The sequence below is a fragment of the Triturus cristatus genome, chromosome 7 (genome assembly GCF_964204655.1).
Source record: "Triturus cristatus chromosome 7, aTriCri1.1, whole genome shotgun sequence".
Taxonomy (NCBI): domain Eukaryota; kingdom Metazoa; phylum Chordata; class Amphibia; order Caudata; family Salamandridae; genus Triturus; species Triturus cristatus.
This window is the reverse complement of record NC_140590.1, coordinates 1847303179-1848375530: the sequence shown is the minus strand read 5'-3', so window position 1 is coordinate 1848375530 and position 1072352 is coordinate 1847303179. Positions and strand designations below refer to the sequence as shown.

The window sequence follows — 1072352 nt, the reverse complement described above, 5'->3', positions numbered from 1 at the left end:
GCAAGGTGAGCGGGTGAATGGTGTGAGTGCATGGTGATCAGTGTGAGTGCATTGTGATCGCTGTGCGTTCAGGGTGAGCGTGAAAGTGAAGGGCGAGAATGAGGAATGAGTTGTCTGAATGTAGGGTGCATTCCCAGACCCATGAAGTAACTCAGCATGTTATTGAAGGCGGCGTAGAGTTTAAGATCTAAATTAAACTATTGCGGCATTAATCGAGGGTGAAGGAAATAAATAATGTGCTAATCCTGCAACAAACTTACAGTCCTATGGTTAGGGTTGCCAGCAGATTATTTTGATGGCCCAGTCGGTACAAAAATAAGCAGTCACCTAAAGCTGTATTTTCAGCACTTATCTGTGCATACTTCGAACAGCAAATATAAATAGAAAGCACTTTTAATTGTGTTCTAGGGCTGCCTCAATGATACTGATGAAGAGAACAAAGACAGAAAAGTCACATAACGAATGCATACATACTTTTTTATTTATAAGTCTATTTAGTGTCAAGAGGAGATCTTTACAGGCTCTTTAAACAAAACATGGCATGGCATTTTTCTTTTAGCAACCCTACTTTTTATTCCTTTTCATTAAATGCATTCTTACACTACAGCAGTAAATGTAAAATACAAATCCAAGGAATAGGCCGAGTGTGGACCCAGGGGGTACTGGAACCAGGAAAAAAACGAAGCCTCTGTAACTAGTTTACAAAGGCATGTAAAAATGCAAATGGTCTTTAAAGACCTGTGAAAAACTTGCCGGAGATAAGACTCCAGACACTGCCCCCAGCCCACAGCAGCTCGAGTTGCACTGCAGCAGCCCGGGCTGAGACACAGGACGGAGGAAGAAGGGGGGCTGAAGCCCTTGGGCCTGGGAAGAAGTGTGACTGGGAAGGCGCGACCCCCTTTGCATCGCTCCACGGCCCCCCTGGGGGTCGCGCCCCACAGTTTGAAGACCCCTGCTGTAAGGTGACCAGTAGAAGCTCTATAGATTCTTTTGCGAGTTCGTATGCGTTTGGTATGTGTTGAATTGTATGTGTGCATGTTGTGTGTGTGTGTCTACCAATGGAATGTGTGTGCTGTGTGTCAGTGCTTGTGGTTTTCGCAAGTGTTTGCGTGTGCGTGCTTGGGCATGAATCTTTGGGGCATGTACATCTGTGCAGTATCTACTCATCCGTGTCTGTGCATTATGGTTTGTGTGCATGTATCCGTTACTGTGTTGTGTGCGTCACTACTGTGGTTGCCTACGGTGCGTGTCTATTTGTGGAATGTGTGTTTTATTTGTGCAACAGTGAAATCGAGCATTTCATGAACATTTGTTTTAAAAAAAATGTTAGTAAAATTGAAGGGTATCCGAAGAGGGTGTTCTTCCGTGTGAGCTGTGTTCATTCCTGTGACTCATTCTGAAACAGCAGCCAGATTTCAGTGCCTTACTCCAGCACCTACTTGTTTTCTCAACCACGTACACTAACACTTGGCACTTATCCAATATAAAGAAACACGTTTCGTAATTTTGAAAGCCGTGCCTCGTCGTCCCTCTACGTGAGTGTACTCATTCTGGAAGGAGTTACTGTTACTCGTATGAGGCATTATTATACTTTACAGAAAAAACACATTTCACAACAAGATAGAGTTTTAGAATGAAGAGGGACTCTGGAAATATAGATCAAGTTGTAATGGTAGCCAGTGAAGCACTTGCTTAATAAGAGCTGAAGAACGGTGCCCTTCGGTGGATCATACTCCCAGGGCAGGCCCTGCGAGGCCTGTACCCGGGAGGGGTCCGAAGCCGAGACGGGCAGGCCAGCTGGCGCCTGTCCTCCGGTGCGCTTAATGGCCCGCTGTTAGATAGCACTCAGTGGACATCACTCGCACATCCATAAACCCACTTTTAAATGAAACGCTGCTGGAATATTCAATCCTGAACAGTGCGTCCCACCGCCACCCATTTGATTTTACAGCCCCCTCCAAGCCCCATTGTGAAAAGAACTATGGATAAGAAAACCACTCTTCAGACCCCCCACATCCACCCCCGCTCTGATGACTTCCAAACTTCCTCCGGCTGGTTCATGGTGACAAGAGCTCCCGTGATTAATTTCGTGCAGTGCTTGTTAAAGGTGCTGCAGAGGTATCAGTGGAGGGATAAAGGAAGAACTGCCTGGGTTGAAGTCAGGTCCCATGAGTACCGGTACTCTCTTTGTTCTAGGAAAAGTGCCGGTACTCAAGGCGAGAAAATTAAAAAGTGAGTACCGGCCCATTTAAAGCACTGGAAATAGGAAACAAATACTAAAAATTGGAATATTTTGCTCTTTCTGCCACACCTGACTCTGCCCACTGACCCAATCCATGGGTTATTCTCACCCTCTGATTTTCCTCCCACAGTTCCCCTACTTTTCTTCCCACTTCGACCACTGAGTGTAGGGAGGAAAACCTAAAAATAAAATGCCAAATGCCGTTCATTTTGGCTGAAAAGTGAGGAGATGTGCCGGTGTGCGGGTCCGTAGCGGCCGCCAGCCGAGTTGAGCTACACAGACACATGCCGGGGTCTCCATCAAACTGCAGGCCGCGGGGCCGAGAACACCCAGAGGCCAGGATTCCGGACTGCTCAAGTGTGACACTTCTCTAGTTCCTTAGGGCGTGGGCGTGACATTCTACCGTCGAGTGACACTTTCTCACAAGTACATCAAAGCCATGACCAGTATTTGGGTGCCTCTCAGTGAGTTTTCTGTTACTAGGGATGCAGAAGGGTTAGTGGCCTCCGTAGTGCCTCCATCGCTCCTGTTCACCCCTTCACCATAGTTGTCAAGCTTACGGACTGCTCTAGCGTGACACTTCTATGGTTTCCGCGGGCGTGCCAGTGACATTCTACTATCAAAAGTTTGGCATTTCAAGTGACACTTTCTCACCAGTACATCAAAGCAATCACCAGTATTTGGATGCCTCTCAGTGGTTTTCTGTTACTAGGGATTCAGAAGGATTATTGGCCTCCGGAGTGCCTCCATCACCATAGCTGTCAAGCTTCTGGACTGCTCGAGCGTGACACTTCTATAGTTTTGGTGAGCTTGCAAGTGACCTTCTACTGTCAAACGTTTGCCACTTCGAGTGACACTTTCTCACAAGTACATCAAAGCCATGACCAGTATTTGGGTTCCTCTCAGTGAGTTTTCTGTTACTAGGGATGCAGAAGGGTTAGTGGCCTCCGGAGTGCCTCCATCACTCCTGTTCACCCCTCACCATAGCTGTCAAGCTTCCAGATTGCTTATGTGTGACATTTCTGTGATTCCAGTGCACGTATGAGTGACACTCAACTGCCAAATGTGCGCCACTTAGAGTGGCATTTTCTTGCACGTAAAAAAAAGCAATAAAGAGCATCGAAAGAGACAAATATCAGAAATGACAACCTTTTGATCAATGAAGAGTTCCAAAAATATTTCGAATCTACTGTAAAATGCCAGAAATGGAAGGTTAACACTTGCTTTTTAATGAACACTGAATGCCTCCACGTTTTGCAGCAGCCTGTTTTATATTTTTTGTAATACAATTTTAAAGCAATGTGCATATTCATAGTGTTTCAGTTGCAGGCTGGGACCTCGTAGCACTATAAAACAGAAATCCCTATTTCCCAATGCTCCAAGCAGGAGTCAATTCTGTTTCTCTCTGGTTACACACAAAATCTCTCCAGTGATTGCATTAATAAACTGAAGCAGTTTAGTAGATTCCTGCCTTCAGGTGATCCTAAGCAAAATACACACAGTTGATGGAATGAATGCAGAATAAATCAAAACATTCACCCCCAGTCAAGAGATCTGGGTTAAATCCATCATTCTTTTGCTCACCATGCCACCCTAGTTTAGACCTGACCATATGCAAATCAGTCTTGACCCTGTGCCTCATGGGAACAGTCCAGCCCGAACTGCCAAGCTAGGTCCTCCCTGGACCGGAAACAAACATCATAGGACCGGTTTTGGGATTTCACCCATCATCAGCCAGGATAGCTTGAATCCAGTGGCACAGTGAGCCCGGGCCCCACATCTGGGCATACCCGGTGCACTTAGGGCAAGAAAGCAAAAGACACACAGTTGATGGATGGAACGCAGAACAAATTAAAGCATTCACCCCCCAGTCAGGAGATCTGGGTTAAATCCAACATTCTTTTGCTCACCATGCCACCCTAGTTTAGACCTGACCATATGCAAATCAGTCTTGACCCTGTGCCTCATGGGAACAGTCCAGCCCGAACTGCCAAGCTAGGTCCTCCCTGGACCGGAAACAAGCATCCTAGGACCGGTTTCGGGGTTTCACCCTCATCAGCCAGGATAGCTTGAATCCAGTGCCACAGTGAGCCCGGGACCCACGTCTGGGCATGCCCGGCGCACTTGGTACGATAAAGCAAAAGACATACAGTTGATGGACGGAATGCAGAACAAATCAAAACATTCATCCCAGTCAAGAGATCCTCAGCAGCCCCTAAGCATTGATGCGCTCCTTACATTATTCATAGACCTCTTCTTTTTACGCCAGTTTGACCCCTCTACCCCACTTATATTCTGTTGAGGGGGCAGATGGAATCATTCTGATGCTCTGTTCGAGCCTCACAGCTCTACGGAGACTAATGCACACCATACTTAATACATAGTCTACGTTTTGCTACCCCCCCCCCCCCCCCAGTGGAACCACCAGTGTGCCCGCTCTAACCCATAAAAACAACCAGCCTGTTTGTTCCACAGCTAGAACAGACTGTATATTCCTACTGCTCAGCACAGGTTATTTCTCGCCCAGGCCCTCCCCCCACTCCTCACGCATGTCTTTCCTAAAGTTACCCAACCTATAGGTGCTAGATGATAATTCATGATCACCAGGAAACACAACTAAGTATTAATTATAGGGCACATTGACTGTAACTGAGAGTGAGAGTAGGAGTGTGGTTACTCGTTAGCAAAGTACACTTGTTTGCTACACGCCCCTCCTGTCCTACATCAAGAAGTCCAGATACCATATTGCAGTGAAATTTCGTCTTAAAAATGTTGTGAGAAGTTGGCCTGGTATATGCTGTCCACTAATTAAAGTGGGCACCCTGTACCAGTCTTTACAACCCCTTATGGTGATAGGTTAAAGGCAACCTTTATTGAAAGCTATCCTAGTGGTAGCTATGGAGAGCAGCCTTCATGCCAAGTCTTGAAGGAATGTAAAGCAGCTTGTTTTACCAGTCTATAATCTCTTGAATGACCAAATGAAAGGACAACCACACCAGGTATATATTCAAAATATATGTATTTAAGATAAAACACACCCCTCTAGTCTCTTTATGAGGCTGGAGTTCGAAGTACTTAAGTTACAAGTCAGTATTCAACAGTAAAAGCACAAATACACGTTTGGGCCCTAGGGGCGTACCAAACCATATACCAATAAAGTGGTATAAGAACCATGACTGAACTAGACACAAGGCCTAGAGCCTTTAGAAGTGCTTGGGCCCCAAGGAACCACCCAAGGTAGTGACGTAGGAGACCCACGGGGGACGCGTGCTGTGTTAGAACACAGGCGCGAATCGCCGTTAACTTCTATGGGGAATGTCACGGTTGGAAAATTACAAGTTAAGGACACTTAGAGGATGACTACAAGCAAACCCTTTTGGACTTAGAGGTGTCTAGGGCCTACCGGAGTACTCGAGTTACCTCACCCAGGGAAGCCGGGTGCATAGGTGTCTTTTGGTGTCGGGTCGCGGCATCGTTTTCAATGGAAGCTGGCAAAGAAGTGCTGCTGCTGTGAAGAGGAGAAGTGTCCGAAGAGATCCAAGCCTGGATCGAGGATGGAAGAAACCTGAATGCAGAGGGGACAGAGTCTAGGTCACTTACCAGTGACCAGGGGCACGATAGTCCAATGCCCACAGATATCGGGTGCTTCAGGTGAGTTGACGGGTGTCTTGACTCTTCAGCCACGAGGTCCAGGAGCTGGATTCGAACTGTCCCATGAAGTCTGTCAAGTGCTGCGGTGTCGGCGACCAGAATGGACCCAACAAGCCTTGGCAACAGAAAGTCACGTGCAGTGCTTAATTTGTGCCGGTGCTTTCCGGTGCTCAGCACCGGCACTTATTTTACCGGGCCGGGTCTATACAATTTTCCTCCTGGCCCGGTAATTATTAAAAATAAATTCCTGCCTTCTTTCTGTGGCTGCCTGCTATGTCCTCGGCAGTCCCACCCTAATCCAGGCATATTGAAGAAGCGTCGTCATCACGTGAGTGATGTCACGTCGCGCCTGCCTTTCACTGAAAATTGGTTTATTTCCAGACCATTGGAGAATGGCTTGGGGTGGGCAGCGGCTTTTGGCTGAGCTGGGGCGAGGGCAAGGCAGTCTGGAAGTGTGCAGGACTGCCAATAAACGTTTCACAGTAGCACAACGTCCAGCAGTAGTGAGTATGTTCGAGCGCCCGCTGTCAATACAGGTATCATTTTCATAGATTTTACTTGGTTCATGAAGGCAACAAGTGCAGCTCCAAAATTAAATATCCGGCATGGAGGCATGTTTTATTATTCCCCCGTCTCCCGTGCTGACTGAGGGTCTGGCTTCAGACTTTTTGCCTTGTAAAATCTGTAGGAAGGTTACCAGAGGTTTCTTTTTTTGAGTCTCATTGTTTTGGTTTGCTAGCATTTAGCAGCATGCTATGAAAAGGAAATCCATCCTAGATTTATTTTGCTGTCCTGCCTTTCAGAAATTAAAAAAAGAGTGCGTAGCATGCATTTATATCAGCACTGGCTTGGATCTGTTTCTAATTCTGCATTAGAAGTGCTCATGGTGTGCACTTGCGGCTCTGCCCTCATTAGTCTATCAGTTTGTGTTGGTCCGTGCCTAAAATATTTCTTTTGGTGGCTTAACGTTGAAAGCTTATTTCTATGCCTTTAGGCTATGTTTATCCAAACAAAGATGATGCACACCATTCTAATTAATTTATTTTAAGTTACTTGAAACTAATTTGCATACAGCCTGGGCTTGCGTGCTCTGCCCCTGAAACACACATGTATGAAATCAACAAAACTAGAATGTTTGGCTGGTGTAATTATAACTGCCTCGTCGATCGTTTGCACCCAGGAAAGTTTAAGCAGAATAAACAACATGATGTCACATGTAAGGTGATTTGGTAACATCACGTCCACAAGTGGTGATTCACATTTAGAGTTATGGACTAACAGACTGTCATTGCTTATCATCATTGGATGTATAAAAATGTTTTTTCATCAACAAATGATCAATGCTACGTAGAACATCTAAATTGAAAAAAAATTGTTATGTTGTATAACCAAAAATGTGGAAATCGTAAATATTAACTGGTTGTTGGGAGGGCGGGCCATGTGATTTAATGGGACTGGTATTTCTGAACACACATGTTCTTGAATGTGTTAGAAGCCAGAGGTTAATTAATAGGTGTAGGTAGTTTCGCAGAGGGGTAGGATGTAGTGATTTATGGGACTTTTATTTTTCTTGAGAGCACATGGACCTGAACAGGCAGGTAGAAACATTTGGTTAATTTGTAGGGTAATAGTAGTGTGTGATCATGCTGCATGAGCTACAAAGGGGAGGATCACGTGGTAGATGCAAATTGAGCAGTTTCACACAGAAGATGTGGAAAGCGGTTGGAGTTAATGCACTGTGAGATGGAGAAAGCAGGTACACAAGAAAACTCAGTTCATTTTGGTTTTTATTACTCTCGAGTCCGTTTTTAATCAGCTGATTGTGAACACAATGGGTGTGATCGCATGGGCCAAGCACTCACAGGGTGCATGTGAAAACAGATGTAGAAGATAGAAGGAGGGTACGCTTTGGGAGCATTTCTAAATATGTTTTTATGGGCACAATTTGCACGAGTTTAAACACGTTCTTGAGGGGGCCAATGTAGATCAATGAAAAGGTGTTGTCTAAAATATGGTTGGAGTTTACACATAGGGTAATGCGTTTAAAACTAATTTTGGACCCACCTTACTGGCACCGCTAGTAGAGCGATGGATAGATGGGGCTATAAGATGGTGACACTCTGAATTTACCTCCGGATCTAGGGGGGTGGGCATAATGGTGCGCCGACAGTCCCACTTAATAGTGCACAATGTTAAAACTGATGGGTCGGGGCGATTTGCGGCGATCCATACCCAATGGGAGGGGCGGCCCCTTAACATAGTGTCTGTTTATATTCCACCTGCACTGCATGCCACGGCGTTCCCGGCGCTCAGCGAGTTTCTGCTGGCTTTACTGGAGGGGGAGGTGATAATGGGCAGAGACTTCAATGCTGTGATGAACGAACTCCGTGACCGGTGTCCTCCACGGTCGCGGGGCGGGGGAGTCTCGCGTCTTGAGAGCTTTACGGAGGCAATTGGGCTAACGGACTTATGGCGGCAGCATCACCTGGCGACGCAGCAATTCACGTATCACTCTGGGGTGCACAATAGCTTAACACGCATAGACTACTTCCTGGGGTCGTCTGGCTGCCTCCAAAATATTGATAGTATAGAAATTAGACCTAGAGGGATATCGGATCACTCCCCGATACTCTTGCAGTACACCCGCTATCACTTGATGCGGCGCCGCGTCTACCAGATGCATCCCAGCTGCCTACGGCTCCCTGCTATTCGTAAATCAATAGCGAAGGCGACGAGCCTTTACTTCCAAGAAAATGCCGCCTCGGTTGACTCCCCTGCTGTTCTATGGGAGGCATACCAAATGGTCGTTAGGGGACAGGCTATGACCTCCATTGCGGAATACAAGCGTGGAAAGCTCTCTGAGCTGCAGTTACTGGAGCTTGAGCTTCAGGCGGCGGAGGCCCACCAGGCCCAAGACCCGTCTCCCGCGGCCTCCCACGAACTGCGATTGGTGCACACGAAATATAGGGAGCACCTCGCGGAACGCACCAGACAGCGCCTGGAAGCCTCGAGGCACACAGTTTATGACGTGGGCGATAAAACTGGAAAGTTGCTGGCGTGGCTTGATAAGCGTGACAGTGGTGACAGGTGGATTGCGCAACTTACCACGGATGAGGGGCAAAGGACGTCCGACCCGCGAGAGATAGTGCATGCTCTGGCAGGCCACTTTCGGGGAGTCTACTCTTCCTCTTCCTCTATGACAGTGGAGGAGGCGTTGACATACATTAGAGACCTCAAGATGCCCGCACTCTCGCCCATGGCGCGGGAGGCCCTGGAAGCTGAACTCACGGTGGAGGAGATACAGGTGGCTATTGGCGCGTTGCAGCCCGGTAAGGCTTTGGGGCCTAACGGCATACCGATTGAACTCTATAAGAGGCTATCTGAGACGCTTGCCCCACACTTACTAAATATGTATACCCATAGCTTGCGATCGGGCGAGCTCCCATTAGACCAACGCACGGCCACCATTGTGGTGATTCCAAAAGTAGGTAAACCTGCCGATCAGTGTACCTCCTATCGTCCCATATCGCTGCTTAACGCAGAGGCCAAGATCCTCGCGAAGCTGCTGGCCAGCAGACTGACGCCGCACCTGTCCGAGATTGTGCACCTAGACCAGTCAGGCTTTATGCCCGGCCGAAGTACATCCCATAACTTAAGGCGACTGCACGGGGTGTTGGCCCAGGCGGAACGGTTGTGTGAGCCGGCGGTGCTTCTCTCTTTGGACGCGCGAATGGCGTTCGATATGGTTGAAAGGCCCTTTCTTTTTGCAGTGTTGTTACGCCTGGGCTTTGGGCCCAAATTCTGCGCCTGGGTTCGACTCCTATACACTAACCCAGTGGCCCATGTCACGGCCAATGGCCATATGTCGGAGGACTTTCCCCTGACGCGTGGTACGCGCCAGGGCTGTCCTTTGTCGCCACTGCTCTTTGCCATGGTACTTGAGCCACTTGCGGATTGGATACGATGGGAGCCCATGATACGGGGCCTCAAGTGGTCTGACGGCTGGGAGGACCGCGTCTCCCTGTACGCGGATGACGTGTTGCTGTATCTGTCCTCCCCTAGACGTTCTATATTAGCACTACTTAATATTTGTGAAGTCTTTGGCAGAGCGTCCGGCTACACGATTAATTGGTCAAAGTCCGTCCTGTTCGTACTGCATGGCCCTCCCCCGCAGCTGCCGGCGGGGTATCCGCTCTGCGTGGCGGACGGATCGTTCAAATACTTAGGAGTCCACATCACGCTGGATCAGACGGAGTTTTTCCGGCGCAATCAGTGTCCCCCGATGGACCGCCTTAAGCGGGACGTGCATCACTGGGGAGCGCTGCCACTGACCCTGCTGCTCTTCAAAATGATGGTTCTTATACGTGCTGGAGAACACACCGTATCCGGTTCCTCCGGCCTACTTCCGTGCGATTGCGGCGCAGGTCTCCAGCCTTCTATGGGGCAACAGGCCGACGCGAATTGCGCAGTCTAAATTAGTTCGTGGGTGGTATGATGGGGGAATTTCGCTCCCTGATATTCGACTCTACTACTGGGCGGCACAGTTGAAGTTCATTATTCAATGGCTCCATGCGCCACAGTCGGACCCGGCATTTAAGGCGGATAGAGATATATTGAGCGAGAGGGGTTACTGACGTCACTATATGATGGGAGACTGGCCCGACGCTGATTGGCCCCCTGAGACAGACTGTGTGTATCTGGCATGCGGCCCAGGCCAAATTGGGGTTGCGGGGGGTTTTGACGCAACTCACACCACTCTGGGATGCAAAGCAGTTGGGACGGTTGAGGGATAGCAAGGGCTTCGATGGTTGGGACAACATTGGAATCTCGGTGATAGGCGATATGTGGCAAAAGGGGGCAGTCGTCCCGTTCGCACGCTTACAGCAGCAATATGACCTGGCTCCCTCGGAGTGGTTCCGGTACCTTCAGATCAAACATGCCCTGATCGCACAGCTAGCTCCCGGCGGGGAGGTTCCGGGGGAATCCCCGTTGGAGGACAGGTTACTGACGGAATATATACCTAAGAAGGCTACGTCCTTCACGTACCACAAGCTTCTCAATAACATGCTGGACCTCATGGGGCCCTTGAGGGAGATGTGGGTTGATGAGATCGGCGAATTTGACGATCCGGAATGGCGCGAGGTGTTGGCCTCGTCGCGCGAGGCGGGTATACCATCAAGGCTGCGGCTGGTGCAGCTCCGAATTTTGCACCGTTCGTACTATACCAGACACTTGTTACATAAAATGGGCAGAGTATCACACCCCTTCTGCCTGCGTGGTTGTGGGGAGGAGGGCACTTTTTATCATACCATCTGGGACTGTCCTGCAATCCAGGATTTCTGGAAGCGGATGATGCGGACAATGTCGCAGGCGTGCGGCGTATCGTTGGTGCCGGAGCCCCGGCGCTGCTTGCTGAATGTGTGGGAGCCCAACGACCTCAGTCGCCAGGCCCAGAGCTGGGCCACGCTGGCGATAATGACGGCGAAAAGGAACATAGCCCAAAAGTGGGGGGTGGGGGAGGTGCCTTCACTGACCGCATGGGGGAGAGATATGGACGTGGCCATGTTTGCTGAGCGCTCAGCATTTATCAGGCGGGGTTGCCCCCGCAAGTGGGACAAGGTATGGGGGGCATGGAACAAATTCAAGGGAGGCATATGTGACCCACCACCGACGCCACATGATGACACCTCTGATTCAGATTGATGCAGTAGATTTTGGGGCGGCGATGGGAAAGGTTGATGCCGGCTATGGACCTCATTACAGATATGCTGTATCTGTCTGGGGTGTAAATTGGGATGTTGTATTGTCAAAAGATATGAGCAAAATGTCTACTCAAGAGTGTTGCTGTTTTGTTTGCAACAAAAACAATAAAAAGTTTTTGGGTTTTTTTTTTAAACTAATTTTGACGGATATTGGTCTGAACAAAAAACAAAAGGTAATTTTTTTTACTTTATAGGTACCCCTGAAGAAGGGCTATTGGAGCCCGAAATGCATTGGGTAGAACATGATAATACTGCCATGGATGAACTATGTATTTCTGCGTGCCATAGAGAAAGGCCTAGATCGGCATAGCTGTTGCACGAGAAGAAATGGGAAAACATATAACCTTACATGTGAGCAATGAATGAAAAAAGACACTGGATCAAATGAAACAAAACTGTTAAAAATTAACAAGGCTATGGTATGTTTATGAACATTCACGAATTACGCTGTGCGTCTGGCATAGGAGCGTAATCACGTTCCAGTTTTGTTGATTTAAGCTATGTTTGGCACATTAGCATATAGCAATGGGCTCACTTTTCATCTTTTCTTATTTTTTGATACATTAAGGATGTAACCACGGGTCTGCAATGCCGGGAAAATGTTGAATACTTTTGTCCTTTTGCTGTGACAGGAGATAGCTACGCTATAAAAGAGCACATTAGCACACCTGTTTAGATAGCTATAGGGCTAACACTGGCCCAGGTACACAACCTGACTCTGTCCTATCTGGCACTTGGTGGCCTTGATAGTGAGGCCTGCCTTTTACAGGGCCTCCAAAACATTCCTTAGGTGGACCAGGTGATCCTCCCAGGTGGAGCTAAAGACAGCAATATCGTCTAGATAAGCTGCACTGTAGGCTTCCAGACCTGTGAGAACTGTATTCACCAACCTTTGGAAAGTGGCAGGTGCATTCTTCAAACCAAAGGGCATCACCACAAATTGGTAGTGCCCACTTGGGGTCGAAAATGCTGTTTTTGGCTTTGCATCATCAGCTAGTCTGATCTGCCAGTAGCCAGCTGTCAAGTCAAATGTGCTAAGGTACTTGGCTGAGGCCAAAGTATATATAAGGTTATCTGCCCTTGGAATTGGATGGGCATCAGTCTTAGTGACTGCATTGAGACCCCTGTAGTCCACACAAAACCTCATCTCTCTTTTCCCACCACTGATGTGAGGTTTTGGCACAAGGACCACTGGACTAGCCCAAGGGCTATCTGAGGGTTAAAAAAACTCCCAAATCCAACATTTTCTGGACTTCTGTCCTGATACAGTCCCTGACATGGTCAGGTTGCCTATGAATCTTATTTTTAATAGGCAGACTGTCCCCGGTGTCCACTTCATGAATGCACCAGGTAGTCTGACTTGGAGTCAGAGAAAACATGTTTCTGAACTGATTGAGCACCTGTCTGCAATCAGTTTGCTGCTGGGCAGTTAGGCTGCCTGCCAAGGCCACACCATCAACTGACCCATCATCAGGGTTCTGTGAGAGGAGGTTAGGGAGTGGGTCACTCTCTTCCGTAGCCATGAGCAAGCCCATGTCAGCCCTGTCTACTAATGGCTTTAGCCTGTTGACATGGAGAATCCTGTGGGGACTCCTGGGAGTTCCTAGGTCTACTAACTAAGTAACCTCTCCCTTCTGTTCAACAATAGTGTGGGGTCCACTCCACTTGTCTTGGAGAGCTGCTGGGGCCAGAGGCTCCAACACCCACACTTTCTGTCCTGACTGGTAAACAGTCAGTACAGCCTTTTGGTCGTGCCAGGCTTTTTGCAGTTCCTGGCCAGCCTCAAGGTTTTTAGTTGCCTTTTTCATGTACTCAGCCATCCTGGAGCAGAGACACAGTACATAGTCCACTATGTCTTGCTTTGGGGCCTTTAGAGGTAACTCCCATCCTTCCTTCACCAAACACAATGGACCCCTGACAGGGTGACCAAACAAAAGTTCAAAGGGGCTATAGCCAACCCCCTTTTGTGGCACCTCCCTGTATGCAAACAAAAGGCAGGGCAAGAGAATGTCCCATCTTCGCCTGAGCTTTTCTGGGAGCCCTTTAATCATGCCTTTTAAGGTTTTGTTGAACCTTTCAACCAAACCATTGCATTGTGGGTGATAGGGTGTGGTGAACTTGTAAGTCACTCCACACTCCTTCCACATTGCTCTTACGTAACCAGACATGAAGTTAGTACCTCTCTCTGATACTACCTCCTTAGGACAACCCACTCTTGAGAAAATTCCCAACAGGGCTCTTGCCACCACAGGTGCTGTAGTGGTCCTAAGGGGAATAGCTTCTGGGTACCTGGTAGCATGATCCACTACCACCAGGATAAATATGTGCCCAGATGCTGTTTGGGGATCCATGGGACAAACAATGTCAATCCCCACCCTTTCAAAGGGCACCCCCACCACAGGTAGTGGTATCAGGGGGGCCTTTGTAGTGCCACCTGCTTTGCCACTGGCTTGGCAGGTTACATAGGACAAAACTCCTTTGTGTCTTCAGACATGTGGGGCCAGTGAAAGTGAGGGACAAGTCTGTCCCAAGTCTTGTTCTGGCCCAGGTGACCTGCTAAAGGGATATCATGAGTTAGGGTCAATAGGAAGCCCCTGAACTTCAGAGGTATAACCAACCTCCTTGGTGGCACCAGGCTTGGGGTCTCTACACTCTGAGTACAGGAGTCCATCATCCCAATACACCGTATGGGGACCACTAGCATTCCCAGCAGCCTCAGCAGCAGCTTGCTGTCTGAGGGGTTCAAGAGAGGGGCAGCTCTGCTGCTCCTGGCTCAGATCTGCCCTGGAAAGGCCCCCTGTCCCCAAGAACTCAACCTGATCAGGCTCAAGCTCCTCTGGGACAGTTCCTTCTTCAGGACTGTGATAACCTCCCTCAAGAGACTGATCCTCCTTCTGAGTCAGGGGGGAAGGCTCTGCCTTAACACTTCTGCTCCTCCTCTTGGATGGCACTTGGTCCATTTTTCCAGAATCCAAGGCCTGTTCAGTTTCAGACATTTTGGCCTGTGACCTGGTCACAGCAAACACATATGCAGGGATGCCCAGCATTTCTGCATGAATCCTGAGCTCTACTTCTGCCCAAGCTGAAGTCTCTAGATCATTGCCAAGCAAGCATTCGACTGGTAGGTTTGCACTCACCCCAAACTTCTTAAGGCCAGTTACCCCTCCCCAGGAGAAGTTAACAACTGCCAGAGAATGGTCTGTTCTGACATTGCTAGCATTGGTCATTCGGTACATTTCACCAAGTATAATCTGCCCAGGATCCACAATATCTATTGTCACCATAGTGCACTTGCTCCTGTGTCCCTGAATGCCAAAGCCTGTACTCCATTGATTAAAGGCCGTTGCCTGTCCTTGCCCAAGTTACTACAACTCACAGAGGGGGTCATATCCATGCCCCCATCACAGATAAGAACAGCCTGAGTGGTTTCTCCGTCTAGGCCAGAGCCCAACTCAGTACCCAGGGTCAACCCTACTAAACCCTTGGTTTGTGTACTCCCACCACCAATTGTAACTGCACTATGGGGAGCAGGTGCCTTAGGGGCATTGGGGGGGGGCTGGAGTATTCTCTTTGGACTTGGTGCAATCACTGGTCCCAGTGTGTCTTTTGCTTATAGACTTTGCACCATGGTTTCTTTTGGCTTTTCCCTTTGTTAGATTGTGAATCCCCACCTGAAGAAGATTTTTGGGGACCTTGTGAAGACTTCTGGTCTTTACCCTACTCCCCACCCTTATCAGAGTTCTTAGAATATTGCTTCTTTTGGTCACCACCTTGGTTCTGTACCTTCTGCCTCACCCTGGTTATGACCCATTTGTCTGCCTTCTTTCCCAATTCTTGGGGAGAGGTCAGATCAGAGTCTACCAGGTACTGATGCAACAGCTGATTTTTACAGTTATTAAGATTCTGCTCCCTCATCATCAGATTGTACAGTCCTGTGAAGTCACACACCTTACTGCCCAATAACCAACCTTCCAGAGCCTTAGCAGAACAGTCAACAAAGTCCACCCAGTCTTGATTTTGTGCCTTTTGGGTATCCCTGAACTTTAACCTGTATTGTTCAGTGGTTAGGCCAAACCCATCTATCAGTGCACTTTTCAAGACCTGGTAATCATCAGCATCCTCTTCTCTTACAGTGAGGAGCTTACCTCTACCTTTGTCTGCAAAGGACAGCCATAAGATTGCTGCCCACTGCCCTTGGGGGACCCTCTGTACTTTACAGGCCCTCTCCAAGGCAGTTATCCATTTGTGGATGTCATCCCCACTCTGGTAGGGAGGGACAATCTTACTTAGGTTTCGATGGTCATAAGACCTCTCCCTATCTCTAGGGAAGTTGCTGCCACCAAGGGACTCCAGTCCCACCTTTTTTCTAGTCTAGTTCTGTAGAGCTCTAGGGCTTCCTTATCTAGGGCCATCTGCTGCTTTCTGAGGTTAAACCTATCTTGCTCATACTTCAGCAGTCTCTCTCTCCTCTCCTGGGAGGTTTCCCTCCCTCTGTGAGAAGAAACAGAGGTCCCTACAGATGAGGTAGACCGGACAGACTCCCTTGAGAGAGATCTATCCCTTCTAACCCTACTTTCAACTCTTCCTGGAGGGACAAAGAGGGGAGCATTGGGGTCCTCCTCATCATCCTCATCCAGGGGAGCTGGGTTTTCCAGATCCTGATCATTGTCATCAGTCTGGTCAGCAGCAGAGGTTGGGCCAGGGGGAGTTCCACCCCCAGGTCCAGCCTCAAGTGCTGCCCCACCCACTCTGCCTACCCCTTCAGGCCCACTAGGCCCTGAGAGATCATCCAGCATGAGTATCTGTAAGAGATGCTGGGTGGTTGGGCTTTTGCCTGTCTTCAGCTTCCTAATGAAACATAAGGCCCTAAGCTGAGCAAAGGTGAGATCCTCATATTTATAGGGGAGAAGCCCACTGGCTTCTGGCAGGGACCCACTGGTTCCTGGCTGATTAGACATTACTAGTGTGGTGTGGTGTATTGCACTACCTACACTAGTGTGGCCTACTAAACTCTCTTGAGTTGTAGAAAGGGTGTGCTAAGCCCTTAACACCCAACTCTAAGTTCAGTAGAACTTACTGTATACTAAGTTTGATATTATATGTACCTTAGGTACCTTTAGTGGTTTTCAGTTGATCACTTCAATTGAGATTATCTGGTAAAACAATAGCAAGCTGGAATCCCACACGCTGCACACCAATGTGAGAAGTTGGCCTGGTATATGCTGTCCATTAATTAAAGTGGGCACCCTGTATCAGTCCAAACAAACCCCTTATGGTGATAGGTTAAAGACAACCTTTATTGAAAGCTATCCTAGTGGTAGCTATGGAGAGCAGCCTTCAGGCTAAGTCTTGAAGGAATGTAAAGGAGCTTGTTTTACCAGTCTATAATCTCTTGAATGATCCAATGAAAAGACAACCACACCAGGTACATATTCAAAATATATGTATTTAAGGTTAAACACACCCCTCTAGTCTCTCTATGAGACTGGAGTTCGAAGTACTTAAGTTACAAGTCAGTATTCAACAGTAAAAACACAAATACACTACAGCTCTGTCAGCCCCTTCAGAGGCTCAGAATTAGGTCAAAATCCCACAGCTGATCTCGTCTCTTAAACCCATCTTATCACACGAGCAGGCCACAGGTTTTCTAGAGCGCAGGGTGCCGTGGAGAACGGCTCATTTCTTGACAACGTGATGCACGCAGTGGAAATAGCAGGCAGAAGCAGCCTTTCAGACTCTCTGGGCCTAGTTCATAAAGATATTTAAAAGGTGTAACTTGAACTTACACCTGCGACTGCCATGATTTATGAACGCAAGTTTGCGCTTTGTATTAAGAAACCGTCACTTTACAATTATCCATCCACTTATATACTATTAACCCAGCATAGCATAATATTATGTGTGAGTTATGTTATGTTATGTTATGTTAATTAATTTATAAAGCGCAACGGTTACCCTGGAGTGTCCTGGCGCTGTTACCTAAACTTAAATAGCTACGTTACCAAGGAGTGGAATGAAGAATGAGGAGATTTAGTGGGTAAATAACCATGTTTTTAATGCCCTTCTGAAGGACAGCAGGTCTGACAGGTTTCCAAGCTGAGCCGGAAGGGCGTTCCAGGACTTCGCTGCCCCCACTACAAATCTTCTGCCTCCCCATGAGAGTTTTTTTACCTTGGGGATGGTGGCCAATCTGCTAATCCCCCAAAGCTAGTCAGGGAGCTCTGAATGGTGACTAATGCATTTTAATGTGGTGATGTGGACTCTAGCAGTAAAACACGTTAGTTTAACCCCTCATGCGTGGTACTTGGCAGGGCAGCTTCACACCCTTTTCACATGCAGCCTCTCACCCTGACACTTTGCTACTGATAGCTTCCTGAAATCCTCTATCTGCATATTTCATATCATCTCCTTCCTCTTCACCACTGTCTTTTAATGTACTTCCTTAATTGCCTTGTCTCTCAATCTCTCTCACACACACACACACTCTCTGTCCCTCTCACTCTTCCTCTTCCCTTGAAAATACATTTGTTCTCCTAAATTTAGTGCTGTCAGTATTTCAGCAGAATACTTACCATTGCCCACACTTCCATGCCGTTCTTTAATCGCTGCCCCCGCCCTCCTCCTGTATCATTGCTTTATCCCGTCAACCCCACCCTCTTTGTGCACTGAATGTTTTTGTCCCAACACCCCTCCTCCCTTAAGTGCTGAGTCTGACCAGAAACCTTTAGATCTTTCAGCTCCCAAGAGTTCTACTCTATTTATTTAAAAACGAAAAATCCCTACATTTATTCCAAATGTGTGACAATTGCTCTGTGCCCTCTCTGAGGCTACAGTTTAGAGATGAACTTTTTGAACACATGTTGGTCGCACACTGCTCGTCACACCAGCAAGTTGCCCCAAAGGACTGTGGTGAATGTAGTGGCGACGGCGGGTACGCCTATGCCACGATGTGTAAAAGGAAAACAGTATGTGTTGCATTTAGCCATCCCTGGACACGTGTTTCGAGGTAGTTGCCTCTCGTCAGCAGGGAGCAGGACAATGTAAAGGGGTGCCGAGTGGACTGCCAAAATGTAATTAAAACAGGTCAAATACCTCTCATGGCGCGCAGGTGCAGAACCAGGGCTCGTCAGCCCGATAGCTCACGGGAGCCGTAATAATTTGAACACAAGTTGGTCGCACACTGCTCGTCACACCAGCAAGTTGCCCCAAAGGACTGTGGTGAATGTAGTGGCGACGGCGGGTACGCCTATGCCACGATGTGTAAAAGGAAAACAGTATGTGTTGCATTTAGCCATCCCTGGACACGTGTTTCGAGGTAGTTGCCTCTCGTCAGCAGGGAGCAGGACAATGTAAAGGGGTGCCGAGTGGACTGCCAAAATGTAATTAAAACAGGTCAAATACCTCTCATGGCGCGCAGGTGCAGAACCAGGGCTCGTCAGCCCGATAGCTCACGGGAGCCGTAATAATTTGAACACAAGTTGGTCGCACACTGCTCGTCACACCAGCAAGTTGCCCCAAAGGACTGTGGTGAATGTAGTGGCGACGGCGGGTACGCCTATGCCACGATGTGTAAAAGGAAAACAGTATGTGTTGCATTTAGCCATCCCTGGACACGTGTTTCGAGGTAGTTGCCTCTCGTCAGCAGGGAGCAGGACAATGTAAAGGGGTGCCGAGTGGACTGCCAAAATGTAATTAAAACAGGTCAAATACCTCTCATGGCGCGCAGGTGCAGAACCAGGGCTCGTCAGCCCGATAGCTCACGGGAGCCGTAATAATTTGAACACAAGTTGGTCGCACACTGCTCGTCAAACCAGCAAGTTGCCCCAAAGGACTGTGGTGAATGTAGTGGCGACGGCGGGTACGCCTATGCCACGATGTGTAAAAGGAAAACAGTATGTGTTGCATTTAGCCATCCCTGGACACGTGTTTCGAGGTAGTTGCCTCTCGTCAGCAGGGAGCAGGACAATGTAAAGGGGTGCCGAGTGGACTGCCAAAATGTAATTAAAACAGGTCAAATACCTCTGATGGCGCGCAGGTGCAGAACCAGGGCTCGTCAGCCCGATAGCTCACGGGAGCCGTAATAATTTGAACACAAGTTGGTCGCACACTGCTCGTCACACCAGCAAGTTGCCCCAAAGGACTGTGGTGAATGTAGTGGCGACGGCGGGTACGCCTATGCCACGATGTGTAAAAGGAAAACAGTATGTGGTGCATTTAGCCATCCCTGGACACGTGTTTCGAGGTAGTTGCCTCTCGTCAGCAGGGAGCAGGACAATGTAAAGGGGTGCCGAGTGGACTGCCAAAATGTAATTAAAACAGGTCAAATACCTCTCATGGCGCGCAGGTGCAGAACCAGGGCTCGTCAGCCCGATAGCTCACGGGAGCCGTAATAATTTGAACACAAGTTGGTCGCACACTGCTCGTCACACCAGCAAGTTGCCCCAAAGGACTGTGGTGAATGTAGTGGCGACGGCGGGTACGCCTATGCCACGATGTGTAAAAGGAAAACAGTATGTGTTGCATTTAGCCATCCCTGGACACGTGTTTCGAGGTAGTTGCCTCTCGTCAGCAGGGAGCAGGACAATGTAAAGGGGTGCCGAGTGGACTGCCAAAATGTAATTAAAACAGGTCAAATACCTCTCATGGCGCGCAGGTGCAGAACCAGGGCTCGTCAGCCCGATAGCTCACGGGAGTCGTAATAATTTGAACACAAGTTGGTCGCACACTGCTCGTCACACCAGCAAGTTGCCCCAAAGGACTGTGGTGAATGTAGTGGCGACGGCGGGTACGCCTATGCCACGATGTGTAAAAGGAAAACAGTATGTGTTGCATTTAGCCATCCCTGGACACGTGTTTCGAGGTAGTTGCCTCTCGTCAGCAGGGAGCAGGACAATGTAAAGGGGTGCCGAGTGGACTGCCAAAATGTAATTAAAACAGGTCAAATACCTCTCATGGCGCGCAGGTGCAGAACCAGGGCTCGTCAGCCCGATAGCTCACGGGAGCCGTAATAATTTGAACACAAGTTGGTCGCACACTGCTCGTCACACCAGCAAGTTGCCCCAAAGGACTGTGGTGAATGTAGTGGCGACGGCGGGTACGCCTATGCCACGATGTGTAAAAGGAAAACAGTATGTGTTGCATTTAGCCATCCCTGGACACGTGTTTCGAGGTAGTTGCCTCTCGTCAGCAGGGAGCAGGACAATGTAAAGGGGTGCCGAGTGGACTGCCAAAATGTAATTAAAACAGGTCAAATACCTCTCATGGCGCGCAGGTGCAGAACCAGGGCTCGTCAGCCCGATAGCTCACGGGAGCCATAATAATTTGAACACAAGTTGGTCGCACACTGCTCGTCACACCAGCAAGTTGCCCCAAAGGACTGTGGTGAATGTAGTGGCGACGGCGGGTACGCCTATGCCACGATGTGTAAAAGGAAAACAGTATGTGTTGCATTTAGCCATCCCTGGACACGTGTTTCGAGGTAGTTGCCTCTCGTCAGCAGGGAGCAGGACAATGTAAAGGGGTGCCGAGTGGACTGCCAAAATGTAATTAAAACAGGTCAAATACCTCTCATGGCGCGCAGGTGCAGAACCAGGGCTCGTCAGCCCGATAGCTCACGGGAGCCGTAATAATTTGAACACAAGTTGGTCGCACACTGCTCGTCACACCAGCAAGTTGCCCCAAAGGACTGTGGTGAATGTAGTGGCGACGGCGGGTACGCCTATGCCACGATGTGTAAAAGGAAAACAGTATGTGTTGCATTTAGCCATCCCTGGACACGTGTTTCGAGGTAGTTGCCTCTCGTCAGCAGGGAGCAGGACAATGTAAAGGGGTGCCGAGTGGACTGCCAAAATGTAATTAAAACAGGTCAAATACCTCTCATGGCGCGCAGGTGCAGAACCAGGGCTCGTCAGCCCGATAGCTCACGGGAGCCGTAATAATTTGAACACAAGTTGGTCGCACACTGCTCGTCACACCAGCAAGTTGCCCCAAAGGACTGTGGTGAATGTAGTGGCGACGGCGGGTACGCCTATGCCACGATGTGTAAAAGGAAAACAGTATGTGTTGCATTTAGCCATCCCTGGACACGTGTTTCGAGGTAGTTGCCTCTCGTCAGCAGGGAGCAGGACAATGTAAAGGGGTGCCGAGTGGACTGCCAAAATGTAATTAAAACAGGTCAAATAGGCCTAGCGCGCAACCAAGATGGCCGCGTAGGTGCGAGGCTCCTGAGGACCTCCGCGACCTCCTATCACTATCCTGAACATATCCTGTCCCAGATGAGGGGACTGTGTTGGTGAGCCCGAGCTGAGGTGGCGCCCGTTTTCCGCTTCCAAATCGGACCTTGGACACCGACTTTACCACCGATTGAGGTTTGCGGCCTTCTCCTAGCCGAACCCCGGATTTGCGTTGTGGGGCGATCCAGTGACGAAGTGAATAACAGCGGCGGGCAGGGCTTGGTGGCTTGCGGAACCCGCACTTTCACTTTCGCTTTCGTACCCTCCTTGCGGTCTATGCGAGGTTGGGTCACGGGGCATTGTGTGTTGGTGTGGCCTCTCTGGGGGACCCCGCCTGCCCGCCGGCTGTGATCCTGCCCCGCAGATCTGGGGTGGAACCCCCCGGAGCCCGTGGACCGGCTTGCTTGCCCTTCACGACGTGGCTGGTGCGATCGGGAGACTGGGACCATGGCCACGAAACAAGATGGCGATCGGGCAAAGGTAAAATCGACCCGGCGTGGCTCAGCCCAACAGTCCAACAGCATGGATCGCTATACCCTCCAGAAGGGATCTCCTGAGGTGCCCCGCAAGTCCCCTGAGGGCCCTACTGATGCCCCCGATCTGCCTACGGATCTGACTCTGCGGGATGTCATGGGCGCCATCGCCGAGATGAAGGCCTCTGTGGGCCAGCGTTTTGACACACTGGCGCAGAAGATCGACTCGGTCCTCGTGGATGTTGGCCTGATACGGGCCGATCTCTCCAAGACCAACGACCGAGTTGATTCTTTGGCCCACACCGCATCGGGCCTTACGACAGATGTGGTGGCCCTGCAAACGGAGGTGCGCCGGCTTGCTCGGGCGAGTGCGCTGATGGATCGTCGCCTGGAGGACTCCGAGAGTCGGGCCCGGCGTAACAACATCCGTATCATCGGGGTGCCTGAGGGACGTGAGGAAGCGGCGGCGGACCTTTTCGTGGAAGACCTGATCGTCAACCATCTCCAGCCACGGGGGCTGAGTAAATTCTTTGCTGTGGAGAGAGCCCACAGGGTTCCCGGGGGAAGGCCTAAGGTCGGAGCCGCTCCGAGACCTCTCATCGCCCGGATTTTTAATTTTCGGGACAGAGATGCTATCCTGCAATCCTCCAGACTACAGGGACCGATTAGACTTGATAATATGGATATTAATTTTTATCCTGATTTCACCCCTGCGGTCCAGAAGCAGAGACTAAGCTTCCTTGGTGTCAAGCGCCGTCTTCGGGACCTAAACATCAAGTACGCCATGCTCTTCCCAGCTAAGCTGCGAGTGGAGGTGGAAGGTCGCACACACTTTTTTGATCGTCCCGAAGCGGCTGGGGACTGGCTGGATACTCTGTCTGGAGATCGGGATCGGGGTGGTGGGGGGGGAGCGGCCGGGGGAGAGGGCCCGCCGGATCAAGACTGAGGGACTAATATTAGGCCTCGCTCGGGACAAAAATGATGCCACTTTTGACTATTCGTCGGATTGCTTAATTTCCCCTCCTATGGAGGTTGTGTGGGGTCTCTTGGGGGTTCTCCCTCCTCCTCTGGGGGTCTAGTTAGTTTAACTATTTATGGGGCGACAGGCACACTGCACATTGGGGGGGCTGTCTGGGCTCATGCAGGGGTGCAGGGAGGGGGGAGTTTTGTTGGGGTGGGTGGGCAGGGATGGGGCGTTGTTTGTTATTATCACAAGGCAACCCTTTTTTTGTGTAGGCTCTACTGTGCTCACGGGGGGACGAATGATGGTCTTTGTGTACGATGGGGGGTAGGGAATTGACTTTGTTGTCCTGGAACGTTAATGGATTGGGGGACAGGATCAAACGAGGTGTGGTCCTACAGTATCTGAAGCGACTCTCGCCTGATGTGGTCTTCCTGCAGGAGACACACCTTATTGGCAATTCCTTCTGCGCCATGAATCGGCGTGGCTACCGCCTTGTGGCCCACTCGGGCTTCACGTCAGGCTCGAGGGGTGTGGGTATCATGGTAAAGAACTCGCTCCCGTTAGAAATTGATGAGGTGCTCCATGATGACAGGGGACGTTACACTGTCTTGGTGGGGAGAATGGAGGGCAAAGTGGTTGTCTTTGTGTCAGTGTACGTCCCACCGGGGTTGCAATTGACCACCTTTGCAGATCTGGGGCGCCTCCTCCTTGGCCTTCCGGGGGGGCTTCTGGTGGTGGGGGGGGATTTCAACGCGGTGGTTTCTGGAACGGTGGATCGTCACCCCCCTAGGGACCTCCCCCGGGCACAGGCGTGGCTATCCGGCCTCTTGGATACACTGGGATTGGTGGACTGCTGGCGCTTAAAACATCCCACACAGTTGCAATACACTTTCCACTCGGGGGCCCATGGTAGTCTCTCACGGCTTGATTGTGTCCTTGTCCCGGCGGCCCAGGTCGGGAGGGTGGGGGAGGTGCGCCATTTGGCACGGGGTATCTCGGACCACTCCCCGCTATTGTTGCATGTTGATGTCTTTCCGAGGGCTGATAGCAGGGTGGTCCCAATCAATTCCTGGTACCTGCGCGACCCCACCATTCGTGCTGACTTGATTAAATCCCTCCAGCGCTATTTTGAGGAGAACGTGGGGTCAGTGCCTTCAGCTATCTCCCTGTGGGAGGCCTTCAAAACAGTACTTAGAGGGGAGGCCCTATCCCTTATTTCCCACGCCCGGAGGCGCGAGCGGGAGGAGGAGACCCGGGTGGAGGCTGAAATAGCGGAGCTGGAGGGTAATCTAGAAGATGGGGTGACGGACGCTGCACTACATGTCCTCCAGCTCAAGCAGGCGGCTTATAGGGCCCTCGTTACGGAAGCGGCCAGGGGCCTTAGTAGAGAGCAACAGGGGCGGCTGTATGATGTGGGTGATAAGGCTGGTAAACTGATAGCGTGGTTGGATTAAAAGGAAAGAGCGAATCGTGTGGTCCCGCTGATTGAGAAAACGAATGGTGTGTGTGTAACTGAACCAGAAGAAATTGTCTCCTGCTTCGCGGAGTATTTCCGCGAGGTGTATTCCCCGGTCTCTTCTTGCTCGGAAGAGGACTCCCGTGCCCTGCTCAGAGATATCGCACTGCCTTCCCTGTCCGGGGAGGACAGGGTGTAAAAAAAAAAAAAAAAAAAAAAAAAAAACAGGGCAAATACCTCTCATGGCGCGCAGGTGCAGAACCAGGGCTCGTCAGCCCGATAGCTCACGGGAGCTGTAATAATTTGAACACAAGTTGGTCGCACACTGCTCGTCACACCAGCAAGTTGCCCCAAAGGACTGTGGTGAATGTAGTGGCGACGGCGGGTACGCCTATGCCACGATGTGCGCCATGAGAGGTATTTGACCTGTTTTAATTACATTTTGGCAGTCCACTCGGCACCCCTTTACATTGTCCTGCTCCCTGCTGACGAGAGGCAACTACCTCGAAACACGTGTCCAGGGATGGCTAAATGCAACACATACTGTTTTCTTTTTACACATCGTGGCATAGGCGTACCCGCCGTCGCCACTACATTCACCACAGTCCTTTGGGGCAACTTGCTGGTGTGACGAGCAGTGTGCGACCAACTTGTGTTCAAATTATTACGGCTCCCGTGAGCTATCGGGCTGACGAGCCCTGGTTCTGCACCTGCGCGCCATGAGAGGTATTTGACCTGTTTTAATTACATTTTGGCAGTCCACTCGGCACCCCTTTACATTGTCCTGCTCCCTGCTGACGAGAGGCAACTACCTCGAAACACGTGTCCAGGGATGGCTAAATGCAACACATACTGTTTTCTTTTTACACATCGTGGCATAGGCGTACCCGCCGTCGCCACTACATTCACCACAGTCCTTTGGGGCAACTTGCTGGTGTGACGAGCAGTGTGCGACCAACTTGTGTTCAAATTATTACGGCTCCCGTGAGCTATCGGGCTGACGAGCCCTGGTTCTGCACCTGCGCGCCATGAGAGGTATTTGACCTGTTTTAATTACATTTTGGCAGTCCACTCGGCACCCCTTTACATTGTCCTGCTCCCTGCTGACGAGAGGCAACTACCTCGAAACACGTGTCCAGGGATGGCTAAATGCAACACATACTGTTTTCTTTTTACACATCGTGGCATAGGCGTACCCGCCGTCGCCACTACATTCACCACAGTCCTTTGGGGCAACTTGCTGGTGTGACGAGCAGTGTGCGACCAACTTGTGTTCAAAGTTTAGAGATGAACATTTAGTCAAACAACTTTATAAGCCAACCAAAGGCGAGTTGAGAAACTCTTACTCACTTCAGCAAAACTAAACAATTTAGCTGGTTGGGCCTGGCTCATACCAAGTGCCAGGGGCTACAACACCAAGTATGCTGGCAGTTGAGTTTATCTACCCCGCAGAGATACAGAACCTGATCACAAATAGTGGGCCTATAATAAAGTATGACATTAGCATTTTAGTGCAGTGATGCAGACACCAGCGCTAAAATGTGTTGCTCTAACATTTGACGCATGGTACTTGGCAGCGCTAAAAGTAAGTCATGACTCCACATAAGTTCTACTGGAAAGATTTGAACATTGTCTGATACTTACTAATGGGTAAGGTCTAGCTAGCACATGCATCAAAAATGCCATTTGCGATTCCTTATTAGCGAAAAATAAGGATTCGCTAATAAGGAATCGCAAAAGCCTATGCATGTAGAAATCGCTTACAAAATAGCGATTTCTAAATATTTCTTAATTGCGAGTCGCAAATTGCGAGTCGCAATTAAGGAATACCTCCCCATTCATTCATATGGGCCTAGAGGCCTATAGGAATGAATGGGAGGAAGTTCTCAATTTGCGATTCTCTAATCGCAAATTGAGAATGCAATTTCAAGGGTGCAAGGGTGTCAAAACAACACCCTGTTGCACCCCTGAAATCGATCTGTGTACAAATGTTGCGCACACACATGTCCAAAGGACATGTGTGTGTGTAACCTACCACTTTGAAAAATGCACTTTCGTGCATTTTTCAAAGTTTTTGCAAATTACCATGAAGTTCAATTTCATGGTAATTTGCGCCCCCTATCAGCGAAATCGCTAATTATTTTACTTTAATGCATTGCATTTAAGGAATCTCAATTTGCGATTCCTTAAATGCAATCGCAATTTGAGAACTCGCAATTAATTGCAAATTCTCAAATTGCGAGTGGCTTGACCCTTCATGCATCGGAAATGCTCTTTTTGCGGGCGCAAACGGCCGATTTTTGCGAATCGCACCGTTTGCGCTCGCAAAAATGGTTGATGCATGTGCCCCTAGGTGAATTAAATTTAGACTAAATATCTGGAGGCGTACCTATTAGTGTTTATGTGCGAGGATAGTAATCACATAAAGCGTATCAGCTGGAGTAGAAATAGAGGGTACCTTGCCACCAGTGAAAAGACACAGTGTCCGCTCAAGTAAGTCAAATTGAACTTGAGTAAGACCCGGAAATAGAGTCTGGCAGTGGCATAAGCAGTTCAGGCCAACCACAATTTCTCAAAATGATCTCACCATCCTCCAAGGCATTTTAGCCAATCAGCACTGACCTAGGGGTCATATGGGGAAAAAGAGAGGCCCATTTCAGATCAATGCATGCCACTTTGAATATATTCTAATGACAGTTGTCCATTAGGCAAATACTAATAAAGTAACACAATATTAAGAGTAAGTAATGTCGTAAAAGACAGGATAAACAAACCATTATTTACTAGAATATTGTGATCACCTCGTTGAGGAGCTAAGCTCAAGATCAAACCCCCCCCACCCCCCCATCATGCCTTCAACTGAAGTGGCATGCTCCATGCTGCCTTCATTGTTGGAAGGGTAATAACCCCTGGCCCCCTTTCTCCTGGAGCTGGTTGCCCTTTCGGTTGAAAGAGATGGAATGTCCTCATGCTACCACTGACTCTTCCAACAAGGATACAAGATACACAAGCAACAGTGTCTTTTGGATAAAAAGGTCTGTATCAGTTCAGGGGGATTATGGCAACTTCTTTCAGCTTTGTCTTCACTTTTTCCTTGTGTGGTCTGCAGGTGAGTGCATACCTTTCAGCTCACACTGTTGAAAAACCTCCCACAGACATTTGCGGGCTCACTCACCGTGCAAATTTCTCCACACTTCCAAACATTATTAATTGGTATTGATTCCAATGGACTTACCACTCAATATAATCAAACTTTACAGCTCAAAGAATTAAGAAGCACGGTGGACGTCTTAGAGAAATCTGAAGTAGATTCCAAGTTCGAGTGAAAGTTGATTGTAGAGGACTCATTAACAATGGATTATTAGGACTGTGACAGAATGTTCACCATTACTAGAAAATTGGGCCTTTGGGCATTTCCAGATCACGATTATCTGCTATACCCTAAATGCCAGCATTAAGAGCCTTGAAAAAAGCAAATAAAAAGCCATGTAGGATTGACAACACTTACCCCACCTGTTAGTTAGTGTTTAGGCTTGGGATCACATTCCTCACAGGGACCGCCTATGTGGCACACCAGTCCAAACACGTATTTGCTGGTGTCAAAGAGAACTCTTTAATTGGGGCCTGGTGTGCTCAGGGCTGATCAAAGCTCAATACGGCACTGGGGCAACAAATGTAAGCTTGCTGGCAATGACAATTGGTTGATACTGACTGGGACCGCCTGCAATATAAATCCATGAGAGTTGTCCCGTTGAACCTTTACAGTGATTCCAGTGATATGTGTACTCTTTCTATGGTTTAGTTTGATTTGTAATGGGCTGTGACTGAGACTCAAATTCGGGAAGTGTAAAAAAGCATGGGAGCTGGCACATACCACCAGTTCAGTCTGTCTTTACGATCAAAGTAAATTTAAGCTTAAATAATTTATCGTTATCAGAAGCTGGCTCTGCATATACTATACCAAAGTAAGGTATAGTGTGACCAGAGTTCAGTGGACTCCAGAGGTATAGCAGAGGCTAAATTACATATTCACTCACAGCTCTATTTGTGCTAGTGTGGTCAAGCAGTTAGGCTTATCATGAGGGTGCGTTAAGCATTTATTGTTTCACTCAATCAAGGCTGATGTCACACACTCAGAGACAGAATCTAGACCAATTAGAAAAGTATAAAAAATGTATACTTAGGGTTAACTTATAGAACCAAGCAGGTCTTGGTACAGGCAGGTACTAAATAATTTCAAATGCACGACTGTTCAAGGAAATGCAATTGTTCTTGTAATGGTAACAGTCACAGGTTGCTATCACTTTTCAGAATGTTTGGCATTACACGGTATATACTCTTTGATTACTTTCAGATTATGTTGCAATAGGGCTCACATTTCTCCATACATTTGCACTTCTACATAGATCACTTTCTAGACCCAAAATCTCATACTATGAGTACCTGTGGGAGGAAAAATGGTTATCAAACTCGGAGGTAAGTATTGGACTTACGAGGTTGAGGTTTCGTAGTTAGGACAAAAGATTCCCCAGGGTCTAATTGGACACTCTGGTTACACCGCCAGCAGCACTGGGGCGGCTGAGTGCAAAGTGCTGAGGCCCAACGTTAACCAACGGGCTAAGGGGGCCTTTGGGTGGGGTCTGCTGGCAAGCAGGCCAGTTGAATGTGGGAGCAAAGCTCCTAAGGTTGTGGTCGGCACTGCAGGGGCCAACAACCGACACAAGAACTGCACTGCCAGTAGCACCGTGGAGGCCGAGTGCAGGAGGTAAAGCAGACGTCGAGGTTCCTGGTCTTCTCAGTGGAGACTGTCGGTTTTGGAAAGCTGCAAGCTCTGTTTGGAGGACTTCTTGGAGGCGACCAATGACTAACAAGGCAATTGGAGATCTGGGAAGATGCTTGGACACCGTTGGTTTGGCCACCCAAGGCTGAGAAGGCGTTGAGGGCTGAAGTGTCTTAGGAGTCGGTTTCCTTAAGCTGCGATCACTTGTGGTCGGCGTTAGTGGGACAGACGGGGTCGGACTTCCTGGATGCTTTGGTCAAGGGAGCAACTGTCTTACCGCCTTTGTTTGCAGTCTTGGGGACCCTTCAAGTAAAGGCTGACGGTTCGGCTTTGAAGCTTGTGGGAGGTCAGTGGTCACAGTATCCCAACTTAGGATCGCCGGGGGGGTGACCTCTTTGGGGTATGGAGCCATTAGACCTCCGGCCGTGGCGGCAGGGTTTCAGAGGGTGCAGAATCATGGAGACCAGATTCTGACAGTTTAGTCTTTGGTTTGAGCAAATCCGGTGCTCGCGGGAGACAGAGTCTGTTAGTTGAGTGCAGGGCAGGTCCTCCGGACTCTGGGGTTCTGCTGTTGCGGGACACGAAAGTTTCTTTGCTGTAGGCAGGTCGTAGTTGGGACAGGCCGGTAGGGCTGGGGCCAAGTCAGTTGGTGTCCTCAGTTTCTTCCTGGGTCAGCACTGCTCTTCAGTCCTTCTTTCTTCCTCGGATCTGAGGAGGCAAGGTTCGGGGTCAAACCTAAATACTAAATTTAGGGGTGTTAAAGGGGTGTGTAGGCTGGGATCAATGGGTCCCTTCCTTTGGGTGGGTACACCCCCTATTAGGCCACCCTCCAGTGGGAGGGGGCATGAGCCTCTTCCTAATTGGCTGAGTCCTCTCATCTTCAAGATGGAGGGGACTGAGATGTGTACTTCCCCTCACTTCCCTCACCTGAGGTATGGGGTTGGCAACAGTGAGCAAACCTCTCTTCCCAACTTGGATTTCCCGCCGATTTCCCCGCTCAAGCAGGGTCAGAACTGGTGGAAGCCAGTTGCTGGGGGCAGCAAAAGGCAGGGACAGCGTCCAAAGGCAGCAGGCCTTTGGAGCTTGCCCTTTCATGGGAGCAGCCCATCCTGGGGGAGGAGGTATGACACCTCTATCCAGAATGGGCTTTGTTTCTAGACCCAGAGAGCAGAGGCCCCTCTACCCAGGGGTCCAGAAACCTGTCTGGTGATGCAATGGTAGGCAGCCATTCAGGAACCAAACCAGGGCTGGTCGGTTTTCAGGGGGCCTCTCTAAGATGCCCTCTGAGTGCATTTTACATTAAATCTCACACTGACATCAGTGTGGGTTTAATGTGCTGAGAAGTTGCTACCAAACTTCCCAGTTTTTAGTAAAGCCATTATAGAGCTGTGGAGCTCATAGTGACCAACTCCGAGACCATATACTCTTTATGGCTTTACTACACTTGGTGCCGATTCAGACCCGTTAAAAATATTCCCCGTACGAATCGTATCCGGATTTTTTTACGTACGAATCGTACAAGTCCCGTACAAACTGGCAAGTACGATTCGCATGTTAAAAAATCCATACGAATCGCATTGGGAAAATTCCCCGACACGTCCTCGGGTCGGAAAAAGTGTCCGACACGTCCCCGGACAGTTTTACGTACGAATCGGGAAACTGAAGTCCAAGCGCGCAAGTACGATCCGTCCGTCCGAATGCACAACCGTATGGAAAAAACACCGTACGGAGCGAACTCCCATAGCAACCATGGAGACATCCAAACATGTGCCCGCATACGCGCCGAACACTCCCTCAGCCCACCCCCCAAGTACGTGCCGTACCCCCACCCCACCCCTGTAGGCACGGAGCGTACCCCCACCCCGTAGGTACAGAGCGTACCCCCACCCCGTGTAGGTACGGAGCGTACCCCCACCCCCAAGTACACACCGTACATACAGGGGTGGGGGTACACACCGTACATACGGGGGGTGGGGGTACGCACCGTACATACAGGGGGTGGGGGTATGCACCGTACATACGGGGGGTGGGGGTACGCACCGTACATACGAGGGGTACGCACCGTACATACGGGGGGGTGGGGGTACGCACCGTACATACAGGGGTGGGGGTACGCACCGTAGATACGAGGGGTACGCACTGTACATACGGGGGTGGGGGTACGGGGCGGACGTGTAGGGATGGGGGTACGGTGCGTACCGGGCCCCCTTTTCGCTGTGCATCGTGGCGTACTTAGCTTTTCCGGCACTTTTTGGGTCCCGTAAAAATAATGCCGTGCGAAGTGCTGTGGGTACGAATCGTACTTGCTGGTCCGTAAAACGCTGCCTGACTCCGTGCGAATGTCGCGTACGCAGTGTCCCGGATTGGAATTGTGGGTATATTTTAGCCGGTCGGTGTTTTTTACGATTCGGACGGAAATGGTGTTTCTGTACGAATCGTACTTGTGGGTTTGTAAGGTGGTTTTCCCGGGTACGAGTCGGACGGAGAAAATGCTCCGTCCGACGATTCGTACCCGGTTTTTCCAGGATCGGAATCGGCCCCTTAGTGTCTATGAATGGACTGAGACAGTGTAGGTGCACAGGGCTCATGGCTCTGTACCCTTACCTTAGGACTAGAGCATCCTGCTAGAGGGGTGACTTACCTAGGCCTTAGGCAGTGGTTTGCAGGCATGGCACGCAGGGGTGTGTGCCATGTCGACTCTTCAGTTTCTCTGCACCAAAACACGCAGCCTGCTGTGGCAGAGCGGGTAGGTTAAGGTGCAGAGTCCCTAAGGGTGGCACAATGGGTGCCGCAGCCCTCAGAGGTCTTTCTTGGTCACAGTGCCCTTGATACCCATGGCACCTTTTACAAGGGTCTTACCTGTGGCCACAGATGTGCCAGTTGTGGAAACAAAGTTACAGTTTCGGGAAAAAACACAGGCTGTGGGAACCTGATTGTCAGGGTCCCAGGGCACATCAAGTCGGTCAGGTTGCATCAGATGTCCGGCACAAATGGGGGGTAACCAAGCGAAGAAGGAGCACTTTCCAACAATCGTTAATTAAAATGTTTATAATGTTACAGCTAAATGATGATGTCACTTAATCTGCACTAAATAAAAAAAGGATAAAAGTAATAATTTCTTCAAAACAGAAAGAACAAAATATAGCTCCCATTTGCTTTCATCCCATTTCATGAGTTTGATAGATGCATCGACATATGTTGTACGTGCGCTTATTACTTTTGGGCGCAAAGGTCCAGATAGAAACAAGCTTTGGCAAGCAAAGCCAATCAGGGAGCAGTTTACACTCTGGTGCAACCTTCAACCTTTTTTGGTATACGAACAAAACACTGAACAAAATGTGGCTTCACTGGAAAGACCTAGTAGGGGAACACTTGAAGTCAGAGATACCCCCTTATTGCTAAATATCAGATTAGGGGATACAAATGATTTGGATTGTTATCTGTGTCGCCACACTTGACTAAATTATTGTGATCTAGAGCGAATGACAGAGTAGCATTGTGTATTAGTGCCCTTACCACATAGTGTTTGCTGTGGGTGAGTAAAGTACATGCTACGTGAAAAAAATGTAGTTGTCGTTTTTGCTTTTGCATGAGTAACATTCTGATGACAGCATATGATACTGCAGAAATTATATGAATTATTATTCTCATAATTGAGATGAAAGGTTAGCTACGCCATTTCCCTTGTAGCTCTGCGCCATGAGAGTTTCCCTTGTTGGCATTTAGATCTGATGCATTATGAAAGTGATTTACGTTTTGCTGTTTATTTTGTGTGGAGTTTAATTCATGACCCAGAGATGCAATATGGGAGGGGATATCTGCCAGAGACATTGGAAGGCCTTCAAGTGCTCCAGTGAAGGAAGTGGGCTGATATGTGTAAGACACAGTAAGGAAAGGCCTCTTTAGGTTTCACCTGCACAGCGCCTTTTAAAAGCCTGCTCTTACTTTTCATTTGTTTGCGTACTTGCCATTTACTTTTCCTCCATTCTCTTGGTTGTAACACACTATTTCCTGTCGCTCTTCATGTGCTCTTTCTCAGTGTCCTGTGGCCTAAGCACTCTTTTTCATCCGCGTAAGTGATTTTTTGACTTTCAAAGCGTGCTCTGCCAAAGGCTGAAAATCATGTCCTTATCTTGTTTGTATTTCTCTTTGCTGGTTTCACTTTTCCTGCAGTTCCTCAACCATCGCCCTCTTCCTCTACTGACTTGTTTTCCCAAAAATCCCCAGCCTCCCTTGTGTAATGTTTATTCACCACCCCCTCCCTTGTCTTTCTTTAATCATTGCCCAAACTCTTCCGGGTGTCGCTGCCCGCCCTCCTCCTGTGCTGTTGTCTCATCTTGGCACCCCGCTCTCTTCTTAGGCTGCACCCCTGCACCCCTCCTCCCTTGTGTGTTGTGTGTCCGGCCGTAAAACTTAAGCACTTTCAGCTCCCAGAACTACTACTCTAATTATTTAAAAACTCGAAATCCTTACATTTACTCCATACGTGGGAATAAATATAAGGGAGTACATTTCCGTTTTTTTGGCACTATGCGTGCAGTCATACCTTCCAGCGAACAAGCGAACTCCAGGCCCCAGTGGGGAGGAGGGGGTTCACTTTCCTGATTGCTTGTGGCTTGCCTTCCACCTCTGCCTGCTGCCACGGCAAACCTCATGCAATCCCGAAAGGCCTTGAACTATTGTTCATTCAAATTAGACCTGTCGTCTTTAAATAATTATAGTTCAGTTTTATACTTGTTATTTTTTTGCCTGTCGGGGATAAATGTCAATGTTGAGCACAGATGGCGCCACATAAGTATTAAAAACAAACATTAATCGAATCAAGTGTTAGCAGGTGCAGCCACTTAATATGGCATTTAGTCTGGGCACCTGTAGTGTTACGCTCTAGTGGTTAGCGCCCCAGGGCATGCTGGGAAGGGGGCATGGCTTAGCGCGCCTGGAGCGCGAAAGCCAGATAGAGCGCGAACGAAGTGGCAGACGGGTGTGTTCCCGGCGCTTGGTTCCACCTGCATGAATAAATGAATATTTGCTTAAACGATCAACGGTGTCCTGGTTGATTGGGTAGACACCAACCTTTACCAATGGCGACGAGGATGGGATGAGATCTGCACAGAACCCAGGCACCTCGTGAGGAAACCGAGCGTGGCAGAGGCACACAGTCACCCCGTGACACAGGGACAACAGCCGGGAGGGTCACCGGCAGCCAGAGGGCGCAGAGCGCAGCAGCAACGACGAGCAGGGCGGCCAGATACAGGGAAGGAGTGAGAGCCACAGAGAGAGACCACAAGCACAGGAGGCCTGGCCGGGTAAGAGGAAGCAGCATACCGACTGGCACAGGGCGCACCTAGCGAGGGGGCCATACCTGGGGAGAAGCATCACAGGGCTGCACAGAGGCCGACTGCACCGCTGCGTCCCGAGCGGCAAAGGAGGCAGGAGGCTGGATAGAGGTGACGGCACAGCACAGGGGCCTACAGCAGCGACCCAGGGCCCACCGGGGAAGACAACGACAGACCTGGCGACCCCAGGGCCATCGCAGAGGGGGCAAGACAGCCTTTCGCCCACGCTAACAAGCGACTCGGGAGGGAGACAAGCTCTAGGGAGCCCTCCGGGGACAGACGACAGGAGAAGTGCGGCCCACGAAGAGAGGGGCAGGATGTGCGCGCAAACAACGTCCCTCACCAACTTGGTGCCCTTCCTGCCTAAAAGAGGAGACCCGGCGATGCCCTGGGAGGACTGGAAACAGTATTTCCTGAACTATATCGAAGCCCTAGAGGAAGAGAACGAATGGGAGTTCTCAAGTGCTAGGAAAAAGAAGATACTACTACACAACCTAGGCCCGGAGGGCATCAGGGTATACAATAGTTTGGTGAAGGAGACCACACCAGCGGCGGACACAGAAGTGTTTCAACACGCGCTGGAAGACTTAGACGCTCACTACAGGCCAGTGGTGTGCACGGCCATTGACAGATGCAACTTCTTCCAGAGAAAACAGAACAAGGGAGAATCGGTGGATGAGTACGTCGCGGCGCTACAGAAGATGGCGGTAACCTGCAAATTCGGCGCACTTCACGACGAGCTTATCAGAGATCAGATTATCATGCACACCACCAACACGGCCATACAGGAGAAACTGTGGGTCAATGGGGATGCTCCGCTAAAGGAAGTGGTAGCGTTAGTGAAGAAGGCTGAATTCTCTAAACGGTGTGCAGAAGCGGCCAAAAGAGAGGGCAACGACCGCACACCAGTCTGCAAAGTAACAGACGGGGACAGACCAGACGCTGCGAAACAGCAGACTTCCAGCTGCATGAGGTATCAAAGGAGGTTCCCGCAGAGGACCATGAAGAACCAGAAGCCACTAGAAGAGCGGAAGAGTAGATGCTACTGGTGCGGCAGCCAATCACACCAAGGCAATGACAAAGTTTGCCCCGCGTTTCGAGCCAAGTGTGCCTACTGCAAAATAATGGGGCACTGCGAAAAGGTGTGCAGGCGCAAGCTAGGCAGGGGAGATGTGAAGTACGTGGCACAAGACCCAGAGGGGGATGAAGAGCCCCAAGTAGAAGAAGACGAAGAAGACGAGGTCTTGTGCATCGACGATCAAGTGCTGGGAGTGAATTGCACACGGACCAAGAAACCAGCGCTACAGATGACGATTGGCGGGGTACAAGTGCACATAGGGGTGGACTCAGGCTCCCCATACACGATCGTCCAGAGGGCAGTATGGGAAAACGAATTCGGGTCCAAAGTCGGGGACAAACTACTACCCACAGACATTCATCCGGTCACGTTCACCGGAGAGCCCATACCCATGGTAGGGTATCGCAAGTTAATGTTCGAGTTCAAAGGACGCAGAGCAGAAGGGAAGCTGTACGTGGCAGAGAAAGGACCCTCCGTACTGGGGTGGATGGACCAAGAGAACTTGGGAATAGAGCTCAACCCAGGAGGCTCCAAACAAGTACTGCTAATAGAAACCAAGCAACAGAAAGAAGAGGGCAAGTGGATGGAAGAGTATCCCGAGGTGTTCAAGGGAACCATTGGGAAGATGACAAAATTCACACACAAAATACGACTCAAGGAAAGAGCTAAACCAGTGAGTCTCAAAGCCCGTAATATTCCCTTCAGATGCAGGGAGGCAATTCAGGAAGAATTGAAGCGGTTGGAAGCAAACGGAGTCATAGAGGCGATGGAGAGCGCCGAATGGTTGGCGCCATTGGTGGTAGCCCAGAAACCAAACGGGAAGGTGAGACTATGTGTGGACCTGAGGGAGCTCAATAAGAACATTCTAGTGGACAAATTCCCTCTACCCAGGATAAATGAAATGTTGGCGATGACCAAGGGAGTCAAGTGGTTTTCCACCATAGCCCTCACCTCTGCGTACCACCAAATTGCATTGCATGCTACCTGCAATCATCTGACGTTGTTCATCACGGCCTTCGGGTGTTACAAATTCCTCAGGATGCCCTTCGGCCTAGCATCCGCAGCGGCGGTTTTCCAAAAACTGATGCATAGGTTTTTCCAAAAAGTGGAAGGGGTCCAGTACTTCCAGGACGACATCCTAGTGATGGGGAAATCCCAGGAAGATCATGACAAGAAACTACACACGGTGCTGGCGATCCTAGCCCAAAATGGACTCACAGCGGAATGGCAGAATTGCAGGTTCGGGGTCAACTCAGTGACCTACCTGGGCCACGAGATCAGCGGAAGGGGCATAGAACCGAAAAGAGCAAACATGGCAGCCATAAAGGACGCACCCACTCCGACGAGGAAGGAAGATGTTCGCTCCTTCTTGGGCATGGCTGAATTCTACAGCAAGTTTGTCCCGCACTTCGCAAACAAAACGCACAACATACGACAACTCCTGAAGGAAAAAAATGTGTTCAGGTGGACACAGAAGGAGCAAAACGAATTTGAGAGCGTAAAACAAGACATCTGCACAGCCATTCCCCTGGAAGGGTTCGATCAAGAATCATTGTCCATACTGACCACGGATGCCAGTGACAAGGGCCTGGGGGCGGTCCTGATGCAAAAAGCCCGAGGCGGAGAGGTCACCACCGTCAGCTTCGCTTCAAGAGCTCTAGCGGCGAACGAGGAAAAATTCTGCGTCATAGAGAAAGAGATGCCAGCGACGGTGTGGGCGAGAGCGCTTCAGGCAGTACCTGTGGGGCACGAAGTTTCTGATCCGTACCGACCACAAGCCTCTGGTGAAAGTATTGACCTCGAGCGGGCATGCGCATGTGACGCCTCGCATTGCAAGGATGAGCTTGAGACTGTTGGACTACGTGTATGATGTAGAGTACATCCCCGGGTCCAGAAACAAGGTGGCGGATTTCTTGAGCAGGGCAGCTGCCATGGAACCCGCAGGAGATAAAGAACCTTCGGAATGGGAAGAGTACGTGGTAGCAGTTACGCAGGACCATGAAGGGGCTGTCAGCATACAGGAATGGGAAGAGGCGTACACAGCGGACGAGACCACGAACACAGTGAAAGGCTATGTGACACATGGGTGGCCTGACAAAGGGCACCTGGATAGCGAACTAAGGCAGTACTGGGAAGTCTGAGAAGAGCTGTCCATTGGAGACAATCCTGTGTTTCTATTGAGAGGGGACAAGGTGGTCCCTCCGACCTCTATGGTAAACCATCTCCTAACAATCCTACATGAGGGACATCTGGGCATCATGAAAACTAAGGCGAGAGCGAAGCAGGCATACTGGTGGCCAGCCATGGATGCTCAAGTAGAAAGACACGTCAGGACATGCGAACAATGCAACAGGGCGGACAAGACGCAAACTCTGCTATGACCACCGCTGGGGAAATTCACAGGGATGACAAGTCCATGGGAAATGCTGTCAGTGAACATCCTAGGTCCAGTCCTGAACGCGTAGGGAGTACCCAAGTACCTCATTGTGGCCGTGGACAGATACTCGAAATGGCCAGAGGTAGATGTCTGTGAAAGTACCGACACAGAGACGGTGTTAGCATTCCTAACGGCCACGTTCCTGAGAGAAGGAATACCCAAGGTAATAACGAGTGACAATGGCCCACAATTTGTTTCAGAGAAATGGAACGTCTTCATGTCCAGGAATGGAATCGAAGTCAAACACACTCCAATCTACCACCCGGCGGGAAATGGACTGGCCGAAGGATTTAATCGAGTGATAATGGGATCCATACAGGCGGCTATTAGTGCAGGGCTGCAGTGGGAGAAGGAACTCCAACGCATGCTCTGGGCGTACCGCATCACTCCGACTAGCACGGGGTACAGCCCGTTCAAGATATTAAGGGGACGAGAACCCTTTACAAAGGACAATGTCGCGTGGAATCACCTTACGGTACAGAGCAAATGGTCGCCGGCAGTGGTAAGGCCTAACCTGGACAAAGCACAGGCAATATATACAGAATACTATAACAAACGCCGGAATACCAAAGGGGTGACCCTGGAGAAGGGAGAGTGGGTAAGAGTAAAACAAGCCACGCTGAAAAGAAAAGGAGAAAGTAAATTCAGCCCACCGCTGCAGGTCATAGAAACATACACCAGGTCAGCTTTGTTGAGAGACGGGAAGGTATGGTCGCAGGACAGAATGGCGAAATGCAATAGAATCGTGAAATGGGAAGTCCCGGAAGACGGAAGAACACTGGGCCCCACGACGGAGGGTGTGACGGAAAGGAAGGAGAGTCAAGCCGAGGATGAACCAAACCCAACGTCTCCCGGGAAAAGGAGGGAGAGCCAAAGCAAATGGACTTTAGGAAAAAGTTCAATGGATCGCTTCACGGAAGCTGAGAATCAGGTGCAAGAAGAAGAAGAACAAGGAGAGGGTGCATCCGGGGGAGAATCCCTGGCTAGAGAGGAAAAGGTGGTTGCGGAGAAAAGACAGAACTGTACAAGATCGGGCAGAGAGGTCAAGATGCCAAGAAGGTTTGAGGACTATGATACGCAAACCAAGTAAGACTGAACTAAAGGGGGGTCACCGGGGTGTTGTTATTCATAGACATTAAAAGGGGGAGATATGTAGTGTTACGCTCTAGTGGTTAGCGCCCCAGGGCATGCTGGGAAGGGGGCGTGGCTTGGCACGCGAGGAGCGCGAAAGCCAGATAGAGCACGAACGAAGTGACAGACGGGTGTGTTCCCGGCGCTTGGTTCCACCTGCATGAATAAATGAATATTTGCTTAAACCATCGACGGTGTCCTGGTTGATTGGGTAGAAACCAACCTTTACAGCACCAAAGCTGAAGACAGATTTTGTGCTCAGATTTTCAGGGGTGTCAAAAATAGCTCACCACCTTCCAAGTGGTGTGAAGAGTGGCCATGTTTATTGCGTTTCCTCTCATCGTAAATGTAAGTGATGAGCGGGAAGGCGGCTAACGTATACTCCACACGTCCCCAGCATGAATATGTAAAAAAAGAGGCATGTCAGAAACCAAGAAAAGGAGTACAAGTGAACCCTGCTGTTTGTCAGCACGGCAAAGCTGTCTACAAATCCCCCTATACATAGATTTATTTCCCCCCCTTTATTGCGGGCGACGAGGTGTTCAGCGCCTAGAGTCGCTCACTCCTAGCGGCGCTATGTAAATGTTCTATGTCCTTACTTTTGAGCAATGGCTACCATGCACAATCGTAGATTTTGAAATAAAATAACAGCGAGTAATGATATTGCATCAAAATGAACTGCATGCTTTAACCTTGGCAGGACATGTCGCACCTGCGCGCCTTGCGCGCCTTGAGTGGTACTTTACCTGAGAATATTTTTTGGCAGCCTACGCAGCAACCCCACACACATACCTACTCTCTGCTGACGAGAGGCAACGACCTCGAAACACGTGTCCAGGGAAGGCTAACGCGACACTCATTTTCATTTTAAACTTTTGGCATAGGCGTACCCGCCGACGCTACTTCATGGACCACAATTCTTTGGGGCAACACGCTGATAGGACTTGCAGAGTGCGGCCAATCGGATTTTTGATACATGTCGCTCCTTCTCCCTGCCCCCCGTGGTCTCGTCCACACCCACCTGCCCCCTCCCGCTGTCTGTTTTTTTTTTCCGTCCCTCATGCTTCTTCCTCACCTTCACCCTCCCCAACCTCCCCTCATGTTCCTTGCCTGTCTTGCCCCCGCTGTTCACCACCCCATGCCCCTCCTGGCCCCTTCCTTCAGCCACAAGAACAAGAGCGTGAGACCTCGCTTCTCTGACGTCTCCTTCCTCCTAGGAGGCGTGACTGCGGCTCAGAAGCGGCCTGCATAGCGCTGCAATGCTACTGGCCCAGTCGGTGGCGTAACAAAGGCCCCAAGCTCCAGGGCCCCTTAGCACAGTACCCTCCCGTGAGAACTCCAAAGTGAGTCCCAAGTGGGCCCCCTTCTTGTTCTTTGCAGGGGCCCCCTCAAGTTTCGATACACAACTGTACTCCCCCTTCGATTTTTCCACTGGTAAGGCCTTGGAACAAGAGTTTACCCGTGGTCTTCAAACTGGGGCATGAGAGGGGATAGCCAGAGGGCTTCATCGCTGTCATAAGAATGGCTAGTGTCAGTTCAGTCACCAATACTTCCGGAAAACTGCTGTATTTTGCCAATGCTGTTGTGTACCCTTCATTGTACCTAGCCCATACAGAGGAGTGTACGGGATACTACATGAAGGCGCAGTACTCAGCAGCGCCAGAAGACTGGGGGTGAGTACTTTTGTGTCTACGTTTGTGGCCGCCCTCAGTGCCTGCTGCCTGACTATTTAACTCAAGCCAAGGACAGGCAGCCACGATGCCGTTTTCAGTTGTTCCTCCCACTACATCAACACAGCAGTCAGTGGCTCAGGGGGGTGGAGCGGGAATAGAAGTGTATGCATGAGAGAGAAAGAGACAGAGGGGAAGTGTATGCATGAGAGAGAAAGGACAGAGGGGAAGCATTTGGCTGCAAACGCAGGTCGCACCTTTATAAGAATAGATTCTCCTTTAGTCATAAGGGTTATGGGTCACGCGCTGCAGAAACAGTCCAGGTGAGTCAGAGACAGACGGAAATGCACGTAAGCATCCTTGCTGGAGGTGCCTTTACCATTGTGGAGTCTTCAAAGGCCTAACATGCATGGCTGCGCGTAGGCGCTAAATAAGACACGGGAGCCGATCTTAGTTGCAAACACACGCGGCTCCGACTCCCGCGCCGAGGCCACGCCTCTTTATTTAAAACGAGCTAGCGTCTGACGTCATGCGTCAGCGCTAGCGCACCTCGGCAGCGCGGAAGGCTAGAACGCCTCGCGCGCGCCGAATACTACACTCCTTCCAACCTTTATAAAACATTAAGCAAAACATGAAACCAACGATGAATCTATTACCAGTCTGCCAGTCCTTACAGGTTACACCATATAGTCCGCCAGCTGGGATGACGGTGCCGGGTTCTTCCTCAGGTTGTAGCGGGATGGGCCGCCTCTGGCAAGGGCCACCTCGGGGGTTCTGCGCCTTGGGATGTTCGGCTCCACCTCCTGATCTCCACTTGGCTGGTCGGGATCCGGCCCCTTGGGCTCGGCCCCGGGACGTGAGGGTGTTCCTGGGTGGACTTTTTTGAAGAATGACACATCTCGCGTGACAGTTTCAGCACCTCTTTGAGCAGTCACCATCGTGCCTGGCCGGCGGGTGACAACCCATGGTTGTGGTTCAAAAGGAAGTCTGAACTTGCTGCCTGGGTAGCGGTCCTTCACGTACACTCGATCCTGCTGTTGTATCGTGGACTCCTTAGCTCCCCTTCGCCGGCTGGCGTGGTCGTTCGAGCGCATCCGATTGGCTAGGGTCTTTTCGTTGGTGGCTTGTGCCGGAACCCATGTAGGGTGGTGTGGGATTGTGTCACTTACGATTCTCCCCATGGTGGCTGTTCCTGGCGCTGCCTCGGTTGTGACATGGGGGGTCAGCCGGTATTCCCGCAGAAAACTGTAGATCGCTCTCTCCAGTGGAGATCCGTCAGCCATGGCGATGCGAATGGTTTTGTTGAGTGTCCTCATAAACCTCTCCACCTCTCCATTGGCTTGGGGCCACCGTGGTGTTATTTTGCGGAGATGGATCCCCCAGCTCTTGAGATACTCTGCGAACTCCTGCCCTTGGAAAGGCGGTCCATTGTCGGTCTTGACCACCCCGAATATGCCATGAGTGGCGATGGTTTTTTCGAACTTCGCGATCACTTCAGTGGCTGTCTGGCTCCCCACAATTTTGACCTCTGGGTATTTGGTGAAGTCATCGATAATGACCAGTGCGTACCGTCCATCGGGGAGATGTCCGAAGTCGGCACTCACGCACTCCCATGGTCGCAGAGGATTGTCTTCGGTCGCCACCGGGTGAGGGCGTTCCGGCTGTCCTGCGGCTTGGCACCACGTGCAGGTTCTCACCGTCTGTTCCACCATCGCATCCATGCCTGGGAACCATACTTTGGCTGGGAGCCTGCCCTTTGTCTTTACCATTCCTTGATGTCCCCTGTGGGCGAGGTCCACCGCCTGTTGGGCGAGGCTGGCCGGCATGACTAGTGTCGGACCCCGCAGAAGACATCCTTGGGCGTCAACGGACAGCTCACTTTTCACTTTCAAGAATGATCCCAGTGTCAGCTTGGCTTGGGGCGTCCTTCTGTTGAGCGAGGCTTGGATTGTCCTCCAGTCTCCCGACCTGACAGCCTCCGCTGCTGCTCTCACGCATTCATCACCTTCTGAGGCTTCTAATATTGCGGCCAGGCTCATTGGGAGTGGTCGTGACCGCTCTGTCACATACCGGACGTACTCCTCTGTGTCCTCGGCCTCCTCCTTCTCTTCTGTTTTGGCTTTCCGCGGGTGCCGGGACAGATAGTCCGCCGGGTTTGTGGCCCCTGGTTTGTACTCCACCCGGTAGTCGTACCCTTGTAGTTGGAGTATCCATTTTTCAATCCGGGGTGCCGGCTTGGAGGACGACCCTTGGAATAGAGGAATGAGTGGCTTGTGATCGGTTGTCAGCGTGAAATGATGTCCATATACGTACACGTGAAAATGCCGGCATGCCCAGTGGATGGCGATGGCTTCTCGCTCGATTTGCGAGTACCGCTGCTCTGTTTCGGTCAGGGACCGGCTGGCGTAGGCGATGGGGGCCCACTCCTCGTTGTCCTGGAGTTGTGTCAGGACCGCTCCCAGCCCAAACGGGTCGAAGTATGAGAGGGTAGTGTCCGCCGACAGGGCTGCCTTCGTTGCTTGGAACGCCTGTTCCTGTTCCGGGCCCCACTGCCACGTGGTGGACGACTTGGTCAGCTCCCTGAGGGGTTTGGTGAGGTTGGAGAGGTCCGGAATGAAGCGGCCGCAGAAGTTGACCATGCCCAGGAAACTCCGGGCCTCCGAGATGTTCGTTGGAGCTGGGGCATCTTGGACATCCTTCACCTTGTCCGGGTCTGGGGCCACCCCTTGGTCCGAGAAGGTGTACCCAAAGAAACTGATCTTGTTCTGCAGGAACTGACACTTCTCCCGGTGCAGGGTCAAGCCTGACTCCTGAATCCTCTTGAGGACCCCTCTCAACCGCTGGTGGTGTTCCTCTATGGTTGACGCGTATATGAGCAGGTCGTCGCTCACATTGAGCACGCCGGGGAGCCCACTGAGCACTTCTCTGATGGTATTTTGGAATACCTCGGCGGCACTCGAGATGCCGAAGTTCAGGCGCCGATACCGTCTGAGGCCCACATGGGTGGAAAAGGTGGTGATACACCTCGAGTCCAGATGAAGTGGTAGCTGGTGGTAGCCTGACCGTAGGTCCATCTTCGAAAACCACCTGGCCCCGTTCAGCTCCCCCAGGATGTCATCAATAGTGGGCGTCAGGTGTCGCTCTCTTTTGACCGTGGCGTTAGAGAGGCGCATGTCCACACAGATGCAGACTTGTCCTGGCTGCTTCGGCTTCCTGGCGATGACGATCGGGGATACCCACGGGGTTGGCCCACTGACCTTTTCGATGATGCCTTGTCTCTCCAGGGCCTCCAGCTCCTCCTCGACCTTCTGCCGCAGGTGGAAAGCAATTCGCCGGTGCCTCAGCGCCACGGGTTGGACCGACGGATCGATGTGTAAGGATACTTCCTTTCCTTTCAGGCACCCGATGCCGTTAAAGACTTCTCCAAACTCTTCCATGATGGTATCCAGTTCTTCCTCCAGGACTGCCATGGCAAACGAGATCAGTCTCAATTCTTCGGCCGATTGCCCGCTCAGCAGCATCCCGCTGCCCTTTTCCGTGACATAGACGGTGGTGTTGATGCTCCTCTCACCATGTTGTAGATCTGTTTTGAAGCACCCGATGAGGGGAATGGGCGTCTTCTGGCCGTATGCGAACACTCGAATCTTCGCCTCTCTCAGCGGGGGTTTGACCCGCAGTTGGTGGTAGACATTGGCGGCCATCAGCTCGATGGAGGCCCCAGTGTCGATTGTCGCCTTTACCTCTTGTTGTTGGACTAGGATGCGACATTTCGGAAGTCTGCGCTTCTTCTTCTGTGGTTGATGGATTGCAAACACATAATGGACTGGGTACTCTTCGGTGTCGTCGTCCATGTCTTCACTGTCTGCTTCTTCGCGTACCGCATGGGCCGCCTCCTTCTTGACTCTGGTGGACCAGCACACCGCCGCAAAGTGGTTCATCCACCCGCAGGCGCCGCACTTTTTCCCTCTGGCCGGGCAGTCTTGCATGCGGTGGGGTTGGCCGCCACAGTACCCACAGTCTTTCTTCTTTGCCTCCGGCTGCCGTTTCCCTCCGGCTTGCCTTCCTTATGGCCGCACTACGTTCACCGCTTCCGCCACTTGCACTTGCTCCGTCTTCACAGGGCGATGTAGGGCTGCCTCCATATGCGAGGCTCTCGCTTGCGATAGCTCCTTTGACCATCCGAGAGTGAGGATGTCCGCCAGGGGCTTTCCTTCTTCCTGGAGGACCGTGACACGAAGCTTAGACGAGTAACAACCCTGTATAATCTGCCCTCGGATCTCCTCCTGTTCGTCGCGGAACCCACACGTGCTGGCTAACTCCTTCAGCCTGCCATGGAACGCATCCAGGGCCTCGTCCGCCTCTTGTTTGGCCTGACGGAAGATGAACCTTTCATAGTCTCTGTTCGCCATGCGCTCGAAGTGGGCGTTGAGCGCGTTCAGCAGTGTGTGGTGCGTTTTCGGCGTGGCTTCCACGAGAGTTTTGTAGATGCGGTGGATGTCTTTGCCTCCTAGGTGGAGCAGCAGTGCTCTGCGCCTTTCCCTCGCGATGCCAGCCCCTTCGAAGTAGATTTGTAGGCGGTCTGTCCAATCCCTCCAGCGTGGGGCAAGGGTTGACGGGGCACCGTCAACGGCAAACGGCTCAATGGCGGGAATCGACGCCATCTTGGCACGTGCGCAGCATGCGGTGGAAGCTGGCTTCCTCTCCTCTGCGTCGACACCACTAGGCGTGCACCCCCTACGGGCGTTGCGCGTAGACTCCCCTCACGCTTCTGCACCAGACGGCAGGCGCGCCTACCTCCAGACGTCATCCGCGGGACCCCTCAGGCGCTTCTGTGTTGAGGCGACCACACCCGGCATAGGCCTGAACCGTAGGAGGGCGCGGTCGTCGTCAGGCACCTCGTGGGGCAGGTGCGGCACCACCTGGGCGAGACATACCCCTTCCCGGCTGTGGATTGGGGCACCAGGGCGCACACAGCGTCACCTCCGATGGCTGGGTGGGCCTCCAGGGCACTTGCAGTGTTCCTCACCAGGCCTCACAGCAGGCTCAGCCGGGTCACCAGGAGGGGGGCAGCATACACAGGCTCAGGACACATGGGTGGCCAAAATGCTCACTGTAGGGCATAAAACAGCACATCAGGGCTCAATAGACCCTTGTCGCCAGTGTGGAGTCTTCAAAGGCCTAACATGCATGGCTGCGTGTAGGCGCTAAATAAGACACGGGAGCCAATCTTAGTTGCAAACACACGCGGCTCCGACTCCCGCGCCGAGGCCACGCCTCTTTATTTAAAACGAGCTAGCGTCTGACGTCACGCGTCAGCGCTAGCGCACCTCGGCAGTGCGGAAGGCTAGAACGCCTCGCGCGCGCCGAATACTACACCCATCCATCTGCCTTATGAGGGTTGGGAAACTTTGATCCGAAAATGTGACACACAAACACCTGGTTTAGCTATTGCACTAGAACTCGGCCTTGGACCTGGATGGAGGTCAGAGACAGATCCCCACAACATGTGCATTGACCCCAGGACATTTCAGACGACCGCCGAATGTTTCTGCTCCTCGCACAGTTAACACTTGCTCAAGTTTGTCCGTCAAACGCTGTGCATCTGAATGCGAATCTGTTCAACTCCATATCACACCGCAGTGACCAGTTAGAGTACACCCGTGGGCACTGCGGGTCTGATACCCACGAAAGACAGCGATGGTGCCAAAGGGTAGACCGAGTTGTGCCGTTGGCCTGAGAGGTGGGGTTTCTGCATATATCACACAAGAATGTCGTAATAGAAAACATTTCTAATTTCAGACAATTGCTTCCACTCTGGTGAGTTCTCAGGTAAATGTTAAGGAGAGGCGGGTAAGAGGGCGGAGCTGGATTTGTTAGAACCATCTGTGATGGTTTATCGGGAATCCAACAGCTGGTTACTTATTATTCGGTATCAGCGGAGGCAGAAAGACGAAAGTTACCAAATCTAAGAAAAATGGGTATCACTTACTTCAACTTACTCTAACACATGGTAGACAGTTTATTTATCTGACCCTTGATTGGTGGAGGCAGGTGTGACGTTAGAAAAATGAGGCTGAAAACTGAAAGGATATGAGATTGACAGTTTAAGATGAATTAAACAACAGTATGGTTTTAGAGTGCATAATCTGTTATAATTTATTCTCCATCAACACAAATTTTGCATCTGTTGTGTCAGAATATGTACTATCAAGCGCTCTCGTGCCTTTGTGGATTATTTCTGTGCTGCAAAAATATTGAAAAAATAAATAAATATAAACACATAGGCCCGAGGGCAGGATACGGTTGGTGAACGGTGTCTCCTACATATTCTTTTTTTTCTGGACTCGGCCCTTTACCTAATCTCCCTTTGTTAGTCAGCATGTACTGTATGTTGGCTGCTGAACTCTCACACGCTGCCGATTTCTACAGCAAAATTACTGTTGCACAGATTACTTCCCACCACTTCGGCAACGCACCAAAACATACTTTAACGCAGTTTCCTTAACTTATATTGCACAACTGATCACCAAGCTAAAATTTACAACAAAAAGTATTAATAATCACATAAGTGAAACCTACTGCATTTGCCAATGCTTGTTTTGTATAGTCACACCCTAACCTTTTGGAATGATGCTGCTGGTTTAGAATGCACGGAGGCCTGCTAGCCAGACATCAGTGCCTGTGCCCCGACATTAAAGTGTGTAAGTTGAATTGGCTTATACATAATTGGCATAAGCGAACTTACTTGTAAGTCCCTAGTATATGCTTCCCGGGATACCCCGGGCCTATAGGTTAGAGGGTCACCCCGGGGATCGCAGCACTGGTTGTGCCATCGTTGGTGTGACAAAGGTAAAACATGGGTCGCAGTTTGCCACTGCCGACTGGAAGAGCAATTTTAACTGCTAACTCGGCTTTGCCGTTTAAGTAGGGTGACCAGATTCTCAAAACAAAACAAGCATTGAAAATGCAACAGGTCTCGCATTTACGCGAGGAAGCTATTGGCATTGTAAATGAATGCCTTTTATTTTATGTTTTAAAAACCAAAACATAAATAAAAGGCATTGTCATTTACAATGCCAATAGCTCAAACTCCCGTAAATGCGAGACCTATTGCATTGCAAATGCTTGTTTTTCTTTACTGATCCGACGTGATTGGGTGGAGGGAAGAAACCAGTTGTGGAAAGCAAAAGAGGGGTGGAATCTGAGAGAGCGGGTAAGCAACACAAAGGGCAGGCAGAAAGAAGCACCTCTGGGGTGTGCAGGGGGAAGCAGCCTGGAAGGCACAGGTGGCGGACGCAAACTGACAGAGCAACATGGGGAGCTGGAAGTGAACGAACAAGAGTGCAACGTGGAGAGTAAGGGCACATTATAGAGGCTTGAGGGGGAGGGGAGGAGACAGGCAGGACAGAGAGCTAGAGGGTTACGGGTGGACAGGGAGGGCGAAGGAACGGGGTGTGCAGGGGGAAGCAGCCTGGAAGGCACGGGTGGCAGACGCAAACTGACAGAGCAACATGGGGAGCTGGAAGTGAACGAACAAGAGTGCAACGTGGAGAGTAAGGGCACATTATAGAGGCTTGAGGGGGAGGGGAGGAGACAGGCAGGACAGAGAGCTAGAGGGGTCCGGGTGGACAGGGAGGGCGAAGGAACGGGGTGTGCAGGGGGAAGCAGCCTGGAAGGCACAGGTGGCGGACGCAAACTGACAGAGCAACATGGGGAGCTGGAAGTGAACGAACAAGAGTGCAACGTGGAGAGTAAGGGCACATTATAGAGGCTTGAGGGGGAGGGGAGGAGACAGGCAGGACAGAGAGCTAGAGGGTTACGGGTGGACAGGGAGGGCGAAGGAACGGGGTGTGCAGGGGGAAGCAGCCTGGAAGGCACGGGTGGCGGACGCAAACTGACAGAGCAACATGGGGAGCTGGAAGTGAACGAACAAGAGTGCAACATGGAGAGTAAGGGCACATTATAGAGGCTTGAGGGGAGGGGAGGAGACAGGCAGGACAGAGAGCTAGAGGGTTACGGGTGGACAGGGAGGGCGAAGGAACGGGGTGTGCAGGGGGAAGCAGCCTGGAAGGCACGGGTGGCGGACGCAAACTGACAGAGCAACATGGGGAGCTGGAAGTGAACGAACAAGAGTGCAACGTGGAGAGTAAGGGCACATTATAGAGGCTTGAGGGGGAGGGGAGGAGACAGGCAGGACAGAGAGCTAGAGGGTTACGGGTGGACAGGGAGGGCGAAGGAACGGGGTGTGCAGGGGGAAGCAGCCTGGAAGGCACGGGTGGCGGACACAAACTGACAGAGCAACATGGGGAGCTGGAAGTGAACGAACAAGAGTGCAACGTGGAGAGTAAGGGCACATTATAGAGGCTTGAGGGGGAGGGGAGGAGACAGGCAGGACAGAGAGCTAGAGGGTTACGGGTGGACAGGGAGGGCGAAGGAACGGGGTGTGCAGGGGGAAGCAGCCTGGAAGGCACAGGTGGCGGACGCAAACTGACAGAGCAACATGGGGAGCTGGAAGTGAACGAACAAGAGTGCAACGTGCAGAGTAAGGGCACATTATAGAGGCTTAAAGTGCAAATCTCCATTAAAGTGACCGCTTAAGTGGTGGAAAATATTTTGTTTATAATTCTAGGGAGCGAAATGTGCTGTGAGAAGTGGGAAAACGCAAAGCATGGGGAAAACACATGCACTCTCATGGAGGGCTTTTAGAAAAAGAAGAAAGTTCCCGAAAATCCGACACTTGCAGAATATTTAAATGAGTCGGAGAGATAACTAGGCTAGGAGCAAGGACAGGCTAACACAAATAAAAACCATCAAAGATGGGGCCAAAAATAAGAGTGTCAAACAAAAAGCTAGTGGACAGCAATGTGTTGCTATCGGCAAGGCGGGAGGGGGAGGGGAGGAGACAGGCAGGACAGAGAGCTAGAGGGTTACGGGCAGGCGGGTTTGGGTGGACAGGGAGGGCGAAGGAACAGGGCGGGCAGGGCTGGGGCAGGCAGGGATGAAGGCACAGCTGAAGGCAGGGCAGGGGACTATCAGGTCTATATGGACAGGCAGAGATGAAAGCACAGAACTGGGTGAAGGCAGAGGCAGGATGGCGAGGCACGCGCGGCCAGCAGGGCTGGGGCCAAGCAGGTCGACTTAGACAGGCGGGACTGTTTGGACGGACAGGGATGTAGGCGCGGCCGTGCCCGGCGATGAAGGACTGGCTCTGAAATGGTTTTGCAGTGAGGGGTCTCTGCGGGTTAATGAGCTGACATCATGATTAAAGCTGACCATTTGTAATGTGTCTGGACCCCTGTGCACAGCCCGGAAAAGGTTAATGTGCTAAAGACGACCGCCCCTGACCCCCACCCCTGCACCTGCCCTCTCACGGGAGAGGGGAGAGCGAGGGAAGAGGGTGGAGAGGGAGAGACCGAGGGTGGAGAGGGAGAGGGCGAGGGGAGAATGAAGGGGCGAGAAATGACTGGGAAGAAGCGACGAGCAGAAGGAAGGGGAAGGAAAGGTTCGACAGAAAGGGAGCGAAGCGGCGACGGCAGAAGAGTGCAGGAGGGCAAAGCGTGGTGGAGCGGGGAAGGAAAGAAAATGACAAAACGAAAACAGAGGCGGATGGGAGGGGAGACGCCGGTGAGGCAGAGACCACAACGGAGAGTAAGATCGAGACAGGGAGAGTAAGAGGCAGAAGGTGTACAGACAGGGAGAGTAAAGAGATCGGATGACAGAAAGAATGGTAAAGAAAGAGGGGGCGAGAGGCTGTTAGACGGAGGGGTGCGTAAGGACGGCGTGAGGGGGCAGAGGTTGATAAAATCACGATCCTCCGTCATTAAACTGGACACCATAATTAAAACCGAGATTAGTGCGTGGAGAGTCATGAAACTGTAGATAAAATCGGAACTGACTAATGATGAAACCAAACAAAGTTACGAGCTGTTCTTACAGAATCATGAATTGCAGAGCTCAAGAGGTTGCCTTGGTATCGGTCTGGCCTCGACTGTATAGAACCTCCCTGGTGCGATGTTAATTGTTTACTCGAAGATCGTTCACGCTGTAAGAAATCCCTGAATGTGGCCTTAATCAAGCACACAGTCGTGTATAGGAAGCATATGCAACAACCAAACAAGCATTGGCCACGAGGCCTCGAAAGTGAAGCAGACGCGGCTGCGATACATACACAAGCTTTGGCAATGACGCGGCCGCGAAAGTGAAAGTGATCGAGATTACGATCGCGTGCTACGGAGGAAAGACACATGGCGTTGTGCGCGTGCACGTTCACGTGCACTGAAGCTTTAGGCCACGGCAGCACTTTGAAAAGCCTGTATACAAAATGTCTCGGCCAGATCAGCGCAAGCGCTGGATCAGGCGAGACCTAAAAACGGGTCACGCCCTAGACATTGAAGTAGGACTACAGTTTGCAGCAACCTTCAACATAAAAGTAGGACTATTTGACACCTGTCATTGACATAGAAAAAGGACAACAATGACAGCCTCCTCCACAAACACATATGAAGAATAACAGACAAAAATCAGATGTCTTATTGGCTGTAAACTTCTTTCCATTCTAACAGACTTTGCCTCAACATTTGCTGTAGTTGGTGACCACCCTTGCCTTGAAACTCCTACTAAATAAAGCAACATACATACGCAGTAGTCATCAAAATCAGGTACTGCTGTTTGTAGAATATTCCTCCGTACGTCCTAGTCTGCTTCACATGCCATGCTACCTCGGTTTGGGCCCAGCCATATGCAAATCAGTGTGTCACTGGAACCAAGCTATAGCTGGTGTTTGAGCTCTAACTAGGGCAAAACCAGTACTGGCTTGCTTATGTTCTGGTTCAGGCAGAACATCGCCTGGCAGGCCGGCTGGACTGATCCCATTGGAGCAGCGTCAAGACTCCCATCCATCACTTTTTGCGTACTTTTTTTTACCATGAAATCCCTTTTATTCTTGCATATGAAGGAAGGCCGGAGGAGGTTCGACTGTCACAAATGCAAATAGACATCCCAGGTCTTCCTGAGTTTGAAAACGACTGCCTGATCTTTATATAGGCACCAGATCTCCCTCGAAATGGGTCCAGTTTTCCTACGTGTCTGTGGAATCAACATAGTTTTCTGTTGGGCGTCTACCTTGTAGTGATGCACAGAAGTGTGCTGGTTGTGCCATAGTGGGTGTGACGAAGGTAAAACATGGGTCGCAGTTTGCCACTGCCGACTGGAAGAGCAGTTTTAACTGCTAACTCGTCGGCTTTGCCGTTTAAGTAGGGTGACCAGATTCTCAAAACAAAAAAAACGGGACCCACCCTAGACATTGAAGTAGGACTACAGTTTCTGAGGTTTCTTTAGTCTCATGACCAGCCAACTCACAGTGCATGGCATATAAACAACTACCAGTAGAGTGATAACGTAGAAATAATATACCGATGTAGAAACCTTGAGTGATTGAACTTAAACAAAATAAAAACATACATTTAAGGACACATTAACATGCTGTACATATTTAAACTTCTGAGTCAATGGGAGATGTGGCATCTGATGGTAAAGAGATGTCGACTTTGGGTTCATCATTTTCAAGACTTAGGTGAGTTTATAGAGAATGCTTGAAAAGCAGATGGGAAAAACTGGCTCAGAGCTGTGTGGTATATTTTCTGTTCTCGGTTTCAAAGTACCATGAAGGTGCAGAAACTTCAGGACGTATAAAGTCCCTTAAGAACGTTTTGGATGAGGGACCAACCCCCACCACCAAGCAAGCCCCATCACACCTTAAGAGTCCATCCTTTTTTTTAACAGTTTCTTTTTGCTCCAGTGGAACCCCTATAAATTCATCCTCCCTCACCTCTACATCAGTCAGTGTCTGATGAACTGACAACCCTCAGTCACTCACAAATCCAGGCCCTCTATCACACTTACCTCCTGCTCATCAATCACTCACACACACCTCCAACTTGTGCCCATGACATTTGAAACACATGGCCAGTATTTTTGGGGCAGGGGTGGAAATAAAGAGAAAATGTCCCAAAGGCATTTGAATAGTCAAATTGCGAGTCTCGTGTGGCTGCTGAAGAATCCAATCCATCGCTGCTCTGATGCGGAGGCTGGGTCCTGACTTGCTGGTGCTGTTAGGGCTTGTGTGGCATTTCACATTGGACTAGGTTGCTAGGTGATGTCTTAGAATCTCTTCTATGTCATGGAAGGTTGTATGTGGGGGAGTTCTGTAAGTGAGCAGTTGCAGGAAAGCCTCATTGACTGTTGGATGGGATCTTCTTCTGTGGAATAAACTTCTACTTGTCTTCATCTACAATTTGATCCTGGTCTTATTACATGGGATCTTACACTGGCGTAGTCGGCAGGATGTGTTTGACCATTTGCCTGATCTTTCTACTGAGGAGGCGGGTAGGTTAAATGACTATGAAATTTGCATTAAGAAATTAGATAAGCATTACCTGCCCAAAATCAGCACGATTCTGGAAAGATATCAGTTCGCAAAGAGGATGCAATCTACTGACGAGACTATTGAAGATTACATAACGCAGCTAAGAAAATTAGCTTCCTCGTGCAGATTTGAAAATTTAACTGATGAACGTATTAGGGATCAGTTCATGTTCGGTTGTTCCATTGAGAAAATTAGGGAGGAATTATGGCTAAGGGATGAGCCAAGCCTGGATGAAGTATTAACAGTTGCCAAACGCATCGAACATTCTTTGAAATGTGTTGCAGTAATTAAAAAGGATTCAGAGAAAGGGACTAAGCTTGAAGTAGTAAAAGTTAAATCTGATAGTAGTGGTCTAGTTGATACAAGCAAATCTGGGAAAGCCTGGGCAGACAGGAAATGCTATAGATGTGGTAAGGCAGACCATCTTGCTAATGACAAGAAATGTCCAGCTCTCAATCAAACATGTTCAAAGTGCAAGCTGAAGGGGCATTTTACAGCCTTTTGCAAAACGAAACAAAAACCCAAGGTGAAAGAAATTGATATATATCATAGGGAATTTGAGGCATGCAATTCTGAGGAGAATGTTTGTGGGCAGATTGTGGTTCAAGTGGAAGTCAAGTGTAATAACAAAAGCTGTCCTTATGATAATATCTTGGTTGAAGGAGAGTCTACTAAGGTGTTATTTGACTCTGGTGCTAAAATAACCATTGTATCAAGTGATTTCTACAACCATAAGCTGAAGGGGAAGATTACGTTGATGAAACCTGACATAATTCCTTTAGCGTATGGTGGAGAACCTATTAAGCTGCATGGGTATTTTCTAGGGTTGATAGAATACAAAGATAGATTGATATCTGGGAAAATCTATGTTTCTAAACGTGGTGATAGCTTAATTAGCTGGATTCATCAGGGTGACCTAGGAGTGTATCTTGATCCCAATGCAAATCCCTCTATACAGTTAAGAGATAGAGTTCAATCTGTAGATAAGGGGGTGGATAACAAGTATGTTCATGATTTAAAACTAGAGTTCCCGAACGTGTTCAAGGAAACTCTAGGCTGTTTGAAAGGATATCAACTTAAAATTCGACTAAAAAGTGATGCAGTACCTGTATGTTGTAAAGTAAGAAATGTACCATTTTCTGTTAGAGATGACATGAAGAAAGAAATAGAGAAATTGAGTAGTGCTGGGATCATTGAGGAGATTGAGGGATCGGAATGGTTGGCTCCAGTCGTTGCAGCACGCAAGCCTAACGGTAGTTTGCGTTTATGCATAGACTTGAGGCAGCTTAATAAGTCTGTGGTAGTGGACAGATATCCATTGCCGAACATTTCTGAGTTGTTGACGCTTCTTGATGGTGCGCAGGTATTTAGCACGATAGATCTCACTTCTGCATACCATCAAATAGAACTAGAAGAGTCATCCCGAGATTATACTTCCTTCATCACACCCTTTGGTACATTTAGGTTCAAAAGAATGCCGTTTGGTTTGGTATCGGCTTCTTCGGTGTTCCAACGGGTAATGGAGAAAGTGTTAAATGGTCTTCCAGGGGTATGTGTATACCAGGACGATATTTTAGTGTTTGCTAAAGATGATGCAGAGCATGATATTAGACTAAAATTGGTTTTGAAGAGTTTGTGCAAACATAACTTAACGGTCAAGGGAGAAAAGTGTAAGTTTAAATCTAACACCATCAATTATCTTGGTCACAGTATTTCAGGGGAGGGAGTAAAACCTAAGCCTGAGTTAGTTGATACCATAATGAAAATGTGTTCTCCAACTGATAAAACGGAATTAATGAAATTTTTAGGGATGATAGAATATTATGCAAAATTTGTGGTGGGTTTTGCAGTAGCAACAGTAAACATGAGACAACTGTTGCGTAAAGGTGAGGAGTTTGTTTGGTCAGATCGGTGTGAAGAAGAATTTGTGGCCATCAAGAGGAAGCTCAGTCAGGCTCCCTCGTTAAGAAGTTTTAATCCAACGAGTAGATCAATCCTTGTAACTGATGCTAGCGAGAAGGGGCTTGGAGCTGTATTAAAACAAAGTGGTCCTGATGGTATAAGAACTATTATGTTCTTGTCCAGAAGTCTCAGGGATCCAGAGATGAGATATTCTGTGGTGGAAAGGGAGGCTTTAGCTGTTTTTTGGGCAATAAGGAAACTGAAGAAATTCTTGTGGGGTTTGGAGTTTGAGGTTCAGACAGATCATAAACCTTTAATTGAGATTTTTAGCAAGAAAGGATTGGATTTAGTTTCTGGAAGAATAACCAAATGGATAATTGGTTTGCAGGAGTATAACTTTGGCATAAAATATATCCCTGGAGTTGAAAATAGCGTTGCTGATGTTCTGTCACGTTTGGTACCTGGTGGTGGTGAACAAGAAGAAAGTTTGCATGATGATGAGGAGGATGAAATTGTTTGTATGGTGGACCATGACATCATTTCTGAGGAGAGGTGGTTGAAGGAATTGGAGAGTGATGCAACCCTGGTTGAGGTGATGTCTTTATTTAAAAAAGGTTGGAATTCCAGTAAAGATGGATCAGAAGGTACTAAGGTGTTTTGGGCTGTTCGCAATGAATTGTCTGTTGATAATAAGTTGTTGTTTCGTGGGACCAGATTGATTCCTCCTACCAGTCTCAGGAAGGAGATGATTGATTTAGTACATATGGCTCACTCAGGTTTGTCTAAGAGTAAAGGAAGACTTCGCATGTCGTATTGGTGGCCAGGAATGGACAAGATGATTGAAAGAGTTATAAGGGACTGTGTCCCTTGTGCCATCAGTGACAAGAATAAGATTACTCATATACAACCTATGGTTTTGAGGAAACGTCCTAGTGGTCCATGGGAAGAGATTGCTGTGGACATTGTTGGGCCTATACAAGGTAAGGGCTCTCAAGTGTTCATACTGGTGATTATTGATATGTTCTCGAGATGGCCTGAGGTTTTTTTTCTGTCAACCATAAACACTGGCAATGTGATTGAATGTTTTAAGAATTTATTTGCTAGGGAAGGGTTGCCATCGTCAATTTTGTCTGATAATGGTGTTCAACTGGTTTCCAGGGAAATGGAGCAATGCTTATCGTCTAGAGGGATTCGCCACAAAACTTCTGCTCTTTATCATCCTGAAGCCAATGGAATGGTGGAAAGATTCAACAAAGTAATTAAAGAAACCATCAATTTGGCTAAAGGGGTGGGGATTGATTGGAAAAAAGAGGTTGTTAGCAAGGTTGAGGAGTACAGATTGACTCCACATGCTACCACTGGTAAAACTCCTTTCCTGTTGTTTAGGGGTAGAGTCCCTAATACCTGTGTTGAACCGTATTGGGTTAACAAGTATGGTTTATCAAAAGGGAAGGAGGGCGTGTGTGATAGTGGGCAGATGGCAAAAGTTGAAGAGGAAAAAGCTAAAATGAGAAAAGCGTATTTTGATGCCAAACATGCTGTTAGGAAAACTAAGGTGAATGTAGGTGATTGGGTCAGAATTAAACGTCCTGGTGTGTTGGGTAGTTCTTCGTGTAAATTCATGGAACCAATCAAGGTAATCAAAATTTTTTCAAATGCTATTCAAACGCAGGACCATCGGATTTGGAATTTAAGTAGAGTTTTTGGGTGCAGTGGGGTGTCTGAACAGAGAAAGAGTGAGGTGTCCTCTAAAGGTGGTTTTTCTCTTCATCAACCTAAAGGGGAAGAGGGAGAGGATTTAAATTGCCCTAGGACATCTTCCAGAGTGGGGAAAAGACCTAGTTATCTGAGTGATTTTATTAACGTTATTGTTTAAATTTCATGTGTATAGAAACTATGTTAATAGTAAATTAAATGAATGTTTCTTTCAAGGGAGGGAGATGTGTGGCATTTCACATTGGACTAGGTTGCTAGGTGATGTCTTAGAATCTCTTCTATGTCATGGAAGGTTGTATGTGGGGGAGTTCTGTAAGTGAGCAGTTGCAGGAAAGCCTCATTGACTGTTGGATGGGATCTTCTTCTGTGGAATAAACTTCTACTTGTCTTCATCTACAATTTGATCCTGGTCTTATTACATGGGATCTTACAGCTGGGTAGGGCCATCCAGGAATGGATGGTTCCACTCCCCTTTCACTTTTGGAAGCAGCTTGATTCGGATGCAGTTCACATCTCTGTAATAGTTCAGAGCAGGGTCAGGCATTTGGCTGGCTGGATCTTGCCCCGGTGACCGCTGACTCCTGGTCACTGGTGGTTCCAAGGCGCTCTTATGTTCCGATGGCTGGCTCAATGACATTGCTGCGTTGTAGAAAGAAAGGGAGATCTAGAGAGGAAATGTTTCTCTTTAAAGGATTTGCCTTTCTTCTACAACAATCACTTATTTCATGTAACACCGTGACATGTTCAGCATTGGAAAGTGAGTATGCGCACATCTATTTTACACCAGTGCGCTTACTTGACACAGAAACTAGAGAAAAACCAGGACGTTTATTTAAATAACACAGGCACTAGCCAAAAAATGGGACATTTCTTCAACTTGGAGAAAAGTGTCGGGACACCGGGACACTTCTCCAAAAACTGGGACCAACTGGGGAAATCCGGGACGTCTGGTCACCCTACATTTAAGAGTATGGCAAAGCCCAAACCTCCCTCTGTAAAATGCGTAATCCACCCCTATGGCCAGCCCTAGGGAGCTCTAAGGCAGGGTGAAACATATTTCAGGAGCAGAACATGTATTTTTACCATACCGTAAAAACGCAAAACTGTCGTTTTTACTGTGGAAGGACATGGTTGCCCCATTGGCGGGTATGGAGTGTCACATTGACCCCTCCTGTGCGAAGTCCTGAACAGTGGACCAAAGTTGACCTAGAAGATATCAAATACTAAATTAATGTAACTAGTAGTGGTGTGAGACTTTGGGGAACGTAGTGGTGTAAAACTTTTACAAAGTTGCCACTTTGTTCCCCAAAGTCTCCAGTGCCCGTTCACAGTTCAGCCCTACTGGGGAGACGTGGAAACAACTCCCAGGAAAGGACACAATAGAAGCCTGTGTGGGGGAGAGGAGTTACTTCTCCCTGGCAGGAAGCCACACGGCTATTGGCCCAAAAGGTGAGTTTTGAAGGCGAAGCTGCCTTTGAAGGGCAAATGGGAAACACTTGGGAGAGAGGCTGCTATATTGTCTAGACAGACAGGTCTGCACTGAGGACAGAGAGAGGAAGCCAGTTGTGAACAGTTTTTTCGAGGGGATGTAGCCCCCTTGGTTACCTCACCTCTGGGTTAGACTAGGGGCCCCTACGCGCCATGAGAGGGGTTCCGCCATATTAGAAGTGGGCAGAATGGAGAGGACCTAAGGAGGACTGCTGGACTGCACCAAGGACCATGCAAAAGGAGGCTGCACCGATGTGGACTGCACCAATGTGGACTGAACTTGGTGTTTAGCAAAGAAAAGACTGTGCTTGTTGCGTCCTGCACAGGGAGAAGTGGACTCTGGAGTCCAGCCGAATCAAGAGACTCCAAGGGTCAGATGGCTGACTTCTTGTTCGCAGCACAGGGCCACAACAGCTGAAGAGTCCTACTGGGACCAGTTGGTAGCTCAGATCTTTGCGTCACCGTCACTTGCCGCCGTGCTGTACCAAAGAGCAGGACCCATGCTCAAATTTGCACCTGAGTCTGCTGGACCCGCAGAGTTGTCGGAGTATTCCTTGTTCGCCCAGAAGGCAAATTAACATCCAAAGAAGGATTCCTCTGCACAGATTAGAAAGGGAGGAAAGCCATTATCAGGTCAAATCCATCCAGAGACCTCTAATAGGCAGACGCAGGACCTCACGGCGAATAGGGATTGAGATACTGCCTGAGGAGTAGGGGCCTGGCAGCAAGTTTAATAACAGCCCCAGAACCAGTCAACAATACAGTCATCACCGTAACTACCTCTAAATATCTAAATAGTGGCAAAAGTAGAAAGCTGGCTACCTCTTCTCAAGCCCCGGTTACAGCCCCAGTTACCACACCTATACCCACCTCAGTCTCAATAAAGACAAGGAAAGTGGGCTCAAAGGTTAAGATAACTCCCTCTCTCTGGTCATATTTCAGAGTAAAGCAAACACTCCCAAGTGAAACAATAGTAACAGAAAGAGTAGCAGGTAAAAAAGAAGGTAAACCAGTAATGACTGAGACTAGCCCCGTGATTGACTCTTCGATAGAGCCTAGCCTTGTGAAAGATTTTCCGACAAGTAAGAATAGATTTGAGGTCCTCGAGGTGATCGAAACCACATGGGGGGATCCCATATTGGAGACCATGGAGAAAAGTGGTAAATTCAATTCAAAAGGCGAAAGTAATGCTGATCGAACAAGGGGCACAGATAGTTTGATCGAAACAATGATCACAGAAATGAGAGAGAACTTTGCGACCTCAGAAAAAAATCAACAACGGACACAGGGAGCCTGTGAAGCAATGGAAACCAAAATCAACTCTATAGTGGAACGTATCACTGTAGTAGAATCCACAGTAGAGGAAATGGGCAAAAACGTAGAATTGAACAGGGTGGAAATACAGGCCCTGAAAGAAAGCAAAAAAGGAACCCGGGGGTAAAATTGAGTCAACGGAAAATCAGGCTAGACGGAACAATCTAAGAGTCCTAAATGTTCCGGAGGGACAAGAGGGCAACGATATTAAAGGGTTTATGGTAACACCACTAAAGGAGTTTTTTCCATAGATCGAAACAAATGAGCTGGTTGAGGACATACAGCGGGTACATAGGGACCCGTTTGGAAAAGGTAAACCTAGGAAAAATCTGAGGAAGATTTTGATTCACTTCAGAACATACACCCCGAAAGAGAGAATATTGAGTGTGGGAATATGAGCTAGATCTTACACAAAAAATGATTGGGCTTTCAAAATAAGATCAGATATCTCCAAGGCAACTCTGGATAGACAGTGGGAGCTAGGGTAATTCATGCAGGAGTTAAGATCCTTGGGTGCAACAGTACAGATGAAATTCCCAGCATCCCTGATAATAATGTGGGGCAACCAAATGCATAACTTGAAAGACCCTAAGGAAGTGGAGTCCTTAATAATTAGACTCAAAGCCCAGAAAGTATAAAGAATACCCTGGAGAGCCCAGGGGCTCAAATAGGCGAGATATATCGCCAAATAGACAGAGGGAGGTTTCTCCATAGAAGGGTGAGGGTTAGGGGGCGGGAAGGGGGAAGGGATCACAGCAATAGGAATAAATTCACAGTAGGTGTGGGAGCATATGGGGAAAAAATAAAAAAAAATGGTCCGACTTGTGCAAGAACAGATGATATAAGAAAAACGAACAACATAGTAGGTCATGGGGGTTAACATCCTACCATGGAATGTAAATGGTTTGAAGGTCAGAGGCAGAAGGTATAACATTTTCGAGTATCTAAAAAATATAAAGAGCAATATAATAATTCTACAAGAAACACACCTCCTAAAGAAAGAATGGGTAGAAATTTTAAAGAAGCGAAAGTGGGTGGATGCATATTCATGCACAGATCAGGCTTGCTGTGTCAAGGGAGTGAGCATTCTTTTTAAAAGATCAGCGATTGCAACAATAGAATCGTCTTATAGCGACCCGAAAGGAAGATGGTCCGAAGCAAAAGTTCGCCTGAGCAGGGTTGTGTGATTGCTGGATATTATGGTCCGAATTTGGACAACCCAACAGCAATGCAGGAGCTATATACATATCTTCTGGATATCCCATCGCAAATTATAATTGGAGGGTATTTTAACTTGGTTATAGATCCCAGGAAAGACAGGCTGCCAATTAGGAATACCATAACCCTGCCAAGAATGAGAAGCTGCTTAAAAATGTATTTAGAAGATTTAGGCTTGAGTGACATCTGGCGAGATAGCGGCATAAAATCTCACAAATTTAATATTAAGAATAAAAAATTGTGTCACTCTTCCAGAATTGAATATTTCCTAGTAGATAAGACTCTATGCAATAAAGTAAAGAGGGTTGAACATCTCCCAGCGTATCTATCAGACCACTCAGCAGTACAGATGGAGGTGTGTCTGCAAAAGATGCAAGATACTCCTAGATGGACGCTAGATAGAACGCTGCTCCTTGACCCAGAGATAGTAGAGAAATTGAAGGTGGAATCAAAGTCTTTTTTTTACAATAAAAACAAATGAGACATCAAGGCAGATGCAGTGGGATGTATACAAGGCCATAATAAGAGGGATTTTAACAAGTACAGGAGCTTACAGACACAAGAAGTTTAAGAACAAGATAAACGAGATAGAAAGGGGTATTATGATATTAGGTAGGAGGATAGATGAGGAGAGTAATGCACATAATGCTGAAAAACTAGAAGAGGAGCGGAACAAGCTAAGGGATGAGCTTAATGACATTCTTGAAACTAAAATCAAAAATAAACGGGAGACGAGTAAACTTGCTCACTATCACTATGGTGAGGGCTGCAGCAAAATCTGGGCCTGGAAAACTAAGACAGAACAAAATCGCAACAAGATTTTTGGAATACAGGAGGAAAATCAAATGGCAGTGAGTACAGATGAAGTAGAGATTAGGAAGGCATTCAATAGCTTTTACGAGAACTTATATACTGAGGACACAAGGGCCAAAGAACAGCAGATAGACGATTTTCTCAAGAGCTGGATAAAACAAGAGCTAACAGAAAATTGCAGGGCCTTAATGCCAAAGTAACAGAAGGAGAAGTAATGGGGATAGTAAAAGAATTAAAAAATGCAAAAGCAGCAGGGCCTGACGCGCTGCCAAATGAGCTTTATAAATCTTTAAAAGAAGAGCTAGCCCCTCAGCTGACGGAATTATTCAATGAGTTACTTGTAGACGGGCAGGAATTGCCGAAATCATGGAAGAAGTGACAATATGCATTTAATTGAAACCAGGGAAGGGCCCAAAAAGGTGTGAGTCTTATAGGCCACTGTCTTTATTAAACAGCGACTATAAGATATACACCCAAATACTCGCAAAGAGATTGGGCCAGGTAGCCGTAGCCTTAATATATGAGGATCAAAAAGGTTTTATAAGGGGCAGACACATACATGAATTAACACACAAATTGGTGGGTGCAATAGATATAGCCAACAAGGAAAGATCCCCGCTATCTGTAATCACATTCGACGCTGCAAAAGCATTCGATAGGGTTAGTTGGGTCTATCTGCATAAAGTGCTAGAAAAATACAATCTGGGAAGCCGTTATATAGGGGCAGTATAGACTCTATACAGGAACCCCACAGCACGTGTATTAGTTAATGGTGCACTCACAAATAAAATAAATATCAAGAGGGGAACAAGACAGGGCTGCCCCCTCTCCCCATTATTGTTTGACTTGTACATAGAACCCCTAGCAAATGCATGGAGGCAAAATCAGATGATAACCCCCTTTAGGTATAAAACATGGACCAAGAAGGTCGCATTGTGCGCACACGACCGAATGATATTCACGGACGACCTGTAAGGTACATTGCCAAACACCATAGAGGTCCTCCAAGCATTTGGGAAATTGTCTGGATATCGGATAAACCAACAGAAGACCAAAGTCATGCAATGGAATATCCAGAGCAACATCCCAATAGTGAAACAGCAGATAAGATACCCAGGGAGTCAGGTAGTGGGGGAGATTGGGAAAATCGCCCAAGTAAATTTTAACAGAGTTCTAGCAGAATCTAAGAAGCTGTTGAATGCATGGAAAAGCTTACCATTCTCCTTTTTGGGCCGCTCCAACTTAATAAAGATGATGATACTCCCTAAGTTCACATATATTTAACACCATACCCCTAGAATTCAGGAGAGAGTGGTTCAACAAGATACAGGGAGATATCAGTAGTTTTATCTGGGCATCGAGAGGAGTATCAGGAGGAGGAAGGAGCACGGAGGGATTGCTAGTCCAGACATCTATCAGTACTACAGGGCCTTTCACTTTAAAAATATCAGAGTCCTATTTAAAGAACAACATCTATACCCAACCTATCTACAAGCCATTACAATGTCGGAAGGAAGCCATTTCCTATATATATTTGGTAAGCCAAAACTCTTCAAAAAAATTACATTAAAGATACTAGAGGCAGCTGCTAAACTATGGTACCAAGCCAGACGCATATGGAAAATCCCGTATTATAGCGACAATGCCCCAATCTGGGACTCACCAGGCACACCAGAGTGCTTAAGAGACACATCATGAACTCCACTGAGAATAGGGGGAGTAGAGAAATGGGGTCAGATAAAAACAGGAAAATCACTAGTCGGTGGGACAAATTGTCACAGATGACCAATGGGACAATCTCTAAATTTAAATTCTACCAGCTATCGAGCTGGATAAAGACTCTAGGGAAGGACGACACAGGAAATCTGGAAATAGAGACGAAAACCCAGTGGGGAGTGAAGAAGAAAGAAGTAGCACATTGGTACTGGTCTTTCATATCAGCATGAGAAGATGGTTGTGGCCTGCCCACAGAGATCTGGGGGAAGGACCTGCCTACGCTGGATACACAGAGTTTGTGGCAAGTATCAATGTCTACATGCTGGCATATAGTCAAATCTACTCCCCAAAAAGGAACCATTTATTCACATTACATAGAGTCTATTGGACACCGAGGAACCTGTCCAAGCTGTCGATGGGCGAGGCGATGAGGTGTCCCAAATGCGGTGAGGTGAGAGCGGACGATGTTCATATGTTCTGGAGGTGCCCAAAACTACAAACCTTCTGGGAAGAAGTGGGTAAGACCCTGTCAGAAGTACTACAACAGAACATAGAGGTAAGCCTGGGGCTAGTCATGTTTGGGGGAGGAATAAGAATCTTGATGGCAATAGGGAAGGACTCAGTTTAAGAAAAAAACAGGAAAGCTTACTATTCCTATCAGTATTATTAGCAAGACAGGAAATATGCATAAAATGGATATACCAAGTCCCGCCATCATTAGAAGAATGGGTGGGATCAGTCATTAGGACAAATAAACTTGAACGGGCAGGCATACGTAGCAAGAGGTTTGAATTTTGGGACATATGGGAAATGTATAGGGGCAGTCTGGTATGCTGAAATAGAGTGATGTGAAAACATGGTCCAATGATTAAGTAAAACAGCAATAAGAGGGACTTGGGAACTGCTGGTGCAGATATCACTCCCAAAGAAGGAAGTATGGGAAGAGGTGTGGAAGAGGGGCCCAAGAGGTAGATGGTGACACCCACACGCACTAAACCATTGGTTGGAGAGTGTATGTTGGGGAAAGGGCTCGGCCGACTCAGAAGGAGAACTGGGCCGCTTGACCGCGGAAAATCCTGATATTTCAAATATTTATTGCACAATGAGGACTAAAAAAAAAAAAAAAAAAAAAAGGATTCCGCTGTGACTGCGCTACAGGCCGACTGGTAGCCCAGTGGCGACTGGACTTCTGGAAGGACGGAGAGGACTTCAAGGGAAGTCGACTCCTATGGCCAGGACCGCCTCACCAAGATCGTGGATGGAGGAGTAGCCACAGAAAGACCCCCGAGGACCACATCGCATTCACAGCATCTTAAGCATCCTGTATCCCTTGCCATCAGGACCACTTCCATAGGAACCTATAGCAAGAGGAAAAGGTGCCTGGAACTGACTGAAAACTGCTTCTTCCTCCGAGGTAATGGTTTCTGAGGACTTGCTGGGCCCTCTGACTGGCTCCCTACCTATATTGGTTGCCTAAAGTAACTCAAAGTAACCGCACTGATACTTACCCAAGTTTTTCCTGAAAACGTTTCTGTCAAATTTGTGGAATTTGCCAGTGCTTCTCTGTGGTTAAGTAAAAAGTGCATATTTTCTGTACCTTGTAAATGCTACATCTCTGGAACCTTCAGGTGGATCTTTTTCATTTTGGTGTCTAAAAATACAGTCTATTTTTTGTTCACTGTGTTAGATTTCTTGAGTGTCTTGTGTATTTCTCCTTTAATTGTTTTAGTACTGTTTAAATCCATTACACTTGTCATGCCTCAAAAACTCTACTTGCCCACTCTATAGCAAGTCAGATTTTATTAGGGCTTGCTATTTGTAGGGCTTACTGGCCCTTTCTAGTGAGCTGACAAAGAGCAGGTATCCTGTTCACTCAGAAAGTGAAAGGTGCCTTTAGATCTTGTTTTTATCCTGTCACATTTGCTCTGTGTTCACAGACAGAAGTCAAATGTCAGCTGATGTCTTTCTCGTGGACTGCAAAGTTATAGAAGTTTGTAAAGTGAACTGTCTGACAATCATGCTGTACAAAGAGTGTAAAATGAAAGGCTGGTGGAGTTTTCTAACACAGCAGTTAAATAACTTGTAAATGAACGGTACAAACACTTCAGAATATATTTCAGTAGTTATGAAATCATTTTTTTTCTGTAAATCTGTGTGATCAAAAAAAGTATTTAATAGGATGAAAACAAATCAGAACTCTTTTCTTGGTGATGTGCAAATTGGTGATATGCAAATGATAAATATTTTTTCGGAAACCCAATTTTCATAGATTACTGTCTATATGCTATTTTCTTATCATTAACTACATGTTAGTTGGAAAGTTTGCACCTATTTCAATAGAAAATGTAAATGACAGTGCGGTATCACATCATGCTTTAATAATATATTAATTGCAAGTGAGCTTTTTACATGAACTGAGAAGCATTCATTCTCCCGCCCTGATGACAATGCTATTAGTGAACTACGAAGCAAGTCTGGGGGCAAGCGTACCCTAAATGTGGGCTAGACTCTTATTATACATGGAGAAAAAGTTTAGAGTATTAAATCAAAAAATATAGCTTTTTTGTACAGCCTCAGTGCTTAACGCGCATATTTGAAGATGCTCTCATATATGATAATGAAGAAAAAAGCAACTTTGAATAATAAAATATTTGCCTAGAATCACGCAATTTGAGATCAGTGTGAGGGTCAAGTACATTACAGTTATGTCCAATAGAGTATTCAAGTCACTGAACCTGCAGGTCTGGTAACAATTCTATGATTTTCCTAGGCCTGCTTGTTCCTTTGTGTAAGCCTGACTGCTCAGAGCCACAGCTACCCAGGGTTGAGCTAGTGGTTTGACAAACAAAACCTACTGGTCCTAAAAGGGTTTGTAAGTGTATTATATGGTGGGGTAGCATAACCACACCCTATATTGCACCCCGTTTCCTCTTACCTGAATTGGAGTGCCTGCATGTTTCGGGTGATGACATGCAATGTGGGCCAGATGTATGCCAAGGTCAGTGGAGCAAATGTTAAATTGTAGTCGGGCGAGAACAGAGGCATGCTTCAAGCTGCAGTTTGAATAGATTTAAAAATGAATATGAGTCCGTTCTGCAGTTTAACCCTGCCCTACGAAACATTTTACAGTGGCTGGATGGCACTTAAATGTATTGTCAGAATTCGGCATAATACAAGGTTCGTCCACAGTGTTTGGATGGACTTCGTCAAATGCTGCATGATAATCTGTAAGACATGTCCTTAATCTGTGTGTGTGGATAAATAAAGACATGATATTATTGAGGACCCTGATGTTGGCTGAAAACCTGTCTGATGGACAGGCAATGGGCTATTTTCCTGATTCCAAACTACTAATTCAGCTTGTGGGAGGCAGACACAGGTCTTTGGCTGTACATCCAACAGAGCTTGCATTCTATAATTGCCAGGTTGAATAGGGCCTCCTTTTTTGAACAACGTGTCAAAACCCTTTTTAGAGGGCTACTGTAATGCGTGGGCATTACTGGGACCAACTATTGAGGTTAAGGTTTTTACTCCTGATGTACCGGGGCCCGACCTACTATGGATACTGAGCAACTGGGCCAAGTACCCCTTCTGCACTTGACTGTCTGTGGTAGCTATGATCGAGGCGTCCAAGGCTCCCTCTGGGTGGAAGCGAATACAGGTTTGTGAACACTACTCATAACTCAAAGAGCTCACAGCAGCGTCCGCATCCAACCAAATACTTCTTTTTATATTAAAAAGAAGTATGTTTTTCTAACTCTATGCATTATATAACGACATACATAAACAATCACACATTCCTCTTGCGGTTGGGGGTTTAGTGTTCAACTGGCAAATCCATGTCCCATCCGCTCTTTGTAATGTGGTAAGGGTTATTCCCTCTTCACTGGTGGCCACATCCTGGGAATGCTCACTAGCAGGCCTTAACTCAAGAGTCCACTCCAAGCAGTGTCTTGTCACATGTAGCATTCTTGGCAGAGAGTTCCCTTGGGCCTATAACCAGTCTTACCCACTCCAGCAGTGGGGAAGTTTGCAGCATCTCAACGGGTGCCCTGCACGTGCAGACTCGCACTGCTCTGGTCCAAGTGGAATAGGCAGCTGCACACAGGAAGTGATGCAGCACAGGGATGTAGGAACCTATAGCCCAACACCCTTGACCGGTCACTCCACTCCGCACGGCCCCCGTGTGCCCAGATTCTGCTGCTGCTGCCTTCTTGGCCTCTCTTGCTGCCACCTCTCCTTAAGGCCCCTGCTCTCCAGGCTTGCCCAGGCTTGCCCAGGCTTGCCCTCGCTCTCCCGCTCCGTTTTCCCGCTCTTTCCACCCCCCCTTCCGCTCCCCGCCGCTGCTCTCCTGCGGCCCCGCCCCCTTCTCTTGGCACCCGCTCCCGCCTCCCAGCTGCTCCTCCCTCCCACTTGGCCATATATGGCGGGGACCGCGCGGCAGTGAGCAGTGACCCTTGACCCGGTCACTCCACTCCGCATGGCCCCCGTGTGCCCAGATTCTGCTGCTGCTGCCTTCTTGGCCTCTCTTGCTGCCGCCTCTCCTTAAGGCCCCTGCTCTCCAGGCTTGCCCAGGCTTGCCCTCGCTCTCCCGCTCTGTCTTCCCGCTCTTTCCACCCCCCTCTTCCGCTCCCCGCCGCTGCTCTCCTGCGGCCCCGCCCCCTTCTCTTGGCACCCGCTCCCCATTCGCGGCCCCGCCTCTCAGCTGCTCCTCCCTCCCACTTTGCCATATATGGCGGGGACCGCGCGTACGCGCAGCGGCCACGTGCAGCGGGCGCGCCGATTGCGCGGCGAGGGCGCGCCAAAGGCAAGCCAGTCTACCCCCGTCCACGCCTGGACCGCGCCCAGCGCCAGAGCCCCTGGACCCCGCCGGAGCCAGCCAACCCGTCAGAGATACGACGCCGCCACCCTCCACGCACTCAACACCGGCCGACAGCCAGCCTGCTACCAAGCCAACCCGAAACGCACCCACGGAGCATTCACCAGCCACGCCTGCAACTTCACCTGCACGCGATCCTGCACCGCACCCACCAAGCCAGGCTCCAGCAACGACCACCTCAAGTGCATCTTGCTGAACACCCGCTCCATCCACAGGCACGCCGTCGAACTCTGGAACCTTCTCGACACAACATCACCAGACGTCGCCTTCCTCACAGAAACATGGATGAACGCCTCCTCAGCTCCCGACATCGCCATAGCCATCCCGGATGGCTATAAGATCGCCCTTAAGGACCGCGTCAACCAAGCCGGAGGAGGCATCGCCATCGTCCACAGAAACACCATCCGAATCCCGACCAACTCCGACGACACCCTCACCGCCGCCGAACACCTTCACTTCCAGATACACACCGACCCCAAGACCACCCTCAGAGGCACCCTCCTCTACAGACCCCCGGGACCACGCACACAATTCAGCGAAGCCATCGCAGTCTTCGTCAGCCCGCACGCCCTTACCTCCTCAGACTACATCCTCCTAGGAGACCTCAACTTCCACCTGGAGAACAACAATGACAGCAACACCGCCACCCTGCTGGACAACCTCGCCAACCTCGGACTCAAGCAACTGGTGAACACCCCCACCCACATCGCCGGCCACACGCTTGACCCCATCTTCTCCTCCAGCAAGCACATCTCCTTCAGCCACTCCACCGGACTGCACTGGACAGACCACAGCTGCGTCCACTTCAACTTCAGGAGAACCACGACCCACAACCACCCTCAACAGGTTCCCCGCAGAAGCTGGAGCAAGATCACCGCCGACCAGCTCACCACCTCCTCTCAGCCAGAACCCCCCCACCAACACGACGGACCCCAACGAAGCAGCCCGCAACCTCACACAGTGGCTCACCAACTGCGCCGATGACCTCGCACCACTGAAGAACCCCCCCAGCAGACACGGCAACAAGAAAGCCTCCTGGTTCACCAACGACCTCAAAAACTCCAAGAAAACCTGCCGTACCCTCGAGAAAGCCTGGCGCCACGACCAGACTACAGAAAACATGACAGCCCTCAAGAACGCCACCCGCAAACACCACCAACTGATCCGCACCACCAAAAGGACCACATTCAAAGAACGACTGGACAACAACTCCCACAGCAGCAAGGAACTCTTCAGCATCGTCAAAGAGCTCTCCAGCCCCAGCGCCTGCAACAACGACATCACACCCTCGCAGGACCTCTGCGACTCACTCGCCTCGTTCTTTCACCGCAAGATTGCCAACATACACAACAGTTTCGGCGCACAGACCGCGCACCCTACCACCGATCCGGCGCCCCCCCACCACCCTCCGCACCTGGACGACGGTCAGCACCGAAGATACCACCCACACGATGAACACCATCCACTCCGGCTCCCCAACCGACCCCTGCCCACACCACATCTTCAACAAAGCCGACTCCATCATCGCACCCCAACTCCGGAACATCATCAACAGCTCCTTCCCGCCACCTTCCCAGAGAGCTGGAAACACGCCGAGCTCAGCGCCCTCCTGAAGAAACCCACCGCGGACCCCACGGACCTCAAGAACTTCCGCCCCATCTCGCTCCTCCCCTTTGCGGCCAAAGTCATCGAGAAGATCGTCAACAAACAACTCTCCGCCTTCCTCGAGACCAACGGATCCCTCGACCCCTCGCAGTCCGGCTTCCGAGCAAACCACAGCACCGAGACCGCCCTCATCGCAGCCACCGACGACATCAGGTCCCTGCTCGACAACGGGGAAACAGCTGCCCTCATCCTCCTGGACCTCTCGGCAGCCTTCGACACCATATGCCACCGCACCCTGATACAGCGCCTCAGCAACATCGGAATCCAAGGAAAGGCATTGGAATGGATCATCTCGTTCCTCGCCGGCAGAACCCAGAGAGCCCGCCTTCCCCCGTTCCGGTCTGTGGCCACCGAAGTTATCTGCGGCGTCCCGCAAGGATCCTCGCTCAGCCCCACCCTCTTCAATGTCTACATGAGCCCCCTCGCAGCCATCGCACGCCAACACAACCTCAACATCATCTCCTACGCGATGACGACACCCAGCTGATCCTCTCCCTCACCAACGACCCCGCCACAGCCAGAGCCAACCTCCAGGAAGGAATGAAAGACGTCGCGGAATGGATGAAGCTCAGCCAGCTGAAACTGATCTCAGATAAGATGGAGGTCCTCATCCTGGGAACATCCCCCTCCGCCTGGGACAACTCCTGGTGGCCCCCTGCCCTGGCTCCGCTCCAAAGCCAACAGACCATGCTCACAACCTGGGCTTCATCCTGGACTCCTCCCTCACGATGACCAAGCAAGTCAACACCGTCTCGTCATCCTGCTTCAACACCCTGCGCATGCTCCCGGTGGATCCCCACCGACACCAGGAAGACAGTCACCCAGGCCCTCGTCACCAGCCGACTGGACTACGGAAACACCCTCTATGCTGGAACCACAACCAAACTACAGAAAAGACTCCAGCGCATACAGAATGCCTCTGCACAACTTATCCTGGACCGCGCTTTACAAATTCATTGATTGAACACCCGGGACTAATTGTTTGGGGTCAAGGGCAACAAGTTTTCATGTGTATTTTTGTTCCTTGGGACAAGTAGGCCCAACCCACTATAGCACAAACCCTTTAGAATGCCAGTTTACAGTACCACATTATGGATCAGGCAAGGGCAATGTCTGCAGTTAAGGTAATATTTGTGTCCATGTGTGTTAAATGCTGCTCAAGCTTGTATTTATGGTTCATTAGTGCAAAGCCTTTATAGTTAGGGTGAGCACTAAAAGTAAATGCTGTAAACTCGGCCTGCACTGCTGACGGTGGTTCCAGAATGTGTACACACGTTTTCAAAGTTTAGTAATGTGAGGCTATGTATAATGCTCCCAGAATGCTCTCTGATTATATGCAAATATTCGCCGAAGCTTGAAAGCAAGAGTGATGATTCTTTGCTTTCAAAATAAAATGTTCACTAAAAAATGCTAGTAGGAAAAAAACATTTTGCTAAACTACTGTGAGATGTTAGGTACCATATCTTTGCAGCATCATTTAGTTCCATGTTGATGTATGCTTCTATTTCCCAAAAATATTCATAATGGAAAGTCAGTGTAGCCAGTTTAAATACGATTATGGGAAACAAAAATAAACAAGCATTGGCAAAGCCAGTAGGTCTGAAATTGGTGGTCAGCCTTTTGGTTTTGTCAATGCTTGACTTGTTTAGGCATGGTTTTTGTAAAACCTTATCGGTATGGGAGCTGCTGGGCCCTCACCATTCTAAGAAGCATTAGCAAAAGCAAAAATAGTTTTTGGTCTCAAAAAGCACTCATTGCCACAGCAGTTCCGTGCACTAAACAAAACTACTTTGTGTGCCAATATACTCCTTCTAAAAGAGCAGAATACTGCCACTTACAGTGAAGCCAGCTGATAGACCAAGAGAGAGACAGAATTTTATTAAACACAAAAGGTCATGGTTAATGCCAGGCCTAATTAGAGGCCCGATTATTAAAGAAAGTCTCAAGAGTGCATCCATTGTATATATCCTTGCATTAAGTGCATATATACAATTTTTGTGAATTCACAAGAACTTACAGAAGTAGGCCAAGAAATAGTACTCCTCGAAAATATTTGTGAACTGCATTTTAGCATGAGCAAATGTGCATGTGTAGATTTGAAAAAATGTGCATGTGTAGATTTGCTCATGTGAAAATCTGAATGTTTTAAGTTCACTTTTCCTCCAAACAATTTTTTCCCAACCCTGGAAGAAGTTTTACGTCTGCCACTGTTAGGAGTAAATTTCCAACCTTTTTCAGTACGGTAAAAGATTAGAAAAGAGTTGGTGCAGACCTTTAAAACACGCAAGTTAGTAGGTTTGCACAGACTCAAAAGGGCATTCCAACCAAACTATTGCTTACCACTACCTTCAGCCCCAGTATGTAGAGCTGTAGAAACATAGCAACATAAGGGAATTGCTAGTATTCAACCCTACTATGGTACGAGCCCTGGCATAATTAGAGAGGCTATAGCCGAACTCTTATATAATGAGATTGCTGCCGTAATTTGTCGCCGCATTACATGGCACAAAAGGGACAAGTGGATTTTGTTACAGGACAAGTAGATTTATGAAGCAACCTGCCCCATGGACAAGTAGATATTTTATTAAATTCCACACCCCTGCGCAGCACCCTCCACGCAGGCTTTCTCTCCTAATCTCATGTGGCCAACTCCAGCAGAGGTGCTCAGGTGCTCCTCCTGCATGTTTAAAAAAAAAATAAATTAAATAGTTTTTATCAATTTTCAGTGTCATTTATACAGATCCTTGAGGAATAGGAGTCATTCATACAATTTTGCGGCCATTTGCTGGATAGCGTCCTATAACATATTGAATTTGCAGTAGTCTAATATCGATGCCGCTTCGGGATCCTATGATTCCACAACAAGTCTTATACATAACAATTAACATTATAGCATCTGTCATCCACCATATGGAGTTATCTTGATGATTGTTACCGTTGGGAGCGTCATTGCTAGCCAAGTTATGTGGTCGCTGTTCAGTTATCGGAAGGTTTGTGGTGTCATCCGAGTTTGTGCATGGGGGGAGGGGGAGTGAGACGTGTCAGGGTGATTTCAGGGGCTTTCTTATGGTGCCGTACTATAGGTTCGATGTGGGGTGAGTAGTGTATAGCTGTGTGAAGGCTCATGAAGGGGGGTGAGGGTGAGCATTCTCCGCCATGAGTGGGGTTGGCGCGTGGGAGAAGTGCTAGCTTTAGCTGATGGGTTTGTCCTGGGCGAGGGCCTGATTGGAGGTTTGGGAGTTCAGTTTTGATTTAATGGATGTTAAGTATTTGTGCCAGTCTATGGGGATGTTGGCCGTGTGGGGGTTTGAGGCGTTATCTTGGGGCTACTCATGTTTGGTCACTAATGCCCTGCGAATGTCGAAGAGGCATAATTGCGTTTGGGGTGCTGAATTTGATTTCCAGGACATGGCTGCGTTTGGCTAGACGTAGCGCTAGATCTAGGATTTCTTTATGTTTTTACTGCACGCGTTGAGTTTCGTTATACCTAGTAGAAAGTGGGGGCCCTGTGCCGTAATCGTACCCGTGGCCTAAGACATTTTGGTGGCCACCTCATTCCAATACGCTGCTAATTGGGGGCATGCCCATACTATATGCATACACATGGCACCTGAGCTGTGACATCTATGGCATGTGTCAGATGAGGTTGCGTACATGCGCGCTAGTCCGTGCGAGTTAAGGTGTGTGTGTGGTGGAGGTAGCTGAATTGTGTGTACTTTAACCGTGCATTAGTGGATACTGTCTTTGAGGACCCTATGCATTGTACCCACTGTTTATCAGTTAATGTGGTTGCCAGGGCTGTATCCCAGTATTCTCTGAGTAGCACTAGTAGGGAAGTGACGTCAGGTCTCATCAAATTATGTAGTGTGGTGATTGCTTTCCTACCCGTACCGTGCGTCAGTAATGTTTGTAATTGGCTGGATGTTTTTGGTTCATCGTGCACGTTGCCTCATATCTTAAATAGCTGATGTGTGACTCATACAGTAGAAAGGAACCGGGGATATGCCGTAGTCATCTGTCAGTGCAGAAAAGTCGTAGAGGTTCGAGACAACGTATAAGTCTCCCCAGGTAGTTAGGTCAGCTGCCGTCCAGTCTGCCATTTCTGGGCATCTGATACTAGTGTATGGGCCAGGGAGTACCCCTAGGGGTAGGTACATAGCGGGTCTAGCCACCACGAGCCGTGGACATTAAGATGATTCCCGGTTCCTTTGGGATTACTGATTTGGAGACGGACAGCCACTCTAGCAGTGTGGACTGCTGTAAATCAGTCGCCCAGGGTCCCAGCTCGGCGGTATTACGGCCTACTAGCCATCGCATTGTCCATTGCAGCTGTACAGCTGCATAGTAATGCTCGTAGTTGGGAGCGCCCAGTCCTACCTCTGTATTTGGGGCACATAGTTTTGTGAGGGCAACTCTGACTCGTATTTGCCCCAGATTAAGGATGTGAGGAGGTAGTTCAGTAAATTTTTCTTGGTAGTTGGAAGGACAGGCCGGCAAAGAAGTACAAGTGTCTAGGAAGCAGTAACAAATTTAAAAATAGCTATACATCCCCTGGGGGATAATGGTAAGTCCGTCCAGAATGTTAATGAGGAGCTGGCGTTGGTGATCACCCTGCCCAGGTTACCGTCTATGAGGTTCGCTTGTGTGTGGTATATTTGTACTCCTAGGTACTTGAAGGTGTCGAAAGACCAGGTGAGTGAGGCGATTGGTAAGTCTGTCCTTTGCTCTGGGGTTAGGGCTATCGTAAGGAACAGAAGAGACTTTCTCCAGTTCACCCTTAGGCCGGATATACGCCTATAGTTATCCAACAACTCTGTCAAGCCATGTTACACTGTCTGTTGACCCCAGAGGTAGATCAACGCATCTTCAGCGTATAGTGAGATAATGTTCCATTGGTCGTGTGTCCTGATGCCACAATCAATTACACAACTGCGCAGTACACAGGCCAGGGCCCCCATCGCTAGGGCGAAGATATTTGGCAATAGTGGGCATCCCTGTCTGGTGCCCCGTTCAATGGTGAAGGGATCCGTGATCATGAAGCTTGTCTTGAGACAGGCCTGTGGCACTGTATACAACAGCTTAATCCACTGCAGGAACCGAGGTCCTATACCCATAGCCTGCCAATACCGCATCAAGGTATTCCCAACCCAGGGTATCAAACGCCTTTTCAATATCTAGGGAGGGTATCCACACTGGTTCCTGTGTTGTGAGTGCCCAGTCCAGTAGTATAAAGAGGCAGCGTAGGTTTAAGCTGGTGTTCCGGCTGGGTATGAAACCGTTTTGGTTGGTATAAATTAGCAATTGTGTAACTTCTAGCAGTCTGTTGGCCAGAACCTTGCCCAGTATTATATAGTATGTGTTCAGGAGGGACAGAGGGCGGTACAAGCCCATCTGTAGCGGATCTTTGCCTGGCTTAAGTAACAGCACTAGGACGGCTCTCGAAGTGAGAGGGGTAATATGCCTTGGTCATAGGCCTCCGTGTAGACCCGATGTTGTCGAGGGACCAATCGTGTAGCAGTAAATACTGTGTAGAATTCGGGACCAACAATCCGTCCCCGAGGTTTTACCTCTCGCTAGTTTCTGGATGCCTTCAGTTATCTCAGGCTCCGTGATGGGGAACTCTAGGGCAGTGAAGTAAGTCTGCAGGATCTGGGGGGGAGCTATAAGTTCCAAGAAGGGTTGCAACTCTTATCTGTCGTATGGTGAGGGGGCTTTGTAGAGGCAGGCGTAGTATTGATTGAAGACTGAGTTAATCTCGGCCTGCGTATTAACCAGTCGGCCCTCCCGGCTGTGGATAGCAGTGATGGGTGTTTGGAATAAGTCAGTTTTCAGTAGCCATGCTGATGTCCTGCCCACTTTGTCACCCTAGATATGTTTTTTGGTTAGGTACTGTTTATAGTCCAGGGCTGTAGGAGGCTGGCTTAGTATATGGTGTTCACTAATATAAGTGTAGCACCCTGCACTAATCCAGACAACCCTTATGGTGATTCTAGTGGTCTTAGACAACATTAGGAAGCTCTCTAAGTGGTAGCTGTGGAGAGCAGCCTCCAGGCTTAGTCCAGAAGGAGTGTAAAGCAGCTTGTTTTACCAGCACTTAATCTTATGGTATGAGTTAAGTGAAAAAGAACCACGCAGTGTAGTTATAAAAAATACCTATTTATTATTAACACTCACTAACACATTGAAGTATCTCCTACCCGGAGATACAAACACAATACACACAATACTTTGTTACTAGAATTCATAAATAGCACAGAATACACAGTGGTCTCCAGGGGGAAACCAAACCATATACTAAAATAGTGGAATGCGAACCACGACTTAAGTCAAGCGTGGACCCAGAAGACACAGAAGATTTGGGGACCCAAGGAACTGCCCTATGTGAGTATGTAGGAACCCTACGGATGCCGTGCACTTAGTGGGAGCACGACCGCGTACTCAATGGAAGTCTATGGGTAAGTCGCGGTTGCAATTTTAAAGTAGAAGGACCCTTCCCAGTGAACCTTGAAGAAAATCGGTGGAAAATAGAATGTTGGAGAGTCACCCCACTTGTGGATACCCCAGGAACCAGGATACCTACACCATGGAAGTCGGGTGCATAGGTGCGGTGACGTCGGAAACCCGCCATAGACCACAATGGAGACCTTCAGGAAGATGCTGCTGGCGAGGAAGGGAAAAGTGTCCGGTTGAACCCAAAGGTAGATTCAAGATGAGAGGTACCTGCAAGCAGAGGGGGCAGAAAATGCCACTCAGGGGTGACCAGGAGGCATGGGAGACGAATGCCCACCGATGTGGGTGATGCAGGAGAGTTTGACGGTGCCCTTGAAATTGCAGCTGTGTAGAAGACCAGGAGCCATTCACGAGCTGTCCCACGTCAGATGTTGACGGGTCAGTGTCTGGCAGGGGCACCAACAAGCCTTGGCAGCAGAAAACAACATAGACGACAAAAAAGGCGCAGTGTCAGGACCAGCAAGGTCCAGGTGACTCATTACGAGCTGGCCCGAGCAAGCAGGAAAGCCCACTGGAGTCGAAGAAGACCCACAGGCCGGATGCACAGGATTCGCAAGAGGACCTCGAGCAGCTGACCAAAGGATGAAGGCCCTCGGTGCAAGGGATGTGGTGCCAGTGAAGATCTTGGCTGCAGAAGAGGCTTGAGGCTGGAGCTTCTTGAAGTCCAAAGATCTCAGGAGGAGAGAGTCAACAAGCCTTGGCAACAGCAAGTCGACGCGGTGCACAGGGGTACCGCTCCAGCAGTTCCGACGAGGGATACTGGTCTCCAACTTGCTAGGAAGACAGTGCCGGCCTCGAGGGAGTCAGAACCACCACTTGTGTTGCTGAACATTTCAGAGCCCGCAGAAGCTCAGGAACAGCAGACCAGTCAGCTTTGTTGCGATGCCTGTGAATGCAGGGTAGTGGTTCCTTCACTCCAAGAGAGATTCCTTCGGGTATCTTGGATGTCCACAGGCCTTCTGAAGCATCTGTATGGTGCACAGGCACAGGTGTTACAGCAGACTTGCAGGACGACGAGACCAGGATCAGCAGGAGTTTTACCAGCTGCAGTCTCAGTTGCGAAAGAAAAGTCCAGCGATGTCCAGAGTGCCCAGATGGTCGAAGTTGAAGTGGTGTAGGATCTGAATCTTGTCCCACGACGAATCTAGAGACCCACCCCCAGGTAAGCCCTTATTTACCCTAAGGGGCTGGACAGTGAGGAGGATACTCCCTAGTCCTTTGTCCAGTTTCGTGCCAGAGCGGGAGACAGTAGTTCCCTGAACTGGTTTGAACTGGAGTATACAAGGAGTGCACCAAATGTGCCCTTCAAGCAGTCTTAGTAGCGCTGTCAAGCGCCACCATCCTGTCCAAATACACTAAGTCTTGTCTGGGAGGTGGTCACACCTCCATTTGACAGGATACCTATTGTCCTGCCTTCCTCTGCTCGAGCCTGGCTCAGCAGCAGGAGGGCAGAATCGTGTCTCTGGTCGGCAGCAGCCATAGTTTGCTGTCCGGGTCTAGAAGACTGGTACCAGAATAATTTAGGGCCTCCCGCAAGAGATTTACAATGCATGAAATCACACCTACCACACCATTTACGGTTTGGAGGTATGATTCCGACATGTTTGATACCAAACACACCAGGGTTTGTTACAGCCTGTTTAGAGATGGTCATCACGTAATGACGCATGGCCACTCTATATCTAGTAATGGCTGATGCACTTACAACATAGGAGAATGGACTCCATGGATTGTAGGGGTGTCCTGCTCATGCAGGGACACCCTGAAACTTAAAACCGATCACCCTGCCTTCAGGATTGAAAGGCCTGCCTTAGGGGTAACTTACAGGTTTTAAGTGCAGTGACCTCAGATATAAGTGAGCTTATATCTGTCGTAAGTGGTGCTAGCACCAGCTTACACAGGCTGCAATGGAAGGCCTGTAGTCACAATTTGAGTGGTCTCTCATGGGTGGCACAATACATGCTTCAGCCCATGGGAGACCCTTGGTGTACCTATGACCTGGGTACCTTAGTACCATATACTAGGGACTTACAAGGGTACATTAGTAGCCAATCTGGAGTGTACCCAAGTATTCGTCATGTTTAATTTAGGGAGGAAACACAGAGACTGGGGTCCTGATTAGCAGGATCTTAGTCAGACTAGTCAGTAAAACATAATGATACCAGCAAAAAGTGGGGGTACCCACGAAAAGCAGATCCTACTTTCCTACAAGTGCGCACAGTAGGTTGAGGGTTGTTTTGTGGGATCGCTTAGCTTGAGCCAGTGTGGGTATGACTTGTGGGTCCACGGATGAAAAGGTGCTCGCTTCACTGTATTTCCTTCTCTAGGTCCTCTAATTCTTTATTGAGGGACATGCGGGCGCCATATACTGCTTTTATTGCATATCGCGTAGGACCACATTGAATGTGCCCCACTCTATTCCAGCACTGGATGTAGTGCCTTCATTGTCTAGGAAGTATGTTGTGATGGATTGTGATAGGGTAGTGCATAGTGGAGCGTCTTTGGGCGATTCTAAGGGGAGGTGCCATGTAGGGCTACTGGATTTAGTTTTGCCCCAGGATATCTGTAGTTGTAAGGGTCTGTGGTCCGATATTCTACATGAGACACCAGGGGGCAAGGTCTCGCTAGAGCAGTATATAATATCTATTCTTGTGTATAAGTCATGTAACCCAGAGTAGTGAGAATATTCCTTGCTAAGGGGGTGTATACCCCGCCACATATCCTGCAGGTATAGATTAGTAGACCATGTGTGCAAACATTGTGATTGGGTGATGGATTGTGCGCCTGGTAGGGGGGGGCGTGAGCGGTCCATGTCGATATCTGGGGGGCAGTTGAAGTCTCCTCCCCAGTAAACCGGAGCGAATGGGTCATGGAGCAACGCAGGGGACATGGATTGTAAGAATGAGGATTGGCCCAAATTTGGGGCATAGAGCGAGATTAGTGATATTGCTAAACCATCCAGAATCCTCTCCCAGAATTGCGTATCGCCTGTTCGGGTCAGTGTCTGTGTGGAGTATCTCCAGTGGAATCCCAAGTGACACCAATATCAAGGCTCCTATGGCATAACCAGAGTATGTGGCCCCTACTATCGTACCTCTCCAGCGCTTTCACAATTAGGCGAGTGTTTGCGTGGTCAGATGTGTTTCTTGAGGAGCGCAATGGTAATCGTGCATCTCCTCAAGGATTGGGAGACCCTGTGTCTCTAGTCATGCCGTGCTAGGCCACGGACATTCCAAGTTAGTAGAAGCATGTGATTTCCCTGTGTTCCGATTTGTAGTGTTTTGTTATGGAAGTGAGAGCCGATTCCTGATGTGCCGATAACATACCTCCTGTCCAGCCGCGCGCACGAACCCCCCATGTAAAACTGAAGCGATTATGTACTTCCTTAGTGACGTGTGCGGTTTGATGGTGCAGACAGTGCATTTCAAACAGTAACAATCCCTAACTCCCAGCACAATACACCAACGGGTATACAGCCATCAGCACTTAACTGCGATTCGACTAAAATTATAGGCAGAGAAAAAGAAGAGGGAGAGATAGAGAAAGGAGCAGAGAGAGCAAAGGAAGAGCAATACAACAATGTTTCTGTAACAGTCACTTGAAGTGGATGGGGTAGTGGTAGCATGGTGAGCTCGGGGTACCCGCTTGTTGGGGTTGTGGTGTAAAGCCCTGGATGTCCTTGTACAGCATTTTTTGGTCAAATGGTTATATGATCCATGTTGGCTTCTGCGCAGACTTCAGGTTATGCAGTTACTTTGCGAGGGACTTCTTTACATTAGATCATCAGAGGATTGTGGGGTGACAGTGGGGCCGCCACCCAGAACTGCTATTTGTTGCAAGTCTGTTAGCGACGGGACATCCTCGGTGTGATCTCCCGAATACAAGGGGGGGGGAGGGTCGAGGCTGCATGTCCTCCGGCATCCTTAAGTGCCTGTGCTCTCTCCCTTGCCCCCTGTTCCGTGGAAGGCCCCTGTGGTTGGCACCTGCGGCGAGATTCGCTGTGTCTTTGTGTTTGCCATTTCTGACGGGGCTCAACCACTATCCCCCTGTGTGCGCTAGTCCGTTATGTTCAATCCAGCCGGAGTAGCGTAGAAATTGACATTGACATCATATTGTATCCGTAGTGTGGCTGGGATATGGAGGGCATATTTGACATTGTGCGCTCTCAGGCTCTTTTTTACTTCAAGCAAGAAGGACCTGCATCCCTGCACCTCAAGACTATATACTCGGGTATATGTGTGCTGTGGTGTTTTCAACTGGTCACGTGCACTTGTTACCTGTAGTACATGGTCTCTGAATCAGTAGTTGAAAAGTGTTGCCCCTACCGGTCTTGGATGATTTTCCAGGCTTGGGGGGGGGGCTGCCCGCCACCCTGTGGGTCCTTTCCACCAAGAAAAATGTGTATTGTTTGCCCTGACAGATCATGACGGTAAACAAGCATTCGAGGTAGAATTCCATGCTTTGGCCTTCAAAGCGTTCATGGAGGCCTACTATTCTTACATTGTTTCTACGTGATTTTCCTTCCTGATCTTCCTCGCGGTTTCTGAGGTAATCTACCACCTTCTGAAGTGCCCTGAGTATTTCTGTCACCTTTCGTGGACCTCAGGGCCGCCAGTGTCGATTCGGAGGTCTCTACCCTGTCTCTTAGTTTTTTGTGGTCTTCACGAAGGAGCCCTATTTCGATGCAATAGTGTGTCTAAGGGTCCAGGGTGGATTTGATATCCATGATTGCCTCCAGGAGTTCATTGAAACTGCGCAAATGATCCGCCAGGGTGTCTGTGATGACTTTCCGGTTTGGGTGATGTCTGTCGGGCAGTCAGCTGGGTCCAATGCGACCCCCACCTGGGCTTGGATTTTGTCCACCCTAGTCTTCCGCATCTTGGAAGGAGTTGTGAAAGGCGAATGCCTATTGTATGGTGTCAGTGGGCCAGGATATCGAAGCAGGAGGTGCCAGCTCGGGTTCGGATTGTTACAGCGGGGGTCGGTTGTAGCCACCCGGGCCTGTCCCACAGCAATCTCACCGCTCCGATCGGTCGCCTCTAACAGCTGTGTAGTCAGGTCGCCATTGTGTGGCATCAGATTCACAGGCACGTTTGCAGAGTCTGCGCACTTGTGTCTCTGTCTTCAAATAGGCTGGAGGTGGGCCTGTGTTATTTGGCCAGCCTGTGCGTGGTGAATGGTGGTGTCTTGGTGGGCAGCGGAGCAATAGTTCATTCAGCTCACGCCAGTGTGCAAAGAATGGCGTGACACTGGTATTTCGCGTAGTTCATTCTGTAACCTGCAGCTGTTGTATGAGTGTTGTGCGAGCATCGGGAGCCACAATACGTCTAGGCCATCAGGATATTGGCCAGACCATACATTTCCCCTTGCTTCTCAAGCCGATCCCCAGTGTCCAAAAGCCTGCTGCTCTCTATAAATGCAGGCTCCCATCTACGCCCAGTGCCTGATGAGAGTTGCCCCGCAGCTGTGCCTCACCTGATTGGGGACCTCTGGTGCGGTCATACATTGCTGGCAATCCTCGCGGTTTGGGAAGAGGCTGTGTTTCGGTTCTCCCTCGTTGCGGTCTGGGGCGAAGGTCGAGGCCCCTGTCGGTGGTGGCGCAAGGAGAGCGGGTCGCACCGTCTTGCAGTCTCCTGGATGTTCAACTGTTCCCCGCAGTCCAGATTCCGCGCTGGGTGAGATTGCAGTTCTCTGCTGCTGGAGCCTTCAGTCCACATCTTCTACCAGTCCAGGTTCCTTGGGGGCCTGACAACGACGACTAGTCTTGCAGCCCGGGTGGGAGTCATCGGAGGCCTAAGTCAGCTATGCTCGCCCATTCTCAACACCACTCAATACAGTTAGCCCCGAGCAGCAGCTTTGGTTTGTGGGGTCTCTATGCACTTCGTTCCAATTGATCACTACGGGTCGTCAGCACCCTCCGGTGTTTCGGCAGCATGCCTGGAATGCCGGCCCGGCGCAGGCCAGCACAACTGTTTCTTGCGTATCTTGCACTCCATGCCCCTCCTCAGGATTGGGGTCGGAGGAGGATTGACCCTGGCTGTTTCAGGATCACAGCAACCAGTCAGTATATGCTACGAAGGCTCATCTACACATATATGCCAGGATAATGAGCGGGTCCGGCACAGAGCTGTTCAATAAGCATCCGATGCGGCCGCCATCTTGGCCACGCCCCCCTTATCCTGCTGCATGGTAAGTCTGATGTTAAAAAATCGGGGTTAGATCGGATTCTGATACTCCCAGCAGGGATGCTGGTGATATGGCGATGCACTCAAGTCATCCTCCTCAGTTCACTGGGGCACTCCGGCACAATCCTTGATGCTCAGTGGAGACCTACGGATCACACAATTCATAGTCCTCAGAAGACGGCCTAATCCTCAGCAATCCTTGATAGCAGCAGCCCCTCCTGGCATTCGGGATTGCCTCTAGGCCTTGGGACTTGTACTCTGGCAATACTTTCACGGCGGCCTCTCCTGTCATACAGGGTTGTTACAACAGGCACCAAGCAGGCTTCATTTGCTCCACCACTGCGCTCCGCTTAACAGCTATCTTCATGGCGGCGCTCTCCTAGCATACGGGAGTCGCCATTTAGAATCTACACACTGGCAACGACCCGATCAGTGCAGTATTAGTCTCCTTATGTCGCACTGGGAGTCCACTTGGTTGGGCTCCGAACCTGGACCTTCCTTCCTTCAATGCACCCCTCCTCCTCACAGGGCACACTGGTCTTGGGAAGCAGCAGGCGGTGCAGGTGCTCCTGGGCAGATGGTCTTAGTTTCCCTCGCTCAACAGGGAGACTAGCAGGCCATGGCCCCCTTTTCTGGTCAAAGGCAGAAGCCTTGCAGAGATTCTCCTCTTCACACAGCCCGTCCTGGCTGCTTGGAAGATGACACATATTTAGGGGTCTCCACCTCCCCTTCTTGCAGTGCATTTCCAGACACCAAATGTGATTTAAGGTCTGGGTCTTATAAGTTTTATGTAGGGGGTTCTGCTTCTTTTAAGTTACACTCCTCTCCTCTCTATCCCTCTCTTTTACACTTGAAAGGCTGTCTGTCACAACAGGAGAAACTCCAAAGATGATAGTCCCACAACACAGCCCATGGGAGTGACTAGAGTTCACACCTGGATGTCAGCCACATCAAGAGAATAAACCAGGGCTCCCAGCCATAAACTTTATGATTCCCTTATCAACCCTATCTCCTTCCTGAGATATTTCCAGGTCCTTTTCTTGTGATCTCTCGCTGAATCAAAGAGCAACCTTTGAAGTGTACAGGGGGGTCCCTCCCTTTTACAGTGTGTCCCACCTAAGGAATGCAGCGATACACAAATCTCTCGGGGGGATTTCTCTACTCCTCATGTCTTCTCCATGCAGGCCTGGGTTTCCCAAAATAGAACCCACTGTCCTCCATATAATGTTCCATTGCAGGCACACTAGCACTCGGTGTACAGCCACAGCACACATACTGTCCAGTACTGTTACCTCCATGTATTTTGCCACCCCAAACACACATATATTCAGCACACACATTCACTCTGAGCGCACTGCTCAGTACTGTAGCTTTTGTGTATTATGCCATGGTGTGTTACTTGCAAACACACAGACTGCTAGCACACACATTCACCATGCACATATTGCACAAAACTTTACGCTTCGTATTCTGTACTTTTCGCAAGCACACATACACCAAGCACATGCTTTCAGTGCATAGCACTACATCTCTCATGTAATGTATTCCTCTCCGGTATACATACACCCAGTACACACACTCACCATGCATGCACTGCACACAGGGATGTGGAGTTCTCATAGCCTGTCGCCCAGGACATATTGTTTGGTGTCAAGGGCAAGACGTTTTAATGTGTATTTTGTCCTTGGGACAAGAAGGCCCAATCCCCCTACAGCGCGAACTCTTTGGCTGCCAGTGTACAGTAACACATTATGGACTAGTGAAGAGCATTGTCTGCAGTTAATATTTGTGTCCATGTGTTAATGCTGTTCAAACTTGTATTTATGGTTCATGTTAGAAATGTGATTTTTGGCAGGCTAGGGCATGTGCCAAAAGCCAGGCATAAACCACCACTCTAGTCAGGATAAGGGAGTTACACTCCTAAAATAACCCCTGCTCACCCGCTTGATAGCTTGGCACGAGCAGTCAGGCTTATCTTGGAGGCAGTGTGTAAAGCATTTGCACATAACCAACAGTAATACTGTGTAAGCACTACAAAAGGACACCTCACCAGTTTAGAAAAATATCCAATATTTTTATATACCTAAGGCAAGACCAATAAGAATCCACAGTACAGTACTTAAAAATCCACAGTTACTGAAATACGCTTTAAAAACTGTTCCTTGATGTCCATACCTCCGTCCGGGGCTATCACGGCATCGTGAGCAAACAAATCCAAACAGTTCTGGCTGACTGCGGCCTCGCGGGCCAGCTACGGTGTTGGGAAGACCCTCAAACAATACCTTTTAGAAATGCAGGGTGTCGGCGACCTCTCTTTGAGCTTCCGAAAACATGGCGTCCGCAGGCGTCGGTTCCGGAGGTCAGTGCAGGAGTCATCGGGGCCCTCGAAGTCACACGCGTTGCAGGTCGATCTCCTCTTTGTTGGAGTCAGGCGCGCTGGCGTCAGCAGTCATCGTGTGCTGCGCTGCGAAGTGCAGCGGTGCGGCATGTGGTGCCCTCAGGTGGCAGTGCGAGCAGCAGCTCGGTGGCAGCGTCAGATGGCATAGTCGGTGAGACCAGGGTTGTGGTGCGAGATGAAGGCCCTGCTCGTCACGGTGCTGGCAGGTCACGGTGCAAGCAGCGTCGTCGTCGTTGCTGAAGCGCTGTTGTCGGCTGACGAACTGGAGTCGATGGCGCCGGTGTCGGTAGGCCAAGGCTGCGGTGCGGGATGAGGGCGGCACATCATGTAACTTTTCGAGCGGTGCCCTCGAACCACCGTGCAAGCAGCGGCTTCGATTTCAGCGTGGAGCGGCGGCGTCGGGGATACCAAGGCTTCGTCGTGAAGCGAGGCGGTGCAGAGTGCGGTGCCCACAGGTCGCGGTGCGAGCAGCCGCTCGGTGGAGGCATCACCAGGCGTTGTTGGTGAGACGGTGAGACCAGGGTCGTAGTGCGACATTGCGTCGGTGCCCTCTGCGGTGCCAAGGCGTTGTTGTGCAGTGAAGCGGTGCAGAATGCGCTGCCCGCAGGTCGCGGTGCGAGCAGTGGCTCGGTGGCGGCATCAGCAGGCATCGTCGGTAAGACCAGGGTCGCGTTGCGGCATTGCCCTCTGCAGTGCCTTCAGGACATGGAGTTGACAGCGGCGTCCTAGACGTCGTCGGGTTGCTTTTCTTCTGTTGCAGCACAAAACACACAGTCCCCAGTGCTGAGGGCAGAAGAGCTTGAAGTCTTTGCTCACTGAGACTTCTTGAACAGGGAGCAAGCTCTACCTCAAGCCCTTGGAGAAACTCCCAAAGTAGATTGCAGAAAGTTCAGTCCAGTCCTTTCACTGCCCAAGACAGAAGCAGCCACTGCAGGCCAACACAGCAAAGAACACAGCAAAGTGGTAGTTCCTCCTCACAGCTTCTCCAGCTCTTCTTCTTGGCAGCCTTCTTGGTCCTAAAGATTTCTGAAGTTCAGGGGTCTGGGCCCCAATATTTATATCCCAAAATTTTTTGATCTCTTAGGGAGAGAGTGTCTGTGCCCAGCCAAAAACAGTTCTGTCTTCTCTGGTGTGATTTCCTGGCAGGAGGTGGAGATGGCATTGTCAGAGGCAGACCAGGCCCTTTGAAGGAAATCTCCTCCCCCTTCCCCCATTGCAGCCCAGGTCTATTCAGCCCTTTCCTGACCCACCTAGACTATCTGGAGCCACTCCTGCTCCCCAGCCTTCTGTCATCCAAAACCCAGACAGGCAATCCATATTCCAGCAGAGGCACACGGTATGACTGAGCAAGGAAATACCTACTCTCTAAAAGTTGTATTTTCAAACACAGAATGTAAAAATCACCTTCACTAAAAGATGCATCTTTAGATTCTGAGTTCAGGAATACTAAACTTAATTTTATTTGCCTAATTCCCCGGGCCAGTTATGTTTATAAGATGTTATAAACAAACTTCCCATTCTGTCCTATGGGGAACAGGTAGCCTTGCAGTAGCGAAAATGAAATGGGCCATAATTCGCTACCAGGACATACCACACACACGAGGGCATGTCCTACCTTTCACATACACTGCACCCTGCCCACAGGGGTACCTTGGGCCTACCTTAGGGGTGGCTGACATGTAAGAAAAGGGAAGGTTAGAGACTGGCAAGTTTGTGCACTGGCCAAGTCGACATGGCAGTTACAAACCGCGTGCAGACTCTGCAATGGCAGGTCTGAGTTACTCTTTCAGGGCTACTCACGTGAGTGGCACAATCAGTGCTGCAGGCCCACTAGTAGCATTTGATTTACAGGCCTTGGCACGTTCAGTGCACTTTACTAGGGACTAACAAGTAAATCAAATATCCAATCATGGAATCACTAATCCATAACACAGTTTACAGAGGGAGTATAGGCACTTTAGCACTTATCAGCAGTTGTAAAGTGCCCAAAGTCATAAAACCAACAAAAACAGGTCAGAAACTGGAAGCTAAAAAGAAAAAGATCTAGGGATAAACCCGCTGAAAAAGCCAGGTCTAACACAACCTCCTTCCATCCTAAACCCAGGGTAGACTAATCAATCGCTTGATGGACTTCCCTGGTTGAGGCGATAGAACCTAGACCTGGCCCACAACAGCGGGGGCACGTTCTGGTTCTACGCCTTTTTCTGAACCCAGTCGGATCCCTCTGTACATACTCTCAGGGCCCACTAAGCTAACTCATGTGGAACCCTTCTCCTCACCTGTGGACACCATCTGTGCAGCACCTAACCTTAACTTGCTCACAAGTGTGTCCCAACAGGCAGACAGTACCCATATGGCCAACACAGTGGTGTGGCCCAGTCCATCCCCGGGGTGTGACTCCTGAGAGTGTGAGAAGTGAGCCTACCAAAGGGTTTGGCGGGCAGGTACTCAGTTTTGGTTTGCGACAGAGCACCCTGTCTGCCAAACTCAAATAGGGTCCCAAGTTGTTGTGCTCACTTAGGGGCCTATTTAGAGTTTGGCATCTGGAGCAGTGTCTTTTGTGATGGCAAAGGACATTACCTCTGCCACCCCTAGGGCACTCCACCCACCAAATTTAGAGTTTTCCTTAACCTCAACAGAGAACTCTGTACATTGAAACATTGAAGGGTGGTTCCTTTCAGGGTACAAGAAGTTAGGTGTACATCTGCTGTCAGTTTTGATGGACCTATACACCGCACTTTTCAAAACCGTATGTTTTTCAAAAGCAAACTTCCAAAGTGGGAGTTTGCAATCGAAAAGGTAAAACAAAAATGACTCCCATGCCATGGGAGTTTTCTCCCAGGATGAGGGAGACATTATTATTTATTTCCTGTCATTCACCATTAGGTACAGACAGGAAAAAAATACATTACACCATCAAGCCTAAGTAGGGTAGACGGTGTTCTGTCCTTCCTCATATGGCCCCTGAAGCATCGGTTTGCCAGAATCAGATTTCTGTCAACAACGCCAACAGGGGTTCCATCAATGGGAATGTGTCAGTTGGCTTGACTCGAAATGAGGTGACCAGACATAGCTGCCGAAGTTCCAGATTGCTATGTGTGACATTTTCATAATTTCAGTGTAATTATGAGTGACATTTCAACCACTTAAGAGTGACATTTTCTCACAAGCAAAATCAAGCAAGCAATGAAGAAGAGGGAAACGTATAAATATTAGAAATTACACCATTTGAGCCTTGTCTTTGCGACTCAGACTGGGGTGGCCCCCTTGCTCTTCCCTCGTAATGTCACATGACCCATAGGGCCATTGTCGTCTTCACTAATTTAGCATGAGTACGTTGCAGCCTGCCTGCTGCTTTGCGCATGTTACTACCCGTCTTTATTTTTGCAGTATTTTCTATGGCTGCTTTCACATGGGAACTCCTCGCTGGGCTCACTCTCTGCATGGCCCTCTGATTTAATCTGATCATTATGTGCAAGGTCGAACAGCAATGCCCCTTGTTATGTTGTTCTGGCCAGCCCTTCGCCCTTAGACAAAACACACCGATGCAGCTGTTGTTTGGACGACGTACTTTGGTTTTTAGTGGGATACACGAATAGGTAGCACACACTTGGAGAGGGACCTTTCCAGGGAGAAGAGTGAGACAGCACCTATGATGTAGACCTACCATCTATAGGCTAAGGTATGGGGTCTGCTGACAAAGCCCAGAGATCTTCCTCCATATAAGTAGCAAGGGGAGGGAGGTTAGGCTCTATTGTCTTTCTATGATGACATTTCCCTTCATGATTTATGGACTGGCTCCTATGCTGACTGTATTTGCACTATGCATCTTCCTGCTTGTTGTGGCACGTATACTGCATGTTAGGGCACGTTAGTTAAAATAAATATTTTAAACTGTTTTGTCTCTGTCAGATCTTTCTGTGGACAAGTACAAGAGTGCGAGCGAAAGGGTGTGTCTTGTTACCACGATTCCTGAGAGATCTGGGAGTGTTGTGTTCTGGGGTGTCTAATCATTTGTTTTTCTGTGAGTGAGTAGGAGTGCAAGCGAGACACTACAGCCCGTCGGTCCTGGGCTTGTGGGTACTGAGGTGGTAGGAAGACCTAGTCCCGATACACAAAGGTCCTATAATCCTGCGCATCGTTCTGTGTTTGTGCAGAATCCCTGCAACAGGAATTGATGATACTGACGAGCATCACCTCTCTCTTCACGAGTCTGGGTCCTGGCTCCAACAACACAGCGGCGTGGTGCATACCTGCATAGTGTTGCCCTGGATGGCTAGCCGATGTGGGGCCCATTCCGCCCACTCCCTGCAAAGACAATCTGGACTCGGGGCCTTTCTCTGTTCTCACCCTGCCCAATAGCAAAGATGAGAGAAGCCCCAACAACTTCACCAACACTTTCATCATGGATGATCTATCTGTGCCTCCTTGACCCTTGACCTTGGCCAGTGCACCCGCTGAGGCAGCTGCTCATCAAGCACTGCCATTGAAAATAATGCATATTATAATTATTACCACAGTGACACACAGGTGGCAGTGCCTGGTAAGTAGTACTTATTTCACCGTTTGCAGCACTTAGGGCAGCATGACTCTGGCGCCTGCGACTCTGCCAGGCTGCAGGCAGCAGGCTCAGGCGGGGAGCCCCCCCCCACCGGCAGCCATCTCGGTTTGCAGCCCAGCAGGCCGTCTGCTGTCCTCAGTGAGGTCCATGTGCCTCGACTGTTGAGGAGCTGTGTGCGGGAATCCACCCCGCCACCTGTTTCAAATGCCCAGGCTGAAGCCGGGCTTCTCCACAGCCCGAGGCAAGCAGAAAGACCCTCTAATGAAGGCTCTGCTGGGTGGCAGCGGGCAGTCATTGGAAGAAGGGAGGGTGGGCAAAAGGAAACAATTACAGGGCACTGCAACAGCTCGACCCTTAGAACCCCAGTGGAACATGTCTTTAGAAGGAGGACGCAGTTGTGGCTGGGGGCTTTGCAGACAGGGTATCCATCGCACTGTCTACAGAGCACCTTGTCCTCCAAACTCCAAATCCGGCCCTTCCTTGTTTGTCTGCTCCTGATCTGTTAACATTCTTTCAAACCTCCTCGGAACCACCAGCGTTTTGCAGATTGAGGAAGTTGTTTTTAGTCCGTCTCAAAAGAGCTCTGGGTGTCACTGCCATCAAATAGACCTAATCTGAATACTGAAAGAGAGGGTGTCTCTTGGGCTCTCATTGGTGTTGGATCTTCACTTGCAGTCGCCAAGACAGACCTAGTTACACTAAATGATGCACCTTTGCAATATGCCATTCTGCATTTCATTTATGCTGCAGTGAATGTCTTTCTACCCTGTGAAAAGTGTCCCTCAGTTACTGTGTGTGGTTCAGGCAGCGACTATTGGGTTTAGTATTAGAAAGACCTGTTAATAAAAAAATATATATATGCTTATAAAAAACATACATCTGCATGCAGGGGTTTTTGACAGTGCTCTTAACCCATTGGTCTGTTGCAGTGTCATTCATATTTATCTTACGCACACAACAGTATACATCACGGGGCGATGGGTCAGCCCTCTTCCACCATTCGTTCCTTCTTTGTGGGGGATGGCATCCTGCTGCTCTAGCAAAAGGACCACATTTCATGCCAGAGACTCATGGGCCAATGGGTTGTTTAAAAATATTATAGTAATTTTACAGGGATGTGGAATTCTTGTAGCCCGATGCCCGGGACATATTGTTTAGGGTCAAGGGCAAGAAGTTTTAATGTGTATTTTGTCCTTGGGACAAGTAGGCCCAACTCCCTGCAGCACAAACTCTTTGGCTGCCAGTTTACAGTAACACATTGTGGATCAGTGAAGAGCAATGTCTGCAGTTAAGGTAATATTTGTGTGCATGTGCTAATGCTGTTCAAACTTGTATTTATGGTTCAAAAATGCAAAGCCTTTATTGTAAGGGTGATCGGTAAGTAAATGTTGTAAGCTCGGAACTGCCAGGCACAGGCTGGCGCTTGCGAAGTTGTTTCTGCCGACAGACAGGGGTGGTTTAGCCGCTCCTTGCTTTGAGCACTACTACCTGGCCGCTCAGTTACAATGGGTGGCCCGCTGGTTGGCTGATAGAGGCAGGGACGATACGGCCACGGGGTTGGCGCCTTACTCACTGGAGCATATAACCAGGTCCTTCCATCCTCTTCACACGGTCGCGCGCCCGCTGCCACTCCTTCTGGAAGTGGCGCATAGGTGTTTCCGGAGGGCCTTATTCCTCACCCGTACTGTTGTCCCGTATGCGCCGGCTATACCGTTGGAGGGCTCCCCTGGTGGGGGAGGAGTGCTCACGGCCCCCATGCTGGTGGATTGGTGGGAAGCTGACGTGCACACGTTGGGGGATTTGTACCGGGAGGGCGAGCTCATACCATACGAGACCCTGGTATCGGAGGACGGGCTCCCGTCCGGTGGGTTCCTGACACACTGCTCGCTGATAGCGAGCATGACCGCCAAATGGGGGGATATGACCGCAGAACCCAGCCAGCATCTGACCATGCAATATTTGCATGTCATGGGGAGAGGAGGGCACCTGATCCGCTGGTTTGCGGCTTCGCTGAGGGAGCTGTCGTCCATCAGTTTGGACCGACTCCGCACAAAATGGGACTTGGACCTGGGGAGACCGCTGGCGGACAAGGAGTGGGAAAGGATACTCAAGGGTCCAGTACGTATACCCCGAAACATGCGGTTCCGCCAAATTCAGTTATTTATCGTGCACAGGGCTTACCTCACACCAGAGTTAATTAACAGGTACTTTCACCGCACTGACGCAGTGTGCCCTAGATGCAGAGAACCGGGGGCGGGTTTCTTGCATATGCTGTGGAGCTGTCCGAGGTTGGGAGCCTATTGGAGATCGGTCAGTGGGCTGTTGCTGGGGAGTGTGGGTCGTACTATCCCATTCGACTGGCCTGAACACATACTGCACCACTTTAAAAGATCACGTAAGGATAAGGTGACGTCCCGATTCCTAGACCTAGGGCTAGTAGTAGCGACACGTCTCATCAAGAGGCGGTGGAAAGCGCATGAACCGCCGCACGTGCAGGCTTGGAGCGTCTCATTTCAGGCATGGGCCAGGGCAGAGGGGACCGCTATCCGGAGGGAGGAAACACTGGGCCTGCGGAGGGAACCCATGGCGGACCGTTGGAGGCAGTTACTGGGGGAGCTTAGACGCCTAGGCGCGGAAGGTTGCGCGGGGCCACTGGGGGTGGCCGACAGTGCCGGCGTGGGTGGGGGCGGACCGGGGGCTGCTCTACTGCCGGGATGATATGCCCCTGCCTACTTTCACCCAGCGCCGCGGCGCCCACACTCGCATAGGGATGGTCCCGGCTGAGGCACGCGCGCGCACACACAAGCGCTCCCCGGGGGGGATGGAGTGGTGGGGAATTAATGGTGGACGGGGGGGTAGCACGTATGTATGTATAGTTCACGCTGCCATTGTTAAAGCTCTTGTTATGTATAACCTTTGGGAATTGTGGGTAACTTGCCTGTTTTCAAAACCTGAACGGGGTGGGCGGCATCCGCGTACAGGCATAGAGCCTTGGTTGATGCACGGTTACTACTGTCACTTCTTATGAGACTGCACCGGAACTGCCAAAGAGACTGCAGCTGGCTCCGAAATGGGCAGCGATTACAATTTGGTTTGAATACATATCATGATACAGTAGTTACTGGCCCCGGTACGGGGTGATCCCCTGCACATGCTTAAGAATTCCTGCTAACCTGTCATGTCAAATGCCAAAGAGTGTTTTTGTTTAAAAAAATTAAAACAGATTTAAACAAAAAAAAATGTTGTAAGCTCAGACTGCACTACTGACAGTGGTTCCAGTTTAAAAAACTGTACACAGGTTTTCAAAGTTTAGCAGCATGAGGCTATGTATAATGCTCCCAGAATGCTCTCTGATTAGATGCAAATATTTGCAGAAGCTTGAGGAGTCTTTGCTCTCAAAATGAAATGTTCACAAAAAAATGCAAGTAGGAAAAAAACATTTGGCTAAACTACCGTAAGATTTTAAATGCCATTTCTTTGCAACATCATTTAGTAAAATGTGTTGATGTACCCTAGCATTTCCCAAAGATATTCATAATGGAAAATCAGTTTCAATAAGATTGTGGGGAACATAAAAATAAACAAGCATTGGCAAAGCCAGCAGGTCTGAAATTGATGCGTTTTGGTTTTGTCAATGTGTGACTTGTTTTGCATGATTTTTGTAAAACCTTATTGGTGTGGGAGCTGCTGGGCCCTCACCATTATAACAAACATTGGCAAAAGCAAAAATTGGTTTTGCGCAGTTCCTAGCACTGAGCAAAACTACTTTGTGTGCTGATATGCTCCTTGTGAAAGAGCAGAATGCTGTCACTCACAGTGAAGCCAGCCGATAGACATCGAGGGAGACAGCATTTTAATAGACACAAAAGGTCATGGTTAACCCCAGATCTAATTAGGGTCCCAATTGTTAAAGAAAGTCTCAAAAGTGCAGATATACAACTTTTTTAATTCACAAAAATTTACAGATGTTGGCCAAGAAATATTTGTGAACTGCATTTTAGCATGAGCAAATATGCATGTGTAGATTTGCTCATGCGAAAATCTGAGTGTTTGCAAGTTCGCTTTCCCTCCAACCACTTTTTTCCCAGCCCTGGAAGAAGTTTCACATCTGCCATTGTCAGGAGTAAAGTTCCAACTTTTCTCAGTTTGGGAAAAGGTTAGAGAAGAGTTGGTGACAATCCTTAAAACATGCACATTAGTAGGTTTGTTTAGACTCAAAAGGGCATTTCAACCCTGGAACTATTGCTTACCACTACCTTCAGCCCCAGTATGTAGATGTGCGGAAACATGGCAACATAAAGGAATGGCTAGTATTCACACCCTACTATGGTATGAGTCTGGCATAATCAGAGAGGCTATATCAGAGCTCTTATATAATGAGATTGCTGCCATAATTTCACGTCACATTACATGGCACAAAAGTAACAAGTGGATTTTGTTACAGGACAAGTAGATTTACGAAGCAACCTGCCCCATGGACAAGTAGATATTTTATTAAATTCTACACCCCTGATTTTAGCATTTGTTTTACCTTTGTGAGGGCTTGGCAGATCCCCAAACACTGCTTCTGGAACATCAATGCGCTTGCAGTATGCTGCATACCATACTGACACTAAGGCATTGCTTATTTTCAATGGGCTTCAAAACCATTTAAAGATGGCAACCATTGTGGCCGCCTCTGAATGTTTTCCGATACACTTTCATAAAAGTATTCAAAGACGGACACATATATGGAGTCACATGCATGACCATTCTTGAGTTGTTTTTGTAAAACTTTATCACAAACACGATTTCAAAATGGCTGCTTGTGCCTGCATGTGCTGTGGAAATTTGCTTTTCAATGAGCACACCGGTGCAGGGGTCACCCTTCTCTGTCCACGGGTCCTTAGACCAACAAAACAGAGATTGGCACTAAAGCGGGAATTCAAATAACAAGTTTGTTTAATCACTCATGAGTGGGACTACGTCCACACAGCACTCTCAAGTGCTGCCTGAGGTAGTACATTGAAGTCACAGAACACAGGCCTTGTATACAGAGTTTGTTGCAGAGTAAGCATGTAGTTACAAATAGAAGGTACAAGCATACACAGGAATAACTACTGACAAACATGGTCAGATGGGAGATCACTTAGTCAGCAAAGTTGGAGGGGAAGCAGGAGTGCTTATGGCAGCACTAAGAGATTGACAGTTGAGTCTGAGACCAGGTGTTCTGGCAGCTACAAACTCTTTAGTATGCATATTGCTTTTGGCTGAGTCAGGAAGTCAACTAAAATAGACAGCACAGGCAGGAAAAAAGATCAGCAGCAGAAGATGGGAGAATTACGAAGCCAACAAAATGGATGCAATAACGAAGATGGCTTCAGCTCATGCTAGCAGAAATTATTTCAGATTTCCACAGACGACCCTTTTAGCATTGGCTGAAGACATCTCTATGATCTGGAAGGAGCATGGAAGATATCATGTACTCCATTCTCATGAGTTCATTAATTTCCTGGTCCATTGCTAGGCGGGCATTTCCATTCTTGGCATTTTGTTTAGCTGGTATACATGAGGTAAAGGTAGAAATACAAAGGGAATAGAGCAACGGGCCACATTGGATACATAGGCAACAGGTGAAAAGAATAGCAACAAGCATTTGCAATGCAAATTGGTCTAGCATTTGAGAATGAACGTGAGAGTGAGAGATAGGTAGAAAGAGAGGTGCAGTGAGACTAAAACATACAGGGAGAGTAGGAAAGACACAGCGGAAAGACTGGCAAAGACAGGAAAAGACAACAGCACAGAACTGGAGAAACCGGAGGAATAAAGATGAACAGATATGAAAATCATGCTCACGAAAATCACTCCATCTCTTATTCTTCACTCAGTATCGCCTTCAGCAGGTTCTCCTCGCAGCCTGTTCCTGTATAACTAAAGCACATTCCTCGCTGTGCCGGGCAGCACCTCTCTGCTAAACATTGCGGGAAGCGTGTGTTTAATTGGGTAATTCATCGCTGAGGTATTTTTAGGAATGCGCGAGCTTGCATTTACTTCCAGCATCGCACTATCCAGTAACAGGGAGTTGATACGAGCAGCGGACAGTCAGACTTAAAACATTCCCAGCACGAGGGCTGTGGGCCATTATCTCCTCTCAGCACTGACTCTGCTCAAGAAGCGTGGAAAAAATAACACCGGGCGTTGCTACAACACCGGCTGAGATAAGTCTCCATGGTATCAGGGCCAATAACTGGATTAATTTTATCTTCCTGGATTACATTTCTAGCTCCGATCACAATAGACAGCATGAAAGAGATGTCTGCAGAGAAGAGACAGAGAAGATACAGCGGAGGACTTCAGAGTCCACAGTCGTTACACCAGCACAACACAGAATGAGTGAAAGGAATACAGTGAAGTGCAAAAACAGGTCCTGATTAAGATTGAATTAAAGATATCGCTCTTGTTGTTGTTCCAGGCCTGAGCTTTTAAGGCAGCTGCAAGAAGATGAAAACTCATTGAAGTCTGTACTGAAAGCAGCTTGGCACTGTAATCGAAACTGAATGTTACCGAATCTCAAACAAGCCCGTGAGTGGTGCGTGCGCGCGCGCCACAGCGAGCGATCTGTTTTCAATTATCACGCCCATGTCTGGGCACGATAATTGAAACCACATGGCGGCCGTGCGGGTAAACGCAACCAATAGGCCATGGGCGGAGCAATGCGCCCGCCTTTGGCCACTTGCTTGCTGTCTTTGTTAAAAAGACGCACGCAAAGGCAATTAGCCTGGGGCAAAACTAAAAGCACACGCGCGGGCGTATGGTGCAATTTCTGAAAGCCCTTAGATAAAGTCTTTGCCAGAACAGCACATGCGCTGTTACAAGCTCGACCTAAAAACTATACATAGGGTTAACAATAGTTTCCAACCCCATAGAGTAAACATGTTCCATAGCCATCCAGTCAAAGTCCAAATCCCTGAATCCTGGTGGATTTCAGTGGCTATTTTGTGCATCTTGGAAATTACTTCAAAAACTGAAGGGGCGTGGTCAGAGATGTACACACAACAACTGCTCTCAATGATGCGGCATGCTCCACCACGGTCGACTAGGATCACATTGAGCACCATCCTATTTTGGAGCACCACAATTATCGCAATTTGTAGTTCTTCTGTGATATTTCCAAGCGCCATTGCTGTCTGATTGGTTACAGCCTCTACAATTCATGTCAAACGTCTGATCTTGACTGTTTAAGGCTGCTCCAACAAAGAAGAATAGTCCCGAATTAAAGTCAATATACTGCTGTAGTGCAGTATCAGTGTGATCCACCTCATCATGATTTATTGTCCTCTTGAATGAATTGGCTCTTAGAAATGTCATTATACAGTTTATATTCTTTATGGTAGGATGCAGGTGCCAAAAACATAAGGTGAAAGTAAAAAGGACACAAATCAGCTTCCAGACCACCCAATAGGTAGGTGGTAATAACCTTTACTTCCACAAATGAAATAGGTGTTGTGTGAGGACAAAAAACTGCTATTGTTCATTCCAGTAATATTTAACACTAAAGTCACTTTTTCCCACAGGGATATTGCCAATACTGCTTACACAAAGATCTGCTCGAGCTCTAGTAACAGCAATAACAGGAGGCCCATTTCCCTTGATGGTTTGAGTATTGGGGAAAATATAGTGTGTGGATGAATTTCCCCGACGATACTCCTCAATTTCCCATACAGTTCCTTTAGCTTGTGGATCTCCTTCCTCATCAGGGTAACAGCTTTTATTCAACTGAGCGTTAAGTCTTCCTACATCAAAGTTAGTAATATTAGTGATATGAGAAGCCCACAATAGTGTAAACCAGGCTCCGCAGGAGCCATTATGTGAAAACTGCAAGGGAATAAAAGGTGTTCCTCCCTTTTTCTGATGAGCTGGCATCATTCCACACACCCAGCAGGTGGTAATGTTTGTAGCATTGTGGGTGTGGTGCAACATCTGAATGAAAGTGTTATTGAGGTAGGACATTCTATGTTTCTGCTCATGATAAGGAAGAGTGAAGTAGTGGTGTTCAATGGGGACAGGAGTAGAAGCAGTCAGTAGATTTCGGACAGGAGCTACTTCCGCTACAATCCATGTTATTGTAGCAACAATAACAACAGTCAAAGTGAGTCCAGTAATGATCACGCTCTTTCGATTACAGACTCTTGCAGCAGTTTGTCTCTTTTCCTTATGCATGTTCATCTCGTGTCAGACGACAAAACAGATGGTGCCCTAAGGTCCTGGGTAGACGTTGGTTTCTTCACTGAGATTGAGACGAGTAGTCACTAAAAGGTTATCCCCTTTGTAACTCAGGCTTTCACTACCTAGGACAGTGGCTCAAACAGTCTTTTTCAGCAACAAAGTGTCTTTTTTCCTGAGTCGCAGCTGATATCGAGATGTACCAGGGATTGTGTGGTTCGGGAAGACTTCCTCAGGTCCTTCAGGTGTCGTAGCCTGTCCTTTCTCGGTATCCAGGATATCGCGGTGATCTGCCAACGCAGCTGGGCTCACTAGGTCTTGCAATACTTTTCGACAGTGTGTTGCATGGACCCAGTTCTTATGGTTCGTCACTCGAACTGCAGTCCTGGTAGCCAGCAGCACCTGCTCCGGTCCTCGCCACCTCGGTGCTAGGGAGCTGGTCCTCTGGAATGACTTTACAACGGCAAAGTCACCAGGGCGCAAGCTGTGGCCCTCACCTTGTGACCTGTCTGGAAGAGTCTCCAGAACCTGTTGATAAATAGAAGACAAACTGTCAGTCAACTGAGACAAATAGTCATTCATCAATACATAGGGTACATCATGTATTGGGTGTGGCTTATGAATCTCCCGAATATTCATTGGCCTTCCGAAAACCACCTCTTATATGTGGTATTGATCTAATGGATAGCAATGCTAAAGGCAGTACATCAGGCCATTTCAAAGATGTGGAAGCTTGTATCTTGGCCAATTTTAATTTTAGGGTAGGGTTGTAACGTTCCACTAGCCCTGCTGATTGTGGGTGAAAAGCAGCATGAAACTTCTGCTTAATTCCCAACCCTTTTGAGGAAATATGAATTTTGTGATCAGTTATGTCCCCTATCGTAGACCCCAACGGCTCCATGTGCATGCTATAAGTACATGTATGTTCCCTCCAGTTCCAGCTTTGAAGACGCAAATACATGTGCGTCCACCGTCAACATGTCCTCTTTCAGATCCGCCATGAATGGGTCAGATATTCCATTCCTAAGTATGAAAGGCCACCAACTTTATGTGGTTCACTTTCCACATTTTACAGATTCAGGCGAGTAGGCCCTGAATTCTGCCATCAAGCCTTTTCCTGCCTTCTGCCTCTGAAAGCTCCAGTCCGAGCCTGCATCTGTATCCATGAACTTTGTCCTACTCCCTGCGTGGCTAACGGTGCCTGATCCAGCCTGTTGCCTGCCAAAAACTGTATTTCACCTTCAAGATTATCTGCTCCGCTCCTCATCCGATGCATTCCTGTCTAGTAGTTTAGGTAAACATTCTTCCAGCTACCATGCAAAGGGCCAGGCCTCGCTGTCCTCATGCAAGTAATTCATAGCCCCTGTTACCATGGAAGATTCCTGCCCCCTCGCATCTCATGTAGACACTTAGACGCTTGTACACGCACTAACAGTCAGTATAGAATAGATTCTATCCTAGAGACCTTTCCTTTTGGATAACACAGTTCTTTAAACATAGGATATTAGATATGGTTTGGGATTAGGTTGACATGACCCCCCAGACTTCTGTCTCCACATGTAGAGCTAAATGTCAAGTCCCCTTCACCCTCTAGTTGCACGTCAATCACACGTCATGCGGCTGCGCGCGCACCTCTGCCAAATATTTCTGCTGACATTGCAGGATTCTCTTATGGATCCACCCACTTGTGACATCATGTATAATGACGTTTTATAAGTTACGCCTATATGTCCGCCTTTTTTAGTTACGTATGCCTATTTTATCTGTATTATCAGCTGTTACGCCTCTTGCATCTGTCTTAACGTAATGCTTTCCATATAAATACCATTACCTGTCAATAATGTATGCCCTTCCTTCCTGAACTTTCGTGGTGATGGAATTAGAAGCCTGCAATTCGAATTGTATTTCCTTTGTAAAGGAATAAAGCCTTTTAGAACCTCTAATACCACGGATTCTGCCTCTTATATTTACTGAGTTATTCTTACTAGACTTTACCGCATAAAAAATAGTACCGGTAATGAAATATTTACCACATAAATTGGTGCCCGAATAGGGACACTTTCTCATCTCACGCGCCGGAGGTGCGTTGCAGGCCCGGTCTCCTGCCACAGCTGAACGGACAAAAACGCGTACCCGCAGGATTTCCTGTATCTCCCTCCGGCCAAGCGGGGGCGACTGAGGCTGTGATCAACACCCAGACGAGGCGGTGAGAAGTGCGAAGTATCCCGACCAGAGCCTAGCTGAGAGAGCAAGATCCGAGGTATACAGAGGCCCACCAGGTTCCGAAGTTCCGAGTCGAGTCGAGTCCAGTCCGGTTTCAGTTCAGTTCCGAGGCCTTCCGTTCCGAGCTACCCGGTGAGTACCATTGCTGGGGAGGCATTTAACCCCTTCCATGCTGCGCAAATTCCGCCGCTGTGCTGACGGAATCTTGCGCGGGCGTGGTCATGACGGAACGGTTCCGTCATGAGCACAGCTCAACCGTGGCTCATGACGGAACCGTTCCGTCATGAGCACCGAAGGGGTTAACGTGCACATAGTCTGTGCCGGTCAAGACGGGTTTGGGTACACAAATCCGGTCTGCACTGTTTCAGCAGTGTATCTGTACTGTTTAGCAGTATATCTAGTATGTCTTGCATATAAATAAGTATTATCTAGTATCAGTAATATGTCAGTAACCAGTTTTCTATTAGTTGTTATCGTTCGTTAAAAACTGTTAAATGTTAAATGTTTTAAATACGTCCTATATATTGTGGTGTGAATGATTGTTTCCTCATTGTGTTTTACTGTATTAAGTGTGTTTAAGATTAAGTAACCAGATCTAATAATGCCGCTCTTTTCGAAATTAAGACAGATCAAAACTAGAAAAGGTGTACTCGAAGAAGCTGTTCCCATCCCACCTAGGGACACTCCAGGGTACTTTATGTATCATAAGCATGGCCTAGATGCCGTATTATTTCTTGATTTATGGGTGGACTACACCAAGGATTTGCCAGAAAATCAGAGATGGCCCGCAGCGGGGACCTGGGATGCAGATTGCATCATGAGAGTAGAAGAAGAATTATGGAAAAGGAAAGCCAGACAGTCACAGAAAGATGCCATTGAATTATGGCGTAAAGAATCATATAGACGTACAGAAAAAGCGCTCAGACAGGAAGAGAAAGGTAGGGAGAATTCAAATAAAACCCGAGAAAATCTATTAATTGAGGAAGGTACCCGAGTAAAATCAGAACAAGTAGATAGACAAAGAAACACTCTTATGAATGGTATGTATCCTCTTCTGGCCGAAGGGTTACCTAAGGCTACCCCGGAAATACCAAAAGACTTGACTCCTCCATTACTCCCGATAAAAGCACATCCCAAAACACATCCCAAAACAGCAAAGGACGTTTTCCTTTCCTCCTATTTAGATGACGTAGCTCCCGAATATGCTAATACCATACCACACACACCGCTTGCCGATGGTGTTCAACACCAAGAGCATCCGTCTGTATCCCCGCAACAACAAACTCCTACACAAGTTCCCACAGGTCCGTCCGTTTCTACTGTTTTTCCCACATCTACGATTGCTATCTTACGTCCAACGAATCCTTTCTTGCCCAGCACTTCAGATGGTGCTACAGGAGGTACGACAGACATGTTTGCCACACCGCCGCGAAATAAACAGACCCTTAGAGATTTAGCACTCCAGCGTACACCCCAACTAGCGACATCCGACATGTTTAAAGAACAACTTGTAGATTGTAGATACGACCCAGTGCCAGGTAAACAGGACAGATTGCTCATAGCATCACTACGTATACGACGAGCTACATTGTATTTAATGACGATACCAGGAATGGTTGAACACCTAGACAATATATATCGCTTTGTCCAAACAGGGCGAGGTCCAGAAAGTATTAACGAAGCTATGGAATACCAAAAAGTGGATGTCCAAAGACAACTCCTACGTTTTTTCATAAAGTGCGTAATTAGGAACCAAGACAGGCCTGGGGCAGATCAGGGTACCATGCAAAAACTTGTCAAATGGGGTCAGAACATATCAGACGAGAAACATGATAAACAGGCGTGTATAATCGCCATGTATCGAAAGATCCGTAAGGAAGTAGAACGAATGCATAAAGAAAGACGAGAAGCAGACAGAATTGAATCAGAAGAAGAGGAGGAGCAAGAATCAGAACAATTAGAAACGATAGCTTACGTAGGTAGAGGAAGACCCCATAATAATACTAGAGGCTTTAAGATCCGATACGTCCGATACGTCCAGAATATAGCAGACATTTTCAAACCCCTATGTTGAATACAAGGTCCCCCGAACACCTATTCCAAGCCGCTGATAAATTACTCCGAGATCGAAGGGGGTACCATATGCTCGATTCCATGGACGAACAAGAATTAGCCAGGTCAGCAGTACAATGGGCTGATAGTCCCAGCGAATACAATGATGATGCACTAGCACACACGTTTCTGAATCTTGCCCCATACGAACAGCGTCTAGCTAGTATATACATGATTCAACACCTCCTTATATTATATAAAAGCCAACACTCTGATCCAGGACCCTTACCTGACATATTGACAGAACTACTCACGAATACATGGAGAGGGTCAGGTACTGATTTGATTAAAGAAATTCTATAATTCCGAAACCAGTATATAGCTTTCGTGTGTCCAGAACACGTTCCAGTTCCCATTATGGGAAGAAAAATGTATCATATAGATAGACAGAACCCGTTACGCGAAGTACACCCAATCAGAGGTGAAGATAATAACTTTACACGCGTGTTTGTGTACACGCCTATAACTAAAATTGAATTATTAGAAATGAAGAAAGTAGTACCCAGCCATGACAAGGATCCAGCAGGTTTCCACCGTGAGATAAAAGACATGTTACTCATGGGAGAGTATACCTACCCCGACATTATGAAAATACTGAAAGTGTTAATGCCTGCCGGTGTTTACGAGAAACTCAAAGAAAAGGAATGGGAGGTGGGAGACCAAAAGATAGATTGGACAGCATTAGAAAACGAAGAAAAGGCCCGAGCTGCAGGAGCAGGGCTTGGGGAAAAGACTACAGCATTACCAGGATTACTAGTGCAGGTACTGCCACGTTTATTAACTACGAAAAAGGAAGACTGGGGTGCAATCTCAGCCTGTAAACAAAAGCAAGATGAAGACACTAGTGATTTCTATTCCCGATTTGAAAAATGTTTTGGTATTAATAGTGGCATAAAAGCAAGTAGCGAGTCATATCCACATCTGTTTGTGACAAAATTAGTTGAAAATTCCCTGCCGCAAGTTAAGATTAGAGTATTGAAATTCGAGAGTACCTGGCAAGGTAATACCCCGTCACAGATGTTACAGATGTTACAATATCACCACAATAGAATTAGAGAAGAACAAGAACACGAACAGAGACGTATGAAAGATACAAAAATGAAAATGCTTGTGGCTCAGTCAGTCCCAGCTGATGGTCATCAAAAGGGTGATTCCGCAGGTCCAATGAAAGGGACATGCAACTATTGTAAACAACAAGGTCATTATATACACGATTGTCCAGTCCTGAAACATAATATTGCCACAGGTAGAACCCAGGAAAGACCACGTCCACCTAGACAGGATCAGAATCAACAACAAATCCCTCAGCATGTACAACCTAGGTCAGCTCCGCAACAACTAGCTCCGCAACAGGCAGCTCCCCAACAGACCGTAGCACCACCACAAGCGCAGCCTATTGCTGCCACACAAGCAACAACGCAACAGATGTATCAGTATGCACAAGCAGATTATCCCGATTATCAGCGATACACATGAAATAGCCTAGAGAGGGAAGTTGGCTTACCCCTTATTGAGGTTCCTGTAGATCAAGAGGGACCTTATGTACATAGTGAACTATTAGGGGAAGACAGAAAGTTTTTACTTGATACAGGGGCAAGCAGAACAACTATACGACGCAGTGAAGTTCCAGGGGCACCCCTCTCAGGCTCACAGAATATTTCCCTTGGATTCTCCGGAAAACCTATAATTAATGACGTAACACAACCTCTTCCACTCACGGTTGGTCCATTGACACGTACTACAGATTTATTGCTTACTAAATCATGTCCAGAAAACTTGTTAGGTATAAAAACATTGAAAGCTCTAGGAGCTATAATATGTTGTTCTCCGGAAGGAGTACGACTATTTCTACGTGACTTTAAAGGTCACTACGTGTCCAGAGACATGGATCACCGGCTGCAGAATTTACCTACACACTTATGGGCACAAGGCCCCACTGATGTTGGTTGCATGAACATTACACCATATCGAGTCACACTAAAAACAGGAATAGTACTACCACGAATGCGACAATACAAGTTACCACCAGATGCTGTTGTGGCTTTGCTGCAAATCATTGACGAGCTCATTGCACAAGGAGTGGTTGTCGAAACCGACTCCAATGTATGCAATTCCCCGATAATTCCGATTCTTAAAAGAACGGATCCAAAAGCACCACCAGTATATCGATTAGTTATTGATCTGCGCGAATTGAATAAATGTATTGTACCACAATACCCTGTGGTCCCAGATATCTCTTCATTACTAACAGCTATTGACTCAGAAGCAACGTTCTTCACTGTAATTGATCTCAAGAATGCTTTCTTTAGCGTCCCAATAGATCCGGAAAGTCAATATCTGTTCGGATTCAGTTTAAATGGACGAAGTTTTAAATTCACACGCGCACCTCAAGGATTTACAGAAAGCCCCAGCATCTATAGCCAAGCACTGAAACGAGAACTTGACAGTATCCACATGCCAGTTAACACTGCCTTGCTTCAATATGTCGATGATCTGCTGATCACCGCCCGAAGCGAACCTGAATGTGAAACAGCGTCACTGACGGTTTTAAAATTTCTGGCCGACAAGGGGCACAAGGTGTCCCCTTCTAAGCTGCAATTCTGTGTCCAGCGAGTTGTTTACCTTGGGCACTCGCTGTCCAAGGAGGGAAGACAGCTTACACCCGACCGCATCCAGTTAATCGCTAACATGCCATCACCCAAGACACAAAAGGAGGTGCGGGCTTTTATAGGTCTCACTTCATACTGTAGGCAGTGGATCCCTCAATATGCATTTCTAGCAAAACCACTCATCCAGTTGACAACACAGGAGGCAGCCACATCGACTGTCCTCCCTTGGACTCCAGAACATACACATGCCTTTGAAAGCTTAAAGAAAACTTTATGCCAAGCACCTGTTTTAGCAACACCATGTTACAGTAAACAGTTTACACTCTTTGTTACAGAACGCGAAGGTACTGCCTTGTCAGTACTCACTCAGGAACAAGCAGGATCACACAAACCATGTGCTTATTTCTCTAGTACATTAGATCCAGTAGCTCAGGCTCTTCCTGCGTGCCTGAAATCGGTGGCAGCAACAGCTTTAGCAATCAGACAAAGCGATGCCATAGTGTTAGGACACCAATTGACAGTACAAGTACCACACGCAGTAGAGGTTCTCTTGAACCGCACACAAACACAACACTTGACTATAGCGAGACTCACTGGTTACGAATTGACATTGTTTCAGCCACACATAGAAATCAGACGTTGTAATACGTTAAATCCTGCCACACTGTTACCAGTAGGCGGAACAGATCCATTGGCACATGATTGTGTCGAAGTCATTACTATCACGACGAAACCCAGACAAGACTTGACAGATAGCCCTTTGTCAGATCCAGACTTGACATTGTATGTAGATGGGTCATGTATGAGAACAAGTACAGGAGAGTTAGTGGCTGCTTACGCAGTTACAACAGACACTGAAGTCATTGAAACAAATTGTATTAACACTTTGTCAGCTCAAGCAGCAGAGCTCATCGCTCTGACACAAGCCTGTATTCAAGCCAAAAATAAGAAAGTCAACATATACACAGATTCACGTTATGCATTCGGAGTCGTCCATGACTTCGGCGTACTGTGGCGAGAGAGAGGTTATTTAACTTCTCACGGTGCCCACATCCAACACGGACCCCTCATTCAAGCCCTATTAGACGCGATTCATTTACCTACTGCAATATCGATTATGAAATGCAAAGCCCATACAAAAGTTACCGATATCATTTCTCAGGGTAATGACCTAGCTGACAGAACAGCTAAACAGACTGCTCAGAATCAGACTCACACAACTGACACGACAACGACAATAGTTCAGACACCAACACATTGCATGACAGTTAAGGATCCCGCCCTTGATGTAATTGACATACAGACACATGCTACACCAGAAGAAATAAAGAAATGGACTGAATTAGGAGGGATCCAAACGGATCAAGGATGGATGACGAAGGAAAAATCTATATGGTTTCTTCCCGACTCCATGGTTCAAGTCATCATTAACACAATACATAGTCCAGCGCACCTAGGAGAAAAAGCTATGCTAGACAGCATTCAACACATCTGGTTCAACAAACATTTACGAGCCGCAGCTAAACAAAAAGTACGTACCTGTATGATATGTTGTCAGTTTAATCCAGGTAAAAGCATCCCCGTAGAGCAGGGTGGATTTCAATCTCCCGATCATGCTTTTGAAGTCCTCCAGATGGATTATATCCAGATGGAACGATGTCGAGGATTCAAATATGTCCTCGTAGTTGTCTGTGCTCTTTCCCGTTGGACAGAAGCCTACCCGGTTTCAGATTACACTGCCCCGACTACTGCCAAACAGTTAGTTCGAGAATTTTTCCCACGGTACGGTTTACCACGTGTTGTCTACTCAGATAACGGCCAGCCATTCTCATCCGAACTAATGAAACATGTTTCCCTTTTGTTAGGCTACCAATGGAAATTCCACTGTGTCTGACATCCCGAGGCAGCAGGTCTCGTGGAACGCCATAATCAAACTCTGAAAATTAGATTGTCCAAAATATGTAGAGAAAAAGGTGTCGATTGGATAGTAGCCTTACCAGTCGCGCTCTTTTACATGAGAATGGTAGCACATTCTCGAACAGGGCTATCCCCGTACGAGGTGATCTTCGGTAGACCACCAAATATGTGGGGGACGCCTATACCTCGCAAAATCACTGATGTTGACTGTAATATGCTGACAGATTACCTGGCTTCCTTGATGTCTGCACTACAATCTTGTCGTTCACAGGTAGCTGCAGCTTTTCCCGATAATACTGAGGTGAAGCCCCATGACGTGGTTCCAGGCGACCTGGTTCTGGTCCGGAATTTCGACCGGAAGACCCAACTGGAGCCTAGGTGGAAATCGCCAAAGCTTGTTCTACTAACCACAAGGACAGCCGTGAAGATCGAGGGACGTAAAGGATGGTTGCACTCGAGTCATATCAAGAAATTTTATGGACTACCATCCAGTGTGAATACTCAACCCTGCATTCCCTCACAGACAGACTCTAAGCTCCCCTTGGTTGAGCAGTCAAAAACGGAACTTTATAAACTAAAATTAAGGTCTAGCAAGTCAGACAATTTGATTGTTTAAGTCCTCTCCAAGGTGAATCGGTTGAATTTGTCTCTGACATGTATCCTCTAGACCGGAATAGAGAAAGAAATCAACAGATGCAGCTTAAAAAGCATGCGTATTGTAAATCACTTCGTAGTCACTGCACAGTAACCTTATTAATTTTGTTTTTTCTAAGTCTTCTGATCATCATTTCCAGTATACTATTGCACATGTATTACCCTATTTTTAAGCGTGCTTACAATGTAACTGCAGAACACTCTTTTAGCGAATTACCTCCGCATGAGTTGTCCTATAGATTTGCGCTGCGCAACAACACATTCATTAGTATGTTACATCATTCCCACCAGACCAGCAATGCCACAAATTGTTGGATATGTGGCCGACTCCCTCCCTATCAGAACTATAAGGGAGTTTTGCCCCTCTTTCCATATCCGTTCACACACAATGGCTCCTGTGGAGCATGGTTTAGTTTGATTAATTCCCTAGATTCAAATTCCGCAGTTTATCAAGACAACTGGGTATGGGGAAACCTGAATCTAGTTTTGCTTAAAGTCTGCTACCCTAACAAGGAGGGACTTCCCAAAAGAACAGGAACTGATCTAGAAAATGAAGTATATGGATTAGGTAATTTTACACTTAACCTCATGATCCTGAATGTTGAATCTGAAGCTACACCAATCTTGCCCGCTATGTCAGTATTCCCAGTTAAAGGGGAATTATGTGTAAGTAAGAATGGTTCCATACACATGGGCCATAGTAAATGCACCACTGTGATAAAATTCAATGATCAAGGCAAGTCTACCTTTAGAGCTTCCCGTCATTCCTACTTCATATGTGGCCAGACCGCATATATACGTCTACCTCTAGATTGGGATGGTACCTGTTACGTAGCATTCCTTCTGCCACCTGTTTTCCTAGCTCCTCCTGATTATCATAGAAATACCCATTTAGTACACCATAGACAGCAGAGAGATCTCCCAATTGTCGATTACACTGAAACGGCATGGGAGCAATACACAGATTTCAATAAAGGTTTCTTTCCCTATATAGGTACAGTCACTAATAGTAAGCTGATACGTAGATTAACTAGAACCCTTGAAGCAGTAGTGAACGAGACTACTTCCGCCTTAGGCAATTTAACAGAAGAGCAGTCTGCTATGCGGATTGTTGTGCTTCAAAATCGTCTTGTCCTTGACGTCATCCTGGCCGATAGGGGCGGAGCTTGTAGGGTCATCGGATCAAGTTGCTGCATTTTCATACCAGAAAATTCGCCGTCAGTATATAAAGCCATAACCCGCCTTCATAAGATTATAAGCCAGATACACCAGAGTCCAGGCACCTGGACTTGGTCCGGTTGGTTCTGGGGCGTGTTGTCCGCCTGGGGATGGAGGATCCTATCCTTCCTAGGTATTGGCTTCCTCATACTATTCAGTTGCTGCTTATGTCTACAATGTGGGCCAGCGATTTGCGGCCTGTGTGCCACATCGTGTATCCCACCTCCAAGTTTTCATTCAAAATCCCGGAAGAAGAAAGAAGAACAAATGATGCTATATGAACAGATCGATGGATTGATGAAGATCGATATCACCTGAGGGTCCGTAGGGGACAAGGAGGGAATGAGGAAATATGAATTTTGTGATCAGTTATGTCCCCTATCGTAGACCCCAACGGCTCCATGTGCATGCTATAAGTACATGTATGTTCCCTCCAGTTCCAGCTTTGAAGACGCAAATACATGTGCGTCCACCGTCAACATGTCCTCTTTCAGATTCGCCATGAATGGGTCAGATATTCCATTCCTAAGTATGAAAGGCCACCGACTTTATGTGGTTCACTTTCCACATTTTACAGATTCAGGCGAGTAGGCCCTGAATTCTGCCATCAAGCCTTTTCCTGCCTTCTGCCTCTGAAAGCTCCAGTCCGAGCCTGCATCTGTATCCATGAACTTTGTCCTACTCCCTGCGTGGCTAACGGTGCCTGATCCAGCCTGTTGCCTGCCAAAAACTGTATTTCACCTTCAAGATTATCTGCTCCGCTCCTCATCCGATGCATTCCTGTCTAGTAGTTTAGGTAAACATTCTTCCAGCTACCATGCAAAGGGCCAGGCCTCGCTGTCCTCATGCAAGTAATTCATAGCCCCTGTTACCATGGAAGATTCCTGCCCCCTCGCATCTCATGTAGACACTTAGACGCTTGTACACGCACTAACAGTCAGTATAGAATAGATTCTATCCTAGAGACCTTTCCTTTTGGATAACACAGTTCTTTAAACATAGGATATTAGATATGGTTTGGGATTAGGTTGACATGACCCCCCAGACTTCTGTCTCCACATGTAGAGCTAAATGTCAAGTCCCCTTCACCCTCTAGTTGCACGTCAATCACACGTCATGCGGCTGAGCGCGCACCTCTGCCAAATATTTCTGCTGACATTGCAGGATTCTCTTATGGATCCACCCACTTGTGACATCATGTATAATGACGTTTTATAAGTAACGCCTATATGTCCGCCTTTTTTAGTTACGTATGCCTATTTTATCTGTATTATCAGCTGTTACGCCTCTTGCATCTGTCTTAACGTAATGCTTTCCATATAAATACCATTACCTGTCAATAATGTATGCCCTTCCTTCCTGAACTTTCGTGGTGATGGAATTAGAAGCCTGCAATTCGAATTGTATTTCCTTTGTAAAGGAATAAAGCCTTTTAGAACCTCTAATACCACGGATTCTGCCTCTTATATTTACTGAGTTATTCTTACTAGACTTTACCGCATAAAAAATAGTACCGGTAATGAAATATTTACCACACTTTAATGAGGTAATCAACAACTTACCCAGTAAAGTATGGTCCGTTGTCACTCTACAGAACTCGCCAAATGCCGAATCGGGAAAAGAACTTTTTTAGGAGCACCTTTTCTGTAGTTAGAGCTGTATTATCTTTCGTAGCGTATGCCTCCACCCATTTACTAAAGGCACAAACCACTACCAAGACATACTTCAGGTTGTTACAGCGCTCAAGCTGGATGTAATTCATTTGCAGGACCTCAAAAGGTGCAGTAGGTATTGCAAACCTTCCTGTTGGAGTTCGTGTTCCTTTTCCAGGATTATACTGGAGACAGATCAGACAGGACTGGACTATTTTCTTAGCCCTACCGACAATCTCGGGATGATCCCAAACTTGCATAAGTTGCTTTGCTATTGAGGATGCTCCAACATGTGCCGGCCCATGTGCCATGTGAATCTTAGGATGTAAATAGGCTGTGAGTAACTTCTATTTTGTCATTTCTTTATTCCTCCAACAGCCCTCATCATCCAATGCTCCCTCCTTAGACCATTGGTCTAATTCTTCTTGCCTGGCATCATGCCAAAGTTAATGTTAATGTTAATGTTAAGGGAAATTTGTTGAGCGCACTGTCACCATGAGTTTCCTGGCGCTGGTAGACCACCGAGATTGTGCAAAAGGGACTTAACGGGGATGTGAAAAAAACAAAGTTTTCAAGGATTTCCTGAAGGACAGAAGAGAGGGCTCAGTCTTGAGGGAGAGCGGAAGAGAGTTCCACAGCTTAGGAGCCAGATGGATGAAGCTGCGGCCGCCTAGTCTGGAAAGTTTGAAACGGGGAACGAACAGAAGCTGGAGGTTAGTGGACCTCAGAGCACGGGTGGGACAGTAGGGAGTAACCAAGGACTTCACGAAAGCCGGGGAGGAGCCAATCCGGGCTTTAAAGACCAGGCAGCAGACCTTGAAAGCTATTCTATCACTGATGGGCAGCCAGTGTAATTGATGGAGTAGGGGTCTGGCCAACTGCCATCTTGGAATTTTGAAGGCAAGTCTTGCGGCTTGGTTTTGAATGACCTGTAGCCTGGATAGCAAGGATTTTGGAAGACCGTGGTACAGAGAATTGGAGAAATCCAAACGAGACATCACCAGTGCTATTATAACCTGTAGCAAGGCTTCCGGGGTCAGAAGGTGGGCGACTTTTCGTATCCTGTAAAGCTGGAACATGCAGGCAGATGTTACAGCGCTCACTTGGGCCTTAAGATTGAGCTCAGAGTCAATGATGACCCCGAGACTCTTTACACAACCAGCTGGGAGAGGTGGAGGGCCGAGCTCAGAGGGCCAATACTGGGGGCCCCAGTGGGAAGCGCTCCTCCCGGGAAGGAGGAGCTCAGTTTTCCCAGGATTGAGCTTCAGTTGGTTTTGATTCATCCAATGCTGGATGTGTATCATGACCGCGTGGAAGTTGGTGATGGCGTCAGGAGAAGTGAGGGGAAAAATAATTTGTAGGTCGTCCGCGTAGTTGAACACAGTGACGTCCCACCTACCCAAGGAGTGAATAAGGGGTTGGAGATACAAATTGAAAAGAAGGGGGGATAAAGATGATCCCTGGGGGACGCCACAGAACGACGGGGCGCTGGTAGCTCTGAAAGGGCCCAAGCTGACTGCTTGGGATCTTCCCTCGAGAAAAGACCTGACCCAGGTTAAAGCGAGCCCACGGATTCCAGCTGACTCGACACGGTGGAGTAAGATGGCATGATCCACCGTGTCGAATGCTGCCGACAAATCCAGTAGGACCAGTGCCTGGGAGAGTCCTCTGTCAGCGTTGCTTCTGAGGTTGTCCAGCACGGCTAGAATCACAGCCTCGGTTGAATGGGCTGGTCTAAACCCGGCTTGATTTGATTCTAAAAAGTTGGATTCCTCAATGAATTGCGAGAGGCAAGCAGTGACATGTGCCTCTAAGATTTTAGACAGGTAAGGTAAGAGGGAGATGGGCCGATAGTTGGCGAGGACCGCAGGGTCCGCGCCAGGCTTCTTCAGCAAAGGCACCAAGATGGCCTCCTTGAAAGACCTGGGGACAGTTCCAGAACTGAGAGAGGCGTTAAGTAGAGATAAAACACTGTGCGGAAAAGTGAGGCATATCTCACGAAACACTGAAGGTGGACAACAATCTTTGGGGGAGCCAGACTTCACTCGCGTAGCCAGTTTGGCTAGGGAGTCGGAGTCGAGGGTCGGGAAACAAGTCAAAGTAGAGGTGTTGATAGAAGGAGCTGCAACAGTAGCCAGAGGGGGGGAATGAGGAATAGAATCTTTAATTACCGAAATCTTATCAATGAAGAAAGAGTTCAAGGCATTGCATGACTCAGCGGAGGGGGCCTGGTTGGGGAGTGTCCTGGCATCTGATGTTAATTCAGCAAGAGCCTTAAATATCTCTTTGGATTTATTAGGGGCAGTTAGTATTCTCTTAGAGACAAAGGCGGCCTTAGTGGTGGTAATGGCTTTTTTGTATTCTTTACGTGCGAGCACGTACGCCTCCCTGTCGGTACTAAGGTAATTACGCCTCCACCTACGCTCCACTTGGCGTAGCTCAAGGTGTTGAGATTTCAGAGCTGAGTTAAACCATTTATGAGATTTGCTGTGTCGGGAGTGAGGGAACCGGGATAGGAGGGCGAATTGGTCGCAGGCTGTCGGAAGCCAGTGGGTAATATTTGCATCCAGAGCATTAACGCCTGGGCTGTTGCTCGGTGGGGGTTGAGTCTCTGCGAGAAGGGAGAGGAAGGCAGGGCGATCGAGAGCATTCCATTTCCTAGCGACCCCACCCTCCAAAGACGGGAGTCTGACCAGGCCCTTCACAGAGATAGAAGACTCGATCAGCGAGTGATCTGACCAGACGCACGGGGAAACGATCGGACAGGAGAGCGATACCCCCAGCGTCCAGATGTGGTCCAGGATGTGACCTCCGGTGTGAGTGGGGGTGGTGACGTGCTGAGTCAAGTTTAAGCTGAGAAGTGCCTCGAACAATTCAGTAGCGTGGGGGCCGGCATCAGCCTGATTATACCAGTAATTAAAATCGCCAAACATGGCAATGCGAGCAGAGGCAGTCATCAGGGCGGCAAGCTGTTCACTAAGAGCAGCGGGGAACAGAGGCATAGAAGTGGGAGGGCGGTACAGGACGATGAGAGTCAGGGCTCCAGCTTCAGAAGCTAGGCTGATGACAAGGTTCTCGACCTCGGGGAGACAAAGCGAGGAGGACGCAATAAATTTGAGATCTTTGCGTATAATTGCTGCTACGCCTCCGCCGCGACGGGCTGTAGGCCGGTTGGCATTCAGCATATAGTAGTTGGGTGGCAAGGCTGCCAGGATATCAGGAAGGGAAAGGTCAGACAGCCAGGTCTCGGTGAGCAGCAAGACATCAGGGTTCTCGGCTGTCAGAAGAAGGAATATATCAGAGTGATGTTGAGGGAGGGAGCGTGTGTTAAGGTAGAGTATGCGAATACGGGACTCAGGCTGGGTCAGGGCAGACAGAGACTGATGTATGAGTCGAGGTGAAAGTATATCAGCCGAGATGCCAAAAGACACTAAGCGATCCCAGATTGTAGATGAAAGAGCACGAGGGGGGTGCTGTAGTGCTCTAAGTGTAGCAGCTGAATAAGCGATAAAAGGAGCAGCATCCCCAGGCCCTAGGCCCGTCAGGCCGCGGACGGGCGCAGACGGGCTTACCTTTGGCTTACCTTCGGCGTGCTCTCGGCGCGCCCGCTGCGCTCGTCCGCTGCGCTTCCGAGGTTGGGGGCACATTTTATACTGGTCAGGGTGGGAGGACCGAGCACTTGCTCTGCTCGTCCTCTGACTCACCCAAAATGGCGGCCCTGAATGTAGTTCGAGCAGCGCCTAATCGGCTGCTAGAAGCCTCTGGGAATTAGCGCGAGCGTGGGCAAGGTAAGGAGGTGCCTGGGGGAGTTCGTTAGGGTAGATTCCACCAACAAATGTAATTATTTAAAAAATAGTTCAACACAGAGAAATACCGTTTTACAGTTATAAAAGTTAAGAGTGTCCCCGGCTACTCGCCTCAAGGACCTTACACACAATCTGTAGGTCAGCAATCCGCGCTATGGGCTACAGAGACGCTTTTATACTGGTCAGGGTGGGAGGACCGAGCACTTGCTCTGCTCGTCCTCTGACTCACCCAAAATGGCGGCCCTGAATGTAGTTTGAGCAGCGCCTAATCGGCTGCTAGAAGCCTCTGGGAATTAGCGCGAGCGTGGGCAAGGTAAGGAGGTGCCTGGGGGAGTTCGTTAGGGTAGATTCCACCAACAAATGTAATTATTTAAAAAATAGTTCAACACAGAGAAATACCGTTTTACAGTTATAAAAGTTAAGAGTGTCCCCGGCTACTCGCCTCAAGGACCTTACACTCAATCTGTAGGTCAGCAAGTTCAGCCTGTGATTTGACTACATACATAGATGTGGTACTTCATTGCATTGCGGTCTCTCGAGCTGTGTGATCCGCAAAGGCATTGCCTGCCCCTATTTTATCAGTCACTTTCTTGTGTGCGCTACATTTAACAGTTGCTACTTTCTTAGGATGGGTCAAGGCGGTAAGGAGATTATGTACTAATTCCCCATGCACTATTTGTGTCCCATGTGAAGTGAGAAAGCCTCTTTCTTTCCAGAGTTGCCCAAAGTTATGAGCCACGCCGAAGGCGTATTGGCTATCAGTGTAAATGTTAACAAGCAACTCTGTACTAAGCTCATATGGTCTTGTCAGTGCTATCAACTCAGCTGCTTGAGCTGACTTCTGTGGGATACGAGCTGTCTCAACTACTGTCTGAAGTGTTGTAATTGCATAAGCAGCAGATGTAGTGCCATCAGGCAATTTCAAGCAGGATCCATCAACCCACAATTCCCCATCAACAGTAGAAAAAGGTGTATCTTGTAGGTCAACACGACCCTTTGTGTGTTTTTCAGTAAGGGATATACAGTCATGTAGTTCTTGTGGCTGAGACTGGGAAGCTGGAAGTGGCAATAATGTAGCAGGATTCAGAGTCAAACATCTTTTCAACGTGATATGAGGGGCCAAAAGTGTCAATTCATATCCTGTCAAGCGAGCACTAGTCAGATGCTTTGTCTTTGTTTGATTTAGCAAGGCATCGACTGAATGAGGTATTAACACAAACAATCTATGTGACAAGACTATTCCCTCACTCTGACATTTAGACACATCCGCTGCTGCTACCGCTCGGAAATAACCATGCAGCTGAGAAATATGCACAAGGACGTTGTTTATCACTGTGTGTCTGTGTTAAAACCGAGAGGGCACAACCTTCCCTCTCGTGTACATAGAGTGTGAATGTCTTAGTGTAGTTTGGAGTTCCTAAAACTGGTGCAGAACAAAGAGCTTGACGTAGCTGTTGGAAGGCAATATGGCATTCAGTAGTCCATGGGAGGGGCATCGGAGTGTCTTTAGTCAAATGGGCCAACAAGGGTTTAATAATGTATGTAAAGCTAGGGATCCACTGCCTACAGAAAAAAGTAAAGCCAATCAATGCACGAACGTCCTTCTGAGTATGGGGCTCAGGTGTGTCTAAAATGGTCTGAATGCGATCTGGTGTGAGTGCATGTCCCTCCTTAGACAGGAGGTGACCTAAATAGGTAACCTGCTGTCTACAAAATTGCAATTTCTTCCGAGAGACTTTGTGATGCCGAAAGGCAAGGAATGATAATAGTGACAGTGTTCCTTCTTTACACTGTTCAGGGGTATCGGCAGCCAACAAGATGTCATCGACATATTGAATAAGAGCCACCCCTTTCGGTACAGGAAAAGAATCAAGCTACCGTTTCAACGCCTAACTATAAATGCTAGGACTCTCTGTATACCCTTGTGGAGCTCTACAGAATCTGTATGATCTATTATTTAAAGTGAAGCCAAAAAAATAATGGCTATCAGGGTGAATAGGTATTGAAAAAAATGCATTCTTTAAATCAATTACATTAAATGTAGTGGCAGTAGAAGGAACCATAGTAAGGAGTGTTGTGATGTCAGAGACTACCAAGTATTGGGGTTCCACAATTGTATTAACCTCTCATAAATCAATAATGAATCTGTAAATTTAAGTGTCAGTGTCTCTTCTCAAAATAGGAAGGATAGCGCTATTACAAATTTTATAAGGGACTTCTTCCACAACCCCCACCTTAATCAAATCCTGAACAATGTGCATCAATGCTTCTTCGCCCCGAGATATTTTATATTGGGGTAATCGGGGCAATGAAGCACCTTCCTTCACTTGAATATGCACTGGTGCAATAACCATTTGTTCCACATCGGTATCTGATGTAGCCCATAAAATACTAGGTAAAGATGCCAGAGCAATATCTTCTTCAATGAGACAAAACCTCTCAACCATTGCATAGTTATCATTTAAGATAACACACACACCTTCTGGGGAACAACGTATTGTAGCACGAAAATGTTTGAGCATATCGATACCCACAATGTTATCCGTCGTGGTAGGGGAAAGCAAAAATGGACATTCTGCAGTGAATTTATCAAGACTAAATGCAAGTGGCTGTGACAGTGGGCTAGATATAGGTGTCCCATCGAATCCTATTGATGTATTCATTGGGCCAGACAGTGGAGCCCTAGGAACCAATTTTTTAGACAGAGCACTACAAGTAGCTCCTGTATCAACCCGAAACCGATCAGTAGAGCCCAAAACATTTGCATCAACATGAGGACCTTTCTGATCTACTGGGACCTCAACCGGTTCCTTACCCCATCCTAGGCATTCCTATGCCTAATCAGAATCCCTAAGACCATCAGCCGAATTATCCAACTTTTTTTTATTTATTTATTTATTTTTTTTTTTAAAAACCTTTATTGACATTTCAATCAATAACAAGTATGGGCCTACAACCCCCCGGGGCCGGCCGCTAAGCAATCAGAACAATAGAAATCAAATGTGAACACAGGCGGCACCTCGGAGAGCAGAATCTTCATGCTAGTATAGTCCAGCCAGTGAGCAACCCAGGTAGGACACCAGGAGAAAAAGGGTTTTTCATTTTATAATGGAACGAGACAGTAGGATCAGGTGCCAAACAATTTCCCAACAGCGATAAGAGGCAGGCAGAATAATAGACGTAAGCAATAAACAGCAATCTATTGGATCAATGGCGCAGACACAGGAAATTCAGGATGGGGAAGAATATCATAAACAGTTGCGCCTGCAGGCCCCCGCCCTAACGCCCAGAGAACACCCCGGAAACTGTGGCACACAGGAGAAGGCAACGATTCACAACAAAGGAGGTGTACCACGCTGATCCCAGAAAAGAAAAAAAAAAAAAACAAGAAGAAGCGGAGAAGAAAAAGGAGGCCATGGAAAAAGAGATGAAAGACTAAAGAATCCCCTCCCCCAACCCCCCACCCTGCACCTCTGCAAATGAGTACGGCCCCCCCCCCAGCAGTGTGCCTGTCGCCCTGGAACTAGACCCGAAATATAGAAGAAACAGGGAAAAAGGAGTAAGAAAAGAACCCCACCAGACGGCGGGGTAGAGAAAGTATAATAAACTGGAGGAGGGCCTTCAAAACATACCCCCGGTTTCTCCCTCCCGCACGGTGAGGTCTCCCCACAGCAAACAATAAGCAGCACAAAAGCGACCATATCAAAGAGAGATGGGGAGCATATATGCACCTAATATGCTAATAGCTATGTCATGAGAGTACGCAACCCCTGAGTCCGCCCGTCTACTAGATGACCACCCCCGAAGGATCAGCCTTATCCTTGACCTCTCTTTGCAATTCTGCCCATGCTTACCCCTCGACCCAGCGCCATGTCTGATGTTCCCAGGTATAGAAGTGTCCAAAAACGACCGGGAAGGGAGGCACACAGGTGGGGTGGAAGTCTCTGAGTACCAACACAGTCCGCATCATGGAGGGACGTCTTTCCCAGTGCTGCCCCAGGATCTGCACTGCACACAAGGTCCAGGAAGGCGGAATCAGCCAAAGTAGACAACTGTTGCTGGAATTGTCCCTGGGTTGCCGGAGGCCGTGCACGGGACGAGGCCACCACCTCCCACTCAGGTCCAATACCTCCGGAACAGATCAAACCCTCAGCCAGCCGATCACACGGTAGCATACTGTCCGGAGTGTCCAGCTGTGCACTAATCGCAGGGGTGGCCGCGACATTGTCCTCCTGTGTGCAGTGTGGGAAGTCCCTGTGTACCTGAGGACAGGCAGGCCGCCACTGTCCCAACACTGATGCCACACCATCGAGCTTACTCCCCAAGACCCCGACGCCACGAACCAAGGAGAAATGAAGGGCACCAAGGGCCTCTAGGAGGTCGCCGTACCCCAGCACAGCCCTCCGCGAGCGCTCCGCCACACTCCCAAAAGTCCCACACTCCCAATCCCGCTGCGACCCAGTGGACAGGATGGTAGGCTGCATCGCAACAAGATGGCCGCCGGGGAGGCCCGACCCGTATTGGGGCCGGGACCCATGGACAAGCGCCTCGAGGTCCACGTCGCTGGAGACAGGGTTCCGGGGGCAGGCGAAAATTATCCGTTGCGTGGTCACGGGCAACAGTCGTCCCCACCACGGACCAGCTCCCGCGAAAATCCGGGAGCAGCCCGCAGGGATCAGGGCGAGCTACGGGCGGCGTCCGGGCAGCTCACCGTCAAAGGCAGGGGCAATCACCGGAGAATCTGAGAATTGCACCCCCGGGCATGCCCTCGGTCCGCTACGCTTAGCAGTGGGAGCGACCACGGCGAAATGCAGGCCGAGGTTAGCACCGCTCCGGCGGACCGACTCAGTCACCACAGGCCGCTGTTGTTGAACTGCCACCCGGCCAAGGCGTCCACTCGAGGTCCAGGCTCCAGGGCTGCACGGGCCGCAAAGTTCAAATGCACATTTCTCCGGCGGTACCGCAGCCAGCAGCCAGAAACCTCGGAGTCACACGATCGGGTGCCACTCTCATTCACAAACACAATCGCATAGCGCAGACTGAGGATCTCTTGCAGGATATCCGTGCGGGATGCGGAGGTTCACGGAGCCGGGAGTCTACGCTGCCGTCCCGGTCGCCATCTTGGCTCCTCCTCAATTATCCAACTTTTGATATTGATTTTGTCTATCAAAAGTATTGGAATAATTTGGCCCATGTTCAACTGCCTCAAACCTGGGACGGGTTCCTATTCCTCCCCTATTTCTTGAATTCCCTGGGCATCCTCTCATGCTTCCTCTACCCCATTGATACTACTGACCGCGCAAAAGGGGGCACTCAGAACACCAATGTCCAATCTCTTTACAATAAGCACACTGATCAGAAGACACAGTTGATTGAGAGAAAGGGGGGTACACTAGGGGTATATACTGCACGTCCGCCTCTGCCACCACCTCTGAATGGTTGACCATATACTTGAGCCAACATAACTTTCGTCTTTAAGTCCTTAACCTTCTTATCCTCTTTACCTTTTGCTTCCAATTCCTGACGCTCATAATACTGGGCCATAGTCAAAAGGGAGACTGGGGAAGATGTAGTCCATGAACTCTTGCTGGCCGTTAGGCGACCAGCTAATTCTGGCAACATGTTAGTGACAAATGTGTCGATGAACAGATGCTTACCTGTGTCTTCTGTCAATGACTGCCCACTAATGTCATGGAATGCCTTCTCTTCAAATCGTGTAAAGAAATCAGAAGCTGACTCATCCGCTTTCTGTTTACAAGACGTTAACGTTGTCCAATCTATTTTCTTAGGGGGTATGAGAGTTTTTAATGTAGTTCCAATAGCTTTGGGAGGATCTAATATCTCCTGTTGTGGTTTCTGTGCACGCTCTCTAGCCACATCTATTTCTTCTAAATGCACCGAAGTATCACCATAGGCTACATTATCATCTATTTTCCAAATTGTTCTCCACATATCAGAGGGCAAAATAAGTCCAAAAAACATATCAATATCTGGCAGAGTCATAGTACAGGAGCTAATAGCTCCTTCCACTTCATAAAAAGCGGCCGTATTTTTCTGTTGATCAGGCAAAGCAGCTTTAAGAGCCATAACATCTGCTCTACTCCAAGGAGTATAGACCTAATTATAGACAAAATATCCCTTTGCATCATCTGAATCTTTATCAGCACTTGTTCCCACTACCTTCGGAGGAACATACAAAGGTGCAGCTTCACGCATCGGTTTTACAGTAACCACAGTATCACTAGGGTCATTGTCTGTCTCCAGAACTTCTTCTTTCTGCACTGGGGTCTGAACTGTTTGTGCAGTTTTAACTTTACCAGCTGATTTTTGCTCCGCTTTTAAACGTAGTGTATCATGTCTTAATTTAACTACTCGCCTAATTAAATCAGGTATATTTGCAAAAAGAAAAGTTCCATCATTTAATTGTTTATAATCAGAATTGATATCAGTGGGGTCTAAGTTTTTAGAAACGTTTCTAAAACCAAGTATTACCTCCCAGGTAAACTTCTCTGCAAAATATAAGTGCTCTAAATCCTTCCACTGCTGAACCCGCGCTACAAGGTCTGAGGCAGAAGTAGTCCCATGAGCTTCTTTGCGAGCAGTGGATCTGATAGTGGCTTTTTCATCAACAGTCGAAGTAGAGCGAGTCTGCCACCCATCTCGCTTATCTAAGTCTTTATCATTTGAAGAAAGATGTTCTTCTTCAGAAAGATCATCCTCAGGGGCAGAGGGAAATTTATATGGGGGCGGAGGTCGATCTAACAAAATTGAGTCATCCTGAGGTTTAGTAAGTATGGGATAAATGGGGCGCCTAATAGTGTACTGGCCAGTTACCTCCAAACGAAGCTCCCTTTCCTCTTTTTCTTTTATTGCCTTCATCTCTTTATTTTTTAATTCCAATGCTTTTTAATATATCGTTTTACGCTGTTCTTTTTCTGCTATAGCTTCTTCTTTCCTCACTATCTCGTGCACTTCCTTTTTCGTATAGTTGTTCCACAGTGTACCATACATTATGGAAGAAATACCGTATTTATTGTACATATGCCTATAAAGTGTCCCCTCTGGGGGAGCCAGCTGACTTCCTTCTAAATCCATTTTGGTACCACCAAGACAGCAACACAACCTACGGAGTGTGCTAGGAACAGGCATGCAACCACATTTTTTTAAAAATATTACGTTTCCAAGATATAACAAAGTAGAGAAAAATCTCCACATTACCTGCCTTTATCTTTTGCAAAGGATACATCAAAACAAACAAAACCAGAATCTTGGCCAAGCAATTCAAGAGTGCCGCTTCAGCGACCTTACCAAACAAAAGTCTCCAACTTCCAACTGCCAAGCTCTTGGTCGACCTAATGGTCACTGCAAAAAAAGGCCAAAGGATACTTCTGTCGGGACCGGCTAACACCTGGAGGGTCAAATCAAGAAAACCGGAAAAACCACTTCAGCTGCAAAGACAAGGGTCTCCTCATGCAGGACGTCTCCTCAGCAATATTCCACTATTCCATCAAGACCACTCCTTTGGACGGCCACGTCTCCGATGAGGACCCCCGTGTCTGGCGCCAACTGTGGAAATGTGCTTTTCAATGAGCATTCCGGTGCAGGGGTCACCCTTCTCTGTCCACGGGTCCTTAGACCAACAAAATAGAGATTGGCACTGAAGCTGGGTTTTGAATAAGTTTATTAATCACTCATGAGTGGGACTATGCTCACACAGCACTCTCAAGTGCTGCCTGAGGTAGTACATTGAAGTCACAGAACACAGGCCTTATATACAGAGTTTGTTGCAGAGTAAGCATGTAGTTACAAATTGAAGGTACAAGCATACACAGGAATAACTACGGACAAACATGGGCAGATGGGAGATCACTTAGTCAGCAAAGTGGGAGGGGGAGCAGGAGTGCTTATGGCAGCACTAATAGATTGACAGTTGAGTCTGAGAGACGTTTAGACGTACCGGGTTTTCCACCAATTTTTTATTCTTGCAAAGAAAGTTTCACAACTTCATTCATTCATGAAGCGTCATCCTGGTTATATACAACGTTGTTTCATTCACATGTCCCAATGCATTTCGGGCTTCGCATGAGCCCTTTATCAGGGGAAATCTAGACATAAATCAGTGTAAGTGGAAATTAGTTCAATAAGGATACACATCCACTGTAATTATACGGGTAGCTTTATGTGTACACTACTATCCTATGAGTTGTAGGGGTGATTTGTTATGGTGAAATTGTTGGTGCCTTAAAGAACTGTAGGTATATCTTGGTGTTGGAAGTGTAATAATCGAAGTGAGTAAATAGACATGCAAGGATGAGCTGGAGACATTTAAAAATGAAGATTTTACTGTGAGGAATGCTTATGCGGTAAAAAGAAGGTGCTGTTTAAACGGCTGTGCCGAAGATGGCGGGTTGTGAGGACAGTGCTAGTACATGCTCGAAATTTAAAAGGCGTGCTGTGCTCGATCTTTGCTAGGTGATTACAGTGTGAAGGAGTTAAGCCGGTGTTCGTATCATCCGTATACGGCTACCGAAGGATGAGGTGCCGGTTTCTGTGCTTACTGCCGGTTTCAGTGCTCGCTATAAATATAAAGCTCTTACCTCCCGCGCGTGCGGTGAACGATTTGTTAGTTGTCTGCGAATTTCTGACAAGTTACAATGCCGGTCACGTTCCCAGTTTAAAAATGGAGGTACCTGCAATAAATGCCGGTCTGTGTGTAGACCTGATACAGAAAGAGGACTATGGGTGTGTAGGAGACTGCAATTAGTGAAAACGTGGGCACCATCTTGGCGAAGGTTTAGGTGCAAGATGGTGTTTCTCAGTGGGTGTGAAATTAGTGTGTGCTGTATTGTGATGCTTGCTGGGTTATGAAAATGGGTTAAAAGTATTATGTAATAAAGGATGTAGGTGGTGCGAGGTTCTTAACAAATTCACAATGTGATTTACACATTTCAATAACGGAGCAATTATACAATGATAAATCATAGGTAACACGCAAATTTCATTCGGTCATTCAGTCCTCTTGGTTTCGTTGAATCCAAGAAGTTAATCCAGGGATTTTCTCTTTGTAGGAGGAATTTATTGTTGTCTCTCCCTTGCTTTTTCTCAATTGTTTCTAGAATGGTGAATTTGAGTTGTGAGATGCTGTGGTTGTTTTCATTGAAAAGCGAGGCTACTGTTGAATTAGAGTTTTTCGTGCGGATGCTGCTTTTGTGCTCATGGATACGGGTTTTTATTTTTCTCTCAGTCTTGCCTACATATACGAGGCCACATGGGCATTTTAACAAATAGATGACGTTGTTGGTGTCGCAGGTTGCTGTCACTCGTAATTGTACTGGAGTTCCACTCATGGGATGTGTGATTTTCAAACATTTAATAAGGTTGTTACACTTACTACAATTATGGCAAGGAATGGTGCCTTTGTGTGTGATTTTTGAAAGGTTCTCAAGGGGGGTTTGCTTGATCATTTCTTGGATGTTTTTTTCTCTGGTGTATGCAAACCTGGGAGCATCTCCATAAATGCTGTTGACATCAGGTTCTAGTGACAAGATGGACCAATGACGTTTTATGGATTTTTTGAAATGGTAACTCATGGTGGAGTATTTGGATACTACCACCATGCGGGATTGATCTGTATTAACAGTAAATTGTAATAGTTCCGTTCCTGTTTTGTTGCCGGTTTTTATCTTGGCTCGTTGCAGGATGTTCTTGGGGTATCCTCGTTCTTGGAATCGTTGTATCATGTTTTCTGTTTGGATTTGTAAGTCTGTTGGGTCAGAAACGTGTTCAAAAACCTCACGACATCCAGAATTACAAAGCCAACAAAATGGATGCCATAACCAAGATGGCTTCAGCTCATGCTAACAGAAATTATTTCAGATTTCCACAGTGCATGCAATGAAAGCTGTCTTTCAATTGTTTTTCCAATAAAATTTAACAATTGATGGTTACAAACAAGCTTTGCAAATGTAACAGGTTTGCAGCCAATGCCAGCGTATTGGCGTTGTCTTATTAGGTCAAGCTTGTCAGCGCACATGAGCTGTCTGCACGACTTGTTGTAATCAATAAAACAACTCTATTCCCACCTCCTGCTTACCGTTGATTCATTCCAGCATCACTCGTCTTTGCAGCCCCCTGTCTCATTCCAGCAACCGACACCTCTCTCCCTTTCAAGGCTGAGGAGCACTGGTAAAGTACAATACACCTACACTTGCCTTCTATATCTCCTGTCTGGGAATTTTGTTGTTGTTGCTATTGATGCTTTCAGCCCGTCGCTGCGTGTTTTGCCATCCGCTTTCTGTGCTGCTTGTTGTGCTATCCGCTTTAATACATGTACTACCATTTCTTCTTTGCCAGGCCCTCAAAAAATAAGAAACACGTTTGCTTCCCATTCATTTTTTACGAAAGTCTTTAGTACGGTTATTATCCATAGTCTATTGCCTTATGAACCGTACTACATTACTCGCATAAAAACCAGGGGCTGTGGCATTGTCTTTTCGCCGGGGTCCTGCTACTGGGCAGCCATAGGTGTCAGGCGGGCGTTGTACTTTAGTGTGACGACAAGTACACGCTCCCCTCCTGGACCCATGGGGCTATTCCCCTCTCCTTTCACAATACTAAGGCTTCCTGAAAAGCGGCAAGCCAGACTATAAATTGTAAGCCACTTTGTGCTTGTTCACTAACACCCCAGGTTAGGGTGCACCTTAGAGTGTGCATACCGCCGAGGTGTTCCTTTTTCTTTTCACCAGTTGGTCCTGATGAAAGCCTTGCTAAATGGGTAAATCTAAAGGCAGAAACATGTTGACCATGATTTTATTTCACTTGCACTTTGGACTAGACTACTAATCTTAGTCTCTACGTCCAAGCACTTGTTTATCAGCGCTTGGTTAACCACGAATAAAGTTGGTTTGCGTTTAAACCAAGCCCTTTTTAAATCACTACCTACATCACCTCACCTTGAAAAACACCCAGCTCCGCTGTAACCAGGCGTAGTAGCACACCAGGGAGGCATTTGGCCTCTCTGGTGGGAACCCAGTGATGAAGCATGTCACCAACCAGGTTGGTGAGTGAGGGTTCTTTTTACACACAAGAGTGACTCCCCCCCGTTTTCGCTTTTAAGCTTGTCGTGCACTCTTTTGTTGTTTTTTGCCTAGAGTGATCAGGGGATTAAGAGTGTCTTTTTCCTCCCTTTCTCTCTTGTTGTTATAATATAGTCTTTTTAGTCATACTGAAAGTGATTTGAAATGGAATGTGTTGTCCTTTATCAATCCCCATCCAAAAAGCGGTGATTTTGAATTTGAATGCACTTTGGCATAAAAAAAAGTGAATTTCATTCTGCTTTTTAACACAACTATTACATGACTAAATGAAATGTCAGCCTCAGAATCTGATCTGTAAAAACTACCTTTCGCCTCTTTTGAGTGCCTTAAAGTATTCCAAAGCGAACTCTGCTGACTGTTTTGCAAAAGACTACATACGCCATCAACCTCCACTCATGGCCTCATCGCGTTATGAACTGGCCTTTCTCAACAGAGACTCCATCAGAAGGCATGGATCTCTGAGTTGAATCAATACATTGCTACACATTGTCGCAGTGTTGACGTTTTTGAAAACCTCAAAGGTAGGAACCCTGCTGCAGGACTGAATTTGGCCATAAAGAACTGTCTTTTAGGTCTCGCCTGGCGACGCAGCACATGCGCGATGCTCGCCTTGGCGAGATCTATTGTTGCCGGTTTCTCTAGCGAAGGGAGAAAAGAGGTGGCTCGCGCGGACAGAAGATGGGCACGCGTATAGACAGGAGATGTGCACTCCGTACGCGTGCACATCTCCTGTCGCCAGAGGCTTGCGTTACACAGCGCGCTCATCTCTGCTTTCACTTTCCCTCCCCCCGTCGGCTCCACGGAGCCAGCTTGTTAAAATCAGTTGTGTTACATCGCAACACTGTTATTTTAGTTTTAGTTATTGGGCATTTAATGTGTACGACTTTTGTCATAAGTTTAAAAAAAAATTTTGGATTATGTGCATTAAGCCCCAGAATCCGCATGCTAAACCCATTTTAAAGGTAGCAATTTATAACTGGAGTTAGTTATCTCATCCGATTCATATTTACCCAGGGAATAAATAAAGATCCGGTCCCGAGCCACTCTTAATAAGACCCTTTGCATTGTGGCTGAGCCTTGGGTGTATTGCTTACGTTTTTGTTGAATCCTTTTTCTAAATATTAATAAATTAAGAGATCTGTCCAGTATGTAAATGCTGTTCAGGAGCAGCGAGTGAGGCACAGAGACTGGGCAGCGTTGAGAGAACAAAGAGCAGGATTAAAGCAACACTGTTACAACATTTCACTTCGTTGTTGAAGTTACCGTTATGTAAAACAACAATGAAGTTGGTCAGACTTTTGATGCATAATGCATTAAGCATCAGTCTTGTTTTTGACAGAAGGTGGCACGCTCGGTTAATCTAGAAGTCGAACGTGCGAGTTTTATCCCCCTGCTAGGTTGTGCAAAAGTTACAAAAGTCACATTGCTTCTTACAAGTTAAGGTTCAGCGTTTTACTAAATGGATTATCCACCGCCTTTATGTGGCATGGGAAACATCACTGGCCAGCCACATGTTGCAATGTCTTTCGAAAATGTTTAATTACGTCTGTACTATGTTCACTGTTAATTCTGCTCCCATTTTGGGATTTTCCTTAGGAGGTTTACTAAATAATCTTGTACAACAGAAAATGGCAACGTACATAAAGCTGTCAAGCTACGACAGGGGCGCTTCTCCTGCTGTCTCTCACTCACCACCTTTCACTTCAAAATCAAAACATTTCCCATTCTATCAGGAGAGCGATGCCTTAAAATCGTGGAAAACAGCTTTACAGCTGCACCGATGCCTTCAGCGCTCTATAAAAACAATCATTGGCAAGTGCAGTAGGTCTCGCCTTTGTGACCTATTGGCTTTGCTATGCTATGCTAAGCTGTGCAGCATGGGTAAAAAAAAAAAAATAATCCTTTTGACACATCCGCCCGCGTAATTTAGTGGGCGCACACTGGCGCCTACAAAATGTCGCACACTATATATATTTTTCTTTTTAGTGAGCATTTCGGGTTTGGAACTAAAGAGAAAAAAAAACGTGCAAAATCGTTTGTTAAAAAAACAAGCATTTGCAATGCAATAAGTCTCACATTTATGCGACTTTAAGCTATTGGCATTGTATATAACAATTCCTTTTATTTATGTTTTAAGAACAAAAATAAAACGCATTATTATTTTCAATGTCAATAGCTCAAACTCGCGTAAACGTGAGACCTATTGCCTTGCAAATGCTTGTTATAAAATATGGTCACACATGAGAGTCTTTCTTCTTTCTAGGAACTTCATAATGTGGTCCTTGCCAGCCTTGCACGCTGAGCTATCTCAAAATTGTATAAAGTGCAAGTAAAACAACTTGTGACCTTTCATGTCTAAGGTACAAAGGGGCAGATTTACATTCCCTGGCGCATCCCTGAAAATCAGCAGGGATGCGCCAGGGAAGATTCGGCACGCAAGTTTGCCCTTGCGCCACCGCAGATGCCCCGCATTTACAATGCGGTGCATCGTGGCGCAAGGACAAGCAGATGCATGATGCATCTGCTGGCATAAGGCTGGCGCAGTGCTGAAGTTGTGTCGCAAGCGCGACGCAACTCCAGCAATGTTCCAACCTGCCCTATCCCTAACATGGTGCGTCACGCCTTGCGCCTGCTTGGAGCAGGCGTAAGGATTTGACGCACCAGCGTCGGAAAAGTGACTACGTGTAATCTTGTGGATTTCACTGCGTCACTTTTCCGGGGCTTTTTCCGACGTAATGCCCACCCTGCATACATTAAACCTGACGCAGGTTTAATGTGGCGCAGGGCTTTACAACGTGACGCATCTCCCTAGATGCGGCACGTTGTAAATCTGTCGCAGCATGACGCAACGGCGGCGCAAAAGTGGCGCACGGGGCTTGTAAATCTGCCCCAAACAATTTTGATTGTTCCCAACAGCTGCGCAGAGCCACACTGTTTGCCATTCGGGTGTTTTTTTTTTTTAACGTGCTCTTGGGCTGTGTCTGGAATACTTGCACGATAGTGAATTTCGTCATTAAAGCACACACACACACTCCTTCCACAAACATGCTGTAAAGTGGTCACAAGACACTGGGGAGCAGACTTAGGCTTGTGCGCCTGGTGTTCTGTTTTATTACAGCCTTGCTCCTCCCACCCCATCAGGCCGTATCTTCGTCTAAGCCCTCGAAGCCCCATGCGCCGCAATCTTCCTTATTGCCCTCCCACCCACCAGTCTCTCCCTGGCTCTAGGCCACTCGGCCTTTGACTGCGGTCCACGGTTCCCGCGCCAGATGGCACCCCAGCCCCTCACTGTTGGCTTCTTCGAACAAATAAATAAAGAAAATATTGCCAGAATTGCAAATTAAGTTAATTGTGCCAGTGCTCAAGAGTTAATGCATTTTCAGGTCGGTAGAAGGAACGCAAACAAAGCCCTGGTTCTTCTCTGCACCATGAACTTTGTGTGCCGGTGCGTATGCTGCACAAATAATAGCGCCTAGATAAGAAATGAGCGCCTATGTGCTATAGGTGGTGATTAATGCTCATTTTAAATATTTTCCCGTGTTCTGTGCCAAATCTGGTAGCTCAGATTGACAGCTCGCAGAAGCTTACTTTGGTCACCCCTCGACCGTGTCCTGCAGCTGCCTCTCATGGCGTGGTTCACATCATACAGCATCCCCACACTCAGAGCGCGCTGTAATATCTAACATTCGCCCGTGCCTGCCGCTGCCTCTCATGGTGTGGTTCACATCATACAGCATCCCCACACTCAGAGCGCGCTGTAATATCTAACATTCACCCGTGCCTGCCGCTGCCTCTCATGGTGTGGTTCAGATCATACAGCATCCCCACACTCAGAGCGCGCTGTAATATCTAACATTCGCCCGTGCCTGCCGCTGCCTCTCATGGTGTGGTTCAGATCATACAGCATCCCCACACTCAGAGCGCGCTGTAATATCTAACATTCGCCCGTGCCTGCCGCTGCCTCTCATGGCGTGGTTCACATCATACAGCATCCCCACACTCAGAGCGCGCTGTAATATCTAACATTCACCCGTGCCTGCCGCTGCCTCTCATGGTGTGGTTCACATCATACAGCATCCCCACACTCAGAGCGCGCTGTAATATCTAACATTCGCCCGTGCCTGCCGCTGCCTCTCATGGTGTGGTTCACATCATACAGCATCCCCACACTCAGAGCGCGCTGTAATATCTAACATTCGCCCGTGCCTGCCGCTGCCTCTCATGGTGTGGTTCACATCATACAGCATCCCCACACTCAGAGCGCGCTGTAATATCTAACATTCGCCCGTGCCTGCCGCTGCCTCTCATGGTGTGGTTCACATCATACAGCATCCCCACACTCAGAGCGCGCTGTAATATCTAACATTCACCCGTGCCTGCCGCTGCCTCTCATGGTGTGGTTCACATCATACAGCATCCCCACACTCAGAGCGCGCTGTAATATCTAACATTCGCCCGCGCCTGCCGCTGCCTCTCATGGCGTGGTTCACATCATACAGCATCCCCACACTCAGAGCGCGCTGTAATATCTAACATTCACCCGTGCCTGCCGCTGCCTCTCATGGTGTGGTTCACATCATACAGCATCCCCACACTCAGAGCGCGCTGTAATATCTAACATTCACCCGCGCCTGCCGCTGCCTCTCATGGTGTGGTTCACATCATACAGCATCCCCACACTCAGAGCGCGCTGTAATATCTAACATTCACCCGTGCCTGCCGCTGCCTCTCATGGTGTGGTTCACATCATACAGCATCCCCACACTCAGAGCGCGCTGTAATATCTAACATTCACCCGCGCCTGCCGCTGCCTCTCATGGTGTGGTTCAGATCATACAGCATCCCCACACTCAGAGCGCGCTGTAATATCTAACATTCGCCCGTGCCTGCCGCTGCCTCTCATGGTGTGGTTCACATCATACAGCATCCCCACACTCAGAGCGCGCTGTAATATCTAACATTCGCCCGTGCCTGCCGCTGCCTCTCATGGTGTGGTTCACATCATACAGCATCCCCACACTCAGAGCGCGCTGTAATATCTAACATTCGCCCGTGCCTGCCGCTGCCTCTCATGGCGTGGTTCACATCATACAGCATCCCCACACTCAGAGCGCGCTGTAATATCTAACATTCGCCCGTGCCTGCCGCTGCCTCTCATGGTGTGGTTCACATCATACAGCATCCCCACACTCAGAGCGCGCTGTAATATCTAACATTCGCCCGTGCCTGCCGCTGCCTCTCATGGTGTGGTTCACATCATACAGCATCCCCACACTCAGAGCGCGCTGTAATATCTAACATTCACCCGTGCCTGCCGCTGCCTCTCATGGTGTGGTTCACATCATACAGCATCCCCACACTCAGAGCGCGCTGTAATATCTAACATTCGCCCGCGCCTGCCGCTGCCTCTCATGGTGTGGTTCACATCATACAGCATCCCCACACTCAGAGCGCGCTGTAATATCTAACATTCGCCCGTGCCTGCCGCTGCCTCTCATGGTGTGGTTCACATCATACAGCATCCCCACACTCAGAGCGCGCTGTAATATCTAACATTCGCCCGTGCCTGCCGCTGCCTCTCATGGTGTGGTTCACATCATACAGCATCCCCACACTCAGAGCGCGCTGTAATATCTAACATTCGCCCGTGCCTGCCGCTGCCTCTCATGGTGTGGTTCACATCATACAGCATCCCCACACTCAGAGCGCGCTGTAATATCTAACATTCGCCCGTGCCTGCCGCTGCCTCTCATGGTGTGGTTCACATCATACAGCATCCCCACACTCAGAGCGCGCTGTAATATCTAACATTCGCCCGTGCCTGCCGCTGCCTCTCATGGCGTGGTTCACATCATACAGCATCCCCACACTCAGAGCGCGCTGTAATATCTAACATTCGCCCGTGCCTGCCGCTGCCTCTCATGGTGTGGTTCACATCATACAGCATCCCCACACTCAGAGCGCGCTGTAATATCTAACATTCGCCCGTGCCTGCCGCTGCCTCTCATGGTGTGGTTCACATCATACAGCATCCCCACACTCAGAGCGCGCTGTAATATCTAACATTCACCCGTGCCTGCCGCTGCCTCTCATGGTGTGGTTCACATCATACAGCATCCCCACACTCAGAGCGCGCTGTAATATCTAACATTCACCCGTGCCTGCCGCTGCCTCTCATGGTGTGGTTCACATCATACAGCATCCCCACACTCAGAGCGCGCTGTAATATCTAACATTCGCCCGTGCCTGCCGCTGCCTCTCATGGTGTGGTTCACATCATACAGCATCCCCACACTCAGAGCGCGCTGTAATATCTAACATTCGCCCGCGCCTGCCGCTGCCTCTCATGGTGTGGTTCACATCATACAGCATCCCCACACTCAGAGCGCGCTGTAATATCTAACATTCACCCGTGCCTGCCGCTGCCTCTCATGGTGTGGTTCACATCATACAGCATCCCCACACTCAGAGCGCGCTGTAATATCTAACATTCACCCGCGCCTGCCGCTGCCTCTCATGGTGTGGTTCACATCATACAGCATCCCCACACTCAGAGCGCGCTGTAATATCTAACATTCACCCGCGCCTGCCGCTGCCTCTCATGGTGTGGTTCACATCATACAGCATCCCCACACTCAGAGCGCGCTGTAATATCTAACATTCGCCCGTGCCTGCCGCTGCCTCTCATGGTGTGGTTCACATCATACAGCATCCCCACACTCAGAGCGCGCTGTAATATCTAACATTCACCCGTGCCTGCCGCTGCCTCTCATGGTGTGGTTCACATCATACAGCATCCCCACACTCAGAGCGCGCTGTAATATCTAACATTCACCCGTGCCTGCCGCTGCCTCTCATGGTGTGGTTCAGATCATACAGCATCCCCACACTCAGAGCGCGCTGTAATATCTAACATTCGCCCGTGCCTGCCGCTGCCTCTCATGGTGTGGTTCAGATCATACAGCATCCCCACACTCAGAGCGCGCTGTAATATCTAACATTCGCCCGTGCCTGCCGCTGCCTCTCATGGTGTGGTTCAGATCATACAGCATCCCCACACTCAGAGCGCGCTGTAATATCTAACATTCGCCCGTGCCTGCCGCTGCCTCTCATGGTGTGGTTCACATCATACAGCATCCCCACACTCAGAGCGCGCTGTAATATCTAACATTCACCCGTGCCTGCCGCTGCCTCTCATGGTGTGGTTCAGATCATACAGCATCCCCACACTCAGAGCGCGCTGTAATATCTAACATTCGCCCGTGCCTGCTGCTGGTAAGCTTCCACTGGTGTGCAGGAGTGTTCCGTCTTGGAACTATTTTTTTTTTCTTCATGTTGAACATCTGTTTTGTTTGCAGCTCCTCCTCGCTTAGGGCTGAAATTCAATAGACGTTTGTGTGTTTCCAACATTTTTTGGTTGAAGCAACGTCTTTAAATTTTCTAAATGTGTGCGCAATGAAAGGCTGACTTTCTTTCTAATTACGTTTAATCATTTTTAAACTTAGTAACACCATCCATTCAAGTACACTCCACATAATTACAATCAGCACAATTTCACTCAACGCCACACACTCCCACGCCACATAATTTAACTCTTCACATTTCCATTCCACACCACATAATTCTACAACAAAGCAAATAATTCAAATCAGCAACAATTACACAACACACCACATTCATCCAATCCATACCACAAAAACCCACATCATGCCACAAAATTCAACAGCACACCACATATTTAAACTCCACTACATACCCCTCCATAACACAATATACCTTGCCACATAATTACACTGCACGACACACAGTCCCACTCCACATAATTCCTGTACAGTCAATACCACATAATTGCTATCCACTTAATTCCACTGCACACCATGACACATAAATCGACTCCACACCACACAATTCCACCACTACCAATACCAATTCAACCCACATAATTCCACTCCTCACCACATACATCCACTCCACCCAAACTAAAACACATAGGTGAAACCCATCGTAATTTACAACGCCAATAGCTCTAACTCTCACAAATGTGGGACGTATTGCATTGCAAATGCTTGTTTTTGTAATGGCAGAGCATGTAGCAATCTAGGGTCTCCATCCGCCTTCTTGTATAGGGAAATATGCATCTGGTGCTCCTGCGCACATGATGGCTGCTGTTGCGCACTGCACCTTCACTGGGCTTTGGCAACTGCTAATAGACTCGCTTCACTCCTTCCCTTGCAAAATGTTTAGACCGGGGCTGTAGGAAGGTGGAATCTGACTGCATGGTTACCCCCCCCCCCCCCCCCCCTTTTTTCCTAGTGTTTTGCTGGTTTTCGACTTAGTCTGACTGGGATCCTGCTAATCAGGACCCCAGTCTATCAGCTTTCTGCCTAAATTGGTATTGCATGTACTTTAAGTACGCTCCAGATTGGATTCTGGGGTACCCTTATCAGTCCTTAGTATATGGTATACTATGAACCCAGGGCATAGTGTACACCAGAGGCCTCCCAGGGGCTACAGCATGTATTGTGCCACCCCTGAGAGACCATTCAAAATGACACCACAGGTCTGCTACAGCAGCCTGTGTAAGGTGGTGCATGCACCCCTTACTTAGATATAGGTTGACTATATCTATCCTAATCACTGCACATATAAACCTATCAGTCACCCCTATGCAGGCCTTATCAGCGCTGCAGTTTTCGGAACCTTTATTCCAGGGTTGTTTGTAATGCAGCCAACCATATACTCTAAAGTGCATTATAACCTCGCGGTAAATGCTAACTTTAAAACGGCTGCATGGAAACATGTTGTGTTTGGTGTCAAACACCTTGGAATCATTCCTCCACACCAGTAACTAGTGTGGGAGGTATGATTCCACCCTACTAGAGGGAGAAATATGACAGCACCGGTACACCCTGTACCAGCTTTACAGACCCTGGCATCACAAAATGGATGCTGCCAGCCACAGACATGAGTTTGCCCTCCTGCTGCTGGACGAAACTCCGGCAGGGGACAGCGGGACAATAGGTTTCCTGTCACAGGGAGGTATGACCACCTCTCAGACAGGCTTTAGTGTATTGGGGCTGGGTGGGTGCACTCTGAGAGTGCTTTGATGCCTGCACTGGGGGCACATTTGGTATCCCCGTGCATAGTCCAGCTCAAACCGGTTGCAGGGGCTATCAGCCCCTGCTCTGGCGCGAAACTGGACAAAGGAACTGGGTGTAGCCACCTCTCTGTCCTGACCCTCCCATAGGTGGAGTTTGTCCCACCCCTTCCTTGGGTATAAAATAGGAACCCCTGGCCACAGGACTTTAGTTTTACCTGGAAGAAACTGTTATGATTTGCACATACCAGATATATTAATATTTCCAACTCAGGCGACTGTTTTAACTGTATTTAATGTTTATTGCACCTTTTAATGTATGCTTTTATGATTTTGTTCTGAAAATCGAATACCCGAAGCCCTTGTGGGGACCGTGCAACCCGAACCCCTGGACACCGTGCACATTTGAAGCAGCATATGCTTCTTGGCGTTCCCTGAGGCTGTGCTTTGGGCTACTTGTAAACCAGACCCTGAGCAATGATTCCACCGAAGATTACTGGCCTACACTCCACGAGTGTTCCGTGGGCTGGCATCTTGTGATTCCTCTCGAGGTCCCTTCGCGATCCCTGGTCCGTCGACCTGTGGGTCCCTGAGAAGGGTACTTTAACTTTCAGTGGGCTTTCCTGGTTGCTCTAGATGTGCCCTGACTCTTCATTGCTTGGGAGTCCACAGGACCTTGCTGGTCCACACCGAAGCATCTTTTCTCCGACCGCGTGGGTTGCAGTTGCCAAGGCTTCTTGGTCTATAATCTGGACACTGACCCCCCCAGCACTCGACATCCTTCGTGGGACAGCTCGCCTGCGGACTTTGATCGTCATCAACGTCTCCTGGTCCCCGTGGCTGCAGAGTCAAGCTTCACCTCTTCGCACCTGAAGCACCTGACATCGGTGGGCATTCGTTTACTGAGCCCCTGGTCACTGACAAGTGACCCAGACTCTGTCCCCTCTGCTTTCAGGTTCTCCTCAGCTCCGATCCAGGCTTGGATCACACCGATCACCTTTCGTCTTCACGGCAGCTGCACTTTACAGCATCACGCCATTGAAGACGACGAAGATTCCCAACACCATTTGACACATATGTACCCGGCTTCCCTGGGTTAGGTAACACGAGTACTCTGGTGCTCACAGGGGTGCTGGCCGTAGAACCTTCTAAGTTTGAAAGGGTTTGCTCCAAGTCCTCTCCTAAGTGTCCTTAAGCTTTAAAATTCCAACCGCGACTTTCCAATAGGATTGTACGGCGCTCGCGGCTGGGTTCTCATACTGCACGCGTCCCCCGGGGGTCCCCTGTGTCACTACCTTGGGTGGTTCCTTGGTGTCCCAGAGATTCTATGTGCTCTAGGCACTGTGTCTAGTCAAGTTGTGGTTGTTATACCACTTTCTTTATTATATGGTTTGTCTCCCCCTGAGGTCCACTGTGTATTGTGCTATTTACTGACGTTCTAGTGCTTTAATATTGTGTATCTTGTTCTCTATTCTCATAAAGAGGTTAGTAGAGAGTGTTTAGTAATAAATACATATATTTTATATATACCTTGTGCAGTTCTCCTTTCATTTGGTCATTCAGGAGGTTATAATCGGGTAAAACAAGCTGCTTTACATTCCTTCGAGACTTAGCCTGAAGGCTGCTCTCCATAGCTACCACTAGGATAGCTTTCAATAAAGGTTGTCTTTAACCTAATCATCAATAAGGGTTGTTTGGACTGGTACAGGTGCCCACTTTAATTAGTGGACAGCATATACCAGGCCAACTTCTCACAGGGGCTAGCCATTGCCATTGTGGGTAGTAGTCCGTGCTTGGGAGTAGCATGCCGTGATTTTGTTTTTTTAATGGTCTTGTACAAGGCGCCTCAGAGTTTTCCCCTGCTGTCTTGTCAGTAGGAAGGACTGGACATGGCATGTTTTTAGTCTTAATCATGCTGTCTGGTCCCTGCTTTTAAAAAGAAAATGCACTGCCTCCCCTGAAGCCCATCCTTAACGGATTGAGTACATTGTTTTTTCATACTGAACTGTAAGTGTAAGACTTACTCTGCTTTGAGATATAGCTTTGACCGGGCACTGATGTTACATGGCGTATTTCCGCTCACTCTGTGTCTCCGTTCAAAACCCAATATAATGTTGTCTGCCTCTGATGTGTCCCAGTAACATCTCACTGCCACAGGACATGGAGGAAATGTATCAGACGGAACACAACTTCAAATTTCAAAGAAGTCCGGGCGACGGTCCATCAAGATAGAAGTAAATGAACATGTTACTTACCTTCAGTGGCGCTCTTTATGGTGGATACTATCTGTAGCCACAGATTCTTCACGTGGTGAATATTCCCCCAGGCATCAGACTGGATCCAGAAACGTAAAAGTGCTACTGCGTGCTGGTAGTTGGTGTTGTGCGCCTCCCAGGCATGCTGACGTCCGTCACTTTCGCAGGCTTGTCCACAACCTCAGATTCAGAACCCAGTGGAAATTGGCTCAACCAGTGTTCAGAGCTGTAATTTGGGACCTTTCTAGATGAAGAAAGAGTCCCTTCTGCAGAATGGGGAGGAGGGGGGGTAGGTGAGGTGAGAAAACTGCTGTTAGGTGGAGTATCTACCAGAAAGAGCGTTACTGATATAACAGACATTTCTAACCGCAGATTCCTCACCTTGTAAAAAGATACCAAAGCAGTACCACCAAAAATTGTGAGTTTGTGGAATGGTTCAAACCGAAAAGTCCTGCTGGACTGAACGGGCAAAATGCCCATTTCAACTGATTTACTGTCAAGGCAATAGTGATACATAAATGTGTGCAATGATGCCCACGTAGCAGCCTGACAGATATACAGGACAGGCACTCTGCATACTAGTGCCGTAGTATTTATTTTATTTATTTGTGGGTTTTATATAGCGCCTGAATCACCCCATACAGGGTATCTCTGCGCTGAAGCTGCCTACTGATCACCAGGGAAGTTAGATTAAAAAAGCTCTGTTTTCAACAGTTTCCTGAACACCAATAAATTGGTGCATTGACGTAATTGTAATGGAAGAAGATTCTAGTATCGAGGTGCCAAATGAGAAAATGCCTTCCCTCCCATCCGCGCAAGTTTAATGCGGGGGGTGCACAAATATGCTAAATGACTGGATCTCAACAATCTTGTGGGAGTATATCTGACTAGTTTATGAGCTAAATAGCCAGGACCCAAATTGTGTAAGGATTTGTTAACCATACAACAAACTTTGAACCTGATTCTCTTTTTTATAGGGAGCCAATGTAGGTCACGGAGAAGGGGAACAGAGGGGGTTCTAGGAAGTGCGTTATTTACTAAACGGGCTGCAGTGTTCTGGACTACCTGTAATTTAATAAGAGAGTTTTCCTTGGCTGCAATCAATAAGGCATTGCAGTAGTCTAGTCTGCTAATAATCAATGATTGAACAAGGGTTTTACGAGTATTTATAGGAAGAAAAGGACAGACCCTTCGCAAAATGCGAAGAGTATGAAAACAGGTTCTGGCAGTACTGTTTACATGTTCTTCTAAAGTTAGACCCTTGTCCAAGCGCACTCCCAAATCCTTTACTACATCCTTAGGGGACGGGGCGGGGCCTAATTCCTCTGGCCACCAGCTAGGGAACCATCTTAGTGTTGCCTCTCCAAACAGCATTATTTCTGATTTCTCAGTATTCAGCTGCAGAAAGTTCTCCTTCATCCATTGTGCGACACCCTTCATACCCTCAGAAAAGATATCTTGGGTGAGTGGATTCGATTTATCAAATGACAGCAAAAGTTGCGTGTCATCAGCATAGGATATGGGGGTGAATCCAAGTCTTTTGAGGAGTCCTGCCAAGGGGGCCACATAGATGTTAAACAACGTAGGGCTCAAACAAGAGCCCTGTTGGACCCCCTTGCTAATACAAGTAGTTTGAGAGCGGTATGGACCAAGATTGATGGTTTGCGTCCTATTGATTAGGAAATCAATTAACCAACTCAATGCTTTGCCTCTAACACCAATCTCCTTAAGACGAGTAATAAGTACCTGATGAGATATGGTATCGAAGGCAGCCGACAAGTCAAGCAGGACCAACATCACTGCCTGACCCTTGTCTGCTGCCATTCGAATATTATCAGTAACCTCCACCAAAGTAGTTTCAGTACTATGTTTCGGACGAAATCCGGACTGAGATTGATCTAAACATTTGGTGGTTTCAACAAACTCGGAGAGATGTTTATTGATATGTTTTTCAAGCAGTTTGCTAATGAGGGGAAGTAAAGAAATTGGTCGATAATTGGTAATGTCCTCTGGTGGTAGCTTCGAATTTTTCTTTATGGGGACAACCTGCGCTGCTTTCCACTCCGCTGTAAGAACACCTTCATCCAATGATTTATTAAGGATGGCACAAAGTGGCTATAATTTTAGCCGGCATAGGATCTAAAGGCGAGCCTGATTTAGTGCTCTTTAAAAGAGCGTCAACATCAAGAATGGTACATGTAGGGAAGGTATCTAGAGTGTGTAATGCCTCCTTAATGGGAATTGATTTTATGTTCAGACTAGGACAAGAACCAGTCGTTGAAGTAATCTTTTGGTATATGTTATCAACTTTTTGAACTAAATAATTAACAATGTTATCACAAAGAAGTTGTGAAGGGACAACATCAACATTGCAAGCTTTGGGATTGGTAAATGTGTTTAATATTTGATAAAGCGTACGAGAAGAATTTTCGGCATTATCAATCTGGGTAGCAATATATAGCTTTCGAGCAAGCTTTAAATTTTTATGATAGGCTGCCAAAATTTTTCTAAATAAATCTTTGTCAGATTGATTATGTGATAGACGCCAAGTGCGTTCTAACTTTCTACACCGGCATTTCTCTGTTTTCAGAGTGGGTGAGTACCACAGCGCCTGCACACGTTTAAGAGGGTTTAATTGCGATTTGGAAGGATCTAAGTGAGTAATAGCTGCCATAAGATTGGTATTCAGGGATGCTAGTTGATCCTCTATACCGTCTGATTCTTCCAAGGGGGGGAATAAAAGAGTCCTGAAAGGATTGAGGCGTGAGTTTGTGCCACTGCCTAAATACTCTAGTGGGTCTAGTTTTATGACCTCCCATTTCTTGTTTACACTGAACCGAGAAATCCACCAGATGATGGTCTGACCACTCAAGAGGGGTCGTTGTATTGTAGCGGATATTCGGAGAATTGGTTAAGATAAGGTCAAGCATGTGTCCGGCCTGATGTGTGGGATCGGTGTTAATTTTCCTTAAATTTAAAGTGGATAGGTCTGTTAGCAGAGAGAGAGTTTCCTTATTTCCAAGGTTTTCTCCCTGAACATTGAAGTCCCCAAGTAGAAGAAAATTGTTGGTGGAAATCACATGAGGGGAAATTATTTCCAGTAGATGACATGAAAAATTAAATAGGGGCCCCGGAGGACGATAAACCAAGGCACCCTTCCAGCATAATTGCGGATGTATGTCTACTCTGAAAATCAATATCTCCATCATGTCAATACAATGGTGTTCAATAATTGCTACTTTAATAGGGTCCTTAAATAGTATTGCTAGACCTCCACCTGTCCTAAGGGGCCTGTCTTGCCTTTGAATGCTATAGCCCTCAGGGAGAGCGACAGCAATATCAGGATTAGAATGGGGCTTTGTAGCAGTTTTGCCACAGGTGGAATGAACCCTTAATCCTTCAGATGGCAGCTTATTAAGTAGTGCATAGCAGATTTGTATACAGAGTGCTATCCACCTAGAAATGGTTATTTTATGTACTGCCTTGCCCTTCTTTGTCCTGAGAAACCCACAGAGTTGATTGTCCACCCGATGGTCCTTGCTTCAATCATTGTAGAGCTGAAGGCTCTCTAGGGGTTCGAACAATGGCGACTCTCCCCTTTTGAGGGGTGAAGCAGGGCAAATAAATTCAGAAGGGTGATAGCCTGCCTGACAAGGAAAGGTGTTACTACCTTTGGAAGAATTGTAGCTTGTGTTTTCAACCCCTGTCTGTCTGGAAAGAATGTCATGCTAGCTGGCCGAACCAAAAGTGCCTGCAGCTCACTCATGTGAAGAGATGATGTTATCATCACCAGAAAGACCATTTTCAGGGTCAAGAGACATAGTGAACGACTGTGCTTTGGTTTAAACAGGGTGCACTTTAGAAAAGTGAGAAACATATTCAAATCCCTCTGTGGCACCACAAAGGGCTTTGGTGGAAACATATGTTTTAAACCTTTGGGAAATCTCATAACAATAGGTGATTTAAACTAAGAGTGCTGATCTAGCAACCTCAAAAAAGCCAAAAGAGCAGACAGATAACCATTAACAGTGCCCAACACAAGTCCTTATTGGCCAACAACAAAATGACAACACTCCAGACAGCTTAGTTTGTAGTGGATCAATCAGACGGGTGCCACACCAAGCCAAAAACCTGACTCGGCGGGTGGTGTAAACCGATTTTGACTGCCTGAAAAACATCAACGACTTTGGGAGGAAGATAGAAGACTTGCTTCTGCTGCTCAATCTCAATGCATGGATTTGAAGAGTCTGGAGGCCTGGGTGTGGGACCTGCCCTGCTGCTGCAATAGTAGGTTACCACACACTCCTGGCTCAAGCTGGAGCCTTTAGGATGACTTGGCCTGGTCAGTCTTGATCGTCTTCAGAAGTCTATCCAAGAGGGGTAGATGCGAAAAAGCACACATAAGTCCCAAGCTCCATCTCTGAGAGAGAGTCTTCTTGGGAACTCTCGCATGCAAAAATGCTGACGTGCGCAATCTCGGCGGTCGCAATCTCGGCGGTAGAGAAAAGACTGATCTAGGATTCTCCCCATTGCTGATAAATGCCCTGCTCTACCTTCAGGTATAACTGACATTTGTGATCCACTAGGCATTGGCAATTGAGTTGATCCACACTGGTGTTTAGAGATCCTGACTGGTGGTTTACAATCAGAGAAATGCCATGGTGAGCAAGCCAATTACCGAGATGCAGCGCCTTCTTGCATAGAGCCAAGACCCCATTCTGCCCTACATGTTGCAATACCACATGGCAGTAGTGCTGTCTGTGAGAACCTGCTCTAGCCTCCACTTGATGGATGGTGGGAAGGCTTTCAAAGCCAAGCACATTGTCGCACCTCCAACATATTGATGTGGAGGCAAGTTTGCACTGGAAAAAGGAATCCTCTGACCTCCATCTCTCCCAGAAGGCCTCCCCAGCCCAGTAGTGATGCATCCCTCCCCTCTAGGTGGGTTAAGGAGAGGCACTGGCCCAATCACGGTATACCAGTGCAGATACTTTGCAGTCTACTCCAAAACCGAGAAGGCACACAGACGGTTCCACATGTGCTGTACCCCCTGGGACTTTAGGTCCCACGCAGAGCCCTCATCGCATATCGCATTTGGTATGGTTTGTTAGCAGGCTGCAGGAGGCCAATAGCCCTAGCAGGCTCAATGCCAATAGTCCAAGCATCCTCAGCGCCATACTCACAAGATCCAGGACGAAAGCTTCAACAGCCAGTTTTCGAGGCAGGAGAAGACTGGCACACGAAAGGTGTGCTGCGAATACCACCATAACTTTCATGAACATCCGAAGGGCACTGAGAAGGCCAAAAGGAAGCACCACAAACTGAAAATGGTCCTGGCCCACTATCATAATGCTTGTGGGCCTGCAGGATGGGAATATGGAAATATACATCCTGCAGGGCCACCTCTAACATCCAATCTTCAGGGTCCAGGATAGGCAAAACTTGGACCAGCGTGAGCATCTTGGATTTATTTTTCCACAGGAAAAGGAGCGGGTAGAGATCTAAAATGGGACAAAGGTCTATCTCCTTCACCAGCACTATTATGTAGATGGAATAACTCCCTGTTCCTACTTCTGAGGCTAGAGCCCTCTCTTTGGACTAAAAAAAAGGCAACATGTCCTGCAGCAAAACAAACATAAGTTCCACCATTAGCCACACTTATGGATGTGAAAGGTACGAGGGCTAGAAAGTAATGGGAAGGCGTAGCCTAGTTTGACAAGTTGGAAGACCTGTGTGTCCAAAGAGATGGCCCTGCACACTTGAAGGAAATATTTTATCCTCCTTCCTACAGGGTGGGTGTGCTTCGAAAAGGACACTCTAAAGTGGTGTTGTGCTTGCCATAGGGGTGGGGGATTGGGTTGGATGTTGTCTCTGATGCCCTGAATGTTGTCTTTGGGAGCCATGGCCTCAGCTATAAAATGGCTAGGAAGGATGTTGTTGTGCCAGTGGTAGGATCTAACACAGGGGATACTGGAAGCTCCTGGCATCGTTGGTTATAGGTTCTCTGGGCACTTCCGATGGTAACTCAAATTCAACTGTTTCTAAACAATATAATTGTGCATGATTTGCTGGCCTTCTGTCCAAAGACCTTCACATGTTAAACTTTAAATAGGGTCTCAATCTACACTAACAGGTGTGGCCAAGCTTATACCCAAAATAAATGTAGACTGTATTCAAATTCAAATTGTTGACTTTTATTCTAGAATTGCATTATTTTCACACAATTAGTGAAAATTGTAATTCAATATATTAAGCGATGTGTGCATGTTTTTGTTGCATGGTATATTACATTAACCATCTTCACTATTGCATTGCAAAAAGCCCCAATCCATTCTGGACTATATGTCCTTCCTATAGGGGAATGTTGATCACATAATTATGAAATACGCAATCGCTGATGGCAGGAATGCTTGAAATAAGTCTGACAGACCACTGGCAATAGCTTGGAGTAGCTTTCCAACCCATCATTCTTTTACTCACCATGCCACCTCAGTTTGATCCCAGCCATATGCAAATAAGTCTTGACCCTGCTCCTCGTGGGAACTGTCCAGCCCGAACTCCCAAGCCAGTTCCTCCCTGAGCCGGAACACAAGCAACCTAGGGTCAGTTTCTGCCTAGTTTTGGGCTCATCAGCCGGGTACACCTTGGTTCAAGAGCTTCCTCCTGGGATTCCAAAAGGTGTCAGCCCAGAGGCCTGAGGCCTGTGATACCTGCAAGAATCGTTCTGCCTAATTTGCTTTTGTACTTAACATACATAATTTGCCAGGCCTTCTGTTCAGGGAGACACTTGGTTTTATGGGGGGTCTATCGAGGACGCCTGGTGCCCCAAATAGTGGCAGGTTTATCACTAGTGGTATTTGAACTTACAATAGGTTTGAGGTGCTAGCAAATATAGATTAACATATCATGATGGAGGCTGGCTTCATTATTGGGTTTGTCGGAGAAATAGGGAGTCTGAAAGATGGGACAGGGAAGAAATTAATAAGGGGTCTCAGGCCCCTATAGAGGGTCCTGGGATTCACAGGAACATTTTGGGGTACTTGGCTGGAATGTAACCAGGGTAAGATCCCTGCTGGACCACAACCAGGGTGTTGCTTTATGCAAGTCCTGTGGGGTAGTGTGTCTTCGGGAGACATGGGGAGCTCATTTGTAGATGGGCTCATGGCATTCCGGGTTACTTCGGTCGCCTCTTTACATGGTAGACCTAAAGAGGGCCTTGCAGCGTTCATGAGCCTAGCGCTCGGTTGTGATATGACGGTAGTGGCTTTTGACTCAAGGAATGGATTGGGGGTTCTTTTATCTTTTCGTCATAGGGTTAACGTTCTTGTTATTAACATTTATAACTCTCCCTCTTCTGGAGCTAAGTTGGAAGATGAGCGAAGGAACTTTAGGGATGCGATCCTACTAGCTTGCAACTTTTTGTCTATTATTTTAGTAGTAGGTGATTTTAATATACATCCTTGTGCCTCATGTAGTTCCAACCGGAGACCATCTATTCAATTAATGGCCGCGGAGCGGACTCACTTAATCCACACTCATCAAGGTAATGCTTTAAATGAGTTGCTGGTGAAATTTGATCTTATCAATCTCTTGCCAAGGAAGCCTATAGTTCCCTTGATTTAGTCCCTACATTTAAAGGCAGAGGTAGTAATTCAACAATTGATTTTATTTTTGTGTCTGTTTGTCTTGGCTTTTCTCTTACTAAGTTTAGGGCTGAGTGGAATGTTATTAGCAATCATAACCCTCTTATAGTCAAATTTGGTTGGCATGATTTCCAGGTAAAGTAACATACCAATACATACAATGAAATCCTTCTTCCCAAGGAACAAGGGAGTGGAATAGGTTGGGGTAAGATCCTTCCCGAAGACTTCCTGATGAATTTAGTTAAGAGAGGCAGATTGGACTTTGAAGTGTGTCTGCAAGTTGATGCCCCTGGTCAAGCCATAGTGGATTCCTTCTCTAACATTTTTAAAGAGGTGAATAATGAATTGACGGTAAGCAAGTCTAATAAATCTGCCCACTGCTGCCCAAAATGGTTCAATGAGGATTGTACCAAGGCACACAAAGTTTTAAAGCTGGCCCTGCAGCAGAAAGCGAGGTCTAGAGAAGCTGTCAAGGAGGCCAGAAGGCTATATTTGCAGGCACGAAGGAAAAGAATAGGTGCACCTAAACGAGAAGCCTGGGAAGACCTTACGGAGGCCAGTGGGTTAAGAGCTAGCTCAGCTTTCTGGCAAGCTGTTCACCAGCCGCTGTTTAATGAAGTGGCGCTTCCCGACTTGGGTCAGACCATTTCAGCCAAGAAATGGTTAGACCATTTCTCATCCATTTATGCAAGTGGTGAGTTTTGGGTAACAGAGCCAAAATTACATGTTATTTTGGCTGAGGTGCTGGCAGGAATAATGGGCCTTTCAGCTGGAAAAGCGCCTGGGGACCTTTCAATCATGTATTGACCTGTGGGCTCCTATAGTTACTTTACACCTTAACATCAAGGCACAAGGTTTGATTCCGACCTGGTGGAAGAAATCAGTGATTATTCCCATTTTCAAAAAGCATTGGCATAGCCAATAGGTATCACCTTTGGGACCTTCTAAGTGTTTAGCGATGCAACAGTTGATGTTGTTGTACCAATGATATTGTGTTGCATAACTAAATACTTATAAGGTCCCAAAGGCGAGACCTATTGGCTATGCCAATGCTTGTTATTTCTTTACTTTTGCTATAATCGCGGCACCGGCGCTTTACTTTTAATGTTAAAAGTAAAGCACCGGTTCCGCAATTAGCAAGCTAAAAATGCTACCCCCGGCCACAGCTTGCAGTGGTGTGCGCGCAGCAGTAATCACGCCATATGGCGCCTCTGCTGAAACGTGCGCCCGTGCACATGCACTGCAAGCTGTAGCATTTTTTAAAGCCCTTACTAAAGTCTCTCCGAGCAGCGCATGCGCGCTGACTCGGCGAGACCTAAAAAAAGAGTGGTAAGTGCCGTGAGGTTGCGACATGATGCTGCCTCGGAGCGTCCCAGTACCACAGAGTCTAGTATGGCCTCTGTGACGTGTCAGTTTATCTAAGGCTTCGGAAGATCATAAGTAATTGTGAAATAAGAGGCAAAACTACAGATCTGCACACGGTCTGCAAAAAGAATTCACAGGAATAGCGTCCTATCCTGTTCATTTTATATCCCTTGTATTTTTTAAGGGATTACACACACGCAGGCTTCCTATGTAATGCTCATTTCAACCAATGGCATGCGTAGGAAGTGAGCTCCCTGATCTGATTTCATTCACACGGGTTAAGTAGTTTCCAGTCCGAACAATACCCTGGCTGCATTTTGTTCAAAGGGCAGGCAGCCCTTGGGAGGCCACCTAAGCGTTCTTGGCTACCAGTGGTCCATGCTTACTGGAACATTGTGAAGAGCAACTGCCCATCCCCGCACTCCTGCCGACAAAATGTGCTCTCAAAACAGCGGAACTCTCCCACTCGAACTCTAACTTCTAGCCAACGTAACTTAAGGTTTTCCACTCTTGTTTCTACTTCTTACAAAAAGTATAACCTTTAAATTGCTTTCTTCAACAAATGTTATCGTTTCGTGGAAAACACAGCTTGCTTTTCATGCCAACAAAATCGCACTAAAACGTATTGCGTAGACTGCATGATTGGCAAGGTGTGATATAGCTAATATATCCCACGCAGCCAACGTGTGGTGGAGAAGAGGTGTGGTGCTCTTTTCATATCACATGGCTTTGGGCTTCGTATATATATTATTATTAATCATGTCACCAGGCCCCTCAGGGGCACTCATTGGGTGTGACCTCAGTTGCCTCTTGTGCACGTTGTGTTTTAATCCTGGCTTAGTTTGTAGTTGCGAGGGACCTGTAGGTGCGATGTTATAGTATGAGCGATATTACAAATGGCCTTTCTTCTCACATAGCATCATTGGGACTTGTCGGGGCAGTGATGCAGCACCGCTCCACATTCTTTTTACAATTCTAATTGCAGGAGTATTTTAAAGGTATTGACTCCTCATCGGTTCAAAAGAATGGATCATGTTGGCAGAGATGCAAAATGTGGCTCAAAAGCATTTCAAAACCGCAGATGATTTGGAAATTGGGAAACAGGATGTCAGTTTGACATCTTTTGGGAAACGTCTTTATTCTCCGTCTTGCTCTGCTGTACTTGTCAACCATCTCCTTGTTCAGAGGGTGTTTGAATCTGGGGCACATTTCTTACCTCAGTGCCCTAATGCACCTGATGCACAGAGATGCCTGACACCAGCCTGTAATGGGTGTGGTCACAAGCAGGGCTCACTCAGCAGCTCATCTTTCCAAGGTGCTTACGGTGAGTACCTGGTGGCAGCAACGATGCTTAGAGAGAGTTCTTTTGAACAATAGATTTTTAAATTGTTGCTTACTCCCCTTTGGGAAATTATTTACTATAGTCATGGGATTTCGATTAAAGATGATTTCTACATTCGGATGTTTCTTGTCTTTGTTTCTGTTCGGCACTCTAGCCCAGTGCTATCATAACAATTGTCTCCCAGTGCTCCTAGACATGTCCTTCAGGTGCACCGCGACTGTTTTGGATTCATGAATCCGCGGAGATGATTGTATAGCTAACGTGTGTGTTCCTGGTGTGTAGTGTGTGAAACCCTGAAGTTCAATTTCTTGCTGAGTTGTATATTGTTTATGTTTTTTATTTTAGTTTTTTAGACGTGTACATACCTGCATTCATACGATTTCTACGCCTGCCAGACTTGTGAAATGCAAACATAAATACAACGCTGTGATCCAGCACTCCACATGATTAATTCAAAATACAGTCATATAAAGTATGACCTTAGCTCTGAAGAGGAACAAGACCAAGCGCACTTATATTTCAAATTTGCCCTGAAGAAGTCCTTAGGGATGAAACGCGTCGGCTACGCTGTTTTTAAAAAAAAGAAGAACTTAATAAAGAAAATCTGAAACAAGACCTGCTGAATGGATTGACAGACTTTATATGACTGTATTTTGAATTAATCATGTGGAGTGCTGGCTCACAGTGTTGCATTTATGCTTTGTAGGATCTCCGATCCTAAGGGGGTTTAGGGGTATTGAACCTCATGATCCTTGGCACCCCAAAAGTTGTATTAACTTTGACCTGATCGAATGATAGGTGCGATCATCTCTTGCCTCATACCTCGTTTTCTTTTGTATAGAGACTTGAAATGCTGCTGATCTATTTACATGGCCTGATGCTGGGGGCCTTGGAGGCGCTCTACAAAGATTTAAATAAAGTGCTTCTTAAAAGTTCTTCACCGTGTCCATCAGGAGAGTACTCCTCTAAGGGGAGGGAGAGCCCGCGCCCTTCCTCCCAGAAGCCGTCCCTCCTCTCAGCTAGAATGAACGCCCCTGGCTCGCGCTCGTGTTCACGGTAGAGGGGCGCCCCCGGGGGGGGGGGTGGGGGAGGGTGATGGGTAAGAACCAGTGTACACTAAAGGCGATGGAGAACAACGTGGGAAAGTGGCGCCGGGCTACAGTGTGATCCAATTAATAGCAAGCATTGGCCACGCGCCCGTAAAAGTAGCGGCCGTGAAAGTCAAAGTATTCGTGATCAAAGCGAAAGTGATCGCGAGGACGGAACGTGCTATGTGGTAAGCAAGCGTTAGGCCAGCGAGGTCGAACAACAGCGCATGCGTTGTTCTAGGCTCGACCTAAAAAGGGAAACCGCGCAGACCCTGCGTGCTATCGACCGATTTTGTTGAGTAGACACTGAAGTGAAAGTACTAGTCTGTTTAATCGTTTTTTGTGGACTGGGCCGATAGTAAAGAAATACTGACCAAAATCCAATATGGTTTTAGAAAGGGCTGTGGCACAGTGGAACAAAACCTGAACCTGTACCTATAAATGACCAAACATACAGCTGCTAAAGGAGAGAGCATTCTTCTGGCCTTCATGGACCTCAGCACAGCTTTTGACTCTGTGGTTGGATCAATATTGTGAGCTGTGCTGAGGGACATGGGGGTGGATGAGCCTTTGCGCACGATGTGCACTTGGGGCTGGAAGCCTCGATTAGATACGGTCCTTCTGGTGAATGCTCTACGCTCTTTCAGGTGGGGAACGGGGTCAAGCAGGGCTGTTTACATTAACCGACGAAACCAGTTTTTTTAAAAGGCCCCGGTATTGATGTTCCGAAGGCAGGATCCAAACTGGTCCCGGTTCCGCTGAACACGGACGATTCTGTTTTGATGCTGCATACAGCTAATAGATTCCAGTTTCTGTTGAAGAGATTTTATGTTTTATGAATTCCTTTGGGGGTTAAAAAATTATTATTCTAAATCTTATTCAATGTGCACCGGTCTGGAAAAAGTAAAATCTCACGAATATCGTATTAAGAACCATCTTATCGCTAAAGTGAATAATTTCTGCTATCTTTGCATCTTGATAGATCACAAATTGCTCTGGGCTCCCCTGATAAGGGCAGGTGTTCAATCCTTTAACCGGGTAGCGCACAGCATAGATGCTTTTGCTAGACACTTAGGTCATATTCACCTGAGGCCTATGTTACATCTTTACAAAGCCAAAAGCACTCCTATAATGTCATATAGGTCAGATATATGGGGTTATAAGCCTTGTCCCCAGATACAAACTGGCAAAAATAAATTCTTCAGAAGAATATTACGGTTACCCCAGAGTGTCCCTTCAGAGATCATACACGAGGAATTGTGTGTGGGTTTTATAGGAGATTTTTTTCCGAATCCGCCCTATACTTTTATGGGTGTTAGTTTGGTTAAAATGTGATCTCAAGCTAAACAGGACAATGTTAAGGGATTGCTTGAGCCTAGATCATTGACGTATACCTTGGCTGACGTATATAAAGATCCCTCTGGGTGAGTTGGGTAAACCTCGTCTTTATAGTCATCCTCCTGAGTTGATTTGTAAAGCTGACCTCGCTTGGGCCATATATGCCTTTCTGGCACGTAGGCATGAGGAAAGGGCCAGAGTTTCATTGTCCAAGGTTGTATGTCATCATTATGCCCTGGTGAAACTTTCAAGCAATTTAGAGCAATGTTTAACATTGGACATGCCAGCTCAGCATAGAAGACTTTACCTTATTTTCGTTTGAATTTGGTCCCACGCCTTTTAGTGGGTGGAATAAGTTCTCTGACCCTCCGGCCTGTACATGTGATGGGATAGCTTTGCACAGTACCCTTGTTTGCCTGAAGTAGGCAAGATTACGACATGAGTATATATTTCCTCTCTTTTGACGTTTACATTTTAAACAAGCAGGGCTAGCATCATTGTATTTGTTTTTTAGAGAACTCCAGTGTTTGTTGAGACTTATCAAGGGTGTTTCACGCCCATTCTGGAATGGGAGTGTTTTAAAGCCTTTGTTTTATGATATGCTTTTATGATGTATATGATGTGTATGATCTGTTTGAAAGTACTTTTGCGATTTGTTATGTCAAATCGAATAAAATTAATTGATGATGATGAACATACATAATCAATCGCATGAACTTTCTGAAAGTAATCTTAATATTCATGACACTGAAGCACAAGTGATGCATTAAAAAGCTGCAGCTTCCTTGTTTATTTCAAAGATGGCAGCCCCCTCCAGTTTCATCTGCAAAATAAGAAAACAACATTTTGCATTACATATGGATTGTACAAATGTGTGACGTATTCACAAGTTACAGTATGCAGTAAAAGCCTAAGTTCAGCACTTTTTTCCAGTCCCAAATATTTGAAAATATATACACCCCATAGCCTAACTATGCATCACAAGTGTGTACATAAGAGAGTTCTAAACCTCAGACAGTCGTTCAAAGTCCAACACTTTGACTTGTTCAATCAGAAAAGCAGTGCATAATGGTAGCACAGTAATAAGTAACAAGCATTTGCAATGCAATAGGACTCGCATTACTGAAAGTTTGAGCTATTGGCATTGAATTATTATTAGCAACGTCAATAGCTCAAACTTTCAGTAATGTGAGACCTATTGCATTGCAAATGCTTTTATTTTAATTTACAGCCATGTTTCACAGGGAGCGCGCTACTATGAAATATAGCAAAAAGGTTTTACATAGCCAATAGATCTCGTAGAGGCGAGACAAATTGGCTTTGCCTATGTTTGTTTTTGCATACTGTTGCCTGGATCGCTAGGAGGCTCTTTCTCTCAGTAATGAAGAAGCCCATTTGAATAGCAGGGATCACAAACGGAGCTATTTCTTCGCGCTGTGCTGAACTCGATGAGAACAACACGCACGTGAGAAAAAACAAGACCAGCTGAATGGACAAGCAAGAATGAAAGCCAATGACGCAAACAACACCCTGACGTCTCTGCAGCAGGCACATAAACCCACAGAACTACCTTGTCATTTTAAACCGCTTTTACACCAATATTAAGTTATGTCACATTAATAGCAAACATTCTGAACTAAACCGTCTTTCATGAATGTTCTTACACAATTCGATGTGTTGATTAACAACCTGTGAAAGAATGTGAAATGAAGCAGTACAACACAAAACAAATGAATGAGCTGCAAGTCACACACAAATCACTGCAGCAATCACATTAACCCGCTGGGCTATCCCACAGGCTTTTCTTTTACCTCTAATACACCAGTCGTTAATGCCCAGTTTGTAACGGTCTGAAATAATGCACATCCGGCTCCCTGTATGGGGGGGGGGGGGGGGAATCCTTCATGTGTGGAACAGAAACCCCAACATCGTGTACATTTTGGGACCACCAGTGATATTTATAGCACGGCGACGCTGCGGGCCTCGGGAAGAAGGCGCTGTATATAAAGTAAATTTGTTATCAGCATTACTTACGGGATGAAGGCTGTCATCTAGCGCTGGGTGAGAATGCGGGGGAGTAGGGTTTGGGAGGCGCACGCTGCTCCTGCAGGTGGGTGGGTTAGTTCTGAAGCCTCAGCAATTTCTGTAGGCTGAGAAGCAGAGTCTGCCCTCACAGCAGCCACGTCGCATACTTTAGGTAATAACTAAGCTCCCCATACGAGACGCTGTGACGATCGCGTAGCTCACTGGCGAATGAGGTTGTATGCAACCAGCAATGAAAATGGCGCTCTGGTAGAAAGGACAGCGTCTCCACAAAATACGGGCGGGGAAGAGAGCGTGCGAAGCTTTGGTAAGCATAAAAGAAGGCACCCTGCAGCACCCCTCTTTCAAACATTAAAGTGATAACTTCTCCTGTGTTAAAGAGGTTGTATGCGCCTAGCAATGCACACACCACTGTGGCAAAAGGGATAGCTTCGATTTAAAAAATAAATAAAAAAATACGGCCGTGGAATTGAACATTAGAAGCCATGACAAACAAAAAAGATAACGTGCAGGGCCTGCGTTGTAAACCTGAAAAGCGATAACTCCCATAAAAGCTGTTGCAAACGTTGCATGCGCCCAGCAAAGCAAACGCCACTGTGGTAAAAGGCATAGCTTTGATAAACAAGCTAATACAAGTCAGACTTTCAGTAAATGAAATCACTGTTCAAGAATTCAGTTATAGGCTACGAATTTATAATAACATTTGGGGAATTTAAGAAGCAGGATACATAAAATTAAAAGTCCCATGATGCATCGAGAAAAGCAGACGTGGACAAGACATGCATATGTGACATGGGGCAGCTGTCAGTGCTCGAGGGCTCATTTGCAAACACCATCTCGGGCGCACAGAGAGGCACAAATCAGAGCAGCTCGCATAATTCCCGCTCAATGTGGAGCGCCTGCAACAGTGACGCATCAGCCCGTGCGTGGCTAGATGCATTTTGGGCAAAAGCCCTTCATCAGGGGCGTAATGTCTACAATTCAGAGTAAAACGTCAGGTCAGAAACAGCAAGTCAATTTTGGAAATGCACACAAACAAGTGCAAAGTAAAATAACGTGCATGGAGAGTTGCATTCTTAAAATTTCTGGTGTGTGGAAGGTGAGTACTAAAGTGAATAGTGCAAATCTAGTATCCGTGACATGCAACAGGCCATAGTTTGAAAATCAGATAACAATCCTTATGAAACGCGTTTCGATGTTGTCAATTAAATACAGCAGATTAAATAAAGGTGAAAGAAGTGCCACGACGTGGGCTGTGAAAATAAGATCAAACCAAGCGGTTAAAAATATTCATGCAAAAAATAGTGAGCGATGCTTACGTGAAAATTTAGATATGAATAATCCAGTAGAAAAGTTTCAGTGCCTTAGGCGTCACACTGGGGCTGAAAATTCCAAAAACAGTAACGTGTATATTAGGCAAAAAACTAGCGTCAAATAACCGGAGAAAAAGTGAAGAAACGGTAAACATAATGCTTACATGACCCTGACTCTTGTGTGGACCAATCCGTCAAATTAGGGTAAAGGACACAATCTGTCGCAGGAACGTAAACAAATAACAGTACTTTGAAAATATACTTGTGACGAAGTGTAACAAAAACAAGTGAATCCACGATATTCACATATAGCTTACCCACTGACGGACAGTCTACTTCTCTTGTGTCTTCACACGTGCACTCACATTCATGCAGGTAACGTGCTGTGAGTAGAAAGGTATACGCCAGTTACTTAAAAAGCTGCACGCGATTTATTCAATGAAAAGCCTAATCCCTCAAATTTACCAGAGTGTCTCAAAGATGAGCATCCTCGGTCGTGTTCTTTAATCGTGAATGTGAATATCATCGGATACAATCTATAGACAAAAACCAGTGAATGCTCCTGGCCTAAACTGAAAAAAATACAAAAATGGTGACAAATACGAAACAAGAAAGTGAACGAGTGGTGTGTGCTCGCTGGGGAAAACAAGCGCGGCAGCGAAGCTGCAAAAGTGAAAGCATTTGTAACCTGACCCAAAACAGATGGCAGGCTGCGCGCGCTGCTGAAGCTGCTGACTTTGGAGCTGGAGAACAAGGTTCGAGCCTCGGCGTGGGCTGCATTATTTAATTATGAAAAAATAATCCGCGATCTTGGAGTGAGGGTGGGGAGAGACAAATTAAAAAATAATACACATGGCAGGGGAGACAGATACAATTTTAAGAAAACACGGTTGAGACGGACAAATGTAGCACCTGAAACCAAGTACAATAAATGGTGCGAGGAGGTGGCTCAACAAATAACGCTGCTGACTTTGGAGCAGGAAAACAGGGTTCGAGCCTCGGCGTGGGCTGCATCATTTAAGCGATAATTTAATGATGAATAAATTATACGTAAATAAATAAACAGGGTCGGGTAAGTGCAGGAAGCTGCCAGATGTGGAAATGTGAGCAGCAAAGAAAAAAAGTTGTCCCTAAATAAAAAGATAACAGCCAGCAGCGTAAGTTAACTGTAGTTGGTCCTCCAGAAACGGAAGAAAAAGGAAGTGATGTATCAGACCACAAGCCAACAATGAGCAAGATAAGAACAGCAATGCCAGATTCCACCAATGGCAAGCGACAAAACAAAACAAATGCAGTGGGTGGAGTTTCAGTAGTAATACTGATTACTTGATGTCTCGTAGAGGTAGCGCATGCGCTGCCTATGCGAGACCTAAAAACTGTGAGCATCTCTTCAACCACGTGTGTCCCATTTGTCCTGGAATGGTCTAATTCCTTCCCACGTTGGGGTGGGAAGGCCAAAGCCCATCATTCAGAGCTGCCCTGAGTGACTGACCCCCTCAGCGACATATTCTGCACCAACTCTAGCTTCAATTAACCAAATCAATTGTACATTGTTACCTTATGCACAAGTAGGCACACTCATGCTCAAAACACACCCACCCACTAGCTCAAAAACACTTGCTAAAACAAGCTCATGCCCACAGTCTCTTTGAAGACTCAAATTGTGTCCACTGCTTACTGCAGTGCCTGGCTACTCTTCTGGTCTCCTACACGTATGCAGCCATACAATGAGAGGAATTAGACGATACTCGAGCCTGAACTCACAGGCCAGGTCCTCCCTAAGCTAGAAGACAAGCATACCAAGACCGGATTTGCCCTTATTTTTAGGGATCATTAGTCAGTAAAGCTTGGGTCCAGTAGCACAATATGTATATTACCCACATCTGGGCATACCTGTCTCCCTTAGGGAAGTATACAAAAACATTATGGATAGAATGCTTGAATTAATTTCAGCCACTGGTAATTACTCAGGCTGCATCCCAGTACGTTGTAATTTTGCACACTATGCAACCTTAGTTTGGAGCCAGACATATGCAATCAGTCTTGACCCTGCAAAAATGGGTACCATGCAAACTATGCCCGCGGATAGTGGTATAGCTGGAAGGGGGTTCTGTCCTGGTCGGCACTCTTTTTGGGGGCAGCGGAGGTGAGCAGGTCATCTTGTCAACTACCACCCCTCCCCCCGGAACAAGCCGTCTGTCCATTCCTCAAACCCCTCCACCCCCTGCTCTTACCTGCACTGGGTGGCAAACTCAGGGACCGCCTTGGTCTAGCTATGCCACTTCCACTGGAACCAAGCTATGGTGAGTTCTAATAAGGGGGAAACCAGTTTGGCGTCGCTTGTGATCCGGTTCAGGGACCTGGCCTGGAGGTTTGGGCTAGACTGTGTAAAGGTGAACATGCAAGCCTCACCAAGGGTCCTTATTTACATGGCCATGAATCAGGGTTGACTTTTTTGCTGCTTTGTTTGCTCTGTACATAAAGCTGTTCGTGCAGCAGATAAGAGGGAATGAAGAGTAGAAAGAGTAGCCACAGTGAAAATGGCAGCGCTCCCGAACTTTCCTTATCATTTACAGAAATTAAGTATATGCCCCAAAATATCACTACATCAAGTCCAGAAAGAGTGCAACAGCTTAATTGGGAAGGTCTAGACTAGCTTACAAAGTGTCCATCATACAAGAGATGGGGCTTGGGTAGCCTAAACTTTCTGAAATATAACCAAGCGGTCCACCTGGGATTTCTCCTGAAGTAGTTGCGGAGTGACATGGACCAACAGTGGTACGTCAGTGATCACGCTTGTGTAGACAACTGTGGGTGAGCAAACAGATCTGGAGTGAGCAAAGGGAGAAGGTGTCATGTCTTTTGCTTGGTACTAGGTCAAATGTGTGGGTTCCGAATGGAATAGGCGGTTATTGTTATGTTCTATTCCATTTATTAAGTGCGCTATCACCGAGCGTCTCGATGCATCAACTGTCTAAGCAGCAACCTAACTAAATGGCAGCCTCAAAATTGTATTAGGAAGAAAATTCCTGAAGAAAAAGCCACGTTTTAAGCAGATGAACAAGTAAGGTGTTCGCCATAAGTTGGCAGGGTATGCTCAGACGTGAGTCCCTTGCTCACTTTGCCACTGGATTCAAGCAAGCCTGGCTGAAGACAGCTGAAATGCCAGAAACCGGTCCTAGGAAGCTTGTTTCCGGTCCAGGGAAGGCATGGCTTGGCAGTTCGGGCTGGACTGTTCCCATGAGGCACAGGGTCAGACTGATTTGCATATGGCCATGGCTGAACTGGGGTGGCAGAGTGGGCTAAAGAACGGTGATGGATCAAACCCAGATCTGCTGACTGGGTGTGAGTGTTTGATTGGTTCTGATGCTCCGTCCATCACCACCCCCTTTTGTACCGAACAAGTAAGGTATGCCAGAGCCTGGATTCAGCGGACCTCCTGTTCTTGGTTTACACAACCCCGGGATTATTAGATGACTTGCAGGAGATCGCAATGGCCTGTTAGAGATATATCTTTGAAAACATCTGATAATAAAAGCTGGAGGCTCATTCATTAATGCCTCATGAATGATACAAAGTGCTTTAAACTGAATCAGCTGCTTGATAGGAAACCAATGCAATATTTGAATCAATGGCCTGGCTCGCGAGTAACGTAGTACCCCTAAAATTAGTTGAGGCGCAGTGTTTTGAATAACTTGTATTTTTGAATAACTTGTATCTTATGCAACAAGTGTTAGGGCATCCCCAGAGAGGAAATTAGCGTAATCAATGTCCAATCCGAACAGGCCCCTAACTGTAATATGCTCACTATCTGAAGAATGGTATCTATTATGGGGTAACCCTCAGAACCTGGGCTCTATATGATATATCAAAAGGATGGCTCAGTTGGATTCACTTTATATATAAGAAGGAAACATATCCATATTTTCTTCACACAACACACACAAGTGAAAAGTATGAAATAGCAAATTATGAAAAGAATAAATCCCACTTATTGCTACTGTTTACAATAACATTAAAGAAGGTGCTCCATGGTTAGTGCATGAACCAGTAAGTGTATGATACATAGATACATGAGCTGTTTAAACAATTGTTTTACAGAAGAAGCCTGGTCAAAAACAAAGTGCATTGGAGTCTCTACAGTTGAGGCTGTCCCATTGGTTCATAAAGCTGTTGGCCCATGCATGATGTTATGATACAGGCATGCATTAGGATTCCATCCTGGGCATGAGCATCCGTCTTCCGATCAAGCTACAATTTCTGAAGATCTTCCATATGTTCTGCCTAGGCTACCTAAGAGTGGCATAGATGGGTCAAACCCAACTTGGAGGTCTTGTGTTTATGACTCTACTTGTCTTTTAATCTCGTCTTAGTTTAGATCTTCAAGCAGGAATAATCACTCTTCTTGTCTTCAGTGACATAGTGCTTGGATTGCCGATCCGTTATGGCCAATGCACCAAATGTAAACATGTAGCTTTGTGACCAATAGCTACTTCGGCCTGTTGCAGCATGATTTAAAACCTTTAGTCTTCATGTGAGACATCCCTAGCACATTCTGTCAGTGCTTATGGGTGGCACCTAAATGCGGCTCGGTGTCGTCCTATCTGGAGGCAGTGCTGAGTTGAGGCAGAGACTGACAGCACCACCTATCAGCAGAGGTTTCCAGAACCAGTCGGTGCCTGTGAGGTTTTAAGAGGTGAGGAATCAGCAGTTAGAAGTATCCATCAGAAGTAGATTTAATCTTTTATTTTTTAGGTCTTGCCTACGCAGCGTGCATGCGCTGCATAGGAAAGAGACCTTAAGCCATCGGTTTCCTTTTTCGCCCAAAAACGTGCACGCGTTCCATTGCCTTCAATGGCAATGCGTACACGTCTGGCGATTACCTTGCGGGAGCGAGCGGCTGGCGCCATATGGTAGCAATTATCGCGGCGCCAGCCACTCGCTCCCGCAAGTGAATCGCGCAGGCCCCCTCCTCTCTCCCCTCCCCCTGCTGCCACGCTTGTTTTGAATCCGAACAGGCAGGAACTGCTGAACGCAACCACTGTCACCTCCAGGTTTTGATTACAACACACATTATTGCAGACAAACAAGGGCAACAGGTCATTAGCAGTAAATATTTGCACAGGCCCAGAGAGGAATTATGATTCTAAATAGTAACAGAAACAACAAAACACCACTCGGGTGTTAGTAGACGACAGAAGACCGACTGTAAAAACATTTGCACAGCCCCAAAAGCGACTTTTCAGAATAATGCAGCAGTACCTGGGTGTTTCCTGCTAGGTTGTGGACTCTGTGAGTGTCAACATGACTACTATGGAAAAAGGCATCTGTGGGGAAAGAGCCATTATGAGGGGCCCAGCTGGATTAATGCGCTGTAATCATGGTTTTCACAGAAAGCGACAAATTTAAGTCCTGGCGGTGCAAAGAAACACCAAAGCATGCAGAATAGCACATGTTGGACCTACAGTACTGAGAGAAAAAAAAATGTAGAGTCGTCAGGGGAGCAGGTTTCAAAGTTAGGAGCAAGTTACTCAGAATTTGACGTGAGTAAGTGCCCACATATGCAAATTCTAAAGTCACTGCCGCCAGTAACTAGAATACTGCTTTCCACTCTGTCCACCACAGCCCAGCTAGGGGCGCATTCAGGCGCATGGAGTGGTCGTCTTATCACACAGTGAACTAACTTTCCCCCTTTTCCAGCGAGGCTTGTACAAGAGGGCGCGCATGCCGCAATGATCGATCATTTAGTTAAGTGCCAGTTTCCTCATTCCTAGTAGCCTCAGTAACAGCGGAGCTGCTCTTTATGTGGTTTATTTTGTTTAATGTACTGTGTAATCGGCCGGGGTGGTACGACGCGTTGTTCTGCGCCATATTAGATAAACAGGTTAGGCAACACGTCAGCAATGCACTGCCACATGAGATGCAAGAATGGCTCGGACACTCCCTGGACATGCTTTCAATTCTTTGCTGTACGTTGAGCGGCCCAACAGGTTCACCGCAAACGCCATGGAAAGGGTGCGTGTCGTTAAAGATGTACGCAGACAAAAACACCCTTCGAACACCATATTGTGTGGGCCCTTCTTTGGTGGTGGGAGGCATGGGAAGGGAGGACAGTGATAGGTGTGAAGTAGGACTGAAGTAAATTTGTCCTTTAAATGGCACTGCGATTTGGTGAAAATCAATCACTTCCTCATTGGCAAGAATGATGATGGCTATACATAGCTGGATGTGCTGATAGCAGCCTGTTAGCAGTAAAGTGCTGTGCTGCCAATACGAAGAACTTTAACTTCGTCTTACAAGTCAATAGGGTGTGAACTTTGGAGCCTATCCTTCTCTGTCCCTCCCTCCACTCCACTGCTTGCATACCTAAGATAAGCTTTTCTCACCTCGCAAAACCTTTGCATCCCTACTATGTTTGAAATACGCCTTTCAACCTGGCATGTGGACAACACCTTCGTTTACTGTGAGCCTGCTGCATGCCTCAGATATGCTCATCTCACCTCAAACTTTGCAACAATGCCATATTTGAAACAAAAACACGCCTTTCTATTGCACTGGTAGATTTAGATTTTGGCAATTGTAGTAGAATTATTAAAAATCTTTACAATATCAGATCACAGGTGCTTGCGCTAAAACTCAGCATACAAGTACAGTATAATTAAAAATTTGCAAACATTCGTGACAAGAATTTTCAATTCTATTAAGGACAACGGAGGCTTCGATTATGCTTCTCATTTTCCTTGCTTTATTACAGCAGCCAATAAAAAACGATCTTTTTTATTAAACATATTATAGTAAACCACAAATCCCATGAGCACCTTGTACTCCCTAACCATGGAGACTGAGCCCATATAATGTCCAACCGAGGCACATACGTCCTCTTTCTTGGCGAAACTGCAACATGTAAGTCCAACATTGTCCACTTTGTACTTTCTGGCACGCAGACCGTGATGAAACACTTCAGAAGAACCAAAGCTCCCGAAGACCAACAGGAAAACTTGGGATGCGATGGACCAACTTCTGTCCGTAAACTCTGAGGAGGAAACACCACCTTCATGGAAGAGGATCACTCTCCGTGATAGACCGAACATGAGCGAGCCTCACTTGCCATCCGAATCTGAAACAAAAGAAGAAAAAACCCGTAATAACGGTCATCCCCGAACTATGTGCCAACAGCAAATCATGCCATAGGGGGGGAAAAAGAGTAACCAACATAATAACATTAGAGTATAAAACATACATTAATCGTACTTTCACATTTATGAATCACATAAGTAAAACCATAACTGCCGGGTGGGATAATCCTCGCCTCCGCTGTCCTTAATAGAATTGAAAATTCTTGTCACTAATGTTCGCAAATTTTTAATTCTATGTCAGGACCGGAGGCTCCGATTATGCTTGTTTAAAGCTGAGCCATCACCACTGATGCAACATCCACAATTGGTTTATAATAGAAAGATTTAAACGTAGATTCCGGCTGTATTCATGATGTCAGAGAGGCTTACTCCCAATGAAAAGGATTTTGAGGCCATTGCGCCTCGAACAGAATGGGCACCAAATTTAGATATATCAATGCCTGCCTCATTCATGAGCCAACGCACCCATCTTGATAAGGTAGCTGGAGTCACTGGCCTGAAAGGCTTTTGCAATGCAATAAACAGTTGACCTTGCATATCAGAACGGAATTCAGAGGTACTTATCTCGTACGCCTTTAGGCATTGCACCACACATAATTTGGGGTTCTCTGGGAACATTGGATAAGACACCAAGGTAGAATTACATTTGGTGCATCTAGAAATGACCAAAGTGACCCCTTCCGGGGGAGAATCGACGACCAGCCAGATCTAAAGCTCTGATGTCTGAAACTCTTTTGCAAGAGGCTAGACATAAAAGCATAGCCAACTTGGCTGAAAGCTGCTTACGCGATAGATACTTGTTCGCCGACCAAGTTTCTAAGAACCGAAGAACAACTGACACGTCCCACAGGAATGAATATTTTGGACATGGTAGTTTGACCAGCCTGATACCTCTAAGTAATTTACAAACCAAGGGGTGTTCCCCCACCGGTTTGCGCTCAAGCTGAGCATGCCCTGCTGAAATCACTGACCGAAAGTTATTGACCGTCCTATACGCAGAGCCCAAGGAAGCCAAAGAGGCTAGGGAATTCATGACCATGGAGACATCTGCTGTAGTGGGATCGATATCCCGTCGAACACACCAGCTGCACCATTTGTTCCATGCTGACGAATACCGCTTGTGGGTATTGGATGACCATGCTTGTTTGATGAATTCAGCAGCGTCCGCCGAAAGGCCAAGGACGCGCCATCTGTCCCGGAAACTCGCCACGCCTCTAGTGGCAGCTGACCCGCGTCCATTAATGGATGAGGGGTCTTGTGAGGATCCAGCAACAGATTCCATCTGGAAGGGAGGAGGACCGGTACAGCACAAGACATTCCCAACACCAACGGGAACCATGCCTGTGCTCTCCACAAAGGTGTTACTAACACCAGTTCCGCCCGTTGTCGCCTGGTTTGGGCCAAGACCCTGGTGATCATGACAAAAGGCGGGAGCACATAACAAAGGACTTGGGGCCATGTCTGAAGAAACGCATCCGAGGCCAGAGCCTCCGGGTCTGGGCGCCAGCTGTAGAACTCTGGAAGCTGTTTGTTCAGACGTGACGCAAATAGGTCCAACTGACAAGGACCCCATAGGAGGTTCAGCATCCGGAAAACTCGAGGGTGTAACCGCCAGTCGTTGTAATCCCGTAGGTAACGGGAGTGCCAATCAGCCACCTCGTTCTTGCGCCCTGGGAGATACTCCGCCACCACCGACAGTCTGTGATGCAGACAGTAGTGCCAAAAATCCTTGGCGATTTCCGCTAGAATACGAGACCTCGTACCTCCCAGCTTGTTCACGTATCGAACTGCCGACACGTTGTCCATCCGCAAGAGGATGCAACAGTCCGTCTTCTGTGGGGAAAGACTGCGTATGGCGAATGACCCTGCCGGCAACTCCAGGCAATTGATATGGAGGGAGAGCTCCTCCGGAGACCAGCGGCCCCCCTTTGAGACCGGACCGCAGCGGGCTCCCCAGCCCCACCGGCTGGCATCCAATTCGATCACCACCTCGTGTTTTGAGCCGAAGATGGCTCTCCCATTCCACGACTCCATGTGATCTAACCACCATAACATCTCCCACCTCGCGTCCTCTGAAAGGGGAATCTGTTGGGCATAACTGAGACCTTTGCGGAGATGCTGAATCTTCAAGCGTTGGAGCGCGCGGTAGTGAAGGGGGCCTGGGAAGATTGCCTGGATCGAAGAGGCCAGCAACCCCACTACTCGGGCAATGGACCTCAAGGACACAATCTGCCTGTTCACAATCGATTTCAGCTCTCTTGATCGCTCTGATCTTGTAGGAGGGCAGGAGAAGCTGGCAGCTGCGGGAATCCACTTGAAACCCCAGAAACTTTATGGATTGCGTAGGGATCAGGACTGATTTCTGGGAATTTACCACAAATCCCAGGCTCTGCAGAAGAAGAATATACCACTCCAGATGCGTCACGGCCAGCTGAGGGGACTGCGCCATAAGAATGATGTCGTCTAGATAGACGATTAGTCGTACCCCTCGCGCGCGCAGGGATTCTACTACAGGTCGAAGGAGTTTCGTGAAGCACCAGGGTGCTGACAAAAGTCCGAAGGGAAGGACCGTATATTCATAATACACGCCTTGCCAGAGAAACTGGAGGAAACGCCGATGTGGGGCGTAAATGGGAACGGACAGGTACGCGTCTTTCAGATCTAACTAGACCATCCAGTCCCCTTCTTGTAATAGATCGCGTAGCAGGTGGATGCCCTCCATTTTGAAATGGCGGTAGACGATCCACCCATTGAACTCCTTGTGATTCAGGACCAACCTGGACCTGCCCCCTTTCTTTTCGACCAGGAATACATTGCTGAGGAAACCCTGAGGGTGACATTGAGTGATCGCGATCGCCCTTTTTGCAGAAGGGCATTTATCTCTTCTGAGATAAAAGTCTGATCTAGTTGGGAAAAACTTAGGGGAGGGGGGCGGAGTGTCTGTGAGGGTGTCTCGTACATCTCCAGCTTGTATCCCTGCACCGTCTCCAAGACCCAAGGATCCTGCGAGAGGGCGTGCCATTGTTGCAGAAATAACTGAACGCGACCCCCCAATACCACTTCTGAACATGGAATGATTCTCACCTGTAGATCTTGTATCCTGGTGATTTCCATGGTTGCCCCCGAAACGTCCCCTGCGGAACCGATTCCTGGCCCTCCGAGAAGGGTAGAAGTTTGGGTTGCTGGAGTTGACGTGGTAACCACCTCTGTGGTGTTGCTGGCCACGTGGGGCGCCTTGGTTGTTTCCTCGGCCGAACGACCACCCTCGAGTTCGTCCGGCCCTGGTGAAAACAGGTTTGAATGCTCGACGAAGAAACTCCTGAGCCTTGTCCAAACCACTAAAAGTGGCTACAAATTTGGCTAATTCCTTTAGGAAAGGCTGCCCGAAGAGGAGACCTTGGGCCACAGGACCTGCCTCTGATGAGGATAGTTCAGCCAATTTAGGGTCCAGCTTGAGGAGAATAGACCTCCTCCTCTCGCTGGACATGGCGCAATTGGCGTTGCCTAACAGGCACACCGCCCTTTGCGCCCAACCAATGAGGGCATCCAGGCTGATCGATGTTCCGGATTCTTTGGCCTGGTATCCCATCTCCAGGATTTTGTTAGGGGCCCTGAGAGATCCAGCAACTTATCTTGGCATGACCGCCAAGCGCGGTCTATGCCTTTCTCAGGCTCCTTTGCGTATTTTTTGAGGTACGTGAGCATCGTTGGATCCACCTCAGGTGTTTCCGCGAACCGCGGTGCCAGATCCGGACTGGGGCACTCCTACCGCAGCCGGGCCCTGACGTCTTTATCAAAAGGTTGGCGGAGGTGGGACTGGACATAGTCCGCCACCTCCTGCGGCGGGAGCCACGCCGTAGAGTTGGGGTGGACGATATCCGTTGGCTCAAAGGTCAACACCTTGGGTGGTGACGGTTCAGTATGGTGCTCCTTCCTGGGCTTCTTCGCTGGTTTAGGACTCACTTCCTCACCTGAATCAGTATCAGTGTTGGGAGAGGGTGAGGTGTCACCTTGATTGCCATGGGTAGACTCCGAGGTATCCGCATTGGAGACATACGCATGATCATTGGTGAAAGCTTTGGAGAGCCTTGCAAAATCCTCTGCGTAAGGATTGGCTGCTTTGGCCTCTTTAGTCTTCTTGCGCCCGGACGCGGCCGGGATCCATCCCTGTTGAATGGCATATTTATTGAGGTGCCGCTTAAGGGGAGCAATAGACCGCACCAGGGCAGAATTCAGGGACTGCTGTACACCAGCATCCAGGGCCTCCACAAGGTCCTGTTCAAAGGAGCAGGACGGCTCTTCATAGTACTCATCATCCTCATAGCAGTTCTCCGCCATAGTAATATGGGTGATATTGATGAACTGCTTGAAATATTACTGAGGAGTATGGGGGGAGAGGCACAACCCCAGGCAAGCCAAACTAAACAGCCAAAGTGAAAATTCAGGAGTGGAGGGAGGGCCTGCCTGTACAAAACAAACCTCTCTAGGCAGTGCCTATGCAGAGTTATACAGCCCGTAGCATCAACAACCTTGGGCGTCATTGGGGCACAACTGTACGGGCTTGGGAGATTCAAATAATGTGTGTTTCCCGCTCTGATCGCTAGTGAAATGATCGCAGGGAAAGTTTTGACATCCAAAATGGCCTCCGCGCATGCGCGGTGTCGGCCGCTCGTCAATAATAGAAATAGGACCCAGTGCGATCCTAACGCACGGTCCCTGAGCCCCCAAACTCCCGCTCCACTTAATTGAAGACGCGGGCGACTCGCGCCCGGCCGGGGAGGCTGACGCGCTCCCTTCCGATCGTGCCTCGAGCGGAGGCGGCACTGCAGGGAAAAGCAGACAAGCGGGCTCAGAGCTGCGAGTACCACCAGGCTCAGGTACGCGTCAGCAGCGAGCCCGCAAGAGCGCTAACGCGCGAAACCAAGTGCACTACACAGCGGGACAACAGTAATAAACATCCTCAAAGAATCTCTAACCCAAGCATAAATGCGTCAAACACATCGCGGTGCCCTCAACCCATACACCACTAGCAAACAAAAGTAGTCAGGGAGAGGCACTTAACTGGCTGCGGAGCAGCAAAGAAAGAGGACGCATGTGCCTCGGTTGGACATTATCTGGGGTCAGTCTCTATGGTTAGGGAGTACAAGGTGCTCATGGGATTTGTGGTTTACTATAATATGTTTAATAAAAAAGATCATTTTTTATTGGCTGCTGTAATAAAGCAAAGAAAATGAGAAGCATAATCGGAGCCTCCGGTTCTGACACAGAATTTGATTATAAATCACAGGGACGTAACGCATGCAATTGAGCATTCATATTCACCTAAAAGATTTGTAAAAAATTGAACCTTTATTGACAGGTCACATTGTGCTTTAGTACTGTCCCCCAAAGTTCATACAACTGGGTACTTACTCCTGCTAAATAATAACCATAGATAAAATCAACGACAGGGAAGGGAAAGAGTCAAAACTTATGGTGACAATGAGGGAGGCCACGTTCAAGCCATAAAAGAAAACATGCAGACACTCCTATTAAGCTTTAAAAGTGCAATAGTTTAAAGTGCGGTTAGTGCAATTCAGAAATAAACGTGGAGGGTGGGAGAGCTCACATTAAACAGGTAAAGCATTTTAAAGTGTTGTGCATGCAATACACTGCAGGAGGCTGTAACTCACTAATCGTAAACTGAGAACTGCGGCTGAGGTGCACGCGGTGTGGGGTGCCTGGCCCACAAAAAGAGACTGCTTTAAAAGATGATGCTAGGTAAGGAGCTGTGAGTGTGGACCCTGTGCCAGGGGGCTAACTGACTGATCAAATGGCGCAGATAGCTGCCTTAGGGTAGGGGGCTTAGGGTCCCCACCGACTCCCCCCGTTTCAAACTTTCTCAGGGAGTAAGGGACAGGGGCGATTATGAGGCTCCTAAAGAGCTCGAACTCTCTGGCACATCCTTCAGGGCTATAATGGCTGCTTTAAAAAATTTGAGGAAATGGGTGGATCACTGGGTAGATTCCCCCTCTAAGCAGCATTCTGCTGGCTCGTTGCAGGTGCATTTAAAGATTGAAGATTGAACGCAACCAAAATGTTTTTGTTGTGCATTTATGTGGCATGGTGTGCAGTTGTATTATGTGGATAGTAATTATGTGTTTTTCATTGTATTGTAATTTGGTGAAGTGGGATTGTGTGTAATTATTTGGAATGGTATTTTGTGTTACGGAGTATTATGTAGTGGAGTTTAATTATGTGGTGTGCTGTTGAATTTTGAGGTATGGTGTTGAATTATGTATTGTAAATTGGATCTATGTGGTATGTAGTGGAATTGTGTTGAGGAGTGGAATAATGTGTTTTGGTGTTGAATTATGTGGTGTGGAATGGATTTTTGTGGAGTTGAATAGAGTGTCATGGAAAACTTGCTATGTGACCATCACTAGAAGAGAGGAGCTTTGGCTACGCCTACATGGGACGAAAATGCGTTTCGAATGGGCAGAAGTTGTGTGCTTCCACAACAAAAGTGCTTGCAGTCTACACAATTGTGATCCATTATTTTTGTCTTGAAATGTTGAGAGCCAGGTCTGATCTTTGCTATGGGTTCTGTGTCCAAACATGAAACTTAAAAATCGATCACAAATGTTATTTATCGTTTTTCCTGTGTGATTACTACAAACGGCTAATCGTTTTGGCACTTATGTCTTGGGTACTTCATTGTTTTAAAAGTGATGGCTGTATAATAATGAATGCCTTTTGTGCTCCGAGTATGATTAGTCTTCATGTATGATGGAGAGAACTATCATTGTGCTGCTACAGACATGGTTGCTGCCAAAGTACAGTCCTACTTTTGTGTCTAGTGTCCATCCCAATATTTTTTAGCTTCTGAAAAAGAGCTGCCCGGTTTCCACGGAGGTCACAATAAACCCATTATATTTCTCGGTCACAATAAACCCTCTAGAATTCTATGTCAGGACCGGAGGCTCCGATTATGCTTCTCATTTCTTTACTAAGAAATTGCTCAGCAGCCAATCATATTACAACAAACAAAAAACCAAGAATACAATACCCATGAACCCACTGGGTATGACGCAACAACCATAGAGTGTCTTCGTATAAAAGGTCACCAAGAGAATACCACATCCTCTTTCTTTGCTGCTCCGCAGCCAGTTAAGTGCATTTTTATTACTTTTCCACTACTATTTCTCTGTATTGCCTTGCTGCAGCGCGACATTGCTATTATTGTATTCAGCGTTGTTTTTCGGTTTTAATAGCGCTGTGCGCATTCAGGTTTCCTTTGTGGTCGCGTGTCTAATTAGTTTTGCATTCTTCGTTTCAACGTTGCAGGGAGCGTGTGTCTGCCTCCCCGGTTCAGGCGCGGTGTGCCCGCGCCTATTTAATTACGTGGAGCAGGAGAAAACGGGGCTGAAAGGCTACGCGCGTGTCGCGTGGTCACTGCGCATGCGCGGCGGCCATTTTCTTTGTTGGAAAACACTGTTTTCACCTCAGAAACTCAGCGCGAGAGCAGCGCTTCATTTGCTCGTATGCCCACAGCCGGTTTTCTTGCCCCTATTGACGTCCTGCTGTTTATTTGACACAGTTGGGGCTGGATAATCTTGCATAGGCGCTGCCTAGAGTGGCTTATAATTATTGGCAAGCACTCCCTCCACATTTAAATATTTCAGGTTATTTCACCTGTTGTGTGGTCTTGCCTACGGGGTTCTGCCGCTCCCCCTTTATTGTGCTTTGGCATATTGTTTTTCCTGTTACTGCCTCTTGTGGGCTTTATTAACGCCAGGTACTGCCATGGCTGAATATTTTGAGGAAGATGAATATTATTATGATGATGATGAGGCCTCTGGCTCTATGGAACAGGATTTAGTGGAGGCTCTTGATGCGGGTGTTCAAAAGTCTGTGAATAATGCGCTGGTTCGCGCTATTACACCCTTAAAACGTCATTTGTCCCAATATGCGGTGCAGCAGGGTTGGCTGCCTAAGTCTTCTAAATCTTCTAAATCTTCACAGTCCTCCAGGTCTTCTAAATCTTCCAAAATTGCTAATCCGCATAAGTCTGATTTTGCAAAGCTTGCTAAGGCCCTCTCTTCTGAGCATTCCTATGGTCAGCCTTCCAGGGAGCCTTCGTCCCCTCCGGCTCGCCAGACAGACGATGATGGTACCTCTCCTTCTTCCTCCTCTGATCATGAGGTTGCTTCCCTTCCTCCTTGTAAGAGGGCTCGGAAGGAGCATTTTGTTGATGCGCCGTCGCATCCCCAAGTCCTTACCTTTGAGCCTTCCGACATCATGCATCCTAATTCTTCTTCTTGGCTCCCGTCTCAGGAGGTGGCGGAGTACGCCCAGACTCACATTCGTCAACCTTTTGACAAGGAAAGGATGTGCGTACCCGTCTCCGATCTGAGTGTCCACGTCCTGATTTAGCAGAGAAATTGGCAGATACTCCTGAGGTGGATCCCACTATGGTAACATATCTTAAAAAATATGCCAAGGACCCAAAAAGAGGCATTGATAGAGCATGGCGCTCTTGTCAAGATAAGTTATTGGACTTACTGGGACCACTCACAAAAATATTGGATTTAGGCTTTCGGGCCAAGGAGTCTTCCTCCGCCATTGACCCAGATGACCTGATTGGTTGGGCTCAAAGGGCTATTTGCCAATTGGGAAACGCCAATTGTGCCATGTCCTGTGAGCGCAGACGTTCTATAATATTGAAGTTGGACCCAAAATTGGCTGAACTCTCCACTTCTGAATCTGGTCCTTTGGCGCAGGGTTTATTGTTCGGGCATCCTTTCCTTAAGGAACTCATGAAATTTGTGGCCACTTTCAGTGGCCTTGACAAGGCTCAAGCTTCTATTAGACGGGCTTTTTTCCCGGTTTTTGGATGGGCCGGACGATATAGGGGACGATCGTTCGGCCGCGGTTTTAACCAATCCACCCAGCGTGGTTTCCAGTCCCACCGTGGAGGAGGTCAAGATCCCAACTACACCACCAACAAACCTTCCCGTAAAGGTCGACACCAATTCCGGAAAGGACGCTATGGCGGTAATCAAGGAGGACATCACGATTCCTCCGCTTCAGGTGAGCTTGCTCTCGGCTACAGAAGTCGTGTTGGGGGGCAGGATTACATTTTTTCTTCCCAATTGGCTTTTGATCTCCAGCGATGCATGGGTGTTAGAGACTGTCAAAGGTTTCAGAATAGAGTTTCTCAGTTGCCCAAGTCAACCCTTCCCTCCTTCTCCCCTAATTTTTCCCCTTCACGATCAGCCGATTATTTCCGTGGAAATAGACTCCCTCCTGCGGAAAGGGGCTATTGTCCGGTCTTCCCGTCATCCTCAGGGTTTTTCCAGCAACGTATTTCTAGTTCAGAAAAAAGAAGGCGGTTCCAGGTTAGTTCTCAATCTAAATGAGTTCAACGGCTGGATTGTCTATCGCCACTTCAAGATGGAGGGCATCCATCTTTTGAGGGATCTTCTTCAAGAAGGGGACTGGATGGTCCGTCTCGATCTGAAGGATGCGTACTTGTCGATTCCCATTTACGGTCCTCATCGCCGGTTTCTCCAATTCCAATGGCAGGGTGTCTGGTTCGAGTTCAAGGTTCTCCCGTTCGGCCTCTCGTCAGCACCTTGGTGCTTCACGAAGCTTCTGAGACCCGTGGTGGAGTCCCTGCGAGCTCGGGGTGTTCGTCTGATAATCTATCTGGACGACATTCTCATCATGGCTCACTGTCCCCGTCTGTTAATGCTCCATTTGGAATGGTCAATAGATCTCTTACAGTCACTCAGATTTCTAGTGAATCCTCAGAAGTCTATTTTCCATCCCTCGCAGTCGATGGAATTTCTGGGTTTTCTGATCAATTCCCTCTCTTGCCAACTGCTCTTGCCCCTGCCCCTTCAGAAGATAAGAATGATCAAACGGGAGTTGATATTGATTTTACACAAACAGCTTGTGTTGTTGAGATCTATAGCTCGGATTGTCGGTCTGTTAGCTTCATCAATTCAGGCCATCTTCCCGGGTCCTCTCCATTATCGGGCGCGCCAGCGACTCAAAATCCGTCATCTCCAGAAAGGCCTCTGGTATTCGGATCAGATTCCTCTTTCCGGAGGCTCTGGCCACGAATGCATTTCTACAGACATGGCCGTCTCTTCTGTGTTATGCCTTTCCCCCGTTTGTCATGATATCCAGGGTTCTGGCACGCATGAAATTTTATCGGACGGAGTTGATTCTGATCACCCCTCTCTGGAGGGCTCAGGCTTGGTTCCCACTTCTTCTGCAGATGTCTTGTGCAGTGCCTCTGTTATTGGATCCTCTCAGCAATCCTCATCCGCTAATAGAGTCGGGTCAACTCCTTTTGGTGGCATGGCGGGTTTCGGGGATCGCTGGCAAATCCCAGGCCTTTCGCGAGACGCTTCCAGATTTATCAACGAAGCTTGGTCTCCCAACACACACAAACGTAATGCCGCAGCATGGAAACGTTGGTGTGATTGGTGCGCTCAACGGGAAGTGGATCCCACTTCAGCAGATGTCTCTTTGATTGTAAATTTTTTAGCATCTATTGCCTCCTCCGGGCTTGCATACAGGACTGTCAATAATTTCCGCTCTGCCATCTCTGCAGGACATATTCCTATTCATGGTAAACCTGCCGGTGAAGATACTTTGGTTTCTAAATTACTCAGGGGTATCAGGTTGGTTAAACCACCTTGTCCGAAATATGTTGCTTTATGGGATGTGTCTATTGTCTTACGTTTTTTGGAGGCTTGACCCGCCAACGCTTCTTTATCCCGCAAACAGTTGTCTGCAAAGTTGACTATGTTGTTATGTCTGGTCTCTTGCAAACGTGTTTCTGATGTTCGTGCGCTAGATCTTGCAGGTCGTACCTTTCCACCTGAAGGGGTTACTTTTTCTATTTCCAGACGTACTAAGTGTAATACTGCCTCAGTCACTTACCCGAGTTTTCCCAATAATCCAAAACTTTGTGTAGTGCAATGTATTAAGGATTATGAGGTAAGTACTGCTCAATTTCGACAAGATATGCATGGTCAATTGTTGATTGCGTTGCAGAAACCTTTTCGCCCTGTGACCCCGGCTACCTTAGCAAGATGGGTCAGATGGCTGAAGCAGGTATTGATGTTACAGTTTTTGGTGCGCATTCAACTCGTGGAGCTATGGCTTCCAAGGCTTTTTCTATGGGAGTGACCTTAATAGACATTATGAAAGCAGCTGATTGGTCAACTGACTCTATGTTTAAAACTTTTTATTATAAACCTATTTTGGATATTGCTTCTGTTGTGGTGGAGCAGCTTTGAACAAGCATAATCGGAGCCTCCGGTCCTGACATAGAATTCAAAATTTGCGAACATACGTGACAAGAATTTTCAATTCTATTAAGGACACGGAGGCGAGGATTATCCCACCCATTTTTTCTGTCATGTATTTTTCATATATATCTTTGCATATGGTAATTTTCCATTCTATATTTCTTGTGTATTGTTATGATGTAATTTGGATGAATTCCTTGTTTTTTCTTCCCTCCCCTTAGTATCTATACCTTTTTTCCTTCATTTGGGAATGGTATATTACGACTTTATATCTTTTTCAGGTTCTGATCCGAAGTGAGTTGCGTTCTTCTACTTTTCTTCGATTATCTTGGATACCTGCTGGTTCTGGTTTTGGGATGTCGACTCAAGCTTCAAGACAGCTGTTCCGACCTGTTGGTCTCTTGTTGCAGTGATCGAGCTACGTTGTTTCTTCCATGATTTTCCCAGATGTTGAACTGTTTTTCTTCCTCTAACTGTTCTAATTACCAAAGAAAGAGGATGTGGTATTCTCTTGGTGACCTTTTATACGAAGACACTCTATGGTTGTTGCGTCATACCCAGTGGGTTCATGGGTATTGTAGTCTTGGTTTTTTGTTTGTTGTAATATGATTGGCTGCTGAGCAATTTCTTAGTGAAGAAATGAGAAGCATAATCCTCGCCTCCGTGTCCTTAATAGAATTGAAAATTCTTGTCACGTATGTTCGCAAATTTTGAATTCGTTGCTCTCTCCACAATAAATGTGGATATCTCCCGTTCAAAGATGGCCGCAGAAAGTGTTTCTTTGATTGAAGGTATTGTCCATGACCCATCTTCTCGTACAGGGCAGTAGTCAATTGAAAGGCTGGTCGAGAATGGTAAATACTTTTAATAATTATAATTGAAAGTAAAAAAAAATTGGTGGCTCGCCTGAGCCTTTTCAGTTTGTGACGTAGACTAGTTTTGATGCGACGGCCTGATTTAACAACAGCTCTTGGAGATAGCACTCATGAACCGGGAGCATTGAAAGGCAGAAAGATTCCTTAAGTTTATAGACAGTGCCCTTATCCACTAAGGTGCAGTGGTCCACAAAAGGGCAAAGTCATAATGCTGCTGGGCATCAGGAGTCTGTTGCGAGGGGCGACCAGGCACACCAGACTGCGCAGGGAGATCAACACCAGTTGGTCGCCTGTAGGGGGCGGCCTTTAATGTCAGGCAGCAGCCGCTATTTGAGCTATTGGGCAGCAGCACAGTGATCACATCGCCATGTAGCCTGTTAACAAGCATTTGCAATGCAATAGGTCTCGCATTTACGCGAATTTAAGCTATTGGCATTGTAAATGACAATGCCTTTTATTTATGTTTTTAAAACGAAAACCAAAATATAAGGCATTGTTATTTCCAATGTCAATAGCTCAAACTCGTGTAAATGCGAGACCTATTGCATTGCAAATGCTTGTTTTAATAATCTATCCCACACTGTAATACAGTGGCTAGTGTGGATATGTTTTAGAAGTCGCAATTCTTCATAAAGAGACGCTCTACATGGAACACCTGACTGAGTATGCACCAAGGTTCATGGGCAAGCTAATAAAATCTTGTTCCGACAACATGCTTGCCTAATTTACTAGATGCATTCTTGTATAGCTACACTAAATGCATGTTCTTTGCCATTATCAGACAGCCCTCTCTTGATATGTTGGAGATTTAAAGTTTGTATCACCATGCACCATTTAGAGAAGGAACATTCTTGAAGCCCATGCATGCATGGCATTGAAAGGTACAGAATGCTAAAGGTTTAAATTGATATGAATCTTCCAGAGAGGGGGGATGCATTGGAGCCGACATATGCATGGGATAGAATGTTACCAAAGATTAAAGGTGCGAGTATGCACATGCAGTATCTAGAGAAAGGGTTTAATTGGAGCCGAAATATGCATGGTCTTGAAAGGTTCAGCAGGTTAAAGGTGTAAATCTGCATGCATCCTCTAGAGAAGGGGACTTATTAGCACCCACACAGGCATGGTACTGAAAGGTACAAAGGTTTAACAAGTATGACCCTGCATGCACCTTCTAGCACAGAGGATTGACAGGATCTCCTGTATCCGGAGGTCACAAAGGTTCATAAGTTTTAGGATGTGAGGAGATACATTTTTCATATACCTTTCTTTTTGTATCAACAATTGGGAATTTGTTTTTATAACTGCTTAAAGCACACTGTAGCCTTAGCATTAGTGTCTATCAGTAGTTTCAGCTGTACAATCTGTTCTTTCATCCCTTTGACTGCATGGAGAAATACTGTATGAATGAAAAACCGAAATAAATATATGGAATTTAGCATGACATGTTACAAACAACAGGGGGCGCAGCACTGTTTTGTCGATATGTCAGTTTATATATCTTATAGTATTTATATTTCGGCGGACGGGATATCCGTCATCAGTGTGACGGAGCAGCCAGTCCGTCGAGATCTAAATTAGGCCTTTTGAGTATTTTCCAGACTTGCTGGCTATAGAGTGTCGGTTTTCTTTTACTGGTGTGAACCTGGATGCACCCTCTGGAGAAGGAATTTCATGGAAGAGACACATGCAAGGAATGAGAACACTGCAAAGTTTATGTTTATGATTATAAGAAATACTTCTAATACATTTACCATCATCAGCCTGGCAGAATGCTTTTGGTGAATCTTTCACACTTTTTCGTTTGGTATCTGTTGAGCAGGCGGCCCCTACAAGAGAAATAATGAAATATAATAATAGTGGGAAGAGAATGTGAAAATCTGCAGCTGCTTTAATTGAAGTATGGCGTTGACATATTTTACCCACACAAATTAGCCTGGTTCTGTTAGTGTCATGGGCTCTGCTGTGATCCTTAGTAAAACCCCAGGCCAGACTTACTGGAGCCATGGGCTCAAGATTGTGGAAGCACTGGTTTTGGGTAGCATTCAGAGGGCTGAGTTGCTGGAGTCCAGAGCTCAGCTGGCACAGCTGCTGGTGGGGTCTAGGGTCCAGGGCACCGAGCTATGATGTTGCTTGAGGGGTGTCATTGGACATGAGGAGTGGACATAAGATGTTATGATATGTTTATAATCAGTATCATGAAGGAGGCGCCCCTCCCGAAGCTTCCTTCTAAAACGAGGGACAGCGGTCAGCAGTGCATTCCTGGAGGGCAGAGCCCTCCCCTGGCAATATTCAGTGATCCTCTTGTTCAGATATATGGGTCCAGTATTGTAAAAGGCGTGATACGCCATTGTTAAGGCTTTGAACGTCACTCTCATTCCGACTGGCAGCCAGTGCAGTTTTTTCCCAAAAGTGGGACACAGACGAGTGTTTAGGCAATTTGAACAGCAGTCGGATTATTGCTGTGCCCTGCACCATCTGCAAGAGCTCCAAGAGATGAGGTCCGCCCTGGGAGGGGGGGCTAGTACCTCCCTTCCCTTGAAAATCACGCCAGGCCCTCTCACCATTATGTTAAGGAGTGGGCCTGCGGGTGGGGTCCCTAGGGTCTAACAAAGCTTGAGGAGGGGCCACAAAGCCCCTCCCTTTTCAAATAAATAAAGCCATGGGCGATAATGTCCCCAGGGCCTAATGGGAATACCCTTGGGGATGATGTCCATTGGGCCAGACCCTGTGGCCAGCCCCCACTGGGCACGGCCAAAGGCCGTCAGCAGTTTTGATTTTGGCTGCATGTGGGGGGGGTGCGGTGGCTGGCCTTGTGACCAACCCCCCTGCCATGCACGACCAAAGGCCCTGCGCAATGGGGAATTGGCGGCCATGACAAAGGTCAACCCCCCACTGTGCACGGACAAAAGCTGTGCGCAGCGCAGGTTTGCTGCTGCTGGCTGATGATGGGTGATATCCCGAAAACGGTCCTAGGATGCTTGTTTCTGGGCCGGGGGGACCCAGCTTGGCAGTTCGGGCTGCACTGTTCCCATGAGAAGCAGGGTTAAGACTGATTTGCATATGGCTGGGCCCAAACAGGGGTGGCGTAGCAAGCTAAAGAACGATGGATTTAACCCAGATCTCTTCACTGGGGGTGGATGTTTGATGTAGTCAGCATTCCATCCATCATTTGTTGCCGCAGCACTTTTCGCCCTAATTTCGGATGGGTATGCCAAGATGTGGTTCCCTTACTCGCTGTGCCACTGGATTCAATCTAGCCTGGTTGATGAGGGATTATGACCCCAAACCAGTCCTAGGAATCTTGTTTCCGGTCCAGGGAGAACCCTCCTTGACAGTTTGGTCTGGACTGTACCCATGAAGGGCAGGGTCATGACTGATTTGCATATGGCTGGTTCCAAACTGGGGTGGTGTAGTGAACAAAAGAAAAATGGATATAACCCAGATCTCTTAACTGGGGTGAGTGTTTGATTTATTCAGCATTCCATCCATCATTTGTTGCCGCAGTACTTGCTTGTGGAAGGCATAAGAGTTTGAGGTACAACTCCATCCGGTATATAGACAAGAGATATCATCATCTAGATACGAGAAAATGGGGATCCAATGACAGACATCAGTACAGTGGTCAGATAACCGCATGTTACCAAGGACACATTGCTCTTGTTGTAGGTTTTCATTCAGGAACAAATCTACTGGATTATGAGAATTGCAGTCCTGGCTCACTTCATTTAAACCAACAGAAAAGCCCAGGACTAGAGCACTGTGTCCCTACTTACATGGAGTCATCTAACTGTCTTAGGCATCAGAAGTAACAGGAAAGGTCGGTTACCCAGTAGAGGGCTTAAAATACACCAAGACCCACCCAAGGCAGCAGGCCTGGTGTGTGGCAGAGTGGGAGAAAGCGGTATACCATCACACAATATTCTTTTAGAGATAATAGCAGCTATCACGACCATAGCAAAAGGAGGATTGAGTGCAGACAAAGCCCCTCACACACAAACAGCTGCAGTGGTGTTTGTACTGCACGTCTCTTGTTATGGGCAATTTTAATTGAGTTTCTTGGCGCTGTTTAGGAACAGAGTTTTGACTTGCGAGTCAAGAATCCTTGAAAGCAGCATTAGCATGAGCAAACTTCAAAGGCTGATGCAGCTCACTAAGTCCATGATATGGATATAATATTTCTGTGGTCGTCACAGCTTAAGTATGCTGTGCACATTGCAGAAAATAGCATTTTTGAACATATTTCTGTAGATGGTACAATTTAAGAGAACTAATCAAGTGTCTACATATCACAGCAATGTAGAATACCTCTAGAGGGTGCTTGTGATATGCAATGGAATTATGTAACAAAATTAATGTTGTATTAATAAAAACCATACCAGGACAGACATTCATGTTTCTTGCAACACAAAGATGTTATTCCGGCCACTGGCTGACTCTGTGGTAAGATACACTGGTAGGAATTAACGGTCTAAGATAACCAATCAAAGACTTGGTGGCAGACTCTCTTCTCGATTATTTGGTAGAATAAGTGACGGTCTGCCCAGACTCCAGCAGCAGACACGCTGCCACAGTGCTACCAGAGTGCTGACGCCCCGCTGGTACTGTGTCATGACAATCTGTTCACTTTCAAAGAGGCAGAATGCAGGGGAGGGCTACAGCCACTGTATTACCTGACAAACAGGTGACCTCTTCGAACTGGACTATGATAGGTAGCCGCATAGGAAGTACAGCACAGTCACCATCAGCACTTAACAATAATTTTCAAAGATCAAGATGACCTCTGGAGTTGTGTGCACTGTAAAAGCTCTGAAATGCATGACCTGTCCTGACTAATTAAACGGACTGTAGTGTGACTGGTACAATTCAGTGCAATAACAATTGAAATGATCTGGATCACTCCAGCTGAGCCCGCTGCTGCACCGTCCCAAGCTCAGCCTGAGCAGCCAGTCAGCAGAGCTGTAATGGGCTCAGAGTCAGCAGTGACATGAAGCTCTAAAGTAACTAAATATAGTAGAATAAAGTACTTGTGTTGTAGAGATTCTACGTAAACACAGAACTATGCGCAGGATTATAGGACCTTTGTGTATAGGGACTAAGTCTTCCTACCACCTTAGTACCCCCGAGACCCGGACCGACTAGCTATAGTATCTCACTTGCACTCCCAGAGAAACAAATGATTAGACACCCCAGAACACAACACTCCCAGATCTCTCAGGAATCGCGGTAACAAGACACACCGTGTTGCTCGCACTCCTGTACATGTCTATAATAAGAACTTAACGAGACAAGAAACAGTTTAAAATATCTATTTTAACTAACATGCTCTAACATGCAGTATAAGTGCCACGACAAGCAGGAAAATGCATAGCACACATATCGTCAGCATAGCAGCTAGTCCATAAATCATGAAGGGATATATCATCATGGAAAAACAAGAGAGCCTAACCTCCCACCCCTTGCTAATAAGCAGTATTAATATATATTAGAAGATCTCTGGGCTTTGTCAGGAGATCTTAGCCTATAGAAGGTAGATCTACATCATAGGTGATGACTCGCTCTTTTCCCTGGAAAGGTCCCTCGCCAAGTGTGTGCTACCTATTCGTGTATTTTAATAAAACCAAAGTACGCTTATCCAAACAACAGCTGCATCTGAATGTTTTGCCTAAGGGCTAAGGCCTGGCCAGAACAAAATAACAAGGGGCATTGTTGTTCGACCTTACACATACTGTTCAGTCAAAATCCCAGGAACATGCAGAAAGTGAACACAGCAATGAGTTCTCATGTGAAAGCAGCCATAGAAAATATTGCAAAAATAAAGACGTGTAGTAACGTGCACAAAGCAGCAGGCAGGCTGCAACCTTCTCATGCTAACTTAGTGAAGACGACAATGTCCCTATGGGCCACTTGACACCTGAGACTAGTGACAGTCTGGCAGAGAGAGTGAGCAACGGTACAGCCCAGCATCATGAGGCTCTGCAGGCACCAAGCTCTCTCCGGCAGCCTCAGTCCAGACTCAAGCGGCATATCTTGATGAGAGGCTGCAGGCACCCAATGGCGGCACAACAGATAGGGGTGCGAGGAGTAGTGGCAGGCTCCAGTCAAACTTTACGACATATGTCATAACTCCCGCCTGCTCTCGTGCCGCGGGCAGCCTGGCTCAGCAACGGCATTGGGAAAATCATGGGACACATTGTTGCAGTGAGTCTCCGTAATGCCCTCATGTCTCGTGAATCATATGCCGTGGTGATTGGAGCCAGCGAGCACAATTGAGCCACCCCCTCCCACGGGCCTACAGCAGTAAGAGTCTGTCAGTTATCAAACACTCTGCGGCTGTGAGAGCAACACGGACCGTGCACAACTTTGCTCACTGCTAATAGCAGCACTCTGGCTTCACAGCTTCAGGAGGCGCTATACATGTGTGACTTTGCTTTTCAGTGCGGTGATGCCGCCCATCCACTGAAATGCGTTAGTCTAACCTCTGATGTGTGTTACGTGGCAAGGCTGGCAGAAGTAACTATAACTTGTGCCCCACCATGCACTGCTCATGACATCACATATGGTATCACTATGATATGTTCTATGACATGATTTATGACATCACTGATGACATTTCAAAACATCACTGATGACATCATCTAAGCTTCTTTTGTACACATTGCTGTTTAAATGGGTATATTATTAGAAATATGAAAGTAACTGAAAATAGCTCCGAGTGATATGAAGCATCATTACTGCTATCATACATACAACCCCCATTGGTAACGCAAGCTTGTGTTATTTGCAACATTGACCCTATTGCCATTCACTTCATGTGACTATAAAGTTAAAGTTGTCCCTGACAAATTCACCTAACTATAACGTTACTTTAACCTTTGGTTTTTTCAATGAATTTCTAAGATTTTTTCACACGTAACTATAATGTTAATTTAATCTGGTTTTTCAAATAATATATATATATATATCATCAGGAGGAAACAGCAATAAAAAATTGATTTGCCTGCAGTTTGGTGGTTCGTGGTTCCTTTGTTGCAGAAGCGAGCACTAACAACGCTGTGAGCAGATGAAGGATCTCTTGCGATTTCTATATATATATTCACTGAAAAAACCATAGGTTTCACACACGTTATAGTTACGAATTAGCATTTAAAAAACCTTGCAAATTCACTATAACTCACGCGACCGCAATCCTCTGCTGATGACGTAAGATATTACATCACTGTATTTAGACACTTATTTACCCATGTCTTCTTCCATTAATCTTTAGCTATACATATATTACAAATATTTATTTTTCATAAAGACACATATGTCATCAGTGATGTAATATCTGACGTCATCAGCAGAGGATTGCGGTCGCGTGAGTTATAGTTGCCTGCACTAACTATAACGGGGGAATTTCATTGGTTTTTTACAAGTGAAATGTCCAGCTAACTATAACATGTGTGAAACCTATGGTTTTTTAAGCGAATTTGCAAGGTTTTTTAAATGCTAATTCGTAACTATAACGTGTGTGAAACCTATGGTTTTTTCAGTGAATTTGTACGGTTTTTTAAATGCTAAGTTATGTATTTATTAATTTTTTTTCAGGTTTTTCACCGTGCGCGCACCGTGCGCTTCGCGCTCCGTGCGCGCGCTGTGGGCACTCGCAGTTCGTGCCGTGCGCGCGCGGTGCACGCACCTCGCAGTTTTATAAAAAAAATAATGTTTTTTTCTCCTTTGGGGGTCCGTCTGTGACCCCCTGACCAAGGCTAGGGGGTCAGTAACTGTCCACTCTGCCCCCTTTTCACGTTCTCCACCTTTTTTTTTCACCCCCTCAGACTGCGAGAGACAAAATGGCGGCAGACACTTCCTGGTTTCGACCGATTCGAATGTTTACCGACATCTAACAACCAATCAGAATTGCGCTCGCGCACGGCAGGGTGCGCGCACAGTGCGCGCACGGTGCGCGCGTGTAGATATTGATATGCTTTTAAATGCTATTTTCTCAGGAAATACTGAACAGATTTACACCAGACCTGCAAAAGGCACTTCCTTGACCTTATGGCTACCTCTCTGCCAAATTTCACGTAATTCTGTTGAGCCGTTCGGGCTGTAGCTGCGACTAAAGGTCCTATGGAAAAATGCATGGGGAAAACCAATTTTTTTTGGGGCACCCCCTTTTTCTCGGCCCCCGCTTGACGAATCACCCCGAGACTTTCAGGGTAGGAGCTGAACAGAGCGCCCCATTAGTTTTGAAAATTTCGCGAGGATTCGTCTACTGGTGCCAAAGTTATTCAAAATAGAATTTTGAGATTTACTATGGAAACTAGGTTGTAACTATAACTATCTACTGGCGACCGCCAGTACATAATATGTATATATATATATATATTCAGTGATGTCACTGACCATCACATGAGTGATGTAATATGTGACGTCATCAGCAGTGCATTGCGGGGGCGCGAATTATAGTTAGCTCAGCTAACTTTAACCGCTGAATTTCTCTGATTTTGTACGAGTGAAATGTCAGCACGTCCCCAGGAGGGCGATCCCCAAGCAGGGATCCACCCACTAGACACCAGGGAGGGGGGAGCGGCCCCTTAGGCAAGGGCTTTTGCTCCCCCCAAATATTTTTAGAGTCATTTAGTCTTTTTGCTCCCCCCTGGGGGGCAGATGGGGGCAGCAGCCCCCAATCTGCCCCCCCGGGGGGGCAAAAAGCCCACTAGACACCAGGGATATTTACTTTGGGCAAATAATTTATTAGGGTGGGGGCTGCCCATGAAGGGCATGTCCATGCCCCCAACCCGCATAATGTAAAGCCTTTCTGCCCCCCCTGGGGGGCAGTTGGGAGCAGTAGCCCCTAATATGCCCCCCCGGGGGGCAGAAAGCCCACTATACGCCAGGGATAAATTTTTTCTAATAATTTGTGGTGGGGGCTGCCCAATATGGGCATGCCCAAGCCCCCACCCCCTCCCCGCAAAAATTACAGCCTTCCTGCCCCCCCAGCGGACAGATGGGGCAGTAGTCCCCAATCTGCCCCTCCGGGGGGCAAAAAGCCCACTAGACGCCAGGGATTTTTTTAGGCAAATTTTAATTAGGGTGGGGGAATTGGCATGCCCGTTTTGAACAGCCCCCACCCTAATTAAAATTTGCCCCAAAAAATCTCTGGCATCTAGTGGACTTTCTGCCCCCCTGGGGGGGCAGATAGGGGCAGTAGCCCTCAATCTGCCCCCCTTGGGGGGCAAAAAGCCCACTGGACGCCAACGATTACGCTGGCTTTTTTTATGTGTGGGGGTGGGGGCTGCCCAGAATGGGCATACCAATGCCCCCACCCCCCAAAAATAGCCACAGTGTTTCTGCCCCCCTTGGGGGCATATCGGGGCAACCCCCTCCCCCCGATGCCCCCCCCGAGTGGCAGAAAGTCAACTAGGCACAGAGTTGTTTTTAGCAATATGCCAACGTTTTGAGCCCTTGCCTACCGCGGGTACTTGGGCCTCCCACACAAGTGAGGCACCATTTTTACCGGGAGACCAGGGGGAACGCTGGGTGGTGGTAAATTTGTGTGAGCCCGGTGATGCCACAACTTTCCCACACCAAAATGTGTGAAAAAAGTGATTTTTTCAGCTAAAATTGAGGTTTGCAGGGGATTCTGGGTAAGTAAACATTGGGGGATCCACGCAAGCCATACCTCCCTGGAAGCCCCCGTGTGTCTAGTTTTCAGAAATGTATGGGTTTGGTAGGTTTCCCTAGATGGCCGCCGAGCACCGGGCCAAAAACCCAAGTGACCCCCCTTGCAAAACCAGGTGGTTTTGCGATAGGCCATTTTGATGTCGCCTCACTATGTTTTGGGCCCTTGCCTGTCGCGGGTACTTGGGCCTCCCACACAAGTGAGGCACCATTATTACCGGGAGACCTAGGGGAACGCTGGGTGGTGGTAAATTTGTGTGAGCCCGGTGATGCCACAACTTTCCCACACCAAAATGTGTGAAAAAAGTGATTTTTTTCAGCTATAATTGAGGTTTGCAGGGAATTCTGGGTAAGAAAATGCTGGGGGATCCATGCAAGCCATACCTCCCTGGAAGCCCCCGGGTGTCTAGTTTTCAGAAATGTGTGGGTTTGGTAGGTTTCCCTAGATTGCCGCCGAGCACGGGGCTAAAAACCCAGGTGACCCCCGTTGCAAAACCAGGTGGTTTTGAAATAGGCAATTTTGATGTCGCCTCACTACGTTTTGGGCCCTTGCCTGTCGCGGGTACTTAGGCCTCCCACACAAGTGAGGCACTATTTTTACCGGGAGACCTGGGGGAACGCTGGGTGGTAGCAAATTTGTGTGAGCCCGGTGATGCCACAACTTTGCCACAGCAAAATGTGTGAAAAAAGTGATTTTTTCAGCTAAAATTGAGGTTTGCAGGGGATTCTGGGTAAGGAAACGTTGGGGGATCCACGCAAGCCATACCTCCCTGGAAGCCCCCGGGTGTCTAGTTTTCAGAAATGTATGGGTTTGGTAGGTTTCCCTACATGGCCGCCAAGCACCGGGCCAAAAACCCAAGTGACCCCCCTTGCAAAACCAGGTAGTTTTGCGATAGGCCATTTGGATGTCGCCTCACTACGTTTTGGGCCCTTGCCTGTCACGGGTACTTGGGCCTCCCACACAAGTGAGGCACCATTTTTACCGGGAGACCTGGGGGAACGCTGGGTGGTGGTAAATTTGTGTGAGCCCGGTGATGCCACAACCTTCCCACACCAAAATGTGTGAAAAATTTGATTTTTTCAGCTTAAATTGAGGTTTGCAGGGGATTCTGTGTAAGGAAACGTTGGGGGATCCACGCAAGCCATACCTCTCTGGAAGGCGCCGGGTGTCTAGTTTTCAGAAATGTGTGGGTTTGGTAGGTTTCCCTACGTGCTGGCAGAACTAGGGTTCAAAAACTACAGGTAGGCACTTTGCAAAAAAAAAGGTCATTTTTCACTGCAAAATTGAGGTGTGACCACGTTGCGTTTTGCGCAGTTTCCTGTAGCGGGCACTAGGCCGACCTGCCCAAGTGAGGTATCATTTTTCTTGTAGGACTTTGGGGAACGTGGGGTGGGTGGAAATTTGTGGATCCACGCAGATTCCAGAACTTTCCATCACAGAAATGTGGGGAAAATGTGTTTTTTTGGACAATTTTTTACGTTTGCAAGGGATTCTGGGTAACAGACCCTGGTGGGAGGCACTCAAGTCACCCCATCCTGGATTACCCTGGGTGTCTAGTTTTCAAAAATATACGGGTTTGCTAGGTTTCCCTAGGTGCCGGCAGAGCTAGGGTTCAAAAACTACAGCTAGTCACTTTGCCAAAAAAGGGTCCTTTTTCACTGCAAAGTTGAGGTGTGACCACGTTGCGTTTTGGGCCGTTTCCTGTCGCGGGCACTAGGCCGACCCGCACAAGTGAGGTACCATTTTTCTCGTAGGACTTTGGGGAACGCGGGGTGGGTGGAAATTTGTGGCTCCACGCAGGTTCCAGAACTTTCCATCATAGAAATTTGGGGAAAATGTGTTGTTTTTGACAATTTTTTAGGTTTGCAAGGGATTCTGGGTAACAGACCCTGGTGGGAGGCACTCACGTCACCCCATCCTGGATTCCCCTGGGTGTCTAGTTTTCAAAAATATATAGGTTTGCTAGGTTTCCCTAGGTGCCGGCAGAGCTAGGGTTCAAAAACTACAGCTAGTCACTTTGCCAAAAAAGGGTAATTTTTCACTGCAAAATTGAGGTGTGACCACGTTGCGTTTTGCACCGTTTCCTGTCGCATGCACTAGGCCGACCCGCACAAGTGAGGTACCATTTTTCTTGTAGGACTTTGGGGAACGCGGGGTGGGTGGAAATTTGTGGATCCACGCAGATTCCAGAACTTTCCATCACAGAAATGTGGGGAAAATGTGTTTTTTTGGACAATTTTTTACGTTTGCAAGGGATTCTGGGTAACAGACCCTGGTGGGAGGCACTCAATCACCCCGTCCTGGATTCCCCTGGGTGTCTAGGTTTCAGAAATATATAGGTTTGCTAGGTTTCCCTAGGTGCCGGCAGAGCTAGGGTTAAAAAACTACAGCTAGGCACTTTGCAAAAAAAGGGTCATTTTTCACTGCAAAATTGAGGTGTGACCACGTTGCGTTTTGCGCCGTTTCCTGTCGCGGGCACTAGGCAGACCCGCACAAGTGAGGTACCATTTTTCTCGTAGGACTTTGGGGAACACGGGGTGGGTGGAAATTTGTGGATCTACGTAGATTCCAGAACTTTCCACCACAGAAATGTGGGGAAAATGTGTTTTTTTTGTCAATTGTTTAGGTTTGCAAGGGATTCTGGGTAACAGATCATGGTGGGAGGCAGTCAAGTCACCCCATCCTGGATTCCCCTGGGTGTCTAGTTTTCAAAAATGTATAGGTTTGCTAGGTTTCACAAGGTGCCGACAGAGGTAGGGTTCAAAAACTACAGCTAGGCACTTTGCCAAAAAAGGGTCATTTTTCACTGCGAAATTGAGGTGTGACCACATTGCATTTTGTGCCATTTCCTGTCGCGGGCAGTAGGCCAACCTGCACAAGTGAGGTACCATTTTTCTCATAAGACTTTGGGGAACACGGGGTGGGTGAAAATGTATGGATCCACGCAGATTCCAGAACTTTCCACCACAGAAATGTGGGGAAAATGTGTTTTTTTTGTCAATTTTTTAGGTTTGCAAGGGATTCTGGGTAACAGATCATGGCGGGAGGCAGTCAAGTCACCCCAACCTGGATTCCCCTGGGTGTCTAGTTTTCAAAAATGTCTAGGTTTGCTAGGTTTCCCTAGGTACCGGCAGAGCTAGGGTTCAAAAACTACAGCTAGACTCTTCGCAAAAAATGTGTAAATTTTCATTGTGAAAATGTGTTTTGTTCACGTTAGGTTTTGAGCAACTTCCTGTTGTGGGCACTATGCCTACCCACATAAGTGAGGTACCATTTTTATCGGGAGACAGATTTGTAAAGCAACTGTTATTACCTATTGATTTTGATGCATTTCTCCCTTCTAAATGAAAGACATTGTGTAAAAGAAAAGTCCTTTTGAAAAATGACCAATAATTCTCATGCTAGTATGAGTATTCCCAATTTCGAAAATGTGCAAATATGCACTGTTTCTAAACTCTGTAATTTGTTCCCATTTCAGAAATACATAGGTGTCTTTCATACCGATTTTTCCATGTATACATTTTCCCACAATAATTGCTATATACCCGGAACATAATAAAAAACCATTACAAAATACTGCTCAGTTTTTTACTCTGGGTTTGTTGGGCTCTTGGTGAACCTACAAGTCCTATATATCCCCACAACCAGGAAGGTCCAGTGGATGTAATGGTACATTGCTTTCAAAGAGATGTCATAATTAGAAGAAGTTACAGGTGAAAACGTTGACACGAAAGGCTGCTTTTTTCAACTAATTTTTAATTTTTCCTATATTTAACTGGTAGTTTCTATAAAGAAACCTTGATGGATCCACACAAATGACCCCTTGCTGAATTCAGAATTTTGTCTACTTTTCAAAAATGTATAGCTTTCCAGGATCCATTATTGCTTTTGTACCCATTTCTACCATTAACTGGAAGGAGGTTGAAAGCACAAAAAATAGCAAAAATAGGGTATGTCCCAGAAAAATGCCAAAACTGTGTAAAAAATGTTGGTTTTCTGACAAAATTCTGTCATTCCCTAAAAGCTGGAGAAATGGTGATTTCAGCCCCACAAACCCTTTCTTGATACCATTTGCAGAGAAAAACCCAGACGCTTTCATTTGCAGCCAGTGTTTCCCATTTTTCACAAAAAAACATTTTGCTGTATTTTGACTAATTTCTGGGAACCCTCTAGGAGAATCCACATTTCCTGGGTACCTTTAGAATCCCCATTATGTTGGAAGAAAAGGACGCAAATTTGGCGTGCATACCTAATGTGGTCAAAAAGTTACAGGGGCCTAAGCGCGCACTACCCCAAATAGCCCAAAAAAGGATTAGCACAGGAGGGGAAAAGGCCTAGCAGCGAAGGGGTTAAAGACATTGCTGTAGAAATGGAAAAAGACTTTGTCCCTTTCTATCTCGGCATGGAGGGCACTGTTCTAATCCTATGCTTAAAGACTTTGATAGAAAAGCAGACATTTGAGTTGAGCAATTCTAGAGTGTTGCTGGTGTTGAGAGTGCTCTATACAGGAGCTGCTTTCCACCTAAACTTGAGAACTACCCAGAGCTCTCTGCTTCTTTTTTGCATAATGTATGCATCACTCTATACCTGAAAGGCTATTGTTTTGACTTATACTGGGTGCTCTCTTGTGTCTGGAAAAAGCTATACCTCTCAGAAAAGTTCTAAGTAGAGCGAAACACTGTGTCAGGGGTTGCTTTTACTCATTTCAGGTTGGCATTTTACCAATTGAAATCTGTAATACTGTGCCTGGAGTGGTAATTGGATTTTGTCATTTTACAGCTCGGCAAGGACAGCACTATGCTAGTCCTATGCTTAAAGACCTTGCTGTAGGAATGGCAAAAGACGTTGTCCCTTTCTATCTCGGCGTGACTGGCACTGTGCTCATCTTATGCTTAAAGACTTTGATAGAAAAGCAGACATTTGAGTTGAGCAGATCTAGAGTGTCGCGGGTGTTGAGAGTGCTCTATGCAGGAGCTGCTTTCTACCTAAACTTAAGAACTACCCAGAGTTTTCTGCTTCTTTTTTGCATATAATACATATATATATATATATATATATTCACTGAAAAAACCATAGGTTTCACACACGTTATAGTTAGGAGTTAGCATTTAAAAAACCTTGCAAATTCACTTAAAAAACCATAGGTTTCACACATGTTATAGTTAGGTGGACATTTCACTCGTAAAAAACCAATGAAATTCCCCCGTTATAGTTAGTTGAGATAACTATAACTCGCGCGCCCGCAATCCTCTGCTCATGACGTCACATATTACATCACTCATGACATGGTCAGAGGCATCACTCATGACATCACTGATGACATCATCCTTGTGATAGAGTGGCGGTCGCGCTAGTTATAGTTATATTAACTAACTATAACGGGGGAATTTCATTGGTTTTTTACGAGTGAAATGTCCACCTAACTATAACATGTGTGAAACCTATGTTTTTTTAAGTGAATTTGCAAGGTTTTTTAAACGCTAATTCCTAACTATAACGTGTGTGAAACCTATGGTTTTTTCAGTGAATTTGTACTGTTTTTTAAATGCAAAGTTATTTTTTATATATTTATTTTACAATAAACTACGTATTAAAATATTATTATTATTTTTTTTAATGGTTTTTCACCGTGCGTGCACGAATCCTCGCGAACTTTTCAAAATAGGTGGGGCGCTCCGCTCCGCTCCTACCCTGAAAGTCTCGGGGGGATTCGTCAAGCGGGGGCTGAGAAAAAAGGGGGGTCCCAAAACGCGTTTTCCCCATGCAATTTTCCATAGGGACCTTTAGTCCAAGGTACAGCCCGAACGGCTGAACAGAATTTCTTGAAATTTGGCAGAGAGGTAGTCCTCAGCTCAGGGAAGTGCCTTTTGCAGGTCTGGTGTCAATCTGTTCAGTAGTTCCTGAGAAAATCAAAAGTAAAATCATATATATATGTGGGCGGAGCCTAACCACACATCTCATCCTGAGATCTGATTGGCTGTCAGCACTTCATCCAAGAAGTGTTGGCAGCCATCTTGGGACCAATATACATGATAGCACCTCATTAACAAGCATTGCAGTTAATAGAAGGTTTTAAGACTTAAGTTACATTATAAATCATTTGTTGATGGTACCATGGATGTATGACGTTACAACGCACACTTTTACAACGCATGCACTTACAACGCATTTTTTACAACGCATAATCCATTACAACGCATGACTTTACAACGCAGTACACTACAACGCATTTTTAAAAAATACCTTTACAACGCATTACCATTACAACGCATACTACCTTTACAACGCATACCATTACAACGCATAATATTAAATTACATTTAAGGTAAGTATTAGATAGTATAGGGGTAAAAATTACTATTCTAACTCCAGGGGGTGCAACAGTAAGGTAAGTGTTGGATAGTGTAGGGGTAAAAATTACTATTCTAACTCCAGGGGGTGCAACAGTAGGGTAAGTGTTGGATAGTGTAGGGGTAAAAATTACTATTCTAACTCCAGGGGGTGCATCAGTAGGGTAAGTGTTGGATAGTATAGGGGTAAAAATTACTATTCTAACTCCAGGGGGTGCATCAGTAGGGTAAGTGTTGGATAGTATAGGGGTAAAAATTACTATTCTAACTCCAGGGGGTGCATCAGTAGGGTAAGTGTTGGATAGTATAGGGGTAAAAATTACTATTCTAACTCCAGGGGGTGCATCAGTAGGGTAAGTGTTGGATAGTATAGGGGTAAAAATTACTATTCTAACTCCAGGGGGTGCATCAGTAGGGTAAGTGTTGGATAGTATAGGGGTAAAAATTACTATTCTAACTCCAGGGGGTGCATCAGTAGGGTAAGTGTTGGATAGTATAGGGGTAAAAATTACTATTCTAACTCCAGGGGGTGCATCAGTAGGGTAAGTGTTGGATAGTATAGGGGTAAAAATTACTATTCTAACTCCAGGGGGTGCATCAGTAGGGTAAGTGTTGGATAGTATAGGGGTAAAAATTACTATTCTAACTCCAGGGGGTGCATCAGTAGGGTAAGTGTTGGATAGTATAGGGGTAAAAATTACTATTCTAACTCCAGGGGGTGCATCAGTAGGGTAAGTGTTGGATAGTATAGGGGTAAAAATTACTATTCTAACTCCAGGGGGTGCATCAGTAGGGTAAGTGTTGGATAGTATAGGGGTAAAAATTACTATTCTAACTCCAGGGGGTGCATCAGTAGGGTAAGTGTTGGATAGTATAGGGGTAAAAATTACTATTCTAACTCCAGGGGGTGCATCAGTAGGGTAAGTGTTGGATAGTATAGTGTAATATTATGCGTTGTAATGGTATGCGTTGTAATGGTAGTATGCGTTGTAATGGAATGCGTTGTAAAGGTAGTTTTTAAAAATGCGTTGTAGTGTCATGCGTTGTAATGTCATGCGTTGTAATGGATTATGCGTTGTAAAAAATGCGTTGTAATGGTAGTGCGTTGTAAAAGTTGCGTTGTAAAGGTTGTTCCCCGGTACCATACTCCTTTTAGGAATTGTGGTATGTTCTAAGGTGATTTCACCATGTGAAAAAGCCTTCTGCTGGGATATCATGATTGAGAGAAAAATATTTTCTCATGATTTTCCCACAGAGGTTTGGAAGGTGATCTATAAGCTAAACTGAGAGCTTATTTTCTGTAAATTCACATTATCTTTCTCAGTCATGTGAGAATGAAGTCTGACATTCTCAGTAAAACATGTACATCCAACAAGGGCATAGACTGTCAGTTGATTCCTTTGTGTTCTACTGCAGCTTCCCAGAGTGTTCCAAAGAACAACTAGAGCGCTAACAGTCCTACTTATGATAAACGTATGGCACACCTGAAGCCATCTTGCTTGGATTAAAGTGGTAACTCTTAAAACATTTAATTTAAAAAGGAACAAAATGAGGGGGTTCATTTTTCCATAAAAAGTATGATTAGTGCTGCAGAAAGAAAAATTAGGGCACATTTTGAGTGACTTCTCAAATCCTCTTCTATTTCATTAAAAAATTCTGACATGCAGACTGAAACATGCACTTTCAATACCAGCAGCAGTTTTTCCCTGGTGAGCAGTAGCTTTACTACAGTGATCTAATGAGCAAAAAGAGTGCTAACATTCTGAATTTATGGCAAATGTGTGACACATCTGAATGCCTTCTTGATGGAATCAAAGTAAAATCTCTTTTGAGATGTCATCAGTGATGTCATGAGTGATGTCACTGACCATGTCATGAGTGATGTAATATGTGACGTCATCAGCAGTGCATTGCGGGCGCGTGAGTTATAGTTAGCTGAACTAACTATAACGGGGGAATTTCAATGGTTTTGTACAAGTGAAAAGTCCAGCTAACTATAACACCCCTGAAACCTATGGTTTTTTCAGTGAAAATATATATATATATGTATTTTTGTTTTTTTTAGGGTTTTTCACGGTGCGCGCACCATGTGCGCACCCCGCGATTTTTTGAAGAAAATTTAAATGTTTTTTTCTGCCTTCGGTGTCCTCCAGGGACCCCCTGACAAAGGCTAGGGGGTCAGGAACTCTCTACCCTGCCCCCTTTTCACGTTCGCCACCTTCCTTTTTCACTCTCGCACTCAAAACAAACAAAATGGCGGCCGACACGTCCTGATTTCGACCGATTCGAACGTTGGCTGACATTTAACCACCAATCAGAATTACGCTCGCGCACGTTAGGGTGCGCGCACAATGCGTGCACGGTGCGCGGCTATAGATATCTATGTGCTTTTAACTCAATTTTCTCAGGAACTACTGAACAGATTGACTCCATATATGCAAAAGGCACTTCCCTGACCTGAGGACTACCTCTTTGCCAAATTTCAAGTAATTCTGTTCAGCCGTTCGGGCTGTACCTTCGACTAAAGGTCCTATGGGAAAATGCATGGGGAAAACGCGTTTTGGGACCCCCCTTTTTTCTCAGCCCCCGCTTGACGAATCCCCCCGAGACTTTCAGGGTAGGAGCTGAGCGGAGCGCCCCATTAGTTTTGAAAATTTCGTGAGGATTCGTCAACCGGCGCCAAAGTTATTCAAAATAGAATTTTGAGATTTCCTATGGAAACACGGTCCTAACTATAACTATCTACTGGCGACCGCCAGTAGATAATATATACATATATGAACCCATATGAGTGCCAGATTGATCAATTTACACCTAAGCTGATATCAGAACACCAGATCAAAGCCCTGCACGGGGAGAATGTGACATTATATGTGTATGATGTAATATACATAGATTGTCCATGGGGCAAGTAATGAACTTCATAAGTCTCAAACATGTTCTAAGATGGCGCCCGCAGTAATGTTATTATTTGTTTGCCCGTTTTCGAAACAGTGTTGAATCACAAGGTTAAATATCGCCATGACAACGGCGCCCACTGACATTGACAAAGGCAGGATTGCCGAAACATGTTTGTTTTTCGCCAATAAATCTATAAGGAGATTTAAATAACGAGAGTGCTGGTCCATTCTACTTGGTGTGGGGAGCTGGATATTACGAGCGGCACTGCCGCCGCAGGATTGGAGCACCCATTTGAGAGTGCGGTGACTTCAGGCAGAATCACGGAGCGTTGGGAGTCAGGGAAAAGTACCCGCACTGCTGCACAAGCCAGAGTAAGTGAATCCCCGAGGAGCGGACATTTCGTGGACTTGGTGGGGTAAGGAGACGTCGGCTTTAACATATTTAGTGCAGTAGAGCGAGTTATAAGGCGGGCTGGTAACATCACTAAATGTTTAGTGAGGCGACCCGCCGCGAGGCGGCAACGGACATCTTTAAGAATCGCTCAGGATCAGGTGCTCGAGGTGAAGGAGCTGCATCCAGCACGGGACAACTGAGTTTGAGAAATAAGTGCCTACACCTGTAAAGACTGCACGGGAGGGAAATAAGGAAATGGTGGAAAGCCATCAGTTTACAGAACTATATTGAGGTGAGTAGGGTACCTAGGGGCCTAAGGATTTACATGGTCCCTGCGTGCGAGAACCCAGAAGCGGAGCTGCTCAATGAATGGGCAGAGTACACCACTGGCTCCTCGCAGGGGATGCTGGAGATATTAGTAAAATATGCGTGGAGTGACCGCGCAAAAGCATTGGAGGAAATAGATATCCGTGAGCAAAGCATCTTGGAGACCGCGGATAGTGCTAAAAATACAGAAGAGAAAGAACTAATTAAGAAATGGTTGACTACTTACAAGAGAAAGATCCAGGAAAGAAAGGAACAACAATTTGAAAGGGACACCAGGCATTATGAACTGGGGAGTATACTGACCTTCACCAGGAGCTATGACGCCCCAAGACATGACCTGTGGTCAAAGAAACGACCTGTGGTAGAGCATTGGGACAGCTCGTAATCGGAGGTAACGAGTGCGGAACAGTCTGGGGAGGAAGGAAATTTAAATCAAAGCACCTCACGGCAAAACCTTTTTCACGAGGAATTCAGCCTTATAAGGCATACGTGGCTGAGGGGAGGCAAAGGACGACCACCAGAGTCGAAACCCACAGAGTCATGAGGAGAGGTGGCAGGAAACACCAGCAAAAATACAACGAATACCAGGAACAGGAGGGGCAGGAACACCAAACAATGAGGGATAACCTGATGATTGTCAACAAAACAACGAGAACTCTATCAACTATGGAGGAATCAGTTTTAACTTTAGGTTTGACATTTTGCTCTACCGAGGAATTCGAATATACACAGACCAGGATAGACCTGTTTAAGTATATTTGGAAACTGAAACTATATAAGTTTTTCAAAATGAAGAACTCAGGACAAAGAAGAGCAATGAATATCAACACGTCGGAGGAAACTGATGTCCTAACCGCTAGTGATCTCAAAACCCTGGCTACCATGGAAGAACTGAGACTCGGAGGCAATACAGATAAAATGGCAGCAGAGAACGCCTTTGATGGAACGGAAGATTTTGGGATAGCACAGGTGGGATCCCCAAGTCCATTCAGATCCGTTTCAAAATTTCACACACAGACACTGGTGGATACTATTGACATTTCTCTGATAATGTGATCAGAGAGTTATTGGAACTGAGGTCAAAGGAAAGATCACCTCGCAGATGGAATCTGTCATATAATCAGATGAAAGCGATGAAAGATTTGAAAAATGACAGAACTATCATAGTGAAACCATCAGATAAGGGTGGCAATGTAGTTCTGCAGACGAGGGAGAACTACTGCAATGAGGCCCTTAAACAATAACAAGATAAGAACAACGACATGGCTGTGACAGAAATGGACTACACACTGAGTATACAATCATTTGAGCGGATGGTTGACAAGTGGCTTTGTAAGGGGATTCTATCAACGGAGGAATACCGTTTCTTACAGAACAAACTTCCTAGAATTCCTACATTCTACCACCTACCGAAAATCTGCCCAAAATGCCACTAGCCAACCAGGACGTCCAATAGTTTCCTCAATAGGAGGCCTGACGGAAAACTTATCGAGATATGTGGACCTTTTTTTGTTCCCTTTTGTATTGCAACTGTCTTCATATACACGGGACACAAAGGATTTTCTGAGGCAAATACAAGGGATTGAATGGGAACCGGACTTTGTGATGGTAGCTCTCGATGTGTCGAGTCTGTATACCAGTTTAAGACACACAGATGGGCTGGAGGCAGGAAGATTTTTCTTCAAGAGAAGGCCTCTAAGGTTCCTGGAACACAACATAATGTTGGAAGAATGTATTTACTTTGTTTGAATAACAACATTTTTCTTTTCCAGGACCAAAGATACAGGCAAATACAGGGTACCACAATGGGCACCTGCTTCGCCCCCAGTTATGCAATCTTGTTTGTTGGCTGGTGGGAGAAGCAGTTTGCCTGGGCCGATACCATGGAGAGGGTGGACAGTATTGTATGTTGGAGAAGATACATTGACGACCTCTTCATAATTTGGAGAGGGTCTGCGAAGCAATATGTCTCCTGACTAAATGACAATAATCTAAATCTGAAGTTTGCAGGAGAGTTGAGCACCACACATGTGAATTTTCTAGACTTGACGGTTTTTGTGAGTGATAACAAACTACACACAGCTCTATATAGGAAGGAAACAGCGGGCAATTCTGTCCTGCATGGGGCCAGCAGTCACCCACAGAACCTGATCCAGAGTATCCCCTACGGGGAACTCTTATGGATCAAGAGGAACAGCTCGAGGCAAGAAGACTATTTAAGAGCAGCAAGTCAGAGTGTGAGTCGTTTCAAAGGGAGGGGTTACCTGCGTAAGACATTGGAGGCAGTACAACTCAAAGCAGAGAGTAAGAATAGGATTGATCTCATATAGGGTGTAGGAAAACAGGATACGAAAGGGAGCACTAACAATTTCAGGATGATTACACACTAGTCCAACACAGAAAGTGAAGTCAGAGCAATTATGCATAGGAACTGGCGGATTGTGAAGTCAGATGCAGTTATTGGGAATGATCTGCCAGAACAACCAGGCATAACATTCAGGAGATCCAGATCCATAAAAGATCATTTAGTTGAGAGTCACCTGGTGACAGTTAAACCACAACAGGGTCCGGCTGACCTACATGGCTCTTTTCCTTGTGGTAAGTGTAGGGCATGTGCTACCAGTAAGAGGATCACCTCCTATGAGGTACCTGGGATGAAGACAGCAAGGAGGATAGCAACATTTATGACTTGCAGCACCACATTTGTGGTATACTGCTTGGTATGTCCATGCAACCTACAGTATGTGGGGAGCACAATTAATCAGGTGAAGATGAGGATCCTAGAACATTGGAGAGCCATTGCCAGCAACGATACTGGCACTTTGCAAGCCATCATAAGAGCAATAGGGTGCTCTTGCAGTATTTCTGCCAAGATCACGTTCCCAGAGATGTTAGAGGAGGTGACAGAGAGAAGAGATTAAGGAGGTTTGAGTAAAGATTTATTAAAGACCTTCAGTGCAAATTTCCAGGGGGACTGAACAGCGGAGAAGAACTTGCTGTTCACTTAGGGTCCTGCCAGAGCTGTAGGTACTATACGGGCCTGTAACGGACGTGATAAGGGACATGTGAGGATGTAATATCTTATGTTGAAAGCATATGCCCATTCAGGGCGGGATAAGATATGACACAGCATGACAATAATGTGGTCACCGCAGCGCGACTGCTTTTCTCAAATAGGTCCGCAGCCCACAGGGATCATTATTCACGGGGCAGTACCAGGTTCATAAGCCCATTCAGGGCGAGATAAGAGTGAACCCATATGAGTGCCTGATTGATCAATTTATGCCTAAGCTGATATCAGAACGCCAGATCAAGGCGCTTAGCGTGGAGAATGTGAATATCTGTATATATTAAATGCTGTGTAAATATTGCACATAAGATTGTTTATAATCAAATTCACGAATGAATTTTCAGTAACATTATATGTGTATCACGTAATATACATAGATTGTCTATGGGGCAAGTAATGAACTTCATAAGTCTCAAACATGTTCTTAGATGGCGCCCGCAGTAATGTTATTATTTGTCCATTTTCGAAAGTGTTGAATCACAAGGTTAAATATCGCCATGACAACGGCGCCCGCCGACATTGACAAAGGTAGGATTGCTGAACCGCGTTTGTTTTCAATTTTTCGCCAATAATTCTATAAGGAGATTTAAATAACGAGAGTGCTAGTCCATTCTACTTGGTGTGGGGAGCTGGGTATATATATATAGATTGTTACTTAGGAATGTTTTAACTATAATGCACGTGCCGATTGTTATTCTAACAGCTGTTTTAAAATTATGACCTAAGATACATTTAAAGCATTTGAGCTACGAGTGGAGACTGCAGGCAATTAGCGTGGTTCCACAGACGCATTATGCGGGTTATAGGTGCAATTCATTGCATCAGGCACTATGCACTCGGACCATCATGATCACATGTTGATTTTAATTTTGTGACCACCCTTTATGTCCATTATATATTTTCCATACTTTTATTATTCACATATGAGGGCTCGTGCTTTCTAAGAGTGTGTTCTTTAAATTTCTAAAATGTAAGCAGTATGTCTTTTGTGTCTATACATTCAAGTAGACTATATAAATGATTTTAACAAAATGGCGCTTACAAGACTGACAAAGGCTGCTGTGACAGCCAAAAACGCGTTCTCTCTGTGCCGCTGGGTCGTAGGAGGCCCAATGCAATAAATGCCTTTTGAAACCTAGCACTCTTCGTGTGTGTGCCCTTTTCTGTGAGGAGTAGGTTTGGACTGGAGATATATATATATATATATATTCACTGAAAAAACTATAGGTTTCAGGGACGTTATATTTAAAAATTGCCATTTAAAAAACCTTAGAAATTCACAGAAAAAAACACAGGTTTCAGGGACGTTATAGTTAGTTGGACATTTCACTCGTACAAAACCAGAGAAATTCAGCCGTTATGGTTAGTTAAGCTAACTATAACTCGCGCCCTCGCAATGCACTGCTGATGGTCAGTGACATCACTGATGACATCTTATGAATTTTAAAGGTTTTTTAAATGCTAATTTCTAACTACAACGTCCATGAAACCTGTGTTTTTTTAAGTGAATTTCTAAGGTGTTCTAACTGTGGTTTTGGTCAAAAACTGACATAACTCTTGCTCCTCTTATTACTGAAATTCCTGGCATTACCTTTAGAAGGGCTCCTTCTATGCGAGATGCTTTAGTTAAAGCCAGTCCTGAAGTTTGCAAATCAACTAATTGGCTTTCCAATCGGAAAGGTTTTTTTAAATGTAGCTCGTGCAGGGCATGTAAATTTGGTGCTAATACTTGTGAATATAGTGATGCCTTCAGTCAAGACAGTATTAAAATTGGAGGTTTTTTTACTTGCAAAACTGATTATGCAGTTTATGTGCTTCAATGCACTTGTCATCTCCGCTATATAGGTAGCACCAAACTTCAAGTTTTTAATCGCATCCTGCAACACCTTAGAGCTATTCTTAATTCTGATTCAAGCTATCCTGTGGCGCGTCATTTTAAATTAGTTCATCAAAATAACTTAAAAGATCTTAGCTATTTTGTTATTGACGCTGTCCCATTCTCCAAGAAAGGTGGAGATAGAGAGAAAAGACTCAGACAATTGGAAAGCCATTATATTTTACTTTTGGACACCAAGATCCCTAATGGATTAAACACTGGGGAAGACCTGCACAATTTTCTATAAATGTAGAGAATTGATCTCCCCTTACTGTATATCTCTGATCAATTGAATCCTTTGGTGTTGATGATTCTTAGTTGTTCTTTTTGTCATTGCTGCTATATATTCTCTTCTTATTTATTAGATGTTGTATAGTGTTTTATATCCCTTTTTTCTATTTAGCTCTGCTTTGTTTTAGTCATTTTTATACTTTTTCTGTATCGTTTTTAGCTGGTTTTATCTTGTGGTTTTACCAGTTTTATTCTCGATATTGATGGGGTGTTGATGATTGGATTGAAGTTTAGCTGGTGGTTAATGGATTTGAAAGTAAGATTTCTCATCACTCTTTTTACTCTCTTGTTAGAGACATTTTATACAGCTGCAAGATATTTGTCCCTTTCATTACTCTTTCCATTGGGATGGCTTATTAATAATATTAATTTTATTTAAAATATTTCCATGATAGGATTTATTTTGTATTGTTTTTTCATAAATTAATTTATATTTATGAATTCATTTACCTCAGATTTGGAATTTGCTTTATGGACATATCTTTATTTTGCTGTATTATGTGTTTTCTCAGTGTGTTGTTTAAATTACAGTTGTTATTCTCTTTTCGTATTTAGTTCATTAGTTTGCTACTTCTTGTGTTATTTTTTACACAGTTCATTTTTCCTACTTTCGGGTATGATTTAATATTCGTTTGTTGATTTATTAACTTTATGCGTATTTATTATTTATGCATTGAGCTGCCACTTAAATCATGAATACAGGTCTGGTCTGCTATTTCATAAGACATTTTTCTTATGATCTTCTTCTTTTTTCATTGACAGTCTATGGGCACTGGCCCAAGATATCTTTATTTCCCTGTTTTCTAGTACTAATTTTAGCGTGATATTTTTATGATATATATTATATATATTGTATTTTCTATCTTTTATCGCTTGTACTGTTTACATGGGTGTATTTTAATAATTGAATAATTTAATCAATTATTTTGCCTGTCAATCTAATTTTAAATGTATGGAAGAATATTTTCATGGATACATCTCGTCTGACTTGTAATGATTTTTGATCAATAGTATGTTTTCTATGTTTATTTCAAGATTAGTAGTTTTGGCGGCAATCCATACGCTATTTAAACTCTACGATCTTTTTTGCATGTCATGTGATCAAGACCGGGTCTCCCGGTCGAAACGCGTCATGCTGTTGTCAGAAGAAGAATAAAAGCACTTTACTCTCTAAGTTACGGAGTGGTCTGTTCCTGTTACCTGCATTTCTGTGCATCGTGAAGGACTTTGGAAAGCATATATATATATATATATATATATATTCACTGAAAAAACTATAGGTTTCAGGGACGTTATATTTAAAAATTGGCATTTAAAAAACCTTAGAAATTCACAGAAAAAAACACAGGTTTCAGGGACGTTATAGTTTGTTGGACATTTCACTCGTACAAAACCAGAGAAATTCAGCCGTTATGGTTAGTTAAGCTAACTATAACTCGCGCCCTCGCAATGCACTGCTGATGGTCAGTGACATCACTGATGACATCTTATGATTTTTAAAGGTTTTTTAAATGCTAATTTCTAACTACAACGTCCATGAAACCTGTGTTTTTTTAAGTGAATTTCTAAGGTGTTCTAACTATGGTTTTGGTCATAGGCCACACTAATCACTGCTCTTTTAAAAATGCTGTTCTTTCTTCTGATTCTCTCTGTTCTCTTTGGTCAGTCTTACTTTGCTTTGATGCTACCTCTATGTCATTCTCTTGTCTTTACAAAGAATAACCTATCCTATTTTTCAGAGAACTCTGTTTTCTTCGCAGGCCCTCGGTTTGGGTGATCTATGTTCTCTTTGGGTGATTTCTACTGAGTTTTAATGATTATTATCCTCAATATGTGTTAATCCTGCACTCTGGGTGATCACTGGTTTCTTTTAGTTTTATTGCTTTTATCAGGGTAATAATTGCTCTTTTTGAATGCCAATTGTATCTTTTGGGTGATCTCTATTGTGCTTGGGTGATCATTTTTTGTTTTGGTTGTTCTTCTGTTTAAGTGGTCATTGATCTCTTTGATCATTGCTCGTTTTGGGTTGTAACTTTTTTCTTTGGGTGATCTCTGTTGCCTTTGGGTTATCATTGTTCTCTTTTTGTGGTCATTGTTCTGTTTTGGTCATCATTGTTCTATTTGGTTGATGGTTTTTCTGTTTTGTCATTGTGCCCTTTGGGTGGCCTCTAGTTTCTCTTGTGGTATTTGTTCCTTTTGGGGACCTGTTGTTGACTATTGCTTCTTTTGGTTGCTATATGTGATCTCTGTTCTCTTTGGGTGACCATTGCTCCTTTGACTTGCACACACATAAACAGACATGCACACTCCTCTGGCTTAAGGTGAGGCACTTCCAGAGATAAGCTCTCTCTCTAAAGCTGCTGCGGTATAAGAGGGGCCTCTATCTACACTAGGTGGTGATCACTCAGGTTGTTTTATTGTAAGATTCATTCTGGGCAGGCTGGGTGATGTGTCAGGGTACCCTGCTGCAAGAAGGGGCTATGTTGGGTGGTGTGTGAGGGCCCTGCAATGTGCGAAGGTGCTGGCCTGGGCGAAAGCTCAGGATACTGCAGTGCCAGACAAATAACAGGCGGTAGCCAGAGGTGCCGCGGCACTAGAGGGGTACTAGATAGCGAGATCTCGGGATACTGCAGTGCCAGAGAGGTGCCACCCTTGATGGTGGCCATGGCTGCTGCAATACTAGAGAGATTCTGCTGTGCTGGATTAGGTGGGACCTCAGAGTGCTGAGGCTGTGCAGAGTGGTGCAGGCTTAGGTGAGGGTTCCGGGTGCTGCAGTGCCTGAGATGTGTAGACCTGGGTGAGGGTTTGGGGTTCTGCAGCGCTAGAGAGGACCCAGATAAGGTGATGATTAGGATTGCTAAAGTGATATAGGGAGGTGCTGGCTTGGGTGAACGTTCAGGTTGCTGCATTGCCAGAGAGGTGCCGCACTAGATGGTTTTTAGGGGGGCTGCAGCGCTAGAGAAGTGCTGGCCTGGTTGAGAGTTCAAGATGCAGCAGTGTGAGAGGTGCTGGCCAGGGTGGGTGTTGATCAAGAGTTCTGCAGCGCTAGAGATGTTGAGGGCCCCGTTTTGGGTCTGGTTGCTCCAGCGGTAGAGATGACAGCCAGGGTGAGTGCTAGGGGTTCCATGGCATCAGACCAGTGCTGCCCCGGGGTGAGGACTCAGAGTGCTGCAGTGCCAGAGAGAAGCTGGGTGGTTGAGGTCTCGGAGTGCTGCTGAGCCAGAGAGGTGCTGGGTGGGTGAGGGCTCAGAGTGCTGCAGAGCTAGAGAGGTGCTGGGTGGGTGAGGGCTCGGAGTGCTGCAAAGCCAGGGAGGTGCTGCATGGGTGAGGGCTCTGAGTGCTGCAAAGCGAGGGAGGTGCTGGGTGGGTGTGGGCTCGAAGTGCTGCAGAGCCTGAGAGGTGCTGCATGGGTGAGGGCTCGGAGTGCTGCAAAGCCAGGGAGGTGCTGCGTGGGTGAGGGCTTGGAGTGCTGCAGAGCCAGAGAGGTGCTACATGGGTGAGGGCTCCGAGTGCTGCAAAGCCAGGGAGGTGCTGGGTGGGTGAGAGCACGGAGTGCTGCATCACCAAAGAGGTGCTGGTGGATCAGGGCTCCGAGTGCTGCAGCAGCAAAGAGGTGCTGGGTGGGTGAGGGCTCGGAGTGCTGCAGAGCCAGAGAGGTGTGCTGGGTGGGTGAGGGCTCAGAGTGCTATTGAACCAGAGACGTGCTGGGAGGGTGAGGGCCCGGAGTGCTTCGGAGCCAGGGAGGTGCTGGGTGGGTGAGGGCTCGGAGTTCTGCACAGCCAGAAAGGTATTGGGTGGGTGAGGGCTCGGAGTGCTGCAGAGAGGTTGTGAGGGCTCAGAGTGCTGCAGAGATGTGCTGGGTGGGTGAAGGCTCAGAGTGCTGGAGAGAGGTGCTGAGTCAGTGAGAGATCGGAGTGCTGCGATGCCAGAGAGGTGCTGGGTGGGTGTGGGCTTGGAGTGCTTCGGAGCCAGAGAGGTGCTGGGAGGGTGAGGGCTCAGAGTGCTTCAGAGCCAGAGAGGTCCTGGGTGGGTGAGGACTCGGATTGCTGCAGAGCCAGAGAGGTGCTGGGTGGGTGAGGGCTCAGAGTGCTGCAGCGCCAGAGAGGTGCTGAGGGGTGAGGGCTCGGAGTGCTGCAGAGGTGCTGAGGGGTGAGGGCTCAGAATGCTGCATAGAGCTGATGAGCGGTGAAGGCTCGGAGAGCTGCAGAGAGGTGCTGAGGGGTGAGGGCTCGTAGTGCTGCAGAGAGATGCTATGTGGGTGAGGGCTTGGAGTGCTGCATAGAGCTGATGAAGGGTGAGGGCTCAGAGTGCTGCTGAGCCTAGAAGGTGCTGGGTGGGTGAGGGCTCGGAGTGACGCGGAGCCAGAGAGGTATGCTGGATGGTTGAGGGCTCGGAGTGCTGCAGCACCAAAGAGGTGCTGGGTGGGTGAGGGCTCGGAGTGCTGCGGAGCCAGAGAGGTGAACTGGGTGCGTGAGGGCTCAGAGTGCTGCTGAACCAGAGAGGTGCTGGGTGGGTGAGGGCTCGGAGTACTGCGGAGCCAGAGAGGTGTGCTGAGGAGTGAGGGCTCGGAGTGCTGCAAAGAGGTGCTGAGGGGTGAGGGTTCGGAGGGCTGCAGAGACGTGCTGAGGGGTGAGGGCTCAGAGTGCTGCTTAGAGCTGTTGAGGCGTGAGGGCTCGGAGTGCTGCAGAGAGGTGCTGAGGGGTGAGGGCTCGGAGTGCTGGAGAGAGGTGCTGGGTGGGTGAGGGCTCGGAGTGCTGCAGAGCAGGAGAGGTGCTGGGTGGGTGAGGGCTCGGAGTGCTGCAGAGAGGTGCTGAGGGTTGAGGGCTCAGAGTGCTGCAGAGAGGTGCTGAGGGGTGAGGGCTCGGAGTGCTGCATAGAGCTGATGAGGGGTGAAGGCTCCGAGTGCTGCAGAGAGGTGCTGAGGGGTGAGGGTTTGGAGTGCTGCAGAGCCGGCGAGGTGCTGGGTGGGTGAGGGCTCAGAGTGCTTCAGAGCCAGAGAGGTCCTGGGTGGGTGAGGACTCGGATTGCTGCAGAGCCAGAGAGGTGCTGGGTGGGTGAGGGCTCAGAGTGCTGCAGCGCCAGAGAGGTCCTGGGTGGGTGAGGACTCGGATTGCTGCAGAGCCAGAGAGGTGCTGGGTGGGTGAGGGCTCAGAGTGCTGCAGCGCCAGAGAGGTGCTAAGGGGTGAGGGCTCGGAGTGCTGCAGAGGTGCTGAGGGGTGAGGACTCAGAATGCTGCATAGAGCTGATGAGCGGTGAAGGCTCGGAGAGCTGCAGAGAGGTGCTGAGGGGTGAGGGCTCATAGTGCTGCAGAGAGATGCTATGTGGGTGAGGGCTTGGAGTGCTGCATAGAGCTGATGAAGGGTGAGGGCTCAGAGTGCTGCTGAGCCTAGAAGGTGCTGGGTGGGTGAGGGCTCGGAGTGACGCGGAGCCAGAGAGGTGTGCTGGCTGGTTGAGGGCTCGGAGTGCTGCAGCACCAAAGAGGTGCTGGGTGGGTGAGGGCTCGGAGTGCTGCGGAGCCAGAGAGGTGAACTGGGTGCGTGAGGGCTCAGAGTGCTGCTGAACCAGAGAGGTGCTGGGTGGGTGAGGGCTCGGAGTACTGCGGAGCCAGAGACGTGTGTTGAGGAGTGAGGGCTCGGAGTGCTGCAAAGAGGTGCTGAGGGGTGAGGGCTCGGAGGGCTGCAGAGACGTGCTGAGGGGTGAGGGCTCAGAGTGCTGCTTAGAGCTGATGAGGCGTGAGGGCTCGGAGTGCTGCAGAGAGGTGCTGAGGGGTGAGGGCTCGGAGTGCTGGAGAGAGGTGCTGGGTGGGTGAGGGCTCGGAGTGCTGCAGAGCAGGAGAGGTGCTGGGTGGGTGAGGGCTCGGAGTGCTGCAGAGAGGTGCTGAGGGTTGAGGGCTCAGAGTGCTGCAGAGAGGTGCTGAGGGGTGAGGGCTCGGAGTGCTGCAGAGAGGTGCTGTGGGGTGAGGGCTTGGAGTGCTGCAGAGAGGTACTGGGTGGGTGAGGGCTTGGAGTGCTGCATAGAGCTGAGGAAGGGTGAGGGCTCATAGTGCTGCAGAGAGGTGCTGGTGGGTGAGGGCTTGGAGTGCTGCTGAGCCAGAGAGGTGCTGGGTGGGTGAGTGCTCAGAGTGCTGCGGAGCCAGAGAGGTGTGCTGGGTGTATAAGGACTCGGAGTGCTGCTGAGCCAGAGAGGTGCTAGGTGGGTGAGGGCTCGGAGTGCTGCGGAGCCAGAGAGGTGTGCTGGGTGGGTGACGGCTCGGAGTGCTGCTGAGCCAGAGAGGTGCTGGGTGGGTGAGGGTTCGGAGTTCTGCGAAGCCTGAGAGGTGTGCTGAGTTGGTGAGGGCTCGGATTGCTGCTGAGCCAGAGAGGTGCTGAGTGGGTGAGGGCTAGAAGTGCTGCGGAGCCAGAGAGGTATGCTTGGTGCGTGAGAGCTCGGAGTGCTGCGGAGCCAGAGAGGTGTGCTGGGTGCGTGATGGCTCGGAGTGCTGCTGAATCAGAGAGGTGCTGGGAGGGTGAGGGCTCGGAGTGCTTCAGAGCCAGAGAGGTGCTGGGTGGGTGAGGGCTCAGAGTTCTGCACAGCCAGAGAGGTACTGGGTGGGTGAGGGTTCGAAGTGCTGCAGAGAGGTGCTGGGTGGGTTAGGGCACAGAGTGCTTCAGAGCCAGAGAGGAGCTGGGTGGGTGAGGCCTCGGAGTGCTGCAGAGCCGGAGAGGTGCTGGGTGGTTGAGGGCTCAGAGTGCTGCAGTGCCATAGAGGTGCTGAGGGGTGAGGGCTCGGAGTGCTGCAGAGAGGTGCTGAGGGGTGATGGCTCGGAGTGCTGCAGAGAGGTGCTGAGGGGTGAGGGCTCGGAGTGCTGCATAGAGCTGATAAGGGGTGAGGGCTCGGAGTGCTGCAAAGAGGTGCTGAGGGGTGAGGGCTCGGAGGGCTGCAGAGACGTGCTGAGGGGTGAGGGCTCAGAGTGCTGCTTAGAGCTGATGAGGCGTGAGGGCTCGGAGTGCTGCAGAGAGGTGCTGAGGGGTGAGGGCTCGGAGTGCTGGAGAGAGGTGCTGGGTGGGTGAGGGCTCGGAGTGCTGCAGAGCAGGAGAGGTGCTGGGTGGGTGAGGGCTTGGAGTGCTGCAGAGAGGTGCTGAGGGTTGAGGGCTCAGAGTGCTGCAGAGAGGTGCTGAGGGGTGAGGGCTCGGAGTGCTGCATAGAGCTGATGAGGGGTGAAGGCTCAGAGTGCTGCAGAGAGGTGCTGAGGGGTGAGGGCTTGGAGTGCTGCAGAGAGGTACTGGGTGGGTGAGGGCTTGGAGTGCTGCATAGAGCTGAGGAAGGGTGAGGGCTCATAGTGCTGCAGAGAGGTGCTGGTGGGTGAGGGCTTGGAGTGCTGCTGAGCCAGAGAGGTGCTGGGTGGGTGAGTGCTCAGAGTGCTGCGGAGCCAGAGAGGTGTGCTGGGTGCATAAGGACTCGGAGTGCTGCAGAGCCAGAGAGGTGCTAGGTGGGTGAGGGCTCGGAGTGCTGCGGAGCCAGAGAGGTGTGCTGGGTGGGTGACGGCTCGGAGTGCTGCAGCACCAAAGAGGTGTTGGGTGGGTGAGGGCTTGGAGTGCTGCTGAGCCAGAGAGGTGCTGGGTGGGTGAGGGTTCGGAGTTATGCAAAGCCAGAGAGGTGTGCTGAGTTGTTGAGGGCTCGGATTGCTGCTGAGCCAGAGAGGTGCTGAGTGGGTGAGGGCTAGAAGTGCTGCGGAGCCAGAGAGGTATGCTTGGTGCGTGAGAGCTTGGAGTGCTGCGGAGCCAGAGAGGTGTGCTGGGTGCGTGATGGCTCGGAGTGCTGCTGAATCAGAGAGGTGCTGGGAGGGTGAGGGCTCGGAGTGCTTCAGAGCCAGAGAGGTGCTGGGTGGGTGAGGGCTCAGAGTTCTGCACAGCCAGAGAGGTACTGGGTGGGTGAGGGCTCGGAGTGCTGCAGAGAGGTGCTGGGTGGGTTAGGGCACGGAGTGCTTCAGAGCCAGAGAGGAGCTGGGTGGGTGAGGTCTCGGAGTGCTGCAGAGCCGGAGAGGTGCTGGGTGGTTGAGGGCTCAGAGTGCTGCAGTGCCATAGAGGTGCTGAGGGGTGATGGCTCGGAGTGCTGCAGAGAGGTGCTGAGGGGTGATGGCTCGGAGTGCTGCAGAGAGGTGCTGAGGGGTGAGGGCTCGGAGTGCTGCATAGAGCTGATAAGGGGTGAGGGCTCGGAGTGCTGCTGAGAGGTGCTGAGGGGTGAGGACTCGAAGTGCTGCAGAAAGTAGGTGAGGGCTCAGAGTGCTCCATAGAGCTAATGAGGGGTGAGGGCTCGGAGTGCTGCAAAGAGGTGCTGAGGGGTGAGGGCTCGGAGTGCTGCAGAGCTGGGGCCGCTGTGCCTGTATTGATGTCTGAGATTAATTCTCAGAGACTGGCACATATACTATTTGTCTAATGGCTGTGTAATTAAAACCCCTGTAAATGACCCACGCCTTATTTCTTCCTAATCTATGGAATTTTGATTGAATTCGTCAGCTCTAATTGAAAAATACTGCTGTTTAATGTCTGCATTGCCGTTCATTGCTGGAGTGCTTTTAATGACCCGCAGAATTCAGGCTGGCTTCGGCTTTTAACGCACACGGTTTTCCCCGATTGACTCACGTAGAAGGGATGAAAACGTAAACAATGCAGAACACGAGTTTCACATGACCTGAGCTGCCACAAACCAGGGCAGTCATTGTGTCCAAAATCACACAGAGGGGCATATCAGCAACAACCGGCGATAATTATCGCTCAGCGCTCTTAGCGTGAGGATAATTATCGCCGGGCAACGTGGATTTTTATCGTTGAGATAGCGTGCTATTAGCAACGCTTATCTCCTCAGCGATAAAAATCCTCACGCTAACTGCCTAACGTGAGATTATCGCTGGAAACCCATCGATAATCTCACATAGTGTGGCGTTAGCTTGCTGATAGAGACTCACAAATTTAGCCATGATATCCACCTTCCATAGGATATCATGGCTAAGTCAGTCCTGAAGCAGGCGTAAGGAAAGTAGCGATAACAGGGGTTATCGCTACTTTTCCTGACGCTATGCTTCATAGCGTGGGGCTTGATGATAGGAGAAATGTCGCTTAGCGACATTTCTCCTGTCATGTTAGGTCAGGAATGCCCACTTTGCATCTCATTAGAGATGCAAAGCTGGGCGTTAGGAATCCCCACGCTAAAGCAAAGTTTCACGCGTTAGCGTGGCCTTGCTAATTAGGCGATAATTTTTTTATCGCCAGCTTGTAAATATGCCCCAGAGTGCCTTAGTTCGCGCCCTTTGTGTGCCGTGTTTGTGACACAAAACTGCAAGTGTCTACATATTTAGACAAGCCTTCCTTCCTAGTCACATTTGAAATGCAACATACATAGTGTGCGACACCCGCATGTGCTTGTAGTGTATGTGTGTGCACTGAACAAAATAATATATTCGTTCCATAGATGGTATCTTTATACACAACATACTAAAAAGTAAGCGATAGTTACATGCTATTTACGCTATAGATATGATCTAATGGTAATTGCGCGTGCTGCGAGGCGATTCAGGCTGTACGTCATGGCAAAAATAAACGTATAGTTTATGCATATAAATGTACAGACCATCTGCATCAGCAGACCGTGTAATGTCACTCGCTCGTCACACCTCGGTTGGCCGATGACCAGCACCTCACAGGCAAGGAGGGAGCACTTGAGCGCAAAAGACATGGTTCTACCCCGACTACTGATGCACAAATCAGGCAAGCGGGGTGTTTTGTCTAAACTGCAATAAAGTGATGACGGCTGCATTTACCACAACACGTTTTCTTGTTAATTTATCCTACTGAAGGGTGTTTATTCTCAGCAATGTGGCGGGATTGCGCGTGCACACGCAAAGCAGCGTACACAAGAACACACACACACAAAATTATGCACCAATTTACTTCCCAATGGGCGGTGCCGCGAGTGCGTAATTTTCAGGGCGCATTCTTCTGATTTTTTTTTTTTTAATGTTTTTTTTGGCCCTTGGGGTCCCTGTGGGACCCCCTGAGCAGACCTAGGGGGTCAGGCTATTTCTATCCTGCCCCCTTTTCCTATTTTTCAACCTTTTTACCACTGTTTTCTTGTGACTCGGTTGCCGAGTCACAAGATGGCTGCCAACATATTCTGGTTTGGAGTGTTGGCAGCCAATCAAAATTGAGGGGAGGGTTCGCGAACGCTCCTCGGTGCTCAGATATCGAAACATTTATTTTTAAAATTTCTCAGCAACTACTGGACGGATTTACACCATTTAAAAAAAGGTCGCTTTCTGAACCAAGAGCTACCTTTTTTCCAAATTTGGTGTAATTCCGTTCAGCAGCTCGGGCTGTAGCCTGTAATAAAATTTCCTATCGAAATTAACATGGGGGAAACGCATTTTGGAACCCCCTTTTTTCTCAGCCCCCGCTTGACGAATCACCCCGAAACTTTCAAGACAGGACCTCAATGAACCTTTTTTTTGGAACATTTTGCAAGGATTCGTCAAACGGCGCCAAATATATTGGCAAAATAAAAAGCGTTTTTTTAATAGAAATGAGGTCCTAACTATAACTATCTACTGGCGACCGCCAGTAGGTAAGATATATGTATATATATGGCAAAATTGGATCCTTTTCGCAGTGCTCTCCACAAAGGGTGCAGACGTGATGGGCTGAATTCAAGCCCTGGCGTTAATTTTGATACAAGGAAATGCTGCACTCTGAGGACTTTGACGATTCAAAGATTTATTGTATTTCGATTACCAAGACCAAGTGACCAAGGCCTGGGAGGGCTGAAAAGCATTGGTGTAATCAAAATTCAATAAATCTTTGAATAGTCAAAGCCCTCAGAGTGCAGCGTTTACTTGTATAAAAAAAAAAATATATATATATATATATATATACATAAAATTGTATCATGATAAATAAAAATGTATTAAAAAAATACCTTTTGCACATTTACACTACTGATAATTATAGTACATTAAATTAACACAAAACGACTATTAATTAAATTTACTAAATATTAATTAAATATCAAAATGCTTGTGATGGTGTTTTTTCATTGCGATTACAAAATTTAGAGGCTAATTCACAAACTGCATTTTGTATTATGTTGAATAGTACTTTAATAGTACTACTAGCATACTACAAAATGTTGTTCACATACCTACGTGCGAAGGTCTCAACCTCTGCCTCACCTGTTCTTTTATGGGCAGAGATCTTTACTCTGAGTGCGGTGATCTCTGCAGACGTAAGTATACGGTTCAGTAGTAAGCGTGGCAGGGACAGAGGAGTGGCTGAAACATAGGAAATACTTACTATTTACTGCTAAAGGAGAGGGGTTAAGGAAGGTGTAAAATGTAACCACTTCTTACACCTTCCTTAACCCCTCTCCTTTAGGGAAGGCTTGGCCGGAGTTTATGGATAAACATGCACACACCAACAAATGAGTCCTATTCACAAACTGCCCCAATATAGTTACTAAGGCCTAAAAGGATTCATAACAGTTGTAAATGTACTCAAAACCTGAGCTGGAGTAAGTCCAGCGCCATACATGGCCATCCACATGTACTGCAATATCCTGCAATAGAAAATATTTTAAGTAGGGACTTAAATGAAAATACAATAAGGATTTTAAATTAAATAGAATTATAGTTAAAAATATAATCAATGTTAAATAACTTTAATGAAAATAAAACATAATTATGAATGTATTTAAAAATATTTTATTAACCTTTTTAAATATGAAAATGTATCTTTATTAAGTAATTAAAATACTATTAAAATACTATTAATTCTACACAACACTTTTAATAATTTAAAACACATGATGAAAAAATATAATTGTTTTACTTTAGGTGGGATCTTTTTTATTAAAATAATGTATTTTAAATGTAACATAATCAAAATAATGAAACGTGTAAATTAAAACTGACTTAATACTGTTTAAACTCTTATTGTATTATTCTAAATAAATATGTAAAATGAATAAAAATTAATATTCAGTATAAAAAATGTGTTCACATTTTATTGAAACTTCAACAAACCTTTCCCTATACTTTATCTCAGGGAGACCTTCACCCTGTTGGCAGAAATCTGTGCCTATGTGGAAAATTTACAAGTAGCCATCATTTACGCTGCACCCCCTGAATACAGGGACTCAGGACATGTAAGTCTACATTTCTGAGTAACTGTGCACTCGTAAATGGTGACCAGCCAGTTTTCCTTAGTGAAAAGGCCCAAACATTTATCAAACTATACTAATACATTTTATATATTTAATTATTTTATAAACCTTTAATTTGATGAGATAATGTGCTGTAAAATTAAATTTTATTAGTTCTAGGTTAATAAGAATTATTTTAAATTAATTTACATTTTTATTTTCCTTTCAGATTTTTTACACAAATGTTATAAGACTTATTAAAGTTTATTATTTTTATGTGCACATTTCTATAGGGAGTTCTCTTCCCTGGTGGCAGAGATCTCTATCTACTTGTGAAAAGGGACTAGTAGTAACTTTGCTACTTACAGTTAAGGGCATACTCCTTACACACCAAGTAGTCCACTAGGTGTGCTTTTTATTTATGTGCTGCAATGATTCTGTTGCTTTGATGGGATGAATGCTCCATCGTGTGGAATAAATGGCATCTTTCGGAATGTGTGCCACCTTGTAAGAAGCACCACTTCACTTTATTCAGATACCTGGGTCAGAGTAAGGTAAACATTGGGCTTCACGTCTCAAGACATATATATATATTTTGAGTTATATATATAGATATATATATATATATATACACACACACACACACACACATATATACACACATTACCTACTGGCGGTCGCCAGTAGGTAGTTATAGTTAGGACCTATTTTCCATAGGAAATCCGCAACATTCTATTCCCAATAAGTCTGGCGCCTGTTGATGAATTTTCCAAACTTTTGGCCAGCTCCGCTCCGCTCCTACCCTGAAAGTTTCGTGGTGATTCATCAAGCGGGGGCTAAGAAAAAGGGGGGTCCCAAAACGCGTTTTCCCCATGCAATTTCCCATAGGATCTGTTGTCACAGCTACAGCCCGAACCGCTGAATGGAATGACACCAAATTTGGCAAAGAGGTAGCCCTCAGTTCGGACTCGTGCCTTTTGCATATATGGTGTGAATCCGTTCAGTAGTTCCTGAGAAAATTAGAGTTGAAAGTACATAAATATCTATGGCCGCGGAGGATCCGCGCACCCTACACGCACCGTAAGCGCACCCTCCCCGAACCGAGCATGCACCCTCCCGATCGCGCGCTGAATGCTAATTGGCTGTCGAGTGTCTCTCTACATTCGAAACCTGGAACTGTTGGCGGCCATTTTCTGCCTCGGTAGAAGCGAGGCTGAAGAAGCAAGGGGAATAAGTGTGTAAAACATATAAAGGGGGCAGAGTGAAAATACTCTGACCCTCTAGAGGTGCTTAGGGGGTCCCAGAAGGACCCCCTGGGGCCCCTTTTTTTTTTTTAACCGCTTCTTTAACCGCGAAATGCGCGCACGGTGCGCGCATCTTGTCGCGTTGGGTGCACGGATTCTCACGCGTTGGGTGCTTGGATCCACAGCAATGTTTTTTGAAAAAAGACAAGAAATCATTGGTTGCATGACTACTTTCTACACTGAAAGGTAGGGTGTATATTTCTGTTTTTTAAAGGTATGATTCCTATTGGTTAACAAAAACAGATTGTAAGGAACATTATATATGATAAGCTGATATGTTGAAAAGTCAAGCACACTTCCTGCCTTGTTTAGTAACATTGTGTGCTGAACTTGTGACCTGTGAGCTCAGTGCAGTGTTCCATGAGCTTTTTCTATGGTAACAGGCAGAAGGCAGATTGGGGGAAGGGTTGAAATGTATTTCAGTTGGAAAGGGTTAAAATGTTTCACCAATAGAAATGTGTGTTTGCTTTTGAGTTTATGTGTGAAGGATTGTGATTTGATGTTTACATGTATATGTGTGGAAAATGAAAGGGAAACTTTTCCATTCTTTGTTTTTGCTGAGAGGTGCACAGTGCAGAGATTCTGTAAAAGAAAATATGGTGAGTGACTGATATACTTCTTAATCTATAAAAAAACTTGAAAGATGAGTTATTTAATTGTGAGGGGATGTATGTAGACTATTTTGATTTTAATGAGACTAATGTATTTCTCCTGCTAAAGTGTAAGGAGTACTTTTTTTCTCTACAATCTTATTGACAGTGTGTGTGCATGTAGAAACCATTTTGTGATAAGCATTTATGTTTTTCATGTGTTTGCAGACAGATAACTGTGTTGTTTTTATATTTTGGTAGAATTAGAAACCAGTCATTGTTTATGAATTTGTGAAATGAGTTATGTTATGTTTCTATACTAAAATGTAGTACTACTTCTAGATGAAGAAATGTGTTTTGGTATAGTGCAAGAGATAGTGTTGTTTGTCTAGAATCACACAGTGAGTCTGTGTGCATTTGGGTAAGGATTGTGAGAGAAGCATTTGATAGCATCGTGTATTTGCTGACAGATAACTGTTTTAAAACTGGTCATGTTGTCAAGTTTTAGTAGCATTAGAAGCCAGTCTTTGCTTATGCTTTGATTAAATGAGTCAGGCTTTGACACAAAAGTGCAGTCCTGAAATATGAAGATTGTGTGCAGTTCCCTTACCACTTTCACAGTAGTGAATGATTTTTGGTAAACTCCTAGGTATAGTGGTTGTTGTCTAGAATCACACTGTGAGTCTGTGTGCATTTGGGAACCACTGTGAGAGAAGCATTTGGTAACATCGTGTATTTGCTGACAGATAACTATTTCAAAACCTGTTATGTTGTCAAGTTTTAGTAGCATTAGAAGCCAGTCATTGCTTATGCGTTGATTAAATGAGTCAGGCATTGACAGTAAATTGCAGTCCTGAAATATGAAGATTGTGTGCAGTTCCCTTACCACTTGCACTGTAGTGAATGAGTTTTGGTAAACTCCTAGGGATAGTGGTGCTTGTCTAGAATCACACTGTGAGTCTGTGTGCATTTGGGAACCACTGTGAGAGAAGCGTTTGGTAACATTGTGTATTTGCTGACAGATAACTGTTTTAAAACATGTCATGTTGTCAAGTTTTAGTAGCATTAGAAGACAGTTATGGCTCATGCTTTCATTAAATGAGTCAGGCATTGACAGTAAAGTGCAGTTGTGAACTATGTAGATTGTGTGCAGTTCCCTTACCACTTCCACTGTAGTGAATGAGTTTTGTAAACTCCTAGGGATAGTTGTGCTTGTTTAGAATCACACTGTGAGTCTGTGTGCATTTGGGAACCACTGTGAGAGAAGCGTTTGGTAACATCGTGTATTTGCTGACAGACAACTGTTTTAAAACATGTCATGTTGTTAAGTTTTAGTAGCATTAGAAGACAGTTATGGCTTATGCTTTCATTAAATGAGTCAGGCATTTACAGTAAATTGCAGTCGTGAAATATGTAGATTGTGTGCAGTACCATTAACTCTTCCAGACTAGTGAATGAGTTTTAGTAAACTCCTAGGATAGTGTTGCTTGTCTAAAATCACACTGTGAGTCTGTGTGCATTTGGGTAGGGATTGTGAGAGAAGCATTTGGTAACATCGTGTATTTGCTGACAGATAACTGTTTTAAAACCGGTCATTTTGTCAAGTTTTAGTAGCATTAGAAGCCAGTCTTTGCTTATGCTTTGATTAAATGAGTCAGGCTTTGACATAAACGTGCAGTCCTGAAATATGAAGATTGTGTGCAGTTCCCTTACCACTTCCACAGTAGTGAATGATTTTTGGTAAACTCCTAGGTATAGTGGTTGTTGTCTAAAATCACACTGTGAGTCTGTGTGCATTTGGGAAGCACTGTGAGAGAAGGATTTGGTAACATTGTGTATTTTTTAGCAGATAACTCATTTAAAACCTGTCATGTTGCCAAGTTTTAATAGCATTAGAAGGTAGTCTTTGCTTATGCATTGATAAAATGAGTCAGGGTTTGTCACTAAGGTGCAGTACCATGTACTATTCTGTTCACTGTGGCAGAACTGAAAATTTAAAAGTTTTACCTAAGCACTGTCCTAGAAGTAGTGTGATTATTTAGTCAGTTTCTAAGTACCAAATAGATTGCTTCAAATCTCTATGCAGTATGCATGTAGTGTTCTAACATACTATATACTTGTCTTTTACACCTTCAATTCCCTAGTCAGTATCCATACACTTCCAGGAAACACCCTGTCACTTCCTTTGCAGTCCTCTAGAGACCCATTCAACAGCATGTACTAATCCATTCACTGTGCCAAAACCCAAACACTTATAAATTCACAAAGACACTCTCTTTCCAGTACTCTAATGATTCAGTCACTGCCTAAGTATTCATGCACTGAGCCAGGTCTTAGCACATGGACTTCTTCAAACCCCTATCCACTATGCATGCAGTCCTCTAACCACCTACACACTTGTCTTTCACACCTTCAATTCCCCAGTCAGTATCCATTCACTTCTAGCAAACACCCTGTCACTCCCGTTGCACTCCTCTAGTGACCCATTCAGCATCATGTACTAATCCATTCACTGCGCCAAAACCCAACCACTTATGAATTCACCCAGGCACACTCCTTGCAGTACTCTAATCATTCAGTCAGTACCCAAGTACTGATCCAGTGACCCAGGCCTTAGTATATGGACTGCTTCAAACCCCTATCCACTATGCATGCAGTCGTCTAACCACCTACACACTTGTCTTTCACACTTTCAATTTCCTAGTCAGTATCCATACAGTCCAGCACTTGTCACTGCCTTTGCACTCCTCTAGTGACCCATTCAGTACCAAGTACTAATCCATTCCCTGTGCGAAATGCCTAGCACTTATAAATTCTCCTAGGCACTCTCCTTGCTGTACTCTAATCATTCAGTCAGTACCCAAGTAGTCATGCAGTGAGCCAGGCCTTAGCACATGGACTGCTTTAAATGCCTATGGAGTATGGATGCAGTCGTCTAATCACCTACACAGTTGTGTTTCACACCTTCAATTCCCTAGTTAGGGTTCATACTCTTCTAGCAAACACCCTGTCACTCACCCAGTGTGTCTCCTTATAGTACTGTAATCATTTAGTCAGTTAGCATGTAGAGTTTTAGTGAGGTAGGCTTTAGGGCATGAACTGCTTCAAAGTAGTATGCACTATGCATGTAGTGTTTTAACCATCGTCACACTTGTAGTTCAGGGACATAGTTTCTTAGTCAGTATTTATATAAAATGTGTTTGTACAGTAATGGAATAGTATAATTTTGAAAGTTAATAATATACATGTATTTGTGATTCTTTTTTACAGATACAGAATAAGAGTGTTTCTCATCTGACTGCACTCTTCTCGTGCAAGATTGTTCGGATGAAGGGTCCTTAGGTGTTTCATCATACTTGCCGTGCCGCATGAGTATTTTTTGTTAGGATCCCCTCGTAACAGAACTCTTTTGAAAATCTTGTGCATGATCAAAGTGGCATTGGTCTTTGTTTGCCCCTTGGGAAAAGTAAAAAATGTCCTCACCACTGAAGAAAAACGTTGTGGGCGTTGTTCCTTCTGCAAAAAAATTTCCTCAGATTCGGTAAATATTTTAAAGCGGCAACATTTACAGTTTTTGTAAGTTAAACTTATCAAATTTTGTTAGCTGTATGCATTTTATATATCTGTGATTTGTTTCTTGTGGTATTTTGTTGAGAATACCATGTTGTTTTTTTTTTAACAATCTTTCTGATTTTCCAGGTCTGACGTCGACATCCATGGTGTCTACAGGAGTGTTCCGCCTTGTTTTTTTGTATTATTGTTGTTACATTTTGTTTATTAGTTTATCGTTCATATATATGTTAATAAAAAAATAAAGTTTGAAAATAGTTTATCGTTTACTTATTTATGATGATTATAAAAAATAAAGTTTGAAAAAAAAATAATAACGTTTTTGGTTGTTCTCTTAACTGCTGTGTGACTCTTTCTTGTTCTTATTACTGTTATTTGATGGAGTCCACCATGGTGTTAAATTTTGGGGCACTTATCGCTGGAATACTGGTGATATCTGCAGTTTGCACCAACTTCTGATTAGTGTGTTAGGCTTATCTCAACTTTACTTCCGTTAAAGTGCTGATAATGAAATGGAGACTAGCCGTTCTCGTGCAAAAAGACACGAGGTGCACCTTTCCAATTTATTGTAAATACTAAAATCCTGTATTGAATTGCACTGAGGTATTGGCTGTACTTACAGTGTACACACAAAATCTATTAAGAAATCTCATTGTATTTATATTGATTGGGAATAGTGCGTCAGGTGCTGGATCTTGACGAGGTACACTGCTCAGTTCGCATATTGTTCTGCACACGAAAAAACTCACATCACAACTTTCACACCAATTGCAATGTGAAACAAATTCCGGCGATAAGACACGTTAACACCAGGGATTTTACACCTGTTTTCTGCTGGTGTTAAGCAGGACAACTACCTGCACCATGAAAGGGAACACAGCCAAGAGCCACACCAGAACACCCACAGGTGCCAAAGAGTCAATGAGCATGATACAGGGATACCCATGAGGGCCAGAAGACTCATCTCAACAACTCAAGGACCGCCAATGCCCCCCAATTAGAATAGTTCCTTGATTCTTTTAGGTTTCAAAACTTCTCTATTGGTTTCTTTTTAATTTTCCATATGAACCGTTTTTTAAATATTCAACAACACATAGAAGTCAGAAGTGCAACGTATTCTATCAACACACTTTCTAGAACATTCTACAACACGTGCAGGTTAAAAGTTCATCAATTTTTTAAAACTTAACGATATTTTTTTGCAACATTTTCTTGAACATTTAACGACACGTGCAGGTTAAAAGTTCATGATTGTTTTAAGTTCCAACAGTGCCTTCCAAATGCAAGTAGCAGGTGTGGCTGAGCTGAGCAAATTTTATCCTATGATATGTACTCCACGTTGAAACTGCTTTTTCTTAACCAATCACAAAGATGCTTTTCCACAAAACTAATGTGCACCCTACTTTTAAAAAAGAATGCTTTTCATGATATCTTTAGAAATAAGTTATAGATAGGAATTAGCATTTGAAAAACCTTTGAAATTCACTGAAAAAACCATAGGTTTCAGGCACGTTATAGTTAGGAATTAGCATTTAAAAAACCTTAGAAATTCACTGAAAAAAACCATAGGTTTCAGGGGCGTTATAGTTAGCTGGACATTTCCCTCGTACAAAACCCTAGAAATTCCCCTGTTATAGTTAGTTCAGCTAACTATAACTCGCGCCCCCACAATGCACTGCTGATGACGTCACATATTACATCACTCATGACATGGTCAGTGACATCACTGATGACATCACTGATGACATCTCAAATGACATCACTGATGACATCACTGATGACATCATCCATGTGATAAATTAGTGCATCTTCTCACACCCTAATATAACCTTTGATACACCGACTCAAAATTTCAAACGGCCATTTTGACAACCATAGATACTCCAATACCAATAACTACACACCCAGTCATTGACTTTTAGGTCTACATACATGTCCACTCACTCACCTGTACAGTCCCTCATACTTACAGTCACTCTGTGCATTTATACACCTATATAGACACTCACACACCGCCAATCATCCATTGAGGTACTGACACATCTAGTCAGTCATGCAAGTAATTAATCACAGTCCAATTTCCTCACCTATACAGTTAAACACACTTAAGTTCACTTACTCATAAAAATACTAACAAATTCTGTGTCTTCCTGCAGAAAAACAAACAGCACATGACACAGATATCCTTGCACTATGGCGCATACAGCCACTCCCAAAATCACACACTCTCACATATAGATAGTTATATACTCTTACACACATATACACTGTGTTTCACATATGTAGTTACTGACACATGTACAACTGAGATATACATTCAATCACTAACACACCCATACATACACTCACCCAACCATATAGTCCATCACAGATGCACTCTTAAAACCATGCACCCACTGAACCACCCACTCACACATCTAGTCACAGAGTCACACACACCCTACCCACACAAACACTCAGGCACCCATACAGATACTCAGACAACCAATCAATAACAACCAATCAATAACCCATATAGACACTCATATAGCTATTCACAAAACCATGCAGCCACTTATACACCAACACACAGACACATACAGACATTCACACAGTTTAGTCACTAGTCTGCAGTAAGATACATTTAATAACTCACTTATAGAGTCAGTTACACACCTAGAAAATCATCCATTCACACACTTGTACACCCACTAATTTTTCAACAGGCCTTTCCCTATATATATTAAACATATTAAAACTGTTCAGAAACACATACTCAATGGATGATGTCATGAGTGATGTCACTGACCATGTCATGAGTGATGTAATATGTGACGTCATCAGCAGTGCATTGCGGGGGCGCGAGTTATAGTTAGCTGAACTAACTATAACAGGGGAATTTCTAGGGTTTTGTACAAGGGAAATGTCCAGCTAACTAAAACGCCCCCGAGACCTATGGTTTTTTCAGTGAATATATATATATATGTGTGTATATATATATATATGTATATGTATATATATATATATATATATATATATATATATATATATTTATATATATATATATAAATAATTTTCTTAACTTTTTTAGAAACACTAAGGCATTGGATGATGTCATGAGTGATGTTATTTGAGATATCATCAGTGATGTCATGAGTGATGTCACGGACCATGTCATGAGTGATGTAATAAGTGACGTCATCAGCAGTGCATTGCAGGGGCACGAGTTATAGTTAGCTCGGCTAGCTATAACAGCTGAATTTCTCTGGTTTTGTACGAGTGAAATGTCAGCCTAACTATAACGTCCCTGAAATCTGTGTTTTTTTCATTGAATATCTAAGGTTTTTTAAATGCTAATTCCTAACTATAACATCCATGAAACCTGTGGTTTTTTCAGTGAATATATATATATATATATATATATATATATATATACATATTCCACAACACAGGTTCTTGCATTCACACAACCTCTCCAACAGAGCGCACTTCTGAGCCATACACAATGTCCAAGCTTAAATTCAATTTATTCCTTCATTTCTGAACAAAAGTTGACAAACCCGTTTCGGCGTTGCAGCCTTCGTCAGTGTCAACTGGACATTTCAAATTATGTGTTTAAATAAAGATGTGCTATACAACTCATGAACATAGAAAGTGACTCGTGATTCTAAAAAATAAATAAACAAAGATCATTTGTGCGGCGGCCATATTATAATGGTCTGAATTACGAGACTTTATACAACCATATTCACAGTGCTGAATCATTTCACTGGATTAATGAATCTCGCTGACATAATTAACAATTATAAATATTTACATTATTATATGAATATCATGTATTGAAATTCGATTCCTATCAATCAATTAGCGTCCGGGAATTCTAATTAATTCCCTAAGCTTGGGAAAAGCGTCTACTGCGGAAATTCATTTCATGTTCCGCACTCCAGTCCCCAAAGTCTTCGACCTATTATAAGCCGCCATACCATTATTACGCCCTGTATGGGCTGACTACGCAGCCAAGCTTGTTTGCATATTTACATTTTATGGACATTCAATTGAAAGCTATTTCACATCTGTCTGGACCTACTGCCCTGGATGGGCTTGTCTGTATATTGTATACAATTTAAATACCAAGACAATATCATCTCTCAAATATACAGTTCTGATCTCATGAGATCAGCAACCCTTATTACTATGAGATGATAGTTGATCTGTGCCACCCCATATTCCTTACTCAGAAACTCTTTGAGTGATGTTGCACCTTGGCCCCCCTCCAATATTTACTTTAGCCCCAGGGGGTGGTGGTCCCCTAGGCTGGGGGTCCGCGTTGAACCCCCTTCATTATTATGTGATATTTGCCCTGGGAGGTGGCAGTCCCCGGGCTACAGGGGGGAAGCACAGCCCCCACACTGTATTACATTAAAGCCCCAGAGAGGTGGCAGTCCCTGGGGCTGTGGGGGGTCCGCGCTACATCCCCACACTGTATTACATTAATGCCCCCCGGGGATGCAGCGGGACCCTGCACTGTATTACATTGGAGGCCCGGGGAGGTGGCTTCCGCCAGGTCTGTGTGGGGGTCCACGCGGCCCCCCAGATTCTTGAAACTTAAAGCCCTGGGGAGGTGTCAGTCCCCAGGGCAGCGGGGGATGCCATACGGGCCTCCCCTGCATTTTTTGCCGATTAGAAACTAAGATTGGGAGCCTGCGCTTTGTTTTTAGTTTTTTAAAATTTTCAGCAGGATCTGCGGATCATGCCGAATGTAAAAAAAAAAGCTTTTTGGACCATGGATGGTCCCTGTAGGACCCCCCAAGAGGCCTAGGGGGTCACGGTATTCCTACCCTGTCGCCTTTTCTTTTATTTTACATGTTTTGTGGGACTCGGCTTCAAATCAAATCCCAAGTTGGTTGCCAACACTTCCTGGGTGAAGTGTTGGCAGGCAATCAAGTTTCAGTAGCATTTCAATAGGACTTTGGGCTACCAGATATCTATATTTTTTAAACTTAAGTATCTCTGACACTACTGAATGGATTTACACCAAACCACTAACAGTACGCTTTCTGGACCAACATCTAGCTTTCTGCCAAATTTGGTGTAATCCCCTTCAGCTGTTGGGGCTGTAGCCGTGTTAAAAAAACTGAAAAATCCACATAGGCATAATAGGGAAAACTTGTTTTGGGACCCCCTTGTTCTCGGGTCCTGCTTAATGGACCATCCGGAAACGTTCAACACAGCAGCAGATCCCCAAAAAGTTTTTTTTGTTTAACATTTAAAAGTTATTGGCAAAACAAAAAACGATTTTCCTAAGGAAACTTTGGTCCTAACTATAAATACCTACTTACTTTGTGTCCCGTTCCATGAGGGGGACCCAAGGAAACAAGCGGCACAACTACGATCTGGTAGTAAAATGTTATTTATTATTTTAATCATCACAGGATAAGAATAGACCTACACGTTTCAGCTGTAGCCTTCCACAGGGCCATAGAGAAAATGTGTATAGATCGTCCCTTTTAATGGGAATCAAAACCAGTACCACACATGTGATTTTTAAAACCAATTTAGGTTTAAATCTATTTTTATTGTCACAGCTTCAGCTCAATAATTGTAAACACTCATCCCCCCTTTTAAAATCATTATAGAGAGTTACTTTTCAAAGAGAAATGCCTGCCCTTCCCGAACTTCCCTCAGAACAAAGTGATCGTTGGACAATCCCATAGGATATGGATGAGTGTACCCTTTGTTCCACATTGTCGCCAACAGCCCTACCTGCGAGTCGGATTTCCCCTATGTAGCCTGACGGGGTTAGGTACCAGTAGGTTGCGATTTTCACTGCAGTTACAATGCTAGCCGTAATTATAGGCAGAGTGTCTCGCTCAGTAGAAGATGTCGTGCCACTCCTTCTGAGTGAGCTGGAACCCCAGTTCCACCTCCCAGCGCCGCTGAGCGGGGGACTTGTCCTCAGAATGCCCGGGTCAAAGCAGAGCATACAGTTTAGTGATGAGGCGTCTATCTGATTTTTTTGCCCAGGAGCCATTTCTCGTACGGGATCAGTGGCCGCTCAGCCCCCCTCTGAGAGATGAATGAAGCAACCAATGTCTAATCTGTAGGTAGCAGAACCGTTCATCCTCAGGGATAGAGAAATCCTTTTTGAGAATATCGTAGGGGATGGGGCCATTCTGATAAAAAACATGTCCTGCCCCCCTGCAGGCTGATCCCCGCCATGCCTAAAAGGCTAACCCAGCTCCAGGTGCGAAGTCAGGATTATCGATCACTGGGGTCAGAGGAGACGGGAAGGTGGCAAACTTCCCCTTCTTGGTGCACGCTTTCCACACCTTCAGCAGAGAGCTTATGCTTGGGGAAATATAAAGGCTAGGCGCACTCTGTACATGCTGAAGGAACGGAACTTTCTCTAGTGAGGCCCCAGTTAAGGCCTGTTAGAACTGAGGGTACCTTAGTCCAAATAGAGACCCTTGCTTCTAAGTCAGGCAAAGGAAGGACACCTTCTCAGATAGCCCCTGCTTACCCCCTTGGTGGCTTGGTACGAGCAGCCAGGCTTCTCTTCAAGGCAGATGTGTAAAGTATATGCAACCACGCTCTCAGCAATCCAACGATGATACCACAAATGGACTCCACACGAGTTTCCTAAAAACAATTATATATTTATATAAAAAGATATTCGATGAGACCACACGATAAAAATCCAACATATGCGTATTTGTAATATTTCACCTTGCTGGTTATTAGGCCAGCAAGCCCTTGTAGGTTCTTGCAGTCCTAATGCAAGGCTATGCAGTTCGTAATGCAAGAATCAGGCAATTTGTAATGTCAAAATAATGCAGTTCGTTATGCAAGAATCAGGCGGTTCGTTATGCAAAAATAATGCAATGCATAATGCAACAATCAGGCAGTTCGTAATGCAAAAATAATGCAATGCGTAATGCAACAATCAGGCAGTTCGTAATGCAAAAATAATGCAATGCATAATGCTACAATCAGGCAGTTTGTTATGCAAAAAGAATGCAATGCGTAATGCTACAATCAGGCAGTGCATTATGCAAAAATAATGCAATGCGTAATGCAACAATCAGGCAGTTCATAATGCAAAAATAATGCAATGCGTAATGCAACAATAATGTACTCCGGCACCGATCACGGTGCTCTGGGCGGTTTCTGTGCCACTCTTATTGGCTCAGCTTCTGCCAGAATATGCCCTCAACACGGGTATGGTGGAAAACAAAGTGCAGCTCCACACTCCGGCCCCGGTACTGCCACTACTCTGCAAGTACGGGCCGCGATACGAGCTTGAGCGGAGGCTCGCGCTGCGAGAATGGGAAAGGCCAAGAGCGTTTCTCTCAGAGCCCGCACCCCACCACAGGCAGCTACACTCGCTGAGCGTTACCTGGAGACTGTAACCTAACTCTCCTCTCCTCGCGACTTGGGCCTCCGATGCGACTTCTTTGATTTTGGGCAGTGGAACTCGGGCCCCCTCCCTGACGGGGATGGTTTGAGGTCCCTCCTTCGCAAAGGCAGGTTCAGGCCGGCGGCACACCTCCTCTGGGGATGCCGGTCTGGGCCGATGGATATGACGAAGATCTCAGGCTGCAACAGGGAACACGCACACAGCTTCGCTGAGACTCACTTGAGCTCTGGGTGTGCACGGTCACAGGGCAATCCTCACGAAGTTCTCAGGCTGCACGAAGCACACGTACCCAGCGTCGCTGAGACTCACTTGAGTTCCGGGTGCAGAGGATCACAGGGCAATCTTCACAAAGGTCACAGGCTGCACAAAGCACACGCACCCAGCGTAGCTGAGACTCACTTGAGTTCCGTGTGCACGCGATCACAGGACAATCATCACCAAGGTCTCAGGCTGCACAAAGCACATGCACACAGCGTCGCTGAGACACACCTGGAAATGTTTGTGTTCCTGAGTTTCCACAACAGGGAGCCAACTCTCCTCGGGCCCTTGGGGATAAGTTAGTTCAGGACACAGCACACAGCAAAGTCCTTTCAAGCAGGGGGACAAAGCACACAGCAAAGTCCCTTTAGCCTCTCCTTGGTTAAATCAGCAAACTGCAGGCCAGCCCCAGAACACACAGCAAGGATCCATCCTTTCCTTCAGTCTCTTCAGCTGTTTCTTCCTTGGCAGTGGTTGCTTTTGACCACAAAGTAGTTTCAATCCTTTATAGTCTCGAACAGTTCCATTCCAACGTTCAGGGTTTCAACTCTCATAGTTATACCCCTAAATGTCTTTGAAGTCTTTGTGTTCAGGGGGGCACTGGCCCCTGTCCAAACCAGTTCTGGGTGTCTCCCTGCCAGTGACACCTTCTTCCTTTGATAGTGGAGGTCTGGATCCTTAATCACTCAGCAGGAGATGGAGCCATTGTTTTATGGCAGCAACCCAGGCCTCTTCACCTCCAGGGACTACTCCTCCCCCCTACACTCCAGATGCAGGTCAGCCTGTTGCTGTCTCACCTCCTCCCCTGGGTCAAGACATTCCCCAGAGCCTATCACATTTAAATCTAGACAGTCAATCCACAACCAGGCAGAGACCCACAGAAATGTTAGAACACAAAAACCCAGCCACTTCTAAAAGAGTGGTTTCTGAACACACAATGCAAAAACCACCTTCACAAAAAGATGTGTTATTAAATTGTGAGTTCAGGCACACTAAACGTCACCTCTCCATCTTAAGCCTATGGGAAGATAGGCTGGAAACATATTACACAGCCTCCCCATTCTGTCCGATGGGCAAGATGGCCTTGCCTTGCAACAGTGAAAAACGAAATGGAGAGTATTTCACTGTCAGGACAAGGTACAAACCTCAGTACATGTCCAACCTTTCACATACATTGCACCCTGCCCAGGGGGGTACCTTGGACCTACCATAGGGGTGTCTGATGTGCATAGAAAGGGAAGGGTAAGGCCTGGCAAGTGGGTGCACTTGTCAGGACAACATGGCAGTTTAACAAACTGCGCGCAGGTATGGCAGTGGCAGGCCTGAGTTCTCTCTTTAGGGCTACTTGTGTGGGTCACACAATTAGTTCTGCAGGCCTACTAGTTTCATTTGCATTACTAGCCATGGCACACATAGTGCACTTTACTAGGGACTTTACTAGTAAGGCAAACATACCAATCATGGACAACCAATTACCATTACACTTTACACAGGGAGCACTTGCACATGTCATAAAAAAGGTCTAGGGGGAAGGCAAAAAGTTTAGGGAACTTTAGCCAAAAAGGGCCAAGTCCAACAAGGCCCTATCCATGAACAGCCATGGCGTCTCTGACTCTGCTCTCGACCACTCCACCAAAGAGCAGAGCTGAGCTGCCTGGAAGTATTGCAGCAGGAATGGGACCCCGAGTGCCCCCTCTGCCGGTGGAAGCCAGCTTTGCTCTCTGCTCATCCGGGAGCGTTTGCCCTTCTAGATAATGTGATGTAGTATATCCTGCAATGACGGGAGTGTGCCCGACAGGGGATGGAGGGTTGGGGGTGGGAAGGTTCAGGGGAAAGGTCTGAAACAGGAAAAGTATTTTAGGGAGGGTGGTCATCGTCAGAGCCGCAATGTGGCCTAGCATGGATAGTGGGTAGTGCCACCAGCGCTCCAACTCTGCTCGTATTCGCTTAGTCAGATCCCTGTAGTAAAGGCCGTTTGTTTTCTCCAGAGTTGAGGCAGGTTGCACTCCTAGGTATGGGATGAAAATCCTTTGACTAGTGTATCTGGTAGGTTTGTTTTATAATGGTCAGTGTAGCAGGTGGGACCGAGATATTACGGGCTTGTGACTTGTGAAGGTTCATGAGGAAACCCAACGCCTCACTGAACTCACCGAACTCATCTAGGAAGTAAGGTAGGCTCTCTAGGGGGTTGTCCAGCATCGTCTGCTTATAGATTAATTCGATGTTCCTCCACGCCAAAGGGAACCCCTTTGGTCCCTGGGTGATCCCTCACTCTTTGTGCGAAGGCTTCCATGTAAAGTGCAAAGAGGAGGGGTGAAAGTGGGCAGCCTTGTTGTGTGCCCCGGCGTATTGGGAAGCTCTCACAGCTTTGCTAATTCACTTCCACCAAGGGCACCGGGGTCCCAAGAGTGGAACCGTTCCCCGAGGCCAAAGTGGGTTAGTGTCACCTCGGATAAGGCCAGTGGATACATTCGAATGTCTTCTCAGCATCGACGACAGCAGCATGCTGGTGCCTGCCCTGCGGTTAGCTTTATCTAAAATATAGAGGAGCCTTTTGGTGTTGTCCATGCACTATCTCTGTGGGATAAAGCCCGCCTGATCAGGGCCAATCAGGCACCGCATAAACTGGCGGTGGCGGTTTGCCAAAATCCCTGTAAATAATTTCGCGTCAACATTCAAGAGCGAAATGAGGCAGTAATTCTCACAGGAGTGTATGTCTTTCCCGGGATTGGCGATAATGACTATGGTCGATTCTTGCATCGAAGATAGGAGGGTGGCCGCGGTCGAGATTGTACTGAATAGCCTTGTGAGGACCGGGACCAATTCTAGGCAGAAGGTTTTATAAAAGCCTGATGGGAAGTCATCAGGTCCCGGGGACTTAAGAGGTTTCTGCAAAGATATGGCTTAGATGACTTCTTTAATTTAGATCAGGGAATCAAGAGAGGCCGCCTGGGCGGAGATCAGTCGATTCGTAGCTGGGCACTGAGATATCGCGACGGACTGTCGGAGAGAAGGGTCTGCTCCACGTACAGTACTGCATAGAAGTCCAGGAACTGGGCAGCTATCAGTGTATCTCCCTCAACCAAGCCCCCCTCTTCAGACAGTAGAGAGTCTTCTCTCGTAGACTGTCTCTGGGCCCAGAGCTCACTGGCCAGAAGTCTCCTGCATTTGTTCCCATTCACATAGAAGGAGTACATTAGACATAGGAGGGAGTACTGTGCCTGATTGAGGTCCAGGCCCACTAGTTGTTTCCTTATGGTTTCTAGCTGTCCCAAGATCCTAGGAACCCCAGTGCGGTGATGGATATGCTCTAGTTCGCGGGCCCATGTCTGGAGTTGAGTCCTTTTGGTCCTCCGCTGCTTGCTTTCTGCTGCTGAGAGCGCTATGAGCTCCCCTGTCATACCCACTCTCAAAGCGTCCCAGAGGGTTGATACTAGCATTTCTGGGTTATCGTTAATGTCAAGATAGTCACTGATGGCCTTCTTAATCTGCCACACCACTTCCAGTCTTTGCAGAAGCGTTTCCTTGAGTCTCAACTGTCTGGGGGGGTCCCTTCAGCGAAGGGGGTGGGGGGTGGGGGGGGCGGATCTGGAGAAGGAGTGCTGAGTGGTCAGAAAGGGCTCTCAGTTCAATCTCCACCGAATGGAGCAACATCTGGGTGTCGCAGGGGTCCAGAAAATAGTCTAATCAGGCATATGATTTGTGGGCTTGTAAGTAGAATGTGCAATCGTGGGTATGTGGGTGTAGTACCATTCACAAGTCTGACAAACCCACCTCCCACATCCAGGCCAGTTCCTCGTCTGTGAAAGCTCCCGCCCAGCCGTCCCTGTGAGCTGAACAGTCCATGCAATTGTTGAATACCAGCTAAAAGTTGCTCCTATTAAGACTAACCTGTCTTTTGAGGTGAGAATGTCCTCTAGCGCTGTCCGAATGAAGTGCTCCAAACCTTCATTAGGAGCATAAAGGGTACCCAGGGTAAGAGTCTGGATGCCCAGCCGAACACTGTATAACAGTAGACATTCCTTAAGTTCCAACAACTTAGGGCCAATTGATCCCTGGAACCTGTGTGAAATCAGGATAGCTACTCCTGCTGCCTTGCACCCCATTGAAGAGAAGAATTGATGCGGGAACGCCATGAACTTAAGCGTGTCCCAATCCCCTGAAAGTAGGTGAGTCTTCTGCAGGAGACAAACATCCGCCTCAGTGTGCTCCAGATATGGGAGGACGGCCCTCCTCTTGACGGGGTTATTAAGCCCCTTATCATTCAGGGAGATCACTTTCAAAACATCACTAAGCGCCATTGGAAGAATGTGTGATCTTGCTTAGAACCCCTTGTCGGCCCTGTCGCCCCCTATGGTGTGACGTTGTGTGGAAGGGGCCCCTCAGATGTGTAGACCTTGGTGTCTATGGTGCTAAGTTCACAGGCTCTGGAACCCTCGATTTAACCCCCACTTGGTAGATAACTAACACAAAAAATTGACAAGCGAACATTAGCATAGACCCAGAAGGGGAGGAGACATCTAGGACGACTCAAACCACTCCTGAAGGAAAGCAGAGATCCATATGCCTCAATGAGGATTCCCCCCTCTCTCGGCCCCGGATAGCATAAATTATGCACATAGGCAGTTAGCAAAGAGCAGCCTCAGCGCTTTAGCAAGCATCCTGCAAAATTGAATCCTCCGCTAGGCTCTCCAAGACCACCTTACTCTCCTGGCTATCACAGCTGGGTCTGGCCTCGTGAGACTTCTTTCCCGTGCCTTCCATCGTCATCGAGACTGTCGAACAGATTCAGGTCCTGTCACTGTCACGCAAGTTGAGGGCCCTTCCGGGGCTTCCATTCGAAGAAGGTCGCAGGCTGCCTTGATGGACCACAATTGATGGGTTTTCCCTTCCCAGGTGGAGACCCGGTGGAAGGGCTGGCCCCAGGAGTATGCAAAGTTATGTTCACGGAGAAAGGCTGTGACCAGGCGAAATTCCCTTTATTTCTGCAGGGTGATCTATGAGAGGTCTTGGAAAAGTTGCAGCGTGTGGTCGTGGAAGTGCGTTGGGTTAGCATCTCTAGACCTGCGGAGGATTCGCTCCTTCAGGGGGAAACTGTGAACACACGCCAGGAAGACTGGAGGAGGTGTGTTGGCGGGCTGGGGTGGCGAATCAGTGTACTCTATCCTGTCGAATGTCAGATGCCTGCGTGTCTCCCAGGAGCTGAGCGAAAAGGGATGTGAAGTATTCCTTCACGTTTCAAGCCTCTGCCAACGTGGGGCCTCCCTGATTCTGATGGTACGCCGTCACCTATTTTCTAAATCTTCGGCATGGGCCTTGAGGTCTATCTGCTAGTCCGTGAGGCAAATGATTTCCTGTCTGAGTTTTTCAATGTTGCCATCTCTAATGATTTCGTGTTTTTCCAAGGCATCCACTCTGTCTCTGGTTTTTGAGATTTCCTTCCGTACCCCCTGCAGGTCCTGTGTTAAGTCTCTCCTGATCATCCATAGCTCTTTCCTGAGGGACAAGAACAGAGCTTCTAGATAATGTTGAGAAACCAGTGCTTCTCCCTTGCTCCTGTCCTCAGAGGACGATGGTCTACTCAAAGGGCTGCCGCTTTTCAGAGGCAGGGGAACAGGGGGCTTAGTGAGCATGTGTTTTAGGGAGCGATCCTTTTTGGCATGGGGTGCCGCCATTTCTTCTCCACCAGTTGGGTCTCTGTCTCTTAGCTAGGACCAGGGGTACACTGTGTGCTATGCAAGTGTTGGGAGGTTGCACACTGAGGTGAGGCCGAGCCGTCTGTCCAGTGGCCCAGTACTAGGCGGGGGAACCCCCCTGCGATGGTGCAGGGCAGCAGGAGGCGCGTGCGGCAGCACTCCAGATTCAGGTGGGTCCCCCCCCCTCAGTTGCCGAGCCTCCCGTATTTTCTGGGTCGGACGGGAGCTTGTTTAACTGAGGTTGGGGCCTGCAACTATGCTAGTGAGGTGTTTGTATCTAGGATTATATGCTCCCCCAGCCACACTGTCCTCTCAGGGGTGGGTAGGTCTGTGCACTCACATGTCCCAGATCAAGGATTGAGCACTCTGTTTGCGGACCACTCCCTGGCTACTCATCGATAGCACTCACCATTCGTGGCTGGGTCTCCTCTTATCTGGCCTTCTCATGCTGCTCGCATGAATCAGGCCAATGCTGCCCTCTGGTCCAGATCTCTTCCAGGTTTGGCCCTTGCCTCCGGGGCCCAGTCCAGACAATGTCTCTGATGGGAAGGGAAGACAGCCGCCCAGCACAGTCACTGTTTGTGTGGGAGGGCGGGTTCACTTGGCTGACACTCCCGCCCTTCACTGCTGCATCAGCCATTCACAAAGTGCAGCACGCAGTCAGAGCCTGGTCCCCCCAGAGAGCCAGAGGTGGGCCGCAGCAACGGCTGTATCCACGGGGCTTTACCCGCAGGCAGCCTCACCAGGCAAGGAGATCCACAGTCAAGGAGCTGCGCTGACCCTCTGCTCCCTTTCTGTGGTGAACTGGCAGGTGGTGCCTTCACACCCAGCGCAGCCTCGCTCTGCAGATCAGGCAGGCCACAGCAACAGGGCTGCTCCAAACTGGGCTGAGGATGTCGCCATCAGCCAGAGATGACTCGGGGGTCCCTCGGTGCCCCCAGCCACGATCTCGCTCTCCATGGTGTGGTGAGGCCGAAGCTGCTTGCAGTGGCGTAGGGCCGGAGCGGAGCGACCACAAAACATGTCCGCTCACTGCGCCATCTTGGCCAGCCCCTTCGCCATCTTGGTCATGCCCCTAAAACCAATTTAAAGAGACTCAACAATGTCATAATATTTTCCAAGGCTCCAAAGTCCTAAACTTGACTTGTAGTTCTTTTCTTTATGCATATATGTCAACAGGGGCTCAAGCAAGGATGCATTCTATTGTTTAAACTTTACACCACACTGATTCTGCCCTTCAAAGGGCCAAGTCATTAACCCCTTGAATAAACCAGCAACATACTTAAATTGTACAAAATGCTGATGACTTACTTATCCTTGATCAAACCAGTGTTTATTACTACAAGTTTGGTGGTCCGTGAACCGCTGTACCTGCGGTATGCGATCCGATCGCCGCAAGCTTGGCAGTCCGACCGCCATATTATGAGATGGATGGATTGTTATACTCACCCCTCTCCTGCTCTACCCGTCAGTTTGACGTGGATCCCTTTCTCCAGGCCCCCCTCTTCACCCCGATACGACCCGTTTGTGGTGAAATACAGGTAAGTCAATTTTGTACCACATACCTATTGCCTTGGCTGGCCACATATGGGCCAGACTCCGGCTCTGGGTAGGTGGTATTTTTCCACATGTATCATGCATATGTGTACATTCTACACATGTGCAGTCAAAATGTACACACAGGCATCGATATTTATGGAAAACCATTACTCACCACAACAAGACTGCCGCAGCCACACCGCAGGCCCTGTGGTCAACTTTAATATGGCAGTCAGACCACCAAACTCGTCATTAGTCCCTAGGTGTTGAGGTAGTCTTAAAGGAAACCACAACTCACCAACATGCGTTTCACAATCTGTACAATTATATGTGTTGCTTCCTCTGGGCCAAGAGCTCCTAAGATTCTCAAGTTTTGTTATGCAAGACAACTATTATTTCTTCAACAAATTTAGAATTTTTCCTTTGACATGAAGAGAATTTCTATTATTCAAATATGAAAGTGGTAAGGAATGAAAGAATCATGATGAGATGAGTCTTGATCGTTTTTTAAAACTCCAGTGTGATAATTGCCTCTTGACAATAGGGATAAAGTACGCCAATGGATTGCTCCCGGATATTCAAATTTGAACATTATAAATCCTCTTCATGTGAAATTGTAAATTATTATGAAGAAATAGTGGTTGAAGCTACAAGAGAAGTACGGATCAGAAGTCTAATGGATGTTTGATGATTTGTGGCTTGAAAACATTTCAATAGACCTCGAAAGAACCTGTCATTTAGTAATAAGTTTATATAGTGGTGGGGGGTAAGCACAATGGATCCGATTCAGAAAGGTAAACTTACACTTTTGTGTAAGTTTACTACTTTTTGGTATTCACAAAAGAAACATTTAGACCAAAATTTAGACCAAAAGTCTAACTTTACTACTTTTCGGTATTCACAAAGGAAAACTTAGACCAAAAGTCTAACTTTACTACTTTTTGGTATTCGCAAAGGTAAACTTAGACCAAAAGTCGAACTTTACTAGTAGTAACTTTGTGAATACCGAAAAGTAGTAAAGTTAGATTTTTGGTCTAAATTTACCTTTGTGAATATCTGTTTCCAGAGGTCCAATAGTCTTCCAAAAGAACCCTTCTCCACCCTTCTTTGTTCTATTTTGCTGATAAATAGAAAGCCATCCTGCACCTTGTATGTTGCTGTCTAGAAGTGTTAATAGAAATACAAATACTTTTAAAACCAAGTTTCAATAAACAACGGAGTATCTAGTTGCAGAGATGCCCTGAGGTACTGCTTAAATACCAGTAATATTTCAGAGCTGTGTCAAGCTGCCAGGTTGTTATATTCACTATTAATTGAATTCTAATGATTGATAAGCAGTTGTCGGACACATTTTTACGAAGTTCGGCTTGACTAACATGCTTCTTACTTCTGTAACAGGTGGTGAGTTGCAACAAAGTAAAAGGACAAAAATTGATCCATATGTATTGCTTTTCATATTGCTTTATTAAATACATTTGTAATAATTTTAATCAATATTATGTAATTAATTCAATTCCAGTGTCAATTTGTGCCCAACCCACTCACTACTTTTCTGTTAGTCCTTCCAAATTTGTCCTTCACTGCCATAACCGTCATCAGATATGTTTCTGTGCCCCACTGCACCACTGGATTCAAGCTAGCCTAATTGAGGAGAGGTGATGCCCCAAAACCCGTCCCAGGATGCTTGTTTCCAGTCCAGGGAGGACCTGGCTTGGCAGTTTGGGCTGGACTGTTCCCATAAGGAACAGGGTCTAGACTGATTTGCATATGGCTGGGTCCAAACAGGTGTGGCGTGGTGACCAAAAGAATGATGGATTAAACCAAGATCTTTGTGACTGGGGGTGAATGTTTGCATTGTTCACCATTCCGTCTATCAATTGTTCCTTTTGCTTTTGTCGCCCAAAACAACAAGTTGACTTTGTCCTGATGAAACAGGTCTAGATTATCATAAACCCTCTTCACATAAATGACTACCTTAACTACCTTCAGGCAGCTGAACTGCACCAACTCTCTGTATATTTCCTTGGCCAGCTTATTTGCAGTGCCTTCCTTGCACCTCTCAATACCCTTCTAGCAGCCACAAACAAGACATACTTCACCATCTTCACCAAAGTCGAGCCTTAAACATGCAACAAATTGTTCTCACCAAAGCGAGAAGCAACAGATCCAGCTCCGTTTTATTACTACCCATTTCACAATCCTCATCAACAGTTGCACCACATTGCACTTTCTCTCTGTTACGTCCCACCGGAGTGGTATAAAGAAGAACACTGCCCAAGCATCTACGGCGCTGCAACGCGGCCGTAACAGGGCAAAACTACACGTCCCATGAGCCCCGGCGGCGCTGACGCCTGTGACGTCAGCGCGCACATGAGGCGTTTCCTCATCAGAGCGCCCGGAACCGAGGGAGACGCCGATTACTCGTTGCCGGAGCTGCAGCAGAAGACGGAGGCTGATAGGGGTGCTTCGGGCACCATACTTTTTCTTATTTTTGTCCCTGGAACTGACGCTGGTAGCTCTTTCTTTACTTGTGGTGGCAATTCTAAACATACGCTTCGCCATTTGGTGGGTTGCTCCGTTGGTGGAACACATCTAGGTTCCTTGCGGAGTAGCTCGTTTCAAGGCCTGTCAGCAGTCTAAGACAGGAATTTCCCGCTAGGCGTGGGGTACGGTGACTCTTACATTCGTTAGGGGTCCTGGCCAGCACGTCCTGAAACCGTTTCCCACGTGGCGAACCAAGTGGTTCATGCGGGGGAACAGTACATTTAATGCCCTTGGTAATACGCACTGGCTCTTGGAAAAGGCAATATCCTCCAGTGCCTTCAGGGAAAAAGCCCGGAGCAAGGAACAAGTACTTGGTGTTTGTGATCCTGTGCAAGAGTGAGTGAGACTGTGAGTCTGTGGAGCTCGCTCCTGGTGCAGGTGAATCAACCCGTGATGGGATTTTAAGAATACCTCTGTGCAAGACGTATTGCAACAGAGGACCAATCCTTGGTTCCTGATTTGAGTTGGGGGGAATTATCAATACGACTCATTATTCATGTATGTCTCTTTGTGTATCAAAAAAGCAGGGGTATAGAGAGTGAGCTGGAGGTTGGCTCTTCCACACCCCTGTCTCAACAAGGCTGGATTGACTAAATGGTACGTGGTTCTGTTCTCATAGGGTGACCTTCTGCTTAAGTGATGTTAAGCCTGTGATGTCTATTAATTGTTACGTTGCTCTTTAGGTCAAGCTGGTACTTCTAAACAGCCTAGGCGATACTCAGAGCAGAAGCAAAGACTTTCTTTCCTTACAGGTATTGCCCATAGGGGGTCTTACGTTTCAATTACCGTTAACATAGAATAGGAAAGAAGCTGTGGGTAATCGTGGTGTTTTTACCTGTCTTGTTCTTTTCACAGGTCTCCCTCCCCGCTGTCCCCTTCCTTCCCTTCCCCCGCTTGACCACTCCATGGAGTCTGTGTACTAACGTTCAGACCATGGTGGTGTCGAGAGGTGGACCATCTAAGCAACGTACAACCCTGAGGAGTTTCGGCCACAACACTCTCTCTCTGGGCAGGCCAACACAACTTCTTTCATGGACATTACAAGCTTCATGCCATACCTGTATCACTATACTTGAGTCCCAGACCACTTAACCCTTCAATGGCCACAGATCCAAATCTCAGAGGACCTGCCCAGTTCTCATGTCATGCCAGAATGCAACCTTATAAAGTAAAGGTGAACACTGCTCACCTATTGAAATTGCCTCCCTCTTCTCAAATAGCTCTTCAAATAGCTTTTACCACCATCTGCTCAATCGTATCTCTTCCTATCCTTGTTCGGAAGGCTTCTGCTGCAGTCCCTAAATTGGTGACTTGTTCAAATAGATAGAAACCACTCACCCTCAAGCACTTTTACACCACCAATACTTGAATAACTCTAGCTCCCAACCTCATGAATAAAGAATGGACCATGGTTGCATCCAAAGTACGCAACAAAAAACATGCAGAGCATCCACAGAACGGAGCATTGTATTATCTGCCTTTCATAACCACATGGCCCCTACCAACCACCTCTGGTCCATCTTTCTTCTGACAATCCACAACAATCCAATTTACTCCCAAACTCAATCTCAACAGCCTAGTACTCCATCTACCCCCATAACATTTCTAATCTCAAGAAAGCCTCAGATGTCATGGCCATAAAGAACAGTAGTTTACCAAGGACTCATTTAGAAATACTTTTATAGTAGAAAGCAGTTCTTAATTTGTAAAATAATGAGTTCTAGGACCCTCGTCAGTAGGCTGTTTTAGCTTATACCGCCTATTGCCCCTGTCAGCACCCCAATGACAGTACCAACCAACTACTAACCATCACACTTGTATAAGTGTGACCATACAGACTATTCAAGGCCCCAAAGACTATAAGAATGGCTAAGGCGCCCCTCTCACAGGTTGGAGTGGGACCTCTTGCACCCCTAGGCCTTTCTTCCTTTGCTGTATAGTAGGGCACTCCCCCCCCAATCCCTGCTGCCTGCCACACAGGTCCCTTTCCTTTGCAGTTACGCAGCCCTCAGCCATATGAAGTGGTATGGTACTCTCACGGGGGCAACTCTTCTCTGGAACGGAACATGGTTGTCGGAGACAGCAGGCCTTTCTTGGTTTCGTTCTTGGGACCTCATTGCCATTTCTACGCTGGGATATGTAGGAAGGGAGGGACGCATGCTGTCATTTCAGGACCCGGTGACTGAATTCCAGCTGCACTCCTCACCGTTCTGTCGATACCTTCAGCTATGTCACACTCTAGAGGGCTACAAAGAGAGACTAGGGGCCCTCCCAGAGTTTAACAAGCTAGATTGTAAGTTGGAAACAGATGAGCTGGGCAGGAGGGTATTTCATGGTTAAAATAATCTTTCGTTGCAAACATGCCGGACCTCCTGCGGAACCTGAGGATGAGGTAGGGGGAGGATCTAGAGACCCTTGACGATGAGGAATTGGTTGAGGCTAAAATGGCCTCTAGGATGTTGGCTATATCCATGCACTTTCACCTAATCCAGTTTAAGTATTTTCATAGAATTTACTATGGTGCATCTGTGGCGAATGGGTGGGCTCCGGGATTGAGTGAATGCGGCACAGAAAAAAGACTGTTGAACTGCAAGATAGAAACACAGAAGATAATCTCTGCTTTTCAAGCATACCAGAGAACCGTGAAATAGATAATGTGTTTGACTTTTTAACTCGCTTCACTCTGAAAAGTACTGAAATAACTTTTGACCTGCTGCTGGCACTGGAGAGAGTGCACAGTATTAGACCCCACAACATTAACAGAAAAGACAGACGAAGAGAAGTTATCACTGGCTTTCAGAACAAGGCTCAAAAGTGTGATGTCTGATTTTGTCTACTAGACACTCTGGGCCTGATTTAAAACTTGGCGGGACTCCCTTCATCCATCCATGGCAGAGTTTACAAGTACTCCATCAAGCTGATGGATTTCCACCCACTGTATTTAGATGTGGACTGGCTGATCCCCCTCCCGCGTCTGCAGAGTGCTTTCCGTTGCGTAAATGGCTCACCGCTGTCGAAGCGGCGGACTCCTCTGCTGGCTAACATCACTTCGTTGCCGTCAGGGTGGCGGAATTGCGCCGAGTATATTTAGATTTCACAATTATGATGGTGTTGTCCTAGCGGTGGATTGCCAACTAAATGATTCTGTTGTGGGATGTGTTCAAAATTGTACTATTCCTGTAGCTTTTGGATGGATTGCTAGCATCACACACCTGATGAGTTTTGTGTAATTGTTTTCATCTGCATACATCACTATGAGACACTTCATTTCATACCATGATCCTTTGCCATCAGAACATTGTGAAGAACTTTTTTCAGTGAAGTCAGGTGTTTTTTTTTGCTTTCTCTATATTTAAGTACATTTTTAGATAATAGCAGGGAGGAGAAATCCACGTTTTACTGAGGGAGAATTGTCAGTCATGGTGGATGAAGTTAGAAAAGCACAGCCACAGTTGTTTGGAGCCTAAGTACAAAATACAACTATATCTCAGAAAAGGCAAATGTGGGCCAGAATAGTTGACAGAGTGAATGCTCTCCAAGCAACCTGCACACACAGGAGGAAATTAGGAAGCGGTGCAATGACCTGAGGGGGAGAGTGTATTTCCTGTCCTCCAAGTGTCGCCTGGAGACCCAGTGGACTGGTGGTGGGTCTCCCAGCCACTTCTTACAACTATTTCCCTGGGAGGAGATGGTCATGCAGATCCTACAAGCTGAAGGCTTGACAGGAATCCCTGGTGGAGTTGAAACTGGTAAGTTAAACTTTCAAATGTGTCACTAAACCTAATCTAATTTTCGTTTTTGCTTTTAATTTAGGTGTTGCTAATGTGTTTCACACCTTTATTTAAACATATAAACCTATATATATATGTATATATATATATAAATATTTATTTTGTTTTAGTTATAAAATATGTAGTATTAGTGGTTTCTCTTGATTTACTAGTTCTTAATATGTGTGGTTTCCTTCATGATATTTTTGGGGCTTTAGCCGTGTAAGTTTATTTGTTGTAATGTAGTTAGTTGTATTTACAATTACAAGTGTCAATCCCCATTACATTGTGTGAGAAGTTGGCCTGGTATATGCTGTCCACTAGTTATAGTGGGCACCTTGTACCAGTCCAAACAACCCCTTATTGGTTATAGGTTAAATACAACCTTTATTGAAAGCTATCCTAGTGGTAGCTATGGAGAGCAGCCTTCAAGCTAAGTCTTGAAGTAATGTAAAGCAGGTTTTTTTTACCAGTCTATAATCTCTTGAATGGCTAAATGAAAGACAACCACACCAGGTATATATATAAAATATATGTATTTATTTCTAAAAACACCCTCCTATTCTCTTGATGAGGCTAGAGGTCAAAACACATAAGTTACACTTCAAAATATGACAGTGATAAGCACAAATACACGTCAGGCACTAGGGATGAGAAAAAACATATACTAAAATGGTGGTATAAGAACCACGACTTGACTAGACACAAGGCCTAGAGCCTGTAGAATCGCTAGGACCCCAAGGAACCACCCAAGGTAGTGACACAGTGGACCCATGGGGGCCGTGTGCAGTGTGAGAACACAGACGCGAGCTCCCGTTAGCTTCTATGGGGAAAGTCGCGGTTAGATTTTTAAAGATTAGGGACACTTAGAATCGAACTAGGACCAAACCCTTTGGGACTTAGGAAGTTCTAGGGCCAAAACCCACGGGAGCACCGGAGTACTCGTGTTACCTCACCCAGGGAAGCCGGGTGCATAGTTGTCAAATGGTGTCGGGTCGCGCCGCGTCGTCAATTTCAATGGGAGTTGGCAAAGAAGGGCTGCTGCCGGGAAGATGAGAAGTGTCCAAAGAGATCCAAGCCTGGATCGAAGATGAGAAGAACCTGAAAGCAGAGGGGACAGAGTCTGGGTCACTAGCCAGTGACCAGGAAGGCGATAGGCAGATGCCCACCGATGTCGGGTGATTTCAGGTGAAGAAGGTGAAGCTTGACTCTTCAGCCACGAGGACCAGGAGGCGTTGAGGACAACATGGAGTTGGATTCGAGCTGTTCCACGAAGGATGTCGAGTGCTGCAGCATCGGTGCCCGGATTGGACACAACAAGCCTTGGGCACAGTAACCTACGCAGAAACGAGAAAGATGCTTCGGCGCAGACCAGCAAGGTCTGTGGGACTCAGCACTTGATTGGGAGTCAGGGCACATCTGGAGCAACCAGGGAAGCCCAAGGAAAAGCAAAGTTACCCCCTCAGGGACCCACGAGTCAACGGACCAGGGATCGCGAAGGGACCTCGAGAGGAAACACAAAATGGCGGCTCACGGGTCACTCGGGATAGCTAGGCTAACAATCTTCGGTGGATCTGCTGCTCGAGGTGGGGGCTACAGGTAACCCCAAGCACGACTTCAAGAGACGTCAAGAAGTCAATGGACTTGCAAAAGTGCCCAGTGACCAGGAGTTCCGGTTCCACGCTACTCACGGGGGCTGCAGGTCTCAGCTTTGCTGGGGACTTGGGTCGGCCTATGAGATGTCTGGAAATCCTCTTCCTAGGCTGCAAATACTTCGGTGTCCGGCGGGAGCTTCGGAAATGCAGACCGGCAAATTGCTTCATTGGTGCCTGCCAAGCAGGGGATTCACTCCTTGACGCCAAGGGAGATTTCATCAGTCCTCTAGTCTTGAGTAGAGCGTCGAAGTTCCAGGATTCAGCTTCAGAGTGTCGGCCAGGGATATCTAAAGTTCTGGTTACAGAGGTTCCTTACTTATACCTAAGGAAGGGGTTGGACTAGCTCTGGGGACCCACTTTGGGAGGGTTTGGAAAGAGGGGGAGCTACACCCATTTCTTTTGTCCAGTTTCATGCCAGAGCAGGGGCTGGAAGGCCCTGAACTGGTTTGAGCTGGACTATGCACAGGGACACCAAATGTGCCCCCAGTGCAGGACTTCAAAGCACTCTGAGAGTGCTCCCACCCAGCCCCAATACACATCAGCCTGTCTGGGAGGTGGTTACACCTCCCTGTGACAGGAAACCTATTGTCCAGGCCTCCCCTGCCGGAGTTTTGGTCAGCTGCAGTAGGCCAGATCCGTGTCTGTGGCAGAGGCATCCATTTTGTGATGCCAGGGCTCTATTAGATTTCTACCGGGTATACCAGTGCTGCCATGTCTATCCCTCTAGAAGGGTGGGATCAGACTCCCACACCAGTTACTGGTGTGGGGGTATGATTCCAAGGTGTTTGACTCCAAACACTACATGTTTTCGTGCAGCCAGTCCAAAGTTAGCATTTACCGTTTGGTTATAATGCACTAAAGAGTATATGGTCAGGCTGCACCGCTGACAACCCCGGAGAAGAGATTCCGAAGGCTGCAGAGGGGCTCAGATTATGCCTGGGCACTCTCTCACATATTACCAAGTACTCTGCCTTCAGGATTGTTAAGGCCTGCCATAGGAGTGACTGACAGGTTTGTATGTGCAGTGATAGGTGAGTTACAGTGAACCTATACCTCAGTAAGGGGTGCATGCACCACCTCACTCAGGCTGCAGTAGCAGACCTGTGGTGTCATTTTGTGTGGCTTTCCAGGGGTGGCATAATACATGCTTCAGCCCCTGGTAGGCCTCTGGGGTACCTATGCCCTGGGTACATAGTATACCATATACTAGGGAATCACAAGGGTACCTCAGGATCCAATCTGTGGTGTACCTAAAGTACATGCAATCAATTTAGACAGGAAGCAGCTAGGCTAGGGCCCTGAATAGCAGGATCCCAGCCAGACTAAAGTCGAAAAACAGTGAAACACCATCAAAAAGTGGGGGTAAACATGTGAAGCAGATCCTACTCCTACACATTTCACATGATGTTATGGTGCTTGTAATTGTTTTTTCACCTAACAACAACATTTAAATATGTGTTTTCTAATGTAAATGTCTGTTCATTTTTACAGCATGTTGTTACCAGGAACTTTTAGCTTACAATGTTGCAAGTGTTGTTAATGTATAATTGAAATGACTACAACTACCATGATGCCATTTTTTAAATAAATATTTTCATAGAATCCGAGATCAATTACCTAAAAAAAAATGACATAGAAATAAAATACAAATAACTATTCATATTGTCAGAAGAATATATTAAAAATAAATAGTAAATCAATCACAGGTTCACGGACAGCCAATCCATTAAAAGACAAAATACACACGATACATTATATTTAACAGTAAAGTGCCTTGGTGTCCTATTATTTCTGATGGATACATCTGCCTGTGGATTCCTCACTTTTTGAATTACCCCTGGGCCAGCATTCCACGGAATCTTTTTTCCTAGCGTCAATGAGGACGTCACAATGACCGGCTTCGCTCGGGACTCCGTCTGACGTCATCGGAGCCACAAATAGACCTCGTCGCAGTGCTGACGTCAGTTCCCTTTTTTCCGCGTCGACGACCCGTAACGGTTTTCTGGGACTCTCCATTAACATTTTGATAGTAACTTTGTTTCTGCTGTTTCCTTTGGAGTGGCAGTGTGGACGGCATCTAAGAAGTCAGGGTTTAAACCTTGTAGAGAATGCGGGGGTCATATGTCGATCACAGACCACAACGACGACTGTTTGTGGTGCCTCTCGTCAGACCATGACGTCGATGGTTGTACCAGCTGTTGGAAGATGAACCCAAAGGCCTTGAAGGAGCGTGAGGCCAAGTTGTTCATGGCGAAGGCAAGGAAGGAGAAAAGAGGTCGGAAAAGGTTGAAATTATCGACTTCGCATGCTTTGAAGTCGAAGAAGCACAAGAAGAAGAGGAGGAATAGTTCTCGACGGCATTTGTTGAAGGGTGAACTTCGAGATCACCCTCACCGGCTGCGAGTCATCGTACTAGAGATGTCATTCCTCCATCACCTTCTCCTTCTCCTCCAGCGACTCCGGCACGTTCTCCGACGCCGACAGGTTCTCCGGCGCATTCACCGACGCCGAAGGATACTCCTGGGCCGAGCTCTTCGCCGGCGCCGAGGGTTTCTATCAACACCTTTGCTGCGGGGGTAATTCCCCCACGGTGCGGGGGGTGGGTCCGCGGCGCCACTGTGCTCGTGACGAGCTCAGCACGTCATGACTCACAGTGGAGCTGTGCTCATGATGAGCTGAGCTCGTCACGACCCCGCCCACTGATCAATTCTCCCGCACAGGCGGGGAATTTATCGCGCGTGGGCGGGCCGCGGCCGTTATGACGAGCTCAGCTCGTCATGAGCACAGCTCCACTGTGACTCATGATGAGCTCAACTCGTCATGAGCATGGAAGGAGTTAAGCCTGTACCAGCGACTTCTCCAGTCTTAGGCCCGACGTCACCGGCGCATACACGGCCTTGTGAGGATCAGGATACGGCTCCATTCCCATCCTTTTCTGTGCCTACTACGGATCCATCTCAGTCCCTTAACGCGATGTATGGCATTTTGCCAAGGCAGCCTACTCTACAGGTGCACCTTCGGGCCCCGTGGGTCCGCTTGCATTCAATTTGGGCGTTCTTCAACATTATGCCCAGGCACCATTCATGCCTTTTATGCCGACGGTTTCGTCCTGGCACTTTCCGGCTCCGAGATTCTCGATGCCGGTCTCTCAGTCTCCGGCTCCATCTGGAGGTCGCTCTTCTTCTTGGCTTCGGTCGGCGCCGTTGCCCGCGTCGGAAGCTGTGCCTTCGATGCCGGTGCCTGGTTCAACGGGGCCACGTGTGGCTCCGTCAACGCCCAATCCTGTCCCGAAGATGAGGTCTAGGAGAGAGGCGCAAAGGCTTCTTGAAGAAGAGGAGTATCAGCAGGATGAGGCTGAGGAAGGTGAGGCCTTCAGAAGGCAAGTGGATTGGATACTTCCCCGGAATGGGAGCTTTCATCACCAAAATCTTTACCCTTGCAGGATGTTACGCCTTATCATGCGGTTATTAGAAAGGCTGCTGAACTTTAAGATCTTCAGCTTCCCATTACTGATTCTAGGCTGAATATTCTAACAGAGGTTTTACATTCTCCTTCCTTTGTGGTTGAGCCTCTTTTGCCATTTAATGAGGCTTTAACTGAGCCTATTTTGGAGCTGTGGAGGAAGCCTCTTTCTGCACCTGCAGTTTCAGGGTCCATAGCAAGAAGGTACAGGCCTGCTCCAAATGATCCTGCATTTCTTTCGAGTCATCCTTCTCCTGAAAGCTTGGTGTTGCAGGCTTCTTTTTCGAAGCAATCGACAGGTTCTTTTCCCAAGACTCCTGGTGACAGGGATTCAAAAAAGTTAGAACAGTCTGCTAAAAAGGTTTTCTCCTCTTCAAGTATGGTTTTGAAATCCACCAATGCAACCTGCTTGTTGGGGAGATATATCCATATATCCATGCCTTGATGGACTCTGCAAAGCAATTAATTCCAAAGTTGCCAGAAAATGATTGGATACCTTTTCAGGAGATTGTGGCGGATAACCAGGCAGCAGCCCGTCAGGTTATACAGTCTGGATTGGACACTGCTGATTCAATGGCAAGAGTGATGGGCTCTGCTGTTGCTACAAGAAGGCATTCCTGGCTTAGGTCTTCAGGTTTCTCTCCTGATGTTCAGAATACTCTTCTGGATCTTCCCTTTGATGGGTCAATGTTTTTTGGGGAAAAGGTTGATTCTGCGCTGCAGAGATTAAAGGACAGTAGAGCCACGGCTAAATCTTTAGGACTCCAATCCCAATCTAGAGGATTTGGTTTTGAAAAGTATCGTGGCTTTGGCAGGATGTCTTCCTTTCGAGGCCATCAGCAACCTCAGTTACAGCAGCAGAACCTCCAGTACAAAACTTACAGAGGGAAGAACAGAGGTCGTTTGAGGGGTGCAGGCCCTCAACTCTCCTGTTCCTCCTCCCCTTCCTCTTCTGCCCCTGCCACTGGTGTCTCTGGAAAGCAGCCCTAGATCCCCCATCTTGGAGCATGTTGGTCCTGCAGGGGGTCGGGTGTCCCATTTTCTACAATATTGAAAATCTATAACATCAGACCTTTGGGTTTTGAATCTTGTGGAAAATGGGTACGCCCCTCCCTTCCAGGAGTTTCCTCCTCCTCACCCTCTTCGCCAGGGCGGGTGTTCAGAGGACCATTTGTTGCTTCTACAGCAAGAAGTTCTTGTGTTATTGCAAAAAGATGCGATAGAGGTGGTTCCGGAGCGGGAAAGGGGTCAGGGATGCTATTCCCGGTATTTCCTGATCCCCAAGAAGGACGGCAGGTTAAGGCCTATTCTAGACCTCAGGGTTTTGAATTTTTACTTCAGGCAGGAGAAATTCAAGCTGTTAATCCTAGCTCAGGTTCTTTTGGCGTTGCAGCAAGAAGACTGGATGGTATTGATAAATTTGCAGGATGCGTATTTTCACATCCCCATCCTGAAGTCGTATCGGAAGTATCTCCGTTTCACGGTATGGTCCCAACACTACCAGTTTGCGGTCCTCCCGTTTGGACTTACTTCCGCACCTCGAGTCTTCTCAAAGGTGATGGCGGTGGTAGCAGCTCATCTCAGAAAGTCGGGAATTCCTGTTTTCCCTTACCTGAACGAGTGGCTGCGCAAAGCAAAGTCACCAGAGATGGTGCTTCATCATCTGCAGGTAACAGCGCTGCTGTTGTACGTTTTAGGTTTCTCGATAAATGTACCCAAGTCTCACCTGGTGCCCTCACAGCGCAACCTGTTCATAGGGGCAGTACTGGATACTACAGTGTGTCGAGCATTTCCACCTCCGCAGAGGATTCTCGACATTCAGGAAATGATTCCCTTGTTTCAGGATGGAGCGGTTGATCCAGCCCTGAAGGTCCTACGCCTGCTCGCTCTGTTCGCTTCCTGCATTCTGTTGGTCAACCATGAACGCTGGCACATGAGGGCGCTCCAGTGGTGTCTCCGCAGGCAGTGGTATCAGCACAACGAGGATCTCAGGGAGTCAGTCAGGATCTCCATAGAAACTGCAGCGGATCTGTCTTGGTGGAGTGTACAGGGCAACTTGTCTCAAGAGAAACCCTTTCAGCTTCCTCCACCGGTGGCCAAAGTGATCACGGATGCCTCCACTCTAGGGTGGGGTGCTCATCAGGGGGATCTGGAGATCAAAGATCTTTGGTCTCCAGAGGAAAGGTTGCTTCATATCAACCTTCTGGAATTGCGGGCTATTCATTTGGCACTAAAGGCCTTCCTTCCGTCCCTTCCCGGTCAGTCAGTTCAGGTCCTGACGGACAACGCTACCGCAATGTGGTACATCAACAAACAGGGAGGTGTAGGGTCGTATTGTCTCTGCAGAGAGGCTTTTCAACTCTGGTCCTGGTCTCAGGGCCGTCAGATTTGTGCGTTTGCAAATCATCTGGCCGGTGTGCTGAATATACGTGCGGACAGTCTCATTCGGCATTACTCGGCCGATCACGAGTTGCAGCTTCATCCAGAGGTAGTCCATCTTGTCTTCAAGATGTGGGGATTTCCTTGGTTGGACCTCTTTGCCACTCACGAGTACGCGCACTGCCCGTCGTTCAGCAGTCTCCAGTTTCCGGTGCAGGGAGCTTTGGGGGATGCGTTTCAGTTGGATTGGAGTTCACAGCTCCTTTACGCGTTTCCTCCCATACCCTTGATTCCTCAAGTGCTGAGGAAAATTTGCCAGGACCAAGCCCAAGTCATATTGATCGCTCCGGATTGGCAAAGAAGGGTGTGCCATAGCGATCTACTTCACCTCTCATCGCACCCTCCGCTCCGTCTCCCTCTCAGGGCAGTCCTCCTCACGCAGTCGCAGGGTGCAGGTTCTACACCCCCAGCTCCAGAGCTTGCACCTTCATGCCTGGAGATTGAATGGGGCAACTTGAGTTCTTTCTCTCTCCCACCGGATGTGGTGGATGTTATTTTGAGATCCAGGAGACACTCCACCAAATCTGTTTATTCCTCTAGGTGGTCCAACTTTGTTAAATGGTATGGAGAGAGGTCCATTGATCCTTTGAAAGCCCGTTTGTCTAACATTCTAGAGTTTTCCCTTTCTTTGGCCCAGCAGGGTTGTGCTGTGTCTACAGTAAAGGGATATTTGTCGGCTTTGTCGGATTTTCTATGTTTGACGGACCAGCCATCTTTGTTTAAGTCCCCCATTGTTATGAGGTTCATTAAGGGCCTTACTAATAGGTTTCCTCCCACTCCTTTCATTATGCCTCAGTGGGATTTAAATCTTGTTCTTACATTCTTGATGGGCTCTCCTTTTGAGCCTCTTCATAGTTGTCCGTTGAGGCTTCTTTCTTTCAAAACGGTCTTTCTGATCGCTATTACCTCGGCTAGGAGGGTAAGTGAGCTTCAGGCTCTTAGTTCCAAACCTCTGTTTTAGACCATTCATGCAGAAAAGTTGGTTCTCAGGATCAGGGCTGCTTTCCTGCCTAAGATGGTTACTCCTTTCCATCTTTGGCAATCCATTACTTTACCTACCTTCTATTCTCCTCCTCACCCTTCCAAGGAGGAGGAGTGACTTCATCGCTTGGATCCTAAGAGGGCTGTCAGTTTCTATCTGGACAGAACCAAGGATCTGAGGCTGGACGATCGGCTCTTTGTGGGCTACGTTGGGCGAATGAAAGGCAAGGCTGTGCACAAGCAGACTCTCTCCAGGGGAATCATCTTTTGCATCAAGATCTGCTACGCCTTGGCCAAGAAGGAACCGCCTGAAGGTATCAGAGCTCATTCCACCAGAGCTAAGTCTTCTTCTTCTGCTCTGTCTAGTGGTGTTCCTGTTGTTGATATTTGTAAGGCAGCTACTTGGGCCTTCCTCCACACCTTTGCGAAGCATTACTTCTTGGATTCTGAGGTTAGGAGGGACGGCCATTTTGCACGCTCTGTGCTTCAGTATTTTTTGGCATAGGTTGGTGGACACCCTCCTCCGGGTGTGGGACTGCTGTGGGATTTAATTCAAAAGGTGAGGAACCCACAGGCAGATGTATCCATCAGAAGAACAAGTTACTTACCTTCGCTAACGCTTTTTCTGGTGGATACAGTATCTGCCTGTGGATTCCTCACTTACCCACCCGCCTCCCCGTTGTCCACCTTCGTATACCAAAGGTTTTATGAATTATTTAACATGGTTGTTTTCCTGTGTATTTTAAATGCCTTGTTTCGTTCATAGGAAATGCCTAGTTTGTTTTGCTTGTCCTATGATTCTTTATACTGTGTGTATTTATGTTTATATTGTATGCTATGTATACTTCAATTAGGATGTCGGTCCACCCGTTCGCCTTAGAGGCACAGAAAAAATGGGTGGAACTGATGTCAGCACGCCGACGAGGTCTATTTGTGGCTCCGATGACGTCAGACGGAGTCGCGAGCGGAGCCGTGTCATTGTGATGTCCTCGTCGACGTGGGAGAGCGAGGAAAAAAGATTCAGCGGAATGCTGGCGCAGGGGTAATTCAAAAGGTGAGGAATCCATAGGCAGATACTGTATCCACCAGAAAATGCATTACCAAAGGTAAGTAACTTGTTCATCTCCACCTCCACATGACTTATTCATACAATGGAAAGACAATTTATATAGTACAATCATAGTGGCAGCCATCAGAAAGAACGTGCCATCGTGCCTTACTAATTTTCCACCCCAACAATAAAATGACCTCAATCCCTCATCAAAAAACCCCCAAAACAGGCTTTACACTTGCACTGCAACTGCATCAGGGGACAACTTTTCTATTGCATCCATACACTGCCATGAGGCATTAAAGCTCTTAACACCCCCTGCCCATCTTGCACACACCTCATCAAACTTTTGTGTCCTGATCATTTAATTATACCACTTTTGGTATGTTGATATTCTAGAGGTTTTCCAGTTCTGTTGAATAAGTGAGCGAGGAATTAGAAAAGCAATTGCTAGAAACACCTGACCCCACTTGCCAATCCCAGAGCCCTGACAAACCCAAAAAGTGCCACAAAAGCCTCCGGATCGATCTTAATCTGGAGACCGAAACTCAGAATAAAAAGCACAGTTTAACTAAACTGTGCCACCATTTGGGTGGTGTAAAAAATATGCAACCAGCCTTCCATCCCCTTTAGCTGATAGCAAAAGCAGTGATCCTCCACTGCCCTGTACATTCTGTGGAGAGGCACGGAGGCATAATAAGCCATCCAGCGAGCATGAAGGGACAGCCTCTTAAAATATCCTGCCCTTAAAGGCTTATGGGCTGATAGCGAGATAGACAGCCTTTCTACCTCCGAGAAAGTGCATTATGAGGACAGACTGATTATATCTAAAAAAAACTGTTCACCTGCTGACCGTCCCCCTGATCCCATAGTAATCTATACCAGTTTCCAATCCCCCTGAGCTTTGACCTTAAAAGTGCACATATAACGGGGAGGGAGTTTAACCTGGACTCTGGGCAGTGACCCTTTAAAAAGAGAGTAATCTGCTGAAACCCCAGAAAAAAACAACTTGCATCAATCGCCACATCTCCCATTCATTTAATGCCATGAAATACATCTACCCCTCAACAAGAAATGTCCTAGTTCTTTAAAACCACTAGCAGTCTAAAATCTCAACTGACTATGTGGTATCAGGCTGCCATATTTACACTCCTGCGATGTAAGTTGCTCAGAGCATCTTGCAATGCACTTAGATAGATAAAAAGCTTGAAGTCGGGCGCCAGACTCCTGTTCAACCTCATTTTCTTTGGGAGTTTAGCTGTCTTAATAAAAACAAGAGCTGGGATCCCTCTTCCTGGATCATTTTGTCTATAAAAAAAGATCGACTGTTCTCTTACCCTCAATGGCTCCTACTAGTGCATCTAAGAAAGATGCTTCATGATATGTCTGCAACTAAGATAGTGCCAGCCCCGCTGACTGGTATCAAGTTGGAGTACACAGATTTTTACCCTGGAAGCCTTCTTATTCCACACAAAGTGCCTAAAAAGTGTCTCCAATTCTATAAAATAGCTCATTACCTTTTATAGGAACATTTGAAAAAAGAAATAACCAGAAGAGGTAAAATGGACATTTAAAAACAATTCCTTAATCTTTTTCATCATAGCCACATAATTTAATTGATAAAGCTGGGAGTAGCAATTCTTTACAAAGATCTCCAGATAGCACATCAGGCTTTGAGAGCAGGCCTGCTGCTGAAGAGAAGGAGGGAGATTGCTAACTACAGTGATGGAAGAAAGCAGTTCAGTTTTATTTTGGTTCATTTTATATACCTCAAGAATTTTATACTACCCCATATCATCTAGTACCTTTTGAAGGATCTGCTTCTCTGGCATAGTGCCTAAGATAAAAAATTGTATTGTCCGCAAACATTTTTTATTTGGCCATCCCCATATATCCCTACAGGGATCGCAATCCCCTCATTCTCCTGGATCCACACTGCCAGGGGCTCTATAAAGAAATTAAATTAGATTGGAGACAGAGGGATTCCCATGTTTATATTTACTAACCCTGCAAGACTGCGATCCGCAAGCCCCTTCGCTTGTGCCCCTTGATACAGATTCTGTAACATTGCATGAACTGGGCAGGAAAACCAAATCTTGCCAGGCTGTTAAAAAAGCACATCTCAGTTAACCAGGTCAAATGCTTTCTCTGCATCGACCATTATTACAGCTGCAGGAGTCTGGTTAAACGCAAAGTAGTCCAGTGCATGTATTAAAAAGCCCTTATTAGCTGACATCACCCGATCAGCCACAAACCTGGTCTGATCATCATGTATTACAGCCTGGGCTGCCGGAGTAATGCGAACTGCCCATATTTTTATTAACGATTTATAATCTGCATTCAACAAGCTAATTGGTCGATATGAGTTAAGATCTCTTCGGTTCTTATTTTTTTTTTTAAACAAACCATAGACTCCTTAAAGGACCGGAAAACCTCCCCACCCTCCCTAACAAAATTAAACAACTCCTTCAAAAAGGGTGTAAGCTCACTTGCAAATGCTTTGAAAAAAAACTCTGCCGGAAAACCATAATTGCCACAAGCCTTCCCACCTGGGCATTGTGGCAAAAGCTTCCTGAATCTCTAATGCGGATAAGTTAGAGACCATTCTTTCTACCTGGGAGTTTGCCAGCTGCGGCAACCTGATAGACAGAACATATTGGGATATACTGGCCTGCCGGATTGTATATTTACTTTCATACAAAATCTTGTAGTGCTGCAAAACAACTTGGAAAACTTTGGCCCTATCCGAATCCACTTCTTCAGTCACTGGCTTCTGTAGCTCACCAAGAAATGCAGCATAACGCTTAATCCGAATTGACCATGCAAGGAATTTTCCAATCATCTGACTCTCCTCATATACCTGCTGCCGAAAAGCCCTCGAACTACTTATTTCCTCCAAGATAAAAAAACTTCTCTCAAATTGTGCTTGGCTTTACCCAGTTGGTTCTCTATGGGGAATTGTTGAGTCTGAGAGCTATTCCTTGCCTGAAGGACTGTATCTACTGCAGAATGAAGCTCAACTATCCCCTCCACTCAAATTTTAGATTTCTGATCCGTATCAGTAATCATCTGCCCCTACGCAGTAGCCTTAAAGGCTCCCTAGACCAAACACAGTGATGCTGTACCCATATTCTGATGGAAAAAATCTTGAATGAACGTTTTCATATCCTTTATCTAATCTTGGTTGGTAAGAAGGTTCTGATCCAACTGCCACCTGGACCTTCCCCCTCTGACTATATCAAACTCCACACTAATGGCGGCCAAAGAGTGATGAGAAAATGAGTAAGCCCAAATTTCTAAGCGTACCCATTTAAGTGAATGGGAAATTAAAAAATAATCAATACAGGAAGCTGTATGAAAGCGGTGCGAGAAGCAAGTGTACATTGACATTCCCAAATGATCCCTGCTTCACGGATCTATTAGTTGAAAGTCTTTCTTTAGTTTTGGGCTTTCATTGTTTTTTAGTTTAATTAGATGTATCCCATACTAAGATTTCAAATACTGGGACGTAATAGTTGACCGTATTGAATGAATTTCCATTTTCACTGACTTTCAGACAAATCCGCCTTCCCTGGGGATCTCTAATAAATTGAGAGACCAACCAGTCCTATCCTCTACTGACTGCAACTCCCCTTACAGCCAATCCAGCTGAGACAAAATAGACCTTTGAGTAATACTATGGGATAAAAAAGTTTTGGAGAATTGCTTTTAAGATGGGGTTCCTGTAGAAACAAAACTTCTGGAGAAAAATAGGTCAACCATCTAATTAATCCCATGCTTCGCTTATTTGACACACCATTGACATTGCAGGAAATAAATCTGGCTTTAAGACCCATCACCTATATATCTTTTTTTATTAGTAACTTTCCCACGTAAATGTTGCTGAAAATTCATGATCTAATATGATTATGCTCATTTTTGACATACATGCTCCCGGCGCCCATGGATTCTCCCCAAGTGCCTCCCACTCCACCCCAAAAAGCTCCTAACCCATGAGGAGGAGAATCACCCACATTACCCGTCTCACTGCAGCAATAACCCTCCCAGGGTGCCATGTTGTTGCACCGTAGTGGACACGCCACCCACCCTCCCCAACCTTCAATGCCACGTTGAAAGCCCGCTTAAGCCTTAATGGTTCTCAACCTCATAGTTCAAAACATACCCTGACAACATCATTGACATCATTGGCCGTATTCAACACTCAGAATAGTAAACAATCCACAGATCGTGTTTATGCTCAATTAGTAATCTGGAGCAGGAGTTCCTGAGCCTCTGTTAAATTAGTAAACATATGAAACTGCCCTTTGACCAAAACCTTTAACTTTGATATTTGCGAAATTATTGCTTGAGCACCCTGTGCTTTAAACGAATAATACAATTTTTACAAAATCTTTTTGGCGGCTGGCTGCTGCTGCCGACATGTCAGGCAATATACGACAATGAGGTATGTCTGCCGTTGAAAACAGTTTCTTCTCAATGGCCTTGGCTAATATGGGCTCTTTAACATGATAGATGGTGAAATTCACCAATATATTGCGTGGCAGTTTCAAATTTGGAATCTGCTTTGCCGGGCCCCGATGTGCCCGTGTAATGGTCAAATCGCCTCCAGCAGGACATGAGTCTTAATAAGAGAGTCCACCCATTGAAGTACATGAGGGCCCTTACAACCCTCCGGAACTCCAACTATCTGAAGATTAGAGCGCTGTGAGTAGTTTTCTAACTCTTCTGTTTTATATATTAGCAAAGATTTTTGCTTTTTGAACTGGACGACCCCCTCCTGCATTGAGTTGATCTTATCCTCTAATTTTGATATTCTGGAATCGGCTTCCCGCAGCCTTTCTGGAATGTGCATCATAGCTTCTTCAATTTTGTGTAGCCTCTGATGCAGGGCTGAGATTTCCATTGCCTGAGAAGCATTGAGGTCTTGGCTGTCATCCAAGATGACATTAAGCATTGTCTTGATATCACAATGTTCTAAGACCCTTATATCCTTCTGGGCATTTTAGTGCTACGTCTCCTGAGACGGAGATGGTACTACATTCTGGAACTGCAATTAAGAGTTTACTGCAGAGCTAGGATCCAAGCTTAAAGACTGGGATACCTGATAATCTATGGCCTTCGACTCAGATGACTCGGAGGATGAGACTACTGCTAGGGCCTGCAAATCTGCTGGTGCACAAATATCAGAGGGCTGAGATGACCCTAAGTGACCCTACCTCTCATTTTAATTTGCTTCATATTAGCACCTATCAGTGATTCATTTTTCTCATTGTTCTCATTATTCTTATTCATACTGTTGCTCTTGTTATCATGTTTCCGAGCTTCCAGGCCTGTGGGGGTGTTCACTACTGGCATAACACCTTCTGCCCCCAGCTCCTGATGGACACCTACAGCCCTCAATTCTCCTTCCTTATAGGCAGTAGTCAGATCTCCTTCTGAACTTAGTTGGCCTTTAGCCATCCCTGACCCCTGGTGAAACTGAAAACTTCCATCTGATCTCACAGACGTAGATTTCGCTTGTGCAGCGTGTGTTTTTTGTGGAGGCAGAGTCCAAACTTCCAGTAGGATTGGCAGCTTTAAGGTGTTTTCCCATGTTTATAGCAGCCTTCACTCTCTTCTTTCAATTGAATTCTCAACAGCAAACCCCACCAGAATACAAACGTTAGTAGAGGAGGACTTGGGCCTGATACTTAGTGAAAGCCTGCCCAGCGAACCACAACCGAGTGAATTGCGGTGTACTAGAATCTCAGGGGCAATGTACCATATTTTTTACATTGTATTCCTTAGCTGAATAGGCCACCAAGAAATAAGCCAGACCAAGCCTAAACCTAATCAAGAGATTTCTATGGTGTCTAGGCCCCCTTAACAAATACGGCTCGCTGTTAGGAGAAGTGCACAGAGGAAGAAGGGATGCCACCATTTGCTTATTGAATTCAGAGCCCACTCTTTTGATCACTAGATGCGTGTGAAGCTCCTTTCTGATGATAATCTTATTGGAGGAGTTTATGTGCTCTGGATTAGTAAAGAGCTCCTATGTGTCGATTGCTTGTAAAGTACTCTTAAACTACATACGCCATTTACTTCCATGCACCCCGATAGTCCCAAGCAATCATGTAACAACGACTGGGTCAGTGCAGCCTCTGGCCTGCTCTAAACTGAAAGCTTACAGGTGCAGTTTTCACAATGTCTCTCATGTACTGGAGGCCTACCTCTTCATGGTCTATATACGCAGGGACACTTCTTGACAGTGACAGCAGTTTCCTACGGAATTTATTCTCACTGATCTGCAATTGCATACAGCCCATATGTCACCAGACTCCTGCACCATATGTTGAAATAGTTACTGGTCTGGCTTTATATAGCAGCCTCCAAGGGTATATTGCCCAGTTTAGATGCAATTTTGAACAATTAAGTTGTTGCTTGTTTACAATGTATGCCCCTCACAGCCTTAAGATGACCCCAGGTAGATTTTTTACCAAAAGGGAGCCCCAGATAAGTAAATGTGGGAACACATTTAAGCGGTGTTTCACCTATCTAGAATGGTACTTATCTACTTCTGGGGCGGCCGCATACCATGGCATTGGACTTTGTTAGTGGAGAGGCCTCAATCAGCCATAAAGTGAACAAAATTATTTAAAAGTTTCTGATGGCCCCTCCCAGTGTGTTCCATTAGTATGCAGTCATCTGCATACATAAGAACCGGAAGATGTCGGCTCCCAACCCTCGGGGATCTTCTGCCGCTTTAATCAGGAAGTGCTCAAGATCATTAATATAAAGGCTAAAAAGGAAAGGTGCCAGAATACACCTTTGCTTGACACCCTTCCTGATCTTAATATAGGGAATACATTCACCATTAGCCCCGTACACAACCCTCCCACATCTGAGTGCAGTTCCAACAGTAAATGGACAATATGTGGGTCTGCCCCCTTTTCCAGTAACTAAGTCCACAACCTACTCCTTACAACATTGTCAAAAGCAGCGCTTAGGACCATGAGTTTCAGGAAGAGACAATATCCCCTGACTGTTACTTACTTGTTCACTAGTAGGTGGAGATTCGGGCATCGTTCAGTTGTTCCAAGGCTCCGCCTGAAACCATATTGCACCGGTGCAAAGATAGAATTATCAGCTGCCCAGTCTTCAAGATGGTCTAAAAGAACACGGCCCCGGATTTTTGTAGTAGGGTCGACGAGGGATACAGGGTGATAGCAGTGCGGATCACCTCTATCGCCCTTCTTAAAAATAGGAACGATGGTAGCCCTCGAACAGGAGGATGGGGGGAAGGGGGTGCAGCTGAAATGGCACTCCTTAATACATTCACCAACAATGGGGCCCAGAGAGGGGTTGTCCTTTACAAGGTCAACATGAACCCTGTCTGGTCCAGGAGCCTTGTTAGAAGGACATCTTTTAAATGCCTAAATAACTTCCCCCACTGCAATGACTAGATCAGAAGTGGCACTGGTTTCAGCCGAAGTGTAATTAGATCTTGACAGTAGTCATATAGCTTAGAGTGATACTCGACCTAGACATTTTCAGTAATGTTAGCCACAATACCCCATCAAGGGCTTGGTGCAAAGAAAGGTGCATCAACATTTTTCCAAAATTGTGTTACATTATTATTGGACGAGGCTCTAACCAGTTGAGCCCGAGCTTCCTCTCTTCCAGTCCTTTTCCTTCTGATAATGGCTCCCTTATAGAGAGTTCTACAACTCCTTAACTCTATCTGGTTCCTCGGGCGGCTCTTGAGATCATGCTTAAGAGCAGAATGGGCATGAGAACTTTGTCAAACCACTTTGCTGGTTTTTGTTGGCCAGTAGCTGGCTGGAATATTTAACTGTCCCTTGAATGATTTACAAATCCTAGAGAATGCATCAAGGACACGCCTTGGGTCAGTGTTATAACCAAAAAACAGATCAAACTGATCGCTGAAACTACCCACCATTGTATATGTTTAAGTTATTGTTTTTTTATTTCATTTCTGGACATCATATTACCTTTTTTTTAAGTAGTTTTGTGTGTAAATTAAACTGTTTTTGTAATTTCTCATATTGCTACTGAACTGTATATTAATCAAAATAATTTCATTTTCCCTTCTAGGTTGCTACATTTTTTGTTTCAAACTCATTTGATGTATAATACAGACTTTTGTTTCAAATCTGTTTATTGAGAATGCAAGTCAAATAAAAAATAATACAGCTATCAAGATCATCAGGAAAAAGAAAGAAGGAGAAAAAGACAAAGAAGAGAGCAGGAGAATGTCAAAGAGGAAGAGGAGGAGGACAACAACATTCAGCATCCCACAAGGTTGGCGAGTATAGGTGTAGTAATCAAGATTGCCGTGTGTCACAAAGCCAGCATGGACCGAACGTATTGCTCGAGGAGAGGGCAGGGCTACCCAACTTGTAGAGAGTGGTTGGATGATGAGGGGTTGCAACTGATGGGGGGGGGCTGTGTAGTGTGGAGGCCTGATGGAGCAGCTAGAAACTGATCCCCTGGATTTGGAAAGGGACATGGAGAGAGAGGAACATAATTTTGTGCAAAGTTAACCCCGCATAGTGAGATTAGTCAGCATCTCAATTGGGCCCTCAGAGTCTATCCGCATCAGAGGAGAGTAGGTCAAACTCAAATAGGCGTAGAGCCCAGAGCTTCGGAAGCTGAAGACAGGCATGATCTAGTTTGCAGAAATAGTATATCAACGGTTGCCAGAGTTTAGTAAAGTTGGTATCTCGGAGTTGCAAGTGCGCCGTGAGTAACTCCATTGCCATAGTATGCCACAGGCAAGTGAACCAGATATCCACTGGAGGCGTTTCAGCCTTCTTCCAGTATAGTGCTATGATTTGTTTAGCTGCGCCAAGCATATGTAGGCTTAGATGCCAATCCCTGCACGTCATGGCAAGCAGGTTCACGGGCTTGAGGCCTAAGATGACTGTGGACAGATCTTCAGGCAAGGGGTAACCAATTACCAGTATGATGTGGCTAAAGACCGCCTTCCAATAGGTGGTCAAGAGCGGGCAATTCCACCAGATGTGGAGAAAATCTCCAATGGCGTTCGTACAACACCAACAGATAGGAGAGGAAGTAGGAAACAATTTGCGCAACCTATGGGGGGTGTAATACCATTGTGTCATATCCTTGTATGCGGTTTCCCTCTGGGAACTGCTGCGAAAAACCTTCGGTATGTCGAGCCACAGATGGTCCCATTGCGTAGACGTGATGTCAGCAGATGTGTCGGACTGCCACCGGAACTGGTAGGTATGAGGGATAACCCGAAGAGTGTGTTGAAGAACTTGATACGTGCGAGAGATCAGACCCCTGTAGTTGTCAAAGGAGCGCACCAGCCATTCAAAAGGGGTAAGAGGGCGGGTAGCTCCCTGCGCGGAGGATGACGCCTGTCCTCAGTGCCGGAGTTGAAGATACTGTAATCGAGCCCCCTCAGAAAGCTGAAACTCCCATTTGTATTGTTCGAAGGATTTGAAGGAGTGGCCCGTAAAAAGGTCCCGGAGTGTCCGGCAACCCCCATCCTACCAGGCCGAGAAGGAATGTGGATGCAATGCAGGCGGGAAGTGTGGGTTGCGTGCATAAGGAGTGTGAGGAGACGGAAAAGAAGTAAGACCCCTGGACAACGCTAACTTATCCCAAATATCAAGCACAGTTTTTGTTGGGATGGACATATAGGCACTGCGTGACCGAGGCTCCCGTGGGAGCCAACCAAGATCCCATATGGGTCTACAGATCCCCGCCCTATCCAATGTGAAACCAGACCTTTTCACTCTCCAACGCCATCCATTCCGAAATGAAGTGAAGGTGAGAGGCCCAATATTACTCCATCAAATTGGGACAAGCCAGCCCCCGGTCTCGCAGTAGCAAAAGTATTTTATTGGAGAAGCGTGGCTGATGCCCTCCCCAAATGAAGTTAGTGAGTTCACGCTGAAGATTCTGGATCTGGTGCTGCAGGAAAGGTGTGGGTATGGTCTGGAAAAGTTATAATATTCTCGGTAACACCGACATTTTGACTGCTCAAGCGGCCCAGCCTGGAAAGGGGGAGATATTTCCACATTCGCAAATCCTCTAGAACGACCTTTTTACATTCTGGCCAATTGGCTTGCGACCACGTGTTAAAATTAGGAGTCAAGTTGAGCACTAGGTACCGAATGGATTGGGAAGCCCATTGATATGGGACAAGAGACTGGAGCACAGGGATCTCTGACTCAGGGATTGTAAGATTCAAGGCCCATGATTTAGCGTGATTGATTTTGAGGCCCGAAACAAGTTCGAACGACTGAAGCAACCCATGAAGGGCGGGCAAAGAGGTTCGCGGGCGGGACAACGTGAGGAGGAGGTCATCCGCGAACAAGGCTCTTTTATGGTCCAAACCTCCAAGAGTGATGCCATGGATATCAGGAGACTGACGTATCATTACGGCGAGCGGCTCTACAGTGCAAATAATAGGGGGGATAGAGGACAACCCTGTCGGGTGCCCCTATGGACAGAGATGGGGCTCGTAAGTTGGTCGTTGACCCGTACTTGGGCTAGAGGTGAGAAGTAGGGAGCCATGATCTTAGCAATCATCTGAGGTCCAAACCCTATTTTATGCAGGACAGCCCGGAGAAAGACCCAATCCACCCAGTCAAATGCTTTTTCAGCATCGAGTGACAACAAGCACGTGAGTATATTCCAGTGGTGAGCCTTCCCAACTAAATGAGCAATGCGCCGCACATTGTCCGCGCCCTGCTGGTGATGAATGAAGCCAAACTGGTCTGGCTCAATAAGCCCAGGTAGGTGCGGGTCGAGTCGTTTGCCCGGGATTTTGGTATAGAGTTTGAGATCTGTGTTTAAGAGCGCGATGGGGAGGAAAGAGGAACATAGCGTGAGATCTTTCCCCGGTTTGGGAAGCAGTGCAATCTTAGCCATTGCCATAGAGGTGGAGGGCCCCCCAGAATCCGAGAAAGAATTAAACAGGCGAAGCAAATGTTCCTGAAGCTGCGGAAGGAAGACACGATAAAGAGAGACCGGGAGGCCGTCTGTGCCCGGAGATTTACAGAGAGGGAGGTCTTTTAGAGTGCCTGTAAGTTCCTCCTGTGTAAGTGGGTCCTCAAGGAGTTGTGCATGGTGTCGGCCAATCGAAGACCAGGTGCATTCCCCCGGCACTGCCTGAATCTGATCCGGATTGGGTGGGTCCCGTGCGTGAAGAGATGAGTAGTAGTCGTGGAAGGCTTTCAGTTTAGCAGCTTCAGTGGTAGCCCACGTGCCATCATCCAATTTTATTTTAGCAATGTGCGCCTTTGCGGCCTGTTTCCAGATTCGACAGGCCAGAACTGACCCCACCTTATTCCCCCCTTCATAATATTTTTGCTTCAATGCCAGGAGAGCATGCTCTGCTTTGTTAGTTCTATGGGCCCGTAGCTGGCTGCAGAGCATAGCCAGATGATGCTTGTGAAGGACAAGAAGGTGTTCCTGGTCCACTTTTTCAGGCTCTCTTATGTCACAAGATAGAGTGTCTTCAAAGAGGCGAGCTTCCAGAGCCCGAGCTATTGCAATAGAGGTGATAAGACCCTGAATTGTGGATTTAAAGGCGTCCAAGACCACGCGGAAAGGAGTTTTGGGGAGGTCGTTGCACAAGAAGTAGGATGTGATAGCGTCATGGAGCTCTGATCCATCCACAGGATCTTGAAGAACCTGGGGAGGGAGGCCCAGCGGGGAGGGCGGCGTGAATGAGATGTGTGGTCATGAAACAGAAGCTCCACATGGGCATGATCCGAGATGGAGATATCGGACTTAGACACCAAGAGGGCTTCACTTATCAGAGAGTGCGAAACAAATACATAATCAATATGAGAGTAAGAACGATGGACCTGGGAACAGTAGGAGTAGTCTCGCCTGGCTGGGGTGTGGTAGTGCCAAATGTCTATTAAGCCAAGATCAGTAAGGTGCTTTTTCAAAGAAGAGGACATGGCCCCCGCCCCATGAAACAAGCCATCGCTGCGATCCAGTCCCGCATCCCAGACCAGGTTGAAATCACCCCTCAGGATAAGGTGGTGGTCATCAGGTGTTATCTGTTCCGGCAGGAATTCCCTTATGAAGAGGTCCTGCGCTTGATTGGTAGCATAAATATTGCAAAGTGGGAAGGTCCGCTGCCCAAACCTGACCACCAGTTTAATGAATCTACCATCCTTGCCATGGACCACCCTGGGAGCCTCTTGTTGGATACCTGCCCTGCAGAGAATAGCCACCCCAGCCGTTTTGGTAGGTACGGATGCCCAGTATTGAAGGGGATATCTAGGGTGAGCCACACAGGGAACTTCTGCCTTTAACAGATGAGTCTCCTGTAGGAAGATAACATATGGGCTCTGTTGTAAGAGATAACACCAAATCTGGCGGCGTTTGTTGGGGAAGTTGAGACCTTTCACATTAAGGGAGAGAAGTTTCAAACAGGGTACAGAATTCATGACAGAGGCAAACTACGCACAGGTGCCATCGTGGGTAGGGAGAGTAGATTGCAAAGCAGCGCAACACAACCTCCCCCGGCATACTCCCATAAAAAGAAAATACTGAAAGAATATATCACAATGTCCCAGTGAAAGGTGGAGAGGGGTCAATACAGCGATTAATAGCCCTTGATCAAGACATTTCGCACCCATAGTAGCTAAATGCCCCCTCCCTCCAGACAGGGAAGAGAAAAGAAGGAGAGAAGAAAAGGGGAAAAGGAAAAAGGTAAGTAGAAAATCAAAATTGAACAACGGCCAATGTGGCCAACATGACTTATTCCAGTCCAGGAGCAAGCTAGGCGCATTGGCACAAGCCATCCCAGAGATGTCACTCTCCGAGGAATAGGAGGGAAAGTGTGTCTCAGGTGATCAGCATCGCCGTCAGAAGGTGCACACCGGCCCCGCTCCCATGATATGGTCAGAGCAAGGGGTGAACAAGCAAGGAGCAGAAAGATCCAAACCCGTCTCCGTCAGGAACTGCAGAGGACGAAGAAGAACGCTGTCCGTCTGAGATACAGCAAATCTTCAGTTCTCTTTATGCTGAGAGCAGGGGGGAGACTGCTAGCCATCCAAAGAGCGAAGATGCTGTATGATGACTTGTTTGGCTTGGGAAGAGGAGAGTTCCCCGCACTTAGACTGGCGCCGCGGTCTAAGCACTTTAGCCCACTGTGGCTTCTCAGGCTCTCGGCCCAAGGAAGGCAGTCGTGAAGGGCTGGACGGTGGGGAAGCTATCGGCAGGTGAAGTAGTTGGGAGTCTGTCTGAAAGGATCGGAGCACTTGGCGCTTGGATTCCCATTGAAAGATGAGTATGAAAGGATGACCCTACTGATATTGGACGCCCAACCCTCAAAGTTTGTCGGTTACAGGTTTGAAGTCCCTGCGGCGTTGAAGCGTGGTCGGAGCAAGATCCCGGAATAGCTGTATAGGAGAGCCCTTGTAGGTTAACTCTGGCTTGGAATGAGCTGCCTTTAAATGGCCTCCTTTTCTGTGAAGAAGTGGACCCTGGCCAGTATATTGGGGACCAGACCGGAGCGACCAGGAGGTCCAGGCACACGGTGAGCTAGATCAAGTGCAGGCGGAGAGGCATCCTCGTCCTCCCTAATTTCATGGAGATCAGCAACGAAAGTCATGATGTCAGAGCCATCTGCACCCGCCGGAACCCCTCTCAAGCACAGATTGTTGTGGCGGCTCCAGTTTTCTAAGTCCTCCTGCTTTAATTTGGAGCTCGATGTGCTGTTCCTCCAAGAGAGCCAGTCGTTGCCAGAGTTGCTCCTGATCCTCCATGCGAGCATCAACCGTTTTTTCAAGGTCGTCTACCCTCCCACCAGTTTCTGTGACGTCTCGCCTGAGCTCTTTAACCTCTTCTGTGCCCATGACGAGATAGTCTCGTCATGGAGCACGGTCGCGCTGTGCCCATGATGAGACGTAATGAAACCCACCCGCGTGGGAAACGCCCGGCAAAGGAGGGGGAAAGGGCATGGCACCGAAGGGGTTAACGCAGGATTGCGCTTCTGTTCGGAGGAAGATAATTTCGGACTTGAGTTTTGTTGAAAATTGGCCATGAAGGACTGGTTAACAGGGTCGGAGGGGCACCTCGTCGAAGAAGCCATAGTCGGAACAGAGGGAGTACTGGGTTTATTCCACAGGGCCTTCACAGGATTGTCCTTTGGAGGTGCAGCCGTGTCTTTCCCCACCTTAGAGCGTGGCATGACCCTCCAGCACCCACGCGCGGAATGCTGAGCCAGGGTAGGAGGGTGCAGCAGGAGGCCGGGTGCCACCCCCCTAATGTAGTGAAGGCAGCTGCTGTAAGGGGGAGCAGAACAGTCCGCAGCAAAGGGCCGAGTAGTGACGGCTTGTCTTTTCAGTGACTGAGTACACTGGCAGGATGAGGAGGAGAACCTCGTGAGACCCTCTTTAGGCCACAGCGAGCGCGACGGTCCTCCCAGCCCCACAAATGTAAGAGCCAGGTATGTAGCAGGAAGGAGAGGCCACTCGCGAGGGTGCGCGGTGAAGAGCACCAACCCGGCCCCGCAGAGTGAGTTGCCAAGAGGCCCCAAAGCGTCCCGGCAGCAGGGCTCAGAGAGGTGGGAGCGGGAGGGCCGCCAACAGGTGCAGCCCAGACAGGGAGTGAGGGCTGAACAGAGGTCCAGTGCCCTGAGCGCCATCGGGGGTTGAGGTGAACTCCCCCAGCAGGCCTTCAAAAGGGAGACACTCTGGGGCCCAAAGCCACACCAGGGTCCAGGTGTGGTGTGGGCCAGCGGCAGAGAGAGGAGAGAGGATGGAGAGGAGGAGTTTGGTGAAAGGCACCACTCACCTTGGTGTGGAGGGCAGCTGTGCAGGGTCTCCAGAGAACTGGCGCTGTGTCGAAAGGTCCACCAGGGGCTCCGGGACTGTTCCCCTTCACCTCGCCGGGAAGCCCAAGATGGCGATGTCCCCAATGGCCTCTGGATGACGCACCCCCCCTGCGCCCGCAGAAAGGACCCGAGCCACCAGGGCCTTGCTCCGGACCCCAGAGGGTTAGGCAGGGCCCACCGAAGTGCCTCCTAGAGTCTGCAGCAGGCCCCCTATGCCTGGGAAATCACCAGGATCCGGGTGGTACAAAATGGCGGCCGCTCGCCCCCAAAGCAGGCCCCTGGAAAGATTTCAGCAGTCCAGGAAGCGTGACGGCCATCTCGTGCACCAAGCGGCGACACAGGGAGGCCGGAGAGCAGTCAAGTGGTCCATGGCCCGTGGGCTGGCGCGGCGTTGCAAGGCCCAAAATGGCAGCCCTCACCTCGGTCTCGGCGCAACACACCCTCCGCTCCTTCAAAGAATGGGGTCCGGCCACCAGGCCTCTGCTCCGGGCTCCAAAAAACCAAGTGAGGCATCCAGAGATGTCGGGAGGAGGTGCAAAAGAAACTTCACTGCCCAGGGAGGCTCCGAGTCCAGAGGAGTGGAAATGGTGGCTGCAAGCTCCCGGCCCGCAACACCAAAGCCGCGAATGGCACCGCCACCAGCAGTCCAAGGCACGGGCCAAACGGTCCAGGGATTCCCGTGCACCCCCGGTGCCTAAGCGCTCCAAGCAGTGCCACCTAGGAAGCTCTGATGCTGCAGAAAAAGCTTTGGAAGGCAGCGGCGGACCAGAGCTCCCACTGCGTGCGTCTCACTACATGCTTTGTGAGACCATGCCCCCTCTAATACAGACGTTTAAAATGTATATATATGTTTAATTTTTAATAGTTCCAACACCCAGAGTACGTGGACAACCATCTGCCACTGCTACTGATGATACCCCCATTCTAGATCAACAACAAGCCTTCAGTGAGAAATCCACTCCTGCAACTCCGAATAAAGAGGCTGGCCTACCTGGGCAGACAGATCTAGTGAATCACACACTCCCCACCCCAGCTGTTACCACACCTCGGCCTCTGGATGCCTGCACTTCCTGTGTTCAAAGGAACATCACCCTGTTGATCCATCACCACCACCACCTCCAGTTCAGCCAGGACCCAGTGGAATGTAGCATGCTGGGCCAAGGGCACAGGGTAGTGGGGGTAGGTTATGTGAGAGGTAATCTGTGGGCCAGCAAAGTGAGGCCACTGGGTTTATAGTCACTAAGGCCACCAAAGACAAAGTTATGGGATCCCTCTGTCAGACTGAAGACATTATTGGCCTGGTCCTTAGCAAGCTCTGGAAGAGGAATCAGCTGCAGAGGGAGCACAATGTTAAGATGTAAAAACTCAACTTCAATTTGTGCTCCCTGACTGGGGTACTGCAGGGCTTGGCCAGTAACATCTTCCCCTTTCTGTGGTCCAAAAGCATCTGGCACAACTACGTCTACCTCAGCCACAGATGGGGAGGCCCTGCCACAAGAGGAAACACCTGCACCCTCCTCAGTCCCTGCAACTATGGAACCACCAGCCACCCTCAGGAGGGTAAGTTCATCCGGACCAGCATGAGAGGATGGCAATACCTCCACCCCCACCAGCAAGAGACGCAGAACTTAATTTCCTCCAGTACACGGCTAGCATTCACTCTGTGGACTATTTTCTGGACACATTTACCTTTTTGATGCCAGTTGTACTTTGTACATTGGATTACAAACAATGTTGGCTCTTCAATACTATTTTCATTCATCATGATTGATTTTTTTTTGTAGTTTTTAAGTCGAGCATTCGAGACCTCTTGTATATACTTTAGTATATACTTATATGTGTATGTACTTTGTGGGCCCTGGAGATCAGCCCTGGGACTTGTCTACTTTTGCATAGGGACTTTTTTTCTGTTCATCTGCTTCTGTTTAACTGTCTTGATAGAAATGACCAAGCAGAGGTCAGTAAAATACCAGAATTGCTTTATGCTGAGGGACTTTCTTTTTCTTACTTTTTCTGTCAACCGCCTCTATTTAACTTTCTTGATAGAAAACGACCAGCAGAGGTCTGTAAGATACCAGAATCACTTTAGCATTCTCTAGATTCCAGTCTATAGAAATTGTCTTCCACGAGCACCCGTAGACAATATTTTTTTCCAATCTTGTATTTTCAGTAATATGACCACCGAAGGCCCTGATTTTATATTAAAAACAGAGCTTTGAACTATACCATTTCCCGCTGAAAGGCAATATTTCTCTCCATATGTTCCCATACCTGGCGTATTACGCAGCTTGGTGCTTACTTTCCCTCCATGTTAAAGAACAGTAAATGTTTCAGCGCCCAGGCTAATGTGCTGCATAGCTAAATACATATAAGGTCCCAAAGGCGAGACCGATTGCATTGCAAATGCTTGTTCAATTTACTTTAGTTGAATTAAATAATAAATTACAATATCAAAGACTGGTGTTGTATTTCTTTTCTCTGTTTGTTGTTTCCTCATACAGTTCAAAAAGTTAACCACTTAAGCGCGCCGCAAAATCCGCTGCAGTGCGGACGTTCGATTGCGCGGGCGGGGCCGCATCGGCCAATGGACGTTCGCAGCACTACGGAGGTAGTGCTTGCGACGGCCGTTGGTCGACAGAAGCACGCAACGGGTTAAAATTAAAACTATTGTTTATATATAAATAAATCACATGTAGCTAATGCTTTGCACATTTATAAACAATTCTAAAACAAACTAAATCGAAACAGCAGAAAGTATCTTTTTTATTAAATTGTAATAAAGATTTTCTTTTTCATTTTTTTCTAATACATTAGAATCCATGCATAATTCAAATACATCATGCTATATTGATATTTACAGTTCCAGACCTTCCCTCCATGGAAGAACGGGACTATTATTGATTTATGTTATCAGCTGGAGCTAGATATTCTGCCTGACGATAGGAATCCCACATCAATGACAACAATAGTGAAAATAGTGGTAGTACTGAATTTTGTGGGCACAGGATCATTCCAGTACACTAGAGCAGTATGTGGTGGAATGTCACAACCAACTTCAGTGGTGTTCTAGAAAAAGTTTTTTTTTTCATTGATGAGACACAACAACTTCATACAGTTACCACAAAAGGAGGATTTTGCCTATGTGAAGGGAGATTTTCATGCTTTGGGTCTCCTACCACGTGTTTGGATCAATTGATGGCACACATATTGCCTTAGTGGCAAAAAAAAGTCTAATGCAAGCTTCAAATATTCATTTCAATCACCATGCCAGTTGTCTTTGTACAACATATGTACACCCAAAGTGTGTGTTTGTCTTTCACAGGGTCCACCCATGTTCCCTTCGTACTCCACAACAGCAGCATATAACTGCAAATGTCAAAACTTTCAAAATGTCCACATGAAGAAGGCATAGAAAGGAACCCAAAACAGATCAAAATAAAATGAAAATTTCAAATTACATTACAAAATCGACACATTACAAATGACTAATTTTGAGGACACATTTTCAAAAATAATTCAAAGATAAACAAAGTCAATAAACACAATAGTCAATGTGAAGACGTTGTCACTAACATCTTGACGTAAGTCTATTCCTTCATTTTCCCCACTATCATCTTCATTTGGCATTTCAACATTCTCACCCGGTGGCTCATCATGTCAGCTTCCTCTGCAATGTATGGGATGTTTCATTGCAGGGCTATGTTGTGCAACATGCAGCATGTCAAGGTGATTTTGAACACATTATTGGGTGAGAAGAGGAGGGCTCCACCAATCTTAATCCAACATCAAATCTGGCGTTTAGGAGCCCAACAGCCCACTCCACTGCTCTCTGTGTTCTTCCATGGGCCTCATTGAAGAAGCTTTCCCTGGCATTGTCGGATTCTTCAGCGGGGCTAACAACAATAGTTGGTTAAGATAAGCTGAGTCTCCTATATGAGAAAAAATTTGCGAAATATTTAAATACTATTTTTGATAATTAAATTTGAAATTAACAAAAATATATTGACAGATAGTACTTATCAACAAGCCAGGCCCTCTCAGGTCCAAATTGCGACATTTTCAGGGGTATGGTGCTGTTCTGTAGTACAAAAGAATCATGTGTTGATCCTGGAAAATGCACACATACGCTTGTGATGTACAAGTCTGGTAAGCACACAACTTGTACATTGATTGAATGGAGGTTTTTCTAATTGTGGTAGACTTGTTCTCTGTTGTGTGGTGGCATCAAAGCAATATGTGTGTCATCAGTTGCTCCAACCACATGTGGTAGCCAACCCAAAGCATACAAATCTCCATTCACATTGGCAAAATCCTCATTTGTTGGGACCTGCATGAAGCTGTTGATGTGTCTCATCGTTAAAGAAAGATCTTCTTGTAGCAACCCACTGAAAGTTGGTTGTGGCATTCCACCAGATACTGCAACAGTGTATTTAAATGCTCCTGTGGCCAAAAAATGGAGTACTGACATTATTTTCAATATTGGTGTTAGTGCTGTGGGATTCCTATTGTGAGGCAGAAGATCTGGCTCCAGCTAATGACATAAATCAACAATTGTTTGCCTATTTGAACTGAATTTTTTGATTATATCCAAGTCTTCCATGGTGGCAAGTTCTGGAAATGGTCTACATACTTGAGCCTGTGGGCTACTCACTCTCCCTGAGTTCATAAGTCTGCATTTCAAAGTAAAAAAATTGCTATACATTTTTGTAAACATATTTTAAAATAAAAGACATATTTCATTTAGTTTAAAAAAAATTGACTTATTGAACACAACATTAAATATTTTTTTTAAAGTACATTTGTTACATGTCTATTTTTTGGGAAAAAGATATATGTAAATACTACATTGCAAATGTATTATTTGCGCATTCTATTTTTATTTAAATCAAATATGCCATCAACGGTAGTGTAAACAAAACTGCACAACTTGCACATTTTAACCACAGTAACACACTACATAATACTCTTTTTGTCAAAACAATGAATAACATTAGTAAACAAACAAGCCACCATTTTGAGTGGTGGTGACACACTTAACATTCACAAACAAGGGGGCCGATTCACAAAGATATTCTGAACCAAAAGTCCAACTTTAGTCACTTACGGCTTTTGGTATTCACAGAACTCGTATCTTTACGTCCGCACTCAGGCCGGAATCTCAGTACCCAGGACTGAATCTCCGCACTAGGGCCAGAGTCTCGGCAGCCGGACCGGAATCTTCGCACCCGGGCCAGTATCTCTACACGTGGGCCAGATGGTCATTGTCTTCAATGCTAAACACCTGTGTAAGTGCTTATCATCTCCCCTGCTTGGACCGGATAAAGTCAATTGACACCACCAGCAAGACCTGCACTACAAACCATCTAAAAGCAGCACACAAACAAGGACCAGGTTTGTCCACATGGAGTTCCTTCTTGCCTGCTCTGCGCATTACTTCAGGAAAATGCTACACCAGAGGAGGAAGAAACATTATACAGAGGAGGAGACCACCATGACCTTGGAGTTTATTGTGAGACACCACAAATGGCTCCATGGTTTCCCCCCTTACAGCACCAGGGGCACAAAGAAGGCAGCCCTATGGCGGAATTTAGCCACTGCAGTCACAGCGTTGGTGGAGGATGTCTGCACTGTCACAGACATGAAGAAGTGGCAGGACGCGAAGAGGCGGGTAAAGGAGAAGTACGTCAGGATTGAAGTGGCCAGAAATCTCCTTGGTGTAGGATCTGGACCCCGCCTCCTCTCACCACACTAGAGGAGGATGTTCTTGACACCATACACCCCCACATGCTCCATGGGCTGCCAGTGATACCAGGTCAATGTGATGACAAGAACATGGATATGAAATGTCTGTCTGCATTGTACCACAGTTGTGACTAAGGAAGTTGTCCCAAGTATGTATAAAAGGCATAGTGAGTCAGAGCCTTGTGTGTCTCTTTCTGTACGTTGCATCAAAAGTCCCAGAATCCTTTGAGATGGAAATGGCAAATCCCCTTCTCACTATCAAAAAATGGGCTCAGCACTGCTGGCGTATATACTTAACACTAGTAAATAGCAATAGACAAAGTGCCCCTTCCACTTAGCAGGCTGTTGCCGGTGCAGGTAAAAGCAGTAGGGGGGGAGGGTGAAAATTGACAGACAACATAATAGGGAAAATAAAATAAAAAGAATAACCACAACCACATACCTCACGCTCTCCACATTGCTGAGCACAAGGAGACTGATTTTCTTTTTTTTAAATAGATTTTCCCTATTCTGTCTGTCTTAATACCCCCCTCCCTTCCATGCCCCCCCACCCCACTGCTCCTACCTGCACCAGACGCGGCTGCACTTAACATTACCATTAGCATGTAGATGCAGTGAGGAAATGTTTGAGAAATTGCGCATGTACATTTTTGCTTTGCTGACCTTTCTCTGTTCTCCTCCATTGACACATTCAGCCAGAGTACAGTCATCCACTGTAGTAGATTTGTTACACTGGCCAAAATGTGTAAGGATACCCCCCTCCACCCAGCAAAGCGCCTCAACATCCAAAACCCATCATTGCCTGTCCTCAGCACAGCACTAACCAGCCACAGATCTCAAACACCCCAACACAGACATCACTCCCTCACAGTCCTCACATCCAGGACAGATGTGGTGGTTCCGCTATACACTCCTCCTTATACAGTGCATCCCAGGCATTCTCTCCACCATCTGAGGGAGGTACCACTGCGGTGCGATGCAAGTATCCCCTGGGCACCAATCTCCTGTCCACAGACTACCACATGCCACCCTCCCCCAGCTGGTGAACCTGGCAGTCTTATCCATGGCTGTCCCATGCAGAGGGGGCTAGCAGATGTCCATGGTGGCCAGTGGGAGGGGGACTTCTTCCAACAGCAGACTGATGTGAGACAGGACATTCGTGCCATGGGGGCCACCCTGTCAGTCATGTCCGAGGCACTGCAGGACATGTGGCAAATCCCTCAGGTGGCGGACAGACTGACCCAGGTGTTGGACAGGATGGATAGATCGTGGCAAGGCATGTTCAAGAAGAAAAATGACATTATATCCATCCATAGGGAAGAGAGTGCAAGACACCATGCCTTGGCCATGAAGGGGATTGTGGGCATGCTGAAACGTTGGCAAAGTCTCCCTTCAAGGTCAACGCAGGGAGGAGAGCCATCACATCTACCTGCAGCACATCACACCACCACAACTGTACCACAAACTACACAGGCTTGCAGCAAGAGTACACATCCTCCACCACCACCTGTCCAGGCACTCCCCACATGCACATCCACCACCCCCGTCCAGGCTCTCTACCCACCTGCACATCCACCACCACCCCCTGTCCAGTCACTCCCCCACCTGCAAACCTACCACCACCCCCTATCCGGGCACTACCACCAACTGTAAAGAAACCATCAGCCCCTGTCCAGGAACTTCCCACTGTATAGGCATATGCACAACACCAACCTGCACCTCGGCAACAACACAAACGCACTTACAGAGATCCTCACCACCAACTTTGCAAAGTCACAAGCAGGATCCCTCTTGATCACAGGAAAAAATATCCTGAGTGAATATGTGTAAATAAAAGCTAAATGTCCTCACAAGTCAAGACTAAGTTGCATATTATGTCCTGATTGCCACATTTTTACCCTTGTGGTGGTCTAGAGATGTGAGGATGAATGTGTGTGAGTGACACATATAAAAGTGTAACCCCATCAGTGCAACAAGATATCATCTGCAGAGCAAATAACTACTCCCAAGGTATATGTCCATACTTTGAAACAACATTTACAATGAAGTTAACAAGATAAAGTTCGATTCGAAATTTTAATTTATGTAAATCAAGATGGATTTGAGAAAAAGAAAATTCTGTCCGTTTGAAAGGGAGAAAGGAAAGCAAATAATGTTATTTAAACAAAATGGACTAGGGGCATTGGAGGGGGGTGGCCAACATAAATAAAATACATCACAAAGCGTCGGGGAACCAGTCTATATACAAGGGGCGAAGTAAATAAATGTCCAAAACAAAGTCACAGTTCAAAAAGTCAACTGTCCTGGTCATCCTCAATCTTCACAATGTTCAGATCCTCTGAATCCGATGCAGGCTCCTGGCTGGACAGTGGAGGATCAAGCACCACACGGGGTTGGAACACATGAGGAGTATGGGGAAAACAGTGTGAGGTAACTAACAGGGGGAAACATTGAGGGTGGTTTGGGAAGGACGTTGTGCTAGGATAGACAACATGTTGCTCCTCCTCTTCCTCTTTTGTTGTGGAAAGAGGTTGTGCCTGCTGGTGCACCAACGATGTCCTGCTCTGGCCTGGGTCCTGGTCTTGGTACTCTTGGTCAGCTGGGCCCACTGAAACGGAAGACAAATCATAATGTAGTGGTTGTACACGTCAGACGACACACGTAACTACATGAAGCAAAGGCAGACTTTGTTCTTCTCTGATCACGCTATACAAATATGAGGGACTTGGAGCCTGAAGTATGTGTATGTTCTTACTTGAAATTTGATGGCTTACACTTCTGTACTGACCAACGCTCACCTTCTGCATTCTTGTAATTTGTGTTTCCTGTCACTGCTACAGGCATCTTCCAATGCCAGTCTACAAAAGGAGATCGGAGACAGTCCGGATGGTATTGGAATGGTCCTGTGATATGGAGTCTCTGCCAAACAAAAGTCATCTGCTATGTAGCATTGTATGAGACATACATGAAGATGTGGGTGTACATATCCAAATATGGGCTGGGATATTAGCTTTGCCAAGTGGGAAGTCTAACATTTTGATATTACCTCACAACAGGAGACAGTCTAGTGCCACAGTTTGCCTTCAAGGAGCGCTCAGGTAGTGCTGTACCCTAGTGAACAGTTGTGGATATTTGTTACTGCTACTTTGACTGGACAAACTACGTACAATCCACTGTTGGGAAGACGTGTTTATGTGGACCAACTTAGAGAAGTTGGTATCACTTAAGAGTGAGGCAAGGATCTCAAACTCTGTCTTAACTCCATGATGATCTGTCTTAATCAGAACCCAATCTAAAGGCAATGCAAGTCACAGCATCCAACACTCATAGGCCTCTTATCCACACACTGAACAGTGTCTGTACCATTCTTCACCCAATGCACACATCAGTTACAAGTCCCTTGGTTCACTGGTAATGGTGCTGTCAGTGCAATTTTATGTACAAATGCATGTGTGTGGCTTTATTCCCCCCGGTGGCATACAAAAATGACTGCTCCCAGAATGCACTCTGCTCAGTGCATTCTATGTACTACAGTAAGCCTTTGGTCTTAGGATGACTGCTGCATTTGCACTGAATAGGTAAATGGAGGCATGGGACACCTGACGGTATAGCTTTGTCATCCCTCACATCATACTTTCAGACACATATTGCAGTTAATTCACTTACCATTCCTCTGCTGCTCATGTTCCTCCAGCTAAGCATGGAGGGATGACCAGGCTGCCCTCATGATCCTCCTGTACAGTGGCGAGAGGTGGGCCAGTGCACATGGTGCTGGGAGGACTGGCCCAAGATTTCCAGGGCCTTGATCCTGGCCCAGCGTTTTAGGTCCTCACAGCACTTACGGCTACCCTGCCCTGTCGGGCATAGACACCCACTGCACTGCAGTGCTCCCCAATGGTGGACCAGAGTCTGGTGTGCGCTGTATTGCTCAACTGGTCCTCAGGCCCCCCATACAGCCGAGGGAATATTTCTAGCACCCCCTCTCCTAGGATATCCAATTCCGTGAAATGGGGTGCTTTCCCCTCAAGTTCCTCATCCATGTTGGAGGTACTTGGGTTGTACTGAGCAGCAGGATGGCAGAGGATCTGATCTGTGAACAGAATGACCAGAAAATTGCTGCCAGCAACTTCCTGTGATGTATTTCCTGCCTACCACTTCCTGTATCATTTCCTTTATGAACAGATTGGGTTCCGGCCAGTTCCCGAAATCTCCAGTCCGAATGCAGAGCCTGTGCTCCTTATGCGGTGCCTATGCACTTGGGCTGGAGATTTTGGAAACTGGCCGGAACCCAATGTGTTCATACAGGAAATGACATGTAGAAAGCGGTAGGCAGGAAATATTTTCTGTTCTTTCAGAGTCATCTTCTGTCACAGATCAGATCCTCTGCCATCCTGCTGCTCTGTAGCGGAGATACAAAAAATTACACATAAAAAGAACATTAGAGATGTGAAACAAAAGGTAGAACAGACCATTACATTATTTTTGGGCAGGGAAAAGAGTGTGGCAAGACACATTATATCCCAGAAGAGTTTGCTCCCTTGCATTATGGTACATGTAGTCCATAGTTTGCACTCAGCTCAAGAGTTGACTGTAGTGTTACAGTAAATTCGGGGGAAGCACTATTGTGTATCCCAAACACATAGGGCCTGATTCATCAAGCTCATGATCACTCATGGTAGGGGCTCATCATTTGTGTGTAAGCCACTTCATTTTGGGGAAAATATTCCACAATGTAATAGTTAGGCCCCTTTGTGAATCAGGCACCCATTGTCAAAAGGTCCTGGGAGGTCTCACACATGCACATACATTTAATCCTCAGAGGCAATGGATTTGTTGTAGATATTGACAACACTGATTGCTGACATCTGCACATGACCTATTGCATGGTCAATCTTTTGACTCCTGTCAACAGCTGTGGGTTACATTCATTGAGTGTGGCTTACAATGCAGTCTCAGGATGGAATTTTCTGTACTGAGTCGTAAATATCCAGCTTTCATCATTGACAACAGACTGCAAACCACATTTTGTCTGTAACAAAACAGGTTGCATCAAGTGAAAAAAGTGCCAACCAGCTGATCATGTACTTGCATACCCTGCCCTCTGTTCTGTGCAATGGCCCGGTTGCCCGGATTCAGACCTAGCTGAAGGGTCGAGAGGTACGTGTAAACCATGACTTAAAGCTATGTTGTGCAAGACAGGCTAACATGTTATTGCACACAACTTCATGGGAGTACATCAGCACCCCCCCCCCCCTAAGAAAGTCAAGACATCTGAATCACGACTTCAGGAGACCAAAAGTGCCTTCTATGATGGCTCTAGTTCCTATGTGTGCCCTATTGTACCTACGCTGAGGTACAGTGGCTGAAAGTTTGTATGGTGTGAGGAGTTGAGGGGAGAGTGCACACCCAGCATCACCTAAGGATTGAAAATAGGGCACTTGATTACATGTCACTCTTGCAGCTGTACAGAACATGATGTATACTTTGGTACATGCAGTGTCTGTTGAGGCCAGTGGCGTCACTAGGGTTGGTGTCACCCGGTGCGGGTAACTCATGGTGTCACCCCCTCACGACTTACCGCATGGACCTCCTCCGCCCCGAGTCCGCCAGTGGACACAGTTGGCAAATAACGGGACCATACAGAATCCTTAGTAACGTTTGTAAATGTAGGTCCTATATTTACAAAATGTGCCTGTTAATGATTCATTAATCAGGTTGTACAGTGGGCTACCTGCTAGTCAACAGTTTATTGGAATTTATAATATCATAGGTATGGTACTTTTTACTGGTGTGGTGTTCCCACTATCCAGCAACACGATATATCAGTGGTCGAAGTGGGGGGAAAAAAGTAGGGGAACTGTGGGCGGAGAATCAGAGGGCGGGAATAACCCAAGGATTGGATCAGTGGGCAGAGCCAGAGGCGTGGCCAGAATGCGCAAACATCCCAATTTTTTGTATTTGTTTGGTTTCACTGCCCAGTTTTATCAACCATTGGATACACATGATTATTTAAGGTTATAAGGAGTTTTTGACAGGAAAATGTATTCACAAAGTGGGATATGCTTCTAATCACAGAATGTCCCCAAATACGATTAAATGTGGAAGCACACGCCATTTGTCTCCGAGCCATGGAGTTTCTGTCATCAGCACTTCTCCCTTTTCCAAAACAGCAGTTCAAACATGAATGGCTAAAAATCCTAGTTTGCAAATGTTTTCTAAATAATAATGGCTCTGCCATATTTGCTTCATAATGCAAGATCTGCAGCATGATCTGACCATTTCAACTAATAAATTGTTTGTAGCTCAAACGTATCAAAAGTTAATAAAACATGTGACTTGTGTTGCTGCGGAGTAGATGGCAGTTAATAGCTCACTGTTCTATGTTAGGATTTTAACTTATAAACTGCAAGTAACAAAAGGATCTCTCTGACAAAAGCAGTAGCCCACTGGCCTATTTACATTATGTGCACTTTGTGATCTGCATGGTACATGTTCTTTGCAGCAGGTACATTAACCCTCTGAGCTACCTTTCCATGAGTCAAATCTTCCATTAGACAAAGTTCCGATCTCTCTCTAGGAAGAACATTAATCACCAGAGTCATCATGACATTTTTATTGTTACCGAAAATTACTGGAGGCCAGGAAGGAGGCAGCAAGCGCTTTTAAAAGCATAATATACTTGCAAAAATGATGCCTCCACCTAAAGTGAGCACCTGGTGCGGTCACACCGGTTGCAGCGCCCTAGAGCTGGCCCTTCTCAAGGGTCCTGTGATCTCAGTGACAGGGTCACTGTTCTAGGGTGTACTGCTTCATAGGCCTGCCCGCAAGACTGGAGGTGAATTTCAGTATGAATAGTGGTGGACAAGCCTTGAAGGTTAACCTACACTTGTCAAAGTGCAAAAGAGGGTGAGCATCGTCGCCGGCTTCAGTGCATCTCTTTTGAAAAAGAAGTGTAACGAATAGGTGGCTTGCAGGTAATAGAAGTGATAGTACAGGAGTGGTGGGGAGTACTGGGCAGAGGTAAGCATCACAGGAGATTTGGTGGGCTTACAGAGCGATATGATAATATGTACTGATGGGGCTACATGGCATAACCTGAACAGTGTCTACATCAGGACGTTGGTATGAAAGCAGCATCATCTCCCACATCTGCGGGACAGCTGAAATCCTGAACACTGGGGCTGGCCTGAGGCTACTTGTTTTGTGTGGGAGCTAGACTTTCCTTGATCATGGGGTCCTGATGCGGGGTGAACTCTAAAAAAGTCTAAAAAGATAACACCAGGTGCTAAACAATTCCTGGTTGGTGGTTATCAAATCAAGTGGGCAGTCAGTTTAGGTCATCTCGTTGTTAAATGCCTCTCTGGAGCGCCTGTAAGTTAACCCGAAGATGTATTTATTTAACAAGCAACAAAATTCATACTTCCAACAAATATCCGTATGGAGTCCTTTTTTGAACTATAATCTTATATATAACTAAGAATACGCTGGTTATCACTATGGTGCCCTAATGCAGCCTCCGCACACCCTATTGTACCTAAAACATGAGCACTACTGTCAAAAGATATACTAATATGTTACGTTGGAAAATAAACCATTGTCTGTCTTGTTTATCATTATTGTGCACATACACCAACGCAGGATGCAAGCAACTGCTTCAGAAAGGTAGAGGCTCCTAACTAGGTTAATTAGCGAAACTGTGCGCCTAATCCTTGTCCACTCTCAGTGGTATAACTGTGACAAATAGCAGAAGCCGATTTAACAGTTGTACGCGCTGCCGTGAGCTCGCCTGCCACCCAGCTGCTAATTTCAGCCGGGCAGCCAGCGAAGAGTGGGGCTCTGCAGGGTTCGGGGTCGCAGTGTCAGCTATGGATACTGCCACACTCCCTCGTGCCGCAAGCAAAGGCATGCCCAGGGCTCTTTCAAGCTTCTGAAGTCCACTGGCCAATGAGAGCTCTCGGACCCAGGAATTCTCCCCCCCACAGTTTTTGTTCAAAACTATGGCCATGTCTGTTAGAGATCACAGCCCCTCTCCATCTGCATGTCGAATGACTCACAATACAACACTTTTGCACGCCGCAATAAAACGAGTCTCTAATGGCATTAAAAAACACAAGAACATTCAATAAAACAGACGTCACTCCTGCAGCTTGTACGCGTTATGCCTACTGAACATTTTACTTTCAACATTCCTTAAATGAAGATGGAAAACACATCACAAGCGTACATGGAGAAAGAAGGCAAGCCGCACCAGCCCGTCCTTTTAACCAGCGTTGTCTATGTCAAGCTCCGAGAAGCTGTTTGCACACTGCCGTTCCATAGCCTACATCTGTGCTTGGTGAAGACAATGTGCTAACTCACAGCGGCCGGCCTAAAAGAACCTAAAACAGGCCCAAAAACAGTCCAAAAATGCCCCACACACTCACTCATCTGTTAGATCAGCTCGTCGGGCACTGCCAGATTGCTCTACAGACCAATCCTGAGCCTGTTTGCTACTTTTGCCGGTCTTGCAAGAAAATATTATTCCATGATGCGAGTTTTTGTAATGTACGTCCTAATCATTTTGTGTAACCTTTGCACCGGAACTGCCTGATAGTTTATTATATATTTATCACAATCTACATACAGAGGTAAAGCACAAAGCAACTTTACATACGCAATAAGCAACCTGTAAAAGCTAAACTGCAAGCGGCTGAAAAGTGCACTCACATCGCGCCTTTCACAGTGCAACCACCACAGCCGGTCCTCGGCACTGCAGGAGCTCCGTATGTGAAGCCTCAGGCCCCGGATGCCTACGCCCACCACAATGACTTCCTTTTGTCCGCTTTTCGACCCCGCAAATCACAAATAACTAAAAGAGAAAGCGAGGGTGGAGGTCTACAGACTGCGCATGCGTAAAGAGTAAATCCGTAGGAAGATGAGCTAAATACATGGCGCAGCGCGCACTCCTGCAGTTGTCCATGTGTTGACGGTATGCTATACAACTCCTAGAATTAAACAAGTAATTTTATCTTTACCGCATTGAGGAAATACTTTTAGTGTAGATTTTCCTCACTATTTTTTCAGCTGCAAACAAGGAAAGAGTCGTGATCACTGAATGCGTGTGCGAGAAGTGTAGTGCCCCGTACCTCCGCACTTCGCTCTGCCCCTACCGACGCAGTCCCCTGTACCCACTGTCACCAGGTGTCACCCCATGTGATGGTGTCACCCGGTGCGGTCCGCACCCCCCGCACCCCCCTAGTGACGCCACTGGTTGAGGCCGTGTATGTGGCATGATGAATCTTATTGTAAAATGGTTGTTTAGGTGAAATGGCATTCGTACCTTACATTCATACATATCCCAAGTTTTGTGCTTGGTACTTACCCTGTAGACACATGTTGCCAAATTCTCCCACAGCTATCCACAGGGCAAGAGGTGATATGTGGAATAAAAAAGCTGTCATGGGTACTGCCTGGAAACACTGCATGCACATCAATGAATCTACCACTGGCATCACAGAAACCCTGCGCATTGATAGAATGTGATAGGTGTCTGTTGCAGAAGATGTGTGCAATGCGGCGGGGTGGCTGAAGAGCCACATGGGTACAATCAATTGCACCCAGCACACGTGGGATGTGGGAAATGAGGTAGAAATTGCTAGCTACCCATTGTCTCCTGACCAGTATATGGGGCATTCGTATGTTGAGAGGGGCTCGCGTATTGATGCAGCTCAGTACCTGATACAAGCACTGCTACTGGCTTACCTGAGAGTTCCCCACAAGGTCATTGGAGACCCTCTGGAATGACCCAGTAGCAAAAATATGGAGAGCAACAAGGCCCTGAGATGAGCTGGGATGGCATGGGAGCGACAGGTCACAGAGTCAAGTTCCTGCTTCCACTCACAAACCATCCCCAAGATGAAATCAGAGGGGAAATTGTATCTGGCCTTGATGTCTTACCTAGACATACCAAATAGGTTAATCCTTTGTCTGAAAATCCTCTCTACTCTCCTCCTCATTCTCCTGCACCTCAACTCTTCTTGCTGCATGGCAAGGGGCTGAGCAACAAAAACATTCAGCCACATGTTGGAAGATTTGTATGTGTTAGCTCTGCTTTTATGTTTGCTGCAGGGCTGGGATTGGCTGTTGGACTGCAGTGTTTCAGCGAGAGCAGGGTGGGGGCTGGTAAGCACTTACACAGGTGTTTAGCATTGAAGACAATGACCATCCGGCCCGAGTACGGAGATTCCAGCCTGGGTGCAGAAATTCTGTCCCGAGTGCGGACGTAAAGATACGAGTCGGAAATGACTTCTGTGAATACCAAAAGTCGTAAAGTTAGACTTTTGGCTCAGATTACCTTTGTGAATCGTCCCCGCAGTATTTCACAATCTAAAATGGTGGACGCCTGATCTCGCCATCAGGACATTTCCAATTAGACGGTAGTCAGAGGAAGTTGACTGGGTACTGGGTGTGAAACTCCCTGAGGGGCGAAGCCATAGGCTAACATGTTTGAAAGCAATGTACGAAAGCCAATGGAAGTGTCTGTCTCCATTGACTATCTCCCACGTCGTGGTGTAGATGTATGAGGTGGTTAAAAAAAAGCTAATTTACCTCCTAACAGTGCAACCAACTTCTCCTCAACTATTGCTGCTGTTTCCAATCTCTGGGAGCCACAGTCTAAGATAGAGGCTAAAACACATCAACTATCTATGGGCTGTGCAAATTACAGGGCAAACGAAATAGCCCAACCATGGCACTGATCTGGAGAGTCATAAAATCCAAATTGCTAGCGGTGGCAGGGTACACTCAGCAAGCATTGCCAGGGAAAATGCAGACAGCACAAGAAAAGGTGCAGTGTAAGTGCTACAAAAGAATTTTTGGACTTCCCAAGTTCACCCTCAACAGTCTGATCCGGCTTGAGTTTGGTCTGTTTCAGCAAAAGTATGAATTCATGAGTATTCAGGCAAAATACTGGTAAAAGGTTCTGAAAGCCCGGACAGGGTCATTTGAGTAGGTGCTTAAAGCAATATTCGAAGTGGGACTCAATCCCTGGAAACATTACATTCTAGAGGCTGTGTGAAACTAAATCTAACAAGAGCAAATTGGTCACTGGAAGAAGTAAACTACGCAGCAATAAAAAATGCCCTAAATAGGCTAATCTTTCAGCTATCGGGGGAAGTAAACATGGCTAGGTATAAGGGCAATGGATGGCTATTAGGCCTAATTACATCATATGAAGCAAATATCATTCAGCCATATTTGAACAATGCCCTGGGAAAGAAATGCCTGAAAGATATTCAATGGGCCCAGATAGTGCAACTTTGAAATAAGGAATTGAATCCAGGATGGGAATCCTTAATGAAGAATGTTAAATGCAGTCTGTGTAACTACAGAGTGGAGTCCTTGGTACATCTAATATACTGCTGTCCCGCCCTGCTCCAACATCACCCGATGCAGGTAAAACTAATGTTCTTAAGGTATGTGTCAGACATGTGCAGACGTAGTCTTATGGCTCCTGACCTGTACAGTGCCCTCAGAGCTAGCCAAATTCGGCAAAATACATGAGTGACCCGAATGAAGCTGAACAATGCTAAAGACTCCGATAGGCATCAATAAAGATCAAAGAAGTGAAATTGGATTAGGCTACCTGGTAGATACAGATGTAAATTGCCATTATGGAGCAGGACAGTTTTTGGCCCCAATAAGTGGGATGGAAGATAGAACATTGGAATAAAGCTGGGAAGCTTATGAGAGCAGTCTGAACTGAGTAGTACAATGTCGCATGGCACATTTGACAATAGAAAATCCTAAGTAACTAGTGCCAGTGACATGTCAGCCCCAGAACAAATTACAAGACCTATTTAGCACAGTGTTCCTCCTATTTTATCATAGTGGAATGGGGTGGCCACAGCTCAATGGACCTACTGAACAGTTGTAAATAGCTTCTTGGTATATTTTGCACAGAGGCATTGTTCATAAAGATGGGGATGAAGTCTTTACAGTTTAGTTGAATTACTTAGCACTTGCCCTTTTATGCTTGGTCCATCTGTAAGGGGAAAGTCACGGGTTGGATCTCAACGCTGTGATTCTATTTAAAGGCACTGGGGTGGAGCTCTCACACTTAAGCTAAAATATAAAGAACAAGCATTTTGTATGTTAGGAACAATTGTATGTATGGGGGGCTCTCCTAGCCAGGTATTTATTTCTATTTGTCAGATGATAAAGATGCTCTGGATGGTTCCCTACTTTCTAAATAGTAGAATTTCAAGGTCAAGTGATGTCATACGTGTGAATTTGCAATGGTTTTAAGTAATTGTGCAATTAATTATTTCATTTATTCATTCATTCGGGATCTGGAAGGCCGTCGCCAAGAAGGAGCTGGGGGTCTATAAGCAGAGTAGCATTCACAGGAGGAAGTAATGGTAGGACCTATGACACTGGATCAAGAAGTCTGCAAAAGTCCAGCTCAGCCAGTCGTTCCAACATGCCAAGCGTGTGTGCTGTATCCTGACCTCTCTAATTGCCCACATACTTGTGTTGGCTTATTCCCAGCTTGATGGGCAGTTGAGAGCCCTGACAGCAGCATCAAGGGGTTGCGTTTTTGTTTTATTGTTTTTTATTTTAAATAACTATTTTTGGTTACAGCAACAAATTATGGCATCATCATAAAGGGAGACATATGCCCAACGCCTGAGAAGATTTCTTGAAGGTGTAAGTTTTGCACAAGGTGTACAATGATACATTTGTATATTAATTTCTGGAAAATGATGCCAACATATTCCAGATCACTCCCAAAGAATTGTTCTGAGCAGACACATGCCTGTCTAATAAAAATTATACATGAGTTTGTTTGATGTTATAAGGGACAGTTGTACCAAACAAGCTAAATGTTTTAATTGTGTTTGGTGTGATGCTCTGTCACAATTTTGAAGGATGTTATGTTATCCCTATTACAGGTGACATAGCATAAAATGTTATGATACAGTAGATGTTCCAAACATCACAACTGTGTGTTAGTATTATTGAAAAAAAATAGTGACCATGTGGGCCGAAATGACTATAAACATAAGATTGAATGGCTGCATTTTTGATCAAAAACATATTTCAAATGTTTTTTAATTAAAAATACTATTTCATTTATGCTAAAAGTGACAGATTTGCATAATGTCTTACTCCATCACAAATGTGCATGTAAGCCAGTCAGCTAAAAAAAAATAAAAAATTGATAGGCATACATTTTTTTTAAAAAGACAGGAATGTGAATATATCGGTGACAGAGTAATACATATTCAAAACATTTTTTTTATGTACTTTGTTATTGCCGGATGATAAATCAATACTGAACAAAAATAGAATTTTTGAAGGGACTTTTGCAGATGGGATGTTCCGTCACATATATGTTGGAGTATCCCAGCTGGAAAACTCGAAATCAGGCACAAGAAATTACTCATTAGGAATTTTTTGAAATGTATCAAGGTTTAATCTTATTCACATTGTAACGTTCATTTTTAAAATATTTTTAAAAATATATGTGAAAATGTATTTAAAATTTAATGTAATGTACACATTTTTTACTAAACTCAAAGCCAGATTTATTTACTTTTTAATTTCACAATCCTACAACAAACTAAAAATAACTTACAGATATTTTGAAGTCAAATTGTAAATGTTTTAGCTCAGTTCTAAAGTGGATTAGAATTGTGTCAAGCCCTATGTATTTACTTATGCTGTAATAGTAAATTGAATCTACCAAAATATAAGCATAAGTAAATATATAGGGCGTGATATATTAATAAGCAACTTAAGTACTGAGAGGATGAGGAGAGGATGTGGCCTAATGGCTAAGGTGGTCGACCTCAAATCTGAGGAACAGGGTTTAAATCTCAGCAACAACGCTTAACATCCTGTGATTCTGGGTAAATCACTTATTCTCCCCGTGCTTAACAAAAATGCATGTGTCCTTGTGCAATGCAATTGGTGCTCATGTAAAGCCCTCTGATACCCGATACGTTCGGGTCGAGTTTGGGCCAAATAAAACTCCGGGGGAAAAAAAGAATCCGTAAAATTACTTTTTACATTTGAAAAATACTTAAGTTACTTGAAGTAAGTTTTACCATGGTGAAATGTCAAAACAATATAAACAGTCTTCCAGTTTAACCCCTTCGCCGCGGCACGAATTCCGCCGCGGCGCTGGGGGGGTTCGGGGTCAGCGCGGTGCCGCCATGCTCATGACGGAACCACTCCGTCATGAGCCACGGGCGCGCTGTGCTCATGACGGAGTGGTTCCGTCACGACTCCGCCCACTTGCATTGATCACCCGCACAGGCGGGGAATTAGTGTCGCGTGGGCGGAGTGGCCGCCAACGGCCGCAGCATGACTGAACCACTCCGTCGTGAGCACACAGCGCCCATGGCTCATGACGGAGGGGTTCCGTCATGAGCAGGGAACGGGTTAAACAAATAGTGGTACAACATTGCAGTAAATATAGACACACATTGGTTCATATTTTACCTTTTTTAAATGAAAAAATCTGCTTTTGTTTACCTTGTACACACAATGCACAAAGGGATTTTTGCTTTATATTACTTTTTGTGACATAAGTTCACTAATCAAAACAACACATCAGAACCATTCCGAGGTGCTAAACAGCTCCTGGAGAAAATTGAAAATGGTTAAGAGAAATGATCAAAAATAATATGTGAGCAATTATGGCAAATTACAAAACTGCGACCAAATGGTTTCTGAAGAAGTCCTCTACAAGCAGGAGGTAATGATAAACATAAATTCAAGTTTAAAAGCTTTGAAGCAGGTGAAATATGAAAACTTGGAAAATGTTTTGAGAAAGAAATTCATGATCAGTTATACAGCATCCTCAAGAGCAGGTGATGGGGACCTTAGCCAAGAATCGGGGAAGCAGCTGGCCACAGAGCACTGTGTTTCGGCTGCTGAAACATCTGACACCGATGGACACAGTGGCATGAAGGGTGAGGGCCTTAGATGCCAAATGCAACAAATGTTTGCATTTCAGGATGCCTTTTACAGTTCAATGTCTGGCATGCAGAGATCGCTTGCAAACATATTTTGCTCACTCACCCCAGCCTTCTAACTAGCCCAATCCTCTGCCCCAAATCAGGTCCCTTCCTCAACCCAAATCCTAACTCCCGACCAAATCCCAAGCACACTCACTTCTTTACAGGCACCCACTCCCACAGACACAAGCAGCACAATCACAAACACACATGCACAAATGAACAAACACAAAGAAACACACACACAACATACTCACTTTTAACACTACACCCACAGGTACCACAACCACCAGCACACCCACAATAACCACACCCACAAGCATATCAGCCACCACCACAACCATTACCACACCCACAACCATCAGCACACTAACAAGCACCCCAATCACCACCATACCCACATGCACCACCACACCTACAAGTACCTATCCGCCAGCACACCCACAAGCACCACAACCACACCAACCACTTCAACAGCACAGTCATTCAAACCAACGCCCTCACACAAAAGCACAGCTACAACCAAAACAACATCAACCAAATCCAAACACACACACTCACCAGAATACCAAACAACAGCCAAACTACACGCATCCAAACACATAACATATGCCAGACCCACATGCAACTGCCAAACATACAAACACATGCACCAAAAACACACTAACCACCTTAACAGCACACTATGGCGCCATCAACGGGGTAGGAAAATTCTGACGGAGACAGCGGCACTTGGACAGACTATTATCTACAGACCCACCAGCATCTAAATTGAGCAGGCGGACCTCCTAGTAGACAGGTGGAGAAACAGATGGAGAAACAGACGGAAAAGCGATGGTGGGACCACATCCCCAAGATCTAAATCAGTCCCTCTGACTAAGCTGATAACTAGAGAAGATGGACGAAACAATACAAAGAACTTGAGACATTGGAACAATTTCTATACTCCCTGAAACTGTCTACCATGGATGCATCACAAGCTAGAGAATCTCAATGTAATTTGCATCACATGCGGAATTGTCCCGAACAAACATTTTTGCAGATGAGAAGGGTTGACTTGAAGTTGTTGCTCGCCAGTGAGCCTCAGGATCTAGACTTAAAAATCAACAGACCCAAGCTCTGAGAGACAAATCCAGATTATCCCTTAAGTTATGATTGACCAGAGTATTGGTTCAGTTAGGCATGCCTGTTGGAGATGATGTTTCTTAACAGTGGTATGGGATTCTAATCATACCTGGTAGTGTCTGTTTTTTACTGGTTACAGTGGTTTGAAGTGTCTCTAATTGATCTTTATTTTCCTTCCTGGAATTGTGTAGAATATTTAACCTGTCAATGATCAAAGATTTCTAATGGTAAACATTGATACTTGATTACATTTTAGGATTAGGTCAAGGAAAACCTTGAACAAGTCAATAAGGGAAGTGGGGAACTGATTTAAATATTCATTAGACTGGATGATAGGTCTATTTATTCAAACATGGCTTTATTTCAGCAAAGCTATAAAATTTAGCAATAAAATAGAATAAATATACAATTAAAAATACAGCTCAATATAGGTGAAAACATGTCACAAATAACAGCTTAAGATCTCTTAAAAACATCAATTGTCAAAAATGCTCACATGCAATTAGCAGGAATAATAAAAAAACAGGTTCCTATTAGTCACATATCAACTATAAAAACATAATCATTTAATGGCAGTTCTTTTTGCCTACATCTGTTCTCAGTAACCATAAACCAATTTTGTTAGAACACCCATAGGCCTCCAAAACTTACTTGGCTTAGCAGAAATATGATAAGTACCCCACTTTATGTAAATGTTTCGTAGCCCAGATTTCTTAAAATAGGCATATATCGTAGTTACCAATAAATTCATTCCAATGGGGTTGCATCACTTCGGCCCTAAGACTAGCCACATTCAAAGAAACCACCAAGGTCAGAGAAGGCAACAATCTGTAAGATGAAAATTACTTTTGAGCTCCTTAGCTAAACTACATGGAACTTCGGAGACTGAGGGGTCATTACCACTATGCACAGAACCAGATAGGCCTAGCTTATCATGTTGGGATTTAACAGATAAGCGAAGTGTGTTTGAGCTGACCGTGTTACGGTGGGTCTTATCGAGGCTTGAAGGGGAAAAGCCGCTGCAGCCAATCTGTGTAGATGAAGGCGAACCAAGAACTGAAGCAAAGCTGCCCCTAAATCCAGAGGCTTGAGCGATACCAATCAACTCACACTTGGGCAGCAAATTCAGCGCTCTATGGAAACACCGTGTACTGTTGATACATGCTAGAGCGCAAGGTGTACACATACTACTGGGAACGATTTTGGATGGGTGTACATTTATTCAGCCACATTTTATACTAAATACACAACTAAGATAAGACCTCAATGACTGTGTACTGCCCTGGTCGAAGTTGCAATGCCGCACAATTTCTATATGGGTTCACTGCTGTATGAGGCAAAGGACAGAGGACGCTTATATCACAACACACAAGGCAGATCTAAATTACCATATATGCCTGTTATTTTTTTCTTACTTAACACTTTGACATAGCTTTCATTCTATATATATATTGTAGAACAATAATGCATAAACTAAAGTCTGGACTCTACCCACTTACACCTGGCCTACTGTGACATAGAACCAGCTTTCAAAATCAGTAAAGTCCAATGGCCCTAGGATAAGGGATATGACACCCTACTAAAACTATATGACCTCAACCATACACTAATTATCATCATCAATCACTTTATTTTGGTTCAGGGAACCATAAAAACACCACATAAAACAAAAGAGTCACATAACACATACAGAGGTATTAACGTAGTTCTTTACGGTGCTAACTATAGCAGATTAAGACCGAATTACGTTGATTTGGGAACAGTTACAGTTTGATAAGCCTCCCCTCTTTCTCTGAACCCAGACAGCAAAAAAAATAATTAAGAGACCAGAAATGGAGTCAAACATGGGTCAGCCATGGCCTCCAGATAGTTATTATGAGTCTTCAGGTTGTAAGTAAAATCCATAAAGCATTTGTGTAATTGACACTTAAAAATCCAGTCATTTATCATACAATCATTACATTGTCCTTATGAAATCAATTTAGGGTAGTCTCTCTATACATAACAGTTCAGATTTTGAATTTCTGGAAAGTGCAATTCATAAATGTTATATATAAATGATATGGAATTAGCAGCATATTTTGAGTTTCCAGAGAGTGTGTTTCCTGTTCTTTTTCATGAGGGTTAAAAAGAACATTGAACTAGCAACATCTTACCACTTACTTTTGCACTCCATGGGGCTATGTTATAGGGAAAGGTAAGGTCAAATTGACAGCAACATTTCGAACTTATATGTATAAGATCAAATTTGGCGCTATCCACAATAATCCATGATTTAGGTTTCTGGGGAAAGCGTCTCTTGCTATGTTTCATAAATGTTATAGGCCTGATGAGTTAACATCAGTCTTTTAAACTTATTGTTGCACTTCATTGAACTATATACTAAAATAAAATAGTATCAGACTGAAAAAGCCTTTATATTAGCACTTCTTAAGCTAAACTAGAACCCACAGAGATACGTTTTGTTGTAGTCTGGTTAGTATTTTTTACAAAACACTTATTAATGTTAATGGCTTAACTCACTTCATTAAAAGGAAAAAAGCACTGACCTATTTAAAGGCTCTACACCCAGACCTTGTGTTAATAAAAGAAACAAACTTTCACCCTAAAGAGAGTGAAAAGCTCAGGATGGACTGGTTGAGAAGGGTCTATCATGCCAGCAAAGTAGTAACTTAAGACAATACAGGAACAACTAGTGTGGCTTACCGGCAGTGAGTCGTAGCCATCCTAATAAGAAAAGTCCTTCTAATCCCAGTCTTGAAAATGTGGTCAGATCCATTCAGACATTTTAAATGAATTAAGGGCAATATACAAGCACAAATGTTAGTTATGGGATCAGTATATGCCCCAGTGGGAGACAAAAGTGCTTTCTTTCAAGGAATTTGCAACATTCTATGACCTAAGGGGCAATCTAAAACAAAATACTTGTTAGGGTAATGAAACTTAGTATTCGGCCCTCAATTAGACAAGCCAGACCACTTTTCTGTTGGATACACCCGAGAGAGAAAACTTAGAGGGCTTTATGAATGAACACTCTATGTTCAACACATGGGGAATAATGCACCCTAGAGGACCAGATTACACATTTACATCATGTACCCATGAAACATGTTCCCATATTGATTATTCCTTTGCATCTGCCCCATTACTGAACACCTCACTGATACATTAACAATACCAAATAGCATCTTCGATCATGACGCCATCCATATTAGTCTAGAATTGGGCTTACTAAACCCACCACAGGGATGATAGAGAATGAATATATCACACTATCAACAAGAGAGCACTCATTTAAAATCTCAGTTATGCATGAATTTAGAAGAAGATGAGGGCACAGTGTCCTCAACTTAAGTACTGTGGGAAGAAGGCAATGCATCGTTGAGGAGAGAGATTATCAAGATACAGCTCTGAAAAAAGGGAAAGCGCTGGCTCCTCAGACCAATTTGAACAAAATATACAGACACCTACACAGCAATACACACATAAATCCTCAAAGGAGATACTACGCCTAATTAAGACAAATATGATTTGAATAAGTCATATACAACTATATAGGAGCATACCCTATTTTCCATTAAGCAAAGACATTATAAAAGGGGGTTGAAGATGTACAGAGATATAGCATTACAGTTTAGTCAAATGGAAGCTCAATATATGATTTCAGCACTCAGAGAAATAAGAAAACACAATTACACATCATTCTTTCATGGAGTTCTTTAGGGGCTGTACTCATCAGCTACTGATGATACCAAGAGGAAGGAAGACAAAGTCTTTTTACCCATGTGAATCCCAGGACTATCCAAAGAGCAAGCTCACCTACTGGAAAGTGACATTTTAAAATTAGATCTTGGTAAAGCAATGGATGATTTACCCTAGAGGACAGCCCAGGATTTAGATGGTTTTCCATCTCAACTTAACAAAATAAGCAAACCACACAAATTCTTTTATAGGATAATTACAACCCAGGATCCTCTTAACCTGGCCAAAATATTGTTGATCCGAAAACCTGAGAAAGGCCCTTATGTGTGGGTCATAGGCCATTCTTGCTAATTAATGTGGATATAAAGGCCTTGATCAAAATACAGGCCAACCTTTTTTAATACATCTAACACAAGTCGGATTTGTGCACTTCTGTAGCCCATTTGAAAACACTATCACATATTGTGTGGCAGGCATGGAATAATAATGGTGTGGCTGTGTTTTTGACTGTGAAAAAGGATTTGATAGAGTGGAATGGGGGTATCTCTTTAGACAAGTATCAAAAAGAGTACGGCCAGGTAGTATTGAATGAGGGTCTCTTTGAAAAAACAATTGGGACCCTCCACAGCTACTTTTGATAAATGGCATGTTATACCCATAGAGGTACTAGTAATCAATCACATCATCATCGGGTCTACCCTTCACCAGGAGGGGGTCTCTTAAGACAAAGAGACAGCATGGGATCTGTTAAACCTAGGTAGTGATCTAAAATTACCTCCTGTCCCAAGGCAAAAGGAATTTATTAAAACATGGGCAGGGGTAAGGTTAAAAAAGAGAAAATTTGTTTATTTATTTAAGTTTTATATAACGCTGGCAAGACCTGGGGGTATTAGAGCGCTTCACATCAGTACATGTACAACAAATAACAAGTATAGACTGCACACTTAAATCGAAACAGGAAAGGGCATGGGTTGAACATGATGGCGGAAAAATAGCAGGGAAGGGGTACAAGGAGATCAAGGGTTGAGGTCATGTCTTTGTGGATGATTAGTGTCCTGCTAGTTGAGATGTTGGATTAGGAGGAGATCCTTTAGCTGTCTTTTGAAGCTCAAGAAGGAGGGGTTAGTCAGGATATGTCCTTGAATGGAGTTCGAGATTTTAGAGGCATTGCTCGGAAAGCAGCGTGACTAGGTTTTTTGGTTGAGGGCTTTCAGGAGAGTGAGGAGTAGAGTGTTAGAGATTCTCAGGTTTCTTGTTTGACCTGCCCTTTTGAGTTTTGAGTTGAGTTAAGCTGGTTTTCCAGTGTGAAGGGCTTTGTGAGTTAAGCGGGACGTTCTGAAAATGCAGCAAGCTTCAATTGGAAGCCTGTTCAGTTCTTTCAGGGCAGGGATATGTGGTTGTAGTTTTTGATTCCTGTGTCCATTCTGGCAGCTGCATTGAGGGTGGTTTGAAGGAGGGCGAGGTGGGATTTTGTAGTACCTGTGAGGGTGATATTGCCATACTCTTATCTGGACAACACCAGCGCTTGCAGGACAAATGTAAGATCGTTCGGCCGTAGGTAGGGTTTGATTTTGTTCAGAGGTTTCAGGTTGTAGGACGCCCTCTTTGCACTGTTCTTTATGAACAAGTTACTTACCTTCGGTAACAATGTATCTGGTAGAGACATAGCCTAGCCGCAGATTCCTTAATTTGTGAATTCTCCCCAGGCGTCAGCCTGGATCCGGGGGGGCGACGGCGCATGGCACTGTACAATGTCAGCTCCGGATATGACGTCAAAGGAGCCATATAAGTCCCCTTTGGTGTGCTGACATCAGCTTCTTCTGAGACACGTAGAACACACACACATAGAAACTGGCTGTGGAAACAGTGTGCTAAGAAGAGGAAAAATATTTAGAAGAATAAACGAAAAGAGAAAAGAAGGGTATGATAATACCAGAGAAAGCCCTTGAGGAAAATGCCAAAAAGTCAATGAAGCACAAATCATGTAGAGGCGCAGGGCACAGTACACAAGAAAAACACCTCCTACTCCCTTAACCCTATACCAGGAGGAAAGGGTTGCACTCCTTTGTCCATATACCAAGAGGAAAGGGTGGTAGAGAACTCCATATAAGGTCAAAGAGACCAGATCAGTGGATCTGGAGAACCCCGCCTCAACAGAAGAAGAATAAGGAAAAAGAGGAAGCCCACTCCCACATCAAAGGTCATAGAGTCAGGAAGTAAGTCAACTAAAAACTCCACGAGCAGACCTAAAGGTCATTCGCAGAGCAGAGAGAATAGGCGGGGCGTTAAGGAATCTGCAGCTAGACTATGTCTCTACCAGATACATCGTTACCAAAGGTAAATAACTTGTTAATTTGATAGAGATATCTAGCCACAGATTCCTTAACTTGTGAATTAGATACCAAAGCCATAATCTCTAGGAGGAGGGTCTGCGAACCAATCCCACAATAGGTCCAGGAGGACCGGCTGACCGAGATTAAGATTGGCCACACCTCAGTGGAAAAGGATAAGGAAGCGAAAGAGATACAGTTCTCTTCTAAAGGTGTTAATGACCACAACAAAAAGGCAAGCAAGGAATATGCACCAAGATTAAGGAGCATGTTTCCTCAGGCATAGAAGTACCGAAGTACAGACGCCCGTAGTAACCCAACCCCAAGGAAGATAGGCATGGATCCAATTAATGAAAAGGCTAATTGGTCCCACTGGAACGTGGGCACATGACCACTAGAAGGGGCAGAGGAGTCTGCAATATGTATAATAGAGGACTGAGCCACCAGACCAACTAACCAGACCATGGCATCTATCTAGGTGAAAGACCATGGCTATTAGAGGAGCCAAGCAAACCTCTAATTGGAAAGAAGAAACTAAGATATGAAGAAAAAGTACTAATGGAATTAAGTTTCGACCGCCAGGTAGGAAAGAGATACTGCAGTAGCACAGGACACTGCCTCTGAGCCAGGCCCAATAAGAGGATCAGGCAATTCTGGCAAGGAAAATCTGAGACTGGGGAAAAAAAGGGGGAGGGGGACGAAATCCTACACAAAATCACTTGACAACAGTCAGGATGTCGTATGTGAACCCCAAGTACAGTGACAGTGGGTGCGAAAGAACACATGAGGCTCCAGCCCTGATAAGAGCAATAGAAGAAGGGTCACTGACACAAACCCCCTTAACCCAAGGAAAAGGAGTTCTAACATGGATAATGCGCATAATGCTTCCTTCTGTGTCTTTTTCTCCCTTTCTCCTCACAGTTTCTTTTTCTTTTTTTTTTAGTCTGTAAGTGTGGAAACCGTGCTGCCGAAAGACCTGTGTAATAAAACAAATCTGAAAAACTGGACACTGTTGTAGCAATACACCCATGCAGGTAATGCATGCCTATCAGGAAGGCCAGACGGAATCTTCACGGAGGCAGAATGAAGCTGAATTCCCAATGCCCACCTCCCGGAGCTAGCTGCGTTGACTCAACTGCTCCAGGCAGGGGGAAAGGGGAAGTGGACAGAAAAGAGACACTCGTGCAAAACTGGCTCCCTCTTCGTCTTTCGGTAATTGCTCAGGAAGACCTAATGCACAGAAGGGAACAAAATTCCATTCAACATTCTAACAGGTGTTATTAGACAATGTGCTTTCCCCTGGACCTTTACCCTACCAGTTCCTCTGCAGGAGCTATGCCTCTCTTTATTTTCCCAGTTCGATGATCACTGGTTTGTTCTACAGGAAGACCTAATACACACATAAGAGAACTGGTTAGGTCTTATTCATTTCTTCAATTCTTATACTCTCCTTACCCTTGTGCCCTCTTACCAATTCTCCCAGCCTTCCTTGCCACTCTGGTTGACAAACTGACTGGAACAGAAGTTTTAGTCTAAGCTGCTTCCTAGGTGAAGAATGCAGTTCACTGTGTCCTTCTTGCGTTACTTGGATTACGCGCAAAAAGGGACAGGGTAGGGTAGACAGAGGAAGGTAAGAGTAGGTAAGTCGCAAGGAGGGTTAGGGTAGAGGCAAACAGATGAAGAACGGATTTCATCGACTGAAGTTCGGGTGTGCTCAAGTCTCTCTGCTATCTGCTTACTTGTGTGGTAGTTCTGGTGCTCTCAAATCTCTCCGGTAACGGCTTACTTGTGTGGAGTTATCTTCAAATACTGCAGCCGGTCTCCTTCACTCGACGGTAGGCCTACCGGAGTAAGGAGACCCTGGAATACCTCAAATATCTTCGTAGACGGCGGAGTCAAATTACTCTCCCACTCTGGGTTCTATCTCAACTTGACCAAGGATTATATTGGCTCAGACTAATTCAGAATTACTCTCTCACTAATGTCTCTAACTACACCTAGAGACCTGCTATGACCAAAATACATTAAATTACTGAGGGAAACTTCGAGTCGAGGAGCGAGAACTAAAGCTACCTCACTCGACTGTGACTAAATTGAAGTGCGCGGCAAAATGCGCTCCGTGAGCAAAAGAAGTCTCCTTTCTCGCGAGACTTCGTACTTCATTAGTTAGTAAGGAAAATTGAGCGGCCATCTTAGAACGGAGTCCATAGCCTTTAGACACTAGTCCAGTAATTGCAGAGGGAAGGTTTCACCAACACCCGATGCTGTCCCACTGTCTTAAGCCTTGTGATAATGACATTCAGATCCTTCCTGACAGTACCCCCTCTCAAAGACCGATCCCTCGGTCTTGGTTTCAAAGGATGCTGTGCATGAAATCGTTTTACCAGTCTAGGGGCATGTACGTCATCTGCTGGTTCCCATGATCTCTCCTCAGGTCCAAACCCCTTCCAGTCGACTAGATAGAATAAGTTTCCTTTTGTCTCCTTTGAATCTAAAACTCCTTTTACTTCGTACTCTAAATGTTTGTCTATCAACAAAGGAGGGGGTGGTTTCTCTAATCTAAGATTAGGAGCTGTCTTCTTTAGGAGTGACACGTGAAACACAGGATGGATGCCTAACTGGGTAGGTAATTTTAACTTAACAGTTACCGGACCCAGCACTTGTTCAATAATAAAGGGGCCTACGTAACGAGGCTGAAACTTCCTATTTCCCTTTAACCTAAGATGCCGTGAAGACAACCAAACCAACTCCCCCACCTGATACTGCTGGGCCTTCCTCCGGTGTTTGTCTGCCTGTTTCTTGTAACCTGCCTTAGCCTTGTGGAGATTGGACTCTGCAGATTTGCGGGCCTGATTTAAGTTAGTTAACAAATTGTTGACTGTTGGAACCCCAAAATCTCCCTGATTACTGAAAGGATTAGGGTGCTGTCCAAAATTTAAGAAGAATGGAGAATAGCCAGTAGAGACACTCTTGGCGTTATTATGTGCGAATTCAGCCATCCAAAGCAAATCTGACCAGTCACCCCCTTGATCTAAAAGAAACAGACGTAAATACTGTTCTAGCTCTTGATTTACCCTCTCTGTCTGACCATCTGTCTCTGGGTGATAACTGGTGGAAAGCCTGACCTCCACTCCCATTCCCTTCATGAATGACTTCCAAAAGTGTGACACAAATTGGGGGCCACGGTCTGAAATCACAATCTTGGGAACCCCATGAATCTTTACAATGTTCTCTCTGAATAGCCTGGCCAACTCTGGAGCTGAAGGGACCCCTTTGACAGGAATGAAATGGCTCATCTTGGTGAAGGTGTCTACAATTACCAATATTGTGTTATAACCCTTACTCAGTGGAAGATCTACAATCAAATCTAACGTGACTGTATGCCAAGGATGTGGTGGGGTGGGTAAGGGCCGTAACAATCCCTGTGGAGCTTGCCTACTAGCTTTTCCTCGGGCACAAACCTCACAAGTCTCCACAAATTTCTTAATCTGAGAAATCATATTGGGCCACCAAAAGTACCGTTGAACCAGATCTATAGTTTTCAAGGCACCCTTGTGGCCTGCTAACGGCTGATCATGACAGTCTTTCAGCACTTGTTCTTGCATTTCTTTGGTAGGTAAGTACAGAGCTCCATCTTGGTACGGCAAGGAATCCACTACCTCTCGACCTTCCTGTTGACTAGCCCACTCAGCCATTTCCGTCAAAGACATAATCTTCCTGATTCCTTCTTTGTAGTTGCTTCCAGACATTGCGCACACGATCTTTGATTCGGGAATAATTGGTTGCGGAGCCACAGAATGTTCAGTAACTTCAGTTTGGATCCGGGACAAGGCATCTGCCTTACCATTCTTAATTCCAGGGCGGTATGTAATCACAAAATCAAAATCAGCGAAATAAAGAGACCATCGTAATTGACGTGGAGTTAAGGTTCTTGCTGATTTAAGGAATTGAAGATTTTTATGATCGGTGAACACCGTAACTGTGTGCCGTGCCCCAAGCAAATGGTGTCTCCATTCCACAAAAGCGTCCTTAACCGCCAGCAGTTCCTTTTCGGCGATGGTGTAATTCAATTCCGCTGCATTCAACTTCCGTGAATGGTAAGCCACAGGATGCAACTGCCCGGTGGACTTGTGCCGCTGGGACAAGATTCCCCCAATCGCTTGGTCCGAAGCATCTGCTTCTACAAAGAAAGGCTCTGCAGGGTCTGCATGAAGCAAGATGGGTGCCGAAGTGAAACTCTTCTTTAGAAACTCAAATGCTTGTTCTGCTTCTGCCGACCAATGAAACTTAACTCCCTTCTTGAGCAGTCTGGTAATTGGGATGATCTTCTGCGAGAATCCCTGGATGAATCGCCGATAAAAATTGGCGAATCCTAAGAATCTCTGAATCTCCTTAACATCCTTAGGTGATGGCCAATCTACCACTGCTTGTACCTTCTTGGCCTCCATTGTGATCCCTCCTGGAGATAACACAAATCCCAGAAACTCCACTGTATGCACACTGAAGGCACATTTCTCCAATTTTACGTAGAGTTGGTGTTTTCGTAATCTTTCCAAAACTAACTTGACATGATCAGGGTGATCTCTGGGATCGGTGGAATATATCAAGATGTCATCCAAATAAATCACGGCTATCCGATCCACCAAATCTCCCATGATGTCATTGATGAAGTGCTGGAAGGCTGCCGGAGCATTACACAGGCCAAAGGGCATGACCTGATATTCAAATAGCCCGTATTTAGTTCTAAAAGCAGTCTTCCACTCGTGGCCTTCCTTCATTCGAATGAGATGGTACGCCCCTCGGAGGTCCAGTTTAGTAAATACTTGGGCGTCCTTTATCTGATCTAAAAGGACCGAAATCAGAGGCAGGGGGTAGCGGTTCTTTACTGTCACCCGGTTGATGGCACGATAATCGATACAAGTCCTCAGTGATCCCTCCTTCTTAGGAATGAAAAAAAGCGGAGATGACACTGGGGACTGTGACGGCCGGATAAATCCATTCGCCAAGTAACGATCTAGGTATTCCTTCAAATAACTGTTCTCCGCTTCTGTTAGAGCGTAGACCCTACTGCAAGGTAGCGCTGCCCCAGGTTCGAGATCGATGGTACAATCGTAAGAACGATGTGGAGGGAGTTTCTCAGCCTCTTGTTCACTGAAGACATCTTCAAATTCTTTATACTCTGTGGGAATTTCTAAGGTGTTTATGACCCCAATGGATTCTCCACTGAATGACAACAAGGTGGCCACGGATGGTTCATGGGTGTCACAAACCAAAGAGAAGCAGTGTTCCGCACAAAAGGAGGAGTCCATTTTGATGGTTCGATCCTCCCAATTGATGGTTGGATTATGCAGGGTTAGCCAGGGGAGTCCCAAAATTAACTGAAACTGAGGGGCGTCGATCAAGTTGAACTGAAGGACCTCATGATGACCATTAGACTGAATTAATTCCAAAATTTCAGTGTGATGGGTGATCGGACCCGAAGAGAGGTTGGTACCATCTACCGCCCGGACTGATTCCTTCTGCTCCTTGCGCACCGCCTGGATTCCCATCTTCTTGGCAAAATTTATGTCGCAAAAATTGCCAGTGGCACCTGAATCGATCATAATCGCCACTCCTTCAATCTCTTGGCTTCGAAATTTCACTTTCATCTGTAGGGTTACATGTGGTGTCCGAGTCTGAAGGGTATTCGATATTTGATGCACCTTTGGAGTCTGATCTTCCAACTTCGCCATCTGAGCGACTCCGCCTACAGATGGTTTTGAGAGTTTCCCGAACTCGAAAGCTTCGGCCTCTTCGGACACTCTCTTACGAAGTGTCCCGATCCCCCACAGTACATACATAACTTCTTCAGCCTCCTTTGCTCCTTCTCCTCCTTGCTTAGTGGTCCCCGGACAGATCCAATCTGCATAGGTTCATTTTCGACAGTTCCACCTGAAGTCTTGCCTGCTTCTGTCTTTATCCGATCAAAGCGTGGAAAATTCCAGCGAAGATCCTTTGTCTTCCTTTCACCTCTTCTCTCGGAGCTTCGGAAATCGATTTCCAAAACCAAATCAACCAACTCAGAGAATTCCATAGGTCGTTTTGGAATCTGCGCCAGGGTATCTTTGATGTCATCACGTAATCCTCGATAGAATAAGGCAGATCTCTTCTCTTCCGGCCAATTTGTTTCTACCAACAGTTTATTGAACTGAGTAAGGTAAGAGATTAGATCCCGGTTACCTTGGCGCAATTCTAAGAGCTCATTGTCTGTAGCCTGAGAAACTCTGCGTCTGTCGAAAATCCTAAGGAATTCTGCCTTGAACTGTTCCAAATTATACAAAAAGGGATCATTACGGGTAACTAAAGGCATGGCCCAATTAGCAGCATCCCCACCCAAGTAAGACAAGATGAAGGCCACCCGTGATTGAGCATCTGGGAACAAATTTGCTCGACACATAAAATGCAAAGAACATTGGGTGAGAAAGAGCTGAGCTTTTTGTGGATCACCACTATATCTTTCGGGAGGGGCAAGTGGAATGATGGGGGAAACAGAGTGAACAACCTGAGCTACTGTGTGCGGGTCTTGCTTGGACTGGGTTTCCCTAGGAAAGGTTTGAGCGGGTGTAGCCCCCGAGGATATCTCACTAACCTTCTGAGCTAATAATATTGCCTCCTGTCTGGAGGTCATTACTTCTTGCCTTAAATTCTTATTTTCTTCACTTAAGGTCCCTATTTCTCTTTGAATACCCTCCAACATCTCTCCTAAAGCCTTTAAACTGAAACCCTCTGCCATTCTGCCCAGGTGAAGGAACTACGTGGGCACTTCAATCTATCAGGAAGGCCAGACGGAATCTTCACGGAGGCAGAATGAAGCTGAATTCCCAATGCCCACCTCCCGGAGCTAGCTGCGTTGACTCAACTGCTCCAGGCAGGGGGAAAGGGGAAGTGGACAGAAAAGAGACACTCGTGCAAAACTGGCTCCCTCTTCGTCTTTCGGTAATTGCTCAGGAAGACCTAATGCACAGAAGGGAACAAAATTCCATTCAACATTCTAACAGGTGTTATTAGACAATGTGCTTTCCCCTGGACCTTTACCCTACCAGTTCCTCTGCAGGAGCTATGCCTCTCTTTATTTTCCCAGTTCGATGATCACTGGTTTGTTCTACAGGAAGACCTAATACACACATAAGAGAACTGGTTAGGTCTTATTCATTTCTTCAATTCTTATACTCTCCTTACCCTTGTGCCCTCTTACCAATTCTCCCAGCCTTCCTTGCCACTCTGGTTGACAAACTGACTGGAACAGAAGTTTTAGTCTAAGCTGCTTCCTAGGTGAAGAATGCAGTTCACTGTGTCCTTCTTGCGTTACTTGGATTACGCGCAAAAAGGGACAGGGTAGGGTAGACAGAGGAAGGTAAGAGTAGGTAAGTCGCAAGGAGGGTTAGGGTAGAGGCAAACAGATGAAGAACGGATTTCATCGACTGAAGTTCGGGTGTGCTCAAGTCTCTCTGCTATCTGCTTACTTGTGTGGTAGTTCTGGTGCTCTCAAATCTCTCCGGTAACGGCTTACTTGTGTGGAGTTATCTTCAAATACTGCAGCCGGTCTCCTTCACTCGACGGTAGGCCTACCGGAGTAAGGAGACCCTGGAATACCTCAAATATCTTCGTAGACGGCGGAGTCAAATTACTCTCCCACTCTGGGTTCTATCTCAACTTGACCAAGGATTATATTGGCTCAGACTAATTCAGAATTACTCTCTCACTAATGTCTCTAACTACACCTAGAGACCTGCTATGACCAAAATACATTAAATTACTGAGGGAAACTTCGAGTCGAGGAGCGAGAACTAAAGCTACCTCACTCGACTGTGACTAAATTGAAGTGCGCGGCAAAATGCGCTCCGTGAGCAAAAGAAGTCTCCTTTCTCGCGAGACTTCGTACTTCATTAGTTAGTAAGGAAAATTGAGCGGCCATCTTAGAACGGAGTCCATAGCCTTTAGACACTAGTCCAGTAATTGCAGAGGGAAGGTTTCACCAACACCCGATGCTGTCCCACTGTCTTAAGCCTTGTGATAATGACATTCAGATCCTTCCTGACAATGCCACAGTCCAAAAATTTACGGCAACACTCAAGGCACACCGACAACACCCCAAGTAACAACCATTGAAGTAGAAAAAGAGAAGGGGGGCAAAGCAACCCTCCAAGAACAGAGTGAGGCCAGAGCACAAGACAACATTGCCTGCTAGAAGAATCTCAACAGCCACCTACTTCCCAAGGTGAAAAACATGATAGAGTGTGCTTGCTCAAAAGTGCGTACCAATAATTAGACCCAGACAACAAGAAGGTATGACTGAGTATGCCAGAATCACCTAACGGAATATCTGAGTATTCCAGAATCACCTACCAGAATATCCAGAAGAAAAACTCCCACAAGACAAATAAGGGAGCAATCCCCATCGAACGGGCAACCATGGAATATAATATACAAATAGAACATAGGTTCATACAAGGACCACTTAACAGCTGTGAGGCAAGGAGGTGAGGCAAGGAGACCACATCACACAGCAGCTGAGAGGCAAGGAGAAGAATTAATGCAACGACTGTGAGAGAAGGATAGCAGGTCACGCGATGACTGTGAGGTGGGGCCAGAAGGAAAACAGGAAAAACTATGTTGTTCTACAATCAAATGCCAACCAGGCCGACCTTGCCGAGCGTCCGTAGTGGTGAGGTCGGTCAGTACCTGGGATTTCGCCATTGTAACAATCGAAGGATAGAAGGGGACAACTCCAAGGGAGTGTAGAGCAAAAACTACATACCATTGATACGTGATAGAACCCCCTAGATGGAATAAAAGGCTGCCAAAGGAACTGAACCAGGAAACAAGGTTTCCAACGCAATAAGAGGAGAGGATAACAAGCCCTGAGCCACAGCCCAGGAACAGATAAAAGGGCAATAAGACTGAGTGGCCAATATCACACATATCACAATATGCTAATGGCAATCGCGTGATAAGGGATTCACATAACAGCTGCAACCAAAGAACCCCACCGGCCAGTAGAGTAGGACCCTCTGCAGGGTCTCAAGGCAGGAGGCCAACCAGAGCACCAGAGACCAGGGTAAAGACACTGATCTGCCTATCGGCGCCACAAAACGCACATATCACATTGTAATAACAAGGGGAAAAAAGGTGATGGGGGAAAGCTACGGGTCTGGCCCTCACCAACTAGCACAAAACCTACGTAAGGCAGCATCTACTTGGGCTTCAAAATGATGAACCCCATCAAAAGGCATGTCAAGCAAGGCTGTCTGGACAGCTTCTGAAAATCAAGACACCCAAAGCCAGGCATGCTGGCGCAATGCCAAAGCTGACGCCATCGTGCGACCATTTTCCACTTCTGATGCGCAGTTTAGCCGCCTGGCGACCATCGAAAATCAGCTGGGTTAACTCATCCTTGTTAGTCTCTGGGAACAAAGTTAAAGCTGTACCAAGGATTCCCACAAGAGATGGAGAAAGCATCCTAGGGCACAAATTGTGCTGGTGTAGCGTAATGCTGCACTAGCGGGGGGAAACACGTTTCCCACAAGAATCCTGCTTCCTGGAATCTTTGTCAAGGGGGTAATGGGGAAGGTTCTCCATCTCAGGGGACACCGTAATGGCCTGGACCATGAAGTTGTGGTGGGCTGGCTGTTGGATAAGGCAGGTGGGGTCCCCTGGGGCAGGACGGTGTTTGTGGGTTATAGCGCGGTCCACTGGTACACCTGACTCAGGTTTTGCCCATGCCCTCAATAAAATATCAGACAGTGCCTCACAAAAATGGAGTACTGGTTCAATCCCAGACAGACTGGGATGACGGACCTCAGTAAGAGGGTCTGTAGCCTTCAACACTGTATGTAGAGTGAGATGTAAGACAGCAGAACTGGCTTGCAAGGCCAGTAGGCTATAAAAGCGAGGAAGCAGGGGATGAATCTAGCCCGGTGGCTTCAACCAGCTCAGCAATCCAGCTGTCCAACATAGTAGGAGCCACAAGAATGGTCTGCTCCAAGGAGGCTTTCCCCTCACATCCTGCCCCCAACTGGTCCTGTGAAACATCCACAGAAACCATCAGCACTGAAAATGCTCCATAACTGGCGTCAGACCGCGCCAACCCAGCACTATACCGACGTCCACATGGGAAGGTGGAAAAACGTCAGTCGACGCTGGTGCAGATGCAAGGAACTGAGGCAAAGCTGACCCTATGAAGCGCACAGCCATGTCGTGCACTGACGTCTCAGAGTCTTGTGGTGCTGTGAAAATAGGCACTGACGGTGTGAGAAGTTGGCCTGGTATATGCTGTCCACTAGTTATAGTGGGCACCTTGCACCAGTCCAAACGACCCTTATTGACGATTAGGTTAAAGGCAACCTTTATTGAAAGCTATCCTAGTGGTAGCTATGGAGAGCAGCCTAAGTCTCGAAGGAATTTAAAGCAGCTTAGTTTACCGGATTATAACCTCCTGAATGACCAAATGAAAGGAGAACCACACAAGGTATATATAAAATATATGTATTAATTACTAAACACTCTCTACTAACCTCTTTATGAGATTGGAGAACAAGATACACAATATTAAAGCACTAGAACGAGAGTAAATAGCACAATACACAGTGGGCCCAAGGGGGAGACCAAACCATATATTAAGAAAGTAGTATAACAACCACGACTTCACTAGACACAGTGCCTAGAGCACGTAGAATCGCTGGGACCCCAAGGAATCACCCAAGGTAGTAACACAGGGGACCCACGGGGGACGCTTGCAGTGTGAGAACACAGCCACAAGCTCCGTACAATCCTATGGGAAAGTCACGGTTGGAATTTTAAAGATTAAGGACTCTTAGGAGAGGACTTTAAGCAAACCCTTTGGAACATGGAAGGTTCTAGGGCCAGCACCCTTGAGAGTACCAAGGTACCCGTGTTACCTATCCCAGGAGAGCCCGGTGCATAGGGGTCAACTGGTGTCGGAAACGCTCGTTGATTTCAATGGCGTGTTGCGAAGAAGTGCTGCTGCCGGGAAGATGTGGAAATGTGGATTTCTCTGGTCAGTTATGTCCCCTATCTTGGACCCCAACGGTTCTATGTGCATGTCACAAGTACATGTATGTTCCCTCCAGTTCCAGTTATGAAGACGCAAATACATGTATGCCCACCGTCAACATGTCCTCTGCCAGATCCGCCATGAATAGGCCGGATATTCCATTCTTAAATATGAAAGGCCACCGGCTTTATATGGTTCACTTATGCCACTTTACAGTCCAGGCAAGTAGGCCCTGATTCTGTCATCTAAACTCCTCTTGCCTTCTGCCTCTGAAAGCTCCAGTCCGAGCCTGCATCTGTGACCATGAACTTTGTCTCATTCTCTGCGCGGCTCACGAAGCCTGACATCAGCCTATTCTCTGCCAAGAACTGTATTTCACCTTCGAATTATCTGCTTCCCCCTCAGCCGATGCATTCCTGCCTAGTAGTTTAAGTAAACATTCCTCCAGTTACCAAGCAAAAAAGGCCCATCTTCTCTGTCCTCATGCAAGTAATTCATAGCCCTGTTACCATGGAATATTCCTACCCCCTCGCATTCAGTGTAGACACTTAGACGCTTGTACACGCACGCACAGTCAGTATAGAATAGATTCTGTCCGAGAGTCCTTCTTTTATGGATAACATAGTTCTTTAAACATAGGATGTTAGATATGATTTGGGATTAGGTTGACTTGACCCCCCAGACTTCTTGTCTCCACATGTAGAGCTAAATGTCAAGTCCCCGTCACCCCCTAGTTACACGTCAATTACACGTCATACTGCTGCGCGCGCATCCATGCCAAGTATTATCTTATAGATCCACCTATACATGACATCACAACCAATTATGTTCCTTTTTACTCATTATTACACCCATTTTCGGTTACGCGGACCACACGTCAATTTCTTTATCAATTGTTACGCCTACTGTATTCACTTCATTATAATGTATGGACTATAAAAGTTACTTCTTGTCAATAAAGTATGTACTTCACTTCCTGAACCCTCGTGGTGACGGAACCTGAAGGCCGCGACTCGAGTCGGCCATTTTGGAATAAAGCCCATTCCGAAACTCTAATATCACGGATTCTGCCTCTCATTTTACTGAGCTATTTTACTATGTTCCTGTATCAAATTCAGTCCCGGTAAAGGAAATTTTATTTACCACATGATGGCGCCCGAACAGGGACACTTTCTCATCTCACGCGCCGGCGGTGCGTTGCAGGCCCGGTCTCCTGCCACAGCTGGACGGACAATAACGCGTACCAGCAGGATTTCCTGTATCTCCCTCCGGTCAAGCGGGGGCGACTGAGACTGCGATCAACACCCAGACGAGGCGGTGAGAAGTGCGAAGTATCCCGACCAGAGCCTAGCTGAGAGAGCAAGATCCGAGGTATACAGAGACCCACCAGTCCGAAGTCGAGCCCAGTGTCCGACGAGTCGAGTCGAGTCGAGTCCGGTCCGGTTCAAGTTCAAGTTACTGAGGCCTTCCGTTTCCGAAGCTACCCGGTGAGTACCATTGCTGGGGAGGCATTTCTGACGTGCACATAGGTTGTGCCGGTCAAGACGGGTTTGGGTACACAAATCCGGTCTGCACTGTTTTAGCAGTGTATCTGTACTGTTTAGCAGTATATCAAGTATTCCGAAGTATTCCGAAGTATCTAGTTATTGTCTAGTTAGTGTCAAGAATTAAGCATGGTGATTTAGTTATGCAGACGATCATCATTGTTGTTTCAGTTAAAGGTTTTAAGGTTTAATGTTTAAAGTGTTTAAGTATGTTCTGTATATCGTGGTATGAATGACTGTTCATTATCGTGTTTATTGTATTAAGTCTGTTCAAATTCAAGTATCAGGTCAAAATCAAGTATAAGGTCAGTTCTCAATATGCCGCTCTTTTCGAAATTAAGACAGATCACTACCAGAAAAGGGGTTCTCGAAGAAGCCGTCCCTATTCCTCCTAGGGACACTCCAGGGCACTTTATGTAACACAAACATGGCTTAGACGCTATATTATTTCTTGATTTATGGGTAGACTATACCAAGGGATTACCAGAAAGTCAGAGGTGGCCCGCAGCGGGAACCTGGGATGCAGAGTGCATCATGAAAGTCGAGGAAGAGTTATGGAAAAGGAAAGTCAGACAGTCACAGAAAGACGCCGTTGAATTATGGCGTAAAGAATCACATAGACGAACAGAAAAAGCACGTAGACAGGAAGAGAAGAGTAAAGAGAATTCCAATAAAGTTCGAGAGAATCTATTAATTGAGGAAGGTATCCGAGTGAAATCAGAACAAGTAGACAGACAAAGAAATGCCCTTATGAATGGTATGTATCCCCTTCTGGCCGAAGGATTACCTAAGGCTACTCCAGAAACACCAAAAGACTTGCCAACCCCATTGTTCCCAATAAAGGTACATCCTAAGGGGCATCCTAGAACCGCAGAAGATGTTTTTCTTTCCTCATATTTAGATGACGCAGCTCCCGAGTATGCTAATTCCGCCTCACGTAGACCGCATACCAGGGAGGTTCAACGCCAAGATCCAGTGCCCGTATCCCTACAGCAACAAATCGAGTCACAAGTTCCGGCAAGCACATCTGTTTCTGTATCCGCTCCTACAGCTACTTCTATGGCTGTGTCCACACCTGTAGTTGCTGTGTCACGTTCAACGAATCCTTTTACACCCGACGCCACAGATGGGGCCGCGGGAGGAGCTACCAATCTCTTTTTTACGCCACCCAGAATAAATAAACTTACCTTTCAAGAGTCAGCGCATTCACGTACACCCAAACTCCTTAGTACCCGTGCGCTTAAGGAACTTCTTATAGATTGTAGATATGACCCGGTGCCTGGAAAAGAGGACGAAATGACCCTAGCATCATTGCGTATCAGACGAGCCGCAGTGTATTTAGCGAAGTTACCAGGAATGACTGCGCATCTAGATAATATATATCATTTTGTCCAAACGGGGCGAGATCCAGAATGTATTTACAGAGCCATGGAATACCAGAAAGTAGAGATACAGGGGGAACTGTTACGTTTCCTCATAAACTGTGTGATCAGAAATCAAGACCGACCGGGGGTAGACCCGGAAGCAATGAAAATTCTTACAAGATGGAGCCAGAATATATCGGAAGGGAGACATGATAAACAAAACTGTATAATAGCCATGTGCCGAAAGATCCGTAAAGAAATAGAACGCCTACACGAAGAGCAATTAGAGGTAGACGAGTTCGAACAAAACGAGGAAGAAGGGTCAGGACTGCCCACAGGACAGTCGGACACCATAGCTTATGTAGGTAAAGGAAGATCTTGTAATAGGAATCAGACTAGATATCATACTGACTCAATACATCCGATATGTCCAGATAATACCAGGAATTTTCAAATACCTATAATTAATATAAGGTCTAACGAACATTCGTTCCAAACCGCCGACAAACTACTCCGAGAACGAAGGGGTTATCATTTTCTCGATTCTATGGATGAACAAGATTTAGCAAGGGCAGCTGTCCACTGGGTGGACAGTCCCGGAAAATATAGTGATGAGACAGTAGTACGCACATTTTTGAATCTAACCCCAGATGAGCAGAGGTTAGCTGGGATTTATATGATTCAACAACTCATTATACTATATCAGAGTCAGCATTCGGACCCTGGTCCTTTACCTGACATATTAACTGAATTACTTATGAATAAATGGAGAGGTCCAGGTACCAAATTAATTAAAGAAATTCTAGTATCTAGAAAGCAGTATATTCTTTTTGTATGCTCAGAGCATGTCTCATTGCCTGTCAAGGAAAGAACTACATATCACATGGATAGACTGAATCCCTTACGAGAAGTGCACCCAATAAAAGGCGAGGACGATCAGTTTAAACGTGTATTTGTATATACGCCCATATCAAAAATAGAATTGTTAGAAATGAAGAAAGTGGTACCCAGTCATGACAAAGACCCAGCGGGTTTTCACCGAGAAATTAAAGACATGTTACTCATGGGAGAGTATACCTACCCCGACATTATGACAATATTAAAGGTATTGATGCCTGCTGGCATTTATGAGAAACTCAAGGAAAAAGAGTGGGAGGTAGGTGACCAAAAGATAGAATGGTCAGCATTAGAAGCAGAAGAAAGGGCCCGAGGTCCAGGTTCGGGGCTTGGGGACAAAACTAAAGCACTACCAGGTCTACTAGTACAGGTACTGCCACGCTTATTAACTACGAAAAAGGAAGATTGGGGTACAATTTCAGCCTGTAAGCAGAAGCAAGATGAAGACACTAGTGATTACTATGCCCGATTTGAAAAATGTTTTGGTATAAATAGTGGCATAAAAGCAAGTAGCGAATCATACCCGCATCTGTTTGTAACAAAATTAGTGGAAAATGCCCTGCCCCCAGTAAAGAATAGAGTATTAAAATTCGAGAGTACCTGGCAAGGTAACACTCCAACACAAATGTTACAAATGTTACAGTACCACCACAATAGAATTAGGGAGGAACAAGAACATGAACACAGACGCATGAAAGACACGAAAATGAAAATGCTAGTTTCCCAGACAGTTCCAGCTGAAGGACATAAAAAGGGTATGACACATTCCGATTCAGCAGGACCTGTAAAAGGGACATGCAATTATTGTAAAAAGCCAGGCCATTACGTACACGATTGTCCAGTTTTAAAACATAATATCGCCATAGGTAAAACACAAGAAAGATCACGGCCACTTAGACAAGATCAGAATGAACAAGGAGCTACGCAGCATGCCCAGGCCATGCCAGCCGCACAACAGCCAATACAGTTTGTGCCAGCTGCACCACCGTTGCCTGCTGCTGCCACACAGACAACAACACGACAAATGTATCAGACCGCACAGTATGAATATCCCGAGTATCAGCGTTACGCATGAACTAGCCTAGAGAGGGAAGTTGACTTACCCCTTATTGAGATTCCTGTAGATCAAGAAGGACCTTATGTACATAGTGAATTATTAGGTCAAGATAGAAAATTTCTACTCGATACAGGGGCAAGTCGAACCACCATAAAACGTAGTGAAGTTCCAGGGGCACCCCTCTCAGGCTCACAGAATATTTCCCTTGGTTTTTCAGGAAAACCTATAGTTAATGAAGTGTCACAGCCTCTTCCACTTACGATAGGACCTCTGACCCGAACTACAGATTTATTGCTTACTAAATCATGCCCAGAAAATCTGTTAGGAATAAAAACGTTAAAAGCTCTAGGAGCTATAATATGTTGTTCTCCGGAAGGAGTAAGATTGTTTTTACGTGATTTTAAAGGTCACTATGTGTCTAGAGACCTGGATCCCCGATTACAGATTTTACCTACCCGTCTATGGGCACAAGGCCCTACTGATGTTGGATGCATGAATATTACACCATATCGAGTCACATTAAAGGCAGGAGTGGTGCTACCACGAATGCGACAATACAAGTTACCACCAGATGCTGTAACGGCTTTACTACAAATCATTGACGAGCTTATTGCCCAAGGAGTAGTTGTAGAAACAGACTCCAATGTATGTAATTCACCGATAATTCCGATTCTTAAACGAACAGATCCTACAGCTCCGCCAGTATACCGATTGGTTATTGATCTGCGCGAGTTAAACAAATGCATTGTGCCACAATTTCCTGTGGTTCCAGATATCTCGTCGTTATTGACAGCTATTGATTCCGAAGCAACATTCTTTACTGTAATTGACCTCAAGAATGCCTTCTTCAGCGTCCCAATAGATCCGGAAAGCCAATATTTGTTCGGATTTAGTTTAAATGGGCGTAGCTTTAAATTCTCCCGCGCACCTCAAGGATTTACAGAAAGCCCCAGCATCTATAGCCAAGCACTGAAACGAGAACTCGACAGTATCCACATGCCAGCTAACACTGCCCTGCTTCAATATGTCGATGATCTGCTGATCACCGCTAGAAGCGAACCCGAATGTGAGAAAGCATCACTGACAGTTTTACAATTTCTAGCCGAAAAGGGGCACAAGGTGTCCCCTTCTAAGCTGCAATTCTGTGTCCAGCGAGTTGTTTATCTTGGTCACTCGCTGTCCAAGGAGGGAAGGCAGCTTACACCCGACCGCATTCAGTTAATAGCTAACATGCCAATACCCAAGACACAAAAGGAAGTACGGGCTTTCATAGGCCTCACTTCATATTGTAGGCAGTGGATCCCGCAATATGCATTTCTAGCAAAACCACTCATTCAGTTAACCACACAGGAGGCAGCCACATCGACTGTTCTCCCTTGGACTCAGGAACACACACAAGCTTTTGAAAGCCTAAAGAAAGCTTTATGTCAAGCACCTGTTTTAGCAACACCATGTTACAGAAAACAGTTTACACTCTTTGTTACAGAACGCGAAGGTACTGCCTTGTCAGTACTCACCCAGGATCAAGCAGGAGCACACAAACCATGTGCCTATTTCTCTAGTACATTAGATCCCGTAGCTCAGGCTTTGCCTGCGTGCCTGAAATCAGTAGCAGCGACAGCTTTAGCAATCAGACAAAGCGATGCCATAGTGTTAGGACATCCATTGACAGTTCAAGTACCACATGCAGTAGAGGTTCTTGTAAATAGAACGCAAACACAACACTTGACCATAGCACGACTTACAGGATATGAACTTACATTGTTTCAGCCACATATAGAAATCAGACGCTGTAACACATTGAATCCTGCCACACTTCTACCTGTAATCGGAACAGACCCACTAGCCCATGACTGTATTGAAGTTATTACAATAACAACAAAACCCAGACAAGACTTAACCGATGTCCCATTGCCAGATCCAGACCTGACCTTGTATGTAGATGGTTCATGCATGAGAACAAGTACAGGAGAGTTAGTAGCCGCTTACGCAGTCACAACAGATACTGAAGTCATTGAAACTAATCGTATAAACACTTTGTCAGCTCAAGCCGCAGAACTTATCGCTCTGACACAAGCCTGTATTCAAGCCATGAATAAAAAAGTCAACATATACACTGACTCACGTTATGCATTCGGAGTTGTACATGACTTCGGCGTGCTGTGGCGAGAGAGAGGTTATTTAACTTCCCACGGTGCCCACATTCAGCACGGACCCCTCATTCATGCATTATTAGATGCAATACATCTACCCACTAAAATATCAATTATGAAATGTAAGGCCCATACAAAGGTTACTGATATCATTTCCCAAGGCAATGACCTAGCCGACAGAACAGCTAAACTGACTGCTCAAACTCAAACCCCCGATATGACAAAGACAATAGTCCCGACACCGACACATTGTATGACAGTTAAAGATCCTACTCTTGACGTAATTGACATACAGACACATGCTACACCAGACGAAATAAAGAAATGGACTGAATTAGGAGGGATCCAAACGGACCAAGGATGGATGATGAAGGAAAAGTCTGTATGGTTCCTTCCTGATTCAATGGTCCAAGTTATAATTAACACTATACATAGTCCAGCACATCTAGGAGAAAAAGCTATGCTAGACAGCATTCAACACATTTGGTTCAATAAACATTTACGAGCAGCAGCAAAACAAAAGGTTCGTACCTGTATGATCTGTTGTCAGTTCAACCCAGGAAAAAGCGTTCCCGTAGAACAGGGTGGATTTCATACTCCTAATCATCCTTTTGAAGTACTCCAGATGGATTATATCCAGATGGAACGATGCAGAGGATTCAAATATGTTCTCGTAGTTGTTTGCGCTCTGTCCCGTTGGACGGAGGCGTACCCGGTTTCAGATTACACTGCCCCGACTACTGCCAAACAGTTGGTTCGAGAATTCTTCCCACGATACGGTTTACCACGTGCTGTTTACTCAGATAACGGCCAGCCGTTCTCATCCGAATTAATGAAACACGTTTCACTTCTGTTAGGATATCAGTGGAAATTCCACTGTGTCCGACACCCCGAGGCAGCAGGTCTCGTAGAAAGACATAACCAGATACTGAAAATTAGAATGTCCAAAATATGCAGAGAGAAAGGTGTCGACTGGGTAGTAGCGTTACCAGTTGCACTCTTTTACATGAGAATGGTAGCACACTCTCGAACAGGGCTATCCCCGTATGAGGTGATCTTCGGTAGACCACCAAATATGTGGGGGACGCCCGTACCACGCAAAATAACTGATATTGACTGTAATATGCTGACAGATTACTTGGCTTCCTTGATGTCTGCACTACAATCTTCTCGTTCACAGGTAGCTGCAGCCTTTCCCGACAACACTGAGGTGAAACCCCATGACGTTGTTCCGGGTAATCTTGTCTTTGTGAGGAATTTCGACCGAAAGACTCAGCTGGAGCCCAGGTGGAAAGCACCCAAGTTGGTCCTGCTGACCACAAGAACAGCCGTGAAGATCGAGGGCCGCAAGGGCTGGATTCATTCAAGCCACATCAAGAAATTTCATGGACTATCTTCGGATATAGACATTGTGCCTTGCACTCCCTCACAGACTGATACAAAACTCCCTTTTGTTGAACCTAACAAATCTGAAAATTACAAACTAAAGCTTAGGCCCAACCAGTCGAGCAATTTGATTGTTTAAGTCCTCTCCAAGGTGAAGCGGTTGAATTGTCTTTGACATGTATCCCTTGGACCTGAGTAGAGAAAATACCCGAAAAATGTTGAAACGACAGGCGTATTGTAAATCACTGCGTAGCCACTGCATAGTGACATTATTAATTTTGTTTTTATTGAGTCTTTTAATAATTATTACAAGTATGTTGTTGCACATATATTACCCTATTTCTAGACATGTTTATAATGTTGCTGCTGAACATTCTTTTAGTGACTTACCTCCGCATGAATTGTCTTATAGACTTGCGCTGCGCAATAACACTTTCATTAGTATGTTACATCATTCCCATCAGACTAGTAATGCTACTAATTGTTGGGTGTGTGGCCGACTCCCTCCCTATCAGAATTATGAAGGAGTCCTGCCTTTCTTTCCACATCCATTCACACATAATGGCTCCTGTGGAGCATGGTTCAGTTTAATCAATTCCATAGACTCAGACACAGCAGTTTACCAAGATCATTGGATATGGGGAAACCTGAACCTAGTTTTACTCGAAGTCTGCTACCCTGACAAGGAGGGTCGCCCCAAAAGAACAGGAACTGATCTAGAAAATGAAGTGTATGGATTAGGTAATTTTACACCTAATCTCATGATTCTAAATGTCGTAGCCGAAGTTGAGCTAGTCTTACCCACCATGTCAGTATTCCCAGCAAAAGGTGAATTGTGTGTAAGAAAGGTTGGTTCCATACATATGGGCCATAGTAAATGCACTACTATAGTAGAATTCAGTGATCAAGGAAAATCTTCATTTAGAGCTTCTCGCCACTCCTACTTTATATGTGGTCAGACTGCATATATGCGTCTACCTCTAGATTGGGATGGTACCTGCTACATTGCATTCCTTTTGCCACCTGTTTTCCTAGCTCCTCCTGATTATTACAGAAATATTCATTTAGTACACAACAGAGAACGGAGAGATCTCCCCATTGTCGATTACACTGAGACGGCATGGGATAAGTATGTAGATTTTAATAAAGGCATCTTTCCCTATATAGGTACTGTTACTAATAGTAAGCTGATACGTAGATTAACTAGAACCCTTGAAGCAGTAGTGAATGAGACTATTTCCGCCCTAGGCAATTTAACGGAAGAGCAGTCTGCTATGCGGATTGTTGTGCTTCAAAATCGTCTTGTCCTTGACGTCATCCTGGCTGATAGGGGCGGAGCTTGTAGGGTCATCGGATCAAGCTGCTGCGTATTCATACCAGAAAATTCGCCATCTGTATATAAAGCCATCACTCGCCTTCATAAGATTGTAAGCCAGATACACCAGAACTCAGGCACTTGGACTTGGTCCAGTTGGTTTTGGAATGCGGTATCAGCCTGGGGATGGAGAGTTCTATCCTTCCTAGGTATTGGCCTTCTCATACTATTCAGTTGCTGTCTATGTCTGCAATGTGGACCAGCGATTTGTGGTCTGTGTGCCACATCATGTATTCCACCACCGAGATTTCATTCAAGATTCCGGAAGAAGAAAGAAGAACAAATGATGCTATATGAACAGATCAATGGATTGATGAAGATTGATATCTCTTGAAGGGCAAGGAGGGGACAAGGAGGGAATGTGGAAATGTGGATTTCTCTGGTCAGTTATGTCCCCTATCTTGGACCCCAACGGTTCTATGTGCATGTCACAAGTACATGTATGTTCCCTCCAGTTCCAGTTATGAAGACGCAAATACATGTATGCCCACCGTCAACATGTCCTCTGCCAGATCCGCCATGAATAGGCCGGATATTCCATTCTTAAATATGAAAGGCCACCGGCTTTATATGGTTCACTTATGCCACTTTACAGTCCAGGCAAGTAGGCCCTGATTCTGTCATCTAAACTCCTCTTGCCTTCTGCCTCTGAAAGCTCCAGTCCGAGCCTGCATCTGTGACCATGAACTTTGTCTCATTCTCTGCGCGGCTCACGAAGCCTGACATCAGCCTATTCTCTGCCAAGAACTGTATTTCACCTTCGAATTATCTGCTTCCCCCTCAGCCGATGCATTCCTGCCTAGTAGTTTAAGTAAACATTCCTCCAGTTACCAAGCAAAAAAGGCCCATCTTCTCTGTCCTCATGCAAGTAATTCATAGCCCTGTTACCATGGAATATTCCTACCCCCTCGCATTCAGTGTAGACACTTAGACGCTTGTACACGCACGCACAGTCAGTATAGAATAGATTCTGTCCGAGAGTCCTTCTTTTATGGATAACATAGTTCTTTAAACATAGGATGTTAGATATGATTTGGGATTAGGTTGACTTGACCCCCCAGACTTCTTGTCTCCACATGTAGAGCTAAATGTCAAGTCCCCGTCACCCCCTAGTTACACGTCAATTACACGTCATACTGCTGCGCGCGCATCCATGCCAAGTATTATCTTATAGATCCACCTATACATGACATCACAACCAATTATGTTCCTTTTTACTCATTATTACACCCATTTTCGGTTACGCGGACCACACGTCAATTTCTTTATCAATTGTTACGCCTACTGTATTCACTTCATTATAATGTATGGACTATAAAAGTTACTTCTTGTCAATAAAGTATGTACTTCACTTCCTGAACCCTCGTGGTGACGGAACCTGAAGGCCGCGACTCGAGTCGGCCATTTTGGAATAAAGCCCATTCCGAAACTCTAATATCACGGATTCTGCCTCTCATTTTACTGAGCTATTTTACTATGTTCCTGTATCAAATTCAGTCCCGGTAAAGGAAATTTTATTTACCACAAAGATGAGAAGTGTTCGGTGTGATCCAAGCCTGGATCTGAGCTGAAAGAACCTGAAAGCAGAGGGGACAGAGTCTGGGTCACTTCAGGGTGACCAGGGGCACGATAGACCAATGCCCACCAATCTCGGGTGTTTCAGGTGAGATGTGGTGATGCTTGACTCTGCAGCCACGGGGACCAGGAGACGTCGACGACGTCCAAAGTCTGCAGGTGAACTCTCCCACGAAGGATGTCAAGTGCTAGGGAGTCAGTGTCCGGATTGGAGACCAACAAACCTTGGCACCTACAACCCACGCGGTCAGAGAAAAGATGCTTCGGTGTGGACCAGCAAGGTCCTGGGGACTCCCCAAGCGATGGAGAGTCAGGGCACGTCTGAGCAACCAGGAAAGACCACTGAAAGTTAAAGTTGCCTTCACAGGGACCCACAGGTCGACGGACCAGGGATCGCGAAGGGACCTCAAGAGGAAACTCACAGTACCAGCCCACGGAACACTCGTGGAGTGTAGGCCGGTAATTTTCAGTGGAATCACTGCTGGGGGTCTGGACTACAAGTAGCCCAAAGCACAGCCTCAGGGATTGCCAAAAAGCATATGCTGCTGCAAATGTGCACGGTGTCCAGGGGTACGGGTTGCACGGGCCCCATGAGGGCTGCGGGTCTCAGGTTTGCTGAGAGCACTAGTCGACCTCGAGGAAGCTTGGGAACCCACCTCCTGTGTTGCAAAATCTTCGGACTCCTTCAGGAGCTGCGTAGATGCAAACCGGTCAGATGTGTTTCAGGTGGATACATTGCAGGGGAGTAATCCCTTTACTCCAAGGGAGATTCTTTGGTCATCCAACGTAGTGTAGATAGTTGAAGTACTTGAGTTCTGTAGCAGAGTTTCGTCCAGGTAAATCTAATGTCCTGTAGCCAGGGGTTCCTACTTTATACCCAAGGAAGGGGTGGGACAAAATATGGGGACCCACCTATGGGAGGGTCAGGACAGAGGGGTGGCTACACCCATGTCCTTTGTCCAGTTTCGAGCCAGAGCAGGGACTGATAGCCCCTGCAACCGGTTTGAGCTGGACTATGCACAGGGACACCAAATGTGCCCCCAGTGCAGACATCAAAGCACTCTCAGAGTGCACCCACCCAGCCCCAATACACTAAAGCCTGTCTGGGAGGTGGTCACACCTCCCTGTGACAGGAAACCTATTATCCAGCCTTCCCCTGCCGGAGTTTCGTCCAGCAGCAGGAGGGCAGACTCGTGTCTGTGGCTGGCAGCATCCATTTTGTGATGCCAGGGTTTGTAAAGCTGGTACCGGGTGTACCTGTGTTGTCATATTTCTCCCTCTAGTAGGGTGGAATCATACCTCCCACAGCAGTTACTGGATTTGAGGTATGATTCCAAGGTGTTTGACACCAAACACGACATGTTTCCATGCAGCCGTTTTAAAGTTAGCATTTACCGCAAGGTTATAATGCAATTAAGTATATATGGTTGGCTGCATCACAAACAACCCTGGAATATAGGGTCCGAAAGCTGCAGAGGGGCTCTGCTCCTTCATGGGCACCCTCTCACATAAAACCCAGCACCCTGCCTTCTGGATTGATAAGGCCTGCCATAGGGGTGACTGGTAGGTTAATATGTGCAGTGATTAGGAGAGATATAGTGAACCTATATCTAAGTAAGGGGTGCATGCACCACCTTGCACAGGCTGCTGTAGCAGACCTGTTTTGTCATTTGTAATGGTCTCCCAGGGGTGGCATAATACATGATGCAGCCCCTGAGAGGCCTCTGGGGTACCTATGCCCTAGGAACATAGATTACCATATACTAGGGACTTATAAGGGTACCCCAGAATCCAATCTGGAGTGTACCTAATGTACATGCAATCAATTTATTGGAGCAAGCAGCTAGGCTGGGGTCCTGGATAGGAGGATCCCAGCCAGTCTAAGTCGAAAACAGAGAAACATCAGCAAACAGTGGGGGTAACTATAAGAAGCAGATCCTACTCTCCTACACATGGGGGATTCTTTGGTCATCCAACGTAGTGTAGATAGTTGAAGTACTTGGGTTCTGTAGCAGAGTTTCGTCCAGGTAAATCTAATGTCCTGTAGCCAGGGGTTCATACTTTATACCCAAGGAAGGGGTGGGACAAAATATGGGGACCCACCTATGGGAGGGTCAGGACAGAGGGGTGGCTACACCCATGTCCTTTGTCCAGTTTCGAGCCAGAGCAGGGACTGATAGCCCCTGCAACCGGTTTGAGCTGGACTATGCACAGGGACACCAAATGTGCCCCCAGTGCAGACATCAAAGCACTCTCAGAGTGCACCCACCCAGCCCCAATACACTAAAGCCTGTCTGGGAGGTGGTCACACCTCCCTGTGACAGGAAACCTATTATCCAGCCTTCCCCTGCCGGAGTTTCATCCAGCAGCAGGAGGGCAGACTCGTGTCTGTGGCTGGCAGCATCCATTTTGTGATGCCAGGGTTTGTAAAGCTGGTACCGGGTGTACCTGTGTTGTCATATTTCTCCCTCTAGTAGGGTGGAATCATACCTCCCACAGCAGGGGAGTGGTATGAGTAGTAGGGGTGGCATAATACATGATGCAGCCCCTGAGAGGCCTCTGGGGTACCTATGCCCTAGGAACATAGATTACCATATACTAGGGACTTATAAGGGTACCCCAGAATCCAATCTGGAGTGTACCTAAAGTACATGCAATCAATTTATTGGAGCAAGCAGCTAGGCTGGGGTCCTGGATAGGAGGATCCCAGCCAGTCTAAGTCGAAAACAGTGAAACATCAGCAAAAAGTGGGGGTAACTATAAGAAGCAGATCCTACTCTCCTACACATGGGGCAACCGATGTCACGTCGGAGTCGACCGACGTCACTAGCCGAAGGTCCAGAAGGACCGTGCACTGACTCCTCTCTGTGTTCGAGACTGGAACTGCCACCGAGGTCAAACCCTTTGGCGAGGAACAGTTACTGCACCTATGACCTCCTTGGGGCCTGTAGGCACTCCAGAAGGAGACGAAGGTCCAAAGACTAGATGGAGAGCCATGTAGTACTCCTGCATCTGGTTCCAGGTCGCCCAAGCCACAGGAGAAGGCGGGAGGCGTGGGAGCGACCCTGGACCAGAAGTAGAAGAGTCACCACGATCCACCCAGTGAGTCAAAGGAGCCACAGAGGCCCGGGGCTTCGATCTCTTATGACACCGTTTACCATGAGAGGTAGCCAGAGACTAGGAACGCTGCCGTTGACCAGAGGGGAGAAGAGCGGAGCTCACAGGAACTACCCCTGGATTGGGGGAATGACCGACATCGCAAGAAGATGGAGGTCTGCGACAACTGCGCTGACAGAAGTTTCATGCACTGCTCCAAAAGAGCCTTTGGCTTCAACCGCTGCCAGGGGTCACACTCGTCAGCGTTGTGGTGCTCGCCCAAGCACAACATACAGATAGAATTTGGGTCCGTACCTGACATTTGGCGAGCACAGGACATAAACCCAGAGGGCACAGGAATTTAGCACACTGTTTCAGACAAGAAAAGCTCATCACAGTAGGCTGGAAACGGCTGTAGTTACGTTACTTTGGATCCGCGTGCAGCGTGGAAAAAGAAGAAACTGACATCAGCGCGCCTGAGGGGATTTATATGGCTCCACTGATGTCATATCCGGAGCTGACATCGTACGGAGCAATGCGGTGCCGCCCCCCTGCGCACAGAGATACCGCTGAGAAGAAAAAAATATATATTTTCCGAATCCAGTCTGAAGCTTGGGGAGAATTCACAAGATAAGGAATCTTCGGCTAGATATCTCTATCAGATATGATCTTTCATGGTCAGTTTGGTGTCAAGTGTGATTCAGTCAGCTAGGGATAGCTTTCAGTTTAGAACGTAAATGGAGTTTAGCCATTCTTGCATCTGTGGGGACTGTTCTGTCTTTGATATGAGGAGAATTTCAGTCTTATCTTGGTTGAGTTTTAGGTGGCTGCGGGCTAGCCAGTGTTTGACTTCTTTGAGGATGGTATTTAACCGGTGTAGGTCGTCAAGTGAGGAGATTGCCATGTAGAGCTGGGTGTCATCTGTGTATAGATGGAAGGGGATGATTGCTTAGTTGAGAATGACTGTGAGGGGCTCCATGTAGATATTGATCAGTGTGGACCGAGCCTTGGGGGACACCCCGGGTGATTGCTGTTGTGTCCGAGGTCAGGTTGTTTATTTTTATGTGTCGAGATTGGTTTTGTTGAAAAGATGTGAACCAGTGTAGGACCACCCCTTCCGCTCCAAACCTTTTTTGGAGGGACTTCAAGAGAAGCTTGTGGTCGACTATGTTGAAGGCGCCGAAAGGTCTAGGAGTATGAGCAGGCAGCATATGTCTGTATCCGGGGATTTGTAGAAGTCAACTACAATGTTCAGAATAGCTGATTATGTGCTATAACCTTTTCTGAAGCATGATTGATGAGGATCCAGGAGATTGTTGCTGTCAATGTATCGGATTAGTTGAGAGAGAACGCATCTCTCTAGAGTTTTGGCTAGGAAGGGGAGATTGGAGACAGGTCTGAAGTTATTGAGGTAGTTCGGGTCTGCATCTAGTTTTTTGAGCAGTGGCGTGACTTGATCGAGTTTGAGGCAGTCTGGTATCACTCCTGTCCTCAGGGAGCTATTTATAATCTTTGTTCAGAGGGGGATTAGGGCGAGATAGAGCTTTTTTGCCAGGAATGCTGGGAGGGGTTCCGCAAGGTGGGAGAAGGGTTTAGAAGTGGTCAACAGAGTAAGTATCTCTGCCTTCGATAAGGTTTGTTGTTTGATGATATTAAAAATGTATTTGGGGCGGTTTGTGGCTTTGTTTAGAGCGTTGCGGAAGAAGGTGGCTTTTTCAACCATGGTGTGTTTTTTGTACTTTCTGCGTTTACTTCTGAGTTGTTCCAGGTGGACTGTGGATGGAGTGGTACACCATAGTCTTTCTGGTGCTCTAAGCTTTTTTCTTTCAGTGTTCAGGTCTTTATTGAACTGTGATATTGAGGGTGTGTTTATCATTCTCTTCAGCTTCAGAGGGGCTACTTTGTCCAATATGGAGGACATTGTTGAGTTGTAGTGCGTGGTGAGTTCGGATGTTAAGAGCTTATCTGATGAGGGGTGGAATAGTGATCTCATTCTATCTACTAGGTCCGCAAAGGGAATTTGCCTTATGTTTCTCATCCACCCGAGAGATTTATGTGTGGGCTTTGGGCGGTGGCAAGTATTGTTGATGTGAAACAGAATGATGTGGTGATCCGACCAGTCGACAGGGAGGATGTTGTCAACAGTTAGTGTTTCATCCTGAGCTATGATAGCATCTATGGTAGATCCTTTGTTGTGGGTTTGGCCTTTGCAAAGCTGGGAGAGATTGTTACTGAGTAAGATGTCCTTTAAGGATTGGATTAGAGTATTGCTTCCATGATTCCAGTGAAGTTTGAGGTTCCCTAGAATGATGTTGTTGCCGTGAGAAAGTGAGCAGTGTGTGATCAGATCTGCTAGCTGTTCGCCAAAGCAGCATACGTTACCTGGTGGATGGTAGAGTAGGTGACAGTTTATAGTCATGCTGTCTTTTATTCTTATGGTGGTGCTGAGATCCTCAAATGTGTTGTAGGTGAGGGTGTCTGTTTCACCCACGTTGATATTTTTCTTGTGGATAATGGCGATCCCTCCACTGTGTCTTTCTTGATGATTAAAAACCCCGGTGGGACTAGCATGTCAATAATCAGGTAGGAGGATTAATTTAGCGATGTTTCTGTGATGAATGCTATGTTAATGTCGTAGTTCAGGATGGTCTCTGCTATTTCTTTTGCATGTTTAGTTGCCAATCTGCAGTTTATGATCAGATATTTGGTTTCTTTGCAATTCTTGGGGGAAGGAAGTCACAGGATGTTGATGAGGTGTGCTGGTGGCCTGGTCATTCTCATTGTTGTGGGATTTCTTTCTAGCCCTGTGATAACCTGGATCTTAGAGGAGGTGTTTAATCTAGGAGGCTCCGGGTTACACAATTTAGCTAGCCCCTACACCTTGCTCAGAGACATTGTGGCATTCCTTCTTAGAAGTCTCTGTTTTGAGAGGTTTTGTGGTCCAGATGTGTGACTGTTTCTTGATACTTCTTAGGAGTTGTCTACTGCTACATGTAGGGGGTGAGGGAGATGGGCAGGATGCAGAGGGAGGTTTTGTTTCATTTTGATATTGTTGAGGCCCTGTATTACTTTCTCTAGTTTGTTTTCTAGATGAGTTATATGCTCATTTAGTTTGTGCCAGTGCATTTGAGTAATTAGGGAGGGCTTGCAGGTGTTTCGCATCAGCATGTGTGTGGTAGGTTGGTCCAGAGTCTTCTAATGTTTTTAGGTGGCAGTGAGATTCGAGATGTTAGTGGGGGCGTGATAAGAGAGGTCACTATGTCCTTTATTGTTAGTGGAGGGTCTGTTGGGAGCGTTGTGACGGCCCTTTGAGATGGTTTCATCAGCGTATTGGTGATTCTAGAGGGCAGGTAGTGGGAGTTGGGGGCAAGAGCTGCTTGGACAATGTCCCAAGAGGACAGTATGGGAGAGGAAGAGGGTGTGGTTTGTTTAGGGGAGTGTTGGACAGAGGATATGTTGGGATGAGAGGTGGCGGTGAGGATTATATTCTGAGCTGAGCTGAGCTGGTATTCTGGGCTGGGCTAGTATTTGTGTTGGTCAGTGAGCAGACCAAGGTATGTGAGTGAGTAGTGGTGGTGTGTGCCGGTAGGCTCTTAGGCCCACCATGTTCGGTATGGGTTGGGGTGAGGGCAAGGTGAGTTGGGAGGGGGGTTTGAGTTGGTGGTGGGACTCTTGCATGTTTCATTATGTGCAGTGTCCGTAGGGGGAGCGTGACTGGGGGGTTAGGAGTTTGAGACAGTAAAATGTCATTCTTTAGAGTGGGGAAAATGGATTCAAAAGTGCATAGGTTGGCATCACTGGCTTGTATCATGATAGTTCCATTTCAAAGGTGGTTGCAGTAGCATTACCTTTGAACGTAGGTGAGTTTGAGATTGTCATTTTCTGTCTGTTAAGGATGTTGATGATTTTGTTTATGTGAAAGTGTTTTTTTAGGATAGTATTCCATTTCGCAAGACATGTAGTGTAAAAGATGATATCCCTTCTCTTTATGCCTTTGGATGCATTGTAGTAGAAATCTGCAATGAGTAATTCGGAGTGTTGTTTAATCAAATTATGTTTGAACTTCTTAGCCGCTGTGGTGGAGAAATTGGGGGGTAGGGATGGAGAAGGAGTTTGGACCATGAGGATTTAGGAGGGGGGTAGTGCAGGGGTGGAATTCAATGTGGAAGCCTGCATCATATATCCTTATGGGAGGAGCTTGTAGTTCGGTATGAGTAGAGTCAGGCGGATTTCCTAGCTTCTCTCTTAAGTGTGTCCGAAGTCTCAGTGTGGAAGGTGACACGCAACATTCAATTTGCTCTGCTGAGCAGGTTACTCTAAAAGAGGGAAGTGAAGAAAGCTCTTTGTTACTGTCTTTTAGTGTCATTGGGGTGTGGAGTGGCAATAGTAGTGTTGTTTGGTAGAGTTGAACTAGCACCGGCCTATTCCAGGATGGCTTCTGAGCTGGTGGTGAGTGGGGAGGCTGGTTTCAAGAAGTCCCGTTTCTATTCCTGTGGTATGCTGAGAGGTCAGGGAGGGTTTTGTGGTCCAGATGTGTGACTGTTTCTTGATACTTCTTAGGAGTTGTCTACTGCTACATGTAGGGGGGTGAGGGAGATGGGCTGGATGCAGAGGGAGGTTTTGGTTCATTTTGATATTGTTGAGGCCCTGTATTACTTTCTCTAGTTTGTTTTCTACATGAGTTATATGCTCATTTAGTTTGTGCCGGTGCATTTGAGTAATTAGGGAGGGCTTGCAGGTGTTTCGCATCAGCATGTGTTGGTCCAGAGTCTTCTAATGTTTTTAGGTGGCAGTGAGATTCGAGATGTTAGTGGGGGTGTGATCAGAGAGGTCACTATGTCCTTTATTGTAAGTGGAGGGTCTGTTGGGAGCGTTGTGACGGCCCTTTGAGATGGTTTCATCAGCGTATCGGTGATTCTAGAGGGCAGGTAGCGGGAGTTGGGGGCAAGAGCAGCTTGGACAACGTCCCAAGAGGACAGTATGGGAGAGGACGAGGGTGTGGTTTGTTTAGGGGAGTGTTGGACAGAGGATATGTTGGGATGAGGGGTGGCGGTGAGGATTATATTCTGAGCTGAGCTGGTATTCTGGGCTGGGCTAGTATTTGTGTTGGTCAGTGAGCAGACCAAGGTATGTGAGTGAGTAGTGGTGGTGTGTGCCGGTAGGCTCTTAGGCCCACCATGTTCGGTATGGGTTGGGGTGAGGGCAAGGTGAGTTGGGAGGGGGGTTTGAGTTGGTGGTGGGACTCTTGCATGTTTCATTATGTGCAGTGTCCGTAGGGGGAGCGTGACTGGGGGGTTAGGAGTTTGAGACAGTAAAATGTCATTCTTTAGAGTGGGGAAAATGGATTCAAAAGAGCATAGGTTGGCATCACTGGCTTGTATCATGATAGTTCCATTTCAAAGGTGGTTGCAGTAGCATTACCTTTGAACGTAGGTGAGTTTGAGATTGTCATTTTCTGTCTGTTAAGGATGTTGATGATTTTGTTTATGTGAAAGTGTTTGTTTAGGATAGTATTCCATTTCGCAAGACATGTAGTGTAAAAGATGAGATCCCTTCTCTTTATGCCTTTGGATGCATTGTAGTAGAAATCTGCAATGAGTAATTCGGAGTGTTGTTTAATCAAATTATGTTTGAACTTCTTAGCCGCTGTGGTGGAGAAATTGGGGGGTAGGGATGGAGAAGGAGTTTGGACCATGAGGATTTAGGAGGGGGGTAGTGCAGGGGTGGAATTCAATGTGGAAGCCTGCATCATATATCCTTATGGGAGGAGCTTGTAGTTCGGTATGAGTAGAGTCAGGCGGATTTCCTAGCTTCTCTCTTAAGTGTGTCCGAAGTCTCAGTGTGGAAGGTGACACACAACCTTCAATTTGCTCTGCTGAGCAGGTTACTCTAAAAGAGGGAAGTGAAGAAAGCTCTTTGTTACTGTCTTTTAGTGTCATTGGGGTGTGGAGTGGCAATAGTAGTGTTGTTTGGTAGAGTTGAACTAGCACCGGCCTATTCCAGGATGGCTTCCGAGCTGGTGGTGAGTGGGGAGCCTGGTTTCAAGAAGTCCCGTTTCTATTCCTGTGGTATGCTGAGAGGTCAGGGAGGGTTTTGTGGTCCAGATGTGTGACTGTTTCTTTTTTTTTTTTTTTTTTTTTTTTTTTTTTTGAAACCGTTTATTGCAGTTTGGAAAAGTTACAGGTATGGGCCTACAACCACTTGGCCGGCCGCTAGAGTGACAAAAGCATATTACATACATACAGTAAGAGTCTCTTGGCAGTGCAGATTAGCAAAACAGGAGAAATCAATGTTGCAGGCCGCATAGCTCCATGCCCACAGTACGGTTCCCTTTTATCAAAACAAAACAACACAAAAAACCACACCCGCAAGGCAACCCGCAATCCAAAGTGACAGCACGTGCTCCAGAAGTGGGGGATCCAAACCAGCAGCAGAACTCTGAGGAGGGGAATGGGAGTAGATCAGGGACTGGGGGACCGCGCACCCGCGGCAGAGGGAGGGGGGCAGTCTAGGGAGACGGAGCAGGCGAGGCAGCCGGTAGCAGTGGTGGCTCACAAATACCCCCGCGGTAGGCGTTCCAGGGGCCCCAGAGTTTCACCCACGCCCCAGGCTTACCCCTCGCCACATACACCACCTTTTCATGAAACATACACCAATCCATATGCTCCTTCCAGGCCGACACCGCAGGGGGCCTCTGGGATCCCCACAATTGAGCAATGTCGCGCTTAGCTATCATGTATCCCAGAGTCACCCACCGCGTCTGCGGGACCGAATAGTCATTCGGTTCCCATACATTCAGCAAGCATCTCCTCGCTTCAGGCAGCAGCGTGACACGCGTCACCACACGCAGGACCTCATGCACACCACGCCAGAATCGCTCCACCTTCGGGCACTCCCACAGTATATGCATAAAAGTCGCCAACGCACCACAGCCACGCTTACACATTCCGTCACCAACAAAACCCATACGCAGAAGTCTTGGCCCCGTCACGTACACCCGGTGAAGGATCTTGAGCTGGACGAAACGAAGGCGAGCCGGGATGGCCACCTCCTTCGGAGAGGCCACCGCGGAAATCCAATCCTCGTCGTCCAGCTCCAGCCCGTCGGCAACCCAGGCCTCGCGAAGACTAGTCAGCAGGCACGATCTATCGTTGATCAGTTTTTTATATATGAGGGAGATCGTGCTGTTCGGTACATGGCCATCCAGCACTCTGTCCTCCAGGGGGGAAGACTCCGGAATGGATGCAACATCCGGGAAGACGGAGCCCAGCGCATGGCGGACTTGTAGGTACCGAAAGTACTCACTGCCCTGCAGCTGAAACTCCGCCTGCAACGTCTCAAAAGTTTTGAATCCCCCCCTCGTCCAGAGATCTCCCACCGTGCTGATTCCGATCGTGTCCCACTTCGCGAAGCCCCTCGACGTCCACAGGGAGCCCAACCTCTCAGACGCATACAGCGGTGACGCCCGGGTCAAACGGTCCTTCCACCCCATAGCTGCATTAGCCGCGTGCCAGACACGCACCATGACACGCGTCGGTCCCGTCAAACGGGAGTCGGGCGCGCCGGAGTAGAGCGCGCGATTGTAATCGCCACCGGGTAGGAGCATCTTATCCATCTCAAATGCCGGGTTCAAGGCAGGCCCGTAAAGGCCATGATTAATTGCAGCCAGTTGGGAGGCCCAGTAATACCGTTTAATGTCCGGGAGGGCGACCCCCCCATCGTACCACGGGAGCGTCAATTTAGCCAGAGCAATGCGCGGCCTCCCGTCCCAGAACAGGCGCCGCTGGAGGCCCTCCACCTCACGGAAATAGCGCGCCGGGACCAAGTCCATAGTATTCTGGAGGGCGTAGAGGAAGCGCGGCAGGGACATCATTTTAAACAAGGCCGCTCGGCCGAGCGGCGAGAGCGGCAGACGCCGCCAGCGCACCACGTCCTCCCGCAAGCGCTGGAGGGGGGGCAGCAAATTCCGTTCATAGCGGGCCTCCGGGTCAAGAGTGATATAGATACCCAGGTACCGAAAACCTTGAGAGGCAATCTGGATCGGACAGTCCCGTGGTAGGACCGGAGCCTCCCCGGAAAGCACGTAGACACAGGATTTCGCCCAGTTGATGACCAGACCTGAGTTGCGACCGAATGAGCGCAAAACATCAACCAGGACGATCAGTGATTTACGCGGGGAGCCGAGATACAGAAGGATGTCGTCCGCGTAGAGGGACACACGGTCCTCATGCTCGGGGGTCCAGCGGAGACCACGGATAGAAGGGTGCCACCGCAGCCACTCCGCCAGGGGCTCCAGGGCCAGGGCAAACAGGAGAGGCGACAGGGGGCAACCCTGTCGCGTACCCCGCCCCAGCGCGAATGGGGCCGAGACTCGCCCATTCACTACCACCTGCGCCAATGGGCCCGAGTATAGCAATTTGACCCAGCTAATGAAACCCGGGCCAAACCCGAATTTCGCCAGCATCGCCCAGATGTATGACCATTCAAGCGTATCAAACGCCATGGTGGCGTCCAAGGACGCCAAGATGGCCGGCTCCCGCACAAATGGGACACGCGCGAGCACCCCGTGCAAGCGCCGCAGATTGAGCGCCGTATTGCGGTGCGGTATAAAGCCAGATTGGTCTTGGTGGACCAAATCGCCCACTACACCAACCAACCGGTTGGCCAACACCTTAGCGAGGATTTTGGGCTCCGCATTCAAGAGCGAAATCGGCCTATAGGATGTGACCCGTTCACGGGGCTTCCCCTCCTTGTGGATCACCACAATTGTGGCCAGACGCTGGTCCGGCGGGAGGGAACCCCGCGAGTGGGCCGCTAGGAACATCGCGCGCAGGTGGGGTGCCAACACATCCGGGCGTAGTTTGTATAGCTCGATGGGAATACCATTGGGGCCCATGGCCTTGCCGGATGCAACCGAGCGAATAGCCAAGGCAATTTCGTCCGAGGTGGGAGGGGCGTCCAGCGCATCCCTGTCCTCCACCGTAAGGGAGGGCAGTGCGATGTCCCGAAGCAGGGCATGGGAATCTTCCTCCGAGCAGGGGGAAACCGGGGAGTAGACTTCGCGGAAATAATCCGCAAAGCAGGAGACAATGGCTTCCGGCTCAGTGACACGCGCACCATCAACACTCTCAATCAAAGGCACCACTCGGCTTGCTCTCTCCCTCTTATCCAACCACGCAATCAATTTGCCAGCCTTATCACCCACATCATACAATCGCCCCTGCTGCTCTCTACTGAGACCCCTGGCCGCCTCCGTAACGAGGGCCCGATAGGCCGCCTGTTTTAGGTGTAGAACATGCAACTTGGCGTCTGTTACCCCACTCCCCAGGGCACCCTCCAGTTCTGCAATCTCGGCCTCTACCCGGGTCACCTCCTCCCGCTCGCGCCGCCGGGCATGGGAGATAAAGGAGAGGGCCTCCCCTCTAAGGACTACCTTGAAAGCCTCCCACAGGGAGATGGCCGATGAGACCGACCCCACATTCTCGTCGAAGTATCGCTGTAAGGATTTGATCAAATCGGCACGAATGGTGGGGTCGCGCAAATACCATGCATTGATTGGGGCCACCCTGCCATCCCCCCTCGGGAAGACATCAAAATGCAACAACAATGGGGAGTGGTCTGAGATACCCCGTGCCAGATGGCGCACCTCCCCCACCCTCCCTGCATGGGCCGCCGGGACAAGGATGTAATCAAGCCGTGAGAGGCTACCATGGGCACCCGAGTGGAAAGTGTACTGTCGCAATGCGGGGTGCTTTAATCGCCAGCAATCCACCAGGCCCAGTGTGTCCAGAAGGCCGGGCAGCCACGCCTGTGCCCGGGGGAGGTCCCTAGGGGGATGGCGATCCATAGACCCAGAGGCTACCGCATTAAAGTCCCCTCCAACCACCAGCAGGCCACTCGGAAGGTCCAGAAGGAGGCGCCCCAGATCCGCGAATGTGGTGGCTTGTAACCCAGGCGGGACGTACACTGATACAAAGATAAACACTCTGCCCTCCATTCTTCCCACTAGAACCGTGTAGCGTCCCCTCTCATCATGGCGCACCTCATCAATCTCCAACGGGAGCGAGTTCTTGATCATAATACCCACCCCCCGCGAGCCCGAGGTGAAGCCGGAATGGGCCGCCAAACGATATCCCCGCCGGTTCATTGCATGAAAGGAGTTACCTATAAGGTGTGTCTCCTGCAGGAAGACAACATCTGGTGAAATACGTTTCAAGTACTGCAGGACCACACCACGCTTGATCCTATCCCCCAGGCCGTTAACGTTCCATGACAACACAGTCAAATCCCTACCCCCCATCATACGTCGAAACAATCGGTCGTCCCCCATCGAGCATCCTAAAAACAATAACATAGTAGCGGGTTTGCCCTGCGGTGCTAACAAACAACACACCCCCCCACCCCCCGGTCCCAACAGAACTCCCCCCTCCCTGCACCCCTGCATGAGCCCAGACAGCCCCCCCAAAGTGCAGTGTGCCTGTCGCCCCATAGCTAAATACTAACTAGTCCCCCAGAGGAGGAGGGAAGCCCCCAACAGACCCCACACGACCTCCATAGGAGGGGAACATACGCAATCAATAGATGGTGAAGGAACAACGTCCAGAGCAAGGCATATTAAGTCACCCCTCAATTCTGATCCGGCAGGCCCTCCCCGCCAGCCGCGCCCCCCCCCACCCCCCCGGCCCCGATCCCCAGGCAGAGTGTCCAGCCAGTCCCCAGCCGCCTCGGGCCGGTCGAAGAAGTGCGTGCGACCATCCACCTCTACCCTCAGCTTAGCTGGAAAGAGCATTGAGTACTTGAGGTTAAGGTCCCTTAGGCGACGTTTCACACCAAGAAAGCTCTGTCGCTGCTTCTGGACCGCCGGAGTAAAGTCTGGGTAGAAATGTATCTCCATGTTGTCAAGCTTGACCGGTCCCTGTTGTCTGGAGGTCTGGAGAATAGCATCTCTGTCCCGAAAATTAAAAATCCGGGCAATGAGAGGCCGCGGCGGGGCACCAGTCTTAGGTCTGCCCCCGGGGACCCGGTGAGCACGCTCCACCGCAAAAAACTTACTCAGCCCCCGGGGCTGGAGATGGGTCTGGATCAACTCTTCCACGAAAAGATCCGCCGCCTCCGCCTCTCGTCCCTCCGGCACCCCCACAATACGAACATTATTCCTCCGGGCCCGACCCTCAGAGTCCTCCAGTCGCCGGTCCATCAGGGCGCTCGCCTGGCCAAGCCGGCGCACCTCCTTCTGGAGGGCCACCACGTCTGTCGTGAGGCTCGTTGTGGTGTGGGCCAGAGAGTCGACTCGGTCGTTTGTTTTGGACAAGTCTGCCCTCACAAGGCTCACATCCACCAGGACCGAGTCTATTTTTTGCGCTAAGGTGTCGAAACGCTGGTCCACCGAGGCCTTCATCTCTGCGATGGCGCCCATGACGTCCCGGAGGGTCAGATCCACCGGATGAGCAGATGCCTCCGTCGGGCCCACCGGGGATGCACGCGATGTCTCCGGAGAACCCTTCTGGAGCGTGTAGCGGTCCATACTATTAGCCTGGTGCGCCGTGCCACGGCGGGTCGTCTTCACCTTCGCCCGGTCGCCATCTTGTTTGGTGGACATGCTGGCTTCTCCACCGTCGTGCCAAGCTCCCCAAGCGGGCCGCTATACCAAATCACGGGTGCCAGGGGGGGGGTGGGGGCGACCACCGAACCGCGGGTCAACCCACCACCGGCGGGTCAACCGGGCTCCTGGACAAGGCCACGCCGCCGCACCCCGCTCCGCAGCCCGACCCCGCCTGAGAGCCAGGAGGGCGCAAAAGCGAAAGTGAAAGTGCGGGGTACGCGAGTGGCCCAGCCCCGCTCGCCGCTGTTATTCGCTTTGTCCCCGGATCGCCCCACTACTCCAATCCGGGGGGCCGGCGAGGAGAAGGCCGCAACCTTCGATCGATGCTCCCACCGGCGTCCGGGGTCCGATTCGAGCCCGAAAAGCAGGTGGCGCCTCAGCTCCGGCTCCCCAACACAGTCCCCTCAACAAGGACAGGATTTCGCCAGGATTAATTCAGGAGGTCGCGGAGGTCCTCGGGAGCCTCGCACCTACGCGGCCATCTTGGTTGCGCGCTAGGCTCCTCAAATGTGTGACTGTTTCTTGATACTTCTTAGGAGTTGTCTACTGCTACATGTAGGGGGGTGAGGGAGATGGGCAGGATGCAGAGGGAGGTTTTGGTTCATTTTGATATTGTTGAGGCCCTGTATTACTTTCTCTAGTTTGTTTTCTACATGAGTTATATGCTCATTTAGTTTGTGCCGGTGCATTTGAGTAATTAGGGAGGGCTTGCCTCTTCAAAACTCTTTTTATTCAGTTTGCCTGGGATGAGACCTCATTCCAAATGGCCACCACATTGCTGTAGATTGAAGGGACAGGAATCATGCAGTACCCTTTCTATTGGAATGTAGTGGTGGAGGAGTCAAGGAGGTCGAGGAGGGATTACGATCTTTTTCTGTTTCCTTCATCTGGGAGGCGAGGAGCATCCATGTCTCCCTGGTCCTTTTTTGTCTGTCGATGAGTGATAGGCAGGACCCAGGGTTGATGTGGAGGAAAGGGGGTTGGGGTCTCCATAATGGAGGCCCTTGTTTCCCAGTATGATCAAGCACTCAGAGGAAGAAGTGGCCGCCTCCCCCCCAAAGGATCAGTTCGCCCCAGCAGGGGGAAAGGTGCTTCCCCATGGAGGCACAGTGCAGGTAATCAGAAGGACTGCCCAACCGGTGCTCATTGTGGGTTCTATCTATGTTCAGTGGCAATAGGTTATTCAGGTCATGTTGTGGGTTCAGAGAGCCCGCGAAGATGTCACCAGGGCACGTCAGGAGTCACTGCAAATGAGCCTGGTGCAGTGGGGGACCGTTCAAGCTAGGCAGGCGGAGTGTTACCAGGCCGTATTACGTGCCCCGAGATCTTGTGAAGACACAGTCGCAAGCATTGCCGGCGCAACGGAAATTGCTACAAGGGGACTGGTGTAGCAGAGACAAGTCAGGCAACACAGGTTGCGGGCTGCTGAGAGTGAAGGGGCAGCGGAGACATCGCGCTTATCGCGAACACTGTTGCCATCTAGTACCAAGTCATGGCCTTCCCTGGGGTCAAGGCGCCTCTGGCTGGAAGAGGTCCCCGCAGGGCCACATCAGCAGGTTCCACCAACTGCCCTGTGGTAGCACTGGCACCTCTGCTGACTGGTGACTAGGGACCCAACTGTATGGGCGTACCAGGGCCAGCGGCCTGCATGATGGTTCTGTGCAGGCAGTTGCTCTCGGTCTCTCACAGTATCAAACTGGACAGGTAACTCACCGTAATCAATAGTTACCAAATTACTGTTCATCGACTCGTTCCCCCACAAGGGGGCTTGATGGCAGAGCTTCAGGGAGGATTTACGCTGATGGCGATCCTCAGCTCTAGGGAAAATCTAAGCTGTCCTTCACATCAACATACATATCAGGTCAAAATGTTTCAGCCTGCTTGCAACCATACGGGTCGATGGCTTTTGTTAGGACCATTAGATTGGATGGGTTCCTGTTCTGTGCCAGTTCGGACACTATTCCCTGGCTTGGAATGTAGCAGGTATGTTGGAGAAGACACTGTTCTCCTCATATCGTGTCATCGGTAGGACCCCATTTGTTGCAGTGGGGAGGTGGACAGGCTGTCCTCTCTCAGTGCAGATTCTGTTTCAGTCCCTCCCATCCTGAATATTCTATGGGTCCCCAGAGATGCGTTCAGCAGGTCCCATCTGACTGACACTGAATTAAGTGGAAGGACCATTCTCCAGTATTGGGGTGTCTTTCATAGATTCACATGCTTGAATATTTCCCGTTGTCGAAGTGGGAGTCCCACGGTACATAAAAAGCAATAAGCCTCATGTAGATAGATACATATATAAATATATAGAAGAATAAAATACATACATAAATAAACATTATATAGTTTAAAATAACATACCAAGTCAAAAATACCATAGGATAACATTGACACATAGGAAAGCATTGAAAAAGGAATCACTTTACTGACATATCCATGTCGTTTTTATAGTCCAAACTGCAGCCAATTAGGCGCAAGCACCCTCTAGAACCTTCTCCTCAGAGGCTCAGGCCCTCAGATTTTCTACCGCACGTCGTGTGAAGGGAGTCTCCCTGAGCTCTGCTCAGTTGGTTCACTGGTTTTGGATTTCTTCAACTTTTCCAGATGTCTTCAAGTAAGAAGTCTCTTTTCCGTCCTTGTACTTCTTGTGGGAGGTTGAGGCTTTATTCAAAGGACCCTCACGAAAAGTGTATATACTGCCTCTACCCTGACCATCAGGTAGGCAACTGTAAAATTTGCAGGACCTTTTCACAGAAGACTCTAAAAGATAGAGAGGGCCGCCTCCTTCTGTGGCTACAGAAGTTGAAGGTCACGGATAATCCTCTCTCGGACGCCGAAAGTGTGGCTTCTGCACGCACTGGAGCCTCTTCTAAGCGTAGCAGTGTGCAGGACTTGCCTTCCCCTTTTCTTAAAAAGAGAAAGCTTCATCTTTTGGAGGTTACTAAGGTGCCAATACACTCTGCTGCTACGCCCACGCTCACTCTCAGGCGTCTGTGGCTCTCCCAGCGCATGTTTCCTCTCATAAACGTGCCAGACCCTCGACGGGCTCGTCGACGGTCACTCCGTCGATGAAATCTGCAACTTCTACGACATCGTCGACAACGGTGACGACGGTTTCCAGCAGGTTCCCTATGTCGTCGACAGCGGCTTCGTCCACGCTCTCTTCGTCGACGGTGGTTTGTGTCTCCTTGAAAGCTGTCTCGTCGACGATTCCGATATCGTCGTCGACGACGAAGAAACTTGTGGCTGTCCCGTCGACGTCTAAATCTTCGACGATCAAGAAAAAGAGATCTTCCTCGTCGTCGGTGACTAAAGCTTCGTCGACGCCGTTTCCGTCGACGGCGGCTTCGTCGACGGCGGTGGCTTCGTCGACGGCGGTGGCTTCGTCGACAGCGGTGGCTTCGTCGACGGTGGTGGCTTCGTCGACGGTGGTGGCTTCGTCGACGGTGGAGGCTTTGTCAACGTTGGCTCTTTCGTCGATGGCAGGTCTCTCGTCCACGCCAAATTTTACATCTCTTCCATTGGTGCCTCTTTCTATTCAAACGTCTGCTCCTGTCGACGATTCGCTTCTACAGCGTCGTCACGCTGCTTTGGAATCCATTCAAGTACCACCGGCCACTCAACCACCGCCACAACTGTTTCCCTCTGGCAATGAGGAGGATTCTGCCTTGGATGATGACTTTCATACCACATTCCGGGCTGCTTGCAGTCCATCAGAACTGTTCATAAAATGTCAAGATTTCGACCAGGAGGACCATTCCTAACAGGAGGAGGAGAAGGAACCTCCTGCGCAGATTCCGATGGCACAGTTGCCTTTATCCCTCATTTCTACCCTCCAATTTATGCTAGAGGATTACAATCGCCCTTTCCCATCTTCTTCCCACGGCTCTCCACGAGAAGCGCCTCCGAACATTCCAGTTCCTCCTCAACCGCTGGCGGAACCAACACCATCCACTCCTTTACCAGTACCTCCTGTAGAGGGTGACGCTGACGTCCTTCCGGATACAGAAGACGGTGAACTCCTGGGTGATGACGATGACACTATGGTCGATTGGGACGATTATCAGATCAATTCGCCTTCTCCGCCTCCGAGGTCACCAATCAATTCTCCTCCTGTTGATATTACAGGTTTCCATCAGTTGATAGAAAGGGCGGCACAGCGATTTCATCTCCCAATGGTCGTGAGAGAGGAGGATTGTTTTCTATATGATTTTAAAACTCAGCCGCAGAAACAGGTTCGAGCCGTGCCCATAAATGACTTAATTTGGAATGAGGGTATGAAATAGATGAAGACACTAAATTCAATTCCGTCAGTTCTCCCGTGGTTAGAGAAGAAATATAAGGCTCTGGACTCTTCTCCCGCTTGCCTGGTATCCCAGCCGAAGCCAGATTCCATGATCACCTAGGCGGCACAACGTCGCTCAAAAAATCCCTCATCTCCGCTTACCTCTCCACCTGACCGTGATGGACGTCGCTTGGATGCCATTGGGAAAAAAAATTCAACCATGGCCTCGACAACGGTCAGAGCAGCGAATTCCCCGGCCATCTTGGGTCGCTACGACCTCCAAATGTGGTCTGACATGGCGGCTTTCATCAACTTCATCCCAGAACCATCTAGAGCGGACGCTCTCAAAATTCTTCAGGAGGGAGAAAGAGCATCTTCAGAGATAATCGATTGCTCTGTGGATATCGCCTCCACTGGTTTTTGCCAGCTAGCTGGGGCAGCTGTTCTAAGGAGGCAGGGTTGGCTTCGCTCTACTTCTTTTCGCCAGGAAGTCCAGGCGAAGATCCTTGACATACCCTTTGATGGGGAGTCGTTGTTTGGCCAGCACGTGGATGAGGCGCTCCAAACAATAAAGAAGGACACAGAAACAGCTCGTTCCCTTGGCACGTTGCAGTTTAAAAGACAAATAATCAAGTTAAGAGAGAATGGATCACTTGTCCTGTCAAATCAGGGTCTTTAGTATTGGGAAACTGTATAGAAAACCCTCATATGAGTACACAGGTCGGGGGCGGTGTATCTTGATTCTCCGCCTTCGTGTACTGTCACAGCATCTTCATTGGGTTTCTTTTGTTTGTATGCTGTCCTCCACCTGGAGGTAGACCAACTGATTTTACAGTAGTGTCCAGGTATCAAAAAGAGGAAAGAGGGATGTGTGAAGTGCTAATAAGTGGTGAAGTTAAAATTCCCTACTGCACTCAAAAAAAGCAAAAAATGTTATTGAAGATACGAGTGAAGTGGGAAATTAAAATAGAATTGATGTTGTAATAGACTAAGTTACTGGTCTATTGCATCAGTGAATACGGTCAACATGTTTCAGCCTTCTCGCTCATTCTTAAGGCTTTCGTCAGGACCAAGGTGTGAAGGGGGCGCGTTCTGCCGCCTTTTCTGAGTGATCAGGTAGTCACTTATATGTTAGTTCGTTGAAAGAGTTATTGCCTCTTTATAGATGCCTCGTTGTGGCTCCCTCAGGACATCAGAGATCAGGGAACCTTTTCCGGTTCTTCCTTTCACGCAACTTGTGCTGGCTCTGATCGCGGTGTCCGTGGATGAGGCGCTCCAAACAATAAAGAAGGACACAGAAACAGCTCGTTCCCTTGGCACGTTGCAGTTTAAAAGACAGCCTTTTCGGGGTGCTCGCGGATGCAGCACCACCTCCTCCTTTCGTGGCGGATCAACACAATACCGCTCATACAATCAAGGACATCAGCGTTTTTCCTCCCAGAGCCCACAGTCTTATCGACAACAGAATTTCAAGTCCTACAGGGAAAAGTCTAACTATCGAGGAAACACCCCCAAAAAACAATGACATCCTTTGCTTACACCCCCCTCCTCTCAAGGCCCCCCCTTTCCGAGTTGGAGGACGAATCTCAAAATTCTTTTCAAATTGGTCACTAATAACCTCAGACCGTTGGGTGTTGGACATTGTTTCAAAAGGCCATGCTCTAGAATTCGTCAAATTCCCTCAGAACCCCCCCCCCCCCCAACCGGTCCTCCTCCTGCTCATCTCAAGGAGCTTTTCCAACAGATCAAACTCATGCTCAAAAAAGGGGCCATCGAAGTGGCTCCAAAGACTCAGAACGGTCTAGGCTTCTATTCGCGTTTTTTCCTCGTGCTAAAGAAGTCTGGAGAGTGGCGCCCTATTCTCCACCTGAGGGCTCTGAACAAGTTTCTAAAGGATCAGACTTTCCGCATGCTTACACTGAGGGAAATTCTTCAACTCCTCTCTCAAGACGACTTCATGTCGACAATCGATCTTCAGGATGCCTATTTCCATGTGCCGATTCTACCACGCCACAGGAAATACCTGCGCTTCTGTGTAGGTCAGAGAGACTTTCAATTCAGAGTCCTGCCCTTTGGGCTCCGCTCCGCTCCCAGGGTCTTTACGAAGGTCCTCGCCCCGGTGGTGGCCTATCTACGATTGCGAGGCATTCAAATCTTCCCATATTTGGAGGATTGTCTCATCAAGTCTCAGTCTTACCATCAGGCATCCTTAGACACTCAGTTTTGTCGGACTCTGTTCCACTCTCTGGGTCTGTCGGTCAACATACAGAAATCTCAGTTCACGCCAGCTCTTCTCAGAACTTTCCTAGGCACTACTCTCAATACCTCTATGGCCATGGCTTTTGTTTCCAACGACCGGCAGAAACGGATCCTGCAGCTCGCAGCTCACATCAGATCAAAACAGTCCGTTTCAGTCCGCATCTTGAAGTCCTTTCTGGGGATGGCGTCCTCCTGCATTTCTTTGATCCGAAGAGTTGTCCAATTCAGGAGGAACTGGACAAGCAGTGGCGTCAAGTCTCTGGTTCATTCAGCGCCCGGATCTTCGTAACCGCTCGCATGGCACAAGCTGTGCACTGGTGGACGCAACCTCGCAACATTGCAGCAGGCACTTCTTTCTTGGCAAGGGCTCCAGAACTCGTCCTTACCACAGATGCCTCCCTGGAAGGGTGGGGCGGTCACCCTCACGGATTGTCCATCAAAGGCAAATGGAACCTGTCCCAACGTTCTTGGCACATCAACAGGCTAGAACTGATGGCGATCTTCCTTGCACTCAAATCATTCCGACTTCTGCTTCAAGGGGAATTAGTGCTCATTCAAACGGACACCACCACCAGCATGCACTATCTAAACAAGCAGGGCGGTACCAGATCTCCGCTGCTTTCCCAGCTGGCTCAGAAGATCTGTGATTGGGCCATAGTCCATCAGATCACGCTCACAGCGGTCAACCTACCAGGTATTTCCAACATTCGGGCGGATTCTCTCAGCCGGTCCGCGTCATCGACCCACGAGTGGGAGTTGCATCAGCCGACTATGGACTTTGTCTTCAGCCTCTGGGGTCACGCGGGCCTGGATCCCTTTGCAACTCCACAGAACAGCAAATGCCAGTCTTACGCAAGTTGGCTTCCCCACAACAGGTCGTGCGGGAATGCCCTTTCGATGGACTGGTGCAAGATATTTGCCTACGCTTTTCCGCCAATCCCTCTGGTACCTCGAGTGTTGTGGAAAATGCAGAGACAACCATGTCACATTCTCCTGATTGCTCCCCGGTGGCCTCAGCAGGCATGGTTCTCGGAGTTACTGCTCCTCTCACAATGCGAGCCCATCCTTCTTCGCCCCCGGCCGGACCTTCTGACAATGAACAACGGTTGGATCTGCCATCCGAATCCCAGTTCGCTCAAATTGTCGGCCTGGAACCTGAGCACCTTGAATTTGCTCACTTGAATATTTTGGCTGCCTGCAGAGAGGTTCTTGCCAGGGCGCGGGCGCCTTCTACGGTGAAGACCTACAAACTAAAGTGGAAACGCTTCTGTCATTGGTATTCGTCTGTTAACATCCACCCAGTGCACGCATCTCCGGCACAGATTCTGCCTTTCTTTTTGCAGTTGGCACAGTCAGGACTGTCTCATTCCACTCTAAAAGTCTTTTTGGCAGCAATTTCTCGTTTTCGCCAGGACGGCTCTTCCTCGCTTATTCATCCAGAGTGATTCAGCAATTCTTTAAGGGATTGTTCCGGATGTTCCCACCCATTCGGTGTCCCCCGCCCACATGGCGTCTTAACATCGTATTGGCGCAACTTATGAAGGCTCCCTTTGAGTAAATCCATTCAGCAGATTTCAAATTCTTGACCTGGAAGGTTGCCCTCCTGCTTGCTCTGACTTCTTCTCGTCGAGTAAGTGAAATTCACGCCTTCACAATCCAGCCTCCTTTTCTCCAATTTAAATCGGACTGTGTTATCCTTCGAACTAACCCAGCCTTCATGCCCAAGGTGCCGTCTGACTTTCATCTTAATGAACCTGTGATTTTAAAAACCTTTTTTCCTCATCCGCAATCTCCAGCGGAACAAAGTCTGCATTCTTTGGACTTAAAGAGGTGCCTCAAGTTTTATATCAGCAGGATGGCACCCTTTCGCAAATCTGATCAACTGTTCGTTGCCTATGGGCGAACCTGTAAGGAACATTCTGTTACCAAACCAACAATTCCACGTTGGATTTCTTCAGCGATATCTTTCTGCAGAAGGCTGGCAAGCCTCTTCCTTCCAGAGTGAGGGCACATTCTACAAGGGCGATGTCCTCCTCCACTGCCTTATTCGCTGGTGTGTCCATTCATCAGATCTGCCGGGCAGCTACGTGGTCCAGCAGGCACACTTTCACGAGGCACTACTGCCTGGATGCGATCAACGAAGCCGATACAGCAGTGGGCCAAGCAGTTCTTCGCAATCTCTTCAAATAAGGTGAGCCTCTGTTGCTTCCCTCCTCCTTGGGTTGTTATCAGTTTTCTGATTCTATCATGCAATGTCATTGTATTTCATGCAACTTTGATACTGCCTTTTCAGGCTGCAGAGTACTGCTCACTAGTCTATTCAAGCATGTGAATCTACGAAAGACACGCCAATACTGGAGAAGAACAAATGTTACTTACCTGTAAACTGTGGTTCTCCAGTATTGGTGTCTTTCATAGATTCACATGCGACCCACCCTCCTCCCCTCAGAGGCTCTCTTCTCCTCATTAGACTCTTTTGTCACTCTTGTGCTACGAAAATCTGAGGGCCTGAGCCTCTGAGGAGAAGGTTCTAGAGGGTGCTTGCGCCTGATTGGCTGCAGTTTGGACTATAAAAACGACATGGATATGTCAGTAAAGTGATTCCTTTTTCAATGCTTCCTATGTGTCAATGTTATCCTATGGTATTTTTGACTTGGTATGTTATTTTAAACTATATAATGTTTATTTATATATGTATTTTATTCTTATATATATGTACCGTGGGACTCCCACTTCGACGACGGGGAATATTCAAGCATGTGAATCTATGAAAGACACCAATACTGGAGAACCACAGTTTACAGGTAAGTAACATTTGTTCTTGTCTCTCACCTGTGCGCGGGTGTGGAGTGACCTCCTGATGATATGTTTGGCTGGTGCAGTAAGTCGGGGTTGCTGGAGGTGACAGTGCTAAAAGAAAGAAGAAAAGAATATAAGATAGTATCCGCTCTGGATTTTTCTATGTCTTCTTGTACTTCTCATTCAAAGCACCAGTGCTCTGTGGACCAAAGGATGCAGGCCTGCAGCAAGCAAGAGCACCAACCTATGAGGGTAGATGATTCCCACCTGCAGGCAGGACGTATAAGCTACAGATCATGGTGGCAGCAGGAAGCAAGAGCAGCGCTTCATACAGGTACGAAGTGTGGAACAGAAACCTGCAATTCACTCCACTCTGAAGGAGTCTGATATGTTCCCAGCTGCTGATGGTCTCCGAGGAAGGGCTGTGACCTAACCATTTAGTAAGCTGGTACTGTCATTATTTTCATGCACTTGGGACAGTCCTTCCTGCCACCCGTGTGCAGTGACAGCACAATTCATACTCCCATCATGCGTGTGAGGGGCGGTTCTGGAAGTGCTGCCCTGACACCTGTGTCCAACGTGCCCACAGGCATATAAAAATCTTCAGCCAGAGATGGCAGGTATGCCTATTACCTGATACTTTGCCACTGATGTTCCAGAAGACCTTACCACTGGTGTCTGGGAACGGAATGGGGGATGTGTTTTTGTTGGGTTTTCCCTTGACATTAATTGGGACAGAAGAGAATGTGACAGGGAATCTTATGGTGTTATTGGGGTATAAATGAAGGGTTAATGTGCCTCTGGTAGAGATTTACACTTATCCTCTAGCTGTCTGGTTGCAATCAAATTCATGTAGTCTAGAGAGATTAAAAGAGCTACTTCACAAATGTGTGTGTAATCTGTCAGTCACAGTTTCAAACCCCAGTATTTATAGCTCAGGGATTAATGAACTTACTGAAGAGATCTTGGAGGTCACCAGCTCCAACCTAGCACTCAAAATAAAATAGTTCATGAGCTTAAGGCCTCACCAAGTGGGGTTTGGCTGCATGGGATGGTGGGTGCTGGGCCTGGCCGCAATGTTTGCCTTCTAATGTAATTCAATACAGCAATAAGGATTTCTAGTTTCATAATGATCTCCCCTTCAGTTAGAGCCTTTGCAAAATTGCCATGCCTAAAAGCCTACAGATGCTCTGTTTTGTATCACAGATTTCTGTTGTTGGTAGACGACCTGTGCTTTCTATACTGATGTCAATGATAATGCCAATGGTGAGGGGATATGTTATGTCATCAGAAATTTCACAGGTGATGTCATTTGTGATATCATGTGTGAGATCATGAGCAGTGCATTGGGGATGAAGTAAGGTTTCCACAGCTAACCAGAACTAGTTAATGTTTGTGGGTTGGTTTTAGGTTGTGTTTGTTAACCTAAGTGAAGTATATACATACATAATAAATATGATACCTAACGAGTAACCAGTGTCCTGAGATGACACTACAGGACCATATCACATTGCGCATTATGTATATTTTATATTACATGTTTGATTTAGCTTGAACAAACTTTCCCACATAATTGTGGATTTAAAGCATTTGCCACATAATATTCCACATAATTTGCAGATTTCACAAAACATGTTTTAGCTCACATGGATGAAAATAATACTGCTAGAGAATGTGCTGCATACTTTGAATTTTTTGCTGCACAATTTAGGCAACATTGATGCATAATCCTAGTCACCCTGACCATGTTAAAGCTCTGCAGATGTATTCGGGGGCTGTCACTGTTATTATAAGGGAGGCAGACAAGGGAGGCAACATTGTTGTGATGACAAGAGAGTATTATGACAATGAGATTATGAGTCAACTCAGGAATGTATTGTGGTACAAGAAACTGTCTAATAACCCTGTGTTTGAAATTAAGAGATTGATCAATGATCAAATTAATAAGTGGAATACGGAGGGTTTGCTTAATGATGATGAGTACCGGTATCTTTTAATAGATACACCAAAATACCCTTGTCTTTATACTGTACCAAAAATTCACAAGAATGCCGTTACCCCTCATGGGAGGCCAATAGTATCTGGAATTGGAGGACCAACGGAACGAATTTCAGAATTTGTAGACACCTTCCTTCGACCGTTTGTAGATAATTTACCTTCTACAATTAGAGATACAAAACATATTCTTAACACTATCACTGATATTGTTTGGGATGAATCATTGATACTTGTTACTCTAGATGTGGTGTCCCTGTACACTAATATTCTACATGAACAGGGGTTGTCAGCACTACGCCACTTCCTTTACAAAAGACCAGTGGAATTTCTGGAACACTCAGAAATGATTATAACCATGTCACGAATGAATCTTGAACATAATGTATTTCTATATGAAGGTGAATGGTACCAACAGATATGTGGTACCGCGATGGGGTCCAGATTTGCGCCGTCTTTCGCCTGTCTCTTTATGGGATGGTTTGAGGCGGCGCATATCTGGGGCCCACCTGGGGCGGTCTGGCATAATCACATTATGTTTTTTGGGCGGTATATTGACGACTGCCTTTTGATTTGGACAGGTAATTTGGAAGAATTACATAACTTTTTTGAACACCTTAACAACAACCTGTTCAATATGAAGTTCACTATGACACATAATACTGATCAAATTGTCTTCTTGGACGTTGAATTGTTTATAGAAAACAATAAAATTAATAGCAGAATGTACAGAAAAGAAACAGCCTGTAATTCTATACTACATGCGGCGAGTGCTCACCCCAAAACTCAGATTAATTCTATCGCATTTGGGGAATTTCATAGAGCACACAGGAACTGTAGCAATGACTCTGATTTTAATAGATGTGCCCTAGATATGGAAAAGAGATTTATTGAACGTGGTTATGATGCTCAGGTCATTACACAAGCTAAAAGAAGGGCTTGTGCCCTTATAAGAAACGACACACTGATACCAAATCCCTCCAAGACCTTGAGAACGCGAGAGTCAGTGAGAATGATTACTAATTATCACCCATGGTCACATAAAATATATAATATTCTCAAATCTCATTGGAAACTTCTTACAACAGACATTGATTTGAATAAATATCTAACCAAACATCCCAGCATAACATACCGTAAGGGAATTACTATTCGTAATATGGTTAGCCCAAGTTACCCCAAGAGTAATAAGGATAACCTAACCTGGTTGCATAAGAAAAATCTGGGCTTCCATAAATGTGGAGATTGCAGTATCTGTAAATATGCCCTGACGGGCATTAGAGAGTTTCAATACAATGGTTCCAAGAAATTTTTTATCAATCAGTATATTAATTGTAACACTAAATATGTGATATATGTAATAATTTGCAAATGCACTATGATATATGTGGGTAGCACTATCAGGAACCTCAAGGTACGAATTCCGGAACATTTCAGAGCGCTAAAAAACATGGATGACAGATATCCAATTGTACATCATGCCTTGGAGTGTCCGGAACAAAAGAAACATTTGTCGTTTAAATTTCATGCTATCGGGACAGTGCCAGTAGATGTAAGGGACGGCAATCGAGAACTAAGATTGCGCCAGATGGAGGCACGTTGGATCCTGAAATTGCAAGCAGTAGATAAGGGAATTAATATTGATAATGAACTGCATATTTCCTGGGCTTATGATCTTGTTGTGAACTTAGTCTCTTCTCCCTGTTATCAATATGATGTCAACCCGGTTACCAACTGTAATGTGTTATATACTATATTCTAGAACCTAATGTTTAAACATTATAACCATATTAGAATATTGTAACAGTAAGTACATATGGTGACTCCTCCAATGGTTCATATAGTATGAACAATATTGGTTTCACATTATGACTAGATGTATGTTTTAATGAGCCTTTTCTTGCTTACTTTTACCTCACTGTGTCTTCCCTTTTCCTTCTCTTTAGGGTTTTTCCTCAACTAACCCTTAACCTAATTTTTTTCATTATTTTGTAATCTCTATTTACTCACAATTAATAATTCCTTTACATTTTTAATAATGAACTCATATTTATGTTTATCACTTTATTTCATTAACTCTCAAGTATGATTACAAGATAACGCTAATAATTTAAGTACAAGGTGGCGTTAATTTAGATTTCTCTACAGTAAGCCTTTTTCGCTGATTTTACTACAGATACGTAAGTACATTCTCCTCGTGGTGTTATATTTAGCCATTCCAATATGGCGCCTATTCTCGGTAAGGTGCCTTTACACCGGCACGTTCTTCTTTTTCCATTGTCTATTTCCATACTTCCGTGATACTATTTAAGCCCGTCACAATATGGCGCGCGGGCTAGACGCCGATTTTCGAACGAGGGATCCAGATTGCGGATTTCTGCTAGTCAGTTCAAGGTAAATGAGGGTACTACGTTGCGTATGTTTTGGACTAATTTATGAGGACTCTTGTCTCGTTAGGCATACTAGCAGTACCAGCCGTTACTCGTGAATGTTGGGTCTGTTTATTTATTGGTTTTCGTTAACCTTAGAACTTTACTTATCCTTTAGTAACGAATATTATGAGCACAATACATGTTTATCTGATATGTAATTGGAGCCGTGATATTCCTTTTGGCTCTTCTTTTGTTATTATGAATACAATCTACACGGAGATGTACACCTTTATTCCGCTTATCCTGCTAGGAGTTTCTCTTACTCCTAGACAGTTTGTTTTGATACATAAATATAATAACCTATGCATATCACTAGGGGCAGCTTTTCTGACTAATTTGGGACCTTTTCTTTTATTATACCCGTTAGGACAATAAGGCTACGATTTTGCTGTAATATAAGAAGCATTTACTTTGGAATCTAAAGATGACGCTTTGAAGCTACCGATCTACTTATCTATTAAGGTACATGCGTTCCTTTAACCTTTAGTTTGAACTGATTAAACAATTTAGATTTGTCCGTGTAATAAGTGTCACCTTATATAACTATGGGATTAGATTACGTAGATGTTGAGTCGCTTGTTTGATACGTTTGTTAGGATATATTTATGTGAGTCTTTGTATCTTCTGACTTTTCAGAGATAGAAGACTGTCCTTTTCCACTTTTCTGATACTGGTTTGTTTGAGTGGGTAAGTGTAGTACACAAGTGCACTTTACTCTCCCAGTACTGATGCATGATTATTATTTATAACTAATGCCGGCTAATCTTAGTCAGTAACCTTGCCGTCTTCTTCCTTTTCTTTTTCACTTTTTTCTTTGAATCCTTAACTTTAGGGATTAGTATGGCATTTCCCATGGGTATTCATGGTACTGTAGTTTACCTACCCTTTTCTTTTTACTTACTTGCACCTAATTCGGGTGATTGGTGATATGCTCCTTTTTGCTACTCATAATTACTTCATAAAAAATTAATGTCGTTGACGACTCTCTTTACCTGGGGTGTACGACACACATGTACGGTTATTTTCCTCTTTTGATCCTCCTTGTCTACACATGTGGTGAAGGAACAAGATATGTTTTTATTTACTACCACATGTGTATTACTTTGTATTATGTAAATAAATGTAGCCTATCCTTTGTTTCTAGCCCTGATGAAGTCCTGGGTTGAAAGCCTTTAGGACGAAACAAGTGTTGGCTTTGGCTTTGTTTGAAGGCACAAGCGTGAACCATATGTACATACGATTGGAATAAAGAAGAAGAAACGATTACTCTTTGGACATTTGTTTGTTACTAGATCTTCGATACATGAGCTACGTTGCTCGGTTTGCCTCTTCCTTATGAACTGTTAAGTGGGCTTGCCCATAATTTACGACATGGGGTGGTCATCGTAAGGTTGACCTTGAAGCAGCAGCTCTATTAAGATAATTCATTCTTTGAACATTGTCACTTCTCTGCGCAAAGTTTTCCCAACCACCTTTTCTTGTTTTTTTTTATATTTCACAGGTAACTGTGAAATATTTTCTATATTTCATTGTTCCTTTTGAAATATGGGTTTGTATACCACTGAATTGTTTGAAATAAGAGCGACCTTTCGTAGGATCTGTGGTCCTAGATCTGGGTTTGTGGATGCCGAGGAATGTCCACCACGGCTCCATGAAGTTTGCAGCCCTTGGCCAAAATGTTTATCGTGAAATAACTAAGCCATGGTTTAACCCGCACAAGGGACCGCAACGCAGCCCAACGGTCCACATCCTGAGTCAAAAGAAGTTTTTTTTTTAAACAAATTTTTATTGTGTCATTTTAGCCATCGCCATGCAGAGCCCTGTAACCCAGAGACGTCTGCCATATCCTTCATACATGTACATACAGGCTATAGACAATTGTATTAATCTAAAGAAACCCCCACAACCCCCCTTCCCAACTCCCCCCCTCCCCCCCCAACAACCAGTGATCGCACTTCCTCCAACTAGTCGCACCTTCCCCCTACTGTCCATCCCGTTCTCCCCACGCATCATGCACGCCCCCGCGTTGCCCCCCCATGGCCACCAACGTCTATGTACAGCTGCCCCTATGAATCGATCTCCCTCTCCACGGGGGGTTCCAGCCCAATTCCACGATAGTCTGCCCATCGTTTCCAGATCTTATAGTGCTTGCGTGGGCACCCCCTGGCCTCGAAAACAGGCTGCTCCAGCCCCATACAGAAGTCCAGACCGTTCTTCCATCTCGTCAGGGAAGGGGCTCGTGCCGCCTTCCACTCCCTTGCAATATCTCGCTTGGCCAGTGTAAGTCCCAGCAACATAAGATGGCGTTTGTATATGTTACCCCCAATATCCTCCATAACATGAAGTAGAGCCAGCCGCGGCGAGTGGGGGAGGTCCCACCCCAACACTTCCGAGAGGCACGCCAACACTCCCCTCCAGAACTTGTCTAGGGATACGCACTGCCATAAAAGAAGTTGTTTTTTAACCTTTTTTTTCCTTCGATGGGGGGGGGGGCCTTAGGAACTAAGGGAATTAAACAGCTTGTCATTTACTATATTTCAAACATGTTTGATACTGAGTATGCAGTGACCAGGCCACAATAAGGCCTTATCAGCTACCCTGGTTTCTGTTTGGTACAGTCTTGAGACAGCAAGCTTCCAATACATTTGAGTAGTACAAGTGCTTTATTCTTTTTCTCAGTGAATCAGGCACTTGTACCCTAATTATGAGTATTATAAAATTTGGTGTGGTGATTCCAGGAGGCTGGAATCTATGATTCTGTCCCCTCCCCCACAATCCCCCCCCCGCAGCCCCCTGATTCTCCTGCCCCATAATTTGGTGATCATACGTTTTCCCCTTGGAATAGGGAATATATGCTCGGACCCAGTAAAAGTGAGACCTTCTTCAAGCAATTTTCCCCAAATATGGGGAAAAGCCGCTGACATTTTCCACCTGCTCTGAGCAGGCAGAAAGTGCCTGCAGGAAGATGGTCAGGGAAGTAGCGGTGCAGGGATGGATTCTGCCTGCCCAGGGAGGGCATTATCTGCTCTGACTGTACCGTTGCCGGGGTCTGATGGGGGACCGGGCTGTTATGCTGCCCACATCCCATGCCCTAGCAGCAGTACAGACAGACCTGGAGTCTCTGGGTCAGGAATGATCAGGTCCAGAGTTTGCAGACCTGATCATTCCAGCCTGGATAGAGTTGGAATTGAGGGATGCAGAATTTCCTCCAGAACTATTGCTCCAGGTTACATACAGTAACATGTAATGAGGGCCTAAGTGGAGTGATCTTTCTGCTTTGAATTGGAAGAATGACCTTGGCTGTTTTCAATACCTATCCCGAAGATGATAAACGTGCCACACTGGGAGTAAGCAGTGACTGGTGGCTCTTGATCCAATAACGATATCTGGGCTAGTACTGCTTGTGTTGTCAGTTTTATGAGGACCCATTTAGTTAAAAATCCAAACTGGATCTCACACTCAGATGGTCATTTAGATGTACACGTGCTGTTGCCATTTGTAATAGTGGTAGCGCTTGCTCCCATTTGGTAATTAAGTGCAAATTGCACTCAAAGTCTGTTTTTTTGCAAAACCAGCTCTTGAAGGAGTAATAATGTGGGTAAAACATATGCAAAATCTCTTTGCTTATGTTATTCCCAGTTACTTACCACCAAGGCCATAGTCAGGTGGAACAAATACATCAATACCCGGCACCAATATTATTTCCAACCTCCATTACGTCATGGTATCGAAATGACCCATGTAGGGTAGATGGACGTCTTTGAGGAATCTTGTCATATCTTCTCAGACCAGTAAACCCTATCTTTACTAGGTGCTCCTTGTGAAACACTTTATGAGACTTCACTTCCACAAAATAAGTAACTTTTCTTACAATTGTTACCCGATTTTCACTTGGAGAACGAAGGAGAAAAGTGTACTATATGAAAATCCTCACTCACCTGGCTAAATGGACCTACCTGGGGCAGCATGGTGTGTCACTAGGGCTTGTGATTTGGCCAGATTACATGCATATGAAGTCTCCGTGTTTTAGGGACTACTTCAGCTGCCCCCCTCTAAGGTAAGAGCATGTTTAATCAAATGAAGCAAGGCTTGGAGGATACGAAAAGGGAAGTAAGTCAAATAAACTGAGAATAATTGTCTCAGAACACCCCTTGGCTCCCAAGGCTTATAACAGTCCTAATAATTTGAATAGAATTAATAATGGGCAATGGAGGGGAGGGTTACCTATGTTGTCCTACTTCATCAAAGGGCTGGGAGATGTTGTAAGAATGAGCAAGGTCCAGAAAAGTATATTAGGTAAAATACACCTGCATCTAAGAAAGTTATTCATCAAGGCAAGGATATCTCTTGCTACCCAAGCAGACGTGTTAAAAAGGGATGCTGACTGTAGACCACTGCTCTGTTTCTAATTAAAAGGAATACATTTACCATCATCAACCTGGGAGCATTTCTTTGACGCGTCTTTCGTGATCTTTCGTTTACAGTCTGGTCCTGAAAAGTAGAGAAAAAATGTAATAAATCTGTATACATTCTGTAAAACTCATTTTCAGTCAAAACAATCTAATGGTCAAACTGGGCATAGGTAATAAAGCGTGAGCATTGGGTTATTAGATATTTATTACATATTTAACATAAAAGTCATGATAAATATTTACCGAGGAGACTTCCAAAGTTTCTTGTAACTGTATATTCAAAGCTCAGAACAACACTGCAACTGCCCTTGTCACGTTACACAAACTTTAAACATTGAAAAGCCAGACCATGCCAGAGTCCCTGATATTAGAGAGATTCCAACACCTCACAAGCAACCAAAAATGGGCCAGTTGATAGTTTCACTCGGGGACCCGTTACAAATCTCACCATGGAGTTTCTGCCCTCTTAGAAACTATTAACAATGACTTAACTTGTCTTTTGGTATCAACTTTATCCACATCTTTGCTCTAGTGAAACCTAGAGCTTGCAGCTCTAAAAAAATCAAATCCCATTACTTATACATCAGCTTAAGCAGGAGACAGGTGAGAAAAGTCAAGAAAAAATAGCATTTTATGAGGCAATCGTCTTAACAACCTTCAACCACCAAAATCATGAAATATTAATACTTCAATAACCAGGTATTAGTACTGCTAAAGATTCAAAACCTTTTAGCATCACTGCTGACGCCAAACGAGCAGAGTGGATCAAAGAGTGTGGTCCCACAGCAGGTGGAGCCGTCCTCAAAATATGGGTCACTTTTATGAGCCACAGGTCCTGCCCAACTAAATTGAGCACGTGTTTTTCGACTGTTGACAAAACCGAAATCTGATCCAAAATATTTTTAGAATTGGTCTATATAAAGTTACCTTTCCAGGGCACACACTAGAGGTGGTGGAGTTGCAGAGTATATTGTGTACTACAATGTCTTATGCAACTAACTTTCATCAATTATCTATGAAACAGGCTTTTGGCCAAGATACTGTGCAGAAACCCATCCACAAATAGGGCTGTGCTCCTCCTAGTTTTGAACGTTTTGTCACATGCATTTGACAGTGTTGATCACAGCACCCTTCTTCACTATCAGAGCAGACATTTTCTTAGAGAGCCCATACACTACCTTCTTTTTTTTTTTTTAACTGTTTTTTTTTATAAAAAGTGCTTTGGTTCAATTACAATACGGTCATGGTGATATGTCCATAGCAGAAAACAGTGATTTAGCAACAGTTAAATACATACAGTGTACAAGAGGTTACCCTCGTTCCCCCTCCCCCCCCCCCGGGGAGCCTCGGTTGTATCTACAGTTCTCAATGGAAAAATTTTACCACATAACAACTTTGAAGGCTCATTGGGGTCTAGCCCTATTCCACATCCATGCTGCCTATGGAGGGGGTCCATCGTCCATCATGAGGCGGGCCATAAGTTCTTGTTGTTCACGCCTCATTACCACTGTTGGGGAGTTGCATGTGTCCCCCTTGTATTTATTCCACTTTCCCCACTTGTGGTCCCATTTCTTGGGACATCCCCGTCCCTTAAAAACGGTTTTCTCAGCGTTCATTGCCTCGTCCATGTCCTTTGCCCAATCTGTTACCCTCGGGTTTGAGTCCTGCCCCCACTTCTGTGCAATGTTACGCTTGGCAATCATCCACCCCATTCCTGCCCAAGCCTGCTCCATTTGAGAAAGGTCAGTGGGTTCCCATACGTTGAGGAGACATAGCTTGGGCGAGGGACTCAAAGGTTTGTTACAGGACCTAGACAATTGGCGTGTCACCCCTACCCAATAATGTTGTATATGCGGACACTCCCATAACATGTGGATGAAAGTTCCGACTTGGTTGCAATGTCGAAGACAGAGCGGATCTGGTCGTCTCTTTAGTCGGAACAATAACTTGGCATCAAAATATACGCAATGTAGCACCTTGAGTTGTATTAGGCGGAGACGCATAGGAATTGCTACCTCCCTGGGAGGGGCAAGAGCGTCTCTCCCGTCTTCCTCTTCGATATCCCTCAGATCGGATTCCCATTTAGTACGGAGGTTTTGTAAGGGGTTAGCGCGGTTGTTTACCAATTTTTTGTACGTTAGGGAAATAGCTTTGTGCTCCATTGGGTCTAATATTACTAGATCCTCCAGTGGGGAGGAATCAGGGAGAGTTGTCTCCCCTGTCCAGGCTGTGGAGATGGCGTGTCTGATTTGGAGATATCTAAACGTCTCCGTGGGCACTAATTTATATTTGTTCTGGAGGTTGGAGAATGTGGCCAGTTTACCCTTCACCCACATCATATACTACCTTCTTGATAATCTTTTCTGTCTGAATCATTCAATCTCCATAGTACAGGAGTTGCCTCCTGTAACAAGTGCTAACTCACCACTACCATCCTTCAACCTTTCCCGGATGCTGTTAGGAGACATAGGAAACGCAAACAACCTCGCATTGTTGAGGAAAAGAAATACGTGCTGTACAGTACGAACTGCCGCTCACTATCCAAGCACAGATTGGACATCTTCAACCTCCTATTGGAGGCAAATCCTAGTGTCCTCTTTTTGACGGAGACGTGGTTGCACGAGAGTGCGGGCCCCGACGTTGCTACTGCCCTCCCCGCAAATTATGCTATCACTAGGATTGACCGACATAACCAGTCAGGAGGTGGAATAGCTATCATTTTCGATAGAGACTTGAAGTGTACTTTGGAACAAATTACCATCCCTGACTGTGAAGCCGGTTTTTTCAAAATCTCCCTGAACCCGAACTTCACGATGTCCGGCATATTGTTATACTGGCCCCCCGGAAACTCATCCAAATGGGCACCCAATTTAGCTAACTATATTACTCCTTACCATATTGCATCTAAAAAAATTTCACTCATTGGAGATTTAAATTTACATTTGGAGGATCCTTCCATTCCCGTTTGCGCTAACTTGCTTGACGATCTGAAGGCCCTTAATTTGACCTTAATTAATACTGGACCGACTCATAATAAAGGCCACCTGCTTGACCCCATTTTTTCTAACATTACCGAGCTCAAATGGCACAATACTTCTCCTATCTGTTGGTCTGATCATTATTTAATAAAATTGAGTATAAATCTTCTACCTACCACCTCCACGAAACCCGACGTTTCTGTTATGTCGAGGAAAAACTGGAAGTTACTTGACATGACCAAATTAAACGCGGCACTTCATGAAAATCCTCCTAGGAAGGTCCATAACATGGACAGCCTGGCGGAAGCCACTCACAAATGGCTCAGCGATGCCGCTGACCACTGTTTACCTACCACTTCTATCAAAGGAAATAGACATCGTCACCCTGCCCCATGGTTTAACGATCTTCTAAAAATTGAAAAATCAAGATGCAAGGCACTGGAGCGCAAATGGCATAAAGACTACGCACCTGACGCTAAAAACATTTATCATTAGGCCAGGAATTTATATCACACTGCCTGTGCAAAAACACGCGCATCCTTTGTTTCCCATTCTATCACGGAAGCAACAAACAAGTCGAAAACTTTGTTTAACCTAGTCAAGGATCTAGCTGGCGCCCACACCACAGCCCTGGCGCCCCCACTAAATTCGCAACAATGCCAAGATCTTGCATGTTTCTTTTCTGAGAAAATCGAGAAAATCATCAGGGACATAAACACCAACAAGAACACATCACCCCCTTATTTCGACTTGGAACATGCCTCCTTCGGTGAAAATACCTTGGAAGCCTGGCCCCTCATTACGTTAGAAATAATGAAAACCATACTAAAAAACACTAAGTCCGGTTCTCCCAGGGATCCCATCCCGATTAAAATTATTAAACAACTTGACGACCAAGCCCTGGGAGTTATCGTTGATACGCTTAACGCTTCATTTGAACTCTCCTCAGTCCCGACCCTCTGGAAACACGCTATTGTTACGCCATTGTTAAAAAAGCCTACAGCTAATCCGGAATGTTTGGCAAACTATAGATCCATATCCTTGCTCCCTGCCTTTTCCAAGTGCTTGGAGAGACATGTCCACACGGCTTTATCCACCTTTGTCGAAAATAACTCACTTTTGCACCCCTCACAATCTGGCTTCCGAGTTGGTTTCTCGACTGAAACCACTCTTCTTGGAGTCACGGAACACATCCGCAATCTCCTTGATAAAAGTCAGACGGTCGCGCTCGTACTCCTAGACCTGAGTGCGGCCTTTGACACCATATCCCATGAAATTCTCATTAAGGCATTGTATAGGAATGGTGTCCGGGGTAAAGCGCTTGATTGGATTCGTTCCTTTCTGGCAGATCGGACTTTCCAAATAACATCTTCTATGGCCTGCTCTGACTTTTTCAATGCCCCCCACGGCGTGCCACAGGGATCTATACTGAGTCCTCTATTTTTCAATATCTATCTCAGACCCCTAGCTGATTTAGCCGAAGAATCCGGACTCTCCCTTATGACTTACGCCGATGACTCCCAAAATATTTTCTCCCTATCCGACCCAGGTCCGTCTTCTCCATCTCCCCTCAAACTCGGGCTTCAAAACATCCTTAATTGGATGACTAGAAACCAATTAAAGCTCAATGGAGACAAGACAGAGATTCTTCTCTTAGGAAAACGGCAAGAACTTTGGAATCCCTCACACTGGCCAGACCAGTTGGCCACTTTTCCTACCCCAGTGACGCAAGTTCGCAACCTGGGTTTCATCTTGGACAGTGCCCTTTCCATGAGTAAACAGGCCAATAAATTCGTTGGTCTATGCCTCACCATCATCAAATGGTTGAGGAAAATTATCTGGATGCTGCCCTCTTCTACTCAGAAGACTGTAGTCAATGCCCTCATAACATCCCGGCTTGACTATGGTAATATTCTGTATCTCGGGTCAAATAAAGCGGTAGTCAGTCGACTGCAACTTGTTCAGAACGCCGCAGTCCGATTACTTTGCAAAATCCCTAAAAACTCCGGGGTCTCAAGCTATCGCCGGGAACTCCACTGGCTCAGGGTTGAAAGCAGAATCCGCTTTAAAGCCCTGTCCTATATGTTCGGAATCAAGGTAGGTATGGCGCTTAAATACCTTCTGGCTTTGGCCCATCCTTACATCCCCAAGCGCAGTCTTCGTTCACAATCACATTCCAACTTCTGTGTACCAAGATTTAAATTGGCAAGAATGGGAGGAAGATCGTCGCCCTACCTTGGTCCGTCCCTCTGGAACGCACTCCCTCCTTTCATTCGAAAAGAGGAAAACTATGTCAGGTTTCAAAGAAATGTTAAGACCTGGCTATTCGAACAATAACTAGAATAGCTAGTAATCGCCCCTGACATTCTTTTGCTGTATCTCGGCTCCGGGAAACCCTTTTTGGGTAGCTGTTGCGCCTTACAAGTTCAAAAAATAAAAAATAAAAAAATAAATAAATAGCCAATGGCATGCAGCTGAATCATAGATTCCTCAAGATTCAAATAAGTCACCTACCAATTATCTTTATAAGATGTCGCCATACCCTTACTGGCAGCAGGCAATGACAATGTACAGTAGGCACTTCAGATACATTGCATTTGAGCTCATTCCTCAAGATGCTTGAAATAGGCAGAGCGCCTAGTATTAAAGGCTGGCAAGGAAAATACAATCCTTTATGCATCACCTAAGCTAGTTCATTCTGACAAACCAGTAAAACTCTCCATCACCAGGTAATTTCACATGTAGTTCCATTTAACAAACAACTCCAAAGTGGTGCTCTTCCAACTCCGTTCACTGAATAGACTAAAGCCAGCTATTCGACATAAGGATTTCCATCAATATCTTCTGCCATGTGGCTATCCCATCAAGGTAGAGGTGATACAATCATAGCAGGACTCCACAAAGGGACACTTCGTGCAGCAGCATGGCTGAGTTGTATGGGGGCAGAGGAGTTTACAGAACATACCAACCCTGAGCAAGCTACCTTGGTTGCATTTGAAGCAAGTGTAGCATTCAGGACCCCATGGTTCACTCGTAAATCTGGCCCAACCTGCCTTTCTACAAGAAAACCAACTGTTCTAACTGGATCTTACATAAAGAGGAGCTAATTTTTGTTTATTACATGAAACACCAAGAACACGAAATTCAAAAACTGCTCACCAGGCATGTTCTTGTTTGTCTCTTGGACTTAGTAATAGACTCACGGATGCCGTTAGGGTGTCCCCATCCCTCCTTACATCGAGATACACCTGGAAACCCCATTTGTTCAAGGAATACCTAGGTCATGGAAGCCTTTAGGATACCCTGAATCGTCTCCTGATGCTAAGAAAGATGATTGTTGCCCAGTGACCTGTACTATATCAAATTTGTTTTATATGTGATGTCCCAGAACTTCCCCATAGCATATGTTGAATTTGTTGACATGGCATTTGTCATTAATTAACTGATGCACTGGAACAAAGATTTTTGTGGTGTACATGGCTCCAGATTTTTTTTATTTCAATTGTGGGCTAAAAATACCTATATAAATAAATACTATCTTCTATAAAACGCAATGACTGTCTTTTTTAGACATCCTAAAGATTTGCTCAATAGGCTAGAGTTGTGATGTTTGCTTCCATGATATAATCATTCCTTCTGGCCGCCTTTAACAAAGATAGCTACAGGGGTCTCATGGCTGCACTGGACTGGTGCCAGCTGCTTCTCTTTTATGAACTGCTTTTCCACACAAATCAAAATAATTTAGACAACATTTGAGATGTGTGCTAGTTTCCACAAGGCTCTTTTTGTGTCGCCTCCCCTCTGAACCTGTGATCATCAAATCTCTGTATTTCTGCTTTATATCTGAGATTGCATTGTGGATCAACTGACTCTGGTTAATTAAACTATGCTGATACGCGTGGAGTAATCCCATCACACAAACGGTTTATGTGCAGAAATATTATTTAAAAAGTGTCCTCCAGGTCGCGGAAGTTAGCACCAGTGAAGCTTTGTTTGGGAAGTGTCAGCCCCTGCACTGCCTCTCAATTCCAGGTCAGTCAGTGGATTCCGAGACAGCAGCGGGAATAATGGGGCAGACATGCAAAAAACTGGAGATCAGGAAGGCATAGGCAAAGCCATGGCAGAATACGCAGGGGTTACATAGACCCCATGGGTGAAGAAAAGGCCAGTGAAGACCATAGAGGAGTCCCAGTGATAAGGTCATCAAGGAAGCTGAATGAAAACGCGCTGTCAACTCTAGGGCAACAACCCAACACAGAGGGTAGATGGAGGATGGAAGTCTATGGTGGGCCAAAGTAGGCTTAGGCACTGCTAAACAGGTGTGATGCACTAGGAACCTGTTGATTTGGAAGGCTGCCATTTAATGTGGAACTTACAAAAGGTCTGAATCAATATGCCAACTTCACCAATGCCACAAAGGAAACCGGATCACCCTGGCCAGTAGGTACTGTGGCACAGAAGGCTTGATTTCAGTAATATCACTGCATCTCCTTATGACACCACGCCGGGTGGTCCATGCAGGTTAATGGTGGGAACAATTGGCCCCTTATTATTCGATCAACTCCTGTCCTATTTACCCAGCCTAGGACATCCATGAGATATCTGTTGGCATCCTCTGGTCTGGTTTTGGAGAAGCTGCAGTTTAAACCTGCACCTCCATAGGTATACCACTTCTTTCACTTGACCTGGAATGCCCAGTCCAATGAAGCCATGGTGAGCAAGACTAGGCACTAGAGAACATGCATCCCTTTTCCTACTGCAAATTCCTATGTGGATTGCTTACCTATTGGGGCCCATCTACAATGCCAGCATGGGTCAGTTCTTGCGCTGTCAGCATTGCTTATTTATTTAGTCAGATTTTTACATAGTGCTTACTAGGCACTAGAGTACAAACGTTCTGCACATACAACAGCAAAACAAACTCAAAGAGAACAGAAAGAAAGAAAAAAGATCAAAAACAAGGTACGGGTAGCAAGCTGTGGGGAGAAAGATATCAGTGACCTCAAGCTCAAAAGGGTTCCAGGTGACAATAGATATGTAAACTGAGAGAGGATGTACATGTCCCAGAGAATTCTAGCTATAGTCAAACAGTGACCTGTTGTATAAAACAGCTGAAAAATGTCATTCAGACGTTAGGTGGGAATACTACTAAGAAATAGGCAGCAGAGCACAGAAGTGTGCTGCAGCCTCACTGTGATCTCCCACAGTTGTGTGGGGATATGTATATTATATTGTGTGCACTCCCTGTAGACACCCTCTGCCCAAAGAATGCCACCCTAGGATTGGGAAAACCGATAAAAATAAAAGTCAGAGGTGCACTACATTTGTAATGTCCATATAAATTAAAAGAATATGCACAAGATTGCAAAGTCCATAAGAAATCTTTACTTTATTATTGCTTCATATGTGACTAGAAAAAGCCAGCCAACGCTTTTTGTCCACTTGAAAATGGACATCTTCAGGGCACAGAGTAATTAGCAATTGTACCTGACAATCCAATTGGCAAGGTTCAAGTTTATATTTACTAGCCATCAGGGATAAGTAAAAAAGTTCCTGAAATAATCGAACTAAGAGGAGGAAAAAATCATGAGATGACCGTCATCTCGTCCATAATGTGGTTCCTTGGACCTGTATGTCCTATAGTCCAAAACAATATGAGCAAAAGGGCATATCTGCCCCACGTCCAACACTGCAATTGGTGCAGGTTGACGGAAGCCGTTCCACTCCTCCCGGTTCCTGGGACGCGTTATTTGTGGGAGGCTCCCACAAATAATGCTTCCCAGGGATTTTTTCCTCCTCTTTTCCCTCTTGGGTGAATTATTTCAGGAACTTTTATACTTATCCTTGATAGCTATTATATACAAACTTAGAACCTTACCAATTGAATTGTAGGATACAATTCCTTATTACTCTGGGTCCTGAAGAAGTCCGGGCCTGATTCACAAAAGTAATCTGAGACAAAATCCTAACTTTATGACTTTCGGTATTCACAAAAGGCCTTTAGGAGTAGTAAAGTTAGGAATCCTAACTTTAGTACTCCTAAATGCCTTTTATGAATAACGAAAGTCGTAAAGTTAGGATTTTGTCTCAGATTACTTTTGTGAATCGGGCCCTCCATTTTCATGTGAACAAAACGTGTTGGCTGGCTTTTGGTATATACATATGAAGCAATAACGAAGAGAAGATTTCTTATGGACTCTGGAATCTTGTGGATATACTTTCAATTTATTTGGACATTATAAATGTGGTGCACCTCTGACTTATGTTGATAGTTGGGAATACTGTTTGGGAAAATTTACATCAGGAGAACGTTTGTAAGCTGTGTCTTTAAAGTTGGATGTGAGGGGGAAGTGAGCTCCAAATTTTAGGCTCTCAACCTGAGAAGGATTGATTCATTATACGCATTTTCTTGAAGACAGGGCTCAAAAAGAAGAGAGTCAATGCTCCAAAGTTGACAGGTTGTATCACAAAGCTTCAGTAAGTGTGGTTAGTGTGTTTGGTCATGTGACAAATGCAGGCACTTTTGTACCAGGATCTTCCTTTGATAGGGACCCAGCCAAGAGTTGACGGGACATGGGAGATGCGGTTGAAGAGACCAGAACGTTTGGCCCAGGCAAGCAGAAGCATTCAGAGAGACTTGGATAGTGGCTAGGTGAGTTTTAGGACCGCCGGGAAGAAGGGCATTCCTGTAGTCAAGTCTAAAATCAACATGACTCCTTTAATGTTCTTCTCAGGAAGTAAGGGTTTGATATCACATAAGAGTTTTCATTTGGTGGTTGACATTTTTGACAGGAAGATTGATATGATAATTAAAGTCAAGTCTACTGCCCAGAATGAAGGTAAAAGAGTTGCCATTCGCAGCCATTGAGGGGGAGAAGTCAAGAATATTAACCAACATAGCCACTCTTGAGTGGGCAAAGAAGGAGACTGGTAAAAAGAGGGTTAAGCTTGATATGATGTGAAGTCATCCAGGACTTGATTTTGACAAGAATTATAGTTTAGTGAGATATTCAAGTCAAGTCAAGTCAAAGAATCTTTATTCGGTGATTAAAAAACACCATAAAAGCACACTCATATTTACATGTTAAAAAGTCATTAAACATTTCAGGGTTCTTTGTACAGTGAATTAACAAAACATAAATACAACAATATAGCCATATTTAACACTTAAAAGTTAAAGTAAAAACATTTCAGTCTTCTCCTCTAGTAAGCCTTAAACGAAGTGCTACCTTGATAAAGTTCATAATACTACACAGTGTTTGGGGTCCCTCAGCTTTCTGTAAGAATGCAAGTGCCTCCCTAGCGTGGACCAAATTAGCATTTTTCAAAATATTTACAAGGTATCTGCGTCTGGGCATTGAGTAAAAGGGGCAGAGTAGAACAAAATGAAGGGAGTCTTGCGGAGACCTGTTGTCGCAGCCGCAGGGCCCCTTCTGTTCTATTGATGTAGCAAACCCCGCTGGTGATGCCAACATAAATGGGAGAAGGTTCAATCTGAAACGGCACATCAGGAACCTATCCTGTGCATTGTACATGAGGAACAAGTATGGCTCCATACCTTCCACGCTCTTCACTAGGTGATGGGCCCTCACTGTCTTTTTACACCCTTCAGCCTCATCTCTGCGTAGGTTTTTCCGCTCAAGAAAAATTCTCCCTACATGCAGTTTATTCTGGGCTACAATAGTTACAGGATGAGTAAAGAGGTTCCCAAAACATAGCTCCTCCAGGGTATTCTTCACATAAAGGAGCCAGGGGATGCGCATACACTTGTCCCTTTTTAGGCAGTCCAATAAGATTTCTCTACTAAGTGTCACATCAGGATTGTACCAGATTTTTAACCAAGCGATAATAGGCCTCAATTTTATCAAATCTTCTATATATGGTCTCCCTAGCTCCCTATGGGCAATCAAACCAGCAGTACTTTGTGGTACCCTCAAGAGTGATTTCAGATATTTATTTTCTTCACGTTGGATACTAGTGGTATTGACAAAGCCCCATACTTCTGCCCCGTAAATTACCTTGGAGCATGATACTGAGCTGTACAGATTTATCACCTGTTCCGGGGACCATCTTCCTAGCCTCCTGCCATAGCTAGCAATTGCCCCGTTAGATGCAATCATTTTACCACAACGTTCCTCCACCAGGGTATCAAACCGCAGGGCACCATCGAATGTTACACCAAGGTATGGAAACGTTTTGACCTCTTCCACAATGTGGCTCCCTATTTTGTATGTAAATTTAGAGGTGGTTTTTTTCCCCGCCAGGAGCACATAGGATTTACTCAGATTTACAGAAAGGTCCAAGGCACTCATGAACCTAACAAAACCATCAATCAGGATTTGTAGGCTCCTTGGTGTCCGTGCGATCAGTACCGCGTCATCTGCATAAAGCAGAACAGGAATATGACGCGACCCAACCCTTGGGCAATCTGCCTTCAGACCCAACAGAAACTGCTCCAAATTATTAATATAAAGGGAAAACAAAAAGGGAGCAAGAATGCAGCCTTGTCGGACTCCACTCTTACAGGGAAAAGAACTAGTCAGCCCCCCCTCCCTATTAAAGCGGACTTTGGTGGTGGTGTCACTGTGCAGTTCCCTCAATATATTAATTAGACCAATCTCTATCCCCATACTAAGCATCATGCCCCACAATTTTTCCCTATTGACGTGATCGAATGCTGCTGCCAGATCCATGAAACCCATGTAAATGGATTCATCACTAGCCATGGTATACTTGGCAGTCAGCAAATAAAGGTTCAGGCACTGGTCACTAGTGAGATATTCATCTGAGGAAGAAACTTTTAAGTAAACACAGTGTTATAGTCATATTGGTGGTACAATAGGCAAAGCTCCTCAAGGAGTGCCCCCTAGTGGTTCAGTGTATAGATTTAACACTAGGAGTAAAACATAACATAGATCCTAGTGGGCCACCCAGAGGAATAGCTATAGGGTGGGAGAAAGCGCAATCTTCAAAAGTGAGAGCGATTCACTCGGTTAGATGTGAACCATTTTAGTACTGATCCTTTGAAACACATGCAATCTTTTAGATGGTAGATGAGGATTTTGTAGTGGACAGTGTCAAAGGCAGCTGAGAGATTGAGAAGAATTAGGAGGCAGGATTTCCCCTTGTCAAGGATTCTGAGTGCATCATTAGTTATTTACAGGATTTTAATCTCCATACAGATCCTAAACCAGATTGGAACTCATCCAGTAAATTAATTTCTTTTATCAACTGGTTAAGTTGGACCTTGACACAGCTTCTAAGGATTTTGGCTCAGAACGTGCAGCTTGAAATAGGAAGATAGTTGTTTAGGTCTTGAGGGTTGGCATTGTTTTTGCTTTGGGAAGTGGGAGCATTTGGCCATAGTTGAAAATACATCTGTGGAGAAGAGACATGTTAATAAGGCTGACCCAATGGGATATGAGAACATTACATAGTTCTTTAGCCAGGCATGGAGGAAGGGAGTGGTTAGAAAGCTTGTGATTGGAGATAATGTTATAGAACTTAGACTAGAACACGTGCATGAAAGTATGCCAGTTGTTCGATGCTTTGGTAGTTAGGGCATCAGGGACTGGTGGGGGTCATGATAATCTACGACACAGTCGTTTTAATCTTGGTGTTAAAGAAGTGGTCAAATTCTTCACTCTGTTTGGCAGGATCAGGTATTATGCTTTTACAACTTTGAACAACCTTTTGTGTCTATATCCTGCGTAATCAATCGGGCCCTAATAATCTTCAAAGCTGTGTGCGTCTAGAGCTGCTGGGGAGTTTAAGCATTGGCACAGAAGGGTTTTGACACTACAAGCATGCAATGAGTCTGAGACACTGACACTTTTCATTAATATTTCTAGTGTAGCACAAATTAATGTTCTTCGTCTCTGATTGCAATAAGTGTGTTGCTAAAGAAATTAGTTGCAGAATTTGTCTCCTGGTATGCAATGGGGTAAGAGATTCTGAAAGACAAGCATGACAAGCTTGACGGTATTAGTCTTAGGGTTTTAGGGATTTTAGGTTGACCATGTGTTGCAGATTTGGAGAGGGACAATTCAAAGGAAACTTGAAAGTTATCAGACCATTTGACAGGAATTGGGATAGAGGTGCAAACCAGAACTTTCCCTGCAGTTTAGCAAGTTTAGCATTGCTCATTTTATGTGAGTGGACTTTAGAGAAGGTTGAGTCAACTCCTTGCTGTCAGGAAGGAGGAAAGGGTATAGAATGTGTTGTCCATGCTGTTGTCTCTGTGGAGACTGAAGTCTCCTTGGAAAACACAATTATGTGTTGCTTTGATTGGACAAGACACGTTGTGAGGTCATCAAGTCAATGCAATAGTCAGCAAACGGTTTGTTGTCCCCAGAGTGATGGTAGATGATAATGAGCTTAATGGGTCTGTTAATAGAGTATTTAGTGTTTTATAGTGAGTAGCTAATCCTGTTTTCAGTTTCTTTTTCATGGATTACAATGGTATTTTGAAAACAGTGCTTATCAGCATTATTTCGGCTGCCTAACCCCAAAATCAACAAAAACCGAGTTTTGCCAGTGTTTGCAAAACATGTTACTTTTTTGCAGGGATTATTATGAGGCACATATTTAATTTAAAGGAGAAGTAATGCACGGTATGTAGTGTCTTCGCATAGGCAGTGTCCAATGGACTTATATTAGACTATTTTATGCAGGGAAAGTATCTCACTACCCTCTCTCACAACTCACTATCTCTCATATTCACTCTGTCAGTACTCTGTCTGGATTACATGACTATTAATGGATTAAAACACACAAAGTGATGGACGGAATGTTGCAAATTGGCAAAACATTCACCCCCAGTCACAGATCTGGGTTTAATCCATTGTTATTTTGCTCACCACGCCACCCCAGTTCAGACATGACCATATGCAAAACAGTCTTGACCCTGTGCCTCATGGGAACAGTCCAGCCCGAACTGCCAAGCCATGTCTTCCCTGGACCGGAATCAAGCATCCTGGGACCGGTTTCGGGGTTTCACCCCTCTTCAGCCAGGATAGCTTGACTCCAGTGGCGTAGTGAGCACGGGACCCACGTCTGGGCATACCCTTCCCACATAGGGCGAACAGCAAAACACACAAGATGATGGACGGAATGTTGCACATTGGCAAAACATTCACCCCCAATCACAGATCTGGGTTTAATCCATCGTTATTTTGCTCACCACGCCACCCCAGTTCAGACATGACCATATGCAAATCAGTCTTGACCCTGTGCCTCATGGGAACAGGCCAGCCCGAACTGCCAAGCCATGTCTTCCCTGGACCGCAATCAAGCATCCTTGGACCGGATTCGGGGTTTCACCCCTCTTCTGCCAGGGTAGCTTGACTCCAGTGGCGTAGTGAGCACGGGACCCACGTCTGAGCATACCCTTCCCACAAGGGCTGTTGTTTTTGCATTTGTCACCCCGAGTGGGACGGGTAAGCTCAGACGTGAGTCCCGTGCTCTCCATGCCACTGGAATCAAGCTATCCTGGCTGAAGAGGGGTGAAACCCCGAAACCGGTCCTAGGATGCTTGGTTCTAGTCCAGGGAGGACCTGGCTTGGCAGTTCGGGCTGGACTGTTCCCATGAAGCACAGGGTCAAGACTGATTTGCATATGCCTGGGTTCAAACTCGAATGGCATGGTGAGCAAAAAAACGATGAATTTAGGCCCAGATCTCTGTACTGGGGTGAATGTATGACATTGTTCTGCATTCTGTCCATCAACTGTTGTTTTTGCATTTGTCACCCCGAGTGGGACGGGTAAGCTCAGACGTGAGTCCCGTGCTCTCCATGCCATTGGAATCAAGCTATCCTGGCTGAAGAGGGGTGAAACCCCGAAACCGGTCCTAGGATGCTTGGTTCCAGTCCAGGGAGGACCTGGCTTGGCAGTTCGGGCTGGACTGTTCCCATGAAGCACAGGGTCAAGACTGATTTGCATATGCCTGGGTTCAAACTGGAATGGCATGGTGAGCAAAAAAACGATGAATTTAGGCCCAGATCTCTGTACTGGGGTGAATGTATGACATTGTTCTGCATTCTGTCCATCAACTGTTGCTTTTGCATTTGTCACCCCGAGTGGGACGGGTATGCTCAGACGTGAGTCCCGTGCTCTCCATGCCACTGGAATCAAGCTATCCTGGCTGAAGAGGCGTGAAACCCCGAAACTGGTCCTAGGATGCTTGGTTCCAGTCCAGGGAGGACCTGGCTTGGCAGTTCGGGCTGGACTGTTCCCATGACGCACAGGGTCAAGACTGATTTGCATATGGCTGGGTTCAAACTGGAATGGCATGGTGAGCAAAAAAAACTATGGATTTAGGCCCAGATCTCTGTACTGGGGTGAATGTATGACATTGTTCTGCATTCTGTCCATCAACTGTTGTTTTTGCATTTGTCACCCCGAATGGGACGGGTATGCTCAGACGTGAGTCCTGTGCTCTCCATGCCACTGGAATCAAGCTATCCTGGCTGAAGAGGGGTGAAACCCCGAAACCGGTCCTAGGATGCTTGGTTCCAGTCCAGGGAGGACCTGGCTTGGCAGTTCGGGCTGGACTGTTCCCATGAGGCACAGGGTCAAGACTGATTTGCATATGGCTGGGTTCAAACTGAAAAGGCATGGTGAGCAAAAAAACGATGGATTTAGGCCCAGAACTCTGTACTGGGGTGAATGTATGACATTGTTCTGCATTCTGTCCATCAACTGTTGTTTTTGCTTTTGTCACCCCGAGTGGGATGGGTATGCTCAGACTCACTCACTCCTAACAGGGTTTACAACCCTTTTACTGCTCCTATACATATATAATTAGATATATACAGATATATTGACAGGACTAACCATCTGTATGAAATCCTTTAAGGATACTGAGGAATATTTTGAGGAGGAGGAAATATCCTACCTCTCTATTGATGACCAATAGTCATGGATGACTCCATATTTAGAGTGGTATCATGTGTGGTAGCTCCCTTGGAGAAGAAAATTCTAGCATTGCAGGTGCAATGACAACAATTTCTCGAATTGAGGAAAGATCCCCAGAGGCGCTGTCTAGCTGGGCCTAGAGGGCCGACATTTTCTTAAGGAATGCTAATTGCGCAATCTCAATGGAAAGCCGTAGATCTCTCCTGATTAAAATGGTCCCGAAGTTAAGGGGAGCTAGCTAAGACAGAGGTTGGTCCTGTGGCCCAGGGGAACCTATTTGGGGATCAATTTATTCAAGAACTGAGTATGTTCGTGAACACTTTGTAGCTCAGTAGACAAGACCCAAACCTCCATTAAGCATATTTTCACACCTCGTGTTTTTTGGGGGAGCCTGTCGTGGGAGGGGACGCATGACCAGCCGCACCTTCAATCAAGCCTCTGCCAAGACGGCAGAGTCCTGTTGGTGAAAATGGCAGGACGTCTCAAGAATTGGCAACTTCTACTCTATGATGACCTACGCCCGTCATCAGGGGGGCAGAAGTGGCTCCAGCTCCGGAGGCAATGGAACTTTCAACAACTCACGAAGTGAGAGTGCAGAATTCAAAGGGCTTGAAAATTGAGAGCTGCTTGGTGCAATGTGCACAAAACTGGGAGGCTCTATCATCGGATGCTTGGGTCCTTCAAACGGTTTGGGGATTCCAGATAGAATTCTGCAGAGTTCCCTCAAAACCATGCCACCCAGTTCCTCTGGTTTTCTCTCGGGATCAGTCCAGGTTGGTGGATACAGATATGACCAATCTTTGGTAAAAATGGGTGATCCCTGCGACTACCCTGCATCCCAGGGGATTTCAAAGCATTTTCTTTCTGGTAGAGAAGTGAGACGGCGGTCAACAGCTGGTGATAAATCTCAAAGAGTTCAAAGAGTGTTTGGTCTACCATCATTTCAAGATGGATGGTATCCATCTGCTCAGGGATCTTTTGCAAGTTTCCGATTGGATGGTCCGATTTTACATCAATGCCACAGGCATTTCTTACAATGGCTATGGAGATCACAGATATTAAAATTCACCTCCCTTCCTTTTGGTCTGTCTTCTGTTCTTTTGTGTTTCACCAAAGTAATGAAACCGGTGTTTGAGCATCTCAGGGCTCGAGAGGGTGAGGTTCATTGTCTACTTGGATGATATCCAACTCATGAATCAATGTTCCATATGTTTGAGGTTGCAATTACAGATGACAATCGACCATCGTCATTCTTTAGCTCACTTTGCCACCCCTGTGATCTAAAGAACGATGATGGATTCAACCCAGATCTGTGACTGAGGGTGAGTGTCTGAAAATTTTCACCGCTCCGTCCATCATCTCATTGTGTTTACTTTGTTCGCCCTAAGTTGGCAGGGTATGCCCAGATGTGGGTCCCTTGCTCACTTTACCTCTGGATTCAAGCTAGCCTGGCTGATGAGGGGTGTTTCCCCGAAACCGATCCCTGGATGCTTGTTTCCGGTCCAGGGAAGACCTCACTTGGCAGTTCAGACTGGACTGTTCCCATGAGGCACAGGGTCAAGACTGATTTACATATAGCTGAGTCTAAACTGGGGTGGCGAAATGGGCTAAAGAACGATGATGGATTCAACCCAGATCTGTGAATGGGGGTGAGTGTCTGAAAAGTTGAGCGCTCTGTCCATCATCTCCTTGTGTTTGCTTTGTTTGCCCTAAGTTGGCAGGGTATGCCCAGACGTGGGTCCCTTGCTCACTTTGCCACTGGATTCAAGCTAGCCTGGCCAATGAGGGGTGTTACCCTGAAACCAGTCCCAGGATGCTTGCTTCTGGTCCAGGGAGGACCTGGCTTAGCAGTTTGGGCTGGACTGTTCCGATGAGGCACAGGGTCAAGACTGATTTGCATATAGCTGGGTCTGAACTGGGGTGGCGAAGTGAGCTAAAGAACGATGATGGATTCAACTCAGATCTGTGACTGAGGGTGAGTGTCTGAAAAGCTTCAGTGCTCTATTCCATTATCTCCTTGTGTTTGCATTGAATGTTTCAAGCCTGTTGTTTTGGCTCGATAGTTGCAGTGGATCTGCTATCAATACTGACTTTTTAGAAAAGGGGGCTGATGTATCAAAGGGTTTTACCTATTATGTGTCCGTGGGTAAATGGGAGAGTACATACTGGCCAAGATTCTTATGAGTCAGCCATTTCACTATTCAGTGAAAGAAATGAACACTGTCAAAAGATCAAAAATTATTTTTTGTTATTCCCAGATTCTCTATGGCATATAAAATACTTAGCACAGACCTAAAATTTGCTTATAACCACTGTGCCATTAACAAGCACAGAAAACTGGAAACAAAAAAAGGATGAAGAAAGACTATACTAGTAACATCTATAGAGCAAAACTCAGGCAGGATAATCTTTTTTTTTTGTTGCTGCTATCATGTATAACAAAGTTAAATTATGTTTGTCCTTTCAGAAAGAAATGAAATTGACACATTCTCTGTTACCTTTCTTTCTTTGAATGGCATTTTAGTTTGTGGTTATGCAGGTGTTTATCAGTGTTTATATATTTACACTGATGAAGTCGTTTTCCCTTTTGGTGAGGTTTTATGATTTAGTATAGGTTTAAACCTAAAACAGGATAACCTAATACTGAGGCAGTGGACGTTGGGGCGAGTTTTTGTTCCCACCCATTTACAGGGGAAAGCTCTTTTGTGGATTAGAGCGACCCCACCGCTGTAGATTAGAGTGGCTCCACCGCCTATTTTGCCTTCTCTGTCAAAATGTATGACACCATAGTTGTGGGGAATCAGAAAATCTGGGGCAGGTTGAGAGCTATCATTAAGCCAGGTTTCTTTCAAAGACATAAGGCGGAGGTTCAAGTCATTAATGTTATTAATTGAGTTGGTAATCTGCCTTCAGTGTTGTACAGCTGATCTGCAGCTGTGGAGAATGCATCAAAGGTTAAGAGTAGACGACGATGAGTAGGTGGTGGATTCTAGAGGAATTTCAATGAGACTGTCGCAATTCACTCCTTGCGTAGGGCATCTGGTTTCCAGGAGACCCATCTGGACACAAACATTCTGAGGCTTATTGGTAGTGGTGGACATGTAGGCTTTCCCAGGAATCAAATGTTTAAATGGTGATGATGAGACCGATATTTTAAACACAGACTCTTAGTATTCAGCAATAGGAAGTTTGTTTCCTCAGTAAAGAGATAGTAAGCTAATCTGTGTGGGTGGGAGAGCTAATGGGGTTGGGGAGGGTGGAGGAAGTATCAATTCTAGTGGAAACAGCGTCAAGTTTGGAGATTTTCATGAAAAGTCGACTCACCTCTGTGCAGGCCTCAAATGTCATAAAATGTTTGCCAGACCTGCTGGTCTAGTGACTTAAATAATCTACTCAACCTAATTATAATGCTCTTGACCCATAAACTGTCTCAAATAGTGTGATCATAAGCAAATATTTTAGTTCACTGAGCCACCTCTTCTTCACTATCACATATGGGAGGACCTTTAAATATCTGAGTTCAGCATGTCTGTTGTATACAAAACTATTATGTTTTAGAAATTATGTGGTAGCACATTGTCATTTACAAACAGTACATTTTCAGTTGAAATGGGCTCAAAATCTGCCATTGCGCACACATATTAATATTTAGTAATTGAGCTTCAGCACATTTTTTTCATTTGCGCATAATCCATAATCAAGTGATATGTTTGATTTGTTTAGACCCTATTAAAATATTTGTTTCCATCACACTTCTGAATTACAAAAAATTTGCTTCCCTAACTGCTGACATATTTTTAAATATTTGTACTGTTCTTTTAAAAGTTATTTAAATACTGTTTTGGAAAGAAAATGACATCCAACAGCCTTTCATTTTATACTTCCTCCTTTCCCCCACACATCCACTTGGAAGTTGATGGCCCACCATGACCTACATTTTTATCGCAGGATATCCCAATCCCTTTGAGATTGTATTAGAGACTATTGACCACAAAAACATTGTAGTACAAAATTAACACCTTTATACAGATATAGTATAAAGTACACGAATCTTTACCATCAAACTATTGTGGAACAAAATATCAATGTTACATTGAGAAGTGTATTTACTTAAATGTAGTTAATGTTATTCTAATTTAAAAACAAATATTAAAAAAATATCTAATACAGGTAAAAAATATATAACATAAATGATAACAAACATGAATTGATTAGCATGTTAGAAAAATTGCTTCTTAAAATCTAATATGAAATTATTAAATTATAACTTAAAATACATTTCTTATACAAGTAGATTAATAAATAAAAATATATGACTTTATTAAATAATGAACCAATACAAAAATGAATATTTATTAATACTTAAAATGTGTTCTATATCTATTAATCCTTAAAATAACTACATTTTAAAAACAATATTTTTAAAATAGTAAAACACAGAAAATTATAAATCGTTTAAAAAAACAAAATAAAATAATACATTAAAAACAATGACTTTTTTTAAATGTATAGCTTAAAATGGAATAAATAAAAAATATTACATTAACTCCAATCCAAGAACATTAATAAAGAAACTAACAAAAACAAATCAATTTCATTACTCTAAAGAAAATTCTAAAAACATTGAGGAAAATTCATAAATTGTTTGAGGAGGGGGGTAGGATTTACTAATCTTACTCCAATTTTAGGGAAACTACATATATTTGATGCGGTTGGAAGTTGTGTAATAATTAATGCTCTAGCTTCAGCTTAAGGAATATTGGGGAAATTGGAAACATTGGGGGAGGGGTCACTATTTCAGTTCAACAAACATTGGGCAAAGTGCATACATTGGAGTGGTGAAATTTGTTTTTTGAATGCATACAACACAAACGAAGTACACACAGTCGATTCAATAAACGGTGCACCTGAGAACGTAGTACTCCACAACACTGCACATCCATATCTAGTGATTAAAGGGGTTGAGCCTGGCACCCATCGCATCCCACAATGGCCAAATAGAGTGTTAGTCGTCTATCGCCCCCACCCATTTACCCCACACCTTGCGGTATTTCTTGAGACAACTCCTGGCCTCATATTGGAGTCGTGAAATTTACTATTCTAATCCAGTCTAAGAAGATCAGGGAAAGTGCATATAAACAGTGACATTTACTGCTATTGGTCCAGTTTTACAAACACGGCAGAACGAGGACGCCTGTAGAGAGGGGTATCACATTTACCATTCTAACTCCAGTCTAGCAAACGTTGGGAAAACTGCATACCTTAGAAAGGGTTTCCAATTTACTATTCTCACTCCAGTCTAACAAACACTGGGGAACGAAATGCATGGACTGGAGAGGAGGGGATAGATTTACTATTTTAACTCCAGTCCAACAAACACTGGGGAAAGTGCCTACAGTGGGGGAGGGGCCCGGTGTACTATCATAACTCCAGTCCAGCAAACACTGCGGAAAGTGCCTACAGTGGGGGAGGGGTCTGCTGGACAATCATAACTCCAGTCCACCAAACACTGGGGAAACTGCATAAATTCGGGTGGGCAGATTTACTATTCTAAATCCAGTCCAACAAACACTGGGGAACGGAATGCATGGACTGGAGAGGAGGGGATACATTTACCAATCTAACTCCAGTCTAACAAACATGAAGGAGGGCCTACATTAGAGGAGGGGTCCGACGTACTATCATAACACCGGTTGTATGTTCGAACCACATTTGCATTTATTAGGTATGCCTTTAAAACATGTTCTGAATCACGAATGCGTCTTTACAATGCATTTTTTTTGCCACACAAGGCATTACAACAACTTGCCTTAGGGAAAGCCCTGGACTTTGGAATAGTATAATTTAATATTCCAACTCTAGTCTGCATAACAGTAGGGAAAGTGTTTGCATTAAAGTCCAACATCAGTCATACAACAACGCTTTCGCTAAGGCAAGTCATTGTAATGATTTGCGTGGTAATGAACGAGCTGTAAAGACGCATTCGTGGTTCGGACCGCGTTGTAAAGGCACAGCGTGGTTCGAACCCTAACACCAGTCCAACTAATATTAGAGAAACTGCATTCATTGGGGGAACTTACTATTCTAATTGCCGCCTAACAAAAGTTGGAGAAAGTGCATACATGATGGGGGTGGGGGAGGGGGGGCTATAAGATTTACTATTTAATCTCCACTCTAACAATCACTGGGGAATTGTATATATTAGGAGAGCGGACATTTTTTCTCCTAACTGCGGCTTAAACAATGTTGGGGAAAGTGCATGCATTGTGGGGAGGAGGGGGTTGGAATTACTATCTGACTCCAGTTTTAAATATATTGGAAAACACAGGAGAAATTGAATAAATGGGGGTGAGGGTGGGTCAGCTTTATTACTATTCTAATTCTGGTCTAAACAATATTGGGGGAAATGCACCCAGGAGCTATATAGTGTTTGTTATGGTCACAATCAGAAATGAGAGGTACCCAATGCAGCCCGTTATTAAATACTCTCTCTCCCGCTTTTGTGTGTTATCCTCAACTGCTGTGTTGCAAAAGGAGCTGGTTGTTTGCATGTGCGCCGTTATTTTGTGTGTGTGCATCTGTGTGTGAGTGAGTGATCCCTGTCACATTGGTTCTTCTGTGGAATCTGCTTAACCACTGAAATACACGGGTTGTCTCTGTCATGGCAAAGCCCACTCCTGCAAGTGAAAAGTTTGCTCTAGACATTTTAAAATGATATGCCATTTAAATGTGCCAACAGTTGATGGGTCATCTGGGTTAAGCTGCAATCTCAATGATTTATCGGTCGCTGATAATTAATGCCCCAGACCGCTTCGCACAGTTATGCCATAGATGTGATTGATACAGGTCAACTACCTTCATGCTGCATACTTAACTCAGTCCTGCATGCGGCGGATGGGTGAGGGGAGCAGGCCTGGTGTGCACTTTGCAAAACCCCAAATGCCGACTTTCTTCACATGACAAGGTCCTGTCTGCACCTCAGGCCCTTCTGGGAGGGAGTGACATTGGAGATTTCTGTGGTCCTGGAGCATCACATTTTGCTGGGTCCCGAGGGGCGTTACTAGGATTATTGGAGGGAATTGGGGAGTCCCGGGCTGAGAGGAGACTCATTGGGATGGTGTCCCTGGTGGCAACGAGAGATATTCCTCCCCGCTGAAGGCACCCGGATGCTCCTCCCTTGGCGTGGCGGCGGGGTGTCGACTGGTGTGTACGCCAGGAGAGACCCCTATACGAGGCCTGGGGGGTGGCCTAAAAAAACACGAAAGAATATAGGGCAAATGGTGCGTGTATCACAGACTGCTTTTGCAAAACTAGATTGTGACTGGGGAATTGCCGGCGCCCTGGATTGCACTAAATGGAATTTTATTTCCCAAATATACTTGTATGTGGATGCAGCTGTGTAATGGAAAAATGTAATAAAAATGTGGTTATTAAAAAAAAAAAATTGCAAACAGAAATTTTCACCTACCTGTAATACTCATGTTTTTTAGCAAATCATTACAGGGAAAATGTGCTGAAAATGCACAGTTTTCTCACCATTTGTCCATAGTTTCCAAGCAAAAATACTTATTCTTCAATATATTCTCAATTTTCTAGTTAAATCTACTAAGACAACCCTAGTTTCTGTGAGAATATTGCAGTCAATTGCAGAAATTGGTCAACACCGTTTGGAAAACTCTCCACATCAAAATCCACTTGAAGCAAACTTGGCTCGCTTGCGTCTGTGGGTCATATCTTTGTTCGGTAATTATTTTTAAGTTCACCAGCCTTCACAGATGTTTGGTGAAGGCTCTATGACTGTCTCAGTATTGATAAAGCTCTGCTTGTTGCATGTCAGAAAGAAAGTGTGCTTAAAGAGCATTAAAATTCAGACTTTAGGCCTTATTAGATCTTGGCAGAGGGTATCCCGTCTGCTGTATTACGATCCCATTATATCCTATGGAGATCGTGATGCGGCAGACATGATATCCGTCACGTTTGTGATGGAGTATTCCATCTGCCAAGATCTAAATAAGACCCAAAGTCTCAATATTGGGCTATAGTTTCACAGTGAAAGTCAACATAGAGGGGGATTATGAGACCGCTGAGTGTCTCAATGAGATAGCAGTGCATAGTACTGGTCAGTACAGAGGTACATGGCGAAAACCATATTTGTTCCAGGGGCACCTTGCTGACATATGGGACAGATGGGTGCTACTGAACTCCCTGTCTCTAACTATCTGCACCTGTCTTTATCGTTAGCTCTCTGTGTCTCTTTATGTTTATATCTGTCTATAATTACCTATCTCTAGATGAATCTAGCTGTCTGTCTCCATTTCTATTCGTCTCTGTAATGATCTATCCATCTCGAATAGAATATATTTATTCCAAAAATTCAGCACCAATGCATTCTCAAAAGTTCAACAAGAGCAAAAGAAAGATATGCAAATTTGCAAAACGAGGCGCTCTTCTAAAAGCTCATTCTGACTCTAAATCTCAAAAACTAGAAAAACAAAAATCCCACAAGGCAGTCATCTTAAATTGTGTGGAATCCAGGATCAGGTCTTCCTTCTTTTAGTTGCCCAGGACAGTGCATTATTGGAGATGCAGTGCTTTTGTCATTTGAATTGCAAATAACACTGATAATTGACAAAAGCTTCTCAAGAGCAATTCCATGGGCTTTCTAGCCATTGACAGCCAGACCTTCGGGCCCTGGCTGGATACAGACTTTGGTCAAGTAAATCTTGCATGGAGTCAGTGAAGTTCTGCTACATGGACTTGTAAGCTTTATTGATCAACCAAGACTTGTTAGTGAAGATCTGCTTCCCTATAGTTTTCTAATGCTTCGTATTAGCTGATTCCAACAACAACAAGGTGATGGATGGAATGCCTGAATTAATCTCAGCCACTGGCAATCGCTCAGGCCGCATCTCAGTTCATCGTTTTTCACCCACCATGCCACCTCAGTTTGGACCCAGCCATATGCAAATCAGTCTTGACTCTGCCCCAATGGGAACAGTTCATCATGACCTGCCAAGCCAGGTTTTCCCTTAGCTGGAGTACAAGCAACCTAGGAAAGGTTTCGCCCTTATTATGAGCTCTTCAACCATGCACAGCTTGATTTCAGTGGCACAGTGAGCACGGGACCCATTTCTGGGCATACCCTTCACACTTAGGGCATTAACTGCAACAACAAGGTGATGAATGGAATGCTTGAAATAATCTCAGCCACTATTAATCGCTCAGTGCATCGGGTATGCCCAAAGATGAGTCTCGGGCTTACAGTGCCACTGGAACAAAGCTATACCCGGCTGAAGAGCCCTTAACAAGGATTGGGATGAGGCCCGAGGGATTGCCAAGCATTTCATCCATCAGCTTGTTGTTTTTGCATTTTATTGGTTGATAGCATTAGTTAGTTGTAGCTGATCTTGTTAGGGCCCTGTTGTTTTGTTTCCATATATCTGTAAATATCTAACTTTCTTAAGGGATCTAGCATTTGGAAGAGCTGGAGCTCCACCATAAATTGCCAGAACTCCTGCGCTGCTGAACTTGCTGTTCCCCCTTAGAGGCAGGGAGCTGCTGGATTTCCAAAGGTGGAGGTTTGGATAGCTCTGCTGTCGCAAACCCTTGACACAGGGGTCCCTCCACTGCAGAATATGAGTCACACTAGCGGTCTTCCCACCCTGTGTAGGGCAGGTCTCCTGCCACTGATTTTATGTCAAGCCCTGGAGGCTAACATTATGCATAACCCCTTTAACGCCACCGCTCCAGCAGCACCTTTAAAGAATGCAGAACTTAGAACTCCATCTGAATAAAACCATAGAACACCTTTTTTTGCAGCTGCTCCTGCAGACAAGGACTGCGTGAAGGGTGTGAGGAATATGTTGAATGTGAATAAGTTTAGGTTATGAAAGTTGGTGAGTTTACAGTTAGAGATTTTTATGTTATCTTCTTTGCTGTGTTGTGAATTGTATAATTATTGTTTCCATGTTAGGGGCATTGTTTTGTTTTCAGGAAGGCTGCGGCACATTAGTTTCTATAGGTTTTGCTTACAGAGAAGCCAGGGTCAGTTGGTGTCGGTTTGTGGTCTCCGTGAGCTGCAGTCTCTCGCGCTGGCTGCATGAGTGCATGGACCTGGTGCTACTCTTGTGCCACGGCTTTGTCTTGGACGCCTACAGGGAGGGCGGTTCGTCACCTTCCCGTGCTGGAGTCTCTCGTGCTGGCCGATCCTACGGTCTCGCTCAGGCAGCAGCCTTGATGTTAAGACTGTATTTGGAGGACGCGATGTTAGGATCGCGTACCATCCTTGCATCAATGGAAGCTTGCTATTGAAAATGCTTAGCAGGTCTGACCTTCTTGCGAACACATAGGAGTAAGCGTTCAAAAATGTACGGAACTCGAGGACATGAACAACAAGCATTGAAAATGCAATAGGTCTCGCCTGGTATTAAGTTAAAGCCATTTGCTTTGCTATTGGTATTGTATAGCAATGCAAATGGCTTTTACTTAATTAAAGGCGAGACCTATTGCATTTTTAATACTTGTTTATCTAAGTAAAGTTAAGAAAACATGCCACTGAAAGAGACCCCCCCCCTGTTTTTTTTAAAAAAATTTTTAAAAAAAACTTCACCTGAAGCAGTGTTTTGCAGAAAGGCAATATGCAAATGTTGGGCCCGGCCCGATTTTTATTTCTAATCCAACCCTGGTGTGACTGTGTATTATAAAGGATACAAATAGCCCCTACTGTGTTGAAATTGTGTGACCTCTGTGTTCTATGGCCGCTACAAGGAACTCATCCTTTAGCCTCATTACTCAAAGTTGTTACTGAAATCTTCGATTCTCACTCATAGCCTTTTGATTCCCTCTGGGCTAATGGGTTTCTGCAGCAAGAAAGGGTTAAATATGCAGGGTAAGTAGCCCATTTGTGGCATCATAGCATTACTTAAACACGTTGTCATGTTTGCACATGTTAACTCTATCCGGGGAAAGGTTTCACCTCATTAGTAGCAGTTTAACTCCCAAAGACAGCAATGAGCAACAGGAAGGTCTACCACTGAGCAGCAACATGTGTGGCAGAGTTGTATTACCTTTTTATCCGTATAAGCTCAAAACTATATATATTTTAAATCAAAGTCTGAAAACTGTTCAAAAGATGATGTATTATGTGGCGAGTGCAGCAAATCCATAATCAGAGGCGCAACTAGAGTCAAGTTTCGGGGGGGGGGGGGGGGGGCTAGGAAAAATTTTCGGGGGGGGGGGGCTGATTATTCAAGCAAAAGGCAGAGTGGAGCTGCAGGGGTGAAAACCATTAAAGCCTCATTAACAAGCCAAAGGTCTTTTAAAGACCTGTGAAGTGCTCGGGTGCAACTGTGTGTGCGCCGGGAAGCCGTCTCATCCCGGGCTGCCACACACGAGGGGGGGGGGACTGAAGTCCTTTGAGTCCAATGGGCGTTGCGTGCCTGTCCATAATTATGCGGAAAATGCCGCAGCCGTAGAATCGAGTATTAAAGGGCTCCCACATCTGAAGAATTTAGGAATGTGCCCCTCTCCCAAACCAGTTCAATAGCTACACACATTAACCTGACGGAGCATGTCCCTTACTACAGCTTGTAAATGCAGACAAACGCGCCTGTCTGTTTGGGAAACATCAGTTTACACTTACTCACTGTGAAGAGGAGGTAATGAGCCATTACACCGGAGGACCTAAGCTGAACAAGGGGGGCGGGGCTGGAACTTTAAAGTTTCTTTTCACAAAGGCCTCCTCTAGAAATAAGGCTGAACTGCTGGAAAATACAAGCTTTGGCAAAGCCAGTGGGCGGGTTATTGGTTTGCTAATCCGGTGGGGGTGGTGAACAGGAGGTCGGGTAGGGCCTGAGAGGACGGTAAAAAAAAAGCACTTGCAATGCAATAGGTCTCGCAATTGATTAAGTTAAAGCCATTTGCTTTGCTAATGGTATTGTACAGCAAAGCAAATGGCTTTAACTTAATGAAATGCGAGACCGATTGCATTATTCCCGTTTTCAAATTCTCTAAATAGTTGTCTAAGTTCTCAAAAGACGGTAATTACCTCATGTAGTGTTGCTGTGCACGTTTAGTTGAAAGTTTATGCTTATGAAATCAGCTATTCTCAAGCATAAAAAAGAATGTTGCATCGTTTCTCATCAAAATTACACACGCCGCAAGCTCTCAACATTGCCAGCATACAACACTTTAAAAAAGTTTTAAACTTTTTTTGGGGGGGCGAAGTGAAACAAGACATAATTCACAGAGCAGTGAAGTTGCTCTACGTTCACAGGACCTGGAGCCTGAGGAGAAATGTAACCCCTGTGTCCATTCCTTTATTTCCCGGTGTATTCGGCACCACAGACCACTGCGGCCCTTGATCTGTTGGGCGCTGACATGCTGACAGGGCTGGGGAGACGCCGGCGCTGCTCCAGAGGTGTGATCCTCAGCAGTGAGTCAGCGAGGGGGCATGGAGAGGCCCGTGATGGCTGGGGAGATGCCGGCGCTGCTCCGGAGGTGTGATCCTCAGCAGTGAGTCAGCGAGCAGGCATGGAGAGGCCCGTGATGGCTGGGGAGATGCCGGCGCTGCTCTGGAGTTGTGATCCTCAGCAGTGAGTCAGCGAGTAGGCATGGAGGGACCCATGATGGCTGGGGAGACGCCGGCGCTGCTCCGGAGGTGTGATCCTCAGTAGTGAGTGTGCGAGCGGGCATGGAGGGGCCCATGATGGCTGGGGAGATGCCGGCGCTGCTCTGGAGTTGTGATCCTCAGCAGTGAGTCAGCGAGCAGGCATGGAGGGGCCCATGATGGCTGGGCAGATGCCGTCACTGCTCTGGAGGTGTGATCCTCAGCAGTGAGTCTGCGAGTAGGCATGGAGTGGCCCGTGATGGCTGGGGAGATGCCGGCGCTGCTCTGGAGTTGTGATCCTCAGCAGTGAGTCTGCGAGTAGGCATGGAGGGACCCATGATGGCTGGGGAGACGCCGGCGCTGCTCCGGAGGTGTGATCCTCAGTAGTGAGTGTGCGAGCGGGCATGGAGGGGCCCATGATGGCTGGGGAGATGCCGGCGCTGCTCTGGAGTTGTGATCCTCAGCAGTGAGTCTGCGAGCAGGCATGGAGGGACCCATGATGGCTGGGGAGATGCCGGCGCTGCTCCAGAGGTGTGATCCTCAGCAGTGAGTCAGAGAGGGGGCATGGAGGGGCCCATGATGGCTGGGGAGATGCCGGCGCTGCTCTGGAGGTGTGATCCTCAGCAGTGAGTCAGCGAGCGGGCATGGAGGGGCCCATGATGGCTGGGGAGATGCCGGCGCTGCTCTGGAGGTGTGATCCTCAGTAGTGAGTCTGCGAGCGGGCATGGAGGGGCCCATGATGGCTGGGCAGACGCCGGCGCTGCTCCAGAGGTGTGATCCTCAGCAGTGAGTCTGCGAGCGGGCATGGAGGGGCCCATGATGGCTGGGGAGATGCCGGCGCTGCTCTGGAGTTGTGATCCTCAGCAGTGAGTCAGCGAGGGGGCATGGAGAGGCCCGTGATGGCTGGGGAGATGCCGGCGCTGCTCTGGAGTTGTGATCCTCAGCAGTGAGTCAGCGAGGGGGCATGGAGGGGCCCATGATGGCTGGGGAGATGCCGGCGCTGCTCTGGAGGTGTGATCCTCAGCAGTGAGTCAGCGAGCAGGCATGGAGGGGCCCATGATGGCTGGGGAGACGCCGGCGCTGCTCCGGAGGTGTGATCCTCAGTAGTGAGTCTGCGAGCGGGCATGGAGGGGCCCATGATGGCTGGGGAGATGCCGGCGCTGCTCTGGAGTTGTGATCCTCAGCAGTGAGTCAGCGAGCAGGCATGGAGGGGCCCATGATGGCTGGGCAGACGCCGGCGCTGCTCCAGAGGTGTGATCCTCAGCAGTGAGTCAGCGAGCAGGCATGGAGAGGCCCGTGATGGCTGGGGAGATGCCGGCGCTGCTCTGGAGTTGTGATCCTCAGCAGTGAGTCAGCGAGGGGGCATGGAGAGGCCCGTGATGGCTGGGGAGATGCCGGCGCTGCTCCGGAGGTGTGATCCTCAGCAGTGAGTCAGCGAGGGGGCATGGAGGGGCCCATGATGGCTGGGGAGATGCCGGCGCTGCTCTGGAGGTGTGATCCTCAGCAGTGAGTCAGCGAGCAGGCATGGAGGGGCCCATGATGGCTGGGGAGACGCCGGCGCTGCTCCGGAGGTGTGATCCTCAGTAGTGAGTCTGCGAGCGGGCATGGAGGGGCCCATGATGGCTGGGGAGATGCCGGCGCTGCTCTGGAGTTGTGATCCTCAGCAGTGAGTCAGCGAGCAGGCATGGAGGGGCCCATGATGGCTGGGCAGACGCCGGCGCTGCTCCAGAGGTGTGATCCTCAGCAGTGAGTCAGCGAGCAGGCATGGAGAGGCCCGTGATGGCTGGGGAGATGCCGGCGCTGCTCTGGAGTTGTGATCCTCAGCAGTGAGTCAGCGAGGGGGCATGGAGGGGCCCATGATGGCTGGGGAGATGCCGGCGCTGCTCTGGAGGTGTGATCCTCAGCAGTGAGTCAGCGAGCAGGCATGGAGGGGCCCATGATGGCTGGGGAGACGCCGGCGCTGCTCCGGAGGTGTGATCCTCAGTAGTGAGTCTGCGAGCGGGCATGGAGGGGCCCATGATGGCTGGGGAGATGCCGGCGCTGCTCTGGAGTTGTGATCCTCAGCAGTGAGTCAGCGAGCAGGCATGGAGGGGCCCATGATGGCTGGGCAGACGCCGGCGCTGCTCCAGAGGTGTGATCCTCAGCAGTGAGTCAGCGAGCAGGCATGGAGAGGCCCGTGATGGCTGGGGAGATGCCGGCGCTGCTCTGGAGTTGTGATCCTCAGCAGTGAGTCAGCGAGGGGGCATGGAGAGGCCCGTGATGGCTGGGGAGATGCCGGCGCTGCTCCGGAGGTGTGATCCTCAGCAGTGAGTCAGCGAGGGGGCATGGAGGGGCCCATGATGGCTGGGGAGATGCCGGCGCTGCTCTGGAGGTGTGATCCTCAGCAGTGAGTCAGCGAGCAGGCATGGAGGGGCCCATGATGGCTGGGGAGACGCCGGCGCTGCTCCGGAGGTGTGATCCTCAGTAGTGAGTCTGCGAGCGGGCATGGAGGGGCCCATGATGGCTGGGGAGATGCCGGCGCTGCTCTGGAGTTGTGATCCTCAGCAGTGAGTCAGCGAGCAGGCATGGAGGGGCCCATGATGGCTGGGCAGACGCCGGCGCTGCTCCAGAGGTGTGATCCTCAGCAGTGAGTCAGCGAGCAGGCATGGAGAGGCCCGTGATGGCTGGGGAGATGCCGGCGCTGCTCTGGAGTTGTGATCCTCAGCAGTGAGTCAGCGAGGGGGCATGGAGGGGCCCATGATGGCTGGGGAGATGCCGGCGCTGCTCTGGAGGTGTGATCCTCAGCAGTGAGTCAGCGAGCAGGCATGGAGGGGCCCATGATGGCTGGGGAGACGCCGGCGCTGCTCCGGAGGTGTGATCCTCAGTAGTGAGTCTGCGAGCGGGCATGGAGGGGCCCATGATGGCTGGGGAGATGCCGGCGCTGCTCTGGAGTTGTGATCCTCAGCAGTGAGTCAGCGAGTAGGCATGGAGGGACCCATGATGGCTGGGGAGACGCCGGCGCTGCTCCGGAGGTGTGATCCTCAGTAGTGAGTCTGCGAGCGGGCATGGAGGGGCCCATGATGGCTGGGGAGATGCCGGCGCTGCTCTGGAGTTTTGATCCTCAGCAGTGAGTCAGCGAGCAGGCATGGAGTGGCCCATGATGGCTGGGGAGATGCCGGCGCTGCTCTGGAGTTGTGATCCTCAGCAGTGAGTCAGCGAGTAGGCATGGAGGGGCCCATGATGGCTGGGGAGATGCCGGCGCTGCTCTGGAGTTGTGATCCTCAGTAGTGAGTCAGCGAGTAGGCATGGAGGGGCCCATGATGGCTGGGGAGATGCCGGCGCTGCTCTGGAGTTGTGATCCTCAGCAGTGAGTCAGCGAGGGGGCATGGAGGGGCCCATGATGGCTGGGGAGATGCCGGCGCTGCTCTGGAGTTGTGATCCTCAGCAGTGAGTCAGCGAGGGGGCATGGAGGGGCCCATGATGGCTGGGGAGATGCCGGCGCTGCTCTGGAGTTGTGATCCTCAGCAGTGAGTCAGCGAGGGGGCATGGAGTGGCCCATGATGGCTGGGGAGATGCCGGCGCTGCTCTGGAGTTGTGATCCTCAGCAGTGAGTCAGCGAGCAGGCATGGAGTGGCCCATGATGGCTGGGGAGATGCCGGCGCTGCTCTGGAGTTGTGATCCTCAGCAGTGAGTCAGCGAGTAGGCATGGAGGGACCCATGATGGCTGGGGAGATGCCGGCGCTGCTCTGGAGTTGTGATCCTCAGTAGTGAGTCAGCGAGTAGGCATGGAGGGGCCCATGATGGCTGGGGAGATGCCGGCGCTGCTCTGGAGTTGTGATCCTCAGCAGTGAGTCAGCGAGGGGGCATGGAGAGGCCCGTGATGGCTGGGTTCTGAAAGGAGAGCTGGCAGCACCTTCATAGCAGCAGCGACGGCGCATGGCACAGCAGCAGCCCCATCACCTGGCCTGCACCACGGCCCCTGACACTTGCAAAGTCAGTCTGGGGGGTGCCCCTGGGGCACCAGAATGTTATGAAATTAACGCGCCTCTCGCAAGATCGCACATCCCAGCCAAACAACATGGAAGTGCGGGTAGGAGGGTTGCCCAACACGGAGATACAAGCGGGAGGGTGGGGTGATTAACAAAGCACAGACAACGGGAGCGGGAAGGTAGGGAAGAGGGAGGGGGGTAAAAGAAGGCACCAAAGCAGTCGTTCCTGCAGTAAGAGAAACGGAATAACGAAAGTAGTGCTCACAGTCTACATAACGCCTACCGTGCTAAAATACTTTACAGTAAATACAACAAACCGGTACCACTGTAATGGAAAGCGCCGCGGCCAGCCGTGAAGCGAGGACGGAGCATATTTAAACAAGCTGTTTAAAGAAGTCACAATGTTACAAGCGCGGCCGAAGCGGACCGCGCTTGTGCAATTTAAGCTGCCCGCAATGACAATGAAAAACAAGCATTGGACGCGCAAAACGCGATGGGGGGGCGGGGAGAATGAACAAAGCGCGAGACGCGATGGAGAAGCGGGAGTTCTGATGTGTGAGTTCTGGTGTGAAATAGCGGCAGGGAAGGGGGCGGAGAGGGGCTACGAGGGAGAGCGACGTAAAGCCATATGGCTGCTTTGCGTGCGTGCACGCCTCGTGCACTGTAGCTCTATGCCAGGGGAAGCACTTTAAAAACCCACTTACAAAATGTCTCAAAGAGACAGCTTTCGCTGTCTCAGCGAGACCTAAAAAGAGACAGCTTTCGCTGTCTCAGCGAGACCTAAAAAGGAAGGACTAACTTCTTTGTGATTACGGGGGCCATTTTAGGAGATTGGGTAGAGTCCAATCTCATTTCATTGAAATGTGTTGATTGGGAATGACGTTCTTGGTGACAGTTGATTTTAATAGAAGACAGTAGAGGCACAGTTGAACATTTGCCAGTTGAGGAGAGATAATCTGCTTTGCGTGGGTGTTTCATTGAGAGAGGTTGGCTTGAGTGTGTTTTTTCTTTTAGTCAATTGAATTGTTTAGTATGATTTAGGATGTCCGAGGAGAAATCAGTTATATGGATATCAGTTTGATGAGAAACTTAAGATAGTCCTGGAGAAAATGTCTGAGCACTCGAGTTTGCATATGAGAGAAAAATAGAGGCTATATGGCTAATTCTAAGGCAGTTTCTGAGGAAGAAAGGTTTTGGTCAGCAGGGGAGACTTCCCTTTCTAGGAAGGTGGGAAAGGTGACAAAAAAGAGAAAACAATTAGATGATTTTGCGCATGCAAAGAGAAGTTAATCTGCGGTGGCAGACCAGGGTACCAGTGTGAGCTCGAGGCATGGTGGTGTCGAGGACACACAAGGGGGGCAGAAAAAAGGCCCCAAGAGAATGAGCAGTGTGAAAGATGCAAGGAAGAATTGTAGGCACACTGCATTTTTATGAGATGAGTCCTCATAGTGCCGAAGTAGAGATTAGTTGCTCCTCAGAATTTGATTCCGATGATTCTGGAAATGAGGAAGGAGTCCAAGTTAGAAAGAAGAAAGAGAAGTATAAGAAAAATATTTTGGACCCTTCAGGAGATTTTTTTTTGTTTGACCCGTTTTAATTAGGCATCCTCTGTCCTCAGAGAGGTCGCCAATTGAACATGCGGTGGAGTACATGCACTCTTGGATCAGAAAACAAATACCTAAAGAGGTAAGGATCAGATTGAGATCTGAATGTCCTTGTCCTATTTTAGAGGATAAGGTGATGGTGACCCCTGAATTGGATCCTACGATTCTAGCATTCACTGGTAAAGGAGGTCGAGATCCAAGGAAGGGTTTGGGCAAGGGCCTTCGTATGTGCCAGGATCGGCTCTTAGATGTTTTGGGGCTGTTAGCAAACATTTTTGATTTGGTATAAGTAGCTCATAGGAATAAGGATGTGGTGGATACAGATGAGTTACGTCAATGGGTCCAACGGGCGATTTGCCTACTGGACAATGCAAATACTGCACTATCTATAGAGGGCAGAAAGAGCATTTTGCTTAAAATTGACCCAAAATTGGTGGATTTAGCCAATAATTAGGCTGGTCCAAAGGCAAAAGTTTGTTATTTTGAGATAACTTTATCAAGTCTATGTCCAAGTTTGTAGGGGCATATTCTTCGATACAAAAATCTCAAAGAGATATTAAGAGGGTCTTCAGTGACCATGTTTTTGGATGGGCTGGAAGATCAAGGGTCGATTTCTCAGCCGAGGACGGGGAATTACGTGGTCGTCTTTTTCCCTTTGCTATGAACCCTCACAAGGACATGGTGTTTGGAAGTCAACTAATTTCTACACTCAGAAACAGCATTTTAGGGGTTGTGTAGGACCAAGTGAACGTCGGTTCAGAGGATCAGGTAAGGACAGGCCTTACTTCTATCCAAGTAAAGTTGGGTGGCAGACTTGCCCAATTTTATCACAATTGGTTTCAGGTAACAAGGGATCCTTGGGTTTTGGAGACAATACAGGGGTATCACATCAATTTCATGGATGAACCACTTCAAGGTTTGTTACCAAGCGTGTTTCGGTTCAGTTTGGAACAACCACAACTGGTAGACAAGGAGGTATTAGAACCAAAGGAGAAAGGAGCAATAGTGTAGAGTTTCAAAGGGAAGAAAGGCTTTATAAGCAATATCTTCTTTGTGGAAAAGACGGACAAGGGTATATGTCCAGTCATAAATCTGAGAAGTCTAAACTTTTGGGTAGCATACCATAATTTCAAAATGGAGGGTATACACAGGTTGAGGGACATTTTGCAAACAGGAGATTGGTTCACTCGTTTGGACTTAAAAGACGCTTACTTGTCGGTTCTAGTTTGGGAATCACATCAGAGGTTTCTGAGGTTCAGGTGGGGTGGAAAGTATTGGAAATTTGTATTTCTTCCTTTTGGTCTTTTGTTCGCCCCTTGGTGTTTTACGAAATTATTAAGTCCAGTGGTTTCTTTCTTGAGAGAAAGAGGGGTGAGATTGATTATTTACCTGAACAATATCTTAATATCTTAATCATTCATTGAGGGGTGCAGCTGCATCCAAGGTATATCTGATGGGAGGATCTTTGCAAGACATTCTGTATTGTGCATATTGGTCAAATTTTGAAACTTTTAGAAAATGTTATTTCAAACCAGTAAAAATTAGGGCAAGTTGTTTGTTGGAAATGCATTAAACTTGCAGAATGTTAGCCTTTGGGTTTTGCCATAAAAAATAGATTTGCCACAGTCTGGTGTTCAGAAAATCTGGATTTTATTAAAGACACGGAGGCTTACATTAATATTATCGATCCCTGAACCCAAGCCTGTTTAATTGTGGTATTTTTTACTTCTTAAAGCTCGTGGTCCAGCTTAAAAGCTGTCAAAGACAATGGATACAAGAATAGCAGGGTTCGTTTCACATGGATTTCTTCGTTGGGATTCCTTTATATGTATGAAATATGAATTCTAGTTCAGTTATGGACAATTATGGAGTTAATTCAGTCAGTTGCAGTCGCTAAAAAGAAGGCTGTGTATTAGATGTTCTATAGTTTTATTAAGATGGAATTCTAAGTTCTGTATTCTTTGAAGGTGCTGCTGGAGTGGTGGCATTAAAGGTGTTAAGCATAATGTTAGCCTGCGTGTCTTTAATAAAATCCATATTTTCTGCTGACCAGGCTGTGGAAAATCTAAATTTTCCCTGTCTTAAACCTTCCTGCATCTCAGACCCATTGATTGCCAACAATATGTGCAAGTTGAACAAAAACACTGGTCTTCATTGTTGTGTTGTGTGTTCCATCTCCTAAAGCGCCGGGACGCCTCTTGGCTGCGGCATCTGTGCGCTATATAAGAAAATAATAACATAACATAACATAACATAACATAACATAACCTTGTCTGCAAGCATGATGTTGCTACTGAGCTAAGAGTATAGCGAAATCAAGTCTGTTAATGTGTCTCTCCTTTCTTCTTGCTTTTCCATCCAGGTGCAAGACTGATGTGAGACGTCCTTTGCAGTGAGATCGAAGTGAAAGGAACAAGGTAGCTGCAAGATAGAGTCCTGGAAGCCAGGAAACAGGTATGTGACAGGCGAAGATGCTAAGTGAAGGGGAGGAGTGTGAACAGTCTTTAAAGAAGACAGCTTGTCTTTGTTCTGCACGTGAGTGCTAATTGCACTGCATTAGAACGTTGACAAAGATTGCATTCTAATTGTTGGTAACAAGGAACAGGTGCAGATAATAACTTGATGAGGCAGCCTTCTAGAAGATGTTTTAGAATGCTCACAAAGGTTGCGTTATAATTGCTTATGGCAAGGACAGGTGCAGGTGGTTAATTTGATGAAGCTGTTTTCTAGAAGGTACCTAAGAATGTTCACAAAGCTTGCGTTCTATTGTTTTGTAACAAGGAACAGGTGCACATGGCTAACTTGATGAGGGCTGTCTTCTGGAAGGTTGACGCTGAGGTCATCTATTGTGGTTGATTGATACTTATTCTGGTGGATTTTCTGGATGTTTCCATGGCGCATGAAACCTGACCGTGCATATGCATGGTAACACATTTGTATAAGCTAGTAAGCCTTTTAAAAAACAGAGAATACTAGCTGCAGCTAGTTATTACCAACAGCATGTAATATGGTCAAATGTCAAGGTACAAGACGTTTGTTCATTCATAAGTGTTGGGAGGAATGATAGTAATCATGCTGGCATATTTTTGTGATAAACAAGAGAGGTGGGCTGTGGCAGGAATCCTGACAACGCCTTAGCGTGGACCCTACTTTTGTCTGCTTGTTATTACCATAAGGCACTCTGATGCCTCTTGGGGCCTGGCTAACATGTGGCAAAACCTCATAAGCAATAAGCAAAGTTATGTGTGAGTGGGTGTGTGTGTGGGTGTGTGGTAGGTATGCCTACGCTAACTAGTCCTGTTACTGTTTTATATGTATGAAGTTAGGTCTAAGGAAAGGGATGAGCTGTTTAAATGGCAATGCTTTTCAAACTACATAGCTTTGGTGCTGTATTGTTTACAAGAGGGTACTATAGCTTTTGTCTAATGTATTCTGTTGGTGTAGGGGGGAGTAGGAATATATTTTGGTGATATAAAAATTTGGACTTGGCAGTCCTGTTGGTGGTTGGGGGTAGCATATGACATATTGAAGCTATGCTTGAAATATGTAAGAAATACTAATGTTTTCTGTCGGGTGAGTTTGAGGCATTTCGTGGAGTTGTAGGGAGCTGATGGTAGATGAAAGCGTGGCATACAGCACTTTTGAATGTGTCTATTGTCTGTCTAAGGTGTTCTATTGGACAAATGAAGGTTCGCTGATATAAAAATCATACATTAAAACAGAAGCCTTCTAGTTACATATACATTTACATAGCAGCCATTTAAGTAAGTTGGCATGTTACCAGCCGTGTACTACAATGAAAAGGTAGATAAAGTAATGCTCTGGTGGCATTTTTTAAGATATTATTGCCTCAGCAGTGCAGAGCCTCAAGAACCTTAAAGGTCCTTTATACTAGTCCCTTGCACAGCGCATGCCTAGAATCAATATCAGAATTATGTTAGTAACCCTATAGGTGAGTAAGGCAGGTCGGCTGAAGAAGAACAAGTTACATACATTCAGTAACGGTCTTTGTGGTTGGTATTCTATGTAACAGCAGATTACTCAGCTTTAGAATATCCACAGGCACCAGACTTAACCTAGAAAATTTCAACAGCAGTGCTTGCCCGCTGAGGAGTTATGTGCCTGTGCACAGGCTTTGTGCCAGCCCGGAAGTGAATGAGCGAAGCTGCGTGTAAGCACTGAAATCTGTTTCCTGTTTCTTTCCATTTCTTCACCTTCAGGTGCAGAGCATAGAACATTTCTTGGTGACAGCATGCTGATCTTTTAAACTTGGGATATTTTTAGATGTTAAAGAGGCCACTCCACAGAACAGGGAGATGGAAGGTCAGTGAGAAATGCCTTTAGAATGACCACCATAAAGATAAGTAAATTGTTCTTCTGATGGATACTTCTAACTTCAGTTTCTTCACATTTACAATAGATACCAGAGCAGTAACTCCCAATGGTGTAGAATCTGGGGAGTGGACCCAACCAAAAAGTCCTGCAGGACTAAGGGAGCTAAGTGACCTTCTCGCCAGTATTGGCTGTCTTTGTGGCAGTGCTTCTTGAACACATGCACCGATGCCCCTATCGGAGCCTAGCTAACACAAGGAGATGATGGATGGAGCACTGAAACATTTCAGACACTCACCCCCAGTCACAAATCTGGGTTGAATCCATCATCATTCCTTAGCTCCCTTCGCCACCTCAGTTCAGACCCAGCTATATGCAAATCAGTCTTGACCCTCTGCCTCATGGGAACAGTCCAGCCCGAAATGCCAAGCCAGGTCTTCCCTGAACCGGAAACAAGCATCCTGGGACCAGTTTCAGGGTAACACCCTTCATCAGCCAGGCTAGCTTGAATCCAGTGGCAAAGTGAGCAAGGGACCCACGTCTGGGAATACCCTGCCAACTATCGGAGCCTGGCAGATGCGAAGAAAAGAGTCCCCTTGGGCCAGTTCTGTTGTGGCAGACGTGGTCCTGGTGGAATTGGATCTCGGGGCCCTTGGGAGGATTCTTTGGCGTCAGTGCATAGCAGATAATAATACAGAGGAGAATCCACCTTGGCACGGTCCTCTTTTGAACCACCTTCTTCTTTTTTGCAGCCGAGCAACTGATGAAGAGTTGATCTTTTATCTGACGATCTTTTGTCTGTTCAATATAAAAGCTCAGTCGTCTCTTTTTGGATCAAGGCAATGGAGCTGCTCCTTCTTTTTTGAGAGATTAGGGGGAGCAAAGAATGAATGCAAGGTTATTCACTGGTCAACAGGTACGGGTTGCACAACCTTAGATAGGAAAGCAGCCTAGTTCCTCAACACCAACAAGACTGGAAAGAAAGTACTGTAGGTGGGTTGTACCAAAAACACCTGCAGTTCACTCACACAATGTGTTGATATGATGGCAATAAAGAAGACTGCTTTCAGTGTCAAGAGCCTTGGAAAGTTTGACCAGTGAGGAGTTCAAGTCATAGACACCACACCAGACAATGAACTGTCCCAGTGGCCAGCATAGACCAACTGTGTAGAAGGGCACCTGATAGCAAACCTAACGTCCTGGGATGGCAATTAAAATGCATTTAACTGCTGTCATTCAATTTCCATGCATAGAGGTGTATACAGTAAAGTTTCAGGTGCAAGGTCCTGCTGTGCTGCGGAGGCCCTTCCATAGTGAAACCTGAATCAGAGGGCAAATGATCAGACTCAGAACCTTTGGGATCCATAGTCTTCTGGCCAAGTCTGGGACAATCAAGATGACTTGAGCCCGGTTTTCCTTGATCTTATTGAGAACCCAAGGAAGGACAGGGATTGGTGGGAAAGTGTCCAGGAGTCCAAAACTCCACTCTAGCCTAACAAGCACCTTAAGGGAAACACCAGCAAGCACAATTGTTGACACTGCGTGTTTCAGTTAGTAGTGAACAGATCTAGCCAGGGATCCCCCAAGTGTTCAAAGACACCCTGCACCACCTTGGGATTGAGATGCCACTCATGATCTGGGAGATGAGTTTGTCCATTTTGGCTCTCAAAGATCCTGCAAGGTGGCTGGTGACCAAGAAACTGGTCTGTTGTTCCAGCCACCTCCATAAGCAAAGAAACTAGGAATTCCCTTATGCCCTGCTTGTTGCAGTACCACATGGTGGTAGTGTTGTCCATGAAACTCTGCACCAGTCTTACTTTGCTGGATGGCAGGAAGGCCTTGAGGGCAAAGCAAATCATACTAAAGCTGCAGCACGGTGATGTGGAGCAGGCTCTGTGCAGGAGACCAGAGGCCCTGATCTCCACAACCCCTAGGTGCTGGCTCACAACTCAGTAGCAAAACACCTGTCACAACAGTGAGTTCTTGGTGGGAAAGAAGAGCGGCCTGCCATAGGCCAGGTTGGTGTCTCCCTTGAGACTATATTGCACCCGAAGAGGCAGCCCTTGTACTGAGACCACTTGAATCGAAGGTTCCATTGCAGGGATCATATGTACCACCTGTCTTTGTGAATGAGGAGGTTACATGAGGTCAAGAGCCCAAGAAAGCTCAGAGCCATCCTCACCAAGACCCAGGAATGATCCAGATACAAAAGGGTCATACCCTGAATGTTCCAAGCTCACTGCAGTGGAGGAAAGGCCACTATGCCCAGAATTGTCTCAATGAATGAAAGTCTCTATTTGGCACGCAGGCTAGACTTTGGCTCATTGATGGTGAAACCCAATGATATCAAGAGTTTGGCCGTCATCCAGAGGTGCCCCATAACTGACTCTGGTGAGCCCACCTTTGGCAACCAGCCAACAAAGAAATATATGTACTAGCGGCCTCCAAGGAAGGCCTGCAACCGCCGCTATTCCTTTTGTGAACACTGATGTGTCATAATAAGGACGGAAGAAGGCACAGCAAAGTAAAAGTGTTCCAGAGCCACCTTAACCTGCAAGCAACACCTGTAGCACTAAAGAATGGGAAAGGGAAATACACATCCTTCAAGTCCAGTTACTCCATTTAACCTCTTCTGAGCCCATGACGAGATGGTCTCGTCATGGAGCACAGTCGCGCTGTGCCCATGACGAGACTATCTCGTCATGAAACCCGCCCACTAACGAAACGCCCGGCACAGGAGGGGGAAAAGGCCTGGCACCCAAGGGGTTAATCTAGAGCGGACAGGACCTGTAGCAGCATGAGATTTTGAATTTTTCATCTGCAAAACCGAATTCAACGGGTGAATCTCAGGATATGCCTTATGGCCCCCTCCTCTTTCGGGCCAAGGACGAAGCATGAACAGCATCCCTTGCCTTTCTCTGAGTCCAGTAGCCACTTGATGGTACACTTGGAGAGTAAAATATTTACCTTCTGCATGAGGATTGTTTAATGTTCCTCTGAAATTTGTTCTGGTATTGGAGGAAGTTGAGGTGGGCAGAAAATGAATGACCTGTAAGACTCATCTGTCCAAGGTGATGGATCTCCTTCAGGGGAGAGGATGCCATATCCTGACCCTTACCGGCCTGACATGAGAGAAGGAGGACAAACTATAGTGGGTTGAATTCTGCTGCAGCAGGGTAGAGTCACTGGAAGATAGTTGGCACCGCTGCCCTGTGAAGTGTCTGTAAGTGCTGTGTCCACAGCCCAAAAGGACTGGACTGTTTAGTGTAGGTATCACTGGCAGGGAAGGCTGAGGCTTGCCTATAGGGTAGCCCCTGGAATAGTCTCTGAACTTTATAAATTGAGGGGAATAGTCAGGGTGCAGGAATATTGTGACACTGCTCCTGTCCAAACTAATGGAAATATGTTTGCTAGAAGGCCCTTGTCTGTTCCGACATCTCTGCCCTCATTCCTCTGCCATATGGAATTAGGCTTGTCAAACAATGAAGACTGTATTAAGCAGGCTCCTCTTAAGCTGCGGCATTCGATGTGGGCCAAAGATGAAACTGCCTTAAACCAGGAAATTAATTATGATTGTTTACACTTAGATAATGTCCACAGCATATCATGGTTAAGATATCTGAAAGATCAATTTGCCCTGTTATGGAGATCTGATCTATACGATAGTCCACAAGATACCACACCTATCTCCAAATGACAACTGGTTTCTTCTCGGCAGCGAAGGGAAGCCAGAGAGTTGGGGAAGCAAAGAGTGTCTGCCTACATCCCATTAGTGACTACAGATCTGATGGAACCTTATCTATATTTTGCTTTACAGCACTCCCAGAGATTTTATTTGATACGGTTCAGATTCAACTTAGTGCACTTAGTGGACTCGAATCCTACTAAAGGTTTTCACAAATCTGTTCTCATACCTTGTCCTTGTGATTCAAGCTCTGTGCAGACCACACTTCACCTCTTTTTCTTTTGTAATTTATATGTCACACTCAGGAAAATGTTTTCACTCCCACTGTTGAGGATCCTGAGTATTAGGACACACCGGTCTGCTTTGCACCAACTACAGCTATTGTAATCAAAACACATTTACATTATGGTGTAGAACTTAATCTCTGAGGTTGTTGGGTTGAGAAAATTGGCGGAAAAGTAAATGCATGCTTCATTGTGGCATTATAAGTGTGCTGGGGGACATTGACTGAACACTGCTAATAATGTCCAATCTAGGCATGCCGCTTACAAAAGAGGGTTGCATTGTGAGTATACTGTATATTTTGTACATGTACTCTGGAAGTTGTGAATCTTTTATAGTCTTGTTTTAAGGAAAACAATTTAACATGGTAGACTGATGAGTTTTGGTTTTAAACAAGATACACAGCATTGCATGCCACTATTTCTTACGCTTACATGTTTTTTAACTGAATAAAGCTTGTTTTGAATTGTTTTGCTTTGCCAAATAGCCCTGAAGAGTGTACCGTGACTTGGATGTCTCCTGAGCACAACATGGCAATCAGTCGCATCCAGACCCACACGGATCACATACTCCGCTGCACCCTGTCCATCATGAATTATCTGAGGTTGGAAAAGCTCAAAGGTCCTCCGGAACCACCAGCAAAATCTGGCCATATCTCACAGAGCATGTGATTATATGTGCACAGAAAACAGGCTAAATTAATGGATCTAAATATTAGAATAGTGAAGAAAAACATTATTTTACAAAAGGAATGAATCCTTTTGTAATCCCTAACTGGAGGAGTTGTTGGGAACAAATTAGAATTGACCTTGCTAGCCGAGACCAGCACAGTGAGGCTCTCCTGTGTAGGGTGCTTAGTTAGGAAGTCCAGATCACCAGGTGCAGGCCTATATCTTCGGGCTACTGGCTGACTGACAGGCGGGTAAGAGGACCGTGGAGCCGTCAAGGCATCAGTGAGGGTTGTATGACGGAACCCTGCATGCATTTACCCCGCATGCCTTTACAGCGCAGTCACTATCCCGACTGATGTTACCACGCATTACTTCACCACACAAGTTGTTACAACTTTCTTTAGGGGGCGCTGGGGTTTGGAATAGTATAAATCAATATTCCCATCAGTGAGGGCGTAATTAAATGTTGACATTGGTCCTGGATGGTAAATTTCTGCTAGAATGCTCATTTTTGTCAATTTAGTTCAAATATCTTTATTTCGGCCACCAGGGTCACAAAAGTGCAAATGCAGATAAAAATACACGATAAATAGATAAAATAATACGATTCAGCAGGAGGAAAATTCATAATTTGTAGGAAATAAATGCCAGGATTGATTGTTAAAACAATAAAATGTTATACTGGCACATACAAAATACAATTGGACACAGAGGGATGAAAAAGTGCATGAACTGTTATACAGAAGTGAAAAGTGAATGTGCAACACAAAAAGCAGCATAGTGCTAAAGGAGAGGGGGGGCCTGCCTCTGAGTGTTCACATGGCATTCAAGAACGTGGCTACAGGAATGTTGTAAATCAAGCAACAATCAGTTCTCAAAATCCGAAGAACAATGGAATGGCTGCACACACACCTAAGAGCCTGCAGGTAGGAGCTAGCCAAGTTCTGCGGGGCAGGCATAAGCTGGACAGACAAAGAGAACATGCGGGACACTCTCTACAGAAGAATTACAGGCAGGACAAACGTCAATCCCCTAACAGGACCATTTCGAGGTAGATTCTCTCAGTGGTAAAGCGCCCACTCTGAACTGGAAGTATAGCTTCCTATCCACGGTGACAATCACCTGATCCCAAAACAGCTTGTACCCACAGAGAAACTTAAAATCAAGAAATTCACTAGACAGCTTAGAGGAAGCAGCCTTCCTAGACTCATTGGCTGTTGTAATTGCCCAGAAGCGCTGCTTCAATGAGTCCTCAGATGGTAAACAGGTGACAGCTGGATGTTCCCATAATTCGGCAGCCCAAGGGAATACAGCGACTCTTTGATTTTCAAAAGCCAAGGGACTTTGAAAAATTGATTAGCTTCCATTACATCCTGAAGGGCTATGACATATTAATGAGCTCTGGGGTAGCCCATAAGCGCCTCTAGTGCAGAACAGGCCGTAATCTAACTTTGCTTGCCAACCCTCTTACTCCCATATCCAGAAAGAGCGGCTACAAAAGGGTGCTAGGAGGGAGAAAGGCAAGGTGTAGCAGGACTTTTTTTCTGCTCTGGTTAAAACCTCAATGTTGGCAAATCCCCAGAGCTCCACCCTATAAAGAGCGATCCCAATGCCTTGGCCTCATAAATGGAGAGCGCTGGTGAAAAGGGTTTAGTATAAGAAGCACAATACTCCTTAAGTATTGCCCCCAATATCTGTTTGAGCTTCAAGGACGAATTGTTGACATGAGGTTTCCAAGACATACAACCGCTAAACATGACGCCCAAATAAGTGCAAGAGTCCACCGAGACCGCGAGCGGGATAGAACTCGTCAAAGCAAGTCAGGAGTTTCTGTAGCCCTCTCCGGATCTTGGAGATCAGCAACGTGTTGTTGGCAAATAGAAGAATCAGAGTTTTGACCCTGGCCAACAATAGAGTGTCCGCTTCGACCTGAGTTAAAAAGGCATAATTACGTTGATGTAAAGCGAAAAAGAGTGTGGGAACCAGTATGCAGCCCCGACAAGCGCCTCTAAGGGCTGGAATCCTAATGGTCAACTGACCCTGTTTCCTACACCTAATGCGTGCAAAATTACACTCATGGAGGCGTATCGCAGCTGACAAAACATTCAGGGGCATTTTCATGTCAATGTGCAACCAAGTCGAAAGCAGATTTTAAGTCGAAAAAGGTAATATAAAGGTTGTCCTGGCTGAAAACAACAGTCTCCCAGTAGATCAATAAAAACGGAAGGCCTGATCAGTAGTGGGGACTTTCATCTGAAAGCCCTCTTGGTAGGGGCTAAGTATGTCTATCTAGAGTATCCAGTGCTAAATTTTGAACAGCACGCATCTGCATAAGACTTTTTGAGGACCGTCAATTAAACTAATAGGTCTATAACTACTTGTTTGAGACTTCTCTCCTTTTTTATGGATGGGTGATGCTGCAGCTCCCTTCCAAAAATCAGGGATGGGAACCCCCTCAGCAATGGCGTTAGCAATGGGTAGTATGTAGCGGGGCCAAACCTCCAGATCAGATGGCAAAACATCAGCCGGGACTCCATCCAACTCTGCGGCCCTTCACCTACTGACAGCTGATAAAGATTGAACGACGTCAGCGATTTCAAACAGTGGCATAGAAGTGATAGAGCAAAGTAGAGCCAGAGTGATGTCCTTGGTGACACTTAGCAGGTCAGCAGATTTTAAGTTATTAAATTAATCGACCCAATCAGAGGGAGCAACATTATTTGTAGGTTCCAATGCAAAAGTAGTGCAACCACAAGAAACAAGTTGTCAAAATCGGGTAGGGCCTCTATCATCACAAGCATCCTTAAGGGTGCTCCACCTCTGCGTGTCCCAGTTCTTTTTAGCATGAGTAATAGCCAGCTTGTAGGCTTTCCTGGCCAATAGGATGCGAGTCATGATCTTAGTTTTGATAGCTCTAAATAGGGAGCGATTAAGCTGACTTCATTCTATGTCACCAAAGGCAATTCTTAGAGGTTCCTCTCTTTTTAGAAGTATCAGGAACAGTGAAATATGTAACAATATGATCAAAGAAGGCTTTGTGGATAGAAATCAACTGATTAGGAGCAATAAGTTGGTCACCCTCAATTTGTGCCAAAACTTCATTAAAGTCTGCATTTAAGGTCAATAAAATATCGGGGGGATCTATCAATTGGTTCCACTTTAAGCAGAACTTATTGGAGGTCAATGCCATGTCCCTGATGAAAAAGGTCAAACCAGGGGCAGAAAGGACATTTGCTCCGAGGGGCTCATATGTTGTATTGAAATCTCCCGCCAAAATGAGATATTGTAGGGCAGAGTGCTGCTCAAGATAGCTTATTAGGGCTTGGATGGTGTGAGATACCAAACCTCGTCTACTCCCTCTGATATAGCCATTAATAATGATTATCCTAGGCTTTGTCCCGCAGTTTAGCTAAATGGCCAGAATGTCAGGTTGGTCAGTATTAAGTTAATGTATTTGAAAGTTAAGTGAGACTATAACCCACATAACTAGGCCACCAGAGACTCTACCCCTCTGTATAGGAATCGCAGAAATAAAGAAGTTAACATAACAGGGCTTCAGACGGCGTCTCTTGAAATAAGCAAACGTCATGATCTTTCATGAAAGCATTACAGTCAGGCAATGCTAGCTTGGACCTAAGACAACCCACGTTCCAGGAAACAAGGAACAACTTACTGGGTTCTGGTTTTGCAGATACTCAATTGATATACTGGGCTGAGATATCCCATGTGCAATGTGCGAAACAGCACCGGTGAAAGAATGAGGATCAAGATTGTGGTGCACATCGGTGGTCAGGGAGTTTTAGTTGGATTTGGGCAAGACATCAGCGAGGCGAGGACAGTTTGAAACAACGATCACCCCACTTGCCTCTGACAGATAGAATTGACTTGAAATTGGTGTCAAAGGCACCGTCAAGTTAGAACATACACAAGTTGCCCCCTGAGTCAATCAGCTTAATTGAGGGATGAGGAGCGGCTGTCCATTGCCGAACTAGGATGCGTATCAGCATGTTGAGCCGGCCTGGAGTACTTAAATTGGATGATAGAGTGGCTAGGCAAACAAGTCCTGCCATCAAGAGCCAACAGATTGTTAACCAAGTCCATATTGCTAAAGGTCATACTTTGAGTTGGCATTCACTAATCTTTTGGTGCTAATGATGTTGTTGCGGATGACTGAGCGACAGCATCGGTTTCGTCCCCTTCATGGCTAGCATGAGGGCTCAATATAGGAACATTAATCATCATAATGGAATCAGCAGAAGTATGTCTACTCATTACAAGAAAAAAGCACACTAGCAGTGTGGGCTTGAAAAGGTGCACAGGTGTGTTGTTCGTTAAGTCTCTGTCTGCTCATGCTTAAAGAAGAAGCAGGTTTAAAAGTGTGACTGTAGGCTTCCACGTGAGCTAGAGTACTATCATATTTGGTGGGGTTGTCGTGAGTGGGCGCCAACTGGGTGCCAAGTGTGTTGGCAGCTAGCCTGCTCTGGCTAGCAATCCTGAATGCCATAGGCCTAAGAAGGGGCTGCTCATGATTGATTTGCCAAAGGGAAGGGCTTACAATTGGAGTAGGCCACCTGTGAGCCGTATAAAACAAATGATGGCCTGACAATAGGTATAGTTGGAGTTTTAAGAAAGTTACCACATTGACCCTTCTGAAGGCTAATAAATGATTCAGGGTAGTGGTCTGGGAGAATATCATTTTCCTTTTCACCTCCACCTCAGCCTTTAGGTCTTGTATAAGTGAGGTGAAAAAAACCTGATTCAGAATAGAAAGGTTGGACACGGCAGGTTCCACAGGAGTGTTTGCAGGATTGTTGTTGTCAAGAGAAGAAACGGAAACCTGCTCAACCCGGTTCTCGCACAGTGGGGCAAAAACGCTGTTAGATGAAACTGGAGTTGGTAAGGCAGGAGAATATATTAACAATAAATCTGCTTGGGGCCTAGATGGGAGTTCCTAGCCCTGTTTTCTAGATCACAAACATCCCGGGAATTCTCATTTGATTACATGGGGTGCTAGTAGTGGGAGAACTGGAGATACTTGAACGAGGGGCAATAGGTGTAGGAACTAAAATCAGCTCGCATTCAGTCAACAGACTATCTATTCTATCTAAAACACAACTGTCCCCAGCAGATTTTTTTGGTTTTTTAAATGTCTTTGTTTTAGCCAAACCTGACCCTCCCTCTAAAGCTTTTCTTTTCCCCATGGTCAAGCACAAGTGGCCCAGGTAATGAAATGTAATCAAAACTAGTGGCAAAGGGGTGTGGCCGAGCGGCCCAACATGGCGGACTTGCACTAGACCAGCTCCTCTGGCCCGATACCTGATCCTACAAAATCCTAGCAGGATACTGCTTTACAATCCACCCACAACCTCCGACTGAAGCCGAGTAGAGGTGGGGGTGCCCGGACGTCACCGGCTCGCTTACCGTGTGGCAGGGGGCAGGGCGCTCATAGGGCCTTCGCGGCAAATATCCTGGAGTCAACTGTGTGGCACCACTGCACCGGAAACGATGAGCCGTCGGCCGGGTGCCTCTGGAATGCCAGGCTGAATCTGCAGCAGAGAGGCTGGGGCACCTGAGGCCCCCTGAGTGAGGGGTGGGGTTGAGGTGGACCGGGAGTGGGGTACTGCCCACGTGACCCTCTGGTGCAGTGACTGTGGCTGCAGAGGAGGCCGGGAAGTCGAAGAGCGTGAGGCGCCCACTCGTCTGTAGGGAACCGACACGGCCGAGTCCTGACCACCTGCGGGTGACGCCTTGGCGGCCTGCTTGGTGGTGGGTGGGCCATTCTCCCCGCAGTCTCCAGTTTATACGTACTATGGCCCCCGGTCTTGAGGGAGCCACCTGACAGCAGTCTGGGCTGTGCTGTAACGACGCTGCCGGAGGTAGTGCGCCCATTAGGGGTGGGGCCCCTGACCGCGGGGCGACCAGATTAGTCCCTGGTGAGGCTTGTGACTGGGGGAGGCCCTCCCTGGTCTGCCCCAGAAGAGGCCCACATAAAAGAGACCATACAAACAGTGGTGTGCCCTAGGAGGGAGTGCTGGAAGGACTGGATAGTCCCACGGGGCAGGTAGCTTCAAGACCCCTGGGGCTTGACCACGGCCCATTATCATGTGAATCCTAATCTACCGAGACAGTGATCTCATCCTTAAGCAGGCCAGAATAAGAGGCAAACTTTTATTTGGATCCTATTGTATCATAGTGTTCCTGGACAATACTCAGACTATACTAGACTGGTCCAACAGCAATGATTATCCTTCCAGGCGGCTAAGGCTTGTCTCCGAGACTTGAAGATTACGTACCTGCTCCAGTTCCCAGCCAGACTACCAGTAGTTTATAACTCCTGCACCATGTTCTTTGATACACCAGAAGACTTCTTTATCTGGACAGATGAAATAAGACACCTGAAACCTCATATCCCACCACATCACGACTCAGACTCATCATCCGGAGAATCCTGCCGAGTCTGGAAAAAACAGAAAGACAAACAAAGACACTGGTCCATACAGACTTGGCGCTCCAAGGCCCGGGACGAAGAACGAGAAAGGGCTCCCGCCGCAGAGGCTTCCGACCCTCACAAATGACTGATTCTGTTTGCCAAGGGAATGGATGCTGAGACTAAACTTATTTTCTGGAATTGCAGTTTCATGCTACTACACAGGGGCTGGTACACAAAGTGATTAACTAAAACCCTCCACAGTGACACTGCGATGCAGGGGTGTTTGGGGATCCATTGGATGGGCTTCATGTTGACACTCCCGTTGGGGTCGAAGTGGCTCTCCATCCGCAACAGATGCTTCAACCATTATAAGGTATTGGGGTGGGAAGGTTTTATGGGGATTAAGTTGGCTGTTCTGATAGTGCATAGTCGTTGATATCCCAGGACAATGCTGCTCTGTCTCACTGAGACACCACCTATGGTCTCTCGAAATCCCCCCCAGCCGGCCCCACCGCTCTTACCTGCAGTGGCTGTGGCTGAGTATGAGCATGGGAAAAGGGGAAAATTAGTTTCTGTATGGGACTAGAAATATCCGTCTTTCAGGCACATGGATACCTGCAGAAACACGAAGATATGGCAGCGGTGGACTGTCCTCCCCGGTCGTCCTTGAGCGTTCAACATCGATTGCCACTATCATAGATACTGAAATACAAACGTACGACCCAGTAGAGGGATATACTTCTTGAAACACCACAATTGGAGCATAGACATTGCCTGGGGGTAATTCTATAAGATACAGACAAGTAACATTGCAGCGGGTCACACTGTTGTAGTTTGGTTTCTATGCAAAATTGTAATGCAATATTATTCATAAAAATATGTCTATATATATGTAGCCCGGTGGGCTGTATGATGATAAGAAATGCAATAAAACTTGTTTTGAAAAAAAAAAAAACTAGTGGCAACAGAACAGCTTAACAAATCAGATAAAAGAACAAAAAGTGAGTGACGTACACTTTCTCTCAAACGGCTTGAAAAGCAGAAGTACCATCGACAGAAGCGTGTAGTTAAGCTGGGTGACAGTCAACAGTACCTTTAGGTGAGAAAGGCATCAGAGGGGTGGCCCACCCTTCGCCCAGGCGCATCTGGTGCATTTAAATAGTGCCAGATGGATTGCAGGTGCGGCTCCTGGTGGGGATTCTGGGACTCGTGGTCCCCAGCAGCTACTGGCTGCGGCTGTAGCAGCTCTTCCTGCAAATGGTCCCGGAGTGTCCCAGCAGTGAAGGATGCTAGGTAGCCCCCTTGATTTTATCAGAGTGTGGCCAAACAGACATGCCCTGGTGTCAAAGGCGCAGGACAGCAGCCCCCCACTTTTGTCTTAATGTAACACAACTGCAGATTTAGCACCTCACCTGCCCTTCAGACCGATGCTGCAAATGAGGCACTTTCTTCCATTGGTGGCCTATGTGGCAAGGTCAATCTTTGTTTTGGGGGAGGTGTTGTTTTACAAAACCAAGTATGGTGCTTCATTAGTTTTAATGTATCAGAAGTAATTCATGACCCCCCTCCCTACCATCAGTGTCCTGGGACAACATATGTTAGAATGGAGCGTCTGCTGATAGTTACGTCATGGCACAAGCTCCTGGTTAGAGTCTGGTTGCATAATGACCAGTTGCACTTTTGTTATCTCACAACACTACAGTGGTCGAGCTCGAGCCAATATCCATTTGGGGTCCGACATGAGTGTCTGTTGGTGAAGTCACAACAGGACCCAGTGTGGATCTTGAGGCCTGTGAGGAAGTAATTACTGAAGTCGGTATGGGCCAAGTAACCGGTCTCAATAGGACAGACAGAATCAAGGGAGATCCCGCTGGTGGTAATCCAACTGGAGTCCTGTCCATCTCTGTAGAACCTAAAGGAGCGTCAGAAGAAGCCAGAATCAAAGATATACAGCATTGCCTCCTTGAAAGGTTCGATCTGCTGTGTGTCAACAAAAGCCCAGGAAACTCAGGGTGCCTCAGGACCAGCAGAGGAATCAGTTCTGGAACCAGTGACTTGAAATGAGTGCAGTGTTTATTTTGACATCCTCGCACTGCTCTCTTGAGCTTGAGTCTCAGGAAGGGCTAGACTCAGTAAGAGCGAGGCCTGAGTTTCAACAGCGACCTTTTCTCGTGCCCGTCAATGTCCAGCTCACCTTCAGGTGTACGAAGACACGCATATTGCACAGCTTGCAGACCACAACCCAGGCACTAAAGGCACCTTTTTCAAGTCAGTTACCGGCATCTGCTTTATGCAGTCCCAGCACGGTTTGCAGCTTGTAGTTTGCAAAGGACACATGATTTCCTAGCACACTTTCCAGAAGGTTTGGATTGGTTGTAGGAATGCCAAACATTGGGAGTGCAGCTCTGGGTACACATTGGAAGGTGTGAAAAAAAAGTTACTGACTTCACCATGATGGTTTGGAATTATATGCGGCTGTACTCTGTCACTTTCGGGGCACTATAGAGCCAGTGCAAAGATGCCTGATGCCAACCGCTCCTGTATGGGAACACTACTGCTGAAATTCTTTGGCTGCAGTGTGGACCTAGGGATATTCTGAAAGTGAAGAATGCAGTTAGAAGTATCAATTAGAACTCCTCCTTCCTTGCTGGTTTCCCAGGAGGACTCTGCATAAAGAACTGTGTTGCTCTAGGTGTGTTCACAAATCATAGAAATAACGAACTTAAAACACCATGGTGAGTTTACTTTTGGAAGAAATTCCCCTGGAACTAACAGCCCAGATGTTTAGTCCTGCTGCATCTACTTAAGAAGCAACACACTAAAAAAAGATGTACCTATTTAGAAAATTGAAAAAGTGAATCAGCAAGAGCTCTCCAATTGGTAAGAGTTTTCCTACTTTATCAATTATTTCAGGTATCACTCATCCCATATGGACACTATATGCTCAACCTTTCACTCTTAACCTATTTGGGTTTTAGTCCCATAACACAAAATGTAATAATGTATCAATAACACACAAGGGTAGTGAAGGTATCCTCTGCTCCAGTCAACTAATGCCTCAACCATTGCTTCCACTTCATCCAGACCTAGATGTTCAGCACCTACCTGATGCTTAACTAATCCAAAACAAAACTCCTACTATTTGTCAGGAACAAAAAACAACTTGTCCGTGGATCACCGGCATGACCCTGGACAGATTTGAACCTCAACTTTCTCCCAATGCAAAGTCTCACTGATTCCCCCTGAAGAACCTCAAAGAACACAAGGCTAAGAAAACTAAAATGGCCCGGCGCCAGTTCTATAGGCTGAGGAAAGCGAGACCATTACACACACACAAAGCAGCTTCAGAACTGCAGTTCAAGCGATCATACTTTTTAATCTGGATGGTGGCGATGCCCTCCTCTGTGGCTTCCCAAACTCCACACAGCCCTCCTTACACACAGTGCCCCCCCCGCCCCCCCCTCCTGTAAGTGCGTCCTCTATAAAGCAAAACTTCCCATCAAGGGCCTGAGGAAATATGACAACGTCTCTCCCAGGCTGATGGAACTTCACTGATTGCCCTTTCTAGTCTTCAAAACCAAGTATACAAAAAGTGATGGATTGAATGCTTGAATTAATCTCATCCTCTATGTATGGGCTCATCATCTGGGTATAACTTGGTTCCAATGACACAAGGTGTGGGAGAGAGAAGCAGAGAGATGGGATGGTAGTTCTTGAGCTTGATGGGGCTCAAGAAGGGTTTTGACTTCTGGGTGTTTCCATTCTCTGGGGGAAGGTGACATAAATAATTTTTGTGTTACGTTATGGCGTTACTAACTTACAAGAGTGCCAAAATGATTCCTTTTTTCTATAGTTTCTGATGCTATTGGTATGTCATCATTAATCAGTCATTAGGTCTCGCTGAGACAGCGCAAGCTGTCTCTTTGAGACATTTTGTAAGTGGGCTTTAAAATGTGCTACCCACATGATTTGGCAGGCCTAAAGCTTGAGTGCACGATGGCGTGCACGTGCACAGCTGCTGCTCGCACTCCCTCCTCCCTTCTCCCCCTCCCTTTTGTCAGCTTCAGGCTCCTTTGATGCTGGCATTCCCCCCTCCCTTCTCGCCCAGCCCTTGTCACCTCGGCTTGTTTATTCGCGCGGTCGTGTCACTTTCACGACCTGCTCGGTTACTCCAGAGTGAGCAGTCCTGGCGAGGTGAAGGACCTCAGCAAACCACTGCTCCAGAAGTCCAAGCTGTGAACCCCCTACTCTCAAGCCTCAGTGATATCTGTGAATTGGGGGGTGGGGGAGGACTTCACCTGGGGTTGGCGCTTTGATCTCTGATAACTTCACCTGCCCCACATTATGAAAATCGTTTTTTTTTTTTACACAGGCTCACAATATCATTTTCTCCAAAGTATGTTTTGGAATGTTTTATTTTATGTTGTGAGCCTTCTGAATGTTGTCCAAGTCAAAAACAGGACAACGTTTTTTGGAATTAAGGAATCTGATGGCTTACCCAAATGTTTACTTGGTAAACCAACCGCGTGTTTACAGACCCTGGGTGCACAAAATTGAGTTGTACAAAGTAAGCGCACTGTGCTTAAGGTCACTCGTGGCCGCAAAAGGGGGGCGCGTTGGACTCCTTGGTGAGACAAATGCAATTAATAAAAGAAAATCACAAGTTATGAATCACACTTTCCTCTGTTCATTGTGGTGTTGCGCACACACGTCATTGCTCCCTCGTTCTTGATATGACTACTTTTAAGAGGATATTTTACTAAGCCCTGGTCGCAAACGCACCATTGTTGTCGATAGGAATATCGTCGTGATTATGGTTGCCGATTTATTCACTCTGTAAGTGGTACATGATTGGCGTAGGAACATACAAACTCCGCTACACACAACCTGTGTCGAAGTATGGCACAGTGTAATAAAAGAATAGTATTTGCCCGCCGTTTTCAGTCATAAGTTATTTGCAACTGTTTTTGCCTGCTTTGACCAGAACGTGTAACGATGATATTTACAGCTAGGTAACCAGGCAGGAAGAACTGCGCGCCAAAGCAAAAGGTACGTGAAACTGCTCTTCTCGGCATACTCTAATAAACCGTGCTGCCGTCGCTATGCTGTGCGTAAGGGCGTCTAGCAATGAGAAAATGTGAAATAAAACCTCTGTGTGGTAAATGTTCGTTTTCAACGATTCTGCAGAGTACCTGGTCCATCTCCAGGACTCGTATAAACGGATCCCTTCAGTTAACGCTTCACATCCCTGTTTAACTCACCCGCGGTTCTTTTCAGTTTTCTGGGAGTGGGAGGTCCGTAATGGCTGTTTGATGGAGGGAGAGGGCAAAGGTTGGGGGTGTGTCCTCCCAAGTTCATGCAGTGCCCCGGGTTGGTTCTGGCAGGTCAGTGTGTGGGCTGTGTATTGTTTGGTCATTTGCTGGTCTGTTTTTAGCTCTGCGGTGTTGGTTTTATTGTTGGGTTCCCTGATATTAAAATACACGTTGCCTACAGCGCCCGTGCAGTCTTCAGTGCCTTGTAAAACACATATACAGCCTTTTACAAGTTCAAAACTGGCCTAATTTGTAAACATGGGCCCCTTCTTCTTTATCCTTATGGTTCACTAATGAGGGGCCACTTTTATTATGGTGCTGGGACTATTTTCTGTCCCAGTCAGACCCTGCTCGCCCTTACAAAAATGAAGATTGTGGCACATGTTGAGGTTTTTCAAAACCAGTTCTAACACCCTACCCCTTTCTCATTTACTGCTCCTGTAACTCAGGACATTTGGTAAAGCTGTGCACACTTACCATAAAAGCGCTTCAGTGTTTTCATCCGGGGTATTAGGCACTATATACATGCAATGACAATTAATACAATACTCCATTTTTTTCTACAAGAAAATATGTAGGCCACTTTTTGTATGTGTAACATTCTGGTATGTGCAAAAGTGGATCAGCGACATTTAAGGAGATTCTCCTGGTCACTTTGAAGAATAAAAATGAAATACAACTGTTCAGTGATACAGGATCTGACATGATGATCTACTTGTTTGAAAGCGATGAGCCCGGGGCAGTTGACGTCACTCAATTAAAAACAATGAAAGCAGAAGGGTTTGAAACAAAACGTATTCATAATGTATGAGGTGTGGGTTTTTGCTTTCAGTGAAAATCACTTTAAAACTTTTGGACTTTGACCAGTAAATCATGTTTCAGGTGAAAACAACCACTGTAGTTTGAAAAAATACTTTCGGTTGAAAATAAGCATTTAGTTATACCAGTGTCTGTTCGTATTAATCCGTAGAGTGGGATTGTGCAATGCTGTGATAAGGCAGCTCAGTGGCCAAAGCGCCCGACCAGACTCTTGGAGGCCAGAACTTCATATCCCGAGAGCACCTTGCATCCCTTACCGTGTACAACGTCTATTGAAACAAGCATTTGCAATGCATTAGGTCTCGCATTTACGCGAGTTTGAGCTATTGACATTGCAAATAACAATGCCTATTGGCATTGTCATTTACAATGCCAATAGCTTTAACTCGTGTAACTTCGAGACCTATTGCATTGCAAATGCTTGTTTTTAATTTGAACTTCGGTTTTCAGTTTATCTTAGGAAAATTGCTTTGTCTCTTTCTTATAATCATTACGATTTTGCATTTATATTCCTTTCAATTTAGATTCTCAAGCAAGAAATACAATGATGCTCATTCAGTCCGATCGTTCAACCATTTGATATCTGTTGTCACTTTAGTATAGCCTCAGTGTCGTTTGGCATGGTACTGCATGTTCAGTGTACCTATTGTCCTTACTGTAAATTCAGGTGGTGATCTTAGATTCTTTGCCACATAGTGCACTTTCCCCAAATAAAAGCACTGCCTTATTATCAGCACAGCAGGAAATGACGATTCCCCAATTATCATACAGAGAGAATCTTGATTTCATTAAAGACAACGGAGGCTGAAATTATGCAATAACTTTTATTGCTGCCCAAGACATGCAGCCCTTTAAAGTGTAACAAGTACATCATAGATAAAACATTCCAAATAACAATAACAAAGCGCCACGGCAACCAACTATGTTCCTCTTGGAACTGCGAAAGGATAGACAACTTCTTCCAAGATAAACGTCATTATGACTTCTTTACAAAGATGTAGAGTCTGGAATAGAAAAAAGGAATATTGGTAGAGACTATTTCCATAAATCCATATAGGTAACATTTGATATAAATTAACATTGATAAAACATCCACCAGGGAGTGGTGGGAGGGATAATGTCAGCCTCCGTTGTCTTTAATGAAATCAAGATTCTCTCTGTATGATAATTGGAGAATCGTCATTTCATTACAAGACCGGAGGCTACATTATGCCAGTTTAAAGCTCTGCAATGCTACGTGGCTTACATGTTCTACAGGTTTAAGATAACATCTAAAAGTGGAAGCATTTGACCAATCTGCTGCTTTGAGGGTATCTGAAAGGGAACCTCCTCCCCAGAAAACCGCAAAATTTGGATAAGTCAATACATGCTTCCAACATCACCGTTCTAACCCATCTCAAGATAGTAGCAGAAGAGACTGCCTTGTAGGGTTTAACAAAAGTAATCAGTAGTTGATTTTCATTCATAGGTCTAAAAACACTCATTTTCTCTTCATACACTTTCATGCAACTTACCACACAAAGTTTGGGACAGTCAAAAAAGAACGGGTAGAAAATGTTTTCCGACATTGTTTTGGTCCTTTTCCATATCTCAAATAATACACCATCGGGTGAATAAATCCTATTAGAAATGCCTCATGCTTTAACGTCTGAAACTCGTCTAAAAGATATTAAGCAAAGTAGTGTAGCTAACTTAATGGAAAGTTGTTTCCTTGTAAGGAAAAGGTTATCAGGCCAGGATGTAAAAAGGTCGAAGATAAGATTTATGTTCCATAATGAATCACATTTGGCTTTAAGAGGACGTTTCAGTCTTATTCCTTTCATCACTCTACGAACTAGGGGGTCAGTACCGATAGAGAAGTCATTTAACAAGGAATGTCCTGCAGAAATCGCTGATCTGTAACATTTTACTGTTCTATAGGAAAGTCCTGATTTAAAAAGGTCTTCTAAGTAGTTTGCTACCTCTACAACAGGTGCGTCCACGGGATCCATACCCGTTCCATGCACCAACTAAACCATTTTTTCCAAGCACCGATGTATCTTCTCCTTGTTCCTGGAGCCCATGACTCCTCCAATAGGTTTTTAGCCTCTCCTGAAATACCCGAGTATCTTCTTGAACCCCTGAAATCTTCCAGGCAAGAAGGTTCATCTTTCCTTCTAAGAGAAGAGGATGTACCTCTCCATCTGGGCCCTGAAGGAGGTCCAAACTCCCTGGGATAAGGTGTGGAGTTTCTACTGCCAGTTCCATCACGCCTGGGAACCATATTTGAGAATTCCAAAAAGGAGTAATTAGAACAATGCGGCAACGCTCCCTTCGAACTTTCAAGAGAACTCTCTGGATTAGTGCGAAAGGAGGGAAGGCATAACAATTCAGTATGTCCGAAGGTTGGAGAAGAGCGTCCACTGCAGTTACTAGTGGGTCTGGCCTCCAACTGTAAAAAAGATTATCTGAAAGGTCAGCCTGCTGGCAAAGAGATCTATCTCGAAGGGCCCCCATAGATCTTGAACTCTCTGGAAAACCGAAGGATTCAGTTTCCAGTCACTGGAGTCTCTTAGGAACCTTGAGTTCCAATCTGCCCTTGTGTTTAGATGGCCTGGGATGAATTCTGCCCTCAGAATTATTTTGTGATTCCAACAGAAATACCAAATCTTATTGGCTAGATCTGCTAGAAGCTTTGACCTTGCTCCCCCTAATCGGTTGATGTAGGAGACGGCTGTGAAATTGTCTAATTAGATTAGAACTACACTGTTTTTCAGGGTAGACTTGAAGCTCATTAGTGCGTTCAGGCTGGCTAACATCTCCAAGCAATTTATGTGTAGGGTGAGTTCCTCCTGGGACTATTTCCCCCCAGTTTCTATTTTTCCTAGTCTGGCACCCCAGCCTAGATTGCTCGCATCGGATTCCAGTGTGTGATTTGGAGTATTCCCGAATATTGCTTTCCCATTCCAACTGTCTAGGTTGTTTCGCCACCATAAGAGATCCTCTCAGGCTTCCAGAGACAGGGGAACGATGTCCGAGTACCAAAGACCTTTCTTCAGTCCTGAAGATTTTAGTCTCTGTAAGGCCCTGTAGTGAAGGGGCCCTGGGGCTCACTGTGTCTTTGGAGAAAAAATAGGAAACTTCTTTCTTTACTTTTGATAATTTCTTCGAGGGAAGTTGTAATTGAGTTAGAGGTGTGTTCACCTGAAAACCTAGAAACTCCAGGTTTTGTGAAGGGGTCATAATGGATTTCTCTACATTGATAATGAAACCTAGACTCTCTAGGAGATCTACAGTCCATTTCATGTGAGTCAGTAATTCTTTCTGGCTTTGAGACATCAATAAGATGTCGTCTAGGTAGATAATCAGACGTACTCCTCTTCTCCTTAAAGAGGTGACCACTGGCCTCAGGACCTTGGTGAAGCACCAAGGAGCTGAGGATAGGCCGAAGGGGAGACAGCGAAACTGGTAGGTTGTATTCCTCCATACAAACCGTAGGTATTTCTGAGAATCTGGATTCATAGGGATTGTAAAATAGACGTCCTTGAGGTCTAGTTTTATGAACCAATCTCCCTCTTGGAGAATATCTCTCAGAAGATGTATACCCTCCATTTTGAAGTGTCTGTATACAAGGGAGGAGTTTAATTCATTTAGATTTATTACGGGGCGCCAGCCCTTTTCTTTCTTTTTCACGAGAAAGATTGTACTCACAAAGCCCGGACCAATGTTTGAAAGAATAAGAATCGCCCCTTTGGCTAACATTTGACTCACTTTGGCATCTACTAGCGTGGATTGTTCTTGGTCTAGTGAAAGTTCTCTGGGTTGTTTGGTCTGATAAGGAGTAGTAATAAAATCTATTTTGAAACCTTTTACAGTCTCTAGGACCCAGGCATCGTTCATTATGGATGGCTAATTGTGGCTGAAAAGAGAGAGCCTTCCTCCTACCAGAACCAGGAGAAGAGCTCCTTACCTTGTTGTCCTTGATCTTGCAATCTTCCTCGACCGTTTCCGCCTCGTGTTCGACTGTTGCAGCCCCTCTGGGGGAAGAAGCTGTTATTCCCCCGATAGTATCTTGAAAAACCGCGTTGGTTTTGTTGGTAAAAGGTCCTGTTATATCGACGCCTTGCAGCTGGTCCTGCCCTGACAGCCTTTCCAAAAACCCTACCTCCGAACATGCGTCTCATGTTTGTTTGGGCTGTGTTAAAGGCGGAGAATGTGGAGACGTATTTACTAAGTGTCTTAATGAAGGTCTCTCCAATGAGTAGACCACTCGGGTCTCCTTGAACATCTTTGTTCGCTAGATCTCCCAACTTGGGGTTCAAGCGTATTAATATTGCCCTTCGTCTTTCAGAGGTTAGATTGGCGTTAGCGTTTCCGAGCAGGCAAATGGCACGTTGGCTCCAACCTCGTAGGAGTTCAGTGTCAACCGGGATCCCATTCATTGAGGACTCCTCAGCTAGGTCCAAGATCCTGGCAAGGGGACCAAGTGTGTCTAATAGTTTGTCCTGGCACTGGTTAAGGCAGCGTTCCAGGCCCTTGCGAGGATCTCTACCGGTCTTAAATAGGAAAGTCAGAAGTTCAGGGTCAAGGTTGGGAGTCATGCCAGCCTTGTTATCCAAAAAGGGTCTTGGACACTCAGATTTCATGAGATTGCGAGAATCTCTTTCGAGGGGTTTCCTTATCCAGGCCTTAATAAATTTAGATACATGATCTAAAGGCCACCATTCTGAACCTCTAGGATGGGTGATCTTTGAGGGGTTAAATATCTCAGACCCTGACGGGTCTTTAATAGAGTCAGAGTGGTTGCTAGATTGCCCCAAGTCCTCATCAAGGAGGTCATCATCAAATTTCTCTTGGGGATCAAAGACATATTCATCAGCCTCATCATCAATATCAAGTAAAGACAGGTAATTATCGCCATCTTCGATGATGTCTATTGTGCCGCGATGGACACCTGGTCATTGTGTGCCGCGAAGGACACCTGTGCTTTTTGCGCCATGAAGGTCGCTCATTCTTTTTGTGCCGCTCGGGGCACCTAGGTCATTTGTAGCGCACAGGCTACCAATCGATAAAACCCTGTCGTTGGTAGAACGAAGGTTACCATGAGGCTCAATGTTTTTAGATTTTTTTAGGACCTTACCGCCTTTTTTGGGGAGAGCGTCTTGCTCCTCTTCAGAAGAGAGTGCTGGGTCTTCGCTAGAAAAATCCCTTTTTCTTTAGGCAAGTGCTGCCTCCACAGCTTCCTTTTGGGAGGACTTTAATTGCCTCTCAAAGAGGTTCATCAGAGAGGTCTTAGTGAGAGGAGGCTCATTACTAGGTTGAGAATCGCCTTGAGACATAATGCCTTTATAATCCCCTTTTTCTTTTTTTTTTTTTATTAAATAGAAGCTCCAGAGATGTTGCTTCAGTAAGGTTTCCCTTTAAAAATAAAATTGTTTTCTTTAAAGAACCTTATTGGCCAAGTTAGAAATTATTAAAATAACCAAGAGTAAGGAAAGCGATCGTGCCGGCAGAAAGATCAGCTGTTTTGGATCTGTTAGCTCAGTGCTGTGCGTCTCCATAGAGACGCACAGCGTGAGTCACAAGCGGGCTTGAAATCCCCTAATTTGTGCCTTGTGGGTCACAATTGAGGGAAAAGCTCAATTTTGGCAAAAGGGTCTCTTCCGGTGAAGCCGGAAAAGCCCGGGAGTGTGCGTCACCTTCGGGGAAGCCGCACTTGGGGAAGGAAGCAGCGCTTCTCGTCACAACTAAGGTAAAACGCTTGAGGAAAGAGCTAATGCGATTGGAGGTAATCTCTGTGTGATGATTCAAAGCGGAGGCAGACACGTCGTGTTAAAATGTGTCTGCCGTCCGCTAAAGATGTGCAAATGTTGTTTTCAGTGTGGACGCATTTGTTTGAAAGCTGTCCTCAGTGTGGACACATTGGTTTGAAAGCTGACCTCAGTGTGGACGCATTGATTTTTTAGCAACAAAAGGCTAAAAGCAAGTGCTCGAAAGTTGAATAAAACTGGGTTTTTTTCTTTTGTTTGTTTTTTTAAATAAAGGAAAAGAAGGGAACCCAACCATAAATTGGAAGGGAATCAATGAACAGAAAGTTAAACTTACCAGATAAGGATAATATTATCTAAAGTGCAGCCTACGTGGGTAGGCTTACTTACCATTCCAATGAATCTGTGAAAAAAATCAAGTTTAATCCTATACAATTACATCAAAAGACACTAAGTATAGGAGATAGGAAGAAGTTGTACTTAACTGTCCTGCAGCAGCGAATAAAAGAGGGAGATAGTTGGTTGCCGTGGCGCTTTGTTATTGTTATTTGGAATGTTTTATCTATGATGTACTTGTTACACTTTAAAGGGCTGCATGTCTTGGGCAGCAATAAAAGTTATTGCATAATGTAGCCTCCGGTCTTGTAATGAAAGCTGCTTGCTACTGAGGGACCATATATGTTTAATGATAGGAAAATGACCACCCCGAAAAGATTCATATGCAAATATCAGTAGCGCACTATAAACCTTGAAAGCAAAATACATGAAGCCTTGAAAAACCTTGCCTCACCAACTGCCTAGGAAAACAAGGCAGTTGTGGGACAAAATACATTTTAGTTGTATAGTGAACCTGAAGTGAAAGCACTGATACTTTACATTTGTGAAATTATAGTAAACAACAAAAGAAAGAGACCGTCCATTAACATTTTGAAATTATTAAAGGCCAGTTGAAGCACAGTCATGTATTAAACAGGATCCCAGAAATCATACATAGTATAAATTAGGATAAACAAAGCTGGGCAACGCCATAAAGAAACAAAGGTTATGTTGTAAAGTTGCAGCAATGAAAAATATGAATGGATAAGAACTAGTTGCTCATTTTCACTGACAACAAGCTAAACGCCAAGAATAAGTATAGTCTTGAAGACTTAGTATCATTGTAATTTATACCAGAACTGTTGAAATGAATTGGCAACATCAAGCCAATTCTTACACTGAGATTAAGCAGGTTTCTTAAAATAAACCTACAATCCAAAAAGAATCAATCACTGGTGTCATTACTCCAGTAATACTGCAAACTTTAAAAAGAAAGGCCATCCTTTTTCAAGATATTACCGCAATATATTAGTACTCAAAAAACTACAAGCTCTAATACATTTGTGCACCAAGGATAGCCAATGTAAATAGTAAGGTAAAAGACATGCTTGAGTCTGGAGGGAAATGTGCCTTTTCAGTAGATGGCCCACCAGAGTTTGAATAAAATGTAAAACTGTATGATTGAAGCAAGGTGCTCTATATGCACCTTAAAGCACTTCCCCTCGCACTACTCAGGTCAGTGATATTACATGAACTGTGCATCTATCATACATACATGATTTTAATAAATGTTTTTACCTTCTTCAGATTGTCTCTGCTTCTTTAAGGGTTCACATTCACATTTTTTAGTTATCTTCCTTTTTGCACATTCTGGTCGACAGACTCCTAAAAAAGGGAAAATATATTTAAGTGTTTTAAGAAATGTTTTAATTAAAACCGGTCAGGTAACTATAGCATAAGGCATACAATTTTGGATGCTACTTGCGACGCCCTGTTTACCTGCCCACCAGTCCTCAGTGCTCTTTTTTGATGGCTATGATATTAATACTGCAACGATCAATGATTTGGATTTGGCTCTTCCCTTGGACAAACAAGGTACTCAATGTACAGTATTATGGATGTCATACGCCACTCTGTGATTTGTAAACAGTCATGTCAAGGCTGCAATCTACAGGTCACAACATTATGACATCAACTAAATAGAGAAGATCTTCAATGGATGTACGAGTTATCGAGGCGGTGAAGGACTACATCTCTATAAAGGTAGACATCCTTGCCATTCAATTTTAAGATATTATAGTTTCCTCAGAAAATGGCAGACCGTAGTAACACCATATGAACCTATTTGTGAAAGACCAGAAATAAACAATCTCTCAGTCGAGATCAACCCGGAAACAAGGTTTAAAATAGGTCCTAACTATAGACCAGGAATATCTAGTCATTGCAAAGTTTCCTCCTTGTGGGAGAATCAGTTGTAGAATTCTCTTATACTCTGGCATAATATTTGACCGAGCAAATATCTTGTAAACCTCAAGTGAACAAACTCACATCCTGCAGTGTTCCTTGCCTTAAAGCTTAGAGAAAGAGGATTCCCCATTTTGAGCTCAAATGGGCCACTTTAGCAATCATCTCTCCTCCATTGGTTTACAGCAAATCTATTGATCTGAGCCTCACTAAGTAAAGGCTGGCTAAACAGAAAACTTTCATAACACTGCTGCCAGTCTTGTACTGGGCCAATCACGCAGGGACTCCTCTCACATCTGGTAAGTTGACATTTCTGTGTGAATATAGTAAAACACTAACTCCAACAGTACCTTAGCTGTTGATAAGTGATTAAATGCTAGCTGGAAGCTGGAGTTCAAAACGGTGATAGGGAAACACTGTAACTGAGCAGAGCTCAGGGAGACTCCCTAACACATGACATGCAGTGAGAAATCTGAGGTTTGGTGGCTCTTTAGGGGATGAATCTCCAGGGTCTCTACTCTGGCTGAAGTATGGATGTTTTAAATAATGTATATAGGTTGCCAAATACTATTGTTTTCAATGGAGATTAAGGCTAATGCTTTAGGACTGCTATTTTTTCTATTACCGTGGGACTCCCACCATGATGATGGGAAAGATTCAAGCATGTGAATCTATAAAAGATACAATACTGGAGAAACAAATAACAAGCATTTACAATGCAATAGGTCTCGCATTAACGCGGGTTTGAGCTATTGGTATTGTAAATGACTGCCTTTTATTTATGTTTTGGTTTTTAAAACATAAATAAAAGCCATTGCAATTTACAATGCCAATAGGTCGAATTCGCGTAAATGCGAGACCTATTGCATTGCAAATGCTTGTTGTTACCGAAAAGCACTTTCCACAGCACATACTGGCTCCTTTAACGTTACTCACAAAAACAAAAAAAGGAACGTTAATCTTCCTACACAGCTTGAGTTTGAGCCCGGGAAGGGCATAGCTGAATCTTAGGAGTGGGAGGAGGAGGAAGAGCTTGGGAGGGCTGGTGTTGAAAAAAACTTGGGACCCCAGATGGGAGTAAAGTTACAGAATTCAGCTGTTGCTGGTTTAGGGACTGATGGGAGGAAGAATTTATTGTAGTGATCAGTGGCGGTTGGGAGTGTGGTAATTGTTTTTTTCTGTGTGAATTGCCTGTGAAAAGTGGTTAAATAAAGTGCAAAAGCAATTTCTCTATCAAGAGGCCGCGGTTTTCCTGAACCTTAAGATTAATTGACCAATTCATCTTGCACATTTGAATTTAAATCCAGGGCCGGGAGACATTTATTAGGGACACGCACACAACACAATGAAGAACAAACATAATAGGTTCATCCTCTATTACACTACAGACTGACAGAAGAAACAAGTTAAAGCAGCAATTATCATGGGGTTTGCCTAGTACTTAATTCTTACATGTTGTAGAGCATACATAAATAGCAAAATGTAAAATATGAATGCGGGCGCCGTGCTTAAGCCAAGCGTGGCACTCGTGCACATAAACATTAGGCATGTGGCGGCCCGTGAAGTGGCCGTCATGGAAATAAGCAAGGAGTATCCCCAGAAGTGTATAACGCACAGAGGAGCTTGAAGGGAGGGGCTGTAGAGAGAGATCATTAATGCCTATGAAGAAGGCAACAGTGTCCCGGCAGCTGTTCCATCATCCCCTCACGTGGGCAAGGGCCAAGACATCGATGCCTTTATAACCTTGCAGCGTTGGTCCTGGGTAGAGAGCGGAGGAGCAAGGCGTCGGGTGAGGGCAGGTACATCTAAAAGGTCTCCAGCAGCCACCAGATGGATCAGGTTTCACGATACCGCTGAAGCTTTCAGAAGACAGGTTAGATGTTCAAGCCGATACGAACTGCAACGTGTTGTTTACTTATTGCGCTAATTTGTTATCAACCCCACAACATACAAGCATTTGAGGCGGCTGTCCTGGAGTAGTGCGGGGAGTGCCAAAGGGTCGGTCCCGGGTGCAGAGCGGTGGAGCAAGGTGTCGGGTGAGGGCAGGCACATCTAAAATGTCTCCAGCAGCCACCAGAGGGATCAGGTTTCACGATACCGCTGGAGATTTTGGAAGACGGGTTTGATGTTCAAGCCGATATGAACGGCAACGTGTTTACTTATTGCGCTAATTTGTTATCAACCCCACAACATACAAGCATTTGAGGCGGCTGTCTGGGAGTAGCGCGTGGAGTGGCAAAGCGTCGGTCCTGGGTACGGAGCGGTGGAGCAAGGCGTCGGGTGAGGGCAGGAAGCTGGCAGATGTGCCAGCGGCAGCAGTGTGCAAACTTCAGGAACAGCAAAGAAAACAAGTAGTCCCTAAATGAATAGATAACAGCCAGCAGCAGAACTAAACTATAGTTGGTCGGTGCTGCTTCCTGCAAAACGGAGGCAAAACAGAAGTGACGTATCGGATCAAAAGCCAACCATAAGCCAGATAAGAAGACCAATGCCAGAATCAACCAATGGCAAGCGACAGGAGAAATTACCCTCCATATTTGTGTTTACGATAGGTCTTGCGACAGCACATGCGCTGTCTAGGCAAGACCTAAAAACTGGCCAATGAATGAAGATCACTGAAAGCCCCTATACACCAGTTAATATACATATAAGTTTAGCAAAATCAAAAGGTCGTGGTGCATGCCAGACCTAAAAATGTCACCCATGCATTTCCCATCAGGAACACTATCTTTTATTATTATAACACCCTGCTTTGAGGATCTGGGGCAGTCTTTGGAAAAGTGAAAAAGTGAAGGCAGACCAGCAGATTAGTGGCAGGGAGAACTATTCATTAGTCTTTATTCAGCCAAGTGGTTTCCACAATGAATCTGGGAGCTACCACAGTGAAAAATAACAGCTGATCCATCCGAAACCCTAAATTTGGTGGGCTGGCAGCAGCTGGAGCTGTGCAGGCAGTGCCTCTGCTACTCAAGTCGAAACCTTTAAGTGGGTTGTGATCTGTGGGTCACTTCGCATTGCTTCAGACTCTAAACTTGCAAAGGTAACATTCAACATTCAAGGGAAGAAAAAGCCAGCGGTGATCTCAAAACGGTAGGGACACTTGGCAAAAGGCTTTGCTTCACTGGGTGTCTGGGTCCAAGGACAAATAACATTTCCATTGAAGTCTCGGGTTGTTTTGAAATGGCAGTGGCTAGCTTGAAGACTGTTAGGTTTAAGTTTCCTTGTTTACAATGTTTTTTCAAGGCAATCTAGATATTTTGTTTCTGCAGTCCGTACCCGTATTTCAGTTCTTGTGGATATCCTAGACACTGTAATCATTTTCTGGAAGAGTATTTGGGAAAATGGAATTGAAATACAGAGAAGGATTCTATGTATATGGTGTCATATTTGAAGAAACAAACTCTGATCATTTGGAGCCATGTTTGAATCACGGCTACTTGAAGGAGTAGAAGAAATTTATTATTTGTTGAACATTATTGGATCCTTTTACATTTAAGGGCCGATTTCGATGTAGGGTGGAAACCCTCCTCCCGACAATCAGAAGCCCCTTACCTGCGCCAGAGTCCTTCCAACTGACTCGGTCGGTTTACATTCCGACCACTCGATTGCATTGTTCACGGTCGGGATGCAAACCACACGGTCATTCCGAATCAGTTCCGACCTTCTCACAGAGTATTCATTGTGGTTGGAACCTCATTGTACACCCCTATGGACAGCGTTTCTGCCCTCAGGATTGCGATGTGTTGGCCTGTCCGACACGAAAAGGCTGTTGGAAAGTGACTTTGGGGGCCCCTGGCATGGCTCCCGAGGACCCGCGGCCTACGGTTGATGTCCGAGGGGGTACCTAAGGGACCCCCCAGTAAAAACCTGCACTGTATGGCAGGCACCATGGGGTACTTGAGACAGGGTGCAGGGTTTTCCGCAAACATCCCATTTTCTAATAGGAGCCTGTGTTACGGCTGGTTGTCGGGTGGAACACAAGCTCCAATAGGGACCAATGGGACTCGAACCGCAAGTCGGTCGGTCCCGATTCCGAGTCAGTGTCGGCCGGAGGCTTTCCACCGACATAATAATCAGCCCCATAGTCACATTGAGGATTTCCCTTGCTGTTTGAAGGCTCTTTAAATACTCTTGATGCACATAATATATTTAGATTTAAATCTTTTTATTGAGATTGTCAACATACAAAAACCAGCACTGCGAGATATATGCAATATCATGGGCGATACATGCCCTGGGCAGCAGGAGTACTGATGGGAGGAATTATAAGTGAATAAACAAAGAAAGGAAACTTATAATACCCTCCCAAAACACAACCCTCCCCTTCCCCCATCCACTGGACCATCTGTAGTCATAAAATAGGCCTATGCCGTGTCCGAGCCCTGGTCAGCTACTGTGTGTGTTGCCGAGATACGCAAAAGGCGTAAATACCTTGGGCAGGTTAGTTCGCGGAACTCTGAGGCAAGAAGGGACAGAAATGGTTGCAAAAGGTCCCCAAAAGCCGAGCCCTTCCCTGCTAGTGTAAGGGTCAGCTTCTCCATCCCCAAAATATGCCACAAGCTCTGCAACCAACCTGAAAAGGTGGGGGTTGGAGAGGTTCTCCAATGGATCAGAATGTTTTGAGTTGCTGAACCTAAAGCTATCCCTATCTGGCGGCCTCTTCTGGATTTGAGCGGGTACGTTAAAGGGTTTGGGAGGTCCAAGAGTACGTAAGCTGGGAATCTCGGTATTTGGGTGTCTAAATGCTTGTCCACCTCATCTAAGATCTGGGACCAGTATGTTTTTATGTGTTTGCAGTTCGATAGAAGTTTCCCGCTTCCCACACCCGCCAGCATTCAGCGCTCTGATGGTAATCTGTCTTGTGGGTGCGTTCTGGCGTATAGTACCATTAGGTGGCCAACTTCGTCAGTATTTCGGTCAATCCCATGTTGCTTGTCGTATGTCGTGCCCTGTAATACACTCCCTCCCACTCTTTGAGGATAAGTGCTCGACTAAGATCTCGTTCCCAGCACGCGCAACCTGCATTGTATGTATGTGTGTGTCGGGAGAGTAGCATTTTATAGAGATCGGAGATTAACTTCTTGTCCGAAGTGCGTGTTATAAGCCATTTTTCATAGTAGGTGAGGTGGGGTTGCGCATGTGGTCTAAAGTGCAGGTGGAGCACCCAGTGAAGGAGCTGCAAGTACTAAAGTCTCTCTGATTTAGGGACTCCATAATGTGCCCTGACCTGCGTGAAAGGGAGGACACCCTCAATGTCGAAAAGGTGCCCTAGGGCACGGCATTCTGTGGGGCGCCAATGTACGAAAGCAGTCTCACCCATCCCTGGACCAAAATCGGGGATTATCAAAGAGTTGGGTGAGGGGGAGGGAAAGGTAGTCAGTTTAAATGTGGTGTTAGTATGGTCCCAAGCTTCCAGAGTCACATGCGTTATACGAGAGGCATAGAGATTAGGGGGCCTATTGGACTTCCTTAGGAAGGGAATCTTCTGCAAGGATGTGCCCACTACCGCCTGGTCTTGAAACAGCCAGTGTTTCTCCGACTCTGTATGGCTCCACTCAACCAAGTGGCGTAGCTGTGCTGTATAGTAATGGGGCTGAAGATCGGGGATACCCAATCCGCCCTCCACAGGTGGTAGTGTACTAATGGTTCTCTTCAGTTGGGGTTTGCGGCCGTGCCAGATGAAGTAAGAGAGTTCTGTCTGAACCCGCTGGATCCACCCAGACGGAGGTCTCAGTGGGAGTGTCTGGAATATAGTATTTTGGGCAAAATAGTCATTTTAATGGCAACCACTCTGCATAGCCAGGATATTGGGTAGTGTTTACATTGTCTCAAATCTGTGCGGACCAGTGTATGTAGCTTAGCATAATTGATTGAGGATATTGCCTGCAGTGTGGGTGCTAGTAGGATACCTAAATATGGGACAGTGTCTTCTGACCATTGAATGAGGTGCTGGGTCTGTAGGCACGTCAATGTTTGAGGAGACAAGGAAAGTTTGAGTGCAACTGACTTCTCAACGTTGACTTTGAACCCCAAGGCAATCGCGAAGGAGTTTAACTCCGACAGGAAGGCTCCCAAGGCCAAAGCCGGCTCTGAGTGTGTAACAAAGACGTCATCTGCGTACAAGCTGATAGTGTGGGTGTCTCCTCCAAATCTAATCCCTGTAATCTGGGGGGTTTTCCTAACTCTTTGTGCCAAGGGCTCCATGTATAGTGCAAAGAGCAAGGGGGAAAGCGGGCACCCCTGTCTTGTACCTCTGCCTATGGGAAAGCGTGTTGATGTGTGCCCGTTAACTCGGACGCACGCCGTCGGTAGACAATAGCAATTTAAGATGTGGGTCCGCAGTTTTTTCCCGAGCCCACCTGGGACAGTACCTGCTCAAGATATGGCCAATCGGCCCTGTCGAAGGCCTTCTCGGCGACGATGGTGAGGAGCATACATTCTCCCTGCGTCCTAGAGGCCTTCTCTATAAGGTGGAGGACTGTCTTGGTATTGTCGCTCGTCTGTCACTGGGGGATAAAACCCGCCTGGTCGGGATCGATTAAACCCAGCAAGTAAATCGCTAGTCTGAAAATCCCTGTATACAATTTGAGGTCAATGTTGAGGAGGGATATAGGGCAATACACTCTGCTGCTAGTTCTGTCCTCCTACGCTAGGCATTGTCAGCTGTCGATATCGCTATTAGGACCCCTCTAATGACCGCCTTGAGCGCTGCCCAACACGTCGACAATAAGGTATCTGGGTTATCATTGTGCAATAAATAGACATCTATGGTGCGCTGTATCTGCTCAACTATGTCCGGGCATTGCAGGAGAGAATCTTGCAGGTGCCACTGTCGAGAAGGTCGCTGAAGTGGAGGGAGTGTTAGTGTAGCTATGACATGGGCATGATCCGACAAAGAGGCTGCCAGAATTTCCACGTCGGAAGTGCTATCATGGAGGGCCTCTGAGCCCATCAGGTAATCAAGTCTGGCGTAGGTTTTGTGCACGCTAGAGAAGAAAGAGTATTCGCGTAGGTGGGGGTGATGACATCGCCAAAGGTCTACTAAGCCTAATTCTTTTAATCTGTCCTGCCCTTCCTGTGAAAGCGCCCCTGTCTGGCCTGAGCGCAGGACCGACCTACCTAATGAGTTATCGGGCACTAGGTTCAGGTCGCCCCCTAAGAGAATCCTGCATTCAACTGTCGCTGTGGCCTCAGTTAGAGCTTCGTGAGAAAACCTCTCTTGGCCCACATTCGGTGCATACATGGACCCAATAACAAAGTTCTGACCTTCAACTGTGAACTAGTAGGTGAGCATGCTCCCCTTGATTTCGGCCTTCCTCTGAATCACTCTACCCTGAAAGGACCGGGAGGCCAAAATGGTAACCACCGCGGTTTTGGAGGGGCCAGACGAGAATAGTTGCTTTGGGAACATACGGGACCTCAGTCGGTGACAATCGCGCAGTAGTAAATGCGTCTCCTGTAGGAGGCAGATATCAGCTTTGGAGTTCTCCAGATACTAGAGGATCACTCTACGCTTAACTGGGTTGTTCAATCCCCTCACGTTCAAGGTAAGGATTTTAAAAGTAGTGGGAGGCATCTAGGGACTAGGGGACCAGGAATACAGCTGGAGAATGGGGCAGAACCTACGAATAGATGCCCGATCATGGGCTTCAAGAGGCCTAAGTAGAGTGCACTTCGGCACCTGTGTGGTTAAAAACAGTGGACCACGGACCCCCAAATGAAACAAAAAATTCCCTGAATGAACAATCAAAACATTTTCGTACGGGAATAACAAGAATCGGGAAAGAAGTCCGTCATCCAAGGATGACCAGCAAGAGTTCACTATGGGGTCCATCGTGTGGTCAAGTACTGTCTCTCCTCTCCCGCCTGCCGCCCACCCCAAATGCAATGTAAGAAAGTGGGATGAAACATCCCCAATTTGTCCCATTAAGAATGCGTCTTCGCTAGGGCATCAGCCCGGGACTCCAGAACAGCCTGTTGGCCTTTCATGATCTCTGCCTGGTCGGGTCGCTGCATTCGTCACCCACGGCCTTGTCTCTTCCAGCCCGAGGGTGGGTCGCTGGATCCGGGGGCAGGGCTTTAACGCTCTTCATCATCTTGGGGGAGTTCGACCCCTAGCAGCCGACTGGCTTATGTGAGTGAGCGTAACTGGAGTAGTTTGCCGTTGAGGCGGAAAATAAGATGAACTGGTGGCCTTGGAGTAGGAGATACCTTGCTGGCGTAAATGAGCCGTAATTGGCTGAAAGTGTTGTCGCTTCTGAAGGGTCAGATCTTGGTATAATGTCGGCGTCTGATCCCTGGATGTAATAGGATGCATACCCTTTGCTTTGCTGAGTATTGCTTCTTTGGTCCTAAAGTCTTGGTCACAGACCAGGATGTCCGTGGGAGGAGCGTTGTCAGGCTGGGGGGGACCAACCATGTGGGCCCTATCCAACTTGATATCCATGTTGGGTGGATTGTCAAGGATGTGGTTAAAAAGTTTACTCGTGAAGGCAGAGAGATCGTCCGTGTCCGTCGGGGCTTTCAATCCCGTAATCCGGATGTTGTGTCTACGGAAGCGGTTCTCCAAGTCTTCCAGGTGGGCCTGGAGGTCAAGATGCTGATCCTGGAGACGCAGCACTTCCTGCTGCAGTGTTGTCAATTCCATGTCTCTACCCTCTCCTCTATCCTCCAGCGCGGCTACTTGCTCCCCGATGCTGTCCACATCCCTCCTTACATCTTTAATTTCGGATGTGAGATCACGTTTGACTGTTTGTAGATCGTCACGGAGTGTCGTGAACAGCGACTCAAGGAAGGCTCTTGTCACGGGTTCCTGCGGATCCATCTGCTTTTGCGTGGGTCGCATCTCCTGTGGATGTGCCAGGGTGGTCCATCGTGCCACTACTATATGCTGACTTTGTTCAGGGAGGGCCTGGCTTGGCAGTTCGGGCTGGACTGTTCCAATGAGGTACAGGGTCCAGACTGATTTGCATGCAATTGTTAACATATGATTTGCATATGGCCAGGTCTAAACTGGGGTGGCATGGTGAGCAAAAGAATGATGGATTTAACCCAGATCTCTCGACTGGGGGTGAATGTTTTGATTTGTTCTGCATTCCGTCCATCAATTGTGTGTCCTTTACTTTCTCGCCCTAAGTGCGCCAGGTATGCCCAGACGTGGGTCCTGGGCTCACTGTGCCACTGGAATCAAGCTATCCTGGTTTAAGAGGGGTGAAACCCTGAAACCGGTCCTAGGATGCTTGTCTCCGGTCCACGGAGTGTCGTGAACAGCGACTCAAGGAAGGCTCTTGTCACGGGTTCCTGCGGATCCATCTGCTTTTGCGTGGGTCGCATCTCCTGTGGATGTGCCAGGGTGGTCCATCGTGCCACTACTATATGCTGACTTTGTTCAGGGAGGACCTGGCTTGGCAGTTCGGGCTGGACTGTTCCCATGAGGCACAGGGTCCAGACTGATTTGCATATGGGCAGGTCTAAACTGGGGTGGCATGGTGATCAAAAGAATGATGGATTTAACCCAGATCTCTCGACTGGGGGTGAATGTTTTGATTTGTTCTTCATTCCGTCCATCAATTGTGTGTCTACAACTTTGTGTACATGCAAAGATTTCCTTCAGGGTTTTATCCTTTTTCTCTCGCATGGAGGACATAATCTCGCTTCCACTCGTGCCGTTATACTGAGCGTGGATAGGGTCGCAGCTAGGGACTCCATGTGGCCTCGTGTACGGATAGTGATTCTACCATCCCCGGGGAGCGAGCACTGAGCGCCTGGCGTAGCAGGACCCTAGCACAGCTGTGGCCTCTGTGACATAGGGGAATGGCACCAGTCTGCGGATCGTGCTGCGTTCTTCACTTGCTCCGCTGTTTAAGTTGCCAGCTTATGTCTTGATCGGCCCAATGCTAACTAGCGGCACTTCTCGATGAGGGCTGTTCTTGCAGGTAGGGCGCAAGCTTAAGTCTGCACCCCCAGCCGCCGGGTCCGTGTTTCCCACTGTATTGCCAAAATGCTGCGCATCACCCTTTGCTTGGCTATGTCGGGGTCGCCCCGGGAAGTCAACTCAAAGTAGTGACCTTGTTGGGGAGAGACCGAGGGGGGCTGCGTCCTGGACCCGCTTCGCCCCCGGGTCTCGCCGCTTAAGTTGTGTCTAGCCGCCGGCACCCTCCTCTGCATTCACCTAAGGCCCCTGTACCTGCTTACTTAGAGGACCCGCGATGCAGCTCAGCGGGAGGCACTGGGCGGTGTTTGGTCGGCGTCCATCAAGGGAGTGAACCGTGGGCGGATGGAACAAGTAAATGGGGGAGCAAGCGGCGGGAGCGCGGTACGCCCGCAAGCCACACCCAGGCCTTGCTGGGCCACTTCCGCAGGCCGCCGCGTCCCACCCTCGGCGGCCATCCACTAATGGTGGCTGCGCTCACACCACCCGCACTGCAGTGTTCCTCCCTCGTAGGGTTGCGGTGGCCCGGTTTTTCCAATGCAGCAGTCCTCTGGGGCTCACGAAGGTCGCTGTGCCGCTCCGCTGCTATGGCACCGTTGCTAGGCGTCGTGGGGTGCCGTGGGCCGCCTCTAAGATCACTGCGCCCACGGTCTCCATGGGCGCCGAGAGGGTGAGGGGGCCTGACAATCAAGACCGCCCATGCATGCCTGCGACTCTGCGAATACGGCCGTAGTAAAGTGCTGCCCTGGTCGGCGCTCCGTAATCTCAGCCAGGGACTGCTGCCGGTGCCAGGCGGGTCTTGTAATGTAGGCCGGAGTGAGGCCCGGGGGCCCGCCGGTGCGAGGGTCACACAGTGCTCACCTCCGGATGTCGGGCGGGCGCGGGCCCTGGCTCCTGATGCCAGCCCCGGGAGACTCGCTGAGCCGCGGGTCTCTCGCACCACGCGGCCAGCGGCTGCGACATTGTCCCGCATCCGGTAGAACCCGGTCGCCTCCTAGCTATGTAGTCGGCGTTGCGGAGCGGCACACCGGCTCCAGAAAGCTTCCGTTGGCTGCTCGTGTCCCTAGGCCAGGATGCAGCGGTTGGCGGGTCTCTGTGCCTGTTCAGAGCACAGTAAAACGCAGGTCTGGGCTGATGGCAGGCGGGAGCTCAGGGAGCAGTGTCCTACCTCGCCGCCATCTTGGCCACGCCTCCCAATAATATATTGAAAGTAGTGGAGATGTGTATGGAGGCTAAGGTTGTCTTATTATAGGAGTGAGCTATACTTAAGGCTGCATCACAGTGATTGCACAGGTATTATATATGTTTTAGTTTTCAGAAAATACAGGTTTTCCACTTCAAAACAGATACACAGAAAAATATAGATGTTCTAAAAGCATATCAATTCTAAAGAAAGGGATAGCTCAAGTGTTGTGACGAGTAAGCACTAAATGTCAATTTTGACTGTGGGCATCCACTGTGACCCACACATTAAGGATCTGCAGAGCGATGAGTGGATGTGGCAATATCCAGTGTCTCTGTTTTCTCTTTTACCACAATCCCCTTTCAGCATCTCTTCAGTAAGCCTACACATTACAATTGTGAGTAGCCAGATGTGGATGTGGAAAATTGTGAAAGCATACATGGCTTCCGCTGGATCCGGATTCAGAGGTTAGGTCTTTCTGACAAAATGAGGGCTGTGATCATTATCTTCAGAATGAACTGGGGGTAACTTCTCCCCAAAATGCTAAACCTGTCAGTATACAGGATCACCGTTGGGTGCTTGCAGAAATGCCACAGATTATGAATGCGGTAGTTTAATGACCCCATTGACAAATAAAGTGCCATTTGAAATTCCCCTTTTCAGTTATAATTTACTGATATACTTTCGTTTTATAGACGGTCAACTATTTTTAGCAATTTCCAACAAACAAATGTCTGAAGCAATTGTGTCCACACTTCTGAAAAACAATACTTACTGCAAGCTCCAAAGACTTCACTTTTCAGGCAAAGTAGTGAATTTTGAGCAATTCGTAGTTTTGGGTTTAGCTAAGAAATAATTCAGATCAGAAATAATAGTGCAGCATTGTTTATACATTTTTTACCCAACATCGAAATCGGTTGCCCCCTTAGAGCTGCGTTGCCAGAGCAACACAATACATTCATGACAGCACCGTTGAGGCAACACACTTGTCAATAAAAATATCTTTTTTCAGTAGCCATAATTCACATTAGAAAAACAGTAAGCTTACCAAGAGCGTTGCTCCCGCCAGTGGCGTCTAAAAGGAAAGAAAAGTTACAGATTGTTAGGCGGCTGCAGACCAGTTTGGTGACTCTGACAATATTATTATGAGGACATTGTATGGAAAACATTATCACAGAATGAAAGGAGCAGAGTGGCTGTCTCGTTGGGCATCGCCTACTAATCTAGAATCATCTCACTGCCCAGCTATGCTAAGGGGCACTGAATCTGAGCATACAGGTAACAAACGTTTTTGGAGCCAACATAAACAATGAAAAACTTTCATGTGATATGTGGTGACTGTGTTTTGTGGCCATCAATGGACAACTCATTTCCAAAACTCAGGAGTGCCATAGGTGGAAAAGAGAACTAGTTTGTTCCTTCGACAAACCCTACAAAACCCCGCTCCGCAAAGAAGCAAGTGACCTATTTTACAATTGTGAACCCTCTACAGACAGCTAATGACACAACTCAAACCACCAAAGCCTTGGATGTTAAATTAAAGTGGGGTACATACTCTGGACCTGTTAAATATAAAGTGGGGAGGTGGCTCTAAAGGGTGAGTCTGTGTCGAGATCAGTAGATGCAGAGGATATACCAAGGGGGCCTATGGTTGTATGAAGAGACCTTAGGTTTCTCTCATGGAGTATTGCTGGTATACATTCGAAGTTGTTAAATCTTGACAGGTTTTTTATTATCAGTAATACAGATATTGTTTTCTGCAAGCAACCTGGGCCACCAAGGTTTTCTGTGTACATAGTTTTCAATCTCTGTGCAGGCCAGCTATGCCATCTCATGCAGGAAGAGCCTTAGGGGGCCTAGCCATTTTGATTTCTGTAAAAATAACTGGTCTTCCTATAAAAGTGATTGATTCTATGCCGCATTTTTATCTTGTGTTGTTGCTGATTCCTTATTCCTTTGATGTTTTATTAAAACATTGGAATGTTGAGCTCCTCTTTGAAGATAATGGAGTGCTCCGGGCTTCTAACGGCCAGTAGAAGCCCAGAGTACCAACATTCCAATTTTTAATAAAGGCCTCACGGAGCCCGAGGGGATTTCAACCTTTCAGGCCTTTGTTTTACAAATTATAACATTTTGCCCTCTAGGGGTGGAATGTTCTAAAAGCCTTAGAGCTCTCTGTAGCGGGCTCTACCGGCCGTTAAAGGCCCGCTCCCTTGTTAAAGGACCTCGCCTTCGTCTCAGGGCTTTAACACTGGAGCGTGCCTTTAATTGCTGGTAGAAGCTGCTACAGTGGGCTCTAAGGCTATGTCAGTTAATTTTTTTTAAAATATTTTTGATACATGTGTTACTACTGTAGTAGATGACCTTGAGGACAGTATAAGGAAATTCCAAGATTGTTACATAAAGGAGAATTTACTAATTTGGTGGGGAATTTTAATATACGATTATGTGAGAAGGGGATGGATGCGCTACATTATCAGCATTTCCCTTATGGGAAGGCTCTGAATAGGATATTAGTGTTAAGAAATCTGGCATTTGCCAAATGATTGAGGACAGAAGTTTCACCTCTCCCTCCCACTTGTAAAGGGGCTGACACTGGCAGAGATAGAGTTCATTACGCTTGCCTCTGATTTATTTGTATTACTGAGGGAATATAATGTTGAAATCTCGTTTTAGTGATAAGAATGCGCTCTTTGTGGTTCTTGATTGATAACCTTCTGATGCCACAGGAGAGTTTCCCCCTAAGATACTCATGGAACAATTATAAATCATGGTGGCCGTCTTCGAATGGTAACCAGAAGACAACCTCTGCAATATGGCTGTATAGTTACCTCCCCCAAGACAGTGGGAAGGTGTCCTCCTCTAGCCCTGATTGGAAGCTAACACCTCTATTCCCACAAGATTGTGCCAAGAAAGTCCAGGGACGCCAGCTGAAATACTGATCCAACAAGCCCCCGATGCCAGGGCCAGCAGCCGGCAGATGCAAAGCTGAGGGTCGTCCCTAAGACAGAGTGGTTAGCGGAAGGACTTTACATGGGCAAAGCTTGCTGCCTCTGAACGTTTAATTGCAAATGTCAGATCCTTACGTAGCTGGAGGTATTCTGTAGTACTTGACTCAAGCCTGTGATTCTATCAGTTCTTTGTGGTGTTGCTTGCACATTAGGTTGACCAAGGCCAACAAACTGCACAAATGGAATCCAAAACGAGTAGTCTGACCACAGTGAGAAGGGAGTAGGGAGCTGGGCAACTCTGGACTGGTGACTGCGCTTTGGTCTTTATTTGCACCTCAAGATAGGAAGTACTGCACACATGTAAAGTTATATGCTGTGTTTAATCACAACACACAGCTGCCACCTGTATCTAAAACTGACTCCACAGCTACCCTGACCATAGCTCACTGTCATCAGTCAGTTTAGAGACTAACCAGAGGTGTGGGTTTCTGCTGTATTCATGCTGGCGACATATTGAGCATGGACACTCCCATCATATAGATCTTTCAAGCATGTTGGCTCCACCTGTGGCCTGCGTTGGCTTGCTATCATACTTGTATTCCTCTTTTCACAGGCATGGGTCTTTTTGTGGTTCCGTTACAGACTCCACGACTGATGTTTCCTTTTCGCGTTCTCGACCTGATGGCTAACGTTTGCATTGGAATTGCTAATGCTTAACAATTTTAAGGGAGTTTCCCTTCAAAATGTGAAACAAAGTTGAGAGCAAAAGCTGCTGATGTCTCAAAACTTCATCATCCATGAACTCTGGCCTCTGCATGTATAGCAGTTGTGCCCGAGGTCCTCGGGTTTGAAGTTGGAGGTCCAGGAAAGAGTAAGGGGTCTCCTATTTAATAGGAAGAACCTTTTCGATTGCTCAGTGAATGATGTCACGCAGCAGTACAAGATCGTCGCAAACAATTGCTAGGTGCTGTCGTGGAGGCACCAGATATTCTTCTCTTTGAAGGTGAATGACTTTCAGCCTTGTAATGTGAGTCCTTCAGCGCAAATCCACAACTGAAGTCGCCTCTTCCACAGTAGACAGGCAAACAAACAGGAGGCGCTTCTGGTTAAAGAACAGGCGGGATCAAGAAGACACGACACCTTCCCATTGGCCATTTCCTTCCAGCGACCATCTCAGGAGTCTGCTCCATGCCAATGGGGATAATGGCTTTCCCTCTATCAGAACTCAACCCTGATTACCAAAGAGATTCTGATTCGCTCTCTTAGTTGAGAAAAACTACCTGCCAGCTACTCACCATCTTGGCTTCTTCTGCCGCAGCTGGCATCAAAAGAACATCTACAGTTGGTTCTGCCCACAGAAAGGGGCCGGGGGTACTACTCTGACTATTTCAATGTGTTGGGGCGGGCATGTACCCTGGATTGTAAACAGGGATGTACTCCTTCCCTAGTGCCTAACTGCAAGTAAAACTGGTATTCCAACCTTTTGTTTGGCCCTGGCATTATACTAATCAAGTGTGTGCGCAGTGGTCTTGGCCTATCCCTACCTGTTCTGTGATCTTGTGGGGCAGAGAAAGCGTGCCCTCATTTCAGGCATAGGACTACTGTCCATGCCTTGAATAAGTCACATAGTGAGGTGGTGGCAGCTTGCTAAGTTTTGTGTAGCATTAGAATGACCAGAACCTTTTCCCTCTCTCAAGAAGGGGGCAGTCTACTGACCCCTCTCATGTGAATTTAGACTGGTATGTGCGCCCCACTCACTTGTGCTGACATTTCTTGTGCATGTCAAGTGCATGTACTTGTAGCACATGTATGGTAGTAGGACACTTTGTGTAGAAAGAGTCGGAGTACTGTGACTAGTGGGATACATTTTGCACGGCCCCTGGTTTAGGATGGCACAAGATGAAGGGTGAATCCAACTTCCCCAGACAGCGGGAGTGCGCTGATTGCATTCTTGTGACTGGGGTGTAGACCTAGACATTGAAGTGATGGAGGATAGACGCAGGGCTCCTCTTAGGAAGTCAACGGGGGCCTCTTTAGTAAAGGGCTGTTGATCACTACTTCCTGAGCACCGCCTTTTGGTGGATCAGCAGTTCTCAAACTTTTTAGAACTACGACCCACATTAACATTCGATACACATCTTGCGGTCATGACGCTTGGTTTTGATTTTACAGAAACACTGCCCTTGCTGACACAGAACACTTCGTTAAAATCCGATCACACTGTTGCAAGGCCTCACACAAGTGTAAAACAAATGTGTTTCATTATCACATCCATATCGCAGCACAGCTATCTGTAGAATTCAAACAATGGCTACCTGATTACCATCTCGACCCGAGGCAGGAATGGCATTATCTATATATAGTCCTTTATTTCCTAACATAATCAGAAGAGACACTTTTGCTAGTCTCGAGGGGTTGCTGCATGTTGAAGCTTTCGCCTAGCAGCTGACTGACATCTCCGTGAGGGTGTCCAGTTTGTGAGGAAGACGGGGTCGTACACTCTTACCCACCAGGTAAAGGGGTTAGATCATCCAAACAGGGGTTTTCTTGGCAAACCATAGATTCACACCCTAGACATATAGGTTAGGATTAGCATCGTAAGGGTAGGCTTGATTGTTACAGTCTCTTAAATGTACACACATAAAACCTGTCTCCACAAGATGGTGGAGCTCTTTGTTTTATTTTCTGTGTTGACACTCGTAATTTTTATCTGCTTCCATCTATTAATCATTGCAGACCACATATTTTATACAAGAATCACTCTGGCTCAATAAATAATGAAAATGCCCCTCTGTGTATTCTTTGTATATTTCTCTGAGCAAAAGAAGCACAAGTGACTGAACGGACGTTTGAGGTCTGTCACCACGGTTCCTGAAGAAACAGGGTTGTCATGATCAGTGGTAGCTAGAACTGTTCGTTCCCTGTTTAGGTTTAGGGGGCTAACGGTGGCACTGCGAGCTAGCTGGTCCAAGGTACAACATATCCAGCAGGGGACATGGAATCAGTCTTGCCCCACTCAAAGTTGTTTTCGTCTGCAAACGTGCAGCTCCTACTGATGTGATGAATACAGGCCCCAGCTAGGCCCGCAAGACACAAGGGTTCGCTCTCCTGTAACGGAATCTATAAGGAAGTTGGCACGGAAACTGCAAAGTACAAAAACAACGTTTATTAACCCTTAAGGGTGGTCCTACAATCCACACAACACTCTTCAGTATTGCATGGAGTAGCACACAGAACTTGCGTACACAGTCCCCTTTTATACACAACAGAGGGGCTCATAGTGGGTGGATACAACATGAGGTCGAAGAACATTACCATTTATGGTCATTCTCAATACTGAATCAATACATGGGCGGAGCTAACACACTCTTTGAGCCCGCGAAAACACATGGTCAAGCAAGACTAATTATAACAGATGTGGTCAAGTCTGGGCATGCGCCAGATGGACAAGAGAGCTATTTATAAACTGTTACTAGGCAGATTACAGGAGCAACTAACACAGAGGTCGGACTCTCCTCGTGACGAACACGTGGCAGCATGTCAATACAAAATGGAGTCCGGACTTCTGTCAACATAACGAGGAAAACACGATCTAAAGGGGAAGCATTAATGTTTTCAGTAAATGCTTAATCACATTCTGCTTTAATTTACAACAGACGACCCTTTCAGCATTTACTGAAGACATCCGGCTTCCAAGAATAATCATCATATATATCAATTATCATCATTCCCTTAACCTCTTTAGCTAGACCCTTCTGGCGAGCAACATTGGCAATAGCTTTCTTATCTGGAATGCAGAATGAAATGCATACGGAACAGCACAATGGTCCACATTGAATACACATACAGAAAAGGAACAGAACTGCTATAATAATGCAGAGACCAGTTAAGACCTTCCATCCCCAGGCAGTAACCAACGCCCAAAACCATCCAGAAAAGGACCAAGTGCCGTTTTCTGTGTGGATTTCAGCTGCTATTTTATGCAGCTTGTTAATGGCGTTATAAACGGATGGCGTATGATCAGGGATGAACACACAACAGCTACTTCCAATAATTTTACAGGCTCCACCTCGATCAGCTAGCATTACATCCAATACCATACGATTCTGTAATGCAACAATCCTAGTTATTTGTAACTCTTCCGTAAGATTCCCAAGAGCGGCAGCAGTCTGATTTGTCACAGCTTCTACCACTCTCGTCAATCTTCGGATCTTCCTACTATTCAAAGCAGCTCCAACAAAGAAAAACAGTCCTAGGTTAAAATCAATATACTGTTGCAAGCTGGTATCGGTTTGATCCACATCATCAATTGATAGAGTACGTTTATATCTATTTACAGTCACATTATTCAATAGTTTCAAATCCTTATGATATGACGCAGGTGCTAAGAATACAGGAGGTAATAGGAATGATACATAGCATACCCCAGACCACCCAGCCGGCAAACAGTAATAACCTTTATTTCCACATACAAAATAGGTATTATGGGACGCTAGGAAGGTACTGTTGTTCAACCCGTCAATGTTCAATACGGTTATGCAATCACTGACACCAACAGGGATAAAACCCACACTCTGGACACACAAGTCCGCTTGGGCTTGGGCCACTTGGATCACAAATTTGTCCTTCCCCCCAGTGTCTCTGGTGTTCGTGAAGATATAGGGAATGGATTCATTGTCCGGTCGGTACTCTTCCCATTCCCAAATTGTCCCATTCGCTTGTGGATACCCATTCTTGTCCTGATGGCATTCTTTATTAAGTCTAAAAAGCAATCGTCCCACTGTCGGTTTCCGAGTGGCAAAAAGCAAAGTGTACCATGCTCTACAAGAGCCATTATGAGAGAAAGGAAGTGGTATAAATGGCGTACCTCCTTTCTTCTGATGGGCCAGCATCATCCCACATATCCAACAGTTCGTAGCGTTCGTAGCAACGTGGGTATGATGCAGCATCTGGATGAAAGTGTTATTCAAGTAAGATTGTCGATGCTTCAACTCTTGATACGGCAATGTATAAAAGTAGTGCTCCTCAGGCACCGGAGTTGTCAACACAAGTGTTTTCCGAGCAGGAGTTACCTCCTCCGCAAACCATGTGGTTATCCCAACAATAGCTACTGTTAGCATGAACCCCAACGCACAAAGGATTTTCTTCTTCTCCATGGCAAAAGAAACAATACCCTGATATCTTCCTGAAACTAAAAAGGTCTGTCAGAACTCTTCCCCTTGGGCAGCGGTTGATTTCTTCACCAGCGGGCCAAGACGGGTGTCACTACACTAATGCAGGGCTGATCCCCCCCCCCTTGCCTCATCGGCTCTCCGTTTCACTAACCCAAGGGCCGTTCTGACAGTATGTCCCGGTACTGGAAACCTCACTTCCTTGGTCGCAGATGATATCGCCTTCCTCCAGAAGTCGCGTGGTCCGGAAAGAGCTCCTCAGTGTCGTTTGGCTCCGCAGCACGGCCTGTCTCTGCTGCTAGGATTTCTCGTTGATCGGTCAGCACGGCAGACTCCACCAATCCGGGTGGTACCTTTCGACAGTGTAAGGAATGGATCCAATTCTTCCTGTTCGAGACTCGCACTGCCGTCCTCGTTGCAAGGAGGACTTGCTCAGGTCCGACCCATCTCGGCTCCAAACTGTTCGTTCTGTCGAAGACCTTCACCATGACATGATCCCCAGGCCGGAGACCATGTCCTTCGCCGGTAGACCGATCAGGGAGCGCCTCTCGGACCTGTTGATGAATAGAAACCAAATTATCCGTTAACTGTGCCAGATAATCGCTCATCATTACACAAGGTACATCATACACCGCCTTAGGCCTTGGTGGACCCCAAATATTCATTGGGCGTCCAAATACGATTTCATATGGCGTAAGGCCAGTTCGAGAGTGTGGCACCGACCTAATTGACAATAACGCCAGTGGCAGGGCGTCTGGCCAAGTCAAAGATGTTGAAGCTTGGATTTTGGCGATCTTAAGCTTCAGTGTACCATTATACTTCTCGACTAGTCCTGCAGACTGGAGGTGGAATACGGCGTGGAACTTCTGGGTGATGCCTAGGCCCTTCAAGACATATTTTATAACATCCGCTACAAAGTGAGGGCCATTATCACTCCACAGAAGTCTACAGACGCCGTATCGAGGAAAAAACTCTTTCAGCAATAGCTTCGCTGTAGTCATTGCAGTATTGTCTTTCGTAGGGTACGCCTCAACCCATTTACTGAAGGCGCAGACCACTACTAGAACATACTTCAAATTGTTACAGCGCTCAAGCTGGATATAGTCCATCTGCAGAACCTCAAAGGGTGCAGTGGGCGTCGCAAATCCTCCTGCTGGAGTTCGAGTGCCTTTCCCTGGGTTATACTTTAGACAGATCATACAGGTCTGCACCACCCTCTTTGCTGTGCTAGCAATCTCTGGATGCTCCCAGACTTGGGTAAGCAATTTCACAATTGCGGAAGCTCCAACATGTGCTAGCCCATGTGCCATTTGAACCATAGGTTGTACGAAAGCCGTGGGTAACTTCCATCTATCCATCTGCTTATTTCTCCAACAGCCCTCATCATCCAACTCTCCCTCGCTAGCCCATTGCTCCCGCTCTTTATCAGAAGCGGTCCTTTGCATTTCTCGCACTTCCTCCTTCGCATCACGCCATCTTTCCACCTGTGACTTCACTACATACATGGCAGTAGCGCCGGGCTGCATCGCAGTCTCCCGTGCTACCCGGTCTGCTAACGCATTCCCTTCTCCAACTTTATCAACTACTTTCCTATGGGCACTACACTTAACAATGGCAATTTTCTTCGGGTATGTCAATGCGGTTAAGAGATTGTGGACTAACTCCCCATGCATTATCTGTACCCCATGTGACGTTAAGAACCCTCTCTCCTTCCAGAGTAGGCCGAAATCGTGCGCTACTCCGAAGGCATAGCGGCTATCTGTGTAAACATTTACACACAATCCTGTACTGAGCTCACATGCTCGTGTTAAGGCTATCAGTTCCGCTGCTTGAGCTGATTTCTGCGGTATGCGTGCTGTCTCCACTATCGTCTGTAACGTGGTAATTGCATACGCTGCTGAAGTCGTACCATCTGGTAGCTTCAGGCATGATCCGTCTACCCACAACTCTCCATCTACCTCTGAAAAGGGCGTATCCTGGAGATCAATACGACCCTTTGTTTGTTCCTCAGTCACAAGAATACAATCATGCGCTTTCTGCGCCTCAGGCTGGGTCTCGGGGTATGGCAACAATGTGGCCGGGTTTAATGTCACGCACCTTTTTAACGTAATATGAGGAGCCAAAAGCGTCAACTCATATCCTGTTAAACGGGCACTGGTCAAATGCTGCGTCTTTGTTTGATTAAGCAGGGCATCAACAGCGTGGGGGACTAACACCAACAGCTTATGGGACAACACAATTCCTTCACTCTGCCGTATTGACACAGCTGTCGCCGCAACCGAGCGAAAACACCCTGGCAATGCTCGGGCGACAGGATCAAGTACAGCCGAAAAGTATGCACAAGGGCGTTGCTTATCGCCGTGCATCTGCACTAAGACTGATAATGCACATCCATCTTTCTCATGCACATACAACGAAAAGGGTTTTGTATAATCAGGGGTCCCTAACACTGGTGCTGAACAAAGGGCCTGTCTCAATTGCTGAAAAGCAGCGTCACACTCATCTGACCAGGGGATCGGGATGGGCGTGTCTTTTGTCAAGAGAGCTAGTAATGGCTTAGCTATGTGTGAAAACCCCAATATCCACTGTCTACAAAAAGAAACAAGACCCAAAAATGCACGCACATCCTTCTGCGTGGATGGTCTCGGTATGTCCAAAATTACTTGGATACGATCTGGTGTGAGTGCACGCCCCTCCTTAGACAAAAGGTGACCTAAATAAGTCACCTTTGGTCTACAGAATTGCAATTTCTTCCTAGAGACCTTGTGATTGTGGGATGCTAAAAAGGAAAGTAAGGCTAGCGTGCTTTTCTCGCACAACTCCAGGGTGTCAGCCGCCAACAGGATGTCATCGACATATTGAATGAGGGCGACCCCCTCGAGTAAGGCAAAGGAGTCCAACTGTCGTTTCAAAGCCTGACTATAAATACTAGGGCTTTCTGTGTAGCCCTGGGGAATTCTACAAAAACGATAAGATCTATTGTTTAATTTGAACCCAAAAAGAAATCGGCTATCAGGGTGAATGGGAATAGAAAAGAAGGCATTTTTCAAATCAATCACTGAGAACATGGTCGCCGTAGGCGGGACCAAGGTAAGCAGCGTCGTGATATCGGAGACCACCGGGTACTGAGGTATCACGATCTTATTTACCTCCCTCAAATCAATTATGAACCGATAGACCCTTGCATCTGTATCCTTTTTCAGAATAGGGAGAATCGGACTGTTACAGATATTATAGGGAACTTCTTCCACTACTCCTACTGCGATCAAATCTTGCACAATCTGTATGAGAGCTTCCTCGCCCTCCTGGGAAATACGATACTGCGGGAGGCGTGGTAGCACTGCCCCCTCCTGGACACTAATGCGGACCGGAGGAATCACCATTTGTCCCACATCTGTGTCCGAAGTCGCCCATAAAGCACGTGGGAGGGTAGCCAACAACGCATCCTCTGATATCGTACACATCCGCCCAGACCGGGGGTAGTTGTCATTTAAGATCACCCTCACACCCTCAGGGGAGCAGCGGATTGTAGCCCTAAAATGCTTTAACATATCAAGGCCCATGATGTTATCCGGTGTATACGGAGCAAGCAGAAACGGACAGGGCGCAGAAAAAGAATCAACCTTAAATGTAAGGGGCTGTGAAAGAGGGCTTCGGGAGAGTGTACCGTCAAACCCTACCGATGTAACCACTGAGCCGGATGGGGGAGCCCCCGGAACCAAGTACCTAGACAATGCACTACGTGTCGCTCCTGTATCTACTAGGAACTGATCAGTAGAACCTAAAACTTCAGCCGATACATAAGGACCCGTCTGATCGACCGGCACCTCAACTGATTCAGACCCCCATCCAACGCATTCCTATGCATGCTGCGAATCGTGATATCCCGATCGATCGATGTCCGATACATGATACTGGTGCTGGCGATCGAAAACATTTGAGCTATCTCGGTGCTGCCCAGCAGTATCGAAACGGGCATTGTCATTAGAATTCCCTCTAAAGTTCGAGGAACCCCCTCTACCTCTCGGGCCACCCGGAGTATGCCCCTGACGTGAAGCACGCAACACTGGGCAATCCCTGGCCCAATGGCCCAATTGCTTGCAATATGCACACTGGTTCCTATTCAAATCAGATCGGCCCGGAGGGGGACCATAAGATCCGCCCCGTCCTCTATTATTACCCCTTCGGGGCGGGCCATATACTTGTGCTAACATCACCTTAGTCTTGAGGTCTTTCGATTTCTTCTCTTCCTGGCCCTTCGCCTCGTGCTCCTGACGCTCATAATACTGAGCGATAGTCAGAAGGGCCGTCGGCGTCGTGGAGGACCAGGAACTCTCGCTCGCTTTTAACCGGGCTGCAACTGCCGGTAGCAGATTAGCCACATATTTGTCCGCGAAAAGGTGGCGGCCCGTGTCGTCAGTAAGCGACTGGCCACTAAAATCATGAAACGTCTTCTCAAAGCGCGTAAAGAAGTCCGCAACTGACTCGTCAACTTTCTGTTTACATGCAGCTAACATATTCCAGTCAATCTTTTTAGGGGGGATAATCGTCTTCAACTTAGCCACAATAGCCGCAGGGAGATCTAAAATATTCTGGGGTGGTTTCTGTGCGGGCTTCCGTTCCCTATCCTCATCCTCAAGGTCAGACCACCGGGCCTTGAAGGCAACCGCATCATCTACCTTTCGGACAGAGCGCCACGTATCCGGCGGTAGGATAAGGCCAAAGAACAGGTCTATATCCGCTAAGGTCATAATGCAAGAATTCAAGGCCCCCTCGACTTCTTCATAGAAGGCCGCTGGATTCTTGCGGGGGTCAGGCAACGCATTCTTCAATGCCATAACATCGGCTCTATGCCATGGGGTATAAACCCAATTATACACAAAATATCCCCTAGCATCGACAGAATTAATATCCGGCCTAGTCCCCGCTCCTTTAGGAGGAACATACAAAGGCGCCGCCTCTCGCATTGGTTTAGCATGCACTACATCATCCTTATCTGACTGGGAGGTAGATGGGTAACCCCCTGCCGCAACCGAATCCGACTGCTTCTCCTCCTCCGCTTGTTGGCGTGCTTTCTCTCGAAGGGCCAGCACCTCGTCCCGCAAGGCGAACAGCCGCCGAGCCGCCTCAGGAGCCTTAGAGGGAGAAAAAGCACCGTTACGTATTGCTCTAGCGTCCGAAGACACTTCGTCAGGCTCAAGGACATGAGAATATTTTCGGAAAGCAGTAATCACTTCTTCCGCGAAATGACCCAGAAAATACACTTTATCTCTCTCCTGCCACGGCCCCCAAGTTTGAAATAAGTCCTCCATGGATACCTTGCCTTTAAGCGCACGGAAGGAAAGTGTCCGAAGCTCAGCCATTTGCTCGGCCGACAGCATGGACCGTGTGCCTACCTTACCCGAAATCGGGTCAGAATCTTGCGGCCGTGGAGCAGATGCGCCAACATAAGGGGGCGGAGAGCGATCTAGCAAATAAAAATCATCATCAGGATTATTAAGGACAGGATAAAGTGGCTGGCGAACAACATATTGACCCGAAACTTGTAGCCTATGCTCTTTCTCTTGTCTGTCCGTTTGCTCTTTGTCCTCCCGACGCTTCGCTTCCTGCGCTCGCACATGATCATTCTTTCGTTGCTCCTTATCAAACAGCGCTTTCTCACGCTTCTCTCGCTCACGCACTTCCTTCACCCATAATCGCACACACTCAAACATATCCTGACGAGCACGTCGTTTACACATACACTGTTCCACATACTCAATCTTACGTATATCAAACGATCCATACAAAGGCCATCGCAACTCAGGATCCTTCTTCGTGTATTTCCTCCATAACGTGCTGTACATTATGGAAGAAAGACCATGCTTCACGTACATATCCCTATTAGGAGTCCCCTCTGGGGGAGCTGGAGCAGATTCCTCGAGGTTCAACCGGTTTCCAAAACAGCAGCACCACTTACGGAGTGCGCTAAAAGCAGGCATGCTAGGAATAATGCGAAATATGCAATATTATAAAGAAAATGGCACTTAATCGTTGCGCCGTTCAAAGTTTACACAGCTCCTGGAGAAATCTCTCCACATTACCTGCCTATATGTGTTGCAACGCATATATTTTCACAAAGACAAATTCAAAATATGACTAGTCATCATCAATCAAACTCAAATAGCCAACCCAGGCTTCAAAAACTCGGAGCAAGTACCGTACAACGGTTCTTACCAATCAAGAGTCCAGGTTCCAACTGCCAAGCTCCACAATCGCCCAAACGGCTCTCACGGCAGGACCGACAGAAGAGGTCTCAGTCGATGACCGGCGCCACCCAGACGGTCAGCTCGGAAGGGAAGGAAGAAAAACCTCGGGATGCCAGGGCTAAGACGCCGCTGGCAGTGATCACGTCCCCGGCCAAACTCCTCACCTTCGTCGCGACCAGTCCTTCGAGCATCCGAGTCGCCGATGAGCCCCACGTGACGGGCGCCAATTGATGAATACAGGCCCCAGCTAGGCCCGCAAGACACAAGGGTTCGCTCTCCTGTAACGGAATCTATAAGGAAGTTGGCACGGAAACTGCAAAGTACAAAAACAACGTTTATTAACCCTTAAGGGTGGTCCTACAATCCACACAACACTCTTCAGTATTGCATGGAGTAGCACACAGAACTTGCGTACACAGTCCCCTTTTATACACAACAGAGGGGCTCATAGTGGGTGGATACAACATGAGGTCGAAGAACATTACCATTTATGGTCATTCTCAATACTGAATCAATACATGGGCGGAGCTAACACACTCTTTGAGCCCGCGAAAACACATGGTCAAGCAAGACTAATTATAACAGATGTGGTCAAGTCTGGGCATGCGCCAGATGGACAAGAGAGCTATTTATAAACTGTTACTAGGCAGATTACAGGAGCAACTAACACAGAGGTCGGACTCTCCTCGTGACGAACACGTGGCAGCATGTCAATACAAAATGGAGTCCGGACTTCTGTCAACATAACGAGGAAAACACGATCTAAAGGGGAAGCATTAATGTTTTCAGTAAATGCTTAATCACATTCTGCTTTAATTTACAACAGATGGGTGGAAACTATACAACAACCTAGGGAGGCTGCTTCTGCCGAAGGCTAGAGTTGCTGTGCATGCTGCCGTGACAAAATCTCCCAGCTGTCAAATTGGGGCGAGGCCGCAGCCCCTACAGTTTAGAAGTTATTGCAGCAGTAGACACTACCAGAACTGCAACTGTAGAGCACAGGTAACCGCAGGGTCCAGAGGCAGTGTGCAATTACGGGAGGTCCTAACCCCAACTCACTTTTTCAAAGTATCACTACCGTCTGTCAGGCTGAGAAAAAGGCCTGCCTGACAAACACTCGTAATGTCTTGGTCAGGCAGCCAGCGCTTTACTGGTGTGTACCTAAATGAATGTTTGGGTGCATGTGTGTATGCATGAATGTATGTGTATTTGAATGGGTGAGTGCAAGTGTGTGCGTGTATTGGCTTGTGAATGAGTTAGTGTGAGTGCTTGTTAATGCATGGGTGTGCACGGAAAGGTGCAAGGAAGCGTGCACGTGTGTGCTTGTGAATGGATGGGTGTGATTGTGTGTACTTGTGGATAAGAGCTTAAGGATGTGTGCCTGCTCCATTACTTTGCAAGATAACAGCCACCAATGGCGGGGCCTGCAACTGTGGGTGGAACGAGATAGTGAGAAAGTAGACAAGGTCTGCAAAATGGAATTCAGACTTTTACAGAGTTGTCGCTTTGTACCAGTTACTAAATAAATAACAGAATATTGTTAAGGGTTCCTTTCCCATGTATTCTTTGTTATTCTTTCGACCAAGAAGGAATTTCATAACTGTTCGAACTGTCTTGGAGTATTCCTTTTCCTGGAGGTGATTTTAAGTGGATATCTTGTTTGATGGTTACATTGTTGATGGTTTCTCCTTGGTATTTCTTTTCTTTTTAGACGGTATGCAGTATTTTCCTCCAGAAACTTAAAAAAGAAAGGTACAGGTAAGTATTCTGCCCTTTTCTGATAGTAGCTCCTGGATCTTTCCTTAATTCTTTATTTCCTCTTTGCCTTTTCTTACTTCGATTCTTTTTACTGTTTAAATTTCACTTTCTGACAGTTTTGGGTCTGGTCTGCTATTACATTTCTAACATTTGATCACAGTTAGCTCTCCCTGAGTGTTTATCTCTCTATGGTTGGATTTCTCCTATCATGGGGAGAGGGAAGAAATAATAAAGACAGAGAAAAAAAGAGGAAAAAAATATATATATAAATAAATTCTACTGGATTTCGTGCCCTTATATTTACCCTGACATTAACCCCTTCAGTTTGTATCCAGTTGGTTTTTATATTATGCTGTTTGAAAAAACAAATTCTTTGTGTTTGAAAGGCTCTCTCGCTTTTTTAATGCTCCGGATGTTTTCCCACTTTTCCCTATCCTGCTCCCCCAACCCCATACTTTTTTACGCATGGCAGGTCCGAAGGCCTCTCCGGCAGATCCCTCCGTCTTAATTCTCTGGTAACTTGTCTTCTGCAGAGGCAGTGTTCCGTGACTGCCCTGCGGCACGGCTAACCGTCTTCCCTGTCGTTATCAAAAAACTACATTTCCCATGATACTTTGCATACAACCACCAATCATGGTACAGCAGTCCATATAAGAGTCACCATCGCCATCTTAATAGACTCTTTCTGTGCTGCATGCAGCTGAGATAAGTGGTTCTTTATTTTTAATATTGGTTAATCTATATGTTATATATGGTATATTTTACTTTGTATATTGTTCTTGGCTAGCTCCTTCCCCACGCTCTCACGCCTCGGGTGAACGAGCTGCCTGTTTTCCTTATACCAATTTCAGGAGGCTTTCTTGTGTGTACGGCTACGCGCGTTGAGTGCTTCACTCCTCAGTCACTACCGTGCTGTTGTCTACCGCCCTTCCGCCTTTGGGATCAGGTCTTTGTTTTTGATTCCCCCCACTCTTCAGAGCGATTATTGTTGCGGTGCCTTCCCTAATATCAGGCCCAATAATTAAATTTAGCCGTGTGTGGACAGACAGACGTGCGTAGCCCAATTGGGCTAGCTTTAAGCTTTTTTGGGCTACGCACAGTCCTACTAACATTCCCTTCACACCGTAAGTTTATTCATTGCTCAGCTTCCCGCTGCCTGCTTGACTGCAGCGTGATCTTGACGCCAGCTTGGCTGAAAGTTAGGCTTTCCTTTGGAGCGAGTGCACGCTCAATAAAACCCTGTGGTGCGTGACGTCCTGAACTTTTAGGGGTGAAAAAACTTGTGAATACAGCTGATGCTGTGGATCTAAGTGCCAGAATAATTGTTTGATCTGAGGTGCATGTGGGCTTCCCAAACTCCCCCCCCCTGACTGATCCTTAGTTGGATATACTTGCCATTTTACCCTTCATTTAATAATACATATTAACAATAAATATCAATAATAATGGGAGATTGGGCCTCCTTTGAAGAGCAAGAATACGAGTCCTATTATGAGGAACAACAGGGGCTTCTTTTGGAAGATAATTTAGTTGACGCTCTGGATGCTTCTGTCCAGCAATCAGTCAACAGGGCTATTGAGACAGTGACTCAGGCTCGGGATGCTGCCCTTAAACCTATCATTGCGCAATTAGAGAGTTTTGCAAAACGACATGGCTTTCAAAATCCACCACCCCTGGATCCCCTGGCAGGCTTCTCTCTAAAGCTACATCCAAGTCTTCAGAGTGGCCGCAAGCAGGCATTAAGGCTAATCTCCATCAGGGTCATTTGAGTGACCACGGATAGTCAGTCACCTGGGCTTCCATAAGTGCATCGCCCATGCGCAAGGATGGGAATCATACTGATATTGATACTACTAATTCGGACTCTACCCAGATCATGATGACCTGCCTAAGAAAAAAAGGCGAAGAAGCACGGGTCCCCGACCTGAGTCTCTCCAATCCCTTTATATTTAATCCTCAGGATATAGTCCATCTGCCTTCATCTCATTGGGGCCCGGTTCCCGAAGTGTCAGAGTACCTTCATGAGAATCTGAGACGGGGTTTTGATGAGGAAGTGTGTAACCGTTTTCAGGTGGAATACCCAGCACCGACATCCCTGACAAGATTGCAGAAACCCCAGAAACAGACCCAAGCATGGTAGCCTTCTTGAAAAAATCTGTGAAGGATTCAAAAAATGGTATTGACCGTGCCTGGCTCTCAGAATAAGTTATTGGACTTGGCTGGGCCTTTGGCAAAGAGTTTGGAAATGGCCTTTATGGCTAAGACGACGGCAACTCCTGTGGATCCCGATATATTAGCTAGCTGGACCCAACGTGCTATATGTTTATTGGGATGTGGTAAATAATTTAATTACCGGGACTTAATTTGATACAGAAACATAATAAAATAGCTCAGTAAATAAGAGGCAGAATCCGTGGTATTAGAGGTTCGGAATGGGCTTTATTCCAATGGTCGATTATAATCGGTTGCTCCAGGTTCCATCACCACGAAGGTTCAGGAAGTGAAGTACATACATTATTAACAATCAATTACTTTTATACAATAGGCATTACAGTGAGGCAAATACAAGAGGCGTAACAATTGATAGTGGTGATAATATATTTGTACGTAGCAAAAATAGGCGTAACTGGGAGTGGTTTAAAGAACGTCATCAGATGTGATGTCATAAGAGGGTGGTTACATGAAAGAATTTCGCAATGTCAGCAGAAATACTTGGCAGATATGCGCACGCAGCAGCATGACGTGTAATTGACGTGCAACTAGGGGGTGAAGGGGGACTTGACATTTAGCTCTACATGTGGCGACAGAAGTCTGGAGGGTCAAGTCAACCTAATCCCAAATCATATCTAACATCCTATGTTTAAAGAACTAAGTTATCCAAAAGAGAGGTTTCTTCGAGTAGAATCTTATTCTATACTGACTATACTGACTGTTAGTGCGTGTACAAGCGTCTAAGTGTCTACACTAGATGCGAGGGCGGAATCTTCCATAGTAACAGGGCTATGAATTACTTGCATGAAGACAGAGAAGCCGGGTCTTTGCTCGGTAGCTGGCAGAATGTTTACTTAAACTACTAGACAGGAATGCATTGGGCAGGGATCGGAGCAGATAACTTCGAAGGTGAAATACAGTTTTTGGCAGGCAGCAGGCTGATGTCAGGCTTCGTGAGCCGCGCAGAGAATGAGACAAAGTTCATGGTCACAGATGCAGGCTCAGACTGGAGCTTTCAGAGGCAGAAGGCAAGAAGAGTTTGATGACAGAATCAGGGCCTACTTGCCTGGACTGTAAAATGGCATAAGTGAACCATATAAAGCCGGTGGCCTTTCATACTTAGGAATGGAATATCCGGCCCATTCATGGCGGATCTGACAGAGGACATGTTAACGGTGGACGCACATGTATTTGCGTCTTCATAACTGGAACTGGAGGGAACATACATGTACTTGTAACATGCACATAGAACCGTTGGGGTCCAAGATAGGGGACATAACTGACCAGAAAAATCCATATTTCCACATTCCCTCCTTGTCCCCTACTTGCCCGTCAAGAGATATCAATCTTCATTAATCCATTGATCTGTTCATATAGCATCATTTGTTCCTCTTTCTTCTTCCGGGATCTTGAACGAAAATCTTGATGTGGAATGCACGATGTGGCACACAGACCACAAATCGCTGGTCCACATTGTAGACATAGACAGCAACTGAATAGTATGAGAAGGCCAATACCTAGGAAAGATAGGACCTTCCATCCAAAGGTAGATAATACACTCCAAAACCAACCGGACCAAGTCCAGGTGCCTGGATTCTGGTGTATCTGGCTTACAATCTTATGAAGACGAGTTATGGCTTTATATACAGATGGCGAATTTTCTGGTATGAAAATGCAACAGCTTGATCCGATGACCCTACAAGCTCCGCCCCTATCGGCCAGGATGACGTCAAGGACAAGACGATTTTGAAGCACAACAATCCGCATAGCAGACTGCTCTTCTGTTAAATTGCCTAAGGCGGAAATAGTTTCGTTCACTACTGCTTCAAGGGTTCTAGTTAATCTACGTATCAGCTTACTATTAGTAACGGTACCTATATAGGGAAAGAGACCTTTATTGAAATCTGTGTATTTTTCCCATGCTGTTTCAGTGTAATCGACTATTGGGAGATCTCTCCTTTCTCTATTGTGTACTAAATGAGTATTTCTGTGATAATCGGGAGGAGCTAGGAAAACAGGTGGCAAAAGGAATCCAATATAGCAAGTACCATCCCAATCTAGAGGTAAACGTACATATGCCGTCTGACCACATATGAAATAGGAATGGCGGGAAGCTCTAAATGTAGACTTGCCTTGATCACTAAATTCTACTACAGTGGTGCATTTACTATGGCCCATGTGTATGGAACCATTCTTTCTTATACATAATTCCCCTTTTACTGGGAATACGGACATGGCGGGCAAAATTGAAGTAGCTTCTGATTCGACATTTAGGATCATAAGATTGAGCGTAAAATTACCTAATCCATACACTTCATTTTCTAGATCAGTTCCTGTTCTCTGGGGAAGTCCCTCCTTGTTAGGGTGGCAGACTTTAAGCAAAACTAAGTTCAAATTTCCCCATACCCAGTTATCTTGATAGATAGCAGAATTCGAATCTAGAGAATTAATTAAACTAGACCATGCTCCACAGGAGCCGTTGTGTGTGAACGGGTATGGAAAGAGAGGTAGAATTCCTTTATAATTCTGATAGGGAGGGAGTCGGCCACATATCCAACAATTTGTAGCATTGCTAACCTGATGGGAATGATGCAACATACTAATAAACGTGTTATTGCGCAGTGCAAATCTATAAGACAACTCAAGCGGAGGTAATTCACTAAAAGAATGTTCAGCAGTAACATTGTAAACATGTCTAGAAATAGGATAATATATGTGCAACAATATACTTGCAGTAATTATTAAAAGACTTGAGAAAAACAAAATTAATAACGTCACTATGCAATGACTACGCAGTGATTTACAGTACGCCTGTCGTTTCAACATTTTTCGGGTACTTTCTCTATTCAGGTCCAAGGGATACATGTCAGAGACAATTCAACCGCTTCACCTTGGAGAGGACTTAAACAATCAAATTGCTCGACTGATTGGGCCTGAGCTTTAATTTATAATGTTCGGAATCACTTTTTTCCACAAAAGGAAGTTTTGAGTCAATGGGTGAAGACACACAAGGTGTGGTATTCACATCTGATTTTAGTCCATGAAATTTCTTGATATGACTTGAATGAATCCATCCTTTTCTGCCTTCGATCTTCACGGCTGTTCTTGTGGTGAGCAACACCAGCTGAGGTGACCTCCACCTAGGTTCCAGCTGAGTCTTTCGATCAAAGTTCCTCACGAGGACCAAGTCTCCCGGAACCACGTCATGGGGTTTCACCTCAGTGTTGTCAGGAAAAGCTGCAGCTACCTGTGAACGACAAGATTGTAGTGCAGCCATCAAGGAAGCCAAGTAATCTGTCAGCATGTTACAGTCAATATCAGTTATTTTGCGTGGTATAGGCGTCCCCCACATATTTGGTGGTCTGCCGAAGATCACTTCATACGGGGATAGCCCTGTTCGAGAGTGTGCTACCATTCTTGTGTAAAAGAGTGCAACTGGTAAGGCTACTACCCAGTCGACACCTTTCTCTCTGCATATTTTGGATAATCTTATTTTCAGAGTCTGATTATGTCTTTCTACGAGACCTGCTGCTTCGGGGTGTCGGACACAGTGGAATTTCCACTGATAGCCTAACAAAAGTGAAACGTGTTTCATTAATTCGGATGAGAACGGCTGGCCGTTATCTGAGTGAACAACACGTGGTAAACCGTATCGTGGGAAGAATTCTCGAACCAACTGTTTGGCAGTAGTCGGGGCAGTGTAATCTGAAACCGGGTATGCCTCCGTCCAACGGGAAAGAGCACACACAACTACGAGAACATATTTGAATCCTCTACATCGTTCCATCTGGATATAATCCATCTGGAGGACTTCAAAAGGATGATCAGGAGGATGAAATCCACCCTGTTCTACGGGAACGCTTTTTCCTGGGTTGAACTGGCAACAGATCATACAGGTACGAACTTTTTGTTTGGCTGCAGCTCGTAAATGTTTATTAAACCAAATGTGTTGAATGCTATCTAGCATAGCTTTTTCTCCTAGATGTGCTGGACTATGTACAGTGTTAATTATAACTTGGACCATTGAATCAGGAAGGAACCACACAGACTTTTCCTTCATCATCCATCCTTGATCGGTTTGGATCCCTCATAATTCAGTCCATTTCTTTATTTCGTCTGGTGTAGCATGTGTCTGTATGTCAATTACGTCAAGAGTAGGATCTTTAACCGTCATACAATGTGTTGGCGTCGGGACTATTGTCTTTGTCATGTCGGATGTTTGAGTTTGAGCAGTCTGTTTAGCTGTTCTATCAGCTAAATCATTGCCTTGAGAAATGATATCGGTAACTTTCGTATGAGCTTTACATTTCATAATTGATATTGCAGTGGGTAGATGTATTGCATCTAATAAAGCATGAATGAGGGGTCCGTGCTGAATGTGGGCACCGTGAGAAGTTAAATAACCTCTCTCTCGCCACAGCACGCCGAAGTCATGTACGACTCCGAATGCATAACGTGAATCAGTGTATATGTTGACTTTTTTATTTGTGGCTTGAATACAGGCTTGTGTCAGAGCGACGAGCTCTGCTGCTTGAGCGGACAAGGTATTTATGCAATTTGTTTCAATGATTTCAGTGTCTGTTGTGACTGCGTAAGCGGCCACTAGTTCTCCTGTACCTTTTCTCATACATGAACCATCTACATACAACGTCAGGTCTGGGTCTGATAATGGGACATCGGTTAAATCTTGTCTGGGTTTCGTCGTGATTGTAATAACTTCAATACAATCATGTGCTAGCGGGTCTGTTCCATTTACAGGTAAAAGTGTGGCAGGATTCAATGTGTTACAACGTCTGATTTCTATATGTGGCTGAAACAGTGTTAGTTCATACCCTGTAAGTCTTGCTATAGTCAAATGTTGTGTTTGCGTTCGATTCACAAGAACCTCCACTGCATGTGGTACTTGTACTGTCAATGGATGTCCTAACACTATAGCATCGCTTTGTCTGATTGCTAAAGCGGTTGCTGCCACTGATTTTAGGCATGCAGGCAGAGCCTGAGCTACGGGATCTAATGTACTAGAAAAATAAGCACATGGTTTGTGTGCTCCTGCTTGTTCCTGAGTGAGTACTGACAAGGCAGTACCTTCGCGTTCTGTAATAAAGAGTGTAAACTGTTTACTGTAACATGGTGTTGCTAAAACAGGTGCTTGACATAAAGCTTTCTTTAAGCTTTCAAAAGCTTGTGTATGTTCCTGAGTCCAAGGGAGAACAGTCGATGTGGCTGCCTCCTGTGTTGTCAACTGAATGAGTGGTTTTGCTAGAAATGCATACTGAGGGATCCACTGCCTACAATATGAAGTGAGGCCTATAAAAGCCCGCACCTCCTTTTGTGTCTTGGGTATTGGCATGTTAGCTATTAACTGAATGCGGTCGGGTGTAAGCTGCCTTCCCTCCTTGGACAGCGAGTGTCCAAGATAAACAACTCGCTGGACACAGAATTGCAGCTTAGAAGGGGACACCTTGTGCCCCTTTTCGGCTAGAAATTGTAAAACTGTCAGTGATGCTTTCTCACATTCGGGTTCGCTTCTAGCGGTGATCAGCAGATCATCGACATATTGAAGCAAGGCGGTGTTAACTGGCATGTGGATACTGTCGAGTTCTCGTTTCAGTGCTTGGCTATAGATGCTGGGGCTTTCTGTAAATCCTTGAGGTGCGCGTGAGAATTTGAAGCTACGTCCATTTAAACTAAATCCGAACAAATATTGGCTTTCCGGATCTATTGGGACGCTGAAAAAGGCATTTTTGAGATCAATTACAGTAAAGAATGTTGCTTCGGAATCAATAGCTGTCAGTAATGATGAGATATCGGGGACCACAGGGAATTGTGGCACAATACACTTGTTTAATTCGCGCAGATCAATAACCAATCGATATACTGGCGGGGCCTTCGGATCTGTTCGTTTGAGAATCGGAATTATCGGTGAATTACATACATTGGAGTCTGTTTCTACAACCACTCCTTGGGCAATGAGCTCGTCAATGATTTGTAGTAAAGCCACTACAGCATCTGGTGGTAACTTGTATTGTCGCATTCGTGGTAGTACCACTCCTGCCTTTAGTGTAACTCGATATGGTGTAATATTCATGCAACCAACATCAGTAGGGCCTTGTGCCCATAGATGTGTAGGTAAAGTCTGCAATCGGGGATCCATATCTCTAGACACATAATGACCTTTAAAATCACGTAAAAACAATCTTACTCCTTCCGGAGAACAACATATTATAGCTCCTAGAGCTTTCAATGTCTTTATTCCTAACAGGTTTTCTGGACATGATTTAGTAAGCAATAAATCTGTAGTTCGGGTCAAAGGTCCTATCGTAAGTGGAAGAGGCTGTGACACTTCATTAACAATAGGTTTTCCTGAAAAACCAAGGGAAATATTCTGTGAGCCTGAGAGGGGTGCCCCTGGAACTTCACTACGTTTTATAGTTGTTCGACTTGCCCCTGTATCGAGTAAAAATTTTCTGTCTTGGCCTAATAATTCACTATGTACATAAGGTCCTTCTTGATCTACCGGGATCTCGATAAGGGGTAAGTCAACTTCCCTCTCTAGGCTGGTTCATGCATATCGTTGATAATCAGGATAGTCATACTGTGCGGTCTGGTACAGTTGTCGTGTCGTGGTTTGCGTGGCAGCAACAGGCAGCGCTGGTGCAGCTGGCACAAACTGTATAGTCTGTTGTGGAGCTGGCATGGACTGTGCATGCTGCAAGGCTCCTTGTTCATTCTGATCCTGTCTAAGTGGCCGTGGTCTTTCTTTTGTAATACCCGTGGCGATATTACGCTTCAGGACTGGACAATCGTGTACATGATGACCTAGTTGTTTACAATAGTTACATGTCCCTTTTACAGGTCCTGCTAAATCGCCAGAATGTGTCGTACCCTTTTTATGTCCTTCAGCTGGAACTGTCTGGGAGACTAGCATTTTCATTTTCGTGTCTTTCATGCGTCTTTGTTCATGATCTTGTTCTTCTCTAATTCTATTGTGATGATACTGTAACATTTGTAACATTTGTGATGGAGTGTTACCTTGCCAGGTACTCTCGAATTTTAGTACTCTATTCTTCACTTGGGGCAAGGAATTTTCAACTAATTTTGTCACAAACAGATGTGGGTATGATTCGCTACTTGCTTTTATGCCACTGTTTATACTGAAACATTTTTCAAATCGTGCATAGAAATCACTAGTGTCTTCATCTTGCTTTTGTTTACAGGCTGAAATTGCACCCCAGTCTTCCTTTTTCGTGGTTAATAAACGTGGCAGTACCTGTACTAGTAAACCTGGTAGTGCTTTAGTTTTGTCCCCAAGCCCCGAACCTGGACCTCGGGCCTTTTCTTCATTTTCTAATGCTGTCCAATCTATCTTTTGGTCTCCCACCTCCCACTCTTTTTCCTTGAGTTTTTCATAAATGCCAGCAGGCATTAATACCTTTAATATTGTCATAATGTCGGGATAGGTATACTCTCCCATGAGTAACATGTCTTTAATTTCTCGGTGGAAACCCGCTGGGTCTTTGTCATGACTGGGTACTACTTTCTTCATTTCTAATAATTCTATTTTCGATATGGGTGTATATACAAATACACGTTTAAACTCATTGTCCTCGCCTTTTATTGGGTGCACTTCTCGTAAGGGATTCTGTCTGTCCATGTAATACGTGGTTCTTTCCTTAATGGGCAGTGAGACATGTCCTGGACATACAAAAAGAATGTACTGCTTTCTTGATTCTAGTATTTCTTTAATTAGCTTAGTACCTGGACCTCTCCATTTATTCGTGAGTAATTCAGTCAATATATCAGGTAACGGACCAGGATCTGAATGTTGGCTTTTATATAGTATAAGAAGTTGTTGAATCATATAAATCCCAGCTAAACGCTGTTCATCTGGGGTGAGATTCAAAAATGTGTGTGCTACTGTATCATCACTATACTTCCCGGGACTGTCAACCCAATGGACAGCTGACCTGGCTAATTCTTGTTCATCCATAGAATCGAGAAAATGATAACCCCTTCGTTCTCGCAGTAATTTGTCAGCGGCTTGGAATGAATGCTCGTTAGACCTTATATTTATTATTGGTGTTTGAAAATTCCTGTTATTTTCTAGACATATCGGACGTATCGGATCAGTAAGACATCTAGTATTATTACAAGATCTTCCTCTACCTACATAGGCTATAGTTTCTGACTGTCCTGTGGGCAGTCCTGATGCTTCTTCCTCGTTTTGTTCGAAACGGCTCACCAGTTTTCCGAAGTCCTAAGTCGAGTCCAGTGTCCGAAGTGTTCGAGTCGAGTCCAGTCCGGTTCAAGTTCAGTTCAGTTTCCGAGGCCTTCCGTTCCGAGCTACCCGGTGAGTACCATTACTGGGGAGGCGTTCTGGCGTGCACATAAGTGATGTATTGCGACGACAGCGCCCGCAGTTTTTGCAGCAATGTCTTTTTGGTTCCGAAACAGGGCGGTGGTCACAGATTGGTCCTGAATTTGAGAGATTGCAATCACTTCATAGTGTACAAACATTTCAAGATGGAAGGCATCCATCTATTAACAGGCTTATTATGGAAAAGGCATTGGATGGTCCGGCTGGACCTCAAGGATGCATATATAACCATTCCCATCTTTCCTCCTCACCGGCGATTTCTTCAATTCTGGTGAAGGAACATGTGGTTGGAATATTTAGTCCTTCCTTTTGGGCCTTCTTCGGCACCATGGTATTTCATCAAGTTGTTGAAGTCTGTGATAGCCCATCTTTGGGATCAGGGAATAGGCATGATTGAATACTTGGACAATATTCTCATCATGGCCCAATCCTCGGCCAATCTTTATTTACAGATGACAATATCTCTTTTGCAAGATTCAGGTTTCCTCATCAACGGAACCAAGTCGATTCTTTGTCGGTCTCAGATGATAGACTTCCTAGGGTTGTAGTAGTAGTAATACTTTTATTGGATTTAATTAAAACCACCATACAGAAAATATAAATTTTAAGAAAAACACGCAAAGATATATATAAAACGTACGGACGATACCATAAGTGGATTTCAAAACTGGTTATGCTAAAACTTATTCAGTCAGTTATTGTTTTCTTTTTTTTCCAGTTCTATTGCCGCGGTTTTCAGGAAATGTACGGCTATACAGGACAGTTGAATTGATAGTCCTCCAAGGCATTGAATGACGATTTCTCTACATGACCTTATTTGTTCCTTCCTAAAGGCTTCCCGAAGGATCGTTCTTCAGGTTTCTGCCAGGAAGGGGCAGATGCATAGTAAGTGTAGAAAAGACTCGTCCCCTCCTCCGCATAGGCGGCATTCCTTGGATTGCCAGGGGTATTTCCATTTTGGTGTCAGGTCTTTTGATGGAAATGACCCCAGCCGCAGTAAAGTTGGGTGGTGCTTTTTCTGCTGGGAGAAATGGTCCAGCAGGTATGGTTGGGGTTTCAACCGCTGATATCCTTGGATCACTGTCCAGGCGTGTTTATTTTTTTTAAAAGGCTGTTTTGTCAAATAGTGGAGAGGTCCGTTTGATTGCCTTGTTGACTACAGTTTTGAAACTTGAGTAGGTGGGAAGAGTGAACCAGGCCTACTCTAGCTGCAATGCCGCGAGGGAATCCTTCAGAACTGTGAACGTAGAGTTATTTTGCCTTGCTTGGGCTTCAATTTCCACCCAGCAGTGGTGCGCAAGGGTGTTGTCCTCTGCATCCCTCATTCTCCAGTAATATTTGGCTAATGCCCCTTGTCTATCAGGAGTCTGGTTTCTTAATCCATACTCTAGTCGGATTTGGTATTGTGAAGTGTGTCGGGGGATCGAAAACAGATCCTTAAAGAAGGTTGATTGTGCTGTGTTTAGGGAGGTATTGTATACTGGGTGTGGGAACTTTGCCCAATTTTGGGGGGTCAGATTGAATTGACTGTAGTTGTTTATCAAGGTCGGCAAAGTTGATGTTAAGGAGGCCGGGTGCCAGCACACACCCTTGTTTTAACCCATTAAGAGTTTGGAACTTTTTGGTTATGCAGTGCCCGTCTCCTTTCCTGACCTGAACCCACGTCTTGGAATACATATTGATTATGGCATCCAGGAGTTTGGTTGGGGCGCCCCAGTTTTGCATTTTTGCCCATAGCTTGGCTCTCGGGACTTTGTCGAAAGCTGCTTTGAGGTCTATAAAGCATGCATAAAGAGGCCTGGAGTTTGCGAGAGCCTGGTTGGCTAGCAGGGTGACCGCGGATATATTAGTGAGTGTGCCCATCCCTGCCCTGAATCCAGTTTCTGTGTAGGGAATGAGGTTGCATCTTCTGACCCAGTTCTCCAAGTCAACCAACAGGTTAGATGCATACATTTTTGCCTCCACATCGATTAGGGTTATCAGACGGTAGTTGGAGGGGTCGGAGCGAGCGCCCGACTTGTGTATTGGATTTAAAACACTGCCCCTCCAAGAGTCTGGGATGGTACGGGTTGCTAGGATGGAGGAGAAGAGTGGTGTAAGGAGGCCGGACCAAAATTAAGGATCGTGCCGAAACAAGGCGTTTGGCTTCCCGTTAGGTCCTGGAGCTCCCTCTGGTCTCAGTTTTTTTTTTTTGTGGAAAGATTTTTATTTTCTTTACAGCAGTACAGAATACAAGTTGTGTATACAATTTTCCATCAGCATAGAGCAGTATATCACACGATATCACAAGCGGCACCTTAAAATCACCTCTTTGCAGTATAACATCTCTGACAGCACAGCCCCATATGTCCTCCCCGCGGTCTCTCCTATCAGTCTGTGTCCGAGGTTCCATCATCCTGCTCTCGTGGTGGATCGCATATGCCTCCCCTGAATTTATTCCATGCCCCCCATATTTTACTCCATTTACGAGGGCACCCCCGCCTAGTAAACACCGTTCGCTCAGCTAGCATGGCAGCATGCATGTTCCTTTCCCATGCGACCAGCGTTGGCGCCTCCACCGCCCCCCATTTTTGGGCTATGTTTCGTTTAGCTACCATTATCCCCAGCGTAGCCCAACTCTGAGCCTGACGAGTGAGGTCATTGGGTTCCCATATATTCCGCAGACAGCGTCTAGGCTCCGGCACTAATGACACTCCCTCAGACTGTGACATTGTCCTCATCACCCGCTTCCAATATTCTCTGATTGTGGGACATTCCCATATTGTGTGAAAGAAGGTACCCTCCTCCCCGCAGCCGCTTAGACAAAACGGATGTGCTACTCTGCCTATCCTGTGTAGAGTGTGCCTGGTGTAGTATGATCGGTGTAGAATTCGAAGCTGTACCAACCTGAGTCTCGAGGGTATGCCCACCTCCTGTGGCGAAGACAGCGCCTCCCGCCATTCCGGATCGTCAAACTCGCCTACATCAAGGGACCATTTCTCTCGTAGGGGTCCCGTTGGGTCCGGCAGGTTGTTTACTAGTTTACGGTATGTGAGTGTCGTGGCCCTCTTATGCATATAATCTGTCAACAACCTATCCTCCATGGGCGACGCCTCCGAAACTTCAGTACCGGGTGGTAGTACAGACATTAAGGCGTGCCTAATCTGTGTGTAACGGAACAACTCCGAGGGCGCTAGTTAGTATTGCTGTTGAAGGCGTTCGAAAGGGACTATTTCGCCCCTATGCCACATGTCACCCACCGTAGAGATACCGATGTTGTCCCAGTTGTCAAAGCCCTTACTGTTCCTGAGTCTTCCTAAACGCTTTATATCCCACAGAGGCGTGAGCTGGGTCAGAACCCCGCGCCACCCCAGCCTGGCCTGAGCCGCATGCCAAATGATGAAGGTCTGCCTCAGAGGACCGATGAGCGCCGGGGCCAGTCTTCTATCGTACAGGGGTGAAAGCATACCTCTCGTGCCCAGTATGTCCCTATCTGCCTTAAACGTGGGGTCCGACTGTGGAGCATGAAGCCATTGGTTGATTATCTTCAGCTGCGCCGCCCAGTAGTAGAGCTGGATGTTTGGGAGCGCTAGCCCTCCGTCGTACCAGCCACGTACCAGTTTGGATTGTGCAATGCGCGCCGGTCCGTTACCCCACAGAAGGCCAGATACATGTGTCGCAATTGTGCGGAAGCAGGCGGGTGGTACCTGATATGGCGTATTTTCCAGTACATATAAAAAGCGGGGTAGGGCCATCATTTTAAATAGCACTGCTTTCCCCAACAGAGTCAGCGGCAGTGTACCCCAGTGACGCACATCTCTTTTGAGGCGGTCCACTGGAGGTTGTAGATTCCGTTTGAAGAAGTCCACTGAATCTGCAGTGATATATATACCCAGATATTTAAATGACCCCTCCGCTATCCGGAGTGGGCAGTCCGCGGGAAGTCGTGGTAGGGGGCCGCGCAACACATACATTACTGATTTGGACCAATTCATGGTGTATCCTGATGCCCTTCCGAAAATCGTCCAAATATTGAGCAGGGTCAGTATGGAACGCCTCGGGGAGGACAGGTACAACAAAACGTCATCTGCATAAAGGGAAACACGATCCTCCCAACTATCCAACCATTTGAGACCCCGTATCATTGGTTCCCACCGTATCCACGCCGCTAGAGGCTCCAGCACCAGGGCAAAGAGCAGCGGTGACAGGGGGCAACCCTGGCGCGTGCCACGCATCAGGGGGAAGTCTTCAGACATATGACCATTAGCAGTAATGTGAGCCATTGGTTTGGTATATAGGAGTCTGACCCAGGCACAGAATTTTGGCCCAAAACCCAGATGCAGTAGCACTGCAAATAAGAAGGGCCATTCGATCATGTCGAATGCCATTTGCGCATCCAATGACAGCAACACCGCCGCTTCCTGTAGACACTCTGTCCGAGCCAGTGCGCCATGCAAGCGCCTCAAATTGAGGGCCGTGTTTCTGCCCGGCATAAAACCAGACTGATCCGGATGTATGATTTCCGGCAAGTGCGGTGTTAGCCTAGTCGCCAATAGTTTCGCGAGGATCTTAGCCTCCGCATTAAGTAATGATATGGGACGGTAGGAGGTACACCTATCAGCAGGTTTACCCGGCTTCTGTATAGCCACTATGGTGGCCGTACGTTGATCCAGTTGGAGTTCGCCCACTTGCAGGCTGTCAGTAAACATATTGAGCAAATGAGGGGCAATAATCCCGACCGTCCTCTTATAGAGTTCAACAGGTATGCCATTCGGTCACACCACTTTACCTGATTGTAGTGTCCCGATTGCCGCCTGTAGCTCTTCTACTGTAAGATCTGCCTCAAGTGTGCTCACTGCTTCAGGGGTAAGTTTGGGCATATCAAGATCTTTCACATATGCCAACGCCTCTTCCACTGTCATGCAGGAGGTTGAAGAATAGACTGTTTGAAAGTGGCGCGCTAGTGTTTCTACTATCGCCCGTGGATCAGTTGTTGCCTGTCCCTCCCCGGAGCTAAGCTGCGTTATCCATCTGGCACCTTTGTCCCTTCTCTCTAGCCATGCCAGCAATTTCCCAGTTTTATCACCGATGTCATATATCTTGTGCCGTGTGGCTTCCAACTGCTGTTTGGTGTGCTCCGTAAGGTGCTCTCTATACCGTCTCTGCGTGACCTGTAGGTTATGAGATATCTCAGGGGTTGGGTCTTTGGCATGCTGGGCCTCTGTCGTGTGCAGCTCCTGTTCTAGCGAGTGCAGTTCCAATTGCTTTTCACGCCTATGCGTTGCAATTGAGGCGATGGCCTGCCCCCTAAGGACTGTTTTATATGCCTCCCATAGGACAGTCATGGAGTCAACTGACGAATCATTTTCCTGAAAGTAAAGGTTCGTAGCTTTCGTGATTGCCTTCCTGATTTCGGGGACTTGGAGATAGCCGGGGTATATCGGGTAGATGCGGCGTCTTGTTAGGTGGTAGTGTGTGTACTGTAGGAGTATCGGAGAGTGATCAGATATGCCCTTAGGCCTGATCTCTATGCTGTCTATATTCTTAAGACTACCCGCCGACTCCAGAACGTTATCTATTCTTGTTAAGCTATTGTGCACCCCAGAGTGGTATGTGAACTGTTGCGTTGTTGGGTGATCTCGCCTCCACAGATCCGCAAGCCCAAGTGCTTCTACAAAGCTCCCAAGGCGGGACACTCCTGTGCCACCTGCTTGCGCAGGGTATCTATCAACAGTTTTATCTATAATGGCGTTAAAATCCCCACCAAGGAGCAGCTCCCCCTCCGGTAAGTCAAGCAAAAACCCACTAAGCGCCGGGAGCGCCGTCGCGTGCAGTGCAGGAGGAATGTAAACAGAGACTATATTTAGAGGTCGCCCTTCCCATTGAGTGACTATTGCTGCGAACCGCCCTGATCCATCAGTTTTGGCTTTATGTATTATTAAAGGGGACTGTTTCCGCACCATTATACCCACCCCCCTGGAACTGAAGAAAACTCTGAGTGAGCCACCATCTTATACCCCCATCTATCCATCGCCTTGCTAGTGGTACCGGTAAGGTGGGTCTCTTGCAGTAAAACCACCGCTGGGGCGCTCCTCTTGATACAGTGCAGGACCAGACCCCATTTTATTTTGTCTCCCAGGCCACGCACGTTCCACGTGAGCAGGGAGAGAGGCTGTACTGGAGTCAAAGGGCCCATGGTAGATGCCCCACGTGCTGCGTCAGTCATTACAATATCTGGTGTAGCTTGTAAGTGGCGTTGCGGATTCACCGGTGCAGGTCGCGTGCTCTGTAGTGTTTGCCTGTACTGCATATCTAGATACTATTTCCAACATTAACTTAGACTTTTGAGAAGAACCTTCCAACAGTCCCATATCCCCCAACCCCCTCCCTGCCTCCCTGCCATACAGACTCAGAACTGCCCGCCACCCCAACTCAGCAAAGTTTTCAGAACCCAAACCCCAAAACATTACTTGCGTGTAAGGGAGCAGGAAGTCTGAGGAAGACCGTTTACATCCCCTGTCCCAAAGTCCAGATGTCCAAATCATTTTAGGGTAGCAGAGCAGTCACTGCTAGCCCCAGCTGGCCTCCAGTCATACTGTGCACCTTCAGTACAGGATAAACACGTAGTATCTCACTATCCGGTTTCCCCCCGTGACTGTCCAGCCTCCTCCACCCTTCGGTCATGGCCATTGAGGTCGTCCGCAATTCCAGGAGGCCGTCTCCACCTGTCTGAGTGACCGGAGCTCTTCACCTGTTGCCACCCCTCGAGCCATTCATGAGCCTCCTCTGGCGTCTCGTGATCAGATATGCCCATCCGCTACAACCCGTAACCGCGCTGGAAAAAGCATGGAATAAGTTAGTTCTCGGGCTCTTAATTTCTTCTTGATCTCTAGGAAACTCCTCCGATGCGCCGAGATCGCCGCTGTATAGTCCGGGAAAAAGGATACCACTGAGTTCTGCACACGCAGGGGCGGCGCCACTCGGGCTGTTTGAAGAATGGCATCTCTGTCGCGGAAATTGAAGATGCGAGCCTGGACCGGTCGGGGGGGTGCCTCAACCTTAGGCCTGCCCCCAGGCACCCTGTGTGCGCGTTCCACAGAGAAGAAAGTGGAAAGCCCTCTAGGCTGCAGTCTGGTTTTTATCAGTTTCTCTACGTAAAGGTCCATGGCGGGGCCCCCTTCACTCTCGGGAATTCCCCTAATTCTAAAGTTGTTGCGACGGGAACGCCCTTCCTGGTTATCCAGTTTCGTCGCTATGCGCTTGTTTTCAGCCTCCAGCTGTGCCACTTTTTGGATTAGCAAGGTAGTGTCCTTCGTTAAAGTTGCAGTCGCTTGTTCCACTTCCGTGACTCTAGCGGACATTTTCTGGAAGTCTGCCCTTAGGAAGATCACATCTGTGGAAATAGACCCCACTGTTGTCTGCACATTATTAAGGGCGGCCATGATATCTTCCAGTGTCACTTTGGGCGTTCCCGCTTCCTCTGAAACCTTATCTGTGCACCCAGACCGCTCCGGCAGTGGGGGAGAGTCCTTATTGTATGCAAATTTATCCAGCTTTCCCTGCTGGTTCGTGTGGTTCCCTTTCCCACTCATCTTCGGGCAGATAAGTGCTCTCCTTTGCTACCTCTCCGCACCGTGGGGCGAATGGTGGATCAGGGATCACTGGAGAGAAGTCCCCGGCCTAATGCCCAGTCTCTCTGGTCAGCGTCCTCTCAGCTGTGGGCACCACCGATCCCGCGTCACAATCCCCATTGGCTGCCACCTTTTCCTAGCAGGAACCACATCTCTAGGTTCACACCAGGGTCAGCCACAGCTCCACAAGCCCACTCTCCCCAGCTCTTGCCCACTCAATCCTCCTCTGTTGGGCACTACAGCCTCCTTGAAGCACCGCGGGGTTCCGGTGCCAAATGACAAGTACACCGCCACTTGGTGATGCCGCCAGTTGTGCCCCACCGGGTCCCCTTGTCACAGGTGTCCCAATGGAGTTCCGGCCAGCCGGTTCACTCCTTAAGAAAGTTTCCCAAGCGCTTCACCAGGGGTGTCTCACGCGTATCATGGCACAGCCGCAGGAGGCCCCGATCGGGCCGGCAAAGCAATGTCGGAGCAGCCCCCATCACTCCTCATCGGCGCCCGTCAGGTCCTGCCGCCGGCCGTTCGATTCCCTCTGCCAGCGCTAGTCCAGGGCCGCAGACGGAGCGCGGATGCCGCTTCGCCTGTCGGGCGCCCTCACCTCCGTACCGCGTTATCTCCGGCGTTCCTCCTGGGCGACCCCGGGCCTCACGCGCAGCGCCCGGGCTGTTCTGCAAAATGTAGTCCCCCGTCTCGGCCGCCGGTATAGGCCTCATCAGACGGCACGATCTTCACGGCGTTCTGGGCCACGGGGAGACACCGGGGTTGAAGCAGTCGGTGCCGCTCCTCCTTGGCCACGTGCTGGTGTCCTTTGGGTACAATTTGCTTCCCGGATTTATGTGTGGATTTCAGGGGAGACAGCCTCACCCTCGGAGCTCCTTTAGGTTGCGGCCATCTTGCCAGGCAGCAAACCACGCCCCCCCCTGGTCTCAGTTTTTTAATGATTTTTAAAACTTGCTCTTTCCGGATTTGCAGGGAGTATTCGGGTGCTTCTGGGTTGGAGGTGATTGTGACACGACCTGCAATGGTTGCCCCCTCGCCTGGTTCAGAACCACAAGTTACCAGACAGACAGTAGACGTTTCGTTGTATAGAAAGTCGATGTGGGCTCTCCAGGAGTCCTCCATTATGTCTGAGTTGAAATGCCGGGTCTTGCCATTTGTTAACTGATTGATTATTTCCCAGAAGATCCTAGAATCCCTTTGTTTGCAGGAATGGTGGAGTTTGGCCCAGAGTTGTTCTTGGAACGCTTTTTTGCCACATTGGTGTCTCTTTTTAGGTTTTTTCAAGCTGTGGTAATTGATAGCAAGTGTTGTGTCCAAATAATTATTCCAAGGGCCACACTTACCACTGGCCCGCAATATTATGCAAAATAAGGAGCAGTTGGCAACGTGGAAGGTTCAAACGTTTATTAGCCACCACAGAACTCTATATAGAGGAGCCTCGTCGATCCTCACCCATCAGGTGCGCCGAGGAAGACTGCTGGCTCCTTGACAGTAACACACTTTTATACATTATCAGTACAGCATACAAAACCTTATATGTGGAAAAGTACCAGTTAGTCCTGGCGCCCCTAATGAGCTCATGCCTATTTCTAGTTTCGGTTACACATACAAAGGGTTACTATCTTTACAGAGAAGGTCGAAAGGGTGACTCCCTTCTCGTCCCAGGTCTAGAGGAATTTGCTTGATACTCCCTTTTAGCAGATGTGACCTTGCTTCTCAGCAACTCAGCCTGTCTCCTAATTAAATGCAAGGAAAGGGGGAAGCAGAGGGTGTGCGGAAAAGACCACGTGATTCCCAAGTGAAAGAGCCGCAATCCAAGATGGAGACGGTTCGGTTCTCGGCCCTTTTTGTCGTGCTAAACATAATTGGGGATTTCGAACCGTTTAATACACCATAACTAGTCAAACTATCATTAGATATACTGCGCTAATCATATCGTAGTGCCTTGAATACCTCAGAACGGCCCTTTTAGCGCAGCATAGCTAATAACGGGGTCAGTCTTCGAAAATACCCTCATCGATCTGCATTAAGTCATGCGTCTCCTTCTGAGCCCGCTGGGTATCTATTCTGGTTTGGACGGGCTTGGGCCTAGGGATGGATCGGTGAACTTGAGTAGCACAATATGCACAGCAAGCAGGCCCACACTGTAGACAAAGGCAGCAGGTGAAAATGAACCCCACTATTCCCAAAAGAATCATAAATAACTTCCATCCCCAGGTGGTCACCAAATCCCAAAACCACCCGGACAAAGACCAAGTACCAGTCTCGGTGTGAATTTCAGAGGCTAGCCGATGCAGTTTCTGAATGGCTAAATGGACAGACGGGGCGGAGTCAGGTATATATACACAACAGGAACTGCCGATGACTCTACAAGCTCCTCCGCGATCAGCTAGGATAACATGTAAAACAAGACGATTTTGAAGGGTCACAAGCCGGGTCGCCTGGAGCTCCACTGTGATATTAGTTAATATTCCTGCAGTAGTATTAACCACCCCTTCCACCACTCTAGATAGCCTCCTAACTTCTTTACTATTGAGGATGGGTCCCCATATGGGCAACGCCCCTTTTATGATATCAACGAAGTGTTGGGCTGGAGTGTCAGTCTGGTCAGTGGCATCATTACTGGCGGCTTCAGCTTTTAGGCTCCGCCGATTTAAGGAATGAGATTTGTGATAATCAGAAGGAGCTATGTAGACCGGTGGGTAAAGAAAAGATAAGTAACATCGACCTGCCCATCCTCTGGGTAGCCAAGTGTATGCGTTTTCACCGCACACAAAATAAACATTGGGAGGGGTGAGTGTTGGGGGACTACTGAAAGTCTGCAGTTTATAAGTGTAATTACATCTACTATAACCTACGGATAAATGTCCAGTACCCTGCACGCAGAACGAGGAGGACGTATTCAATACCGGGACCGGAATGATTTTCTCATCTGAGACATTTCGCTCCTGGAAATACTTGAAATACTCAGTAAAGTTAAAAGTCATGAAATCCAATACTTCATCCCTCAACCAGGTATCATTTTCATGATCAGTGTATACGTTCATACAGGCGGTAGGATCAAGGGTACCATCCGTCCCCTCAGCATTAGGAGTAAAACCTTGGTGTTTCTCTATATAGGCTAGCATCAAGGCATAATCCTTCTCTGAGAATCGGCGTTCATCTATAGTGTAGTGTTCATATAGCATGGATAACATTTTGAACCAGGCTTCGCAACTACCTAGATAAGACAAGGGCATTGATATGAACAAATCTTGCTTATGCATCACTGACGGGAGAAGACCACAGACCCAACAATCAGTAACATTTGTGGAACTATGAGTCTGATGTAGCATCTCAATGAAGGCATTATGTACATATGTCTGTCGGTGTCTTTCCTTATGAGGGGCAAAAGTCTGGAAATGATGTTCCTTAGGGGCAGGGGTAGACACTATCAAGGTGTGTACAGGATGGCGGAACTCTAGATATATAAACAAACCTAAGCATAGTACAAATGATACAATCAATATAGAAATAAAAACAATTTTAACACGCAAGCTCCATGAGGAGAACATTGGCAAGTGCGGGGGAGTGGTACGGGGTACTATGGGGCGCCCTTCTTCAGGGACAAAACGAGCAAAAGGGTACATTTTCTCACTAAAAGTCCAATATAATCTCGGGAAAAAGGGCTACTAGCAGTCCGATCTGCCGGAGGGTGCTTCTTTCCTGTGTCCGTATAGAGCCTCACAGGCAGACTCCTATTGTTCAGAGAAACCAAAAAAGGGTAAAAGATAAAAACTTCTCGCGTTGGGGTCGCACTTGACGCAACCCTTGTTGAAAAGAAACTCCACCTGGGCCCCCACCAACCGACCAATGTCTCTATCTTCGTTCTGAACAGAGCTTTACTGAAAGTTCCATGCTCTCAACGAGTTCAGTCCAGTGTTCTACCAATCCTCAGGTCTTTTGCCGAGGCCTCCGACTTCACTTTGCCAAGGCTAGACCTGGGATTCCCTATTTCCGGGGCCGCAGGTGATATCGATCCCGACCAGGGGTTTCAGGATTCACAAACAAAACGGGCACAGTGGGGTCAGACAAGGAGCTGGGCTCCCGACCAGATGCCTCGCTGTTAGCAGTTGGGTGGCCACAAAAAGGTGTTTCCAGGCTCACAGCACTCTCCCCTCGCCCGTCAACCTCTCTGCGGGTGTCCAGGGAAAGTGGTTCTCTAGTGCTGGGTTCGCCCTGAGTTGGCAGGCCTTCCTCCTGGTCAAGCTGCTCCCTGGGCAACGGGAGGGGAACTCGCTTAAGATGGGAGATATGGATCCAGTGCTGCTTCCCCTCGACTTTCACCGCCGTTCGCGTAGCCAGGAGCACCTGGTACGGCCGGGACCAGCGCGGATCCAAACTCGATTTTCGTTGGTAGTTTCGAACCAAGACCCACTGTCCAGGTTCCACGCTGTGTCCAGGACCCTCCGGCAGGGGCTGCAGTACGGCAGATATCTGTTGATGAATGGAATGGAGATCTTTAGTCAAAGCATACAAATAATCAGTCAACATAGGATGGTCGATGTCCCTGAAGGATTTGGGCCGGGGTACTCCCCACACGTTGGCAGGTCTGCCAAAAATTACTTCATAAGGGGAGATACCGCTCCGGGAATGGGGAGTAGTTCTTACGGACAACAGGGCCAGGGGCAGGGGATCAGGCCATTTTAATCCCGTCGTGTCCTGAAGTTTGGCCAGTTTCAATTTCAGAATCCCATTATATTTCTCAACCAGACCCGCTGACTGAGGATGTCGGGCTGCGTGAAACTTCTGCTGGATGGACAGACCCTTGCATACATACTTAACTAAGTTAGCATTAAAATGTGTCCCGTTGTCACTCCAAATCACCCGTGGCAACCCATATCGAGGGAACAACTCTTTTACCAGAGCTTTCGCGGTTGCCAGGGCAGTATTTTCCTTTGTGGGATACGCCTCCACCCATTTACTAAAAGTACAAATCACCACCAGCACGTATTTCAGATTGTTAACTCGCTCTAGCTGTATGTAATCCATTTGGAGTACTTCAAAGGGCAGGGTGGGTGGCGCAAAATTACCCGCCAAGACGGGAATGCTAACCCCAGGATTATGCTGGAGACAAATCATGCAATGCTGAACCAAGTTCCTAGCTGTCTTATGGATATTAACATTATACCAGACAGGATCCAATGTGGCACAGATGCCCTGAACCCCTACATGTGAAGGTCCGTGCGCCATAGTTACTACCGCATTTACAAATGCGTTTGGCAGTAACCATCTACACCTCTGACAAGTCAGTCCAACATCCATTCTCATCAAGCCTCCCCACCTGTTCTTGCCAGTATGTCAGCTCTTCCGGGGTCACCTCCTTTTGTAGTTCTTTCACACTGTCTATGGTGTTGTTAAAAACCCCTGTTTCTATCATTCTTGTCACTACAAACATGGAAGTGGTGTCAGACTGGGCTGTTTCTTTGGCGATTCTATCCGCAAAGAAATTTCCCCTCCCTACATCATCAACTATAACCTTGTTTTGCACTGCATTTGACTATGGCCAAGGTTTTAGGCAATGTTAATGCAGCCAGTAATCGGTCAACTAATGGTCCATTCTTTATCTTTTCGCCATGAGATGTCAAGAATCCTCTTTCCGCCCATAACCTCCCGAAGCTATGTGCTACACCGAACGCATACTGGCTATCGGTGTAGACACTTAGCCTTAAGCCTTTCCCCAACTCGCAGGCCCTGAATAATGCAACCAATTCGGCCGCTTGGGCCGACCGGTATGGTATCTTTGCTGCCTCGACTACCGTTTGCAGGGTAGTGATCGCATAAGCCGCAGCTGTCGTGCCATCCGGTAATCTAAAACAAGACCCATCAACATACAATTCTCCTTGGGCATCAGATAGTGGGGTGTCAGTTAGATCTATCCGGCCCTTGGTTTCTTCTTCAGTTCGAAAGATACAATCATGTATGTCTTGTCCACCATCTCCCGAAGGGAGGGGTAACAACGTGGCAGGGTTCAAATTAACACATCTTTTGATCGTTATATGAGGTGCAAACAGGGTCAATTCGTACCCTGTAAGACGCGAACTAGTTAAGTGCTGCGTCTGTGTCCTGTTTAATAATACGTCCACAGCATGAGGCACCATCACTGTCAGATCCGTATTCAGGACTAGCCCTTCCGATTGTCTGATTGCTACAGCCACTGCCGCTGCAGCCCTCAGACAACTGGGAAATGCTCTGGCGACATTGTCCAAATCCGCCGAGAAATGTGCACAAGGCCTTTGCTTACCACCAAAGTCTTGTGTCAATACTGAAAGAGAACAACCGTCCACCTCATGCACGTAGAGCACAAAAGGTTTCCGGTAGTCAGGGGTGCCAAGCACAGGAGCAGAGCAAAGAGCAGTTTTCAGAGCGGAAAAGGCAGTCTGGCATTCATCGGTCCAAGGTAAAGGCTCATGCACATCCTTCGTAGTTAGGTACAGGAAAGGTTTAGTCAAGAGAGAATAGTTAGCAATCCATTGGCGACAGTAGGAGGTTATACCAAGCAAAGCGCGGACATCACGTTGCGTGCGAGGAACAGGCATGTTAGTTATGGTTGCGATGCGCTCAGAAGTCAACCGTCTTCCCTCCTTCGACAGGAGATGACCGAGATAGGTCACCTCCGCTCGACAATATTGAAATTTAGAGAGCGACACCTTGTTACCATGAGTGGCCAAATGCCGTAGCAGGGTAACCGTGTCATCGCGGCAACCATGTTCTGTATCAGAGGCCACAAGGAGGTCGTCAACATACTGCAATAGGACATTACCTGGCGGCAATTGTAAAGAATCCAATACTCTTTTTAGGGCTTGGCTGTAGATACTAGGGCTTTCGGTATACCCCTGGGGGGCGCGACAGAATCTAAAGCTGCGGCCCCCCAATGAGAAACCGAACAAATGTCTGCTATCTGGATGTATGGGAATACTAAAGAAAGCATTCTTCAAATCAATCACCGAGAAAAATGTTGCAGTGGGAGGAATCATGGTCAAAATGGAATTAATGTCTGGTACCAACGGATATTGGGGTACCACAATCTTGTTAATCTCTCGCAAATCAATCACAAATCGGTAGGTATCAGCATAATCAGGGGACTGGGGTACGGGGGCTCGTTTAAGAATCGGAAGAATTGGACTGTTGCAGATATTGGAAGTCGTTTCCTCCACCACCCCTGTTCTAATCAAATCAGAAATAATGGCCAGTAAAGCGCGTTCTCCCGCGGGGGCTATTTTGTACTGTGGGATCCTCGGCAATTTGGCATTCTGTTTCAGGGTGATGGACACCGGGGGAATTTGGGGGAATTTGTAGGAACCCTACGTCAGTGTCCCCCAGGGCCCAAAGATCCCTCGGGAGTTTTGCAAGCTCAGGGGGTAGGGAGTCAGTTTTTGAAAAACATTGGATGGAGGGGATAGAGGTATTCCGAATGGTCAGGTAAACTCCATCGGGGGAGCAATAGATGCGGGCATGCAATCTTTTTAATATATCCATACCCAGGAGATTTTCCCCACACTGGGAGGTGAGGAGGAAAGGGGATTCTATCGTAACCGGTCCCAGAGTAAGGGAAAGTGGCTTAGAAATGGGGCTCACCACCGGAGTTCCAGAGAACCCCACGGACACATTAGTCTGGCCAGACAGAGCGGCCCCCGGGACCAGGGCACGTGAAACAGAACTGTTCATAGCCCCTGTGTCAACCAAAAACTTACCTGATGCATCCAACAATCGTGCATGGACATAAGGTCCAGCTTGATCTATCGGGATTGACACATGCCCCTTACTCTGCCCTTGGCTGTCCTATGCTTGAGTATACCCGGTGTCCGTCATTGTAGTACTGTTTACCTTGGCTTTGGTCAAAATAATTCTGACTGTTCTCACCTCGGGCTGCCTGTTCTTGTCTCGTGTATCCACCTCGATGCCCACTCATCCTTCCCCGTCCACGACCCCTTGAAGCAGTATTCTGCTCATACAACAACGGGCACTGTGCTCTCCAATGCCCCTCCTCTTTACAAAAAGCACATTGAGTTATGCCTAGATCTGTTCGCCCAGCCGTTTGCGTCGGTCCCGCCCCTCTTGGAGCGAAATTCTGCAACCCTCTTCCTCTTCCTCTACCCCTCTCCACTTGCTGCAGTAACACTCGTGTTTTCAACTCTTTCGACTTTCTTTCTGTCTTATCCTTGCTCTCATTCTCCCGATGCTCATAATACTGAGCCATGCTCAGTATCGTGGAGGGCGTGGTGGTCGTCCAGGTACTCTCAGCTGCCTGTAACCGGGCCGATACCTCAGGTAGCAAATTGGTTACGAATCTATTAACAAATAAACGTACACCCCCCTCCGTTGCCAAGTCCTGTCCGCTGAAGTCAATGAATACTCCCTCAAACCTCGTGAAAAAATCAGATACACTCTCGTCCTTCTTTTGCTAACAGGCCGTCAGCTTGTCCCAATCTACTTTCCTGGGTGGGATCAACGAATGCATATAAGTTATTATTTTCTCAGGCAAGGTCAGTATCTCAGGTCGGGGCTTGTTCCCTGGTTTACGATCTCTATCCCAGTTTCTCAGTTGGTCCCATGTCCCACCAAATTCCGTAACATGGTCCTGGTCATGTACCTGGCGCCAAATGTCCACCGGTACTAATAAGGCAAAGAATAATTCAATATCTGCCAACGTCATTACTGCTGACGAGGCGGCCTCGGTTAGTTCCTTGTAATATGCGGTGGGGTTTTTTTCTAGGATCTGGCAACTGGCTTTTTAGGGATAGTACCTCACTCCGCTTCCAGGGGGTATAGACCCATTGTTCCTGGAACCGGGCGTCTATTCCCGGGCGGGTAACGACACCGTGGGCATCCACCACTGCAGCAACTTCCGGATGGAAGATAGGGTGCACTTCTCGCATAGGGAACTGGGAGAATCCGGCGGGAGTGGCAGACTGCAAACGAGTTCTATAAGAAACCAAAGTCTGCACCTTCCCATACACCTCTTCCGGTGTCAACTGAGATTTGTGGACTTGATCAAGAATATCATATAATATAGCCGGAGCTTTCCCTTCCTGGTGTACCTGTTCCCACACAGAAATAAGACGGTTGGCCATATGCTCCAGGGCATGCTGTTGCATCACCGGTTCATAGTCTCTCATGGTACTCCAAATATCAGCAAGAGTATAAATGGGATGTCGCATCCACTGGGATGCTTGTGTGGCAATAGTTTCCCTTTCTTCCGTTCCCAAGGCAGAACGAGTGAACAACTTCCTACCCTCCGTTAGACCGGCCGGATTTATTGGAGTAGTCACAGCTGTTACCGGCGTGGTACTGGCGGAGGAGGAGGGCAGAACAGAAGGGGAAGACATTGACCCCGGCAACAGCTGAGGGGTCCCGGCTGCAGCTGCCGTCAATAAATTAGGCAGCATGGCCATAACTTCAGACACAGTTGTCGGTAACCGGGAGAGGTTCGGCAGGGAGGGAGGGGTAGTAGTGGCCGGGGGAGCCGAAGCCGAGGCCCCCAGGGACATATTTGGGGCCGGGGCCGAGGCCCCTGACACCTCCGGATATATCCTCTGCGGTACATAAGGGGGTGGTGGCCTGGTGTCCAATAAATCCTCTATTTCATCTTCCGCATTCGGGCGGGTCACATAGCTCTTATCAACCTTTAATCTAAATTTGCGATTCATGCAATCCAATCCCTTTTCTACTCTTTCTCGGTCATAGGCCATAGCTTTCTGAGTAACATTCTGTCCTGCCTTGGCTCTAGCTACTTTCTCTTCCCTTATTCGCCGCTGTTTGGCCTCCTTCTGCCATGCAATTAGAGCATCGAACATGGCCTGCCTACTTCGCCTAGAAAACAGCTGTTCCTGTAGGAACGCAATTTTCTTCTCATCAAACGAACCCGTCTTGGGCCATCGTAACTCCTCATTTCCCTTGGTATACTTATGCCACAGAGTGCAGAACAACAACGGAGAGATCCCATGTTTGACATACATAAAATGGCTAGGACTGCCCTCCGGCGGGGCGGGTTGGCTCTCAGCTAGTCTGGAGTCACTTGTTCGACAGCAGCAGCCAAAACAATTCAATTTACTAAAACAGGACATTTTGGTTAGTTTTCAGACATGTATGCACAAAACAACAATCAACACGAATCATACACAAGATACAATCGGTATCAGAGAACCAAGCCCGTCGACTCTGGTTCACAGTCCAAACACCAAACTGCACGCGGGATTCCGGCCACCCTCCTGGCTCACCACTAAGACCAGCCCCCAACGAGGACTTGCCCCGTCAGGAGTATGCCCTGTGGCTACCCAGTCTAGGTCGCGGGTCCTTCCACGTGCAATCCGTTTATAATCCTCCGGCGCGCCGTTTTTACTCAAATCAAATACAACCTGTACGTACTTCGAGTCAAACCACGGTAATGCTAACCCGATCAAGCAAGACACCACTCTCCGGTGCGTGCCTTCAAATCAATGCACCGCTGTCCAGCGCGAGCTTCAAACAAATGCAATACGTGTTCAAAATCAAAAATGCATCGTTCTCAACGAATGCTCTTAAATCAATCAAATAACACACCGTCTTCAACGCGTGTTTTAACCAATAATGCACCGTTTATAACGCGTGCGTCAAATCAAATCAATACTCACCGGGTGCACCCAGATACGAATGTTCATTCTCCGCTGCCAACTCCTCCCGACCAAATCAGTCCATTTTCTGGGTTAAGCCCGTAGGACCCCGGTGAAGGGTAACTAGCAGCAGGGGACGTACCGAAAAGTCGCGCAGGGTGGGAGAAATCCTCAGGCTCCTCTCCCGCCAACCGGTCAGGACGCCCCCAATCCCACCACCCGAATACGGGGGGGGAAAGACCCTTTCACGGGGTCCCTTCGTGGTCGCCAACTGTTGTTTCCAAATAATTATTCCAAGGGCCACACTTACCACTGGCCCGCAATATTATGCAAAATAAGGAGCAGTTGGCAACGTGGAAGGTTCAAACGTTTATTAGCCACCACAGAACTCTATATAGAGGAGCCTCGTCGATCCTCACCCATCAGGTGCGCCGAGGAAGACTGCTGGCTCCTTGACAGTAACACACTTTTATACATTATCAGTACAGCATACAAAACCTTATATGTGGAAAAGTACCAGTTAGTCCTGGCGCCCCTAATGAGCTCATGCCTATTTCTAGTTTCGGTTACACATACAAAGGGTTACTATCTTTACAGAGAAGGTCGAAAGGGTGACTCCCTTCTCGTCCCAGGTCTAGAGGAATTTGCTTGATACTCCCTTTTAGCAGATGTGACCTTGCTTCTCAGCAACTCAGCCTGTCTCCTAATTAAATGCAAGGAAAGGGGGAAGCAGAGGGTGTGTGGAAAAGACCACGTGATTCCCAAGTGAAAGAGCCGCAATCCAAGATGGAGACGGTTCGGTTCTCGGTCCTTTTTGTCGTGCTAAACATAATTGGGGATTTCGAACCATTTAATACACCATAACTAGTCAAACTATCATTAGATATACTGCGCTAATCATATCGTAGTGCCTTGAATACCTCACAAGAGATCCTGGGAGGAGGCTGAATTCTGGGTGTGTAGTCTTCTAAGGTGTTTGTTCAGTTGTTGTTTTTGGATCCTGAGATTTTTGGTGAACCAATCAGCCCCATGTTGTCTTCTTACTTTTTTCCCTGTGGCCTGGTTGCAAAATGTTTGATTTAGTTCTAAGGTGAAGCGCTCCCATGCCTGTGTGTTTATGGGTTCGGTTTGGAATCTTTTCGAGAGGTGGGTGCATGTCCCCATAATGTCACCGATTGAATCCGTTTTCCATGCAAGGCGTTTTAAATTGTAGCATTGCGTTTGTTGGAGTAATACCTTAGCTGGCACTGGATTAACGATGTTACTTAAAAACGTGAAGGATTGCGGTTGGTGGTCACTTTCTGTCCTATCCATTATTTGGAAGTTCGTGCTCAATGGAAAGAGGTCTTGATCCGTGAAAGTATAGTCTATTGTTGAGGCTGATTTTTGGGTGATCCTAGTGTATGCTGCAGGGCTATCTGTCGGGCTGCTCCTGTTTAGCATGCTCATTGAGAGGTCAACCAAACTGGCCGCACATCTCTTGCCAAGGGTGTCTCATTGTTTCGGGGCCTGTGTGCGCTCCTCAGTGACTTTGTTACCATTTTGCAGTAAGTTCATATTAAAATCCCCTGACAGGATGATGTTTGCGTCCTGGTGGGCTAGTTTTAGTGTTTCCAGTGTTGCTAGTAAGTGGTCAACTCTTGTCCTTTTTCGCTTGGACACGGGGTGAATATAGATATTGAGGATAAGCAGACAAGTGAGGAGTGGGGCTTCAAGTTTGACTCATTACAGCCAAGAGAACTCAAGGTCTATTGTAGAAACTTGCCATTGAATATCGGTTGACTTCCTAGGGTTAGTTATCGACTCCCAGTCGGCACAGCTGAAGCATCCTAAAACTAAATTGCGCAACCTGGAGAAGGAAGTGAATTTGGTTCTCTCTTTACAGGTGGCTTCTTTATGGGTATTAGCCCATTTGGTGGGTCTGTTGTTGGCATCCTCAATCCAAGCCATTTTCCCAGGTCCACTTCATTAGTGGGCTCTCCAGCGATTGAAAATTCAGCATCTTCAGAAAGGGTTGTCTTATACAGATCGGATTTCTGAGACAAAAGTACGGCATGAAATCCGCTAGTGGTTGGGACATGTGGATGTGTTTAATGGCAGGGCCATCTTCGGGTCCCAACCGGAAGTGATAATAGTCAGATGCCAGCCAAAAGGAGCTATCTCCACCGGCGGACAGTGTTCTCTCCAAGAATTGTCTCTTCACATCATCTGTCAGTAGTTGTTGGCGGGGTCCTTTGCGATGTGGACCCTCTCCCCCAAGCAGATCTCTTGTTGTATTCATCTCAAGATGGACAACATATCTGCAGTGAAATACATCAACAAGTTGGAGGTATGAGGTTGTCCCTGTTGGTGGAGATAGCCAAAGACTTTTGGCACTATTATACGAGACATCCGATATCGGTGATAGCGGAGTACATTTGGGGCCATTACAATGCTGTGGACGACTGGAACTCCAAGTACCTGATGGACTGCAGCAACTGACAGTTCCATCTGTGTCTGTTTCAGTGGATAAAGGACTGCGGTCCTTGCACAATAGATCTTTTCGCCTCCAGGTTGAATTACCAATTAGAGACGTTCCTCAGTTGGAGGTCGGATCCGTTTGCGTGAGCGGCAGATGCCTTTTCACAGGACTGGTCAGCGAATCTGAACTATACGTTTCTCCATTCATTCTCATCCCCAGGGTGGCAACCCAGATCAATACCCAATCGGTGGAAGCAGTGTTGGTAACTCCTCTTTGGAATTTCCAGCCTTGGTTCCCAATTCTATTGGAAATGGAGTGCGATTATCCCCAGCTTCTGCTTCGGTCTCAGACGATGCTCCAGGTCCCTCACAGAGAACTGCATCCAATGATAATGTTGAGGCAGTTGTCCCTGATGGTCTGGAGGCTTGTATGCAACAGAGGAATTGCCAGCCATTTTGGACCCAGCTTGAACTTTCATACAACAGGCCTGGGCCCCTTTCACCCGGAAAAATATTAATCAGCGTGGCACTGCTGGGTGCGTTGGTACTTGTAATGGCACGTGGATCCCATGGGGGCAGAATTATCCCACGTTGTGAATTTTCTGTCTGACAAAGCTTTGGCTGGTTTGTCTTATAGATCAGTGAATAATTTCCGATGGGCCATTTCTGAGGGTCATACCAGGTGGATTGTATGCCGGTATGCACCCAGTGGTTTGCAAACTTCTTAAGGGTATCTGGGTGGCTTACCCTCCCAAGGCTAAGTATTCATTTTTGTGGAATGTGTTATTGGTCCTTACTCTTTTTGAAAGATTTTAAACAAGAAAGAATGATTGGACGTATTATTGACTAAATTTCATTTGAAAGACCCTTCTTCTGGACAAATAAGCAGGGTTTGGTGTTTTTATTTCACCGTTTTACTTTCACATAATTTTTGACATACAAAAAGACATTAAATTCATGCCATATAAAAGGAACAGACGTATCCATTCAACAATACATCAAAGAATAAACAAATACTTGACATTAAATAATTATATGACAAAAGACATTAATGATGACAATTAAACAAAAGTGACCAGTCCATACGTTGGAAAAAGCAAGAATGTAACGGTGCAAACTGGTTTACAATTTGAGTTACTGACACCTGCTACACACAGCTAGTCGATAAAGAAAATGCAACAGGCATACATACTGCCTTGTTTGACCACTGTATCAATCAGTGCAATACAAATTATTTCGTCCAGCTGTAGAGGTTGACGCGTTTCGGAACCCTATTATGATTGGAGGGTTCTCATCAGGACCAGGACTCGGTCAGACTCTAAACTGTAATGCGAATGTTACACTGGTATGAGCAAGGATATACGACCTATTTATCTTTTTTCTGAATGTGCCACTGTTGCACATAGTCTTACCTTTTTGTCTAAAAGGGCGAAGAATGCTCAAGCTGCTGGTGATTGCATTGAAAATGTGTCGGACTATTCAAAGGATTTGTCTGAAAAAAGTGATATGAATGACTATATATTAGGGTGCACTCACATGAGACCAACCACAAGATGACATTATTTAAAAAGAGTTCAAAAAAACATGACCGTGACGTTATATTCTATACATAAACAGTACACGGACTTGCCTGTGTTCTTTCACAATTGTTCACAGCGTGGTGCCATTTTTTACAAAGTGAGCGGTATTAAAGGGACCAGTTGGGTCAGCGTATGCGCTGTTACACTGCCTGACAAAGTGTGAGAAAAATAATACGGGTTACTATTATGCCCATTATTGTTTATTTAGGCCATTCTAAAATTGCGCTATAAAGAGAGAGGAGAGAGGAAGCCACTTACTTTAGCGGTACAGAAAAATCCAACTGGATCCTGTCAAACAGATCCAGACTGAAATTCAGACCATTGTGGACGAAGGTCTTGAGTTGGGCATTCTGGGTCCTAAAGAACATGAATATCTCGCAAAAAAACACCCGGGGACACCGGTCATGTACTTCCTTCCAAAGGTTCATAAGAACGCTACTGCTCCACCAGGTCGCCCTATAGTTTCAGGGTGCGACTCGGTGTTGGAACCGACTTCCCAATACGTAGATGTATTCTTGAAAGAATTTCTGCACAACGTTACATCATACCTGAGGGATTCAACTGACTTTATTATTAAAGTCGAAGGCTTTGATTTTAATCCGGACCAGCACAGATTAGTTTCCTTGGATGTCGTGTCTCTGTACACGCAAATTCCCCAGGATGATGCACTAGACGTTTTGGAATCGTACTTGGAAAACAGGGAACGTCCACACCGTGTCCCCACGCAATTCATAATATCTCTTGCCTTATTGGCCCTTAAAAGAAATTACTTCAAGTTTGAATCTGATTTCTTTATCCAAATTAAAGGTACCGCCATGGGATGTCCATTCGCGCCAGAAATGGCGGTCCTTTACATGGCCAGGTATGAGGAACGGCATGTGTACAACAACAATCCCTTCAGCCATTGGGTGGCTCAGTGGTACCGATACATAGACGATATCTGGTGTATTTGGACCGGCACAGAGGAATATCGTCTGCGATTTCATAGGTGGTTGAATGAACGAAATCCAGATATCCAATTCAGCATTATTATTATTATTATTATTATTATTAAACCGAACCCCAGAGGAGGTGATCCTGAAAAGACACTATTACAAAGAGAGGCATATTTGATCATGCGCTTTAATGCGGCTATCAGTGGGTTGAATGAGATGTCTGAAATAAATAGACTGTGAGTTGACACGATTACTTCATTTCAAAGCGTTTTGAATTGAATGTTCAATTCGCTTTGTTTTATATTAGCCAAACTTTGAAATGACATTTTCTATCATCATTTCTTAAAGCGTTATGTACCGTAGGTCCATTTCGCATTTTTATTCTAATTTAATGAACCGTCACATACACAGAACTACTATAACCAGAATTCCTAACGTAGATCATGTGATTCGCACTGTGAACGGGAATTCATTAACTAAGCTCTTAACAGGCTGGTGTTGACTTCCGCATTCACCAGATGCCGAAGATCGTGTGCCGGGAGGAAGGGAATCATAAACCACTCATGCAGGCAAGTCTTTCAGCTGAGTGCGTGCTCTATGAAGTATTGATATTGAGCTCACAAAGACTCACGCTTGAGTATCATTATAAAAATTTTTTTTTTTGACCCGATAGGAGTCGAAGAAAACTAAAGAGTGAGACGCCCTGATTCTTTTATTGACAGCAACTCAAATCTCACAGCCGCTAAAGTAAGTGGCTTCCTCTCTCCTCTTTCTTTATAGCGCAATTTTAGGATGGCCTAAATAAACAATAATGGGCATAATAGTAACCCGTATTATTTTTCTCACATTTTGTCAGGCAGTGTAACAGCGCATACGCTGACCCAACTGGTCCCTTTAACACTGCTCACTTTGTAAAAAATGGCACCACGCTGTGAACAATTGTGAAAGAACACAGGCAAGTCCGTGTACTGTTTATGTATAGAATATAACGTCATGGTAAATTTTTTTTTAACTCTTTTTAAATAATGTCATCTTGTGGTTGGTCTCATGAGAGTGCACCCTAATATATAGTCATTCATATCACTTTTTTCAGACAAATCCTTTGAATAGTCCGACACATTCTGAATGCAATCACCAGCAGCTTGAGCCTTCTTCGCCCTTTTAGACAAAAAGGTAAGACTATGTGTAACAGTGGCACATTCAGAAAAAAAGAAAAATAGGTCCTATATATCCTTGCTCATACCAGTGTAACATTCTCATTACAGTTTAGAGTCTGACCAAGTCCTGGTCCTGATGAGAACCCTCGAATCATAATAGGGTTCTGAAACGCGTCGACCTCCACAGCTGGACGAAATAATTAGTATTGCACTGATTGATACAGTGGTCAAATAAGGCAGTATGCCTGTTGCATTTTCTTTATCGACTAGCTGTGTGTAGCAGGTGTCAGTAACTCAAATTGTAAACCAGTTTGCACCATTACATTCTTGCTTTTTCCAACTTATGGACTGGTCACTTTTGTTTAATTGTCATCATTAATGTCTTTTGTCATGTAATTATTTAATGTCAAGTATTTGTTTATTCTTTGATGTATTGTTGAATGGATACATCTGTTCCTTTTATATGGCATGAATTTAATGTCTTTTTGTATGTCAAAAATTATGTGAAAGTAAAACGGTGAAATAAAAACACCAAACCCTTCTTATTTGTCCAGAAGAAGGGTCTTTCAAATGAAATTTAGTCAATTATACGTCCAATCATTCTTTCTTGTTTAAACACTTTATTGGTGGCCTAGCTTGGACGTTAATATAGGCCCAACCCCCCTTGTTTAAAAAAAACTTTTTGAAAGATGGCCCGACAATTCTTATTTGTCCAGGAAACATCTGCCAGCTAAACTGGCTATGATATTATGTTTATCCGCCTGTGGATGTACTTCGGATGTGAGAGTTCTGGACTTGACAGGTAGAGTATTTACTTCGAAAGGAGTTTCTTTTACCATCACTGGCAGAACAAAACTTTTTTCTTGTTGTATAGTGTATAATGCATTTCCTGCTACTATTGTTTGCGGTTCAATGTTTAAAAGCTTAAGAGGAATGTACTCGTACTTTGCGACATCAAGGTTCCTATCAATAGTTGATAGCTTTGCAAAAGCCATTGAAACCTGTTCCTCTGCCACAATTGCTAGGTGGATAAAATCAATCATGGCAGAAGCTGGTATTGATATGCAGGTTTTTGGTGTTCATTCAGTTTGGGGGTCGATGACCTCCAAGTCGTTTATGTTGGGTTCCACTATTCAGGATATTATGAGATCCACTGATTGATCATCTGAGTCCACATTTAAACAGTTTTATTATAAACCTGTAAAGGGATATACTACTGTGGTATTTGATAAGTGTAAAACTAGCAATAATCTGAGCCTCCAGTCCTGAAATAGAATAAAATAATTGCTAGCATTCGAGCCAAGAATGTTATATTCTATTAAGGACACAGAGGCTAGGATTATCCCGCCCAACTTGTCATTATATGATTGTTATGATTTGACCCACCCGTACATATAGTTTGTCTTATGTGGATATTACGAGTCTTCCTTTTATTCCAGGTTCGGATCAGAAAACAGAGTGATCCTGTCCAGTATTTATGTCATGGGTGACATATTGTGTTCCAGTTTCTGGCTGAGCTGTTTCTCTCACGTTGGACGGCCGTTGGAGTTGGCCTTACGAGTGCTGTTCGTTGTTATAGCAGTTGGATTCATAGACTGTTCAGAGCAAAGAAAGAGGCTCTTAAGATGTGATGTTGACTCTTATATGAACTGTTGGACCATGATTGGTGGTTGAATGCAAAGTATCAAGGGAAATTTCGTTTTTATAATGTTAAAACGTTTTTCATTGGCTGCTGTGTTATTTGCAGTAAAAGAAAGAGAAGTATTAATTCTCACCTCCGTGTCCTCAATAGAATTGAAAATTTGTGGTGCGAATGGTAGCAGATCTTTTATTCTCCTCTAATTAAAAAGAGTAGCTCCCCATTTAATTTGCCTCCGGCTCCCGATAACTCCTTCGCTTCCTCAATCCTCCCTTGATGTCTCCTCCCCTTTTTGAATCCTGGGAGAAAAAAAGCCCTTCCTTTGTTTTCTTTTTTTTCCATTCATTTTTATTAGTCTGTCTTCTGTTTTAACCTCCGCCATATCGTTCCTTTCAGGTATTGGAACCCCCGCCGCAGAGTACTGGAGAACCTCAGGTAAGTCTTCCTTTTCAATAAAGATGTCAAGTTCATTACAAAGCGAATTGAACTATTGTGCACATTTACGCCCTGGGGAATTTTGCATAAACTGCACCTGTGCCTGATCAATACTCCCAGGTTACATGCCAAGGGAGGGGCGCGGGAGAGCAGGGAGGTAAAAAAGGGCATAGCTCCTCACGCAAAATTGCAAACAGAATTACAATCCTGTGTCTGCTTCCCCTGATTGTGCTGTGTAGTATTACATTATCTTGTGCAATTAAAGTACTTTCTTTTAATCCAGAAGATAAGTGCTGTACTGCACAATATTGCATTGTGTCAGTTGGTTGATGTTGACTGTTGACATCTGAGCTCTTGCCACACTACCTCTATGAGAAGCCTTTAAGTGTTCGCCTTCGCTACCCTGAGAGTCAAGTGGCAGAAAGGTGTACTTGACCCAGTTTTCAGACCCACAGTAGGACGGACCATCAGTACCAAGTAGCAAATGGCCTGAACCACCATTTTTAGAGACCATTAGCCTGTGTGTGCCCTTTGACCCCCAAACGGGGTCTGACACCATGTAAATGGAATGAGGATGGAGAGCTACTCCCCATATTAGTGTTTCATAATGTAAGCCTGCCCTCGGCTGCATGTGCATATTTAAAGTGCTGACTCTGGCTCAGGTATTGGCAGCTGTGGGGTGCAATGAATCAGTGGCCCTTATGAACCTCGGAGACATACCTTCTCATGGCTGTCCTAAAAGAAAACAGGCAGTATCTCGAGTTAACTTTGGGAAACCAACATTATCAGTAGAGAACACTGATTTTTGGTCTCAATACCTAGGCGAATGTCTCATTCATATGGTTTCTATGGAGGATGCAGTGTACCATAAATCGAATAGTAGAGACCGTACAGAAGTGTGGGTTCTAAGCAATGTACCCCAACTCTTTTTGGTCCCTTTCAAATAACTTCATTTTCTAAAGGTGATTCTGAACTCACACCTGGTAAATGCCTTTCCTCTCCCAGTAGCAATACAGAGAGTCACTTGAGAACACCATGAAAGCCTAGTGCTTCTAGAAGGTTCAGGGATCTTAGGTGTTATTCAGAAGGGTGATACCCCATGCCAGGCTCCACAGGGGCTCCCCTGCAACTCCATCTGGTGAAGCCTGAGACCAGCTGTGACAAGAGCAGTCAAAGGTCATGGGGGTCCACCCATGCTTGTTTTCAACCTTGGTATGTTAGGCATCAACCTCTTGGCAGATTGCACTTTATGTCTGGCCTCTCCACTGCCTAATGTATACGTTTGGGCAAATTTGCAACTCTTGTCCCTTTTAGGACACACCAGATATATTTCTGCACACAAATGAACTGGACCTGACAATAATTTAGTTGGAATGGAAGACTTACCTATCCGTGCTGAGGTCAATGGGGTCTCCATTGCCAGACAGATTACATGACACATCACCCAGAGCTGAGCATGCTGCCCAACCTCCGTTCAATATCAGGGCACACTCTACCATGGTGAAATCGGAGTCTGTGGCATTCTCAATGTATGTGCCTGTCAGTGGTAGAAGCTAATGCAGCTTCATGGTCTACCCACATGCATCCTTCCAACATTATGCACTTAAGGCTTCCTCCCTGAGCAATGTGAAATTTGGCTAGGAAGTTGTGCGAAACCTCTTTGTCTAGGCCCAAACTGACAAATGCTGCCAAGTTCATCAAATTGTCTCTGGAACCTCAAATCAAGGTTGCCTCACATGTGTGAGGTTCTTCTAACACTAACCCCTCTGGTTGATAATTAATCTGCTGGTTTCCTGCTGCAGTCACTTTCTTTGTGGTACCCCAACTTGATTGTGGTAAGAGTGTCTACCTCAGTGCAGTGTCCATCTCATACAATAATTACCAAATCTCATGGGGTAGTTGTAAAAGTTCTTCATGATCTTAGGCAAACTGATCATCCTTCAGCTGTCAGCCTCACTGACTTAAAAATAGCAATTAGAAAAAAAGTTAAATCTCTCTTCTTGAAACACTACACCTTCCAATACTACTGTCTTGGGTCCTGTCCAAGAGGATTAACTTGTGCCTATCGACTGCTGTTCAGGGTGATGCTTCAGCCCATTTTGGTTGTTTCAAAAACTAGAAAGGCAAGTGTGGCTGCACTATCTTTGATAAGATGCCATTTTGAGAATGTCATCCCTCAAGCATGCTTCAGATGTGTTTTGAAAGCAAGTTATTAAGAATACATTATGCAATGGATGGAACCTGTTTGTCCTCATGGTCCAGTTTCTTATGCCAACAGGCTCCTTGGTGTAGCTTGATAGATCAATACAAAAATGGTGTCATACGAGATGCCATCTGTAATGTTACTGATGTTGTTATTTAAGATGTCATATGTGACGTTGTGTGTGAGGTATTTAGCAGTGCCTTGCCTAAACCTTCAGATATGGGCGCAGGAATGGGGAATTTCTACACACTTAGGGCCTCATTACGATGTCGGTCGGAAAGGCTCTGAATGGCATTCGGATTTTCCTAACCTGTGTCGGAAACCATGTTTCGATTACGATAGAAGTTAACCGTTTGGTCTTTCTGACTCAGTTCCGACCGGCATGCGGAAACAGGGAGTCGGTCGGAGTCGAGTGGTACATCTCTATGGACCGTGTTTCCGACCGACGTATTATGATATCGGATTTGGACAGCCTTTCGGTATAGGTCTGTCTGACACGGAACGGCTGTTGCAAACTGACTTTGTGGGCCTGCAGCAGATCCCCCTTCAGCCGGAGGGACCTCTCTTTACAACCATGCAAAGTGTGACAGGCACCATGGGGTGCCTGCCAGAGGGTGCAAGGTTTTCCGCGACCACCCTGTTTTGAACACAGGCTCCCATTGAAGTCAATGGGAGTCCGACGGAACGGTGTTTGGAAACATAGTAATTGGTCGGTCAGACTATCCGAACCTGAGTCGGCCCTGAGTCGGTCGGAAACGATTCCGAAAAGGAGTCTGTCGGATTGCTTTCCGCCCAACATTGTAATGAGGCCTTTAATGTCCCTTTATTGAGGCATCTTCCTATAGCCCATACCTTGAGGTGGTCTGATCGGTTAGTCATGTACGAGCAGCGACAGCATTCAGGGAGTAATGAGATGTGGGAAAAGGGTGAAGAAATTACAGCACTACAGGTAATGCGGAGTATGTGCCAAGGAGAATTACTATAAACATATGAACATGGAGACTTGTGTGTGGTAAGATATATATTGAACGCACACAGATATAGGGAGCATGTTAGAGAGCAATAGGATGCCACAAGTGTGTATAGTGTCTATGAGTAATCCCTCCAGGGGTTGCACAAGTGAGAACAGAGATAGAAGGCACAGTGATGGGACTGATGTGGGCACAGAGCACACAAATCTCATGGATGCAAAGACAATGTCTAGTGTATGAGGGAGCTTATCCACAGCTTCTATCAAGACTGTCAGTTTCTCTACTCCCAGAGACTGCCAGAGGTATGCATGCAAACAGCACCTGTGCACTTAGGTACAGGTAAAGAATTTACATCCACCAAGCTCATATGTCTTCTAGACAGTCCTTAGTTTAGAAACAACTCATTCTTTGGAATTGATGCCTTCTTCGTGATTTCATCTGTGATGCCATCAACAACTCATTGTTGATGAACTGTTAATCATCGATAAATAAAGGAAGCCCTTTATGTTCCTCTATGCCCTAAATACGATTGGCTGTTATACTGCACTCTGTGTTTATGCCCCTGCTATGTATCAATTACTTATTTTATGTGTTGGCTGCACTTCTCAGATCCTATATGTACTAAGTATATTGCCTTGCTGCTCATGTGGCAAAGGCGCCTCCCAAAACATATCCTAAATAAATGAAAACGTCCTTGACAGTGTCTCAGCGATTTCATATGTCATGCCTATGAGTGTATAAACCTTGGTGGCGTTGTTCGGTTGGGACCCATAACATTATCATCCTGTCCAAGCCCCTGTGATAAAACATGGAGATGATAATAAGATTTTCAGTTCTACAGATTCAAAGAATGATCCAGTTGGGACATGTTTAGAAGGCTATTGCTGAGAGGAAGCAAACTTATCATGTAGACTGTGGCAATCTCCCACAATGCCTGCACAGAAGAATCCACATGGCAAACACGTTCCAATCATCTTGATTTACCTTTGGTAGTTCGGCCTTAGCAGCAAGATAAAGCTAAAAACCATCTGAGGTGCTTGTGTGACAAACCAATCAAGTAACAACACAGTTGCAAAAATAAATAACTTAAAGGTCCAATACACGTGCTGGTAAAAAATATGGTGCAAACTGTACAAGGGCTTCAAAATATTGCCAGAAGTGAAAACATATCCCATTGAAAACAAATGCTAAATGTGTTGCAGTGAACACTTCAAAATATGTTTGCAACAAAAGAAAAGTTAAATGGATGTTAAAGAGACTGTATCTGAGCAGGACTCTAGCTGGGATCAGTGATGTTGCTGCCCCAGTGAACATCAGATCTCTGGATGGAAAAGCTCATGATAGATTTCTGTTGGTTCCTCCGATAGGTGCGTTGTTTACTTAAGCATCCGTGTGGGTCTCTCTGTATGGCAAGGGTTTCCAATGGGTCAGAACAGATTGAACTTGATACAAGTAAGGGCGATTTACAAACACTCTCAGAAGGATAAGGCGAAGTGATTAACCCAGGTGAAGAGTTCCATGTTCGGCCGAAACATTTGTTTGGGGCCTGAACAAGCCCAGTTGGTCAGTTTGTGTTTGCGTCAAAACTTGGCAAAGAGCTTCTGTGTTAATTTAGAAGCTGAGTACTATGAGGTGGTTCAGGTGTTCCATGGTGTAAGACCTGGGGTCACCGGGCCCTAACGGGGTAACGTGACTCGAGCGGGTGGGCACCCGAAGGCTTAAGTGTAAAGCGACCATACACCACACACATCCCCTGAAGCAGGAAACGCACGCAATAATGTACACCACACTGTAGGATCAATGGAAATCAATTAAGTTTATCTAAGCAAGTTAGATGCAAACGCAGTTCATTAGATTGCAATGGCCATTACTTGAATACATTAGCGTCAGATTCACCAGCAATTCATTATGGTGCAATTGGCATTACCTGAATACCTTAGCGTCAGATTCAAAAGCCATACATAATGGTTCAATAGGCAATACCTGATTACATCAGCGTCAGATTCACCAGCAACTCATTAGGGTTCAATAGGCAATACCTGAATCCTGGGGGAGCATTAAACACAGCGGTTAACCATAGCGCTGCGCACCTCCCACCACTAGCGCTTCTCAATCTGACGTGGGCACCTAGCGCAGCATCTATCAATCTATCAGTGCTGCGCACAGGGCAACCTAATAACGCTTCAAGGCAGGGCTTAAGAACATATGTAAATTGTAAATTGATACTTGTATAGCGCACTACTCACCCGCAAGGCTCTCAAGGCGCTTTTACGAATACCGCTGTGGAACCCATCCTGACTTTCCATGTGAGGCGTCCACTCCTGGGCACCCCCAAGGTGGAGGCCAGGCATCCTTAGCGTTGTGGGGGCCGTTGTGGAGATTAAGCAAGCTATTGCCCAGAGTTGCAGAGTGGGACTCCATGATTGGAATAGGCACTGAGGCGAGAATTATCAGGTCCGTGGAATTTTTGAGCCCAAGACCCGCCGAGGCAGGGAATTGAACCCTGGTCCCGGGCTAGACCTCTGCATCAGGGTCTGCCGCTCTAATCATTGAGCCACACTTCTCCACAGAGCGCTACACATGACAACTATTAGCGCTTCAAAGCAGGACTTGAGAACATAGCGCTACACATGACAACGATTAGCGCTTCAGAGCAGGACTTGAGAACATAGCGCTACACACGACAACCATTAGCGCTTCAGAGCAGGACTTGAGAACATAGCGCTTCACATGACACTTAACAACGCTTCAGAGCCTGTTCAGAGTTCTCGACGTCAAGGTCTTCCCAGGACGGGTCTCGACCCTGGATATAAGGAGTGCTCGGCAGTCTATCAAAGCAAGGGGACGATCCCGCGGAGGGAGGCCAGAGTCTTGGCTGGGCAACGGGAAGCGGCCGCCAGTCGGTGCGGTGCCGCTCCCGAGCGTCAGGGGGCGCACCGGGTCCTCCACAGGCCTCCCGGGGGAAGGGGTGAGTCCCAGGCCTCAGCACGGCCACGCTACCTCCCAACCCCGGGGGTTACCTTGATCTCGACGTCCTCTGTTGCCGGCAATTGCTCCGGGGCTCCCAGTCGGGCCAGACGTGGCCGGGGAGCTCCGCGAGAACTCCTGGGTGACTTCAGGGGCCTGTGCCCGCAGCCGCCAATGGCAGTGTGGCCTGCGGGGACGCAGCCCAGTAGACAGAGCGCTTCAGCGGTGGTGGCGGCGACTTGCAGCCCGCCCTCGTCACGTGGGGGGGAAGACGGCTTCACGGCCTCCCCAGGCCTTCCGCGACTCCTGCAGCAGCTGCGACGGCAGCGGCGGGGCCCCGGGCTTCTCCGCGGGCCCCGGTTACGATGGAGGCAGGCTTCTGGCCCCGGGCCGCGGCGGTGAGTGCGCCTCTGGTCCCCGCGCCGGGGGGGGGGGGGTACAAATTAAGGGGGGGCAACAGTGAGCTCAGCGCTCAGCGCCAGGTGTGGGACTGACTCGGGGGATCCCAGGCAAGGTCGGGGAGCGCAGGGGTCTCAGCGCTAGTACCTGGTTGATCCCCCAGCAGTCCAGCAGTCAGTTTCAGCTTAGGTTTCAGTAGTAAGCTTCAGCATTAGGTTTCAGTAGTAAGCTTCAGCATTAGGTTTCAGTAGTAAGCTTCAGCATTAGGTTTCAGCATTCAGTTTCAGCAGTCTTAATGGCGCAGATGGCTCTGGCGCCCTTAGGGGTTCTGTTCCTTGGGGGGGGGGTTGAGTTGGTGACTAGTTCACTCCTAGTCCAGCTTGGCAGATGGCCCCGGGGTTCCCCTCCCGCTGGGCTAGATCAGTGGGCTGCACAGGCTCCCTCACTCACTTGAAAGGCAGCACCTAAGCCCTGTCACTTCCAGAGGCATAAGTCCCTGACTAGGCCCTACCGCCTAAAACTCCTGCGTGGGTTCCCCAGGTCTGCTTTACCCCAACTGACCAATTGACTAGAAAAAGTTCCCTCCCTCTCTTAAGTAGCCCTAGGTCAGGGGACCACTCTCCAAGGCGGCAAAAGTAAAACCCCACCTCCCTTCTAGAAGGTTGCAGCACATTCCAGGAGCTTCCCCATTCTAAGTATAGGACAAAAAAGGCGGGCTGGTGTGGCAACATTGTTGTGGGGTTCCAGCCAGCTCCTGGCAGCTAGGGTGCTACTAGAAAGGCCACTCTGCAGTAGCAGGGGCCTGTGGCAACCATCTTGGGAGAAGGGAGCACCTGCACCTTAACACTGGTTGGCAATGAAAAGGCGCCCGGAGACCTAAGTCCAACACAAAAATGAGGGTGGAAAAAATTAGGCACGGTCAAAAATACAAGGGGAGACCACCCTAGGGCTGACAGGTCTAACACGCGTCCCCCCCAGCCGAAAGAGGGGAGAGCTACCCAACCTCTACAGAGTTCTCATCGCTAAGGCGGAAAAACCTGGAGAGACCGTCAGCATTGGCGTGGTCAACTCCGGGCCGATGTTCCACCTGAAAGTCCATCCCCTGTAGGGAAATGGACCACCTCAACAACTTGGGGTTTTTGCCTCTCATCTGCATGAGCCAGCGAAGGGGGCGGTGGTCGGTCTGAATTAGGAAGTGAGATCCAAAGAGGTATGGCCTCAACTTCTTCAGGGCCCAGACCACCGCGAAGGCTTCCCGCTCGATGGTGCTCCATCGCCGTTCCCGAGGGAGGAGTCTTCTGGAGATGAAGGCCACAGGTTGATCTTGGCCCTCGGTGTTGAGTTGCGAGAGCACCGCACCTATGCCGTGCTCTGAGGCGTCCGTCTGTACAATGAACTCTTTCTTGAAATCTGGGGTTGCGAGTACTGGAGCGGTACACATCGCATGTTTCAGCGTTTCAAATGCCTCCTGGCAAGCAGCTGTCCATATAACCTTGCGAGGTTGCTTCTTAGATGTCAATTCTGTCAAGGGGGTTACGATGGTACCATATCCCTTGACAAACCGGCGGTAATACCCAGTGAGGCCGAGGAAAGCTCGGACCTCTGTTTGGGTCTTGGGGGGCTCCCAAGCCAAGATGGTCTCTATTTTGGCCTGGAGGGGTTGCACCTTACCTCCGCCCACCAGGTGTCCCAGGTACACACGACAGATCCCTGTCCAATCTGGCACTTGCTGGCTTTAATGCTTAGGCCAGCGCATTGCAGCGCCTGCAATACCTCCTGGAGGTGCTGCAGATGGTCCTCCCAGGTGCTGCTGAAGACAGCTATGTCATCCAGGTATGCCGCTGAGAAGGACTCCAGGCCAGATAGTACCTGATTCACTAACCGCTGGAATGTGGCCGGAGCCTTCTTGAGCCCAAAGGGCATCACTCGGAACTGGAAGTGGCCCTCGGGGGTGGAGAACGCTGTCTTCTCCCTTGCTCCATCAGCCATGGCAATTTGCCAATATCCGGATGTCAGATCAATGGTGCTGAGGTACCGGGCTGCTCCCAGCCGGTCCACCAGCTCGTCTGCTCGTGGGATGGGGTGAGTATCTGTCTTCGTGACAGAGTTCAACCCCCTGTAGTCCACACAGAACCGAAGTTCTGGTGTGGTGCCCGGTGGGGCCGCTTTCGGCACCAACACCACCGGACTAGCCCACGGGCTGCTGGAAGGTTCTATCACCCCCAGCTCCAGCACCTTGGCTACCTCACTCTGGATGCTATCTTTCACTCGGTCAGAGAGCCGGTAAGACTTATTCTTTACCGGTGGGCTGTCCCCTGTGTCCACATCATGGGTACACAGATGAGTGATTCCAGGCGTGAGGGAGAACAACGAGGCGTACTGTCCCAGGACATGGCGGCAGTCACTCTGTTGCTCTGGGGTCAAGGATGGGGAAAGGATTACGCCTTCCACTGAACCATCCTTCTCCTGGGCCGCTAGAAGGTCAGGAAGAGCTTCACTCTCTTCCTCTTCGCTCCCATCTGTCACCATAAGGAGAACAAGCTCTGATCGCTCATGGTGCGGCTTCAGGCGGTTGACGTGGAGCACCCTATGGGGCTGTCGGGGGGTCTTTAAATCCACAACGTATGTGGTCTGGCCTCGTCGCTCCACAATTTCGTACGGACCAGTCCACCGGTCCTGGAGGGCACAAAGCTCCCCAGGTTCCATGACCCACACCTTCTGTCCAACGTCCAACTCTACCGTCCGAGCGTTGCGGTCATACCACTCCTTCATAACGGTCTGGCTAGCCTCCAGGTTCTCTGAGGCCGCCTTCCACAGCTTGGCCATCTGGCTGCGGAATGCCAACATGTAGCTGACAATGTCACGGGGAAGCTTCTGTGAAGTCTTCTCCCACTCCTCCTTCACTAGGCTGAGGGGCCCCCTAACGGGATGGCCATAGAGCAACTCGAACGGGCTGAACCCGACTCCCTTCTGTGGTACCTTCCGCTAGGAGAACAGCAGGCAAGGGAGGAGGACGTCCCACTTACGCCTCAAGCCCTCTGGCAGGCTCCGGATCATTCCCTTCAAGGTTTTGTTGAAGTGCTCTACGAGCCCGTTAGTCTGGGGGTGGTAAGGAGTGGAGAACCGGTAGGTCACTCCACACTCCTTCCACATGGCCTGCATATAGGCTGACATAAAATTCGTGCCCCTGTCCGACGCCACACCCTTGGGGAATCCCACTCGGGTAAAAATCCCCAACAGTGCCCGCGCCACCACCGGTGCAGTGATGGTCCTCAGAGGAATAGCCTCTGGGTACCGAGTGGCGTGGTCCACTAATACCAGAATGAACCGGTGTCCCGCAGAGGTCGGAGGGTCCAACGGCCCAACAATGTCTATACCGACCCGCTCAAAAGGGGTCCCTACCACCGGGAGCGGTTCCAAAGGGACCTTCAATTTAGTCCCAGTCTTGCCTCTTGCCTGGCAAGACTTACAGGTCTTACAAAAGGTGTCTGAGGCAACTCTCATCCTGGGCCAATAAAAATGTGGGACCAACCGCGCAAAGGTTTTGTCCTGACCCAGGTGTCCGGCTAAGGGTATCTCGTGCGCTAACTCCAGCAGGAAGGCCCGATAGCATTGGGGGACCACTAAGGCCCTCGAAGATCCATGCACCGGCACCTTAGGCTCACTGTACAGGAGGCCATCCTCCCAATACACATGATATCCGCCCGTCTCCTGACTGGCCACGTGGGCTTCGGCCTGCCGCCGCATGCCTTCAAGCGTGGGGCACGCCCTTTGCGTCTGACAAAATTCCTCCCGGGTAGGCCCTCCTTCCACATGCGGGTCGGCAAGTCCCCCACGGGAACGACATCCACCTCCGCGGACTCCGGGGGCACCTCTGCGGCCTCCCCATCCATCTCACGGGGCATGTCCTCTACCACATTCTCCTCTCCACACTTGGTGTTGGGTTGGGCCATTATCCCAGGCTCCAACCCGGGTTGAGTTCCATGCCGGGCAGCCATGGACCGCGTGACTACGCAAGTCCACCCTGGTAATCCCAGCATCTCGGTATGAGCTCGAAATTCTACATCTTTCCACTTGGTGTGCTCCAGGTCGTTCCCTAACAAGCACCCCACAGGCAAGGCAGGGCTCACCGCAACTCTCAGTAGGCCTTTGACTCCTCCTCACTCAAATGGAACTCGAGCCACTGGATAGTGACTCACACTGCCGTCAGCCAATACGGCTGGATGGAACTCCTCGGGGACTACTTGGTCTGGGGACACCAGCCGCCTCACTACGGTGGTCATGCTGGCACCTGTGTCCCTCAGAGCCTCCACCTCGTTAACTCTCACCCTCTGCTGGTATTTAGCAGTGTTCGGGGGCAGGGACACTACGGGGACCATCTCTCTATCCCCGAGTGAAACCAGTGTCAGCCCTGTCCACTCCCCTTCCCTATCTAAGGGCAGCTCCACCCCAAGCGCTACACTCACCTCCCCAGGGCTCTTCCCGCCCGTTGGGGCTGGGGGTCTCTTGCGACACTTAGGATCGCCTTTATAGTGTCCAATCTCCCCACATTCGTAGCACCTCACAATCCTTGGCTGCTGACTCCTGTCAGGGTAAGTGGGCTTTGGGGAATTGGACAGAGGTGGGGTTCCTACTCCTTTCCCAAACTGCTTATTTTGTGGGCCTCTCGAGAACTCCACCTTTTTATCTCCCCCCTCTTTCTTCTGGGGGAAACCCTGTCCGCCTTTCGAGCCATCTCCCCCAGGGCCCTTGTGAGACACCCGGGTGCTCACCCAAATATCCGCCTCTTCCGCAAGCTCACGGGGATCCGTTAACCTGCGGTCCACCAGATGTTGGCGCAGCTCCGGAAAGCACTTATCCAAGAGGTGCTCCCTTAAAAAAAGATTGTACAACCCTTGGTAGTCCTGCACCTCGCTGCCACGCACCCAACCATCTAGTGCCTTATGGGCATAGTCAAAAAAATCCACCCAATTCTGTGTGGACAGCTTATGGCTGCCACAAAACTTCTGCCTATACCTCTCGGGGTTGAGACCAAATTTCTTCAGTAAGGCTTCTTTCATGGGGGCATACCTGACCTGATCCGCCTTGGCTAAATATAAAAGGGTGTCCCTGACATTGGGAGGTATGTAGCGATACAAGCCACCTCTCCAGTTGCTCTCGGGTACCCATGGGCTGTCAAGGCCACCTCGTATGCCTCCAGCCACTTGGCAATATCATCCCCCACCGTGTAACTGGCAATGGCTTCTTTGGGCAAATAAAATTTTGACTCTTGAGGATCTTTTGGTACGCTGCCACCATTGTCCTTATTGGATGCATTTAACTGGATAGCGCGCAGCTCCAACTCCTTCAGCTGAAGCTCGTGCGCCAGCTTCTTTTCTTCCCTTGCCCATCTCTTGTTTTCTCTCTCTTGTTCTAGTTTAGCTAGCTCCCACTTTAACTGCCTCTCCTCCCTCCTGTCCTCATACTCCTCTGGAGACGCACTCCTCCTAGACCCTGTCCTACTGCTGGCCCCAGACCGTCTCCCTGGGGGCACATTTTCAGACACATCTACATTGAGTAAGTCTAGCTCTTCCTGGGCGCTCTCCTCCTGAGGTGCATCCTGCGCCTCCTGTCCCTCATCCTCTCTCCCCTCTGGGTGGGCCTCTACCCATGCCCTTAAGGCGGTACGGAGTTCCGGTCCTTTGGCCCTCCGCACCACAGGCACCCCCATCCCCTGCCCGAATTCTCTCAGTTGCCTTACAGTATACCCCTCGAGGTCGGCTAACCGGAACTCCATCGTGACAGGTAGGGACCTAGATATCAAGGAAGAAAATACTAGGATACGGGTGACAAGGTCAGGCTAACTAGGATTCTACACCCTCAGTCTGGACAGTGGAATTCAATTAATACAGCAATAAACAGCTGCAGAGCTTAAACACAATAGGCGTCTAATTGCGGCGCCCTCCGCTTCACTGGAGGGTGCTGTATGGTCACAGGTCCTAATCCCACCGCTCGCCACCAAAGTAAGACCTGGGGTCACCGGGCCCTAACGGGGTAACGTGACTCGAGCGGGTGGGCACCCGAAGGCTTAAGTGTAAAGCGACCATACACCACACACATCCCCTGAAGCAGGAAACGCACGCAATAATGTACACCACACTGTAGGATCAATGGAAATCAATTAAGTTTATCTAAGCAAGTTAGATGCAAACGCAGTTCATTAGATTGCAATGGCCATTACTTGAATACATTAGCGTCAGATTCACCAGCAATTCATTATGGTGCAATTGGCATTACCTGAATACCTTAGCGTCAGATTCAAAAGCCATACATAATGGTTCAATAGGCAATACCTGATTACATCAGCGTCAGATTCACCAGCAACTCATTAGGGTTCAATAGGCAATACCTGAATCCTGGGGGAGCATTAAACACAGCGGTTAACCATAGCGCTGCGCACCTCCCACCACTAGCGCTTCTCAATCTGACGTGGGCACCTAGCGCAGCATCTATCAATCTATCAGTGCTGCGCACAGGGCAACCTAATAACGCTTCAAGGCAGGGCTTAAGAACATATGTAAATTGATACTTGTATAGCGCACTACTCACCCGCAAGGCTCTCAAGGCGCTTTTACGAATACCGCTGTGGAACCCATCCTGACTTTCCATGTGAGGCGTCCACTCCTGGGCACCCCCAAGGTGGAGGCCAGGCATCCTTAGCGTTGTGGGGGCCGTTGTGGAGATTAAGCAAGCTATTGCCCAGAGTTGCAGAGTGGGACTCCATGATTGGAATAGGCACTGAGGCGAGAATTATCAGGTCCGTGGAATTTTTGAGCCCAAGACCCGCCGAGGCGGGGAATTGAACCCTGGTCCCGGGCTAGACCTCTGCATCAGGGTCTGCCGCTCTAATCATTGAGCCACACTTCTCCACAGAGCGCTACACATGACAACTATTAGCGCTTCAAAGCAGGACTTGAGAACATAGCGCTACACATGACAACGATTAGCGCTTCAGAGCAGGACTTGAGAACATAGCGCGACACACGACAAACATTAGCGCTTCAGAGCAGGACTTGAGAACATAGCGCTTCACATGACACTTAACAACGCTTCAGAGCCTGTTCAGAGTTCTCGACGTCAAGGTCTTCCCAGGACGGGTCTCGACCCTGGGTATAAGGAGTGCTCGGCAGTCTATCAAAGCAAGGGGACGATCCCGCGGAGGAAGGCCAGAGTCTTGGCTGGGCAACGGGAAGTGGTCGCCAGTCGGTGCGGTGCCGCTCCCGAGCGTCAGGGGGCGCACCGGGTCCTCCACAGGCCTCCCGGGGGAAGGGGTGAGTCCCAGGCCTCAGCACGGCCACGCTACCTCCCAACCCCGGGGGTTACCTTGATCTTGACGTCCTCTGTTGCCGGCAATTGCTCCGGGGCTCCCGGTCGGGCCAGTGCGCCTCTGGTCCCTGCGCTGGGGGGGGGGGGGGGGGTACAAATTAAGGGGGGACGACAGTGAGCTCAGCGCCCGGTGTGGGACTGACTCGGGGGATCCCAGGCAAGGTCGGGGAGCGCAGGGGTCTCAGCGCTAGTACCTGGTTGATCCCCCAGCAGTCCAGCAGCCAGTTTCAGCTTAGGTTTCAGTAGTAAGCTTCAGCATTAGGTTTCAGTAGTAAGCTTCAGCATTAGGTTTCAGTAGTAAGCTTCAGCATTAGGTTTCAGTAGTAAGCTTCAGCATTAGGTTTCAGCATTCAGTTTCAGCAGTCTTAATGGCGCAGATGGCTCTGGCGCCCTTAGGGGTTCTGTTCCTTGGGGGGGGGGGGGGTTGAGTTGGTGACTAGTTCACTCCTAGTCCAGCTTGGCAGATGGCCCCGGGGTTCCCCTCCCGCTGGGCTAGATCAGTGGGCTGTACAGGGTCCCTCACTCACTTGAAAGGCAGCACCTAAGCCCTGTCACTTCCAGAGGCATAAGTCCCTGACTAGGCCCTACCGCCTAAAACTCCTGCGTGGGTTCCCCAGGTCTGCTTTACCCCAACTGACCAACTGACTAGAAAAAGTTCCCTCCCTCTCTTAAGTAGCCCTAGGTCAGGTGACCACTCTCCAAGGCGGCAAAAGTAAAACCCCACCTCCCTTCTAGAAGGTTCCAGCACATTCCAGGAGCTTCCCTATTCTAAGTATAGGACAAAAAAGGCGGGCTGGTGTGGCAAAATTGTTGTGGGGTTCCAGCCAGTTCCTGGCAGCTAGGGTGCTACTAGAAAGGCCACTCTGCAGTAGCAGGGGCCTGTGGCAGCCATCTTGGGAGAAGGGAGCACCTGCACCTTAACACTGGTTGGCAATGAAAAGGCGCCCGGAGACCTAAGTCCAACACAAAAATGAGGGTGGAAAAAATGAGGCACGGTCAAAAATACAGGGGGAGACCACCCTAGGGCTGACAGGTCTAACACATGGTGTCACATCTTGGTTGCAGGGATAGTCCTGCTGCATGTCAATCTTCTGAAAACAACAAATGCAAAGCTTTCTTTCTGAAAATAAGGCAAAATGCTTTCATGATCCGTGGACCGCACTCACCTGTGGTTTCAGGAAAGGCAACAGACAAGGAGACATGCCGATTCAAACTTTATTGGTTGACAGTTTTTTGTTTAAATGACTTTATTGGAATTTCAAATTTACAAGCTCTTCGTTGATCTGAATAAGTAAGCTTTAAATACAACAGGGTATAGCATATGCATTCCACACTTTGCAAATGAACAAAACAAGAGTTAAGTCAAGTGTTCAACCCACAAACCCCTCTATAAGAATCAGATATTACCAGATAAGTATCATATCCTAGCTCATGCGTACATACAAGACATACATCGCATATTCATCTTAGACGAGCTGTAGGTACGGACTTCCTAATACAGTCACCATTGCAGTGATTGTTTTTTTTTGTTTTCAAGTACCTCATGACCAATCTGAGTGCGTCAGTCTTCACTCAAACTACACCCCTGAATCGCCTTAGACTTTGAAATGTGATCATTCAGTTTGCAGATCAAGCACTCATGAGGGGCCATCACTGGCATGGCTTCAAGCCATTCCTTCAGGTTTGAGGGAAAGGGAAACAGCCATTGCTGAGTCCAACCACCACTTCTTATAATTGGTGCTATCCACAATGTCCTGTGTATCATGAAGAAGTGTCCACTCTGTGGTGAGTAGTGTGTGAAAGTCACTTACGTTCTGTAGTTGTTGCCAAATTGCATCCTAGTAGGTCTGTAGCTCCAGACATGACCACAGAATGTGTATCATGTCTCCTTTTGGGTGCACATTTCTCCAGCAGTGCATGTTAGGTGCAAATTTTACTTTGTGAAGTTTATATGGAGACCAGCACCATATAATCCCCAATATGATCTAAATTTTGCCTCACATAGGCTTTTGTTGTTCATGTATTAGATCAGACACATCAGTCTTGCTGTACGATTTCTGAAAGTGAGACTGACATTTATTAAGCAGATATTGCAAAGTTGGTTTTTAGTACAAAGCATCTATCACTGTTTCATAGTGGCTGGATACAAGTTTTTCTGTAGGTACACCATTTTCTCAAATAATCATGCAGCATGGATTTGTCCAACACTTGAAGGCGGTAGTAAGACTGTTGCTGTTGAGGCGGCTTTCAGTTGTACGTAGTGCATAAATAAGTTGGGGTCCAATTGAAAGTCTTGATGAAGATCGTCAAAGGGTCTAAAGGTCCCATTTAGGAGAAACTGATCAAGTGAGAAAATACCTCTACTTTCCCACTGCAAAAATGAAGTACCACGGGAGGGCTCTTGAATGCAAAAAAAAGCATGTTCCTTTAAAGGTTTACGACTAAATATACAAATCTTCATGGATCCCACTAGCAATGGCTTAATTCCCTCGCCTTTGGCAGTTAGTCTCTGGTAAATGATTGATGGTCCTATAGTGCTGCCTTGCAGGTGATTCTCCAGTATTACCCATTCATGAGTTTCTAATTCCAGGTGAACAAGGTAAGTTAACTGTGACAGATGTTGGAACATTTGATAAGTTTCAATTCTTGGGCGGCTCAAAACCCCACTCAGGGTAGCTGTATATTATTTTGTCCCTGCCAATCTAGGTGTGACTCCATGCCAGATAAATGGCTTGATTTAGAGTGTGGCAGAGTGACAGAGTACGCTTTCCTCTATACTGAAGGTTGATTTATCTCACTTAGAGTCGGGCAGACATTCAGTATGTCAGCACTGGACACTACTCCCTCTATGCCACTGATGTACACCTCCAACAACCCGACGGTGTAAGGGACGTCGAAGATTTTTCCATTTGTTCACTTGCCCCATTTAGAGTGGGCAAACAAGTGGTACGTTTTTATTTTCACTTACCATCATTCTAAACATGGTGGTAAGTAAAAACACTTCAATGACCCCCACACCATGGGGGAAAACTCCCATGGTAAGGGAGGTCACTGTTATTTTTATTTTCAAAAAGAAAATCCTGCTTGAGATTTTATTTTCGAAAATAAAAAAAGAAATGGAGAGCGTGCTATAACACTCTGTCCTGTTGATGGAGCTGCACAGCACACTTTCAATGCATTGACAGAACCTGCAGTGATGGTTGTTCTCTCTAAATTTGGAGTGCGGTTACTCAATTAGGGCGACGCAGTAAAATGCTCCATCACCCTGGCGGACTAACCGCACTCTAAATCAGGCCCATAGTTCCTAATTTGTCAATCAATGGACTGGAGTTGCACTAGTGGCAAAGGGATTGGAAGCATCCTAAAAACATAGTTAAAAAGCACATGGAAGCCACGATTTGTATTGCCTGAATTTGCCTCCACATGCAAAGCTAAAGTTGGTTTAACATTGCAAAGTCTTTCTGCATTTGTTCAGTTAGGATAGCACCCAGAAGACCGCACCGGCCGAAACTCTACAGCCCTTCTAGAAATCCTCGGAAACCTAGGCCTCATCCAGCACATTACAGAACCCATCCACATCGGCAGGCAACTATTGTACCCAACTTTCTTCTCAATAAGCAACATCACTGTCGACAAGCCAGCAACTATGACCTGGACAGACCAAACCCTCATCAGTTTCGGCACACCCATCCCACACCACCGCAGACCTACCACCAACAGAACCACCAGCTGCAGCTAGAAAAGCGTCTTAGAAGAAGAATGGGCTCTCAACAGGTAAAATCCTAGTGGAGAGCTCTATTGTACTCAAAAAGGGATCAATATATAGAGCAAATAACAGAGGGGAACAGGGACAACCCTGTCTAGTACCTCTGTTTATTGCAAATGGTCTTGAAAGATTGCCTGAGATTGACAGACCTGCTTGAGGTCAATATAGTTGATTTTAAGGCATTAGCTTATGCTGATGACATCATAATTATAACAAGGGATGTGTCCTTGGCATTCTCCGCTATTAAGAATCTAGCGCAGTCATTTGGACGGCTTTCAGGTTATAAACTTAACGTCCAGAAGACTCAGATCATTCAGTCATCATCTATGCCGCATACGGAAGTCCCGGTGGTACAGACTGCAACATATCTGGGGGTTAAAATCTCGGCAGCAGTAGAACAAATACCAGATATGAATATTTCACCCATTACTGACGCTGCTAATCTTATTCTACGCAGGCTAGACAACCTCCATCTTTCTTTATTTGGCAGAAGGAATGTGCTGAAAATGTTGATCTTGCCAAAATTTCTATACATCTTTAGGACTATACCCCTGGAATTCTAGACGGCTAGTCTTAATAGCGCAGAAAGATGCTGCAATAGATTTATGTGGAGCTATCATATGCCTCGAAGAGCAGCTAAATGGATGATCCTCACATTGGACAGAGGTGGGTGGTCAGTCCCTAGTCTTTCTTTATATTATTGGGCCGCTTTACTCCAACATCTGGCTCCCCCATTATTTGGTCTCCGCGGCTCACTTTCCCTATCCTGTAGTCCTTCAATTTTTGAGATCAGCTTAGGACAAGAGGCCAAGGGGTTACTCCTCAAGGTCCTCGAGCCAAGCTATTATAAAAAAACCAAATTTAAGGTCATTATAGCTATGCATTCTGCATGGAGGAAGATCTCCCGAAAATGGGCAATACCTAAAATAAATTTTTACACTCCACTGACTGCTGTTAGGCTGTTACCATTAATTTTCCAAGATTCAGTTACAATTAGGTGGGGTACTCAAGGTATTCTTACGCTGGGGGATTTACTCTGTGAGGGTAAAATGGCCTCCTTTACATTTCTAAAAGATAAATATGCTCTGGCTTCTTGTGATTTTTTAAAGTATTTACAGTTACGCAGCTACATAGACCGCCTAGTGATTAATTCCTCTAACGTACTAAGTAAGAATGCCCTCATGGAGTCAATTTTAAGGAGGGCCCGTCTGAGTATCCTTTATCAAACTCTCTTAAAAGGTCTCCCTGACGATCTTTTGTCCCAGACGGTTAAACTAGGAGGCAAATTTGGAAAGGCAAATATAGATATCACCTATGCACTGGACCTGTCTAATTCTGTATTAATTTCCGGCAGCTTACGCTCACAAAGTTACATGGCTATGTATGATTTATATTTTACCCCAGCTAAGATCTCTAAATGAGGAGGTGGTGGCGCTCACGGGTGTCCTAGATGTGGTTTGGAGGCAGCCAATGACGTTCATATGTTCTTTTCATGTGCTAAACTGCATAGTTTTCTTTATGATATTCAAGTGTTTATTAATAATACACTTAATATTCAGGCAGAACTCTCCCCTGAATTAGTAATTATGGGGTGTGTGACGGATCCAAGCTTGGATAGATCATTTTTTGAATCTGCTTTTCTCTGCATTGCAATGTCTGTAGTTCGCTTATGTATAACCTCTGAATGGATCAACCACTCACCCCCGTCCTTCTTGAACTGGAGAGCGAGAATTCTTGCCCTCTATAATTTGGAATCAGCAGGTTTTTTAAAAAGTGGGAGAAGGAGGCGGGATAAGGGTTTAAGGGTTTAAAGATTTGGGCCCCTTTTTTGGTTTGGTACAACAAGTAATACCGTTTGGGCCTACTGTTTTTTTGTTATTCTGCTGAATGTTTAAAACTCACAAATGAGCCTCAGTCAGGAAACGCATCCTCATCCTTTGCCAGTCATTCCACATATCGAAGATGCTGAATGTCATCCCCGGTGGCCCCCAGTCCTTCAGGGGTGGTGCACTCTCGGCGGCAAGGACACCGCCTATGTATCATGCTCCGGCCTGGATTCCTGTCGATATGTGGAATGACTGGCAAAGGATGAGGATGCGTTTCCTGACTGAGGCTCATTTGTGAGTTTTAAACATTCAGCAGAATATTGCACGTTCTTTACCTGAACTGCAACTCCCAGCATTAAATGCGCAGACTTATGTAAAGCAGCCCATAGGGGGCGCGCAATAAAGTAAATGCCGAGCAGCAGCGAGGTGGTGTGCGTGGTTCTTCTCTGCACTACAAGCCTTTGAAAAAGAGAGAAATTCGAAACGCGTCAGGCTAAAGTTCTGTGGAGCTGTGAAAGGTATCAGAAAGGAAATGCTTCCATTCCTGAGAGGCGGGCAGTGCTTGGGGCCCGTGTCAGCATTCAAGTGCCTCTTGCTAACAGGAATCCAGGCCGGAGCATGATATATATATATATATATATATGTATGTATATATATATATATGTATGTATGTATATACATATACATATGCAGCCTGAAAACATGTTACTAGGCTCAAAACTGCCACAATTGCATTGTAAATATTTTACATTTGAAAAAATAAAGACATATAAGTCATGATATACTTATGATACGTATAAAGAAAGCTGCTATGAGTTTACTTTGAAACACACAACCTTTATTTTCAAAGGTAAAAAGGCAAGATCATAGAGGCAGTTTAGCCTAGAATGGCTGCATATAGAAACAATTGGAAAACTGGAGCTGTGCCTTTAAGACCTCCAGGAAACCCCAGGCTCCCATCATGCACCACAGGTGACAGTTAGGTCTTTTTTCTGGCTCCTTCTGTGAGGATCCTGGAGCATTCAGCTCGCCAGTTAGTGGTTTTTATCACTATTTTTCTGGTTACAGTGAACTTTTTTAGCTTCACTCGACGTCTTTAGTACTTAGCTTACTAATTCTGTTATTTTCTGACTTTTGGCAACTTTTTTCCTGTCATAGTGCCGGCCTTATTTAATAAGTACCCCGCCTGTGGAAAAAATCTGCCTAAGTCAGGTCCTCACTCGGTCTGTATTGCTTGTCTACCTTCATCTCACAAGCCAGACCAGTGTTACCACTGCAGCAAGTTTTCAAAAAGAACCCTTAGGGAAAGGGAGAAGATTAAGCTGCACTCCATGCCGGAGAGAGGAAAAGAAACAGCAAGTGGGCGAGAAGAACATCCCTCAAAGAAGCCCTCCTCTCAACCAAGGCTGGCGCGCAAAGAGAAAGATGAGAAAAGGAAGCATCAGTCTCACACGCCATCGAGAGACAGATCGACATCCAAAATATCTTGATTTTCCGAGTCGGCGTCGAAATCGACGTTCAGGCGTCCTTCGCCGTCGAAGCAACCGACTTCAGGTGAGAAGACCCATAGGAAGAAGTTGACACCAACACGTAGGCGGTCCAGGTCTGGCATGCCTATGACGTCAAGAGGCTGTGGCTCGACGTCGACTCATCAAAGTCGAAGCACGCTGTCGAGAGGTGCCACGGCGATGGCGAGATCGCCGCCGACGTCGAGAAGTCCACTTGCATCGATGTCGAGCCGAACACCAAGGGCCTCGATGCCGGTGAGGCACAGTCGTTTGCTGTCGACGAGCCAGCACAGGCATTCGCCATCGAGGCGCATGATGTCGGCGCATCCGTCGCCAAGGAGATCGACGTCGAGGAGGTCGCCGTCGAGGAGATCGACGTCGAGATCTCGAAAAACACCCTCTGTATCTAGGAGGTCAAGAAGATCGTGATCTAGGTCGACGTCGAGGAGATCAACGTCGAGGAGATCTCCTGCTGCAAAGAGACCTAGGGCGGCGTCGAGAGACTGCTTGACGTGGGACGCCCAGGTGGTGACGTCAAGGAGTGCCTCTTCCTCCCCAGGACTTAAGATTGTGCAAGTCACTCCTGAACCCTCACCAGTGCCATCTCCAGCCCCTGCAACTAATATCTCCCCGAGATGGCTAGGGGACATAAGAGAGTGGAAGATTTGCAGGGTTACAAGACTGCCACGTTCCTCTACAAGGTCCAGATCTATAATTCAGTCAGTACACTCATCTGAAAGACATGAGTGACGTGCCACTCCACAAAGGTCCCCATCTTTGAGAAGGCGCTTATCACGTTCTCCTAGGAGTCGGGCATCCAGATCTCGCCACCGCCCTCCTTGGAGACGAAGCCATAGATCTTCCTCATGGTCTTCAGATTCCAAGGCAGATTACTCTCCTACTCTTTCTTCCTCTTCTCCGAGTAGGATATCGCCCATTGAAATTATACTGACCTTCAATGAGGTTCTATGTCGAGGGGCTGTGAAGCTTCAGATTTAAATGCCTGTTTCCACCACTAAAACGTCAGTCATCTTCGAAACACTTCACCAAAGGTCTTCCTCTAGCCCATTGCTTCCCCTAGTGCCTGGCCTGCTAGAGCCCGCTCTTTAAAAGTTTCTTACTCCAGCATCGGTTGGGGCGGCCCCATCTCGGATCACTAAAAAGTACAAGGCTCCTGAGAAGGACCCCTTTTTTTCTGAGGGCTGACCCTCTAACGGACTCAGTTATTGTTTCAGCAGCATGGAAGAACCAAACGGGGACAGCATCTTCTGCAGTACCCCTGGATAGAGACAGTAAGGCCATGGATTCGGATGGTAAGAGAATGTGCACCACCTCGGTATCTTACATCAAAGTAGCCAGCGCCTCCGCCTTACTGGGTCGCTATGACCGCTCTTTGTGGGACTCTCTTTCAAGCTTCTCTGAGAAGCTCCCTAAAGAAGACAAACAAGATTTCCTGGAAATCCATCATGAAGGTGTTCTGGTGGCCAATCAGGTCATCAGTGCAGCGGCTGATGCCTCTGACTTAGCTGCCCATGGTTATGCACATGGAATTTGTGCCCGTCGCTCTGCCTGGCTGAGATTGACGGGTTTGAAGCCAGGGGCGCAACATCGTATTCTCAATCTCCCCTTCAATGGCACATTGCTCTTCGGCTCTCATGCTGATGACGAAATGTCCAGGATGAAGACCGAACTGGATACATTAAAGGCGGTTGGGCACGAGAAGAGGACGGACTTCAGCCGACGCTACCGCCCTTAAGATCGGCGCCAATACCAACAGAGGGTTCAAATCCCTCAGTGGTCCGCCCAGCAACATCAAGGAAGATCACAGTCCTACCAGCGTCGTCCTGGTAGAGGACGAGGAGGGAACTCCAGACAGTCCACACCTGCTGCCAAGCAACAACAGTAGTAGTGAGTGCTTGCTTCCCCTAACTCAATTACCCACTCCGATGGGGGGGAAGTGTTCGTTTCTACCTGGAAGAGTGTACCAAAACCACACTAGACAAGTGGGTGCTCAATATTGTGAGGAATGGGTATTCCATCAGGTTCAAGTCCCCTCCACCTTCTATTCCTCCTCAAAAGACTATCATCCATCGCATAAATCTTCTGAGAGAAGAGGTGTCCATTCTACTCCTAAAGGAGGCCATCGAGGAGGTCCCATGGCATCAACGTCGACAGGGGATCTACTCCGATACTTTTTGGTCCCAAAGAAAGGTCCAAACAAGGAGTTCAGGCCTATACTAGATCTCAGTCTTCTCAACAAGTTCATTCTGAGAGAGAGGTTCAGAATGCTGGCATTACATCAAATAATCCCGCATCTACATCAAGGGGACTGGATGTGCTCCATAGATCTTCAAGATGCCTATTTCCACATCCCAATCTCTCCAAAACATCGAAAGTTTCTAAGGTTTTGCATCCAGTCAGACCACTTCCAGTTCACTGTCCTGCCCTTCGGTCTGAAGTAGGCTCCTCGCACATTCTCAAAGTGCATGGCAGTAGTAGCTGCTTTCTTGAGGAAGAAACCCATTTTCGTCTACCCTTACCTAGACAACTGGCTACTCAAGAGTGCATCTCCAAGTCTTCTACAGCAGCACCTTGCATACTGCATGCAACAACTACATCAGCTAGGTCTCCACGTCAATTTAAAAAAATCCATCCTCAATCCAACACAGAGGATACATTACCTAGGCGCAACTTTGGACACAGTAAACGCAAGAGCGTATCCTTCGGAGGAGAGACTATCATCCATTCTCCAGAAGTGTCAGACTCTCTTAAAGATACCCCAACCCACAGGCAGGCAGGTCTGATCTCTACTGGGTTTGATGGCCTCGTGAATTTTTATAGTTCCAAACGCCAGACTTCACATGAGACCTCTACAGCAGACTCTAGAGGATCAGTGGTCCCAGATCTCCAATCGCTGGGAGGCCAGTTTAACTCTACCTCTGTCTGTCCGGCTCTCCATCAGATGGTGGATGCGATGGACTCATCTCATCTTAGGAGTCCCCTTTCAACAGGAGCTGCCCAAGCAGACTCTGGTGACGGATACGTCCCTTCAGGGATGGGGTGCTTATACAGGGTCACTACAGATCTAAAGAATGTGGTCAGAGAAAGAGCAACTATACCACATAAACATGCTGGAGCTCAGAGCGGTGCATCTGGCTCTCAAGGCGTTTTTTCCTTCCATCAAATCGACTGCTCTGCTTGTTCAGACGGACAATACAACAACGATGTACTACCTGAATAAGCAGGGGGGCACCAGGTCCAGACCCCTGTCGCTGAAAGCGCAGGCGATTTGGAAGTGGCTTCTGGCACGAGACATGAAAATCTCCGCAATTCACTTACCAGGCGTCCTCAACGTCCAAGTGGACGGTCTAAGCAGGCACTTCGCAGAAGCACACGACTGGGTGCTAGAACAAGAAGTGACGCAAGACATCTTCCACAACTGGGGAACACCAGACATCGATCTCTTCATAGACGCAGAAAACACAAAATGCTGCGTCTTTGCCTCTAGGTACCCGCAACCAGGATACAAGGGGAATCCTCTGTTGATAGACTGGTCAGAGACATTACTCTACGCCTTTCCACCGATTCTCCTCATTCCCATGGTGATCAGGAAACTGTACTATTCCAAGACAGAGATGATCCTGGTTGCTCCAGAGTGGCCTCGCTAGTGGTGGTACCCGGACCTTCTTCATCTGTCCAAAGTACCACACAGGAGGTTGCCATGCCATCCGGATCTGCTGACCAGGGCGGGAGGCAAGGTGTTCCATCCCAACCTGCCGTCCCAGAGGTTAGCAGCATGGCTCCTGAGTTCATCCAATATGGACATTTAGGTGTCTGTCAATACTGCATGCAGATCTAGAAGGTCGCTAGGAGACCTTCTACGAGGAAGTCTTATGCTTTTAAGTGGAAGCATTTTTACATGTGGTGTACTGCTGAGGGTCATGATTCTATTCGAGGTCAGGAAGAGGTACTGGTACAATACTTACTATATTTGGCCTAAGCAGGTTTGCAATACTCCTCCAAAAAGGTTAACCTGGCAGCGATAATAGCATGTAGAAGGTCTCCCACTCAGGCTTCCTTCTTTCAAATGCCAGTTGTTAAGGATTTCATGGAGGGTCTAAGAAAGGTCTACCCACCCGTTAGGTCTCCCTCTCCTCCCTGGGAGCTTAATGTGGTCCTCTCTAAGCTAATGGGTCCCCCATTCGAACCCATTCACAAAGCTTCCATTCAGCATCTTTCGTGGAAGACTGCTTTTCTCGTAGCAATCATATCTGCCCGCAGGGTGAGCGAGATACAAGCCTTATGCTCTACAGAGCCTTATCTTGTTTGTTACGCAAACAGAGTGGTGTTACGTACTCACCCGAGGTTCCTTCCTAAGGTGGTCTTGGAGTTTCACATCAACCAGTCGGTTACTCTTCCTACTTTCTTTGCAAACCCAATCACTCCTGCGGAGAGATCTCTGCACTCTCTAGATTTAAAAAGAGTGTTAAAATTCTATCTTGATAAAACAAAAAGTGTACGAAAGTCTGACCAACTGTTTGTGAATTATGGTCCATTGAACACTGGTTTCCCTGCCTCTAAAAGGTCCATTTCTAGATGGATAGTGTCATGTATCATGTTATCTTATCAACTGGCACATAAGCAGCTTTCTGGGCAAGTCAATGACGCATTCTACTAGAGGCAAAGCTGCTATGATAGCAATGCTTAGGAATGTACCTATTCAAGAAATTTGTAATGCAGCCACATGGTGATCGGTCCGTACTTTCGCACGCCATTACTGCCTTGATTCTGACACTCAAGCAGATGCTCAATTTGGTCAAGCATCCTTGAGAAATTGGTTTGGGTAATATATATGTTTTGGTAAAATGGTTTTGATATGCTGGTATTCGTCCGCAGCGTACGGGGATGGGCTTGCTACTCTATTCAGTGCTCATGACTATTGATGAGTATCCCCTAGAAGAGAAGGATACGTTACTTACCTGTAATCCTAGTCCTCTTCCAGGGGTATACTCATCAATGTCATAAGCAACCCTCCCTTCCCCCCAGACGAATACCATGGCCATATATCTGCATCTGTTACCCATTCTGTGATTAAACTGTTATACGCCGTCCAAAAGAACTGACCTAACTGTCACCTGTGATGCATGATGGGAGCCTGGGGGTTCGTGGAGGTCTTAAAGGGACGGCACCAGTTTTACAATTGTTTCTATATGCAGCCTTTCTAGGCTAATCTGCCTCTATGATCTTGCCTTTTTACCTTTGAAAATAAAGGCTGTGTGTTTCAAAGTAAACTCAAAGCAGTTTTCTTTATTTGTATCATAAGTATATCATGACTTATATGTCTTTATTTTTTCAAATGTAAAAGATTTAAAATGCAATTGTGGCAGTTTTGAGCCTAGTAACATGTAACATGTTTTCAGGCTGCATATGTGTGTGTATATATATATATATGTGTGTGTATATATATATGTAGATATATGCATATTATTGGCTATTGCTTCGGGATCCCTTCACGTGGGCGGGACTATTCAGTGCTTATGACTTTGACGAGTATACCCCTGGAAGAGAACTAGGATTACAGGTAAGTAACTTATCCATCATGGCATGCACAGACACTTTGGCTCCCTTCAAGCGTAAATCAGCGGCAAGAGCCTGACACCAGGCCAACTGGGACTCAGCGGAACCAAGGCTGACGAAATGCACACTAAAGTGCGGAACAACCTCGCATTTAACATCAGAGCCTCCTCCTTTCTTCTTGAATTCAACAAGAAGCTAAAGTCCTGGCTTTTCAATTAGCCAGCCTTCCATAGGCAGGGCTAAGAACACACATCTGCTCAGCGCCAGGATAGCCTCGCAAATGGCAGTGCACTTTAAAAATACACATAACATAACAGGATTACCATATTGCCAGTGACTGATTATTTGCAGATTATTACCAGAATGCCCATGTATTTCATTTCGGCCGGCACCCATTGAAATGGGAGGCTGTGCAAGGAGTGAGCTATTGTATGTGGTGAAATGGGCAGACTTTCACTCTTGGTCCAATTATTCGTATATCAGGAAATCTGAAGAAGAATGATAAGAACTTTATAAGGGTGGGAGCAAAGGTGCTATGGCAGGCCAGTGTCAGGAGGATGTTGTCAGCTAAAAAATCGTCTTTAAGATTCCAGCAGGAGTATCAATACCAACGATGTCTCTTGGGTGACAGATAGCAATTGCCAAATGTTCCAGCACACGTATAAAGAGATGGGGCATCCCGGACTGGTTCCTCTGTGGATGACAAATTTGTCAGACAGGAATCCATTTCAATTTAGCATGGTTTAAGGATTGTGGTGGCACCACTGTATCATAGTCAAAAAGATGGGGCCTGCGCCCATTACGGAATGCACTCTGGAGAAATAGCCCACTTGACCTGATCAAACAACTTTAAGGCCCTGAGGGAGCGGGCTGCTCGTTCATCTTGCACATATGTTGTGCACCAGAGAAGATTGAACAAAGTACGAAAATGGTGAAGAGCATCAAGGGATAAATGCAACTTGGTTCTTGCATTCTAGTGATGAAGCGTTTTTCTTAGCCTTGTTGCCATATTCTTGGCCAAGATCTTTATGTTCCCAATAATTAGTAATAAAGCCCTGAAGTTTTTGCAGTGGAGCCGCCCATTGCTGGCTTTTGCCTGTGCGAGAGATCACGTCAGTTTGTTGGTGTAATGGGTAACCATTATGATCTGCAAAATCAAGAGGAGGGGATTATTTCTTCTGAGTACGTTCAAAGTGTCTGGGCATTTAGGATGGGATCTTAACTTGTCTTTGTCTTGTCTTGGTCAAGTCCCATATGACTTTTCTCAAGGGGGATAACTATTTGTATTAACTTTTGAACTAGAGGCGGTTGCAGTGTTCAGTGAATCAGCAGTGGTAGCGACCAATGACGATGCCTCTTCACCCAGGTGATGGTGTGAAATCCATCTGAGATCCCTCAAACATTTCTAGGAAACTTCCCAGATCTTGTGGCATGTAGTATTCTCTTGTTCTCTTTTTGATCGTGATCAGCATTATTGTTAGGTCTCAAATTTGATATCTCAGTCCTTTCTGCCTGAGGATGGGTCTTAACGATAAAATATTTCTCCGTAGCAGATAGGTATCATGCGAGAAGGCAGAAACAAAGGAGAGCTTTTCCACATTATGATAATGTGGACCATGCTGTTTAGTGGTGTGAAGTATCAGCCTAGCATGTTGGTGGTGCAAAATCTGTCTCAGTCTTTGTGCCCTTTAAAAATCAATAGCACCACTAAAATCACCTCCCATGAGTTTAGCAGAAAGCGCATCAGAAAGTTAAGCAAATCATCCTCGTCTTCTGCTTCCTACAAGCCATGTAGGCACACGTTATCTCTCCTGCTCCTATCTTCAAGGCCTACATTTTTTTTCTGTAGATACAATATTTCAGATTCCCAGCCTGTGGCTTCAAGCGCCTGGATTTCCAAATTTGTGAGTCGCTTTTCCGGAGTCCAGTTGTTGCTGAAAAGCAGACATTTCTGCATGCAAGGGTTTTCAACTCCTCAACGGTCTTGGTCGATCGTTTCCACAGTGGTAATCATGGATTTTAGTTAATTTAATTCCTGCATAAGAGTGTCCATGGTTAGTGAAGACATATCTTGTTCTGTAGTTTTGGGTTGGGCCATTTCCCTTTTGAGCTTGCCAAGGCCTCTGAAAACAAAAGTTGCCTTGATGCTTTCTTCCCGAACATTTATGTAGCAGATGGGAGAAAGAAAATCTAAGTCCTAAAACTGGAAGCAATATGAGATACATTGATTGCCATGTTCATCTGAGCCACATTTTGCCTAATAAATGGGTCTTTAGCAAGTGCATCTGTGTGTAATGGTGCCTTATCAATACTACCTGCACATATGTTGTGCACCAGAACATAACAGAGGGGTGGAGGCTTAGTGTAGAAAAATATAGCAGTGTCCTGAAGTGGGCATGTAATAAAGAGGCAGCAATCCTGATCATTAATTGAACAGTAGGTATTTGTGCCACCAGGAGCATGATGAACGTTGGGAGATGTCCAACGGAGGGTAGAGACTTCTTTGATTCTGCTGGTAAGGGACTGGGCGGCCAAGACATGGGCACCACAGTGGTTGACTAGTAGAAGGGTTAGCCTAAGGCAGGATTAGTCTGAAGAAAGGTTAGCCTGAAGTGGACCATGCCTGAGCAGAACTAGGCAAGGCAGGTTTGACAAAAGCAGGATTTGTCCAAAAGTAGGTTTGCCTGAAGTAGGATTATCCTGAAGCATTGTTTGGCAGAAGCAGAGTTAATTCTGAAGAAGAGTTTGCCAGAAGCAGGGTTACCCAGAAGAAGGGTTTGTCAAAAGACAGGTTAGCTTGAAGCAGAGTTTGACAAGAGCAGGATTTTTCTTAAGTAAGGTTTGCTTGAAGCAGGGTTTGACGAGAGCAGGGTTTGTCTGAAGTAAGGTTTGCCTGAAGCAGGATGTGACAAGAGCAGGGTTTGTCTGAAGTAAGTTTAGCTTGAAGCAGGGTTTGACCAGAGCAGGGGTTGTCTGAAGTAAGGTTAGATTGAAGTAAGGTTTGACAAGAGCAGGGTTTGTCTGAATTAAGGTTAGCTTGAAGCAGGGTTTGAGAAGAGCAGGGTTTGTCTGAAGTAAGGTTTGCCTGAAGCAGGGTTTGACAAGACCAGGGTTTGTCTGAAGTAACGTTTGCTTGAAACAGGGTTTGAAAGGGGCAGGGTTTGTCTGAAGTAAGGTTTGCTTGAAGCAGGGTTTGGCAAGAGCAGGGTTTGTCTGAAGTAAGGCTTGCCTGAAGCCGGGTTTGGCAAGAGCAGGGTTTGTCTAACGTAAGGTATGCCTGAAGCAGGGTTTGACAAGAGCAGGGTTTGTCTGAAGTAAGGTTTGCTTGAAGCAGGGTTTGACAAGAGCAGGGTTTGTCTGAAGTAAGGTTTGCCTGCAGCAGAATGTGTCGAGAGCAGGGTTATTCTGATGCAAGGTTTACTTGAAGCAGGGTTTGACCAGAGCAGGGTTTGTCTGAAGTAAGGTTTGCTTGAAGCAGGGTTGGACCAGAGCAGGGTTTGTCTGAAGTAAGGTTTGCCTGAAGCAGGATGTGACGAGAGCAGGGTTTGTTTGAAGTAAGGTTTGCCTGAATCAGGGTTGACAAGAGCAGGGTTTGTCTGAAGTAAGGTTAGCTTGAATCAGGGGTTGACACTAGCAGGGTTTGTCTGAAGTAAGGTTTGCCTGAAGCAGGATGTGACAAGAGCAGGGTTTGTCTGAAGTAAGGTATGCCTGAAGCAGGGTTTGACAAGAGCAGGGTTGGTCTGAAGTAAGGTTTGCTTAAATCAGGGTTTGACAAGAGCAGGGTTTGTCTGAAGTAAGGTTTGCTTGAATCAGGGTTTGACACAAGCAGGGTTTGCCTGAAGTAAGGTTTGCTTGAATCAGGGTTTGACAAGGGCAGGGTTGGTCTGAAGTAAGGTTTGCTTGAATCAGGGTTTGACAAGAGCAGGGTTTGTCTGAAGTAAGGTAAGCTTGAATCAGGGTTTGACACAAGCAGGGTTTGTCTGAAGTAAGGTTTGCCTGAAGCAGGATGTGACGAGAGCAGGGTTTGTCTGAAGTAAGGTTTACCAGAAGCAGGGTTTGACAAGAGCAGGGTTTGTCTGAAGTAAAGTTTGCTTGAAGCAGGGTTTGACAAGAGCAACGTTTGTCTGAATTAAGGTTTACCTGAAGCAGGGTTTGACAAGAGCAGGGTTTGTCTGAAGTAAGGTATGCTTGAAGCAGGGTTTGGCAAGTTTGTTCTTATTCACATCCGGTGCATGAAAAAAGCATACCACATCAAACTAACATGCAACGCAAGGTTTAGGTATTTAACTTACCTGATCTCCTCTCTTCAGAAATTAAAGAAAAGACGCTTTTGAGATACTGTGGGAATTGCAAACAGCTGTCTCCATAAGATATCACTTTGATTCCAAGAAGAAGCATGTCTTTCTGCAGTTTAAAAAAGTAGTCATCGTCTTTCTTGAGGACCAACATGTAGTGCTCCGACTCATGGCTCTTCTCGACGCTATGCCAAAAGAGGGCCTGGAAGATCTGGTCACGAAGAGATTCCCCACAGCCAAGAAACACAAACGATTTTTTGTAGTACAACGTGTGCAGTGCTTCCTGTCATAAAGGAAAAGTGTGTTAGTAAAGATCTGAGGGGTAAAGAATTTGCAATTGTAGGATACCCTATTTGTTTGGACAATCAAGATGTCATGCAAATGTAAACTCATAAAGCAAACATTTACACAAGCAATTCAGTACTTCAAAATGCAGTCTGTTTACAATTCATTTCTCTTAAAATGTGTTGATAAAAAAACAGATGTGGTAGATTTTTTGTTTGAACTCCCATTTATCTACTGTAATTGCACATGTACTTGTTCATAGAGTGTCTCATCTTCCTTGAACCTCACCTGCACCCAAAGGGAACAGGAGTCTCTTTGAGGTGTAGCGGGGACCGGCAATGGTCGGGCTCAACACAGAAAGTGACTGGCTAGGTGGGAGGCGAGGCAAGGAGAAACCTTAATATTTTTTGTTGAAAAAAGTGCTATCTTGTCCACTAGTTACAGCTGATCAGCTTTTAAAACAAGTATTTTAAAATATGTGCTAGATGATTTCTGTCTGATAATAATGGAATGAATGCCCACAGGGAATACGGGGCAAAAGCACCATATTGGTGACGCATCATCAGATCCACAGCGGGTTGGAGGAATTGGGTGATCAAGAGTTGCAAAGGAAGGCTTAGCGGAAGGTGGGCCCTACACACGGCTCTAAATATCAAGTCCAGATAAATTAGTTAATTTGGCCAACAGAGACCTACAGCCCCAGGAGGATCCTTTGATGAATTGCTTTAGTGCTGCCTGAAAGACTGTGATAAGGTTTTACAAGCTCCTATGTAACCACAGCCCAGTAGATCCTTCTGCGCTCTCAGTCAAAGTACAGCTATTGAAGAGTTTGAACGGAAGGAATAGATAGGCTGCGATGACATGTCTCCTACAACTTGCCTGGAAATAATGAGCAGAGGGCAACAATTAGAGTCTACCAAACTGCCTACAATACAATAATATTTCAAGTTGATTGTTAATACTTTTTTTCCAAAAAGACACTGACACACAAGAAATCTACACTGTTCATTTTAAATGTTTTATTAAACTATTACAGCCCGGTTTTAGGGCAGTATATTTGTAAAACCTAACTGTTGATTGTAAGACATTGAGCTACTGACTGAGAGGCTGAAAACCATTCTCTAGAAACAAGGCAGGAGTTGGAATACCTTCACCAAGAGGTCCAACTAAACTGGATTTGCTGCTACAGAGAAGAACGTAGTGGTAGCTACAGTGGAATCAAGCTGACTAGCGATGCATGATGGGCAGATCGGTGAAAAGGTAGGGCGCAGTCTTGGTTTGTTCTCCGGCCACTTTTTGGAGGAAACTTGGGGGCACCACTTGGGGGGGGCGGGATGTTAGAACTCACGCCAGCGGAGGCCAGGTGCAGAGTTGAAGGTCACTGGGGCTTGGAATGTACATGTAGCTCACGTAGGAGGCCAACCAGCTAGCCCTTGGAGTCACTGTGGTAGTCCTGGCTTAAAGCAGCAAGGCACGCCTCTGGGGAATAAGGCAAGCCTCAAGTAGCAGAACAGTCCTCTGGTAGCAGTAGGGCAGTCCTTTGAGACACAAGGCAGGCATCAAGCAGCAGGGCAGTCATCTGGGGGTCCAAGGCAGTCCATCTAAAGTCTTTAACAGGCCGAGGAGTGTACTGAAGAAGTGTTCTGAGGGTTCGGTATTTATTCCTGGTGCCAGCCTTTGAAGTGGGGGAATCTTCCAGGCTACCCCCACATCTGGTTCTGCAAAGTTCCTTCCTTTCCTGCCAAAGCTCCAAGAAGTCTGGGGTGACAAAAGGCTAGTGTCAGGTATTGAGTGTCTGTGTGTGTGCGTGCATGCGTGCTGGAGGCACCGCTTTGATTTGGCGTCGCCAATTCGTGCAATGTAATTTGTTTTATTTATTTATTTATATACACAACTCTGTTTGGCCGCATTCCGAAGTTTACCACCCCCCACCCCACAGCACTCCCTCGAGGAGCCACCACTGGGCTAGTTACAGTCTTTAATCACAGAGGGAGAGAGAGAGAGAGATACATTTTATGATGCCACTGGTGTTGCACATGCTACAATCTCACAGTGTATTTTGTGTTTCTTTCATTCAACATATCTGCGTCACCAAACACGGTGCAGTGGTCCTGGTGTCTACATTTGCAAGCCTGCCTTTGTTTAAATATATAAAAGGTTATAAAATATTTGAGTGTTTTCAAAGTGAACATTTTGTTCAAACCACAACTCTGCTAACCAATTTAGGGAAAGCGGAGAAAGCCTTTAGTCACTGGGTGCTAAGGACGTGCTGAGGACATTCTTATGACTGCTTCTCAGGTGTTCAGCATGTCCTAGCACCCACCTGAGGGAGAAGTGCTGTCAATTCTCCTACCACATCCCCTCACTGGGGATGATATCAGAAGTGCTTGTGCTGCCATCTACAACCCCCTTTCCCAGCGAGATTGGACATCAGCGTGCACACGGCATGCTGATGTTATGAGTACCCGTTGGGGACACACTGAAAGCCATTTGCATCCAGCGTGTCGGTCAAGGAGGACTGTTGTTTGGCAAGTTCTCTTGCTGGGGCAATCCTGTAGCAAGAGTCACACCAGGGGAAAAGAGTTTTTCCTTTCCACTAGTGTCTCTCTTGTGTGTGTTTGCCTGCTGTATGATAGCGAGTGGGGCTGTGTTCGAGCAGCAGGAATGCACCCACTGGACCACCAGGGATTTCTTGTGGCTTTGAGGAGGTGTGGCAGCCTTCTTCATGACCTCATGAAGTTACTGCAGGCGTAGGTAACCAATGTCATAAAGAAAAAGTACACAAAACCAGTGGTTGGACTGGTGAACCACTCAGTCAGGAATCCACTGGTCGGTACGGCCTGCAGTGGTCCGGCAACTAACCCCATCTAAACCTTGACACAAAGCTCAAGGAAACACTGAGTCCTTTTGGACCCAATACCAGACGGCATGCTGTGCGCCGTAGTGGGATTAAAAGAAAATTAGTTAGCAAGTTTAGACCTCCATCCAAGAGTGCGAAAACACAAATTACTAAGAAGTCATGCAAACGAAGGGAAATAAGACATGAAAATAACACAATATAGGACTTACCCAGTGCAAGCAGATGGCAGGCTGCAAATAGCCCCCACTGTACCATGGGACCAGCCCACGAGTCACAGATGGAGAGCATAGCCATGGAGGAAGACAGACAGGGAAGACAAACTAACAAGATGATAACGAGACAGGTAAAAAAACAACAAAGAGCAAGAAATCAGGGTGACTGTGGGGAACTGAACAAGGGAAAAAAATACAAAGGGGAAAGCACGAGTAAATCCAGGTTTGACCTCATGCATGTGGCAAGGGGTCACAACAACTGCTGTTGTCAGAACAAAAATATCATGGGTGACCAAAGGCTGCAAAACAATTTAAGACAAAGGAAGAGACACCGATCTCTGTTGTAGCAGAAAAATGCTCCTTATTTTCCTCATTTAGAACTGCAATAACAAGTCAAGGAATAGTGCCATGATCCACATACTGCAGAGCATCCAAAGCCAAGAAAGACATTTTTGGTGGTCTAATATGTCAAAATCAACACTTATCACTTAGGATTCAGTGTGTCCTCAGGCTAAGATGAAGAAAGCCAAAACAATGAGAATATTACAACGCCTTACTGTACCCTCACAACCTTAGTCAAGAATTTCTATGAATTTTATTTTTGAATTCACCATGCCACAAAGGTTTACCACATTGTTAGTAGGGGTGTATTATTTCATCAATATAGGGCATTTTATCTCCTGTAAAGGATTCCAAACTATTGTAGAAATGTTTCACATTTTTCTTAATCATGGCTTTCAATTTCTGGGATTACCAGACGCTGTTATTTCTTATTGAAGGGCGCAATCCATTGCACATGTCGGAAAAGGATTAATTAAGGTGACAGGAATCAAAAATCTATAATCCATATATAGATGCACCATCCAAAAGACTGACCCAAGCAACATAACAATATCTTCACTATTTCTTAATGGAGCACTAGGATGAATGGAGTAATTGTATCTCCCAGGCTGAGTTTGCATCCAACAACTCTTTACACTCTTCCATTGGTCGTAGCCTCTTCTTTCTATTGCTCTTCTGGTTTCCATCCTTGAACCTTTCCTGCCTGTCTCCTTCTACATCTGTACCCTCCAAAGCACATCTTCTCATGCATATCAAGGAAATTAAGAGAAGGGTCAATCACCATATTTTAAAGGCAAAGGCAGCATATATGAGACAGACTGATAATAAACAGGCTGATCATAGACTTCTTCATTGTATAAGAAATTTTGAGGCGAACAAAGCGGTACAAAAGAGGGTGGTGATGGACGGAGCATCAGAACCAATCAAACACTCACACCCAGTCAACAGATCTGGGTTTGATCCATCACCGTTCTTTAGCCCACTCTGCCACCCCAGTTCAGACATGGCCATCTGCAAATCAGTCGGACCCTGTGCCTCATGGGAACAGTCCAGCCCGAACTGCCAAGCCATGCCTTCCCTGGACCAGAAACAAGCTTCCTAGGACCGGATTCTGGCATTTCAGCCGTTGTCAGCCAGGCTTGCTTGAATCCAGTGGCCAAGTGAGAAAGGGACTCACGTCTGAGCATACCCTGCCAACTTATGGCGATGGGAACAAAGCGGTACAAAAGAGGGTGGTGATGGACGGAGCATCAGAACCAATCAAACACTCACACCCAGTCAACAGATCTGGGTTTGATCCATCACCGTTCTTTAGCCCACTCTGCCACCCCAGTTCAGACATGGCCATCTGCAAATCAGTCTGACCCTGTGCCTCATGGGAACAGTCCAGCCCGAACTGCCAAGCCATGCCTTCCCTGGACCAGAAACAAGCTTCCTAGGACCGGTTTCTGGCATTTCAGCCGTCTTCAGCCAGGCTTGCTTGAATCCGGTGGCAAAGTGAGCAAGTGACTCACATCTGAGCATACCCTGCCAACTTATGGCGAGCAAAGCGGTACAAAAGAGGGTGGTGATGGACGGAGCATCAGAACCAATCAAACACTCACACCCAGTCAACAGATCTGGGTTTGATCCATCACCGTTCTTTAGCCCACTCTGCCACCCCAGTTCAGACATGGCCATCTGCAAATCAGTCTGACCCTGTGCCTCATGGGAACAGTCCAGCCCGAACTGCCAAGCCATGCCTTCCCTGGACCAGAAACAAGCTTCCTAGGACCGGTTTCTGGCATTTCAGCCGTCTTCAGCCAGGCTTGCTTGAATCCAGTGGCAAAGTGAGCAAGGGACTCACGTCTGAGCATACCCTGCCAACTTATTGCGAACAAAGCGGTACAAAAGAGGGTGGTGATGGACGGAGCATCAGAACCAATCAAACACTCACACCCAGTCAACAGATCTGGGTTTGATCCATCACCGTTCTTTAGCCCACTCTGCCACCCCAGTTCAGACATGGCCATCTGCAAATCAGTCTGACCCTGTGCCTCATGGGAACAGTCCAGCCCGAACTGCCAAGCCATGCCTTTCCTGGACCAGAAACAAGCTTCCTAGGACCGGTTTCTGGCATTTCAGCCGTCTTCAGCCAGGCTTGCTTGAATCCAGTGGCAAAGTGAGCAAGGGACTCACGTCTGAGCATACCCTGCCAACTTATGGCGAACAAAGCGGTACAAAAGAGGGTGGTGATGGACGGAGCATCAGAACCAATCAAACACTCACACCCAGTCAACAGATCTGGGTTTGATCCATCACCGTTCTTTAGCCCACTCTGCCACCCCAGTTCAGACATGGCCATCTGCAAATCAGTCTGACCCTGTGCCTCATGGGAACAGTCCAGCCCGAACTGCCAAGCCATGCCTTCCCTGGACCAGAAACAAGCTTCCTAGGACCGGTTTCTGGCATTTCAGCCGTCTTCAGCCAGGCTTGCTTGAATCCAGTGGCAAAGTGAGCAAGGGACTCACGTCTGAGCATACCCTGCCAACTTATGGCGAACAAAGCGGTACAAAAGAGGGTGGTGATGGACGGAGCATCAGAACCAATCAAACACTCACACCCAGTCAACAGATCTGGGTTTGATCCATCACCGTTCTTTAGCCCACTCTGCCACCCCAGTTCAGACATGGCCATCTGCAAATCAGTCTGACCCTGTGCCTCATGGGAACAGTCCAGCCCGAACTGCCAAGCCATGCCTTCCCTGGACCAGAAACAAGCTTCCTAGGACCGGTTTCTGGCATTTCAGCCGTCTTCAGCCAGGCTTGCTTGAATCCAGTGGCAAAGTGAGCAAGGGACTCACGTCTGAGCATACCCTGCCAACTTATGGCGAACAAAGCGGTACAAAAGAGGGTGCTGATGGACGGAGCATCAGAACCAATCAAACACTCACACCCAGTCAACAGATCTGGGTTTGATCCATCACCGTTCTTTAGCCCACTCTGCCACCCCAGTTCAGACATGGCCATCTGCAAATCAGTCGGACCCTGTGCCTCATGGGAACAGTCCAGCCCGAACTGCCAAGCCATGCCTTCCCTGGACCAGAAACAAGCTTCCTAGGACCGGATTCTGGCATTTCAGCCGTTGTCAGCCAGGCTTGCTTGAATCCAGTGGCCAAGTGAGAAAGGGACTCATGTCTGAGCATACCCTGCCAACTTATGGCGATGGGAACAAAGCGGTACAAAAGAGGGTGGTGATGGACGGAGCATCAGAACCAATCAAACACTCACACCCAGTCAACAGATCTGGGTTTGATCCATCACCGTTCTTTAGCCCACTCTGCCACCCCAGTTCAGACATGGCCATCTGCAAATCAGTCTGACCCTGTGCCTCATGGGAACAGTCCAGCCCGAACTGCCAAGCCATGCCTTCCCTGGACCAGAAACAAGCTTCCTAGGACCGGTTTCTGGCATTTCAGCCGTCTTCAGCCAGGCTTGCTTGAATCCGGTGGCAAAGTGAGCAAGTGACTCACATCTGAGCATACCCTGCCAACTTATGGCGAGCAAAGCGGTACAAAAGAGGGTGGTGATGGACGGAGCATCAGAACCAATCAAACACTCACACCCAGTCAACAGATCTGGGTTTGATCCATCACCGTTCTTTAGCCCACTCTGCCACCCCAGTTCAGACATGGCCATCTGCAAATCAGTCTGACCCTGTGCCTCATGGGAACAGTCCAGCCCGAACTGCCAAGCCATGCCTTCCCTGGACCAGAAACAAGCTTCCTAGGACCGGTTTCTGGCATTTCAGCCGTCTTCAGCCAGGCTTGCTTGAATCCAGTGGCAAAGTGAGCAAGGGACTCACGTCTGAGCATACCCTGCCAACTTATTGCGAACAAAGCGGTACAAAAGAGGGTGGTGATGGACGGAGCATCAGAACCAATCAAACACTCACACCCAGTCAACAGATCTGGGTTTGATCCATCACCGTTCTTTAGCCCACTCTGCCACCCCAGTTCAGACATGGCCATCTGCAAATCAGTCTGACCCTGTGCCTCATGGGAACAGTCCAGCCCGAACTGCCAAGCCATGCCTTTCCTGGACCAGAAACAAGCTTCCTAGGACCGGTTTCTGGCATTTCAGCCGTCTTCAGCCAGGCTTGCTTGAATCCAGTGGCAAAGTGAGCAAGGGACTCACGTCTGAGCATACCCTGCCAACTTATGGCGAACAAAGCGGTACAAAAGAGGGTGGTGATGGACGGAGCATCAGAACCAATCAAACACTCACACCCAGTCAACAGATCTGGGTTTGATCCATCACCGTTCTTTAGCCCACTCTGCCACCCCAGTTCAGACATGGCCATCTGCAAATCAGTCTGACCCTGTGCCTCATGGGAACAGTCCAGCCCGAACTGCCAAGCCATGCCTTCCCTGGACCAGAAACAAGCTTCCTAGGACCGGTTTCTGGCATTTCAGCCGTCTTCAGCCAGGCTTGCTTGAATCCAGTGGCAAAGTGAGCAAGGGACTCACGTCTGAGCATACCCTGCCAACTTATGGCGAACAAAGCGGTACAAAAGAGGGTGGTGATGGACGGAGCATCAGAACCAATCAAACACTCACACCCAGTCAACAGATCTGGGTTTGATCCATCACCGTTCTTTAGCCCACTCTGCCACCCCAGTTCAGACATGGCCATCTGCAAATCAGTCTGACCCTGTGCCTCATGGGAACAGTCCAGCCCGAACTGCCAAGCCATGCCTTCCCTGGACCAGAAACAAGCTTCCTAGGACCGGTTTCTGGCATTTCAGCCGTCTTCAGCCAGGCTTGCTTGAATCCAGTGGCAAAGTGAGCAAGGGACTCACGTCTGAGCATACCCTGCCAACTTATGGCGAACAAAGCAGTACACAAGAGGGTGCTGATGGACGGAGCATCAGAACCAATCAAACACTCACACCCAGTCAACAGATCTGGGTTTGATCCATCACTGTTCATTAGCCCACTCTGCCACCCCAGTTCAGACATGGCCATCTGCAAATCAGTCTGACCCTGTGCCTCATGGGAACAGTCCAGCCCGAACTGCCAAGCCATGCCTTCCCTGGACCAGAAACAAGCTTCCTAGGACCGGTTTCTGGCATTTCAGCCGTCTTCAGCCAGGCTTGCTTGAATCCAGTGGCAAAGTGAGCAAGGGACTCACGTCTGAGCATACCCTGCCAACTTATGGCGAACAAAGCGGTACAAAAGAGGGTGGTGATGGACGGAGCATCAGAACCAATCAAACACTCACACCCAGTCAACAGATCTGGGTTTGATCCATCACCGTTCTTTAGCCCACTCTGCCACCCCAGTTCAGACATGGCCATCTGCAAATCAGTCTGACCCTGTGCCTCATGGGAACAGTCCAGCCCGAACTGCCAAGCCATGCCTTCCCTGGACCAGAAACAAGCTTCCTAGGACCGGTTTCTGGCATTTCAGCCGTCTTCAGCCAGGCTTGCTTGAATCCAGTGGCAAAGTGAGCAAGGGACTCACGTCTGAGCATACCCTGCCAACTTATGGCGAACAAAGCGGTACAAAAGAGGGTGGTGATGGACGGAGCATCAGAACCAATCAAACACTCACACCCAGTCAACAGATCTGGGTTTGATCCATCATTGTTCATTAGCCCACTCTGCCACCCCAGTTCAGACATGGCCATCTGCAAATCAGTCTGACCCTGTGCCTCATGGGAACAGTCCAGCCCGAACTGCCAAGCCATGCCTTCCCTGGACCAGAAACAAGCTTCCTAGGACCGGTTTCTGGCATTTCAGCCGTCTTCAGCCAGGCTTGCTTGAATCCAGTGGCAAAGTGAGCAAGGGACTCACGTCTGAGCATACCCTGCCAACTTATGGCGAACAAAGCGGTACAAAAGAGGGTGGTGATGGACGGAGCATCAGAACCAATCAAACACTCACACCCAGTCAACAGATCTGGGTTTGATCCATCACCGTTCTTTAGCCCACTCTGCCACCCCAGTTCAGACATGGCCATCTGCAAATCAGTCTGACCCTGTGCCTCATGGGAACAGTCCAGCCCGAACTGCCAAGCCATGCCTTCCCTGGACCAGAAACAAGCTTCCTAGGACCGGTTTCTGGCATTTCAGCCGTCTTCAGCCAGGCTTGCTTGAATCCAGTGGCAAAGTGAGCAAGGGACTCACGTCTGAGCATACCCTGCCAACTTATGGCGAACAAAGCGGTACAAAAGAGGGTGCTGATGGACGGAGCATCAGAACCAATCAAACACTCACACCCAGTCAACAGATCTGGGTTTGATCCATCACTCCGTCCATCATTTCCTTTGGTTTTTGCTTTGTTCGCCATAAGTTGGCAGGGTATGCTCAGACGTGAGTCCCTTGCTCACTTTGCCACTGGATTCAAGCAAGCCTGGCTGAAGACGGCTGAAATGCTAGAAACCGGTCCTTGGAAGCTTGTTTCCGGTCCAGGGAAGACATGGCTTGGCAGTTCGGGCTGGACTGTTCCCATGAGGCACAGGGTCAGACTGATTTGCATATGGCCATGTCTGAACTGGGGTGGCAGATTGGGCTAAAGAAATGTGATGGATTAAACCCAGATCAGTTGACTGGGGGTGAGTGCTTGCATTGTTCAACACTCCGTCCATCATTTCGTTTGGTTTTTGCTTTGTTCGCCATAAGTTGGCAGGGTATGCTCAGACGTGAGTCCCTTGCTCACTTTGCCACTGGATTCAAGCAAGCCTGGCTGAAGACGGCTGAAATGCCAGAAACCGGTCCTAGGAAGCTTGTTTCCGGTCCAGGAAAGACATGGCTTGGCAGTTCGGGCTGGACTGTTCCCATGAGGCACAGGGTCAGACTGATTTGCATATGGCCATGTCTGAACTGGGGTGGCAGAGTGGGCTAAAGAAATGTGATGGATTAAACCCAGATCAGTTGACTGGGGGTGAGTGCTTGCATTGTTCAACACTCCGTCCATCATTTCCTTTGGTTTTTGCTTTGTTCGCCATAAGTTGGCAGGGTATGCTCAGACGTGAGTCCCTTGCTCACTTTGCCACTGGATTCAAGCAAGCCTGGCTGAAGACGGCTGAAATGCCAGAAACCGGTCCTAGGAAGCTTGTTTCCGGTCCAGGGAAGACATGGCTTGGCAGTTCGGGCTGGACTGTTCCCATGAGGCACAGGGTCAGACTGATTTGCATATGGCCATGTCTGAACTGGGGTGGCAGAGTGGGCTAAAGAAATGTGATGGATTAAACCCAGATCAGTTGACTGGGGGTGAGTGCTTGCATTGATCAACACTCCGTCCATCATTTCCTTTGGTTTATGCTTTGTTTGCCATAAGTTGGCAGGGTATGCTCAGACGTGAGTCCCTTGCTCACTTTGCCACTGGATTCAAGCAAGCCTGGCTGAAGACGGCTGAAATGCCAGAAACCGGTCCTAGGAAGCTTGTTTCCGGTCCAGGGAAGACATGGCTTGGCAGTTCGGGCTGGACTGTTCCCATGAGGCACAGGGTCAGACTGATTTGCATATGGCCATGTCTGAACTAGGGTGGCAGAGTGGGCTAAAGAAATGTGATGGATTAAACCCAGATCAGTTGACTGGGGGTGAGTGCTTGCATTGTTCAACACTCCGTCCATCATTTCCTTTGGTTTTTGCTTTGTTCACCATAAGTTGGCAGGGTAAGCTCAGACGTGAGTCCCTTGCTCACTTTGCCACTGGATTCAAGCAAGCCTGGCTGAAGACGGCTGAAATGCCAGAAACCGGTCCTAGGAAGCTTGTTTCCGGTCCAGGGAAGACATGGCTTGGCAGTTCGGGCTGGACTGTTCCCATGAGGCACAGGGTCAGACTGATTTGCATATGGCTATGTCTGAACTGGGGTGGCAGAGAGGGCTAAAGAAATTTGATGGATTAAACCCAGATCAGTTGACTGGGGGTGTTTGCTTGCATTGTTCAACACTCCGTCCATCATTTCCTTTGGTTTTTGCTTTGTTCGCCATAAGTTGGCAGGGTATGCTCAGACGTGAGTCCCATGCTCACTTTGCCACTGGATTCAAGCAAGCCTGGCTGAAGACGGCTGAAATGCCAGAAACCGGTCCTAGGAAGCTTGTTTCCGGCCAGGGAAGACATGGCTTGGCAGTTCGGGCTGGACTGTTCCCATGAGGCACAGGGTCAGACTGATTTACATATGGCCATGTCTGAACTGGGGTGGCAGAGTGGGCTAAAGAAATGTGATGGATTAAACCCAGATCAGTTGACTGGGGGTGAGTGCTTGCATTGTTCAACACTCCGTCCATCATTTCCTTTGGTTTTTGCTTTGTTCGCCATAAGTTGGCAGGGTATGCTCAGACGTGAGTCCCTTGCTCACTTTGCCAATGGATTCAAGCAAGCCTGGCTGAAGACGGCTGAAATTCCAGAAACCGGTCCTAGGAAGCTTGTTTCCGGTCCAGGGAAGACATGGCTTGGCAGTTCGGGCTGGACTGTTCCCATGAGGCACAGGGTCAGACTGATTTGCATATGGCCATGTCTGAACTGGCGTGGCAGAGTGGGCTAAAGAAATGTGATGGATTAAACCCAGATCAGTTGACTGGGGGTGAGTGCTTGCATTGTTCAACACTCCGTCCATCATTTCCTTTGGTTTTTGCTAAGAACATTTGAGACAGAAGGTTTGGCCACACCCTAAATTTGAACTTCAATTTATGAGTCCTTTCTCTACTGTAAGGCTTGTGGGACAATCAGCATTTCCCAAAAGGAGGAAAATACACTCAATATTTCATGTGTTCAAGGAGAAGCCAGTGATTACCAAGACTGGGACACCTACACCTCCAATATTAGTAGACAGCTTATAAGAGTTTGAGGTGGAGGCTATCCTTAATTCCCTTATTCATGTTGACCTACTCCAGTATCTGATCTTTTGGATGGGCTATGATTCCTTGGAGAGATCATGGGAGCTGGCCACTTTTGTACATGCTCCCCCAACTGGTTTCTAAATTCCATCAGCAATACCCAAAGATACCAGGTCGCATAGTAGAACTCTGGGGGAGCGATTTTTCAGGCGGTTGTGACGGCTGTCAGGGTCAGTGGGAAAGATCTCAGTAATCTAAGACTGATACTGAAACATGCAGACTTCAATCACTCACTCACTCACATTCAGAAGGGTTGGGTTGTATATGCAGAACTGATTCAAGAAGATTAGCTTGATGAACATTTCTTGGTTGTAGGCAGGGGTTTTGGGAGGCAGGGTGTAAGAAATTAGGTTATTGGTAGAGGGGGCTGGAAGCCCCACTAAGGATAGCTACAATTGCTGTCAGGGTGAACCACAAAAGTCACTAAATTAACTGATGCTTAACCCTCTGCTATTTTGGCACAAAAGCAATCAGACATTTAGGGCAATGTGTAGTTATGCAGCACAAAAGCAATAAAAAAGTAAAAACGCAACACAAGAAAAAATCCCAAACCAATTAAAAAAGAGTACATTTTAATAAATAAAATGTTACCAGAATGACAAAATTCCAGTCAGTAGAACCGAAGATCTGCAAGTTTACAGTTTAAGTGAAAATAGCACTTAAAACCACAAAGAGCCACTCACAGTCATCTGGTCATGCTAGACTGGGGAAAGTCACAAGCTCAGCCCAACCACAAAGGAGCGCAGGTCAATACTGGGACCAGGTTAGTCCTGCTGAAGAGTTACCTTTTGAGTCTGGTACGAAGAGTTCCATTCACGGCAGCAAAGGCCTTGTGAAGCAGGTAGAGCATTGCAGATGGTCACGGCTGTAGTAAGAAGAGCAGGCATGGCGTCACAGACGGTCGTCGCTAATGAGTGAAGAGCTGGTCAGGTGTCGTGGACAGTCAATGCTGGAGCTTTGTGTTGGTGGTCAATGCGGGCTGTCATTGCTATAGCATGAAGTGCACTTCTCATGTTGCTGGTCGCTGCTGGCAGTAGCTGTAGCACAAAGAACAGGTCTCCTTGGAGCCTCGCGTTGGCAGTCATTGCAGGCAGCAGAGTTTTGGCGTGAACAGGCCCGTTCACTATCGCAAAGAGCCCAAACTTCAGGATTTCACCTTTTTTTTATTTGGAGGAGCTCAAACTGATGTCAGCCAAGAGTCCAGGACTTGGAGAACACCTCTTGGAGATCAAGAACTCCATCCAGCAGAGGCCAGCAGGGCTCACACATGTCCACTTGCAGGCCCAGTTGCAGCAGGTCAGCTAAGCAGTTGCAGGGAGGCCTCTGGAGCTTGATGTGTCCCAGTAGTTCACACAGAAGGTCAACTGACTCTTAAAGTCACTCTGGGTTAGCCTGGTATGAAGGTAAGCAGGCCCAGTCTTCCTTCTCAGACAGCAAAGCAGACCTCTGGTAGCAGGTAGCCCTTCTTCTGTTCACAGGTCCAGGAGCATTTTGAAGAGTGGCTTTTGAGGTCTAATATGTATGTCTGGTGCCAGCCTTTGTGTGAGAGGATTCCCTATAAAACTCTTACATCTGATTCTAAAAAGTTAATCTCCTTCCCCTGTCAAGTCTTCAAACTGTGTAGGGGGTGACAAAAGGCAAGACAGGCCTGGTGTCAGATTCCTTTGTGTGTGCAGGAAGCAAAGCCCTTTGAAGTGTAAGTGAGGCTGTGTACAACTCCTACCCCAGTCATCCTGCCAGGATAACCCATCCTGTCAACACCTAAGCGCACTTTGGATTAATGTCTGCAAGCAATACTCAAGCCCCAATAGTAGAGCCATTCACCGTCATGTGATCCAAGACGTTGGCAGAAGGCACAAATGGTCAGGAAAAGAAAATGCCAAATTTCTAAACACCACTTCTCTCGCACATACGGTGGGTGTGAGGATCCTCCGTCATTCACTGAGGATTGAGGTTACGCGGTTCTCCCTTCCTACCGGGAGCAACACACTCACGTCTTGGCTCTCTCCCTTTATGGGGACACCACACACACTACCAGTCTGCCACGCAAATCCCCTTTTTTTGACAGTTCTTGTCAAAACTATTAATTTTGTAGATCTGTAGCTGACTGTATTGTCCCATTTTTTACCCATAATCTAAAGTGCCCTAACTTCACCTTGCAGGAGCATTTTTTAGTCTCAAGCGTAAAATTAAGACCTGGTGATGATCCCCATATCTATAAATGAGATTGAAACGTTGCTGACACACAGTACAATTACTATCACAAATGTCTTCGTTCTATAAATTGATGGCATTGGTACCTTTAGCAACTGTGACAGAAATTGTTAATTTTTTTTTACAGTCACTACAAAAATGTCTGAGCTGTAAAATAACTTTTCAGTTTTCCTTGTTGTTCCCCACTCACTTCTTTATCTTGTGTGTGTTATGTGATTGAATAAATACTTGCATTTTGAAATTGTGTTGACATAGAAAATATTTATCTTCTATGTTTAATATAAGAATTTATATGAAGGAACCACTTCTTCCTTCACAAAAACTTTCTAAAAGTGGTATTTTAAAAATTCTGACGTAAATTCGGACTTTACCATTAAAGAATATTTTAAATCACAGTTCATTTGAGTCTACACAGCCTATCTCTATCTTCTCCCAATCCAAAGTTAACACTTATAAAATGTAATAAATTGACCCAATGTGAGAAATAGACCTTAAAGTAGTGAAATACAACTTTAGGAGTTTTTTACTACTAGGACACGTAAAGCTTAAACCCACAGGTCCTACTTTTTAAATACCATGCACCCTGCCCTATGAAATTGTAGGGTCTAACTTAGGGGTGACTTACAAATATTAAAAAGGAAGGTGTAACCCTGGCAAAAGGTTTATTTTCCCAGATCAAAATGGCATTTTAAATCTGCACTACAGGCCTAAGATATGTTTGAAAGTCCTACGACTTGTTAGCACAAATTTGCAGGCCCACTAGTGGCATATAATTTACTGTCCATGGGTACAGGTAGTACCAGGGGCTTATAAGTAAACTTAATGTGCCACCTAGGTGTAGTCCAATCTTACCATGCTTGAAGAAGAGAGCATAAACAGTTAAGCACTTTTTAGTAGTGGTTAAGTGCACACAGTCCTAAAAGCCAACAAAAACGGGTTCAGCAAAGTAAGGGAGAGATGGCAAAACGTTTGAGGTGACCTCGCAAAGAGAGCCAGGTCCAACACAGTGACTATATAAGTTCAGTGAAGGCAAAGGGTTAATGTCTGGCAATATCACCCATTTGTTTCGGCTCTTTCGCCACTGTACGGTTCGTCAATCAACATTTCTTACTGTCACCATTGTTGTTTTGTTTCCTTCAGTTTCTTGCTCTTCCAGGCTCTTTGCCCTTTCTCCGGTGATACCTCCCAGTTATCTCCTGAATCTTTCTTTGCTTGCTCTGGTCTTCTCTGCTTTTCTACAGGGTCTACTGCTCACAATCTTGGTGGCCTCTCCTTTGGCGTGTTACGTCTTTCAGCAACTACATCACATAAACTGCTTGCCACGCTAGTTAGCTGCCTTCCTTCATCTCAGTGTTACTGGTGCCTCTTCTCAGCTATTCTGCTCTAGGTCTGTTTCCGGGTAGGCCTGGGACTCGTAACAGTCTTTCCTTGCTGATAGAGGTAAGTCTTATGATGCCAATAGTGTTGCTTACAATACAGATGCAAAATACGCAGAGACTTATGCAATATAAATATTGCATAAGTCTCAGCATATTTTGCGTTTCTTTTTTTCAAGCTATCCGAGTAGTGGTTCAGGCGGACGTCGATTTCCTGACGGTGACCTGGATGAACTCCTCATCAGCACCTGACGTTTCCATAGCCATCCCGGATGGCTACAAGATCACCCGCAGGGACCGCACCAACAGACTGGGAGGAGGAATCGCCATCGTCCACAGAAATACCCTCAGAATCTCGACCAACTCCGAAGACACCCTTAGCACCGCCGAACACCTGCACTTCCAGATCCACATCGATCCCAACACCACCCCCAGGAGATCAGGCGACCGGTTTGACTGGGGGGCGGTGAGTCTGGGGTGTCGGTGGCTGTCGGAGAGGTCTGGGTGTTGAAGCTGTTGTGGATGTCTGCGATCTTGCAGTGGAAGAAGGTAGCTAGAGAGTCGCAGAGGTCTTGTGACGGCGGGATGTCTTTGGAGATGGAGCTGGGGTTGGCGAGTTCCTTCACGATGTTGAAGAGCTCTTTGCTATTGTGTGTGCTGTTCCTTGAAGGAGGTCCTTTTGGCCGTTCGAATGAGTTGGTGGTGTCTGCGGCTGGCATTCTTGAGGGTTGCATGGTTGTCCGGTGTTTGCTCGTGGCACCATTTCTTCTCTTGTTTCCAGCAGGTCTGCATGGATGTCTGGAGGTCGGCGGTGAACCAGATGGCTCTTCTGTCGGTGCGTCTGTTTGTGGGCTACTTGATCGGGGCGAGAGTGTTGGCGCAGTCCTCGATCCTTCACTTGAGGTTGCGGGCGGCTGTGTCAGCGTCAGTGTGGTCGGTCGGTGGGTCTTGGGCGAGGGTGGTGGTAAGCTGGTCTTCGGTGACCTTGTTCCAACTGCGGTGGGGCATTCTTTGCTGGTGGTTGTGTGCGGTGGTTTTCTTGAAGGAGAAGTGGATGCAGCGGTGGTCGATGCAGTGGAGTTCCATGGTGTGGCTGGTGGAGACGTGGCTGCTGGCGGAGAAAATGGGGTTGAGCGTGTGTGTGGTGGAGTGGGGGGGTGTCGTGACGAGCTGTTTGAGGCCGAGGTTGGCGAGGTTGTCCAGTAGTGTGGTGGAGTTGCTGTCGTCGGTCTTCTCGAGGTGGAAGTTCAGGTCTCCCAGGAGGATGTAGCTCGAATGAGCTGTTGAAGATCTTACAGAGTTGGGGTGTGATAATGGAGCTCGGTTTGTTGAAGATGTGGTGGGGACAGGGGTCTGATGGTGAGCCGGAGTGGATGGTGTTCATGGTCTTGATGATGTCTTCGATGTTGACGTGGTTGAATTGAATTGAATTGAAATGAGATTTATAAAGCGCGATGGTTACCCTTAGGCCTCCCAGCACTGGACAACAGCAAAACCGCGGCCCTCATCCTTCCGGACCTCTCAGCTGCCTTCGACACCGTCTTCCATCACACCCTGGGCACACGACTCTACAACGCGGGGATCCGCGACAAAGCCCTGGACTGGATCACCTCCTTCTTCACCGACAGAACCCGGAGAGTCTGCCTCCCTCCATTCCAATCCAAAGCCACCAAGATCACCTGCGGCGTACCCCAATGATCATCCCTCAGCCCGACCCTCTCCAACGTCTACATGACACCGCTCGCCAACATCATCCGATCACACGACCTCAACATAGTCTCATACGCCGATGACACCCAGCTGGTCCTCTCCCCCACCAAAGACCCCGCCACCGCCAAAACCAACTTCCATGCAGGGATGAAGGCTGTCGCCGAATGGATGAAGAGCAGACACCTGAAACTGAACTCGGACAAGACGGAGGTCCTCATCCTCGGCTCCACCCCTTCCACCTGGGACGACTCCTAGTGGCCAGCCTCGCTGGGAACTGCGCCGAAACCAGATGGACGGTCACCCAGGCCCTCGTCACCAGCAGGCTGGACTACGGCAACGCCATCTACGCGGGAACCACTGCCAAACTCCAGAAAAGACTCCAACGCATACAAAATGCCTCTGCACGCCTCATCCTCAACATCCCCCTCCACAGCCACATCACTCTCCACCTGAAGGACCTGCACTGGCTTCCCATCAACAAGAGGATCACCTTCAAGCTCCTCACCCACGCTCACAAAGCACTCCACAACGCAGGACCAGCATACCTCAACAAGTGACACACCTTCTACACCCCCAACCGCCAGCTCCGCTCCTCTGACCTCACCCTCACCACAGTTCCACGCATCCACGAACAACCACCAGCGGCAGATCCTTCTCCCACCTCGCCGCCAAGACATGGAACACCCTCCCCATCCATCTAGGACAGATCCAGGACCTGCTGACCTTCAGGAGACTCCTCAAGACCTGGCTGTTTGATCAGTAGCTGCTCCACCCCCCCAGCGCCTTGAAACCCTCACGGGTGAATAGCGCGCTTTACAAATGTTTGATTGATTGATTGATTGAGTTGACATGGGCGCCATTCTGAACTGGTGTCTCTGGCCTCATTTCCTTTCCCGCATGTTTCAGCAGGTTCCTAACCTATTTATTATTATTGAGCAACAGAGTTGGAACTGTGGACGATTGGAATTGTCAGCTATACTCCTGCTGGGGTTCACATTTTACCTTTGAAGCCTGACTGTTCAGCGGTGCATGGTCCTGGCTGTGCAGCAAGACGGTATCAATATTTTCTAGCAAAGACACTGTGGGTCACGAGGGAGGTGTATCCAGATATCCAAGTTGGCCACTGAATCGCCAAATGATGTTGAGAGTTCATGGTATGCTGGGAAATTTAGTTTGTTTTCTGGATGATGTCACATAGTGTGCTCTCCACGCAAGTGAAGTTTGATTGCAGACACTCACTCTTTGAAATAACCACTGGCCTTTTCTTTTCCAGAGATGGACTCAGCCCAAGCTGGCTTGGAGTATCACTCCCCTGCACTCGCAGAGTCCTAAGAGGTAAGCTGCACCTAATGCCCTGCTTCCTGGCTGCCTCCTTTCATAATGGTCCTCTCAGATTTTGGGACTGATCATATTGTTAATGTTACAGCCTTTACTGCAAGTAAGGCCACACACAATGATGGATACAGCCCTGTCCATTTTCAGGCTGGATTCTGACATTTATCCTGCACATTTCAATGTGGGTGTTTGGTTTAATGGACAGACATTTTAAACAAACCCTGCTCATAACCTGACATTATTCAGCACTTCATTGGGTATTCAATTCTATTAACAAATTCTTTTTCAAATTGTTGTCCTTCTCACTTCACATGATATGCTATAACTTCAGGTTGTTTTGGCAGGGCCTTTTAGTAGCAAAACAAACTTAATCTTCCTGGATAAGGTTGGAGATTACAGTAGTCAAGCACTGTTGACGAGAACATCAAATTGACTCTAATGAGGGAAATGGACCAGTGGCTAACGCATGCTTGGGATCTCTGGCTAGCTCAGGAATGACTGTCGTGACTTCCCTGTTAATTCTTCTTTCAGCTACTCTCCCTGTTTTGCTTCTTTAAACATTTTGGACAGTACAGGCCAATTTCTTCATCACATATTTGCTCAAATTCAGCAGGAAAGCTATCCTTCTGAAGGGGCCCTCTGGCTGCTTTATTGATTTGGATGTTTTTCCTGATGAGCCACAGAGGATGCTTCTTTTCTGAGTTGGCTGCCAGGACTTTCCCCATTTCTTAGATGCTCACAGTGCCTTTGTCCAACTCTGAATACCACATATACCAGTCGGTCTGGTGAAGACTGCGGCGGAAAGGGACATATTTACAAGTTGGCGTTCAGCCACGCAAACTGGCTTAGCGCAACCTTGTAAATATTGTAAATGGTGCTACGCCACCAAGTGATACTCCAGTGTGGTGAGGGCTTGTAAGTATGCCCCTTTGCTTTTCTGTGGGTGCGGTCTTCAGGTCTGTCCATTAGCAGTACAACTGTAGAGTTCGAGTCCACCAGCAGCAGAGATGGCCTCACTGCCTCATTATTCCACAGAATGATGACTGTCACGTGTCTTTAAACTGTTTGTCATGATCTTGTATGTGTAAAATGACTACTGGTGTTCTCTCCTCCTCGCCTTTGTGCACTTTTGGATTTTGGTTAAAGTTTTTATTATCAAAATAATCATACTTTCGGTTTTGCCTTTTATTATGAGTTATCACTTTTCTCAGCCAGTCTCTCGAGTTATCCTGCCTCCCTTGATGATAAGTATATTTTTTGGATAACTGCAATCCATGTTTGTTGTCCTGCTAGATAGCTGAGAGTTTTCTTTCATTTTTAAACACTGGTTGAAGCCATTCACATTTAGTGATTCAACCTTAACAGTTCCCATTCTTCCAGTTGTGTTCCCACCATTACTAACCTTGGGCTGTGCACAGCCCAACTCAACCTTAGGGTATACTTTTGGTTGTAACCTGTTGCACAAGCTGTCCTTGGGAAGCTATAGTTTCTTCTTTAGTGACATTATTAATCCAGCACAGTGCCCCCATGTTCCCACACATACTCCGCCCCCATCTTCCCTTTGTATTACCTGACTGCAGTGTGATTCGAGCACTGAATTTAAATGCAATTCTTCCCCTGCTCACGCCTCCCATACAGGAACGTCACTGACTCTCAAGGTTCCCATGAGTGCAGCTGCCTTGCAAGGAAAGATTCCTGCAGGTGGGCAAAGAAAAATTGCAGATGTAGACCTCTTGAGTGTATTAAGATTAATGGGCTGACTTAGATTTTGGCGGACAGGTTAGTCCGTCACAACGGTGACGGATATCCCTTCCGCCGAAATATAAATCCCACAATATCCTATGGGATTTATATTTCGGTGGACTGGATATCTGTTACCGCTGCGACAGAGTAACCCGTCTGCCAAGATCTAAATCACGCCTTTAGCCTTCAATAGAACATTTACTTTGGTATACCACATCGAAACAGTAGCCTAAGTGCTTGCCTAGTTGACACTGAGTGGAGTAAAGAAGCGGGATCTCGACTAATAAGTGAGTACAAGTGTCTGGAACCGCATGATCCCCTGGTATGGTCTTAGTTTTGAACTGGATTCAGTTCTGGTTGGAATGCTGTCTTACAAGCCCTACTGCAGTACTCAGTCCAACCATGGACTAGTCGAAATTGGGAAGCCTGTAGGATAGTTGAGTATTATGATGTGTAAGTAGGAAAAAATGTTTGAATTATGGAAGAGAGATTTAAGAGAATGTAGGTCAGTGGTGGATGAGTTCATTTTGGAAAGATACAATACAGACAACATTACATATCCCCCACCATGTACCAAATACAGATCATCCAACAGTACACTTTAGACAGTACATTTTACACACAGACTTCAAAGGGCAACTTTCTTCTGCAAGATTGCAGAATTACGTAAGTCACATCTTCTCCAGGGTTGTATGTCAGGATGTCTTTAGCAACAATATCATGTGAGAAATATAACATCCTAAATATTGTTTACAAAAATATTGATTACATAAATATTGTCCTACTGGGTTTAGATTATCTACTATCAACTCCAACGGGGAGATATCTTGGTAAACGATATTTTGGGCACAATATTTGGAACCATGCTTTCTCCAGATGATCAGCACTTTTTAGGCTATCACAGAAAGGAGCATGGGTCAACAAATATTACATGTTTCGAATCATGCGATTTGCTAAAGCCCAAAATCGCATTTTACAAAAGTAATGTTAAGAGTTGCATATGAATTTGTCATTCACAATGTACACTTTGCAACTCATTATGCAATTGGCAATGGAATGTTTCGTGGTTTGCGACCTCGGTTGCATCATAAAACATTGATATGATGCCAAAAGCCACAATTATAAATTTGCAGACTTTGCTTGAGAGACAGCTTCCAGTTAGTGAATGTGACTTCTGGTCATTAAGAGAAGTACACAGCAGACATGGGGACTTCTGCATGACATGCTTCCCCAGTGGTTTTTGATGCATTATGCTTTTCTTCAGCGCTGCCCCTGTTGCCTTTCGGGCCAGGAGCTGCAGTGGTGCTGATGTGGAGGTGCACTGTCCCTCACAAGCCTCCACTCCCAGCCCTTTCAGTAGGATTCACAAACAAAATACTGCCTCATTATTATGAATGGTAGGAGGATTCTGCAAATCCCACTGGATTTTAGTTTTTGCAATGTGCCTGGCTAATACATCTGTCAAAGTGTAAAAATATGTTCAGGTTGCAAGCAGTCAGGGAGCAAAAAATGACCTGGGAACAGTGAGTACCAAGAAGCCTTGACCATGGTGTGCAAGAATCTGGCAATGCACAGGGCTCAACATTTGGAATATGATCTAGGGAAGAATAACGAAAACGAATTAGCCTCAGGAGGTCTAATTATACAGTGAAGTATTCAACAACATTGAAAATTACCATACTGTGACTTATGCATACTGATTCTTCCAAAGTTTCAAAGACTTTTGCGACTAAGGCCCTGATTACGAGGCGGAGTTTCCTCTGCCCGACATCATCTCAGTCAAGGGACCGACCGACACCTGGTCAGAGGTCCTAATCGACTAATTAGGATGCAACCGAATACTGTTCAGTCGCATTCCTATACTTTACAATGGGAGCATGTGGTACAGCCATAATGCATGCTCCCATTGTAAAATAGGAGGTGCAGTTCATCCCTGCACCCAGTGGCAGGCACCTCAAGGTGCAGGGATCAACAGGGGGGGCACCTTAGGTGCCCCTTCGGCCTCTAACAGGAGGCCGTGCACCTAAGGGGGCCCTGCTGGGGGCCCTCAAAGTCAAATTCCAACAGCCTTTCTGTGTCTGAAAGACCGTCATGGAAAGGTTGCCTAAACCTGACATTGAAATCCCACGGGTGGAAAGAGCTGCACTTGGGATTACTGGTCGCATTCCAACTGGCAAAAGGGCTCTCCGAGCCCGTTGGAAACCAGTCGGAATGACCATTCGGATTCCTTTCCGACTGCCTCCATCGTAACAAGGCGGTCGGAAAAGAATCTGACAGGCATATTACGATGCGCTTGGAATGGCTCCAACTAACGCTCGGAGACTATTCCGACTGCATCGTAATCAGGCCCAAAGTCTTTACAGTGATTCAATAACAGAGTAATGTCAAAGAAGACACTGGTCTGCAGCATGGTCAGGAACTTGTTGTTTGGAGAGGATTGTTTGTCACTACAAAGAAACTCAAAATATGGACCTACACATATATCATGACCATAATATATACTAGTGAAATATCATAAAGGTATGTGTAGGTTTAATATTATTAAGTCCACTGTAATGATATTTCAGGAGTCAATATCAGGATCTTGATTTATATTTGTAGATTTATATTTTGATTGTGGTATGGCACAGCGCCTTGGTGTGGGAGCAGAGGGGGGCAGTGCACCTAAAAATGACACAGTAGAGTTGTTTAGACGTACCTTACACTTCAACCTTGGCTTGACACATTTGTTCGCAGTGAGTCAGCCCTCTCAGTTTTCCCATTCCCTTTCCTCCCGACCTCCTTTGTAAACACTGCGGCTGTCACTGCTCACTTGGTTCAAATAATGCCTGGGACTGTTGGCTTATCAGCTCTGGGGAATCTCCAATTGAGTGTTACATCAAAGCTTGGGGAGAAGTGCTTTTAATGGTGGAGACATGGGATCCATTTTATACCCTAATGTTATCCTTTGCATAGAACTCTGGCATTGCACACCAAGAACCACATGCACTTTATTCAGTAGTCACGTGCAGTTTACGTAGTGGTGGGCAATTTACACATCCAGGTGCTAGGTGGTACCCTTTGGGATACACCTCTGGCACTGTACAATAAGATGAAGACAAAGTCGAGGGGAAAAAACAGAAATGAGGGTTCTTTTGTAATAAGGTCCAGCATACGTACCCCAAAGACTATGTATATACAAAAAGTATGCAGTTCCTAATAGAAAGAGAAAGACAAAAGACAGATCCTAACTGTAAATTAACCACCAGTATAATGCAGGAGAGTGATCTCCTTGTTGGAAAAAGACCCTCACACACCTGACAAGAAGGTGTCTTGCTTCATCATCGGGTCTGCTCCTACTCGGGCCGGCGCTGCAATGCCCGATCAGGCACCCGTGATGGGGCCTACTTAACGGAGATCTTTATTCCGAAGCCGGCAGGTGAAGTGCGAGTAAGGGTCTTGGTGTAGGTGAAAGTGAAAGTGTATTGTGAAGTTAAAATAGGGAAAAATATTCCACTCAAAATAACTTTAATGAAGTTGGTTCTCTCCCTAATTAAAAGTAAAGAAAGCGCGTATGTTCACCCAATGTTGTGATTTATACGCTAAAATGTGAGGTCGACATGTTTCTTGCCCTATTATCTATTCGATGGCAATTCCTCAGGACCTAGTTGAAAACTACCTACACATTTTTTGGTGGTGGAAACCAAACACATGTAGTGAGAAGTGACCACCCTTACAGCACCCTAAAAATGTGTGGGGGTAACTACGGTGTCAATTAAGTTAATCAAGTATAACCTGTAAAAATAAAAACAGTTAGAATAGTCACAGATAAAGCAATGCAATATCATTAAAATCAAAAATCAATAATATTGATTCAACAGGCGACGGTGCATTAAACGCATGCAAAGTGCCCGTGGGCAGTGACATGCTTGATGCCGCCAAACTCTCATAAATAAATCAAAGCTAGTTGTGATGATGTAGACGATGTCATGGGTGTCACAGCAGTTCAGTTGTAAAAAGGACGTAGGAGGGGGGGAGGGAGAGAAAGAATGGTATGGATACTGTCAATAACAGACATCAGAAAATCCTCTCCCTTGTTATTAATGGTCCGGGCCATAACAGTACCGGTCGCCGTCGACACTGAATTCTAGTGTCCTAATATATGATAAGAACATATTACTCCAACAAGAAATAGACAAATTAGGTAAACATGAAGTAGTCCAAGTTAATTTAAAGCCACAAGAATTGTAGCAATGGTACACATCCCCACGGGTAATGGAAGGAGGTGGGTTACAATAATGGGCTAATAAAGAATAATAAATGGCCCCTGGAGGTTGAATTGTTAAAATGGCGAGTGCGTTTACACAAGAGGCTCTGTAAACCTCGACGAGCTCTCGAAATAGTTGTTGAATAGTGTAACTAGGCAACCAGAGAGACACCTCTGGTGCAACGAGACGCTAAGTTGCCAATGAAAAAATATATATATCGGCCAAACGTAGTGTTGAACATCAAAGGGAAGGGCACAAAGGGCGTGAAAGCGTCAGGAGAACGCAAGTTCATTACTCACCAACGGGAAAGGGAGCAGGGTGCGTGACAGCATTAAAGAGAGCGCAAGCTTATTACTCACGGTTCACTCGGTAGAGTCAAGAGTTGATCCTACCCCGTCGGCGCCTCCGGTCCCAATGGTCTGGTAATCAAGTTAGGGAGCCCCGCTCTCTTAAGGATTGGCGGTCGGGGTGGGCGTGGTTAAAAGGGGCCGGTGCCGGTAGGAAACGCTAGAACTCACGTAACCAGTCGGCGCCATATTAGGGCAGTCATCACATGACCCCTTCACGGTCATGTGATTGCGTGGGGGCCAATCAATGGGGCTTAATCTGTGGACATAGATTTTTACTAAAAAAATGGACTTAATGTGTATCAGGACTAGAGTATCATAATGGAAAGAGCCTCTAACGTCCGGGATACCCCATCATAACCAATAAAAATTATATTAGAAACCCTATCCAAGAAAAGTAATGTTTGATTGTTTATTTACCAACCGTATGTAAGGTAAATATACCTGCGCAGAAGGAGATGACAGGCCAGGTTTCTTAATATTGTGAATGATACAGAAATGCGAGCAAGGGCCAGCACTTAGTGACAAGTGCTCACAGGACATCACCCTCGCGTTAAAACAGGCGAGCACAAACAGTAAAAGAAGTGTATCCTTCTAAGGAGGACTGACAGAGTCAGGCTGGTGTTAAACAGAAACCAAATCGTTTTGGACTGATAGGATCGTTGTTCTAATATGGTTTTGTTCTGTTTCAGGTGAGGAGACTCCAAGGTATGTCCTCATTAAGGCCCTTTTTGTCACAGGACAGTCTAAGGACCCATCGTTGTTCAAGGCGAAACAAGGTGTCTTTTGACATGCCCGGGTGCGCTTCCACGACGCACCATTCGAAAGACTCAGGGGAATTACGTCTGTCTATGAAATGGGTCGTCATTTTGGTGTTGGTCTTAGCGCATCTAAAAGTACTCCTATGTTCCATTATGCGTACTTTTACTTGCCTGGTGGTCATCCCTATGTACACAAGATTACAAGTGCACCTAATCAAATAGATGCAGTTAGCTGTGTTGCAGTTGGTATGTTTCTTCAGTTGCCAACAAACGTCATTAGGGAGATCCAGTAGTTTGGTGACCTTGGTTTGGGGACAAGCGGAACACGATCCGCAAGGGAAATGTCCCTGAACTGAAGGTAAGTTCCACAATGTGTTCTGTGTCAAATTTTTAGGTTTCTGCGGTCTGGTATGTATCAACATATCTTTTATGTTGTTCGTGCGTTTGAAGGCAAATCTAGGTGTGGGGAAGATCAAAGTCCCAGTATTGAGGATACCCCAATTCTTCCTAATGATTTTCCTCAATCGATTGGACTCGGGGTGTAAGTAGTGACACATGTAATACTTGTGTCTGGTTCTCTAATCTTATACTCCAGGAGGCCCTCTCGGTTGTTATTCCTAGCTCTTTTATAGGCGTCTGCAATCACCTGTTTAGGATATTCACGTTGAGACAGGTCTTGTTTCAAGATGTTAGCTTCCTTTTTATAGTCTCCAAGGGTGCTGCAGTTCCTCCTAATCCGGAGGAACTGTACAATAAGAACCACATGCATTTTATTGAGTAGTCACATGCAGTGTACATCCAGGTGCCAGGAGGCACATACATTGAGGAATGCCCAGAGGAGCAGGTGAAACAGAATGGTGTTGTATAGTTACAACATGAAGAAAAATATTTTTCAACTGTATCCTTTTTTTCTTAGTAGAAATTCATAAAAACATACAATATATACAATTTCTCTTAACCCGTTTACCGCGGCAGTAATTCCGCCTCGGTGCGGGGAGTTCCATTGAGTGGGCGGGGCCGCGTCGGCCAACGGACGTGCGCAGCACTACGAGGTAGTGCTCGCTACGGCCGTTGACCGACGGGCGCAACAAACGGGGTAAAAATTATGAAATAATAAACAACAATCACATGCACTCACAGTTCACTGTCCACTCATGCACATATGATATCGGCTTACTCCTTATCCATAGAAATAAGTTCAGTTAACCCCTCACACATACACACTCACACTTTACCCCCACTCACACATAAACTATCACTGCCCACTCACAGACTCAAAGTTTATACCCCTGATAAATATACATTCAGAGCTAACTGACCACTCATGCAGATATGATATCCGCTTATTCCTTATCCATAGAAATAAGTTCAGTTTACCTCTTACACATACACACTTACACTTTACCCCCACTCACACATATACTTAGCTCAATGCCCACTCAGAGACTCAAAGTTTATAGCCCTGATAAATATACATTCAGAACTGGTTCACTGACAAAATATCGAGTAGGAAAACATTGACCTACAAAATTATCGAGACAAAAATATTACTTAAAAGGGCCTCATTACGATTTCGGACGGAAACTTTACGCTCGACACCGTCTTGGATTTGAGAACTGAACATCTCGAGGTCGGCGGTTCCGCCCAACTGATTACGATGCGACCGAACATTGTTTGGTCAAAGTCCCATTGTTCCCTATGTGAGCCCGTGTTCTGCCGACAACAGAGGCTCCTATGGGGAAATGGGGTGTGTGTTTAAAACCCTGCACCCTGTCGCAGGAACCCTATTGTGACTGCCACACAGTGCAAGTTTTTACAGGGGGTCCCTTAGGTACCCCCTCGGCCCCAAACCGGAGGCCTCAGGATGAAAGTGTCAGGCGCTGAGCAAGGCGCCTACCGAAAGTACAGTTGGACTACATTTCCCAGACATCTCGGCGGGAGGAAGGCGTGGTCACAACTGTTAAGTACGGGCACCGAGGACCAATCGGTGCGCGTAATACTGCCTGGTTGGATTTGTTATGGTGAAGGCTGGAAGCGGCGAGGAAGGAAACGCCGGAGCTCGCACGAACACGAGAGAAACAGCCGTGTGCCCCGCTTGACTGAGAATTCGTCGGGGAGGTACGAGAGGCCGAGTTTCGGTTTCCACACAACATGATTTGCGGGACGCTGACGTAAGCGTCACCGCGTTTAAAGGTTCTGGGTGTGAACTTATCCATACTCGCGGAACGCTGGACGAGCGTGGCCGCGTTGTTAAAACCCTGGACCAAAGACGAAGTAGGAGCGGACGCTCCCCATTCGGATTACAGACCGGTGAGGTGAGATCACCGGAGATACTGCCTTCGCAACGTTCAGGTAGCTCAGCAGAAAGGAGGGGCTGCACTTTGCGGGACAATAGTCAGTGGTTGGAAGACACCACGAGTGTAGGGTTCAAGGGGAGAGCGTGACTGTATCCTTACTCCCCGCGCTCTTCATTATCAGTTGGGGCCTACTCTCGAGGACCTGAGAACAGAGTAGATTCAGGTTCGGTTGGCGAGAGAAGTCCCTGTGTTTTCACCTTTTTCTTTGAAGGGAACATAGGTGGGGGGACTGTCAAGTAGCACGGTCCTGGGGAGCGATCTTCTGTTAAGTCACTTTGGTTTAAAGGCATGGTTATAGTGGCCTGAGTATGTTTTGGAGAGACACACTGTGTAGGCATACGTAGTGAGACCGAATGAGAGTAGGTTGCCTTATGTGTACCGTAACGTGTGTTAAGATTTATGTTATGTTACAGGTATCCCTATCCCTGCTGTTCCCATCCTAATTCCCTTTCCCTCGCCTGATTGCCCTGGTACTCTGTTCCCTATTCAGAGCCGGGGACGTCGGGAGGTGGACCCCTTGTGCTTCACTCGACTCAGCGGAACAAGAGAAAAACGTGACAGAATTACGCGCCCAAGAAATAGTTCTGTGTGGGTCGAGTCAAGCACAAGTATGGCCTCTCTAGATGAGGTGCTACAAGCCCTCATGTTGGTACAACAGGAATTGGCCGCATCTAAGTTAGAAACCGCAGCCCTAAAAGACAGGGTAGAAAGGCAAGGGTGCAACCCATTTGACGCCTCACAGTCATCGAATCCTATACATGTAAACGTTTCACCACCCATACCCCTGGCAAGCCCAGAGAGGTTCTCGGGTGACCCCCTCAAACTCCAAACCTTCCTCACACAAATAGCATTGCATTTTTCCTGCAAACCCGCTTCGTTTCCGAATAACCATTCACGAGTGGCGTTTGCTATATCGTATATGACGGGGGGCGCGGCCAATTGGGCAGTCCCCTTGGTCAAATACGACGATCCTCTGCTGTCAGATTGGAACTCCTTTAGAAGCGAGTTTGAGCGGGTGTTTGACAGGAGGGCCACCACCTTATCAGCAGATAGAGAATTGTTAGCACTCCGACAGGGCAAACATGATCTGGTAACGTATTTGACCCAGTTCAATCGTCTCGTAGCGGAAACAGAGTGGCCTGAGGAAAAACGTATGTCTCTCTATTACCAGGGCCTGAGGGAGGACATGAAGGATGTACTGGCGCAAATTGATCCGCAGCCCACCACGTACACCAGCTTGATGAACCTTACGCTTAGGTTAGACCATAGACTGGCAGAGCGGAAGGGAGAGAGGGTTTATACCCACGTCGAGAAAGCCGAGAGAGGACCCGGACCCGCAGGGGCATCCTCGGACTCTCATGCAGAACCTATGGAGGTGGGTGCAATCAGAGCCCCGTTATCACGGGTCGAGAGAGAGAACCGCAGACTAGCCGGTCTCTGTATGTATTGTGGCAAGAAAGGCCATTATGTTCGTGACTGTCCCGTCAAACCCAAAAGAGGGGGATACGCAGGTACGAAGAAAGTGGCAGTAGCCACTGTACAGGCATCACCTTCGGAAGAACGGGCCTCAGCCACTCCGGATGAAACACACGCTTCTAGGGTCTTGCAATTGCCTTCTTTAGCCGTTGTAGAGTCGGTTGCATCCGAATCACACGTGGTGTTACACATGCGAGTAACGGTGGGAACTAGAGAGCACGAGATAGGAGTGATGATAGACTCCGGTGCCACCGGAAATTTCGTCGATAGTGGGTTAGTACAGCGCCTTGGGTTAAGGCGCATCCCGAGATCAACCCCCGAGGTAGTCTGGGCGGTGGATGGAAAGCCTCTTAAATCAGGACCCATCACCGAGGTTACAGAATCCCTAACCCTGACCAAACCAGGGCCCTTGTGGGATCATGTAGAACAGGTAGCTTTAAACATTATTGAGGCTCCACAATATGAAGTGATCCTCGGCATGCCTTGGTTGGCGACTCATAACCCCTCCATTAACTGGAAGCAAAAAACGGTGGAGTTTGACGCGGAGTACTGTAAAGAGGCGTGTGTCAACGCGCATCGGACTCACCTTCTGGCCCTCACTCAAGGGTATCACCTCAGTACCGCAGCAGAGAAAGAGACGGTCCTCCCAGCCGCCTACGACGCTTACCGAGAGGTGTTCAGCGAAAGTAAGGCTGAACTCCTGCCACCGCATCGCAGTTACGACTGCCAAATAGACTTAATCCCAGGGGCAATCCTGCCATCTTGTCGAGTCTATGCTTTGTCTGAGCCAGAAACCGAACATCTGCGAAAATACCTAGAGCACTACGCTGAGATAGGGTTTATCCGGCCTTCCCGTTCGCCTGCTGCTTCGCCCCTTTTCTTCATCAAGAAAGCCAATGGCGACTTGCGAACGTGCATCGATTATAGGGCATTAAATAAAAACACCGTCCGCAACCGCTACCCTCTTCCTCTCATCCCTGTCTTGCTGGATCAGGTGAAGGAGGCGACCGTATACTCTCGGTTGGATCTGAGAGGGGCATATCACCTGGTCCGGATAAGGGAGGGGGATGAGTGGAAGACGGCCTTTAAGACGCGGTACGGGCTGTTTGAGTATAGGGTAATGCCCTTTGGGCTGTGTAACGCCCCGGCAGCGTTCCAGTATTTTCTCGATGACGTCCTCAAAGAGCTTATTGATAGAACAGTAGTGGTGTATATCGATGACATCCTGATATATTCCACAGATCCCAGGGAACACGTCACGCACGTCTCACAAGTGTTACACAAGTTAGGAGCGAACAATTTGTTTTGCAAGTTGAGCAAATGCGAATTCCACGTAGAAAGGGTAGAATTCCTGGGGGTGGTCCTGAGTCCTTCAGGGTTGAGTATGGCTGAACGAAAGGTGGCAGCAGTACAGGAGTGGCCCATACCTAAAACTGTGAGAGATGTGCAGTGTTTTCTGGGCTTTTCAAATTATTATAGGAGGTTCATCTCGCATTTTTCCCAGCTTGTCTCACCTCTCACTCGTTTGCTACGCAAGGGTCATCCGTTTTCCTGGACTCCGGAGGCCATGCAGGCATTCCGCGAGTTACAACAGGCGTTTACCACCGCTCCCATTCTGCAACATCCGCATTCCGAAGTACCTTTCGTGGTAGAGGCGGACGCCTCTGACATCGCAGTGGGAGCCGTGCTATCGCAGAGAGAGGCTCTGACCGGGCAATTACATCCAGTAGCCTTCCTGTCCCGGAAGTTAACAGCAGCCGAAGCAAACTACACGATTGCCGAAAAAGAACTACTGGCTGTTCACAAGGCGTTCCAGGAATGGAGACACTACCTGTAGGGGGCTAAGCACACCATAACGGTTTATACCGATCACAGAAACTTGCAGTACTTGAAAACGGCTAGGCATCTCACGCAACGGCAAATGCGTTGGATGCTGTTTTTTGCAGGCTTTGACTTTGTCATTACGTTTCGACCTGGGTCAGAGAACCAGAAAGCGGATTCACTATCGCGACAAGAGGGGGGACACGTACATCGGTCAGAGGTGATCAAGGCCCTCATTCCCCCGGAGAAAGTGGTATGTGTGGTTCGGGCTGACACATTTCTGAACTCTATAAGAGGGCACCGCACATTGGTGCAATGGCTTCAATGGGAGGAGCAGGAGACGGACAGGCACATAAAAGAGGGGTTACCCTTTTATCGAGATCGTCTGTTCGTGCCTTTGGAGGAGCTGCAGCGCCAGGTCTTCGTTTGGTGCCATGAATCACTGGTAGCCGGACATCCAGGACGGACCAAGACACTGCACCTTATGAGACGATTCTTTTGGTGGGCTTCTATGGACAAGGATGTGCGGCGATGGATCCAGCAGTGCGATGTCTGCGCTAGGGCAAAAGGAGACCATTCCAAGGCTAAAGGCAAGTTAGTCCCGTTACCGACTCCCGCAGGGCCCTGGCACAACATAAGCATGGACTTTGTGGTGGGTCTACCGCTGGACCAGGGATATGATGCCATCATGGTAGTGGTAGATGGCCTCACCAAAATGGGTCATTTCGTTCCGTGCAAGAACTTACCCTCGGACAGTCAAACCGCCCAGTTGTTGTTATCTCACGTGGTGCGACAGCATGGGTTGCCAGGAGTGATAGTATCTGACGGGGTCCTCAGTTTATTGCTCGGTTTTGGAGGACTTGGTGTAAAGCCTTGCAGGTGGTGGTAGCCACGTCCACCAGCTTCCACCCCCAGACGGATGGCCAGACCGAACGTCTTAATCAAACTCTCAAGACGTATCTCCGTTGCTACGCAAAAGAAGCCGGTACGTCGTGGGTGTCCCTCCTGTGGTTGGCCGAACTCTCCTACAACAACGCGTGGCACAGCTCCATCAAAGAAACCCCTTTTCGGGCTAACTACGGTTATCATGCCAAAACGCTCCCTTTATCATTCCCAGTCGAGACACGCAACCAGCCTGCTCTTGCAGCTCAGTTGCAAGCCTTGGGGGACATACACCAACGTCTGAAAGCAAACCTGAGGAGGGCCAAAATCTTGTACAAGACCTGGGCGGACCGCCATCGTCAGGACGGGCCCGTGTATCAACCGGGCGACCGAGTATGGTTGTCCACGAAGAATCTCCGTTTTAAGTTGCGCAGCGTCTTCCATCCTCGTTTCATTGGTCCGTATCCCGTGGTGAGACGAGTGGGAGCAGTGGCGTACAGGTTGGCCTTGCCGGCCTCGCTGCGGATTCATCCGGTGTTCCACTGCAGCCTCCTGAAGCCGGCGCGGGGGGCTCGGAGGGTGGCCGCTCCTCCGGTGATCAGGGAGGGCCAGGAGGAATACGAAGTCCGGAAGGTGGTGGATTCGCAGTTTCGGAGGGGTCGTTTGTGGTACCTCATTGCTTGGAAGGGGTACACGGCGGAGGAGGATTCTTGGGTTCCGTCCTCGGATCTGCATGCTCCTGCTGCCGTGAGAGTATTTCACGCCCGCTTCCCGGCCAAGCCTGGTCCTAGGAGGCGCTTGGGCGGGGGGCATACTGTCAGGCGCTGAGCAAGGCGCCTACCGAAAGTACAGTTGGACTACATTTCCCAGACATCTCGGCGGGAGGAAGGCGTGGTCACAACTGTTAAGTACGGGCACCGAGGACCAATCGGTGCGCGTAATACTGCCTGGTTGGATTTGTTATGGTGAAGGCTGGAAGCGGCGAGGAAGGAAACGCCGGAGCTCGCACGAACACGAGAGAAACAGCCGTGTGCCCCGCTTGACTGAGAATTCGTCGGGGAGGTACGAGAGGCCGAGTTTCGGTTTCCACACAACATGATTTGCGGGACGCTGACGTAAGCGTCACCGCGTTTAAAGGTTCTGGGTGTGAACTTATCCATACTCGCGGAACGCTGGACGAGCGTGGCCGCGTTGTTAAAACCCTGGACCAAAGACGAAGTAGGAGCGGACGCTCCCCATTCGGATTACAGACCGGTGAGGTGAGATCACCGGAGATACTGCCTCCGCAACGTTCAGGTAGCTCAGCAGAAAGGAGGGGCTGCACTTTGCGGGACAATAGTCAGTGGTTGGAAGACACCACGAGTGTAGGGTTCAAGGGGAGAGCGTGACTGTATCCTTACTCCCCGCGCTCTTCATTATCAGTTGGGGCCTACTCTCGAGGACCTGAGAACAGAGTAGATTCAGGTTCGGTTGGCGAGAGAAGTCCCTGTGTTTTCACCTTTTTCTTTGAAGGGAACATAGGTGGGAGGACTGTCAAGTAGCACGGTCCTGGGGAGCGATCTTCTGTTAAGTCACTTTGGTTTAAAGGCATGGTTATAGTGGCCTGAGTATGTTTTGGAGAGACACACTGTGTAGGCATACGTAGTGAGACCGAATGAGAGTAGGTTGCCTTATGTGTACCGTAACGTGTGTTAAGATTTATGTTATGTTACAGGTATCCCTATCCCTGCTGTTCCCATCCTAATTCCCTTTCCCTCGCCTGATTGCCCTGGTACTCTGTTCCCTATTCAGAGCCGGGGACGTCGGGAGGTGGACCCCTTGTGCTTCACTCGACTCAGCGGAACAAGAGAAAAACGTGACAGAAAGGGGCCCTGCTAGGGGCCCCCAAAGTCACTTCCCGACAGCCTTTTTGTTTGAGTCAGGCAGACTCGGAAAGGCTGTTGGAAATTGACATCGCAATCGGTCGGTTGGAAACACTGTCCGTAGAGGTGCACAATGCGGTTCTGATCAACACGAATACTCCGAGAGACAGTTGGAACCAATATGGAATAACCGCAAGGTTTACTTTCTGACTGCGAACATCGTAATCGGTCGGGCGGATTGTAAACCGACTGAGTCGGTCGGAAGTGTTCCAACGCGGTTTAGGGAATTCCAACTGCTGGGGGGAGGCTTTCCGCCCAACATCATGAGGCCCATAATTGAATTAAATATCGATTTTTAAATGTATACAGATTTAAATATTAAAAATTAAATATATTAAATGCTAACATTAATTTAATAAAAATAAAATATTTTTTATATATATTTTAACAAATATAACAAATAAACTTACTTTCAAAAACTTAGACCCACATAAATATATACATATATATTAACATATATCTCTTTTAAAAATTAAATAATTAAACTAATAATTGTAAATTCTATTATAATGTATAATTGTTTAAAGAGTATAATAATATAGCATAAATATATATAAATGATCAAGATCTGTAGCTGTAGCGGATGAAACCTGTCATGGATGGCATTTGCCCTGACAATGTGTTTAATTGGAGACATTTTGCCTGGATAAAAAGCAGTTTTCAACGTTAACTGGCGTTAACTGGCGTGGATTGGTTCGTACCTGTCTGGATGCAGCACTGATCTGTGGGAAGCCATGAGCGTGTTTTTCATATATATATAGGTAGTTATAGTTAAGACCAAGTCTCCATAGGAAGAACATTTTTTGTTTTGCTTATGACTTTGGCGTCGTTTGATGAATCTTCATGAAATTTTCCAAACTAATTCTTTGTTCATAACAGCTCCTATGTGGGAAGTTTGGGGGTGATTCGTCAAGGGGGGGGGGGCGAGAAAAATGGGGGGTCCCATAATGTGTTTTCTCCATGTTAATTTCCGTAGGAAACTTTAGACAAGGCTGCGCTTCCACGACGCACCATTCGAAAGACTCAGGGGAATTACGTCTGTCTATGAAATGGGTCGTCATTTTGGTGTTGGTCTTAGCGCATCTAAAAGTACTCCTATGTTCCATTATGCGTACTTTTACTTGCCTGGTGGTCATCCCTATGTACACAAGATTACAAGTGCACCTAATCAAATAGATGCAGTTAGCTGTGTTGCAGTTGGTATGTTTCTTCAGTTGCCAACAAACGTCATTAGGTAGATCCAGTAGTTTGGTGACCTTGGTTTGGGGACAAGCGGAACACGATCCGCAAGGGAAATGTCCCTGAACTGAAGGTAAGTTCCACAATGTGTTCTGTGTCAAATTTTTAGGTTTCTGCGGTCTGGTATGTATCAACATATCTTTTATGTTGTTCGTGCGTTTGAAGGCAAATCTAGGTGTGGGGAAGATCAAAGTCCCAGTATTGAGGATACCCCAATTCTTCCTAATGATTTTCCTCAATCGATTGGACTCGGGGTGTAAGTAGTGACACATGTAATACTTGTGTCTGGTTCTCTAATCTTATACTCCAGGAGGCCCTCTCGGTTGTTATTCCTAGCTCTTTTATAGGCGTCTGCAATCACCTGTTTAGGATATTCACGTTGAGACAGGTCTTGTTTCAAGATGTTAGCTTCCTTTTTATAGTCTCCAAGGGTGCTGCAGTTCCTCCTAATCCGGAGGAACTGTACAATAAGAACCACATGCATTTTATTGAGTAGTCACATGCAGTGTACATCCAGGTGCCAGGAGGCACATACATTGAGGAATGCCCAGAGGAGCAGGTGGAACAGAATGGTGTTGTATAGTTACAACATGAAGAAAAATATTTTTCAACTGTATCCTTTTTTTCTTAGTAGAAATTCATAAAAACATACAATATATACAATTTCTCTTAACCCGTTTACCGCGGCGGTAATTCCGCCTCGGTGCGGGGAGTTCCATTGAGTGGGCGGGGCCGCGTCGGCCAACGAACGTGCGCAGCACTACGAGGTAGTGCTCGCTACGGCCGTTGACCGACGGGCGCAACGAACGGGGTAAAAATTATGAAATAATAAACAACAATCACATGCACTCACAGTTCACTGTCCACTCATGCACATATGATATCGGCTTACTCCTTATCCATAGAAATAAGTTCAGTTAACCCCTCACACATACACACTCACACTTTACCCCCACTCACACATAAACTATCACTGCCCACTCACAGACTCAAAGTTTATACCCCTGATAAATATACATTCAGAGCTAACTGACCACTCATGCAGATATGATATCCGCTTATTCCTTATCCATAGAAATAAGTTCAGTTTACCTCTTACACATACACACTTACACTTTACCCCCACTCACACATATACTTAGCTCAATGCCCACTCAGAGACTCAAAGTTTATAGCCCTGATAAATATACATTCAGAACTGGTTCACTGACAAAATATCGAGTAGGAAAACATTGACCTACAAAATTATCGAGACAAAAATATTACTTAAAAGAGCCTCATTACGATTTCGGACGGAAACTTTACGCTCGACACCGTCTTGGATTTGAGAACTAAACATCTCGAGGTCGGCGGTTCCGCCCAACTGATTACGATGCGACCGAACATTGTTTGGTCAAAGTCCCATTGTTCCCTATGTGAGCCCGTGTTCTGCCGACAACAGAGGCTCCTATGGGGAAATGGGGTGTGTGTTTAAAACCCTGCACCCTGTCGCAGGAACCCTATTGTGACTGCCACACAGTGCAAGTTTTTACAGGGGGTCCCTTAGGTACCCCCTCGGCCCCAAACCGGAGGCCTCAGGATGAAAGGGGCCCTGCTAGGGGCCCCCAAAGTCACTTCCCGACAGCCTTTTTGTTTGAGTCAGGCAGACTCGGAAAGGCTGTTGGAAATCGACATCGCAATCGGTCGGTTGGAAACACTGTCCGTAGAGGTGCACAATGCGGTTCTGATCAACACGAATACTCCGAGAGACAGTTGGAACCAATATGGAATAACCGCAAGGTTTACTTTCTGACTGCGAACATCGTAATCGGTCGGGCGGATTGTAAACCGACTGAGTCGGTCGGAAGTGTTCCAACGCGGTTTAGGGAATTCCAACTGCTGGGGGGAGGCTTTCCGCCCAACATCATAATGAGGCCCATAATTGAATTAAATATCGATTTTTAAATGTATACAGATTTAAATATTAAAAATTAAATATATTAAATGCTAACATTAATTTAATAAAAATAAAATATTTTTTATATATATTTTAACAAATATAACAAATAAACTTACTTTCAAAAACTTAGACCCACATAAATATATACATATATATTAACATATATCTCTTTTAAAAATTAAATAATTAAACTAATAATTGTAAATTCTATTATAATGTATAATTGTTTAAAGAGTATAATAATATAGCATAAATATATATAAATGATCAAGATCTGTAGCTGTAGCGGATGAAACCTGTCATGGATGGCATTTGCCCTGACAATGTGTTTAATTGGAGACATTTTGCCTGGATAAAAAGCAGTTTTCAACGTTAACTGGCGTTAACTGGCGTGGATTGGTTCGTACCTGTCTGGATGCAGCACTGATCTGTGGGAAGCCATGAGCGTGTTTTTCATATATATATAGGTAGTTATGGTTAAGACCAAGTCTCCATAGGAAGAACATTTTTTGTTTTGCTTATGACTTTGGCGTCGTTTGATGAATCTTCATGAAATTTTCCAAACTAATTCTTTGTTCATAACAGCTCCTATGTGGGAAGTTTGGGGGTGATTCGTCAAGGGGGGGGCCGAGAAAAATGGGGGGTCCCATAATGTGTTTTCTCCATGTTAATTTCCATAGGAAACTTTAGACAAGGCTTCAGGTCGAACGGGTGAACGGAATTACCCCTAATTTGGCAGGGAGAAGGGTCTTGGTCTAGAAAGAACGCTTTTGTTTATTTGGTGTAAATCCGTTAAGTAGTTTTTGAGAAATATTGAAATTTACAGATATCGATATTTGGGAATTCTGTCATCTGATTGGCTGAGGCGTTACAAGCACGAGCTTGCTGCTTATTGGTTGGGCGCGCTGCGAGCGGTTGCAACTAGGAAGTGTTGGCAGCTACCGGTCTGAAAGTGCTGGGTACGGAAATTAAGTGAGGTATTGCGTAGAGTCTGATACTGCTAAGGTGAGCTGGTGCGGGAGTCGGGGATGAAAGCGTGAGCCTAAACCGTGTGTCTTATGGTGTGAAGTCATGTGCCCTGGCCGCTGTGCCACACCTGTCTAAGTAGTGTCAGTAATATTTTATACGTAGTAGGAGGAAGTTTTGTTTGGAACACGGTAATTTATGTATGGTGCTCAGGTGATGTTATACAGGGAGTGCGAAGGTAAATCAATACGGTATTTGTAAAGTGCAAACTACACAGAAAACGATAATTGATTGGAAGATAAGAAGCATTGGGTACTAAAAACTAGGGTGCATATTAGTTGCGTGAAAAAGCATGTTTGTCATTGGTTAATAAAGAGCAGTCTAAACGTGGAGTACATTCGATAGGATGAAATGTGCAAAGCTCAACCAGATGTGTTACTTGCATTTGGAAGGTACATTTGGAACTTAAAAGAATGGTGAACTTTTAACCCGCAGGTGCTGTTAAATGTTCGAGAATATGCTGAAAAAAAACGTTATGTTTAAAAAAATCATGAACTTTTAACCTGCAGGTGTCGTAGAATGTTCCAGAAATTGTGGTGATAAAATAGGTTGAACTTCTGACCTGTATGTGGCGCAGAATATTTAGTAGCTTTTCAGATGGAAAATGAAAAAATAACCAATGGAGATAAGTTTTGGAATGTCGATGAAGGAATGAAGTATTCTGATTTGTTCTTTACATGTATTTATATGTGTAGCGACAGAGAAATTGTGCCATTACTGGTTCCATTCTTGATGAAAGCGGTGCATTACATGTACTGTGTGACAAAGAAAGAATTGCATGCATGTGTGACATTTGAAATCTGCATTCCAACTACAAAGGTGAGGTAGAAATGAACAAGGTGTGTTATGTGTTCTGTACTAGTGATTAAGTATTTGAGGTGATATTTTTAAGTTTGAAAGTATTTTTTATTTAAAAATAATATCCTGTTAGCAAAGTGTGGTGTTTCATATTGGTTATAAAATATGCATAAAGTTTGACCTGTTGTTATATAAGTAATTTATATATGTTTAGGAGTTTTTCACAAAGAAGAAATGTAGTTTGTCATCTTTAAAGGACTGTATGGTTTAAAATGAGGTACAGCGTTAATTTGGGTTTGTTAATGTATTCAGGCAAGATAAACAAAATGTCCCACATTTGCAAATTATACTTTTTGTGGAAGTAGTGGGGAAGGGGTGGGGGTGGGGGGGTAGGAGATGTATGTGTTATTAATTCGAAAGCGATAAAACCAAAGCCAGAAATGTTATGTGGACAGGTTGTGGTCTCATTTTTGACAGTGAGAGGTAGATCTGAATATAAGTCTAGGTAGGTTGTTGTACTGTGAGGCTGTCTACAGTGTTTGGAGGTTACATGGAGCGGGATGGAGATAGTAAAAGTGATACGTTCCTTTTATATGTACGCATAGTTTGAATCATTTGAATATAGGTTGAGATATAATATGAACTTGATTTCTGGTTTGCATTTGGGTATAGTTAATAGTTTTAGTAGTTTGTGACTAGTGAATAATAAAAAGGTAGATATACTAAAATATATGGTAGTAAACATATTAATTATTGTCTGTTCTCATGAAATAGAAGTGGTTGGGGAGTGTTTCTTTAGAAGAGATGTTTTAAAAATGTGTGAGAGATAAAAATGAAATTAAAATATTCGGTATATTTTCTGTATGACTTTCTTGACATTAGTAAAGTACATGTCATTACAAGTGATAGTAATTGTCAGGCTATGTTCCTGTGCTGAATATACGTAGGGGTTTAAGTGGTCCGGGTTTTACCGGTGCTCAGTTTCACTATCTCTTTTGAGACAGTCAGCAATTTTTTCATTCAATTTAATGTCCTTAATATACAAACAGTAAAGGGACGGTATATCAAAAGTTCAGGAATTACAACTTTGTTTATTCTCCCCATCCTCTGCTATACACTGTACAGAGTGTTTAAATTACTTTATTAACATACAGATGTATAGCTAGTAAAGGTGGTGTAGTGCCACTGGGCCCATTTATAAACCATGCTATGGGATGGTTTATGTTTTACCAGCCAATTTGCATGTTTGAATACTTTTGGATGATAAGCGTTACGGAAGACACCTTTAAAAATTAAGCCTGAGTATGGGTATAGTGGCGCTACTAGGAATGGTGGCGGTTTCTCTTTGATTTCGTACGGTTAGGCAATGGCGGGGGTGGGGGAGGTGGGTATGTTGGTGATTAAAACACAGACTTTAGTAACGTGCAGATGTCTAGCTACTAAAGGTGATGTAGCACCACTGGGACCATTTATAAAGCTCCCTTTGGCATGGTATATGTTTTACCTGCAAATTTGCATGTTTTAATATGTTTTGCTGATGAGTGTTTTGGGAGATATCTGTTGAAATTAAACCTCTGTATGACTAAAGTGGCGCTTCCAGGTTTGCTGGGGCTCTTAGTTTTATTGCGTACAGTTAAGCAAGTGTGGGTGTGGAAGTGGTGTAGTGGTACTGAGACTATTTATAAACCACCTTATGGTATGGTGTATGTTTTACTTGGAAAATTGCAGGTTTCAATACCTTTTGTTAATGAGCGTTCCAGCAGACACCTGTTGAAATTAAGGCTATGTATGGGTATAGTGGCGCTAACGGGAGTGCTGGGGCTTGTTGTTTTGATTTCGTAAGGTTAAGCAAGGGAAGGGGTGGGGGTGGGAGAGGTGGGTATGTTGCTGATTATAACACGGACATTTGTAACATGCATATGTGTAGCTAGTAAAGGTGATGTAGTGCCACTGGGTCAATTTATAAAGCGCTCTATGGCATGGTATATGTTTTATCCGGAAATTTGCATGTTTTAATACCTTTTGTTGCTGGGCGTTCCGTCAGAGACTTGTTCAAATTAAGTCCCTGTATTGCTATAGTGGCTCTACCAGGTTTGCTGGGGTCTTTCTTTGATTTCGTAAGGTTAAACAAGAATGGGGATGAGGGTGGTGTAGTGGCACTGGGACCATTTATGAAGCGGTTTATGGTATGGTATATGTTTTTCTCGCAAATTTGCATGTTTTAATACCTTTTGGTGATGAGTGTTCCAGCAGACAGCTACGCAAATCACACAACATTTCTGTGGATAACAAATCTTCGTGCTGATAGACACTCTTGCACTGTGGTAGAAGGCTGCCAGCGTTGATGGCAAATTATGAAACTTGGTGCCATTGCACATTTAAATGGAAGCTTGGATCATTTCTTTGTTACTATGGTGCAGTGAGGGCTTTAAGTGGGAAAAAAACTGGGGTGCTCTAAAAGGGGCGGGCAAACCTGTTAAAGGGGTGGGGGCTATCCAAGTAGGGGCGTGATCTACATGAAGATAACTAGCATTGTGTGCTTAAGAAAATCCCCTCGAATTATCCTACATTCGGGAAACACGCTCTTTAAAGGATTGCCCTTCCTCCTACAGCGTGGCTCACGGAGCATGATGTCTCCACTTCTCAGTAGTGAGCAAAATGAGCATGCGCACATTGATGTGCATGCTCTGACTGCAGTGCAATAAAAACAAAAAGAAAACTTGACTACCTTTGCGAGGGCCGAAAATAGAGCCCGATAGAGACCCGTTTCGAGTTTTTCTGAAAATAACTGCCGGTGCTTAGAGCCGGCCCGCTTCAAGCCCTGCATCCATTCATCCTAAGCACTGCGCCATCCAACCATCTTTCAATTCATTCAGACATTCCTACCTACATACATACATCTGTCCCTCAGTTATTCTAAGTATCTATCAGCCCACTTGCCTATGGTAAGCACTGTGCAATCCATCCAGTTATACGCCCATATTTTCATACATACATCTGTCCCAGAACCAATCCTATGCGTCTATCAGCCCACCCGTGTCTCGTAAGTACTGGTCCATGCATCCATTTATCCTTCCAAACATCCATCCATCTACCTATACATTCATACATCTGGCCATCCATCAAGTCACCCTTTATTCAACTATCCGTCCTTATTTTCGTGCACTCTCCGCCGCCGATCCTAAATACTGCGTATTATACTCCTCCACCCAGCCTCTTAAGGGGCCGAAAAGGCTGGCGATAATCACTGAGAGGCAGATGAAGTTTCTGATAAAGAACAAGAAAGCTTTGAGTTGCTCTTTGTGGACCAGAGTTCACCACCCTTCTTTGGTGGTGTTTTAAACAAAGGTTGATGTAGGGAAAGAAATGTAAAGCAGCTTTTCAGTGTAAAACGTTAATTTAAAAAGATAACGGGCATATTATCAAGAACGGCGTTACAATTATTACCGCTTTAGCAGCAGGAAACTGCCGCTAAAGTGGACATAATGGGCTTGATAAAATGCCCTTATCAATTCCCATAGCCGGCCAGGTTGTGGTGTGAAGCTGGGCTTCTATGGGAATTCACAAGGGCATATTATCAAGCTCATTATCGCCGCTTTAGCAGCAGTTTCCTGCCACTAAAGCGGCGATAATTTTAACGCCGTTCTTGATAATATGCCCCTAAGTGAGCCAGGCAAAGCGTGTGTTTTCGTAGCTCTACAACAACACCCTGTGAAAGGTGAGAGCAGGGTTGTGTTGGAGTTGGCTGCATGTGGTTGTCTTCTAAGGCGCAACCAGAGCGAAAGTTCGGGAGAGTCTAGTTCTTTCAGCAATAGGCAAAGTGGGGATGTAGGAGCTCTAAAAAGGGGTGGAAAAAAACAGAGCATCATTTACAAGCAAATGGTCTTTTGAAGACCTGTGAAGTACTCGGTGCGGCTCAGTGTGTGCTATTGGGAAGCTGTCTCAGGGAGTCCGGGGCAATGGGCGTAGTGCGCCTGGTGGTCTCTCTGCTAATCACGCCACGATGATGTTGCTCCTGCGCTGCAAAAAGAGAAGGGAAACCGTGAGAGAAAATGGCTCTCTTTAAAGGATTTCTTTTCTCCTACAACGCGACTCACCTGGCATGATGTCTCCACTTTTTAGTAGTGAGCAACGTGCATGGTCTCATTGTCTCACTACAGTCCAATAAAAAAAAACAACGGACTACCTTTGCGAGGCCCGAAAATAGAGCCCCATAGAGATCCGTTTCGAGGCGGTGGAGAGGTGAAAAGTACGAGGTAGTGCAGTTACATGTAAATTGTAAAGGTGTATGTAAATAATTAAATTAATACTTGCTGTATGTTCTATGGCACTACCCCTGATCCTACTGGTCCCCTGCCGTGCTCCATCTTGTTGCAGCACTGCCTCTGGAAGCCGTCAGTAGAATTTATGTGATTGTATGTTATTATTGTAATATATTGAACTGATGTAAAAAATAATTGAATCTATTTTTTTTTCATAAAATTATTTTGTTTGAATAAAAGAAATGTAATGCCTAGAACTGAGAAAAAAAGACAAGAAAAGAAGCATTTATATTCGCAGAAAAGAAAAGATTTTGAATTACAAAAAAATGAGAGCACTACACAAACAGTTTCTTCTGGTAAAAACACTAGACAATTTCTTGAAAAAAATATTATGAACATTTAATGAAAATAACATCACACAAAGGAAAAAGAAGAATTTTTCAAGTAAGGAGACTTCAATTTCAAATACAAGGAAAAGAAAACATGATAAAGAAACAGTATTTGTTACCCGGAGACAAAAACAATTTCAAGAAATTCGTCAGAGACTTTTTCGAACAAGAGTGATTGAGAATTTAATGAGAACATGCTGCAAATATAAAAAGAAAGTGCTGCAATTCAAACAGAAGCAACGTATCGAAAGTATAGTGGAAACTGCTTTTACTTTAAAACAGAAGTTATTCATTGTGATTTTGAAGTGGATCAAAGTATTAGATAAAGTAATCAAAGTGTTGAAAGAGAAAAGTAGAAGAAAAAGACTTGTGAACAGAACCAACGTTTGCAAAATCTTTAGTGGACGTTGGAAACATACTTCTAGTAGTGAGCCTTTTTTTAATGAGGAAAGTTACATCCAGGAAAATAGTTTACCATTTGCAGTTGTTACTGGAGGTCGATGCTACGAAGTTCAGGATGGCTGTCCCCTTCCAAAAGAGGAATTGGTTGGTAAAAGTGCAGAAGAGTTAATAGTTGAAGAAGTGCAAGGGAAACATACACAAGCTCCTGTGTATAAGTAGGGTTGTAGCAGTATTTGTAGTATTCGACAGGAATCTATTGATATAATGCAAAATTTGCTACGAGAATATACACAGAAAAGTATTAAACAGAAGATTACGTTGTTGCAAGGACTAGATCCTTGTAATGTTAGAAAATATACTGAGAAACATGGGCATTCTCTGGCTTGTCTTTCAAGAAAAGTGTGTAAAAGTGTTTTTCATCACTTGAGGATGTAGCAGTACACCATTCAGAAATGCGGAAGTTTGTAAGGAAACTGTACTATGTCCTTATTTATGTTTAAGTGAACTGAATACAACTCTTTTATATTGTTCTTTATCAGATGTCCAAAAAAAGTGTGATGATATTAAAATGCGATATTTTGGTTCAGAAGATCAGTCAATAGAAAGTGAAAGTTTGACAATTACAGATGTTGAAGGAGATTGAAAAGTGATGAGCACTGATCAGTTTGAAGACGAAATTGGAAGGTTTAATGTAGTGTGCTCTGAAATACCAAACTATGTTTGTGTTTGTTGTCGACGTAGTCTTTATAAAAGTCAAACTAGGAATGTTAATTTGTATTTGAAAGGTGAAAAGGAGAACAATAGTAAGTGGGAAGAATTTGCAACTTACTTGTTGGTGGAAGGTCAATTTGAGTTAGGTAGTGATCAACGTATATGTAAATATTGTTACAACAAATTAGAAGAGAACAAAATGCCTGCTAGAGCAGTATATAATAACTTAGAATTAGTAGCTATTCCGGATGAACTGGCAGAATTGAATACATATGAGTCGGTTCTAATTCAATCTGTTCATCCTTTTCAAACTATAATTCGGATGGAGCCTAAAACACGTAAACTGCCACCAACAGACTTGCAAAGAGGGCTGAAAGAAAGAGTGGTGTACTTACCTATGGATTTTAAGAAAAATATTGAAACTATTGCTGGAGAGAAAGAGGAAAATGAGGCAGTAGTCATTCTAGTAAATGGTGTATGAACAAAGAGTCGGAAAATATGGCAAGAATTTGTGGATGTTAATAAAGTTGAAAAGGCTACCTTATATCTTATAGAGAACAATATTTATTACAAAACTGTAAATGTGGATGAACAGGTAATAAGTTTAGAAGATGAATGTGAAATTTCAAGTGGTCAAATAGAGAAAGTGGACAAGTCAAGGACTGAAGAGATTTATGAACATTACACAATATGTCCTTTGCATTCAAAAGAAGTAATAGGAAGCAGCATTGAGTTATTTCAAATGAAAAAAGCACAGGGAACTCCAATAAGTGTATGGGAGAAGAGCTTGGAAGCTTGTTGTTTTCCACAGCTGTTTCCTACTGGAGAAGGTGGACGATATGATGACCGACCTGTACGTATTCCAGCTTCAGAATATCGGTCAACAAGATTATATTCTGAAGATCCTAGATTTCGACAGTGAATTCCATACATATTTCACCTTTTGTTTGAAAGTGATTTATCTTCTCTGTCGTATGCAGTGAACCACATACTTAAAACTGGATTTCATCAATCACTTCTTTCTGTGAAAGAATTTGTGGAAAAAGTTGAAAAAACAGATGAAAATTTAGAAGCACAGTTAATCAATTTGATGGCATGTCAACGTGGAACAAATGAGTATTGGTATCGTCGTCATGGAGAACTCAAGTGTATGTTAGGTACACCAACATGGTTTGTCACACTTAGCTGTGCAGAGTATGCATGGGAAGATTTGCTTGAGTTTCTAAGAGAAGTGAATTCCAATATTAAAAATGTTGAAATAAAGATTCCTGGTGAACTGTGTTCATTGGATCCTGTAAATGTGTGCAGATATTTTAATCATAGGTTTCAAGCTATGATGTATTTTATCTGCAATAAAAAGAATCCCCCTCTTGGAGAAGTTACCGATTTCTTTTGGAGAAAGGAGTACCAAGCAAGAGGTGCACTTCATATACATATGCTACTATGGGTCAAGGATGCACCTAAATTTGGAACTGATTCTGATGAAACAGTATTGTCTTTCATCGAACAGTATGTGACACGTGAGATTCCGAGAGAAGAAGTCACCGTTGTGGAAAGTACTGCAGAAGAAAATACAAGTCTAAAGGAAAATGTTACACCAAATTTCGGTTTGGTTTTCCACGTCGAGACATTTGTAAAGGAAGAGTAAATTCTTTTTTTTCTTCTGTAAGGCACACAATAACTCGGAAATCTCCATAGAATACCTACAACTTAAAAAGAACAGAAGTGTCAAAGTATATCAATGACTACAATCCAGTCATTTTAAAAATGTGTTGCAGATAACTCAATTGCTGTTGCCCGTTATGTTACATTGTACATAACAAAATCAGAAAAAACAGAGATGAAACAAACGTGGGAAGAAATTGCCCAAGAGAAAAGCGTTAGCAAAAAATTGTACAGCTTTACTTTGAAAATGCTTTCCCACCAAGAAATTGGATCCTATGAATGTTCAGAATGCTTGTGCTCTTCAAGTTTATATTCAAAGTCTCGAGAATCATTTGGGTACGTTTAGGTCTTGCCTGCTCACGGAATAGAGTGTTGAAATCATTAGAAGAAATTGAATACATAGCAGCAAATGAACCAGACAGTACAGACATTCTTAAAAATAATATGTTGGCCACATACTATCCGAAAAGGAGTCGACATCTGGAACAGCTATGTCTGTATGAAGCACCCCAACATTACAGCTTCAAAAGAAATGTTAAACAGAATTTAAAAGAGGGAAAATATGCAGTAGTTGGATGTCATGGTTGTTTAGTAAAACATGCAAAGGGTAATCTTATAAACCACAAGAAACTCAGTTGTGAAACTCCAGATAAGCGAGAATTTTACTATTTAGCACTTTTCCAACTCTTTAAACCATGGCAGAGCGAAAGTGAATTACTTGGAGACTTTGACTGCTACGAAGATTCTTTTAATGCATGTAAAGATAGCATTGCATGTCCAATTTTCCCTACATATTTAAAAATGTTGAATGATGAACAGGAAAAGACTATTACAGCTGAAATAGCTAATGAAAGTTCTCAAGATACTCAAAGTAGTGGTCAATGTCGTCAAGATCCTATTGGACAACCAATACTGGAAAATGAAGCAGCGATTGCTATGCATGAAGTCAAAATTGCAATGCAACAAGCACACGAGGAGAATATTATATTGGAAAAGTTAGAAAAACAACTAAGGGGCCGATTCCGATCCTTTATTTTTTTTCCCGTACGACTCGCATCCGTAAGTTTCCCCGTACGAATCGTACAAGTCCCGTCCCACCCGTGAAGTACGATTCGTACGGGAAAAATACATACGGATCGGCCCGATCTGTATGAATTCGATCGGGAAAAGTTGTACGAGACGGACCCGGACACTTTTCCGTACGATGCCTAAAAATACAGTACGACCGTACAAGTACGATCCGGACTGGCTTTCCGATTTAGGATTCGTACGGAAAACGTCCCGTACACGGGGGAATGACTTTACCCGCTACAAAGCAAACTTTGTACGACTCGTATCCTGGGAAAAGTAGTTCCCAGGGTGCGAGTCGTACAGGGGTACGAGTCGTACAGGCCCCCCCCTGCATATGTACGCACCTTACAACAACATCATCGCGTATGTACGGTGCGTACCCCAACATCACAACATCATCGCGTATGTACGGTGCGTACACCAACATCACGTATGTATGCACCTCACAACAACATCATCGTGTATGTACGGTGCGTACCCCAACATCGCGTATGTACGCACCCCACAACAACATCATCGCGTATGTACGGTGCGTACACCAACATCGCGTATGTACGCACCCCACAACAACATCCTCACGTATGTATGCACCTCACAACAACATCATCGCGTATGTACGGTGCGTACCCCAACATCGCGCATGTAAGCACCCCACAACAACATCCTCCCGTATGTACGCACCTCACAACAACATCATCGCGTATGTACAGTGCGTACCCCAACATCGCGTATGTACACACCCCACAACAACATCCTCACGTATGTACGCACCTCACAACAACATCATCGCGTATGTACGGTGCGTACCCCAACATCGCGTATGTACACACCCCACAACAACATCATTGCGTATGTACGCACCTCACAACAACATCATCGCGTATGTACGCACTGTACATAGGCAATGTAAAACAGCACAAGGAGGGTCTATTCGACTCGCACAACACCACAAAACACGTCTACAGTGCACAAAACATGGAAATGACTGACCTGGCTACATCCAAACAGGCAAACAGAGGGGCAAACTCACAACCACCCCTTATAACACACCCACCTAAAATTCAAACTGAGGCAAACCCACAAATGGACCAATAAAAAGGGCCCACACACACAAACCATGCGCCTTTGCAACAAACTCACTGCAGCTAGAGAGCACACATCAACAGCTGTACCCATCCACCTTAACATATACACCTTCACACAACCTCCTTCACACATACCCCCTCTTCACATTCAGACCCACAACTTCACATTCACACCCACACACCCACAACCATCCACACCCTCACCCCACACCATGCCCACAGACAAGAATCCAAAGTTCACAAGGGAGGAGCTGGAGATCCTTGTCAATTAAGTCATCAGAGTCGAGCCACAGCTGTTTGGAACATTGGTCAGACAGACCAGCATAGCCGAAAAATCACGCCTGTGGCAGAGGATCGTCGATAGGGTGAATGCTGTTGCACCCATCAGAAGGACCAGGAATGAATGCCAAGCCAGGTGGTACGATCTGCGGAGGGCGGTCAAGCGAAAAATTAATGACGACTACGCCCAGAGCAACATCACTGGAGGGGGTGGGTCCCGCAGACCAGCACATTTCCATCCCTGGGAGAAGAAGGTGATGGCCCTGCTTCTGCCGGTGGGAGTACATGGACTTCAAGGACTTCCAGAGCCTGGTGAGTACACAAACAACTTATGTAACATGGGGGTAATGGCATCCACACCCCGACTACACAAAATGCACGCAACTACCCCCAAGCCCTCACCGGCCACAACCACAGTCAAAAACAACGCTAATGCCAATAACATGTGTATGCCCCATTGAGAAAGCAAGGCCATGCTATGTCCCATGCTACACGGAGCACCAACCCAAGAATGGATGTCCCGTATGCTGGGAGGGTGGGTGTCACTAAACGCATTGTTGAACTCCAAATCAGACACAATTGCCCTTATCCCATATGGCCCAGGTGCATACCCATGCACCATGCGCAATGCACAGGGATTGGGAAAGTACTGACAAGATAGCTGACACTTGGCCCGGGTGTAGGCAGCACAGGGCCCTCCTGTGACCAGTGAAAACACAAACACCAAGACAACAAGGTCAGATATCTAGGACAGGAACTCACACTCACTGTCATGGCAGCATGCTCCATGGGGGGACAGCTACATCACCTGGGAGCCCCAGTGCCAAATCTCACTACACCCACCAGCAGGCCCTGTCACACACACCCCTTACACAAGCAGACACCCCCAGACAGGCAATGGATTTACCCACTGTCACAATGGACATGTAACACAACAACACCAATACATAGCCGAAGAAGCATCCAAGCCAAAAATATACATGTCAAAGACTCAAGAGAACATATCAATCTGTCCCCCGCAACACACCCATCCACAAGTGAACATTGAGGAGAATGCTAGGCACATACAACTACCTGGAGGAACACTGCCAACTTGAATGTGTATGAAACATGGATGTTGCATGAAACAGCATTAACATTGTCTGTCTCTCACACACAGGGCAACGTGATGATTCTCCCCCCAACAATGGGGGTGAAGAATCACAGTCCCAGGCTCGGGAGGAACCTGATACCACCGGCAGCGACGCCTCTCAACACTCCGCGGATGACCCCGACCGACCTGGACCCTCTGGTGTCCAAGCCCCTGCAGCACCTGGTTCAGGAACATCTGTGCCAACCACCACCCCCATTCCTGCCACATCCCAGGAGACACCGAGAAGCCCTGCCCGCAGTGAACACCTGAGCCAGTCTGACCAGGAGGGACAAGGTGCGCCGGGCACCCAGTAGGAGGCAGACAACACTGCCACTGCCATCCCTCAGGGGTCCCGTAGACCCGATGTGCCCACAACGGCATCCCAGGCTCATGTGGGCAGGGCTGGTGGGAGTGGAGGTAGGCGGAGGCGAGAACCTGACCAGCCAGCTGAAGGGACCGGTATGTCACACATAGCCAACATCATGGACGCATACCGGCGTGACACCAGGGAGTTCAGCCAGGTAGTAGTGACCCTCACAGAGATTAAGAACCAGCAGGCCGAGCAACACGCCAGTCAACAAGAACACCAAGGACGGATGGAGGCAAGACTGGCTGAGCTCCTGGCGGTGCAAAGGGACATAAGCCATTCACTCCGTCGGATCGCCGACAACATGGGCAACCCTCCCTGTGCCACCAGGCGAAGACCACCACCAGCCGGAGGGAGGAGGAGGAGGATTCGTCCGACGGAGCGTCCCAAGCATCATCAAGGCCTGCATCTGAGGGTCCCCGGAGGAAGGTGGGTCGTCCACGGAAAAGACCGTGAGAGGCAGCGGACCATCCACATCTCCCAGGTCACCTGGCATGGCACCTGGCCTCCATGTGCGACAGCATCACCTCATTGACTGACATCATCTGCCACATGGACTTGCTGGTCACTGTCTGACCAATTATGCCAAACACTGTGGCCTGGACTCTGATGACTCCAAATGCCAAGGATCCCATCTCCCCCTGTGAACTTTGGATTCTATGGTCCCTGTATTGCACCTTTTTCTGTGCACAAATCACACCCCAGACCTATAATAAATACATTTATAATTGTAATTTTATGCTGCAGTCATTTAGCATGAGTTCACAACAAACGTGTGGGGATATGTCAAAGTATGCCTGAGTGTGGAACTAACTCCAGCCATCCATACACTTGGATCTGAGTCCAGTCGAGGACACACATGGGTCACAATGTATCCCCAAATACAGACATGGAGCTCAATACTCACCCGTGATGGCCTCAAGCTGCTGAGGGGGGCTTGCAATACTGCTCAGACAGACCAATTTGCCAGAGTATCATGAAGGTGTACAGGTCATGGGTCATGTTGAGGTGCTCGGGGAGGGAGTCCCAGGTCTGTTTTGCGAGTTGGGAGAACTATCTCCTGCATGCAGTTGTTCTGTGGATGTGATGAATGGTGGCCAGGGCAAGGTGGGCTGCACAAAGTTGGGCCAACCGGGTGTTGGAAGACAGACGTCCAAGGTCGGTTTTGGTTCTGGGGTTGTGGACTGCATCCTGAGAGTGGTTCAGGAGTCTGAAGGTGATCCTGCGGCAGACAGTGAGCCATTCTAGCTATCTCAGGTGGACGGTGATGTGGCTGGGGCGGGGCATGTTAAAGATGAGGTGTGCGGATGCACCCTGGATGTGGACAACTTCTCCTGCAGTTTTGCTGTTGTTCCTCCGTAGAGGGCGTTACTGTAGTTGACCCGGCAGTGTGTCGTGGACCTGGGGGACGGTCTGTCTTGCCTTGGAGTGGATCTATCTGTGGATCATTTGCAGCATGCGGAGGGTGTTGCAGCATGAGGTACAGATGGTGTTGAGTTGCATGGTAAGTGTGAGCGATGAGTCCATGAGGAACACCAGCTTGCGTGCGTGGTCACTGGGTGCTGGTGCGGTGCCCAGATGATGACCTCAATCCTGTCCAAGTCCAGCCTCAGGTGGCTGATGGTCAGCCATTCGTCAACGGATCTCATGCCTTCTTGATGGATGGATCTGGCAATGGCTGGGTCTTTGGTGAGGTTGAGGAGCAGCTGGGTGTCAATGGCATACGAGATGATGATGAGGTTGTGTGCGCATGTGATAGTGGAGAGGGGGTCATGGAGACATTGAAGATCGTCACGCTGAGAGATTAGCCCTGGGGCATGGGCCACATGACCCCAGTGTACTACATGCTGCAGGGTGGAGGCCCACTCCCTGGGCCTTGCTGGTGAGCTACTTGGTGATTTAATCCTGGGCCCTCCTCTGGATACCAGTGTTGGAGATGTGTGAGCTGACACTGTGGTATCACATGGTGTACAATGCCGTTGAGAGGTCAAGGGGGGTGGTCTCACCATTGTTGAGTAGGGCTAAGTTGTCGTTGGTGGTGGCAATGATGACGGTTGCAGTGGTGTGATTACTGTGGAAGATGTTCTGGTGCCGGTTGCCTGGAGCTGTTTGCGCGGAGGAAGTTTGTCAGTCGCTCTTTGAGTGTCTTCCTGATGACATTTGCTGGGTAGGGAAGCAGGGTGATGTTCCAGGAGATCCTGCGGTACTGCCATCTGTTGTTGAAGAAGGGCCTGGGTCTCTGCATGCCTCCAGCTCCCATGGAATGTGGCAAACTCAAATGAGACATTCAGGACGCCCTGGACGTGGGCTTCAAGGATCGGGAATGATGTGGTTGAGATGTTGTGTGGGAAGGGGCGTGATGGAGAGCCAGAGTGGATGGTGCACATGAGCCAAGTGGTGTATTTGTTGCTGACGGGAGTCCAGAACCTGAGGGGGGTTTGTCACGCGGATAATAGTGCTGTCTGCCTCTGTGTACCAAGGCTGTCGTGTATGGCCATGAGCTTGCAGTGGTAGAAAGTTGCAAGGGATGTGATCTGCCTTGCAAGGGTGGGGTGTCTTTTGGATGGAGATCTGCTGTCAGTTCACTCACAATGCTGATGTCATGTGTTTTGGTGCCACGGCCCTATCTGAAGGATCTCCACTTGTCCTTGCTGATGATATGGTGATGGCTGTGTGTGGCGTTTTCCAGGGCTGTAAGGTAAATGAAGGTACTTTGTGTTGCAAGGTTTGCACAAGAGTCCGGCTCGATCTGTATGAGTCCAGTAGGTCTGCCTTGTCCCAGGTGGCTCCATTGTTGTTGTGCTTCACAGGAAAGTCCGTCAATGTGGCAAGATTGTTGGATCAGTAGCTGATCCAGTGTGTGAAGTTGCAGGGTGTGGCGGTGGTGTTGGTTCGAGTGTCCCACACAGCTTGTCTGTGGTGACTTACATCAAGCATCTTTGGGGAATCGGTAGCGGGGTGTGGGCCAGTGTGTTACTTGTCGGAGACGTGGATGCAAATGTTGATGGACCAATGTTGGATGGTGGTGTGGTTCTCCTTCAGCAAGAAGTTACTGGCCCCCAGCCACATGTAGCCTGTGGCGGTGAGGGCGTGCGTGCAGATGTATGTGTTGATGGCTTTGCGGAATTGTGGATGTAGGCCTGGAGATCTGTAGATGAGTGTTACTCTGAGGGTTGCCAGGTGGTTGGTGCAAAACCGGATTTGTGACTCAGAGGGTGTACTGGGAATAAATTGCAATTCCTCCTCCGGGATTGTTGTTGCCGTCCCTGCGGGTGATCTTGTATCCGTCTGAGATGGCAATGAAGAAGTTGTGTGCTGAGGATGCTTTTGACCAGGTTACTGTCATGAAGGTGATGTGTGGGGCCGTTGTGTTGAGGGGGTAACAGAGTCCAATGGCGTGCTTGTGGACGGAGCGAGTGTGGAGTAGGAGGCACATGACCTGGTTATTCTGACAGGGTCTGGTAGGCGGGGCAGCGCTGTGTAGGCAGTTGGAGTTGCACACTCAGCATGCAAAGGTGTCGTGTGTGCGCTTAGGGGTTGCCTGATAGCAGGCGGTTGATTGTCTGGAGGAAATTGCTTGGAGGGTGGCTGCAGCATGAGCCTGTTGTGTGATGTGGGTCATGCAAGGACCAGAGGGTCGTGCACTGTGCACGTTGTAGGTGCAGACGGTCCTGCCTTTGGCACGGCGTTGGTGCAACAGTGGCACAGACAAGCTGCTGGCTGTATTTAGAATGGGTGGAGGGGGAAGGGAGGAGCATTTTGTAGACGTGTGGGTTGCTGAATCAGGGCACTCGGTGGGGCGGTGCTGCAGGTGAGGCAGCAGCAGGCGGAAGGGGTGAGAAACTAGGCAAAAAGTAGCACACAAAGACAAGGAGGTCAGAAAGGCACAGTGCAACAGGTGTATGTAAAGGAAGGAGTGTCAGGTTACTCATGGGTCACTCCGAGAAAATGTATGAAGAATCAACAAAAATGACGGCCACAGGATCAGGCAACAAAATGCGGAGCTGCTCACAGGAGACACACCGTCAGCAGGCGTTGACGTCCCGTCGTAGGGAGCAACCTGCACTAATACATACACAACCAGGTACTTCATGCACAATAGAGATTATTAGCCATGAAGAAATGCATGCATGTTGCCGAAGTACACATACACTCATATGCTCAATCTTTGACAATTATGCCATAGATGACGCATGCAAACTGGCAAGAGATATGCAGTGACAGAGAGGAGGCACTTTGGATTGTGCAGAACACCTTTATTGCACAAACTCACACAAAGGGAAATGCATCCATATGAACAGACTCACAGGTCAGTTGACAGAACATGTGGGACATACGCTGGATCCCCCCCTTCACAACACGGATGTTGGAAATCCCAATCCACTGGCACACAAGTCAAGGGGATGAGCCAAACACCTCCTGCTGCACATGGAGATGCTGCAAATCACCATAGAGCCAGTTGTTGTGATGTCCCACACTATGTCCACCCGTAGCATCAGCAGTGTTTCAGAGGCAAGGTTTACGCACATTGATGCCTTCATCAGACTCCACACTCCACTGTGGAGAAGTGTGGCTCAGGGGTTAGAGGCGGCAGACCCGGAAGCTGAGATCGGTCCTGGACCAGGGTTCAATTCCCCGCCACGGCGGGTCTTGGGCTAAAAATTCCACGGACTTGTTAATTCTCGCCCTGGTGCCTCCTCGACTCACGGGTTCACACTCTGCGACTCTGGGCAATAGCTTGCTTAATCTCCACATCGGCCCCTCGCGGCGGGATGCCTGACTTTCACCTTGTGGATACCCTGCTATCTCACAGGGGAATACCAGGACGGGTTCCCTAAGCAAGCGCCGGGAAACCCACTGCGGGTAGCTGTGCGCTATATAAGCTCAACTACATTTACATTTACATTTACTGCAGATGACTGTCAAGAAGGGTGACTATCATGTCATGGGAGTGATGCTACATGTTATATGCTCCATGGTGAGAAGACATGTATGCATGGTACCACAACATGCACAGAAGCAGTCCCCACACATTCCCAACCCGTACCACCACCAAAAAGCCTTGCTGCAATCCTTACCCAAACTGACATTTCCGTGCATGGAACACTGATTCAGCACACGTTGCAATCCTCATGAGGAATACCAGGAGGACAAAGATGACACGAGCAGACAACAGGCGCAAAAACCTGGGAATGAGAGACACACAAGAAGTCACCTAAAACAAATCTTGCCGCACACATGGTCAGTTACGAAACATGAACAATGTTGGACACATGCAAATTTCAAAGAAAGTCTCTCCGCAAAACTATGTGGCATGACATCATCACTCAAGTGACACATCAGTACACACATCAAAGTCACTTTGCATTCAGTCAGCTGGACACACACATTGCAACACATGCCACTCAATGCTTGCACACTCATACCCAGTGACTCACCATTATGAGAAGAAGTTGCGTATGAGCTGACTCCGTATATCATCCTCCTCCTCCTCATCACTTGCCTCGTGACCAAGCCCTGGATCCTCCACGGGTGGGTGTTGCTCCTCATCAGGATCAAGGATGAGTGGCACTGCCTTCTCAACGGCCATGTTGTGCAGCATGCAGCACACAATGAAGATTTTGCACACCTTCTCCGGTGCATATGGGAGAGACCCGCCTGTCTTGTCAAGGCACCGGAACGGCTCTTCAGGAGGCCAAACGTCCTCTCAATCACTCGCCCGGTCTGCCCGTGTGCATTGTTGTACCTGTGATCTGCAGCTGTTCTTGGGTTGCGGAGAGGTGTCATTAGCCATGGCATGTTGGGATATCCAGAGTCCCCTACATGGAAACATCATGTAAATAAGTGGGTTAGGAGATGCTGTAAGAGCCAAAGATACCGCAACACACAGGACCAACAGAGTATACCCACCAAAAAGATATGCTCGTTCGTTGTGCAGCCGCAGCATCATTTGTGGCACCCTTCTACGCCTCATGATGTAGGCATCGTGTGCTGATCCTGGAAAACGTGCACAGACATGGGAAATCAGCATGTTAGCAAGACACACCACAAGGGCATTTATTGAGTTGTAATGTTTACGGTTGCGATAGGCTTGCTCCTGTGCCTGTGGTGGTACCAAAGCCACATGTGTCCCATCAATGGACCCAATGACATGGGGCATCCCTCCCAGGGCATAGAAATCACCCTTGACATCTGTCAACTCCCCAGGAGTAGGAAATTTGATGAATTCATCAAGGTGCTCCAACATGGCTGCCAAAACATCACGCAGGACACGGCTGAACATTGTCTGTGACATCCCACCAACATCAGCTCTGGTCAATTGAAACGTACCTGTGGCAAAAAAAATGTAGGGCTGCCATCACCTTCATCTTTGGGGTCAGCGCAGTAGGATACCTGTGTGGCGGTTGGAGGTGTAGTGCCAGCCTGTCGGTCAAGTCCTCAATCAACTGTTGAGTGAATCTGTAACATCGGATGCAGGCACGTTCCCTCATGGCAGCCAAGTCTGGCATTGTTCTTGGGACAGGCGGTGCCCTGCAAGACATTGTTAGGAATCATGAAGATTGAGAGTCTGCCAACATCAATGTCAATGAACATAGCACATGCTAAACTGCTACTACACACCAGGTAACTATGGAGTCTGGTGTGTGCAATACATCCAGGACACATATGCCACCTTGCTGGCACTCCTACGAAAAGCCAGATACACCTGTTGATTGTCAAGTCTACATGACAGGCCCTGAAATGAGCTGGGGGCAAGTCTGAGTGAACAGCCAGAGATATCACCGGAGTGACACACATCCACATAGCTGCATTGGAAGGATGTCATCTCATCCAGACAGTTGGCTGCAAGGCACACGCACAGGTCACATGGAATGTCAAATGTACATATGACACACATTGCGATGAAGGGGTACACGTGACAACAATTAAACACAGCCATTGAGACGACGCACACATATATGCCTGGGAAAATATGATGTCCGATGCACACAGACCCTACAGCCGTGGGAATCCACATGTGGCATGGTGTGCGTAGATGTGTGCCATGCCCATCTCCACACAGACCCATGTTGGATGCACCAACAGCAGATGCAGTTGGCAGAACACTAACAGCAAGCTCATGGGAACACATGACACACACCTGACATAGTCATATAGGGGCACGCTGATTGTGACATGTCATTTGAGAGAGTGTCCCTGTCCCTGGCATCAGGAGACAGGTGCGGGTGGTGATGACTGTGCCATCCCACTGCTGCTGTGCATGACACAGTTGGACTACAGACACACATGTGGCAAGTGTCAAGGTGATGTGTGCCACATAGTGCCCCATCACACATGACATGTGTACACAGGTCATCACACATCAATTGTGCAACTAGATGAGATGACATGTGCAAGATCACTGGCTGACACACCTAGGGCCTGCACATGAAAGTATGCACTGACAAGTACTTGATGGACATCCTTGTGCGACTCGTAGCCCTCCATTCCTGGCATGTGTGCGCCTGTATTACCATTGTAAGCGTGTGAAACGCACCATACACCCGCTATCATCGCGTGTGTATGCTTCGTTTCACCATTGTACTTGTGCTGTAGGGGTACGTGTGAAACGCACCGTACACCCGCTATCATCACATGTGTACGCTTCGTTTCACCATTGTACTTGTGCCGTAGGGGTACGTGTGAAACGCACCGTACACCCGCTATCATCGCATGTGTACGCTTCGTTTCACCATTGTACTTGTGCCGTAGGGGTACGTGTGAAACGCACAGTACACCCGCTATCATCGCGTGTGTACGCTTCGTTTCACCATTGTACTTGTGCCGTAGGGGTACGTGTGAAACGCACCGTACACCCGCTACCATCGCGTGTGTACGCTTCGTTTCACCATTGTACTTGTGCCATAGGGGTACGTGTGAAACGCACCGTACCTGTGTGTGGATTTCAAAATTACATAGGGGACGCATAAGGGACAAATATTAGGCCCTAAATGCATGCTGGTTGTCATGGATACTGAGTTTTCAGTTGAAATGTGTCCATCAGGTGTCCTGGAACAGTCAGTTGGCCAAAAAATACAATGTTACAAAGTGGTTGTTGACTTGACATGATGCTCAAAATTTTAACGATGCAAATGCGTGTCATAGGTGTATGTTTAAAGGGATTGGAGTAAACGTACGATGCAAATGTGTCTGACCAATCACTATGTACTCCTCACAATAAATGCCCCTCAGCAAGACAGATATAAGGCAGCCAGAACCCATGAGAGGGAACTTGCCTGCACAACTTTCCAGTCGACCACACTGCTGCTGTCTCTGCTTCCTCTGGACCATGTCACATACTGTGGAGAGGGCCCAGCCATTCACCCTGGAGGAGAATGGGGCCTTGCTGGACGTCCTCCTCCCACAGTACCCCAAGCTGTATGGGAGACCAGGGGAACAGGGGAGTGCTGACTCCACTACCTTTCCCTATGCACCTGTTGTGTGACTGTCACTTCTGACATTGTGTCCAGGTGTGACAGACATGCAATGTTGTTTAGAGTGGGTCCTAGGGGGGGGGCATGCTTATGTCTCTCATGCAGAGCATGAGGTAGTTCCTGTGTGCACTCCTCACTTGCATTGTGCTTATTGTGACATTCACTGCATAGTGCATGACACATTCAGCATGGCAAATCCTTGTTGGCTTTTATCCTATTGTCCTGAGGTGATTCAGTGGTCCCCCCGGTGTGACAGGTGACTGTACCCACAGATGTGTATGAGTTGAGTGGACCTGTGGTGAGAGTGTCCAAATGATGTGTACAACCTCATGGACATTGATGTGTGTGAATGTTCCTTGTCATGTGGGTGAGTGTCTATGTGAAGTGTTGCACCACAGCTGCATGGAGGAGGCAACAGATCTACCCATCTGATGTGACAAGTAAGCCGTGCTGTGTGTCTGACTTGCAGAGCTGGCACGACGCCTGTGACACCCCACTGGCAAGTGGCACATGTGCAGAGTGAGGGTTGTATCCGCTGTTGTGACTGACAGGCGAGTGATCTGTGCCTGGGTGTGTCAGTCTGCTGAGGGTGCGTCAGTGGAGTGGGACATGTAACTGCTTGACACGTGCTGGCCATCAGCCTGCTGTTGCATGTGCTGCACAGTGTGTGCCGTGATCAGTGAGTGTGTCGCACCCCTCATGCCACCTGTTGACTTTCAATGCCATGTAGTGCATTGGGGCTTGCACACAGGCCAAATTCTTATTGTGAATGATGCAAATCCTGTCAGCATCCTATGCCCTGTTCAACATTTTAAAGATGTTCAAATGTGTGTCTCTGGGACATGGAGCAGGTGTATTGATGTTGTGTCACTTTGTCATCCTGACAGGTAACTGCCTACGAGAAGGGGGTGATCTGGAGGGACATCGTCAGGGCCGTGTGATCTGCGGGGGAGCGTAGTCGGAGCCTGCCCCAGGTCCGCAAAAGGTGGCAGGACATCCGGTGCTGGACCTCCTCGCCCCCACGGCGGGCGCCGACGCCTGACCCCCCGCATGAACGTGTCCTGGTGGTGGTATTCTCTGACCTCGATAGGCAGTTACAGGAGAGACTGCAGAAGCGAGGGGGTAGGTACATGGCTGTTTGTTGTGTCATGTGTCACCAGCTTTTGGAAGTGCTCTGTAGCCTGGATACACTCCCAGAGTTTATATGTGCAGTGCATTTTCTGTTCCCCAATGTCACCTGGTGCTCTTTTTCATCCCTTCCCCTCCTTGACATGTGTCCCCTGGTCTGTGTGTAATCACATTTGCACATGGTCATCTAAGGTTCCAGTAAATCTAAGTGCACATTGCTTTATACATCATGTGGGAGGGTGGTCTGTGACTTGTGTTGGTACCTTGCCTGTGCCATGACCTGTTCACTATGTTGGGGGTCCATTTTTGTTGGCACTGATGATGATTCTCAACATAGGAGTGTGAGGTTTCAACTGAACACCCTTGCAGCATGCATGACCAATGTGGTGGCCTCAGACATGATGTGCATGAGTGTGAGATATGCATAGTGCCATGATGGTTGCTCATGGTACAGTCAGCTCATTCCAGGAACAAGGAGCAGTGTGCCCACTACAGTCCCCTGAGACACCCTGGCCTCCTAATCATGTGTGTCATCCAACACTGTGCACATTCTCTGTGGGTTCAGCATAGGCCTGCCTCTGTGGCATTGGTCTCTGGACTAGTTTCTATTTTGCTAATGTGTGCTACATGTGTCCACTGGACAGGGATACACCATTTTGCTTGTGCATACTCACACTGGGCAGTGCCTGTGTGGCTATTCACAAAAATCTGTTGCTGGTTGTTTGTCACAAATATGTGTTGCCAGCGCCAGGAAGTGATGTTGTGTAAATCTAGCAATTTTTGCTGCACAGTTTTTGTTACCCTGAATAAGCGGTGTCACTTCTTGATCTGTATCAATCACATTGACTCAGGTATGGGTGGTTGTGCGGGAGAGGCCTACATGGTCACCCCTGATTTTTCCTTGCCAGGTCTGACCTGTATGTGAGAATTGGCTGTACACAGGATCACCGTGCAGTGCCCCTGTGATGCTGGCCAGTGCTTAATGTTCTTACTCTGCAGCATGTGTCATTTTTCCTAAAACATGATTCCTGCTCATACATTTTTGGCACCTGTGTATGGTTCAGATGCAACGCAGTTTGGACTTTGTGTGCTGACATCTGTGTGGACATTCTGGCTTGCCATGAGGGTGTCTCCACATTACAGCGATGCTTTTTAACAACTCAATTGCAGGCCCAGTAGCTTATGCATTGTCCTGGGTGTGGACATTGGTGACACTCCAGATGACAGGCAGTAGGTCATATGTGTAGCAAACTGTGTAATCAGGTGACAGATGGCCATGTGACAACTGACATAATTCAAGTTGTTACTCCAAAAAAATTGTACCTTGGCACTCACAGCACTTGTCAACAGTTCTTCATGTTTTAAATGCGGTAATTTGATGATTTGTGTTGAGAACACTGATGTGCCTGCATGAAAGATGTCTCACAAGGAAGTGCACACCAAACGACATTTCCACTTTCATAGAACACGCTGGCACCTTTGCAAAGTAGCCACTGTTAGAATTAAATGGTGTTGTAGATACTCCATATACATGTTCCCACAGTGGTCTGGATTTTGTGAGACTCCTTTGTTGTTGGTGATACAAACTGACAAGTCTCAAGACATCCAGACCTCCGTGGGCCCATGTATATGTACTTTCTGCAACACCATTCATTTCTAACAGTGGCTTCTTAGAAAAGGTGCCAGCTTCTTCAATGACAGTGTAAATGTAGTTTTGTGTGCACTGCCTTGTGAGACATATTTCATGCAGGCACATGAGTGTTCTTTTTGCGAAATGGCGAATTGGCACATTCCAAACATGTCGATTGTGTAAAGTATTGTGAGTCCCAAGGTACCAACATTTTTTCTTTTTGTGTTCAAAAGTACTTACAGGTCTCTGAGTGTGGTGACACCTTGAGTATTGAGGTGTGTCAGTTTACGTTGGGTGCACCACTACTGTTTCTTTCAGGGTAAACAAGAGGTGGCATGACTTCATTGTATTGCTGTGCTCACCGGTTCACAGACACTAGCTTCTCAGTGTATTTCTCATTCAAGTAGTGGCCTGGTGTGTTCTTTTTTTCCTTGTGTCCAAGTGGCATAGTGGGTCTACCAACTGGGCAGTACCGGGCTTACATATGTGCGGAGTAATCTAGCTGTTACTCATGATGCATTGCCTGATATGCATTGTGACCGATTGCTTTTTGTGCTCATGTGTCAGATGTATGCAGGTGACTGATGCATTTCGGTTTCTTCTCCTTGCCCACAGCATCATCATCCGCAACGGAGGGAGACACCTGCACGGACCTGGAGGAGGGACCCAGCGACAGTGCTACCAGTGCTGTGGTGTCAGGAGGAGCCGGTGGCACGGAGGGCGAGGGGAGTCAGTCAGAGGACCTGTCTGGACACGATACCGGCTATGACGCCGACGGGTCCGACGCTGACCTCCTGGGGGAGGCGGAGGCTGCAACACCACCTGGCAGCATCCCCACATCTGTCCCCGCCTCCTCCGTTACCATCTTCGCCCTCCCAGTTGCTCCCGTCCCTTCTGTCCATGCAGAGGCCCACCATGTCTCCTTCGCCCCAGGCACCGCAACCCCTGCCCCTGGCTCCCCTGCTGCCCTCAGTGAAGAGTCTGTGGACATACTGCGGCAGTTGCAGGTTGGGCAGGCATCGGTGCTGAATGTCCTCCATGGACACACTCAACTGCTCACACAGATGGTGTCGTTCATGGAGGGCATGTCAGCAACGATGTCTGACCAACGCAGGATTCTGCGGTCCATGGACTCTTCCCTGACGGCAGCAGTTAGTCTCCTGCAGCGCTCCGTCCCCCCCTACCCCAGACCCATCCACACTTCCCTCTCCCATGCCTGTCCAACGCACACCCAGACAGTCACGGGCACACACCCCACCAGACACAGCCAGCACACCCCCAAGTGAGGCAAAGCGCACACCTCCTGGCATGCACACTCAGGGGGATGTAGGCACACCCACAGGGTCTGGGGACAGACGACATACACGCAGCCACAGTCGCAGTCCGCAGTCCTCACAACCCTGTTCCGCCAAAACCACTCCCCTTGGCTTCCCTGCCAAACTCTCACCCAAGGAGATCTTTATGGGTGAGCTGGACCTCGCCCCCACTGAGCGACCACCCCACAAGCGGGTGAGGAAGTCCCCGGGCACGGGAGTTGAGTCCCCCACCATGTCGACCCCCTCCCCCAAGAGCGCTGCACCCCATCCCTCACCCACCACACCCTCTTATTTTGCTAATCTTTTTTTGTGCTGAATAAAGCCTTTATTTTTACTTTCAACACTATTGCATTTCAGGTACTTGATGTTGGTGCTGAGGCTCCTGGAGTTGGTGTTCTGGTAATGTGTTAGGGTTCTGAGAAATGTTTTTGTATGATGGTCATGAGGTGTACCATGGTATCTGTGTGCCATCACAATGTCTCTGCAAAGAATCATTGGTAGTGTGTGTTAATTTTGTTTAGAGACATTGTCCCAAGGAGTGTTCCTCTGTGGCACCTGACATCTTCCCTGCAAACAGTTGCACAATTGTTGTGCTGACCTGTGTCAACATTTCCTTTGTTGGTGACGCATAACTTCAACAATGGCCATGCCTGCTCACCGATGTCTCCTGCTGAATCTTCTGTGCCATCCTTGTTAGTCACTGTACATGTGTTTTGAGTATGTCGAAATGCCTTCATGGACAAATTCACCCTTTTCAGCACTATGCATGTGTGTGTAATCACGGCCTACCACACAAATGGTGCTTGTTATGCAGGGTATTTGGGCACCTGACTGACAAATGTGGTCATTGTATCTAGGGGACTTCCACCCTATTCCTTCCATTAGAGACAGCATCTTGGTGGCTGGACCAGCACCTGGACATTCCTATCAGTCCTGGGATGTGCATGACAGTGTGTGTTCCCTTTGGCTATCTTACTTTTGTAGGCAGTTACATGACTATACAGTCTTGTGGCATGATATCAGGGTGTGTATTGTGCTGCATCCGCCATGGGTGGGTATGCATGTGTTATATGTCCTCACACCCACATGTGGTGTGTCATGCAGTGTGTGAAAGACATCCATCCTCCTGGGAGTGGGACACTGCTGTCAGTGATGTGTTGTCATAGCACTATTATCATAGTCCAAAGTTAGGGATGCGTCCATGCCACCATGTAGGTGTGGTCATCTGATAATGATGTACACCCCCCCATATCTCTGTCCACTGCTGGGAGTCCTGTGCACCCACCCCCATATGTCTGGACACTGCTGGTATTCATCTGCACCCACCCCCATGTCTTTTTGCACTGCTTGGAGTCGTCTGCACCCACCCCCATGTCTCTGTCCACTGCTGGGAGTCCTGTGCATCCACCCCCATATGTCTGGACACTGCTGGTATTCATCTGCACACACCCCTCATATTGCAGGCCATTGCTGGGAGTCCTGTGCACCCACCCCCATATGTCTGGACACTGCTGTTATTCATCTGCACTCACCCCCATGTCTCTGTCCACTGCTGAGAGTCCTCTGCACCCACCCCCATGTCTCTGTCCACTGCTGGGAGTCCTGTGCTCCCACCCCCATATGTCTGGACACTGCTGGTATTCATCTGCACCCACCCCCATGTCTCTGTCCACTGCTGGGAGTCCTCTGCACCCACCCCCATGTCTCTGTCCACTGCTGGGAGTCCTGTGCACCCACCCCCATATGTCTGGACACTGCTGGTATTCATCTGCAAACACCCCTCATATTGCAGGCCACTGCTGGGAGTCCTGTGCACCCACCCCCATATGTCTGGACACTGCTGGTATTCATCTGCACCCACCCTCATGTCTCTGTCTACTGCTGGGAGTCCTCTGCACCCACCCCCATGTCTTTTTGCACTGCTTGGAGTCGTCTGCACCCACCCCCATGTCTCTGTCCACTGCTGGGAGTCCTGTGCATCCACCCCCATATGTCTGGACACTGCTGGTATTCATCTGCACACACCCCTCATATTGCAGGCCATTGCTGGGAGTCCTGTGCACCCACCCCCATATGTCTGGACACTGCTGGTATTCATCTGCACACACCCCTCATATTGCAGGCCACTGCTGGGAGTCCTGTGCACCCACCCCCATATGTCTGGACACTGCTGTTATTCATCTGCACTCACCCCCATGTCTCTGTCCACTGCTGAGAGTCCTCTGCACCCACCCCCATGTCTCTGTCCACTGCTGGGAGTCCTGTGCTCCCACCCCCATATGTCTGGACACTGCTGGTATTCATCTGCACCCACCCCCATGTCTCTGTCCACTGCTGGGAGTCCTCTGCACCCACCCCCATGTCTCTGTCCACTGCATGGGAGTCCTGTGCACCCACCCCCATATGTCTGGACACTGCTGGTATTCATCTGCAAACACCCCTCATATTGCAGGCCACTGCTGGGAGTCCTGTGCCCCCACCCCCATATGTCTGGACACTGCTGGTATGCATCTGCACCCACCCCCATGTCTCTGTCTACTGCTGGGAGTCCTCTGCACCCACCCCCATGTCTTTTTGCACTGCTTGGAGTCGTCTGCACCCACCCCCATGTCTCTGTCCACTGCTGGGAGTCCTGTGCACCCACCCCCATATGCCTGGACACTGCTGGTATTCATCTGCACCCACCCCCATGTCTCTGTCCACTGCTGGGAGTCCTCTGCACCCACCCCCATGTCTCTGTCCACTGCTGGAAGTCCTGTGCACCCACCCCCATATGTCTGGACACTGATGGTATTCATCTGCACCCACCTCCATGTCTCTGTCCACTGCTGGGAGTCCTCTGCACCCACCCCATGTCTCTGTCCACTGCTGGGAGTCCTCTGCACCCACCCCCATATGTCTGGACACTGCTGGTATTCATCTGCACCCACCCCCATGTCTCTGTCCACTGCTGGGAGTCCTCTGCACCCACCCCCATGTCTCTGTCCACTGCTGGGAGTCCTGTGCACCCACCCCCATATGTCTGGACACTGCTGGTATTCATCTGCACACACCCATCATATTGCAGGCCACTGCTGGGAGTCCTGTGCACCCACCCCCATATGTCTGGACACTGCTGGTATTCATCTGCACCCACCCCCATGTCTCTGTCTTCTGCTGGGAGTCCTCTGCACCCACCCCCATGTCTTTGTCCAATGCTGGGAGTCGTCTGCACCCACCCCCATGTCTCTGTCCACTGCTGGGAGTCCTGTGCACCCACCCCATATGTCTGGACACTGCTGGTATTTATCTGCACCCACCCCTATATGTGTGGTCACTGCTGGAAAACCTCTGCACCCACCCACCCACCCACCCACCCCCTTGGAGCAGTACACTGCTGGCCTGGACCTACACACACACCAATATGAAGGTAACATGCAGGGCCAGTCCGTAAGCCCACATTCGTGGCGTGTGTACGACTCGTATCCCAAATGTACTGGTACCGTAGGGGTATGTGTGAAACGCACCGTACCCACGCATTCATTGCGTGCGTACGGTCCGTATGACTGTTCTACTGGTGCCGTAGGGGTACGTGTGGAACGCACCATAACCACGCATTCATTGCGTGTGTACGGTCTGTATGACTGTTCTACTGGTGCCGTAGGGGTACTTGTGGAACGCACCGTACCCACGCATTCATTGCGTGTGTACGGTCTGTATGACTGTTCTACTGGTGCCGTAGGGGTACGTGTGGAGCGCACCGTACCCACGCATTCATTGCATGTGTACGGTCCGTATGACTGTTCTACTGGTGCCGTAGGGGTACGTGTGGAACGCACCGTACCCACGCATTCATTGCGTGTGTACGGTCCGTATGACTGTTCTACTGGTGCCGTAGGGGTATGTGTGGAATGCACCATACCCACGCATTCATTGCGTGTGTACGGTCCGTATCACTGTTCTACTGGTGCCGTAGGGGTACGCGTGGAACGCACCGTACCCACGCATTCATTGCGTGTGTACAGTCCGTATCACTGTTCTACTGGTGCTAGGGGTACGTGTGCAACGCACCGTACACGTCCACTTCCGTTGTTGCGGTACGCAGGTGTTATTGGCCACGCCCCCCAAGTGACCAGACCCTGGTGGTAATGTATGGACTCCATATTATAGGTTTTGCTTTGGGTATGGGGTATGTTTCCTGCCCCTCATCCCCCCTTGGCCCCTGGGTGTTGTTCTCACCTTCTGCGGCGTGTGCGTCGGGTCCGGTGCACCAGGTCGTAGGCTAGGAGGACCGGGATGACACGTACGATGGGGTTCATGGCGTGTATGTCACGTACCGGGGCTCCGTTGAGTAGCAGTTTGCGTCGGACTCTGCTTTTCCGGCTGTGTTTGGCTCCCGTAAAAAAAGAGCCGTATGGAGTGACGTAGGGACGAGTCGTACTTGCTGGGCCGGAAACCGCTGCTTGAATGCGCCGGACGTGGCGTACAAGCTGCTCCGGATCAGAATCGTTGTTTTTTTTTACCCATACGGTGTTTTGTACGAAACGTACGGAAATAGGCTTTGTGTACGAATCGTACTTCCTAGGTTGTACGGACAGTTTACCGGGTACGAATCGTACGGAGAAAACACTCCGTACAACGATTCGTACAGCCTTTTTCCAGGATTGGAATCGGCCCCTAAATGTTGAACAGAAAGAAATATATGTGCAAGTGAGAGAACAGATAGAACATGGTTTGCTGCATGAAAAAAAAGAATGTGTGTGTTCATCTTTTCAACCTCTTCTGATGTACATCAGTGGTCAAGCTGGGACAGGTAAAAGTTTTTTAATTAAAGTTTTGACCAGTTATCTTCAAAAAACTACTGGTTCACATTTATGCTCTGTGGTAACAGCTCCAACTGGATTAGCTACACACAATGTTAAAGGAGTTACTTTGCATAGATTACTGATGTTACCAGTTGAGCATGATAGTAAATTACAATATCTGAAGTTGTCTGGAGAAGCTTCTCCTGAAGTGTCAAGAGTGCTGAAGAAAATGAAACTATTAATTATTGATGAGGTGAGCATGGTCTCAAACTTAATGCTTGCTTTTGTACACTTAAGATTGCAGCAGGTATTAAAAACAGATTATGACGTTCTCTTCGGAGGAAAACATTTAATTGAATTTGGAGATCTGCTACAACTAACACCTGTAAAATGAGAACCAGTGTTTAAAACTATTCTACATGAAGACACAAAGAAATCTCTGGGAAGTTTTGGAAATGTGAATCTGTGGTTACATTTTGAATATAAAGAAGTCACTCAGAATATGCGACAAGCAAGAGATGAAGATTATGGAAATATTCTAAAAGATGTAAGAATTGGTGTTCTAAGCAAACATGGTAAAGAAGCTTTTCAAAGTCGTCTACTAAAGAACTTGTTTACAAATGAAAACACACCAGCAGAAGTAATGTACAAGAAAATGAAAGGAAAAAAGTCTATAGTTTGCTTAATGCCTACAGTGGAAGAGTGTTATACATTTGGGTGCCAATTCCGATCCTGTAAAACCCGGGTACAAATGGTCGTACGGAGCGTTTTCTCCGTACGACTCGTACCTGGGAATTCCACCGTACAAACCAGCAAGTACGATTCGTCCGGAAATACCATTTCCGTACGAATCGTAATAAACACCGTACGGCTAAAAAATACATACAATTCCGATCCTGGACAACGCATATGCGACGTCCGCACGGAGTCAGGCAGCATTATATGGACCAGCAAGTACGATTCGTACCCACAGCAGTCCGCACGGCTATATTTTTACGGGTGCCAAAAAGTGCTGGAAAAGCTAAGTACGCCGCAATGCACGAGGAAAAGGGGGCCCGCTACGCCACGTACACGCCATCACCCACATCGTATGTGTCATCATGTACGGTGAGTACCCCAAAACTGCAAATGTACGCACTGTACCCCCCACCCCCGTATGTACGCACCGTACCCCAGGCGTATCCCCCACTCGCGTATGTACGGTGCGTACATACGGGGAGTGGGGGGTACGGTGCATACATACGGGGGGTGGGAGGCTGGGGGGGCCGTACGACTCGTACCCCGGGCACAGGTGTATTCGGGGTAGGGCTCGTACAGAGTTCGCTCCGTACGGAGCCTTTTACATGCGTTTGTGTTTTCGGATGTGCACTACGGATCGTACTTGCACGCTCGGACTTCAGTTTCACGAATTGTATGTAAAACTGCCCGGGGACGTCTCGTAGACTTTTCCCGAGGCGATTCGTATGTAGTTTTTCACGTACGAATCGTACTTCGCCGTTTGTACGGGACTTGTACGATTTGTACGTAAAAAGATACAGATAAGAGTCGTACGGGAAAAAAAATCCAGGATCGGAATCGACCCCTTAATAGAGAGCTTATGAAATTGGAAAATGAAGAAATAGTTCACATTGAAGCTATTGATAAAATAGAGCATCAAGGAGTAACAATTTTTCTTTCAGAAAAACTACAGACTAAATTGGATTCTTTGGAAAAGTCTGTATCAAAAACTGCTGGCTTAGAAAAAAATGTTGATGTATGTTTAAACTGTCGGGTAATTTTGAGGTGTAATCTGAAGGTAGAAGAAGGTTTAGTCAATGGAGCAATGGGGAAAGTTGTTGATTTTGTGAAATATCAAAATAGAAATGGAATTGAATTCTTGAAAGTTAAATTTGATCAGATTACAGAGGTAAAACAGATTGCGCGTTGTGCTGTACGTTTTTCCCTTCTGTTTAGCATATGCAATAACTATTCATAAATCTCAAGGTTTAAGTGTAGATAATGCTTTGATAAATGTAGGAAAAACTGTGTTTAAAGAGGGAATGGTATATGTTGCATTATCTCGAGTTAGAATGTTGTCTGGTTTGTATTTAATTGATTTTGATGAGAACAAGGTTAGTGCTGATGTTAATTGTGTAAGAGAATATAATCGTTTGAGAAGGCTTTATGCTCCAAGTTTAGGTGAATATCCTATTTATGAGAAACGTGTTGTGTGTTCAAAACGCAAACATGGTGAAGAATCAACTATGGTTGGAAAGCAGAAACAAAATCAAGAGAAAAGAAAAGATGTAAAAAGCAGAAAATACAAACAAGTGATGATGTTGTCGGATTCCAATTAGAAAATGCTTCTGGTGTCAACTGCTATGGTAATGTTATTCTAAACGTTATATTTTATCTTGAAGATGTTTATGGTGAAATTATCGAAAGCCAAGAAAAAAGATTATGTTCGGCACTTTATACTTTATTTCAAGAATTGAGAACTGATAGAAGTAAGATCCATTCTGCTTCTGGTATTCGCCAACTGTTGGATACATGTACTGGATCTTTATTGTTCAGTGCTAATATACAACAAGATGCACGAGAATTTCTGATGGTTCTACTTGGAGTACTAGAAGATGAAGGAATTCAGATTGATGGTTTATTTGGACTCAGTTACAAATGGGAACATAAATGTGAACAGTGTTCGTTAACTTCAAGCACTATAGTTGACAGAGAACGATTTCTATATTTGACAATACTTGACTGCAAATCTGTACCATTTTCCAAATTACTAAAAGAAGCAGATCACGAGATGGTCTGTTCTCGTTGTAAATCAACAATGCTATCTACATTATGCCTACACAGATATGGAAAATATTTGATTATGATGCTACAACGCTGTAGACCAAATGGAAGAAAAGTAGAAACCAAAATTAAAAATGTTGTTGCTAGTCAAGTATCTATTCCTGGAAGAACTTTTGCAACAGTTGCTATTGTTTTCCATGCTGGAAGTACTACCATAAGTGGACATTATACAGTTTATTTCAAGTGTAATAATGGTTGGAGTCACTGCAACGATACACACTTGGAAATGAAAACGGGATTGCCTTATGAATTACCCAACTCATACTTGATATTTCTGAAACAAAGATTTTAGATACACCATTCGGCTTTGTGGGAAGGTGTAAAGATACTTTAAGGAATTCATACTGGATGCTTTCGAAGCGAAATATTTGATACATTATTTGGTGTATTGGCAAAATGTTCACAGAAACTACGAAGTAAAGGTAAGATTTGAATATTGGAAATAGTATTGGATGTGTTATTTGTGTTGATTTTGTATTATATTGTGAGAATTAGGGATTTGTTTTTTTTTAACAATCTAGTTGGTTGTTTTTTTCCCTGCTGTTTATGATGAAACTAATCTGACATCACTGTGAATAGTGAAGTTAAGTAGTAGCTCTTGACAGCAAACAAAAGGAGAAAAATTGTTTTCTGAATGTTACATTATTTTGTATTATTTAAAAACTCACTGTAATTTGTGAAATATATTACATTACATAGTAGTTTTGCAGTTTATTTTATGTAGTTGAAAAGTTAGAAAAAACAGTAGTAATGACAAATAGCACAATAGTAGTTCAATATTTAAAAAACCTTTGAAATTCACTGAAAAAACCATAGGTTTTACAGACGTTATAGTTAGAAATTTGCATTTAAAAAACCTTAGTAATTCACTCAAAAAACCATAGGTTTCAGGGATGTTATAGTTATAAATTAGCATTTTAAAAAACCTTAGAAATTCACTGAAAAACCATAGGTTTCAGAGACGTTATAGTTAGTTGGACATTTGACTCATATAAATCCAGAGAAATTCACCTGTTATAGTTAGTTGAGCTAACTATAACTTGCGCACTCGCAATGCACTGCTTATGACGTCACATATTACATCACTCATGACATGGTCAGTGACATCACTCATGACATCACTCATGACATCTCAAATGACATCACTCATGACATCACTGATGACATCATCCACTTGATAGTCTGACACACCTCTTCACACTCTAATATAACCTTTAATACACCCACTCTAAAATACAGACTACCATTTTTGAAACCATAGACACACCAATACCAGATACTAGATACCCATCCACTGATTCCTATCTATATATTGTGAGCCGGACATAAAACACTGATACAGTCATTCATACATGCTATCACTCATCATTACATCAGTATAATATCCACTCATACACCTATACATACATTCACACAGTGCTACTGATCCATAGAGTTACTCACACATCTACTCAGTCATGCCAAAAATCAATCACACACCCATGTACTCACCTATGCAGATATATACACACCACCTGACTTATTTATACACACACCACTTCCCTTATTTATGTAGATACTATCACATACTTACTCTGTTCTACAATCAATAATACAAGTACACATTTGTGTATGTAGACACTCTTGCAATCACTCTCTCTCACATATAGTCAATTATCCAGGCCAACACTCACATTTAGGTGCCGATTCCGATCCGTGAAAAATATTCCCCGTACGATTCGTATCCGTAGTTTTTTACGTACGAATCATACAAGTCCCGTACAAACTGGCAAGTACGATTCGTATGTGAAAAGCCACTTACGAATCGTATTGGGAAAATTCCCCGACACGTCCTCGGGTCGGGAAAAGTCCCCGAAACGTCCCCGTACATTTTTACGTACAAATCGTAAAAATGAAGTCCGATCGCGCAAGTACGATCCGTCCCGTCCGTCCGAATGTACAACCGTATGGAAAAAACACCTATCGGAGCGAACATCAATAGCAACCATGGAGACGTCCAAACATGTGTCCGCACACGCGCCGAACACCCCCCCGTATGTACACGGCGTACCCCCAGCCCCCGTATGTACGTGCCGTATCCCCAGCCCCCCCGAAGTACACGCCATACCCCCAGCCCCCGTATGTACGCGACATATCCCCAAAACCCCCGTATGTACGCGCCGTACCCCCAGCCCAACCCTGTATGTACGTGCCATACCCCCAGCCCCCCCGTATGTACGCGGCGTACCCCCAGCCCCCCGTATGTACGCGCCGTACCCCCAGCCCCCGCATGTACGCAACCTATCCCCAGCCCCCGCATGTACGTGACGTATCCCCAGCACCCCCATATGTAGGCGCCGTGCCCCCAGCCCCCCATGTATGCGCCATACCCCCAGCCCCCTGTATGTATGCGCCGTACCCCCAGCCCCCGTATGTACGCGCCGTACCCCCAGCCCCCCCGTATGTACACGCCGTACCCCTAGCCCCCTGTATGTACGCGCCGTACCCCCAGCCCCCCCGTATGTACACGCCGTACCCCTAGCCCCCTGTATGTACGCGCCGTACCCCCAGCCCCCCTATGTACGCGCCGTACCCCCGGTTCCCGTATGTACGGCATGTACCCCCAGGCCCCTACACCCTGCCCGTGCCAGTACGCACTCTACCCCAGGCCCCTACACCAGCACCCTCACCCAGCATCGCGCATGTACGAGTCGTACCAAGCCATAGCAAATGTGAGCACTGTACAACAACATGGCCGATGTACGCACCTTACAGACGCGAAAAACACTCGTACTGAACCAGGACACTGCAAAACACCACAAGGAGAGTCAATTTGAATCGCACACCACCACAAAACACGTCCAACAAGCCCAAATACATCCAATACACTGACCTGCAACAGCCAACCAGGTAAACAGAGGCCCAAACCACAACCACGTCTTATAACACACCCACCCAAAGTTCAAACACAGCCACACCCACAAATGGACCAATAAAAAGGGCCCACACACACAAACCATGAGCCTTTGCAACAGACCCACTGCTGCCAGACCCCACAGACAACCCACTGCACCATACCTGAACCTTGACTACACCTTACACTTGCACACCTTCACACAACCACCTTCACAAACACCCCCTCATCACATTCACACACACACCTTCACAACCACACCCACAACCATCCACACCCCACACCATGCCCACAAACAAGAATCCAAAGTTCACAAGGGAGGAGCTGTCGACGAAATCATCAGACTCGAGCCACAGCTCTTTGGAACATTGGTCAGACAGACCAGCATAGCGGAGAAATAAACCATTTGGCAGAGGATCGTCAATCGGGTGAATGCTGTTGCGCCCATCCGAAGGACCAGGCATGAATGCCAAGCCAGGTGGTACGATCTGCGGAGGACGGTCCGGCGCAAAATGACAGCCGAATATGCCCAGGGGAACATCACTGGAGGTGGGCCGCCCCGCAGACCGGTACACTACCATCCCTGGGAGGAGAAGGTGATGCGCACGCTGCCGCCGGTGGGAGTACACGGAGTAGAAGGAGTCGCCGAGCCTGGTGAGTACACAAACAACTCACGTCACATGGGGGGAACCGCATCCACAACCCAACTCCCAATAATGCACGCAACTACCCCAAAGCCATCACCGGACACAACCACACTCAAAAAACGTGCACATGCCACTAACGGCTCCATGCCCCATGCACCAAGCAAGGCCATGCCAAGTCACAGGCCACACAAAACACCAACACAAGACAGGATGTCCGTGATGCCGGGAGGGTGGGCCTCACAAAACACATTGTGCAAATCAGAAGCAAACACCAATGCCCTCAGCCCATATGGCCTAGGGCAGAGCTATACAAACAGTGTATCCCGACACAGTACTGTGTCGCCTGCAAATGGTGGCCGCGTCGCAGGATGACATGGGTATGAAGGCACAATGTGCACATAACAGCAGCTAATTAAGAGGCATCACTTTGAAAGAGTGTCAGCACACACCGCCGCAGCAGCGCAGACTCAGAGACACTCTGCCCAATGGGGGCCGGGAGATCCTAAACAAAGCCACATGAACAAGCTAATGGCCTTTGAAAGTAACACAACCGGGAAGATTCCTGCCTACCTGCTGGGGATACCGCTGCTGCTCTGCTGCATTCCGACATCGACGCTGCAGCTCCTGGGCTCCCTTCTGCTCTGTGTCTCCCCCGCCACCGCCACTTTACATCGCGGTCGAGCGCGGGGGGAGACTACAGCCCCCAGACTACCTTGCGGCCGCTGACGCCGCCAAACGCGCCCGGAGGCGCTTAAAAGTGCACGGCTCCCTCGGGGGAGCGGGTAACACAACCGGGAAGATTCCTGCCTACCTGCTGGGGATACCGCTGCTGCTCTGCTGCATTCCGACATCGACGCTGCAGCTCCTGGGCTCCCTTCTGCTCTGTGTCTCCCCCGCCACCGCCACTTTACATCGCGGTCGAGCGCGGGGGGAGACTACAGCCCCCAGACTACCTTGCTACCGCTGACGCCGCCAAACGCGCCCGGAGGCGCTTAAAAGTGCACGGCTCCCTCGGGGGAGCGGGTAACACAACCGGGAAGATTCCTGCCTACCTGCTGGGGATACCGCTGCTGCTCTGCTGCATTCCGACATCGACGCTGCAGCTCCTGGGCTCCCTTCTGCTCTGTGTCTCCCCCGCCACCGCCACTTTACATCGCGGTCGAGCGCGGGGGGAGACTACAGCCCCCAGACTACCTTGCGGCCGCTGACGCCGCCAAACGCGCCCGGAGGCGCTTAAAAGTGCACGGCTCCCTCGGGGGAGCGGGTAACACAACCGGGAAGATTCCTGCCTACCTGCTGGGGATACCGCTGCTGCTCTGCTGCATTCCGACATCGACGCTGCAGCTCCTGGGCTCCCTTCTGCTCTGTGTCTCCCCCGCCACCGCCACTTTACATCGCGGTCGAGCGCGGGGGGAGACTACAGCCCCCAGACTACCTTGCGGCCGCTGACGCCGCCAAACGCGCCCGGAGGCGCTTAAAAGTGCACGGCTCTCTCCGCGTCGCGGAACGCGCGCGGGCGACGCCGGGCTAAGCCCGGGACAAGGGCGGGACCGTCTGTAGCCGTCCGGGGCCGGAGGAGGCCGGGCTGGGCCGCCCCTCTAAGCTTTGCTCCCCGGTTCAGTAGTGTTTGAACTCTCACTGGCTATTGCTATTGTTCTTATTCCAGTCAGTCATTCTTTTTGGTGTAGAGTGTGCTCCTTTTTATTGTTGGATTTTACCGATTTGTGCCATAAGGTTTTCATTGCTTATTGTCGTGGGCACACTAGAATCATGGGGAAGCACTCCAAACCTACAGCTAGTCGTCCGATGACTAGACAACTGGCGAACTCTACTTCTCAGTTCCCGAGTCTTACAGCGATTGACAAGATGCTGCAAAAGACAATTGGGGTGGTGGCTACAGCCATTGAAAATACAGAAAAACGGCTGTCGATTACACCGGCATTCAATATGGCCCCCCCTCTAGATGGTTTGTCTGATTATTCTTCTTACCAGGTGGATCCTGATGCCATGTCTTCTATGCTGCCCTCATTCACACAACTACCGTGCGCTCAGGCTCAAATAGATGAGCCAGCGCTAGTGGAAGAGGGGTTATCATCATCCTCCTTTGTTTCTATTGTGGCCCCTATAAAGCAGGTTAAGCCAAGGAAAAAACAAAAAAAACAGAAATTAAGAAAAAGGAGAATTTTACCAGCCCCTGTTCTAGATAGCTCTCCCCCTTCGGCCCCGATCCTTCGCCCCCCTACTTCTATCCCTCCGACCTGGGCGACTACTCTTTTAATTGATCTCCAGTCACACATAGATCAGTCTCTAAACCTTCTGGCTAAATCCCTGTCATCCAAAATTGACAGGTTGGTTTCCCTAGTCAACTCTAAAGGTTTTGGGAAGAAGCAGCCTATCCAGGTCCCTAAGGCCAATTTGGGCAGTTCGGAGGGTGCTAGTCTTCAAGTAAATCTTTCTAATTCTACCCCCCTTTCTCAACCACCTTTACCCCCGACCCAGGTGTCCACGGATCTGGGCCAGCCTCCTATGGAGCATTCAACTGCCCCCTTCCTCAACGCTGGACCTCATTTGTCCCTGACTGTGCCCCGAGTCCCTACTGTTGTTCCAACACATGAGTTGCCAACCCACTGCAGGGATTTAGTTTCTCGGAACACAGACGGGGCCGGTTCCCGCCTACCTGAGGGGGGGGACCGACCCCTCCGGAGCTTGGATGATTCTCATCTTCTGGTCCAGCTTCCTCCGGAGGCAGCACCTTATGTGATCGTGCTCACGGGAGTCCCATCGGTAATGAATGGAAGGGGGGAATCCTATCTTGAACTAAAAAATAAAGTCATCCACTGGCTGTCCAAAAATAGACCTTTGAAGGGAGTAGGGAGAGGGGAGATCCTTCACGTTCGGAGGGTTAACTGGCTAGGGACCCGCTCAAAAGACATAGGGGGGGACTGTGTCTTGATTAACTTTAGGGACCCTAGAGTAGTAGATTACATTCTGATGCAGGGAGGGCAGTACAGAAGGGGTGCTATTGAGGCATTGCATTTGGGGTACTTTTATTCCATCTCCAACACTCTGGTCTCAGCTGATTTACCTTACTTCCACCAGGCCCCACACATTTCGTATTTTAACATCCCGGTTGAAAACCGTTTTGGTGCGCTAAATGCGGTGGACTGACCACTACAACCGAGTCCTTACAAGGGAGAGTTGACGCCTGTGGGGGGGAGCCAGGCTGAGGATGTTTATGATATAATGACAATGGCGCCCTCGGTCGCCCCGGGATCGGTGAATGGCCCCGGGCCCCTTTCTCCTCCGTCCCTGTCTCCCAGTCTACCAGTGGGCTATTTAGGGTCGAACCCCCTTGTCCATTCTGCTTCCCACAGCCCCCCTTCCCCCACCCCTCCGGTTGACAGTCCACCTTGTATACCATTCCGGAAACCATTAGTTGGGTCCTGGAATGTGGCCGGTTTAGAGTCCAAACTCTCTGATCCCGAGTGGGGAGAGTTAATGGACAAATATGACATCTGTATATTTCAAGAAACCTGGCTACGGTCTATACCTCGGAGGGTGGGTTACGCATCTTTTGCAGCCCCAGCAGTCCAGGGGTTGCGTGGGAGACCTTCAGGGGGGCTAGCTGTTTGGGTTGCAACACACCTGGGGTGTTCAGTAAAGCCACTGGATTCAAAGTCCCCTGATATTTTATGCCTCCTACTAACTTTTCCTGCTAGCTACTCACTAGTAGTTATAAATGTGTACTTGCGCCCCCAGCCGGTTCAGTTAGGTTTGTCGATTCTGGGTGCCCTGGATAATGTTCTACATTCTCTTCCACAGGCGTCCCATAAACTAATTGGAGCAGATCTCAATTGCCACTTCGAACCTCTCCCAGGGATTCCTTCCCCCACCTGTGAGGAGGACGAAATTTATTTAATCCCTGATCTCATTTCCTACCCGGCCAAACGTCTCTCCCCCCTTGCCCTCGAGACTAATAGGCTTACCATTGCACACTCCTTGCGGGCCTGCAATGGCAGACTCTGCCCGGACGTTCCGGGGTCTTTTACCTTTAACAGAGCTGGGAGCTGTTCGTCCATTGACTATGTTTTGGTGAATGTAGAATTCTGGGGCCATTTGGCCTCTTTTTCTATTATCCCAAGGGCCGACAGCGATCACAACCTATTGTCTCTGGAACTGATTAACAATCTAGGTGGTAGTGAATCCTCTAGGCCCCAATCTCCATTACATAGTGAGAATTTGGTCCTAGTGGCAGGTGGCAGACGGATCAGGTGGGAAAGGGTTGCGACTGACGATCTAAAGTTGGCTGATTTATATAGTGCTGTGACCTGCTCTCTGGAAGCAGTCCTCCATCTTTTGAGTCCTGCTGGGGATATTCCGCAGTCCCGCTTTTTCGAACTCCAGACTATTCACAAGGATTTTCTTGGTAGTTTGGCTAGCTTCTTCTCCTACAACCCCACGGTCTCAAAACCAAGGCCCCTTAGGCCCGAGCATTGGTTCAATGGTACCTGTAGGCGGGCTAAGTCTGCCCTGCTAATAGAAGTGAAAGAGGGCACGCTGTCCAGTATCCGGGCAGCCAGGGCCACCTATAAAGACCAGATCAAGGAAGCAAAAGCCGAGTGGGAGGATCTAAGGTGGCAAAATTTACTCCAAGCTCTAGCTGACCGTGATTCGAGGGCATTTTGGAACATTGTTCGATCGGGCTCGGTAGCCAGTACCCCAGCATTTATTCCTAATCTTAGTGAGGAGGTCTGGCTCGCCCATTTCCAACCCCTCTTCTCGGCCAGTAACCCTCCGGCTGGCAACGTTGCAGGCCTCTCACAGATTGATACTGCAATGGACTTGCTGAGCCAGGTAGAAATTGAGTCTAGCCTCTTTTCTCTCCCAGAGATTGAATTGGCCCTCAATTCCCTTTCGGTGGGGAAAGCTCCAGGGCTCGATAAGATCCCCGGTGACCTCTACCGAAGTGATGTAAAAATCTGGGCACCTTATATATGTGTATATTTTAATGCTATTTTGCAGGGCCTTAGGATCCCGGACACCTGGCTGGGTGCAGAAATTATTCCCATCTATAAAAAATCTTCCCCATTGGACCCAGCCAATTACCGCCCCATAAGCCTGATTGACGTTCTTCAGAAGCTGTTTGCCCGAGTCCTATTATCCAGACTGCAGTTCTGGATGGAGGACCAACACATTCTAACCTCCCTACAGGCGGGATTCCGAGCTAAGGTTTCTACTATTGATCAATTATTTAGATTACTTTTGATCTATTGGAAAACAGTCAGCATGGGTGCCGGTAATTTGTATTTGATCTTTGTGGACCTTCGGTCCGCTTTTGATATGGTGCAAAGGGAAAAACTTTGGGCCATTTTGCTAGAGATGGGTGCCCCCCCCTATCTTTGCCACTTATTCAAACGTCTCCACCTAGGCACCTATGCAAGGGTGAGATATGGGAGAGGCGGGGAACTTTCTAGGCCTTTCCCGGTAGAGAAGGGTGTGAGGCAGGGCTGTGTCCTGGCCCCCACCCTTTTCTCCCTCTTCATTAATGGGCTGATAGAGTACCTTTTGTGCTCCGCTAACCTGGACTCCCCTGTTTTGGCGGGACGTAAGGTCCCGGCCCTGATGTTCGCTGATGATACGCTCTTGTTATCTCAATCTTACATGGGCATACAGCGTACACTAGAGGCCTTTTGCTCGTTTTGTAAAATCAGGGATCTGGAACTGAACCTTTCTAAGACCAAATTTATGGTGTTTGGTTCCAATTCGCTTAATTGCCCCCACCCCAAACTAGGAGAGGTTGAATTGGATAGGGTTGCCACGTTTGACTATTTGGGGGTGACCCTAAATGATAAAATGAATTGGGGATCCCATTTGGCTAAGGCTAATTTGAGACTAGCCCAATCAGTGGGGGGTATCCTGAAGGTGTTTAATAATTCTTCGTGCAAACCTCTGGGCCCCCCGATGGAAATCTACAAATCACAAGCCAGAGGAGGAGCACTTTATGGTGCTGAATTATGGGGATATTCCACCCCCGCCTCCCTCTCATCTATTGAGAATTCCTTTATTAGGAGACTGCTGAATTTACCTGTCAGCACCCCACTAATCCCTCTGAGATGGGATCTAGGTTTGATTTCCATAGAAGAGATTGCCCTGAATCGTCCTCTTCAGTTCTGGAGGCGTCTTTGGTCAACGCCCGAGTTGGAAAGCTATAGGCTCGATCTCGGTGACATTTTGGCAAGGGGCAATTCGGATAAGATCCCCTGGCTTGCCCACATAAAAAACCTTTGCAACCTAATAGGGATGAGGAATTTATGGTCTGCACCGGAAGTGACCTGCCGTACAATTTCGAAGAACTTATTGAGGGAGGTTTTGAAATCCTTTAGGAAGGGTATCCTACTCCATTCCTCCCTGGGTAGGCTCACTGATACCTTTCTGGATATTAAGTGCAGCCCCCAATTTGAAGTCTTCCTAGACGTGATCCAACCTCCTCTGGCTAAGAAACTTTATATACAGCTTAGACACGGCTCCCTTCCACTGAGAGATTTCACCCATAGATGGTCTAACGTTGCAAACCCCGTTAGCTCTTGCCCCCTATGCTCTGCTATTCGCGAAACAGAGTTGCATGTTGTTCTCTTTTGCCCCTTATACACTATTGCACGAAAAAAATGGATCATCCAGCTATGCAAGTCTAGGGGCCTTAGGGACTACAAGGAGGTGTTCAGAATTCTGAAATATGACACCACCCCTTTGGTAGTGTTTGCAATGGCTAAATTCCTCCTCTCAATGTGGTTTGCAAGGTCCAAATTTTTGTCTTCTGCTACTCAGCCCCCTGATTCAGTACTACCTTGTTCATCATCATAGTACTTTGAGGTATATGTGTATATTACTGGCCCTGGATCAATTCTAACTTTTTTCCCGTTTCGTGGAACAGATCTTGTTTTTATGGTGTTTGTTCTATGGAACTGTTTTAATGTTTTAATGGATTTCACTCTATACAATGTTATTTAATCATGTTTTTTAATGTATTTATGTATTTATGTCTTTTTATGGTATTTTACCGAAATAAAAGCTTTGACTGACTGACTGACTGACTGACCTGCAAAGTGTGTGTGCCCAGGAAGCTGGGCTGAGGTGACAGAGGGTGACAGACAGAGGGAGGGAGAGGGAGAGAGAGGGAGGGAGACAGAGGGCGACAGAGGGCGACAGAGGGTGACATACAGAGGGAGGAGGGTGACAGAGGGAGGGAGAGAGGGAGACAGAGGGAGACCAAATCACCCTTGGGTGGTGTGGGCATGCTCGCTCGTCAGCAGGTGGACTGTGTGCATGTTGACAAGGTTTGGCAGTGCGTGAACCACACCTTTTTTGGTTGGAAATCACTGGGCCATGTGTCAATCTGTGCACGAGTAGATCCTTGCTGCAGGCACAAACCTAACCTTACACCCAGTATACCCACTCACTGTGTTTGATAGAACCCAGTCACAAATGCATAATTTACCTACCTGCATTCTCCAATAGATATGAAAAAGCACCATTTGCCCCCGTACAGTGCAACACGTAAGGCGGTTCTGCATCGCTCGCTACGCCCGCTCGCTACACTGTTTACTGCGTTCCAAAATTATGCATCAACAAAGAGTGTTTCACACATAGGAAAAGTGTTGAAAGCTGTGGCCAAGGGACATACCCATGCACCATGCTCAATGCACAGGGACTTGCCAAGTACAGACAAGGTAGATGACACTTGGCCCTGCTGTAGACAGCACAAGGCACTCCTGTGACCACTGTACACTCAAACCCCAACTCCACATGCCACCTACCTACCACATGAACTCACATTTAATGTCATGCCAGCATGCACCATGAGGGGATAGACACATCACCTGGTAGACCCAATGACAAATCACACCACACCCAACAGCATGCCCGGTCACACACACCCCCCCTTACACAAGCACACACCCCCGGGGCAGCCAACGAAAATTGCCACTCCCACAATGGACATGTGACACAACAAGACCAATCCATAGCCAAATAAGCATCCCAGCAATCATTAGACAGGCCAAATAACCAGGAGTACATATCAATCTGTCCCCCGCAACATACCCATCCACAAGTGCACTGTGAGAGGAATGCTAGACATATCCAACTACCCGGAGGAACTGTGCCAACTTGAATATGTATGAAACATGGATGTCGCATGAAACACCATTAACATTGTCTCTCTCTCACACACAGGGCAACGTTGTCGATCTCCCCCCAACACTGGGAGGGAAGAATCACAGGACCAGGCTCGGCGTGACGATGTTCCCACCGGCAGCGACGACTCTCACCACTCCGTGGATGACCCCGACCAACCTGGCCCCTCTGGTGCCCAAGCACCTGCAGCACCTGCATCAGGTACAACTGTGCCAACCACCACCCCCATTCCTGCCACATCCCAGGATACACCCAGGAGCCCTGCTCGCACCCAACAACGCAGCCAGTCTGACCAGGAGGGACAAGGTACTCCTGGCACCCAGGAGGAGGCAGGCGACCCCGCAAATGCCATCCCTCAGGGGTCCCGGAGACCCGATGTGCCCACAACGGCAGGCCAGGCTCAAGTGGGCAGGGGTGGTGGGAGTGGAGGACGGCGGAGGCGCGGACCTGACCAGCTAGCTGAGGAAACCGGTATGTCACACATTACCAACATCCTGGACACATACCGGCGTGACACCAGGGGCATCAGCCAGGTTGGTTCCACCCTCACAGACATCAAGGGGACCCTCGAGGAGATGAAGACCCTGCAGGTCGAGCAACATGCCAGTCAACGACAACACCAAGGACGGATGGAGGCAAGACTGGCTGAGCTCGTGGCGGTGCAAACGGACATGAGCCGTTCACTCCGTCGGATTGCCGAAAACATGGGCAACCCTCCCTGTGCCACCAGGCGAAGATCACCACCAGCCACAGGGAGGGATCAGGAGGAGGAGGATTCGTCCGACGGAGCATCACAGACATCGTCACGACCTGCTTCTGAGGGTCCCCGGAGGAAGGTGGGTCGTCCACGCAAAAGACCGTGAGAGTCAGCGGACCATCACCATCACCATCTCCCAGGTCACCTGGCCTGGCACCTGGCCCTCTGGCGCAACAGCAGCACCTCATCCAATGACATTCTCTGCCACATGGACTTGCTGGTCACAGTCTGACCAATGTTGACAAAGACTGTGGCATGGACTCTGATAACTTCCAATGCCAAGGATACTAACTCCCCCTGTGAACTTTGGATTCTAGACACCCGGCGAGCACCTCTTTTCATCCCCCCAAACACGTACCCCACCACAAATAAAAATCATCAAAATCACCAGATGATGCTGTCATTTAGCATTATTCCATGACATGTGTGTGTTGTAATGTCAAACCATGCCTGAGTTTTGAAGTAACTCCAACCATCCATACCCTGGGGTCTGAGTCTGGCACAGGACACACATGGGTCACAATGTATCATCCAATACAGACATGGAGCACCATACTCACCCGTGATGGGCTCAACCAGCTGAGGGGGTGCCTGCACAACTGTGCGGACAGACCTATTTTGAAGAGCAACAGTCATGCGCAGAGGTCAGGGATCATGTGGAGTGTCCTGGGGTGGGAGTCCCAGGTATGAGTAGCCAGGTGGGAGAACCATGTCCTGCATGCTGGAGTCAGGTGGATGTGGAGAATGGTGGCCAGGCCAAGGTTGGATGCATGGAGATGGCACAATGGTGTCTTGGATGACAGTGCCACAAGGTTGTGTTGGGGTTGTGGTCGTGGGCTGCATCCTGAGTGTGGGCGTGGATTGTGAAGGTCACCTTGCAGCTGACAGTGATCCATTGCAGCTATCTCTGTTGGACGGTGATGTGGCTGGGTTGACGGATGTTGAAGCGGAGCTGTGCAGATGCACCCTGGATGTGGACAAGTATCATGGGAGTTGTAACGTACTTGTCCGTAGAGGGCAGGGTAGGATTTGACACGGATGTTGTAGTTGACCTGGGGGATGGTCTGTCTTGCCTTGAGGTGGATCGAACTGTGGATCTTGTGCATAATGCAGAGTGTGCTGCAGCCTGAGGTACAGATGCTGGTGATCAGCACAGCACATGTGAGCAAGCAACAATGATGCACACCAGCTCGTGTGCGTGGACACTGTGTGCCTGGGCAGGGCCCTTGCGGGTGGGACACAAGCAGTTGAGCCACCTGTAAGGGGACAATCCGCAGATGAACACCTCAGTCCTGTACAAGTCCAGCATCAGGTGGCTGATGTTCAGCCATCTGCCAATGGATACCATGCATTATTCAATATGAGAACTGGCAAGGACTGCGTCTTTGGGGAGGGTGAGGAGCACCTGGCTGTCAATGGGACACCAGATGATGATGAGATGCAGTGCGCATGTCATGGTGTAGAGGGGGATCCTGGACACATTGTAGACTGACACGCTGAGACATGATACCTGTGCCATGTGTCTCACAACGACACCATACTACATGCAGAGGCCTGGAGTACCACTCCCATGGCCTTGTTGGGGTACAGAGCCGGTGGGGAGTATGAGGGACATGACCTGGTTGTTGTGACAGGCCCTGGAAGGTGTGCCAGCACTGTGTAGGCAGTTGTAGTTGCACACTCATTATGCAAAGGTGTTGTGTGGACGATTAGTGCATGCCTGAGTGCATGCAACAGATGTATTGGATGGATATTGCTTGGTGGGTGGCCTCAACATCATGGTGTAGCGTGATGTGGCACATGCAAGGACATGAGGCACGTGCAATGTGCACGTAGCATGTGCAGACGGTCCAGCCTTTGCCACCGCAACTGTGTCACACACAAGCTGATTACACTCAAATGAATGGGTGGAGGGAGGAAGGGGGGTGCATCTTAGAGGCGTGTGTGAGAGGCCAATTCTAGCAACTCTGTGTGCCCTTGCTGCAGGGCCTGCAGCAGCAGGCGCCATGTTTTGAAAACCATGCCACAAGTTGCACACAAAGACAAGGATGTCAGAAAGGACTACTGCAAAAGGTGTTTGTTAAGGAAGGAGTGTCTGGTTCAACATGGCACACACACAGACAATGGATGCACAATCAGCAAAGTGGCCATTGTGGGGACTGAGATGGCAAAATACCTACACAGCCATGGACATCATGCACAATGCACATTCTAATCCCTGACAAACAGCTTGCAACTTGCTACTCTACACATAGGCTCATATGCATAATATGTGATAACTATGCCAGACATGCCGCATGCACAGTGGCAAGAGACCTGCATTGACAGAGATGAGGCACCTTGGAGGCTGAGGGACACCTTTATTAGTCATGCTCGTCGGTAGGCAAATGCATCTATATTAACACATGCACAGGTCATGTGGATGAACATGTGGGACCTACACTGGCACCCCCCTTTGCACCACAGATGCTGGAAATCCAAAGAACTGGCACACAAGTGACGGGTTTGAGCTAAACAGCCCCTGGTGCTCACGGAGAGGCTGCTATTCACCATTGAGCCTCTAATGGGGATGTCCCACACTATGTCAACCCGGTGCATCCAGTATGTTTCCGAGGGCAATGTTACACACATTGATGCCTTCATCACAATCCACAATCCCATTACAGATGACTGTCACCAAGTGTGACTATCAATTCATGTGAATCCAGCTCCATATCATGTGCCCCATGGTGATTCTACATGTATGCAAAGTAACCAAACATGAACAGGAGCAGTGCACACACATTCCAAACAAATACCACACCCAAAAAGCCGTGCTGCATCCCTTACCCTAAGGAGATTTTTCAACATGTCCGTGCATGTAACGCTGATTCAGCACACATTGCTGTATTCATGAGGAATAGCAGGAGCACAACGATGCCACCAGCAGACAGCATGCGCAAATACCTGGGGATGAGAGATACACAAGAAGTCAGCCAAAAGAAGCACATCCGCATGCATGGGCATGTACTCGACACGTATAAGGTTGTCAACATGCTAGGTCAAAATAGTGTCTCAGGAAAAACATTCTTTTATTACACCATCACTCGAGTGACACATCCAAACACACCTCTGACTCACTTGGCATACATGCAGATGGACCCACACATTGCAACAAATGCCACACAAGGCTCAATGCATGCACACTCAGACACTGGAACTCACCACTAAGCAAAGAAGTTGCGTATGAGCCGACTCCGGATGTCCTCTTCCTCCTCCTCCTCCACATCACTTGCCTCGTCACCAAGCCCTTCATCCTCCACGGGTAGATGTTCCTGCTCATCCGGATCCAGGATGAGTGGCACAGCTTTCTCCACTGCCATGTTGTGCAGCATGCAGCACACGAGGAAGATTTTGCAGACCTTCACCAGTGCATTTAGGAGGGACCCGCCGGTCTTGTGGAGGCACCGGAATCGGCTCTTCAGGAGTCCAAAAGTCCTCTCTATCACTCGCCTGGTCTGCCCATGGGCGTTGTTGTACCGGTGATCGGCAGCCGTTCTGGGGTTGCGGAGAGGCGTGATCAGCCATGGCATGTTGGGATAGCCAGAGTCCCCTACATGGAAACATCATGGACAGAAGTGGGTCAGAAGAAGCAGTAAGACATAAAGATGATGCTAAATACAGGACTAACAGAGTATACCCACCAACAAAACATGCTCGTTCGTTGCGCAGCTGCAGCATCATTTCAGGCACCCTGCTACGCCTCATGATGTAGGCATCGCGTGCTGATCCTGAAAAACGAGCACAGACATGGGAAATCACCATGTTAGCAAGACACACCACTAGGGCATTAATGGAGTGGTAATGTTTACGGTTGCGATAGGCTACCTCCTGTGCCTGTGGTGGTACCAAAGCCACATGAGTCCCATCAATAGACCCAATAACGTGGGGCATCCCTCCCAGGGCATAGAACTCACCCTTGACACCTGTCAACTGCTCACGAGTTGGGAAATGAATAAACTCATCCAGGTGAACCAACATGGCCTCTAAAAAATCATGCAGGACACGGCTGAACATGGTCTGGGACATGCCACCAACATGAGCTATGGTATATTGAAACGTACCCGTGGCAAAGAAATGTAGAGCTGCCATCACCTTCATCTTGTTTGTCAGTGCAGTAGGATACCTGTGTAGCGGTTGGAGGTGTGGTGCCAGCCTTGCGGTCAAGTTCTCAATCAACATTTGGGAGAAGCGGTAGCGGCGTATACAGTCACGTTCCCTCAGGGCAGCCAAGTCTGGCATTGGTCGGGGGAGAGGCGGAGCCCTGCAGTAATGTGGAAGGGATAACGAAGAGTGAGTACATTACAACAACAATGTCAATGTACTGAGCACATGTTCAACAGCCAATACACATATGCTACATACAGAGTCAGGTCTGTGCAATATATCTTGGACACGTATGCCAGGCAGGTGACACTCCTACCAAGAGCCAGCTACAAACGTGGATTCTCAAGGTCAACATGACATGGCATGAAACTAGCTGTGGGCCAGTGTAAGTGAACAGGCAGACGCATTACAGGAGTGACAGACATCCACATATGTGCAGAAGAAGGATGTTTATCATACAGACAGGTTGTGGAACACTAGAGGCACAGGTCACATGTCCTTGAAAAAAGGACAGGCCACACACCTTGCCATGAAGGGGTACATGTCAAGACTGATCACACATACATTGAGACTACGCAGATATGTCCTTGTCTCGCAAGTCCATGTTCGATGCATACATACACACGTTACGTCTGATTCCACATGTGTCCTGGTGTGCATAATAGTGTGCCATGCCCATCTACACACAGACACATGTTGGATGCAGCAACTGCAGATGCATTTGACGGAACACCAACAGCAAGCTTATGGGAACACATGACACACACATGACATAGTCACATCGTGCCACGCCAGTAGTCACATGTCAGGTGTAATTATCCATGTACCTGGCATCAGGGGACAGTTGCGGGTGTTGGTGACTGTGCCATGCCAGTGACGCATTGCTCAACAAGTCTGTACTACATGCACACATGTCAAAGGTGTGAAGGGGATGTGTGGCACATAGTGCACCATCACACATGACATGTGTACACAGCTCATCACACATCTATTGGGTTCAAACATGAGGAGATATGTGCCACATCACAGCCTGACACACCTAGTCCTGAGACATGTAGGACTGCACTGACAATTACTTGATGTCCAGCCTTGGCCAAGTATGACAGCTCAATTCCTTTCTGTGTGCCACCTGTCACCAGTGTAAGGTGTGAAACGCACCGTACACACACTCTGAGGGCATGTGTAGGGTCCGTATCACTATGCTAGTGTTGCCGTTGGCGTATGCCATAGGGATACAGTCCGTACACGTGTGTGTAGGGTCCGTATCACTATGGTAGTGTAGCCGTAGGCGTACGCCATAGGGATACGGTCCGTACACGCGCGTGTAGGGTCCGTATCACTATGGTTGTGTTGCCGTAGGCATACGCCATAGGGATACGGTCCGTACACGCCTGTGTAGGGTCCGTATCACTATGGTAGTATTGCCGTAGGCGTACGCCATAGGGATACGGTCCGTACATGTGTGTGTAGGGTCCGTATCACTATGATAGTGTAGTCGTAGGCGTACGCCATAGGGATACAGTCCATACATGCGTGTGTAGGGTATGTATCACTATGGTTGTGTTGCTGTAGGCGTACACCATAGGGATACGGTCCAAACACGCGTGTGTAGGTTCCGTATCACTATGGTAGTATTGCCGTAGGCGTACGCCATAGTGATACGGATCCTACACACGTGTGTACGGACCGTATCCCTATGGCGTACGCCTATGGCAATACTACCATAGTGATACGGACCCTACACACGCGTGTACGGACCGTATCACTGGAGTAGTGGTGCCCTAGGGGCGTGGAACGCACCGTACCTGTGTGTGTATAGTGAAATTACATAGGGGACAGATGAGGGACAAGTATAAGGGCCTAAATGCATGCTGGTTGTCATGGAGACCGAGTTTCAAGTTCAAATTTTTTCATCAGGTGGCCAGCAAAAGTCGGTTGGAGACAATATACTATGTTGCAAAGTGGTTGTTGACTTGACATCATGCTCAATTTTTAAACCATGCAAAGGCCCTCACTGGGGTAGGTTTAAAGGGATTGGAGGAAACGTAGGATGCAAATGAGATTGACCAATCACTCTGTACTCCTGTAAATGAAACAGGCCAGCAAGGCAAATATAAGGCTGCCAGGTCCCATGAGAGAGCACTTGCCTGCACAACCTTTCATTCCACAACACCGCTGCTGCTTGTGATTCCTCTGGCACCATGTCCAGGTCTGTGGAGAGGGCCCAGCCATTCACCCTGGAGGATAATGTGGCATTGCTGGATGTCATCCTCCCACAGTACCCCAGCCTGTATGGGAGACCAGGGGAGCAGGGGAGTGCTGACTCCACTAGCTTAGACTGTGCCCCTTTTTTGTTACTGTGACTTCTGGCATTGTGTCCAGGTGTGACAGACATGCAATGTTCTTTAGAGTGGGTCCCAGGGGGGGAATGCCTCATGTCTCCCATGCAGAGCATGCTGTAGTGCATGTCTGCACTCCTCACTTGCATAGTGCTTACTGTGACAATCACTGCATGGTGCATGCCACATTCAGCCTGGCTAATCCTCTTGGTAATGTTGTTTCTACAGCCCTGATGTGATTCTGTGGTCCCCCCAGTGTGACAGGTGACTGTACCCACAGATGTGTGTGAGTTGAGTGTACCTGTGGTGAGAGTGTCCAAATGATGTGTTCGTCCCCTGGACATTGGTGTGTGTGTAAGTCCCCTGTCATGTGAGTGAGTGTCTATGTGGAGTGTTGCAGCCCAGATGCATGAGGGATGCATATACCCTACCCATCTGATGTGAGCAGGGAGCAGTGCTGTGTGTCTGACGTGCTGGGCTAGCCCAACACCTGTGACACCCCCCAGTCAAGTGGCACATGTGCAGAGTGAGGTTTGTACCCGCAGTTGCCAATGGCAGGTGATTGTCCTGTGCCTGTGCCTGTGTGTGTCTGTGTACTCTGCTGAGGTTGCGTCAGTGGCCTGGGGCATGTGACTGCTTTGAGGTGCTGTACATAATCCTGGTGTAGCTTGTGATGCACAGTGTGAGCCAGGATCATTGATTGTGTCGCACCCCCTCATTCCACCTGTGTACTTTCAGTGCCACGTAGTGCATTTGGCCTTCCCCAGAGGATAATGTCCCTATGACAAAGGTGCAATGAGTTTGCTGCATACTATGCCCTGTTCAAACCAGCCAAATTTTTCAAATGTGTGTCTCTGTGACATGTAGAATGTGTATTTAAGTAGTCTCACTTTGTCATCCTCACAGGTAGGCGCCTATGCCAAGGGGGAGATTTGGAAGCAAGCCGTCAGTGCCGTGAGGTCGGTGGAGGGTCGGAAGCGGCGCCTGGCCCAGGTGAGGAAACGCTGGCAGGATATCCGGTGCTGGACCAGGAGGATCACCCGGGTCCTGCTGGGGGACTCACCAGAAGGGAAGAAGAACCGTGGGCGCCGGCGCCTGACCCACATAATGAAGCATGTGCTGGCGGTGGTCTTCCCTGACTTGGATAGGCGCTTACAGGAGAAGCAGCAGCAGGAAGGGGGTAGGTACATGTGTGTTTGTTGTGTGTCACCAGCTTTTGGAAGTGCGCAGTGGCATGGATACTTTGCCAGGGTTTATATGTGCAGTGCATATCCTGTTCCCCAAAGTCAACCCGTGCTGTTCTTCCTCCCTTCCCCTCCTTGACATGTGTTCCCTGGTCTGTGGGTAGTCACTCTTGCACAAGGTTATCTAGGCTGGCAGTTAATCCAAGTGCCCAATGCTTGCAGCATCATGTGTGGGGGTGATGTGTTACATGTGTTGGGACCTTGCCTGTGACCTGGCCAGTTCAGTCATTGTGGGGTCCATGTTAGTTGGCACTGATGCTGAGTCCCGACATAGGAGTGTGTCTTAAAAGTGTACTGCCTTACAGCATGCATGACCAATGTTGTGCCCTCAGACATGATGTGCATGAGTGTGAGATATGCATAGTGCAGGGACGGTCGCTTCTGTTGCAGTCATATCCATCCAGGACCATGGAGGAGTGTGGCCACTACAGTCCCCTGGGGCACCTTTTCCTAGGTATCGTGTGTCATCCAACAATGTGGACATTCTCTGTGTCTTCAGCATAGGTTGGGCTCTGAGGCATTGTACCCTGGCCTAATTTGTTTTTACGTTAAGTGTGCTACATGTGTCCACTTGACAGGGTGACCAAATTTGGCTTGTGCATACTCACAGTGGCCACTGCCTGTGTGTCTTGGTACAACTATCTGATGATGGTTGTTTGTCAATTATATGTGTGGTCAGGCGCACAAGGGGTAGTTCGTGTACAATCAGGATTTATTGTAGGGCATTTTTTTAATACCCGAGTAAGAGGTGTAAGTACTTCCTCTGTCTCAATCACATTGTCTCAGGTAGGGGGGGGTTTGTGCGGGCAAGGCCTACATGTCCAAACCGTATGTCTCCTTGCCAGGTCTGGCCTGTGTGTGATGATTGTCTGAACATACACTCAACATGCAGTGACCCAGTCATGTTGGGCATGGTTTTATGTATTTGCTAAGCAGCATGTGCCAAAAGTTAAAAGACATTGTTCCTGCTCATCCCTTTTTTGGCAACGGTGTGTGGTCCAGATGCTGTGCTCGACTGTCCCCAGACACTAGCTCCTCTGTCTCACTTGATATCAAGTTATTTGCTGTTGTGTCATGCTCTCCATTGTTTCTCAGTGGCATGGTGGGTCAACCAACTGTGTGGTGCAGGGACAACATATGTGCGTAGTATTGTAGATGTTACTCATGTTGCTTTTCATGCTATGCACTGTGACCTATGTAGTTTTGACTCATGTGTCATATGTATACAGGTGTCTGATTATTTCCTGTCTCTTCACCTTGCCCACAGCATCGTCGGGGGAAGACACTGGCACGGACCTTGAGGAGGGATCCAACACAGGTGCCACCAGTGCTGGTGAGTCTGGCGCAGCGAGTGGCATGGAGGCTGAGGGGAGTTAGGCGGAGGACCTGTCCAGTCCCACCACCGACTATGACGCTGACGGGTCCGAGGCTGAGCTCCCAGAGGGGGCGGAGGCTGCTCCCACAGCTGAAAGCAGCACTCCATCTCTCGCCGCCCCCTCCATTCCCATCACCGGCCTCCCACTTGCTCGGGTCCCTTCCGTCCGTGCTAGGTGACAACATGTCTCCTTCGTGCCAGGCACCGCACCCCCTGCCCCTGTCTCCCCTGCTGCCGTCAATGCCGAGTCTGTGGACATTCTGCGGCAGTTGCAGGTTGGTCAGACATCGCAGCTTAATGTCCTCCATGGCCACACCAGACTGCTGACACAGATGGTGTCGTACATGGAGGGCATGTCAGCAGCGATGTCTGACCAACGGATGTTGCTGAGGTCCATAGACTCGTCACTGACTGCAGCAGTGGGTCTCCTGCAGCGCTCCGTCCCCCCCTACCCCTACCCCTGCACCATCCACACTTCCCACTCCCATGCCTGTCCCATGCACATCCAGACGTCCCCATGCACGCACCCCACCAGACACAGGCAGCACACCACCAGGGAAGGCCAAGCGCACACCTCCAGTCACGCACACACAGGGGGAAGTAGGCACAGCCACTGGGTCGGGGGGCAAACAGCAGCCACGCAGCCACAGTGGGAGTCCGCAGTCCTCACAACCCACTTCCTCCAAAACCACTCCCCTTAGCTCTCCTGCCCAACTGTCGGATAAAGAGTCCTTCATGGCCAGTGTGTCCCTCAGCCCCAGTGTGGCACCACCCCGCAAGCGGTGGAGGCAGTACCCGGCCAGGGTAGTTGGGTCCCCCCCCTGTCCACACCCTCCCCCAGTAGCACTGCAACCCATCCCTCCGACCCCCCCCTCCTTGGGGCCTGTGGTTCCTTCGGGTGCAGGGGAGACACTGGAAGACCTTGCAACCGTGTGCAGCGCCCTGCTAACCACCACCTTTGGCGCTGCCCCACCCCCTGTGGTGGAGTCGTCCGTCCCTGCACCCACAACACCTACCCTTGCCCCTCCTGTCCCTGCGGTGCCTGGTCCTTCCCCCCCACATGATGCCCCTCCTTCTGTGGATGATATGGAACAGTGAACTGTGCAGGCAAGCTAGGGGAGACGCGGCCCAATGTGTCCCCCACCAGGACTTCGCACATGGCCTGGCCTATGGGCCCTGTATATAGTGGACATTTCTTTTGCACTCATTTTTTATGCTGAATAAAGCATTTTGTTTTTCATTTGCACACTACTGCTTTTCTGGTCTTGCTGTTGGTGGTGCTGCTCCATGATTTGGGGTGGTGATAATGTGTTAGGTGTCTGGGAAATGTTGTAGTGTGCTGCTCATGAGGTGGACCCTGGTATCTGTGTGCCATCACAAGGTATCTGCAAATTATCTTTGGTCATGTAACCTCTTACTGTATGGTGACATTGTCCCAAGGTGTGTTCCTTCCTCTGTGGACCCTGACATCTACCCTGCAGGGTGTTTCCCAATTGTTGTGCTGAGCTGTGTCTACATTTCCTGGGTGTGTGACGGATCCCTTCAACTTTGGCCATGCATGCTCAGCAATGTCTCCACCTGCATCATTTGTGGCATCCTTGGTGGTCACTGTACTTGTGTATGGAGTATATTGACATGACTTCATGTGGACATGTTCCCTTTTACGCACTATGCATGTGTTTACTCCCAGCCTCGCACACATGTATTACGTGTTCTGCAGGGTCTTTGGGCACCTGCCTGACAATTGTGGGCATTGTATCTGTGGGTACTCCACCCTTTTCCTTCCATGGGAGGCAACAACTTGTTGGCTGCCCCAGCACCTGTACATTCCTATCAGTCCTGGAATGTGCGTGACAGTGTGTGTTCCTTTTGGGTCTCTTAGTTTAGTAGGGTGGCACATGAATATACAGTCTTGTTGCATGCTCTCAGTGTGTGTATTGTGCTGCCAGCGCCAGGGGTGGGTATTAATGTGTCATTTGTCATCACACCCACATGTGGTGTGTCATGCAGTGGGGGATGGACATCCACCCTCATGGGAGTAGGACACTGCTGTCAGTGATGTGTTGGCATGCCACTCTCAATATAGTCGCACTTTGTGTATGCCTTCATGCACCCATGGAGTTTTGCTAATTGTAGGATGGTGTACACACCACCATGTCTCTGTCCACTGCTGGGAGTACTCTGCACCCACCCCTCATATGCCTGGGCACTGCTGGGAGGACTCTGCACCCACCCCTCCTATGTCTGGGCACTGCTGGGAGGACTCTGCACCCACCCCTCATATGTCTGGGCACTGCTGGGAGGACTCTGCACCCACCCCTCCTATGTCTGGGCACTGCTGGGAGTGATAGGCACCCACCCCTCCTATGTCTGGGCACTGCTGGGAGGACACTGCACCCACCCCTCCTATGTCTGGGCACTGCTGGGAGTGATAGGCACCCACCCCTCATATGTCTGGGCACTGCTGGGAGGACTCTGCTCCCACCCCTCCTATGTCTGGGCACTGCTGGGAGTGATAGGCACCCACCCCTCCTATGTCTGGGCACTGCTGGGAGGACTCTGAACCCACCCATCCTATGTCTGGGCACTGCTGGGAGGACTCTGCACCCACCCCTCCTATGTCTGGGCACTGCTGGGAGGACTCTGCACCCACCCCTCCTATGTCTGGGCACTGCTGGGAGTGATAGGCACCCACCCCTCCTATGTCTGGGCACTGCTGGGAGGACTCTGCACCCACCCCTCCTATGTCTGGGCACTGCTGGGAGGACTCTGCACCCACCCCTCCTATGTCTGGGCACTGCTGGGAGTGATAGGCACCCACCCCTCCTATGTCTGGGCACTGCTGGGAGGACTCTGCATCCACCCCTCCTATGTATGGGCACTGCTGGGAGTGATAGGCACCCACCCCTCCTATGTCTGGGCACTGCTGGGAGGACTCTGAACCCACCCATCCTATGTCTGGGCACTGCTGGGAGGACTCTGCACCCACCCCTCCTATGTCTGGGCACTGCTGGGAGGACTCTGCACCCACCCCTCCTATGTCTGGGCACTGCTGGGAGTGATAGGCACCCACCCCTCCTATGTCTGGGCACTGCTGGGAGGACTCTGCACCCACCCCTCCTATGTCTGGGCACTGCTGGGAGGACTCTGCACCCACCCCTCCTATGTCTGGGCACTGCTGGGAGTGATAGGCACCCACCCCTCCTATGTCTGGGCACTGCTGGGAGGACTCTGCACCCACCCCTCCTATGTCTGGGCACTGCTGGGAGTGATAGGCACCCACCCCTCATATGTCTGGGCACTGCTGGGAGGACTCTGCACCCACCCCTCCTATGTCTGGGCACTGCTGGGAGGACTCTGCACCCACCCCTCCTATGTCTGGGCATTGCTGGGAGGACTCTGCACCCACCCCTCCTATGTCTGGGCACTGCTGGGAGGACTCTGCACCCACCCCTCATATGTCTGGGCACTGCTGGGAGTGATAGGCACCCACCCCTCATATGTCTGGGCACTGCTGGGAGGACTCTGCACCCACCACTCATATGTCTGGGCACTGCTGGGAGGACTCTGCACCCACACCTCCTATGTCTGGGCACTGCTGGGAGGACTCTGCACCCACCCCTCCTATGTCTGGGCACTGCTGGGAGGACTCTGCACCCACCCCTCCTATGTCTGGGCACTGCTGGGAGGACTCTGCACCCACCACTCATATGTCTGGGCACTGCTGGGAGTGATAGGCACCCACCCCTCATATGTCTGGGCACTGCTGGGAGGACTCTGCACCCACCCCTCATATGTCTGGGCACTGCTGGGAGGACTCTGCACCCACCCCTCCTATGTCTGGGCACTGCTGGGAGGACTCTGCACCCACCCCTCCTATGTCTGGGCACTGCTGGGAGGACTCTGCACCCACCCCTCCTATGTCTGGGCACTGCTGGGAGTGATAGGCACCCACCCCTCATATGTCTGGGCACTGCTGGGAGGACTCTTCACCCACCCATCATATGTCTGGGCACTGCTGGGAGGACTCTGCATCCACCCCTCATATGTCTGGGCACTGCTGGGAGGACTCTGCACCCACCCCTCACATGTCTGGGCACTGCTGGGAGGACTCTGCACCCACCCCTCCTATGTCTGGGCACTGCTGGGAGTGATAGGCACCCACCCCTCCTATGTCTGGGCACTGCTGGGAGGACTCTGCACCCACCCCTCCTATGTCTGAGCACTGCTGGGAGGACTCTGCACCCACCCCTCTTATGTCTGGGCACTGCTGGGAGGACTCTGCACCCACCCCTCCTATGTCTGGGCACTGCTGGGAGTGATAGGCACCCACCCCTCCTATGTCTGGGCACTGCTGGGAGGACTCTGCACCCACCCCTCCTATGTCTGGGCACTGCTGGGAGTGATAGGCACCCACCCCTCATATGTCTGGGCACTGCTGGGAGGACTCTGCACCCACCCCTCCTATGTCTGGGCACTGCTGGGAGTGATAGGGACCCACCCCTCCTATGTCTGGGCACTGCTGGGGCTGATGGCCACACACCCCTATGTGTCTGTCCACTGGCGTGGTACGAACCATACCCACGTCCTTAAGGCCTGGGTTTGGGACGTACCACTACGGTACCCCAACAATGGCGGTACGACCCATACCCATGCCTTTGGGACGTGGGTAGGGGCCGTACCGCCATTGTTGGGGTGCCGTAGGGGTATGGCCCGTACCCACGCCTTAAGAGCGTGGGTATGGGTCATACCACGCCCACCCCTACGTAACCCCAACAATGGCGGTACGGCCTGTACCCACGTCCCAAAGGCATGGCTACGGGCCGTACCGCCATTGTTGGGGTGCCGTAGGGGTACGGCCTGTACCCACGTCCCAAAGGCATGGGTAATGGCCGTACCGCCATTGTTGGGGTGCCGTAGGGGTACGGCCCATACCCAGGCCTTAAGGACGTGGGTACGGGTCGTACCACGCCCACCCCTATGTCACCCCAACAATGGCGGTACGGCCCGTACCCACGTCCCAAAGGCATGGATACGGGCCGTACCGCCATTGTTGGGGTGCCGTAGGGGTACGGCCCGTACCCACGCCTTAAGAGCGTGGGTACGGGTCGTACCACGCCCACCCCTACATCACCCCAACAATGGCGGTACGGCCCGTACCCACGTCCCAAAGGAATGTGTACGGGCCGTACCCCCATTGTTGGGGTGCCGTAGGGGTACGGCTCGTACCCACGTCCCAAAGGCATGGGTACGGGCCGTACCGCCATTGTTGGGGTGACGTAGGGGTGGGCGTGGTTCGACCCGTACCCACGCTCTTAAGGCGTGGGTACGGGCCGTACCCCTACGGCACCCCAACAATGGGGGTACGGGCCGTACCCATGCCTTTGGGACGTGGGTACGGGCCGTACCGCCATTGTTGGGGTGACGTAGGGGTGGGCGTGGTACGACCCGTACCCACACTCTTAAGGCGTGGGTACGGTGCGTACCACAATTGTTGTGTTGACGGTTCGCGTCCATGTCGACTTCCGTAGTGGCGGACGCTGGGCTTGGTGGACACGCACCCACCCCCCGAAGTGACCAGGCCCTGGGGGTCAGGTATGTACAGGGCATGTATGATTTTTAACTTGGGTGGGGGTTATGTTTCCTGCCCCTGCTCCCCCCTTTGCCCCTGGGTGTTGTTCTGACCTTCTGTGGCGTCTGCGTCGGTTCCTGTACACCAGGTCGACTGCTATGAGGGCCGGGATGACACGTAGGTTGGGGTCCATGGCTGTCCGTCGCGTACAGGTGCTCCTTCTGCGCGTCGTCCTGATTTCCCGGCAGTTTTTGGCTGCCGTAAAATATAATCCGTGCGGAGTGACGTGGGCACGAATCGTACTTGCTGGTTCGTGAAATGCTGCCTGACTCCGTCCGGACGTCACGTCCGCGGTGTCCCGGATCAGAATTGTGGGTATGTTTTTGTCGGTCGGTGGTTTTTACGATTCGTACGGAAATGGTGTTTCCGTACGAATCGTACTTGCATGTTTGTAAGGTGTATTTCCAGGGTACGAGTCGGACAGAGAAAACGCTCCGTCCGACGGTTCGTACCCAGGTTTTAACGGATCGGTATCGGCACCATACTGTCTAAAAACATATATAGTTACTCACATATATACAACTGAGACATCAATTCCCTAATCAACACACCTGCACACACAGTTAGCTACCCATACAGCCCTTCCGAGATGCAGTTTTGAATGTATAGAACTAGTGAAACAGCTATTCAGACATGTATGCACAGATTCAGACACCCACCACCCACTCAGATAGACACTCAGACACCCATGCAGATACTCATACAAACAATCAATAACCCATATAGACAATGATTTAGCTACTCACCAACCTATGCACCTGCTTTCACACCAACTGAGAGACTAATAGAGACATTCACACCGTTTAGTCACTAATCCATGCATTCAGTAACATACGTTCAAACAGTGACTTATAGAGTCAGTCATGCATCTACTAAATAATCCATTCAGGCATGTATACATCGACTCATTCTTCAATAGACCTTGGCATAGATATATAAGAAAAATATTTACAGTTTACCGAAAAACACATTCACTGGATGATGTCATCAGTGATGTCATTTGAGATGTCATGAGTGATGTCACTGACCATGTCATGAGTGATGTAATATGTGACGTCATCAGCAGTGCATTGCGAGCACGCGAGTTATAGTTGGCTCAACTAAGTATAACAGATGAATTTCTCTAGTTTTATATGAGTAAAATGTCCAACTAACTATAACGACTCTGAAACCTATGTTTTTTTCAGTGAATTTCTAAGGTTTTTTAAATGCTAATTTCTAACTATACCGTCCCTGAAACCTATGGTTTATTCAGTGAATATACACCTGAGGCCTATTAAATGTTTAAAGCACGCAGGGAACTGTGGGAGCAGAGGAAAACTGACTGCAATCAAACTGCCTCTGAGGAAAGAGCTCGAAGGCTCTGAAACGCGTCAGGCAGCAGGACAGAAATGAATCGGAATGACATGCTTGTTCCTTTGAATTAAAAGATTTTGACAAATCACCGGCTGGAGGAGTGCGTATCCGAATGCATGGGCATTTTTTGGTGAGATATATATATAAATGGTTAAATTACATCAAAAGGCTGTCCAATGACATCGGGCACCCGGAATTCTACGAGGACCCATCTACCTTAACTCATATATCTAGAGCTGAGCTAAAGCGACTTGTTTTAAATCATTTGTATCATAAACGCTGGCTCCTAGATACACAGAAGTCCACTATTGTTGAATATCAAACTCGATTACCGTTACTGGTATTCAGCAATACCTATTACTAGAACCATCTCCATTCACCCGTATGCTTCTGACCCGTTTTCGTACCAACACGTTTTTTAGACTTCTAACTTTCCCTAATCCAAACTGTTGGCTCACTGACCTTCAAAAATGCCCTTGTGATGGCCTTTCGCCCCAATCTAATATCCATTGTATTCTTTTCTGTAGATTTTATCAACTGCCAAGGATCACTTTTTTAAAACCACTGTTGAAATCTTGGGGTATACGTTCATGTAAATTGGCATACTTTAAATTAAAAACCTTAGATACCCCTCTAGTCCTGGCAGCCATGTCATCATACCTAAAATTGACGTTGAGGCTGAGATTATCAATGCAACCCTAACCAGCCTCTCACTTTGTTGCCTGACTGTATCAATTTTATTCCTTTTTTTTTTAATTCCTGCAATTTTAATCATCTTATTAACCATGTGCTATTCTCACTGTATAAATGATTTTATATGTATGTACTTTCTTGATATTGTTGTTACATATCGAATAAAGTTCAGTATCTATCTATCTATCTATCTATATATATATATATATATATATATATATATAAAAACAAGCCACTTTAATTAAAATTAAAAAGTAAATAGCATACTTTTTTACAACGTAAAAACAAATATTCATACACAAATAACATACAAAAATTATCAATATTATTCTTCAAAAGAAACAAAAACATATTTATATAAATTAAACCAATATAAAAGAATTTATTCAAATTTATAATGAATTCATATAAATTTCCCACTGCAACAAAAATAAACAAATTCTTATATTAATAATATATAAAATGTACTACTCGCACAAAACAACAGTAATAAAATTGTTACATCACATAAAAGTAAAATGTACTACTCTCACTACAATAAATAAGGAATTTGGATTGCGAAGGGGTACAATTTACTATTCCCACTCCACTGAGTGTAACAGTAGGGAAAGTATAGGATTGCGGAGGGATAACATTTACTATTCCTACTCCAGTCAGTACAACAGTAGGGAAAGTGTTGGATTGTGGAGGGGTACAATTTACTATTCCCACTCTCTGAGTGTAACAGTAGGGAAAGTGTTGGACAGCGGAGGGATAAAAGTTACTATTCCCACTCCAGTCAGTAAAACAGTGCCATGTAGATCCTATAAACCTATGCAGGTTCTGCGCGTTCAGACAACATAGACTATAGGATTGGTGTTCAGACTGATTCCCCACTGGTATGTTCGCCTGTATACCAGCTATCTCACAATGCCACTGTAAACTCCTCTTACCAAGAAGAGAATAATTATTGGCAACTATCAAACATGACAACTCTGTCCCATCAGGGATCGTGGACACAGAACAGTACTTTTCGCTCAGTCACTCGTGCTCACTTTGTCTCGGAGAAATACACAGAAATAAATAGTGGGGACATTTATCAATAAATATTTATTGAACCAGCTTCATTCTAGTGTAAAATAGGTGTGATGAAACAACCATAAGACAGAAACAGATATAAATGATTATAAGCACCAGCAAAGTAAATGGATGGTAGATTTCTACCATAGTGCTAAAAACAATAAATATATGCAAGCATATAAATACATGGCACAAACAATGCGTACTCCTACGATGCAACCCTAACTAGATGTACCTAAGTGTACCTAGCATGAATGTAGGTATAGAGCCAAGAATCCCTCTAGGCTGAAGCCAACTCCATTACCTGAAGTGAGAGACTGTGGGTCTCGAGATGGACACCCGGCAAGGGATGTCAGACCACTGTGAGCTGGAGTGTCTGCATGCAGGAACCTCAGCGTCTCATGTCAGTGTGTCAGCATGGAAGTCTTTCTCATCTGCCTACCTTGGCAGGGCATTCTACCTTGCTGTGTCATGTCAGCCAAGGATGATGGAAGGGATGACCCTTATACATAGTTATTATGCAGAAGATGGTAATCCTACTGTGATTCTGGGAATCTTCATGCATAATTAATGAGGCTAGTTTTCGGGGAAAACCACACGTCATTTTATGCAGTGCTTAACTAGGTAAAGGGTCAATACCAAAACCTGTTATGTAGTGTAATGGTATGGTAAATGTAGGTGAAAGGTTAGGAGAATACTCAGGCCTATATTGGGGTACCCTATGAAACATAATACCCACTCCTCAACCGACCGGACGACATACTAAAAAGGGAATGCCCTTCTAATCAAGCATAAAACATACTTAAAAAAATGTGTTAAAAAGGTTTCTAAAAATCTCTAAAAATAAACTCTAAAAGCTTTGTTTAAAATATGTTCATATATATATAGTCCGAGCCACTGAGTACATTTGAAAGCCATGAAGCTCAGTAATAGTATAGAAAAGAAAGATTATGTTTAAAATTTCAATTTTGGTTGTTTTGGAAAAAGGCAGAATTCTTCCCAGCACACGGAAAGCCAAATGTTTATGTGTCCTATGTGGGAGATGCAACATCACTGCTGCTTGCCTTTGCAGATGATGGTCCCTGTAACCCCTTACAGATCAGGTCAGATGAGCAAAGATGATCTTCCTCAGTTCCCACAGCCGAAGCTGGGAAAGCATTTGTGATACCCATAGCCTGTGTGCCTGCAGCAGAGCCAGTGTCCGTGCCGACAGGAACTGAAGCCTCCCATGGTGCCTCTAAGAATGCCAGCATCAACATTGCAGAACACTTCAGTATTTGGGCTGTGAACGGGTCCAGCAATGCATCCACGTCTGGTGGCACAACTAATGGAAGTTTTAGACAGAGGTCCAACACACATTCATAGCTGCAGAACAAGCAGCGGAGGACAGGCAAAACACAGTCAATCCAGACTGGTTGGAATGATAGGAACCAAGACTTGCTAAGCTCCCGAAGTCGAGGTGTGCAAAGATGGAGTACTATGCGATCACGGTAACGTCACTTCAAGAGCGTCTTTTCCATTTCCTTGGTGACTGGGACGTCCATTGCGTAGCAGAAAATTTAAAATCAGGATACCCACTACTAGTTGCAGGATTAGCGGAAGCCCTCCAAAAATGCCTCTGAATACGGAGTGTATGAAAGCTGGAATCTCCCCGTAGACTGTCTGAAAGGTGCTTAACAATCCAGACCCTATGCTCGTAAATAGGTGTACTATACCCTTCGTATCAGACATGTTAAAGATACGCTGTACCATTTCTCCAAAATAGAAAGGGCAGTTAGTCCGTACCAGTGCTTGTATCTCAGCGGAAGACCTTGCAAACTGGAGATCAGAAGTCTCTCGGGCTGAGGTTAAGGGTACATCTTTCAGTAAAAGCATGGCTTTCATTCGGCTCAGAGTATCAAACCATACAAAGGAAACATTCAACGAAGGCCATAACAGTGCCTCCCTGACGGTGGGGGTCAGTGGAAACAATGCTTGCATACAAGTAACCCTGGAACTTATAGTGACAAGATATGCGATGCCTGGAAACATCGCACAACACCGTGATCATTCAGCATTAAGTAACCCCCATTAGCGAGCAGCCTGAACAGTGGATTAGTCATGGCAGCTGGGGAACCTTTCAAATGACATGATAAGTTAGTTACTGAACCATTACAGGCCCGTGAAGCATAATGTGCTGGCAAATGAGAGATCCACTCAAAGAATTCTCGCAGTCTGTCCCACTGAGAAACACTTCAGTGTCCCCGTTCCTGCATCTAAATCTATACTGAATTCCCAATATTCATGGATGAATTCCCTACCCATTGCTTCATACCTGCCTTCCTGGTGGTGTCCTGGCAGTATTGAAACTGGAAAGTTGTTACTGTTAACATTATATGGCCATGAATTAACCATTCTTTGGACGATGACTCGGTAAAAGTTAATTGGTCTAATTTTTCAATGCAGAGCATTGTATATTTTGCATCTCTTTGTGCCATTGTTGTCTGCTTTTTAGTCAAATTATATGCAGAGAACAGAGACGTACTGTTGATGTATCTCCAGGGCACATAACCAGAGCGCAGAGATTGGAGCATCCAGCATGATAACATAATAGAACTAAACTGTCCATGTTGTAAGATCTATATCTATAGCAGAAGATACAATGTTGCCCAGTAAATAAATCCTGGATGTTAGTGTGGTCATGCCATTTTCAACCCAGCCAAAGCCTTTTCCAAGTTAATTTTGTCAATTTCACGCAATCCCTCCGTAGCTTCCTGTTGGGAGATTTTCCAAATGTCATTATAAACAGCATATAAGAAGCATTTGTGACGTGGCTTTCCTAGTTAAAAATCCCTGAGATCCATTTCATCTGACACTAGGGACAAGTGTTGTTTCACCTGAGACAGTGTTTAGGTTCTTAACCAATCTAGGCATAACTTCCCAACACTGTATGATGTCACCACCCCCGGATGTTCTCGTTGTTCATAGCATAAGTCAGGCCTATGGATACTAAACCTGAATCTTAACTGACACCTATTTGTGGGTCTGTTGAATTTAAGAAACGCCATTCATGAAGTAATCTAGTGTACCCTCATTGTTTTCTGTATAATTTTGCCATCCCTCCAAGTGTGAAAGCAAGGGAATGCGAGGCGTGTTCAAGTCCTTTATCTTGGCTAACCCAAGAAAGGAAGTCTGTTGCACAGTGTCGTTCAAAAAAATCATTTGTTGCGTTATGAGGCATGCTCTAAATAGTGCCTTAGTTCCCTGAACCTGCCATTCTTTAGTCCCCCAGACTGATTTAATGTCTATAGTGTCTTTCCATAAGCCGAAACCCTGTTCCGACCATTGGGCAATAAAGGATGCAGAATATATCTGTTATGTGTTAGTGAGCATACTTTTCTTTGCATATGAAGGTGCAAGATTATAATAATATAAGCGTGGATCTGATTTATTGAATCCAGAAAAATAAGCAAACTTTTGTGCAAATGTTTGTGAACTACCTTTCGGTGGTGTTGGGCAATGTTCCCTTTGGTGGTATGCGAAAGCATTATGTGGTGCGCTTGTTTTATGCAGAAAGTGATGACCATAATGTTGGTAAAAGCACATTGCATTAAAATCAGAAGTATCATCAAACGTTTTATTTGTTGAAAATGCTGCTGACAGTTCTAAATTAGACAGCATATTACTAACAGTTTCAAAATCCCAATCGCCGGAATACGTACTTGAGGTGATGATATCATTTAAAGAAATTATGAACACATAAGGTATTTTTAAAAGTTCAGTGGGACCAAATACATCATATGAAACCATATCCCAAACTATTCCATCAGGAACTGGAACTGCTGTAATGTTCACATAGGACAGGTCTCTTTGTCCACAATGAGATGACTTATGAGGTTTCAATGTCAAGTTATCTTTTGATACTGTAGAGCGTTCTGGGAGATAGTGTCCATTCACGATCAAGGAATTGACAGTGACTAAATCTATCCAGAAACGTAGGAACAGTATACCATTGAATATCCAGAGCTATAACCATGGTGAAACTAGATATATATTTTTCAGAAAAATGTAAAAATCGTGAATCTTTTTTTCCGGGAAACTGGAGCTGGTGGTGACTCAGGTTGGATCCAGAGAAAAATTGTCAAAATCGATGAAGTAGCCAGATGCAGTTCGATCTATCTTTGGTAGTTCAGCAGGTTTTGTGGAACTGGCAGTTGTCTCCTTTAGAGGCATGTTGATGTAGATGTTGGTTGTAGGTCGAATTGATATTTGTGTTTCACTTGAATTTTGCTGTTATTCAATTTCAATAGGAACAAGTTCTATTTCATTGTTGGATGTCAGACCACTGCAAGCTGGAGTGTCTGCATGAAGGAACCTCAGTGTCTTGTGTCAGTGTGTCAGCTTGGAAGTCTTTCTCCTCTGCCTGCCTTAGCAAAGATATGGTGTATATATACCCAAAATGTACCCTCAGGGGATTCTACCTTGCTGTGTCATGTCGGCCGTGGATGACAGAAGGGATGACCCTTGCACATTGTTATTATGCAGAAGATGGTAATCCTGATGTGATTCTGGGAATCTTCATGCATAATTAATCCGGCTAGTTTTCGGGGAACACAACATTTTATGCAGTGCTTAACTAGGTAAAAGGCTAATACCAAAATCCATTATGTAGTGTAATGGTATGGCAAATGTAGGAGAAAGGTTAAGAGAATACTCTGGCCTATATTCGGATACCCTATGAAACATAACAACAGAAGGGAAAGTGTTGGATTGCGTAGGGGTAAAAATTACTATTCGCACTCTAGTGAGTGCAACAGTATGGAAACTGTTGGATATTTGCAGGATCATATTTACTATTTCCTCTCCAATCAGTACAACAGTAGGGAAAGTGTTGGATTGCGGAGGAGTACAATTTACTGTTCCCACTCCAAATAGTGCGACAGTAGGGAACGTGGTGGATAGCAGAGGGGTCAAATGTACTATTCCCACTACAGTCAGTACAACAGTAGAGAAAGTGTTGAAATGTGAAGCGGTAAAATTTACTATTCCCACTTCAATAAATGTAACAGTAGGGAAAGTGTTGGATAGGGGAGGGGTGCAATTTACTATTAAAATATCTTCAATAAAATTCTTATTAAAAACAAAGTAAAGAAATAAATATATCAATATGTCGATAAAATAAAATATATTTAATATTAAAAAATAAAAAATGAAAAACGTATTATAATCTTAAATACATATCACACATATTTACAAATATTATTATAAATAAAATACAAAACTAATTTTCATACAAATTAATATTTTGTTAGAAAGTATTTATTAACAGAACCATTATTGAAAACATTTACTTTAGTACTTTCCACCCTATAACACAAAAAACTCACAACCTGCATCTAAACAATTATATACACTATTAATATAAATATTAATCAACAAATGAATTTTTATTAATTAAATATTCATTATTCATAATTATAATTAATGTACTTCCCCCAATGAACACCCACAAAACACACAACACATTTATTAAATTAATAAGTATTAATTAAACATCAAAACAAATTATTGCTTAAAATGTATTTACTTCCCACCCCATAGCTCTACAAAACCCACAACCCAATGTAAACAAAATGTATTTGCACACTTAACATAATTAATTATTAATTAAACAAATATTATTAATTAAAAACCAAATTATAATTTATTACAATTAATTAACTTCCCACCCTTTAACCCTATAATCCCCACAACCCACACCTACAATTAAGCTTTATAAAAAATCACTCAATTAAAATTAATTTTCAAATAAACAACTAATAGTATTTAACAACTATTTATAAATTAAATCAAATTAATTTACTCCCTACCCTTTACTCCCATAAACCCAAAACCCACACCCCAAAAAAATAAAATTAAACAATTAACATAATTATCAATTAATTAATCAATATTAATTAACAACTGATTATTAATTAATTAAACATAAATTGCTTCCCCTTTACACCTCTAAACCCCACAACCTGCACTTAAATAAATGACACAATTACCATAATTAATTCTCAATTAATTAATTACTATTAATTAACAACTAATTATTAATTAATTAAAAATAAATTAACTTCCCACCCTTTACCCCTATAAACCCCACAACCCATACTTACCAAAATGACACAATTACAATAATTGATTATCAATATTAACTAATGATTAATTAATGAAAAATAAGTTAACACCTTTTACCCCTATAAACTCGAAAACTCACACATAATATTTACCAAAACAAATTTAAAAGCACAATTAACACTATATAATATCAATTAAAAAAATAATTTAATAAAAAATAATCATGAATTTATTATCCATAAAATACTTCCCACTCTATTCCACTATACACCCCAACCTGCTATGGAACTAAAACATGCAAAATTAAATTAAATTAAATAACTACTAAACATTTAACATATATTAAAAACATAAACAACACTTATGCCATAAAATTACATCACATACATTTAAAATATATACTAATATACATAATACCAATTTTTTAAATATCAACATTTTAAACGTTATTTTTGCAAATGATATTAATGACTTCTATATTTTAAAAATCAATATTACTTACCTTAAAATCGATATTCTTGTCCACGATATCCTTGCTCACGATATTTCTGTGTCACGATATTACCAACTCGATAATTGTGTCAGTCGATATTACTGAGTCGATATATTTTGTCTGAATACCTTCAGAGCTTACTGCCCACTGCGAATTAGATATCCACTTATTCCTTTACCTCTCACACATACACACCTACACTTTACCCCCAATAACCTCACACATACACACCTACACTTTACCGCCACTCACACATACACTCAGCTCACTGCCCACACACAGCCTTAAAATTCATATCCCTGATAATTATACATTCAGAGCTCACTGCCCACTCATGTAAACAAGATATCCGCTTTCTCCTTATCCATAGAAATAAAGTTCAGTTTACCTCTCACACATATACACTTACAATTTACCCCCACTCACACATAAACTCAGCTCACTGCTCACTCACAGGCTCAAAGCTCATGCCCCTTATAAATATACATTCAGAGCTCACTGTCCACTCATAAAAATATGATATCAACTTACTCCTTATCCATAGAAATAAGTTCAGTTTACCCCTCAGACATACACACTTACACTTTACCCCCACTCACACATAAACTCAGATCACTGCCCACTCACAGACTCAAAGTGCATACCCCTGATAAATATACATTCAGAGCTCACTGCCCACTCATGCAAATATGTTCATAGTATACCCCTCAATCACACCTACAGTTCAGCCCCACTCAAACACAAACACTCACAGTTCACTCTATACTTCTACTACTATGTCCACTTACAGTTCACTCCACACTCACACAAATAAAATATACCCACAGTTCATCACTACCTCCTACATATCACAGTACTGCAGTTCCCTCTCCTACATATGCAACCAGTATTCCCCTGAGTTATACAAATGAAATTGTACTTGCAATTCACTCCTCACTCATACACATACAGTCAGCGGTCACACCCACTTATAAAAATGAAATGCAGTCACCATTCACTCCCACTTCTTCACATATTCTCACAGGTATTTTCACTCTTATAGACAAACTCACGGTTCACTCGCCAATCAACAAATGAAATGTACTCACAGTGGCTGTGTGCCCCCGCTTCTATAAAAATACACTTGCAGGTAATTTCCCACTTCAACCCATAGACTCACAATTCATGCCTCACTTCAACAAATGTGCCCACTCTTCATTTCCCACACACATGCACTCTCTGTGCACTTTCCATTCAGACACACTCGCCTGGTTCAATCCCAATACAAAAATGCACTCACAGTTCACTCCCTACAGATATATACACTCACAGTTTACTCCACACATATACATTCATGTCCCCATCTTGTTTTTGTAAATCATATTGGATGGGTGTTGATGAATCAATTGGTCTGTCAGTTATTGTTAGAAATGGGATTCCTGGTTGGCTGAGGCATGCACCGAGGCCAGGCAGGAACATCTACTCTAGTCAGGGTAAGTAAGATACACACTTAGGGGCCAACTACGATGTGGCTTGGAAGGCTCCAACAGACGGTCGGAGCCTTCCGAGCCGCATCGTAATGGGCTTTTAATTGTGATGGAGGCAATTGGAAAGTAAACCGGCTGGTCATTCCAGCTGGCTTTGAAAGCGCCCGATGGCTAGTCGGAAGCTGACTAGTAATCTCAAGGGCGGGCCTGTCCGTCCTTGAGATTACAATGCATGGTTTCCGATATAGTTTCCATGTTGGCCTGTCCGACTTTATCAGAAAGCGTTTTTCGGGGCGTGTTTAGAGTTGATCCTTGCACCTTGTAGCAGGTACCTTGAGGTGCCTGCCACAGGGTGCAGGGATGAACCACACCGCCCATTTCACTACTGGAGCATGCATTGCGGCTGGTTTACGGCCGTAATGCATGCTCCCATGTCGAAATGTAGGAATGAGACCGAACAGTGTTCGGTCTCATCCTAATGAGGCGGTCCGGACTGCCAACCGGGTGTCGGTCTGTCCCAGGACTGAGTTGGTGTCGGACGGAAGCAATTCCCCCCTAAAAGTTTACCTGTGCACACCTTCTGGTAGCTTAGCGCAGAGCAGTCAGCCTAAATTAAAGAGGCAATGTGTAAAGTATTTGTGCAACACACATACAGTAACACAATGAATACACCACTATAAGACTTAAAACAGGTTTAAAAACATAGATTATTTTATTCTCAGCAAAACAACAAAAATCCAATGTATAGAAGTTGAGATATTGAGTTTTAAAAGAAAAAAATGCTGTAAAATGCTTAGGAGCAAATAGCGCTACAAAGGTTACTTTAAGTCACGCATATCCAGAGCAAAGTCAAAGTTCGGGCCAACCATGATGGACCTATAGTCAGTTACAGGACCCACGCAGGCCCTAGGGAACAAAGTACCTTTCCTGATCGCAAACAGCGAGATGCATTGATGAAAAGGCCCGCAGGTACAAAATGCATCGATCTTCTCCATACAGTGGAGATGTGTCAGTTCCGAAGACGGGTGCTGGAGTCGAGAGGCATTAAGCGATGCACCAGAATCTGCAATGCAGTCGAGGGGATGCGTCGATCTCACCAAGCTACAGCTGCTATGATACACTGCCGGATGCATCGATCTCTGGAGGCAAAGCACCGGTTCCAATGCAATGTGCCAATTTTACTCCAGCAACCAAATTGATGTGCCGTTCTGCTACACACAGGTAGGAGATGCGTCGAAATCTGTGTTGCAAGTATCTGGGCCACTTCTAGTGAGCCAGGCACAGGAGCAGGGGTAGAGACTTTGATAATCCTGAGTCTTAAGTAACAGGATGCAAGCCAACAAGCCCTAGGCAGAGTTCAGCTCTCCTTCAGCAGAGTCGGAGAGGAACAGGCAGCAGGGCAACAAACAGAAAAGCTGGTCTTCCAGATCAGCAGTCCAGTTGAGTCCTTTAAGCAGCACAGCAGTTTTTCTCACAGAGCTTCAGTCAAAAGTCGAGTCTTGTCTGATTTTAGAGGGTCAGGGATCCAGTACTTATACCCAAAAGTGCTTTTGATGTAGGGGGTGACATGAAAAGGCTACTCCTCTCCGATCGGGAATTACAGCTTAAAAGTGTATTAAGGAATTCACAATGCTGACCTATAACAGTAGTAGACCTCACAGTAGTGAAAAATGAAATTGGATGTTTGTCACTATCAGGACATGCAAAACATAAAAGTAAATGTCCTACCTTTTACTTACATAGCACCCTGCCCTAGGGCTACCTACTGCTGCAACTCTTTTATCAAGGGTAATGTGTGTTACATGGTCTTCCTCTTTTGTGGGTGTTAGCATTAGCATGTCCCTCACTAAACCCCTCTCATTTAGTAGTAAATGTTCCCTATTTTACAGCCGCTCCCACTTGTCCCTCCCACATTTGCTATTGAAACGTATACCTACCTGTGCAGAGATCTCGCCCACAGTTGCATATTTCTCCTCCCAGAAAAGTTAGAGGCAGAGGTATGATAATCAACCAATCAAGGTTTATATGGCGTGACTACTCACCTGTGACGGTCTCAAGGTGCTGGGGTTCAGTCGAAGAGCCAGGTCTTGAGATCCTTCCTGAATTGGGTCAGCGACGGGGCTTGCCTGAGGTGGAGACGAGGGGTGTTCCATATCTTGGCAAGGAGGTAGGAGAAGGATCATCCTCCAGTCCTGGTCATGCAGATCTGAGGGACGATGGCTGGGGCCAGTTGGGTGGACGGAGGTGTCTGATTGGTACGCAGAATGAGAGGCGGTGGCTCAGATAAGCTGGTCCTGCATCATAGAGGGCTTTGGAGGCATGTGTGAGGAGTTTGAAAATGACCCTTTTGTTGACGGGGAGCCAATGGAGTTTTCACAGGTGTTCTGTGATGTGGCTGTGGCATGCGATGTTGAAGACCAGTTTGGCTGCTGCATTTTGAACGTTCTTTAGTTTCCTGAGGAGTTTCTGGTTGACGCCAATGTAGAATATGTTTCTGCAGTTGAGTCTGCTGCTGATGAGCGTGTGGGTGGCCATCTTTCTGGATTTGGTGGTGATCCATCTGCAGGTCTTTCAAAGCAGGGGAAGCGTGTGGAATCATGATGAGGAGATGGCCTTGATCCGTTGGTTTATCGTGAGTGAGGAGTCCAGTATGATGCTTAGGTTTTGTGCATGGTCCGTGGGTGCAGGGGGTGTTCCTAGTGCGGCGGGCCACCAGAAGTTGTCCCAGGTGGAGGGGTGGGTCCCAGGATGAGCACTTTTGTCTTGCCGGGTTGAGTTTGAGACAGCTGTCTCTCATCAAGCTCACGATCAGCTGGGTATCGTCGGTGTAGGAGACGATGTTGAGTCCGTGGTTCAGGTTGATGGCTGTAAGTGGGGCCATATACACGTTGAAGAGAGTGGGGCTCAGGGATGAGCCCTGGGGCATTCCACAGCTGATCTATGTGGGTCTTGAGAGAAACGGTGGTAGTCTGACTCACTATGTTCAACCGATGAGGAAGGAGCAGATCCAGTCCAGGACTTTGTGCTTAGGGTACGGTTGGAGACAGTGTTGAAGGTGGCTGAGAAGTCCAGGAGGATGAGGGCTGCTGTTTCACTCTGGTCGAGGAGGGAGCGGATGTCGTCGGTGGCAGTGAGGAGGGTGGTCTTGGTACTGTGGTTGCTTCGGAAGCCGGATTAGGAAATGTCCGGGACATGGTTGGCTTCGATAAACTCGGAGGGTTGGGCTTTGATGGCCTTCTCGATGGCCCTGGCTGGGAAGGGGAGCAGGGAGATGCGTCCGAAGGTCTTGAGGTCTGTCAGGTCGGCGGAGGGCTTCTTAAGCAGGGGGTTGATCTCGGCATGTTTCCAGTCGTCTGGAAGGTGACAGTCTCAATGGAGCAGTTGATGATGTCGTGTAGCTCTGGTACAATGGAGGTGGCAGCTCAATGGAAGATGTGGTGCGGGCAGAGGTTCGAGGGGGCTCCAGAGTGGATGCTCTTCATGGTTTTGAGACTGTCCAGTTGAGCAGAATCTGTTGGGGGGCGGCGTCATTAGGTGCAGAGGTGGCAGGCATGGTGGGAGGGTGTTGGGTGTCAACGCTGTTGTAAATCTGCTTGATCTTGAGGTGTAAAAAGGTGCAGAGTTTGTTGCAGAGGTCTAAAGATGTCGGAAATACAGTTAATGCCTAGATCATAGCAAAGTGGAATAAGAGGTGTGCTAGTTGGTGCTGCCACCAAGGCCCTAATACAATTGTTTTCTGTTACTGCAAGCTTCAGTGTGTCTCTGTGTGTCCCCAGATTTCTAAAACCAAAAAGTGCAGGACTCAAGGCCTTAGCACGATAGGCCTGTAAGGCTGGAGAAAATGATTGTGTATACGTGGATTTATGAAATCTTAAAACTGCTTTTGATCTATGTGAGAGAATAATTGAGCCTTTGTTTATCTGCTGATCACACTTGAACTTGTCAGACAGTGTAACCCCCAGGTAATCAAAGCTAACAACCCTAACAAGTTTTCAGCACCATCTTTAATATTACTACATCTAGAGGTTCCTGCACCAAAAAACATATATTTGGTTTTAGAGCAATTCAAGTCTAAGCCCCTTGACTCACAAAAAGCCATAGATTTGTCCATCAGAATTTGAAGCCCGATAGGTGCTTTAGATATAAGCAGCGAGTCATCAGCAAAAAGGAGAATAAGGATTTTAGCTCCTCTCATAGAGGGAGAATCATTAACACATTGCCGTAGGTTCTCAATACATCATTTATGTATAGGGTGAACAGGGTGGGAGCGAGTATGCATCCTTGCCGCACTCCAAGTAGTATTGGGATACGATTGGTTAGTTCCCCCTTCTCTCCCATTCTGACCTGGGTATAATTTCCTTTGTGTAGCTTGATGATAATATTAATAAGATCACCGGCTGCACCCATATTAACTGAGACTTTCCAAAGATTGTTGTGGGCGATCAAATCAAATGCTGCTCAGAGATCCTTTTGAGCAGCAGAGCGTATTTCCAATAAAGCGGGGCAAACTTAAGCAACTTCTCTAAAGTACTAGTTTTAACCCAGAGCCCCACCTGCAGGGGCAACAGAATGTGCTCTTTGTCCATCCAGTCTCGTAGCTTCACTAGAACCTGTTTTGCAAAAACGTTCTGAAGATTATCTTTCAGGCTGATTGGTTTATAGTTAATTGGGCAGCCTGCATCCCCCTTTTTAAACACAGCGATTGTTTCCGCCCCTCTCCAAGTATCTAGGATCTTCCCCCCATCTGCAATTCCATTTGACAGAAAGTTCACATACCAAGCCCAGAGCTGGGATTCAGATGTGTAAAGATCCCCATGAATCCAGACAGGCCCAGAGGCCTTTCGAGATTTTCGGCTATTGACAGCAAAGAGGGTCTCCACCAGGCTAAATGAGATCTTAGTACATGGTCTGGGAACAGCGGCGGCTCCTCCATTAGGGTAGAGGAGCACCGCTCTACTGCATTCTCGCAGCGCAAGAAGCAGAAACATAAAATGGTATTTTAAATACCATTTTATGTTTCTGCTTCTCGCCCTGTGAGAAAGCAGACAACAGGTATATGCCTGGTTGGGGCAGGCAGGAGGGTATACCTGGTTGGGGGCGGACAGGAGGGTATGCCTGGTTGTGGGTGGGCGGGTGGACGGGTAGGGGAGGAGTGGCTTGCACCACTCTGTACCCTGACTGTTTGGTCGGCCCTGGGGCTGTCCAAAGCAGTCATGCGCACTCTACATTTTCTCTATGTAGTTTGCATGCAGCCAATATAGAGAAAATGGCCTCCCCACAGGTGCCCAGCTGGGCGCTGTCCGCGACTCCGCACCAACCACAACGCTGCTGATTTTACTGGAGGAATTTCTTCCACACGGTAACAAACTCATCCGGGAAAACCTTACAGTCAGCTCAGGTTTCCTGAAACAAACATGCATCATGCTTCCTTACAAAAGAAAGCCAGACTTGGTCATCCAATTTAGCTTCTACCCCATGCAACATTCCAAGAGATGAGAGAAAGATCAGCTCAAAGCACTAGTGTCACCTGGCCGGGGACTCATCTCTTCTTTCAATATAGGTGCAAATGCGAGATGTTGGTGTTAGTGCTTTAAAAGTGACCAACTCTGCCAGTTGAGTAGGCGCATCAAAAGACCATCCCGAGGGGTATCTACTGAGGTCAAAAATTCCTGCAAATCCCTGCTCTGTTGCTCATGACACAGTCAATCAATTTCATTGAGGTCATTGAGGACTCGGTCAATTTGGGTGTTTGGAGTTAAAGTTGACACTCTGTCAAGATTGACAGAATCAGGTTGTACCTTTATATTGGTTTTGACAGCAAATACATTTGCGGGGGAGATAGTTTTACTTTTACTTCAGACAGGTTGGCAGCTGATGTTTGACAAGTACAGAGTTCTGTTAATATTTCTTTGTTAATTTTTTGGTGAATCTTATAGAATTCCTCCTTAGCAGTAGCCCCCAGCTTTGCGAAATCACTAGTCCCCTCATTCACTTCACTGACTACTGCTTGTAGTTCCAAGGTTGGATTAATTTCCCCAGGGAGACTAGCAATCGGTACTTCATCCATTAAAACAGAATATCTATTAGAAGAGGGAACATTTGGGAGTATAATCCCTTTGGGGGATACTGGCTGGTTACGTTTAGGCAGCTGGGTTGCAATGGGAGACAGAATCGCTTTAGGCATTATACATCCTAACGGCTGCTTCACAATCTCAGCTGGTAGCTTATCCTTTGAGGTAGAATTATCAATACCATGCGTGATACTCTGAACATCTCTTTTGAACATAGCAGGCACCCTCAGTGTGGAGTCAACAGTTTGAGTAGGTGTTGTGCTTAGTATGGTTTCTACTTCTTGGATTAGATAATCAATATCGCCCAGAGTGTGGCTACTACCAGCTACAGTGCTAGCAAGGGGGACTCATTGGATGGTGTTTTTGACTTCTTTAGGTCGGTATTAGTTAGTTCTGATCCCTTATGGTTAACCATAGTCCTAACCTCCTGACCTCCAACACTACTCCAGCTAGGAGAGTCACTCAAACGAATCCAACTTCAATTATCACCACAACAAATAACATCATCGTGATTAATCCAATTAGAGGTTGTAGCAGTAGGGAGTAATGCCGGCCCAGTCCAGCCTCTGCCGGGCGATAATGGCCCCGGTCTTGGCCTGGTCGTCGCCCGGGCACGTCCTGCGCTACAGGGATACTGCTTGCGTGTTTCAGCTCGACTGAAATCAATGACCCCTCCTCCACCAGCACGAGTCCCTGGGGATGAAGTCTGGCCCCAGCTACCTCCCGCAACAATGTATCAAGCTCACAAGGCAATTATGCAGTAAAGCAAGGATGACTTAGAATGGGCTGAGAGACAAGTTGCTGCCCGTGACTTTATCGAAGTGTGACTCCAAGGAGTTGCAGTAAATGGTCTACCTCCAAGAGGTTTGAAAGAGTGAGGGATTAGCCCTTAAAATACTCATGTGGTATCATGTCAACAGGAGTATTTAAAGTATTTAATGTTTTCCTAGAATTAATGGCACTTTTGCCTTTTCAGAAAAACTCATCTGTTGTAAAAAATAAGTCACTGAAAGAGACAGAGGAGGAAACAGTAAAAGGAAATAATTGATCTAAAGGACAGATATGACAAATAGTAGGAACTTGTCTTCATGTTTACTTTTAAAAATGGCACTGCCTTGAAAATGGAGTTTGTCAATATGGAGGTGCAACCCTTGGGCTCTGGAAAGGTCTCACATATACGGAGATCAGCGCACCGTGCGGTTCTCAAAGGAGGAGCACGGTGTGAACCCTGGATGTCTCACTCGTGGGAAAGCCATGATACAGTGCATAATGGAGGGGCACTGTGCAAAGACTGTGGACATCGCAGCAGCGGGATTTTGCTGCATGACACATGCCACTACTGAAGTGCATTGTGAGAGCCACGCGTATGTCAATAAAGTGCCATCAGTGCCTGGCACGAATAGAGGTGCATTGTGAGAGCCATATGTATGTCCGTAAAGTGCAATCAGTACCTGGCACTAATAGAGGTGCATTGTGAGAGCCATGTGTATGTCAGTAAAGTGCTAACAGTGCCTGGCACTAATAGAGGTGCATTGTGAGAGCCATGTGTATGTCAGTAAAGTGCTATCAGTGCCTGGCACTAATAGAGGTGCATTGTGAGAGCCATGTGTATGTCAGTAAAGTGCAATCAGTGCCTGGCACTAATAGAGGTGCATTGTGAGAGCCATGCGTATGTCAGTAACGTGCAATCAGTGCCTGGCACTAATAGAGGTACATTGTGAGAGCCATGCGTATGTCAGTAAAGTGCCATCAGTGCCTGACATGAATAGAGGTGCATTGTGAGAGCCATGTGTATGTCCGTAAAGTGCAATCAGTACCTGGCACTAATAGAGGTGCATTGTGAGAGCCATGTGTATGTCAGTAAAGTGCTAACAGTGCCTGGCACTAATAGAGGTGCATTGTGAGAGCCATGTGTATGTCAGTAAAGTGCTATCAGTGCCTGGCACTAATAGAGGTGCATTGTGAGAGCCATGTGTATGTCAGTAAAGTGCAATCAGTGCCTGGCACTAATAGAGGTGCATTGTGAGAGCCATGCGTATGTCAGTAACGTGCAATCAGTGCCTGGCACTAATAGAGGTACATTGTGAGAGCCATGCGTATGTCAGTAAAGTGCCATCAGTGCCTGGCATGAATAGAGGTGCATTGTGAGAGCCATGTGTATGTCCGTAAAGTGCAATCAGTGCCTGGCACTAATAGAGGTGCATTGTGAGAGCCATGCCTGTGTAAGTAAAGTGCAATCAGTGCCTGGCACTAATAGAGGTGCATTGTGAGAGCCATATGTATGTCAGTTAAGTGCAATCAGTGCCTGGCACTAATAGAGGTGCATTGTGAGAGCCTTGCGTGTGTCCGTAAAGTACAATCAGTGACTGGCACTAACAGAGGTGCAGGTGCATTGTGAGAGCCATGCCTGTGTAAGTAAAGTGCAATCAGTGCCTGGCACTAATAGAGGTGCATTGTGAGAGCCATGCGTGTGTCAGTAAAGTGCAATCAGTGCCTGGCACTAATAGAGGTGCATTGTGAGAGCCATGCGTGTGTCAGTAAAGTGCAATCAGTGCCTGACACTAATAGAGGTGCAGGTGCATTGTGAGAGCCATGCGTGTATAAGTAAAGTGCAATCAGTGCCTGGCACTAATAGAGGTGCATTGTGAGAGCCATGCGTGTGTCAGTAAAGTGTAATCTGTGCCTGGCACTAATAGAGGTGCATTGGGAGAACCATTCGTATGTCAGTAAAACGCAATCAGTGCCTGGCACTAATAGAAGTGCATTGTGAGAGCCATGCATATGTCAGTAAAGTGCAATCAGTGCCTGGCACTAATAGAGGTGCATTGTGAGAGCCATGTGTATGTCAGTAAAGTGCAACCACCGCCTGGTACTAATAGAGGTGCATTGTTAGAGCCATGTGTATGTCAGTAAAGTTCAATCAGTGCCTGGCACTAATAGAGGTGCATTGTGAGAGCCTTGTGTATGTCAGTAAAGTGCAATCAGTGCCTGGCACTAATAGAGGTGCATTGTGTGAGCCATGCGTATGTCAGTAAAGTGCTATCAGTGCCTGGCACTAATAGAGGTGCATTGTGAGAGCCATGCGTATGTCAGTAAAGTGCCATCAGTGCCTGGCACTAATAGAAGTGCATTGTGAGAGCCATGCGTATGTCAGTAAAGTGCAATCAGTGCCTGGCACTAATAGAGGTGCATTGTTAGAGCCATGTGTATGTCAGTAAAGTGCAATCAGTGCCTGGCACTAATAGAGGTGCATTGTGAGAGCCTTGTGTATGTCAGTAAAGTGTAATCAGTGCCTTGCACTAATAGAGATGCATTGTGAGAGCCATGCGTGTGTCAGTAAAGTGCAATCAGTGCCTGGCACTAATAGAGGTGCATTGTGAGAGCCATTCGTATGTCAGTAAAACGCAATCAGTGCCTGGCACTAATAGACGTGCATTGTGAGAGCCATGCATATGTCAGTAAAGTGCAATCAGTGCCTGGCACTAACAGAGGTGCATTGTGAAAGCCATGTGTATGTCAGTAAAGTGCAATCACCGCCTGGTACTAATAGAGGTGCATTGTTAGAGCCATGTGTATGTCAGTAAAGTGCAATCAGTGCCTGGCACACATAGAGGTGCACTGTGAGAGCCTTGTGTATGTCAGTAAAGTGCAATCAGTGCCTGGCACTAATAGAGGTGCATTGTGCAAGCCATGTGTATGTCAGTAAAGTGCAATCAGTGCCTGGCACTAATAGAGGTGCATTGTGCAAGCCATGTGTATGTCAGTAAAGTGCTATCAGTGCCTGACACTAATAGAAGTGCATTGTGAGAGCCATGTGTATGTCAGTAAAGTGCTATCAGTGCCTGGCACTAATAGAGGTGCATTGTGAGAGCCTTGGGTATATCAGTAAATTGCCATCAGTGTCTGGCACTAATAGAGGTGCATTGTGAGAGCTATCTCAATGTCGGCATTCTGGCATTTCAGTGCATGAAGCATATCAAATCTGAGGGGTATAGTGCAGATGTCTTGGTACTGGGATTACAGTGCACACAGAGGGGCTTTATGCAAACTGGCGCATGTATCAATACTTGAAGAACAGCAAGGGGCTGAGAAGAGAAGGTTTAGTAGTGAATAACAAGTTTCCTCAGTTAGGATGCCTCGGTTGTAGGATGCATGATGCATTTTCATACCTGTGAATGTCTCTGTAGTGGCTGTCAGTGCAGAGATCAGGGCAGTATAGAGCCACACCATGCCAACCCTGTGGATAGCTCAGCATAAAACAGCCATTCTTGATCCAGATTGGATAAGAGGTACACAGACTGACTGAAGTCTGCCTAGTGATGGCATCAGTCAGCGTCCTGGGATTCAGACAGACCTGCCAGATCTATGCAGATCATGCGTTTACTCTCTGCCAGTTCCTGGGATTTAGTCTGAACATTGTGAGCAAAGTCGATAAACAATGCCCCTTGTTATTCTGTTCTGGTCGGGCCCTAGCACCTAGACAAAACATCCCAATGCAGCTGTTGTTTGGAAATCATACTTTGGTGTTATGTGAATACTTGCAGAAGGAGCACACACTTGGAGAGGAACCTTTCCAGGGGTAAGACCAAGACCGCACCTATGAAATAGAGCTGCCATCGATAGTCTGAGGTATGGGGTCTACAGACAAAACCCAGAGAACTTCTAATATATAATAATACAGCATCTAAGCAAGAGGATGGAGATTAGGCTAGAGGACATCTCCTTTCATGATTTATGGCCTTGCAGCTTTGCTGACATTATTTGTATAATGCATTTTCCTTGTTGTTGTGGCACGTATACTGCATGTTAGAGCACCATAGTTAAAATAATCATTTTGAACTAGTTTGTGTCTCTGTCAGATCTAACTGAGGACAAGAACAAGAGAACGAGCGAAAGGGTGTGTCTTGCAACCACGAGTCCTGAGAGATTCGGAGTGTTGTGTTCTGGGGTGTCTAATCACTTGTTTCTCTGTGAGTGAGTAGGAGGGCAAGTGAGACTCTATAGCTAGTCAATCCTGGGCTCATGGGTAGAAAGGTGGTAGGATGACTCAGTCCCTACGCACTAAGGTCCCATAATCCAACTCATAGTTCTGTTCTTGGGCAGAATCCCTGCAACATGGTGCCGCCAACGTTTGGTCTGGTACTTATTCACGAGACCCCTGAGTAGTGCTTGTGCTTATCCACAATACCATCTCACCGGTTTATGGAGACGACTGTGGTGAGGGGGATTAGCCTCCTATATTTGTAGGGTATACCTATTGCTATAGGTTTTTCAAGTTTGAAGTTTTCTTACCCAGTTTAGCTTGTTATTTTTAGTTTACATATCAGATATGGCACAACTGGTCATTATTGCGGCTCCTAAGCACGGGCGGTTAGGCGTTGTTGAATCAACACAGAGTCCCCAATGGGGGAGCTAATAATATTTTCGTGGTTGAAGCTGATCCTGCATACTGCTTTGAAGTAATCTATTCTTGGGTTACTTTTCCTGCGGTGAATGCAAATGATAATTTGTTTCACACTTACTTCCATCAGCAGCTTATAGGCCATATGCATTAAATGAAGTTCCGTTGACATCCTGGGAGCATACCAATTGGTTTAATGGTGCCCTTCCTCACCCTGTTCCTTTTGTTCGAATGCGCCCCTTGTCTATCGATGGGGCCACATCCAAATTATCTTAATGTTACTGTTGCAGAGCTACGTATACGTCATACGTCAGACCCCTGAGTAGCGCTTGTGCTTATCCACAATACCATCTCACCGGTTTATGGAGACGACTGTGGTGAGGGGGATTAGCCTCCTATATTTGTAGGGTATACCTATTGCTATAGGTTTTTCAAGTTTGAAGTTTTCTTACCCAGTTTAGCTTGTTATTTTTAGTTTACATATCAGATATGGCACAACTGGTCATTATTGCGGCTCCTAAGCACGGGCGGTTAGGCGTTGTTGAATCAACACAGAGTCCCCAATGGGGGAGCTAATAATATTTTCGTGGTTGAAGCTGATCCTGCATACTGCTTTGAAGTAATCTATTCTTGGGTTACTTTTCCTGCGGTGAATGCAAATGATAATTTGTTTCACACTTACTTCCATCAGCAGCTTATAGGCCATATGCATTAAATGAAGTTCCGTTGACATCCTGGGAGCATACCAATTGGTTTAATGGTGCCCTTCCTCACCCTGTTCCTTTTGTTCGAATGCGCCCCTTGTCTATCGATGGGGCCACATCCAAATTATCTTAATGTTACTGTTGCAGAGCTACGTATACGTCATACTGTTTATGTGCCATGCACTTCAGACAGTTCCCGCCGGAGCTGCTGCACCGGCACCAGGTCAGGCAGGTCGACTTGTGATTAGTCCCATCATAATTACCTCAGTGATCGATAAACATCCTCAAAATTGTGAAGACTTGCTATGTTGGCTTGCACAGAAATGTGAGCAACTTGAAGCTGTTTTTCCACATACTTCTCCAGTTGAGAAAGACAAAAGCCTTACAATGAGTTTGTCGAGTGATCACATTCCTCCTTTAGCGGACTGCACAACCTGGGGGACAGTTTTTCCTTTAGTATATACACTGTGCTTTGGCACTCCCTCCATGAGCGTTCTACCGAGCGTTCTGAAGAAGGTACAGGATGGGCACAGGGGTGGTCCAGCCCTGGATTTGGGGATGAAGTTACTGGGCATGTCCCCTGTTTTCTCCGACATGATTCTGGCCAACATTAAAGGTGAAGCAATTTGCTTACAAGTTCGTCAACACCTGGTGGCGGTGGCGGATGTTGATTGGGAACAACAGTTATCGGTTATTATTGTAGAAGTATATTCATCCTTGGGTCGCAATAGTTTGGGGGTTCGACCATTCACACAGGCACAGAATAAACCCCCTCCTGAAAAGGAGGGTCGCTCAGCCTGTCCCAAAACGGCTTGGAATAAAAATATGCGACAGCAACAACAGAAGCCCGGTTCTTGTGCTGGTTCGCCTCCACCTAAAGCTTCTGAACGTAGATATGATTTGCGTGACCGCTCTAAAATTAAGACACCTAAGAGGTTCCAGGTTCCTGATCCTCATTCCTTTCAAGAATCGTCGGATCAACAGTTTGGCGAAGGAGAGTGGCAGGATCGCAGACAAGGCGAGTTCGCACAAGCGGGACGTGACCCACAGCACCAGTTTGACGTGAAAGTCAAACAGGAGGGACCACGTCAATATCGAGCCCCATTTCAGAAGAAAAAAGTTGCCGTTTTGACTGCAAAGTATGCCACAGATGGTGAGAACCCTGCTCCTCGACAGGAGTTGGGCAGTAACCCTCCTCGACAGCGTGGCGGAGGTTACCATAGGGCAGCAGACACTCCACCAGCATCTGGAGACGAAAGCAACTGACACTTTCATTACCGTGGAAACAGCTAACACTCGAGCTGCCCCTTTATGAAATAGGCCTCCAAATTGAAGGTGATCTTAAACGCACTATTAAGGCAGTCTTTTGGAATTACCTTACCTCTTCTTATGATATTTTGTTGGCGGAGATTGATTGGCCTCCCCATTTGTAATTGCTTCCTCTAAAGGGGAGGATGTTATCCTCCTGTATATTTCACAATATGTATCAGAAGAGTCTAAACTTGCTCATGCATCGGAGTGGGCACTAGCACTTGCTCCGGCATTATATCGCAATCAGGCTGCTTGGGACAGGGACTCACCGGAGCATGTAATTCCTTTACACTCTACACCTTAGCCCCAACCGCAATATCCAATTAAACATGATGCTAAGGCATCCGTTGGTGAAATTCTTACCCAGTTGGAATATCAGGGTGTAATTGAACGTTTGACATAGATAACCATTATGCTATGCTACAAAAGACTCGTGACACACTGGCAGAAGACAATTTGCCCTCATCCACAGATGCAGCGGTGCTGATTCCCGTTACAGGCTGGCTTTCTAAAGTGGGAGATCTGGCCTGAGAGAAATTGGAAAACAAAAAATAATTTGGTCCTTCATACCGTGCACCAGTCCCAGTCCTTGGATTGAAGGGTACTGTACTGTGATTTTACCTCCGTTGCCCGAACGCAAGGTGAATCTACTTATTTCCATAGAACATGTCAAGTTACACCATATGGCAGATACTCAATAGTATGCCTACAAACATTCGCCGATGGGTTGTTTTACTTTGTTCAATGACTTTTGTCTCCCCGACAACTCCGTGACAACAGGAAGTGGAGATGGAGACCTCAATTGATTTGTTGACTGTTTTACTGTGTACGTCTACCGGTGTGGCAAATAAGTATGCCACCCCACCAGGCAAAATTATAGTTGACATTCCTGGAAATACAATCCATTCATTTTCCCATGGAGAGCAGCCCCCACTATTTCATCTAGATTCCAATGGTTACTTTGTGGACTGAGATAACTTTGAGAAAACTTTTCTTCTGATTCATTGTCTTCATCTTCCTCTGAGGCAGAGCCCTCAAAACGTGTTTGTGTTTTCATCTCCTGGTTTAAAAACTTACCTCGTTCCCCCATGGACATACATCTGGCTAGTGCTCACAATGGTGTTTCACTCATGTAGATTGGTTTCGTGACAGTTTGTTTCTTGCTAATAAATAGCCATTATTTGCCTGAACACTCTGCTGTAGACTTGGTGGATGGCGTTCTGGCCCCACACACTTCGTCTCATAAAATGAAAAAAGATCAAACCCTCGTTAATATTTAAGCATTCCCAATTGTTGATGGTATAGTTTGGGATAAAGTACCATTCGAAATCTATGGTCCAACGTAAACTTTACAAATTCCATACGTATTCCGAGTTTCTTTAGGTGATGTTGTAATACCCGGAATACACTCCGATGACTAGGATTTTAACGCTGTTCACTCTCTGTTTTCAGATTTCAAATACTATACTGTTTTTGAAACTGAGGATTTGTATTTACATTCTGTGAATTATGCTGATTTATTCTGTTACCAACATTATGGCCATCATTTTTTGCACAAATCAAACACTTTGAGACCACATTTTAACTAAAAACAATGGGAACATTGCCCAACATCATTCCGGGGGAGTTTACCAACACAGAAAAGAAAATTTGTATATTTTTCTGGTTACAATCTTACTGACCCGCAGTCCTATTAATATAAATTGAATTTGTCTACACGCTGAAAAATTCATGCTGACCCATAGTAAATTGGGACATTCTTCATCCTTCATAACCAACTTAGCCTTAAAAGGTTATGATTATTGAGAGGACATAATTCATTTAAAATCAATATGGGGTACCAAAGATTGGCTGGTGCAGGGAACTGAATCATTACATCATGTGTGCTTAATACAATCTCAGCTAATATTTTTCAATCAGACTGTTCAACAAACTACATGTTTTGGTATGGCCTCTGCTAAAAATCGAATACACCCTCAATTCCGTCTTTGGCTGCCTATGACACATGGAAGACACATACCAACCATACACTTGACGAATTGAATGAAATGTTTTAAAATGGTACTCTTAACACCACAAATATTGATCAGTTACGCTGTTCTAATGCCTCAAGAGGGTTTACGCTTAGTAGACCTGATCCTCATTTTCCTCATTCCCACACAGTTAATACATATTACGTAGGTATATTGTGTCAACAATGGTTAGAACATAGCATTGGAGCCCCTAGCTTGCTGGATCCGCAAGGATCCTATAATTCAGGGACTGAGATGGGCAGAGGGCTGGGAAGACTGCCTCTCTTTATATACAGATGACATCCTGCTATACCTGTCCTCGCCAGGGAGATCCCTGCATAGGGTGCTTAACATATTCACCAATTTTGGTACCTATTCTGGATTTGCAATTAATTGGACGAAATCAGTAATATTTGTATTGCATGGCAACCCTCCTGCCCTCCCCAGGGATTGCCAGGTGACGATAGCCAAAGACGGGTTTAAGTATTTAGGGCTGTACATCACTAAAGATCCCAAGCTCTACTATGCTTCCAACTTGCTGCCGTTGCTGCGGGGGCTAAGGCACGACCAGGAGCACTGGAAGGCGCTGCGGTTATCATTATTGGGCAGAGCAGCGCTCTTCAAGATGATGTCACTGCCTTGTTTCTTATACATCCTCCATAACTCACCTGACATCGTCCCTGCGTCAGGTTTTGCAGCAGTGGAAAGTACACAGATAGCGCTGTTCTGGGGAAAAAGTCTACTACGAATATCATTCTTGAAATTGGCACAAAGCTAGTATGACGGGGGAATTGGGCTGCCAAATATTAAAAAATACTACTGGGCGGCACAATTAGCTGCCATTAACCATTGTATTTATCGACCTCAGAATGATCCAGGCTATGCTGTGGATAGGTGGCTTTTGCAAGGGAGTAATTACACACGGCACCGTATTCCAGACCCACAAAGCTAGGGCTGACAGGCCCTACATATCACTCAATACAGGTGTGGCATATGGTACAGAGGAGCATGGGATGGACCAGGACCATAACCCTGGCCACCCCGCTATGGGACTTGGAACAACTGGGATCCCTTTGGAGATCCCATTTCGACATTTGGGACACCATAGGAATATCCTGGGTGGGAGATCTCTAGAAAAAAGGGGACGTACTGCCCTTTGCGGCACTGCAGCGAGACCATGAATGAGCAGAGACCGAGAGATTCAGGTATTTGCAAGTGTTGCATGTCTTGAAAGCAGTGATCCCAGTGGGAGTGACCCCTCCGGAGTCCTCGCCTCTTGAGGATAGACTCCTTGATGGATATATGCCATGCAAGGGAATTTCCCTGACTTATTCAAAATTGATTAACAACTCGCCTGATCCCCTCCTGCAGCTCCGTGAAAAGTGGGAGCGAGACTTGTCGGAGGAGGAGGAGTGGCTGGAGGCATTGGCATCGCCAGGGAAGGTAGCGATATCGTCAAAACTAAAATTAGTGCAACTGAAAATATAACATAGAATCTATCTTACAGGGCCCGCTTTGGTCAAGATGGGCTATAGAGAAAGACCCTAACTGTAGAAGGCAATGTGGCCGGGAGGGTACGTTCATGCACATTATATGGTAATGTCCGTGTATCAGTGGGTACTGGAGTGCTGTTGTCCGGTGCATGGGGGAAGTATTGGGAGAGCATCTGGAACCAGAGCCTGAACTGTGTTTTCTAAATGTGTGGGAACCAACAGACTTGGGAAATGGAGAGAGAACGTGGGTGGCTATGGGGGAGATGATTGCCAAAATAAACTTAGCAAGGAAATGGGGGGCACAAGACGTACTGACAGTGAAGGAATGGAAATAATATATGGAGTGGTATATGTTCAGGGAGAAAACAGTCTATGTGTCCACGGGGTGCCCGAAAAAGTGGATGTAAATATGGGGTAAATGGAATGCATAAAGGGGAGACATATGTATACCGCCCAGAGTGCCGGCGCAAGCCTCCTTAGAGGAACAGGACATATGAAGGGCAAGAACAGCCTAATTAAGAGCAGGGACTATTTATTACAAATGACTCATTTGTTCCATGCTAATGTTAATGGAGAATTGAATAATGTATCGATCGTGAATCTGTACTGTTGTCTACTTGTCCTCAATAAAACGAAACTGTCGACATGGCAATACCGTTGTATGACACATGACCTTATTACACTTTTTTAGAGCAGGCCCCCTTCCCTGAGCTGTCGCCAGGTAGAGGTGAGGGTGAATATCCAAAAATTTGGGTGAGTTTTTCTGCCCTTTCTGCAAATAGTTGCATACAGGATAAGGTCTTATCCTTGTCTTCCCAAAACTCATGATGTGTGTTACATGTGACGTTATGTTTTTCTGACTTGGTACATGTTTGTGTTTGCTTACATCCCTGCAGGTATGTCCTGTAATACCCAAGCAGATATTGGATTACTGGTTTAGTATATCTCTTCTTTTTTACACAGTTTTGTTATAATTTTTGATCACCGTTAGCAGCAGCTTTGTAATTTCTTCTTTTGATCCTGACGAAAGCCCAGATAATTGTTAAGATCATTGGGGCTGAAACATGTTGATCTTGTGTTAAAACCCAGCAGTTAAATTCCATACTGCTGTTTGCACTGCTTTTTAACTCTACCAGTGCAAGCAAGTGAATAAAGATTGCCTGTTTTGCGTCCACTAGGTAGTTTTAATTCACTTTAGTCTGGTTTTGCGCTGCGTTTTCTTTTTACCTGATCCACCATGAGATTTTAGGATCCTCCTGAGTGTAGCATATTCTACATAAAAACATCCCTGAGCGCCTTCCTCACATTGAGGGAGTTGTAGCCCTCAGTGGAACTAGGTTTTTCACTGGGAGGAGAAACCCATATGATGAAGCATGTCACCTATAATGAGTGAGGGTATTCGTCCTTAAAGGGATTTCTCCCTTTGGGAGAAATGGTGTCAGAAAATACAGCGTTATAAGGATTGTCACACATCACTCTTACAGACCCGAGGATTTATTGTGATATTAGTGTATACAAATAGGAGATATGTTCCTTGCAGGTCTTTAAACCTCTGCCCTTGGACCCTCCTTCCCCTTTCTTTGTTACTGACCTTTCGTTATGCCTACTTCATCTACGTGCAACCTGTGTTCTACTGACTCGGTGCCCCTTTGAATGGGCCCTGGTAGTCTGCCACTCCAATACATCACACACTGCCGTGGATTATGAACTGTTGATGGGTCTGTTGATGGCCCATGACCAGGACTGTTCCATGGGTAGGCGCTTTGTGTATGATCCTACATTTGGAGCATCGGTAGGCTTGAATACCTGTGCTTATGCACAGAGCCTCTTGGATCAGAGTTTCATCGAATTTAACGCAGGTTGCCCTGAAATGCTCCTGACAGCTTCTGGATATGAAGAGCATGTCTGCTCATTCAACTTACTTAATTGGATGGCGTACCTCCTTTCAATGGAAGATTCTGACGGCATTTTAGAGCTCATGGCATTCCACTTTTCCCGTGATATGTTTGAATCCGAGGATCCACTGTGAAGAACCTTTGAGAAACATCACAAAGGCCTTTTTCTTCTTTATACTAGTGCCAAACTTTATTATTTTTTCTTTATGCACCATCCATTCAGCTCAGTACATTTACAACTATTTGGCCTTTAACCATCCCGCTCTGGCTCTCTGCTTACCTTTGAGCTCTGTTTACCTAGGAGCTACTGACCTGGCCAAGAGGAGGGTGTCACGTGGCCCATGGGAACATTGCCGTCTTCACTAAGTTAGCATGAGCTCTGCAGACTGCAAGCGGCTTTGCGCTTGTTACTACATGGCTTTATTTTAGCAAAGATTTTGTTCGGTCTTTTCACATGACAACCGCCTGATGTGTTCACTCTCTGCCAGATCCTGGGATTTAGTCTGAACATTGTGAGCAAGGTTGATAAACAATGCCCCTTGTTATTCTTTCTTTTCTGGTCTAGCCCTAGCACCTAGACAAAACATACCAATGCAGCTGTTGTTTGGAAATCGTACTTTGGTATTATGGGGATACTTGCAGAAGGAGCACACACTTGGAGAGGGACCTTTACGGGGAGAAGAGCAAGACCGCACCTATGATGTAGAACTGCCATCTATAGTCTGAGGTAAGGGGTCTGCAGACAAAACCCAAAGATCTTCTAATATATATAATAACGCTTCTAAGGAAGGGGAGGGAGATTAGGCTATATTGGCTTTTTCATGATGACATCTCCTTTCATAATTTATGGGCCATAATACAATACTGTCAGCATGGCAGCTAGGCCATAAATTATGGCCTAGCTGCCATGCTGACAGTATTTGTATTCTGCATTTTCCTGCTTGTTGTGGCATGTATACTGCATGTTAGAGCAAGTTAGTTAAAATAAAAATTTGTAACTAGTTGGTGTCCCTGTCAGATCTTATTGTGGACAAGAACAAGAGTGCGAGCAAAAGGGTGTGTCTTGCACCTGCGAGTCCTGAGAGATTCGGGAGTGTTGTGTTTTGGGGTGTCTAATCACTTGTTACTCCGTGAGTGAGTAGGAGGGCAAGTGAGACACTATAGCTAGTCGGTCCTGGGCTCATGGTAACCAGGGTGGTACGATACATGAAGGTCCCAAATTCCTATGCATAGTTCCGTTCTTGGGCAGAATCCCTGCAATAACCTAGTATCACCTTATCCAAGAGCTGGTGCTGTCTTCTACTTTATCTCCCTGAGCTCACACATCATCTACCTTTTCACATCTCTTGTGCCCTTCTCTATCATTCTTCTTGATTACATGCTCCACTCACACTTCACTTTATCACCCTTCACCTTCACTCTCTCACTCTCACATACACTCATCTGCTCTTTGTATTTCACCCCACATCCCCTCTGACTCCCTGATTTCTGTCTCGTTGTTCTCCAGGTCACCTCATACAAATGTATTCATCCTCATCCTCTCACCACCATCTCTAAATACTTCATCTCTCACAACTTCCATTCACACAATTTCTATTTCACCTTTTTTTAAACTCTTCAGTTTAACACTAACTCTCTCTCCTGCAGCCTTCTTGCCTACCTCTCCTCCCTAACAAAAAGTCAAACCTTTTGGCCTTCATTCCCCATTCCTGCTCTCCTCTAAACCCTCTCTAATATTCCTCCAGGCCTACATTGATAATTTCAGGTTTTCTGGATGGAAATTTCATGAACATACGGTTGAGAAAAAGAGTATTGATAAAGTTGTGGTAGGTCATTTAAAGATGCCATCATTCCTTAGTTTCCTATGTATTGAAAGGTGTTACTTTAACTGCTGTTAACCCATCAACACACATGAAGAAGCTTCAATGCCTAGAAAGAAACTACACTGAAGACGGGCTCACCATGCCAACTAGGGTGATCGCTTCTTCTTTTATTAATCTATCAATCAATCAATCAATCACGGGTTTGTAAAGTGTGACAACTCACCCGAAAAGGGTCTCAAGGCACTGGGGGGGAGGTGCGCGGATCCGGAATGTTACAGTGCTTCGTCGAAGAGCCAGGTCTTGAGTCCTTTCAAGAAAATGGCAAGTGAAGGTGTCTGTCAGAGGTGGATAGGGAGGGTGTTCCATGCCTTGGCCGTGAGGTAGGAGAAGACGCGTCCTCTTATTCTGGTCTTCTTGGTGCGGGGTTCCGTTTGGGGTGCGTGGAACTTGAGGCGGTGTTTCATGTAGGCTGGTCCGGTGTTGTGGATGGCTTTGTGAGCATGGCAGAGGAGCTTGAAGGTGACTCTCTTCTCGACGAGGAGCTAGTGTAGTGTCCGTAGGTGTTGGCTGATGTGTCAGTGGTACGGTAGGTTGGGGACTAGTATGGCAGTGGCGTTTTGGATGTTCTGGAGTTTACAGGTGAGGTTCTTGATGATCCCAGCGTAGAGTGAGTTGCCCTAGTCCAGTCTGCTGCTGATGAGGGGGAGGATGACTGTTTTCCTGTGTGTTGAGGGAAATCTGTTGGTAGGTCTTTTGGAGGAGGCAGAGGGAGTGGTAGCAGGAAGAGATGACAATGTTGATCTGGCGGTCCATTCTGAGTTCGGATTCCAGGAAGATTCCGAGGTTGCACGCATAGTCTGTGGGGGAGGTCAGGGGACCACCAGGTGTTGTTCCAGGCGTCGGGGTGTGGGCCTATGATGAGTACTTCGGTTTTGTCCGAGTTTAGTTGTAGGTAGCTGTTCTTCGTCCACTTAGCAACTGCTTCCATTCCTTCTTGAAAGTTGTGTTTGGAAGTGTTGGGTTCATTGGATAGGGAGAGGATGAGTTGGGTGTCGTCGGTTGAGTCAGTGTGATCTGATGAGCGGGCCCATGTAGATGTTGAACAGGGTGGGGCTGAAGGAGGATCCTTGCAGGACTCCGCAGGTGGTCACTGTGGGTTCTGAGAGAAAAGGGGGACGTTTGACCCACTGCGTTCTGCCGGAGAGGAATGAGTGGATCCAGTCGAGAGGCTTGCTCCGCAGACCTGTGTTGTGAAGTCTGCGTTTTAGAGTGCAGCGTGAGACTGTGTAGAAGGCAGCGGGGAGGTCCCAAGAGGATGAGGGCCACAGTCTCTCCTCAGTCGAGGAGGAGCAGATGTCATCAGTCGTGGCGGGAAGGGTGGTTTTGGTGCTGTGGTTCTTCCTGAAGCCTCATTGGGAGGAGTCGAGGGTGTTGTTTTCTTCTATGAAGGAGGCGAGTTGACTGTTAACAGCTTTTTCCATGACTTTCGCCGGGTACGGTGGTAAGGAGATCGTTCTGTAGTTCTATCACAATATGGAAATATTATCAGAACTACTTTATCTAAAATTGCTTCACTACGGAATTATTGAGGAAAAGATAAAATGAAACAATAAATAAACAATAAAAAAGTTTAAAAAGAACAAATATATCAGCTTCAAGTACAGAAACACTTGAAGTCTGAGTTTGTACTGTACAACTTCAAATCTTGGTCTATTATCTTCCTTATACATGTATACCCTTTCTATATAGTTATGTATCTATATATTCACTTAAAAAACCATAGGTTTCACACATGTTATAGTTAGCTGGACATTTCACTCGTAAAAAACCAATGAAATTCCCCCGTCATAGTTAGTTCAGGTAACTATAACTCACGCGACCGCAATCCACTGCTGATGCCGTCAGATATTACATCACTGTATTTAGACACTTATTTACCCATTTATTCTTCCATTACCTTTAGCTATACATATATAACAAATATTTATTTTACAGGAAGACACATATGTCATCAGTGATGTAATATCTGACGTCATCAGCAGTGGATTGCGGTCGTGTGAGTTATAGTTACCTGAACTAACTATAACGGGGGAATTTCATTGGTTTTTTACGAGTGAAATGTCCAGCTAACTATAACGTGTGAAACCTATGGTTTTTTAAGTGAATTTGCAAGGTGTTTTAAATGCTAATTCCTAACTATAATGTGTGTGAAACCTATGGTTTTTTAAGTGAATTTGCAAGGTTTTTTAAATGCTAATTCCTAACTATAACGTGTGTGAAACCTGTGTTTTTTTAGTGAATTTCAAAGGTTTTTTAAATGCTAATTTATGTATGTAATATTATTTTTTTATATATATATTTTTTTGAATTTGGATAAAGTTAAACAGCATAGTTAATATCTTCTATAAAATTATAAACAGTTTTAAATGTTTTTTTTTATGGGTTTTTCACCGTGCCCGCACGGTGCATGCACCTCGCGATTTTTTGGTAAAAATGTTTTTTCTCACCCTTCGGGGTCCTTCAGGGACCCCCTGACAAAGGCTAGGGGGTCAGAAACTCTCTACCCTGCCCCCTTTTCACGTTCTTATATGTTTTTTCTTTTTTTAAGGGTTTTTCACCGTTCGCGCACCCCGCGATTTAAAAAAAAAAAAAAAAAAAATGTTTTTTTCACCCTTCGGGGTCCTTCGGGCGACCGCAATCCACTGCTGATGACGTCAGATATTACATCACTGTATTTAGACACTTATTTACCCATTTATTCTTCCATTAACCTTTAGCTATACATATATACCAAATATTTATTTTACAGAAAGACACATATGTCATCAGTGATGTAATATCTGACGTCATCAGCAGTGGATTGCAGTCTCGTGAGTTATAGTTACCTGAACTAACTATAACGGGGGAATTTCATTGTTTTTTTACGAGTGAAATGTCCAGCTAACTATAACATGTGTGAAACCTATGGTTTTTTAAGTGAATTTGCAAGGTTTTTTAAATGCTAATTCCTAACTATAAGGTGTGTGAAACCTATGGTTTTTTAAGTGAATTTGCAAGGTTTTTTAAATGCTAATTCCTAACTATAACGTGTGTGAAATCTATGTTTTTTTTAGTAAATTTCAAAGGTTTTTTAAATGCTAATTTATGTATGAATTATTTTTTTTTAATATTTTTTTTTTGAATTTGGATAAAGTTGAACAGCATAGTTAATATCTTCTATAAAATTATAAACAGTTTTAAATGTTTTTTTTTATGGGTTTTTCACCGTGCGCGCACGGTGCGGGTCCCTCGCGATTTTTTGGAAAAAAAATAAAATGTTTTTTCTCACCCTTCGGGGTCCTTCAGGGACCCCCTGACAAAGGCTAGGGGGTCAGAAACTCTCTACCCTGCCCCCTTTTCACGTTCTTATATGTTTTTTTTCTTTTTTTAAGGGTTTTTCACCGTACGCGCACCGTGCGCGCACCCCGCGATTTAAAGAAAAAAAAAAAAGTTTTTTTTCACACTTCGGGGTCCTTCTATGACCCCCTGACAAAGGCTAGGGGGTCAGCAACTCCCTACCCTGCCCCCTTTTCACGTTCTCCACCTTTCCTTTTCAGTGCGACAGACAAAATGGCGGGCGACACTTCCTGATTTCGACCGATTCGAATGTTGACTGACATCTAACAACCAATCAGAATTCCGTGCACGCACGGTGGGCGACGGTGCGCGCCGATAGATATTTATGTACTTTTAAATGCAATTTTCTCAGGAAATACTGAACAGATTGACACCAGGTATGCAAAAGGCACTTCCCTGACCTGAGGACTACCTCCCTGCCAAATTTCAATTAATTCTGTTCAGCCGTTCGGGCTGTACCTTCGACTAAAGGTCCCTATGGAAAAATGCATGGGGAAAACGCGTTTTGGGACCCCCCTTTTTTCTCGGCCCCCGCTTGACGAATCACCCCGAGACTTTCAGGGTAGGAGCTGAGTGGAGCGCCTCATTAGTTTTGAAAATTTCGCGAGGCTTCGTCAACCGGCGCCAAAGTTATTCAAAATAGAATTTTCAGATTTCCTATGGAACACGGTCCTAACTATAACTATCTACTGGCGACCGCCAGTAGATAATATATGTGTATATATATATATGTGATCAAGGCTGCCGTGGGGCAGTCGAAACGCGTCAGGCTGGGCACTTGCTTTGAATAGCTATGCTTTTTATCTGCAAAAAATAAAGGAAAAACTTGTTCTCCTCGATTGTGGTCCGTACCTGTTTCTTGCGCCCGTGACTGGGGTAGCTCAGGATTGTGGATTCTATATATATATATGTATATACATACATACATACATATCTGAGGCTCAGGGTAAATCAATACCAGCACTCACGGGAACAGTTGTATCCCAGATTTTATTGGAAGAGAACAAACACGACAAGACGCGTTTCGGCTACCGCCTTTCGCATTGAGAAAGGCGGTAGCCAAAACACGTCTTGTCGTGTTTGTTCTGTCCCAATAAAATCTGGGATACAACTGTTCCTGTGAGTGCTGGTATTGATTTACCCTGAGGCTGAGGAATTTACATGCGGTGTCTGTCACCGCGGTACAAAGCACCCGACCGCGAGTGAAGGGAGGGAGATGGAACTGGAGCGTGAAAATATATATTTCTCTTCCAGGGGATCCTCATCAATAGTCATAAGCACTGAATATTCCCGCCCATGTGCGGGGACCCCGGAAATAATAAAAATTATATATGAAAAACACATATATATACAGCTCTGTATATGTATAAACATATATTATTTTTTCCAAGCAAATGCAGCCCCCATAGTAGGCTAGACAATGTAGATATAAATATCCAATAACACACCATAGGTATAATAATACACCTAAATCTCTTTTTTTTTGTTATTTTTTTTTTAATGAGGTAAAAACTCATGAGAAAGAAAAGAAAACACTGTGCAAAACACAGATCCACAAAAACATTGCTAGCCTGCAGGCTGCATTGCAATACAATACCATAGAGACTGAAAAGCCTTGTACAGGTAAAAAACTGGCACCGTGCCTTTAAGGCAGCCCTGATTCCAATATACCATCATGCCTCAGGGGTGACAGTTGGGTCAGTTGTTCTTTCCGGCTCCTTCAGTTAGGACCCTGGAATTCAGCTATCTTCAGTTTTGACTTTCTAGTCAAGATTTGCTACTTTTCTAGTGAACTTTTTGCTTCATCTTAATTATTTCTTTTTGGTGAAGCATTTTTTCCTGTTTTGCTGACAGATTTCAAAACTTTTTTCTGTCAGAAAATGCCTTCTTTATTCTTGCCCTGTCCATCCTGCGGCAAAAAGAAGGCTGCTTCAGATACTCACGATGTGTGTATCATCTGTCTACCGGACACTCATTCTCCTGCTTCCTGTCGACATTGTAAGGACCTTTCTAAGAGGACTTTGAAAGAAAGGGATAGGATTAGGCTTTATGGCCTGTCTGAAATGCGGTCGACGTCGAAGCAGTTGATCCCTGTGTGTTCTCCATCGGCGTCGGGCTCGGCGTCGAAGACTCCAGCGGCGGGATCGTCGTTGAGAGGTGAGGAGACCAGGGATGCTCATGCTTCAAGAGAAAATCAACGTCGATGCAAGATCCGGCGGCGAAACGCATTCGTTCGTCGTCGAAGACTTCGCCGTCGAGGAGGTATCGTTCGGCGTCGAAGGAGAAACATCATCGTTCGACGTCGAAGTCAACAGCTAGGAGGAAGTCGACGTCGAAGCAAAGAAGGTCGACGTCGAAATCTACTTCGAGGCGAAGATCGTCCTCAAAAGAACATGGACGATCGTTGTCGTCGAGACTTGGTTCGCCATGGACGGAGAAGCGATCGTCATCGAAGTTGCCGACGTCGAGACGAAGATCGTCGTCGGAGCATGAATCGACGTCGAGGCGGTCGCCTCTGTCTGGATCGACGTCGAGGCAGGCGCCTCTGTCAGGATCGACGTCGAGGCAGGCGCCTCCGTCGTTGGAGATGTCCATGATGACGGCGATGAAACAGATGTCGAGGCGAAGTTCCCCGTTGGGATCTAGGCCTCCGTCCAGGAGAAGTCCTCCGTCGACGACAAGGCTCTCGACGTCGAGGCATGACTCGTCGCTGGTTATCCACTCGGCGTTGAGGTCCAGATCTCCGGTGATAGGCCTATCACCGTCGAGACAGTCCTCCGCTGTGGAGTATCAGGAGCGCTAACTTGACATCCAGGTCAGCGTCGAGACGCAAGTCTCCGCATAGAGTGAAATATACTCCGGATGTGGCATCGGAGCATGATTCAGCTTCTGGCTCACCACCGATTTCTATTTCGCCTTTAGCCTCAGCAGGATCAGGATCTCTTCCTTCAAGATCCAGATCACCTGAAGTGATAATTTCATCTTCAGCTCCTATTTCACCTATAGAGCATCCTGGGCCGACAAGTCCTCGATTGACAGCGTCACCAACGCCAAGAAGGCAGGAAGAGGATCATCCTCCGGGACAAAGCCCCACCAGAGTTCTGCCTCAGTCAATACCACCACGTATGCCTTCCATGGTACATGCAGTAAGCATCTCCTTAACTAGATTGAGGAATCTTATCAAGCATAGGAGACCAATAAGTCCTCGCTCTCGGGAAAGAGAGTATGATCGGCACTCACGTTCGACCAGGAGAAGATCGAGGTCCAGCTCTCGCAGAAGAGAGTCGGGGCGATCGGAGAGAAGACGGCGTAGGTCTCCTATATCTTCTTCTTCTTCAAGCCGTGTGTAGGAGAGTAGGGTCTGCTTTCTATGTTCACCCCCACTTTTTGCTTTTGCCTTACTGGTTTTCGACTTAGATGTGGCTGTAGGCCTGCTAATCAGACCCACAGTCCTGCTGTTCTCTCTCTAAATTGATACTATGTACTTTAGGTGCATAACCCATTTGGATAGGATCACCTTATTGGCCCCTGTACAGTGTACCTTAGGTACCCAGGGCATAGGTGTATCCTAGGCCTACCAGGGGCTGCAGCATGTATTATGCCACCCCTGGCCTGGCCTTCCATTATGACACAACTGGCTGATCACTCAGCTGGGGCAAGGTCGTGTAATCACTCCTTGCTTAGGTGTAGTATTCCTATACCTAACTTATATATAGACACATGTGTACCTATCAGCCACTCCTATGGCAGGCCTTAACAATCCTGGAGGCAGAGTGCTTGGTAACATGTGAGATGGTGCTCTAGCATGAGCTGAGCCTGTCTGCAGCTTTCGGAACCATGTCCTTATAGCTGTTCTATGATATAGCCTACCATATACTCTTAAAGTGCCTTATAATCTTAAACGGTTATGGTAACTATGGTTTGGCTTTATCAAAACATGTCGTGTAAGGTGTCTAACACTTTGGAATAATACCCCCATCCCAATTCTGGTGATGAGGATATTATCCCTCCCTTCTAGAGGGAGAAGACATGTTGTAACCTACTTACCCGGTTAAAGTTAACCAGAGCCCCAGCATCACAAAATGGATGCTGCTGCCACGACACAAGTCTGACCTCCTGCTGCTGGGAGTGATCCCGGCAAGGGAGGCTTGGACAATAGGTTTCCTGCCTTGGGAGGTGTGAGCACCACCCCAGACAGACCTTAGTGTATTGGGGCAGGGAGGGATGAATGAAACGAGACACTGCCTGGGGCACACAAGGTGTCCCATGCATAGTCCAGTTCAAACCGGTGCTGGGGCACTCCAGCCCCAGTCCTGGCGCAAAACTGGACAAAGGGAAGGGGGTGTAACCACCCCCCTCCCAGGTCCCACCCATAAGGCGTGACCTAGCAGGCAACCCAGCCCCCCAGATTAGTATAAGAGTGGTAGCTGGGCCCCAGGAGATTAGATTATCCTGAACCTGCAACTTGAACAGAAACTCTGGACCTTCGACATTCGACGAAAGAAGAAGACTGAAGAATCTCCCTTGTGGCCAAGGAGTGGCTACCCTGTGCAAACAGGCACCATCAAGAGACTACCCTTTGCTTTGCTGAAGTTCTACGAGGGACCGACTGCAGAGCCCGACCAGAGCCTTGATTTCCAGACTTCTACGACCCTGATCCACAGCTGAGCTGAGATCCGTGGAGGTGACGAGAGACGTGGGACCGGCTACCTGGGAAAAGTGGCGAGTATCTTCCAGCGCAGCTTCTGAGGTTCCCTCGAAGTTGTGCACCGGGGATTGAGAAGCCCCAACCCCAAGAACCACCTGCACCGAAGATCAGCCCCCCACACTCCACGAGTCCTGCGTGGGGCCCTTCTGCATTTTCCTGCTTGCCGCGTCTGTCCGGTTGCTTGCCCGTTGGCTAGTGGCCTTTGTGACGACCCACCTTGAAATCTTCACTGCTGGTTTGGCTCCTCCAGACTGGCTCCCACTTCTTTGCAAAAGAGAAGCACCCCAGACCTTCCTGGTCTGCACCAGAAGCAAGTCCTCTATTCTTCGTGAGTTCCGCTTGCCAAGGCTTGGTGAGTCCTAGTTCAACTTCGACGCCGCCGACAGCAAGAGCCTTCGTGGGACAGCTCGCCTCCTGATCCTGGTTGTCCTCGACGTCTCCTGGTACCCGTGGCTGCAGCGACAAGCTTCACCCTTCACCTGCAATCTTCACGACATCGCCTGGTTCCTTCCTGGTTCCACGTGGTGACTGGCTAGTGACCTTGACTCTGTCCCTTCTGCTTGCAGGTACCCTTCCTTCTTGATCCCGGCCTTGGGATCCACCGGACACTCTGCACTGACTGCCTGTCAGCAACTTTCCTTCAGGCATCCATAGAAGTCCACGACGAAACCCGACGCAAGTTCACACCTATGCACCCGCAGCCTGTGGGCTAGGTAACTTGGGTACTTCGGTGCTCACAAGGGTAGTGACTATCCTAGGGTCTAGTTTCCGAGTCTCGACTCTCTAGTTGCTTCAGAAGTGTCCTTAAACTGCTTATTTCCAAACTGTACTATTTCTATCGACTATACGCATTACGCGTGAGTGTTTCCACTCTGCACCTGAATCCCGTGGGCCTCCCACTTCCTAACTGTTGGTAGTGTAGTGTAGCCCCAGCGATTCCCTAGGCCTAGGCCTATCCTATTTCCGTGACAGTGGTCCTTATACCACTTCTTTAGTATATGGTTTGCGTGGCCCCTAGGGCCTAACTGTATTACTTACCTGTGTGACTTAATGTATGCTTAAATAAGACTGTGTTGTACTTACCTCGAATCTCATAAAGAGTGCTGAGGGTTTGACTAGAATAAATACACTTTATTTTATATATATATCTGTTGTGGTGTCCTTTCATTTGGTATTCAAGGGATTATATATGGTATCACAGCTGGCTTCACATGCCATTCAGAGTTTAGCCTAAGACTGCTCTTGTCCATGCTACCACTAGGATAGCTGGTCTATAAGGTTGACTTTACAACCAATCACCATAAGGGTTGTTTGGACTGATATAAGGTGTACACTAGAACTAGTGACATCATACATCAGGCCAACTTCTCACACCGTTCTTCCAAGAGAGATTACTCTCCCACACTTTCAGATACTCCTCCATCTCGAGTTTCACCAGTGGATGACATCAGCAATTTCCAGGATGTTTTGTGCAGGGGAGCAGCAAAGTTGAACATTCCAATGCCTGTTCAAGAGTCGACTTCTTCAGTCATCTTTGAGACCCTTCACGAAAGAACGGCGTCTCGTCCACTGTTTCCCCTGGTGCCTGGGTTGCTTAAACCAGTGATGGACGTCTTCCTCACGCCGGCTACCATCAAGTCAGCTCCGGCGCGAATACTTAAGAAATATCATCCTGCTCCGGAGGATCCTCTGTTCCTCAAGGCGGACCCTCCACCTGACTCTGTAATCACTGCGGCCGCCAGGAAAACCCATTCGGTGGCTTTGTCATCCACAGTGCCGCCGGACAAAGAAAGCAGGACGCAAGACTCTTGGGGAAGAAGAGTGTGCGGATCGGCTGCCTCCAGTTTGAAAGTGGCCAGTGCCTCGGCGCTCTTGGGGCGCTACGACAGATCGCTTTGGGATTCTCTCCAAAGATTCGTAGAGAATCTTCCGCAGGAGGATAGGAAGGACTTTGAGGAGATCTTGCAGGAGGGCAGTCTGGTCTCTAATCAAGTCATAAGTGCGGCAGCAGATGGTGCAACACTGGCAGCTCACTCCTACACCCATGGTATTTCAGCCAGACGATCTTCCTGGCTAAGATTAACGGCTCTGAAACCTGAGGCACAAGCCAGAATTGTCAATCTGCCTTTTTCTGGGAGTTCGCTTTTTGGTTCACATCCCGATGACGAGATGGCTCGGATGAAGTCTGAACTCGAGACCATGAAAGCCGTGGGGCTAGAGAAAAGGAAAGAGTTCCGTTGTCATAGGGGAACTGACAGGCATGCCTTCCAGCAGAGCGTTCAAACCCCTCACTGGCAGAAGAATCAAGACCAACAAGGACAGAAAAAACAACAATTTCAGTCCCGCAGATCAACTAGAGGACGAGAAAACAACCGCCAGTCCAATAGTGGAAACAAGGCTCAAGGCAAGCAATGAGCTATTGTATCCTCCAAAACCGTCCACCGCTCCGGTGGGAGGAAGTATTTCGCGACATCTTCCAGAGTGGCAACACATCACCAGAGACAAGTGGGTTCTGACTATACTGCAACATGGATTCTCTCTTCGTTTCCGGACTACTCCTCCATCTGTCCACCCGGTACATTCGTCTCATCAACTCAAGATGCTTATTGAAGAGGTGGCAACCCTCCTACTCAAATCGGCCATAGAAAGGGTTCCGAGAGCGCAGAGAGGGAGAGGATTCTACTCCAGATATTTTCTAATTCAGAAGAGAAGTAGAAAAACAGAGTTCAGACCCATCTTGGATTTATGAACACTCAACAAACATATCAAGAGGGAGAAGTTTCGCATGCTTGCACTTCACCAAATATATCCACACCTCCGTCGAGGCGATTGGATGTGCTCGCTGGACCTGCAAGACTCATATACCCATCTGCCAGCGTCATTGGAAATTCCTAAGATTCGTGGTAGGAACTTCCCACTACCAGTTCAAGGTTCTACCATTTGGCCTGAAATCAGCACCTCGAGTGTTCACAAAGTGCATGGTGGTGGTAGCTGCTGCCCTGAGACGCGCAGGAGTCTTCGTCTATCCCTATCTAGACGACTGGTTACTAAAAGGTCCATCGCCTCAGGCTGTATGTTCACAACTGACACGCTGCCTGGATCTGTGTCACCGATTGGGGCTCCAGGTGAATCACAAGAAATCCACCTTCACTCCAACGCAAATGATACACTACCTGAGAGCGATTGTAGATTCCGAACTAGGAAAAGTGTTTCCTTCGGAGGAGAGACAGTTATCCCTCGCTCAAAAAGGCAGGCATACTATAAACAACAGGCTGTCTACAGCGCGACAGATATCATCCCTGCTAGGGGCCATGGCATCTTGCGTATTCCTAGTGCCCAACGCCAGGTTGCGGATGCGTACTCTCCAACAAGATCTAGAGGACAAATAGGACCAAAAGTCTTCTCTGTGGGAGGACAAAGTGTGCCTTTCGACAATGGCCAGGCAGTCGATCAAGTGGTGGTTGAAGTCGAGCAATCTGCAGGTGGGGATTCCGTTCCATCAGGAACCTCCATCGCAAACACTGATCACCGACGCATCGCTAAAGGGTTGGGGCGTGCATCTGTGGTCTCTTCAGACTCAGGGGCTGTGGTCCAGCAGCGAGCAGCTATATCACATCAACATGCTAGAGCTCAGGGCAGTACATCTCGCCCTCAAGGCGTTCCTGCCCTCAATCAGCACGAGTTCCATTTTAGTACAAACGGACAACACCACCACAAAGTACTACCTGAACAAGCAAGGGGCTACTCGTTCCAGGACACTGTCGCTGGAGGCTCAATCCCTGTGGCACTGGATCCTGGCAAGGAACATTTCCATAACGGCGGTGCACCTGCCAGGCGAGCTCAACGTTCAAGCGGACTCACTCAGTCAACACTTTCAACACCCAGAGGACTGGGTCCTCATCGACGAGGTGCTAGAGAACATTTTCGAGGAGTGGGGCCGGCCGCAAGTAGACCTCTTCGCGGACGAAAACAACACAAAATGCCGTGGCTTCGCCTCAAGGTACTATCGACCAGGGTCTCTGGGGAATGCCCTTTTGATCGACTGGTCAATGACATTTTTGTACGCCTTTCCTCCTCTCCCGCTAATCCCGAAAGTGGTGACCAAGCTGCAACACTCGACCACCAGGATGATCCTAATAGCACCAGACTGGCCGAGGCAGTGGTGGTACCCTGATCTCCTTCACCTATCGATCCGGCCGCACAAGCGTCTGCCGTGCAGGCCGGACTTGCTAACCAAGATGCAGGGGAAGATTTATCATCACAACCTTCCCTCGCTGAGCTTAACAGCATGGCTCCTGAAGTCCTCCAGTATGGCCATTTAAACCTTCCCCAGGAATGTATGACCATATTGAAGGAAGCTAGGAGGCCTTCTACGAGACACTCATACTTCTGTAAGTGGAAGAGATTTTATTTATGGTGTATTCAAAATCAACATAATCCTACGAAATGTCAAGAGGAAGTGATATTACCCTATCTGCTTCACTTCGCCAGGGTGGGGTTAAAATTCTCCTCCATCAAAGTGCACCTGGCGTCCATTACGGCCTATAGGCGCTCTCCATCTCAGCATCCGTTCTTTAAGATTCAAGTGGTAAAAGATTTTTTGCAGGCCTCCCTCGCCTCCTTGGGAGCTGAACCTGGTTCTTTCAAAGCTTATGAGTCCACCTTTCGAACCCATACATAAGGCTACATTACAGCACCTTACGTGAAAAGCAGCCTTCTTGGTAGCTATCACCTCAGCACGTAGGGTGAGTGAAATACAGGCCCTCTGCTCAAAAGAACCCTACACGGTTTTTCACCTTAATAGGGTGGTGATGAGAACTCATCCTTCATTTTTACCTAAGGTGGTGTCCGACTTTCATGTGAATCAGTCTATCTCACTACCAACTTTCTTTCCCAACCCCTCCTCGCCAGCTGAGAGGGCGGGCGTTGCATTCTTTGGATATTAAACGAGTTCTCAAATTTTACCTAGATAGAACTAAGGCTGTCAGAAAGTCTGACCAATTGTTTGTAAACTATGGTGCTGTCCGTACAGGTTTTGCGGCATCTAAACGTTCTATTTCCAGATGGATTGTGTCAAGCATTAAATCAGCTTATCAACTAGCTCAGAAACCGTTATGGCCTCTACCTAAGGCACATTCTACACGAGGGAAAGCGGCTACGGCTGCGTTTCTCAATAATGTCCCACTCTCCGAGATCTGTAAAGCAGCTACTTGGAGATCTGTCCATACTTTCACGAGACATTATTGTCTGGACTCGGACACCAGAGCAGACACTCAAGTAGGGCAAGCCTCCTTGAGGAATCTGTTCAACAACTGATTATTTCGGTTGTTATCTTTAATGTATAGTGCAGTTCTCATTTGCCTGCGGTGGAAGATGGGCTTGCTATTCTAGTCAGTGCTTATGACTATTGATGAGGATCCCCTGGAAGAGAAGGATAAGTTACTTACCTGTAATCCTAGTTCTCTTCCAGGGGTATCCTCATCAAAGTCATAAGCAACCCATTCGCCTCCCCAGGCAAATGAGAGGACTGTATTATTAAATATGGAAGAAGTATATCTTTGTGTTTAGGACTACGGTCCTGCAAAGAACAACTGACCCAACTGTCACCCCTGAGGCATGATGGTATATTGGAATCAGGGCTGCCTTAAAGGCATGGTGCCAGTTTTTTACCTGTAAAAGGCTTTTCAGTCTCTATGGTATTGTATTGCAATGCAGCCTGCAGGCTAGCAATGTTTTTGTGGATCTGTGTTTTGCACAGTGTTTTCTTTTCTTTCTCATGAGTTTTTACCTCATTAAAAAAAAAAGAGATTTAGGTGTATTATTATACCTTTGGTGCGTTATTGGATATTTATATCTACATTGTCTAGCCTACTATGGGGGATGCATTTGCTTGGAAAAAATAATATATGTTTATACATATACAGAGCTGTATATATATGTGTTTTTCATATATAATTTTTATTATTTCCGGGGTCCCCGCACATGGGCGGGAATATTCAGTGCTTATGACTTTGATGAGGATACCCCTGGAAGAGAACTAGGATTACAGGTAAGTAACTTATCCATATATATATTCACAGAAAAAACCATAGGTTTCACACATGTTATAGTTAGTGGAAATTTTACTGATAAAAAACCAGTGAAATTCCCCCGTTATAGTTAGTGCAGGCAACTATAACTCACGCGACCGCAATCCTCTGCTGATGCTAATACTGTATTTAGACACTTATATGCCCATGTCTTCTTCCATACATTTTTAGCTATACATATATTACAAATATTTTTTTTTCATAAAGACACATATGTCATCAGCAGAAGATTGCGGTCGCGTGAGTTATAGTTGCCTGCACTAACTATAACGGGGGAATTTCACTGGTTTTTTATCAGTAAAATTTCCGCTAACTATAACATGTGTGAAACCTATGGTTTTTTCAGTGAATTTGCAAGGTTTTTTAAATGCTAATTCCTAACTATAACGTGTGTGAAACCTATGGTTTTTTCAGTGAATTTGTACGGTTTTTTAAATGCTAAGTTACTTTACGCCATTCGAGGCGTGCGCGCCCACTTAACGCAGTTCGTTCCGTGCACGGTTTTTATCAACTTTAATAAGCCCTGTACATTTGGTGGCCTTCGGCCACCAAAAGCACAGGGGGTGGGGTCAATGTGGATAGTGTTTTTTTTATTTCAATTTTATAATTTCATGTTGCCAAAATTTAGTTTTTTTTACCTATTAATAAGCCCTGTACATTTGGTGGCCTTCGGCCACCAAAAGCACAGGGGGTGGGGTAAGTGTGGATAGTGTTTTTTTTATTTTTATTTTTTTACCGTACGCTTACGGTAAGCGTACGGTAAGCGTACCCCGCGAAATTGCCAAAAAAAAAATAAAACCGTTTTTGCTCTTGGGGGATGTTTGTGGACTCCCTCAACATGACTATGTGGGAGGGAGTTGTCAAAACAGCCCCGTAACATGTTTTTGGCCATCATGTTTGATAAACAACACTCAGTGCGAGAGACAAAATGGCGGCCGCCGCTTCCTGGTTTCGGCCGATTCGAATGTTTACTAAGATCTAAGAGCCAATCAGAATCGCGCTCGCGCACGCCACCGTACGCTTACCGTAAGCGTACGGTAAGCGTACCGTAAGCGGGCTCAGATATATATATTGATTTAAAGGCTATTTTCTCAGAATCTACTGAACAGATTTACACCAAACCTACAAAAGGCACTTCCTTCACCTAGGGACTACCTCTCTGCCAAATTTTGAGTAATTCTGTTCAGCCGTTCGGGCTGTAGCTCGTTCTAAAGGTCCTATGGAAAAATGCATGGGAAAAACGCGTTTTGGGCCCCCCTTTTATCTCAGCCCCCGCTTGACGGATCCCCCCGAGACTTTCAGGGTAGGAGCGGAGCGTAGCGCCCCACCTATTTTGAGAAATTCGCGAGGATTCGTCGACCGGCGCCAAAGTTATTCAAAATAGAATGTTGAGGTTTTCCTATGGAAACGTGGTCCTAACTATAACTACCTACTGGCGACCGCCAGTAGGTAATATATATATATATATATACACACACATATATATATATATATATATATATATATATACATATATATATATTGTCTACTGGTGGTCGCCAGTAGATAGTTATAGTTACAACCTAGTTTCCATAGGAAATCTCAAAGTTCTATTTTGAATAACTTTGGCGCCGGTTGACGAATCCTCGCGAAATTTTCAAAACTAATGGGGCGATCCGTTCAGCACATACCCTGAAAGTCTCGGGGTGATTCGTCAAGCGGGGGCCGAGAAAAAGGGGGCGTTCCCAAAACGCGTTTTCCCCATGCATTTTTCCATAGGACCTTTAGTCGCAGCTACAGCCCGAACGGCTGAACAGAATTACGTGAAATTTGGCAGAGAGGTAGCCATAAGGTCAAGGAAGTGCTTTTTGCAGGTCTGGTGTAAATCTGTTCAGTATTTCCTGAGAAAATAGCATTTAAATGCATATCAATATCTATATGCGCGCACCGTGCGCGCACGGTGCGCGCACCCTGCCGTGCGCGAGCGCAATTCTGATTGGTTGTTAGATGTCGGTAAACATTCGAATCGCTCGAAACCAGGAAGTGTCGCCCGCCATTTTGTCTCTCGCAGTCTGAGGGGGTGAAAAAAAAAGCTGGAGAACGCGAAAAGGGGTCAGAGTGGACAGTTCCTGACCCCCTAGCCTTGGTCAGGGGGTCACAGAAGGACCCCCAAGGGCGAAAAAAACATTTTTTGTTTTTTTCATAAATCGCTGGTGCGCGCACGGTGCGTGCACGGTGATCTGTGGGTGCTCGGTGCGCGAAGCGCACCGATCGACCACAGCGCGTGCACGGTGCGCGCACGGTGAAAAACCAGAAAAAATAAATAAATAATAAATACATAACTTAGCATTTAAAAAGCCGTACAAATTCACTGAAAAAACCATAGGTTTCACACACGTTATAGTTACGAATTAGCATTTAAAAAACCTTGCAAATTCACTTAAAAAACCATAGGTTTCACACATGTTATAGTTAGCTGGACATTTCACTCGTAAAAAACCAATGAAATTCCCCCGTTATAGTTAGTGCAGGCAACTATAACTCACGCGACCGCAATCCTCTGCTGATGACGTCAGATATTACATCACTGATGACATATGTGTCTTTATGAAAAATAAATATTTGTAATATATGTATAGCTAAAGATTAATGGAAGAAGACATGGGTAAATAAGTGTCTAAATTCACTTCAGTTTAACGCAGGAAAAACCGAGGTGCTTTTTAACAGTGGCTCGAGGACTCCCTGCCCGTTCCCCAGCAACTTCTGGCCCCCGGAAACTGCTTCTAAGATACAGCCTGCAGACTCTGTCCGCAATCTAGGGGTCATGCTTGACCACCAGCTCAGCATGGAGACCCATGTTCAGAAAACTTCTGCCTGTTGTTATGCCATTCTGCGCTCTTTAAGGAAAGTTCTACCCCTCCTACCCACCCAGGCTCGTGCTCAAGTAGTCAGATGCACTATCCTGAGCAGGTTGGATTACTGCAATGCCCTCCTGCTCGGGGCCCAGAGTATCTACTAGACAGGCTACAAAGAGTCCAATCTGCGGGTGCAAAACTTGCCCTGGGGCTCCCGTCAAGATCCCATGGACCATCCGCCTTGGCACAACTGCACTGGCTTCCCCTTAGACAGAGAGTGCAATTTAAGGCCCTCTGTATTGTCTTTAGGGCTCTCCATGGCTCCGGTCCTGCCCCTTTTCATTCCAAGTTTGTGTGGTACGTTCCTACCAGAAGACTCCGCTCCTCGGATGCCAAACTGGTGGTCACCCCCAGATTCAAGAAAGTCAGATCTGGAGGAAGATCCTTTGAGGTGACTGCCGCTAGACTCTGGAACTCCCTCCCCGCCGACATTAGACATACCGATGACCTTCTACCTTTTAGAAAAAAGGTTAAAACATGGCTCTTCCCGGGCTAGCCCTAGTCTCCCGGTTCCTCCCCCCCCCATCCTCCTCAGACTCTGTCAGCGCCAGGATGCCTGCAACGGCGACAGTTTGCGCTTTACAAATTCCTAAAATAAATAAATAAATAAATAAATAAACAAATAAATAAATAAATAAATACAGTGATGTAATATCTGACGTCATCAGCATAGGATTGCGTGAGTTATAGTTGCCTGCACTAACTATAACGGGGGAATTTCATTGTTTTTTTACGAGTGAAATGTCCAGCTAACTATAACATGTGTGAAACCTATGGTTTTTTAAGTGAATATATATATATATATATGATCAAGGCCTCCTGTAGGCCGAAACGCGTCATGGCGGCTGTGTTAAGTTCCTGTCCGTAAATAAATAATTATTTGAAGCACTCAATTTGGGTCCGTGTTCGTCTCTGCGCTTGGATTGTGCGCGCTGGAGGAGGCGATTTATATATATATATATATATATATATATATATATATATATACATATATATTATCTACTGGCGGTCGCCAGTAGATAGTTATAGTTAGGACCGTGTTTCCATATGAAATCCGCAACATTCTATTTGGAATAACTTTGGCGCCGGTTGACGAATCCTCGCGAAATTTTCAAAATAGGTGGGGCGCTTCGCTCCTCTCCTACCCTGAAAGTCTCGGGGGGATTCGTCAAGCGGGGGCTGATAAAAAAGGGGGGTCCCAAAACGCGTTTTCCCCATGCAATTTTCCATAGGGACCTTTAGTCCAAGGTACAGCCCGAACGGCTGAACAGAATTACTTGAAATTTGGCAGAGAGGTAGTCCTCAGGTCAGGGATGTGCCTGGTGTCAATCTGTTCAGTAGTTCCTGAGAAAATCAAAAGTAAAATCATATATATATGTGGGCGGAGCCTAACCACACATCTCATCCAGAGATCTGATTGGCTGTCAGCACTTCATCCAAGAAGTGTTGGCAGCCATCTTGGGACCAATATACATGATAGCACCTCATTAAAAAGCATTGCAGTTAATAGAATGTTTTAAGACTTTAGTTACATTATAAATCATTTGTTGATGGTACCATACTCATTTTAGGAATTGTGGTATGTTCTAAGGTGATTTCACCATGTGAAAAAGCCTTCTGCTGGGATATCATGATTGAGAGAAAAATATGTTCTCATGCTTTTCCCACAGAGGTTTGGAAGGTGATCTATAAGCTAAACTGAGAGCTTATTTTCTGTAAATTCACATTATCTTTCTCAGTCATGTGAGAATGAAGTCTGACATTCTCATAAAACATGTACATCCAACAAGGGCAGAGACTGTCAGTTAATTCCTTTGTATTATACTGCAGCTTCCCAGAGTGTTCCAAAGAACAACTAGAGCGCTAACAGTCCTACTTATGATAAACGTATGGCACACCTGAAGCCATCTTGCTTGGATTAAAGTGGTAACTCTTAAAACATTTAATTTAAAAAGGAACAACATGAGGGGGTTCATTTTTCCATAAAAAGTATGATGAGTGCTGCAGAAAGAAAAATTAGGGCACATTTTGAGTGACTTCTCAAATCCTCTTCTATTTCATTAAAAAATTCTGACATGCAGACCGAAACATGCACTTTCAATACCAGCAGCAGTTTTCCCTGGTGAGCAGTAGCTTTACTACAGTGATCTAATGAGCAAAAAGAGTGCTAACATTCTGAATTTATGGCAAATGTGACACATCTGAATGCCTTTGGAATCAAAGTAAAAAACTGAAAGTATTTCTTACTGAGGAGACTGCAGTAAATGAGGAAATTAGGAAACTTCATAACAAATAAGTCTGCCAAGATGGCCACCAGAGACAAAAGAGCCCAAATGTAGCCCAAATATCACCCAGATGTAGCCCAAGTATAGCCCAATGACAGAATGTCCCAGAGTGTTCTTAAAAACAACTAGAGCGCTTACTATCTTCATTATGACAAAAGTATGGCACACCTAAATCCATCTTGATTGGAATAAACTGGTAACACTTAAAACATTTATTTTAAAAAGGAACACAATGAGGGGGTTCATTTTGCCATAGAAATTATGAATAATGCTGAGGAAAGAAAATGAGGGCACATTTTGAGTGACTTCTCAACTCCTCTTCTATTTCATTAAAAAATTCTGACATGCAGACTGAAACATGCACTTTTAATACCAGGAGCAGACTTCCATGGTGAACAGTAGTTTTACTACAGTGATCTAATGAGCAACTAGAGTGCTAACATTCAGAATTTATGGCATATGTGTGACATATCTGAATACCTTCATGATGGAATCAAAGTAAAAAACTGAAAGCATTTCCTACTGGGGAAAATGCAGTACATGAGGAAATTAGGAAACTTCATAACAAATAAATCTCCCAAGATGGCCACCGGAGACAAAAGAGCCCAAATGTAGGCCAAAATCACCCAGATGTAGCCCAAATATAGCCCAATGACATAAGTGTGCAAAACACTTATTATTTTGTGTTTTTGCAATGTTCTATAGTGCAGACTTGTCAGGTATTGGAGTGCTTTACATGAGCATTGGTTACATCACACAAGAACAAATTCATTTTGGTTGTAGACATGGGGAGACTAAGTGATTTGACCAAAATCACAGAATGTCGAGCTGAAGCAGAAACTCCAACCTGGTTCCCCAGTTGCAAAGTCTGCAGTTCTGGAAGTAACACCACATCCTCTCCCCTAAGTGCAACATTTAATCAAGTGGTCAACTGGATAAAAAAACATAAAGGTAACAAATAATTTAAAAGTGCTTTCTCGCTATTTGAAAACTCAGAAAATATGTCCTTATTTTAGTCTTTTAGAGCACTAACCATAATTTTGATGCCAATAAGACCCTCTCATATATGTAATTTCTAAAGGAAATGCTCTAGGTATTACAGTTTTGATTACATCAAGATGACGTCAGGCGTTCCACACTTTTGTAATAAATATAGAATGTTAGCAATCTAGTTGTTCATTAGGATACTGTTGAGAGGCAGAGGCCAGGGGCACGGACTCTGAAAATTGAAGGCAGGTAGGAGGGTGCAAAGGCAACAATTTAACCACACTGAGCAGGCAGGAAGGGCCGTGGCAGCACAACAGACTATGGAGGGCAGTGGAAAGGGGGGCAGGGGCAACAAACCAACAATACAGGACTTGCAAGAGAGGCTGTGGCAATGTAATAGACCATTGTGGGCAGAAGGAAGAGGCAATGGTAGTACAACCATACATGCCAACAGACCCGATTCAGCCAGGAAACGTCCAATGTTTTTAAACTCAAATGGGCTTTGTTTTATCTGTCTCCTGTCTACAATCTCCTCTTTTTTAATGTAACTCAAAGGGGAAAATCAATACCCCAGTTTCTTTTCAAAATCTCCCTCTTACCAAGTTCAAAATGTTCGCAAGTATGGTACAATGGATCATGGAAGGAAATGGGGTAGGGACATGGACTTGGATAACAGAGGACAGGAGGGACATGGAGAGGTGCACCAAACTGACCCTGCAGGGCAGGCATCAGGGTTTGCAGCAGCACAATACACCACACAGGGCATGCGGGACGGGAGTGCAGCACAACAATCCATAGAAAGCAAGAGGGAGGGGACAGGACCATGCACATGGACAACAGAGAACAGAGGGGCAAGAGGCAGGACCATAATGGACAGACAGCAGAGAAAGCTGCAGCATAACAGACCATAAAGGGCAGGAGGGATGGATCAGGGGCATTACAATGGAACAGACAAGCCAGGAGGGAGGGAGTAGGGGTCTGCACATGTAAACAGAGGGCTGGGGGCAAGGGGGCAGGGCAGGAGCAGCAAGATAGCCATGGAGGTCAGGCAGGATGGGCACTAGAAGCAAGACACACCATGAAGAGCAACACTGAGACTGTGATGGCATACACACAGACCATGGAGGGAAGGTGGGAGGGGTTCAGGGGCAGCTAACTGACCACACAGGGAAGGTGGGAGGGGCCATGGCTGCACAGAAGACCATGCATGGCAAGTGGGAGGGTTAGTGGTAGCACAATGGCTATGATGGGCAAGAAGGAGGGTGCAGGGGCATGCACAAAGGACGATGGAGGATAGAAGGGAGGGTCAGGACCTGTGCACAGACAAGAAAGTTCAGGGGAAGGGGCCTCACAACAGACCACACGGGGCAGGCAGGAGGAGCAGTTGCAGCACAACAGACCAGGGATTGCAGAAGGGTGTGGCAGTACAATGGACCATGTAGGACAGGAGGAAGAGGATAGGGGCATGGCATGTGGACAGGCAGGGTGGAGGTGGCAGGGACAGGTTACAGTCATCTGACAATGCTAGGCAGGTGGGAGGGGAGTGGCAGCTCAACAGAACACTCAGAGTAGATAGGAGTGGCAGGTCCATGGAACATGGTGGGCAAAAAGGATGGAGCAGGGGCATACACAAAGACATCGGAGGGCAGGGGGAAGGAGAATAGGGACAGCAAGCTAAGCACAGAGTTTAAGCAGGAGGTCAATGATGGAGCATAGAATTGGGCAATGGAGGGCAGGAGGAGTGGACTGGTACATCATACTAAATTGAGGGCAGTGGCAGCACATCAGACCATGCATGGCAGGAGGGAGGAGGCTAGTCCATGGATTCACACACCAGAGGATAGGGAGGAGGGGGATGGGGCAGCAAGCTAACTGTTCAGAGAAGGCGGGTATTAGGAACTTTATTGTTTTTAAAACGTGTGTCTGTGCGAACTACTTAAAATATGAACAAGTATGCAGCATAATCTCACTTTTATTCAGGAAGAAGAGGATGTTTGTGACTGTGACTCCGGGCTCACTTGGCAGAAACACCCCCTGACCCACCACCCCCTATCGCAAAATGTAATGCCCGTGAAAAGGGTAGGTGAACACAGTGTTATATAGAACATAGTCCTGAGAGCACGATTGAAAATGAAAACTAGATATAGTGTATGGTATAAACTATGCACCAAAAAGTGTGATATAAGATGAACCGGGCGTGAAATATAATATGCAATACATTGTGCGCAATGACAGATTCATTGGAGAGCGCGAGATAGCACAGGCACTAGCGCGTGCTATGCGATATGCGCCTTGGAGTGTAATATGCACAGGGCAGTGTTGTGTAACCTAACTAGTCTCTAAAGTTGTAATATAAAATATGTGCTGGGGAGTGTAACGTTGCATATGCACTGTGACAAAGATATGGATCCCAGATTGTAATATGTATGGCATAGCACTGTGCGTTATAACATAGGCATCGAGGAAGGCACGTTAGATGGGGCAATATAACCCGTGCGAAGACAAGTGTGACTTGACATATTCACGGGGTGGTGTTACAGTGCACATGGGCTAGAGAGTGTCATAGCATATGCACAAGCTAGTGGAATACAACACAGAGGTGTGTGGCACTCAGCAGGCAATGGTGGGTGTAACACAGCATTGGGCTCTGCCAGGAGCGCGCTGTGACTCTCAAGTGATGTTCGTCCCCTTTCCAGAGAGTAAAATAAAAAGTATTACACATCCGGCAGTGGATGTGTGTTTTATTAACCATGAGGGGGGTTTCTTGCATAGTTTGTCGAATTTTTGTCGAATCCCCTTTGAATGGCTTGGTGTGCATGTGTATTAAATGTGCCCGTCAATAGCTACCCATGTTTGTATAAATAAACGGCAAGGGTGTCTACCGGGATTAGGCACGGTAGGGCATCAGACATGTCAGAGCTTCACTAGTGGTGTAAATACATTCCACGTGGATTCATTGTATGCAAAGTCGCCTTTTAATGAATATCACGCAAATCGTCATGGTGATAGGTATGTACGGTTTGTCCAGCATGTCCTAGGTGTGTCTATAAATATATATTTTTTAAAAATAATAAAAAACAGTGGCCGGCCCTGGGGATTGGGGTCAAAAAAATATAATTAGGAGACAGGCCCTGGGGGATGGGGTCATCAGGGCCAATAAATTAGAATAAGAAGGGGAACCACACAGCCCCCCTTCTTAAAAAATTAAAATAAATAAAAGACTGGCATCGTGCCGGAGGCCACGCCCCCTCCTTGCAGCACTCTGCAAACGCGCCCCCTGGCGAGTTGTAAGTTGGGGAATTAATTCCTCTTCAATACTGAGGGTCCCTGAGGGCCAACTAGCCCAACAGGCTTCTCCAGTATGCACCAGGGAGCTGCGCTGCAGACAGGTGTTCTGAGGCCAAGCCCCTTTTTACACCTCTCTGCAACGCAGCTCTGTGGCGCTTACTGGAGGTACCTAGTGGTCTAGTTTGACCCTAGGGACCCTTAGGATTCAAGGGGACTTAATCTCTCAACTTAGAACAGCCACAGGGCGCGTTTACACAGTGGTGAAGGGAGGGGACGGGGCCTGAGGTGACGTGTGCAAACACGCACTATGGCACGTTTTAAATTGGGGATATAATTTTCCTTCAACTGAGGGCCCCTGGGGGCTAACTAGCCCACCAAGTGCTTCCAGTAAGCGCCACTGAGCTGCATTGCAGAGAGGGAGGTGGTCCAGGCCGTGCCACTTTTTACACCTCTCTGCAACGCAGCTCTGTGGCACTTACTGGAGGTACCTAGTGGGCTAGTTGGACCCTAGGGACCCTCAGGATTCAAATGAACTTAATCTCCCAACTAAAAACGGACACAGGGCGTGTTTACACAGTGGTGAAGGGAGGGGACGGGGCCTGAGTTAACGTGTGCAAAAACGCCGTGTGGCCTGTTTTAAGAGGTAGTTTTAATCCCCCTGCCCTATTATATACTAGGGACTTACAGAGGAGGTCATGCTAATCACAGGGGGACCCCAACGCATAATGTTCCCTAGTGTATGTAGGTGTTTTCACTGTATTCTAAGTGCCTTTTAACATAGCACTGGCTCTAGGACTGGTTAGTCAGACTCAGTTACCACCAGTATCCGTCTGAAAAAGTTGAGGGTACAGGATGATTTTGCAACAAGGCTTCTTTCTGCTCTTCTTTTTGTTCTTTCTGCACGTTATCCTTCTTCCTGCACTTTTCTTCGTCTTTGAGGAATTCTGTTGCTTCTTTCTGCACTTCTTTTTTTTCTTTCTGTGCATTTTTTCTTCTTTCTTCACATGTCCTATCTCTGTAGGCATAGTTAGAAATTAGCATTTAAAAAACCTTTGAAATTCACAGAAAAAACCATAGGTTTCAGGCACGTTATAGTTAGGAATTAGCATTTAAAAAACCTCAGAAATTCACTGAAAAAACCATAGGTTTCAGGGGTGTTATAGTTAGCTGGACTTTTCACTTGTACAAAACCATTGATATTCCCCCATTATAGTTAGTTCAGCTAACTATAACTCGCGCGCCCGCAATGCACTGCTGATGACGTCACATATTACATCCCTCATGACATGGTCAGTGACATCATTCATGACATCACTGATGACATCTCAAATGACATCACTGATGACATCACTGATGACATCATCCTTGTGATAGAGTGGCAGACCTCCTCTCACCCTAATATAACCTTTGATACACACATTCAAAAATAGAGACTAAACTTTTCAAAACAATGGACATACCAATACCAGTTACAACAACCTCTTCAGTAATTCTAAGATCCACATACACATCCACTCATTCACCAACAGTCCTATACAGTCACTCATACATGTATTCACTCATCATATGTACTCATACACCTATACATCCTGTTACACAATGCCACTCATCCATAGAGTTACTCACACACATAGTCACTCATGCTAATAAAGAATCAAACATACATTTATTTGCATATACAGTTATACACACACCACCACACTTACTTCTACGGAAACTTACACATACTTAGTCTTTTAAACAATCACTTATAGAAACACATACTTATTCATACAGGAACTCTTTCAATCTCTCACTCTCACATATACTCACTTATATACACCAATAGTCACATATACTAGTTTAAAACATATGTAGTTACTCATAAAGACACTATTGAGACAGTCATTCACTCACTAACACACCCATACACACACTCATCCACCCATACAGTCCTGCACACATGCTGTCTTCAACACATACAAAGAGTGAGTCACTCATTCATGCACCTATGCACTACGTAATACCCCCCACCGAACCATGCAGACACTCAGACTGATACTCAGAAAACCAACTAATAACCTATATAGACACACATGTAGCTACTCACCAACCCATGCAGCCACTTATATACAAAGTGAGAGACTGATACAGATATTTACATATTTAAACATTACTCACTAAGCCATGTATTCACTATGATACACTTAATCAGTCAGTTACACAATCAATTTTTCAAAAACAAATCATCCATTTAGACACTTATATACCCATTTATTCTTCCATCGACCTTGAGATATACATATATAAAACATATTTAATTTTCAGAAAAACACACATTCACTGGATGATGTCATCAGTGATGTCATTTGAGATGTCATCAGTGATGTCATGAGTGATGTCCCTGACCATGTCATGAGTGATGTAATATGTGACGTCATCAGCAGTGCATTGATGGCGCGCGAGTTATAGTTAGCTGAACTAACTATAATGGGGGAATTTCAATGGTTTTGTACAAGTGAAAAGTCCAGCTAACTATAACTCCCCTGAAACCTATGGTTTTTTCTGTGAATATATATATAGATAAAGTTCCACCAATCGGTCCTCTGTAGTGCGCTTTCTTTCACAGGGGGTGCTGGTGTCGAGGGTGGACTGTGCCTCATTTATAAATTCCACACCAAAAACTTCCATAAGAAATCACCGCACACTAGGAGTTTTGTCAATCTTTAGACAATTTATTTGCAGGCGTGCACATTTTCACCCATTACCACCACCAACGCATTTCAACCGCCGCGAGTCTTGTTCACGTTGACCGTGAACAAGACCTGTGTAGGTTGAAACTCGTTGGTGGTGGTAATGGATGACGAAAATGTAATAAAAGGGGTGTTTAAGATTTGGAAAATAGTTTTAAATGCCAAGTCGAAGTGGCAGTAAACTGCACACACAGGCCCTGTAGTGGCAGGCCTGAGACAGGTTTTAAAGGCTACTTCTGTGCATGGCACAATCAGTGCTGCAGGCCACCAGTAGCATTTAAACTGCAGGCCCTGGGTATATAGTATACCACTTTACAAGGGACGTACAAGTAAATCAGATATACTAAACAGGTGTAAACAAATTAAACCATGTTTAGAAGAGAGATCACATGCACTCTAGAACTGGTCAGCAGTAGTAATGTGCCCATAATCATAAAGCCAACAAAAAGAAGGTCAGAAAAAGAGGAAGGCAGAAGGTTTAGGGTGACCCTTCAGAGAGGACCATTGCAGTTATCACATTGATTTTTCCATAAAGTATCAAGCTGAATTGGAAAAGCCTGACCAGGTCAGAGCAATGAGACAATTACTGGAAGATATACTCCAGATGATGCCCAACATCAGGCAAGTGATCACATATTAAGCTGCTGGTTACTGGGCCACAGAGGACTGAATCTGGCAGCCTCTGGCGATTGGTGAACCTAACAGCCCAGGTTGCCTCAGTCAGTGAGTGCATTCTTTAGGAGCTATGGCATGGCAGCTTTCCTCACAGAGCTCCAGAGCATAGAAGCAGCAATCAATCAGCATTTGTAGAGCGCGCCACTGTCACCCCTGGATATATCTATGCACTGGAGTGTGAGGTCTCCATCAAAAAGCCAGTTGGTGAGGAAACACCGGGAGGAGGAAAAGAACAAGCAAAAAAAGACAAAACAGAGGGCAGAAAAATGAGCGAGTAGAACAGGCACAACGGAGGGCAGAAAAACAAGCGGAAAAGGCAAAACCGAGCAGAAATGGGGAAAACAGGGGGCAGAAAAACAAGAAGAAAAGGCATAACAGAGGGCAGAAAAATGTGCAGTAAAGACACAGAGAAGCAGAAAAACAAGCAGAAGAGGCAAAACAGAGGGCAGGAAAACAAGCAGCAAAAAGACACAACAGAGCAGAAGAGAGTAAAAAAGTGGATAGAATAGCAAGCAGAAGAAAAGGCAAAACAGAGAGCAGAGAAACAAGCAGAAAATGCAAAACAACAGAAAAGGGCAAAACAGAGGGCAGAAAAACGAGCAATAAAAGGCAAAACAGGGCAGAAAAACAAGCAGTAAAGGAAAAACATAGGGCAGAACAACAAGTAGAAAAGGCAGAACAGAGGACAGAAAATGAGCAAAAAAGCAAAACAGAATGAAACAAGCATAGGAGGCACAGAGGGCAGCAAGTAGACAGGTAGCCGAGAGTAGCGGACTGCAGGCGAGCTAGACAGGAGAACTGTCGCAGGGGAGCTGGCACGAGGACCTGCTCAATGGGGTCGCGATGCGGCCTACATTAAGTAGGTCCTGGCGGTAGGGCGGGGTGCTGGGTGGGGTGAGGACAGAAATGGCAGGAACAAACGAGCAGAAACTGCAAAACAGGGGGGCAAAACACAAGCAGAAAAGGCAAAACAGAGGGCTGAAAAATGAGCTAAATAGGCAAAACAGAGCAGAAGAGGGAAAAACAGATGACAGAAAAACTAGCAGAAATGGCAAAACAGAGGGCAGCAGATAAAGGCAAAACAAAGGCCAGAAACACTAGCAGAAAGGGTCAAAAAGAGGAACAAATGAGCTGATGAGGCACAAACAGGGGCAGAAAAACGAGCCGAAAAGGCAAAACAGAGCAGAAGAGGGAAAAACAGAGGCGGGAAAAATGAGCAGAAGAGGGAAAAACAGAGGGCAGAAAAATGAGCTAACAACTAGCAAAACAGAGTGCAGAGCAGGAAAACAGCAGGAAAAGCAAAGCAAAGGGCAGAAAAACAAGCAGAAAAGGCAACATGGAAGGCAGAAAAACGAGCAGGAAGGGCAAAACAGGGGGCAACAAAACTAGAGGAAAAGGCAAAAGAGAGCAGGAAATGAGCAGAGGAAGCACAAAAAGAGGGCAGCAGGTAGACAGGCAGCAGAGGGTAGTGGACTGTGGGCAAGCTGGACAGGATAAGTGTCACGGGGGAGCTGGCACGAGGACCTGCTCCAGCAAAGGACATTATTCGATGCAAAGGGGAACACACCATTTTAAATGGCACACAAGGGATCAAAATGCCAAAGCGTAACAATCAATAAAGGTATTAAAAAAGAACATACCACCAAGTCAGGGTTGTGGAGTAGCTCCTTATATTCGTTTGTATCCCATAAAATTCCGCTTGGATCTGAATACTTGCCATGTAGATGGAGGATGCCATATCTCCTGTGGCCCTTTGACCAATGAAGAACCTGCAGGTTAAATCAACAGGCAGGTAAGTAAGTGGTCCACACTGCTGATGGTTACCAACGATCACATGAACAGGACTACAAGTAAAGCAGGCAAAAAGGGTGTGTGTGTGTAGGTGTGTTTGTAGGTGTGCATGTGTAGGTGGGTATGTGTGTGTGTAGGTGTATGTGTGTGTGTGCATGCATGTTTGTTGAGGATAGCAGTGGCTGGACATCCGATGCAAAACATACTGACACTGTCCTGCTGCAGTAGTCTGTTACCACTGTGTATGTGATTGCTTGTAGCATCCATGAACTGACCAGACATGTACTTGCCTTACAGAACCAGTCGAGATAACAAACACACACCAAACACTGCTGTTTGTATTCTCTGAGCTAGCCCTGTGCTGTGTAAAGATGAAATGTGTACAGACTGACAGGGCTGCTAGGATTTCGGTGCAGGCACTGGTCATTGGGCAGTGTTGGTCCACAACGGGCACTTCTCTCAGTACACACTTCTGGCTCAGTCAGGGAAGAGGTGTGGCGCAGCGGCCAGGGCGGCTGACTCCGGAACACAGGGGCTGATGGTTCGCTCCCGGCGTCAGGGGGGGGGCAGGTTAGTCCAGCACCGTGTGACTCTAGGCAATAGCTCGCTTAATCTTCCCACCGGCCCGCAGCGCCAGGACACCTCACCTGGGGTTACTGTGTGCTTTACAAATGCTGGTTATTATGATCAATACAGTCCCGACCACCCATCGCAGGGCCTGGTACCAGCGCTGGCACAGGGTTTGATGCCAATTGCCGATATCAATCACACTGTGCTGCCCAAAATACGTTTCCGGGATTGTGGCAGTACCTAAACATACCACTGTAGAATGGCATTGCCCCTAGAGTCTCATCATTTGACCCCTACAAAATGCGGGCAGCACAGTCAGCGTTCAGGTTGCATGCACAATGAACACTCGGCATCTGTGGCTGCCCCGCAAACACACATTCCTACCGCCTCCTCTCCTTTCCACACCTTTGTCAGCGGGAGACTGAACTGTCAGAAAAGCCTACAAGCACTTGTATCAGGAAACAAAAGAGCACACATCAGGCTGTGCGTGCAGGCAGACATTCAGGGAAGGATGTCTGTCCCCTTTCATGAGGGTGACACAGAACCTGATGGACAGGCTCTCTGGAGAGCGCAGAGAAGGCCATGGAGTATTCGGCATGAGCGGCGATCCCTGGTGGGAGGTTTCTCTTCTGTTTCCATTAATCTGTGTGTTCACACATGCCATCCACTTGGAAGTTGGGTGACAGCCCTAAGTGGCATGGGTAAAGCCAATCTGTCTGACTTGCATTTTTAGTTAAAAAGCAATTTTTGACCTTGTTATGAAAAGCAATTGTGTAATTACAGCCACATTGCACCAAACAGTGAAGACATTTACAATAATGTCAGAATTGCAGCTTTGACATTTTAAAACTTATTTCTACATTTTTCACTCAATCAAAAGACAGATGTAGAGCACAGGCGTGCACAGCCTCATCAGAGGGTGCCCCCTCTCTGGCTTGCTTTCGGAGATGCTTCTTTTAAGGTCGAGGACCGCCCGGTATGCCGAAGGCAGAACCGGAAGTCGGAGATTTAATGTTTTGGAGAAGAGGGGCTTGAACCCGCCCCTCTTCTCCCCTCTTCTCCATTGGCTGGCTTCTTGAATGCTGGCCAGCCATTGGAGAAGAGGCTTTGTCACTCCGAACAGGCCCCGTCCTTTTCGGATTCGGGGGCGTGTTTTTTCGTTACTTTTCTAATTATCTCCTCCAGCCAATGGCAAGAGGAGAGAAAAAGAAAAACACGCCCCCGAATCCAAAAACGCCGCTGCCTTTCTCCGAGGCATTTCTGCTTCGCCTCGGAGAAAGGCGGTGGTGTCTTTCGGTGCCCTCGGCTTGTTAAAATGTACATGCTTGTGCTTGCAGTTTGGCAACATTTAATGGCCGTAGTAGTTAACTGGTTATACAAAGGAAGCGTTTTAGGATAATTACAACGAATTTCGCCGAAAGTTCATTAATTCACATTAGATACTTTTGAAGTGCATCGATCATTAATTTTGCTTAGAATCAGTCCGCGTGACACCCGCATGTTTTAATTCTAAACTGAGATATTATAAATTGATAAGCATTTTTAAAACACCCACCTGCGCTCACAAACCGCGGTTTACATGGTCGGGGGTTCAATGGACGCGGTCATATTAACTTCAGGATCAAAACGGGAAACGAAGTTATAGGTACGAAATATGACAGTTCAAGGAAAAGAGGAAATGTGTCTGACTCGGAAGTAACACTATAGGGTGAAAGGAGTGTTCGTTCTACGTCAGTGAGCCTTTGTTCCTCAGTGGGTCGTCGGCAGAACTTTCTATTCGGATGTTCGGTTTCCAGACCTGGGAGCTCTCTTCATTGCGGCAGTAAACGTGCTGTTAACTTAAACCCACAGTCTCATCCCAGGAAGTGAAAATCTGGGCCTTTTCTAGCGCAGAGAGGCCCCTTGCGCAGCACTTTTGTATGTGACGCTGACATCGACAATGCATCAGCGCTCTGCAACCTATACGGATCACCTCAGAAGGAGAAAGTATCGACGGGAAAGTTAGACAGGTGCGCTGGTATGAGCTAATGTGTCACCCGACAGGTCATTGGAGTGAAATGCCGAGAGCAACCTGTAGATCACGATTCTGGTCTCGAGGGGCCTGCACAGCCTATCAGCATTCCGATGTCGATGAAATGAGTTACACTCACAACATGGGCGCGCTTAGTGACTGGTGCGTAGCGTAAGTAGTCAGTATTATGAAGTGCCTCGCTGTATTAGGACATGTCTCTCGTTTCACAATACGTGAACGATTGAGGTTCAGACGTGCAAGCGTGTTAGTGCTGAGGCAGCAGTTTGTGTGGCACGAAGTATACAAGGAAACCGTGAGTGTAAGGGTGGACACGGGGAGTTCCCACCCTCGGTTTTCGAAAGTCAACACCAAAATAAAATGTGTTTTTTCCCATTTTATATAGGGCGAACTTGGTCCGAAGGTATTGGAGCGCTTTACACGAGCACAAGTTGCAATTACATATGGTCGCAATCATCTTTTAGGCACCTGGAGCTTGAGCTGTGTGCTCAGAATCACAGGATGCGAAGGCGACGCCGAGACTGGAACCTTGTTCCGCCGATTTTTAGATTTTCATCTGTTTTGTGTGTGTGTGTGTCACTCACATTCGTAGGCGCGTGTGTTTCAGTTTCTGTGAGCAATTTTGAAAATAGCATGCTCCGCATAACAAGCAGTTTTTGGACAAAGTAAACCAAATTCCAATAGCATTCTGCAAATAATATGCCTGCGCCAGAAGTTTGGCGAAAATTGATCAAGATTTTAAATAGGTTTGTAATTGATTTTTTAGCATATTTAATACGCTCTGAGAGTGGCTATTTAGCCCGCCTCTCTTTTTGCCTCTCCTCCATTGGCTGGCTTCCTAAACGGAGGCCAGACATTGGAGGAGAGAGCCGTCCCTCCAAATAGGCTCTGTCTTTTTCAGATTCGGGGGCGTGTTCCGTGCTGTTCTTTCCACTTTTTAGCCACGCCCTTTTTCGAACAGCAGGAACACGCCCTCGAATCTGAAAAAGTTTCGAAGCTTCCATCTGCCATTTTTTAGCAATCACGCGAAGCTCCGAGGGCGTTGCAGGCGGCGCCGGGCTCGGGAATCCTGTGCACAGCTCCCAGGTGCAGCCTGCTCCATGCCCGGCTGCCCTGTGCGCATCACAGACCGACATCCTCCTCCCGAGGATCCGGGTGGCTGCGCTCCACCCTCAGCCCGGCCGCTATCTTACAGTGCCGTCCGTGCCGCGGCACCAGCAGCAAACAGCTCTGGGATCGTGCACAAATGGGAGCCCCGTGTGCTCCCGGTTGTGTCCCATATAGTGGCTTTGAAAGTTGACAAATGTTACTGTAAATGACTATGACCCATACTTTCCCCAAAAATGATTATTGGGGTTGTGCGTATCTTTTTGGGGTGAGAGGTCGGTCCGCAGCTTGCCAGTCTACAAACGATTACTATCATCGAACACAGCCACGTATTGAGTGTTTATTGGTGGGGGCTGTTAGAGCCGTAGGTCTGGGTGGAAAGAACCCCCTTCCTCTACACTGGAGGTTCATGTACAGCTGTGCACTCACACCGCATGCAGTGCAGGGACACGGCCCGAAGGTGCCTTCGCACAAACAAGGAACCGGTCAGATCGAGGGATGGGGGCACACCACAGCCCCACGGAAGGCCACTACAGAACTGGCTCTTTGCTCCAGGAGCGCCCTCAGCTCTGCGCCCCCCCTGCAGACTCCCTTTTACAGCTGGGAGCGCCCTGGACTTCAGAGCCCGCGCCGTCAGCACAGCGTCGCACTGAAGGCACGGGCGGGGCATTAACCCCTCTCTCCCAGGCGAGCCTGCGCCTCCCTTGTGTGAGGCCACCCTCCCATCCACTCCTGTAGCCTTGGTTGGAACTAGACAAGGACCCTGCATCACGCCACTGCAGGTGTGTGCGTTTCTGGGGATGGGAAGCAGCACAGTAACACCATGCACAATGTGAACATGCCATTATGCAAATATAAATCACACCTCACTACTCCACTCTATCTCACTACCTCCCTATCTCACAACTTCTCTCTCTCAAAACATCAGTACCTCACTCTCTAGCTGCCAACCTCACAACTTCACTCTCTCACTCACTACCTCAATCACGCTCTATCTCACTACCTCACTCTTTCTATCTCACTAACTCACTTTCACTCTCTCTTTCACTACCTCTCTCTCTATCTCACTACATCACAACATCACTCTATGCTTATATATCACTACCTCACAATATCCCTCTCCCTCATTACCTCACTCTTTCACTACCTCACTCTCTCTATCTCACTACCTCACTCTCTATCTACCTCACTCTCTATCTCACTACCTCCCTCTCTCACTACCTCACTCTCTATTTCAATACCTCACTCTCTCTCTCTCTCTCTCACTACCTGACTCTCTCTCTGCTAATGCAATAGGTATCACATATGCAAAAAAAAAGCTAATGCCAATAGAAATGACAATGCCATTTATTTAGGGATAAAAAAATGATAAAAAAATAATGAGCAATACCAATAGCTCTACCTATAATATATGCTTGTTTCCTTCTTCTGCCTTGAGCTCAGTCCTCTAGCTTTCCTCGAAGGGCCCTCCTCGTATGATCCATCCGGATCTCTGTCATTCGCTCACAGAATTCACACTCCTTTCAAGCAGACAACGCATACTGAGTGGGGATCCGAGGCAGCCTTTTCTTCTTCTACAGGAGGCGACCAGCACAAAAAGTGAAGGATTTGATGAGGAAAGATCCCTTCGATGATGGAAACAATGAAGGGGAAACATTGTCAGACGTGAAAGGCGCCAAATTATAACAGTTCTACCAATCTGAAGGAAAAACTCAGAGAGAAGAAAGGGTAAATAGACATTGAATGGTGAACTGAGATCCAGTCAGCATGAGATGGAAAAAAAGAAGTGTGGTGGTGAGGCAAACAGCCAGTATGGTGCACACTCTCTTAAAGGAGAAGGGTATGTTGGCCTGATGCATTGGTGACCGGACAGGCACCTTGTCTTTCATGTGCCTCTCTTTCAGAAGGAAGCTTAGAAGTTCTTTGTCACGGTCGCACAATCTTTTCAGCCAAGCCATGCAGTTTGGTCATCTTGTGGCAGGGTCTGCAGGAGAACAGCAGGCTGCTGTAGGGGGAATAACCCCGGTGCTCTGGGGTTGCAGTGGTGAGTGATAACAGCATGCAACAGTGATGAAGGCAGCAAGGCGGGAAGAGCGGGCTCCTATAGAGGGCACCTTTTTATGGTCGGGCTTGACTGGGCAACTGTCGCCAGACAATTATGTGAGTATCACTAGAGAGGTGCTTTGGCCCCTCCCACATGTTGGGACCCGGAAGTACATGCTTTGAAAGACAGTGCCTGCCCTCCACGCAGCTGGGCTCATTTTGCTTATTTATCCGGCTGCCTAAGCTTGAACTTTCAGGGGCACGCACACAACAGTGACATGCTTTTAATGTAATTGGATAACAAAAGCAATTATTTGGTTTATCTCTGGCAGCAGCATAGATGGAGGAGGCAGCCATTAACTTACATGGATTTGTAGGTCTGGCTTGAGAGTGCAACGGTCACCAGACCTTTTACCCTCCACCAATATTACTCGCCAGGTCTTTGCTTCCAGACGATACATATTTATACCCATGGTATTTACTTGTAATGCTTCACATTACCATACAATATTATTTCAAAGTCAGACCTACTCGTCTTGCCAATGCTTGTTCTTCATGTTTGTCTTGTCACACAGAGTAATCTGCGAAGTTAGACGGTGCACAGGAAAATGCTAGGATATTTTCCACTTTTTTCTGGTCGCAGAGTAGTATCACATGATAATATACTTTCTCTTTATGCAACATGCTGCAATGTGCTTGAGAGAAGATATGTGTTTTTTAGGTCTCGCCTGAGCCAGCGCTTTAGCGCTGCTCTCGCGAGAGCTTTTTGTAAATGGGGGATCTGGAAGTGCAAACGAGTGCTTTCAGGCCTGCAAATACAGTGCATGTGCGCCGGGCGCGCGCACCATTTGGCAGCCTGCACACCATTTGCTTTCACTTTCGCGGCTGCTTTGATGTTTGATCGCGATCACTTTCCCTTTCGCGGCCGCACAGCCGCTTGTTAATATTTAGAAATAGGTGCCCCTGGCCAAAATGGAAGAAGCGTTCAGAAGTGCTGGCATTAGGTTTTGCCCCAGGCTTCACTTTAACTTCTGACAAACCTTGCACTCACCTAATCGAAATACCCTCACTCAAGCAATCGTAGTGGCAATTTGATCTATAAATGACAACAATTTCTGGGACTTTTCACAAAAGCGTGCCCATTGTGTGTACACATAATAAGCAGTAGTAGCATTTGCATAGGTCTGGCAATGTGGGTGCGTGCGTCTCTATAGCTCTTACTGCCACAGGCAGCAGGTATGTATGCAGCGCTATAGCAGTGCTTAACCCCAGGCAGTTATTTTATCGACCTCGGAGAAACTAACGACTGTGACGCAGATGACGAGAACATTTCACACACGTCTGCAGCAGGGGCTGAGCCCATTGAGCTGCGTCCATATGCATTGTGTAATACCACTTAACAATATCATCGAAGGTTGCTCATCTGAACATAAAAAAAACAGCTATAATACATTAGAGGAGTCTCTTATCCTTATAATCCACATCGCCATAAAAATATGAGCGAGGAGGCTTGATTTAACGCGCAGCATATTTCTGACCAGAAGTCGTCGGCAATCACTGCAGCCAAGTGTATGTTCATTAATAATAAACCCGCTAATTGCGTGCTCATGAATAATACACAGTGGAAAGGCCTAACAAGCGGCCCGTGCTGCACACTTGCTGGGCCGCATGTTTAATGCCCTCTGATCAGGGCCGCCTCGTGCGCTCTGTGCTTTCAGGACCGAAACGTGCGCATCCCGAACCGAGATGGATATGAGAGGACCATGAATATTTACCGGCTGGAATGCGCTCCCCCGCCCCGCCAAGCGCGCGCCACACTCCGCCGGGCTTGTTTTGTTTTAATTAGCACTCTTTAAGAGTGCGTGTGTTTGCAAGCCCTCTGTACCCCGCCCTCATCTTAGTTTGCCCTGTACCTCCCACCCCTTGCCGATTTGTTGCTGTGGCGCTGCATTCAGGCTTCAGATCGCACTGCTGCGCTGAAATCTCAACATCAAGGCAGTCTAGAGCGCTTTAAGTCACATGTACTTGGTTAGTCCCCCACTTCTTTTAGTAGGATTTGTGCCCTGTCTCTACATTTCTAGACGCGTGCATTGTTAGCGGTTGGACGCAGTGTATGCACAAACCTAGGTACTTGCCTGTCCATAACCAACTCTACACTGCTGTGTAACTCCCTTTAGGGTGATTCGTCCCTGGCACGGTGCTTTTAAAGAAGCAAGTTCTTTTTCTAGGTGTGAGACCACTAACTTCTGCTCCCTTTGTACACACCAAGAAACATCCATACGCACATCTGGGTGCTTTTCATCCTGCTCTGTGCTGCTCGTGCATCATGATGCCGGACAGAACATAATGCTCAATAGCTCCGGAATGAGTTAATTGAAAACTTCAGCCACCAGAGACTTGTGTCTGAATCTCTGCATCTCCTACTGATGTGTGTGATCCTGCGCAAACCACATTCTCCTCCTTATTTGGAAGTGTGTCCATGTATTTAAATCTGCAGTGTGTCTTCTGTGAACATTTATAAAGAATGAACAGTCGGTTACGGAAGCATGAAGCGCAGGAAAATGCTATTGCGAAAAACCATTAGGAGTAATTGGTGAGTAATTTGGGATTCTCTTGCTGCATAACGAGTCCTGTTTGGCAGTTCTAGTGTGCGTTTGAGTCAGTTTCTTTACACATCAGAGTAAATCAGTGTCAGATTGGTGCATTTTATTTTTCTCCCTTATTGTAAAATACAATTATAGCATTGATTTGTTCTAGATAGTCGAGCATTTTCCTGACTTGTTTTTTCCCCGGGTAGTGGACATGTGGAACCGTCTGTTTGAATGATAATTTCAAATTTTTAGGTTTCTAGATACATTTTTTTTTGTTATAGAAACTTTATTTAAAGAGCTACATAATAACAAAGTACAGGTGTGCAACCAATGCATAATAAAAACAAGCATTTGCAATGCATGAGGTCTCGCATTTACGCGAGTTTCAGCTATTGACATTGCAAATAACAATGCCTCTTGGCATTGTCATTTACAATGCCAATAGCTTTAACTCGTGTAACTGCGAGACCTATTGCATTGCAAATGCTTGTCTTTGGCTGCAGCACAGATGGCTTTAGACTTCAGAGTGCAATTTTGTGTTTGAATAGTCGGAGTTACACTAATCTACATGGATTGGTAGGTCTTGTTTGACAATGCAACTATTTACCGACCTCAAGTGATCAACAAAAAAGAGCTTTCAGAGTCCTGCTGAGAGAGGGCTCTCCCACATTTTGGATTCCAGAGTACAGGATTTTTGGGGCTGAATTTGTGTTCTTCCACAAAAAACCTCCTTCTATTGCACATTTTGCCTTGTGGCAAAGTTTTATAGTCAATACAGCAGAACTGAGTTGGTGATGGTGGCAAGCCAATATTCATGGCTATAGGCCTGATCTTTTTATTATGAAATGTTAAAAGGAAGGCAGTAGGCCTGACATTTATTGTGAAAAGCATGTTATGTTATGCAGAAGTGTAGAGCGCGCTATCATCCAGGAGTGTACCCTGCCGCTGAGCAGGAGAATGTCTTGGCAACAAACAAAACCAAGCATTTGCAATGCATTAGGTCTCGCATTTACGCGAGTTTGAGCTATTGACATTGCAAATAACAATGCCTTTTGGCATTGTCATTTACAATGCCAATAGCTTTAACTCGTGTAACTGCGAGACCTATTGCATTGCAAATGCTTGTTTATATAAAGGTGTACTTTCTGTTACAACATGAAGCAGACAGAATGGTTTGTTGTATCCTTAATAATTAGTAACATATTGATTTACTTTTATCTTAATGACATGCAGAATATTATCTTCCTGTTTGTAGTCTGCAATATTTTGAAAGTACATTTTTATTCTTTTGAGATTCTATAACGTAAAATCAAACATAACATATCACATTGGCAACGTTAACAATGCACGTCCATACAGACTGGACTGAGGCGTTATTAACATACAAAAGACATTCATACACTTTCTTACAGCTGCACAATCTCACCTTTGATCAGTTTTGACTCCTATTAGTGTCAACATTTACTGAGAAACGATGTTCGAAGGGCGCCCAGAAGTCATTGGGTGTGTAATGGTTCTGGAAGGAGTACGTGGTGGACTTCTAGCTGATCACTATGAATGTGTTGGAAGGGCGCACCAATGTCCATGGGAGTGTGATGGTTCTGGAAGGAGTATGTGGTGGACTTCTAGCGGATCACTATGAATGTGTTGGAAGGGCGCACCAATGTCCATGGGTGTGTGATGGTTCTGGAAGGAGTACGTGGTGGACTTCTAGCTGATCACTATGAATGTGCTAGAAGGGCGACCAAATGTCCCTCGGTGTGTGATGCTTCCGGAAGGAGTACGTGGTGGACTTCTAGCAGATCACTATGAATGTATTGGAAGGGCGCACCAATGTCCCTGGGTGTGTGATGGTTCTGGAAGGAGTACGCGGTGGACTTCTAGCCGATCACTATGAATGTGTTGGAAGGGCGCACCAATGTCCCTGGGTGTGTGATGATTCTGGAAGGAGTACGTGGTGGATTTCTATCTGATCACTATGAATGTGTTGGAAGGGCGCATCCATGTCCATGGGAGTGTGATGGTTCTGGAAGGAGTATGTGGTGGACTTATAGCGGATCACTATGAATGTGTTGGAAGGGTGCACCGATGTCCCTGGGTGTGTGATGGTTCTGGACGGAGTGCGTGGTAGACTTCCAGCTGATCACTATGAATGTGCTAGAAGGGCGACCAAATGTCCCTCGGTGTGTGATGCTTCTGGAAGGAGTACGTGGTGGACTTCTAGCAGATCACTATGAATGTGTTGGAAGGGCGCACCAATGTCCCTGGGTGTGTGATGGTTCTGGAAGGAGTACGCGGTGGACTTCTAGCTGTTCACTATGAATGTGTTGGAAGGGCGCACCCATGTCCATGGGAGTGTGATGGTTCTGGAAGGAGTATGTGGTGGACTTCTAGCTGATCACTATGAATGTGTTGGAAGGGCGCAACATGCTGCAATGTGCTTGAGAGAAGATATGTGTTTTTTTATTTAAAGGTGTACTTTCTGTTACAACATGAAGCAGACAGAATGGTTTGTTGTATCCTTAATAATTAGTAACATATTGATTTACTTTTATCTCAATGACATGCAGAATATTATCTTCCTTTTTGTAGCCTGCAATATTTTGAAAGTACATTTTTATTCTTTTGAGATTCTATAACGTAAAATCAAACATAACATATCACATTGGCAACGTTAACAATGCACGTCCATATAGACTGGACTGAGGCGTTATTAACATACAATAGACATTGATACACTTTCTTACAGCTGCACAATCTCACCTTTGATCAGTTTTGACTCCTATTAGTGTCAACATTTACTTACAAACGATGTTCGAAGGGCGCCCAGAAGTCATTGGGTGTGTAATGGTTCTGGAAGGAGTACGTGGTGGACTTCTAGCTGATCACTATGAATGTGTTGGAAGGGCGCACCAATGTCCCTGGGTGTGTGATGGTTCTGGAAGGAGTAGGTGGTAGACTTCCAGCTGATCACTATGAATGTGTTGGAAGGGCGCCCAAATGTCCCTGGGTGTGTGATGGTTCTGGAAGGAGTATGTAGTGGATTTCTAGCTGATCACTATGAATGTGTTGGAAGGGCGCACCCATGTCCCTGGGAGTGTGATGGTTCTGGAAGGAGTACGTAGTGGACTTCTAGCTGATCACTATGAATGTGTTGGAAGAGCGCAACAATGTCCCTGGGTGTGTGATGGTTCTGGAATAGTATGTGGTAGACTTCCAGCTGATCACTATGAATGTGCTAGAAGGGCACCCAGATGTCCCTGGGTGTGGGACGGTTCTGGAAGGAGTACGTGGTGGACTTCTAGCTGATCACTATGAATGTGTTGGAAGGGCGCACCAATGTCCCTGGGTGTGTGATGGTTCTGGAAGGAGTACGCGGTGGACTTCCAGCTGATCACTATGAATGTGTTGGAAGGGCGCACCAATGTCCCTGGGTGTGTGATGGTTCTGGAATGAGTACGTGGTGGACTTCTAGCCGATCACTATGAATGTGTTGGAAGGGCGCACCAATGTCCCTGGGTGTGTGATGGTTCTGGCAGGAGTACATGGTGGACTTCTAGCTGATTACTATGAATGTGTTGGAAGGGCGCACCAATGTCCATGGGTGCGTGATGGTTCTGGAAGGTGTAGGTGGTAGATTCCAAATGATCACTATGAATGTGTTGGAAGGGTGACCAGATATCCCTGGGTGTGTGATGGTTCTGGAAGGAGTACGCGGTGGACTTCTAGCTGATCACTATGAATGTGTTGGAAGGGCGCACCAATGTCCCTGGGTGTGTGGATTTCTATCTGATCACTATGAATGTGTTGGATGGGCGTACCCATGTCCATGAGAGGGTGATGGTTCTGGAAGGTGTATGTGGTGGACTTCTAGCTGATCACTATGAATGTGTTGGAAGGGCGCATCAAAGTCTATGAAAGTGTTGGAAGGGGGACCAGATGTCCCTGGGTGTCTGATGGTTCTGGAAGGTGTAGGTGGTAGATTCCAGCTGATCACTATGAATGTGTTGGAAGGGTGACCAGATGTCCCTGGGAGTGTGATGGTTCTGGAAGGAGTATGTGGTGGACTTCTAGCTGATTATTATGAATGTGTTGGAAGGGCGCACCAATATCCATGGGTGCGTGATGGTTCTGGAAGGAGTATGTGATGGACTTCTAGCTGATCACTATGAATGTGCTAGAAGGGCGCCCAGATGTCCCTGGGTGTGTGATGGTTCTGGAAGGAGTACGTAGTAGATTTCTATCTGATCACTATGAATGTGTTGGAAGGGTGTACCCATGTCCATGGGAGTGTGATGGTTCTGGAAGGAGTATGTGGTGGACGTCTAGCTGATCACTATGAATGTGTTGGAAGGGCGCACCGATGTCCCTGGGTGTGTGATCGTTCTGGACGGAGTGCGTGGTAGACTTCCAGCTGATCACTATGAATGTGCTAGAAGGGCGACCAAATGTCCCTCGGTGTGTGATGGTTCTGGAAGGAGTACGTGGTGGACTTCTAGCAGATCACTATGAATGTCTTGGAAGGGCGCACCAATGTCCCTGGGTGTGTGATGGTTCTGGAAGGAGTACGCAGTGGACTTCTAGCTGATCACTATGAATGTGTTGGAAGGGCGTACCCATGTCCATGGGAGTGTGTTGGTTCTGGAAGGAGTATGTGGTGGACTTCTAGCTGATCACTATGAATGTGTTGGAAGGGCGCACCAATGTCCCTGGGTGTGTGATGGTTCTGGAAGGAGTATATGGTGGACTTCTAGCTGATCACTATGAATGTATTGAAAGGGCGCACCAATGTCCCTGGGTGTGTGATGGTTCTGGAAGGAGTAGGTGGTAGACTTCCAGCTGATCACTATGAATGTGTTGGAAGGGCGCCCAGATGTCCCTGGGTGTGTGATGGTTCTGGAAGGAGTATGTAGTGGGTTTCTAGCTGATCACTATGAATGTGTTGGAAGGGCGCACCCATGTCCCTGGGAGTGTGATGGTTCTGGAAGGAGTACGTAGTGGACTTCTAGCTGATCACTATGAATGTGTTGGAAGAGCGCAACGATGTCCCTGGGTGTGTGATGGTTCTGGACATAGTACGTGGTAGACTTCCAGCTGATCACTATGAATGTGCTAGAAGGGCACCCAGATGTCCCTGGGTGTGGGACGGTTCTGGAAGGAGTACGTGGTGGACTTCTAGCTGATCACTATGAATGTGTTGGAAGAGCGCACCAATGTCCCTGGGTGTGTGATGGTTCTGGAAGGAGTACGCGGTGGACTTCCAGCTGATCACTATGAATGTGTTGGAAGGGCGCACCAATGTCCCTGGGTGTGTGATGGTTCTGGAAGGAGTACGCGGTGGATTTCTAGCCGATCACTACGAATGTGTTGGAAGGGCGCACCAATGTCCCTGGGTGAGTGATGGTTCTGGCAGGAGTACGTGGTGGACTTCTAGCTGATTATATGAATGTGTTGGAAGGGCGCACCAATGTCCATGGGTGCGTGATGGTTCTGGAAGGTGTAGGTGGTAGATTCCAGCTGATCACTATGAATGTGTTGGAAGGGTGACCAGATGTCCCTGGGTGTGTGATGGTTCTGGAAGGAGTACGCGGTGGACTTCTAGCTGATCACTATGAATGTGTTGGAAGGGCGCACCAATGTCCCTGGGTGTGTGATGGTTCTGGCAGGAGTACGTGGTGGACTTCTAGCTGATTACTATGAATGTGTTGGAAGGGCGCACCAATGTCTATGGGTGCGTGATGGTTCTGGAAGGTGTAGGTGGTAGATTCCAGCTGATCACTATGAATGTGTTGGAAGGGTGACCAGATGTCCCTGGGTGTGTGATGGTTCTGGAAGGAGTACGTGGTGGACTTCTAGCTGATCACTATGAATGTGCTAGAAGGGTGCCCAGATGTCCCTGGGTGTGTGATGGTTCTGGAAGGAGTACGTAGTGGATTTCTAGCTGATCACTATGAATGTGTTGGAAGGGCGCACCAAAGTCCATGGGTGCGTGATGGTTCTGGAAGGTGTAGGTGGTAGATTCTAGCTGATCACTATGAAGGTGTTGGAAGGGGGACCAGATGTGCCTGGGTGTGTGATGGTTCTGGAAGGTGTAGGTGGTAGATTCCAGCTGATCACTATGAATGAGTTGGAAGGGTGACCAGATGTCCCTGGGTGTGTGATGGTTCTGGAAGGTGTAGGTGGTAGATTGCAGCTGGGTTTTCTACTGCTATCAACTAATAAGCTGACTCTCACAGACCGGTTCACAGGGGTCGACATCCTGAGGCCTGTGTGGTCCCTGTGTGGCCTCTTGTTCCTGTGTGGTCCCCTGAAGCCGGGACCCACAGTGTGAAGAGGCGCTGCAGCTGACGTGAGGCAGATCGGACTGCCTCCTGGGATTACCCGGGTCCCGGGGGCTGGAGGCCTGGCCTCAGAACTGCCCACCGACTGCTACGGAGACAACAGGGGCTCGATAGCTGAAGCGGAGCCTGGACAGTGATACCCGAAACCGCGACGGCAGCACGGTGGACATTTCAACTTGGGCTCTTCTTGTTTGGTTTTACCTCCGGTTCACGCCGACCAAAAGGACTTTGCCTGCAGCATCCTTGGACTGCAAGCTGCGCTCGTTGTGCTTTGCTCCACTTTGGATCTCCTCTTCTTGGGTGTTGAATCCTGCATCGTTGGGTTCTTTCTTGTTGGTCTTCGCACCATCTTGCCAATATTTGGATTATCTTTTGGAACACTCGTCGGTGAGTACGGGAAGGACATTTGTTTTCCCCGTCTCATCTTGGATTTTGTTACCTCCCTTTTCCGACCTATTCCTTTCGTTGTGGGTTCTTTGGGCACTTCTACGAAGCGTTTCAAAGCTGAGCAACTAAAAAGTATCCCTTACTATTTTTAGCATATAAACTGCTTTTTTGCCTTGTCAGGTATTTTTCTTTTGTCCTAAAAAGGTGGCGCTAAGTGGCACTAACTGTTTTTTGGCTTGGACAATCTATCTTTGTGTGACTACATCATACTTGTTACACCACAACAGGATGGAGTAGACCCTAGGTTGTTTCCTTTTTTTTTTTTTTCTTACCCTCTTGGACAAAGACTATAACAGGAAGGGTCTACAGCCAGAGTGGTCTGGGCCACCTCCCTGATAAGTTATCTGTGGTTGTATGTCCAGTTAATGACTATTTGGGTTTGTTGTCTTATTGTTACGAAGTTCTCACCATAGGCCTATTCCACATATTGCATAGAGCGGCCTAGCTTATGTCTACCCGTTCGGGCAAGAGCTTGAGAGGGAGTGGGGGGGAGGCCCTGGGTGTGTAACGGGTACCATGGACCAGTTTATTACCCGCGTTGCCACTGTTATCTAGAAGGAAATCGCCATGACAGAGCGGCGTCTTTCTCGGGGATTCATTGCTGACAAACGGTCATCGCTAGGCTCGCTGGCTCTAGTGCTATCTCCAGAACGTTCACTTGTCCCCTTGGTGGCTGCCTCACCCCCTCTAGATCATCCACGGGTAACATCTATAAGGGCCAGTTTGTACAGGCTGGAGAATCTAACAGCTTTAGTACACCTCAACAACGATAATGCTGTATCAGTCCCCTCTCTTAGTGAGTCCTCAGTTCCCATGCCCCCTCCTGTTATTTCTTCCTGCAATGGGGTCTCCCTTCCTCAGCCAGTATTGGCTACGCTGGTAACAAACAACTCAGTTCTTAGCAAAAGGAAAAGAACTGCTAGCCCATGCAAAGGAAGTCATGCCAAACTCTATAAGAAGCTTAGGAAGTCAGGTGCTAGGGGGGGGCGGGACCTTTCAGAGAGTGGGGTAGGGTGCTAGTCGCCCCCATGGGGAGAAGGGATAGGTATCCCAAGGTGTCACAGTAGAGAATACCTGTGTTGACCTGACGGCTGGCTCTGTTGAGGCACCACCCCATGAATCTCTCTCCATTGCCAACGTAGAGAAATTGATGAAATCATTATTGATTCCGGTTCTGGAGAGAATAAAGGGGCTCACAGAGCAGCTGGATAGGTTTGAACAGGTAACCCTGGACAACTTTTTCTCCATAAAATCCCTTATTAAATTGCACTCAAGAACTAGGGAAGATGATCTAGGGGGGTAATTTGCACCCCGGGCGACACCTATATCCCTACAGGGCCCCACCACTGCAGCTGTACCAGTACCCGGGGTGGTCGTGGATAATGCTCTCGTTGTTCACCATGTGGCTTCCTCTGGGGCCGCCTGGAAATCAGGGTTGGCCAAAACGGATGGTTTAGTGCGACCCAAGACACTTAAGGCTAGTACCATCCCCACTAAAAAAAACGCTCGGACAAAGGATGCTGGTAGTAGTTGTGCAGCTAACCTAAAGAATTCTGGAAATAGTATTGCCCCTGAGACGACCAAAGCTAGTACAGATAATACGATGACATTCCTCACCCCACAGCCAGGAACGGATTCGGACGCAGGGCCGCTCCTTACTGTTAACTTACCCCCTGACTGCCAACCTTATGTGGCAGTTCTTACCGGGGTGCCAGTCCTTAAATCAGGCAAATATGAGACCTATGCCGAACTTAGGAACAAAACATTATTCTGGCTTAAGGAAAATAGACCCTTGCCTAGTGAATTGGGTGGACGGGTCATTCATGTAAGAAGGGTCAGCTGCATAGGCACCAGGCCGAAAGATATAAGGGGGGACTGTATTATAATTAACTTTGATGATCCCAGGGTTGCCAGCCATGTGTGCAGTTTTTCCAACAGAGAGGGCAGTTCACTTGAAGGTGGTGGAGGTATTGGCACGTATGACCTTAGCTATTTTAACCCCCGAAAAACCTCTGTTAGGCCAGTCAGATTCCCTGTTTGGGAGGGATGGGTTGGTAGACAAGCCCACCAAAATCTGTCACATTTTAGCCTGTTTTATAATAACTCACGCCACTGTCCAACTGGTCATGCTATGACTACTGACACGCAGTTTGCGAACCAACAGTGAAGCTAATTGCGGTGCTTGGGGAGGATGATTGTGGTAGACAAGCCCCAAGAATAGAAGTAGTGAGGTTACCTCCCTTTCATCCCTCACCTTCCGTTGTTAATGTTGATCCTTTAGGTTGGGAGTGTACTGAGCATCCTGAGCCTGCAACACCCATCTTGGTGGTTCCCAGTGGGGAGGGCCCGGCCATAGGTGTGATATCCTATTCTGGGCCTAGGGATAGGTCTTTTTTAAAAGGGTTTCCACCGGGGCAGGCTGTAGATGGTAACAGGGCCTTGAAGGCTGTCAGCTGGAACATAGCTGGCTTGGCACGCAACATTGACATACCCGAATGGAACTCATTTATTGAATCATTCGGGATATGTATGTTCCAGGAAACTTGGTGCTTGGAGCCCCGACACAAAGTGGGCTATACTAGTTATTTTGTACCAGCCATCTCGTCGCCCGGAGGGAGAGGTCGCCCTTCCGGCGGCCTACTAATCTGGGTAAACATCTCTTTGGGTTATTCCATTCGGTGCATAGATACTAAGTCCCTTGACCTACAGAGACTAACAGTTAGAGGGCCACATGGGGGGAGGGCGCTTGAGATTCTTAACATTTATGTTAGAGGTACTAGGGGTGGTAAGTCGACATTGTCCCTTACGGGCGTTGATGACGAGCTTAGATCTTGTGGTGTTGATTCGTTCATCTTGCTCGCTGGGGACTTCAATTGTACCTTCGAACCCCTAGCAGCGGAAGATATCCTGGGCATTCAGGAGGACGACGCTAGGAGAGGCATTTCCCATCTCTTAGTACCACCGATTAAGAGATGGACTCAAAGTGCCATTGATCTCAATGCCCTCTCCTTGGAACACGGTCTAAGGGCTGTAAACGGTAGGACCAAGTCAGATTCCTGTGGGGCACATACATTCAACAGGGTTGGTCATTCCTCTAGAATTGACTATATCCTGCTGAATTATAAACTTTGGGGTCACTTGATGGATATGGTGGTTCTTCCTTCTACCGATAGCGACCACAATCCCCTGTCCTTGTCTCTGTCCCTTTTGTGGACAGTAGGGTCTAAGGAACAAACTCCACATGACTGGATGTTAACACGTGAAGTATGTCTCTCAAATTGTGGGAGGCGGTTAAGATGGAGGAACATTGTTGGCAATGAGGACAAGATGTTGGAAGCAAGATCAATCATGGCAAATGTCTTGTCCAGTTTGGACCTTGCTACAATTAGTGCCCATGAGATTTCCACATTGTTTATCCAAACCACTAAATCTTTGGGCAACCTTTTTTTAGTTTGTAATGTAAACACCAGGGCCAATAATAGATGTCGCCCTAAGGGCAATTCTGGCTGGTATTCGCCTGCTTGTCGTAATGCCAAAAGGGTCTTAATCAATGCAGTTAAACTTAAGGACGGTGATCTGATTTGCATTGCTAGGAAATCCTATAGAGGTGCCATCTCTAGGGCAAAGATAGAGCGGGAGAACCAGTTTTTGTGTGACCTGAAACTGGCAAGCTCCGCTAGGGACTCGAAGGGTTTTTGGGAATTGATTAGAGCCAGAGATAAACCTGTGGACTCGCTCATAACTTGTAATATCCCTGAGGCCTCATGGTTCAACCACTTCTCCTCTCTATATAATGTAGCAATGGACATTGGGGAAGTCCCTATTGATGCTCCTTTATCAGATCTCCGTGAGCTGAGTACAGACTCTAAGTTTACGGTCAAGGAAGTGGTGGACGCAATTAAGTGTCTTGTCCCTAACAATGCTGCGGGGCCGGATGGCTTACCAGGGGACCTGTTACGCATCAACCCGATAGAATGGGGGTAACTCATTGCTTCGCTATTAAATGCTAGCTTTTCAGATGCAGTTTTCCCAGAATCCTGGAGGGGCGCTGAAGTCGTCCCGATCTTCAAGAAAGGGTCTCGGGACGACCCAGCAAATTATCGCCCCATAAGTTTATTAGACTCCACGCAGAAGGTGGCAGGAAAGGTGGTTCTGGGGAGGGTTTTACAGTGGGCAGAGGAGAAAGGTATCCTGTCCGATTTCAGGCAGGTTTTAGAACGGGTACTGGGACTATCGAGCAAACATTCCGGCTGTTGATGCTCTTCTGGAAAGTGGTTGTACTGGGCAAAGGCAGTCTGTATCTGGCATTTATAGATTCGCGGACTGCCTTTGACCTGGTCCCTCGTAGCCATCTCTGGAGGGTGCTATCTGGGCTGGGTTTGCCCCCATATTTATTGTCCCTGTTAATCAAAATGCACGCTGAAAATTTTGCGCAGATCAGGTGGGTAAACCAGGGTCAAAAAACATCACGAATATCTGTAAATAGAGGTGTCCGTCAGGGATGCGTTCTAGCCCCCACTCTGTTTTCATTGTATGTTAACGGCGTGGTGGTTCACCTTTTACAAATCCCTTCAGATGCCCCATCGTTGGCAGGCAGGAGGGTACCTACCCTTCTGTACGCAGACGATACCCTACTGATCTCTAAGACCCCGGTAGGGCTACAGAACCTTCTAACCAGCTTCCAGTCTTTCTGTGATTTTAGGGGATTGGAAATTAACACTGGTAAGACCAAGTATCTGGTTCTGAATCCCCCTAAGAAAATTGGTAGGCCACCCTTACTAAAATCAGTTCCCCTAGAAAGGGTAAAAGAATTTGATTATTTAGGAATTCGCCTCCGTGACACTATGAGATGGAATTGCCACCTCCACAAGATGCTATTGAATCACAAGAGGGTGGTGGGGGCATTACTCAAAGAGCAACGGGCCTCCTCCCTCAAACCAATTGCCCCGGTACTTGATATCTACAGGGCAAGAGGCGTGAGTGCGGCGCTTTATAGGGCGGAACTTTGGGGTGTGCAAAACGTGGATCAGTTGACCTGCTCTGAAAACAAATTTCACAAGGACCTAATGGGGCTTCCATATAGCACTCCAACCTTACCATTATTGCTTGATATGGGTAGTTGGCCCATTAGTGATCAGGCAAGGATGCGCCCTCTTCTTCTTTGGGCTCGCATTTGGAGAGTCCCCGAACTGGCCAGCTACGCAGACGGCTTAAAAGAGATTTTATCGATGCCTGGCTGGTCCAAAATTAGTTGGTTGAGGGAAGTCAAGCGACTATTGGTAGAATTGGGGATAGAAGAAGCTTGGCAGTTAAGAACTGCTCCCCCCAAGTCTGTCCTGAAGAAACTGTATTGTAGATGGGTGGTAGACGGGCGAAATACTAATCTTAAGCAATGCAGGTCCACTACTGAATTCCTATTAGTGAAAGAGGTCCCTTTTTGCGAGCCCTATCTCGATATTATATCAAAATCTAGAGATAGGGCATTGTATTTTAAATTTAGAATAGGATTACTTCCTCTGGGTGAACTAACTGCTAGGTGGAAGGCCCCAGCCCAGACTACTTCTTTTTGCCCACATTGCATGTCAAGGTTAGAGTCAGTTCCCCACTTCCTATTCGAATGCCCTGCCTATGAAGCTCCACGTCGCAGGTGGTTGAAACCTCTTTGCAGAGAGTTAGGTACCAGACACTATAGGGAGGCCTTGCGAATTTGGAAAACGGACTCGCGGCCCCTATTTGCTTGCGGCCTGGCGAAGTTTCTAAGCTGGGCTTGGTCGATTAGAATAAATAGGCTTTTGTATCTTGTTTAATACTGGTTTTACTATGTATCCTTTTTATGCTATTTATTGGCGCCTTTGTATTATGAATTGTATGTATCTTTCCATATGAATTGGCTCCTTTTAACGTTTTTAAAAATGTGTTTGTATATGTACTGCTTTTTAAGACATGTCTTTTGTCGAAATAAAGCCTTTCTACTTTAGATTGCAGCTGATCACTATGAATGTGTTGGAAGCGTGACCAGATGTCCCTGGGTGTGTGATGGTTCTGGAAGGAGTAGGTGGTAGACTTCCAGCTGATCACTATGAATGTGTTGGAAGCATGACCAGATGTCCCTGGGTGTGTGATGGTTCTGGAAGGAGTAGGTGGTAGATTCCAGCTGATCACTAGGAATTGTAATTCCTTCAGCTAGTGTTGTCATTTTGACATCTGACATCGGCCCAGTGTTGGACTACCAGGCATGAATGTTGGATTGTGTATTATTTGTTTTGTACCCACCCCAAAAGGACCACTAAAGTTGATCTCTGAATAGTGGGGTCTGTTATCTTCTGAGTAGTTTCTATCACTTGAGCCCAGAACGCCTGGATCCTGGCACACTCCCAGGCCAGATGTATAGATCCGGCTGCTTCTATCCCGCAGCGTTAGGGAGGTCCTAGGTCCCATTTGTATAGTGCCAATGGAGAGTAGAATACTCTGTGAATTGAGCTAAAGGGGATCAAGCGCAGTCATCTGCATGGTTGTATTTCGCCTGTTTGAGGGCAGCGGTACAGACGTATTTCGCCTCTGGGGGGGGGGGTCTTCTCCACGTCTGAGTCCATGCCCACTCTGGCAAGACGGGCATCGCGGGCAGTGTTCCTTCAAAGTTGCAATACAGGGTCATGATGAGCTTCTTAGAGGTTTCGGCTGGCATGATTGACGGAATGGTTTGAACCCGCCACAGTCCTGGGGAAAATCTGAGGTAATATGTCGATTTGTTAATTTAAATCTATAATACAGACATTTGTTCAGTGGGGTCAACATGGCACGAGGTTGGAAAGTATCTGAGGGGAGGAAGCTGTTGTTTTCCAAAAGATCCCCTTGTTTTCTTAAGGCCCCTTGCCTAGGGGCTGAAGACATGGTGAATAGCGGGTGGTGGAGTAGAGGAGCAGCGGGTGCCTATGTTCGTTTAAGTCATGCTTTTGGTTTGAGATTATGCCCGGCACCAAAAGCCCAGTTCACAGAGCTAATTTCTGAGTGTGATATGGCAATTTGGCCCAACCGCTGCATGCAAGTGGTCAGTCACACATTCTTCCACTGATGGTTTGGAGTAAATTGTTGGGGATGAAACCAATAATGTGCAAAGTGCACCCATGCACTTAGGTAATACAGCTCCATATTTGGAACAGCAGACCCTCCCTGGCAATATTGCAAGGGCATTGTTTTACAGGCGATGCCCGGCTCCTTATCCGCCCAGGGGAGTGCAATGAGCAGATGTCAGTGTTTTAAAGAAGTGAATGACCACTTTATAAGCTCAATAAGGCCAGCCAATGAGAGTGATAATGTCAGCCATCTGGAGATGTATTCTTCAAGACTGCTGAAGGCCGTGCTGTGGTAAAGCTTGATAACTTGATAACTGGCTTGGGGCTTATCCAAACACCTAAAAATGTTATAGAAGAGTCACACCACTTGAGGGGTCTGTTTTATGAGTGCTTTGCACTAATGAGAAGATCGCTGATTTGCTAGGATTTTGGAGTATTTAAGTAGCACTCCTGTAGCACTACTTTACGTACTCTTATATGACTTTGTTAATTCACCTAAAAAAATCTCGAATGGAAATAAAATTGGAATATTCAGGAAATATTTATATAGATTTAGTACAAATAGAAAGTAATTTTCCTTCTTTGCATTTCTATTAACAGGAAGTTGGATGTTTGGTGGCAAATTCACAAAGACTTCAAAAGAGTATTTCTGTAGTACTGCTTCCCACAGTGAAACACTTGTGAATCAGTCCCCTGGGCCAGATTAGGAATGAGGCATGAGGAATCCCGGTCACTCCTGATATTTCTGCATAGATTTCCACTAGCTAAGAGTTAAGACACCTTGTAATGGGGAATAACTGTGTGGACACAGAATTACTATTCGAAACTCTGCGTATATTCCGTATTCCAAGGTGTTTGAGACTCTCATTTCCCACCTGCTTCAATCAGGTGGTAAAGATTTAATTTTTTATTTGCAAAGTTTTATATTGCGCTGGCTAGACCATGAGGTATCAGAGCGCTTTACATGAGGATGAGCGAGTTACAGGTTACATAATTACATAGCCAAGTATAGACATAGCAGAAAAAAAGACCATGAGATTACACAATAATGTGAGTTAATAGCGCATACACACGTCTTATGGGGAGTGAAAAGGTAGAGGGGGAATGGTAAACAGGGGTAAGGAATGCAGGTAGGAAACATAACTGAAAGGCTAGGAAACAATGTCCGATGTCCGGCCGAGGGGTGAACCAGAGCCATACTCCTCTATAGCTGCATAGGACAGCTCCACCGGGCATCAGCCAAGGTTGCTCAGGCACCGTGGTAAGTACAGATAGTTATGGTTTCCGCCCAGGGGGCATCTTCAAAGGTTCATCGAGAGCATCGGTCACGGTGTTGCAGGGAAAAACCGTCCCCCTCATCCTCCAGCTCGCCCCCAGGTCAAGAGTGGTGAGAGGAGAGGTGGAAGGGACAGTTCCAAAGTCCGCAGATCTTCCCCATTTCCAGCAGCAGTAGTGACTGTTGGGCATTTGAGCAGGATCCCAGTGGTAGGGGGACCCTGGGCGCTACAGGGTCAGATAGTGATGCCGCTACCCGGAAAGAGGTAGGCTGCTGTTAAAGCCTCCTTGCCTCCACCAGGAACCAGGGTCACAGATAGGGGTGGGCGGAATTTTCGAAATTCACTTTTGCAAATTATCTCGAAAATGTTAAAAATCTCCGCAAACACGCGGAAATATTGCGAAGATGCGGAAGTTTTTTTCCCGCCCGTTCGCGGTATTTTCTGCGTGGTCGTAGCTCGCCAACTTACCCATGCTGTTGCTCGCGGGCGCGGACATCTTGTTTTCACTTGTCTCGCGGTGCATGATCGCGAGAAGAAAGACGTGATCGCGCGACGAATGACGTTACTGCGGGCGCGAACTGTCGCGACACAGCGCAAATGGCTACCAACAATCCAACATCTCGTGGAGAACGCGACCGGACTGGGAAAACTTGTCGGCGAACGCGGGGATTCAGGTAAGGCGATCGCGCGCACGCGAGAATGTATTATTTTACAGCGCGAGCAAGCAAAAAATTTCTGGTAAAATGCGGATTGCGGAAATTTTGACATTTTTGCGCTCTCCGCGGAACGCGAAAATGCCAAATTATCGCAATTTCCGCGAGCGGAACGGAATTTTAGCCCAGGCCTAGTCACAGAGCTCCCAGAGAACGAAGGGGGAGATCGCTGGCGGCGGCATAGGAAAATATCCCTGGAGGTGAATGGTAAGGGGTCATCTCACTCAGAGGGGTGTTTTGCATGCAGAGGGACGGTGAGCAGCTGCTGCAAATGTGTAACGTGCCTCCCAGTCAAAGACTCAGTCCCCGATAAAGGCCCAGTCTCGGGGGACGTCACAGGTCGGGCCCGTGGGCCCCTCCCCCTCCAGCAGCACACGAACCTCAGGAGTGTGGCTGCCCGAGGCCACCCCACAGGGGGCCACTCAAGAGGACGGCCCTGTAGTAGCATCGGGAATCCAACCCCCTTCTGTCCCCCCCCCTTTTCCTTGGGGGGGAGCTTGGCCTAGGGAGGAGTCCCCCCTTGGTCGCGGGTGTCCCGCGTCATGTCCGGTGCGCGAGGCGGGGTGAGGGGTACATAGGTATCCCCCATCCCCTCCTCTGCCTCTTTCCCACACCAGACGCGCCGTGGACACCTCGCCCTCAACACGCTCAGGAGCTGACTCGTAGGCGGTGAGTTCGAGCCTTGCCCCCCTACCCCCCCAAGCCGTATCTCCCCACTGCGGGTGATTTAGGTCAGGCAGTCCAGCCATGCTGGAGGCTGCCGGGGACGGGGTCGGGTGGGAGCAGGGTAGCTCCGGGGTTGGGTCGGGGTCCGCGGGCTCGCAGCCGGCCTCGCCCTATCCCAAGCAGTTCCGCTGTGCCTTGCCTGGACACTGACCAGTGATCTCCTCTGCTGCCTGGGGTTTGAGACCGCTATCCTGCGCTGCTGTCTGCCCTCGTATCGGTAATCTGTGCCACTGTTGTTATTCGGGCCCACCGCTATGGGGATGCGGCCCCGCACGCATCGCCCCATCCTAGTGCATGGGGCCCCTCGTCCTCGCGGGCGCCCCCGCCTGCCCCCTGTCTTGCTTGTGTGTCGGGGGCCCGTGGGTGGGGGCGTGCGCGCGGCCCGTGTTTTATCCCCCTCCCCCCTGTGCATCCAAGGCCGCACTGCTCCACGCGGAAGCCATGCCCCCCGGCTCGCGCTGGTGTGGAAATTTGAGTAGTGCCCGGGGTCAGGGGTTCTAACCCTGGTCGGGCTGACTGCGCGCAGGCTCCTGAGGTCAATAAGAAAAGACCCTCACCACAGAGCAATGGCATTTTCAATCGCAAGATTGTGGACGTTTGCACCCCCCCTCGCCCATGCGGCATGCACGGAGACTCACCAGAGTGGGCCTGCCGGTGCGGGGGGCCTCTCGGGGCACGGGGGCCCTGTCAGCGAGCCGCGGCTCGGCCCTGGCGCCCCCGGTCTTCTCGCGTGTGGCTCCCGGCGTTGGCGGCCGGCCACGGGGCTGGTGCTCTGGCCGCGGGCCCCGAGGCTTCCTGCCGGCCTGCGACGCTGCGGGGGTGGGGCCTTCGAAGTGTGGGCGTTGTTGGGGGTGGGGTTTGCGCGGGGTGCCCCGTGACGCGTGCCCCGCCTCGCGCCCCCGGCTCTACGGCCATGAAGACTTTTAACTTAAGCCCCCTCCTATGAGTCCTGTGGCCTCGGGCGCGGTCGGCGCAGGTGGCGTCGACCCTTGCCTGTTGGGGCACGTCTTGTCGGTCTTGGCGTGCGGCCGGCCGGCACTGGGGGCCTTGGGCTGTTTCATGTGTGTGGCCCCGACACCCCCTGTGCATCGTGGGCTCACGGTAACACTGCTGTTTAGGAAACTCACCTTCACATAAGTGGGACATGGTCATACTGTTGATATAAGATCTACACAACACCTATCCAACACGTGCTGAAAGACTCGGTCACCGATCACAGCCACGCCATGGGTGGAGTCCTACCGGCCTAATATTCTTGGCCTTCAGCCTCGCTTTCGCGGCAACCTGGGGGTTCTTCCCTGGTCGGTCCATGACACTGCCCGGCAGCCTAATGCACAGCCATGGGGGTCCTTCAGTATAGGGGCAGTAATTCAATAGGGCCTTGCCTGCGAGCCCACGGCAGACGCCAGGACATCTGGGAGTGCACATCTATTGAACTCCCCGTGCGGTTGTGGGTTGTCCCCCAGAGGGGTTACTACCTCATCATGCAGACTCCGGGCCGGGTCCTGCGGGGAGAGAGAGAGAATATTAAAAAAAAATGAATAGTAGGTAAACATTCAGTAATGCCTGTGCAACGAGCATAGGAATTCTAGGGTTGTGCGCTTGCCCAGGTGCCCCACTCTGGGGTTCCGTCCTGGTACCCCGCTGGCCACGCGGCTCCCACAAGCTTGGGGGGGGAGTGGGTCAGGCCGGCTGGGCACAGTGCGCCAGCGGATGTGTATCCATTCTGCCTATTTGAAACTGCCTCGACCTGTGCGAATGTACTCATTTGATCTGTTTTCTCCATTCAGGTAGGGACTGATGCAAGGCCTCCCCCCCCCAATCCCCTCCACTCCCAAGGATTCGCTAGGATCTCACAGGAAAAGGGTAAGAGCTGCCCTAGGCAGGGAACACGAAGGGGCAGACCGCAGCAGTCCGCGGTGGGGGTGTCTCCATCTGGCCAGGGGCTGCGCGCCACGTGGCCATGTTGACCTGGGTCAACCACCCCACCTCCGCCCCCCCCTAGAGGCCATGGCAGGCGGTGACAGCCACCCCACCCCCTCACGCCTCTTGCTTTGTTTTTCAGCCTCGCCCGCGCTTCGCAGACGTCTCGCAGAGGACCAGAGATAGCACCAGTCGCCGGCGGACGTGCTCTCGAGGTAACGCATGGCGGAGCTTGCCACCAGGTGGCACGGTGGGGGGGCTCCCAGGGGACGGGGACCGCAGCACCATCTGCCAGGGTGTGAGAGTCCTGATGGTCAGGCAGGGATGGCGCCGTGCCAGCAGCCGTTAGTCCCCATGGGCCTTTATATAACAATTCTAGCATTCCTCACCTCACAGGGTTCAGCAAGTCCCACCCAAGACCTTGCGACGTCACGAGCATCGGCAGGACGAGAGTAGCGACCACAAGAAGTAAGTACCGAGAAAGGTTGGGGGACCGAGCGGCGTAGTGTTAAACTAGGAGGCGGAGCAGTCGGCAGCAGTCAGGCCTTGGCTCACAGCTCATTTTCTCTTCCAGGCCGGCAGTCGCAGACCCTTCCGATGAATAGCCAGGGTTCCCCCCCGCTTTTCTCGATGATGTCTCAGGTGGAAGATTCCCAGCCAGGAACCTCCCAAGATGCGCAAATGTCGGCTGTCATGGAGATGGTCAGGGCCAAGGGCGTGGCTTGGGCCACTGAGCTGCTGTTGGCTCACAGCCCAGACGATTCGGGCATCGCCATGCCTGCCCCATGCACTGGTCAGGAAGCCGCCGAGGAGAGCGGTCCGACCAGATCCAAGAGAACCCGCAGGCCCACAAGGACTTCCCCGCCAATCCGCTGGTAGCCAGGAGCTGCACCACGAGCACAGTGTGGACTGTGGAAGTGCCAACGGCCATCACCCCCCTACCCCCTGCAGCCGGACCAGCGGGCCCCTTGGCCAACGCAGCGCCACCCACGAACTTTGCCACCCGCGACGACCTGGGTAAGCTCACGGACACGCTAACAAACTTCATGTCAGAGGTCAGAGCTGGGCTTCATGCGTTCAACAACAGCAATACAGCGACCGGTGGAGTTGGGGCAGCGAGCCCAGCACCCCCGGGGCATGCACCAGGTGCCCCTCCAGTCACTAATGTGTGGGGTGGTTGTGGGGGGCAGCCGTTGGCCAGTGCTTCCGCAGAGCAGCAGGCAGTAAGGAGTCCCAGGGCCTGCCCGTGATCCCGGGGTCATCAAGCACCCTCCCCATCCCTCTTGGGGGGACCTCCTGCGAGTTAGGCGGCGAGATACGAGCTGAGCCAGCCATCCCGCCTGCAGCACCTAGCGCCCCCCGCGAAACCTGTTTCCACTGCCACCCCCCCGCCTGCGTCCCCGGCGCCATGCACCACCCTCCTCCCCGCGGGTCCACCTCCTGCACTCCTTGCCCCCGCGCCGCTAGTCACGGTGGCCCCCCTGATGTCCGGCCGATGCTCTTTAACGTGGGAGGTGCCCCTGGCGGCCAAAGAGGGGATCTGGAGGAGGGAGTTCATTAACATCTTCACACTACTGATGCACGGGGCGGAAGGGGTTGATACAAGGAAGATGAGCGGTAAAGAGGAGGACAAGAAGGTTCGCTTTCAAGCATGGCCAGAGAAAAATATCAAAAGGTGGGAACAGGCCTTTGCCATCCTGGCAGCTGTTGTCTTGGAACGGTACCCAGACCAGGGACCGGGGCTGTTCCAATATGCCGGCATCATCACCAATGAGGCGGAGACGAACGGGGGGATGGGCTGGTACAGGTATGATTGTGAGTTTAGGAAGAAGATGGCCATCTGTCCTGAACTAGGGTGGGACCAGCTGGAGGTGCGACTCTGGGTCCAGCACATGGGCAAGGGCAAGGTTGAGGCTGAGGATAAGCCTAGTTCCACCATGAGGAAGGGTGAGTCAAGCAAGGGACAGAGGCAGGACAGGAAGAGGCAGTTCAGGCAGCCCTTTCGAGGAGGCCGGGGTGGTGGACAGAAGCAGGGACCCAGGAGAGCCTTCAATGGCACGTGTAGGCTTTCCAATGCTGGCTCTTGCTCCTGGGGCAAGGCCTGCCGATTCTCTCACACCTGCAGCAAGTGCGGTTCCGCCACTCTGCCTCCTCCTGCGACAAGCGCGAACACGCCTCCATGCCCGCCAGACAAGACAAGTAAGCCCGGGGTCCAGGGTCTCCCTGCCAGGCCCCCTCGCCTCCTCCCCCCTCAGATCAGGCCCCCTTGCACCCCCCCGGTCCCTCCCCGGGTGTGCCCCTGGCCAAGGGTCCGTCTCCCGTGGTCACTGCCAACCTGCTACCACTACTAAGGGAATACCCCAATGCGAAGGACAGACTGACTCTGGTCCAGGGGTTCGTGGAGGGGTTCAGTATCCCCTACATGGGCCCCCTAGTCAACAGAGATGCAGAGAACCTTAGGTCAGCCAGGGACCACCCCGATGTAGTAGGAGCCAAGATCAGGAAGGATGCGGCTCCGGCACCCCCCCCTTCCGAACTTTGTTGTCTCTCTCTTGGGTGTGGTCCAAGAGAGAGACAACAAAGGGCCACAGGTAACGTGTCAAAGAAACACCAATGGGTCAGGTTGAGTACAGGTCTGAAGAAGGACCTGGCCATGTGGGGAGATTTCCTGCTGCACTTCAATGGGACGGTCATCTGGAGGGCCCCCTGGGTTGACAGTCCCGAGCTCAGCCTGTTCACGGACGCCTCAGGAAGGGAGGGCTTTGGGGCAATCCTGGGTGAGGAATGGTGCGCACAGGAATGGCCCAACGTGTGGCGCAAGCACGGCATTACTTCCAAAATCACAGTTCTAGAGCTATTCCCTATCATCATATCCCTCCACATGTGGCCGGCCATCTTGTCCAACAGGAAGGTCCTTTTCCGGTCGGACAATATGGCGGTCGTGCAGGCAATCAACGGGCAGACCGCCAAGTGCCCACTGGTGCTCTGCCTGCTCAGGGAGCTCGCTAGAGGGAGCCTGCGCGGCAACTTGGAGTTTAGGGCTAGACACATCGAGGGGGTTAAGAATGTTGCGGCTGACGCTCTCTCTCGTTTTCAGTGGCTCCGATTTTGAGAGGCCTGGCCGCAGGCGAGAGAGGAGATGACCCCCTTCCCCGCAACCCTCTGGAGGATCTTGGAGTTAAAAAACACCTAAGGGCTTTGGAGCAACGGGCCCTTGCCCCCGGCACCAGGAAGCGGTACCTGGCAAGCCTTACCTGCTTCAACAACGTTGCTGCTGTCTTGGGCCTGGCCGGGGTACCCGTTGAGGGCAAGGTTCAGGCATTCGTGGTGTGGGCTAAGAGACAGGGAAAGAGTCACTCTTGGGTCTGGGGTCACCTAGCAGCGGTCAGCCACGACGCCAGGCTTAGAGGAGGAGAGGACCCCACCAAGTCCTTTGCCATCAGGGCGGCATTAAAGGGGTGGGCTAGGGAAGAGCCCCGGGTACCAGACAACTTGTCCCCCATCACCTTTACCATCCTGCAGGCTATGCTAGACGTCCTGGGAGGGGTCACCCACTCTCCTTATGAGGCGTCCCTCTTTGCTGCCTCCTTTTGCTTAGCATTCTTTGGGGTTTTCAGGATCAGCGAGTTAGTGGCCCGGTCCAAGTCTGACAGGTCAGGGGATGCCCTGGGCATAGCGGACATACAGTTGGTGGACAACCTCTCGATCCACCTCAGAAGGTCTAAGACAGATTAGAACGGAAAGGGGATAGGGGTGGTGCTACTGCCGCTGGGAGAACCCAAATACTGCCTGGTCGCCAGGGTCCGGGAGTTCGCTTCTCTCTGCCCGGATGCACCGGGGTACCTATTGATTCACACAAACGTCGTCCCCCTAACCATCTTCCAGGTAGACAGGGTAATGGTTGCTTGCCTGTCTAAGGCCGGCCTTCTCTGGGATGATAAAAAGTATTCTAGCCACTCCTTCCGGATTGGGGCGGCCACCACTGCAGCCGCAGCAGGCCTGGAACCGGCACAGGTCATGAAAGTTGGGCGCTGGAAGTCCACGTGTTATAAGCGATATATCCACCCTTGAGGGGTTCAGCGTTGTGTTTAAGACTTACAGTGTTGTGTGTCACTTGTTATGGTTACTTGGTGGTTGTAGTGCTATGTTTACTGTTTTGGAATAAACTTTTGAGTTGAATCGTGTCCTTTGTTTCTTCAGGGTCACGTGTGTGGGTCATTGGGCACTCTGCCGTCTCCCGTTTGGCCCGTTGGGTATCGATCCAGAACTGGATGCGGCGCTTCTCTCAGACTAAGATTGAGTGGTTGGGTTTCCCAGGGATGAGATGGTGCAGCCTCATGAACAGACTGGAGCAGTCGTTAGCCACGCTGGATGCCCCGCCCAATTTTTTGGTGATTCACTGGGGGGGTAACGACTTGACTGCTTTGGGGAGGACCCGGCTCCTGCATTCCATGAAGACTGACCTGGGGGAACTGAGCAAACGCCTGGGTCAGTGCGAGCTCTGGTGGTCAGAGATCCTGCCGCGGAGGGTGTGGCAGGGTGCTAAGTCCAGTGAGGCGGTGGAGCGGTCCAGGCAACGGGTGAACAGCTCCATGTGCAAGTTCACTCAGCAGAGGGGTCTGGGATTTATCAGACACAAAATGATTCCGGAAAGGGTCAAAGGTTACTTTGAGGCGGACGGGGTATACCTTACTCTGGTAGGAATGGACCTGTTCTAGCTAGACTTGGAGGAAGGACATGCTCACAAGGGTTGCAGGGGATAGACTAGAGCAGTTGGTGGGGATCCCCAGCGGCGACGGTTGGCCGCCTCCGGGGCTGTGGCGGAGTTGCAGGGCGATCTGGATGCATAAGGGTACAGAACAGTACCGCTGCACGGCACACGGTGGTGCCAGAGCTGGAACCCAGGAGCCTCATGGGAGGTTCACGGATTCTATGTCGGCGCCCCGTAGTCCTTCGGGCGGTTGTGGGCCTGAGCAACCGGGGGCTTGCCTAGCTACGCTCCGCCCAGTAGGGCGTGAATATAATGGACCTAGAGTGGTCAGGTGATCCAGGAAGGGGATCGAGCTGTGGTCCGATCAACTGTGTAAGATAGAAGCAGCCCACCCTGCACCATCAAGCAGTGTCCCACACTCACTGGCTCACGCTTCATAATCTGTTGCCCTCCGTTGCCCTAGGGAGCGCTTCCAGCCGTCCGGTGTCTTCAATGCGAAAGCAGCCGCACACGGCCGGTTGATGAGCACCCTACAAGGTCGGGCACCACACGAGCATCAGCCAGCCTACTGGTACGATCTCCACTGTCCCGGGGCCTCGACTGTACTCTTGGCCTCATGCTGTACTTTATCGCTCACTGTAACACTGGACAACCTGGGTCTGGTGCTGGGTCAACAAAGATAAACAAAAGGCATAACCACTCATTCTGACATCTCTAGTTAGAGAACCTGCTGGTCTTTAAAATCTTTCCCTTGGACCTTCTCCCACGTTTTCTTGTTGTTACTTTATCGCTCACTGCCTCGCGTCGCTGCAACTCTCACCCATTTCCAGGCACCGAGCCCGCCTTACTACGCGGCGTCCTCGGGGAATGGCCGCTCTCCGCCTTTCAACTAGCTTTAGCGTTGGTGAATGCAGGGAACGAGACACTGGTCCAGAATCTGTTCATCGCCTCCGGGCAAAGGGAGCAGTGCTTTCCATGTGTGGCGGCTGTAGAGCAAGAGGGGAGCCTTGGTGTTATGAGACCTGCTTGGCAGACACTACTTATTGATTGACCGCATGTTTCCTAGAAGGTGCTCACATCACAACCAATGACCAACAAGCAAGAGTTCGCTCAGCCAATCCCAGGCCGCAGCACCTTTCCTGCACCAACAGAATACATTTTCGCCTAGGGAATAACTCTGGACACTGAAGTACTAGAGGATTCTGACACTGCTCATTACACTTTCCATAATTACAGAGAAAAGGAGCCCCTAAGTACAATAGTAACAGACATGGATTCCACTCTGACATAATGGGTGGTCTGTAAACACAGCAGACAGGTGCTCCCTCAACCCCTGGTTGAACAAGCTCTTGTGGTTGTTGACTGGTCAATACTCGGGTGTCTGTCAGGTCCAGGATACTCCTGGCTTGTTTAGACAGAAAGCTAAAAACAATTTTTAACAGAAGCTTGGATGTACCTAGCAATGAACTGATGCCCACACCGAGCCAATACCAGATGTTGGCTGATATAGTTACGTTTAGTTTTCCTCCAGGTTGCTATAATATCATGTTCTTTGACCATTTAGGAAAAGCAACTGCATGTGTACTGCACCCCTAACATTATTATGCATTTTAACCCCTTCGGTGCTCATGACGGAACGGTTCCGTCATGAGCCACGGTTGAGCTGTGCTCATGACGGAACCGTTCCGTCATGACCACGCCCGCGCAAGATTCCGTCAGCACAGCGGCGGAATCTGCGCAGCATGGAAGGGGTTAAGATAATGACTTGAGGACACAATATGAGATATCAATTTCTTCACTCAAGGCGTAATTGGCCAGAAATTCATAATTTGTGCTGCTGGAATGAAAACTTTGGCCAACCATAGGAAAAACACAATAAAAACACTTTTTGAAATGGCCGTACCTTAGGGATGTCCTGCATGTCCAGCGATTCCATGTGTCTCCCCAAGCGATAACCACAGGTCTCAAGGAAGGTGTCGTAGTTGGTGGTGATCACCATGGCGCCTTTCTCAATGAGAATCAGGATTGACTCTAAAATGCTCGGATTAGTAACGCACTGCTCCAGGTTGTCGAAAATTCTCAGTAAACAGTCCCGGTAAAAGGTAGGCCCAATGTCACCAGACAGCTAGCAGGGAAAAGACAAAAGATTTAAACAATGTTTAAACTATGCGTTTGGCAATGGAGTAGAAACACACAAGCTGCAATGCAATCCATTCAGTTATCAAGCAGTAGAAGACGCATTGGTCAGTGGAGATTGCTAGTAACTGGGCTGTGCATTAGGGCACAGAGAGAGCTTGGAGCCCATGCAAACAGATCCTCGATTACAATCCATTCATCAGCAGATTAGAAAAAGTACCGGCTAGATTACTAAAGACTGATGAATTTGTACTCACAAGAAATATTTAAAATAACACACAAGTCTCAGGTTTTCCAGATTCTGTTGGGAATGAGAACGTGGCCAGATATTCGAAAACCTTTCAACCTAAACTGCTCAACAGATTCTGATCTAGAGCTGTAATATTCTTCGGCATACCCTTGGCGTGTCCGAAAACTGCACGGTATGAACCCAAGACTCCCTCACACCAAGGGGTTGTTTGCACATTGATGGATGCCCACCACAGAAGTAACGAGGCTTGCCAGGATAAAGACACTCCCAGGGGTGGACACAGATCTTTTCAGCTCACAGGAGGTCTCAGAAGCTACTGTAATGGGAAGAAAAGTATTTTAGCGCTGTCACTGTAATGCAAACTCTTGAACAGAGAATATGATAATTCTCACCCATTGGACCATGAACTGACCTTTATGGAGCCCGTAGACTTATAGTCCGTGGCTCCACTGAAGGCTGAAGACAGTTGCTTCTACCATTAACCTTATATTTAGTTATCTATGATGGCTCACGTATACTGGCTTTTAGATCCAAAAGTATTTTGTTTTCTTTCTGGAAACACAATGGAAGACATACCTCCCACTGATGTGACTCTGGGACACGGATGGTTAACAGTGTCATTCAGTTATCCCTGATAATATGAGATTGGCATTCTACTCCAGCACTGGAATGTTCGTAGATTCACATGCTTGAATCATCAGCGCTGGGATGCTGCCGGGTAGCCATGCGCTCTATAAATGCCCTTCCATTCCATTCCATTCCCCCTCGTCATGCTTGGAATACCCGGTAACATGAAAAAGCTTGGTAAGCAATGCTAGAATAGCAATGAACCCAACATCACTGTTTACTTAGTAGCACATCTACCATATTTGAAACAACCCAAACTTCAGGCAACGAGTTGGAATGCTAAGCACCATTGGTCAGATTTTTACTGCCGGTGTTTCTGGATATATCTTCACATCTTATTCCTTTTCCTTAGACTTCAGCCTGCCGTAACTTCTGCTTTCAGCTAAACGTTAGTTGTTGAAAAGGTTTAAAAACAGGGCGAGGAACAGCCTGCACAAAAAGTTGTGTAAAAAGTCTAGTAATACTAAAATACTGTCAGAAGTACCACACAAATCGTTCTCAACAATGGTACCCCCATAGATGAAAATACTGTAGACGACGACCATCCTGTCGATGGTCTCCTTGCCAGCTAAGTCCCTCATCAATGATTACTAAGAAGACACCACCGATGGTTGTACCAGTATAACCCTCGACAACAGCAAATGCCATCTCTATAGCCACATCAACGACGACAACAACCATGTTGACTACACCGTCGATGACGGTCCACTCAAAGACTCCTTTGACGTTACAAATGTCTTTTTCAACATTACATTTTTCTATATTCTCTGTTAAATGTTTCCACTCAGCCTCCAGTGCTTGTTGACTCAGAGGAAGAAAATGACATCAACAACCAGGCACAAGTATCACACACAGCATATAGTCCTCCCAGCTGGATGTACTCTATTTCCCTGCAGATGAAGAGAAGGACTACAAGGAGGACCATTCACAACAGGAATATGATTGCGAACACCAAACTTCTGCATCTTGAGGGCCATCCAATGGCGCTAATGCTTTGGCTGCTATTAATGATGCAGCTATGGATGTGGCAGGATCAACGGTCCTGCGCAGGCAGGAATGGCTTCAATCTATGTCGTTCTACTTGTAGTTGTAGTTGAAAATCATGGACATGCTCTTAAATAGACATTGTTCAAAATCATTTTGACGATGCTGTGCAACATATCAAAAAGGAACTGAAACCGGGCACTCCTTAGGAGCTTTACAGTACAGACGGACCAACTCCAGGCATTGTTGGATCTATGGAGAAGGGTTGTCCAATACAAAGACCAAGTAAGATCTAACTACTTGCAAAGACGAAAGGGAAATAACCAGGGCTACTTCTCCAGTAGAGGTCAAAGCCAAGGCTATGACAAAGCAACACGAAAAAAGAAAAGGGACATGTAGCAAAGCTCTCAGGACAACCAAAAAAAGACCCCGACTTTCCCATACTAACCCCCAACCCCCAGCTGTCCTAAGTAAATTTCGTTGATGAAGAACTCTTGGAAGGTGATCACCACAGATTGCTGGGTGTTGCAGACAGTACAATGAATCAGGACACACTATGGAATTCATACAAAAACCACCTTCTCATTCTCCCCGAAAGGTTGTGGAAGCTACAACAACACATTTTCTCCTCCACCTCCTGAAGGAAGCCATGTAGAATATTCCCAGATCCCAAAAGAACCAGGTCTCTTTTTACTTCAGGTTCCTTCTGGCCAAGAATAAGTCAGGATCATGGAGGCCAATACTGGACCAATGAGGCTTTAACAAATTCATGGAAAGCAGTCTTTTTGAATGATTAACTTTCAAGAAGTCCTTCTGATGCTTCGGAACGGGGAATATCTTACCTTGAGGATGCATATTTTCACATCCCAATATACCAATCACAGACCGTATCTCTGATTTTCAAAGGCTGGTCAGCACTACCAAATTAAATCACTTCCATTCGGACTGGAATCAGCACCCAGAATTTACACAAAGTGCCTAGCGCCAGTACCTAGTTTCCTCTGTAAGCAGGAAGCCAAGTATATAACCATACTGTGGCTATTGGTTAATCTAAACTCCATCAGAGGAAGAGGCTTGTACCTCCACAGCCACTTGTGTAAGCATTTTTCCAAATTAGGACAGAATAGAAATGTACAAAAGTCAGCCATTCAGTCAGTCATGATGCTCCAATTTCTGGGAGCCATCCTAGATGCTCAGTTGGAAAATGTTTTCCCATTGGTGGTCTTTTGACTCAAATACTCAGTTCCCGTTAGAACGTTTAAATCCCTGCAGGGCCTAAAGTCATCTCAGATAAGGGAAGAGCTAGTTCAACTATGGAAATGAGCAACAGGCGCACGGAACAACACAATGTAGGTAACCAAAGGAATCAAGCAGAATTTATAACAGTGGAGATTCTCAACAAATCACAGCACTGTCCTTCCATACTGACCCATAACAGACAGACTAAAAATGACGACAGAACAGAAGCAGCGCTGAAAGGATTGGGGGGGCAAACATGCAAGAATCATCAATTCGAGGTGTCTGGTCAGGGTAAACATCTCGCACAATCATACTGCAAAACTACCAACCTGTCTTAAGATCACGCTGCAGCATGGTGATTTCTACCTTACACATCATGCCCTCATGAACACAAATGAAAATGAATCCTGCCTCATGATACTTCTGGACCTCTCTGCTACCTTCAACACAGTCAACCACACCCTCATACGGATTCTGGAGTCTTAAATGGGATTCGCGAGCAATGTCAATGTCTTTTACCATTTCTCTTCCTACCTTTCCAACCAACACAAGTTCGGTCACATGGGCACCTCCTGTTGTTTTCAAACTCTACCAGGGTCTGCTTGTTGCTCTACTCACAGATAACAGTATCAAGATTCACAGAAATTCCAATTATAGACAACTCTATTTAAAAGAATCCTCAGTTTCAGACATTCAATGCCTCAAACATTTCCTGTACATCATCCAGACCTTGATGTCCAGTGCCTACCTGAAGCTTAATCCAACCAAGATAGTACAAATAGGCTCAATGACATGAACCTTGAAGGCTTTGAACCTCAACTTTCACTGAATGCCAAGTCAACTGGGCTCACCTCGGACATCAACTGTACCCTCAAGGAACACATTGCCAAGAAAACAGAGGGCCTGGTATCAGCTTTGGGAAACAACCTTTACAACGCAGTCATTACATCAGACTACCTTTACAACGCAGTCATTATAACGCAACATCCTTTACATCGCATGCCATTACAACGCAGCCATTACATCGCATGTCACTACAACGCATGTCATTACAATGCATGTCACTACAACGCATGCCATTACAACGCAATATAAGGTAAATAATGGGAAATAGTAATTTTTACCCCTACACTATCCAACACTTACCCTACTGTTGCACTCACTGGAGTGGGAATAGTAATTTTTACCCCTACACTATCCAACACTTACCCTACTGTTGCACTCACTGGAGTGGGAATAGTAATTTTTACCCCTACACTATCTAACACTTACCCTACTGTTGCCCAAAAAGTAATATGCGTTGTAATGGTATGCATTGTAATGGAATGCGTTGTAAATGTTGTTTCTAAAAATGCGTTGTGATAGCATGCGATGTCAAATCATGCATTGTAATGGATGTTGCGATGTAAAAACGTTGTAAAGGCATGTGTTGTAAATGTTTGCGTTGTAACGTCATACATTCATCAGCTCTATCTTCTAATCAGAGTGAAATTGCTTCTTTTAGAAACCAACTTTAGAGATGCTGTTCAAACCCTAATACTCTAGCAGTTGGATGGTGGCAAAGCTCTGGTCCATGGTCTCCCAGACTCCATAGTAACACATCTTAAGGGCATCATAAATGTCTCAGCACATCTAATCCAGGGCCTGAAGAAATATGATCATATCACTCCTGCAGTGGCTGGTGAGATTTTAGGCGTACGGTGTTTCCGGAATTACGGAATCGACACAAAAATTTAGTGCTCTCTCACCCTGGCCTCGAACCCAGCACAGCCTATGAGGGTTGTGTTCTTTTACCCACAGTACCACACATTTTTAGGGTGCTGTATGTGTGTCCACCAGTGTTACCTCTTAGAGGCTGTGGGCACCACCAAAAAGGTGTAGGTAGCCGCATCTTTCCCCCGGTCCTGAAGAATTGCCAATTAATACATTATAAGGCAACGAACATGTTGACCCATTGATCCCTTTAGCACGTTCACTCACACACCTAAAGGTGAGAGATGTGCGGATTATTTTTGGTTTTAATCAGGATGGTGACCATGCTTTATTAAAATTGTTTACAGTGGATCACCTACCCCTGTTTTAATACACTTGCTTTCACCTCATTTGCACCTACACCCACTATTATAATTAACCCCCTTCCCCCCACACACACCTCACTCATCGGCGTTGGAAATAAAGATCTCCGATAGGAAGGCCCCATTGGGTGCCTGATCGGGCATTGCACCTGCCGGCCCGATAAGGAGCAAAGACCCGGTGATGAAGCAAGACACCCACTTGTTGGGTGTGTGAGGGTCTTCTTTTCCAAAAGGAGTAACCTTTACTCCTGTCTTTCACATCAATTTTCACAGTATCACCCTGGTACCCTTTAGTGACTCTAACACACCTGGCATTAATTTTAGGAACTGCATACCTTTTTGTTTTCACTTATTGTTGGGCATGTATGCTGGACCTTTGATAATAATAATAAGATTGACTGTTATTATTGAAAAGCCCCCTTTTTCCCTCTATTTGTTTGAGACATATCACTCCTATCTCAATGGAACTCCATTGGCTCCCCTTGCCGGCCAGCACCATCTTCAAGACTAGATAGATCATTTATAATGCTAACACAATCAACACCCCCACTTCCCTTGTAGACAAACTCATCATCTCTGGTGGTTTGCAGCATACCCGCATCCAGGACACCATCAGAATTCAGACTAAGAAGTGTGTAAAAACTGATAAACAAGGCAGCAGACCTTTTCCATCTATGCACCCTGAATCTGAAATAACAACCCCTATATCCATAAGAATCTCCCCAAGGTTGCTCTGAGTTAGGAGGGTGTTGAAGACTCACCTCTTTAAAGAACTCTATATCACAATAAATTAACTGCCCGCAACCCAGCTACCTCTCCTATCAATGTTGGTTTTCTGCCTGTCTCTGACCCTGTCCCAAACTCTGCAGCCTTTTGGCTAGGCTAGCCCTATAGAAACACCAACATACATAAATACATACATACTGGCGGTACAAGCCACCAGACTGGGTCTGTAGGCGTTCCTTCCACGGTTGGCAAGTCAGGCTGTCCTGATGAGGGCAGACAATACAACCCTAATGTATTACATCCCCAAACAAGGAAGAATGAATACCCGTTCTCCGATTCAAAAGGCATAGATACTCTGGGATTGGGCCATCAGCATCGACAACGAAGTGGCCTCTGCAGTGGCCTGAGCTGCCAAAATGACTGACCAATTGGACATGCTTAGCGGTGCCCTTTCAGCCTGTCGTGAGCAGGAGCTCCATCAGGAGCAAGTGCGAGTCATCTTTCAGCAATAGGGCCAGTGAGCATCAGACTGGTTTGCTACCCAGGAACACAAGAAATGGCGGCACCTCGCTAACAGGTTCTGGCAACCGGGCTCCAGGGGCCGTGCCTTTTTGATGAGATGGTCAAGCGTCTTCTCTTACGCCTTTCCTCATTATTCAGTCATTCACAGGATTCTGTTGAAGGAGAAAATGGATCACTCTTCACTGGTAGCCCCTTCATGGTTTCATCAGTGCTGGTACAGAAACGTACTGAGAGTGTCTGCAGTTCAACTCAAGAATCATCCTAGGCTTCTTTCCAGGCACAATGGAAAGAGTCTCCATCATTACTCCAAGTCACTCAGCATGACAACATGGTTCGCGTTTGCCTAGAATTCAGCTATCTCGATATTCTGGCAGATGCAGGGATTTTTTGGCCCAGGTACGAACACCAGCAAAAACAAAAACCTCCAGCGCTAAATGCAACCATTCCTGCACTTGGTAAAAAGATAAATGCTTCAATTCAATATCAGTATAGCCCCACAAGGTGCTACCTTGTGCCCATCACCCTTCCTGAAGTGGTCTCAAATATTTCTTTGTCAGGTCACATACGACTGCAGTCTCCAGATTTCAAACAACTAAAAACTCTTCCTCCTATCTGTTCTCCCATAGGATAACTAAACAATTTAGGAAAGGACTTTCTTAGGGCTTTGCCTCCAGTAAGGCATCCTCCGCTGCCATGGGGATTAAATACAGACAACTTATCCTGACCTCTTGAGCCCATCCATTGGGCACACCCAAATTTCACCTAAGGAAAATGGTACTGTTGCTCTGATCTCAGCAAGAAGGGTCGGAGAGTTGTAGGTATTCAAAATAAGAGATATACACCTTTGGCTTACCAAAGACAAGTTCATCTTGTGCACAGCTCTGAAATTGATGCTCAAAGTCCCCCTGACTTTTTGTTACAATTTGCTTGTCTCTTTCAGTAATTTCTTTCTAATTGATCCACGTCAAAGGAAAGATCATTGCACTCATTAGATGCCTGTAGGTGCATCAGGTTTACACAGACAAAAACAGGGACTTGCATATGTCAGACCAATTGTTTCTAGCCTTTGGCCAACCAGGCAGGGGCTGCCCCGTATCCAAGCAAGGTTATGCACATCAGCTGTCAGCCTTCATCACCTTTTGTCACATCCAAGGAAAGAGTCCACTCAAGAACAGAGTGAGAGCACATTCCTCGAGTTGAGTTCGATGGTGGAAAGCCTTTACGGGACATTTACCATGTGTCCATGTGGAATCAGTGTCACCAAGCACTAATGCCAGGATGTGAATGCAGCAACCGACTCATCAGTGGGCCAAACATTACTGATTTCAAGAAGGTGAGCTTTAGTGCCTTGTTCAAGGTGTAATGTACTGCCTGCTATTCTGATTGAAGCGTGTGAATCTATGAAAGATTTAATGCTGGAGAAGAAGCTAGTTAATTACCTGTGACTCCAATACCCCAGCATTGGTATCTTTCACAGAGGCATCTGCGACCCTTCCTCCTCGCTGATCAGAGGGTCACTTTTAAAACTTCACACTTGTGCTCTGAAATCAGAGCTATGGTAACGACTAGGCGAGACAGAGTACTACACACTTCCACCTCACTGGTCAAAGTTTGCGTTGTTTCAAATGAGGTGGATGTACTACTAAACTCGCGGTTGTTGGGCCTATAGACATTTGAACACTTTGTTCTGCTATTTCAAATTATAGGAGCTTCCAAGATTGCCGACTGATAATGATTCAAGCATGTCAATCGATTACAGACACCAGAGCTGAAGAACTGGAGATACAGGTAGGTAACACATTTCATATTAAGCGCAATGAAATGGGAAGGAATCTTGTTTATTGTAGAAACAAGATGCTCCATTGCTGTCCTGCTGGAGCTATATCGCACCAACAGACACAGAAAACGGAAAAGGAATTGGGTACTAGATGTATTGTATTTAAACACAATTTGCTGCAAGGATGGTTAGTCTGTATTGTTTAACGCAAACCTTGAGTTAGCATGTAAGTAACAGAGATTGAATGCAGAGGTTAAATGAGATTCTGGTGATCAAAGAATACGTATAATAGTGTGGTGTATCACATGCCCCCTAAAACAATCAGAGGATAAGAATAATAGTGTGGTGTATCGCATGTCTCTAAAACAATCGGAGGATAAGAATAATAGTGTGGCGTATCACATGCCCCTAAAACAATCGGAGGATAAGAATAATAGTGTGGCGTATCGCATGCCCCTAAAACAATCAGAGGATAAGAATAATAGTGTGGCGTATCGCATGCCCCTAAAACAATCAGAGGATAAGAATAATAGTGTGGCGTATCGCATGCCCCTAAAACAATCAGAGGATAAGAATAATAGTGTGGTGTATCGCATGCCCCTAAAACAATCAGAGGATAAGAATGATAGTGTGGTGTATCGCATGCCCCTAAAACAATCAGAGGATAAGAATGATAGTGTGGTGTATCGCATGCCCCTAAAACAATCAGAGGATAAAAATAATAGTGTGGTGTATCGCATGCCCCTAAAACAATCAGAGGATAAGAATAATAGTGTGGTGTATCACATGCCCCTAAAACAATCAGAGGATAAGAATCATAGTGTGGTGTATCGCATTCCCCTAAAACAATCAGAGGATAAGAATAATAATGTGGCGTATCGCATGCCCCTAAAACAATCAGAGGATAAGAATAATAGTGTGGCGTATCACCTGCCCCTAAAACAATCAGAGGATAAGAATAATAGTGTGGCGCATCGCATGCCCCTAAAGCAATCAGAGGATAAGAATAATAGTGTGGTGTATCGCATCCCCCTAAAACAATAAGAGGACAAGAATAATAGTGTGGTGTATCGCATGCCCCTAAAACAATCAGAGGATAAGAGTAATAGTGTGGTGTATCGCATGCCCCTAAAACAATCAGAGGATAAGAGTAATAGTGTGGTGTATCGCATGCCCCTTAAACAATCAGAGGATAAGAATAATAGTGTGGCGTATCAACTGCCCCTAAAACAATCAGAGGATAAGAATAATAGTGTGGTGTGTAGCATGACCCTAAAACAATCAGAGGATAAGAATAATAGTGCGGCGTATCAACTGCCCCTAAAACAATCAGAGGATAAGAATAATAGTGTGGTGTATCGCATGCCCCTAAAACAATCAGAGGATAAGAGTAATAGTGTGGTGTATCGCATGCCCCTAAAACAATCAGAGGATAAGAGTAATAGTGTGGTGTATCGCATGCCCCTAAAACAATCAGAGGATAAGAGTGATAGTGTGGTGTATCGCATGCCCCTAAAACAATCAGAGGAAAAGAATAATAGTGTAGTGTATCGCATGCCCCTAAAACAATCAGAGGATAATAATAATAATGTGGTGTATCGCATACCCCTAAAACAATCAGAGGATAAGAGTGATAGTGTGGCGTATCACCTGCCCCTAAAACAATCAGAGGATAAGAATAATAGTGTGGCGCATCGCATGCCCCTAAAACAATCAGAGGATAAGAATAATAGTGTGGTGTATCGCATGCCCCTAAAACAATCAGAGGACAAGAATAATAGTGTGGTGTATCGCATGCCCCTAAAACAATCAGAGGATAAGAGTAATAGTGTGGTGTATCGCATGCCCCTTAAACAATCAGAGGATAAGAATAATAGTGTGACGTATCAACTGCCCCTAAAACAATCAGAGGATAAGAATAATAGTGTGGTGTATCGCATGCCCCTAAAACAATCAGAGGATAAGAATACTAGTGTGGTGTATCGCATTCCCCTAAAACAATCAGAGGATAAGAATAATAGTGTGGCGTATCACCTGCCCCTAAAACAATCAGAGGATAAGAATAATAGTGTTATGTATCGCATGCCCCTAAAACAATCGGAGGGAAAGAATAATAGTGTAGTGTATCGCATGCCCCTAAAACAATCAGAGGATAAGAATAATAGTGTGGTGTATCGCATTCCCCTAAAACAATCAGAGGATAAGAATAATAGTGTGGTGTATCGCATGCCCCTAAAACAATCAGAGGATAAGAATAATAGTGTGGCGTATCACCTGCCCCTAAAACAATCAGAGGATAAGAATAATAGTGTTGTGTATCGCATGCCCCTAAAACAATCAGAGGATAAGAATAATAGTGTGGCGTATCAACTGCCCCTAAAACAATCAGAGGATAAGAATAATAGTGCGGTGTATAGAATGCCCCTAAAACAATCAGAGGATAATAATAATAATGTGGTCGATAAGAATAATAGTGTGGCGTATCAACTGCCCCTAAAACAATCAGAGGATAAGAATAATAGTGTGGTGTATCGCATGCCCCTAAAACAATCAGAGGATAAGAATAATAGTGCGGTGTATAGAATGCCCCTAAAACAATCAGAGGATAATAATAATAATGTGGTCGATAAGAATAATAGTGTGGCGTATCAACTGCCCCTAAAACAATCAGAGGATAAGAATAATAGTGTGGCGTATCACCTGCCCCTAAAACAATCAGAGGATAAGAATAATAGTGTGGCGTATCAACTGCCCCTAAAACAATCAGAGGATAAGAATAATAGTGTGGCGTATCGCATGCCCCTAAAACAATCAGAGGATAAGAGTAATAGTGTGGTGTATCGCATGCCCCTAAAACAATCAGAGGATAAGAGTAATAGTGTGGTGTATCGCATGCCCCTAAAACAATCAGAGGATAAGAGTGATAGTGTGGTGTATCGCATGCCCCTAAAACAATCAGAGGAAAAGAATAATAGTGTAGTGTATCGCATGCCCCTAAAACAATCAGAGGATAAGAATAATAGTGTTATGTATCGCATGCCCCTAAAACAATCGGAGGATAAGAATAATAGTGTGGTGTATCGCATGCCCCTAAAACAATCAGAGGATAAGAATAATAGTGTGGCGTATCAACTGCCCCTAAAACAATCAGAGGATAAGAATAATAGTGTGGTGTATCGCATGCCCCTAAAACAATCAGAGGATAAGAATAATAGTGTAGTGTATCGCATGCCCCTAAAACAATCAGAGGATAAGAATAATAATGTGGTGTATCGCATGCCCCTAAAACAATCAGAGGATAAGAATAATAATGTGGTGTATCGCATGGCCCTAAAACAATCAGAGGATAAGAATAATAATGTGGTGTATCACCTGCCCCTAAAACAATCAGAGGATAAGAATAATAGTGTGGTGTATCGCATGCCCCTAAAACAATCAGAGGATAAGAATAATAGTGTGGTGTATCGCATTCCCCTAAAACAATCAGAGGATAAGAATAATAGTGTGGCGTATCACCTGCCCCTAAAACAATCAGAGGATAAGAATAATAGTGTTATGTATCGCATGCCCCTAAAACAATCGGAGGATAAGAATAATAGTGTAGTGTATTGCATGCCCCTAAAACAATCAGAGGATAAGAATAATAGTGTTATGTATCGCATGCCCCTAAAACAATCAGAGGATAAGAATAATAGTGTGGTGTATCGCATTCCCCTAAAACAATCAGAGGATAAGAATAATAGTGTGGTGTATCGCATGCCCCTAAAACAATCAGAGGATAAGAGTAATAGTGTGGTGTATCGCATGGCCCTAAAACAATCAGAGGATAAGAATAATAATGTGGTGTATCACCTGCCCATAAAACAATCAGAGGATAAGAATAATAGTGTGGCGCATCAACTGCCCCTAAAACAATCAGAGGATAAGAATAATAGTGTAGTGTATCGCATGCCCCTAAAACAATCAGAGGATAAGAATAATAATGTGGTGTATCGCATGGCCCTAAAACAATCAGAGGATAAGAATAATAATGTGGTGTATCACCTGCCCATAAAACAATCAGAGGATACGTATAATAGTGTGGTGTATCAACTGCCCCTAAAACAATCAGAGGATAAGAATAATAGTGTGGTGTATCGCATGCCCCTAAAACAATCAGAGGATAAGAATAATAGTGTGGCGTATCACCTGCCCCTAAAACAATCAGAGGATAAGAATAATAGTGTGGTGTATCGCATTCCCCTAAAACAATCAGAGGATAAGAATAATAGTGTGGCGTATCACCTGCCCCTAAAACAATCAGAGGATAAGAATAATAGTGTTATGTATCGCATGCCCCTAAAACAATCGGAGGATAAGAATAATAGTGTAGTGTATCGCATGCCCCTAAAACAATCAGAGGATAAGAATAATAGTGTGGTGTATCGCATTCCCCTAAAACAATCAGAGGATAAGAATAATAGTGTGGTGTATCGCATGCCCCTAAAACAATCAGAGGATAAGAATAATAGTGTGGCGTATCACCTGCCCCTAAAACAATCAGAGGATAAGAATAATAGTGTTGTGTATCGCATGCCCCTAAAACAATCGGAGGATAAGAATAATAGTGTGGTGTATCGCATGCCCCTAAAACAATCAGAGGATAAGAGTAATAGTGTGGTGTATCGCGTGCCCCTAAAACAATCAGAGGACAAGAATAATTGTGTGGCGTATCGCATGCCCCTAAAACAATCAGCCTCATAAGGGATCATTATTATTTAATTGCCAGTTCCTGGGTTGGAGCTCTTACTGTTGGAGGTGACTGCAATCTTCCCTTATACCGTTTGTTGGGTACGAAACACTGGGAAGACTTACCATTGATAAGTGCCAAAAAGCCTTTAAAGAAGTGATTAAAACTTATATCATTGTTTATACCTGCCACATGTTATATATGTCCAGGTTTAAAGTGTAAAATTCCTATTGAAGGTTTGGCTAACATTTTATAGGCAAAGCGTTGATTAAATCTATTATATATGACAACAGAGGGCTGCCTGTAGGATCCCATTATGGCCCAGAAAGCTGACCTGGACTTAATGGAGGTGAGAAGAAGACCCCATGAGACAGAGATGTGACATTTTTAATGAAGTACACTTCCATTATAAAATGTATAATTAATTAAATATTTTTAAACTCAATTAAGCTGGTGAAATTAATTATTTTATAAACTAGGATTCATTCCTGGTTGCTCTAGAGGGGTAGTCACTGCCTATGTAGTGAATGAAAAGAACAGAAAAGAAAGGAAAGAAAAGAAAAGAAAAGAAAAAGAGAAAAGAGAAAAGAAAAAAAGAAGAGAAGGAAATAAAGAAATCAAAGCCATGTGAAATTGACATCAGTTAGTATGCTTAAGCCATTGAGGCCAATTAAGCATTGTCTGTTGTTTAAGGCAACTTTTGTCAGTCCTTTAATGACAATTTTTATTTCTTGGGTACCTAGTGAGTGTGTGTTAGTGCACTCATGGGGGCATATTTACAAATAAAGGGACGAAACGTGCCATTAAGCCAAGAAGGATAACGCCATGCTCCGTCACTTTAGAAACGCAGGGCTGCACCATATTTACTAGAATATGGTGCAGCCTTGCGTCCCCCCCCTTGCTGGCGCTAACTTTAGCTGCCTAGCGCCAATGCAGGCACCCTTGCACCATAGTACAAGAGTGTCTGCATTGAGGGGAAGATTGTTAATGTGCAGAAGGTGTCCCTTCCTGCACATAAACAATCTTTAAATGGTGTTTTGTCACTTCTATGTGTGCTGCTTAATGCAGCACACATGGAAGTTACAAAATGGCTTTTTTTAAAAAGATTGTTTATGTGCAGGAAGGGTCACTTTCCTGCACATAAACAATCAATGGCCTTTTGCTGTTTCTATGTGTGCGTTGTGCAGTACATATGGAAACAGCAAAAACTAGGAGAAATAAAGCATTTCTCCTCGCTTCGCCTGTTTAAGACCAGGTTTTCCAAAATCTGCAGCTCAATTACAAACAATCATTACTGATAATAACCTAACTGTTGTCTGGCGCGCTCATCACTTGCATGATATGGAGGAGACATGCATCAACTCTCCCCATAAAATGTGGTCTAGACCAAGATAGGTCAGACACCTATCTTGGACATTGTTTGAACAGGCCCTTGTGGGCCTTTTCTTGGAGGCTCCCCTCTGGCACTTTGCATGAGCGGGTTGTTGGCCACAAGGTTAGGGAAGCAATTGTAGAATACTTTCCCGTCTCCATCCAATCTTTGGGAGGCCTTCTTGGTGGTTATACATGGCGTTTGTATCACCAATCAGGCTGGTGCATTGAAGATGAATCAGGCAACACTGTGACGCCTTGAGGCAGATATCCTTGCCCTAGAACTTCAGTACTATGAGTCTGGGAAGCCGGACTTGCTCGCGCCCATCCGCGACATGCTTTTGAAATATAAGGAAGAGACTTTTTTTTAGACTTATTACTTTTTTTTTTATTATTTATATTTTTATTGGGTTCTTGGCAATCCATTAGAGCAAATAAAACAGTTTGTCACACATAGACAATATGCTGGATCAAAACATAGTACATCAACAAAAAAGAAAGAGCAAGAGACCCCCACAAACCATATATAAAAAGAGTTCAGCAATTTAAATTATAATAACGAATATCAAAATATATCTGTCTCATTCAAAGGATAACTTTAGTCAAAATAAGATTCCCAAATTTGGGTAAATTTACGCAGTGCCCCGATCCTCTGTGCGAATATAAATTCGGATTTCCTGACTTTCTTAATTTTTTGATACCATTCATCCACAGTTGGGACAGTTTCTGTCTTCCAATATTGAAGAATCAGTGATCTGGCCACTGCTACCAAAATATACAAAAGTTTCGCCATAGAGTCAGGCAAATTTAACTCAAGGTCCAATCCGAATATAATTAAATTTTCATATCTAGTGATCGTAAAATGTAAATGAAGAGAAAGCAAAGAGAACATTCCTTTCCAAAATGACTTAACTTTAGGGCAAGAAGCCATTATATGAGACCAGTTAGCCAGGTCCGGTTGTGTGCATCTAAAACAAATAGACGACGAAGTGCTATACATTTTAGCCAAAATTGCAGGAGTGTAATATAAAAGCCACTTACTAAAGAAAAGCATTCGTCGCCAATTGGCACCTCTCAAAACCGTAAAATTAAATTTATTTAAGGTTTTCCAAAAGTTATCAGTTATTTTAATGTTTTCCTGCTTTTCCCACTTTTTTATTGCTTTGGCGCTTAAATCCTCCTCCCTACTTTGTGCTAAACTTTTCCTCCATTTTCCGGGATTTTTAAAAAGTGGGGACCAAAAAAGGTCATTTGTTAAATGTGACAGTTGACTATTTTGTGCTAAATCGAGTTGAGCCAAAGATTTATACAATAGAGCATATGAACCCATAAGAAGAAAGTTTCCACAAATTAAAGTGAACATCTCATCAATAGTCAACCATACTCCATCTTTCACAAAGCTCGACAAAGTTGTAAACCCAGCTCTGGCCCAATTATGTATGATTTCTAACCCGATATTAATCCCGAATCCCAGAACAGCGTCCCTCAGTAGAGTTATTAAGCTCAGAAGAGGAAAAGAGTACCTTTTTAGCATGACTTCACGTTTTTTTAAAAACCAGCTCAGGACCTTATATCTGACTAATTTGGGTGATTTAAGTATCGAAAGAGGAAAAGGAATTGTGGTCTCTTTACAAATTAAGTTGAAAAAAAAGTTTATAAATAAAGCAACTCTAGGTATTAAGTGTTTAAATCTTGAGAGATACTGTGCAAAATAAGCGTAGTAGTAGTCTTTCAAATTTGGCAGACCAAGACCTCCTTGTTCTTTATCTGCATATAAGGCGTTAATAGCTATTCGAGGTTTTTTTCCCGCCCAGACAAAAGCTGAAAATAAAGATTCCACTTTTGAAAAAAAAGAGCCTGGGAGAGAACAAGAGATAGTAGAAAAGAAAAAGTTAAATAAGGGAAGTACTGACATTTTAATTAATGCCACCCGGCCCAAAATGGATAAAGGCAATAGGTTCCAACGTGAAAACATATCACGAACTTTTTGAATCAGCGGCTCGAAATTCAGTGTGTACAAATCCCGTACTAAAGGTGTGAAAAGAACACCCAAATACTTTTTGGGTCTATTATTAACACAGCTCTGAATATCTGGGTGTAAATCAGGATTATTCCTACCACAGATTAAAATTTCAGTTTTCTTCTTATTGATTCGATACCCCCCCAGTGCTTCAAATTCTGTAAGGACCGAAAAAAACAGTGTTTGCGTATATATCTCAGGTTTCAGCAGCAACATAATATCGTCTGCGTATAGTTTAATTTTGTCCATACAAGCAACAGGTGGGAGAATATCCTTACTTTTTCTAATTGCTACTGCTAGAGGCTCAATAAAGAAAGCAAAGAGAGCAGGAGATAGTGGACATCCTTGCCTCGTCCCTCTTTGCACTGAAATCGAGCCTACTATAGCTGAATTAAGAAGGATATGAGCTTTTGCCCCCTGATATAAATTCCTAATTAGGGTAATGAGTTGAGAAGGAATACCAAAGTGCTGTAATATAAAAAAAAGTGTATCCCAAACCACCAAATCAAAAGCCTTTTCTGCATCTAAAAGGAGAACTAAGGCCGGAACTCTACGTGTTTCAAAATAATCTAATGCCTCAATCAGATAATGTGTGTTAGTAATTAATTGACGGCCAGCAATAAAGCCATTCTGGTCTGCGTGAATCAATTGCGAAGAAACGTGGTTAAAACGAATAGAAAGTAATTTTGTAATAATTTTGTAATCTGAGTTCAGTAATGTTATAGGCCGGTAAGAGTTGGGATCTAGGGCTTGTTTCCCTTTTTTCAAGAAACTGACCACCGTTCCATCGTAAAAGGACGCGGGGATTGGGCCACCTTCCAGCATAGAATTGACTAGTGAAAGAAGAAGTGCAGAAAAGGAACTAAAGAACGTAACAAAAAATTCCGCGGGAAGTCCATCTGGACCACAGGCCTTACCATAAGGAAGGCTTTTAACAACAGACTCTAAGTCATCAGATGAAAATGATGACGCCATTACTTCTTGGTCCAGTTGAGAAAGAGTAGGAAGACCATATTTATCTAAAAAATCGTTTAATCTCCCCTGATCCGTAGTGTGATATGAGGTATAGATGTTCTCATAATGGGACAGCATAATTGTTCCAATCTCTCCCTGATCTGAGGTATCCACGCCACTAATTGGGGATTTAAGAGATCGAATCACATTAGCTGCAGCACGTTCTTTAACCTGCCATGCCAAGAATTTACCCGTAAAATTACTATGCTCGTAAATTTTTTGAGCTTGTCTGCAAAAGATTTCCTCACTTCTAGTGTAGTAATGTGCATTCAACTCCCGTTTTGCGGCATTCAATTGATTTTGTATCTTAAGAGAGGGATTGTGATACATTTGATTTACTAAGACCTGTATGCTTTGCTGCAATTGATTCTTTGTATCCCTATAAATGGCTGATTCCTTTGCGTCCCTTCCTATAACTACCCCCCGAATAAATGCCTTCAGTGAGTCCCATACAACATGTATGGGGGCTGTTCCCATATTTCGTTCAATATATTCCCCAATCTCCTTTTTGAGAAAAGATACCCATGTTTCATCAGAGAGATAAGACTTATTGAAAACCCATCGCTTCTGAGTATTCGTGCTTTCTTCCAACACAAACTCAGCCACTAACATCGCATGGTCGGAGCAGCCATTATGTAACATCCGATAATGCTGAATTTTAAATTTTGAGGAAACCAGAAAAAAATCGATACGAGAAAATGACTTATGCCTTCCCGACCAGCAAGTATATTCTCTTTTATAGGGATTTAAAGAACGCCATGGATCAACGAAATTGAAAATCCTTACGTTATTCATAATTATCTGAAATGATTTAGGTTTCAACTGCTTTTTCCCGCCAGTGGTGGAATCCAAGTTTGGTTTCATAAGAATATTAAAGTCCCCTCCGATCACAATATCTCCCCCAACCATTAGTAAGGACTGAAACATTTCGTCATATATTGCAGAGCAATCATTCAAGGGGGCATAAAAGCTTATGAAGGTAATATGCAGTGGTCTATTCTTTAATTTACACGTGGCCCAACACCACCTACCCTGGATATCTGCATCAGATTGAATCAACTCCGCCTCTAATCTCCTACTAAGAAAGAGTGCGACTCCTCTCGCTGACTCCGAGAAAAAGGAAAATCCCCGATAAGAGGCCCACCCCTTAAACATGGAAAAATGAACAGATTTTGAGATAGGAATATGAGTTTCTTGCAAAAGTATAACTGCTGGATTTTCAGACAGAATCCATGTCTCTATTGCCCGCATCTTCTTTTTATTATTTAGACCGTTCACATTAAAAGAAATTATTTTCAACTTTATTTTAGTCATAATTAGGGCCCAAACTTAGAACCCAGAACACACATTTTTCCCCTTTGTCTAATGTAGCTTTAAACAATCAATACCATCATCAGTATTCAACAGATAATTCAGCACAAAGACCACGTTTATCTCCAACATTTGACCAAGTAGCAAAAAATAAAAGCAACGCATTTTTTTTTCCTTTTTTGCCAAGAACTTCATTTTTAACTTTTTTTTTACCCCACCCACCCCCTCTACAGCCTGTGGCACCCTCCTAACACTACCTACTTCTTCCCACGCGTACCACAGGAACCTACCCCTTGACATTGAGGTGTCCTGAATTCACACCCCTTAACCCCAAGACCGTGACCCCCCCCCCTCCTCCAAACACTTAAGGATTCGCAGACCTGGAAAAATGAAAAAGAAAAAGAAAAAAAAAAAACACGTGATCTAAGTTGTTACAAAACATTCAAATGTAAATCATACGACCAGACTAGCCATTTTGAATTCCCTGGAGCAACGCCTGTGCTTCCTCCACATCTGAAAGCATATAACATTTTCCTTTAATAAGAACTCTGAGTTTGGATTGTTGTACAATCATTGCTTGGGCCCCCTTAGCTTTGAATAGATGTAGAATTTTGACGAACTCCTTCCTGTGTCTCGCTGCTGCTGCGGACATGTCGGAAAAAATTCGGCATTTTGTTGTATCAGTCACAGGGAACTGCCTTTGTTGTATTGCCTTGGAAAGAATTCGCTCCTTAACCCTAATATCGGCAAAATTCAAAAGAATAGTTCGCGGGAGAGTTGAATTCGGGAATGGGCGAACAGGTACCCGGTGAGCTCTAGTGATGGTGAGATCATCTTTATGCTCCGGTATCAACACCTGATGAAGAAACGTAGTCACCCAACCGAGCATTTCTGTCCCCTCAATTCCTTCGGGGACCCCCACAATGCGTAAATTGGACCTTCTATTATAATTCTCCAACTCGTCCAATTTAATTTCAAGAGCCTTTGTTGTTTTGAAGACATCTTTAGACTCTTGTTTTACCACAATAATTTGGTCCTCTAAGGAAGAGATCCTCTCCTCCGCCTCAAGTAACCGAGCTGGAAAAGAGGAGACTAGTTCCTCGATTTTATCCATCTTATTCAGTCTCTGATGAATCGCAGAAAGTTCGGCATTTTGCGACCTTTTAATATCTCTCACCTCATCCAGAATTAGATTCAACATGTCCTTCACGGACATCTTCATTTCACCCTCCGTCTCTGTATCCATCTCTAACAGGGGGCCCAGGGGGTCTGTCACCATCCTGTCATATCCCCTATCAGGGACTTCAAAAGGCTGTGTTACTGTGTTCCCTACATCATCTTTTCTAACATCCGCAGCATCCAGTATTATCTTTTTTTCTTCCCCCCCTAACTCAGATGTAGGAAGACCAATAGAAGGAGGGCTTGAGGAGGTGTTTACCACAGGGCATGGCCCATTTGTGCCAGCCTGCGGAATCAGGCCTAACTCCAGATTTGGAGACCCCATGGCGGTCGCATTATTAGTTGAGGGGAGAAGTGATTTTTTAGTGAACAGGGGAAATTGTTTAGATGGAGGACACAACAAGGGAGGTTGAGTAGAGTCAAGAGTCTCAAAGTGATCCCCAGAATGCAAAACATTATTCTCATCCCCCATATTCAGCTGGACTAAGTTTTCTACTAATGTATCCTCAGCCTCTGAGCTCTCTGGTGAACGTCCCAAATCACCTTCCTTAGAGACAGCACTGTCTATTAACCTGGCTGTTGCCGCTGCCTCTTTTGCCTGCTGTCGGCGCTGCTTAGCTTTAACACGAGCATTTAAAAGTTTTCCCATAGTGCGTGCGTCAATAGTTGTTCCTCTCACTCGCCTAATTAACGATTTTCCCCCAACAATGAACAAATGTGGAATAGTTACTCAGTCGACTTTGAAACAGCCAAAGCTCAATCAGCGCCGTTCAACCCACCTCACGGGAACAGTACCGATACAACTTGTCCAAGGAAACCATCCGCCGACAGAGGCAGAGCAAAGTAACAATCAGGCTCCAGCTCACCAACAAAAAAAAAAAAAAAAAAAAAAGCTGCGGGCGTCGTCTCTCTCAATATGTCAAGCGCAGCACCACAGCCCCAGGAGCAACGCACGGACAAAGACACCCGAACAGCACTAACTCGGCGTAGTTAGAATTTGTAGTGTCTTCATACTCCTCCGTCTGGTGTCAGCAGACTCGACTCCAGCTCCAGCTCAGTCCCTAAGCCTGCAAGCGGGTGAGTTATATTGACATTAACACTCCATATGCGATTTTTTCCCTTTCCTTTTATCTCTCCTTTCTGTCCTGCATACTTAACCAATGCCTGCCACAGCCTGCCTCAAAGCCAACCACTTGCAAGCAGAGTCCCGGACAAAAGAGAGTCAGTCACATCTATTTCGCACAGAAAACAATTTCAGCAGTACCTCCCTCGACGTGCTGAGCGCTGAAAGTCCAACTGAAGAATTCAAACCTGCATCCTCTCACCGCTTCGTCCTGCTGTCGGCCGCAACTCCTCAATGCACCCCCATAATATAAACAGTGAAAGTATGGCGAAGTCCACTTGGGGAAATGACTCCGGCTTCCAAAATCCGCAAGCAGGCAGAAACGAAGATCAGAGCCGCGCATCCATAGCCAGCGCTGCAGCACGGAACGGCAGACGCCTCGCAGCCTCCAGCGTTGACCTCGAGAAGGGGAGGGGCAGCAACACGGCCCTCAGGTGCTACGTGGAGGCGTGGAACTCCACCGTAGCGGCCGCCTGGAAAACAAACAAAGGTGACTGAAGAATATTCCGGGGATCTTTAGACTTATTACTTGATCAAGTAGACCAGGGCAAAGTGTTAAAGGGAGGGGGAAAAGTTGGGCAGAACTTTGGCAAGGATGTTGTGTAAGCCTTGGGCGAGCGATTATATAGTCAACTTGCGGGATGACCACCACAATATACAGGTTGGGACTGAGGCTGTCCAACGCACCGTGATTTATTTCTATAACAACTTGTAAACTTCATCTCAACGCTCTCCTCCCCCTGATATGATCTCCTACCTGGACTCAGTGCAGCTTCTTTTGTTGGAAGAGAGTCACTGCCTTTTCCTGAATGAGCCCTTGCTGATAGAAGAGACTGTCCAAGTTATATCTGGGCTGCCCAGAGATAAGGCCTCCGGACATGATGGACTTACGGCAGCCTTTTACAAGGAGCTTGCTCTTTTGCTAGACCTCCATCTTCTGGATATCTATGAGGAGTCTGTGTGCACTGGTGTCCTACCTCCCTCCTTGCGGGCAGCTCTTACAGTTATAATCCTTAAGCCTGACAAGGAGCCCACACGCTGTGAGTCTTATAGAACGCTCTCCATGATAAATATTGATAGTAAGATACTGGCAAAATGTATCGCCTCGTGCCTCTTACCTCTTCTTCCTCCTATGATCCGTCTGGACCAATCTGGCTTTGTGCCGGGACGAACAATGGCACATAACCTACACACCTTCTTTGCCCTCCTTCAAGGCCTTCAACTCACTTGCGTGGCCTTATAATTCTGCCTCCTTGTGTGGTTTGGTGAGAGGTGCAAATTCATTCACTTAATCCAACTGCTCTATACCCTACCTCTTGCACGTTTGCAGATTAATGGCACAATCTCACCTCCATTGCAGACTGCTTGAGGTATGCATCAGGGGTGTTGGCTCTTCCCTATTCTCTTTTTGGAGGCAATGGAGCAGCTAGTGGAGCGCTTGCAACAGCACCCCTTGCATCGTGGACCAGCTTTCCAACCTAGGTGTGTTCTTGTCTTCATCAATGCGAATTATGTCACCATGTACGAAACCCATCTGAAAATCTGGACCTGCTCCTTAAGGAGATTATTCAGTTTGGGGGCATAGCGGATATCACTATTGACTGAACAACGTCCATTTACTTCTGCGTGCCGATACCATGCAGACCTTTGCTTCCAACTCTCTCCTGACGTGGGCCACCGATTCTGTCCGATACCTGGAGATATGGTTCAACCATAATATGGAGGAGCTGTGGCACGACAATTATGGCAAGCTGATGAAGTGGCTTGAAAAGCATGTGGCGACATGGGCGAAGTTGCCCTTATCCCTAACTGGTAGATTGGTAATAGCCCAAATGATCATACTTCCTTAATTTTCTTCTCTTTGTTAACCTACCTCTTCCCCTTCTGACCTACTCTCATCGTCAGTTATGGTACCACCTTGTTTCGCTGGCTTGGGCTGGTAAACAGATTTGTGTATCATGGGAAATTCTCCTATTTCCATTTGCACAGGATGGTCTTGGTGTGCCCGATATGGATCTTTATGTTTTTTAGTGTCCAGGCACACTTTAGACATCCGGCTCCCGAGGCAGATCATGGGGCTCCGTGTCCGCTTCAGACTGCCGGGTGCGTTGACAGGTTGACACTGTGGTGTGTAGGGTCTTGGTTTGGAATGAGATTGGAGCACCTATTCGCCCCTTCAGCACTGATTCTTGGACTCTCACAGGTCTCGGTGACATCTGAGGCTGGTGTGCAGGTGCGTCTGCGCTGACTGCAGCTTGCCTCCTTGGGAGCAGAATACTCTCATGGCACCTTTGTTACATGTCTAAAGGTATTTCAGGACTCTCTGGCTTTCCTTCTGGATATTATGACCAGGGCTCCCGGTTTTATTGTATTTATTTATTCGACATTTCCGTCTGTATTTATCCATATTTACTTTTGCTCATTTTTGCTGTATTTATCCATTTTTATTTTGTGTATACTGTATAAATGAACCTGCAATGGTTATTTTTCCACATTTATTCAACTGATAAATGTTTACTCCCATTTGCATGTCGAAAAGGTTTCAGCATTATACAGTGCAATAGCTTTATCTGAAAACACTTGCATTGTAGAATAGCAAAAATAATTGTAGATCTGCACTTAATTAAACTTAATCATGAAATATACTATCTTTTGTAATCTCCCCTATCTCAAACTGTACACCTACTGACCTGGCACTCATGATTTAAAGCAGAAAAACTCATCCAAAGAAGGCCAATTTTCAGAATTTTCCTGTATTTAAAAATAAATACAGTCAGAAAAATAGTTTTGTCTGTATCTATCTGTAAATATGTGTAAGAACGGAAACCTGGGAGCCCTAATGATGACCTATTACCAACTCCAAGAGTCTATGCGCACCCTCCATGCCCCTTTTCCTGCGGACCCCCGCTGCTCACGTACTGTTTGCCACGCAGGCTCATTACGCACATTTATACGAGCATGCAGCGGACAGCTCCGATCCGGGTAGCCTCTTTCCGGCAGATGTAGTCGGATGATATTAATGTGGCAATTAGCGAGGAACAGTGGTCCTTTTGTTGCACTCAGCCTCAGGCTCTGTCTTCCAATTACAGCCTGCGCTTAATTCCTTTCAAGTTCTTGCACAGAATCTAGCACGCACCGGCGTGGCTGCGACCGATGGGCTCGGTAGAGGCTGTGCGCTGTCTGTGCTGCACTTTCACCATGCGTGGACTTCTTGCATTTGACTTGGGAGTGCCCTGAGGTACGGGATTATTGGGTAGCGGTATTCAGTGATATCACCAGCATATGGGCCATTATTCCCGATGCTGCCTTACTAGGCTATGTCAAAGGGACCCCGCCGGAGGACCCTAGATTGGCAGCAATGCGTTATTACTTGCGAAGTGCAGGGTTGTAATGCACTGGGGCAGACCAAGAACCCATATGAGAAATTGCTAGTCGAATGATGCGGCAATCTATTAGGAGATGTTAGATACCTATTGGGAGCTAAAGCCCGCTTGCTCCAGCCCCAATAATATTTGAAGCCCCTTGACAAACAATCTGAGATTGCTAGGAAATGATCTGCAGCAGAGGCAGGGCCCAGTTTCCCCCCTCAGACTGTTCCTATTTCTGCATGAGGTTCCTCCACGACTGCCATGACTATTTAATGCCTTCCCTTAACTGATTCAGTAGGACCGTTGAATTCAGACTCCCCCATATGTTGGGATGCAGATTTCACTGAGTGGTGATGCTAATGGGTACTCTCTGTTCTATTCTCTCCTCATTGTTCTTCTCTTCTCTTTCCTTTTCTTCTTTCTCTTTTTCCCCTTTCTTTATCCTTCTGGCCTTAATTGGAATTCTGGATATTGCTGATTATAATGCTTTTGGCTTATGAAACGCACCTTCATAAATATGTGATTTGTATGACTGTTGCTATATGTACTATAACTAACAAAAACAATTTTAAAAAAAGTTTGGAGGCACTAGGATTTACTGGAGCCGCAGCGTAGCAATACCCAGTATATCGGACCCCCAACAGTAAACACAGAGAAGAAGAGTCCACTCCGGACTCCCGAAGCACGAGAAGTAAGCACCTGTTGAGGGATGTTGAGATAACTGAGACCCACTTCCTGAGTGACCCAGCTGTCCTGAGATCACCTCTCCAAGTTGCCTTCTCCTGACTGCAAGGACCTCAAGAAGCACGGTGCCCGGCTGACCTGTTCACTCAGCACACGGCCCCAGCACCGACCAACCAGCCTTGCTGCTATGGTCCCAAGACCTTAACATCTCTGCTCCCGGCTGACCCGGGATACTGCTGAACTTCTCATGCTGGAACTTTGGACCTGGTTCCGACATCGACCTAAAACAGGAAAGTTAACTTCGTGAAAGCATTGCCTGAATGCTATGCATTTTTCTGCTTTTACTCCATTGTTTCCTATGGTGCCTGATTGCGCATAGAAGTAATACATTTATTGAACTTTGCAAAATCGTATCTCCAAAAGTACTTACCCTGGATCTGTGTTTATGGACTTAAAAATTATATAAAAAAGGATATTTTTTTACAAATTGGTCTCAGATTTATTCTTGAGTGTGTGTCTGTTAGATTTGGGGGTCTCTAGTTGGCACAGGTAGGTACTTGTGACAAATAGGGACCCTTGCCTCTAGTCAGGGTAAGGGGGTACAATCCTACAATAACCCCTGCTCACCCCCTTGGTACCTTGGCACGAGCATACAGGCTTATCTCAGAGGCAGAGTGTAAAGCATTTGTGACCACATACAGTAATCCAGTGACAACACTACAAATGGACAACACACAGGTTTTATATAAAAAATAAGTATACTTTATATAGATTTACCACAAGACCATAAACGACAAAAATACACAATACTATTACTTTAAGATGGCAGTTTTTAGCTTAGTTCAGTTCAGTTCTTAAGATGCGACACTTTGCGTCAATGTACCTTACGATGCATTGCGCTTCCACGACAAGCAATGTCGCAGCGATGGAAATGCGGCAAAGTTCTGGTGCAAAGAAATAAAGACGTGAAGATCTTCCAGATGCGGCACGCTTCTCCGGGGATGCGAGAAGTTCTCGGTTCGATGCGTAGACTGCAGCAGTGACACCCTTGTTCAGAAGTGCGACGGCAACAGCTTCAGCTGCGACACTCTTCTCCCAGTTTGCATGAAGCTTCCGCACAATGCGACAACTACAGCGGAGACATCCTTGTTCAGAAATGCGACGGCAGCAGCTCTGACGGTGGAGCGCTTCTCTTGGGATGCGAGGCGCTTTCCTCGATGCGGTGCAATGCGACAGTTCCAGCGGCGACACCCTTGTTCAGAAGTGCGACGGCAGCAACAGCGATGGCGACATGCTTCTTCCTCGTTGCGAGACCCTTCGCTCGATGCGGTGCAGTTTGACAACTCCACCGGCGACACCCTTGTTCAGAAGTGCGACAGCAGGCAGCAGCGACGGCGACACGCTTCTCTTGATGCGGTGCAGTGCGACAACTCCAGCGGTGACACCCTTGTTTAGAAGTGCGACGGCAGCAGCAGCGACGGCGACACGCTTCGGCTTCGTTAAGTCGCGCTTCCAGCTCCTTGTGACACGCAGTCCCTCAGAAGGCCCAAAACAGCAGCAGGCACTTTCAAAGAACTCTGGGGAGCTGGGGGTTGAAGTCTGTTGTCCCTGAGACTTCAGCAGGAGGCAAGCTCTGTTCCAAGCCCTTGGAGATCTTTAGAAGTTGAAATAAGCACACAAAGTCTCTTTTCCTTCCTTTGGCAGTCAGGCAAACCACTGCAGGCCAATCCCCCAAGCAGCACTTCAGCTCTCCTCAGTTTCTTCAGGTTCCTCCCTCAGTAAAGGTTTCTTCCTGTTCCAAAAGCGATCTAATTTCTTGGGATCAGGGTCCCAATATTTATACCCCAAAATCCTTTGTCCTCTGAGGACAGAGGGGCCTTTGCCCAGTCCAAACCAGTTCTGGAGCACTCTGTTTACATGACTCCTTCTTTCCTTTCACAGTGCAGAGCAGAAACATCAGACGCCCCACAGGGGGTGGAGCCAGCATTGTGGAGGGAAAGCACAGCCCTGGAGCACTTTGTTGACATGATTCCTTCTCTCCTTTCACAGTACAAGGCAGAGACATCAGACGCACCACAGGGGGTGGAGCCAGCACTGCGGGGGGCAGGCACTGTCCTATTCAGGGCCCAGGTGCAACTCCTCCCTCCCATTTAGACACAGATCTCTCTATTAACCACTGGGCGGACTCACCCTGTCTCCTGGAATCCCCCAGCCCTGTCACTCAAACTCCAGACAAGGAATACACAACCTAGCAGAGGCAGGCTGGAAAGGTTAGACAAGAAAATACCTACTTTCTAAAAGTGGTATTTTCAAACACAGAATGTTAAAACCACCTTCACTAAAATATGTATTTTATCACTCTGAGTTCAGGCATACTAAACTCGAATTTCTACCATGTTCTCTGAATCAGTTAAGATTATAAACATGTAATAATCTAACAGCCCATTCTGGCCTATGGAGAACATGTAGCCTTGCAATAGTGAAAATTCGAAAATGGCTGTAATTCACTATTAGAACATGCCACACACACCAGGGCATGTCCTACCTTATACTTACAATGCACCCTGCCCTTGGGCCTACCATAGGGGTGTCTGATATGAAGAAAAGGGAAGGTTTAGGGACTGGCAAGTGGGTGCATTTGACCAGTCAGCATGACAGTACCAGACTGCACACAGGCTCTGCAATGGCAGGCCTTAGACACATTTTACAAGGCTGCTTCTGTGGGTGGCACAACCAGTGCTGCAAGCCCACCAGCAGCATTTGGATTTACAAGCCCTGGGCACACTCAGTGCACTATACTAGGGTCTGACAAGTAAACCAAATCAGTCAATCATGGAATCACTAATCAATACATTCATTTATAGTAGGGAGCACTTGCACTGTGGCACTGGATAGCAGTGGCACAGTGCCCAAAGCATCTAACACCAGCAAAAACACTTGAGGCAACAGCAAAAAATGGAAGGGAGACCCACGCCAATGGTGCCAGGTCTAACAGTGTCTCCTTATTGCCTCTGTGAGTATAACAAATGCTTTACACTACCATCTGATAAGCCTAACTGCTCGCCCACACTACCACATAAAGAGAGTTACTATTACCTTCTTTTACCTCTACCTCACTTTTGGGGATCTCTTGCACTCTCTACATAGTGTACTTCATTTTAGTTCACTGTACGGAGCGATGTTTTGCTAGAAATTGTTTAAATGACTGTGAACTTTTAAGGTTGGCTTCTGAGCGACCATTGGTTTTAGACCCAATCACGGACTGATTTCCAATGCTGTCAGATGAGGAGACTTGAGTGAGTCTGTGACTTATGCTTAAATATTAGTACATAGCAGCTAAAAAGATAACGCTTCACAATACATTCACAATTCATAACCTTACAGAAAGTGGCCTTCTGATCTCGCATTAAAAAAACATAAACAGAGAGCATTTTAAAAGACTCTTGGACATCCCACAGAATTGGCCAATATTTGGTGGTACTCTTCTTGCAACGAAATTAGAAGGTGGCATGTAGTGATTTGTGCACAGTTACTGTGCTAAAAGTGCATTTATTTCAACAGGTGACTATTGAGGATCAGGCAGCCTAAGAGCCCCCATTCAGCCCCAGGTCTATAAGTACCTATCAGATATGGTAGAATCAGGGAACAGCTCACCACATTCTGCAGGGAGGAGGCTCATTTTTCACGTCAAGAGAAGGTTTGCACTCTGTGTACCAGGTTCACCTGGAAGCTGAAAGGAGGATCACTCTGGCAACACAAGTCATCCTGGCTGCTGCGCAGCAAAAGTTAAGGTCGAGGGTGATTGATGACACAAGACACATTTAACACCCTTGTGCAGGGGAAGATAGAGAGTATATGTGAGCTTTAAAGCTATCCCCAAGAACTTGACTTTCCAGCCACTATTAGAAATACAGTTCCAAACAATCTCATAATTTAACAGAGGCCGCAGCATAAAATACTGTGGATTTATTCAGCACCCAAAGCTTCTATGTGACACCCAGGGCTTCTAAGTGACACATATCAACCTCTGGCAATAAAAGAGGAGCACCCCCCCACCACCACCCCCCACCTAGATTCATGTCTGTGACCAGGGGGTCAAACACATATCCGTACAGTGGGTGCATAAGTCCACTAAGTCATCAGCCCCTGCGGAACATGGACCACTTGGGGAAACGTAAGTTAGTGAACATTTCATATATGAGAGAAATATTAACGTAGCTGTTAAATGGTCCACTTCATAGGAGTGACTTGCAGCCAGCCTTGGTTATAGCACAAAGCATGCTTAGATGTGAAGATCTCTCCTAATGGCTAATATTTGAGGAAAAAGCAGGTATTTAGACAAGCATTTGTAATTCAATTGGTTTCGCCTTTGGTACATAATATGTATTTAGCTATGCAGCACATTAGCCTGGCTGCTGAAACATCTAATGTTCTTTAACATGGAGGGAAAGTAATCACCAAACTGCGTGACACGGTGGGTATGGGAACACATGGAGAGAAATATTGCCTTTCAGAGGGGAATGGTATAGTCCAAAACGCTGTTTTTAATATAAAATCAGGGCCTTCAGTGGTCATATCACTGAAAATTCAAGATTTAAAAAAAATATTATTGTCTACGGGTGCTCGTGGAAGACAATTTCTATGGACTGGATTCTAGAGAATGCTAAAGTGATTCTGGTATTTTACTGACCTCTGCTAATCATTTTCTATCAAGGCAATTAAATAGAGGCAGTTGAACAAGCGGAAAGAAATTCTGGTATTTTACTGACCTCTGCTGGTTGTTTTCTATTAAGACAGTTAAATAGAGGCAGTTGAACAGAAACAAAAGTCCCTAAGCGGCAGCAAACAAGTCCTAGGGCTGATCTCCAGAGCCCACAAAGTACATACACATATAATTATATACTAAAGTATATACAAGAGGTCTTGAATGCTCGACATAAAAAATTGTGTTATTGCTTGTGGGGGGAGGGGGGTGGAGGGTGAAAATACACTCAGGCAACAACCACAATCATTGTTAGGGCGAACCACAAAAGTCACTCAATGACCTGTGCTTAACTCTCTGATAGCTTGTCACAAAAGCAGTCAGGCTTAACTCAGGGGCACTGTGTAAAGTATTTACGCAGCACACAAACAGTAATTAAGTGAAAGCACAAAACAAGAAAAACTCCTAACAATTTCGATAAATTAAGTACATTTTAATAAATAAACTGATTCCAGAATGACAAAACTCCAATCAATATTACCAGCGATATTCAATTTTAAAGTTTTTATTGAAAATAGCGCCTAAAAGCACAAAGCACATTCGGCGGTCATCTGATTGCACTAGACTGGTGGAAAGTCAAAAGTTCAGGCTGACCACTTTAGTCTCTCTGAAAAGTTACCTTCTCAAGTCTGGTGGCAAGAGTTCCGTTTGTGTTACAGGAGGCCATGAGGATGAGGCTTTCGGTGCAAAGAGCAGGTCGAGCTTTACAGGCGGTCCTTGCTGTAGCACGAAGATCTGGTTATCGCTAGAGCTTTGCATTGGCGGTCATCGCGGGTTGTGACTGCTGTAGCATGAAGTGCATGTCTCATGTAATGTAATGTAATGTGTCTTGTAAAGCGCACTGCTGCCCTGAGGCGTCCTGGCGCTGTAGACCGCTGGGGAACCCGTCCTGGCTATCCCTGTGAGATGGTCCCTCCTGGGCATCTCCAAGGTGAAACCAGGCATCCCCAGCGAATGTGGGGGGCCATTGTGGAGATAAGGCAAGCTAATGCCCAGAGTTGCCAAGTGTGATCCCTGGTTAGAGTAGGCACCGAGGCGAGAATTATCGAGTCCGCTGGCCCTGGTCCACGACCCTATCACGTCGGGAATTGAACCCTGGTCCCAGGCCGTCCTCTGCTTCCGGGTCTGCTGCCTCTAACCAGTGAGCCACACCACTCCACTGACTCATGTTGCAGGTTGTCGTGGAAGTCCACTGTCGGCAAATAGCTGGTCTCACTGGAGCATCGCGTTGGCTCTCACCGCAGGTGGCAGACCTTTGGTGCAAACTGGTCGTTTGTGGTCACGAAGAGCACAAATTTCAGGATTTTCACTTTTTAGGTCTCGCCTATGAAGCACGCATGCGCTGCATAGGAGAAAGACCTTTAGCCATCGATGCGCCTTTTCAGCCAAAAATTTGCACGCATTGCATTGCTTTTAATGGCAACGCGTGCACGTCTGGTGATTCCCTTGCGGGAGCGAGCTTTGACACCATATGTTTGTAATTAACTTGCAAACATATGGTGCCCCTGCTCGTTCCCGGAAGGGAAACAGGCGCAGGCCCCCTCCTGTCTTCCCTCCCCCTGCTGCCTCATTCTTTAGCTGGAGTCACGCACACATGTTTGTTTTTTTCTTTAATGGCGCGCCTGTGCTTGTTTTTTTTTTTAACACAATAGATCGTCGCCATAGAGAAGAAGGCTCGACCTAAAAGTAGGAGACGTCCGGAGAAAGACTTCAGTTCAAATATTATATATACCCTTGATGCTTAAATCCCACTTTAGTGTTCTCTTTTTGAGATAAACTATTTTTTCGCTTCACTTTTGAGTTTCTCCAACCATTTCATGCGACAGTAAATGAAACAACATTGTTCATGTAGCCCATCCATGTCATTGTGTGGGCTGGTATAGCTCTGCATCATGTGAAATTTATTCTTACTTCCCGTTTCCGGTAGTGCAGGAGGATATCGCATGGGCAAGTTTTTGCTGAGTGTGTAAGTTGCCTATTTTTCACTTGGAGGTGCCTGTTGGTTGGTGTAACAGTAACGTGTTTTCCCAAAACGGTTAGATAACTTTTCGTTTTGCAGCTGGTTGCATTGCTCTATCTCTAGCTTAAACTATTTTAAGATTCTGGGGGCAAAGCATGCTTGTCGCCCAGTCTATTAGTGGCAATGTGGCCTCTCTTACTGCATATTGGGCTTTCGCATGCAGTACGTCTAAACTGTACAAGGGTCATTGAAGACGCTGCACTCTGTAATCCGTTTTGAAAAACTACCGGAAATGCGTTTTGGGTTTCTCCCTCGCTGGCAGTTTGAATATGCAGTGATGCACAGCTTTTCTGAAGCGAATAACTTCCATTGAGCGGAGGCCCGCTGTAATTTATTTTTTATTTGTCCGGTAATTTTGCGCCCATTGGCAGGGGCACTGTTGTGTATACTACACGTTGCAAAGGCCCGATGTTGGAATATGTTGGCGCGTTTTATATTCACAGACTTACCCTGTTAACATTTACGTCTTGAAAACTAGTAGTTTTAGTAACCTATGCACAAATCAACAGAATGCCCCATGTGATTTTTATGTTATATTCTATTCGTCTGCATACATACATAGCTTCCTTCACCTTTACATTACCACCTTATCTTGAATAGTAAGGATATTTGAATCTTGTCTCGTTGGCATCTATAACCTCTCTAGTTTTCTTAGTAAATGTTTCCCCTAGTCCCTTTTTTGCATGGATTCTAAGGGCTTTCTGTTTTCGGAGGACTGAGAAGTCTCTACATATAAAGCATGTATGATTTTGTACTTGTTTTTTACTTAATTGACCTCTGACTAAGAACCTAAAACTAGGATGAACTACATTGAAGAGCTATTGCCCAACTTAAATATGTATTTAAAAACCGAATAGAAGTCATACACTCAGCAGTGCTCTGTATTCTGCCTAAATAGACCACTGTAATGGTATACATCAAAATATCACATAACACTTGCTTGTCTGGACCATTGCCTTTAAGTAATGCATTTAGAAGTCAGTCTTCTTGGTCGGCAGTACCCGGGAAATATCAACAGACCAAAACGCATTTCTAAGGCATTGTGTGGTAGAGTTAGCTAGAAACATCACGCATCAAATCACACACCTTTCCTCTTCTTCCAATAACAACTCACACATAGAGAAGAGAAGAAACACTCACAACTGCTGCTGTGGATTTACTAAGCAGAAGACATCAATGAGGATGCACTCCTTCCCTTTTGTTGGTAAATGTTGAGTTGATTTGTTCGAATCGACAATGCGTGCGATCAGTGACTGTGAAACGCCTCCAGTCACAGTGAATACTACAGTAGACATAAACAGGATTTACTGACATCTGTCATTGAGATTCTGGACAAAGGATACATAGACCAGTTAATGTTACTAGATATTTCAGAGGCAGTTGTTGCCACACAACATTTGATTTTACCATCTAGGAATTTAAAGGGGGTTGATTCTGGCTCTCAAATGTTTTGTCATTCAGAGGGAGAGGTGTGGCACAGCGTGCAGAGCGGATTACTCCAGAGCCCGGGGCTTCAGTGTTCACACCCCAGTGGCAGCTCTGCTCAGCACCGTGTGACTCTTGGCAATAGCTCACTTAATCTCCCCGACGGCTCCCTGAGACCCTTAGTTTGCACTTAACAAATACCAGATTTTATTTATTTTTGAGTAAGAATGAAACAGTGGTCTATTTAAGGGATGGAATTGCTTACATTGTACCAGACTTCTGTCGAGGCCTCCAGGAATCTTGCTTGTCACCACTTTTAACACTTATGCGAAAACCATACATCCAATAGGAATGTCCCTAGGAGTCTTTAACTAGTGAGGCAGTGTTCAGGTCTTCTGACTACCTCTTCCATCTTTACTGAGCTCAATCCCAGTAAAATTCCAAATGGGTCTGTTTCCATTTTTTTTTTTTTTTTTTTATTGGTGCATTTTTACATTCAATATATCAAAATCAAGTTTCAATCTCAAAATGTTTTAATATGCCGCTAAAGTCAGCTGGTCTCAAGGTAATTCAGTTATGTCACTGGCAATGAAAACCTGATGTACCTACAAAAAAGGTAAAATGCATATAAACAAAATATCCCTACAAAATATTTATTGTTCCAAGCTGAGAATCTACTGTAGCTTTGTTTTTGCTTCCTATGTCATAATTGCTGAAATGTACTCGCACAATTAGATGAACAATCCTTAAATACCTTAACTCCGCACATCACCATAGCAATCTACCACTGTTCCATTCTTTGTTTTTATTACTGTTTATTTGCAGACTGTCACCTGCAGTTCTCCTATTTTATGGTTTTATTAATGTTGTTAAATGTAAAATAAATGTATTTTTTGATGTCTTAATTGAATCATATTTCAGGAGTAATAATTGTAAGGTGCTTATGTTTCTAGGGATATTTGTCTATTCTGACCTCAATCAGATGTACTAGTAATAATTTACAAAAAAATACATGGTGTTAATGGGTTTTTATTTTCAAGCATTTTTAGTAATTGCCTTAAGCAAGCCAGCAATGAATGAAGGCTTACATGTTAAGAGAGAGTAAATCTACTTAACATAAACTCATCAAAGCCGAATTGTATAGCAGAGGGCTAATATTTTCCCTACAATTGGGAGCAGCCAGACAAAGGCCTTCGTTTTATTACAACCCCTCTTAATTCTAATGTTTGTGTGAAAGAAAGAACATAGCACAGAATATGCCTGAATTAAATCGATTTCCAGGATATGGAGGGCCTCTTGAATTTTGCCAAGTATTTTCAAATGGTATCAAAAAGGAATGCAATTATTTCCATGAAATTGTATATGGATGTATTTTTGCCTCTGCAGGCCCAGGATTCTAATATTTGTTCTTTATAATCTATCTGGGGGTTTGTGATGCTGTTTTATTTGCTTAGGCAAATTCCTGAAAGTTAAATTGTAATTAAGTGCAGACAAGTGAAAGACTGTGAAGGAGAGACGGCCTTGAAACCATCACACAGCTCTGATATTAAAATGAGTAAACATGCCCACTGATTAGAGGCAAAAACTCAATGGAGGGAATTCAAAACTGATTGTCATGTCTCATCCAGTAGGGTAGACCTTCATCAGTGAATCAGGCTCGCATGCTCATTCCCATGGAGTTTCAGTTCTGCCAGTAAGGCAGATATAGAAATAAGCATTGGCATAGCCAATAGGTCTCGCCTTTGGAACATTATAAGTATTTAGTTATGCAGTACAATATTCTTGGTACAACAACATCAACTGTTGCATGGCTAAACACTTATAAGGTCCCAAAGGCGAGACCTATTGGCTATGCCAATGCTTGTTCTTTAAGAAGGTGTTCTCACTGATGTCAGCCAAGTTTCCAGGACCTTGGGGCACCTCTTGGGAATCAGGACATACTCCACAACAGGCCAGCAGCAGGGCTCAGACAGGTCCAGGGAGGTCCAGTTGCAGCTAGCCAGCTGCACAAACACAGGGAGGCCCCTAAAGCTTGTTGTGTTCTTGTAACTCAGACAGGAGGTTAGCCAACCGACCCTTGGAGTCACTCTGGGTAACCTGGGAGCAAGGCAAGGAGGTTCTGTCTTCCTTCTTCAGACAGCAGGACAGTCCTTCAAGCAGTAGGGCAGTCCTTGGGCAGCAGGGCAGTCCTTCGTCTGAATCTTTCACAGGTCCAGGAGTGTTCTGATAAGTGGCTCTGGAGGTCCAATATTTATATCTAGTGCCAGTGTTTGTGTGGGGGGTACCCTGACCTACTGCCAACATTGGTTCCAGAAAGTTCTTTCCCTTTCCCTGATCAAGACTCTAAACTGTATGGGTTGACAAAAGCACAGCATATCAGGTTCCTTTTTGAGTGCTGTAGACAAAGTCCTTCGAGGGGTAAGTAGGAGTGGGTTCAGCCCCCCCCCCCCTATTCTTCCTGCCAGGATGGCCCATCCAGTCCACACCTAAGTCCCCTTTGTGACACTGTCTGTAAGTAATACACAAACCCCAACAACAGAGCCATTCACAGTCATGTGAACCAAGACACTGGCCGAAGCCACAGTTGATTGGGGCAAGAATATGCCAACTTTCTAAAAGCTTCAGAATTCCAACGCAAAAGAGGATTTTAAAATACAATCAATTTTAGTGTAAACAGCATAGCATATCTTCAGCTGCTCCCAAACTAAGGCTAGCACTTACTTAATGTAATAAGATAATCCTGTGTGAGTTATGTGGAGTTATAGGCCTTACAACAATGAAAAATGTCTTTAGGAGTTTTTCACTGTCAGGACATGGGAAAATTAGGCACCTATGTACTACTTTTCAAATACCATGCACTCTGCCATATGAGCCTTTAGGGCCTACCGTATGGTTGACTTCTAAGTATTAAAAAGGAATGTTTAGGTCTGGCAAAAGGTTTATTTTCCCAGGTCAAAATGCCTGTTTAAAACTGCTCTACAGGCTGCGTAGCAGGCCTGAGACATGTTTTAAAAGGCTCCTTTAGCAGGTGGCAAAATGAGGGCTAGTGCCCCCTAGTAGCATTCAATTTACAGGCCCTGGGTACGTGCAGTAGCATATACTAGGAGGTTTCAAGAAAATGAAATGTACCAATCAGGTGTAGGCCAAATTTCCCATGTTTGAAGGAGAGAGCAAAGGCACTGGTCAGCAGTAGTAAAGTGCACAGGATCCTAAAGCCAACAAAAACAAATGTAGCAAACATGAGGCATGTAGGTAAATGTTTTGGAGAATACCACACCAAGGATGTCAGGTCTAGCTGGAAGTCACCCTTTTGGCATGGCAATAGTTAAGAAATGTGCAAGCCAGTATAGGCAGCTGCCTTAGGGTGCCATCATAAATGGCCAGGAGATGGCACAATACTGAAACAAATGGCTTTAAATGACCTTGCCATCTGGAAAAAGGAAGCACTCAAACTGCAGGAAATCATTTTGCCTGCCGACCTTTGCAATCTTTGCACCAGAGCTGCTACTAGGAATTTTTAGGGGGTACGTTATCTCTTCACGCAAACACAAAGACTCACCGGTGACATTTCTCGGATGAGGTCATGCGCAACAACGAACAAGTCCCTCTCTCTCTTCACTTTAGTGCGGAATGTCAAGATGGTTGAAGGGTGCAGAACTTGCAGCTCTTCGGCAGCTTCGAGGACAGCCAATAGAAAGCACCGGAATGAATTTAGTGCCTCAATATCAGGAGCTGCTGCTGAGCTTACACCAGTGCCAACAACCAAAACGATGTCTTGTGGATTTTTAATTGTAAGGCTTCTTAAAATATTCCTGCAATTAAAGTATTCCTGCATTAAATACAGTTTTGTTAGAATACAAATATTTATTAAAAAAAACAAACAAAAAAACACAATTTCAAATGTATCATTGATATGAGGTGCTAAAAGAGAATACATATTTCTATTACCCATAGCAACCCAGAAGGCTCTGCTTGAGCCGATACGTGTTGGGTCAGTTTCCCAATTATGTAACACATTGACCATTTCACCAAGAGCAAATCCTGGATCGTCACCAAACCTCCACGGCGCACAAGCACAGGTATGGACCACTTTAAGGGACGTAGTGAAACTGCTGTGCTTTATTTAAATTCCATGATTAAAGCAGCCAGTCAGTCCTGGCCAGTGCCTCAGCATGACGCATTTCGACCAATATATATATATTTGTGTACATATATATATTTCTATCAAAAGTCGAGACTCAGGACTCCCAGCTGCCAGGGCTCATGTGCAGACATACCAATAATCTGCATATAAATTACACACAGTCTTACTTCCTCTGTTCCGAGGGACAGAAAACATGAGCCACTCCAACCTGTTGCAGTTTCAATAGTTTATTCTTTGTAGCAGAGTTTCTCTGCTACACAGAATAAACTATTGAAGCAGCAACTGCTTGGAGTGGCTCATGTGTTCTGTCCCTAGGAACAGAGGAAGAAAGACCGAGTAATTTGTATGCAGATTTTTGGTATGTCCGCACATGAGCATATATATGTGTATGCATATCTATGTGTATATGTATGTATGTATGTATATATATATCTGCATTTTAAAACTCAGTTCGCCGGTTGACGAATCTTCGTGAAATTTACAAAACCTTTGGCCAGTTCCGGTCCGCTCCTATCCTGAAAGTCTCAGGGTGATTCGTCAAGCGGGGGCTGAGAAAAAAGGGGGGTCCCAAAACGTGTTTTCCCAATGCAATTTTACATAGGAACCTTTAGTCACAGCTACAGCCCGAACTGCCGAACGGAATTACACCAAATTTGGCAAAAAGGTAGCCCTTGGTTCAGAGTCGTGCCTTTTGGTTAAATGGTGTAAATCCGTTCAGTAGTTCCTGAGAAAGTCAAAAGTAAAATCACATATATATCCATGGGCGCTGTGGATTTTCGCACCCTGAGCGCACCCTGATCACGAGCTGCATGTTAATTGGCTGTCAACTTGCTGTCAACACTCCAAACCAGGAAGTGTTCGCAGCCATTTTGTGCCTCGGTAGAACTGAGGCAAAAGAAATCCTTGAAAAAAGTGTGCAAAACGCAAAAAGAGGGCAGGGTAGAAACACCCTGACCCCCTAAGCCTGCTTAGGGGGTCCCACAAGGACCCCCTGGGCCCCCCCAAATTTTTTTTTTTTTTTAAAACGGGAAGATGCGCGCAGGGTGCACGGATCCTGCCGATTTAAAAAAGAAAAAAGAAGCACGGGCTCCCGTGTTTAGTTGGTAATTAGCCCGCGGGTGGGCCAAGTCCCAGGGGCAATATTATTATGTGAATGGGGGGCCCCTCTGGGCCCCCCAGCCCCGGGGACCACCACCCCCCCGGGGCTTAAATATTCATGGGTGGGGGGGCTCAAAGGCCCCTTCAAGCCCCGGGGACCGCCACCCTTGGGACTTCTTTAGAATATATGCGGGGTGCGCGAGCGTCGTGTAAAGTAATACGTATGTGTCGCGTATGTGCCTGGAGTCGCGTACCAGTCGCATAGCGATCACACACAAAAATACACACCCATCGCACATCCTGCGCAGATCCTACACAGAAATCCTAAAATGGCGGTTAGGTTCCGCGCAGTGATCGAGAAAGGTACACTTTGGGTGTGCGACTCCCCCAAAAAATGGGGAAAAAAAATAACAATAAAGAAAATGATATAAATATATTAAAAAAATATATATAAAACAAAAAAAACATTAAAGTTTCAATATTTTAAAAAAAAATCCATTTATATTAAAAACATATAATGTCATTTAAAAAATAAAATATGTAAAAATAGGTTTCAGACATGTTATATTTAGGAATTAGCATTTAAAAAACCTTTGAAATTCACTGAAAAAACCATAGGTTTCAGACATGTTATAGTTAGGAATTAGCATTTAAAAAACCATAGAAATTCCTGAAAAAACATAGGTTTCAGGGGTGTTATAGTTAGCTGGACATTTCACTTGTACAAAACCATTGAAATTGAAATTCCTTCGTTATAGTTAGTTCTACTAACTATAACTCGCGCGCCCGCAATCCACTGCTGATGATGATGTCACATATTACATCATTCATGACATGGTCAGTGACATCACTGATGACATCACTGATGACATCTCAAATGACATCACTGATGACATCATCCAGTGACTGTGTGTTTCTATAAAGTTGTAAAGTGATGTAATTTGATGTCATCAGCAGTGCATTGCGGGCGCGTGAGTTATATTTAGTAGAACTAACTATAACAAAGGAATTTCAATGGTTTTGTACGAGTGAAATGTCCAGCTAACTATAACACCCCTGAACCCTATGGTTTTTTCAGTGAATTTCTAAGGTTTTTTAAATGCTAGTTCCTAACTATAACATGTCTGAAACCTATGGTTTTTTCAGTGAATATATATATATATATATACACACACACACACACACATTGGAATTTAATAAAATATCTACGTTTCCATAGTACAGTTTGCTTCATAAATTTGCTTGTCCTGTAAAAAAAATCCACTTGTCCCTTTGGGGCTATGAGGTGCGGGCAAATTATGGCACCCATCTCATTATATAAGAGTTCTGATAATAGCCTCATTGCAGTGCACCTTGTGACTTGTATTTTTGTATTCTGGTCACGTGAGGCAAATGATGTAAAAGCGCACAGGTGCGCAATGAGCAGTTCGATGATCTTTTTCCCGCCTGTGAGCAAGGCCGGATGAGGCCGAAACATAAGGCATTTTGGGAGAAATCTGTGTGCGAGGACGTTTCGAATAAATGCCTCTTCTGCCAGCAATGGGCCTCTGATGGTGCTGTTTGTTGTGAATATGGATGGGCTGCTCCGTGCCCATTGAACAGAGGCCGCCCTGAAGGGTTGGTGGCCTCAGTAACGAGAGACTTTGGTGTGAAATACAGATTGAGGGGCATGACCCACTCACGCTCCTGACTTACTTAGGAAATGCCATTTGGTAAAAAGGACAGCGTGTTGGAAGGGATTCGGAATGGCAGACTACCATTCTCGATCGTGTTGGCTGAATTGCATGAATTTGTAACATCATTTGAACTTTGGCAATGCGCAAGTAACACCTACTCACCTGACATACAAGACATTTTTTCATCAAAAGTGGCACCGCTGATCAGGTACTTACGTTTTCAACTATGAATAGACTTGGACTTCCAATAAGCATATTCATTTAAACATTGCGGTGCACCTTGGGACTTGTATTTTTGTATTCTAGGCACCCTGAGGCAAATGATGTAAAAGCGCACAGGTGCGCAATGAGCAGTTCGATGATCTTTTTCCCGCCTGTGAGCAAGGCCGGATGAGGCCGAAACGTAAGGCATTTTGGGAGAAATCAGTGTGCGAGTACATTTCGAATAAATGCCTCTTCTGCCAGCAATGGGCCTCTGATGATGCTTTTTGTTGTGAATATGGAAGGGCTGATCCGTGCCCATTGAACAGAGGCCGCCCTGAAGGGTTGGTGGCCCCGGTAACGAGAGACTTTGGTGTGAAATATATGTATATATATATATATATATGCAGAGCAAATCCTGGATCGTCACCAAACCTCCACGGCGCACAAGCACTGGTACGGACCACTTTAAGGGACATAGTGAAACTGCTGTGCTTTATTTAAATTCCATGATTACAGCAACTAGTCAGTCCTGGCCAGTGCCTCAGCATGACGCGTTTCAACCGATATATATATATATTTGTGTACATATATATATTTGTATCAAAAGTCAAGACTCAGGACTCCCAGCTGCCAGGGCTCAGGTGCAGACATACCAATAATCTGCATAGAAATTACACAGTCTTACTCCTTCTGTTCCGAGGGACAGAAAACATGAGCCACTCCAACCTGTTGCAGTTTCAATTGTTTATTCTTAGTAGCAGAGTTTCTCTGCTACACAGAATAAACTACTGAAGCAGCAACTGCTCGGAGTGGCTCATGTTTTCTGTCCCTAGGAACAGAGGAAGAAAGACCGAGTAATTTGTATGCAGATTTTTGGTATGTCCGCACATGAGCATATATATGTGCATGCATATCTTTGTGTATATGTATGTTTGTATGTGTGTGTATATATATATATATGCATTTTAAAACTCAGTTTGTCTTCCTCTATATATATATATTCACTGAAAAAACCTTAGGTTTCAGACACGTTATAGTTAGGAATTAGCATTTAAAAAACCTTAGAAAATCACTGAAGAAACCATAGGTTTCAGGGGCGTTATAGTTAGCTGGACTTTTCACTCGTACAAAACCATTGAAATTCCCTCGTTATAGTTAGTTCAGCTAACTATAACTCGCGCGCCCGCAATGCACTGCTGATGACGTCACACATTACATCACTCATGACATGGTCAGTGACATCACTCATGACATCACTGATGACATCTCAAATGACATCACTGATGACATCACTGATGACATCATCCAGTGAATGTGTGTTTTTCTGAAAATTACATATGTTTTGTGTATATACATCTCAAGGTCGATGGAAGAATAAATGGGTATATAAGTGTCTAAATGGATGATTTGTTTTTGAAAAATTGATTGTATAACTGATTGATTAAGTGTCTCTTAGTGAATACATGGCATAGTGAGTAATGTTTAAATATGTAAATATCTGTATCAGTCTCTCACTTTGTGTATAAGTGGCTGCATGGGTTGGTGAGTAGCTACATGAGTGTCTATATAGGTTATTGATTGGTGTTTTGAGTATCAGTATGAGTGTCTGAGTGTCTGTATGGTTTGGTGGGAGGTATTACGTAGTGCATAGGTGCATGAATGAGTGACTCACTGTTTGTATGTGTTGAAAACAGCATGTGTGCAGGACTTTATGGGTGGATGAGTGTGTGCATGGGTGTGTTAGTGAGTGAATGACTGTCTCAATAGTGTCTTTATGGGTAACTACATATGTTTTAAACTAGCATATGTGACTATTGGTGTATATAAGTGAGTATATGTGAGAGTGAGAGATTGGAAGAGTTCCTGTATGAATAAGTATGTGTTTCTATAAGTGATTGTTTAAAAGACTAAGTATGTGTAAGTTTCTGTAGAAGTAAGTGTGGTGGTGTGTATAACTGTATATGCAAGCAAATGGATGTTTGATTCTTTATTAGCATGAGTGACTATGTGTGTGAGTAACTCTATGGATGAGTGGCGTTGTGTAACAGGATGTATAGGTGCATGAGTACATATGATGAGTGAGTACATGTATGAGTGACTGTATAGGACTGTTGGTGAATGAGTGGATGTGTATGTGGATCTTAGAATTACTGAATAGGTTGTTGTAACTGGTATTGGTACGTCCATTGTTTTGAAAATTTTAATTTCTATTTTTGAATGTGTGTATCAAAGGTTATATTAGGGGGAGAGGAGGTCTGCCACTCTATCACAAGGATGATGTCATCAGTGATGTCATCAGTGATGTCATTTGAGATGTCATCAGTAATGTCATGAGTGATGTCACTGACCATGTCATGAGTGATGTAATATGTGACGTCATCAGCAGGGCATTGCGGGTGCGCAGTTATAGTTAGCTGAACTAACTATAACGGGAGAATTTCAATGGTTTTGTACGAGTGAAAAGTCCAGCTAACTATAACGCCCCTGAAATCTATGGTTTTTTCAGTGAATTATTAAGATTTTTTAAATGCTAATTCCTAAGTATAACGTGCCTGAAACCTATGGTTTTTTCAGTGAATTTCAAAGGTTTTTTAAATGCTAATTTGTAACTATGCATACAGAAATAGGACATGTGAAGAAAGAAGAAAAAACGCACAGAAAGAAAAAAAAGAAATGCAGAAAGAAGCAGCAGAAGTCTTCAAAGACGAAGAAAAGTGCAGGAAGAAGGATAACGTGCAGAAAGAACAAACAGAAGACCAGAAACAAGCCTTGTTGCAAAATCATCCTGTACCCTCAACTTTTTCAGACGGATACTGGTGGTAACTGAGTCTGACTAACCAGTCCTAGAGCCAGTGCTATGTTAAAAGACACTCAGAATACAGTAAAAACACCTACATACACTAGGGAACACTATGCGTTGGGGTCCCCCTGTGATTAGCATGACCTCCTCTGTAAACCCCTAGTATATAATAGGGCAGGGGATTAAAACTACCTCTTAAAACGCGCCACAGGGCGTGTTTGCACACGTCACCTCAGGCCCCGTCCCCTCCCTTCCCCACTGTGTAAACACACCCTGTGGCCGTTTTAAGTTGGGAGATTAAGTCCGCTTGAATCCTGAGGGTCCCTAGGGTCCAACTAGACCACTAGGTACCTCCAGTAAGCGCCACAGAGCTGCGTTGCAGAGATGTAAAAAGGGGCACGGCCTAGACCACCTCTCTGCAACGCAGCGCAGTGGCGCTTACTGGAAGCACCTGGTGGGCTAGTTGGCCCCCAGGGTCCCTCAGGATTGAAGGGGAATTATTTCCCCAACTTAAAACGCGCCACAGGGCGTGTTTGCACACGTTAACTCAGGCCCGTCCCCTCCCTTCACCACTGTGTAAACACGCCCTGTGGCAGTTTTTAGTTGGGAGATTAAGTTCATTTGAATCCTGAGGGTCCCTAGGGTCCAACTAGCCCACTAGGTACCTCCAGTAAGCGCCACAGAGCTGCATTGCAGAGAGTTGTAAAAAGTGGCACGGACTGGACCACCTCTCTGCAACGCAGCTCAGTGGCGCTTACTGGAAGCTCCTGGTGGGCTAGTTAGCCCCCAGGGGCCCTCAGGATTGAAGAGGAATTATTTCCCCAACTTAAAACGCGCCATAGGGCGTGTTTGCACACGTCACCTCAGGCCCCGTTCCCTCCCTTCCCCACTGTGTAAACAAGCCCTGTGGCCGTTTTAAGTTGGGAGATTAAGTCCCCTTGAATACTGAGTGTCCCTAGGGGCAAAATAGCCCACTAGGTACGTCCAGTAAGCGCCATTGCAGAGAGGTGTAAAAAGGGGCACGGCCTGTACCACCTCTCTGCAACGCAGAGCAGTGGCGCTTACTGGAAGCACCTGGTGGGCTAGTTGGCCCCCAGGGTCCCTCAGGATTGAAAGGGAATTATTTCCCCAACTTAAAACGCACCACAGGGCGTGTTTGCACAGGTCACCTCATGCCCCGTCCCCTCCCTTCACCACTGTGTAAACGCGCCCTGTGGCCGTTCTAAGTTGAGAGATTAAGTCCCCTTGAATCCTAAGGGTCCCTAGGGTCAAACTTGCCCACTAGTAAGCGCCACAGAGCTGCGTTGCATAGAGGTGTAAAAAGGGGCATGGCCTCAGGACACCTGTCTGCAACGCAGCTCCCTGGCGCATACTGGAGATACCTGTTGGGCAAGTTGGCCCTCAGGGACCCTCAGTATTGAAGGGGAATTAATTCCCCAACTTACAACTGGCCAGGGGGCGCGTTTGCAGAGAGCTGCAAGGAGAGGGAGTGACCTCCGGCGCGATGACAGTCTTTTATTTATTTTATGTTTTTTAAGAAGGAGGGCTGTGTGGCCCCCCTTCTTTTTCTAATTTATTGGCCCTGGGGACCACATCCCCCAGGGCCTGCACCCAAATTCTTTTTGTTGAAAAAAATAAATTTGGAAGGGGGCTGCGTGGCCCCCCTCCCAAGGCCTTAATTGGCCCCGGGGACCCCAACCCCCGGGTCAAGGCCTTTTTTTTAAAAAAATCTTTAGGAGGGGGGCTGCGTTGCCCCCTCCTCAGGCCACTTATGGCCCCGGGGACCCCATCCCTGGGGCCGGCCTTTGTTTTTTATTATTTTTAAAAAATATATATTTATAGAAACACCTAGGACATGCTGGACAAACCGAATGTACCTATCACCATGACGATTTGCGTGATACTCATTAAAAGGCGACTATTCATACAATGAATCCACATGGAATGTATTTACACCGCTAGTGAAGCTCTGACGTGTCTGACGCCCTACCATGCCTAATCCCGACGCCCCCGCTGGTGGGTACTCTCCAAGTAGACACCCTTGTCGTTTATTTATACAAACATAGGTAGCTATTGACGGGCACATTTAATACACACGCACACCAAGCCATTCAAAGGGGATTCGACAAAAATTCGACCAAACTATGCAAGAAACCCCCCTCACGGTTAATAAAACACACATCCACCGCCGGATGTGTAATACTTTTTAATTTACTCTCTGGAAAGGAGACAAACCTCACTTGAGAGTCACAGCGTGCTCCTGGCTGAGCCCAATGCTGTGTTACACCTACCAGTGCCCGCCGAGTGCCACACACCTCTGTGTTGTATTCCAACAGCTAGTGCGTATGCTATGACACTCTCTAGCCCATGTGCACTGTAACACCACCCCGTAAATATGTCATGTCACACTTGTTTTCGCACGGGTTATATTGCCCCATCTAACGTGCCTTCCTCGATGCCTATGTTATAACACACAGCGCTATGCCATACATATTACAATCTGGGATCCATATCTTTGACACAGTGCATATGCAACGTTACACTCCCCAGCACATATTTTATATTGCAACTTTAGAGACTAGTTAGGTTACACAACACTGCCCTGTGCATATTACACTCCAAGGCGCATATCGCATAGCACGCGCTAGTGCCTGTGCTATCTCGCGCTCTCCAATGAATCTGTCATTGCGCACAATGTATTGCATATTATATTTCACGCCCCGGTTCATCTTATATCACACTTTTTGGTGCATAGTTTATACCATATACTATATCTAGTTTTCATTTTCAATCGTGTTCTCAGGACTATGTTCTATATAACACTGCGTCCACCTACCCTTTTCACGGGCATTACATTTTGCGATGGGGGGTGAAGGGTCAGGGGGTGTTTCTGCCAAGTGAGTCACAGTCACAAACAAAAAGTGAGATTATGCTGCATACTTGTTCATATTTTAAGTAGTTCGCACAGACACACATTTTAAAAACAATAAAGTTCCTAATACCCACCTTCTCTGAACAGTTAGATTGCTGCCCCATCCACCTCCTCACTATCCTCTGTTGTCTGAATCCATGGACTAGCCTCCTCCCTCCTGCCATGCATGGTCTGATGTGCTGCCACTGCCCTCCATTTAGCATGATGTACCAGTCCACTCCTCCTGCCCTCCATTGCCCAATTCTATGGCCCATCAATGACCTCCGGCTTAGCCTCTGTGCTTAGCTTGCTGCCCCTATTCTCCTTCCCCCTGCCTTCGATGTCTTTGTGCATGCCCCTGCTCCATCCTTTTTGCCCACCATGTTCCATGGACCTGCCACTCCTATCTACTCTGAGTGTTCTGTTGAGCTGCCACTCCCCTCCCACCTGCCTAGCATTGTCAGATGACTGTAACCTGTCCCTGCCACCTCCACCCTGCCTGTCCACATGCCATGCCCCTATCCCCTTCCTCCTGTCCTCCATGGTCCATTTTACTTCCACACCCTTCTGCCCTCCCTGGTCTGTTGTGCTGCAACTGCTCCTCCTGCCTGCCCCGCGCGGCCTGTTGTGAGGCCCCTTCCCCTGAACTCTCTTGTCTGTACCCAGGTCCAGACCCTCCCTTCTATCCTCCATGGTCCTTTGTGCATGCCCCTGCACCCTCCTTCTTGCCCATCATAGCCATTGTGCTGCCACTAACCCTCCTGCTTGCCATGCATGGTCTTCTGTGCCGCCTTGGCCCCTCCCACCTTCCCTGTGTGGTCATCTAGCTGCCCCTGACCCCCTTCCACCTTCCCTCCATGGTCTGTGTGTATGCCATCATAGTCTCACTGTTGCTCTCCATGGTGTGTCTTGTTTGTAGTGCCCATCCTGCCTGACCTCCATGGTCATCTTGCTGCTCCTGCCCTGCCCCCTTGCCCCCAGTCCTCTGTTTCCATGTGCAGACCCCTATTCCCTCCATCCTGGCTTGTCTGTTCCATTGTAATGCCCCTGATCCGTCCCTCCTGCTCTTTATGGTCTGTTATGCTGCAGCTTTCTCTGTCCATTATGGTCAGCTAGCTACCATTGCCTCTTTCCCCTCTGTTCTCTGTTGTCCATGTGCATGGTCCTGTCCCCTCCCTATTGCTTTCTATAGATTGTTGTGCTGCACTCCCGTCCCGCATGCCCTGTGGCTGCAAACCCTGATGCCTGCCCTGTAGGGTCAGTTGGTGCACCTCTCCATGTCCCTCCTGTCTTCTGTTATCCGAGTCCATGTCCCTACCCCAATTCCTCCTGCCTACCATGATCCAATGTACCATACTTGCGAACGTTTTGAACTTGATAAGAGAGAGATTTTGAAAAAAAACGGAGGTATTGATTTTCCCCTTTGAGTTACATTGAAAAAGAGGAGATTGTAGACAGGAGACAGATCAAATCAAGCCCATTTGAGCTTAAAAACATTGGATGTTTCCTGGCTGAAACGGGTCTGTTGGCATGTATGGTTGTACTACCACTGCCTCTTCCTTCTGCCCACAATGGTCTATTATATTGCCACAGCCTCTCTTACCAGTCCTGTATTGTTGGTTTGTTGCCCCTGCCCCCCTTTCCACTGCCCTCCATAGTCTGTTGTGCTGCCACTGCCCTTCCTGCCTGCCCAGTGTGGTCAAATTGTTGCCTCTGAACTCTCCTACCTGCCTTCAATTTGCAGAGTCCGTGCCCCTGGCCTCTGCCTCTCAACAGTATCCCAATGAACAACTAGATTGCTAACATTCTATATTTATTACAAAAGTGTGGAACGCCTGACGTCATCTTGATGTAATCAAAACTGTAATACCTAGAGCATTTCCTTTAGAAATTACATATATGAGAGGGTCTTAATTGCATCAAAATTATGGTTAGTGCTCTAAAAAACTAAAATGAGGACATATTTTCTGAGTTTTCAAATAGCGACAAAGAACTTTTTAATTATTTGTAATCTTTATGTTTTTTTATCCAGTTGACCACTTGATTAAATGTTGCACTTAGGGGAGAGGATGGGGTGTTACTTCCAGAGCTACAGACTTTGCAACTGGGGAACCAGGTTGGAGTTTCTGCTTCAGCTCAACATTCTGTGATTCTGGTCAAATCACTTAATCTCCCCATGTCTACAACTGAAATGATTTTGATCTTGTGTGATGTAACCAATGCTCATGTAAAGCACTCCAACACCTGACAAGTCTGCACTATATAAAACTGCAAATACACAAAAAATAAGTGTTTTGCACACTTCTGTCATTGGGCTACATGTGGGCTACACCTGGGTGATATTTTTGCTGCATTTGGGCTCTTTTCTCTCTGGTGGCCATCTTGGGAGATTTATTTGTTATGAAGTTTCCTAATTTCTTCATTTACTGCAGTCTCCTCAGTAGGAAATGCTTTCAGTGTTTTACTTTGATTCCATCAAGAAGGTATTCAGATATGTCACACATTTGCCATAAATTCTGAATGTTAGCACTCTAGTTGCTCATTAGATCACTGTAGTAAAGCTACTGCTCATCACGGAAGTCTGCTGCTGGTATTAAAAGTGCATTTTTCAGTCTGCATATCAGAATTTTTTAATGAAATAGAAGAGGTTTTGAGAAGTCACTCAAAATGTGCACTAATTTTTCTTTCTTCGGCACTTATCATATCTATGGCAAAATGAACCCCCTCATTGTGTTCCTTTTTAAATTAAATGTTTTAAGTGTTACCAGTTTATTTCAATCAAGATGGCTTCAGGTGTGCCATACTTTTGTCATAAGTAAGACAGTAAGCGCTCTAGTTGTTCTTAAGAACACTCTGGGACATTCTGTCATTGGGCTATACTTGGGCTACATCTGGGTGATATTTGGGCTCTTTTGTCTCTGGTGGCCATCTTGGGAGATTTATTTGTTATGAAGTTTCCTAATTTCCTTATTTACTGCAGTCTCCACAGTAGGAAATACTTTCAGTTTTTTACTTTGGTTCCATCAAGAAGGCATTCAGATGTGTCACACATTTGCCATAAATTCAGAATGTTAGCACTCTAGTTGCTCATTAGATCACTGAAGTAAAGCTACTGCTCACCAGGGAAGTCTGCTGCTGGTATTGAAAGTGCATGTTTCAGTCTGCATGTCAGAATTTTTCAATGAAATGGAAGAGGATTTGAGAAGTCACTCAAAATGTGCCCTAATTTTTCTTTCTGCAGCACTAATCATTCTTTCTATGGCAAAATGAACCCCCTCATTTTGTTCCTTTTTAAATTAAATGTTTTAAGAGTTACCACTTTATTCCAATCAAGATGGCTTCAGGTGTGCAATACGTTTGTCATAAGTAGGACTGTTAGCGCTCTAGTTGTTCTTTAGAAAACTCTGGGAAGCTGCAGTAGAACACAAAGGAATCAACTGACAGTCTCTGCCCTTGTTGGATGTACATGTTTTACTGAAAATGTCAGACTTCATTCTCACATGACTGAGAAAGATAATGTGAATTTACAGAAAATATGCTCTCAGATTTGCTCATAGATCACCTTCCAAACCTCTGTGGGAAAAGCATGAGAGAATTGTTTTCTCTCAAACATGATTCACGATATCACAGCAGAAGGCTTTTTCACATGGTAAAATCACCTTTGAACACACCACAATTCCTAAAATGAGTATGGTACCATCAACAAATGATTTATAACGTAACTAAAGTCTTAAAACCTTCTAATAACTGCAATGCTTTTTAATGAGGTGCTATCATGTATATTGGTCCCAAGATGGCTGCCAACACTTCTTGGATGAAGTACTGACAGCCAATCAGATCTCACGATGAGATGTGTGGTTAGGTTCCGCCCAGATATATCTATCTTTTTAACTCTAATTTTCTCAGGAACTACTGAAAGGATTCACACCATTTAAGCAAAAGGCACAAGTCTGAACTGAGGACTACCTCTTTGCCATATTTGGTGTAATTCAGTTCAGCAGTTTGGGCTGTAGCTGCGTCAAGAGGTCCTATGGGAAAATGCATGGGGAAAATGCGTTTTGGGACCCCCCTTTTTTCTCGGCCCCCGCTTGACGAATCACCGTGAAATTTTCAGGATAGGAGCGGACCGGAGCTGGCCAAAAGTTTGGAAAATTTCGCAAAGATACATCAATCGGCGCCAACGTTATTCCAAATAGAATGTTGCGGATTTCCTATGGAAAATAGGTCCTAACTACAACTACCTACTGGTAACTGCCAGTAGGTAATATCTATATATATATATATATATATATATATATATATATATATATATATATATATATATATATATATATATATATATATATATATATATATTATCTACTGGCGGTCGCCAGTAGATAGTTATAGTTACAACCTAGTTTCCATAGGAAATCTGAAAATTCTATTTTGAATAACTTTGGCGCCGGTTGACGAATCCTCGCGAAATTTTCAAAACTAATGGGGCGCTCCGCTCAGCTCCTACCCTGAAAGTCTCGGGGTGATTCGTCAAGCGGGGGCCGAGAAAAAGGGGGGGTCCCAAAACGTGTTTTCCCCATACATTTTTCCATAGGACCTTTAGTCGAAGGTACAGCCCGAACGGCTGAACAGAATTACGTGAAATTTGGCAGAGAGGTAGCCATAAGGTCAAGGAAGTGCCTTTTGAAGGTCTTGTGTAAATCTGTTCAGTATTTCCTGAGAAAATAGCATTTAAAAGCATATCAATATCTATACGCGCCCACCGTGCGCGCACTGTGCGAGCACCCTGCCGTGCGCGAGCGCAATTCTGATTGGTTGTTAGATGTCGGTAAACATTCGAATCAGTCGAAACCAGGAAGTGTCGACCGCCATTTTGTCTCTCGCAGTCTGAGGGGGTGAAAAAAAAGGTGGAGAACGTGAAAAGGGGGCAGGGTGGACAGTTCCTGACCCCCTAGCCTTTGTCAGGGGGTCACAGAAGGACCCCCTATGGTGAAAAAACTTTCTTTTTTTTGTTTTTATTTCGCGGGGTGCGCGCACTGTGCGCGCACGCCGGACAGTGGGTGCTCGGGGCGCGAAGTGCACCGAGTGCCCACAGAGCGCGCACGGTGCGCGCACGGTGAAAACCCTAAAAAAAAAATATTAATAAATACATAACTTAGCATTTAAAAAACCGTACAAATTCACTTAAAAAACCATAGGTTTCACACACGTTATAGTTACGAATTAGCATTTTAAAAACCTTGCAAATTCACTTTAAAAACCATAGGTTTCACACATGTTATAGTTAGCTGGACATTTCACTCGTAAAAAACCAACGAAATTCCCCCGTTATAGTTAGTGCAGGCAACTATAACTCACGCGACCACAATCCTCTGCTGATGACGTCAGATATTACATCACTGATGACATATGTGTCTTTCTGAAAAATAAATATTTGTAATATATGTATAGCTAAAGAATAATGGAAGAAGACATGGGTAAATAAGTGTCTAAATACAGTGATGTAATATCTGACGTCATCAGCAGAGGATTGCGGTCGCGTGAGTTATAGTTGCCTGCACTAACTATAACGGGGGAATTTCATTGGTTTTTTACGAGTGAAATGTCCAGCTAACTAGAACATGTGTGAAACCTATGGTTTTTTAAGTGAATATATATATATATATATATATATTACCTACTGGCGGTCGCCAGTAGGTAGTTATAGTTAGGACCCCTTTTCCATAGGAAAACCTCAACATTCTATTTTGAATAACTTTGGCGCCGGTCGATGAATCCTCGCGAATTTCTCAAAATAGGTGGGGCGCTACGCTCCGCTCCTACCCTGAAAGTCTCGGGGGGATTCGTCAAGCGGGGGCTGAGATAAAAGGGGGGTCCCAAAACGCGTTTTTCCCATGCATTTTTCCATAGGACCTTTAGAACGAGCTACAGCCCGAACGGCTGAACAGAATTACTAGAAATTTGGCAGAGAGGTAGTCCCTAGGTCAAGGAAGTGCCTTTTGTAGGTTTGGTGTAAATCTGTTCAGTAGATTCTGAGAAAATAGCCTTTAAATCAATATATATATCTGAGCCTGCTTACGGTACGCTTACCGTACGCTTACCGTAAGCGTACGGTGGCGTGCGCGAGCGCGATTCTGATTGGCTCTTAGATCTTAGTAAACATTCGAATCGGCCGAAACCAGGAAGCGGCGTCCGCCATTTTGTCTCTCGCATTGAGAGTTATTTCTCAAACTTGATGCCCAAAAACATGTTACGGGGCATTTTTGACAACTCCCTCCCACACAGTCATGTTGAGGGAGTCCCCAAACATCCCCCAAGAGCAAAAACGGTTTTATTTTTTTTTCGGCAATTTCGCCGAGTACGCTTACCGTACGCTTACCGTAAGCGTACGGTAAAAAAAACAAAAAAAAAAAAAAACACTATCCACACTTACCCCACCCCCTGTGCTTTTGGTGGCCGAGGCCACCAAATGTACAGGGCTTATTAATAGGTAAAAAAAACTAAATTTTGGCAACATGAAATTATAAAATCGAAATAAAAAAAACACTATCCACATTGACCCCACCCCCTGTGCTTTTGGTGGCCGAAGGCCACCAAATGTACAGGGCTTATTAAAGTTGATAAAAACCGTGCACGGAACGAACTGCGTTAAGTGGGCGCGCACGCCTCGAATGGCGTAAAGTAACTTAGCATTTAAAAAACCGTACAAATTCACTGAAAAAACCATAGGTTTCACACACGTTATAGTTAGGAATTAGCATTTAAAAAACCTTGCAAATTCACTGAAAAAACCATAGGTTTCACACATGTTATAGTTAGCGGAAATTTTACTGATAAAAAACCAGTGAAATTGCCCCGTTATAGTTAGTGCTGGCAACTATAACTCACGCGACCGCAATCTTCTGCTGATGACATATGTGTCTTTATGAAAAAAAAATATTTGTAATATATGTATAGCTAAAAATGTATGGAAGAAGACATGGGCAAATAAGTGTCTAAATACAGTATTAGCATCAGCAGAGGATTGCGGTCGCGTGAGTTATAGTTGCCAGCACTAACTATAACGGGGCAATTTCACTGGTTTTTTATCAGTAAAATTTCTGCTAACTATAACATGTGTGAAACCTATGTTTTTTTCTGTGAATATATATATATATATATATATATATATATATATATATATATATATATATATATATATTACCTACTGGCAGTCGCCAGTAGGTAGTTATAGTTAGGACCCTGTTTCCATAGGAAATCCGCAACATTCTATTTTGAATAACTTTTGCGCCGGTCGACGAATCTTTGCGAATTTTTCAAAATAGGTGGGGCGCTACGCTCCGCTCCTACCCTGAAAGTCTCGGGGGGATTCGTCAAGCGGGGGCTGAGATAAAAGGGGGGTCCCAAAACGCGTTTTTCCCATGCATTTTTCCATAGGACCTTTAGACACAGCTACAGCCCGAACGGCTGAACAGAATTACTTGAAATTTGGCAGAGAGGTAGCCATAAGGTTAAGGAAGTGCCTTTTGCAGGTCTGGTGTAAATCTGTTCAGTATTTCCTGAGTAAATAGCATTTAAAAGCATATATATATATGGGCGGAGCCTAACCACACATCTCATCCTGAGATCTGATTGGCTGTCAGCACTTCATCCAAGAAGTGTTGGCAGCCATCTTGGGACCAATATACATGATAGCACCTCATTAAAAAGCATTGCAGTTAATAGAAGGTTTTAAGACTTTAGTTACATTATAAATCATTTGTTGATGGTACCATACTCATTTTAGGAATTGTGGTATGTTCTAAGGTGATTTCACCATGTGAAAAAGCCTTCTGCTGGGATATCATGATTGAGAGAAAAATATTTTCTCATGCTTTTACCACAGAGGTTTGGAAGGTGATCTATAGGCTAAACTGAGAGCTTATTTTCTGTAAATTCACATTATCTTTCTCAGTCATGTGAGAATGAAGTCTGACATTCTCAGTAAAACATGTACATCCAACAAGGGCAGAGACTGTCAGTTGATTCCTTTGTGTTCTACTGCAGCTTCCCAGAGTGTTCCAAAGAACTACTAGAGCGCTAACAGTCCTACTTATGATAAACGTATGGCACACCTGAAGCCATCTTGCTTGGATTAAAGTGGTAACTCTTAAAACATTTAATTTGAAAAGGAACAAAATGAGGGGGTTCATTTTTCCATAAAAAGTATGATTAGTGCTGCAGAAAGAAAAATTAGGGCACATTTTGAGTGACTTCTCAAATCCTCTTCTATTTCATTAAAAAATTCTGACATGCAGACTGAAACATGCACTTTCAATACCAGCAGCAGTTTTCCCTGGTGAGCAGTAGCTTTACTACAGTGATCTAATGAGCAAAAAGAGTGCTAACATTCTGAATTTATGGCAAATGTGTGACACATCTGAATGCCTTCTTGATGGAATCAAAGTAAAAAACTGAAAGTATTTCCTACTGAGGAGACTGCAGTAAATGAGGAAATTAGGAAACTTCATAACAAATAAGTCTCCCAAGATGGCCACCAGAGACAAAAGAGCCCAAATGTAGCCCAAATATCACCCAGATGTAGCCCAAGTATAGCCCAATGACAGAATGTCCCAGAATGTTCTTAAAAACAACTAGAGCGCTTACTGTCTTCATTATGACAAAAGTATGGCACACCTGAAGCCATCTTGATTGGAATAAACTGGTAACACTTAAAACATTTAATTTAAAAAGGAACACAATGAGGAGGTTCATTTTGCCATAGAAATTATGATTAATGCTGAAGAAAGAAAATGAGGGCACATTTTGAGTGACTTCTCAAATCCTCTTCTATTTCATTAAAAAATTCTGACATGCAGACTGAAACATGCACTTTTAATACCAGGAGCAGACTTCCATGGTGGAGTAGTTTTACTACAGTGATCTAATGAGCAACTAGAGTGCTAACATTCAGAATTTATGGCAAATGTGTGACATATCTGAATACCTTCATGATGGAATCAAAGTAAAAAACTGAAAGCATTTCCTACTGAGGAGACTGCAGTACATGAGGAAATTAGGAAACTTCATAACCAATAAATCTCCCAAGATGGCCACCAGAGACAAAAGAGCCCAAATGTAGCCCAAAATCAACCAGATGTAGCCCAAATATAGCCCAATGACAGAAGTGTGCAAAACACTTATTATTTTGTGTTTTTGCAGTGTTATATAGTGCAGACTTGTCAGGTATTGGAGTGCTTTACATGAGCATTGGTTACATCACACAAGAACAAATTCATTTTGGTTGTAGACATGGGGAGACTAAGTGATTTGACCAGAATCACAGAATGTCGAGCTGAAGCAGAAACTTCAACCTGGTTCCCCAGTTGCAAAGTCTGCAGTTCTGGAAGTAACACCACATCCTCTCCCCTAAGTGCAACATTTAATCAAGTGGTCAACTGGATAAAAAAACATAAAGATAACAAATAATTTAAAAGTGCTTTGTCGCTATTTGAAAACTCAGAAAATATGTCCTTATTTTAGTCTCTAAATGCTCTAGGTATTACAGTTTTGATTACATCAAGATGATGTCAGGCGTTCCACACTTTTGTAATAAATATAGAATGTTAGCAATCTAGTTGTTCATTAGGATACTGTTGAGAGGCAGAGGCCAGGGGCACGGACTCTGAAAATTGAAGGCAGGTAGGAGGGTGCAAAGGCAACAATTTAACCACACTGAGCAGGCAGGAAGGGCCGTGGAAGCACAACAGACTATGGAGGGCAGTGGAAAGGGGGGCAGGGGCAACAAACCAACAATACAGGACTTGCAAGAGAGGCTGTTGGAGGGAAGATCTATTACGGGTCAAGGAAGCTAGGGGCGGTCCCCAGATCCCCGGGAGCCACCACAGAACTGAGCAGGAGAGTGAGTCAGGGACAAAAGGGGCACCTTAATTTGAGCCGGGGTGCCTAGGAACGCTTGCTCCAAAAATGAAGAAAACAGACATATGAGACATGGAATTGGAGGCAGAATACAATGGCAGTTTAATGAGAAGATGCAACTTCAAAGAAACCGCAGAATAGAGACATAAAGTACAAAATACAGAATCCAGATAATCATACAGCTGTCATAATATTCTCTGTATCTCAATTAATGTACTGACAGAGAGAGAGAGAAAACACATCTATAAATGCATCATGAGAAACAAGTTACACCAAGGAAAATGTTACCTAGGAACACTCACGTTTACTCTTAGAGCAAGCATTCCTGCAATTACAATACAAAATCTTTTAAATGCAAAAGTAAAGAGAACAATGGTTAAACATAACATGACATTTCATATAGGTAAAATAGAATAAGATACTTCAAGCAAAGCAGAGCAAGACATTTTAAGCAAAGGAAGACAAGAGCTCCCAGCTCTTGGGGAAAACCTGCACTGCCTGTTAACCTACATACAGACGGCGAGGTAGTCCGTCGATATCTGTGGGTGCTCCCTTTTTATATCATTTTGTGGGCTCCTTTGCACGCTACATCTACCTACGTATGCTACCCAAAAGCTTCGTCTGCAGATTTTACCAGACATTTCGTCATTTACCCACTTAATGCTGACAATGGACTGGGTGAAAAGGTCAGTCTCTCAGGCCAATCGCTTATCGTAAGTTCCATAGAGCAAGCAGAAAATAATGGGTATTGTACGGGAATTCAATATATTTATGTATAAAATCTCCTCAGTTCTCCTAACTTGACGCTCTGCGGTTGCCACTTCCTTAAAAGCGGGAAACCTGCCCAGGAAGCAAGTACCAGTCCAGGATGCAGCCTACTGTATGTCGACAGCTTCAGGGGGATGTTGAACTTTGATACCGAGCACGGAGCACTCGGGTAGGGTGGGGGCTACTAGTTTGGATCAGAAGGCCTCGCAGACCTGCCTTCAGACTGCTATACACTAAAATTGCAGAGCTATGGTCAATTTAACAAAGAGGCCTACATATTGAACAGAAGGGCCTACACAGGGGTTTTATGCTGGCTGAGTGGTAAGGATGTCTCAGGATAATTATATAGCAACACAGGACCCGCTGGTCAATTTAATACGGCCTACAAATGCAGCTGGCAGGGCAAGGACAAGGGTCTCATACTTCAGGTGTGGACAGAACGGGCCAGGGGCCCCCTGTGATACAAAATCTACCCTCCTTCAAGGCTGTGGCAATGTAATAGACCATTGTGGGCAGAAGGAAGAGGCAATGGTAGTACAACCATACATGCCAACAGACCCGATTCAGCCAGGAAACGTCCAATGTTTTTAAGCTCAAATGGGCTTTATTTGATCTGTCTCCTGTCTACAATATCCTCTTTTTCAATGTAACTCAAAGGGGAAAATCAATACCCCAGTTTTTTTTCAAAATCTCCCTCTTACCAAGTTCAAAATGTTCGCAAGTATGGTACATTGGATCATGGAAGGAAATGGGATAGGGACATGGACTTGGATAACAGAGGACAGGAGGGACATGGAGAGGTGCACCAAACTGACCCTGCAGGGCAGGCATCAGGGTTTGCAGCAGCACAATACACCACACAGGGCATGCAGGACGGGAGTGCAGCACAACAATCCATAGAAAGCAAGAGGGAGGGGACAGGACCATGCACATGGACAACAGAGAACAGAGGGGCAAGAGGCAATGGTAGCTAGCTGACCATAATGGACAGACAGGAGAGACAGCTGCAGCATAACAGACCATAAAGGGCAGGAGGGACGGATCAGGGGCATTACAATGGAACAGACAAGCCAGGAGGGAGGGAGTAGGGCTGGGGGCAAGGGGGCAGGGCAGGAGCAGCAAGATAGCCATGGAGGTCAGGCAGGATGGGCACTAGAAGCAAGACACACCATGAAGAGCAACAGTGAGACTGTGATGGCATACACACAGACCATGGAGGGAAGGTGGGAGGGGGTCAGGGGCAGCTAACTGACCACACAGGGAAGGTGGGTGGGGCCATGGCAGCACAGAAGACCATGCATGGCAAGTGGGAGGGTTAGTGGCAGCACAATGGCTATGATGGGCAAGAAGGAGGGTGGAGGGACATGCACAAAGGACAATGGAGGATAGAAGGGAGGGTCAGGACCTGTGCACAGACAAGAAAGTTCAGGGGAAGGGACCTCACAACAGACCACACGGGGCAGGCAGGAGGAGCAGTTGCAGCACAACAGACCAGGGAGGGCAGAAGGGTGTGGCAGTACAATGGACCATGTAGGACAGGAGGAAGAGGATAGGGGCATGGCATGTGGACAGGCAGGGTGGAGGTGGCAGGGACAGGTTACAGTCATCTGACAATGCTAGGCAGGTGGGAGGGGAGTGGCAGCTCAACAGAACACTCAGAGTAGATAGGAGTGGCAGGTCCATGGGACATGGTGGGCAAAAAGGATGGAGCAGGGGCATGCACAAAGACATCGGAGGGCAGGGGGAAGGAGAATAGGGGCAGCAAGCTAAGCACAGAGTTTAAGCAGGAGGTCAATGATGGGGCATAGAATTGGGCAATGGAGGGCAGGAGGAGTGGACTGGTACATCATACTAAATTGAGGGCAGTGGCAGCACATCCGACCATGCATGGCACGAGGGAGGAGGCTAGTCCATGGATTCACACAACAGAGGATAGGGAGGAAGGGGATGGGGCAGCAAGCTAACTGTTCAGAGAAGGCGGGTATTAGGAACTTTATTGTTTTTAAAACATTGTGTCTGTGCGAACTACTTAAAATATGAACAAGTATGCAGCATAATCTCACTTTTATTCAGGAAGAAGAGGACGTTTGTGACTGTGACTCCGGGCTCACTTGGCAGAAACACCCCCTGACCCTCCACCCCCTATCGCAAAATGTAATGCCCGTGAAAAGGGTAGGTGAACACAGTGTTATATAGAACATAGTCCTGAGAGCACGATTGAAAATGAAAACTAGATATAGTGTATGGTATAAACTATGCACCAAAAAGTGTGATATAAGATGAACCGGGCGTGAAATATAATATGCAATACATTGTGCGCAATGACAGATTCATTGGAGAGCGCGAGATAGCACAGGCACTAGCGCGTGCTATGCGATATGCGCCTTGGAGTGTAATATGCACAGGGCAGTGTTGTGTAACCTAACTAGTCTCTAAAGTTGTAATATAAAATATGTGCTGGGGAGTGTAACGTTGCATATGCACTGTGACAAATATATGGATCCCAGATTGTAATATGTATGGCATAGCACTGTGCGTTATAACATAGGCATCGAGAAAGGCACTTTAGATGGGGCAATATAACCCGTGCGAAGACAAGTGTGTCATGACATATTCACGGGGTGGTGTTACAGTGCACATGGGCTAGAGAGTGTCATAGCATATGCACTAGCTAGTGGAATACAACACAGAGGTGTGTGGCACTCGGCAGGCAATGGTGGGTGTAACACAGCATTGGGCTCTGTCAGGAGCACGCTGTGACTCTCAAGTGATGTTCGTCCCCTTTCCAGAGAGTAAAATAAAAAGTATTACACATCCGGCAGTGGATGTGTGTTTTATTAACCGTGAGGGGGGTTTCTTGCATAGTTTTGGTCGAATTTTTGTCGAATCCCCTTTGAATGGCTTGGTGTGCATGTGTATTAAATGTGCCCGTCAATAGCTACCCATGTTTGTATAAATAAACGACAAGGGTGTCTACCAGGATTAGGCACGGTAGGGCATCAGACATGTCAGAGCTTCACTAGTGGTGTAAATACATTCCACGTGGATTCATTGCATGCATAGTCGCCTTTTAATGAATATCACGCAAATCGTCATGGTGATAGGTACGTACGGTTTGTCCAGCATGTCCTAGGTGTGTCTATAAATATATATTTTTTAAAAATAATAAAAAACAGTGGCTGGCCCTGGGGATTGGGGTCAAAAAAATATAATTAGGAGACTGGCCCTGGGTTATGGGGTCATCAGGGCCAATAAATTAGAATAAGAAGGGGAACCAAACAGCCCCCCTTCTTAAAAAACTAAAATAAATAAAAGACTGGCATCGTGCCGGAGGCCATGCCCCCTCCGTGCAGCACTCTGCAAACGCGCCCCCAACAGGCATCTCCAGTATGCGCCAGGGAGCTGCGCTGCAGCCAGGTGTTCTGAGGCCAAGCCCCTTTTTACACCTCTCTGCAACGCAGCTCTGTGGCGCTTACTGGAGGTACCTAGTGGTCTAGTTTGACCCTAGGGACCCTTAGGATTCAGGGGGACTTAATCTCTCAACTTAGAACAGCCACAGGGCGCATTTACACAGTGGTGAAGGGAGGGGACGGGGCCTGAGGTGACGTGTGCAAACACGCACTATGGCATGTTTTAAATTGGGGATATAATTTCCCTTCAATACTGAGGGCCCCTGGGGGGCTAACTAGCCCACCAAGTGCTTCCAGTAAGCGCCACTGAGCTGCATTGCAGAGAGGTGGTCCAGGCCGTGCCACCTTTTACACCTCTCTGCAACGCAGCTCTGTGGCACTTACTGGAGGTACCTAGTGGGCTAGTTGGACTCTAGGGACCCTCAGGATTCAAATGAACTTAATCTCCCAACTAAAAATGGACACAGGGCGTGTTTACACAGTGGTGAAGGGAGGGGACGGGGCCTGAGTTAACGTGTGCAAAAACGCCCTGTGGCCTGTTTTAAGAGGTAGTTTTAATCCCCATGCCCTATTATACACTAGGGGCTTACAGAGGAGGTCATGCTAATCACAGGGGGACCCCAACGCATAATGTTCCCTAGTGTATGTAGGTGTTTTCACTGTATTCTAAGTGTCTTTTAACATAGCACTGGCTCTAGGACTGGTTAGTCAGACTCAGTTACCACCAGTATCCGTCTGAAAAAGTTGAGGGTACAGGATGATTTTGCAACAAGGCTTCTTTCTGCTCTTCTTTTTGTTCTTTCTGCACGTTATCCTTCTTCCTGCACTTATCTTCGTATTTGAGGACTTCTGTTGCTTCTTTCTGCACTTCTTTTGTTTCTTTCTGTGCATTTTTTCTTCTTTCTTCACATGTCCTATCTCTGTAGGCATAGTTAGAAATTAGCATTTAAAAAACCTTTGAAATTCACAGAAAAAACCATAGGTTTCAGGCACGTTATAGTTAGGAATTAGCATTTAAAAAACCTCAGAAATTCACTGAAAAAACCATAGGTTTCAGGGGTGTTATAGTTAGCTGGACTTTTCACTTGTACAAAACCATTGAAATTCCCCCGTTATAGTTAGTTCAGCTAACTATAACTCGCGCGCCCGCAATGCACTGCTGATGACGTCACATATTACATCACTCATGACATGGTCAGTGACATCACTCATGACATCACTGATGACATCTCAAATGACATCACTGATGACATCACTGATGACATCATCCTTGTGATAGAGTGGCAGACCTCCTCTCACCCTAATATAACCTTTGATACACACATTCAAAAATAGAGACTAAAATTTTCAAAACAATGGACATACCAATACCAGTTACAACAACCTCTTCAGTAATTCTAAGATCCACATACACATCCACTCATTCACCAACAGTCCTATACAGTCACTCATACATGTACTCACTCATCATATGTACTCATACACCTATACATCCTGTTACACAATGCCACTCATCCATAGAGTTACTCACACACATAGTCACTCATGCTAATAAAGAATCAAACATACATTTACTTGCAGATACAGTTACACACACACCACCATACTTACTTCTACGGAAACTTACACATACTTAGTCTTTTAAACAATCACTTATAGAAACACATACTTATTCATACAGGAACTCTTTCAATCTCTCACTCTCACATATACTCACATATATACACCAATAGTCACATGTACTAGTTTAAAACATATGTAGTTACTCATAAAGACACTATTGAGACAGTCATTCACTCACTAACACACCCATACACACACTCATCCACCCATACAGTCCTGCACACATGCTGTGTTCAACACATACAAACAGTGAGTCACTCATTCATGCACCTATGCACTACGTAATACCCCCCACCGAACCATGCAGACACTCAGACTGATACTCAAAAAACCGACTAATAACCTATATAACCCCTTACCTAAAAGCGCCGGGACACTCTTTTTGAGTAACCGTTGCGCTATACAAAAGAATAAATACCATAACATAACATAACATATATAGACACCCATGTAGCTACTCACCAACCCATGCAGCCACTTATACACAAAGTGAGAGACTGATACAGATATTTACATATTTAAACATTACTCACTAAGCCATGTATTCACTATGATACACTTAATCAGTCAGTTACACAATCAATTTTTCAAAAACAAATCATCCATTTAGACACTTATATACCCATTTATTCTTCCATCGACCTTGAGATATACATATATAAAACATATTTAATTTTCAGAAAAACACACATTCACTGGATGATGTCATCAGTGATGTCATCAGTGATGTCATTTGAGATGTCATCAGTGATGTCATGAGTGATGTCACTGACCATGTCATGAGTGATGTAATATGTGACGTCATCAGCAGTGCATTGCGGGCGCGCGAGTTATAGTTAGCTGAACTAACTATAACGGGGGAATTTCAATGGTTTTGTACAAGTGAAAAGTCCAGCTAACTATAACACCCCTGAAACCTATGGTTTTTTCAGTGAATACATATATATATATATATAAGCAAAACTTTACTCTTGCTTCACCCTCAGTCTTGGGGTTTGTCGCATCAAAGGAAAGCACGGCACCACAGAGAACACTCAATTAGTGTTTATTCAGCAAATGAACATCAGTAACACGCACAAAATGACGGTCGACGCGTTTCGGCACTCAGCCTTCAACTGGACCATAGAGTCTTAATGTCCAGAGTGTCTTTTTAAAGAAAACATTTACAAAAAATAGTAGAAAGAGAAAACATACTGGACGTAAGTTGCATCGTCGATCATAGTATGTTATTTCAAAGTAAAAGTGAGTTTAGATCAAAGAGAACTACAATAGTTTATCCTCCATGGTAACTGCTGATGATTTAGGTGATTTTTAAAGATTATTGCAAGTAATATGTAACAATTTGGAATTAAAGATAAGTCACAATAACGGTAAAGTACCTTTGGACAATAAAGGAATCAATTAGAATTTGACAATTGTTGATAATAAGATCCTACTAAACAATAAATATCCACAGGGTCAGTGATTATATCATAATTTTTGACCACTCACTTATGATTTCCTAAGTAGAAATTCTCATAAAGTATGAATTGGTATCAATGGACAGAGTTAATTAGTTATCAAAAATTCATAATACTACCAACCTAAAGTCATCTAAGGACAGATTCCAACTATTACAAAATAAGATTCGCATGTCCTATATCAGCAGTGATAAGAGGAAGGATGAGTGGAGGGAGATGCAGTGAAGACAAATGACGAATCACAGTTTTAGATCAACAGTGGAAATTATGTACAAGAGCAAAAGGGGACAGGAAGGAGCCCATCATAGGTAGTCAGTTCAAATGTCTCAAAGGTGCACATGCAGTTCGGCATCCAAGTTGTGTCCTAATGGGTTTTCTGTACCCATTAGTAAAATCATTCTCGACTCTGCTCTTCTTAACTCAAGAATTCGGTTTCCACCCCTTTCTTTCTGTTTGACAATTTGAATGCCAGAGTATTTGAGTTGATTACTGTCACTGGAGTGGAATTCGAAAAAATGTTTGGCCATAGGATATGTAAAGTCCTTGTTCTTGATTGCGCGCAGATGTTGTAGGATGCGGAGTTTGAGTTTATTGATTGTGCTACCTATATAGTATTTTTGACATGGACATTCTAATCTGTAAATTGCATATTTTGATTCACATGTGATATGGTCTTTAATTTTTACATGATGGCCATTCTGTAATTGATAAGAAGTGATGTTTTTACCCTGTTCACACGCCTTACATTTTGAACACTTCCAGAATCCAGGTGTGGTTAACCATGATGTGGTAGTTGACGATTTTATTTCAAAATGGCTGTGTGTAAGAATGTCTCCCAGAGAGGCAGTTTTTCGGTAAGTGATTCTCGGTCCGGGAGGCAGAATTTTCTTAAGGGTTCCATCAAGCAGCAGTACTTCCCAGTATTTAGATATTGTTTTTTGGAATTCATTGCTTTGATTATATATATATATATATATATATATATATATATATATATATATATATATATATAATATAACACGCTGTCCCTGCACCTCCTCCACGGCGAACAGAGACACCACGAATCCCAAAAATAAGGCACAGATGAATTTATTTTTTACAGAGCTGCAAAAATCTGACGTGTTTCGGGTGGTTGCCCTTGCTCACAGATCCGGTGATCGCCAGTAGGTAGTTATAGTTAGGACCTAGTTACTATAGGAAAATGGCAACATTCTATTCGCAATAACATTGGCGCCGATTGCTGAATCTTCGTGAAATTTTCCAAACTAATTCTTTGTTGAGATCAGCTCCGATGTTGAAAGTTTGGGGGTGATTCGTCAAGCGGGGGCTGAGAAAAAAGGGGGGTCCCAAAACGTGTTTTCCCAATGCAATTTTACATAGGAACCTTTAGTCACAGCTACAGCCCGAACTGCCGAACGGAATTACACCAAATTTGGCAAAAAGGTAGCCCTTGGTTCAGAGTCGTGCCTTTTGGTTAAATGGTGTAAATCCGTTCAGTAGTTCCTGAGAAAGTCAAAAGTAAAATCACATATATATCCATGGGCGCTGTGGATTTTCGCACCCTGAGCGCACCCTGATCACGAGCTGCATGTTAATTGGCTGTCAACTTGCTGTCAACACTCCAAACCAGGAAGTGTTCGCAGCCATTTTGTGCCTCGGTAGAACTGAGGCAAAAGAAATCCTTGAAAAAAGTGTGCAAAACGCAAAAAGAGGGCAGGGTAGAAACACCCTGACCCCCTAAGCCTGCTTAGGGGGTCCCACAAGGAACCCCTGGGCCCCCCAATTTTTTTTCTTTTTTTTAAAAACGGGAAGATGCGCGCAGGGTGCACGGATCCTGCCGATTTAAAAAAAAAAAAAGAAGCACGGGCTCCCGTGTTTAGTTGGTAATTAGCCCGCGGGTGGGCCAAGTCCCAGGGGCAATATTATTATGTGAATGGGGGGCCCCTCTGGGGACCACCCCCCCCCGGGGCTTAAATATTCATGGGTGGGGGAGCTCAAAGGCCCCTTCAAGCCCCGGGGACCGCCACCCTTGGGGCTTCTTTAGAATATATGAGGGGTGCGCGAGCGTCGTGTAAAGTAATACGTATGTGTCGCGTATGTGCCTGGAGTCGCGTACCAGTCGCATAGCGATCACACACGAAAATACACACCCATCGCACATCCTGCGCAGATCCTACACAGAAATCCTAAAATGGCGGTTAGGTTCCGCGCAGTGATCGAGAAAGGTACACTTTGGGTGTGCGACTCCCCCAAAAAATGGGGAAAAAAAATAACAATAAAGAAAATGATATAAATATATTAAAAAAATATATATAAAACAAAAAAAACATTAAAGTTTCAATATTTAAAAAAAAAATCCATTTATATTAAAAACATATAATGTCATTTAAAAAATAAAATATGTAAAAATAGGTTTCAGACATGTTATATTTAGGAATTAGCATTTAAAAAACCTTTGAAATTCACTGAAAAAACCATAGGTTTCAGACATGTTATAGTTAGGAATTAGCATTTAAAAAACCATAGAAATTCCTGAAAAAACATAGGTTTCAGGGGTGTTATAGTTAGCTGGACATTTCACTTGTACAAAACCATTGAAATTGAAATTCCTTCGTTATAGTTAGTTCTACTAACTATAACTCGCGCGCCCGCAATCCACTGCTGATGATGATGTCACATATTACATCATTCATGACATGGTCAGTGACATCACTGATGACATCACTGATGACATCTCAAATGACATCACTGATGACATCATCCAGTGACTGTGTGTTTCTATAAAGTTGTAAAGTGATGTAATTTGATGTCATCAGCAGTGCATTGCGGGCGCGTGAGTTATATATATACTAACTATAACAAAGGAATTTCAATGGTTTTGTACGAGTGAAATGTCCAGCTAACTATAACACCCCTGAACCCTATGGTTTTTTCAGTGAATTTCTAAGGTTTTTTAAATGCTAGTTCCTAACTATAACATGTCTGAAACCTATGGTTTTTTCAATGAATATATATATTACCTACTGGCGGTCGCCAGTAGGTAGTTATAGTTAGGACCACGTTTCCATAGGAAAACCTCAACATTCTATTTTGAATAACTTTGGCGCCGGTCGACGAATCCTCGCGAATTTCTCAAAATAGGTGGGGCGCTACGCTCCGCTCCTACCCTGAAAGTCTCGGGGGGATCCGTCAAGCGGGGGCTGAGATAAAAGGGGGGTCCCAAAACGCGTTTTTCCCATGCATTTTTCCATAGGACCTTTAGAACGAGCTACAGCCCGAACGGCTGAACAGAATTACTCAAACTTTGGCAGAGAGGTAGTCCCTAGGTCAAGGAAGTGCCTTTTGTAGGTTTGGTGTAAATCTGTTCAGTAGATTCTGAGAAAATAGCCTTTAAATCAATATATATATCTGAGCCCGCTTACGGTACGCTTACCGTACGCTTACGGTAAGCGTACGGTGGCGTGCGCGAGCGCGATTCTGATTGGCTCTTAGATCTTAGTAAACATTCGAATCGGCCGAAACCAGGAAGCGGCGGCCGCCATTTTGTGTATTTCACTCTGAAAAAAAAGAGTGAAAACAAGGAAAGGGGGCAATGAGGAGAGTTACAGACCCCCTTACATTTGTGAGGGGGTCAAAGAAGGACTGTAAAGTACAAAGAAAACATTTATTGATTTTAAAAAAAATCACGGGGTACGCGTACGGTAAGCTTACGGTAAGCGTACGGTAGAAAAAAAAAAAAAAAAAAAATGAAAATCAGATTTAAGTGTTTAGATATTAGGGGGCTCTAAAAAGAGCCGTTGTGTTTATGAAATGATTTTTTAGTGGTACCTACAAGTAAGTACCGATGCAGAGTCTAAGGTTCAAGAGGAAGACTCTGTTCCCTTCATCATTGAAGTGCACACCATCTCCTCTATAAATGTCTTGCATGTCATAACGCAAGTTGTTGTGGTAAATGGCACCCATACCATAGTCACGGAGGAAAGCAGAAACAGATTTGTTGACGTGCTTTCTTGCTTTGTCATCGCACCGCGTGCCCACCGTGCGTGCACGGCACTAACTGCGTAAAGTGGGCGCGCGGTGCGCGAAGCGCACCGCGTGCTCACTGTGCGCGCACGGTGCGCGAAGCGCACCGTGCGCGCACGGAACGAACTGAGTTAAGTGGGCGCGCACGCCACGAATGGCGTTAAGTAACTTAGCATTTAAAAAACCGTACAAATTCACTGAAAAAACCATAGGTTTCACACACGTTATAGTTAGGAATTAGCATTTAAAAAACCTTGCAAATTCACTGAAAAAACCATAGGTTTCACACATGTTATAGTTAGCGGAAATTTTACTGATAAAAAACCAATGAAATTCCCCCGTTATAGTTAGTGCAGGCAACTATAACTCACGCGACCGCAATCTTCTGCTGATGACATATGTGTCTTTATGAAAAAAAAATATTTGTAATATATGTATAGCTAAAAATGTATGGAAGAAGACATGGGCAAATAAGTGTCTAAATACAGTATTAGCATCAGCAGAGGATTGCGGTCACGTGAGTTATAGTTGCCTGCACTAACTATAACGGGGGAATTTCATTGGTTTTTTATCAGTAAAATTTCCGCTAACTATAACATGTGTGAAACCTATGGTTTTTTCAGTGAATATATATATACACACACACACACACACATTGGAATTTAATAAAATATCTACGTTTCCATAGTACAGTTTGCTTCATAAATTTGCTTGTCCTGTAAAAAAAATCCACTTGTCCCTTTGGGGCTATGAGGTGCGGGCAAATTATGGCACCCATCTCATTATATAAGAGTTCTGATAATAGCCTCATTGCAGTGCACCTTGTGACTTGTATTTTTGTATTCTGGTCACGTGAGGCAAATGATGTAAAAGCGCACAGGTGCGCAATGAGCAGTTCGATGATCTTTTTCCCGCCTGTGAGCAAGGCCGGATGAGGCCGAAACATAAGGCATTTTGGGAGAAATCTGTGTGCGAGGACGTTTCGAATAAATGCCTCTTCTGCCAGCAATGGGCCTCTGATGGTGCTGTTTGTTGTGAATATGGATGGGCTGCTCCGTGCCCATTGAACAGAGGCCGCCCTGAAGGGTTGGTGGCCTCAGTAACGAGAGACTTTGGTGTGAAATACAGATTGAGGGGCATGACCCACTCACGCTCCTGACTTACTTAGGAAATGCCATTTGGTAAAAAGGACAGCGTGTTGGAAGGGATTCGGAATGGCAGACTACCATTCTCGATCGTGTTGGCTGAATTGCATGAATTTGTAACATCATTTGAACTTTGGCAATGCGCAAGTAACACCTACTCACCTGACATACAAGACATTTTTTCATCAAAAGTGGCACCGCTGATCAGGTACTTACGTTTTCAACTATGAATAGACTTGGACTTCCAATAAGCATATTCATTTAAACATTGCGGTGCACCTTGGGACTTGTATTTTTGTATTCTAGGCACCCTGAGGCAAATGATGTAAAAGCGCACAGGTGCGCAATGAGCAGTTCGATGATCTTTTTCCCGCCTGTGAGCAAGGCCGGATGAGGCCGAAACGTAAGGCATTTTGGGAGAAATCAGTGTGCGAGGACATTTCGAATAAATGCCTCTTCTGCCAGCAATGAGCCTCTGATGATGCTTTTTGTTGTGAATATGGAAGGGCTGATCCGTGCCCATTGAACAGAGGCCGCCCTGAAGGGTTGGTGGCCCCGGTAACGAGAGACTTTGGTGTGAAATATATGTATATATATATATATATATGCAGAGCAAATCCTGGATCGTCACCAAACCTCCACGGCGCACAAGCACTGGTACGGACCACTTTAAGGGACATAGTGAAACTGCTGTGCTTTATTTAAATTCCATGATTACAGCAACTAGTCAGTCCTGGCCAGTGCCTCAGCATGACGCGTTTCAACCGATATATATATATATTTGTGTACATATATATATTTGTATCAAAAGTCAAGACTCAGGACTCCCAGCTGCCAGGGCTCAGGTGCAGACATACCAATAATCTGCATAGAAATTACACAGTCTTACTCCTTCTGTTCCGAGGGACAGAAAACATGAGCCACTCCAACCTGTTGCAGTTTCAATTGTTTATTCTTAGTAGCAGAGTTTCTCTGCTACACAGAATAAACTACTGAAGCAGCAACTGCTCGGAGTGGCTCATGTTTTCTGTCCCTAGGAACAGAGGAAGAAAGACCGAGTAATTTGTATGCAGATTTTTGGTATGTCCGCACATGAGCATATATATGTGCATGCATATCTTTGTGTAGATGTATGTTTGTATGTGTGTGTATATATATATATATGCATTTTAAAACTCAGTTTGTCTTCCTCTATATATATATATTCACTGAAAAAACCTTAGGTTTCAGACACGTTATAGTTAGGAATTAGCATTTAAAAAACCTTAGAAAATCACTGAAGAAACCATAGGTTTCAGGGGCGTTATAGTTAGCTGGACTTTTCACTCGTACAAAACCATTGAAATTCCCTCGTTATAGTTAGTTCAGCTAACTATAACTCGCGCGCCCGCAATGCACTGCTGATGACGTCACACATTACATCACTCATGACATGGTCAGTGACATCACTCATGACATCACTGATGACATCTCAAATGACATCACTGATGACATCACTGATGACATCATCCTGTGAATGTGTGTTTTTCTGAAAATTACATATGTTTTGTGTATATACATCTCAAGGTCGATGGAAGAATAAATGGGTATATAAGTGTCTAAATGGATGATTTGTTTTTGAAAAATTGATTGTATAACTGATTGATTAAGTGTCTCTTAGTGAATACATGGCATAGTGAGTAATGTTTAAATATGTAAATATCTGTATCAGTCTCTCACTTTGTGTATAAGTGGCTGCATGGGTTGGTGAGTAGCTACATGAGTGTCTATATAGGTTATTGATTGGTGTTTTGAGTATCAGTATGAGTGTCTGAGTGTCTGTATGGTTTGGTGGGAGGTATTACGTAGTGCATAGGTGCATGAATGAGTGACTCACTGTTTGTATGTGTTGAAAACAGCATGTGTGCAGGACTTTATGGGTGGATGAGTGTGTGCATGGGTGTGTTAGTGAGTGAATGACTGTCTCAATAGTGTCTTTATGGGTAACTACATATGTTTTAAACTAGCATATGTGACTATTGGTGTATATAAGTGAGTATATGTGAGAGTGAGAGATTGGAAGAGTTCCTGTATGAATAAGTATGTGTTTCTATAAGTGATTGTTTAAAAGACTAAGTATGTGTAAGTTTCTGTAGAAGTAAGTGTGGTGGTGTGTATAACTGTATATGCAAGCAAATGGATGTTTGATTCTTTATTAGCATGAGTGACTATGTGTGTGAGTAACTCTATGGATGAGTGGCGTTGTGTAACAGGATGTATAGGTGCATGAGTACATATGATGAGTGAGTACATGTATGAGTGACTGTATAGGACTGTTGGTGAATGAGTGGATGTGTATGTGGATCTTAGAATTACTGAATAGGTTGTTGTAACTGGTATTGGTACGTCCATTGTTTTGAAAATTTTAATTTCTATTTTTGAATGTGTGTATCAAAGGTTATATTAGGGGGAGAGGAGGTCTGCCACTCTATCACAAGGATGATGTCATCAGTGATGTCATCAGTGATGTCATTTGAGATGTCATCAGTAATGTCATGAGTGATGTCACTGACCATGTCATGAGTGATGTAATATGTGACGTCATCAGCAGGGCATTGCGGGTGCGCAGTTATAGTTAGCTGAACTAACTATAACGGGAGAATTTCAATGGTTTTGTACGAGTGAAAAGTCCAGCTAACTATAACGCCCCTGAAATCTATGGTTTTTTCAGTGAATTATTAAGATTTTTTAAATGCTAATTCCTAAGTATAACGTGCCTGAAACCTATGGTTTTTTCAGTGAATTTCAAAGGTTTTTTAAATGCTAATTTGTAACTATGCATACAGAAATAGGACATGTGAAGAAAGAAGAAAAAACGCACAGAAAGAAAAAAAAGAAATGCAGAAAGAAGCAGCAGAAGTCTTCAAAGACGAAGAAAAGTGCAGGAAGAAGGATAACGTGCAGAAAGAACAAACAGAAGACCAGAAACAAGCCTTGTTGCAAAATCATCCTGTACCCTCAACTTTTTCAGACGGATACTGGTGGTAACTGAGTCTGACTAACCAGTCCTAGAGCCAGTGCTATGTTAAAAGACACTCAGAATACAGTAAAAACACCTACATACACTAGGGAACACTATGCGTTGGGGTCCCCCTGTGATTAGCATGACCTCCTCTGTAAACCCCTAGTATATAATAGGGCAGGGGATTAAAACTACCTCTTAAAACGCGCCACAGGGCGTGTTTGCACACGTCACCTCAGGCCCCGTCCCCTCCCTTCCCCACTGTGTAAACACACCCTGTGGCCGTTTTAAGTTGGGAGATTAAGTCCCCTTGAATCCTGAGGGTCCCTAGGGTCCAACTAGACCACTAGGTACCTCCAGTAAGCGCCACAGAGCTGCGTTGCAGAGAGATGTAAAAAGGGGCACGGCCTAGACCACCTCTCTGCAACGCAGCGCAGTGGCGCTTACTGGAAGCACCTGGTGGGCTAGTTGGCCCCCAGGGTCCCTCAGGATTGAAGGGGAATTATTTCCCCAACTTAAAACGCGCCACAGGGCGTGTTTGCACACGTTAACTCAGGCCCGTCCCCTCCCTTCACCACTGTGTAAACACGCCCTGTGGCAGTTTTTAGTTGGGAGATTAAGTTCATTTGAATCCTGAGGGTCCCTAGGGTCCAACTAGCCCACTAGGTACCTCCAGTAAGCGCCACAGAGCTGCGTTGCAGAGAGGTGTAAAAAGTGGCACGGACTGGACCACCTCTCTGCAACGCAGCTCAGTGGTGCTTACTGGAAGCTCCTGGTGGGCTAGTTAGCCCCCAGGGGCCCTCAGGATTGAAGAGGAATTATTTCCCCAACTTAAAACGCGCCATAGGGCGTGTTTGCACACGTCACCTCAGGCCCCGTTCCCTCCCTTCCCCACTGTGTAAACAAGCCCTGTGGCCGTTTTAAGTTGGGAGATTAAGTCCCCTTGAATACTGAGTGTCCCTAGGGGCAAAATAGCCCACTAGGTACGTCCAGTAAGCGCCATTGCAGAGAGGTGTAAAAAGGGGCACGGCCTGTACCACCTCTCTGCAACGCAGAGCAGTGGCGCTTACTGGAAGCACCTGGTGGGCTTGTTGGCCCCCAGGGTCCCTCAGGATTGAAAGGGAATTATTTCCCCAACTTAAAACGCACCACAGGGCGTGTTTGCACAGGTCACCTCATGCCCCGTCCCCTCCCTTCACCACTGTGTAAACGCGCCCTGTGGCCGTTCTAAGTTGAGAGATTAAGTCCCCTTTAATCCTAAGGGTCCCTAGGGTCAAACTTGCCCACTAGTAAGCGCCACAGAGCTTTGTTGCATAGAGGTGTAAAAAGGGGCATGGCCTCAGGACACCTGTCTGCAACGCAGCTCCCTGGCGCATACTGGAGATACCTGTTGGGCTAGTTGGCCCTCAGGGACCCTCAGTATTGAAGGGGAATTAATTCCCCAACTTACAACTGGCCAGGGGGCGCGTTTGCAGAGAGCTGCAAGGAGAGGGAGTGACCTCCGGCGCGATGACGGTCTTTTATTTATTTTATGTTTTTTAAGAAGGAGGGCTGTGTGGCCCCCCTTCTTTTTCTAATTTATTGGCCCTGGGGACCACATCCCCCAGGGCCTGCACCCAAATTTTTTTTGTTGAAAAAAATAAATTTGGAAGGGGGCTGCGTGGCCCCCCTCCCAAGGCCTTAATCGGCCCCGGGGACCCCAACCCCCGGGTCAAGGCCTTTTTTTAAAAAAAATCTTTAGGAGGGGGGCTGCGTTGCCCCCTCCTCAGGCCACTTATGGCCCCGGGGACCCCATCCCTGGGGCCGGCCTTTGTTTTTTATTATTTTTAAAAAATATATATTTATAGAAACACCTAGGACATGCTGGACAAACCGAATGTACCTATCACCATGACGATTTGCGTGATATTCATTAAAAGGCGACTATTCATACAATGAATCCACATGGAATGTATTTACACCGCTAGTGAAGCTCTGACGTGTCTGACGCCCTACCGTGCCTAATCCCGACGCCCCCGCTGGTGGGTACTCTCCAAGTAGACACCCTTGTCATTTATTTATACAAACATAGGTAGCTATTGACTGGCACATTTAATACACACGCACACCAAGCCATTCAAAGGGGATTCGACAAAAATTCGACCAAACTATGCAAGAAACCCCCCTCACGGTTAATAAAACACACATCCACCGCCGGATGTGTAATACTTTTTAATTTACTCTCTGGAAAGGAGACAAACCTCACTTGAGAGTCACAGCGTGCTCCTGGCTGAGCCCAATGCTGTGTTACACCCACCAGTGCCCGCCGAGTGCCACACACCTCTGTGTTGTATTCCAACAGCTAGTGCGTATGCTATGACACTCCCTAGCCCATGTGCACTGTAACACCACCCCGTAAATATGTCATGTCACACTTGTTTTCGCACGGGTTATATTGCCCCATCTAACGTGCCTTCCTCGATGCCTATGTTATAACACACAGCGCTATGCCATACATATTACAATCTGGGATCCATATCTTTGACACAGTGCATATGCAACGTTACACTCCCCAGCACATATTTTATATTGCAACTTTAGAGACTAGTTAGGTTACACAACACTGCCCTGTTCATATTACACTCCAAGGCGCATATCGCATAGCACGCGCTAGTGCCTGTGCTATCTCGCGCTCTCCAATGAATCTGTCATTGCGCACAATGTATTGCATATTATATTTCACGCCCCGGTTCATCTTATATCACACTTTTTGGTGCATAGTTTATACCATATACTATATCTAGTTTTCATTTTCAATCGTGTTCTCAGGACTATGTTCTATATAACACTGCGTCCACCTACCCTTTTCACGGGCATTACATTTTGCGATGGGGGGTGAAGGGTCAGGGGGTGTTTCTGCCAAGTGAGTCACAGTCACAAACAAAAGGTGAGATTATGCTGCATACTTGTTCATATTTTAAGTAGTTCGCACAGACACACATTTTAAAAACAATAAAGTTCCTAATACCCACCTTCTCTGAACAGTTAGATTGCTGCCCCATCCACCTCCTCACTATCCTCTGTTGTCTGAATCCATGGACTAGCCTCCTCCCTCCTGCCATGCATGGTCTGATGTGCTGCCACTGCCCTCCATTTAGCATGATGTACCAGTCCACTCCTCCTGCCCTCCATTGCCCAATTCTATGGCCCATCAATGACCTCCGGCTTAGCCTCTGTGCTTAGCTTGCTGCCCCTATTCTCCTTCCCCCTGCCTTCGATGTCTTTGTGCATGCCCCTGCTCCATCCTTTTTGCCCACCATGTTCCATGGACCTGCCACTCCTATCTACTCTGAGTGTTCTGTTGAGCTGCCACTCCCCTCCCACCTGCCTAGCATTGTCAGATGACTGTAACCTGTCCCTGCCACCTCCACCCTGCCTGTCCACATGCCATGCCCCTATCCCCTTCCTCCTGTCCTCCATGGTCCATTTTACTTCCACACCCTTCTGCCCTCCCTGGTCTGTTGTGCTGCAACTGCTCCTCCTGCCTGCCCCGCGTGGCCTGTTGTGAGGCCCCTTCCCCTGAACTCTCTTGTCTGTACCCAGGTCCAGACCCTCCCTTCTATCCTCCATGGTCCTTTGTGCATGCCCCTGCACCCTCCTTCTTGCCCATCATAGCCATTGTGCTGCCACTAACCCTCCCGCTTGCCATGCATGGTCTTTTGTGCCGCCTTGGCCCCTCCTACCTTCCCTGTGTGGTCATCTAGCTGCCCCTGACCCCCTTCCACCTTCCCTCCATGGTCTGTGTGTATGCCATCATAGTCTCACTGTTGCTCTCCATGGTGTGTCTTGTTTGTAGTGCCCATCCTGCCTGACCTCCATGGTCATCTTGCTGCTCCTGCCTTGCCCCCTTGCCCCCAGCCCTCTGTTTCCATGTGCAGACCCCTATTCCCTCCATCCTGGCTTGTCTGTTCCATTGTAATGCCCCTGATCCGTCCCTCCTGCTCTTTATGGTCTGTTATGCTGCAGCTTTCTCTGTCCATTATGGTCAGCTAGCTACCATTGCCTCTTTCCCCTCTGTTCTCTGTTGTCCATGTGCATGGTCCTGTCCCCTCCCTTTTGCTTTCTATAGATTGTTGTGCTGCACTCCCGTCCCGCATGCCCTGTGGCTGCAAACCCTGATGCCTGCCCTGTAGGGTCAGTTGGTGCACCTCTCCATGTCCCTCCTGTCTTCTGTTATCCGAGTCCATGTCCCTACCCCAATTCCTCCTGCCTACCATGATCCAATGTACCATACTTGCGAACGTTTTGAACTTGATAAGAGAGAGATTTTGAAAAAAAACGGAGGTATTGATTTTCCCCTTTGAGTTACATTGAAAAAGAGGAGATTGTAGACAGGAGACAGATCAAATCAAGCCCATTTGAGCTTAAAAACATTGGATGTTTCCTGGCTGAAACGGGTCTGTTGGCATGTATGGTTGTACTACCACTGCCTCTTCCTTCTGCCCACAATGGTCTATTATATTGCCACAGCCTCTCTTACCAGTCCTGTATTGTTGGTTTGTTGCCCCTGCCCCCCTTTCCACTGCCCTCCATAGTCTGTTGTGCTGCCACTGCCCTTCCTGCCTGCCCAGTGTGGTCAAATTGTTGCCTCTGAACTCTCCTACCTGCCTTCAATTTGCAGAGTCCGTGCCCCTGGCCTCTGCCTCTCAACAGTATCCCAATGAACAACTAGATTGCTAACATTCTATATTTATTACAAAAGTGTGGAACGCCTGACGTCATCTTGATGTAATCAAAACTGTAATACCTAGAGCATTTCCTTTAGAAATTACATATATGAGAGGGTCTTAATTGCATCAAAATTATGGTTAGTGCTCTAAAAAACTAAAATGAGGACATATTTTCTGAGTTTTCAAATAGCGACAAAGAACTTTTAAATTATTTGTAATCTTTATGTTTTTTTATCCAGTTGACCACTTGATTAAATGTGGGAGAGGATGGGGTGTTACTTCCAGAGCTACAGACTTTGCAACTGGGGAACCAGGTTGGAGTTTCTGCTTCAGCTCAACATTCTGTGATTCTGGTCAAATCACTTAATCTCCCCATGTCTACAACTGAAATGATTTTGATCTTGTGTGATGTAACCAATGCTCATGTAAAGCACTCCAACACCTGACAAGTCTGCACTATATAAAACTGCAAATACACAAAAAATAAGTGTTTTGCACACTTCTGTCATTGGGCTACATGTGGGCTACACCTGGGTGATATTTTTGCTGCATTTGGGCTCTTTTCTCTCTGGTGGCCATCTTGGGAGATTTATTTGTTATGAAGTTTCCTAATTTCTTCATTTACTGCAGTCTCCTCAGTAGGAAATGCTTTCAGTGTTTTACTTTGATTCCATCAAGAAGGTATTCAGATATGTCACACATTTGCCATAAATTCTGAATGTTAGCACTCTAGTTGCTCATTAGATCACTGTAGTAAAGCTACTGCTCATCACGGAAGTCTGCTGCTGGTATTAAAAGTGCATTTTTCAGTCTGCATATCAGAATTTTTTAATGAAATAGAAGAGGTTTTGAGAAGTCACTCAAAATGTGCACTAATTTTTCTTTCTTCGGCACTTATCATATCTATGGCAAAATGAACCCCCTCATTGTGTTCCTTTTTAAATTAAATGTTTTAAGTGTTACCAGTTTATTTCAATCAAGATGGCTTCAGGTGTGCCATACTTTTGTCATAAGTAAGACAGTAAGCGCTCTAGTTGTTCTTAAGAACACTCTGGGACATTCTGTCATTGGGCTATACTTGGGCTACATCTGGGTGATATTTAGGCTCTTTTGTCTCTGGTGGCCATCTTGGGAGATTTATTTGTTATGAAGTTTCCTAATTTCCTTATTTACTGCAGTCTCCACAGTAGGAAATACTTTCAGTTTTTTACTTTGGTTCCATCAAGAAGGCATTCAGATGTGTCACACATTTGCCATAAATTCAGAATGTTAGCACTCTAGTTGCTCATTAGATCACTGAAGTAAAGCTACTGCTCACCAGGGAAGTCTGCTGCTGGTATTGAAAGTGCATGTTTCAGTCTGCATGTCAGAATTTTTTAATGAAATGGAAGAGGATTTGAGAAGTCACTCAAAATGTGCCCTAATTTTTCTTTCTGCAGCACTAATCATTCTTTCTATGGCAAAATGAACCCCCTCATTTTGTTCCTTTTTAAATTAAATGTTTTAAGAGTTACCACTTTATTCCAATCAAGATGGCTTCAGGTGTGCAATACGTTTGTCATAAGTAGGACTGTTAGCGCTCTAGTTGTTCTTTAGAACACTCTGGGAAGCTGCAGTAGAACACAAAGGAATCAACTGACAGTCTCTGCCCTTGTTGGATGTACATGTTTTACTGAAAATGTCAGACTTCATTCTCACATGACTGAGAAAGATAATGTGAATTTACAGAAAATATGCTCTCAGATTTGCTCATAGATCACCTTCCAAACCTCTGTGGGAAAAGCATGAGAGAATTGTTTTCTCTCAAACATGATTCACGATATCACAGCAGAAGGCTTTTTCACATGGTAAAATCACCTTTGAACACACCACAATTCCTAAAATGAGTATGGTACCATCAACAAATGATTTATAATGTAACTAAAGTCTTAAAACCTTCTAATAACTGCAATGCTTTTTAATGAGGTGCTATCATGTATATTGGTCCCAAGATGGCTGCCAACACTTCTTGGATGAAGTACTGACAGCCAATCAGATCTCACGATGAGATGTGTGGTTAGGTTCCGCCCAGATATATCTATCTTTTTAACTCTAATTTTCTCAGGAACTACTGAAAGGATTCACACCATTTAAGCAAAAGGCACAAGTCTGAACTGAGGACTACCTCTTTGCCATATTTGGTGTAATTCAGTTCAGCAGTTTGGGCTGTAGCTGCGTCAAGAGGTCCTATGGGAAAATGCATGGGGAAAATGCGTTTTGGGACCCCCCTTTTTTCTCGGCCCCCGCTTGACGAATCACCGTGAAATTTTCAGGATAGGAGCGGATCGGAGCTGGCCAAAAGTTTGGAAAATTTCGCAAAGATACATCAATCGGCGCCAACGTTATTCCAAATAGAATGTTGCGGATTTCCTATGGAAAATAGGTCCTAACTACAACTACCTACTGGTGACTGCCAGTAGGTAATATCTATATCTATATATATATATATATATATATATATATATATATATATATATATATACATATTACCTACTGGCGGTCGCCAGTAGGTAGTTATAGTTAGGACCCCTTTTCCATAGGAAAACCTCAACATTCTATTTTGAATAACTTTGGCGCCGGTCGACGAATCCTCGCGAATTTTTCAAAATAGGTGGGGCGCTACGCTCCGCTCCTACCCTGAAAGTCTCGGGGGGATTCGTCAAGCGGGGGCTGAGATAAAAGGGGGGTCCCAAAACGCGTTTTTCCCATGCATTTTTCCATAGGACCTTTAGACAGGGCTACAGCCCGAACGGCTGAACAGAATTACTAGAAATTTGGCAGAGAGGTAGTCCTCAGGTCAAGGAAGTGCCTTTTGTAGGTTTGGTGTAAATCTGTTCAGTAGATTCTGAGAAAATAGCCGTTAAATCAATATATATATCTGAGCCAGCTTACGGTGCGCTTACGGTACGCTTACCGTACGCGTACGGTGGCGTGCGCGAGCGCGATTCTGATTGGCTCTTAGATCTTAGTAAACATTCGAATCGGTCGAAACCAGGAAGCGGCGGCCGCCATTTTCTCTCTCGCACTCTGAGGGGGGAGCTGATAAACAAATGCCAAAAACATATAAAGGGGCTGTTTAGACAGCGCCCATGCACACAACCATGTTAGTTGAGTCTTCAAAGATCCCCCAAGGCAAAAAACGGTAAAATTTTATTTTTCGAAAATTTCGCCGATTACGCTTACCGTACGCTTACCGTACGCGTACGGTAAAAAATTATAAAAAAAAAAAATTCCACACTGTCTCCACCCCGTGTGCAAATGGTGACCGAAGGCCATCATTTGTGCATGGCTTATCAGTTTACAGCATTTCCCCAAAAAATTTCAACAGATTACCTATCACAAGGAAGCGCATAATATGTCCTCCATGTGCGCACGGTGCGCGAAGCGCATCGTGCGTACATGGCCCATCTAGCGTAACGTGGGCACGGCACTAACTGCGTAAAGATGGGTGCGCGGTGCGCGAAGCGCACCGTGCGCGCACGGAACGAACTGCGTTAAGTGGGCGCGCACGCCACGAATGGCGTAAAGTAACTTAGCATTTAAAAAACCGTACAAATTCACTGAAAAAACCATAGGTTTCACACACGTTATAGTTAGGAATTAGCATTTAAAAAACCTTGCAAATTCACAGAAAAAACCATAGGTTTCACACATGTTATAGTTAGCGGAAATTTTACTGATAAAAAACCAATGAAATTCCCCCGTTATAGTTAGTGCAGGCAACTATAACTCACGCGACCGCAATCTTCTGCTGATGACATATGTGTCTTTATGAAAAAAAAATATTTGTAATATATGTATAGCTAAAAATGTATGGAAGAAGACATGGGCAAATAAGTGTCTAAATACAGTATTAGCATCAGCAGAGGATTGCGGTCGCGTGAGTTATAGTTGCCTGCACTAACTATAACGGGGGAATTTCATTGGTTTTTTATCAGTAAAATTTCCGCTAACTATAACATGTGTGAAACCTATGGTTTTTTCTGTGAATATATATATATATATATATATATATATATATATATATATATATATATATATATATATATATATATATATATATATATATATATATTATCTACTGGCGGTCGCCAGTAGATAGTTATAGTTACAACCTAGTTTCCATAGGAAATCTGAAAATTCTATTTTGAATAACTTTGGCGCCGGTTGACGAATCCTCGCGAAATTTTCAAAACTAATGGGGCGCTCCGCTCAGCTCCTACCCTGAAAGTCTCGGGGTGATTCGTCAAGCGGGGGCCGAGAAAAAGGGGGGGTCCCAAAACGTGTTTTCCCCATGCATTTTTCCATAGGACCTTTAGTCGAAGGTACAGCCCGAACGGCTGAACAGAATTACGTGAAATTTGGCAGAGAGGTAGCCATAAGGTCAAGGAAGTGCCTTTTGAAGGTCTTGTGTAAATCTGTTCAGTATTTCCTGAGAAAATAGCATTTAAAAGCATATCAATATCTATACGCGCGCACCGTGCGCGCACAGTGCGCGCACCCTGCAGTGCGCGAGCGCAATTCTGATTGGTTGTTAGATGTCGGTAAACATTCGAATCAGTCGAAACCAGGAAGTGTCGACCGCCATTTTGTCTCTCGCAGTCTGAGGGGGTGAAAAAAAAGGTGGAGAACGTGAAAAGGGGGCAGGGTGGACAGTTCCTGACCCCCTAGCCTTTGTCAGGGGGTCACAGAAGGACCCCCTATGGTGAAAAAACTTTTTTTTTTTGTTTTTATTTCGCCGGGTGCGCGCACTGTGCGCGCACGCCGGACAGTGGGTGCTCGGGGCGCGAAGTGCACCGAGCGCCCACAGAGCGCGCACGGTGCGCGCACGGTGAAAACCCTAAAAAAAATAATTAATAAATACATAACTTAGCATTTAAAAAACCGTACAAATTCACTTAAAAAACCATAGGTTTCACACACGTTATAGTTACGAATTAGCATTTAAAAAACCTTGCAAATTCACTTTAAAAACCATAGGTTTCACACATGTTATAGTTAGCTGGACATTTCACTCGTAAAGAACCAATGAAATTCCCCCGTTATAGTTAGTGCAGGCAACTATAACTCACGCGACCGCAATCCTCTGCTGATGACGTCAGATATTACATCACTGATGACATATGTGTCTTTCTGAAAAATAAATATTTGTAATATATGTATAGCTAAAGAATAATGGAAGAAGACATGGGTAAATAAGTGTCTAAATACAGTGATGTAATATCTGACGTCATCAGCAGAGGATTGCGGTCGCGTGAGTTATAGTTGCCTGCACTAACTATAACGGGGGAATTTCATTGGTTTTTTACGAGTGAAATGTCCAGCTAACTAGAACATGTGTGAAACCTATGGTTTTTTAAGTGAATATATATATATATATATATATATATATATATATATATACATATATATATATAAGCAAAACTTTACTCTCGCTTCACCCTCAGTCCTGGGGTTTGTCGCATCAAAGGAAAGCACGGCACCACAGAGAACACTCAATTAGTGTTTATTCAGCAAATGAACATCAGTAACACGCACAAAATGACGGTCGACGCGTTTCGGCACTCAGCCTTCAACTGGACCATAGAGTCTTAATGTCCAGAGTGTCTTTTTAAAGAAAACATTTACAAAAAATAGTAGAAAGAGAAAACATACTGGACGTAAGTTGCATCGTCGATCATAGTATGTTATTTCAAAGTAAAAGTGAGTTTAGATCAAAGAGAACTACAATAGTTTATCCTCCATGGTAACTGCTGATGATTTAGGTGATTTTTAAAGATTATTGCAAGTAATATGTAACAATTTGGAATTAAAGATAAGTCACAATAACGGTAAAGTACCTTTGGACAATAAAGGAATCAATTAGAATTTGACAATTGTTGATAATAAGATCCTACTAAACAATAAATATCCACAGGGTCAGTGATTATATCATAATTTTTGACCACTCACTTATGATTTCCTAAGTAGAAATTCTCATAAAGTATGAATTGGTATCAATGGACAGAGTTAATTAGTTATCAAAAATTCATAATACTACCAACCTAAAGTCATCTAAGGACAGATTCCAACTATTACAAAATAAGATTCGCATGTCCTATATCAGCAGTGATAAGAGGAAGGATGAGTGGAGGGAGATGCAGTGAAGACAAATGACGAATCACAGTTTTAGATCAACAGTGGAAATTATGTACAAGAGCAAAAGGGGACAGGAAGGAGCCCATCATAGGTAGTCAGTTCAAATGTCTCAAAGGTGCACATGCAGTTCGGCATCCAAGTTGTGTCCTAATGGGTTTTCTGTACCCATTAGTAAAATCATTCTCGACTCTGCTCTTCTTAACTCAAGAATTCGGTTTCCACCCCTTTCTTTCTGTTTGACAATTTGAATGCCAGAGTATTTGAGTTGATTACTGTCACTGGAGTGGAATTCGAAAAAATGTTTGGCCATAGGATATGTAAAGTCCTTGTTCTTGATTGCGCGCAGATGTTGTAGGATGCGGAGTTTGAGTTTATTGATTGTGCTACCTATATAGTATTTTTGACATGGACATTCTAATCTGTAAATTGCATATTTTGATTCACATGTGATATGGTCTTTAATTTTTACATGATGGCCATTCTGTAATTGATAAGAAGTGATGTTTTTACCCTGTTCACACGCCTTACATTTTGAACACTTCCAGAATCCAGGTGTGGTTAACCATGATGTGGTAGTTGACGATTTTATTTCAAAATGGCTGTGTGTAAGAATGTCTCCCAGAGAGGCAGTTTTTCGGTAAGTGATTCTCGGTCCGGGAGGCAGAATTTTCTTAAGGGTTCCATCAAGCAGCAGTACTTCCCAGTATTTAGATATTGTTTTTTGGAATTCATTGCTTTGATTATATATATATATATATATATATATATATATATATATATATATATATATATATATATATATATATATATATATATATATATATATATATATATATATATATATATATATATATATATATATATAATATAACACGCTGTCCCTGCACCTCCTCCACGGCGAACAGAGACACCACGAATCCCAAAAATAAGGCACAGATGAATTTATTTTTTACAGAGCTGCAAAAATCTGACGTGTTTCGGGTGGTTGCCCTTGCTCACAGATCCGGTGATCGCCAGTAGGTAGTTATAGTTAGGACCTAGTTACTATAGGAAAATGGCAACATTCTATTCGCAATAACATTGGCGCCGATTGCTGAATCTTCGTGAAATTTTCCAAACTAATTCTTTGTTGAGATCAGCTCCGATGTTGAAAGTTTGGGGGTGATTCGTCAAGCGGGGGCTGAGAAAAAAGGGGGGTCCCAAAACGTGTTTTCCCAATGCAATTTTACATAGGAACCTTTAGTCACAGCTACAGCCCGAACTGCCGAACGGAATTACACCAAATTTGGCAAAAAGGTAGCCCTTGGTTCAGAGTCGTGCCTTTTGGTTAAATGGTGTAAATCCGTTCAGTAGTTCCTGAGAAAGTCAAAAGTAAAATCACATATATATCCATGGGCGCTGTGGATTTTCGCACCCTGAGCGCACCCTGATCACGAGCTGCATGTTAATTGGCTGTCAACTTGCTGTCAACACTCCAAACCAGGAAGTGTTCGCAGCCATTTTGTGCCTCGGTAGAACTGAGGCAAAAGAAATCCTTGAAAAAAGTGTGCAAAACGCAAAAAGAGGGCAGGGTAGAAACACCCTGACCCCCTAAGCCTGCTTAGGGGGTCCCACAAGGACCCCCTGGGCCCCCCCAATTTTTTTTTTTTTTTTAAAACGGGAAGATGCGCGCAGGGTGCACGGATCCTGCCGATTTAAAAAAAAAAAAAGAAGCACGGGCTCCCGTGTTTAGTTGGTAATTAGCCCGCGGGTGGGCCAAGTCCCAGGGGCAATATTATTATGTGAATGGGGGGCCCCTCTGGGCCCCCCAGCCCCGGGGACCACCACCCCCCCGGGGCTTAAATATTCATGGGTGGGGGGCTCAAAGGCCCCTTCAAGCCCCGGGGACCGCCACCCTTGGGGCTTCTTTAGAATATATGCGGGGTGCGCGAGCGTCGTGTAAAGTAATACGTATGTGTTGCGTATGTGCCTGGAGTCGCGTACCAGTCGCATAGCGATCACACACAAAAATACACACCCATCGCACATCCTGCGCAGATCCTACACAGAAATCCTAAAATGGCAGTTAGGTTCCGCGCAGTGATCGAGAAAGGTACACTTTGGGTGTGCGACTCCCCCAAAAAATGGGGAAAAAAAATAACAATAAAGAAAATGATATAAATATATTAAAAAAATATATATAAAACAAAAAAACCATTAAAGTTTCAATATTTTAAAAAAAAATCCATTTATATTAAAAACATATAATGTCATTTAAAAAATAAAATATGTAAAAATAGGTTTCAGACATGTTATATTTGGGAATTAGCATTTAAAAAACCTTTGAAATTCACTGAAAAAACCATAGGTTTCAGACATGTTATAGTTAGGAATTAGCATTTAAAAAACCATAGAAATTCCTGAAAAAACATAGGTTTCAGGGGTGTTATAGTTAGCTGGACATTTCACTTGTACAAAACCATTGAAATTGAAATTCCTTCGTTATAGTTAGTTCTACTAACTATAACTCGCGCGCCCGCAATCCACTGCTGATGATGATGTCACATATTACATCATTCATGACATGGTCAGTGACATCACTGATGACATCACTGATGACATCTCAAATGACATCACTGATGACATCATCCAGTGACTGTGTGTTTCTATAAAGTTGTAAAGTGATGTAATTTGATGTCATCAGCAGTGCATTGCGGGCGCGTGAGTTATATTTAGTAGAACTAACTATAACAAAGGAATTTCAATGGTTTTGTACGAGTGAAATGTCCAGCTAACTATAACACCCCTGAACCCTATGGTTTTTTCAGTGAATTTCTAAGGTTTTTTAAATGCTAGTTCCTAACTATAACATGTCTGAAACCTATGGTTTTTTCAGTGAATATATATATATATATATATACACACACACACACACACATTGGAATTTAATAAAATATCTACGTTTCCATAGTACAGTTTGCTTCATAAATTTGCTTGTCCTGTAAAAAAAATCCACTTGTCCCTTTGGGGCTATGAGGTGCGGGCAAATTATGGCACCCATCTCATTATATAAGAGTTCTGATAATAGCCTCATTGCAGTGCACCTTGTGACTTGTATTTTTGTATTCTGGTCACGTGAGGCAAATGATGTAAAAGCGCACAGGTGCGCAATGAGCAGTTCGATGATCTTTTTCCCGCCTGTGAGCAAGGTCGGATGAGGCCGAAACATAAGGCATTTTGGGAGAAATCTGTGTGCGAGGACGTTTCGAATAAATGCCTCTTCTGCCAGCAATGGGCCTCTGATGGTGCTGTTTGTTGTGAATATGGATGGGCTGCTCCGTGCCCATTGAACAGAGGCCGCCCTGAAGGGTTGGTGGCCTCAGTAACGAGAGACTTTGGTGTGAAATACAGATTGAGGGGCATGACCCACTCACGCTCCTGACTTACTTAGGAAATGCCATTTGGTAAAAAGGACAGCATGTTGGAAGGGATTCGGAATGGCAGACTACCATTCTCGATCGTGTTGGCTGAATTGCATGAATTTGTAACATCATTTGAACTTTGGCAATGCGCAAGTAACACCTACTCACCTGACATACAAGACATTTTTTCATCAAAAGTGGCACCGCTGATCAGGTACTTACGTTTTCAACTATGAATAGACTTGGACTTCCAATAAGCATATTCATTTAAACATTGCGGTGCACCTTGGGACTTGTATTTTTGTATTCTAGGCACCCTGAGGCAAATGATGTAAAAGCGCACAGGTGCGCAATGAGCAGTTCGATGATCTTTTTCCCGCCTGTGAGCAAGGCCGGATGAGGCCGAAACGTAAGGCATTTTGGGAGAAATCAGTGTGCGAGGACATTTCGAATAAATGCCTCTTCTGCCAGCAATGGGCCTCTGATGATGCTTTTTGTTGTGAATATGGAAGGGCTGATCCGTGCCCATTGAACAGAGGCCGCCCTGAAGGGTTGGTGGCCCCGGTAACGAGAGACTTTGGTGTGAAATATATGTATATATATATATATATGCAGAGCAAATCCTGGATCGTCACCAAACCTCCACGGCGCACAAGCACTGGTACGGACCACTTTAAGGGACATAGTGAAACTGCTGTGCTTTATTTAAATTCCATGATTACAGCAACTAGTCAGTCCTGGCCAGTGCCTCAGCATGACGCGTTTCAACCGATATATATATATATTTGTGTACATATATATATTTGTATCAAAAGTCAAGACTCAGGACTCCCAGCTGCCAGGGCTCATGTGCAGACATACCAATAATCTGCATAGAAATTACACAGTCTTACTCCTTCTGTTCCGAGGGACAGAAAACATGAGCCACTCCAACCTGTTGCAGTTTCAATTGTTTATTCTTAGTAGCAGAGTTTCTCTGCTACACAGAATAAACTACTGAAGCAGCAACTGCTCGGAGTGGCTCATGTTTTCTGTCCCTAGGAACAGAGGAAGAAAGACCGAGTAATTTGTATGCAGATTTTTGGTATGTCCGCACATGAGCATATATATGTGCATGCATATCTTTGTGTATATGTATGTTTGTATGTGTGTGTATATATATATATATGCATTTTAAAACTCAGTTTGTCTTCCTCTATATATATATATTCACTGAAAAAACCTTAGGTTTCAGACACGTTATAGTTAGGAATTAGCATTTAAAAAACCTTAGAAAATCACTGAAGAAACCATAGGTTTCAGGGGCGTTATAGTTAGCTGGACTTTTCACTCGTACAAAACCATTGAAATTCCCTCGTTATAGTTAGTTCAGCTAACTATAACTCGCGCGCCCGCAATGCACTGCTGATGACGTCACACATTACATCACTCATGACATGGTCAGTGACATCACTCATGACATCACTGATGACATCTCAAATGACATCACTGATGACATCACTGATGACATCATCCAGTGAATGTGTGTTTTTCTGAAAATTACATATGTTTTGTGTATATACATCTCAAGGTCGATGGAAGAATAAATGGGTATATAAGTGTCTAAATGGATGATTTGTTTTTGAAAAATTGATTGTATAACTGATTGATTAAGTGTCTCTTAGTGAATACATGGCATAGTGAGTAATGTTTAAATATGTAAATATCTGTATCAGTCTCTCACTTTGTGTATAAGTGGCTGCATGGGTTGGTGAGTAGCTACATGAGTGTCTATATAGGTTATTGATTGGTGTTTTGAGTATCAGTATGAGTGTCTGAGTGTCTGTATGGTTTGGTGGGAGGTATTACGTAGTGCATAGGTGCATGAATGAGTGACTCACTGTTTGTATGTGTTGAAAACAGCATGTGTGCAGGACTTTATGGGTGGATGAGTGTGTGCATGGGTGTGTTAGTGAGTGAATGACTGTCTCAATAGTGTCTTTATGGGTAACTACATATGTTTTAAACTAGCATATGTGACTATTGGTGTATATAAGTGAGTATATGTGAGAGTGAGAGATTGGAAGAGTTCCTGTATGAATAAGTATGTGTTTCTATAAGTGATTGTTTAAAAGACTAAGTATGTGTAAGTTTCTGTAGAAGTAAGTGTGGTGGTGTGTATAACTGTATATGCAAGCAAATGGATGTTTAATTCTTTATTAGCATGAGTGACTATGTGTGTGAGTAACTCTATGGATGAGTGGCGTTGTGTAACAGGATGTATAGGTGCATGAGTACATATGATGAGTGAGTACATGTATGAGTGACTGTATAGGACTGTTGGTGAATGAGTGGATGTGTATGTGGATCTTAGAATTACTGAATAGGTTGTTGTAACTGGTATTGGTACGTCCATTGTTTTGAAAATTTTAATTTCTATTTTTGAATGTGTGTATCAAAGGTTATATTAGGGGGAGAGGAGGTCTGCCACTCTATCACAAGGACGATGTCATCAGTGATGTCATCAGTGATGTCATTTGAGATGTCATCAGTAATGTCATGAGTGATGTCACTGACCATGTCATGAGTGATGTAATATGTGACGTCATCAGCAGGGCATTGCGGGTGCGCAGTTATAGTTAGCTGAACTAACTATAACGGGAGAATTTCAATGGTTTTGTACGAGTGAAAAGTCCAGCTAACTATAACGCCCCTGAAATCTATGGTTTTTTCAGTGAATTATTAAGATTTTTTAAATGCTAATTCCTAACTATAACGTGCCTGAAACCTATGGTTTTTTCAGTGAATTTCAAAGGTTTTTTAAATGCTAATTTGTAACTATGCATACAGAAATAGGACATGTGAAGAAAGAAGAAAAACGCACAGAAAGAAAAAAAAGAAATGCAGAAAGAAGCAGCAGAAGTCTTCAAAGACGAAGAAAAGTGCAGGAAGAAGGATAACGTGCAGAAAGAACAAACAGAAGACCAGAAACAAGCCTTGTTGCAAAATCATCCTGTACCCTCAACTTTTTCAGACGGATACTGGTGGTAACTGAGTCTGACTAACCAGTCCTAGAGCCAGTGCTATGTTAAAAGACACTCAGAATACAGTAAAAACACCTACATACACTAGGGAACACTATGCGTTGGGGTCCCCCTGTGATTAGCATGACCTCCTCTGTAAACCCCTAGTATATAATAGGGCAGGGGATTAAAACTACCTCTTAAAACGCGCCACAGGGCGTGTTTGCACACGTCACCTCAGGCCCCGTCCCCTCCCTTCCCCACTGTGTAAACACACCCTGTGGCCGTTTTAAGTTGGGAGATTAAGTCCCCTTGAATCCTGAGGGTCCCTAGGATCCAACTAGACCACTAGGTACCTCCAGTAAGCGCCACAGAGCTGCGTTGCAGAGAGATGTAAAAAGGGGCACGGCCTAGACCACCTCTCTGCAACGCAGCACAGTGGCGCTTACTGGAAGCACCTGGTGGGCTAGTTGGCCCCCAGGGTCCCTCAGGATTGAAGGGGAATTATTTCCCCAACTTAAAACGCGCCACAGGGCGTGTTTGCACACGTTAACTCAGGCCCGTCCCCTCCCTTCACCACTGTGTAAACACGCCCTGTGGCAGTTTTTAGTTGGGAGATTAAGTTCATTTGAATCCTGAGGGTCCCTAGGGTCCAACTAGCCCACTAGGTACCTCCAGTAAGCGCCACAGAGCTGTGTTGCAGAGAGGTGTAAAAAGTGGCACGGACTGGACCACCTCTCTGCAACGCAGCTCAGTGGCGCTTACTGGAAGCTCCTGGTGGGCTAGTTAGCCCCCAGGGGCCCTCAGGATTGAAGAGGAATTATTTCCCCAACTTAAAACGCGCCATAGGGCGTGTTTGCACACGTCACCTCAGGCCCCGTTCCCTCCCTTCCCCACTGTGTAAACAAGCCCTGTGGCCGTTTTAAGCTGGGAGATTAAGTCCCCTTGAATACTGAGTGTCCCTAGGGGCAAAATAGCCCACTAGGTACGTCCAGTAAGCGCCATTGCAGAGAGGTGTCAAAAGGGGCACGGCCTGTACCACCTCTCTGCAACGCAGAGCAGTGGCGCTTACTGGAAGCACCTGGTGGGCTAGTTGGCCCCCAGGGTCCCTCAGGATTGAAAGGGAATTATTTCCCCAACTTAAAACGCACCACAGGGCGTGTTTGCACAGGTCACCTCATGCCCCGTCCCCTCCCTTCACCACTGTGTAAACGCGCCCTGTGGCCGTTCTAAGTTGAGAGATTAAGTCCCCTTGAATCCTAAGGGTCCCTAGGGTCAAACTTGCCCACTAGTAAGCGCCACAGAGCTGCGTTGCATAGAGGTGTAAAAAGGGGCATGGCCTCAGGACACCTGTCTGCAACGCAGCTCCCTGGCGCATACTGGAGATACCTGTTGGGCTAGTTGGCCCTCAGGGACCCTCAGTATTGAAGGGGAATTAATTCCCCAACTTACAACTGGCCAGGGGGCGCGTTTGCAGAGAGCTGCAAGGAGAGGGAGTGACCTCCGGCGCGATGCCGGTCTTTTATTTATTTTATGTTTTTTAAGAAGGAGGGCTGTGTGGCCCCCCTTCTTTTTCTAATTTATTGGCCCTGGGGACCACATCCCCAGGGCCTGCACCCAAATTTTTTTTGTTGAAAAAAATAAATTTGGAAGGGGGCTGCGTGGCCCCCCTCCCAAGGCCTTAATCGGCCCCGGGGACCCCAACCCCTGGGTCAAGGCCTTTTTTTAAAAAAATCTTTAGGAGGGGGGCTGCGTTGCCCCCTCCTCAGGCCACTTATGGCCCCGGGGACCCCATCCCTGGGGCCGGCCTTTGTTTTTTATTATTTTTAAAAAATATATATTTATAGAAACACCTAGGACATGCTGGACAAACCGAATGTACCTATCACCATGACGATTTGCGTGATATTCATTAAAAGGCGACTATTCATACAATGAATCCACATGGAATGTATTTACACCGCTAGTGAAGCTCTGACGTGTCTGATGCCCTACCGTGCCTAATCCCGACGCCCCCGCTGGTGGGTACTCTCCAAGTAGACACCCTTGTCGTTTATTTATACAAACATAGGTAGCTATTGACGGGCACATTTAATACACACGCACACCAAGCCATTCAAAGGGGATTCGACAAAAATTCGACCAAACTATGCAAGAAACCCCCCTCACGGTTAATAAAACACACATCCACCGCCGGATGTGTAATACTTTTTAATTTACTCTCTGGAAAGGAGACAAACCTCACTTGAGAGTCACAGCGTGCTCCTGGCTGAGCCCAATGCTGTGTTACACCCACCAGTGCCCGCCGAGTGCCACACACCTCTGTGTTGTATTCCAACAGCTAGTGCGTATGCTATGACACTCCCTAGCCCATGTGCACTGTAACACCACCCCGTAAATATGTCATGTCACACTTGTTTTCGCACGGGTTATATTGCCCCATCTAACGTGCCTTCCTCGATGCCTATGTTATAACACACAGCGCTATGCCATACATATTACAATCTGGGATCCATATCTTTGACACAGTGCATATGCAACGTTACACTCCCCAGCACATATTTTATATTGCAACTTTAGAGACTAGTTAGGTTACACAACACTGCCCTGTGCATATTACACTCCAAGGCGCATATCGCATAGCACGCGCTAGTGCCTGTGCTATCTCGCGCTCTCCAATGAATCTGTCATTGCGCACAATGTATTGCATATTATATTTCACGCCCCGGTTCATCTTATATCACACTTTTTGGTGCATAGTTTATACCATATACTATATCTAGTTTTCATTTTCAATCGTGTTCTCAGGACTATGTTCTATATAACACTGCGTCCACCTACCCTTTTCACGGGCATTACATTTTGCGATGGGGGGTGAAGGGTCAGGGGGTGTTTCTGCCAAGTGAGTCACAGTCACAAACAAAAAGTGAGATTATGCTGCATACTTGTTCATATTTTAAGTAGTTCGCACAGACACACATTTTAAAAACAATAAAGTTCCTAATACCCACCTTCTCTGAACAGTTAGATTGCTGCCCCATCCACCTCCTCACTATCCTCTGTTGTCTGAATCCATGGACTAGCCTCCTCCCTCCTGCCATGCATGGTCTGATGTGCTGCCACTGCCCTCCATTTAGCATGATGTACCAGTCCACTCCTCCTGCCCTCCATTGCCCAATTCTATGGCCCATCAATGACCTCCGGCTTAGCCTCTGTGCTTAGCTTGCTGCCCCTATTCTCCTTCCCCCTGCCTTCGATGTCTTTGTGCATGCCCCTGCTCCATCCTTTTTGCCCACCATGTTCCATGGACCTGCCACTCTTATCTACTCTGAGTGTTCTGTTTAGCTGCCACTCCCCTCCCACCTGCCTAGCATTGTCAGATGACTGTAACCTGTCCCTGCCACCTCCACCCTGCCTGTCCACATGCCATGCCCCTATCCCCTTCCTCCTGTCCTCCATGGTCCATTTTACTTCCACACCCTTCTGCCCTCCCTGGTTTGTTGTGCTGCAAATGCTCCTCCTGCCTGCCCCGCGCGGCCTGTTGTGAGGCCCCTTCCCCTGAACTCTCTTGTCTGTACCCAGGTCCAGACCCTCCCTTCTATCCTCCATGGTCCTTTGTGCATGCCCCTGCACCCTCCTTCTTGCCCATCATAGCCATTGTGCTGCCACTAACCCTCCCGCTTGCCATGCATGGTCTTCTGTGCCGCCTTGGCCCCTCCCACCTTCCCTGTGTGGTCATCTAGCTGCCCCTGACCCCCTTCCACCTTCCCTCCATGGTCTGTGTGTATGCCATCATAGTCTCACTGTTGCTCTCCATGGTGTGTCTTGTTTGTAGTGCCCATCCTGCCTGACCTCCATGGTCATCTTGCTGCTCCTGCCCTGCCCCCTTGCCCCCAGCCCTCTGTTTCCATGTGCAGACCCCTATTCCCTCCATCCTGGCTTGTCTGTTCCATTGTAATGCCCCTGATCCGTCCCTCCTGCTCTTTATGGTCTGTTATGCTGCAGCTTTCTCTGTCCATTATGGTCAGCTAGCTACCATTGCCTCTTTCCCCTCTGTTCTCTGTTGTCCATGTGCATGGTCCTGTCCCCTCCCTATTGCTTTCTATAGATTGTTGTGCTGCACTCCCGTCCCGCATGCCCTGTGGCTGCAAACCCTGATGCCTGCCCTGTAGGGTCAGTTGGTGCACCTCTCCATGTCCCTCCTGTCTTCTGTTATCCGAGTCCATGTCCCTACCCCAATTCCTCCTGCCTACCATGATCCAATGTACCATACTTGCGAACGTTTTGAACTTGATAAGAGAGAGATTTTGAAAAAAAACGGAGGTATTGATTTTCCCCTTTGAGTTACATTGAAAAAGAGGAGATTGTAGACAGGAGACAGATCAAATCAAGCCCATTTGAGCTTAAAAACATTGGATGTTTCCTGGCTGAAACGGGTCTGTTGGCATGTATGGTTGTACTACCACTGCCTCTTCCTTCTGCCCACAATGGTCTATTATATTGCCACAGCCTCTCTTACCAGTCCTGTATTGTTGGTTTGTTGCCCCTGCCCCCCTTTCCACTGCCCTCCATAGTCTGTTGTGCTGCCACTGCCCTTCCTGCCTGCCCAGTGTGGTCAAATTGTTGCCTCTGAACTCTCCTACCTGCCTTCAATTTGCAGAGTCCGTGCCCCTGGCCTCTGCCTCTCAACAGTATCCCAATGAACAACTAGATTGCTAACATTCTATATTTATTACAAAAGTGTGGAACGCCTGACGTCATCTTGATGTAATCAAAACTGTAATACCTAGAGCATTTCCTTTAGAAATTACATATATGAGAGGGTCTTAATTGCATCAAAATTATGGTTAGTGCTCTAAAAAACTAAAATGAGGACATATTTTCTGAGTTTTCAAATAGCGACAAAGAACTTTTAAATTATTTGTAATCTTTATGTTTTTTTATCCAGTTGACCACTTGATTAAATGTTGCACTTAGGGGAGAGGATGGGGTGTTACTTCCAGAGCTACAGACTTTGCAACTGGGGAACCAGGTTGGAGTTTCTGCTTCAGCTCAACATTCTGTGATTCTGGTCAAATCACTTAATCTCCCCATGTCTACAACTGAAATGATTTTGATCTTGTGTGATGTAACCAATGCTCATGTAAAGCACTCCAACACCTGACAAGTCTGCACTATATAAAACTGCAAATACACAAAAAATAAGTGTTTTGCACACTTCTGTCATTGGGCTACATGTGGGCTACACCTGGGTGATATTTTTGCTGCATTTGGGCTCTTTTCTCTCTGGTGGCCATCTTGGGAGATTTATTTGTTATGAAGTTTCCTAATTTCTTCATTTACTGCAGTCTCCTCAGTAGGAAATGCGTTCAGTGTTTTACTTTGATTCCATCAAGAAGGTATTCAGATATGTCACACATTTGCCATAAATTCTGAATGTTAGCACTCTAGTTGCTCATTAGATCACTGTAGTAAAGCTACTGCTCATCACGGAAGTCTGCTGCTGGTATTAAAAGTGCATTTTTCAGTCTGCATATCAGAATTTTTTAATGAAATAGAAGAGGTTTTGAGAAGTCACTCAAAATGTGCACTAATTTTTCTTTCTTCGGCACTTATCATATCTATGGCAAAATGAGCCCCCTCATTGTGTTCCTTTTTAAATTAAATGTTTTAAGTGTTACCAGTTTATTTCAATCAAGATGGCTTCAGGTGTGCCATACTTTTGTCATAAGTAAGACAGTAAGCGCTCTAGTTGTTCTTAAGAACACTCTGGGACATTCTGTCATTGGGCTATACTTGGGCTACATCTGGGTGATATTTGGGCTCTTTTGTCTCTGGTGGCCATCTTGGGAGATTTATTTGTTATGAAGTTTCCTAATTTCCTCATTTACTGCAGTCTCCACAGTAGGAAATACTTTCAGTTTTTTACTTTGGTTCCATCAAGAAGGCATTCAGATGTGTCACACATTTGCCATAAATTCAGAATGTTAGCACTCTAGTTGCTCATTAGATCACTGAAGTAAAGCTACTGCTCACCAGGGAAGTCTGCTGCTGGTATTGAAAGTGCATGTTTCAGTCTGCATGTCAGAATTTTTTAATGAAATGGAAGAGGATTTGAGAAGTCACTCAAAATGTGCCCTAATTTTTCTTTCTGCAGCACTAATCATTCTTTCTATGGCAAAATGAACCCCCTCATTTTGTTCCTTTTTAAATTAAATGTTTTAAGAGTTACCACTTTATTCCAATCAAGATGGCTTCAGGTGTGCAATACGTTTGTCATAAGTAGGACTGTTAGCGCTCTAGTTGTTCTTTAGAACACTCTGGGAAGCTGCAGTAGAACACAAAGGAATCAACTGACAGTCTCTGCCCTTGTTGGATGTACATGTTTTACTGAAAATGTCAGACTTCATTCTCACATGACTGAGAAAGATAATGTGAATTTACAGAAAGTATGCTCTCAGATTTGCTCATAGATCACCTTCCAAACCTCTGTGGGAAAAGCATGAGAGAATTGTTTTCTCTCAAACATGATTCACGATATTACAGCAGAAGGCTTTTTCACATGGTAAAATCACCTTTGAACACACCACAATTCCTAAAATGAGTATGGTACCATCAACAAATGATTTATAATGTAACTAAAGTCTTAAAACCTTCTAATAACTGCAATGCTTTTTAATGAGGTGCTATCATGTATATTGGTCCCAAGATGGCTGCCAACACTTCTTGGATGAAGTACTGACAGCCAATCAGATCTCACGATGAGATGTGTGGTTAGGTTCCGCCCAGATATATCTATCTTTTTAACTCTAATTTTCTCAGGAACTACTGAAAGGATTCACACCATTTAAGCAAAAGGCACAAGTCTGAACTGAGGACTACCTCTTTGCCATATTTGGTGTAATTCAGTTCAGCAGTTTGGGCTGTAGCTGCGTCAAGAGGTCCTATGGGAAAATGCATGGGGAAAATGCGTTTTGGGACCCCCCTTTTTTCTCGGCCCCCGCTTGACGAATCACCGCGAAATTTTCAGGATAGGAGCGGACCGGAGCTGGCCAAAAGTTTGGAAAATTTCGCAAAGATACATCAATCGGCGCCAACGTTATTCCAAATAGAATGTTGCGGATTTCCTATGGAAAATAGGTCCTAACTACAACTACCTACTGGTGACTGCCAGTAGGTAATATATATATATATATATATATATATATATATATATATATATATATATATATATATATATATATATATATATATATATATATATATATATATATATATATTATCTACTGGCGGTCGCCAGTAGATAGTTATAGTTACAACCTAGTTTCCATAGGAAATCTGAAAATTCTATTTTGAATAACTTTGGCGCCGGTTGACGAATCCTCGCGAAATTTTCAAAACTAATGGGGCGCTCCGCTCAGCTCCTACCCTGAAAGTCTCGGGGAGATTCGTCAAGCGGGGGCCGAGAAAAAGGGGGGGTCCCAAAACGTGTTTTCCCCATGCATTTTTCCATAGGACCTTTAGTCGAAGGTATAGCCCGAACGGCTGAACAGAATTACGTGAAATTTGGCAGAGAGGTAGCCATAAGGTCAAGGAAGTGCCTTTTGAAGGTCTTGTGTAAATCTGTTCAGTATTTCCTGAGAAAATAGCATTTAAAAGCATATCAATATCTATACGCGCGCACCGTGCGCGCACTGTGCGCGCACCCTGCCATGCGCGAGTGCAATTCTGATTGGTTGTTAGATGTCGGTAAACATTCGAATCAGTCGAAACCAGGAAGTGTCGACCGCCATTTTGTCTCTCGTAGTCTGAGGGGGTGAAAAAAAAGGTGGAGAACGTGAAAAGGGGGCAGGGTGGACAGTTCCTGACCCCCTAGCCTTTGTCAGGGGGTCACAGAAGGACCCCCTATGGTGAAAAAACTTTTTTTATTTTTTTTTATTTCGCGGGGTGCGCGCACTGTGCGCGCACGCCGGACAGTGGGTGCTCGGGGCGCGAAGTGCACCGAGCGCCCACAGAGCGCGCACGGTGCGCGCACGGTGAAAACCCTAAAAAAAAAAAATTAATAAATACATAACTTAGCATTTAAAAAACCGTACAAATTCACTTAAAAAACCATAGGTTTCACACACGTTATAGTTACGAATTAGCATTTAAAAAACCTTGCAAATTCACTTTAAAAACCAAAGGTTTCACACATGTTATAGTTAGCTGGACATTTCACTCGTAAAAAACCAATGAAATTCCCCCGTTATAGTTAGTGCAGGCAACTATAACTCACGCGACCGCAATCCTCTGCTGATGACATCAGATATTACATCACTGATGACATATGTGTCTTTCTGAAAAATAAATATTTGTAATATATGTATAGCTAAAGAATAATGGAAGAAGACATGGGTAAATAAGTGTCTAAATACAGTGATGTAATATCTGACGTCATCAGCAGAGGATTGCGGTCGCGTGAGTTATAGTTGCCTGCACTAACTATAACGGGGGAATTTCATTGGTTTTTTACGAGTGAAATGTCCAGCTAACTAGAACATGTGTGAAACCTATGGTTTTTTAAGTGAATATATATATATATATATATATATATATATTACCTACTGGCGGTCGCCAGTAGGTAGTTATAGTTAGGACCACGTTTCCATAGGAAAACCTCAACATTCTATTTTGAATAACTTTGGCGCCGGTCGACGAATCCTCGCGAATTTCTCAAAATAGGTGGGGCGCTCCGCTCCGCTCCTACCCTGAAAGTCTCGGGGGGATCCGTCAAGCGGGGGCTGAGATAAAAGGGGGGTCCCAAAACGCGTTTTTCCCATGCATTTTTCCATAGGACCTTTAGAACGAGCTACAGCCCGAACGGCTGAACAGAATTACTCAAAATTTGGCAGAGAGGTAGTCCCTAGGTCAAGGAAGTGCCTTTTGTAGGTTTGGTGTAAATCTGTTCAGTAGATTCTGAGAAAATAGCCTTTAAATCAATATATATATCTGAGCCCGCTTACGGTACGCTTACCGTACGCTTACGGTAAGCGTACGGTGGCGTGCGCGAGCGCGATTCTGATTGGCTCTTAGATCTTAGTAAACATTCGAATCGGCCGAAACCAGGAAGCGGCGGCCGCCATTTTCTGTGTTTCACTCTGAAAAAAAAAAGTGAAAACAAGAAAAGGGGGCAATGAGGAGAGTTACAGACCCCCTTACATTTGTGAGGGGGTCAAAGAAGGACTGTAAAGTACAAAACAAACATTTATTGATTTTTAAAAAAAATCACGGGGTACGCGTACGGTAAGCTTACGGTAAGCGTACGGAAGAAACATGGCGTGCGCGAAGGAGATTCTGATTAGCCCATAGATCTTAGTAAACATTCGAATCGGCCGAAACCAGGAAGCGGCGGTCGCCATTTTGTGTGTTTCACTCAGAAAAAAAACAGAGAAAACAAGGAAAGGGGGCAATGAGGAGAGTTACAGACCCCCTAACATTTGTAAGGGGGTCAAAGAAGGACAGAAAAGTACAAAAAAAACATTTATTGATTTTAAAAAAAATCACGGGGTACGCGTACCGTAAGCTTACGGTAAGCGTACGGTAAAAAAAATAAAAAAAAATAAATGAAAAGCAGATTTAAGAGTTTGCTCATCATATGTCCTCCATGTGCACACGGTGCGCGAAGCGCATCGTGCGTTCATGACCCATCTAGCGTAATGTGGGCACGCGGTGCGCGAAGCGCACCGCGTGCTCACTGTGCGCGCACGGTGCGCGAAGCGCACCGTGCGCGCATGGAACGAACTGCGTTAAGTGGGCGCGCACGCCACAAATGGCGTAAAGTAACTTAGCATTTAAAAAACCGTACAAATTCACTGAAAAAACCATAGGTTTCACACATGTTATAGTTAGCTGGACATTTTACTGATAAAAAACCAATGAAATTCCCCCGTTATAGTTACTGTAGGCAACTATAACTCACGCTACCGTAATCCTCTGCTGATGACATATGTGTCTTTATGAAAAAAAAATATTTGTAATATATGTATAGCTAAAATTTAATGGAAGAAGACATGGGCAAATAAGTGTCTAAATACAGTATTAGCATCAGCAGAGGATTGCGGTCGCGTGAGTTATAGTTGCCTACAGTAACTATAACGGGGGAATTTCATTGGTTTTTTATCAGTAAAATGTCCAGCTAACTATAACATGTGTGAAACCTATGGTTTTTTCAGTGAATTTTATATATATATATATACACATATATATATATATATAAGCAAAACTTTACTCTCGCTTCACCCTCAGTCCTGGGGTTTGTCGCATCAAAGGAAAGCACGGCACCACAGAGAACACTCAATTAGTGTTTATTCAGCAAATGAACATCAGTAACACGCACAAAATGACGGTCGACGCGTTTCGGCACTCAGCCTTCAACTGGACCATAGAGTCTTAATGTCCAGAGTGTCTTTTTAAAGAAAACATTTACAAAAAATAGTAGAAAGAGAAAACATACTGGACGTAAGTTGCATCGTCGATCATAGTATGTTATTTCAAAGTAAAAGTGAGTTTAGATCAAAGAGAACTACAATAGTTTATCCTCCATGGTAACTGCTGATGATTTAGGTGATTTTTAAAGATTATTGCAAGTAATATGTAACAATTTGGAATTAAAGATAAGTCACAATAACGGTAAAGTACCTTTGGACAATAAAGGAATCAATTAGAATTTGACAATTGTTGATAATAAGATCCTACTAAACAATAAATATCCACAGGGTCAGTGATTATATCATAATTTTTGACCACTCACTTATGATTTCCTAAGTAGAAATTCTCATAAAGTATGAATTGGTATCAATGGACAGAGTTAATTAGTTATCAAAAATTCATAATACTACCAACCTAAAGTCATCTAAGGACAGATTCCAACTATTACAAAATAAGATTCGCATGTCCTATATCAGCAGTGATAAGAGGAAGGATGAGTGGAGGGAGATGCAGTGAAGACAAATGACGAATCACAGTTTTAGATCAACAGTGGAAATTATGTACAAGAGCAAAAGGGGACAGGAAGGAGCCCATCATAGGTAGTCAGTTCAAATGTCTCAAAGGTGCACATGCAGTTCGGCATCCAAGTTGTGTCCTAATGGGTTTTCTGTACCCATTAGTAAAATCATTCTCGACTCTGCTCTTCTTAACTCAAGAATTCGGTTTCCACCCCTTTCTTTCTGTTTGACAATTTGAATGCCAGAGTATTTGAGTTGATTACTGTCACTGGAGTGGAATTCGAAAAAATGTTTGGCCATAGGATATGTAAAGTCCTTGTTCTTGATTGCGCGCAGATGTTGTAGGATGCGGAGTTTGAGTTTATTGATTGTGCTACCTATATAGTATTTTTGACATGGACATTCTAATCTGTAAATTGCATATTTTGATTCACATGTGATATGGTCTTTAATTTTTACATGATGGCCATTCTGTAATTGATAAGAAGTGATGTTTTTACCCTGTTCACACGCCTTACATTTTGAACACTTCCAGAATCCAGGTGTGGTTAACCATGATGTGGTAGTTGACGATTTTATTTCAAAATGGCTGTGTGTAAGAATGTCTCCCAGAGAGGCAGTTTTTCGGTAAGTGATTCTCGGTCCGGGAGGCAGAATTTTCTTAAGGGTTCCATCAAGCAGCAGTACTTCCCAGTATTTAGATATTGTTTTTTGGAATTCATTGCTTTGATTATATATATATATATATATATATATATATATATATATATATATATATATATATATATATATATATATATATATATATATATATATATATATCACGCTGTCCCTGCACCTCCTCCACGGCGAACAGAGACACCACGAATCCCAAAAATAAGGCACAGATGAATTTATTTTTTACAGAGCTGCAAAAATCTGACGTGTTTCGGGTGGTTGCCCTTGCTCACAGATCCGGTGATCGCCAGTAGGTAGTTATAGTTAGGACCTAGTTACTATAGGAAAATGGCAACATTCTATTCGCAATAACATTGGCGCCGATTGCTGAATCTTCGTGAAATTTTCCAAACTAATTCTTTGTTGAGATCAGCTCCGATGTTGAAAGTTTGGGGGTGATTCGTCAAGGGGGGCAGAGAAAAAAGGGGGGTCCCAAAATGTGTTTTTTCAATGTTCATTTCCATAGGAAACTTTAGACAAGGCTCCAGGTCGAACGGGTGAACGGAATTTGGTGTAAATCCGTTCAGTAGTTTTTGAGAAATATCGAAATTTACAGATATCGATATTTGGGAATTCTGCCATCTGATTGGCTGAGGCGTTACGAGCACGAGCTTGCTGCTGATTGGCTGCGAGCATTTGCAACTAGGAAGTGTTGGCCGCCAATTTGTGATTCCGTTGAAGCGAGCAAGGGGGAAAAAGGGCGAAGAATGTAGGAAAGAGGAGGGTAGGAGCACTGTAACCTCTGTGGGGTGTTTAGGGTGTGCTATAGAGGGGGTGCGAAGTGAACTAATCATACCTACCGGTGTGAAAGTGCTAGGCTACGAACATTAAGTGAGGTATTACCTAGAGTGTGATGCTGCTAAGGTGAGGTGGTCGGAACTAGGGGTTTAGAGCGTGAGTTTAAATTGTGTGTCTTCTGCTGTGAAGTCATGTGCCGTGGCCGCTGCAGTACAGCTGTGGAAGTAGTGTCAGCATGTGTTTATATCTACTAGGACGAACTACTGACCCGTACTGGTATGAATGTTCTGGGGTACGGAAAATATGTGAAGTAGTGTGTAGAGTCTCATGCTGCTAAGCTGAGCTGCTGCCAGACTCGGGGATGAAAGCGTGAGCCCAAACTGTGTGTCATTTGCTGTGAAGTCATGTGCTCTGGCCGCTGTGCCACATCTGTGCAAGTAGTGTCAGCATGTAGTTATAGCTACTTGTAAGAACTTTTGTTTCGAACATTGTAACTTGTGTATGGTGCTTAGGGGGTGTTATATCAGGAGTGCGAGGGTAAATTTGTGTGTATGAAATGAATTTGGTATTTGGAAAGTGGAAAGCACTGACTCCTACGGGTCTGATGGCGCTGGGAGCGTTAGGTGAGGTGCTGCTGGAGTTGGGAATAAAGCTGATGAACCACTGACAACTATTGTGAACTTTTAACGTGCACGTGCAGTTGAATGTTCGATAAAATGTTGCAAAAGTGTATCGTTAGGTTAAAAAAAAAAAGATGAACTTTTAACCTGCAGGTGTCGTAGAAGGTTCCAGAAAGTGTGGTGATAAAATAGGTTGAACTTGTGACCTGTATGTGGCGCGGAATAATGAGTAGTTTTTCGGAAGGAAAATTCAAAATTAACCAATGGAGGTAAGTTTTGGAATGTCATTGAAGGAATGAAGTATTCTGATTTGTTCTTTACATGTATTTATGTGTGGAGAGACAGAGAAATTTTGCCATTCCTGGTTTCATTCTTGATGAAGTCGGAGCTTTACATGTACTGTGTGAGAAAGAGAGAATTGTATGCATGTGTCATTTGAAATCTGGAAATCAACTACAAAGGTGAGTTAGAAATGAAAAAGGTGTGTTATGTGTTTTATAGTATTAATTAAGTATTTGAGGTGTTGTTTTTAATTTTGAAAGTATTTTTTATTTCAAAGTAATATAGTGTTAGTAAAGTGTGGTGTTTGATACTGGTTATGAAATATGCATAAAATTGCATATTTGTTATATAAGTATTTTATATATGTTTAGGAATTTTTCACAGAGAAAAAGTGTAGTTTGTCATCTTTATAGGACTGTATTGTTTTGAAAATGAGGTACAGCATTAATTTGAGTTTGTAATGTATTTGGGGGATAAACAAAATGTCGCACGTTTGCAACTGATACTTTTTGTGGAAATAGTGGGGTGGGGGTGGTGGTAGGAGACGTATGTGTTATTAAGTTAAAAGCGATAAAACGAAATGCCGAAATGTTATGTGGGCAGGTTGTGATCTTATTTTTGACACTGAGAGGTAGGTTTGAATGTAAGTCAGGGTAGGTTGTTGTACAGTGGGGCCGTGTACAGTGTTTGGCGATTACATGGAGAGGAGATGGAGATAGGAAAAGTGATACGTTCCTTTTATATGTACGCATAGTTTGAATCATGTGATCCTAAGTTGAGATAAATATGAATATGGTTTCTGGTTTGCATTTGTGTATAGTAAATAGTTTTTGTAGTTTCTGACTAGTGAATAATAAAAAGGTAGATATACTAAAATATATGGTAGTAAACTTATTAATTGTTGTCGGTTCTTATGGAATAGAAGTAGTTGGAGAGTGCTTCTTTAGAAGAGATGTTTTATAAATGTGTGAGAGATAAAAAAATGTAAATGTGTGGTATATTTTCTGTATGACTTTGTTGAAATTAGTGAACTACATGTGATTAGAAGTGATACTATTTGTCAGGGTGTGTCGCTGTGGCGGATATATGTAGGTGTTGAAGTGGTTCGTGTTTTACTGATGGTGAGCTTCACTATCCCTTTAGAGACACTCGTCAATTTATTCATTCCATTTAATATGTTTAATATAGATACAGTAAAGCGACTGTATATCAAAAGTTTGGAAATTAAAACTTTGTTTACTCTCCCCATGCCCTGCTATACATTCTACAGAGTGTTTAAACGACTTTCGTAACATATAGATGTCTAGCTAGTAAAGGTGGTGTAGTTCGACTGGGCCCATTTATAAACCGTGCTATGGGATGGTTTATGTTTTACCCACCAATTTGCATGTTTGAATACTTTTTGCTGATAAGTGTTCCGGCAGACACCTGTTAAAATTAACGTCGTATAAGGGTATAGTGGCGCTACTGGGAACGGTGGGGGTTTCTGTTTGATTTCGTACGGTTAAGCAAGGGCAGGGGTCGGTGTGGGGGAGGTGGTTATGTTGCTGATTGAAACACAGAATATAGTAACGTGCAGATGTCGAGCTACTAAGGTGATCTAGTACCACTGGGGAGCACCTATAAAGCGCCCTATGGCATGGGATATGTTTTAGTTCCAAATTTGCATGTTTTAATACGTTTGGCTGATGAGCGTTTCGGGAGACATCTGTTGAAATTAAGCCTCTGTTTGGCTATAGTGGCGCTTCTACGTTTGCTGGGGCACTTTCTTTTATTGCGTAAAGTTAACTAAGGGCGGGTGTTGAGGTGGTGTAGTGGTACTGTGACTATTTATAAACCATCTTATGGTATGGTGTATGTTTGAGTTGCAAATTTGCAGGTTTTAATAGGTTTTTGCTGATGAGCGTTCCGGCACACACCTGTTGACATTAAGGCGCCGATCACGATCCGTTAAAAACCGGGTACGAACCGTCGGACGGAGCATATTCTCCGTCCGACGCGTACCCGGTCGTCAAAATCTACAAACATGGAATTACGATTCGCACGGAAACACCATTTCCGTACGAATCGTACAAAACCCCGACCGACGAAAATAAACCTACAAATGCGATCCGGGAAAGCGCCGACCTGACGTCGGGACGCTCGCAGCCTGCCATGCACGAACCAGGAATTACGATTCGTACCGACGTCATCCCGCACGGTGAATATTTTTCGGCTGCCAAAAACTGCCAGGAAATCAGGACGACGCGAACAAGGAGCACCAGTACGCGACGGACAGACAGGACGACGCGAACAAGGAGTACCAGTACGTGACGGACAGACAGGACGACGCGAACAAGGAGTACCAGTACGCGACGGACAGACAGGACGACGCGAAAAAGGAGTACCAGTACGCGACGGACAGACATGAACCCGAACCTACGTGTCATCCCGGCCCTCATAGCAGTCGACCTCCTCTACAGGTTACGACGCAGACGCCGCAGAAGGTCAGAACAACTAAGGGAGGGGGGAAAGGGGGGGGGCAGGACCAGGGGCAGGCCACAAAACCCCCACCATAGTCACACAGCACACATGCCCTGGACATACCTGACTCCCAGGCCCTGGTCACTACAAGGGGGTGGGGCCGTGTCCAGCCAAGCCAGCGACCGCCACAATGGAAGTCCTTGACGACGCGAACCTGCAACACAACCAGACAGGTAAATCCCGTACCCACGCCTTAAGAGCGTGGGTACGAGTCGTACCACGCCCACACCTACGTCACCCCAACAATGGCGGGACGGCTCGTACCCACGTGGCAAAGGCCTGGGTACGGCCCACACAAGCATCACATAGCGTGGGGACGGATATGTACGGACAGTACCCCCACCCCGTATGCATGGAGCGGACCCCCAACCCCAACAGTGCAAGTACGACACGTACCCCCACCCGCGGACGTATGGAGCGTACCCCCCACCCCAACAGTGTAAGTATGACACGTACCCTCACCCGCGGACGCATGGAGCGTACCCCCACCCCAACAGTGTAAGTACGACATGTACCCTCACCCGCGGACGTATGGAGCGTACCCCCACCCCAACAGTGTAAGTACTACCCGTACCCCCACCCGCGGACGTATGGAGCGTACCCCCACCCCAACAGTGTAAGTACAACACGTACCCTCACCTCGAATGCATGGAGCGTACCCCCCACCCCAAAAGTGTAAGAACGACCCGTACCCCCACCCGCGGACGTATGGAGCGTACCCCCACCCCAACAGTGTAAGTACGACCCGTACCCTCACCCGCGGACGTATGGAGCGTACCCCCACCCCAACAGTGTAAGTACGACACGTACCCCCACCTCGAATGCATGGAGCGTACCCACATCCGTGTATGTAATGAGCGTACATATTGTGAAATAGGAGAGGTGTGTGCAGAGTCCTCCCAGCAGTGCCCAGAGACAGGAGGGGTGGGTGCCTATCACTCCCAGCAGTGCCCAGAGACAGGAGGGGTGGGTGCAGAGTCCTCCCAGCAGTGCCCAGAGACAGGAGGGGTGGGTGTCTATCACTCCCAGCAGTGCCCAGAGACAGGAGGGGTGGGTGCCTATCACTCCCAGCAGTGCCCAGAGACAGGAGGGGTGGGTGCAGAGTCCTCCCAGCAGTGCCCAGAGACAGGAGGGGTGGGTGCAGAGTCCTCCCAGCAGTGCCCAGAGACAGGAGGGGTGGGTGCCTATCACTCCCAGCAGTGCACAGAGACAGGAGGGGTGGGTGCAGAGTCCTCCCAGCAGTGCCCAGAGACAGGAGGGGTGGGTGCAGAGTCCTCCCAGCAGTGCCCAGAGACAGGAGGGGTGGGTGCCTATCACTCCCAGCAGTGCCCAGAGACAGGAGGGGTGGGTGCAGAGTCCTCCCAGCAGTGCCCTGAGACAGGAGGGGTGGGTGCCTATCACTCCCAGCAGTGCCCAGAGACAGGAGGGGTGGGTGCAGAGTCCTCCCAGCAGTGCCCAGAGACAGGAGGGGTGGGTGCAGAGTCCTCCCAGCAGTGCCCAGAGACAGGAGGGGTGGGTGCCTATCACTCCCAGCAGTGCCCAGAGACAGGAGGGGTGGGTGCCTATCACTCCCAGCAGTGCCCAGAGACAGGAGGGGTGGGTGCAGAGTCCTCCCAGCAGTGCCCAAAGACAGGAGGGGTGGGTGCAGAGTCCTCCCAGCAGTGCCCAGAGACAGGAGGGGTGGGTGCAGAGTCCTCCCAGCAGTGCCCAGAGACAGGAGGGGTGGGTGCCTATCACCCCCAGCAGTGCAGAGAGACAGGATGGGTGGGTGCAGAGTCCTCCCAGCAGTGCCCAGAGACAGGAGGGGTGGGTGCAGAGTCCTCCCAGCAGTGCCCAGAGACAGGAGGGGTGGGTGCCCATCACTCCCAGCAGTGCCCAGAGACAGGAGGGGTGGGTGCAGAGTCCTCCCAGCAGTGCCCTGAGACAGGAGGGGTGGGTGCCTATCACTCCCAGTAGTGCCCAGAGACAGGAGGGGTGGGTGCAGAGTCCTCCCAGCAGTGCCCAGAGACAGGAGGGGTGGGTGCAGAGTCCTCCCAGCAGTGCCCAGAGACAGGAGGGGTGGGTGCAGAGTCCTCCCAGCAGAGCCCAGAGACAGGAGGGGTGGGTGCCTATCACTCCCAGCAGTGCCCAGAGACAGGAGGGGTGGGTGCCTATCACTCCCAGCAGTGCCCAGAGACAGGAGGGGTGGGTGCAGAGTCCTCCCAGCAGTGCCCAGAGACAGGAGGGGTGGGTGCAGAGTCCTCCCAGCAGTGCCCAGAGACAGGAGGGGTGGGTGCCTATCACTCCCAGCAGTGCCCAGAGACAGGAGGGGTGGGTGCCTATCACTCCCAGCAGTGCCCAGAGACAGGAGGGGTGGGTGCAGAGTCCTCACAGCAGTGCCCAGAGACAGGAGGGGTGGGTGCAGAGTCCTCCCAGCAGTGCCCAGAGACAGGAGGGGTGGGTGCCTATCACTCCCAGCAGTGCCCAGAGACAGGAGGGGTGGGTGCAGAGTCCTCCCAGCAGTGCCCAGAGACAGGAGGGGTGGGTGCCTATCACTCCCAGCAGTGCCCAGAGACAGGAGGGGTGGGTGCCTATCACTCCCAGCAGTGCCCAGAGACAGGAGGGGTGGGTGCAGAGTCCTCCCAGCAGTGCCCAGAGACAGGAGGGGTGGGTGCAGAGTCCTCCCAGCAGTTCCCAGAGACAGGAGGGGTGGGTGCAGAGTCCTCCCAGCAGTGCCCAGAGACAGGAGGGGTGGGTGCCTATCACTCCCAGCAGTGCACAGAGACAGGAGGGGTGGGTGCAGAGTCCTCCCAGCAGTGCCCAGAGACAGGAGGGGTGGGTGCAGAGTCCTCCCAGCAGTGCCCAGAGACAGGAGGGGTGGGTGCCTATCACTCCCAGCAGTGCCCAGAGACAGGAGGGGTGGGTGCAGAGTCCTCCCAGCAGTGCCCTGAGACAGGAGGGGTGGGTGCCTATCACTCCCAGCAGTGCCCAGAGACAGGAGGGGTGGGTGCAGAGTCCTCCCAGCAGTGCCCAGAGACAGGAGGGGTGGGTGCAGAGTCCTCCCAGCAGTGCCCAGAGACAGGAGGGGTGGGTGCAGAGTCCTCCCAGCAGAGCCCAGAGACAGGAGGGGTGGGTGCCTATCACTCCCAGCAGTGCCCAGAGACAGGAGGGGTGGGTGCCTATCACTCCCAGCAGTGCCCAGAGACAGGAGGGGTGGGTGCAGAGTCCTCCCAGCAGTGCCCAGAGACAGGAGGGGTGGGTGCAGAGTCCTCCCAGCAGTGCCCAGAGACAGGAGGGGTGGGTGCCTCTCACTCCCAGCAGTGCCCAGAGACAGGAGGGGTGGGTGCCTATCACTCCCAGCAGTGCCCAGAGACAGGAGGGGTGGGTGCAGAGTCCTCCCAGCAGTGCCCAGAGACAGGAGGGGTGGGTGCAGAGTCCTCCCAGCAGTGCCCAGAGACAGGAGGGGTGGGTGCAGAGTCCTCCCAGCAGTGCCCAGAGACAGGAGGGGTGGGTGCCTATCACTCCCAGCAGTGCCCAGAGACAGGAGGGGTGGGTGCAGAGTCCTCCCAGCACTGCCCAGAGACAGGAGGGGTGGGTGCAGAGTCCTCCCAGCAGTGACCAGAGACAGGATGGGTGGGTTCCTATCACTCCCAGCAGTGCCCAGAGACAGGAGGGGTGTGTGCAGAGTCCTCCCAGCAGTGCCCTGAGACAGGAGGGGTGGGTGCAGAGTCCTCCCAGCAGTGCCCTGAGACAGGAGGGGTGGGTGCAGAGTCCTCCCAGCAGTGCCCTGAGACAGGAGGGGTGGGTGCAGAGTCCTCCCAGCAGTGCCCTGAGACAGGAGGGGTGGGTTCCTATCACTCCCAGCAGTGCCCAGAGACAGGAGGGGTAGGTGCCTATCACACCCAGCAGTGCCCAGAGACAGGAGGGGTGGGTGCAGAGTCCTCCCAGCAGTGCCCAGAGACAGGAGGGGTGGGTGCAGAGTCCTCCCAGCAGTGCCCAGAGACAGGAGGGGTGGGTGCAGAGTCCTCCCAGCAGTGCCCAGAGACAGGAGGGGTGGGTGCCTATCACTCCCAGCAGTGCCCAGAGACAGGAGGGGTGGGTGCCCATCACTCCCAGCAGTGCCCATGGAACGCAAAGGGTGGAGTAGCCACAGATACCATGCCCAAAAATGTCAGTCAGGTGCACAAAGACCCTGCAGTACATGTACCACATGTGTGCGAGGCTGGGAGTATACGCATGCATAGGGCCAAAAAGAAAACATGTCCACATGAAGTCATGTCAATAGTCCACATACACAAGTACAATGACTACCAAGGATGCCACGAATGATGCAGGTGGAGAATGGCTCAGCATGCATGTGCAAAGGTGAAGGACTACGTCACACACCCAGCTAATGTACACACAGCTCTGCGCTAAAGTCAGGGGACACCCTGCAGGGAAGAAGTCAGGGTACACAGAGGAAGGAATACACCTTGGGACAATTGCAACATGCAGCAACTGCTTACATGAATGGAGAAAGGTAGCTAACACCGTGTGATGGCACACAGATCCCAGGGTCCCCCCTATGAGCAGCACACTACTACATTTCCCACACACCCAACACATGACCAACACCCACAACCATGTAGCAGCCCCACCAACAGCAATGCCAGCAAAGCAGGAGTGTTCCAAGGGCAAAAAATAAATAGCTTTATTCAGCATGAGCAAAAAACTAGTATGAAGTAAGTCCAATATTTACAAAGCCCATAGGGCAGTCCAGGAGTCACAGCTGGATGGGGGACACAGTGGGATGCGTGTCCCCTAGCTTGCCTGCACAGTTACAAGCCGTTGTCTTCCACAGGGGTGAGGGCATCATGTTGGGGGGAAGGAACAGGCACCGCAGGGACAGGAGGGCGAAGGGTAGGCGACGTGGGTGCAGGGATGGAGGACTCCACCACAGGGGGTGGGGCAGGGCCAAAGGTGGATTCTAGGAGCGCGCTGCACACCTCGGCAAGGTCCTCCAGGGACTCCCCTGCACCCGAAGGAACCACAGGCCCCAAGGAGGGGGGGGTCAGAGGGATGGGTCGCAGCGCCACTGGGGGAGGGTGTGGACAGGGGGGGGACTCAAGCACCCTGACCGTGGACTTCCTTGACCGCTTGCGGGGTGGTGTCACTGTGGGGCTCAGGGACAGAGCGGCCATGAAGGAGTCTTTGGGGGAGATCTGGCCAGGAGAGCTGAGGGGAGGGGATTTGGAGGGAGTGGATTTGGTGGAATGCGGACTCCCACTCTGGCTGCGTGTCACACGTTTGCCCCCCGACCCAGTGGGTGTGCCTACTTCACCCTGTGTGTACGTGTCAGGAGGTGTGCGGCGGACCTTCCCTGCTGGTGTGGTGCCTGTGTGTGTTGTGGTGGGTGCATGCTTACGTCTGGGTGTATGTGGGACAGGCATGGGAGTGGGAAGTGTGGAAGGGGCAGGGGTAGGGGGTGGGACGTAGCGCTGCAGGAGACCCACTGCTGCACTCAGTGTGGAGTCTATGGACCTCAGCAAGTTGCGTTGGTCAGCCTGCTATGAATGAATGCCCTCCAAGTATGCCTCCATGTTGTTGAGGACCTGGCTGTGGGCATGGAGGACATTAAGGATCACAGTCTGACCAATCTGCAACTGCCGCTGGATGTCCACAGACTCAGCATTGGCGGCAGCAGTGGAGACAGGGGCAGGGGGTGCGGTGTCTGGCAGGAAGGAGACATGTGGTGACCGGGCACGTTGGGAAGGGACACAAGCACATGGGAGGCGGCTGATGCCAATGGAGGGGGCGGTGCGAGATGTAGGGCTGCTGTCAGATGGTGGTGCAGCCACCGCCCACTCGGAGAGATCATCCTCGGACCCGTCAGCTTCATACTCTGTTGTGCCAGTCGACAGGTCCCCGGGTTCACTCTCCTCCGCCTCAGTCCCACTCGAAGTGCCAGCCCCGATGTCACTGCTGGCACTGGTGCTCGGTCCCTCAGCGCCGTCTGTGTCCATGTCTCCCTCCGTGTCCCCCGACGATGTTGTGGGCAGGGTGAAGAGACAGAAATTAATCATACACCTGTATACATATGTCACATGAGTCGAATCTACTTAGGTTACAGTGCATAGCCTGAAACAAAGGAAGAGTTACAACTACAAAACAAGGTACATATGTAGGCCCTGCAAGACACAGTTGTGTGACCCACCATGCCATGGAAAAACTATGGAGAGCATGACACAATAGCAAATGAGATGACATGGAATTTTGACTGAGGAGCAAGGCCCTGGGGACAATACAGCACTGCATCTGCACCACACAGCGTGGCAGGAAATTGGGATGAGCAGGGACCATATCCAGGAACTAGAGGCACATGCAGCATAGGTAATACTGATAACATGCCCACCCTGACTGGCACACTGCACCTTGAGTGTATGTCCAGACAAACATCACACACCGGCCAGTCCTAGCAAAGAGATAACAGGTCTTGACATGTAGGCCATGGCCGCACCACCCACCCCCTACATGAGACAAATCTGTGGAGACACAGGAAGCACTTACATCTCTTAGTCTGGGTGAAATACACATGGGATGCAATAATTCAAGATTGCACACCAAATACCCAAGGTGCGCCTGTCCAAATAATCATGTACAAATGGGCATCATCAGATGATTGCAACAAGACACACAGGCAATGGCCACCGTGAGTATGTACTTGGAAAATCAGGTCAGGCTGGACAGTGGACACTTGTAATACATCTCACGTCAATAAACATTGTGCCAGGGGACAATGGCACAGAGAACAACCTATGCTGTAGACACAGAGATTGTCGACATTCTCGGATTACACACATGATACCTAGGAAAATGTGCCCCTGGGGACAGTAGTGGCCACACAACTCCATGCTCCTGAATGGGAATGACTGCAACACACGCTAACATCCCTGCACTATGCGTAACGCACACTCATGCACATCATGTCACAGGCCACCACATGGGACATGCCTGCTGGAAGGCCTGGCACTCGAGAAATTAACTCCCATGTCTGGACTCAGCATTAGTGCCAACTGACATGGAACCCACAAGTCCAGAACTGGACAGGGCACAGGCAAGGTCACAAAACCTGGTACACACCACCCCCACACATGATGCTGCAGGCATTGTACACTTGTAGAAGGTGTCAGGCTACATAACCTTGTGATGGAGTGACTACACACAGACCAGGGAACACATTGCAAGGAGGGGAAGGGAGGCAGGAGAGGACTGCAATACTGTGGGGAACAGGATCTGCACAGCACCATAAACCCTGGAAGTGTATCCATGGAACAGTGCACTTACAAATGCTGGTGAAACACAACAAACACACACATGTACCTACCCCCTTCCGGCTGCTGCATCTCCTGTAGACGCCTGTCCAAGTCTGGAAAGACCACCGCCAGCACACGTTTCTGGATGTGGGAGAGACGGCGGCGCCCGCGGTTCTTATGGCTCTCAGGTGAGTCCCCCAGCAGGACCCGTGCGATCCTCCGCGTCCAGCACCGGATATCCTGCCAGCGTTTCCTCACCTGGGACAGGTGCCGCCTCCGACCATCCGCACTCCTCACGGCGCTGACGGCGTCCAGCCATAGCTGCTCCTTGGCAGAGGAGTCTACCTGTGAGGATGAACAAGTGACACTACATCAATACACCTGGCACATGTCACAGGGACACAGATTAGAACACATTTGCTGTTTACAACAAGGCATAGTGTGCATCCAACGCATTGCACCTTTGTCATAGGGACATGATCCTCTGGGGGAAGGCCAAAAGCAGTACGTGCCATTGAAAGGACACAGGTGGAATGAGGGCAACTACACAATCAATGAGCCAGGCTCACACTGTGCATCACACCCACCCCTCCTGTCTCTGGGCACTGCTGGGAGGACTATGCACCCACCCCTCCTGTCTCAGGGCACTGCTGGGAGGACTCTACACCCACCCCTCCTGTCTCAGGGCACTGCTGGGAGGACTCTGCACACACCCCTCCTGTCTCTGGGCACTGCTGGGAGTGATAGGAACCCACCGCTCCTGTCTCAGGGCACTGCTGGGAGGACTCTGCACACACCCCTCCTGTCTCAGGGCACTGCTGGGAGGACTCTGCACACACCCCTCCTGTCTCTGGGCACTGCTGGGAGTGATAGGAACCCACCCCTCCTGTCTCAGGGCACTGCTGGGAGGACTCTGCACACACCCCTCCTGTCTCAGGGCACTGCTGGGAGTGATAGGAACCCACCTCTCCTGTCTCAGGGCACTGCTGGGAGGACTCTGCACACACCCCTCCTGTCTCAGGGCACTGCTGGGAGGACTCTGCACACACCCCTCCTGTCTCTGGGCACTGCTGGGAGTGATAGGAACCCACCCCTCCTGTCTCAGGGCACTGCTGGGAGGACTCTGCACACACCCCTCCTGTCTCAGGGCACTGCTGGGAGTGATAGGAACCCACCCCTCCTGTCTCAGGGCACTGCTGGGAGGACTCTGCACACACCCCTCCTGTCTCAGGGCACTGCTGGGAGGACTCTGCACACACCCCTCCTGTCTCTGGGCACTGCTGGGAGTGATAGGAACCCACCCCTCCTGTCTCAGGGCACTGCTGGGAGGACTCTGCACACACCCCTCCTGTCTCAGGGCACTGCTGGGAGACATCAGGCATTCCCCCCCCTGGGACCCCCCCTACAGTACATAGCATGTGTGTCACACCTGGACACAATGGCAGAAGTCACAGTCACAAAAAAGGGACACAGTCTGTGCCAGTGGACACTGCACTCACCTGATAACCTGGTCGCCCATACAGCATGGGGTACCGTGGGAGGATCACATCCACCAAAGCCATGTTCTCCTCCAGGGTGAATGGCTGTGACCTCTCCACAGCCCTTGACATGGTTCCAGGGAATCAGTAGCAGCAGCTGGGTCGTGGAATACAGAGATGTGCAGGCAAGTGCTCCCTCATGGGACCTGGCTGCCTTATATCTGCCTTGCTGGCCCATCTCATGCACAGGAGTACAGAGTGATTGGTCACTCACATTTGCATCCTATGTTTCCTCCAATCCCTTCAAACCTAGCAGTCTGTGGGTTCTCAATCTGTTTTTTTCTCCTGCATGATGTCAGCCCCACAAACACATTGCAACAAAGTAGATTCATTCCAACTGACTTCTGCTGTGCACCTTCCTGAACAAATTCAAAATTTAAACTTGGTCTCCATGACAACCAGCATGCATGTAGGCCTTAATACTTGTCCCTCATGTGTCCCCTATGTAATTTGGAGCTTCACACACAGGTACGGTGCGTTCCGGGGCCCTAGGGCACCCCAAATGCATTGCAACGGCCCGTACACGCGTGCCTACGTTCACTATCACTATGGGTGTCCTCGCGTATGCGTACTCGTAGTGGTACGGGCCGTACACACGCCTGTACGCTCCCTGTCACTATGGGTGTCCTCGCGTATGCGTACTCGTAGTGGTACGGGCCGTACACACGCCTGTACGCTCACTATCACTATGTGTACGCATACGTGAGGACACCCATAGTGATAGGGAGCGTACAGGCGTGTGTACGGCCCGTACCACTACGAGTACGCATACGCGAGGACACCCATAGTGATAGGGAGCGTACAGGCGTGTGTACGGCCCGTACCACTACGAGTACGCATACGCGAGGACACCCATAGTGATAGGGAGCGTACAGGCGTGTGTACGGCCCGTACCACTACGAGTACGCATACGTGAGGACACCCATAGTGATAGGGAGCGTACAGGCGTGTGTACGGCCCGTACCACTACGAGTACGCATACGCGAGGACACCCATAGTGATAGGGAGCGTACAGGCGTGTGTACGGCCCGTACCACTATGGGTGTTTTTGCCAGTGGGCCAGGTGCCAGGCCAGGTGTCCTGGGAGATGGTGATGTAGCGCCGACCCTCACGGTCCTTTCCGTGGACGACCCGGCCTCCTGCGGGGACCCTCAGAAGCAGGCCGTGACGATGTTTGGGATGCTCCATCGGATGTTTCCTCCTCCTCCTGATCCCTCTCTGTGGGTGGTGATGTTCTACGCCTTCTGGCACAGGGAGGGTTGCCCATGTTGTCGGCCATCCGACGGAGTGTATCGTGAATCCCCTGGAACACCGTCACTTGCTCAGCCTGTCTGTCCTCCATCCTCCGTTGGTGTTGCAGTAGACAGGCATGTGGCTGGGCCTGCTGGGTCTTTATCTCATCGAGGGTCCCCTTGATCTCATTGAGGGTGGACACAACCTGGGCCATGCCCGTGGTGTCCTGCCGGTATGAGTCCAGGATGTTACGGACATGGGAATATACCGGTTCCACAGCCAACTGGTCAGGCTGGCGCCTCTGCCGTCCTCCACTCCCACCACCCCTGCCCACTTGCACCTGGCCTGCCCTTGTGGGCACATCGGGTCTCCGGGACCCCTGAGGGGTGGCATTGGCGTTGTCGCCTGCCTCCTCCTGGGTGCCCGGGACACCGTGTCCCTCCTGGCCAGCCTGGCTGCTTTGTGGTGGTGGGGCAGGGATCCTGGGTGTCTCCTGGGATGTGGCAGGAGTGGGGGTGGTGGTTGGCCCCGTTGTACCTGACGCAGGTGCTGCAGGTGGTTGGACACCAGAGGTGCCAGGTTGGTCGGGGTCGTCCACAGAGTGGTGAGAGTCGTCGCTGCCGGTGGGATCGGGCTCCCGCAGATCCGGGTCCTGTGAGTATTCCCCCCCAGTGTTGGGGGGTGAACCACGACGTTGACCTGTGTGTGAGAGAGACAATGTTAATTTTGGTCCATGCAACATCCATGTTTCATCAGTTTCAACGTTGGCACATTTCCTCTTGGAATTAGGATCTGTCTTGCCTTCCACTCACAGTTCACTTGTGCATGGGTGTGTCCCTTGGGTACCACTTTGGCCCCTTTAACTATGTGTGGCACAGTCTTACTTGCTGCGTCAAGTGTGACTGCAGTCAGCAGTGGAGTGGGCAGGTGTGGCGAGCCATGCATTGGCGCCTTCCGTGTAGCACTGTACATGTGCACATGGAGTGGATCCACACACTTATATAATGCAGGTAGCTGTCGTTGTGCTCGTGAACAGGTTGTGACATGGCCCTGTGTTTTGCCATGGGGAAGAGGGGGGGTTCTGGCACTGACCACCCTTGGCTACATGCACGCAGTCTACCTGCTGACGAGCAGACATTCCCACACACCACACGGCTGATTTGCTCTCCCTGTGTCTCCCTCCCTCTCTGTCCCCCTCTCCCTCACTCTGTGTGTCAGCCTCCTCCCTCTGTCCGTGTCCCTGTGTCTCCCTCCCTCTCTGTCCCCCTCTCCCTCCCTCCGTGTGTCAGCCTCCTCCCTCTGTCCGTCTCCCTGTGTCTCCCTCCCTCTCTGCCCCCCTCTCCCTCCCTCCGTGTGTCAGCCTCCTCCCTCTGTCCGTCTCCCTGTGTCTCCCTCCCTCTCTGTCCCCCTCTCCCTCCCTCCGTGTGTCAGCCTCCTCCCTCTGTCCATCTCCCTGTGTCTCCCTCCCTCTCTGTCCCCCTCTCCCTCCCTCTGTGTCCCCCTCTCCCACCCTCTGTCACCTCAGCCCAGCTTCCTGGGCACACACTGTTAGCAGATCTTTGAATGGCCCTTGGCTTGTTGATGTGAGTTTGTTTCTGATCTCCAGGCACCCATTGGGTGTAGTGTCTGTCTCTGCGCTGCTGCTGTGGTGGTGTGTGCTGCCACTCTTTCACAATGTTGGCTGTTCATTAGCTGCTGTCATGTGCAAAACAGTGCCTTCACCCCCATGTGTTGATGCAAGGTGTCCGCCATTTGCTGGCGAGTCTTTCCTGTGTGGGGACACTGTGTTTGTATGGCTGTGACCTAGGCCATATGGGCAGAGGGCATTGTTAGTCAAAAAACAAGGGGGAAGTAGAGGTTACAGGTTAGGTTTACCCTCCACAAATACAATCTCCAAAAAACAACTACCTGAACAAGTCAAGTAGACAAAAACCTAACCAGAAAAAACACAGGTGTTCCAGAAGTCAATTTGATCCTGAAGAGCACCGAATGGAAAGAAAGGGAAGAATTATCTCTTTCTTTAGTCCCCTCACTCACCAGGGTTTCCCCACGGTGACATGCTTGATCATAGGGGTCCTCCCAGTCCTCTACGGACTGGGGCGTGCTACGACTTGCGATGTTACGTAGGAGCACTTAACAGTTGTGGACTATGTGTAGTGTAAGTGAAAAAGTGGTGGAGTGGGATAATTAAAATAATCAGCTAGTGGGCTAAGAATAGACTTTATTAGTGCTCTAAGCTGAAAAAGATTAAAAACGGGGTAATATGCCGAGGAAACCTAACTATAATGGAAAGGTGTGCCTAGCATATGATCTGGTCAACTAGTTTCGAGCTTCCCCAGCTCTTCGTCAGGACTACACTGGGACCAGCCCAGTGTCGAGAAACTTGCCACTCCTAGTTAACCTGAGTCAGGTGCAATAAAGTGTAATGCCGTAATTGTAAGGCATGCGTTTTAAAATACATACGTAATGTACGTCAGCAAATAGTCTGTGGGATATAAAACGAAAATTAATAAGGAAAAATATCTGATTATAAGTACTGTAATCAATGTTAACCGTGAGCACACTACACCCAAGTGTCCGCACACTTCTCTTTCTGATGTGCCGCTATGTGAAGAAGAGATATAATTATTCACTCCATGCCGGCGAAGTGCTGAAAAAAGTGTAATGAGATTCATAACACTAACATGTCTGACTTAACATACACACAAACATACAACAAAGAAAACACATAACATACTTAGTAACAAGCAACACTGTGCTTCATGGTCAACGGAGAGGATGTGGCGATCTCGTACATCTAGGAGAGGGTAGTAATTGAGATCATTAGGGTAATGGCGTGCTCCGTAATGAAGGTTCGCCCTACGGGGTGAAAAAGAGATGAAAGAAGTGTCACCTCGTAACGTACAGGTGTGGAGATCTAACTCCTCTGGAAGCACTTACTTGTACGTCGAACCCCACATTCGGTAATACCTATTTGGAGCCAAACCTCACGGACCGCATTCTGGCGTGTCCCCGCTGCCGAGCTGTTTTATCAACAAGCGCGCCTGCAAAGGAAAGTAAGAGAAAGCGAGAAAGGCTCCGGTGCCGGTACGCGAGTGGAGCCGCCATCTTGGATAGGGATGGGAGACGGAGTGATTAAAGTAAAAAACATTGTTAAATGTATCAGAACTATATGACGATCATTCAGTGGAGACCAGTGTTGGTAATAACACCAGCTCCAGTCGAAAAATATTTGTTAACAGGGCATTCTCATTACAATGTTTTATATGTAAAAAAAGTTATTACAAAACTTTATTCAAAAACCCGACAGTTACACGTCGGTGATTAGTTAAACAGGCTAGAATTAGTGGTGGGGTTTATTCCCAATTACTAGGCGAATCTGTAGTTGGTGAAAGAGAATTGATGACAGAAAATTGATAGACATGGTTTCACAGGGCCCCACAGTGTAGATATGTATGGTATGTTAGGCGAATACACCAGAGGGGAGGGATAGTCAAGCAAACTGGCTCCAGGGTATATCATCATTTAAACCCTTGTTATCTGAGCGTAGTTTAAACACCCAGCGTTGTTCTTTTTCGTGTAGTTGTTTTTCCATGTTGGGGTGATTGTTGACGTGCTCCAAAATGACCCAATTGAAGTCATTTAGCGTGTGTCGTTTTTCCAGAAAATGAGTTGTCATCTTGGTGTTATCGCGTTTGCACCTGAAATTACTCCGGTGTTCAATCATACGGGTGTTTACTTTCCTCGTGGTCATCCCTACGTAGTGAAAATTGCAAACGCAGGTAATCAAGTAAACTACACCTGTAGTGTTGCAGTTAGCCAATGTTGGGATGAGTTGACAGAATTAAAACGCGAACAAATTAAAACCCTAATACATGGGATCATGATGACGGAATATGTTAGAGCCAACATGGCCCCACGTGGCCTCATAGTCAGAAATGAGCCGTTCATTTTTCAAAATGATAAACTATTCAAAAAAGATTGGTCGCTAATATCCTGGCATTGCACCAGAGATTGGCTTGTGCTAATTATAAAAACTGCAGCACGCCTCTCTGAAGAAATGAAAATCAACATTCATGACTTGGAGATACGCCTCAAAACGTATCAGAGTACAGCTGAATTGAAGAAAAGACTTGAAGAACTAAATAAAACCATGACCGAGTTTGAAATAAGTCTGAAGGACACCAAATACGTAAAACTGCGCAAAGACCAGCAAAAGTCTCTCTGGAGAAAGTATATCCATATACCAGAGATGATTACGTTCCCACTAATCGCAACCCAGGTTACAACACTGACAGCGATGGATCCGACACAGGCTCAGATTTCTCAGATACTGGCAGGAACTACAACCCTAATAACCGAAACAGACGATCAAGAGGAGGACGTCAGAGAAACAGAGGTGGTCCTAGTTTCGGTTGGCCTCCTTATCAGAACATGCCACCATATGCTCCACCTCTACAGTTTTTCTATGGACCACCTCCTTTCCATCAATCTTTCCCACCTCAACCATACCCGTACTGGGATGGACCACAAAATCAGGAACAAAATCAGTCTTTTTTAGGGAGAGGAAAGACTCCAAGAAGAGGAAAAACCAGACAAGGCCAACAAGTACAGTGGGCCCAGCCACTAGAGATGACGAGGACCCATACACGGAGCATGGGACCACCGAACATGCCCTCAACGAGTCACAACCAAGTCTAGCAGTAAACCTATCCAGTATAACCATCACACCTATACAAAAAATTGTTTTGGAGAAAGGATTAGGATTTGTCCCCACAGCATCATTGGACAAATTCAAGCTGATATGTGAATTAAAAGAGTTTATTCGAAAGATTAAACTTGAAGTTTTCTTCAAAGACAAAGAACCTAGTGATAACGTCACCACTGATACGGGACTACACAAAAAATCTAATTTCATCCCCCCACCACATAACCTCCCAATTGAACTATTAGCCTTTGAGAAAGCGGTTATGAAAGAGGTGACAGAGATAGACCCAAGAACCATAAAAGTCTTTCACAATACGAGCAAAATCGAGCTGGAGGCGATTCACCAACTATCCAACAACAAAGACCTAACTATAAAGCCAGCCGACAAAGGGGGAGCTATCGTCCTACAAAATACGACTGACTATCAAAGAGAATGCCTACGCCTGCTGGGCGACGAACGGAACTATCTGGCAATACAACGGGATCCCACCGAACGCCTGCGGATAGAGATCGCGAGCCTAGTGGAAGAATCCCTGACCAATGACTGGATCAGTAAAAAAGAAGCGGATTTCTTAGAAAACAAGAAACCTATAATCCCCTATTTTTACACGATCCCCAAAATACATAAATCCATGGAGGCACCCCCAGGAAGACCCATAGTATCAGGGATCGGTTCCATTTTGGAACCCTTGTCTAAGTTCGCAGACGCTTTCTTGAGACCCCTGGTTCAGGCTACCGAGACCTACCTACAAGACACCAAAGCAGTCCTTTGTTTAATCCAGGACCTTGAATTCAACCCCATAACTAACATACTGATTAGTTTAGATGTAGAGAGCCTTTATACCAGTCTCCCACACAAGGATACCTTAGATATCCTGGAGGAGGCACTCTATCTAAACGATTGGGGTTACCATACACCCAGACATGTGGTCCTGGAGTGTTGTCGCCTGGCATTGACGGAGAATTTCTTCCAGTTTAATGATTCCCTGTACAAACAAACCCACGGTACTAGCATGGGAAGCACATTTGCGCCGAGTGTGGCAGGGTTGTATGTACACCATTTGGAGAAGCAGAACATCCTCCACGAACACAACCCACACATTAAACACATTAAACTATGGAAGAGGTACATAGACGATGTGCTGCTGATCTGGGAAGGGAATGAACAAGAAGCTGAAGATTTCCTAATCTGGCTTAACCAACAAGACCCCTTCCTAAAATTCACTTTTACAATGAGCAGATCTAAGATGGTCTTCTTAGACCTTAACATATCAGCACATGACGGATATCTCATCAGTACCACACATTTTAAACCAACAGCAAGGAATTGCCTACTTGTATATGACAGTTTTCACCCACGAAGCCTAAAAGACAACCATCCATTTGGCCAATTTTTGCGCCTCAGACGAAACTGTACGACGAGGCAAGATTATAACATCCAAGCAAAAGAACTATCAGAAAAACTGATACAACGTCAATACCCACAACATCTTGTGTCCAGGGCCAGAAAAAGAGCCCTTAACAACAACAGGGAAGCCCTTTTGGAAACAAAAACTGTGACCACACAAAATGAGCCACGAAAGCAAATTTGCATTACCACATACAATGTTGCATCCAATTTGGTTAGTAAAATAATCAAGAAACACTGGCGTATCCTGAATAGTGGAGGTTTAGATCTACAGAAACCTATGTTCAGTCATCGCAAAGCCAAAAATCTGAGGGACTATCTTGTCCATACACGTCCCACCTCGACGAAAACTATAGGCCCCCAACGTCTGCTCCATCCTCTACCTGAGGGCCATTTCCCGTGTGGTAATTGTAGTGTTTGTCACCTCACCAAAGTGACCAAGACAGTGACATGCAATAATGGAATGACATGGAACCTTCGGTCTTTTACTAACTGCAACACTACAGGTGTAGTTTACTTGATTACCTGCGTTAGCAATTTTCACTACGTAGGGATGACCACGAGGAAAGTAAACACCCGTATGATTGAACACCGGAGTAATTTCAGGTGCAAACGCGATAACACCAAGATGACAACTCATTTTCTGGAAAAACGACACACGCCAAATGACTTCAATTGGGTCATTTTGGAGCACGTCAACAATCACCCCAACATGGAAAAACAACTACACGAAAAAGAACAACGCTGGGTGTTTAAACTACGCTCAGATAACAAGGGTTTAAATGATGATATACCCTGGAGCCAGTTTGCTTGACTATCCCTCCCCTCTGGTGTATTCGCCTAACATACCATACATATCTACCCTGTGGGGCCCTGTGAAACCATGTCTATCAATTTTCTGTCATCAATTCTCTTTCACCAACTACAGATTCGCCTAGTAATTGGGAATAAACCCCACCACTAATTCTAGCCTGTTTAACTAATCACCGACGTGTAACTGTCGGGTTTTTGAATAAAGTTTTGTAATAACTTTTTTTACATATAAAACATTGTAATGAGAATGCCCTGTTAACAAATATTTTTCGACTGGAGCTGGTGTTATTACCAACACTGGTCTCCACTGAATGATCGTCATATAGTTCTGATACATTTAACAATGTTTTTTACTTTAATCACTCCGTCTCCCATCCCTATCCAAGATGGCGGCTCCACTCGCGTACCGGCACCGGAGCCTTTCTCGCTTTCTCTTACTTTCCTTTGCAGGCGCGCTTGTTGATAAAACAGCTCGGCAGCGGGGACACGCCAGAATGCGGTCCGTGAGGTTTGGCTCCAAATAGGTATTACCGAATGTGGGGTTCGACGTACAAGTAAGTGCTTCCAGAGGAGTTAGATCTCCACACCTGTACGTTACGAGGTGACACTTCTTTCATCTCTTTTTCACCCCGTAGGGCGAACCTTCATTACGGAGCACGCCATTACCCTAATGATCTCAATTACTACCCTCTCCTAGATGTACGAGATCGCCACATCCCCTCCGTTGACCATGAAGCACAGTGTTGCTTGTTACTAAGTATGTTATGTGTTTTCTTTGTTGTATGTTTGTGTGTATGTTAAGTCAGACGTGTTAGTGTTATGAATCTCATTATAACTTTTTTCAGCACTTCGCCGGCATCGAGTGAATAATTATATCTCTTCTTCACATAGCGGCACATCAGAAAGAGAAGTGTGCGGACACTTGGGTGTAGTGTGCTCACGGTTAACATTGATTACAGTACTTATAATCAGATATTTTTCCTTATTAATTTTCGTTTTATATCCCACAGACTATTTGCTGACGTACATTACGTATGTATTTTAAAACGCATGCCTTACAATTACGGCATTACACTTTATTGCACCTGACTCAGGTTAACTAGGAGTGGCAAGTTTCTCGACACTGGGCTGGTCCCAGTGTAGTCCTGACGAAGAGCTGGGGAAGCTCGAAACTAGTTGACCAGATCATATGCTAGGCACACCTTTCCATTATAGTTAGGTTTCCTCGGCATATTACCCCGTTTTTAATCTTTATCAGCTTAGAGCACTAATAAAGTCTATTCTTAGCCCACTAGCTGATTATTTTAATTATCCCACTCCACCACTTTTTCACTTACACTACACATAGTCCACAATTTTTAAGTGCTCCTACGTAACATCGCAAGTCGTAGCACGCCCCAGTCCGTAGAGGACTGGGAGGACCCCTATGATCAAGCATGTCACCGTGGGGAAACCCTGGTGAGTGAGGGGACTAAAGAAAGAGATAATTCTTCCCTTTCTTTCCATTCGGTGCTCTTCAGGATCAAATTGACTTCTGGAACACCTGTGTTTTTTCTGGTTAGGTTTTTGTCTACTTGACTTGTTCAGGTAGTTGTTTTTTGCAGAGGGCATTGTTGTCTGCTTCTGAGTTGCATTATGTGAATTTTGGGGCCCACCCTCCCGCCATCCGGGTTACCGTGTCATGTGTTGGTGTCTTCTGTGGCCTGTGACTTGACATTGTCCAGCTGGGTGCATGGGGCATGGTGGCGCCAGTGGCATGTGCGTGTTCATGGAGTGTGGTTGAGTCATGCGATAGCTTGGGGTGGTTGCGTGCCTGTTAGTGATTTTGGTTGTGGATGACGTTCCCCCCATGTGAGGTGCATTGTTTGTGTACTCACCCGGGTCTCGGAGTCCTCCTAATCCTTCGACTGCCTCCACCGGCTGTATGGCCATCACCCTCTCCTCCCAGGGCTGGTAGTGTACGGGTCTGCGGGAGGGCCCTCCTCCAGTGGCGTTGGCCTGGTTGTGTTCCTCCAGCATCTTGGCTCGGACCCTCCTCCGCAGATCGTACCACCTGGCTTGGCATTCATGCCTGGTCCTTCTGGTGTCCGCAACAGCATTCACAGCATCGACGATGGTCTGCCACATGGCTGTTTTTGCTGCCATGCTGGTCTGTCTGACCAATGTTCCAAAGAGCTGTGGCTCGACTCTGAGGATTTCATCGACAAGGACCTCCAACTCTCGGTTACTGAACTTTGGATTCTTGTTAGTGGGCATGGTGAGGGGTGTGGGTGTGGATGGTGGGGGTGTGTGTGTGGATGGTTGTGGGTGTGTGGGTGTGGTTGTGCAGGTGTGTGTGTGTGTGTGAATGTGATGAGGGGGTGTTTGTGAAGGTGGTTGTGTGAAGGTGTGCAAGTGTAAGGTGTGGTGAAGCTTGTAGTATGGTGCTGTTGGTTGTCTGTGGTGTCTGGCAGCAGTGAGTCTGTTGCAAAGGCTCATGATTTGTGTGTGTGGGCCCTTTTTATTGGTCCATTGGTGGGTGTGGCTGTGTTTGAAGTTTGGGTGGGTGTGTTATAAGGAGTGGTGGTGTTTTGGGCCTCTGTTTGTTTTTGGCAGTTGCAGGTCAGTGAATGTGTTTTTTTAGTGTTTGTTGGACATGTTTTGTGGCTTTGTGCCATTCGAATGGTGTATTCTTGTGTTGTTTTGGTTTGTCCTGGTTGTGTACGTGCGTTTTTAGCGTGTGTACGGTGTGTACATGGGCCATTTGGTTGTACGGTGCTGTCCTTGTGTGTGGCTTGGTACGACTCGTACATGCGGTTGTGATGTTGGGGCCTTGGGTGCGCTCCGTACTTAGGAGGTTGTGGTGGGGGTGCGACTCTGACGTACACGGGTGTACATACACGGGGGTACGACATGTACAGGGGTGTACATACACGGGGGTAGGACACGTACAGGGGTGGGGGTATGACTCGAACGTACTGGGGTGTACATACACGGGGGTAGGACACGTACAGGGGTGGGGGTACGACTCGAACGTACAGGGGTATACATACACGGTGGTACGACACGTACAGGGGTGGGGGTACGACTCGAACGTACTGGGGTGTACATACACGGGGGTAGGACACGTACAGGGGTGGGGGTACGACTCGAACGTACTGGGGTGTACATACACGGGGGTAGGACACGTACAGGGGTGGGGGTATGACTCGAACGTACAGGGGTGTACATACACGGGGGTACGACATGTACAGGGGTGTACATACATGGGGGTAGGACACGTACAGGGGTGGGGGTACGACTCGAACGGACTGGGGTGTACATACATGGGGGTACGACACGTACAGGGGTGGGGGTACGACTCAAACGTACGGGGTGTACATACACTGTGGTACGACACGTACAGGGGTGGGGGTACGACTTGAACGTACTGGGGTGTACATACACGGGGGTAGGACACGTACAGGGGTGGGGGTACGACTCAAACGTACAGGGGTGTACATACATGGGGGTACGACACGTACAGGGGTGTACATACACGGGGGTAGGACACGTACAGGGGTGGGGGTACGACTCGAACGTACTGGGGTGTACATACATGGGGTACGACACGTACAGGGGTGGGGGTACGACTCGAACGTACAGGGGTGTACATACACGGTGGTACGACACGTACAGGGGTGGGGGTATGACTCAAACGTACTGGGGTGTACATACATGGGGGTAGGACACGTACAGGGGTGGGGGTACGACTCGAACGTACAGGGGTGTACATACACGGGGGTACGACACGTACAGGGGTGTACATACACGGGGTAGGACACGTACAGGGGTGGGGGTACGACTCAAACGTACTGGGGTGTACATACACGGGGGTACGACATGTACAGGGGTGGGGGTACGACTCGAACGTACAGGGGTGTACATACACGGTGGTACGACACGTACAGGGGTGGGGGTACGACTCGAACATACTGGGGTGTACATACACGGGGGTAGGACACGTACAGGGGTGGGGGTACGACTCGAACATACAGGGGTGTACATACACGGGGGTAGGACACGTACAGGGGTGTACATACACGGGGGTAGGACACGTACAGGGGTGGGGGTACGACTCGAACGTACAGGGGTGTACATACATGGGGGTACGACACGTACAGGGGTGTACATACAGGGGGGGGTGTGTACATTAACGGGGAGTACGACTCGAACGTATGGGTGCTGGGGGGAGTGTTGGGCGCGTATGCGGGCACATGTCTCCATGGTTGCAATGGGAGTTCGGTGCGGACGGTGTTTTTACCATACGGTTGTGAGATCGGACGCACGGGTTGGATCGTGATTCCTCGGTCGGACTTCACTTTTCACATTTGTACGGTAAATCGTCCGAGGACGTGTCGGACACATTTTCCGACCCGAGGACGTGTGGGGAAATATTCCGAATGCGGTTCGTATGGACTTTTTACCATGCGAATCGTGATTGCCAGTTTGTACGGCACTTGTACGATTCGTACGGTAAAAAGACCGGATACGAGTCATACGGGGAATTTTTTTGCCGGATCGTAATCGGCACCTTAGTCTATGTATGGCTATAGTGGCGGTAACAGGAGTTCTGGGGCTCGTTGTTTGATTCCGTAAGGTTAAGCAAGGGATGGGTGGGGTTGGGGGAGGTGCATATGTTGCTTATTATAAGATGGATATTTGTAACGGGGGCATGTGTAGTTACTAAAGGTAATGTAGTTTCACTGGGCCCATTTATAAACAGTGCTATGGGATGGTTTATGTTTTACTCGCCAATTTGCATGTTTGAATAGTTTTTGCTGATAAGTGTTCCGGTAGACACATGTTAAAATTAAGCCTGTGTATGGGTATATGGCGCTACTAGGAATGGGGGGTTTCTGTTTGATTTCGTATTGTTAACCAAAGGCCGGCATGGGTGTGGGGGAGGTAGTTATGTTGCTGTTGGGAATACAGAATATAGTAACGTGGAGATGTGGAGCTACTAAAGGTGATGTAGTACCACTGGGAGCACTTATAAAGTGCCCTATGGCATGGTATATGTTTTACCTGCAAATTTGCATGTTTTAATACGGTTTGCTGATGAGCTTTTCAGGAGACATCTGTTGAAGTTAAAGCTGCGTATGGCTATAGTGGCACGTTTGCTTGGGCTCTTTCTTTTATTGCGTAAAGTGAAGCAAGGGCGGGTGTTGAGGTGGTGTAGTGGTACTGTGACTATTTATAAACCGTCTTATGGTATGGTGTATGTTTGAGTTGCAAAATTGTAAGTTTTAATAGCTTTTGCTGATGAGTGTTCCGGCAGACACTTGTTGACATTAAGTCTATCTATGGCTATAGTGGCGGTAACGGGAGTGCAGGGGCTCGTTGTTTGATTTCGTAAGGTTAGGCATGGGTATGGGTGGGGGTGGGGGATGTGCGTATGTTGCTAATTATAAGATGGACATTTGTAACGTGGGCATGTGTAGTTAGTAAAGGTAATGTAGTTTGAGTGGGCCTATTTATTAACCGTGCTATGGTATTATTTATGTTTTGCCCGCGAATTTGCATGTTTGAATACTTTTTGTTGATAAGTGTTCCGGCACACACCTGTTAAAATTAAGCCTGTGTATGGGTATAGTGGCGCTACTAGGAATGGTGGGGGTTTCTGTTTGATTTCGTACGGTTAAGGAAGGGCGGGGGTGGGTGTGGGGGAGGTGGGTATGTTTCTGATTAAAACACGGAATTTTGTAACGTGCAGATGTCGAGCTACTGAAGGTGATGTAGTATACCACTGGGAGCACTTATAAAGTGCCCTATGGCATGGTATATGTTTTACCCGCAAATTTGTATGTTTTAATACGCTTTGCTCATGAGCGTTCCGGTAGACGGTTGTTGAAATGAAGTTCTTGTATTGGTATAGTGTATTTACTAGGTTTGGTGTGGCTCTTTCTTTAATTTTGTAAAGTTAAGGAAGGATGGGGAAGAGGGTGGTGCAGTGGCAGTGTGCCCATTTATGAATCACTTTATGGTATGGTATATGTTTTTCTGGCAAATTCCCATGTTTTAATACTTTTTGGTGATGAGTGTTCCAGAAGACAGGTACAGAAATTACACAACATTTCTGTGGATAAGACATCTTCGTGCTGATAGACACTCTTGTAATGTGGTAGAAGGCTGATAGCGTTGATGGAAAATTATGAAACTTGGTGCCATTGTAGATTTTAATGGAAGGTTACACTGTTTGTTTGTTATTATGGTGTAGTTAGGGTTCTAAGTGGGAGAAACAAAAGTGGGTGTGCTCTAAAAGGGGAGGGCAAAGCTCTTAAAGGGGTGTGGGCTATGCAAGTTGGGGCGTGGTCTAAATCAATATAAGTATCATTGTATGCTTTAGAAAATCCTCTCCAATTATCGTAGGTTCGGAAAAAAACATTGTTTAAAGGATTTCCCTTTCTTCGACAACGTGGGTAACCTAGTGTGATGTCTCCAGTTCTCAGTAGTGAGCAAAATAAGCATGCGTACATCGATGTGCATGCTCTGACTGCAGTGCAATAAAAAAATAAATAAATTGACTATCTTTGAGAGGGACCAAAATAGAGCCTGGTAGAGAGTCGTTTGGAGGTTGCCTGAAAATAAGTGCTGGTCCCCCTGACCTTGCCCAATTAAAGCGCAGTATCCATGCATCCTAAGCAAAGCGCCATTCAACCATCTTTTAATTGATGGATATATTCCTACTTATATATATATTAAATCTGTTTGTCCGCTTATCTTTTTCAAAGATGTTTTTATTAACGTTTTACAACATACATTTGAGTTCATATCAGTGTTGCATCCCGCGCAGGGGAGCCAAGTGGTGCAGCAACAAGGTAAAGGCCAGAAAAAATACAGTGACCAATATAAATCAAGCTTCATCTTTACATATTGCTCTAAATCAGGATACAGATTCTAAATATTGGGAAACTTGAGGGTGGTCTTTCCTAATATAGGTCGAGGCTAACAGTAGCTAGCGAATGGTATCTGCCTTTTACGACAACAGCTCAACACCTCCATAATATGGCCTAAAGGACACGAAATAAGCAGTAGGTCATTGCCAATATACCTCAGATGCAAAAAGGAAAGAAAAACGTGAAAGACAAAGACAACCCAAAAACAACCCACCCGTAGTCCCAACCCCCACCCTCCCTGTGGTGGCGACAACATTCATACATGAGAAAAAAAAATCACATTCTAGCGGCATTATATTCAAAATTGAAAGAGGTGGAGGGCTCTTATGGAGGCTGGCCAGACAGCGGAGGGAAGGCCCTGTGAGAAGAAGGCAACCAGGGGACCCCATTTAAACTCAAAGTTCTTGTAGTTATCTCTAAAAATGCCAGACATACGCTCCAGACTGAGCAACTTCCAAAGGCGGGAGTGCCAGAGGGAAACAGCCAGCGCCTCCTTTCTCTTCCAAGCGGCCGCCAGGGTAATCTTAGCCGCTCCAATACATAGCCACATGATCATTTTATTGGCTCGGGTCTGATATTCTAGAGAAGGATCCCGGAGCCCCAAAGGGATGTTGGCCTTGGTAGTGGGGATAGGATATCCCAGCATGTCTTTTATGTGCGCCAAGATTTCCTCCCAAAAGGGGCGGATGGACGGGCAATCCCACCACATGTGTTGAAAGTCTCCTAGAAGCCCGCAAATCCTCCAACACCTATCAGAAGAAGCGTAACTTGGCGGGGTGTAGATACCAATCCATCATGGTTTTCAAGTGGGCCTCCCTTAGTTCCGTAGAATGATTAAAATGGGTAATGTCAGACCATAAGTGCGTTCACTCCTCCTCAGAAATGGGACATATCCTCCCACATTTGCATGTATCGCGGGCGCGGGGCCTGAGTTGTTTTAAGCAGAAAGTTGTACAGAAATGTAATAACCCCTTTTATAGATGCGGTCTTGGTGAGGAAGGTTTCAAATTGTCTAAGGGGTCAGGTGGCAGCCTCTCTCACTGGCGGAGTAAGGGCCCATGCATCAGCTGGGTGTAGTGGTACCTTTCCGTATGCCCTAGTTCATATTCCCGCTTGCAACTATCAAAGGTAAGAGGATCAAAATGATGAAATAGGTGCGTCAGCGCCAGGCACCCACCCTTCCTCCACACGTCGAATGGATCCTCATGGAAAGCCGAGGGAAACGTGGGGTTGAAATAGATCGGCGTGAAAGGGGAGGGGAACGAGGTCCATCTGTCGTCATTGGAGACAGAATCCCAGACCTTGAGTGTTGTGCATGTGGGAGTGCTGATGTATGTATTTTTAGGCCTGTCGAATCTCGGGCGCCATATCAAGTCCCAAATGGTCCTCCCCGTCACGCTACGGTCCATGTGCAACCAATGCTTCTTAGATTCGTGCTTAGACCATTCAACTAAGACCCTTAATTGTGCTGCCTTATAATATAGTTGGATATCCGGGAGCCCGACTCCGCCATCTTTGCGGGAGCGGCGCAGTAATGAGTAGGAGAAGCGAGCACGCCTCCCCTGCCACAGAAAGCGTAAGATCATGGCCTTCACTTTCCGGGAAAAATCAGCCCCAGCTCAATAGGTAAGGCTCGGGTCTGATATTCTAGAGAAGGATCCCGGAGCCCCAAAAGGATGTTGGCCATGGTAGTGGCCAACATCCTGGTAAAGAAGTTTGGGCAAGAGGGTCATCTTCACCGCATGAATGCGCCCTAGCCAGGAGAGAAAGAGAGGTTTCCACTCCGTGAGATCTGCTTGTATACGTGCAAGAATGGGAGGAAAATTAGCGGCTTAAAGGCCTTCAAGTTTTGGCATTAGCTGAACCCCCAGATATTGGATGGAGGCTGATGCCCAAGATCGAGAAGTAAGTGCCCGGAGCTTGCGAACTGCCGTCGCCGGGAGGTTGAGGTTAAGTATATATGATTTATCTACGTTGATTTTAAACCCCGACACACCCTCAAAACGCACAAGTTCCGCCTGCAGATTAGGCAGTGAAGTAGCCGGCTCGGACAAAGAAAGAAGGACATCATCCACAAATAGCGACATTTTATGGGACTCTCCAGTGAAGGCTAACCCCATAATTCCGGTATTGGACCTGACCGCCAGCGCTAAAGGTTCTATGCTGAGGGCAAAAAGTAAGGGTGAAAGGGGACACCCCTGGCGGGTGCCTCTGGAATGATGAAACGAAGAGGAGGGTACCCCATTAATTAGTACTCTAGAATGGGGATGCAGATAATTAGCTCTAATCATAGTAATGAATTTCTGCGAAAATCCAAACGCTGTGAGTGTTTGGAAAAGATACAGCCAGTCCACCCTGTCGAAAGCTTTTTCAGCATCGAGCCCCACTAGAATCGCAGGGATTCGATGCCTGTTGGCCTTTTCTATTAGGTGTGCGATTCGATGGGTGTTATCGTGCGTTTGACGACCTTTGATAAAACCCGACTGGTCCGGGTGAATAAGAATGGGCATAAGATCATTCATACATTTGGCAATGATGGAGGAGTAGAGTTTGGCATCCAGATTTAAGAGAGCGATCGGTCGGTAAGATGAACAGCGCTGAGGGTCCTTCCCTGGTTTGAGTATCACCGAAATCACTGCCTCTGCCATGGTGCCCGTGGTTGTGCCGTCTTCCGCCATAGCATTAAAAAGGCGAACAAGGTAGGGCGTAATATCTGGGGCAAATGCTTTATAAAAAAGCGCTACATATCCATCCGACCCGGGAGCCTTGTGAGGCTTTAGGGCTTTAATGGCCGCCGTGACTTCGTCTTCTGTAATAGGAGCCGCGAGCAGAGCATTCCATTCATCGGAAACTTAGGGTAGGGGTAGCGTCTGGAGGTAAGCTTGCTGAGCAACTGGATCTAAAGCATCCCCTGTATAAAGACTTTCATAGAAAGCACCAAAGAGATCAGCTTTCTCCTCGTCTTCATAGGTAATTCCCCCGATGGTCCCAGAATGCCCCCTATGTATTCCCTCTCTCGCTTATCCCTCAGCTGTCTTGCAAGATGTTTACCGATTTTATTACCCTGGGTATAGGACAGGTGTCGTAGCTTAAGAAGCGTAAATTCCGTCCTGTTATTATAAATAGCCCTGAGTTTGCCCCGAAGCGCCGTAAGATTGCGTAGAGTTAGCCTGGTGGGGTTGAGTTTGTGCGAGCGCTCAATAGTAAGTAACTCAGATTCTAATTGCTCCTGCTCTTTAGCCCGCTGTCTATTCAGTGCCGCATTGAGGGCAATACATTCCCCCCGCATGACCGCCTTAAAGGCATCCCAGGTGGTAAGCACTGAAGTGTCTTCTGGCCTGTTAGTCTTGAAAAAGGTAATGATAGTTTCCCATAATTTAGTACAAGAATCCTTATCTCGAGTTAGCGATGGGGGGAAGTACCACCTAGAGGGAGACGGGGCGTTCCCGTACCAATTGAGGCTCATAGACAGCAAGCTATGATCGGATACTGCCAGGGGGAAAATCTTGGCATCCTGTAAAGCACCCCGTAGAGATTGACTCAGAAAGATACAATCGAGACGTGAATAAGTGTGGTGGATGTGAATAGAAGGTGTAATCACAGGTCTGTGGAAAGAGAGTGCGCCAGGCGTCCAGGAGACCTAAATCGTGTAGTTGCTGCTGTGTGCCTCCCGAGAAAGAGCCCAAGTCTGAGCGGTGTGTGGAGGAACTATCTAAAAATCCCTTTGCCAGACCAGATTGAAATCTCCCATGAGGAATAGGGGCCCTTCCGCAAAGCCCATCAATTTCCCCAGAAATGTGTGCAAAAAGGCCGTCTGGTCCATATTTGGGGCATATACCACCGCAAAAGTGCAGATTTTCCCTCGCAGACGCCCTTTAACCATAATCCAACGACCTTCCGTATCACTCTGGATCCCCAGTGATTGAAATTGAATAGAAGAGCGGAATAAAATGGCCACCCCCTTATGTTTCGTATGTGCCGAGGACCTATATATAAGCGGAAATAGTTTGTGTTTAAGGCGCGTATCCTCGGCTCTGACTAAATGTGTCTCCTGCAGTGCCACTATGTCAAGTTGATGATCAACAATATATTTCCAAACTTTGTGGCGTTTGTGGGGGGAGTTAAGTCCCTTAACGTTCCATGTACCAATAACAATCGGCATTCTGACAAAATAAAAGCACCACCGTTCGCCCAGGAGTCCTCCCGCCCACCAGGAACCTTGTTCTCCAACCATCCCTCTAAAGGCAAGCAACATCCGCCCCCCTACGTACAGGGTCCAAAAGACATATCGCCACCCAGATGTTAAAAAGCCGCCACCACGACCCTCCCTAACCCACCCCTTAACCCTCATACAAAGGAAAAAAAATAACTAAGTAAACAATACATTAATTACCTTCGGTCCCTCTGCGGGGTGGGTAAGATCCCACAGGCACCAGGGGGGACATCAGGTCCGAGGGCCCTGCCCATGCCCGCCCCAGTGCAGAAGCTATATCTAAGGCATAGTTGTACGGCTAATGAAACCGTCCCAACAGGTACCCATAGTTAGAGGGCCACAGTTAAGAAGGCGCAACAGAACAGGTGGTGCGTATAGGAATAACATCTCTAGTAACCTAATGAAGTCCAAAACGTACCTTCAGTCCATGCTAATCTCTCTTGACAAAGCAAGTGAACTATCAAAAGAAAAAGAGCAACAGTAGCCTTACGTCAGTAAATTTCCAAGGACCATACTCTCCCCTGCCGTGGGCTCATGACCAAAACCTGAGTCACAGGGGCTGCAGGTGAGCCGGAACACAAAGCCAAAATAGTAGTCCAGGATTGAGCCTGCCGTTGACTTGGGTTCCCATGTACTAACCGAAACACTGGGAAGCGTGGTCAGGAGAGGGAAGGTCGAAGGAACGCAGTCCACCGTGCAGAATATCCAAGACTAGCGTCCTCCCCTGTGTGGTCCATCATTCAATACAGATGACGATGTAGACTTTCGAACAGAACCCCCATTTCCACCCTGTAGGGGAGTGACCTCTTCAGAGGGGAGGCCAAGCAGCACAAGACCTTCCTGCAAGTTGGTGATATGACGTTGTTTATTCTGATACTCAAAGGAGAGCCCGAATGGGTATGTCCATCTATACCTGATTTTGTCGTCCCGCAGTTTGGAGGTAACAGGCCTGAATAGTTTCCTGCACGCGAGGATAGATGGCAACACATCCTGGAAGATGGTGCATGAATGGCTCTGAAATGTGATGGAGTCTTTTGTCCTGGCAGCCTGGAGAACTGCATCCTTGACTTTAAAAGGATGTCGCGTGGTCGTTTCTTCCAGCCGTGCTGTAGCGGTCTCACTCGGTGAGCCCTATCAAGTTTAATTGTCAGAGTCTGAGGGGCGAGGATCTCCGAGAACAGACCCACCAGGAAGGCCTCCAGGTCCAGACCTTCTGCGCCCTCCTCCAAGTCACTTATGCGAAGGTTCTCCCTCCTTGCCCTGTTCTCAAGGTCCTCAGCCTTGACTTGCGCTTGGTGAGGTTGGTCTTTAAGGGAGCGGACATCTTCCCGTAGCTGCGTGGTAAGTTGTTCCTGCTCCTGGTGGTGAGTTTCGAGGTCTAGGAGTCTGGTGCCCATGGACTCAATATCTTGTTAAAGGGAGGACAAGCGGTCTGTCAGGTCGGATCGCAGTTGGTCTATAGAGGACTTAATGTCCTGGCTGATGTCACTGCGCAGCTCAGATTTAAAGTCTTTAAACATAGTCAAGAGATCAGCCTTCGTGAGGGCCATCGCTGTTGTATCAGCGTCGCCTCGAAGCTTTGACCGATCTTCTGCGGCGGCGAAAAAATCCGAGAGAGTATTTGGGGGCTTACCCTTTGTTTTCTTAGGCGGCATAATGCTGAGATCGGCATGGCAAGCTAAGCAACTCAGGAAGAGCGCTGGCAACCTGGCGGCGGAGGAGCGGCATGAGGAAATGTCCGCAGTCCCAGTCGCAGCGGAGACAGACGCACCTCAGAGGCGTGCCAGAGCCCCCTACATAAACATAGACATCAGGCAGCAACTGGCGAGCACAGGACACCCCCACCAAGAAAGAACCCTGGTGCTCAGACGCTTATATAAAGCCCAGAAGGTCCTCCTGCCCGGCAAGGGCGAACCCGAGCGCAGGTGCATCCAGTAGAGGCAACGAGGAGCCCGTTCGTGATGGCAGGTTGGGCGCCAAATAAGTGTACTTTAGTTACACACACAGGCAGGTCTTCATGAAGCCCCCAGGAGGTTCCAGAACAGGTAAGAATAAACACTTCAAGCAGGTCTTCCAAAAGAGCTATCCTCTGATATTAGGAGCACTAATAAGATCGGGGCACCAGTCAAGTGAAACATCAATTGTCGCCATGTAAGGCTAAACAGCAGCCATCTTAGGGTCAGGCAGGGTGGAGGCAACGTCGCTCAGACTCCACCAGAGGAGCATGTGCATCCCGCCAGCGGTGTAAGGTGAGACGCTACCTTGGATGTTGCGGAGGTCCTCACTGGAGCGGCTCCTGCCGCCCGCTTTCAGGCACTCGGGAGATGTTCCCAGTCTCAATCGCGCGCCGCTATTTTGTGGGTCGCCTGTCCTTGCTCGCGGCGGCAATCGTCAACGAAGGTTTCCGCGGCGTTCAAGCTGCCAAAGCAGTCTCCACAAATGCCGCACACCTTCCGAAGCTGAGGGCGCCGATGATAGGGCTCTTACAAACCTGTAGCCATACTTTTGCAGCACTGGAAGCACGCATGGACCGGGAGCCGAGACGGATTAAGTCCGATCGGCCATCTTGCCCGGCCACGTCCCCTTGTCCGCTTATCTTAAGCATCTATGACCGCACTCGCCTATAGTAAGCACTGTGCCATTCATGCAGCGATACGCCTATATATGCATAGATATATCTGTCCCAGAATCAATCCTAAGCATTTATCAGCCCACCCGTCTATCGTAAGTACTGGTCTTTGCATTCATTCATCCTTCCATCCATCCATACATTGATACATTGATCTATGTATCTATCCATTGATGCATCTGGCCATGCATCTACTTGCCCTTTATTCAACTATATGTTCTTATTTCCGTGCATCGTCCGCCCCCGATCTTAAATACGACGTATTATACTCATCCAGCTACCCTCTTAAGGCATTGAAAAGGCTTGCGAAAAGCATCGACAGGCAGATTTTTTAATAAAGAATAACAAAACTTTGAGTTACTCTTTGAGGAGCATACTTCAACACCCTTCTCTGGTGGTGTTTTAAACAAAGGTACATCTAGCGAAAGAAATGTAAAGGAGCTTTTAAGTATAATACGTTAATTTAGAAACATAACGTTTTGTCAAGTTGTTTATAGGTACACTGTTTTAAAGTGGCCGTGACTGACAGATACTGAATACCTGTACTTCTTATATTTGAGAAAGTATACCAGAGAGCTAATTTGGGGTGGTGAGAACCTTGAGTTCTATATTTCCATGTGAAGTACAGTATAGGAATATAAAAGTAATTGGAAAGCTTTTATGTTCATATTAAAGAGGGCTGTGAGAACTTAGTGAGGCAGGCAAAGTGTGTGTTTTCATAGCACTTAAACAAGACCGTGTGTAAGGTGAGAGCAGGTTTGTGCTGTTGTTGCCTTGTTGTGGTTGTTTGCAGAGGCGCAACCAGAGGGAAATTTCGGGGGAGCCTAATTCTTTCAGCAATTGGCAGAGTGGGTATTTAGGGGTTGTAAAAAGGGGTGAAAACGAACAGAGTCTCCTTTACAAAAAAATTATGTTTTGAAGACCGGTGAAGTACTCGGGTGCGGCTCTGAGTGTGCGCCCGGGAAGCTTTGTCAGAGAGTCCGGGGCAATGAGCGTTGCACGCCTGGTGGTCTGTCCGCTAATCACCCCACAAAGATGTTTCTGGTGCGTTGCAAAAAGAGAAGGGAAATACTGGGAGAAAATGTATCTCTTTAAAGGATTTCCCTTCTCCTACAATGCGAGTCACTTGGCATGATGTCTGCACTTCTAAGTAGTGAGCAATGTGCATGCTCTCACAGTGTCACTGAAGTGAAATAAAGAAAAAAAACAGATTATGTTTGTTAGGTCGGAAAATAGAGCCCTATAAAGACCCGTTTCGAGGCTCCCAAAAATAGAGTGCTGGTGGTCACATCCCCACAGACACCCCCTCCAGTTAAAGCCCTGGGTGCAGTGTTATGTTTGCGAAGTTGTTGATAACATTTTTAGGTAATAATGGAAATTTTTATGTGTGCTGTTTGGTTGATAATATCCTAAGTACATAGATTAACATTTTTAAAAATACTATTTATAAAGTTGTGTGCGGTGGGTTGCAGAGAAAGTGGTGTGGGGTGGTGGGGTGTGGTGTAGAGGTGAAAAGTATGAGGTAGTGCAATTATATATAAATTGTAAAGGAGCATGTAAATAATTAAATAAATACTTGCTGTATGTTCTATGGCACTACTTGTCATCCTAGTGGTCATCTGTCGTGCTCCATCACGCTGCAGCACTGGGGCTGGAAGTTGTTAGTGGAAGTTTTGCAATTGTATGTTATTATTTTAACATAGTGAAGAAATGTGAAAAATAATTGAATCTATTTTTTTTTTTACAGAAAATTATTTCGTTTGGATTGAAATTTGGAAATGCCTAGAAGAAGTGAAAAAAAGAAAAGAGAAGAAAAATATATATTTGACGAAAAGGAAAGATCTTGAAGTAGAAAAAAATGCAAGTAGTAAAGAAACTGTTTGTTTGGGTAAAAGCAAAAGACAATTTTTGAACAAAATATTACGAACATTTAATGAGAAAAACATCACACAAAGCAAAAAGAAGAATTTTTCAAGTAAGGTGAAGCAGAGTTCAATTTCAAATACGAGGAAAAGGAAAGATGATAAAGAAATAGTATCTGGTACTCAGAGACAAAAACAATTTCAAGAAATTCGTCAGAGACTTTTTCGATCTAGAGTAATTCAGAATTTATTGAAAACATGCTGCAAATATAAAAGAAGAATGTTCCAATTCAAAGAGAAGCAGCGTATTGAAAGTATACTGGATACTGCTTTCAATTTGAAACAGAAGTTAAAGAGAATGAAAGTATTGGATAAAATAGTCAAAGTATTGAAAGACAAAAGTAGAAAAAAAAGACTTGTGAACAGAGCCAACTTTTGTAAAATCTTTAGTAGACATTGGAGACATACTTCTAGTACTGAGCCTTTTTTTAATGAGGAAAGTTACTTCCAGGAAAATAGTTTATCATTTGCAGTTGATACTGGAGGTCATTGCTACAAAGTTCAGGATGGTGTTCCTCTTCCACAGGAGGAAATGGTTGGTAAAACTGCAGAAGAGTTAATAGCTGAAGAAGTGCAAGGGAAACATCCACGAGCTCCTGTGTATAAGTGGAATTGTAGTAGCATTTGTAGTATTCGACAGGAATCCATTGATCTAATGTGAAATGTGCTATGAGAATATACTCAGAAAAGTATAAAACAGAAGATTAAGTTGTTACAAGGACTAGATCCATGCAATGTAAGAAAATATACTGAGAAGTATGGGCATTCTCTTGCTTGTCTTTCAAGAAAAGTTTGTAAAAGTGTTTTCATCATTTGAGGATGTTAGCAGTACACCATTCAGAAATGCAGAACTTTGTAAAGAAACTGTACTATGTAAAAAGTCCTTCATTAAGTTTAAGTGAACTGAATGGAAGTCTTTTATATGGCTCTTTATCAGATGTTCAAAAAAAGTGTGATAATATTGAAATGCGATATTTTGGTTCAGAAGAGCAGTTCATAGAAAGTGAAAGTTTGACAATTACAGATGTTGGAGGAGATGAGAAAGTGATTAGCACTGATCAGTTTGAATAAGAAATTGGAAAGTTTAGAACGTTTAATGTAGTGTGCTCTGAAATACCAAACTATGTTTGTGTTTGTTGTCGACGTACTCATTATAAAAGTCAAAGTAGGAATGTTGATTTGTATTTGAAAAGGAGAACAATGGTAAGTGGGAAGAATTTGCAGCTTACTTGTTTGTTGAAGGTCGATTTGAGTTAGGTAGTGATCAACGTATATGTAAATATTGTTACAACAAATTAGAAGAGAACAAAATGCCTACTAGAGCAGTGCATAATAAGTTGGAGTTAGTAGCTATTCCGCATGAGCTAGAAAATTGAATACATAAGAGTCGGTCCTAATCCAATCTGTTCATTATTTTAAAACTATAATTCGGATGGAGCCTAAAACAAGTAAACTGCCACCAACAGACTTGCAAAGAGGGCTGAAAGGAAGAGTGGTGTACTTACCTTTGGAGTTTAAGAAAAACATTGAAACTATTGCTGGAGAGAAAGAGGAAGATGAGGCAGTAGTTATTTTAGTAAATGGTGTACCCACAAAGAGTCAGAAAATATGGCAAGAATTTCTGGATGTTAATAAAGTTGAAAAGGCTACCTTATATCTTATAGAGAACAATATTTATTACAAAAATGTAAATGTGGATGAACAGGTAATATGTTTAGAAGATGATTTTGAAATTTCAAGTGGTCAAATAGAGAAAGTGGACAAGTGAAGGACTGAAGAGATTTATGAACATTATACAATATGTCCTTTGCATTCATAAGAAGTGATGGGAAGTAGCATTGAGTTATTTCAAATGAAAAAAGCACAGGGAACTCCAATGAGTGTATGGGCGAAAAGCTTGGAAGCTCGTTGTTTTCCACAGTTGTTTCCTACTGGAGAAAGTGGACGGTATGATGACCGACCTGTACGGATTCCAGCTTCAGAATATCGGTCAACAAGATTATATTCTGAAGATCCTAGATTTCGACAGTGCATTCCATACATATTTCACCTTTTGTTTGAAAGTGATCTGTCTTCTATCTTGTATGCAGTGAATCATATACTTAAAACTGGAGTTCATGAATCACTTCTTTCCGTGAAAGAATTTGTGGAGAAAGTTCAAGAAACAGATGAAAATTTAGAAGCACAGTTAATCAATTTGATGGCATGTCAACGTGGAACAAATGAGTATTAGTATCATCATCATGGAGAACTTAAGTGTATGTTACGGAACTTAGGTACACCAACATGGTTTGTCACACTTAGTTGTGCAGAGTATGCATGGGAAGATTTGCTTGAGTTTTTAAGAGAAGCAAATTCTAATATAAAAAATGTTGAAACAAATACTCCTGGTGAACTGTGTTCATTGGATTCTGTAAATGTGTGCAGATATTTTAATCATAAGTTTCAAGCTATGATGTCTTTTATCTGTAGTAAAAAGAATTCACCTCTTGGAGAAGTTACCCATTTCTTTTGGAGAAAGGAGTATCAAGCAAGAGGTGCACCTCATAAACATATGATTGTATGGATCAAGGATGCACCTAAATTTGGAAATGATTCTGATGAAACAGTATTGTCTTTCATCAAACAGTATGTGACATGTGAGATTCCAAGAGAAGGAGGAGATAGAAGCTTGAGACAGCAAGTTTTACGTTTCCAAAGTCACCGTTGTGGAAAGTATTGCAGAAGAAAATACAAGTCTAAAGGAAAATTTTACACCAAATGTCGGTTTGGTTTTCCCCGTCCAGTCATTTGTAAAGAAAGAGTAAATTCTTTTTTTTCTTCTGTGAGGCACACAATAACTTGGAAATCTCCAAAGATTACCTACAACTTAAAAAGAACAGAAGTGTCAAAGTATATCAATGACTACAATCCAGTCATTTTAAAAATGTGGAATGCGAACATGGACATCCAGTATGTTGCGGATAACTCAATTGCTATTGCACGTTATGTTACATCGTACATAACAAAATCTGAAAAAACAGAGATGAAACAAATGTGGGAAGAAATTGCACAAGAGAATAGTCAGCAAAATTTGGTACAGCTTTAGTTTGAAAATGCTTTCCAATCGAGAAATTGGATCGTATGAATGTTCAGACCGCTTGTGTTCTTCAAGTTTATATTCAAAGTCACGAGGAATCATTTGGGTAAGTTTAGGTCTTGCCTGCAAATGAAATAGAGTGTTGAAATCATTGGAAGAAATTGAACAATTAGCAGCAAATGAGCCAAATAGTACAGACATTCTTAAAACTAATATGTTGGACACATACTATCCGAAAAGGAGTCAACATCTTGAACAGCTATGTATGTATGAAGTACTTCAACATTACAGCTTCAAAAGAAATATTAAAGAGAATTTAAAAGAAGGAAAGTTTGAAGTAGTTGGATGTCATGGTTGTTTAGTAAAACATGCAAAGGGTAATCTTATAAACCACAAGAAACTGAGTTGTGAAACTCCAGATAAGCGAGAATTTGACTATTTAGTACTTCTGCAGCTGTTTAAACCATGGCGTAGTGAAAGTGAATTACTTGGAGAGTTTGACTGCTACGAAGATTCTTTAAATGCTTGTAAAGATAGCATTCGATGTCCAATTTTCCCTACATATTTAAAAATGTTGAATGATGAAGTTTAACAGGAAAAGACTATTATAGCTGAAATAGCTCATGAAAGTTCTCAAGATAGTGAAAGTAGTGGTCCATGTAGTCGAGATCCTCTTGGAAAACCAATGCTGAAAAATGAAGCAGCGATTGCTATGCATGAAGTCGAAATTGCAATGTAACAAGCACACACGGAGAATATAACAGAATATAACCTTTGAAAAGTTAGAAGAACAAGTAAATGTTGAACAGAAAGAAATATATGTGCAAGTGAGAGAACGGATAGAACATGGTTTGTTGCATGAAAAAAAAGAATGTCTCTGTTCATCTTTTAAACCTCTTCTGATATACATCAGTGGTCAAGCTGGGACAGGTAAAAGTTTTTTAATTAAAGTTTTGACCAGTTATCTTCGAAAAACTACTGGTTCACATTTATGTTGTGTGGTAACAGCTCCAACTGGATTAGCTGCACACAATGTTAAAGGAGTTACTTTGCATAGATTATTGATGTTACCAGTGGAGCATGATAATAAATTAGAATATCAGAAGTTGTCTGGAGAAGCTTCTTATGAAGTGTCAAGAGTTCTGAAGAAAACAAAACTTTTAATTATTGATGAGGTGAGCATGGTCTCAAACTTAATGCTTGCTTTTAGACACTTAAGAATGCAACAGGTATTAAAAACAGATTACGACGTTCTCTTTGGGGAAATCATTTAATTGTATTTGGAGATCTGCTACAACTAACACCTGTAAAAGGAGAACCAATGTTTAAAACTCTTCTACATGAAGACACTAAGAAATCTTTGGGAAGTATTGGAAATGTGAATCTGTGGTTACATTTTGAATATAAAGAGCTCACTCAGAATATGGACAAGCAAGAGATGAAGATTATGCAAATATTCTAAAAGATGTAAGAATTGGTGTTCTAGGCAAACATGGTAAACAAGCTTTTCAAAGTCATCTACTAAAGAACTTGTTTACAAATGAAAACACACCAGCAGAAGTAATGTACAAGAAAATGAAAGAAAAAAAGTCCATAGTTTGCTTAATGCCTACAGTGGAAGAGTGTTATACATTTAATAGAGAGCTTATGAAATTGGAAAATCAAGAAATAGTTCACATTGAAGCTATTGATAAAATAGAGCATCAAGGAATAACAATTGTTCTTTCAGAAAAACTACAGACTAAAGAGGATTCTTTGGAAAAGTCTGTATCAAAAACTGCTGGCTTAGAAAAAAATGTAGATGAATGTTTAAACTGTCGGGTAATTTTGAAGCGTAATCTGAATGTAGAAGAAGGTTTAGTGAATGGAGCAATGGGGAAAGTTGTTGATTTTGTGAAATATCAAAATAGAAATGGAATTTAATTTTTGAAAGTTAAATTTGATCAGATTGCAGAGGTAAGACAGATTGCACGTTCTGACGCACGTTTTTTGCTTGTAAAAGACTTGTATGTTCGTAGAAAACAGTTTCCCTTCTGTTCAGCATATGCAATAACTATTCACAAATCACAAGGTTTAAGTGTAGATAATGCTTTGGTAAATGTTGGAAAAACTGTGTTTAAAGAGGGAATGGTATATGTTGCATTATCTCGAGTTAGAACGTTGTCTGGTTTGTATTTAATTGATTTTGATGAGAACAAGGTTAGTGCTGATTTAATTGTGTAAGAGAATATAATAGTTTGAGGAGGTTTTATGCTCCCCATTTAGGTGAATATTCTATTTATGAGAAACGTGTTGTGTGTTCAAAACGCAAATATGTTGAAGAGTTAACTATAGTTGAAAAGCAGAAAGAAAATCAACAGAACAGAAAAGATGTAAAGAAGCAGAAAATACAAACAAGTGATGTTGGATACTAATTAGAAAATGCTTCTGGTGTCAACTGCTATGGTAATGTCATTCTAAATGTTATATTTTATCTTGAAGATGTTTGTGGTTAAATTATGGAAAGTCAGGAAAAAACTTTATGTTCTGCACTCTACACTTTATTTCAAGAATTGAGAACTGATAGAAGTAAGATTCATTCTGTTTCTGGTATTCGCCAACTAGTGGATACATGTACTGAATTTCTGATGGTTATGCTTGAAGTACTAGAAGATGGAGGAACTCAGATTGAGAGTTTATTTGGACTCAGTTACAAATTGGAACATAATGTGAAGAGTGTTTATTATCTTCAAGGACTATAGTTGACAGAGAACGATTTTTATATTTATCAATACCTGACTGCAAATCTGTACCATTTTCCAAATTAGTAAAAAAAGCTGATCATGAGATGATGTTTTCTCGTTGTAAATCAAGAATGCTACCTGCATTATGCCTACAAAGACATGGAAAATATTTGATTATAATGCTGCAACGCTGTCAACCAAATGGAAGAAAAGTGGAAACCAAAATTAACTTTTTTGTTGCTAATCAATTATCTATTTCTGGAAGAACTTTTGCAACAGTTGCTATTGTTTTCCATGCTGGAAGTACTACTACAATTGGACATTATACAGTTTATTTAAAGTGTAATAATGGTTGGAGTCACTGTAATGTTACACACTTGGAAATGAAACCGAGATTGCCTTATGAATTAACCAACTCATACTTAATTTTTCTGAAACAAAGATTTTAGATACACTATTCGGCTTTAATGGGAGGGTGTATAGATCTTTAAGGAATTCATACTGGATGCTTTCAAAGTGAAATTTCTGATACATTATCTGGCGTATGGGGAACATATGCAGAGAAACTAAGTAAGATCTTTAAGGAATTCATACTGGATGCTTTCAAAGCGAAATTTTTGATACATTATCTGGCGTATTGGGTAAATGTGCAGAGAAACTACGTAAGATCTTGAAGGAATTCATACTGGATGCTTTCAAAGAGAAATCTTTGATACATTATCTAGCGTTTTGGGTAAATTTGCAGACAATCTACGAAGTAAAGGTAAGCTTTGAACATTTGAAGTACTATTGGATGTGTTATTTGTGTTGATTTTGTATTATATTTGAGAGAATTAGGGTTTTGGTTTCTTTTAATAATGTAGTTCATTGTTTTTTTTCCCCTGCTGTTTATGATGAAACTACACTGGCATCACTGTGAATAGTGAAGTTGAGTAGTAGCTGATGACAGCAAAAAAGGGAGAAAAATTGTTATCTGAATGTTAAATTGTTTTGTATTATTTAAAAACTCATTGTAATATCTGAAATGTATTACGTTACATAGTACTTTGCAGTTTATTTTATGTAGTTGAAAAGTTAGAAAAAATAGTATTAATGACAAATACACAATAGTAGTTCGATATTTAAAAAACCTTTGAAATTCATTGAAAAAACCATAGGTTTCAGAGATGTTATACTTTGAAATTAGCATTTAAAAACCTTCAAAATTCACTGAAAAAAACATAGGTTTTACAGACGTTATAGTTAGGAATTGGCATTTAAAAAACCTTAGAAATTCACTGACAAAACCATAGGTTTTACAGACGTTATAGTTAGGAATTAGCATTTAAAAAACCTTAGAAATTCACTGAAAAAACCATAGGTTTCAGGGACGTTATAGTTAGTTGGACATTTGACTCATATAAAACCAGAGAAATTCACCTGTTATAGTTAGTTGAGCTAACTATAACTTGCGCGCCCGCAATGCACTGCTGATGATGTCACATATTACATCACTCATGACATGGTCAGTGACATCACTGATGACATTTCTGATGACATCTCAAATGACATCACTGATGACATCTCAAATGACATCACTGATGACATCACTCATGACATCATCCACGTGACTATCTGATGCACATATTGATGCTCTAATATAAACTTTGATACACCCATTGTAAAATGCTGACTACTATTTCTGAAACCATACACAGAAGAATGCCATATACTACATAACAATCACTATTTCCTAGGTCTACACACACATCCAGTCACTTATACATGTATTTACTCATCAATAGAGGACTATAATATGCACTCATACATCTATACATGCAGTCACACGCTGCCACTCATCCATGGAAATACTCACATGCCTAGTCAGTAATGCAAAGAATGAATCATATACCCATTTAATCATGTATACAGATATATACACCAACTTAGTTATTTTTAGACATACCATATCACTTATCTATACAGATACTAACACATATTCACTGTCTTATACAATCACTGATAGAAGCAGACACTTATTTATATACCTACTCTTGAAATAACTTAGTCTCAAGTAAACTCATTTATATACTCCAACACTCACATATAGTGGCTTAAACATATGTAGTTAGCCACAGATATACCACTAAGACATTTATTCACTCACCAACACATCCATAGACACACTAACTCACCCATACAGCCCTTTCCAAATGCACTTTTCAATCCATACAACCACTGAATCACCCACTCAGACATCTATGCACAGACCCATATACCCACCCACCCACACAGACACTCAGGGACCCATAGAGATACTCAGACAACAAATCAATAACCTATATAGACACTCATGTAGGTATTCAGCAGCAACCCATGCAGTTACTTACACACCAATGGAGAGACTAATACAGACTTTTACACAGTTTAGTCACTAACCCATGCATTCAGTAAGACACGTTCAATCACTCACTTATACAGTCAGTCACACACATACGAAATAATTCCTTTAGGCACTCGTAAATGCATTCATTCTTCAATACACCTTGGCATATATATATATAAAACATATTTACATTTTATAGAAACACACATTCACTGGATGATGTCATGAGTGATGTCATCACTGATGTCATTTGAGATGTCATCAGTGATGTCATCAGTGATGTCACTGACCATGTCAGGAGTGATGTAATATGTGACATCATCAGCAGTGCATTGCGGTCGAGCGAGTTATAGTTAGCTCAACTAACTATAACAGGCGAATTTCTCTGGTTTTAAATGAGTCAAATGTCCAACTAACTATAACGTCCCTGAAACCTATATTTTTTTCAGTGAATTTCTAAGGTTTTTTAAATGCTAATTCCTATCTATAACGTCTGTAAAACCTATGTTTTTTTCAGTGAGTTTCTAAGGTTTTTTAAATGCTAATTCCTAACTATAACGTCTGTAAAACCTATGTTTTTTTCAGTGAATTTCGAAGGTTTTTTAAATGCTAATTTCTAACTATAACGTCTCTGAAACCTATGGTTTTTTCAATGAATATATATACACACACACACACATTGGAATTTAATAAAATATCTACTTTTTCATAGGACAGTTTGCTTCATAAATCTACTTGTTCTGTAAAAAAAAATCCACTTTTCCCTTTGGGGCTATGAGGTGCGGGCAAATTATGGCAGCCATCTCATTAAATAAGAGTTCTGATAATAGCCTCTCTGATCTGGCAGAGCTAATATATAGTTGGGTTTGAATCCTAGCAATTCCCTTATTTTGCCACCATTCTACAGATCTGCATACTGGGGCTGGAGGTAGTGTTAAGCAATAGTTCCAGGGTTGGAATGCACTTCTGACTCCATGCAAACCTACTAAGTTGCATGTTTTAGGGGGTTTCACATGCTCTTCTCTAATCTTTCCCCATACTGAAAAAGGTTGGACATTTACTCCTGGCAAGGGCAGGAGTAAAACTTCACCCAGGGATGGGAAAAAGTTGTTGGAGGAAAAGTTAACTTGTAAACGCTAAAAAGATTTTCACATGAGCAAATCTACAAGTGCATATTCGCTCGTCCTAAAATGCGGTTAGCAAATATTTTCTAGGAGTATGATTTCCTGGCCTACTTCTGTAATTGTGAATTTATGAAAGCCGTAAATCTGCACTACTGCAAGGATATATACCATGGATGCACTTTTGTGATTTAATTTAGGAACTGGGCCCCTAATTAGACCTTGGGATAACCAAGCCCTTTTGTTTTCATTAAAATTCTGCCTCTGTATCTCTAGGCTGGCTTCAATGTGACAGCATTCTATTCTTTCACAAAGAAACATATCGGCACACAAAGTAGTTTTGTTCAGTGTGAGGGACGAATATAGCATGTTACCTCGCATGCTATAATATAGCGTACCATTACAACGACTGCGTTGATAGTACGCGATGCATTTACATCGCAAGTCATTACAATGACTTGCACTAGGGGGCGCGTTGGTCTTAGGAGTAGTATTAATTACTATTTCCACTCCTGTTTGCGCAACAGTAGGGAAGGTGTTGGAATTTATTTCCAAAACCTGAGATTGCCCTAGTGCAAGTTGTTGTAACAACTTGCGATGTAATTGCATCGCGTACTAACAAAAGGATTGTTGTAACTTCTGCATTGTAATGATAGCGTGATGCAATGACAGCAGTGTAAACGCTGTTTCCCGTGGCAATTTTTTCCTTATTGAGACCAAACAATATTACACTTTTTGCCAATGTTTGTTATATGGTGAAGACCTGGCAGCTCCCACAACCATAAAGTTTTACAAAACCATGCCAAAACAAGACATGCGTTGACTAAAAAAAATGCTCGCCCATTAATGTTAGACCTATTGGCTTTGCCAATGATTATTTATTTCCATGTTTCCCATAATCTTCTTGAAACTGTTGCACTGATTTTCCATTCTGAATATCTTTTAGAAATACTAGTATGCATCTATATATTTTACTAGATGACGCTTCAAAGAAATTGTACTTAACGTTTTACAGTAGTTTGGTAAAACGTTTTATTTCCTATTTACATTTTACTGTGAACATTTTATTTTGAAAGCAAAGACTTATCAATCTTGCTTTCAAGCTTCTGCAAATATTTGCATCCAAGCAGAAGGCATATTGGGAGTATTATACGTAGCCTCATAGTGTTAAACTGTTCTAATGTGTGTATACATTTTTATACTGGGACAACTGTCAGCAGTCTGAGTTTACAACATTTCCTTAGAGTGCTCACCCTATTAATAAAGGTTTTCCATTGATGGACCAAAAATACAAGTTCAAAAAGCATTAATGTATGGATATAAACATTACCTTAAATGTAGACAATTCCCTTCTCTGATCCATAATGTGGTAGTGTAAACTGGTAGTCAAGGTGTTTGTGCCAAAGATGGTTGAATCTACTTGTCCCAATGACAAAATAAACATGAAAACTTGTCCTTGACACCCAAAAATATGTCCTGGGAGTTGGACTATATTCCACACCCCTGATATATACCTCACACCTCCATAACATGTTACATATAGCATGATGCAAGGGCCGCGTAATTCGGTACTATACCTTAATCCACACGCGCCACCTACAGGGATGAGGTACCCAATTACTTCACCCTTGACACCACACATGCTGCTTATTTATACCTTATGCACTTAAACTTAAGTCCGACAGAGCAAATCAAACACACCCTAAACTTTACACTGTAAGGAGAGTAGAGGCGTAACAATTAAATTAATGCAGTTCACAAAATGTACACTTTATCTGTTATTTACAAAACATTGGTGTATGTATATATCTTTTTTCTATGTCTATCACTGTATCACATGGTATGTTTGATCACAATGACCGTATCTAAATGGGGTATGACCCAGGATGGGTCAGGTGATCAAGACCACGGACGTAGTCGAAACGCGTCTTTTTGTCATTTAAAAAATAAAATCGCTAACCTGATCAAGTGGGCTCTTGGATTTGTCTCTCGCTGAAATCCTGCCACATGTGGAGTATATATATATGTATGATGAGGGAAACAGATGGGTTAGATGTGGTAGACTCAATTAGTCAAACTGATGACTTATTTTGCTTAAATGTCTTTGATAGACCAACCACAACTTTTAAATCTAAATCAACGTTTATACCAAATTTCCCAAAAGATGCGATTGACATGTTTTCTGAGCTTGTGGTAAAGGATTTGAAGCAATTATCGGTATTGTCTAGTAAAGAATTTTTTTTAAATGAAAGTCAGTTTGAAAAAAGGTACCAGGCTGTGATAACTAAGGTTCAAAATAGACAAGATATTGTTGTAAGACAAGCAGACAAGGGTGGGAACCTTGTTTGTGGCCGCTAGAGGCATACAACACTGAAGCCATGACACAGCTGAATGACAAAGAATGCTATCTAAAAGTCCCACAGAGTAATCTATTAGAGATTAAACATAAATATGTTAAGGACTTGACTTGATGGCGAGAATTGGGTTTAATTAGTAAAACAGAATTTTTGTTTTTGAAAGTAGACAATCCGGTAGTACCAATTTTATATCTAATCCCAAAGGTCCACAAGAACAAAGAAATACCCCCAGGGCGACCCATTATTTCAGCCATTGGTAGCTTATTTGAACCGACCTCCAGATACCTTGATGCATTTTTACCGACCTATGTGAGGACACTTCCTGCATACATACAGGACACAAGAGATTTTCTGACCAACATAGTGGACATTGAATGGAATGAGTCATATCTATTGATTACTTCCATGACGATGGCATAAGGGCAGTCAGACACTTTTTAAACCAGAGACCCATTAATTTGTATCAGCATACTAATATGCTGATGGAAATGTGTAGGTTATGTCTCAGTAATAATCATTTTTTATTTGGTGGCGACACCTACAGGCAGCTGCAAGGGACTGCGATGGGCACCTGCTTCGCCCCCAGCTATGCTAATTTGCATATGGGCTGGTGGGAGGAGCAGGCGCTTAAAGTTGACCATATTATGGAGTGGGAAACCCACATAATTAGGTGGATTCGTTTTATTGACGATCTATTTATTATATGGGACGGCTCTAAAGAATTGGCACATGAGTTCATCAATAAAACCAATGTGAACAACCTCAATTTGAAATTTACTGAGCACATAAGCAGTATGAGTGTCACATATTTGGATTTGGAGGTGTATATTTCACAAGGGAAAATACAAACACGCACTTATCGAAAGCCAACTGCAGGAAATACAATACTGCATGCGGAAAGTTTTCACCCTCCAAGTCAAAAAATGAGTATTCCCTATGCAGAAAATCTAAGGATGAAACGGAATTGCAGTGATAAAGAAACTCTTGTTGAAGCCCTAAGTGCTCTAACCAGGAGATTCCTACTGCGAGGATATACTCCTAAAGTATTAAATCAGGCAAAAGAAAAGGTAAACAGCATACAAAGAGAAACACTACTAAAACCAGATGAAGAGAAGCTAAACGAAAAGAGAAAATGAACACAAGATCAGATCAGAATGATTACAGGGTACAGTGAAAGTGAGAGATAGCTTGTGCAGGCACTGGCACCTTGTTAAGCATGATCATGTATTACATGATCTTGTGTCAAGAAGACCTATGATAACTTTTAACAAAGCAAAATCAATGAGGGAGGATTTATTTCAAATAAGTCCGGGTGAGGATAAGGGAGGAAGTAGTTGGCTACAGACCACCCCAGGCTTCCATAAATGCTATAAGTGTAAGGCCTGTAAGCATGGTAAGAATGAAAGACAGGTAACATCCCCCCTGCTAAATAGCCCATGGAAGATAAGAACCTCATTGAATTGTAAAAGTGATTATGTTGTTTATGTTCTGCAATGTTTATGTCCAAAAATGTATGTTGGGAGTACTATCCATATGGTCCATATTCGCATACTCCAACACTTGAGAGCAATTAAGAATAATGATAAGAACTATGTGGTAGCTCGCCACATTAATGAAGAACACAAGGGAAACATTAATGATCTTGTTTACTTTGCAATTGATCAAATTCCTAAAAGTCTGAGAGGTGGCGATAGAGAAAGAAAGTTGCGTAAATTGGAATCAAAGTACATACTCTTATTCAATACCAAAACTCCAAATGGTCTGAACATAGAGGAGGATTTATATGTACATTTAATATAATTACTAAGTCAAATTTCAATTTTTTCTGAATTTTAACTATTTTAATTTAACACTACTTTTTAACACTTAGAAGAAATAAGAAGGTCATGTGATAGGTGTATTTCATTAAAACAATAAGTATGTGGCAACCTGATGAATAAAAGTGCTATCTTGAATTACTTGACAAAATACTCTAGGCTGTAATAAATGATTGAGGGAACATTGTTGTGCGCCTGTATCTACACGGAAATGTGGGAACATACTGATTTTGCACTAGCAGTATTATATATTTGTGTCCCTATGTTCCCGTTGAGGTACATTATTGATATAAAAATACATTAAAGGCATCAAATTATTTTTGCACAACCTGTTCGTTTGATGTTAGTGAATATATAGAGAATTTTTGTAATTTTTGTAACTTTTGGCAATTTTGGGAAATTTTGGAATTTTTATTATAAAGGTCTTGCACTTTAATTGCTATTTTGCACAGAAAATCTAAGAATGTTGCACTTAATATCAGATGTACTGTAATGCACTTGCACTTTAATAACAATGACTTGTACTAAATTGAAATCTGTTTTTATTTATTGACAGAAACATGGACTGGATATGACTCAACATTGGGGCACTAGCCCGATAAGTTTTTGCAAATGGACATTGTGACCGACACCATGTTGATTTGATGTGATGATTCATAGCATATCACGATTGATATTTTAAATTGCTTGTTACCCTGAGATTTTATCAGGAAACTGTAATTATTTGTGGGAATTATATATTTTGGGCTAAACAGTGACACTTTAGTCATGTTAAATCAAAAATAGTTTTTTTCCAATGAATCATGTTTTACATTGTGTAGTAAGTCTTAACATATCTATTATGAATTTTTAAATACTATATATGTGGACCTAGTAGTGATTTTAACTACTGGAACAACGTGGCGGTCTGAGCAATGCTAATGATGATGTTTCATTTCCGTAGTCTGTTTACTATATCTATTTCACAAACAACCACATGACCTTCAATTGTGAGTTTATAATTGGTGTTTTTTATTGACTTCCCATTGTGAAAAACACTACCACCAGCATGACCCCCTACACTGCCCAAACACCACTGCACTACCCTAAACCCTAAAACACGACCCCCTACATTACCCAAACACAACTGCACTACCCTAAACCCTAAGGGCCCGATTCACAGAACTAACTTAAGACAAAATCCTAAACTTACTACCATTTTGGTATTCACAGAAGGCACTTACTCATTTTGGTATTCACAGAAGGCACTTACTCATTTCGGTATTCACAGAAGTTAGGAGTCCTGACTTTAGGACTCTTAAATGCCTTCTGTGAATACCGAAAGTCTTAAAATTTGGATTTTTCTCAGTTTAGGAGTAGAAAAGTTAGGACTCCAGACTTTAGGACTCCTAAATGCCTTCTGTGAATACCGAAAGTCTTAAAATAAGGATTTTTCTCAGTTTAGTAGTAGTAAAGTTAGGACTCCTAACTTTAGGACTCCTAAATGCCTTCTGTGAATACCGAAAGTCTTAAAATTAGTATTTTTCTCAGTTTAGGAGTAGAAAAGTTAGGACTCCAGTCTTTAGGACTCCTAAATGCCTTCTGTGAATACCGAAAGTCTTAAAATAAGGATTTTTCTCAGTTTAGTAGTAGTAAAGTTAGGACTCCTAACTTTAGGACTCCTAAATGCCTTCTGTGAATACCGAAAGTCTTAAAATTTGTATTTTTCTCAGTTTAGTAGTAGTAAGGTTAGAACTCCTAACTTTAGGACTCCTAAATGCGTTCTGTGAATCTCGAAAGTCTTAAAATTAGGATTTTTCTCAATTTAGTAGTAGTAAAGTTAGGACTCCTAACTTTAGGACTCCTAAATGACTTCTGTGAATACCTAAAGCCGTAAAGTTAGGATTTTTCTCAGTTTAGGAGTGGTAAAGTTAGGAGTCCTAACTTTACTACTCCTAAACTGAGATAAATCCTAATTTTAAGACTTTCGGTACTTACAGAAGGCATTTAGGAGTCCTAAAGTTACGACTCTTAACTTCTGTGAATACCAAAATGAGTAAGTGCCTTCTGTGAATACCAAAATGAGTAAGTGCCTTCTGTGAATACCAAACTGGTAGTAAGTTTAGGATTTAGTCTTAAGTTAGTTCTGTGAATCAGGCCCTAAAACACGACCCCTACAGTACAAAAATACCACTGCACTAGCCTAAACCCTAAAACACTACCCCCCGCATGACCCGTACACTACACAAACACTACTGCACTACCCTAAACCCTAAAACACTACCCCCAGCACGACCCCCTACACTACACAAACACCACTGCACTACCCTAAACCCTGAAACACTATCCCCAACATGACCCTCTACACTACACAAACACTACTGCACTACCCTGAACCCTAAAACACTACTCCCAGCATGACCCCCTACACTACCCAAACACCACTGCGCTACCCTAAAACACTACCCCCAGCACGACCCCTACACAACCTAAACACCACTGCGCTACCCTAAACCCTAAAACACTACCCCCAGCGCGACCCCCTACACTACCCGAACACCACAGCACTACCCTAAACCCTAAATCTACCCCCAGAACGACCCCCTACACTATAAAAACACCAATGCACTACCCTAAAATCTAAAATACTGCCCCCAGCATGACCCCCCCACACTACCCAAACACCACTGCGCTACCCTAAAACACTACCCCCAGCGTGACCCCCTACACTACCCAAACACCACTGCTCTACCCTAAACCCTAAAACACTACCCCCAGCACGACCGCTTACATTACATAAACACCACTGCGCTACCCTAAAAAACTACCCCAGCATGACCACCTACACTACCCGAACACCACTGCATTACCCTAAAGCCTAAATCTACTCCCAGCACGACCCTCTACACCACCAAAACACCACTGCACTACCCTCAACCCTAAAACACGACCCCCTACACTACCCAAACCTCACTGTACTACCATAAACCCTAAAACACGACCCCCTACACTACACAAACACCACTGCACTACACTAAACCCTAAAACATGACCCCCTACACTACACAAACACCACTGCACTACCCTAAACCCTAAAAAACTACCCCCAGCACTGCCGCTACACTACAGAAACACCACTGCACTACCCTAATCCCTAAATCTATCCCCAGCATGACCCCTACACTACCCAAACACCACTGCACTACCATAAACCCTAAAACACTACCCCCAGCTCGACCCCTACACTATATATATTATCTACTAGTGGTCTCCAGTATTATCTACTGGCGGTCGCCAGTAGATAGTTATAGTTAGGACTTAGTTTCCATAGGAAAAGTGTTTTTTGTTTTCCCAATAACTTTGGCGCCGGTTGACGAATCTTTGCGAAATTTTCAAAACTTATGGCCCGCTCCGGTCAGCTTTTATCCTGAAAGTTTCGGGGTGATTCGCAAAGCAGGGGCTGAGAAAAAAGGGGGGGTCCCAAAACGTGTTTTCTCCATGTTATTTTCCATAGGAAACTTTAGACATGGCTACAGCTCGAAATGCTGAACGGAATTACACCAAATTTGGCAGAAAGATGTTGCTTGGTTCACAAAGCGTCCTTTTTTTTAAATGGTGTAAATCCGTTTAGTAGTTTTTGAGATATTAAAAGAAAAAAATCTTTATATATCTGGGCGGCACCTAACTACACAAGCACAAGCTAGGCTCTAATTGGCTGCCAACACTTCAATTCAGGAAGTGTTGGCAGCCATCTTGGTACAATGCTTTTTAGGTCTTGCCTAGCGACGCAGCGCATGCGCTGCACACTACACAAACACCACTGCACTACCCTAAACACTAAAACAATACCCCAGCATGACCCCCTACACTAACCAAATAGTACTGTACTACGCTAAACCCTACGACACTACCCCAGGACGACCCCCTACAGTACCCAAACATCACTGCACTACCCTAAACCCTAAAACACTACCCCCAGCATGACCCCTACAGTAATCAAACACCACTGCACTAGCCTAAACCCTAAAACACTACCCCCCGCATGACCCGTACACTACACAAACACTACTGGACTACCCTAAACCCTAAAACACTACCCCCAGCACGACCCCCTACACTACACAAACACCACTGCACAACGCTAAACCCTGCAACACTATCCCCAACATGACCCTCTACACTACACAAACACTACTGCACTACCCTGAACCCTAAAACACTACTCCCAGCATGACCTCCTACACTACACAAACACCACTGCACTACCCTAAACCCTAAAACACTACCCCTACACTACACAAACACCACTGTACTACCTTAAACCCTAAAACACTACCCCTACACTACACACAAACACCACTGCACTACCCTAAACCCTAAAACACTACCCCCAGCACTACCCCTACACTATCCAAACACCACTGCACTACCCTAAACCCTAAAACACTACCCCCTAAGCTACCCAAAAACCACTGCGCTACCCTAAACCCTAAAACACTACCCCCAGCATGACCCCCTACGCTACCCAAACACCACTGTGCTACCCTAAACCGTAAAACACTACACCCAGCACGACTCCCTACGCTACCCAAACACCACTGCGCTACCCTAAACCCTAAAACACTACACCCAGAACCACCCCTTATGCTACCCAAACACCACTGCACTACCCTAAACCCTAAAACACTACCCCCTAAGCTACCCAAAAACCACTGCGCTACCCTAAACCCTAAAACACTACCCCCAGCATGACCCCCTACGCTACCCAAACACCACTGTGCTACCCTAAACCGTAAAACACTACACCCAGCACGACTCCCTACGCTACCCAAACACCACTGCGCTACCCTAAACCCTAAAACACTACACCCAGCACCACCCCTTATGCTACCCAAACACCACTGCGCTACCCTAAACCCTACAACACTACCCCCCTGCATGACCCCCTACTCTACCCAAACACCACTGCGCTACCCAAAATACTAAAACACTACCCCCCGCACAACCCCCTATGCTACCCAAACACCACTGCGCTACCCTAAACCCTAAAACACTAACGCCAGCACGACCCCCTACATTACCCAAACACCACTGCGCCACCCAAAACCCCAAAACACCACCCCCAGCATGACCACCTACACTAGCCAAACACCACTGCGCTACCCTAAGCCCTAAAACACTGCCCCAGCACGACCCTCTACACTACGCAAACACCACTGCGCTACTCTAAACCCTAAAACACCACCCCAGCACGACCACCTACACTACCCAAACACCACTGCGCTACCCTAAACCCTAAAACACTACCCACAGCACGACCCCCTACACTACACAAACACAACTGCGCTACCCTAAACCATAAAAAATATCCCCACTACGACCCCCTACACTACCCAAACACCACTGCACTACCCTAAACCCTAGAAAAGTAACCCTCACCCCATGCCCAATCCCCCTTACCTGTCACTCCTCGTGGTTCCTGCTTCATGTCGTCTGTGAGGGGCGGTGCATGTCGTTGTGAGGAAGCGGAACAGCCTATGTTTCTTTACAACGACGTGGATCGTCTATATTTTTTTATAACGCATGCTTCTTTACCATACATACCTTTACAACAAAATTCATTGTAAAGGCATGCATGGTAAATGACCATGCGTTCTAAAAAAATGCGTAGTAATGACTTCGCGATGTACAACGCCTCAATGGTACATGTGTGAGTAACTACATATGTGAAAGGCAGTATATGTTTGTGTTGGAGTATATAAATGACTATATATGAGAGTGAGTGATTGTGAGAGTGGCTGTATGGATGAGTGTGTGCTTGTATCAGTGATTGTATAAGAGAGTAAGTGTGTGTTAGTATATGTATAAATAAGTGAGGTGGTGTCTATATAACTGTGTAGGTGAGTAAATGGGAATGTGATTGATTCCTTGCATGACTAACTAGGTGTGTGAGTAACTCCATGGATGAGTGGTGGTGTGTGAGTGTCTATATAGGTGTATGAGTGCATATGATAGTGCTCTATTGATGAGTGGCTGCATGTATGAGTGACGGTATGGGTGAATGCGTGGATGTGTGTATAGACCTAGGAATCAGTGAGTGGGTATGTAGTAACTGGTATTGGTGTGTCTATGGTTTCGAAAATGGTAGTCTGTATTTTAGAGTGGGTGTATCAAATAATATATCAGGGTGTGAGGACGTGCATCAGATTATCAAGTGGATGATGTAATCAGTGATGTCATCAGTGATTTCATTTGTGATGTAATCAGTGATGTCATCAGTGATGTCACTGACCCATGTGATATGTGACGTCATCAGTAGTGCATTGTGGGTTGCGAGTTATAGTTAGCTGAACTAACTATAATGGCCGGATTTCTCTGATTTTGTACGAATGAAATGTAACCTTGGGCAGAGTTCGCGGAGTTGCACTACGCAAAGCGCAAAAAAAACTCCGTCGCACTACACGGAGATCCGCCAGCGGCGGAGTACGGTAGAAAAATGCCGTTCGCGGTGATTGCACAGAGGGGGATGCTTGTCCGCACCGTGCAATCAATGCGAACAGCACCATGCACAGCGCAAGCTTACCTTTTCTGCCGCTCTAGTAGATTTTTACTTGAGCAGCAGCTTTCTCAACGCCAACGGGCAGTTTCTCAACGAGAGCGGTTGCGAGCATATGCGACCACTCGCAATGAGAAACCTGACCCCCGCATTGAGAAATCTCGGCGGGAGGTTTATTTTCCAAGCTCGCGCTCGCCAACTTAATGTTGTTGATCGCAAACGAGCAAGAATCTCACCGGGAGGTGGATTTTCCTCACTCGCCAACTTGACATTGGTGAATGTGAGTGAGAGAAAAAACTCCGCTCCGCTGCGCGAAGTGGAGTTTTGCGGAACTTCGCGAGCTCCGTGTAACGCAGAGTACGGGAAACTACGCAAACTCCACGAGCGGAGCGGAGTTCACCGCCCAGGCAGAGTGAAATGTCCAGCTAACTATAACGTCCCTGAAACTTGTGGTTTTTCAGTGAATTTCAAAGGTTTTTAAATGCTAATTTTTAGCTATAACGTCCCTGAAACCTATGGTTTTTTCAGTGAATTTCAAAGGTTTTTTAAATGCTAATTTCTAACTATAACGTCCCGGAAACCTATGTTTTTTTCAGTGAATTTCTAAGGTTTTTTAAATGAAAATTTCTAACTATGCCTACAGAGGTAGGACATGCGCAGAAAGAGCAAGAAAGGCGCAGAAAGAAGCAAGAAAAATGCAGAAAGAGGCAACAGAAGTACAGAAAGAGGAAGAAAGGTGCAGAAAGATGCAAAACATATGCAGAAAGAACCAACAGAGATGCAGAAAGAGGCCTTGTGCCCTGGGCACCGCCAACTTTTTTCTGACGGGTACTGGTGGTAATTGACTCTGACTGAGTGGTGGAGAAAGGGGGCTGGTCCTCCAACCAGCGCTCAGAAATTCCACTGCGTAGGACTTACAGGAGGTACCAGGAGGGCTAATTGGCTCCCAAAGTCCCTCAAGAGTAAAGTGGACTTCATCCCCCAACCAGTACTGTGCCAGAAGTTGCATTTGCAGAGTGGTGGAGAAAGGTGAGCATGCCCTCTGAAGACCTTTCTGCAAGCCCACTGTGTGGGTCTTACTGGAGGTAACAGGAGGGGTAGTTGGCCCCAAAGGTGAACCTTGGGGGCCAACTACCCCTCCTATTACTTCCAGTAGCTCCCACACAGCAGGATTGCTAAGTTCTCATAGCAGGCACCTCCCCCTTTCCCAACCACTGTGCAAGCACTTCCTGGCGAGCTCTTGGATGAGGATTTAAGTCCCCTTCGCTGCTAGGGGTGCTTAGGGGCTAACTAGTCTACCTGATACCTCCAGTATGCCCCAGATAGTGGGATTGCTGAAAGGTGCCCCCTTTTGCCAACACTCTGCAAATGCGCCTCCTGGCGCGTTCAGGATTGGGGGATTAAGCCCCCTTGGATCCTAAGGGTTCCTAGGGGCCATCTAGCCACCAGGTACCTCGAGCAAGCCCCACACAGCTGGATTGCTGAGAGTGGTCTGAGGCCATGCCCCCTTTTTCCACCACTCTGCAAACGTGCCTCCTGACACACTACTAGTGGGGCAATGAGGTCCTCTTGTGTCCTGAGGACCTCAGGACTAAAGTAGACAGCAGTGCACCAAGAGGTGCGTTTGCAGAGTGGTGTAAAAAGGGGGCATTGCTCAAGTTTGGGACCGTGGGGGGAGCCCCAATGCCCCCATGGCTCTGCCACAATCCAGCTGTGTGGGGCTTACTGAAGGTACCTGGTGGGCACGTTTGCAGAGTGGTACAGGGAGTTGGCAGGGCCTCCGGCAAGATGCCGGCTTTTCTTTCTTTTTTTTAAATAATTAAATATTCGGGAGGGGAGCCGCAAGGCCCTCCTGAACCCCATCCCCAGGGGCCTGGCCAGCCTTTATGTTTTTTTTTTTTATTTCGAGGGGGTCCATGTAGCCCCACTCCTGACGCCAATTATGGCCAGCCATATTTCTATTTTTCTTTATTTTTTTGGAGGGGGCTGCGTGGCCCCCCTCCTTAGGCCAATTATGGCCCGGGGACCCCATCCCCTGGGGCCGCCCCTTCAAGTTTGGGACCGTAGGGGGAGCCCCAATACCCCCATGGACCCTGCCAGCTCCCCGCCAGCTCCCCGCCTCCTGCGGGAGCCGGCATTGCTTTTGGACAAGGGGAGCTGCTGACATGCAACTCCCCTTGCCCTAAGCAATTCTGCTTTGCTTCTTGGAAGCAAGAGTAGGTTTCCTGCTTTCGCTTCCAAGAAGCAAAGCAGTGTTTGCTATGACAGAGTGGGAGCGGTGCTCCTGCCCTGCCATAACAAACGGCAATGTCCCGGGGGGTGGGCAGTCTAAGTAGTTTCCATCTGGTTAATGCTCCCACAGTGGGTGTTGCCGTGTGTCTCCCCATCAAAATGTCTTAAATCCAACTTTTGGCAGTTTGAAAATAAAGAACACTAGATGTACTGCTGTGCGATGTCCCTCTCTTTGAACTTTCCTCTCTGTTCAGAGCCGCACCGTGGAGGCGCCGCAGTTTGCTATGAGGCAGCGGTTTGTCCCCGCGACCTGGGCACGGCCGCTAACATCCAAACAACAAGGTTACCCTCCATAGGGGATGCCCTCTCGGAAAGTAGACCTCTAACAGAGAGGACTGCAGACACAGTCAAGTTCTCACTTCAGCCACTTTAATAAGGCTTAACATGTTTCGAACTGTCTGTTCTGTCCGTTCTTGCTCAAAAGCCAGTAGGAGAAAAACAGCAACTTCCCAGTGGATCGTCTACTAATTAAATAAATCCTGGGTGTTTAAAGGTTTGAACACCCATGCCAAGGGAGCAGAGTGTTCCATCGGAGGAGCGGTAGCAATGCTATAGACTCTGTGTTTTTAATTTTCACCATCCCACTGTGGTTTTTAGATATAGTTAACACCACCCACTGTGGTATTGATTTTGTAAGTGGAACTGCAAATACCAGAATGCCGTGCAGGCGTAATTGAATAAAGAAACGCCTACTGTTGCAGGACTTTAAGAGCGTGGAGCAGGTGTTTCAACTTACTGGATGCAGTTGTTTAGTATGCTAAGGCTCGTGAACAAGAGCGGGAGCCTGAAACGCGTAGAACCATACTTTGGTTGAAATGTGATCTCGGATTCTGATGCAGCCCTCATGTTTAGGAAGCAGCACTCCGAGAGGCCATTCCCATGAGGGCACTCTTTTTGTTGGATATGGAGTGGCTTTGTCCAGCTGTGGGGATGGCCCGCCGCAGAACAGCGGATCCTGGGTGTTTAAAGGTTTGAACACCCATGCCAAGGGAGCAGAGTGTTCCATCGGAGGAGCGGTAGTAATGCTACAGACTTTGTGTTTTTAATTTTCACCATTCCACTGTGGTATTTTGGTGTAGTAAATTAAGGACAACAGCTCCACCCACTGTGGTATAGATTTTGTAAGTGGAACTGCAAATACCAGAATGCCGTGAAGGCGTAATTGAATAAAGAAATGCCTACTGTGGCAGGACTTTGAGAGTGTGGAGCAGGTGTTTCAACTCACTGGATGCTGTTGTTTAGTATGCTGAGGCTTGTGAACAAGGATGGGAGCCCGAAACACATAGAGCCATACTTTAGTTGAAATGTGATCACGGATTCTGTTGCAGCCCTCATGTTTAGGAAGCAGCAGTCTGAGAGGCCATTCCCATGAGGGCACTCTTTTTATTGGATATATATATATATTCACTGAAAAAACCATAGGTTTCAGGGGCGTTATAGTTAGCTGGACATTTCGCTCGTACAAAACCATTCCCCCGTTATAGTTAGTTCAGCTAGCTATAACTTGCGCGCCTGCAATGCACTGCTGATGACGTCACATATTACATCACTCATGACATGGTCAGTGACATCACTCATGACATCACTGATGACATCGCAAATGACATCACTGATGACATCACTGATGACATCATCCAGTGAATGTGTGTTTTTCTGAAAATTAAATATGTTTTATATATGTATATCTCAAGTTTGATGGAAAAATAAATTGGTATATAAGTGTCTAAATGGACGATTTTTTTTTGTAAAATTGATTGTATAAATGACTGATTAAGTGTATCTTATTGAATACATGGGTTAGCAAGTAATGTTTAAATATGTACATATCTGTATCAGTCTCTCACTTTGTGCATAAGTGGCTTCATGGGTTGGTGAGTAGCTACATGAGTGTCTATATGGGTTATTAGTTGTTTTTTTTTGAGTATCAGTATGAGTGTCTGAGTGTCTGTATGGTTCGGTGGGGGGTATTACTTAGCACATAGATGCATGAATGAGTGACTCACTGTTTGTATGTGTTGAAGATAGCATGTGTGCAGGACTGTATGGGTGGATGAGTGTATGTATGGGTGTGTTAGTGAGTGAATGACTGTCTCAATAGTGTCTTTATGAGTAACTACATATGTTTTAAACTAGTATATGTGAGTTTTGATGTTTATAAGTGAGTATATGTGAGAGTGAGAGATTGGAAGAGTTTCTGTATAAATAAATATGTGTTTCTATAAGTAATTGTTTAAGGGAGAAAGTATGTGTACGTTTCTGTAGAAGTAACTGTGGGGGTGTGTGTATAACTGTATATGCAAGTAAATGTTTATTTGCATGTGTGACTATGTGTGTGAGTAACTCTATGGATGAGTGGTGGTGTGTAACAGGATTATAGGTTTATGAGTACATATGATGAGTAAATACATGGGTGGAGCGGGTGTCCCTCCTAACGTGGATTTTGGTCGCTCTTGCTCGTACCTGGGCCCTGACTGACTTTGTTCTTTGCTGTCCCGTTGTGGCACTGTCCTTCCCCCCCCCTCCCGCCACCGCGTCTCAGTCCTTCGTGGCTGCAGCATGGAGGGAGGGTGTGTAAGGACTACATTACCCAGGCTCCCCGGGCCCACACCGGAAGTCACGTCACCTGATTAGCGCCCGGAGGCGCTTTAAAAACAACATCACACCCGGTGGAGCGGGTGTCCCTCCTGACGTGGATTTTGGTCGCTCTTGCTCGTACCTGGGCCCTGACTGACTTTGTTCTTTGCTGTCCCGTTCTGGCACTGTCCTCCCCCCCCTCCCGCCGCCGCGTCTCAGTCCTTCGTGGCCGCAGCGTGGAGGGAGGGTGTGTAAGGACTACATTACCCAGGCTCCCCGGGCCCACACCGGAAGTCGCGTCACCTGATTAGCGCCCGGAGGCGCTTTAAAAACAACATCACACCCTGCGTCGCGGGACCGCGCGCGGGCGGCACCGGGAGAAGCCCGGGACAAGGGCGGGACCGTCTGTGGCCGTCCGGGGCCGACCAAGGCCGGGCTGGGCACCCCCTCTTCCTGTGAGTGTCCGCAGTAAGTTGCTAGTGGAGTTGACATTTGAATATAGACACTCGTGTTGCTCACCCACTTTTATTGCTTATTGGGATTCCACCTGCATAGCGAAACATGGCCGGGAAGGGGAAGCGTGCCACGGTCCCTACCTCAGTGTCTGGTACTATGGACCAATTCATCACTAGAGCCGTCTCGGTTCTGGAACACGAAATAGCCATCACCGAAAGACGCCTCTCTACAGACCCCACGCTTATAAGACGCTCCTCACTGGGCCCATTAGCTCTCGCTAAATCTCCAAAATCTAGAGAGCATTTACGGGGGGATACACGTTTGCTTGTCGATTCTGATATGCTGTGTAATGTGTTACCATCTCTTGAGAGGTCGCCAGAGAGCCCAGTTATGACTGATGTTACACCAGCAGTGGAATCAGTGGCCATACCCAAACCCAAAGTCACACGCCCCCAGACAAGGGCCGGGGCAAAAGCTTCAAGGTCCGTCAACCAGAAAAGGAAAAGGGGTGGGGCCGTGGATGGTGCTAGGCAGGCGAAAATATCCAAGATATCTAAAAATGCAGTAATCCCTGACTGTCCAAGTCCTTCGCTTTGCCTACTTATGGATGACGCTAGTATATGCCCCCCCCCCCTCGTTAAATAGTAGCAACTTGATTTCCCAGCTAGAACAGTCTGTCCGTTCCCTAATCTTACCATTACTAGAAAGGATTAATATAGTCACAGAAAAAGTTGACAAGCTGGAACAAACAATCTTGGACAATTTTTGTTCATTAAAGAATGTCGTCAAATTGTCCACTAAGGACATTGGCAAAATTAATTGCCCGCATGATGGAAGTTCTACGACCTCTGCACCGTCCCTAATTGATAAATCCCCTATACTTACCAACTCAGGTTCAGGTACTGATCCACCTATATTAGGGCTAAATACCCACCAGTTACCAGGGCGGGAGGGAGGGGCTAACACTCACACTCACCAACCATATGGACGGGAGGGAAGGTCAACCAACGTACCCAGGGGCACAAACACCAAGGACACTGTGGATGTGAGAGTAGCTTTTGATTTGGATTCTCCAGGTAACCCACCCAGTTTACCCTTAACCCAAATTCATTTACCACCTGAATCCCTTCCCTACGTCGTAATTCTAACCGGTGTCCCTGAATTATCTGCTGGTAAAACTGAATCCTTCCAGGAATTAAAAAATAAAGTGAGTCATTGGTTAAACATGAACAGACCTATCCCTAATCACCTGAACGGGCGGATTCTATTTGTTAGAAGAGTGCAATGGGTAGGCTCACGATCCAAAAACATCCAGGGTGATTGTATCATTGTCAATTTCGAAGATACACGACTCCCAAGGTTCATCTCTGAATACATACCTTTCGGGTCTAGATCAAGGATAGAGGCCCATAATCTAAACTACTTTTACAACTCAGGCTCCCGGAATTGACAATCCCATAGCAAATTAAGTATCACACCTCCCAAGTTAATGAGGGCAACAGAAAGCGGTTTTACTGGTGGTCATGACATTGCCTCCTTGGCCTCTTCAGGGGCGCCCGCCACCCCTAGGGTCATATTGCCGAGACAACATAGGACGGGTATGAGGGCAAGTGCACTAAGTCAGCCTGCTGCGCACTATAATACATTGTCTAGCAATAGATTAGGCACTTTCTTGTCTTGGAACCTAGCTGGTATTAAGTCCAAATTAGATTCCCCTGACTGGGTTAGTTTTGTTAACAAATATGATGTTTGCCTTTTACAGGAAACGTGGACCTGTGAGGCCCAGTTCTTACTGGGTTACCTGAACTTCCACGTTCCAGCAATCCAAGGCCCGAAAGGACGTCCTATGGGCGGTTTAACCATCTGGGCCCGACAGGACTTATTTAAAAGAGCTGTCATGATTGACACGGGTTCCCCGGATATCCAACTAGTGAGGCTATCTTATGGTCATACGGGTACATTGGATATCTATAATCTATATCTTCGTGGGACAAAAGGGAAAAAGTCACGGGAACTGGATATTTTGACTAGCCTCATCGAAACCAAATCTAGCAACAGGGATCTGATTGCTGTAGGTGACTTCAATGTTACATTTGAACCCCTTTTAGACCCAGAATTAGAATGGGGCCTTGACCCCGAAGAAGATCGTCTATGGGGAATACCAGCCCTTTCGCTTCCTCCTATCAAGAGGTGGTCTATGGCAGCAGTGCAGGTAAATGCACTTTGCTATGAGAAAGGCTTAAGGGCCCTGAATGGCAGGACCTCAGGGGATAAGATGGGTGCTCCGACCTTTGATAATGGCCGCTCAACAAGCAGGATTGACTATGTTCTTTGTTGCTTGAGGTTGTGGCAGCAAATCTCCGACATGGCGGTTGAGCCAAGAATAGAGAGCGACCACAACCCCATTTGTGTTATCCATTGCTGGTGGGGGGATCGCAGCTTGGCGAGAGAGGAAACAATATTGGCTACCACTGGCTGCGTCCCTACTAACGATATGCGGAGAATTAAGTGGACGCAGGTAATGACCAAGGCTACGATTATCGCTAGCATTGATATCGAGCTTTCCAAAACCACCGTGAGATTGGAGGATGTCCTGGGGGTCAAAGAAAATAATGACCAAGTAACTAGCTTACATGAGTCCTTCTTCGAAGGACTACGTGGTGTTTTCCTCAAACCAATAAACAAGGGTAACAAGCCTCCTTGTAAGCGTCTGAGGTGGTACGACGGGGAGTGTAGACAAGCTAGAGGAAATTTGACACAAGCCCTCTCTACTGGGAATAAGACATGCATACAACAAGCCAGACACTATAACAAGAAGTGCCTTGCCCAAGCAAAAAAAAGATGGGACGAATTATATTGGCTTGACCTGAAGGAGGCTTGTCATGCCCGGGACACTAGAATGTTCTGGAACGTGATCAAGTGGAACAGAGGTGGCTTGCCCGAAAATCCTTCAAACCATGTCACCCAAGAGGAGTGGCTGGGGTACTTTAAACCCCAATACGGACGCAACCCTCTATATAAATCCTTGGGGCAAACACCATATGTCTTTTACTCGCGTGGTCCCTTTACCCCAAGGATGTTTTAGCTGCTTTGGCTTGTGTAGCTGCCGGGCGGGCACCGGGTTTGGACGGGGTCCCATCCGACCTCTTCCTTAACAACAAGCCTTCCTGGAGCAAGTATATTGCCCTAGTGGCTAATGCTGTGGCTGAAGGTGCCCCAGTGCCCAAATCTTGGGGGGGGGGGCTATAATTATCCCTATCTTCAAAAAGGGAGATAAAACCCTCCCAGGAAACTATAGGCCCATCAGCCTAATCGACACAATTCAAAAGGTCATTGGGAGGATGGTACTGAATGAGCTACTGGCTTGGATCGAAGACAAGCGGATACTCTCTAGTTTTCAAGCTGGTTTTCGCAAATTTACCAGCACTGTGGACCAGGTGTTCCGCTTTGTACAATTGCTCTGGAAGGTAGTCACATTAGGCAAAGGCAGTCTCTACGTCGTTTTTGTGGACCTAAGAGCTGCCTTTGACCTTGTCCCTCGGGAGCAACTTTGGAGGGTACTTGAAAAGCTTGGGCTTTCCCTGGAATTGTTGACCCTGATTAGGCGGCTCCATGAGCCCAATTTTGCAAAAATACAGTGGGGAGGCCCGGGGGACACAACCCCCGAGTTTTCGGTTGAGCGAGGTGTGCGCCAAGGCTGTGCCATGGCACCCACGCTCTTCTCCCTGTACATCAATGGAGTAGTCGACTGTATGCTCCGAGTCAACACCGACGCTCCCAAGTTGGCTGGAGTGTCCATTCCAATATTGATGTTTGCCGACGACACTCTTATAGTATCTAAAACCCCGAGTGGCATACAAAGGGCACTGACAGTCTTTGAAGACTTTTGTAAAAATCATGGACTAGAGGTCAATGTGACCAAGACTAAACTTATGACCTTCAACCCGCACCCAAGCTACAGAGTAGGAACACTCAGAATGAATGGCCAAATACTTGAGGAGGTTAAAAACTTTGTCTATTTGGGCATGCATGTGACACAAAACAACAAGTGGAATAGACACTTGGAAATGTCCAAATTAAAACATTGAACAAAAAGGTGTGCGGGTTGCTAATCAACTAAGTCACATTTTCCTCGCTGCCCAACTAGCACCCAGCACCCACCATGAAACTCACCTTAAAAAACAATCCTCGCTGAAAACTGGATTTGACAAAGACAATGGATTACTCTGAAAGACTTTTCAAGGGAGTTCATATGAACGCGTCGTATTTTACACATTTATAGAGTTCTGTGTCATCTGTTTAAGTTGCTTTGTATGGTTTTAACTTTATTGATTTGTTTAAATCTTTTTTTCATTTTCACATTCGGAGGTAAACACGTGGCCGCAATAGGGGTGGAGTTAGTTGATATTTAAACGGGGTTGGTGAAACTGACTTTTCAAACAGGCAGTATCCATGTCAGCCGCTCCATACGATAAATTAAGAGTTTTTAAGGTAGGCAACGCCGGGTGCGGCATTGTGGAGGTGTTGTATGCTTTACATTTTGACCCTTAATCGTGTCGCAACATGATTTCATTATTATTTCTCTGCATTGTTATTTTATTTGTATTATGGGGGGTAGTATTCAATATACAATCAAACGGGACGATTGTGTTTTGACATTATATCCATCACAGTGTTTTTGCTATTGAATTGGTTAACGGTTTAGACTTTGTTAGACTTTGTTAATTTAAAAATCACTTGAAATTGTGCTTTTTCGAGGTCATTCTGACTTGTGGTCTCTTCCATGTTTTACAGTTACCCCTGACGAAGGGCGAGAAGCCCGAAATGCATTGGGTTAAATTACTTCATGATTAATGGATTCTTTCGACATGCTGTAACTAAGGCTATTTAGCATATTACATGCATTTGAAAATCGAAATGACCAATTTCATATGCAAAAGATTTCAATAAAATGTGGTTAAATCGAATGAACTTCAGTTGAACGATGATTTTTTCATCTACTACGCGGTGTCGCAACCTGGGACTGATACGCAATTGTGCATCAGCATCATGCTATATTCTTTCGTGCCATGGGACAGGGCACTCTCCAGGTTTGCACCCCAAAAGGATTAAATGAATAGAACATTGAACAAAAAGGTGTGCGGGTTGCTAATCAACTAAGTCACATTTTCCTCGCTGCCCAACTAGCACCCAGCACCCACCATGAAACTCACCTTAAAAAACAATCCTCGCTGAAAACTGGATTTGACAAAGACAATGGATTACTCTGAAAGACTTTTCAAGGGAGTTCATATGAACGCGTCGTATTTTACACATTTATAGAGTTCTGTGTCATCTGTTTAAGTTGCTTTGTATGGTTTTAACTTTATTGATTTGTTTAAATCTTTTTTTCATTTTCACATTCGGAGGTAAACACGTGGCCGCAATAGGGGTGGAGTTAGTTGATATTTAAACGGGGTTGGTGAAACTGACTTTTCAAACAGGCAGTATCCATGTCAGCCGCTCCATACGATAAATTAAGAGTTTTTAAGGTAGGCAACGCCGGGTGCGGCATTGTGGAGGTGTTGTATGCTTTACATTTTGACCCTTAATCATGTCGCAACATGATTTCATTATTATTTCTCTGCATTGTTATTTTATTTGTATTATGGGGGGTAGTATTCAATATACAATCAAACGGGACGATTGTGTTTTGACATTATATCCATCACAGTGTTTTTGCTATTGAATTGGTTAACGGTTTAGACTTTGTAAGACTTTGTTAATTTAAAAATCACTTGAAATTGTGCTTTTTCGAGGTCATTCTGACTTGTGGTCTCTTCCATGTTTTACAGTTACCCCTGACGAAGGGCGAGAAGCCCGAAATGCATTGGGTTAAATTACTTCATGATTAATGGATTCTTTCGACATGCTGTAACTAAGGCTATTTAGCATATTACATGCATTTGAAAATCGAAATGACCAATTTCATATGCAAAAGATTTCAATAAAATGTGGTTAAATCGAATGAACTTCAGTTGAACGATGATTTTTTCATCTACTACGCGGTGTCGCAACCTGGGACTGATACGCAATTGTGCATCAGCATCATGCTATATTCTTTCGTGCCATGGGACAGGGCACTCTCCAGGTTTGCACCCCAAAAGGATTAAATGAATAGAACATTGAACAAAAAGGTGTGCGGGTTGCTAATCAACTAAGTCACATTTTCCTCGCTGCCCAACTAGCACCCAGCACCCACCATGAAACTCACCTTAAAAAACAATCCTCGCTGAAAACTGGATTTGACAAAGACAATGGATTACTCTGAAAGACTTTTCAAGGGAGTTCATATGAACGCGTCGTATTTTACACATTTATAGAGTTCTGTGTCATCTGTTTAAGTTGCTTTGTATGGTTTTAACTTTATTGATTTGTTTAAATCTTTTTTTCATTTTCACATTCGGAGGTAAACACGTGGCCGCAATAAGGGTGGAGTTAGTTGATATTTAAACGGGGTTGGTGAAACTGACTTTTCAAACAGGCAGTATCCATGTCAGCCGCTCCATACGATAAATTAAGAGTTTTTAAGGTAGGCAACGCCGGGTGCGGCATTGTGGAGGTGTTGTATGCTTTACATTTTGACCCTTAATCGTGTCGCAACATGATTTCATTATTATTTCTCTGCATTGTTATTTTATTTGTATTATGGGGGGTAGTATTCAATATACAATCAAACGGGACGATTGTGTTTTGACATTATATCCATCACAGTGTTTTTGCTATTGAATTGGTTAACGGTTTAGACTTTGTTAGACTTTGTTAATTTAAAAATCACTTGAAATTGTGCTTTTTCGAGGTCATTCTGACTTGTGGTCTCTTCCATGTTTTACAGTTACCCCTGACGAAGGGCGAGAAGCCCGAAATGCATTGGGTTAAATTACTTCATGATTAATGGATTCTTTCGACATGCTGTAACTAAGGCTATTTAGCATATTACATGCATTTGAAAATCGAAATGACCAATTTCATATGCAAAAGATTTCAATAAAATGTGGTTAAATCGAATGAACTTCAGTTGAACGATGATTTTTTCATCTACTACGCGGTGTCGCAACCTGGGACTGATACGCAATTGTGCATCAGCATCATGCCAAATTAAAACTCACCCAGATCACGGGAAATTTGATTAATGAGCACAAAAAATCCTACACTAAGCCTGTTAAACCCGTGCTCCAAGTATACGAGGCAAAGGCCCTAAGCTCAGCGTTGTATGGGGCTGAGCTTTGGGGTTTCGACATATTATCATCTTTGACACTCGTCGAAAATACATTTTTTCGCTGTATAGCTGGTATCCCACAGAGTACGCCTCTAGTACCTCTACGTTATGACCTAGGCAGGAAGGCCATTAAGGATCTAGCCAAACTCCGCCCGGTCCTATACTGGAGGAGATTATGGACCACCCCGGAGCTTCAGCCTTACGCAATGGGCATCGCGGACATTATGCAGGCCGATACGTTCCATAAGATTGGGTGGCTTAGGAACATCCGGGAAATTTTGATAGACCTGGGCTTGGAGGGGCTATGGAGCAACCCAGTTGCTGCTGGGTTTCCTGCTAAGAGGCTTTTGAAAACGCTCTATTGGGAGCGGGTAAACCATCGGGAGTGGAGTAACTCAACCTCCCTTACAATGACTAGTAGATTTTTAGAGGCGAAGACCATCCCAGCTTTTGAACCCTATTGGGATTTGATCACAATACCCAGAGATAGGAAACTCTATTTCCAATTCAGAGCAGGCTCCCTTCCACTTAGGGCCCTAACTAGCGGGTGGTTTGGTGTAAGTGTAGGATCTTGTCCCGTCTGTGGGATGTATGACGTTACAACGCACACTTTTACAACGCATGCACTTACAACGCATTTTTTACAACGCATAATCCATTACAACGCATGACATTACAACGCATGACACTACAACGCATTTTTAAAAAATACCTTTACAACGCATTTCCATTACAACGCATACTACCTTTACAACGCATACCATTACAACGCATAATATTAAATTACATTTAAGGTAAGTATTAGATAGTATAGGGGTAAAAATTACTATTCTAACTCCAGGGGGTGCAACAGTGGGGTAAGTGTTGGATAGTATAGGGTTAAAAATTACTATTCTAACTCCAGGGGGTGCAACAGTGGGGTAAGTGTTGGATAGTATAGGGTTAAAAATTACTATTCTAACTCCAGGGGGTGCAACAGTAGGGTAAGTGTTGGATAGTATAGGGGTAAAAATTATTATTCTAACTCCAGGGGGTGCAACAGTAGGGTAAGTGTTGGATAGTATAGGGTTAAAAATTACTATTCTAACTCCAGGGGGTGCAACAGTAGGGTAAGTGTTGGATAGTATAGGGGTAAAAATTACTATTCTAACTCCAGGGGGTGCAACAGTAGGGTAAGTGTTGGATAGTATAGGGGTAAAAATTACTATTCTAACTCCAGGGGGTGCAACAGTAGGGTAAGTGTTGGATAGTATAGGGGTAAAAATTACTATTCTAACTCCAGGGGGTGCAACAGTAGGGTAAGTGTTGGATAGTATAGGGGTAAAAATTACTATTCTAACTCCAGGGGGTGCAACAGTAGGGTAAGTGTTGGATAGTATAGGGGTAAAAATTACTATTCTAACTCCAGGGGGTGCAACAGTAGGGTAAGTGTTGGATAGTATAGGGGTAAAAATTACTATTCTAACTCCAGGGGGTGCAACAGTAGGGTAAGTGTTGGATAGTATAGGGGTAAAAATTACTATTCTAACTCCAGGGGGTGCAACAGTAGGGTAAGTGTTGGATAGTATAGGGGTAAAAATTACTATTCTAACTCCAGGGGGTGCATCAGTAGGGTAAGTGTTGGATAGTGTAGTGTAATATTATGCGTTGTAATGTTATGCGTTGTAATGGTAGTATGCGTTGTAATGGAATGCGTTGTAAAGGTAGTTTTTAAAAATGCGTTGTAGTGTCATGCGTTGTAATGTCATGCGTTGTAATGGATTATGCGTTGTAAAAAATGCGTTGTAAAGGTAGTGCGTTGTAAAAGTTGCGTTGTAAAGGTTGTTCCCCCGTCTGTGGTGCTAAAGAGGAATCAATTGCTCATTTCCTGTTTGTCTGCCCTGCATATGCTAACCCTAGACGAATGTGGCTTTTCCCTCTGTGCAAACTATTGGCCACAAGGAGCTCCGCTGTAGCTCTAAGAGTTCTTAGCACAAGCACTTGCCCAGTCCATTCAATCGCCTTAGCTAAATATTTGGGTTGGGCATGGTCTCTAAGGCATAAGGCTCTCAGGGAAACTGTGGAAGTACCCCCGCAGGGCTCCACGGACTGACGACACTGGATATAATCTCCAGATCCAAATTTAATGTTATCGCTTTTTTTTTTCATATTCTGATATGTTTAATTCTCTTCGTAAACCCCAAATTTCAGGTATTTAATTAATGATTTTATGTATTTTACAGGGAATGAGATTTGTAATAATTCTGTTTTATGTATACGTTTGTGTCTTGTATGAATTATTTTTTTAAATTCGAATAAAGACTATGATGATGATGGAGTAAATACATGTATGAGCTACTGTATAGGACTGTTGCTGAATGAGTGGATGTATGTGTAGATCTTGGATTTACTGAACAGGTGTGTTGTAACTGGTATTGGTGTGTCCATTGTTTAGAAAATGTTAGTTTCTATTTTTGAGTGTGTGTATCAAAGGTTATATTAGGGTGAGAGGAGGTCTGCTACTCTATCACAAGGATGATGTCATCAGTGATGTCATCAGTGTTGTCGTTTGAGGTGTCATCAGTGATGTCATGAGTGATGTAATATGTGACGTCATCGGCAGTGCATTGCGGGCGCGCGAGTTATAGTTAGCTGAACTACAGGGGAATTTCAATGGTTTTGTACGAGTGAAATGTCCAGCTAACTATAACGCCCCTGAAACCTATGGTTTTTTCAGTGAATTTGAAAGGTTTTTTAATGCTAATTCCTAACTATAACATGTCTGAAACCTATGGTTTTTTCAGTGAATTTCAATGGTTTTTTAAATGCTAATTCCTAACTATAACATGTCTGAAAGCTATGGTTTTTTCAGTAAATTTCAAAGGTTTTTTTAAATGCCAATTGCTAACTATAAAATGTCTGAAAGCTTTGGTTTTTTCTGTGAATTTCAAATAATTCTTAAATGACAATTTTTAAATGTAATAATAGTTATATTTATTTTTTTATACTGATTTTCTACATTTTTTTACTATTTATTTTTACTTATTTGAAATTTTAAATTACATTATATATTTTTAATATAAATGGAAAAAAAATTAATATTGAAACTCTAATGTTTTTTTTTGTTTTTGTTTTATATTTTTTTAATATATTTATATTATTTTCTTTATTGTTTTTTTCAAATTGTTTTTGGGAATCGCGCACCCAAAGCGTACCTTTCTCGATCACTGCGCAGATCCTAGCCGCCATTTTAGGATTGTTGTGTAGGATCCGTGTACGATGTGCAATGGGTGCGTATTTTCATGCGCGATCGCTATGCGACTGGTACGCGACTCCAGGCGCATACGAGACGCATACATATTACTCTACGTGATGCTCGCGCGCTTTCGCGTGATGTCATATACATGTTCGACGCGTTGGGTGCGCGACTTCCGTGAAATTTTTTAATGTTTCAAATTATATATATATGTATTTAATATACATATTAGGGCAAGACATTATCTAAGCTAATCATAAAAATAATATACTTTTACTTTTAAGAAACTTATATTACTTTTAAATGCAATTTCGCGAAGTCGCGATGGGTGCGTGCTGCCTGTGCGCACGGAGCGTGGACCCCATGTGACCTGGAAAAAAAAAGATTTGATTAGTTCATAACATTTCCCATTGTAACTATTGAGGGACCCCACCCATTTCCATCATTCTTCTTTGAGCTTCTTTTGGAGGAACATCTCACACCTCAGAAGAACTTTTTTTTGCTGATTTCCACAGCTGCTATTGATTTCAATCTGAAAACAATGGCTTCTGGACAGCATCCACCATCTGATTCAGAACATTCTTCTGATGATGGGTTTGTTCCTGAACCTCCACGCCCTGAACGATACACCTCAGTGATTTGGAAAAAAAATTCCTTTCCTGAATGTAGGAGAGTGGCATCGACTGCATAGTTGCCCCCAACTTTTTGCTGATGTTTTGATGTGCTATCCAGGACCCCAGCCTATCTGCTTCCTCTCTTAAACTATGTGAGTACCCTAGGTACTAACCAATTGGATGCTGAGGATACCCTGCCAGTCCCTTGTAGATGGTACCCTAGGTACCCAGGGCATGGGTCCCTCAGTAGGCCTACCAGGGCTGCAGCACTTATTGTGCCACCCTGGGACAGCCATACAAAAATGATCCCACCAGACCACTACTGTAGTCTGGGTAAAGTGGTGCTAGCACCCCTTACATGGATATAGATAGCCTATATCCCACCCCATTACAACACATGTGCTCTCATAGGTCACCCCTATAGCAGGCCTTGGTAATCCTACAAGGCAGGGTGCTGAGGTATGTGTGAGGGGGGACCCCTACCTGAGTAGGGCCCCTCTGCAACCTTCGTAAATCATTGCTGGGTTGTTTGTAGTGTAGCCATACCATATAATCTTAACCGCATTATAAGTCAATTGCGATATCGCGATAACTTGAGAATGGCTACACAGAACCATATTGTGTTTGATGTCAAACATGTAGGAATCATACCACCAGTCCAGCCATGGGCATGATGGTACAATTCCCCCCTGCTAGAGGAGCGATATGGGAAAAGCGGTAGAATTTAGACACCAATTTAAAAGTGCACAGGTAACACAAAATGGATGCTACCGGCCACTTCCACAACTCTGGCTGCCTGTTGCTGGGGAATATCCCAGCCTCGACAGCTGGACAATAGGGCTCCTGTGGCAGGGAGGTGCCAGCACCTTCCCAGACAGGATATATGGATTGGAACAGGGTGGGTGCACCAAATGTCCTTTCAGAGTTGCACGTAGGCCAGCTACAGCGCCTGCATTCTGCATACACCGCTTGAAACCGGTTCAGGGGCATCGTGCCCCTCGCCCAGGCGGGAAACACACAAAGGGGACACTCCCTTAATCTTGGGGATAAAGGTGAATAACGTTGCCCCAGAGCATCAGATTAATCTTGAACTTTACAGTCTTGACCTTTGACTTGCTGCTGCCCAGCTGACGGAAGAAATCTCCCTTGGGATAAAGGAGTTATCCCCCTGCTTGGCAGGCACCTGAAACACTGCAAGTGACCCGGTTGGAACTTCGCTGCTCCTATGGACTTCTACGACCTTCTGCTCCCTTGAGGTGGGTTTCCAGTGCATCCCAGAGGCCAGTGAGTGTGCTCAACGAGTTTGGGCACCGTGGACCGCGTGGGTGCCGAGATCCCCAATACCCCAGGACACCGACCACCTCTTGCATAGCACACGACCCTGACCAGTGGAGAAGTTGTGCTTTGGACCATTATTGAGCCAACCACTTTGCAGCATTTGTGCCAAAGACCAGCACCCTAGCCCCCTCCGGTGGCCCTTGGGTGCCCTTTTACGCACGCCAAATTGCCGCCTCCCGCGGTCCCTTGTCTCTCAACTTGTGGGCCCTAGCGGAGGACAATCTTCACAAACAAGAGTTCCCCTGGTTGCTCCAGGCCTGCTCTACAGTGTCCTTGAAGGAGACCTCCCTCAGACCTCGTGGGTCTGCACCGTAGCAGATTTGTTCATCTTGCGTGGGTTGCGGTTGCCAAGGCTTAGTGGATCCAATCCGGACACTAACACTGCAGCGACCCTCATCCAATGTGGGACAGTCGCCACCCCAAAGCTGGCCTTCCTTGAAGCCTCCCGGAGCTCGTGGCTGCAGATCCAAGCTACACCACCTTCATCCTGAAGCACCCGACATCGAAGGGCTCTTTGCTTTGAGCCTCCTGGTCACCCTGCAGTGACCCAGACTCTGTCCCCTCTGCTTTCAGGTCCTTTTCTTCAATCTTCACATCTTTGATCTTCACGGAATCATCGACACTTTTGGCTAGCAGAACTTTTGACTATTTTCCCATTGAAAATCAGCCCGCGACCCGACATCGAAAACGACCTATGCACCCGGCTTCCCTGGGGCAGGTAACAGTGGTACTACAGTACTCTCGAGGTGGTGGGCTAGTCAAAAGCTTAACTCTAAAGTTTTAACTTTCTACTCCTGCTAGAAGTATTTTTAAACAATTTCTTTCCAACTGCGACATTCTACATAGGCTGCAATACAGATCCCGATAGCAGTTACTTCCACTGCACGCGCCTCCCGTGGGTCCCCTTCCTAATCACTTGGGGTGGATTCTAAAGGGGCAAGCGATCCTAAAGGCCCTAGGCATTGTCTGTAGAATTGTCGTGGTTCTTATACCACTTTTTTAGTATATGGTTTGGTCCCCCCCTGGGGCCCAATGTTAACAGTGCCATTTATTTGTATCTAACAATGCTTGTTTGATTTGTAACTTTGTCATAGCCTCATAAAGAGACTCTGGGATTCTGTCTAGAATTAAATACATATATTTTATATATATACCTGTGTGGAATACTCTTTCATTTGGTCATTCAAGAGGTTATCTATGGTAAAACAATAAGCTTAACACTCCTTCAAGACTTAGCCTGAAGGCTGCTCTCCACAGCTACCATTAGGATAGCTTTCTTTAAAGGTTGTCTTTTAAACCTAACATCGTAAGAGTCGAATTGGACTGGTGCAAGGTGGCCACTATAACTAGTGACCAGCATATGCCAGGCCAACTTCTCACATTGGTGTGCAGCGGTTGGATTCAAGCTTGCCATTGTTTTACCAGATAACAAATTGAATTTCTAAAGTGAAAGCCACTTGGTACCAAAGGTACATATAAATACAAGCTTAGTATACAATATAAGTTCTACTGAACTTAGGAGTTGTGTGTAGAGGGTTTAGCACACCTTGACTACAACTCAAGAGAGGGTTCGGTATGCCACACATAGGGCCTCATGTAGGTAAATAAATTTTACCGGTTCTTAAATACCGAGCCGTACCGAATCGGTAAATTAGAATAGGTAAGTTATATGTAGGTAAAAATTCGGTAACAGTTACCGATTCGGTAACATTCGGTAATCACGAATCGGAATTCACCGAATCGGTAAATACCGAGGTGGTATTTACCGAATCGGTAAATACCGAGGTGGTATTTAGCGAATCGGAAAATACCGAGGATACTACCACCTTCCCTTAACCAAGTAGCCAATATCATAATCATGTTATAATAGAAGGTCTCTCAGGCTTGAATAGGGGACCCCATACCTCAAAAATCAGCTCAGTGAAATCACATCACAGGAGCATCAGGAGCCGTCTCGCAGGAAGGCACGTCTTCGGTCTGAACAATAAACATGATGTCTGTGATATGAAAAGCACCAACTTTCAGGTAATTGCAGCTGCGCGTGTGTCATGGCTAAATAGTGGGTCGAACAACCTAGAGTGGAAAACATGCATCGTGTAAAATTCCAGACTGTGTGTCACAGCATGTACAGACCAAGGTCGCTGCGCAGAGCTTGGGATGGGAACAACAGAATGCACTCGTCTGAAGGAAGTCTCGAGTCAGCAGTTTATTCAAGAAAGAACATGTAAACGCAGTGTCGTGTGCAAAGACAAAAAGATGGCTACATAATATTCAACGTGGTTATGCTAACTGAACAATGTATGTACGTATTCAGGGAGAACTCACTACACGCCCCCTTGAGCGAAGCAACATGTAATAGGCAAGAAAAGAGAGAACGCAGAGTTCAGTTTCGTCAGAGCAGAACAAGGCGTAACCAATGCAGCGCCAAAGTCCTAAAGTCCAATTCATTGCAGCATAAAATTCCAAAAAACACAATGCAAGTATAGTAAAAAACTCAAGCCGACCATCAGGAAGAGAAAAACGAGAAATAAGAGAAATAAATGTTGCGCCAGGGTGCTGTCCAGTAGCACAGGCGCAATGGACGACAATCCAGTTAATCCATGAATGTATAGGCAGCATATGTGGCCACGGCTTCCAACAAAAAATCGTTTGCAGGGCCACTAAAAGTCTCAGCCATCCAATTAAGTAAAGAAAAGGAACATACGTGTTCTCCAACCAACGGAGCCTCTAGCACAATCAGAGGGCACCCGGAATGTTCCTCCAAATAGCTCATGGACAAGAAGTCGTAGGCTGCCGCTGAGATGTCCCAATTACCCAGGATACCATGCGCCGCACCACACGCCATGATCCGGACACCAGAACAGGACAACTCGTGAGACACTAAGGGCCTCATCAGTCGATCGAAATCCGGCACCGGAGACACCATGTTGGTCAAGCACAAATCCAGAGGCCATTCAAAGGGACAATCCAGGCAGTGTAATACAGGTTGTACGCAGGTGAAGTAGGAATACCTGAAGGATAATCCATAAGCCAGGCTCACAGTCGCCAATGGCAAAGTACCATAGAAGTCAAGCATCCTATCATGAAGAAGATGCAGACGGGATAGGTGCTCGTGTGGCACAGAAGGAGCAGCCATTCCGGAGTACGAAAAGGTAAAGCAGCACACCTGCCACTAGCGCCAGAAGCAGCGGAACACCTCCAAAGATGCTCGAGAAAAGTGAATGAACAAATGCCGGAATTACACCAAAAATAGTTAGGAAAGAGGTCACGGGGCCCTGAGCCCACATGTTAAAAAAAATGAGCCAGGCTGGTCGTGGACGAGGCATTGATAATAGTTTGGATCAAAGAGCTGAAATGCAGGGGGAGGTCAGTGTTCAGAGGCGCCTGCACCTCAGTGCGCGTATTAGCAACGTGAAGGACAAATGTTTCACGAGAGGAAGTCAAAGGCACCTCTTTGTGGGACAATGGCGCTCTATTCTGCTCAACTTGTTGAACTCTGCTTTCAAGGTTGGAATCGAAGGCCAGATGGAAACATCCCGCCGCACATGCGGGGGTGGAAAAAGAACAGTATTGCAGCAGACAACTTCATGCGAGACAGTTATGTACGGGATTCCCACTCACATCCCGCAGCAAGCTTCATTAATCAAAATTAAATAAATACCGTTTGCAAGCAGAGTGAAAGAAGGTGTAATCACAGGCACTGGGATACCTCGTAGGACGCACGCCAAAATCGGGGCTTGTACATTGCATGCGCCGTGTACTTGCATGTGCCTATTGTCTCATGTATGAATCCTAGAAGTGAGAGTGCTAAAGCTATTATCTATGACGGCAAAAGCCTTCTCCATGTTTGCTTGGTCAATAGCTCTCAATCTGGAAGCCGCCTCACTGTGCGACAACTTGCAGACTTCGTTGTAAGTAGCATACGCCCACCTTTGGGTTCTGCCACCCACAGGACCATTCCCAAAATCATTCAATTCGGTATGCACATTGATGGAGTGGGTGGACTTCCTGATCCTGTAGATGTGCTCTGTGTCAGCTGGTGGACAGATTGGGATGTGTGTACCATCAATGCAGCCAATGAAATGGGGGAACTGTGCCATGTGAGAAATGTCTGTTTTTGTTTACTGCAGTGCAGCCTGTGTGTTGTGGAAGCTGATGTAGTGGTGCATTCTCTGCATCATGGCATCCAGGAAATTCCTGAGGGAACGGTACGGGCAACTCTGGGATACACCACCCACCGCAGCTGTCACCACCTGATGACTGCCGGATGCCAACAGATGTGGGCTGCAGAGCACCTGCACATGTGGGGGTATGGCGTGCGCCCTTCTTATTGGCTGGTCCAGGAGTGGGTGCAGGTCCCTGATTGAGTCCATGATGGTTTCGGGGTGTAGCCTGTACCTCTCATGTATCACTGCATCAGTCAGCTGGACTAGTGTGATGCGCTGTCTGTACATGCGTTCCTCCCGTCGCCAAACCCTCAGTCCTGCTGCCTGTAGATGTAGGCGCCTTGCAATGACGTACATAGCGGGCATGTTGTCCACGCTGTTGCATTTTGGGATTGCTTATCTGCACTGTTGATGGTTACCACCTGCTTTCAATCCGTGTTAATTACCAACTCTAATTTACCGATTTTCTTGGATTTCTTAATTACCGAGTGCTCCTACATGTCATTTTCATTTTTACCACTTCATATTTACCACTTCATATTTACCGATTCGTTAATTATGTATTCGGTAACTCTGAATCGGTATTTTGGAATTCGGTAGAATATGAATCGGTATTTACCGCCTCATATTTACCGAAAAGTCGTTTTTGGACTCCTACATCTCACTTGTCTGAATACCGGTCGGTAACGGCATATTTACCGAAAATCGGCCGTTACCGACCGGTATTTGGCTACCTACATGAGGCCCATAGTGTAGGTAGATACAACAGTACCACTACACTAGAAATGTCTGTAAGTTCAGGTGCCCATAAGGCTCTGGAAGGATCCCGTAGGGTCCCAGTCGACAAGTATGACCATCTCTCCTTTGCTGAGCTTAGGGAGATGTGCACCTCTAGGAAACTTAAGACAAACAAAGGTGCCAACACTCAGCGTCTCAAGGAAATCCTGCTCATAGCAGACTTCAAGCAGACTTTAGTGTCTGAAGGGGTAGACAGGTTGGGTGGGCATCCCCCAGAAGAGGACACCCAAGGGGTGGAATCTGATGAGGACCAGGAAGAGGAAGATGAACTTGACCTGGATGACCAAGACCATTCACAACATGGAGGTGATGGCCCAAAAGGCACTCCCTCCATCCCTAATGGGAGAATGGTGGATCCAAACAGAAGGAACAGATCCCCCTCAGTGGGATCCAACCACTCTGTGAGATCCAAAGGGACCTCTGCCTCTTCTCAGAGAAGAGAATCCTCCCATGAGAGGAAATGCAGACTGATCAAATTTGAGCAGGCTAAGCTACAGCTTAAGAGAGAACAGTTAGCATTGGACAGGGAAGCCCTGGAGCTTCAGAAAGCTTCAAGAAAGTGGGGTCTAGAGATCCCTGGTGGCAGTAATGAAACCCCTAGAGTTAGAGAAAAAGCTCCTGACAATAGGAACCTCCATAAGATTGTGCCCCCCTATCAGTCAGGGGATGATATCCACAAATGGATAACTGCACTTAAAAGGGCCTGTAAAGTTCAGAGGGTCCCAGTAGAGCAGTGGGCAGCAATCTTGTGGCTCTCCTTTGCAGACAAAGGTAGAGACAAGCTCCTCTCTGTAAGAGAAGAGGATGCAGATGATTACTATATCTTGAGAGATGCTTTAATAGATGGGTTTGGCTTAACCACTGATCAATACAGACTTAAGTTCAGAGATACCCAAAAAGCACAGAGTCAGGATTGGGTAGACTTTGTAGATTGTGCTACCAAGGCACTGGAAGGTTGGTTAACTGGCAGTAAAGTAAATGATTACCAAGGATTGTACAATCTCATAATGAGGGAGCAGATCCTTAACAATTGTCAGAATCAGCTCTTACATCAGCACTTGGTTGACTCAGATCTGACCTCTCCCCAAGAATTGGGAAAGAAGGCAGACAAATGGGTCAGAACCAGGATTAAGCAGAAGGTCCAGCCCTTGGGGGGTGCAACTAAAAAGGAAGATGCCGAAAACTCTGAGAAGGGTGGGGAAAAGGGAAAAGACCAGCAGTCTTCAACAGGCCCCCAAAAAGCAGCATCTGATAATACCCAAGCTACTAAAGCTAAACAACCAAGGAAGCCATGGTGTAAATTCTGTAAACAGAAGACCCATTGGACTTCAGACTGTAATAAGGTCAAAGACTCCACAAGTACCACTCCACCTGCCCCTAAGGCAACTGCTCCCCCTAGTGCAACTATAGGTGGTAGTACACAGAACAAGGGTATAGCAGGGTTGACCCTGGGATCTGGAGAGGACTCTGGCCTAGTCAGAACTCCTACTCAGGCTGTGCTTGTTTGTGATGGGGACCTGTCCCTATTTGTGAGTCCCAGTGGCCTGGGCAAATACAAACAGCATCCAACCATAAATGGAAGGGAGTCAATAGCTTTTAGGGACACAGGAGCCAGTGTCACCATGGTGACTAAGGAACTTGTGGACCCTAGCCAGATCATACTTGGGGAAACTTACCAAGTGACCAATGCAAGCAACGTTAGTACTAACCATGCTCTAGCAGTTGTGAACTTCTCCTGGGGAGGGGTAACTGGCCTCAAGAAAGTTGTGGTGAGTGCAGACCTACCTGTGGAATGTTTACTAGGAAATGATTTGGAGTCCTCAGCATGGGCTGAGGTGGAGCTAAGTACCCATGCAGCAATGTTGGGTATACCAGCAGAAGTGTTTGCCCTGACAAGGTCAAAAGCAAAGCTGACAGGAACTGAACAGGCCTTGGATCCTGGAAAAATGGACCAAGGACCTTCCAAGAGGAGGAGTAGCAGGGGTAAGGCAGAGCCTTCCCCCCAGGATCAGTCTGAAGAGACTCTTTTAGCAGAAGAGGATCTGGCTCCTGAAGAAAGAACTGCCCCAGATGAACTAGAACCTGATCAGGTTGAGTTCTTGGGGGCAGGGGAACCTTCTAGGGCAGACTTGAGCCTGGAGCAGCAGAGCTGCCCCACTCTCGAACCCCTCAGACAGCAAGCTGCTGCTGAGGCTGCAGGGAATGCCAGTGGATTCCATAAGGTTTATTGGGAAGATGGGCTCCTATACTCTGAGGGTCGAGACCCCAAGCCTGGTGCAGCCAGGAGGTTGGTCATACCTCAGAAGTTTGGGGGCTTCCTACTCACACTGGCCCATGACATTCCCTTAGCAGGACACCTAGGCCAAAATAAGACTTGGGGCAGAATTGTTCCTCACTTTCATTGGCCTCAAATGAGTGAGGACTGTAAGAACTTTTGTAGCTCTTGCATTACCTGCCAAGCCAGTGGCAAAGCAGGCAAGTCCACAAAGGCCCCCCTGATACCATTGCCTGTGGTGGGGGTGCCCTTTGAATGGGTGGGGATTGATATAGTTGGTCCCCTAGACCCACCAACAGCATCTGGGCACAGGTTCATTCTGGTGGTAGTGGATCATGCCACCAGATACCCAGAAGCTATTCCACTTAGGACCATTACAGCACCTGTGGTGGCAAGGGCCCTCCTGTGAATCTTTTCCAAGGTGGGTTTTCCTAAGGGGGTATTGTCTGAAAGAGTTACAAACTTCATGAGTAGTTACCTCAAGGCAATGTGGAAGGAGTGTGGTGTCAACTACAGGTTCACCACCCCTTACCATCCTCAATGTAATGGACTTGTTGAGAGATTCAACAAGACCTTGAAGGGTATGATCAAAGGGCTCCCAGAAAAGCTTAGGCGAAAATGGGATGTTCTTCTGCCCTGCCTTCTCTTTGCATACAGAGAGGTGCCACAAAAGGGGGTTGGCTACAGCCCCTTTGAACTTTTGTTTGGCCATCCTGTTAGAGGGCCACTATGTCTGGTGAAGGAGGGATGGGAGCAACCTCTCAAACCTCCCAAACAGGATGAAGTGGACTATGTACTTGGTCTCCACTCCCAGATGGCTGAGTATATGAAGAAGGCGAATAAAAACCTTGAGGCAAGCCAGGAATTACAAAAAGCCTGGCATGACCAAAAGGCTGTCTTGGTGGTGTACCAGCCAGGACAGAAGGTATGGGTGTTGGAGCCAGTCGCCCCAGCAGCTCTCCAGGACAAATGGAGTGGACCCCATACCATTTTGGAGAAAAAGGGAGAGGTCACCTATTTGGTGGACGTTGGCACTCCCAGAAGTCCCCACAGGGTACTTCATGTGAATAGGCTGAAAGCATATGTGGACAGGGCTGACATGGGCTTGCTCAGGGCAACTGATGAGGGACAGGAGGAAGAGAGTGACCCTCTCCCAGACCTGCTCTCTCACAACCCTGATGATGGGTCAGTAGATGGAGTAGCCTTGGCAGGCAGCCTCACTGACCAGCAGCAAGCAGACTGTAGACAAGTTCTTCAGTCTTACACACATATGTTTTCTCTGAATCCAAGTCAGACCCCCTGGTGCACTCATGAAGTGGACACTGGGGACAGTCTGCCTGTCAAGAGTAAAATCTACAGGCAACCTGACCATGTCAGGGACTGCATACGGACAGAAGTCCAAAAGATGCTGGAGTTGGGAGTGATTGAGCCCTCAGAGAGCGCTTCGGCTAGCCCAGTAGTCCTTGTGCCAAAACCTCACACCCAGGATGGTAAGAGAGAGATGAGGTTTTGTGTCGACTACAGGGGACTCAATGCAGTCACTAAGACTGATGCACATCCAATTCCCAGAGCAGATGAGCTCATGGATAGATTGGCCTCAGCCAAATATCTGAGCACATTTGATCTGACAGCAGGCTACTGGCAGATAAGGTTAGCTGAATCTGCAAAAGCCAAAACAGCATTTTCTACCCCTGGTGGGCACTATCAGTTTGTGGTGATGCCCTTTGGTTTGAAAAATGCACCTGCCACTTTTCAAAGGTTGGTGAACCAAGTCCTTTCGGGCCTGGAAGACTTTAGTGCAGCATATCTAGATGATATTGCTGTCTTTAACTCCACCTGGGAGGATCACCTGATCCACCTGAGGAAAGTTTTGGAAGCACTACAAAAGGCAGGGCTCACTATCAAGGCTACTAAGTGCCAGATAGGACAGAGTCAGGTTGTATACCTGGGCCACCTTGTAGGTGGAGGCCAGGTTCAGCCACTACAGAGCAAAATCCAGACCATCATGGACTGGGTTGCTCCAACCACCCAGACTCAGGTTCGAGCTTTCTTGGGCCTGACTGGTTATTACAGGAGGTTTGTAAAGGGATATGGATCCATAGTGACCCCCTTGAATGACCTCACCTCTAAGAGGATGCCCAAAAAGGTTCAGTGGACTGTCAGCTGTCAGAAAACTTTTGATGACCTAAAACAGGCAATGTGCTCTGCTCCAGTGCTCCAAAGCCCCAACTACTCCAAAGAATTCATAGTTCAAACTGATGCTTCAGAGGTGGGGGTAGGTGCTGTGTTATCACAACTGAATGAGGAGGGCCAGGATCAACCAGTAGATTTTATTAGCAGAAGGTTGACCCCCAGAGAGAAACGTTGGTCAGCTATAAAGAGGGAGGCCTTTGCTGTGGTCTGGGCCTTGAAGAAGCTGAGGCCATACTTGTTTGGCACTCACTTCCTTGTTCAAACAGACCATAAGCCCCTCCTATGGCTAAAACAGATGAAGGGTGAAAACCCCAAACTACTCAGGTGGTCCATTTCCCTACAGGGGATGGACTTTACAGTGGAACATAGACCTGGGAGAAACCATGCCAATGCAGATGGCCTCTCCAGATATTTCCACTTAGAACATGAAGACTCAACTGGTCAAGGTTAGTTTAATGTCCCTGCATTTGGGGGGGGGGGGAGTTGTGTAGGAGAGTGGCATCGACTGCATAGTTGCCCCCAACTTTTTGCTGATGTTTTGACTGTTTTATGACTCTAGCCAGGCTGTGGCCCTGCTATCCAGGACCCCAGCCTATCTGCTTCCTCTCTTAAACTATGTGAGTACCCTAGGTACTAACCAATTGGATGCTGAGGATACCCTGCCAGTCCCTTGTAGATGGTACCCTAGGTACCCAGGGCATGGGTCCCTCAGTAGGCCTACCAGGGCTGCAGCACTTATCGTGCCACCCTGGGACAGCCATACAAAAATGACACCACCAGACCACTACTGTAGTCTGGGTAAGGGGGTGCTAGCACCCCTTACAGGGATATAGGTAGCCTATATCCCACCCCATTACAACACATGTGCTCTCATAGGTCACCCCTATAGCAGGCCTTGGTAATCCTACAAGGCAGGGTGCTGAGGTATGTGTGAGGGGGGACCCCTACCTGAGTAGGGCCCCTCTGCAACCTTCGTAAATCATTGCTGGGTTGTTTGTAGTGTAGCCATACCATATACTCTTAACCGCATTATAAGTCAATCGCGATATCGCGATAACTTGAGAATGGCTACACAGAACCATATCGTGTTTGGTGTCAAACATGTAGGAATCATACCCCCAGTCCAGCCATGGGCATGAGGGTACGATTCCCCCCTGCTAGAGGGGCGACGGCCACCTCCACAACTCTGGCTGCCTGTTGCTGGGCAAAATCCCAGCCTCGACAGCTGGACAATAGGGCTCCTGTGGCAGGGAGGTGCCAGCACCTTCTCAGACAGGATATGTGGATTGGAACAGGGTGGGTGCACCAAATGTCCTTTCAGAGTTGCACGTAGGCCAGCTACAGCGCCTGCATTCTGCATACACCGCTTGAAACCGGTTCAGGGGCATCCTGCCCCTCGCCCAGGCGGGAAACACACAAAGGGGAGAGGGTGTAGCCACCCTTTCCCGCCTCACCACTGATTGGTGGACACTACTCTGGACACTCCCCTAATCTTGGGGATAAAGGTGAATAACGTGGCCCCAGAGCCTCAGATTAATCTTGAACTTTACAGTCTTGACCTTCGACTTGCTGCTGCCCAGCTGACGGAAGAAATCTCCCTTGGGATAAAGGAGTTATCTCCCTGCTTGGCAGGCACCTGAAACACTGCAAGTGACCCGGTTGGAACTTTGCTGCTCCTACGGACTTCGACGACCTCCTGCTCCCTTGAGGTGGGTTTCCAGTGCATCCCAGAGGCCAGTGAGTGTGCTCAATGAGTTTGGGCACCGTGGACCGCGTGGGTGCCGAGATCCCCAATACCCCAGGACACCAGCCACCTCTTGCATAGCACACGACCCTGACCAGTGGGGAAGTTGTGCTTTGGCCCATTATTGAGCCAACCACTTTGCAGCATTTGTGCCAAAGACCAGCACCCTAGCCCCCTCCGGTGGCCCATGGGTGCCCTTTTACGCACGCCAAATTGCCGCCTCCCACGGTCCCTTGTCTCTCGGCTTGTGGGCCCTAGCGGAGGACAATCTTCACAAACAAGAGTTCCCCTGGTTGCTCCAGGCCTGCTCTACAGTCTCCTCGAAGGAGACCTCCCTCAGACCTCGTGGGTATGCACCGTAGCAGATTTGTTCATCTTGCGTGGGTTGCGGTTGCCAAGGCTTAGTGGATCCAATCCGGACACTAACACCGCAGCGACCCTCAGCCAACGTGGGGCAGTTGCCCTCCCGAAGCTGGCCTTCCTTGAAGCCTCCCGGAGCTCGTGGCTGCAGATCCAAGCTACACCACCTTCATCCTGAAGCACCCGACATCGAAGGGCTCTTTGCTTTGAGCCTCCTGGTCACCCTGCAGTGACCCAGACTCTGTCCCTTCTGCTTTCAGGTCCTTTTCTTCAATATTCACATCTTTGATCTTCACGGAATCATCGACGCTTTTGGCTAGCAGAACTTTTGACTATTTTCCCATTGAAAATCAGCCCGCGACCCGACATCGAAAACGACCTATGCACCCGGCTTCCCTGGGGCAGGTAACAGTGGTACTACGGTACTCTCGAGGTGGTGGGCTAGTCAAAAGCTTAACTCTAAAGTTTTAACTTTCTACTCCTGCTAGAAGTATTTTTAAACAATTTCTTACCAACCGCGACATTCTCCATAGGCTGCAATAGAGATCCCGATAGCAGTTACTTCCACTGCACGCGCCTCCTGTGGGTCCCCTTCCTAATCACTTGGGGTGGATTCTAAAGGGGCAAGCGATCCTAAATGCCCTAGGCATTGTCTGTAGAATTGTCGTGGTTCTTATACCACTTTTTTAGTATAGGGTTTGGTCCCCCCGGGGCCCAATGTTAACAGTGCTATTTATTTGTATCTAACAATGCTTGTTTGATTTGTAACTTTGCCATAGCCTCATAAAGAGACTCTGGGATTCTGTCTAGAATTAAATACATATATTTTATATATATACCTGTGTGGAATACTCTTTCATTTGGTCATTCAAGAGGTTATCTATGGTAAAACAATAAGCTTAACACTCCTTCAAGACTTAGCCTGAAGGCTGCTCTCCACAGCTACCACTAGGATAGCTTTCTTTAAAGGTTGTCTTTTAAACCTAACATCATAAAAGTCGAATTGGACTGGTGCAAGGTGGCCACTATAACTCGTGACCAGCATATGCCAGGCCAACTTCTCACACTGAAGGAGAGAAAAAAGTAAACGCGACAAAAGTCACGTGCAAAATCTGCCAAAGGGTCCTGTCGAGAGGTGATCCAACAAAAAAGTACTTTTCCGGGACCACAAGCATGATGAAGCACCTCAAGACTCTGCACCCTGTCAACCTGGCAAAGGAGGAGTGCAGAAGACTCCGTGACAACCCTCTGCCAGCAGTGGCAAGCACATCTGCGGCATCATCACCTCTTGGTCACCCAGACATACGTCCAGAATTCAGACAACTTAAAATTAGTTGCATTAAATGCAACAAACTGCTCTGCTATGGAGAGCAGTCCATCGACCTTATCTGCACAGCGCAAAAAAAACACCAGTTTTTTTTCTTGAAGTTCACTGTTTTGTTCATACTGTTCCCTTTTTTCTTTTAAAAAAAAACAAAAAAAATCACAAAATCGTTAAAAAAAGCACACAAAAAAATCTAAAACAAAAAAACACAAAAATAAAAAAGTTATTTTCAGAGCTAACTTCTCTGGTTAAAAAAAGAGCTATATTTGTATGATAGTGTGTGAAAGTTTGGTTGAACGTATGCGTACTGCATAATTGACTGAAAGAATGCATTAGTAGTGTATGGTGAATGTATAAGTGCAGAACTATAAGGAAGTGCTGCAGCATGACACTGTAACCTCTTTAGCTGCATTGTGCTGTGGTACTTCCGAAGCACAGGGATGCAACATATGTCCATAATTATGTTGCAAGTCTATGCTTCCCTCTGCACTGCTGCTTAAACTGCAGCCATGCGGTGACACAGGCACCCTTGCACCATGGTGCAAGGATATCTGTGTTGTGTGGAGTTTGTTTTTGTGCAGGAAGACACACCTTCCTGCACACAAACAATCAGTGAAGGCATTGTATGATGTGCAATGCAGCATATATTGAAAGAGAAAAAATGAGGAGAAATGAAAAAATTCTCCTTGTTGAGCCTTGCTACACCAATTGGAGAATGGTGCAGCATTCACACACATGTCCAGATTTATGATTTCTGATAAATCTGGAGATGTGTTTTGTTCTAAGAGTGTTCTGTGCAAACACGCACAGCAACACCTATAGAACGCCCCTTCAACGGAAAGTGGTGTGTATGATAAGTTCGTATTTACATGGAAAATAAAAGATACACAGAGTGCCTTTTCCTCTCCTTGTAAATATGAACGAGTGTCTTCCGCCATGACTATTTTACAAAAAGTGACATATTGTTGGAACAGGATGCTTCTAAATTTGCCCCATAAGTGCTTAGGTATTGGCAGACTGTTACAATAAGAACATATTGCTAGTTTATTGATTGAAAAATTGCATGAGAGTGACAGGAGGTAAACACAGAGTTATATCTCCAAAGATGCTCAAAGAAGAATGATTGAAATTATTGCAGTCCTTCAATAGGTATAATACGAAATGTTATGAACTAATCAAATCTTTATTTTTCAGGTCACATGGTATCCTATGACAGAGACATTCCAAAACTTGATAGGTATAAATTGGGTATTTTGAAGACTGTATTAATTCTTTGTAGCTTCTTGCACATGTGCATGCATAGTATATAAAGAAATTGTCTTGTACTAGGGTTAATGGCTAGGCCAATCCTTAACTATATGACTAATAAGTAGAGTAATTTCAGTACTGCAAAGAGAGACAAGATACAATTATAAGTACTTAGATTTTAGCAAAGCGATAGGACATGTTTATAGAGTGGTGAAGGGAAGGGATGGGGCCTGATGTCACATGTGCAAACACACTCTGTGACATGTTTTAAGTTGAGGAATTTAGTCTCTTTTAATCCTGAAAGTCCCTGTGTCCTACTAGTCCCCCATGTCTCTTTAACCCCTTGTGTGCCACGCCCTTTCCCCGCCCTGTGCCGGGCGTTGCATTAGCGGGCGGGGTTCATGACGAGCTGGACTCGTCATGGGCACAGCGCAACCGCGGCCCATGACGAGTCCAGCTCGTCATGGGCACACAAGGGGTTAATGAACAGCATGCAGGTGCGTTGCAGAGAGGTAGTCTGAAGCCATGTCCCATTTTACACCTCTCTGCAATGCAACTCTCTGGCACTTTCTGCAGATATCTGGTGGGTTAGTTGGCCCCCAGGGACACTCAGGATTCAAGGCAACTTTATCCCGTAACTTAAAACACCTACAAAGCATCTTTCCACACTTATCTACTCCGTCCATCCCCCCTTTCTTCACCAGTGTGCAAACACAGTCCAGTGTGCATATTAATACTTAGTTAATCTTATCTTCACAGTAATAGATATAAAAAACGCTAAAAGTTTTTTTCAGTTGTTTTTTATAATTTTAATTTGTGAAAATGTCATGTTTTAGAATTAGGATCTGTGAAAGAGAAGAAAAAATACAGTTATAATATATAATATAATATTTTTTTACAACATAACATAATTTCAACATTATATAAGTTATTTTCTTTGCCTTTTTTGCTGTTCTCAGAATATATTGAATTTCACTACAAACAGTGATTTTAATGTTACTGATCACATAACAGCGGGCAAAAAAAAACCAATCAATAAGATTGTTGAAAAAAAAAACTGTGTCTAAAATATTATTAATATAGTCAACTATTTCTGAACATTCCATAAAAACTACATCGTCAATAACAAACCATATAATACAAATCATACATATATAAAATGTTTCCTTCTAAGCGAATTTTCTTACTTGAATATGAAAGTACTCAAATAATGATTCAATAAAGAATTATTTTTATAATTTCTGTACACTGTAAATGATGTTCTTTAAAAATATATGCTGTGAGAATGTGCAACAAAAAGTCCATAATTCAAATGTATACCTTTCCTCTGGGCCAAATGGTATTGCTGAAATCCTTTAAACTGAAATTGTCCAATAGTAATCATATTAAGGCATTTTAACATATTCCTAATAGGCTGAATTATGTTCCTAAAACTTTGGCTTTAAAAATATTAGGTAGGAATTTGGTAATTCGCTAGGCAAACGTTGTTTAAAAACCAATTGAGCATCGTTACAATATGTCCATCCTTTATCACATTTTAAATAGGCAGTGTAATGTCCAGATGTTGTAGAAGGACCATCATGGAAAATTATTGCTACTGCTACAAAAGGTCTTCCTGATATTGATAGTTGACTTGCTACAAAATGTTTTATTAAAGTTTCCAATTTTCTTCCATCAGCTGTACAACGTTGCATCATTAAAATTATATATTGTCCATATCTTTGTATAAATAATGTTGATAACATTTCTGATTTGCATTGGCTACACTCCATGTTTTGATTGGCTGCTTTAACTAGTTTGTTGAAAGACACTGATTTACAGTCTGGTAATGTCAAATATATAAATCTTTCAGTGTTTATGTCAGTGGTACATATAAACATACAATTTTCACATTGATGTTCCCATTTATAACGAAGGCCAAAAAGATTTTCAATTTCTATGCCTTCATTTTCCAATACGGTAAGCATATACATTAGAAATTCCTGAGCATCTTGTTGGATATTCTGCCTAAATTGTGTAGAACCAGAACATATATCCAAAAGATTACGAATATCAGAAACGCTTTGCATTCTAGTTTTATCAGTTCTCAATTTTTCATAAACAGAATGCAACAAGGAACAAAATCTTTTTTCCCGATACTCCATAATTTGCTATTGCAAACTTTCAAGAAAAAAAACATTGACCACTACATTAGCATAGCAGTTGATACCTGAACTATTTTCAAACTGATAACCAACAATCTCTTCAACAGTGTCCTTTTTCTTTTTGCTTGCAATCTGAAAATTATCTTGATTTTTTTCCTTCTCCATAACTTCACTACAGATATTCTCATATCTTCTTTTTCGACCTACCACACGCTTTGCAAATACAGGATATTGACCTAAATTGGGAGCATACACTCTTCTTCACCTATTATACTCTTTTACACAGTTTGCATCTGCAGTAATCTTTGACTCATCAAAATCAATCAAAAACAAACCAGATAAAGTTCTGACTCAGGACAAAGCAACATATGCCATACCTTCTTCAAACACGGTACTTCCAATGTTCACCTAAGCACTGTCTACACTTAATCCTTGAGATTTATGAATAGTCACTGCATATGCCAGAGATAGTGGAAATTGTTTTCTACGGACATATAAATCTTTAACAAGCAAAAAACGAACTGAACAATGACCAATTTCTTTTACTTCTTCAATTTGATCAAATTTTATTTTTAAAAATTGAATTCCATCTCTATTTAGATAATTATCAAAATCAACAACTTTACCCTTTGCTCCATTTACTAAACCTTTTTCTACATCCAAATTACGCCTTAAAATTACCCGACAGTTTATACATACATATAGATTCTTTTCTAAACCAGCAGTTTTAGATATCGATTTTTCTAAAGAATCCAATTTTGTTTTTAATTTTCCAGTCAAAATAATAGTGATTCCTTCATGCTCTATTTTATAAATGGCTTCCATTATTATTATATCTTCATTTTCTAGCTTCAAAAGTTGTTCATTAAATATAGAACATTCGTGCAGTGTTGGCATTAAGCAGATTATAGATTTACTTTCTACAATTTCCATATATATTTCCTCAGGAACTATATTTTCATTTGGAAACAAATTGGAAAGTAGTCGACTTTGCACAGCTTGTTTGCCATGTTCTGTCAGTACTCCAATTCTTATATCTTGAAGAATAGTTCCATATTCAGCATCATTTGCCTGTCACATATTTTTAGTGAGTTCTTTGGATTCAAAATATGACCAAATGTTAACGTTCCCAACACTTCCCATGGACTATCTGGTGTCTTCATGCGCAAGTGTTTTAAATACTGGTTGTCCTTTTACGGGAGTAAGTTGCAGTAGATCTCCAAAAACTATGACATGCTTTCCTCCAAATAAGACATCGTACTCTATTTTAAGAATTGACTGCATTCTTAAATGCACAAAAGCAAGCATTCAGTTTGAGACCATGCTTACCTCATCAATAATCAGAAGTTTCATTTTCTTTAGCACTCTTGAAACTTCATAACAAGCCTCTCCAGATAGCTTGTGATATTCCAATTTGTTTTCATGCTCCACAGGTAGCATAAGTAAACGATGCAATGTAATTCCTTTAATGTTGTGTGCTGCCAACCCAGTTGGAGCAGTTACAACACAAGACAAATGTGAGTCAGTTGTTTTCTGTAGATAACTGGTCATTACTTTAATTAAGAAACTTTTTCCTGTTCCAGTTTGACCACTCACATACATTTGGATAGGTTGAAATGAAGTGCATGTACATTCTTTCTTTTCATGTAGAAATCCATGGTCAATCTGTTGTCTCACTTGCTGATATATTTCTTTCTGTTCAACATTTAGTTGTTCTTCCTAATTTCCTAAGTCCATAATTTCTTCTTGAGCTTGATGAATTGCTGTTTCAACTTCATTCATGGCGATTGCCGCTTCATTTTCAAGAATTGGTTGTCCTAGTGGATTTCGACTCAGTGGAGCAGAACTTTGACTGTCTTGAGAACTGTCTCTAGCAATCTCAGCTGCAATAGTAGCTTCTTGATCAATTTCACCATTCAACATTTTCACTTAATTTGCAAAAACAGTACATTCTATGGTATCTTTACAAGCATTGAAGGAATATTCATAGCTCTGAAAATCTCCAATTAATTCCAATTCTGAACGCCACGGTTTAAACAGTTGCAAAAGTGCTAAATAGTAAAATTCCCTTTTATCAGGAGTGTCACAACTCAGTTTTCTGTGATTAATCAAATTACCTTTCCTTTGTTTCACCAAACATCCTTCGGAACCAATCACTGAATATTTTCCATCATTGATGTTTTCTGTAGTATTCCGTTTAAAAGTGCAGTTTTGCAGCACTTCATAGAGACATATGTTCTCAAGATGATGACTTCTATTTGGATAACATGTGTCCAACATGTTTGTTTTCACAATATCTGTACTTTCCGGATCTTTTTCTGCTAAATATTCGATTTCTTGAACAGATTTAAGTACTCGATTTCGCGTTGCAGCAAGACCGAGACTCACCCAAATGATTCTTCTAGATTTTAAGTATAAACTTGCAGATGATAACCGATCTGAACATTCATACGCTCCAATTTCTTGATGGGATAACATCTTCAAACTGAAACTGTATAATTTCTTACTAAGACTCTTCTCGTGAGAAATTTCTTCCCATTTTTCTTTCAATTCTGTCTTTTCTGATTTTGTAATGTTAGATGTTACATACCGAGCGACAGCAATGGAATTATCTGCTACGTACTGAATATCCATGTTAGCATTCCACATTGAAAGAATAACCGGATTATAATCATTTATGTACTTTGATTCTTCACTTCTTCTCAAATTGTATGTATGTTTTGGAGACTTTCTAGTGATGGTATGTCTCACAGTTGACATAAAACTGTTTACTCTTCCTATGGATATTACAGGACGTGGAAATCCAAAACGACATTTGGTATAAAGCTTTTCCTTAGACTTGTACTTTCGTCGACAATATTTTCCACATCGATGACTTTGGAATCGTAAGACTTGTAGTCTTAAGTTGTTTTCTTCTGTTGTTTTTGGTATAGCACATGTGGCATATTCTTCAATAAAAGACAAAACAGTATCATCGGAATCAGTTCTGAATTTGGGGGCATCCTTGATCCATAACAGCATATTTATATGAGGAGCACCTCTAGCTTGATACTCCTTTCTCCAAAAGAAATCCACAACTTCTCCAAGCGGAGGATTCTTTTTATTGCAGATAAAAGACATCATAGTTTCAAATTGATGATTGAAATATCTGCATACATTAACAGGATCCAAAGAGTACAATTCTCCAGGTGTCTTGTATTCAATATTTTTGATATTCGAATTTGCCTCTCAAAGAAATTCAAGTAAATCATCCCAAGCGTATTCAGCACAGCTTAGGGTAATGAACCACGTAGGAGTTCCTAAGTTCCTTAGCATACATTTAAGTTCTCCATGACGACGGTACCAATATTCATTAGTACCACGCTGACATGCCATCAAATTAATCAGCTGAGATTCTAAATGATCATCTCTCTGATGTACTTTATTCATAAATTCCTTTGCCGAAACATTTCGAAGATGTACTCCTGTTTTCAATATGTGGTTGACTGCATATGAAAGTTCAGACAAGTCACTCTCAAACAAAAGATGAAATATATATCGGATACATTGTCGAAATCTTGGATCTTCTGCATACAATCTTGTTGTCCGATATTCTGATGCAGGAATCTGCACTGATCGTTCATCATATCGTCCACCTTTTCCTGTTGGGAACAACTGCCGAAAACAACGAGCTTCCAAACTTTTTTCCCATACACTCATGGAACTTCCCTTTGCTTTTTTAATTTGAAATAATTCAATGGTATTCCCCATCACTTCTTTCGAATGAAGTGGATGTACACTGTAATGTTCATAGATTTCTTCACTTGTGGACATGTCCACTTTTTCAATTTGACCAGTTGACGTTTCAGTATCATCTCCTAAAAGTATTTTTTCTTCTTCCATATACACATTTTTATAGTACTCATTGTTTTTTATCAGATACAATGTTGCCTTTTGCACTTTCCTAACATCCACTAATTCTTGCCAGATTTTTTTACTTTTAGTAGTAACACCATTAACTAGAATAACTAATGGTTCACTTTCTACATTCTCTACACCAATAGTTTCAATATTTTTCTTTAAATCTAGAGGTAAAAATACAACTCTTCCTTTCAATCCTCTCTGTAAATCTGTAGGAGGCAATTTACCTGTGTTTGGCTCCATACGAACAATAGTCTGAAACGGGTGCACAGATTGAATCAGAATACACTCATACGTGTTTAAATCCATCAGTTCTTGAGGAATATCTACCAACTTCAGATCATTATGCACAGCTCTAGCGGGCATTTTATTCTCATCTAATTTGTTCTAACAATATTTGCAAATACGCTGATCAGTACCCAAATCAAAACAATTCTCTACCAACAAATAAGTTGCAAATTCCTTCCACTTATCATTTTTTCTCTTTCACTTTTTAAATACAGATCAACAGTCCTAGTCTGATTCTTATAGTGAGTTCGCCGGCAACAAGTACAAGAATAATTTGGCCTTTCACCTGAAATCACCTTAAACTTTGTAATTTGTTCTTCAAAATGTTTTGTAGTGGTATGTTGCACATTCTCTTCAACATTTTCTTCTATTAATGTGTCAGTTTCTACACTCTCTTGTTCAGGACCAAAGTAACAAAACTCAATTTCATCACAAACCTTCTTCACATCTGATACTGACCCACGCATAAGAGCATTGTTCAACTGATTTAACATTAGTGCTGGACTTTTTGAGTAATACAATCTTCTGACTAACTTCCGCATTTGAGAATGATGTACTACTAACATCCTGAAATGATGAAAAACACTTTTACATACTTTTCTAGAAAGACAAGCCAGAGAATGACCTTGCAAACCAGTAATTTTTCTCACTCTGCAAGGGTCTAGTCCTTGCAACATCTTAATCTTTTGTTTAACACTTTTTTTAATGTATTGTCGTAAGAAATTGCAGAAAATATCAATAGATTCTTGTCGTACACTGCAAATACTACTGCAATCCCAAGTGTACACTGGGGCTTTAGGACGTCTTCGTAGAACTTCATCAGCTAACACTTCTTCTGCATTTCTGGGAACCATCTTCTCTTTCTCAATTGGACAACCATTTCTAACCTCATAAGCTCGACCACTGGTATCAACTGCATGCAATGAATTATTGGTCTGAAAATAACTCTCTTCATTAAAGAAAGGCTCTGAACTTGAACTGTGTTTCCATTCTCCCCCAAAAATATCACAAAAATTAGTTCTGTTAATAACTCTTTTCCTCTTACTTTTGGCCTTCATAAAATGGATTGGTTTATCTAGTGATCGAATTTTGTTTAAAATTAAAATAAATAATTTCCTTTTTAATTCAAAAGCTTTTTGAACAATGGATTCAATATGCTTCTTCTTTTTATAAAATAGTGCTGATTTCTTTATACTGATTTTGCCTTCTTTTACCATTCATTGTGCCTGGTGAATATAATTTTCCATTTCCATTTACTCCTTTCTTTTTACTCATATTCTTTTTTCTGCTTGAAACATTGTTTGTAGTTTGTACAATCTGCACACTATTTGTAGGCTTTGAACAGTTTTTTATGAATTCTTTAGTTGTCTTACCGGAAAACTTTTTCTTTTTACCCACATGATTTTGGTCATCCAATACTTGTTTTGTAATTTTCTTCAAATAATTGTCCTTTTGCTGTCGGTTTCTCTTTTTTGATTTTTCAGGCATGATAACTTTATTTTAATTATAATAAACAATTTCTGTAAAAAATAATTATAATTTTTTTTATTTTAATAAATGTATAAATTATACTTTTCTATTACTATAAAAACACATTGCATGTGCTAAGGCCTGGCTCACTGTATGAGTAGTTGGGTAGCAAACCAATCATTAGAGTACTACAAAGAGAGTGCCTGGGTCAATTTATAAGTGGTTCAGTTTTGGCAAAGTGAATGAATTAGTACATAGTGCTGAATGGGTCACTATAACAGTGCAAGGACACTTACAGGATGTTTGCTGGAGTGTATGAATACTGCCTGGGGGAAATGAAGATGTATAGGATAAGTTTGTAGGTGATTAAAGGACTGCATGCATATTCAATAAAGATTTGTAGCAGTCCATGTGCTAAAGCCTGGATCACTGCATGAGTACTTGCGTACTGATTAAATGATTAGAGTACTGCAAGGGGAATGCCTGGGTGAATTTATAAGCAGTTGGGTTTTGGCAGAGTGAATGCATTAGTACATGGTGCAGAATGGGTCAATACAGGATTGGAAGGGGAGTGACAGGGTGTTTCCTGGAGTGTAAGGAGACTCACTGGGGAATTAAAGGCCTCAAACACAAGTGCGTATATGGTTAGAGGACTATAGGCATAGTGGATAGAGGTTTGAAGCAGTCCATTTGCTAACGGCTGGTTCACTGCATGAATACTTGGATACTGACTGAATGATTAGAGTACTGCAAGGAGTGTGCCTGGGTGAATTTATAAGTGTTTGGGTTTTGGCGCAGTGAATGGATTAGTACATGGTGCTGAATGGGTCACTAGAGGAGTGCAAGGGGAGTGACAGGATGTTTGCTGGAAGTGTATAGATACTGACTGGAGAATTGAAGGTGTGAAAGACAAGTGTGTAGGTGGTTAGAAGACTGCATGCATTGTGGATAGGCGTTTGAAGCAGTCCATGTTCTAAGGCCTGGTTCACTGGATGAGTACTTGGGTACTGACTGAATGATTAGAGTACTGCAAGGAGAGTGCTTGGGTGAATTTATAAGTGTTTGGGTTTTGGCGCAGTGAATGGATTAGTCCATGGTGCTGAATGGGTCACTAGAGGAGTGCAAGGGGAGTGACAGGATGTTTGCTGGAAGTGTATAGATACTGACTGGAGAATTGAAGGTGTGAAAGACAAGTGTGTAGGTGGTTAGAAGACTGCATGCATTGTGGATAGGCGTTTGAAGCAGTCCATGTTCTAAGGCCTGGTTCACTGGATGAGTACTTGGGTACTGACTGAATGATTAGAGTACTGCAAGGAGAGTGCTTGGGTGAATTTATAAGTGTTTGGGTTTTGGCGCAGTGAATGGATTAGTACATGGTGCTGAATGGGTCACTAGAGGAGTGCAAGGGGAGTGACAGGGTGTTTGCTGGAAGTGTATGGATACTGACTGGAGAATTGAAGGTGTGAAAGACAAGTGTGTAGGTGGTTAGAAGACTGCATGCATAGTGGATAGGGATTTGAAGAAGTCCATGTGCTAAGGCCTGGTTCACTGGATGAGTACTTGGGTACTGACTGAATGATTAGAGTACTGCAAGGAGAGTGCCTAAGTGAATTTATAAGTGTTTGGGTTTCGGCCCAGGGAATGGATTAGTACATGGTACTGAATGGGTCACTAGAGAAAAGCAAGAGGTATAATAGATTTTTAAACAGTTATGTGTCAGCGAAGACATGAAGTAACCAAATGCTTCTCTGACAATGGTTGCCCAAATGCACACAGACTCACAGTGTGATCCTAGACAAGCAACACTATTCCTTGGACTTTAGCAAAACAGACTCACTAGTCTGGAAGGGGTAAGGTTATTGCACACATTCTACATATTACACTACTACACTCTAGTGTGAATGCCTGACTCATTCTGCGAATGCCTAAGCAATGACTGGGTTCTAATACTACTAAAACTTGACAGGTTTTAAAGCACTTATCTGTCTGCAAAGACATGATGAAAGCAAATGCTTCTCTCACAATGGTTGCCCAAATGCAGACAGACTCACAGTGTGATTCTAGACAAGCAATACTATTCCTTGGACTTTAGCAAAACATACTCACTAGTGTGAAAGGGGTAAGGTGACTGCACACATTCTACATATTTCACTACTGCACTCTAGTGTGAATGCCAGACTAATTCTGCGAATGCATAAGCAATGACCGGCTTCTAATACTACTTAACCTTGAGAACAGGATAGGTTTTTAAGCAGTTCTGTGTCAGCAAAGACATGAAGCAAGCAAACGCTTCTCTCACAATGGTCACCCAAATGCAGACAGACTCACAGTGTGATTCTAGACAAGCAACACTATTCCTTGCACTTTAGCAAAACAGACCCACTAGTGTGGAAGGGGTAAGGTGACTGCACACATTCTACATATTTCACTACTGCACTCTAGTGTGAATGCCTGACTCATTCTGCGAATGTATAAGCAATGGCTGGCTTCTAATTCTAGTAAAACTTGATAACAGGATAGGTTTTTAAGCAGTTATGTGTCAGCAAAGACATGAAGTTACCAAATGCTTCTGTCACGATGGTTGCCCAAATGCAGACAGACTCACAGTGTGACTCTAGATAAGCAATACTATTCCCTGGACTTTAGCAAAAGAAACACAGTAGTCTAATTTAAAAAAGAGCACCACATACAACAACTGACAAATTAATAACTCACCTTTCAAATTGATTAGTAGATTAAGAAGTATCAGAATCACACACCAGATTTTCTTATACAGAATGTCTGTAGTGCACCGCTCTTAGCAAAACCAAAAAATGGCAAACTTTCCCTCTCATTCTGCACACATATACATGTACATATCAAATCACATTGCTTCCCACATTACTCAAAAGCTAACACACATTTCTATTGGTTACACATTTCAACCCTTTCCAAATGACATAACTTTGAACCCTACCCCACTCTGCTTAATGCCTGTTACCATAGTAACAGTTCATAGAACACTCAACTGAACCCACAGGTCACAAGTTCAGCACACAATGTTGCAAATCCAAACAGCAAGTGTGCTTGACATTTCCAAAATATCAGTTTATCCTATGTAATGTTGCTTTCACATAGTTTTCATTAACCAATAAGAAACATGCTTTTGAAACAAAGAAACATGCACCCTATTTTTCAGTCTATAATGTTCTGAAACAGCCAATCATTTCTCTTTTTTTTTAAACTGCATTATCCACCATTTTAGAAAATTCTTAGTTTTCAAACTGCACATTTCACATACAGACACCTTCTGAGTGCATCCATACCTCCCTTCAAGATGCTTAGAGTGTGGATTGTGGGACACAGCTATATTTTCTGGAGCCAAAGTTATGCAGAAAACAGAGGTATTGACAAAGACCTAGCTTTGCCAAATGTAGACATTAAATGGATAGGGCAGAGAGGATTAAATTGGCCCCAATTGATGCCATTGGTTAAATCCTTTTTGCATCTCCAACACCCTGACCACATAATTGTGCACTGTGGTGGCAATGACCTAGGCACTTTGACTGGGGAAGGTCTGGAAATGCTTATGAATGACACCTTTGGAGAATTGATGTCACTTTTTCCCCAAACTGCCTTTGTCTATTCTAACATATGCCAAGGACAGAAATAGAACTGGTCCAATCAATTTTGTCCACAGATTGAGAAAGCTAGGAAACATGCCAATAAAACTGTTTCTGCTTTATATCAGAGATTATAGAATGGGGGTCCATTTACAACAACAATTTGCGTTTTAATATGGACGGCATCTATAGGAGAGATGGTGTACATTTTACAGATGAGGGTAACAGAGTCTTCCTCAACAACTTTAGACTCTGCATTGGTACTTACTTGTAGGTTCCAAAATCTCCCAATAAACACAACGGCTCTTTTTAGAGCCACCCAAGATCTAAACACATACGCTTGAAATATATCTGAAAAATATTACTTTTTTTTGCTTGGATTCGTGCACCCAGCACGTCAGGAGTCGTGCACCCAACGCATTCGGAGTCACGCACCCAATGCATTAGGAATCGTGCACCCAACGCGTTAGGAGTCGCGCACCCAGCACGTGCTCACCAGGGGGGCGCGCTGAGCGCCGTGCTGGGTGACCGACTCCTAACTTTCCCGTAAAAAAAACAAATTGCACCTACCACTAATTTCTATTCTCCCCGGGGACCCCATCCCGTGGGGTTTATATACAACATTGGGGTCCGTGGGGGGAGCCCCATTGCCCCCACGGTCCCAGCCGGCTCCCCGCCTCCTTCGGGAGCCGACATTGCTTTTCCACATGGGGAGCTGCTAACATGCATTTCCCCGTATGGAAAAAAAATCTGGTTTGCATTTTGAAAGAGAGAGCAGGTTTCCCTGCTCTCTCTTTCAAAATCCAAACCAAGTTTGCTATTGCAGGGCGGGAGCTGCGAGGCTCCTACCTTGCCATAGCAAACTACAGTGTCCGGGGGTGGGCACCCCAGGACACTGCAGGAGCCGGCCCTGGGGGACGGCGGTCACCAGGGCCATCAAGGGCTCCAGGAGTGGGGCCGCGCAGCTCTCCTCCCACCACTTACAAAGCCCCGGGGGGTGGTGGTCCCCGGGGCTTGGGGGTCCGTCACGGACCCCCTAATTAGAATACTTAGTGCCCCGGGGGGGGGTGACGGTCCTCGGGGCTTGGGGGGGCCTTTGAGCCCCCCACCCAGGAATATTGAAGCCCCGGGGGGTGGCGGTCCCCGGGGCTGGGGTGGGGGGCTGTGAGCCCATCCGTACATAATTTTATAAAGCCCTGGGGGTGGCAGTCTCCGGGGCTGGGGGGCCCTCTTGGCCCCCCATTCACATAATAATATTGCCCCTGGGACTTGGGGCTAATTACCAACAAAACGTGGGAGCCCGCGCTTCGTTTTTTTTTTTTTAATCGGCAGGATCCGCGCACCCTGAGTGCATTTTCCCATTTAAAAAAAAAAAAGAAAACATTTTTTTGGGGCCCAGGGGTTCCTTGTGGGACCCCCTAAGGAGGCCTAGGGGTTCAGGGTCCCGGCCCCATTTCTGCGTTTTGCGCACTTTTTTCAAGGATTTCTTGAGGCACAAAATGGCTGCCAACACTTGATGGTTTGGAGTGTTGACAGCAAGTTGACAGCCAATTAACATGCAGCTCGTGATCAGTAGGGTTCGCTCAGGGTGCGCGCATCCACCGCGCCCATAGATATGTATATGATTTTACTTTTGATTTTCTCAGGAACTACTGAACGGATTTACACCATTTAACCAAAAGGCACGACTCTGAACCAAGGGCTACCTTTGTGCCAAATTTGGTGTAATTCCGTTCAGCAGTTCGGGCTGTAGCTGTGACTAAAGGTTCCTATGGAAAATTGCATGGGGAAAACACATTTTGGGACCCCCCTTTTTTCTCGGCCCTCGCTTGACGAATCACCCCGAGACTTTCAGGATAGGATCGGACCGGAGCTGGCCAAAAGTTTGGAAACTTTTGCGAAGATTCGTCAACCGGCGCCAAAGTTATTGGGAATAGAATGTCGCGGATTTCCTATGGAAAATAGGTCCTAACTATAACTACCTACTGGCGACCGCCAGTAGGTTATATATATATATATATATATATATAATATATATATACTGTTAAATGCAAAATTTGCACCTAACTGACAAAGTTTACATTTCGAAATCTATTCAGTTGTAAGAATTAGGTATTTATACCATGATGTATTACATGTGCACATTTTATGTAATTAATGGATTCAGTCTTTTTTAACCTGTAGTCTTATTAACTGAAAAAGTACAGCGACTTAGTATTAACTATGATTTGCGGTGAAATTAATACCTTTTTTAGCCAAGTCAAATACGATATTTTAGCTGTATTTATGCAATTTTTAACAAGTTCGCTTGATTCAAACGGTTTTATCATTCATTTAAAGTGTTCGTTTATTTCCATTGTTATTAACTTATGCACTGTCACTTTAAGCACTGGTTAAAGCATTATACTAAAAAATCAAAAAAAGAGAAAAAAGTGTATTAAAAAACTACCCACCTGACAGACCGTGTCATGTGATCAAGGCCCTTAACAGGATGAAACGCGTCATGTCTGTAGACGTCTAAGGGAAATAAAGAGTTTATCTTGCTGCACCAAATTGTGGTCCGTGCGCCCTTGTCTTGAGGAAGTCGTACTTGCTGACGGAGTATATGCTAATAGATATATATATATATATATACACACATAGATCTGTCCATGCAATAAGTGGTGTATTGGCAGCACAAAACATGCAGCCAAGAAACGAGTATTGGAACATCTTTGTGCCATACGTAACAACAACAAACAGTACCCCATAGCTCGTCATTTTCATGAGAAACATATACAGGACCCATACGTTAGTCCGTATAGTGGTGATTGACACTGTTAATCTAGGTGTGAGAGGAGGCAACAGAGAATTGTCATTAAGAAAATTGGAATCCCGATACATTGTGGATCTGGAAAGTCTGTCACCAAAAGGGTTAAATTTGAGTGAAGAATTAGCAATATATTTGTACGACTAATTAACTGAATAGGAGGTCTGTATACCAGTCTGATTTTAAGAATTTTATATTTTGTTTTATTTCAGATGGGGTCACTTCTTTTGCAACAGTTGGAATATCTATAACTTAAGGAAGATATGTTGGACTATTCTATGGCATTAATGAACTTTACATGGATTCAACTCAAATTGTATCATGATGATGGAATGATATTTTAGATGTAGATGTGATTTATTGATTATGATACGCTAGCCAGCCCATTAGGGCGTAATTAGAGCCATAGATTTCTTAAATTGCACTTCATGGCGCTGTCAGTTAATTATTTACTTATGCCCACGTGGGTTGTATGAATGCAAGTTTGAATATTATATCTTTATCAACCATGCTGACAAAAATAGCAGTAGTTTACCAATGAGTTTGTATCTGTTATAGGCTTCACCACATTAACGCGCTGCAGATAAAGGAGGAGCCGGGTAATAATGCCTGAATGTAATGATCTGTGTCTCAACAATAATATTTATTTTCCCAATGGATTATTGTACATACGTTATCCGCACTTTTACGTTTATATTATTATGTGTTACGTAAATTTCGCATACAGAAGCAATATGGAAATGACTTTTTTAAAAATTGTAGAACAACATCCTGAGAATATTGCTATTCATAGCTACGATATCAATTGTTATACAATGTGGGATTACGTATGGGACATTTAAAGAGTTTTACGATATTACAAGATGGCCACGATGGTTGTAATAACATTTTCGCACTGGTGTGGTTAGTCCGTTTTTGAACATGAAGAAAAAAAGTGTATTTAAACATGGTGGATTTGTACTTGTACGAGCGTGAACAAGCCGTAAAGGTGAAACGCGTCGTTTTTTACTTGCCAAATAAATTACCTGCATCCAGCCTCGGTGTCCGAGTGTTTCCTGTTACTGCAGGGACTTGTGAAATGTATACACACATATATATATATATATATATACACACACACACATATATAGATGTACATACATATATATATACATATATATATATATATATTCACAGAAAAAAGCATAGGTTTCAGGGGTGTTATAGTTAGCTGCCCATTTCACTCATACAAAACCATAGAAATTCCTCTGTTATAGTTAGTTCTGCTAACTATAACTCACGCGCCCGCAATGCACTGCTGGTTGATGTCAGATATTGCATCATTCATGACATGGTCAGTGACATCACTGATGACATCTCAAATGACATCACTGATGACATCACTGATGACATCATCCACTGAATGTGGTTTAGTTTGAAATTTAAATATGTATTATATATATACCAATCTGTATTGAAGATTGAGTGGATATATAACTGTCTGGATGGAGGATTTAGTAGCTGTCTGACTGTCTTTTTAAGTGAGTAATTAAAAGTGTCTCACTTAATACATGGATTAGTAACTAAACTATTTGAATTTGTCCAGCACTGTCTCTGTTGTTGTATAACATGCTGCATCAGTTGGTCACTAACTACATGAGTGTGTATATTAGTTATTGATTAGTTGGGTGAGTATTTGTATGGGACACTGAGTTTGTGTGTGGTTGGATGGGGTGTGTGTAACTCTATGCATAGATGTGTGAATGGTTGATTGTCTAGGTGTATGGGTTTAAGAGTGCATGTGGAAACAGTTGTTTGGGTGACTGAGTGTATTTATTTGTGTGTTGGTGAGCGAATATATGTTTTAGTTGTACATCTTCAACAAAGTAAAAAAATAAAAGGCATTGTATGTGAGAGTTGGTGTATATAAATAAGTATGTGTAAGAGTCAGTGATTGTGATAGTAACTATATGAATGAGTGTATAATTGTAATCATGCTTTTTTAACATATTAACGATGAGTTACTATGTGTTTGAATAAATGAGGTGTTGTTGGATAATTGTGTAAGTGAGTAAATTTAAGTGCGATACATTTTTTTTATGAGTGAGTAGGATGTCTGCATAACCGACTAAGATGACTGCTGATGTGTCAATGTCTATATATGTGTATAAGTGCATTTGATAGTGTTCTATTAATTAATGACTGCATGTATAGATGATTCTGTTGTTGAATGGGTAGTTGTGTGTGTAGACTTAGGAATCGGTGAGTGGGTATGTAGTAACTGGTATTGGTGTGTCAATGGTTTCAAATATGGTACTCTGTATTTTACAGTGAGTGATGAAAGGTTATACTAGTGTATGATGAGGTGTATCAGATTGTCAAGTGGATGATGTCATCAGTGATGTCATTTGAGATTTCATCAGTGATGTCATCAGTGATGTCACTGACCATGTCATGAATGATGCAATATGTGACATCATCAGCAGTGCATTGCGGGCGCGTGAGTTATAGTTAGCCGAACTAACTATAACGGAGGAATTTCTATGGTTTTGTATGAGTGAAATGGGCAGCTAACTATAACACCCCTGAAACCTATGGTTTTTTCAGTGAATTTCTAAGGTTTTTTAAATGCTAATTTCTAACTATAACGTCTCTGAAACCTATGTTTTTTTCAGTGAATTTCAAAGGTTTTTTAAATGCTAACTTTTAAGTGTGATAGTAGTTATATCTATTTTTTTGTACTGATTTTCTACAGTTTTTTAACTGTTTATTTATAAATATTTTATTCATTAAATAACATTATATATTTTTCTGAAAATTGCAAAAAAAAATGTTTTTTAATTAAAACAAATATTGATTAATTTTCTTGTTTTCATTTTTTATTTTAATATATTTATATTATTTTCTTTAAAAAAAAAATCCAATTTTTTTCGGAGTCGCGCACTCAAAGTGTACACATAACGGTGGGTGCGCGCATTCTAGCCGCCATTTTAGAAAAGTCTTGAAGGATCCGCGTATGGTGTGCGACGGATGCGTGTTTTTCAGTTACATCATATACATTTAATATCCCTTGATATGCGCGATTGGTATGCGACCAGTCTGTGACTCCTGCTCCTGCGCATTCGTGACACATGCGCATTACGGTACGAGATGTTTGCGCAGTTGCGGGTCGTGCGTGACATCATATACGTGCTGGGGTGCGCTGGGTGCGCGACTCCCGCAAAAAAATGTTATGTTCCAAAATGATATGTATGTGTCTTTAATATACATATTAAGGCAAGTGATTATGTAAGATATTCATCAAAATAATATATTTGTACTTATAATAAACTTATATTATTTTTAAATATATTTTCACGAAGTCGGGTGCGTGCATCGTGAGTGCAGAAAACCAGGTCAGCAGAGATGCTGTAGAGCCAGAGAACCAGGTCAGCAGAGCTGCTCCAGAGCCTAAGAACTAGGTCAGCAGAGCTGCTCTAGAGCCAGAGAACCAGGTCAGCAGAGCTGCTGTAGAGCCAGAGAAACCAGGTCAGCAGAGCTGCTTTAGAGGGAGAGAACCAGGTCAGCAGAGCTGCTTTAGAGCCAGAGAACCAGGTTAGCAGAGCAGCTTTAGAGCCAGAGAACCAGGTCAGCAGAGCTACTCTAGAGCCAGAGAACCAAATCAGCAGAGCTGCTCTAGAGCCATAGAACCAGGTCAGCAGAGCTGCTTTAGAGTCAGAGAACCAGGTCAGTATAGCTGCTCTAGAGCCTAAGAACCAGGTCAACAGAGCTGCTCTAGAGCCGGAGAACCAGGTCTGCAGAGCGGCTTCAGAGCCAGAGAAACCAGGTTAGTAGAGCCGCTTTAGAGGGAGAGAACCAGGTCAGCAGAGCTGCTCTAGAGCCAGAGAACCATGTCAGCAGAACTGCTTCAGAGCCATAGAACTGTGTCAGCGGAGCTGCTTTAGAGCCAGAGAACCAGGTCAGAAGTGCTGTTGTAGAGCCAGAGAACTAAATCCGCAGAACTGCTCTGTAGCATAAGAACTAGGTCAGCAGAGCTGCTCTAGAGCCAGAGAACCAGGTCAGCAGACCTGCTGTAGAGCCAGAGAAACCAGGTCAGCAGAGCTGCTTTAGAGAGAGAGAACCAGGTCAGCAGAGCTGCTTTAGAGCCAGAGAACCAGGTCAGCAGAGCTGCTTTAGAGCCAGAGAACCAGTTCAGCAGAGCTGCTCTAGCTGACACTGACTCACTGACACTGACTGACTGACACTGACTGATTGACACTGACTGACACAGATTGACTGACACTGACACTGCCTGACACTGATTGACTGACACTGACTGACTGACACTGACTGACTGACTGACTGACTGACTGACACTGACTGACACTGATTGACACTGACTGACACTGACTGACTGACACTGACTGACTGACACTGATTGACTGACACTGACTGACACTGATTGACTGACACTGACTGAGTGACTGACACTGACTGACTGACACTGACTGACACTGACTGACACTGACTGACTACTCTCTACTACTCTACTACTGACTCTCTACTACTCTCTCTCTACTACTCACTCTCTACTACTCATTCTCTACTACTCTCTACTACTCACTCTCTACTACTCTACTACTCTCTACTACTCACTCTCTACTACTCACTCTCTACTACTCTACTACTCACTCTCTACTACTCACTCACTACTACTCTCTACTACTCACTCTACTACTCACTCTCTACTACTCACGCTCTACTACTCTCTACTACTCACTGTCTACTACTACTCTCTCTACTACTCACTCTCTACTACTCTCTACTATTCACTCTCTACTACTCACTCTCTACTACTCACTCTACTACTTTCTACTACTTTCTACCACTCACTCTCTACTACTCTACTACTCACTCTCTACTGCTCTCTACTACTCACTCGCTACTACTCTCTACTACTCACTCTCTACTACACTCTCTACTACTCTCTCTCTACTATTCTCTACTACTACTCTCTACTATTCACTCTCTACTACTCACACTCTACTACTGACTCTGCTACTCTCTGCAGCTCTCTACCACTCGCTCTCTGCTACTCTACTACTCTCTCTCTACTACTCACTCTCTACTACTCTCTCTCTACTACTCTCTACTACTCACTCTCTACTACTCACTCTACTACTCTCTACTACTCACTCTCTACTACTCTCTCTCTACTACTCACTCTCTACTATTCACTCTCTACTACTCGCTCTCTACTACTCGCTCTCTACTACTTACTCTCCACTACTCGCTCTCTACTACTCTCTAGTACTCACTCTCTACTACTCTCTACTACTCACTCTGTACTACTCACTCTCTACTGCTCACTCTCTACTACTCTCTACTGCTCACTCTCCACTACTCATTCTCTACTACTCGCTCTCAACTACTCTCTACTACTCACTCTACTACTCACTCTCCAGTACTCTACTACTCTCTCTACTGCTCACTCTCTACTACTCTCTCTCTACTACTCACTCTCTACTACTCTCTTCTACTCACCCTCTACTACTCTACTACTCTCTACTACTTGCTCTACTACTCACTCTACTATTCTCTACTACTCACTCTACTACTCTCTCCTACTCTCTACCACTCACTCTCTACTACTCTACTACTCTCTCTCTACTACTCACTCTCTACTACTCACTCTACTACTCTCTACTACTCACTCTCTACTACTCTCTACTACTCACTCTGTACTACTCACTCTCTACTACTCACTCTCTACTACTCTCTACTGCTCACTCTCCACTTCTCATTCTCTACTACTCGCTCTAAACTACTCTCTACTACTCACTCTACTACTCACTCTCTGCTACTCTACTACTCTCTCTACTTCTCACTCTCTACTACTCTCTCTCTACTACTCACTCTCTACTACTCACTCTCTACTACACACTCTCTACTACTTGCTCTCTGCTACTCGCTCTCTACTACTCTCTAGTACTCACTCTACTACTCACTCTCCACTACTCTCTACTACTCACTCTCTACTACTCCACTACTCTCTAATACTCACTCTCTACTACTCTACTACTCTCTACTACTCTCTCTCTACTGCTCACTCTCTACTACTCTCTACTACTCACTCTCTAATACTCTCTCTCTACTACTCTCTACTATTCACTCTCTACTACTCACTCTCTACTACTCACTCTACTACTTTCTACTACTTTCTACCACTCACTCTCTACTACTCTACTACTCACTCTCTACTGCTCTCTACTACTCACTCTCTACTACTCACTCTCGACTACTCTCTACTACTCACTCTCTACTACTCTCTCTCTACTACTCTCTACTACTCACTCTCTACTACTCTCTACTACTCTCTCTCTACTACTCTCTCTCTACTACTCTCTACTACTCTCTCTGCTACTCACTCTCTACTACTCTCTACTACTCACTCTCTACTACTCACTCTCTACTACTCTCTACTACTCACTCTATACTACTCTCTACTACTCACTCTCTAATACTCACTCTCTACTACTCACTCTCTACTACTCACTCTACTACTCTCTACTACTCACTCTCTGATACTTTCTCTACTACTCTCTACTACTCACTCTCTACTCTCTATTACCCGCTCTCTACTCTGTACCTCTCTACCTCTCTCTACCTCTCTCTCTACTACTCTCTACCTCTCTACCTCTCTGTACATGCACACATATGGACATATATATATGCATATATATGCATATGCATTTATATATATGTATGTGTATGTATATATACATATATAAACAAATAAATATAATCTGCATATCTATATAAATATAAATGCATGCAAACATATAAATATACATATATGCATACATATGCATGGTATGTACATGAAAGCTTGAAAAACTGTAATACAAGCAAAGCTAAAAAGCCACCTAATTACAAACAGAATTGCTTTAACTTAAACGAGGGCGAGACCTATTGCATTTTCAATGCTTGTTTACTTTGATTCCATCAAGAAGGCATTCAGATGTGTCACACATTTTCCATAAATTGGAATGGTAGCACTCTAGTTGCTCATTAGATCACTGTAGTAAAGCTACTGCTCCCCAGGGAAGTCTGCTGCTGGTATTCAAAGTGCATGTTTCAGTCTGCATGTCAGAATTTTTAATGAAATGGAAGAGGATTTGAGAAGTCAAAATGTGCCCTAATCTTTCTTTCTGCAGCACTAATCATAATTTCTATGGCAAAATAAACCCCCTCATTTTGTTCCTTTGCAAATTAAATGTTTTAAGAGTTACCACTTTATTCCAATCAAGATGGCTTCAGGTGTGCCATACGTTTATCATAAGTAGGAGTGTTAGCGCTCTAGTTGTTCTTTGGAACACTCTGGGAAGCTGCAATAGAATACAAAGGAATCAACTGACAGTCTCTACCCTTGTTGGATGTACATGTTTTACTGAGAATGTCAGACTTCATTCTCACATCACTAAGAATGATAATGTGAATTTACAGAAAATATGCTCTCAGTTTAGCTTATAGATGACCTTCCAAACCTCTGTGGGAAAAGCATGTGAAAATAGTTTTCTCTCAAACATTATTCATGATATCCCAGCAGAAGGCTTTTTCACATGGTAAAATCACCTTAGAACATACCACAATTTCTAAAATGAGTATGGTACCATCAACAAATGATTTATAATGTAACTAAAGTCTTAAAACCTTCTATTAACTGCAATGCTTTTTAATGAGGTGCTATCATGTATATTGGTCCCAAGATGGCAGCCAACACTTCTTGGATGAAGTGCTGACAGCCAATCAGATCTCACGATGAGATGTGTGGTTAGGCTCCGCCCAGATATATATGTGAATTTACTTTTGATTTTCTCAGGAACTACTGAACGGATTTACACCATTTAAGCAAAGGCACGACTCTGAACCAAGGTCTACCTTTCTGCCAAATTTGGTGTAATTCCGTTCAGCAGTTCGGGCTGTAGCTGCATCAACAGGTCCTATGGGAAATTGCATGGGGAAAACGTGTTTTGGGACCCCCCTTTTTTCTCAGCCCCCGCTTGATGAATCACCACAAAACTTTCAGGATAAGAGCGGACCGGAGCTGGCCAAAAGTTTGGAAAATTTGACGAAGATTCGTCAACCGGCGCCAGACTTATTGGGAATAGAATGTTGTGGATTTCCTATGGAAAATAGGTCCTAACTATAACTACCTACTGGCGACCGCCAGTAGGTAATATATATATACATATATATATTATCTACTGGCGGTCGCCAGTAGATAGTTATAGTTAGGACCGTGTTTCCATAGGAAATCTGAAAATTCTATTTTGAATAACTTTGGCGCCGGTTGACGAATCTTCGCGAAATTTTCAAAACTAATGGGGCGCTCCGCTCAGCTCCTACCCTGAAAGTCTCGGGGTGATTCGTCAAGCGGGGGCTGAGAAAAAAGGGGGGTCCCAAAACGCGTTTTCCCCATGCATTTTTCCATCGGGACCTTTAGTCGAAGGTACAGCCCGAACGGCTGAACAGAATTACTTGATATTTGGCAAAGAGGTAGTCCTCAGGTCAGGCATGTGCCTTTTGCATATCTGTTGTCAATCTGTTCAGTATATCCTGAGAAAATTGCAGTTAAAAGTACATAAATATCTATAGCCGCGCACCGTGCGCACAACCTGCGCGCACGGTGCCGTGCGCGAGCGTAATTCTGATTGGTTGTTAGATGTCAGTCAACATTCGAATTGGAAGTAATCAGGAAGTGTCGGACGCCATTTTGTGTGTCGCTATGAAAAAAAAAGGTGGAGAACGTGAAAAGGGGGCAGGGTAGGAAGTTCCTGACCCCCTAGCCTTTCTCAGGGGGTCACAGAAGGACCCCGAAGGGTGAAAAAAACATTTTTTTTTTTAAATCGCGGGGGTGAAAAACCCTTAAAGAAAGAAAAAAAACATATAAGAACGTGAAAAGGGGGCAGGGTAGAGAGTTTCTGACCCCCTAGCCTTTGTCAGGGGGTACCTGAAGGACCCCGAAGGGTGAAAAAAAACATTTTATTTTTTTTCAAAAAAATCGCGAGGTGCGCGCACCGTGCGCGCACAGTGCGCGCACAGTGAAAAACCCATATAAAAAAAACATTTAAAACTGTTTATAATTGTATAGAAGATATTAACTATGCTGTTCAACTTTAGCAAAATTAAAAAAAAAAATATATAAAAAAATAATACATACATAAATTAGCATTTAAAAAATCTTTGAAATTCACTAAAAAAACATAGGTTTCACACGTTATAGTTAGATGGACATTTCACTCGTAAAAAACCAATGAAATTTCCCCGTTATAGTTAGTTCAGGTAACTATAACTCACGCGACCGCAATCCACTGCTGATGACGTCAGATATTACATCACTGATGACATCATTCAGTGAATATGTGTATTTCGGTAAAATAAATATGTTTTATGTATGTATATCTAAAGGTTAATGGAAGAATAAATGGGTAAATAAGTGTCTAAATACAGTGATGTAATATCTGACGTCATCAGCAGTGGATTGCGGACTCGAGTCACACACACCCTACCCACACAAACACTCAGGCACCCATACAGATACTGAGACAACCAATCAATAACCCATATAGACACTCATATAGGTATTCACAAAACCATGCAGCCACTTATACACCAACACACAGACACATACAGACATTCACACAGTTTAGTCACTAGTCTGCAGTAAGATACATTTAATGACTCACTTATAGAGTCAGTTACGCACCTAGAAAATCATCCATTCACACACTTGTACACCCACTCATTCTTCAACCGGCCTTTCAATATATATATTAAACATATTAAAACTTTACAGAAACACAGACTCACTGTATGACGTCATCAGTGATGTCATTTGAGATGTCATCAGTGATGTCATCAGTGATGTCACTGACCATGTCATGAGTGATGTAATATGTGACGTCATCAGCAGTGCATTGCGGGAGCGCGAGTTATAGTTAGCTGAACTAACTATAACAGGGGAATTTCTAGGGTTTTGTACGAGGGAAATGTCCAGCTAACTATAACACCCCTGAAACCTATGGTTTTTTCAGTGAATTTCTAAGGTTTTTTAAATGCCAATTCCTAACTATAACGCCCCTGAAACCTATGGTTTTTTCCATGAATTTCAAAGGTTTTTTAAATGCTAATTCCTAAATATATCAGGCCTGAAACCTATGTTTTTTCAGTGAATTTCAAAGGTTTTGTAAATGACAATTTTGAATGTATTAATTGTTATACTGATTTTTTTTATACTGATTTACTACATTTTTTAAACTATTTATTTTTAGATATATTTATTTTAATTACATTATAATTACATTATACATTACAATACCAAAATATACTTTCTCAGAATGAATTACTTTAGTTTAAATACTTGGCAAATAGGCAACAGACTTTTAAGTACAGTAGTTACAGTTGTTGCAATGGGCAACACAATTTCAAACACAAAGCAACATTGAGCTCACTGTGAATTTCTAGTTAAATGCAATTAGTTACTTTATGGATTACTTTTCTAACCACAGGACTGGATCCTAGATTCAGTCCTTGGACATCTCCTGTAAACGGTTGAGTAAAAGCGCTTTGGTTACAGTAATTATTTTTAAGGAATATTATTGCATTTTAAAAGTTGACACTTAGAAACTTCTTACCATAGAATCACCAATGTTATCCTATGGCAGAAAATTCACTTAGCAGGTAAGTAGTGTTATCGTTACTTTTTCTTACTCAGTGGTGGATCCTGGATCCAGCACTGGCCAACCTCCTGTAAACAGTTGAAAGAATGTGTTTAAGTCATACAGACGATTTTTTAGGAATATTTTTAGTTTGTGAAAATAGACACTTAGAAACTTTTCTGGTGAAAACCACACAATGGATTCCTATGGAAGGAAATACAAGTTAATGGTAAGTACGCTTAGAATTACTTTTCAGGGTCAGTGCTGAGCTAAATGATGCAGCACTGGGTTCTCTCCTGATAACAGGTGAGTAAATCGGATTTCGTAGTTCGGCTAATTTTAGAGGAATATTTGTACGTTTCAAAAATGGACACCGAAAATTTTCTGCTGAAAACCACACAATGGATTCCTATGGAAGGAAATACAAGTTACTGGTAAGTACGCTTAGAATTACTTTTCAGTGTCATTGCTGGGCTAAAAGATGCAGCACTGGGTTCTCTCCTGATTACAGGTGAGTAAATCGAAATTCGTAGTTCGGCTGATTTTAGAGGAATATTTGTTTAATGGTGAAGGAAGCGGGAGGGGCATGAGGTGACGTGTGCAAACACGCCCTTTGGCGCGTTTTAAGTTAGGGCATTAATTCCTCTTCAATCCTGAGGTCCCCTGGGGGCCAACTAGCCCACCAGGTACCTCCAGTATGCACCAGGGAGCTGCATTGCAGAGAGGTATTCAGAGGCCACACCCCTTTTTACAACACTCTGCAACACAGCTCCGTGGCACTTACTGGAGGTAGTTGGTCCCCAAGGACCCTCAGGATTAAAGCGGAATTAATTCCCCAACTTAAAAAGCGCCACAGTGCGTGTTTGCACAGATCTCACCTCAGACCCCGCCCCCTACCTTCACCACTGTGCAAAAGCGCCCTGTGGGGTGTTTTAAGTTGGGGGAGTAAGTCCCCTTGAATCCTGAGGTCCCCTGGCGGCCAACTAGCCCACCGGGTAGATCCAGTATGCGCCAGGGAGCTGCCTTGCAGAGAGGTGTTCAGAGGCCACACCCCTTTTTACAACACTCTGCAACGCAGCTCCCTGGTCTTACTGGAGTTACCTGGTGGGCTATTTGTCCACTAGGGGACCTCTGGATTGAAGAAGAATGAATTTCCCAACTTAAAACGCACCACGGGGCATGTTTGCACAGTACTACCTCAGGCCCCGCCCCCTACCTTCACCACTGTGCAAACGCGCCCCGTGGCGCGTTTTAAGTTGGGAGATTAAGTCCCCTTGAATCCTGAGGTCCCCTGGTGGCCAACTAGCCCACCAGGTACCTCCAGTAAGCGCCAGGGAGCTGCGTTGCAGAGAGGAGTGAAAAGGGGCGTGGCCTCATTACACCTCTGCAACGCAACCCCCTGGCGCATACTGGAGGTTCCTGGTGGGCTAGTTGGCCCCCAGGGACCCCCAGTATTGAAGGGGAATTCGTTCCCCCTCTACAAACACGCCAGGGGGCGCGTTTGCAGAGTGGTGTAAGGAGGGGGCTTGGCCTCCGAACCAATGCTTTTTTTTTTCCCCCTCTGTTTTTTAGAAGGGGGGCTGTGTAGCCCCCCTTCTTTTTCTTTTTTTTTGGCCCTGGGGACCCCATCCCCCAGGGCCTGCCCCCAATTTTATTTTATTTTTATTTTTTTTAAACGGGAAGGGGGCCGCGTGGCCCCCCTCCCCAGGCCATAATTTGCCCCGGGGACCCCATCCCCCGGGGCATGGCCATTTTTTATAAATTAATTTTTTATGGAGGGGGCTGCATAGCCCCCCTCCTGTGCCACCTATGGCCATGGGGACCCCATCCCCCGTGGCCATTTTTTTTATTTTAAATTTTGTGGAGGGGGGCCATGTGGCCCCCCTCCCGGGCCACTTATGGCCCCGGGGACCCCATCCCCCGGGGCCTGGCCTCCGTTGGGGGCCATGGGGGGGTCCCCAATCCCCCCACGGCCCCGCTGGCTCCCCGCGTCCTGCGGGAGCCGGCATTGCTTTTCCACATGGGGAGCAGCTAACATGCTGCACCCCGTGTGGAAAAGCAATCGTCTTTGGTATTTGGAAGAGAGAGCAGTTCTTCCAAATTCCAAAGCAGTTTGCTATGGCAGGATGGGAGCCGCGAGGCTCCCACCCTGCCATAGCAAACAGCAGTGTCCCAGGGTGGGCACCCCGGGACACTGCAGGAGCCGGCCCTGGGGGGTGGCTGTCCCCAGGGCCATCATTGGCTCCAGGGGGGGGGCCCACGGCCCCCCCCACTTAAGTTAAAGCCCCGGGGGGTGGTGGTCCCCGGGGCTTGAGGGTCCCCTATTTTACATATTCAGTGCCCCGGGGGAGGTGGCGGTCCCCGGGGCATGCGGGGGGGCCATGAGCCCCCCGCATACATTACCATAAGCCCCGGGGGTGGCGGTCCCCAGGGCTGGGGGTCCCTCTGGGCCCCCATTATAAAACCATATTGCCCCCGGGACTTGGCCCCCCGGGAGCTAAATCTAAACGAAGCGCGGGAGCCTGCGCTTCAGTTTTTTTTTTGGGGGGCCTTGGGGGTCCTTGTGGGACCCCCTGAGCAGGCCTAGGGGGTCAAGGTGTTTCTACCCTGCCCCCTTGTCTCGTTTTGCATCTTTGTTTTTGTGTTTTCTTGTGCCTCGGTTCTACCGAGGCAGAAGATGGCTACCAACACTTCCTGATTCAGGGTGTTGGCAGCCAATTAGCGTTTAGCTCGTGCTCAGGAGGGTTCGGGGAGGGTGCGGGGAGGATCCGTGGATCCTCCCCGGCCATAGATATCACTAATTTTCTCAGGAACTACTGAACGGATTTACACCATTTAAGGCACGAGTCCGAACTGAGGACTACCTCTTTGCCAAATTTGGTCTCATTCCGTTCAGCGGTTCGGGCTGTAGCTGCGACAACAGATCCTATGGGAAATTGCATGGGGAAAACGTGTTGGGACACCCCTTTTTTCTTGGCCCCCGCTTGACGGATCACCGCAATACTTTCAGGGTAGGAGCGGAGCGGAGCTGGCCAAAAGTTTGGAGAATTTTGCGAAGATTCGTCAATCGGTGCCAAAGATTTTCTCAATAGAATGTTGCGGGTTTCCTATGGAAAATAGGTCCTAACTATAACTATCTACTGGCGACTGCCAGTAGATAATATATATGTATATATATATATATATTACCTACTGGCGGTCGCCAGTAGGTAGTTATAGTTAGGACCCTGTTTCCATAGGAAATCCGCAACATTCTATTTGGAATAACTTTGGCGCCGGTCGACGAATCCTCGCGAAATTTTTAAAATAGGTGGGGCGCTACGCTCCGCTCCTACCCTGAAAGTCTCAAGGGGATTCGTCAAGCAGGGGCCGAGAAAAAAGGGGTGTCCCAAAACGCATTTTCCCCATGCATTTTTCCATAGGACCTTTAGACACAGCTACAGCCCGAACAGCTGAACAGAATTACTTGAAATTTGGCAGAGAGGTAGCCATAAGGTCAAGGAAGTGCCTTTTGCAGGTCTGGTGTAAATCTGTTCAGTATTTCCTGAGAAAATAGCATTTAAAAGCATATATATATGTGGGCGGAGCCTAACCACACATCTCATCCTGAGATCTGATTGGCTGTCAGCACTTCATCCAAGAAGTGTTGGCAGCCATCTTGGGACCAATATACATGATAGCACCTCATTAAAAAGCATTGCAGTTAATAGAAGGTTTTAAGACTTTAGTTACATTATAAATCATTTGTTGATGGTACCATACTCATTTTAGGAATTGTGGTATGTTCTAAGGTGATTTCACCATGTGAAAAAGCCTTCTGCTGGGATATCATGATTGAGAGAAAAATATTTTCTCATGCTTTTACCACAGAGGTTTGGAAGGTGATCTATAGGCTAAACTGAGAGCTTATTTTCTGTAAATTCACATTATCTTTCTCAGTCATGTGAGAATGAAGTCTGACATTCTCAGTAAAACATGTACATCCAACAAGGGCAGAGACTGTCAGTTGATTCCTTTGTGTTCTACTGCAGCTTCCCAGAGTGTTCCAAAGAACTACTAGAGCGCTAACAGTCCTACTTATGATAAACGTATGGCACACCTGAAGCCATCTTGCTTGGATTAAAGTGGTAACTCTTAAAACATTTAATTTAAAAAGGAACAAAATGAGGGGGTTCATTTTTCCATAAAAAGTATGATTAGTGCTGCAGAAAGAAAAATTAGGGCACATTTTGAGTGACTTCTCAAATCCTCTTCTATTTCATTAAAAAATTCTGACATGCAGACTGAAACATGCACTTTCAATACCAGCAGCAGTTTTCCCTGGTGAGCAGTAGCTTTACTACAGTGATCTAATGAGCAAAAAGAGTGCTAACATTCTGAATTTATGGCAAATGTGTGACACATCTGAATGCCTTCTTGATGGAATCAAAGTAAAAAACTGAAAGTATTTCCTACTGAGGAGACTGCAGTAAATGAGGAAATTAGGAAACTTCATAACAAATAAGTCTCCCAAGATGGCCACCAGAGACAAAAGAGCCCAAATGTAGCCCAAATATCACCCAGATGTAGCCCAAGTATAGCCCAATGACAGAATGTCCCAGAATGTTCTTAAAAACAACTAGAGCGCTTACTGTCTTCATTATGACAAAAGTAAGGCACACCTGAAGCCATCTTGATTGGAATAAACTGGTAACACTTAAAACATTTAATTTAAAAAGGAACACAATGAGGAGGTTCATTTTGCCATAGAAATTATGATTAATGCTGAAGAAAGAAAATGAGGGCACATTTTGAGTGACTTCTCAAATCCTCTTCTATTTCATTAAAAAATTCTGACATGCAGACTGAAACATGCACTTTTAATACCAGGAGCAGACTTCCATGGTGCAGTAGTTTTACTACAGTGATCTAATGAGCAACTAGAGTGCTAACATTCAGAATTTATGGCAAATGTGTGACATATCTGAATACCTTCATGATGGAATCAAAGTAAAAAACTGAAAGCATTTCCTACTGAGGAGACTGCAGTACATGAGGAAATTAGGAAACTTCATAACAAATAAATCTCCCAAGATGGCCACCGGAGACAAAAGAGCCCAAATGTAGCCCAAAATCACCCAGATGTAGCCCAAATATAGCCCAATGACAGAAGTGTGCAAAACACTTATTATTTTGTGTTTTTGCAGTGTTATATAGCGCAGACTTGTCAGGTATTGGAGTGCTTTACATGAGCATTGGTTACATCACACAAGAACAAATTCATTTTGGTTGTAGACATGGGGAGACTAAGTGATTTGACCAGAATCACAGAATGTCGAGCTGAAGCAGAAACTTCAACCTGGTTCCCCAGTTGCAAAGTCTGCAGTTCTGGAAGTAACACCACATCCTCTCCCCTAAGTGCAACATTTAATCAAGTGGTCAACTGGATTAAAAAAACATAAAGATAACAAATAATTTAAAAGGGCTTTGTCGCTATTTGAAAACTCAGAAAATATGTCCTTATTTTAGTCTTACAGAGCACTAACCATAATTTTGATGCCAATAAGACCCTCTCATATATGTAATTTCTAAAGGAAATGCTCTAGGTAATACAGTTTTGATTACATCAAGATGATGTCAGGCGTTCCACACTTTTGTAATAAATATAGAATGTTAGCAATCTAGTTGTTCATTAGGATACTGTTGAGAGGCAGAGGCCAGGGGCACGGACTCTGAAAATTGAAGGCAGGTAGGAGGGTGCAAAGGCAACAATTTAACCACACTGAGCAGGCAGGAAGGGCCGTGGAAGCACAACAGACTATGGAGGGCAGTGGAAAGGGGGGCAGGGGCAACAAACCAACAATACAGGACTTGCAAGAGAGGCTGTTGGAGGGAAGATCTATTACGGGTCAAGGAAGCTAGGGGCGGTCCCCAGATCCCCGGGAGCCACCACAGAACTGAGCAGGAGAGTGAGTCAGGGACAAAAGGGGCACCTTAATTTGAGCCGGGGTGCCTAGGAACGCTTGCTCCAAAAATGAAGAAAACAGACATATGAGACATGGAATTGGAGGCAGAATACAATGGCAGTTTAATGAGAAGATGCAACTTCAAAGAAACCGCAGAATAGAGACATAAAGTACAAAATACAGAATCCAGATAATCATACAGCTGTCATAATATTCTCTGTATCTCAATTAATGTACTGACAGAGAGAGAGAGAAAACACATCTATAAATGCATCATGAGAAACAAGTTACACCAAGGAAAATGTTACCTAGGAACACTCACGTTTACTCTTAGAGCAAGCATTCCTGCAATTACAATACAAAATCTTTTAAATGCAAAAGTAAAGAGAACAATGGTTAAACATAACATGACATTTCATATAGGTAAAATAGAATAAGATACTTCAAGCAAAGCAGAGCAAGACATTTTAAGCAAAGGAAGACAAGAGCTCCCAGCTCTTGGGGAAAACCTGCACTGCCTGTTAACCTACATACAGACGGCGAGGTAGTCCGTCGATATCTGTGGGTGCTCCCTTTTTATATCATTTTGTGGGCTCCTTTGCACGCTACATCTACCTACGTATGCTACCCAAAAGCTTCGTCTGCAGATTTTACCAGACATTTCGTCATTTACCCACTTAATGCTGACAATGGACTGGGTGAAAAGGTCAGTCTCTCAGGCCAATCGCTTACCGTAAGTTCCATAGAGCAAGCAGAAAATAATGGGTATTGTACGGGAATTCAATATATTCATGTATAAAATCTCCTCAGTTCTCCTAACTTGACGCTCTGCGGTTGCCACTTCCTTAAAAGCGGGAAACCTGCCCAGGAAGCAAGTACCAGTCCAGGATGCAGCCTACTGTATGTCGACAGCTTCAGGGGGATGTTGAACTTTGATACCGAGCACGGAGCACTCGGGTAGGGTAGGGGCTACTAGTTTGGATCAGAAGGCCTCGCAGACCTGCCTTCAGACTGCTATACACTAAAATTGCAGAGCTATGGTCAATTTAACAAAGAGGCCTACATATTGAACAGAAGGGCCTACACAGGGGTTTTATGCTGGCTGAGTGGTAAGGATGTCTCAGGATAATTATATAGCAACACAGGACCCGCTGGTCAATTTAATACGGCCTACAAATGCAGCTGGCAGGGCAAGGACAAGGGTCTCATACTTCAGGTGTGGACAGAACGGGCCAGGGGCCCCCTGTGATACAAAATCTACCCTCCTTCAAGGCTGTGGCAATGTAATAGACCATTGTGGGCAGAAGGAAGAGGCAATGGTAGTACAACCATACATGCCAACAGACCCGATTCAGCCAGGAAACGTCCAATGTTTTTAAGCTCAAATGGGCTTTATTTGATCTGTCTCCTGTCTACAATATCCTCTTTTTCAATGTAACTCAAAGGGGAAAATCAATACCCCAGTTTTTTTTCAAAATCTCCCTCTTACCAAGTTCAAAATGTTCGCAAGTATGGTACATTGGATCATGGAAGGAAATGGGATAGGGACATGGACTTGGATAACAGAGGACAGGAGGGACATGGAGAGGTGCACCAAACTGACCCTGCAGGGCAGGCATCAGGGTTTGCAGCAGCACAATACACCACACAGGGCATGCAGGACGGGAGTGCAGCACAACAATCCATAGAAAGCAAGAGGGAGGGGACAGGACCATGCACAGGGACAACAGAGAACAGAGGGGCAAGAGGCAATGGTAGCTAGCTGACCATAATGGACAGACAGGAGAGAAAGCTGCAGTATAACAGACCATAAAGGGCAGGAGGGACGGATCAGGGGCATTACAATGGAACAGACAAGCCAGGAGGGAGGGAGTAGGGCTGGGGGCAAGGGGGCAGGGCAGGAGCAGCAAGATAGCCATGGAGGTCAGGCAGGATGGGCACTAGAAGCAAGACACACCATGAAGAGCAACAGTGAGACTGTGATGGCATACACACAGACCATGGAGGGAAGGTGGGAGGGGGTCAGGGGCAGCTAACTGACCACACAGGGAAGGTGGGAGGGGCCATGGCAGCACAGAAGACCATGCATGGCAAGTGGGAGGGTTAGTGGCAGCACAATGGCTATGATGGGCAAGAAGGAGGGTGGAGGGGCATGCACAAAGGACGATGGAGGATAGAAGGAAGGGTCAGGACCTGTGCACAGACAAGAAAGTTCAGGGGAAGGGACCTCACAACAGACCACACGGGGCAGGCAGGAGGAGCAGTTGCAGCACAACAGACCAGGGAGGGCAGAAGGGTGTGGCAGTACAATGGACCATGTAGGACAGGAGGAAGAGGATAGGGGCATGGCATGTGGACAGGCAGGGTGGAGGTGGCAGGGACAGGTTACAGTCATCTGACAATGCTAGGCAGGTGGGAGGGGAGTGGCAGCTCAACAGAACACTCAGAGTAGATAGGAGTGGCAGGTCCATGGGACATGGTGGGCAAAAAGGATGGAGCAGGGGCATGCACAAAGACATCGGAGGGCAGGGGGAAGGAGAATAGGGGCAGCAAGCTAAGCACAGAGTTTAAGCAGGAGGTCAATGATGGGGCATAGAATTGGGCAATGGAGGGCAGGAGGAGTGGACTGGTACATCATACTAAATTGAGGGCAGTGGCAGCACATCAGACCATGCATGGCAGGAGGGAGGAGGCTAGTCCATGGATTCACACAACAGAGGATAGGGAGGAAGGGGATGGGGCAGCAAGCTAACTGTTCAGAGAAGGCGGGTATTAGGAACTTTATTGTTTTTAAAACATTGTGTCTGTGCGAACTACTTAAAATATGAACAAGTATGCAGCATAATCTCACTTTTATTCAGGAAGAAGAGGACGTTTGTGACTGTGACTCCGGGCTCACTTGGCAGAAACACCCCCTGACCCTCCACCCCCTATCGCAAAATGTAATGCCCGTGAAAAGGGTAGGTGAACACAGTGTTATATAGAACATAGTCCTGAGAGCACGATTGAAAATGAAAACTAGATATAGTGTATGGTATAAACTATGCACCAAAAAGGGTGATATAAGATGAACCGGGCGTGAAATATAATATGCAATACATTGTGCACAATGACAGATTCATTGGAGAGCGCGAGATAGCACAGGCACTAGCGCGTGCTATGCGATATGCGCCTTGGAGTGTAATATGCACAGGGCAGTGTTGTGTAACCTAACTAGTCTCTAAAGTTGTAATATAAAATATGTGCTGGGGAGTGTAACGTTGCATATGCACTGTGACAAAGATATGGATCCCAGATTGTAATATGTATGGCATAGCACTGTGCGTTATAACATAGGCATCGAGAAAGGCACGTTAGATGGGGCAATATAACCCGTGCGAAGACAAGTGTGGCATGACATATTCACGGGGTGGTGTTACAGTGCACATGGGCTAGAGAGTGTCATAGCATATGCACTAGCTAGTGGAATACAACACAGAGGTGTGTGGCACTCGGCAGGCAATGGTGGGTGTAACACAGCATTGGGCTCTGTCAGGAGCACGCTTTGACTCTCAAGTGATGTTCGTCCCCTTTCCAGAGAGTAAAATAAAAAGTATTACACATCCGGCAGTGGATGTGTGTTTTATTAACCGTGAGGGGGGTTTCTTGCATAGTTTTGGTCGAATTTTTGTCGAATCCCCTTTGAATGGCTTGGTGTGCATGTGTATTAAATGTGCCCGTCAATAGCTACCCATGTTTGTATAAATAAACGACAAGGGTGTCTACCAGGATTAGGCACGGTAGGGCATCAGACATGTCAGAGCTTCACTAGTGGTGTAAATACATTCCACGTGGATTCATTGCATGCATAGTCGCCTTTTAATGAATATCACGCAAATCGTCATGGTGATAGGTACGTACGGTTTGTCCAGCATGTCCTAGGTGTGTCTATAAATATATATTTTTTAAAAATAATAAAAAACAGTGGCCGGCCCTGGGGATTGGGGTCAAAAAAATATAATTAGGAGACTGGCCCTGGGGGATGGGGTCATCAGGGCCAATAAATTAGAATAAGAAGGGGAACCAAACAGCCCCCCTTCTTAAAAAACTAAAATAAATAAAAGACTGGCATCGTGCCGGAGGCCATGCCCCCTCCGTGCAGCACTCTGCAAACGCGCCCCCAACAGGCATCTCCAGTATGCGCCAGGGAGCTGCGCTGCAGCCAGGTGTTCTGAGGCCAAGCCCCTTTTTACACCTCTCTGCAACGCAGCTCTGTGGCGCTTACTGGAGGTACCTAGTGGTCTAGTTTGACCCTAGGGACCCTTAGGATTCAGGGGGACTTAATCTCTCAACTTAGAACAGCCACAGGGCGCGTTTACACAGTGGTGAAGGGAGGGGACGGGGCCTGAGGTGACATGTGCAAACACGCACTATGGCACGTTTTAAATTGGGGATATAATTTCCCTTCAATACTGAGGGCCCCTGGGGGCTAACTAGCCCACCAAGTGCTTCCAGTAAGCGCCACTGAGCTGCATTGCAGAGAGGTGGTCCAGGCCGTGCCACTTTTTACACCTCTCTGCAACGCAGCTCTGTGGCACTTACTGGAGGTACCTAGTGGGCTAGTTGGACCCTAGGGACCCTCAGGATTCAAATGAACTTAATCTCCCAACTAAAAATGGACACAGGGCGTGTTTACACAGTGGTGAAGGGAGGGGACGAGGCCTGAGTTAACGTGTGCAAAAACGCCCTGTGGCCTGTTTTAAGAGGTAGTTTTAATCCCCATGCCCTATTATACACTAGGGGCTTACAGAGGAGGTCATGCTAATCACAGGGGGACCCCAACGCATAATGTTCCCTAGTGTATGTAGGTGTTTTCACTGTATTCTAAGTGTCTTTTAACATAGCACTGGCTCTAGGACTCGTTAGTCAGACTCAGTTACCACCAGTATCCGTCTGAAAAAGTTGAGGGTACAGGATGATTTTGCAACAAGGCTTCTTTCTGCTCTTCTTTTTGTTCTTTCTGCACGTTATCCTTCTTCCTGCACTTATCTTCATATTTGAGGACTTCTGTTGCTTCTTTCTGCACTTCTTTTGTTTCTTTCTGTGCATTTTTTCTTCTTTCTTCACATGTCCTATCTCTGTAGGCATAGTTAGAAATTAGCATTTAAAAAACCTTTGAAATTCACAGAAAAAACCATAGGTTTCAGGCACGTTATAGTTAGGAATTAGCATTTAAAAAACCTCAGAAATTCACTGAAAAAACCATAGGTTTCAGGGGTGTTATAGTTAGCTGGACTTTTCACTTGTACAAAACCATTGAAATTCCCCCGTTATAGTTAGTTCAGCTAACTATAACTCGCGCGCCCGCAATGCACTGCTGATGACGTCACATATTACATCACTCATGACATGGTCAGTGACATCACTCATGACATCACTGATGACATCTCAAATGACATCACTGATGACATCACTGATGACATCATCCTTGTGATAGAGTGGCAGACCTCCTCTCACCCTAATATAACCTTTGATACACACATTCAAAAATAGAGACAAAAATTTTCAAAACAATGGACATACCAATACCAGTTACAACAACCTCTTCAGTAATTCTAAGATCCACATACACATCCACTCAATCACCAACAGTCCTATACAGTCACTCATACATGTACTCACTCATCATATGTACTCATACACCTATACATCCTGTTACACAATGCCACTCATCCATAGAGTTACTCACACACATAGTCACTCATGCTAATAAAGAATCAAACATACATTTACTTGCATATACAGTTATACACACACCACCATACTTACTTCTACGGAAACTTACACATACTTCTACAGTCTTTTAAACAATCACTTATAGAAACACATACTTATTCATACAGGAACTCTTTCAATCTCTCACTCTCACATATACTCACATATATACATCAATAGTCACATATACTAGTTTAAAACATATGTAGTTACTCATAAAGACACTATTGAGACAGTCATTCACTCACTAACACACCCATACACACACTCATCCACCCATACAGTCCTGCACACATGCTGTGTTCAACACATACAAACAGTGAGTCACTCATTCATGCACCTATGCACTACGTAATACCCCCCACCGAACCATGCAGACACTCAGACTGATACTCAAAAAACCAACTAATAACCTATATAGACACCCATGTAGCTACTCACCAACCCATGCAGCCACTTATACACAAAGTGAGAGACTGATACAGATATTTACATATTTAAACATTACTCACTAAGCCATGTATTCACTATGATACACTTAATCAGTCAGTTACACAATCAATTTTTCAAAAACTAATTATCCATTTAGACACTTATATACCCATTTATTCTTCCATCGACCTTGAGATATACATATATAAAACATATTTAATTTTCAGAAAAACACACATTCACTGGATGATGTCATCAGTGATGTCATCAGTGATGTCATTTGAGATGTCATCAGTGATGTCATGAGTGATGTCACTGACCATGTCATGAGTGATGTAATATGTGACGTCATCAGCAGTGCATTGCGGGCGCGCGAGTTATAGTTAGCTGAACTAACTATAACGGGGGAATTTCAATGGTTTTGTACAAGTGAAAAGTCCAGCTAACTATAACACCCCTGAAACCTATGGTTTTTTCAGTGAATATATAATATATATATATATATATATATATACATTACCTACTGGCTGTCGCCAGTAGGTAGTTATAGTTAGGACCTATTTTCCATAGGAAATCTGCAACATTCTATTTGGAATAACGTTGGCGCCGATTGACGAATCTTCACGAAATTGTCCAAACTTTTGGTCAGCTCCAGTCCGCTCCTATCCTGAAAATTTCACGGTGATTTATCCAGCGGGCGCAGAAAAAAAAGGGGGGTTCCAAAACATGTTTTCCCCATGCATTTTCCCATAGGATCTGTTGACGCAGCTACAGCCCGAATTGCTGAACGGAATTACACCAAATTTGGCAAAGAGGTAGTCCTCAGTTCAGACTCGTGCCTTTTGCTTAAATGGTGTAAATCCGTTCAGTAGTTCCTGAGAAAATTAGAGTTAAAAAGATAGATATATCTGGGCGGAGCCTAACCACACATCTCATCGTGAGATCTGATTGGCTGTCAGTACTTCATCCAAGAAGTGTTGGCAGCCATCTTGGGACCAATATACATGATAGCACCTCATTAAAAAAGCATTGCAGTTAATAGAAGGTTTTAAGACTTTAGTTAGAAATCATTTGTTGATGGTACCATACTCATTTTAGGAATTTTGGTGGGTTCTAAGGTGATTATACCATGTGAAAAAGCCTTCTGGTGTGATATCATGAATCATGTTTGAGAGAAAACTGTTTTCTCATGCTTTTCCCACAGAGGTTTGGAAGGTGATCTATAAGCTAAACTGAGAGCATATTTTTTGTAAATTCACATTATCTTTCTCAGTCATGTGAGAATGAAGTCTGAAATTCTCAGTAAAACATGTACATCCAACAAGGGCAGAGACTGTCAGTTGATTACTTTGTGTTCTACTGCAGCTTCCCAGAGTATTCTAAAATACAACTAGAGCGCTAACAGTCCTACTTATGACAGACGCATTGCACACCTGAAGCCATCTTGATTGAAATAAAGTGGTAACTCTTAAAACATTTAATTTAAAAAGGAACAAAATGAGGGGGTTCATTTTGCCGTAGAATGATTAGTGCTGCAGAAGAAAAATTAGGGCACATTTTGAGTGACTTCTCAAATCCTCTTCTATTTCATGAAAATGTTTTGACATGCAGACTGAAACATGCACTTTCAATACCAGCAGCAGACTTCCCTGGTGAGCGGTAGCTTTACTACAGTGATCTAATAAGCAACTAGAGTGCTAACATTCTGAATTTATGGCAAATGTGTGACACATCTGAATGCCTTCTTGATGGAATCGAAGTAAAAAACTGAAAGTATTTCCTACTGAGGAGACTGTAGTAAATGAGGAAATTAGGAAACTTCATAACAAATAAGTCTCCCAAAATGGCCATCAGAGACCAAAGAGCCCAAATGTAGCCCAAATATCACCCAGATGTAGCCCAAGTATAGCCCAATGACAGAATGTCCCAGAGTGTTCTAACGAACAACTAGAGCGATAACGGTCTTACTTATGAAAAAAGTATGGCACACCTGAAGCCATCTTGATTGGAATAAAGTGGTAACACTTAAAACATTTAATTTACAAAGGAACAAAATGAGGGTGTTAGTTTTGCCATAGAAATTATGATTAGTGCTGCAGAAAGAAAAATTAGGGCACATTTTGACTTCTCAAATCCTCTTCTATTTCATAAAAATATTCTGAGATGTAGACTGAAACAAGCACTTTGAATACCAGCAGCAGACTTCCCTGGTGAGCAGTAGCTTTACTACAGTGATCTAATGAGCAACTAGAGTGCTAACATTCAGAATTTATGGCAAATGTGTGACACATCTGAATGTCTTCTTGATGGAACCAAAGTAAAAAACTGAAAGTATTTCCTACTGAGGAGACTGCAGAAAAAGAGGAAATTAGGAAACTTCATAACAAATAAATCTCCCAAGATGGCAACCAGAGACAAAAGAGCCCAAATGTAGCCCAAATATCACCCAGATGTAGCCCAAGTATAGCCCAATGACAGAATGTCCCAGAGTGTTCTAACGAACAACTAGAGCGCTAACAGTCTTACGTATGACAAAAGTATGGCACACCTGAAGCCATCTTGATTGGAATAAAGTGGTAACACTTAAAACATTTAATTTATAAAGGAACAAAATGAGGGGGTTCATTTTGCCATAGTAATTATGATTAGTGCTACAGAAAGAAAAATTAGGGCACATTTTGACTTCTCAAATCCTCTTCTATTTCATAAAAAAATTCTGACATGCAGACTAAAACATGCACTTTGAATACCAGCAGCAGACTTCCCTGGTAAGCAGTAGCTTTACTACAGTGATCTAATGAGCAACGAGAGTGCTAACATTCAGAATTTATGGCAAATGTGTGACACATCTGAATGCCTTCTTGATGGAACCAAAGTAAAAAACTGAAAGTATTTCCCACTGAGGAGACTGCAGTAAATGAGACTTCATAACAAATAAATCTCCCAAGATGGCCACAAGAGACAAAAGAGGCCAAATGTAGCCCAAATATCACCCAGATGTAGCCCACATGTAGCCCAATGACAGAAGTGTGCAAAACACTTATTTTTTGTGTATTTGAGCTGCAGCAGAAACTCCAACCTGGTTCCCCAGTTGCAAAGTCTGCAGCTCTGGAAGTAACACCACATCCTCTCCCCTAAGTGCAACATTTAATCAAGTGGTCAACTGGATAAAAAAACATAAAGATTACAAATAATTTAAAAGTTCTTTGTCGCTATTTGAAAACTCAGAAAATATGTCCTCATTTTAGTTTCTTAGAGCACTAACCATAATTTTGATGCAAATAAGACCCTCTCATATATGTAATTTCTAAAGGAAATGCTCTAGGTATTACAGTTTTGATTACATCAAGATGACGTCAGGCGTTCCACACTTTTGTAATAAATATAGAATGTTAGCAATCTAGTTGTTCATTGGGATACTGTTGAGAGGCAGAGGCCAGGGGCACGTACTCTGAAAATTGAAGTCAGGTAGGAGAGTGCAAAGGCAACAATTTGACCACACTATGCAGGCAGGAAGGGCAGTGGCAGCACAACAGACTATGGAGGGCAGTGGAAAGGGGGGCAGGGGCAACAAACCAACAATACAGGACTGGCAAGAGAGGCTGTGGCAATATAATAGACCATTGTGGGCAGAAAGAAGAGGCAGTGTAGTACAACCATACATGCCAACAGACCCGTTTCAGCCAGGGAACGTCCAATGTTTTTAAGCTCAAATGGGCTTTATTTGATCTGTCTCCTGTCTACAATCTCCTCTTTTTCAATGTAACTCAAAGGGGAAAATCAATACCCCAGTTTTTTTTTTAAATCTCCCTTTTACCAGGTTCAAAATGTTCGCAAGTATGGTACATTGGATCATGGTAGGCAGGAAGAATTGGTGTAGGGACATGGACTCGCATAACAGAGGACAGGAGGGACATGGAGAGGTGCACCAAACTGACCCTACAGGGCAGGCATCAGGGTTTGCAGCAGCACAATACACCACACAAGGCATGCGGGACGGGAGTGCAGCACAACAATCCATAGAAAGCAATAGGGAGGGGACAGGACCATGCACATGGACAACAGAGATCAGAGGAGAAAGAGGCAATGGTAGCTAGCTGACCATAATGGACAGACAGGAGAGAAAGCTGCAGCATAACAGACCACAAAGGGCAGGAGGGACGGATCAGGGGCATTACAATGGAACAGACAAGCCCGGAGGGAGGGAATAGGGGTCTGCACATGGAAACAGAGGGCTGGGGGCAAGGGGGCAGGGCAGGAGCAGCAAGATGACCATGGAGGTCAGGCAGGATGGGCACTAGAAACAAAACACACCATGGAGAGCAACAGTGAGACTATGATGGCATACACACAGACCATGGAGGGAAGGTGGAAGGGGGCCAGGGGCAGCTAGATGACCACACAGGGAAGGTGGGAGGGGCCATGGCAGCACAGAAGACCATGCATGGCAAGCGGGAGGGTTAGTGGCAGCACAATGGCTATGATGGGCAAGAAGGAGGGTGCAGGGGCATGCACAAAGGACCATGGATGATAGAAGGGAGGGTCAGGACCTGGGCACAGACAAGAGAGTTCAGGGGAAGGGGCCTCACAACAGACCACGCGGGGCAGGCAGGAGGAGCAGTTGCAGCACAACAGACCAGGAAGGGCAGAAGGGTGTGGCAGTAAAATGGACCATGGAGGACAGGAGGAAGGGGATAGGGGCATGTCATGTGGACAGGCAGGGTAGAGGTGGCAGGGACAGGTTACAGTCATCTGACAATGCTAGGCAGGTGGGAGGGGAGTGGCAGCTCAACAGAACACTCAGAGTAGATAGGAGTGGCAGGTCCATGGAACATGGTGGGCAAAAAGGATGGAGCAGGGGCATGCACAAAGACATCGGAGAGCAGGGGGAAGGAAAATAGGGGCAGCAAGCTAAGCACAGAGGCTAAGCAGGAGGTCAATGATGGGCCATAGAATTGGGCAATGGAGGGCAGGAGGAGTGGACTGGTACATCATGCTAAATGGAGGGCAGTGGCAGCACATCAGACCATGCATGGCAGGAGGGAGGAGGCTAGTCCAGGGATTCAGACAACAGAGGATAGGGAGGAGGTGGATGGGGCACCAAGCTAACTGTTCAGAGAAGGCGGGTATTAGGAACTTTATTGTTTTTAAAATGTGTGTCTGTGCGAACTACTTAAAATATGAACAAGTATGCAGCATAATCTCACTTTTATTCAGGAAGAAGAGGACGTTTGTGACTGTGACTCCGGGCTCACTTGGCAGAAACACCCCCTGACCCTCCACCCCCATCGCAAAATGTAATGCCCGTGAAAAGGGTAGGTGGACGCAGTGTTATATAGAACATAGTCCTGAGAGCACGATTGAAAATGAAAACTAGATATAGTATATGGTATAAACTATGCACCAAAACGTGTGATATAAGATGAACCGGGGCGTGAAATATAATATGCAATACATTGTGCGCAATGACAGATTCATTGGAGAGCGCGAGATAGCACAGGCACTAGCGCGTGCTATGCGATATGCGCCTTGGAGTGTGATATGCACAGGGCAGTGTTGTGTAACCTAACTAGTCTCTAAAGTTGTAATATAAAATATGTGCTGGGGAGTGTAACGTTGCATATGCACTGTGACAAAGATATGGATCCCAGATTGTAATATGTATGGCATAGCGCTGTGCGTTATAACATAGGCATCGAGGAAGGCACGTTAGATGGGGCAATATAACCCGTGCGAAGGCAAGTGTGGCACGACATATTCACAGGGTGGTGTTACCGTGCACATGGGCCAGAGAGTGTCATAGCATATGCACTAGCTGGTGGAATACAACACAGAGGTGTGTGGCACTTGGCGGGCACTGGTGGGTGTAACACAGCATTGGGCTCAGCCAGGAGCACGCTGTGACTATCAAGTGAGGTTTGTCTCCTTTCCAGAGAGTAAAAGAAAAAGTATTACACATCCGGCGGTGGATGTGTGTTTTATTAACCGTGAGGGGGGTTTCTTGCATAGTTTGGTCGAATTTTTGTCGAATCCCCTTTGAATGGCTTGGTGTGCATGTGTATTAAATGTGCCCGTCAATAGCTACCCATGTTTGTATAAATAAACGACAAGGGTGTCTACTTGGAGAGTACCTACCGGCGGGGGCGCCGGGATTAGGCATGGTAGGGCGTCAGACACGTCAGAGCTTCACTAGCGGTGTAAATACATTCCACGTGGATTCATTGTATGCCTTTTAATGAATATCACGCAAATCTTCATGGTGATAGGTACATACGGTTTGTCTAGCATGTCCTAGGTGTTTCTATAAATATAGATTTTTTTTAAATAATAAAAAACAAAGGCCGGCCCCGGGGGATGGGGTCCCTGGGGCCATAAGTGGCCTGAGGAGGGGGGCAAGGCAGCCCCCCTCCTAAAGAATGAAAAAAAAAAGGACATGACCCGGGGGTTGGGGTCCCCAGGGCCGATTAAGGCCTTGGGAGAGGGGCCACGCGGTCTCCTTCCAAATGTACTTTTTTCAACAAAAAAAATGAGGGTGCAGGCCCTGGGGGATGGGGTCCCCAGGGCCAATAAATTAGAAAAAGAAGGGGGGCCACACAGCCCTCCTTCTTAAAAAAATAAAATAAATACCGGCATCGCGCCAGAGGCCACTCCCCCTCCTTTGATACACACATTTTTGAATGTGTGTATCAAAGGTTATATTAGGGGGAGAGGAGGTCTGCCACTCTATCACAAGGATGATGTCATCAGTGATGTCATTTGAGATGTCATCAGTGATGTCATGAGTGATGTCACTGACCATGTCATGAGTGATGTAATATGTGACGTCATCAGCAGGGTATTGCTGGCACGCGAGTTATAGTTAGCTGAACTAACTATAACGGGGGAATTTCAATGGTTTTGTACGAGTGAAAAGTCCAGCTAACTATAACGCCCCTGAAACCTATGGTTTTTTTTCAGTGAATTTTTAAGGTTTTTTTAAATGCTAATTCCTAACTATAACGTGCCTGAAACCTATGGTTTTTTCAGTGAATTTTTAAGGTTTTTTAAATGCTAATTCCTAACTATAACGTGCCTGAAACCTATGGTTTTTTCAGTGAATATATATATATATATACCTATATATACATATATATGTTCAGGAATTCCACGGGCAGTTTTGCACATAGAAAAAGACTCGCACACCAGGGTTCGTGTTTCAAGTGGTTTTGTTATTGGTGACACGTTTTGAGCAGACGCTCTTCTTCACAAGCCAATTTTGCAAGTTACAGATCCACCATTTTAAAGTGTATTTACAAAAAATTGAAAAAGGACCATAGTACTACCATACACCTATGGAGCTAGAAAACAGACTTCCGTGAGTTACATAAATAAATAACTCTTTGTGCATATATCAATCAATTAATTGCAACAACATTTGCATTTGCAGTAATAATTTAAGTTAATTATAAATTCATCTGTTGGTATTTAAAACCACAATATGTTACATCACATAATGGCGGATTAATGATCATAAGCTTAATGCTCATACATCATTTTGGCCAAGTGGCCCCCAACATGTTTTTATAAGGCACAATCTATCAAGTTATAATTTGATGTGGATGGTCGACTTTTGCGCTAACAATGTAAAAATCATATTGTTAAAATATGTAAATAAACAAACATATGCACATTTTATATTTGAACATTTCAGTCGATTCTCCAAGTACGTTGTAAAATATTTCAGTTGGGAGCTATTGCCCCAAATACAATTCAGGTCATGTGGCCACTCAATGGTTTCTAGGATTTTGTACTATGTTAGGTACAAGATTTCAGTGACATCGGTCAAACCATTGGATTTCCAATGAAGCGTCCTATGTTTTTACCAAAAAAGCTACCCTGTGTGTCTTATAAAAAACATAAAAAGTGAGGGGGGTTATATACAGGGGTGCCTCACTTACAAAACAGTGATTGGTGGGTGTGTGTGGTGCAAACAATGAACTTAAAGGACAACAAGGGAGAGCAAGGGGTAGTCAGATATCACTGGTGCTCAGCAGGCCAATCATACATTCGAATAACCATACAAATAACAACACATAATTTCCCTTGTGGGTATTTACTGGCCAGTAAGACTAGTGTTACATCACACTAATGGGAAGGGGTTTGGTGAAGACTATGCTTCATGTGAAGTTTCCAACCTGCTAATGCTGTGTCAGTACAGAGAGCCCTCCACCAAGCCACAGCAGATACAGAGAAATCGGGGATCACAATGAGAGCAAAAAGGGAGATGAAACATGGTGGATACTCATCCAATGTGGACGAACAGTTCCTCATCTTCGTTCAGCCCGAAAGAGTTCTTAGTTTCTAAGAGGATGATGTACTGTGATTCCAAAACTCTCAGTTGCTTTTCACGGTCTCCCCCTCTGGGGCTCGCCAGCACCCTGTCAATGTCAAAAAATTAGAAACAATTAACATCGTTGTTATGGTACCTCAGCCAGCGTCGTGCAGTAGAATAGTTTAGGTCCACATTTTTGATTGCTCTAATATGTTCAAGAATGCGCTTTATCATGGGGAAAATCGTGCTGCCTACGTACATTTTTGCACATGGACATACTATCGCATACACACAAAAATCTGTATTGCAATTCATAGATTTCTTTATGGTACCTGTTTTCCCTGTAGGCAGTGGATATGACTTGATGTTCTTACTTGTGTCACAGGCCTTGCACTTGCCATATGTAAAAAAAAACTTTTGTTTTTGTAAACAAGTTGGTTTCTGTGTTGGTACCATAAAGAAATTTATGAATTGCAATACAGATTTTTGTGTGTATGTTCATGTGCAAAAATGTACGTAGGCAGCACGATTTTCCCCATGAAAAATCGCATTCTTGAACATATTAGAGTAATCAAAAATGTGGACCTAAACTATTCTACTGCACAACACTGGCTGAGGTACTATAACAAAGATGTTAATTGTTTCTCATTTTTTGGCATTGACAGGGTGCTGGCGAGCCCCAGAGGGGGAGACTGTGAAAAGCAACTGAGAGTTTTGGAATCACAGTACATCATCCTCTTAGAAACGAAGAACCCTTTCGGGTTGAACAAAGATGAGGAACTGTTCGTCCACATTGGATGAGTATCCACCATGTTTCATCTCCCTTTTTGCTCTCATTGTGATCCCCGATTTCTCTGTATATGCTGTGGCTTGGTGGAGGGCTCTCTGCCCTGACACAGCATTAGCAGTTGGAAACTTCACATGAAGCATAGTCTTCAGTAAATCCCTTCCCATTAGTGTGATGTAACACTAGTCTTACTGGACGGTAAATACCCACAAGGGAAATTATGTATTGTTATTTGTATGGTTATTCGAACGCATGATTGGCCTGTTGAGCACCAGTGATATCTGACTACCCCTTGCTCTCCCTTGTTGTCCTTTAAGTTTATTTTTTGCACCACACACACCCACCAATCACTGTTTTGTAAGTGAGGCACTCCTGTATATAACCCCTCACTTTTTATGTTTTTTATAAGACATACTTAGGGTAGCTTTTTTGGTAAAAACATAGGACGTGCCATTGGAAATCCAATGGTTTGACCGATGTCACTGAAATCTTGGACCTAACATAGTACAAAATCCTAGAAACCATTGAGTGGCCACATGGCCTGAATTGTATTTGGGGCGATAGCTCCCACTGAAATATTTTACAACGTACTTGGAGAATCGACTGAAATGTTCAAATATAAAATGTGCATATGTTTGTTTATTTATATATTTTAACAATATATTTTTACATTGCTAGCGCAAAAGTCGACCCTCCACATCAAATTATAACTTGATAGATTGTGCCTTATAGAAACATGTTGGGGGCCACTTGGCCAAAATGATGTATGAGCATTAAGCTTATGATCATTAATCCGCTATTATGTGATGTAACATATTGTGGTTTTAAAAACCAACAGACGAATTTATAATTAACTTTAATTATTACTGCAAATGCAAATGTTGTTGCAATTAATTGATTGATATATGCACAAAGAGTTTCTTATTTATGTAACTCACGAATGTCTGTTTTCTAGCTCCATAGGTGTATAGTAGTACTATGGTCCTTTTTCAATTTTTTGTAAATATACTTTAAAATGGTGGATCTGTAACTTGTAAAATTGGCTTGTGAAGAAGAGCGTCTGCTCGAAACGCGTCGCCAATAACAAAACTACTTGAAACACAAACCCTGGTGTGCGAGTCTTTTTCTATGTGCAAAACTGCCCGTGGAATTTCTGAACATTTCAAGCCGGGTCCCGACACCCGGAACTCGCACCAACCCCGATAGGAGTGGAGCTGGACAAGTCGGGAAACTTTCTTTCCATATACATATATATATATATATATTCACTGAAAAAACCATAGGTTTCACACATGTTATAGTTAGCGGAAATTTTACTGATAAAAAACCAGTGAAATTGCCCCGTTATAGTTAGTGCTGGCAACTATAACTCACGCGACCGCAATCCTCTGCTGATGCTAATACTGTATTTAGACACTTATTTGCCCATGTCTTCTTCCATACATTTTTAGCTATACATATATTACAAATATTTTTTTTTCATAAAGACACATATGTCATCAGCAGAAGATTGCGGTCGCGTGAGTTATAGTTGCCAGCACTAACTATAACGGGGCAATTTCACTGGTTTTTTATCAGTAAAATTTCCGCTAACTATAACATGTGTGAAACCTATGGTTTTTTCAGTGAATTTGCAAGGTTTTTTAAATGCTAATTCCTAACTATAACGTGTGTGAAACCTATGGTTTTTTCAGTGAATTTGTACGGTTTTTTAAATGCTAAGTTACTTTACGCCATTCGAGGCGTGCGCGCCCACTTAACGCAGTTCGTTCCGTGCACGGTTTTTATCAACTTTAATAAGCCCTGTACATTTGGTGGCCTTCGGCCACCAAAAGCACAGGGGGTGGGGTCAATGTGGATAGTGTTTTTTTTATTTCGATTTTATAATTTCATGTTGCCAAAATTTAGTTTTTTTTACCTATTAATAAGCCCTGTACATTTGGTGGCCTACGGCCACCAAAAGCACAGGGGGTGGGGTAAGTGTGGATAGTGTTTTTTTTTTTTTTTTTTTTTTACCGTACGCTTACGGTAAGCGTACGGTAAGCGTACTCGGCGAAATTGCCGAAAAAAAAACAAAACCGTTTTTGCTCTTGGGGGATGTTTGGGGACTCCCTCAACATGACTATGTGGGAGGGAGTTGTCAAAACAGCCCCGTAACATGTTTTTGGCCATCTTGTTTGATAAACAACACTCAGTGCGAGAGACAAAATGGCGGCCGCCGCTTCCTGGTTTCGGCCGATTCGAATGTTTACTAAGATCCAAGAGCCAATCAGAATCGCGCTCGCGCACGCCACCGTACGCTTACGGTAAGCGTACGGTAAGCGTACCGTAAGCGGGCTCAGATATATATATTGATTTAAAGGCTATTTTCTCAGAATCTACTGAACAGATTTACACCAAACCTACAAAAGGCACTTCCTTGACCTAGGGACTACCTCTCTGCCAAATTTCTAGTAATTCTGTTCAGCCGTTCGGGCTGTAGCTCGTTCTAAAGGTCCTATGGAAAAATGCATGGGAAAAACGCGTTTTGGGACCCCCCTTTTATCTCAGCCCCCCGCTTGACGAATCCCCCCGAGACTTTCAGGGTAGGAGCGGAGCGTAGCGCCCCACCTATTTTGAGAAATTCGCGAGGATTCATCGACCGGCGCCAAAGTTATTCAAAATAGAATGTTGAGGTTTTCCTATGGAAAAGGGGTCCTAACTATAACTACCTACTGGCGACCGCCAGTAGGTAATATATATATATATATATATATATATATATATATATATACAGTTCATGCTCTCTTCCAAGTAAGTAGACAGCGCGACACAACTCCGGGGAATAAAAAATGGCTTTACTGATTTTTCAAGCGCAGAGTGATTCTGTCCCTGAAACGCTCGGCATACGCGTTTCAGCCTTCAAGCGGCTTCGTCAGTGCCAGTTTCAAGGTGTTCTTGGTGTTCCTGGGGGGCCTAGCGATGTTATGCTGTTCCCGAGGCCACACCCAGTCAGGTGGTCTCTCGCCCCTCCTCCGCTTAATGATGTACAGCTGCTTTGCTTGCATACCCCAGCCAGGTGCCTTCTGGTCTTGATAGTCCGTTGAGGATTCTGGATGCAAGGGGAGAGAGGAGGTAACATTGTGTGCCTGATAAGGGGACAAAGAAATGGCCGGACTCCCCAGCAACCAGGGGTGGTGTTGATACCTGCAGCCAATTGTTATTGGGGTACCACATGGTGCAAGGAATGCCCTGTTACTCAATGGGCCTCCTCAACGGACTATCAAGACCAGAAGGCACCTGGCTGGGGTATGCAAGCAAAGCAGCTGTACATCATTAAGCGGAGGAGGGGCGAGAGACCACCTGACTGGGTGTGGCCTCGGGAACAGCATAACATCGCTAGGCCCCCCAGGAACACCAAGAACACCTTGAAACTGGCACTGACGAAGCCGCTTGAAGGCTGAAACGCGTATGCCGAGCGTTTCAGGGACAGAATCACTCTGCGCTTGAAAAATCAGTAAAGCCATTTTTTATTCCCCGGAGTTGTGTCGCGCTGTCTACTTACTTGGAAGAGAGCATGAACTGTATGTTTTAACCAGCAAGCAGGCGCTGGATGGCGATGCGCCCTCTCGGTCTGGAGCAACGCGGTGTAGCCTGCACCTGGAGTGTTTTGTGTTTCCGCGTAGCCCCCCCAGCATGTCAAAACCACTTGGAGTGATTCTGGATGCAAGGGGAGAGAGGAGGTAACATTGTGTGCCTGATAAGGGGACAAAGAAATGGCCGGACTCCCCAGCAACCAGGGGTGGTGTTGATACCTGCAGCCAATTGTTATTGGGGTACCACATGGTGCAAGGAATGCCCTGTTACTCAATGGGCCTCCTCAACGGACTATCAAGACCAGAAGGCACCTGGCTGGGGTATGCAAGCAAAGCAGCTGTACATCATTAAGCGGAGGAGGGGCGAGAGACCACCTGACTGGGTGTGGCCTCGGGAACAGCATAACATCGCTAGGCCCCCCAGGAACACCAAGAACACCTTGAAACTGGCACTGACGAAGCCGCTTGAAGGCTGAAACGCGTATGCCGAGCGTTTCAGGGACAGAATCACTCTGCGCTTGAAAAATCAGTAAAGCCATTTTTTATTTCCCGGAGTTGTGTCGCGCTGTCTACTTACTTGGAAGAGAGCATGAACTGTATGTTTTAACCAGCAAGCAGGCGCTGGATGGCGATGCGCCCTCTCGGTCTGGAGCAACGCGGTGTAGCCTGCACCTGGAGTGTGTTATATATATATATATATATATATATATATATATTCAGTGAAAAAACCATAGGTTTCACACATGTTATAGTTAGCTGGACATTTTACTGATAAAAAACCAATGAAATTCCCCCGTTATAGTTAGTGCAGGCAACTATAACTCACGCGACCACAATCCTCTGCTGATGACATATGTGTCTTTATGAAAAAAAAATATTTGTAATATATGTATAGCTAAAATTTAATGGAAGAAGACATGGGCAAATAATTGTCTAAATACAGTATTAGCATCAGCAGAGGATTGCGGTCGCGTGAGTTATAGTTGCCTGCACTAACTATAACGGGGGAATTTCATTGGTTTTTTATCAGTAAAATGTCCAGCTAACTATAACATGTGTGAAACCTATGGTTTTTTACCTGAATTTGCAAGGTTTTTTAAATGCTAATTCCTAACTATAACGTGTGTGAAACCTATGGTGTTTTCAGTGAATTTGTACGTTTTTTTAAATGCTAAGTTACTTTACGCCATTCGTGGCGTGCGCGCCCATTTAACGCAGTTCGTTCCGTACGCGCACGGTGCGCCCACTTTACGCAGTTAGTGCCGTGAGTGGGTCATGTACGCACGATGCGCTTCGCGCACCGTGCGCACACGGAAGACATATTAGGCGCTTCGTTGTGAAAGGTAAGCTTTTTAGTTTTCAGTGATTATATATGCCATGTACAAATTGTGCCATGCGGGCATCATTTGCACACGGGGGGGAGAGTGTGGATAATTTTTTTTTTTAATATTTTTTTTACCGTACGCGTACGGTAAGCGTAATCGGCCATTTTTCGTAAAAAATTAAAATTGTTTTTTGGCATTGGGGGTTCTTTGGGGACACATTCATCAAGGCTAGGTGGTTGGGGGCTGTCTAAACAGTCCCTTTACATGTTTTTTTCCTTTGTTTTTCCTCCCCCCCTCAGAGTGAGAGAGAGAAAATGGCGGCCACCGCTTCCTGGTTTCGACCGATTCGAATGTTTACTAAGATCTAACAGCCAATCAGAATCGCGCTCGCGCACGTCACCGTACGCGTACGGTAAGCTTACTGTAAGCGCACGGTAAGCGCACCGTAAGCTGCCACAGATATATATATTGATTTAAATGCTATTTTCTCAGGAACTACTGAACAGATTTACACCAGACCTACAAAGGGCACTTCCTTGACATGAGGACTACCTCTCTGCCAAATTTCAAGTAACTCTGTTCAGCCGTTCGTGCTGTAGCTGTGTCTAAAGGTCCTATGGAAAAATGCATGGGAAAAACGCGTTTTGGGACCCCTCTTTTATCTCAGCCCCCGCTTGACGAATCCCCCCGAGACTTTCAGGGTAGGAGCGTAGCGTAGCGCCCCACCTATTTAGAAAATTTCGCGAGGATTCGTCTACCGGCGCCAAAGTTATTCCAAATAGAATGTTGCGGATTTCCTATGGAAACAGGGTCCTAACTATAACTATCTACTGGCGACCGCCAGTAGATAATATATATATATATATATATATATATATATATATATATATTACCTACTGGCGGTAGGAACGAACTGCGTTAAGTGGGCGCGCACGCCACGAATGGCGTAAAGTAACTTAGCATTTAAAAAACCGTACAAATTCACTGAAAAAACCATAGGTTTCACACACGTTATAGTTAGGAATTAGCATTTAAAAAACCTTGCAAATTCACTGAAAAAACCATAGGTTTCACACATGTTATAGTTAGTGGAAATTTTACTGATAAAAAACCAATGAAATTCCCCCGTTATAGTTAGTGCAGGCAACTATAACTCACACGATCGCAATCTTCTGCTGATGACATATGTGTCTTTATGAAAAAAAAATATTTGTAATATATGTATAGCTAAAAATTTATGGAAGAAGACATGGGCAAATAAGTGTCTAAATACAGTATTAGCATCAGCAGAGGATTGCGGTCGCGTGAGTTATAGTTGCCTGCACTAACTATAACGGGGGAATTTCATTGGTTTTTTATCAGTAAAATTTCCACTAATTATAACATGTGTGAAACCTATGGTTTTTTCAGTGAATATAGATATAGATATATATATAGATATATATATATATATATAAATATATATATATATATATAGTAGACTCTCCATCGGAAATCGGATTCTCCTCCACCACACACGGACTCGTACCATAGGATAGGTACTATATTTCTGTTTGATTCAGATGCCGCAATTACGCGTTTCAGCTCCTCAAGAGCCTTGATCACATGACATTGTTGCAATACTGTTTTTTCGTTTTTAAAATGACATAGTGCATAGTGAATGGTGCAAAGTGAAAGTAGGTATGGACATGGAAGAAATATCTTTTGTGTAGTTCACACTATGTAAGTACCAATTCTAGGCATAATTCATAAATACATCTGTTGCGCGTGGCATGATAAAAGGTTACATATCAACAAGCTTTTTTACAAAATTACATAAATATATAATATATATAAACATTTTTTTAAAATGTACATGCACAAAGTCTGTTGATATAAAATGCTCTTGTAAAACTTCAATAGATTTTTGTATTTATTGGTTATTGTGTAGTGGGGACAGACATTTAATCAGTAACGCTGTCCTCCAATCTACATTTTAATTGCCCTGTAAAATACATTCTCAATAAATACGTGCCAATAAGCAATGCTCAGAATAACAGTGTGCCTGGGTATTTACTGTTGCTTGTGACTAAACCTTTTGTCAGTCCATATACCCAAACAAAAGTGCTAATAGTGCAAAAAGTGTAAGTGCTTTAGTGCTTAAAATGTTTTAAAATCATGTTGTACAATTAAAATATTAATTGTACCTGCTAATATTATTACTGTCATAATATTATACCTATGTCTTGATGATAATTGTCAAATAACCATCGTATATCTGTCAAAATTCAAGGTTTAAATACCCTTATATCCCTATTCCTTCATTTTCCGATATATATGTGTGTATATACACTTGTATTCTTTTTTGGCAAATCATCATTCTCAGTTCTTGTGTCATAACATTGCTTAAGTAGGATTCAATATTGCAGCTGTAGAGTGTTAAACGTTAAAAAAGTCTCATATGTATAAATATTAAATATGAAATGCTTTATTCGATGATCAATCATAAAAGCAAGATCCATTACACAATAAATAAGCAATTATAAAAATTGTTAAAAAGTGGGTGGTTTTTCCCTGAAATGTAAGAACCATAAAAAGGATAAAAACAACAATAAACTTCATAAACTCCTCTCAAGGCTATCTACCAATATACAAATAATAAAAAAATGTAACAAACCATTTTCAATCATTACAGTGCTGCAATTACTTTTTCTCTTAGGTATATACCAATGTGCAAAAGATGGAAGGAAAAATAGATAATACAATATTCATGAATTTATGATGCCACAATCACTTTTGATCTAATTATCCATGCCCATCCTAAAAATTTGGCTGTAGCTATAAGCAGCGGTAACCATGTTTCGGTGCAAATTAATCTAAGTGCAACCTCACATTTACGAGTGCCCAGAGCACGGCAGATAGGAGCCAGCCAAATACGCCGTGGGATTATATATGCTGGACACACAAATAGCAAATGGGCCAAAGACTCTGTGGGTACATGACAAAAAGGGCAGGACGTGTCAACTATTGTCCCCCAACTTGCTGTGTAGGACTTAACGGGCAATGTACCCACTCTTAGTTGGAACAACAACTTTCTGTCAAAAGGCTTTGTAATACTATCCCAGTAAGCTTCTAGCATTTGGGATGGTTTAGCCATCAAAAATTGGCCTGTCAAAGTCGATGGGTCACTATTCCTAAAAGTGTTGGCTTCCACCCATCCCCAGTATCTTTCCTTCAGCTGAACTTTCGATGGAAACCGGATATTTTCAGGATTCTCCCAAAGTACGACCAGGCCAATGTTTCCTAGCATCGATCTGACGTAATGTAACCATTTAATTTTCTTAAATTGGTCAGCTCTTATTAGGTCTTTAAAACCCTCAGCATATGAAGAAAATTCTGGGGTTGACCAAATTCTTCGCCAGTACAATAGAGGACGTAGTCTGGCACTGTCGGCCAATGCCTTCCTCCCTAAATCACTAAGTAATGGCAACACTGGTGTACTTTGCGCAAGATTAGTAAGTTTCCGTAAAAAACTATTTTCGACTACAGTCAATTTAGAGAGGTTTTTATGTCCCCATAACTCTGCCCCATAAAGGACTGCACTGACAACTTTCATATCGTAAATAGTCAAGACTGGGCTAATCGGTTTTGTAAAAGATGTATTAAACTCAGCTATAAGGGTACCAGCTAGCTGGCGATGTTTCAATGTGGCCATGTCCAGTTGCTTACCCCATTTCATTTCATATTCATAAAAATCTGATAAATACATAAAAACCTTTTAACTTGTGATCATCAGTATAGATTGTTACATGTTAATTTTTTAATATTTAGATTTTCAGATTTTTAGAAACAGGTGTGTAAATCTTCAGTCGTGCTAAGCCCTCCTAGATGCTTTGAATCCATTTCAAGGATGTATCTATTTTCAAGTCTGCGTAGCTTGGCCTCCCTGTTCCCTCCTCTTCTGCTCGGGGGAACAGCGTCTATAAGGAAACATTTTAATTCCAGACTTCTTGAACTATGGTACTCCTATAAATGTCTTGCTACTGGGTATGTGTTGTGCTGATTAGTGATGGCTCTAATATGTTGAAGTACCCGTTTATGTGCTTGGAGTTTAGTACTTCCAATGTATTGTAGCCCACAAGGGCATATCAATACGTAAATCACATACTCAGTTTTGCATGTCAGGAGTTTACTGATTTTATACTAGCTGGGCCTGAAGGGGGTTGAATACGTGGTTTTGTTTATCCCCTGTTGGCACGCTTTACATGTCTTGCATTTGAAGAAACCCTTGTGGGTCTTAAGCCAACTACAGCTTTCAATCAATTCAGGGCTTGTTTTAACAAGTTTATCCCTCATAGAGGGTGCCTTGCTATGTATAATAGAGACCTCGTTTGGTAACATGGTTCCTATCATGGTATCACTCAATACTATTGGCCAATTATGTGTGATAATACCTCGCAATTCCTTGGCCTGCCTGCTAAATTCCATGATTATCCTAAAATCATCTGTTTTGAGTTTAACTTGAGTTACATGTTGTTCTTGCTGACTTCCTATTTTCTTTTGCTTATCTTTAATCAACTCTAATCTATCAGGAATAATGGATTTGACAATGGTCCCGTCAATAGTTTTGAGTGAGTATCCCCTCTCCAAGAACCTGGCTTTGCTCTCATCTTGTGCCTTTTTGAGAGTTTCAAGATCGCTGTTCACCCTCCTTAGTCTCAGCAATTCCCCATAGGAGATGCTGTTTATCAAGTGTCTCGGGTGGGCGCTGCTGGCATGTAGAGTCGAATTGCCTGCTGTTTCTTTTCGATACAGTTTAGTCTCAATTGTGTTATTATGAATATACACTTGGGTGTCTAAGAAGTTGCCTGCAGTTTCAATTATCGTGGGAGTAAAGTGTAAATTTAATGTATTTACATTAATTGAGTTAATAAACTCCTGCGCCTCCTGGTGTGAGCCCTTACAAACAACAAACAAATCGTCTATGAAACTGAGCCATATTTTGATATTGTTTTGCATACAATCACTGTATTTGGTCAAACATGGTGCAAACATGCATAGCTGGAGGAGAAGCTGGCACCCATGGCTACTCCTCTTGTTTGTTGAAAGAGCATATTATTAAGCATAAAATCAGATAATATTACTTTCTGGTGCCAGTAGGTATCTACAGTTAGGACCTATGTTTTTTGACTCGCTTATAACATTGGTGCCATTTGATGGATCTTCACAAAATGTTCCAATAAAACTGCTGCCTCACTTTTTCTAGTTGTGCATGGAAAGTTTCCGGGTGATCCGTCAAGTGGGGGCCAAGACAAAGGGAAGGTAAAACAAAAAGTGTGTTTCCCATGTTAATTCCAGTAGAGATTTTAAACATGAATACAGCCCGAACCGCTGAATTGAATTACACAAAATTTGGCAGAAAGCTAGATCTTAGTCCAGAAAGTGTGCTTATTGTGATTTGGTGTAAATCTGTTCCAGTTGTTTTTGAGATATTAAAGAAAAAAGAAATGTAGATATCCAAGGGATGCGGAGTCTTGGGTAATCGGCAAACCACCCGCCACCAGCAAAGCCGAGATTGGCTGGTTGCAACCTGAGTAGAAAGTTGCTGCCGCCATTTTAGATATCGGGTAATGGTCCCCAGTTGGAAAATTTCAGAGGTAATGAAGTACAAGGGGCCAGGGTAGAGGTACTCTAACCCAATGGGTGCAATAAAGGGTTTTATGAGGGACGCTCTGATGGGTTACAGATTACACCAAAACAGTGTTTTGCCACCTGCAAGATTTTGCGAACCCGCCAAGACGCTCAGTGTGGCACCCAATGAACAAAATGCCACGGATTCACGAATTCCGTTGAAAAAAATACACACACACTGTCTTACACATTCATACACCCTCTGATAGACCCACTGAGACACTACTGTCACATCCATTCATAAACCCACTGAGGCACTCAACACCCACTCACACACTCACTCAGACACTCTTACACCTACACAGACCCACTGAGCCACTCTCACACCCACTCACGCTCAGACACTCACATGCCCATTGGTACACTTAATTAAACCCTCTCACACCCACTCACAGACCCGCTGTGACGCCCATACGCACTCACAGACCCACTTACCAACCCACTCAGACACTCACATACCCACTCATACACCCACTCAGACAACTTCACACCCACTCACAGACCCACTCAGACACTCCTACACCTACTCAGAGACCCACTCAGATACTAATACACTCACTTCCAGACCCAGTCAGACACTTACACAACCACACAGAAAACCACTCACACATGCACTCACAGACCCACTCAGGCACTCTCAAACCCACTGACAGACCCATTCATACACTCATACACCCACTTACCAATCCACTTGAACACTCACACCCAATAGTAGACTCACTTAGAGCCTATCACACCCACCGGCAGACCAACTCAGACTCTTATTCACCCACTCATAGACTTTTTCAGGGACTCTCACACTTACTCACAGGTCCACTCAGACACTCCTACAGAAACATACAGACCCACTGACACACTCACCCACCCAGTCACAGACCCACTCAGACATTCACACACCCACTCACAGACTCAGACAGCCACACACACACACCTTCTTCCCAAATCATACAGCGATTCACACACCCACTCACAGACCCACAGAACCACTTACCCACCCATATAGCCAGTCACATACCCAGTTACATGCTTACAAAACCACTCACACACCCACTCACAGACCCATGCATCCATTCACACATCGACGCACTAATCTATACAGCCACTCACAAACCCACTCTCAAAGGTTACAGGTTACGGTTATGAAATAACATTTTAAAAACCTTCGACATTCACAAAAAGAAACAAAGGCCACAGGGATGTTATAGTTAGGAAATAAATATTGAAAAACCTTAGAAATTCACTGAAGAAACCAAAGGTACAGGAACGTTATAGTTGGGCTTAGATTCCACATGCACAAAACCATAGAAATTCAGCAGTTATAGTAACCTAACCTAACTATAACGTACAGTCCCGTTATGCACTACTTAGGACATCACATATTACATCACTCATGACATGGTCAGTGATATCACTCATGACATCTCAAATGACATCACATATGGCATCGTACACAGACCCACTCACACATTCACACAACTACTCATATACCCACTCACACACCCATACAACCACTCACTCACATACCCGTTCACTCATCCATAGAGCCACTCACTCACCCATACACCTACTCACACAGCCACTCACTCACCCATGCAGCGACTTACACACCTACTTATTCACCCATACAGCCACTCACACACCCTCTCACTCACCCATATAGCCTCTCAACAGAGCCACTCACACAATCACACAACCACTTACACACCCATTCACACATCCACACATGCACTCATACATATACTCACTCACCCATACAGTCACTCACACAGACACTCACTGTCAAATACAGCCACTCACAGACCCACTCAGTTAATCATACATTCACTCAAACAGCCACGCACTCACCCATACAGCCACTCACACACCTACTTACTCACCCATACAGTCACTCAGACATCTACTAACTCACCAATACAGCCACTCAGACATCTGCTAATTTACCCACACAGCTACTCACACACCCACATATTCACCCATACAGCCACTCACATACCCATACAGCCACTCATACATACATACATACAGAAACACCCAGTGACACAGCCACTCACATCATATATATTAGAAATATTACTCATTAGTAGTACACAAAGTATACTAATTTAACTTTTGTAGTATCTTAGTATATATGATTAACATTCATAAACGTTTAGAAAACACTCACAATCCCTAGATGATGTCATCAATGATGTCCTTTCAGATGTCATTAGTGATGTCACTGTCCATGATTAAAATATGTGTTTGATCCCAGTAGAAGAAATGTTATGCGCCTGAGTTAGGCCCATGTAACAAAGCTTCATATTTTTTTTACACTGTGCTCTTTTCTGCACAATAACATAAATGCTGTGACCTTTTGCACATATTCGCGTGTGTGACAATGTTAGACTAGTTTCTTTGAAACTACTTCTGTTTACACATCGGCCTTCTCGAACACCGAGTACAAGGCCTTTACTCATTATGTGCAAATGTCGTTCTATCTTCATTCCACTGAGCGACAGGGCTATCTACATACCTATACCATTGCTAATCTATACGTACATCCCAAGGATGCTTTTTATTATAATAAGCATCTCAGAGGATTAGTAGAGGAGACACTTCAGCTGACATTGAGGGTCCATGTATGTTGTGGTATTGCAGAACAGCTACCTCACATCTCTATGAGAAGTGTCCAATTCGTAACCAAGACTGGGTCCTACATTTTCTCCCGCCAGGTAATGGGGTTGGATCATACAAAGGGGGGATTCTCGGATTTACACTAAAACACACTCTAGACATAGGGATTGCATAGTAGGAGTATCCCTGATAACTACCTTGTATTATATGCCTGCATATATACACTGTCTTAGCACCATGGTGGAACTGTATCTGCTATTTACTCTTCTGGTGCTTGTAATCACTTTCATCTGCTTCTGTCCACTGATTATCGCAGCACATGTATTCTATACAAGAATAACATTGGTTCAATAAATATATTGAAAACGTCCCAGTGTGTATTCTCTGTATACTTCTCTGAGAACAAGTGAGCATGGGTGACTGAGTGGAAGGGTTCTGGATCTGATACCACGATCCCTGAGGGGTCAGGGTTGTCATGTTCAGTGGTTGCCAGAAACCATTCAAACCCTGGTTGGGTTAGGGGGGCTTATAGTGGCACTTTGAGCTAGCTGGTCTCTAGGCTCTAGATCAACATATACTGTGGGGGGGGGGTCCAGAATCAGTCTAGGTCCCTCACCCAGAGTTCATGTTCTCCAACAAAGGCGCAGGTCCTACGGATTAGTGGGAACTACACAACATGGTGCTGCCAACGTTGGTTGGGTTCTTATTTTACGGATAAACCTGAGTAGTTCAATCGTGCCTTCTCAGAGACTCCTATTCACCTTTAAACTAGAGCTGTCCGGGGTGATGGGGAAATCTGCCTCAGCTGAGTAGGTATACCCTATGTATTGGCTCTAGGTTATTCAAGCTTGTAGGATAAAACTTCCCTATCTCCATAAATGTGTTTATTTCTATTATGTCTGGGGACAAAGCAGACAGTGGACTAAACATTGCAGGGAACTGCAGACATGCGGTTATTCTAAAATTACTACTTTTGCAGTGATCCAGCTAACAGGGAGGGTCAGGGCCGCTACTCTGGTGGATTGACCAGTCAGATGCTCCCAGGGGCCTCTCCCCATCTAAGATTCAAGATGGCAGAATCAAGTGACCACCTGCCAGAACTCTGGGCAATTCCCAGGGGAGGAGCTGGACAGGAGCATTGGTCCCTCCCATGTCCTTTGTGTAGTTTCACGCTAGAGCAGGAGCCAAGTCTGGAGATGCTCAGAAGCACCCCCACACTAGCCTAAGACACCTATTTATTAAGGAGAGGTGGCAACATCTCTCTTCAACAGGAAATCCTTTGTTCTGCTTCTCCTGCCTGTGTTAAGCTCACCAGCAGGAGGGCAGAACAGTGTCTGGGGTCGGCAGCAGCACTGACTTGCACGAAGGCCCTGCAAGGCTACACAGGTATACATGGGGGTCCTCAAAGGAGCCCCCTAGTACATTGTGCTATGCAACTAACACTGGAATTGGTGTCGTTGCATGATTCCAACATGTTTCATACCAAACATGAGCGGGCTCGGTGAAGCGATTATGTAGCTGAACATCTCAACTTTGCCAGTGTTCACTACATACCTCAAGATGGCCTCCCCGTACTTAAAAGCCAGAGAATGGACTCCAGGGTTTGTGGGGGTGTTTCTGCTCATTCAGGGGCACCCTCACACTTAGAACCATGCACCCTGCCTGCGGGCAGTAAGGCCTACCTTATGGGTGACTTATAGCTTTCAAGTACAGTGACCGGGATATAAGGAAAACCTTATATCTTGAGTGAAAGGTGCATGCACCGCATCACGCAGGCTGCAATGGCAGACCTAGAGACACAGTTTGAGCTTCCATGGATGGCACAATAGATGCTGCAGCCCATGGGAGACCCCTGGTGTACCAATGCCCGAGGTACCTTAGTACCATATACTCAGGATTTACAGGGGTAAACCAGTATACCAATTGTGAGGTGTTCAAAGTGCTTACCAATGAATTGAGGAGAGAGAGAGCACAGACACTGGGGTCCTGATTAGTAGGATCCCAGTGTACTACAGTCAAACCACAATGACACCAGGCAAAACGTGGGGGTAACCATGCCAGAAAGATCCTGTTGTGTAGTTCCTATAAACCTATATAGGATCTGCGCGTTTAGACAACATAGTCTGTGAGATTGGTGTCCAGACTGATTCTAGACATCCCCACTGAGTATGTTCGCCTGTATACCTAGCTAGCTCACAGTGCCACTGTAAACTCCTCTTACCAATGAGAGAATAGTTTCTGGCAACTATCGAACATGACAACCCTGTCCCATCAGGGATCGTGGAAACAGTACAGTACTTTTCACACAGTCACTCATGCTCAATTTGTTTTAGAGAGATACACAGAATAAACAGTGGGGACATTTCAAAAGCGTTTATTGAACCAGCGTCATTCTAGTGTAAAATAGGTGTGCTGAAACAACCATAAGACAGAAACAGATATAAAGGATTATAAGCACCAATAGTGTGAATGGATGGTAGATTCCGACCATAGTGCTGAAACAATGAATACAGGCAGGTATATAAATACATGACAGTAATAATGCGTACTCCTACAATGCAACTCTAACTAGATGTACCTAAGTGTACCTAGCATGTGTGTAGGTGTAGAGCCAAGAATCCCCCTAGGATGAAACCAACCCCATTACCTTAAGTGAGAGACTGTGGGACCTCCGTCTTGGTCTCGAGATGGACACCCCGCAAGGGATGTCAGAGCCCTGCGAGCTGGAGTGTCTGCGTGCAGCAACCTCAGCATCTCGCATCAGTGTGGTAGCATGGACGTCTGTCTCCTTTGCCTGCCCAGGCAAAGATATGGTTTATATATACCCAAAAGGGACCCTCAGGGGTTCTACCTTGCTGGGTTACGTCAGCCGAGGATGACGGAAGAGATGACCCTTATACATACTTATTATGCAGAAGATGGTAATCCTGCTGTGATTCTGAGAATTGTCATGCATAATAAATGAGGCTTGTTTCCTGGGAGAACCACACAACATTTATGCAGTACCTTACCTAGGTGAAAGGTCAATACCAAAAACTGTTATGTAGTACAATGGCAGGGAAAATGTAGGTGAAAGGTTAGGCGACTATGCAGGCCTATATTGGGGTACATTACAAAACATAACAATCCCACTTTCCTACATAACTCCCTCCCAAATGAAAGAAGATAGTACTAACCATGCTCAGTTGAGTTAAAATATCTGGAAAGTCCATCTTCATTGGCATGGTTACTTCCAGGTCTATGTTCCATTGAGTAGTCCATCCCCTATAGGGAATTAGACCAGTTTAGGATTTTCACCCATCATCTGTTTGAGCCATAGGAGTGGCTTGTTGTATGTCTGGACAATGACGTGAGTGCCAAACAGGTATGGTCTCAGCTTTTTCAAGGCCCAGACCACCGCAAAGGCCTCCCACTCTATAGCTGACCAACATTTCTCTCTGGGGTCAACCGACTGTTGATAAAAAGCTCCTGGTTGATCCTGGTCTTCTTCATTGAGTTGTGTTAACACTGCTCCTATTCCTATCTCAGAGGCATCTATCTGAACAATAAATTGTTTGGAGTAATCAGGACTCTGCAGAATGGGAGCAGAGCACATGGCCTTCTTCAGGGCATCAAACTAACTGTCCAATTCACCTTCTTAGGTATCTTCTCAAAGGTGAGATAATTGAGGGGTGTCACAATGGACCCATACCCCTTAATAAATCATCTGTAGTACCCCGTCAGGCCCAGAAAAACTCTGACCTAAGTCTGGGTAGTTGGACCAACCCAATTTATAATGGGTTGGATTCTGCTCTCCAATGGTTGAACTTGGCCTCCACCTACCAGGTGGCCCAGGTATACTAATGTGCTTTGCCATATCTGGCACTTGCTGGCCTTGATAGTCAGGCCTGCCTTCTGCAAGGCCTCAAGTACATCCCTGAGGTGGACCAAGTGATCCTGCCAGGTGGATCTCAAGACAGCAATATCATCTAGATATGCTTCACTAAAGTCTTCCAGACCTGTCAGTACTTTATTCACCAAAATCTGGAATGTGGCAGGTGCATGTTTCAAACCAAAGGGCATTACTGTGAACTGATAGTGCCCACCAATGATTGAAAATGCAGTTTTGGGTTTGGCAGCATCTGAGAGCCTGATTTGCCAATAGCCTCCAGTCAGGTTAAAGGTGCTGATATATTTGGCAGGCACCAGTGTATCAATATGTTCATCTGCCCTGAGGATAGGATGGGCATGTGTCTTTGTGACTGCATTGAGGCCTCTGTAATCTACACAAAACCTAATTTCTCTTTCTCTGCCCTGGGAATGAGGTATGGGCACAAGGACTACTGGACTAGCCCAATGGCTTGTTGGAAGGCTCAATGACCCCGAACTCTAGTATCTTTTGGCACCCGGTCCTGGTGCAATCTCTTACATAGTCAGGTTGCCTGTAGATTTTACTCTTGACTTGCTGACTATCACCTGTGTCCACCTTATGGGTACACCAGGTAGTCTGACTGGGTGTCAGAGAAAAGAGTTCTGTGAATTAACTGAGAACCTGTCTACAATCATTTTGTTTTTGTCTATGTAAAAAATTCATATACGCATAAATATATATATATAAAAAAACCTGCTTCAACTACTATTTGGTGTGGTTTTATAAATTCATGTAAAATATTCTGGGATAAGATATATAAACCCTTTAGAAGGATTAATTGATTTTTTCCTTCGAGTTTAATGATTTCGTGTATCTATTCCAATGCATCATTTTTGTTCTCATAACCGTTTGTTAGCCCAGAGGCAGTTGGAGTAACAGGGCTTACCCCCTATATGTTGGTAGTTCCCTCACAAGGGGCAAGATCTTCTTCCTGAGAAGACTAATTGTCACATGAAGTCAGGGGAGAGGATAATTTCTTGCCCTTCCTATCTCTCTTCTAAAACGTACTTACTTACAAAACCTCAGAATGGACCCAGGGTTTGTAAGGGTGTCTCTGCTCGTACAGGGGCACCCACACACTTACAACCATGTAGCCTGCCTGTGGGCTATAAGGCCTACCTAATGAGTGACTTATAGGTTTTAAGTGCCGGAACTGGGATATAAGGAAAACCTTATATCTGGAATGAAAGGTGCATGCACCACTTCACGCAGGCTGCAATGACAGTTTACATGGGCTCCCATGGGTGGCGCAATACATGCTACAGCCCATGGGACACCCCTGGTGGACCAATGCCCTAGGTAACCTAGTACCATATACTAGAAACATACATGGGTTTACCAGTATACCAACTGTGGGGTGTATAAAGTACTTGCTAATGAATTGAGGAGAGAGGAGCACAGACACCGGTGACCTGATTAGCAGGTTCCCAGTGTACTATAGTCAAAACACACTGACACCAGGCAAAACGTGGGGGTAACTATGCCAGAAAGATCCTACTTTTCTCCAAGGAAGACTTCTTCTCCATCCTCCGGCAAGTGTTCTAGCTGGTGCCTGCTCCGCTTTGGGTGCCTGGTGGCACCTTGTGACTTTGGATCAGTTAATGACAGCTGCTCCACTCTTCTTGTCAGTTTCTTTCTCCCTCAGGTACCCCTTCCCTTTTGACCACCCTGACACAGAAAGTAGTTGATCTTGCCACAGTTTGAACAGGTGCAATCTTGGGCTGGAAAGGCTTCCAAGGGGTGCTCGTCGCTGCCACAGTATTTGATGTAGGTTCCTGGTGACGGGGTAGCTGGTGCTCTGGGACTGTTTGTCTTCTATCTTGTGTACACTGCGTCAGAGCATTTCAGCTTCACTTTGGGGGTCTTTTCTTGTGTCTAAGTTATTGCTATGTTGATTTCAGTGGCCCTGGCCTGGAAAGGTCATGGGATATGGCTATGATGAGGATGTCGTCTAGGCTAATGTTTGGTTGTCTAAGGAACAAGCCTCACAGTGTCTTGTTCTGGCACCCTTGGATGATCTGGACTCTTATCTCTTTTGGCTGGTCATCTGCTGTGCATGAACTTGGTGGAGTTTAAATCATCTAAAATCTGCTGCATCATAGTCATTCTCTGTGCCAGTGTTGGGGAGGTGATCAAATAATGTATACATCTCTTCTCCTGCATAGTGTGGCAACAGGGAGTGTTTGACTGCTTCATCAGTTTCTTGGGTGGCGTCAAAGTAATTGTCCAGCCTCCTCTCCCATTTTTTCGATTCAGGCACAGCCGTGGCAGAGTCAACTAACTTGCTGAAGGGTTGCAACACACCTATCAGCATGTGCTGTTGGGGTATTTGCCCTAGTCGTGGCCCTTGTGAGGGCACTGCATTGGGATGATCTGCCACTCTTGTATCAGCAAGCCGGGTGGGCACTTCACTCCCTCAAGGGCTTTGGGTTACTTGGATGCACATTCTAGGCCTTGAGTACAGCTGGTTTGGACATTTTGTCCAATGTTCACTTCCCCTTTTCAGACAGTGTAGTCTGACCAGTGAATTATTCCCCTTGCACCTCTGTCAGGTGTGCAGAATGTGATGCACCAGGTCAAGTGGTGTGTTTCTTTTATGTATTTTCCTTTTATTCACCTTAGTATTATCATATTTCTTGTTTTCTCCTGGTCAGAATAGGGCCACTACTATACTCTGGCCCATCAGCAGTTGCTGCGCCGTGGGGTCACTGGGAGCATTGGGCCAGCATGCATTGCAGGCCCTCCTGCACTTCACCTGGGCTGCTAATTACGTCGCTAGTGGTGTTGACCGCGGAAGCAAGGTGTTTGGGCCTCATGTGGTCTGTCTCAGCAGTCGGTGCATGGCTGCACTCTTTAGGGCAGGTCTATAATGCGGTGCGTGGTAGGCAGTGCTTGTGCTTAGCTGTCAACGCCCACAGTCGGAGTCCTGCAAGCGAGGAGGGGACTCTTCAGTGTGATGGCCGGTAGCTTGACACGCAGAACAGGGGGCACAGCGTTGGTCGCCAAGCAACGACCATCCTGGAGAAGGCGAATTTGTGGATTTGGCAGTGCTTGGCCGCTGAGGGGGCACAGCTGCCTGCTGTTCGTCGACTGCTATGGGGGAGCACATGTGGCGAGTCCTTGTCGCCAATGTGCGGGGTGACCTGGTCACACCCGCGGCCTATGTCGCACGGCACCCTCACAGTGAGAATAATGACACCCACACAGCATAACGGAACAGGCAAAGTCTTTGAGCGGTGTATGACTCCTTTACTATATAGCCTCTGGCCACTCCTGGACAAAGGATGTAGAACCTGTACATCCGGGGCAGTGAGATGTCAGGGAAGGGTCCGGGTGGCTCACCACAGGTGGGGCTGTGTGGTTGGGGAACCCTGAAAAGATGAAGATAGGGGGAAGAAGAGAGTGCTGCTAAAGCAGCATCGATTGGCCATCTGGCTCCTGGCTCCACAGGCAGTGAGGGCAAAGGCCATAGCTGCCAAGGTTACAGATTGCTTAAGTGTGACATTTTCAAATATTTTGTCGTAATTATAAGTGACATTCAGTGACTATGAGTGACACATTCTCACGATCAAATATCAAGTAATGAAGACAAGGAAAACATATAAATATAAGAAATTACAGCCATTCCAGCAACAAGAAACTCTATGAAGATCTTAAAACTATTGCACGGCACCAGAAATGGAAGGACTCCATTTGACGCGAAACACAGACTGCATAGTTGCCACGTTTAAGAGCGCTTAGGTGAGCCATTTTCAAGGTTTCAGAGTACTTATGCATGACATACAACTACTAATGGTATGACACTAAGAGTAACACTTTTTAGAGCAAAATCAAGAAATTAGGCACATGGAAAAAAAGATATATAAGAAATTACACTCATTTGAGCAAGGAAAAACTATAAAAAGAACTGCTGCAAAGCACCGGATCCTCCTGTAAAATGATTGTATGCCCACAATCTACTTACATTCTACATGATTTTACACTTGTGATCACTACTACTGCTTGCAAAACCACAGACAAATTGCATGACAACCGTGACAGTAAACTAGTCGAGTATTTCATACGATTTTGCCTGGGCCCTACCAGCGTAGCAGCAATGTCTTCCTGGGGCCTCAGCAGGATTTGTTAAAAAACCTGATCCTGTCTGGTGCTAGTCACGTGCTGACCAGTGACAGAGTCAGGCAGGCTGCTGAGGCATGAGTACATTAAAAGGAGCCTGCCCGGCCAAGAAACGAGTATTTAATTTATATCCTAACAGTTTCCAGCCGCATATTTAATTGTGATTTCAGACTGTGTGCGGTGCTTTGGCCCTTTTTTCATAATCATCAATGTTATTGTTGAGTGTGATTGAGGAATGGCATCAGGGGAATATGTGCGCTGGTATAATGCAAATAGAAAAAAAAGGAGAATACCTCATTCCACCTAGTCTTTTCTGCAAGGCTAGCGAATGCGGCAATTCAGAAACAGGCCACTAGGGGGCCCAGTCAGCAGAATGAGTTGGATTCTCCCGAGGACCGCAGAACACAAGGGCAGCTGCATTCAGGGCAGCTCCGCTGTGCACTTTCCAAACAGTGGTGTGCTGCTCTGGTGGTGGTGCTGCAGCCGGTTCAGTCACTGTCAGCTGGCCGCTGCTGGTGACGGTGTGGCGGGTCGGGTGGTCAGGTTGCGGGATGATTTCCATTTTAGATTTAGCTAGAGCTGCCTGTGCTGCTGCATTGCGAGCAGCCAACGAGCTTGAACTTATGCATGCTGGGCACCCGCCATGGGCATCAGGACGTCCAGGGCCCTATCAAAGTCTGTGCCTGACTGACAAAACTGTTACATTGTTAGAAGCTAGAGCTGCCTGCGAGCAGCTGCCTGAACCAAACCCCAAGCCTGCCCGGAGCAGCGCATAGCGCCCTGCCATTATGGATGTCAGTAATGACCATGCATAAGCAGTGCTCTGGCTTGACAGCTCATGACGCGCTTTTTAATGCGTGTCTTTGCATTTCAGTGCGGTAATGCGGACCACAACACTGAAATGCGTTAGTCTAACGCCTGATGCGTGATACTTGGCAGGGCTGAAAGTCCTGCAGCCTCACTATATCATCAGTACAGCTTCTACTTCCTTTCCCCGAATGTTTCTCGAGTGACTGTCTGGCATCTGGGACAAAGTGGTAGCTTCAGTGCTTGCTGAATTCCTGTCCACTCTGGCCTAATGCTCCATAAAGACTCTCAAGCTTCCCAAGACCATACACAATTAGCTCATTTTGGTCAGGAAAAACATGGAATACTATCCCATAATCTTATAAAGGCAGAAGAGCTCATGGCATGTATGAGAACTGAGTTCTAGCTTTCCTTATTTATAGGACACATGAACAAAAACAAGACTGTTCAGCTGAGGTAATTTACTTGTGGAGGAGCAACTACTTATAGGCAGAACTGCCCCATGGGAGAATGCAGTATGAAGCCTTGGTGAATCACTCAGCTGTGACGCAGTTTGACATGGAGGAAAAAGACTCAGTCATCACAGTGCCTTGAGCAGGCACGGTCAACACGGAGTCCTGATTTCACTGAAGGAATCAAGAAGGAAAGCGCACACTGCTGAGCAGGTCCCAGCGCCTATGTATTCACATATATGAGCCAAGGAGGACTGCTGTCTGTCCCACCAAATTGACCTGCGTGTGAAAGGTCATAAAGCCTGGATTGATGCTACTGGAAGAGGAGGGATTGGTGATCAGAACAAGATTTGAAATAAACAGCCATGTTTCAGAAAAACTGTTGTTGGCTGTCCTTAAACGTAAGCCTAGAAGGGATTTGTTCAAAATGTGTTATTGTAGCCCCTGAAGTGTGACATTTGGCAGAGCTGGAATATATGACCTGGAGCGATGTTTGTCCCCAGGGTTGCAAGGGTGAAGCTCGGGCAACAGCTGTTCACACATCAGTGATGCCATAGAACATGTAATGAGTTATGTTGCATCTGAGGTCATAAGCAGTGCATGGCAGGGTGCACATTATAGCCAGTGCTGCTAACTATAACTGGTGAATTTCTGTGTTTTTTTTAGTTCAAAATGTCAATGTTGTAACTGACATACTCACCTAACTATAACGTTACTTTAATCTATGTTTTTTTCAGTGAATTTCTAAGGTTTTTTAAAAACAAAAAAAATGTTTTCATCACACCTAACTAGAATGTTACTTTCACCTTTGCTTTTATAAAGTGAATTTCTAGTCTTTTTAACATAAAGTAATATTTTGTTACATTACGTAAAAGCCAAACCCGCATTGCACAGATTATGGCCGTGCTAAGCATGGAGGTGTTCACATACGGTAAACCTCACCACAGGCAGCCAACCTCACACTGCACATAGCCTTTGGCTGTGGAAACAGGGGGCTCCAAATAAGGCCTGTGGCCAACCCACTCGAAGGAAGGCAACACCCCCCGTAGGCAGCCAACCTCACACTGCACACAGCCTTTGGCTGTGGAAACAGGGGGCTAGAAACAAGGCCTGTGGCCAACCCACTCGAAGGCAGACAACACCTCCCGTAGGCAGCCAACCTCACGCTGCACACAGACTTTGGCTGTGGACACAGGGGGCTAGAGAATAGGCCTGTGGCCAACCCACTCGAAGGCAGACAACACCCTCCCCCCCCCGTAGGCAGCCAACCTCACGCTGCACACAGCATTTGGCTGTGGAAACAGGGGGCTCGAAACAAGGCCTGTGGCCAACCCACTGGAAGGCAGACAACACCTCCCGTAGGCAGCCATCCTCACGCTGCACACAGCCTTTGGCTGTGGAAACAGGGGGCTCAAAACAAGGCCTGTGGCCAACCCACTGGAAGGCAGACAACACCCCCCATAGGCAGCCAACCTCACGCTGCACACAGCCTTTGGCTGTGGAAACAGGGGGCTCGAAACAAGGCATGTGGCCAACCCACTCGAAGGCAGACAACACCCCCCGTAGGCAGCCAACCTCACGCTGCACACAGCCTTTGGCTGTGGAAACAGGGGGCTCGAAACAAGGCCTGTGGCCAACCCACTCGAAGGCAGAAAACACCCCCGTAGGCAGCCAACCTCACGCTGCACACAGCCTTTGGCTGTGGAAACAGGGGGCTCGAAACAAGGCCTGTGGCCCACCCACTCGAAGGCAGACAACACCCCCCGTAGGCAGCCAACCTCACACTGCATCCAGCCTTTGGCCGTGGAAACATGGGCCTAGAATCAAGGCCTGTGGCCAACCCACTCGAAGGCAGACAACAGCCCCCGTAGGCAGCCAACCTCACGCTGCACACAGCCTTTGGCTGTGGAAACAGGGGGCTCCAAACAAGGCCTGTGGCCAACCCACTCGAAGGAAGGCAACACCCCCCGTAGGCAGCCAACCTCACACTGCACACAGCCTTTGGCTGTGGAAACAGGGGGCTCGAAACAAGGCATGTGGCCAACCCACTCGAAGGCAGACAACACCCCCCGTAGGCAGCCAACCTCACGCTGCACACAGCCTTTGGCTGTGGAAACAGGGGGCTCGAAACAAGGCATGTGGCCAACCCACTCAAAGGCAGGCAACACCCTGTAGGCAGCCAATCTCACACTGCACACAGCCTTTGTCTGTGGAAACAGGGGGCTCGAAACAAGGCCTGTGGCCAACCCACTCGAAGGCAGAAAACACCCCCGTAGGCAGCCAACCTCACACTGCACACAGCCTTTGGCTGTGGAAACAGGGGGCTCGAAAGAAGGCCTGTGGCCCACCCACTCGAAGGCAGACAACACCCCCCCCGTAGGCAGCCAACCTCGCACTGCATCCAGCCTTTGGCCGTGGAAACATGGGGCTAGAATCAAGGCCTGTGGCCAGCCCCCTCGAAGGCAGACAACACCTCCCGTAGGCAGCCAACCTCACGCTGCACACAGCCTTTGGCTGTGGACACAGGGGGCTAGAAACTAGGCCTGTGGCCAACCCACTCGGAGGCAGACAACACCCCCCGTAGGCAGCCAACTCCAAGCTGCACACAGCCTTTAGTTGCGCACAGTGTGGGGTTGGCTGCAGGTCATGTCTTGCTGCCAGGCTCTGCGTCCAACCCCCTTGCCATCCTCCCCGAGGATTCATAGGCCTCAGGGACATCATACGCAAGCAATTTGTTGTTTAAAAAGAAGGACTACATCGCCTCCCTCTCTGAGCATTATCAGCCTCCGGGAACTCCTTCCTCCAAGGCCAAAACAAATGTACACCAAATGACAAAAAGCACAATCTACCTGCCAAGATCTAGCTTCCTGTGAAATTTTGTGTAAATCCGTTCAGCAGTTTTTGTTGTAGCCCTGCCTAAAGTTGTCTCCAGAGGGTCCTTGCAGGCCAACTACCCCTCCTGTTACCTCTAGTAAGTCCCATACAGCGGGATTGCTGAGAGGTCTTCGAAGGCCACTCCCGCTTTCTCCACTACTCTGCAAACGAGCCTCCTGGCGTGCTACAGGTTGGGGGAAGAAGTCCACTTTAGTCCTGATGCCCTCAGGAGGCAAAAGGACTTTATCCGTGTGGAAGGGAGAAGGCATACAGCAGGGTAGCATTCTTGTAGAGGGAAGCAGGCATAATATCGGGGTATCATGCGTGTGGAAGGAAGCAGGCAAGAGCTGTCAGACAGGAGCTGACAGGGGCTGTGGGCACGGATTTGTGGAATGCACGTGTGGGACAGGATCTGTGGGTAGGTGCTGCTGACTGAAGCTGAGTGACCAATGCTGCTGGCCTGAAGCTTGGTGACAGAAGTTGTGCAGCCGGTATTAAGAGGCAGAAGCTACATGACAAGATATGTTGGCAGAAGTTGTGTTCCATGAGATGCGTGCAGGTGCCGTGGGTAGTAACTGTATGGCAGGAGTCACACCACAGGAACTGTGGGCAAATACATTTGGGGCAAGAACTGTAGCACAGGAATCTAGGCATGAGGCGTGAGTTACAGTGTCTGCAGGACAGGATCAGGAGCAATGGGGCTGGACTTGTGACAGGTAGCGCATTGTATTGTAACATTTATGTAGCGCTTACTACGCCTCAGTGGGCTGCTGAAGCAGTAGCCTGGGGTAACCCGTGACATCCTATAGGGTGTGGTTGGAGGGTACTGGAAGATATTTGTAGCAGGAGCAGTGCAGCACAACAAGTCGGGCGCAGGAGCTGGGAAGATATTACTAACAAGAGCTGTGTGTTGGCGCTAGATAAAAAGCGCTTGGAATTGGTGCAGGGTGGCAAGAGCTGCCTGTTGGACACGAATAACTGGAGCTGTGTGTAGGCACTGGGCTACACTAGCTGTGTGTTGATGCTGGGTGTCAAGAGTTGTGCATTGGCGACGGATGACAAGTGTGTTATGCAGCTGGGTGACAAGAGTTGTGTGTTGGCGCTAGGTAACGAGGGCTATGTGTAGGCCCTGAGTGAGAGAAGCTACGGGGCAGAAACTGTGCATGTGCTCGGCAGAGAGTACGGACCCTGCTGAGATTTGATTACTACTTGACTCGCTGATAGTAGGATTTCAAAGGCATTTAGATTATAAATTGTCATTGCCGGGTGCAGGCATTCCGAGGCAGTCCGTTGGGGACGTTAAGCGGTGCAAATTATTGTGATGCGCATAAGAGAATGCGGAGCCAGAGCTCTGCCTGTCAATACAACAAGCATTTGCAATGCAATAGGTCTTGTATTACTGAAGTTTGAGCTATAGGCGCTACATTATTATTTGCAACCCCAATAGCTTAAACTTTCAGTAATGCAAGACTTACTGCATTGCAAATACTTGTTTAATTTGTAGTCCTGCATTGCCCACACTGAATACATTCCGGTAAAACTTAACTTCGTAATAACAGCTTGCTTTGTAAATAGTGCTTCATACTGAACCTGCTGTTTTTAAGGGCTGTAAACATCAGGGGTCACTTTTACGGAAACAACCATTACAACACAGTCATTACAACGCACTACCTTTACAACGCAGTCATTAAAACGCAGCATCCTTTACATCACATGCCATTACAACACAGCCATTACAACGAATGTCACTACAACGCATGCCATAACAACGCATGCCACTACAACGCATGCCATTACAGCGCATTATAAGGTAAGTAATGGGAAATAGTTATTTTTACCCTTACACTATCCAACACTTACCCTACTGGTGCACTCACTGGAGTGGGAATAGTAATTTTTACCCCTTAACCATCCAACACTTACCCTACTGTTGCACTCAGTGGAGTTGTAATGGGAATTTTTACCCCTACACTATCCAACACTTACACTACTGTTGCCCTAAAAGTATTATGCGTTGTAATGGTATGCGTCGTAATGGTATGTGTTGTAATGGAATGCGTTGTAAGTGTAGTTTCTAAAAATGTGTTGTGATGGCATGCGTTGTAAAATAATGCGTTGTAATGGATGTTGCAATGTAAAATCCGCATTGTAAAGGCATGCGTTGTAAAAGTTTGCGTTGTAACGTGCCCTATTCCACTTTTACCAATTTAAAGTTCTCCATTTCTCTCATTCCGAACGAATAGAGGTAGATTTGGTCTTGCTGGGATTCGATCTAGTCACACATCAATACCCGCCGATAGCAGCGGGGAGCGTTTAACTCAACGATTCATCGTCATAGCTTCTTTAGCTCGATTAAGAATTATTTCACAAACGCCTCCTGGCTAACGCCATGACCTCTGCTCCCAGCAGCAGGGCTGGTTGTGCACAGAGAGAGAGGAGGGGAGAATTTTCCGTTCTGTCACAATGCCAATGGCTCAAACTATTGCACCTGCAAGACCTATTGCTGCATCAAAAGTAAAAAAATAGAACCAAAAGCTTTTCTATTTCTTTACTTTTGATGCAATCGTGGCAGCCTCGTGGGTGCCATGATAGCATCAAAGGTAAAGAAATAGAAAAGCATGGCTACTTTTGGTAATTATGCATAGTAGTAGTAACATGACTTTTATGAATAGATCCAACTTAAACATGAAAAAAACGAATTCCTTAATGAGTTTGGTGATGTAACCACAGAACAGTCCTCTTATTTAGGTAGAATGCTTTAACTTACCACTTACCCATAGCAGTATTAAATAGCTTCTGTGATGTCCATGAGACCCAGGGCTTACATTCCACCCCATGTGTTTCATATCACGTTTGTTATTCTTGAGAAAGGGAGACCGGCAGTGACGTGGCCCAGTTTCATAACGTTAACCTCATGAGAGGGTGCACTGTGCGCTAGCTGTCACCTGGTATCGTTTACTGTCAGTTCTTGAGGCTGGGCTCCTCAATCCTCTTCAGATTCGATCATCTATATATGTTTATGTATATATTTTACTTTTATCTGTCAGCGGACTCTTCCCACCTCCTCACCCCTTCCAGCTGATGCAATCACGGCACCATGGTTTTCCATTTCTTTACTCTTGATGCAACCACGGATTGTAACAAAAGTAAAGAAATAGAAAATAAATGGCAGGACGGCTGCTTTCAGTATGCGGCTTGCAGTGCCAGTTAAAAAAATACAAAGCGTTGGGGGAGAGCTTTGGCGCCGCAAATAAGAATAAGAGAAAAAGAAAGAAGTGGCTGCCATTACTATAGCTGAGGCTGCTAAGCCAAATAAAAACAAGCATTGGTCTATGCAGGAAATATGCTACAGCCAATAGAACTGGATGAAAATTAAGTGGCCCGTACAGGAACCAATGAAAAGGTAGGAAAGAGAGGGGTAGGTATGTAAACTCTTTGCAGGAATAACTAAAAAACAAGCCCAATCCCCTTAAAAGGAAGCACATTCCAAGCGAATATCCTACTAGCAAAAGCCCAATGATGCTGGAGATCGAAAAGTGCAAAGCAACTGAGCAGGAGCTATGGTGGGGGAGGAAGAAGTAAAAATGGCAGCAGAAACACAACTGTGGCATTAAGAGGAGGTGGGAGGAAGTATGCTATATTGGATCATAAGCAGCTAGGGTACTGAAGCCAAACACTGACAATTAGTAATAGAGCAGGAAACCAAGGAAAACATAGTCCCCCAAAGAACAGATAAAGAACCATAGTGGAATGAGAAAGTGTTACATCCCTGGTCTGTGGAAGAAACAGAAGAGAGCAAGTAGGGACAAAGAGGTTGAACTGGCAACTAGCAAGCAAAGGTTTTTAAAGGACACTGACCTAGACAAATGAAAAGTAATGTCAAGTAAGGGGATAGACTTAAAGTCCACTGACTGATTACAGCAGGTCTCGAAGAGACAGTGCATGCGCTGCCTAGTTCCACCTAAAAATAAATACAGCAGCAAAAAGCTACAAATCCACCCCTTCCTGTGTAAGCTCAGCGCAGTGTTGCACCAGTGACATGCTGTATGGTAAGTGTGCAATGACATGAATTATGGGTACAACCTAACATCTAATGCCTTTTTACTGTGCAATTCGGAATACAGTTTGTTTTAAGTAAAAAGCCACTTTTTAAAAGTATTTGTGTACGTGAAACAAGGCAACGGTAATTATCGCCAGCAGGTTATGCTCCCTTTATAGTAGAGCACAAACTGGGCACATTACAGCCTCTGCAGCTTTTAGCAATGGAAAAAAACAGCGTCAGCCAGCGCGCCTTGTGTAAACCAGCACTTGAAATCAGCTGGAACCATAATGTCTCCGGAAAGACCAACAACCTTCCAGAGTGGGACGGTGAATGGAGTTTTAGGCTGAGAATAAGGAAAGAGCTGACATCAATGCAGTCCATATATAGTATATAAGATGATATATTACCTGTGAAGGTAAATGTTGTCTAACAACACATAATATTCGGAACAAGAGTGATAAAAAACACAGTTTTTCACATTTACACCAACTATGCCAAATTCCATTTGATTAAAGAAGCACAATCTTGCTAAGTAAAACAATTTGCAGTTGCCTCACATGATGATGATAATGATGCAAATTCATGGCGTGCATCTCTTCTTATGAAACATCCCAGCACTTGGAATCTGACTGAGGGCCTCCTTAATACAGATGCAAAGATTAAAATTTATTGAAAAGCCAAGTTCTTAGTTGTCTTCAGAAGGCTGCTTATAAAGAGATTTTCCGTTGCCTAATGGTATGCTAATTCAGATTTACGGGGCACGGGATCTAAAAGTACCATCCCGTACTCTAATTTTATGGATCCAACGTACCAGCCTCAGGATCGCAATGATCTTGCAGGGATGTAAGGCTTTATTAAACTTGAAGGTAGCTGGAATGGCATGGTCATGGTGGCCCTCACCTGGCATATGGGGTCACTTCTGCACATGGGCAGAGACCAGATTTGAGCACAGGCATTTCCCCACCCCTCACTTAGGGAGTCCTCTTGGTCGGGTTCCCCACTGGACCTTGCTCCCTCCAACCTTCTCCTCATAGGGCACACTGGTCTTGGCAAGCAGGAAGGCACTGATGCTCCAGGGCAGGTGATCTTGGTTTTCATTGGGTGATGTCCCCTCACCTAGCAGGGAGACTAGCAGATCTTTGCCCCCAGTCCTGGTCACAGGTGAAGTCTTGCAGAGCTTTTATTCTTACACAGCTCGTCTGGCTGCTTGGCAGATGACCAATTTTGGGATCTCAACCTCCCTTCTTATAGTCCTGATAAAGATAATATGATTTTGGGGTCTGAGTCTTTGAAGTTTTATGTTGGGGTTCTGCTTCTTTTGAAGTGTACAATTTTCCTTTTTTTCCTTTCCTCTTGAAAGGCTGTCTGTCACAGCAAGAAAGACTCTGAAGTTGATAGACTCACAACACAGTTCAGGGGAGTAACCAGAGATCACAACTGGCTGTCAGCCACAGTGATATGTGCATCAAAAGTTGAATCCTGGTCTCCCAGACCTACTCTTTAAGATTCCCTATCCCCTTCCTGAGAAGTGTGTAAGTTCCTTTCTTGTGCTCGATCATTGAGCACACTTTTGAAGTGTAAAGGAGAGATCTCTTCATCCCTTCCTCCAGTGTGTGTCCCATGCCAGCTCACAAGAATGCAGCAATACCCAGATCTCTCAAGAGGGATTCCTCTACCCCACATGTTTTCACCAAGCAGACCTTGGTTCCCAAAATAGAACCCAGGGTTCTCCATGTAATGTACCATTGCAGGCACACTTGCACTTAGTGTACATTCACAGCACACTCATTGTACAGCACTGTTACTTCCATGCATCGTGCCATTACATACACACATACATACATTCAGCACACCCATTCAGCTATGCACACTGTTCCATACTGTAGCTTGTCTGTATTGTACTAGGGTGTGCTATTTGAAAACACATGCACTGCCAGCACGCACACCCACCATGTGCGTGGTGCACTACATTTCACCCTTCATGTATTGTACTTCACGCAAGCACACATACACCCAGCACATACTTCCATTGCTCTTGCACTTCCCAGCACTACATCTGTCCTGCAATATATGCCCCGCTAGTATACATACACCCAGTGCATGCACTAACCATACATATACTGCTCTATCCCTGCACTGTACCCTTTCCAGGAACACATACATCCAGTACAGTCACAACTTTTGTGCTGTGCAGCACTCCACATCTTCCTGATATAGACCACGGGTGAGTTAAGAACACAGGAGTGAAACTTTTAAAAAGGTGAGTGAGGGGGGCATGGCCGGGCAAGATGACCGATCGAACGTAGCCCGTCTCGGGTCCCGGTCCGCGTGCTGTTCCGGAGCAGATAGCTGCGGTTTTACGGAACCCTGAGTGATGCAAACCACTCCTGTGCCGAGCGGAAAATGTAGAGCACAAGCAGAGGGACCTTACCTGCCTTTGACGCCGCAGTAGCTGTCCCAACGCGACCCCGCAGGAGAAAACAGGCGCCCGTCGGAGTCAGGGTCGCCACGCATCAACCTCGGAAGCCTCCTATGGAGCATTCCGATTACCCTCTTTTTCATAATTTTGATCCCCTCACCTTTGACAATTGCAAACGGGACTATGGCCTAGAGAATACAGAAAGATGCCACTACAATCAACTAATGCTCTGGGCCCTTACACCTCAGGTGCGAGAGGCGGCCACACATCCTCTTACAAAATTTGAGTCCTTCCTCACCAAGACCACTTCTATGAAAGGGATGATTTTGTTTATATATAGCTTCCTACTCACTACCACACTCTCTCCACGACCACGATATATGTACACGTGGGAAAGAATACTACAGCGCGGTATCTCTGAAGACGAATGGGCACATTTATGGACCGACATCATAAGATTCAATCATACCATAGAACTCCGGGAAGCTCACCTTAAGACCATGATGGACTGGTATCTCCATCCGTCCAGGCTTAAGCAGATCTTTCCCAACACTTCCACTGGAGGGGTTGCGGGCTCCTGGGGGACTTTCAGCACATTTGGTGAGACTGCCCGACTATATGCCCCTTTTGGGAAGAAATACTCGCACACATCAAAGATATGCTAGGATACCCCATCCCAACCTCCATGGCAGGTGTCCTTTTGGGACTTCGCGACCCCACCCTGGAGTACCAGACCCGAGCAGATAAGACAATCATGTGGCTCTGTATAGGAGCGGCAAAGGTTACCCTGGCAGCTGCCTGGAAGAGGAGGAAAGCTCCAGCAATCTCCCTTTGGCATTCTCGATTATGGAAACTGCTTAGCCTGGAACGAATGTCAGATATTTTTAGGGATAATTACAAGAATTTTGAATTTAAATGGGGCCCATTAGTCACCTTCCTCTCACGTGGACTACCATCGGCTGTCTGTCCTTCTCCGTCAGAGCCCTTCATCTCTTTCAATTTTGAGTTACCTTCTATTAACACAAGTTGAATAAGCTGTATTGATGTTGCCGCCACCATTGTAGGGAAGGGGGGAGGGAGGTGTTTTTTTTTTTTTTTTTTTGTTATTCCCTGGTTGGGAGTTGTTTTTATATGACTTTAGTATGCTCCATGTGGCACCTTCCGGTTGGAAGGATTTGGAAAATTACCATCACAAAAGAAAGATGGGACACCGACTTAACTCGTTTGATTTCACATAAGGATTACAAGGATCTGCCCTAAGCCCCGTTGTCAGAAACTGTACCCTTAATTTAAGCAGTTCAATGAGATTGGGGCCGGGTCGATACTTAGCACTGTGTAACTATGTACAACTTTCGTCCTGTCGAAACCTGCAACACTCCCTGTGAGGGGCAAAATGATGGTAATAACCTATGATGTACTTTCAAAGTTTTTTCAATAAAAATATGTTTGAAAAAAAAAAGGTGAGTGAGCCTGGAGGCCTCACTCCAGTGACACAGAGTAACAATAACCTGTTCACTACTTCTGATCACTACACTATATGCCGGCACTACAGCTCTTGTGCTGCTTATCTCTAGGTAAAGGGGTAAGCCTTCCACCACTATGAGACTAGCACTATGGGTGCCCCTCCAGGTCTCAAGCCTATGTCATGACACGCACACATGAATGTTGTTTGTCTATGACAAAAAATCAGCATTGGGGATCCAGACAACAGTATAGTTGGGCATTCAGGGCAGGGGTACATGTCTGCTACCATGCAGAGGACTTTTCCATCCCAGCACACAGCATGTGTTAAATATTGCATTGCTATCTGCAATGTAACACACAGGAAAATCAACTGATCTGCATGTGGGTAAACAGGTAAAAATTGTTCTGAGGGCACTGAGTTGTTTTAATTTAAAGCTGTTTGTGTAATATGTGCAGTACAGTACATGGAGTTAAATGTGGAACGTTCACTGGTTATTTAAAATGAAAAGAGTATGTTGCTGTAGATAATGAAAGACTATTTCTAAAGTAATACACAGCAGATACAGCATATGGCCAGCAATATCTGATGCCTGATTAGCACACATAGGTGACCTTTTCCTGCTGTTGCATATGCTGTACCTACTCAGTGAGGATGAGGAAGCACATGCTTTGTTAATGTTGGGGCAATATGCACTAATGCTGCCTTTGCTGCACCCGTTGTGTATGCTGGTGAAATTGGGCCCGATTCACAGAACTAACTTAAGACAAAATCCTAAACGTACTACCATTTTGGTATTCACAGAAGGCACTTACTCATTTTTGTATTCACAGAAGACACTTACTCATTTCGGTATTCACAGAAGTTAGGAGTCCTAACTTTATTTATTTATTTTATTTATAGATTTATATCGCGCTAGAATCGACTCTTGCATAAGAGTATCTCTGCGCACAGAAAGGAAAAGAGGGAGAAAAGTTGGCAGCTACAAGAGACGGGAGGAAATAGCTCAACACAATGCAGCATTTATAACTAAGATGGTAGAAGAATTACTAGAATAGAAACGTTTTGAGTTTTTTCCTAAAAACCAAGAATTCAGAACATTGCCTTAACTCAAGAGGAAGTTTATTCCATAGGGTCGGGCCTGCCACAGACAAGGCTTTCCCACCTTGTCTACTCCTCTTGATGGTCGGTACTTTAAGGCGAAGTTGGCTACTGGACCTAAGGAGTCGAGTGGGATTATAGGGAATGAATTTATCTTTCCAATAAGAAGGACCAGAGCCATGTATGGTTCTATGGATAAGACAGCATGTCTTAAACGTAATCCTTTTATAAACTGGGAGCCAGTGTAATTTGTAAAGGAGTGGTTTAGAAGGAGTTCTTGGGGGGGCATTCATCACAAGTCTAGCCGCAGTGTTTTGTATCACTTGGAGTTTTGCTAGGACTCCCTGATTAGCCGACAGCAGGAGTCCATTGCAATAATCCAAGCGACTCAACACTAGAGCCTGGACCAATGTTTTTCTAGTGGAATCAGGCAATAGTGGAAACACTTTACGTAGGAGCCCAATAACATGAAAGCATTGGCCGAAAACCCAATAGCCATGTTGCTTATAAGTGAGCTCACGATCAAGACGGACCCCTAGGTTTTTTACGACCAATTTGGGTTCAGGTACTTGGCCCAGCTCACATGGCCACCACTCTGAAGTCCACAGATTTCTGACCTCCCCAAAGAGCATTACTTCGGTCTTGCTTACGTTGCATTGGAGATAGTTCGATTTCATCCAATTTGCAACAGCTTTCATGCCCTCTGAGAAGGCCTCCCTCACTTCGTCGGTCAGATGTTTAAAAGGGAATAGGAGCTGCGTATCATCAGCGTAGGAGACAGGGACAAACCCAAAGTCTCTCAATATATTGGCCAGGGGTGCCACATAGATGTTAAACAAGGTAGGGCTTAGACAAGAGCCCTGTGGCACCCCCTTGGTGATATGAGTTTCTGTCGACCTAAATGTGCCCATGCTGACAGTTTGGGTGCGGTCAGACAGAAAACTCTTTAGCCAGGTTAACGCTGTGCTTTCTATTCCAATTCCGGTCAGGCGTTTGATTAAGATATTGTGAGATATAGTATCGAACACCGCCGATAAATCCAACAGTACCAGGATCACCGAATACCCTCGATCCTGGTACATGTGAACGTCGTCTGTCACCGACAGCAGAGCGGATTCAGTACTGTGTCGGGGTCTAAAACCAAACTGAGAACTGTCAAGCTTGTCATGTAGTTCTATGTACTGAGAAACCTGCTTGTTGACATGTTTCTCTATGACCTTCCCTAAAAAAGGGAGTAACGAGATAGGTCTCAGATTGGATAAGTCAGTCCAGGGAATGGAGGAGTTTTTCCTAATGGGCCTTACCAATGCTTTTCTCCACTCCCTAGGAACTTGCTCCTCAGTCAGGGAAAGGTTAATGAGGCTTTGAATCTGAGGACTCAAGCTTTTTCCTGCAATCGGAAAAATTCTGGCTGGAATAATATCTGAGGGGCTTCTGCTTTTAATCTGCCCCAGATAACATTCTGTCTCAATCAAGGAGATAGGGGAAAAGGACTCCTAAATGCCTTCTGTGAATACCGAAAGTCTTAAAATTAGGATTTTTCGCAGTTTAGTAGTAGTATAGTTAGTACTCCTAACTTTAGGACTCCTAAATGCCTTCTGTGAATACCGAAAGTCTTAAAATTAGGATTTTTCTCAATTTAGTAGTAGTAAACTTAAGACTCCTAACTTTAGGACTCCTAAATGCCTTCTGTGAATACCGAAAGCCTCAAAATTAGGATTTTTCTCAGTTTAGTAGTAGTATAGTTAGGACTCCTAACTTTAGGACTCCTAAATGCCTTCTGTGAAAACCGAAAGTCTTAAAATTAGGATTTTTCTCAATTTAGTAGTAGTAAACTTAGGACTCCTAACTTTAGGACTCCTAAACCCCTTCTGTGAATACCGAAAGCCTTAAAATTAGGATTTTTCTCAGTTTAGTAGTAGTATAGTTAGGAGTCCTAACTTTAGGACTCCTAAACTGAGAAAAATCCTAATTTTAAGACTTTCGGTATTCACAGAAGGCATTTAGAAGTTCTAAAGTTAGGACTCCTAACTTCTGTGAATACCGAAGTGAGTAAGTGTCTTCTGTGAATACCAAAATGAGTAAGTGCCTTCTGTGAATACGAAAATGGTAGTAAGTTTAGGATTTTGTCTTAAGTTAGTTCTGTGAATCGGGCCCCTTAAGCTTAGTCAACATATTTTCCCTATAAAAAGTTCAAGAAAAATGGCATTATGAAGATGCGTGCGCAAGAGTAGAGCACCCACAGGACAGGTATAGCACACGGAGCAGCTGGGCATTCCTCCTCCTCAACACAGAATACAGGTACCACATGGATATAAGAAGCACTGACTTTCTTCGTACATATAGATAAAGTATTTTGTAGGGGTGGGCGTAACTCGCGTAATTCAGTGTAATGTAATCACGCAGAATTACCTAAAAACTCTGCGAGATTACACTTGAATTACACATGAGGAGTAATTCTACCTGTACCACTATTTCATAGCACAAAAATGCCCCCTCGCATCCAAAATGAACGCGAGGATGCATTTTGCGCTGAGAAACAGTGCTAAATGCAACACAAAATGAATGGCCAGCATGGTAGGGCGATTGGGCTTGCTAAATGTGCTTTTGGGGTAGGATTTCCTACAAACTTACTCCTGACATTTAGTGCTATAGTCTTTGTACAAAATGCGCCCTCGTGTCCAAAATGAATGAAGGATGCATTTTGAGCCAAGAAACAGCTCTAAAGGAAGCAGAACACAAATAGCAAGCCCTAGTGGCCACTTGTGCTCCTTACCTGTGCGCCTACGCTAGGATTTTTCCCCCAAACGTACTCCAATTACAAGAGTAGAAGGAGTTGCATAATTATAGGTAATTGAGTAACACAGAATTTTTCCAATTACTTTGGCGTAATTGAAACTCTGCCCAGGCTAAGTATTTTGCTGGCATCCGTATCTATGCAGGCACTAACAAGTGCAATCTGAGCATCAGCAACGCAAACACAAGTTTCCCATGCATGACTGCTGGTATGTGTTTATGCAGAAGTGATTCCATTGGTGTTGTCTGACTGATTGGGATTCAGGGGGTGTGATGGCCAGTGTGTGCAGACAGAATTCTGTGCTGGGAGTTGTCTGAGTGAATGTGATCCAGGGGGTGTGATGGCCAGTGTGTGCAGACAGAATTCTGTGCTGGGTGTTGTCTGAGTGAATGGGATCCAGGGGGTGTGATGGTCAGTGTGTGCAGACAGAATTCTGTGCTGGATGTTGTGAGTGAATGGGATCCAGGGGGTGTGATGGTCAGTGTGTACAGACAGAATTCAGTGCTGGGTGTTGTCTGCGTGAATGGCATCCAGGGGGTGTGATGGCCAGTGTGTGCAGACAGAATTCTGTGCTGGGTGTTGTCTGAGTGAATGGGATCCAGGGGGTGTGATGGTCAGTGTGTGTAGACAGAATTCTGTGCTGGGTGTTGTGAGTGAATGGGATCCAGGGGGTGTGATGGTCAGTGTGTGCAGACAGAATTCTGTGCTGGGTGTTGTCTGAGTGAATGGGATCCAGGGGGTGTGATGGCTAGTGTGTGCAGACAGAAGTGCTGGGTATTGTCTGAGTGAATGGGATCCAGGGGGTGTGATGGCCAGTGTGTGCAGACAGAATTCTGTGCTGGGTGTTGTCTGAGTGAATGGGATCAAGGGGGTGTGATGGTCAGTGTGTGCAGACAGAATTCTGTGCTGGGTGTTGTGAGTGAATGGGATCCAGGAGGTGTGATGGTCAGTGTGTGCAGACAGAATTCTGTGCTGGGTGTTGTCTGAGTGAATGGGATCCAAGGGGTGTGATGGCAAGTGTGTGCAGACCGAATTCTGTGCTGGGTGTTGTCTGAGTGAATGGGATCCAGGGGGTGTGATGGCAAGTGTGTGCAGACAGAATTCTGTGCTGGGTGTTGCCTGCAAGAGTTGCTCTGATCGCATGTCTTCCAAAAAAACAAAAATATTACTCTGTAAAGCTTGCTAAAATATGGAGCAGAGAAGAAAACGTGCTTGCAGATACCAAGCAATTTTTGACAGTCCTAAAGGCCTTCCAGAGGTGCTCAGCACACGTGCCATGTGAGTGACTGTTCAAGCCCTACTGGTTTTCATTCAGCAGGCGTGCGTGTTATTTGACGGATACTCTGCATCCTCTCAGCCTGCTCAAATGTGTCTGGCAATTAGACTGACATCGCTTAGCCCTAACGGCTTGTCTGCAGTGAACCAGGCATGTGCCTCCTTCTGCTCCAGTTCTCCTGATCTGAGGCATGTAATGTATTTCTACAACAGTCTTGCTGTGTGTTAGAGATGCATCTGATACATGCCTGACTTTGGCCAGCCCTACCCCATATCAAAGCTGCATCTGGCATGTGACTAGCTCTGTGCCTGCCATGCTGGCATATCAGAGATGCAAGCAAATCTTCCTCAAAGATGCATCTGGTACGACTGACTTTTCCCCGGCAGCACCATGCCATCAGATGTGTGTGTTCTGACATACTCTGCCGCAGCCTTTTTACCCTTTTAGCTGCATCTATCCATAAGACTGACCGTGGATCTTTTAGCCTTCCCAAATCGTGCCCGCCATATGACTGATGATGCTCCAGGCCAACTCACATTTCAGAAGTGTGTTTGTCATGTGGCTGACCCTGCCAGTAGGCCTGCTGCATTCTGAGTCAAGCCTGCCATGTAACAGAGCTTGTGCCAGACTATTGGCTTTTAACAGGAACTAGGCTTGTAGAAATTCTCCCGCTCTCCCTGTGGCCTGTCCGCTACTTTTAACAGTTTTGCTCTCCAGAACTGTAAAGCCTCTTACGGATGCTGCAGTATCCCATAAAGGTTCATTTATTGTTAAAACCAAGTCAGGTTAACTTTCACGGCGTGAAAGGGACTGAGTGGCTTTTCAATTTGCATGAAATATACACAAATATCATATTTTAATGGCACGTTTTGCGATGTTTCTGTTCTAAGAGAAACAAGCTTGAGTCCAACGAATAACAAGCAGAAACAGGAATGTACGCGCGTAGAAGTTCGCATGCCCTCTTCTTTTCCAAAGTCTTCGCCACTGAGGCAAAACCAAGCAAGAAGAAAACAAGCACTCATCCACTGCACTGCACGTAAGGACTGCGTGCGCGCCACTGCCCGTTCCCGAGGCAATACTCCAGGGGAGTCAACTTTTAAAACAAGCATTTGCTATGCAATAGGTCACGAACTCATGCGAGTTTCAGCTACTGGCATTGTAAATGACAATGCCTTTGATTTATGTTTTTGGGTTTAAAAACATAAATAAAAGGCATTGTCATTTACAATACTAATCACTTAAACTCTCGCAAATGCAAGACCTATTGCATTGCAGTAAAGGGCCTTCTCGACCGCTTGTTAAATTGTAAATATCAGAGGAAGAAACCGGCCTGCGACTTCTTCAAAGTAGTGATAAATAGTGCAGATGTGTAAGTGTTGTAAATTACACAGACACAAAGTGTGAAGTGAGAGTTACATATGATCCGAGCTATAAACACTAACAAAGCGCTCCAACACATTTCGCTCTGTGGTTACACTGTCGGGGCTCAGGAGGAAGAGCGGGAGGGGTGCTATTTCTGTCCCTCTCCGTGATTTAAGTGTGCAGTGTGGCATTGCGTAATGTCTTTGCTATCTTTGGCCTAATAAAAAACACTACAGCTGTAGTAGGGCCCTGGCTTCACCTCCAGATGCAGGACGGGCTGTGCTTTATGGCAAGCATGGAAGGAGGGTGTTCTCAGCTGCAGCTCCGGCCCCGTACAGTGCCCCTGATATTACTTGTAGGAGAGTATGATCTGCCTCTTATGGTTACCCCCACTTTTTGCTGCTGTAACACTATTTTCAACTTTAGGCTGGCTGGGGCCCTGCCATTCAGGACCCCAGCCTAGCTGCTTCCTCTCTAAATGTATTCCATGTACTTTAGGTACACTCCAGATTGGATTCTGGGGTACCCTTGTGAGTCCCTAGTATATGGTATGCTATGTACCCAGGGCATAGGTACCCCAGAGGCCTACCAGGGAATGAAGCATATATTATGCCATCCCTGGGAAGCCCTCCAAAATGACACCACAGGTCTGCTACTGCAGCCTGGGTAAGGTGGTGCATGCACCCCTTACAGAGATATAGGTTCACTATATCTCACCTATCACTGCACATAGAAACCTATCAGTCACCCCTATGGCAGGCCCTATCAATCCTGAAGGCAGGGTGCTTGGTTATATGTGAGAGGGTGCCCAGGCATGAGCTGAGCCCCTCTGCAGCCTTCGGAATCTATCCTCCGGGGTTGTCAGTGGTGCAGCCTGACCATATACTCTTAAGTGCATTATAACCCAACGGTAAATGCTAACTTTGGACTGGCTGCACGGAAACATGTTGTGGTTGGTGTCAACCACCTTGGAATTATACCCCCACACCAGTAAATGGTGTGGAAGTATGATCGCACCCTTCTAGAGGGACAGACATGACAGCACCGATATACCCGGTACCAACTTAACTGAGCCCTGGCATCACAAAATGGATGCTGCAGCCACAGACACGGGTCTGGCCTCCTGCTGCTGACCGAAACTCTGGCAGAGGAAGCCTGCACAATAGGTTTCCTGTCACAGGGAGGTGTAACCACCTCCCTGACAGGCTGATGTGTATTGGGTCTGGGTGGGTGCACTCTGAGAGTGCTTTGAAGTCCTGCACTGGGGGCACATTTGGTGTCCCTGTGCATAGTCCAGCTCAAACCGGTTCAGGGGCTTCCAGCCCCTGCTCTGGCGCAAAACTGGACAAAGGAAATGGGCGTAGCCACCCTTCTTCCCAAACCCTCCCATAGGTGGGTCCCCTGAGTTAGTCCAACCCCTTTCTTAGGTGTAAGGAAAGAACCCCTAGCAACAGGACTTTAGATATCCCTGGACGAAACTCTGCAACTGAATCCTGGAACTTCGACGCTCTACTTAAGATTAGAGGACTGAATAAATCTCCCTTGGGGTCAAAGAGTGACTCCCCTGCTTGGCAGGCACCAACAAAGCAATTGCCGGTCTGCATCTCCGAAGCTCCTGCCAGACTCTGAAGTATCTGCAGACCAGGAAGAGGATTTCCAGACTTCTCAGAGGCCGAACCGAGTCCCCAGCAAAGCTGAGACCTGCAGCCCTCGTGAGTAACGTGGAACTGGAACTCCTCGTCACTGTACACATTTGCAAGTGCGTTGACTTCTCGACGTCTCTTGAAGTCGTGCTTTTGGTTACGTGTAGCCCAAGCCCTGAGCACCATTTGCACGGAAGATTGTGGGCCTACACTCCACGAGTGTTCCGTGATACCGCTTCTTGCATTTCAGCTCGAGGCTCCTTTGCGATCCCTGGTCCGACACCTGGTAGGTCCCTGTGAAGGTAACTTTTATTGTCCTTGGGCTTTCCTGGTTCTCCAAACGTGCCCTACCACTGTCACTACCTTGGGTGGTTCCTTGGGGTCCCAGTGAATCTACAGGCTCTAGGCCTTGTGTCTAGTTAAGCCGTGGTTCTTATACCACTATTTTAGTATATGGTTTGGCTCGCCCCTAGGGCCTAAACGTGTATTTGTACTATTTTACTGTAATATTTGAAGTGTAACTTATGTGTTTGGACCTCTAGCCTCATAAAGAGACTAGTAGGGTGTGTTTAGTAATAAATACATATATTTTATATAAATATCTGGTGTGGTTGCCTTTCATTTAGCCATTCAGGAGATTATAGCTTGGTAAAACAAGCTGCTTTACATTCCTTCAAGATTTAGCCTGAAGGCTGCTCTCCATAGCTACCACTAGGATAGCTTTCAATAAAGGTTGTCTTTAACCTATCATCAATAAGGGGTTGTTTGGACTAGTGCAAGGTGCCCACTATAATTAGTGGACTGCATATACCAGGCCAACTTCTCACATTACTAATGAGCGAGAGGCGCTGAGGTGGTGGTATTGGTGATGGTGGTATTGGTATTGGTGGTATTGATTGTGGTGGTGGTATTGGTGGTGGTGGTATTGGTATTGGTGGTGGTGGCATTAGTGGTATTGGTAGTATTGGTGGAGGTGGTATTGGTGGTGGTAGTATCGGCGGCGGTATCGGTAGTGGTCGTATTGGTGGTGATACTTGTATTGGTGGTAGTTGTATTGGTGGTGGTATTGTTGGTATTGGTGGTATTGCTCACGTTACCTGCAAGAGGCGAGAGACTTCCGGCCGCCGTCTATCTAGCGCTCGGTTTAGCACTCACCCCCACTCTCCCCTGCTTTGCCTTGCCCTCCGCTGCCCTCGGATTGTCACCGAGAGGCCGTGAGGCACGCCATGACGCTCCAATATGCTCTGTGAGATGCTCCGTGAGCAGAGCTGAGTGTGAGGAGCAGGGAGCTCGGAGCGGCCCACAAGGAGCGTGGAGCACGGAGAGTGCTGCATGGAGCAAAAAGCCAGCAAGTGAGCTCCATAGCAGTCCAGCAGCATCAGCCCAGCAGCAAGGTACAGGGAGAGTGGAGGGGGGCTAAAGGTTTTGGTGTGATTTGCTCACACTGTTGTATGGGGGTTCATTGACTCATTGAAGCCGGTGCTGGAGTGGCGCAGGAGTGGAGAAGAGCCTAGACTAGGCTAGATTAGCAGAGGCTAGCAGAAGCAAAAAAAGGAAAAAAAGAGTGTGAGAGCGCGGCCACCATTAGCAGTGGCCGTGGAGTGTAGTGCCCAGGAGTCCCGCAGAGGCGGCCCAACTAGGTAGGGTGCGGCTAGTGGTATCCAGTGTGCCCTGCTCTCATGCTCTTCCCTGCAAATCCATCGCTCCCTCAAGCCTCCCCTCGCCTCCACAGCTGCCCCCCACTGCACCCCCCACTACATCCAGTCCATTACTAATCCATTATTAGTGGTACCTACCTACCATTTATTCACAATTGGAGGTACAGGAGGTGAAAGAGGTGCAGGAGGGTCAGTAGGAAAGAACTAAAGAGAACCAAAAGGAAAAACCTATTAACCACTAAGTGAAAATAGGGTGATATTACAGCCAAGTGATCGGATCGGATATTACATACTTGGACTGTTGACCTGTTATCACCCAAAAAAAAAAAAAAGCCAGTATGCATTCAGGGAAAGAGAGGGCAACAGGGCCATCAACAAGACGAACAAAGAATATACAAATACCGAAAGTGATAAAAAAGGCAAAAGCGAACGTAACAGGATTGACTCAATCGTTAATTTCACCTATAACACGGATGTTTGAAAAATCAACGAAGGTTCCACATAAATTAGATTTTATAAAAGATCCTCCTGGAGCCCTAATAACAATGCAAGTAGAGTCAGAAACAATTAAACTACAAACTACAATTAAGCCAATTAGCAACTTGGGACAAAGTACACAAACCAGCGGACAAGAGGGGGACCGACAATCACAAGACAAGAAATACCATATTGATGTCAATGAATCCCAAATTACCGACCAGGAAATGCTAAACATAATATCACCTACCTACATAGGTCAAAAAGATATGGATGTGCCAGGAATACCGCAGGATGAGATATACCAGGGAGACTTAAACCAAAAAAAGCTGGCACCAAGGACCATGCTACCTTTAGAAGTGAAGGTAGAAATACGTAAAAAAATAGAAACAACTGGCGACATCATAGCACATAGGCAAGTAATCAATGAAAACCCAAGCAAGAGGGTAGCAGATGACATCCAGGATAATCAAGGTAGAGTTGAAAGTTACACTAGACTCAGCTCAGAGGAAACATCGCCAATAAAACACAAGGGACGAACAAATACAAAAATAAAAAATGAGGATACGGAGGGTCAATCCCACAACCACCAAAACCTATTGACCACCGAAGAACAAAATGTAGAGACTATACAAGATAGCTCTCAAAGAATAACTGAAAATCTAGGAACAAAAACAGAAATAGCGTCTAACAATAGCACTAATAGTAGTAAAACACAATATAATGGACAAGATCATAGCGAATATATTGATATGGACAACCTCATAAAAATAAATGAAGTACAAGAAATCCCGGGTGTTGTACTCAAAAGTTCCACTAATGTTGTGACCAAAAGACACAAACCGTAGGCAACCAGGACTTGGGGTCTATCAGGGATATTTTCTACCAAACTTCATCATTAACGTTAGAAGCACTAACATATCAGTCAAATAAAATGGACATTCAAATAGAACTACTCAGAGTGATGGCAAATGCAGTAGCTGGGTTAGATCATAAACTTGCTCAGCTGAATAGCTTGATAGTTAGAGCTCAAACCGAAATTGCCAAAACAGATACCGATTGTACATGTGCTCCTATAATAGATAAATTGGCCACAATACCGGAGGTCATGAATGCCATTCTAGAAGATGTCAGAATGAGCCTTCAAAGGGAGAAATATAACTACAAAGAGGACATTTGTAAAATATAAAAAAACAATAATAATATGACTACAGTTAGCGATTTGGAACATCTTAGTCCCATAAAAGATCTGGATGGCCCGGATCAATTAACTCCTATAAAATTGCTGATTCTGCATCAGGATGGCCAGGATCTAGTAACACTGACAAAATTGCGGAATCTGCATCAGGATGGTGAAAAGTTAATGGGCACAAAACCTTTGGCTCCTCAAATGGAAAAGATAACGGATGACCAAGAAGCCAAAGAACCAGCTTCCCTATTGTTCACCATGACAAAAAGACATAGGAAAAAACTACGCAAAGCAAGAAAAAAGACTAAGCATAAAATTATAGTAACAACACAGTCTGAAGATAAAGCACTACCAGAAATAGGCAGAGAAGAAAAAGATCCATGGAAGGAAACATCGGGGAAACAAGAAAAAATATTGTACGGAAAGCAGTCTCCAATAATAAAGAACAAGAATAATAAGTATTTCGCTATATTCACCAAAAAAGAAAAACAAACTATTGACCAAATAAGTACTCAGAAAGATAGAGCCATTATAACGGACAAAATGAAACGAACTCTGAATGAATCAAAGGGGGAAGAAAGAATGAGGGAAAAGAAACTTAGGCAACAGGGAAACGGGTGCATTATAGAACTGGCACCAGAGGATATAAAACGTATACCACCTGGAGAGCTGGTGAAATCAAAGAGCGTACCAATTCCCCTCAAACCTAAAGATATAGTAAAAGAAAAAGAGGAGAAAGAAATATATATTGGTCCGGTAGTACAGAGGCCACAGGCTTGGGATCATAACATACTCCGTAGTTTAAGCTAAAAAATAACTCAAAATCAGAACCAACAATATGGGTCAAATCGAGACCAACAAAAGAAACCAAACCAACTAATTGTGAAACAAAGTGATATAATAGAGCAAGCTGAAGTCATTCGGTATTTACCAAACTTGGATCATCTGGTCGTTGAAAGATATGGTGAGGAGAAACAAGTCACATATAAAGTCCTACAAGATTTAGACGAAGAAAGGGAAAAAAATCTTCCAGTTAATGAGAAGGTACAGTTAATTTTTAAACCGTTATACGACTCTAGGAGGTAATCATGACACACTAAATAGAGGAAACATCCTTCGCCTCTTCAAATCGATCCCGTCACTAGCAAAAGTGACTAGTAAGGATATTGAATCTGTAGGATTCTTACCAAATGCTGAGGGCATCCAGACATCGACCTTGATAACCGTAAATTCTATGTCCTTAGCAGAACAAATCATAAACGAAAAAGAAATATTCCATAGCTGGGGGATAACAATCCCTAAGCAGGTTCCAAAAGTATATCCAACCCCTCTCATTAATGAAGAGGGTATGACACAGAAAGGAAAGAACAACAAGCTGGTTTTCTCTGTACTAAAAAATGCCCTTGGAAGATCAGAGCGAGATATTGAGGCAATACGGGCCCAAAGTGAAATAGAAAAGCCAACAGGAATAAACGAAAAATGGATAACGTTGGCTTTACATGGTAATAAGGATCCATGACAGAACACAGCTATATCCACAACAAAAGGAGAAAAAAAGGATAGTGAAATATTCATGATGTGTTCATGGAATATAAACGGGGTAGGAAACAAGGTTAAAAATGCCCACTTAAACTCTATGTCCAATTCGTATCAGATCATTTTCCTACAAGAAACATGGGAAACCAACCCTATTATGCTACAGGGATATAAAGGCTATCATGAGCCTGCAATTAAGCAACATAAATATGGTCGTCCGAGTGGGGGGTTAGCAACATTCATATCCATCGACTTGGAAGTAGAACATGAACAACTGGATACGATTAGTTTAATATCCTAACAGTAAAGCTAATATATAAAACAAACAACCAAATTAAATGAAAAACCCTACTTTTGATCAATGTGTATATACATCCGACACAGAGTTCAAGGTCTAATATGTGTGCTACCCTTAGCAGTTTTTTGATGGAACAAATGTTGGATGACCCACTTGTAGATTTTATACTCACAGGGGATTTTAATTTAAATCTTTTAGTACCATTTATCAGAGATGATATCACACAGTCACAAGACCATCAATGGGCAATTCCTCACCAGGTACTAGAAACAGAAACAAAACCCCTTTGAAGTAAAGTAGGAACAAATTTTGTAAAGGACATAGAAGCAATGGGTCTACGAATATTAAATGGGAGATTCAGGTTAGATTCACCACCTGCATGGACTTTTCATTCACACAATGCGAAGTCACGTATTGACTACACGATTGTATCACTTAATATCTTTAGCAGCATTACCTCGTATCAATTGAAGAAGGTCCCTGATAGTGATCATAGTTAACAAATAATCCCCACAAATTTGTTGAGTAAAAAGCACCAAACGTACCTGTCCACGCAAGGTCAGACGGGAACTATCAACTACAGGAAACTCATCTGGACGGTACATAATAAAGAGGAGACCAATGAACTGGCACAATATCTCGTTAGAGAGTGTTTTGAACAAAAGATCTTGATTTCCCCAATTGAACAATGGGTAAACTTTACTAGTAAACTTGTCAAACCCCAGGGCTCTGTATCTAAAGTTAAGGAAAAACAAGTGATACAACGAGAGAAAAGGAAATCCAATATTAATTTACCTTACATAATAAAGAAACTGAGAAGGACTCGTAACAATCTAAGGAGACAGATTACCAATTTTCTGCATAATGAGGAATTGCCAATCATATTAAAAACCTTAAATCAGAATTTGAGGAAACTTATTTGGAATTAAAGAAACCAAGCTAAGCAAAACCTGTGGTCGAATATTTTCTATGCAAGCAACCAAATAAATTCAAGGGAATTTTGGAAAACGATAAATGGCCTAGTGAGACCTAATAAATATGTGGTCTCATCTACACTAACGGTAAAATAATAGGTTAACTTTCTGGTAAATCATTTAAACTCTGACTGGAAAATAAGAAAATCAGGAAGGCAATCAGAGCAGGATGAATACTTCAAATTACGACTTTGGCGGTGAAATTGATATATCAAAATCGCAAGTCTCAAAACTAATAACTAAACAAAAACATGGGGCTGCAGGACCCAACGGTATTACGTTCGCCCTTTACAAAGAAAAAAACGGATTTATGGTCAAAATACCTCACGGAAGTGTTTAAAGAAGTAGTACGGATGGGGAACATACCCGAATCCTGGAGAGGGTCGTTAATATCCCCTATTTATAAAAAAGGAAACTGGGCCCACCCTGAAAATTACCGACTAATAACCCTTCAAGATACAGATGCTAAGCTGTTAGCTGTTTGCGGGGATTTTACTTACAAATCTTGCTGAATGGGCACCGGATAATAAGATACTCCCACTGAATCAGACTGACTTTATTAAAGGACTTGGAACTACAACAAATATACTAGCCTTATCACTTTTAATGGACAAAACAATCTTAACGAAACAATCTTTGTACTTGTGCTTCGTAGATTTTCGATCTGCTTTCGATCGTATGCACAGAAATCTTCTATGGAGAAAACTGCAGGAAAAAAATGTTACGGAGCAATTGTTAAAACTAATTCAACTTGTGTAGACATTAACAAAGGAAATATTACCGACAGCAGGTCTCAAGCAGGGGTGCGTATTGGCCCCTTTACTTTTTAATTTGTTTTTAGCGGACCTAACGGATGCTCTGAATGAAATAAATGCACACACGCCCAAACTAGCTGGCAAACAAATATCTTATCTGCTGTATGCAGATGATGTCATTCTATTAAGCCAAACAAAAGTCGGGTTGCAACGCCTAATAGATCGAATTCTTCATACTCAAAAGAAAACGGGATGGTGATAAACGAAACAAAGACTAAAGTTATGGTTACCGCTAAAAACCTAAGATTAAAACATAAATTCAAATGGTTTCTGGAGAGTGTCCAATTAGAACAAGTTGAATCAGATACTTGGGAGTATTATTCAACGATAATGGAAACTTTCGTCCGCAAAAATTGGATATACAAAGGAAAGCAAACGCTTTGACAGCAGCATTCAGGATCCTGCAGAAATCTTTAGGTAATCTTACTTATCGCCCCTTTTTAAAGGTTGTATCAGCAAAACTCCTACCTACTTTAACATACGGTAGTGAGGTGCTAACTGGGAAAGATACTGTGACTATAAACAATGCAGTCACAAAAACTTTTAAATCCCTTTTTCATCTCCCAAATAATGCATCACCAGCACAAATAAGGCTGGAGTTTGGTCTAAATAACCAGTTGTACGCAAGAAAGGGCCAATTTATCAAAGTATGGAACAGGATAAAAAATTATCATGAAAATCAAATGTCTCAGCTATTATGGCAAGAAATAAATGAAAACAAAAAATTACAAGCCTGGAAATATTTAAACACAGTGCTGGAAGAATTTGATGTAATGCCAATCTGGAAAACTACAATAACCAAGGAATCGTTTAAAAAAGCAATCAATAAAATAACAAATCATCTATCAATTGTACAAGATAAAGATATATTTGCAAAAAGAAAACATGCATGGCCAATAATGAGTGGGTTTTCAAAAAAGAAGATTCAACCATATTTACAAATACCATGGTCATGAACAAACAAATAAATCTTTATAAAGGCACGATTTGGTGTATTACCGGGACTATGCCACTTCCCTCCATGGATAAAGTCGGAAGAGGACACATTATGTAGACTATGTAAAACAGGAAAGGAGAACATTATTCACTTATTATGTATCTGCCCTGAGCTGCAAATTGAAAGCAAAACCATACTTAAGTCACTTTTTAATGCTCGAGGAACAAGGTCATGTAGGCAAGCTTTGATAATGTGTCTGCATTCTGATGATATAATCATGAATTCTGCTTTTGTAAAGTTTTTATTAAGAGTAGGAGCCAAACTGGAAGACCCTAATTAAGAATCCACTAGCACAGTATAAAATATTTTTTTATATTATGAAAGGAATATTTTAGAAAATATACCATGAAATGAATTCTTTCTATCGCAACTGGCTTAAAACAAATTAGATGCTGCATTTAAATTTTAGTTTTAGATGTTTTATATTGTATTATATATGTATAATGTCTCATTGTAAGATTTTAAGTAATCAAACAATAAAGAATTCTTCTGGTATTGGTGGTTGTGGTTGTATTGGTGGCGGTGGTCGTATTGGTGGTGGTATTGGTATTGGTGGAGGTGATGTTGGTATTTGTGGTGGTAATGGTGGTGGTGGTATTGTATTGGTGGTGGTATTGGTGGTATTGGTGGTGGTATTAGTGGTGGTATTGGTGGAGGTGGTATTGATGGTCGTGGAATTGGTGGTGGTGGTGGTGATATTGGTGGTGGTGGTGGTATTGTTGATGGTTCTTTTGGTGGTATTGGTGGTGGTGGTGGTATTGGTATTGGTGGTGGTGGTATTGGCTTTGGTGGTGGTGATAATGTAGTGGTGGTATTGGTGGTGGTGTATTGGTGGTGGTATTGGTGGTGGTGGTGGTATTGGTGGTGTTGGTGGTATCGGTGGTGGTGGTGGTATCGGTGGTGGTATTGGTGGTGGTGTATTGGTGGTGGTATTGGTGGTGGTGATGGTATTGGTGGTGTTGGTGGTATCGGTGGTGGTATTTGTATCGGTGGTGGTGGTATTGGTGGTGGTAGTGGTGGTATTGGTGGTGGTATTGGTGGTGGTGGAACTGGTGGTGGTATTGGTGGGGGTGGTATTGGTGCTGGTGGTATTGAGGGTGGTGGTATAGGTGGTGGTGGTATTGGTGGTGGTGATATTGGTATTGGTATTGGTGGTGGTGGTATTGGTAGTGTATTGGTGGTGGTGGTGGTGGTGATAGTGGTGTTATTGATGGTGGTGGTATTGGTGGTGGTGGTGGTATTGGTGGTGGTGGTAGTGGTGGTATTGGTGGTGGTGGTAGTGATGGTATTGGTGGTGGTGGCAATATTGGTGGTGGTGGTGGTGGTATTGGTGTTGGTGGCATTGGTGGTGGCATTGGTGGTGGTAATGGTGGTGGTGGTATTGGTGGTTGTGGTGATGGTATTGGTGGTGTTGTTGTTGCTAATAAATCAGGCTTTTGAAAACAACCCATCAGTTAGCATTAGTACAGATGACATGTAACACAGATGTGCTGTTTTCAGCTTCAGTCCATTAGCACAGGATTATGTGCTACCAGGAATTCACATGACTTAATTTGCTAATCCTTTCTAAATCCATTTTACTTGGGGAGGGGGGTTTGAAACAGACACGGGACAATGCCTGGTTAAAGTGATTGAAAGCAGGCGCCTGTGTTACGGGGGCCGCCATGCTGCTTAAAAAAACACAGGCGGTTTCAGCTGAAGCAGTGCATGTCCGGCCTGCAGTAAAAGAAACTCAATAAAGTAAATAGTGCTTACAGACTAAATACGGGGGCATTTGGGGCACGCAATAAATATAAGTAAGCTGCCAAGGACAGAACACACAAAAATATTTTGCTGATGGAATGGAAATTTCTGCTGGAGGTGAAGGTACATGTACACACTCTTATTTTAAATCAAACGTAATTGACAAGAATGATAACTTTCTGTCCATCGAATGTCGTACCTCATAGAGCGGAGTTTGTTATTTATGTATGTTCAAATAAGCACTATTAAGCCCATTTATTTATTAAATAAAAATGATTACATCTCTGTTGATGTTTTTCTCTATATTCGCAATAGAAATGACATTGATGATCCTTCTTTAAAACAGATGTCAGCACCACAATGAAGCCGATCAACAACAAAAATGTTGTCAACTTCTGATGACCCCCAAGGTGATATAAATCACTTCTGGAAGAAAATGAAAATGTCTGGGTTCTGAGTGTGTGGGTGGGGTGAAAGTGTGTGGTGTGGGTTGGGAGTGGGAGTGTCACAGGTGAATTTTAATTTTGACATACCAAGAGCATTAAAAATAAAATCCTGAAACGCGAACTGGCGCACAAGTCTACATGCAACGGAAGCAGGTGCTCCTTTGCTCAGAGATGGGCTGTGCCGTGTGAAGGGGGCACCCACCGGTTCCCAGAACAGTTCTAATTTCGGAGTGGTTTTTGTTTCCACATGTCAGATTTGTACCTAAAGCTCTGTGCCAAGCGTTGCTCTGCCATTTAGGAAGCTGTGACCGAAGGCGATGCTCTGTCCTCTCCGCACACCCTTACTCTCCTTGAAATGATGTAGCCCACAAATAAGACACCATGTCGTCGTGTTGCAGATTCCCCGGCACTCTGAGGAGCGGAAAGAAGGAACACCTCACTCGGAGCCTCCTGCCTTCACTTTCCTCTCCTTTCTGTGCTAAAGACGTTTAAATAAATAAATATTTGCAATGCCATGCATTTCAATGCGAGACCTATGGCATTGCAAACAAACGGCAGCCAATATCCCTGCTTCGAAAGTGAAAGTGGGCATGGCGCCTGGAATTAGAGGTCTCCTTGGACTAAATGAAGGAAAAATCAGGATAATGAAGGGAACTCTCCTCGCTGCCTTCATTAGAGCAAGTCCCGTCTAGTCAAGTGATTATAAATGGAGCAGAGGGCTGTGTACTGGAAGCAACCAGCGGGAGGAGCTATCGAGGCGGGGCTTCTGTGGACACTAATCCATGACGAGGCTGCGAAGCCCAGACCGGGAGGAGGGACCAGCGCACACTCTGCTTCAGGCTCAGGATAGTGAGAGGAACTTACCTGCACTTAAGCAAACCACTCGCTGCCCCAATTATGATGAGCCCTTTCCAGTCAAGTGAATGTAAATAGAGCTGAGGTTGTTTACCTGAGGGTCGGCTTCTGCGGAGAGCAAACTCCACGAGTAGGCAAAAACCAGAGCCAGTCCACGGGCGGGGCAGCTGTGAGGAGCAGGCACATAGAGCAGTGCCCCCTGATCTTAGGTGTCCGTTTGGCTCCCCTGCTCTGCTGTGAGGCATGTCAGGCTGGAGCCTGCTGACTGAGAAAGTGGGACCGAGGAACCAGGAAATAAACAACTATAAGAATGAAACCAGCTCCTGAAAGGGGCACACTGCTGATAGGTAATGTCGACAATTATTAACAAGCAACCCGGGGGGGGGGGGCAGGGCAGAGGGGCAGCAGAAACACAACTGGGGCGTTAAGAGGGGTGGAAGAAAGAATGCTATATTTAAATGTAGGCAGCTAGGGCACTGAAACTGAAACTGAACACATACAAACACTAACAGAGCAGGAAACTAAGAAAAGAAAGAGTCCCCCAGAGAACAGATGAAGAACCATAGGGAATGAGACAGTACTTATCCCCCGCTCTGTGGGAGGAACAGAAAAGAGAAAGGAGGGATAAAGAGGGAGGACTGCCCACTAGCAAGCAAGGATTTTTGAATGATTCTGATGTAGACAAATGAAAAGCAATACCAAAAAAGGGGATGGACTTGATGCACCGACTGATTACAGCAGGTCTTGAAGAGACAGCTACGCTGTCTAGCTCGACCTAAAAATGTGAGACGTGCACCCCCATTAGCCAATTAGAGGCTATGAATTTTAAATGACATTTTAAAAAGTTAATCCAAGGCATGGGAGGTGTTAGACTCCACAAAACAGATACAACAGATTGGCTTATAGCGCAAGCGCTGTAGGCTCCACCTAAATATGTGGGACATGATTTGATTTGATTTGATTGATTTGATTTTTAAGCTTGTAAAGCGCACGAATGCCCAAAGGCGTCTTGGCGCTACTGTTAGATACACTTCAGGTTACTGCAGGGATGCAATACTAGCTTAACAGGGGTACAGCCTTGTTTTAACTGCCTTTCTGAAAGCCAGAAGCGACGGGCTACTTTTTATATTGATAGGTAGAAGGTTCCATAGCTTGGTTGTCCTCAGCAGGAAGCTTCTTCCGCCCCACTTAGCCTGTTTTAACTTGGGTACTTGAACGAGTTTTGCGGTAGTGGATCTCAGACTTCTAGCTGGAACATACCATTTGAATTGAAGTGCCTTATATGCCAGACACAGGGACTTGAATTGTATCCTTTTGTCCACGGGCAGCCAATGCAGGTCCTTCAGTCTATGAGAGACTGATTCGAATCTAGGAATGTTTAGCACTAGTCTTGCTGCTGCGTTCTGGAGGCGTTGCAGTTTGGTTAAATATTGGGCTTGAATCCCTGTGTATAAAGCATTGCCATAGTCCAGTCTAGACATGGCGAGCGCCGTGACTACTGTTGTCCGTGAGTCAAGGGGGATAAATGGGCATATTCTTCTGATCATTTTTAGGCCACCATTTGGGGGACCAGAAATCTGCATTAGTGCCCAGAAGCATGCCCTCTGTTTTTTCGCCGTTCAGCTTTAAACAGTTACACTGCATCCATTGGTGTACTTGCATCATGCAGTCCCTGAAGCAGTCTGCCGTTTCATCTATGTTGTCAGATACTGACACCACTATTTGTGTGTCATCAGCGTACGAGACCGGTATAAACCCACACTTTCTGATGATCGAGGCCAGGGGAGCAACGTAAATGTTGAAAAGAGTGGGGCTCAGGGCCGAGCACTGAGGCACGCCACATGGTGCCCTAAAGGGATTAGAAGCAAATTATCCCAGAACAACTGAAAAGGTTCTATCCCTTAAAAAGGAAGACATCAGCAAATGAACAGAGTCTTGGACCCCCAGTTCATCCAGACGGGCCAGGAGGATCTCATGGTTCACAGTGTCAAAAGCTGCCGATAGATCTAATAGGATCAGGGCGGCCTTCCCTCCTGCGTCCAGAATGCCCCTGAGACCCTCAGCTGCCATGACCAAGGCTGTCTCAGTTCTGTGCTGCTCCCTAAACCCATATTGTGATTTATCCAAGTAATTTCTAGATGCCATTAGATCCTTCAATTGTTTGTTGATCAGCTTCTCCAGCACTTTAGCTGGGAAGGGTATTCTAGAAATTGGCCGATAGCTGCTGGGTTCATTGGGATCCAAATAACTTTTTTTTTTTTTTTTTAAGTGGGATGACTGATGCAATTTTCCAGGCATCTGGGAAGAATTCTGACTGGATTATCTTTGAGAACAGGCCATATAGCTGTTCGCTAAGTATCTCTGGAAACAGGTGCATTATTTTAGGCGGGCATGGGTCAGTTGGATTTCCGGATCTAATGGTTTTTACTACCTGACAAATCTGTTCTACTGAAGGAACCGTAAAACAGAAACCCGTTTTAGGGTTTAGTGTGCCTGGGTCCGGATTAGGATAGTTAGATGAGGTCTTGGTGTTATGGTTAGTCTTAAATAGTTCATACACTTTAGAGACTTTGTTCCCAAAAAACTGTCCTAAATTGTTTACTTAGTTCAGAGCTACTGTCCAGTTGATTCCTGACAGGGAGATCTGCTAGTTTTTTAACTGTCATGAAGAGCTCCTTACAGGAGTTCTTGGCCTCTTTGATTTTTCTAGTAAAGTAATAGCTCTTTTCCCCTATAACCAATTTTTTGTAATCTGATAAAGTTCTGGCATAATCACTTTTTAAGTTTTGGTCGTAGTTGGATCTCCATTTTCTCTCAGCCCTTCTGCATACTTGTTTTTGTGCCCTGAGTTTTTCTGTGAACCAAGGTTCTGATGGCTTTTTCCGTTTAGGTACTACCATATTTACCGCTGTCTTTATCCAGGAAGACATCCTCTCAACTGCCTGATTAATGTCAGATGCAGGTTCAGGTTTAGTCCTGAGAAGTATTTCCTGTAGCATCAGGGCATTCATTTTAGACCAGTCTTGGTAAATGACTGGCTTCTGACTCTTAAAAATACCTGACTGCTCCTGACTCACAGTAATCGAAAATAAGATGGCTTTGTTTTTCTGACCATGGAACAGGCATTATCTCTATGATTTCGAGGTTAGAGTTTGACGAGAAAATCCCATCCAGCGTGTTTCCGGCCTCATGGGTACCCTGTTTAACAATCTGGTCCAGGGAAAACCCAGACATAGCGTCGATCAGTTCGGCGGTATTATTGTTAATTTCTCTAGATGATAGTTAAAATCCCCTGAAATCGTAAAGTCTGATCCCAGCAAACTTGATTCTAAGATAGGGCTTAAGATTGGTAGCAGAGGGGTTCTTGCCCTAGGGGGGCTGTATAGCAGAAGACCTCTTAATGTATAGTTCTTTGAGAGTGCAATCTGAAATCGTAACAATTCACAGTCAGAGGAGCTACCCACGACTGAGCTGCGGACTTGTAACTCTTCTCTACATAAAATCGCAAGCCCCCCCCCGTTTCCCTGTTCTATCAGCTCTAGAAGCGGTATATCCTGCCGGTAGTGCTAGGGCAATGTCCGTGTCCGATGTCCCATCCGCCCATGTCTCTGTCATAAAAGCCATATCCAGTTTATGTGCTTCCAACACTTCTGCAATATCCGTATTATGTTTTACTAGGGATCTAGAGTTTATTAGGACCACCCTAAAAGCCACTACCCCCTTCTTGTTTTTAATGGGGTAGTTCTGGGATTCTAGCTTGTTTATTCTTGAAAAACTGAAGGACAATTTGCAATGCTCACATTGCTTGATGTCATCCTTTAAGTCCAGACGTTGGCAGTTTTGATTGCCCACTAGCTTATCTAGCTTATATAGCTCCTCACTTGTGTACGTTAAACACCTTAGTTTTCCACCCTCTACTCCAGGGGTCCTGGCCCTAGGCTTGGGCCAGGCGTGGACGGGCGCAGACGGGCTTGCCTTTGGCACGCCGCCGGTGCACCCGCTGCACGCGTCCGCTGCGCGTTCGCTCAGGCATAGTGTTAAGTAGGCTGTCTGTGCCCGAGCACTAGCCCGCTCACCAGCTGGAAGCTGATGGAACAGGAAGTGAGGAAAGTGTGTGAGGCCCTGTATTCACCCTCCGTTCGATCGGCACTTGCCGCGACGGACCGGGGTGTGGGGCGAGGCAAAAGGTAAGATTTTCCAACCTTACATTAGTGCCCACAGCGATTAGTCACATTCCCATATTGCACCACCATTAGCCGATTGGAGGCTGTGAATTTTAAATGTCACATTAAAAAGCCAATCCAAGGTGTGGGAGGTGTTAGACTCCACAAAACAGATACAACAGATCGGCTTACGGCGCAAGCACTGTAGGTTCTACCTAAAAAGGGTTGAGGGAGATGTGCAAGTGCCAAACAGCGTGACACTGTTCTAGGACTGACAGATGGTTAATTTAAGATATAGACACGTGCTAGCTGTGCTAAGGGATCGCAAGGTGTCAGCTATGTAGGAACCAAATTAACAACTATGGCCTACCTTCTCCGAAGATGGACCCCCAGTGGGACGCATCTCCTTCCTATGGAAAGGTGAGGGTAACATGCACACACACACTGACACATAAAGTAACATTTGTGCTGACACACAAATGCGCACAAGTACATATGCACTTGCAGACCAAGGCCTGCACATACACTGGTAGACATTCACAAGAACATAAAAGGATACAATATACATGTAGGTGCACATGAATGCACGACCTCTCTCGCATGCACACAGGCACACACTCACAAAACAAATATATATATATATATTTTTTTTTGGTGAAAAATAAACCAGCGCTACTCTTTATGTCCTACTATAGGAAGGAAATATGCTTTTTTTAAAATGCAAATAGTAACATGAACTCACTCAGAGGAAACTTTGTGCTTTGATGGGGACCACAAGTCCCAGCATACCACATGAACTATCGCGCACAGAGCGCATGCACGAGAGCGAGACTTACCAGAAGTTGATAAAAGTATGCAGTCAATGTTAAAATCAAAGCGCTTCGTGGGCCATTTGCATATGAAGTTGCCTCGGAGGAAGAAGCGAATTGCTTTGAAACGCGTCAGGCTTAAGAAATTATACAATGTGAGTGTGAACGCTGTGTTCTGCCTTTAACAATAAACCGAATGGTTAAGTTGGAGTCGTGTGCGTCCTTGAGTTTTCGGGCATTTGGAGGAAAATATATATATATATATATATATGTATAATGCCAGGGGAAGACAACTTTCTCTCATTCATTTCTAAAGTGTAAAGGTGAAATTCCTCATAATCCGCAAATTATAGTGTGAATGACTTAGGATGCGAAGGCCATGATGGCCAAATCAATAATGGTAATTCACAGAATATCAGACTGTCCTTCGTACATATATAACCAATACCATGTCTTTGTTCATGTGAAATATTTTTTAAACAGGTTTTAAACAAATTTGGAATAAAAGGGGTTAAATGTGTGAAGTAAGTTAAAATCCCACTATGGAATCATTGGGACTATAGAGAACTTTCTTCCCATGTCTAATGCAGTCTGTGAGGCAGTGAACAGTGTCAATCTGTACTAAATATAAAATGGGTAACTTAATTAGACAAATTCAACTATTTATTTCCAAGATTTCATTAAAAGACTTCAGTTTCCAAGGCAGGGTAAAAGAAACTGGCACACATTTTGTTGGACAAAAACTCTGCCTTTCTACTTATAGACATTGCACCCCCATACTACCTATATTATACAGTTATAGACATTGCACCCCTATGCCACCTATATTTTACAGTTATAGATATTGTCATGTACAATATGCATTGTGCTATGTACAGATACACTTTAAGGCTAGTTAAAAGCATAAATGAAATGAAACAAAAATATATAATACACCCGGCTGTAGCATGACATGACAAAGGAACAATAACCCCTCATATCCTCACATGTCACATGTCACTTGAGAGCTAAGAGAAAGGTCTGCACAATCTGCACTGTCCACTTCCGACACTGACCTGCAGTCCGTAGATTGATCGGTGGACACATGTCGGTTTCGACAGCGTTTGTTTGAATCTCTCTCGGGGGTTGAACATCTCTTCTGTTGACTAGGTTCGTGCACACACCCTCTGGTGAAAGAAAAAAGAGCATCAGAACATGACTGGAATGAAACAGAAGCCATGCATAACACAACCTGTACAGAGGTCACAGGCAGTGAGAACAGAGGGAGTCAAACTGCACTGTCCCTGTGCGCCAACGCACTCTGTCCATTTGTACTGCACCGTACAATAGCAGCAGATTCTACCCAGTTCAAGTGCACTGTCCCTGTGTGCCAACACACTCTGTGCATTCCTGCTGCACTGTACAGGAGCAGGATATTCTACCCAGTGAAACACACTCTGTAAAATTATACCTCACTTGTGTGGGTGGGCCAAGGGCCTGCGACAGGGAGAGGCCAAAAACATAGAGATTGAGGGGATAGCACAGTGAGCTCTAAATGCTATATATTTTTTTTATATACATTTTTAGGCAATTCTGCATTGGAAACCCAAACAAGTGAGGTATAATGCTGGGTGGTAGGAAAGTTGCGCTGGCATGGTGATCGAGACAGAAATGTAAAGAAAATGTGATTATTTATCTTGAGCTAAATTTGAGGTTTGCAGAGGATTTGGGGTAGGAAAACGTTGGGGGATCCATGCAAATCACACCTCCCTGAACTCCCTCGGGTGTCTAGTATTGAGAAATGGCTGGGTTTGGTAGGATTCTCTAGATGGCCGCTTAGTTCAGCACCAAAAACGCAGTTGCCCACCTTGCAAAACCAGGTAGTTTTGTGACATATAATTTTGATGTCTCCACTATACATTTTGGGCCCTTCCCAGTCACGGGTAAGTGGCCCACCCACAAAAGTGAGATACCATTTTTAACGGGAGGCCTGGGGAATGCTTGGTGGTAGGAAATTTGTGTCTGCCTGGTGATCCCACGTTTCCACAGAAATGTGAGGACAATGTGATTTTTTTAAAGCTAAATTTGAGGTTTGCAGGGAATTCTGGGTAAGAAAACATTGGGAGATCCATACAAGCTACAACCCCCTGGGCTCCCTGGGTATCTAGTTTTCAGAAATGCCTGGATTTGTTAGGTTTCCCTAAATGGCCGTCGAGCCCGGGACCAAAAAGTCAGGTGACTCCCTTGCAAAACCAGGTTGTTTCTTAAAAAATAATTTTGATGTCTCCACAATATGTTTTGGGCCATTTCCTGACACTAGGCCTACCAACACAAGTGAGGTACCATTTTTATCGAGAGACTTGGGAAAATGCTGGGTGCGTGGAGGTTTGTGGGTCCCCGCATATTCCACAACTTTCCATCACAGGAATGTGAGGAAAATGTTTTATTGTTTACAAAGTTTCAGGATTGCAAGGGATTCTGGGTAACAGAACCTGGTGAGAGCCACGCAAGTCACCCATCCTGGATTTCCCAGTGTGTCTAGTCTTCACAAATGTACAGGTTTGCTAGGTTTCCCTAGGTGAGGACTGAGCTAATGCCCAAAATCCACAGCAAGGCAAATTGCAAAAAAAAGGGTCAGTTTTCGCTGGAAAAATGTGATGTGTCTACGTTGCGTTTTGGGCCATTTCTTGTCGCTGGCACAAGGCCTCCCCACACAAGTGAGGCAACATTTTTATCGGCAGACTTGGGAAGACACTTTCGTCTGCAGCATTTTTTTTATCATTTTCAAAACCCCAAAGTGCTGCTGTATTTTGCCTAATTTCTCGATCCCCTCCAGGGAAGTCTGCAAACCCTGGGTACCTTTAAAATCCTCAGCATGTTGGAAGAAAAGGACACTACCTTGACGTGGATACCTTATGTGGACATAAAGGTTCCGATTCACGGAACTAATCTGAGATAAAATCCTAAACTTACTACTTTTGGTACTTCTTTGGTATTCACAGAAGGCATTTAGTAGTAGTAAAGTTAGGACTCCTAACTTTACTACTACTAAACTGAGACAAAATCCTAACTTTACAACTTTCAGTATTCACAAAAGGCATTTAGTAGTAGTAAAGTTAGGAGTCCTTACTTTACTACTACTAAATGCCTTCTGTGAATACAAAAAGTAGAATGTTTAGGATTTTAACTCAGATTAGTTCTGTGAATTGGCCCCAAAGTTATGCGGGCCTAAGCACGAACTACCACAAATTTCCAAAAAAGGGCTCGGGCACAGTAGGGAACAAAAGGCCTGGCAGTAGAGGGGTTAAAAGCCATGCCATTCTTCCTGTCCATTGATATTTATTATTGGGTTGTTTGGATTCACTCAGTAAATTGGAAATGTCATGAAGGAACTTTAGAGCTGACAATGATTCTGATATTAAATGTACCATCTAGCAAATTTTTGTATGTGTGCAGAAAATTAGCAATCTGGCAAAATATACCGATCATAGAATCCGTACCACATAGCGAAAAGTCATAAATCATGTGCGTGGTCGCCAGACAGAACGGTGTAAGTGCTATAGGTTGAGTTGTGACTTTAGACAATAATGAGAAAAGGCACACAATTATCATTAGACAAGCTAGTGTTTTTATTTTAATTTGTGCCTAACATGCCCCTGCCCGCCATTTGCCTAAACCCTCCAATAATGTATTGCTAATGCTGATTGATTTCTCCAATCAGGCCTCCAAACTGTGGAACTCTCTTCCACCCCAACTACATAAGTTTTCAAATGAGCTGTCTTTTAGTAAGGTCTTAAAACCTGGCTTTACACCATTTACTCTTGTTGGTAAGATGGCATTATGAGAAGCTGTTCTAGCACTGGGGGGCCTTCGGGAGCTATGCGCTTTATAAGAATTACAGAATAGAATATAATTCTGCTGCAATTAGGGAATTGGGGGGAATTATGATGCGTATTTGTTATGTAGTAAGACAGTGTGCTTTTAGTTCTTATATTCTAGTGATTTCCTGTATGAACATGCATCAGCAGGACAGGAAGACACTGACAGACAGCAAGCTGGGGCTCTCACGGAGAGAGCTTAAGACCTTGAAGAACCAAGCACGAGGCCATACATTGTTGGTTCAGACGTCCTTACTGTCACTTGTGCACTGACCTACTTCTTCTTCCCACCTCATCCTAAGGTATGCCCTCCAAATGACCCAGCTTGATAGAATCCCACAATTTGGGGTGTAAAGATACAAGTGCAGTTTCTGTGCCTCTCTCCTGATGCCGACCTCCTCAAGTTTGCTCAGGGGTGCAACACAAACTGAGGCACACTCGGGTCGCCAGCTCTGATTGGCCTTGTTATTCGTTGCCACAATCACCATACACAGATAACTAATACTAACTTGTTTTCCATTTAGTGCTTCATGTTGAAGTTTTTAGCATGTCTAAGCACTGTGATACTAACTAAGCACTGGTACAACCTTTTGTGTGTTGCACGCAAACAAATTGTGGGACCTTTTACTGAATACTTGTGTGTGAGTTTCTTTCTTAACAAGTGTTCCATTATGATATTATATTTCATAAGCAAAGTGTGTGCTCAGTAATTGGAGAGAGCAAAGTAAGAACAGACAGTAAAGAATACATTCTACAGAAAAGAACAAGGAACACTGGACACTTCCCATTTTATCTGAAGTTCGAAGTTCATTTGAAGTCTAAAATATGTTTCTGCTTAAACGTCTACATTCTGGTAAAGTGTATAATAAATGAACTAACAAAATATCAATTCCATCAAGACAGAAAATGACACTACTCCAGGACAAAGTATTATGTTTTTGAGGAACAAAATATGATCTAAGCCAATCTGATATAGAGTAAAAGGAAATAGTAAGATATGTTATATCTTTACTAGAGCTCATCAAAGGATCAGAGCTCAGTCCAAACCACCAAGGCACCCAACACAAGTGAAACCAAACTTTGATCAATATTCCGATCCTGGCTGACGATCTGCCACGGGGACACAGTCATGGCCTCTGCCACCCTAGAGGAGGACAGACTGCCCTTTTTAGGTCTCGCCTACGCAGCGCGCGTGCGCTGCATAAGCAAAAGACCTTTAGTCATCGGCACAGCTTTTCAGCCAAAAACGTGCACGCGTTCCATTGCCTTCAATGGCAATGCGTGCACGTTTGGCGATTTCCTTGCGGGTGCGAGCTTTGGCAAAATATGTTTGCTAGCTCCCGCTGGCAACATATGTTTTTTGGCTCCTGCAAGGGAAGCGCAGGCCCCCTCCTCTCTCCCCTCCCACTGCTTCCTCCTTTCAGCACGAGGCGCCCGCGCTTGTTCAATCTTGTTGAGAAACACACGATGTTTCAGAATATTAAATAAACAGCCTTAGTGCCGCCCATAACTTTGTTGTACTCAATAAACACCTTCCAAAGGGACGCCAAGGTCTCTCTCCTAATTAGCTGCGAAACGCGGCACAAACAAAGGATATATTTTGGTGCATGGTCGTGTTTAGGTTTATTTAAAAAAAATAACATTTCTCTTATTTCGGCAAACAAAAACCCTTAGTGTACCGGACTTTCGCAGTCGGAAGGGCTGGCAGCACCTATTCACAGTGGGCGGACTTGTTCCTTTGGTCTTTGTGCACTACTTTGTGCTTTGTTCCACATTGCAGCAGCCTTTTCGTGGCTTAGCCTGCTTTATGGACGCCGTGCTTTAACTTTTACATACTCAGCGGGACTCCCACATTAACTTTTATATACTAAGTGCGGCACCCGTTTTAACTTTTAAATACTAAGCGCGCAGGCGCTTTAAATTGTCCCACATTGTTTCCTGCTTGCCTGTGACTGCTCTCGTTTGACTGCTCTCGTTATAGCACACAACTATTTCCTAGCCAATGCTAATGGGATGATTGCTTGTTGCTCGTTTTATCTCGCCAATACGCCACACCCCTCTCGGTCATCATAGAATGATCTTGATCTTACGGTATTTATTGCTTTATAATTTATTTGATAGTAAATTGGTCCCTTCGTCGTCCTCTTCGAGTGCCCAGTCCTCTTTCTAGCCCCGTGGATTAGATTTTTTCAATGAATCGCCCTTTGAACATCCCAGGAATCAAGGGTGGAAGTGTCTCCGCTTCGGAGCATGTGCAGGGCAGCGGGTTATGGACAACTGGGGTTGTGTGGATGGGGAAGAATTCATTCAGAAGGAGAATGAATGGCCAAAAGGTGTCTGGGTGGACGCCAAAACTGTAAGTACTATAGTGTGGGATTGGGTTAGTGATTGCGTATTTTAGAGTTACAGATGTCCACGGTGCTTCAGCTTCAGAATAATAATTTTCTCACTTCAGTGACCTCACTGTGCCTAGATCATCAAATCGTTAACTTTCCATGTAGGTCTTCATTTAGCTATATACCATCAGAATGGGCAGTGGTTCAGCGTCCTGCATATACCTGTTGCGAGCGCACTCTGTTGTTTATGTATGGCGAACATAACGTACTGGTAAAGTAAGTGTATTCATCTTCAACACCTATACTTACGGTACAGTTGTGGTATTGTTTGTGAAAGCCTTGTTACAGTGATAAACTAAACCATATTTTAGTGTGGCCTAATGTTGGTTATAGATGGTGACTGTATTTTGCTTCCTCTCTCAGCTTTCTGTGATTGCATCCAAATATGTAACGCAACAACTGACAGACACCTAAAATCAACCAGGACTATTCGCATTCTTGTTTCTTAATGTGCTGCATGCCTAAGCGCTTATAAGGTAACAAAGGCGAGACCTATTGGCTATGCCAATGCTTGTTGAGATTCCCAACTGCTCGGTGGAGAGATCTGTCCCCCGGAGGGAAGTGGTTCCCTTTAAAGCAGGTAAGCCTTTGCCTAGCAGGAACCAGGCTGAAAGCACTCGCTTGGTAAACATTTTTGTATTGTGAAAATAAACTCCCAGGGAAGAGTTTGCTTCTCAGTACAAGAACCAAATGGTTCCAACAGGGGTTTTTCTCTCTGTATGTGGGGGCAAATGTATAGTTTACCAGCCTGTGCCTTCCATGACCTGCATGGCGGACATGGGCAGGGAAAATCAGTTACCATCGTCCCATCCTGAATAAAGTGGGACAACCGTCCTCGTGGCCGAGTGGTGGACAAGCCATCTGGTCAGATGTTCTAGCCTTTCCTGTTGTAAACTTGGTGCTTCCCCTGAAAGCAGAGTCATCGCAGAGTTTGGAAGGGTGGGAGCGCTGCCAATGTATGGTGGTTCTTCCACTCTAACTCCACAGCAAACTCTAAACATGGCACCTTGGGGTTGACTGATGCCACAAAACCCCTGCTATGTGGAAGAATTGCTAAATCTGATGAATAACCCAAAAGTGTAATGGATAAACAAAATTGTTCCAAAAACGGAACAATTTTAAGCTACCACCCAACTCTAAATTGGCCCAAACTTTCCCAGTTCTGATGAATTCAAAGTCCGTCCAGTACTTGATTTCAAGCCCCTTGTGACAGCTCTTGAATTCTTCTGCTAGGTTGCGACCACCCGAACGACTGGACAGACTGCTTTCACCTAGGGGCTCCATCTTACAATGAAAAGAGCTAACATGGTCTCCACAATGGGTTTTCCTAATCTAACCTGTCTAATGTGTACACTGTTAGAATGGCATGCTTGCCGAGGACCACGCTAATGCTTGGTCGGTTCTTGGTCTCCAGACACAGAGGAGAATGAATATTTCAACAATTCAAGTGCCTGTCAGAGAATGAAGAACTGACTATGCCCGAGCCCTTTCCCTTAAAGCCTGACAAATGCTGAATGTTCAAGCTGATAAACTTCTTAGGGAAAAGCAGAGAATTGTAAATAAAAAAGCAGCCACATTTTCTGCCCATTAACGAGGTTCTCTAGCTGGGTACAATAGCAACAAGAATGTATCACATTGTTTAAAGCCGCCTTTATATTGCGATATAAGTTGTCTCAGTGCACATATCATATTTACCTTGACTCATTTGCTAAGTCCATCAGTCAGTTCTCTAGAAAGAAAAAGAAAAAGTTACTTTGGTGAGTAGGCATATGAGTCATTGAAGTACAGATACATTTCTATAGCAAATAAGGTTCATTGGCCCATCCATTATTCTTCTAACCTTGTGGCAGTTGCATTATGGGTACTTCGAGCCAGTTGTAGGGTTGGACGATGTTCATCATGTATGCTGCATTATGACACCCACATTGTTTCCCAACAACAAATGTTTGACTTCATTACTTGACAATCCTAGCTAGGACTAAAACTCCCAGTGCTGATCCTGGCTCATTATGTATCAAGTTAGGCCAGATCTGCAGGAGCTTATTGCATGGTGCTGCAGCTATCCATACATTGGTATTGTTCCACAAACCCCAGCAACATGAGGCGCTTGCACATTAAATGGGAAGTTATGCAAAAGCTTGCAGAGTCCTTTGGCATGAAAGATCTTGAGTGGTCTAAGTAGTCCGAAGTGTCACTGCATAATTCATGACCACAGTCGGGCTCAGCTACTACAATTAAAGCACTGGGGGCGGGGCCAAGATGGTAAAGGAGTGACATGTGTCTGTGTGTCTTCTGCCTGGGCCCACTGCGAGAAAGCAGAAAGGAGGGAAGCTGGAGGCGTTCAACTTGGCAGAAGGTCTGACAGGAGGCAGAGAACCAGTAGAGGAAGTCGGTTCTCTGTGGATACTGAAGCGAAGACCTGTAAATGTGGCGCGCAGCCCAGTCAAAATGGCGGCCACCATGGTCACAGCGTGAGCACCAAAAGCAATGCCCTGAAGGCTTCAGTGACCCAGCACACGCCAAGGGCTGCTTGTAGACCAGAGACACTGGAAAGCAGGTCTCACCAGAAATATGCCGACGTCCTCCTGGTGAAGGCGGAGGGATGACAGTGCACAAAACTTTGCTCAGGGTAGAAAAGGAACGCATCAGCTCAAGGGATTTTTTCCATTTACCATAATGACGGGAAAGAATTTATAAGAGGGCACAATTGAAGTCATCTACTGGGTCAAGTTCATGGTTTTAGCAAGGATGATGGGCACTGGCATTCTACTTCCGCAACGAGGTTCAGTGATGAGGTGGGGCAAAGCAAGCACTCACCTAAGCCTAGGTGTATCAAATTAACATGAAGATGACTCTCCATGTGGGGAGCCTTAACACCTCTGCTGGGAAGCTGGAGATACTCTCTTCACTGCATGATTGCAGGTATAACATTTGCCTCCTACAGGAGACCCTTTATTGGAAAGGGTTCAGGGTGAAATTCAAGTGTACTCCCTGCAATACCTCGCCTACAGTCATGCAAAACAGGGTCAGAATAGAAGTTCTCCTCACCAACTCATTCAGTCGCAAATTTGTGCAAACATTTTTAGAGGAGAAGTAGAGGGTACTCATCTTTTGCTTAAAAGTGGGATCCTTTACGTTCACCCTGTGGCCAACGTAGATGTACCAAATGAACGCCAAGAGGCATTTGTGGTGGACGGGGTCCTCCAGTCCCCAGACAAAGAGGTTATAATAGGTGGAAGACATAGATCTGGTGATGGATAATACCCTTGACGGCTCTGCCTTACAGTCATGACAGACAGAAGTCATGTCTATTCAGGGTGAACAAATGTTAAAGGAGATAGGCCTCATGCATATATGACGAATACATCACCCCAAACCCCATTACTTTACAGACTGTGCGGTGCATCACACCTATGCAAAGCTGAACTATTTTTTGGGTGAAGCCCTCAGTGACACATAGGGGGATATTCACAAGGATCTATCGCCGAGTTAACGGCACTTTATCGCAGCTAAAGTTGCAATAAACTTATCGCCCCAATCACAAGCTGGTGTTAACAGCCCACAGCACCAGTTTACCCGCGATAGCAGACGCAAAAACATCGCCACAGATGACCCCCGCAACTATCGCTAATGAGATGCAGAGTAGGCGTTCCCGTGCCAAAAGCTGTGACAACACCCCTCTACAACATTCACAACGAACAGCCAGAATTGCGATAAGAACACAAAACAGGTGATGAGGCGTGTTAGCAGCAGGAAAATAACACCTGATCTGACCTGGTGCCAAGTCGGACCACAGCCTGCACCACAACAGGGAGCACAGCCCAGAGCCACACCTGAAGAACAACGGATGCACCCGAGCAACTGAACATGCAGCCCGGAGGGTCGAAAGGGCAACAACACCCCCCGCCACCACCCCCAGGACCCCCCTCCCTAGCACCCCTCGACCAAAGACATGCCACATCAGCTACACCTAAACATGTACAAAATAATCCGCTTGATGTCGCGCAATCACAACTGGTGACATGCATGTGTCGTCACAAAAAAGAGCATCACAAATTCACTTTGGAAACGACAAATGAAACTTTATTAAAATGAACACTGAAATAAAATGAAGACACATGGCGGCTCCCCTCGGGACAATCTGTAGGTCACAGCCTGCAGGACAAAAATCATGATGAGAAGGTGTGTCCTGCGCACATCAAAGGACAGAGAGAGAGCGAAGGAGAGAGAGAGGAAGAGAGGGAGAGAGAGAGATAAGAAGAGAGGGGGAGAGAGAGAGAAGAAGAGAGGGGAGAGAGAGAGGTGGAAGAAGAGAGGGGAGAGAGAGAGAGAGAGAGAGAAGAAGAGAGGGGAGAGAGAGAGAAGAAGAAGAGAGGGGAGCGAGAGAGAAGAAGAGAGGGGGAGAGAGAGAGAGAGAAGAAGAGAGAGAGCGAGAGAGAAGAAGAGTGGGGGAGAGAGAGAGAGAGAGAGAGAGAGAGAGAGAGAGAAGAAGAGAGGGGGAGAGAGAGAGAGAGTGCCGTCCCTGCGCACCCAGGCCATACTGCTCGCCTACTGCCACCTGTGTGTCTCCAACCACTTGCCGGTATGTATAGCATTACACCAGGTCACACATCTGAGACAGAGGCGTCATCTGAAACAGAGTCCAGATACATGATTGGCACAGTACACACAATTGCACAAGACAACATCGCCTGCCCGCCCATGCACACACCGTCCCGTGGCGGGGTACCTGTGCCGGCCGCAATGCTCCGGGTGCCACTAACCCTGTGCAACCCCAGTCAGCACCACGTGATAGTAGGCCAGTGATGGGCACAAGGCCTTGGGTGCCATTAACCCTGTGCGCAATAACTCATGGGCCCTTTATGATTGAGAACCGTGGAGCGTCCGTCATCCAGTCACCACCGGCAGAGGGGAATGTGACATCATCGGCCCCCTATGTTGGCGGAGTCACATGGCCTGTGACACCTGTGCCGGATGGGTGTGGTGTGCGTGCAAACCCGCACTCAGGGAGTGGCTGTGACATGCTGACAACTAGACCAGTGACCTGCACACCACCAGCGAGTACGTCTGCGACTGGTAGCAATGAGGGCCCCCCCTCGGAGCGTAAGCGGAGTGGTCTGGCCTGCCGGACGCCGGACCAGTGCAGGGCTTGCAACTGACTCATGGGCTCTGGGCGTGGTTCAGTCCATGTCCGGACATGTAAGTGACTGATGCGTGTGTCTTTGTTGTAGTGTTCACGGGACCCGGTACACAATGTTGCACCCTCTGACTGGCATGCCACAGGATGAGCATCATTGACACAAGGGAAATCATTGTCCCTACATTCATACATGAATGATGAAAGACATGACACAGCAGTGCGTCACAGGATGTTTATTTCATATCCAGTGCAGTTCTGCAGCTGGAGTGGTACAGGGCAATGCCGAGCACAATACACAATATGGGCCCGTGGGGGTCCAGCCAGAGTCCATCCGGGGATGACAAGTACTGCGGAAGAGGAAGGGTACAATCCGCAGTCTGGTCGCCGTGTCATTGGTCATCAAACAGGATATGACAGTCCATGTCGCTGTCCAAGGTGAGTGCATCGGAGTGTATCGGGGGTCAGTGGAAGGTCATGAGGCCATGTGCGGCACCAAGCAGAAACAGGCCAGGTGGCGGAAATGAATCCTAGTGCCTCTTGATCACAAACCCATCCACGTCCTCGTCCCCGGATGTGTGCTCTGCCCCACCTGTGGGTGTTGCAGTACCGACTGAGGCACTGTGTGCCACTCACACATTAGGTGCCGGAGTGGATACGTCTGCCGCACTGTGAGGCAATGGCACACCAGGGGGTGGAGGTGTGGATGGTGTGGGGGCAGCAGCATTCATCTGCGCCACGCCTTGTGACAGCAATGCCATGATGATGATCTGCAGGGCATGGTAGATCCCAGCTACATTTCACTGAATTGCAGCGGTGGCTGCCATCCTTTCCGCCTCCATCTGCACCATGTCCTCCATGAGCCTCCCCATCTGTGCAAGCTCACGGCTGGTATCGCTGGTGCCCTTCTGAGCGGACAGGTGTTCTTCTCTCCGTGTCAGGACTCCGGCGATGTGAGTCAGGGCTCGCTGGAGACCATGGAGCGGGCCTAGACACCCATGGATGGCATCCAGTTTGCTGGCCATGAGGTCGAGCCCCACCCACACCTGCTCAGCTGTCTCCCTCTGGGCCTCCAGCACACGCCGTTGGAAGGCCGTATGTTGTTCCTGGGGGACTTGGGAGACTGCCGGGGGCGTGGGTGCCTCCTGCTGGGTGGTTTGGGTGGTGGGTGGGGTCTCCTCGATGCAGCTGGTCAGCCCTGATCCTGGAGGTGAGTCGCGGATGATGTCAATGATGTCTAGGAGGGCTTGTGCGTCGATGCTGGCGTTGTCCTCCTCGTCATCAGTGAAGAGTAGCTGGGACTGCTGGGGGTGTTGACGGTGGCCCTGCAATGTGAAGGGGAGGGGGTGTATTGCAATGTGTCCACATGTATGTAGCCGCATAGTACATGTTGACAATCAGACAGCATGGCATTGTACATTGTGACAGTCTATAGATCTGGGCGATGACCCAGAGTCATTGAGGGTGTGCACTGTGCTCTGCTTGATTGTGCATGTGTGCCATTGTGGCCATCTCCACCCATCCCCCCAGTATCTGGTGATCATTCAACCTGTTGCGGTTGTGTTGTGTCCTGTCGAGCAGTGTCCGGTCCCCCAACTCCGGCCACAGTATCCACACTGATGACTGTTGACACCAGCTCCTCCATGTCATCCAGCACGAGCTGTGGCGCTGGGCTCTTACCTCCAGTCTGCATTGCTGCCTTCTGGTTGGCTGCGAGTTTCTCCTTGGTCTTCCGCTTGATGTCATTCCATCGCCTTTTGACCTCGTCCATTGTCCTCTTGTGCTCTCCGACGGCATTCACCTTGTCCACGATGTCCCGCCATATTCCAGTTTTGGTGCCCAATGACACATTGGAGGTGATGAACAGTTGTTGATGGTGTTCCATCACCTCCGTGACTATGATCCTGTTTGCCTGCGAACTGAACTTTGTCTTCCTCTTCTTCTTGTCCTTGCCCTTCCGTGTCCCCGACGTCCCGGGGTGCTTGTGGGGTTGCGCTCGTCCTCTGCGCCTGCTCCGGCTGCCTCCATGGTGCTTGGGTGTTGGTCAGTTTGTGTTTGTTTGTTTTTTCTACTTTTATGGTGATGTTTCTCGCCTGCCTGGTGTGTGTTGCAGGCCTGGCGCTGCTTTTCGCTGATTTCCTCATCACGTTTTGGCCCATCGCAGGTTTTTTTGTGTTGTGGTTTGTGTTTCTATCTCCATTTAGGTGGTTGTATCGCGGACATTGTCCGCAGTTTAGGCAGACTATCGCATAGTACTGCCTTGTTGTGAATTCCACGTTGACACAGGGTTATTTTCCAGCGATGGGCTGCGATGTTGAGAGTTGCGTTAAGCTACTCTTGCGGTAGTTATCACACGTTCTTGTGAATATACCCCATAGACTCTCAGAGGTGTGAGATAGTGGTGTGTTCACTTTCTGATCATGTTCTGGTTTCAATAAGAATCTCAATGGCTGGAAGAGTGTGACAGTTAAGAATCTTCAAAATGCAAAACACACAGATCCGTAACCCACTAAGCGAGAACAAGGTTAAGGAGTCGATCTCCAGGAGTCGATCTCAATGTACCTGGTATAGAAAGACAAGGAAGGGATGTAGATTCATGTCCTGTAGTATTCCCTTAAATAAGTAGTGCATGGCACCCATATTGCCACATCTGCCGATAGAAATGGAACCAGGAGGGAAAATAAGGAGCCATTCCGATCCCAAATTAAAGAACTGGAAGCAATCCATTCTCTGAAAGTATGGCGTGCATTAATGGAAGTAAGCATGCAGGATAAAATGCATGACACTGACAAAGCAGAGTACGCACTCATTCACACAAAGCAAAAGCATCACACAAGGGGTAATAGAGAAAGTAAATATTAGCAAATAAACTGAGAGCCAAGGGCCACAGCGACAGAGTGATGAGCATAAAATGAAGGCAAGGTGAGCCATACAGGAAAGATGAGGACATAGCTCAAGAATTTCGGAAATGCTACACTTCTTTATACTCAAATAACTATATCCCTAAGAGTAACATACAACAGTATCTCAAGAACACAGAGATGCCTCAGCTCTCACAGTGGTACTCTGAGTTTCTCGGTTAGTCAATCAGAAAATAGGAGATTATCTATCGCATTTTGCATTTGCAGATCAATAAACCGACAGGCTCACAAAGCCTTCAAGCCATAATTCTATAAGACGTTATGCCATGTCATTGCACCAACCCTAACCCAGTTGTGTAACTTCTCTGCATAACAGGAATCAGCAGAATTTATGTTGAACACATCCATTTTTGTTATCTCAAACTTAGGACAGACCCAGTACTCTGCACCTCATATAGGCTAATATCCTTAATCAACATAGATGCCAAGATTTTTACATGAATTCTAGCAGAATGCTCCACCCCTTAATGCCTTGCCTTATAGATCCCAAGCAGTCAAGGTTTATGAAGGGCAGAAACTGCAGATTAAAAGAAGACCAGAGGTATTCTCGCCACAATTTGGCCGCATGTACATTCCCTGAAACCCAGAAACACACTAGCATTCCAGGGTATTCAAATGTATAATACTTTAGTAGGCAACAGCAATCTGCTGTGTTTCAGTTCCCTTCAGCCTTTGTCAAAGAGACTAAAAAATCGCAGCATGTTTTTAGCAGTATCAAAGGAGCGTGGAAGAATTCCCATTTTGCTAACCATGGACCTCGAAAAGGCATTTGATCGGGTGCACTGGCCCTATCTACAGGAAGTTCTGTGCAAGTTAGGCTTCAGTGCCAGGTTAATAGCATGCGTTAACACAGCTCCTGTGGTTCAGGTTAACTGCATACAATCACAACTGGTGCCAATTCAAAGAGGTAGAAGGCAGGGATGCTGTCTTCTTTTTGCCTTGTATGGAGCTGGTGGTAGAGGGAGAGGACAGAATGGGTCATCTTTGGAGTCAAAATCTGCCCTGATTCCCACACGCTTTGTATGTATCACACGGTCAGATCCATCCCTGCACTGGTAAAAGAAATGTGGGGTGGTCTCTAGGTTTATATGCTAAATATAAACATTCCAAGGAGCAACACGACCATCTCAAAGAACAATTTGAATTATAGTGGACACCCAAGACTACTTTGTGTCTACAGATTAAAGAGGCAGCTTCATTTATGACAGTGACTAAAATAAATGATGATGAGTTGCTCTCTCAGGTCAAGAAGGACACCCAATTGTGGTACAAAGCTTGCCTTTCTTGTCTTTGCTACATTGAAGCGGTTAAAATGATTACCTTACCAAGGATACTATTTACTTTTAAATCCTCCCACTCAATTCACCACCATAAACCCTCAAGAATATCCGGGAGACTGCAGATCTTTTCATTCAGGTGGGGTAGAAGCCCAGAATGGGCAAGAGCACATAGACACCCAGAAAACAGTAAGTAGCTACTTCTAGGCCAGTCAACTTTGGTGCTTGAATGCCATTGGTCAAAATTGTAAATTTACTGACACTTTACTGAACAACATATAGCTGGCACCCACTACCTGGAAGGTGCCTTGTTTAACCAAAAGGTACTGTGCCTGGATGTTATGCTCCTCACCAGTGATGAAAGCTACACTGGACGTCTGGGGTGCGAGGGCAGTGAAAGATAAGCTAGCTACATTTCTAACACCACTTACACCAATCCTATTGAACCCGAATTGTCTCCAGCAGCTATGAGAGACTTCTATGCCATTTGGGGGAGCAGGGGTGCAAAAGAATTGACGACCTGTATTATCCCACAGGGGTCAAGCTCTTCAAACAATTAACAATTAATTTGGGATACCCAAATGAGAAAGAATGCATCAGGCCCTGAGCACTCCAGAACTCTGCAAATTATTTTGCATTTTAAGACATCTAACAGAATTTCAAAAATGTTTTTTAAGGAAGGACAAAGATAAGTGTCTTGAATGCGAAATTAATTTGCTCCTCCTGAGCTCAGAGGCACTAGGCAAGCCCAAGACAAGGATGTTGGGAGGACTTGGGTAGACCTCTTTCAGATAATGAATGGTGCAATATTTCATAAATGTGGGAGTATGCTGCATGCAAACATATTCCCGGCGAGGCCGCCGCACTAACGGAGGGTGCCTCCAAAAAGCGGGGGTGAGACCTGCTGGTCCCACTACCACTAAAAACACCTGGGGCACTCACGGCGCATTAAAAAAAACATTATTGCCTGCATACGCATTTCAGCATCTAGCCTTCCTCAGTGCAGCAGAGACAAATGTTCAGCAGAGGCAGCCCCCTTCCAATTTAAACAGTTCAGATTCACGATTGGCTGTTCTCTGGCTGATCAGGTGGCAACAGTCAGATCGGTATAGAGATAAAATGCCGGCATCTCCGTTGTTGGTATTGAAAGGTTATGGTACTTCAATGTCCAATGAAAGATCTCTCCCGATGATTCGTGGACGCCGGCTTCTATCACCACCATCTGTCCTCTGTGCTCTCACGATCTCACAAGGGCTACTGCATGGTGAGTTTTATCCTGAATGCCTCTCGTCTGTCGCTGGATGAAATACAATCCATCCGTGGGAGTCAGACGAATGACTGGCGTCCCTAGATTTGTATAGTCCATAACCATCATTGATCAACAAGGGCTTGTCAGCGACGGTTCAGGCAGTCCATAGAAAATGCAAACACGTTTCCCACGAGGCTACCAAACTCACGGTGGGTGCCTCCAAAATGTCGGGATGAGACCCACTGGTTCCACAACCACTAAAAAAACCTGGGGCACTCACAGGGCATTAAAAAAAAACTTTATTGGCCGCATACGCATTTCGGCATCTAGCCTTCCTCAGTGCGGCAGAGACAAATGTCCGACATAGGCAGCGCCCTTCCAATATAAACAGTCCAGATTCACGATTGGCTGTTCTCTGGCCAATAAGGAGGCAACAGTCATATTGGTATGGAGATGAAATCCCGGCATCTCCGTTGCTATTGAAAGTTTATGGGACTTCAATGTCCAAGGAAAGATCTCTCCCGATGATTCGTGGACGCCGGCTTCTATCACCACCATCTGTCCTCTGTGCCCTCACGATCTCACAAGGTCTAATGCATGGTGAGTTTTATCCTGAATGCCCCTCGTCTGTCACTGGATGAAATACAATCCATCCGTGGGAGTCAGATGAATGACTGGCGACCGTAGATTTGTATAGTCCATAACCATCATTGATCAACAAGGGCTTGTCAGCGACGGTTCAGGCAGTCCATAGAAAATGCAAACACGTTTTCCACGAGGCCGCCAAACTCACGGTGGGTGCCTCCAAAATGTGGGGATGAGACCCGCTGGTTCCACAACCACTAAAAAAACCTGGGGCACTCACAGGGCATTAATAAAAACGTTATTGGCCGCGTACGCATTTCGGCATCTAGCCTTCCTCAGTGCGGCAGAGACAAATGTCCGACATAGGCAGCGCCCTTCCAATATAAACAGTCCAGATTCACGATTGGCTGTTCTCTGGCCAATCAGCAGGCAACAGTCATATTGGTATGGAGATGAAATCCCGGCATCTCCGTTGCTATTGAAAGGTTATGGGACTTCAATGTCCAATGAAAGATCTCTCCCGATGTTTCGTGGATGCTTTCTTCTATCACCACCATCCGTCTTCTGTGCCCTCACGATCTCACAAGGCCTACTGCATGGTGAGTTTTATCCTGAATGCCCCTCGTCTGTTGGTGGATGAAATACAATCCATTCATGGGAGTCAGATGAATGACTGGCGTCCCTAGACTTGTATAGTCCATAACCTTCATTGATCAACGGGGGCTTGTCAGCAATGGTTCAGACAGTTCTTTTTTTTAAATAATTTTTATTTTGCAAAGGATTCAAACTCAAAATATCCATACTATAGCGATGACCTGTTACATACTTTTTCATTCACATTTAATTTTTCTAGGGGGATAGTAATCGTACAACAGCACTATGTTAACCAGATAATAGAAAATTGACTAAATAATAGGCAGTGAACAGACAGCCCATAAAAATATTTAACACCATTATTCCTGAATCATATCATGCCAAATAGCATTAAATTTCCGTAGTGCCTTAAGACCTCTGACCCTAACCAGAGCTTTTTCACGCTCAAAAAGTTCTGTAAAGATACCCCACCACTCCATTACATTACATGGCTTCGGAGAAATCCATGCCCGGGCTATAGCTAGTCTTGCAGAGACTATAGCTATAGTTAACAGAGCTCTCTTAGCTCTGTCCGCATTGTCTCTATAGCCCAGCATTATCTTGGTTGTAGTAAAGATCACTTCCAATCCAAGTCGAGTTCTTAATACATTCAGAACCGCTTGCCAAAAGGCCACTAACATAGGGCACTCTGCAAACATACAAACAATGTTTACTCCATATTCCCCACATTTAGGACACCCCATCCTATTGCTTAAATGATGAGTGGCTGTTTGCCCCCACCTGACTACCTTATCAGATGTATAATACACCATAGTTATAGTTTTAAATTATTGAAGCCTTAAATTAACAGACCATACTGCCTCATTTGCTGTAGATAGTGCTGCCTCAAGGGTTGTACCAGATATCTCCTCCGCAAGAGTTGGGCTCCATTTCTCAGCAAGAAGATCCATAGGATCCAGTCTTCCCTGGCTGAATATTTGATACGCAGCACCAATTAATTTGCCCTGACCAGGTTCATGTAAAAAGATCAGTAATTGATGAGGTGCCACCTCCCTAAGTCCTTGTGACCTCATAAAATAATCCCTGAGTTGAAGATACTTAAAGTAATGCTGGCTTGGTATAGAAAAGGAGTCTTTCAGGTCTTGAAAGGTACGAAAACCCTCTAGATCATATAGATCTTCCAGTTTATCTATTCCAAAACTGACCCAAAGTTTAGCTACTCTGTCTCGAAATATATCTGGAAGGAATGGATTATCCCAAAGCGGGAACCTAGTAAAATAAGTCGGCACAGGATACGTGGTAGCTATGTCTCACCATACCATAGCTATGCTCCTCAGGGTCTTAAATCGTACCCTCTTAAAGTAATTGAGGTCCTGTATTCGATAGAGAAATCTACTAGAGTCTTGATTTTGTAAAAGCCTTTGGCTGAAATCTTGGTCCTTATTGGAAAAAAGGCGACAAAATCAGCTCGTTAATGAAGCCCAATAGTATAATTTAAAGTCAGGAAGTGCTAAACCACCTTGGCTGAAAGGATATTTTAAAAATGTAATAGCCCGTCTTGCCCGCCTGTACCTCCAAATAAAACTACCTACTATACCATCTAGTTTCTTAAAAAACAAATTTGGAAGTTTCAAAGGAATAGATCTAAATAAGTAAAGAAACCTGGGAAGAATCGTCATTTTGACAATATTGCATCGTCCGATAATACTAATTTGAACTTTATGCCATTTTTTAAACTTCTTAGCTGTATCATTCAATAGCGTTTCATAGTTTAATAGTTTAATTTAATGATGCTTTGTATCTGAGGAGTAAGATGAACGCCAAGGTATGTAGTTTCTGAACAATGTCCCATTATGGGGGTTTCTGGAGTGTAATTCAACAAAATCTGGGTCTTATCAATATTCAATTTGTATCCAGAGAAAGCTATTACCCTCTTGATTAATTAATTCTACAGACCGGGCTGGATTTGTCAAGAAGATTGCGATGTCATCCGCGTGAGCATTAAGTTTTAACTCATTAAGTCCACAGGATAGTGGCTTCATGCATCGTAAGTATTCGAATAAAAGGTTCAAGATACAAAGCAAACAACAGGGGGGATGAAGGACACCCCTGTCTTGTACCCCTATTTATACGAAACACCCTAGACTGTGAACCCTCATAGCTTTATTTAGCCTGGGGTGAGCGATAAAGCGCTCTTACCCATGTCAAATATCGATCAGGGATTCCCATAGCGGCAAGGGTAAGCCATAAATAAGCCCATGCCACCCGATCAAACGCTTTTTCTGCATCAAAAAGTATCATTCCAACTTTACCGTTAGTTTGCTTCGCTAAATTAAATGCCATAATGGCTGTATTAATATTAGTAGTCGTGTCCTTTCCCCTAATAAAGCCATGTTGTTGCTCTGAAACCAATTTTTCTATAAAGGGAGAGAGACGGCTAGCCACAATTTTCACAAACCATTTGGCATCAGTATTAATAAAAGAGATCGGGCTGTATGAACCACAAGATGCAGCTGACTTGTTTTTCTTTAAGAAGAAAAACATGTTTGTATTATCCCAAGAAGAAGGCATCATACCTGTTTCTCCTACTTCCTTAATAACTCTTACAAACAGTGGAGTTAGAATGTTTTTTAAAACTTTATAGAATTCGATCGGGATCTGATCATCCCCCGTAGCCTTCCCCGTCGGTAGAGACGCCAAGGCAGACCATATATCCCCTGCTGATACAATGCAATACATACCTAACAAGTATTACTTCTTTTGAATTCATATACAGGCGGACAACATGTTCTCATCTTTTATGTCTCATTACACTATTCCTGTTTAATAATGTTACGAAAAGTATTAGAGCTCCCAGAATGCAAATAACAGATGTATCTATTCTGCACATGATGTTTAGACATTTAAAACATTCTTAGTTCCTCATTGTAACTTTCCACAAGAATTTACTGTTTTTAATAAAATACACATTGCAATAAAGAGGCACTGATTCATTTTTCTGTTACTTCCCAAAACATTCACCACTAACGTCTTAAACACATACCCTCTAATAGATACACTACATCTCGTATATTTTTTCACATCACTGTGATACTCCTTTTAATCAAACTCCCATATACATCTTCATTTCTAATGTACAATTTAAAAATAATTACAAAGTTATATACATACCAGTAAATTGGGGGGGGGCGTGGCTTGGCACCCATGTGAGCAGGAGCGGACTCCGGAGCTCCTGCTGTCGGATCCCCCGTTACCATCGATCCTAAGCCACGGGCGCAATTATCCTTTATAATCTGTGCAGCGGACTATCCCAAGATTGTGCTGACCCCAGGGAAAAGTATCAGCTGTCCCCGAGTGGGAAAGAAATCAAAGAAAACTATTCCAGCACGGACACTTGTTGTCGGACCCAAGATGTCAGTCGTGAAGTGAAGGGGTGGACCCTGACACTGGAGGAGATGGGTAGCGCCCCAGGAAGCACCGAAGGAGGAACCTGTGAGGCGGAGAGGTATTTCGGTGACAGTGATGCAGGGGCCCCGGGTCCATCGTCCACATCACGAATCGGCACTGAACGGAGCAGGAGGACCGCTCCGGCGCGAGCTTTGTGTGCGCAGCAGAGAGGTCAGGGCCGGCGCTCTGTCGAGAACAGGGATTGCAAGCCGTCTGGATGATAGAGGAGAGTTTGGCTCTGCCGCACCAGAAAGACGGCTCGCCTTGGGGACCTGAGGCAGCCTGGGAGCCCCGGCTGAGTCTGAGGCAGGTCCCGGACCTCTGAGTTGGCCCATGAGGGGGGGAAAATACTGGGAAGGACGCAGAGAAGTCCCTGTCTTGGCTGAAACACTGGGACACATAGCTTCACCCTGAGCCGCGGCCTTATCGTGGAGCACCCACTGCGGCTCTATAAGAGGAGGTAAGCAGTTGGAAATCAGTGTTGTGTGTTTGGCGACCCACCCCCAGCGCCACGCCTCAGGGAACGCTTAATAACGAAGGCTTGGAGGGAGCTGGGCTGATGTTAACCTTGGCTCATGAAAAACTCCGACTATGTCTGATCCGAATCAGTGGGGGGCTGTGAATAACCCCACCAGGGTCCCCTGGTCCACCGAGTTGCGGGAGAGAGCCACAAAGCTAAATAGGGGTTGCCGGGATGATAACAGAGGGCGCTGAGAGTACCTAGGGTCGGCTGAAGGAAAGGGGCTGAAGAGGTGCCACTGTTAGCTGACCTGCAAGCTTAGGACTTTCCAGGGGACAGACTCAACCTTGCCTGCTCAGTTGATTGCACTGCCTGCTTGCTTGACGCACTAGTAGGCAATACTAGCACTGGTTCTCTTAACCCAAGGAGCAGCAGAGAATATTGCCCAGTTTCCTTCTGAGCAAGTGGATCCCCAGGGGCCCAGCGAGAGAGTACTTGGAGTGGAGCATGGTGAATGTCCCCCGGAAAAAGGTGTACAATGCCCTAAATATGGGGGGAGCCGGGAATCAGACAGAAGAAGATGATGAAACAGGGGAAGCAGGGAAAGATGCTTATCCCACGAGGCCCATTCTGACGGACATCATGCAGGCCATCACAGCTTCTAGGGAGGTGTTGGAGATGAAAACCGACGCAATAGGGACAGACCTCAGCCTGCTGAAAGATGACCACCGCAAACTCAAGGAGCGTGTAACAGTTACCGAAAAAACACACACTGACATCCCAGAAGTGGTGTCTACTCTACAAAAATCACTCCGAGCGGTGGAAGCCAAGATCAAGATACTAGAGGTACGAGCAGAGGACAGTGAGGGCAGATCCCTTAGAAACAATCTACGAATAGTAGGAGTACTAGAGAGGGCAGAAGGCATGGATACGGTGCGATTCCTTGAGGACTGGCTCAAAATGGAAGTAGCCCCGGAGGGGCTTTCCCCTTTCTATGCCCTGGAGAGAGCTCACAGAGTCCCAGGAGACCGCCCAAGCCGGGATCCCCCCCTCGCCCAATTGTGGCACGAATTCTACAATTCAGGGTTCATAACCATAGTCTCCATCATGCCCGCCAAACACAAGACCTACAGATGGATAATGATCTTCGCTTACTTCACCAGAGAAGTACAGCGTCAAAGGGCGTCATTCCTGGCCCTCAAAAGGAAGTTTCGGCAATTGCAGATCCCGTACGCAATGTTGTTTCCAGCATGTCTCCGAGTGACCGACTCGAATAGTGCACAGTTCTTCACTACTCCACAGGAGGCATGGGCATGGTTGGACTCTCGTCAAGGACAGAACCGACGCAATCCATCCCCGGACCTGACACAGCAGAGAGCGAATAATAGTAAACAATCAACTCGAGCCCTGTGTCTTAAGGAGCGGCGATCCGAGAGGTGCAAAGCACTGCAGGCAGTTGCAGAACTTAGTCAGGGTGGCTCCAGAAGCGGAATTGAAATGGACAGATTGGAAAGCTCGCTGGCAGCCAGTGCGAAGGAGGATTTGGAACCCGAATTGCCAGAAGTCACACCTCAGATGGCAGATGACATTGCCTAGGCAGGGCAACTTATGTGGAAATTCGGAGGACCTCCAAGACGCTGAGAGGGATTCAAGTGGTGAGGTCGACTGTGGGGTCTGCCACCATTGTTACTGAGGCAGACGAACACCTACATGTGAACCGGGACTACTGATCAAGCCAAGATGCAGGGGGTACGGCCTGGTGGCGCTTCGGGCCGGTAGGGTAAGCTACATAACCCTGCCACTACCAGACAACTTTCTAATATTTAGTTTAAGTTTGGATAGGAACTAGTTTCTTGGTACCTGTCCTGGGGAGGGCAAGTTGGGGTGTTCATTTCATTAAGGGGTTATTGTTTGGGACAGTGCTCAATTTGTAAAATATTAAGTGCCAGGGCTCTAACCAGGAGGCCACTACAGCTTGCACCACCCATCGCCCTTGTCATCACTGCCAAAACAACTACTAACCATCTCTCTCGCATGTAAATGTGACAGTTCAAATTATTCCAGGTCCCCAAAGTTTAAGGAATGGCTGGGGAGGCAGGTATTAACACTATTTTAATGCATATTGTATTCCTAAACAACCGTTGTTCTGCTCATCTCTAAATTAGATGTGCAGCGTCACCATGTGGTAGACTGTTCTAAGTATGGTGTTGACAATTAGGTGCCGGTGCTTAGCACCGGAAACTAATTAAGTGCCGGTGCTGAGCACTGGAAAGCACCGTCTCAAATTAAGCACTGGTTTGGGACCAGGCGTGTCACCCTTAGAAAAGCCACTATGGACGTAGCTCACTTAACACAATGGTACCCCCTGTAGATATTAAATGTATATCTTAGAATGTTTGGTGGATGCATACTATGCTATGCCGCCATAAAATAAATGTGTACCTGATCAGGAGAGGGGTGCAAATTGCGCTAATGCAAGAGACCCACTTACTGGCAAATGAAGGGGCTGCGCTCCAACGACAATGGAGGAAGCAATTGTTTTATACCAGCTATTCCGCCTTCGCCAGGGGAGTCCTGATCTGGGTGAGGGCTGGGGGTGCCCTTTCAGTGCACATGACAGATAATAGACCCTGAGGGGAGATTTGTGGTAGTTTCTGGACGACTAGATGGCAGAGATATAGTACTTGGGAGTTTATATGCTCCTAATACGGAACAACCCGCATTGCTGGCACAACTCTCTGGCACGCTCGTCCCAGACCTTGATGGGTGCAGTGCTACTAGGAGGCGACTTTAATTGTATTACTGATATTGAGCTGGAGCGCTCTCATCCTCCACTCCCTGATGCTCCCATACATAAACTAGCGGAGACGCGCCAACAGTGGCAGCAGCGATGGGGGGCTGATAGATTCTTGGAGGGCCCAGCATACTGGGGAGAGGGACTACTCCTTTTTCGCTGTGATGCATGATCTCCATGTTCGAGTAGATGCTATTTCGTGCTCCCCAGATGTACATGAGAGGGTGCGGACAACGAATCTCTCACCAGAACAGTCTCAGACTATAACCCTGTATTATTGAGCTTGGTATGGACCCGTGAGAGTCCCAAAATACCCACCTGTCGCTTGCGACCCGAAGCACTGGAGGACCAGGTCTTCCACGCGACAGTGAGCACTGCTTTAGGGCAATTCTTCCTAGAGAATGCCAATACGGTGACAAATCCCATTATAGAATGGGGCGCTTTTAAATTGGTCATCAGGGGGCGTTGTATCTCGGAAACGGTGGGGACACGGAAGGTCCTCTTATACGACATACAGATGGCGGAGCAACGACTCTGCGAGATTGAGAAGGAAAGGCCTGAAAGGGAGGACAAACATGAGGAGCTACTGGAGGCGAAAGAAGCAATGGCAACCCAGGTGGAGCTACTACGTTGCTTTGATTATAAAAACTATATGGTACGCGCCCACACAGGAAGGGACAAATTTGGAGCTCTTTTGGCTTGGCTGGTAAACCTGGCTAGGAGGGAGACAGTGATACTAGAGCGGAGAAACCCACTACAGACAGCAGGATATTAACGATCAGTTTCCGGATTACTATACCAACCTGTACAAGAGCAGACTCGCCCTGTCAGGAGAGTGTCTAGATGAGTTTATAAGAGATGTGGAGCTTCGGAGCCTGGATGAGGAGGTTGCTGAAAGCCTAGGTAGCGACATAGAGATCGGTGAGGTGAGCGGGGCTATTAAGAGCATGACCAGGAATAAGACTCCAGGGACAGGTGGGCTACCGGCAGAGTTTTACTCGACCTATTCCAAATTATTGCCTCTCAGGCTGGTGGATCTATACAATCGGGCAAATCAGGAGGGGCAACTGCCTGACTAGGGAGGGAAGTGGTTATCATCCCGCTGCTTAAGCCAGGGAAATCGGCATGGGTCAGAGCGGCATACCGGCCGCTCTCCATGCTTAACTTGGATTATATAATCCTGAGTCGGATACTGGCTTCCCGCCTTCTCCCGCATATGATGACATTGATACATAAAGACCAAGTGGGCCGACGAAGGCTGTGATGCCAGAAACCGGTCCCCGGAAGCTTGTTTCCTTCCCAGTATAAGAATTGGCTTGGTAGTTTGGTTTACCCTGTTCCCATCATGCACTGGGACAGGTACAGACTAATTTGCATGTAGCCAGGTTCTGAGCTGGGATGGTGCAGTGAGCTAAAAAACGGTGATGGATTAAAACCATGATCTTTTGACTTGGTAAGAGTATTCTGCATCATTCAGAAACTCTGTCCATCACCACCCCCTTTTCCCAATTCGATTTTATCCACACTCAGTGTGGGAGGGTATGCTCAGACGTGAGTCCCTTGCTCATTGCACCATCAGGATTCAGGCAAGCCGGGCCGACGAAGGCTGTGATGCCAGAAACCGGTCCCCGGAAGCTTGTTTCCTTCCCAGTATAAGAATTGGCTTGGTAGTTTGGTTTACCCTGTTCCCATCATGCACTGGGACAGGTACAGACTAATTTGCATGTAGCCAGGTTCTGAGCTGGGATGGTGCAGTGAGCTAAAAAACGGTGATGGATTAAAACCATGATCTCTTGACTTGGTAAGAGTATTCTGCATCATTCAGAAACTCTGTCCATCACCACCCCCTTTTCCCAATTCGATTTTATCCACACTCAGTGTGGGAGGGTATGCTCAGACGTGAGTCCCTTGCTCATTGCACCATCAGGATTCAGGCAAGCCGGGCCGACGAAGGCTGTGATGCCAGAAACCGGTCCCCGGAAGCTTGTTTCCTTCCCAGTATAAGAATTGGCTTGGTAGTTTGGTTTACCCTGTTCCCATCATGCACTGGGACAGGTACAGACTAATTTGCATGTAGCCAGGTTCTGAGCTGGGATGGTGCAGTGAGCTAAAAAACGGTGATGGATTAAAACCATGATCTCTTGACTTGGTAAGAGTATTCTGCATCATTCAGAAACTCTGTCCATCACCACCCCCTTTTCCCAATTCGATTCTATCCACACTCAGTGTGGGAGGGTATGCTCAGACGTGAGTCCCTTGCTCATTGCACCATCAGGATTCAGGCAAGCCGGGCCGACGAAGGCTGTGATGCCAGAAACCGGTCCCCGGAAGCTTGTTTCCTTCCCAGTATAAGAATTGGCTTGGTAGTTTGGTTTACCCTGTTCCCATCATGCACTGGGACAGGTACAGACTAATTTGCATGTAGCCAGGTTCTGAGCTGGGATGGTGCAGTGAGCTAAAAAACGGTGATGGATTAAAACCATGATCTCTTGACTTGGTAAGAGTATTCTGCATCATTCAGAAACTCTGTCCATCACCACCCCCTTTTCCCAATTCGATTTTATCCACACTCAGTGTGGGAGGGTATGCTCAGACGTGAGTCCCTTGCTCATTGCACCATCAGGATTCAGGCAAGCCGGGCCGACGAAGGCTGTGATGCCAGAAACCGGTCCCCGGAAGCTTGTTTCCTTCCCAGTATAAGAATTGGCTTGGTAGTTTGGTTTACCCTGTTCCCATCATGCACTGGGACAGGTACAGACTAATTTGCATGTAGCCAGGTTCTGAGCTGGGATGGTGCAGTGAGCTAAAAAACGGTGATGGATTAAAACCATGATCTCTTGACTTGGTAAGAGTATTCTGCATCATTCAGAAACTCTGTCCATCACCACCCCCTTTTCCCAATTCGATTTTATCCACACTCAGTGTGGGAGGGTATGCTCAGACGTGAGTCCCTTGCTCATTGCACCATCAGGATTCAGGCAAGCCGGGCCGACGAAGGCTGTGATGCCAGAAACCGGTCCCCGGAAGCTTGTTTCCTTCCCAGTATAAGAATTGGCTTGGTAGTTTGGTTTACCCTGTTCCCATCATGCACTGGGACAGGTACAGACTAATTTGCATGTAGCCAGGTTCTGAGCTGGGATGGTGCAGTGAGCTAAAAAACGGTGATGGATTAAAACCATGATCTCTTGACTTGGTAAGAGTATTCTGCATCATTCAGAAACTCTGTCCATCACCACCCCCTTTTCCCAATTCGATTTTATCCACACTCAGTGTGGGAGGGTATGCTCAGACGTGAGTCCCTTGCTCATTGCACCATCAGGATTCAGGCAAGCCGGGCCGACGAAGGCTGTGATGCCAGAAACCGGTCCCCGGAAGCTTGTTTCCTTCCCAGTATAAGAATTGGCTTGGTAGTTTGGTTTACCCTGTTCCCATCATGCACTGGGACAGGTACAGACTAATTTGCATGTAGCCAGGTTCTGAGCTGGGATGGTGCAGTGAGCTAAAAAACGGTGATGGATTAAAACCATGATCTCTTGACTTGGTAAGAGTATTCTGCATCATTCAGAAACTCTGTCCATCACCACCCCCTTTTCCCAATTCGATTTTATCCACACTCAGTGTGGGAGGGTATGCTCAGACGTGAGTCCCTTGCTCATTGCACCATCAGGATTCAGGCAAGCCGGGCCGACGAAGGCTGTGATGCCAGAAACCGGTCCCCGGAAGCTTGTTTCCTTCCCAGTATAAGAATTGGCTTGGTAGTTTGGTTTACCCTGTTCCCATCATGCACTGGGACAGGTACAGACTAATTTGCATGTAGCCAGGTTCTGAGCTGGGATGGTGCAGTGAGCTAAAAAACGGTGATGGATTAAAACCATGATCTCTTGACTTGGTAAGAGTATTCTGCATCATTCAGAAACTCTGTCCATCACCACCCCCTTTTCCCAATTCGATTTTATCCACACTCAGTGTGGGAGGGTATGCTCAGACGTGAGTCCCTTGCTCATTGCACCATCAGGATTCAGGCAAGCCGGGCCGACGAAGGCTGTGATGCCAGAAACCGGTCCCCGGAAGCTTGTTTCCTTCCCAGTATAAGAATTGGCTTGGTAGTTTGGTTTACCCTGTTCCCATCATGCACTGGGACAGGTACAGACTAATTTGCATGTAGCCAGGTTCTGAGCTGGGATGGTGCAGTGAGCTAAAAAACGGTGATGGATTAAAACCATGATCTCTTGACTTGGTAAGAGTATTCTGCATCATTCAGAAACTCTGTCCATCACCACCCCCTTTTCCCAATTCGATTTTATCCACACTCAGTGTGGGAGGGTATGCTCAGACGTGAGTCCCTTGCTCATTGCACCATCAGGATTCAGGCAAGCCGGGCCGACGAAGGCTGTGATGCCAGAAACCGGTCCCCGGAAGCTTGTTTCCTTCCCAGTATAAGAATTGGCTTGGTAGTTTGGTTTACCCTGTTCCCATCATGCACTGGGACAGGTACAGACTAATTTGCATGTAGCCAGGTTCTGAGCTGGGATGGTGCAGTGAGCTAAAAAACGGTGATGGATTAAAACCATGATCTCTTGACTTGGTAAGAGTATTCTGCATCATTCAGAAACTCTGTCCATCACCACCCCCTTTTCCCAATTCGATTTTATCCACACTCAGTGTGGGAGGGTATGCTCAGACGTGAGTCCCTTGCTCATTGCACCATCAGGATTCAGGCAAGCCGGGCCGACGAAGGCTGTGATGCCAGAAACCGGTCCCCGGAAGCTTGTTTCCTTCCCAGTATAAGAATTGGCTTGGTAGTTTGGTTTACCCTGTTCCCATCATGCACTGGGACAGGTACAGACTAATTTGCATGTAGCCAGGTTCTGAGCTGGGATGGTGCAGTGAGCTAAAAAACGGTGATGGATTAAAACCATGATCTCTTGACTTGGTAAGAGTATTCTGCATCATTCAGAAACTCTGTCCATCACCACCCCCTTTTCCCAATTCGATTTTATCCACACTCAGTGTGGGAGGGTATGCTCAGACGTGAGTCCCTTGCTCATTGCACCATCAGGATTCAGGCAAGCCGGGCCGACGAAGGCTGTGATGCCAGAAACCGGTCCCCGGAAGCTTGTTTCCTTCCCAGTATAAGAATTGGCTTGGTAGTTTGGTTTACCCTGTTCCCATCATGCACTGGGACAGGTACAGACTAATTTGCATGTAGCCAGGTTCTGAGCTGGGATGGTGCAGTGAGCTAAAAAACGGTGATGGATTAAAACCATGATCTCTTGACTTGGTAAGAGTATTCTGCATCATTCAGAAACTCTGTCCATCACCACCCCCTTTTCCCAATTCGATTTTATCCACACTCAGTGTGGGAGGGTATGCTCAGACGTGAGTCCCTTGCTCATTGCACCATCAGGATTCAGGCAAGCCGGGCCGACGAAGGCTGTGATGCCAGAAACCGGTCCCCGGAAGCTTGTTTCCTTCCCAGTATAAGAATTGGCTTGGTAGTTTGGTTTACCCTGTTCCCATCATGCACTGGGACAGGTACAGACTAATTTGCATGTAGCCAGGTTCTGAGCTGGGATGGTGCAGTGAGCTAAAAAACGGTGATGGATTAAAACCATGATCTCTTGACTTGGTAAGAGTATTCTGCATCATTCAGAAACTCTGTCCATCACCACCCCCTTTTCCCAATTCGATTTTATCCACACTCAGTGTGGGAGGGTATGCTCAGACGTGAGTCCCTTGCTCATTGCACCATCAGGATTCAGGCAAGCCGGGCCGACGAAGGCTGTGATGCCAGAAACCGGTCCCCGGAAGCTTGTTTCCTTCCCAGTATAAGAATTGGCTTGGTAGTTTGGTTTACCCTGTTCCCATCATGCACTGGGACAGGTACAGACTAATTTGCATGTAGCCAGGTTCTGAGCTGGGATGGTGCAGTGAGCTAAAAAACGGTGATGGATTAAAACCATGATCTCTTGACTTGGTAAGAGTATTCTGCATCATTCAGAAACTCTGTCCATCACCACCCCCTTTTCCCAATTCGATTTTATCCACACTCAGTGTGGGAGGGTATGCTCAGACGTGAGTCCCTTGCTCATTGCACCATCAGGATTCAGGCAAGCCGGGCCGACGAAGGCTGTGATGCCAGAAACCGGTCCCCGGAAGCTTGTTTCCTTCCCAGTATAAGAATTGGCTTGGTAGTTTGGTTTACCCTGTTCCCATCATGCACTGGGACAGGTACAGACTAATTTGCATGTAGCCAGGTTCTGAGCTGGGATGGTGCAGTGAGCTAAAAAACGGTGATGGATTAAAACCATGATCTCTTGACTTGGTAAGAGTATTCTGCATCATTCAGAAACTCTGTCCATCACCACCCCCTTTTCCCAATTCGATTTTATCCACACTCAGTGTGGGAGGGTATGCTCAGACGTGAGTCCCTTGCTCATTGCACCATCAGGATTCAGGCAAGCCGGGCCGACGAAGGCTGTGATGCCAGAAACCGGTCCCCGGAAGCTTGTTTCCTTCCCAGTATAAGAATTGGCTTGGTAGTTTGGTTTACCCTGTTCCCATCATGCACTGGGACAGGTACAGACTAATTTGCATGTAGCCAGGTTCTGAGCTGGGATGGTGCAGTGAGCTAAAAAACGGTGATGGATTAAAACCATGATCTCTTGACTTGGTAAGAGTATTCTGCATCATTCAGAAACTCTGTCCATCACCACCCCCTTTTCCCAATTCGATTTTATCCACACTCAGTGTGGGAGGGTATGCTCAGACGTGAGTCCCTTGCTCATTGCACCATCAGGATTCAGGCAAGCCGGGCCGACGAAGGCTGTGATGCCAGAAACCGGTCCCCGGAAGCTTGTTTCCTTCCCAGTATAAGAATTGGCTTGGTAGTTTGGTTTACCCTGTTCCCATCATGCACTGGGACAGGTACAGACTAATTTGCATGTAGCCAGGTTCTGAGCTGGGATGGTGCAGTGAGCTAAAAAACGGTGATGGATTAAAACCATGATCTCTTGACTTGGTAAGAGTATTCTGCATCATTCAGAAACTCTGTCCATCACCACCCCCTTTTCCCAATTCGATTTTATCCACACTCAGTGTGGGAGGGTATGCTCAGACGTGAGTCCCTTGCTCATTGCACCATCAGGATTCAGGCAAGCCGGGCCGACGAAGGCTGTGATGCCAGAAACCGGTCCCCGGAAGCTTGTTTCCTTCCCAGTATAAGAATTGGCTTGGTAGTTTGGTTTACCCTGTTCCCATCATGCACTGGGACAGGTACAGACTAATTTGCATGTAGCCAGGTTCTGAGCTGGGATGGTGCAGTGAGCTAAAAAACGGTGATGGATTAAAACCATGATCTCTTGACTTGGTAAGAGTATTCTGCATCATTCAGAAACTCTGTCCATCACCACCCCCTTTTCCCAAGTGGGCATTATCCCCACCAGAAATACAGCACTGAATGTTCGGCATCTCCTGCATGTGCTGGAGGCAGATACCTACCAGAGGGAGGAGGCAATTATTTTCGCAGTTGATATTGAAAAGGCATTCGATAGCCTCGAGTGGCTGTATTTATTCGAAGTGATGTGGAAATTCACGGCTCTCCTCTACAAAGAATCCACCGCCAGGGTTAGGACGGGCAGCCTGATATCTGGCGCCTGCACAGTGGGTCGAGGAACGAGACAGGGATGCCCGCTATCGCTGTTGTTATTTGCCCTGGCGATGGAGCCACTAGCGGCCCAAGCCAGAACAGGCTGGCACTATCAGGGCCTGGAGGTGTCCAGACAGGTTCGTCACATATCGTTATACGCAGATGACTTTCTGAGGTTTCTGGCCGATTCAAGAGAAGAACTGTGTGGGGTTAAGGCACTCCTACATGACCTGGAGAGAAGAGCGGGTCTCAGAGTAAATTGGGCGAAGTCGTGCCTATTCCCTACTGGGACGAACAGAGTAAGTCCGTCAGAGACAGGAGTGAAGTGTGAGGATCGGTGCCTGACATACCTGGGCACACAAATATACCATGCATAAGGAGATTTGCTGGAAGGCAACACAGGGAGAGTGCTAAGGGGTGTCCAAAGTAGCTTCGACTTCTGGGCGACCCTCCCACTGTCGATGGCGGGCCGAGTCGCCCTCCTAAAAATGGTGACATTGCCAAGACTGTTGTATTGCTTCGGAACGTCGCCGGTTTGGATATCGGGGTGACTACTCAGCCTCAAATCCATGATCTTGGGGTTCTTATGCGGAATGGGCAGACGAAGGGTGGCGCTCATCTCCCTTTTAGACCAAGAGCGGAGGGAGGCTTAGCGGTACCGAATTTTGAGACTTATTATTTTGCGGCACAGCTGCAATGGTTCACAACGTTGTTGACTGGGCGACTCAGGGGGGTGGACTACCAAGGAGATGATACCCCAAGCCTACGACTGCTATCTCTGGTGCTACTGACACTCCCCATACGAGGACATGCCGTGCCCTCCGAATTAAAAACAGTCCGCAAATGCTATGCACCCGAAATCCCATTGACTATGTGTGAGGCATTGCCCCATGGGGTACATTGGAGGAGATTGGAGTCCTAGGAGGAGATGGGAATATCCACGATAGGAAATGTATATGAAGAGAGCGCTATGATCCCGTTTAATGATCTTCGGGAAAGGTATGACCTACCAGGGGGGGATTTCCTAATATATTCTGCTCTCATGGTGGCCATACGGAAGCACTGGCGTGAGGGACCCCCAAGAACCTCAGACGTCAGCGGTGTGCCAATACGTGGTAACAGAAACAGGCACCTTCAAGGCGGTCACATGCCTCTATAGAAGCATATTACATGAAATACTATTTCCCCTGACTGATTTGTGTCAATAATGGGAGGCAGATCTGGGCGAGTCAATACCCGAAAAAGCGTGGGGGGGAGTTAGTGGAGAGGGCACGGAAGAGCACTAGGAACGCTAGGTTTCAGTCAGTGCATGTCTACATCTTTAACAGAGCGTATCTCACCCGAGCAAAATTAATAAATACTTTCACATGCAAACAGCCACCTGCCTGCGTTGCAGTATGAAAGGGGCAGAATTCCTGCATATGTTCTGGGACTGCCCAACCTTGGGTTGGTTTTGGGAGGGATGGACCGCAGTACTGACGAGTGTGACCGATAGAGAGATTGTAGTAACACCGAGGAGTTGTCTGCTGCACTGATTCTCCCAAACAACCAAGAATAAGGTGATGAGTAAATTTGTGGATCTGGGCTTGGTATTGGCTAAAAGGGATATCACCAGGCACTGGAAAGCGAGCGGGGTCCCTAACAGAACAAGATGGCAAAAATAATTGGTTAAATGGGCAGAATCCGAGGGGGCAGTAAGATTGCAAATAGCGAAAAGGATGGGGAGTGAGAAAACATTGGAAACAGCCCGGGCATGGGTAGCAGTGGTGGAGCTTCTAAAGCACCGGGAAGAGAGGAGGGACGACAGCCTAATAGAAGAGGCCCCTGACAACGCAGATTGAACCCCACACCCTAAATCCAGGTGCTCACCAAATATTGACACAAGCACACTGGCTCAATTGCCCCCCAACTGATTGCCTAGCGATACAGACCCACTATGACGAACGGCAGAGCAAAGAATAGAACAACCCTGGTGTACAAAGATACAAGGCTGATTGTCCGTGACACATCTGGGAGGAGGGGAGGGCGGGGGCTAGGTATTGGTGGGTTAATGTTGAACAGGGAATACAAGTACTAATGGTTGCGAACTCTATGGACTAATAAAGTACTATACTGGTTTACCACTACGTAGGGGATTGCTGGGGATGGAAATAGGTCCACTGAAGTGAATTTCCAGCCAACAACAGAAAGCAAGGGCCTCCTACCCCAAAGGAATTTGACTCATTATAATTGTAATCAGAAACCTATTATTATTGTATGATTGTTAAAAAAAAAACAATAAAATCTGTTAAAAAAAAAACCAGTAAATTGAGTTTGTAGATTATATTATTGTTTTAGCTCTTTCTGGATAGTTTTGACACTGTTAAGATTTCTAAAAACTAATCCCAAGAATGCTACACCACTCTCATTCAAAGCAATGAGAGTGGCAAATGGCAGCCTCTTCAACTTTCAACTATATCATCATGAGAAAGGCAGCAAATGAAATCATGTCTTTCATTTTACACTACTCCATCCCCAGTTGCGAATCGTTACCATTTGTTAACCCCTTCCCTCTCTTTTAAAAGGAGGTTCCCGTCGGCGCAATTTCACGATATAGTCACAATGATCACTGAATCATCGCAAAAAAACTGGAGTTCAAACCTATATCTAGCTTCATTTTTCTGAAATGTAAATACTACACAACAGTATGTTACATTGTCCTGAGTTGGAAATTAAAAATTGCCATTACTTACATTCTGTCACCACTCCTCAGCTTAAAAAAAAAATGTTCTGTCTCTTTAACACCCTCTCCCTTCAATAAAGTCTTAGCTCAGTGTACCTAGCAACCCAGTGGAACCAGTAGGTCACAAGTTCACATCACATTCTAGTAGGACCATGCTGCTTCCAAATAAGATACAGCAGGCATGCTTTACTCCACAGATTCAAAGCATATCCATACCTGTATATCATTTATTTTCTTAAACAGCCAATAATAGGACTTCTTGCTAATGTATCCAACACACTACCTAATTTTATCCACTTTCATGCTGACAGCATCCAATGAAATATTTGTTTTTTTGTTTTTTTTAAAACACCTCCAGTTTAACTGCTTTTTCTTTGGAAAACTACCTCATTCAGCTCCAGCCATCCCCTCACTAATATTGCTTTTCACTTCAAAATGCTTAGAGTATGGATTGCGGGCCACAGCTATGTCTATTGGGCTAAAGAGGCTGCAAAAAAGAGAGGTTTTGACAGGGAATTGGGCTTGCCAAATGTGAAAATGACTTGGTTTGGCCAGAGAAGGTTAAGGTTTCATCAGTTGCTGGCTTTGGTTAAATCCATTGTGGATTCCCAACTCCTCACCTCATGACTGTGCACTGTGGTGGCAATGACCTAGGCACATTGACTGGGGTAGGTCTGGAAATCCTGATGAAAGAAACCTTTGCAGAACTGATGTCGCTTTCCCCTCACACAGTCTTGGTGTACTCTAATAGATGCCAAAGGCAGAAATGGAAGTGGTCAAATCAATTCTGTCCACAGTTTGACAAAGCCAGGAAACATGCTGATAAAACTGTTTCTGCATTCCTCACAGATCTATAACAACAATCTGTGTTTTGACATTCATGGAATTTATAGAAATGATGGAGTGCACTTTACAGAGGAAGGCAACTGGGTGTTTCTAAATAACCTGAAACTCTCATCTGGTCTTATGTGTAGCAGCCATATGCACACAACCGACACACAAAGCCTCTATTCAGAAGCTACCCTAGTACCTGAAACATAGTAAATTTTCTTTAAAAATATCCTTTTAGGAGTTTTTCAGGATCTACCAAATGAATTTACGATCCCCACAAAAACATGGTGAAAACAGAAAACAAAAGCAGACATTTAATGGCCGCTGACCCATCCAAAAATATTATGTAAAAAATCCATTCTGAACATTGCACCACACATATTACTATAAACATACTTCTTTCTAAGCATGTTTAAACTAATATTTTTGAACTAAGTTTTTAAAAAAATCATCTTTCAGACCTATTATTGATGTTATTTGGGACGTCGCGATGACGTTGTTAACCGCGACGATTGCGCCTTTTTCATAAAGTCTAAAACACATATATCCACACATAATACAGTATTTTACACACTAGGGGTTCATTACTGTACACTTCAAGCTCATGTTTTTCTAGTGTGTGTCTAGAACAACCATCTCGAAAACCTATTTTCTGTTTTAGCGGTGAGGCCGGAGATCGCAATGACGTTGGTAATCGCGATTCCCCTGGACACGTTGCGAATGCGGAAAGCAAAAGGAGGAATTCAATAGCCCCCACCACATACAAAAATTAGAACTATATAATGAATTCTAACCATCGCAGTAGATAACTCAATATATAAATAATTCTATAGAAACATTTATCAGAATCTCAATATAATACGTGTATCAATGATTTACTGATATCTTTCTTTATATTATCACCAATCTTCATGACAACATCGGTAAACGCGATGTCCCCGTGATGATACACAGGAGGCTTCGCGATCGGTCGTGGCGGCATTGCGAATATCGCGTGTGATAAAAAAATCGATTTTTGACACAAAACTTGTGTCACTAACACCCCAATTTCTCAACCACGGGTTCAGAGTATCTCCACCATGACCCCATATGTGGCATCTCACACAAAATTTCAGCCCTGGGAACCGTTCCAGAGCAATAAAACAGCATCCACAACTTTCTGTTCAGGTTGCGCCCAGCCAATCAGAGCATTCCTTTTGGCGCGTGCAATCGCGATTAATCGCAAAACCACTGCAAAATATCCGCAGCCAGAGATATCACTATAATTTTCAAATTAAATTTCTTAACAACTACTGAACGGATTTACACCAAATAAGCAAAAGGCACTTCCTTGATTAGGTCCATTCAGCGGTTCGGGCTGTAGGTGTGGCTAAAGGTTCCTATGGGAACTAACATTACAAACGCACCCTCATTTCGTGCCCCAAATTCTCGGTCCCCACTGCACGGATCACCCCCAAACTTTCCATAACAATAGTACCCACCATGACACTTTTTGGGGGACATTTCATGCAGATTAGTCAAACAACACCAAAGTTATAGCCAAGTCACAAAATGCTTTTCCTATGGAAACCTAGGTCCTAACTATACCTACCTGCTGGCGACCGCCAGTGGGTAATATATATATATATATATATATATATGTACACTGAGTGTCGTACTAATTTTGAAAAATTCTGGAAGATTTGTCAAACGTCAAAGTTATTGGCAAAATAAAAAATGCTTTTCCTACGAAAACTAGGTCCTAACTGTAACTACCTGCTGGCGACCGCCCGTAGGTAATATATATATATATATATATATATATATATATATATATATATATATATATATATTAATAGTTAGGACCTATTTTTCGTAGGAAAATCGTTTTTTATTTTGCCAATAGCTTTGACATTTGACAAATCTTCCAGAATTTTTCAAAATTAGTAAGACACTCAGTTCAGCTGCTGTGTTGAAAGTTGCGGGATGATCCGTCATTTGGGGGCTGAGAAAAACGGCGGTCCCTACATATGTTTCACCTATGCGATTGCCCATAGGAATATTTATCACAACTACAGCCCAAACCGCTGGACAGAATTACCCCAAATTTGTCAAAAAGTTAGCTCTTGGTCCAGAAAAATCCTTTTTTGTTACTTGGTGTTAATCCGTTCAGTAGTTTTCGAGATATTAAAGATAAAACAAATTTGTAGATCTAAGGACATGAAGCCTCCGCGGAACCAAAAGTTCCCATTCTGATATCCGATTGGCTGCCAAAATTTTAATCAGGAAGTAATGGCAGCCATTTTGGGACTTGGACTCAGGCGAGTCCCAAAAACCAAGTGAAAAAGGGGGGCAGGGTAGGAATACTGTGACGCCCTAGCCCTGGTGCTGGGGTCCCCAGGGACCCTGCCAGGTCAAAAGAAGCATTTTTTTTTTAACATTTGCCACAAAATTATGGGAGGAACAGCGAATCCACTGTAAAAAAACACAAAAACGCAGGTCCCGGGGGCTTCTTGAATATAATGAATTTGGGACGGGTGTGCACACAGCTGCCTTCTCAGGCTCTTTTGAGCCCCAGGGACCACAACCTTCCCGGGGTTTTATGTAAATAATGGAAGGGGGTCCCGCAGACTCCCCTCCTCGTGCTCCTAAGAGCTCTGGGGACCACCATCTCCCTGGGGAATTGATAGAAAATTGGAGGGGGGTTGTGAGCACCCCCCTCCTGTGGCTTGGAGGAGCCGCAGGGAACACTATCTCCCCAGGACTGTAAAACTAAATTGGAGGGAGCAGTGCGGGACCCCCTCCTTCTCTCTGTAGTGCCGCGGGACGATTATATGATGTTACTTAGCATACCGTTACTCCGCAAGTATTTACTTAGAAGTTTTTACTTCGCAAATACCATTACTACGCATGATTTTAGTATGCATGCTTTTACTTCGCAAATATACAAATGCATTATTAATGCTTTTACTTCGCAGATAATTATTACGCATACCGTTACAATTTGTTATTGGTACTTTAAAACAAAAAATGAATCGTAATAGTAACCTATCCCCTGTCATGCACCCTGAACCCTAAAAATACCCCCTACACCCCAAAACCCTATCTCACCTTGACCCCTAAAAATATCCCATCACCCCAAAACCTAAACGCACGCTGAACCCTAAAAATACCCCCTGCACCCCAAAACCCTAACCCACCCTGAATCCTAAAAATACCCCTGTACCCCAAAACCTAAACTCACCCTGAACCCCAAAAATTCCCCAGCACCCCAAAACCTTAAATGCACCGAACCCTCAAAATCCCTCATGCACCCCAAAACCCTTACCCACCCTGACCCATAAAAATACCCCAGTACCCCAAAACCTAAACGCACCCTGAACCCTAAATTTACCCCCTACACCCCAAAACCCTAACCCACCCTGACCCCTAAAATTACCCCAGCACCCCAAAACCTAAACGCACCCTGAACCCCAAAAATAACCCAGCACGCCAAAACCTTAAACGCACCCTGAACCCTATAAATACCCCCTACACCCCAAAACCCTATCCCACCCTGACTCCTAAAAATACCCCTGTACCCCAAAACCTAAACACACCCTGAACCCCAAAAATACCCCAGCACCCCAAAACCTTAACAGCACCCTGAACCCTCAAAATACCCCATGCACCCCAAAACCCTAACACACCCTGACCCCTAAAAATACCCCAGTACCCAAAACCTAAATGCACCCTGAACCCTAAAATTACCCCCTACACCCCAAAACCCTAACCAACCCTGACCCCTAAAATTACCTCAGCACCCCAAAACCTTAAATGCACCCTGAACCCTAAAAATACACCCCACACCCCAAAACCCTGACCCCTAAAAATACCCCTGTGCACAGTAACTCCATTATGCGTAGTAAGTGCATGCTAATTAATGGAACATGCGTAGTAAATGCATGCTAAGTAAATGCATGCTAAGTAATGGCATCTGCAAACTAAAATATGCGTAGTAATGGTAATACGAAGTAACGACCGCATAGTAATGGTAGAATACCGCGGAGACCACCACCTTCCTGGGGCCAATCCATACAAACTGAATGGAGGGCTCCCCTCTTCTGGAGCCATTATTGGCTCTGGAGACTGCCACCGCCCAGAGCCAGCTCTCTATCTCCTGAGGTGCCCACCCTCGTGAGAAAGCAGTTTTCTTTTGCTTGGCAAGTAAGAGCAAACTGTAAGTCGCTTCTAATGGTGCAGACTTTGCATCTGTTTTCCAACCTTCTATCAAGCGGGGAGGAAAACAAATAAAAGAATTGCTCCAGAGCACTCAGCATCAAGAGGCTTGGCCCCATGGGATGGAGTCCCCTTGCCCGAAATCACCAGGGGGAGGAGGACCCCTCTCTCCTTAAAATCCTTAATGGAGGTGAATGCATTATTGATCTATTGGAGTGCAATCTGGTCTGCAGTGACTGTGACAAGGGGTTTCTTTCTTGCTGTCTCCTGCTGAGAACAGAGTGTATGGTTCTAGCTTTTAATTACCCTAAGTATGCAAATGCCTAAAATCATCTGCATCTCTGCCCGTTGGGCCCGACCCGTTTTCCTATGTAGTATGCAAAGGTTTTGCTGCCATTTGCCACGTTGGTGGACAGCTTACCTAAAGACCCCCCGAGTGTGTTTCCCTACAATTTTGGTGGTGCATTCTTTATTCAGAGGAATATAATTACATTTCCACCTAAGAAAGAAGCACTTATGTCATAAAGTTAAGAGGAAGTACCCTTGTTTGGTGGAGATTCCCCTCTTTGTAGTCTCCTCATCTTCTTTAGCAAGGGTTCAGGTTATCATTTGTGGATCATGACCTCAAGGAACAATCACATTTCAGAAATTACATGCATACAAGGTCACTGGAGGCATTTCCATCCATTACGCAGCTGTAGTGTAGATTATGCACTAGTCATTTTCCCAATGAGGAAGCACTTACTAATTAGCCAATACAAAGTACTCCAGTTGGGTAGACATTTTGTGCAAATCTGTGAACTATTGTTGGATAAAGGGGTTGGTGAGTTTCTGTTCTGGCTAAGTGACTCACACAGCTCATGACACACCCACACAGACAATTCATAAAAAAGGTAGGAAGTTCCTGTCAAGGAGTCAAGGTCTACCAGGAGGCGGGGGAGTGCTCCCTTAGGAACAAGGGGCCTCACACACCCAGAGGGATGTCATGCTTCATCATCGGGCAGCTCCTTGTTCGGCCATTGCTGCAATGCCCAACGGGCCCCGCAAGGGTGCTCTTTGACAGAGCTCTTTCTGTTTTTGCTGATGTGAGGAGTGGGGTATAATAGTGGAATGTGTGAATGAGTGTGAGTAGATTAGAAAAAATGTGCAGTAAAAATAAAAGAAATTTAAAAAAAAACCACTATTTAATCACTGATTTTCTTTATTATGTTTAAAAATGGGGGGGCAGATTTACAAGCCCCGTACGCCACTTTTGCGCCGCCGTTGCATCACTTCTGTGACGCAGCAGCAGCGTAAAGCCAGCGCCATACTGCAGGGTATTTACAACGTGACGCATCTAGGGAGATGCGTCATGTTGTAAAGCCCTGCGCCACATGAAACCTGCGTCAGGTTTCATGTGGGCGTTTTGGCACAGGGGGGGCGTTCCGGCGCAGGAACGCCTCGGAAAAGTGGCTGAGTGAAATCTACAAGATTTCACTCAGTCACTTTTCCGACCCCCCTGCGTCAAAACCTTGCGCTTGCTTGAAGCAGGCGTAAGCCTTGACGCATCATGTTAGACATAGGCAGTGTTGGCACAGTGCTAATGTTGCGTCGCGCCCGCGACACAACTCCAGCACTGCGCCAACCTTACGGCAGCAGATGCGACACGCATCTGCATTTCCTTGCGCCATGATGCGCCACATTGTAAATGCGGCGCATCGGTGGTGGCGCAAGGATTGAGATGCGTGTCGCAAGTTTCCTGGCACATCCCTGCTGATTTGCAGGGAAGTGCCAGGAAACGTAAATCTGCCACGTGGAGTCAGGCGAGAGATGGGTATAATGGTCCACTCCAGCACTAGGTTGTGTTTATAAGGATTTATAGGGGCAACATGCTTCATGCGTGTTACAGTCTAAACTATCATGCCATTTCATCACAACCAAGAATCCTACTTACAAAATTACCTGTAGGGGCACGTATGCTGGACCTCTTTTGGTCCTAGTCCCTCCTTTTTTTGGTTTAACACCTACACAGACACTCAGACACCCACTCTCCCACCCATTCAGCCACTCTACCATGTACTCACAGACCCACCCAGCTACTCACACACGCATAGTCACTAACACCCACTTACACACTCACAAAACTACTCACACACACCCACATAACCACTCAGACACTCATTCTGCCACTCTCACACCCACTTACAGACCCACACAACCACTCACATGCTCACTCTCAAAGGTTACAGGTTACATTTTTTTTTTTAAACTTCAAAATTCACTAAAAAAACAAAGGGTGCAGGGACGTTATAGATAGGAAAGAACATTAAAAAACCATAGAAATTCCCTGATAAAAATCCAAAGGTTACAGGGAGGATATCGTTAGGAAATAGAATTAAAATATACTTAAAAATTCACGCAAAAATCCAAAGGTTACAGGGACGTTATAGTTAGGCTCAGATTTCCCATGCACAAATCTATAGAAATTCAGCAGTTATGGTTACTTGAGCTAACTATAACTTACGCCCCCGTAATGCACTGCTTATTACAGCAAATATTACATCACTCATGACATGGTCAGTGACATCACTTATGACATCACAGATAAAGTTTCAAATTACATCACTGATGACGTCACTGCTGGCATCATCTAGTGAGTGTAAGTGTTTCATAAATGTTTCTGAGACTTGAAGATAAATACTAAGCTACTGCAGAAGTTGAATTACTATTCTTTCTGTACTACTAATGAGTGATACTATATCTAACATATGTCATCTGTGTGTACTTGAATTTTAAAGATACGTGCTCATTGAAAAATGTTATGTAGATACATTTTTATGATACACATGAGAGAGAGTTTATAAAAACAGAATTGTGTCCTCTCCTCTAACGATATTTCATGTATTGATTTTGGTTTTTAGAGGTGTTTATAAACAAAATTCAATAAAGGAGGAGATATTTTTACTAAAATAAGGCCTTTAGTCTGTATGTAGTGTATGGGTGAATAGGCATGTTGTTGAAAGAGGCAGTGAGTGAAGAAAGAACAACATAGGGAACATTTTTTTGTTATTAGGCTTTTAGAAAGTTGCCCTTCTCTTTTCCCAACCATTTGTGCCTTCAGCCATTGTCCTGGGTCACATGACTGTGAATGGCCCTGCTGTTGGGGTTTGTGTATTCCTTCCAGACAGTGACACAAAGGGGTCTTAGATCTGGACAGGATCCTGGCATGATGACTGGGGGGAAGATGGACCCAGCCCCACTTCTACTTCAAAGGTCGTTGACTTACTTATACACACACAAAATAATCTGACACCAGGACTCTCCTGCCTTTTGTCGCCCATAGTCAGTTTGGAGCCTTGGCATTGGAAAGTGGAATAACTTTCCAGAACCCAAAACCAACATTTCCTTTTTTATCGGATCTTATCCACCCCATGATGAATAGCACTCTTTTCTAGCTTGTTTAATGAGACAACGATTTACCTTATGGAGTCCAGAATTTGTTTTTCAAATGAAGGAAGCATAGAAGCATTAGCACAATTGAGGATATATCTGTAGGTGTGTGCGGTATCTGTATTCCATGACATAGCAATGTCCTTCTCTAGCAGCCACCTGACCCTGAGAAACATCAGGCCACATATGGCATTTACTGGTCACAACCTCCATATTGATGGCATTTCCAGCATACTAGGGCCCATTCCTTCCAAAATGGAGGTCCTATTTGGTATGTGGGCATTGTTTCCACTAGTGAGATGACCACAGTACCCCTAGAAGAGTCTATTTCCCTAGCACATATACAGGGTGCGTTCATATGTGACTGCATGTTTGTGTTGTGTTGAGGTGAATCAAGCAGTAGTTACCTGCCTACCTTCCTTTCTGTCTCCACACACAGCCGAACTGAAGATCCAAGCGCCGGCTTTTCACGGCTTGGCCCGCTGGTGAGAGCCACGATGAGCTGCAGCAGTATCTATTTCTGGTTCCTGCTTTTAGGGGGGGAGCCGTCTAACCAAACGGTGGGAGTTTTGATTCTATTCTCTTGGCCTTATATTTCCCAATAGTGTCTTTCAGAAGGCTCTGTTGGTCAACCTGTAAGGTTTATCGAGAACTACCGTTAATTCCAGAGATAGAAATAAGTACAACACAATTTACTAAATCTTTTTACTGAATAATTTTCCACTTTTACAAGGGTTTTGCTTGAAGCAAGCATGAGTACAGTGTGTTCTATTTGAATTTGTAAATGTTAAATTATAAAAGGCATGAAACTGACTCCAATGTACACCTTCAAAGTTACTACTAACCAGCATGGCAAAGAGGTGTATAGTACAAATATTTTGGAGTGATAATATGAGCTCAAGAGTTTTCAAGAATTTGAAAGACCAAATATATCAGGTTCATATCCTGAAAACTAAAGTGTTCATTCGAGGTCCACTGGTGTGGAGAGCTGTGCTACATAGTGGGCTGCAAAAGTTGGTGATCAGGGACTCCAATTAAAGCCACTTGTGAGGTCCCTTTTGCTGCACCAGTGGACTCACCTTGCGGTTAGAAGCAATGCGGCCCACCAGGGCAAAAACAAGGCTGCAAAAAGCCGATCCAGTGTGAGGCCGAGTGTGGAGCATGGACTCAATCAAACATTACTTGAAGTCCTCTTCAAATCAAGGGACAAAAATAAACCCCAAAGCTGCCAGTTTGTAAGAAATGTTTACGGTATCTGGGGGCACATTTACAAGAACTGGCGCATCCCTGCATATTAGCAAGGATGCGGCCGTTAAATTGCGACACATAAAAAAAAACTTGCGCCACCATGAATGTGCCGCATTTACAATGCGGCGCACCATGGCACAAGGATAGACAGATGCGTGACGCATCTTTTCAGCGTAAGGGCAGCGCATTGCTGGAGTCATGTCGCAAGTACGACGCAACTCCAGCAATGGTTAGGAATGCCTATTCCTAACATGCTGTGTCACTCCTTAAGCCTGCTTCAAGCAGGCGCAAGGTTTTGACGCAGTGGTGTCGTAAGAGTAACTCATTGAAATCTTGTAGATTTCACTGCGTCACTTTTACGAGGCCCACCCTTATGGGACCGCCCACCCTTTATACATTATACCTGACGCAGGTATAATGTAGCGCAGGGCTTTACAACATGACGCATCTCCCTAGATACGTCACATTGTAAATATGTTGCAACATGGTGCATTGTTTACGACACCGCTGCGTCACAGAAGTGACACAACGGCGGCGTCAAGTTTTCGCAAGGGGCTTGTAAATCTGCCCCCTGGAAATGAAGTGCTAAATCTTACCAATGCAGAATGCCAAAGAGACCGTTTTTCTACCAATTTAAGCTGGTCTGTGTTCCACCATTCTATCAGGTGTCACTTGATGCAGATGTTGTAGGGTGTCGGATAAACACCCGCACGCTGCATTTGCCCCCTGATAGTAGTACACTATTACACGTATGCTCAGCAGATCACTCAGGGCCACTAGACCTATCAGAGAGGATGCAACCTCCCAGACAAACAAGAGACTCAACAAGCGTGGTTTCCTGTTCTGGCCCAAGTCCACAACTCTTGTTGCCCTGAACTTTCTGATATCTCTTTGACTGAACTTCTGGAGCCTGGATCAAAAGACAAAAACAACACATGTTCCCTCTCGAGAGTCTAAAGATCCAGTACCACAAGAAATGTTGCTTTCGTTTAATGGGTGGGGTGTGGTGGGACGGGAACTTTCCCAACCATAAAATAGCTTCATCCTTTCTTCTCAACCCTTGGGAGTTGACATAAGTCGAATTAAACAAGTATCAACTCCACTGACACCAGTGTCATGAGTGACATGGACAATCCTATCAAAGGGACACAAAGAAATAAAAGAAATCTAATTGCTACAAAAAGTGATACTTCCTCCAGACTCACCTTATTCTTAGATCAAAAATCCTGGCCGAGTACCAGGAAAGAAGAGGAATGGAAAACTTCACCCAACACAGATAATTCTAGAATCATAAAAGAAATACAGGGAGATAGTAAACTGACATTAGCAGCCAGAGAGGAGAACAGTGGACATGGCTGGAAGCTCCTCTGTTCCAAAGATAATGTACAAGACAATCCAGTTAAAACGGATCCCTTGGCTGCGACCCAGAACTTGGTGGCAGGCTGTGACCCTGAACTTGATGGCTGGCTGCGACCGTGAACTTGATGACTGGCTGCGACCCTGAACTTGATGACTGGCTGCGCCCCTGAACTTGATGGCTGGCTGCGCCCCTGAACTTGATGGCTGGCTGCGACCGTGAACTTGATGACTGGCTGCGACCCTGAACTTGATGGCTGGCTGCGCCCCTGAACTTGATGGCTGGCTGCGACCCTAAACTTGATGGCTGGCAACAACCCTAAACTTGATGGCTGGCTGCGACCCTGAACTTGATGGCTGGCTGCGATCCTGGACTTGATGGCTGGCCGCGACCCTGAACTTTATGGCTGGCTGCGGCCCTGAACATGATGGCTGGGTGTGAACCTGAACTTGATGGCTGGCAGCGACCCTGAACTTGATGGCTGGCTGCGACCCCCTAACTTGATGGCCGGCTGCGACCCCGAACTTGATGGCCGTTTGCGACCCAGAACGTGATGGGCGGCTGCGGCCCTGAACTTGATGGCTTACTGCGACCCTGAACTTGATGGCTGGCTGCAACCTCGAACTTGATGACTGGCTGCGACCCCGAACGTGATGGCTGACTGCGACCCCGAACTTGATGGCCGGCTGCGACCCCGAACTTTATGGCTTACTGTGACCCTGAACTTGATGGTTGGCTGCGACCCAGAACTTGATGACCGGCTGCGACCTCGAACTTGATGGGCTGCTGTGATCCTGAACCTGATGGCTTGCTGCAACCCCTAACTTGATGGCTGGCTGCGACCCTAAACTCGATTGCTGGCTGCAACCCTAAACTTGATGGCTGGCTGCGACCCTGAACTTGAAGGCTGGCCGCGACCCTGAACTTGATGGCTGACCGTGCCCCTGAACTCGATGGCTGGCTGCGACCCTGAACTTGATGGCGCTGCGACCCTGAACTTGATGACTGGCTGCGACCCTGAACTTGATGGCTGGCTGCGACCCTGAACTTTATGGCTGGCTGCGACCCTGAACCTGATGGCTGGCTGCGACTCTGAACCTGATGGCTGGCTGCGACCCTGAACTTTATGGCTGGCAGCGACCCTGAACTTGATGGCTGGCTGCGCCCCTGAACTTGATGGCTGGCTGCGACCCTGAACTTGATGGCCGGCCGCGACCCTGAACTTTATGGCTGGCTGCGACCCTGAACTTGATGGCTGGCTGCGACCCTGAACTTGAAGGCTGGCTGCGACCCTGAACTTGATGGCTGGGTGTGGACCTGAACTTGATGGCTGGCTGCGACCCTGAACTTGATGGCTGGCTGCGACCCTGAACCTGATGGCTGGCTGCGACCCCGAACCTGATGGCTGGTTGTGGACCTGAACTTGATGGCTGGCTGCGACCTGAACTTGATGGCTGGCTGCGACCCTGAACTTGATGGCTGGGTGTGGACCTGAACCTGATGGCTGGGGGCTAACATGTATAGTTGAAGCTCTTCATTTTCGATCGCAGAAATGGACGCGCAAATAGACGAATTATTTAAGATCGTTCTACAACTGAAGGAGTTTGAAAAAACTCTTCTCTCCAGAGTCTTGTAAAATAAAGGACAACATTCAATATGCAGCTGAAGATCACGGCTTCTGCCGTGCCGTCATTGTTAAACTCGGAACTCCTCCCGGCGTTCTGCACTCTCCTCCACTGCCTCTTTGCTTTACCATCCTGTAATTTTTGTCTCGTTATCTCACACTTGCAGGCTAGTTATCACCCCCACTTGCTCCCTTTCAGCACTGCTCATTTCTAGGTCGATGTTATTCTCTTTGTTTCTGTCATTTTCTCACTTGCTCTAGGTCGAAGTCTGATCATGAAAAATATCTGGTCCCCAAAAAAACAAGTGCGAGCGGCCCCGGCAACCAAGTGGAACACCGGCTCACAAATCAGACACTGCGTTTGCCTCACCACCTGCTGTGAATGAACCCATAGCTCCTAACAAAGACCTCTGAGCGCTGCACTTTCATGTTCCATGCGAGCGGCCCGGACCCAAGTGGAACACCGGCTCACAGATCAGACACTGCGTTTGCCTCACCACCTGCTGTGCATGAGCCCATAGCTCCTAACAAAGACCTCTGAGCGCTGCACCTTCATGTTCCATGCGAGCGGCCCGGACCCAAGTGGAACACCGGCTCACAGATCAGACACTGCGTTTGCCTCACCCCCTGCTGTGAATGACCCATAGCTCCTAACAAAGACCTCTGAGCGCTGCACCTCCATGTTCCATGCGAGTGGTGCCTGGCGATCAAGCGAGCAAAGCACTGAAACTGCCGAATGGAACGCACACTGGATATGGGATCACAGCTGTAAGGTTTTTCAAAGCCATGGAAAGCAAAAACCAAATCTAAGTTGCATCGGCATCCAAAATAGAGGAGCAGGTCAGATACCCTAAAGCAAGGCTAATATTCCGATGTCTGTTCATCTCCTCGGACAGCTGACGTCACTCAAGTCATTCAGCACACATCACTCAAGTCATTCAGCACACATCACTCAAGTCATTCAGCACACATCACTCAAGTCATTCAGCGCACATCACTCAAGTCATTCAGCACACATCACTCAAGTCATTCAGCACACATCACTCAAGTCATTCAGCACACATCACTCAAGTCATTCAGCACACATCACTCAAGTCATTCAGCGCACATCACTCAAGTCATTCAGCTCACATCACTCAAGTCATTCAGCGCACATCACTCAAGTCATTCAGCGCACATCACTCAAGTCATTCAGCTCACATCACTCAAGTCATTCAGCACACATCACTCAAGTCATTCAGCGCACATCACTCAAGTCATTCAGCGCACATCACTCAAGTCATTCAGCTCACATCACTCAAGTCATTCAGCACCGTCATTCAGCACACATCACTCAAGTCATTCAGCACACATCACTCAAGTCATTCAGCACACATCACTCAAGTCATTCAGCACACATCACTCAAGTCATTCAGCGCACATCACTCAAGTCATTCAGCACACATCACTCAAGTCATTCAGCACACATCACTCAAGTCATTCAGCGCACATCACTCAAGTCATTCAGCACACATCACTCAAGTCATTCAGCACACATCACTCAAGTCATTCAGCACACATCACTCAGGTCATTCAGCACACATCACTCAAGTCATTCAGCTCACATCACTCAAGTCATTCGGCTCACATCACTCAAGTCATTCAGCGCACATCACTCAAGTCATTCAGCTCACATCACTCAAGTCCTTCAGCGCACATCACTCAAGTCATTCAGCGCACATCACTCAAGTCATTCAGCACACATCACTCAAGTCATTCAGCACCGTCATTCAGCACACATCACTCAAGTCATTCAGCTCACATCACTCAAGTCATTCAGCGCACATCACTCAAGTCATTCAGCGCACATCACTCAAGTCATTCAGCACACATCACTCAAGTCATTCAGCACACATCACTCAAGTCATTCAGCACCGTCATTCAGCACACATCACTCAAGTCATTCAGCTCACATCACTCAAGTCATTCAGCGCACATCACTCAAGTCATTCAGCGCACATCACTCAAGTCATTCAGCTCACATCACTCAAGTCATTCAGCGCACATCACTCAAGTCATTCAGCGCACATCACTCAAGTCATTCAGCACACATCACTCAAGTCATTCAGCTCACATCACTCAAGTCATTCAGCGCACATCACTCAAGTCATTCAGCACGCATCACTCAAGTCATTCAGCACACATCACTCAAGTCATTCAGCACACATCACTCAAGTCATTCAGCTCACATCACTCAAGTCATTCAGCTCACATCACTCAAGTCATTCAGCACACATCACTCAAGTCATTCAGCTCACATCACTCAAGTCATTCAGCTCACATCACTCAAGTCATTCAGCACACATCACTCAAGTCATTCAGCTCACATCACTCAAGTCATTCAGCACACATCACTCAAGTCATTCAGCACATAGCGGCCTGTTGCAGAGCTTCTGCAAACAGGAAATACTGAGCACGCGCACTAAGACCAGAAGAGACGCACGTCCTGTCACCTCTTAAGACAAGACATTTGTATGCCTGCAGCCGCCGGAAACCTCAGAGCACTCACCATAGCCAACCAGGGACATTTTCACGGCATGAATTGCCCAGAGTCCCCACATTCCAGGGAAAGGAACTTTCTTATCTTCCCTCTCCCTTCTCCACGGAAGGCAACTTTCTCTTCGTCTACTTCTAAACATCTCTCTTTCTCTCTGCCTGCCTCTGCCTCTCACACTGTCTCTGTTTTCTCAGGTCCATCTAAAGGACTTTTGGGCTCCAGGCATGGCCTATTCTTTTTTCCACAAACACTTTTTACTGGTTTCCACTTATCGGCAATACAAACAGGCAACATGTTCATCCTTATAGGGGCAACACTGTATTAATTGACCTCATTTCCGAAATGTTGGCATCATACAGGCTCTAATTAGAAGAAACTGGTTAAGAAAATTCAAAGATGTCCCTAACAAGGGCCGCCATCGACACCATCTAACATCTAATGGAGCTGGTGACGGGTGGGCAGAGCGAGCCAACATGGATGGAGATAGCACAGCAGGAGTCAACCTCCTATGCTGAGGTGGACGACAAGAACGGGGGCCCTGTACCCTCTGCCTGAAAAGTGCGGGGCCATCTAGTACAGAGTGTTGACCAAAACCGACAGAGGACAACCTGGCACAGGTTCCTGTAGTACGGAGCAAGACCTCTTACTACCTGGACCCTGCAGCCTAGGTCTGCCGAGGGTAGGAGTCTGCAAAGAAACCAGGAGCCGGTCAGTTCCTTTCGAGCACGCCCCTGAGATTATGAAGGACTGCGCCAAGTATCTCAGGGCTCTGGCGGGGCTTGTGTGTCAGCGGAGAGTGAATACGCGCATCTATAGACTATCTCTGATCCAGCGAATGACCCTACATGTGTCCAATTGTTAATTATATGTGGCCCCAAGAACAGTGTTGACCAGCTAAATAGAATATCCACCAGTGCTTGCAGCACTGCACCAGGGATGGCCCCTCACACAGCTGTTTCAGTCAGCAACCACTGGTGCTGCACTAAATGAATAACCCCTAAACAATATGGCCAGACCAAAACCAGGAAAGTCAGCGCCAGCAGCTGCAGCAGAAGGACTTGCACAGAAGCAACTTCAGGATCAACTAATCCAGCACCTGATGAGTGACAACTTGCATCTCCCTGTGGAGCTGATGACCAGAGCTTAATCAGATACTCCAGCTTGTACATGAGTCTAGGATAACTGTTGATCACAAGATTGGCACAATGGCCATAGAGGGCAATCTTTATGAGCCAGTCACCTCAGATGATGTGACCCAGATATTGACGCCGAAACCAAGCTAGATGCACCAGAGTCACAGATCTGCTGAAACAGAGGCTTAACCTCACACAGAACGTGCCAGGTTCTGGGAAAACAGGGCACAGGATGCAGACTTGGTGTTCCTGGGGCAACAACATCTGCATTGTGGGCCTTCCGGTAACAGCCGAGGATCAAAGACCAGATGTGAACTTGCTTTAAGCCCTGAGGAAGCCCTCGTCCGAATGACCACATAGGGGCAAAACACGTGTCGGCTGTGTGAAAGTCTCTTTATCTTACCATGCAATGAACTTTGGACAACTAAACAGATATAAAACCACAACCAGAACTCTGGAAGCATTTCTTTGTCAAGAATGAACTGAAAAGTGGTGGAGGAGGTACTCGCTCACTCCTGACTGATCACTAACTGAGATACCTAAAGGTTCAATACCTCAAGATTCTCCTCCTCTAAATACAAGATAAAAGGCGAATACGTCCTGTAGGGGAATCCTTGAACCTTCTATCATTACCAAACCATATCATATTTGCGCATATTTCACTTTTGAGAAAATGGTTTAACAGCGCTGACGTTCTGAGACTTTGAATCAAAGATCCCAGCATTCGTTTTCTTGAATGATTAGATGATACCTTTTAGTGAGGTATATGCACCTTAAGATATGGCCTGAGAAATTTGATGAAAATTGTGACTCTGGACATTGAGATGTTAGATCCATGTTACAATCTCGAGACCCCTCCACTTCCCAAAGTCTTATAGTGAATCCAAGTCAAAGTCTAGACATAATTGCAAGAAAACCAGGGAGAATTTGGCCCATTCTGCCGCTTGAAGTTTAATAAGAAGACACAAGGTAATCAAGATACGGATCCCTTGGGCCCCATGCAGCCACGGGGGTCTCTAATCGGACTTCCACTGACAGGTCTGCCCCAAAAGCCGACTGCCCCAAAAGGATCAGTTAGCAGGCCTACACTGACTCTGGTTCTGACTGTGGCTTCGGCACCAAGGTCCATGCCGTTTCCTTGTGTGCTGACTCCGATAGAGACATACTATGAAATCATGAAGTAGCAACTAATAGTTACATAGCCGAATTCCAATGGAATGTCTACGACCTAACACAGGTACCAGGTTCACACACTTTTTGGATCTATGCCATATGTTACTCAAGACACTGATGATGATGGGTGGTGGCTAGGTTCCTCCCCCCTCATTACTGTAGATTCAATATAGGCAGACTTTCGAAATGTCAGTGCACTAGACACATCTCCCTTAACTGAGCTAGACTCACCTCCTGATCTACCAATGGAAGAATGCGCCTTGTATGCTGTGGTAGTTCAGAGGACAGCTGAGGCACTTAAATTACAGTGGCCCTCTGTAGAAACAAAGAAAAATGTATTAACTGAGATTCTTCAACAAGGAAATACTTCATTTGACCTGTTAATGCCATTTAATGAAGATCTAAATGATGCTCATCTTGCTACGTGGTCTAAGAGATGCTCATGTCCTATGTTTAGTCGACCTATGGCTAGGCAGCATAGGCTCACCCCAATGATCCGGATTTTCTAACTACACAACTGACACCAGAGAACCTGACTGTCCAAGCTTCAACGAGCATCCAAATTCAAATTCCTTTCCAATCAACTCTCTGACAAAGGAAGTAAGAAAACATATGCTTTCAGAAAGTGAATGTTTTCTTCTGCCAGTCTAGCACTCAGATCTAGTAATGCAGTTTGTCTTCTGGGAATGGAAACCATTGCATGGTGGTGTATTGCCAGCGATATCTTTGTGGCCGTCTGTAGGATCTCAGGGCGTCACTAGGACAAACAATTTAGGATGCTCAGAACAGATCTATGTATGTACTCTGAATTGGAGTGGACACTACAGACTGCATTGGAAGAGCTACTGGAACCAGTGTATGCTTTTGAGACATGGCTGGATGTGACCAACCAGGTTTTCTGGTGATGTATAAGTGTCCTTAATGGCCATGTTCATCGACACTCCAGGTTATTTGGGAAAAAACACTGATTTTGCATCTAAACAACTTAAGGAGTCATCGATTCCTCCCCACCCCATCATCCTCCCATACGAGAGTGTCTTTCAGAGGATCACTCTGCCATGCTGACGAAGGAAGTCAATCTTCTGCTGACCAAGGATGCTTTCGAATGGATACTAGCCTTGGAGAAGAGAGAGGGGTGCTACTTGTGTTACTTCTTTGATCTAAAGAAAGACAAAGACCTCAAGCCTATTTTGGAATTTCAGCACCTGAACGCTTTTCTGAAGAAGGACAGGTTCAAAACGCTAAGTCTCACTCAACTAGGAGACTAGATGGTGTCCTTGGACTTGCAAGATGTGCATTTCAATATACCTGTCCTGCGGTCTAACAGGCATTATCTGGATCTAGTTCAAGGTGAGCCAGAAACTCTTCCAATTTACCATGCTTCACTTCAGCCCAGCCTCAGCCTCTTGGATGTCCAGGGTACATGTATTCTCAAACCTCAATGACTGCCTGCAGAAGATGGCCTTGTTGCATTCAGTTAAAGACCACCTCCAAATGCTGGCTGGCTCCTGATATCGAAGGGTTTCAACATCAACAAGTCGAAGTCCCACGTGAGACTCAGGCAGTCAATTCCATTAATTGGGGAATTCTGGACACAGTAGCATTCAAAGCCTTTCCTTCTCCAAAGCGACTCCAGGACATTCAAGATATGATCCCAATGTGGATCAGTCTAGGGTCTCAGTGAGGATGGCTCTGAGGCTTCTGAGTCTCCTGGCCTTGTGTGTCCTGCTTATCTCGAACACCAGGTGGCACATGTAGGCCATGCAATGGAACCTCAGGTCTCTGTGGACAGAGCAATAAGGCTTCTTCTCTGACTCCATTCAGATCTCAAGGGCAATGGCACAGCATCCGCAGTGGTGGATGACAGTCACCAATCTGACCTGCGGCATTCCCCTTTCTCTTCCCCTCCCAGAGTTTACAGTCGCTGCAGGACTAGGGGGGCCATCTGGGGGAGGTGGGATCAGAGGCCTCTCCTCTCCAGTGGACAGCCAGCGCCATAGCCACATTCTAGAGCTTCAGAAGACCCATCTGGCCCTGCAAACCCTCAGGGTAAACACAACCACCATGTGGTACAGCAACAAGCGAGGTAAAGTGGCACTAGGCCTCCGCTCTGGAGGTGACTGAACCAGCAGAACATCTCCCTGGTTGCCAACCACCTAGTGGAGTAAATGCTAGAGCGGACATGCTGAGCAGGAGTCCTCTGGTAGACCACAAATGGCCTCTCCATTGTGAACAGGCGTTGTGCGCCTTCGATCATTTGGGTACTCCTTGGCTAGATCTATTTGCCACAATTGAAAATGCAGAGTCAAAAATTCTGCACATTGGAGTTTCCTCAAGGTGCATTTTAGACAATGCATTCTGGCTAGAATGGAAGGAAAGACTCCTGTATGCCTTTCCTAAACTGCCTTTCCTGCCTAATGTTCTGAAGAAGATCAACACTGACCGAGCTCAAATCATCCTCATCGCTCCTGGAGACTGTGGCACCTGATGCTCCTGGGCCCGAGCATTTGTCAACCAATCAGACTTCCACTTTGGGAGGACTTCTTGTCTCAGCATGAGACTGAGTGGTGGCATTCAATTGCATCTCATCCTTGAAGCCAGATGACATTTTCCAAAGTCTATCTGACCTGAGACAAATTTGTTGCTTGGTGTGGTGTGTGAAACACAGCCTTACAAGCCAAACTTACTGATGTCCTTTTCTTAGTTTTTTTGTTAGCCAATCAAGGTCTTGAATGGGCACAATGAAAGTTTTTTGTCATCCCTTTTGGCATTTCTGTGTTTACTTGACCAATAGTCTTTAAATCGCCAGTTTTGGTGCTTTGTATAAAAGATTTGAGTCACATGCTTTTATGGTTTTCTCTATTTAAAACCAAATAAAGCTAACTTCGATTTGACTCACATGTTTTCTCGCAAACTGTGCATTATTTCACAATGGGACCTGAACTTGGTCTTGAGGTTTCTCATGTGCATGTCCTCCAAGCCAATGCCCTGCTGCTCCTTGCGGATTTTGAGACTTAAAGCTATTTTCTTCAGTGCCATCATGTAAGAATGCAGAATGAGTGAACCTTAGATGCTGTCAGTGCAGCGGTCCTACACCACCTTCTTTCCAGACAAACTGGTCTGAAGGTTCTAGCGACTTTCCTCCCTAAGGTCGTGACTCCCTTCCATGTTGGCTGATCGACCACTTTGTCAGTGTTTTTTACCCTGCCTCACACCTTAAAAGAAGACTAGACCCTAAAAGGACAGTGAGTTTTACCTCAACTGTACAAAACTCTATTGCCTGGGTGATCAACTCTTTGTGTGGTTTTCCGGATCAAAAAAGGATCTTGTCAAGTAAATACTCCTCTGCATTAAAATCTGCTACGCACGTCACTTCCTTCAGTATTACTCGGTAATCGGTGCACTGGGGAGTATGTGGGGCGATTTGACACAGAAACCAACCGCCACCTCACAATACAATAAATGTATGTGATGGGAGTAGGGAGGCACCTAAGCCGTTGGCTTGCCTACTCACCGTGCAAGCACGTGCTGCAACAACTCATACCCCTGCGCCACCATTAGGAGACAGACCTTACGCGCCCCTGCAAAGACAGGGAATAGTTTGCAATACCAGAGAGCCTGGTCTGTGTCCCACGGAATGCCCGTTTCCGACTCAACCAATTTTACATTATTCACAGAGCCTATCTTACCCCGATAAGAAGTATCTCTACATTCACGTACCGACACTGCCTCTCCCCGCTATAACCTAGTAGATGCAGATCTCCTTCACATGCTATGGGCCTGCCAGTCATTAAACCAGTACTGGCAAGGGGTCACCACAAATGTGTCCACTTCTGCGTGGCGTCCGTCACTGCACACATGGGAAGTATGCCTTCTGGGCTTACAACATAGGGACAGAAACACAGGGCTCCCTCCCACTTCAGAGACCTGGGGTTGTCACTGGCCAAGCACCTAATTTCTAGGAAATGGAAATCAACTATGCCCATGGTGCTTACAGCCTGGGTACAATCCACTATTACATGGTTGCAAGCGGAGAGTGTACCATTGCACAAAGAGAACACCAAGGGCTTGTTTGAATACCCCATCGCTGCCAACTGGTACACGATACTGATTGTGTAGTGTAGTTCCTATATCCCTGATAGGCTCTGCGCATTGGAATAATATACGCTATAGTTTTGACATAGGACTGAGGTCTGTATGTCTCTATCGAGCACATTAAACTTAATTACTTGTGCGTGCCAGCTAACTCAGAGGACACTAGAAACTTCTTGAATATACAAGAAGGGATTAGTTTCTGACAACCGCATAAACCTGGCAACTTTGTTTCCCTTAGAGTCGCAACAATCTCTGAACCGTGGAAACAATAGATAACAGTTTCACTCAGTCAATCGTGCATGCTTCGTTTCTACAGAGTTGCACAGAAATAGAGAGACGGGCGTTTCAATAAAAAGGGGTTTATTGAACAGTCTTATTTCTCATGCAAGAGATATGAACTGCTACAATCGTAAGACAGGATGCGAAGTACAATACGTACAGGGTTAGCAGAAAGATAAAATAATACTGCAATAGCATGGTTTGTAGCTATGGCATATATTCATAAAAATACATACATAAATAACACAGGCTAAAATGTGAATACTCATCTGATGCTTCTAAATAGTTCTACCCCAGTGTACCTAACCTAAGTGTAGTACGAGGTAAGAAGTAGGTGCTGTTTTCTAAAGTATAGCTAGCTATAGTTTTAGTTTTGCCAAGAGTTGCCAAAAGTTTCTCTAAGTTCTAGTCTGCTCCATACCTTAGAACAGGGGTCTCCAACCTTTTCAATAATAAGAGGTACTTTTGTTCAATGACAATCATCATGAGCTACTATTATTAGTATTGTAAGAGTTACCACATCAGACAAGATTGCTTTACTGACCACCGTGTGCAGATTACCAGCAGTGATCACCTCAGTGCACCAGGAGGGTTGCGAGCAGTAATGTAAAAAAGCTTTGTAAACTTAGAATGCCTTTATATGGGTAATAGGTAGCCATTGCTGCAATACCCCTGACACAAAGGTAATACTTTTAGTAGTAAGGCTCCCCACAGGCGTGATTTACAACTAAAATATCAGCTCTAGATACATTTTCGAAATTCAACCATGTTTCATCAAACATCTTGTGAGTTCTGAAAATACAAATGTTCGTCTCAAATACAGACTTTTTTAATTTTGGTATACATATATTAATTCAACCAAACACAATTTTCAAATGTAGTAAGCTGATCTGCACACAGGAGACTGAGGAGAGCTACTCATAGGTAGCTGGAGAGCTACCCGTAACTCACAAGCTACTTGTTGGAGAAGCCTGCCTTAAAATGTGTGAGGTTGGAATCTCTTTCCGGGACTCGATATCTATCACCCTGCAAGGGGAGTCAGAAACACTGGAGCGGGATTCTCTGCAAGGAGGATGACAGCGTCTGGTCAGTGCATCAGGTGGGAACTCGATCTCCTTCCAAACTTGTCGTGGCGAACCGCAAGTAGGCAGACAAACTGGTCCGTACCAGAACCTTGGTTTGCCAGGCCAAGTGCAGGTATATTTATACCTTGAAGGTGTTTAGAAATGCCTGTATTGACGTAAAAGTAGGGCATTGGAACGTCATGAATGAACCCCTAAGGAACAGATGTTCATGCATAATAAATTAGTTCTTGGGGAAATCAATATCCAAGCAAGGGAAATTCCTAAAGGCTTAAGAGTCTAGTTTTCCAATAACTTGTTGTGACGTGGATTGATGGATTTAGTAGACCATGCCTGTATTTGGTTAGCATGGACAATGCCTAAATAAGGGCAACATGAATTGTACCTATATAAGGGCATAAATCGGGAGACCTATATACGGAATCTAAATCGACACACAATTGGTTTTGATTCCGCCTCATGACCCACCTACGATGCCCCAGATCAATAAACGGAGCCCAACACAGTGGCAGTAGACACGCAGGAGGCACCCCCATCTGACCACACCTGTGTGACACAAGACCATCCCTTGTACATTCAACCCCATGAACAAAACATTGATCCCCCTTAACTGTGCTGTCGTCATCCATGCCACATACAACTGGGCTGAGGGGTTGCAGATACAGGTCCCACAAGATAAAATTTAAATTGTTAAGGGCTCAAACCTTTCCTTTTAATCGAATACTGTTGAATCCTCCTTTCGCTATGTATACTGGGTCAAAACCTCTGTCCAGCTATTTTTGTTTAAGACATGGATAACAGTTATGGACATGTGCACTGTACTGTACACCATATGTTGTTTTGTACAGTTTACTCAAAATTGATGTCCATTTCAGATGGGCAACTCTGTAAGAAACAAATGTTGTGATAATGTCATATGTAATGTCATCCCTGTACTCTGTCTTATCTGGTAGAGACAAAGTCTAGCCGCATATTCCTTACCCCAGAATACTTCCCAGGCACCAGACTGGATCCAAACATTTTTCCAACAGAACCTCTGTGCGTCGTGTGACTCTAGTGACGTCTTCCACCGGATGTGACGTTGACGGAGTCCATATAAGCCCTTTCCAACATGCTGACATCAGTTTCTTCAGAGACTAATTTCTGTGCCAAAACAAGGATCCACCATAGAAACTGGCTATAGAAACAGTGTGCCAAAAAGCTAGATACATTTTTAAATTAACTACTGCAAGTGGTAACCTGCTATATAATGAATCAACCACCACAAGTGGTAATTTACTATAACATTTTATTTTAATAAACAGATATTGTAGGAGAAGAAAGCAGTTCACAGAACGGGGCCGGATGGGTGGGTCAGTAAGCAACCTGCGGCTAGACTATGGGGTCCATTAAGATGGCGGGCGGAAAAGCACCCCGACCGCCATGGAAGCAGAAAACAACCGCCCACCGGCACCGTGGGAAAACTGGCGGCCAAATTAGGATCAACCGCCCAAAAAAACACGACCACGGCAGAACGAGGCCAAGAAAAACCGCCCGTAGTGGGCGGAGATGGCCAAAATCTGTCCACGGCGGTCGGATTCGCGGCGGAAAAACACCAACCTGCTGCAAGGATAGCGGAGACACCGCACCGGAAATTAGGATATCCCCAACGGTCCCGTGGTACGTACCGCTGTCTCCGACCGCCGCGGTCGCACAATGGAATGAATGGGAGAGCCAGCGGAAGAGCTGAAGCACAGCCACCGCAGCGGACGATCCGTAAAAAATATTGCGACGAAGCAAAAAACCCACAAGAAGGCCAAAAAGTGCACACAGAAAACTAGCCATGCCCCCCAAATACACAAAACACACCCCAATGACACAACCACATGGCAAAAAGAAAAATACAAATCCCAGGACAACACACCTGACAGCAACACCCCAATTGGACACACCCACATAGCTGAGTATAAAACCAGCCCCTTCCCTGACCACAATCCTTTGCAATACTCCAGGAGAGAAGGGACACATACCCCAGCTGACAGGAGAGGCAAAGGACACAACATCACTAGCCACACCACACACAGCACCACCACCACTTCCACATCTGCACCACTAACCCCCTGCACAACACACACCATACACAGCACAACCACAACCACCACTCACACTCCTGCAACCACAACCACTTTACACAACACACACCATGGCCACACAGAAAATGCTCAAATTCACTGAGTGAGTTGAAGGTTATGGTAGATGAGATAGTCAGAGTGGAACCACAGCTTTTTGGTACTCTGATCCAACAGACACCATTAGCCACAAGGACACAAATGTGGGCAAGGATAGTCCAAAGGGTCAATGCAGTAGGGACCACCCCAAGATCAAAAAAGGAGATTATCAAGTGGTGGCATGATCTGAAAAGGGTGGTCAAGGAGAGGAGGAGCAAGAACCGTGAGCTGGCTCAGAGGACTGGCGGTGGCCCTCCCATTCCACCAAAACCATTCACACAATGGGAGGAGAAGGTGCTTGCCATACTTCATCCAGAGAGTCTCACAGGAGTAGCCGGGGGAGTGGAGGCTGGTAAGTACAAACAAATGACTACCGCCACTCTGCTATGTACTGTCTTGCACAACTACAAAGCTACACCACCTAGGACACATACCATCCATCTGCACCACACACTCACAAAAACATGGCTCACAGATCCAACATTCACCCACTCCCATTCACCCCAAACATAGCTACCAACATTACCATGGGGGCCTGTGTACAGGCAGGCAGCACTACAACTCCCACCAGGCCCCCTGTCCCACAGCATCAGCAAGATGGATCCCTCCCCCCACCCTACCCAGAAGCATGTGTCAGCCATTACACAATCCACATCAAACTCACAGGTAGGTAGCCCTCTTCCCTGGGAGGGTGTCTGGGGGTGGGGGGCCTGCACCACTACTCCCACCATGCCACCTGTCCCACAGCCTAGCAAGGTGGATCCCTCCCCGCTCCCCACCCAGAAGCATGTGTCAGCCATTACACAACCCACATCAAACTCACAGGTAGGTAGCCCTCTTCCCTGGGAGGGTGTCTGGGGTGGGGGGCCTGCACCACTACTCCCACCATGCCACCTGTCCCACATCCTAGCAAGGTGGATCCCTCCCCGCTCCCCACCCAGAAGCATGTGTCAGCCATTACACAACCCACATCAAACTCACAGGTAGGTAGCCATCTTCCCTGGGATGGTGTCTGGGGGTGGGGGCCTGCACCACTACTCCCACCATGCCCCCTGTCCCACAGCCTAGCAAGATGGATCCCCCCCACCACCTCACCCAGAAGCATGTCTCAGCCATTACACAACCCACATCAAACTCACAGGTAGGTAGCCATCTTCCCTGGGATGGTGTCTGGGGGTGGGGGTCTGCACCACTACTCCCACCATGCCACCTATCCCACAGCCTAGCAAGGTGGATCCCTCCCCCACCCCACCCAGAAGCATGTGTCAGCCATTACACAACCCACATCAAACTCACAGGTAGGTAGCCATCTTCCCTGGGAGGGTGTCTGGGGGTGGGGGGCTTGCACCACTACTCCCACCATGCCCCCTGTCCCACAGCCTAGCAAGATGGATCCCTCCCCCCACCCCACCCAGAAGCATGTGTCAACCATTACATTACCCACACCTGAGCAGGATGGAACACTCCCCCACCCAGAAGCAGTTGGAAGCCAGCACAGTACACCAAACAAACTTACAGGTAGGTAGCCATCTTCACAGTGAGGGTGTCTGGGGGTGGGAGGCCTGCACTACTATTCCCAACATTCCCCCTGTACCACACCTGAGAAGGATGGAGCACTCCCCCACCCAGAAGCAGTTGGAAGCCATTGCAGTACACCAAATAAACTTACAGGTAGGTAGCCATCGTCACAGCGAGGGTGTTTGTGGGTGGGAGGCCTGCACCACTACTCCCACCATGCCCCCTGTCCCACACCTGAGCATGATGGAGCATTCCCCCTCCCAGAAGCCGTTGGAAGCCAGCACAGTACACCAAACAAGCTTACAGGTAGGTAGCCGTCTTCACAGTGAGGGTGTCTGGGGGTGGGAGGTCTGCACTACTACTCCCAACATTCCCACTGTCCCACACCTGAGCAGGATGGAGCACACCCCCACCCAGAAGTAGTTGGAAGCCATTGCAGTACACCAAACAAACATACAGGTAGGTAGCCATCTTCACAGTGAGGGTGTTTGTGGGTGGGAGGCCTGCACCACTACTCCCACCATGCCCCCTGCCCCCACCTCAGCAGGATGGAGCCCTCCCCCCAGCAGTTGGAAGCCATTACATCACCCTCATCAAACTTCCAGGCAGGTAGCCATCTTCACAGTGAGGGTGTTTGTGGGTGGAAGGCCTGCACTACTACTCCCAACATTCCCTCTGTCCCACACCTGAGCAGGATGGAGCACTCCCCCACCCAGAGGCAGTTGGAGGCCAGCACAGTACACCAAGCAAACTTACAGGTAGGTAGCCATCTTCACAGTGAGGGTGTCTGGGGGTGGGAGGTCTGTACCACTACTCCCACCATGCACCCTGCCCCCACCTCAGCAGGACGGAGCCCTCCCCCCCAGCAGTTGGAAGCCATTACATCACCCTCATCAAACTTACTGGGAGGTAGCCATCTTCACAGTGAGGGTGTTTGTGGGTGGGAGGCCTGCACTACAACTCCCAACATTCCCTCTGTCCCACACCTGAGCAGGATGGAGCACTCCCCCACCCAGAGGCAGTTGGAAGCCAGCACAGTACACCAAACAAACTTACAGGTAAGTAGCCAGTACGTGCACCCACCCATTTGTCACAAATTAAATGGTGCCATATGACAACACCAGCCCTCTCATTGCATAAAGAGGCATACCTACCCCATTGCCAAGCACAGTGTGCACACAGGTAAGCTAAGGAAACTGTCACAGCTACGAAAGTGTGACACACCAATGCACAAGTAGAAGAAAGTCAGGGCACAATCATGCACAGCACCTAGGTACATGTGCATCGCCATGGGGCAAGTGCAACAAGGACCATTCAAAAAATATGAAAGCATGTGTGGTGGTACAAATCAAGATATGCACATGATAGGACAAATGTATGCAGGAGATGACAATGGCCAGACCATGGCCAGATGTGACGTCTGCCAGGTCAGACAAATAAACAATGAGTTCTCAATTAAACACATGTTGTGCCAGGCCCTAAATGGCAACAAGTCCCTGTAATCCTTAATTGTGCATGGGCCGCATGGTATGCCTTGACACCTCACACCATGGACAAGTAATGCCTGTACCACTGCATCATGTCGGAAGCACAGTTGTGCAGTGTACAAAAAGTGAATGACACACAGCTAACACAAAGCTTGTCGGGTGCACTACAATGACCATTTCCCATCTGACCCACAGGTGACCAAGAATTCACTACAGAGGACAACACCAGCAACCTGCAGAGCAAGTCTCTCCCCCCCCCCCCCCCCTCCCGGTACATGGACTCTCGGATGTTCACTCCCAGGATTCCTTGGACGATGAGCTCGAGGCCAGCCCATCTGGTGTGCCAGGGAGCAACAGGTCCCAGGACCCCATCGTCCCCCCACCACATCTGCGCCAACAACAACTTCACAGCAGACCCCTGCTGTCACGGTCTGTGCGGCCACCGCCACCACCACCACCATCACCACCACCACCACCACCATCAGTTCTGCCTGCAACACCCTCCCTGTACCAGAGGATGACCAGCACACACCACTGATGGAAGAGGGCAGTGAGAGGATGCGGGTGCCCACAGTGGTGAGGCAACAGGTCCGTGGCAGCAGGGCAGGTGGGAGGGGCAGGGTCACCCACGGACACCAGGAGGCTGGGACCCAATCCTTGGAATACATCACCAGAGTCCTGGACGCATACGAACAGGCCCAGGGACGAACAGGCCGGTCGGACAAACTGTTGCATGAGCTCATCCTGCTGATGACGTCCATCAACACCCGCATGGGAAAATCGTGGACCTCTTGGGCCAGCAAGTGGCGGTACTAAGGGACAGGCATGTGCCACAGACAACACCTCCACCTCCCTCTGGTGGGCTGAACGATGACAGTTCAACATCTTCCCCAGCGCCCACAGAGAGGGGTGAGTCCTCAGACCCCACTGGCCCTGCAGCAGGGCCCCGCCCTGCCAAACGACGAAGGGGCCATCCCAAGAAGACCCTGGGAGTATCTGGAGGCCAAGCACCTACCAGACGCCAGTCATGAAGCCAGCCATGGTGGCAACCCTCTTCACCACTGCATTGACTTTTTGGACTGTCCTTCCCCACACTGCCTTGTGAATGGCATCTGTCTGTTGGACTGGGTCACCACAGCAATGTGGTGACTACTCGATTATCTCATCTACCCCAACTGTCAACTCACTTCTCCACCCCCCAATGGAAATGTACACCCCCCTTGCATCTCACCATTGCAAATAAAATATCCTTACACACATGTTGTCGTGTCTGCCCCGTCTTTATTGCAGGATGTACAGTCTTCAACATGATCACAATGTACCAGGAGCATGGGCTGTATGTAGGCAAGGAGAAGTCGAAGGCACCTAGGGAAACACAACAGAACTACTTTCACTGGTCTGGGCGTGGCATCACAGACATCACACAACCCCTACCATCAGGATAACCCAATATGCACATGTCACAATGGGCAACAAGTGTCAACATACACGTCCTGTAGATGTTCCCAAATGACCTGTCCCAGAAACATTGCCAACCACCACTGAGTCTACAACTGGCTGCTGCTACAATTCTCACATGCCCCTTCACGACAACAGCAATATCAGCAGACAATGGTTATGTTGCACATTGACACCCAACCCACCTTCAAGTGAAGTAGCAGGTGATGAGCTGTTCATGCAGGTCAACACCTTCCTCCTCTCCACTGTCCTCATCACTGGACATGGCTTGGTTTGCAGGCTGGGGTCTTGGGTCCTCACCCATCATCCAGGAGCAGGGGAATCTCCTTGCGAATGGCTAGGTAGCGGAGCATGCAGCATGCCACTACAATCTGACACACCTTCCCGGGCGAGTATGCCAGTGCACCTCCAGTCTTGTCCAGGCAGCGGAAACGTGACTTGAGCAGACCAAAGGTACGCTCCACCACACGACGTGTCCTCCCATGGGCCTCATTTTAGCTGACTTCAGCCGGGGACCTGGGATTCCGCAGTGGGCTCAGAAACCAGGGACGCCTAGGTATGAGAAACAAAAATAGACATTGCAATGTCGCAAAGGCTGAGGGCAGCAGGTCACACACCCAGCACGCCACACAACTAGGTATACTCACCCACAATCCATGCACGCTTGGGAAGAAGATTAGCCATCAGCTGGGGCACAATGCTGTTCCGCAGGATGTCGGAGTCATGGGCTGAGCCTGGGAATTTGGCACACACGTGCAAGATGGTCATATCTGCCAGGCACACCACCTGCACATTGATGGAGTGGTAATGCTTGCGATTGCGGTAAATGTGCTCACTTGCCTGTGGTGGCACAAGCCCGACATGGGTGCAATCAATAGCCCCAACAACATTGGGGATGTGTCCAAAGGGATAGAAGTCTCCCTTCACAGCAGGCAATTCAGCACCCCTGGGGAAATGGATGTATCTGTCCTTGTATAGCATCATGGCGGACAGTACATCAAACAGCTTAATGCTGAACATCGGTTGTGACATCCCACCAGCGCTGGCCACTGTCTCTTGGAACGATCCAGTGGCAAAAGAATGCAGGGCTGCCATCACCTTATAAGTAGGGGTGAAAGCTGTTGGATATGTCCTGCGGGCTGCAGGTGGGGCTCCAACAGATCACAAAGGGTTTTCAGGCAGGCAAAATCCAGGCGGCATTTCCGTATGATCGCAACATCCTCCATGTCCTCCAGCACCGTCAATTGACAAATCAAATTTGGCCTCCTCCTAGTGGAGATGATAGTGAACACATGTCAATGCAATACATCATGAGATGTGCACAGCACATCACGTTCTGGATGACACAACGACAACAATGACTGACATCAATCTTGACTAACAGACCAGCTCACATGTAGGGACACCTTCATGTGCACAAAGGCCACACCTGTCAACTTACACAAGACAAGTACCTCAAACACCACCTTGGTCAATGTGAATGCACATAGGGATACGGCCATATTTCAAATGGGCACGCCTGGGAGTATAGCATCCATCAAATGTGTAACTAATCTAACCCACTGTCTCATACCTAGCTGCTGTACCTGTCACACCTCAATGCTTCATTACAACCTGGCACACATCCACCACACAATGACCACAGTCGGCACTGGAATGATGAATGTGTGCATGAGAAGACATGAGAGGCAATGCAACATAGTTTATCATTCATTGAGACGAGCATCGCTGTGATTGTCACTGCACCTCAACACAGTGACATGTGTACACATCGTAGAGTCCAGAACAGCACTGTCCTGCACTGTCCTGCCTACACCAACATCAAATCCATAAGTGACATGTGAGTGGGTACAGGCCAATCTACGAAACACACACACAAACATGGCATGTGTAGCCATCAGTGGAGTAAATGGGAGATTGGCCTCGTGTGCACGGTGATGTTCCATTGACCATCTTCGCACTGTGCCCTGTTGATGTCTGACAGATGGGCATTGCGATTGTATGGCACCCATATCGCGGTAGCTACCGCCTGGCCCCGGCGGTGTGTCACCAGCACCCCCATTCACACAAGTGCGGTAGTCATAGGCATGGAGACATGCCCATATGGCGGTTGGCATGCTCTGCCACCCATATCTCGGTAGCTACCGCCTAGCCCCGGCGGTGTGTCACCAGCACCCCCATTCACACAAGTGCGGTAGTTATAGGCATGTAGACATGCCCATATGGTGGTGGGCATGCTCCGCCACCCAAATTGCGGTGCCTCGTGTCAATGCATGGCACCCATATCGCAGTAGCTACCGCCTGGCCCCGACGGTGTGTCACCAGCACCTCGATTCACACAAGTGCGGTAGTCATAGGCATGGAGACATGGGGAAATGGCAGTTGGCATGCTCCGCCACCCATATCGCGGTAGCTACTGCCTAGCCCCGGCGGTGTGTCACCAGCACCCCCATTCACACAAGTGCGGTTTTCACAGGCATGGAAACATGGGGAAATGGCGGTGGGCATGCTCTGCCGCTAAAATCGCGGTAGCGCACACCGGGCCCCTGCGGTGTGTCACCACCATGGAGCTTGCCCTAGAGCCGATAGCGGTGGCATGATTCCATTTTGAAGATCGCGGTAGGCATGCTCTGCCACCGTGAAGGCGGACATTGGCTGCATTTGAAAGATGCACCATCGCGGTAGCGCACCCCGGGCCCCAGTGTTGTGTCACTGCCATGGAGCATGCCCTTACAGCCAATAGGAGCCATGATTGTGGTGACATGATGCAATTTTGAAGATCGCGGTAGGCGTGCTCCACCACCGCGGTGGCGGTCATTGGAAGCATTCCAAAGAGGCAGACCTGGACCACCAATTGCTGCAGCTTGGCACCTTTGAAACGACCCCAGGGGGCTATATATGTGTGGGAGTGAGCCTCACATTGCCACTGCTCCCAGAGCCTGCTGCCTGAAACCCCTCACCTGCTGCTGCCTCCAGGGACAGCTGCCTGAGACCCCTCACCTGCTGCTGCCTCCAGAGACTGCTGACTGAGACCCCTCACCACCCAAATCCGCTGCTGTTGTCTCATGTCCACAGTGATGGCAAGGACAGAGAAGATCCGTGCCAGTCCCTTCACGAGCGAGGAGATGGAGGTCCTGGTGGACGAGGTGATCACACAGTACCCAAGGCTATATGATGCCCCAAATGCCGTGGTAAGTCTTCAACAGTAGTGGGGTAGGGCAGGGGGGCCACACATGTAGTTGGACTGATGCAGTATGTGCCTGGGAGTGTGGGGTAGTGTCATGCACTGCCTGACATGCTGTCTCCAGTGGGAGGGTGTGTGTACCCAATGCCACAGCTTTCCCTCCCTGTACATGTATGTATGAGTGACCTGTGTTGTGTTGTCAGCCATACAGTGACACAGAAGGTTGTTCATGCTGTAGTCAGGACAGTGATTGCTTGGCTGGATGGCTGTGTGTGCCCCTGTAGTCCATCTCAGTGTGAGCCCAGCTGGCCTGCACAGTCCCCGCCTACAGAGACAAGGACAACTCACTTAACTTACAGAGTATGACATCAGTCTTTTCACATTGCACTCCAGCTGTGGTCCATCTCAGCACTGTAGTTTGCACACAACTGCCCTTGTGAATGGCATTTTGTATTTGTGAGATCATGTCCCTCTCTGTGACCACCATGACACATTCATCTTTTCACAGGACAGGGACATTGATGGCTGCGCAGTCTTGGACACAGTGAGTCCACCCCCAAACACAGGTTGACATGTGATGTATGTGTTGCTCAAGCCAACAATGGACTGGAGATGTGGGCAGGCTACAGGGGTGTTTCAGTGCTGGCATCCTGCATGTGTGTGAGATGTGCAGGGACTGTGTTCCCCCTCACACCTGCATGCTTTAATATCAGCTTTTCCCATGCAGGTGTCCCATGTGAGCTGTACTATAGTCTCTGATTGACCTATCGTTGGATATGTGATGATTTTGTATCTTGCTGCTATACTGATAGATGTCGGTACATGACACTGTGTCACTGATCATTTCCCCCTCTTGTCTCCCATGCCTGCAGCTCAAGGTACACCAGCGTAAGGCCATGTGGAGGGCCATTGCAACGAAGGTGCGAGCTCTGGGGGTCTTAAACCGACGGCGCACCCACTGCCACAAGAGATGGGACGACATCAGCCGGCTGGCAAAGAATGTGGCGGAGATGACCTTGGGGCTGCTTCCTCGCACTGGGGGTCTGGCACAGCGCAGCATTACCCCACTAATGGGGCGCATTTTGGTGGTGAAACAGCCTGAGCTGGATGCACGTTTGAAGGAGCATCAGCAGCAAGCCAGGGGTGAGCATTTGGGGAGTCTGACTTTGGCTGGGAGTGGCTGCATGTGTACAGAGCCTGTGCCATCGCTGGCCTATGTGATGTTGGTAGTGTGATGCTGTGGCATGTAAGTGGCTGCTGGCCTGGGTGCCGGTAGCATGCATTTGCCCTACCTGTACTTACAAAGGTGATTTGGATGCTGTGCCTTCACATTACATTCTGCGTTGTGCTCTTCAGGTTTCTTCTGCATTGGGGTAGTCTTGGGAATCCCATGGGAGGGAACGGCAGTGAGCCTGATCTGACTGTGCGTACATCAATGTGTCCATTGCATGCGCCCAGATTGGGGAGGCCTACACATCTGACAGCAAAGTGCAGCATTATATTGTCCCCAAGGTACGACATGGTGGGTGGCATGGGCTAATGTCCATTGTGGACTGTCATGTTGTAGTCTGGGTCTGTGTTGTCCCCTCCTGTTCCATCCAGATCTGTCATTGGCAACAAGTACTGTGCCCCAATCATGTACCTAGCTGTGCTCAGAGCTAGTTGTGTGTCTTTTTGAACAGAGCCACAAGCAGGGTGTTGTGCTGTGTGGTCATCACATGGCTCACTCATGCCTGAGGTTCCAGTTTCCACGCACTGCTTGAGTCTATATAGTGAGTTGGCACGATGTGATTGCACAGGGTGGTGTGCAACATGTAATTTTGGTCAACTTTTGTCATGCATTGCTTGCATATGTTTGTTCTGTTGCTGCCACTGACCTGACCCTACATCTCTCTCTCTCATGCAGCATCACCTGTGGTCACGGAGGGACAGGATACGGACACCAGTGGGGATGAAACTAGCACAACAGCTGCCCAGGAGCCCACTGACACAGATGTCACCAGCACCTCAGAGGGGGACAAGAGTCTGCTGGAGGAATCCCAGCCTGAGACGCAAAGCACCACATCATCCGATGCCAGCGGGGATGCATCCATGTTGGAGGGGAGAGGTAACGGGGACTCTGCATCGACTTCCACCACACAGCAGCCATTGCCCACCCTCCCAGCCACTTCCTCTGGTGCTGCCCGTGTCCGCCTCAGTAAGAGGGCAAGAGTGTCATTCACCTCTGGCACCGCTGCCCCTGCCCCTGTCCCCCCTGCTGCCATCAGTGCTGAGTCTGTGGACCTTTTGCGCCAGCTGTGTGTAGGCCAGACAGCTCTCCTCAATGCCTTCATTGACCACGACAAGAAATTGGCCCAGGTGGGTGCTTTCATGGAGGGCATACATTCCGACGTGGGTGGGCTGCACCGGACAGTCCAGGCTTTGTCATCAACAGTGACGTCTGCCCTGCAACAGGCACATACTCACAGTCCAGCTCCAGTCCCTTTGTCCACCCCCCTGGCAGTGGGCACGTCTGACGATAGTGACCACAGTCCACATACGTCAAAGTCATGATACAGCACACAAAGCACACAGCAGCAGCAACCCTAGTGGTCCTGGGCGCAGATCCCATCCCCACAGAAGACCAAAGGCACCCCAGAGCGCAGGGAGAAAAGCCCGTCAGGCGACACCAGTGGACAAAAAGCAAGGCAGCAGACCACAGGCACACATGCCGCAGTGGCATCCCCATCCAAGGACTCTCCTGCCCCTAAAGCATCTCGCAAAGAGAAGCATACAGTGTCTGTGCCCACCAAGGAGGTGGTGCATGCCAAGGGTACACCTAGGAAGGGCTCCAAGGCAGAATCACCAACCACCTCGACTCCCATTCCAAGCCCAGTGAAGAAGGGGCCGGAGGGCACTGTAGGGGTAACACCTAGTAAACAGGGGAAGGTCCAAGCAGCCCTCCGGCTTGCCAAGCCACTGATAGCTCTACCTCAGCTGTTCCGCTCTCTCCCCCGTCAAGTGCCCCGACAGTCCCCGAGACACAGGTAACTCCCAGTCTGCCTGACAGCCAAGTCTGCGTGGGAGTCACCCTCACACACCTGTCTCTCACACAGGTGGGCCTGTACTGCACATTGTTGCCCCGACTGTGTTGCTGACCATGGAAAGGTACAGTCGCACACATTCCCTGTGCAGCTTCTCATGGACATACTCTGCACCCTGAACTGGCCACTGGCCTTGTTGCTCTTTGCTGTGTTGAACTATTCCCTGTGCAGCTTCTCATGGACATACTCTGCACTGTGAACTGGCCACTAGCCTTGTTGCTCTTTGCTGTGTTGAACTATTACCTGTACAGCTTCTCATGGACATACTATGCACCCTGAACTGGCCACTGGCCTTGTTGCTCTTTGCTGTGTTGAACTATTCCCTGTGCAGCTTCTCATGGACATACTCTCCACCCTGAACTGGCCACTGGCCTTGTTGCTCTTTGCTGTGTTGAACTATTCCTCGTGCAGCTTCTCATGGACTCAGTCTGCACTTTGTCCTGCCCACTGGCCTTGTCGTTCACTGCTGTGTGCCCCCTGGCTGTGCAGCTTCTCATGGACTCAGTCTGCACTTTGTCCGGCCCACTGGCCTTGTCGTTCACTGCTGTGTGCCTCCTGCCTGTGCAGCTTCTCATGGACTCAGTCTGCACTTTGTCCTGCCCATGGCCTTGTCGTTCACTGCTGTGTGCCCCGTGCCTGTGCAGCTTCTCATGGACATGCTCTGCATCTTGTGCCTTGCACTTCTCTTCTCATGGTACCTATCTGTGCAATATGTGAATAAAGCCAGTTGCTCCTGTTGTCTATTTTGTCAGTGTCCTTACTGAATAAAGTTCTTTTGCTGGGTGTAAATGGTTTACTGTGCCACATGGTCTGTGTGGCACTTCAACATAGTCAATGTGTGGGCTCACTTACTCTCTTTTATTCAGGGGTGACAGGGTCTTCAGTTCTTCTTGACCCAGATACGTGTGTGGGCAATGGTGTCAATTTCGAATGGTTAGCAGTAGTCATTTACTTAATTAGTTCATGTTGGCTATATTGTACACATGTCAGGTTGGGGGGCACTGCCAGCACAGAGTGGGTTTCTGCACACAGTATTGCAGGCAGGCTGGCCAGGGTCATCATGTATGTGTGTTCTTCCTTTATGTGTGCCCAGTGGTGTATGTGTGTGGTCATCTTGTGATGGCCAGTCATCCTAGTCCCATGGCTTACTGTCCATGTGTGCTCTTGGATGGCCAGGTAGTGTGCAGTGTGAAGGGGGTGAGTTTGTGGGGAGTGTTGATGTGTACTTGCCTCTGCACTGTCAACTACACACATGTGTCACCCAGGAGTTGTGTGCCTGTTGTTTTGATTGTTCATCCCTGTGAATGTGGTTGTATGTGGTTGTTGTGAGTTGTATGTTGTGAACTGTGCAGTGTGTTGGTGTGTCCTTGCAGTTCTGTCTGACTCCTACTTGTTGTTTTTGTCACTTGTGAGTATGCAGAGAGTGTTACTGGCAAGTCAGTGTTGTGTTTTGTTGCACATCCATGTGTCTGGTGGCTGTTTGTGGGGACTGTGCAGACCTGCTGCTCCACACTGCCATTGTGGTTATGTTTTCTCATGCATTGCTGTCACATGTTGCCTTCTTGCCTCCAGTGTGGCATGGTGTGTGTGTTGTCATGCCATCCCGTATCTGTGTTTCAGCTGCCTGCCATGTCCCCTACTGACATGCAGTACACTTCACTTTGGTGTGAGCTGTCCCCTTGGTTTGTATTTGTGTGTGCCTCCCCATGACTTCATTTGTGACACTGTGCTTTGTGGTGCAGTTCTTTGGCCAGGGTCAATGTGTCACTCAGGGCATTTCCCCAATGGGTCATGTGTGATGTTCTGGTGCTGTTTGTCAGTCATGGTTGCTCCTATGCAGTTCAACTGTGTGTGCTGCCCAGTCCTCTGGTCAAGTTGTTTCCACCTTTGTGTCCCAGACTTGTGTATCTATTGGGTGTTGTGTGGGATGTATGTGTGTTGTTTGTGTTTTTGCTTCACTTCCTGGGTGTGCTGTTGTCTTTGTGCTGTGCTGTATGGTGTTGTGTGGGTTGCTGTTCTGTCACTGATGTCTGTGTGTGTCTGGTATGCTTGGTGTGCACACACAGCTTGTTGTGCATGCAGTGCTGTGTGTGTATGTTGCCTTGTGATTGCCTGGTGTGAATCCCCTGATGTCCTGCTGTGTTTGCTATGTGATTGTTCTGCCTGTGCATCTGTTGTTTGTTTGCTGTGGCTGTGTTGTTCTGTGATGGTGCACTTCTAGTGTGTGTTGTGGTATGTTGTCTGTGCATTGTTCCTGAGTGATGAGGTTGTGCACTCCTGTTGTGTCTGTGCTCCCATTGCCTTTCCCCAGTTTAGCTGCACAGGGCATGTCTGTTGTTGTTGTTGTAGCTCTGTGTGTGTTTCTGCTGGGTTATGTGTTTGTCTGTTGTATTTGTTTCCACATTTGTGGTGGCATCCCTGTGTGTGTGTGTGATGTTTGTGACTGACCCCAGGGTGTGTGGTTGTTTGTGTGTGTATTGACTGTCAAGCATTGCCAACCTTCAGAGTGTTTGGCACTGGTGTTGTGTGCCGCTGGTGTGAGGGGGGTATGTGTGTAGATTCTTACTGGTGTTTGTCGTGTCCTGAAGTGTGTAGATGGGCTGTGTGTAGTGCTGCTGGTGTGCTCCTGTGAAGTAGTTGTATGGATGTGTGGCTGTTCACAGTTTGACTTCAGGGCCTTCCTTTCATCCTTGTGCCTATACGTGGTTTGCCTTGCTGTCTCCCTGTGTTGTTGCACTGAGCTGTCTGTGGTTTGAGTTCACTGACTGTGCCAGCCATGTGTGCTTTGATGGTGTGAGGGTGTTGTGCTCTGTTCCTTGTGTTGATGTGATGTACACATGCTTGTTGTGTGTCTCCATGGCCTTCCATTTGTGTGCAGCCCACCTTGGTTTCCCTATTTGTTGTGCTCCATTGCTGTTGGCATGTGGGGTGTGTATGTGTGTGTGTCAGTCTGTGGTATGTATGTGTGACTGTGCAGGCTGTGTGTCCATTTGGATGTTAATTCCTTGTATGTGTTGATTTGTTGCTTGCCCTCATTTTTATTTCCCTGAGTGTGGTGTTGTGGTGGTGTGTGTGTTTCCCTGGCCCTGTGCTACTGTGCTGTATGTTGTGTGTTCCTGTGCAGCCACTCCTGCAGTGTCTGTCTCCCTGGTTGTTTGTTGTGTGGTGCAGGGTGTGTATTGACCTGGCTTGTTGTTGTGCATGGGGTGCACAGGAGGGGCACATGGCATGGGCCTTCATGGGGTGTGCTAGTGTGTGGTGGGATTGGGTGTGGCCCTGTGGTCTTTGTGCCCTGCCCATGCCTGGCCCTGCCTTCTGCATTGTGCACATGTATTTGCTTGTGTTCGCCGCTGCGGTGACCGGGACATTGCTGCATGGTGGCGGTAGCTGTGTGTCCAGGATGCAGAGGGGTGACTTTGTGGCAGGGTGATGTGTGGGTGCCCTTGTGGATGTGTCCCTGTCCCCCCTAGGGTGTCTGATGTGGATTTGGACCTTGTGTCAGCCCGTGTGTTGTGTGTTGTGTTTGTGTTGTTGCGTACCTGCGGTGGCGTCCGCGGCGGTCCATGAGTTCCTGGTGATGTAGCAGGTACAGCACCGGAAAGACATGTAGAGCTGGGTCCATGGCGGTCGTGACCGGGACTCTGGTTTCGCGCTCCGCTGTCGAGCTTCAGCCGTCTCTGGTTGGGCGGTGTCTCCGCTGCTGTGCGTCTGCTTGTTTGAGTCATCCTAATTTGTGGAGTGGGACGGACGTCATTCCGCATGGTGGTAAGTCTCCATTGGCTTCCACCGCCGCGATGGCGGGCGCACTTTGATGGCGGTGCGCGTCGCACTGCGGCGGTCAGGATATGGCCTATGTTTGGCCATACTAATATGGCGGACGTGAGGGCCACTGCTCGCGGGCAGAAAATAACTTTTTTCTGCACCGCTAGCACCGCGGGGGTGCCACCGCCCGACATCCTAATGGGCCCCGATGTCTCTACCAGATAAGGCGTTACCGAAGGTAAGTAACTTGTCCATCTGATAGAGACATCTAGCTGCAGATTCATTACCTTTAAATTCGATACCATAGAAACACCACCCCTGGAGGTGGGTCTGCGAACTGACCTTACCAAAAAATCTGCGCATAGCACAAACCGGTCTGTGAAAGACAGAAAAGACCAGTGTAGTGAGAAAACCAGATGAGAAGAACAATACACCTCACCATAAGCAACGTGGAAATAAGAGAGAAGGGGAAGCATGGGTAAACAGAACCCATAACAATGGAAAAACAATAGGGGTCATTATGATAGCGGGCGGATCGCCACCGCCCGTATGGCGGTGGCGATCCGCCCGCCAAAATCTACCGTCCGCATGACTTTTCCCCCCGCCACATTACGATGGCGGGGGGAACCCGGCGGACGGGAAGACCATCCGCCGGTTTTCCGCCAGTAGGCAATCCGCCCGATTGCCTACCAGGCGGAAAAGCCCAAGAATATGGTGGCAGTGCCTTGCAGGCATCCATATTTTCAAAATTGCGGTGAACTGCCTTTCCATGGCAGAGACTTCGCCATGGAAAGGGAGGCGGTTTTGGCTTTGGTGGCCCGTTGCGGGCCCCCAGGGGTTTCGGGGGGTGGAGGGTGCACATGGGGGGTACCCCCCTGATTTGCATGCACAAGGTAACAGGCACCGCGCGGTGCCTGTCACGTTGTGCATTTAAATGCACAACATGCATTTTACACTTTGCGGCAGGTGCTGCTTGCAGCACCGCTCGCCGCAATGTTTAAAATGCGGGATGCGCCCGCCAATCTGGCGGGCGCATCCTAATTCCAATTGCGGGACTGCCGCGACAATGGCGGGCAGTCCCGTTTCCCGATACGGTGGCGGGCAGACAAAGTCCGCCCGCCATCGTAATAGGCCCCAATGTGTTGAAAGACACTAATCAATATGATTCAACATATTATGCTGACCCACGTGGGAATTTGAACCATGAATAACTGAAGCATGGAAGGTCAGGGCCAAAGGAACCAAAACAGAACAAAGCTCCACAAACTAACAGCAATTGAGACTATATAGGGTGAAAAAACAGAGAAGAACTCTTGAACACATGTACAGTAGAGGAAGCACGTGGCGTGCTTCCACTACAAATCCACAAGGACAAAACAAAAACCAAGTCTTGTCCTGTGAGAACTCCAGACAGAGGAACACCACTAGAAACACCCAACAAGTAGAACCACAGAGAGGTGGAGAAGAAAGGCAATGAATACAAAACTATTTTGAGAACTATATCAAAAAGGTGACATCGAGGCCGTGCTGCGAAAAGACATATAGATATATAAACATCAAGATACAAAGATATATATACCTACATCTAAGACATACACATGGATGAGCAGCCAAAATATCGATTTTTTTATATCGACCTACACTAATATTGAGTTTTTAATATCATAGGGACAGAATATCGATGTCAAGAATATCGGTGACCAGAATATCGACTTTAAGGTAAGTAATATTGTTTTTTTTATATTGAAGTAAGTACTATCGAAGTTAGTAATATCGAAGTAAGTAATATCATTAGCAAAAATATAGTTGTTAATAATATCAATATTTATATTAGTGTTATGTATTTTAGCATGTATTTTATATGTATGTTAACATATTTTGTAATGTATTTTTATTATTTTTAAATATATGTATTAAATGTTTAGAAATTAGTAATTTTCTTAAAGTAAATTTTGCGTTTTAGTATCTGAGTGGATTGTGGGTTTATAGGGGAATAGGGTGGGAAGTAATTTAATTATAATTTAATTAATTAATTAATATGTTTCTACTTATTGTTATTGATTATTAATTTATTGTTAATTAATTAGTAATTGGAAATATTTTGTATCAATGGATTAATTTAGCATTATATTAATGATAATACTTTTTTAAATTTTCATTTATTGTTATTGTGAATTAATGTATTGTTAATTAATAATAATTGGTAATTATTTTTTATTAATTGATTAATTGGTAATTAAATTAATTATGTTAATTTTTATGTGCAGCGGGTAGTGGGTTTATAGGGGAATAGGGTGGGAAGTAATATACTTAATTAATATTTTTTGGGGACGTGCTTGTGCTAGCGGGGCACATACGACCAACACTGCTGCCCTGATCACCCTGGCGGCAGCCTAAGCCCAGGGTGCTGCTACTTTTACCGCCTGCCACTGACACCAAGGCCACCAGTCTTCTCCGCCATTCACCCTGGTGGCACTCTAAGTCCCAGGGTGCAACGCGACATCCTCCCACCTTTCCGCCGCGTTACCGCTGCCACAGTTGAGGGGGAGCGGTACCAGCGCACTACAAAGCGCAGCCTCACCACCCGCGGCGCAGGACACGCTTGTGCTAGCGGGGCACATACGGCCAACACTGCTCCCTGTTCACCCTGGCGGGAACCTAAGCCCACAGTGCTGCTACTTTTACCGCCTGCCACTGACACCAAGGCCACCAGTCTTCTCCGCCATTTACCCTGGTGGGATTCTAAGCCCCAGGGTGCAACGCGACGTCCTCCCGCCTTTCCGCCGCGTCACCGCTGCCACAGGTGAGGGGGAGGCGGGACCAGCGCACTATAAAGCGCAGCCTCACCCCCCGCGGCGCAGGACGCGCGCGGGCTGTGCCGGCCAAGGGCGGGCCCGTCCTGCGCCCGTCATCGACAGGAAGACGCAGGGCAGGGCCAGAACCTCTGTTCGTGGCGACCCGTGACCCAGCAGTACTATCGGGTAAGCTCACAGTGCCCCTCTGCATCAAGCAGTTTCTATCAAGGATTTATCATCTACATCATTGGCTCAAACTGTGCTCTGTGAAGCTTCAAGGTCCAGCAGATTGAACTAACACCACAGTCATCGAGCAATTGGGCCAGGCAGGACAGTAGGGAAAGTTGTTGGGGTAGTCTGCATTTTTGTTCCACCTGGTAACTGGCCTTTGGTTTTCTCTGGAATTTGCTCCCAAGTAGGAAGCTAAACTCAGGTCGCATACAATAGTACCAGTGGGGTACTGGAGCAGTAGGAGGCCGCAAAAGGGGCAGGGGGGCAGGCCCAGCTAAAGCCAAAATCACTAGTGTACCTTCAATGCCGCCATCTCCAACAGCTATAGATAGAATGTTGCAGCGAGGAATAGGGGCGGTAGATACTGAAATCGAGCTAACAGAAAGGCGTCTTTCACTCACACCAGACTTATTCATTCCACCGCCTGATGTGGGTATGCCATTAGACATCTCCCAAACCCAGTCAGATGTTCAATCCCTATCACCTCCACCACTGTCTGTCCCCTGCACGAAAGTAGTACAAAAGAGTAAAACTACCACGAATATTCCTAAGAATGGAAAGCGCAAGCCATCACTGGAGGTTGGTCCAAAAAAGAATAAAAAGAAACGTGATGAGGGCAATTCAGTCCACTTGGAGGGGGAAGAGCAAAAACTGACCCTAGGTAGAACACCGACAGACACCATAGACCCAATCTATCCGGCGTGGGCTGTGAATCTGATAACTGTTTTGCAAAACAACTTGAGGGTCATTATTAAAGAAGAAGTGACCCCCCTTATTTAGCGTTTAGGCAGTCTTGAGAAAGCACTGGCAACAAGGGAAGCTAGATTAACGGACTCCCATAACCTTTCCCCTAGTAAGATCGGGAGAGGGATCGACATGGGTTGCCAGGTAGATAGCGTGGGCCCAATATCCCGGCCCAAGGTGGAGACTTCTGACCATGACAGTCCCCCTACCGGTCAAGATTTGGGGGAGCAGAGTGACCACATGCACCAGAGAGGCAGGGGTGTCAGCCACGAGCTCAGAGCAAAAAATAGGTCATCCCCCCACAGGCAGAGTGACACATCCAGCACCCAAGAACAAGTTACTAACAGACAAGTCAGAGGGCAACAGGTACATGAACCCAGTGAGGGAAGACAGGCCTATCTAAGTACAGACCTGCCCAATATAAATCTTCATCCTCCTTGCTCCCCGTACGTAGCTGTTTTGACAGGGGTCCCGCCAACTGACTTGAACTCTAAGGAAACCCAATTTCAGCTGAGAAATAAATGTCTCTTCTGACTGGCTAGACACAAGCACTTTGACTATGCCAGAGCCGGGGAGATACTAATGGTCAGAAGGGTTGGGTGGGTAGGCAAAAGCAGAAAGAGCGAATCGGATGACTGTGTAGTTATTAATTTTAATAACCCCCAAACTGTCACCAATTTACGTAAAACCACCCCAACTGCTACAATCTACCAACAGCCATGATCCTCCGTCCTTTGGACTTCTTTTACCCACAACCTCAATCGTACCCTAGAAGCTGTGTACCACCTCTACTTCCACTAAAAGGTCCAGGGGCTTTTCAAGAGACAAGCAGGGATGCCCATACTAGGTTCCCCCAATTTAACATCCCGCTGAACTATAGATATGGCTGCCTCTTAAGGGTGTGGATATAGATCCGGCAGGTCATGACACAAGGGTGGTGACAAGAGGGTGGTGGCTCGAAATTTACAAACAGGGGTAACAGCTCTAGTCTCTCTCATCAGAATGACCCGGCAGGTGGTAGGATAGGATCAAATGGGACCCACAATGTGATTTCCCCCGTCCTTCCCGGCATCATAAGAAGAGAAGGTCAACCGAGGGGGGCATTAATTATGCAGTCTGGGGTTGGCACTGATGACCCTCTATCTCAGCGTGCTGGTGTCCCCAAGGTTGCAAGGGAGGGAAGTGGGCAGGCACGCGGGATGAGGTTACTCTTGTGGAACCTGGCAGGTATCAAAAACAAATTGCTCTGCCCTGACTGGGGTGAATTTGTTGATGAACATAATATATGTCTCTTTCAGGAGACATGGGCGAGAGAAAACCTCCACCGGATGGGTTTTGCCACATTTAACATCTTGGCATCTTCGGGGTGGAGGGGCAGACTCTCAGGTGGTCTTTCCATCTGGGTAGGTACCCACCTTGGTTGTAGGGCAGAGCGGATGACAACACCCACAAATGACATCCAATGTGTCCTGCTCTCCTTTCCCTCAAAGACGAAAATCGCCCTAATCAACGTGTACTCCCGCCCTGTCAACAATAGCCAAGAATCCGCCACAATCGACCACGTGGGACATTTTATTCCTACTTTGGACCCAGAGATATGGTTGATTGTGGCAGGTGATTTTAACTGCCATTTTGAACCCCTCATTGACCCTAACCATTCTGCCGCCACCGAAGAAGATCGTTACTGGTCAATTTCGGATTTGACTACCCCAACCAAAGAATGGTCACCACTGGTAATGCAGCTTAACTCACTTACCCTAACTCTATCACTTAGCGCATGCAATGGACGGACCAAATCCGACCAGCCAAGCCAGAACACATTTAATAGAGTAGGTCAATCCTCCCTAATTGATTACATTATGGTGGAAACGAGATTGTGGGATAAGGTCCTTGATTTTTACATCACGCAGAGGCAGGACAGCTATCACAATGCCCTGAACTTGATTTTAAAACCAATGGGCCTTGGCATTTCCAATCCCCCTCCTAGCACCACAAATGGGAAAAGCCCACTAATTCTAACAAACAATAAAAGAAAGGTTAGATGGGGCAATATACGAAACTCTCCCACTAAGCTCGCCAAAGTGTATCAGCTAGCAATCCCAATGATAGCTAAAATGGGGGAGGCAAGGCAGGCGGAGGGGCCCACCCGGGATCTAGAAGTGGCAGGGAAAATACACACCGAGCTAACCACGAAACTAGCTGATGTGTTTTTTCCTTGTGTGCGCAGATGGGTAAATAATCAAAATAAATGTTCCTGGTTTAACAATAATTGCCGCAAAGCTAAGAAGGACCGCTTGGATGCGGTAAAGGCGAAGGACAGGACACTAATCAAGCTTTCTATGGCCATGTACAAACGGATCACCTACCAGGAAAAAAAAACTGGGAAGTAGAGAGGTGGGAATCCCTCAGGATCGCCCTTAATGAAAAAAATCTGGAAACCTTCTGGGCCATAGTAAGCTCGGTGACAGGGAAGGGAGATCAGCTATCGAGCCTAATATAGCACCTGAAGCTTGGGAGACCCACTTTGGGTCATTATATGCCATCAGGGATGGTGGCTCTGTCAATTCTACTCCCCCTAATATGATAGCGGAGGTCCACTTGGCGGGGTTTCTGGAGATCACCATGACCGAGGTGGAAAATGCCATTAAAAAGTTACACCCCAACAAAGTGCCAGGTTTAGACAAACTACCAGGGGACCTTTTCCGGGAAGAACAAAAAATATGGGTACCTTATCTATGTGCACTTTTCATTGCTGTTCTGAAGGGTCTGGATCCCCCTGATACCTGGCGTGTGGGGCGGAGATAGTGCCCATACTTAAAAAAGGTTGTCCCCTTTCACCCTCCAACTACAGGCCGATTAGTTTAATTGATATCACCCAAAAACTTCTTGGCCGGGTGCTTTTGGACTGTCTCCAGGGCTGGATGGAGGAAGAACAAATACTAAGTCCCTACCAGGCCGGCTTCAGATCAAACATGTCAACCGTAGACCAGATATTCAGATTACAATTACTTTTCTGGAAAACAGTGACAATAGAGGGTGGCAGCCTCTACCTTATATTCGTTGATCTGAAGTCGGCCTTCGATCTGGTTCCTCGGGAGAAGCTCTGGAAGGTGCTGAGTGATCTTGGGATTCCTCCTTATGTTCTCAAGGTCATAGAGAGGCTCCACCTGGGAAACTTTGCGCAAGTACGTTGTGGAAAATACGGGGAACTCACTTCTCGCTTCCCTGTTCAAAAGGGGGTACGACAGGGATGCGTTCTGGCCCCTACCTTATTTTGTCTTTTCATTAATGGTCTGGTGACTATCTTACAAACATCAAGGACATCAATGCTCCCAAGCTAGCATCAGGGAGGGTGTCTGCGCTGATGTTTGCCGATGACACCCTGTTACTTTCAAAAACATCAATGGGCATCCAGCGCACGCTCGATGGCTTTGTTAATTTTTGTAAGCTGCGAGGGCTGGAGATCAATCTAAATAAAACCAAATATATGGTCTTCAACCCTCCTAGCACGTCCAGGCCAAACCCTTTGCTAAGTGGTACTCTTTTAGAAAGAGTAAAGATATTTGACTATTTGGTAGTCATTTTGAGTGGGGGCCCCAGTTGGCCAAAGCAAGACTGCGGTTAAGCCAGACAGCGGGTGGTATAATGAAGATGTACAGAAATTCAGTTTGTAAACCAGTAGCTCCTGTGGTGGAAATTTACAAAACTCAAGCAAGGGGCGCCACGTTTTATGGGGTGGAGCTGTGGGGGCACTGCTCCGCCTCTAACTTAGCCAAGGTTGAGAATAACTTTGTGTGGCAGCTCGTGGGCCTACCCCACAGTACTCTTCTCATTCCCCTTCGCATGGATATGGTTATTAGGCCCCTTGAGCAAGAGATTGCCCTGATGCCACTAACATTTTGGAGGAGGCTTTGGGTGACCCCACAGCTGTCTGTTTATAGGGCTGAGCTAAAGGAGCTTCTGACCTTAAGTACTATTAAAAAGCTCCTGTGGCTCCGTCACATAAGCCACCAAGCTGGGTAAACCGGGCCTCTGGAGAACTCCTGAAGCATCATGTGCCACGACATCGAGGCTTGAACTAGTCAGATGTTTTAGACAAACCAATCTAATGGCCCTAGAAGAAAGTGCCTCATGTGGTCGCTTAACAGCAGAATTTTTGCTAGTTAAAAATACATACAGTAAGGAACAGTTTCTGGACTTCATTCAACCCCCACTGGCTAGGAAACTTTACGTGTAATTTAGACTTTGGACCCTCCCCTTACTAGCAATTACCAGCAAGTGGGTCAAAGAACAAAAGGGGGATTGCCCTGCATGTAATTATAAGGTGGAGTCCGAAATACACGTTCTGTTCCTCTGTCCAGCCTATCGGTTGCCGCGTAAGCGTTGGTTAATACAACTCTGCAAGAACCTAGGCTTTGTGCACTGCACAGAGGCCTACAGAGTTTTAAAGTATGATACTCATCCACCAACAGTCTTTGCGGTATCCCGATTTTTAAATAGCATGTGACACATTCGACGAGCTATTCTTAAACAGCACCTCGGGCTGTAGAAATGCACTGAATTTAGATAAGGTTCATTAATTATATGTATGCTCTGGGTTTAGTGCTATAGTCCCACATTTTTAGCTGTGTATTAATCATTGAGTGCTGCTTTCCCCTAGTCGGCTGCACCTATCTTTTATCTTTTTAACTGGCTGAAGACTGTATCATGAGCTTTTTTACTTCCTGTGAGATTTTTAACCTATGTATGTCCACTGGATGACTTGTTTAATATATGAATTTGAGAAATTTATAATTTTTTAACTACAAAATGTACTATACCTGTTTTACTGTGAACTGTACTTTGATGGCCCTAGTGGCCGAAATAAAGTCATTTGGATTGGATTGGAATATTTTTTTATTTATTGTTATTGATAATTAATGTATTGTTAATTATTAATTGGTAATACATATTTATTAATTGATTAATTTATAATTATATTAATTACAATTAATTTCTTTTTTTAATTTATTTATTGCTATTGTTAATTAATTCATTGTTAATGTATTATTAATTGGTAATGAATTTTTATTAATTGATTAATTGACAATTACATTAATTGTGTTCTTTTTTATGTGTAGCAGGTTGTGTGTTTATGAGGGAATAGGGTCGGAAGTAATTTAATGTTATTTAAGTAAATATAATTTCAATTTTATTGGTATTTATTATAAATTTTTTGTTAATTAATTTTTAATTTTTATTTATTTTACAAAAATTATTTAATTAATAAGTGTTTTAATTTAAGCCCTACGCTATCCTACATGTTTTACACTGTTACATTCACTGGAATTGGAATAGTAATTTTAACCCCTACGCTATCCAACACTTTCCCTACTGTTGCACTCACTGGAGCGGGAATAGTAATTTTTACCCCTATGCTATCCAACACTTTCCCTACTGTTGCACTCTCTGGAGTGGGAATAGTAATTTTTACCCCTACGCTATCCAACACTTTCCCTACTGTTGCAGTCACTGGGGTGGGAATAGTAATTTTTACCCCTATGCTATTCAACATTTTCCCTACTGTTGCACTGTTTGGAGATGCAATAGTAATTTTATTACCTCCAGTATCTAATATTTTTTGTAATATTTTAGTTAATGTCGGATATAATTAATATTAAAAAGATTAAAAATAATTTTACTTTTTTTAATGTGTTATATATATTCATGTAATTTTTATTTATATTATTGTTTTATGTGTATAGATGTATTTATAATTTATATGATTCTTTTTAAATTATAAGTTATTAAAATAATTATTACAAATTATTAGTAAGTATATATATTATATATTATATGTATGTTTAATTTATTTTTACATTATATATATTC

At 46.1% G+C, this 1072352-nt stretch overlaps 1 protein-coding gene across 1 annotated transcript; it reads right to left on the bottom strand.

The window, feature by feature from the left end:
• Positions 1–173592: 173592 nt before the first annotated feature.
• Positions 173593–995925, bottom strand: SIRAL2 (SIR2 antiphage like 2). Its single transcript, XM_085615425.1, has 13 exons — positions 995890–995925; positions 988997–989107; positions 732115–732367; positions 695117–695338; positions 661512–661640; positions 502398–502683; positions 419409–419435; positions 406581–406667; positions 343633–343695; positions 342688–342690; positions 334811–334888; positions 174049–174123; positions 173593–173693 (listed from the first exon to the last, which is right to left on the bottom strand). The coding sequence occupies exons 1-13, from the start codon at positions 995910–995912 to the stop codon at positions 173593–173595; spliced, it is 1458 nt and encodes a 485-aa protein (XP_085471551.1). The 5' UTR covers positions 995913–995925.
• Positions 995926–1072352: the final 76427 nt, after the last annotated feature.

What these genes read in the sequence shown, in the direction of transcription:
- SIRAL2 (XM_085615425.1), bottom strand. Translation starts at nt 995,912, where the DNA reads ATGGACTTAGCAAATGAGTCAAG. An exon ending in TGGCGGGAGCAACGCTCTTG is followed by an intron (nt 406,668 to 419,408) that starts GTAAGCTTACTG and finishes TCCCTTTTTTAG; the next exon opens with GAGTCTGTCGACCAGAATGT. An exon ending in GCAGAGACAATCTGAAGAAG is followed by an intron (nt 343,696 to 406,580) that starts GTAAAAACATTT and finishes TCTACTTTTCAG; the next exon opens with GACCAGACTGTAAACGAAAG.